The sequence below is a fragment of the Choloepus didactylus genome, chromosome 13 (assembly GCF_015220235.1).
Source record: "Choloepus didactylus isolate mChoDid1 chromosome 13, mChoDid1.pri, whole genome shotgun sequence".
Taxonomy (NCBI): Eukaryota; Metazoa; Chordata; class Mammalia; order Pilosa; family Megalonychidae; genus Choloepus; species Choloepus didactylus.
The window spans coordinates 2,817,707-3,971,139 of NC_051319.1; the positions used below are offsets into that span (position 1 = coordinate 2,817,707).

Consider the following 1,153,433-nt stretch of genomic DNA (forward strand, 5'->3'; position numbering starts at 1 on the left):
TGTGTGTGATACCATGATTATAAATGAGGCATTTCCTACGTAGAGATTGGACAGAAGTATGCAAAGCTCACTACACAGGGAAAGTTTTGGCATCTTCACATAACTGGATGTAAGCAGTTGAATCCAAGGTCAGGTTGATCAATCAAGGAAACTTTTGGGACTATTTCCAGCTACTTGAATGAGAACATTAATTCTGGAATATTGAGTAAGTGAACGCTGATTGATAAATTCAGCATCACCTAATGTTATTTTCTGTTCTTCTTAGACTAACACCTTTAGAATCCACTTACAAGCTGCTTTCCAGGTTCCTGCTCATATGAATTAGCAAGAGCTTACATTTACTTGGTGTATTAGATATCTCTTCCCCAAACAGACCTCGTTATTATCCCCCAAGAGCACAATGGGATCTGATTCCTTTTATGGGTCTAGAGGCAATGAGAACTTGTAGGATTGGGTTTTGAGGAGAACAGCATTCTATTGTGAGTAAACTGTGTAAGGCAAGATTATTACAGAGACTTTAAACAAGGGAAGGCTAGTTTCCTCAGAGAGGGGAAGATGGACTGCTCCTCCAGGGAAAAGGAGGCTCAGAGAGATTCACCGGTTCAAGGTTCCAAGCTTTGTCCAACTATCCAAATGTCCCCATTCCAAGGCTCAGGATCCCACTTCTTCTCAATGAATGCCCTAACTATAGTATGAAGCATGGCTAGGTTTGTGCTCAGCTTATGTTGTAATTCTGCAACATGAACTATTAGATTTGGGGCCTAGTAGATTTTGGCTACTAGAAATAAGAGATTCTTTTAATGACACCAAAGAATCGCAACCATTCTGTACCCATGCCTGAGCTTATCATTTCCCTTCTGTAAGCTCCCTAGCACCTTCAGATGTACCAGGGCACCTAACAGCTTATTCCAGTTGAATTCAGGAGTTACTTGATTTCCCAAAGCCTTGTCTTTAACTGGCACATTGCCACAAGCAAACTTCAGGTGATAATTTAAGTGATTACGTTGCCACTGCAGCCATATATTATTTCCATTTGCAAGGAGATCATCACTATGTTCATACTCAAATTGGTGAGCCAGTAAAATTTGAATTTCAGAATCTGTTTTTTAAAATCACTCCAAGAACTATATCCACCAGGAAAATAGAAACGTCTTCAGTATTTAAAACAGAGTGAATCTAGTACAGGGAATTGGTTTCATGAGACGGAAGAGCAGAGAAGCCATTAGGAATCCATGAGGCCATCCAGCAATCAGCAAGAGCAGGAAGCTGCTATCATCCCTCTGCTACAGGGACACAGGGAGGTGATGGTGTTACTGAAGCTTCAGAATCGGGGTCCTACTTTGGGAGCTAGAACCTGCTGGGCCTGAAGCTATGGAGGAGATGTCACAGGAAGCAAAGAGAGGCTTATTCCTCCCTTTTATCCTCCAGTCTTCTTCCAGGACCTCCCACTGGCAGAACCTACTAGGAGCCATAAGATATAGACGCAGAGCATGAGAAGGGCAAAGAGGCAGTTGGCTTGTATGTAAACCTCTTTGCAGGTATGAATAATGCACAGAGAAGTCTGGAAGCATATACTCCAACAACAACCTACTGATTTAAAAAAGTAAAAATAAAATAAATGCTTATACACTAACAAATAGGATATTATTAGACATTGAGAGAGAATGTTACAGTACCTGCTGCCTTCAAAGAACTTATCCTTTGGAGCGGGGAGTTGAGGAAGGGAACAGAGTTATATGTGTGATACCAATAAGCATTTGAGGTATATGCAAAGTATTAAAAGATTACAGTGAAGTGAACTGTGCTCTCTTTTTTTTTTTGTCTTACTTTAAAAAAATTTTTTTTTTATTGAGATTGTTCAGATACCATACAACTATACAAAGATCCAAAGTGTACAATCAATTGCCCATGGCACCACCATACAGCTGTGCATCCATCAACACAATTATTTTTTTTTCAATTTTTAGAACATTTTCACTACTCCAGAAAAGAAACAAAGAGAAAAAAAAAAGGAAACTCACATCCTCCCATACCCCTAACCACACCCTCCCCCCTCCATTATTGAGTCATAGTTTTGGTATAGTACATTTGTTACTGTCGATGAAAGAATGTTAAAATACTACTAACTGTAGTATATAGTTTGCAATAGGTATATATTTTTTCCCTATATGCCTCTCTATTATTAACCTCTAGTTATAGTGACATACATTTGTTCTAGTTCATGAGAGAGATTTCTAATATTTGTATAGTTGATCATGGACATTGTCCACCACAAGATTCACTGTTTTATACATTCCCATCTTTTAACCTCCAACTTTCCTTCTGGTGACATACATGACTCTGAGCTTACCCTTTCCACCACCTTCACACAACTTTTAGCACTGTTAGTTATTCTCATTACATGCTACCATCACCCCTGTCCATTTCCAAATATTTAAGTTCACTCTAGTTGAATATTCTGCTCATAATAAGCAACTGCTCCCCATTCTTTAATGTCATTCTATGTCCTGGTAACTTATATTTCATGTCTGTGAGTTTACATATTATAAGTAGTTCATATCAGTGAGACCCAGCAATATTTTTTTTGTGTGTGTCATATGACAAAATATGTTTATTGAAATTAAATAAAATACTCTACACCAGTAGTGTATTAGTATTTAGAATGAGTTCAGAGGGAATTGGAATCTAGACTGAAAGGCCTCATCTCTGTTCAAGTATTTAAATATGGCTTTGATCTCTATTAAAGGTTGTAATTCAGCCTTTTGTTTTTAATTTTCTTTTTTTTAATTTATTTTTCTTTTTTTATTAAATTCAGTTTTATTGAAATACATTCGCACACCATACAATCATCCATGGTATACAAGAGACCCTGCAATATTTGCCTTTATGTGTCTGTCTTATTTCACTCAATATAGTGCCCTCAAGATTTCTTCATCAACCCATTTCTTTTAAGATGGTTTTGTTCAGACACTATACATTCTGTCCTAAGTAAACAATCGTTGGTTCCCTGTATAGTCATGTATTTATGTATTGAGCACCATCACCACTCTCTATATAAGGACATTTCTTCCACAAAGATGGAGGAAGAGTCAAAGAAGGTAGAGAGGCAAAAGAAAAAGGCAAGAGAAAGAGAGAAAAACAAACAAACATGATAGCTAGAAGGTGACAAAAGGAAAGATAGCATTAACCTAAAGTAGAATGAAGAGTCAGACAACATCACCAATGCCTGGAGTCCCATACTCTTCCCCTATTCCCTACCCCCCTCATGTGCATTTAGCTTTGGTATATTACTTTTGTTACATCAAAGGAAGCATAATACAATGTTTCTGTTAATTCTAGCCTCTAGTTTGCATTGATTTTATTTTCCCCCCAATCCCACTCTATTTTTAACACCTTGCAATGTTTACATTCATTTGTTCTACCTCATGTAAAACATATTCGTACCTTTTATTACAATTGTTGAGCATCCTAGGTTTGCCTGAGTTACACAGTCCCAGTCTTTATCGTTTGTCTTTTGTTCTGGTGTCCCGCATGATCCCAGCCCTCCTCTTTCAACCATATTCACAGTCATCTTTGTTCAGTGTATTACATTGCTGTGCTACTATCTCCCCAAACTGTTTTCCAAACCTCTCACTCCTGTCTTTTCCTTTCTGTCTGCAGTGCTTCCTTTAGTGTTTACTGTAGAATAGGTTTCTTGTTCACAAACTCGGTCATTGTCTGTTTGTCAGAGAATATTTTAAGCTTTCCCTCATATCTGAAGGATAGTTTTGCCAGATATTTGATTCTTGGTTGGTGGTTTTTCTCTTTCAGTATCTTAAATATATCACACCACTTCCTTCTGGCCTCCATGGTTTCTACTGAGAAATCCACACATAGCCTTATCAAGCTTCCTTTGTATGGGATAGATCGTTTCTCTCTTGCTGCTTTCAGGATTCTCTCTATCTTTGATGTTTGATAATCTGATTATTAAATGTCCTGGCATAGGCCTATTCAGATCTTTTCTGTTTGGTTTACACTGCACTTCTTGGATACGTAATTTTATGTCTTTCCTAAGAGATGGGAAATTTTCATTGATTATTTCCTCTATTATTGCTTCTGCCCCTTTTCCCTTCTCTTCTTCTTCTGGGACACCAATGACACGTAAATTCTTGCTTTTCATTTTGTCTTTAAGTTCCCAGAGATGATGCTCATATTTTTCCATTCTTTTCTCTATCTGTTCTTTTGTGTGTAGGCTTTCAAGTGCCTTGTTCTCCAGTTCCCGAGTGTTTTCTTCTGCCTCTTGAGATCTGTTATTATATGTTTCCAGTGTGTCTTTCATCTCTTGTGTTGTGCCTTTCATTTCCATAGATTCCACCAGTTGGTTTTTTGAACTTTCAATTTCTACCTTACGTACGTCCTGTGTTTTCATTATACGGTTCATCTCTTTTGCCATATCTTCCCTAAACTTTTTGAATTCAGTTATTATAAGTTGTTTCAATTCCTGCATCAGAGTTGAAGTGCAAGTTTGTTCCCCTGACCAGGCCATAACCTCATTTTTCTTGGTGTAGGTTGTAGTTTACTGTTGTCTAGGCATGGTTTCCTTGATTACCCCAACCAGGCCTCCCCAGAACAGAATGGGCTAAGGTCCCAGAAGGAAGGAATATTCCTTCTGGCTAAGGAATCTGGTTTCCCTGAGGGTGTGTCTTAGAAAATTGGTACATCCTCAGATGCCTCCGGTCACTGTGCTTTTCTGCCCAGCAGGTGACGCCTGTTAGCCTGTAATTCTTGACTGGTGTAAGTTCTGAATGAAAGGCAGGTAGTAGAGCTGGGCTCCACCCCTTTCCTCTTAGAGAAGATAGACGCCCTAGGGGGAGGTCATTAGCATTTCAATGGTCTTTCTCTGATTGTGCTATACCCTTGTCTGGGTCACAGAACTGGGAACTGAAAATGGCTGAGGCTTTCTCCACTGAGTCGAAAAAGGAACAGAGCTAGTCCAAGGTGACCCTCCGGCTCTCCAAGGTCAGTCATCACCCAAAGCCTCTGTCTACTTTTGGGGATTCGTACCTGGTAGTGAGCAGTTCGCACTCGCTAATTAAAACCCCAGTTGGAGCTCAGCTGAGCTATATTCTCTTGCTGGGAGAAAGCGTCTCTCTGTCACCACAAGGCTTTGTAGCTCGGGCTGTGGGGGAGGGGTCTCCCAATTTGGATCCACAGTTTTACTTACAGATTTTATGCTGTGTTCTCGGGCATTCCTCCCAATTCAGGTTGGTGTATGATGAGTGGATGGTCACGTTTGTCCCCCTGCAGCTATTCCATGTTATTTACTAGATGTTTTTGGTGTTTTTTAGTTGTTCCAGGGGGACTACTTGGCTTCCACTCCTCTCTATGCCATCATTTTAGATCCTCCTCCGAACTGTGCTCTCTTTGAGGGTCAGGTGGGTCAATGAATATATCACAGAATAAGTGAATTCTGGTTGGGCCTTGAGGCATGAGAAAGAATTTTCCAGGCAGAAAAAGGGAGCAGAAATATTCAAGGTAACTATATCATTATATAAAGATTGACTTTAGTTATTATTGACTAATTATTCTAATATTAGGTTCTGTATATGATTAAATAAATGTTTATTAATGTTAGATTTCTCATTTTAGTTTAGAATTAATACTTTTTCTCAAGTCTCAGACATTTTCAGAGGTCCTTAAAAATCCCATATCCCTATGCCTATGGTGCCCCCTGGTTAAAATGGCCCTGACTTGCTTCAGAGGGAGAAGCTATGACTGTATCAAACAGCTGTTCATTTCTTCTGTGCTAGGACATTTGGCAGCTCAGTGTCTGAGAGGGAGTGGAAGAGGCCATGCTCCCTGCTGACCTCCCATGGACTCTTCTCTGGCACATCTCAGGCTCCTTTGAGGCTGCACATATGGAGCAGAGGCCTGTGGAACTCATGTTTCCCAGGCACCAAGCCCCTTGTTTTGGAAGAGAGAGAGTGGGATAGTCAATAAACAAAAATGACTGTGCTGACCAGTCAATTGGTCCCACACATGGCTCTCTTCACTTCTCCACCTACACAATGGAGAAATCCAGGCACCTGCTGGTGATAAATGGAGGTCAAGTGGAGAGAAAAAGAGGTAGCTCTTCCATTCAACAAGTCAACAGACACACACACACTCTCAAAGAATGTTTAATCCAATCTGTTCTTTAGGTTCAAGTGACGTGATCTGTTCTGGTTTGCTAATGCTGCCATTTGCAAAATACCAGAAATGGATTGGCTTTTATAAAGGGGGTTTATTTGGTTACAAAGTTACAGTCTTACGGCCTTTAAGTGTCCAAGGTAAGGCATGAACAATAGGGTAAATTCACTGGAGGATGGCCGTTGGCATATGAAAACCTCCGTTAGCTGGGAAAGTATGTGGCTGGCATCTGTTTGCTCCCAGGTTGCATTTCAAAATGTTGTTCTCCAAAATGTCAGTGTCAGCTTCCAACGGCTGTCTTCAAAAGTGTCTCACAGCTGCAGCTCTCAAAGCTCTTTCTGTCTGAGCTCTTATAGTGCTCAGGTAAACTAATCAAGACCGAGACTGAATGGATGGGGCCACACTTCCATGGAAACATTCAAACAAGAGGTCACACCCTAATCAAAGGTGTCACTCACAGTTGGGTGGGTCACATCTCCATGGAAACAACCTAATCCCAATATCCCACAAGATTGGATTAAAAGATCATGGCTTTTCCTTGGGGACATAATATCCAAACTGGCACATAATCCAAACTGCATAAAGTTCAAAGGGTATTAGGGAATTGCAAGTGAAGTCCATAAGTGGGGGTGACTCAAAAAACCATTTGCTAAGCCAAGAAAGAACGCTATTCCTGTATTCATCTCTTGGTATTCACTTTTTCCTCTCACTCTTTTTTTTCTCTTTTTTTCTCCAAACTCTCCCTGCCTATCTGTCCCAAAGTTCCTGCCAGCTCTTGTGTCACAGCCACTGGCATAGGGTGTCCATCACCTTCTGTTACCTGAGACAGGGAAGAAAAGGCTTTGGATCCTAATGTGCAGTGGTGATGGTGGAGGGAATTGCATTCTGATGGTGTAAATCTCAAATAAAATTTTTTAATAGCATCTGTTGAAGGATAATTGCCTAAAAACCTGTGCTTTACTTTGCTAGAAGACTGCCAATCTCTTCCCAACCTTGAGTTCCTTGTTATATTATGTTACATCACATTACATTACATTTCAAAGTATTCTCTTCTATTTCTAATACTGTGTGGACATGGTAGTGCTGTGCTCAGATCCTCCTTCAGAGAAGGACCTGTTGCTTAGCTTCTGGGAGTACCATAGGCAGATGCCTTCAGCTGTCAACCACTTCAGGGATTGCCTCAGCTGCAAAGAGCAGCCCCACCCAAGTCATGCCCCTTCCCAAAGTAGCCCACATCCAATGATTGATTTCAGTGGGAGTATAAAGGCGTGGCCACTTCAGCCCAGCGTGGAACAACTCTCACACACCATTTTCGTTCTAGTGCTTCCAGGGGCTTTGCCAAGCCTGCTGTTGGGTGTGTATTGCAGCTCGGCAGTATGCTAGTCTCCGTCCAGAATCTACTTCCTAGAGAACCCAACTTGTGACAATTACCTTAGCTTTGCAGGGCACCAGCCTCAATCCATGAATAAGGAAAGGGGTTGAGGGCTGTTCCCTGTCGCATAAAAGGGAAGATACATATTTTGTAGTGTTTTGTGTTTTAACAAGTGCCTTTTACAACATTGATCTGTGGAGCTGAAAACATGTTTCATCATCTGTTGCCTCTGGAAAACTCGCCTCTTTTCTATGACACCTCCTGATTTTCTGGACAGCCCTCATTTCTCCAGAGGTCTTCATTCTTTTAAAGATAAATGCCCTTTTGTGCCCCTGTTTCAAAAGGCAGAGGCTTTAGAGACTTTCTGTGGGTCTTAGTGAGACCAGACCTCTGACAATTCCCATGATCCTAATCCCCCAGAGCTCTGTTTCCCCAAGGTGAGGGACTAGAAGGGGACTGATATACATAACCCTGAATTCAGCTCTCATCTGCTTCCAATTTCCATCTTGCAGTCACAATGGCATAGTAAGTTCATGGTTTGACCCATCTAATCTATCCAAAGCACATGAAAATAGATAAAATAGAAAAAAGACAAAATAAAAAGGCTTGTGGAGACTTAAAGCCAAGTCAAACATTCCCATATCCAGAAATGGGCCAGCAATGAAAGCCACAAGCAAGGCTGAGACCAAGCTTGGCCCATGAACTCTGAGATCAGAGTCAGGCACAGGTGGCTGGGTGTTTTATTCTTGTGGAGCAAATGTGCCCCCTACACAATAGGACACCAGACAGAGTCATTATTTGAAGTCAGGCACTGGAATGGGACTCCCCTCTCAGAAAATGACACTTTCTGACTTGAGGTCTGGGTTAGCAGCATCACCCTGAGATGGAGGCTGCAAACCACATTAGGAGACATAATTTTGGACTTGAGGACCAAGAAGCTAGGAGGAGGCGATCACAAGATAGATGGAAAGGAGAGAGAAAAAGCAAAATAGAAAACAAACAAGTGAAAAGTAAATCTTAAAACTTGTAAAAGAATAGAAAACAGAAAGATAGCCAATAGAATCAATAGTTAGAAAAAAATTCTTCTTGAATACAATTAATTTTCTAAAACAAACAGACAAGATAGAATTCAACAAATTATTACAAATACTGAATCTTTATATAATTTTTTTTTTTTTTTTTTTTTTTTTTTTTTTAGTTTCTAGGGTATTAGAATAGCTAGAAGGAAATAACTGAAATGGTGGAACTGTAACCCATAACACTCTTTGAAATTTGCTCTATAGCTACTTGGTAAGTCATACTTTGAAAGTTATCACCTTTATGTATATATGTTATATTTCACAATAAGAAAATAACTGAAATTGTGGAACTGTAACCTGTAATATTCTTTGAAATTTTCTCTCTAACTATTTGTTAAATTGTACTTTGAACGTTATCACTTTTCTCTATATATGTTATATTTCACAATTAATAATATAAAAAATTGATTTTACAAAACAATCTTACAAAGACTTTATAATAAGAAGGCTTTGGATATTCAAAGAGCTAAATGAAAAAAAATTCATAAAACAAGGAATTTGGAATAGGTAGAAATGAAATAAAAAGAGGTGAATATGAAAAAAAAATCAAATTAAAATCTTAGAAGTAAGAAATATAATATTGAAAATTTGAAAACCCGATAGATGTGAAAAACTTTAGACTAGTTACAGTTAGAGAGAGAATTGGTGAATGAGAAGATAACATTGAGGAATTTGTTAGAATGCAGCATAGAAAGCAAAGAGATAACAAAAATATGAAAGCACATTTAAGAGACATAAAGAATAGGTCGAGAAACTCCAACAGATATCTAAATTGGGCTTCCAGAAGAAGAAAATGAAGTGAATAACAGAAGAGCAATATTTGAGGAAATAATAGCTTTCTTCTCCTGAGTTGAAGAAAGATATGACTCTTTTGGTTGAAAGTACTCCTGAGAAACAAGCAGGGTAAATAAAAATAGGTGGAGACACATTGCGGTGAAATGTCAAAGCATCAAGGATAAAAAACAAAAAACAAAAAACAAAACTTGAAAGCTACCCAAAAGAAAAGACTTTACATACAAAGAGAAAGCAGCCAGGTTGACAGCAGACTTCTCATCAGTAACGATAGGTGCTGGAGAAGAGTGAATTAATTTCTCCAAAGCACAGGGGGAAGTAACAGTCAACTTAGAATTTTATAGCCATGTAAACTATCATTCAAGAATGAGGGCGAAATAAAGATATTATTAGAGACCCAGAGTCTAAAAGAGATTACCATCTTCAGAAATAAATTGTTGAAAATTTCTTCTGCAAGGAGGAAGATTGGACTACAAGAAACAATTGTGAGCATACAAATCAATTTTTTAAAAGTTGGTAAACTTAATTAACAATTTGTTTAAAAAACAATTAAAATTTTTTTGTGTTAAAAAAGTAGTAAAACTAAAATTTCGGGTCAATAAAAGAATAAATAACAAGATGGGGGAAGAGGTAGACAATGTTCAGTTAAAGGGTGCTAAGTCCTTTCTATATTCAGAAAGAAGATAGAAATAATGAAAAATTTTAGACTTTGTTGGAAAGTTTATGGTTAAGTGTTTATGTCAAAAAAAAAAATAAAGATAAACAACAAAAGAAGAGAAATGCAATTTGTAGATTGCAAGCCAGCAGAGACAGGGAATAAAGAAATAGAGAAAAATGTTATCAGTCCTACAGATGTCAGTACAAGAGATAAAAGGAAGCAAAGATAAAGGATGGAAAGCAAAAAACACTAAAAATAGTGGCAAAAATCAGCCCAATTATATCAATAACCAGAATAAATGTAAAAAGATTAAATTCATTGATTAAAAGATATATTATCTGACTGGTGTTTAAAAATACAAAAAATCAGTCTGTGTGCTGCATACAAGAGTGGCACACAAAGGCTGAAAAAGCACATACTACTCAAAAGAAAGCTAGTGATTTCAGACTAAATTGAGTTTATGGCAAATGCAGATGATTCTCAAATCTCAGTTTTTACCTCTTGAACTCTCTTGAGGCTTCTAGGTTGTACCTCTCTGTATATCTCTATGCAATGTCCTGCAGACATGGCCAACTCAAACCTGGCAAAACTGAAATCATCAATTCCCTTTCTAAATTGTCTCCTCTCATCTCTAAATCAATTACTGGCCTCACTGCCTACACAGTTGCCCAGTTGTCTTTGATCCTATTCTCCCTCACTTTCCACAAAGAAATTGGTCTTAAGCCTGTCACTTTTTTCCATTGTGCTTGCTTTGAGTATCAGGGCGATCAAAACAGAGACTGCATCTCTCTGGAAGATCCAGAGGCTTCCCGACAGCCCCTCACCCTGCAGCAGTTGATGCCTTTGAGGAGAGCATCCCCTGGAGTGCAGATGGGAGGGGCAGGCTCCGTTCAGGTGGGTGGAGTCAGCAGAAAAGAAATGGTGAGCAGGGACTGCACTCTCTAGCCAAATTGGCCCATGACAACCAATCCAGGTCCACTGAAGGAGGAGCAGAGTAGAGTAGTAATGCTGGCATAGCCATAAGCAGAAAACAAAGCCCCGGCTCTGCAGAGTAGGAAGGAGGCAGGGAGAACCAGTGAGTGCTGTTGGGGGATGTGTGGGTGCTAGGGAAAGGAACTGCTGGACACAGACCCACCACCGCCTGTGTGTCCAATCCCAGCCAGTGGTGCAAAGGGAGACCTGGAGGCTGTGTGTGTGTGTGTGTGGCATGGAAGCCTTAGAGTATTTTGGCCCTCCTTGTATTGGACCATGTCAAGTTGCAAGAATTTCACTTCAGTCTGGCAGTTGTCAGTGCCCTTTGCTGCAACACAAATCAAATATTCAAAGGGTTGATGCAGAGCAGTCGTTAAGTGACCTGCCTTGGGGGATTACATGCATCATTGTCATCAAAGTGATGCTTTCCTGTCAAGCAGGCACAAGTCTGGCTGCAAAGACAGGGCTATTTCATGACCCAGACTCGACCACGGAAACTGTAACAGAGAAGCCTTAAACCCTGGTCTTTGTTCTGCATAGATCCGCACTCTCCTTAATTGATTTACGTATGTGTGTATATTTTTTGTAACAATGAGGCAGTTGCTTCAAAAAATACATATATTCTTGTGACTCTTTCTCCCTTGAATTTAAGGGGTCAACAGCAAAGTAACTTCAAATACTTTGCAATGCTGGGAGTGTCCAGAACAGGGCAAGTGTCTGAAGAGGAGGGAGGAAACACTTCATTTTGACAGGCTTGTGGGATCCCTCCAGGGGCTTAATTATGCTGGTCCAGTGTTGCTCGGTTGCTGGCAGGGACTGAGGCGCAGCAGACAGTTGCACATTCTAAAGGGGAAGCGGCTGGTCCCCGGGCCCTAGGAAGACCAAGTGAAGCATGGCCAGCCTCTCCCATGCTCACAAAAGCAGCCCACTGAGGCCTTCCCATCTGCGACACTGCCTCGGTTTTAATGAAAACTGTCCATGTGCTGCTACTCACTCCTAATTATCTGTGCTCTGGCCTGGCAGGCTGACATTTTTATTTTGCGGCTGCCAGACTGGTAGAGATGGTTCTTTCATAAGAAATCATACCCCTTTCAAGCTGAGTTTTCTTTTTGCCCATCATTTGTTTTTATAAACATTTCAGGATTAATTGAACACTCCTCCCCCTTCCAACCAAAACACATACTTGCCTTCCCTGCACAATATGGCAATCTTGGCATTTGATCATCTCTGCACGCTTTCATTCCTGAGTCCCCAAGTGCTGACAAAAGACTGGTCTCAAGTAACCTTAGGCTGCGGTGTTGGAGAAAATCGAGTTTCATTTCAGATTAGCCTCTTCAGTTTCTGCCTCTGAAAAGCTCATTTTCTATAAATCTGGGTTTGGATATCTTCAGGCTCACCTTGAGTATCTGACTGCATATCTTTTGCTTGTCTTTTTAATTATAACTATGGGTTTGGAAGCTTTGTACGATATGTCATGTTTTGAGTAAGGGGAGAAAAAGTCAAATCTGGCCAGACTTTAAAAAGTGTCAAATAAAAATTGTTCTCTAACATAATTTTTTTTAATTTTATTTTGAAATAAATTCAAAGTTATAGGAACAGTTGCAAAAACAATACAAACCCCATTCACAGAACTCCAGCATACCCTGACCCCCCTCCCCTGATACCCCAATCCACCAACTTTAACATGCTGTCACACCGCTGTTTCTTTCCCTCCCTCCCTCCCTCCCTATTTATCATCCATCATCTATTGCTCTGTCTTCTGAACATATGAGAGCTAGCTGCACACATCCTTGAACAAACACTATAATTCACATATACAATTTCCATGAACAAGAACATTCTTTTATGCAATCCCATTAAACACAGCTAAGATGTACAAGAGATTCAACATTGACACAAAGCCTACATTCTATATTTCCTTTTTTTTTTTTTTTTCCTTATGTCTCAATTGTGTCCCTTTGAGCCTCCTGTCCTCCATCCCCAGATCCCATCCAGGGTCATCCTTGGCATCCAATTGTCATCTATTTAGACTTTTTTTTTTTTTCCTCAATTGTGGAAACATATATACAGCCTAAATCTTCCCATTCTACCCCCTTCCTAGCATTCCATTAGTGGGATTAGTCACAATTAGAATGTTGTAATGCTACCTCTTTCCCACCATCCATTATTAGAAATTTCCCTTCACTTCAAACAGCAACCCTACACTCATTTATTAACTCCCCATTGCCCCTTCCCCCATTTCTCTTAACCCATACTCTACTTTTCATCTCTATGGTCATATTCTCTGATAATTTCTTTGTGTTTACTGTGGGGCTTAAAATTAACCTCTTAAATCCATAACAATCTTGTTTTTCTTTGATACCAACTTAACTTCAATAGGACACATAAACTATGTTTCTATACTCCATCATTCCCCCACCTTTATATAGTTCTTGTCAAAAATTATGTATTTTACATTTAGTTCAAAACCACTGATTTGTCATTAGAGTTTGTGTATTTTATATCATGTAGGAAGTAAATAGTGGAGTTACAAATCAAAAATTATTGACTTCCATTTGTATTCCATTGTGGTCAGAGAATGTGCTTTGAATATATTCATTTTTTTTTTTTTTTAATTTATTGAGGCTTGTTTTATGTCCCGGTATATGGTCCATTCTGGAGAAAGATCCGTGATCACTAGAGAAAAATGAGTGTCCTGGTGATTTGGGATGTAAGGTTCCATATATGTCTGTTAAAATTCTCTATGTCTCTTTCTCCTTTCTTTGTTTCTCTGTTGGTAGGGCTCTCTTTAGTATCTGAAGTAGGGCAGGTCTTTTATTGGCAAACTCTCTCAGCATTTGTTTGTCTGTGAAAAATTGAAGCTCTCCCTCAAATTTGAAGGAGAGTTTTGCTGGATAAAGTATTTTTGGTTGGAAATTTTTCTCTCTTGGAATTTTAAATATGTCATGCCACTGCCTTCTCGCCTCCATGGTGGCCACTGAGTAGTCACAACTTAGTCTTATGTTGTTTCCTTTGTATGTGGTGAATTACTTTTCTCTTGCTGCTTTCAGAACTTGCTCCTCCTCTTCAGTATTTGAGAGTCTGATCAGAATATGTCTTGGAGAGGGTTTATTTGGGTTTATTCTATTTGGATTTCGCTGGGCATTTATGCTTTGTGTATTTATATTGTGTAGAAGGTTTGGGAAGCTTTCCCCAACAATTTCTTTGAATACTCTTTCTAGACCTTTACCCTTCTCTTCCCCTTCTGGGACACCAATGAGTCTTAAGTTTGGATGTTTTATTTTATCTATCATATCCCTGAGATCTGTTTCGATTTTTTTTATTTTTTTCTCCATTCTTTCTTTTGTTCTTTCATTTTCTGTTCTCTGGACTTCTAGGACACTGAGTCGTTGTACAGCTTCCTCTAATCTTGTATTATGAGTATCCAGAGTCTTTTTAATTTGGCCAACAGTTTCTTTTATTTCCATAAGATCTTCTGTTTTTTTATTTACTCTTGCAATGTCTTCTTTATGCTCTTCTAGGGTCTTCTTTATGTCCCTTATATCCTGTGCCATGGTCTTTTTCATGTCCTTTATATCCGTGGCCATGTTTTCATTCCTCAGTTGTAGTTCTTTGATTAATTGTGCCAAATACTGTGTTTCTTCTGATATTTTGATTTGGGTGTTTGGGATTGGGTTCTCCGTATCATCTGGTTTTATCATACGCATTAAGATTTTCTGTTGTTTTTGGCTTCTGGGCATTTGCTTTGCTTGATAGGGTTCTTTCAAGTTGTAAAAAAATATACCAATCTAATTTTTCAGAAATACAAGTTGGTGGCATACACTTTCTCTAACTAACCAGCAGATGGTGTCTGCAAGTCACCTATACCCCTCAAGTCAGTTCTTCTCAACTTTGTCCTTGTGTTGTGTGGGGAAATGATTCTTGTGGAGTTCAGTTGGTGAACTTAGTTTGGGTGTGTTGTTGGAGCTGTCCACCCTGAATGTGGTGTGTGTGTCTGGGTGGTTAGGGAGGCAGGGCAGCTTTAATATTCAAACCCTCCAGGTGTTCCTGGAGACTCAAGGCCGCTGCAAGAGTCTAAGTCTTCATTTCAATTCTGCCCCAGACCCTCTCTGTCACTGACCCACAAACCACCGGCATCAACATAGTGTCCCTGGGTTTTCCGAGCAGGCCCCCCTTCTTAGTTGTGATCTTCCAGGACCTCTGCTGAGGGAAGGCTGTGCTACGTCACAAGTGCACACCATCTTTCAAGGGAAGCCCCAGGCCACCGGGCCATGCAGGGGTACTCTCAGCCTGATGCAAAGATGGCTGAACGGGTCGTCTCAACACCCCCCCCTCTTTCCTCGCACAGTTCCTCCTTCCCAGCTCCGGAACAACTGGTGCAGCTCTGGGCTGTGGGCACGGCCCCAGGCAGGAGTGTCTCCAGCCCACCGGGGAGCCAGCTGCAAGCAGCAGGGTTTCTTTCTCCTTCTGGCTCTCCCCTCTACTCCCCTGGCCCTGGGGGAATCTGCAGTGGGATATCCCCCATGCCAGACACAGAGAGGTTGGCTCAGCCCGCTCCTGCCGTGCTTCACTGCATGGTTCCCACCATCGCAACTGCGGCCACTCCTGGGTTTTTCCCTTTTTTTTCTTTTTAAAAGAACCAGTCTGTCTCCAAACACCAACCCCTGGCTTCCCCACACTGCAGCACAGCCATGGGACTTTCAGCCAGCTTATTCACTCATTTCAGAACGCAGACTCCTGGTTTCACCAAGTGTACGGCCCCTGTGGTTCTAGCAGACGTTGTCCAGCTGGTGCATCACTGAAACTGGTATTATGGGTCACCTTCTGGTTTTTATCTAGTATTTTTCATGGAGGTGTTTTTTTGCGCTGTCTCACCTAGCCACCATCTTAGGTTCTCCTCATTCTAACATGATTTTACTACTAAGACTCCATGGCAGAGAAAAAAAGCTAGGAAGTGACATGATTGTCTTCTTTCTTTCCACTATTGCATGCCACATTTTTAAAAACAAAACAGAACAAAACAAAAACTCTCCACCAATCCCATTATCACCTGCTCCATCCAATGTTGTTTATAAGAATCACCTTGCTCATAAGAATCACCTGGGAAGTTACAAAATTTACCCAGGTGTGTCGGCAGAATAATGACCTCCCGAAGGGGGCCACCTCTGAATCCCTGGAAACTGTGTAGGTGTTACCTGCCACGGCAAAAGCGATTTTGAATATTTGATTAGGTTAAGGACCTGGAGATGGGGAGATGATCCTGGATTATCTGGGTGGACCCCATGTAATCACAAGGGTCCTTAGAAGTGGGAAAAAGAGACAAGAAGAAGAGAGAGGGAAATGTGAGTACAGAAGAAAGGCACAGAGAGATGCAGTATTTCTGGCTTTGAGGATGGCAGAAGGGGCATGTTCCAGAAGCGGGAACAGGTAGGAAACTCAGCCCTGCTGGCACCTTGATTTTAGCCCATTGAGACCCATGTCAGAATTCTGACTTACAGAGCCATAAGATAATAAATCTGTCTGGTTTTAAGCCACTGAATTTGTAATAATTTGTTAGAGCCACATTAACTTACTCCAATCCAATTAAATTAGAATTTTGAGAGGTGGTGCCCAGGCATCAGTAATGTTGAAAAGTTCTGCAGGCCATTCTAATGGCAGAGAGGTGGAACACCAGTGCATCTGCTGAACACCTGTGGGTTCCCTGTCCTTCCCCCCTACTTGTTCCTCAGCTCACTGAAATCTGCTGCTTATCCCACTACTCCTCTGAAACTCTTACATACTCATCACATTCCTGTTGATAAAGCCAGTGGAAACTTCCCTCACCTTATCTTACTTAATAGTAACACCCTGGCCATTTCCTCATGCTCCAAACAGTCCTCTGCTCTGGCTTCCCTGACCCTGGCGTCCCTGACTCTGGCTTCCTTGTTTTCCCTCTTACCTCTCTGGTCATGTTTGTGATTCCCTTTGGCTGCTGCTCTTCCTTGGCTCGGCCCTTATCCATGCAGCACCTTAAGCCAGAAACCTGGGAATCCTCCCCCTTCATCATTCTCCTCTCCCCAGATCTAATTAATTACTTCTCTCCATTTGCTCAATATCATCATATGTATGTATATATTAGTGTATCTCTTTGTATAGCTTTTTTAGTGTTGCCCTAGGCAATGTGTGTGTGTATATACATATTATATTACATATATGTATAATATGTATACATACACATTTTGATACACAACCATCAAAATGACTAAAATAAAATCAATTTAAAAGAGTGATCACACTAAATATTGGCAAGGATGCAAGAAACTGGATCACTTATACATTGCTGGTGGGAATGTAAAATGGTACAGCCACTGTGGAATATAGTTTGGCAGTATTTTTAAAAAAATGAAACATGCAACTGTCAGATTACCCAGCAATTGCCCTTCTTGACATTATCCCAGAGAAATGAAAACATGTACACACATAAACTTGTGCATTAATATTTATAGCAACTTTACTTGTAATAGCTAAAAGCTGGAAACAGCTCAGATGTCCTTCAATGAGTGAATGGTTAAATAAACTGTAGTAGATCAATATCACAGAATATGACTCAGCAAGAAAAGGGCATGTGCTATTCATGCATGCAAAACCTGGATGACTCTCCAGAGAGTTATTGTAAGTGAAAAAAATTCAATCCCAAAAGGTTACATACTGTATGATTCCATTTATACAACATTTTTGAAATGATAAAATTATAGCAATGGAGATCAGATTAGTGGTTGCCAGAGTCTGAGGAGGGGTGGAGGTGGGAGGGAACTGGGTGTATAAGAGAGCAATATGAGGGATCCCTAGGTGATGGAAATGTTCTGAACCCTGGCTGTATCAATGTCAATATCCCGGCTGTGATATTCTACTATATCATATGTATTATACAGTTTTGTAAGATGATAGCATTGGAGGAAACTGGGTCAAAGGTACACAGGATCTCTGTATTAATCTTACCACTGCTTGTGAATCTACAATTGTCTCAAAATATAAAGTTTTATTTTCAAAAACCAAAACAACCAATTTACTCAGAATATGAATTCTGGTTCTGGTCAAATGGAGTAAGCCCACCATAGCTTTATATCTCCTGCTGAGTAAAGAGATTGAATCAGTCATCAAAAACTTCCCAACAAATAAAAGCCAAGGACCAGATGGCTTCACAGGTGAATTCCACCAAGCATTCTGAGAAGAAGTAACACCAATCCTGCACAAACTCTTCCTAAAAATTGAATATGAGGGAACACTACCTAACTCATTCTATGAAACCAACATCACCCTAATACCAAAGCCAGACAAGGATACTACAAGAAAAGAAAATTACAGACCAATTTCTCTAATGACTATAGATGCAAAAGTTCTCAACAAAATACTTACAAATTGAATCCAACAGTACATTAGAAGAATTATACACCATGATCAAGTGGCTTTTATCCCAGTTATTTAAGGATGGTTCGTGAGAAAATCAGTTAATGTAATACATCACATTAACAAAATGAAGGGGAAAACCACATGATAAACTCGATGCAGAAAAGGCATTTGACAAAATGAACATCCTTTCTTGATAAAAACTCTTCGAAAGATTGAAATAGAAGGAAACTTCCTCAACATGATAAACAGCATATATGAAAAACCCACAGCTAACGTTGTACTCAATGGTGAAAGACTGAGAGCTTTCCCTCTAAGATCTGGAACAAGGCAAAGATGCCCACTGTCACTACAGTTATTCCACATTGTGCTCGAGTTCTAGCTAGAGCAGTTAGGCAAAAAAAAAAAAAAAAAAAAAAAAAAAAAAAAAAAAAGAAAGAAAGGAAAGTCATCCAATTTGGAGAGGAAGAAGTAGAACTTTCACGATTTGCACACAACTGATCCTATATATAGAAAATCCTGAAAAATCTACAACAAAGCTACTAGAGCTAATAAATTCAGCAAAGTGGTGGGGTACCAGATCAACAAGCAAAAAATCAGTAGTGTTTCTATACACTAGTAATGAGCAGAGTGAGGAGGAAATCATGAAAAAAATTCCTTTTACAATGGCAACTAAAAGATGCATATATCTAAGAATAAATTTAACCAAGGGTTTTTATAGAAAACTATAAAACATTGCTAAAATAAATTAAAGGAGACCTGAAGGAATGTTAAGGATATGCTGTGTTCGTGACTGGAAGACTAAATATCATTGAGGTCAATTCTATACAAATTGATTTACAGATTCAATGCTATCCCAATCAAAATTCCAACAACCTACTTTGCAGAAATAGAAAAGTCAATTATCAAATTTATGTGGAAGGGTAAGGGCCCTGAATAGAAAAAAACAAAACAAAACAAAACAAACCTTGAAAAAAATAAACGAAGTTGGAGGACTTGGAGGACTCACACTTCCTTACTTTAAAGCATATGAAAAAGCTACAGTAGTCAAAACAGCATGCTACTGGTGGCATGAAAATAGATATATTGACCAATGGAATTAAACTGAGAGTTCCGAAATAGACACTCCCATCCATGGCCAATCAATGTTTGACAAGGCTGCCAAGTCCACTTAACTGCGAAGAATAGTCTCTTCAACAAATGGTGCCAGGATAACTGGATATACATACCTAAAACAATGAAACATAAATTAAATCAAAATGGATCAAAAATCTACATATAATTGCCAGGACCATAAAACTCCTAGAAAAAAATGTAGGGAAGCATCCTCAAGGTCTTGTGGTAGGCAATTTTTTCTTAGACTCTACACCGAAAGCACAAGCAATGAAAGAAAAAAATAGATAAATGGGACCTCCTCAAAATTAAAAGCTTATGTGCAGAAAAGGACTTTGTCAAAAAAGTGAAAAGGCAACCAACTCAATGGGAGAAAATATTTGGGAACCACATATCCTATAAATGTTTAATATCCAGAATATGTAAAGAAATCTTATAGCTCAACAATAAAATGACAACCCAATTGAAAAATGGGCAAAAGACTTGAATAAACATTTTCCAAAGAGGAAATACAAATGGCTAAAAAGCACATGAAAATATGCTCAGCTTCACTAGCTATTAGGGAAATGCAAATCAAAATCACAGTGAGATATTTCACACCTGCTAGAATCGCCACTGTTAAAAATACCAGAAAACTACAAGTATTGGAGAGGGTGTGGAGAAATAGAAACACTCATTCACTGCTGGTAGGAATGTAAAATGGTGCAGCCACTATGGAAGACAGTTTGGTGGTTCCTTAGGGTGTTAAATAGACTTGCCATATTATCTCGCAATCTCACTACTAGGTATGTACCCAGAACTGAAAGCAGGGACTCAAACACATTTGCACACTGATATTCATAGCAGCATTATTCACAATTGCCAAAAGATGGAAGCAACCAAAGTATCCATTAACTGACGAATGGATAAACAAAATGTGGAATATACATATAATGGAATATTATTTAGCTGTAAGAAGGAATGAAGTCCAGATGCATGTGGCAACATAGATTAATCTTGAGGGCATTATGCTGCATGGAATAAGCCAGACACAAAAGGACAAATACTTCATGATCTCACTAATATGAACTAATTATAATAAGCAAACTCATAGAGTTAGAATCTAGAATATGGGTTACCAGGGGATAGATGGGGCATAGAGAATGGGGAGCTGATGCCTAATTTGTACAGAATTTCAATTTAGAATGATTATAAATGTTAGAAATGGATAGTGGTTATGGTAGTAGATTATTTTGAGTCCAATTAACAGTACTGAATTATGTATGTGAATGTGATTGAAAGAGGAAGTTTTGGGTCGTGCATGTTACTAGAAGGAGAGTTAGATGATAAAACATGGGACTGAATAACACAGGGAACCCTGCTGTGGACATTGGGAGAGCATTAATAATACAAGTGTAAGAATGCTCTTTCAAGAATTATAACAAATGTGTGGCACCAATACAAAGTGTTAGTAATAGAGAGGTATATGGGAAAAAATACACCTAAGGCAAACTACAGGCTATAGTTAACAGTAATATTTAAATATTATTTCATCATTGTAACAAAGGCACCACATCAATGCAAAATGTCAACATTAGTTGGGTACATGGGAACATTGTGTTTTTTTAACATGAATTTTATATAAACCTACAACTTCTCTAATTAAAAAAAATTTTTTTTAAAAACTATGATGCTAAGGGAAATGAAGCAGATGCGAAGTACTACAATTGTATGATTTCATTTCTATAAAATGTAAATACAAATAATCTAGAGACAGAATTAGATTAGAGGTTGGTTATGTAGGGTTGGGAAAGGATAGAGGGACTGAGAGGTGACTGCTAAGGGGCATGGGGTTTGTCTTTTTGGAGTAATGAAAATGTCCTAAAATTAATTGTGGTGATAAATGCACAACTCTATGATTATACTAAAAGCCACTAATTCTACACTTTGGATGGACTGTATGGTATGTGAATATATCCTCATAAAACTTCTAAGAACAAGAAAGCTATATTAGTTATATTAATATCAAATAAAGTGGACTTGGGAATAAGGAGTATTACCAGGGGTAACGAGTGATACTGATACTAAATAATGATGAAAAGTATCAACTCACCAAGAAGACATATGATTCTAAATGTGTATTTGGGATTTTTTTGTAGCTTGACGAAATAGCTAGTTGGTTAATTGTTTTGTTTGTTTTTTTAATAGCTTACTTGGACATTCTAGGCAGAGCCTGATAGCATTGTTATATATACTTAGAAAAGTCCTTCTAGTTGTTTTCCAGTCAACACAGTATCCCCTGAACCAGTGAATTCTTCTGCCATCATGTAGAGTAGGAAGCTTGATCCCATATGGCAAATGGCTCCTAATAGGCTGGCTCCTGATTTCTGACTTTAACAGGTATGAGTGTTTAAAGATAAAACTCGGGCCTGCAGCATGTAATTATAAATAACTGCACATGCTAACGATAATTCTCTACTTCCTTCCCTCAGTCCCAATTTGCAGGACGCTTTCTGCCTTCCAACTCAATGAAAAAGGTACCTCTGGAGCACAGAGCCATGCCCTAGAGATCCTCTGGGCTCCAGCCTCCTGGCCCCTCTCTGTTGGCAGCAGGAGACCTCCCTGGTGGCTCTGAGCCTGACATGCCAGTAAAGGGCCTTTCCTGACTTTCCTTCTTTTTTGGGATGAGAGTCATTACTTGATGTGGCTTCCTTCCCCATTTCCTCCCAAGGTGAGGGAGAGGTTATAAGCCAGCCTATCTACCGCCTTTTGACCAAGCTACCAACTAATTGTTTCCTCAAGTAATATATTGGAATCAGTGGAGAGAAGTCAGGAATCAAGAAGATGTTGGCAAATTGCTGCATTCAAACAAATGAGGAATTCTCATCTAGTAGAGGGTTTATATTCAAAGATCCGTTTCATTGTAATCATAGTATCAGAGGCCACTGGGATGAATTCTGAAGAAATTGGAAGTCCAGGCACTATCTGAGAGTGAAATAGTCAAAACCAACATATAATAGATGAGGGCAACAAGCATGTACATACCCACACAAGCCTATAGACCCACCCCACTCACATCGATGCAACAACTTAAATTAAATATGTGCAAATAGGTAGCATATTATAAGAGTAACATTACATGACCAAAGGAATTTATTCCATAAATGCAAGGATGTTTCAATATCTGTAAATGTGTTAATATATTTCACCACATTAATGGATTCTAACAGCAAAATCATATGATCATTTCATGAGTGCTAAAAAGGCTTTTGAGAAAATTTAACACCTATTCTTGATTTTTAAAAAAGGGCTTAATGAAATAGGAATCAGTAGATGTTGTCCTATTTTGCAAAAACCAGAATTGTACCTAACAGGGAACAAAAAAGGACACACTAAAACTAGTATTATTTATGATGTTCTACAGGACAATTTGAGAAGAGAAATTACCGAATGGTTTGAAAGTTGGAACTGAGGACATAAAAATTTTATTTATCAGCAGATAATATGACTATTTGCCTCAAAATCATACGAGTAAATTGAAATAATGTTATAAATAGGGAATTCAGTAAGTGACCAAACATATGCCATCTGTGGAGATCAATAGTCTTCATAATATCCAAACTACAATCAATCAGAAGAAAAGCTCCCAAGAGCAAACACAAAATATGTGAAATACTGGTGAAAAAAATTAACAAGCATGTGCAAGATTTATAGGGAAAAAACTTTAAAATACTAAAGAAGATCACAAAAAGAGGCTTGAACAAGTGGAAATGTATACTGAATTATTATATAGGAAATTGTACCATTATAAAGATATAAATTCTCCTTAAAGTCAGTGCGGTGGTTAGACGCTGTCTTGTGCCCCAGAAAAACATGTTCTTAAACTTAATCCATCCTGTGAGTATGAACCCATTTTAAGTAAGACCTTTTGATGAGGTTACTTCAGTTAAGGTATGATCCAGGCCAATCAGGTTGGGTCTTTACCCAATTACTGGAATCCTTTATTAGTGGAATGAAATTCAGACAGAGAGAGAGAAAACCACAGAGGGAGCAGCCAGAAGCTGAACCTCGGTGGAACCCAGAAGAGAAGGGAGGGGCCAGAAGATGCTGTCATGTGCCTTGACAAGCTGAGGACCAAGGATCACCAGTAGCTAATTCCTTGCTTCAAATTACTCTCTGCTACTCTCTGCTTGAAATATCTAGAGTCCTTTCAGATTTCCTGACAGGATACTAACATATAAGGAGGAAATGACAATTATTCAATAAATGATACAGGTGCAACTAGACAGTCACCTTCTGGAGAGAAAAAAAAAAAGGTTTATTTCTCTGCCTCACTCTTTATACTGAAATACATTTTATATGAATCAAAGATTTGATTGTAATAATGAAATACAAAAGAAGTATACCAGAGAAATACAGAAGAAAATGTGGTTGAGTTAAAAATAATCTCCAAATATGGATGCCCCAAATAATAGAAACATTCGAAAAATTCAATTTCATTAAAAAAAAATTGGCATGACCAAAAAATGAAAAATCCCATCACAAAGGTAGTTAGCAGACAACCTGGAACAATATTTGGCATGCATTTCCACAAAGATCAAAGCCCCAGTAGAAAAATCAGCAAAGGTCATGGACAGAAAGTTTACACAAAGGAAATACAAATGGTTCTTTTTAAAAAAAGATACGCAGCCTCCCTTATAATAAGGACATGAACATTAAAATCACAAGATACAATTTTTTACCTCTAAGACTGGCAAAAATAAAAAAGTTTGATAACTTAGTGCAGTAGTTTAAAAATATGTCCACAAATTCTTTGAAATATCTCCCCTTCAAAAAGTGGAGCTTAATTTTCCTCCTCCTGGGTGTGGACTGGACTTAGTGACTTGCTTCTAATGAATAAAATAAAGCAGAGGTGATAGTTTGTGACTTCTGAGACTAGGTCATAAAAGACATTGCTGTTTCCTACTTCCTCTCTCTTTTGGATCACTTACCTGGAAAGCCAGTTATTTCATGAGGACCCTCAAGGAGTCCTGTGGAGAAGGCAGCATGATAAGGAACTAAGATGTGCTGCCAACAGCCAGCAAGGAACTCAAGCCTTCTGCCAATAGTCATGTGAGTGAGACATTTTGGAAGTGGATGCTCCAGCCACTGTCAAGCCTTCAGATGACTGCAGCACTGGCCAACCTCCTGAGAAGCGGTAAGGCCAAGCCACCCAGCTAAGCCCCTCTCAAAGTCCGGACTCACAGAAACTGTGAGATAATACGTGCTGTCTGAAGTTGGCAAGTGTTGTGGCAATACATTACACAACAATAGAGAGCTAATAAACTCACTCTGTGGTGAGTGTGTGGGAATAGGTGCCCTTATAAATTGCTAGTAGGAATAAAACTGGGTCAAATGCTAAGATGATACATTAAGCAATATCTACTACAGTAAAAAAAAAATGCAATTTCACATCTAGAAATATATCCAAAGATATACTTGCATAGGTGTGAAATGTCAGTTAATGCTATTTATTGCAGCATTGTTTTTAATGGCAAAAGTATGGAAATAATCTAAATGAGTATCATTACTGGGATTAGTTAAATAAATTATGGCACATCTATATGATGGAATTTTATGCAGCTATTAAAAAGAATAATGCAATTCTATAAACAAGGAACAAAACAATGTGCATAGTATATTTCTATTTTGTACGCAAAAGGAAAGGACATGTATAGATTAGCTTTGGAAGGATATATGAGAGACTGACAACAGTGGAAGGGATGGGCATCAGAGGTGGGAGGGAACTTTTCACTAGATACGTTTTTAAATACCATTTGAAAAAAAATTTCACCATGTGCATGTATTACTTATTCAAAAAATTAAGTAGTTGGAAAAATAAAATAGGTAAAAAGCCACCCAAGTAAAGAAAGAGTTTTTTGTTCCTGATGTAGAACCAGAAAACCTACTGCAACCACGGTAGCTAGGAGAATATCTTCAGGCCTGGAATGTAACTTTAAAAAGTTATCATTTAAACCATTGTATTTTCTTCTGTCTAGATTTTAAAAATAGATTTATAGGAGGTGGATGGTCTGCTTAAAGTCTAGATAAAGGGAAATTAGATAGTAAGGATTTGTTGATGTTTATCCAGGACTAAGGAAGAAAGGCATTATTTAGCAGACATGAATACTTTGGTGCTAGGGAGGTATACGTTATATGACTCAAAAACATTTAATTCTCTTTATTTAGATTCTGTGCTCAACCAGACACACTTTTAATTACTAATGAAGACTCCCCAAGTTCTTATAACCTCATCACTGTTAAAATATAGACTCCATTAGAAATTCTGAAAGGGCATTTTAGTTTATTTATCAGTCTTGAGGGAGTTATATCTGTGTGAATCAGGCCCAAGAGGCTGACAGAGATGAGTGCTCGAATATGATGGAATTTCTTGCTATACAAACTGAAGAGCAGAGTCCAAGAAGGTCCTGCCTCCAAGGCCGAGTGGAATAGCCAGTCGAACTCTCTGGACAGTTTCGCCTTTTCTTTTCTTTTTTTAAAATGCACTATACATAAATAAAGGAAAAGGGAGAACATGATGAACAACAGTTCATATGAAAATGCCCTGATGGTGTAACTCAACTAAGAGGGATGATGCAAGCTTGGTATCCACACTTATACAAGAACCAGATAATGGAAAATCATCATCCCACGAGATTCTTTGTTAGCCCATTTGGAAAATATTTCGCTTTGATACCTTGAGAGGAATATGACCCAAGACCTTTGCAAATTCCCAGAATTTCTGATACCACTACAGAATATCATTTGCACAATAAAATACATGCAGAATAAAAAGTCATGTTGAGATTTGGATGTTGAAGAGTCAGCTACTCACTCACTGGCTAACTGACTTGATTATCACAACAACCAGATGGCATCAATTCAGTTTTTGTTTTCACCATAACCAAATGACAAATTACTACAATGTGGGCCTTTAGAGTTGCTTACAGACAATTGATACTGATAATATTAACCTGGTAATTGTCAGAAGTCAACTGTGCTGAGTTTCAGTCTGGATACCTTACTTAAAGAGGATCATTGACTACCTAGAGAGGGTGGAAAGGCTAATATCTTTATCCATTCATCCATGTATCCATACATCCATTTTTCCATGCAGCTGCTTATTCATTTATTTAACTTCCATTTATTGAACATCACCTAATTACCATGAGCTATAATATGTTCTTGGGTAATCTATTCTGAGAAACAGTTGAGGGAACTTCAGATGTACTGCCAAAAAAGATTATTTTAAGGGGACGTGACAGTTGTTTTCAAGAGGGAGTAGGCGTATCTGTGTTTTTCCAGAGGGCAGAACTAGGGAAAGTGAGTTGACGATAAAGCAGGTCAGATTTGGGCATAAATTACGAAGGAACCTTTTGATTTCATGAGCTGGCCAGCAATGGAATGCACTGCCTTGCAAAACAGTGATCTTCCGGCTGGTCAAGGGAACTGCCAGTGCACAGATAAAGAAGATGGGGCCAAGAAAGGTGAAATGACCCGGGTAAGGGCCCACTGCTAGTTAGTGGAGGTCTGGCTTGGCACCTAGAGTGCGAGGCAGTCCCGGCCAGTCAACCCTGGGCATGCAATCATTTAACTTTTGCTCTTTAAACCCAGGGCTTCTTGATGTTCTGTAATTTGTGATTTTTATGAAGACATGCTACAAGGCTAACGTGTGTGAGCGTGTCCCTGAGCTAGCAAGTATATACCAACAATCCAAATGGACTTTAAAGTTCTGTATTTGTGTTATATACAGTAATTCTTGATGTGTCACGATTTTTTGTTTTGTTATGAAATGTAGTTCATGCTCACAGTAATGATAAAAAAGTAAAGATATCTAAGAGAATGAAGATGCTTATCCCAAATAGAAGTTGGGGATAAATTCGGGTGGCATGTTAAATTCAGGGGTGGCATGGGTGTGTGAAGTGAAATTGTTTCATTGAGTGTTACACAACTTCCACAGTCTGCCCACAGAGGTGTTTTCAGGAATGTTCAAGAAGAACAAGAGTATTCTGTAATTCAACCATATTACACAGTCAGTGTTTGGTCTTTTGGACAATCGCCAATAATTTGGACATCGGTTATGAGGAAGGAGGACCCCAGTCACATCTCCCCATTCAGGCAGGAAGTATGGAGGAGGGATTGCACAAAGGTGTCCCATGATGTGTGGTTTTCCTGCAGATCCATGCAGCCACTAGGAGACCCTGGCTCCAGCTGACTTGTCAGAGGTTCCAGGTTGGTGTGATTCTGAATATGGTTCCACAGTATGAGCATCAAACCTGTTTTTTTCTGCCTTTCCCTTCAAGGAATATACCTAATCCTATCAACTCTAGGCCTGAGGGCATTGTTTCATAATCAACCACTCTTTCCTTTTTCCCTGGAATACCAGAGGCTGTTTGGAGTTAAACATTGACACCATGGCAAGTCTTTCATGGAACCCTCCTGTCTCCCAAGTTTCTCTGATATAGTAGTTCTCAAAAGGCGATCCCTGGATCAGTGGCATCAGCACTGCTTGGGAATTTGCTAAATTTCAATCCCCACACCAAAGGCGCTGAATCATAAACTATGGTGGGGGGATATGGCTGGGAAGGCGAACTCAGCAATTTGTGTTTTAACAAGCTCTCCCAGGGATACTAGAGTTTGAGAACTAGTACTTGAAGACATTCAGGTGCAGGAAGAGTGACTTGGGTTTGGTTGGCTGATGTCCAGCCTTTACCACCCAGCCTCCCTCTCCTGCAAAGTGCTAATAGATAATTTCTCTCTATGTCGACAATCTACAGGGTTTGTCTAGGATTTCCTGGATCACAGAGCAGTAAGTAGAAAATGCTATTAGATACTTCTCTGTTTGGCTCCCTGTGGCCCTGCCATGGTTTAAGTGACACCCAGATTTTACATAAATGGAGAAGGAGATGTCAGCACACCCATGATGAACCACAAACAGTGATGCAGTTTGCAGAAATTATGCCAAGCCCCACAAACCAGCAGCTTTTTGCATATTTCTACCTACAAAGCTGTCAACACAGCACTTTTGCCAGGTCCAATTTTACTTGAGAAAGCCACAGCCCAACCATTTATATGATTCATATCTTATATTACTAGAACTTTATCAAATTAAATGTTCAATAACTGAAATAAAGTCTCTACCTTTGTGTGTTTGCACTGTTCATCTGGTAAATATTTCCATCTCAGTCATTTCCCCCTTCTTTCATCACTTGTTTCTTGTTTTTCTTCTTTATGAGAGGTTGTGTTTATGTGACAGCTGTTTTACATTGATATAAACATGTACCCCCACTCCAACTAAATAAATGTCAGGCGCACGGCAGGAAGCCTATTTCTTCCTGTTGTATCCTATCCCTGCTATAAATGTGTGCTCACTAATGACAAGCAACTTTTGCAGGGTCCACACCTGGAAGCCAAGAGGCTGCTCACAGTCCTTTGAGGAAGAGGAACAGCTGAGTTTTAAACCCAGAGTGGACCCTCCACAGCAGTGTTTGATACCACCCATGTGCTGTTTATATTTCCAGTATATTCACAGCAGACGGGGTAAATAAATATCAGCTGTTGAGAGGAAAGGAGCTGCTGAGAATGGTGTGGGAGAAGAGATGGACCTGAATTCGCATCAGGAGCCCTGTAGCAACACCTCCATAATTGTGAGTGGGTGTGATTTGGGGAGACATCACTAACACTTCTGGGTCTCACATTTTTAAAATCAGAGGATATCTCTTGGTTTGGAAGTGTCATATTTAGGTGGTGCTCTGGTGAGCAGATGGTTAACTGCTTCATAAAGGCTGTTTCTCTTTTCATTGATGGCAGCTGATTTCAGACCTTAACCCTAACATCTCTGTTCATTTTCCCTTGGTTTGAAGGAAAGAGAGAGGGAAGGAAAAAAAATAACCATATTTAGATATATCCAGAAATTCTAATCATGGGGTCACGGATACATATTCTCATTAGGAAATTGATTTTAAAGATTTAAGAAGTGTTTCCTCCAGTTGGAAAGGGGTCAGGGAGGCTAGCTCACGCACACCCGTTCCCCCCCATTTCTCCTGACTTGGGTGTTGGGGCCAAATGAGGAACTGGTGCTTGATCCATGACTTAATTGATGCCTATTGAGAACTTGTAAAAAGTAAATTCTGGGATTGTAGATGAAAGTGGGCCTTTTCCTATAAACCCCTCCCTGGTAGTTAAATAAAGGACAATCTTTTATGAATAGACCAGTCTGGGTTGGCCTTTATCTTGTTGGCAGAATTCATTCTGGTAGTGTGTGTGTTTTTACACAAAATCTCTGTGGGCTAAATAAAGGTCAATGGAACTGTAGGCAGCCTGTTTCATCCTATTATGTCACGGTCTCATCACAAACTAGCTTAGCCTGCAAACCTTCCTGACAATACAAGGCTTGGAGGGTGGCTCTGCCCCAGAGCTCTGGGTGGCAGGACCATCCCACTGTTCTATTTACAGTCCTTTTCCTGAGCAGCAGCAGGACTCTGGTGGCAGCTGGGGTCGGTGAGACTGTAGCGAAAACATGGGGCAGGAACTAACTCAAGCTCTGGAGGGTCTTGCATCCCTGCAGTCAGCCATGACATGGCAACTGCTCCCCACAAAGCAAAATTCTGGGTATATCGGGGTGGCAGTTCGGTTTAGGGGAAAGATCTGTAACAGTATGCAGGCTATGACAGGAAGGGCATCCTTAAGGAAACAGGGGCCCCAAAGCAGATTGGTGAGTTATCCCCCCCCAAATACCTTACTATGTGAAGTCACATTAGAATGAATTACAAGAAGGGACCTGAGGTAACATGTATTGAGCCATTGCTATATGCTAGACCTATTGTGTGAATTGTATCTGTTATTCCTTGATACAATGAATACAACAATTTCTTCATTTAATCCTCATAATAATGCTTTGATGCAGACATACTTATTGTCCCCAAGTTCACAGATGAGTGAATGGAGGTTAAGTGATTTATCTGAGGTCACACAGGCAGTTATGGAGGACCAGGGATTCTAATTCAGGTGCTATAAATCTAGCCTCTACACTTAACCCGTGCATGAATGAGTTGCAAACTTTAATGTACATGTCAGCCACCTGGAGCTCCTTATTAATAATAGAAATTGATTCCATAGGTCTGAGATGGGGTCTGGGATTCTGAATTTCTGACCAGCTCCCAGATGTTGCTGTGACTGCTGGTACGTGGCCTGAACTTTTGAGGAGCAAAACCTACCCTCTAAGGAAGATTAGGGGCTGTTCTAAGTTTCTGATCACCTCCAGGCAAATGGTGCATGGTTTACCTAACAGTCAAGGGCCTGGTCCCCTAGCTCCAAGCAGCCTGCTCCCCATTGCACCACCCAGACTTCTTAACAGTCTGACCAAAAGTAAATCTGCTGTGGTCAGCTTTCCCTCCCTGTTAACCCAGGAGAGAGACAGGGGAAGAGATTTCCAGGATTTCCACTGAGGTGCTCACTTCCAAAATGCAGCAAAGACTTTTGAAATTCCAGGCATCCATTCACAACCAATGCACCCCACCCCTTCCTGCCTTTATGACTCCAGGGCCAGGGTGTACAGCGGCAAGAACACAAAAGCCAGGCTGCTGGAGCTGTTGACATCACAGTCCCACCCGTCTTCCTCCTCATCTTTTAGACCACGTCATCTAGCCACTAGGAGGCATTTTTGTGCATCTCGCATTTGTACTAGCATGATAGAAAACAGTCTTGAAGTCAGGGCTTGTGTTCTACTTTACGTCTTCATTTGCTTGGTGACCAGAAGCTGGAAGCTTAACTTTTCTAGATCTTCATTTTCTTTGTCCCTAAATGGAGCCAATGAAGCTAATCCCTAATGTTCAGTATAAGGATGTTTCAAGAATTAAGGTACTTGCATTTATAAAACAATTTGTGCACCCTTGGAAATAAGCCCTTATTATGGAAAGACATAAATAATAATGTAATTATAGCCAAAATCTGTGAATGCCTTCTATGATATTCAGCAACTCGTTAGGCTTAATGATCAGCTTTCCTTCTCTTTGGTTTTAAAAACCTCTCCTCATGACAGCATTTCCCTGAAGTAGTCGAAGAAATGGCCTGCTTGAAATTCACACTCAATTTCACTATCAGTCAAACCAAAGTAAGTGCCAAGACACTGCCATTTGCATTTCCAGGGAGAGAATTCCCCATCACCAAGCCAGCCAGTAGCAGTGTTGGCTGGGCTTCTGTGCAGAAACAGTCCAAAACGGGACAACTCTACCAGCTGCACCTGAATGCAAACTGCTGCAATGGAATCCTAATGTTTCTTTGTTTTCCTAAGGACAGCAGTTCTTTAGGGATGTCCAGGCAGGTTCATATTCCCACCGTCAGTTTGAAGGGCTGGATTAGCTGGAATAGCAAGAAGGAATTCTCCAGCGGGTGTCCAGACCCCAGGAAAGACAGGAAAGAGGGCAGTCTGTGAGAATGCATCTGACAGATGTTTTCAATTCCTTATCCAAAGTGCCACTTCTCGCTTCCTCTGCAATGTGCCGGGAAATTGTTCTTGTCTTAGGGCAAGATTGCTTTATTCAGAAAAGCAGAAGTTCACCTGGCAGTATTGTCTGCCAGGGATCAGGCAATCATGTTGTTGAGACAATGATTTATCTTGTACCTGGGATGTCTTAATCTTTCAATCACTTCATTACAAGGTTATGTTTTTGCTTCTCCTGTCTCTTGACACACAGCGTGGGATTCTCCTGCCTTTTCCCATTTGATTTTCATTTGTTCCCTTGCTGTATGCATCACAAAGTTATGGTTTCACATTGCTTGTGACAAAGCTGTGGACTCAGAAATCCTTTATATGCAGCTGGGGCAGGCCTGCACAAATCCAAATGCACTAAGAGACCTAGAAGGGATTTTTTGTTTGTTTCCTGCCAAACAGATAATTTTTCATTTTCATGTAAAGAGATGAAATGGCAGACAGGGCTCATGATTCTCCAAATTGAATTAATTAATTATTGGAATTATTAGAAGTATTACTCACCCCTCTCACAGACTACCCCTCCTGAGGCTGGCGGGCCAGGTAGTTCTGGTCCACTTCTCTCATGTGTAGTGTTAGCTCTGAGCTCCTTCTCTAGGTCCCCTCCATTGTTACCTTACTTAAGAGTCTGATTTCTAAGTTGTTTCCCTCCAGTAAATCTAGCTAAATAAATCTAGATGTCACCTACTACATAATCTCAGTATGGCCGCCTCAATTTCCCTCACCCCTCCAGCTTCCAATTAAAGATCTTAAAAGTCAGAATTTTCTATTACTTATTTATCTTGATAGATTTTAATCCATCATAGTGCCCCAAATATGCAGATATGTCTACAGATGATTTGGAAACAAAACAAAATGCCTGTAGTATACACAAACATCACCTATACCCAGATTGTGTTCTGGTTTTGCCTAAATTGATTCCTGTCCCTTTTTGCCCTCTCCAGGGAGTAAGACACTTATGGCCCAAGGGGACTGACCTAGTCCAAAGTTCAGGATGGTCCACTCTTTATGCCAGGGCAGAATCTGCCTCTTTCTAGTGAGATCTTCTGAAGTTGCTGGCTGCCATTTAAGAGCATGGTCTTCACCACAGTTCAGATGCAACTTTACCTCTTAATGGCTGTAAACCTTGCACCCCAATATCCCCATATATAAAACAGAATTGATACTATCTACCATATAGTATTGTTGTGAGGCTAAACAAGAATCATTTATGTAAAATATTTAGCATAGACTCTGGCATGCATTTTTTAAGTGGTAATTCATTAATTCTTTCATTCATCACATGAATACAATGCATGGAAAGTTTCATTCATGACATAAAAATACCTTTGTGCACCCTCCTCCTTCCCCAAGGCCTTTCATCCCTCTATACTGAATGATTTGAACGGGTGTTTAAATTTGCTGGGGTTACCATGACAAATATCACAGACTTGTTGGCTTAAGCAACAGGAATCTATTGTCTCAAAGTTTAGAAGGCTAGAAGTTCAAAGTCCAGGTATTGGCGGGCCACCCCGTGTCTGAAGCCTGGAGCATTCTGGTGGTGGCTTGCTGACAATCAATCTCTGGCTCTGCACATGGCAGCCTGTGTCTTTCAGTCTCCTCCTGTAGTTCTACTTTGTTGTCCAAATTCCCTTTGCTTTATAAGGACTCCAGTCATATAGGATTAAGGCCCACCTTGATTCACTTTGGCTTCATCTTAATGGGATCTTGGAAGATCCTATTTATAAATGAATTTACACCCATAGGATCAGGGATTAGGACATGTCTTTATGGACATAATTCAATCCCCAACAGCAAGTCAATTCATAAATCAATTCTCTCTTCCCCATCCCCAACTGTCATTTTGGCTCTGTATGCTGATATTTTCTAGCATGTTGGATAGAGCTAGCATTGACTCTTTGTAACCCAAACTATGGATGAAAACTTCTTTTTTCTAAACAAAATTTTTTTTCTGCCAGTTAAGAGCCATAACAATCATCATTGTTATATTATAATCATCGTGCCTCTTGGGGAGGACTTTGTCTATGTGGCTTTGGAATGCTCTGTTTTTACATTTATAAGTTTTTACATTTACCTTTACAAGAGTTGGCATGAAGCAAATAAAATAGTTCACATCTTCTCTTCCTCACATTAAAAGACATACTCTCCTTTATCTAACTCAATGCATTTGACAAAATATAGTTTTGAGAAAATTTTTTCCAACAACAGAGCCAACTGCTAGATAGTTCATACTTCTTCCTAATAAAAACACTCGGGACATTCTCTGGTCCTTCAGCCTATATGTTCCGGTTGGTAATATATTTTGAAAGTACCATTTTATTTTCATTTTGAGAGTTTTGGGTTTTAGGGAATTGAGCTCTATTTTGATTTATTTTAGATGTGAGTGTTTGTGGGTATGGCTATGTTTTACTGCCTGCCGGCCAGTCTGCCCTCTTCCTTCCCTCCCTCCTGTCCTCCTTTCTCTCTGTCTTTTCTTACATCTTCTTCCTCAAATGACCAATATGTAGATGCTTCTCAAACACTTAGTAAGACTCAGCACCTATTAAACTCTAGAAGGTCCTCCTCACTAATTTAAAATAAGGGTGCCGGTAGCATGTTCTGGTGTCATGAGCTCTAAATCAATTGAGTCAATGGTCAATGTACTGACGACCTGCAGATCAATTGCTCCATAATCACCAAGCCCTTGATTTGATTTGCACTTGTCTAGTTTGACCATTTTGCCTCAATAACTCAATTATTCTGCAATTTAATATATTGTTTGTTTTCTATTATTCATTATGACTGTGGAAGCAACTGATTAGAGAAGAAAATTAATGAATAGATGTACCAGGAGGACACTTTTAAATCTCTCTGCCAAATTTAGAATTACAGTTGGAATCAGGCTACACTATTGAAATTCCTGAGTTGATCATTTTGATAGATTTGACTTGTTAATTTGGTCAAAATATCTATTAATTTGATCAGGTAACCACTTTGACTGATAATGTATATATGGCACTGAACTGACCCAAGAATTTATTCAAAATAGTCAATACAGCAACTGCATTCACTCATTCATTCATTCAACACATATTTATTGAGCATCTAACTATGTCCTAGGTGTTCTAGGAACTGGAGATACAAAGAACAAAAAACAGACCAAGCCCCTGCCCTCATGGAGTCTCATTTTAAAAGAGAAGAAATAGACAATAAGCAAGAAAGTAAATAATCCATATAATAATTTCTGGCAGAGACGTGCTCTCAAGAAAAGAAAGTAAAGTGGTAACAATGAAGAGGATCATTTCATAGTGGGTGATGAGGGAGGGCTTGTCTGTGAAGGTAATGTTTGAGCCACTCAACTTTAAATGTGATGAACCTGTTATGTTGGTCTCTTCCTCTTTGCAGTATTCTCTTGGCAGGGGTGGGGGGAGCATGGAAAATCTTTGTTTTAATCTCCCTATAATCTGCAAGAGCCCACCCCTAGGTTGAAACACTACTCCTTTTTCTCAGAGCTTTCACTTCCGTGAGTTTTTACAAACTGTAGGACCTGGTATAGATGAGATTTTTCAGAAAACATTTTATGATTTTTCTTTGTTCATTCAAACTCATCTTCTCTGATCTTTTGTTTCATTTGTGATTCAAGAGCTCCTTTTATTTTCCCACAAAATAATGGCTATTGTAAACAGAACTTAAGCAAGTGTTCAGGCAAAAGGTTATGCCAGGATGTAGAGATGAAACAATTGTACCACAAATAAAGTGTCTTCCTTCCAGATCCCACTTTTCAAATAACTCTGTAGTCACATCCCCAAACCTTCCTCCCCAAATGCAAATACCTTTGAAATTCTTGTAGTTCCAGGCATGAAATGTGTCTGCTGTGAGTTTTTGGTTTCATTTCAAAGGTTTTTTTTTTTTTTCCTACTTACTGAAACCATCTAAATAAAGTATCTGATGCAGTTGGGATTTTTCCACAGTTTGTTTAGTGGAACTGAAGATGCTAATTGAATTTAGTTTTTCCAAGAGAAGATCATGGTTGCATGAATGCATCATTGCCTGCCCATTCGAGGATTCAACATGTCTAAGGAAGTGTCTCAGTTCTCCGTGTACTTTAAGGCAGAATTTCCCAAGGCCTAAGTCATTCTTCAGAAATAATAATAACTTTATTATTTATTAGGGCTCTCCATGTGCCAGCCATTGTTCTAAAAACTTTTTATGTTTTGAAAATTATTTCTCACAACAACTCTGTAATTATCCTCATTCTACAGATAAGGAAATTGAGACACAGAGAAGTTTAGTGACTATCTTGATATGACACAGCTAGAATGTGGCAGAACCAATATTAAAAGCCAGCAGACTGGATCTAGAAGCACCCTCTTAGCTTCTACCTTATACCACCTCTCAGTGGTAATCAGTGAGGGGCTTAGGAGGTGCATAGTCAGCCGCTACACACAGGTGCCAGCATCCCTCCTGATTGATGGGTGGCTCATTCTGTTTGGTGGGTGCCTGTGCTATGTTAATTGTTAAATACTTAGATTCCATGGCAGCTTTAATTCATTTCCTTCATCTCCAGGCTCTGGTTCCATGTCCGGTATCTCATTTGCTACAGAGGCCAACAAGGTGGAGATTTTGCTGCTCAGTTGTGGCAGTCATAGAGTGCAGAAAGTTGAGAGTGTTCTTTGCATTGTTTAAAGATTAGCTTTTTCAATCTGCTAATTCAATAAATGAGGAAACAGAGGCTTATAAAAATGAAAGCGGTCCCCAGACTCACTCAGAACCCAAGTTTCCTGACAATTAGGTCTCATACTGCATACTCCTTTTTCCCTTGACTCCTTCCATGGACTGTGGCGTCAGGGAAGCACAGAAGCACAGATGGGGGAAACGTTTTTACTACATGATATCCCATCAAAGCATCTCAAGAAACTGTCAGAATGATTAATTTCTATGAAACTGCCCTCCCTGGTCCTACGGCTAGATCTCTGATCACCCCTTTCTAGTCTCCTGTGCAGCCTTATTCATTCTCTCTCTCTCTCTCTCTGTCTCCCTCCTCACTCTGCCTCTCCTCCCCAGGAGTCCAACCTCAGCCCACTTCTCTTTTTGAAGAATAGATTTTTCTGGCAATTAACAGACATTGCCTCATTTACCACCCACACATTGATGATCTCTATTTCCAACACTCTATTCTATCCCAAGATACAGAACCCTGTTTCTAGCTGTCTGTTGTCTCAAAAGTTCAAGTTCAACTTATCCAAAAAGAAAACCCATCTCCCCTCAAATCTACTCTCTTCCAATAGCCCTCCTCCATAAACGCTGTCATCCTTAATGCGAATATTATCAACTTGGCACCCCAAGCACCATGACTCCTATTTCCCTCACTTACTCAATTATTTGTCAAATCCTATTGATTGTACTTCTGAAAGCCTTCAAATCTGTCTTCTTCACTCTGTCCCTACATTAATGCAGATCTCCTTATCTCTCTCCTGGATTTTTAAAGAGGATTGAATTGAAGTATAATATACGTATAGCAAAATGCACAAATCGTAAATGTACAGCTGAACACAGCCATGTGACTAGCATCCAGATAAAGAAGCACAATATCACAGGAACCACATCAAAGCCTTGCCTCCAATGGCTGGTGCCTGAAATTCCATTGCTGATGTCTGATGACTTTAAGGCCCAGATCCTTATCAAAACTCTAATCGCCAAGGTGGAGTAGCACTTTAAGCCATAGCCACTTTTGTATAGCTAAATGTGTGCCAAGGATTTAAAAGCACAGTTTAACAAAAAAGGGGAGGAAGAGCATGAGCCAAAGGACAATTTAGAGGTGAAGATTTACCCAAGGGGTGGAGGGTTCTGAGCATGATTGGATGCCTGCCAAATCAATGTTGACATTTTGCAGAGGGCAGCTTCTTATGGCACTTAAATAGGATATAATATTGTCCCCAAATTTTCTGTTCCCTATTTGGATTCTGTTATTTGTTGTAAAACTTACAAGAGTCAAAAATTGGGGCGAAGCTCACGAAGTCTTCAAAGCCATGGTAAGTGAGACAAAAGAATTGAAAATCCATCTAGGTGAATTTATCTAATTCATGTTATATAAAATCTGTTATGTAAAATTCATTCTTAGCCTCGTGATATATCACACTAAAATTCTCTATGTTGAACTGCACTGGAGGAGAAATCCTGAACATCTCATTCCATATCTATAACTTGGTCCACCAGAAACAGCACATCATAGTAAGTGTTCTTTAAGTTCGTCATTCCTCTTCTGGAGAGCCTCTTTCTCTAAACTTATGATTGCAATTTATACCCTCGAAGTATTTTTATGGTTTTGACCACTTCTACTACACACCCACCTATTTAAAGAGCTATTGGTATGGAAAAACTCTCTCTTTCTTTACAGCCATTCAATGATCATTCAGATTTATTTCTGATGACTAGAAAATAGATTAACATTACTAGTCAAATTTTTTTAAAAGTTTCTCCACTAGGTTCACTTCTATGCAGCATGCAATTGTTACATGCCATAGAATTATGACCTAATAATATTTGAGCCCAGATGAATAATGAGAAGAAATTTTCAAATGCGATTGTGTTGCTCTGAACTCTATCAGATACTATTCAATTGCCCCTGAAGATATCGACAAGTAACTCAATACCATCCAATTTCTTCAGGAACTATTGAAGTGCTCCTGAGTGATTGAACTGACTCTCACCTTCTCAGACAGAGCTCAGTTGTATAAAAATGAACATACAGTTAAAGGAATACTCAGTGGATATATACTAAGAATCTGCCAGACACCATTCTGTACTGCAAAAAGTTTTATGTTTTTGGCATGGAAAGAAAACACTGAAGGTGGAGTAATAGACATATACCACACATTTATTCTTCCATTAAACAGTCTATACTATGCCAGGCACTGTGCTAGGTTCTGGGGGGTATAGAGACTGAGCTGGAAGACCATAGTTATCTACCTCGCCAGCTCTATTCCCCATTCCTGGTAATGGTCTCTGATTTAGGGGGTGGAGAATACCCTCCCCCACGCCCACCCCCAATGGTGACTCTGTCCAGTCTGGAAGGCCTTCACTACAATTTCATGAATGGAACATGTGATCATGTTTAAGCCAATTACTCTACCATATTCAACTGGCCATTAGTGATTGCTTCAAGGGAGGCCATGTGACCTAAGCCAGCCTGCTCAGAGTGAATTCAGACTTTTAAGAGATATTTCCAGGAATACTTTTGTTCTTTCATTGACCAGAGAGGTTTTAGCTGCTTCATGCATTTCACCACTACAAAGGGCGAGCTCAAGGCTTTCAGGGGTCACCCCATGCAATTTGAACATTACAGCAGTGTAGTAGAAGGCTCAGCCATGGGATAGTAAAAAGCAGTTACAGTGATGTTATTTGAGCCCTGAATATAATTGTATGTGAAGCCAGTCCTCGAAACTTCTAATCCCATAACCAACTTAATTAACAGATCAGGGTGAAATAATAAATATATATATACTTAGGAAAAGGACTGAGCTGAGTCTATCTTCAACCTGAGTCAACTCAGGGGCAAGAAATCTGAGGCTGGTGGAAAGAAAGTAAAATAAATAGAACAATAATTATGGGAGAAGGGAGTGGTTGGATTCTTTCCTTTCTGTATATGCTCCTCAGCTTCAGGATTATATTGACCTAACTGGGTGAAAAATGAAAAACACAGTCAAGGTTTCTAACTGCATGACCCCAAGTATCCAGTGCAGCTTCTGTTTTTTCAATGAATTGATTTTCTGTGTGAGTATCCTGGCCTGAAGTATAAGAAAGCAAAATGGTAGAAAGTAACCAACAACCCTGAAGGATTTTAATGTGAAGTTACAGAATGGAGTAAAGACTTCCTATTTCATCCAAAATGCTTGCTGTCCTTGACAAAGAAAGAGAGCAAAAACCCTGTGAAATACAATTGAAGCAGAAGAGTCGAGGCTTGGTTACTGAGAACAGCCTGGGGAGTCAGTGGGTGGGTGGCTGACTCTGGGTGTGATTTGAGGGCTGCAAAGAAAGTTACTTCTCTGACCTTGTGATTTTTCCAGTGATTTGGATCTGCTTAGTCTATAGTCTACCATTCAATAACAATCTAAGAGGAAGCATAAAATTTCTATAAATGCTAACCTGTATATTTGTCTTCTACCTTGTTATCACCACTATAACCATGATCATTGTGGTGGCAAACGTGGGGGTATGAGAGGTTGGCAGTTAGCTTCTCTTTTAATCTTCTGGTATGCCTCTCTATCCTTTGGAGGCTGAAAGGTATTTCCTAGACCACTTTTTGCTAAGGTTTTTGATAGGATTTAGTTTTCTTCAACAAGATGCACCCCAATGAGATCTGAAAAAGCAGAAATGATATATTGGATATCTTTCTGTTGCTTCTGCAAAGTTTTGCTGGCAAGCACAGTTGTAGAGGTACTGGATCTTTCTGCAGTAGCATTCCAGTGTTCACTTAACTGGCTTCATTGGGATCTAGAGGTGGGGTGTGAGACATCTTATTTTTTGCTGATACAGATCTAGCAGGCATGGGTGTGATCCTAGAGCTTCCAGTTGCAGCAGCAATGACTTCCTGATCCCTGGTTCACAGCTAGGGTGCTGTTTGGGAAGTCAGCATTTCCAATGGAAGCTTCATGAGTCACCACCTTTCTGGACAAACAGGTAGCAACTCCCCTGATGGCAAGTTTACAGGGCTGTTCTGGAAGCCCAGCCTACCTCTGTCCTTCAGCCCTTGCAATGAATTTGTGAGCACATATAGCCTTGTATTATATCTATTCCTTCTTTAGGGTTAGAATGGTTTCTGCTACTGAACCTTGATTAATACAATCACCATGATCGAAAAGCATTTATGAAGAAAGGCCCTAGGTTTTCTTTTTAATTTATGTACAACGAACAGTATATATATTTAGGTAACCAGTGATCTCAGATATGAAAATTAACAGTATAAAAAGTATACTAAATGTTTAAAGAAAAAAAATTAAAGGGAAAATTAAAAGCCCTTAGCAAGTAAAGAGAAATTACTGCGAGGTCAGATGAGGAGTGGCAGAGGTGGTACCAGAAGGCCAAGAAGGTGGTGGTGGGTGGGTGGGGGGCCCACAGAGGCAACCGTACACCTGTGGCTGAGGCAGATGAGCATGTGGCAGGGACGTGGCAGGGGAGGAAGGATTTCTGCAGAGGCTGCAGCAAGCCCAGCAGCCTTTAGCTGTGTTGTAGTGCAGGTCTGCTGTTGACAAATGTTATTTTTAACTTTTATATATTTGAAAAGATCTTTATCTCACCCTCATTTTTAAAAAAGCTTTCTGAATCTGTTTCTTATTCTACAAAATTAAAACAATAGCCTCCAACTCACAGTGTCATTTACATGATGAAATGAAGTAGCTCATGAGTAAGATACCTAGCCCCAAGCCTGGCCCCAAACAGACATTTGATAACTAAGTTGTTTTTGTCTTTTCTCTTTCCCAACAGGATGTGGCTGCTCCTTGGAAGTGATCTGTGAGATGGTCAAACATTCTTAACCAAGCAGGGAGCTCTGGTATGGGGCATGAGCTCAGCTGACATGGATGCCACCCAGGATGACGGATCTCAGGATCCTGCACACCCAGCCGGCAGGCAGCTTCTCAGGTGGATTTGTGGAATCTGGGAAGCACCCAGTCAACAGCAGCAACATTGTCTGAGTGAGGGGACGAGTCGGCTGGGGCACTGTCATCCAGGGGCAAGAGCCATCACAGGGTTGGTGGCTGAATCCTGAGAAAGCCAGGTGGCTATGAGGTAGCAGAGGATCCCAGCAGCTATTCTGAAATGTTGTCAAGAAACCAAAAATCACTTATCTGACTGCATCATTATTATTGTTACTAGTTGAGTCCATGAATCAGTCAAGTTCACTGAGGTCATTGAGAAGTCGGATGCTTTCTTCTTTCATTGTTGGGTGGTGTGGAGACCCAGGGCCTGAGCTCCTCCTCCATACTCAGAGTGAGTCACTGCAAATAGCCACCTACATGACTGGGACAGAAGTTAAAGGTAAACAGACATCTTCAGGGAGGAAAGAATGTACAGATGGTATCATAAACCCCTTATCTTGTAAAGCATTGAAACTCCCCTCCCCTGATCACTGCTGATAACAAACAGACCTCTGTGTCACAAGACCCTGCTAAAACTCTGTTCTCATACCCTGTGGAATATCTTTGTCCTAAACTCTTATAAGCTGCCCCTTGCACTCCTGCCTTTTTTGGAGTGCTGATTTCCTGAATAGCCTCCATCGGGAAAAATCTTCTCCTTTTTGTAAGTCTTAATAAAACTCTTGTCTAACTCTGTGCCTGGTGTGTTTATTTGGTCTTGGGACTGTGCCAACCTGAGCCTTTAAGAGCTGAGTTGGAACAGGTGGCTAATGTAGCAATCTTATATTGTTTCCTGGCATGGGATTCTGTGAATACTTTAAGAAAGAATAGGGACTTTCTCATATAACCCAAAATCTGTTGTTGTTTAAGAGAAGTTGTAGATTTACAGGAAAATCATATAAAACCCTAGTATTAACATCTTGTATTAGTGTGGTACATTTGTACAATTCATGAAAGAACATTTTTATAATTTCACTATTAACTATAGTCCATCATTTACAATAGGGTTCACTGTTTGTGTTGAACAGTCCTATGGTTGTTTTGTTTTTCCTTATTATGAGTAATATAAAAGAGAATCACAAAGCTCTTTTCCTTCCTTTGAGGAGCCTGCACTCTATACGACAAGGAACATACACGTGCATAAGCATCTAGGGTGAAGAACAAAATTGAAATATTATGTACAGGTCAAGGAGGAAAAAGAATATGGAAAGTGACCAAGTTTGGTGCCCAAACAGAGTGGGATGAGGAGAAGGAATTAAAACCAGAAAACAATGAAAGAGATGGGTTTTCATTAGGAAATAGTGAAAGAAGCAGATGCCTTGGTGGGCTGTGGAGACAGGAAGACTTAAAGAGGGAGAAAATAAAATAATGAGAGCAAGGTTCTTGGGCTATTTGTGGATTTCATTACTTGAGAGTCATCTTGTTTGTGTGGTTAACAGTATCTCTAAACTTACAAAAGAACAATGCATGTATAATGTCCATCATCCTGGGCTGCATCCCTTTTTTTTTTTAGTGATAAGAAATACATTTGCACAATGTTGCTGAGGCATGTTACACTCAAGGAAGAATTTCACGGGTCCCATCTGGACATTTAAATCTGAATTAATTCCACAGTAGGACACTTCATCTATCTTGCAACGTAAAATAATAATAATATTATCACTTGGAAATTGCATGGAGCTATTGTCCAGGTTGACTTGTAATGGTACACTATGGATTTTTATTGCTCTAAAACTTCTCTGTGATATTATGCTGAAAGTCAGATTCAATCACAAAAGATAATCTATTGGGAAGAAAGGCCAATGATGTTTTTTAAAGGAACTGTGAATTCGGGGATACTTTGATTTCAAAGTAATTAATTCCGAGGGGAAACTTTCTGAGATGAAAAAGTGATTTGGCCATGAGAGCTTTCATAGTCATGAAGGGAAAAGGAAACACAATTCTTTTTATTAAATTGACATTGTTCAAGAAAAAGAACTAAAAAATGATTGATTGCAAATACAATGGAGGGGATAGAAGCATCTGTTTCAGGAATTAAAACAAAAGCTCTTCAACATATGGCACTAATTTGCATTTATGCCTATGTAATCTCACCTTTTCAAATAGCTATGTCTTTCTCAAGATGGGCTCCTCTGGGTATCAAGGTGGAGAAGAGAGCACAAGAGAGAACGCCTGTCTTCTCTGGCCTGTTTCCTTAAGGAAAAGGTGCTCAGTATCGATTCAGGGACTGGGGCAGGTGTATGTCTCTGGCTCCAATTCATGCACAATCAGCTGCAAACCAAAGAGTGAATGGAGTTAACTCTGGTGGACTTAATTAGAAACCCCCCTCCAAGTGTCCAGGCAGAAGACTTCAAAGTTTTAATCGAGGCTTCCTTCTCCCCATTTTGAATGCAAAATTGAAAACCAACTTTGACAAAGCACAAAAGGATAGGATTTGTAGAGGCCTGAATCTTCATACCAAAGTTAGTCAGACTCCAGCTTTAACAAAACTGCAGAGGACTGAACAGCCTGGTTCGTAGCATCAAATAAATCTGCTTTACTTGAGTGACTCATAAGGAAGAGTTGCAGCAGCATTTCTTCTGCCCCTCCTTACACTGCCATGGTGTGCCTGCCTTGAAGCATTCTTAACCACCAGGCAGCCACGCAAAGGGGGTGCTGGGGTGGGGGTGGGGGGTATTGAGCCTCTGCACTCTGCTCCAAACAGTTCACAGAATAAGAAAGGAGGAGAAATCCATTCTCAGAGAAGCCTAGATGTCCAATACCTGGGATAATAGGGGATGATGTTTCCTATGGATTTAACTTTCGAGAAAAATGTCCCATTTCTCTTTCAGGAAACACCAATTTTAAATCTGCATTCCCTCAACTTCCTGAAGAATGGGTTCTAACCCACGGCACTGTCTGCAGAGCTTCACTCTCGGCCTGGCCCTGCCTCAAGGCCACTTAGTTACTCAGCTCACAACCAGCCGCAGCCGTGACCTTGAGCATAATTCCAGGTTACGTCCTCATTGTTCTTATAAACATCTATCCTGTCTTCTCTTGGGAGAAACTACTCAACTTTCCATGACCCTGTGTCATAAATCTAATTTTTAAATTAAAGTTTTCTTAAAACAAAATGAACCAAAAATTTGTTCTCTGAACTAACTGGTTTCCTCCTTCTCTAGCCAGCTGCCTACTCACTACCTGAGGCAGAAATCTGACAAGAAATCCCAAGTGTCCAGGGCTAAATGTGAAGCTTTATCAACTCTAAACTGTTTTATTGGGATTATTTCTAAATTTTAAAGTAAGTATTTGTCTTTTCATTTTTTTAGCTCTACTGCTGGCACATCTGAATTTTCCTGACAGTAAAACTGTAAGTCTTGTTCCTTTGCTGGAACAAGAACTTCTATTTCACGTTCTGCTCTGTGGAAATACAAGAAACAGATTTAAAAGAATTTTCCTCCCTTAGAAATGGCTTAAATGAGTGGGTATTTTGAGTCTGTATAGACATAGCATAGAGTTCCTCTACTTTTTTCCTACTTGAAAAACTTCATATCAGTGTCTAATAAATTTTATAATACTGATTTCAGTTCAGATTTTGAAATCATGAAGCTTAACCCATATTCTAAATTTGAAAATTTGATTAATATATTCACTCCATCAACCAAATAGTAGATGAAAATATAAATTTCAGCTAAAATACAAACAACACCATTATGTCCAATTTATTTTTAAAAATTAAAAATAAAATGATTGCTAAAACAATTTCATTTCTCCAGCAAACTGTCCTTCTCAAAGAACAGCATTCCAAAAGGATGGGATAATTTAGAGAATATAAGATTAATTAAGGAGTGTTGGAGTTAGCTCTACATAACTATTCCTATCCTGGAAACTGCAATGGTTTGCATTAGAGTTAACATTAAATACATCCTGATTTGGTGGAGGCAGTCCAGATTTACCTCTTGTCATGGCATCCTTGTTTACTTAGCATTTGTCCCAGATTTTTTGTTTTTGTTTGTAAACAAAAGTAAAGTATTATTACTAATCATGACACTAAAACAAGCCAAGATGGGTTTGGTATACCTTCACTTTGCACTTCCATCTTCTGCTTCATCTAGGAGTATGTGAGAAGTATGTGTCCTGAACAGAGAGTGCTCACTTTTAAGTCATAGTTGAATTCAGAGATGACCAGCAAACATGGCTCTCTTTTCCTGACATTTAAGAAGCAATGCTATCTAACACTACCCTTTCACGGACAACAAGCAGGACACTCACTGATAAACCTAAGTGCTTGGGAACACAGCTTGCTCCTCCCACTCGGGGGGTTGGGGATAGGGGTGGGTGGGAGAAGTGAGCAGTACTTTTATCCCAGCTGGTCACTTGGTGTACCAGATCATCGTGCCCCAGGGCCTGTGCTGCAGACTGCAAAATGAGTGGGTCCTCCATGACGCCTGGCCTGAGGGTCAGTGGGAAATCTGGGAAATTATAGATTGGCGCAGGGAGTATGTCTAGAAAGTAGAGGCTGAACAATCCTGCCGTAGGGCATAGAGAGAAGATTATCAGCATGCTTTTGCTGCAGCGGTTCTCTACTTTGTTTAGTGCAAACCAACATTAATTTATTTTATTTTTTTGGTAACTTTTTTTTGTCTGCCATTAGTAATAATTTTTATATTGTTATTGAGATAAAATTCACCATTTTAACCATTTCAAAGTGTAGAATTCAGTGGTTTTTAGCGTATCCACAATGTTTTGCAACCATCACCACTATCTAATTTCAAAATATTTCCATTACCCCCAAAAGAAATCCCATACCTTTTGGCAGTCACTACTAATTTCCCTCTCACCCCATCCCTGGGAACCACCCACCTATCTTCTATTTTTATGGATTTGCCTATTCTGTACATTTCAGATATAAAAGGTTTCAGCAGCTTGTATCAGTATTTCATTCCTTCTTACGGCTGAATAATAGTCTCCTGTATGGATATACCACATTTTGTTTATCCATTCATTTGGGTTGTTTCCACTTTTTGGCTTTTATGAATAATGCTGAACATTTACATACAGGATTTTGTGTGTACATATGTGTTCGGTTCTCTTGGGTAAATACCTAGGAATAGAATTGCTGGGTTATATGGTAACTGTATGTTTAACTTTTTGAAGAACTGCTGAACTGTTTCCACTGTGGTTGTACCATTTCACATTCACACCAGCAGTGTATGAAGGTTCCAATTCCTCCACATTTTCTTCAACTCTTGTTATTGTCTCTGTTTTTGATTTAGCCATCCTAGGGGAGGTATGCAGTGCTATCTCATTTTGGTTTTGATTTACATTTCCCTAATGACTAATGATGTTGAGCATCTTTTTCATGTGCTTTTTGAACATTTGCATATCTTCTTTGGAGAAATGTCTATTTGAATCTTTTGCACATTTTTAAAAAATTAGGCTACTTATCTTTTTATTGTTAAGTTATGAGTTCATTATATATTCTGGATAGTAGACTGTTATGAGATACATGATTGCAAATATTTTCTCCCATTTTGTGAGTTGTCTTCACTTCTTCCATACTGTCCTTTGACACACAAGTGTTTTTAATTTTGATGAAGTGTAATCTATTTTTCCTCCTGTGCTTTTGGTGTCATACTTAAGAAACCATTGTCTAATTCAAGGTCACGAAGATGTATACCCATATTTCCTTCTAGGTGTTTTATACTTTTAGCTCTTACATTTAGATCTTTTATCTGTTTTGAGTTAAGTTTTATATATATTGTGAAGTAGGAGTCCAAGTTCATTCTTTTGCATGTGGATATCCAGTTGACCCAGCACCATTTGTTGAAAGACTATTTTTCTCCCAATGAATAGTATAGGCACCATTGTCAAAAATCAATTGACCATAAATATAAAGGTTTATTTCTGGACCCTCAATTCTATTCCATTGATCAATATGTATTCTTATGCCAGAACTTCACTGTTTGATTACGTGTACTTTGTAGTATGTTTTGAAATCAGAACATATTCTTTTTCATGATTGTTATGGCTATTCCAGGTTCCTTGAATTTTTGAGTGAATTTCATGATTGCTTGTTCCTTTCTGCAAAAATGTGGTTGGAATTTTGATAGGGATTATATTGAGTCTGCAGATCAATTTGCAGAGTACTGTCATCTTATCAATATTAAGTCTTTCTTTCCGTGAACACAGGGAGCCTTCCATTTATTTAGGTTATTTTTAACTTCTTCCAACAATGTTCTACAGTTTTCAGGGTAAAAGTCTTGCACATCCTTGGTTAAATTTATTCCTAAGTATTTTATTCTTTTTGATGCTATTGTAAATGGAATTTTCTTAATTTCATTTTCAGATTGTTCATAGTGTACGGAAATAAAACTAACTTTAGTATATTGATCTTGTATCCTGCAAATTTGCTTAACTCATGTATTAGCTGTAATTTTTTTTTCGTGGATTCTTTAGGGTTTTTACATACAGTATGCATCTGCAAACAGAAGTAGTTCTATTTCTTCCTTTCCAATTTGTATGCCTTTTATTTCATTTGTGTGTGTGTAATTGCCCTGTCTGGAACTTCCAGCACAATGCTGAATAAAAGCAGTAAGAGTGGACAACTATGTCTTGCTCCTGATCTTAGGGAAGGCTTTCAGTCTTTCACCATTGAATATAATGTTAGCTGTGGATTTTTCATAGATACCTTCTATTAGGTTGAAGAAGCTCCCTTCTATTCCTAGTCTGTGGTGTACTTTATCATGAAAGAGCGTTGGATTTTTTTTTTCTGTCTATTGAGATGATTGTGTTTTGTACTATGTTCTATTAAGTTGAGTATCACATTGATTGATGGTGTATGTTGAACCAAACTTGCATTCCTGGAGTAAACCCCACTTGGTAATGGTATATATTCCTATCGATATGCTGCTGGATTTAGTGTTCTGGTATTTTTTGTTGAAGAATTTTTTATCTATATTCATAAGGGATATTGCTCAGTAGTTTTGTTTACTTATGATGTCTTTGTCTGGCTTTGGTATGAGGGTAATGCTGGCTTCAAAGACTGAGTTAGGAAATGTTCTCTTCTCTTCTTATTTTGGAGGAGTTTGAGAAGGTTTGGGGTTGATTTTTCTTTAAACATTTGATAGAATTCACCAGTTAAGTTGTCTCTTCCTGTACTTTTCTTTGTTGGAAGTTTTTTATTACCAATAAAAAACTGTATTGGTTATTGGTCTATTCAGATTTTCTATTTATCCTTAGGGCAGTGTGATCATTTGTGTGTGTCTAGGAATTTGTCCATTTCTTCTAATTTGTTGGCATGCAATTGTTCATAGTATTCTCTTATACTCCATTTTACTTCTGGAAGCTCTGTAGTAATGTCCTAGCTTTCATTCCTGATGTTAATAATTTGAATCTTTTATATTTTTTTCTTGATCAGTCTAGCAAAAGGTTTGTCAAGTTTATTTATCTTTTCAAAGAACCAGCTTTTTGTTTTGTTGATTTTCTCTATTGTTGTTCCATTCTCTATATTACTTATCTCTGTTATAATCTTTATTAAAGCCTTCCTTCTTCTTCTTTGGATTTAGTTTGCTCTCCTTTTTCTAGTTTCTAAGATGGAGGGTTAGGTTATTCATTTGAGATCTTTATTCTTTTTAAATATAGGCATTTACATCTATAAATTTCCCTATGAGCACTGCTTTCATTGCATCCCATAAGGTTTGGAATGTTGTGTTTTTGTTTAGTTTTCTTCAAGGTATTTTATAATTTCTGTTTGTGCCTGCTTCTCTGACCCATCAGCTATGGAGATATGTGTTATTTAATTTCCATCTATTTGTGAGTTTTCCAAATTTTCTTCTGTTAATGATTTCCAATTTCATTCCATTGTGTTGGAGGAGATGTGTTGTATGATTTCAATCTTTTAAAATTCACTGAGGCCTAACATATGGTCTATCCTGGAGAATGTTCTATGCACATGTGTATTCTGTTGTTGCTGAATGGAGTGTTCTGCAGATGTCTGCTATATCCAGTTGGTTTATGGTGTTGTTAAAGTCTTCTATTTCCTTGCTGATTTTGTCTGGTTGTTACATCCATTTTCGAAAGTAGGATATTGAATTTTCCAACTCTTATTGAAGAACTTTCTATTTATCTTGTCAATTCTGTTAAGTTTTCATGCTTTTATGGGCTTTGTTGCAAGAAGCATATAAATTTATAATTGCTTTATCTTCTTAATGGATTGACCCTTTTATCATTAATATAATATGCTTCTTTGTCTTTAGTAACAATTTTTGCCTTAAAATAACAATTTGTGCCTAAAAGTCAGTTTTATCTGATATTAATATTACTACTCGAGCTCATTTATGTTACTGTTTCCATGGGATATCTTTTCCATCCTTTTATTTTTAATCTATTTGTGTCTTTAAATCTAAAGTGAATCTTGTAGACAGCATAGAATTGGATCATTTTTAACCCATTCTGTGACTAGCTACCTTTTAATTAGGGAGCTTAATCCATTTACATTTAATGTAATCACTGATAAAGAAGGGCTTCTTTCTACCATTTTACTATTTATTTTCTAGATGTCATCTCTTTTTTGATTCCCAGTTCTCTATTACTGCCTTCTTTTTTTGCTAAATAGATATTTTCTGGCATACCAAATTTAATTCCTTAGTCATATATTTTTGAGTTATTTTCTTAGTGGATGTCCTGGGGATTAATATTAACACCTTAATTTAGAACAATCTAGTTCAGACTAATACCAAATTAATTTCAACAGTAAACTTTGCTCTTATATAGCTCCCCTTTCTTCTATTATTGTCACAAATTACATCATTATAAATTTTATGCCCATCAACATAGGTTTATAATTATTGTTTTACACAGTTTCCTTTTTAAGTCAGATAGAGAAAAAAGAGGAGTTACAAGTAAAAAAAATACATTAATGCTCTCTTTTATGTTTATGTATGAAGTTACCTTGACCAGTGTTCCTCATTTCTTCATGTGGATTCAAGTTTTTCTAGCGTCTTTATTTCAGCCTGAAGGACTCCCTTTAGCATTTCTTGTGGGACAGGTCTTCTACAGATGAACTCTCTCAGTTTTTGTTTATCTGAAATGTCTTAATTTCTCCTTCATTTTTTGAAGGATAGGTTTGCTGGATATAGAATTCTTGGTTGACAATTCTATTTCTTTCATCATTTTTAATGTCTTCGCACTGTGTTCTGGTCTCCCTGGTTTCTGAGGACAAATAAGCCATTAATCTTATTGAGGTTCCTTTGTATGTAATGAGTTACTTCTCACTTGTTGTTTTCCAGATTCTTTCTTTGTCATTGGTTTTCAGAAGTTTGATTATGATGTGTCTAGGTGTGGATATCTTTGAGTTTACCTGCCTGGAATTCATTGAGCTTCTTGGATGTGGAGATAAATGTTTTAACTCAAAATTGGGAAGATTTTGTCCATTGTGTCTTCTAATATTTTTTCTACCCCTTTTTCTCTCTCCTCTCCTTCTGAGACTCTGATTATGTATGTATTGGTATGCTTGATGGTGTCCCACAGGTCTCCGAGGCTCTCTTCATTTCATTTCATTCTTATTAATGTCTGTTCCTCAGACTGGCTAATCTCAATTTACTTAACTTCAAGTTTGCTGATTCTTTCTACCGTCTACTCATATCTGCTGCTGAGCCCCTCTAGTGAATTTTTAAAATTTCTGTTCTTGTACTTGTCATCTTTAGAATTTCTATTTGATTCCTTTTTATAATTTCCAGCTCTTTATTGGTATTATCTACTGGGAAAGACATTATTCTCATGCTTTTATTTAATTCTTTAGCCATGGTTTCCTTTAGTTCTTTGAACATATTTAAAATAACTGATTTAGTCTTTGTCTCATAGGCCCAGTGACTGGGCTTCCTGAGTGAGTTTCTATTGATTGTTTCTGTTCTGTGTACAGGCCATACTTTCTTGATTATTTGCATATCTAGTAAATTTTGTTGAAAATTAGACATTTTGAATATTGTAATGTGACAATTCAGGAAATCAGATCCTGTCCCCAACAGGGTTTGTGGTTGCTACTTTTGCTGTAGTAGATGTTGGTTTAGTGACTTTTCTGAGCTAATTTTGTGAAGTCTGTATTCTTTGTCATGTGTGGCCACTGAAGTCTCTGTTACTAGCTTATTGTTCAGCTAATGATTAGACAGCAATTTCTTCAATTTCTGGAACCAAAAAATCTCCCATTCTTCACAGAGGGGCTCTGTTTGTGTATTGGGATGCAACTTCAGTAATCAGCCAGGAAGTTTGCAATACTGCCCTAGCCTTCATTTCCTTCTGCAGAACCTCAAGCTCAGCCAAAGGTGAGAGTTTAGGGCCTTCTCCAGTATTCTCTAAGCATGCACCCAGCCTGGGCATGTGCATGATCTCTAGATTCCCAGGAATATGTCAGATCTTTCCAAAGCCCTTATTCCCAAAAGTACCTCACCCCTCAACTTTTCTTCCCAGACTTTTTGGGTCATCTATCATTTGTCTCAACTGTTTTCTATTGCCTCAGGCAGCAGGACCTAAAATATTTGCCTATGAATGTTTTCAACAGAGACACCCTTCTCTTGTATAACACAAGGGAGAAGTTTCAGTCAGGTGAGATAAAGACAAGTGTTTTGAGTGGTTCTTCCAGGGAGCCAACAGACAGATACAGTAAGGACAATTTGCACATTAAGTCCATTCTACTCCCTCCTCTACTGGTACTGGGAATGTAGGCTGTTATTTTCAAGGCCACCAAGAGCTGGGAAATGGGGCATGGGACCACAATAAGTTAAAATGCCACAAATCTCATGTTCTTAGTGAGATTCAGCCATATTTCTTGAATAAGTGTTCCCTAGGCTGCTGAAAGCTTTTGGTTAGTTTACAGAATTCCAAAAAAGTTTCTTCTGTTTTTTTCAGTTTTTCTTTGTTGCCTTTTTGGAGGGGTAGGCTTTGGATTTCTTTATTCCCCTTTTCTCTTTCAGCAATGGGCTTTTAAAAAGCACATACTTAATGAAAAATTAACAACTGTTTTTTCATTTTGGAAGAAAATTGATGGTGAATGTATAGTCTGAGCAAAACATTTTTCAAGTTTACCATTCACCATGGAGGCAGTGATGACATTTCTGACTTCTTGAAAACAGGAGATACAAATTTGCTAAAGTATCAACATATACTTTAAAAGTTACTAGTCATTTTTAAAAATATTTTTAATAAACATATAATGTCAGTTTGTAACCTTTTTTGGTGGAGGACAGAAGTATTTAATCACAAACTTTACAACTTTCACATACATAAGATTTTTGAACATGGTTTAAAAGATACATTCTTCAGCTCACACATAGGGTTCTTTGTGCATTGATTTTTTTGGTTATAAAATTTTATACAAAAAAAAAAAAAAAAACCACAAGTACAACTTGAAAAGAAAACTTAAATAAAACTAAACAAGTATATAAAACATTCCAAAGAAAATCAATTAATAAAGAAAACCTTATCAACTTGTTTAAAATTATTTGTCTTTTAGATAGATGAGGCTTTATTTCTTAGACTTAAAATAGCGATCTCCATTACACTTAATTAGGCTATGAAATATTAAATATTATTTTTAAAAGGCAGCATAGGCAAACAGATTCTCAAACTCAAGAATTATTAAATACTCGCAATGCAAACAACAAAATTTTTGCTTAACTTTTGTGCAAAATCTTTGTTCAAAATCACAAATCCATCTAAAATCCAACTGAAATCATCTAATCAAACACCCCAACCAAATACCTTAGCTTCTGATGTTATATAAAGAGAAAATTAAAATCCTATTTATGTACAAGGCTTTGTACACAAAAGGATTTTTATCAATTTATTTTTATATTAATTTTTTTTAGTGTTCCTTTGGTAATTTTTTATTTTGAAATAATTTCCAACTCACAGAAAAGTTGCAAAACTAACCTAAGGAACTACTTAACAACCTATACCCAGTGTGCCAGTTTGAATGTATTATGTCCCCCCAAATGCCATTATCTTTGATGTAATCTTGTGGGGGCAGACCCATCAGTGTTAATTAGATTGTAATTCTTTGAGTGTTTCCATACAGATGTGCCCCACCCAACTGTGGGTGATGACTCTGATTGGATAATTTCCATGGAGGTTTTGGCCCACCCATTCAGGGTGGGTCTGAATTAAATTACTGGAGCACTATATAAGCTCAGACAGAGGGAGCAAGCTTGCTACAGCCAGGAGGGACACTTTGAAGAATGCACAGGAGCTGAGAGTAGCTGCAGACAGTTTGAAGACGGCTGTTGAAAGCAGACTTTTGCTCTGGAGAAGCCAAGGGAGGAAAAATGCCCCAAGAGCAACTAAGAGTGACATTTTTGAGGACCAGCAGCCTAGAAAGGAACATCCTTGGAGAAAGCCATTTTGAAACCAGAACTCTGGAGCAGACACCAGCCATATGACTTCCCAGCTAACAGAGGTTTTCTGGATGCCATTGGCCATCCTCCAGTGAAGGTACCCGATTGCTGATGACCTTGGATGCTTTATGTCCTTAAGACTGTAACTGTGTAACCAAATAAACCCCCTTTTCTAAAAGCCAATCCATTTCTGGTGTTTTGCATTCCGGCAGCATTAGCGAACTAGAACACCCAGATTCACCTACTAATTACATTATGTCCCATATGCTTTATCATTCATATTCTCTCTCTTTTCAACCTTTTTTTATTAGAGAAATTGTGGGTTTACAGAACAATCATGCACAAAATAGAGGATTCCCATAACCACTCTACCACCAACACCTTGCACTGGTGTGGAACATTTGTTACAAATGTTGATACAACTTTTTTATGTGTACTATACATTTTTTTTTTAACCATAGTAGCCAGCATTTATTGAGAGATCCTATGTTCTAGGAACTGTGTGAAGCAATTTACAAGGATTACCTCATTAAAACACCTACTACATAGGCCTGGGAAATATGTCTTCTTCTTATTATTATTATTCTTATTTAATTAGTGAAGCTGTTGGTTTACAGAAAAGTCATGTAAAAAATACAGCATTCCCATATACTCTCCTATTGTTGACACTTTGTATTAGTGTGGTACCTTTGTTACAACTAATGAAAGAATAATAAAATATTACTATTAACTATAGTCCATAGTTTACATTAGGTGTATTTTTCCCATATGCTACCTTGTGATTAACACTTTGTACTAGTGTGGTAGATTTGTTATAATTCATTAAAGAGCATTCTTTCACTTTTACTATTAACCACATTCATCATCCACAACAGGGTTCACTGTATGCAGTCCCATATATTATCTTCTAACTTTCATTCTAGTAACATACATGACCCAAAATTCCCCTTTCAACCATTCACATGCATAATTCAGCACTGTTAATTGCACTTACAATAATGTGCTATCATCACTGCTAGCCATTTCCAAACATTTACAATCAACCTAAATAGAAATTCTGTACAAATTAGGCATCAGCTCCGCATTCTCTACACCCATTCTATGCCATGGTAACCTATATTCTAGAATCTAACTTTATGAATTTGCTTATTATAATTAGTTCATGTCAGTGAAATCATACAATATTTGTCTTTTTGTGTCTGGCTTATTTCACTCAGCATAATGTCCTCAAGGTATATCCATATTGTCACATATATCAGAACTTCATCCTTTACACAGCCGAATAATATTCCATTGTATGTATATACTGTTTTGTTTATCCATTCATTGGTTGATGGACATTCGGGTTGCTTCCATCTTTTGGCAATTGTGAATAATGCTTCTATGGGCATAGTTGTGCAAATCTCTGTTTGAGTGCCTGCTTTTGTTCTTCTGTGTATATACCGAGTTGCAGAACTGCAAGGTCATATGGTAATCCTAAATTTATTTTCCTGATGTACTGCCAACTGTCTTCCACAGAGGCTGCACCATTTTACATTCCCAGCAGCAATTAATGTTTCCATTTCTTCACATCCTCTCCAATACTTGTAATTTTCTATTTTTTAAATAGTAGCCATTCTAGTAGGTGTGAAATGGTCTCTCACTGTGGTTTTGATTTGCATTTCCCTAATCGCTAGTCATCTTGAGCATCTTTTCGTGTGCTTTCAGCCATTTGAATACCCTCTTTGGAGAAATGTCTATTCAAGCCTTTTACCCATTTTTAAATTGTATTGCTTGTCTTTTTATTGTTTAGTTGTAGGATTTATTTATATGTTCTGGATATTAAACACTTATTGTATATGTAGTTTCCAAATATTTTGTTCCATTGTGTAGGCTGTCTTTTCACTTTTGTGACAAAGTCCTTAGATACACAAAAGTTTTTAATTTTGAGTAGCTCCCATTTATCTATTTTTCTTTCATTGCTTGTACTTCAGATGTAAAGTTTAAGAAACCATTTGCCTATCACAAGATCTTGAAGATGCTTCCTTACATTTTCTTCTAGGAGTTGAATGGTCTTGGTTCTTATATTTAGGCCTTTGATCCATTTTAAGTTAGTTTTTGTATAAGGTATGAGATGGGGTCCTTTTGCATTCCTTTGCATATGGATATCTAGTCTCCCAATACCATTTGTTGAAGAGGCTATTCTTTCCAAATTGAGAGGACTTGGCAGCCTTGTCAAAAATCTATTGGCCATAGATGTGAGGGTCTATTTCTGAACTCTCAATTCAATTCCATTGATAAATATATCTATCTTTATGCCAGTACCATGCTATTTTGACCACTGTAGCTTTGTAATATGCTTTAAAGTGAGGAGGATGTATGAGTCCTCCAACTTTATTCTTCTTTTTCAAGATGTTTTTGGTTATTTGGGGCCCCTCACCCTTGCATATTAATTTGATGACTGGATTTTCCATTTCTGCAAAGTAGGCTGTTGGAATTTTGATTGCATTGAATCTGTACATCATTTTGGGTAGAATTGACTTCTTTTTGTTTGTTTGTTTGTTTGTTTGTTTGTTTCACTTTTATTGAGATTATTCAGATACCATACAATTATCCAAAGATCCAAACTGTACAATCACTTGCCCCTGGGTACCCTCATACAGCTGTGCATCCATCACACTTAATTTTTGTTCAATTTTTAGAAACTTTTCATTACTCCAGACAAGAAATAAAGTGAAAGATGAAAAAAAAAAAAAGAAAAGAAAAGGAAACTCTAATCCTCCCCTATCCCTAACCAACCCCCCTCAATTGTTGACTCATAGTATTGATATAGTACATTTGTTGCTGTTTATGAAAAAATGTTGAAATACTACTAACTGTAGTATATAGTTTGTAATAGGTATATAGTTCTTCCCTATATGCCCCTCTATTATTAACTTCTAATTGTATTGTCATACATTTGTTCTGGTTCATGGAAGTGATTTCTAGTATTTATACAGTTGATCATGGACATTGCCCACCATAGGATTCAGTTTTATACATTCCCATCTTTTGACCTCCAACTTCCCTTCTGGTAACATATATGACTCTGAGCTTCCCCTTTCCACCTCATTCACACACCATTCGGCGCTGTTAGTTATTCTCACATCTTGCTACCAACAGCCCTGTTCATTTCCAAACATTTAAGTTCATCCTAATTGAACATTCTGCTCATACTAAGCAACCACTCCCCATTCTTAAGCCTCGTCCTATATCTTGGTACCTTATATTTCATGTCTATGAGTTTACATATTATAATTAGTTCCTATCAGTGAGACCCTGCAATAATTGTCCTAATGTGTCTGGCTTATTTCACTCAGTATATTGCCCTCGAGGTTTTGTCATCAACCCATTTTTTTTTAATATGGTTTTGTTCACTCACAATACATTCCATCCCAAGTAAATAATTGACGGTTTTCTGCATGGTCATACATTTATGTGTTCACCACCTTCACCATTATCTATATAAGAGCATCTACATTTCTTCCACAAGGCAGGAGGGAGAGTCAAAGAAGGTAGAGAGGCAAAAGAAAGAGGAAAAAAAAAAGACAGCTAGGAAGCAGCAAAAGGAAAAATAACCTTAAATCAAAGTAGAATAAAGAATTAGACAATACCACCAATGTCAAGTGTCTAACATGCCTCCCCTATCCCCCCCCTCTTATCTGCATTCAGCTTGGTATATCACCTTTGTTACATTAAAGGAAGCATAATACAATGATTCTATTAGTTACAGTCTCTAGTTTATGCTGATTGCATCCCTCCCCCAGTGCCTCCCCATTTTTAACACCTTGCAAGGTTGACATTTGCTTGTTCTCCCTCGTAAAAGAACATATTTGTACATTTTATCACAATTGTTGAATACTCTAGATTTCACCAAGTTACACAGTCCCAGTCTTTATCTTTCCTCCTTTCTTGTGGTGTCTCACATGCTCCCCACTTTCCTCTCTCAACCGTATTCATAGTTACCTTTGTTCAGTGTACTTACATTGTTGTGCTACCATCTCCCCAAATTGTGTTCCAAACCATGCACTCCTGTCTTCTATCACCCTGTAGTGCTCCCTTTAGTATTTCCTGTAGGGCAGGTGTCTTGTTCACAAAGTCTCTCATTGTCTGTTTGTCAGAAAATATTTTGAGCTCTTCCTCATATTTGAAGGACAGCTTTGCTGGATACAGGATTCTTGGTTGGCAGTTTTTCTCTTTCAGTATCTTAAATATATCACACCACTTCCTTCTTGCATCCATGGTTTCTGCTGAGAGATCCGCACATAGTCTTATTAAGCTTCCTTTGTATGTAATGGATCGCTTTTCTCTTGCTGCTTTCAGGATTCTCTCTTTGTCTTTGACATTTGATAATCTGATTATTAAGTGTCTTGGCGTAGGTCTATTCATATCTCTTCTGTTTGGAGTACACTGTGCTTCTTGGATCTGTAATTTTATGTCTTTCATAAGAGATGGGAAATTTTCATTAATTATTTCCTCTATTATTGCTTCTGCCCCCTTTCCCTTCTCTTCTCCTTCTGGGACACCAATGATATGTACATTATTGTACTTTGTTTCATCCTTGAGTTTCTGGAGACGTTGCTCATATTTTTTCATTCTTTTCTCCATCTGCTCCTTTGCTTGTAGGCTTTCAGGTGTTTTGTTCTCCAGTTCCTGAGTGTTTTCTTCTGTCTCTTGAGATCTGCTGTTGTATGTTTCCATTGTGTCTTTCATCTCTTGTGTTGTGCCTTTCATTTCCATAGATTCTACTAGTTGTTTTTTTGAACTTTTGATTTCTGCCGTATACATGCCCAGTGCTTCCTTTATAGCCTCTATCTCTTTTGCTATATCTTCTCTAAACTTTTTGATTTGATTTAGCATTAGTTGTTTAAATTCCTGTATCTCAGTTGAAGTGTACGTTTGTTCCTTTGACTGGGCCATAACTTTGTATTTCTTAGTGTAGGTTGTAATTTTCTGTTGTCTAGGAATGGTTTCCTTGGTTATCCAACTCAGGTTTTCCCTGACCAGAACAGGCTCAGGTCCCAGAGGGAAGAAATATTCAGTATCTGGTTTCCCTGAGGGTGTGTCTTAGAAAATTGCTCCACCCTTTGATGCCTCAGGTCACTGTGCTTTTCTGCCCAGCAGGTGATGCCTGTTAGCCTATAATTCTTGACTGGTGTGGGGAGGTATGGCCGTGTTCCCCCAGGCTCTGGGGTCTGGTTCTGAATGGAAAGGGCCCCACCCCTTTCCTCCTAGAGAAGACAGAGCTCCCAGGTAGAGGTCATTAGCATTTCAATGGTCTCTCTCTCTGCTTGTGGTGTCTCCACCCTTCCCAGAGTCACAGCCCTGGAAACTGAAAATGACTGGGGCTTTCTCCAGTGAGCCAAAAAAGAAACAGATAGTCCCCTTCAGACCCAGTCCAAGGCGACCCTCTGGCTCTCCCAGGTCAGTCGTCACCCAAAGACTCTGTCTGTTTTTTGGGGATGCATACCTGTAGTGAGCAGTTCACACTCGCTACTTAAAACCCCAGTTGGAGCTCAGCTGAGCTATATTCGCTTGCTGGGAGAGAGCTTCTCTGTGGCACCACGAGGCTTTGCAGCTCGGGCTATGGGGGAGGGGGGGTCCCACGACTTGGTTCCGCAGGTTTTACTTACAGATTTTGTGCTGTGTTCTCGGGCATTCCTCCCAATTCAGGTCAGTGTATGATGAGTGGATGGTCTCGTTTGTCCCCCTGCAGTTATTCTGGATTATTTACTAGTTGTTTCTGGTTTTTTGCAGTTGTTCCAGGGGGACTACTTAGCTTCCACTCTTCTCTATGCCGCCATCTTGCCCCTCCTCCTAGAATTGACTTCTTAATGATATTTAGTCTTCCAATCATGAACACAGAATGTCCTTCCATTTCTTTAGGTCTTCTTTGATTTCTTTTAGCAATGTTTTGTAGTTTTCTGTGTACAAGTACTTTAGATCCTTTGTTAAATTTATTCTTTGATATTTGATTCTTTTAGTGGCTACTGTAAATGGAATCTTTTTCTAGATTTCCTCCTCAAGTGCTCATTACTGGTGTACAGAAACACTACTGATTTTTGTATATTGATCTTGTATCCCACCATTTTGCTGAACTTGTTAGCTCTAGTAGCTTTGTTGTAGATTTTTTGGGACTTTCTATATATAGGAACATGTCATCTGCAAATAATGCTTTGGCTAGAACTTCCAGTACATTGTGAACAACAGTGCTGACAGTGGCCATTCTTGTCTTGTAACACCCACCCCCCACCCCCTTTTCTTCCTGTGAGGCTTTTCTGCCTCCTGCTTCTTCCCTGTTAGTTTATCCCACACCAGGGAGCCAGATGGGGTCAATCAGAAAGGTGAGTCACTTCATAAAATATGTTTTGCATTTAGGTGGTCCAACAGAAACTGGATTGAGTGAGTACACAACAGTTCTTGCCAGCAGTTCTACCTTTTTCTCCCCCTGGATGCCCTTTTGTATGCAGCACTTGTCAGTGGCTTGTGTTCTGCCCTGAGTCTCTGTGGACTTGGTTTCCTGTGTCTGCATATTCATGGGGTTCTAACTCACTGCTGTCAGTGGCTCTATGGTCTCTGTCCAGTGTGGGAGGAACTGGGCCACTGCCTCTGAGGGACTCCCAACCTGCTCAGGACCACGTATGGGGAGGAGGATGGACCAGTGGTCTGGGATGGAAATTTCCTACTTGATACTTTTCTTTCTTCAATTCAGCATTTGTGGAGTCCTTCTCCAGTCTCTATTGTCCACCAGAGTTCTAAGCAGGTGGGATTTGTCCTTTTCTTCACTAAATCTCTAGGCAGGCCTTTTCAGGGAATGTCTTACATCACCAGGTTGATGATATCTCTCTGTAAAAGTTAATAGTTATTTTAAGAAGACTGTGTCTAAGTACAATTTAACATGTACAGCTGCAGAAAAGTATGTTTATATATCACTCTATGGAATATGACTTTTCTTTGGATTTTATGACTGTGTTTCTAAATTAATTTCTCTTATTTTTAATCTCAGATTCTCTTGTGCATGTACATAAAATGAAGTCACAACTGTCAATGTGTTGGCTCTATTAGGTAGAGGAAGAAATTTGCAAAAAGATAAATAATCTCTATTTTATATCCATGACATCAGACACTTCAGGCAGAAAATCAGTTGAGTTAATGCCAATAATGGTTCTTCTTCTTATTCTTTCTTATCAAACTCATTTACTCAAAGTAAAGCTTGTGGAAGTTCATTGCATTGAATTTGAAACACCTGACATTATTGTGAATTCTATTGTAAATACAGTTCAAAAGTTCAACACTGAAGATAAAATGACCTATTTTTGTTGTGATAATACAAATACAAATTTTGATGGGGCATGGCCTCATAGGAATAGCAATGTTTTCACTAAATTAGGAAACCATGGAGCACAAATGTATTTGGAATTGGTTGTGTGCACACATAATTCATAATTGTCTGCTCAAACAATGTGTGGTACCCTACCAGTCAAAATAGAAGTCGTAGTTGCTAAGATTTACAAATATTTTTATATATGCACAGAGTAAATGACTACAAAATTTTTGTAATCAAGCAGATGCTGAATACAGAAAGATATTTTATCCTGCCTATATGTGTTTTCTGTCTTCATTGCCCATCATCAACTGATATTTAGAACATTTTGAGCTTTTGGGACCTGCTTTGTAAATCCACCTAGGTGGATCATAACACCTACAGTGGTATTATCTTATTTTGTTAGCAAGTCCTTTAAATCTTTGTTGCATTTTGTTCAAACTACAGCATTAAAAATGAACAGAGATGGCATATTTGACAAATTTTGTCCTATAAAAATAATTGTCAAAGGAAAGTACTCTGAATAGAAGCAAAAACGCAGTATTTGTGAACATATTAGACTGAAATATTTATAAATTTCAATTTTAAAAAGTAGAATTGAGAATATCCCTCATGAAATCCATTCATATTCTCCATAAAAAATTAGGAATACTTATACTAAAAAAAGTATATTGTTCGGAAAAATAACAATGATGTGCTAATAGAAACAGATATGACTAAGAAACTGATTAAGTCACATGAATATGTTCCAGGAAACATTATTCTATTATGTTCTTTTTTAATATTCAGATAAGGAATTTAAAGAATTTATTAAAATTTTGCTTTAATATACATAGATATATAATTTTATTTATGAATACATTTAACAGTTTTATAAAGGCTTTATTTTCTAAAATAGTTAAAGTAGAACTTTTTTGCCAGTCCACTAATATGATACCGGTTTGTTAGGTAACAAAAAAATGTTTGCAAAAATAATAAAACCTTAACTATTTTTAGAGTCCCTTTCACTCTCAGTGGTCATCTGTTTTGGATGCTATATTTCATAACCCTAGTTACAGTTATTTCTCATGCACTAAAAATACTCAGACTTCTGGGTAGCTGTGGTGACCTAATACATTCATTTATCTCTTCTCTTGTGGAGTCCACCAAATTGACTATAAAGGAATAAAATGTTTTAAGCCCATTAAGAAAAAGATTAGAGGCATAGAGATAGCAATCAATACAAGAAGGCAACAAATTTCTGTAAAATGTAAGGCAGACAGATGGTAGTAACTGGTTAAGCCGAGTCAGGAGCCACAAATTAAGTTCCTACAGAGGGGCAAGCTCATTGACCTGCAAAACGCCAACAGCTTCAGGACTGTGTACTGTGGAAGGTGGGGTGAGGCTCGGGGCTGAAAACAAGAGAGACCGAGAGTCTGGGTGTTAAATTGTTACTGGTGTTTCTCAACCTGATTTCTGCAGGAGAACTAACTTCTGCAGAAAATGGGTTGAGTGACTTGTCTCTCAGTTCTCCCAAGGATGGCATAAAGTTATTGCCATTCATGATGCATAGGAGAGAAGTTTCTTCCCTGCCTAATCTGGATGCCTTAGAGCATTAGGGCTTAACCCCCTTTCTGTGCCACCCTGAGCAGCCAATATTGTAAACATTGACTTCTGAGCCCTTCAGTCCCTTTGCCCCAACCCATTTCCAGAAAGTCATCAATCAGGTTTATACCTCCAGAGGCAGAAGATTAGAAGATTCTTTCTTGGGGAGATTGAAGAGCCAACAAAAAACCCTACAGATATTGACAGTGAAACCCTCCAGTCCACAAGTCCTGCCCAGACCTAGAGTTTTCAATGAAAGTTGCAGTGTCCCACTCTTACATATGAATCATCAACTGAACACACCAAGGTTTGAGGGATGCCTGAAAGACAAAGGCCAATACAGACAAATGGAAGAAAGGAACCTCAAGGAAACTGAGACAGTGACAAAATGCAAACTCTAAAGTGACTCTCAGATAATGCCCTCAGAGACACAGAGAAAATATTGCATCCAAGAAACAAAAGGAGTCACAAATATGTTGGAAATTGAAATATAACAGCAGAAATAGAAGTTTCAGAAGAGCATTTGGAAGATAAAATTAAAGAAATCTCCTCAAAAGTAGTGAAAAAAAAAAAGAAATAGAAAAATAAAATTAGAGAATGAATTGAGGGGATGCATAGCCAAAGAGAATTTTAGGAAGATAAAACCAATTAAATGGAGAGGTAATTATTAAAGAAGGTGTATAAAAATTCCTAGGACTGAAGGACTTACATCTCCAGATGTAAAAGGTCCATCAAGTTAGTTGAATAAAAGATAATATTTTTTGAAATATTCACACATATTAAAGAGGGGACTAAAGCAAGTCACATTCAAGATCAGAAATCAAAATGACATTAGACCTCTCATTGGTACCACAGAAAGCTCCAAGGCAATGGAGCAAGGTCTTCAGAGACAGAGACAGAGACAGAGAGATATCGAGAGCCAGCTCAGAAAACTGGTCAGGGATGAGTGCCTGAGCCTAAGAGCTGACAGGTGGAGCCCCACTTACTGAGGGAGAGCCCTACTTACTGAGCTATCACACTACAACCAGTGTGAACTCAATTCTTTTTATTCATCTTATCGAAATTAACCACTTATTTATTTTAAGTAATATCTTCCCATTTAAACACTTAAATTACCATGAGTGAATGAAAATGTATTTCAGTTTGGTTTACATAATCAAGACTAAAATTCCTTTTAAAATAATGAAGTCTAATGTATGCATTTACTAATTAGCTATTTAAACATCAAGACATGCACAATTGCACATGTGTACACTCATGCTGATAATCTTACCTTACACCTCTTCTGAAAATTATCTAAATCCTTCCTTGATTTATTGACTGAACAATATGAACAAAGATCCCAAGGAACTTCCTGGCATTTCTCTAGAATGCAAGATCTTCCCTCAGCTTGTCAATAACAGGCCCTAACTGGCATTATACAACTTGAACATTTTTGACACAGAAGAAAAAATGCTCTGCTTAGTTTTTTCATAAACCTTTGAGTATAAATGAATAGATTATCTGAATCTTCTGGGGCTTCCTTTCTCTCAGAAGAAATATCAAGTTTCTTTGCTTTACATTTGCCCAAATGCCTTTTGTCTTCAGAAAAGTATTGACATTTACTCTAAATTATCATAGATCTATAAGTCCAGGACCTGAAAGAATACTTCGTTTGCAAAGTTAGAAGTAATAAATACTTAAATAATTCAAATTTTGACTCACAACATTATTCCCAGGGCTCATTGCCTCAGAGAAACCGTTACTAGTTCATAGGGGCTAAGGGAAGAATTAGTCAAAATCTGCAGGTTGATGAAAAAACACTGACTCAATGGTGCTTATTGACAGTGAATAAAAATAGCTGCAGCAATACTCTAAGCAATATACTATATTCTATTTAGGACTTTACATTGGGTTCTGAAACCTTCTTTCAACTCAACAACTCTTTATTTAAAGAGTTTAAGAGATTAGCAGGTTAGCAAATTTCACAGATTAGCAAAAAAAAAAGAAAGAAAGCACCATTCAAGAAAAGAAAAACAGACATTTTGGAGAAAATGTTCTTCAGAGAGGTTAAAAATTTTAGTATCTTTTCTTCCTCAGCTCTTTCAGTTCTTGTACTAGAGAATTACAGGGGTACAGGGACATTTATCGTCACGTATGTTTGTCAGTCAGTGACATTTATTGGGTCTGTACTCTGTGCAGAAATGTGAACTGACATGGTGGGAGAGATTCAAAAGAATTGCAAGACCCAGATCTTCGTCTCAAGAAACTACATATGAAAAGAAATGAAAAGCTTATATTCACAGAATCATATGGTGAGAGCATATGAGTAGAGTAAAATGTTTGGGTACATAATTATTGAAGAGAATTAGGTCAAGTTAATCAGGGAAAATTCTTCTGGAGTGATTTTTGAATCATGCTTGAAAGGTGAGAGAGTTTAATGGAATGGTGTGAGAGGCCATATCCCTCATTGCTTGCTCATCCCGGTTGAGGGTGGGTGCAATTTGGGTCTTGTAAATCCAATGTTATTTGTTATACTGGTTAGCGGCACGTCTGGAGTAAGCCCTCATTACATTGCAGATGCTGTGAAAGTGCCATGCTACAGGGGGAGGCAGGGGACCGGGTAGGGGCAGTTGATCCTTCTCTTTGAATGCCAAGTTCCAAGTCAACCATCCGGGCCAGCCAGTGAGCCTCCCTCACAGCAGATCAGATGAGGGTGCAGATACTTCTTAAGAAAAGAGTCACTTGAGGGCAGAAAAAGCCATCCATTCTGAAACAAAAGTTGCTTAAGAGCAGAGCTGCACTAAGAGGTCCTGAAGGAAGAAAGGAAGGAGAGCACTGTGGGGGAGAGTACTCCTTTGGGAGCTGGTGATGGAGTGAAAGGAATCCAGGTGTTCAGGACAAGGTGGGGCAGGCGTGTGTAGCTACACCTGCCAGGTGCCAGATACCTGCTTCTGCCCAGATCAGAGTGTCCCTGCTCTTAAGGAGTGGGGATGGGGTGGGCTGGTCGGTGGTGGAGAGTGCAACATGTTCAGGCACTTATGGCATAACAAGCGCTCTGATAGTGGTGAGAAAACAGTTGGGACACAGTGACATGTTCTTCTTGGAGGACATTGTAAAGACTCACAGAGTTGCTGAGTGACAGCTGACTTTTGAATTGGGTCTTGAAGACTGTGTAGCAGTTTGTAGGTAAAGAAAGTGGGAAGGACATTTTAAGCAGTAGGACAAGTCGGTAAGAAATTACAGCATCATGAAAGTGATGATCTGTCTAAGGAGGCTGAATCTGCACCTGGAAGGAAAGGCTCCTATCTCCTGGGCCCAGGAAAGAGAAGAAAGAAATTTTGGCCATTAGACTTGTTGAAAGTCAAGCAGTATAATGAATCCAGCTGCTAATCTGCAGGAAATCCTGAGGACAGGGGAACGTGTTGGCCTGTGTCTTGTGTGCCATCAGCAAAATCTGAGCTGTGACAAACTCTACCAAACATCCTGGGTCTTCAACAGATACATTGTAAGGAAAAGAAAAGGATTGAAGGGAAATCTGTAGGTTAAAAGAGACTTAAAACACATCATTTTTTTTAAATGAGCAAGACAAAACTTTAGTTTTTATTACTTGGTTGGAAAAAATAAGCACAAGAAAAAGACTTGGTAATTACTTTGGGTGTCGGGCATAGGAAGGGGTTTCTGGGATTGCTGGCAAAATTCTATTTCTTGACCTGAATGGTGGTTATAAGGGTGTTTGCCTTAGTCACTAAGGTATACATTTGTTTTGTGAGGTTTTTATATTCCATATAAAAGGTTGTAAAAATAAAATAATGAGTAAAGTTTTTCCAAGAGTGAACTGACTTTCAGGCAAGGGGGTATTAGATATGGACAGAGATTGTGCTGGAGGATAACCCAGTACCTTCTTAACAGAACCAGAGTGATGCTGACCCGAAAGACAGAACCCCCTGACTGTGTCAGAGATCAGCTCTGCCTCAGCCCGGCTGCTCAGAGCCTGCAGCTGAAGGTGCAGTGTGACCTGCCTAATGAACATCAGCCTCCACAACGTGCCCTTGCAAAAGCAGCAGCTTGTATGAAAAAACAAACAAACAAATTAGACCCATTATCCTAGGTTCTCCTTGCTAGAAGGCCTCAGGTCTTTGCATCTTACTTTGGTTGTATAACTTCCAATTTTAGGTAACTTGGCCTAATGTATATTCATTAATTCTTCAGTTTGCCTTTTAAGATGGAAATCAATGTGGGCCTCGAGCAGGGGTTGCAGAATAGCATGTGCATGAAAACCGCCATGCCGCTCCCTTTTACCAATAATCTATGCATCATGCAAGCCTGGGTATTGAGTTTCAGATCACATCTCCCAGTTCCTAAGACAGTCACACATGTTTGCTTTGCAGTAGGGAGTTAAGCATCTCAAATTGTGGGTTCCAGCAATGAGTGCACATTAAGTTCAGACCAACCTTAAGCAGGAATAATAATAAAGCAATAGGTAATATGGTTAAACAAATATGTTCCAAATTCCTCTTGTCCTCTTCACACAGCTAATACGGACATCTCTGTCCTTAAGCCAAGCACTTTGCTTCCCCGTCTGCTCTTTCCCTGGCAGTAGTGAAGCACTATGTCTTGAAGAATGCCTTCCCATGGAGAAGACTGTCAGCCTCTTTTAAATATAAACAAGCAAAAGTAACTAAGGACTGTTTTTGTGTGGGTGATGCTTCTAATACCGGTCCCTAGAGTTATTCTGACTTGCTTGTTTTAATGAGTAGGTTTTGGATCTTGCATTCCTTGTATGTATATTAACTCCTCACACAAAGGCAGGGAGTATATGGTGTGAATAACAAATCAAGGATCAGATGCTTCAGGTCAACAGGGCATCCACACATGCACACTGTTCAATGTCATAGCCAAGATCAATTGAAACTGTAACACCCCTTGGCAGAGGAGAAGAGACAGAAAAGAGCCTTGAAAGTTCAGAGGGGATTAGCCAGCAAGAGTTAGCCAGTATGCGTTAGCTGTTCTTATGAAAGAGAATAGCTCGCTTTGAATAGTTTTCATGCTGAACCCTTGCACAGAATTTGTGGGAGAGTAAAACCTCAGCTTTCTAAGTAACCTTGAGGAATGGGTCATTCCACATAGCCAAGCACGCGGAATAGCCAGAAATTCATCTAATTAAGCACAAGATGTTTTAAAAACCATACTGGGTGAAAAAATTCCCGGAAAATATTTTATGTTCTCTCCTGAGTGGCCAGTAGAGAGAATGAAGACTTTGAAGGCCAAGAGATCTGGAATAGCCACAGCCGCATTGGCTGATTGAGTGTCCTTGGGTATTTTAATTAGTTTCTTAATCTGTCAAATGGGCGTAATTGCACTATATAGTAAGTATTTGATACATATTGGTTAATTGTTCCACATTACAGTAAGTCCTCCCTTCTACAGGCTTCTCTTAGGCCACCACCCTGGCTCCAGTCTTCCAATCTTAGATAGACATGATCTGGGCACACACCAGAATTTCACCTGGAAAGGGGCACAGAGAGGGTGGAGGAATACTCTTGACCACATTGGAAGGATCCATGGTTTGAGGGGGACTAGAGGGAACTGGGCTAGGTTTAGTTAGGGCTGATTAGGGAGCATCAGTGTGATGTGACTGAGAAGGTTCCCTGCCTCCGCTCTTTCCCGTCTACCTACCATAATCAGGATGCCGTCTTTGGGGTCAGACATTGATTCTCTAGAAATTTGCTGTTATACAAGATCTTGGAGAGTGTGGCAGACATGGAAAGACACCACTCAGATTCCCCTTCGAGGAAGGACACGCTGCCCAGCTGTAAGGTGTGTGATTAGCTGGGAGCCTCCAGAAGGTCCTGCAGAGTCTGCCTCAGCTTTTGAGCCAGGGTCACACTCTTCTGGGAGCATCCTCTAACCAATGCCTGAGCAAGGTGAGGGTAGCTAAGGGAACACTCCTTTTCTGGGTGGCACCCAGCCAGAGACCAAGCAAGATAGTGGTGCAAGGGCCCAACAATTTCTGCCCAATGTTGCTTCATTGTTCCCTGTTAGGATGGGAGAGAGTTTGCCATGTCTGCATCATGATCTGAAAGTACCCTCTGACCAATCCTGTTTCTTCTTTTTTTCTGAATAAGTGCTACTCCCCTAATAAGTCGTTGGCTTTTGAAGGAGCAGGGGTGATGGGAGAGCGGGGAGGTGGGGGAGAGGAGGTGAGTATTAGCACAGCATAGACTAGCCTGTCACTGACTAAGAATGGGGCAGAGAACCCTGCAGAGTTTAAGGAGGAGGACAGCACACAGCAGGGAGATTTCCAGGCAGCCAGGGGAAAGCTCCAAGAGTTGGAGTTGCAGCTTGGAAGAGGGCAGGACAGATGAACACTGTCTCCTCCACCATAGGTGGAGGATCAGAGCTGGAGGGGATCCAGCTGGAGTCACAGTTATCAGGCAGGAACAGAGACAGATACAAGGGAGGCAAGGCAGTAGCCGAGTAGTGCTTAGCAGACATGATCTCCAACCTCACATCAACCCTGCCAGCTCCACACCAATGAGAAAAAGTGACATTCAAAGGGGTTAGATCACTTCCCCATGCTAGTTTTGGAGGTCTGTTGATTACAGATCTCTTGTGCTATGATGCCTTTGGAAATAATAAGGTGAATGTGTATTACTTTTTTTGCCTGTTCAGGATCTTTTGCCTTTGGGAAATGGGCTGTCAGTCATGTAGCCCTGTGTTTCCTGTCAAGATGGGTGGGGAAACAGTGGCAGAACTCCAGTTGGCCAACCAGAGTACTCAAAATCCCTGGATTTAATGATTTGTTTGGGGAGAGCATGTGACACAAGGGAGTCTCTTTCTTCTTTCAGAGATTGGACGCCAAAAGATGGAGTTAACTGGAGTTGCTGGTGATATCTTTCCCACCACATGGAAAGAACCTGTCTGAGGATGAACCAAGGTAATGACATAATCTCAAGGCATTTTAGATACTTGGAAAAAGGGAATTCGTTTTTTGTTTCCTTGAGCTATTTTGATTTGGTTACTTGCTATCCATGTGTATTTTGACAAGTAAGATACGAATTACCCAAATTTTTCCTGGTGCTAAAATTGATATTACCTCAAAAGTGTTCAGCTACTAATCAAAAACTAAAGTGATTTTTTTGAAAAATTATAAAATCCGTTTCTAATAGGGGTGGCCAAGTATGTTCACTCAAGTTTTCTTAACTAATTCCCAGTTATATATCATCTTGTATGTAAACAAAAACTAGCAACTTCCCTTAGATTTTTCAAGTTCCATATCTTATTCTGACATGGTAGAGTTAGGGTATTCTGTTAGGGAACTATCTAAATTTTGCAAAAAAAATTGAGTATTACAGGAAAATAGTTAAAATATGACAGTTGGCCCTTGGACAATAACAGAACTGGATTTCTCAAGGTCTGAGAAAAGAAAAAAATGAATGTGTTTTAGAACATAAACTTTCAACACTTTACAATAAAAAATGAGGCATTTCTTTCTGACAATGTAAAAAAAATAAAGTCACCCTTTGAAATGCACATTAAAAATAGGTGTGACTGCTAGGGCAGGAGTCTTCTCTGTATTCCTCATTACTCCATCCCAAGGATCTGGCACATAGTTGGAGTTCAATAAATATTTGTTGGGTGAATAAATGATGACTCTTGGATGTTGTTGTTATGGATTGAATCGTGCCCCGTCCCCAACAAAAACCATGTTCAAGTCCTAACACCCAGTCCTATGGATGTCACCCCATTTGTGAATAGGATCTTAGAAGATGTTATAGTTAAGGTGGGGCCAAATTGAATCAGGGTGGGCCTTTAATCCATGTGACTGGTGTCCTTATAAGGAGAGGAAATTTGTAATTTGGTAAGTAAGTTAGTGCGGTAGAGGCAGAGAAAGAGACGGCCAAATGATGTAGGCAGAGATTGAGTTATACCACAAGCCAAGGAAGGCCATGGATTGCCAGCAAGCCACTACCAGAACCCTATGGCTTCAGGGGAAGGATGGCCACGCTAACAGCTGTGGACCGCTAGAACTGTGAGACAGTGAATTTCTGTGTGTGTGTGTTTTTTAAATAGGTGCGAGTAGACACCTGGGGAAATGATCTCAGGAGTTACCAAACCTAGGAAATGATTTGTTAGTACAATATTGCTAAAACTAGGATGTTTTCTTATTCTCATAAAGGGGTTTTAGATGACCTTTAAAAGGAAGACATCAACTTAAGTGTAATTACTGTAATCTACAGATACTCTATAGTCTTGGAAGAGGGGAGGTATAAGGATGAGTCTTAGTGATTCAATACAGAATATTAAAAAAAAAAAAAAAAATATTGAGTATTAATCCAGACCTGTACCTGGAATAAAGAAACTGTCTAGGTCTGAAAACCCAGACTCACCCTTCCAGGCTTCATCTGGCTCCACTGAGCAGCTGCTACATGTTTTGTTGATTTTATAAAATGCTTGCATTATTCAAAGGACTTTGTCAAAAGGGTGAAAGACATCCAACTCAATGGGAGAAAATATTTAGAAATTACATATCTGATAAGGGTTTGAGACCAAGAATATGTAAAAAAAAATCCTACAACTCAAAAATAAAAGGACAAACAACCCAATTTTAAAAAAGGGCAAAAGACACAAATAGACGTTTTTCCAAAGAGGAAATACAAACATCTAAAAAGCCTAGGAAAAGTTGCTCAGCTTCACTAGCTATTCGGGAAATGCAATTCAAAACCACAATGAGATATCATTTCACACCTACTAGAATGGCTGCTATTAAACAAACAGGAAACTACAAGTGTTGGAGAGGATGTGGAGAAATAGGAACACTTAATTCACTGCTGCTGGGAAAGTAAAATGGTACAGCCACTGTGGAGGACAGTCTGGTAGTTCTCAGGATGCTAAGTATAGAGTTGCCTTATGACCTGGCAATCCTGCTGTTCAGGATATACCTAGGAGATCTGAAAGCAGGGATGCGAACAGACATTTGCACACCAATGTTCATTGTGGCATTTTTCACAGTTGCCAAAAAATGGAAACAACCAAAGTGTCTATCAACAGATGATTGGATAAACAAATGTGTTACATACATACAATGGAATATTATTCAGCTGTAAGAAGGAATAAAGTCCTGAAGCATGTGACATGGGTGAACCTTGAGGACATTAAGTGAAATAAGTCAGAAACAAAAGGACAAATATTGTATGATCTCACTAATATGAACTAATTATAACATGTAAACTCATAGACATAAAATCCACCATATAGGTTACCAGGATATAGAATGAGGCTAGAGAATGGGGAACAGCTGCTTAATATGTGCAGAATTTTTATCTAGGTCAAATTTAAACATTTGTAAATGGATAGAGGTGATGGTAGCACATTATTTTGAGTATAATTAATAGTGCTGAATTGTGAGTGAATGTGGTGGAAAGGGGAAATTTAGACTCATGTATGTTACCAGAAGGAAAGTTGGAGGTTAAAAATGGGAATGTTTAACACAGTGAATCTTTTGGTGGACAATGACTATGACTAACTGTACAAATACAAAAAAGTTCTTTCATGAACTAGAACAAATGTATGACACTATTACAAGGAGTTAATAATAGAGGGGTATATGGTGAAAATGTACCTATTACAAACTATGGACTATAGTTAACAGTAATATCTTAATATTCTTTCAACAACAGTAACAAATGTACCACACCAATACTGGGGGTCAATAATTGGAGGGATAAAGGATATGGGATGTTTTGGGTTTTCTTTTCTCTTCTTATTTTTTTTCTGCAGTAATGAAAATGTTCTAAAATTGATCATGGTGATAAATGTACAACTCTGTGATGATACTGTAAGCCATTGATTGTATACTTTGGATGGATTATATGGTGTGTGAATATATCTCAATAAAATTGCATTTTTAAAAAACCCTTGAATTTACTGATGGTAAAGTTCTGCTTCTTGCCCTCTGGTTTTAAGATGGTAGGTCTGAAAGGGTCTTTGAAATTACCTCCTAACATTTCTTGTTTCAAAGATCATGACTCTGTTGTACACTGCTACCCTGTCCCCCAACCTTGCCACCAAAGTTTGATTTGAAGCATGCATTGTCTTTAGCTCATGTGTACAGCAAAGGTGATTGGCGCCTCTTCGCCTCAATTAATGTTCAAGTCTCACCTCTCTCTGACTGCTGACTTGCTCACTTCCCCCAAGCACTCTGTTTTGCCTTTTCCCACCCTCCACCACTTTACAACATTCAACAGCTCACTGATATATTTAACAAATAATCACTATGCATTTACTTGTGCCTGACCCTGTTTTAGATGCTGACAATACAAGGGTATAGAAGACAGAAAAGTATCTGCCTTCTTAGAACTTATATTCTCTGGATAACTTGCAACAAAATGCAGGTTGACAGGTGGGAACTCCCTCAACTAACTGTGCCACTCCATTATACCAACCACCTTCTCTGTTTTCTATACTCAACCTTCTCCTTGTTTTAGTGGAGAAATCCTACTACCTTTTCAAAGCCCATTTTGTTACCCAAGCATTTACCATCCCCTCCTGACTCCTCCTGAAATTTGCTCCCTCAATCAGTTCCTCACTCATGAATTTCAACCTTCTCCACTGTTAACTGTAAATATGACCTAAATATAAGTGAAGGCCTCATACAGCCCAGTCTTCGGGTGGTGGTATATTATAAATAACCAAAACAAAACAAAACAAAAAGCAGCAATCTGATTCCAGAACCCTGAAAGAATAGCATAGGTCTTTACTAGATCATTCCTATCAGCATAACAAATTCAAGATGTTATGTTTCTATCATAAAAAACAAATAAACAAATCCTTTCTTGACTGGACCTGCTTCTCCAGCAACTGCCCCATTTCTCTACTCCCCTTTACAACAAAATGTCTCAAAGGAATGATCTACTCTCACTGACTGTAATTCCTCTCCTCCCAGTTTCTTCAACCCCTTTTAGTCAGGCTTTTGCCTCTGCCACTCCACCAAAACCATCCATGTCAAGGTCACCAATTTCTTCCATGTTGCCAATTCAGTAGTTAATTGTCAGATGTCAGCATATGTTATGTCAATGACATTTGATTGCCACTTTGATCTTGAAGAATATCTTCCTGGACACCACCTAGACATTCCTCGTTTTCCTCCTAACTCATTTGCCACTCTTTTTGAATATCCTTTATGACAACTTATCCTCCTCTGCTTAACCTCTAAGTGTTGAGCTCCCCTAAGGCTCTGTTCTGGAACCTCATTTCTTCTCCATTTACATTCACTTCCTGGATGGTAAAATCCATTCCCATGGCCTTAAAAACTCTGTAGACTCTGGTGATTCCAATATTTACATCTTCAGCCTAGACTTCTCTCTAGGTTTGTAGACTCATAAGAAAGCTGCTTTCTGATAGCTCTACTTTATTTCTAGTAGGCATCTCAAAATTAACATCTCCAAAACTAGACTCTTGGTTTTTATTTCTTTCCTTCATCCTTACAATTGCATTTCTCCCCAGTCTTTTCCATTTTAGTAAATGGTACCTATACCCACCCAGGGGCCCATAGCAAAAACCTAAAACCATCTGTTTCCCACACTCACATTCATCAGCAAGACTTATCAGTTTCCAAATATGACCATTTCTCACCACCCATAATGCCTCGCAGGGGCAGTGGAGTGGAGTGGTTAAGAACATGGACTATGGATCCCAGGGTTCAGATCTTGGCTCTGCCACTGAGTACCTGTGGGATCTTGGGCAAGTTACTTAACCTCTTTGCCTCAGTTTCATCAAGAGTAAGGTAAGAAGAGTAACTACTTCTTGATGTGGTGAGGACTCAAAGAGTTTGTGGCAGAGAGACTCATAAAATGCCTCAAATTATTCTTGCCTCCTGGTCTTCATACCTTGTGTAATTCCTTCTACTTCAGTGTGGCCAGGACCTATGTCTTGCTTCTTTTAACCAATAGAATATGGCAAAGGTGATGGAATATCACCTCATTAATTACATTACATAAGATGGTAACTTCCATCTTGCTGACAGACTCTCTTGCTGAGGAAAGCTGCTATGGAGAGGCCCACATGGCAAGGAACTGAGGGCCACCTCTGTCTGACAGTCAGCAAAGAACTGGGACCCTCAGTTGAGCAGCTTATGAGGAACTGGATCACAACCACATGAGCTTGAAGCAGATCCTTCCCCAGTCAAGCCTAGAGATGATACAGTCCTGTGTGACACCATATGAGAGACCCTGAAGCAGAGGACACAGCTAAGCCAGACCCAGACTCCTGACCCAATAAACTACGAGAGAATAAATATGTGTTGCTCTAAGCTGCTAACTTGTGGTAATTTGTTACACAGTAATAGATAACTAGGATAGAGTTAATATATGTAAAGTGCTTAAAACAGTGCCTGGCCCATAATAGGTGATCAATACATATTTTTTAAATTAAACTTGAGTTCCTTAAATTTCTCTGGTAAGGCAATTCAGGTAGGGATTGTGTGAAAAGCAAACACATCTGTACAAATCACAGAATATTAATGTATTTTATTCTTGTTTGTGCATTATTAATTAATCCATTTCCTTTAATCCAATTACCCTTTTTTGGACTGAAAAAAAACTAAGCTCTTGACAGTGAACCTACAAAGACACCACCAACTGGTAAAGATTTTCTGAAATAGTTAACTCTTCCCGTCTCCTGGTAATTCTGTCTAAATTTGCTTTGTATACCTTGAAGTTATGTTGTTAGATGCATGTAAGTTTAAAGTTACCAGAACATAATGGCCTGTTTATCCCTAACATTGTTACCACAAATTTTATTTTGTCTGATTTTAATACTGTCACAGATCTTTTTGATTAGTATTTTCTTCATATATCATTCCCATCCCTTTACTTTTAAATTTTCTGTGTTGTTACACTTTAGGTGTGACTCTAACAAATAGCATGAAAGTGAATTTAGTTGTTATATTTTTTAAAATATAACCTGAGACCCCATATCTTTTAAAAGGAGAATTTAATCCATCTATATTTGATTTGGTTTCTGATATATTTGAATATATTTCTACCTTTTATGTTGTGTTTTCCACATATAATTCCTGTACTTTTTAATTTTGTTTCTTTTTGTGAATTCTATTACATTTAACCTAATTTTTTTTTTTTTCAAAAAAAATACCTCTTCATCCTTTTACTCTTTGGGTAGTTATACATTTCATTTCTGTTCTTTTGGGTTTTTTTTCTTTAAATTTTTTAACATACACTCCTGACAACAAAATCACAATTTTTGTTGCCCAGTATTTTAGTTCCATGTTACTGTTAAACCATCAACATTAGTTACTATTATTAAAGCTTATTCACATTACCCACAGCAAATGGATGTCTTCTCAGCAATGCACCCAACCCTTTGCTTTTGGGTTTAATTTCCTTCTTTCTGAAATATACCTTATGCTAGTTCTTTCAGCAAGGCTGAATTGTAAACTCTTGCAATATTTGTCACAAAATGTCTTTCTTTTGGCCTCACTCTTGAATGGTAATTTTGCAGAGGACAAAATTGTAGGTTGCCTCTCATTTTCCCTCAGCCCTGTGAAGATTTGATTCTATCTTGTTTTTTGAATTCTATTTGTTGCTGATGAGAAATATGCTATCAGCTACTCCTCTGTAGATACTCTATTCTCTCTGTTTCTTGCATTCTGAAGTTTCTCTACAATGTGGCTCAGTGTGGATTTATTTATATTTACCTTTCTTGGGGCTCAGTATAAATCTTTAGCCTAAAGGTTAAGTACTTAAATTTTCAGAAAAATTCTGTGCCATTTTCTCAAATATTGTCTTTCCTCCATTATTTCTGGACCAGGGGTTGGTGAACTATGGCCCATGAGTCAAATTTGCAAATTATTTTGCAAATAAGCTTCATTGGAACTCAGCCATGAACCTACAAAGACACCACCAACTGGTAGAGATTTTCTGAAATAGTTAACTCTTCACAGACATTTGTTTGCATATTGTCTGTGACTATGACTGCAGAGTTGGTTATGACAGAGGTTATATATTCTGAAAAGCCCAAAATATTTACTATCTGGTTCTTTACAGAAAAAGTGTGCTGGCCTCTGCTCTAGACTTTCATTCTAGAACATCTAACAGACACAAGTGGACTTCTCATTCTCTATCTTGTCTATATCTGTTAATCTCTAGTTCTAATTTCCTGTATTTTGTCTCTCTGTGTTGCATTTTCAGTAATGTTCTCAGGAGTATTTTTTAGTTAATAAATTCTCTCTACAATTATATAATCTAATAGAACTATATTGCAATTATATAATTTAAATTATTGTTCAGTTATATAATTCATAGAAATTTTATTTCAATTATTTTTCTCATTTCTTGAAGGAATTTTTTTTTCAAGTCTGTTCTTTTTCATTATGGTTCCCATTCTTTACCTCATCTACATAATCTTTTTCAAATAGTTCCATCACCTCAAGTTCTTGTGATAATTGTCCTCCTATTTGTGTGTCTTCTGACACTTGTTATGGAGCATCATTGGCTTTTTGTGTGTGAGCTCAACCTCAGTGAAGACTGATTTTATTCCCTCTAGTATTTTAGTGTGTGCTGGTATCTGGACATGCTCCAAAAAAGAAGTTTTAAATTTGCTTTTTTCAGACTCCTCAGGGATCCACTGCTCTGGGACCAGTGAACTTACATTAACTTTTTGGCTTAATGATTCTTGCACATATTGAGTAATGAAAATTTGGACTACACATCATATGGGCTTGGAATTTCAGATTTTTAACCAAAGATCTTTATTTTCCTACCCAAAACCTTCCACAAAGACAAAATTTCTTTTACTTTCCTGGGCCTGTGGCAAACAATTTAGAGTTTTGGGGGTTACCTTTTCACCAAGGAGGCAACCCTTTCAGGATGCTGATTTGGGCTAGAATCCCATTTTCATCTTTCCAGGCTGGGGAGGCCAAGGACACATTCCCTCTTCTCTACTCTGATCCCTGGTTTGAGATGGGTCCAGTTCCCATCCAGTCTATCTACCACAGTGTCTGTTCACAGGCGAAAAAAAAAAAAAAAAACACTCTGGCTTCAGTTCCTCATCATTTCCTTTTTATAAAAAATTAATACATAGTAAAGTTATTACTTTTGGGGGATACAGATCTATGAATTTTAATGCATGTATAGATTTGTGTGACTAACACCACAGTCAGGATATGGAACATCTCTATCATTCCTAAGTTCCTCAGTGTATTGAAAGGTTCTTTGGGTCAATAGGTGTGGAAGGAGATGTACGAAGGAAAAGTTTAGTACTTACAGGTCATAGAACAGAGAGGGGTGGCATGCCTTCCAAGGTCACACAGGGAAACGTATCAGCAGTGTAGGGTCAACCAAGCAGGAGGAGAGCAAAATGAGTGCAGTGGACCTGGGGACTGTCCCTTATGGTGTCATAGGGGTGGGCTCTAGCAGTCAACCAAGCAAAAGTGAGGTTAGAGGGGTTTGTATCTGACCTTCACAGGAGAGGGGCACAGACATAGGTAGGATGTGGTGGGGAAATGGAGATGACATTTATCTTTATAACCAGGTGTCAGGGGTGGTCACTGAGAGACCTAAGGATAGGGTCTCAGAGGCTGAGGCAGCCTGACAATGCAGAGCTCCTTATATCATTACCGACCTTATAGATGCTGAGGCTATGTGATAGTGTGGAAATGCCCCGATGTTATTTTCTTTTTTATTGAGATTGTTCACAAACCATACAATTATCCAGAGGTCTAAAGGGTGCAATCAATTGCCCATGGTACCATCATAGAGCTGTGCATCCATCACGACAATTAATTTTTTTTTCAATTTTTAGAACATTTTCATTACTTCAGAAAAGAAAGAAAGACAAAAAAAAGGAAACTCGAATCCTCCCATACCCCTAACCACCACCACCCCCTCCATTATTGATCCATAGTTTTGGTATAGTACATTTGTTACTGTTGATGAAAGAATGTTAAAATACTACTAACTGTGGTATATAGTTTGCAATAGGTATATTTTTTCCCTATCTGCTGCTCTACTATTCACTTCTAGTTATAGTGTCATACATTTGTCCTGGTTCATGAGAGAGATTTCTAATATTTGTACAGTTAATCATGAACATTGTCCACCCAAGATTCATTGTTTTACACATTCCTGTCTTTTAACCTCCAACTTTCCTTCTGGTGACATACGTGACTCTGAGCTTGCCCTTTCCACCACATTCACGTGCCATTCAGCACTGTTAGTTATTCTCACAATGTGCTACCATCACCTCTGTCCATTTCCAAATGTTTAAGTTCACCCTAGTTGAACATTCTGCTCATAATAAGCAACTGCTCCCAATTCTTTAGTCTCGTTCTATATACTGGTAACTTATATTTCATGTCTATGAGTTTACATATTATAATTAGTTCATATCAGTAAGACCCTGCAATATTTGTCCTTATGTGTCTGTCTTATTCACTCAATATAGTGCTCTCAAAGTTTCTTCATCAACCCATTTTTTTGAGACGGTTTTGTTCACACACCACACATTCCACCCTAAGTAAACAATTGACGGTTCCCTGTATAGTCATGTGTTTATGTATTCAGCACCATCGCCACTATTTATATAAGGACATCTCCATTTCTTCCACAAAGAAAGAGGAAGAGTCAAAGAAGGTAGAGGAACAAAAGAAAAAGAAAGAGAGAGAGAAAAACAAACTTGATAGCTAGAAAGCAACAAAAGGAAACATAGCATTAAACTAAAGTAGAATAAAGAGTCAGGTTACATCACCAATGCCAGGAGTCCCCTACCCTTCTCCTGTGTCCACCCCCCTCCCCCATATGCATTGGGCTTTGGTATATTGCCTTTGATATACTAAAGGAAGCCTAATACAATGTGTCTGTTAACTATAGGCTCTAGTTTGCATTGATTGTATTTTCCCGCTAATCCCACCCTATTTTTAACACGTTGTAACGTTGACATTCATTTGTTCTACCTCATGTAAAAACATATTTGTACCTTTTATTACAATCGTTGAGCACCCTAGGTTTCACTGAGTTATTCAGTCCCAGTCTTTATCTTTCCTCTTTCCTTCTGGTGTCCCACATGCTCCTAACCTTCCTCTTTCAACCATGCTCACAGTCATCTTTGTTCAGTGTACTTACATTGCTGTGCTACTATCTCCCAAAACTGTTTTCCAAACCTCTCATTCCTGTCTTTTCCTTTCTGTCTGCAGTGTTTCCTTTAGTGCTTCCTGTAGAGCAAGTAACTTGTTCACAAACTCTGTCATTGTCTGTTTGTCAGAGAATATTTTAAGCTCTCCCTCATATTTGAGGATAGTTTTGCTGGATATAGGATTCTTGGTTGGTTTTTCTCTTCCAGTATCTTAAATATATCACCCCACTTCCTTCTTGCCTCCATGGTGTCTATTGTGAAATCGGCACATAGTCTTATCAAGCTTCCTTTGTATGTGATGGATCACTTTTCTCTTGCTGCTTTCAGGATTCTCTTTGTCATTGACATTTGATAATTTGATTATTAAGTGTCTTGGCATAGGCCTATTCAGATCTATTCTGTTTGGGGTATTCTGTGCTTCTTGGATCTGTAATTTTATGTCTTTCATAAGAGATGGGAAATTTTACTTATTTCCTCTATTATTGCTTCTTCCCCTTTTCCCTTCTCTTCTCCTTTTGGGACACCAATGACATGTACATTCCTGCATTTTGTTTTGTCCTTAAGTTCCTGGAGATGTTGCTCATACTTTTCCATTCTTTTCTCTATCTTTTCTTTTGTGTGTAGGCTTTCAGATGCTTTGTTCTCCAGTTCTTGAGTGTCTTCTTCTGCCTCTTGAGATCTGCTGTTGTATGTCTCCATTGCGTCTTTCATCTCTTGTGTTGTGCCTTTCATTTCCATAGATTCTGCCAGTTGTTTTTTCGAACTTTTGATTTGTACCTTATGTATGCCCAGTGTTTTCATTATATGCTTCATCTCTTTTGCCATCTCTTCCCTAAACTTTTTGAATTGATTTAGTATTAGTTGTTTAAATTCCTGTATCTCAGTTGAAGTGTAAGTTTGTTCCCTTGACTGGGTCATAACTTCAGTTTTCTTAGTGTAGGTTGTAGTATTCCGTTATCTAGGCATCTGGTTTCCTTGGTACCCCAATCAGGTTTTCCCAGACCAGAATGGGTTCAGGTCTTAGAAGAAGGCAATAGTATCACATCTCCCTGAGGATGTGTCTTAGATTGGTGCACCCTGTGAGGCCTCAAGTCACTGTGCTTTTCCACCCAGCAGGTGGTGCCTGTCAGCCTCTAGCTCCAGACTGGTATAAGGAGGTGTGGCCTGTGGCTGTTTTCCCCCAGGCTCTGGGGTCTGGTTCTGAATGGAGGGCAGGTAGTAGAGCTGGCTCCACCTCTTTCCTCTTAGGGAAAATACCCCCACTAGGGAGAAGTAATTAGCGTTTGAATACTCTCTCTCTTTGCCTGTGCTATCTCCACCCTTGTCTGGGTCAGAGCACTGGGAACAGAAAATGGCTGAGGCTTTCTCCACTGAGCCGAAACAGGGACAGAAAGCCCCTTTCAGGGTCAGTCCACGGCCACCCTCCAGTTCTCCATGGTCAGTCATCACAAAAAGCCTCTGTCTGCCTATTGGGGATTTGTAGCTTGTATTGAGCAGTCCATGCTTGTTAATTAAAACCCCAGTTGGAGCACAGCTGAGCTATATTCACTTGCTCAGAGAGTGCTGCTCTCTAGCACCGTGAGGCTTTGCAGTTGGGGCCATGCGGGGAGGGGGCTCCCAGCTTGGATCCGCAGTTTTTACTTACAGATTTTATGCTCCAATCTCGGGCATTCCTCCCAATTCAGGTTGTTGTATGATGCATGGACAGTCACGTTTGTCTCCCTGCAGTTATTCCAGATTATGTACTTGTTGTTCCTGACTGTTTATTAGTTGTTCCAGAGGGACTAACTAGCTACCACTCCTCTCTATGCTGCCATCTTCTTCCCCCCATGTTATTCTAACCCACTACATTCATCATTTCTGGCAGCTACAGATTTCTTTTTTTTTTTTAATGTTTAATTATGTATTAACTTTTTCTGTTATATTTTGTGTCACATTTCTATGTATATTGTCAGTGGTGGGGGCCAGTTTGTCAGTCTGCCATGTTGCCACAACCAGAAGTCTGCCAATCCCTTTTACTACACCATCCAAACCAAAACACCCATGGAAGCCATCAAAAGGGGACCCAATCATCTATTCTTTTCTCCTGAGTCAATTTCTAAACTGTATATAAAATCGTACATAAACACAGCTGACTGACTTGTTGCAGGTAACAGAAATAAATTTGAGCTATGAGAATCCCATGAAAGAATTAACAGTACTTAAAAAGCAGGACAAATGTAATAAACCTTTGTATAATACCACAGAACCCAGAAAACTATTGAAGTGTTCACATTCCAGAAATCAACCTGAGCTACAGCAATGATTCGTTTCCCCTTTTACTTAGCAGTCATCTTCTAGAAAGACCACCAGTGATCACATTTTAAATTAAAACACACACTGCTTTTAGTAAAAAGCACAGTCATTTAAACAGCTAATTAAAAAGGCATTTAATGGTGGTGTGACAGGATATTAAAGTTGGTGGATCGGGGTATCGGGGGAGGGGGGTTGGGGTATGCTGGAGTTCTGTGTATGGGCTTGTATTGTTTTTGCAACTGTTCCTGTAAGTTTGAATTTATTTCAAAATAAAATTTAAAAAAAAAAAGGCATTTAAGCCATTACGATGGGTAATGGGATCATAAAATCATTAGCAAAGTAGAAGTTTGTCAGTGAAGCTTCCATATGATCTTAAAGACTAGAAGTAGGCTGGTCAGGCTTCACAGACATCAGATGAGTGAAGGCACCAAACGCCATTGAGTTCTCAAATTTCAAATGTTTTCATTTTTAATTTTTTTTTTTCTTAGCAGCACTATAACCCCAAAAGAACGCAGTGGTAAGGGAGGTATACCATGGTAGAGGGTGTCTGAAATTTTAGGGATGACAACTTAGTGTTGGTGCTACACACATTAGCTATTTAGGTCAAGTACCTATTGAGTACTTACATATGCTAGTGCTTTGCTGGGTACTTTGGAGAAGGGGAAAGGGGGTATTAAATGCTATGAGATGCTTCATAGCATTGAAAAGAAAAGATTTAGACATATGACAATTAAAACCCAAAACAGTGTATATGACAGTGCTAAATTATGTAGCACCAACTATTAAAGAACAAAATATTCTCCATGACAGAGCACCAATTAGAGGTGAGAGGCAGTGACGACAGCAGATCTCAGGGAATGACGAGATGTAGACCATTAGGGTCACCCCAGTGTCAGCAGCTTTTAATATCAAGAAGGAACTCATATCTGGAAATAAATTATGTATTATTTGGTTCTAACTTGGAAAAAAACTTTAAATAACTTAAATCATTCAATCATTTGTGTTGCCTGGAGTCAGAACTTTCTACGAGACCTAGCACTTCTGTCCCTGCTTCAATCAGAAATTCCATGTCTTTGTGGGGCTCTTAAACATTCACTCGCTATAAGTGCCTACTTGTAAGGGACAAGTACTCAAGTAGATGGTATAAAGTGTGAACTGGCATGATGGCAAACAGCCCCTGCCCTGGAAGCAGCCGATACCTTGTTGCTCCTTCTTGCGGGCACCACTGTAATGCTGGACCTCCCCCTGCCTAGATCTTTTACTGCGCCTGATACTTTCTGCCTTTCGTATTCTCTGGATGTTACTTGCCTGACTACTGAGATCTGCCTCCAATTCCAATTCTGTCTTTTCTCTTGATGTCTTTCATGGCTTCTTGTTGGTAGGACCTGAGTCCCAGATAGCAACTCTGAATCCTGAATCCATGAATGAGGCATAGTAAGGTCATCCTTTAAGTGACTGCCTGCAGGGGTGCAGGGCTGGAATTTATGTGGTGAGGCAAGAGATCGTCACAAACAAGGGGTAGTCTAGAACAGGGTACCATGCCCTTAGAACTCTCAGAGCAGGGGGATGGGCACCAGTCCTCTTTTCAAGGTCATACCAATGACCTCCACAGAGTTAAATCCAGCAGGCAATACTTAGTTCTCCTGAGACTGACCTAACAGCAACATTTGACACAGTTAATTATTTCCTTCTTCTGGACACACTTTCTTCACCTGGCTTCTAGGACATCACTTCAGGATGTTTTACTTCCTACCTTAGGTTGTTCTTCTACAAGCTCCCTTGCTGGTCCTCCTCTTCTCCTTGACCTCTCAGAGTTGGAGTGTCCTAAGGCTCAATCCTTAGTCTTTTCTCCTCCATCTATTCTTACTCCCTAAAGGATTTCATCCAAACATATGGCTTTAAGTACCATTTTAATACCATGATGATCACACCCAGATTTCTGTCTCTAGCGTGGACCTCCGTTTATCCAACTGTCTTCTTGATGACTCAAGAACAACATGACAGAAGATGAACTACTGATCTTTTTCTTTGGACCTGCTCCACCCACAGCCTTACCCTTCTCCATTGATGATAATCCCACCTTCCAGTAGCTCAGGTCATGGCGTCTCCCTTGCCTCCTTTCTTTTCCTCATATCCCAAATCCTGTTAGCTGTACCTTCAAATTTTTTTCTTACCACTGATACTACTTACCTCCCTGGTCTGAGCCACTTTGATCTCTTGCCTGGATTACTGCACTAGTTCCCTAACTGGTCTCCCTGCTTCCACTCTTTTCCCTATAGTTTATTCACAAATACAGCTACCCAAATGACATATTTTAAACAAGAGTAAGATCATGTCACTTCTCTGGTCAAAACATTATAAAAACTTCTCATCTCATACAGAATATAGGCCAAAATCCTTTCTGTGGCCTCCAAGGCCATCTATTTCCTCTCTGCCCTCCTCTCCTCCTTCTCACTGCTGTTCCTCAAACATTCATTTTCCAAGGATCAACACTAGTACTGCAAATTTCAGTGCCCACTGTTTGGGACAGCAGAGCCCTCCCTGGACCAATGTTGTGGCTTAGCTTTGGTCTCTCTTTCTTCCAGCCCATTTTCAGAGCCTTGTTCTTCAGTTTTTCTAGTAAGTCTCTACTGTCTTTGCTTCTTTGTGTCATTCTTTCCTATTTCAGAGTCTCAGACAGGTGCATCTCATTGGACAAACCTAGATAGGTCATGTATACATAGCCTAGCTGCAAAGGGGCTGAGAAAGCAAAAATCTGTTCTTTGGAAATTTATAGTGAGAAGTGGGCTCTGTCTTTCATGAGGACTATACAGTGGGTATTTTCCCACCTATAGAAAGTAGGAGACATTGGGCAATAGAAATAAAGAAGAAAAACTGAAAAGGAAAGAAGGAAAAGGAAAGAAAAGGCAAAACAAATATCCACCAAGATACATTTTCCAATTGCCTACTATACAATTTCATTTAGATATCCTACAAAGACCTCAAATTTTATGTGTTTCAAAGTGAACTCTCCATCTTTTAACCCCACCCCCCCTTGCTTTTCCTCCCATCTTTCCTTTCTTGGTATCTGATTGGGATCCTCGTTCATCCAGTCACTCAAGCCCCAAAACCGGGAGTTATTCTTACTCCCTTATTAAAGCCACTAGTTATCAAATCCAATTGATTATACCTTATAAATGTTTCTCAAATACATCACCCCTTCTAAAAGCCCACTGCCATCACTGAAGATCAAAAATCCATCAATTTTTTTTTAGATCACCACAACCACCTCCCAGTCTCCAATGTTGCTTTATGGTACTTGTCACAGGTGCCATGACATTTGTTATGGGAGTGAGTGTCTGCCCCTCCCCATCCTTTGACCCTCCACATCCACTTTTTCCACTTTCTTCATCCCTCTTAATGCCATCTTTTCCTTGTATTTAAAAGTAGAGCCATGAGAGACCATCTCTGAGTAAATGGAATTAAGCTGTATCATCACAATCTCAGATTATCATTTTCTGCTTTTTCTTATGCCAAGATCAGTAATGCTATGGAGTCACAGTGGTTCCCTATAAAACTGAATCCTAGAAATGAGTGAACTGAAAAGAAATAGATGAATACTCAAGTACACCAAATTTCTTATCAGGTTATCCTAACTTCCCTAGATCATGAACATGGCATGGTGCCCAATCTCATTGTTGAGTTAGCAGTATAGCAGGTCATCTCCTAGATGGCCCTAAGTGGCTGTGCTTCCCAGTATATATCCTTTTAGGTTCCCACCACTTGGACTTTGGCTGTCCCAAAGGCTCACTTTAACCAATAGAAATGGCAGTATTACCCTTTGCTAGTCCTGGGATAAACCTTGAGAAGAGCTGGCCGCTTCTACTTTTGTGCTTTCGGGATCCTTGAGCTGCCATGTTAGAAGCTTGGCTACTCTGCTGGAGAAACCACATGGAGAGCCCTCATGGACAGAACATATGGAAAGGAAGAGGTGTGAGATGACATGGGGAGAGAGAGAAGCCCAACTGTCCCAGTGTCCCAGCTGTACCTAATATTCCAACTGTTTCCAGCAAGGCACCAGACATAGGAGTGAGCCAACTTGGACATACTAGTCCAATCAAGTCTTCAGATGACTGAAGCTCAGCTGACATCATGTAGAGCAGAAGAACTGCCCAAATGAGCTCAGTCAACCCACTGAATCTTGAGGATAATAAAATGGTCGTTGTTTAAGTTTTGGAGTGGTTTGTTATGCAGCAATAGATGACTTAAACAGGGATCACTGACTGCATCGGATGTGTGTGGTGGTGTTTAGTTATTCTTTAAACTGAACTCCATTTTCAGCATTTAGTATGTTTTTCTGTGGGTTAATATTAACTATTCAGTGCAGAACCCCTCTCCTTCACAATCAGCACAGGGCTTTGATTTTCTTAAAAGATAGACTTATTTCATGGCCCTTTTAAATATTTAAAGCCCAGGACAGTATGCACATAACAAAACCATGAGCTTCAGGGTATAAATTGAATTAGCTAGATCTCTCCTGTTCTTTTCTCATCAGTCTCAGCATGGTACAATTACCTTGGCCCATGAAGGTATTTGCTTGGGGCCCTGAAATACATTGATCTGAAATTCCCCTGGCAAGAAATAAGAACAATGATAGGTAGAAGAAGAGGAAAGAAGCTCTAATTTGGAATAATTTTATTAAATAATAAGGGAACTACAAAGAAGGCAAAAAAAATCGATTAATGGAAAATGGAATAATGTTGTCCATTACATTTAAAGATACTCTTATTTGACTTCCTGGAATAAACCCTGCATTATGCGGACATTCTATCTCCCCTTACATAGATTAGAGTTGTGATTAGAACACAGTGCTCAGTGAGGGACCACATTTCCCAGCCCCTTCTGCATCTAGTGTGGCTATATGACTTGTTCTTACCAATGCAATGCCAGGGGAACTGATGTGTGCTATTCTGAGCTAAGGCTTTGAAAAAGTACTTATGCTTTTTCCATGCTCTCTTTCCCCTAGTACTAGCTGGACATAGATGACTTAAAGGCCGTAGGGGATGCCAGAACTCCCACATGGAAGAAACCTGGATGTCTGAATCATGGTAGGGCTTGATTTACCAACTAGGTAAAATCCACCATTTACCAGCTAGGAACATCTACCTTGAAATGTTAAATTGGAGAAAGAAACTTCTGTTGTGTTTGAGCCTTTAAAAACTTGAGGTCTATTTGTTAAGCAGCTAGCATTCCCCTAAGAAATATAGTTGTTTATTCATTTGAAGATTCATTTTTTCATAGATGAGATTGTAACTAGTTTTGCAACTATGGGTACGTTAATTCATTTTCCTTAGCCTCTGTTTTCACATCTATAAAATGGGACAAATGCTATGCGTTCATTGGATTGTTGTCAATACTAAATGAAATATTACAGTATCTTATTTATTGAGTATTACCATGGGCCATTCCCTGCGCTGAGTACTTTACACAATTATTTCAAAGAATCATCCCAATAACCCTATGAAGTACGTTCGGTGAGTTCCTTGTTTCACAAATGAGAAAACCAAAGCTTAGAGAGATGAAGTACTTGTCTGATGCTTCACATCTAGTAATGACAGAGCCAGGATTTGACTCCAGAGGCCACATGCCTAACCCCTAGCTGCCCTAATTAGAACTAAATGGAACACACAGCACAGAGCATCCCCCATTATCGACACATAAAAAATGTAAATTTTATTTTCCTCCTGCTTTGTGGAAAGAAGCAATATTAAAATTAAGTATAAACTTATTTTTTGGGGGGCTAAGTATGCAAAACACACATATACACACCCAGATAAATTTACACAACTTACCTTCTTTCACACTCAGATTCATCTTGGTGTATTTGAACTAGAAGTGAGCTAAAATTTACTTGTGTTCATTTACCAGCACTTCTGCACAGCATACACAGGTCCTCTCAACTGAGAATGTTATTATTATGTGTTCATAGCCCAACTGCAGCTGCACGATCAAAAAGAGCAGCAAGAACACTGAAGAAATGAATCTCAAAATGATGAATGCATTTTAAAGTTGCTTGTGAAACATTCATGTTATTGACCTGCTGGAGGAAAATTGACAGAAAACCTAGCACAGGATGGGCATTACTACAAGAAGTGCAGGAAGGCTAGGTCCCTAAAGTCTTTCTCATTTCATTTAATATATCACATATTTCTTGAAGCAAACTAGTTTAAACCTCCAGTCTGAGGTATGTCTTAGAAATAGACTGACCTTTATAGTTTGGATCATGCAGCATTTTATATACCTGAAGTACTTTAAAAAAATCCAAAACCATAATGGGAAATGCTAGTGCTTTCTCTTAACTCATATCAGCTATTATTAGATCATCTACAGAACCAAGCTCAGAGTGCTTTTTCAAAGAAGGTACAGCAATTTTCCCCCATTCTAATTGCTATACCAAGAGTAATTTGTCTTCTGGGCTTTAGAGTTGCTGAACCACTTTCTCCTTTCACCTGAAGTTTCATCAAGGCAATATGCTTAATCAATGTTTGCTGATGTTTATGGTCTAATGTTTACTGACAGCAGGTGCAAAAAAAAAAAAGGTAAATCCCCATCTGCATAAAAATCTTCTTAAATTCACCAGCAGGCTGTTTTGCTGTAATTTTAGTAGACAGGTGATTTTTCATGGCATCTTCATGAGTTGCTTTCCCCTCTATAACTGTCTCTAGATTTTTACCTGCTGTTCCCAGAAAATGTGGTCTTAACTTGTACCACTGCATGGTAGCTCCTTTCAGGCTATCTACTTTGCTTGTTGATGAACTCTCTTCAGTGCTCGATTTTGATGTATGGTCCAAGAAACGGACTCCATCCCTGAGTAATTTAGGAGCTGCTGCTAACCCAATAGTTAAGCCAAACCAGAGGTGGGCTATGGGATTGTTCCTTTAGGGTAACAGCAGAGACCCTAAAATAGCTTCACTGACCCAAAGGATTTATTTCCAATACTATTGAATGGAAGAGAATTTAACCGTAGGAAGTTTATTAACCTTAATGATAGTCACTTGGCTAATTACCCATCAAGGCCCTAAACATTATTTGTTTACTGAGCCGAGGGAGGTGGCTAACCTTTCTGCTCCTCATTAGGGAAAGGTAGTTTGTAAACTTAAGACAGCAGATGATGCTCCAGACAGGGACTTTTTCACTTTGACTTCTTCATTTCAGTTGGCCTTGGATTCTTTTAGCCAAAGGGCACAGTTTATCATCCATTTCTGCTGGGGCTGGGGGTGGAGGGCAGAAGGCTTGGCCTTCTGGAAAGACTCCTATTGACTCATCCAGGATATCAGTGTTTCCATGTCTATTCCTGTCCTGTTACTATGCAGGGTTCTGCTGGGAATCATGTGAGCACCAATGTGGACCTTACATTTCAAAGTATTATACAGAATTAAGGTATTATTTTACTTTGTAGAATGCCCCTGTCTTAAATTTTGGGTAGAACCGTGCACCGAAAGCAGGCTTCTTTGAATCTCAGGCAGCTGCGATAGAGGCAGCAGAAGCAAACTGCAGCATTAAGTGACTATTTAATTTGCTCATTCTTAAGATGTGGAAAATACATGACTGCCTTAAGCAGAAGCATTCCAAAGACTCCCCGAGGTTCTGATACACATTTTAAAGCATAACTGAGTGTGAATACACAATGGTTTCTTTACCAATGCAGCTTTCCCCTCTACCACACATTCTTTCTAAAACAGTACATGAAGATCTTGGTATATTAGCTTTAAAAGATTAGGGAAAAAAAGTACAGAGGAGATGGGGCTGGAAATCAAGCCCCTTGGGGGGTTCAAAGGCCAGACATAAAACAACAAGCAAGAAGAATTAAACAAGGTCATGCGAGAGAAACCTCAAAACAAGATGCATCAGAACCAATAGAAATTCAAAATCAATTGTGTCAGCAGATCAAAGACAAGACCTGGCACAGGGAAGGGTGTTAACTGTCCAGGGAGATGCATCCTACTTGCTACAGTGAAGTAAAATCTTTACTTCTCTATGGTGATCAAACTTGCTTTTGAGTAAAGATCAACCAAACTGAGCAAAGCAGATACATTTACCCAAAAGACTGGGGTTAGAAACTAAGGAAAAAGGTAAATTAGCTTTTAAAAGGTGAGAGAGCTTAGGTGCTAGAAATATTAGAGGCTAAGTTCGGCTCTCCTGGTGGAAGAGCTATTATACCTACATCCCATTGGCAGGTATTTTGTAGAAAGATTTCCACTGACTATGCTTCAATGAGTGACCCTTGCTGTGTATCTGGCAGATCGGCAAAAACCCTGCTCTTCAATTTTAATTTAGCAGACTTAAATAAATGGGTTGTTGGCTGAGGATCAGGACCATGGAATGATGGTAACAGTTGTGGTAGAAAGACTTGGCAGGAGCAACTGAACAGATTTGTCCAGACTCTATTTAGAGAGCTGCATGAGATGGGGGGGTGACAGACTGTCAGCACTCTGTCTAGCTACCAGGAGTCTATATTCATCTCATTGCTGAAACACTTGAAACAATGCTCAAAATGAACTATATTGTTAATGCAGTACCAGTGATACACATACGTAGAAAAAGTAAAAGGTTACCAAGTATGACTGTAAATTTGAAGTCTTCTGAATGTTTATCTTTTTATTTAAGATATGAAAGGGTGCTCTCTTACCCAGATATGACAAAGGTCCATATTGCCGATGCCCATAGTTAATAGTACAATAACCCTTAGTCCCTGAGGAACAGAATGGTGTTGAGGCTAAGGAACAGAGGTAAAGCACTGTGAGCCACACGTGGGATCACGCAGATGATTCAAAATGCAACTGAACTGTCATATAGTGGTTGTCAACTAGTGGAATAGAGAGAATTGGAAAAATGGGTCAGTTTGGCTATTAATTGAATGTTTATGTAAGCTCTGTAGTGATCAATATTGGGAAACTAATTATTACCCCTATGGGGTACATGAGAAAACTGAGCTACAGAGAAGTAAGAATTCAGCCCTTCTGCTCTACAAAAGGGGCCGGTGTCCCATGGCTGATATGCTAGTTCTGATCTATTGGTTAGCTCATTGTAACATAGTGCCTTACCACTGCTGAGTCCATATTAGAAAACATTGTTTGTGGATAGAGATAGTCAGTCCCCTAAGTCCACAAATAGATGGATGTGGAAAATTATCTCCATGGACTCTAGACAGCTGATTCTCTCTTCCCATCCCTCCAAAAATCTCTTAGTTGGTAGAGTTAAGGCAAAGAATAGGTGAAAAACTGTAAGATTTGAGATTAAACTTGAGCCTCACCTTAATTTCTTTGGCTTACCAAAGAAATAATGGTGAATCATCACTTAAAAAATTTTCTTCAATAGAGAATGCATTCCACCCACAGCAAAGTATCTAGCACAGTTCTTATTGAACAAAGATACAAAATAGAGATTAAATGAATACATGAATTAACTTATTCTGGAAGTATTTTTAAATTTCCCATTCTGATGTGGACTCATCTACTGCTGCATGAAGTGTTTTTCAAATTTTGATTTATGTATTTTAAAACTATGTTATTATATGCATACAAATTAAAAATGGCTTTTTCTTTCTGGAGAATTGAACATTTTGTCTCCTCTCTAATAGGGCTTTTAGCCTTACATTTTATATGGTCTGATATTAAAATAATCATATTAATTTTCTTTTGGTTAGTGTTTGCATGGTATATTTTTTTTCATTGTTTTATTTTCTATCTTTCTGTATCCTTATATTTTAGGTGTGTTTTTGTAAGCATCATATAGTTGTGTTTGTTTGTTTTAAAATCCAGGCTGATCATCTTTGTCTGTTAACTGAAATATTTTGTCCATTTTAATGTAATTGCTTGTATATTGGATTTTAAACCTATCATATTACTACATTCTTTCAATCTTTCCCAACTTTCTTGCCATTTTTTGGATTGATTAATTTTTATTATTCCATTCTCCACTCTGCCCCCACCATTAGCTTAGTAGCTGTTCTGGTTATTTATTGTTGTATAATAAACCACCCCAAAACATAGTGACTTATAACCACTATTTTATTTTGCTCATAATTTTGGGAGTCAGGAACTCAGGAAGGACTTGGCCGGGTAGTTCATTTCTGATCCACATGGCATGCTGGAAGACTAACTTCAAAGATGGCTCCTTTACTCATATCTGGTGCCTTGCTTCTCCTTGGCCTCTTTCTCTCTCTCTATGGAGTCTCATTCTTAGAGCCTCTTCACTTAGCTATGCTTCTCATTGCTAGTGGTTCAGAGTAGATGTACTTCTTAGATGCAGGCTGCCTTCCAGGTAGCAGAAGTGGAAGCTGTTAGGCCAGTTCATGGCTTGCCTGGAATTGGCACATCACCCCACTTCTGACATATTCTATTAATGAAAGCAGTCACGGGACCCATCCAGATTCAAGGGAGGGGAGAGAAGAAATAGAATTCACCTCTTATGAGGAGTGGCAAGTTCACATTGCCAAAGAGCTTCTGGGAAGAGAGATATGGTTGTGGTCATCTTTATGAAACACAATCTGCTGTGGTAGTTATATATTCATTACTGGTTTTGGTTGTTTGCTTTAATGATTACCCAGAGATGAAAAAATGCATACTAAATTATTATGGCTTAGTAGAAATTAATAATTCATCTCTTCCTGGCCAATGCAAAAAAACTTAGAACACTTTAAATCCTTCCAGTTTCACATATATACAGTTGTGTGCATATGTGTGCCTGCCCTATACTCATATACATACTATTGTCATGTATTTTAATTCTATAGCAAGTTCATATCACACCAGACATTCTCATTACTGCTTTATATAGTCAGTATTTACTTATATTTTTCACAGATTTACCCCTTTGGTTGCTCTTCATTCTTCCCTGTGTCTTTGAGCTTCCAGCTGGGATCAATTTCATTGTTTGTCCTTTACTATTTATTTTAATGTGGGTCTGCCAGGAACAAATACAATTTTTTTGCATGTGAAACTCTGCATATTTCACTTTCTTTCTTGAAGGATTTTTTCTTTCTGAATATAGAATTATATTTTGGAAGCTATTTTCTTTGAAGATATTCTATTGTCTTTTTAATTCCATTGTTTCTGGAGAAAGTATGATGTAAAATAATTGTTTCCCTTTTTTTTAAATGCAATTTTATTGAGATATATTCACACACCATACACTCATCCAAAGTATACAATCAGTTGTTCACAGTATCATCATATAGTTGCACATTCATCACCACAATCAATGTTTTTAACATTTTCATTACTCCAAAAAATAAGAATAAAAATAAAAGTAAAAAAGAACACCCAAAACATCTCATACTACTTTTTCACCACTAATATTCATTTACTTTTTGTCCTCCTTTTTTCTACTCATTTGTCCATACACTGGATAAAGGGAGTGTGAGCCACAAGGGTTCGCAATCACACAGTTAACACCATATAAGTTACAGTTATATGATCAATAATCAAGGATACTGGATTGCAGATCAACAGTTTCAGGTATTTCCTTCTAGATATTCTAATACACTAAAAACTAAAAAGGGATATCCTTCTAGATATTCTAACACACTAAAAACTAAAAAGCGATATCTATCTAATATATAAAAATAACCTCCAGAATGACCTCAACTCCATTTGAGATAGCCACTGAAGCTTTATTTTATTTAATTTCTCTTCCCCTTTTGGTCAGGAAAGCTGTCTCAATCCCACAATGCTGGGTGTAGACTCATCCCCAGGAGTCATGTCCCACATTGCTTTACACCCCTGTGAGTCATGTCCCATGTCAGGGGGAGGGCAGTGAATTTACCTGTTGAGTGGGCTTAGAGAGAGAGGCCACATCTGAGCAACAAGAGCGGTTCTCTGGGGGTGACTCTTAGGCACAATTATAAGTAGGCTTAGCCTCTCCTTTGCTGTAACAAGCTTCATAAGGGCAATCCCCAAGACCAAGGACTTGGCCTACTACAATGGTAGTCCCCAATGCTTGCAAGAATATCAGGAATTCCCCAGGTGGGGAAGTTGAATGTTTCCATATTTTTCCCCAGGACATCAAGGGGGCTTTGCAAATACTTTTTTATTTTCTGCCCAAATTACTCTGGGATGTGTCAGGGTTTCATGCTAACCTGTATATCCAACTAGATCTCAGCCCCTATTTAAGTTTCCATGTAATTATGGTGTCTGAATAAACTGACCATTCAAGTTAACTTATATAGCATGCTACAAAAAATACAGATTTTGCTCCAAATAAACATCTCTTCCTTTGGTCTTACACAAAAGTTGAGGCTTTAAAATACAATGAATATCATCCTTCTCCTTTCAGTCTGGTTTACTTTAGTTCTAATCAAGTCAATTTGTTCATATCTCTAATTGAAGTCTGATCTCTTTTTCAGCTTCTTTAACATTTGCTCTATGGGGTAATGCTGACATTTGTAGCTACTAAACTCTGGCTCTGAGTCTCAGGTGTCACACAGATACCCAAAGTTCCAGGGACCAACCAGGTTATACACAAACAGCTCAGCATCTCAGAATTTAGAGAAAACTGTTACAACTCATGAATAGATGTGACTGCTCTAGGAGCTTACTGTCTAGGAACCTTTACCATAAGCCTTCCCCTGATAACCTGTGCTCTCAGATTCAATTCTGAGAGTTTGCACATTATAGTTAGTCTATTAGGGAGGCATTATAATGTTTGTCTTTTTGATTCTGGCATATTTCACTCAACATACTATCTTCAATGTTCATTCACCAAGTTGCATACCTCACAACTTCATTTCTTCTTGCCACCGCTCAGTATTCCATTGTATGTACACACCACAGTTCACCATTCCATTTGTCAGTCAATGTACCCTTAGGCCACCTCCATCCATTGTGAATCATGAATTCTACTGCCATAAGCAACAGTGTACAATGTCCACTCATGTCCCTGCTTGCAGGTCTTCTAATATATACCCAATGACAGGGTTGCAGAACCATATGGCAACCCCATAGTTAGCTTCCTGTGGAACCACTATACTGTCCTCCAGATGGGCTGTGCCATTTTACCTCCCTACCAACAGGGAAAGTTATATCCCTCTCTCCACATTTTCTCCAGCACTTGTATCCCTCTGTTCATTTTTTAAACAGTTTTATTCACACACCATAGAATCCACCCTAAGTAAACAAAGATTCCCAGTATAATCACATAATTGTGCATTCACCACCACAATCTATATGAGGAATTTCCATTTCTTCCCCAAAGAAAGAGGAAAAGGAGAAAAACAATGAAGAATAAAAATACAAAAGATAGAAGAAAAATAAAAATAAAATACAATGGAAAGGTCAGACAACACTATCATCACCAAGAATCCCATATCACTCCGTTGTATCACCCTTTTATAGACATTTGGCTTTGGTATATTGCCTTTGTTACAATTAATGGAAGCATCCTACAATGTTACCATTAACTATACTCTAGTTTGCATTGATTGTATTTTTCTCCCCTATATATTCAATTTTCAACACCTTGCAATGTTGACATTCATTTGTTCTCCTTCATTTAAAACATTCTTGTATTTGTACATTTAATCACCATCCTTGACCACTCTAGGTTTTACTAAATTATACAATCCCAGTCTTTATTTTCTGTATTTCCTTCTGGTGTCATACATGCCTTTAGCCTTCCTCTTTCAACCATACTCACACTCATCTTTGTTCAGAGTACTTACAATATTGTGTTACCATCACATACTATTATGCTATCTATTCCATTTCTGGATCTAAACAATCAATCCTGTTGAATCTTCTGTACTCCTTTAGCATCAAATGCCTAATCTCTACCCTCTTTCTATCTCTTGATAACCTGTGTTCTCAACTCTCAAATTTTGCTCACCAATGTTAGTCCATATTACTGAGACCATACAGTACCTTTACTGATAGTTTTCACTTCTACACTCTTCTCCAAACCTCTCTCTCCTGTCTTTTCCTGTCTGCTTATAGTGCTCCCTTTAGTATTTCTTGTAGAGCAGGCATCTTATTCACAAACTCTCTCAATGTCTGTTTGCCTGAAAATATTTTAAACTCTCTCTCATTTTTGAAGGACAGTTTTGCCAGATATAGAATTCTTTGTTGACAATTTTTCTCTTTCTATATCTTAAATATATCATACCACTGCCTTCTTGCCTCCATGGTTTCTAGTGAGAAATCCACACATAGTCTTATCAAGCTTCCTTTGTACGTGATGGATTGCTTTTCTCTTGCTGCTTTCAGGATTCTCTCTTTGTCTTTGACATTTGATAATCTGATTATTAAGTGTCTTGGAGTCAGTTTACTCAGATCTGTTATATTTGGCATAGATTGCACTTCTTGGATCAGAAATTTTATGTCTTTCATAAGAGATGGGAAATTTTCAGTGATTATTTCCTCCATTATTCTTTCTGCCCCTTTTCCTTCCTCTTCTCCTTCTGGGACACACATTTTTCCTAGTGTGATTCATGACTTTTTGTTGTCTAGGCATCTGGTTTCCTTGATTACCCCAATCAGATTTTCCCAGACCAGATGGGCCCAGGTCTCAGGAGTAGGCTGTATTCAGTATCAGCTTTCCCTGAGGGTGAGACTCAGGAGATTGTCAGACTTTCTCGTGAGGCCTCTAGCCTCTGTGCTTTTTCTATCCTACCCAGCATGTGGTGCTTTTCAGTCCCCAGCTCCCCACTGGCATAAAGAGGTGTGATGTATTTAATTCTCAGTAGACCCTGTCCTGGCCAGGGACTAAGGGTGTCAGAAGCCAAGCTTAAGCTATTTCTCTTCCCCCAACGCCCAGGCCCTGGGATCTGAGTTCTCTGAAGGAGGGTTGCCACTTGGGCTGGGCCCTGTCCACCATTCCCTTTTCTTAGGGAAGATAAGCCCTTTAGGGAATTATCTTTTACACTTGAGATTTTCCTTAGACTCTCTATCTTAACTGCCTGGTTCAGTGCTGACAACTGAAAATGCCTGAGCTTTTTTCTAATGAGTTACTTAGAAGGAGAGGAAAAAACAGAAAGAGGAAGTCTCCTTTTTCAGAGCCATTCCCTAGCCCTCCAGTTCACCAGGCAAGAACCAGAATTGGTAACCAGTTTTGTGTGCCCCTTTTCTTGGGACACAGCCCTTTTCCAGTATTCTGAACTCAGCAGTCTCCAAAAGCCTCTGGTTTAATTTATGTATTTTTTTCCATCAGCCTCAGCTCCTCTCAGCCAGGAGAAAGCTCCAGGTTCCTTTCCTGCTTGCTCCTGGTTTATCTGTGCTTGTAGTTTGTATTCAGTAGTCCAAATTTGTAAATTAAAACTGCAATTGGAACTTGGTTGAGCTACATTCCCTTGCTCCCAGCAGGAACTGCTTTTTCCCACAGCAAAGTTTTGCAACTCAGCCTACCATGCTGGTTTGGGGGCAGAGGGAGCTCTGCAGTTTGGAGAGCTTTACTTACAGTTCTATGTTGCGATCTCAGCCATTCTACCCAATCCAGACTGGTGTATGACGTGTGTTTGGTCACAGATTTTCCCCCATCAAGTTGTTCCAGATTGTTTTCTAGTTATTTCTGGCTATTTACTAGTTGCTCTAGGGATAATTGTTACCCTTTTAAAGATCTTTTCTCTGGTTGCTTTTAACATTACTCTTTTTTCTTTTTTGTTTTTTTTTTTTTTTCAGCAGTTTTACCATGATGTGCCTTGTTGTGGTTTTATATTTAAAGATTCTGCTTCTCATTTTTAGGATTTCTTGGAAAGGTATCTAGATGACTTCACCATTTTTTTTTTTTTTTGGAAAATTCTCAGCCATTATATCATTAAATATTGCTTGTGCCCATTTATCTCTGTTTCTTATTCTTTTACATGTATATTAGACCTTTTCACTGAACTTTGAGATTTCTAACACTTGTCTTGTATTTTCCACCACTTCATCTTCTGTGTTTCATTTTGATTATCTTCTTCTTCCAGTTAACTAATACTGTCTTCAACTGTGACTAATATACTATTAAATATATGGAATGATTTATCTTTTACTCTAGTCTATTCCTTTTATATTTTCATAAGACCCTTTTTTCAGAGATTAAATTCACATAACATAAAATTAATATTTTAAAGTGAAAAATTTAATAATATTTAGTATATATTTAGCACATTCACAATGTTGTGTAATATCACATCTATCTAGTTTCAAACAAAACAATTTCATTGTCCCAAAATAAAATTCCATACTCATTAGGCAGTTAGATCACATTTCCTCCTCCCCACTCCCAACCCTTAGAAACAGCTAATCTGCTTTCTGTATCTATGGAATTACCTATTTTGGATATTTCATATAAATGGAATTGTACAATAAGTGGTCTTTGGGGTCTGGATTCTTTCATTTAGCATGTTTTAAGGTTCATCCATGTTGTAGCATGTACTAGAACTTCATTCCTTTTATGGCCCAATACTGTTCCATCATATGGATATACTACACTGTATCTATCTAGTGACCTGTTGGTGGATATTTAGGTTTTTTCCCCACCTTTTTAGCTATTACAAATATTGCTGCTCTGAACATCCATGTACATTTTTTGAGTACCTGTTTTCAATTCTTTTGGGTATATACATATTCATAAAGGATACTTCTCTATAATTTTCATTTGCTGAAATGAAATCTTGGTATCAGAGTAATGTAGGCTCCCTAGAATTAGTTATGAAGTGTCCCCCCTCTTCTAATGTTAGAAAACAATTGAAAAACATTTGAAAAGGATTGGTGTTAACTCTTCTTTAAACGATTGGTGGAATTTACCAGTAAAGTAATCTAGTTCTGGATATTTCTTTGTTGTGAGGTTTTTTATTATTGCTTTAATCTCTTTACTTTTTATAGGTCTATTCAAATTTTCTGTTTATTCTTGGGTCAATTTTAGAAGTTTGAATGTTTCTAAGACTTTGTCCATTTCATCTAGTTTACCTAATTTGTCAACATCCAATTATTCATAGTATTCTCTTACAATCTTTTTTTATTTCTGTAAGGATAGTAGTAGTTCTCACTTTCATTTAGTAATTCTAGTCCTCTCTTTTTTCTTAGTCAATCCAGGTAAAAATTTGTTAATTTTGTTGATCTTTTCAAAGAATCAACTTTTGATTTGTTGATTTTCTCTATTGCTTTTTAAACTCTCTATTTCATTTATCTATGCCTTAATCTTTATAAAGTTCTCTCTGAGTACCACTTTTGCTGCATCCCATAAGTTTTGATATGCTGTGTTTTTGTTTTTATTTGTCTCAAAGTACTTTTTAATTTTCCTTGTAATTCTTCTTTGATACATTGGTTGTTAAAGAGTGTGCTGTTTAATTTCCACATTTTTTTTATTTTTCTAGTTTTTCTTCTATTGATTTCCAGTTTCATTCCATTGTACCTGGAGAAGATATATTGTATCATTTCAGTCTTTTAAAATTTATTGAGTTTTTAAATGACCTAACATGTGGTCTACTTGGAATATGTTCCATTTTCACTTGAGAAATATGTGTATTCTGCTGTTTTGAATGGAATTTCCATATATGTCCATATTCAGTCTAGTTAGTTTGTAGTATTTAGGTCTAGATGGTTTACAGTTGTCCTTGTCCTCTATTTCTTTATCAATCTTTGGTCTATGTGGTCTATACATTATTGAAACTGGGTGTGCCAGATTGAAAATATTGCGTCACCCAAAAGCCATTATCGTTGATGTAATCTTGTGTGGGCAGACATTATCAGTGTTGATTAGATTGTAATTCTTTGAGTGTTTCTGTGGAGATGTGCCCCACCCAGCTGTGGGTGATGACTCTGATTGGATAATTTCCATGGAGGTGTTGCTCCACCCATTTGGGGTGGGTCTAAGTTGAGTCACTGGAGCCATGTAAATGAGCTGAATGAAGGACAGGGGGAGCTCAGTGCAGCTGAGAGTGATCTTTTGAAGAGGAGCTACAGCCAAGAGGGACACCCTGAAGTATGCCCAGAAGCTGAGAGAGTTACTGCAGTTTGAAGATGGCCGTTGAAAGCAGACTCTTGCTCTGGAGAAGCTGAGAGAGGATAAATATCTCAAGTGCAACTAAGGGTGACATTTTTGAGGAACTGCAGCCTAGAGAGGAACATCCTGGGAGAAAGCCAATTTGAAACCAGAACTTGGGAGCAGATGCCAGCCACGTGACTTCCCAGCTAACAGAGGTTTTCCAGACACCATTGGCCATCCTCCAGTGAAGGTACCCAATTGCTGATGTGTTACCTTGGACACTTCATGACCTTAAGACTGTAACTGTGTAACCAAATAAACCCCGTTTTATAAAAGCCAATCCATCTCTGGTGTTTTGCAATCCAGCAGCATTAGCAAACTAGAACACTGGGGTATTGAAGACTTCAAATATTATTGTAGAATTGTTTATTTATTCTTCGTGTCTGTCAAAATTTACTTCATATTTTAAAGTCTTTGTTATCAAGAGCACATTGCCATGGTGACTACATTCTTTCATTTGTTCATGTTTGTTTTTGTTTCTTAGGGAGAAGTCCAGACTCAGAGGTTGTGGAAGGGAAGAGAGGAAGAGGGGTAGCATCTAGTTTATTTTGTCTCTCTATATATATTTATAATGCTCATATGGCAAAAAAATCATATTTTTATAACTGTTATATCTTCTTGATGATTTGATCCTTTATTAAGTCCTTCCTTGTCTCTTGTAACAGTTTTTTACTTAGAGTCTATTTTGCCTGATAATAGTAGAGCCACCACAGCTCTACTGGTTACTATTTGCATGGAATATCTTTTCCTGTCCTTTCACTTTCAACCTATTTATGTCTTTTGATCTAAAGTGAGTCTATTGAAATAGCCTTTGGTTGCGTCATGTGTTTTGTATCCATTCTGCTAATCTCTGTTTTTAAATTAGCTTTTAATTTTACTTTTAATTTTAATCCATTTACATTACTGATGAGAGAATTACTTCTGCTGTTTGCTATTTTTTTTCCATATGTCTCATATCTTTTTTTGTTCTTCAATCCCTTTATTACTGCCTTCTTTTGTGTTTAAGTGATTTTTTGTAGTGTAGCATTTTGGCATTATGATTTTTCTCATTTCCTTTTCTGTATATTTCTTTAGTTATTTTCTTAGTGGATACTCTGGGGATTACAGTTAACCCCTTATGCTTATAACAATTCATTTTATCTTCAATAGTATGCAAAAGCTCTGCTCCAGTACAGCTCCATCCCTCCCCCTTTATGTTGTTCTCACAAATTACATCTTTATACATCATGTGCCCATCAATATATATTTATAGTTATTTTCTTATGTATTTGTATTTTAAACTATATGGAATTAAAAAAATGTGCCACAGACCAAAAATACAAAAATACCGGGTTTTGTATTTACCTATTATTCCAGTTTGCTAATGCTGCTGTTTTGCAAAATACCAGAAATGGACTGGCTTTTATAAAGGGGGTTTATTTGGTTACAAAGTTACAATCTTAAGGCCATAAAGTGTCCAAGGTAAGGCATCATCAATAGGGTTCCTTCACTGGAGAAAGGACATTGGCATTTGGAAAACCTCTGTTAGCTAGGAAGGCATGTGGCTGGCATCTGCTTGCTCCCAGGTTGCGTTCAAAATGGCATTGTCCAAAATGTTGCTCTTGGGGCATTTTGTCCTCTCATAGCTTCTCTGGAGCAAACACTGGGCTAGCCTCCTTAAAGTGTCAGGAAGAGTCTGCTTTCAGTGGCTGTCTTCAAAATGTCTCTCTAAGCTTGTAGCTCCAAGCATGTCTAAGCATCAGCATCAGCCAGCAAATGTCTGGGCCTGTGTGGCTCTTTTTAAAGTACTCCAGTAAAACTAATCAAGACCCATGCTGAATAGGTGGGGCCACATCTCCATGGAAATAGTCTAATCAAAGTTATTGCCCACAGTTGGGTGGGTCACATTTCCATGAAAACAACCTAATCCAAAGATTCCAACCTAAGCAACACTAATACATCTGCCCCTACAAGACTGCATTAAAGAATATGACTTTTCCTGGGGGCATAATATATACAAACCAGCACACCTATATAGTTACCTGTACCATTGTTCTTTATCTCTTCATATGGATTCAAGTCACTGTCTAATGTCCTTTCATTTCTACCTGAAGAACTCTCTTGAGCATTTCTTGTAAAGCAACTCTGCCAGTGATGAACTCCCTCAGCTTTTATTTATCTGGGAATGATGTAATTTCTTCCATTTAAAAAAATAACTTTTTATTTTGAAATATTTTCAAGCTTATGAGAGAGTTACAAAAATAATACAAACACCATACAGAGAACTCCAACATATCCCTCCCCTCTCCCAGATACCAAGGTCCACCAATTTTAATATTTTGCCACATTTTCTGTATCATTTTACCTATTTGTCTATCAATCATCAATCTATAGCTATCTATCTATCTATCCATCTATCTGCCTATGCAATATCCTGTCTATCTGACCATTTAAGTGTTGGTTGTATGCATCAGGCTCCTTGAGCACTTAATGCTGCAGTACACTTCCTAAGAATATTTGTCCGGCGCTGCCCCGCTCGGTCCCCGGTTCCCGGCCGGCGAGGGGAAACAGGGAAGGAGAGAGAGAGAGATGCAGACTGCGCGAACTAACCTGGTCATGAATCACGACTCGAACCACACGGCAGTTGTGAAAGCAAGCCCTTTACTACAGCTAGATGAACATTCTGTGTTACTGGTTCCCACACGGGGCACGGCGCCTCGTGGGAGAGCAGCCTCGATGTGGCCGTCAGGCACGGCTCCTTGTGGGCTGTCTCACCCTACCCCGTCCGGGTAAGACCTTTTATACACAATTAACAACCAATAAGCTTCTAGGCTAGTATCGCGTATACAGGATTTCGATTGGTAGGAGCGGGTGGCGGATACATGCGTCACTATGCGGAAACAGGATGCAGGCGCCATCTTGGCTCACTCGATGGGCGGGGGTAACTCTAGAGCAGGCTGCAGCGCATACGCTAGGCCCGATTCGGGAGGCGGCTTTCCACATCTCCCCCTTTCTTATTTATTTTTGACCCAGTGTCTCCAGTGATGAGCGTGCTCCCATGAACCCAAATGGTTCACAACCTCTTTGGTGCTTTGGGGAGTCTGGACTAGGCCTCAGCCATCCAGCGGCGGAGCCTCTAGCACCAACCAGAATGCTCACGTCATATGGAGACCGGAGAGTCCGTAAGCTGGAAGCAACGTGACTCTCCCTGCAGTGCTTTGCCTGGCAACTGGGGAACAACGACGGGGGCAGGAACAGCAGTAACCAGAGTCGGGGGTGTCACTAGGTGTCTCTGTGCAATGGCTAGGGTCCAGTCTGGCCACAACTAGGACTCTGCCCTAGAGACCCACCTGAGACAAAATTATGACTACTGGTGTCGCCTTTTACACCCGAGAAACAGCCATGCGATTCGCTACAAATTTTGCTCCAAAGCGCCCCACCTGAGGCGACCAGGAAGGGGTATGGTTAATAAATCGGTCACTATCGGGGGTAACAGAGGTGGGAGTCATAGCCATCATAGTGGTAACACGCAATTGCTGCTGCGCTTGAAACAGGCGTTCTAGCAAACATTTAACAACGACTAATCCCACCAATAATCCCACTGCAATGAGGATCCAATTAGTTAAATTGGGCCAAGAGAACCAGGAAGAAACACTGTGCAATAGTTTCTGTAGAACCTCGCCTAACCCGGAGAGATCGACTTTAACGGGTTTTAACTTGATCCCCCCAATTGTGTCTAAACTAGATTCCACCTGTTGGGAGAGATTAACAAATTCAGGAAAATATGACCTTTTCAGCCAATCAGAGACTCTGGAAATGCTTCCGGTCACGTTGGCCCTGACAGGAGTGACACAGAGTTTAACCGTAAGCCACCGGTTGTCACATGTTTGCTGAAGCACTCTCCAGAGTCCATCTATTTCCAGTCCAAGTTCGTCTATCTCCGCTTGGAGTTTCTGAATGGCCTGGAAATTTAAGTTCAGCATCTGATTGTGGCGGCGTAGCACGTCTCGGGTAAGGTTGACCAAGCCATTTACCGTTTCCATCGTTATGGCGAGCTGCCGATCTGTCCATGCTTGTAGCACAGCCTGCCCGATCGTTGGGACAAACAAAGAGGAAGCTACACTGGCAGCATTCGATAGCCATTCTTTTATGCCTCTTGGACGCCTAGACTTAGAGAAGGGGATATTGTTAAGTGAAACAACTTGAGAAACAGGGCCAACCCAGTCGGTTGCCTTGACGGGGAGCCAGACATAACTTGGGCGATACACTAGGATAGCGGGGCGGCGAGGCATCCGGGTCTTTGGAACGGTTGCAGACTGTAGGAGCAAGCCCTGGAAGGAAAAGGCACCTTTGAGTCTCCTTTTTACTCAAGATCCCTTCACAAGACTGGCGGCTCTTCCCTGTAACGTTAAGAAATTCAAGCAAGACTCCCTTACTTAACTCGCCATTACCAGTTTCACAAGTAGCATTCGCCGCAACTGTGGTGTTGACAACCTTGACAGAGAGGTTAGCAAAAGAGAGGATCAGTGTGTCATTGGTGAGGGGGAAGGACTCGTTGAAGCTTGTGGAGGAAATATAGTTAAAAAGGCAGATTAGAAGGATTGCTATAGGAGAGCAAAGAACAGAGTTACCGATCCTCTTTTTGGGCAACCGCGGGGTGGTCAGTCCTACTATTATCGTCTTGTCGGTCGTCGCCATCATCAGCAGGGTCGGAGGCTTGGTCTAATGGTTCAGGTTGTATATTCGTTGGCGTTTCTGACAGCTGTTCCTTGGCTTCTTCAGGTGATGTCACGGTTCTCACCAGTCTTTCCGGAACCCACACTGGTTGACGTCCTGGTTCCTGGGGAAAAACACAAACAGAGCCTCTGGCCCAGCTGAGCACCGGGTCAGGGCCTTTCCACTGCCCCGACAGGACATCCTTCCAACGGACTAGACCTCTATGCGGAGGACTCGGGGTGGTGTGTTGCAGGGCAGGTGTCATTCCTTGTGAATTTTCGTTTAAAAAATTATATGTGAGCAAGGCTACAGACAGTCGAGCTTTTGGGGACAGGCCGTGGCCTATACCCTCTTTCTGTTTTTAAGCAAGTCTTTGAGAGATCTGTGCGCTCTTTCAATGATTCCTTGCCCCTGAGGGTTATAGGGGATGCCATGTTTTAATTGGACATCCATGTTGTCACAAAATTTTTGGAAGGATTTACTAGTGTAGGCAGGCCCGTTATCCGTCTTTAACGTCTTTGGCTTACCCCAAGCTGCCCATGCAGCAAGGCAGTGTGCAATGACGTGGGAGACTCTTTCTCCTGGTTCAGCAGAGGCAAATAAAACTTGGGAGCATGTGTCCACCGACACATGTAAGTACTTGATCTTACCATACTCTGAATGATGAGTGACATCCATCTGCCAAGTATCCCCTGGGGTGAGACCCCTAGGGTTGACCCCAACCGAGGGGACTGCTCTCTGCTCTGCACAATTGTTGCAGGCTCGGACAATATCTCGAGCAGCTGCACGTGGTATGCTGAACCGCTTAGCTAGGGTACCTGCGTTGATGTGACACTTGGCATGGAATTCTCGGGCTTGTTGATACGGTACCAGCGTCGGAAAGATGTGCAGCTGTCGAGTGGCTACATCTGCGCTATGGTTCCCCTGGGCCATAGGGCCAGGCAAACCTGTGTGGGCTCTAATATGGGTTATGTAAAAAGGGTGTTGCCTGGTCCATATAACCTCCTGTAGTTTGGCAAAGAACGTCCTTACTGTAGAGGAATGTTTAACAATGCCCACCGTTTCTAAAATTTGTACAGAGTTCACAACATAAGCAGAATCCGAGACGACATTTAAGGGCTCGGAAAGGCTTTCCAGGACTGCAATGATAACCTGCAGTTCTACCCATTGAGGCTTTTGTGGTTGGAAGAGCACTGTTTTAGGAGTGTCCCCCTCCACACAATACGCCCCTGTTCCAGAGCTGGAGCCGTCCGTGTATACGGTGGGGGCGCCTGCTAGTGGCCTAGGAGAGGTTACTTTGGGAAAAATCACTGGGTGCCGGGTGACAAACTGCAAGAGAGGAGCCTTAGGGAACTGATTGTTAATGGGACCAAGAAATGTACACCGGAGAATGGCCCATTGATCTATGCATCCGGTGAGTATCTCAAGCTGCTGGGAAGAATAAGGCACCCTGAGATTTTTGGGCTGCTGACCGAAATGCTGCACAGCCCTTTTAATGCATTCTAGGGCCAAGTCTGCAACCGCTGTAGGATAGTGCTCTAGGACTTTTTTGGGGGAAACTCCAGGGTGGACCCAGAGCAGCGGCCCCCGCTGCCACAGTACCACAGTGGGCTGTAATTCTGTCGGCAGCACGCAGGCTTCAAAAGGCTCATCAGGGTCTATTTTCTTCAATGCCGCGCCACTGAGCGCCTGTTCCACCTGGCATAGTGCTCGCCTTGCCTCTGGAGTGAAGCTTCGAGGTGAGTTTATATTAGAATCCCCCTTCAACAGGTCGAACAAAGGTGTTAGTTTGACATTGGGTATTTTTAGGTATGGACGGATCCAATTGATATCCCCCATGAGTTTTTGTAGATCATTGAGAGTGTGTATATTGTCTAGCCTGAGAGACACCTTTTGGGGGGAAACATGAGTGGGTGCGACTTTCGCCCCCAGGAAAGTGGTAATGTCAGTCATTTGGATTTTTTCAGGGGCAATCTCTAGGTTAGCTTCTCTAAGACTAAGGACTAAATGTGACAAAACTGTTTTAAGAAGATCTGTGTCTCTATGGGCTAAGAGAATGTCATCCATATAATGGATGATTTTCACTTGAGGGAACTGCTGCCGAGTGCTAGCTAGCTTCGCAGCGACATACAGCTGGCACATGGTAGGACTATTAGCCATGCCTTGGGGCAGGACTGTCCATTCAAAGCGTTGACAGGGCTCCTCTTGATTACTAGAGGGCACAGTAAAGGCAAACTTAGGGGTGTCTTCAGGGTGGAGCGGAATAGAAAAGAAGCAATCTTTCAGATCTATGATGAAAATCGACCAGTGCTCCGGTAATGCCGAGAGGAGGGGCAGTCCCATCTGAACGGGCCCTAAAGGCTCCATGCAATCGTTAATAGCTCTTAGATCATGTAGCAGTCTCCATTTACCAGATTTCTTTTTTATTACGAATATAGGGGTGTTCCACGGTGACGTGGAAGGGGCGATATGGCCCTTTTCTAGTTGTTCTGATACTAGGGCGTGCAACGCTGCAAGTTTTTCCTGTGGCAAGGGCCACTGAGGCACCCACACCGGAGCCTCGGTTTTCCATTTTAGTTTTATAGGTGTGGGTGGGAATCTCTCCTCAGTGGCCCCTATGAAAAACCCAAGCCTCGTCTGTCAGACTTGGCGGCAGCTTGTATAGGCTCCGCACGTCCGTGCAGTGAAGCTCCTAAACCCTTGCCGGGGGTATACCCCATTTCTTTTAGCAGTCGCTTAGAGGTTGGGGAGTAGCCGCTAATTAAAGTAACGTCCATTTGGGTCAGAATGTCTCTTCCCCACAAAGACACAGGCAGGGCTAATACATAAGGCTGGAAACTGCCTTGGTGTCCTTCTTCATCGGCCCAATGAAGGGCAGCTGCACTGAGCATGGGCGCTGAAATTTGGCCTATTCCTCTAATGGGCTCTTCCGCCCTGCTCGTTGGCCAGGTGGGGGGCCATTCTTGTTGTCTTATGATAGACCGATCGGCCCCTGTATCGAGCAGGCCCAAGAAAGATCTGCCTTGCACCTTAATGGTTAGCATAGGTCGAGACTCCAGGGACATATGGAGTCCCTCAAAAATCACTCCACTGGATCCGAACCCTTTTTCCCCTCTCTGTCTGATTCTGCTTGGAAAGACTGCATGTAAGCTGGGTAAGAGCAGGAGCTGCGCCAGCTTATCACCTTCTGCAATGACTAAGGTGCCCCGCTGAGATTGAACCATAACTTGGGCACGGCCTGTGAAATCTGAATCTACAAGTCCTGGTATAACTGTTAATCCTTTCAGGGCCGTGGATGCTCTTCCCAATATGAGCCCTACAGTACCAGCCGGTAAGGGCCCCTTGAAGGAGGTCCCTACTAACTGGACACCCATGGAGGGGGTTAGTACGAGTCTGGAGGTGGCACAGAGGTCCAGTCCTGCTGAGCCGGGGGACGCACGAATTTGATCGGATCCTGTGTTGTCGAATGGCATGCAAGGGGGTCCGTCGAAAGGGCGGACCCCCTCTTCCCGTTTTTTGGAATCTGCTCGGGGCGGCCAGAGAGGCGTCTACCCTGCGCATCGAAAACCGATTTACAGTCTTCTGCGCGGTGGGGGCCTTTGTGGCAACGGCCACACGGCCTGGTTGCTGCACCTGGTTCGCCAAACCGTTGAGTGGCAGGGGGTTGACGTCTATTGGGACAATCTCTCTTAAAGTGCCCTGATTGGCCACAGCCATAGCACCCGTTAGACTTTGCCCCTAAGGTTCTCGGGCTTTTTGTAGCCACCTGTAGGGAGCTGGCTAGCATGGCAGCTAGACCTGCATTAGTTAAAGGGCTGCCAGCATCTCTACAGAGCCTGACCCACTCTGTCAAATTTTTTGCTCTGTTTTGTGCCAGGATAACTTTGCACTCCTTGTTGCACTGCTCAAAAATCATTTGCTTAACCACAGTCTCTGCTACTCCTGGATCTGAGAAGATTCTCTCAGCTGCGGTTTGCATCCTGGCTACAAAATCCGCAAATGGTTCTGTGGGGCCTTGGTGTATATTGCTGAGTGAGGCCTGAGCCTCTCCCTCACCTGTTAGCTTTTTCCAGGCACCCACAAAACAGCGGAAGATCTGGGCATAGACCTCTTGTGGGAAACCCGTTTGGTTCTGGGCATGGGCGCCTCTCCCCAACAGCATGTCAGCACTCCACCCGCCACGTCTCCCCGCCGCATTCCTTGCGGCCTGCTCTTCAGCTAACTCCTCAAACCATGCTTTCCAATCTATGAATCGGCCTGACGGCAAGCAAGCACGGGCTAGCTGAAAAATATCTGCGGGTGTATGATTTAGAGCAGAGAGGTTCTCGATCATGTTCAAGGTATAAGGGGCATTGGGGCCATACTGATGGACGGCCTGCCTCAATTCCCTCAATAGTTTGTAATCATATGATTCGTGCCGATTGCCACCTTGGGGATTGATAATAACTGGGTACATTTCTGAGACTGGCTGCGGCTCAAGTGGCTGGTAGCCACCCAGCATGCCAAAAGGTCTAAATGTTGTGAAAGGGTTCCATCTCCAGAAATGTCTCCCACCACTACCTAATGGCAAAGGGTCCTGAGGGCCTGTATACTCGGGCGGGGGGTACGGCAAAGGTTGCCCCTCCCCTGACCGACCCATCGGGGTTTCCGGGTCTGGCAGCAAAGGATAATTACATTTACTGGGCATGGCCACTAGAGGGAGCTCTCGGCAAGGTCCTTTGGTGGGACCGCCCAAGGCGTCAGTTGGGAGCTGGGGTGTCCCTGGGGGTGCAGCGGTAGACATTGGCGGGGCGGAAGGCCGCACGGGTGTGGCGGGAGGCTCCTCCCACTCAATTAGCGGGGATGCTTCCGCCTTCTCGTCAGTATCGCTATCTGACTCTGAGTCAGAGTCACTGGACTCCGGCGGTTTGCCCTTACAGGAGCCGTCCGCTGACGAAACTGACTGGGTTTCTTGGAGCGCGCACCGTGCTTCTTGCAAGACAGAGGACGGGCTTAGGCCGGTAGCCGATTCTAGTTCAAGGACCGCACGGACGGTCTCCCATATGGGTACTAGAATCGGGTCCATACACACGCCCGTCTGGCGCGCTCGGTCTATGTCGCGACCGAGCTTCATCCAAGAGGGTAGGCTAAGGCTGCCGGTGCAGGCAAACCAAGGGGCAAAAGTATCAACATCATCAAGAAAACGCTGAAGGGAGCTTTTCCTGACCGAGATACCCCGTTGTTTCAAAAGGTTCTTTAAGGGAGCTAAGAGAGGTGAACTTCCGGACTGCCCCATGATTGCAGTCGGCACTATACTTCAGTCACTCGGAGAGCTCTTCCGAGTCCCCCGGGGTCACCTGAAAACCCACGGGCCCTAACTATCATGTAATAAGACGCACTCACCTTCTCGCGTTGATCAGGCGCGGGAAGTCCGCCGTAAGCTCGACGCGCAGCGCTGCTCTCCTCACAGAGGGACCGTCGAGAGCGAGGCAGGAGGAGGAGCTTCCCCGTACGGGCCACCACTTGTCCGGCGCTGCCCCGCTCGGTCCCCGGTTCCCGGCCGCCGAGGGGAAACAGGGAAGGAGAGAGAGAGAGATGCAGACTGCGCGAACTAACCTGGTCATGAATCACGACTCGAACCACACGGCAGTTGTGAAAGCAAGCCCTTTACTACAGCTAGATGAACATTCTGTGTTACTGGTTCCCACACGGGGCACGGCGCCTCGTGGGAGAGCAGCCTCGATGTGGCCGTCAGGCACGGCTCCTTGTGGGCTGTCTCACCCTACCCCGTCCGGGTAAGACCTTTTATACACAATTAACAACCAATAAGCTTCTAGGCTAGTATCGCGTATACAGGATTTCGATTGGTAGGAGCGGGTGGCGGATACATGCGTCACTATGCGGAAACAGGATGCAGGCGCCATCTTGGCTCACTCGATGGGCGGGGGTAACTCTAGAGCAGGCTGCAGCGCATACGCTAGGCCCGATTCGGGAGGCGGCTTTCCACAAATATTCACTTATGTAACCACTTTAAGTGTAGTTATCAAGTTAAAGACATTTAAAATGGTTATAAAGCTAGTAGTGTAAATTCAAATGTTTTCAGTTGTTCCAATAATGTCCTTTTGAGGCTTTTCTCCCCCCTTGTTAGATCCCATACAGGATGACATATGGCATTTAATTCATTTTCTCTTTAGTTGCTCTTCCTTCTTTTTAAAGTATTGTTGGAACATATAGACAACCTAAACCTTCCAATCTCAACCACTACCAAGCATACTATTCATGGGTATTAATCACATTTGCAATATTGTGGTGCCCTCATCACTTTCCATTACTAAAACTTTCCCATATCCCCAAACAGAATCCTAAACTCATTATACATTAACTCCCCATTCTCCCTGCTCCCCACCATACTGGCAACCTGTACTCTAATTTCTGTCCCTTTGAGCTTGCATATTCTCTGATATTTTCTTTGTCGCTGCCATGGGGCTTAAATTTAACATCCTAAATCTATAACAATCTCATTTGCTTTGATACTAACTTAACTTCAATAGTATACACAAAGTATGTTCCTATACCCCTCTTTCCGACTATATTTATGTAGTTCTTGTTGCAAATTATATGTTTATACATTGTCTAAACCTACTGATTTAGCATAACATTTTATGCATCCACCTTTTAGATCCAGTAGGAAGTAAAAATGAAAGTAACAAACCAAAAATACAATAGTATTGGTATTTATATATATCCATGTCATTACATGGAGATTTTATTTCTTCATGCTTCTTCAATCTATGGTCTATTTTCCTTTCCTTTTAACCTGCAGAACTCTCTTTAGCACTAGAGCCAGACTAGCGGTGAAAAATTCCTTAAGTTTTTGTTTATCTGAGAATGTCTTAATCTCTCCCTCGTTTATGAAACTAAGTTTTGTCAGATACAGAATTCTGGTTGGCAATTTTTTGCTTACAGCACTTTAAATGGGTCACACCATTGCCTCTTGTCTCCATGGTTTTTGATGAGACATTGGCACGTGAACTTCTTGAAGCTGCCTTGTATGTGATATGTTGTTTCTCTCTTGCAGCTTTCAGTATTCTCTATCTTTGGCATTCAACAGTTTGACTAAATATATCATGATATAGGTGTATTTGGGTTTACCTTGTTTGGAGTTCATTGAACTCCTTGGAAGTGTACATTCATGTCTTTAGTTAAATTTGGGGAGTTTTCAGCCATTATTTCTTTCAGTGTTCTCTCTGTCCCTTTCTCTCTCTCTTCTCCTGCTGGGACACCCACAATGTGTATATTGGCATGCTTTATTGTGTCCCACAGTTTCCTCAGGCTCTATTCACTTTTCTTCAATCTTTCATCTTTCTGCTCCTTAAAGTGATGATTTTAGTTGTCTTATCTTCATATTCACTGATTCTTCTGCCAGCTCCCATCTGCTGTTGAACCAATTTAGGGAATTTTTTATTTCTGTTACTGTGATCTTTAGCTCTGTTTGGTTCCTTTTCATAATTTCCATCTCTCTGTTGAGGTTCTCTTGGTTCAATCTATTGTTTTCCTGATTTCCTTTAGTTGTTTGTGCATGTTTTCCTCCATGTTTTTCTTTCAAAATATTTAGGACCGTTTTTTGAAAGTCTTTGTCTAGAATGTTCCAAGTCTGATCCTCTTCACTGATGCTTTCTAATGCTTTAGTCTTCTCCTATGCCTGGACCATTGCTTCCTGTTTCTCTGTATATTTTGTAACCTTTTATTGACCTGGAAATTTTGATATTTTAATGGGTTATCACTGGAATTTAGACTATGAGGAATCTTTTTCTTAAGCTTATGTCCAGCTAATGTTATGACAGAGATTTCCCTGGATGCTAGGAGATAATAAAAATAAAAGAAGGAAAGAAAAACCATCTTTCCCAGTCCTTGCAGGCTGACCTGTCTGAGTGCTGTCTTTCAGGGCTTATTCATACAGTGTTTGGAGAACAGCTCCCAGCCAAAGCAAAGGGGCCTCAGTGATCCTTTCCATGCATGTGTCTTATCTTGGGCACTTGCAAGTGATGCTAGGAATTCCTCCCTTTTTCTTAGGAAACAGTTTCTTCACAGTCCTGGTACTGCACAATATGTCATACAGCCAACAATCCTTTACTCCAGACAGTGTGACTTGACTGCTTGCCCACATTGTTCTATAGGAAAGCTCAGTGAGCTGCCTGCTATACATAAGGCAAGTTCTGGGACACTGAGTCTCTCAGCATAGACAGTCATGCTCTCAATAGGTGTCCATGGGTTACTCTGCTCCCTCCAGAACATGGAAGTGTGGGCCAGCTCCATGCAGAGCCAGTGGGGTGGGGGAGGGGCCAGCCAGGTGCCATGAGAAGACCCTGTTGCTCTTAAGTAGTCTTTTACTTGATTAAGCACTTGTCTTGTTAATGCAGTCCTTTGTTTACTGGAGCTCTGAGAAAGATGTTTCTGCCAGTCATTGCTAGCTGTTTATAGCTCTGTGAGGGGGATGAATCCATGAAGTGTCTCACTGTCTTCCTTTTTTGAAGGCTAATTTGCTGGAAATAAGATTCTTGATTGACAGGTTTTTCAATTTGTACTTTAAATATGTCACCACATTGCCTTCTGGCCACCACTATTTCAGAAGAAAAATCAGATGATAATCTTATTGAGGATACCTTGTATGTGATGAGTTACTTCTCTCTTGTAGATGTCAAGATTCTCTCTTTGCCTTTGTCTTTCTGCAGTTTGATTATAATGTATCTTAGTGTGGACCTTTTTGCATTTGTCCTTCTTGGCGTTCATTGAGCTTTTTGGATGTATAATTTTACACCTTTCATCAAATTTGGGAAATTTGGGGCCATTATTTCTTCAAATGCTGTTTCTGCCCTTTTCTCTCCTTCCTTTCCTTCTGGGTCTCCATTTATAACCCTGCATAAGCCTGCATCTCCTGCTTCATTGAGTGTAAAGATGATCCAGACGTAAAAGCTTAGGGTCTTTTCAGGTCTTTCCTGAACATGTGTCCTTCCCTGGATATACATGTGGCTTTCTAAATTCTCCTTTATGTGTGGGAGCTTTTCAATGCCCTAATTTTTCAAAGAATCTCTCTACCTGGCTTTTCCTCCCAAGCTTCCAGAGTGTCTATTGTTTGCCTCAGCTGTTCTTTTTGATCCTGGCTGAAGTGGGTTGTTCACTGGCCTTTCAGTGTTTTCAAGTTCTGCCCTCAGCATAGCCACTCTTCCTCCCTTGAGAAAGTTCTGAGTTAGACAAAACAAAGGCAAGTGCCTTATGTCAGTTCTTCAGGTAGTTCCCAGGGTGATAAAACAGACAAATACCACCTGATGAGAGTCAACATCACACTTGATGGAGGAAATTTAAATGCTCTTTTTAAGTGAGGGAAAAAAAAAACAAGGAAGAAACTGTTACCATGTCTATGTAACACAGGAAGACCTGAGCAATGAAATAGTCAAGAAAAATTTATAAGAGGTATGAGGATATGAAGGAAAGAGATAAAATTGTCACTATTTACATATAATATATGTATTTACTTAGAAAATCCAAGAAATTAAACTGGTAAGCTAATAAAATCAATAAGGCCTAAATAAAGATAGATACCATTTACATATGTGATGACTTAACAAAATAAAATATACTTTCCCCCCAAGTAATCTTTAACTTCAGTTTAATTCTGAGAAAAATTTGAGGAGAGCTTTTTAGGGAAATTAATATACTAATTCTAACCTGTATATTGAGGTTCACAATTAGCTAAGACAATTGTGAAAAAGAAGAGTACAGGATGGGGGATGGATGTTGGTCCCACCTGATATCAAGATATATATTCACAAAGCTGAAGTAGAACAAGACAAGACAAAAATGTGATACTTGTATGGAACAGGCAGATGACCCAATGAAATAAAAAGAAAGCCCACTAAAAGATTCATGAGTACCTAAAGATTTGGGAAAATGAGGTGACATCCCAAATCAATGTAGAAATAATGGGCTGGTCAATACATAATCCTGGGACAAATGGTTTTCCATTTGAAAAATGAATTGGTCCTCTACATCAAGTGGAATAAGACTCTAAATGTAAAAGTTAAAATTGTAAAGCAAATGGAAGAAAATGGAGAAAAATATCCTTGAGATCTTGAATAACAATTTCTTAAATTGCTGACAAAAGCTGAAACCATAGACTCTTTTCAGGTGACATCATCAAGGTGGCAGTGAAAGACATCCCTGGAAATGTTTCCCCTTAGAGATAGCTAAATAAAAGGGGAGATTCAACTTGCTTGGACCTCTGGAGGATGATAGAGACTGGAAAAAAAGATTCCACAAATGCTGACTCAAAGGGGAAAAAGAAACACACACACACACAAACACACAGGGGGTCGGGGAGAGCAGTTTAGACTTTCCAGTACAGATTTCTCCCCCATGCTTGGTCCCACATGCTTTAAGAGACACAGAGTGGCAGTGTTCTTGCCATGTTCAGTATCACAGAGGTATCCACAGTAGCACCTTAGAGTCCCATGCACATTCAAGCATGGAGACCTGAGGCCACATAGACACAAGATGGGACCCTATTGGTCAGCATGCACACACATAAAAAGAGGTTCCCCAAACATGACACCCAGGGGTGTAAATCCCCCTGGCAACATGGGAAATGGCTTCTGGAGATGAGCCTGGACCCAACACTGGGGAGGTGGGGGTGGGGGGATCTTCTTGACCAAAAGGGGGGAGAGAGATGAAACAAAATAAGGTTCCAGTGGCTGAGAGATTTCAAATGGAGTCAAGAGGTCACTCTGGAGGTTATTCTTATGCACTGTATAGATATCAGCTTTTAGTTTTTAGTGTGTGGGAATGGCTAGAGGGAAATACCTGAAGCTGTCACTGCAACCCAGTGACCTTGATTCTTGAAGACAACTATATAACTATGTAGAATGCATAGTGTGACTGTGTGACTGTGAAAACCTTGCAGCTCACACTCCCTTTATCCAGTGTATGAACAGATGAGTGGGAAAATGTGGACAAAAATTAGATGACGAGTAGGGTGTGATGGAGGGAATGGAAAGATTTAGGTGTTCTTTTTTGCTTTTGTTCTTATTTTGGAGTAAGGAAAGGTTCAAAAATTCATTCTGGTGATGAATGCACAACTGTATGATGGTGCTGTGAAAAACTGTACACTGTAGATGACTGTAGGGTGTTTGAATATATCTCAATTAAACTGTATTTAAAAAAAGTAAATGAACAATGGGGGAGGAGGGGAATGGGATGTTTTGGATGTTCTTTTTTATTTTAATTTTAATTTTATTTTTTTGAATAACGAAAATGTTCAAAGTTTGATTGTAGTGATGAAAGCACAACTATATGACAATACTGTGAACAACTGAGTGTACACTTTGAATGACTGTATGCTATGTGATTATATCTCAATAAAATTGCATTTAAAAAAGGTCCTCCAGAAACCAGAGTGACCAACAGCAGAACTATCGCAATCTGTGCACACTCTCAGGCTGGTATGTAATTTCTGGTGCACCTAAACAAACAAATAAAAAAAATTAGGTGTTTTTGAACAACAAGCCCATCTGACTCTGTGGGTCTGGATTCCCTAATGTGGAAGTTACCAGAGGCAGAAAAGCCACACAAGAAGCAGAAACAACTGCTGTAAGAAAGGGCAGACCCAGGGCTGAAAGCTGGAGTGAAAAAGCAGTGCAGAATGGGGGAGAGGAGTTGAGTTAATTATAGCTACTGAGGAGAAAAATATGTTTTAAAAAAATAAGGAGAACAGCCCAGGACTTCTGGAAGAGGAACAGAGGAAAGAAAATCCTCTTTTGGAGAGGAAACAGTCACACAAAAATAGTGCAGTCTTAAAAGTTATTGAGCATGCCCAGGGCAAGAGACAGGTGCAGAAAGCCTGAGAAAATCCAAAGGGTTCAACACAGACTGCTCCAAAAGTCCAATATAAAATGGACCAAGCATTGAAGAAAAACCTTAACACTCAGTCAATCTACACTAAAACCCTAGGCAAGAGGGAGAAACTATTTCCAGAGTTAGTATATCAGAACAACCAGATTCTCAGACATCAACAAAATATCACAAGCCATACAAATATGAAGGAAGTGATGGATCATTCAATGGAACAAATTAAAACTTCAGAGGAAATACAGACAGTGGAACAACTACTAATCAAATATGTCCAGTCAAATCTCCTAAATCAATTCAAGGAGTTAAAAGAAAATATGGATAGAAAGAAATTGATATAGCAAATGGATATAAAGCACAAAAGGATATAAAGAAGACTATGTGTGAATAAAAAGAAGAATTAAAAAGTGTAAAAAGGAACATAGAACTTATGGACTGAAAAACATGATTAAAAGTGTACTAGAGGTGTTCATCAGCAGATTTGAACAAGCAAAAGAAAGAATCAGTGAACTAGAAGACAGCACAATCAATATCATATAATTGGAAGAACAAATAGAGAAAAAAATGAAAAAAGTGATCAGAGCCTGAGGGACCTGTGGGACAGCATGAAGCGGACCAATATTCACAATATGCTCAATTCTTCTGAGAGTCCCAGGAGAGGAGGAGATGAAAAAGGGGGCAGAATGAATATATGAGAAAATAATGGCTGAAAATTTCCCAAATCTTATGAAAGACAAAAATATACATGTCCAAGAAGTACAACAAATTCCACACAGGATAGACCCTAACAGACCCACTCCAAGACACATGCTAATCAAAATGTCAAATGCCAAAGATATAAAGAGAATTCTGAAAATAGCAAGAGAAAAGCAATTCATCCCATACAAGGGATCCTCAATAATACTAAGTGCCAATTTCTTATCAGAAACTATGTAGTCAATAAATCAGTGATGTGACATATTTAAGGTACTGCAAGAGAAAATCTACCAACCACAAATTCTTTATCTGGAAAAACTGTCCTTCAAAAATGAGGAAGACTTTAAGACATCCACAGATAAACAAAAACTTTCAGAGTTCATTTGCAAAGGACCTGTCCTACTAGAGATATGACAGGGAGATCTTCAGGTTGAAAGAGAAGGAAAAGAGATAGTAGCTTGGAGCAGTGTGAAGAAGTGAAAATCTCCAGTAAGTGAAAATCCAATTGTCCAGTACCTTCAGCATGTAACTCTACTATAAGATTTAGAATCAAGTAATTAAGAAATTAATCATAATTCCATGTTACAGACACACAAAAGATAAAGAGATAATATGTGACAAAAATGTAAAGAGAGGGAACAGAGAGGTATAGGAGCAGAGACTGGGTATGTTATTGAAGTTAAGTTCGTATTTTTTTTGAACTAGGAGGTTATGGACTTAGGTTGTTTAATACAATCCTCAGGGTAACCACAAACAGAATAATTAAAATATATAGAAAAAGAGATGAGAAAGGGATCAATCAGTTACATCAAAAAAGATCAACTACATATGCACACAAGAAGGCTGCAATAAAGGAAAAGAGAACATAAAACATATGAGACATAGAAGAAACAAAGGACAAAATGTCTGAAGTAAGTTCTGCCTTCTCAATAATTAAACTGAGTGAGTGTGAATGGATTAAACTCCCCAGTCAAAAGGCACAGATTAGCAGAATGGATAAAAGAACATGATTCAACTATATGTTGTTTACAAGAGACTCACCTTAGACCCGAAGACACAAATAGATTGGGAGTAAAAATATTCCAAGCAAATGACCAAGGGAGAACTGGGGTAGTCATACTTATATTGGAAAATAGACTTAAAGTCAAAAACTGTTACAGAAGACAAAGAAGGAGACACTATATTAATAAAAGGGCCAATCCACCAAGAAAAAATAACAATCATAAACATTTATGCACCTAACCACAGGGCCCCAAAATACACAAAGCAAACACTGAAAAAACAGAAGGGAGATATATAAACCTCTAAAATAATAGTTGGAGTCTTCAATATACCACTTTCATCAATGGAGAGAACATCTACACAGAAGATCAATAAGGAAAATAACTTGAACAATACTATAAGTGAACTAGATCTAACCAATATATACAGAAAACTGCACCCCAAAACAGCAGAATACACATTCTTTTCAAGTACATATAGATAATTCTCCAGGATAGACCACATGTTAGGTCACAAAACAAGTCCTGATAAATTTTGAAGACTGAAATTATACAAAGCATCTTCTCTGACCACAATGGAAAGAAGCCAGAAATTAATAACAGAAGTTAGAACAGGAAATTCCACAAAAATACCAATGTTAAACAACAAACTATTAAATAATCAGTAGGTCAAAGAAGAAATCACAAGGGAAATCAGCAAATATTTTGAGATGAATGGAAATGAAAACAAAACATATCAAAACTTATGGGACACAGCAAAGGTTGTGCTTAAAGAGAAATTTATATCTCTAAATGCTTACATTAAAAAAGAAGAAAGATCTCAAATCAGTGACCTAACCTCATACCTGGGGCCCTACAAAAGAAGAGCAAACTAAACCACAAAGATGAGAGCGGGGATAAATGAAATAAAGAAAAAAAAAATAGAATTAATGAAACCAAAAGTTGTTTTTTTGAGAATATCAATAAAATTGAAAACCTTCAGTAAGACTGACAAAGAAAAAAGAGAAGATGCAAATAACTAAAATCAGAAATGAAAGGAGGAACATTACTATCAACTCCACAAAAATAGAAAGTATTATAAGAGGATCCTCTGAACAGCAGTGTTCCAGTTTGCTAAAGCTGCCGAAATGCAAAATACCAGAAATGGATTGGCTTTTATAAAGGGGGTTTATTGGGCTACAAATGTACAGTTCTAAGGCCATAAAAGTGTCCAAACTAAGACATCAACAAGAGGATACCTTCACTGAAGAAAGGCCAATGGCATCTGGGGTTCCTTTGTCACATGGAAAGGCACATGGTGATGTCTGCTGGTCCTTCTCTCCCAGGCTCTAGTTTCAAAGTGGCTTTATCTAAAATGTCTCCAGACTTCTGTCTTAGGTTCTCTGGGTCCTTCTGCTTGTTACTCCTAGGGCGTTTCTGGTCTTAGCATCTGGGTCTGTGTCAGCTGTCTTAAGGAAACCAGTGGAGTATTTAAGACCCACCTTGAATGGGCAGGGTCACATCTCCATGGAAATAATCTAATCAAAAGGTCCCACCCACCATAAATCTGCACCCATGAGATTGGATTAAAAGAACATGGCTTTTGGGGGGTACATAATAGATTCAAACCAGTGCAGATGGTATGCCAATAAATTAGATAACTTAGATGAAATGAAAAAATTCTTAGAAACTCAAGAAGAAACAGAAGATCTTGACAGACCATGTAAAGAGATTGAATCAGTAATCAAAAACCTCCCAACAAAGAAAACCCCAGGACCAAACAGCTTTACAGAGGAATTTTACCAAACATTCCAAGAAGAATAAACACCAGTCCTGCTCAAACTCTTCCAAAAAATTGAAGAGGAGGGAATACTTCCCCACTCATTCTACAAGCCCAGCATCACCTAATACCAACACTAGGTAAAGATATCACAAGAAAAGAAAACTACAGATCAATATCCCTCATGAATATAGATGTAAAAATCCTCAACAAAACAGAAAGAAATTGAATCTAAAAGCATATTTTAAAAATTATACAACCACGATCAAGTGGGATTTATCTGAGGTATACAAGTATTGTTCAATATGAGAAAATCAAATAATATAATGCACCACATTAATAGAATGAAGGAAAAAAACCATGTAATCATCTCAATTGATGCAGAAAAGACATTTGATAAAATTTAGCACTCTTTCCTGATAAAAAATACTCATAAAACTAGGAATAAAAGGAGACATCTTTAACATGATAAAGGGCATATTTGAAAAAACCACAGCTAACATCATACTCAATGGAGAAAGACTGAAAGCTTTCCTCCTAATAACAGGAACAAAAGACAGATACCCACTGTCACCACTGTTATTCAACATTGTACTGGAAGTTCTTGCCAGGGAATTAGGCAAGAAAAAGAAATAAATGGCATTCAAATTGGAAAGGAAGAAGTAAAACTCTCATTTGCAGATGACATAATCCTTTTTTACAGAAAATCCTGAATAATCCACAGCAAAGCTATTAGAGCAATTAAATGAATTCAGCAAAGTGGCAGGTCAACATGCAAAGACCAGTGGTGTTTCCACATGCCAGTAATGAACAACCTAAAGAGGAAATCAAGAAAAAAATCCATTTAAAATAGCAACTAAAAGAATCAAACATCTAGGAATAAATTTAACGAAGGATGTGAAGACCTTGTACAAAGAAAACTACAAAAGATTGCTGGAAGATATTATAGAAGACCCGAATAAATGGAACCACATTTCATGTTCATGGATGGAAGTCTAAATATTGTTAAGATATCAGTTATACCCAAAGCAATATACAGATTCAATGCAATTCCAGTAAAAACTCCAATAACCTGCTTTGCAGAAATGGAAAAGCCAACCAACAAATTTATATGGAAGGTTAAGCAGCCCCAAATATCCAAAAACATCTTAAAAAAGAACAAAGTTGGAGTACTCACACTTCCTGATTTTCAAACTTATTGCAAAGCTACAGTAATCAAAACAGCATGCTACTGGCCAAGGACAGATATAGATCAATGGAATAAAATTGAAAATTCAGAAATACACCCTTATGTCTTTGGCCAATTGATCTTTGATAAGGATGACAGGTCCACTCTGGGGAAAGAATAGTCTTTTCAACAAATGGTGTCAGGAGAACTGGATAGTGAAGGAATGAAGGTGGACCCCTACCTCACACCATATACAAAAATCAAATCCAAATGGATCAAAAACCCAAATGTAATAACTAAAACCATAAAACTCCTAGAAGGAAACATAGGAAAACATCTTCAGGACCTTGTGTTAGGCAGTGGTTTCTTAGACTTTACAAAAAAAAGATGAGCAACAGAAGAAAAAAATAGATAAATGGGACTTAATAAAAATTAAAAACTTTTGCACATTAAAGGACTTTATCAAGAAAGTAAGAAGACAACCCACAGAATAGGAGAAAATACTTGGAGAACATATATCTGATAAGTGTTTAATATCCAGAATATATAAATAACCTCCTACAACTCAACAACAAAAAGACAATCAGCCCAACTAAAAAATGGGCCAAACAGTTGTATGGGCATTTCTCCAAAAAATATATATATATCAGGAATGAGACAAGGATGCCCACTGTCACCACTATTATTCAACATTGTGTTAGAAGTGCTAGCCAGAGCAATCCTACAAAACAAAGAAATAAAAGGCATCCAAACTGGAAAGGAAGAAGTAAAACTGTCATTCTTTGCAGATGATATGATCTTATATTTGGAAAACCCTGAGAAATCAATGACACAGCTTGAGTTAATAAATAAATTTAGCAAAGTAGCAGGATACAAAATTAATGCACATAAGTCAGTAATGTTCCTATACACTAGAAATGACCTAAGTGAAGAGACACTCAAGAAAAAGATTCCATTCTCAATAGCAACTAAAGAGACACTCAAGAAAAAGATTCCATTCTCAATAGCAATTAAAAAAATCAAGTACCTAGGAATAATCTTAACCAAAGATTTAAAAGAACTATACATAGAAAATTACAAAATTTTACTAAAAGAAATAGAAGTGGACCTAAAAAGGTGGAAAAATATTCCATCTTCATGGATAGGAAGGCTAAATGCCATTAAGATGTCAATTCTACTCAGACTTCATCTACACATTCAATGTAATGCCAATCAAAATTCCAACAACCTACTTTGCAGACTTGGAAAAGCAAGTTATCAAATTTATTTGGAAGGGAAAGATGCCTCAAATTGCTAAAAAAACATTCTAAAAAAGAAAAATGAAATGGGAGAACTTATACTTCCTGACTTTGAAGCTTACCATAAAGCTACAGTAGTCAAAACAGCGTGGTACTGGCATAAAGGTAGACATATTGATCAATGGAATCAAACTGAGAATTTGGAGATAGACCCCAAGATCTACAGTCGATTGATCTTTGATAAGGCCCCAAAACCACTGATCTGGGACATAACGGTCTTCAAAAAATGGGGCTGGAAGAACTGGATATCCATATCCAAAAGAATGAAAGAGGACCCCTACTTCATACCTGTTCTAGTTTGCTAATGGTGCAGAATGCAAGACACCAGAGATGGATAGGCTTTTATAAAACGGGGGTTTATTTCGCTACACACTTACAGTCTTAAGGCCACAAAGCATCCAAGGTAACACCTCAGCAATCGGGTACCTTCACCGGAGGATGGCCAATGGCGTCTGGAAAACCTCTGCTAGCTAGGAAGGCAGCTGGCATCTGCTCCAAAGCTCTGGCCTCAAAATGGCTTTCTCCCAGGACGTTCCCCTCCAGCAAGCTTGCTCCTCTTCAAAACATCATTCACAGCTGCACTCAGTTCCCTCTCTTTGAGTCAGCTCATTTATATAGCTCCACTGATCAAGGCCCACCCTGAATGGGCGGGGCTGTGCCTCCATGGGAACATCTCATCAGAATCATCACCCACAGCTGGGTGGGGCACATTCCAAGCAAATCTAACCAGCACCAAAACGTCTGCCCCACAAGACCACAAAGATAATGGCATTTGGGTGACACAATACATTCAAACCAGCACATTCCACCCCCTGAACCCCAAAATGACATTATCTTTCCAAATACAAAATACATTCACTCCATCACAATATCACAAAAACTTAAATCATTTCAGTAACAAAAGTTAAGTACAAGATCCCATCAAAATCAATTATAGGCATGGCCAGTCCTAAGGAATAATTTTTTTTTAGCTGTGGATCTGTGAACTTAGAACAAGTTATGTGCTCCCAATATACAAAAGAGAGACATTCATAGGATAAACATTTCCATTGCCATAAGGAGAAACAGTAAGGAAAACAGGGTTAACAGGACCAAAACAGTTCCTAAAACCCGCAGGACAAACTCCATTAGATTTCAAAGTCTGAGAGTCATTTACAGAACAATGTTGCATCCTTGGGGCTTGAGAGAGCAGGAGCCTAACCCTTCCTAAGGGCCTTTGTGGCAGCCCTTTTCTCTCCAAATGCTTGGGTGAGTGCTCCAACATATCCACACATTGGGGAGACCACCTTCTCGGCCCCACCCTCCTCAAACATCGGGGCAGCTCCCGGATTCCCTTCCATCTCCAGGGCACACACTCAACCCCCTCAGAACAGTGTGGTGGCAGCCAGGCTCTCCCCAATTCCCTGGGAATGTGCTCCGCCCTCTTTGGGACCTCAGATGGCAAAACTCTTCCAGAGCATTGAGGCGGAAAGCCTGCCCTCGACCTCCAGGGCAAACCCACCCTTTCCATGCATGTGGGCTGCTCCGCTCTCCCAGCCCGAGACCTCTTGACTCCAGACCTCAACCTCCATGGCTCTGTCTTTGAAGAGATTTTTCCTTTAATTTTTCCCTTGTCTGTCTCCTCCAGTCCAAACTGGCAATGGCTCTGTCTATAAAGATCTCACAAAAATTCTGTTGGCTTTGCATGAAGCACACAGGGGTCAAAGCCATTAGACAATAGGACTTTCCACAAATCCTTTCTGGATAATTCCATCTCCAATCTTGGATTGTACTGAAATGGTGGCTGGGTTCCGTGTTTGGTTACATCCTCATATTGGGCTGTAGCTTCTGGGATTCCACCCCCTGGAAGCTCATAATTTTCCAAGCCAGCAGCTTCTGGTTTCTTTGAACCCAGAGTTCAGTTCTAAGTTTCTCTCTCCGCTCGCATTTTACTATAAGCTGCAAGAAGAAGCCAGGGTACCTCCTCCATATGTAGTCTGGAGATCTCCTCAGCTAAGTACTCCAGGTTGTCACTTTCAAATTCTTCCTTCCATCTGACACCAGGGCTCAATTTTGCCAAATTTCTGCCACTTTAAAACAATGATCACCTTTCTTCCAGTTTGCAACAACACATTCATCATTTATGCTCAAGTCCTCATCAGAAGTATCTTTAGACTCCATATTTCCATGAACAGTCTCTTTAAAGCAGTTTTGGCCTTTTCTATCACGCTCCTCACAATTCTTCCAGAATCTTCCCCTTATCCATTTGAAAAGCCGTTCCAACATGTTTGGTATTTGCAAACTCAGCAGCAAAAGCACCCCACTTCTCTTTGTTCCAAAATCTGTTCTAGTTTGCTAATGCTGCAGAATGCAAAACACCAGAGATGGATAGGCTTTTATAAAACGGGGGTTTATTTCGCTACACACTTACAGTCTTAAGGCCACAAAGCATCCAAGGTAACACCTCAGCAATCGGGTACCTTCACCGGAGGATGGCCAATAGCGTCTGGAAAACCTCTGCTAGCTAGGAAGGCAGCTGGTGTCTGCTCCAAAGCTCTGGCCTCAAAATGGCTTTCTCCCAGGATGTTTCCCTCCAGCAAGCTTGCTCCTCTTCAAAACATCACTCACAGCTGCACTCAGTTCCCTCTCTTTGAGTCAGCTCATTTATATAGCTCCACTGATCAAGGCCCACCCTGAATGGGCGGGGCTGTGCCTCCATGGGAACATCTCATCAGAATCATCACCCACAGCTGCGTGGGGCACATTCCAAGCAAATCTAACCAGCACCAAAACATCTGCCCCACAAGACCACAAAGATAATGGCATTTGGGGGACACAATACATTCAAACTGGCACAATACCCTATACAAAAATTAACTCAAAGTGGATTAAAGAACTCAATATAAGAGACAATGCCATAAAATTCCTAGAAGATAATGTAGGGAATCGTCTTCAAGACTTTGTATTTGGAGGTCACTTCTTAGACCTTACACCCAAAGCACAAGGAATGAAAGAAAAAAATAGAACTCCTCAAAATTAAAAGCTTTAGTACCTCAAAGGAGTTTGTCAAAAAAGTGAAGAGGCAGCCAACTCAATGGGAAAAAATGTTTGGAAACCATGTATCTAACAAAAGACTGATACCTTGCATATATAAAGAAATCCTACAACTCAACGACAATAGTACAGACAGCCCAATCATAAAATGGGCAAAAGATATGAAAAGACATTTTCACTGAAGAGGAAATACAAATAACTAAAAAACACATGAAAAAATGTTGATCTTCACTAGCTATTAGGGAGATGCAAATTAAGACCACAATGAGATATCATCTGACACCAATTAGAATGGCTGCCATTAAACAAACAGGAAACTACAAATGCTGGAGAGGATGTGGAGAAATTGGAACTCTTATTCATTGTTGGTGGGACTATATAATGGTACAACCACTCTAGAGAACAGTCTGGAGTTTCCTTAGAAAACTATATATTGAGTTACCCTTAGATTCAGCAATTTCACTTCTCCATATATACCCAGAAGATCTGAAAGCAGAGAAAAGAACAGACATTTGTACACCGATGTTCATAGTGACATCATTCACAATTGCCAAGAAATGGAAACAATCCAAATGCCCTTCAACAGATGAGTGGATAAACAAAATGTGGTATATACACATGATGGAATACTACGCGGCAGTAAGAAAGAATGAGGTCATGAAACATATGACAACCTGGATGAACCTTGGAGACATCATGCTGAATGAAATAAGCCAAACACAAAAAGAGAGATATTGTATGTTACCACTAATGTGAACTCTGTGAAGAATGAGTAGGGGACCTAGAGATAAACAGCAACTAGTGAAGGGGGAACAATAATCTAATAAGAACAGATAAGCTATTGAAGGTAATCTCAATGTTATGGGAATGCTCAGGAGTGATTATGGTTTGCAAACTTTCTTGTGTATAGTAGGATCATGTTGGAAGCAATGTAGTTATTATTTTAGGTTATTTGGTTTTCTTATTCCTTTGTTTTGTTAGGGTTTGTTAATTGTCTTGGGGGTATGGTAGGGACATGTTGGAAGCAATCCAGTTATTTTAGATTGTTTTTCTTAATTCTTTGTTTTGTTTTGTTTAAATTGTTTTTTTTAATTTTTTGATAAAGTAAAAAAAAACCTGTTGCATTAAAAAATTAGCTTCACTGTAAATTTTAGATAATTTCGTTATTCTTATACCTTTGTTTGATTACGGTTTGTTAATTTTCTTGGGGTATGGTAGGTGCATGTTGGAAGCAAAGTAGTCATTTTAGGTTATTTGTTTTTCTTAATCCTTTGCTTTATTTTATTGAAATTTGTATTTTTTATTGTTGTTTGTATGTTTTAATTTTTCAAGAAATAAAATTTAAAAAAAAGATATATAATAGCAAAAAGGTACAAGAAAAAGTATTCAACATCATTAGCCATCAGGGAAATGCAAAACCATGAGATACCATCTCACACCCACTAGAATGGGTACTATGAAAAAAATGGAAAATAACAAGTGTTGGAGAGGTTATGGAAAAATGAGAATACTCACACATTGGTGGGAATGCAAAATGTAGTAGTTACTGTAGAAAACAGTTTGGCAATTCCTTAGAAAATTAAGTGTAGAATTACCATGTGGCCCAGCAATCCCGCATCTAGGTGTATACCCCAAATAATTGAAAACATGGACCCAAATAGATATTTGCACACCAATTTTCATGGCATCATTATTCACAATAGCCGAAAGGCGAGAGCTACCCAAGGGTCCAGCATGGATAAACAAAATGTGGTATATACATACAATGGTATATTATTATTCAGCCATATAGAGGAATAAAGTTCCAATACTTTATTGGACACTGACAACATTCAATGTAACAACATTGAAAACATCAGGTTGAGAGAAATAAGCCAGACATGAAAGGACAAGTACTGTATGATCTCATTATATGTAATAAGCAGAACATGAAAATTCATAAAGTCAGAAAACTAGAATACACATTACCAGGGTGTGGGTTGGGGAGGAGAATGTTTAATTGGTATGGAATTTCTGTTTGGGAGGATGGAAAGTTTGGGCAATGGATGATGGTGTGATGCAGGCACAGCTTTGTGAATGTAGTTAGCACCACTGAACTGGATATTTGAAAAGGGATAAAAAAGGTTGTATACAAGTTACTGCACACACACACACAAACCATTGACCTGTACAACCCAAAAAGAGAACCCTAATGTAAATGGTGAGCTAAAGTTATTAGCATAATAATAATAATAATAATAATAATAATAATGTTTTATCAATAGTAACAAAAGTAACACACTAATTCAAAATGTTAATAATATGGAAAACTGTGTGTGAGATGGGGGATATAAGAACTCTGTAGTTTCTACAGGATTTTTCTGTAAACCAACAACTGTGCTAATTTTTTTTAAAAAAGTACAAACCATAATGAAAAAATAGATGAGTTGACTGTATCAATATCAAAGATTTCTGAATAACAAAGGGAACCATAGATAAAATTAACAGATGAGTCACTTGCTGGAAAAAGAATTTTATAGCATCTAAAATGAACAAAGGTGCAGCATATACATACACATATATGTCATTCCTCATTTAGATCTCTACTCAAATATTACCACCTCAGAGAGTCTTCCCTGAACGTCTATCTAAAATACCACTCCCTCCTTACTATCTGTCCTGTTATGTTTCTTTATTTTCCTTTGTGACACCTATCAAAACCTAGTATATTTTGTGATTATTTGTTCATAGCCCTTTCTGCTAATTAACTTATATGCCCTATGATGGCAGGGCTTTCTGTCTGTTTTCTTTTTTTTCCTCAATTTACTGTCTCTTTGCACCTAGAACAGCACCTGGCACATAGTGGATGCTCAATAAAAATTTGTTAAATGAATGAATGAACAAACATCTGAAAATGAACATAAAAAAGAGAGGAATCCCATAGATAAACAGGCAAAGGATTTGAGTAGGCAATTCCTCAGAAGGGGAAATCTTAATGGCTAATAAATAAATGAAGAGTTGATTAATCTCACATCAGAAATATGCAAATGAAAAGATGCATGAGTTATCATTCTACATCTATCAGATTGACAAAAATTCAAATCCCAGAAAATATGAAAGAAATGGAGGCAGTGAAGACCCACTAGCACTGCTGGTGGGAGTACAAAATGGGGCAGCCATTCTGGAGACACATCTGAAAGTAGTCAGTGAAATTAAATGTGCATATATCCTTCGACCTCAGTGATTCCATTCATGAATTTATATTCAGAATAATTCTCACACAGATCCAAGAAGGGACATGTATACAGATATCCATGGAAGTATTACTTAAGATAGCAAACAACAGGAAGCAGTATACATGTCCTTTACTACAGAAATGAGGCATTAGAGTATGTCATAAACATACTACGTGAAATTATACAGCAGCCAGAATGAACAAACTAAATGTATATACAGCAGCAGGGAAATAGCTTTCATCCTTTTCCCAATAAAAATAAAATATTATAATATTTTAAATATGACATATTATCTAAAAGCAAGTAAACAAAACCACACTGAAGAAGTGGTTCTCTGTTGACTGTTTCCTCTGAATCTGTGGCTCTTGTAGGAAAAAGATTCTTTAACATTAATAAAGATTTTCTACCTTTACAATTTTGGATCCTAAAATCCCCTGCCCTAATCAGTTGGCTTATAAACTTATTTTAATTTCAGGTGGTTCATTTTCATCTGCAACTTATGGTCATTTTTAGAGTTCTATTTAATATCCAAATTAGAGAATTATGGGCTTTCCAGAGTTGTCCCTGTCTTAATTTGCATCGTAGCTTTGGGATGGGTTGGAGTTACTAGATCAGGGGTTCTCCATCTGGGAATCTAGTTAAATGCAGATTCAGAAAGTCTAGGGGGGACCCAACATTCTGCATTTCTGACAAGTTCCTAGGTGCAGCCAAGATGCTGGTCCTCAGACCACACTTGGGATAACAAGGCTCAGACATAGCCACATAGGAATACGAGGCTCTCCACAAGAACACATTGTGGAAGCAATTATTCTTAGGGCATCTGAGAGCTCACCCTTGGCCCGGAGCAGTTCCTGGATTTATGCACATTTAGCAAAGAAAGGCTGAGGGGACAGGGAGGGGTACAGCACTATATGGCATAGCAAGAGCTTGCTTTCCCATTGTCAACCTAGAGAAAGCTGCACATGCTCCTCCAAAGAGCCCCAATGCAGCGGTGTGCTGGAGCTGGCTCACACTCAAGCAGACTGAAGGCATCTCTTCCCAACTTCCTGTTCTGTGACATCATGTTGGTAGCTTGAAATCAACCACAGTAGGATTTATTTATGCCATGGAAATAGGCAAATGCTTAATTCAGGGCTCCCCTCCCACCATACCCCGAGAGCCAGTTTACCAGCACCCCACATGATTGTAGTGTTCAGCAGGGAAACTACCGCAGACCACGTTGGTAGGGTCCTGAGCAGAGGTTTCCGGTTGGGATAGGAGTCTATTTTAGCGTAATCAATAACTAATGGAATCAATAACTAATCCAGCTAGACGGATGTGATAGAGAAAAAGAGGGTTACATGCAAAAATAGGAATTAGTGATTGAAATATAAAACTCATTTTTCCTACCTCCACGTTCTTTAATCATACATAGGGTAACATTAAAAGAACATTATGCCTGCAGTGAAGTGTCTGTAGCAGGAGCTGATGAACTCTTAAAAACAAATATATCATTTTAAGTACTCATAAAAATTAAAGCTTGGGAAGGAAAAAAAATAGAGAAAATGTATTATTTAGAACAGGAACACTTTCATTAAAAACTACCAAGTCTTTAGTGTTTGCTCAGAGCAGAGAGGAATCAGTGCAGTAACTGGGGAGTTGAGTTCCTATTTAAGATACCTCTACATCGTCTTACTTAATGACTCTGGACAAGTTCTATACATATTTTTTTGCCATATGTTGCTAATTTGTAAAACAAGAGTAAAAATATCCTTCACCCGCCTTGCCTTCTCACAAGTTCCATAGCATGTTGTGATAATAAATGAGGTTGAAATACAGGGTAATAAATATCTGCAAGTTACTTTGATTTAGAAAGAAATGCCTATGTGTAGGTTATCATTATCTGTTGTCTGATACCTATGTCTCCTTTGGGTAGATTCACTACTAATAAAATCCAATTAGAAAGTATAATTAGTATATATCAAAGAAGTACATACTATGAAAATCCTCACTAAATCAACACAAGTGGAATGTGCAAAGAGACTGAATGATTTTTCTCAGACCAACAATGTATTCTCTTCCTGAGTATAATTCTGTATTACTAGGAAAACACTTAGAGCCACTACCTGTGTTATGTCTGTTCTGTGGCCAAATCTAGGCTTTCATTGCTTCTCTTAAGCATTCATTAAATTAACATTTGAAAACACATTTTAGGAGGCAGAAACAGGGCTGCCTTTCCAAGGAACCAGTCACATCCCATATAATTTCTATTCTGATTCAAAATTATAGAAAAAAAGTCAGCTACAGAACATAGAAAATACAATTTTAAGTTTACTGAAAATGTGAACATATGTGTCTTCAAAAATATGGGAGGCTATTTACCAAATTATTTCTATGATTATCTCAGAACAGTGGGATTATGGATGGTCGTAATTTTCTTTTGTATATTTCTCTACATTTTCTAAAGTTTCAAAAATGAAGATTTATTATCAGAAAAGAATAACAGATATTCTTTTTTTCCTTTCATATCCATGCTTTCTCCTGCCATTTTCAACAATACCATAGACCTCAGATTCATGAGGCAGCACATTTAAGAAGGAGAGCTTAGGGGTGTATTTGTAGTGTATGGTATTGTCATAGAATTCCATATTTGAAATGCATTTTGAAAACATCTAGTAAATAAGACTCCCCACAGCTCTAGAAGAGGCTTTCACTTAGATGATGAATTGAAGCTTCAGGATAAGCTGATTCATTGAGTTTTTGATGAATGTGGAATTTTCCTGTCTCACTGTCCTGTACTTCATCTTCTGGCTCATACTGCTTCTTTTAGTCCTCAAAATTCTATAACTTGCACAGACACAGCTTGCCAGCTGGGACTAGAGTTAAAGCAAACTGAGAACTGACATCATCTGGCCAAACATAGAGCCAAGGAAATGAACATGCCTGATATATATGTGTCCTGATTTACTATGGAACACCATTCCACAGCTCAACAAGTAATCAGTCATACTTTTCCATACCACATCCCAAAACCACAAACCACTGGCCAGAATGTAGAGTGTTACAAATGGTAAGGACAGAGGAAAACCTGCCAACATCATATGTACTCTAAACTGATTAGGGAAAGATTATATATTCAGTGTTATGTTTAGAATATTTTATCTCCAGAATTTCCATTTTATATGTGTAACTTCACTGGGTTATAATTTGCATTTTACCAAGAGTCAGGGGAGCACTAACTTCTTTGGAGACATTACCTTGTCAAGCCTCCCCATGGTCCTTTCGAAGAGATGGGGTCCAGTGTCAAGGAAGAGAAAGCAGAAATCAGGCTTTTCTCTTAGGAATCCAACTCAGAGGTGAGGGCCCCAGTTCAGAAAGGAAAATGGGCTTGTGAGCCCACTCCCAGGTTCCCTGCACCTGGGGAACCACCAAGAGCATAGCTCTTTTATTTCAGAGCACCCCCTCTCTCTGATCGACACACTCCAAAGTACCTTCAAGAAGCAGCTTATTCTGACTGCCTCTTCTATCACTATTCCTTGAACTCCTCAGGGGGTGTCCAAATGCTTTAGAATTTAGATCTAACATATCAACTACCTTGTTTGGACCCCGAAATGTTGACCTGTCTCTTCATCCAAATTATAAACGTGTTAACACAGGGATGTCATATGATGGTTTTTGTCATTTACTTACAGCACTTGCCTAGCACAGCACAATGCACACCCACTTCCACCTACCTCATCCCTCTCTATCCCTTTACCTGGCCTTATTGTCCTGATTTGTACTCATTGCTTATTGTGTGTCCTCTCCACTGGAGTGTAACTTCCTTAAAGGCAAGAACTTTTTCTGTTTTATTCATTGCTGCATTCTCAGTGCCTAGAACAGAGCCTGCCCATCGGAGGCCCTCAATAAATAAATATTCACCGAAGGAAAGAACTAATGCTTATAGGAGGAGCTCTGCAAGTGTGTGGATATATATTTTTTGTTGTTATTGATTGTTGGGGGTGGGTTCTCTAGTTCCTTTGCTCTGATGCTTTTTTTTTCACTGCTCTCAGAGTGACCCAGCAAATGATCACAACTGATGACTTTCAGGCTTACGGAGATGGTGAGCCCATTTTAAATGGAGAATATATGAAAGGAGGCAGAGAAAAATCAGCTGAATTTTTTATTAGAGAAAATGTGTTTCCTGGCATTGAAGAGAGCTTTTTCACATCAAATGACTTAGAAAAATATACCTCACAATAGAGGTGCCAGGGAAAATTGCTGTAAAACGATATAGGGAATAAATTTCTCCACATTTCTTTAGATCCAAAGAATCCCAGCACAGGTAGGACCTGAGAGATACTATAGGTGAGGAAATGGGGGCTCAGGGAGATGAATAATTTACTCCAAGTCCCACAGCTAGATAATGGCTGAGCTGACTTCCAGTCAATGCATTATACTAAATAATCTTTAAAAAGTATTCATTTAAAAAAAATCTATTGGGACCCCACACCTTGTAAGCTTCCATGGTTTTTCAGAATCAAAAAAAGTATTTTAGTTATTTTTACAGTCATTGGTCATGTAGAATCAAGTGCAACATTTTGTACACCTTGTGGTTACATCTGCTCAAACTAGGTTATACCTTGATTTAGGTAAATGCGGAAAACCTTACTGGAAGACGAAAGTTCCCGATTTTACAGAGCACCTAAGTATAAATCAGTCTGTTCCAGTAGATACTTGGAATTGCTTACGGCCTGTGAGTACACTAATAATCCGTGGCAGGGATGCTGTTTAGGGTCCCGAGCTTTGTGGCTTCCTTTTGAAAAGCTGAGCAGGGAGAGAATCAGGTATCTGCTACCAGGTGGACAGCTTGCTTGCTGCTCATTGTTAAGGGGCAGAGCAGAAATGCTGTGCGTTTCACCTGTGTGGGCTTTGAACTAGGAGTGAGGTTCTCATTCCCTAGTCGGAGCTCAAGATAATCCCTGCCCTTCGGATGGTTTTCTCACCTCTTCTTTTCTTAGCTTGTGCACGTGGTAAGAAAATAATGCTGGATTGAATCCAAGTGGTTTAGAAACAAATTACAAATCCTTTCCAACAATTTGAACCATGTTAATACTCTCTGTGGTCAGGCAGTAGAGACATAACAACTCTGACATTAGAGGTCCACTCAGGAATAGACTACCTAGAAATATGTTTCTCAGTGAAACAGTGATTAGTGGCAAGGTACTGCTCATGGCCACCTGTATTTTATTCTTGGCCTCTCCATTCTCCACCTTCGCTCTTTTATCCTTCCTTTTCTCTTGATCCCCATGGCCTCTTTCTTCCCTCCCTCCCTCCTTTCTTTCTCCGTCCTTTCCATCCTTCCTTCCTTTCGTCCTTCCTTTCTGCCTGCCTTCTCCCTTCTCTGTTTTCCTTTCTCCTTTTCCTTTGCCTCGGTCTTAGGGATGCCAGGAACACCTATGGGCATTGATGGCTCAGTTCTTGCATTAGCAGGCTGGCTGAACATCATTCCTGGCCTCTCCACTGGCAGTTCTAGAGATGTTGTTCAGTAGAATAATTTCTCTTTATGCCAACAGAGAGAAGATTCAAAGCTGTTGTATTAGTTTCCCATTGCTGCTAGAACAAATGGCCACAAACAGTGTCTTAAAACAACACACACTTGTTTGTTATCTTACCATTCTGGAGGTCAGAAATCCTAAAATCAAATGTCAGCAGGGCTGAGTTCCATCTAGAGAATCTGTTTCTTTGCCTTTCCAGCTTCTGGCAGCTGCCTGCATTCCTTGGACCAAGGTCTCTTCCTCTGTCTTCAAAGCCCACAGCAGCGTATCTTCAAATCTCGCTTTCTCTCTGAACTCTGCTTCCACTGTCCCATTTCCTTCTCTGATTTTTACTCCCCTGCTTCCCTCTTACAAGAAGCCTCGTGATTACTTTGGGCCTACCCAGATAGCCCAGGATAATCTCCCCATCTCAAACTCCTTAACTTAATCACACCCACGAAGACCCTTTTGCCATTCAGGATGACATATCCACAGGTTTCAGAGATTAGGGGTTTAGAGGTTTATAGACATCTTGGGGGATCAAGCCACTGTTTTGCCCACAACAGCTGGGAAGCCAGTGATTCCAGAAACAAGTTAAGGAAGTGAACATCCTCATTCAAATAAAAAACAGCCTTAGGTCCTCTTGTGGAGATGAGTTCAGTTTCCAAAAGCAAAATTAATAAATGCATGGGCAGAGTCTTGCGCAGAGATAGGATTATATTAGTTTCTGGGAAGATTTCACTCTAACAGTGGTTTAGTTTGGGAGAAGCTGGAGCAGTGGCATGGTCAGGCAGAGCTTCAGAAGAAACCAGATGCAAGGTTTAACCTCCCCTCTCTGGCATTTGCTATGGGCTTTGGTACTTATTATAAGCAAACTTCTGTTTGGTTAACTATAAAATGGGAATAATAATTCTTCTCTCCTAGGATTCTAGGATTAAATAAATTTAGGTATGTAGTAAGCCTTGTATAGTGTCCAACATATAGATGTGTCATAAAAGTTATTTCTTTTACCTCCTTCCTTAGTGATTAGACTAAAGGTCAAGAATTGTAATTACAGTATGGCCAAAAGTAATCAGGGTGAGAATAATCAAATAGATGTTGAACAATGGAATTTTAAAATCAGTTTAGAGGATGAACCCTCACAATCTAATGGGAATGGACAAAATCTATTTCTTCTCAGCTGGCTTTACTCTAATTACAATTTATGCCTCTAAATTAAGTGAAAATGTGTAAGGGAAGACTTGACCTCTCTCATGCCTGAGGAATTACAGAAACCAAATGGAATTCCTCCCATTTCCCAAATTTGATAGACAAATAGGATCTTAGGATACAGTGGATCTTTAGGTGCCATCCAAATACCTCCTCAACAAATGTTAGCACTCTCTTTACTTGGTCTTTGCTTCAACAATTTCCATGACGAGAAATTCACTATCTTTTGAAATAGTTCAATAATTGTTGACCAATTCTTATTGGAAAGTTCCCCTTATTTTTAATCAAAAAACTGCTTTAAAATTTCTAACTTTTGATCTTAATTCTTCCCTCTAAACTTATAGACACCTAATAGCATTTTTATACAACAATCCTACAAATCCACCCACCCTACTCTTTTCTTTTCTATTAGAATTCCAGGGATTCCTCAACCTTTTGTTATTTAATATTCTTTTCAGATCTTTCCTAATCTTCTAATTGCTCTACACTCACTATAGTTTATCAATACCCCCCTCCCCAAATGAGTCATCTAATATTCCAGAATATTATGTGCTTGGGTTATTACACTATATTCTGGGACAGTTACCTCAGTTGGACCTAGACACTGTATTTCCATTGATGAAGTTTGACTGCATCAGTTTTTGCTTTTTTAAGTAGTCACACAACATTGTAATTTGACTTATTCTATATTTGCAGTCAAGCAGATCCCCAGATTCTTTGTAAACAAGATTTTGTTTCTCCTCCATCCTTACTCATCCAGTTGATTTATTATAATGTTTATTGTATAAACAATAATATAAAAAGATAGATAAAAATGAAATATATGACCCAGAATCTTACTGCCCCGACATCAGCAATTTCCAATTGTCCATGTTGTTTTCCAGTCCTAGCTTATATGCTGATATAAATTTTATATAGTTTTCATCATCACCCAGATAACTTTTCAAGTCCTGAATTTACAGGCTAACATATTAACATTTTCCCAAGCTAATACATTATTTTTTATAATTATACTTTAAAATAAGTACGTTAAATTCCATAGTAAGACTCAACCATTCCTTGTCTCAGACATTGAAATTGTTCTTTGTTCATAAAAGGTTTTCCTTGGTGGAGGGAGGGTTAATATGATTCTTGAAATCAAATGATGTTTTGAACCAAAATCAGGATTTTATATTTCTCTATTTTAAATCTCATCCTTTTTAGTTTTATTTCTGGTCCATACTTTTGTGGGACCAAATCTCCAATCCCCTTGTCCCTTTGCCTGTAAAGGTCATCTTTCAATTCAGAACAAATATAATGAAGAAAGGCATGAGACAAGACTCTGAGACTTAGGCTTTAATATCCATATTCACTCCTATAGAGAGTTTATGACTGTCTCACTCTGCCACAACCACCTCTATCAGCACCAACCTAAGAACTCCTCCTACTTAGGGGCAATTAGAAGGACCATTCTTACCCCAACCCCTCTTTCCCTACCTGCTAGCTGATGCTTGCAATTAATGGAGTCCAAATTTTATTAGTTCCTTGGGGGCAGGTTCTGTGTCACTTTCACTTGTATTCCCAATTGAGTACATAGAAGGCCAACAGGAAATATTTATTGGTAGAAGGAATGAAAGAATATAATTAAAAATAAGACAACAATTTAAATTAGCCTGGGGAGGGTACCATATCATTCACACTATTGAGTAAATTGCTGTTATTAGATTGTTCCCTGGGTACAGGGTTTACTCTGAGGAATAGTTGCTGGGAAACACTCCAGTCCTGTTTGATAGGTGATAGTGATGGGCTTAGGTCACAAAAATAAATACAGTGCATTAAAATTATGTCCAGGTACAGCCTTGGAATTTATACACTCAGACTATTAGTGATATAACTAACCATAGAGACTTGAAACTTGTAGGGCCCATAGAGTCTGCACTGAAATGTATGGGACACTTATGGCCTTTTATAATTTCTGACTTGCCTCTTTAACTTGGGCTAGTGCTACCAACAGAACTTGCCTTTGATGTTATGACAGAAATGTTATGGGGTGGGGGTTATGGGAAACAGCAAAAACTTGATAATGCATATATATATATATATATATATATATATATATATTGCACTCCTTCTTTGCTAAAGAGCCAGCAGAGTGCAGATGATAGAGCAATATCCTCTCCTGGTATCCCTCACTCAAGTCAGGGTCTGAACTAGGTGGGAAGGAAAATCGGGGTGACTAACTATCCCAGTTTGCCCATGACTGTCCTGGTTTTAGTATGGATAGTCCCATGTCCCAAGAAGACCTCAGTCCTGGGCAAACTGGGACAGTTGGTCAGCCTATCCTGGGAGATGCTTGCAGTCTTGCCTGGATTCTCTGAGAACTAAGCCCCTAATAAAGGCAAAATAGCCCCAGCTCCCTGCACCTCTCTTGTCCTTCTGGCCATGCCCCTTGGCAATGACCTGTGGAGGGTATAGGGAAGGTTTTCTTCTTACCTGCCCTATTCTGGCTGGCCCTCTGTAAAGACTGAATCAAAATCCTATATGGTGCGGCATAAGAAGTTGTGACAAAAGAACTCCCATAACCCAACTTCTCTACTGCCTGTCAGTGTAGCCAAGACACCTTTGAAGCCTAAATAATTATTTCTGGAAAACCACCTTTATATATAAGTGCTACCACAGACTAATTAAGTTAGGGGACAGCAAATGGGAATTTTTTGATACAGCTGGGTCAACCAGTAAATGTCTAGGAGAGGTGCCCTAGGTACCTAGGGTGTACCTCATGGCATATCCCGGTCCCTCATAATATACTCCAACATGGTGTGTATTGACTCTTCTTTGGGTTCTGGAATAGAGACATGCTACGAGTTGCCCCCCTTGACTTTGACCATTCATATAATTAGCTGGACGCGGTTGTCCTCTTGCCACTGCAAAGCTGCCCCAGCATTTGGGTCCCATTTATTAGAACATGGTCATGCTGTGTTGGATTGGAAATGTCTGCAGGTGGTGAGCTTCCAACTTTTTATCTTATTTTCTTTTTCTGTTCTGTGTTTACTACTCATGGATCAATTACTTCTCTATTCTATACTCATAAATAAGGGTTTTTTGAACTTCCTTTCCAACTTTTCCCTTTGTTCCAGTTTACTAAAGCTGCCAGAATGCAAAATACCAGAATTTTTGCTGGAATGCAAAATACCAGCAAAAGATTGGCTTTTACAATGGGGGTTTATTAGTTCACAGGTTTACAATTCTAAGGCCATGAACATGTCCCAATTAAGGACGATACCTTCTCTGAAGAAAGGCTGATGGCATCTGTGGTCCTCTGTCACATGGGAAGGCACATGGCTGGAGTCTGCTGGGCCTCTCCAGGGTTAGCTTCTGGTTTCTGTTGCTTTCTCCAAAATGTCTCTGGGCTTCTGTCTTAGCTTTTCTCTCTCAGCCCTGGTGAGTCCTTGCTTGTTTCTCTCAGGGAATTCCTCTCTAAGCATCTGGGGGTCCTCTCTTAACTTCTCTGGGGCAAACTCTGGATTTCATCTCTTAGCTTTTCTCCAAATGTCTTTTTGTCTGCATCTCCAGGTGTCTGGGTCTGTGTCAACTCTGAGCTCTCTCTCTCTCTCACCTTGAGCTCTCTTAAGGACTCCAGTAAATTAATTAAGACCCACGTTGAATGGGCAAGGTCACATCTCCATGAAATAATCTAATTGAAGGGACCCACTCACAATTGGGTGGGTCACACCTCCATGGAAACAACCTAATCAAAAGATCCCACCCACAATACGTCTGCCACCACAAGAGTGGATTAAAAGAACATAGTCTTTTATGGGGTGTACAACAGATTCAAACCAGCACACCCTTACTTCTAATTATTTCAGGAAATTCTTTCTTTTGCCATATTATCCTCTTTCCCTTCCTGTGTTCCTTTTATGAGTATATACATTCATGTACGTGTGTGTATTCTCACAGCCTACTTATATACACCCATTTCAAGGAAAAAAGAGGCAGAGATTTGAAGTTAAATTAAACATAATTAAGATTCAGGACCTACAATTTCTAGAGCTCTTGAAAGTGCTCAGAAGATTTCCTTCACTATCTTTACAAAAATCTCCAGCTGCCTCTTTAGCCTCCACTAATTTAACGAGCTTTTCCTTAAGCACTATTCAGCACAAATAGAAGGAAATAATTTTAGACTCATTTTTTCTTGTTTTCTTTTCTCCTTTTTTTGAAAAGATGGCTAGCATTGTAGCAGCACCCTTTTCTCTTTTTCCTTGTAAATTTAAGGCACATGCAGCAATATTATGTGTTAAATAAGGTTTTGTGTACTAGTTGGAAATATAAGCACTATTTTATTGAGAATGATTAGAAATAGAGGGAAAGCAGGTGGTGAAGGGGTTTGCAGAATGAGACTAGAGGTTTAGGGCAATAAATGACAGAGGCAAAGCACATCAGGCTTTGAGCTGCAGTCCTTTATTTCTTCTGGGAAGGGCCTCAGAAATATTGGAGACCTGAAACCCAGCATGTGCTTGAAAATGGAGCAGAGAGCCCTTGAATATTCCAGCAAGTTCTATTATATCCCAGTGGGTTCTGGCCTGAGACCATTACTGAGGGTGAGTCTAAGGAGATATAAACCATGCATGAGCAAGAAGTAATGAGAATTGTGCATCTGTGTAAAAGCATGACATCTCCCTGACCATAAGAAGGAGGGTGCATTTGTTCTACCAGCTGGATCTGCTTCTCTGGGGCCCTGACTGCTGTAATGGAGAGGGCAGCGCTAGGCCATATGAGTTGCAAACAACTGACTTAAATAGCATTTGTGTGGAAGAGCCTTCTTGCATTTTACAAAGGTCTCTTTATTAATTCACACAGCAGACCTGTAAAACAGATAGCTATTATCACTGTTCTATAGATGCTAAGTAATTTGCCCAAGTTAATAGTATATTTGACTTCTCTTTCTCCCTCAGCTCCAAAAAAATCAAAGTCCTGTTGATTTGTCCTTCAACATGCTGCTCACATTGGTTGTTCCCTCTCATTCCCACTGCTACCCACCCTGTTCCAGGTCCGTCTCACTTCATATCCACAGCTCTGCAATAGTCTCCTGGCCACCCTCCCATCTCTAGTCTGCCTCTGCTTCAGTATATCCAAATACCCAAATATTGCTGCTAGGGTTCAACGCTAGATTCATGTCATAAAACTGCTTTAGCCGTATCACTCCCCTATTCAAATCGTTCAGTGACACCCCTCTCTACAGGATACCGACCAAACTCAGCCTGACATTCTAGGTCTTCCATGATATTTCCTCAACCTCTTTTTTCAAACTTAGTTCTCCTTTTCCCGCCTGACAATTAAATTCTTACCTTCTTTGTGCCTTGAACACCACTTTTACTCCATATCCACACCTGCTTATCACCTGAAATTGCACTTCTCCTCTGCTGGATCCATCAAAATCTATGCAGCTCAGATCTCATCTTCCTAAAAAAAGCCATGCTTAGGGTCTACACCAGCCCCCTGGCTATTAATCATGTGTAGACCAGTGACAACGCTTTCATTCTGTTTAATATTGTTACTTCACTCTTTAAGGTTATTAACTTTTCATGAATTCCCCCATTTTTCATGTTTCCCTAGTTATATAGGCAGCTTGGAGGCAAGAACCATGTTTTATACTATTTTGATGTAGCGAGATAATATCTTGAAATATTAATCTTTGTGCTTTTGTTTTCCTCTCGTCCTTGTAAGTGACTTTCCCCCTCGACAGACAGAGGCATCCACATTGCCTCAGGGAGAAAAATGGGAGCAACCGTCAGTGTTCCAGGATTTTTTTTTATAACTTCCAAAACAGACTTTTGAGAATCAAAAGAGAACATCTGAGGGCTTTATAGCATACCCAGAGTTTGTACCATAGCGATGGACTTGGAAAGGGAATGTGGCCTTGCAGAGGCCTGCACATTCTCCCTGGCCCAGATTGGCCAAAGAATGCCTGAACCTGCTTCAAGATTTTTCTGAGACCTATTTAAAATGCCCCATATAGACACCCCCTGCTAACACCAAGGCCTAGGACACTTGTGGCAATACCAACTCCCAAAGAGGATTGAGGGCTTTGATCCTCTAGGGGAGAAGGAGGTGGGGGGAAAAAAAAAGAAACAACAGTGCTAATACTTAGCAAGACAGACAATGGGAAACTCCTCTCTCTTGCCTTGTATCCTTTTAACAGTGCTATCCAATATGGTAGCCTCTAGCCACGAGTGACTATCAAGCAATTGAAATGTAGCTATTATGACCAAGATGCTGAATTCAAATAGCCACATGTGACTAGTGGCTACTTACTGTATTGGACAGAGCAGCTCTAGAGTACCTGACCACAGTCCGTCTGATTCCGTTGACCTGCAGTGTCTAGCACCATTCATAGTGTGCATTCAAAAATATTTGTGGAATGAATGAATACCTTGCACATAATAAAAGCAATAAATATATGTTGATCACTTGTTCAAGATAGACCTTAAACCTCTCAGCTTCAGTCTTCTCTGTTCTACTGATCATAGAGAAGATAATGCAGTTTTCTCTATTTAAAAAACTCTACAGGAATTGATTTTTCTAAGGGCTCATTATTCCCAAATCATTGACATCAACAGATAGCTAACTATTGGGCCCGACAATCACAGTACTGCTTTGAATGTGAAAGCACTTGGACCAGCCTTGCCAAAACTTTAACTTATTCTCTCTCTAACACCCTGGAGGGAAGTTGGGTAACATGCTTTTTCACCTCTCCTGGTTTACTTTAGTGTTATTTTCTAACACTTGCAACTTGATTTACCAAGAACTTATCAACCCATGGCTAAAGAGATAAGGTCATATTGATATTCAAATCTCAACAGCTTCAGGACTTCAGCCCCTCTCTAAGTCTTCCCTATGGTTCTTACCATTATTTCTACTTCTGGTGCTTTGTATAAGAACAACCTCCAATAGGCTCAGCTGTCTACCCTGGGAGCTGCCCCAGGCCCTCTGAGTGCCTAGTCTTCAATGTGGCCTTCAGTGGGTGTGGGAACTAAAGCCCCCTCCTCTGTGCTGAGTTCCCCTTTATTACTTGGACCCTGAAGTAGCTGCTTATGCTGTGAGTCTCCTTACAATTTTTTCGTTTTGTATTGTTTTGCTTTAACGAACATAGACCTTTCAGCTCTGGCCTTCCCTCCTCCTTTGTGGAATCAGAACCAGCTCGTCAGGACCAGGCTAAATAAAAAAAATCAAGAAATACTTGTGGATTCTACTATGTGTGAAATTTCCTTTTTTTTTTCCAATCAATATACATATATATTGAATACATACCATAATATTTAATATCCAGACATCGTGCCACATTCCCATTCTCCACATCCCCTTCCTTCACCTAGAAAGTCTGAAACTCCTGTGCATCTCAGTTCATGCAAATAGAAACACAGCCTGTTCTCTCTAGGAATAATTACAAATTGTCTCTTTAATCCAGAGGTTGTCAAGTTTAGTGTGCCTTAGAATCACAGAATGCTGGACCCCACCCCCAAAGTTTCTGATTGAGGTCTTAGGTGGGACCTAAGAATTTGCATTGCCAACAGGTTCCCAGGCGATGTCACTGGTCTGGGAAACACACACAAAGAATCACTGCCTTAATCATTTGGTGACTAGCTTTGTGGGAAAACAGCTTGCAGATGCATTAGAGCTCTCCAACTTCACTTGCATTTTAATTTTCTCAGGCCCTAAAACATTAGTCGGCAAAGGTATTTCTTGCCTGAATCCAAAGAAGGCAACGTGATTTCTCATCTTTTCAAGACCCAAGCTTGAATTATGACGAGAATTCTCAACACCTTCATTCTCAGTTCTGAAAAATTATCAGTTTGTTGAGGGTTTCTATAAGCTCTTGGGCAGCTTGGCTTATAGATGGTAGAAAGCAGTGATTCACTGCTGAGTCACAGAATTGAGTAATTTAAGTAAATCTCACTGTAATCTCACTGTAAAGGCTTCAATTAGCTGGAGCTCTGTCTGGTGCATGAGCCCACAAGGAAAGGTCCACAGTTGTACAGAGGTTGTTATTCCAATTATGTAACATAAATTACTCCAAAACAAGGTAAGACAACATGACTCCTTTGCTTTTCATTATTTAGATGAAATTCCCCAAAAGCCACAGAGCATTTACACAGTTCAATTAATTCATTTAAAAAATCCAGTTATCACAAAGATGTTTATCCACGTGACTTTTAACAGTCAGCTGGATGAAAGTTTTACTCTCACCAGATGTTTTGCTGTCAGGAAAACACAGCTTCACTTGAAATGTTTTAGGAATCTTGATTTTTCTCTGTGCTTAATCACTCTTCTGATCAATAAGTTCTGCTTTTCAGTGTAACCAAACTTCACTGTTGCAACTTAAACTTGTTTCTTCATTTTCCTATCTTGTGTAGAGGGAATGAGCAATACTATTAATTATCTATTTGCAATTACTCTTAATTTACTAGAAGACAACTAGTCACTGGTTCTTTTCCATGCAAAATTACCTCCAACCTCTTTTAAAGTTTCCCTTATAGATCCTAATTTCAATCCCCTTAATTTGTTTGTAACTGTTCTCCAGATCTGATTTTTTCTAGGCCATTCTTTCCCAGACCAAAACTGTGCATCCCTGGCTCCTTGCTGATATGGAATCAGGGGCAGGAACCATCCAGCCTCATGAAGGAACTCCTGTGATTCCTGAGGACCCCAGCCTTACTCTGCATCCCAAGAAGTGGTGAAACATCACATTCACATCTCATCAGGTTTGCAGAATGTGTTGATGTTGCAGGGTTTTGCTTTTAATAATTAATTTTTTAGAAATAAATGGATTCAAAGAAGCCATTAAATTTATATAAATTGATTCAGTTCACAATTAGGTAAAATTAATATTGGGTTCAATTAGTGAATGTAAATCTGGTTCATTTTTATTTGGAATTCAATTTGATTTAAGACAAATTTTACACAAACAGAAGTTAAGACAGCGCTCACGGTTATATGATGAAAATTAAAAAAATTTTTTAATTGTGAGATACCTGTTACACTAGGCTTCTCCTAGGGAAAAATGAAGATACAGATAACAACTGCGGTGTCATTTCTCCTTGTTTGCTGAGGACTGGGTCAACTGCAGTGTCAATCCTACTTAGTTACTGAGGCCTGGGGCCCTACAGCCTCCTTTCTTCCAAGGGGTTCTATGTAGCTCAAATTCCTTAACAGTTTTTAGCCATTTTTTTCATCATTCTCCTAGTTAAAAAATGGACAAAGGACTTGAATAGACATTTCTGTAAAGAAGATATACAAATGAAAAAATGCTCAACACCATTAACCATTAGGGAAATGCAAATCAAAATCACCACAATGAGATATCACTTCATACCCATTAGTAAGTCTATAATCAAAAAGACAGATGCTAATGTGTTAACAAGGATGTGGAAAAAATGGAACTCTCATGCATTGCTGATGAGAATGCAAAATGGTGCAGCCACTATGGAAAACAGTTTGGCAGTTCTTCAAAAAGTTACACATAGAATTACCATATGACCTGGCATTCTATCTTAGGTATATACTGCAAAGAACTGAAAGCAGAGACTCAGATACTTGTACACAGCAGAATTATTCCCAGTTGTCAAAGGTGGAAGCAACACACAGTGTCTATTGATAGCTGAATGGATAAATAAAATATGGTATACACACACACACACACACCCACAATGGAATAGTACTCAGATATAACAAGGAATGAAGTTCTGATGAATGCTATAAAATGGATGAAACTTGAAAAAAATTATGCTAAGTGAAATAAGCCAGACACAAAAGGGTAAATATTGTATAACTCCACATCTATGAAATATATAGAATAAGCGAATTCATAGAGACAGAAAGTAGATTAGAAGTTACCAGGGACTGGGGGAAAGGGAAATGGGAACTTACTGCTTCATGGGTATAGAGTTTCTGTTTTCCGTGATGAAAAATGTTTAGTAATAGAAGGTGGTAATAGTAGCACAGCATCGTAAAAGTAGTGAAAGCCACTGAATTGCAGCTTAAAAATAATTAAAATGGCTAACTTTATGTGATATATATGTTACCAAATTAAAAAATTTCTGGCTGGTATTTGGAATTCAGTTCCCAGTGGGTTGTTCCTCAGGCCTCTCTCAGTTCTTTACCACATGGGCCTCTCCACGGAGCATCTTACAACATGGCCGCCTGTGTCATGAGTGAGCAAGAGAGAGGGCACGAGAGGGACAGATGGAAGTTACAGGCGTTTATATCGTAATCGCTGAATTGACATCCCATCACTTTTGCCAATTTCTATTTGTTACAAGGAAGTCACCAAGTCCAGCCCACGCTCAAGGAGCAGGAGTATATAAGAGTGTGAATACCCAGAAGCAGGGATCCCTGGGGGCCATCTTAGAAGTCTGCCCCCCACAGCTGCACACTGGGATCACCTGGGGGCTTTTAAAAACCCCAAAGCCCAGGCTCCACCCCAGGCCATTCAAATAATTTTAAAAGAGGCATGATGTTTCATAGGGATGCCGAAACAAATTACCACAAATTTGGTGGCTTGAAACAACAGACATTTATTGTCTCACAGTTCTGGAGACAAAATGTCCAAAATGAAAGTATTAGCAGGGCCATGGTCCCTCTGAAACCTCTAGGGGAGAATCCTTCCTTGCCTCTTCCTAGTTTCTGGTGGTTTGCTGGGAGTCCTTGGTGTGTTCCTCAATGTGCATCTACAGTACTTCAATCTCTGCCTCCATCACATGACCGCGTCCCACTGTGTGATAAAAGGATATAGTAGTTTAACACCACAATCATGATATAGATTATTTTCATCAACCCAGAAAGTTCCCTTGTGCCCTCTTACAGTCAATTTCCTCTCCCACTCTGGATTCTGGTAACCATGGATATACTTTGTTACTTAGTTTTGCCTTTTCTATGTAGGTAGTGTTTGTTTTTAACTTAACAGAATACATTGGAGATTCTTCTATGTGGTTGTGTGTAGCTGTAGTTTGTTCCTTTCTTATTGCTAAAAAATGTTTCATTGTATGGATGTACCACAATTTATTTATCCATAAATAAGCCAGTTGATGGACATTTGTATTGTTTCTGGTTTTTGCCTGTTATGAATAATGCTGCTATGAAAATCATGCAAGTCTTTGTGTGAACATATGTTTTCATTTCTTTTTTATAAATACCCAGAAGTAGGATTGATGGGTCCTATGGTAAGCATATATTTAACTTAGCATGAAACTACCAGACTGTTTCCAAAGTGGTTATACCATTTTGTATTCTGACTAGCAAGGTTTGCGACTTACAGTTGCTCCACATCTTTGCCAACAGGTGGCAGGTTTTTACATGTTAGTCATTCTAATGGGTGTGAAATGTCATCTCATTGTATTTTTAAGTTGCATTTCCCTGATGGCTAGTAATGATGAGTATCTTTCCATACTCTTCTTTTTATTTAACCATTTATACATATTCTTTGGTGGAGTGTGTATTCAAATCTTTTGTTCATTCTTAAAAATTGTTTTGTTTGTCATCTTCTTATTGTGTTGTAAGAGGTCTTTATATATTCTGGATACGAGCCCTTTAGCAGATCTATGTTTTGTAAACATGTTCTCCAAGTCTGGTGGCTTCCCTTTTCATTTGCTCAACAATGACTTTCAAAAAATAGTTTCTAATTTTAATGAAGTCTAATATACGTATTTTTTCCTCTATGGTTTTTGCTTTTTGTGTCCTATATAAAACATTTTTGACCAACCTAAAATCACAAATATTTTCTCCTAAGTTTTCTTCTAAAATTTTATAGCTTAATCTCTTATATTAAGATCTGTGATACATTTGAGTTAATTTTATGTATCACGTGAAGTCTCAAGGTTTCTTTGTTTATGAATATCATTTGTTCCAGCACAATTTGTTAAAAAGATTATTATTTCCCCACTGAATTACCTTGGTGTTTTTATTGAAAATCAATTGTCCGTATATGAGTGAGTTTATTTATGGACTCTGTTCTGTTCCATTGATTTAACTGTTTATTGTTATATAAATATTATACTTTCTTGATTATTATAGTTTTATAGTAAGTCTTGAAATCAGGTAGTATAAATTCTTCAACTTTATTCTTCTTTTACAAAATGTTTTGGCTATTACAAGTCATTTGCATTTCCTTATAATTTTTAGAAAGAGTTTGTAAATTTCTATGGAAAGACTACTGTGATTTTGATTGGGATTACATAAAATCTATAGAAAAAATTAAGGAGAATTGACATCTTAACAAAAGTGAGTGTTGAAATGCATGAACATGGTATATCTCTCCATTTTACATCTTCTTGAATTTCTCTATGGAATGTTTTATAGTTTTCAGTGTGCAGATATTGCACATATTTTGTTAAATGTAACCCCATGCCTCTCATGGTTTTTTAGTGCTACTGTAAATGGTATTTTTGAATTTTAATTTCCAATTGTTCCTCAATAGTATATAGAATTACAATTGATTTTGGCATCTTGGCCTTGTATTCTACAACCTTGTCAAACTCACTTATTAGTTTTAGTAGATTCTTTATATTTTTAGATTAGTTAGGATTTTCCACATAAACAATCATATTATCTGTTAACAAAGACAGCTTCTTTTGCAGTATATATGCCTTTCATTTCTTTCTATTGCCTTACTTCCTTTCCAATATATATGCCTTTTGTTTCTTTTTTTGCCTTTTGCATGACAAGGACATTCGTTAAAAGGTTGAAAAGGAGTGGTGAGAACACACATTCTTGCATTGTTCCTAATTTCAGAGGAAAAGAATTCAGTCCTTCACCATTACACATGATATTAGCTGTAGGTTTTTTGTATATGCCCTTTATGAGGTTTTGTTTATAGTCTGCAAATATGGTTAATTACATTAATTGATTTTCAAATATTAAATCAACCCTAAATTCCTAGAATGATCTCTATTTGGACACGATATATTATCCTTCATATATATATATATATATATATATATATATATATATATATATATATCTGGGTTCAGTTTGCTATACTCTTGTTAAGGATCTTTTCATCTGTGTTCTATATTGGTCTGCGGTTTTCTTTCCTTATGATTTTTTTCTGGTTTTAGAATCTGGGTAATGCTTATCTCTTAAAATGAATTGGAAAGTGTTCCCTCCTCCTTTGTTCTCTGGAAGTATTGAGTAGAATTGCTATTATTTCTTCCTTAAATGTTTGGTGAGTTCACCAGTGAAATCATCTGGGTTTGTCATTTTCCTTGTAGGAAGCTTTTTTTCCTTCTTTTTTTAAATGCAATTTTATTGAAACATATTCACATAGCATACACTCATCCAAAGCGTACAAGAATTGTTCTCAGTATCATCATATAATTGTGCATTCATCACCACAATTTTTGAACATTTTCATTACTCCAAAAAATAAAAATAAAAGTAGAAGTAAAAAAGAACACCCAAAACACCCCATACCCTGCCCCCACCCCCCGCCGTTATTCATTTACTTTTTGTCCCTATTTTTCTACTCACTTGTTCATACACTGGGTAAAGGGAGTGTGAGCCACAAGGTTTTCATAATCACAGGGTCATACCATATAAGCTACATAGTTATACAATCATCTTCAACAATGAAGGATAATGGATTGCAGTTCAACAGTTTCAGGTATTTCTTCTAGCTATTCTAATAAACTAAAAACTAAAAAGGGACTATATATATATATATATATATATATATATATATATATATATATATAATGCATAAGTTATCTCCAGAATGACCTCTCAACTCCATTTGAAATCTCTCAGCCACTGAAACTTTATTTTGTTTAATTTCTCTTCCCTCCTTTTGGTCCAAAAGGCTTTCTCAATCCTATGAAGCTGGGTCCAGGCTCATCCCCAGGAGTCACATCCCATGTTGCCAGGGAGATTTACACCCCTGGGAGTCATGTCCCAAGTAAGGGAGAGGGCAGTGAGTTCACTGCCAAGTGGGCTTAGAGAGAGAGGCCACATCTGAGCAACAAAGAGGCTCTCTGGAGGGTGACTCTCAGGTATAATTATAAGTAGGCTTAGCCTCTCCTTTTCAGTAATAAGCTTCATAATGGTAAGCCCCAAGATCAAGGTTCAGCCTACTAAACTGGTAGCCCCCAACACTTGCAAGAATATCAGGAAATCCCCAGCTGGGGAAGTTTAATATTTCCACGTCTTCCTCCAGGCCCTAAAGGGAGCTATGCAAATACTTTTATTCTCTGCCCAAATTAACTCTGAGATGTATCGGGGCTTCATGCTAACATGTACAACCCAACCAGATCTCACTCCCTATTCAAGATTCCATGTAATTAAGGTTTGAATAAACTGACCATACAAGTTAAATTATATAGTGTGCTACAGAAAATATAGATTTTGCAACAAATAAATATCTTTTCCTTTGATCCCACACATAAGCTGACATTTTAAAACACAGTTAATATCATCCTCTACCTTTTAGTCTGTTCTACCCCAGTCTCAACCAAGTCCATTTCATTCATATCTCCAATCAAAGTTTGATCTCATTTTCAGTCTCTTTAACAGTTGCTGCTTGGGGCAATGCCAACACTCACAGCTGCTGAACTCTGTCTCTGAGTCCCAGGTGCCACATAGACACCTGAAGCTCCAAGGACCAACCAGGTCACACACAAACATCTCAGCATCTCAGAATTTAGAAATAACTGTTACAACTCACGAATAGATGTGACTGCTCTAAGAGCTCATAATCTAGGAACCTTAACATAAGCCTTCCCCTGATAACCCATGCTCCCAGATTCAACTCTCATATAGTTTGCACATTATTGTTAGTCCATATTAGTGAGGCATTATAATGTTTGTCTTTTCATTTCTGGCTTATTTCACCCAACCTACTGTCTTCGAGTTCCATTCACCTAGTTGCATACCTCATAACTTCATTTCTTCTTGCCACCGCTGAATACTTCATTATATGTATACACCACAGTTCACCATTTGGTTTTTCAGTCAATGTATCCTTAGGCCACCTCCATCCATTGCCGATCGTGAATACTGCTGCCACAAACACCAGTGTGCAAATGTCCACTCGAGGACCTTCTCTCAGCTCCTCCAAGTATACAACCAATAACAGGGTTGCAGGACCATATGGCAACACCATAGTTAGCTTCCTGTGAAACCACTACTCTGCCCTCCAGATGGGGTGCACAATTCTACTACCCCACCAACAGTGAATAGGTGCTTCCCTCTCTCCACATTTTCTCCAGCACTTTGTATCCCTCTGTTTATTTTTTAAACAGTTTTATTCACACACTGTATAGTGCATCCTAAATAAACAATCAATGATTCCCAGTATAATCACATAGTTATGCATTTGCCACCACAGTCTATATGAGGACACTTCCATTTTTCCACAATGAAAGAGGAAGATGAGAAAAAAAGTGAAGAATATAAAAAGACAGAAGAAAAAAATATAAAATGAAATGAAAAGGTCATACAACACCACCACCACCAAGACTCCCATACCATTTCCCTCTTATAGACATTTAGCTTTGGTATATTGCCTTTTTTACAATTATTGGAAGCATATTACAATGTTACTGTTAACTATAGACTCTAATTTGCATTGATTGTATTTTTTCCCCTATACTATCCAGTTTTCAACACCTTCCAATATTGACATTCATTTGTTCTCCCTCATGTACAAACATTCTTATATTAGTACACTTGATCACCATCATTGACCACCTTAGGCTTCACTAAGTTACACAGTCCTAGTCTTTATCCTCTATCTTTCTTTCTGGTATCATATATACCTCTAGCCTTCCTCTTCCACCTGTACTTACACTCATCTTTATTCAGAGTACTTACAATATTGTGCTACCATCACACAGTATTGTGCTATTTCTGGATCTGTACAATCAATCCTTCAGCATCAGAAGCCTGATCTCTACCCTATTTCTATTGCCTGATAACCAGTGTTCTCAACTTTAACTTTCAAGCTTCACTCATTAATGTTAGTTCATATTAGTGAGACCATATAGTATTTGTCCTTTTGTTTCTGGCTAGTTTCACTCAATGTAATGTCTATGTCTACCATTTTGTCTTTTGAATTTTATATGTCATATCTTTTTTTATTTTATTTTCTCTCTCCCTCTCTTTTTATCCTTACTGGTAGTCTTCATTTCTATACTCTTCTCCAAGCCTCTCTCTCCTGTCTTTTCCTATCTGCCTGTAGTGCTCTCTTTTGTATTTCTTGTAGAGCGGGTATTTTGTTCATAAACTGTCTCAGTGTTTGCTTGTCTGAAAATATTTTAAACTCTCCCTCATTTTTGAAGGACAGTTTTGCCAGATATAGAATTCTTGGCTGGCAGTTTTTCTCTTTCAGTATCTTAAATATATCATACCACTGCCTTCTCACCTCCATGATTTCTACTGAGAAATCCGCACATAGTCTTATCGAGCTTCCCTTGTATGTGATAGATCATTTTTCTCTTTCTACTTTCAGAATTATGTCTTTGTCTTTGACATTTGATAGTCTTTTTATTAAGTGTCTTGGAGTAGGTCTATTTGGATCTATTCTGTTTGGGGTATGCCTTGCTTCTTGGATCTGAAATTTTATGTCTTTCATAAGAGGTGGGAAATTTTCTGTGATTATTTCCTCCATTATTGTTTCTGCCCCCTTTCCCTTCTCTTCTCCTTCTGGGTCACCCATGACATGTACATTCATGCACTTCATGTTGCCATTCAATTCCCTGAGACACTGCTCATATTTTTCCATTCTTTTCCCTATCTATTCTTTAGTGTGTAGGATTTCAAATGTCCTGTCCTCTAGTTCCTGAATCCTTTCTTCTGCCTCTTCAAATCTGCTGTTGTATGTCTCCATTGTGTTTTTCATCTCTTCTATTGTGCCTTTCATTCCCAAAAGTTCTGCCATTTGTTTTTTCAATCTTATGAATTCTTCTTTATGGTCATCAAGTGTCTTCTTTATTTCCTGCATCTTTTCTGCCACATTTTCCTTCAGCTCATTGATTTGATTTAGATGATCCTTAATTAGTTGTTTCAACTCTTGTATCTCACTTGAAGTGCAAGTTTATTTCTTTGACTGGGCCATATCTTTGTTTTTCCTAGTGTGATTCATAATTTTTTGTTGTCTAGGCATCTCATTTCCTTGATTAACCCAATCAGATTTTCCCAAACCAGACAGGCCTAAGTCTAGGAGGAGGGTGTAATCAGTATCAAGTTTTCCTGAAGCTGAGACCCAGGTTGTTAGACTTTCCAGTGAGTCTCTAGACTCTGTGCTTTTCTTGTCCTGCCCAGCAGGGGGCACTTGTCAGTCTGCAGCTCTCCCCCTCCCCCGAGCATAAAGATGTGCTGTGCCTTTAATTCTCAGCAGACCCTGTCCTGGACAGGAAGCAAGGGTGTCAGAAACCATGCTTAATCTGTTTCTGTCTGTTTTTTTACCCCCAGACTCTGGGGTCTGAATTCTCTGATGGAGGGTCACCACTTGAGCTGAGCCCCACCCCCGTTTTCTTAGGGAAGATATGCCCTTTAGGGAATTATCTACTTCACTTAACTTTTTCTGTTGTCTCTCTGACTCTCTTTAACTCCACCTTTGCCTATGTCATGGCTGACAGCTGAAAATGCCTGAGACTTTCTCTAGTTAGCTACTTAGAATAAGAGAAAAAAAAGAAAAAAGAAAAAAGAAAGAAATCCTCTTTTCAGAGCTAGTCCCCAACCCTCCAGTTTCACTGGTTGACCAGAATTGGAGCCCAGAATTGGTGCCCTTTTCATGGGAGACACCTGTTTTCCAGTATTCTGAGTTCAACTGTCTCCAAAAATCACTATTTTTATTTATTTGTTATTGTTTTCCTGTCAGTCCTGCCTCCTCTCTGCTGGGAGAAATCTCAGGATTCCTTTCCTGCTTACTCTTGGTTCATCTGTGCTTATAGTTTATAGTCCAAGTTGTTAATTAAAACTGCAATTGGAGCTTGGTGGAGTTACCTTTCCTTGCACCCAGTAGATTGCTTCTTTTTTCCACAGGGGAGTCTTACAACTCAGCCTGCCATACCAGTGGGGGAGGGGTGGCAGCTCCACAGTGTGGGGAGCTTTATCTACAGTTCTATGCTATAATCTCAGCTGGTCCACCATTCCAGACTGGTATACAATGTGTTTCAGGTCATGGATGTCCCCTGACAGTTGTTCCAGTCTATTTACTAGTTGTTCCTGGATATTTACTAGTTGCTCTACAGGACTAACTAAATTTCACACCTCCGTATGCCACCATCTTGCCCCGCCTCCTGTGGGAAGCTTTTCAACCACAAATTCAATTAAATATAGTGCTATTCAAGTTATCTGCTTCTTAGGTGAAATTTGGGTATTTATATCTTTTAAGCAATTTATCTAATTAATCTAAGTTGTTGAATTTACTGGTATAAAATTTATTTTATAATATTTTATTAATATAATATAATATTCACAATATAATATTTATAAATTTAAAAAATATAATATATTTATATTATATTTATATATTTTATAAGTATAATATTTATATTATATTTATTTATTTTATAAATGTAATATTTATATTATATACATTTATATTATTTTATATATATTTATAATATTTATAATATTTCCTTAATATCTTTTTAACATAATTCCTGATATTGGTAATTTGTATATGCCTTTTTTTCCCTGATGGTTCTGGTTTATAAATTTTATTGATATTTTTAAGAAACAAATTTTTAGTTTCATTGACTTTTGTCTATTATTTTTCTGCTTTCTATTTCATTGCTTTCTGCTCTTTAGCACTTCCTTCTACTTATTTTGGGTTTAATTTACCTTAATTCTTTTTATTTCCTAAGATGAGAAGATTAGATAATTGATTTAAGAACTTTCTTGTTTTATAGTAAGCATTTAATGCTATAAATTTCTCCCTAAGGGCTTTTTTAGCTGCATCCCACAAGTTTTGATATTTTGTGTTTTCCTTTTCATCCAGTTTTACGTATTTCTAATTTCTTTTTTAATTTCTTCTTTCGACGATTTGTAATTTAAAGTGGTGTTTTCTGGAGGGGGGTGTGTTGAGATGTATATAATTGGGTCTTGCTCTTGCTTTCTCGTACTATCTGAAAATATCCACCTTTTAATTAAAGTACTTAGACTCTTTGCATATAAAGTAATTATTTATTTGGTTGGGTTTAAATTTACCATCTTGTTATTGTTTTATATTTGTCTTACCTGTTATTTCTTTTTTTTTCCTTCCTTCTTTTGGATTAATGTTTAAAAATCATTCCATTTTATTTCCACTCTTGACTTATTAGTTATACTGTTTATTTTTTTAGTGGTTACTCAGGGTTTACAACTTATATTTTTATTTCTTCACTATCTTAGGTAATGTTATTCATTTTACTTCTTCATATGTTATATTTTGCATTTTCAGAATATATTCTCATTATTTTACTTTTTACAGAAAATTATCTTTTAAGAAGTCTTTTAGAAGAGGAAAAAGCATGTTTACCCACATATTTTTAATTTCTCCTCTATTCCTTTATGTATTTCCATCTGGTATCATTTTCCTTCTGCATGAACAACTTCCTTTAACATTGCCTATATTCCTGTCAGCTGGCAATGAAATGTCTTTAGTTCTACCTTCAAATTTGAAAGATATGTTTTTATGTGTAAAGAAGTCTAGATTGCCATTTTGTTCTTTCCATACTTAAAAAGGTCTGTCCATTTTCTTCTGATTTGCATCTGGTCTAATAAGAAGACTGCTATCATTTTTGTCATTGTTCTTTTTTGCAAACAGTATCTTTTTTCCCTGGCTGCTTTTACTGCTTTCTCTTTATTAGTGACTTTCATTGATTCAAGTATGATGTGTCTTGGTGTGGTTTTCTTTATTTGTATTCTGCTCCAATTCACTGAGCTTCTTGAATCTGTGAGTTTATAGATTTAATCAAATTTGGAAAATTGTGACCATTATTTCTTTAAATATTTTGTCTCCTGCCCCTTTTTTCAATTTGGTTTTATTGAGATATATTCACATACCCTACAATCATCCACAGAGTACAGTCAATTGTTCACAGTACCATCATACATTTGTGCATTCATCAGTGCAATCAATTGTTGAACATTTTCACTGCTCCAAAAAAAATAAAAATATGATTCCCGGGGAGGAATGTAGACCCGACATCGTGGGATGGAGAACATCTTCTTGACCAAAAGGGGGATGTGAAATGAAATGAAATAAGCTACAGTGGCAGAGAGATTCCAAAAGGAGCCAAGAGGTCACTCCGGTGGGCACTCTTATGCACAATATAGACAACTCTTTTTAGGTTCTAGTGAATTGGAGTAGCTAGCAATAAATACCTGAAACTATCAAACTACAACCCAGAACCCATGAATCTTGAAGATGATTGTATAAAAATGTAGCTTATGAGGGGTGACAATGTGATTGGGAAAGCCATATGGACCACACTCCCCTTTGTCTAGTTTATGGATGGATGTGTAGAAAAATGGGGAAAGGAAGAAAACAAACAAACAAAGGCACCCAGTGTTCTTTTTTACTGTAATTACTCTTTTCCACTTTAATTATTATTCTTGTTATTTTTGTGTGTGTGGTAATGAAGGTGTCAGGGATTGATTTTGGTGATGAATGCACAACTATGTAATGGTACTGTGAACAATCGAATGTACACTTGGTTTTGTATGACTGCATGGTATGTGAATATATCTCAATAAAATGAATTTTAAAAAAATACAGGTAAAAAAGAACACCCAAAACATCCCATCCCACCTGTTATTCATTTAGTTTTTGTTCCCATTTTTCTACTGATCTGTGCATACACTGGATAAAGGTCTTCCCCCTTTTTTAATGAGATTCTATTACCCATATATTAGCCTTCTTTATAGTGTCCCCACAAGTCACTGCTGCTCTCTTCATATTTTTTTTTTTAGTTGTTTTACTGTTTCATTTTGGATAGTTTCTATTATTATGTCTTCAAGTTCATTGATCTTTCCTCTTCAGTGTCTAACCTGTTAACCCCATACAGTGCATTTTTTCATTTCACATATTGTATTTTTTCCTTCACAAGTTCATTTATGTTTTTTTTAATATCTTTAATTTCTCTGCATATTGTGGCCGTATTTTCCTTTACCATCTTAAGCATATAGAACAAATTTATAATAGCTGCTTTAATGTTCTTGTCTGCTAGTAGTACTATCTCTGTCATTTCTGGTTCTGTTTCTATAGGATAAGTTTTTTCATGGTTTTAGATCTTATTTTTCTACTTCTCTGTATGCATGCTAATTTGTTATTGTAATCAGATATTTTGAATTTTACATTGCTGATTGTTGGATTTTGTGGTATTCCTTTAAATGGTGTTGGATTTTGTTCTGAATCCTTTAGAAACTTCATCTTAAATTTTGCTAGGGCAATTCCAGAGCAACCTTTGGTATAGGGCTAAAGAATATCTGAGGATTCTACTCTCTGCCTTGTATATTATGATCATTTTTAATTCTTGCCCTGTGTGAACTCCAGGTCTTGTTCTGCCTACTTCTTTCTGATGGCTATTCCCTGGTTTCAGGTAGTTTCTGCTCAGACATGTGCAGATAAGCACAAAGCCAAAGTCTCAAGGGGACTCCTCTGTAGATTTCCTGAGATTCCTTTACTCAGTCTCACTTGACTTCCATCTCTGCTCCTCTCACCTCATATAGACCATTGGACTACATTTGATTTCCCCTTTCCTGCACTGCAGCCTAGACCTGGCTCCAAGCAGTAAAATCGTTTATCTGACCTTGTTTGTTCCCCTTCTCTCAGGAACCACAGTCCTTGCTACCTGTTTTTCAATGTTTGTGTGGTAGGTAGCTTCTCACATGGCCCCAATGGTCCTACTCTCTGGTATTCACACCTGGTGTAGCTTCCTCCTCTTGACTGTAGGCTGGATTTAGTGACTAATCTAATGACTAGGTTATGGCAAATGTGATTGGATGTCACTTCCATGATTAGGTTACAGACTAATACATCCATCTTGCCAGCAGATCTTTTCTTTTGCTTGCTTTGATAAAACAGGCTGCTGCCATGTTGGAGAGACCCACATGGCAAGGAGCTGAGGACAGCATCTGGCTGATAGCCAGTGAGGAACTGAAGCCTTCAATCTAACAGACCAAGAGAAACTGAATCCACTCATGCAGTTGTTGGAAGGATTCATTAAGTGGTATCTGATTTGTTAATTTATTCACTCAACAAACATTTATTTTATATCTTGTGTATGCCAACCCCTTTGCTAGATGAACGAGACATAGTCCCCCAATCCCCAGTAACCTGAAGCCATTCTCAGTATAGTGGAGAAAGCAGACATGTGAGCAAGTACATTATAATGCAGGGTGATAAGTGCAAAAATAGAAGCACAACTTAATCATGAACTCTATTTTAGGGAGCAGCACCAGGAAGCCTTCCAGAAGAGGTGATGTTTGAGTTAAATTTGAAGATATGAATGGGAGAGCAGAATTCTGAGATTGTGAATTCCTGGAACATGTACTTCTTGCTTCCTCTCACTGCTGGAGCCTTGGTGTCTCAGGACTGGACTTTGAGGCCCCAGGCTCTGACTACTGTTTGTTCTCATGCAAATTGGATTCCTGCTGGTCTGCCCTGCAGTCTCAGCACCCTCAGGAGCACACAGATCAGTTCCTACTATACCCCTCGCTGCTTTCACCCTTTCTGTTTAAGCAAACAAATCTAAGAAATATCTTTTCAACTTCAGTCTCAAGTTAGTTTTATCATAGAAACGTTTCAACTGTCAAACATTGCCAGCTTTCATTTTTATCTCTACTCACTTCTCAGAGGAGGGGAGGCTAATAGACAATGGCATGTTTCACATTTGTTTTATCCATAGCAGAGTTCCTGATTTTTCCCTGTGTGAGAATTATATGTTGTGAGACTCCTATCAACAACCTCCCAAACTAATTCAGATTAACTAATGAAAGTAACAGATAAACTTAACCATAAAGAAAACAAAGCAGGAAAATTTAAGCTTTAACTGTTGGGATCAGAGGTAACAAGCAGTCAACTTCCTTCGTAGAGCAGCTGGTGCAATATAGGCTTACGAACTAACAAAAACCCTGAGTCTTTCCCCTTGCGATGGAAAAACCAGCCCCTCATTATCTCTCTACAATCTTCCAGCTAAGATTGGAGAGGGGAACAAAACTGGATCTTCCCCTTTAGTAGAACATGAGGTTCCTTTTATGTTACTACACATCTGAGCCTAAATCCAATACATCATCTTTGGAAAAAGTGTGATTGGAGAGATGAGAGAGCTGATAAGTAGTCCAGCAAAACCCTTGCCCCTACTCATAAATTATAAAGGCATCGGGATCTTAGAATCAAAGTGTAAGAGATTTGGCATCCAAGTTTGGAAGTTTATTTTCTTTGAACTGTAAGTACACACTAGTTTACCCTCCCAAAGTCTAAGGAAAGAATCCAAGTAATAACTGCTATTTTAATATTAATGATTCTGAGGGTGATACTGGGAAGAGTAAGTGGGTCACTGCATTAATTAACTCTTCCTGTGTAACAAACCACCCTAAAACTTGAAATAATAAACATTTACTATGTCTCTGTATTTTGTGGGTTTGATGACCATATCTTATCTAGGCCATTTACCTAAGGCTAGATGAGTTTGACTGGCATCACTCAAATGTCTACATGATTTAGCAACAACTGGGATGGGGCCTCTCTCCGTGAAGTTGCTTATCCTCCAGAAGGCTAGCCCAGGCTTGTTCACACAGTGGTGGAAAAGTTCCCAGAGAGCAGCCACACAATGCAAACTCCAATGTGCAAGCACTTTTCAAGCTTCCACTTGCATCAGATTTGCTAATGTCTCATTGGTCAAAGCTGGTGACATGGCCAAGAGATTCAAGTGATGGGATAATAGACTCCACCTCTTGCTGGGAAAAGCTGCAAAGTTATGTTGCAAAAGAACATGTATATAAGGAATTGCAATCTACCCTAAGCAGCCATATCTTGCTTTTCCCATTCTCAATACCCAGGATAAATCACCCCATGTATCAATTATTCTGCGTCAGACAAGTAAATACAGGCTGGCCACTAAAGGGTAGTTTTTGAAATTACCTGCTATCAGTTTCCAGCTACACACCCCTAGATGCCAGCTCCATCTAAGTTGCTCTTGTCATTTACCAAAAGTGCCCTATGTCTCAGGCCTCTATACATATAGTTAGTTTCTTCAGACTGCAAGACCCTTCTGCAGATTATTACCTAATGAACTCCTGCATATGCGCTAACCCCCAGCTCAAGCATCACTGTTGTGGAATCCCTTCATGACCTCCTCAAGTAGATCTGGATGAGCTCTCACCTATGTGCCCTGAGATCACAGCATTTATAATGCTAAGGTTGCACTGTAACATTGCATCGAAATTCTTTATCTATCTCTCCAGCTGGTCTATAAATCTCAAAGGGCAGGGAAGGCATTTTGTCTTATTCATCTTTGTATTCCTTCTGCCTTGCCCAGGGTCTGGCTCACAGTAGATGCCCTGTAATTGTTAACTGCATATATGACACATAGATGAATAAGGCATAAATAATGCTGTACTCAGGTAGCTTATGGTCTGGTTGGAACGACAATCCTTTGATTTGTGAAGCTTCCAGAGAACAATAGAAATTATTTGCTATAAGACTCAAGAGAAGGGAAAAATTTTTCCTGATTTGGCCAATAACATCTTATCCACCTTAAATTCTTCCCTGTCCATCGTTTCTCTTTGTCTCCTCCCACCTCCAACTCTAATCTGTCATCATTTTCCATGGCTGTGGAAACAGACCCTTTGAGTTCTAATCCTGGTCACTAGCTGACATCCTACAAATTATTTAACCTCTGAAAGACTCAGTTTCCTCATGTGTTTTCTGACGATCTGAGAGAATTAAATAATGTAAACTGCCTGAAAGCACTTGGCACAGCCCTTGATTCATGGGAGTGCTCAATAAATGTTAGTTTTTCTTGATGTTCATAGTGTTATTGTTACTACATTTCCAACTCTTCTCCCACTGCTTTTGTTCCAGCCTTGTCATTCCTTTCCTGGATGATTACAATCATCTCCTCCAGAATATTCCCTCTATTCCATCCTGCAACTTTCACCTGAATGCCAGTTCTAAAGAACAAACTTGACCACCTCTTTTATACGCCTTGAAACCTTCTTTGGCTTCCCATTGCTTTCAGAATCAAATTCAAACTTCTCAGCATTCCTCCAGCAATACCAGACAATGCACAGGTACCTGAATATGCCCTGCTATTTTAATCACCTTTGCTTGGAGCAGGGGCAGATTTATAATGCTGCTGTGATGCTTATGCTTCAGGGCCCTCATTTGCATGGTGTGTTCTCCAGAACTCAGGGAGAAAGTGACAGCCCCACGGAGAACCTGATCCAAGGAACACTATCCCAGTCCTACCTCCCCACCTGCCCAGACCTCATTGAACATCCAGACACTAGCTTTGACCCCTAGGAGAAGTTCTGAACTAGAGGCTGCTCTGTCCTGCCTGAGGGTCACTATGACTCAGGCTCTACGGCCATCTCACGCCTCCACCCCTCATCTAGGGCCACCACCAAGGTGTGGAGAGCCTCCCAGGGCTTTCATCTGGGCACAAACATTAACAGGGCAAGAACTGCAGAGGAAGTTTCAGATGAGGCATGACCAGTAACAAGGTCATGAAACCAAAAGAAACTTCTAAAATCAACAACAAAAAACAGGTTTCTCACACTCATACCAGAGGAATGACTGAATTGTCCTTTCAGTCTCTCTATAGAAAATGCTATTATAAAATCATTGTCATATGAAGAGGCAATCCAAGAGGAGAGGCCAAAGTGTAGGGGGAAAAAGTATCATCAAGGTGGTTTGGGCAGTTAATTCACTACCCAAAATAATGACAACAATAAAAGGGAGCTTTTCTGGAATGTGTGAGGCTTGTATTTATCAGCTTTTGAAAATCTGTCATTTTACCTAAGTTCATATTTGTAATATTGTACTCTTTTTTTTTCCCATCGTATAGTTGTACATTTATCACCAGAACATATTGAACATATTGATTACTAAGATTACTAAGAAAAAGTTTTTGTTTTTTTTTTTTGGTGAATAATAAAAAAGATAATAAAAAGAAAAATAAAATGTCATACCATACAATGTAATAGTGAGGACAGAAACCAAAACCACTACCAAGAATCCCATATCCCTCCCTTATATCCCCCTCTCATACACATTTAACTTTGGTATATTGCCTTTGTTACATTTATTTGCAATGTTGTACTCTTTTTAAACAAAGGACCTCAAAGGACCTCAAATTGCATTAACTTCAGGCCCCTTAAATTGTATCTGTCCCTGAATCACACATGCTGCTCCCTCTTTGTAGGACACTTCTTTTCTCTAAAGACATGGTTTAAACATTGTCTCCTCTGAAATTCCCCACCTGCCTGACAGAACTGACCAACCCTTTTCCAGGCTCTCACTGTACCTGTGCATGTAGCAAAGGAAAAACCACTTGTAGCCATCCTCTGTGGACTTCTTTAGGGCAGGGAGACTGTTTAGACCCATCTTTGTTTTTCCAGGAACTAACGATATGTCTGCCACATAAAAAGTGCTTAATAAATGTTTCTTAAATACATGAATATCTAAATGAATGGATGAATAGCTGGATAGACCCAATAGCAAACGGGCATAATCGGAGAAAATTTCACATGAGATCTTGAAAGAGAAATCTTGGAAGAGAGGAGAACATGGCCATTCTAGGTAGTGAGATCAGCATAAACAAAAGCTAGGTCAGGTTACCAGGTGGAGGGTGACTATAAAGATATAGCACTGTAAAGGGAGATTTTTGAGGTGATGGGACCGTTCTATATCTCAATTATGATGGTGGTCACAAAATCTTTACATGTGTTAACAGTTATAGAACTGTGCACCAAAAGAAAAAAAGTCAATTTTACTGCATGATAATTTAAAAAATAAAATTGAAATAAAAGCAACTAGGGTCTGAAAAGTCTGGTATTTGTGAAGACAATAGGAAATTAGTTTGATGAAAAATAAAAGATTAACCTCTTTTACTTGTAAAATTCAATTTTTAAAAATTAAATAAAACAATTTATATTGGAAAATGGTGGAAGAAGAAACTGAGCAGGCAAAATGGTTGAGCCTTAATTCAACAATTGATATTTGACTTTGATCCAATGTGTAACAGGGTATTTAACCTTAGAAATATGTGGGTTTAAGAGGTCAACCAGAGACAACCGATGGATTTAGTTCGCTGGGAAGGCAGTAGTGACACAGTGAAAGTCATAGAGCAAAGATGGATTGTAAAGGAATGGTTGATAAAAATTAGAGACTTATTGGATATAGGGAAAGGGGAAAGAGTCAAAGATAACTTCAAGATTTCAAATCAAAGATACACAAACATTGAGGGAAATTTGAAAGAGAAGCAAATTTGTGGGGAGGACAAAAGGAAGCTCTGGGAAGCGCAGTTTATTGTTGCTCCAGGGGGATGTCAAAGGCTCATGAAGATTGCGACGGATTTACCTGGAGCAAAAAGATACTGGTAGAAAGCACTTCAGCTGGCTAGCGTTCCTGGCTCCAGTAAAGGAATTGCCACGCACGAGAATTCATTTATGAAGTGCTTGCTGTCTGCCGGGCACCAATGCTAAGTGCTTTATCTACACTATACCTGCTTTAATCCTCTTAATAGCCCTATGTGTAAAAACCATTATTATTCTCATTTTATTAACAGGAAACTGAGGCTTAGAGAGCTTAAACAATTTGCCCAGAGTTATAGCTAGGAAGAAGAGATGCTGGGGTTTGAAATCCCTGAATTGAACCAGTACATCATATTACCTCTCTTCAATACCATAAACACACTCTTCAGCGCTATTAATTTTAGATGTTATTAAGGGGAAAAATACCTTTAAAAGTGTTGCTTAAAATGCTTAAAAACGTCACAGTTTCTAACAAAGTGACAGAGAGACTTCTTTCACTCTTGCTACTTTATTTGATGTCAGGATTTGTTAAATGTAATAAGCTGAATTTTATTGTTTCTTGTACATATATCAGACCACAGTTGCATCTTGGCATTTGGTGGAGGGTTTACCTAAGCGCCGAGTTGCTTACAATTGAAATCTCTGCAGCAACGTCTTTTTTCCTGTAGAAAGGACACTTTCCAGCAAGTTTTCTGTAGTTGCCCCTAGGAACGCCGAAAGTGCATGCGCTGAAGTGTGAGCATGCGCAGCTTCTCTGTGGCCCGATGGTGCTTTTAACGATGGGCACATGGCTTCTTTTCACCAAGTATATAGTCTCTGCCCTTGCCAAACCCAGGGGCGGGTGATGCAGTGACGCACATACATGCTCGTCACTGTTTTCTCGGCATTTTACAAGGGACCCGAGACACGTTTGCATTCTTTTAGCTGGTCCTTCTTACAAAGTGTAAGAAATGAGAGCAAAGGGGTGGGATCAGGTGAAGAGGGAAAAAGTCTGCTTTGCCACGTGAAGTGAATCATTTGGAAAATGATGAACAAAAGCTGCTGGCATGGAAAGGGATATGTCAGGTATGTGGTTTTTCCAATTCTAAAATATTTGCTTTCAATGCACTTAGCAGGATTATAATTATAGGTTGTTAAACTCTTGGAAGTGTCATGCCTACTCAGCTCTCTGTTGGATGATCTTTAAAAAAAAATTACAGCTTTACTGAAATATAATTCATCATAAAAGTCACCCTTTAAAAGTATACAATTCAGTGGTTTTTAGTATAGTCACAAGGTTGTACAACCATCACTACTAATTTCAGAACATTTTCATCACCCCAATAAGAAACTGTGGGCCCATTAGCTGCCATCCCTCATTCCCCTTTCTCCCAGTCCCTGGCAACACTAATCTACTTTTTGTGTCTATGTATTTGCCTATTCTGAACATTTCATATAAAATGTGGCCTTTTGTAACAGAGTTCTTTCCCTTAGTATGACATTTTCAAGGTTCATCCATGTCATAGCATGTATCTTCATTCTTTTTTATTACTGAATAATATTACATTGTATGAATATACCACACTTTGTTTATTCATTCATCAAGTGAGCACATTTTGGTTATTTCCACTTTGGGCCTTTATGAATAATGCTGCAATGAACATTCATTTACATGTATTTTGTGTAGATACATGTTTTCAATTTGCATGGTTATATACCTAGGAATGGAATTGTTGGGTCATATGGTAATTCAATGTTTAACTGTTTGAGGAACTGCCAGACTGCTTTCCAAAGTGGCTGCACAATTTTACATTCCCACCATCAATGTATGAAGGTTCTAGTTTCTCCACATCCTTGCTAACAGTTTTTATGTTTTTTTTCTTATTATAGCCATCCCAGAAGATGTGACGTGTTTTTCTGATGGCTAATGATGTTGAGCATCTTTTTATGTGCCTATTGGCCATTTGCAAACCTTTTTGGAGAAATGTCTATTCAAATCCTTGGCCCATTTTTAAATTGGGCTATTTGACTTTTTACTGTTGAGTTGTAACAGCTGTTTATATATCCTGGTTACAAGTCCCTTATCAGGTATATGGATTGCAAATATTTTTTCCCATTCTATGGGTTGTCTTTTCACTTTCTTGGTCGTCTCCTTTGAAGCACAAAAGTTCATAATTTTGATGAAGTCCTATTTATCTATTTTTACTTTTGTCATTTGTGCATTTCATATCATATGAAACCATTGCCTAAGTCAAGGTCACAAAAATTTACCTCTATCCTGTATGCTAAGAGTATCATAGTTTAGCTCTTACATTTAGGTAATTGATCCATTTTGAGTTAATCGTTTATATATGGTGTGAGGTAAGGATCCAACCCCATTCTTTTGCATGTATGGGATCAGGTGTCCTAGCACCATTTGTTGAAAAAACTATTATTTCCCCCGTTGAATTGCCTGGTAATATTACCAAAAATCAATTGACCATAGATGCATGTGTTTATATCTAGACTTTCAGTTCTAATCCTTTGATCTACATGTCTATTGTATGCCATATCACACTGTTTAGACTACTCTAGCTTTGTAATCATTCTGAAATTGGAAAGTATGAGTCCTCCAATTCTTTTTTTGTTTTTCAAGATTGATTTGGCCATTCTGGGTTCCTTGAATTTCCATGTGAATTTTATGATCAGCTTGCAATTTCTGCAATAAAAAAGGCAGCTGGAATTTTGCTAGGAACTGCCTTAAATTTGTGGATCAGCTTGGGTAGTATTGCCATCTTAACAATATTATGTTTTTAGATCCATGAAGATGGGATACATTTCCATTTAGTTAGATCTTCTTTAATTTCTTTCAGTGTTGTTTTGTAGTTTTCAGTGTATAAGTCTTGCACTTCTTTTGTCTTTTGTTAATTTTTTTCCTAAGTATTATTCTTTTTGATGCAATTGTAAATGTAACTGTCGTAATTTCATTTTCATATTGTTCATTGATAGTGTATAAAACTACAATGGATTTTTGAATATTGATCTTGTATCCTGCAATCTTGCTGAACCTGTTTATTAGTTCTAATGGTGTTTTTGGTGAATTCATCAGGATTTTCTATGTATAAGATCATGTCATCTGTGAATAGAGATAATTCTACTACTTTTCTTATCTGGATTCATTTTATTTCTTTTTCTTGCCTTATTATCCTTGCTTGATGAGCATTTTAAACCTAACTTAAGGAGAGTCTGGAGAATTTAGAATTTCTTTTGTTAGAAGAGGAAAAGATCAAGAAGGGTAAGGCCAAGAATATCTAGGAACCCACTATCTTGCAAATAAATCTATTTGCTGATGTTCTTATTTCTTCATTCCATGAGTAAGCCACCTCTCTTCTCTGATTACTCCATTTAGGAAGGAATGTGTAATTGAGGCAGAGCTCTTTTATTTATTTATTTTTAAAAAAGCAGTATTCTTGAAAATTGCTGAGTGTCCCAGGGACTAGCATTAATCCAGTTCCCTTTAACCTACAAACCCCTGTCTTTTCCTAAACCACTATACTGGATGCAAAGTACAAGTAAACTTACATTTTAAACAAAAGAAACCAATAAATTTAGGTTGCTTTCCAATATATGTATTTGCACTGGCTTCCCTGAACCTCCAGATTAGTGATTATCAATTTTTCTTTTTTGGCCTCCTCACCCTGGCTTGGAGTATCTTGATAAATTTTTTTATATCACCATATATGTCAATGTTAGGAAATGAATGCCCCAACATTGGAGGCTGTTTATCATCTGGCCTTTGTTGCATATGTGCTATTTAGCCTCCAATGTGGAGAATTTAAAGTGCCAATATAAATCTAATTTTAATTTTCTCCCAATAAGAACTGAGAAATATGTCTAATTATAAGGATGCTATTGACTACAATGGGAGAATATTCAATTCCTACTAATAACCCTGACGGGTCTGAAATCATGTGTTATTTTTGGAATTACTCTATTGCACTTTGAGCTGGCAGGGCTATTTTTCAGGGAAGCAATTGTGAAATAACGGAAAGAGCAGTGTGCCACACACGCAAGTCCTGAGTTCTGGTTCTTCTTCTACAGTTAGCTAGCTGCAAGATGGCCTTGGTGGCCTTGGCTAAGTCAAGTCACTTGAGGTCCCTGAGCCTGCAGAGAAGGGATTTGGCTAAGGAATCCCAGTGAGTTCTGATACCTTGTGATCCTGTGAATGAGAAGTGCTGTATGCAGGTAAAGTACCGTGACATTGCAAGAAATGTTTAATTTTCAGAAAGCACACATGGCAGGATTTGATTAAAATTCCATGGCCAGCTTGGATAGGTAGGTCTTTCCTTCCAAAGTCTGTGGACAGATGAGAGGTCATATGACAAGATATGGCACTGGAGCATGTGTTCTAGATGTGGATTGTTTTCTCCAGATAATTTGTAAGAACAAGTTATGTTGTAGAACACAAACACACAATCTCCTGTGGACTGTTAATGTACAACCTAAGGAGTTTCTTCTTTGTTTTCTCTCCATCCCCAGCCTATTGACCAGTCTGAAGTAGGGGCAGGTAGACCAGTTGAAAGCCCAGAAAAGGTATCATAGCTATTGGCTGAGAATCATTCTTATCAGTAGGTGAGGCAAGTCCCCATTTGCCTGGGACAGAGCTCATTTGCATCTGTTATACCTGAATAATTATTAATAGGAACCTTCTGCTCACTTAAATATCCTGACTTAGACACTAAATTATACAATCACCATAAGAGCTTACTTACTCCTGGGTCCATTTTTTGCTTTTTAAAGTATTAAAAGAATTTGAAGTGCTGTCCAATTAAATCCCCTCACTTTTTCATTTTCCCGCCTTAATAATAGTATTTACACCAGCTTCCATTTCTGCATCCTCTTGCAGCACACTCTGGGCAATGGTTTTCTATATGAAATTTTATTCACAGCACCTTGGCAAGGTGACATCACTAGGTCCCCTAAGAGATGAAGAACTGAGGCTCTGAGGGAAAAGTAGCTGGTCTAGAATTTGAAGCTAGATCTGTTGGTGTCAGAAACCTTTTGTCATTATGCCTCTCTGTGTTTAAAAAAATATATTTTTAACCTTCAGTAAAATGTAAATTGTCTCATTTGTATTTTTAGATTTTGACTGTCAATAATAAAATTAATGAAGCCCTTCAAATTCTGGCAAAAATGCCCACTTTGTATTCTTTCTGGGCCTCAATCTTCTTTTCAGGCAAGTGGGGCTAATAATAGTTCCTACCCCATAGGATTCTTTCTTTATTAAAAAGTTTTGGGTTTACAGATCAATTGTGCTTAAAATACAGGATTCCCATATACCACCCTGTTATTAATACTTTGCATTGGTGTATTACATTTTTTACAACTGAAGAAAGCATATTTTTATAATTGTGCTATGAACTATAGCCTGTGCTTTAACTTGGGATTCACTGTGTTGTGCAGTTCCATGGATTATTTTTAAAATATTTTAGTACCATATATACAACCTAATATTTCCCTTTTTAACCATATTCAGATATGTATTTCAGTGCTGTTAACTACATTCAGTGTTGTGCTACCATCACCACTATTCACTACAATACATTTCCATCGTTCCAATAGAAACCCTTTTTTGTTCTTGTGAGGATTAAGACCTAACATATGTGAAATGCTTAGAAGAGTGCCTGGCACACTGTAGGCACTCAATAAATGTTAGGAGCTGTCATCATCATCATCATCACCAAAACCATCACCAACACCCTCATCATCACCAACACCCTCATCATCACCATCATCACCATTGTCATCTATACCTGAATGCAATGCCACAGATGTACATGACACGCTGGATAAAGCTACAGCTCCACCTCTGACATCATCAGCTTTTTTCCCAACTGCGTGCCTCATCCTTCCCCGCAGTTTGCACTTCCCTTGCATCTGTCTCTAGTTATGTTAATTTCTCATTAAACTTCCTTTTGCTGTTATAATTCCAGTGAGTTCAAAATATGTAGGAATTTTATGTTTTTACTGTGAAAGCATGTTTTTCCTCTACCTACCAACTGATTTATCCAACTTTGAAACAACAAAGGATTTTGTAGTAACACTTGAAACATAATTTGAAAAGGAGTGGAAGCTATCTAACAGGTGCATGACTATTTCTCAATTTTGCAGTAACTCACAGTATCACTTCACAGCTCATCTTCTCTACCTTTAAAGTGGATAGAACAACAATTACTTGAAGAATTGGTCAAATTGACTTGACTTAGGTATCATAATGTTTGAAAAACTTGAAATGTTATTGACAATCATATAGGAAACACATTTTTTTTAAAGTTAAAAATAACTTTTTCCTTATTATCCAAAAAATAGCATGTTCATTGTTATATATATCCTTTGTGTATGTGTGTATATATTCACTGTGTGCATATATAAATATACACATACATATACAAACACGAATATGATTACACTGAAGTACTGCTTTGCACTCTGTTTTTTCCCACTTTATAAAGTATTGTAAAAATTTTTCCATTTCAATAATATTCAGCCCTTTTCTAACTATTTTTGGCAGCAGAGCTAATTTTCCAAAAGAAACCACCCTACATAAAACAGATAAAACTGAAGCATCTGAGGTTGAAGCAGGAACATGAGATCCAGCACCACACCAGCTTAGGTCCCCACTGGCCGGTCCTCCCTCCTTCCCTACCCTTTGCCCAGGGCCCCTGAGGCACCACCAACGAACCCTGGGTCTCAAGGGCCATTACAGATATGCCATAACATCTTTAACCAATCTCTCTTTGTTTGGGTTATTTCTAAAGTTTTCCTGTTATAAACAGCACTGCAGCGGACATTCTTCATCTAATCTTGGCACATATGCTTATTTATATATTTATTTATTTCCCTAGGTCATGTTTTTTAGAAGCAGAATTTCTAAGTCAAAGAGCGCCCATATTTCAACGTTTTTAAAAAAATCAATATTGCAAAAATCATCTTTAGAAAGTCTGTACAAATTAACCTGTTAACCCTGGGTATTTTCCTTAAAAATAAAATCTTGACCAAATGTATTGGTCAATGGCAAAACTAGAAAATTTAGAATATACACCAGATACCAATAAATAAATAGAGGAAGAGAGGCAAGACTCTCCCCAAGGCATTTTGTTCTTTAATGCTTACAGAGAACTTGAAAGCAAAGGCCCTGCCCTCAATGAACTTGTATTTTAAGATGAATGAAGATAATAAAATGTGGAGAAAATCTTGCTCAATCTTGTGAAATGGGTTTATGGCAAGGTCTGACATAGGAAACACTCAAAGTAGGAAGCCAGAAGAATCAAAGTGGCCCTAGCCGTGCCTGTACATCTGTAGACCAAGGGTGGTCAGTGCAGGAGCAACCTCACCATAACATGCAGTTTCATGCATGATGTGCATACATTTGGATGCCCAGGCAATGGGGCCATCAGTCTAGTGGTCTCACTTCTCTGTAAGGGAGAGTCCTTGAAAAAGCCATCCAGGGGACCCTCCATGAAATCACTTCCAGCTGCCTGAAGGTGCTGCAGGTCAGCTATGCTCCTGGTCATTTGCCACATCACCAGCCCTCGGAGATGCTATGGTACTCAGTAATGTCACACACTTGGGGGCAGCGAGCAGTCATGGGTGATGTAGCACTGTAATATCATCTCCTTCAATTTGCGGAGGATTTTTCTGCCTTTTTTCCCTCATAAAGAAGAAACAATTGGCTTAATTTTCCCAGGAGGTTCTTGTGTTCTCTGCACTGAATATCTTTTGAAGTCAGTGAGATCACTACCGAACTGACTACAGAGAGAAAGTAACTTGATAAAACCAGTGGTGGTAGGAACCTTGGGTACATAGCAATGCTCTCCTTTCTTATCTGATTTCCCCTGTTTTAGCAGGTCTCTGAAGATCACTAAGATGGCATTATGCCTGAATTTGAAAGGTCATTTAAACAGCACAAAGTAAAAATCTGACCATAAATAATTTTTTCAGACATAAATCGTCCTTCATCTTTATGTGAAAGGTCGCTGGAGACTCCCATCTCCAGACCCAGTGCTGCACTGTCTTTTTGAAAACCTAAAGCACACTTGGTCAACTTGGCTGAGCTTTCCCAAAGATTCTCAAACTGGTTGCACATTAGTGTCACTTGGAGAGCTTCAAAAACACGGGTGCTGGCTCCAGCCCCTAAAATTCTGATATCATTGGTCTGGGGTGGGACCTGCCTTGGAATTTTTAAAGCACTCCCCAGGTGCTCCCAATATGCAGCCAGGATGGAGACTCACTGGCTTAAAACAGGACTTCTCTGGGTTCATATTTTTGTCTAAGGATTGGGTTGAATGTAAAATAGCCACTTTAAGGAAGTTAGAAAGATATTGGAAGTTAGAGAGATATTGGAAGCAAAATAATTTCTCTATTTTAAGAATGTCTGTTTCATTCCCCTAGAATAAACCATACACATTGGGGCAAGGTCGGAGCTCTTTGTCATTAACTTAACCTGGAGAGAGGTCGAGGATTGGGGGAAGGACATGAGCAGTGTGGGAGAAGACAATATGAAATTAAAGCCACTTTAACTTAAGTAATGCCTTCTTACAGCTTCATGGCTAAATGGGCAGAGTGGTTAAGAGCTATCATTCCAAGCAAAGTTCTTCACACTTTAGAAGAAGTCACACTTTTTCCTCCAGATTAAGTGCTTAATTACTTAATTTGTCTGGGTTTTCATTGTGGAATTCATTACTAAATCCATCAGGACCCAGGGTGGCATCAGGATGATTTACTAGTCTTATACATTTTTCCATATTCTCTAGTAATTTTCATCGTACATTAAATGCTTTGGAATGACAGGAAGAGGTAACTTGTCAAAATGGGATGACTTTGAAAACATCTTTTTTCTTTCTTTCTTTTTAAAAAGAAGAAAAGAGCAGCTATGGAAGGAGTCTTTTAAATCCCCAAATTAATATTTCACTAATTTAGCTCTAAACCTATTCTCATTCAAGCCCTTGATTGCTTTGTTAGAAGTAATTGCTTATATGGGTTTAAAAAGATTGGCTAAAACAGGTTACTCACTTTCATGTCTCATTGATATACACTTTATATTAAGTATTTTAAATGCATTTTAACTCTTATGTGCAACTCTTTGCAAATTACAGGGGAACCTACAGAAAGTAGAGGTATGTTCTTTTAACATCAGGTTATTACTCCTATTACAAAGATCATTCCTGCTAATGTCAAATGGTCTTTTGGTACCTAATGATCTTGACAAGAACAAATACAACCTTGTGGATTTGGAATCAGGAGGGAATGGGGTCATTTATCTGTGCTGCTGAGGGAAAGACATTTTCTTTTTCAATTTCCTTCCTCCGTTTTCTTATTACAATTACTGTTTTGGGTTCATTATGACAACTCCCATCATTATGATTTTCCAGCTCACAAGCTGGAGAAAGATTAATGGTAGATGAAAATACAGTCTTTGGCATTACAGGTACATCTAGCTGTTAATATAACAGAGCAGAAGTACACGAAATCCATTTATAAGATTTATGCTTGTGGTGGAAAAAGTGGTACAAGGTATAAAATGTTAAGATATAGAACCTGAAATGGCAGGTGGTGTGTGAATTTTAATTATTCATTCACTCATTCCTTTGTACAGTCAACAAATCTTGAGCATCAATTAAGTGTACGTGCTGTACACTGAGATAGTGTACTTTCTAAAAGGGATCCCCATTCTAAAAGGGTGGGGAGGCTGCACAGGCAGGAGCCAGGGTGGTGGTGGTAGCAGGGGCTCCATTTACCTGGTTTTGCTTATGTTGAAGACAAATTTTGATTCTAATTATCTGATGGGAGGCCTTGGGTCTAGGTGTCTATAATGATTATACTTAGAGGTTCTTTTACACACAGCTTTGTTGAGAATAACTGAGTCTATAAATGAGAACTGTGTATTTAGTAATTCATTCTATAGAACACAAACAAAAAAGATTCCACAGTGATTCTGATATAAGCCTCTAATTTCTCCTCAACAAAGAAATCGGTAATCATTCTTTAGTTCTTGAAATGAAGAGAAAAATTCTGGTCCAGGCTGGGTTTATTTTCTTCCAGTGTAGTTGTGTATCCAGGTTGTTCTCTCCCCTGATGTGTTCAGAGATGCCCCTCCTGGCAGCAGTTTCCTTATTACTAACCCCAGAGAGTTATTAGATTTTTTCTTAACTTTGGGAAAGACTGCTCTAGGCCTTGTTTATGAGAGCTCTCCAAATGTTCTCTCTCTGGGATTTACTTTCTCAGCCCTATGGCTTTGGGTGGAGTGTTTTAAATAGCCTTTGAAGCAAGGAGTCATTTCCTGTTTGGAGGTCTAACTGTAAAGGGCTTTGTCATTGCTCAGAAATAGGGAGTCCATGAAAACTGTTGTGCAACACCATTCAACTTCCTTCCAGGTAGAGGCAGGTTAGGAGTAGATCAGGAGTGTTGCCATTCAAGCACTTCTTGCCCAGTATCATGTAGGTTACAGGCAGTGCTGTGCTGGGCACTGAAATGCAATGATTGGAGAGCAGTGTCCCCATCCCTAAGGAGCTCAGTCCAGTGATCAAGTCAGACTATCATAAAACCATGTGATTAGTGCTACACTAGAGGTATGCAGGTGATGGTAATAGGGAGCTGTGGGATCATTGTGAAAGGTTACTAACACAGGAAGGGTAAAAGCATTTAAAATTTTGCTAAATAGCACAATTTTTAGAAAGTTGATCACTACAAAATAAACTGGGAACTTTCTCCAAGATACTTGGTAGTTCTATATTAGAATATAAACTGATATATCTTGTACTCTGTTGAGGTAGCATCCTGTTATTGTTCTGTTTTATTAACCCTTAAAATGGCCTGTGGGATATAGTAGGGGGGAGTCAGGGACGATTTCCTATAAAGATCCTGCTTGAACTGGGGCCTAGAGAACAAATGACAGTGAGCAGGAGAAAGCCAGGAAGGGGAGGGGAGGTGTTCCATGCAGAGGAAACAGCACATACATGCAAAGGCTGGGAGAAAAGAGTTGAGGGGATGGGAAAGTTGGATCAGTGCTTTCAGTGGGGCTTTGAGGCGGGGCAGAGAGAGCTAGAATTGGGAAGGGTTGAAAAAATAAGCAGGAGTTTGATCATGGAGAAACAGATGTGCTAATTAAGGCAGTGGGGAAAGGGGACTAATAAAGGCCTTTGAACAGGGAGAGAACAAGATCAGATTTGCGCTTGAACAGAACACTCTGGCTACAACCCTAGAGGATGAATTGGAGGGACAACACTGGAGGCAGAAAGACCAAAGGGAGGCTGATGCAGTAAGCCAGAGGAAAGAAGGTGGCGGCCTGAACTTAAGCAAGGGTAGTGTAGGACAGAAAGAAGCAGATGGACTAGACAGAGAGTTACTTGGATTGGATTTGACAACTGGTCGATGAAGGGATGAGAGAGAAGGGAGAATCCTGTTTCACCTTAGCCATCAGCCTGTGAGAAATGAATCTGACTAGAAGAACAGTCAACTTTCACTTGCAGAAAAGAAATGATAACAGACCAAATAAACAGATGTGTGCTCTTCCTTTATTATGAATACCACGTTTACTCTCTCTTAAATAGTATTTGTTTTGAACAATAATTCAGATGGTTCAAAATTCAAAAACCTTAGCAAGGTATACATTGAGAAGTCTCCCTTCCTCCCAGGTTCCCATCTACCAGGCTTCTGCAATCCTCCCCCCACTTCCAGCAACCACTTTTACTTGTTTCTTGTGTGTCCTTCCAGGGTCTTTATAAAGTTACAAGTAAATACAAATACATGTTACTCCTTTCTTCCACAAAAGGTAACAGCATACTTTATACACTGTTCTTTACTTTGATTTTTTATTTTTCTTTGCCTTGTTTTGTTTTCTTTATATACCTGGATAACTTTCCATATTAATACACAGAGAACTGTTTCCTTATTTTTTTTTTATTTACAGCTGCATGGTAGTCCATGGTTGCAGGTGAAGCATAGTTAATTAAATGAGATTTCTTCTGGATTGTTTCCAGTCTTTTGCTCTTAAGAAAAATGCTACAATAAGTAGTCTTATACATTCATCATTTCATATGTGTGTATATGTGTCCATAGAAATGGGACTGACATATCAAAGGGAAAAAGTATTTATAAATTTGATCATAGCACAATTTTTAAAAGTCGACCACTAAAATAATCTGGATACTTTCTTCAAGACTCTTGGTAGTTGTATGTTAAAATATAAACTGATAAATTTTGCATTATGTTTGGCACGGTAGCATCGGTTATTGTTTAAATTTATTAACCCTTAAAACAGTGAATGTGGTATATTAAGTTGGTAGTTTTGATATATCACTGATGGTGACTTGGGAGATCCAGGGCATCACAAAACTAGGACTTGGAGTCTCTGAGCTTCCATTTTTCTTGTACCAATAAATAGGAAATTTAAGTAATCATTTTTTGATTTTTCCTTCTATTCCTTAAAATACCCAACTTTCTAATAGATAATAGGTCCATGGTGCTAGCAGGTCATGGGCAGCAGGAGGAGGTACATTCATTATATATTCAATATCTCAACACTGCCTATGCTAGTATTTTTTTTAAAGCAAATGACACTTTTATTGGGAAATTGAGAAAAAGATTGAAATAAAATAGATGCTGATAAATGGGAAAACTGAATTTAGAAAATTTCTCTAGCCCCAAATTAATTTGCTGATTCATTATAATTCTAATCAGAAACCTAACAGGATCTCATGATTAGTTATTATTTTTTTTAAATTCAGTTTTATTGAGATATATTCACATACCATACAATCATCCATGGTGTACAATCAACTGTTCACAGTACCATCATATAGGTGTGCAATCATCACCCCAATCTATTTTTGAACATTTTCCTTACACCAGAAAGAATCCGAGTAAGAATAAAAAATAAAAATAAAAAAGAACACCCAGATCACCCCCCACCTCCCCCCATTTTTCATTTAATTTTTGTCCCCATTTTTCTACTCTTCCATACATACATTGGATAAAGGGAGTGCAATCCACAAGGTTTTCACAATCACACTGTCACCCTGTGTAATCTACATTGTTATACAATTGTCTTCAAGAGTCAAGGCTACTGGGTTGGAGTTTGGTAGTTTCAGGTATTTACTTCTACCTATTCAAATACATTAAAACCTAAGAGGTGTTATCTATATAGTGCATAAGAATGTCCAACACAGTGACCTCTCGACTCCATTTGAAATCTCTCAGCCACTGAAGCTTTATTTTGTTTCATTTCACATCCCCCTTTTTGTCAAGAAGATGTTCTCAATCCCATGATGCTGGGTCCAGATTCATCCCCAGGAGTCATATCCAGCATTTCCAGGGAGATTTACACCCTGGGAGTCAGGTCCCATGTAGGGGGGAGGGCAGTGAGATCACCTGCCAAGGTGCGCCTTAGCTAGAGAGAGAGGGCCACAACTGAGCAACAAAGAGGCACTCGGGGAGACTCTTAGGCACAATTTTAAGCAGGTTTTAGCCTCTCCTTTGCAGTAACAAGCTTCATAGGGGCAAGCCTCAAGACAGAGGGCTCAGCATGTCAAGCCATCAGTCCCCAATGTTTGTGAGAACATCAGCAACAATCCAGGTGAGGAAGTCCAACATCTCTGCATTCTCCCCCATATGCTAGTATTTTTAAAATCATGTCTTGATCAAAACAAACCAAATGAATTAAAAAAAATTCCTCTGTTGAGACTTGGATATTTTACAAGTAGAAACAAGTTTTAGATAAATGTATCTGATTATACACATTTTAGATAAATTTGCTATAGAACCAAGATAGATTTCCCTTCAAATTCTGCTGTGTGAAATCAACTTCTAGCATACATGTCTTACAGTGCAAATCCCATGAGACTTACTACTCTAATGAAGTGTATCTGTTCTTTCTACCAGTCAGCATGGCTCTAGGACCCTGGTATCTTTTGAAACAAGTTATGGTTTCCCTGTTGCAGCTGGGGGCACACAATGTTTCGTTATTTGCTGGAGTCAGGGAGCTCTACCTATCCCAGATCTGCAGTTAGAGGCTGTTGAGCCTCTGGTAGCTCCATTTGTTTTTGATATTTGGTCATTAAGAAAACAGAGGGGATATTGAGCTTCAGTAACCCTTATTTCCGAGCACAGATATTTCTCGAATTATGAATATCCTTGAGCCTTCAACCTGAGAAGAAAGAAAATGCCCTAGCAAAAGGGTGGGAGTCTGATTCTCTTTTGGTCCCAGCCCATTGTTCACATAACCCCACACCATCCCTGCAGACCTGCCTGTCATCTGGTATTGATTGGCCTTCATTATGACCCAAGCTGCCTTCCCCACCCACTTCCCCAGAATTTCATATAGTTTGCCTCTCAACATTGAACTGTGTCTATTCCCTCCCTCCTTTGCTCTCCCCAGACCCCCCCCTCCCCATAATTCTGCTTTTGTATTCTATCCACAAGACAGGCACTCTACCTTATTCCAATAATTCTTAAATCTTCACTGGTAGTTCTTGTTAAATTCTGTGTTTCTGACTCAGGAGAGCTAGGTTAGGACCTAGGAATCTGCATTTTAGCAATCATCTTTTTGCTCCTCAGGTGATTCTGACTTGGAGCAACCCCACACTCTGATGTAGCAGAACAGGGCCTGTTGTGAGGTGAGGAGACCCGGGATTTTAGTTCCAGCTCTGCCTCTATCAGTTCTATGGCTTTGGGTAAGTCACTTTAAATCCCTGGGCTTCTAAAACCTGGGGAGCAGGGAGGAACATTGCACTACAGGTCTTAAACTCTCTTGCCCCATTGTCCTTCCTTCTCACCTGCCTGAAAAACTCCAAATCCGGATGACCCTGCTATCTGCCTTCTTTGCCCTATATCCAGGATATTGAATGTGACTGGAGGAAATCATAGAGCCAGGCAGACCAGTGCTGCTCAAACTGAGCTCTCAACACTGTGCAAAGTACCACTGTGCTCCTCTGGTCAGCTCTCCCTCTCATCCTCTGCAAAGACTGTTCCAAATGTTCATCTCTTTCCTAAAACTTCAGTCCCAGCCACCTCCTGCTTCACCTTAACATATGAACTTAATTTCCAATTCACAGAGAAAATAGAAGGCATGAGAGAGAGAGCCCTTAACTTCCTGCCGCCAAACTTCCAAATGCAACTGCTTCCACACCCATCCTTTCCTGCTTCCCTCCTGTAACACTGATCCTCCTCCTAGCCAAGCCATTCCCTTCTCAGATGCTCTGGATCTAATGCCCTCCTGTCTTGTTCTTTCAGTCATTACCCATATGTCCTGTATCTTCAATCTCTCCTTCTCTAACGTGATATTCCCTATACCCAGAGATAACCATTATTAATAGATTGGTATATTTCCTTTTAGTGTTTTTTTTTTTTGATACATTTATAAGCATATATTTTTATAAATCATTGGGATCTTTATCAGTTAGTGTTCAAACAGGGAGGCGGAATCACCATCGGTGTTATAGGATTTATTATAGGAACTGCACCTTACACAGTTGTAGGAGGAGAGAAGTGAAGGTCTCAAATGAGGAGGCTGGAGGAAGAAAAGAGTCATTGACCAGTCAACTGGGAAGTCATGCACATTACCTGGAATATCCAGGTGGGTCCAAAATAATCAAAAGTGCACTTATTCAAGGGAGGCCAAAGAAGATTTGATTATAATAGTAGGAGGTGTGATGACCATTGGAGTGATGTGAGGAAGGGGTTATGAGCCGAGGAATCCAGAAGCTAGAAAAGGCAAGGATTCCCCAAGAACCTACAAAACGAACCAGCCCTGCCAGACACCTTGGCTTTAGCACAGTTAAATTGACTTTGGACTTCTGGCCTCCCCAAGTATAAGAGAATAAATTTGTATTGTACACTAAGTTTCTGATAATTTCTTACAGCAGTAATAGGAAATGAGTACGCATGTCCAGTCACAAAGTGAGGCCACTTAGGGAGCACTCCTGAAGTCTATTGAAAGCTGTTACCTTTGAATAGCTACAGCCTCTGTGGATATACAGAGAAGCATTTAGTGCTGAGCTAGAAGCCCCTGTTGGTCAACAAAGTCCGAAGCAAAAAGTGCTGGATGCAGAGTGGAGAAGAGCTGGAACCTATCTGTCCTTCAATCGATCTGATCAGGAACACCTTCAAAAAGCAGTGGCTGCTGTGTCACTTAATGCCTTCCAAATCTCACACACATTCCTCATTTGTCCAACTCTAAACCACATAGGGAACAGAATTCCAGGACCCATAGTTCTCAATGTAACCAAGTTGAAACAGCATTTTCCAACATAGGATCATACAATTTTTATAGATTTTTTCTTTAATCTAGCTTTTGTTTTTCATGTAACATTATAAGAGCGTTTTCCCATGCCATCAAAGATTCTTCCAAACTATGATTTTATTGGCTCCTTAATAGTTCATCATCAGGATGAAACATTATTTAACAATCTCCCTATCAGTAATATAGGATGTTTTCTGTTTTTCTGTATCATAAATGGCACTGCAGTAAACATCAGATCTTTGTCAGTTTATCTGATATTTCCTGGAAATGGATTCCTAGAGAGAGGATTACTGAGTTAAAGGATGTGAATTTCTAAGGTTCTTGATGATTTCTGCCAAACTGCCTTCCAGAAATGATGTATCAGCTTTCATATCTATTAACACTGGGCCCTGGCCAGCATTGAGTATGTTTTAAATCCTTTCAGAGATATACTGCTTTACTGTTTCTCATTCTGGAGATCATTATTGCTCATTCTGGATGTGAGGTGAGCTGGCTGCAACATCCATCTCTGGCTGGCAGGCTGGGCTGTGATACCTTCTTCCCTTCTTCTCCATGGTGCCTGCATGACTAAGAAGCTCCAATATTGGTGAAAGGGGACAACCTGCTCTGATAGAGAAACCAGAATATTGTAATGAAAAGCCATGAGTATGACTTAAAAATTAAATAGGTCCTAAACACTTGCACACAAGGAAAACTGACATTATTGCTCTTTCACAGATAGAGAAACAGAAATGAAAAGAGAGCAAGTGACTTTCTTAGGCATAACTAGTAAGTCCCTGGTAGAGTTACAATTAATGTTTAGTTTCCTGCAGTTTTCAACCATGAGTTTTCAATTATGATTTAAAACATTTCAAAGCATATGTATCGTACCAAGAACTAGATTCTGCATCAAACATAGGAAAGGCATAATCATTGGTTTATTGCTAACACACTAAGACACATCACTTGGCTGATTCCCATTGCAAAATTTGAATTAATAAGGATAATTTTATGGCATACAATTTTAAATAATTTTTTCTACTTTCAGCTTTACTACAACAGAGATGAAAATAAAACATGACTGTGTAATGCTGAAATAACTCAAGAAGAAAACCTCTCACATTAGAGAATTTTGTGCAGGGAGTAATTAAACAGTCTGTGCTGCATATTTTGCCAAATTTGAATTTCAGCTGAAATGTAATGGTTAGATGGATAAGTGGTAATTGGTACATCAAGAAAAGAAATTAATACTGACTTACCTTCTCTCCAAACTGCAAAGTGCATTTTCATATACAATCTCAGAATGCTAATAAAATGATCTCGTTTCCATTTATCTAAATTAGAGCAAATGAATATCTGATGACTAGTTTGCTTTAGGGATGCTATTTTAGATTTATCAGACTATCTTTAGGGAACTTCTCCATCAAGTGAGCCAACCAACCAACAAACAATTCATTTAACACATACAAAATCACAGAGGCCTGAGCTAGAAGGGACATGGAAGAGATTATCAGTGTTTCTTAGAGTGGTCCCTAGACCAGCAGTCAGCATCACCTTGGAACTGGTCAGCATTACAATTTCTTGAGGCCTTCAAGGTTTGTTGGTTGGTTGGCTCACTTGCTGGAGAAGTTCCCTAAAGATAGTCTGATAAATCTAAAATAGCATCCCTAAAGCAAACTAGTAATCAGATATTCATTTGCTCTAATTTAGATTAACGGAAACGAGATCATTTTATTAGCATTCTGAGATTGTATATGAAAATGCACTTTGCAGTTTGGAGAGAAGGTAAGTCAGAGTCAGAAACTGGGGTTGGAGCTCAGCAATCTGTATTTTAACAGCTTGACTCTGATACAAGCTAACATTTAAGAACTACTGATCTAGAGGGATGCCTTCATTCTACAGATAAGGAAAATGAAGCCCAGAAAGGTTACATCTCGTGCCTTAAAGCACGGGAGAAGTTAATGGCATAGCAGGACCATTGCCTCTAGTCTCCAGACAAGTTCAGTAGTCTTTCAACAACAAGTCACTTCTCTGAGATATCTAGTAAAGGAGAAAATGTGTTTTGCCTCTTCTGCCAATACAGCCAAGCAAACTACGGAATAGCATATTTCAGAAAAGAAGGCTTGGTGCCTCTGGAAGCAACCTATGCAAAGCTCAGTGACTAAGAAAGTTCACCTGTGTGGGACAGCGGCTCTAGCGTCAATGAACTGGGTGAATGAGCTGTTGCTATATCTCTGGATTAGTTGATATATTTTTTTAAATTCAGTTTTATTGAGATATATTCACATACCCTACAATCACCACAGTGTACAATCTATTATTCACAGTTGTTCGTTCATCCCCCAAATCAATTTTTAAACGTTTTCATTACTCCAAAAATAAAATGAAATGAAAAAATTAAAAAAAAAAACAAGAATAAAAATACAAGTAAAGAAGAACACCCAAAACATCCCATAACCCCATCCTCCCTATTATTCATTTAATTTTTGTTCCCATTTTTCTACTCATCTGTCCATACACTGGATAAAAGGGGTGTGAGCCACAAGGTTTTCATAATTGCACAGTCACACCATCTAAGCTACATAGTTATACAATCGTCTTCAAAAATCAAGGCTACTGGGTTGCAGTTCAGCAGTTTCAGGCATTTCCTTCTAGCTATTCCAATACACTAAAAACTAAAAAGGGATGTCTATATAATACATAAGAATAACTTCAAGAATGACCTTTTGATTCTACTTGAAATCTCTCAGCCGCTGCAACTATTTTGTTTCATTTCTCTTCTCCCTTTTGGTCAAGAAGACTTTCTCAATCCCACGATGCCAGGTCCAAGCTCATCCTTGGAAGTCATGTCCCATGTTGCCAGGGAGATTTATACCCCTGGGAGTCATGTCCCACATAGTGGGGAGGGCAGTGAGTTTACCTGCTGAGTGGGCTGAGAGAGAGAGAGAGGGCCACATCTGAGTAACAAAGAAGTTCTCTGAGGGAGACTCGTAGGCACAATTATAAGTAGGTTTAGCCTCTCCTTTGCAGTAACAAGCTTCATAAGGCAAGCCCCAAGATCAAGGATTCGGCTTTCTAAATTGGTAGTCCCCGATGCATGTAAGAATATCAGTAATTCCCCAGGTGGGGAAGTTTAATATTTTTACATTTTCCACCAGTCCCTCAAAGGGGCTTTGCAAATACATTTTTATTCTCTGCCCAGATTACTTTGGGATATATGGGGGTTTCACACTAACCTGTACAAAACATGGATTAATTGATATTTTAATCAGGAGCAGTGGGGAATGTTCTATATTGAGATCACAAAAGCCCTTACAGGTTTCTGAATAAAACTCTTCTCGGCTGTCATATACCAATACATAAAACTGGGTAGTCCTACCCCTTTGACTAATGACTACAGTACTGGTCTGTGCAGATATAAACTCACCTGCCAACTGAACATACTTCTAAATGCTTCGCTTAGCCCACTTTCATGCCAATCCTCAATTTCAAATTGTCACTCCTAAATCTGATCTCTAAAAGCAACTCTTTCTTACTGCCTCTGACATTCCATTCTCCACCCTGTTCTCTTTTTTCTCTGCATTCTATCTTCAGATTTTAAGACTTTGAAAAACCACCCAAATCCTGGTAACTCTCAAATTTATATCTTCGTCCCAGACCTCTCTTCTGAATTCTAGATCCTCATATCCAACTAAATACTCAAAATTTCCTCTTGGATTTCTAATAGACACCACTATCTACCCAGTTGTTCAGCTAAATACCTTTCTTTCCCATACACTACACCCCCTTCATCCAATTCATCAGCCAACTCTGTTTACTCTACCTCCCTAACATATCCCTGTTTAAACTCCTCATCACCTCCACTGTTATAACCCTCGTTCAAGATACCATCATCTCTCCCTGGATTACTGCAACCATCTCCTACCCAGTCTCCTGCCTACAGTCCACTCTCCATTCACCAACCAGATTTGTCTTAAAAGCATTAATCATATTATATATCTCCCCTGCTGACAACTCTTTGATTGTTAATAAGCACATGAAAATATGGTCAACATGATTGTTATTAAGAAAAGTCAACTTAACTTGAGATACCATTTCGCACTCGCTGGAATGGTTATAAAGAAGACAGACAATAACAAATGTTGGTAAAGATATGAAGAAACAGGAACCCTCATACTTTCTGGTGGGAATGTAAAATTGTACTGTAACTTTGGAAAACAATATTGCAGTTTCTCAAAAAGTTAATCATAAAACTACTGGACAGCCCAGCAATTCCATTCTTAGGTGTCTATCCCAAGGAATGAAAATGTACGCCTGCACAAAGAGTTGTATGCAAATGTTCATAGCAGCACTATTCATAATGGCCCCAAACTGGAAACAATCTAAATTTCCATCAACAGGTGAATGGATAAACAAATTGTAATATATTCACACAATGGAACACTACTGAGTAACAAAAGGGGATGAGCTACTGACACATGTGACATCAGTGGATGAATCTCAAAACCATTATGTGAAATGATAGAAACCAGACACAAGACCACATATTGTATGATTTCATTTACATGAAATGTCCAGAAAGGCAACTTTCTAGAGACAGAAAGTAGATTAGTTGTTGCCTGGGGCTAGAGGTGGGAATGGGGAATAACTGTAAATGGGCTAAGGGAATTTACTTGGGGGAGTGGTGGTGGTGGAAATCATCTAAAACTGGTTTATGGTGATGCACACCTCAGTAAAATTATTAAAAATCATTAAATTGCACACTTGAAAAGGGTGAATTTTATTATATATTAAATACGCCTCAATTAATTTGTTTTAAAAAAAAAGCTCCTATTACTCTTAGAATAAAATCCAAACTCCTTATCCTGGCCCACAGAGCCCCACATGATTGGCCCCTACTTACCACTGGGAACTCATTTCCTGCCAGTCTCTTGTTTGTTCACTGTACTCTGGGTACATTATCTCTTTTTTTCTACCCCTCTGTGCTGGTTTGAAGCTATTATGTACTCCAGAAAATGCCATGTTCTTTTAATCCACTCCTGTGGGTGCAGACCCATTGTGGGTGGGACCTTTTGGTTAGGTTATTTCAATGGAGATGTGACCCAGCCCATTCAAGGTGGGTCTTAATCCCTTTACTGGAGTCCTTTATGAGAGGATAGAGAGATGAAACCAAGAGAAGCCACACAGAGAAAAAAAGCCTGGAGTTGCTGAGAGAGAGAGCGAGCCCCTAGAGCCAGAAGCTGAAGGCAACGAAACCCAGGAGAGAAGGCCCAGCAGATGCCAGCCATGTGCCTTCCCATGTGACAGAGGTGTCCCAGATGGCAGTAGCCTGTCTTCAGAGAAGGTATTCTCCTATTGATGCCTTAATCTGGACATTTTCACAGCCTTAGAATTGTAACTTGTAAGCTAATAAATCCCCATTGTTAAAAGCCAGTCCATTTCTGGCATACTGCATTTCAGCAGCTTTAGCAAACCGAAACACCCTCTAAGACTCCAAGTTCATTCTTATCTCACGGGTTTTGTTCCACCACGAGGGCTGCTTTTTTCTAGATCTTCGCTCACCAGCCTCCTCCTCATCATTCACGTTTCAATTCAGAGACCTTCCCCAACTCCACCCTCCCTAAAGCAGCATCCCCCAGCCCACTGCAGCCCAAGTCATCCTCTACAACTTGACTTATTTTTACCTTTATCATGGCAATTTCCAGGACCTGAAAGGATCTTATCTATATATGCTTTCATGCCTACCACCTGTCTCCCCCTGCTAGTCCATATGTTCCCTGCTGCACAGACTTACCTGCCTTTTCAACAATGCCCAGGCAGTAAGTGCTGACATAGGGGAGGCATGAGCTAAACCAGACTGGCTGACTAACTTGGTGAATATTCTTGGATGTTTCATTTAATGCTCTGAGCCTCAAATTATTCTTCTGTAAAATAGTAACTAATAATTATATCTGTCCTCCCCACCTGACAGGGCTGTTTTTGAGGCTTGAATCAGAATTATGGGAAAGCGCTTTGTACACAAAGCTAGCTGTTGTTATTTTTTATGAGATTACCTCATGATTCTTTTGTACCATCCTCCTGTTGATATATTTCAGGGTCAGGAAAATACTGTAGCTGAATGACTGAATTGTGCACTGCATATACACCAAGGTAATAGCATGCAAACGACCATTCTATGTGGTTATCTGAGGACAAACAATGTTGTTTCCTGCCCCCTGATTCCATAAGTGAAAGAGAACCTCATTTAGCCTCATAGGAAGCCCAGCTATTCTTCTGGTGACATTAAAGAATCTGTAGGGAAATAGATCTGTTTGTTTGCTCTTTGCCCTTGCCACGGAAAAGGGCAAAAGGATGGAGCACTACCTTTTTTGCTGAGAGTGTAAAACCCCAAATTCCACATATAGGAAACTGGACTGAAATACAGGCTCATTTCACATAAGTCACTAAATGGACACTAGAGGGTTATAAGTGTTAGCTGCCACTTCACTAAACTGCTGAAAAAGAACTTGTCCCCCAACTTTTCTTTTTCTTTCTTTTTTTTTAAAGTACACCTTTAGCAACTTTGCTGAATGACCTCTTGAGAATTGTTTCAAAAGCAGTAAAAATTCTTCTTTCTTTCAAGTTAAAATACTATTTCTCAACTGACTCAATATTTTAAATTCCCTTGTAATGTCTCTAATGCAACAAGATTTTTCCAGTACTTGTCATTTTCTTGTTTTCCTCTAACTCGAATGTTAGTTTGTCTAGGAACAAAATACTTTGTTCAAAATACGTTCCCCTCAAAATTTTGAAGAGGTTCCCTAGCATTGCTGATGCGAAGTCTGAAGCCAAATCGATTCTCATTCTATTATAAGTAATCTTTTTCCCCCCATCTCTGTATGGAAACATTCTCTTTCTCTTTGGTGTTGTGAAATTTCCTCAAGATGTGTGTATTCCAACCTGCTTAGCATTCTGTAAGCCCTTTCAATCTGAAAACATGTCATTGTTCAACTCTGACACATTTTTCTTGTATTATTTATTTATTTATTTATTTTAGCCCTGTCGTTTTTAATATTCTTCCATTCTGGAGTTCCTCTTAAACCATTCCCACTCCTTTAGTAATATTTTTGCCTACGTGAGTTGGGCTATGGTTTTCTCTGTCAATGTGATCACATCTGCTTTGCATTTTTCAGGATTTCTTTAAAATTTTTGATTTGCTGAAGACACTGTATTTCTTCTTTTCGTGTGTGTGTGTGTGTGTGTGTGTGTGTGTGTGTGTGTTTCTTGGGATTTGAGGCTGGAACGGAGTTAGAAATATGTAATTAATCTGCCATATTGAGTCAGGTTTCCAAGTGATCATTTCTATAAGGCTGGATCCTGCCATGAAAGTTCCATGTGTGGGATTTCACAATACCTTCCTCAGACAAATTTTGGAAGAAGTATGACTTCTCTAGATATAGAATATGAAAATTGCTCTTTTATTGCTCTGGTTCCATGTAAGTCAAACTGTTCCACTCTAGTTGCGTTTCTTTTGGGGTTTCCCATTCATAGTTCTATTCTCTGTTAGTATTTGTGGACTGCCTTTTATATTTCTAAATTTAGTATGGAATATAAATGCAGTTATTGTAAGGAGGATAGAGGATAGAGCTCAAATTTCCATTTTGTAATTTATGATGTTCTTGTAAAAAGATGGTCCTTTTATGTGGCTCAGGACTGGAGGTAAGGGCTTTTCAAAAAATGCTGTTTGGGCTCCTGTGAATTAAACTTATGTCAGCAACATCTTTATAAATTCTAAGCATTTTTAAGTGGTAGAGAGATCTTAAAGAAAGTGGTTATGCTCTTAAACTCCATGGTCCTGGGAACCAGTCAAAGGAATAATAATGTTCCAGCCAGAATAATCAGAGCAGATATGGCTAATAGGTTTCAACTTGAGTTGAAATAAATGATATATAGGGGGTTGCCTGGAGCACAGCTGTGTTGGAAAGGATTTTGAAGCCACATCTAGGTTCACAGGACAAATTGTGATTAATGGTGCCTGCCATGGTTGTGAGAGGAGCTAGTGGTGGTAGCCATGCCATGTAATTTTAATCTCTGAATAAGAATCTTCTAACGAATAGAACTATTCATCCATGAGGTTGCCAGATTGCTGTTGGAAGATTATGGACATATTCTGACCACATGGAGATAAGATGCTAAGGCTGTTTGGACTGCTTTTATTTAACTTCTAGTTAGAATGATTTCCTGATTTGCCAGAGTCAGTAGGTTAGAGAGTAAAATATGTCATATCTGTACTCCTACTAGTTGGTTCAAGCTTAAACAAGGGACTGTAGTGCATCCCAGTGCAGATGCAAATAGATGTTACACAGAAAAATAGGATATTAAGCAGTTTTAATTACCATTCTAATCAAAATATACCTCTGTCCTAGAAGGCAGGGGTGGATTCTTTCTTATTTGCTTGATTTTATGCCTTGTTCAGTCAACATAGGAAGGTATAAAGAAGAGAGTGACATTTATCTATTTCTCCGCCAGAGATAAATGTTATTAATATTTTGGTATGGAAGCTTCTAGACTGTTTTCTATGTATATGTTTAAATTTAATGGAATTATACCATGCATCCTGTTTTTAGCCTAATTTTTTCATTTTCATTTTTCATATTTATTTTCTAAGTTAATAAATAGGAATCTCCATTTAGTATCAGATGGATCAATAATATTCCATTGTGTATATATATCATCACATTTAATCAAGCTCCATGTTGTTGGACTCATAGGTTGTTTCTCATACTTTGCTATTATACGCAACGCTTTGGTGGACACCCTTGTACATAAATATTTGTACAGTAATTATTTCCTTAGAATAATCTAGAAGGTGTTTTCTGGGTCAAAGTTATAACCATTTTGTTTTTACTTTAAGGCTTTCAACACTGCCTTTTAATAAGGTATGACCAACATAGTTCATAAATCTTAAGGAGAGTGACATCGAAAGCATAAGAAAGTTGCTAAATCTCTAATCTGAGTGAAGAGCTTGACCTACTCCCTATCCACCCACTCACACAATCGCTTTCCCTACGTCATAATATTATGTATCTTGATTGTAGAGACTATTATAATTCAAAACTGCAGCAGCCAATTCAGGAGTAGCCATGTGCATTCCGGGCATTAGGGGTGGAGCCAGATATCATCACAGGGGGTTGCTTCATTCTAAAGACCGCTGAGCTCGCAGGAGGGACCGGGGAGTCTGCCTTGTACTCCCTAGGTCATGCTGGGCCCATGTTGACAGATTACATAGACTCCCCAGTTCCATCCCACTGATTTACCTGCAGGCCTGTGGAGTCGGGGAGGTTGGGGAATGGAGGGCTGCAGAAGTCTGGAGGAACCGCTCCTTGGGGCGGAGTGGGGGTGGGCAGGAGGCGGAGTGCTGACCCTCATAGTGAACGTGATAAGGAGGTTTGAGTTTGTGACCTCCTTCAGGGAGGAATCAAACTCGATGGGTCAGGACAGCGTTATTTTATCTATCTCTTTTTCATCCTCAGACACACCTCTTTATCCTGTTCCGTTGTTTTCCTTAAAGTACTTTTTAGCCCTTCTGTCATTTTTAGCACCTGAGCAAGTGTTCAGTTTTGTGTATAAATACCAAAATAAATGATTCACAAATCATACTTAATAGCAGCTATAAGAAGTAGGAAATAAAGCCTCAAATAATCGATACCCACACATTTGGGGGGAGAAGATTGTCCTTGTTTCATTTTCAGATAATAATAGCATGAACATGTAATGATTCCAGCTTCAAAGTTTTCATTCTCTCTGTAATCTGTTGTGTTGATGCCTTTTCAAAACTGGTAACCAGAGCAACTAAGGCAACCACCTCTGCACACTGGCATGAACAGTGACCTAGAATGCTCTGCAGACAACTGGTTGCTCATACACTTGGTGGGGCAAGCTTCCAAGCACACCCCTGCTGAATCATTGGGATGAACCATCACTATCAGGGACAGCTGGCTTTAGTTTCAGACCTAGAAAATCCTATTTAATAAACACACACACACACACACACACACACACACACACACCTTTCCCAGGAGAGACTGGAGAAACTTCAATTTCTCAAATTCTTTTTGTTTTCTGAAAACATGTTACTAGTGGAATGCCAAAGGTCTGTATCTTTTGAATATATCATCATTTATTATTTTTTAGCTGTTCTCCTGTTATTAAATAATCAAGTTGCTTCTATCATTTTGGTGTTACAAATATTGCCACCATGGGATCATTTGGGTGTTCTTTTTTATTTTTAGTTGTATTCTTATTCTGGTTCTTTCTGGTATAAGGAAAATGTTCAGAAGTAGATCGGGGTGATGAATGCACAACTATATGATGGTACTGTGATCAGTTGATTGTACACCAGGGATGATTGTATGGTATGTGAATATATCTCAATAAAACTGAATAAAAAATATTGCCACCATGAACATCCTTGTATATTTATTTTATTTAAATTAAGAAAACAGAATAGAATAATGAATCTTTATATACCGTCACTCAATTTCAACAATTGTCAACAAATGGCCAATCTTGTTTCATCTGTAACTCCCAAATCCCCACTCCCCAGGGGATTACTTTGAAGCGGATGACCCAGGACAGTTTTGGTTCATAAGGCACAATGGAAAAATGATCACTTGTGGCAGATAGCAACAATACAGGAACTTTTTTTTTTTTTTTTTTTTTGGCCATATCTGAAATTTTTAACTCAATTTATTAGGAAGGTATTAGATTCACTAGATATAAGGATGTGGTTTTCAATTTTATTTTTTATTACTAATTGATATTTCATATACCCTATATATTTTGTTACTAATTTTATTGTAGTAAACTTTAGGTTATTTCTGACTGAGTGTAGAGGAGTTATCATTTGGAAACTCTGGCCAAAGACTGAAATAGAGGAAGTAAGTGCCACCGCTTCTTAAATAAACAAATATTACCCTCTGAATTTCCAAAAATGATGGAAAGAGAAACCTTTAAAAAATAACTAGAAAACATATTTACTTTAAAATTTATACCAACTTTTTGTAACATCATTTTATGGTCTTTGCACTAAAAGCAGAAAGTAAAAAGGGAAGGTATGGTTCATCTTAGGAGAAAAATTGTTCAATATGATCCTCTGGAAAGGCAGTGACAGGCTTTCTAGAGTGTGTTGTGCCACATATCCACCCATTTTGAGCCATGGTGATGGAGACTAAAGCTGTAAACACATCGCTAAAATATTTTAAGTACGTCATTGATTAGGTATCAGTAACAGACAATTCCCTTTCTTATAATCCAGCCATATCATTTCTGCACAGAAAATTGGCAGCTCCTTCCTCATCCATGCACAGCAGCTTTCTCCCCAATCTCCTTTCCTAGGTTTTGTTTGTCGACAAATATCTGTTCCTTACTCACAGGGGACCCAGCAACATATTGGACATTGCTTTTAAATCCTTTCACTTACCCTAAATATTACAACAAAATTACTATGTTTTCTTACCACAGGACGATTATTTCCTTAGTTGTGTTTTTGAAGCCATCCATAAGCTGCTGCTTTTCTTCTGTCCTTGAGTTTAAGCACTTCAGTCTCTCTTTGAAGCAGTTTGTTTTTTTATAATCTCTTATTTTCTTTGGTGACTTTTTGTTTTCTTATTTATTTCTCCCACCATTCTTTTATCTTATTCTCAGCTTCTTCATTCTCCCTGCTTTGCTGTATTTTCAGGCTGCTGTGTTAAGATTTGATTGGCTCTTGGCTTCTTATCCACTTCTCTACCTTCTCTTCCTTGTAAAAATATACTGTCAAGGTCATGGATTTGCCCCTAAAACACTTGCCTTGCTTTTCTGCTAGTGGACACTTAACACAATTGTGGTGACATTATTTTAGGTCTCTTTAAAAAATCCTAAGCTCTAACTATTTTGAAGGTAACTTCCGATAAGCTTTGCTTTGTAACCCTATCCCCTTTCGAAGGCAGCTTTAAATGTGAAATCTTGAGTCAGAACTGATTGCTGGAAGATGGGCGAGTCAGGTTTCCTCAAAAGAGGAAGAGAGAGACACTGAGAGGTGGTAAAATGGAGAATTTTCTTCTAATACGGGAAAGAGAAGTTCCCAAGGCACGTGTACTGGCATTGTAGGGGCATTACATGTCTGTTTTTCTCTTCCTCTAATTGCACTAAGATTTCTGAAGAGAAAAAAAGAGAGAGAGAGGGAGCTCCACAATTTGTGGAGAATTGCTTTAGCAGTTGCTTAGAAAAATAGGCAGTTATAGGAATATTCTGTAATTGGAAGTAGCCAAAGGTGGGTCAGTTGGGGAAAGTGGTTGAGAAATTAGAGTTGATTTTTGGGAAGATAAAGGGGAAGTTAATTCTGTTTAAACCCTGGAATAAATCCAGGATTAAGGAAAGCAGCAATAAACAACAAAGATTATGAGAAAAGAGTAGGTAATTGTCTCAAGAATCTTACATTTCTTTAAATCATAGCTTAATTATATGTCCTATTTAAACAGAGAAATTAGTAATATTAATAAATATTTGTGCTTGACTATTTTAATAAAGAGTTTTACTTTCATGTGAAGAAGCATAATTACACGGGGAAACAATCTTTATTTCAAATTTAGTAATGCCTATGGAACATCATTTTGGGAGACAGCAAAGTTATAAACACCAGCACTATGACAGCTTACACTATTTATAGTTTAAAAGTTTATAGTTTAAGTTGTAGTAATGGAATAAAGAGCCCTTTAAGGATTGGCCTTGAAAACCAAAATTTATAAATTGATAGCAATGTCAGGTCAACTAAGACATATCTTTCTAATTTGCCTTTCTCCTAACAAATAATTATCTGCAAATAACATTTTAAGTTATATGAGTTGAGCACTTTGTGCACAACCAATATAATTGGATAATATTTTTGAAATATCATTTAATGTATTTTTTGGTCTCTGGAATATCCTAGTATTCCTGTTTTCTCCCCCCATTGTATCAATGGCATTTATTGTTTTGAAAATGGTGAATACAGTCTAGAAGAAAGTTTCACTTTCAAGAAAGTTTTTAAAAATCATCGCAGAGAATCTGAAAGCCAAAACATTTTCAATTTTCAAGAGTCAGGCTCAAAAGAGAATAGGTTTGGGGTCAGTTTCTGAAAATCTGGTTTCATGTATCATATTCTATTCCCTGAATTGATATAAATTTGTAGAATTTATGCCATAAACTAAAAAGAAGCCCTATATCTAATATGGCCCTTGGGTTGTAGATAGTAATGAGCACTGGGATGGTGCACAGACCCCACCTTCTCTGAGCATTGGGGTGGTTGGTGCTCTCCCGGAATATCAGGGTGCAAGTGCAGCGGGAAAGGATGGCTCCCCCTCCCCCCAAGTGCAGGGCAGACCCGCCCTTTCTACACATGTGGGCAGGCCCACTCTCTTGGCCTGAGGAGATTCTTTCTGTCTAGTCCTTGAAGTCACGCTGCCTTCAATTCATCCCTTCTCTGTCCCTTTCAGTCTAGGCTGGCAGTGATTACGCTTATACAAATTTTGCAAAAACCTCATCAGCTTTGAGTGCAGTTCAAGGGTGCTAAACCATCAGAGAAAAGAACTTTCCACAGATCCTTCATGGATAACTGCATTTCCAGTTATCCATGAAATGGCTGACTGGATCCATGTTCAGCCACATCCTCTTTGGCAAAGGGCTGCTCAGTTAAACCTCACATGGAGCCCTGTCCTCTGGGGACTCACTTCCAAAAAGCTCAGGAGGTCCCTGATGGAGCCATCTCTGGGGCAGGCCACCTGGATAGGCTAAGAATTTTCAAAATCATCAATTTCTGGCTCATTTGTGCTTATGAATTTAATTATCAGTTTATCCCTTTTCTCTCACACTTTACTATTAGGATACAAGGAGAAAGCTGATTGCACCATCTATACTTACCTTGAAAATCTCCTCAGCTAAATATCTAAGTTCATTGCTTTCAAGTTCTGCCCTCCTTCCAATATTAGGACAAAATTTGCCAAGTTCCCTCTACTTTCTATCAAGGACCTTCTTTCCTCCCATTTCTACTAACACATTTGTCACTTCCTTCTAAGCCCTCATTAGAAGTACCTTTAAGGTCCATATTTCTACCAACAGTCTTTTCAAATCAATACAGTCTTTTTCTATCAAGTACCTTACAATTCTTCCAGCCTCTACCCATTACCCCATTCCAAAGCTGTTTCCACATTTTTAGATATTTGTCATAGCAGCATCCCACTTTCCAGTACCAAAAGCTGTTTTAATTTCTGGGATGCTGAAACAAATACCATATAGTAGGTAGGCTTAAATGATGGGAAATTATTCGCTCATGGTTTTGAGGCTAGGAGAAGTCCAACCGGAGGCATCAGCAAGGTTGTGCTTTCTCCCAGAAGACTGTGGCATTCTGGGGATGGCTGCTGGTGATCCTTGGTCCTTGGCTTTTCTGTCACATGGCAATGCACACGGCAATGTCTTTTCCTTTCTCCTCTGAGTTCCATTGACCTCCAGTTCCTTCCCGTGGCATTCTCTGTCTGTGTCTGAATTTCATTCTGCCTGTAAAGGACTCTGGTAATCTGGATTAAAACTCAAGGTGATTCAGCTGGGCCACAGCTTAACGCAAGTAAAATCTTTAAGAGATCCTATTTAAATGGGTTCACACCCACCAGAAACTGGACCAAGACCAAGAACATGTCTCCCTGGGGTACAAAATCAGTCCACCACAGGACATGTTTTAAAAGTGTGAGTGTTCTATAGTTACTTGTTATATTGTAATTTGACAGCTATCACCTTTTTTGTATATATGTTATATTTCACAATAAGGAAATAGCTGAAACTATGGTACTGCAACTCATAACAACTTTGGAAATTTCCTATATAACTGCTTGTTAAATCATATTTTGAAAGATATTGCCTTTTTGTATATATGTTATATTTCACATTAAGGAAATAACTGAATATGTGGAACTGTAACCTGTAATATTCTTTGAAATTTGCTCTCTAACTGCTTGTTAAATTGCACTTGGAAAGTTATCACTTCTATGTATATATGTTATATTCTACAATAAAAAAATAATTTTAAAAATAGTGCAACTAGGCCACAAGGTATACTGAATTTTAGTTGAGTTTTGACATTTATGCACACACACACACATATTGGATTCAGTAATCAGATTTGAATGGGTAGAGAGAATGGGTAGTCTTTAGGTGTGCAGATACTTAAGGGAGAGAGGGCTGGAGTAGTGCCTGAATCACAAATAATGAATAACCTAGTTTGGCAGGAGTATAAGGTTTGCAGAAGGAGGCCTGGGAGGTGAACTTGGAAACATAGAGGGCCTTGAATACCAGTGTGAGAATTTTGGCCCTTATCCTGTTGGCAGTGGGTAGCCTTTTACTGCAGGAGAGTGGCATGTTCAAAGCAGTATTTCTGGAAGATTAATCTGTCAAGGGGGTACAAGATAAATTGGAAGGGCTGGACTGTAAGCGAAGAAATCAGTTAGTGGGCTATTGCCTAATCTTAGAAGTGATGGGGATCTGAGCCAGGGAAGTGGCATTTAACATGGAAAAGAAGGGATGGATGGGAGAATTATGTGAAGGAAAAATCAACAAGACTTGATGACTGATGAGCTGTGGAAGGAATCATGAGAGCTGGAGAATTATCTGCCTTTTACGGAGTAACATCCTATGAAGGCAAGAGAATGCAGCTCAGCTTCCCTGTGCTGGTGGCAATTTGAAGAATTCTTCAACTCCTCAGAAGGTAGCTCCTATTCCTACATTAGGCATCAAATTGAATAAATATGATTAAACTTCATCTAAGCAATATGATATGTGAAATTATAGTTTGAAATTAAGCGCTACCATAGTTGGAAGAACGCTCTAAGAGGAATCTGTTTTCAAAATTTCTCTTGCGTCTTTTGCTTGCCACCTGCTTAATAAATAACATAGCAAATGTTGAATCCTTGTATTAGATACTAACATAGTTGTGAATTTCTTCATATTTTTTCTTTATGAAAACCATTCAAGGAACAGACCCCACAATAATAACAGCAAGAACAACCACGATCAACAATTAAACATCATACTGCTTGGCATTTTACCCTGTTGGACAAGAGCTCTTGGCTTCCTCTGTTGACAATCCATATTTCTGTTGGTGTGAACTGGCTGAACTACGGAAATCACTCACTGCTGTTATTTATGGCTCATTCCACAGCTTTGAAATTAAGTTTACATCTAGGTGTAAGTAGCTATTCATTACCTTTCTAAAATGCCATTTTAACAACTGATTGCTTGGGGACTAGATGGAAAAGAAGGGAACATTTCATATTCAGAGGGTTGACCCTATGCATAAAATGCCCCAGTCAGAAATTCTCCTATATTTATGGCGCCTACTGCTATTTCTGCTAGTGGGCCAGGCTGACTCTCCTGGGTTTCTTTGCATCTTTCAGTTTTAAAACAATATACCTTATTTCTTGAGTAAAGCTTTTGTGTTCTGTAAAATATTATGCATGTTGACAGCAAGACATAAATAATGAACCATCTAAGGCAACACTCTAGTTAGCTAACACAATTTGAGAGGTCTATTTTTACTGAAATTGAAAAAAAAAATACTACAAATGAAAGAGGGGAAGAAGCAACCTACTAGAAACAGAAAACTAACAAATAAGTCATTTCATCACAAAGAGCATCCTACATATGGATGCCTGCAAGGCTCAGAAATCACCTAGTCCTAGAAGTTATAAGTAAAGTCTTCTCTAAGGTGCTTTTCTTTTCCCCAAAAAAGCCATAACAGGTATATATATATATATAATGCCTTTCTGTTGGAGAAATGAAAGTACTTTCAAAACAATCTTATAACATTACGATGGAGGAAATGATGGCAGGTTTTATATTACCCCATCACACAAATGATGCAGGTCCTGATAAATGGAGTCAGTGGCAAAGTCACAAACAGATGCCAGGCCTTCGGATGTACAGCTAGGACTTTAGTGGTTAAATGAAAAATATGTTACTGGTTTGCTCAGCCCTTTGTCATCTTGCAGAGAGAACCTTTCTCATTGGTTTTAACCCTGCTCATTTCTGTACAGACATATGTTCTTCCCCCAAGAGATAGGACTCTTGCCTCAGCACTAATTTCTTTTCTTGGGAATTATACCCTTGCATTGGAGTTATTGTGGGGATTAAATATGTAATGTATATAAAGCATTAGGCACAGTGTCTGGCACAGAGAATGTGCTCAGTACACGAAAGTTCTTTTCCCTTATGAGATATCTAGCTGAGAAATGACTCTCGTGTTTGGTATAGGCATTCCAAAGCTGATGCTGAGGCTCCCGTCTACCTGATGGCTGAAAATATTATGCCACGGGACAGATTGGTACAATTAATCAAGGGCTGAAGCCTTTGAAAGTGTGGCTCATCCTAGTTTATGCTGTTAGCCAAATATTTTGATATCCTCTGTACAGTGGTATAAACCCCACCTTCCCTAGACAGGATGCAAAGCATGCACCTACATTTCTTGGTTTCTTTTGCCTCCAGGGTGCAGTCATGTGACTTTGGTTATCCTGATCAGATGTCCACGTTAGAGATGGAGATCTGGAAGGGATCTATGAGAGAAAGCAGGAGGGGTGCAGGGCATCCCTGTTGCAGGCACAGGTGGTGTGAGAGGCAGTGTGGTTCTGGAATCATCAGGAGCACAGTTCCCTTCCTGGCCCGCTCTGCTTTGAGGTTCTGGGGATTGTTCTGGAAAGTTCTGTCCAAAGATTGTTTCTTCAGTTCTTCCCTTTGGAATACTCTATGAGCATTTTAATGTTTTAAAATAAATCACTGCCTACTTAAACCAGATAGAACAGATTCCATGTTTGGAAACAAAGAACACTGACTTTCACAATGCTGAAATGTCTCACCATTTCATTTCACCTTTCTCCTTGCCGCAACAAATTCCTTTGCTTCAATTTTGCAACATGACTAAGTGTAATAAATGATACTAATATTCTTATATAACAAAGAACAAGGGGTATTGACTCCTCCCACCCTAAGGGCTTGGATGGTGTCTTTGGGCTGCCTGCGAGGAAGTACTTGGAGCTTATAATAGCCTTCCTTGACTTGGTGAGAGGTTGGAACAGTGGTCTCAAGGGTTCCTTAAGGATTTCTTCCACCCAATTCACATCACATGCAGGCAGTTCTTACTAATTTGGCTATTTTAGAAAACAAAGGAATAGTTGGAAAGAAATTTCTGTGAGCATGACAGAATAATAGTGGATTAATGGAAGATTTTTATGCAATTTTAAATGAAGCCACCTTACTACATAAGCAGATTTTTTTTTGTTTCTCCTAAAATACTATGGGTTCTTTTGAACAGTTATACAGTCTTAGATTGAGCAAACTTCTTTTGGATAAACATAAAGCTGGTTTAAAGTCACATGATGATAGACAGCTACTAGCTAGAATGATATAACAAATGTGGCAACATGTTAGGTAAATCTGGGTATCTGGGTAGGTGCTATATTGGAGTTCTCTGCATTGGTTTTATATAATTTTTGTATTATTTTTGCAACGGTCCTTTAAGTTTGAAATCATTTCAAAATAGAAAGTTTTTTTTAAAGTCATCTGGTGTTAATAGTTACATCCATTCATTCAATAAATATTTGTTATGTACTACTGTATGCCGATGTTGTGCTAGGTGTTAGCACAAATAAGGTGTTAGATAAAGAACACATGGTACCCTCGTCTTAGTTTGCCAGGCCGCTATGATAAATACCACACAATGGGTTGGCTTAGCAACTAGAATTTATTGGCTTATGATTTGGAAGGCTAGAAGTCCCAAATTAAGATATTGGAAGGCCTGCTTTCTCTCTGAAGTATGTAGCATTTGGTGTTGGCTTGCCTCAATTCTTGGGGTTCTTTGGCTTGCATCTCTGCCACTGGTCACATGCTCTTTCTTTGTGCCAGCTCTTCTGGTTTCTGCTGACTTCTGGCTTCTCCATGCGGCCTTCTCCAACTTCTGGCTTCTGGTTTCCTCATTCAGTTGGACCAAACCTAAATAAAAAATAACACCTTTAAGAGGTCCTGTTTACAATGGGTTCACATCCACAGGAATGTGATTAAAAACATGTCTATGTTGAGGTGTATAATTCAATCCATTGCAACCCTTTTGCCTTTAAGACACAACAAAGTAGGAAGACAGATAAATAATTCCATTATAATATGGATCTGTCTCTGTCATAACTGGAAATACTATTTTTTCCACCAGTGTGTGTTCTTTTTCTTAAGCATTTTAACCTCTGGTAAGTGAGATCCCTTCTTACACCGAAACACTAATGGTTTCCTATAATTTGGTGGAAGCACTGCCTTCCATTGGGGTCAGGAATATATCTTTAAGTTTAGTATTAATAATAGCCTTTGAATGGCATTCAGATGTCTTACTCCCACCATGAATGGGTGGATTAGATCAGCACAACTGTATTACTCAGGGTTCTTTGGTAGCAAGCAACAATTGACTTTAGCTAATTCAGTCAGATAGAAATTTTATTGGCAGCTCAGCAAATCAAAGGGAAAACTGGAGAATAAGACTTGGAAAAGTGCTGGAATCACAGCAGGCTGGGTCTAGTTAATGGCAGCTAATTAAAAGTCTTGTCTGGATACTGCTATCCCTGAGTTGCTCTTTGCAAGATTCAGAGTCTAAGGATAGCCCACCTCTTGATTGACAAGGCCATCAAGACTGCTCAAGGGTGAGGTGATTCCTTAAAAGGAAATTGGGATGCTGTTACCAACAGAAAGCAGAATGGATATAGAGCAGCTAGATTCCAAAAACAATCTACAAATGTCATGCTCCAAATGTGTGGCTCCCACGACACTCACAATGGACACATTCCTGCATGGATGTTGGGTAGCTGCATTGATGCTGCTCCTTAGTGTTGGTTCACTTCCTCCCCCAACTGCTCCCAGCTAGCCCACTTGCTGAGGGGAAATTGGAAAAAAATTATATTTTTGGGGTAAAGAGAAGAGGAGGAATTGGACATTGAGGGCTATAGTAGTAATTCTCAACCTTGTCTACCAGTAGAAACACGTAGGAAACTTATGTATTTTAAATTTTTATTTTGAACTAATTTTAGACTTACAGAAAAGTTGCAAAAATTATACAAAGAATTTCCTTATATCCTTCTCCCTGCTTCCTTGAATGATAACTTCTTGCATAGCCATAGTATAACTATCAAGAAGGGACAATTAACATTGGTCCAATATTATTAACTATAATACAGACTTGATTCAGTTTTTCTGCTAATGTCCTTTTTGTGTTCCAGGACCCAATCCAGGATCCCACATTACATTTAGTTGTTATTTCTTAGTCTCTGTAACCATTCCTCAGTCTTTCCTTTCATGACCTTGATACTTTCAAAGTGCTAATCAGTAATTTTGTACAATGTCCCTCAATCCGGGTTTGATGTTTTCCCATGACTGGAATGAGTTTGAGCATTTTTGGCAAGAAAACCACAAAAATACTGTTGTGCATCATATTAAGGGTTGGGGGATGTTTAAAGATCTTGTTACTAGTGATGTTTATCTTGAGCACTTGGTTAAGTTGGTTTCTGCATTATAAAGTTACTATCTTTCATTTAGTATTGATAAATATCTTGGGAAAAGTACCGTAAGACTATGCAAATCCTTTTTCTGCTCCAACTTTTGCTTACTAATTTTAGCACACATTTTTGGGTCTGTCTGCAACAATTAGTCCTGTGTTGTTTGCCTAATGGCAGTTCTCAATTTCACTCTTTCTTTCTACATTTATCAATTGGAATTCTATTGCAAGGAATAGCTGTTTCTTCTCTCCCATTTACTTTGTAAATTTGTTTGATTGTACATTTATATCAGTATGGACTCATGGATGTTTATTTTATTCTATGGGTTAAAAATCCAACATTACTGTTTTTTTTTTTTTTTTTTTTTTGTCCAAATTGTTCCAGCTTTGGACATCGGGAGCGCCTGTAGGTCAGCTCCTGGGTTCTTCCAACAAGTCCTCATCATTTTTGAGCATTGCCTTAATTTGTGGCACCACAAGTTGGTCCTGGCTCATTTTATATTCCCCTGCCTTAGCCCTAAAATCAAACACTTGTCACCTTGGGAACTTTCAAAATCTCATGTCCAGGCCCCACCCAAAACTGATTAAATCAGAATGACTCAGGATGGGACCCAGGTGTCAGTAGTTTTTAAAGTCCCACAGGTGATTCCAATGTGCAGCCAAGTTTGGGAACCAGTGGGCCAGAGCAGCATTTTTCTAACTTAAATGTACCTGTAAACTCCCCTGGAAATCTTGTTTAGATTCTGCTTGAGTAGGTGTGAGGCTGGGACTGAGAGTCTGCATTTTTAACAAGCAACCAGGTCTGCTTATTGGCAGAATACACTTTGTGGGGAAGGGGGTTAGAAGATACTATTTCCTCAAGTGCAGAAAGCCCTTGGGTTACAAACTGGCTCAAGGCTGTGGAAAAAGTTGCTACTCACTAGGCTATTATTCAGCATTGTTTTATTTTTAATAAGTTTGGGGTCGGTGATGGAAGGAACTACTTGCCGTGCAGTGTAGACAGAGTCAAAGGAGGGTGCCCTAAGAACTGAAAATGGAAAACTGAATCATCTGACTCTGAAAGCAAACCTCTGTAAGGAATAAAAACTAGTAAATGTGTTTGCTTGTTTTTTATTTCCTAAATGGGCAAAGAGTACTGAATAAATCTTTTTGAAAAATGAAGAGTGATTTCATGCTGAAAGCATAACAACAACAACAACAACAAAAGCCCAGATGTGAATATCCATCCTGGAAAGACAAATGCAAAAGATTGGAGTTTTCTGTGGGAAATAGGTCACCATTTTGAATTTTATTTAAACAAAATCCTCCAGGGAACACTGCCATCAGTACTTTCTGTGTATCAGCTCAGATTTTCCAGCTGTTTTCATAAGCAGGCATATTCGTGGCCAGCTGCTAAACTGTCTTGGGCTTCCCAAGGTGGTTGGTCTCCAGGAGACTAAGAGCAAAGTAGTTCAAAGACACACGAACCACAGGCAGTCAAATTCATTCTAACTACCTTCACCAGAGCTGTGCACATTTGCTCCATAAAATGGCTCTTTGATCTCCAAATTATAATCATCAGTAATTCTCAAGCCTTAGGATATTTGATACTTGTTTGGGATGGTGTGTAAAATATGCAGATTCTAAGACCTTTGGGTGGGGTCAGGGAACCAGTGTCCCCTGCTCTCTGGTGATCTGATGCAAGTGATCCACACACCACTCTGAGAAATACTGACTTCAGGGGTCAGGTCAGCAGCGTCCTTCTCTTTGCCCATCTCAGGCTTGTTTTAATTTGTTAACATGGTTTAGTTTCCCAACCCTCTTGACTTCTAGGTTAGAGAATTCAACAGCTGCAGTTCACTTTTTTGCCCTGCCACCCTTGTCTTTTCAACCATCATTTAAAAATTTGTCTATTTATCTTCTGGAGCCTTGTACTCTAAGCCTTCCTTTCCCATGGCTTTCAAAAAAACAAAAGCTTGAGAGGCTGCGACGGCTCTTCCTTCTGGCAGGAGGGTCAGAAACTGCCTGGTCTGTATCAGAAACCCCAATCCAGGCTACTTCAACAGCCACCGTTTTTATTCATGCTCACTCTGCTTCCAAACTGCACTTCACTGGTCACAGGGATAGCAGGCAAATCCATCACTAATAATGATAATAATAACCTACCAAAGATAGACAATAATCATCCTCATGATCCAAAAATAATCTATTTAGAATTTTTTAGTTTATTAAATAGTCATGAACATATTTACTTGTAATTTTGCAAATAATGTTCATGCTTAGTTCGTGATGTCTTAATTTCATGTATGTAAGAAAGGACATGTGATTTCAGTTTTATTAAATCCTAAATCTAATCTTTGGGGAAAAGGCCATGAAACTGAGAATAGACTAAGGGTATGATGGCTGGTCCTAGAACCTCCTCCATTCTTCAGAGACAGAGCTCGACATTCACACCTGGCCCCACCCACACAGCAGAGACTGGAAGAAACAACAGAGATTCTCAGGGGCAAGGTGTTCCCATTGCTCAAGAGAAGAACACAGGAAACTGAGGCAAGTGTTCAATCGCAAAACACAATGAACATTTACTGAGTGCCCGTGGGTGCTTGTCCTTGAACGAGACACTTGGGAGTGTGTCTAACAGATTGTATTACCTGATTACTCTGGAGTAAGGCTGACCTTGTCCCTCCCATTCAGTAGGCTAACCTGGCTCTATTATGTGAAGCTACACTTTGTGGGGCACCCCGAGGTACCAGGATTTGGATTATGACTAAGTCCTTTTTATTTTCCTGTCTTCTGCTTACAGTGATACTGCAGGGAAAATGTCACACGTTCATCTCTGGTTCCAAGATCTCCAACATTAGGGACATTTATGAGAAGTTCTCTTAGAAGAGGCATTTTCCTGGCACCAAGGAAGATGTGTATAACTTAATTAGTAATATAAGAAAGATACTCTGGAGAGAGGGGGAGTGCTTGAGCACGGGCCTGGCAAGGCTCATCTTGGAAAACTTCGCGTCTGGAAAAACGATTCGGCGGTGAGGACGGCAACGGTGCCGATGACCATGGGATCTCTGTGGCTGTTCAGAACTCCTTTCCTATGTAGCCTGCTCTGGGCCTTTTGCACCCCAGGTGCCAGGGCTGAGGAGCCCGGGGCCAGCTTCTCACATCCTGGCAGCGCAGGCCTGGATAGGAACACCGTGCACGACCAAGAGCATATCCTGGAGCATCTAGAAGGTGTCATCAACAAACCAGAGGCGGAGATGTCTCCACAAGAACTGCAGCTCCATTATTTCAAAATGCACGATTATGATGGCAATAATTTACTTGACGGCTTAGAACTCTCCACAGCCATCACTCATGCCCATAAGGAAGGGAGTGACCAGACACTACCAATGAAAGAAGAAGATCTGATTAACTTAATAGATGGTGTTTTGAGAGATGATGATAAGAACAATGATGGATACATTGACTATGCTGAATTTGCAAAATCACTGCAGTAGATGCTGTTTGGTTTCCTCATAGTCATATGCAAACGTGACCTGATATAATGTGAACTTTTAGTAATGCGGAATAATTTATTGCTGCAGTATTTTGGTAAAAACCTGTAGCACATGTTACACTGGGGTGAGAAACAGAAATCAAGAGAAATAGAAGAGGAATGGGACACATGGTAATCCCTGCGTATTGCTAAACCTCTTACTGGACAAGGGTCTGATTAAAGAATCCTTTTAGGAATATTGGATAATTGGAGCTGAGTCCTCAGGAACTTGAATTTGACTGTAGAATATTGCTAGTCTCTCGGTATTAATTTATGCTACCTGAAAAGGAAGACCACAAGCTCTGCCAAGTGGACATACTTTTCACAAACAGAAGGAATGGAGTGAATGCCAAATGTCTCCTTGTTACTTCTCTTCAGGTAAATGTGGTCAGTATTCTGGAAGGTCGCTGGCCTTAAGGATTTCTTGCTCTGCACAAGTGGATATTTATAAGGCTGTTTCAAAGCTACAACATAAGAATGTCAAGTGTTGAGTTTAGTTGACCACTGAGTCCAAGATTTTGAATCCTCTGGCATTTTGAGAATGATATACCACTGGCCTAAGTAACATTTTTCAGTTTTTCAATGTTTTATGAAACTACTGCCACATGCTTATACTTTATCTCTTCAACTTGGGAGAGACCTTGAATTTAAAAGTGTTCTCTACTCTAATCAATAGCAAATGTTCTAGCTTTCTTAATATTTCTATTTAACTCTTTTTTTCTAGCATTTTATTTTTGCCATTTAGAATGTAAAGATTTTACTCTTTCTTCTTGATATGATGGGGGTAAAACTACCAGCTGGTCCAGCACAAGTGAGAAGTAAAAAAGATCTTTCACCAAACACAATGATTAACCTGATACAAGTTATATTTCAAAAGGAATGTTGTTTAAATGACCTCTCCTAGCCTGATTACATGAATTCTTCAGACCAGTAAAATTAGAAAAAGAGGCTTAACAACGTAAATCTCAATAGGAGTCAAACATTAGAAGCAGCAGATTGTAATTTGGTTTATTGGATATGATGGACATGCTGTAACAGAAACCTGAAATGATAGTTGACTGGGATTGCATAAAATTTGCTGTAAGATATATAAAGACTTATTTTCTTTATTAAATTATTCTTATAAGAAAACATGTATTTGTAAAAATGGTTTCCTGTGTCACATATTTGTGCAATCAGAGCTGAATTGTAAGCTATTCTTGTAATATCTAGTTATTTTGAAAGATTTGTATAATGAATTCAGATATATGGACCAATAAAACTGATGAAACAAAAAAAAAAAAAAAAAAAAAAAAAGAAAGATACTCTGTAGGTTTTAGGTGAATTAAAACTGATTTTGGTCCAATGGTTTGGCCATACCCCAGATTTTGTCCGTGGGAATAACTGGGATGCTTTTGGGGAACTATTCTGACTTTCTGATCGTGTTCTGTTTATTGAGTTATACTTTGAGTTTGTTCAGTATGGTCTGAAAATTCTTAGTTTGAACCACAGTCATATTCCCCTCATGGGGAGTGGGTAGGGATGATTGAGGGCACTAGTTTCAACTACAGGTTTCAAAGTGGATTGTAAAATCCATTTAGTGCCTCACAGCTAGCACTTTTATTTTCAATAAAATTAAAAATTTCAGACTGCATTGCTTATATGAAGGGTAAGTATTGTTTCATGAAACTTTATTTGCATTTATATGTATGCATATGTCATGAGTTGCAATGTAAAATATATTTATTTTGGGGGTTTATGATTTAAAAACAGTAAATGTTCATTGTGTTTTGCGATTGAACACTTGCCTCAGTTTCCTGTGTTCTTCTCTTGAGCAATGGGAACACCTTGCCCCTGAGAATCTCTGTTGTTTCTTCCAGTCTCTGCTGTGTGGGTGGGGCCAGGTGTGAATGTCAAGAAACACTGATCTACTACTTGTCTTTGATCTGTAGGGGTTAAGGATATGGATGCTGGGGCCGAACTGTCCAAGTTTGAATCCTGGCTTCATCACTTGCTAGCTGTGTAACCTTGGGCAAGTTACTTAATGTCTCTGAGCCACATTTTTGCATCATTTCACAGAAGTGATGAGACTAATAACAGTAGTAGCTTCCTCATGATATGAGGGTTAGGTGAATTAACAATTGTAAAGTGCTTAAAACAGTACTTGGCACATGGTAAGTCCCTTATAAGTGTTTGTAGGGGGGTGGGAAAGATCTTTTTTACCAAGTATATCCCTTTATATATTGATTCAAGACAACAAAGCCTCTACCTTATGGACATTTATAATCTAGTATATACATATGCATTTGAAAAAGTTGTTCTGAGTCGCATTATACTGGAATATTTAGGAAAGAGTGCCCTGGAACCAGACTGCCTGAGCTCAAACTGCTGCTCCACCACTCACTTGCTGTTGACCTTTGGCAAGTTATTTGCTCTTGCAGATCCTCAGTTTCTTAATCTATAAAGGGGGGCTGATAGAACTGATCTTAAAAGGTTGTTTCCAAGATTAAATGATACCATCTATACCATTTAATATATAGCTATAGAGATTCAAACTATGCCATGCTTCTTCTTTCCCAATGTACTAAAGCCAACTCCCCTTCCCCTCTTATGTGAATGGCTTGCTTAAGTCGTCATTTCACTTTAGCTGTGGCAAATCAACCACATAGGGGCTCAGATAAAGACCAGTACTCCTGACTAGAAAAGTAATTGTGAGGCCTAATGTGGGATTCAGTCAGCCCCACTGTGCTTTCTCTTCAGCCTCCCTCTTCACAGTTTAGCTAAATCACTAGCATTGCCCTTTTGCCTCAGCATGTCTTCACATTCCCAAGGATGATTCTGAAGTGTTACAATGTAAGCCTAATGGCAGAGCCCATTTTGCAGCATGGCTGTCTATGCCAATGAGGTCGCATCATATTTCCTTCCTCTTCATCTGGCGGGGGAGGAAACTGATCGGGACAAAGCATGCTGTCTAATATGATGAAGTGCTTTGTATGCTGTATCACTTGTAAATAGAGTGATAGCATGTTCATTAGCTGAAGGGGCTTTCAACTCGAGCTCTTCAGTTCTTAAGGACCTTTGGCAAAGCCGTTCTGACAAAGAAATCTAAAATTCTTGAGGACTCCTGAGCTTGAAGATCTGCCATGGTTATTCTGTAACTCTTCCCTCTTCTCCCACGGCACCTTGTTTCCTGTAGCACTTGGCACAGCTTTTAAAAATAATGGAGCAATATTATGCATATATATATATATATATATATATATATATATATATATATATCTTTCGTTTGACCACAAGCTCCTCAAAGGCAGGGGATCTGCCTTATTCATCTTTGTATCCCTCCTCAAGCTCCTGGCACACATCTCAATCAACGTCTGTGGAATTGAATCTGGTTGAATTTATATCCCAGGTTACGGTGCCAGAGCTCAGAATGGGACTGAGCTGAAGGCAAGTAGGGGAATCATTCATTTTCCACTGCTGAGCTCAGTGCTGGCTTCTGAGGAAATTCAAATCACCTCATCACCCCAAGGCTGCCTCTTCCAGCCCAAAGGGAGGTTAAGATGATTCTATTGATGCCTTTGGATGGAAATTTTCTCTAAGTTCTTAGAGGTAAGGAAAATGAAGCTCCTGCACCTTGCAAGTTTACAGTCCTGGGCTAAGGAGAAGGTAAACTGGAAAGGTGAACTCTTTTGATCTGCTACTTAGATGATATGGAGAGACAGATGATGGTTACAGCACAGTGACCTTTCTAATTCAGCTTTGTCTGCCTAGCATCTGGTGCAGAGCTCAGCACATTCTTAGTCCTAATTAAATGTGAGAGCACAATTTATTTTCCTATCAAAAGATACAACTCTTTGTTTTAATTTTTAACATTATAAACAGAAATAAAGGCAGAAAATAGGCTCTTGAAAATTTCCCATGTGTCCAAGCTAGGCGCTCTGATGATACTTTGTATAAATTATTTGCTCTAATGCTGCCAATCTGGCAAGATAGGTATTAAAGTCTCCGTTTACAGTGAGGCAACTGAGGTCCAGGGAGCTTAAGAATCAGGGGTTGGAACTCAGTTCTATTTGGCTCCAATATGCCACGAAGCTCCCCCTTCCTCCTCCAGCATACCGGTGGGTGCGTTTGTGTGCGTGACTGTTTTTTTTTTTTTTTTTCTTTTTTTTTTTCTTTCCATAAAGCCCCGCTACTCCTCTTTTGGTCAGTTTCTTCGATTTCACTTCTTCGAGATAATGTCCAGTTCTTCTCCAAGGTCTCACCACCCCCTCGGCCGTCTCCCCCTGGCGTCCCAAGGACAGCCAGCCGCTCCCCTGCTTAGTTTGGAGTTCTAGCCCTTGGCTTTGATTCCTGGCTCCTCTCTCACTCTCCAAGATACCCGCGTGGCGCCCGGGTCTCCCTGGTCACCGCGCTCCTGCGGGATCTGGTGGCCTGCGCCTTAGCCCCGCCTCTCTTACCTAAAGCCCGCGCGGCTCGGGGCGCCGCAGCCTCCGCCCACCGGCGCGCCTGCCCTTCGATTGGCTCCCCGGGCTGCCCGTCTCTGCCGCTGGCCCCGCACGGTCCTGGAGGCAGATTTTGCTGGAGAAGCCGCAGTCCCGGTGTTTCGGGCGCTGCTGGGGAGGACCGTGCAGCTCAGAGCGCAGACCTCAGCTGTCATGTGCCCGCGCGCAAGAACCCCCGTCGCTCAGCGGACCCGGGCAGCTGCTAACTTGGCGGCGAGCTCCTGCGGCCCCGCGGCGGCCATGTAGTCGCCGGCGGGGCTCTCCGCAGCCCAGGAGCGGCAGAGAGAGCAATCCGGAGCCGAGCCGCCCGCGGCTTCCCCGGAGGCGCTGAGTGCGCGCCGCGCCCGCGAGCACTTGGGCCCGAAAGGGAAATGGGGGAGAAAGTTTCGGAGGCGTCGGAGCCGGTGCCCCGCAGTCACGGCGGCTACGATGCCCGGACCCTTGCCCCTGCGGCGGCCACCGTGTCGTCGCCGGGCGCTTCTTCGGCCGAGTCCTCTTCGGGCTCAGAAACTCTATCGGAGGAAAGGGAGCCTGGTGGCTTCTCCCGCGAGCAGCTGCAGCTGCCGCCGCCGGGCGGCGCCCTGAGTATCCGACCCACCGCCGTATGGGTTCCCGCGCGCGGGGTGCCGGGGCGCCGAATCGCCGGGCCGCCGCCGCCGCCCCCCGGAGGAGCCGCGCCCCCCGCGCCCGGGGGCAGCAGCGCGTCCCAGGAGGAGCAGGACGAGGAGGTGGGCCCCACCTTCCCCACTTTGTCCCCTCCAGGTTCCGGCTGCCGGGCGACCCCGGCTCTCCACCCTGCGCGCGGGCGATGGGGAGGGGGCACTCCGGGACAGGAAGATGGGGAGGGTCCCTTCAGCGCGCTGTCCGGGGCGCGGGGTAATGACAGTTAGGATTCTTCTTGTGAGTCACTTACTTTCCCCGTGGCTGTTATCTCCGTGTGTGTACGCCTACTTGTGTTGCTTGATGGTGTGCTTTTAAAAGGTCAAAACAGCAAACTCCTAAGGTCTCTATTACCTATCAGTAAACTCCTGATCTGTCTATCAATCTGTGAATGGATGTGATCTGGACGCCTTGCTTATCCCCGCAACTAAGATCTTATTCTCCGAAGTGGGTGTTGCTTCCCAAAGAAGCCTTCGACCGAGGGGGCGCGTGGTTGGGAAGAAGTGGTGCGTTGGGCCGGGGGAGCGGTACTGGTAAAGTTGCGCAGCGGGGTTTCAGTGGCGCGGGCCCTCTGGGATTGCGGGCCGGTGGTTTTGGCGGGTTCGGGCATCGTGGGTCCTACTCCGGAACAGGACTCTCCGCGCTGCGTTGGAGGCGCGGGCGTACGCGCCTGCAGCTCCCATTCCCACTGGTTTCCAAAGTGTCTGGTTGCGCGCTGGTAGCCACAGTCTAATCCGGAACGCTACACCTTGTTCGGGAGACTATGCCTGTCCAGGTTTCCTGCAAGGATGTTCTTCCAAAACTTGTAGATCAAGTCCCGGTACACTGAACGTATGGCTTTATTGTTCTCCTGGCTGTTATCTCTGGCTTTTTTTCGGCCTTTGCAGGACGGTAGGAAACACAAGGTTCTTCATGTCTTTAAGATTGTTTGCTTTGGACGTTTCTATTGGGGAAGTCATCTTGATCAGGCTGGGCCAAAAATAAAACATCACCCTGACATAGCCTCCTTCCAGAGTTCCTTGGTGCCCGAGTGGTATTTTCTGCATTTCTGATGGGGTTAGCTTTCTTAAATAATTGGCTTTGTCCCTCAGAAGAAGCAAGCTGAGACCAGTGCCCTAACAGTAGCCCCTTGTGACACCACCCTGGAGGCAAAGACTGGATCTGGCACAAGGCAAGTCCCAGCCTGGCAGAGATGGAACAGACCTTAGCTGGTCGTTGGCCAAGCCTCTGGCAGTAACCAGGACCTATTCCTGAATGCTTGGGAGGATTGCAAGGACCCTAGACAGGTGCCTTGGAATCTTTTTCTGGAGTTGTCTCTGCTCCTGAGTTTTTGAGACCTTGGATGTGTCATTCACTCCTCTGAGGTTCAGTTTCTATAATCTGTAAAATGAGGGGTTTGAACCAATTAAACTTCACTCTAAAGATCCTTTCCACTGTAACACTGTTTCTGATTAGGAATTTAAGATGGACCTAACATTCCAGATTGACCTTGGAACTATTCCTTCAGTGGTGGGATGCTGGGGTTAGCCGAGTGCTATATCCACCAGAGAGCTAGGGCCAAGCAGAGAGATGACCAGATGCTGTACTTTACCAGTTGGTTACATCTCTGTTTGAAGATGCCAGGCAGGTGCCAGGTGTCACTCTGTGATATCTGCCTTGACTTCCAGAGATGAGCACACTCCACTGTGAAGCTGGGCGTATACTTTACTGAGATACCACTAGATCCTAATTTAATGTTGTCACTGGTGGAGAAGATCCTGAGTTAATGTTGTCATTGGTGGAGAAGATGAGAGAATAAATTACTCAGTTTTCTATTTAGCTAGGAGACTGCCCCATGGTAAATGGCTGGTCTTGCAGATGGTGGTGGTGGTGGAGTGTGGGGAATTTCTCACCTTTATCCCAGTTCCGTGACTGATTTATTACCTGGCCTTAGGGTGACAGTGTTTTACTTTCTCGGAAGTGTACCTAATGATAGCTCATTTCAAGGCAATATGGGGAGGATTGGTTGATTGAAACACATTTTGAAAAGAGGAATGACTAATGTTGGTCAGTATTTGTGAGACCTCAGAATTGGATGTAAATTGATACGATATTGCAATTTATTGTGTATCTTAACCTGTGGTAGGGAATGCTGGAATTTATCCAAGAGTGAAAATCCTGACTTGCTCTGAGAATTTTAAAGTGAACTAAAAATGTGGAATCCCCTCTTCCTGCGTCTTTCTCCCTACACACAGGAGAGAAAAGATAGTCTTGGTGAAAGAGGTTTAAGTCCAGTTTAAGCCCATTATCTGGTTCTTACACTGGTGATGCCTATGGTGCAGAGATTGTTAACGTTTTGGAAGGCTGTGGGCCTCTGAAAATCTAATGAAAGCTATGGGCCCTCTCCTTAGAAAATGCACACAATTATAAGTACCATTCCAGAGAGTTCAGGAATGTTGGATTATGAACACTCACTTTAGTGGAAAGATCTAGGTTTGATTCATAGCTCTACCACCTTAACAGGTGTGGGGTGTGTACTATTCAGCTTCTGTAAGCCCATTTTCTCACCTCTTAAATGGTAATAATAGTAATGGAGTTGTTAGGCATTTTACACACAGCATCCAATTTAATCTTAGTACAGTATCTGACATGTATAGCATTGAGTGCTAAGTAAATAGAGTATTAAATTGTTAAAGTTCATTTGTGATAAAATTTGTGAAACAGGAGTATAAGCTTGGTCTGGCTTGTTATTTTATTTATGTGTAATTTATATACTATCTACTTTCAGAGAATTTGAGGCTGTGTCTCGTCAGTTTATTCCAATTTTATTAGTATAAGCTGGGAAACAGTTTTTATATCTATCATGTTGGATTATGGCAAGGTACTTCTAAGTGTAGTGTTAGTTATATTATAGCAAGGCACTGTGTATAAAGCATTACAAGACTTAAGGACAGTCTATAGAATGGAAAGAGGTCTGTTTAGATTAAAAAGTTTTTAGGTCTAGCGTGGGAGACTAATTATTTTCCAAAGTTCTTTACAGTTTTCTTACTGCATCAATTTTTAAAGGCAGTAAAACTCAAGTTTCTAGTGTATTACTGTTGTGCTTTTTGGCAACCTTGTTAAAGCTATTTTGAGTATATCTAGTAATGTCAATAGTCTGTGACCAATTTCTTATTTTATCTTATTGTCAATATTTGTGTAAACTTATATAAACTTGCCAAGTCTCATACACTTAAATCAGCCCTTTAAGCTATTGGTGTTTTAAAACAATACTTTAGTTGAACTTGGCATTGACTCTAATCTTGATCTATGTAATATCAAACACATGGGAGTTAGAGATGGCGTATGACTTTTTCTTTAAATAAACTGCGTGTGAACCTCTACTGCTTGTTCCCTGCCTGTGCATTTTGGGGATCCGTGCAAGTCCAGGGGCAGTGGACTGCATTTTTGGTGGTTAAGACTATCTAGATTGAAGGCCTGTTCCCCAGAAAACATTTCAGAGAATTGCCCTTAGGGATGCTGCCCATCCCTTCCCAAAGCACCTGTGTTACAGCTAAAAAAGAACACCTGTGCTGTTTTGTAACTGTTGGGGAACGCCTCGAGAGCAGGAATTTTGTTTTTGTTTGCTTAGTACTGAGCCTCTCTTAGAGTAGGAATGGTTCAGTAAATATATGTTGAATGAATGAGAAAAAGTAACATTTTTGAAAATAGTTGTAAATTTGATTGAAGGGTGACTGTGTGTGTATTATTTATTTTGTCTGTTGTGAATTTTGAAGCTCAAATCTCCGTATCTCTCAACGGGAAAAACCTCATGGACTGTGGTGAAAAATCATATGAGCAGCTTTTCCAGGTAAAATATTAACAAAGTAAAATTACTGAGAATCCTCTCAAAACGTCTTTGAAATAACTTGTATATTAACTCTGCTTTTCACTGTGTGTATTAAAACTTGAAACTTTCAGGGGTTCTTAGAATGGCAGAAAAGGACTTAGAGTTAAAGGGATTTTCAACTCACTATGAAGCCGCCTGCTTATACTTTGCTACACTAAGGGACTTGTTTTCTTGGCAAAATTGGGAGTTTCTTTTATTACAAATAAGCATAATTATGGGATATCTTTAAACTCTTCTGTGAATTGGTAATGAGTGTTAAGACTGCTGTTAATATCATTTTGTGTGTGTATGGGGGGGCGGGGTGACCCACCTGATAGTAGAGTGGATGAATTTCTAGTGTTCACTAGTTAGAATAAATAGCAAAAAAGCAATCATGAATTTGGCAAAGCTTTTCACTGAGTTTATATTTTATGAATCATGGCTGCTACAAGATTTGACAAAAAGTAGCACATAAATCTTGGCATATCGATTATGTAGTCTGCTTTTCAACTCACTACTTCAATAAAGAGCCAGGAGATCAAGAAATTCATCCATCAGCCAGTATATATTGAGCTCTGACTCTGTGTGGGGCATTGTCCTGGATACTGAAGAAACGAAGGTGGACAAGACAAGAGAGAGTTTTGGCCTCATGAAGTGTAAAATCCAGTGGGGGAGAGAGCCATTATACTCAGGATTATTAATTAATTGGCTTCAAGTGTGGTAAATGCGGTGCAGGAGAGCAGGCTGTGAGGGAGTGTGTGGCTGAACTGTGTAACTCGGTCTGGGAATTAAGGACTGCCCCACTCAGGGAGTGATGTTTGAGCTGAGACCTACGGGATGCGCAGGAGTTAGTTGGGGGATGGGAAGGGTTTGAGTGGCCCAGGTAGGGGGAACTGCAGGTGTGGGGGCCCCGGAGCAGGAGAGAGCATGGCAGGTCTGGAGCACTGAGAGGCATCCTGGGTGTTTGGAGGGGAGAAGAGGCGAGCGTGGTGTCAGGTGGAACTGGAGAAAGCTGTAGCAGCTGGCTTGTACAGAACCTTTTGGACTTTATTCTAAGGATTTTAGGAGGCACTGAAGGAATTTAAGCAAGGAAGTGACATGAGCAGATTTATATTTTCAGAAGGCCGGGCAGCATGAAGTCTATCTGTTGGGAACTGCTGGTATAACCTGTTTAAATGTTCGAATGTTGGGACATAACCCAAGAGGATGGCATCTTAATAAATAGTGTGTAGGTGGGGGGACATTCCTGGAAGGTCAGGTATGCCAGGTAAATGCATATGAAATATAACAGGAAAAGAATTTAGAATTTATTCAAGAAAATATCTTAGTGTGACTATTTACTACCTTTCACTGTGACATTTTCTTAAGCCTAGTATTTTCTTGAAGGAAGAATTTTATTAGCATGACTAGAGACTGAGAAGAGGGCCTTGTGAATGTTTGTTTCTACAGTAAATTGCAGAGAAACGTTTTCTTCTGGTGAATGTGAGGGAAAATCATCCTGACATGTGCTTTCTCTGTTTCTAGGAAGTGTGGTGTTGGTGAGCTAGCACACATTAAGAAAGTGTAGCTCGTCTGCTTGGATTTTCCTAGGGAAGGAAAAAACTAAGGCTTTTCCCCACTCCACCTGTGGTCCTAGGTAAATCCAAGAAGGTCAAATATCTATATTTTGTCAGTGTTTTAGAGCAGGCTAATTGACACTCAATGGACATAGTGTATGAGTCCAGTTTCCTTTCAGTTTGTCCTTGTGAGGAAGAGTATGGAAGGGCTATGAATGTGGGTTGCAACAATGACAAACCGTACAAGGAATCCTTGTAAAACATTTCCAACAACAGAACGGTCTAGTAACTAGGTGGCCAGGCATTAGAGAAAGCTGAGTGGTGTGTGTTTGTGTATGTGTGTGTGTGTGTGTGTGTGTGCGCATCTTAGAGGAGATGATTGCACTTCTTGGGTGAAAGACACCCTATGTCATTTACAATCATGTTTTTACATTCTGTGGTGTTTCCTGGAAAGGGCTTGTGTTGCTTTCCTTTCATTTCTTCAGCGTGCAGCAGCCAGTGTTTCCTTGCTCTGGGGTCAGGGTCTTCCATGCTTAAGGGTACGGACTTTGGAGATTGGGTCAGCCAATGATGGGCTTTGTGATGTTGGACAGGATAGCAGTGCTGAGCCTGTTTCCTCATCTGCCAAGGGAGTAAGAAGGAAATCAAGTGATTATCTAGAAGCCAACTTTTGTTCCTATAAGCATTGGAGGGTGAGGGAGGTGGTCCAGGGGCCATTCCAACTAACTTTTAGAAATGTGATAGAACTTCTAAAAATGCGAGAACTCATGTATGTAAACTATCCAACAAGAATTCTATTTTGTCCCTTTGGGGTAGTGTTAGCATTTCAGTTTTAAATACAAAGATACAAATAATACAAATAATCTAGGAGCACTTTTGGGAGACTTTAGCTGCTGGTGTGGTGACTGCAGATCACTTCCCCTCCACCTAACTGATGCTCTGTCCTAGGAATGTGCTCAGGTTGACATTTACACCGCTTTGCATCATGTAGTTCAAAGATGCTTGTTCTCTCTTATGAGTCCAATATTTTGTCTGTGGTTTCTTATCTGGTAATGCTGTTTTATATTAATGCATAACATAAGATATGACTAAGCAGAAGTCTTTCTCCAAAAGCTTCTGTGTATTTGTTTCTCTTCCTTTCTTTGCCTTTCTCTCCCAGCACTCTCTCACCTGGTTCAGAATTCCTAGAAGGATTGGGCAGGAGTCACCTGTGCTTCCAGGTTAGCAGAGAAAACCATGCCCTAAGTGTGAAATGTTGTTTCAGGACCGTGGTCAGCGGTACACATACATTGAAGTCACATTTAAATGTATAGAATGGCTGTCAAATTTTTGGTGGATCCTCCAACTTCTCTTAATGAAAAATATTCACTGCTCATTTAATGATTTGAAGCCTTACCTAGCCACAAGTGTTTCTGTGAGAGAATTTATAATTTTGTACCCTAAGCCTGTACTCTTTTGGTAGCCCATTAATTCTTATCTTGGACACAGTCAGTACAATTTTGATGATGATACATACTTCCACTGGACCTTTCAGCCCAAATACTTTGTACTGATATTGGGAGGGGAGGGGAGAGGAGACACGTGAGAGGGAGAATGGAAATACTGACATTTTGGCCTTCTTTTCCTAACTAATTTCATAGGCTATCATGTGGAAAATGAAAATTTGATTTTAATGTTCTTGACTTTGTAATTTAGCTGTATTTTCAGTGGATGGCAAGTTCACAAGTGCACCCAGTTTGGTTTTTGTAGATGAGCATATATTAACAAAGCAACATCAGATGTGGTTCTTTTGACCTCTGTCTAAGAACTTTTGTCAACTGCTTCTTTAATAAGTTATGAAGTTAGTTGTGTAGCTCTCTTCTGGCTAGTGACTGTGACTTTCTATCTTTGTGTATGTTTGTTTAAAAAATAATAGTATCATATCAAGAACTTCTGGTCTTAACATTTGTCTTTTCAGCCATTTCTATATGCTGAAATAGAAGCATCTTTAGTAATAAAGGAAGAACCTCATCAGTGGTAGGAAAACAAAGTTAAATTGGGCTAGAAATGAAGGTTAAAATCTTACATTGCTGTACACTTATTGAGATTTATATTCACAAAAGTCACAAATTTAAAATTGCTTCTTAGAGCAACCAATAGCTAGCTAAGCTACCTTAAGACATTGAAATGGAATGCAGTTGTGATGAAATCCACATTGTGTATAAAGTTCAAATGATTTCAGAAATAGGTTCTTTATGAATAAATTGATGCCTTTGAGATATCTCTATGTCCTACACACACGAATCACAGACACACAATTAGCTTTGCCACTCTTAGTTTTACTGGGGTATTTAACTGAAATAATCTGAGCCCTTGCTCCCAGCTTCTTATTTTAAAAGGGCAGTTTTGAGGATACTCACATAGATGCAGCCAAAAAGAGGAGAATTTCTCCAGAGGAAAGGGCCGTCCTAGAGGCTTGATTGGTGAGGAAGAACCATTGAAAGGTTTTGCTTTAGGAAAAGGATCTCCAGCTCATCCCAAATGAGTGAAGTAGATGTCAGGAAAACCCAAGAAAATGCTGACCTTCCCGTTTTTGTGTATCTTATTAGAGTAGCAAGTAGAAGCACTGTGTGAAGTCAGTGTGACGTTTGGTTTAAAAACTGAGTATGTGTGAGCATGAGAGAGCAAAGGAAGATGACAATTAGAGGAAATACTGCCAAGAAAGAAAGACTGTCTTCTCTTGGCCCTATATTTTGGTGCTTTAAATTGCTTATCTATTCTTTGAAATATTACTTTGTATTTTATTTCCTTGGAATTTCTTGTTTATCTGTTCTTGAGGCATAATGAAGTTTCCTAATAAGGTATCCTGGTTCATGTCTGTTGGGAAAAGGTATAGTCCAAAAAGTGCCCATAAGACCTTTTAGGACTAGTTTTAACCCTCGATGATGGGTAGGTCTTAGCCAAGGAGCATATTCTGTAAGAGAACAAGAGATAAAATGGAAAATTGCAACTTAGAACTCTCTTGGTTTTCTTCATAGAAATGTCAATATCATTTTTGTTCTCAAGATTTCCACTTTGAAATTAAAACATTTCTGTCTGGAGAAAGCTTAGCTTACATGTGTGAGCTGCCTGAGTTTTTAAATTATGGAATAAAACCAGTTAGGAACAGTTTGTCACCCTTACCAATGGAGTAACAATACAACAGATCATATTGTCTTAAGTTCCTTTAAAATTATTTCTGAATCATCACTTCCTATGTAATAGGTTGTACTTTTTCTTTCTTTTTACCCCCCATCCCCTTTCCTCTCTATAGCTTGGTCATTTTGAAATTTTAAAAAGAATGTGACAGACTGCTTTGGCTGGAAAATTATAGTAAAACCTTTGTTAAACAGAATGTTTGGGGAAAAGGTCTTTTTTGGTTACCTGAATTTTATAATTCACTAAAGATTCATTTGAATGCTCTTTTTGTTTTCATCTTGTTGCTTACCTTTTCTCTGTAGTATCATGGTGCATTTTCCTGCCTTATTATTCTGTGCTGAACAAGCTAGATTTAAAAAAATTATTGGACATCTTGTAGTGCTTTAGGGCTCTCACCTTGGACATCAATCATCTTTGAAAACTATTGAAGACGTAAAAGTATATAAGAAGAGCTAAAAAGAGTATAAAATTGTGTGTGTGCTGTTAATGAAAGCAGGTGTCTTGTTTTTTTTTTAATTTTAAAAGTTGAAGATTGCAAAACAAGTTATATTTTCTCAGTGCTTTACTGCATTATTTTTGTTCCTGCACTATGCAAGTTCTCATACTGTTAATATTTGTAGAATACTTGAGCACATAGTGTTGGAACTGCTTTTGTAGTTAATAGTTTATATATTCTCTCTCCCTGTTCTACCGATTGTGAGTTGAAGGAATGTCTTATCAAGTTGACATCCTTGAAATGGGAGGAGCGCGTGGCATATAGTGGATAATAATAATAATAATAATAAATTGAACAAATTGATACCATTCTGAGGGCTTTACATGTATTTACTCATGTAAATTTTACAAAAGTCATTTTGAAATTAAAGTGATTATTAAATTGTTCCACACTAGCATGATGCCAACTAAGTGACCAGAGGGAGGAGAAGGTGGTGCCATTTGCTGAACTTTGGGGATTCTGAGAAGAGCAGGTTTGTGGAGCACATTTGAGGAATTCTGTGAATTGCTTAAGGTCCCAGCCTCTTGGTTATCTCTGCATCCTGGAGCCTTGTATGAGGTGACATTCCATAAATGGTTGTCGAATGAATGAATGGTTGTTGAATGAATGAAATGCTACTTAGCAGGTGGGTCCCCGTGCATTTGGCCTATGAGTTAAGACTGAGTGTTCTATCTGCAGAACTTTTGTTAAGGACAGTGCTGAGATTTAAAGCTGCAATCCTGGGTTTAAATCATCAGCAGTTAAGGAAATGATTGGGTTTCTGCAAATGAAAGGGTTTGACTGTTTTCCTGTTGGCTTCGGGAATTGTATTCTGCTAAGATAACTTGGTTATTCATTATAGTCACTTTTGTAGCAGTAAGTTATTTTTGATCATGTGTTTAAAGGAATTATTTTAATTTCTGATGAAATATTGACAACTTGACTTAAAATATTACCAGCAATACTGGGCTATCCTCATTAATTCTCAGGATCAAAATGCTTTCTGGAAGTGAAAATGGGATTCTGGACTTCTGGCAATTTCATCAGTAGCGGAAGAGTGTTGCTGTGAGAGTTGGGGGGTTTGAGATCTTGCATTGGCTCCTTGCTGGGCAAGTCACAGCTTACCTGATCTTCATCTGTGATGAAATAAGTCTTCCTGCCAGCTCTGGCTCCTGCTTTGTTTACTTCTCATGATAGAAATATTAACCTAAATTTTTAAAGTCTTCATCAGTGTATGAGTTGTAATGGAATTCATATTTTTTTCTTTTGGTAAACTTGACGATCAATTGTGTTGTGTTCTGATTTGTGAATGGGCACATGTTTTTGGAAGGAATTCTGACAAGGACGCTTAATCATGGATTCCTCCTTTCAAATTGTGCTGACCTATAATATGGCAAAAATATGGTTTACATATATGTTCCACCTTTACTCATCTTTTTAAATATGTGGTATGCTACTGTTGGTCACCACTAGTAAATATTGAGGGCACTGTATCTTACCTCTAAATTCCTGCAAAGGGGTTTATCTCTGGATAATAAGGTCACTTTTACGTTTCCCTTGGTGCAGTAGCATCCTGTTGTATTATTCACCCATTCGAGTCCCCAGGCTTCTGAGAGTTTTTGAAATACTTAGTTTCTTTAAATAGTCACTTGGAACATGAAGCTTCAGTTTTAGAATACGTCTTCTAATAAAAGGCTAGCAGGGAAAAAGGGTGTGGAATATGCCCCCTTTTCAGTACAGGGCAACTTTAGGGCCTTGACTGTATACACCAGGGATGTCCTTTAGAAAATGTGGTATTGCCATCTGTTGAGTAGTGTTTAGAAACAAAGTAATACTTTTGTAACACCAGAAATTATTGTTCTAGGTGGAATTATAAAGAATGCTTTTTTTTGGACTTGCTCCTGGAGATTCTGACTGCAGAACTGGATCTTTCTTCCTTAGATTCATCTATGAATCCTGAGATCAGTGGCTGAATATACTTTTCCACCATAGGCTGAAACCAGGACAGACTTGGGATCTTTCTGTTTCTTTTTTTTTTTTTTTTTTCACGCTGCCTAGAATTACTTTCCTTGGGCTAAATGACACAAGGCTGTCATTTGCAGGTCCTAGACCAACAACTTCTGATTTTTAAAAATCATTCTTTCATTTTAAAAATTTGTATGATCTCTTCTCCTGGAGGCAGGCAGGGGCCTTCTTTTCTGTTCTGTACCCTAGCTGCCCAGCCCTTGAAGTGGGCTAAATGCTGTTATCAAAGTTAAACCAGACTCTAGCAGTAGAGGTTACCTTTTTCCAGTGTGCACCAACCTAAGCTATCGGTGAGCTGTTTTGTCAGTTTGTTAGAAACTCATTTTTTTGGAACTTGGAATGTTTAGTCCCGCAGAGAAGTAATTTTAAGAGGTGATTCTGTTTTCAGATCAGCCCAGCAAAGCCTATTTAGCCCCCAGAATGGGATGATATAGTCCTAGGAATGGGATAATAGTGCTGCAAATGGTGAAGACAGTAGAATTTTGGCTCGAAAGGTCAAAGGCTGCTTTACAGCCTGTTTCACCCAGAGAGGTTAAGTGAACACTGGGGCCAGAGTGGGAACCGGAGACCAGCCTGCTTACTCTGCCAGGCACTCAGCGTCTAGCTTTCTGTTTCTACTGGGAGTTTCCTGTGGGCTGCTGGCGGGCACGTCTTTCTTCTCTATAGCATTGGGGGCCACACAGCAGCTCCTGGGGTGGGGTGGAGACTGTGGCTCAGGTAATCCTCTGCTGTTAGCTGTCAACATCTGCATACCTGAATGAGCGGGGCCCCACACTCCCAGGTGTTCTGCCTTAGGGGACAGGTGAGCTGGAGGCTGGGGCAATGGCAGGCTCAGCCCACTCAGCGTCCACTCCTTCATGTGGTGTGTCTGGGGATCTGCTTGGAGACATGGCAGTGACTTTTCTTTGTCTTTAGGCTACCTTCCTGGATGCCCAGGACTCCATCATATATGGGAGCAAACAATTTTAACCCAAAGCAAAATATCTCCTATCACTTTGCAGTTCAGTTCTGCTGGGGTAGGCCTATGAAAGCTCAGAATTTTTTTTTTTTTTTTTTTTTATTAAATGCAGTATTATTGAAGTACATTCACACACCAATCATCCATGATATACAATCCACTGTCCACAGTATGATAACATAGTTATGCGTTCATCACTACAATCTATCTCTGAACATTTTCCTTACATCAGAAAGAACCAGAACAAGAATAAAAAATAAAAGTGAAAAAAAACACCCAAATCATTCCCCCATCCCACCCGATTTGTCCTTTAGTTTTTATCCCCATTCCTCCACTCATCCATACACTAGATAAAGGGGGTGTGATCCACAAGGTCTTCACAATCACACTGTCACCCCTTGTAATCTACATTATTATATAATTGTCTTCAGGAGTCCAGACTGCTGGGTTGGAGTTTGATAGTTTCAGGTATTTACTTCTAGCTATTCCAATACATTAAAGCCTAAGAGGTGTTATCTATATAGTGCATAAGAATGTCCACCAGAGTGACCTCTCGACTCCATGAAGGCTCAGAATTTTAAGGTAAAAGATGGTCCCTTGAGAAAACCTGTCCAAATGCCTTTTAAAATAAACCAAGTGCTATTAGTAGTAATGATTAAAACTAAGGGCCATTTGTCCAGAACAGTTTTCTTGGATTATAACAATTTTCTTTGTAGAACAAATGATGTTCTAATTTGCATGGCATGTCTTCTCACCAGTGGACATTAAATTTTCCATGCTTTTTTTTAAAAAAAGAGTTTAACTCAGATAATAGCATCAACTCAGATAAAAAAGCATGTAGATGAGGCTTTAAATAATTGCCACATGTCCTCATTCTAGTGGGGACCTTACACTAAAATGTGTATTTCTAGGAACATCTTTCTTTTCTGAACTTGAGTCACAGAGTTTGAGGAAGGATGGCCATATCACTCCAACTAAAAGGTATTTTTATTCATTATGCCATAGCTGCATGTCTTTCTATTCTTCCTCTTTATTCCCCTCTTATGGGAGAATTAGAGCTGAATTGTGGAATTAGCGCAATTTGTGTTTTTAAAGAGATGACAGAGGCCCCATCAAAATAGTTTATTCCAAAGTTCTAGCAATGAGCTTGATTCCCTCAGAGCCTCTCAATTTTCCCCTAGAGATCTTCTGTGGTAATTAAAAGGACAGTGAAACACAGATTTTTAAAAATGATAAATACAGGTTTACTACGTGATTTCATAATGATAGGCATAAGCCCTGCTGGGAAACTTCAGGGGGTGCTCACTTTGTACTCCTGGAAAACCTGCAATCAGATGGGCATTGTCCTGAATTTTTAAGGGACCATTACCTTCAGTTTTTAGAAATTTGTTTTGATGCTTAAAGACATCAAGGATATAAATTTAATTACTGCTGCTTCTTTCTTTGTGGGCTTCGATGAAAAGCAGCAAATTATATAACACAATTGCCACTAAGATGCAGGTTTTTTTTTAAATGTTAAGTTTCGTGGGTGTTCAAAATTTTTTTTCTGAGTTTATAGTACAGATGAATGACTTTTAAAGACTTTGGTCTTGGGAAATCAGAGTAATCCGACATTTGAAGGGGGGTGGGGTAGCTTTTAGTTTGGTGCGGTTAAAACAGCTGCTTGCTTAGGGTAGCCTAGAAAACTAGGGCTTTATCAGCGTGGAACTGTGTATGTGCCTATTTTAACCTGAACTTGCAGGCAGGAGCGATACCCAGTGTTATTAAAGTTCAGGGACAGTGAGTAAGCTCAACCCAGTTGACTTCTTGAGTTTCTTTTTTTTTTTTTGTAATGCTCCTTTTTCTTCCCCTTCTTTATTGACTTGCTTTTTTGAAGAGCAGAAAGGGAGGAATGATTAGAGTACTGGATGGACGAAAATAAGGGCGTTACTGGCACACACTGTTCTTCATCAGTAGGCGCTCTGAAGACGTCCCCTTTTGAGGCAAGGTGGAGGACTTGGCTCTGCTCCCACCCTGGTCCCCAGGCTGCTAACCCTTCTTACTATGGGGGTGAAGCTGGTGTGAAAGCACACGTTGTTTTCCTTTTCAAGAAGTGTTAGTGAACCTTGCTGCTTGCAGAGAACTGTTGGAATTGGCAGGTGGGGAGGGAAGGGATGCAAAAGAAATAAAATATCGGGTCAATGGCTAAAGCAACATTCAGTCAGGTTAGGAGATGCAGTGCACAGAGGGACTTGACCTGAAGGTTCACAGTGCACTTTCAACAAGTGAACAATGTGATTGGCACTGAATGTGCGGAAGGGGAGAGGACCAAGTAAAGAACAGTCAACCTGATGGGATTTGTCTGGAAGTGGGTTTTCCATTATGCCTTGAAGATTTAAGAATCTGAAAAGAAAAGAGGAGATTTTACCAGATTACCAGATTAAATTATTCGGTATACCAGATACATTCTCTACATATGGTTATAATCTTAGGAAAGTCTTCTTTATTTCTCTTTAAAAGTAATAAGTTTTAGAAGGGATAGTAATTGACAGGTTGGTTTTTCTGTTTCACATGTTTATGATGAATTCTTTGTGCTTATGTAATTTAAAATTACTGGTGCATAATATACTGCCAGGATTATAGTATTTTCTCTGATACCAGTTTCTTTATGGCCTCATAGCTTTCTAATCAAATATTTTTAAAAAAAGATTTCTATTTCCTTAGGTAATTAAGCAGTGTTCATACCCACTTAAGTGGCTTAAGGAACTTTTTGTTTGTTTGTTCCTTAGTCCTTGGCTTAAGGAACTTTTTGTTTCTTGAGGGGTTTAGGGAGAAAGTGTATTTGGTAAGAATTTACCAGATAACCCATTTTTTCTTATATCTCTTTGGGAAAACACTTTTCTTGCTTTGGGATATCTTTTCATTACTTGAAAATTGCCAAGTTTAGAGCAACTATGTGCTTGGCCCAGCTGCAGTTTCAAACATCCCCTAAGTGTTTTCCCTCCTCCTTAAAGTGCCCTTGAAAAACTTCTTCAAGGAGAAACTCTCATGCCCTGGGTCTTTGGCAGGAATTGCCATCCCCATCCCAGTGGAGCCCCCTACACCGCTGAGGACTAGATGCTTCTGTGGCCACAGCATCCCCTGACCCTGAGAGCTTTCCGAGACCTCCGCACTGTGCGGACTTGCTTGATGTTCTCAGCCGCAGAGATCGAGTCGGTGATTTTATAAGGTAGTTTCTCCAGGCATCAAACCTCTCTGGGTAGCTAGCTCCTGGCATTTCCAGGTGGGGAAAGAAGTGCTCCCATTTTTTATCTTGCTAAGGATAAAACTTAATCTCTAAAAAATCTCTCTACATTTTATCTATCTCCTTCAATATTCTGAAAGCATGGGGAAAAATTCCTTTACCAAGGACTACTGTGGGAATATGTGTGACATGGGGGCTGCTTCCAAAATCCACATAAAATTATAAAGCAAGGCAGCAGGTGGGACTGGTGAGAATGATCTTCTAGCATGAGTGGGGAAAACTTAGAGGAAGTGTTGCTTATAAATGTCCATGTCAAGGTGTAGCAAGTTAGAGCCATTCTGTTTTTATAATTAACATTAAGCTTCCCAAATGAACTTAACTTTAGCACCACCTTCTCTTCCCTGGCTCTAAACAACATCTTATCCATCACCCATCCCTCTGGAAATTAAGAAAGCAGTCTGTGAGGCCAGCGTGTGAGTGTCTTGCCAGGGCCACTGCTTCTTCAAAGGTTCTCTGTCCAGTTATTTTTATTACAACCACAGTGTGTACTCTGGACTTTTGAAATTTGCTGTTACAGCTATGCTATTAATCTTAACTCTGAGAACTCAGTATACACCAGACAAGCTGGTTAATGCATGAAATGACAGAGTAGAAGCTGTTCCTGTAAGACTTCAGTCTTCCAGCATGGCAAGTCAGGGAATTTATTGGCCCTTACTGAAATGGTGTTCGGGAATCTCCAGAATTCCTTAACTCTTGATGAGGGCATTGAGATCCCAATCATAGATTAAGCTTTTGAAAAAAATCTTATTGGAGATTTTTCTTGTTGCAGAACAGAAGACCATTCAAGGGACCCCAATTTTCCCATTCTTTGGAGAGTAAGTTCCTTACTGTTCTTTGAAATGGCAGATTTCTTTTGTGCCAAAAGACATGGTATTTCCCACCCCTCCCAGCGTGCTAGGACAGCGGTTTGGGAGAGCAGGGGCCCCATGGAACATAAGCAGAGAAAGGTCCTGGGAGCCCCTCATGTTGGGAGTGGGGGGGTGCTTCTATTGGAGATGTGTTTATCTACAGCTAAAGACAAGGCAAGCTTTCTGAGTTTTGGTTTGGGAGGCACATGTGGCAGAATAATCTTTTTTAAGCTATTAAACCTGTGGCCTGCTGTTGTCTTTCTTTCTTCTTTGGTATTTCAAGCAGACAGGGACTATTGTAATTCCTTTCCTCGGGGATATTTGCCTGGCAGAAAACCAAAGCAGCTTGAAGTTGAGGCTTCTCTTAGTACCTGTAGAAAGTCTGTCTATAGAGGAGAGAATGCTGTATGTCCTGGTATAAGGGGAAGTTTCTCCATCAGAGCAGGGAGAGAGAGGAAGCAGATTCCCCCAGATTGGAAAGAGGATCAGGGTTAGCGGGTGCTGGGGTACAGGGGTTGGGACTCGGTCAACCTGTCAGTGGCAGCATGAGGCCAGGGAGGAGGAGATTGGCCACCTGGGGGACCTGGGGAGGCTAGGTTATGGTGCCTTGTGCGGGGCACGAAGCACAGACATGCTCAATTTCAGGGCCATGCTGGCTTGACCATGAAGCTTTTAGCAGTAAGCACTATAGACTGGAGGCCATTTCCTTTGTGTGCATCCTAGAATGACCAAGAAATCAGCCCCCCTCCCCATGGGCCTTGGAATCCAAATTAATTTGATCTAATGAAAAGAGTGTTAGTTTTTGCACACTTGAGTTTGTGAGTTGAGATTTTATGCCTGCCGTAGATGTTATCAAAACCTAGGTTCTTGAACATGCCTGGAGGAGATTTTATAGTCCCATAAATGTAAAGGCTTGGTCCTGCCCTTCTGTTTAATTTTGCTAAAAATTAAAGAAAGTATTGAGATCCAGACAAATGGGAATAAAGTACCAAGAGCTCAGTTTCTCTTAGCTCCAAGGTCATGTGCTTCCTTCCCTTTGTCCGACCCAGCAAGTTAGTGGCATCTTTCATTGGGCATCCCTGCACAGGCCTGTTAATGCACTTATGATGTTGTGATGCACTTGTGATGTGGTGATGATGCACGTTGTGACATCTTCTCCCCTTGCCAGGCTGCAAGCTACATAAGAGCAGAGACCTTGTCTTGTTCATCTTTGCATCCACAGCAGCTGCCTCCCAGTATGCAATAAATCTTTGTTGATTAGATAAATGCACAGAGGAAACTTTGCTCTGTGGCTTAGAGGAAGTGGAAGTTCTTAAATGAATGCTAGCCACTGAAAGACTGTGAAAGACTCATAGAAGAGGAACTCCAGCGCAGAGTTTAATTCACTTTACCTTGTGCATCATGAGCTGGTGCAGGTCGTGAAGTTTTCACATTCATTCCATGTCCCCCTGTCAGGTGAGCAATTCGGTTGGATTCAAAGGAAAGATGATTAAACTTTTCTTTTTAATTTTAAGTATTAGGCATTCAAGTTATATGTAGGAATTAGTTTCTAGAGGTCTGTTTGGCTAGTTGTCACTAATTAGTGGCACTAATTGCTCTCTGGCCAGTTGTCACAGTTGTCACTGCTGTCTGGCCAGTTGTCACCAATTAGGCAGAACTCCCTGGAATAAGACCAGTTCAGGCTGGCTGGGCATCTGTCAGATATCTTGGGGCTCCTGCTTCTCTTCTTCTAACCCTTCTCAGGGGCTTCCTGAGACTGCTGGTCCAGGAGAGGGGGAAGCAGACATGCTCCCTGGAAGGTGAAGCCTTCTGTTTTGAATTCACAGGTTCTGTGCGGTGACTGGGAAGCCAAGGCTTTACTTTATCAAGCTCCCAGGGCTAGCGGCCAGCAGGGGCCTCTGTGTAAAGGGACCCCTCAGGAGTGGGTGTGGATACTGTATACTTCATCCTCCAAGCACACATTTAAAAATGTTTGCAGAAGCAATTTCTGGATAAGAACACTAAGTCTTCCTTGTGTAAATAGGAATACTATTGTAAATAGGATACACATACCTTGTGTAAATAGGAATAGCATACTCATGTTGGTGAGTACTGCTCCTTTCTTCTCTTTTACTAATTAATTTCCCTGACAGCACTGCTGGCAGCTCTTCTCCACAATTGGCTGCTGAATTACAGTGCTCAATTATCTGTGTAATAACACGCTATAAAAACATAGAAAGCCAGGAAAAAATGGTTTTCTCCAAAATGGCTGAACCTTGAAAACAGACTCCTTGTACATTCAATCTGGATAGAAAGGAAAGTGTTAAATCTGTCATTAATGATTTAACCAACTGGATTTCTTCACTAAAATGGTGAAGGAAAATGTTAAATTTGAGTATGAAACATTCAAATTAACTTCAAATACAATGAAAAGCAGTATCCCATTAAAATATTTGGGTTTTCTCATGCTGTCAATTAGAAGTGATTCTCTGTGGTTATTTAGCTTTTGAAGCATTGATAATGCATTTCAACATGGTTCCTACCATTTACTGATGGCCTACTATGTGCTAGGCTCATCACTAGTGCTTTGCGTATGTTATTTCATTTAATTCTAGCTGTGATTTTGCAAGGCAGGGTGGGGATATCCCCATTTCACAGTTAAGAAAATTGAAACTCATGGAGAGGCTTGCAGAGGTGCTTGCTCAGGATTTGTCTGATTTCAAAACCAGTGCTTTTCCTACTATATTATATTGGCCACTGACAGCTTAATTTTCTTTTAAATTTGCTCATGAATGGATATATCAGTTTATTGTGATGGTTACTTTAAAAATAAAAAATAAAAAATTGCAGAGTAGAAGAATTGTTGAGCCCTACCTGAATTCATGGCTTGTAGAATTGTGAGATATAATGAAGTGGTAGTTGTTATAGTCTCTAAGTTTGGGGGTAGTTTGTTACACACGGTACATCCCTCGCCCCACAATCCCCACTCCTCCCAGTACTGCCTTGAGAGAGTGTATCATGTAAGCACAAACACAGAAATGCCAGTGACCATTAACAAAATAATATGCCAAAGCAAAATAATGAAGGGAGAAAGACCAATGCTCAGGAAAGCCAGGAACATAATAAGCAAAATGTTTAGCCTGCCTCCCTGGAAGCTGGGGTTGAATAGGGAAATAAATATGTGCTATGGCAGTACTTTTGGTCTCAGCTTTGACTACATTTAAATCACCTGTGGAGCTTTCATAATGTGCACACATCCCGGTTGGATTGGGCGGTTCTGATTCTGCATGTCTGTGTGTGTGAAAGGCCTGCCAGGTGATTCTGTGCATGGCCAGGGTTGTTGTAGAAGCATTGGCCTCACTCCCACTGGCTTACAAAGAGAGATATTTGCTGCCCAGTGCCATTTACCGAGTGCCTTTCCTGAGCAGGAGTTGCGCTGATGCTTTGCGTTGCATCATCCATGTCATCTTCACTGTTAAGTCTATGAGGTGGAGGGTAGTAGCCCCACCTGATAGGTGAGGAAACAAGGTTTTTAGTTCAAGGAGTTTGTACTGGGTCTTCCAGTTAGTAACGGGTAGGATTGGAACTCATCTGTTTGCTTTGCAAATGTGTGACTTCTTTGCACTCTGGTTTTTCCTGACCTTCAGGTTTGACCTGAAGACTTTATGTAAAGGGATTCTGGTGTCCTCAGAGTAATAAGGGATTTTGCACACTTGGCTCTACTTCTTTCATTGTTGGTGAATAGTTTGTAATTTGTAGAAGACTCCAAGGTTTTTGTTGTATGTGTGTATTTGAAAGCATATTTCTTTACAATTTTACGTCCTCACCACAATCTAGCTTTTGGATGAACATTATAAAACTGAATGCTTTTTTCAATATTGAGGTGCTATAGACACCCTGGTTTAAAAGGCCTCATATTAACTTGATGCAACTTGTGATGTTTACCCTGATCATTTTTGAATGTATCCTCAAATAGCAAGGCGGTCATTAAGAAGTGTCACTTTCATTAAGAGCATTGTGTTTTCCATTTCCTTTAGTGGTCTGAAGATGGCTAGTCCGCATTTTCCAAAAAGAGACGGATTTCTTTTTCTGGCTTACTTTTGCTGAACTAATGGACATTTGGGGATGTGAGAAGAGAGGAAATAGAAGGAAGCTTACCTCTCTCTCTTTCCTGGGCATCAGTGCCTTTCTGTGGTCTTTAAGTAAGTAAGAGGATGTTTTCCACTAAAGGTATCATATAAATATAATCTCTTCATGGCACGGCTTCTAAATGCCACCTTGTCTCTCCAAGGCAGAGATAAAATCTTTATGGAGGATGATAGTGAAAATAAGTGACAAGAAGTCAGCAGGTGAAGAGTAGAGTAACACTTGTCGAATACACTTTTGTTGTCATTTTAATTTATTGATCCTCAAACAGAAGTATGACCATTATGCCTGAATAACTTTTAGAGGAATAAATGTAGTAGATGGTTTTCCATTTAGGACTTGATGGGCTTCCTGTTCCGGAATCTTGGAGCCCTAAACACAGTGGGGGCTTGCTGGGTGATGAGTTATGATGGTGTCACCTGTGAAGCAGGAGCTCAGTAAGCGGGAGCCCCTGGGGGTACATGTACTTCATTTACTGGCAACTGTCACTATCAACTTTTCGTTAGGAATATTTTTTATCCTTGAAAACTCATAAAAATTCATGTTGTAATAGCAATGCCTGCAGGATCCTGTAGAATTTTGTTGAGCTGCTTATACCCTTTTCTCTTAATAGATGTATCATTCTCCTCATGTACTCAGGTACAAATGTGTACATGTGAATCTGTACAGGAGGCTCATGTATATGCCTGAATAGGTTTGCTGAGGGAAATGAAATAAACTTATCCCCCCCTCCTCCCGTTCAAATGACTAAGATATTTCTATCCATGTTCTCAGAAGACTCCATTCTGAGGAGTATTTTAAATTTCATTAACCTTGTATGTGTTTTTGCCGGATACCTTTTCAGCATACCTGTTTATTTTATTACCGTAAAAATGCTTTGATTCCTCATGTACATGAAAATAAATGAAATTAATTAATGGACTTAATAATAGCATATTTGCAGTAAACTATTTTTAGCAAGGTAATGTTCTGTGTTGTTAGAAACCACAGATTGGTAAATTCTTACCAACACTGTATATCCCTGCACCCTTTATTTTTTTTTTATTATTATTTTTTTTATCTTCATTTTATTGAGATATATTCACATACCATGCAGTCATACAAAACAAATCGTACATTCGATTGTTCACAGTACCATTACATAGTTGTACATTCATCACCTAAATCAATCCCTGACACCTTCATTAGCACACACACACAAATAATAAGAATAATAATTAAAGTGAAAAAGAGCAATTGAAGTGAAAAAGAACACTGGGTACCTTTGTCTGTTTGTTTGTTTGTTTCCTTCCCCTATTTTTCTACTCATCCATCCATAAACTAGACAAAGTGGAGTGTGGTCCTTACGGTTTTCCCAATCCCATTGTCACCCCTCATAAGCTACATTTTTATACAATTGTCTTCGAGATTCATGGGTTCTGGGTTGTAGTTTGATAGTTTCAGGTATCCACCACCAGCTACCCAATTCTTTAGAACCTAAAAAGGGTTGTCTAAATTGTGTGTAAGAGTGCCCACCAGAGTGACCTCTCGGCTCCTTTTGGAATCTCTCTGCTCCTGAAGCTTATTTCCTTTCCTTTCACATCCCCCTTTTGGTCAAGAAGATGTTCTCCATCCCATGATGCCAGGTCTACATTCCTCCCCGGGAGTCATATTCCACGTTGCCAGGGAGATTCACTCCCCTGGGTGTCTGATCCCACGTAGGGGGGAGGCCCTGCACCCTTTAAAAGAAAAGTATGATGTAAGCATTTTACATTATATCAGAAATGTAGTATTTTCAATATAGTTCTTAACTTGAGTGAAAGATTTAGGTTTCTTTTCTTTTTTTTTTTTCTTTTGATGGAGTGAGAAGGGCAGTGTTAAAAAATAACTTTTTCCCCAGTAAATATAATAGCCATTACCAAGATAATCTATAGGGCAAATCATGTCCCATTAAGCTTAACTATGTAAGATGAAACCTAGAATTAGGACAAGGTGGATGCTTGTCTTTTCCTCCAGTTTTTTTTCTTTTGTTTTGTTTTTTAATAATAAAGCTATTGTACTGTGTGTGTATAAGTTTGGGGATGGGGAAGCTATGTGGGACTATGCAGTACTACTTAAGCCTTTTTCCTCCGTATTGAAATCTTATGAAATTATGCCTGCACATTAATATATTGTATAAGTCAGTACAATTTTGAATTTTGAATAAAGTTATATAGCACTCACTTTTTATTATTACGAATAAAGAAATTATCATTGTGTGAAATTAGTATGAGCAGATCATCTGTGATACTTGAAGTTTTGGCAATCAAACCTAACCAATGGCCTTTAACATAAAACAATGCCCAGCTTTAGTAAAACAAAACAATACCTAGCATTTCTGGTAATAGAGAAGAACCTGTCCTGATTTTTTTTCTTATGTCTCTTCCCATTCAACCATATTGATAACTCATTTTGTTAGGATGGTGGTAATCTCAGAAGTGAAGGATTATGACTTCAGCTGGGGCTTAATCAGCCTGAGCAGGTGCATTCTGTGTAAGAAAGGTACTGTTTTAATGCAGATGTCCTCCCTGATTCAGAGGAAGGGAGACATGTATAGGAAACGACACAGCAGTTAAGTCAGAATTGCTTCTAAGTAGATTGTTTTCTCAGAATTCTCTGGGCACCAAGAGCAGTGTCTCGTTAATATACAGAAGAGAAGCATAAAGGAAGAGAAGTTGAGGGTGATGGACTTAATTTTTTGCTCTGAGGGATCAGTAATGCTTAAGAAAAATGAAGTCAGACCTACAAAAATTCATGGGAGCTTCAGTAGTATAGTGTATATTTTAGAGTGAAATTTGATTATGGGGACTTCATGTATCAAGTATCATCCCCCTTCAAGTAAGAAGGGATGGTTATTAAACTGCCCAAAGTCTTATTGTACAGCAATTTAACTTAAATGGCATGTGCCTTACAGGGTGGCTTTATAGTGAAGCCCCCAAATTTTTCCTTTTTCACTTTGTCTTGAAAGGTGCTAATTGTGTGATAAGGTGGCAGAAAACAATCGGGTAGTACATCTAAGCACCCAGACATGCAGAGAAAAACAAGGCATCTCTGTTATGTGAATAAAATCTTTGTGCCAGGTATAATTCTACTTTGTATTTTAGTTAGTTTTGAATTGTACAGAAACATGTTTTAACTGAAACAGCATTTGCCATGTCTATGTTTTGACTTGGTTGGTGGTTTCACGAGTATGTACTCTATGATTATTCATTACCTTGTACTTTTGTGTTTTAGGTATTTTTCTATATATTTCATAATAAAAATGGTTTAAACAAAAGAAAAGTCATTAGTATGACTTAGCTCTTCCGATTCAACCATAATGATTCATTATTCATTCTTTTATTCCTTTATCCACCACGCAACAAATATTCTTGAGCATCTGTTGTGCACCAGAAACTCAGTTATTTTTACTGGGAATATTGCAGTGAACAAAACAGGTAAATTCTCTATCTTATGGGACTTACATTCTATAGAAGGGAGACAAACAATGTATTAGAGCAGGAGTCAGCAAATATTTTCTGTTAAGGGCCAGAACATAAATAATTTAGACATCAGCTGGTCTCTGTCGCAATTATTCAACTCTGCTGTTGTAGTGTGAAAGCCTCTATAGATGAATAAGTGGTGGCTGTATTCAATAAAACATTATCTACAAAATCAGGGCTAGATTTTGCCCATGGGCCATACTTTGCAGACTTCTGTGTTAGATTGTAGTACATCCTAAGGACGAAAGAAGATGAAGGGGATATGGAGTGTCAGGGCTTGGAGTGAGGGGATGTTGCAGTTTCTGATATGTTGCTCAGGGAATGCCTTGTTGAGAAGGTGACTTGGGTAGAGATCTGAACAAGATGATGTGTTCAGCCATGTGTTTATCTGGGAGAAGAATGACCCACATAGAGGGAACAGTATGTGCTAAGGCCTTGTGATAGAACATACCTGGAGAATTCAAGGAATGGCAAGAAGGCCGGGATGTTTGGAGCAGAGTGAGTGATGGGGAGAGTGGTAGGAGATGAGATTGGAGGCAAAGGCTGGGAATGGGGGCAAGGCCAAACCCTGTCACCATGTAGGACCTTGTAAGAATAAAAAAAAAATATTTGTAAATATGTCAGATAGATAGTCATTGGAGAGTTTTCAGTAGAAGAATGACATGATCTAATTTTTAACAGGATCACTAGTTTCTCTGTGGATACTAGACTGTAGGAGGGCCGAGTTGGTAGTTGAGAGAAACAGTTAAGAGGCTATTGCAATAATCAGGTCAGAAATGGTGGCACTTGGACCAGGCTGGTAGTGGTGGAGGTGGTGAGAAGCAGCCAGGTTCTGGATGTATACTGACTATGGACTCGACAGGATTTGCTCCCAGAGTGAAAGTGGGATATGAGAACTTGGAGGAATCAAGGATGACTCCACAGTCTTTGGCCAGATCAGCCTGAAGGATGGACTGTTGAGTGGGGAAGATGGTGGGAGGAGCAGGTGTTGAAATGAAGATCAGCTGCCCTGTTTTGACACGTTAAGGTAGATATTCCTGGTCTTTAAAGTGTGATGTGCTTTAAAGCACCTCAAGGTACCTTGCTGGCAGAACAGTTAGGAATCTGCAATGCACAGAGCCCCTGCCCAACCTGGCCCGGGAAAGCATAGAGACTGACACACAAGGCTAAGCAAGGTTGTGTTGTCTGCTGGATTTGTGTGTGTTCTGGTGGCCACAAGTGCCCAGGTGCTAAGCCTGCAGTCTGAGATCCCTGAGGGAGTTACAGTAGATAGAAGAGAACCGAATCTGGGGACACTCCAGAGTTTACATGTCAGAGAGAGAAGAAGTAATTAACAAAGGAAACAAGACAAATGGCCAGAGAGAGGAGATTTAAGAGGAAAACCAGTGGTGCCCTGGGAGGCAAATAAACACGGTGTTTTGAGCTAGAGTCCTGCTGAAGTCAGTGCTGTGTGCTACTGTGGGTCTCCTGAGTGTCCTGAACTCTTACGGGGCTGGTGAAGATTTCACTTACACATTCTTGGAGTGGATCCTTTTTGATCCATTCCATAAAGTTATCAAGAGAAATCCTGATACCCAGTAGGTCATCAAGTGAGTCCTCAATGGAGGTCTTATAGGAATCCCGGGTTCCACACATGGCCGATGGTTCTCACTGTGCTGCTTGGAGAAAGCTCAGTGCTCTCCAACTCCACTGTTACTGTGCATGTGAGTAAAAGGTAAAATTCAGTGCCAGTAAACAGTTTTAGGTAATCGAGTCTACCTAAAGTGTTCAGTAGTTCAGTAAATTGTCTGCAGACTTTTTTTTCATGAATGTGTTGCCAAATTTATGGCAGTTAAAGCGCAATAATGATTTGAGGGCTGTAAGTGGTGTTCTGACAATGCAGATGTTTTGGTCTTTGTTTATCTTGTTGGGGAGCTCTATGCCAGTGTTTAAAATGCTGTGCTGTAGGAGGTATCAAGTCCTTTCAAGGGGTGGGGTTGATTCCTATTGGATATCCAAGGGGAGATGTAAAGAAGCTTGTATAAATAAGTCTGGAGATCAGGAAAGACATCTAAGCTAGAGATATACCTCTGAGGCGTCACTGTGGTCTGTGAAGCCTGGGGACTGCTGAGATCCCTGAGCGAGTTAGCATAGATAGAAGAGAACTGAACTTGGGGCTCTCCAGAGTTTACATGTCAGAGAGATGAGGAGCAACTCACAAAGGAGACCAGGACGAATGGCCAAAGATAGGAGATTTAAGAGGAAAACCAGTGGTGCCTTGGGAGCCAAATAAACATGGTGTTCTGAGGAGGAGGATGCGATTGATTGTGCCCAATGCTGCTGAAAGGCCAAGGAGGTTGAGGAGGAGAATTGAGTCTTTACCAAGATGGAAGTCTTTGATGACCTTGGTGAGAGCAGTGTGGACAGAGTGGTGGTTTTAAGATCAACGGCTGCAAATGATTAAACTCAGCAGGTTCAATTTGGGTGTTAGACCTGTGTTCATCACTGCCAGCTCTGTTCTAACCATCATTATTACTTTAATATTAAAACTTTAGTATTACTTTAGTATTATTATTACTTCAGTATTACTAGATAAAGAAAAAAACGAATTTCTATAATAAAGTTCAGAGCTTATCTACTTAAAAAGCTGAAATAGGAAGATATAAAGCTTCTTTTCCAAAGTTTTCATTGGTCTCTCCCAGTTAAGCCATGTGACTTGGGGGTCTTGTTTCTTGTCACCACCTTTTTAGTGAGTTTGTAACTGTGCTCTTCCAGATTTGCTGAAAGTTTGACAGCTTTATTAAATACCCTTCAATTCCTCTGGGCCCAATGACATCTTCATCTGTGCTTCCTTAATTTTTTTTTTTTTTATTTTTAAGTAGGGCACGGAGCTGTGAAAGGAAGAGGGCTCTTGTCAGTGAAACAAAACTGTAGGAGGAAATTGTTGCCCAACTATTTGGCCAAAATAAATCACATGTTAGGTACAGTTGTTTCACCTAACATGGTCGGGTTGAATTACTTCCTCTGGATTGTAGAGGGAATTTTTACTTGGGCTTAGAGGATAAGATTAGTAAATCAGGAAATTGGAGCAAAGGGAAAATTAAAAGTAGAGGGGAAAAAATAAAATAAAGTCATGGTGAGGTTAGTGTACAAGAATGTATGAGAGCAGGTCTTATATAGTTGTTGAAAGAGGGCCAAAACTTGATTTTGAATTGTATAGCAGCCTAGGCTAAGAAGGAAATATGATTGTTACGTGATTCAGTGTTCTGAAGGCACAAACAGACCAGTTACTCAGGAGAAGCAGAGCTTTTCTTGGTAATAAAGTTTGAGAAACTTTCCACAACATAGGAAATGTATGATGAGTGTATTCAGCAATGTTCCTAAAACAGATATTCCACAATTACCTAGAATTGTCTCTTAGATTGAGGGATAATGCTAAAGCATAGTTATATTAAGGTACTCAAACAATGCTATCATTTTCTGGAGAAAACTTGCACCATAAATATTTGTTGTTGTCAATTTAGGGTCATATCCATCCCTTATGACAGTTGAGTGAGTGGAGGACAGGCTGAGGACTCCTTTTGGAAATTAAGAAGCCTGGTGGGATTGTAGACCTGAATGGATTACAGTCAACACCAGGAGGGGAGCCAAGAGAGGGCCATGCTTCTTTCTTACTGGAATTCCTTTAGATGAAGAAAAACATACTTGGCCTATCAAAATATGCTGTCCCTGCCCCCAGATTCCTGAAGAGGCCCTGGTGTATATTCTGATTTTGACACTAAAGGCCATTACTGAAAACTAAAGAAAGTGAAGGTTTGAAGAAACATTTCCAGCAGGATCCTTTGTCTGCTACCTGCACGGTGAGCTCTGTGTTGAGCCTGGTGGAAGTTCTGTCTCCCACACCTTCCTGTGGATTGGCCTCTCCCTTTGGAAGCCTTTTCCTTTCCAATCCCAGCTGTCTTATTCTGTTCAAGATTCAGCAAATTACTTAGAGCATTTCATATTTAATATAATAAACCATTTCCACCTGGGCCCATACATATCTCCATTTATCTCAGTGGGAGAATTTCAAATAAAGCTTCAGTCTGTTTTACAGCTAGTACAGCAGCTGCTGTCTGCCTGTCTCCCATTCATTTCTTTTGGTATTACTCATTATTTAATGGAGCACTTTGAGATATCGTCAGACCACAAAGAATTGTCTGCTCATTTGCCCCTGGCTGCTCAAGGGTGGTGTGTGAGTGACTGAGAATGTGTGGACTAACACTAAAATAACTTATTAAAAAGCTAGTGCTTAAGAATTTCAATCAACTGTAAAGATTGGCTATGAGTCGTTAATATTCAAATTTGAATAGGGATGTATTTTTAGTTTGAAACCTTGAAATATTTTTGTTAACTATTTATTAACTTGCAAGTTTCAAGGATGGCGTGATGGGATTTTTTTTTTGGAATGGGGTAGAAGTTTTCATGCCCATTTTTAACTCCCTAGGTCTGATCTTTATTCATGAGAAAGGACCAGCCTAGGGCAGTTCTTCTCAACCCTTGTTGCACATTAGAATCATTTGAGAAACTTCAATAAAAACCCCCCTTACCCCACTCCAGACCAGTGAAATCTGACTCGCTGGGGTGGGGCCTGGATAGTGTTTAAATTCCCCGAGGTGATTCTAACGAGAAACCAGGGTTGACAGCCACCGTCTATGGTGCCGCAGCCTCCCTCCATCACGATGCAGTGAGTCTCTAAAACCTGATCACCTTTGTTCTGCAGCATTTTCATGTATGATCTGAGGAAAAGTGTAACTACTCTACAGATGCAGTGGGTGATATTAGTAATTTGGATTTTGAAATCTGGGAGTTGATTTGGGTAGTATCTAGACTGAAGTTTATCCCTGCTCCTCCTTGAAAAAGAGATTGTTATAGAATAAGTAGCATAAACAAGGCTTTAAGGGGATAAAACAAATTTACAAGCATGTTAGAGCATGTATTGAAATTACAACTTAGAAATTTAGAGCATGTATTGAAATACTATTCATGTATTAATTGCGTGTCATTTTTTTCTAAAGATTCCGAAAGAGTCTATCTGGCAAACCTCATCAATTAATTTTTAATCACGGTATGTATAGCTAAACTTGGACAATCTGGATCTCTTTGAGCGAGGTTTATTCCAGTTACTCAATTTTCTCAAATAGCTAACAGTTTGCCCCAAAAGAGAGCATCAGAACTTAAAAAAAAAAAGAAAAAGAAAAAGATGGTTTCATGGAGCAATCTCTCTGAATCTCTACTGCCTCAGAGATTCCTAAGGATAATTAAACTAGTTAATACTAGCTCAGGGCTAGCATTACAGACATAGTTACCATGCTGGTCCATTAAGGTGTTGCATTCAGGAGCAATTGGAAAAGTGAACAGGGCTGTTTGCCTTTTTACTGAGTGCCCTTGGGCTGTTGTGCTTAGAATTCTTATTTTGATAGTTTTTCTATAGAACCCCCAATTACGCCCCCCACTCCCCTTTTAATTTGTTGCTGCTAGTCTGCCATGGACCTGGAAACCAAGTGATTAAATGATTTAGAACTGTAGGTCAATAAGAATAAAAAGACTATCAGTAAGGGCCTAAGGGCCTCTTCAGGAATTGTAGTGAATGGACTTAACCGACTTGTTTTTTTGTGGAGGGGTTTACTTCTGCTCCTTTAGCTATGTTCTAGAAAGATGAGCTTGAAGGGTAATTTCTAGATGGGAGTAAGGAGTAGAGCACTATGAAACAGTGAAGTGGGGTCTTAAATGAGAAACATTCTGCAATTTGGAGTTTCCATGATTTATCTAAGCTTTTATCTCTAAATCTTAATCCCGTATTTCAACATGTGATCTTGCTGAGAAGGTAAGATACACATGCACACATGTATGCGAGAAGTCAGAATAAGACAATGTCACTGCAAGCAGTGGGAAACCAGAGTTAGAAGAGTGAAAGAACATTTATGTAATGCCTTTTAGGCAGTGTGGTAAATGCATTGTGTGTGCAATAAAGCCTCCTAATAATATTCCCGCAAATAATGAAACTTTGGATATGTAGCTATTGGTGATTTGAGGTCATTATGGAGTCAGGCTAATGGCAAGCTATCTATAGCTTCACAATAACAAGATTTTGTATTTTACATGATTTAATATTTTGGACACTACTTACAGTATTGTGGTGAGATTTTATTGTATTAATTCATTTAATCCTTGAAACAACCTGTGAGGTCAGTGTTATTCCTATCCCCATTGTACAGATGGGGAAACTGAAGCAGAGAGAATGTAAGTAACTAGCCGAGAGTTTCTCAGCTAATAAGTAGCAGAGCTGAGATTTGAACTGAACCTAGCAGTTTGGTGTGAGACCCCATGCTTTTACAAGCTGTGCTATACAGAGATGCTGTGTTCTATGCATTAGTCACTTGATTCTGATTTGTCATTACAAACAATGTACTGAACATTTCCATGAAAAAATTTACTTTTTTCTGGAAACAATTTTCCTGGGAAAAAATTCCCACAAGCTGTATCCTAGGTCAAAGAGTAACCCCCAACTCCCTGCTATTCAATATCTATTAGAAACCCTGTCTGAGAGACTGTAGCAGAGATGCCTGTCATTTCCTCCTGGCTGATGCCTCTTTCCTAGTTAACCTTCCCTTCCCATAGTGTGGAAGGGGTAGCTTTGTTTACTGTGTGATCTTGCTTCACAGCTTACTGGAGCAAGGCTGGACCCCTGGACCCAGAATATCTGTCATGTTGGCTCTTCATGACAAGAAGAGCCATGAGAACTCAGGGATTAAGACCCTCTATTTGGGGGGCAGCCTCAGAGGGTTCACTGAGAAGTGGGTGAATGAACAGAACAGCTGTATTCAGCAGTGGGAGAATGAAGCAGAAGCAGGACCAAGACAGAGAGTGTATGACAGCTGATGTCTTGATTTCTAATGGTGTACCAGTTTGTGGTTTGAAGTTTTCTCAATGGTCAGTCATCCTTATTGCTTTTGGATTTTGGGAGAAGCCCCTAGTTCCTTTTACTAAATACCTTGTAAGAAGGCTCAAGTGGGTTTAAATTCTTGTAAACAAATGAGCCCTGACTTAAACAGGGAAATAATGTATAGAAGGTTGCTTGATGAGCAGGTAGTATGTATGTTTCTCTGGGAACTCTAAAACCTATCTTGAATTTAGCCCAGCCTTTGGAGAGCTATGTATCTGACCCACATCGTATTGTTCATCATAGAGTTGTACTGATAGACTTGTCTGCCATGGTGATGCTCTCAGCGTTCCTATGGCTCTGATATGTATTGCTAAACTGATTTACTAAAAGGGATGTGTCAATCTAGCCTACAGTTTTTAAGCATAACTGTTTCACTGCAACCTGACCAGCAATGAGTATTAAAATTTTAAAACTTGCTGGTTAATTTTAAGTGTAAAATGAAATGTAGTTTTGTAAGTATATGTTTCTTTCAGTATAAGAAATTTAGATTTTTTTCCTATTTGCTAACCAATAATTGATATTAATCTTTGCAGTCTATTAACCATTTATCTTCTAATAGCTTGATGTTTATCTTACAGAAGCCTGGGTTTGACTTAAGAGATCCACAGAATCATTTCCCTGAAGGCAATGGTTATCATTTCTATCTGAAGGGTGCACTTAAATTTGGTTGTCTTCTGTGAGGAATTGCATGTTTTATAAACCTATGCTCTCTGCTAGAATAATCATAGCAGTTGGGGCTGAGCAGGCCAGTTGCATGCCACAATTAGTAAGGAGAGGTAGGAAGGAATTTACATTTGGTTAGGGGCTGTCCACCTCGTACCCTAGACTGACCTTGGAACAACATGATGGCTTCAAATTTCCCAATGGACGTGTTGTTTTTGACCAGTGGTGCACACCTGGAGAGCATTTTCAAAATAATTTATATTCCACAACTCTCTGCCCTCATCCCAGTCTTTGGAATTAGTCTCAGGGGGTGGATGTCATTTCCGTAGCATTTATATTCCTTCTGGAAAGTGTGCATGCTTTGTCTGCTTGAATATATGTGTTACAGTTTGGTTTTAAATTTTTAATCTGCACTCCTCCCACAGAGCCCACATAGATAAAGTTAGAAATGACAGCAGGTCCATTGGCTCCCTCTACCATGGGGATTTACTGCCCTATTCCCTCCCAATTAAAGTTCTGTTCTTTACCATGTGAAATGTGTGGCAATTTCCTTATTTGTAGGTTGTAAACTCAGGCTTCTTAGGCTCATGTCAAGGAGCAGGCAAGTTTGAGGCACAGCTCTGCTGCTGTTGATTGCTCTTCTGTCGATCACCTTCTGAAGAAGGCTTTGGAAGTAATAGAGTCATTTCTTTTGTAAAGTAGCTCCACTGGATGGTAGACTACTTGGGAGTATTTTTTAAACACCAGTCCTAATGATGCCATTAATATTATTAGTACAAATAATGGTAACATTATTAGGGGGCAACACAGTGGCTGAGCCAAGGGCTTTGGAGCAAACAGACCTGGGCTAAAAATCCCGAACTGTGAAAGGGGATGATAATGTCTGTGTTACATGATGTTCTGAGGGTTTAGTAAGTGGAGGTCATTAGCCATTACACACTTCTAAATTTATCTGGCTTATACCTAGCCTTGTGCATGTTGTCTATAACCTAGGAATCTCTTTTCCAAACAGTTTCTCCAGGTAGTTGATTAAAAAGTTCCATTGCTTCATCGAAGTTATTTGGTGAAGTGGTGTGCGTATATTATTAACAGCTGAGATATGTGGTTGGTAATAGTATAAAATATTTTCCACGCTGAAAATTGTTCTGCCCTTGATATATGGAAGTGTTTTCTTATATGATTCAGGTAATGTCAGCAATTGTAAATATAAAGCAAAGTGTGCTATTCCTCTCTTATATATTTATATATATTAGTATGTTTGAATTTTTTTGTTAACCAATAATTTATATTAATTTTCTTTGTAGTTTATTCAGGTATCCTGAATTGTAGTGGTGATGAATGCTAATCCCTGGAGGTTGGCAACATACATAGAAGCAGCAGAATTACCTTTGAACTCTTCTATTTTTAAGATCCATGCATATTTTACGTTCATGTATGTATATGTGTATATATACATGTGTATACATACACACAAACATATATACACATAAATTTTATATGTATTTTATTTTTTAAATGATTAACCACTGGAAAGGGATGCTTTAGGAAGATGAACCATGTTTATTCTGTGGTTTATATGTACATGGCATCTACTGGATACCCCTTGGGATACAAGTGCTTCAGTTTAAGAAACCTAATTCTGGGGCCCTGGTTGCCCATTTGTCCTTGTGTTGGCAAAGATCCCCAAATTATTCTTTGAGGAAAATCTGTCCAGGCCTAAGGCTTTTTTCCTCAATTGACTGATCTACGTAGGTAGAATGCCTTCTGTTCAGGAATAGGTTTCCAGCACTACTACCCCAGCTAGGTTGCCATTTGGATTTGTAGTTAACTGGCAATTGAAGTATCTGTTTTCCGCCTGGTCCTTTATGGGGAGCACAACTGGGAATTCATGGCCCCTCAATTATCTAATGCTAGATTGGGAGCATAATATTTATGGACAATTGCCTGGAGGATGTGCAGTCAATTCAATTTTTTTTAAAATTAAAAATGTTTTATCATCATGTCTTTATGTGCCCATCATTCCATCCAGACTATTATATACCCATTTGTATATTGTTCTCTGTTACATATTTCCGAAGATTCCTCCAGCATGCTGTTGGATTTCTGATGGTGAGAAAGTTAGAAAGTTCATCATTAAACAGTTTTAAATATAGTTTCATAGATAGACTAGAAGTAATTCCTACAGTGTTTTTGGGGCTAGGGTTTTGCTTTCAATGAGTTTGCCCGCTGTTGTTTATTAATTTATTTTTTTAGTACATGCCTGTCATCTGATTTTTTTTGGATATTGTAAAATGCATTGCTGGATCAAGTCCACCCACCAGATAGCTGAGTTCCTGAAACCCTTGTTTTAGACCCTTTAGAACTGGTTCTTCTCAACAGTGCTTTAGTTTGTGGCTATCGGCCTTTGCTAAACCACACTCCTAAGAAAAGCCTCCGTGAAACCCTTATTTACCTTAAGGATCATTTTACACAGTCACCTCTTTATGAGGACACAGGGGAGAAATTTCTCCCCAGTCTCAGTACTGAGAGGACTTATGCTTCTCTAGAGTAATTAGTTTTTTTTTTCTTAGAAAATTTGTTTTCACTTAACTGATCCTGTTTTCTTCTTCATGCTGCCTATTAAAATACTAAAAAGTCTAATATGTGGCCTTCCTGTAGCCAGTGCAGAGAACCTCAAATCATGTATTTTGTTCATTAACCTTACTCTTGGCTTCATATTTATAATTAAAAAGAAGTTTTATTTCCTTTTCCCCTTAACTCTGATTTCTTCCCTTATAGAAAAAAATTGCACATGTTTTTAATAAACTGCTTTAAATGTTTCTTTTTGGGGGGTGGGTGGGCCACAACAAGGTAAAAATAAAAATAATGGGCATTCAGTACACATGGAAGCAGATTAAACTTAGCCCTCTCAGCAATGATGGATGGCAATAGTTTGCCCCTTTGTTGCAGCCGCCTCCTCACCTTAGGGGTCAGGTGGGAGGACATTGGGGCTGGGCCCAGAGAATGGCCTGAGTGAAGGCACCTGGCCCTTCCCCAATCCTGCCCAACATGCTCACTGTTCTGAAACCCAAAGCAGGCCTTTCTGCTTCCCTCTCTTAGGGTAGCACTTTTTTTTTAAATGCAATTTTATTGAGATATATTCAGACACTATGCAATCCATCTGAAGTGTACAATCAGTGGCTCACAGTTTCATCTCATAGTTGTGTATTCATCACATGATGAATTTCAGAACATTTTCGTTATTCCAGAAAAAGAGATAAAAATAAAAAAATAAAACCCCAAACGTTCCATACACCTTATCCCCCTGTACCTTTTTTTTTTTTTAACAGTTTTATTCACATACCATACAATCCATCCTCAGTGTACAATCAGTGGCTCCCAGTGTAATCAAATATTTATGCATTCAGCACCACTGTCAATATGAGAACATTCTCATTTCATAAAAAAAAAAAATCCCATACCCCTTAAATGTAGGGTGGTGTTTTTTAATCAATCAGTAATTAATTAGTCTCCCCTCAGCCAAGTTATGCTGCAAATACAAACACCACCAAATCATCCTGTTTAAAACTGCGTCCTGCTACCTGTCCATCCCAGTCCACAGGGGTGTCATAGTCATTTGGGGACCAGGCTCCCTCAGCAGCCACCATCTCCAATCTTGCTGGTAAGTGTGCCAGAGGAAAACAGATCAGGTGGGTTTCTAGCCATAGTTAAACGCATTGGTCTGGGAAAGAGCAGAGACTGAGACACAAGGCTTAGCAAGGTTGTGTCATCTCCTGGATTTGTGTGTGTTCTGGTTGCCACAAGTGCCCAGGTGCTAAGGCTGCAATCTACGGCAAAGCTGTCCAAGCTAGAGTCTGTTGCCAAGGTCTGTGCTTCGGTTCTGAACTCATTAGCTGGGACTTGTCACCCTGCCCACAGCCAGGACATGTAATTCTGTTATGTGCCTAGAAAAGGAGAGAACCAGAAATGTTGGTTCAGCCACACTAATGACTATCAAACTAAATTTTAAAATTCATGTTATATCTTGTTTTATACAGGCTTATCTTGGAGATATTGTGGGTTTGGCTCCAGACCACTGCAGTAAATTGAATATTGCAGCAAAGAAAGTCACAGGGGTTTTTTGGTTTTCCAGTGCATATAAAAGTTATGTTTGTACTGTACTGTAGTCTATTAAGTGTGCAATAGCATTATATCTTAAAAACAATGCATACCAATAGGAACTGTGTATTTGTTGAATGTGGGCATTGAATTGGAAGCTAAACTTCCTGGGGGCCCATGTGAAAATGAAATTTGATCCATAAGATGGGGGTTCTTGGCCTGAGATCCATGTATGGGCCCCAGAAGGGAGAATGTCTGTGAACTCACGGAAATTTTATGCAAAGTGTGCATATAGAGAGGAGTCATAGATTTTATCAGACTCTCAGAGGCTTGTATGATTATATTCCCCAGCAAAAGTTAAAAATCTCTGCTCTAAGATAAATTTAAATCCTTTAGACAGACTTCTGGTGCTGAGCCCAAGCAGGACTTCCTCCCAGGGGTAATTTTGGAACATGGAAATGTAACAAGTGTTCCCTCACTTTCAATAGACACCGTGATGAATTTCATAATCATGGTTATTACAGCACTCCACAGTGGGGGCTGGTGGAGTCCATGAAAGTGAATTCAATAGAAGGAAGGCTGTAGGGGACTGGGAGAGATGGTGCTGAAACCCACTGGTAGTGATGGTTGGAGCAAAAAGACATGAGACTGAAACTGCTTCCAGAGGCAGAATTGAGAAGAAAAGGTGGATTCCATATCCTTCAGGCCATGATCCCTAAACTTTGTTTTCCCTCACCCAGCTTTGGATAAGTATTTGGTGGTGATGACATTGAGACTGAAGTTACTAATAGCACCTGGCATGTAGCTTTCCTGTGTTGTATCATATGGCCTGGATACATACCTGAGAGAAAGCCATTCTGACTCTACTTGGAGGGAGCTGAAGGTGTATCTAGGGGAAGTAATAAGATTGTCCTTAGAAATCACCTTGCTTTAGATATTGGTTAGCTTCCTTCTTTTTGTATGTCCTAGAACATTTTAAACATGGAAATTGTATATTTTTTCTTTATAGGGAAATACTTTTAAATATAAAAGTAATGTGATGTTAAAATTTCAGAAAATTTAAATATAAGTGTAAAAACCGTTTGTGTATACCCATAACCTAGCGTTAACACCACTGTAGCAATGGTGGTATCTTCCTTGATTTTGTGTTTATACACATACATTTTTAAAACCAAGATGTGGCTCATAAAAGACATACCATTTCATAATCTAGGTTTTTTTTTTTTTTTTTTTTTTACCACTAAATTCATCTTAAATATTTTTCTGTATCAGAAAAACTAGATATTTAAAAAAGGATTTCACATTGTATAGATGTACCATTATTTAACTTATTTCTTATTGGACATGTGGATAATTTTGATTCATTTTTTATTGCAGTTGTAACTCATGCCTTGATCACACTTTCACATAAATCTTTGTGTACTTGTTTGATCTTCCTCTTAGGATAAATTCCTAGAAGTTGAATTGTTGGGACAAAGAGCAGATACGTTTTTAAGACTTTTGATATATTTTGCCATATTGTCCTTTAGAAAAGTAATATGTATATTAGCATTTTTTCTCATATTTTTACTTGTATTAAGTGGTTTTATCCTTTCTTACATTGTTAATCTGCTAGAAGAAAATATTATCCCACTGTTAAAATTTTTAATACAGTTTTATTGAGATATATTCACATACCCTACATCATCCACAGTACACAGTCACTCACATTACCATCAGATAATTGTGCAGTCATCACCAGAATCAATTTTTGAACATTTTCCTTACTCCAAAAAAAAAGTAAAAAGAACACCAACAACATTCCATTCCCTTCATCCTACCTTATTTTCCATTTAATTTTTGTCCCTATTTTTCTACTCATCATCCATATACTGGATAAAGTGAGGTGAGCCACAAGATTTTCAGTCACACAGGCAAACCATGCAAGCTACATAGTTATGCGATCGTCTTCAAGAATCAAGGCTACTGGGTAGCAGTTCGGCAGTTTCAGGTGTTTCCTTCTACCTATTCAAATACACTAAAAACTAAAAAAGGATGTCTATATAGCACATAAAAATGCCCTCTAGAGTGACCTCTCAACTCCATTTGAAATCTTTCCGCCACTGAAACCTTATTTTGTTTCATCTCCCTTCCCCGTTTTGGTCAAGAAGATTTTCTCAGTGCTATGATGCCGGGTCTAGGTTCAACTCTGAGAGTCATGTTCCATGTTGCCAGGGGTATTTACACCCCTGGGAATCATATCCCACATGGGGGGTAGGGCAGCGAGTTTACCTGCCAAGTGAGCTTAGAGAGAGACAGGCCACATCTGAGCAAGAAAGACGTTCTCTGGGGGAGACACTTCGACAATTGTAAGTAGGCTTAGCCTCTCCCTTGCAGTAACAAGCCTCATAAGGAAAAGCCCCCAGATTGAGGGTTTGGACTACTAAACTGATAGTCTTCAATGTTTGTGAGAATATCAGTAATAACCCAGGTGGGGAAGTCCAACATTTCTGCATTTTTCCCCAGTCCCTCAGGGAGGCCTTGCAAATATTTATTTATTTATTTATTATTTTTTTAAATTGAGATCGTTCACATACCATATGACTATCCAAAGATCCAAAGTGTACAATCAATTGTCCATGGTACCATCATATAGCTGTGTATCCATCAACACAATTAATTTTTTTCAATTTTTAGAACATTTTCGTTACTCCAGAAAAGAAATAAAGACCAAAAAAAAAAAAAAAAAAAAAGGAAACTCCTATCCTCCATACCCCTAACTACCCCCCTCTATTATTGATTCATAGTATTGGTATAGTACATTTGTTACTGTTGATGAAAGAATGTTAAAATACTACTAACTGTAGTATATAGTTTGCAATAGGTATATATTTTTTTCCTATATGCCCCTCTATTATTAACTTCTAGTTACAGTGTCATACATTTGTTCTAGTTCATGAGAGAGATTTCTAATATTTAACCTCCAACTTTCCTTCTGGTGACATATGTGACTCTGAGCTTACCCTTTCCACCATCTCACACACCATTCAGCACTGTTAGTTATTCTCACAATGTGCTACCATCACCTCTGTCCATTTCCAAATGTTTAAATTCACCCTAGTTGAACATTCTGCTCATAATAAGCAAACACTCCCCCTTCTTTAGCCTCATTCTATATCCTGGTAACTTATATTTCATGTCTATGAGTTTACATATTATAATTAGTTCATATCAGTGAGACCCTGCAATATTTGTCCTTATGTGTCTGTCTTATTTCACTCAGTATAGTGCCCTCAGGGTTTCTTCATCAGCCCATTTTTTTTAAAACTGTTTTGTTCACACACCATACATTCCATCCTAAGTAAACAATCATTGTTTCCCTGTATAGTCACATATTTATATATTCAGCACCATCACCAGTATCTAAATAAGGACATCTCCATTTCTTCCACAAAGAAGGAGAAAGAGTGAAAGAAGGTAGGGGGACAAAATAAAAAGAAAAAGAAAGAGAGAGAGAGAGAAAAAAAACAACATGACAACTAGAAAGCAACCAAACGAAAGATAGCATTAAACTAAAGTAGAATAAAGAGTCAGACAACATCACCAATGCCAGGAGTCCCATACCCTTCCCCTATGCCTCCCCACACCCCACCATATGCATTTAGCTTTGGTATATTGCGTTTGTTATATTAAAGGAAGTATAATACAATGTTTCTGTTAATTATAGTCTCTAGTTTGCATTGATTATATTTTCCCCCAAATCCCACCCTATTTTTAACACCTTGCAATGTTGACATTGATTTGTTCTACCTCATGTAAAAACACATTTGTACCTTTTATTACAATCGTTGAGCACCCTATGTTTCACTGAGTTATACAGTCCCAGTCTTTATCTTTCCTCTTTCCTTCTGGTGTCGCACATGGTACTAACCTTCCTCTTTCAACCATGCTCACAGTCATCTTTGTTCAGTGTACTTACATTGCTGTGCTACTATCTCTCAAAATTGTTTTCCAAACCTCTCACTCCTGTCGTTTCCTTTCTGTCTGCAGTGCTTCCTTTAGTGTTTCCTGTAGAGCAGGTATCTTGTTCACAAGCTCTGTCATTGTCTGTCTATCAGAGAATATTTTGAACTCTCCCTCATATTTGAAGGACAGTTTTGCCAGATATAGGATTCTTGGTTGGTGGTTTTTCCCTTTCAGTACCTTAAATATATCACACCACTTCCTTCTTGCCTCCATGGTTTCTATTGAGAAATCCGCACACAATCTTATCAAGCTTCCTTTGTATGTGATGGATCACTTTTCTCTTGCTACTTTCAGGATTCTCTCTTTATCTTTGACATTTGATAATCTGATTATTAAGTGTCTTGGTGCAGGCCTATTCAGATCTATTCTGTTTGGGGTACACTGCATTTCTTGGTTCTGTAATTTCATGTCTTTCATAAGAGATGGGAAATTTTCATTGATAATTTCCTCTATTATTACTTCTGCCCCTTTCCCCTTCTCTTCTCCTTCTGGGACACCAATGACATGTACATTCCTGCATTTCATTTTGTCCTTAAGTTCCCAGAGATGTAGCTCATATTTTCCATTCTTTTCCTTATCTGTTCTTTTGTGTGTAGGATTTCAGGTGCCTTGTTGTCCAGTTCCTGAGTGCTTTCTTCTGCCTCTTGGGATCTGCTGTTGTATGTTTCCATTGTGTCTTTCATCTCTTGTGTTGTGCTTTTCATTTCCATAGATTCTGCCAGTTTTTTCAAACTTTCGATTTCTACCTTGTGTACGCCCAGTGTTTTCATTATACGCTTCGTCTCTTTTGCCCTCTCTTCCCTAAGCTTTTTGAATTGATTTAGTATTAGTTGTTTAAATTCCTGTATCTCAGTTGAAGTATAAGTTTATTCCTTTACTGGGCCATAACTTCATTTTTCTTAGTGTAGGTTGTAGTTTTCTGTTGTCTAGGCATGTGGTTTCCTTGGTTACCCCAATCAGGTTGTTCCAGACCAGAATGGGCTCAGGTCTTGGAAGGAGGAAATAGTATCCGGTTTCCCTGAGGTTGTCTTAGAAGATTGGTACACCCTTTGAGGCCTCAAGTCACTGTGCTTTTCTGCCCAGCAGTTGGCACCTGTCAGTCTGTCACTCCAGACTGGTGTAAGGAGGTGTGGCCTGTGGCTGTTTTCCCCCAGGCTCTGGGGTCTGGTTCTGAATGGAGGGCATGTAGTAGAGCTGGGCCCCACCTCTTTCTTCTCAGGGAAGATATGCCCCCTAGGGAGAGGTCATTAGCATTTGAATAGTCTCTCTGCCTGTGCTATCTTCACCCTTGTCTGGATCAGAGTGCTGGGAACTGAAAATGGCTGAGGCTTTCTCCACTGATCAGAAAAAGAGACAGAAAGCCCCCTTCAGGGCCAGTCTGCAGCCACCTTCTGGCTCTCCAAAGTCAGTTATCACCAAAAGCCTCTGTCTGCTTGTTGGGAATTCATAGCTTGTGTTCAGTGGTCCACATTTGTTAATTAAAACCCCAGCTGGAGCTTAGCTGAGCTATCTTTGCTTGCTGGGAGAGTGCTGCTCTCTAGCACCATGAAGCTTTGCCGTTCGGGCCATGGGGAGAGGTGTCTCCCGGCTTGGATCTGCAGTTTTTACTTACAGATTTTATGCTGCGATCTCAGGCATTCCTCCCAATTCAGGTTGATGTATGATAAGTGGACAGTCACATTTGTCCCCCCGCAGTTATTCCAGATTATTTAGTAGTTGTTCCTGGTTGTTTGTTAGTTGTTCCAGGGGGACAAACTAGCTTCCATTCCTCTCTATGCTGCCATCTTTTCCATTCTCTTGCAAATACATTTTTATTCTCTGTCCATATCACTTTGGTATATATTGGGATTTCACCCCAACCTGTACAAACCCACCAGTTCTCACTTCCCATTCAAAGCTCCATGTACTTATGGTGTTCAAACAAACTGATGGTACAAGTTAAATTATTTAGTGTGCTATAGAAAATATGAATCTTGCACCAAATAAGCATCTCTTCCCTTGGTCTCACAAAGAAGTTGAAGTTTTAAAACACAGTATCATCCTTTATCCTTTGGCCAGATTTGCCTTAGTCCTAACCAGATCCACTTCATTCATGTTTCTAATTGAAGTCTGAACCCTTTTTCAGCTCTTTTTGAACAGTTGCCGTAGAGGTAACACTGACATTCATAGCTGCTGAGCTTTAGCTCTGAGTTTAAGGTGTCACACAGATACCCAAAGTTCCAGAGACCAACCAGGTTATACACACAGAGCTCAGCACCTCAGAATTTAAGGACAACCATTACAACTAGGGAATAGATGTGACTGCTGTAACAGCGTACAATCTAGGGACATTTACATTAAGCCTTCCCCTGATAACTTGTGCTCTAAGATTCAGTTCTCAGAGTTTGCACATTATAGTTAGTCAATATTAGATGAGGCATTATGATGTCTGTCTTTCGTTTCTTGCACACTTCATGCAAAATGCTGTCCTCAGAATCCAATCACCTAGTTGCGACTCACAACTTCATTCCTTTTTGCAATTGCTCAATTTTCTATTGTATGCATACACCACAGTTCACCACTCTGTTTATCAGCTGATGTACTCTTAGGCTACCTCCATCCATAGCAAATCTGAATACTGCCACCATAAACACCAGTGTGCAAATGTCCATTTGGGTCCCTGCTCTCAGATCTTCCAAGTATATACCCAATAATGAGGTTGCGGGACCTTGTGGCACCCACATACTTAGCGTCTTGTGGAACCACCACTCTGTCCTCTAGAAAGGCTACACCATTCAACTTCCCCCCCAACAGTGAATACATACATCCCTCTCTCCACATTTTCTCCAACATTTGTATCCCTCTATTTTTTCCCTGCAATTTTATAGAGATATATTCACATACCATACAATCATCCACCCCCCTGTTTGAATTTGCAGTTCTTTGATTACTAGTGAAGTTAAAAATTGTCATATGTTTATGGGCAGTTTATTTTTTTCTGCAACTTGCGTGTTTGTGTTTTTTTGACATTTTTCTGTTAGGCAGTCTTTTTCGTATTTATTTTTAATAGTGATAAAAAAGTAAAGTGCTGCATATTTTTAGAATATTGATCCCTTCCCATCAATTTTAGTAATTGACATATGGGAAAATTATCTATTTTACTATAGCTCAAAAGTTTAGTTTTTCTCGTTTGAAAGCTTTCGCCCACATTTATCGGTGTGTCTTCCGTAGTTGTAATTTTTTCGTATGTTCTCTTGATTAAAATTTTTTTGAATTTTGTTTGGAGACTTTGAAATTAGCTGCCCAATCACTTTTGTGAATATTCAAGTGTTCCTTATTCTTACACTATGTGGATGCTACTGAACCTCTATGGCAGTCTGGGGAAATCTGTGGCAGTGCTGTTCCAAAGAAATAGGGTGGTAGGAGCCATTCATGCTGGGCAAAACAGAGTGCACAAGTACCCTGGAGAAAATTTTGAAACAATGAAGTTGATGAAAAGTCAGTGTCTCTTTTATTAATATCTTGTGCTGGCAGTTCTAAATGACTCAATGATAAAATGTTCCTTCCCACCAGGATAGGTAATTTCCACCCCCATCCTCTTGTTATGCCTCTAGTAGGTGAACCATTTCAGAATTTTAAGTGCATAAAATAAAACACAAGGACTACAAAGGAAACCAATTATATTGAAATACAGTTATCAAAATGTTAAAATTTTATGATACAGAAAAATACTTGATTATTTATTGAGGCACTGAATGGCAGTCTAGCAGCAGGTCTCATAGTCACAGTAATTTTAAAGTAGCAATGAGGAAAAATAATATTTTGAAATATCTAAATTATAGTATGAAATGTAAAGATCTGTGATTTCTATTGGTGACAGAATCACAGGTATTGCTAATACTGCTGCAGTCTTTTGCCTACATTCATAATGAGTGGAAATGCTACATCTGAGAGGTTAATGAAAAATAATGATGTAGTAGTTTTCTCTTCTGAGTTCATGGCCCCCTGAATTCTATCCTTGGATTGCATAGGAGTCCGGGAACCAAAGGACCCTTTTCTAAATGGTATAGCCACTGTAGCCTTCAGCATAAGGACTATTCATCTCCCACATACTCCAATGAAATAAAATTAAGAGTTGGGCTGGTTGTCCTCTAGTCCTTGGGTGGAGAAGAAGATATAGGACTCACAGTTGTCAGACAAGCCAGAAATAGAGAAGGAGTGCTTGGGGAACCTGGGTTTAAATTCTGCAATATCCATGCTAGCCAGTGGAGTGAGCAGGACACACACCATCTTTCCAAGAGAAGTTAGTCTGCTTGTATTGTGGGTCAAATTGTGTTCCCCCAATATTGAAGTCCTACTCCCTGGTACCTATGATTACGACCTTATTTGGAAATAGCATGTTTTTCAGATATAATTAATTGATATGTGGTCATACTGGATTAGGGTGGGTCCTTATCCAATGACTGATGTCCTTATCAGAAAACAGAGACAGAGATAGACAGACAGACAGATAGAGAGAACACCACGGGATGATGGAGGGAGAGACTGGAGTGATGCCTCTACAAACGAAGGAACGCCAAGGATTGTTGGCAGCTACCAGAAGCTGAATGAAGCAGATAAGGATTCTCCCACAGAGACTGGAGAGAACATGGCCTTGCCAGCCTCTTGATGTCAAACTTCCACTATCCTGAACCCTGAGAGCATAAATAACTTGTTTTAAGCTACCCAGTTTCTGGTAATTTGTTATGGCAACCCTAGGAAACTAAAGTAGTGGGCGATTCATAATTATATCTAAGAGGAATTGACAGAGTTAGAGCTAATTAGGTAGGGAATTAGACAGGGAAGCCTTCTCTGAGAAGGTGGCATTTATGCAGAGACTTGAAAGGATGAGAAGGAGCGAGCCACGTAAAGAATGGGAGAAGAGGGGGTGAAGAGTTTCCAGGTCAAGGGAACACGTATGCTGAGGTTGCCATGTAGTCATGAGCATATGGGTGATATTTAGTAGCAAAAGGATTGATAACTTGCTTAGGGATAGGGATAGAGAGAAGAGAAAGGGTCCTGGCTTGGACCCTGAGGAGTTCTAACAAGTAGAGGTTTGGGAGGAGACAATTAGGAGAGTGAGAAGGGAGATGAGGAAAAGCTGGTGGGTATGATGTCATGGAAACAAAGAGAGGAGAATATTTCAAGGAAAGGTGTGTTCATTGTGTTGATTGCTACAAAGACAATTTATGCTAAAAAAATGGAAGAAAAAACAAAAGAGAAAAAATTGCTATTAGAGTTTACACATTATTTTATAGATTTGGCTTTAGATTTAAAAAGATATTTTGCATAGTTATAAAGAAAAATTTTAGAAGTTTATATCCATACAAGTTAAAAGAAACAGGAAACAGTTGCACAAAACTGTATACTGAGGAAGTAATATAACTATATAAAATGATTTTAAGCAGTCATATTTTGATTGTACATCCCTAATTGGATATATCCTAAGGACAAAAAACTGCCCAAAAAAGTTTCAAATGCTTTTAGTAATCCTATTGTTGGTAATAGCATTAGTATTATTTTGAGGCTGTTTTGCGTGCATTGTAGGGTAAAGTGAATGAATGTTTTGGTGTCCTTCAGAACTGGAAATTTTGATGTAGTTGTGAGAGGAGATACAAATGTAAGATTGACTAAGGTTAGGTAAAAACCCTGTAGTCTTGAATTTAAATCAGAAATATTGGTATGAATTGTGGCATATATATGGAATGTATTTCCTTGTTCTCCCACTAAAAAGGCCTGGAAATAAGGACTCCTGTGGCAGTGAGTATTCCTAGTGCCCAGATCGAGGTCTCTAATCACCACGTTCCACCAGGAGGAATTAGAGGTCCTAGGAGAAATAGCTGAGTCTAGGTTTGGTATAAGAATTATGTAAGATGAATCTGAAATATCTTAACATACCAGAAAACAGGGAAGCTATCAACTAATAGGTGGGGTTTATCAAAAGAATTCAGGAACCATCTTGAAGAGTCTCCCATTGGCTACAGCTGTGGGATCGGTAAGAATAACTACTGTGGGTTAAAACATATCAAATATGTTTAAATCCATGAATTCCTAATGATACACAAATCAACCTTATTAGTGGCCTTTGAAGGATGTTAGAAAATTAACTCATTGCTTTTAAAAATGAGTAAGAGAAAAGATGACCATTTATTCTGTCTTTCCTTTTGGAATTGCACCCCAGGATAAGCAAATAATCTGAGAAGTTTCTCTTTATAGAAGTGTTTTAACAAATAGATGAAGAAGAAATAGAATTAGAATATTACCATTTTACAAACTCTGATAAAATAACTATTAAGGCCATGATCATTATTAATATTATTATTGAGCCTGAATCTGGAAAGCTTCTGGATTGAGCTGCCAGTTTATAGGAAATGCAGGGGCAAGAGGAACACATTAAATGACACCATAGGGATGCAATCAGCAAAATCTGAATCGTGGGAAAGTACATAGGTCAAACCACTTGCTTTCTTCAACAAATAAATTGCAAGGAATGAGAACATGGAAGGGAGCATTTCTTAAAGAGAACATTTCTTAAAAAAAGATTTAAGAAATGTATCAATCAATTGCAATGTATGAACCTTATTTATTTCTTAATAGAACAAACTAAAAAATGAGTATAGGGGAAATTGAATGCTGGCTGGATATTGATATTAAGGAATTACGATTCTAATTTTTTCCAGTAGGATAATGATGTAGTTATGTTTAAAAACAGTTATCTTTTAAAGATATATACTGAACCTTCTATGAATGTAATGAAATGATATCTGAGAAGGTGGAGAGTTGTCAGAGATAAATAAAACAAGAATGGCCACGAGTTGAAAATAGAAGCTGGATGATGGTTACATAGGGGTTCATTTTACTATTCTACTTGTGTCAGGGTTTGGAATTTTCTATTTCTTTTAGGAACTACTTTCTTATTCTTACTCCCAACAAGAATCACCAGATATACTTATGGTGTTATGACCCATAATTACACATGCTGAAACTGTTGCTTTTAAGAATATTCAAAAAAATTAATGGCTGAACACTTTATCAAACATAGCTCCTGAATGACATTGCACTGTCTTACAATGTCTAGTGTTTTTCTTCTGGGAGTTTAGGATGCATATGACATTAATAATACCTTGGAGTATCATTTGCTGCAGTTTATACATGGTTACTGTTCGTATAGCTAGAAAAATGGGAAGAATATAACAAACTGATCACAGAGCTTTTGATTATAAACCATCGTGCAAATCTGAGTTTCAGAACATGTGCCATTTAACTTCTTTTTCAATAGACTGAATGATTGTTTTAAAAAATACATAAGGCTGGCATCGGTTTGCTCAGATCTGTTTTCTAGGACAAATAGTGTTTGGTTGGGTCAGTTTATTTCGGTCATTATAGAATTAAATATGAAAAGTGCTTGCAGGATAGTCTCAGGAGAAATCCACTTAATGGTTTCTTTTGTTTTTGTTTTTTAAATCAGGAGAAGGGACTATTTGGACTTCGAGAGTGCTGACTTTAGGAAGTCTGTGCAGAATTTCACTTATTGAAGCAATGATCTGTTAAGCTATTGGTGTGTCCCTATATGAGAGCACGTATTGTATTAACAATACCCACATATCTTCTAATTTTAAAAAACATTTGTTTTCATTATTAATCACTGTCATAGTAGTTCAAGTAGCAAAAGGAATTCAAGGGGGTTAGAATCTAAAACCGAAACTAAACTAAATGGTTATCTGAGGGGTTTTGGAGAGTGTTATTCTTGAGTAATTTGTTTATTGTTGGGCAGAGGACAAGCACCCCATATTTCAAAACCCTCAAACTTGGCCTCAGACTTTATTTTGAAATTTCTTTCTGGCTTCAGCTGCTTTCTTTATGCCACGTTTTCCTTTTTGACATTCTTCTTGTTTTGCTAGTTAAAATGATTTTTTTTTTTTAAACAACTAATTCCTCTGGGCTCAATCTACCTCCAAAAAATTAAGCTGTATTCCTTCTGTTCAAGTTGTCATTAAGTACAAATGCAAATGGAAAATCCATTTTGCATTCCTAAATTGCTGTTGTGGTTTCTAATTCTGAGGGATTTATTGGGAAGAAAACAAGAGCACAGCTTGATTTTTATCGCATTGAAGTGACCCAAATAGCTTTCAGAAATAGAAAATGAATTTTGATCAAGAGTTGTAACAGTGATTGTTTGCTTATATGAGTTATTGTGCTTTGTATTCTAGAGTCCTTCGTATAAATAAAAAGGATTCCTTTATAAGTTTTTTAAAAAAACTATACCATTTAATTTTTAGTTAGATAAGTACTTGGTAGCTAATAAACTGGGGAAAAGTTCAGTTTCAGCTTTTCCTCTTTTTTTCAGATTTAAAAGGAAATATTAAGATTCCATTAAGGTCTATATATGAACGATACAAATAGCTTGTCAAATCTTAAGTTCTTGAAGTAGTAACAAATGGTTTTATGTCATAGGGATCTACTGATCAGACCTCTGTTTCTCTAGGGATTATATTTGAGAGATATTTGGGAGATTATTGGCTTTATTTCCAGTTTTCATTTAATCAAAAGAAAGGATGCAAAAACTTAACTGTTCCAATCAAATTTTACACTCTAACTAATCAGTGAATGCATTCCCATTATTTTACCATAATTGCGTTCTTTCTTGATTCAAGTTCTTGAATGAGAGATCTCATTGGCCTGGCTCAGTTTATGGTCTGGGTCTCCTTGAGAGAGATATCCATACCTTGTGGAGTTATTATTGCTTCAGAAAAGGGGTATTCCATCTGGTGGTGCTGGCTTCCAAGGGCTACAGATAGGGATGGTCAAGCTTAAAGATGCTGGGATCCAAACCAACACTGTACAGTCTCCCAAATAGGTGTCTGGAGGACATGGGCTCCAGGGCACAGCACTGAGTTACAATTTTTTTGTTTGTTTTTTTTTTGAGAGCTACATTTGAAGTGTGGAATTTTTTTGTTTTCTTTTTAAAACTGCAGTCGGGTAAGATGTCCATGTATGGGGCTTTTCTTATTTCTTTGAAAAGTCCTTGTCCGTTGTCAGAGCTAGGTTCTTACATCTTTTCAATGGGTGGATGACCTAATCTTTTAATCTTGGGTGATAATTTATCAAGGAGTAGCACCTTGATGACAGCGTCAGAGAATTAGAAGTAGCTGGGACCTTAGAAACTCTCCAGTATGGGATTAGAGGTGGGGTCCTTGGATGGGCTTCAAGGAGGGGGATGGTGGTCTGTCCCCCCACAGTTACATAGAAAGTATTGAGTGCATGTTTTGTTTTTTTTTTTTTTTTTGGAGGGGAAAGTGGGGGAGGAGAGGATCCTGGAGCTTTATCTGAATATCATGGGACTCCCATGACCAGAAAAGATTAGAACCTCTATAAACCCAGCTCTTTCATTTTACAGATTATGAAACTGAGGCCCAGAGAGATGAGCCATAACTTCAAGTTATTTTTCTGAGTCATCAGAAAAATCTGATGTTTGTTTCTCTTTGTATGTTGTTTTTATTGTACTGATTTTATATACCATTATTTAATTAACTAAAATGCTGCAACCTAAATTTAGTTCTTTTGTACTGTGAAGTGCAAGGGAAAAAAGTAATCCAGTTAATTTCTCAGAATTACAAGCAAAGACTATGTCTGGGCCAATGTTGTTTTAATATGATGAAAACTCAGCCTGAGACTTTGGGGAGGTGGTAGTGGTCTTGGACAACTTAGAGTTAGGGAATATTTATTGCAGTTTTAAGTTTTTCAAGTACATATATTTACTATTCCCAACCAGTGAGAGGTTAGAGAAGCTGTTTTTATGCTACAATTACCTTAAAAATGCCTATATATAAAGAGAGACATTAACACGATTTTCCTCCCAAATAATCGCCTTGAAAGACTCTTAGATTTAGCTGCTTTTTTATTATTAAATAATTATGAGTAAATTAGGTCTAAAGTTATATGTTTTTATAAAATAACGTATTTTGAATTGCTTGGAAATCTCTTGCCACAATTCAGTTTTAATTCAGTTTTACTTTGCATTTTCAGTTTTTAAATGGTGAAAATTTTTGTCATTCAAATTCTAGTCTAGTCCATCTTCCTTCCCCTAACTTCCTCCTTTTAGTAGGATGTTCTTGCCAGATTTGAAATTTTTTCCACCTTTAGTTTTGAAGAATTTTAGAGAAATACATTTTTTTAATTTGTGTATGGCTTTAAGTAGTTGCTTCCTTTGTTTCATATTGCTAATGTTCTGATTTTACTTTAACAGGTTAAAATTTGAGTGGCAAAATGTTCTAGAATTTAGATTGATAGCGTAGGAAATTATAGGATATTTGCTAACAATTGCAACAATGTGTCCTTTTTTTTGGGAGAGGGGTATATCTTATCCCTACCCATTGCCCCATTATTTCAGACTCATTCTCTCTATAACATGCACTGGGTTAAATGTTACAAACCTTCTTTTTGCCATTTATTCAGATATCTGAATGAGAGGACTTTTTGGCCATTAATCATTGGTAAAGGACATAGTTTTAAAAACGTTTTGTGATAAATCATTTGAGTGTGTTTTAGACCCCCAAAATTTTTAAGGATGCCACTCTAACTATAGGCAGACATCAAAAATTGAATTGTGACAGCAACATTTATTTTAAATCCCAATTATAGACTCTGAGTTTACTCCTTTACTTCTTGCTGAAACATTGAGCTTCTCTAAATGCAAGAAATTCTCTTCAATTGCTAGCTTTAAAAATGTGACATTCTATCACTGCTTAACTTGTCATTTTAGTTTATGTAGGAATAACAAAAACATGGTGACAAAGTACAAATGTGATATTATTTTTCCAGAAAGTCAGTATTATTACTTTAGGGAAGAGTAGTCCATTCATCATCTGTATTCATAGAAAGATTATTAATTTCTTTATTAATCTTTGTAACACCAAATATTAGAAACCCATTGTATTCTTTATCTTCCGTTGAACTCTAATTCATGTTTCACTTATTCCTCAGCTTCAGTGGATGGCGTCAGATGTGTCACAAGCACTTGATGAAACTATTTATCACTACTGTAAGAACAAACCAAATAACTCAAGAATGCAGTAGTTCTAAGCAGTTACCCTTGCTGACAGAAGCAAATGTCAGCCTCAAGATTGACATCATGTTTCTTTGTAATGCCTGGGCTGAAAGATAACTTTTGAAATCTTATTGTCACCAATGTGATGGAAAATTTAAATGACTTTTAAAATAATCTTTAAATAAGATGTCCCTTAGCTATTTGTCATAATCATTCCTGTTAATTTCAAACTTGGAGATTTGCCCTCTGTTCCAGAATGTAGTGTAACATCGATTGGTCTTTCTTGCTCACTAAACTGCCACGGTAGAACTAAGACTTGCAGTTAGGAATGTCAGGGCTTCATAAACAGATTTTGAAATGACCTTCATATACTAAATCCCTGGCCAACTAAACTGCCTGTTCATAACCTGTGTCCTCATTCTCTTCTGAAAAACTTTGGATGTTTTTCAAAAGTTTGGCTCAGGATGCCCAATGGGATGTCATTTAAATATTTTGTACCTCCACAATGAGAACCCAGTTTGATTACTTAAAATCTTTTAAAGAAATGCTAAGTTGGAAGAGCCCTCTCCAAAAGTAGCTGTTCAGACCTCTGAATCACCACTCCTCCCACTCCCCAGTGACAGCCCTGTGTCATCGAGCAGAGCATCGAAGCACTTTTTTAATTTGAAAATATCTTAGAAGTTGTTTTTACCAAATGAAGTTGGATATTGAATAAAAAAAATCAATAGGAGCAAAAGCTTCAGTTTGTTGTACCCTGGAGGTTGAGAGTTATCATCCAATATTTTACATTAAATAAAAAAAAGTTCTAATTTTTTTTTTTAACCTAGAAGTATCCGTATTATTTCAAATAAGGAAAAACAGGAAGTTATAATGTTGTAAATAATCTAACTGGGGCCTAAATGGTTTTAGCTTGATTGAAGACTTAGAGTCTTGTGTAACCAGACAGAATTCCTGTGGCCGGGGAGCCAGGCTCCCTGATTGTAGCACAGGAAGTAAAGACGCAGCCCATCCCCACACCTGGCTAACTCCCATCTTTTGCCACTGGCTGGCCATAATTGCTTCTCGAGAATTTAGTGGACCATTCAATTTTCATGCTTCTGCCTTTGCTGTTTTAAACATAAGGGGAAAGGCTGAGTTTTTTTAGCTAAACTTTAGGAATGTGGGGGTCAAGATAGGAATTAGACCTAACCTTAATCACCTACACTTTAATTACATCTGATAATTTATTTACATGTTAGTGTTCTACAACCAGTAGGAACTTCCTAAGTTTATCTGAGTGGTTAGGGTATTCCTCTGTGTGTGTGTTTCATTTAGCATTTCCATGCTATTTCAGGCCTTGTGGCAATGTGGTCACTTTTGCTACATATATAAAAAAAATTTTAATTCTGAAGCTGGTTTTTTGCTCTAGATCCCTGTCATTCAAGGAAGCTTTACTCAGTTATTTTTACCAGAGTTTGCTGCACTATGATTAGAATGAGAAGATTTGGGAAAGTTTAACTTGGCATGGCAGAGATGCAGCTGAGTGGAAAGAATATTTGGTGAAAGAAAAAGCAAATGTAGAGGATACCCAAAAGTAAAGTCCGGCAGGGGCAGGAAAATAAAACAGGGTGCTTGTGTTATGTCTCTTCCACAGTTTATATTTTGACTTTTATACCAGAAATACCTTAGGTGTCTATTTAAAGGTGGCAGAGAAAGACAGTGATGACTTGGTGCTTTAACTTTTTTTTCTCCCCTTGAATTACCTACTTCTGTCTTGTCTATGTTATACCCATTGAATTTTTTTTTTTTTTACCCAAGCCTCTGAAGAAAATGGTCTTATTAATTTTAGTATTTCAAAGCAGGCTAACAATCTCAGAAGAATAGATTGGTGCTCGATTGAACTGTATCCTGAGATATTTCTAAATGAAAGCCTTGTCAAATATTTTATTTTCCTTCTGTGTTTCAATATTTGAATTGTCATCTAGTGGATTGGTTTTAGTATGCTTGATTTACCATTGTGGCTAAAATGAAGTTGGTTTTTACATCATTTGCAGGGTAGTCATACTTGTAAAATTAATTCTTGAAGCAAAAATCCAACAGTAAGACTTGCTGTTTTGTGATTATGAACATCCAATAAAAGTTGGGGCTATTTAAATAAAAAAAGATTAATTTAAAAAAAACTCTAAATTTCATTTTCCTCCTTGAATTGCTTGTTTTAGCTGGGTAGTTTGGACATACCTTCATAAGTGTAACTAATAGGTTTATGTTTTAGATTTTAAAAAGTATATAAAGAATATGGTTTTCCCCAAATGTTGGCATTCTGTCCTTTGGCTATGAGTACAGGGTGTTCCAATTTTTGTGAGGCAGTGTTTCCTGGAAGCCATGGCCCAAATGCTGAGTTAATCTTTGTTCTCTTACCACTTACAGATAGCATTTGTACATAAAAGTTCTTATGAAATGCTGACTGAGTTTCAGCTATTGAGCTTTGTTTCTGGGACATGTTCAGGGTTGTCTGGTGGGTAGATAGAAAGAGTCAAATGAGAGGTGAGAACATTTGTGGTTATCAGTGTCTGAGCACTTACCTGGGGCCAGGCTCTTTGCTCGTCCCTGGGGCCCTGTAGATGAACAGGACTTCTTCTCATGGGTCGTCCCACCTATGTTAGAGGAGCAGAGATGGGCTGTGCTCTCACCCATTTAGTGGTCCAAGGCCATTATGATGCATGCACGGCGATTCAATCATTCTCAAATCGTTGTCCCTTTCCCCTGCAGAATGTCTGCTTTCTCTTCTCATTCTAGCAGACGTCTTCACCTCTTAACCTTTGGTTATCTCCAACTGAATTGTTCGAGTATTTTCAGCTGATAAATCCCTTCCATTGGCAACTTTTCCTAGAGTCTGTGAGCCGGGCCAGGTGCTTCTTCTGGGTGCTGCCCTAACAACCTGCCCTTGTCCTACTACCTGCCTCTTTTGCACCTTGGATTATAACCTCCTCTGTACTTATCTGCTTCTCCCACTAATCTGTAAGCACCTTGACTGCATCTCTTTCTCTGTTGATTCCACAGTGCCTAGTATTGTGTTTGGCACATTGTAGAGCCAAATAAATTCATGTTGAATTCCCTTTACTGGCAATCCTCTTCTAGTTTCTCAGTCCTTAATACCACTACATAAAGCACTATGCCAACTGCCTGTCAGCTTCTCTCTTTAAAGGCCTTCTCCAGTTTCACTTTTTTTCCCTTAAATGCCAGTCTCAGCCCTTCAGATAGAGTTGTTGATCAAACTCCAACTTACCATGTATTTCTGTCAACCACAGTTGCAATAATGTTGAATAACAAACTCTCCTCTAATTCAGTGCTTCTGTTAGTGTTCTGGTTTACTAATGCTGCCATTAAGCAAATACCGGAAATGCATTGGCTTTTATAAAGGGGGTTTATTTGGTTACACAGTTAGAGTCTTAAGGCCATAAAGTGTCCAAAGTAAGGCCTCAACAATCAGGTACCTTCATCGAAGGGAGGCCAGTGGCATCCAGGAAAACCTCTCTAAGCTGGGAAGGCACGTAGCTGGCATCTGCTGATCCCAGGTTGTATTCTAGCTCCTCTCTCATTTCCCGTGGGTTCTTTAAAGTGTTGCTCTTGGAGCGTTTGTCCTCTCTTAGCTCACTCAGAGCAAAAATCTGCTTTCAATGGCTGTTTTCAAAATGTCTCTCTCAGTTGCTCTGAGGTCTTTCTGTCTGTTAATTCCTTTATACCACTCCAGTGATCCACTTAACACCCACCCTGAATGGGCGGGGTAACATCTCCATGGAAATTATCCAATCAAATGTTTCACTCACAGTTGATTGAGTCACAACTCCATGGAAACAATCAAAAGATTCCAATCTAATCAACACTGTACATCTGCCCCCACAAGATTGCGTTGAAGAATGTGGCTTTTTCTGGGGGACATAATATATACAAACCAGCACACTCAGTAACCATTTATTCTTAGATTAATGGTTCTGCTTGCTGACTATGGATTGGCTGATCCAAGTGGGGCTTGGCTGCTAGCTCTGCTTCATGTTGTGGTTCACATGGTCTGGGTTCCTTGCTGTGGATTGGGACTCAGGTCAGTAACATTTGTGTCTGTTCTGAGGCCAAGGCTGAAGGGGAATTGTGGTAGTTTGAAGTTGAATGGATCCCAGAAGATCATGTTCTTAAAGCTAATCCATTCCTGTGAGTGTAGACGTATTGTGGGTGGGAACTTTTGGTTAGGTTATTTCAGTAGAGGCATGCCCTAGGTACGTCTTAATCCTCTCACTGGAGTCCTTCAAAAATGGGATGAATATGGAGAGGCACAGAAAGGCACAGAATCTGAGAGAGGAAGCCACTGAAGTCAGAGCTGGAAGCAAGAAAACCCAGAAGAGAAGCGAGAGACTGGCAGATACCACGATGTGCCTGGCCATGTGACAGAGGAGTCCAGGATCACCAGCAGCCTGTCTTCAGGAAGAGGGTATCATCTTGATGAGGCCTTGATTTGGACATTTTCACGGCCTCAGAACTGTAAGCTAATAAATCCCTGTTGGTAAAAGCCAGCCCATTTCTGGTATATTGCATTTTGGCTGCCTAGCAGACTAAAACAGGCAGAGACTACCAGGAAACTTTTCTGGTGGTGACAGCAGAAGTGTAACCTACCATCTGGAAGAAAAACAAAATCCCTGATTTGTAGCATTTGCCCATTTCTGTAGTGTTAATACTCCCACACAATGGCCAGTTTCAAGCCATCACTGGGAAGAGATACACAGTAGCACACAATTATGTATCATTTTTCACCATACAGATATTATAGACAACCTCAAAAGCATAGATTTTTGTAAAATGTAGTAATACAATTAGGAAGTTACAAGTTTTGGGTATTACCTTTTTAAAAACTGTAATTTATTTAGTTTTAAGTTTCTGTAATGTTATTTTTAATAATGGCTGTGTTTAACAACCAACTTATAAATTCATGAAAATTGAACAGTGACTCATGTGAGCTGGCACAGACTGTTCATAGCACACGCTGGGTAAGCCCAAATATATGATGTGTCCTATAGTCTATGCTCAGAACTGGCACTCCATCACTTCTGCTCACATCTCTGCCAGTGTTGTCTCATGGCTGAGCTCAAAGTAAAGGGGTGGAGGAGCACACTCTGCCTGTGAACTCACATGGCAAAGAGTGTGTCTACAAGAAGGTGAAGAATCAGGCCAATAATTCAGTATATAACCCATATGATGATGCACTTGCTGTGTTGTATTACTTTGCACAATCTTTGTATTATGTTAACTGTGCTTAACCCTATTTTGAAAGCTTTAAATCACACGCTTTATGGGAGTACACAGTGATATAAGTTATGTTAGCAGGTTTGCTTAAGATAATCCTCTAAAAAATATGTCTTATGAAGTGTAATAGCTACTCTAGAGGAAAGATTTAGGGGTAAAACAAAGGAAGTCTGAATTTTTGGTCTGTGTTTTGTAAGACTGTGTCAGGCACAGGATTATTTCCTAGTAGATTGCTCCTTTATCATTCTTTTTGTGACTTAAAATTTTTTTTTGCTTCAAAGACTTTTGTCTGATATTTATGTAGTGTTATAAGATTTCATTGGTTAGTATTTGCCCAACATCTTTTTCCATGCCTTTAAAAATTTTTTTCAGTCTTTATCTCCCAGTAGTTTTAAGACTGTCTGTCCTAAATAGCATTGATTTATGGTCCTAAAATTTGTCAAAATTTTTGTTTTGACAGTTGCCAATTAATCTCTAATTTTGGATAGTACTAACAGTGATGGGTATCATTGACCAATTAACTAAATAAATCTCCGAAGTGCTAGATGACACTGGCTGAAAACAGATAACTTCTATTTACGACAAGGAAGGCCTTAATGGAATCCCCCCCCCCCAATTTATTTCCCAGATATAATAAATAATTGTTTAAAACTCTTATATTGAATTATATTTTACAAATTACATATTCATTATTGCATTAATTATCTATTGCTGTATAACAAACTACCCCAAAGTTTAGCAGCTTAAAACAACATTTATTGTCTTTGTAGTTTCTGTTAGTCAGGAATCTGGGTGTGTCTTAGCTGGGTTCCTTGGCCTCAGAGTCTTTCATAAGTCTGCAGTCAAGGTTAAGCCAGGCCTGTAGCCTCATCTGAAGGCTCAGCTGGGGAAGGATCTGTTTTCTGCCTTACTCACGTGGTTAGTTGTTGGTAGGATTTGCTTCCACTGCCTGTTAAACCAAGGGCCTCAGTTGCTTGTTGCCTGTTGGCTGGAGGTCTCCTTCTGTTCTTTGCTATGTGGACGTCTCCAGTGTGAACAAAGCAAAAGTCCCAGTCTTTTTGTAACTTAATCTTGGAAGTGACATACAGACAAAACTTGATGTGTTGTGTTCATTAGATATGGTCACTAGGTCCAGCCCACATTTGAGGGGATTACACAGAGCCTGAATACCAGGAGGTGGAGATTTTTGGGCACTGTCTTGGAGGCTGCCTACCACAATTATTGTTAGATTATTATCAGATCATTTCCATTTTACGGATTAGGAAGTGAGGGATTGGAAAGGTTAAAGTATTTGTTTTGAGGCCAGGATACTAGTGTACAATGTGATTGCTCCCTCAACTTGGAATCTTCTCTTTCCCAGAGGACCATTTGAAGCACTCAGGTCAAAGTGAACATGGAGATACAAGCTCCATGAAGGAGGTCTTCATTGTAACCATATCAGTCTGCACTGTACCAGGAATATAATTGAAGTATTCCATAAATATCTGCATTGAAGGAATGATTAAATGACAGTGATAGCATGACTTTCTTAGCTGTTCCTATTCCTCTAGTTTTCTTGGGTTTATTTCCTTGGCTACAGACAAAGATATAGTACAGCATAACAAACACATTTAAATACTTTCCAAGCCTGAAGAAAAGAATTCATCAACTTGGATTATTTACATTGCTCCAATCTGTTTACAAATGTTGTCTGTTTTCCATTGCCTGATTCTGAAGGCTAAAGTAATGTAGCTAATCTGTCGACAAAGACCTTACAAAGAGGCTTTTGTCTTTATTTTACAATAAAGTATAAAGAACAGCATAATAAATATCTACAAATATCCATTTATATACCTAAATATCCATGTTGCCTAAGAAATATGATTCGATCTTTAATGCAGGCTGAGAGATAGTTTTCCTATTTTTTGACAGATAGTTCTTTGGTCATGGTAAGTGTTAAGAATCCAGTGTTTTTGTGTTTTTCTTTTAGAAATATACTTGACTTTGGGTATTGTTTTTGGAATTTGGGCATAAGTTAATTTTGTGTTTTATTTTCTTTGGGTTCCTTTTTTTTTATTTAAGGAAAAAAAGTTTGTTCTATTTCAGGCAAGTCTTCCTATTGCTTCTCTCCACTCAGAAGCAGCCTTGAACTTTTGAGTTGGTGTGATTTTGAGCTTTGCCTCATTAATATGGATTCTGACACCTTTGTGAGGCCATGTGGCTCTGTTCTTTTGCACATCTTTAGGGAACAGCTCATTTTGTAACCTACAATGTCACAGCTTGTTCAAAGGGGCAGAACTTGTTTTCTAGATGCATAGTTGATTTTTCACTTCATTTTTTGAACAACCTCATTTAGTCTTAAATGTTGATTCAGAATAATATACCAGTTGGCATAAGGACTTAAGTGCTTGTCATTAATATAGTATGTGGCTCTAGTCTCCCAGGGTATGATATGTACATTCATCTGAGGTGGTGAATGTTTGCTAATTCTTATTCCCACTGAAGTCATCATTTCTTTCTTTCTGCTTTTATTCTTCTCTTCTAATCTAGAGGTGGCAATTATGGGAACTTGCATGATGTCTTCAGTATTTGTCACTTCTCGGTTCCCACTGTCATTTCCTTAGGGACCACATCCTTGTTGGTCTCCTTTTCTTCCAGTCTTTCACCTGGTTGCTCCTGTAACTGCTGGGCTAATTCTCTCCCAGCGCTAGCATGGTACTCCCCACTGAACCTTTGGAGGTTTTCTTTTGACCATGGGATCAAATGTGAATGCTTGAGTCTTGCATTCAAGGCTTTTCCTAATCTGGCTCTTCATGACCTGCTTCCAGGCTGCCCAGTGGATTCTCTCTGTTTAGTTCTGTAAGTCCCATGTCTGTCACTTCCACGTGGACCAGGCTTACTCTCATCTCCTTCCATAGCGTATGCTCTGCCAGCTTCTTCACATTATGGAATGTCACCCAATTTCTCCTCCAGCCCTTATTTTTTAATTCCACCAAAGACCAGCGGAAGTCCCATTTCTTCTGTGTAGCCTTCTGATGGCTGAGGTTATTCATTCATCTCTCTACATTTTCCCCTTTCCTATTGAGTGCTCATTATCTGTATCATACCTATTGACACTTGTGCATTTTCCTCAAGTTAGTGTGTCGTTTCTCCAGTAAAATTGTAAGCATCCACATAAGTATCTTGCATTTCACTGATTTATTTAACAGATATTTACTGAACTCTTGCTTTGTTTTTTTTTTGTTATTGTTGCTGTTTTGGGGTTTTTTTTTGAGGCACTGTGCCAGACATTCAGCCTCTATTGATGAAGGAATCAAAGACCCTGCCTTCATGAGACTTACAGACTAATGAGGGAAGCAGACAAATAAATACATATTGATAAGTGCTATAAAGCAAACAGTGTACTATGTTAAAGGAGAAATAGGGGACTTTAGTTGAGAAGGTCAGAGAGGATATCTCTGGGAGGTGATGTTTAATAAAATACTCATGTTGAAACTTTGTGTCTGAAAAATAGAAGTACAGGATAATTTCCCATTAGCCATCCAGAAGGGGAGTGGTATTCATCAAACATCCCATGCCCTGAATCTTTTTTCTAAGGCAGTCAGAGGGGGTTTGGTCCTGAGATTGTGATTGCTGTAGACAGATCTCTTGGGAAGCTTCCTGAAGTGACTAGGGATCCAGAGTTGGTAATGGGGTGGTGGAAGGGAGATTGAAGAGGGGAACAGGGCTGCAGAAATTGCCACCTTTGAGTTCTTGATTCAGAGAATGGATGAGGAGATGAGGAAGTAGTTCAGGTGGACAGGGTAGATAGGAGAAAATTGAAAATTCAACTGTTGCTGAAGTCTTTCTTGAGTATAAATTAAATAGGAAAGGTAGAAACGAGGTTTAGAGGAAAAATTTAATCACTGCACCAAAAACTCATTTTAATAGAACAGATGAACAATTTTTCACTTTGTTGGTAGGTGATGTTACTCAGAATCATGTTCAGATTATTTTTAAACAGGAAACAAACAAGATTCAGCTAAAAAATGAGAGCATTACACAAAATTAAACATAGAGATTCTGGGTTGCCGGGATGTGCTTTCTATGATTATATGGTTGGTGAATGGCCAAAAAGTTAAAGTATCATCATTTATTTTGTTTAGGGAATTTCTGAATAGACTCAATTCTGTCAGCTTACTTTGAAGTTGTGGGTTTTGATGACAGTCTGTAGTTCCAATTATATTTGTTTCAATATTAATGAAAATAGTTAACATTTATTGAATGATTTACTTAATACCAGGCACTGAACCAAATGCTTTACATTCATTGCTTGATTTAATCCTCATCATAAATAGCAACACTGGAAGATGGGTGTTCTAGTTTGCTAATGCTGCCAGAATGCAAAACACCAGAGATGGATTGGCCTTTAAAAAAGTTACACAGTTACAGTCTTAAGGCCATAAAGTGTCCAAGGTTACGTGTCAGCATTTGGGAACCCTCACCGGAGGGTGGCCAATGGTGTCTGGAAAAACTCTGTTAGATGGAAAGGCACGCGGCTGGCGTCTGCTCCAAAGTTCTGGTTTCAAAATGGCTTTCTCCCAGGACGTTCCTCTCTAGGCCACAGCTCCTCTTCAAAATGTCACTCTCAGTTGCTCTTGGGGTATTTGTCCTCACTTAGCTTCTCTGGAGCAAGTCTGCTCTCAACGGCCGTTTTCAAATTTTCTCTCATCTGCAGCTCCTGTGCTTTCTTCAAAGTGTCCCCCTTGGCTGTAGCTCCTCTTCAAAATGTCACTCACAGCTGCAGCTGCACTGAGTTCCCTCTGCCCATCAGCTCATTTATATGGCTCCACTGATCAAGGCCCACCCTGAATGTGTGGGGCCATGCCTCCATAGAAGTATCTCATCATTTGTCACCTACAGTTGGGTGGGGTGCAGCTCCATGCAAATCTAATCAGCACCAAAATGTCTGCCCCACAAGTCTGCATCAAAGAATATGGCTTTTTCTGGGGGACATAATACATTCAAACCAGCACAGTAGGCTGTTTTTACTCCATTTAATCTGCCCAGACACACTTGCATTATGATTGGAGACTTAGAACTTTGGTGTCAAATACTTCATGACTATCTTTAGTGTTAGGAGATTGCGAAAAATTAAAAAAAAAATTTTTTTTAAATTTAGAATCACATAATTTTCATAGATGTTATTAGGCTTAAATATTTTGTAACTGAGAGAGCTAAAGGTCAGAGAAGTAAAAGTAATTTACTCAAATTTCATGCCTAGGTGGTAGCAGAGCTGGAACCAGAGCCCAGGTATTTGGTTTCCAGACAGCAATAAAAGAAGGCAAAGAGCCAATTTTAGAAACTGGGAGTTACTAAAAAAAAAAAAGCAGTAATATGGGTGTTAGCTTTAGGAGTGAATTTGCAAAAGACCAATGATCTTGATGCTGAGTGTATTCTTTTGTAGGAAATCAGTCTCAGGATGGGTCCAGCTTGCCCTCAGCAAATACTCAAAGCTAGGATGCTTGAGGAGAGAATACAATGGGAGCACTCCATGTTTCTCTCTCAGGGAATTTAGGCTCCAATTTGGGAAACAAGATGCATCCCTTTGTAATTACTCTCCACTTACTCATGCATCAAAATACAGTGTAAAGTGGAACATTGGCTCATTAATTAAGTGGCAGACCCAGCTGAAGTGTGGAAGGTAACACCTATTTTGAGCTCTAAGAATGCCATGATTCAGAACTTTTGATGTGTTAAAAAATGAAATCCACAAACTATTAGTAATGAACTTTGAAAATATTTGTTGAAAATTTAAGCCGTTTTAGAACTTTAATGGTTTTAAAAATTCATTAATGGTGTATAAAAGTTGGGAATGGCATCTTGAAGGATGAGCCAAGAACCTGGCAATGAAGAAGGCTGTGCACTTGACTTGCTAGGGAGGTAAGAAAGGGATTCTTGGTGGAGGCAGCAGCGTGTGGGCCAAAGGCGAGGAGCTGGGAACTCTGGGTAGAGGCATGTGAGGGTAAAGACTTTTTGGCTTTGTGTTTGTCATAATAGTGTATGACTGGCATATCAAATATTGCTCAAGGTTTTTTTTTTAAAACATAATTCTGAAATATGAATGATGCCCCTGTTATCTTTCCTTTCATGAGGTTTGTCTTCTCTAGCATATTTTCATCGGAAATTGCCGGTTTGCTTGCTGGTGAGGTTGGGAAATTTGTTAAGTCCCGTTCCATTAAATTCCACATTTAACCCTTTTCCATTTATTCAGTAATTGAAATAGCTTCCCTGGGTATGTTAACTTCATTTAACAGTGGAAAATAGGCTTGTGTGTGTGCCTATCAGTCACAGGGTTATCTGGTCTTTTGTAATTGGGGAAGAGGAAGCGCTGAGGAATATTGATGAGAAAACAATGTGGGTGGGACTCAAGATTCGATTGAAGACACTCTGATAACCTCACTTGAGTAGGTTCACTGGTTTTTCCATGTAACAGAGAGACAAGTCTGAGGTAGCTTGCTTTATTGGCTAAAAGAATGCTTTTTGCTATGCAAGTGTACCATCTTTCTTATGTGACTTGGCTTTATGAAATAAGAATACCTTCCAGTTTAGAAGTACTCTAAAGTATTAGGCCTATATATATTTTACAAATTACTAAATGAAATGTTTTCCTTCTCTATAGCCTTGGAAGGGAAAAATGCCTTTGTTATACAGGAGAAACATAATTCTTCGGTATGTAATGCATGTAAGTTCAAATATTGGATGTATTGGTTTCATTTTTCCCAAGCAAAATTGTGTTTTGAGAGCCTGTATGTCTTACTTTACCCAGTAGTGTCAAATCTCTCTCTTTTATTTATTTTTGCTGTTAGAGAGTAAATGTTATTCACCATAGTTTGGAGAGGATTCAGAAAAAGTAAGAAACTTAGAAGAAAAATGTTTACTCTACACGTTTTATAAATTATTTCTACTTTATCAACTGATTGCTGATCAGCTGTATAGAGCTGTCTTTGCCTTCTATTAATGACTGAATCTACTCACCATTCATTGTTTGGGTATTTGGATGTCCAGCCTAAATCAATAGTCTATTTAGTTTACAGGGTGACAAGTATAGATAAAAATTATCATTATTTCAACAGAGGACACTGTCTTATCACCAAGGAGAATATCTTCTGGTTTCCTAATAGCTGAGTAATCTATAAACTGATCATAATTGGACAATGCCCAGAGATCTTTTAACATTCTAATTGTGTCCTCATAAAATAAATATAATGCTACCCTATTATTGCTTGGAGAAGAAATTGCATAGTCTGTATTAATGTGCCAATATTCCATCCCTCCCCGACCCTGATTCAGTAGCAATATTTTTTCTCAGCATTTTACAACTAAAAGTAAAATCGGTATTTGTAGTATAATTCCCAATTTACATTTCCAGTTAATCGAATTTTGCTTTTGTAAATGTGTGGTCCTGAATGAAAGATGTATGTGTGAGTACTATCAGCAAGGGGAGTTTAATTTTCATTCAGCTTGAGTTCTGCTTATTTCTATATGCTCTTTCTTCCTGCTTTGCTGCCTGTCATTTTCCTTGCTAACCATGATGATGACTGGAAAATGTGTCTTGGTTACTGATGGATATTTAGGTATTATAGTTTTAGTCCAACATGATAGGATACAGAAACAATTAAAAAATGCAGCCCACCCACACAGGCAATGGCAAAACAGATAATAAAGGAGGAAAGTAAAAAGTTGAAACACGCTTTTTTAAAATCCACTACGGTGCTCTGATATGGGGGAATATGTTTATGTTAAACCATATAAAGAATGACAGTATACACATTTAGAGTGTGCATATAAACATTTATTTTATGGATACTGGTGAGCTTTGGATTATCAGTGTACATTTTACAGTACAAATTAACTGTTGGTGTTGTTGCTCCAAAACCAGCTGATCACCTCTGAAAAGAAGCATTAATTGGAAAATGTCCAGGATACAAAGAAAGCAGGGAGTCAGCAGAGATAAACCAGGCTACATTATTCCGCTTTTTTATTTGCATCATGAAAACACATAGATTTAGTAGTTTGCTTTTAGGCATAATTGCAGACATACCCTTTATTCTCCAACTAAACATTTTAGGTTGACCTGTAAAGAGGATGCAGTCCCATGCTGGAGGAAACAAACTCTTACAAAGACCGACCTATTTCCAATCAAGTTTCGTGTACACTTAACTGCGGTCGCAGTTGACTCATCTGGGGGGGGGGGAGGTGGCGGCCGGTTGCCAAATCCTAGGCTCTCAGGATTGCTTGGAGGGTACCGGCGGCGGGGGCTCTTTCCCGGAGGCGAGGGCGAGGCGGGGGACTGGGCCCGGTCCCCGGCGTAGGCGTGCAAAGTATGGAGGGCGGCGAGAAAGGAACAGGCGGGACACGGTTCTTTTAGGGTGAAGAAGCCAAGAGAGTTTATTAGGGGAGAGTACAAGCTTATATCGGGCGTTTAGAGGGCGGGGTAGCTGTAGAGGTTAAAGGCTTGGATTGGTTCTGAGAGGGCGCGGAGGTTGATTGAAAAGGGGCGAGAGTTGCTCCGGTAACGGTGTCTGGCAACAATGTATGCGCACTGGTGGTAATGGGAGTTGCACTGGCAATGGGGAGTGTCTGGGCAAGATAAGGGGGTGGGGAAAAGGCGGTTCCCTCCGGCAAGCCTCCCCTGACAGTGTTATTTTGGGTGAGGAAATGGGGCCTGCCTCCGGCCTCACTTTCCCAGGCCCGGGGGGCTGCGGAGGGCGCTGTCGCCCGTGCCCACCACCCTCCCCAGGGGCTGATCAGGTCCCCCAGCCCAGGCCCGCCAAGTTGAAGCACGTAATCAGTGTCCCGCACTTAACTGTTAATTGTAAAATGTGTTATGTTTTTTCCCCCTCTTTCCTGTTAAATCAATATCAAATTAAACGTAGGCAAGTAGAATTGTTAAGGCGACAACTGGCATTGTCTTTCAAGGAAAACACTGTACTGAAAAGAGAACAAGTAATAGATACTGTTGAACTGCACTTGTAGAAAATTGATATTTTGTAAGGTGAGTTTTATGAGCATGTGAGGTGTGGTTTGAAATGGCTTGGTGTTTGAGTCCAAACACTGTCTCTTTACTGGTTCATTTATTCAGGGATAGAGTGCCTGACACTGTGTTCTGGCTCAGGGGTGCAGAAACAAAGAATTCAATCCTCATAGAGCCTGCTAGGTAGGCGGAAAAGCAGTTACTGTTTGGTAGCTGGGAAGTAGCAGCTGGGACTTGAACTTGGGTCTTCCGATTCCTGGACAGTTACCTCAGATATACCACATTGCCATACACTATCCACCTCATCTAGATGCTGTGTCTAAATGAGGCAATGTATGTGAGAACAAATGCTAGTGTAATTTTCATATGCAAAGTGACTTTGATGTCCTGGATTAAATGATGTCTAGGCCAAATTGTGAGCAAAACAACCCTTAATTTTTCTTTAAAGAGTCTCTTTAAAGTCAACTTAGTTTTATGTATGCCCTGTAGACTGCGACTTAAATTCCGGTAAATTTTGCTGTTGTATTGTCAATAGTGAATGCCATTGTGTGTTCATTAAGGCATCCGTTTAGTCATTCAGCAAACATTGATATTTTTCCATGTCTCTCATAGACTGTAGGGATGCAAAAGTGAAGAAAGCATAGTTTTCATGGGCAGTTTATAGCTAAATAAGAGTAAGAGATACAGAAACAGATAATTATAATACTATGTAGAACATCCTCTAGTAAAGATGTGAATAAGAATAATACAAGTCCTGAGGGACTAACCTCTTTACAAAGAGGATGTGGCATTTATTCTGGGTCTTGTGGAATCCACAGGAGTTTGCTGGGTGGAAAGGGGGTGGGAAATCTTCCTGGGCATATGAACAGTGCTTGTGAAAGCACATAGAAGTGGTTCACCACTGTGCTTGGGAAATCAGTGAGAAATGTGATATGCAACATGAGAAATAGCCTCTCTATTCTGTAAGACGAGAAGGAATTGTAAAAGCCAAGCCTCATGTCATCCCCAACTTGATGTTGATCAGGGCTTGCTTAAGTAACATCTGTGAATATTTAGTAAAACTTCATTGTGTATTGTAGTAACTTGAAATTTGTGATATGTACAAAAAGATTGGTCCAACTTCCCTGGCCATAGCATAGGAAACATTGTCTTCATGTTTTAAGTCGAGGATTTTTGTGATCTTTGTGAAGCATCTTCATTTTTGAGATTAAACCAATTTTTGATAGTAGCAAACATTTTAGAAATATTATTTATATGCAAAGAATTATCTTTCTAGTTACCAGGATAAAGGTAATAGTTAAATTCTATAATTCAAACTTTTCATTAATGGTGCTTTGATTTTCTAATGCCTTTATGAATTTTTAAAATTAATCCTATTTAATAAAACAGAATGTGCCTGCTTAAAAGCTTAATCTCTCTTAGTTCCAGACAACCACAATCAGGCTCTCAATACTATTGCCTTGCTCAAATGTAAAATATCCTTTATCAACATGTAGTTTGTTTTGATTTTTATTAATATGCTGAGTTAATAAGTTTATGGAAAGCATTACCGAAAGCTATTAGTTCCTGATCCTCTAGTCATCACTAATATCTGTATCAGTGAGGATTGGATTCAGCTGCAAGGAACACAGTTGGGGTGGGGGACTGTGGCTTTAGTGTAGTTGAGGGTCTGTTTGTCTCACTGACTGAGAAGCCTGGAGGTAAGTCCATGACTGGTGTGGAGGCTCTGGTGTTCCTTGGGTTCCTCCTTAAGTTTGTCCGTCCTTGGTGAGTACCTGTCACCTCATGGTCTTAAGGTGGCTGCTCCCCTTCTAACGCATCAGCCTTCCAGGCAGGGTGCAGGGGAGACGCTCTGCCTGAATAGAACCCACGGGTCACAGCTGTTAGGTGGCCAATCCTAGTTGCAGTGGAGCGCAGGGAATGTAGGTTTTTCTTTCTCTTCTCTTCTTGAGGTGGGTACACCCTCACCTTTCAGATGCTCTGAAATAATTCTGAGATCTGCTAGCGAGAAAGGACAGAGGATATATGGTGGGCAACTGTCATGTCTGTCATGGTTCCCAATCTGAGAACCTTTAAATAGGCCTGTTCAGAGTCTGGATGTCTCATGAATTTTGTGCTTCGCCTTTGGAAATTGATTATTAGTAAGAAGATGACTGAAAAAAAAATTCAAATAAAGCCAAGGTAGACACCTCATTTGCCCTTAATAAACTGGCAAATAAAATAGGCTACAAAAGTAATTTCTTAATGCCTTTAACTGAAGACTGTATTCTCAAGTATGTAGGGAAGATTGAACTCTTTGTGCTTTGGTCAATTTTGTCCACCCAAGTTTTTCTCTTTAAAGAAAGAGCAGGATGTAATAATTTCTCCAGTATAAGCTTGCTTTTTTCCCTCCTTAAAATATACTTTTTGGATGCTAACCAAACCAAAAGGGAGCCATGCATTGTAGGTGATGTTTCCTCAGTGGTGGTGGTAATAATAACAGGTGGGCTTGACCTATCCTGTGCCCAGTATTCAGTGTACAATTTAGTCACTCAAATTTTCATTATGAGTCCCTATAGGTATCAGGCACTAGTCTAGGCTCTGGGGGTAGAAATCCCTGCCCTCATAGAATTTGCAATCTGGAGTGTTAAATGAATTCCTCATAAACTAATAACTGGGGTTAAAAACAACAACAACAACACTTTTTAGATTATTTTTATTGCCCTTCCACACTGCTTTTCTGTCTTTGAAAGTTTTGTTGGCTGTATGTGAGACATAATAGTTAATTAATTAAGCTACAGTATTCAATTTCAAAGAAGTAAAACAGTTTTACTCCTTTAAAGTTTGTCAAATCATTTCATTTTAAGTTCTTCATTTTACATTTCCATCATGCAAAGTACATTAATTACAGAATCCTTTTCTTTTCCTAATTAAACATTGTAATACAGTTGAGGATTTTAGTCCTTTAGGCACTTCTTAATGTGTTCAAGAACACTTAATATTCTGAGCTTTGGGCATGTAAAAAGTTTATTTTAAAGTTAAAGGAACAGCAGCATTTTAAAAGAGCTATAGTCTGGTAATTAGAATGCTGACCATGCTGGATGCCATTTATTGTTTCCATCTGTTTAAAGATAATGAAAAAAGAACTTGGAAAACAATCTTCTAGGTGACTGTAGATTGCTAGTTTCAGAATGTACCTTTTTAAACATTTGGATGATCCCTTAAAGATATTCATTCAGTTATAGATTCTTTGATAATTTTGATCTTTCTTTGCTGGACCCTCAATATTAAGTACTTGTGCTTGTGCTGTATGCCACTTTTGGGGAAAGTTGTGCATTTTTTAGTATCTTAAACATAAATCATAAATCGTAATAAAGTTATACATTTTTAGGAATGGTCTTCATCTATTCATGTAAGTCAGACAGGTAGAGATTAATCAGTTAAGTTGGTTTTTCATCATTTGTTTCTTCCCTCCTTCAACAGTTATTTGAGTTCTTACCATGTACCAGGTCCTGAATTTCAGCAATGAACAAAACACATACTATTCCTGCCCTTGTGGAGCTTGAAATCTAGAAGGGGGAGACAGTTAAACAAAATCTATAAACACATTGTTAATGCCAAATGGTGATAACTGCTATGAAGAAAAATAAAACATGGTAAGAATAATGACAATGTGCATAACAGTTAATCTGTGACACCAGGGTTTCAGAGGGAGAAAGAGTTTATTGTTACATGAAGGAGGGAGAACAGATGACCTATCGGCCGAAAATCTGAAAATCTGTTTCCCTGCATTTCAGTAACTCTGATAGTTTCATAGTTTCAAAAGACGGGCAGGTTTTAGGATAATGAGTATAGTGATACAAGATGAAGTTAGAGATGATCTAATTATTGAACATGTACAGATTGTTTATATGCCTGGTCACAGAAGGCATGTAAGAAAATGGTGACCTTAATATGATGATGGGCATGATTTTTAATTTTGTAATAAAATATAGGTCACTTATAGGTTAAGTTTGAAGCTACTGTGCATGTCAGGTGGGTCAATTTTGGTTAGCCCTCGCTTTGTCTAATAAGATAACTTAGGAATTAGGGAGGGTTAGTTCTGGGCTGCCTCAAGTTCCTATATCAGTAGATGTTAGGGGCTGTCTTTTGTGACCATAAGGCTCCAAAGTTGCAAAACAGGATAAGAGGTACAAGCAGGGCCAGTCAGGAGGTTTTTACAATCATAAAATGAAGGTTATATAGTTATATAATAATTATCAAAGATCAGGGCATCTGGTTTACGGTTCAGTGGGTTTCAAGAATTTGTTTTGGCTATTCTACAACATACTAGAAAGTAAGAAAAAGGCATTTATATAATGATTCAGTCATCCTAATTATTTGCTAGTTCTTACTTTCTCAGTTACAAGGGGGATAAGAAGTGATGGGATGAGTTGCTATATTTTTACTGGTTAGTTATGGGACGCTTCCTTGAGAAAGCGACATTGAATAAAGACCTTAAGGAGGTGAAGGAGTGAGTCACATGGCTGTCTGAGGAAATGGTTTTTGAGACAGAAGGAAAAGAAAATGCAAAACCCTAAAATGACAGCATGTCTGATTGTTCAAGGATCAGCAAGGAGGCCAGTCTGGCTGGAGTGGAGTAAGCAAACAACAAGGACATGAGACATACAGGTAGAGCCCTGTGGTTGAGAAGAAATGGTATTAGAGGGTTTTGAGAAAGGAATGATGATATTTCTTAGATTTTAACAGGATCACTCTGGCTATTGTATTGAAAATATATTGTGGGTACAGCAGTAGGAGATCAGCTGAGGTGTTATTGCAGTAATATAGGTTAGAAGGGATGGTGCTTGGGCCAGGGTGGTGGTGGCAGAGGTGGTGAGAAGTAGTTGCAGTCTGCACACATTTTGAAGATAGATCTAAGGTTTGTCGGTTGCCTGGATGTAGCATATATAATGAAGAGAGGAGACAGGGATGACTTAAGTTTCTGGCCTGAGGAATGAGAACAATAGAGTTTCCATTTACTGAGATGGGGAAGACTGTTAGAGGCAAAGGTGATGAAAATCAGGGGTTTGGTTTTAAATGTATTAAGTTTCATGACATGCTCACGAGACAGCCAAGTGTAGATATCCAATAAGACGTGGGATACAAAAATGTGAAGGTAGAGGGAGGTCAGGGCGGGAAATATTTGGGAGTCATCAGCATAGTGGAGGTATTGAGACTGGATGAGGTCACTGAGGGAGCAAGTGTGGATAGGGGAGGAAAGAACAAGAATTCAGTCCTCTGGTGCTTCCAAGCTTTGTGGTTGGAGAAATGATGAGGAAGGAGTGAAGGAGACAAAAAAGTGCTGGCCCATGAGGTAAGAGGAGAACTTAGAGGATAGTGTCCTGGAAACCGGAGTGGAAAGAATGTTTCAAGGAATTGGGAGCAGTCAGCTTTGTGAATTGGTGCTGATAGGTCAGTTGAGATGAAGACTGAGAACTGACTATTGTATTTAGCAATTCTGAGGTTGTCAGTGACCTTAGCAAGCAGTTCTCCTGGCCTGGGGGTGAAAACCTGATTAGGCTGTGGTCAGGAGAGAATGGAAGAGCTATTGAGAGAGTTTTTTCTTAGCCTCCATTTCACTGAAAACAACTAGAAAAGCTGTATAAAATATTTTTTAAAAACTCATTGAATACATCAGAAGTATATCAGTGCAGTGAGACATTATGGGGCTTGAGATCTTAGAGAAGAGGCAAGTCCAGAGAGGTAAGCCTGGCATTTGAGACCCCCTCTTCCCTCTTTTACCTATTCTTAAGTCATGACTGAGAAGCTGAGAAGAGGTTTTTATAGACTTGCTGGGCAAGGGCAATAAAATTTGGAGTTTAAGTCTTGCCAAAAAGGTCCTTGGTAAATCCTCAGGCCTCAGGATAGAACCCCAAAAAGCCCAACCCTAGGAGTAAAGGTGAGCTGGAGTGAGACCCACCCTCATAGACACTGAACACTGGCTTCCAGTCTGTCAATTCCTGACTGGATTAAGGTAGTCTGAGATGCTAGTAACCCTAATGTAGCTTCCTGTCAGAAACAAAAGTAAATCCTCTTTGGAGAATTAAAGTCTCCAGGGCCTCAAGTGATCTCTACAGTTTGTCTTAATCCAAAGCAATAGGACTTACTAGAAGGTAAGACTTGTCCAAAAACCAAGAAGAAAAAACAAACCCACAGAGAATAGAAAACACAGGGATTTCAGAAAATGAACAGAAGCTATACAATATATTCAAGGAATTAAAAGCTGAGATTGAGAATTTTGTCAGAAAACACATGGAAGCGTTATAACTGGAAAATGTAATAATCAAAATAAAGAACTTAATGGCTAGGTTTATTTGAAGAGAGAATTAGCTAACTGGAAGATAAGTCAGATGAAAATCTTCAGGCTGAAACACAGAAAAGAGCTGAAGAGAAATGTGGGGTATGGTAGAAAGGTTTAACATTCATGTAACTCAAATCCAAAAGAAGAGGAAGATAGAATAGAACAGAAGCAATATTTGAAGAGGTAGTGGCTTAGAATTTTCCATAACTGGTAAGAGAGATTGGGAGACAGGAATTGGATATAATATGTATAGAAGATTATTTTGAGGAGTTTTGTATAAAGGGGAGCAGAGAAATGAGGGCATGGGGTCAAGCAACATAAAAAAAAAGATATCAGATCATATTTGTATGGTGATAGGACTAATCCAGGCGAGATACTGATGGTAGGGGAGAGAGTGGGGACAATTGCTCAGGAGCAGTTGTCCTTTAGTAAGTAGATGACACCAGATGAGATCCAGTGGCAAGAATAATGCCAACATTTATGTAAAACTGCCCCCAAATCCCTATTTGACTTAGAAATATTATTAATGAGTTAAGTGGATCTCGTGTAAAAACAATTTTTTGAAAGGAGAGAAGTGTTTTAAATTGTATAATCATCAGTATCATTGATTTATTCTAGTATTAGTAGCATATTTAAACAACATCCCTTTCATGTCCTCTGGGGTTGGTTGAATTATGTACCCCAGGAAAAAACATGTTTATAATCTTAATCCATCCCTTTGGTTGTGTATCCATTATAAATAGGACCTTTTGAAGATTTTATTTTCAGTTAAGGTATGGCCAATTTAATCATGTTGGGCTTTAATCCAGATTACTGGAGGCCTCTGTGAGAGGAATGAAATTCAGACATAAGGAGAGAAACCCATGTGGAGGAGCAGAAGCTGGAAATCAACAGAACCTGTAAGAGAAAGGGGAAAGACATTGTGATGGTTGTTACATATGTGACAGAAAAGCCAAGGGTCAGGGATCACAGGCAGCCAGCCCCAGAATGCCACAGTCTTCTACGAGAAAGCATTGCTCTTTTTTGGACTTCTCCTAGCCTCAAAATCATGAGCCAGTAAATTCCTGTTGTTTAAGCTAATCTGTTGTATGGTATTTGTTTTAGCTGCTGGGAAACTAAGACACACTCATTCTGTTGGTCTACCCCATTGCCACCCCCAAACAACCTACTAGATATGGAGACATTTACTTAGAACCTCTGAGAATGTTCTTTAGTGGAAGTACTTGAGCTCTAGGGTCACGGTTAAGAAAACAGAGTTTGGAGCCAGACTGCTGAGGTGTGAATCACATTTCCTTTGCTTATTAGATGTGGACTTTGGGCAAATTTACTTGACTTCTTTGAGCCTCAGTTTCCTTGTTGGTAAAATGTGGAGGGACGGTATATGTGCTGGTTTGAAACTGTTACGTACCCCAGAAAAGGCCATGTTCTTTTAATCCATTCTTGTGGGTGCAGATGTGTTGTGGGTGGGACCTTTTGCTTAAGTTGTTTCAGTTGAGACATGATGACTCAATTCAAGGTGGATCATAAACCTTTACTGGAGTGCTTTATGAGGATAAAAGACAGAAAGAGCTCAGAGAAAAACACCCAGAGAAGTTTGGAGAGAGTGGAGAGAGAGAAACACCCAGTGAGAGCTTACAGAGAGAGAGAAAAGCCCTGGAGGAGCTGAGAGAAGACCCACAGAGGAAGCCACAGGAACCAGAGCTGAAGGACCTGGGAGTGAAGGAGCAGCAGACTCTGGCCATACGCCTTCCCATGTGACGGAGATATCCCGGATGCCAGCAGCCTGTCTTCAGAGCCCAGCTATCTTGTTGATGCTACATTGGGACATTTTCCTGGCCTTACAATTGTAAATTGTAAGTTAGTAAATCCCCATTGTACAAGCCAATCCATTTCTGGTATGTGGCGTTCTGGCAGCTTTAGCAAACTGAAATTAGTACCTACACCATGGAGTTATTGTGAGTATTGAATAAGTTAATACAGATACCTTCCTAGAATGGTGCCTAGCGTGTAGAAAATACCCAATAAATATTCCTTGCTACTATCACTGATTTTCGGGAAACCTACTGGAAGTAAAAGACTAGTTCTCAGGTTGGCTGAATGTTAGAGTGTCTTGGGGTCTTTTAATAGGGTACCGATGCCTGGGCCCTACCCTTTGAGGTCCTACTGTAATTGATCTACGGTCAGTCCAGGCATTAGTACTTTATTAAAAACAAAAACTCTTCAGTGATTCTAATTTGTAGCCAGTGTTACACTGGCCTGAAAGGTGATTAAATTCATTCAGTCAGTCATTCAACATATCCCTGCTCTAAGGAGCTTTGTACCAGTCTTAGGTTTGCAAATATCATGTTTACAAGTATGCTTTTGTTGAGCCTTTAAAATTTGGCTCATATTTTTTTATTTTGGATGACTGAAGTGCCTGTGATAGTAATGATGTTTATCTCACAGACCCCCAACCAGCTGGAAAAAGTGTGTATCATTCTTGTTTCCCATGTCATATTTGGTTATCTATCTTCTGCTGTATGATTTTCTCTTATGGAACTTTGTAGTCTGGGAGAAATTGCACAAATAACACCAAATGAATTGTGTGGCATGCCAAAAATAAAATGGAATATTCATTCCTACACTTTGCTTTTTATGTGACTTAAAATGTACAGCCTTTGGGACAGTTGTTATCACATTGACTCCATTATGGCAAGGAAAGCTAATTTAGTAGAGAAATTGGCTGGAGTGTCTTGTCTGATAGAAATAAACACAAAACCACTTTAGTGTCTCTTCATTTCAAGGACTGCTATTTTCCTAAAATTTACAAGCCAATAGATTGATACAGAAGCTACAATAACTCATGTGTCTGGGACTTGATAATTTTAAATATTATTTTCCCATAAAGTAGGAGTACTGAGAAATGTGAGCCCATTTTAAAATCACAGCATGCAAATTAAATTTAGGAATAAACTTTTGACATAACTAGTGAAGGGCACAGATGAGTAAGTATATGTTTATAATGTAGCGTAGCAAGTTCTGGGGTGAGGATAAATATTGGGTGATGTGAAAGCATGTAATGGGGACTTCACCCAGTCTTGCCAGGGTGGGGCAGGGAAGGAGGTGGTGTCTACACTGAGAGCTAGAGGTTGAGTGAGAGTAACCAGGTGCAAAGGTGGGGAGGAGGTGAAGGAAAGACGGGATCACCATGTTTGTTTGTTTGTTTCTTTCTTTCTTTCTTTTGAAATTGAATAGAGTTTTTATTTATTTGAAGTCACATATGATCTAAGAATGTACCATTAATGAACTGTTACTCTCCTGCTCCAGGTTTTTCTACAGTCATCAGAAATATGCTGCCCAAGCTTCAACTTCTAGAAATCATAGAAGTTTTTATTTCAGTGGGAGCACCATGTTTTAAAAGGAATAGCATATGCTGGAGCATGGATGAGTGTGGTCCATGGGAAGTTTGACCATGCCTGTGTATGCCTGGGGTCCTGAATAATTCTTTATAGCTTGCCTTTTTACTGGCAAAAGTGAGCTGGTTTGGACATTGTTATGTATATAGTCTCCCTTCCCATTGTTAAGACTTGTACAAAGGAATGGCACAAGAAAATGTGTTTGATTCATCAGTTGTTCTCCTTTCGGGTGGCTTGTCACTCCTACCTAGTGCATTAGTCCATTTAGAAATAGTGGGTTATACTAGATATATTATTATACTATTACTGCCAATGTCTTGTTCCTCTGGGCAAACATTCCTTTTTAAAATTTTGTTTTATTTTATTTTCCTTTCATTCTCTTCCATGAAACCCAATCCCTTTTTAGGATACATGATGATTTTTGCTTATCACATTTCTGTTGGCCCTGTTGGTCGTATTTCCTCTTCTTTCCTCTCATCTTCTCATGTAGCATCTTGGGCACACTACCTATTTGCTTGGCATTTCAGTTTGTGGAATGGAGCTGCTACTACTAACAGCTTCTCTACCAGATAATGACTGGATTTGGTATTCACACTGTCAAAATGCAATTCATATTCACCTTATACATTATAAATTAAAAATGTTAAGGGTCATTCCCTTATTTATCAACAGGGAGTCAAGCAGTTAAAAGACTTGCATTTTGGAGTTTGCTTTAACAGTTGATGACTTAATTTTTTCCTCATGCATTAGGCTTTAGATTGCCTTCATTTATTGAATCACTTCCTATTCAAGTGGAAGATGTTTCCTAACATCTTCCACTTGAATTCAAATGAGAAGGAAGTGATTCAACGGGATCTGTGAGTTGGCCGATGGCTCTGCACCAAACGCCAGACCACTTGGTGCAATCAAAGTTTTGCTAATTTGCAACAGTGTTATTTTATAAGATCACAATTTGAGATGCAAGGAAAGGATCAGAATTATAATTTCTGTTGCTTTGTATTCTGTAGTTAGATATCATGTTAGACAATCAGGCATAAAATGCAGGATTCCTGTATACTGCCCTACCCCAAAAACTTGCATTGGCATAGAATATTTGTTACAATTGATGATAGCACATTTTTATAATTGTACTACTAATTAAAGTCCATGGTTTAACTTAGAGTTCACTATGTAGTGGAGTTCCATGGATTTTTTTAAACTTTTATTCTGTTGCCATATATACAATCTAACAATTCCCCTGTTAATCATAATCAGATATATATTTCAGTGCTGTTAATTGCATTCACAGTGTTGTCCTATCACTCCCGTCCATTACTAAAACATTGCCATCATTCCAAATAGGAACCCTGTTCATTTGCAGCCTTAATTTCCCGTCCCATATCCCCACCCAGTCCCCTGTTGAGCTATATTCTAGATTCTGACTCTATGAGTTGGCTTATTCTAATTGTTTCAAATCAGTGAGATCATGCAATATTTGTCCTTTTGTGTCTGGCTTATTTCACTCTTTTTTGAGTTAGTATCTCCTCTGCTTAATTACTTGCTTTGACATTTCAGTTTTCTTGCTTGTAGCAAATATAGAACATCTTTGAAACCCAATCTCCAAGCTTTTCTCCCCCCATTTTAGAAAGGGTTTGAAAGACGGCTTTTCTGCACAGGTTTTTATGAAAGAACTGGAGTGAGTTGTGGGAAGATGCTGAGCCTGGGGTTGTTCTAGGGGAATTATGCAGCTTTCCCCACTTACTCTCATTAGGTCCCCAAGAGGAAGAGTTTCCTTCTCTGTTAAACGGTGAAGTGCTTAGAATAAGTGCCTGGCACATAATATGTGCTGAAATGTTAGCTGCTGAGTGGTTTGGTATAATTTCATTTAGTGTTAGCTGTTAAGTTTTTGGTATAATTTTGTTTGCGAATCCTCAGGACATTGTACCTACTGTCTCAAGAAAACTATCTATGTTTGTAAAATATAATTTGATTAGTATTTGGAGATAGTAGAGGAAAGAAGCAGGGGGTAGAAGGAAACCCAGCTTTGGCTGAATCTGATTGGCAGCTGCTGGTAGCCTCGAGACTAGGGTACAGTGGAATTGAGCAGAACTATTGTGGCAGAGAGTGAGGAGTCCAATGAGAGAAATCTAAAAACTACCCTAGCCTTGCTGAGGAAAAAGGAACTCAGGACATGTTCAGAGCTCTAAGAATAAGAAACTTAGTATTTTTCTAGTCCCTGCATCTCTAGCCCATGTTCATTTTCCTGAATCTCAGACCAGTGCCTGGTTGAGAATTCTCTTGTAGAACCAGCATGAGAGAATTTTCCCTTCATCTAGCATCTACCACATCTCAGGCTTAATTTTCAGAGAACCTAGTCTTGCAGGGATACAAGGATCTCATATAATCTCTAGTGTGGTGTGCCTGGGGGTTGGGTTACTGCCTGAATCTCACAATGGAGAAATGTGGGCACAGCTTCTACTGGTAGTGGATGGGGGTAGGTACCAGTTCTTCTTATTTATTTAAAATGAGAAGAAGGCGGTTGGTATAGTGAGAAGTATTTTCCTCTAGCTCTTTATTCTTTGTAAGACTGCATGGCTAAAGCAGGGCTGTTTGGCCTGAAATGAGAGTGGGGAGTGGTTGCTGTTGGAGGGAGCTGCTGAGGATCATATACAAAGACTATAGCATATTGCAGAGGTTTGGAAATTCTCTCAGGTGCTCTCAGCAGCAGTGTGGGTGGTGGGGAGCAAAGGCCAGGAAAGTGGAATAGAGCCAAGGCCGGCAACTCACTGTGTAGGGAAATCAGAGGGGTGAGAAGAGTATGGACTAGAAGCTGCTGGCTCAAGAGGGTGTTTGAGGTGGTTCTCCACAGTGCCCAGGCTGGAGAAAAAGAAATTTTTGAAGGATTTTTGAAGGCTTGGAGAGTGCTGCAAGGGCCAAGGGGAACTGTTTCTGTAATGAGAGAGCTAGGAGTACAGTGAGGAGACTGCAGAAGGAATTGTGCTTATGGCCTGGGTCACTGGATGTAGGCATTTGAAAGCAGGTGACATTTGAGTTGAGCCTTGAATGAGGAATAGAAGTTTGCCAGGAAAAAAGCGGCAAAGGCAGAGTCAGAGGACAAAGTTTATCTCCCAAGAGTGAAGTCAGGTGTCTGCTCAGTATTCAGAGAGTAGGGAAAAAGTGGCAAGAGATGAGCTTGAGAGGCCAGGTTAAAGCTGGAACGTGCAAGGCTTTGTAATGCCTTGCTAAGGATTTGGTAGTTTACACTGCAGAATTGGGGTGATTCCCAGTGAAGGTGTGGCAATTAACCTTATGCACTACGTGGTTATAATTTTGTAAGGCTATTACAGCAGTGACAGTCCTATGCGTCCTCATCTTATTCAAAAGTAAGTATAAGGACAAACGCTCCAAGGTCAAATATAAATGGCTTTTGTAGTCAGTGGTGTTTTGGATTAGTCATAGCTCTATCCACTCTTTTCCACTCATACAAATAACCACTGCTTGTTTGTGTGTGGGTTTCAGTTATAAGAAACATATAATTAGATATTTTAATTTTCAGTTCACCAACCCCTAATCTTTTATGCTTTTCTCTCAAGTAGATCAGCTTATTCAAGAATTTGTTATAAATTGGGATTCTGGAAGCCATTTAATTACACTATCTGGTGAACATGAATTGGATTATCATTTTTTGAATAAGATATACTAGTTTACAAGGAAGTTTTGGCTGGAGAAATTCTCAGCAAAACCACTTTTAATTGAAGGAATATAGAAAAATATTAAGCAAGAGATTTGCTTTGCAATGAAGATTCTAGGCAGCATATCTGACTAGAACAATTTGTACTGAATTCCTTAGAAAGACAAGGACAGCATTTGTTAGAAAGAAGATGAAAGGTTAGGATTAGGAGATCAGTTAGAAAAAGTAGGTGTGATTTTTCTTTGCTTTTTTGTAATTGAAAACAGGAGATAAAACATGTTATTTGAAAATTTTTGAACAATCTAAAAAACATTACTTGTATATTCCAGCTTGCCTGGGCAGTCCCCATTTATACTTGTCTCTGCACAATTATTAATAGTGCCCTCTTTTATTCTGAAGTATCCAGTTTGGAAAGAGAAAGACAAATTATTTTCTCGTGTTACCTGTAGGCCTACCTCTTGAACACAACTATTTTTCCTTTTATATTGCTATTTAATTTTTAATCAAATGCATTTGTTCTTTTTATATAGTTAGTTTAATAGTATACATGTCGTTTTATAGTCTTTCACTTAATATACATTTTTCTCTGTTGCTGCACAGTTTTTGTGTTTTTTAATTGCTGCTATACCGGTTAGAAATATGTTAAGCTAAATTCCAGCTAACAATGACTTAAACAATAAGGAGTTTATTTATTTCACTTAAAAAGAAGCCTAGAAGTAGGTCTTCCAGTGCTCAAGGGTGTTATCAAGAATCTTCCTATTCCACCATAGGGTTTTTATGCTCCTGCTGCACTTTCAGGCGCTGTACCTATAATCCAGTGGGGAAATGGAGGGGCTAAGCATAAAGGGGGCCCTGCCATCTAAGTCTGTCCTTTTGTGGAAAATTTCCCTTAAGATCCATCTAGCAATTTCTGCAAATGTCTCATTGGTTGGAATGGGACATGTTTACCCCTAGCTGCACGAGTACCTGGGAAAGTTTCTATGTTAGGGGATGACAAGGACGAAGGGGATGTGGTAGCCAGTCCACAGTGTCTGCCATAGCTGTAAAATATTCTTTTATTGATTGTGCTGGTTTGAATGTATTATGTCCCCCAGAAAAAGCCATATTCTTTGATGCAATCTTGTGGGGCAGACATCATATTAGTGGGGATTAAGTTGGAACGTCTGGATTAAGTTGTTTGCATGGAAATGCGCCCCACCCAACTGTAGGTGATAACTCTGATGAGATATTTCCAATGAAGGTGTGGCTCCACCCATTCAGGGTGGGCCTTGATCAGGGGAGCCATATAAATGAGCTGACAAACAGAAGGAACTCAGTGCAGCTGAGAGTGACATTTTGAAGAGGAGCTACAGCCAAGAGGGACACTTTGAAGAAAGCACAGGAGCTGCAGATGAGAGACAGTTTGAAGACGGCCATTGAAAGCAGACTCTTGCTCCAGAGAAGCCAAGAGAGAACAAATATCCCAAGTGCAACTAAGGGTGACATTTTTGAGGAACTGCAGCCTAGAGAGGAATGTCCTGGGAGAAAGCCATTTTGAAACCAGAACTTTGGAGCAGACGCCAGCCACGTGCCTTCCCAGCTAACAGAAGTTTTCTGGACACCATTGGCCATCCTCCAGTGAAGGTACCCGATTGCTGATGTGTTACCTTGGACACTTTATGGCCTTAAGACTGTAACTGTATAACCAAATAAACCCCCTTTTATAAAAGCCAATCCATGTCTGGTGTTTTGCATTTCGGCAGCATTGGCAAATTAGAACATTGATGTAGGAACTATGGTTTTGGAACAGTAATTTGTTTTTCAAGAGTTAACCACTGCTATTGCCGCTACAAAACCCTGTAATATACATCCAAGACTATGAGAGGTAATTTGAGCTCCTACAAGTGAGGTACACATCTTATGCGATGTCCAAGTTAATTTTTGACCATATTTGATTCTGTAAAATAAAGCTTATTGAGTCACCAAGTGTTTCAGGAATGTGTGTTTCATTAACATAGATTGCATTAAGGATGACCAACTCTACAAGGTATTTAATGTAATTAAAAATTTGGAAAAACATGCTATTTAATTTTGGAAAACATGTTGTAATGCCAAATATCTTAAGTTGGCAAACTGACTTTTACTTCTCCCATTTTTAGCTAGGCTGGAAACCACCTAAAATGCGCATGAATATTCTGGTTCTTCCAAACCTTGTAAGTGCCTTTATTTTGTTTAATTTAAGCACACAGCATATTTTATGTAGTATCTGATGCTGCTTTGAATCCAAACCGTGTTCAGTCATGCTGAATACTAGTAATGAAATACTGACTTATACCCTATACACTGGTTTTAGCCTGCTAAGTTTACCCAGATTATGTATGCAAACGTGCATAGCCCTCCCTAGTACTCTTTCCCATTCCCAAAGACAAACAGCTCTTTACCGTTAGTACCTGGGAAATACCTTCTTTTTGTAAAAGTTTTATTAGATGATTTGTCCTGCCTGTTTCCCTCCCTCCCCTTTTATCTGCATTCTCAAATTTTATTGTCTCCCATCCCCCATAGGCAGTTACTTTCATGTGCATCTTTTTTATTTGAATAAGCTATTGGAAAATAAGTATTGTTTTATTTGAATGTATTTCTATATTATGTTTCATATTATATTGTAATTATATTTTATATTGCTTATATTTATATGATTTGCATTTAAAAATATTACGTATCCCCAAGGATAGTGGAAGAAAGGAGAGAGAATAGATGTGTAATATTTTTAAATGTACATAATATAAATTTTTTCTACTCTTTTCCACTCCACACAATGTTTTTTTTAAGATCTGTCCTATGTTGCTATCTGTACATGCAGTCTGTGTCTCTAACTGCTGCTTCGTATGCATCCACCACGGTTTACTTATCCAGTCTCTCATTGAAGGACGCTTAGATTGCCTTGAACTTCTCACCACCACAAGCTCCAATGAGCATCCTGTTCACTTTGCCTTATGGACTTGTGTGAGACTTTCCATGGGATTTATACCAGGGACAGGGGTGTTAGCGATGGGATAATCATGTACTTCATTTTTCTAATAGTGCCTGATTTTTCCTCTCATGGCCAAATCTCCAAATCCCTGCTGGTACCTGGTACCTTACAGCTTCTGAATATTTTCCAGCCTGATTGGTATAAAGTGGTAACTCCTTGCTTTTAAAATCAGCTTTTCTCCATTTACCAATGTATTTGAACATGTCACTAAGTGCTTTGTGTGTGTGTGTCTGTGTGTGTGTGTGTGTGTGTGTGTGTGTGTGTGTGTGTAGGCAATATATTGGCAGTAAATTACTTGTTCACCTCTTTGTTCTTTTTTCTTTTGCAGCTGTTATCATTCTTTTGTTGACTTGTAGGGGGTTCTTGTATAGTCTAGAAATCAATCCTTTATCATTTTTATTCATTTTAAATATCTGCATACATTTTCTCACCTGTTTAGTAACTTCATCCTTGGTGTCCTTCTTTAGAGAACTATTCTAAAGAATATTTTGATGTTAATCATATCATTGTATTATTGATTTTTTTGTTTTTGCAGATTTTTGGGCCATTGATTTGCTCATTTCTTTTTTGGTGTGAGGTTTTCTAAAAGCATTCATTGTATCTTAATTTTGAAGAAACTTCATTTTTACTTAACATCTTATGAAATCACTTTTCCTTTCTGAAATAAATTGCTCCATTTCTATGTATTGAAACTACAATAGCCTAGATTTTTTAAAAAATCTGTAGGCAGAGTGGTTTAACTTAATAGAAATAGAAGTTGAAAGTTTAAACTTCCTTCATGGCTCTTGAACCTTCCTCTTTCATTAGCATAATAAAGTGGTTATCTACATGAAACTGTACCTTGCATTTTTTTGTTTCATTAAAAATTAAAAAAAAAAAAAAACATGTAGTAATAAGGCTCTCCAGATTACAAAGTCTGCAAAAGTCTGGAGACAGGAAAGATCTACCTATTCAACTTTGTTTCTCTAAAAACTATACATATATATATATAAATTGTTTATGTGTATATATATATATATAGTGGCTAATCACTGAGTCATAGAATCTGATGTTCCCTTAAAAATAAGAGTGAATATACTGCATGGGACTTTTGAGAGTCTAAACGTGGAAGAGTGATTTGGGAATTAAATGTTTTATTGACCTATGCTGGAACAAAGTGAAATGAGTAATTTTTTCACAGAAGGGGGAGGTGGTAGGTCTTGAAGAAAGTAACTGGCTTCCTTTTAAATATACTGGAGACTACCTGTCTGCTAAGCTTGTTGTGAGATAATTTCTGCATGCTTCTGGGCAAAGACCACATAGCTTTTGTTTTTTTCAAATTAAAAACAAGGAGATATAAGACTCCTTACTTCTTAGAGTGCCTGGATGGATTACAGAGAGGCAGAATTCCAAATTTCTGTTTTGCTTTTGCGTCCTCTTAAAAGAGAATGATAAGATGATTGGAAAGGGTGAGAACAAACCTTGATAAAGAGGATTAGAAACCCAAGACAGTGAAAAGATTGAATAAAAGCATCTTGTGGTCTAAATGAGTTCAGATTATCTGCTTTGGATGTGTCTCATCCCAGCGTCCTGAGAAAACATATAGATGGAATTGCTGAACCTCAGAATTCATGGCGAGTGAGAATGGTTCCAGAAGTGGAGATAGTTGTGTCTAGTTTCAGAAGGGGTAAGAGGCAGATTCTGCCATATTGATATGGACTGTAGGTACTATTCTAGGCTGATTAATGAACAGATTGTGAGGCTGTTATCAGTCAGCGCTTGGTTGCATACAACTGAAACCAACTCGGAATAACCTAAATACAGGTGGGTCTTATCAGAAGGATGTTAGGGGTCTTGACAGGAAGGCTAGAGAGCCAGTTTCAGAAAATGGCAGGCACCAGGGGTGGCTAGACAGCTAAGAACACAGCAAGCCATGCCGAGAGAAAGCAGTGATTAGAAAGCTGCCCCTGGGACCCCTGCGGTTGGATATTATTCACTGCTGCCTGCTGGACTTTTGACTGTGCAGTAGAAAACATTCCAAAGTGCCCTTGCTTTTCTGTGCCCTTCACTCCAAACTCAGAGTCCTGTTGGGTGCACCTGTTTGTTAGGCTTAGACCATTTGTCCATGCACTAGCTGCCTGAGTCCTGGAAGACTGTGTATATTTAGCTTCCTTTTAAGCTTCCTTAACAGAAGGTGAAGTCCCGATCAAGGCTCTCTCATTGGCAGAATCCTCAAACATTGGAAGGGTGTTCAGAAATTGGAAAGCTAAAAGGAATGGCAAATGTTTACTGCAGTAGCTTGAGTAAAGGAAAGAGATTACCACTGGGAACTGGCATGGTTTAACTATGGGCCATTCGTATCAGATTAAACTCATCATTTTTGATAGGATTCCTCAATTGGAATGATGTATAAACAGTTATTCTGAATTTTAGAAAGGCCTTTGCTAAACTCTTCTGCAAAAGCCTCGGGTACAAGCTGGAGTCATAACTGATTGAACCCAAAGAGTGTTGGGTAGTGCCTCAAGGCATCTCAGGGGGACAAAGTGTGCCTGGGCTCCTTAATTACTTGGCTGAAGACATCAGGGTGATGCTCATCAAATCTGCTTTTGAAGTTAAGCTGAAAGGATAGTGAGTACAGTGACAAACAGAATTAGGATCCAAAAAGATCCCTGTGAGCTGGAACAAAGAGCTGAATCTATCAGGATGAAATTTAATAGAGAATCCAGCTGCATATATGCAATAAATAAAGAAGTCACTACTTTACAGCATCACATATGAAAATGTCTTTGACATTTTATTTGGATGGGTATTCTACAAGAGTCAATAGTTTGATGGTTTTAAAAACAAAACAAAACTCTTAAGATGATCTTACATTTCTAGTGGAAATGCAGTACCCATCACAAAAGAGAGATTTTCCCTATTCTATTCTGTGTGGATCAGATCACCATGAAAAATCCATTGGTTCTGGACACAACTCAATAATGTTTTGTTTTGTTTTTTTTTTTTTTTTGGCAGAGAGTGACCAAAATGCAAGTGGATATAAAAGCATAGCATGTGAAGGGCAGTTAAAGGAACGAGTTGTTCCCTCAAGACCTAGGAGGCCTAATAGCTATCTACAAATACAGAGAAGTGTCTGGAAGCAGGGGAGGGTCCTCAGACCATAGACGGCAGAGCTGGAACCAGTGGATACATTTGCAAAGAGGGAGGTTTCTAATAAACAGAGCTGGGTACACCTTGAATGGAAGCTGTAAGTTGCGTGTCACTTGGGACCACTCACTGTGACCACTTCAGCTGTTGGGAAATTCAGCCATTTCATGAGCACATTTGGCCATATCACTCTCGCAGGCCTTCAATTCCCTGGTTGGTGAAGTTCTCCAAAGCTCTTTTCCTCACAAGGCTATTGAAAATTTAATATTTGCAGACAGTTAGTGAAAAGCTCAGAATAGCTTTCAGACCTGGGAATATTAATTGGTCATAAAGCTGGAAGAAAGTTCTTAATAAAGAACAACATGAGATGATAAACATTTGATTTGAAAAGATGGGATGCTAAACCAATCAGCAGCGCACTTGCTGAGAAGGAAGTTCTCTCTTAATTGGCATCAGGCTGCCCTTATGTGATTGGCTACTTTTCAGGAGGTTTGCAGTTTTCACATGAAAGGCATTTTATTTTAAATTTATTTCATCCTTAAGATGTCAGTATATCAGTACTGATCAAGTAAGTATTGAAGGTAATTCTTATGGGACTTTAACTTGCTAGAGACTTAGAGAAATCTCTTTCATACTTTAAAAAATATAAACAAGTAGCAAATAATGGTCTATCAAGAAAATTACGTATTGATTCATCCTTCAGTATTGGGAGTTGGGCTAAAGGGTTTGTTTGTAAAACATCTCCTTTTTGAAGGTCATTTAGTGGAGGAGCGGCTTTTAGGGTTTTGTATACTTTGTAGCCTCATTGATCTCCTTCCTCCTCAGAGGACATGTATTGAGTGCCTCCTGCAGCCGTGATTGCAGCTGAGCTGAGTTCTTGCAAAAACACCCAGAATGGAAATTAAAAGTTTCAAAAGTGGCGTTTTCAAGGCTTTGGGCCTTTACAGTGCAAAGAAGTGCATGTATCTTCTCCAGCAAGAGAATTTATTGAAGGAGATTAGCATAAAAGTAGTTAGCTTGCAGCATGATTGGAAAATTACAGCCTTGTAAAGGGATCCCCAAGTTATAAGGGTTGGAAACATGCAATCACCAGAGACTGTGTAGTAAAAGTCTGTGCTGGTCCCTGGACTAATTTCATTCCTCTGGCATTTCTCCTCCCTACTCTCTAACTAACCTCTCTTTTAGTTTATTGTTCTGTGATAATAAAAAACTCTCTCAGGATAAACACTGCCAGCTATCCATTTTGGATTTGACCGAAGTTTATACATTTGTTCATTTATTCATAATTTGACCAGCATCAATTTTTGTGTGCCTACTATGTGCCAGGGTAGAGGTGGTGATTTAAAAAAGAAAAAAAAAAATCTCTCTCTTGGAGCTCAGAGGCTAGTAGCAGAGCTAGAAAAGAAAAGTCAATCTATAATATCTGCTTTGCAAGGGGAGTGTGGACTACCAGAGGAAGGGTTTGTGTCTGGGGAGATGCCCTGAAGAACTGATGTTTGAGTCAAATCTGGAAAGGTGGGTAGAAATAAGCCAGGCACACTTCTGGAATGGTGACTCAAGTAGAAAGATGGGAAGAGCATCTTGCAGGGGTGTGGAGGAGGAGGATGGAGGGCCAGGAGGAACAACTGGGAAGGCTGGAGTGTGGACTTCAGTGTAGAGTTTCTTATGATGTGGTTCTGTCAGAATCACTTGAAGAACCTGTTGAAAAATGCAGATTCCTGGTCCCAACTAATCCCCTGCCTCCCTCAGAAAAGATTCTCTGGAGGTGGGACCAGGTATCTGTGACTGCGATGCCCGGCAGGGTTTGAGAAAACACTTCTATGGGAATTGAGAGCGTCGAAGCATTTCAGGCTGGTGAGCGGCATGATCACATTAGGTTTTAGAAAGATTGTTCTGGCAGTGAAGACAGATGTAAATGATGTGAGACTGGAGGCAGCAGGGTACTGTGGTATGTCAGGGGAGACATAAGGGAGAGGATTAAAGCTGTAGTGGGGGGGGGGTAGGCAAGGGAAAGGACAGATCTGAATCATTTTTAGTGATGGCGTTGACCAGACTTAGTGACCAACTGGATATGGCTGAGTGGGGTAACTCCTGGGTTTCTGCTTGAAATCAGGAACTTTTTGCGTTGAGGAAGATGCTTCAGTAGTGTTGTTGTGGAAGCTGCCTTGGTGTAGGCTCGCAGCAGCTTCTGTTTTGGTCTCGGTGTCATGGTAGTGTCCCTGGTTCCCTAACTGATTGTTTACACTGCCGAGAAGATGATTAGAAGCCTTGGGTGGTAGATCCCACTGGAGAGGCCGGGTGAGGCTTTCGTTTCCTAATTGCCGTCACTTCTTATACCTCTTCTTTCACCACTAAGTTTGACTACTTGGCAATCCTAAAAATGAACCTCTTGTCTGAAAAAGAGCCATAGTTACACCATTCTAGTGATTCTAAAAACGTGGAAGCTGCAGGCCTCTTGGTGGGATTGCAGGCTCTTCAGTGCTGGGGAAGCAATTAACTCTGCATATCTGCACTTATGTCCTCTGCAGCACGGTGCTTGGGATGCTGTGTGTTCTAAACTTGCCCAGTGCCATTGTGCTGTTGGTAGAACTCATCATCCTCTGAAGCCCATGTTCGGAACCACCAAGTTCAATGTAGACTTTTTCCTTTATGTTATGGCTGATATTATAAACTATTTTTCTGTTGCATGTAAATTTATTAACTTCCTGGGGTAAATTAGGTCCTAACTTCTCCATTGAGTAACTTCATATATACCTTGAAGAGAGAAGGTGAACCTTATATCCCTAACAGAGAACCCAGTTTTTATCATTTGGGTCAGGTGTCTGGTATAAATCTGAAACAGTGCATCTAAGTTGGAGGGCAAACTGGGGAAAGGCTGGGAATTTGTTCTAAACCTGGGTCACTGTCAACTGGCTCCTTTCATACTGGAAAACTACACTAAATCAAGGCCGAGTTCCATTTACTTTGTTTTTATAAGATTCACTGGCTTGTAATCTAATTTATTTAGTTTTCTTAGAAGAAAATAAGGGAAGAGCCGAGCAGCAGTTGCTGAACCTGTGTCTGTCATTCACTGGGTAGCTCTGACTCCCTTTGTCCTCCAGGATACTTCCTAACCTCATTAATAGTCCCCTCTGCGCCTGCTGCCAGCGCCCCCCTCTCTTAATAATTGAAGAGGGAATGAGAATGTCAATTCAACTTCTCACTGAGAGTTGGCGCTAACCACAGATCTTATTTTGGGACAAGGCCTTTCCCCTCTTGCTTCCTTAAATCCCTTATTAATTCAGATGCTCTATTTACTGAACAAACAAGCTGTGATTTCACAGAGAGCAGCAAACAAGTGATATTCTTCTGGGGGGAAAAATAAAACTTGTGTGCTGTTATGCTTATGCTGAAGCATGAGAGAGGTTTTCCTTTCATTCTTTTTGGTTACCCCTCCCCAAAGCACACCCAAAGTAGAAAAATGAAGACTGCAGCCATGTCTTGGTGGTTTTGATAAAAGCTCTTTTCACTGGAAAGATCTTTTAGGAGGCCACTCTAGAGAAGGACCCCCCTTGACCTGGAGCAAGTGCACATGATGATATGTGGCTCAGTCTGAGGAGCCCAGGGGCACGGGCCTCCCTGCCATCTACGTCAGTGTCAGCTCCCTTGGGTGCAGCAGCCTGCATCTCTGACTTCCCAATGACAGTGCATGCCTCTGGTTGTGAGGGGGACCAGGGTGGAGTATGTATTTGATTCCACTAGGTACCCCCAATGAGATATTACTCCCAAATCCAGCTTTACCTGATCGTTCATACTTGGGCCCATATTTAAGCTCACCAAAAGTGCTAACTTTGAGAGTTCATGAAGCAAAAATGTATTAGGCTATAAGGTTTACTACCAAAAGCACTTTTCACAACAGCAGTGTTTCAGAGCTGAGGGATTTTTAGAGATCATTTCCAGTCTCCTCATTTAACATAAAAAGACCTAGTGAGATTAAATGACTTGCCCCACGTCCTGTACCTTCTAAGCTGGAGTCAGACTTGAACCTGGGTCCCTGACACTTAGTCTAGAATTGCTTCTCCAGCTGCTGGGTTGGTTGGTTAGTCAGTATTTGGCCCAAGGTGGCCTGAGCTATCTACACCAGATCACCCAGGCCCCACTGAGAATGCAGATTCCTGGTTTCCACTCCCGAACTACTGGTCAGCATCCAGGAGGGGCAGGACACAGTGATCTACATTTGAAACAAGCTTCCAGGTGACTCTCACCTTGCAGACTTTTGAAAACTGCTGCGGGAAATTCTTAGAATTTAACGTTTGCTTTGCTCTTGTTCAACCGTGGACTTAATCCCAAATGTGCTTCTTAGGCCCTAATTGCTTTATATCTGTGCTTCTCATACTAAAGGACATGGTTTGGCTGACAAGAAGGAATTGCAGGGAGGATCTGGGCATCTCAGAACTGCTCTGTGGTGGTGACAGTGTGGTTAGTTAGCACTGACCCACCCGCACCTCTGGCATCTCTGTTCTTCTAAACATATCTTCATGAAACAGCAACTTCCACCGCCTTATTTGCAATTGTCACTGCTTTCCCACACATCTCTCCTCTCACTAGCATTCCACAGTCCTGCCCCCTCCCCAATAGCTTCACCATCACAAATGCCTCAGTTTGGAATCTTTCCGGGAATGGGTGATGATGGCTGGAGCATCAGTTAAGGTGACTGGTTACTCAGGATTAGGTGGGATGAGGCAGCCTGTATCATGTGTGTGTGCATGTGTGTGCATGCACAGACACACTTTTAACTATTTAGATGTGTAGACAGGTGTCCAGACTTTATTTCAGATCATAAACATCCTTGCTCCCTGACCTATATGGAGACATCCGGCTGGGACGGGCATGCTGCCACTCACGGTGATGAAACTAGCTCATGACATAAGTTCTAGGCCACTCCTGAGGTCAGGGCCCAAGAGCAGTTGTGGCTGGACCATGCCCCACAGATGGGTTAGAATGTGTTAGGACCTGGCCCTGAGAGCACGTTCCTGGATCACAGAGGCACTGAGGTTAATTTCACCAGCATTTTCATTCATCCCAGTTACAGTTTAAGTGCCTTCATAAGCTTGTGAGTTCCAGAAAGACAACGTGAGGAATCACCTAGACTTTAAATATTTTCACACGTGAAAGATGTTATGTTGGTACTGATAGCAGAGTTGCGTCAAGAGATAAGCTAAAAATAAAGGTGGGTTCAGTTTTCTTAGGGCTCTGGCATCAGACTTGGTTTTAATTCTAGACCTGTTGCTTGAGAAGTATGGTAACTGGGAAAAAAGAAGACGAGTAGGGCCTATCTTTTGGAGTTGCTAAATTAGATAATGCATGGGTGCATTTAGTACAGTGCCTGGCAGAGTAACCACAGAATAAATGTGTTATGTATTGTTACTGTTAACCCAGAATGAGTGCCATGGGTAACAGCCTCATTGTTTGAAGAGGTGAGGGGAGGGCAAATAATTGTACAAATAAGCTAAGAAAACCATCTGGTTTCCCCACCCACCTACACCCAAGGACAATCTGGGGTTGGTGGGTGAGTTTGCTGTAATTTGGATTGGTCTTTGGATGTTCACTTGGCTGGTGGAAATAGGCTGTCCTGGGTGTGATGGAAGATGGGGAAAGGGATGGTGATGCCATTGGAGGAAAGGAGGACCTGCCAGAGGGGCCCCAGTATCCAGGGCTCCCCTTTATTGGAAAACAATATTCTGGATTTTATCAATGGGTATTCTCTGACCTTTGATTGGTGATTGTTTTGCCTCACTGTCCCAAACATAATCTACCTTGATCCATGTTCTTGTTTCAACTTCCATTTTAAAAAAAGTTAAACTCCTTAATTTAACCCTGACTCTAGATATGGAAGTTAACTCTGGCATCATTTAGGTTAAAGCAAGAATACCATCATGAGAACTAACCTGTGGATGCCTCCTTAAGATATTTCTTTGACCATTATTCTGGTCCTTTTGACCATTAGATGCTTTCTGCTGGCTGATGACCACTTGCAATTAAAAGGTACATGTGGCAGTGTTTCCCAAATTAACTACGATGTAGTGACTGACCTCATGCAGTAAGTATCTGTCTATCTTTGAACATGTGCTGTCATGTGCTTTCTTAGTTGATCAACCTTCAAGCCTTTCAGCTAGGTTAGGGTTGATGGTTTACCGCAACTGATGACCGAAGAGTGTTCCAAAAAATAACTTAGTTGGCACACTGGCTTCTCTAGAGCAGACTTCCCTGGTCAGTGGTGCACATTTAAAATCTATGTCCAAGATATCTGTAGATGGCTTGCTTAGGGGTCATTAAAGGTTATTTGTCCCCAGAGGATAATCTGAGACTGGGACTGGTTTGCCTCAGGGTAAGCTGGACCCCTGAGATACAACCTCCAGGTCCCTTCCCTAGTTCTGAGATTGTGGGCTAAGGCTAAATGTCAGTGTTCCCCTTGGCTGTGGGAGGTGGGCTGACATACTTGTAGGAACTTGTATTCATATTGACCTGGCACTCAAGCCTGGCTGTTGTGATGAAAGAAAACTGGAGTGCAGGGCAGGGATTTGTGCTGGGAAGGAAATATTGTGCCGTGAGAGCCAAGTTTCAGAACACACGAGTCTTTATGTGTTTTTCATCCTAATCTCTTAGATTTTAGAGAAAAGGCTTTGCTGCTTTTCGTAACCAATGGAGCAGCCTGTTTCTAAGAGGTACAGAGGGTGAGTGGATGTTAAGGGCAGGTCATTGGGTTCTGTTCCACACTTCTGATGAAAGCCGAGGAAGGGCTTGCTCTATAGATCCTGTTTCAACATCTTTCTATCCAAATTGGGCCCAGATCTGAGTGGCTCTCTTTCTGCACAGTCATCCGGCCAAGCCTGCCAGCAGCACTTGAAGGCTGACAATGAAACTGGAGGAAAGGGAGGGAGCCGATCCATCAGGGAAAAGAGTAGTAGTTTCTTATCTTTCAGCTATACCAAGAGCTTTCTTCTCTTCTCTTTATGTTCTATTCTCAAAGAGCACTAGTTAATAATTCACATGCAGTTACCAATTAAGTAGAAATTTCATTTGCAGCTACAGTAGGTTCAATTAAATGTCTTTGGAAATCAGGTGCATGAATTGCTCTGGAAGGAATTTGAATATTTATATATATATATGCATTTGAATGTGGGTGTAGGTGCATGTGTATATTGTATACATACACATTTGGCTAAAAGTCAGGGCACAGAAATTGCCTAAAGGGCTTGTTGCCAGTCACAAGTCTAATTAGTCACACATATAAAATGTAACAATTGCTTTGTTGGTTATAAGCAGGAGGGATCTTTATTTTCATCTCAGTATTCCTGGAAAGAGTAAGGGCTAGAAATTTTTGAGGGCTTGGAGGAGATGAGTGGGAGGAGAAAGTTATGAAGAAGGATCCCTTGTTGATGGTTTAGCAATGCTGGGGAGAGCCAGCAGTTGACAGTATTTAGTCAGTAACCTGCTGCTCAAGGGCCATCCTCTGGGTGTGGGCCCTGGGGCATGTGTATTTAACAAAACCATAGCTATACAGGCAGCCCAATTTATTTTACAAAGATAATCAGGTAAGTTCCAAAGGATCGGAGGAGGTAAAGCAGAAGGGCATGGGTGTTAAGAAATACAAAGTTTCCATAGTTGTTTCAAAGGAGACAAACACAGCTGACCTACTTGGTGTTTCTTACTTTGGGATGCTGTCTCTTTATCCCTCTTCTTCTCTGTCTTTTCACAAGAAAAGTATCCGTCTTCCCACAGACTCTTATATTTGGTGAGTAGAGTGGTATCTTTCTTAATATTTTTAGAATGAGACAAACAGGAAAGCATGATTGCTATAATGGATGGGATTAATTTATGGAAAAAGGATTCTGCTTCTAAGCACAGTGGTTTCAGGCTAAGAATTTAGGATGATTGGACTTTGACCTAGGCTATGGGAGAGATGAGGGAAGGACCTTTCTTGGACCAAAACTAGCCACTAAGGCCAGTAATTCAGATCCATTGATGGTCTTCCCATGACAAGCCCCTACAAGGATGCAGCTAACTGAAAAGGAGCATTTTGTAAAATTTGGCTTGAAAGCTCTGAGTTTAAGTTTATGTTCCTAACCTCCCCTCATCAGAATAGAACCGCAAAAAGGTCCTCTTCTGGTCTTTTCAACTTTTTTTTCTGTTCTTGGGGAAAACATTTTAAAGGAGGATCTGAAGATCTTTTAGTAACAGTGTCTTAAGTCAGTAACTGCTCTGCTTAAACAGTTTCTCTTTTTGCAATTTCAGCTTTAGTGAAAATGAAAGCAGTTGGTTGCTTTGATCTTTATATCACTTTTTTCATGTTCATGAAGATCATTAATTGTGACTTAGTATTCTTTTCTTCAGGCTATCCGATCTCATGTTGCTCTATCATTTTATCTTAGGTCTTCTCTGAAACGTCTTGTGAATTCTCAGAAGATAGAGACCAGGGCAAGGTCCAATCTGTACTCTACCCTAATCAAGGTTTCTCCAATTCCAGGGGAGAGGGAGGATCACTCTCCAGCCAGTACCCCACTTTAACTGAGCCCCCATTGGTGATTCTATGCTTTTGTCTTCTGGCCACCCCTGTAGTCTGAGAGTTTCCCTTTCCAGATGCTCCTCTTTCTTTGACTTCTGCAAATTGCTTTCCTTCTAAACCTACTGCTGCCCTGTCATCCCTATTAAGCCTCATCCCAGCACCTTATTGTTGATTTGTCCTGCCTTGATCTTAAACATCCAATGGCTTCAAGGTCTTTGGAACTCTAAGCCTGCCTTTGTCCAGTGTATGCTGGTTACCTTCAAGTGTTTGCCTGTTCCTGAAGTTGATGAGTTACATCTCCAGTGACTGTGTAACCTTCATTCTGCATTCTGATTAAACAGGACTGTTGATCCTAACAGTCATTAAAATATACAGTGCCTGGTAATTTAAAGTACTATTCTTATGAAAAGTAGTATTACAAGAGGGTAATGGGGTCTCAAATTATATTTTCAAAATCCTACTGAGTAGTGATGTAGATCTTTCAGCGGTTTGTTTTTTTCCTCACATTATTTGGATATTCCCAGAATTGGCCTCCTCTGTTGGAAAGTTTCAAATGTATTATAGGCCTGTGGTGTGGAAACATTTTCAAGGAGCTAGAATCCTTGTAGTTGCATTAATCATCGTAAGTAATTAATCTATGTGGTGTGATGGAAAAGGCTGTGACTTAAGAAAGGTCTGTTCCCATTTCCCCGCTTACTAGACATGTGATCTTGGACAAGTCACTTAGCTTCTTATTTTTCAGTTTCTTCCTTTGTAAAATGGGAGTCATAATTCCTGCCTTGTTTACCTCAGAGGATCATTAGTTTGAGGAGTGAATAATGAATACAGAAGCATTTGGAGAACTCTGGAATATTTTTCTAGTGTTGCTGTTTAGTAAGTATTAATAGGAGTTTGACATGTGGAAGGAGCTTAGCTTTGATTTTTCTCTTACTTTTAAAACCACAGAAACTTTATTGAGGAATCACATAATTTGTGTTCATTCATTGCCCAGAATTGGAAAGTATTGGCTGCATTTTCTGCCAGTTACTGCTTCTCAGCTTTGAGCTAAAAGCTCAAATGGCATTAGCTGTCAGTTTTCAGAATTTTTTAACTCCCTTTTCTTACTTTCAAATAATAGACTATTCCAAATGACACCTCATAGCTCCCCTCCCTTGCCTTAATTATGACCATTTCATCAAAGCAGTTGATCTTATGGGCCTTCTTTGTGTACTGGCTTGAGTTCTGTAAAATTATTTGCTGAAGAAAACAGTTATGTAGAGAACTTCCTATCTAAAACTGTTGCAAGTTTGGGGAGGTACAGTAGAACTTTTGGTGAAAGTGTCATCTCTACCTTAATTATCTTATTATTACTGCAATTCCAGAAGTATGAATGTGCCCACAAAAGAAACTGTGTTTCTTTTGATGATATCTTTATATGGGTCAGCTACTCTTTCTCTGGCATTATGAGAAATAGTTGCTTCCAGTTTACACTGGTAAGTAAGAATTGGGCATTGTTATTTCATACTTACTGTGAGACAGAGTGCATCGTGCTAAGTGACTTAAATATCATTACCTCATTGACTTTATTTAATCATTCCAACAGCTCACTTGCAGTGAAAGTGACTTAGAAGTTAGGTTAGCAACTTGTGGAGAGTTATAAAACATGGTAAATGATGGATCTGAGATTGTTGTTATTAAGCATTTGCATTGGCTAGGTTACTTCTTACCACAAATTAGAAAGTATGAATAAGTAAGAGAAATTTTATTGGGAAAAAAATAGGGAATTTCAAATCTCTTTGCTGGAGATGATTTATTAGAAATTCAGTGCTGTTTTGTATTATTGGTTATGAAGCCTTAATTTTAAATTATTGCTTTTTCAAGTGCCTTGGCTCCCTTAGAGTTCTTGCTAATTCCAAAGAATTATCTCATAGGATATTAAGGTCATTTTTAATGTGCAAAGGTTAAATTGAGTAAAAAGGAAAAAAAAAAAAAAACCCTTTGGAGTAGAAAGGTTACAATAAATAAAAACAAAAGGCTACATAGAAAATGAACTTGGTGATGGCCATCTCTTGTTGTTTATGGTAATGATTGTGAATATCACAGACTGAGGGTTTATTAGTAATGTGCAATGAATGGTACCCAATTTTATTTTGATTCACATACAGGCAGGAATTTTGTACATATATATGAATTATAGGAACCCAAGTACATGTATAGTGTATCTCTACTAAAAGTCTTGTTTTATTTTTATGTAGCCTTGAAAGATGCTGAATGTTGTGATACACACTTAGATATACTATAAGAAAGATGATTCTCTCTTTCTCTCACTCACTTACTCGGTTAAGAACTCAATCCGATGGTAGGAGAAACTTTCTAAAGAGTTATAAGAAAATTTAACCTTAATTCTAATATTTTTAAATTCAATTTTATTGGGATTGTTCACATACCATACAATCATCCAAAGTGCACAGTCAATTGCCCACAGTACCATCAGACAGCTGTGCATTCACTATTCCAGAAAAGAAATAAAAACAAAAAAGAAAACTCAAATCCTCCCATACCCTTAACCACCCTCCCCCTCCATTATTGACTCGTAGTATTGATTTAGTACGTTTATTACTGTTGATAAAAGAATATTAAAATACTACTAACTGTAGTACATAGTCTGCAATAGGTATATATTTTTCCCTATATACCCCTCTATTATTAATTTCTAGTTATAGTGTCATACATTTGTTCTAGTTCATGAAAGATATTTTTAATATTTGTGCAGTTAATCATGGACATTGTCCATCACAAGATTCACTGTTTTATACATTCCCATCTTTTAATGGGATGGGACATACATGACTCTAAGCTTCTCCTTTCTACCACATTCACACATCATTCACCACTGTTAGTTATTCTCACAATAACATGCTACCGTCACCTCTGTCCATTTCCAAACAGTTAAGTTCAACCTAGTTAAACATTCTGTTCATAATAAGCAACTGCTCCCCATTCTTTAGCCTCATTCTATATCCTGGTAACGTATATTTCATGTCTATGAGTTTACATATTACAATTAGTTCGTATCAGTGAGACCACACAATATTTGTCCTTTTGTTTCTGATTTATTTCACTCAATATAGTGCCCTCAAGGTTTCTTCATCAACCCATTTTTTTGTGTTTTGTTTTTGTTTTTGTTTTTTAAGATGACTTTGTTCACTCACCATACAGTCCATCCGAAGTGAACAATCAATGGTTCCCTGTATAATCACATATTTATGCATTCATCACCATCACCACTATCTATATAAGGACATCTCCATTTCTTCAACAAAGAAGGAGAAGAGTCAAAGAAGGTAGAGAGACAAAAGAAAAAGAAAAAGAAAGAAAAAAATGACAGCTAAAAAGCAACAAAAGGAAAGATAGAATTAAACTGAAGTACAATAAAAGAGTCAGACAACATCACCAATGCCAAGAGTCCCATACCCCTCCCTTATATCTCCCTCTTACAGGCATTTAGCTTTGGTATATTGCCTTTGTTACATTAAAGGAAGCATAATACAATGTTTCTGTTAACTATAGTCTCTAGTTTGCGTTGATTGTATTTTTCCCCAATAGCACCCCATTTTTAACACCTTGCAAGGCTGACATTCATTTGTTCTCCCTCATATGAAAACATATTTTTACATTTATCACAGTTGTTGAGCACTCTAGGTTTCACTGAGTTATATAGTCCCAGCCTTTATCTTTCCTCTTCCCTTCTGATGTTTCACATGCTTGTAAGCTTCCTCTTTCAACCATACTCACAGTCATTTTTGTTCAGTGTACTTCCATTGCTGTGCTACCATCACCCAAAATTGTGTTCCAAACCTCTCACTCCTGTCTTTTCCTATCTGTCTGTAGTGTTCCCTTTAGTATTTCCTGTAAAGCAGGTATCTTGTTCACAAACTCTCTCATTGTCTGTCAGAGTATATTTTAAACTCTCCCTCATATTTGAAGGACAGCTTTGCTGGTGGTTTTCTCTTTCAGTATCTTAAATATGTCATACCACTTCCTTCTTGCCTCCATGGTTTCTGCTGAGAAATCTGTGCAGAAAGTTTTCTTTGTATGTGATGGATTGCTTTTCTCTTGCTGCTTTCAGGATTCTCTCTTTGTCTTTGACATTTGATAATCTGATTATTAAGTGTCTTGGTGTAGGTCTATTGAGATCTATTCTATTTGGGGTATGCTTCACTTCTTGGATCTGTAATTTTATGTCTTTCAAAAGAGATGGGAAATTTTCATTGATTATTTCCTTTATTATTGCTTCTTCCCCTTTTCCCTACTCTTCTTCTGGGACACCAATGACATACATTCATGTGCTTCATGTTGTCATTCAGTTCCCTGAGACCTTGCTCATATTTTTCCATTCTTTTTCCTGTCTGTTCATTTGTGTGTAGGATTTTAGGTGCCTTGTTCTCCAATTCCTGAGTGTTTTCTTCTGCCTCTTGAGATCTGCTGTTGTATGTTTCCATTGTGTCTTTCATTTCCATAGATTCTGCCAGTAGTTTTTTTCAAACTTTTGATTTCTACCATATGGTCACCCATTGTTTTCTTTATATCCTTCATCTCTTTTGCCGTATCTTCCCTGAACTCACTGGCTTGGTTTTTTATATTGTTCTAGTTTGCTAATGCTGCTGGAATGCAAAACACCAGTAATGGATTGGCTTTTCTAAGCAGGGTTTATTTGGTTACATAGTTACAGTCTTAAGGCCATAAAGTGTCCAAGGTAATGCACCAACAATTGGGTACTTTCACTGGAGGATGGCCAATGGCGTCTGGAAAACCTCTGTTAGCTGGGAAGGCACGTGACTGGTGTCTGCTCCAAAGTTCTGGTTTCAAAATGGCTTTCTCCCAGGATGTTCCTCTCTAGGCTGCAGTTCCTCAAAAATGTCACTCTTAGTTGCTCTTGGGGTGTTTGTTCTCTCTTTGCTTCTCTGGAGCAAGAGTCTGCTTTCCATGGCTGTCTTCAAACTGTCTCTCATCTGCGGCTATTCTGTCAGCTTCTGTGCATTCTTCAAAGTGTCCCTCTTGGCTGTACCAAGCTCGCTCATTCTGTCTGAGCATATATAGTGCTCCAGTAAACTAATTCAGGCCCATGCTGAATGGGTGGGGCCACACCTCCGTGGAAACTATCCAATCAGAGTCATCACCCACAGTTGGGTGGGGTACATTTCCATGGAAACAACGTAATCTAAACATTCCAATTTAATCCCCACTAGTATGTCTGCCCCCACAAGATTGCATCAAAGAACATGCCTTTTTCTGGGAGACATAATATATACAGACCAGTACAGATATGACTTAGCCTATTTCTTCGAAAATCTTTAATTGATTGTTTCATTAAAGTGAAACAATATCTCATCTCTATATTAATTGAGGTGTAAGTTTGTTCTTTTGACTGGGCCATATCTTTGTTTTTCGTAATGTAATTTGTGGTTTTCTGTTGTCTAGGCGTCTGGTTTCCTTGGTAACCCCAGTCAGATTTTCCCAGACCAGACTGGGTTTAGGTCTCAGAGTGGGGCTGTATCAGAGTCAGGTTTCCCTGAGGCTGTGTCTTAGAAGATTGACATACTTCCCTGTGAGGCCTCTAGCCACTGTGCTTTTCCTAACCTGCCCAGCAGGTAATGCCTGTCAGCCTGTCACCCCTCACTGGTGTAAGGATGTGCGGCCCCTTTAATTCTTAGCTTAGTTTGTTTCTGTTTTGACTGTTTTACCCCAGGCCCTGGGGTCTGAGTTCTGAAGGGTGGGCTGGCCCTAGAGCTGGGCCCCACATCCTTCCTCTTAGGGAAGATACACCCCCTAGGAAGTTATCTTCTGCATTTGAATGCCTCCTTTGTCTCTCTGACTCTGTTATCTCCACGCCTGTCTGGGTCAGAGCGCTGTGAACTGAAAATGACTGGGCCTCTCTCCACTGAGCCACTCAGGTTGAGAGAGAGAAAAAGGAAAAGAAAACCCCCTTTCAGAACCAGTCCATGGCCCTGCAGTTTTGCCCATGAAAGAGCACCTGGTCTTCTAGGCTCCCTTTCCCGGGATACAGGTGTTTTTTGGCCCTCTAAGGTCAGTGTCTAAAAGCCTCTGTATTTTTGCTTCTTTTTTCTTTTTAATTAATTTTTTTTCCCATCAGCCCCACCTCCTCTCCACTGGTGTTTGTCTATGTTTGTAGCTTGTATTCAGAAGTCCACATCTGTTAATTAAAACCTCAGTTTGAGCTGGGCTGAGCTATATTCACTTGCTTCAAGAATGCTGCTTTCTCCCACAAGGAGGTCCTGCAGCTCAGCCTGCCATGAGGAGAGGGGGCTCCCGGCACAGGTCCGCAGGTTTTACTTACAGATTTTATGCTGCGATCTTGGGCATTCCTCCCAATCCAGGTCGGTGTACGATGTGTGGACAGTCATGGTTGTCCCCTAGTAGTTGTTGCAGATTACTTAATAGTTGTTCCTGGTAGTTTATTAGTTGCTTCAGGGGACCAACTAAATTCTACACCTCTCTATGCTGTCATCTTGCCCCTCTCTTCCCCTTAATTCTAATTTAACTGTAATTGGACTTGAAACTTGGGGGCACACTTATTCTCCTCAGTGCTTTTCCATATCCTCTGTCTCCCTATATAAATTCTTTCATGCTTATATTCTACTCTTTGTTCAAGCCTGTCAGTCTTTTGGTGGGTGTTTTTTTTTTTTTTTTTTTTAAATCTTCAGGGCTGTCCTGAATTCCATAGGCTAGATCTGGTGTTCCAACCCAGATTAGCCGTAAGACCGAAGAACATGCCTGGCGTGGAGTTGCCCATGAATTTAATTAGGGACTCTCAAAACAGAAGACATCCTGATGGTGGCAGGTCAGGAGAGTGAAGTCAGTGTTCTGCCATTCTGCAGAGAGAGAGAGAGGGAGTGCTGGGAGATGAGGGGGGTGGGGGTGTTTATAAAGGTTTATGACAACGGAGTTTCTCATGAGATTTTGGTTACTAATATTGATTAGGGGAGGGAATTTTTAATGCTTCCCCCCTGAAGGGGAGGGGCCTGTTGCCTGGTCACGTAGGCAGCTGTGTGTCTCTTAGTAATGGGGGAGGGGGTGGGGCCCCGGGCCCTGGGTCCTCACCCCTAGCTTGCACAATAACACATGTTCACTTTCTATCCCTAATAAGTGTTCCCTTGTATATTTGAGACAATAGGTGTTCTACCATCTGAACATCAACTCCTGTAGGGATAGTGAACCCCTCTAAACCATTTTTGCTAAAGGTTCTGATGTATAATACAATCAACTTGTTTGCATTTCACCAAACACCTCTTTGATTCTTTTACCATTCTGCAGTAACTATCCTAGCGTGCTTTGAAATAGGTCAGCTATCGGCCAACGAAGAAGTAGAGTCAGGGTATAGTCAGACAGTTTTGTCTGTAAACTGAATAATAAAACTTTGTAGTCCCTTGAAAGCAAAAATGTATTTCTTGGATTCTGAAGTTTCAAGAAGCTCCCCAGGTGAATCGTAACAGTGGTAGCCACAATAGTGTAAAGGTTGTAAGATTTAACAAGATTTTTTTTAAGGACCAGTGGGTCTCTTGCTCAATTTAAGATGTTCTAAGGACTGAATGTTTTAAGGCCTCTATTGTGGATTCAACAGCTAACCCCTGGAACCTCCTTACTAATGTTTCTTGTTCTTTGCTTTACCTTTCTTTCTGCAAATTTTTAAAGATCCATGCCACAGTCATATCATCTCATAAAAGTTTTTCAAATGTTGATTGCGTATACTTTTACAATTTTAAAGCTTCTAAAAAGCAATATTGGATTAAAATATTTTTAAATGTGTGAAAATTTTATAGATAGAGAAGGCTGTAAAATAAAGCCTTCATGATTTATTTTCATACTCTTGGTAAGTTATGCTCCTTCATGAAAACCCTGATACGGAAATGAAATTGTTGAACTATCAAATATGTATTTTGTTTTATTTTTACTCCATCATAAGAACTTGAAAGAAATGCATTTGCCACAATCATTAACAATGTGAGCAAAATATAATTTTAGTAAGATTTATTTAAGGCCTGTTATTGTAAAACACAGTGCTAGATGCTATCAAATCTCTTAAGATGTGGTCCCTGCTCTCCAGCTTTCAATGTAGATGAGTGTGAGTGGCCTTGGGGCCATAAAACCATTTAGGATACTGTACATACATATGGGTATGTAACTGTTCCAAGAGTCACAAGCTAGCAAATACTTAAGAGAATAGGTTGTCATCCAAGGTTGTGAGGATAACAAAGAGCTTTAAATAAAGGAAGGGATTTGCTCCAACCTTGATGTTTGGGTAAGATTTAGGTAGGTTGGGATAGAATATTCTAGATAAGGGGAACAGTATGTGCCCATACTTGAGGGCAATGTTTAAGCTATGTTTAAGTTGGCTTGAAAAATTGGGAGGTGCCTCAGGCTTAGGAGTTTGGCATTTGTTTCACCAACCAGTTGTTTTCAACATGGAATCATCAGAATCATTAGGGACTGTATTGAAAGAATCAGATTTCTGGGACCCACCCAAGGCATAAATTTGAATTCCTTGGAATGGAGCCTCAAGCTTGGGTTTTTTTTTTTTTTTTTTTTTTGAAAATACCAAAGTAGAATTTTATTTAAAAAATATTTTCTCTGATTAATTGAAAACAAATCTGATAAAAATAGCTTTACAAAATAGTTTGCAAAAACACATTCCCATTAGTGGCTTGGTGTGAAGTGTCAGAATTCAGTGATGTTGCATTTAAATCCCCGTGGTCTCTGCGTGCTGTCCTCCATGTCTGCAGGTGGTAGTGGTTCTGTGCTGTTGGTTTGTTGGGAGCAGTCCCTCTCTCCCGTCTTCCACCTAGGGCCACACAGGCTCTTCCCTCTAGAATCTCTTTTCCTTGCTCTTACAGAAGTCATTGGTGGAAGTAGGAGAAAGGCATTGGGAAGGGGAAAGTCCTTGTCTCTCCATCTTTTCCATTAACTTTCTCTGAAACTAGGTCTTTCCTTAACTGGCTGAGCAAGTTTCGCCTCCACCACCATGGGGAAGGGAGCAAGCAGCCCCTTGGTTTTTTGTTTGGCTCCTTTTTTTTTTTTTTTTTTTTTTTTAATCTTCATTTTATTGAGATATATTCATATACCATGCGGTCATACAAAACAAATCGTACTTTCGATTGTTCACAGTACCATTACATAGTTGTACATTCATCACCCAAATCAATCCCTGACACCTTCATTAGCACACACACAAGAATAACAAGAATAATAATTAGAGTGAAAAAGAGCAATTGAAGTAAAAAAGAACACTGGGTACCTTTGTCTGTTTGTTTCCTTCCCCTATTTTTCTACTCATCCATCCATAAACTAGACGAAGTGGAGTGTGGTCCTTATGGCTTTCCCAATCCCATTGTCACCCCTCATAAGCTACATTTTATATACAACTGTCTTCAAGATTCATGGGTTCTGGGTTGTAGTTTGATAGTTTCAGGTATCCACCACCAGCTACCCCAATTCTTTAGAACCTAAAAAGGGTTGTCTAAAGTGTGCATAAGAGTGCCCACCAGAGTGACCTTTCGGCTCCTTTTGGATTCTCTCTGCCACTGAAGCTTATTTCATTTCCTTTTACATCCCCCTTTTGGTCAAGAAGATGTTCTCCGTCCCACGATGCCAGGTCTACATTCCTCCCCGGGAGTCATATTCCACGTTGCCAGGGAGATTCACTCCCCTGGGTGTCTGATCCCACGTAGGGGGGAGGGCAGTGATTTCACCTTTCAAGTTGGCTTAGCTAGAGAGACAGGGCCACATCTGAGCAACAAAGAGGCATTCGGGAGGAGGCTCTTAGGCACAACCATAGGGAGGCCTAGCCTCTCCTTTGCAGCAACCGTCTTCCCAAGGGTAAAACCTGTGGTAGAGGGCCCAACTCATCAAACCACCAGTCCCCTATGTCTGTGGTCATGTTAGCAACCATGGAGGTGGGGTAGGCGAATACCCCTGCATTCTCCACAGGCTCCTCAAGGGGGCACTACATCTTTTTTTTTCCTTGTTTTTTTTTTTTTTTTTTTAGCTTTCCCTTCTTTTTTAAATCAACTGTATGAAAAAAAAGTTAAAAAGAAAACAAACATACAATAAAAGAACATTTCAAAGAGACCATAACAAGGGAGTAAGAAAAAGACAACTAACCTAAGATAACTGCTTACCTTCCAACATGTTCCTACTTTACCCCAAGAAAGTTACCTAATATAGCAACATTTCTGTGAACTTGCTCCTACTATATCCATCAGAAATTAACAGACCATAGTCATTCCTGGGCATCCCCAGAACGTTAAATAGCTTATCTGTTCTTCTTGGATTATTGTTCCCCCTTCCTTAATTGCTCTCTATTGCTATTCCCCTACATTCTACATTATAAGCCATTTGTTTTACATTTTTCAAAGTTCACATTAGTGGTAGCATATAATATTTCTCTTTTTGTGCCTGGCTTATTTCTCTTAGCATTATGTCCTTAAGGTTCATCCATGTTGTCATATGTTTCACGAGATCGTTCCTTCTTACTGCCGCGTAGTATTCCATCGTGTGTATATACCACATTTTATTTATCCACTCATCTGTTGAAGGACATTTGGGTTGTTTCCATCTTTTGGCAATTGTGAATAATACTGCTATGAACATTGGCGTGCAGATATCTGTTCGTGTCACTGCTTTCCGATCTTCCGGGTATATACCGAGAAGTGCAATCGCTGGATCGAATGGTAACTCTATATCTAGTTTTCTAAGGAACTGCCAGACTGACTTCCAGAGTGGCTGAAACCATTATACAGTTCCCCACCAACAGTGAATAAGAGTTCCAATTTCTCCACATCCCCTCCAGCATTTGTAGTTTCCTGTTTGTTTAATGGCAGCCATTCTAACCGGTGTTAGATGGTATCTCATTGTGGTCTTAATTTGCATCTCTCTAATAGCTAGTGAAGCTGAACATTTTTTCATGTGTTTCTTGGCCATTTGTATTTCCTCTTCAGAGAACTGTCTTTTCATATCTTTTGCCCATTTTATAATTGGGCCGACTGTACTATTGTCATTGAGTTGTAGGATTTCTTTATCTATGCAAGATATCAGTCTTTTGTCAGATACATGGTTTCCAAAAAATTTTTCCCATTGAGTTGGCTGCCTCTTTACCTTTTTGAGAAATTCCTTTGAGGTGCAGAAACTTCTAAGCTTGAGGAGTTCCCATTTATCTATTTTCTCTTTTGTTGCTTGTGCTTTGGGTGTAAAGTCTAGGAAGTGGCCACCTAATACAAGGTCTTGAAGATGTTTTCCTACATTATCTTCTAGGAGTTTTATGGTACTTTCTTTTATATTGAGATCTTTGGTCCATTTTGAGTTAATTTTTGTGTAGGGGGTGAGGTAGGGGTCCTCTTTCATTCTTTTGGATATGGATATCCAACTCTCCCAGCCCCATTTGTTGAAAAGACCATTATGACTCAGTTCAGTGACTTTGGGGGCCTTATCAGAGATCAGTCGGCCATAGATCTGAGGGTCTGTCTCCGAATTCTCAATTCGATTCCATTGATCTATATGTCTATCTTTGTGCCAGTACCATGCTGTTTTGGCAACTGTGGCTTTATAATAAGCTTCAAAGTCAGGGAGTGTAAGTCCTCCCACTTCGTTTTTCTTTTTTAGAGTGTCTTTAGCAATTCGAGGCATCTTCCCTTTCCAAATAAATTTGATAACTAGCTTTTCCAAGTCTGCAAAGTAGGTTGTTGGAATTTTGATTGGGATTGCATTGAATCTGTAGATGAGTTTGGGTAGAATTGACATCTTAATGACATTTAGCCTTCCTATCCATGAACATGGAATATTTTTCCATCTTTTAAGGTCCCCTCCTATTTCTTTTAGTAGAGTTATGTAGTTTTCTTTGTATAGGTCTTTTACATCTTTGGTTAAGTTGATTCCTAGGTACTTGATTTTTTTAGTTGCTATTGAAAATGGTATCTTTTTCTTGAGTGTCTCTTCAGTTTGTTCATTTCTAGCATATAGAAACATTACTGACTTATGTGCATTAACCTTGTATCCCGCTACTTTGCTAAATTTGTTTATTAGCTCTAGTAGCTGTATCGTCGATTTCTCAGGGTTTCTAGATATAAGATCATATCATCTGCAAACAATGACAGTTTTACTTCTTCTTTTCCAATTTGGATGCCTTTTATTTCTTTGTCTTGCCGGATTGCCCTGGCTAGCACTTCCAGCACAATGTTGAATAACAGTGGTGATAGCGGGCATCCTTGTCTTGTTCCTGATCTTAGAGGGAAGGCTTTCAGTCTCTCATGCTGGCTGTGGGTTTTTCATATATGCTCTTTATCATGTTGAGGAAGTTTCCTTCAATTCCTACCTTTTGAAGTGTTTTTATCAAAAAGGGATGTTGGATTTTGTCAAATGCTTTTTCAGCATCTATTGAGATGATCAATTGATTTTTCCCTTTTGACTTGTTAATGTGTTGTAATACATTGATTGATTTTCTTATGTTGAACCATCCTTGCATGCCTGGAATAAATCCCACTTGGTCATGGTGTATGATTTTTTTAATGTGTCTTTGGATTCGATTTGCAAGTATTTTGTTGAGGATTTTTGCATCTATATTCATTAGGGAGATTGGCCGGTAGTTTTCCTTTTTTGTAGCATCTTTGCCTGGTTTTGGTATTAGATTGATGTTAGCTTCATAAAATGAGTTAGGTAGTGTTCCATTTTCTTCAATGTTTTGAAAGAGTTTGAGTAAGATTGGTGTCAGTTCTTTCTGGAAAGTTTGGTAGAATTCCCCTGTGAAGCCATCTGGCCCTGGGCATTTATTTGTGGGAAGATTTTTGATGACTGATTGGATCTCTTTGCTTGTGATGGGTTGGTTGAGGTCTTCAATTTCTTCTCTGGTCAGTCTAGGTTGTTCATATGTTTCCAGGAAATTGTCCATTTCCTCTACATTATCCAGTTTGTTGCCATACAGTTGTTCATAGTATCCTCTTATAATTTTTTAAATTTCTTCAGGATCTGCACTTATGTCACCTTTTTCATTCATTATTTTGTTTATATGGGTCTTCTCTCTTTTTGATTTTGTCAGTCTAGCTAGGGGCTTGTCAATCTTGTTGATCTTCTCAAAGAACCAACTTTTGGTGATATTTATCCTCTCTATTGTTTTTTTGTTCTCTATGTCATTTATTTCTGCTTTAATCCTTGTTATTTCTTTTCTTCTACTTGGTTTAGGATTGGTTTGCTGTTCATTTTCTAGCTTCTTCAGTTGATCCATTAGTTCTTTGATTTTGGCTCTTTCTTCCTTTTTAATATATGCGTTTAGTGCTATAAATTTCCCCCTTAGCACTGCTTTTGCTGCATCCCATAGGTTTGGTATGTTGTGTTCTCATTTTCATTCGTCTCTATATATTTAGCAATTTCTCTTGCTATTTCTTCTTTAACCCACTGATTGTTTAGGAGTGTGTTGTTTAACCTCCAGGTATTTGTGAATTTTCTAAGTCTCTGATGGTTATTGACTTCTAATTGTATTCCATTGTGGTCAGAGAATGTGCTTTGAATAATTTCAATCTTTTTAAATTTATTGAGGCTTGTTTTATGTCCCAGCATATGATCTATTCTGGAGAAAGTTCCATGAGCACTAGAAAAGTATGTGTATCCTGGTGATTTGGGATGTAATGTCCTGTATATGTATGTTAAATCTAATTCATATATCAGATTGTTTAGGTTTTCAATTTCCTTATTGGTCTTCTGTCTGGTTGATCTATCTATAGGAGAGAGTGATGTGTTGAAGTCTCCCACAATTATTGTGGAAACATCAATTGCTTCCTTTAGTTTTGCCAGTGTTTCTCTCATGTATTTTGTGGCACCTTGGTTGGGTGCATAGACATTTACGATTGTTATTTCTTCTTGCTGAATTGCCCCTTTTATTAGTACGTAGTGGCCTTCTTTGTCTCTCAAAACATCCCTGCATTTGACGTCTATTTTATCTGAGATTAATATTGCTACACCTGCTTTCTTTTGGCTGTAGCTTGCATGAAATATTTTTTTCCATCCTTTCACTTTCAGTTTCTTTGTGTCCCTGTGTCTAAGATGAGTCTCTTGTATGCAACATATTGATGGTTCATTTTTTTGATCCATTCTGCGAATCTATATCTTTAATTGGGGAGTTTAATCCATTTACATTCAACGTTATAACCGTGAAGGCATTTCTTGAATCAGCCATCTTATCCTTTGGTTTATGTTTGTCATATTTTTCCCCTCTGTCTATTAATATCCTTTATTGTACCCATACCGAATCTCTTTAGTACTGAACCTTCTCCAAGTCTCTCTGTCCTGTCTTTGTTTCTCTGTCTGTAGGGCTCCCTTGAGTATCTCCAGTAGGGCAGGTCTCTTGTTAGCAAATTCTCTCAGCATTTGTTTGTCTGTGAAAAATTTAAGCTCTCCCTCAAATTTGAAGGAGAGCTTTGCTGGATAAAGTATTCTTGGCTGGAAATTTTTCTCACTCAGAATTTTAAATATATCGTGCCACTGCCTTCTTGCCTCCATGGTGGCTGCTGAGTAGTCACTACTTAGTCTTATGCTGTTTCCTTTGTATGTGGTGAATTGCTTCTCTCTTGCTGCTTTCAGAACTTGCTCCTTCTCTTCTGTGTTTGATAGTGTGATCAGTATATGTCTCGGAGTGGGTTTATTTGGATTTATTCTATTTGGAGTTCGCTGAGCATTTATGATTTGTGTATTATGTTGTTTAGAAGATTTGGGAAGTTTTCCCCAACAATTTCTTTGAATACTCTTCCTAGACCTTTACCCTTTTCTTCCCCTTCTGGGACACCAATGAGTCTTATATTTGGACATTTCATATTATCTATCATATCCCTGAGGTCCATTTCGATTTTTTCAATTTTTTTCCCCATTCTTTCTTTTATGGTTTCATTTTCCATTCTGTCATCTTCCAGGTCACTGATTCGTTGTTCAACTTCCTCTAGTCTTGTACTATGAGTGTCCAGAATCTTTTTAATTTGGTCAACAGTTTCTTTAATTTCCATAAGATCATCCATTTTTTTATTTAGTCTTGCAATGTCTTCTTTATGCTCTTCTAGGGTCTTCTTGATATCCTTTGTATCCCGTACTATGGTCTCATTGTTCATCTTTAGTTCTTTGAGTAGCTGCTCTAGGTGCTGTGTCTCTTCTGGTCTTTTGATTTGGGTGCTTGGGCTTGGGTTATCCATATCGTCTGGTTTTTTCATATGCTTTATAATTTTCTGTTGTTTTTGGCCTCGTGGCATTTGCTGAACTTGATAGGGTTCTTTTAGGATTTGTAGACCAATTGAAGTCCTTATCTCTAATTTATCAGATCTGCAGCTTCATGGAGTACACTTTCTCTAACTAACCAGCAGGTGACGTCCACGAGCCACCTGTTCTCCACAAGCCAGTTCTCCCCTGCTTAGCCTTTTTGGTGAGTGGGGGAGTGAGTCTTGTGGGGTCCAATTGGTGTACCAAGCTTGCGTGTGTAGTTGGTGTTGCCTGCCCTGTATATGGGGCGTGTTTCTGGGCAGTCGGGGGGGGGGGGTGGCTCTAACAATCAAATCTCCCTGGTGATCCTAGAGTTTTAAAGCTGCTGCAATAGTCTAATCCTTCAGTTCAGTCCTGCCACAGTTTGTCTTTGCCACTGACCCACAAGTCCTTGGTATTGGCGTATGGCTCCTGAGACTTGCAAGTGGGCCCCTCTTCCAGGCCGTGCACCCCGGGTCCTCTGTTGAATGATGACTGTGCTATGTCACAGTTGAGTGCCGTCCCCCCAGGGCAGTTCTGGGCTGCTGGGCTGTGTAGGGAGGCTCCCAGTCTGCTGAAATGATGGCTGAATGGGGCTTTGTTAATTCACACTGCTCTACCTTCCCAACTCTGGGACAATCAGCTGAGGTTGCAGGGAAGGCTAATGTCCACGCCCAGTTTTGTGGTGTGTGCCTGTTATTTGAAGCACTTTCGTCACACTGGGTTGTCTGGGGCAGTTCTGGGCTATGGGGCTGGCGATGGGCAGGAGTGTTTCCTGTCCACCAGGATGATGGCTGTGAGCGGACACCCCCCTTTTCTTGGGAAGTTGTGGTGTTTAGTGAATTTTCTCAGCCACTGGATTATTGCGTTTTGTCTCAGAGCTCTCCTAGTTCTGCTCTTGACTTGACCTGCCCAAATAGCAAGTCTTTGAAGCTTTCTGTATTGGGCTTCTTAGAGTAATTGTTTTAGAAAAAAAAAAAAGGATTAAAAGGGAAAAAAAAAAAAAAAAAAAAAAAAAAAACGGGCCCTCCTCAGAGATCTAATGGGTTATTGAAATGCTAAGAGACAAAGCAACCAGGGCCATTAAGGAAAGGTCCACAGGGCAGAGAGATCAGCTTTTCTTCAGGATTTGCATATGCGCCTCAGGGCCCTTCCCCTTTCTATGTTCACCAGAACTCCAAAAATCCTCCGCTTTTATTTTGGAGTTTTTCGTGTTGTTTTTTTTTCTATGCCTGTCTCCTCTCTGCTGGGCTGGCTGCTCTCAGATTCTCTGGTGTCTGGTCTCAGTCTATCTATGGTTGGAGTTTGAATCAGTAGAATGAGTTTCCGATAAGGGCTGCCATTGCAGTTCTCCCTTCTCCTTCCCGGAGCTGACAGCCCCTCCTCCCCCGGGACTGAGCCTGGCAGGGAGGGGCACGGGTCCCCTGGCCACAGAAACTTACAGATTTCGCTGATCTCAGCAGTTCCACGTTTTCATGAGTGTTGTATGAAGTATGCCCAAAGTCAGATTGCTCTGCGGTGTCCAGTCCACGCAGTTCTTGGCTTTCTACCTACTTTCCTGGAGCTTGGGTTTTTTAAAAAGCTCCCCAGGTGATTCTGTTGCATGGGTCAGTAGAAGCATGCCACAGGCATGAAAAGCTAATAATGGGTGCTGAAGGGCCCCTCGATTGCTGCTGGCAGCCAGCAGTCCCTCTCCATTACCCCATATATGTCAGAGCTTGATAGTCCAGATGGTATTCTCCCTCAGCTCATCACCACTTTCAAGCTATTGTTACTTCTCTCTCCTTCAGAATTCTGCACTTCTTTAGCACCCTATGCAGACTTGAGCATTAACTTCCTAGTCACACACTGATGCATGAATGTCATTACTTCTGGATCTTTTCCCCTTTCCTTTAATTCTCCTATAATTCTCATTAAGTTCTGCATCCACATAATGGTCCAGCCAACATTCTGGCCTCAAAAGTCCTTGACCTCCTCAATTCAACTATCTTTTTTCCCCCCAGCTTCCGCCATGCCCAACATTCATGGCCATAGCCTAGGCAGTAGTTCTCAAGGTGTGGTCCATGGTCTCTGTGGGGTCCACTAGACCCTTTCCAGGATCTGCAAGGTCAAAAATTTTTTTAATGTTTTCAGTATGTTGACATTTGCACCGACTGTGCAAAAGCAATGGTGGGTTAAACTGATATCTTTGCACCAAACAGTATTAGGAGTCAAATTCTTCACTGCCATGTACTTGGAGTAAATAATGTTAGTTTCCCTTTAGAATGTTCTTGATGAAGCCATAAAAATTATTAATTTCATTACATCTCAACCCAAGAACACTACTTTTTAATATTCTGCATAATGAAATGGTACGTTTGCATAGTGGAATATGATGTTTTGTCTCAAGGAAAATGTGCGATTGAATTATGAGCTGAGCTAGCCATTTCTTCTTCATGGAACACTATTTTTACTTGAAAGAATGATTGGCAGATATGCAATGGTTATTCAGAATTGGGTGTTTGCCAGCTTTTTTTTTTTTTTTTTTTTTTTTTAAAGCAAGAGGTCAGCTTGTCACTTCAAGGAAAACAACAAATTGTATTTGTTGCCAGTGATAAATTTAAGGCTTCAAGTGAAAAATTAGAATTTTGAAAATTTATGTCTACTACCCTGATCTTGAAAGCTTCCCAAATCTTAAAGACTTTTTAAGTGTGTCAACTTTTGGAAGATCTGTATAACTTAGGGAACCAATATTTTCCTAATGCCCAATGTATGATGTTACAAAATCCTGTATGGATAAAAGATTCATTCAAAATGCAAGATAGATGAGTGGATTTAATGTGAGAATACAAAAAGTTTATTGATATAGTTTCAAATTTCTTAATGCCCCTAATCATTAATAAGCCAGCACTTGCTGAATTTTAGTGTAGTTTCAAAGAATAGCCACAATTTTCTGAAGGCTTTTAAAGTATTCTTCCTTTTTCCAAATACATATACCTGGGTGAGGCCAAATTTTCTTCATATATTGCACCCAAAACAACATATTGATTAGCTACTGCACATGTTGGATGGGCCAATTTTGGTTAGATCAAGCTTCATCTAGTAAGGGAGTTTAGGAATTGAAATAGGTTAGTTCTGGCTGCCTCAGATTCCTTCATTAATAAACATTAGGGGTTTGTCATTGTGATCATAAGATTCTAAAGCTGTAAAACAGGATAAGGGGGTACAAATGGGGCCAATCATGAAGTTTTTACAATCACAAGATAAAGGTTGTATATTTATAAAATCACTACCAAAGATCAAGGCATCTTGATTTCTTTTTCTATCATGTTTTTTTTATTGTAGAATATAACATATGTTCTAGTTTGCTAATGCTGCCAGAATGCAAAACACTAGAAATGGATTGGCTTTTGTAAAAGGGGGTATATTTGGTTACACAGTTACAGTCTTAAGGCCATAAAGTGTCCAAGGTAATGAATCAACAATCGGGTACCTTCCCTGGAGGATGGCCAATGGTGTCTGGAAAACTTCTGTTAGCTGGGAAGGCACGTGGCTGGCATCTGCTCCAGAGTTCTGGTTTCAAAATGGCTTTCTCCCAAGACATTCCTCTCTAGGCTTCAACTTCTCTCCAGAATGTCACTCTCAGCTGTTCTTGGGACATTTGTCCTCTTTCAGCTTCTCCAGAGCAAGAGTCTGCTTTCAACGACCATCTTCAAACTGTCTGTCATCTGCAGCTCCTCTCTCAGCTTCTGTGCATTCTTCAAAGTGTCCCTCTTGGCTGTAGCAAGTTTGCTCCTTCTGTCTGAGCTTATATAGTGCTCGAGTAAACTCAAGGCCCATGCTGAATGGGGTGGGCCACACCTCCACGGAAACTATCCAATCAGAGTCATCACCCACAGTTGGGTAGGGCATATTTCCATGGAAACAACCTAATCCAAATGTTCCAACTCAATCCCCACCACTGTGTCTGCCCCCACAAGATTGCATCAAAGAATATGCCTTTTTCTGGGGGACGTAATACATTCAAACCGGCACAACATATATACATAAAAGTGACAACTTTCCAAGTGCAATTTAACAAGTAGTTAGAGAGCCAGATATTTCTTTTTGGCTATTCTACAGTGTACTAGAAAGTAAGCAAAAGACATCTATATAATGATTCAGTCATCCTAATTATTTGTTAATTCTTAATTTCTCATTTCCTCGGTTGTAATTCCTCCTTTTTTGTTTCGTCCATTCCTCAATCTTGAGAGGTATCTGAGCAGTGACTATTCTGACAGTTTCCCTTTATCCTGAAAAGGGGTGTCAACCTTATGGGGTAGAGGAATGAAACTGGTTTTTGTTTCTGGGGAGACTGGTACCTTAGGGTTTTAGGGCTTAACTGGTACAGAAACAGTCTGGAGGCTTTACATCTCTGAAAAACAAACAAGTAAATTGAAAATTATAAGTTTAAATAAAAGGAGTAAAAGAATGATGATTAACTGAGTTATGACTATGTTACATTGGGGAAATAACCTTTTTATAGATTTTTTAGATGGAAACTGGGATGTTTTGAGGGTTTTCAGGAACAGCGTTGGCAATATCAGGCTGAGATCTGCGTAACAGTAACCTCCAAAATGACCTCCCGACTCTATTCGAAACTTTATTTTGTTTTATTTTTCCCTCCTTTTGATCAAGAAAGCATTGCTAATCCCGCGGTGCCAGGGAGGTTATCCCTGGGAGTCATGTCCCAGGTAAGGGGGGAAGGTAAGACGTTCATTTGCAGAGTTTGGCTTAGAGAGAGGCCACATTTGAGCAACTAAGAGGTTTCAAGGAGTGACTGACTCTTAGGCATTACATCATCATAGAAATAAGGTTTATAAGTGCAAGCCTCAAGATTGAGCACTTGGCTTATTAGCATATTTCCTTTTTATGGAAATAAGTTTTATAAGTGCAAGCCCCTAGATTGAGGTCTTGGCCTATTAGCATATTTCCTTTTTATGAGGCAGGGTTCATGCATTCTAGAGTTTATTTTCATAGGTCTCCCTGTTATAAGTTTAAATGGGGATTAATTTATGTTTTCTAAAAAGGAGTAGATTTTAGACTTAGACCTTGCAATGCTTCTTGATTACAGTTTCAGAAAATTGGGAGTCCCTTATTGCTTGAGAGAGTAGCAGGAATTCCCTTAGGTGGGGAGGTTTAATAGTTTCATGCTTTCTTTCTCCAGTCCTTCAGGGGACCTTGCAAATACTTTTTATGTCTAAAACACTCTGAAATGTATCAGTGTATACATTTAGTATACTATAGAATACTAAGATTTTATTCTGTATTCTAGGTTCTGTGTTAAAACTGAGTTAGGTTGTTTAAATGAGCTGACTAGACAGGTATATTAGGTAGTGTGCTATAGAAAATTAAGAAAAAAAATTTTTATAAAATAAATTTCTCTTTTTTCATCTCTCATAGAGATTAAAGTTTTAAAATGTAGATAATACTTTTTATCGTGCATTTTGATTTACTGTAGTCTTTAATTAGATTACCTCCATTCACCTTTTCAATTGAAGTTTGATTCTTTAGGTTCTTTTATAGCTGTTGTATGATGTCATCTTTTTAGAATTAATGCTGCTTCTTTAGCAGTTTTAGAGCTGGAGAACCTTAACTTTGAGTCTCAGGTGTCACACAGATACCCAACGTTACAGAGGGCTACTTGGTCACATACCCAGAGCAAAGCATCTCAGAATTTAGAAATAGTAATTGAAGCTTAGGAGCAAATGTGACTGCTGCAAGAGCTTACAGTCCAGGCCCTAATTCCCTTATGAGTATTTTTAAATGAAGCTATTTCTACAAATAAAAAAAATGTTGATAGTTAACTTTTTTTGAAGTCATTAATTACAGACTACAGCTGAAGTTTTGTTCTGTTTTCTCCTTACACTTTTATGAGGTTTATGTTAATTGACAGGTAGACATAATTCATTCTCTTGCCTTGCTTCACTTTTAAAATCCTTTATGTTGAAGATGAAGTTCTGACCTGTAGTTCACTGCATGCATTTTTAGAGAACCATTAGAGTAAAATAATGTAACTGATAAGGAAATTTGGTTGTTTTTGTGACACATAACATTTTTAAAAATAATTAAAACTATGATTAATATTACTATCACTATATTATTTTATATTATGTAGATCAGTCTTAGGACATATGGAGAGTGAGAACATTGTTAAGTCTTTAAGAATCTTGTACACTTTTTGCATATACGATTAACATTTTACCTATACAATTTAACAGGTTATAAAATCCCTTTTAATTTCACAATACTTCCTAAACATTTCTTATGCAACTCATAATATAGTAAATGAAACTATTTTTAGCACCTCACTTTTTACAAGGTGAAAGATAAATTCTTTGTAACAGTTTGAAATAAAAAGATATCCTTTAGGGGTTTGATTCAAAATGTTAACATAGAGTATTTTTTCATCTAGACAGAATACTTAGATGATTAAGAAAATTTTTTTTATAACTCTTCACTTAGAACAGACTAACAATTTAAGAAAATTTCATTATTTTAACAGAGTAGACTACATTTTAGTTTTGCATGAATACAATGTTTGATATAAAAGCTTTTTATTAAATCTTTGTCAAAATGGACTATAATAAATAAAATTCATTTCTATAAATATTTTTATAACCTTTTAAATTCATTTGGATTTTTGCCCTATACATTTCTTCTTTCTATTTTGCAAAAACCAGTTATTTCCTTTTAGGACCAAATCACAACCTTAAATAAGCTTATTAAATTTTAGTTAGCATTGCTATGACAAACAAAATCTAGTTTTTATAAAACTTTCACAACTTCTATATTCATTCCAGTCTTGCCTTATACATTTCTGCTTCTTATTTTGTAAAAACTAGTTATTTTATTTTAGGATAAAATTATACTTTTTCTTTAACAAAGCATATTTTGCATACTTTGTATACCTGCATACTTCAAGTTGCTAAAAAGATTTTTTGAATTATCTTTAACATTTTACAAAATGTAATTATTCTTAAAATAAAGTTCATCAAAATAATAATTTCATTAAACACAAACTTACATTTTTAATTATTTTAAAGATTTAATAGATATAATGCTAGTTTATTTTATCAGTAAACTTGTATAACTTTAGGGAGAACATAAGTAGAATTAAATTTTATGCTTAACAATGATAGTTAATGGGATGGAATCCAGAAATACTCTTTTTTTTCAATTTACTATTTTATTAGTATCTTGGTGAGATATATTATGTGTAATTTCTGAAATAGCTCTCTTGATAATAGTATAGTATCTAGTAATGCAAATTATTTTTTTCCTTCTCCTCTATTGGAGGTTAAACACATCTTTGTTTTTATATTATCCTAAAATTATGAACGACTCCAAAAGCATATTGATTATCAGGCTTTGGACAATATAATTGTTTAATTTCTCCCAAGCATAATTTAGGAAGTCTTTTCATAGCTTTGAAGGACATTTTACTTGACTTTCTGGAGCTTTTAAATTTGGCAATTTGGTTTTATTCAATTATCCTTATCCTAAGGCTATGAATATGTTTTAATAATGATTTGTCTTCTGCTGCTACTGTTGCAAAGGTATTGTTAGAAAAAACTAATTGTAAATTGGGAAATTATAGGACAAACTATGCAAAACATGGCCTATACCATAATAGTATTTCTGTCCTTAACACTCTTAATTTCCAGGCCCAGTAGAAAGAATTTTGAAGCTGAACCTACACCTCTGCCGTCGTTTCTGCACCCAGCCCTTCCCCCATAGCTGCCTGGACTGGTTTACTATTTTTTATTTCAGCTTGAATTTGGTCAAGGTTCAGGAGGCAGCTTTTGGGCAGGGATAGGTGACATAGAAAGAATGTGCTGTATTTCTTTCCTTAGTTTTTCATTTAAATAATTTTATTTAGATTTCTATGTGACCTTCATCAGCAATTCTTGCAGAGCTGGGCTTTGAATTTCAGAGCCCGGGCTCTTAAAAACTTCTACATAGTACTGCCTCTTCTACACAGTACTGCCTCCCAAATCTTCCTGGCTTAGAATGAAAAGCTCTGAGTATTCAGGCTTATAGGTCTGAAGGACAAGATTGAATTCTTTTTAAATCTACAGAGTCTTCAGTAGGATTTGGGAGTTAGGTTACGTCAGGACACGGGGAGATGACAGGAGTTTAAAGAGTACTAGAAACTCAGTTTTCTTAATTTTTGGGACTCCAGGAATACTAATTTATATATGCAGTTGTCTGTCTTTAACCAATTTGAATAGAGCTCTTTTAAGAATTTTTGTTTGTTAATTTGGTATTACCATCCAGAGGTAGGAAAATAAACATTGAACAGCACACCTCTGGTTTTACAGCTTTCAGGATTCCTTCTGGGGTAAGGATGACCTGATTACCCCCCTCCCCGCCCCCACCCACCGCCAACCCCAGGAAAAGCCATGCAGCTTGCAACGCACAAGCTTGTCCTGGAGGCACTTTTATTAACAATCTGGAGAAAAGGTTTCCTGGGTGTTCAACTTGGTTAACAAGTTGAACCAGCAAAGGAACTGGATATTCTGATACATACAAGAACTATGCTTTGAATTTCTGGCCCGAATTAGGCAGTCCAGCAACTGCAAAAACGGTTTATTCACACTTTTACTGGATACAGTTATAGTAGCTGATTGGTTGGACAGCACATTAGGTTTTTTATTTAATATTGAGTATGTAGCCCCTGTATCAACAAGAAAATCAATTAATTGTTTTCCTACCTGTACTGTCCCCTGGGGCACCTGGTAGGAGATTGAGAGAAGCCGCATTTCTTCTAATAGAGCATCTGGAAGTGCTGTTTACCTTTTGAAGTACTGGTCTTTTTTTTTTTTTAAACTTGATCGCTGTTGTAATACATTTTGAAGGTGATTTTAACCAACTTAGAGATAGGTAATCTTAGTTCTCCATCTATTTACTGTAGCCTTCTCCTTATATCAGGAAAGCTCTGAGTAATAAAGTTTACATTTAAAATTCTGAAGTTCTCTGGAATTTTGGGATCTGTATTAGTGTACTGATGGTAAGTAGTATACATTCTTTCAAGGAAAGCTGAGGGACTTTTCTTGGTTCTTGTATTGTTTCATTCATTTTTTTTTTTTAAGTTTTTAGGTTTAGGCACCCCTTTTTGCAGACTTGCAATAATATATTTTTTATAATGCTTTAATTTAGCCTGGTCATCTGTATTATTTGGAGTTCATTCAGGATCCCTAACTGCTACTGTTTTGCTCTAGCATACACAGAGTTGTCAGGATTTTCTCTTTGCTTTTTCCTGCTTTGATTTTTCTACTATTACTAGTCTCTGTTCTTCTCCTGTTATTAAGCTATTTAATAAAGCTTGAGTATTAGCTCAATTTGAGTTATAGGTTGCTAATATCGAGGCAGCTAAGCTTTCTGTTTTCTTTGGGTTTTCTCTAAAGAGTGGGGTATTATTTTCCCAGTTATATACATTTGATGTGGAGAACGGGTTATTCATCTATATAAATCTTCTTAAGTCCCCTTGTTTGTCTACTCCTGTAGGCACTTGCTGGAGAGGGTAGAAGTTTTCCCAGTGGCTCAGCTGCTGGTATCAGAGAGCAGTCCTGGCCGAATGAGTACCTGATGGGTATGGGAGAGGAGACGGTTTTTATCGCAGGCTCTTTTATCTCTGGTAAAGGGGAATGCAAAGGAAGAGCTAACGAAGACTCTACTGGAAACTCTGGACTTGAATTAAGGAGGCCAGTTTTCTTTTCTCTGCTAGTTTAACAGGTAAATTTTAAAATTTTCTCATTAGTATCGACTTCTGAGAGAGACAAATAAAGGATTGGAATACACATCATCTCATCCCATTTCTGCTCTCCTTTGCAGAATAACTCTAGCTGTAATATAGTGTTTTTTTTCTATAGACCCATTCTCAGACCGTTTCTCTCTTAATTCTAAATCATATTGAGGTCAGACCATGTTACAAGAATAAACTTATTGTTTTTCCTTTTCATTGGCTCATAACTAAAGTCTTTCTAATTTTTCAAAGTACAGCCCAAGGGGCTACATTTAGGAATGCTATTAAACTCAGAACTTCCCATTTTAAAGGATTTCAGTAATCGGTAACTAATTAGGAACACTTGAACAATATAAATGCAATAACACACCAAATAACAATTTAAACACACTTAACACTGAGTATATATCTAAGTAACACAGCAATTAACAATTAGACGTTAAATACTTTGTTTCATTAAATATTAATTGTTAGATCACTTATTTTATTACACACGTATTAGGAGTATTCTCAACAGACTCAGGTTGGTACTCAGAAAACAGAGAGGCATTGACACCAGAGCAAGGGGGATCGTGCTGTACGCTGGACCCAGGGCCTCGAGTTCTGATCAGGGGGCCTTGAACCCCCGTACTAACGTCCCGACTTCCCAACCCTGTTCTACCCTGATGACCTGCTCACCCCAGCAGAAGTCCAGACCTGGACTGTGGAACCGTTTCTCCCTTCGAAGCTTCAAGGTGCCAGGTAGCCTGGGGCGCCGGCTGGACAGGAAAAACAGTCACCAGGTCTCTGGCCCAACAGCGTCTGGGCAGCTGCAAAAGGCTGGACTGCCGTCCTTCCCTGTCCTGCCGGGGCTCCGGGACTTCCGGCTGTCTTACTCCTTATTCCTTACATCCTCCTGACTCACCAGAGTCACCAAATTGATAGCCATCAAATGTGGGGCTCTCTTCTTGATGAACATAACAGCCTGTCTAGGACACTGGGGTTTTAAAGGGAGGAAGAGTTTATTGCTTTGTGAAGCAAGGAGAAGAGATGACCTGTCACCCTAAAATTGTTTCCCTGAACTGCAGTAACTCCGATAGTTTCATAGTATCAAAAGATGGGCAGGTTTTAGGATGATTATAACGGCTCAAGATGACGAAATTAGCAATGATCTAATTATTGATCATGTGCAGATTGATCACACAGTCACAGAATGTATGTAAGAAAATGGGCATGATTTTTAGTTTCATGATGCGGTATAGGTCACTTATAGGTTAAAGTTTAAGCTGCTATGCATGTCACAAGGCCAATTTTCGTTAGATCTAGCTTCGTCTAGTAAGATAGTTTAGGAATTGGGGTGGGTTAGTTTGGGGCTGACTCAAGTTTTTTCATTAATAAACATTAGGTGGTTGCTTTATGATCATAAGACTCTAAAGTTGTCAGATAGGATAAGGGGGTACAAGTGGGGCCAGTCCCAAGGTTTTTACAATCACAGATAAAGGTTATGTAGTTATATAATTGTTATCAAAGATCAAGGCATCTGGGTTACAGTTCAGTGGGTTTCAGTAATTTCAGGAGTTTTCTTTTGGCTATTCTACAATATACTAGAAAGTTAGAAAAAGGCATTTATATAATGATTCAATCATCCTAATTATTTGTTAATTCTTAATTTCTCAGTTATAACCCCATATGCCCTCTGAGATATAACTGTATTTGTGGGTATTCACACATCTCCCTTTACTTGAACATAATTGGAGAGTGTAGGAACTTTGTTCTAGTCACTACTTGTACCACTTGTGCTTGGTAGTGCTCAGCACATTTTTTGCATGAATGTATCAGTTATCAACATGCAGCTGTGACTGTGAAACTGGAAAAATGATAGGTGCTACACTGTTGCTGCAGCAGCAATTTTTGATCATTACCTGTGGCCTGGTTTCTTTTTGGCCCTGTGGCCTTGAGCTCTTTCCCTCTCCTCCCTTTTTTGTGGCATGAGGCTGTTAGGGCTAAGATAGAAGCTAATGGTTATGTTTCCTCCATTGCGTGCAAAGAGAATAATTAATTGTAGTTTGAAAAGCAGATTTATATTACTATTGCATTTCTCAGAATTAAGATATTCTATAGAGATTTGTTACTATTTCATGACAGAACCTTCTGGTGGTTTTTTCTCTCTCCATCCTAGCCCCTTGCAAAGTTGTGTTCTCTGTCTCTCGCTTTCTTTTTAAATATTCAAATTGTCTTCTATCTTGGTGAAATCCCTTAAGCCTTGGATTTTGATATGATATGCATAAATGTTTGAGTTTTGTGTTACTCTTGTTAGAACTTATTAAAATTGGCAGTCTATCTGAATTTTTCTAGGCTAGATGATCAAACAGAAGCAGAAAAAATTGCTTGTTCGATGGCTTTATCAATAATTAAACTATTTGTTACTTTATTTTTCCTTTTAAACTTCTCAATGCAATGCTTATGTCAACCTTTGCCTTTCTAGTCACTTCTTCCCAGACTCAGGCTTCTCTGGCATGGAAGTATGTCTTCAAGTGAACTTTTGCTTCTGAATGTTCATCTCTTTTGGTGTGAAGCAAAACTGACTGTGAGCATGTAATTTCCTGTCTGAAAATGAGGTTATGAAAAAAATACAAATATATTAGTGTATTAGAATTTCAGGACAATATGTTCAAGTATTCTTTTATTGATAAAAAATGGATCACTTAATTATTTATGGTCCTTTATGTCTTTAAAAATTAATATTAATATACTGAGAAGTAGAACTTGGGAATGATTTATGACTGTGATTAACAAGTATGTTTTCAGTTTTTTGTGTTGCATTGTAAAATGCCATTTACACTGATATTGTCCTATTGAAGTCACTACTAGTGCAAATTTTGAACATATTTGTTTCAACAAATGGTGATTGACTTAAGTTTTGAATATCAGTAAGTGGCCAAACCTTGGCTGTTTCCCTACAAGTTGGATGTGTAGTTAGTGATTCTCATTATCGTTGACATAAATTATACAACTTGCTTTTCTATAAGTTATATCTTAAATACATTCTGAGGAACTGTGGCACTGCTGGTTGGTGTCTTGTGGTACTGTGGTTTTCTTCTGTGTTACTCTGCCTCTGTTCCCTTTTGCAATTCATAGGTGCATCCCAGGATCTCTCCTTATAGAGGGCTTTACCTCTTTATATCTAATTTAACTTTCACTTAATGATTTTTCCTGCTGGTCTGTATCTCATGGTAGATAAGCCTATGTATATTAGATTTCTCTGGTTTCTTGCAGTACCATAGGCTTTGGTTTTCTGATCAAGGGGCTCAAGGCCACTGCTATTTGAATTTAGATGTTTCTTTAGTTAGGCCCTCATTTCAAAAACTGCTTTTCTTCCTCCCTCCCTCCCTCCCTTTTCTTTCTTTCTTCTCTTTCTTTCTTTCTTTTCTTTCCTCCCTTTCTCCCTCCCTCCCTTCCTTCCTTCCTTCCTTCCTTCCTTCCTTTCTTTCTTTCACTTGATTTTTAATAAACACAATGTAAGTAATGGAACGAGCACTGGATTTGAAAAGGAAGGAATGAAGGTCAAGTTCTGATGCTGGGAATTCACAGCCTTGAGCAAGTCACTTAACCTTTCTTAGCCTCTGCCTGCTCTGGTACCAAGTAGAAATGATGATCGTACCTGCCTCTAGGTTGTTGTTTAAAAAAAAAAAAAAAAGTGAAAATGCCCTACAAATATTAATAATCACCTCTCAGAGGACCCTGCTTTACCTAAACCATGAGACTTTTCAAACTAAAATTTTTAAAATATTAAATTCATATACAGTTCAAAATGTTCCAAGATGTTTACATTCACTTTTATCTTAATTCTTACTTCTGTTTCTGGGAAAGTATTTTTTACCAAGGAAGTGGTTTTTTTTTTTTTTCTTGCAGTTTTATTGAAGTATAGTCACATATCATACAGTCATCCAAAGTGTACTATCATAGTTCACAGTATCATCATATAGTTGTGCGTTCATCACCCCATTCATTTTTTGAATATTCCCATTACTCAAAAATAAATAAATAAATAAATAAAAGTGAGAATAAATGTGAAAGTAAAAAAGAACAACCAAAACAACCCATATCCCCCTATTATTCATTTACTTTTTTGTCCCCATTTTTCTACTCATCTGTCCATACACTGGATATAGAGGGTGTGAGTCACAAAGTTTTCATAATCAGTCACACCATATAAGCTATATAGTTATACAGTCATCTTCAAGAATAAAGGTTGCTGGGTTGCAGTTAAACAGTTTCAGGTATTTCTTTCTAGCTATTCTAATACACTAAAAACTAAAAAGGGATTTCTATATAATGCATAAGAATAACCTCCAGAATGACCTCTCAACTACATTTGAAATCTCTTAGCCACTGAAACTTTATTTTGTCTCATTTTTCTTCCCCCTTTTGGTCAGGAAGTCTTTCTCAATCCCATGATGCCGGGTCCAGGCTCATCCCCAGGAGTCATATCCTGCGTTGCCGCGGAGATTTACACCCCTGGGAGTCAGGTCCCATGTAGGGGGGTGGGCAGTGAGTTCATCTGCAGTGTTGGCTTAGCGAGAGAGGCCACATGTGAGCAACAAAAGAGGTTCTCTGGAGGTGACTCTAAGGCACAATTATAAGTAGGCTTAGCCTCTCCTTCGCAGTAACAATCTCCATGGAAGTGTTTTGAAGGATGACTGCTTTCCCCCAGTTAGCTAAGTACCAGGACTTACTTCCATAAAAGTTTTCTAAAAGGTGTTATGTGCTTCCCTGAAATAAGTTTTAATAAAAATAATTCATAGTACATCAATTAAAATGAGCTCATAATTTTGATTATGATTTGTCAACATTGAGAAATGCTGTTTTTAGCTCCTGGGAAGATTGAAGGGTAGACAATTGTGGGTCCTGACAATGAATGAATCCTACTCCCAGGAGCAGTCTTTACATTTTCATGATCGAGAAAGTCCCTAATGCTGCTTTGCTCCTTGGCCCATTTTCCTCTTTCGCTCATAAGGAGGTGAGGAGGAATGTCACCCGGTAGCTGGACCTCCAGTAGCTGGACCTCCGGGATTGTATGTGGAACTGTCCTTCTGCAAAGTGAGGCAGTCCTTGTACCACAGGTCAGAGCATCTCACCCCAGGTGGTCCCACCTTTCTGACGCTGGGTTCCCTCTTGTTTTGTTCACTCGCCACCACCACCTATTTATTACACACCTCCTGTGTGCCAGGGTCCAACCCAGGTTTGGGGATAGTTGGGGTGTGGGGTATTAGAGATCCCAGATGTGCAGTACACAATTAATTATATGTCAGCGTTCAGGTAGTATGAGTGCTAAGATGTGAAATAAAGCAGAGTAGATGAGGTGGAGGGACACAGCATGTGAGTGCATGTGGGTGATATTTTATGTAAGTGGGTCAGGGAAAGCCTTTCAGGTAGGGTGACATGAGGGAGTCAGCTTTTGGGGTATCTAGGGCCAGAGCCCTCCAGGCAGAACAGTATCTGCAAAGGCCCTGAAATGGGGTAATGTTTGAAGAAACAAGTTAGTGTGGTGCAGTGGGGTGAGCCACGAGGGCCAGGGCAGTTGGGGAAAAGATGGGAGAGAGAGATCAGTGACCCAGTGAGGCAGAGCCTTGAGGTGATTATCAGGACTCAAGCTTTTGTGCGGAGTGGATGAGAAGCTACTGCAAGGTTTTGATCGAGGGGTGACATGATTTGACTTACTTGTAATAGGAAGAATCTGGCTGCTATGTTGAGAATTGACTGCAGGGAAAGATGATCAGTGAGGTGAGGAGGCTGCTGTAACAGTTCAGAAGAGAGATGGCCATGGCTTTGACCAGGAAGTCATGCTATGGGGCTAGAATTTGGTTGTATTTTGAGGATAGATCCTATGCTATGTGTGCCCATTTGGATATTTTATGTCCCCCACAGAGGGCCATGATCTTTAATCCAATCTTGTGGGATATTGGGATTAGGTTGTTTCCATGGAGATGTGACTCACCCAGCTGTAGGTGAAACTTTTGATTAGATTATTTCCATGGAGATGTGGTCCCACCCATTCAGCGTGGGTCTTGATCACTTTACTGGAGTCCTTTAAAAATGCTGGGACAGGCCAAGAGGTTTGCTGGCTTAGCTCAGAGATGCTTGGAGTTGCAGACCCCTGACATTGGCTGATGCTTAGACACTTTGGAGAATGCCATTTTGAAATGCAACCTGGGAGCAAGCAGATGCCAGCCACGTGCCTTCCCAGCTAACAGAGGTTTTCCAGATGCCAAAGTCTTTTCTCCAGTGAAGGTATACACATGTTTATGCCTTGGCTTGGACACTTTTATGGTCTTAGGATTATAACTTTGTAACCAAATGAACCCCCTTTATAAAAGCCAATCCATTTCTGGTATTTTGCATAGCGGCAGCATTAGCAAACTGGAACACTATGGGATGCACATCCTTGTGGCTGCTTCCTCCTGGATGGGGTGGGGGGGTGGGGATAGTGCTTGTCAGCTCCTTCCTCTCACCTTTCATTAGTGCACTTCCCATAGGAGGGCGTGGGGACAGTGAGGCAGTTAGGGAGACATGGGCAGGTTCTCAGTCTTTCAATAATTCCCTCGGTGCTTTGAGGAAGGCTTGATTCTCAGAAAAGGAACACAGCAAGATTTTTTAATTTTTAAACTTACTTTGCACAGAATTTATGGAATAAGCATCTTTAAAAATATGTTTAAAAAATCGTGTAATAAAAAGAGTCATGGTAATATTGAAGGTCTTACATGATATCTGAGAAAAGGATGATCATTCCCATTAAAATCCCTTTAGGTTTTGAGTAGTATCTAGATTTCATTGTTTGAATGGATTATAGGGACTAATGGTTTAGGGAAATTGGAGCAGCACAAGCATAGCTTTTTTTTTTTTTCCCTGCCAGAGTGAACTCTCTAGATATCTGCTAACAGAGTGTTGCTGATACTTTAAGTGTACAATTTAATGATATTTAATAAATATACAGAGTTGTACAACTATCACAACAGTCTAATTCTGAATCATTTCTATCACCCCAAAATCATCCCTTGTGCCCATTTATAGTCACTCCTATTCCATCCAATGGAGACTAATTATTCTCAGGAATGCCATTTATTTGGTGTACAAAAAATCAAATCAGGAAATAAAATGGAGTTTGTGCTTTAGTGTGAATTCTTCAAGCAATCAGAAACTGTGAGCTGTCTTAGAAATACAAAGATCATAATATTTTGAGTCACAAACTTTTAAAAGAACCTGAAGCGTTGACACATACAAATACCATCAGCTTATCCCTATTTTCTATAAATGTGCAAGAATGTTGCAGGTGGATGAGATTGGTCAGTGTGTTTTTTGTGATTTCCAGCACAGAAGAAGACGAAAAAGGTTTAAATAGATTAGTTTTCATCAAAATTGTAATTTTGTTCCTTGGTTAGTGTGTTCAAGAGTTTTGTGATGAAGACACAGACTTCTTGAGTACCTCATTTTCTCCCTGACCATTTATATCTAGTTTTCTTATACCGTATCTCTTAGAATGCCAAAGTCTTCCTTCTAAAAGTACATTCAGTTGAGTCGAATCATTTGCTTATCAGAAAAATAGTATTAGTTTATTAAGTACTTACTGCATGCTGAGTGTTCAACCTCTTTTTGGTCATGGGTGAGATGGGGATCCTAATACCTACTCACCTTAGGGTTGTTACAAAGACTATATTAGATAGTATATACAAAGCACTCAGTAACATAGCAGTAAAGAAATAACTGTTTAGTAACTGATAGCTGTTATTATTTAATTAACAATGCTACTTCTGCATATAGTTCTGTGTTCCAGGTTTAAGCTACATATAGGCTAGAATTTGCTGACCCTGGAGCTGCTGTTCCATCCTTTGTCTCTTTTGGAAGCTCCTTCTCCTTCATCCCATCAGGTGCTTGCTGTTCTACTCTCCCATTCTTAACAGCCTGCAGTTTATCACCCTCGTTCTGTTCATACTCCTTTCTTGTCTTTTTTGTCTTCGCTTCCCCTATGTAAGAATCCTGAGCTCACCCCCCCACCCAGGGGAACCATCAGAAAGAAGCTTCATATATTTTAGGAAGTGCCCCTGATGGGGGGCACTGGGTGCAGGGAGGTGGTCCCTGGAGGAGGGATTCACTCAACCCAGCAGGAGGGTGATAGAGCTTCCTGATCTGGGCTCAAGCAGTAAATGTTTGGTGCTCCCAAACCATGGAAATTGCCTCTCTGGAGTTATGGTTCCTATGGGGACCTACTTCTTGGATGGAGATCCATTCCAGAAATGTCCCTGAAGCTGTCTCTGCAGAGCAGAGATTCAAGGGACAGATCCTGTGCTTGTTATTTACATGCAGCAATTTGAAATTCTGCATGCACAAATTCATTTGAGACCATCTAAAGATTCAACTTATTGTTTGCTGTCTGCATGTCCCTATAGTTTCCTTTTTCTGATTTTAATAGGTATAGCATGAGCATGTTCAGAATGCTAACTTTAGAAACCTCACCATAATTAAATACATATGCTGCTTCAGTTCTACCAAAGTCCCTCGTGTGTTTCTAATCTCTGCTTTACTAGTAAATAGGGATTTTTTAAAAAAGATAAAAACAAAAGATATAAATGATAAAAATAAAATCTGAGCCAAATACATAATTATACAGATGAATGCTGTGGTGGTTACTTTGGACAGCAAAGTCAAATAATGTTTCACAGGAACAGTTTAAAGTTCCCCTGAGTCAGCTTTGACACCTCCATTTAAGATGCTATGAAATGAAAACCTAGTTGACTGCAGAACTGCATTTTCAGAATGTGTTCTTATAGCCATATGCCTAGCATTTACCATTACGTATTATTTAAAATCTGAGCATTCAAAGCTTTGTGATTTTTAATCGGAAGACATGTTTCCATGGTTCCCTAGAATATATTCATTGTGCTGTAATGAAGGAGTTAGTCAGTCACTCAACCAAAATTAACCAATAAATTCAAAGTCCTTTTGCATATAGTAATAATAACAGCTAACACTTTTTGAGTACTTGCTTTGGGCAATGAGTTGAAGGCTTTATGAAGATTATTTTGCATCATCTAATACCTCTTGGAAGCAGCTGTTATCATTATCCTTAATGTATAAGTAGGAAATCAAAACTTAGTGAGGTAAAGTTAACTTTCCTGTGGTCAGATTCCAAAGCCCCATGGCATTACCAGATACTCTATGCTGTGTTGGGTCTCAAAATGTACTCAGTGTAAGAATCAACTGAGGAGTTTGATTAAAATGCAGATTCCTGGGTGCTCTCCTGAGATTAATTTCCAAAGTCTAGGGATAGCCCAGGAATCTGCATTTTAACAAGCCCCCAGGGGATTCTAACTAAGTTGATCCAGGGACTTATCTTTGAGGAATATTGTTCTGCTTTTCCCAGAGTCTTTTTAATCCTCAATAGCACAAAGGACTTTAGGGAAAAAACAGTCCTTAGATGATCTAATCCATGCATGTGATGATGACTAATCCATGCTAGGGGCAGAGAGGGCTCAGTAACTCTCACAAAGTGAGTTGGGGGACAGCGCCAAGTGCAAAACCCATCCCTTATTCACAATACCACGTGAAATGGAAGAGTGAGTTATAATTTGATATTTAATTTAAATTCATGGGAAGAGGAAATAGCATTTGAGCTTAATAAGATACATTATACGGTATGTCCTTTTTTTTTTGTAAGTTGTTTATAATTAATCTTTTAGTGTCCAAGGTAAGTTGATTTAAAGCTATATATTTACTTTTATGGTTTGCGTCATTTGTGTTCTTCAAAATTTTTGTTTGCATTTATTGTTTAGTTTCCTGTATGTTCTTTTAAGGAACATTTGTTGGTTGTTATAAGGAATATTGTCTATAATTTCCTTTACCTGAATGATATTCTGCAAAAATGTAGAATTTCCCAGGAAAATGTTTCTAACTGAGTAATGATGAAAGAGAGAAATAATGATTTTTTGTTCCTTAAAATGATCTGATAAGATCCTCAAGCAAATGATTCATAAACACTCTTCTTCTTTAGTTAGTCCATTTCATTTTTCGGACATGACATTTTTTAATAATTTCCATTATGTTAAAAAGGGGCTTAGCTCTCTGTGATGATCCAGCAGGGTCTGACTTAGATTTATAAATAGCTATAGCTGAGTTACTCATAGTCTGACTATAAGTGTTTTGACCATAAGAACATTGTTCTTAGGACTCACTTGAATGTATAATAATAAACATAATAGCAATAATAATTAAAATTCTTCATACTCTGATGTAAATCAAGTAACTACAAATGCAGTGCTAGCCATTTATAGTTACTGTAGTTACTGTAATTGTTATTAATAATGATACCCACAGCAGCTCTGAAAGCTTCATGGTTCTCCTGGACATTCAGACGGTGAGGCCCTGTTCCTGTGCCTTGACTTGCTTCCCCACAGGGAGGCCCTCCAACTGAGGCCCCCCTGCCTGTCTTGTTTAGATACTACCACTAAGAGGGCAGGACTTCTGCTCCTGAATTCCAGTCCCTCCTCAAGACTCTCATGAAATAGTCACTAATGTTGAAAGTGCTAGAACATGTTGGTCTCTTTGTGGACCGGAAATACCTGAATGACACAATACACAACAGACTCCAGTTTGCCACTTATGAGTCAGCTTGGGCTCTTAGCCCAGCCAGCTTTCTGACCAACAGTGGAGCCACAGCTGTGTGTTTCTCATGCTTGAGTTGGGCTGCCAGTGGGGAGAAGATGCCACTTGGTGGAAGAATGTTAGATCCTGGAGTGCTGGAGACAAAGGACAAGGGTATATTCTCTGGGAGCAGAGTCATCATTGGGAGCCCAAGAAGAAGGCTTTTCAACATTTCCTGTAAGCAATGGGACTCTTGTCATAAGGATGATTATTTTATCATTATTATTTTTTTGTGTAGGATGTGCTCAGTAGAAACTTTAAGAAGGGGTCATTACAAGGACAGATTCTAGGTTACCATTGACAGGAACAGTGGTTTCCATCCGAGGACCCATATGTCCTAGACTATTCATACATATGGTCCTCGAGGGAAGATGACGGTGCTGAAAGATCCAGTTTACATGAGAAACCTGAAATCCAAAGAAATTGCATGTCTTTTTTGAGTTCACACAACTACCAAGTAAGATTCAAACCCAGCTCTGCAAATTTGACTCTGATGTGCAGCCACTACAGCATGCTTGCTTTTATTATTTGTGAAGGGTGCTGGTCTTGGAGTTGGCAGGTAAGGTTAACATCTTGGCTTAACCACCATAATTTGACCTCCTGGGGTCAAACTTAACTTTGAACCTCTGTTTCTTGATCAGTCCAGTGGTGTTGGTGATAATATCACTAACACTGCGTAGTACAAGAATTAAGTGGGGGACTGAATGGGTGTCTCAGAATCTTAGCATGCTCTCAGTCACTTTAATTTTTGTTTGGAAAGTGTGCGGTTTGGATATATCATGTCCCCTGGAAAAGCCATGTTCTTTAATGCAGTCTTGTGGGGCAGACTGCTCAGCCTGTTGATTAGTGTGGAATGTCTGATTAAATTATGTCCATGGAGGTGTGGACCCTGCCCATATAGGGTGGGTCTTGATTAGTTCACTGGAGTATTTAAGACAGAAGCTAAATGCTGACACAGACCCAGATGCTTGCTGATGCTTAGAGATACTTGGAGATGCGGACAGAAAGATGTTGGAGATGCTAAGCTAAGAGATGAAGCCCAGAGTTTGCCCTGGAGAAGCTAAGAGAGGACCCCCAGATGCTTAGAGAGAAACAACCTGGGAGAAAGAAGCAAGGATGCACAGGAGCTGAGAGAGAGGAACCAAGACAGATGCCCAGAGACATTTTGGAGAAAGCCATTTTGAAACATAACCTGGGAGCAAAGGACCAGCAGACACCAGTCACATGCCTTCCCAGCTAACAGAGGTGTTCCAGATGCCATCGGCCTTTCTTCAGTGAAGGTATCCTCTTGCTGATGCCTTAGTTTGGGTACTTTTATGGCCTTAGGACTATAAATTTGTGACCTAATAAATCCCCTTTATAAAAAGCCAATCAATTGCTGGTATTTTGCATAACGGCAGCATTAGCAAACTGGAACAGAAAGGTGGAATCACATAATTATGCAAAAAATCTGTTGTATAAGCCCATCACACCTAACTGACCTTGGATGAGCCGCAGACTCTGAGCTTTAGTTGCCCTTTCCATAAAAGGGAAATTGTGCCTGGCGTGTAGAAGCCAATGAGGACTGTTCCACCTCCTTATCAGGAATGTGCTTGCTATTGGTTTCACCCTTTGTCTGTACTTGGCCTTCTGTTTTGTGTACTGTGGGAAATATTCCTTTTCCCTTGGTGACAGTGAGCTGTACATTTGAGAATGGTTAAATTTTAGGTGGGCAGCCTGTCGTAAACCCATTATTAGCCATTCATCATTTAACACAGTAACAGTAACAACATCCAAAACCTTGAGTTGCAGTTTTCCATGCATTTCCTTTGACCCTAAGTGAATTGATTTCCTGGGGGTTCTGGCAGTCTGGTCAGGGGAAAAAAACCCCACAGCATTAAAAAATGCTGAAATACCAAAATAATGAGAAAATGGGATAAATACTAATAAGAATTTACATTGAGAGATAATTGTGGGCTATGCAGAACAGAAAACTTATTATTTTCTCTATTAGGACTTCAACTATTTTTCAAATTTAGGTTTCTTCTTTTATGTCTGTTACTTCTTTATTCCAAAGGCTTCCAAAATATTTTGGCAGGAGGCTGTTTTATAGAAATTCCTGTAACATTCTTTAATTTTTCCCTTTCCTGTTAAAATTATGAAATATTCCACATTTCCAGAGAAACACCAAAAATAGTATTACAGATACTACCCAGATTTACCTAGTGTTGACATTTTGCCATGTTTCCATTTTTTTTTTTTAATTTTCAGTTTTCTGAAACTTAATAATTGCTCCTTGCTTCACCTTATAGGTACCAGAGAATGTATGTTTTGGGCTTGACATTGAAGCATCAAAACGAAGTTTGAAGGCCAGATTGACATTTTGACTATCTCGCTACAGAATTCTCTTTATGATTATTATAAAATTAATTTTATATTCAAATATATGAATTCAGTTAAATTCCATTTATAGCCTTCATTTTATATCTGAATATTGTGTTTGAGTACAACTGTAAGCCCAGTCCCAAGTCCATGTATTAAGGCTGGTGCTGCTTCACCATATGTAGAACAGAGATTCACAGACTGTTTGCATCCTTCTGTATGACTTACTGGCTTTGTGATTCCTAGCCTCTCAGAGCCTCCTTTGGTATCTATGGATGTAGCAGTAAAGAGATTTTTAAGCTTTAGAAACTGAAGTGTTACACCAAAATTTGGTGCCCTACAGGCATGTACACTGTGAATGATTCAACCTTCAGACTTTCTTCTTTTAAAGTCTGCTTTTCTAGTTGCCCACTGTATGCTTGATTCCCTTGGCTTTAATAATAAAAGGGGGAAAAAGTGCTGATCTCTGCTGTCTCTTTTTTACTTTCCTAAAAGTCAGGACTTGCAATCGTTGGTGTTGGTGTGATCCACCTCTGCTTTGGTTCATCTAATAGTGCTTTGTGTTTAGTTTCTTCCCATCTCTTTTGTGGATTTATTAATTTTTAATTATAGAAATGTGATTTTGCATTCAAATTCATTCTGATCTGTCAGAGGAAGCAATGTTTGAATTTTTTTTTTAGGCAGAAAAATATTGTATGTTTGTTTTAAGTTCTACCTATGATATCTGGTGTTATGTTCAAAGTCAAACTTCAAAGTATTAATACTCTTATTCTTTTGATTGATAAAAGAGAAAAATAGAAGGATACGGTAGTATCATCTTGACTGTCTTAGAGGGGCAGTACTCACTAATCATTTTCTTTCCCCTTCATTTTTCTTTTTTCAGATGCATATATACAGACACACATCATTTTTCTGAGCCTGATGTATTCACTGGAACGTCTCTACTAAAGTTTTACTCTATTTTTGTTAGTATAAAATAATAGGTTAAAATTTTGGAGGAACATCTCTAGGTTATGGAATCTTTTTATTTGCAGAAACTTCTGTTAGAAGCATTGGTTTATTTTTGTTTGCCAGAGACCTAATTCTTCCTCTTTTCTTATCAACTGACTGTGGGTGTAGTCTGTGTCCTTCTTATCTTTGTTTCTTTTCCCCCACAGGGTGAGAACTGCCAAGCTCTGGGATTGCTCCCAGGCATTGCTCCCCTAAAAGGAATTTATTTTATGCATCTGTTGATTAGAAAGAAGCAACATAGTTCAAAGAAAAGGAAAAAAAATCCATTATAAAATATAATTTCTACTAACCAGGGACAGTGTTGTTGTGATTAATCAAAAGTGTTTGCCCCTGATGTCCTTTTTCTCCATTTAAGCCTTTCCATACACCTCCCAGCCCCAGCTTTTTCCTTCTCTAAACCAGCCTGGAACAGAGGGTGCATTCGGCTTTTCATTTCTTCTTTCTGTTGGTCTGCTTTTCTCAATCTTGTCTGGTTTGCATGCTGGATCTCCTTGTACAATCACAAAGGACAGGGCCCCTGCTTGGGGTCAAACAGCCCACTCCAAGGCTACCAGCTCTCCTAAATTGATAAACCTTTCCTGGTTTATTAATTAATCTCCTGCTCATGTTGATCTAGTGGAGAAGGAAGGGATATTGTCAGTGATGGGAATGATAGGACCGTGGAATATGAGTAGGAGTTGCACCCGTGGTGCCTAAAATTAAGTTTGGAAGGTAAAGTAACCAGTGTATGCCCCTGAGCATTCTCTTCATGATTACTTCATCCCCCTCTCCTTGGTACATGTTGGGTATCCAGCTAGATATGATATGGAATTAATTACTCAAACAATATTTTACACTATTAAATTTGGGGTTAATTGCTTTCCCCTTCCATTTCCTTTGCATTTCTTCTTTAATTTGTTCAAAATCTTCATTAAACCTTTTTTTTTTTTTTTTTTTTTAATATTTTAGTTTTTGCTTTACTTATTGTGGACTTTTCATGATCACGGAAGAAATGGCCCTTTTGGTGATGGATCTTGTTGTGATGCTTTTTTTAGGGATAATTGTCAGTATTTATCCCTTCCCAGTTAGTGATCTCAGTTTTAGGTTCATCGTCTTGGAGTTGGAGCCTGGGCTAGATGGCCTCTTAAGTCACTTCTTTCTTGCTATGGCCTAGTTCTTCTTGGTGATGATTCCCATTTGCTGCTGATATTCTTATGAGGGCTTTACCTAGATTAATTTATTTAATCCTCATGATAATCCCAGTAGAAAGTTACTTTTGTTATCCCCATTTTACAGGTAGGAAAACTGAGATCCAGTGCCTTATTTGAGATCACTTAGCTGGTAAGTGAGAAGACAGGTTCACACGTGAGCATTCTGGCCTCAGAGTCGGTGTTCTTAACCCCTGTGCTAGACCACTTCTCTCTGGCCATGCGGCTGACTCACTCAAGGTGTTCTTCACTGTGATCCCCAGTCCTTGTCAGTTAATTGGATGTGCAAATGTGAGAGCTGAGTGGTCCAAGGGTGCACAAATCAGGCCTTTGCTGGATCAGGCTGGTGTCCCTGATGGCCTGGGAGACCCCATGGTGCACAGTATCTGCCTGTTGGCCAGCAGCAAGTGGAACCGTCTGTCCGGTTTCTGGTGTTTTCTCCTTTAAAAACACAAGAAAAAAGAATTCTCAGTTTTTCACTGCTTTTGCCTTGGTCCTGTGTTTATCCTTGGCAAGTGGGGGCATTGCCTTTGGTTGGTAAAACATATATCTTCATTGAAAGTGGTTTCTTACTTTCCCTCTGCATTTTCTTAAATCAAGTTTTTAAATGTAATGCCCTACACTCTCTGTCATTGTTCCTTCTGCATGGCCACTACTTGCCTTTTTATCTTGGTTCGTAGATGGTGCACGCCGAGTCAGAGCCCCTGCTCAGGTTTGGTCAGTAGAGAGGCACTCTTATCTGTCTGCTGTACTTTGTGCATCCGGGCTGGGCTGGCTCTGCTGTCTGCTTGGCTAAAGGGTTGACTTCTCTATTCTGCATTCTCCCCTTCAGCTGGTATTTGAATCTGTTTCCTCCATGTCAGGCCAGGCCTCAGGCACACTGGACCTCGAAGTCTGCAAACGGGTATGTGTGTCACCGCGTGACTTTCCAAGGGTGTTGGGCTCTTGGCAAGTTATAAGGAAACCATTTCAGATCTTTAGCTTCCATATGCATTCTTTCCTAAAATGATCTGCCCTGGAATTCACCAGTTGCCTGGCTTTATCTCTCTTCTCACACTTTCCAAAATAAAGGAAAACCTGGGAAATCTTATCAAGGTGTATCATCCACAGCAGGTGACTCCTCTTCTGGCCCAGGTGGTGGCACACAAATAGGCAACGGAAATATGGGTGTAGTGTTGAGAAAGGGAAAGACTCTAATGACCTGAGAATTAATCCTTTTACACACCCAGGGGCTTCCAATTTTTTTTTTTTAAACAAAATTGAAGGTGACCCTGAACAGGTTGTCAGGTAAGAGTGATTATCACAGAAAATTACTTTTCATACCTGTAATTTTTGGAGGGAGCATAAATCTCAGGAGGAGCTCTAATAATTAAGTGTAACTGCTATAGCAAACCTTCTCCCATTCCTGTCAATTTATTTATATGAACAAAGTTTTTTACTTTATATTTCTAATATAAAAGCTGGAGTGTAATTGCTATTGAAATATTTCTTATTCTAGCAACAAAAAAAATTCATCCATGGATACATAAACCAATTAGAAAAATAAACCACCCCTATCTATCTCATTGAGAAATGCATTTTCAATAAAAATTTCCTTTTAGGCCTACTTTATTTAGTTTATTTTTAATTATTATTAAGTTATACATTTACTTTGTTAAGTTGCATTCTACTAAAAGTTGTGATGAGATATTTGAAACCTGACATAATTTGTAACAATTAGAACAATTTTATCCTAGGAAATAAAAATAAATATTAATTTTTATGGTTATTTTTGCTTTTGTGATGTGTGATAGTGTGATCAATAAAAAACTTAAAACATAAAAATATTATATTAGGTTAAAGTACTGTGGGGGAAATGGGATAGCAATACCAATTTAAGGAAAAAAGGAACCAAAAAGAGAGCAAAAGAAAAGGTTGTTTGTGTATTTTTTATATGGATCATGGGTATCAAATCACTATGGTATTTAGAGTACAATGGATAGATTTAAAAGCTTGAATGAAAGCATTTTTACTTTAAAATGTCAATATTTACAAAATGTCAGAAATTAACATTCCATGCCATTATTTAGATCTAGGCTGAACAATTTTAGATGTTGATTTTGAAACGTGTTAAGGGGTACATAATTTTTCAAAAATTATTTGAAGGAGTTTGGAAGCAGAAATGTTTGAGGAGCCCTTCTCCAAGAAACCTGACCTTGACAGGTAGGGTTCCTGACATCCCTTATTCTGTTTTTTTGATGCATCACCTTGATTGCATTTATCAGTGTAGGAGAGTCTCATGACCTGAACTGATATCTCCTTAATTTGTTTTAGCTTTCCCTTCTGTGTTGACTCAATTCCCAATAAGTCAACATCATTTAACAAACTGCTGCCTCCCAGTGTACTAAGCATGTTCCTCTCAGATAAGGAGGAGAGAGTTCTCCCTTCAAGGAGCTCAGTCTGTACGGAGAGACTGACCATTTCGATGCCAGGTGCGAGCACCAAGGTAGAGGAAGCAACGGGTTCAGTGGTGGCACTGGACCCTGAAGAGGAGAATTTCCTACAGGAGCTTGGACTTGGCCCTACGCTGAGACCCGGAGGATGAGGACTAGGGTGGGACCAGGGTGGTGCCAGGTGAGGCAGGAGGCTACTTTATTTCCTGATGTTTGGAGCATGGAGAGGAAGGATTCACTTCTGGTAAAAATGCTATTAAGATAGAAAGACTGCCAACATTTCCCCTCCCTAAAAATCAAACAAATCAGGTGCCTTTTTCTATGACCTTTAAAAATTTTCTTCTTTAAATTATTTTCTTATCTAGACAAAGGACAAAGTGGATTTTTAAAAAAACTTTTTATTTTGAAATACTTTGCAACTTACAGGAGTTACAAACATAATACAAACCCCATACAGAGATGCATGTCCCACAACTCAGCCCCCCCCCCCACTAGATAACCAGGTCCACTAATTTTTGACATTCTGAAAGTAGATATTTTTAATATTATAGGTTGCTGTTATGCACCTATCCATAAGAAAAGACTCCTTTGGCACTTTTATTTTTAACTCTTTTTCCAGCAAATTGTGGGTGAGTAGCATATCCAGTGTATTAATTTTGACATATGGTTACAAACTCAGGAAGCCTCAGCCAAGCAATCTCTTGGGATTACAAAGGCATAGAGTTAAATTTCCCAAGTTGGAAAAGAGGCTTTCAGAAATGAATTTCTGTCTCCACCCTGAGTGACTTTGCTACTAGTTGCCTGGGGAGGTTGCTAGGCATTTAATAGCTCTCCATGTTAGGAAAATTCTTCCTAGCATTCAGCGTAAAGGTGCTTTTCTCCCCCTTTCAGCCTCAGTTTTGTGTTGTAGAGGCTGCATCTAATCTCGTTTATGTTCAAATTTATAAAGATATCTAGATGATTATCTCTTCCCATTATTATTTGGATAGTCCTGGTGTATTATGTTTCGCTCATTCCCAGTTAGCTATCACCCTGCTAACTGGCTGAAGGAAGGAAGGAGACAACCTGATTGCTGGGTTTAGGTCTGGTTCCCAGCACCTCGGCACAGCTGTTCTGTTTCCTCTATCTCTGAGCTCTCACCGAGACACAAGGGACCTGGTTTCAGCTTGTGACAATGTTTTGTTGCTGTTGGCCACTGCACAGAGGCTCACATCCTGTGTGTTTTTAAAACTGTCCTTCTTTCAAAGACTCTTTTCAATATCTATGGGAGTTTATATGCTGTGAGACAGGCGCAGAGACAGAATATATATTTAAAGCCAGTGTATTGTTAGCTTGACTAAGGAAATAAAGCATCGGCAAAATGAAAGGAACTCTCTTAGTTTCCCAGGCTGCCATAGCAAATGACCACAAACTGGGTGGTTCAAAACAACAGAAATTTATTCTGCCACAGTTTAGGAGGTCAGAAGTCCAAAATCAGAGTGTTGGCGGGGTTGATCCCTTCTGGAGGCTCAAAGGGAGAATCTGTCCCCTGCATCTCTCTCAGCTTCTGGTGGCTGCCAGCAGTCCTTGATGCTCCTTGGCTTGTGGAAGCATAATACCGTCCTCTGCCTCCGTCTTTACATGGACATCTTCCCTGTGTATCTGTGTGTCTCTATGTCTGAATCTCTCCTTTCTCTTGCAGAGACCAGTCATTGAATTTAGGTCTCACTTTAATCTTGTATCTTAACTTGATTACTTGAAATTGAGATGTTATTTCCAAATGAGGTCACATGCAATGCCAGGAGTTAGAACGTGAGCATATCTTTTGGGCCCTGCTACAGGCCCATCATATTGGATAAAAAGCACCCTTTGGGGCTTTCCTTTAAATATAAGTTAAGTTACATTGATTTCTTGCTCATTAAATCAGGTACATAGCCTCTTCTATGTGCTGGTGTTTTCTTAGTTTAGTGGGGACTTTTCTTAGTGAAGACTGTCTTGGTATCAGCTGAACCCATGGGCCCCATTAGGGCCTGGGAGCAGTTCAGGTGCCCAGCAGAGCCTGGCAAGTGAGTGAGTGATTGGTTCAGTTTGTGGAGCAGTCAACCTCAGGGCCACTCCGCTCTGATGAAGTCATGTAGTGCAAACATTGCTTCCACGTCTACCAAATATGGAAGTTTTCAGAAAGGAGGCCAAGGGCTTGGTGCACAACCTCAACTATTTCTACTGCAAGGTTATTGTGTTTCTTTCAAAATAATATAACTTAATTGGCTTAAGAAATACCAACTTTTGTTATTTTTCACCAATTCATAATTTCCCCACATTTATCTGCATTGCGCCCTGTTACTGTAATGTTTTCTTACCCTCCTTTAATCTTTCTCCACACCTATTTCCTGCATTTTAGGTCCTGTTTCCTCCTAGTCACTATATATGCCATTTAACTTCTCTTCTATGCCTCTTCCTTGCCTTCCAGAAAGATTCTTCAATAAAGTTTTTCAAGTTGAAAGAATGGCCTTGTGTTGTTCTCCGTATTTCCTTTGCATATTCATGTGCTTCACTGTCTACACCCTGAACCCCTTCTTTTCTCTTGGTCTTTAACACCAAGTGTTCTAGTTTGCTGATGCTGCCGGAATGCAAAACACCAGAAATGGATTGGCTTTTAAAAAAGGGGGTTTATTTGGCTACACAATTACAGTCTTAAGGCCATAAAGTGTCCAAGGTAACACAACAATTGGGTACCTTCGCTGGCTGATGGCCAATGGTGTCTGGAAAACCTCTGTTAGCTGGGAAGGCACGTGGCTGGTGTCTCTCCAAGTTCTGGTTTCAAAATGGCTTTCTCCCAGGACGTTCCTCTCTAGGCTGCAGCTCCTCTTCACAATGTCATTCTCAGTTGCTCTTGGGATATTTGTCCTCTCTTAGCTTCTCTGGAGCAAGAGTCTGCTTTCAATGGCCGTCTTCAAACTGTCTCTCATCTGCATCTCTTCTCTCAGCTCCTGGGCATCCTTTGGAGTGTCCCTCTTGGCTGTAGCTCCTCTTCAAAATGTCACTCTCAGCTGCATTGAGTTCCTTCTGGTTTATTAGCTCATTCGTATGGCTCCAGTGATTTAATTTAGACCCACCCTGAATGGGTGGGGTAACACCTCCATGGAAATTTATCCAATCAGAATCATCATCCACAGTTGGGTGGGCCACATCTCCACAGCAACACTCAAAGAATTACAATCTAATCAACACTGATACATCTGCCCACACAAGATTACATCAAAGATAATGGCATTTTGGGGGACATAATACATTCAAACCAGCACACCAAGTCACGTTTTATCCTGGCATTTACGAAGAAACGTCTATTTCCTGAATTTCTGAGGAGAGAGAGCACGTCTTTGAGTTATATAAGTGAATTAGATGTATTTTTTTCCTTCAGGAACTTAGGACTCCAACTACAGTGGATGGCCCTGGGGTTGCCTTGCACAAGGGAAACCACGACCATGAAAGCACCATTCTGGATACTTCCTTTTGCTTGGAGGTTTTAAAAGCTTTCTCAGACCTAAAAGAGTTTCAAGTACAGATGTAACTAATTCTTTTTCGAGGAAATAAAAAACAACTAATGCGCCTCCTAATAAGCCCTTTTCCCAGTAGGAAATCATGGCAAAATAAAGCTGGGAACACGAACCAAGAGTGTTTAAAGTTTTCTTTTCCCCCTTAAGCTGAAGGATTTTCTGTGTTGTAAACTATCAGCTGAATAAACATTAAGACCAAATGTTTAATGGGTTATACATTATCCAAAATTGTTTACAAAATGAGATGAAATAAAATATTTTAGCCTCTCTGGTGGGTGCTTTACAGATTTGCTTTTCTTACCTCATTGAGACTTGTGCAAACAATAAGATCTGCATCATGAAAACAAAAACAAAATAAATTGACAGACCTTTTTCTTTTCCCGCTTGAAGTATTTGTATTTTGTGTTATGTTTCAGAAATGTTTGTGATCAACCTGCTGAATTTATGCTCAAGCTTTTTCAAGCATTGGCTGTAATCACTGAACCACTACTTCCCTTGAGGACAAGGAAGAGTTATCTTTATAGTGATGTTAAGTATCAGTGGTAGGAACAGGCATCATGTTTTAACGTAATAAAAGTAATAATAGTATGGCAGCTAGCATTTATTGAGCACTTATTATGTGTTTCTGAGGTTAACAGAAGGGCCTTTGTTAGTTCCTTGTGAAATAAGATCTCAGACATTGGTTAATGAGAGATACTGTTTAATATGAGTTTACTAAAATTATTATCAGGAATGACTTTCTGATTTTTTCAGATGCAGTTTTGGCATCTATTAATATGATCACATGATAGCTGTATGTGGTTTGATAATGTTTTAGAATTTTTCATGCATATTTATATAAAGATAGATTTATATTTCTTGTATTTTGAGATATTGACGTTGAGGTTATGCTGGCTTTTATAAAATGAAATGGAAAACTTTCCTTCACTTTCTATACCATGTAACACTTTAAATAGCATAAAAACTCTGTTTCTTAAAGTTATGATAGTGCTCCCCCGTAAAATGATTATCTGTTTCTGTGTTGGTTATTGAATTGTTGAGCATCTACTTCTTGAGTCAATTTTGAAAATTTATGTTTTTCTGGGAGTCATCTCTTTCATCCAGGATTTCATAAATTTCAGCATAAAATTGTATATATATATATATATATATATATATATATATATATATATATTCCTTTGTAATTTGTATTAATTCTCCTTTGTCTCTTTGGCTGTATTCGTTTTATTATTTACAATGTTGTATAATTGTATTTTCTCTCTTCTTGATGAGCTTTTCAAGAAGTTTGTATATTTTATTGATCTTTTCAAAGAACCAGCTGTTCTTCTGTTCATATTCTAATCTTTTAATTTCTGCTTTTATCTTTTTAATGATTTTTTCTTTGCTCCTCTTAGGTTTATTAGGGTGTGTGTATGTGTGTATGTTTTAGTTTCCTGAGTTGAATAATTTTCATATTTTGTTTTATTGTTTAATAATGAAAACACTTTTTCTCACCTTCTCCTCTCTCCTCATATGTTAGCTATCTCTTCCTGCATCTTCACTCTTAGCTGTTTAACTTGATTCCTGTCTTGCTGAGAAAATTGAAACTGTCTGAAGAGTTTCCAGACACACCCTTCCACCTCATTTCCCCCCTGCCAGCATCTCCACTCACCCCTTACTCTTCCTGCTTGCTGCCATAGATATTCGTGGTCCTGTGTGAGGCCAGGCTCTCCACTTGTACCTTGGCTCTTGTCTAGTCAAGAGAAATCATGTTGGCAGTTCTTCCCCTTCTTCTTCTTTTACATCATCAAAATTTCCCTCTCTGATGGATCATTCTTGCCCACACACAAACATGCTGTTTTAGCTCCATCTTCCATAAACCTTCTCTTGCCCTCAATTTCCCACTGAAAGCCCAATCTCTTGCTTTGCTGTGCAGTCAGTTTCATCTGAAGAGGTATTTCTACTTAAATTCTCAAATTCATCTCCTTCTAGCCTCTCTTAAACCCAGGCTATAGGGCTTTCATTCCTTCACTCCACAGTGACCACTCCGTCAAGGTCATTGATGACCCCCATTGGCCATTGAACTCCCATGGCCAATTCTCAGACTTCACCTTACATGACACAGTTGGTCCTCCCTCTTTCTTCATACGTGGTTCTGATTTGGCTTCAAGACACCCCAAACTCTTGGTTGTCTTCCTGTCTCACTGGTTGTTCCTTCTTGCTCCCCTTTGCTGATTCTTCTTCTCCCTGACTTCTTTGTGATCTCATCTAGTACCATGGCTTTAAATACCACCTATTTACTCATGGTCCCAAGTTTATTGCTCTAGCCCAGACCTCTCTCCCAAACTCCAGCCTAGGCTCTCCAACTACCTATTCAGTATCTCTACTTGGATGACTAATAGGCATCTCTAACTTAATGGAAAAAGCGGCACTTCTCATCTGACTCCTGGTCCTGTTCTACTAGTCTTCCCCATCTTGGTAAATGGCTGTGTATCTTCCCAGTTGCTCATGCCACTTTGGAATCATCTTTGACTTTGTATCCTTTCACACTCCATATCCAGGCCACTGGACAGTTCTCTTTGGTCTCCCTCCCAGCATACATGGTCACTTCTCACCTTCTTCATTGCTTCTGCACTGGTCTGAGTCACCACCGCCTCTCATCTCAAGGATAGCTATAGTCTCCCAAGTGGTCTGTCTGCCTTCAAATCTGTCCCATCCCCACGGTCTACACTCAACAGAGAAGCCAGAGTGATCCTTTCAAAACATCAGCCAGATCAACCCACTCTTCAGCTGAAAACTCTGCAGTTGTTCCACATTGCACTCTGAGTAAAAGCCAAAGTCTTTACACGTGATTTGACCGCTACTACTTCTCAGACCATATCAACTCCTACTTTTCCCCTCACTCATTCCATTCCAGTCATGTGGCTTCCTTTCTGTTCTTTGGATGTGCCAGACATGCTGTTATCTCAGGGCCTCTGCTAGAGCTGTTTTCTGTGTCTAGAATTTCTTCCCCTTATATCCAGGAGGCTAATTCCCTTAACTCCTTTAAGTCTTCACCAAATATCATCTCAATGTGGCTTATCCTGACCACCCTATTTAAAACTGCACCCCTCCTCTCAATTCCCAATCCCATTGACCTACTCTAATTGTTTTTTTTTTTTTATATCGCACTTTTGCCTACCAAATTATATAATTTATTGATAATTTATTGTGTTTGTTGTTTATTGTCTGCCTCCCCTATTGGAATGTGAATTCCAGGAGTGCAGGGCTCTTTGTCTCTGTTTCTCACTAATGTGTCCAACCAGCAGACCAGTGCCTGGCATGGAGAGGAAGTACAACAAATACCTGTCAAGTGAATGAGTGACTGGGGCTCTTATTTCTGCTGTGAGAAATACTGGCTGCAGCCCATACATTTTGATGTTTGGCATTCTTACTGTCCTTTGTTTCTAAGTAGTGTCCTGGGATGTGTGGCCTCTCTCTGGGTGGGGAGAGATGACCAGTTAGGGGGAGCATTCGTAGTTGCTGCCGCGAGAGAGAGGTGTCCTGGGAACGGTGCCCTCCTTGTTTCCCAGAACAGTGTCAAGACAGAGAATGGGGCAGATGTTTTCATTGAAAAGGATGTGCCTGACTCCAGGAAGGTGCTACAAGAATTATGAAACAAGTTCCCACCTTTTAAAATTAAATCTATTAATAAAGTGAAGTGAGGGTGTGCTTGAGGAGAAGCAGAGGTATATTACTGCCTTATAATTAAAGTTTTTTTTTTTCCCAAATTCTGATAGTAATTTATTTTTTTGGCATGTTCAGTTTTTGGTGCAATATTGAGTCTTCACTCCTTTTTACATCTTCAAGGTCATTTTAGTGGGAAGTTCGGAGAAACAGCACCAGGAACTTATAGACACACATCATTTTAAGTCACAAATCTGTTATTTTAAGATGTTAATTCTTGACTGCCTACATCCAGAATATTGGTCGATGATTTCCAAGTCCTCTAAGGTTCTTTTTTCTACTGGTTATTCTAATAATTCTTCTTAAACACAAGGGAATCTATTTTGGAATTCTTGACTCTAGCTTTTCTATTAAACCTGATCTGTGGCCTGAGGAACAGCCCAGAACCGAGTTTATTCCACTGCAATAGAAATGGCTGCACCATAGACTAGAGTTGCTAAGGGGAGGTTTAGATATTGCACTGGTTACTTTGCCCTGTCATAGAATTTCCTTCTAGAATTTTTTTAATGATGTCATAAACCCTTAATGATAAGAAAAATGTTAATAATTTTTCATTTTTGATATCACATAGTGACATAAAGAATTTGGTAAATGAAGGAAAAGTGTTTCTTCCCTTATGAAAACTTTGTGCTTTCTTTGTGGCTATGTGAACCCAGGAAAATGGGAATCTTTGGAGATAATACTTACATGCTTTTCAAGAATTACCGTGAATTAATTGTTTCCTTTTTACTTTTTAATAAAAGATTATTATATAATATTTGTCTCACTTAGCCAGGCCATTTAAGAGGAAAGACCAAACTACTTAAAGCTAAATCACATTTTTTATTAAAATACTATTTTATGCTTTATGAAGATGGCTTCTCTTGGTTTATCTCCTTTTTTTTTTTTTTTTTTTCTTTTTTTAAGAAATGCTTTAGAGAGAACATTTGGTGATGGTGGAATTTACAACAGGCAAATTTTTCCCTAAGCAATCACTGGAACACCTCCCTCTCTCCTCCTTTGCCAAATACGTGGCTAGGATATTTCTGAGGATAGTGGGCTGAAGGGAACCAAGGAAGATATTTTGAAATTTTGGCTCAAGGATATAAAATATAAAATTGTCTCTTTTAGTGGAATTGTTCTCATTTTATTTCCAAGCAAACGTGGTGATTCCACACTGGCTCATCTTACTAAGCAAAGTATTCATTTTCTTTCTGGCAGAGGAAGCAGCTCAGGCCTAGTTAACTCCTTTCCCTTTACTTTTTATAGCACTTATAGCACTATTTGATTCTTCATAGTTTGGTTATAATAGTTGATTTAAAAATTCACATAAAAGTGGTGGAGCACAGAGAAATACAGGGGAGGGTTTTGTGTTTTGAACCCAATACACATTACCAACATGTCAGTGTAGAGCAAGTTTTAAACTCAAAAACAAAAAACCAAATTATCCAGGTGGGATTCTGGTTGCTGGTGATGAGTTATGGATTTGGGTCATTCTTGCCCTAACTTGGTGTTCCTGTTTGCTAATGCTGCTATTCTGCAAAACACCAGAAATTGATTGGCTTTTATAAAGGGGGTTTATTTGGTTACAAAGTTGCAGTCTTAAGGCCATTAAGGTAAGGCATCAACAATAGGGTACCTTCAGTGAAGGATGGTCAATGTCATCCGAAAACCTCTGTTACCCAAGAAGGCACATGGCTGGCATCTGCTTGCTTCCAGGTTGCCTTTCAAAATGACATTCTCCAAAACGTCAGTGTTAGCTTCCAACGGCCATATTCAAGATGTGTCTCTCAGCTGCAGCAAATGTCTGGGCCTGTGTGACTCTTTTTAAAGTACCCCAGTGATTTAATTAAGACCCATGCTGAATGGGTGGGGCCACACCACCATGGAAACATTCAATCAGAGGTCACACCCTAACCAAAGGTGTCACTCACAGTTGAGTCGGTCACATCTCCATGGAAACAACCTAATCCCAATATTCCAAGAGACTAGATTAAAAGTTCATGACTTTTTCTTGGGGAACATAATATATCCAAACTGGCACACTTGGTAACTGGAGAGTCTATATAATATAAAACGTGCAGCTCTTTCAAATAGTTATATCTTAAATGGTCATTTACACTGGTGGGAAATGAATTTGGAAAATACTTGGGGCTAATTTATGGAGTGCCTTGTGTGTCATGCTAAGGGAGCTTTGATTATGTGGGAACTGAAGGGTTTTAAGTTTTGCTTAAAGTATTTAACTAGTTGATGTCTTCAAATATTAGGTTACCTCTGTAGGCCATAACCCTTCATTTGTTTTTCTTTAAAATGATCCATTTTTATTTTTAAACTTCTGCCAGCTTTGTTTTAGTTATATCTTAAGGACAAAGTGATACTCTTTCTTTTAGAACATCTATGTTAATCTTTTATTTGATCAAAAGGGAAAATTTTAAAATGGCTTTACATTTCTTTTCCAGTTTCCAGTATTGTTCACAAATTTGTATTTTAGCAGAAATTGCTAAAGTACATGTGTGAGATTTAATTTTAGGCTTCAAGAACATATGCATATTTTATTATTCTCCTTACATTCTTAATCTGATTTTAAAAATGATTATAAATATTGGATGTGCTCATGACTTACTACCGAGTAAAAGCCTCCTTCCCCCTCCAAAGAATAAGATGCCTGGTAGTGCATTTGCTTCAACAGCCTTCAGTGCTTTATGGTTCTATTATCAACAAATAAGAAAATATAAATACTAAAAGCTCTTCTAAGTTGAATCATGGACTATAGTTAATAGTCCAATTATAAAAAAGTGTTTTTATCAATTGTAACAAGTATTTCACATCAATGCAAGGTGTTAATAATAGGGTGGTATATGGGAATCCTGTATTTTATACATGATTTTTATGTAAATCCAAGGTTCTCTAATAAAGAAAAAAAAAGCTCTAAACCTTTATACCTTCAGGCCAAATAAGGGAATGTCTTTTATTCTAGTATTCATTTCCAGATGTCTAAAAATTTCTGAGGTAGCCTGGCCATACCCCAGGTGGAGTGATATGCTAAAATTTCTACTTTCTTTTTGGTCAGCTGACTGGTCTGCTTAGCTTATATTTCTTTCTGTCCTTTGTCCTTGTGTCTACTGAAAGGAAAATAGTATGGTCCACGTGAGTTTTTCATTTTTAAAGTGCAAATAATTGTGGACCAGCTATGCAGCAGGCACTATGATATTGGCTGGAGGCTCAAAGGTGAATTAGTTGCTGTCTTTGAATTTGATGGTATTCACTCATTTATTCATTAAGCAAGTGTTTATTGAGAACTTCCCATGTGCCAGGCACTGGGATACAATAGTAATAAAACAAGAAATTTTGAACTGGCATTTCTAAGTGGAGACAGACAATAAACAAGATATGTACATTAAAAATATATATACCTATACATATACTGTCTAACATTATATATGTGTGTGCCTGTGTGTGCATGCATGCACAAACATATATTACATAGTGGTAAGTGATAGGGAGAAAAATGAAACCAGGGAAGGGAGTTGGGAAGGGGTGAGGGTTGGTGATGCTAGGTTGAAATTTTAGATATGGTTAAGGTAGGGAGGTCTCTCTGAGAAGGTGACATTTGAGTGAAGACTTAGAGGAAGTAAGTAAAAACCTTCTGTATAGCATGGGGGACGGGCACTAGATAATCTAATGTTCATGGAGCAACGGATCAGATGGAAGAAGTAGATACAGGGTACCCTAGGAGCCCATAGCAGATTTACTTAATCACATTTGAAATTTCTGGGAGCAGGAGGAATAGCGTGAGCAGAGGCAGGGAGCCGAGATGCAGTTGTTTTTCAGGACACAGAAGCTGCTTGGGTGTAATATACCCAACTAGTGATTGAGGCTGGAGTTGTTGGAGATGAATTTGGAAGATACTTTGGGTTAATTTATGGAGTGCCTTGCGTGTCATGCTAAGGGAGCTTTGATTTGATTATATGGGCACTGAAGGGTTAAAGTTGGGGATTTCAGGGTGAGATCTGCAAGTTGAATAGCCTATTCCTGCAAAGGGGTGGAGGCTGCTTGAATGGGAATATGGCAGTATAATGGTGACTGATTTGGAGGTTGTTCTGATGGCTCCCATGAGAGATGTTGGCGTTAACTAGGAAAATGGTATGCATAGGGAGGGAGGTCAGAGTATATTTGGGATGTAGATTCAGCAGAACATGGTGGCTGCATCTGAGAGGTGAGGCTGAGAGGAATCAAGTAACTTTTTAAACCTATGGTAAGAAATACGTGTTATACTATGACCTAGTACACCTGACTGTCTGTACACATACAACCGATTATAAGAATATGTTTCTGAAACAAAGTTTCGTGAAACCGTATTTTACCCTACTGTGTGTAGCATACTTGAATATTTTCTATTGCATTCTATTTCAATTTCTTTGAAATGCTGGTCTTGTCACTCACTGAGCCCACCAACGAATCATGACCCACGGTTAGGGAAACTACCTGTGCAGGCTTTTTTTTTTTTTGGGTTTTCCTCTATTGGATAGGATGTTTCTCCCTCCCTGAGTTTTTTTGTGGCTTTTGACTATAGATATCTTCTACTCAGTGGAAGGCAGTGGAGTGGGAGGTATTGTTTTCAAGTTTACTGTCTACAGAGGCATTCATTTGAGTGAAGATACTGACTACAGGGTGAGCCAACCCATGGTCTCTTAGTAGTACGGCATCTAAAGAGCTGTAGACAATGATGTCATGAGCCGTTTGCCTAGATAAAGTATCTCTGCTCAAGGGTGTTTGGTTATGTTAGAAACGTTGACCTTGTGGGGTGTGTTTTTTTTTGGGGGGGGGGGGCAGTGCTGAGAGGGCATATCATCTTTCTTTTTCTACGCCCTCTGCTGCTAAAATGTGTGTCCTTATTAGAATGCAGAATTGCAGAGTTTTGAGAGCTGTGAGGGCCCTAAAGGTCAGGCTCCATACGTCTTTTATTCAAAACCAGTGACCTTGGTGTTGCCTGAGAGCATCATGGGCCGCTGTTAAATTCTTATTCCCCACTTGGATCGCTTTTTATAGAGTTGCCTGTGGGAAGCTCCAGGACAAACCATCCCCTAAAAAGTTGGGGTGTTTTTTGCCCATGGGACTCTGGGTGAAGCCCATGATTGGAATCATTGTTGGTTTTCTCTGACCAAATGTGTCAGGCTTTTCAGCTACAAAATGGGGATAATGCCACCTACCTGGTTTAGTTGTTTCATGAAGATTAAATGAAACACCATATGGAAAGTACAGTGTCTGAAGCACCGAAACATGTATAATAAATGGCTACTGTTATTTTCATCATGGAACCAAACTAGTAATGACTCAGTACTTTGCTCATCATAATTATCACTGGGAGAAATGTAGAATCTTTATGAATTTCATGTGTAGAATGAACTAAAATTGAAGTTCTGTTGGTATGTGCTATTTTTTTTTCAGAGTATAGAAATTCCTATGAAAAATAACAATGCATTTGAATTCATAAAGGATAAATGTGAAAATTCACCCAGGTTGTGGTGGCTTTATAGGTGGTTTCTGAAGGACCTTGGTTCTTTGGAATAGTATACCTGAATTTACTTGGGGCGAACAAAATTGTTGAACAGTGCTATCTTTATGTCCTCAAATGAAACACAAATAGATCTAATTTTAAATATTTTATCTTTGCTATCACCCATTTAATAGGTTTTCGGTATATTTCAGATGATTAAGCTTAAATTTTTGAATATGAGATGTTTTTGATGAATGAAAAGAAAGTCATGGTCATAAGAGATTGATATCTGTTGAAAGAATGAAAGTTACAATTTAGCTCAGAGAAATCATTGGTGGAAGTCTATGGAAAGAGGTAAGGAGCAGACGATACCTCCAAGGATTTCACTGGGATTAATTTTCACTTTACTGTTAAAGTAAAATGAAGGAACCTCATTTTCTTTGGAAAGGGGATGGAAAACACCCCTTAATAAAATGTGGTGAGGGCTTTCTTTACTTGCGTAGGTGCTAAATATAACCTCCTAAATTGGTAATACCTGGAGGTCAGTCCCTTGTATCTGGGTCTACGGCAGTAGATGGAGGGTTAAAATAAGAGAGGAAGTGGGAGGAGTTATTGTTCAGAGCCAGCTGACCTGGGTTTCCTTGGTACCATAGCTTTTTGGTAGTTTTTGCACTGTTTTCTAAGCACAATTCTATGTTTCTGGTGAAGTCAATTGAAGAAAAAACGCATAATATTCAGCTATCAAATTTGGTGTTTGGATAATGGAAGGGGGGTGGCACAGCACTTAATTGACCCATTTAAAAAAAGGTTAAGTGTATGCTTTTATTCCAGTGAATACAATGATCACACAATTAGGGATATTTAGTTATGGATTTTGTGTTGCAGTCTGAGTAAGAATGGTATGGTTTTTACTTATGCTGGGCTTTGAAGGAGGTGGTGGTAGCTGTGAAATGATTGAGTACACTTGAAACCAGGTGTTTTTAAATGTATGTGAGTGTTCTAACATGGACATTTACATTTCCAGTGAAATATTTGAAGGAGCTTTGTTTAAGTGAAATTAAAGAAGTGATGGTGTTGATTAGCTCTATTCCTTGGAATTCTATATGTTTCAACGGTTTGGTACATGCTTTGCTTCTGTTACACTGCAGGCACAAGTGTTTGCTCTGACTACAGCATTCTTTTTTCATAATGAAATGTATATTAACTATGCAGGCCCTTCATAGAGCAGTGTTTTAGTCATTCTCTATTGATTTATACATCACTTCAGTGCTGCATATTGAGGACCTCTCATTCTGAGTCTGCTTTACTCTGGAATTTTCATTCTCTACCTGACTTGCATAATGTTTTGGGACTCTCTTAAAAACAACCCCACCCCCACCCCCATGGGAAGCAGTTATGATTAGGAAGCCACCAAAGGTCGGATGTATTGTTACCTTCTCTCAGCTTTCTGTGGTTCATAGAACAAATAATGGACTCAGAGAAATATTTTCATTGTCCATAACTGATAATGGGTATCAGAACTTATTTGAAATTAATAAATGCTGAGTTTCAAGCTTTGGCATGATCCTGAATGATTTACTGCAAGCTGCTGATGCCAAGAGAATGTTTTGCATTTACCAAAGGGGTGGGGTAATAAAAGGAGGACACTGTCAATAGGAGCCTGAATTTCCTTCAAGGGGAACTTTCCAGGTAGGGCTGTGAGTAGCCTGGTGAACAGCTGCTGTTCTTTGGGTTGTTGCTACAAGTTGGCCAGGACAAATGGGAATACTGTATCATTTTTCCTTTGTTTTGATGTTAATTTGAGTGAGAGGAAGCATAGATCTACTCGATGTGGATGAAGGATACCCAAACTGACTTGAATAAATAAATGGAATCCCCTGACCTCTACCTGCAGCTTAGAATCTCATTTGGATTGAAAAGTAGTTAGATTTTACATACTAAGAAAACTCTGCTCACTTTATTATTATTCCATGGTCAAGTCCCCAGATCTCCTCCCCGAAGAGATGTATTCTTCCCAGCAAATTAAAACATCCCTCTTTTTTTAGAGGCCAAATGATGATGGTGTCAACTGTTGATGAAGATGAATAGGTAATTCTTTTCTCAATTTATGCTTCCTTACCCCCCACCCCCACCTACTTTTCAGGATGAGGTTTGCTCATTTAAACCAAGATCCAATATTTCATTTCCTCTCTACTCTGTAAGATGTAAGCATTGTGTAAATCTCTTGGTTAGATAATAGAGGAAAATGTTTGAAAATGTGATAGTTCATTATAAGAGCATTTGACATGAGCATATTTGCTGATGACGGATTGCCCATCAGTAGCCATTTAAAGGGGTTCTGAGCAGTAGTTAAACTAGAACATTTTGCTCACATTAATCAATTAGGATCAGGATCACCTAAATTACAAATAATTTTCAAAATCTCTAAGAAAAATGTAGATTTTGGAAGCTGGCCATCATGTGAATGGACATACGCCTAATACTTCTCTGCTGTGTTTTTTATTCTCTTGCTTAATTGACCTATCATGAAGGAAGACACTGGTTAACATGCCATTTTACTTTATGGACCCGCACACATATTGATTTATACATCACTTCAGTGTTGCATATGCACACCTCAAAAAAAAAAAAGAGAATAATGTATTTTTAAAACATATCTAAGAAAGCAAAAAAACTGGTAACAGAATTGGATGTTGGGCTTTCGAGGTTTTCTAGATATTGGTGATAGAACCAAATATCAAATCCTAATCTAAATAGGTACTTGAACTTTAATCGAGTGTGTCTCTAGTAGTTTGACCTGGGTATACTACTCAAAATAAGCATTTAGCTCACCTAAATTATTTGAGTGGTTATGTTTTCATTTATGGCGAAACCATCATGAATGTGCCTCAGGTGAATAATTGTTGTTTAGAAGCATTTTGGAGCTCCCAAAGAGATACACAATTGCATAATAACACTTCAATTTCCTCATGACACACTTTATGATAAAGAAGCACCGGGTGAAGCATAACACTATCCAAAGATCAGAGCAGCTGTTTTCTGCAGAGGCACCGGGGTATAAGTGTCAGGGTTTGCATAGAGAACAAGGTGTTTCAGTTAATGTGCTATGATAGTTTAATTACACCACCTTTCTTGGGATTTTGCTTGATTCCTGGTTCAAGAGCATCCAGCAAGACAGCAACCTATCAGTTTTTCTTTCTTAAAAGGCTTCACTTCTGTTTTTGCAGTTAGGTTATATCTGCTCATTTCTAAAACATTGAAAAAAAAGTGATCATTGTTCTACAACTTTTCCCTGTGGCATTTAACCTTGCTCTTTGAAACTATTCTGTCCTGTTTCTTTTCCAACTTTTCTTATTAAGAAAAGGCAGTCTTTTCCTCTGTCTTACAATCTTCTATCAACTCTCCCTCCTTAAATATTGGTGCCCCCTTCTTAGTCTATGTTCTCATTTCCCTAATTTTATTGCTGACTCTCAAAATGATTGCTTCTGCTTGATTTCTTTTCTGTTTTCTACATCTGGTTTTTTGACATACCCATTGGAGTGTACTGGAGACAACCTCAATTCAACTTAAGAACAGTTTTCTTATCTTTTCTCTCCAAGCCCAAATAGCTCCTGCTCTCCTTAAGTAAGAACCCCACAGTGATCTGTTACTTTCTGTGCTCCTTCACCTTCTGCCTAGTCAGACACAAAGACTTACGTTCCAAGTATCTGCCAATCTGCTCCTCTCCTTTCCTGCTGCCCCTGCCCTGACTCAGGCTCTTCTTTCTCAAAGCCCTCCTCATGTCCTCTTTCCTGGCATCTCTCCTTGGTCTACGTCACCTTCTAGACTACTGCTTCTGTTGTCTGTCCGAAGTATGTGCCTAATGTGTGTGCTGTTTCCTGCTTTGAGATGTCTGGTTTCCTCTGCTGTCTTTAATATACAGCTTCGCCTTGCAAACACTGCATGGGAGACCCCGCTCCTTTCCAGCAAAATGGCCCTCATCCCTCTTTCTCCTGCCCTCTCAGTCTCCCCCACCTCCCCATTTCCTGCCCCCACTACTCTGGTGGTTCCTTCTGCACACCATGTACTTCCAGGCCCCCCCCACCCCTTTGGAAACACTGTGGCTTTTCTTAGAAACCCTTTTCCTACTTGCTGCTTGCTCCTTGAAGCCTTTGCTGACCCAGGCACAATTCATCACCGCGTCTTCTGCTACCCTACAGTACTTTGTACACATCTCTCTTCCAGCACATATCGCTTTGCATTGTAGTTATTTATTTAGGAAGCTGTTTTTTGACTGTGGTTTCTTAAGGCCAGGCACTATGTTTTATGAACGTTTTGCCTCTGGTGCCTAGTACATGGTTAGGTGGTCAACATCTGATTCGTTGGATGAAAAATTGAATGGATGCATACTAGATCTGCAGATGCTCAGCGTCTGGATGTGTGGGCCATGGGGTCAGGAACTGTCCCTTTTCCATTTGGATGGTTAGCCATGGCCCATTCCAGCTTGGTCAGAAAAGAGGTGGCTCGCTTGGGACCAGTCTGGTTTGTGAACTGGCTGATAGCTTTCTTTGGTCTCCTCTACAGCTGCATCTTTTCTTTAGTTTTCTTTCTCTGCTATTTATGTCATTTGGTTTCCAAAGCTCCTCTTGCTTTTGAACTTTAAATTAATACTTTCCTGCTCTTTGAAGTGTTGACGTAGTTTTTCTTTTTTTATGTTTAGTGTTTCAGGAGATTCAAGAATCATTTTTTCTCTTCCCATTGGGAAGTCTTGCTGTTCCCCCAACTGTCCCTCCCCCACTATTTTTTCACCACCATAATTCAGGTTCTCATTTCGTTGTGTGTATGTTTTTTTATGTTTCATCAGCCATGGCTGGCCTTCCAGGTCTAGATTTGCAGTACCTCACATCCACTTTCTACAGTGCTTCCAGGCAAATCTGCCCCAACTTTTCTTTTCAACAAAAAATGAGTTCCCTCTTGTCTGGCAAATCTAGAAATTCCACATATAAGACTTCATTAAACGCCTCCTTCCCAACTGTTCCCACTTTCATCCCCCCCCACCACCACACACACACACATGATTTTCTGCTCCTATTTTTAAAAAGATGATTGGTTCCCTTTCTACAGCTAGACCCCTCTAGTTCTTGTGTACAGTGTATTTTACCAATTTCTACCACAGAAGTTCTTATTCCTTATAGCAATATGTTTCATCCAGTAGGTCGGAACCTGTGATTGGGTCATAACATTAGTTTAATGAGTTGCAGCTTTTATTTTTTATAAAATGGAAATATAATAGAGAATATCAGAAAATATATGCTGAAGTAAAAATTAAAGTAAAAATGATCAAAGTAGAAAATATACATTGTAGTAATATAATTGAAATAGAATTATTTATTGTTGCTTTGTGAAAGGTTTGCTTCAATTGTCTATTTCCCTACTGGATAACAATCTGAAATATCTTTCTTAGTTTGTGGTCAAATAATTTTGAAAGTAACTGACCTATAGTAATACAAAACAATCAGTTCCTTCAATATTCAGCTAAAAGCTTACTTCTGTATCAACCTGTTGGTGACAAAATAATAAGCTATGTCACCCCTTCATTCAAGCACTGTTACTGCCTTTCTTTTTTACCAAATCGTGTCTTTTTAAAAATGTTCCAAGCTTTGCTTTTCTCACTTCTGTGATACCATCTTTGCATTTTTATGAAAAGTTGTTACTGTTACCTTATATTTAGTCACATGTGTTTTAAATTCCCCCTGTGAATATTTTAAACTCCCCAACTAGATTACAAACTTTTTTGGGTTTTTTGAGTATTCTGAGCATGAAACTGAATCATAAACCTTAGAGAACTGGAAGGAGAAATAAACTTAGATGATTCATTCAATTCCTAAATTCATCAGATGAAGAAGGTTGAGGCTTTCCAGAACAGTCCTGTTTCCAAGTAGACCTAATTTCCAGTCACGAGCAAAAAGGAATTAGGAAGCATGTAATGGAAATGAATCTCTTCAAAATAATATTTGAGTGACAATTGAAATTATATCTTTTAGCAATGATGTTATGCCTTTCCCTAAGATGCTTATGATTAAATGCAGTATGACTTTGATATGTGGCTATAGAAAGTATTGGCCAAAAATATAAATAAATAAGTTATATATAGGTATGGATAGGGATATATAAGTCTCCCTCCCTTTTTTCCTTCCTCCTTCCTTTCCTAATCCTCTGAATCCTTAAAGGCTAAAACATTTCTTATTATTTGGGAAACTTCTTTCTCTGAAGGGTATTTGTAGATATTGAGAACTTGGTAACTGTTTTGCTTGGCTGGCAAGGAGGAATAATCCACCAGCCTTCCAATGACTTGGTAGCTCCTGAGCCACTTGAATCTCAGATGGAGTCTATGGTGTCTCGGGTTGTACTATGTAATATGGAGCCATCTCTCCGTCATACTCAAAATCCTTAGTTTTAACTGTTTTCCACCTCTTTTGTAGAAGAACTTAGCTGAAAATAGTGTATCTCTGAATCTATGTACTTTCTGTTTTCTAAGTAGATTCTCATTGTTTCCTGGGTTCTCCCTGTCTGGAATAGTGCTGTCTGAAAGAACTTTCCAAGAGGACGGAAATGTACTACATTACATGTACTGTTCAGTATGGTAGCCATTAGCCATATGTGGCTTTTGAGCCCTTGAAATGAGGCTAGTGCAACTGTGGAGCTGAATTTTTAAGTTAACTTCATTTAAATTTAAATTTGAATAGCCATGTGTGGTTAGTGGCCTGCCGTATTGGACAGTGCAGTCCTGGAAGCCTGAAAATATATATACTCTTGTTTCACATCTCTCCTGTTTTCTAGCTGTATTCTGACTCTCCTCATCCCTTGTGGTGTCATTCTTCTCCTATCTCTTTGTTCTAGTTATTCCTTAACCTTTCACCTGAAACAGCCTGATAGCATATCATGTCCCATCCCTAAGAATATCCTATGCACTGTATCCAAGAGCATATCTTATGGAAGACAGTGTAGCAACTGTGAGAGAGGATTTTTTTTTTTTTTTTTATCCCTGGTGCCTAATTCACTTGTCGTTCATATTTTCTTTTTGGCAGCATAAATACAGTTTATGTAGAGAAGCTGAGCTTTTTTAAAAAATGCAAAATTCAAGTGAATATTTTTTCTACCAATATTGTAGCCAAAGTTATCTAAACCATTGAAACTAATGCAAAGTGCTTGGCTTGCTATCTTAGAGCTGCAGAAATGTTTTATATTCAGAATTAATCATACAAAATAACTATACTTAGTGTAAAGGTGAGGTTAAAAATGCAGATCCTACAAATTTAGGTTTCATGTGAATTTCACTTAGGTTCAATTACTGTTACCTGTAAAAGGTGATAACAGAAATATTAGCAAATGTTACTTTTACACAAATGTGTATATGTGGTCCTTTCTGTGATATCTGGTATTTGATAAGATTGAAGATGGTATTTTCAGTGGCAAGGAAGAGAGGCTAGGCAAATATCTAATATTACATACTTTGCAATATCTTATTAAATAAAACTCTATATATTTTTTCCTCCTATGTGATCAGGTGTACTTATCCTGGCATCCATGGACCTTGAGAAGCTATACTTAGCCTGGAATTGCAAAATTTTGTATTTATCTCTGTATTTATTTATCTGGGAAAAAAAAATCTATAATTTTAATAGGATTCATGAAGGGATCTGAGGCTCTCAAAGTTTGCGTCACTTATCAGGTTGTGACATTCCTGATCACAAGGGCCATGTCTACCTATCACTCTCCCCCTAGTTCTAGCATAGTGTCTTAACACAGAGTAAGCGCTTGATAAATGCTTTTGGAATTGAATTGGAAAACATCATTTCTTTCATGGTGGTACAGCATCTTTCTTTTCATTGAGGCAAAAAGAATCTATGACGACCTTATTTTTTCAATGATTCTGATGTTAGGTTTCTGTTATTGCTACACGATATGGTGGTATGGAGCATTTAATCTTAGAAGAAATAGCTATGGGATTCGGGGGATCTGGAGAAGTTAATTTTTCCATTTCCACTGCTTGCTTTCAAAATCCTGTTTTCTGTTGAACCCGACTCCACTGCGAACCTTTGCACTGTCTTGTTTTTAGCTTTATCTGACCTTCATACCATTTTCCCTTCCTTTCCCGTCCTTGTCCAAAATGAGTTAGTAACTCCATAAACATTTTTACAGACGTTAAGCCTTGGGTTGTTTAATGATCATCCTCCTGCTACCACTTATATCCCCAACTAGAAAAGAGGTAGAAGATGCAAAATGATGAGGTTTTCTTTGGCAACCACATAGTATTTTTGTTCTTTTGTGTGTGTGCATTGCCTATGTGTGGTTCCTAGCTTGCTGGCATGCATGCAGTTGGAACTGTATTTTTACTCTTTTTATAAAGTGGAAAACTATTAGTCACTGAATTTCTGTTGAATAAAATATTCATTACCAGAAAATCAAATGCAAGTTCTGAGGAAAGATAGAAAGGCAACCACAGCTGAAGAGGGCAGTGTCCATAACAGTAATTCCAAATTTATTCTACTAGGTTCTTTAAATCATTTTTGGAACAAAGTAGAATATGAATAAATGAAAATAAAGTAGTCGTTCCACAGTCCTGCATTCAGATACTTTCAACATTGGATCCATTCCTTGCTTTGCAGTTTTGCATTTCTTCAGAATTTTATGACTCGTGTTAAGTGAAGGGCTTCTCATAGATGGTGTGATTTAAATAAATAAAATGGCTTTCACATGTGATACATGGAAGGCTGTACTCAAAAGATCAAGGTAGATTTTTGACAAGAGGACCAAGTATATGCCATGGAAAGAATAGTCTCTTTAACAAATAGTATTGGGCAAACTGAATATCCATGTGAAAAAGAATGAAGTTATAGCTCTAACTATCTCACGCTGTATACAAAAATCAACTCAAAATTGATCAATGTCCTAAATATGAGATAAAACTATAAAGCTCTTAGAAGATAACATAGTGGCAAATATTCATGACCCGGGATTTGGCAATGGATTCTTAGATATGACACCCCAAAATTCCAGCAACAAAAGAAACAGTAGATAAATTTGACTTCATTAAAATTAAAATCTTTTGTGCATAAAAGAGTATTATCAAGACAGTGAAAAGACAGTGAACTGAATGGGAGGAAATAGTTTAGTTGCAGGCTATATATTGGATAAGGGCTTAATATTCATAATATATAAAGAATTTTACAATGCAACAACAAAAAGACAAACAACCCAACTGTAAAATGGGCAAAAGACTTGAGTAGACATTTCTCCAAAGAAGATATACAAATGGCCAATAAGAACTTGGAAAGATATTTAATTAGGGAAATGCAAATCAAAACCACAATGAGATATCACTTTATACATGTACAAATGGCTATTATTTTTTAAATGGAAAATAATAAGTTTTGGAGAGGATGTGGAGAAACTGGAACTCTAGTACATTGCCAGTGGAAATGTGAAATGGTGGAGCCACTGTGGAAAGCAGTATGATGCTTCCTCAAAAAGTTAAGTATAGAATTACCATGACTCAGCAATTCCACTTCTAGGTATGTACCCAAGGAAAGTGAAAACAGGATCCTAAACAGATAATTCTACGCCAGTGTTTATGACAGCATTATTCACAGTAAACAAAAGGTGGAATCAACCCAAGTATCCATCAACAAATGAATAGATAAACAAAATGTGGTGCATGCATGCAATGGAACGTTATTTGGCCACAAGAAAGAGTGAAGTTCTGAGACATGCTGCAGCATGGAATAACTTTGAAAACATTATACTCAGTGAAATAAACAAGGCAAATAAGGACAAATATTATATGAAATAGCAAATTTGCAGAGATAGAGAGTGGATTAGAGGTTACTAGGGATGGGGGAGGGCGGAAAGGGGACTGTTTGGAAATAAAAAATAGTAGACATTCTCAACTGTGAGTCATTCCATGGAAGCCCAGTAGGCTAGCACAACTGGATTATGCACTGAGTTAAATAGTCACGCAAATATTTGCTCAGCATCATTGGTGCTCCAGGTTCAGTGCCAGCCATAGTGTGAGTAACAACAAAAAGACAAAGGTAGCATTGAAGGGAATTACTATGCTTCACTTAAATATGAAGAACAAAAAATCTAGGATTAGGGACAAGGGAATGTTGTACTTGGGAGAATACTTTTGTATCCCCTCAGCTATATCTGAGTCATGTGGGTCAGTCCACAAAGTCACTGATACACTCATCATTCACACAACATACATGCACATGCACACATCCAGGTCAGAAGCCTCTTGGTATATTAGTTATTTTTTGCTTGGTAATAAATTGCCCCTCCCCGACCCCAAACTTAAGCAACTTAAAAAAAAGTACAAACATTTATTACACCAGGGTTTTTTCAGTTAAGACATTCAGGGGCAGCTTAGCTAGGTGGTTCTCGTTTAGACTCTCTCATGAGGTTGCAGCCAGGGCTACAGTCATCTGAAGACTTTCCTGGGGCTGAGGGGTCCACTTCCAGGGTGATTCACTCATAGGGCTGACACGTTGGTGTTGGCTGTTGGCAGTTGGCAGGAGACCTCAGTTCTCACCAGGTGGACCTCTCCATAGGCTTGTTGAGTGACCTCAAGACTTAGTAGCTTGCTCTCCTCAGATAAGGTGTTCCAAGAGGGAGAAGAGAGAGTAAGGAGGAAGCCTCAATGCTTTTTATGGCCAAGCCTTAGAAGTCACATGCCTTCATTTCTGCTGGGTTCTATTCTTTAGAAGCAAGTCGCTAAGTACGACTCATGCTCAAGGGGAGGGGGAATTAAGTTCTTTCTCTTGAAGGGTGGAGCCTCAAATATTTGTGGACATATTAATGGGATTCTTGGGCCGCTGAGAATCCCTGCTTGACCTAGTATCCCTTAGATATCCTTCTACCTCTGGGTCCTTCCCAGGTCTCGGGTCCATCTTGGAGAAACTATTTCATCCTTGAGGTTCTGTGCTTTGCTGGGAGAGGGCTTTAAGCTCTTCAGAGACTTCTATAAGATGAACAAACCTTTCTCTTGCTAATATCGATCACTTCTTACAGCATAGCTTCTAAGTCACTCTTGATAAATCACAGAATTCTTTTTAGGAATGCTTGAGGCAGATGTGGAAAGACAGTGAAGCAGATAGAAAACCTTGTCCTGCCATACGCAATCCATTCTTTAAGAAGAGAGTTTTTAACTTAGTACCAGGAAGAACCTGTGAATTGTTCCAAATTAGAATGGACTGCATTATGAATAAATGGGCTCCCCTTAAAGCTTGGTAAGCGATACGAGCTTCATGAGGGGAGATGACTCATTCAGCAATAAACATTTGTTGAGTGGCCACTCAATCAGGAAGGGTAGTAACAACCAACTCCCTTGTCCCCCAACTCAAAGCTTTATTTCTTGCTTGGGCACTATATTCATTGTGAGTTGACTGGGGGCTCTACTTGGGTTTTGCTCACTCTGGGACAGGCTGATAGAACAACCCCCACCTGGAACAAGTGGTCAGTAATGAGGGGGGGGGGTCGCACACTGAGAATGAAGTGCTTTGGCTTAGAAATGAAACCCACCACTTTTGCCCACACTCACTGATCAGAACTTGCCATGTGGCCCTATCCAACCACAAGGGGCCAGGAAGTATAGTATTGTTTGCCTAGAAGGTGGGGATCCCAAAATGTTCAATGAATACACCAATGACAGCTGCCCCTGTTAGCGCCAGGCACCGTCCTAACCTCTGGTGGTTCACCAGGGAACAAAAGAGACCCAGAGCTCTGCTTCCTGGAGCTTATATTCTAATGTGGGAGGGGGACAATAAACAAAAAGGAAATATATGTATATGTTAGATGGTGAAAAGGGCTATGAGGGGAAATAAAGCTGGGAGGGGAGGTAAGGACTGTGTGTTGGGGTGTGGGGTGTCTATATAATCTAAGTATTTTGTGGCAGATCACAGTAAGTGGTCCCGACATTGCCCTCCAGTTTGAAGACGCTGTGACTCAAGTGTGTTTTATCTTTTGATCCTGCTACTGTTAAGTCAGTTGCACCGTGAGCCACATCTTACTCTTAGGCTGTTGATAGATTCTTTTCACCTAACTTGTTTGGTCTTTTATTTCTAATTTGATTATGCGTTATTGTTGATAATTAAACTTTGGTTATGAAATAATTATAACCATGTGAGATTCTGAGATGTAAGAATCCTTAAAAGGTTTTGGGCAGATGGCTTTCCTCTTTTACAGCAGTCACTGAAGTCTTGAATTATTGATATTTTCATGTAGAACTTTTTGTTTTGTTTAGTTAGCTACAGGGTGAAGAGAGCCTTATTAACAAATGAAAAAGGAAAAAAGGAATTACTTAATTACGTTTGCCTGATTTGTGTAATAGTCATCTCTAAGTTTTCAAAAATAATTCTCAGCGTTGACTTTTCCACCTTTTCTTATATTCTTATTTAATCCTGGATGGGAAAATGGCACACCATTCCTATTTTTAGTGAAATATAATTTCTGTAACATAAAATGTAAAATTATTTTATACATTCAGAAAATCCTCTCACCCTTGCCCCCCAGCAGATGACATCCAGCTGTTAAGCTACATCTTTACTTTTCTTTGACCTTCCTTGTGGCAGGAATTCTTGAGAGAAAAAGAGGAGATGGGTAAAATTGGCTAGCCTCAATTAATTGCCAAGGGGGTAGCCATAGATCATTTTTAGTGGTAGAGAATGACTGGGTCCCCTCTTAATGAAACACCAAGGAATTTTTTTAAACATAGATAATCCATCTCTCATTTTCTGTGTATAGAGGCATTTTAAACTTATTTTAGTCTTCTGTGCATTCCCATCTAATAATGCATCTCTAATTCTTTGGGGTGCTCATCCCCTAATAAAACCCCCCAATATATGCAGTCATTTATTCATGCAACAAATACACAAAGTGTGAACTCTGTCAGGCCATTTGCTAAGTGTTGAGGGACAGATGAATGAAGTTGTCTTGCCTTTGAAGAGATTAGGATTCAGAGGGGGCAGCAGACATATTAACTGAGAATGGGATTATGTTTTCTTGTGTAAATGCTAAAGCTTTGTAATTTTTTTCCCCACCAAGCAGGAAAATTATTTTCCATCACTCTCACCATCTTCCCATTCCAGTTTTTCTAGGTAACATTTATTGAGGTGCAGTCCTCGCTCCCTAGTACATGTTGCTGTGGAACTTGGTTGTGAATGTTACTTAGGTTTCTTAGTATTCTCATACACTGAGGGCTACCCTGGGGATTAACCCAAGTACCTGTCTTGGGAACACTGGGACATCGTGGTCAGCCACCATGAGTGTTAATCGCCTGAGGGCTCCTAGGCCTCTGGGAAGAACTAAGTGTATGGAGAGGGGTTGCTTTAGGACTAATCAGTGGTTCCCAGGACATGTTTTAACACTTACGAGCCAAGCATTAAAGGCTGATGTAAGCTATTAAGAGACAGACAGGGGGCAGGGTGGGAGGCATTCGAGGTAGGAAAGGGGAGAAAATTATTTTATATCTTGACTCAGGACATTGGATGATGATTGATCTTGAGGAACACAGTATAGTAGTAGGTTCTGTCTCTTAAATTTATGTTGTGTCTGCTGTAGACATCTCCTCAATCAGTTTCCACATTGTGGAATGCAGAATGGAATATGTCACATTTTTCTACTTTGATATTCTCAGTAAGCATCATCTCCCTGAAATAAAGTATGGAGAATGCTTATATCAGGGCCTGGCACAGATGGCATTCTTTAAATGCAATTCCCTTTCTCCTTCCATCCTTTTGCAAGCAGTTTCCTTGCTCAGAGAGTCTTTAACAGTATGGCTGTTGGTTTGTGGACGTAGGCTTAGGAGGTTTATCAAATATTAGGGGTGGAGGAAGTGGAGAAGTTCAGTGAGAACGTGGTCAACAAATGCAGAGTGGAAAGGAAGCAGGCTGTGAAGCTCTCTTCTACCTGCCCAGCTGGCCTGTGCCAACGTGGACCGGGCACAGCAGGAACTTTTTGCTGTTGGTCTATAGACGGATGACAGACAGTGCTTGTGCTCACTGCATGAGAATGGAATGGGAACAATACATTAATAGCGTGAGTCTGCAGTTGGCTGTGGATCTCGGTTTTTCCTGTCACTCCCTTGGGCAAGTTACTTAAGCTCCTTAAGCCTTAATTTCCTTATCTGTAAAATGGGGATGAACATAATACCACTTCAGAGAGTGGTTTTAAAGGTTAAATGAAAGAATGTCCTTAAAGCACCTAGTGTGATGCCTGGCACAAAGAGGTGCAGTGTGCCCAAGTAGGGGAGGGAATGGCAGATTGTGGCGATGGGAAAAGTTGGGTTCCCAACTGCCTTGCCTTACTCTTTCTCAAGCATGCTGAGCTCACTCCCACTTCAGGGCTCTGGTTCTTGACATTCCCGTTCCCTTGCTGGAAGTGCCTTGCCCCTGCGTGGCTCACTCCTTTGCTATCTTCTGGGCTCTGCTCAGATATCCCCCTTTCGGAGTTAACTTCTGTCTGACCACCCTGTGGTCATTCTCTGTACCACATCTGGCTTTTATGAACATCTGAACAAAGGAACTTGGCTTTACTTACTGCCTAAGCAGTGCTTCGCACATAATAGATGCTCAGTGAATCCATTGACTAAATCAGGCACCAGCCAGCTTGTTTTGTAAAGGGCCAGATAATAAATATTTTAGACATAATGGGACATAGAGTCTCTGTGACAACTGCTCAACTCTGCTGTTGTGGTGGAAATCCAGCCATAGGCAGTATTTAAATAATAATAAAATGGAATGCCAATGAATGATGAAGGTGAGGTATACATCTTTAGTGGCCATTGTGGACTGAACTTGGTAGGAAAGGGGCCTGACAGCAGTGAGGGGCTGAGGGTGCTGGCTGTAAGCTCTAATGGAATATGTAGAACTAGAGGACAAAGAAAAATGTATAGTCCTGCAGGGAGGTAATCTGGCTTCCAGTAGCCATGATGGTACAAGTGGAAGGGGGATTCTTTTACTTTGCCAGCCGGCCAGAGGAGTCAAATGGGCAAAAAGCCTCCTAAATCAGAGCTATGCTTTTTTAGGTTGTGAAATAGGTTTTGTTAATCTTTAGGTAAACCAGCAATTTGCAGGCAAGAATGGGAATATAAAGTCCTGGGGCATGGGATATGGAGCTGGGTCAGATGCTGACCATAAAGTTGCTTGTTCATCTGTCCAAGTGTATTTTCCTGCATCATGAGATGTCAGTGCATTCACACTTTTGGAGGTAGAGACAGTTTGGCTCCTTAGCTTGTCAGGTTGTTCCTTGGGGTTCTTATGTATTGTTTTCATGGGAAAAGGAAACAGTCTTGCTGATTCTTATTGGCTAAGACTAGGAGTAATTTTGATAGTAGTTTTAGAATTACTGTTTGCAGACGTGGTAATTAAAGAATATGATAAAGCTCTTAAACCTCTTCAGCTCGTTTCTGGTTGCTGCATTGGTCTTATTTATGGAAGTCAGTGCAATCCTTGGGGGCTGCTTTGAGAATCCAAGGCATTCTTGACAGTGACTTAGCTTCTGCATGTTTTTACTACCCTGTGGCTTCTAGTGCACACTTCTTCTAGCTGGGGTTATGAACCTATACCCCAAAGCAAAATCTTCTTACCTGATTTCACATGGTTGCTGGAAACATCTCGATTTGTCCTTTGTTGTACCGGGAGAAGAGCTTTCTTCATGGCAAGCAGATCTTTTCATGAAGAATGGCTAAAAATGTACAAGGAGCTAGGAATAACATTTGGTCAGCCAGTCATAATTTCAGAGGACAGTGTCATCAGTTTAATGAAGTTACTTGTGCTCATAACACATGTGAGTGGTCGAGTATGAAGAAAAGTGAAGATGGATTCATTTTTTGCAGAATCTTCTAAGCTCTTAATTGCTCTTCTTTCTCCTTTCCCTTTTTTCTCTCTCATTGCATTTTCTCCTCTTCTTCCATCTTATATGTCTTTCTGTCATTTTCTCCTTTCCATGTGTCTCTGGTTCTTGCTCTCCTGGAAGGGTTAGTGGGTTAGGCTTGGCCTGGACTCTTAGGGCCTGGGGTCTAGGCCGGCCTACTAAGGTAGTAGAGGCTGCTTGAGACTCAGCTCTGAGATTCAGTCCTTGGAAGGCAGGACCAGAACTGGACAAAGGATATCAGCACCATTACTTAAAGTTCTAAAGCGAGCCCTAAGTCCTGGGTGGGCCTCCTGGCAAAGGCGGGCAAACATTTGGCAGTGTATTGGGCAGGTGGGTAGCTCTGAGGCCCGATAGCCATGTAGAGTCTGGCCAGAGGCAGGGAACCAGTCAGCGTGAGACCCTGGGCACAAAGGAGGCCCCCGGACCTAGAGTTTTGGGAATACAAGGTAGAGAGAAGCAGGAACCTGGCTGTGGGCTATCAAGTTCAGATAGAAATCAGGAGTATGAGCCAGAGACCTACAGACTTCTTAAGGTCTTGGAATTTATTTCTTTATTATGGGAATTATTTATTAAGGTCTTAATGTCTTATTTATTTTTTATTTTTGCTAAAGGATGGTCTTAGATTCTATGGTGGGATGCACCTAGAGGTGATGGATAGGTGACATGACCCTGCTTTAGGTAACTCAGGATGGAGAGCCAAGTTGGGCATTGTATTTTCTGGACATTTCTTACTCTATCGCTTTCCCCTCTATCTCTCTTCCTCTCCCTCTCCTTATTTCTTCAATCCTTTCCTTCTTTTTCTTCTACATTCCCTTCCTATTCTGTGGTTATTTTTTCCCCTTTAAGAAGAAATAAAGCTAATAAAAATAGTTTGCCTGGCCCTGCATCCACTCCCCCCTTCCCATCTCCCGGAGCCTTTTACCCCTCCTTTCAGTTCTCTCACCACTTGCCAATTTCTCAATTCTTGTTTTTTCCGCCTCTTTCTAAATTATTTCCGTTTTAACCAGGTAAGGCCCCTAAGCTGCTGAGAACTCGTGACTTGTGGGTCTTAAGAATGTTTTTCTTAACAACATTTATTTTGCCTCTTGGGTCAGAGTTCAGTTTGCTACTGCTATCCACTGTGGACTTGCTCAAACAGTCCATTTTTCCTCTTAATGTAAGTTCATGGAATGAATATAACTTTTTGGTGTTTGTCCAGTTAAAGAGCTTACACACATTTTATAAGAAGAGTTCATGTTGAAGATTTTTCCCAGAAATTTGTATGAAGTTTATTTTGAGCTCCAGTGGATGTTATTAAACAGAAGTCCAGGCCTTGATTATTTTTTCTTTATGGATCTGATGAAATCAACTAGGGTAGAAAGAGGAAAAAGAATCCACATTTGAGTGCCTTCTGTGTACCAGGTAATAGGAGCTTTATATTGGTTGCTTAACTTTATCCACGAGATCCCTATGAGGAAGATTTTTCTTTTTTTTTTTTTTCTCATAGATGAAAATACAACTTTTCCACCTTTATGTGGCTGATAAGCCACCGAATACAGTCCCATGTGTAGTCCTGCCTCAAACCAGTGCTTCATGCAGCTTGTGCCACTCCTCTCCAGTTTTTTCATCCTTCTGGAAATAGAAGGTGCTTCCCTGACCAGATCCTTTAGCACCCGTCTCACTGTACAGCAGTTGGTTCCAAAGAAGGATAGTTTAGTATCTTAAAGTTCTCGGGCATGGTATGTGGTGGGGATGCTGCTCTGTCTCTCTCTCCATCTCAGGACACTGGGGAGCTGGGTGAGTTTGACAACCCCAGGCCAGAAGGAAAATCAGCAAGTGTTTAAATACTACTCTGTGCTCCTTCCTGACTGGCTTCTGGGCACCTGAGGAAAACATAATAAAGTGCAAGTAAGTGCAAGTCAACCCCTTCCTACTGTTATTAATGCTGGTTTTAAGTACTTCTGGCCTGGTAGATACTTGGATAAAAAGATATTTTAGCTGGCTCTGGGTTGACAGAGCATCTATGAATAAAAAATCATAGAAACTCATACAAGTAGTTGATCACAGAATGATGAATCCTGTGGGTTTCCGGAAGCATAGTGGCATGGTGTGAAAGACACTCCACTGCAAGTCAGGAAATTTGGGTCTGGTCTGATTCCTGCTTGGGCTACCTTTGTACACCTGGGTAGTCTTCTTGATTGGTCCGAAGATAACCAGGAAATTAGACTTCAGAGGATTTTTTAGGTCTCTTCTACCGAGAATCCAGTCTTCTCTGGGGAGTCTTCCTGGGCCAGGGATGTGAGAGAAAGTTAGGGTTAACTTTCTGGGGTTTTTATATATGTTGTCACCTTGAGCCCCTCCCTCTCCGGGAGAGGGTTTGGAGAAGTGCAAGGAACATGGACTTTGGAGTTAGGAATCTTGAACTTCATTCCTTGTGGTACCTCCTAGTTAGCTGATAACTTTGGAAGGATTAGTTTTTCTGAATCTGTTTCGTCACTGGTAAAATGGCAATAATAATACTACTGAATTGGGAGTGAATTTTCAAGTTTGGTGTATCTCGTGAGAATTTTCCCTACTTTAAGTGGAGGGAAGATGAGTGCCGAGGAGTATCTGCTCTTAGTGTTTGTTAACCACAGCCAGAATCATTAGCTGCGTGGCTGATGAGGACATGATGGTCCCTGGGGAATTTAATGACTTCGGATAAGTAAACAACTTCAGGCATAAATCAGATCCCTAAATAAAGGTCAGGGCAGCATCTAGAATATTAAAGTGACAAGAAAACAGATGATATATAGGCAAAGTTCAAATTATTATATTCCCTGTGATATTTTCCTCGGTGTCATTTTTCCTAAGCCAAACTTTGAGAAGTGATTCATGGATAACTATACACACAAATGCTATGTTTTTAAAAACTGTAATATATTAGCTTAAAAAATATTTTTTTACGTCTTTAGACTGTTGAGTTTATTGTTTAATGTGTACCACAGTCAGTTACATTTAAATGTTGTTGTGTGGTACTCTGCCCTTGGGGCTTTGCTCAAGTGGTCATTGTGTGTGTGTGTGTGTGTGTGTGTGTGGTGTGGAGATGTTCGTAAGCAAAGGAATTGACTTTTTTGAAGTTGGGTTGACAGACAAAAGTGAGATAGTGGTATCAAAGTGCTAATTTACATATTTCTCTTGGAAGGGAAGAAAGAAAATCAATTCTCTAAATAGATGAAACTGGTGGTACAGCTCTGTTTTGGTGAATGCCTCATAGTTTGATCTAATAATGCATTTTAGTATGTTTCTGAAACAGTTTTTATACTGCTAATTGCAGTTTGTGATTCAAAGAATTAATTATGAGACTGAAGATGGAAAATGATACATTAGTGTCTAGGACATCATCCAGTTTAAATATATTCTATTGATGTATTATTTTTCAGAACATGGATGTTCGTTGACAAAGTGAATTGTAATAAGCAGCTAAATAGTTTGAGTAAATTAATGCTGCCCAGGAAATTACTCACTTACCAAACCTTGTTGACGTGAGCAATTTTGCTAAGATCCTCTCTATGCTCTCCCTCTATCCTCTTCCTTGTTCTCAAAAGATTTTAAGGTGACCTACAGTAATACACATAGCTCAGCAAGACAAATAACTAAAAAACAGATGAAGATAGATAAAAGTATAGAGCAGGGTTTCTCAGCAGTGGCATTACTGACATTTTGGGCCAGATAATTCTTGGTTGTAGGGACTTTTCTATGCATTGTAGGATGTTTAGTTGCATCCCTGGCCTCTAACCAGTAGATAACAGCAATATACATGTTCTGCTACCCCCCCGTCACCCCCCTTCTCCTCCCATCCCCCCCACCCCCAGCAAGTTGTGACCAAAATGTCTCCTGACTGCCAGACGTCCCCTAAGGGGCGAAGTCCTCACCAGCTGAGACCAGTAGAGGGTAAGGTGATATCAGGAGGGAGGTTGGTGCAGCAAACCAGTCCATGAAGTCGTGATGGAGACAGGACGTGTCACACTTGCTGGGGATGGGCTGGCAGGTTTTGCCTTGTGATTTCTAGTGGCTTAAGCTGAGAAAGATGATTAGTTACATAGAGAGTTCATGGGGTTTCCAGGATAAAAAGTACCCATAACCCTGCAGAAGCACAACTATTTCTAGAGTAGAGAACTAAAAGGATTCCCTGTAGCGTTCCATCTTTTTCCTGCCAACTCACTCTTCCCAACTAGTTTGAAGCTCCAAGTGGGCAGGGGTTTTTAGGTTTGTTCACTGTTGTTATGTCCACTGCTGTGTCCTGAATGATACCTGGGACACAGTGGCTGCTTAATAAATATTTTAAAAAAAATGATGGGTCTTGATAAGGAGGGTACTGTATAATAGAGGCCCTTCATTATATGTTTTTTAGAACAGAGTGGTAAGATTTTATAGGCTGTTCCTTACAATATCATTAAATGGAAGCATGCGTTCTGGATGGCATAATCCAAAATGAATGTCAGGAAAATCAATTAAATGGATCTCAGTGCAATGTGTTTCAGGAGTATAGCTCGCTCAGTGGGCTGACTAAGTTTATAGCTAGATTTTAAGATGCTGGGGGAAAGGGATTATATTTTTCAAGCAGTTGCTCAGAACATTGAATATTTTCTCTTTTCTATATTTCTTGAGCAGTGGGGAGTTAAGAGATCCCGAGAGGTGTCCCTGGGAGGGGCTGGGTTAATAAAGAGCCAGCTGCTTTACCATTCAACAAGCTAAGGGAAGGGGGGACTTGGGACAGAGCCCAGGGCCACTGTGACCATTATTACCAACATTATGAGTTACTGGGTCTTATATGTGCCCAGCACTGTATCAAGCCCTTGTCATCCGTCATCTTCTGTGTCTTCACAACCACTGGGATGGTACTTCAAAGAAAGGTAAGTAGCTTGCCCAAGGGATGGAGTTGGAATTCTGTCCCTGATGATTCAAATCCAGAGCCAAGATTCCTCACCACTGTATTGCACTCTGTCTCACACATGCTGAAAATCCTCCAAACAATGGGAATCATGCCCCCAGAGTTCTTTGCTCCAGAGCCTGGCTATGAAAATTATAGCCCCAAATAATTTTAAAGCAGTTTCAACCAGATTCTCCCCATAGCCATAAACATAAAATGCCCGTAAAATTGTAATTAGTTTAATTTCCCTGTGAACCATTTTTTAAAATGTAATTTTACTGAGATATATTTACATACCATGCAGTCATCCAAAGTGTACAGACAGATGTTCATAGTATCACTGTATAGTTATGCATTCATCTCAACAATTTTTTGAACATTTTCATTACTCCAAAAAATAAGAATAAAAATTAAAATAAAAAAAAACACCCAAAATCTCATACTTCTTCCCTTCCCCTCCCATTATTCATTTACTGCCCCCTCTTTTTTTCTACTCATCTGTCCATACACTGGATAAAGGGAGTTGAGCCATAAGGTTTTCACAATCACACAGTCACACTGTATAAGCTATATAGTTATATAATCAACTTCAAAAATCAGGGCTACTGGGTTGCAGTTCAACAGTTTCAGGTATTTCTTTCTAGTCATTCCAATACATTAAAAACTAAAAAGGGATATCTATATAATGCATAAGAATAATCTCCAGAATGACCTCTCGACTCCATTTGAGATCTCTCAGCCACTGAAAATTTATTTTGTTTCATTTCTCTTCCCCCTTTTGGTCAAGGAGATTTTCTCAATCCCCAATGGCATGTCCAGGTTCATCTCTTGGAGTCATGTCCCACTTTGCCAGGGAGAGCTACACCCCTGGGTGTCATGTTCCATGTAGGGGGGAGGGCAGTGAGTTTACCTGCCACATGGGCTTAGGGAGAGGCCACATCTGAGCAACAAAAGAGGTTCTCTGGGGGTGACTCTTAGGCACCGTTATAAGTAGGCTTAGCCTCTCCTTTGCAGTAAAATAAGGGCAAGCCCCAAGATTGAGGACTTGGCCTACTACAGTGGTAGTCCCCAATGCTTGCGAGACTATCAGGAATTCCCCAGGTGGGGAAGTTTAATTTCCCTAGACCCTCAAGGGGGCTTTGCAAATACTTTTTATTTTCTTTCCAAATCACTCTGGGATGTATCACGGTTTCATGTTAACATGTATAAACCAACCAGATCTCACCCCCCATTCAAGCTTCCATGTAATTATGGTGTTTGAATAAACTGACTATACAAGTTAAATTATATATCATGCTACAGAAAGTACAGATTTTGTACCAAATAAACATCTCTTCCTTTGGTCTCACACAGAAGTTGAGATTTTAAAACACAGTCAGTATCACCCTTTTCCTTTTAGTCTGGATTATCTTGGTTCTAATCAAGTCCATTTTGTTCATATCTCTCATTGAAGTCTGATCTCTTTTTTCAGCTTTTTTAACATTTTCTGTATGTGGTAATGCTGACATTAATAGCTGCAGAACTCTGGCTCTGAGTCTCAGGTGTCATACAGATACCTGAAATTACAGGGACTGACTAGCTTAGCATCTCAGAATTTAGAGATAAACATTACAACTAATGAATAGATACGACTGCTGTAAGACTTACAGTCTAGGAACCTTTACCATAAGCCTTCCCCTGAAAACGTATGCTCTCAGATTCAGTTCTCAAAGTTCACACATTATAGTGAGTCCATATTAGTGAGGTGTTATAATGTTGTCTTTTTGATTCTGGCTTATTTCACTTAACATATTGTCCTCATGGTCCATTTATCTAGGTGCATACCTCACAACTTCATTTCTTTTTGCCTTTATTTGGTATTACATCGTGTGCATACACCACAGTTCACCATTCTGGTTATCAGTTGATTTACCCTTAAGCCACTTTCATCCATTGTGAATCCTGAATATGGCTGCCATAGACACCAGTGTGCAATGTACACTCATGTCCCTGCTTTTAGTTCTTCCAAATGTATACTCAGTAATGGGGTTGCAGGACCATATGGCAACCCCATAGTTAGCTTCCTGTGGAACCACCACCCTGCCCTCCAGCTGGGATGTGCCATTCTACTTCCTTGCCAACAGTGAACAGTCACATCCCTCTCTCCACATTTTTTCCAGCACTTGTATCCCTCTGTTTATTTTTTTAACAGTTTTATTCACACACCATACAATCCACCCTAAGTAAACGATCAGTGATTCCCAGTGTAATCACATAATTATGCATTCACCACCACAATATATATACAAGGATATTTCCATCTCATCCCCAAAGAAAGAGGAAAAGAAGAAAAGAAAAAGAAAAGTACAAAAGATAGAAGAAAATAAAAATAAAATACAATGAAAAGTCAGACAATATCACCACCACCAAGAATCCCATATCACTCCTTTATATCCCCCTCTTATAGACATTTAGCTTTGGTCTATTGCCTTTGTTACAATTAATGGAATCGTCTTACAATGTTACCACTAACTGTAGACTCTAATTTGTATTGATTGTATTTTTTCCCCTATACCGTCCAATTTTCAACACCCAGCAATGTTGACATTCATTTTTTCTCCCTCTTTTAAAAACATTCTTTTATTTATACATTTATTCACCATCTTTGACCACTCCAGGTTTTGCTAAGTTATACAATCCCAGTCTTTATCTTCTGTCTTTCCATCTGGTGTCATACCTGCCTTTAGCCTTCCTCTTTCAACCATACTCACACTCCTCTTTGTTCAGAGTACTTACAATATTGTGTTCCCGTCACACACTATTATGCTATCCATTCCATTTCTGGATCTATACAGTTAACCCTGTTGAACCTTCTATCCTCCTTCAGTATCAAATGCCCGATCTCCAACCTCTTTCTATCTCCTGATAACTTGTGTTCTCAACTCTCAAATTTTGCTCATCAGTGTTAGTCCATGTTAGTGAGATCATACAGTATCTGTCCTTTTGTTTCTGGCTAATTTCACTCATGTAATGTCTACTGTCTACCATTTTGTCTTTTGGATTTTATATGTCATATCTTATTTTTATTTTTCCTCTCTCTCTCTCTTTCTACCTTTACTGATAGTCCTCATTTCTACACTCTTCTCCAAATCTCAATCTCTATCTGCCTTTTGTGCTCCATTTAGTATTTCTTGTAGAGCATGTATCTTATTCACAAACTCTCTCAGTATCTGTTTGTCTGAAAATATTTTAAACTCTCCCTCATTTTTGAAGGACAGTTTTGTCAGCTATAGAATTCTTGGTTGGCAGTTTTTCTCTTTCAGTATCTTACATATATATCATGCCATTGCTTTCTTGCCTCCGTGGTTTCTACTGAGAAATCCACAAATAGTCTTTGTATGTGATGGATCGCTTTTCTCTTGCTGCCTTCCAAATTATCTTTGTCTTTGATATTTGATAATCTGATTATTAAATTTATTGGAGTTGGTCTACTCAGATCTATTCTGTTTGGGGTACGTTGCGCTTCTTGGATCTGTAATTTTATATCTCTTTTGTAATTTTTGTATCTTTAATAACAGATGGGAAATTTTCAGTGATTATTTCCTCATTATTCTTTCTACCCCCTTTCCCTTCTCTGCAGTCTCAGCCATTCCACCCATTCCTGACTGGTGTACGATGTTGTCCAGTCACGGATGTCTCCCCATCAGTTGTTCCAGACTATTTTCTTGTTGTTCCTGGCTATTTACTAGTTGCTGTAGGGGACTGTTCCTGTTTGCTAATGCTGCCGTTTTGCAAAACACCAGAAATGGATTGGCTTTTATAAAGGGAGTTCATTTGGTTAGAGTTACAGTCTTAAGGCCATAAAGTGCCCAAGATAAGGCATCAACAATAGGGTACCTTCACTGGAGAAAGGCCATTGGCATTCAGAAAACCTCCATTAGCTGGGAAGGCACATGGCTGCATTTCAAAATGACATTCTCAAAAAGGTCTGTATCATCTTTAAATGGCCGTCTTCAAAATATCTCTCAGCTGCAGCTGACATCAGGGGTCCACAACTCTAAGCATGTCTCTGCATCATCATCAGCAAACTCCTTCTGTCTGAGCTCTTATATAGTGCTCTAGTAAACTAACCAAGGCACATGCTGAATGGGTGGGGCCACACCTCCATGGAAATTATCCAATCAGAGTTATCACCTACAGTTGGGTGGGTCCCATCCCATGAAAGCAACCTAATCCAAACGTTCCAACTTAATCAACACGAATACCTCTGCCCCCACAAGATTGCATCAAAGAACATGGCTTTTTCTGGGGGACATAATATATACAAACTGGCACATTCTACCCCCTGGACCCCAGGAAAATATATTCTTTCCAAATGCAAAATACATTCATTCCATCACAGTATCACAAAAACTTAAATCATTTCAGTAACAATAGGTAATCTCATCAAAGTCAGTCACATGTGGTCTGTCCAAAAGCAAAAATTCCCCTCTGGCTCTGGACCTGTGAAACTTAGAATAAGTTATCTATTCTAATATACGAAGGAGGGAAAGTCATAGGATAAACATTCCCATTGCCACAAGGAGAAAACTGAAAGGAAAATAGGGTTTAAAGGACAAAAACGGTTCCTAAAACCCGCAGGGCAAACTCCATTAGATTTCAAAGTCTGAGAGTCATTTATAGAATGATGTTTCATCCTTGGGGCTTGAGAGAGCCGGAGTCCCACACTTTCCAAGGGCCTTTACTTACATGTTTGTGATGATGAAACTGCTAGCAAAGAACAGTTGTACATCACTCAGATGTAGCTATGTTAGACTACCATGTCTGACTTCTAAGTACATTAATACATTCAGCAAATGCAACCCTTCTTGGAACTAAAGGAGGTTGTGAAAACTAACAGAACGTTTTGAGTAAATACAGTTCAGCAAGAATCAATATTTGCTATGGGTGAATGGAATAAGGACATGTATCTGGAGAATGGGTTTTAATCCAGGATACTGTGTGAACAGGAGTGTGCAGGTAAGTATGTGACTACCGTATGGAGTCTTGCTCTCTAGGACTCCACTCTGTGGTTAGTGAGAGAATTTAGAGGTGTTTAAAGCAAGTGTGACAAGCCCAGGCTTAGTTGCCCTTGAACATCAGTAAGAGTTTAACGACAACCTCTGTCTTTAGTTGAACTCCTTGTTGTATGAAGGCTTTGGGAGTTTGAAAAAGCTGGAAAACATTAAATGGAAATCTTTTAAAGGGCAGGGTACAAAGTGGCATGTTTGATGTCTACCATAAGCTCTAGAGTATGTTGAAATGTTTTTTAAAGGGATCGTGAGTGTTTGAATCAGGACAAAAAATGAAAAGTAAATTTTAGGGCTGCAGTGGACCATTTTGAGAAGCTTTGACTAATTGTAGAGAGAGTAGTAGAGCCAGTGACAACATAGCAAATATGGAAAAATGAACAACTTACAGAGAACCCTGTTGGGAGTTTCATTTGATGTGAAGAAGGAAATAGGATCTTAGAACATTGCACTATGCTTATAGGCTTTTTTACTTATATTGTGTTGGAAACATTTGTAGCCCTCATAGTTCACTGCTTCTATTTTCTTGGAGTTAAAATAATATTCCCCTCATGGGGTTGTGATTCTGATTAAAAACCCTGGCTTGTGAACTAATAGCTTGTGACTAAATGTGTGTGGTGACAGATTTTCTCTTTTTTTCCTAGACCTTCTCCTTGGTTTCTTTCTCTTCCCATTTGTTTCATGTCTTTTATGGCCTTGTTGGAAAATATGTAAGGAAATCACATAATTACTGTTTAGGAGTTATCTTCTTTCCTTTGCTTATTTTTCTACCCTCTGTTAATTTGTGATATAACAGTCTTTCCTACAGTAATTGATTGTACTTCTGCATGCTAAAAAATTGGACTTCAGGTGAAAAATAAGTAGCAGAAGTTGATGAACCTTACACAGCAAATATTTTTATTTTATGCAGCTGCCACTAGTAATTAAGATAAAATAACAGTAAGTAGAGCGGACCCTAACTCACCTGATTGCTCCGAGGGGGGAGTCACCCATTCTGGGTGCATTTCTGTGAACTGGTAGCTACAGGGAAGTTTTTGTTGAATGTCTATGGCACACTGCCACCTAGTGGATGCAAGTGTTTCTTTTAACATAAAAGAACAAAATTTTAGTATTAACACTATATGACATAACAGTATTTTATATTTTTAAACATATTTATGCTTTACCTTGTTCACAGAGGATTTGAGGCACCTTATAAGGATGTGTAGGACACAAGACAGGAGATTTAAGAGAATGTTCTTGTTCTTAGAAGATGCATGCTAAAGTATTTAGGGGTAGATCCATAATGCCTGCAGCTAACTTGCTGTGTGCTCGTGTGTGTGTGTGTGTGTGTGTGTGTGTGTGTGTGTGTGTGTGTGTGTGTGTGTGTGTGTAGAGAGAGAGAGGTGGGGGGAAGGAGGAGGAGGAGATGAGAGTGGAAAGCAATGTGGTAAAAGGTTAATTCACCAGTTGGCAAAGGGAATGTGGTTGTTCATTGAACTATTCTTTAGTTGCGCTTTTCTGTAGTTGTGAATTTTCTTCTGAAATTTGAAAAAAGAAAAGATAGAAAAAAGAAAAAAATTGGGAGAAAGACATAAAATGTAGCCAAGAAGGAAGCAATTGTTTAATGATCTGACTCAGTTGGGTCACTGATTTGGTACTGCATTTTCTAGTAGCTGATGTGTAACAGTTCAGCTTTGCCTTGTGACAATTCATTGTACATATGATTTAAGTATAAACTGTCTAACACTAGACAGATTCCTTCTGGCAACTCTCCTAAATAGGACACTCATGTAACAGACAGCAATTCAACAAATAACTTACAGTAAGTACACCACCTTGTTTATTTGTTTTGTTTTTTGTTTTTTTTTTTAAGTGTCACTTGGAATCTCTTTTCTCTACTGATCTGGCTTGATTCTGGATTGGATGTACCATTGGTTCTTCAAGGACCTCTCAGTAAAATGTTGTCCTATAATAAATACTGACTGCCAGTGAGTTTGTGATGGTACTAAGCGCATGAAATCCTGTGTTACTAATGAGTACAGTTGAGCTTGAGGGAGGGTTGACATCCTGTGGAAGCTGAGCCAATGAGGTCTGTTCTAGCTCAACTAATTTGGGAGGAGTTGCTTACAGGCAAGGTCAAATTTCTCCTTGATCAGTAGTTTTGAATATGCTGTAGTACATAAGCAGTCAAATGGATGACCTAGTCCCTGAATTTCTCTTTCCTGTAAATATGGCCATGATGGCTTTAATCTGAAAAAGTTCACACAGGTATAAAGAGGTGACCACTTTTCTACCTATGAAAACAAAATAAAACAAAAGAAATCTCGAAGCATCCCTGAAAATGCCTGGCTTTGAGCAGTGTTACTCGAATCTTTTCTGTTCTTAAATTTCTACAAAGTTGGCCTTTTCCTGAGGCAGTTGGAATTTTTGTGAATGTCTGAACACATTTGTGTTTCTATCTTGTCCTTTATAACTGTCTGATACATGTACATGCACATGAATGTTTTTTGTCCTTCATAACTATTAGAAACAACTATATACATATGAACTCACTTGAAGATGAACATTTTAGAAAGTTTGGTCCTATTCAAGTGTGAAACGTTTTCTTATAAAAGCAGACATATCTTGAGATAAGTGTTGTGACACAAGGGATTCTTTTGTAATAAACTGTCTCTTGCAGTGACTTTGGTTTCTCTGATTCTTGTGACAGGTTCTCTTTTAAAATGCTATATAGGGATGAAGGGATGTATTGATTTCCATTAAAGACTATGGTGCTTAGAAATTTCCCTCCCCTACATGTCTTTATGAGCACTAAAAGCTTGTGAATTTTCTTTTGTGGACAACTAAAGAAGTGATCTGTTGCTCCTCTATAGAGCAATGTTTGTCAAATTTTTGGACCATGGCCCACAGAAAGATATATATTTTACATAGTGACCCAGGACACACGCCAAGTATAACTAAATAAAAAAATCTCATAAAACCATACTTTCCCTTCCTTCTGTGGACTCTCATAATTTTTATTTTATTCCATTAAAAAGAAAAACACAGTGGTCACAATCTACCAAATTGGATTTCATGACACACAAATGTGTCACGACCTGCATCTTAAAACACACTGCTCATGAGATTTTGCAACAAGCCAGACTCTCTCTCAGGGAGACATAACCAATGAGTTCCTGAATTGTCTAAACTAGCTAAATTAAAACAGGTGGGGAGAGAGGGATTTAGGGAAGGGAAGAAAGGAAGAAAGCATGACTGGTTGGTCTTTTGTTCTGGGTTATGTTGACAGTGTCCCCAGAAAGTGATACCTCTGTCCTTCTCTCTGCAGCTTGATCACATATTGTCCCCTCCACCCATGCCGTGTCGGAAATGCAGCAACCCAGATGTGGCTTCTGGCCCTGGAAAGTCACTGAAGTTTAAAACACAGCTGAGCGAGGATGGAAGACAGCTGCGGCGAGGGAGCCTGGGAGGAGCCCTGACTGGTAGGTCTTGAGTGACTGATCCTGAGAGAAGGGCTTGTGTTTCTCTTAGAGGGTCTGGGATGGCCAGGGAGGTTCACGTATAAAAAGTGGTCGGTTTAAGAATGTGTCTCCTCATCTGCAGACTGGTTGGTAAAATCTACTGCAATCCAGAAAGCATTATTACTGATGCATCATTTATGTTCAATGAAGTGTTACCCATTTTAAGTGTACGTTTTGATGGATTTTGGCCAATTGACACACCAGTTGAATTACCACCATGACCGCAGTGTAAAAAGTTCCCTGCACCCCTTCCTAGTCACTCACCCCCCTACCATTTTTGTCCCCGGGCCAACATAGATCTGCTTTCTGTCACTATAGGTTTGATCTGTCTTTTTGAGAGTTTGATATTAATGGAATCATACAGCACATACTCTTTTGTGTCTGGCTTCTCACACTCAGCATAACATTTGAGAATCATCCATGTTGTTGTGTGAATCAGTAGAATATGTTTAACTTTATAAGAAACTGCCAAACTATCTTCCAAAATTGTTGTACTATTTTACATTTCCAGTTGCTCTATATCCTTGCCAACATGTAGTATTGCCAGTCTTTTAAATTTTAAACATTTTAATGGATATACAGTGATATCACATTGTTGTTTTAATTTGTATTTTCCTGATGACTAAATGATGTTGAACATCTTTTCATGTGCTTATTGGTCATTTATATATGTATTCTTTTGTGAAGTTCATAGCAAAAGTTCATATTTTTCACCCATTTTAAAATTGCATTGTTGTAATTAAATTAGTTAACTTTTCAACACTTCAAATCCGGAAAGCCTACAAATCACGTTTTTGGTTTCTTTTTATTAGGGAAGTTGTAGGTTTCTGGGAAAATCATGCATAAAATATGGAGTTCCCATATATTCTCCTATTAGTAACACCTGGCATTACTGTGGTACATTTGTTAAAATTCATGAAAGAACATTTTTATAATTGTACTATTAACTATAGTCCAACATTTATAAGAGTGTTCACTATTTGTGTTGTACAGTCCTATGTTTGGTTTTTTTGAAAAAAAAAAGTTATTCTAGTAACATATATACAACCTAAAATTTCTCCTCTTAACCACATTCACATTTATAATCCAATGCTGTTAATTATATTCACAATGGTGTGCTACCAGAACTACCACTCATTACAAAAATTAAAATTAACCCAAGTAGAAACTTCAAGCATTAACTCTTCATTCCTTATTTCTACATTGGCTGCTGGTAACCTATATTCTAAATTCTGACTCTATGAGTTTGCTTTTTCTAATTATTTCCTATCAGCGAGAATATACAGTATTTGTCTTATTATGTCTGGTTTATTTCACCCAACAATATGTCTTCCAGGTTCATCCATGCTGTCACATGTATCAGAACTTCATTCTTTTTGTGGCTGAATAATATTCCATTGTGTGTATATATCACATTTTATTTATCCATTCATTAGTTGATGGACACTTGGGTTACTTCTACCTTTGGCAATTGTGAATAATGCCTCCATGAACATTGATGTGCAAATATCTATTTGAGTCCCTGCTTTCAAATCTTTTAGGTTTATACTTAAAAGTGGGAATGCTGGGTCATGTCGTAATTCTTATAACTAACTTTCTGAGGAACTACAAAACTGCCTTCCATGACAGTTGCACCACTTCTTTGTATATTTGGATGTTAAACCCTTATCAGGTATGTGGTTTCCAAATATTTTCTCCCATTGAATAGGTTGTCTTTTCACTTTCATGCTAAAATCCTTTGACATACAAATGTTCTTTATTTTGATGAGGTCCCATTTATCTATTTTTTCTTCAGTTGCTTGTACTATGGGTATAAAGTCTAAGAAACCATTGCCTAACACAAGATCCTGAAGATGCTACCCTACATTTTCTTCTAGGAGTTTTATAGTCCTGGTTCTTATATTTAGGTATTTGACCCATTTTTAATTAAATTTTGTGTATGGTATGAGATAGGGGTCCCCCTTCATGGTTTTTCAGTTCTCTCAGCACTGTTGGTTGAAGAGACTATTCATTCCCAAAAATCAGTTGGCCATAGATGTGAGGGTCTGTTTCTGAACTCTCAGTTCAAGTCCATTGGTCTGTGTATCTATCATTGTGACAGTGCCATGCTGTTTTTTTGTTTTTTTGTTTTTTTTTTTTCCATAATCACCTTGCTCAGATGTACTGAAACTAGCAAGGGAACAATGAAGTTTACTTTTTTTTTTTTTTTATTGATATACTGGAGTGCCTTTATTTTATTATTATTTTTTTTTAATTTTTATTGGGGTTGTTCAGATACCATACAATTATCCAAAGATCCAAAGTGTACAATCAGTTGCCCCTGGTACCCTCTTACAGCTGTGCATCCATCACCACACTTAATTTTTGTTCAATTTTTAGAACCTTTTCATTACTCCAGACAAGAAATAAAGTGAGATGAGAAAAAAAAAAAAGAAAAAAAAAAGAAAAGAAAAAGAAAAGGAAACTCGAATCCTCCCATATCCCTAACCAACCCCCCTCAATTGCTGACTCGTAGTGTTGGTATAGTACATTTGTTACTGTTTATCAAAGAATGTTGAAATACTACAAACTGTAGTATATAGTTTGCAATAGGTTTATATTTCTTCCCTATATGTCCCTCTATTATTAAATTCTAGTTGTATTGTCATACATTTGTTCTGGTTCATGGAAGAGTTTTCTAATATTTATACAGTTAATCATGGATATTGACCACCATAGGATTCAGTTTTATACATTCCCATCTTTTGACCTCCAGCTTTTCTTTTGGTGACATATATGAGTCTGAGCTTCCCGTTTCCACCTCATTCACATGCCATTCGGCACTGTTAGTTATTCTTACATCTTGCTACCAACACCTCTGTTCATTTTCAAACATTTAAGTTCATCCGAGTTGAACATTCTGCTCATACTAAGCAACCACTCCCCATTCTTAAGCCTCGTCCTATATCTTGGTACCTTATATTTCATGTCTATGAGTTTACATATTATAATTAGTTCTTATCAGTGAGACCCTGCAATATTTGTCCATATGTGTCTGGCTTATTTCACTCAGTATATTGCCCTTGAGGTTTTGACATCAACCCATTTTTTTTTTTTTTTTTAAGATGGTTTTGTTCACACCCCATACATTCCATGCTAAGTAAACAATCGATGGTTCTCTGTATGGTCACATATTTATGTGTTCACCACCTTCACCACTATCTATATAAGGGCATCTACATTTCTTCCACAAGGCAGGAGGGAGAGTCAAAGAAAGTAGAGAGGGAGAAGAAAGAGGAAAAAAATGACAGCTAGGAAGTAGTAAAAGGAAAAGTAATCTTAAATCAAAGTAGGGTAAATAGTCAGACAACACCACCAATGTCAAGTGTCTAACATGCCTCCCCTATCCCCCCTTCTTATCTTCATTTACCTTGGTGTATCACCTTTGTTACATTAAAGGAAGCATAATACAATGATTCTGTTAGTTACAGTCTCTAGTTTACATTGATTGCATCCCTCCCCCAATGCCTCCCCATTTTTAACACCTTGCAAGGTTGACATTTGCTTGTTCTCCCTTGTAAAAGAACATATTTGTACATTTTATCACAATTGTTGAACACCCTAGATTTCACCAAGTTACACAGTCCCATTCTTTATCTTTCCTCCTTTCTTCTGGTGTCTCACATGCTCCCAACCTTCCTCTCTCAACTGTATACATAGCTATCTTTGTTCGGTGTACTTACATTGCTGTGCTACCATCTCCCAGAATTGTGTTCCGAACCACGCACTCCCATCTTCTATCACTCTGCAGTGCTCCCTTTAGTATTTCCTATAGGGCAGGTGTCTTGTTCACAAAGACTCTCATTGTCTGTTTGTCAGAAAATATTTTGAGCTCTCCCTCATATTTGAAGGACAGCTTTGCTGGATATAGGATTCTTGGTTGGAGGTTTTTCTCTTTCAGTGTCTTAAATATATCACACCACTTACTTCTTACCTCCATGGTTTCTGCTGAGAGATCCACACATAGTCTTATTAAGCTTCCTTTGTATGTGATGGATTGCTTTTCTCTTGCTGCTTTCAGGATTCTCTTTTTGTCTTTGACATTTGATAATCTGATTATTAAGTGTCCTGACGTAGGCCTATTCAGATCTGTTCTGTTTGGAGTACGCTGCGCTTCTTGGATCTGTAATTTTATGTCTTTCATAAGAGATGGGAAATTTTCATTAATTATTTCCTCTATTATTGCTTCTGCCCCCTTTCCCTTCTCTTCTCCTTCTGGGACACCAATGATACGTACATTATTGTACTTTGTTTCATCCTTGAGTTTCCGGAGACGTTGCTCGTATTTTTTCATTCTTTTCTCCATCTGCTCCTTTGCATGTAGGCTTTCAGGTGTTTTGTTCTCCAGTTCTTGAGTGTTTTCTTCTGCCTCTTGATGTCTGCTGTTGTATGTTTCCACTGTGTCTTTCATCTCTTGTGTTGTGCCTTTCATTTCCATAGATTCTACTAGTTGTTTTTTTGAACTTTCAATTTCTGCCTTATATATGCCCAGTGTTTTCTTTACAGCCTCTATCTCTTTTGTGAAATCTTCTCTAAAGTTTTTAAATTGATTTAGCATTAGTTGTTTAAATTCCTGTATCTCAGTTGAAGTGTATGTTTGTTCCTTTGACTGGGTCATAGCTTCGTTTTTGTTGGTGTAGGTTGTAGTTTTCTGTTGTCTAGGCATCTGACCTCCTAGGCCACCCCAGTCAGGTTTTCCCAGACGAGAACAGGTTCAGGTCACAGAAGGAGGAAATATTCAGTATCTGGTTTCCCTGATGGTTTTTCTTAGAGGGTTAATACACCTGTGCTTTTCTGTTTGGCCGGTGCAGCCTGTCACCGCCTGCGTAAGGGGGTATGGCCTGTGGCTCTCCTCCCCTAGGCTTTGGGGTCTGGTTCTGGAAAGGCGGGCAGTAGAGCTGGGCCACTCCCTTTCCTCTTGGGAAGCTATGCCCCCTCCAAAGAGGTCACTCCCTATCAAGTTCTTTGTTTCACTGACTCTGCTGATCAAAGTGTTTTGATTTTAAAATGCCTGAGGCTGTCTTTACTGCAAAGTGCTGTGGGCTGAAAGCTGCTGCGGTTTTCTCCACAGAGAGAAAAGGACAGAAAAGCTCCCAGGTTCACCTGTCAGCCTCTGGGCTCCCCGTCCTGAGAAGATATGTCCCCTGACTCCCCAAGATCAGTTGTCCCCAAAAACCTCTGTCTGCTTGTTGAGGATTCACTGTACTGGGCAGTTAGCATTAAAACCCCAGTTGGAGCTGGGCTGCGGTACACTAGCTTGTTTGAAGAGTGCTGCTTTCTGGAACCGCGAGGCTTCCGTGAGGGAGGGGCTTTCGACAATCAGTGCAGGTCCGCAGTTTTACTTACAGATTTTATGCTGCGATCTCAGGCATTCCTCCCAATTCCGGTTGGTGGATGATGAGTGGACAGTCATGTTTGTCTCCCCACAGTTATTCCAGGTTATTTACTAGTTTTTTGGCCATTTATGAATTGTTCCCGGGGGAACTAACTGTCTTCCACTCCTCTCTATGCTGCCACCTTTTCTCGCTCTCTCGTGTGCCATGCTGTTTTGACCACTGAAGCTTTGTAATAAGTTTCAAAGTCAGGAAGTATGAGTCCTCCAACTTGGCTCTTTTTCAAGACGGTTTTGGCTATTTAGCATCCCTTACCCTTCCAGATAAATTTGATAATTTGATATTTCAATTCTGCAAAGTCGGCTGTTTAAATTTTGATTGGGATTGCATTGAATCCATAAATTGTTTTGGGTATAATTGACCCAAATTGCACCCAAAAAGATAGTGTTAATATCTTAACAATATTTAGTCTTTCAATCCTTGAGTGTGGAATGTCCTTCCATTTATTTAGATCTTCTTTGATTTCTGTTAGTAAAGTTTTGTTGTCTACCATTTATAAGTCCTTTACATCCTTGGTTAAATTTGTTCCCAGGTATTTGATTCTTTTAGTTGCTATTGTAAATGAATTTTTTTTTCTTGATTTTCTCCTCAGATTGCTTATTACTAGTGTATAGAAACACTACTGATTTTTGCATGATGATCTTGTACCCCACCACTTTGCTGAATTTGTTTATTAGCTCTTGTAGCTTTATTGTAGATTTTTTGGGACTTTCTATATGTAGGATATGTAGGATCGTATTGCTTCCTTCAAATAATGAAAGTTTACTTCTTCCTTTTTTTTTTTTTTGTTTTTAATTCTTCCTTTTTGGATGCTTTTTATTTCTTATTCTTGCCTAATTGTTCTGGCTAGAACTTCCAGGACAATGTTGAATAGCAGTGGTGACAGTGGGCATCCTTGTCTTGTTCCAGATCTTCGAAGGAAAGCTTCTAGTCTTTCACCATTGAGTATGATGTTAGCAATGGGTTTTCATATATGTCCTTAAATAGGTTGAGGAAGTTTCCTTTTATTCTTGTTTTTCTAAGTGTCTTTATTAAGAAAGGATGCTGGATTTTGTCAGATGCCTTTGCTGTATCAATAGAGATGACCATTAGTTTTTTTTTTCCCTTTTGTTCTGTTAATGTGGTGTATTATACTAATTGATTTTCTTATGTTGAATCACCCTTGCATACTGCGATAAATCCCACTCGATCATGGTATATAATTCCTTTAATGTGCTGTTGGATTCAATTTCCTAGTATTTTGTTGAGGATTTTTGTATCTAGATTTATAAGGAAAATTGGTATGTAATTTTCTTTTCCTGTGATATCTTTATCTGGCTTTGTTATTAGAGTGCTGTTGGCCTCATAGAATGAATCAGTTAATGTACCCTCCTCTTCAATTTTTGGAAGAGTTTGAACAGGATTGGTATTAATTGTTTTCGGAATGTGTGGAATTCACAGGAATTCACCTGTGAAACTGTCTGGTCCTGGACTTTTCTTTGTTGGGGGGTTTTTGATTATTAATTCAGTCTCTTCACTTGTAATGTCAGTATATGTTGCTTGTGTGTTTCTATGAATTTGTCCTTTTCATTTATGTTATCTAATTTGTTTACATGCAGTTGTTAATAGTGTCCTCTAATAGTCCTTTTTATTTCAGTGGGGTCATTAGTAGTGATGTCACCCTTTTCCTATTTGATTTTAGTTATTTATGTCCTGTCTCTTTTTTTCTTTGTCAGTCTAGCTAAGGGTTTGTTGATTTTATTGATCTTTTCCAAGAACCAACTTTTAGTTTTGTTGATTCTCTCTATTGTTTTTTATTCTCTATGTCATTTATCACCACTCTAATCTTTGTTACTTCCTTCCTTCTGCATGGTTTGGGTTTATTTTGTGCTTCTTTTCTAGATCCTACAGTTTTGAGGTCAGGGCTCTGATTTAAGCTCTTTCTTCTTTTTTGGTATAAGCATTTTGGACTATATTTTTTCCCACTGAGCACTACCTTCACTGCTCCCATAAGTTTTGATGTTGTGTTCTTGTTTTATTTGTCTCAAGATATATGCTGATTTCCCTTGCCATTTCTTCTTTGACCAATTGTCTAAAGTGTGTTATTTAACTTCCATATATTTGTGGATTTTCCAGTTCTCTGTCTGTTATTGATTTCCAGCTTCATTCCATTGTGGTCAGTGAAGATGCTTTGTATAATTTCAATCTTTTGAAATATATTGACACTTGTTTTGTGATCCAGCATTTGGTTTATCCTGGAGAATGATCCATGTACACTTGAGAAGAATATGTGTCCTGTTGTTTTGGGGTGCAGTGTCTATATATATCTGTTAGATCTAGTTCATTTATCATATTTGAATTCTCTGTTTCCTTATTGATCATCTGTCTAGATGAAAGTGATGTATTTAAGTCTCTGACTATTATTGTAGAGGTGTCTGTGTCTCCCTTCAGTTTTATCTCATATATTTTGGGGAACTGTGGTTAGGTGCATAAACATTTAAGATTGTTATTTCTTCTTGGTGTATTGCCCCTTTTATTAATACATAGTGTCTTTCTTTGTCTCTTATAACAGTTTTTGACTTAAAGTCTATTTTGTCTGATATTAGTGTCACTTTACCAGCTCTCTTTTGGTTACTATTTGCACCAATTTTCTTTTTCCTTCCTTTGACTTTCAACTTATTTGTGTTTTTGGGCCCAAGGTGAGTATCTTGTAAACAACATATAATTGTGTTTTTTTTTTTTTTAATCCATTCTGCCAATCTGTGTCTTTTGATTGGGGCATTTAATGCATTAACATTCAGTGTTATTATGTAAATGCAGTACTTCAGCCATTTTGTCCTTTGTTTTTCATATGTTCTATATCTTTTTGTCTCTCTCTGTTCTTTTCTTGCTGCCTCCTTTTCCATTTAGCTGATCTTTTGTGATGTATCTGATGGATCCCTTTCATTTCCATTTCTGTATATTTTTTAAATAATTTTTTGTGGTTACCCTGGGGTGTGTATTATACAAGTCTATAACCTATTAATTTGAAAAGATATGAACTTAGCCTCAGTAGCTACACATTCTCTGCTCCTTTATCCCTCTGCTTCCCCTCTTTATGTTGCTTTTGTCACACATTACCTCTTTATATTCTGCATGCCAATTATTAGGAAATATGACTATTTCTTATTCAATTATATTCTAATTCTTTTAGGAATTAAATGGCAGAGTTATATATTGAGGATACATTACTATTGGGTTTTGCATTTACCTTTTGACTTACCTTTACTTGATGACATTCATTTCCTCACACTTCTCTGAGCCACTCTCTCCTGTCTTCTCCTTTCAACCCAAAGAACTCCATTTAGCAGGTCTTGTAGGGCAGGCCTTTTGGTGATAAACTCTTTCAATTTCTGTTTAGCTGTGCATGTTTTTAATTCTCTCTCATATTTGAAGGAAAGTTTTGCCAGATAAAGAGTTTTGAACTGGCAGTTTCTCTGTCAGTATCTGAAATATATCAAACAACTGCCTTCTCACCTCCATGGTTTCTGCTGAGAAAGTGGCACTTAGTCTTATTGAGGATCCCTTATATGTGACAAATTGCTTTTCTCTTGCTGCTTTCAGGAATCTCCCTTTATTTTTGGCATTTGACATTCTGATGAGTATGTGTCTTGGAGTAGCTCTATTAGGATTTAACCTGTTTGAGTATTTTGTGCTTCTTGGATATGTATATTTATGTCTTTCTTAAGAGTTGAGACTTTTTGGCCATTATTTCCTCAAATAGTCTTTCTGCTTCCTTTCCCTTCTCCTCTCTTGCTGGGACTCCCATGATGGGTATGTTGTATATGCTTCTTACTGCTACTCAGGCCTCTTAGGCACCGCTCAATTTTTTTAATTCTTTTTTCTATCTGTTCTTCTGACTGTATAACTTCAATTGTCCTGTCTTCTAGTTTGCTGATTCTTTCATCTGCCTGTTCACATCTGCTGTGTGTCTCTAGTGTGTTTTTAATCCCATTATTGTGCCTTTCAGCCCCATAATTTCTGTTATGTTTCTTTTCAAACTTTCTACTTCCTTTTTTTGATCATACATTGTCTTCTCAATATTGTTTGGCCCTCTGTCTACTGTTTGTTTACTTCTGTCTATTTGTTCCTTCATCTCCTTCATTTGATTAAGGAGATATGTTGAACTTCTTTGATTCATTGTTCCGAAGTTCGTCTCTCCTCCGAAGTTTTAATTTGTTCCCTTGACTGAGCCAAAGTTTCCTGTTTCTTAGTATGGCTTGTAATTTTCTGTTGATGTTTGGGCATCTAATTATTTTGATGTGTTAACTCTGAAGGTCAGTTTCTCCCTCTTGCCTATGGTTTTATTATAGTTTGATGGTGTGTTAAGGCTTTTCTTTGATGCTTAATTCAACTAATACTGGGCCTTTAGAGTAGTCCGTGTTTAACTATTTAGATTTTCTCATGTCTTCAGTACCTGATTCTTGCCCTGGATATGTGGTACAACGTTGAAGATTGCCTTTTTATGTGCAATTATTTCACCTCCAGGAGAAACCTTCCTTTCCTCTATTCCTTCTCTGGGAATCCTGATCTGTTCTGTTTATGTGCAGAATTTTCTCCCAGCTCCTATGATTTGTTTAATCTCTGACCCTCCCTCAGTGCCCCTTTTTCATTATGCTTTTCAGTTCTGGGACATGTCCTGCCTTACAGTAGTTCTGTCCACCAACCCCTCCCCTTCTTCTTCCTGTGAGGCTTTTCTGCCTCTGGTTACTTCCTCATTAGGCTATTCCACCCTGAGAAGCAGATGGTGTCAGTGTTCAAAAAGGACCATTTTTGAGTTTAAGTGTTCCAACAATCAGAGATGGGTTGAATGTGTGCACCTCTTACGAAGAGTTCTGCCATGGTCTCTTTCATTTCCTGGGAGCCCTTTTTTATGCAAACACTTGCCAGCCTCTTGTGTTCTTCCCTGGGTCTCTGTGGACTTGAGTCTCTGTGCCTGGATATGCATGGGGTTCTAACTTGCTGCCACCAGTGGCTCTGTAGTCTGCATCCATGGCAGGAGGTTTCCGGACTGTGCTGCCACTGTGTGACTCTTAAGCTTCCTGGGACTGAGTGACGGGGAGGGATCTGGGCTGGTATGTCTAGGTTGTAGATCTAACCTTTTTTTATTTTATTTTTAACTTCTTATTTGATTCAGCATTTTTGCAGCCTTCTTCAGTCTCTATTGTCATCCAGAAATCCAAGTATGTGGAATATGTCCTTTTATTAGTTCTATAGTTGAAGAGGGAAGAATTTCCAGGTGATGTCTTATGTTACCATGTTGATCACAAATCACTTGAAAGTTTTGATCACAAATCACTTGGCTTGAAAAATAGTCAAATTAAGTTTAAGTTAAAGCATGGCTTTTCAAAAAATAACTTACTGTTTGTAAAATCTCATGTTATTAAACTTGTTTTTAGTCACTAAGGGTTAGCTTTTTATTATTTTATTTTGAGTGCTTTTTCTTCTAAATGTAAGTATTTTTAAGGAACTTTATTGTTTATTAAACCCTGAAGCAAAATTCTCTACATATCATAGTCTCGTCTAACAGTTCACTAAATGATCCAGAAAATAAGTTGAGCTATTCACATCTTTGGAGAATTATGGATTTTGACTTTTTGGAGATGAAATTTCTGGGAACAGAAATGCTTCTTCCACATCATCAGTAGTGTCTGGAATATCTGATCCAGTGTGGCACACTGCTCGATAAGAGGGTAAAACAGACCATGGACCAGGGAGAAGAAATTCATAAAAAAAACTGCTGCACTTCCCTGACTTTAAGGCAAGTGTTCACACTTTACTTTTACTGATGTCCTTCCATGCTTGTCAGGAGAGATTTATTTGCTTTCCTTTTATAGATGCAGACTATTTGCTTTTCTAAGTGGGCAATCCTAATGATTACTTAATCTAGTCCTTAATTTGTAGGTAGGCAATTGTTCTAGTTTGCAAATGCTGTCAGGATGCAAAACACCAGAAATGGATTGGCTTTTATAAAAGGGGGTTTATTTGGTTACACAGTTACAGCCTTAAGGTCATAAAGTGTCCAAGGTAACATATCAGTAATTGGGTACCTTAATTGGAGGATGGCCAATGGTGCCCAGAAAACCTATGTTAGCTGGGAAGGCACGTGGCTGGTGTCTGTTCCAAAGTTCTGGTTTCAAAATGGCTTTCTCCCAGGACGTTCCTCTCTAGGCTGCAGTTCCTCAAAAATTTCACTCTTAATTGCTCTTGGGGTGTTTGTCTTCTCTTAGCTTCTTCAGAGCCAGAGTCTACTTTCAACGGCTGTCTTCAAACTGTCTCATCTGCAACTACTCTCTCAGTTCTGTGCATTCTTCAAAGTGTCCCTCTTGGCTGTTGCAAGCTTGCTCCTTCTGTCTGAGCTTATATAGTGCTCCAGTAAACTAATGAAGGCCCATGCTGAATGGGCAGGGCCACACTTCCATGGAAATTATCCAATCAGAGTTATCACCCACAGTTGAGTGGGTCGCATCTCCATGGAAACACTCAAAGAATTACAATCTAATCAACACTAATATGTCTGCCCACACAAGACTACATCAAAGATAATGGTGTTTTGGGGGACATAATACATTCAAACCAGCACAGCAACTTAAATCTTAAAGGTTCAAGGCTTACCACATTTCAATTAGGAAATATACTTGCTTTGATTAAACTATTTTTGAACAATAAGGGGGGGGGGAGTTATGGTTTTTCTATATTTGCTGAAGCAATTAAAGCTTTAAAATAATACAATGACGTAGCTCTTGATATAGGTATAGAACCTGAAACATGTAATTTGGCCTTCACCTTTTAAAAAAATAGCTACATTTTTTTCCCATTTCATAATCTTAATAGCACCAGCAATTTTATCTTTATACAATTTGCTTGCTGAACAGTTATTTTAGGTACTTAAATCTTTGGTCAGATAATTTTTAAAAAATGTCTACTAGTTCTTAGAAGAATTTTAAAAATCTCTTGAATATCAGCCTGTTTTTAACAAGTTTTTTTTTAACTTTAACCTCTCTTTTTTATCTCTTAGCTCCATTTATGCAATAATTTGTATTTCTGAAAGAATTCGAGTTTACTGAATAAAAGACATTGTTTATGGTTTATAAAGCAATTAAAGCAAAGTAAGTTGCTGCAGGGGTAGCATTTAGTGAATTAAAGAATACATACTTTTCAATAGATATGCATTTATGCATAAAATGAACTGAAAAAAATTGTTTGTTTCAGGGCACTACAAAGATTTACATACAACAATCAATTAGTAGAAAACACAAGAAAGTTTCTATGTGATCCCATCAGAGGTGGGATCTTAATTTTTTAGAGGTTTAAGCTATCAAGTTTACAGAAGCACAACACCAAAACACTTTAAATAAAAGTGTTTCTTAAGGGAAAAAGGTATATTTTCTATTCTTGGCATAAATTTTAATTTTTGCAGTGGAACCAAAACTTCCTGAACCCCTTTCAGTGACATCCAAAACTTGAACTTTCTCTATTTCTTGATAAAACATCTGTTCACAAATCAGCTATGCAATTCAATCATCCTTTTTCACTTCAAACTCTTCTTTGCCAAAATTAAGTAGCACAACACCAACATTTCCTCTATAATCTCATCTATGACACCAGCTCCTACATCTAATGAAGTGTTTTGCAGCCAAGCCAGAACGTGGAGTTAATCTTCCATAACATCCAGCAGGAAGGGTTATCTGAATGTCTGTTTTCACAAGGCCTTTCTCCCTGGGTGATACTGTATAATAGTAGGCACTGTACAGGCCATAGCCCGCGGCCCGCGCAGACCCCTTTGTCGGGGCCTTGACGTGCTCTGAGAGCCTGGCAAAGCGGATACACCACCGCCCTCCTCCTCAGACTGGGTGCACTTGCTGGGGGAGCTGTTGAGGGTCTCTTTAGAGCAAGGGATGGCAGTGCAAAGAGCGGAAACTGGAGCCAAAGAGAGAGCAGAGAACCGAAACAGAGAAGCAAGGTGAGGCCCGCGGCAGGGAAGACCAAATTCTACAAGTTTTGTTTTTAACTGTTGAAATTGTTGAAACAGTTTTCAGCAAAGACTAATGAAAACAGTTGAAAGTTTTATTGGAAGATGAAGAAAACATTCCTAATTGGCTCTCTAAATAGCTCATGTGGGGATTAAATGAATAACCTATCCAAAGCACTAAATCCAGTGATGGGTGGCTTTTAGTATTAAGTGCATAAATAATTCAACTTGGGGAATCTGGAATAGGTAGAAAACATGGGCTTGTGAAAATGCATTTGGCACTGTGATCAACTGAATTTCTGAGTTCTACTCTGTCAGGCACTGTGTAAGTTGCAGGTGTTGGAACAGAGAGAAGATAGCCTCATCCCTGATACTTACGGGTTTCTGCTAGTTTTAGGTAACTGTAAATAATCACATGGGATCTTACCTTGGGGTATGCTCTGTCCCTCAACTTAAATTAGGTCAAATTGGTTTTGCCATTAGAAGTCTGTGACCAATAACAACCACTTCCTATTGCTTAACTTTGTTTTATTCCAAGGATCTTTTCTTTGGCAGTATTTTACTGTTTTCTTGAAACAAATAATTTGTTCAAGGCCTCGTTGATAGTTTGAAAATTTTGGTACCTACTTATCCTTGACAATTTTTACTAAACTCAGCTCCTTGAGAGGAGAATCCATGATCTATTCATTTATTTATTCCTAATGATAATAACAGCTAACATTAAGAATTTATTACGTAGCAGTCACTGGTTTTAGGGATTTATACGTATTGACTTATTTAATCTTGACAAAATCTCTGTTTGCCTATGAGAGAGGCACACTCATCCCCGTTTTACAGATGAGAACATTTGAGGCACAGACAGGGTAAAGTAACTTGCACAAGGTCATTGTATTAGTCCACGGCAGAGCCAGGATTTGAACCCAGGCATTGTAGCTCTGTAATCCATGCCTGTAACCCTTACACTGTTCTGAGCATTGTAGTACCCAGTGGATTTTGGAGAAACTCTAAATTCCAACAGGATTAAAGGGAGTGAATCCTAGCGGGGAGGAGGTACTTGCTCAGTTGAACTCTGGGGCTGACTCAATCTGTAGGGATTCTGGTCCCTTAAATTACAAAAGTAAATTAAAACTGGGCAATTAGTACATATTAAAAATGTTAAAATTTACACACCAGTTAACCCAGCAACTTTATTTCTCAGAATTCATCACAAGGAAATAATCATGAATATGTGCAGTGAATTAACTCTAGTTGTATTTATAGCAGCAGCATTTATAATAATTAAAATTGCATAGCATCTAAATATCTGGCAAAATAATATTGATTAAATACATTATGGTATACATATACAACAGAAAATAATGGTAAACATTAAAATTCCTGCTGAAAAAGAGTATGTTTTAACATGGAAAGAGACTCACAATATATTTTTAATGTGTGGTCCTATTGTTGAATGATCTCATGGTATCCCATACTTATTCATAGGACTGACTATAATTATAATTAAATAATTGTATGCTTAATTGGCAGGAGGAAATTCATTACTGTCTGCTAAGGAGTTTTGTCAAACTGGGATGATGGCTGACTGGGGGCCCTGAATAAATGGATATGTGCAGGATGTTATGGCCTTTTTAAACCCTGCAATTAAATCCATTTTTTTTGCCCCTGAATTTTTTCTGTGGCATTTGGTAGTAGATTAGTCAATGACAATAATTCTGTGTGTAATCACAAAATCTCAGTGGTAGACAGCAATAAACATTTCTTACTTGCACCTGTGGCTGGATGATCTGGCCTGGACTTGGTTGCAGGATAGTTTGGGTCCAGATCTGCTCCATGTGTGTCTTCTTCCTTGGACCAGCAGCTACCCAAGGCATCATCCTCTCCTGGTTAAAGGTGGGAGCATGGGAGTGCAAGTCCACTTGCACAGGCACATTTCAAGCCTCTGCTGGTGTCACGTCTGCTAACTTTCTGTTGGCCAAAGCAAGTCATGTGGTGAAACCCAGGGTCAAGGTGTGGGAGGTACACTTCATCTACCATGATGCTGTAGCAGGGATGAAGATGCCTAATGCTCACAGAGGAGAGTGAAGAATTGGGAGCAACAATTCATCTGTCATAGTTAGAATCTCCTTTTAAAAAACAAACAGCTTTTACACTAAAATATTTATGTTTACCTATATTTTCGCTATAGAATGCATGTACGTTCAACTTGGACAATTTTGAGATGCATTTTGTAAACCATAAAGGGGAAAAACTCAAAAGCCCGTAATTTCACTGTGCATAGACACCTACCTCTGTTCAACATTTTGATATTTCCTTTCCTAACTAAAGTTTGGAATCACTAAGGGTGTTAGATGAAAGCAAAACAACCAATGCCTTTTTTGCAGGGCTGGCATGTAAACACCAGATGGAGAGCTTGCTGTGCCCCTCACTGCTTGGATTTTTGGGGAGGCTGACGGTGTTTCTGTCTTCAGGCCACAGCTTGCTAAGTAGGCACCTAGACACATCCTATAAACACTGACTGAGCTCTGAAGTCCCCTGTTGGGGAAGATGAGTGTTATTTTAATCATTATACAGGCCCTTAAGTTGGCGCTTGGAGATGTGGTAGAGTGCTTGACAGTTCACAGTGAGAAAGCTGCAGAATGAGGGGCAGAACTTCAGAATCTTCAAGCCTGGCTTCTTGAAATGCTAATGTATGCCCTGAACCCTTGTCCTGCAAGCTTTCCACAGCTGTGATGTATGTTGCAGCTTTAACAGTAAGAATATGAAGGCTTCTTTTACTCCCAAGGTAAGCTGTGTTTTTCAAAAGGTATTTGTGTTATTTGGAGTGTAAAATAAAGAGGAATCTATATGTGTGTATAACATGCATGTAATAATGAGAAATCAAGTTTGTAGACAGTACAAACTAGAATTTTTAAAACTCAGAATTATGATATTCTGTTTTGGGTAAAAAAGAAAATTGAGAGAATTCTTTCTTGAACCATGGAACAAATTTGGAATAACATCCTAGTATTAAAAGTTAAAAAAGATGCATTTCTGAGTGCATTTTACCTCACAGGGAAAGGAAAAAATAAAACAATCCCAGAAAACATTCTTTTTTTCAAAATTAACATGTAGGTCAGTGTCTTTGAGGTCTGTGTAGAACCTGATGAGTTTATCATCTAAGGCCTCTTCAGCTTAGTGGGCAAGTCTGAAAGAATTCAGATTAAAGATGATTTACATAAAACCTAGCTATTTTATAATTAGCCTTGGCATTTAATAAATATTGCACCTGAGTGCAACTAAGATCTCTAGACTTCCTCATTTTTGTGATGCCATTAAAAGAATGTCTTTATAAACATGGAATGTGTTAGGATGATGCTAGATGCTATAAGAAACCAAAATATATCAGTGGTTTACACAATAGCTGTTTATCTCTTGCTCGTGTCACAGTCCAAAGTAGGTATTTTCATCAGTAGGCAGCATCTTCCTCACGGTGGTTCAGGGACTCCCACTCCCACCATCTCTGGTTGTGCTGTCCTGTATGTGGAAGGAGAGAGAGAAGCCCTCCTCACTTCTTAAAGTCCCAGCCTGGTAGAGACATACCTCATTTCCACTCACATTCTTTTGGCAAAATCCAGACACATGGTCTCTGCTGAAATCAAGGCTGGTGGTGGTTGAGGGTGGCACTTGGAAATATGGTCTCTGGGCCATTGCCTCTGAGTAACAGCTATACAAGATGGCAGGGGAAGCGTGGCACTGACTAATTCAAGGAAGACTGGAGAGAAATAGGTTTTAACAAAGAAATAAGATGTGATTAACCCAGTTTGAATGTGTTACGTTTGAAAAGCCTGTGAGACATGCTAAATAGGTACATCAAGTAGAATTATGTGGAATCACAGAAGTGGAGAGAACCATATTTTGAGAAGGAAAGAACAGCTGATTATTTTGGCTACATCTGTGACGGTAAGTAAGATGAGGCCAGGAAAGTGTCATTGGCATCAGCAATGTGGTCACTGGTTGGGGAAAGCAGTTAGGTGTGGATGGGAGTTAGAGTGGAGTGGGTCAAGAGCAAATGGTGATTAAGGAATTAGAAGCAGCACTTTTGAGGAGTAGTGCTGTGAAAAGGAGTAGAGAAAGAGGGTGCTAGCTGGAAGGGTGTTGGGGTCAGGGGAGAGCCACCCTAGCATGAAAGCCACAACAGCATGCTTGTGGGATATTGAGGATGGGAGCTTAGAAGAAAGAGGTGGTATAGCTGAAGAAGTGAAGCACTTTGGAGGAAGGGAGTGGGGTAGTCCAAGCACCTGTCAAGAGGTGGCCTTTTATAGGAGGAAGGGCACATCTTCCTTAGTGGAAGGAGGGAAGAGGAGAAAATGGGTGCACAAGCAGGTGGTTTAATGGATTCAGTGGCTTTATTTTCCTTTGTTCATCGTGAGGCACCTGGCTAGGGTCTGGGGAAGGTTACATGGGAATTGAGACGAGAAGGAAGTGTGACATAGTTTTGAAGAATAGGAAGGGGAGCTATACATGTAGTCGGATTTCTTGGAAGCCTTGACATCCCAGTTAAGGTCTGAGATCAGGAATTCAAAGTGGAGTCTGCTTACATGTTTGACGGGAAAGTTAAGGCACCAGGGAAATTTGTGTCCTGGGAACATTGGTTACACAGAACATGGCAAAGAGGTAGAGGGTCAGTCAAGAGGTGTGTGGGAGGGTGGAGCTCAGCTTTGTAGGGATGAGCGGCAGGTTTGGTATCCAGGGTGAGGTTTTTCATGGCCTTTGGAAGAGGCTGAGCCTGTGGTGGGCTTGGGGAGTGGGTCAAGTTTGACTTAGCCAGCCCCTGAATACTAACTGAAAGGCTAACATTTTGAAATCTGGCCGATTTTGAAACATTTAAAGGGCAAAGACATTTACAATTTTTTTTTTTTTTTTTTTTTTAATAAATGGTTCTGTCTTGTGATACTCCCCAATTTGGGTTCCTGGCTCAAACCAAACAATAGATCCACAGATAATTCACACTTAAGGTTTTATTGGCTTAAAACATCCCACTTCAATTTATTTTAGTATTTTTCAATACTTACAAAATCTCTACATTGAAGGCACATAACTGGAGGCCAGAATTCTTTTAAAGTTGGCTTCATGTTCTGTTTCAGAACTTGTAAAATTTTGTAGTTCATCAAAAATAGTTTATGGAGCTGGTGAATGGCTCTACCTATTTTTCTGAGTCACCAAGCAACAAAGAGGCAACTCAGTTAGTGTCTTCTTCTTAGTGAGAGAAGCGTGATTTTAAGAAGCCTTAAAACCATTTGCTGTATTCACTGCTCCTGTGTCAGTTTATGCCATGAATATTTTGTTTGCTATCTAGGTATTCTAATTAGCAGATGACTATTTTGACATATTTTTGTGTTTGCAGTTTTTCCTTGTAGGAGGATCTGATAAGACCTAGACTTAATGGCCAGTTCCTTTGGCAGATGCTGCCTCCTGGTGGCTTTCTGTCAGGGAGCCTTCTGCTGTACCTCATCTCCCGGGCGGATGGTCTAGCCAAGGAATCGTTGCTCTCTCAAACATGCTCATGGGTGATTCCCAAGCCCTGGGTCACCTGCTGCTTAGGAATTGCCAAGTGGCCACCTTGTTTAGAACCAGGCTGCAGAGTCCTCTTTGGAGCCCAAAGCTCTCCTTCAGGCATTTTGCACCAATGAAACCACCCCAAGAGGTGATGATGTTACGCATTATGGCAGAATTAATTAAACAAAGGGACTAAATGAGGGCTTGAAGAATCAAATGCATTTCTGTTATACTGAGAGTCAGATGAGAGATTGGCTGCTTGCTTTGATGTGTGTGTGAGCTCCAGGGAGCGCTGGGAGTTGAGCTAGATCAGCAAATCTGACTATTCGGAAATCTATATTACTATCTGCACCAGATAGCGCTTGAAGGACTTGAAACAGTCCCGTGTGTTAGTTAAGAATACATGTTTTTGATAGGCAGCTTGGCTTCTCTGAATTTTCTTGAAGCTCCTTCTATGGAGCAAAAGGTAACTTGGGCTTAAGTCACTGTTGACATAGAATTGCAAAATTGCTAGGCAGGGAAATCAGATACACCTAAGCCATTAACTATGCAAAATAAGTTGGCTTTCCTGACCTTCAGCTGGGTAAGTATGTTGGAAGTGGCAGACCAAATCGAAAAACTGAAATTATTCACAGTACACCATAGAAGAGGGTATGTTGCTGTCATTTAAGGTTTTTGCTGGCACTGTTTTAAAAGTTGCACTTAAATATATTTCTATGAGGAGGCTCTCTATATCAATTAGGCTAATGAAGAAATGTGACAGAAACAAACCAAAGATGTGTGGAGTATTAGGATCTACAAAGCGCTAGGTTTCTTTGTCTTGCTTTCTGATTTATTTCTTGTCTTCTAGTGTGATTCTATAAACTTTGGTCCTTCCTGAGAGAAAAATTAATTTCTTGAATCCATGTATCAAAAATTCAACTTGTTTGTTCTAAAATTCCCTTAGACTGATCTAAAGACAATTATGTGATCTTTTATTTCAGTTTTTTTTAATTATTTATTTATCTATCTATCTATCTATCTATTTATTTATTTATTAATTTTGGTGCCTTCCTGAAAATCTGTTTCTTTCTGATAGGTTGTGCTGAGGCTTGGGCACAGCTGGCCATGATTTCCTAAACTTCGTGGATTGGGTACTTTTAGGTTCTTAAAAGCATGCTGGTTCAGAGCTCATCTTCTCAGTTCATTCTTGTGTAGCTGAGAGAGATGAAGTGGTTTTAGCTCACTGTTCAACTTTAGTATATATGAGGAGGCCATAAAAGTTGAATCGATTATATTAAAATTAGAAGCATGAAATAAATTTGTATAATAAGAAAAGCATTAGTATTTCCTATTAAATCCCATATACAGTACTCCTTGAGTTATTGGGGAGGGGGAAATGAAATTGAGCAAGAGAAGGAACACAGTGGGTGGTGCCATTTCATGCCACATTGGAACCCATGGACACAATTGACATAATGTAACTCTGACTCTTCTGGTGGCATTTTCTTATGTACATTCCAACTGCAATGTGACCGTATATTAGTTCATGCGGGATGCTAATGACTTATATACTGCAGTTGATAAATTCAAATGTGCATGGAAGTCCTTTGGACAACAGAAGCACAATGAGTAGGGGAGATTAGGGGAGACATCGATAAGAAAGAGTTACATTGAATGAAGTTTATAGACAGAAAGCAAGTGACTGGGCTGAGTGGAGATAGGATCTTGGTATTTCTTCCACCATTATTTCAAAGTGGAATAGGAAGGACATGAAACGGAAGTCAGAGGCCCAGTTCTAGTCTCAGTCTCTCTCTACATAGCTATGCCTTTGTTTCTGGTTCTTGGTTTCTTCATCTGTAAAAGGAATAGGTTGCACCTGATACTCTCAAAGCCCCTTTGAGCCTGAATAATAAATCATTGTAGCTACCAAGGTGAGAGGGAGGAGAAGTCTTTGGAAGACTGGTTTCCTTCATTTTTTCTCACTTTCTAAACCTTGCCTCAAACTTCCCCCACTCCCCGACACACACTCTCTCCACTGTTGTTCAAGGAAGCCCACCTCCTCCCATAGAGATGGAGAGTGTCATGTCATGGTCCTCTGAAACTGAGCATGCCAGGCCATCCATCTCTTGCTTAACACTCATTTTCAGTGGCTGATCAAAGATCAGGGATGTAGAAGTTTTTGTTAACTTCCTGGATGGAGACTAAAAATGAAACTGATTTTATGTCAACTCCACAGGAAAAAAAGTATGCAAAGAAATGCAAATGCCACCAACTGGGAAGTTTAAAGATTTATAAAAATTAATGTTTCTGATATATTAATGACTCTGGTGGTGGTAGCCTGCATTTGTCATTGTCATGTTCCATTGTCATTCAAGTACTTAATCAACGCATATCGTCAGGGCTAAATTTATTTTCTTGTGTCTGCCTAGCCAGATAATTTCTCTGTTCTTTGACAGAGTTGTCTTAGGTTCCTGCCTCATACCAGGGCCTGAAGTGAGAGCTAAGGGTAGGTCTTGTCCTTTGCTTTTAACTCATTGCTGGCTTACTTACTGGGGGTAAAACTTTTGAAGAGAGAGAACAATTTCATGCAAATGTCTGTTTCCCTTTTTCTGCATAAGAAGACATGTAGAATCTTGATCACTGTAGATTATTAATGCAGGACTAAATTAGCCTTTAGAAGGATTTTGCTTATGGTAGCAAAGCCCCCAGCTTTCAGCCCTCTGTAAAGGAAAGCATATACACATGTTGAAGGACATACATGGACATTGCTTGTGTGTTTCGTGTGTGTGTGCACACACTGCACTGCACCCTGGGTTTTTAGTGTCTCATACTGTAGGATGTACCTGCATTTTCCCACTAAATTACTCTGAAGAACAGTAACAACTATGTTAGTCATTGCCCCTTTATTAAAACCTCTGAGACAAATTTCTCTGAGCTCAGAAGGGATAAACTTGGTCCAATAAATTGGAATTCTTTTGTTTTTAAAATAATGAGTGCTAGGTAACCCACTGTATTTCTCTCTTTGCCTTGGTTGCCAGGAATCTCAGTGCAAAAGCATTTTGTTTGTTTTAGTTTTGCTCCATTTCACTAGCTTTTGGCTATATATATATATAAATAACATTGAAAAAATAGGGAAAACATACACATCCAGGGTGGTGAGGCCCCAGCCTTAGGTGTCTAAAACAGGGAAATGAAGCTTGTCATCTCTAATGTCCTTTTTTTTTTTGCATTCAAATTCCATTTCAAACACCTTCATCATCCTATTTTTTTTTCTTAAATAATAGATCACTTCTTTCTGTTATTTTTGTACTTATCATCCCTTTTGCTTGTTTACAAATTCCTTGAGGATTTTTTCCTTGTGTCCTCAAAACAAAGCTCTGTGTATTGCATATACTAAATTCTCAATAAATAAGGTTGCCAGATGAAATACAGGATGGCCAGTTAAATTTGATTTTTAGATAAACAACAATTTTTTTTAGTACAAGTATATCCCGTCTGATGTTTGGGACATGCTTATATCGAGCAATATTAGTTGTTTATCTGAAATTCAAATTTACTTGAGGATCCTCCTATATTTTTATTTGCTAAATCTGGCAACCCTATCAGAAAATACTAGAATGGATTTGTACCCAGGGGTTATGTCAGACATGTTTTCTCATAAGTATGTGCTTGATATGGAAGACAAGGAGTTAGAGGCCTTTCACAGATTTACTACAATATCCTTTTCTTATGGTTTATTTTTCCCTTTACCTTCTTAGTCATATTGGAGACAGGACCAGCTTTGTGGACAACCCCATGCAGTTCTGGTTATACAATTTGACATGTGAAAATCTCTGTGCATAAGACCCCTGTTTGCCTTCAATAGTCACATTGCTCTCTGTGGATTAAAATAATGGAGATTAAATTCATTTAATGGAAAGACTAGAAGAAAACAATAAGACACTCAGTCTTGAGAGATGACCATTTGGAGGGTGATTGGATCCTCCAAATAGCTGTATCCCCCTTCCCCAGCACCACAATTCACTGATTTCTCCATGCTTGTGGTTGGAGAAAAAGGAATGTTGAACAACCAAGTGAGACTGTTATTTTAACCTGAACTTTCAGGAAACGTTAGTGGCTTAATAATATACCAGAATGGAAAGGCTGAATGTTGTTAATTTCTAAGCAGTGCTAAATGAATCATGATACTAAATTGGCTATGATATTTCTCTTCTTAAAAACACAGGCACTGGGGAAAAAATGTGGAACTATTAAACTTCCCCACCTGGGGAATTCCTGATATTCTCTCAGGCACTAGGGACTCACAATTTAATAATCCAAGCCCTCAAACTTGAGGCTTGCCCCTATGAAACTTATTTCTCCAATGGTGAAGCTAGGCCTGCATGTAATTATGCCTAAAAGTCACCCCTACAGAGCCTCTTGTTGCTCAGATGTGGCCTCTCTCTTTAAGCCAATTCTGCAAATATACTCACTATATACCCAATCCCCCCTACATGGGATGTGTCTAGCAGGGGTGTAAGTCTCCCTCACAACATGGGACATGACTCCCAGGGATGATCCTGGCCCTGGCATCATGGGATTGAGAATGCCTTCTTGACCAAAAGGGGGAAAAGAAATGGAACAAAATAAAATGTCAGTGGCTGAGAGATTTCAAATAGAATCAAGAGGTCATTCTGGAGGTTACTCTTATGCAAGCTTTAGCCAGATATTGCAAACTACCACAGTATGTCAAGCCCCAACCAACAGTATTCCTGAAAACCCTAGGGAGTGCTCTGGGCTCTATATAAGTCTCTATCAAAGTTTTTCCTAGTAAGTTTATTTTTTCAGAAATTTAAGGCCTCCAGATTGATCCTATGCCAGATAAGCCTTGAAACCCAGAGATACCAGTCTCTCCAAGAACATCAAGTTTCATGCCTCTTCCCAAGAGATCACAAAGAAGTTAAAATGGTCATTGCCTAGATATCCCTTAAGATTGAGCGAGTGTTCTAATGAGAGGGAGGAGTTGTAACTGAGAAATTGGGATTTAACAAATGACTGTGACTACTGACTCATTATATAGATATTTCTTTTTAATGTCTAGTGTTTTAGAATAGACAGAAGGAAATACCTGAAGTGGTTGAACTGTAATCCAGTAGCCCTGATCTTTTATAATGATTGTATAACTATATAGCAAAAAAACAAAAAAAAAAAAAAAAACAGTAGTCAGTTGCCTGTGTTTGTATGGATCTACTTCTGGATGTTTTGTTCTAGTCCACTGATCTATATATCTGTCTCTGACAATACTACACTGTCTTAGTTAACCTACCTCTATTGTAAGTCTTAAAATTGGGTAGAGTGCAATACTAGTGGTCAATTAGAGGAAGGAGTAAGGGGTATGGGGTGTTAGGGGTCTTCTCTATTCTTTTCATTTCTTTTTCTGGAGTAATGCAAATAGTCAAAAAATGATCATGGTGACAAATGCAAAAATAGATGATGATACTGTGAACCATTGATTGTATACTTTGGATGGATTGTATGCTGTGTGAATATGTCAATAAAATTTCATTAAAAGAAAAAAACAAAGGCAAGATCATATGATGGTTTTTAAAGCTTAGCAATTTGTTAGATTTAAGGGCAGAGGGTTGCAGTTTAGAAAATGATGCATACTACATCCTGTTGTTTTCAAACCAGGTAGAGTGGATATTGACTAACTTTCCTAATAAGGGAGGAGGTAGATGATATACAGTCCCCTACCTGCTTTAAGATCGCTCACCTAGAAATAGGGGCCTTTAGCAGCTTACCATTTGGAGGCTCTGGAAGAGATCTGCTATGTGGTATTTTTGAAAGAATATTTTCTGATTATGTTCTAGATTTATTGCTTATTCCTTAATCAATATTAATAAGCAAGTCTTATGACAAAAATACTGGATTCTCTAGGGAGTGTACATAGACATTGTTATTGAGGAGGAAGAATTTGAAATCTGTTTGGAGTACATCCAGCATGGAACTAGAAACTATTCCAAAGAAATATATGTGGAAATACACTATTATATGAATTAGACTGTGTATAGGAGTTTTCTTGTAAAAACAGAGAATTTGTTAGGAAATTTGGACTTGTCAGGAAATTTCTGCTCAGACTGTAACATGGGATTTATTTTATCTTCTCTGGCTGCTTTTCATTCTTTTTGTTTCTCTTATAAAACTCCTGATACCCAATTCCTCCTTGGCCTCTGTCATAACTGTTTGGATGTAAGGCAGTTGTCAGAAATGTTTAGCATGTCAGGACTGCCAGTGATATTCAGATGAATCGATCAAAGCATCTTTTTATATGAAACTATGTTATTGAGTAGGAGCCATAATTTTCTCTAAAAAGTAAAATACTGAGTACAAATTGTCCTCTGGTGTATTGAGGTTGATCAACTTACTTTAAAAATATACCTTATATTGTGGAGGTGAAGCACAGTTTTGGAGATGGTTTTTAGAAGAGAAAATTAAAGCCAGGGGATTAATCAGCATCAAGTTTAACACCTCAGAGTTCTGTCATTATTGTTATAAAACAAACAATAGAACCAAATTTGCATCTTTTTCTAGGCAATGTAGAACCAAATAATAGTGAAAACCTGTGATTCCTGAAAGAAATATAAATGGGAGATGCAACAAAGAGTTAATACGCAGAAATACAGGTATCTGATTCTATTAAAGTTCAGTGGATTCTGTGTGTGGCACATTGTGCTAGGTGCAATGTAGGGTTACAAAGGCAGATGAGATACAGTTCTAGTCAACACAGGGCTTACAATGTAGTGCAACATATTGCGTGGAGAAATAAATGGCACTCTGTATGCATGTACCCATATACAGAAGCAGATGCTGCCATGGGGAAGGTCAGGCTAGTAGCTCCTCTGATTGTGGACTAGATGCCAGTGATACTAAAATTGGTAAAGGATCCTGGAGAGGGACCAGAACTACCACTGAGCACAAACTGTGCTCAGCACTGTGCATGGGGCACTTTACATGTGATAACCACTGTCATTTCACTAGAGGTGGTAAAATGGAAGCTCAGAGAGGGAATGTAATGTATCCAGGGTTTCCCAGTGAATAAATGGTGAAATCAGGATTCAAACCCATGTCTGCCTGGTCTCCCACCTGATGCTCCTGAGTCTACCTGGGGAATGGAAAGAGAACCAGCTATTCCCAAAGTGCCCAGTGCTGGAGATAATTTGATCCAGTTTGAAGATGACACCAGGAGGAGTGTCCTTCCTGGCAAGGGAAGTAGTGGGGATAATAGGTTATTGTTTATTGAGGACCTTCTATTTGCTAGATGATATACTAGGGTCTTTATATACATTCTAAATTAGTCCTCACAATCACCCCATTTTGCAAAACATTTACAGAAAATGGGCTTAGAGAAGTTAAGAAGTCTGATCAAGGTCACACAGTTTGTACATGTTAGTAGTTAGGAATTGAACCCTGTGACAGGGTTGAAGAGTTTGGGTTTCATGAATTTAGTAATTGAGGGTATTTCAAGGATCCGGGGCAGGGGCAGCTAACAGGTTGGATGAAGTGGTATTTGGGATGGAATTGCACTAACTGGGTTGAGAAGATAAGAGTCTGACAGAGGAGGAGGAAGATAGGGCTCTTATTCATTTGATTATCATTTTGAAGAGGGCAGGTCACTGGTCCTTGGGATGTTTTAGAGAGCTGTAGAGAAGGCAGATGGGGAGAGGAAGGAGACAGGGGAAGGGAGAACAAGGAGCTGACACGTAGTTTAGCAGCTGCTCCACCCATCCACAAACCGGCTCTGAGAAAAAATGGTTCTATTTATTTGCCGTTTCCTTCCATCTATCTTGCTAGCAGCATTCATCAATATCTGTCATTTCCCAAGGGGTTTAGGCATGTCTAGCAATTCATTCTACTGAATTATATTTCAATACGTGGATGGAGGGAGGCCAGATTGCAGATGCTGACTATGACCTGCACCCCAGCCTCACTTAGGCAGAGCTACCACTCAGCTCCTTGCGTGCCCTCTTCAGATAGGCATTCCAAGCAACACTGCTTGGTGTCAGATTCTTGTTTCCAAGTTCTCATTAGAATAGGCTCTATTTCATACTTCCCTAAAAATCAATTTTAAGTTGTCACATGAGCCTTTGGTCTATGCAGCTGGGGTTAAGGCCAAACCATTATTTATTTTTTGATAATTTTAAGTTCAGATAACCAGCCCCTGCAGAAAGACCAGTTTGGTGGTTGGGGTGTTGGTGGCTGGGTGGGCCTTGTTGCAGAAGGGGAGCATTTGCTGACTATTGGTATACTGAAAGGCAATGGTGTGAATACTTAGAATAATAGGAGCTTGCAGCTTAGCAACCTCTAGCTCATGCATTAATTTGATCCTAACATCTGCCCTTATTACTCTTTGAGAATGATAATCTTGGTGGATGAGAAAAAGTGTTACTTCTCCAAGGACAAGTTAAGGGAAAGAAAATGGAAGGAAAGGCCAAATATATTCCTCTTGAAGTATGGCTTTGAATTTTCCATTTTTAAATATAGCATGTCTTGGCATTGCTGCCCTTTTATCACGGTAGTGGTTGTGATTGAGGGTGAAAAGACCACTATGTTTGAATCACCTTGCCCTATTACACACACCAAAAGTCATTTTTTATTTAAATCTGCAATGACTGTTGGCATTGTCAGTGACAGCTTGAGATTCTGCTCCATAGCCTTTACAGAAGGCTTTGATTTCTGTATTGTAATCATGTGTGTTCTCTTGATAGCCTTCAACAGTCCCCAGCTCTTTTACACTATGTAACTGAGCTTTATTGACTCCTTAAAACATTTGTCATGTGTCAGTGTTGCCCTAAAGAAACTGTTAACTTCTGATATCTACTCACCTTGCACCAAGCATCCCTTTTAAAGCATTCACCTAACTTTGTCACTAGGCCCTTGTGGTTAGTGATCTTGACTTGCCACTTTATGTTAAATATACAATATTGGTGCTAGTATTCTAGGAAGTGAAATTGGACAGCTCTGGTCGATTTGAATCTTGCAGTGAAACAGTGGGTTAGAAATTGCTGCATGGGGGCAGTTAATTTGATTAAGACCATGATATCCCATTGGCATCCCTGTGCTCTGACTCCCAGCCTCCCAGCAGACATGCATGCTTTCTTGATTCTGCTTTCACTCTCCTTGCCAATTAGCAATCACTGGCTAGTAGGCGGTTATGTCTTCAAGGACTTAGTGTCAAGGCTATGCTTTGAACTTGTCTGGTAAACACATAAAACTTTTTTTTTTTTTTTTTTTTTGTTAAGGCTGGAACAGCAGCTCAATATAGGAGTCTGTGAATGCCAGCATTTTCTGGTCACAGGTCTGTTGGTTTCCCAAATGGTAATTATTTATGCCATTAGGAAGAGTGATGTAGCAGCATTGTTGACACTGTCTAGGTACAGTCATTCTTTTGCGGTGGGGACAAGAAATTGGAAGTCAGTCAGCCATGTGAGAGAGAAGATGAAAAGAACCATGTCTCTATGTTGTAGTAGCACAGCTGAAGATGAGTAAAGGGAGGCTGTAATTGCTTGTGAGTATGAAAGTCACTATGACGAGGGAGCAAATGTTTAAGAGTGTGCAATGGGGCATAGAAGGATATCATGAGGATGATGGAGTACATTTTAGGGTAGTGGTCACTGACTCATGGATTCTGCCCAGATTCAGCCAGTGACTTATCATGGTCTTTAACCTTTCTCCATTTCAAAGTTTGGAGGATTCTTGATAAACTCAGTTCCTCTGACTTGTAAACAATTCTAAGGGCTTATGTTATTAAGACCAATTGGCAAAAGCAGATACTGATGTTGTTTAATGTGGATACTTCCTTATGGACAACAAAATGAATGCTTTAATTTTTCCTCCAGAAGGTGCAATGGTTTTGGCTAAGCAAGGAAAGTTTGATTGGGCAGTAGGGAGGGTGAAATGGTGGAATGTGCTGGGTGTGAGCTTTCTGGGAGCTACTGTGAGAGCTTTAGTAGATGCTCAGGTCAGCAGCAGGCTGGTAGCCAAACAGCACACATGTAGGATGAGAAAATGTGGTCTCCCAACAGATAATGTGGCCCTATCTGCCTGCTCATGGCACTGACAAAGTGCCAGCTTACCATTGTTTTCACCCCCAGCTCCTTTGCCTCAGTATTGCTACCCCCACTCTCCCATCCTCATGTGGCTCCCCCAATTCCCCAAAACCCTTGGGATCAACACATTTATCACCTCAGTTTCCCTTTGTCCTTCGTTGCTACATTAGAGGGATGAAATAACTTCAGAGTACTTGTATGTAATTGACCACTAGAAGCCATATCTAGAGTGCTTTGTTAGGTGGTTACTAAGTCTTATTTTCCCTCTCCTGTCCTGTTTGTAATCTAAAGGAAATAACCCAAAAGGTAAGGACTGTGGACTGACTGGTAAATCTATGCTACACTTCAGGTGATATGTAACACTTTTACTGGAAGCTTTTAAATCTAGTCAGTGACTATTATTCCTTGAGGATAAAATAGGTCTCTGAAGGTATATTTAATTCTTGATATAGCCATTCTGCTAAAATTATTGCTGACCTGGTATTTTCCTATTTCAGAGGGATACTTTAAGCTTTGGGGTGCTTTGAAAGCATGTACCTCATGTTTGAAAGCATGCATTTTATGGAGTTCCTGCTTCTTGTTACTTGGAATTCAGGATAGTAATGAAGGGCACAGGTACATGTTCCAGTTAAGAGGCCATTTGTAGCCTGAATGGAACCAATTCACCAATCTGGGTCTAGGTTCAGTAATGTATTGATTCTATTGTGTAACCTTATAACCTTCCCCCTTTCAGTATCTTAAGTAAGGCCTGGTGGCCAAACAGTAACAATAACCAGTAAAAGCAAACAAAATAACCAATGCCCTTATGGTTGCAACCTGATGAGTCTTTGTATCAATTTAGCCACCTGATTCCAGCTTTAACATGGCTCTCTATTTATTGCTTCTAAATTTCTAGTTATGTCTGTCGAAAATATTTAATACATGTTTTAATAAACATATCAGAATTTTAGAAATGTGTTTCTGAAGATCACAAAGCTCATCAAAGTTCCAGTTGTAACAAGCTTGATTCAGTATTAACATATAGCATCCAGATTGCAAGGCAAGCTCACCTCTCGGACTACAAATCGGGAATGGTGTTATCCATTAATTTCTACCCTGTGCAGCTGAATAATGCAGTTGACAGATGCTAATTTTCTTAAATTGTAGGCAGCAAATGATGCATGAATACAACAGCAACACACTTTTTCGAGGCTCCTGGTAGTCATCAGAAAGCAAATTTATGTAAAGTTTGATGTAATCACTACCAACTATGGTACAATATTAGTGCCTTCTAATGACTGCCTTAAATCCATCTGTTGTCCTCTTTCCCCTGTTAACACTAATGGGAGTCTAGGCAGGAATAAAATATCCCATGTGTTGCTAACAGACCCTACGATTTGTAACATTAATATGATTCCTAAGGATAGGATTCAATGCAAGAATAATGACATCAAAAGTCTAACCCATCACAGGATTTTAAACATTTCATTGTATATGTAATAACTGCTTACGAACTTGTTTATTTTTTTTCCAGTGGTTTAACAAAATTTTATTTCTTGTTCACTGTATAATCCAACATGTGTTGGGTGGCTCTTCATATTTTCTTACATTTTATGCTTATATTTTTTGAGTGTTCCCTCTATTTTCTTTTTATAATTTAACCTCAATCCGTAAGTTTACTCCTATTAATTTACAGCTGAGGAACCTGAGGCTTGGAGAATTTCATGATATAAATGATAGAATCAAATCTGGGGCTGAGAATTGTAACTCAACAGTCTGACTCTAGAGTCAACCATAGCTAGAGCAATTAATTTTTTGGCTACTGGCAAAGACCTTTAAGATCTGTTGGATTTGAAGCGGGTGTAAGATAAGTATGTGAATTGAGGCCTAATCAGTTATTGAACATTGAAATGCCTTCGTTTAGGTTAGGCTCTGTTGTGGCAATGAAAGAATTGAAGGCGCATCTTTGATCTTGTTACTAAGAAGGGATTTACACAAGAGATAGCAACAAATCAAGTATATGTGATAGCATTAAATTGAGTGATTTCAGAGGAGGACAGATGCATGTCTCCTTAACAGGTAACTATGGGATCTGCTCACCTTTGTGCCCTGTGAGATCTAACAAAGTTGACACGTTCAGAGTGTGGCTTGGAATGTATCAGGAGACAGGAAGTGGCTCTGGTTCCCTTCTCCTTGCTCCTTCAGTCCTGGTTCTGGATTTGGTTGAGTGTCTACCTTCCCATCTGAAACATGCCCAGCCTTGTTGAGCCAGGATCCTAGTGCATGGACTTCCCACACTGAGGATGTATCCAGGAACCATTTCTTTTTCTTTCTTTTTTTTTTTTTTTAATTAAATTCAGTTTTATTGAAATACATTCACACACCATACAATCATCCATGATATACAATCCACTGTCCACAGTATGATAACATAGTTATGCGTTCATCACCACAACCTATCTCTGAACATTTTCCTTACATCAGAAAGAACCAGAACAAGAATAAAAAATAAAAGTGAAAAAAAAACACCCAAATCATCCCCCCATCCCACCCCATTTGTCCTTTAGCTTTTATCCCCATTCCTCTACTCATCCATACACTAGATAAAGGGGGTGTGATCCACAAGGTCTTCACAATCACACTGTCACCCCTTGTAATCTACATTGTTATATAATTGTCTTCAGGAGTCCAGACTGCTGGGTTGGAGTTTGGTAGTTTCAGGTATTTACTTCTAGCTATTCCAATACATTAAAGCCTAAGAGGTGTTATCTATATAGTGCATAAGAATGTCCACCAGAGTGACCTCTTGACTCCATTTGGAATCTCTCAGCCACTGAAACTATTTCGTCTCATTTTGCATCCCCCTTTTGGTCAAGAAGATACTCTCAGTCCCACGATGCCGGGTCCACATTCATCCCCGGGAGTCATACTCTGCGTTGCCATGGAGATTTACACCCCTGGGAGTCAGGTCCCACGTAGGGGGGGAGGGCAGCAAGTTCACCTGTCCAGATGGCTCAGTTAGAGAGAGAGAGGGCCACATCTGAGCAACAAAGAGGTACTCAGGGGGAGACTCTTAGGCATCATTACATACAACTTTAGACTCTCCTTTGTGGTAATGAGCTTCATAAGTGCAAGTCCCATGCTCGAGGGCTCAGCACATCAAACCGCCAGTCCCAATGTTTGTGACAACATATGCTAGGGGATCAGCATCTCAAAGTTTAGAGATAGGCCTTACAATTCAGGGATAGAGTTAACTGCTGTAAGAGCTTACAATCTAGGGACTATTACAATTATTGTGTCCACGTTAGGCTATGTTCTAAGATTCAATTCTGAGTTTACACATTGTAGTTAGTCCATATTGGTGAGGCATCATCCCTCTCACCATGTTTTCTCCAACACTTTTACTCCTATATGTATATTTTCCTACAATTTTATAGAGTTATATTCACATACCATACATTTATCCACAGTGTACAATCAGTTGTTCATGGTATCATCATAAAGTTGTACATTTATCACCACAATCAGAATTTGAACATACTGATTATTACAAGAAAAATTGTTTGTTTGTTTTTTTTTAGCAATAAGAAAAAAATGATAAAAAGAAAAATAACATGTCTTACAATACAATATACTACTAAGGACAGCAAATAACACCACTACCAAGAATCCCATATTACTCCCCTATATCCCCTTCTCATATACATTTAGCATTGGCGTATTGCCTTTGTTACATTTAATGGAGGTATATTACAATGTCCAGGAACCATTTCTGCTTCTGTTCTGCCCTCCCACTGGTGGAGAAGGGGCCCTTTTTCAGCTGTGGCTTGTTGAGACCATAATGAGTTCCATCATGGTTCCTTTCTGCTCCCATTTCCCACTGAACCTCTCCCGGTCCCCTGTTTCCTCACCTGGAACCCTTGCAGTGCCCCTACCATACTGACTCCTCTCTGATCGAAGCCTTAGAAACTATTTTGAGAGGTAGGAAGAGTATGCTCTTGGCTGGTTTGCCATATTAGAATATGGAACACATTTTCTTTTTTATAGGAATCATTATAAGCAATTTTATAAAATATTGTATACAGAAGTTGATAGAGAACAAGTCAATGCAACCCCATATACCTACCAGCCAACTTTATCAATCTTTAATATTTGCCACATCCTTCACAAATTTTTTAAAAAAATTAATATTAAATTAAACTTTTAAGTTCAACAAACAGTTCTCATTGTTCTCTTCAGATACTTTAAAAAATAATAAAATATTACAGATCCAGGGTACCCACCGAGGACCCATTCTCTATTTTCCCTACCCAGAGAAAGCTACAATTCTGAATTTGTTGTTTATAATTTCCACAAAGAAATATTCTTTATTTCAACATTATTTGAAATTATTCTTTATTTCCTTCAAGATCTGGCCTAGAAACCCAGTTATCATCTTTTACCTTGTTGCTTTGTTGGTGGTGGTGTTGGGGATGCAGCTATAAAGTTTCCATGATAATGCAAATAGTAATTGACTACTTGCCTTGCCCCAGGTTGAGTGACTTAAGTGCATTATCTCATAAATCCCAACTGCCACCTTGTAAGATATTATTCCCATTTTAGAGATGGCAATACTGATGCTTAGAAGTTAAATAAGGTGTCCAACTACCACACATGGCTAGTAACGACCGGCTTTCAGACCCATACTTGTCTGATGACAAGTCTGTGGTTAGAATCATTCTGTTGCCATCTTTCCAGACTATTTTATCTCTCTATATGTAAAATATATATTATTTTCTTATAAATATACAATCATCTATCTTAACTTATAACTTGTTTTTTCACCAAAGCATATGTGATGAATATTTTCCTGTGGTAGAATCTGGGCTTCAGAGTCAGAATCCTGGTTTTGCCCACTTATTAACTGAATGACTTTTCCTAATTACATAAACTTTCTGGACTGTAGAGATAAAAATACCTCCCCTGTAGGGTTGTTAGGAAGTTGCAGTGCCTGGCATATAGTAAGGACTGAATATATATATGTTAGCTATTATGTTATACTCACAAATGAAATTTAAGAAAATAATCTACTCAGCTGTATTCTTCCTATTTAGACTTAATTAACTGTTGTTCAAATACATTTGATCCACTGCATTCTATTCCACAAATGTTTGCTGAACATTTACTAAGTGCCAGGCACTGTGCCAGGTCCTGGGGATTCTGGAGATACTGGGGATACAGAAATGAATAAACCTATGTCTTTACCTCTAGGGGATTATAGGTAGACAGTCTATAATTGTTTTCTAATAAAAAAAAAAAAAAAGAAGACTGATCTATAGAATTCTTCAGTGAACTTCAGTAAAATGGTTGACCTTTAAATTTTCCATTACTGCATTAAATTTTTCAAGTGTGTATATACCTATCCGTAGCTTTCTTTAAAACAACACACCTGAGGCAGAACAGTGGCGAGGCCAGAATAGATTCTCTCCATCATATAAAACCTGACATCATGTAGTTTCTGTGCCTCCTATCATGCCCTTCTCTGAAACATGAACAAAGAAAAATATAGAATGTAAAATGTAGGAAAGGATACAAGAGGTACAAAAAAAATCTATGGATTTATATTTCTTTTTTACAAGTGATGTCCTTCAGTGAGTGTGATTTCTATGTTAAAGAAATAATTTATTCATGTAATACTGATGCTAATATTCCTAAATGCACTCCACAGTTTCCCTGCCCTTCCTCATTAACATCCTACCTTTGGGCCTAAAAAGAGGGCAGATTTCCCAAAGCCTCTCATAGTCTAGTTTTTTTAGTTTGTGTTTCAGAATAAGTCAAGGGTGGAAAAATCTAGGCCTTAAAGGTAACATAACCTACACAACAAGTTTCCGAGATGGTGACCAGAACTACTGAGGGTAATTATATTTGAATTTTCAATGATAATGTTTATGCTTCAAATAAATATTTTCTGTATTTATTTGCTTTGAGAAGGTCATAATCTATTATGTGGAGGGGCATTGCAGTTGACTAAAATCAGCATGATCTCATCTTTATAAGAATCCATAAGTTGCAAAAGAAAAGTCTGGAGGGAAATCACTGAAATGTTGATAGTGATCATCTCTGGTTGTGATTATAGGAGGATTTTATTTTTTTTTTCTTTATATGTGTTTGCATTTTCTACTTGTGAGTGAAAAGAAACCAAACCTAAGCAAAAAATATGCTTTTCATTTTTACTACAGTTATGTTTAATAGCTAACATGCATTGATTGCTTTTTATGTTGCAGGAACTCTGAGTACTTTACTTATAAAATCCTTGAATCCCATAACCATTTTATATGATAGATTCTATCATCTCCATTTTAGAGATGGAAAAACCAAGCCCAAGAGAGGTTGAATAACTTTCTTTCCCAGGGTCATTCAGCTACAGGTTAAGATCTCAAAATCAGATTGATAGCCTGTGCTTTCACTGTATAGACTGAAAGAGCAATTTTAGCAAATAAGAACCCATTTTTCCTCTGCAATTAATATATAAATCTCCAAAAGCATTTGGATTAAAGCCTTAGACCACCTAACATGGAGAATTGATGGGAGATGCCTCAAGCTTCTGTGCTTTGATAGTCCTGGTGGTAGCATGTGCAGTAATGGTGTACTAGTTAACATCTCACAATAGTCATTAACCAGTGGATAGGCTTGTGAGGTGTGTTCTTGAGAGGACAGTGAGGCTCTTTCACAAGTACCAGATCTGCTCTGTGCTGCAGGAGCACCAGCCATGCATGCTGCAATCCCTCATGATTCTGAAGACTGAAGCTGGCGTCTGACAAATGTGATTCTCTGATGAGATTCTATGGGTTGCCTGACAGCTTTTTGTTGTTCCTTCATGTTTTAATTAATTGAGCAAATTTTTATTGCACACCTACTCTGGCCAGTCATGCTAATATTGGGGCAAAGCAGATAAAAATCAAACATGGGCCCTGCTTTTACTGAGCTTTGGTACTATGTGAAATTCATGTCCACCCTCACTTTACTGAGGTAAAAAAGCCTCACTTCCTGAGTGTTGATGCTATTGTAGTCCCTGTACTAAGGAAGTAATATAATGTGAATGGGTTTAGCTGTTTGATTTTTAAAAGCATACGTGTATGTTTTAGAGTTCAAGGTTGATGGCAATTGCTCAGTGAACCCTGACTGACATTGATGTCCTGATTTATGCAAATAGATACCATTGTGTGTCCCACCGACCCGATTGGATAGCCACCTGTGCTTCAGAGAAGGCAGCCGGGAGGAAAAGGAACCAGCCCCACTTCACCTTGAGAGAGTTCCACCTCCTCCTTTGGTTCTCACTATTTCCACTTTGTAGACTCGTTTCTATTCGATTCCCAGATCACCATAGATATGAGATTTTTTGAGAGTATATTTATAAGTGCATACATTTATTTCTGTCATGCTGAGAATGCTTTGTGTATTTATATATATCCTCAGCAGTCCCATTGAATATACAGAAGGAACAAGACACTTTATCCTCTGCTGGCCGAAAGCTGGAGATGAAGGAGATGAAGACGTTTACTTGTGTTCACGTGGGAAGACAGGTCAGAGCCTGCGACTGGATGACCTGACTTAATTAAAACAGTTTTTCTTTGGTTGTTACTAACAAAGTAGCTACAGAGTATGGCAAAGTAACATAGAATAAGGATGAATAAGAAGGGTTCTGCCATTGCCAAGGAACCACTGCTCTCCTGCCTGCCACTTACATTGTCTTCTCTTCCCCAACAGGGAGGTACCTTCTTCCAAACCCCATGGCCGGGCAAGCCTGGCCTGCTTCTGCGGAGACGTCCAACCTCTTGCGCATGCGCAGCCAGGCCCTGGGCCAGTCGGCGCCTTCGCTCACAGCCAGCCTGGTGAGTGTCATCGGGCTCGGCCCCGCCCCTTGTTTGGGTGTGGTCTGGGGTTTGCTCTTTCTTGCTACCACCCTGGGGACTGATTTAACTTTATTGAGTTTGACTAGGTTTAAACCTACCCTTAACCTTAGGTACAGATTTAGCAATGTGAAATTCCTTGCTTTCAATGTGCTGATTTTCCCGAGTCCGCCTCCAACACCCTCCCCTGCCCCCACCCCAGTATTTCTCTTAACTTGCTTCTGTGCGTTTGACTTCCCTGTGTTCTTTTCTTTCCTCACTATTACACTGGACTCCACCCTACCCCCAAAAGAAATGAAAATGTTTCTAGACCTTTTTCTTCTTTATAACTTTTTATTTGGAAATAATTTCAAACTTTAGAAAAGTGGCAAAAATGAAAGTATATACATATCTGATTTAACCTTTACCAAGATTCAACTGTTTACATTTTGCCCAATTTGTTTTATCGTTTGCTTTCTCCCTCTCTTTCTGCATATACGTATATGTTTATATATCTATGTATAAATATATGCACATATATATGTATACAGACATATAATTTTTGAACTGTTTGGGTATAAGTAGTATATATCATGGCCCTTGTTATAACAGTCACCAACTTCAGTAAATTTCTGGCTGATGCAATCTGTTTATCTACTCTGCCAACTTTATTTCAGTTTTATCAATTGACCTAATAATGTCCTTTATAACACTTTTCCCCTGCAGAATAGGACCCAGTCTGGGGACCTGTATTGCATTGAATTGTCACATCTCTTCAGTCTCCTTTAATCTGGAACACTTCCACAACTTTTTTTTGTCTTTTATAACATTGACCTTTTTGAAGAATATACCCCCACCCCCACCTTTTATTGGAATATTCCTCATGTTATATTTGTCTGATACTTCCTCATGGTTAGATTCATATTTTTGCATTCCAAGTCAGAATATGGTAATAGTGTTTTGTCTTTTTCAGGGCATCACATCTGCAGGCCAGCAGTGTCTGTCTACCCCTCATAGGTGATGTTTTGATTTCTCCATTTCAGAGTTATGACTTTTTCTCTTGCAATGAATAAGCAATCTGTGGGAGACATTTTAAGATCATGCAAACATCTTTCTCCTCATCAAAATTTCCCCCTAGATTGACCATGATGATTCTTGCCTGAAACATTCACTACTATGTTGATTAAATGGTTGGTGATTTTTTTTCCAACTCCAGCACTCTCTCCACATTTACCATGTGGCATGAAGCATAAATATTTATTTCTTTAGTTGTTAGAGGCATAGACTTGTGCATTCCTATATTTTTTTCAATATGGATCTTTATTTTTAATCACGATGCTTACTAGAATTTTGTTTCCTAGTGGCCCCATTGCTTCTCTGCCTTAACCTTTGGCACAGCCTCGGAGTCAGTAGAAGTTACTTTTTGCATTAGTGGTAGGGTTGTATGCATATATGGTATACATTGGTGGTAGGGGTGTTTGTTTCTGAACAGCTTTTACTGATGAAGATGCAGATAATGTGCAAATCAATGAATTTTGATGTCATAATTTTATGCAATGATAATAAATTATGTTGGATATTGGGAATCAATGTACAGAGAATTTATTTAAGTAAAGCCTCTAGTCCTGCTTTTGCCACTAACTAGCTCTATGAACTTGGGCAAGTTACCTAGTTTCTCAAATTGTATCACCTCATATTCACTGCAAGGTGAAGACAGGTATTCAAAGGTCTATGAAGTTCCTTTAAGTTCTGGAATTCCCCAATTTTACTTTCAGAATAATTAAGATTCTGAATCTACTGAATAAGTGTTCCTGAAAAAGTGTGATTCAAGGTATTTTATGACTTTGAAATCAACTCCTGCTTTAAGCCAAAATTAATCTTTTTCCTCATATGAAAAAATTGGGACTAATTTTTAAATGTGGAGTTTAAGCAAACATTTTCCTTCACCCCAGTCCCAAATCCAAAGTAACTTTTTCTTCTTGGGGAATTTTACTGAAATCTTATTTTACCATAAGTGCTTACTTTTTTAAGGAAAGAGGGTAATTCCTTCCAATTAGGGATTTTTTTTTTAAGCGAAGTACTCTTTCAACCACTTGAATAGAATTCTTAAGGCTTAAGTTGTAATTCGGTTTATTGCCAAGTAACTCATTCAGATTAAATCAATATTGTCACAAAGTAATGTATGTTATTTAATACTGGCAATCACATAAGCAGATACAGAAACTGATTTATTCTTCAATAAAATGTCTACTGGGTGACCTAAGATATTTGGGAATAGGATAAAAAATAAGGAAAAATTTTAATAGAAAACATGAGAACTCCCCAAATCTACATGATCACCTTCCTATCAAAGAATAACCTAGATTATTGTTACCTACCTGTGAATTATGTTTATAGTGTTTACTTGAGAACAAAATGAGAGAACTTCTGAAATATCATGAAGATGAAGAGAAAATTTAAAATAGTGCTTAGCACATAGCAAGTCTCAATAAATGTTAGTAATATTATCATTTCTGTTGTCATGGTTAATATATCTCGGGTAACCTTTGGATACGAGGAAGCCGTAATGTTATTTTCATCATTTACTGCTAGACAGTGAAGCTTTAAAATTTAACCCTTTCCTTTCAGAGGCTTCATTGATTCCTATGTTACAGTCTAAGGAAAAGTATTTGCAGACTATTTGACCAAGTCTTCTTTTCCCACCTTCTGCTGTGTTAAGAGCAGCAACAGCAGCAGGAAGTGAGCTGCCAGGTGGAGCATCACTTTGATTTCCATATTGTTCTACTCTGGTCTTTCCAGATTTCTGTGCCACATTGTCTATTTCAATAGATCTCTCAAGTGTATGTTAGTTAGTTTTCCTGCTCTTGGTACCCTTTGCAGAACTACTTGGCTAAAGGGGCATTAAAGTTAATCTGTTTCATGTTTCTCCCTTTGAATAGGACTACATTTAAATGATGTTGATTACAGCTAGGGAATTTAGTGTGATAGAGAAGGACACCAAAAGGATAGAGATCTACATTATCAGAACTCCCTCCCTCTCTCCCTCCCTTCCTTTTCTTTGTTTTTCAAACAAGCCAATGTTTCTGGAGTTGTTCACTCTGATCCTCTTCTTCTGGTAGCTACCCTGCCCTCATCATCTTTTGCCATAAAGCTAGAAGTCATGCTTCCTTCTGGCTTCCCCTAGATATACACAGTGCGCCTTTGTTTTAGTTCTTTGTGTAAATGCCTACTACCCCCGAATAGATTGCAAGCTCGTTGATGGCAAAATTCCCATCTGATTTGACTTTCTACTCCTCACTGCTTCTAACACAATGCCTTGTATATAGAGGCATTCAATAACTAATGTTGAAGGAAAGAATAAGTATTCATGGGAAACTGACAGATTGCTCTGGTTGCAGGGTGAAAATGATGGTGTGATTCTGTATGTTATAATGGATCTGCTAACAGGACTATCCATCTAAAACCTCGATGGTTTTGCTGTTCAGTATATCCTACAAATCGTGATTAGCCTTAAAGTGCATGCCATAATAGGCCAGGTTCTGTCTGCTTCCACAACGCTGCTCAAAAATATGGTGACAAAATCATGAAAAGTTTATCAGTGTCCACATTCAAGGAAATTTCATTAATCTGCTTTGAAGCAGTCATGTGTAGTCATACAGATTTAATGTGTGTGTGTGTGTGTGTGTATGGATTCACTGAATAAGGTGAAGTGATGTGTGTGTTCAAGTGTGGAAGGATTGGGAAAATAAGGAATCAAAGTGGTTTATGTGTAAATGACAATAATGCAATGGACATAATCGAATTTCATGCTCAATCACAACAACATACATTATGGAGAAGTATAGCCCCTCAACCTGAGAGGTAGTGATATATGCTAGTAAGATGTAAATGAAGGTCCCATGTTCGGTAGGTGTGAATTTTATAGTGATTTTAATGCCATAGGCAAGCTTGAAGGTAATGCTAACTACCTTCTCAAGGAGGAGATTAATTCCTAGCCTGAAGTATCTGGTTTTCCCTGGCAATGCTAAATGTATAGTTGTGCTCCCTCCTCCAGACACTTTGGGCATTTCAGATAAATGGCATGTTGCCAATTCATCCTAAGTAGCCTGGTGGCTGGCAGAATACATGCTCAGCCAATGTCCGCCTGCTGGGACACCAGCCGGGAGTGCTGATGAAGTGTCAGATGTATACTTCATATACATTAATCTGAAGAGGGGAAAACTCATTTTCCCATTTGCTTTCTCCATCTTGCTGTCCCTCCCCACACACATGGGTAGTTTATCAAAGAAGTCATAGTCGTCAAAAGCAGGGGGATTTATATAGATGGTGCTTTCTGGCAAGAAAAGATGGAATTTCAGGAGGCAAAAGCAAGACCAGTGGTAGCTTATTTCTCTATAGGAAAATAAGGTTGGAAGCTTTGATGACTAAAGCTAGAAATGGTATATGTGGCCGTGATAAGAAATATTCATGTATTTTGTATTTTTTAGTGATAGATGGGTGGCAGAAAAACAGTGAGCATTCGTTTCTGTTTTTTTCCTTCAATTTTCTCTTTGCTTTGAAGCATGGGCCTCATCCCTTTTATTTGTTTGAACTTAGCATTCCCATTCTTTCTCATTGTGGTCTTCTCTGACTATCCTATTTAAAACTGTTTCCCACACTTCATGACACATCCCTCTTCCTTGATTCATATGTCTCCATAGCTTTATCATCTCCCAATAGGCCATATAATTTACTTAATTTGTTTATTATGTATCACTTATTATCTAATGTAAATTCTGTGAGGGCAGGGATATTTTTTCGAAGCTATTTCCCCAGTGCCTAGAATAGAGACTAGCACCCAGTAGGTGCTCAATGAAGCCTTGTTTAATGAGTTTCCTTTTCAGTACTCTAAGACTGACTCATATTTGTTTGTTTATTTAGGTTTATATTGTTTAGCCCAATCAAGAAGCTATTCCTCAAACCAAAGAGAAGTTAACTGTGAAACTATATTCAGAAATTAAACTGTAATTGTTTAGTTGGAAAATGGGAATGAGGGGGGAAGTAGAATGGTTATGAACATGGGCTGCCTGAGATCAAATAGTTTCTGCCACTCACTAGCTATGAGACCCTCAGTTTCTTCATCTGTGAAATGGGGCTAATGGTTGTAGTAACCTCATAAGGTTATCATGAGGATTAAATGAGAGAATTCTTGCAGGCTCCTTTACACAGTGCCTGTCACTCAAGAACTGCTGGCATCAGTGTTACTGATGTTTCTTGGAGTTTGTCAGCTAGACTTAGCTGGTATTATCAAAAGGGAGAAAAACAAGCACTTTCCCTCAGATCATTTGATTTGAGGTTGTAGTTTAACCTTTTTGTCCTTGGAATACCCGATGGTGGAACAGCTTGTTGTTCCTTTCTTCCTCATCTTCACTCAAATTCAGCAACTGAACAACCTGAAGGTAACTTTCTAGAATGCTTAGCTTTTTTTGGACGGTGACTTCAAGTGTTGTTTTTCAGCTTTTAATATTGAATTAAATGGTATAATTTTATGTTTCTTCAGTGGCTCTCTTTTGACATTGTATCCATTTCTTTTAATGGAAAAATTATATTTCATGATATACTATAAATATTAAAAGCAAACTGTTTAAACTAATATATTCAAAGGACCTTGATGAATATTCATCTTTTCCATTTGCAAAAATGCATTATGAGGACTTGGGGAAAATTCACTAAGCGTATGCAAAAGTGCATTTTTCCTTTTTAATTCATTCAGACTATCCTAGCATAATGTCAGCATTTATTTAGGGCACAAACTTTATTTGAAGTCCTTTATCATTATATCAATACTTCATTAGCCTTATAGCTCAAAAACAGAAAATCTGATCTGAAGTCCAATTAGTTAACTCTGAGAGAGTATCTGTTAAATATTGATGTAGGAACAATTTGAATGCCCTTGGATACATTGCTTAACAAAGGGTGTAGAATACAACTATAAATTAATATTTCTCCTTAGCATTTATGACTCAGTTTAAAGGCTGCATAATATTCCAATGAATGGATTTATCATAATTTATTGAACTATTTCCTCTTTTAGTTTATTTCCGGGTTTTTCCTATTACAAATACATCTTTGATGAGTAGGCTTGTAATGTATCCTTGTTCACCTCTTATTATTTCTTCAGGGTAGATTCTTAGAGTGGGATTATTGGGGGGTCAAAGGATATGAGCCTCGTTGAAGTTCTCCATAGTTTTGACCAAATTGTTTCTAGGAATGCAGTACAAATTTATATATACATATATAGAAAAAGTATATTTCCCTATACTCTAGCCTGCAGTCAATGTTGTTATCTTAAAGAAAACGAACAAACAAAAACCAACCTCTGTTCTTTGCTGGTGTGTTAGGTGAAAAATAATTACTCTTTGAAATTTTAGTGAAATTGATACGGTTATTGGGCACATTGAAATCTTATTCTAAAGCCAGAGATAAAAACAAATACAAAATTAGTGTTATCCATGCTTCCTCCCATAACTTCTCCCTCCCATTCCCTAAATCAGCTCACCATTCCAACAGTTGGTAACCTGTATTGCTCTTGGGATACAAGAACTGCTGAGTGTGATTACAATGTATGTAGCTGAAGGCGTTATTCTGCAGTTCAAAATTTTTTTCATCTGGAAAGTAGTAACCTCAATTGTGAAATAGTGCCTTCAGCTGTGGACATTATAATCAGAGTCTCAGGAGTGCTTGTATTCCAGGAGTAATACATCTCATAGTTATTACCCTCTGAGCTAGGTTCTGTTTATAGTGAAGGGATGAATTTTCATAACTCAGTGCTGAAATAGCAACAGGGAGCCCTGAGGAGATTATTATAGGTCAGGTCTAATCCATGAAGATAAATCTCATTATAGGCTCACTTGGACCCATCCACAAGAGTAGCTGGTTTGATACGGGTCTGTAAATCAAGGATCAGCTTAAAAATGAATTATAGAATCCTTGCTATAATCTGACTGCTGCCTCTGTGAAGGGATACTCTGAATGTGCCTCCCTGCACTCCCCAGGCTGGGGGCCCTGAGGATAGTTAGCAGACAGCATGTGAATGGACTTGGGATTCAGTCCATAAATGATTGAAGAGCTACATATATTGGGGGGAAATTTTTTTCTAAAATGAAATTCGACCCAGAAGTCACTTAAAACTTCCCATGTCTTAGTTTTCTCTTCTTTGCATTTTGCAAAGATTTAAAAATATTCATGACCTTATGTATGCCTTGTCCTTCCTGGTAAAGGATATGGCACCTGCCGGAGTGGCTCCCTGCATGAGTGTGCCTGGACATATTGGTCAAACCTGGACTTCTTGTTCTCAAAAACATTTGAGAGTGAGATAAATGATGCCCATACATATCCCATGGGATTTAAAGGCTAGACGTACACATCCTCTCTTTTTTTTTAATTTTAAATTCAGTTTTATTGAGAAATATTCACGTACCACACAGTCATCTGTGTACAATCAGCTGTTCACAGTACCATCATATAGTTGTGCATTCATCACCCCCATCTATTTTTTTAACTTTTTCCTTCTACCGGAAAGAATAAACATAAGAATAAGAAACAAAAGTAAAAAAGAACACACAAATCATCCCTCCCATCCCACCCTATTTTTTATTTAGTTTTTGTCCCCATTTTTCTACTCATCCATCCATACACTGGATAAAGGGAGTGTGATCCACAAGGTTTTCACAATCACACTGTCACCCCTTGTAAGCTACATAGTTATACAGTCGTCTTCAGGAGTCAAGGCTACTGGGTTGGAGTTTGATAGTTTCAGGTATTTACTTCCAGCTATTCAAATACATTGAAACCTAAAAAGTGTTATCTATATAGTGCATAAGAACATCCAACAGAGTGACCTCTTCACTCCATTTGAACTCTCTCAGCCACTGAAGATTTATTTTGTTTCATTTTGCATCTCCCTTTTGGTCAAGAAGATGTTCTCAATCCCATGATGCCAGGTCCGGATTCATCCTCAGGAGTCATATCCCGAGTTGCCAGGGAGATTTACACCCCTGGAAATCAGGCCCCACATAGAGGGGAGGGCAGTGTGATCACCTGCTGAATAGTACACATCCTCTTTTAATTGCTTACTGTAACAAAGAGGAGCAAAACAAATTTATAACAGCAATAAAATACACACATGTTAAAGCTTAGATTTCATTTATTACCTGCTTACCCAACTGTAGACCTATGTAGGAGCTGATCAGCTTGTCCACCAAGCCTGAAGAGATGATCCCTAGGGTGGTGGGTGCTGGCACCACAGCTGCCTTATTTCTAGCTGTATCTTTAGTACCAAGGACAGTGTCTGGGACATATTTGGTACTTAGTAAATGCTTGTTGATTATTGAATGTTGAGGAGGTCTCGATTCTAAGTTTCAGTAGTTGTTGAGGCTTCTGTAACTAGGAACTAGGAAAATGATTGGGCTACTAAGGGTTTTATTTGGTTCTGTATATGAGGAGATGAAAGAGATAAAGGTGACAAAGCAACCTCAGGTACCCTCAGCAGGTGCCAGCTGTGCAATTGTTGGACAAGGGACATATTCTGGTGGACTCTTGGTGTGATATAGCTTGCACTTTCTGGTGTCCTTTTGCCTCTGTGGTAAAATGATAGCAACACATGCCTATTTGCCATCCTGTTGTAAAAGAATTCTGCAGCTTAGGAGAAACACAGAAACACATAGTAATTAGACACTGGTTTGTGAGAGAGAAGGTTTGGGGGATGTAGCACATCATGTCTTGGGAAATGGGAAAAATGAAAAATTATTTTACTTAATAGCCTTCTTAGGAAATTCCTGGTTATTTTGATTCTGGAAAAGCTAACATGCTTCAATATCTTTCCTACCTTATCTTTCTAGGTACAACTTGGTAGCTGGTATAAAAAGTAGCATTTATACTTGTACCTTGTTTTGGTACTTGAAGTATAAATGTAGTGTTGGATTCTGAATCAGTATATTCTCATGATCCTCATTTATCAATTAATCGACGATTAATGGAGTCCCTATTATACAACTTGTATTAAATCCTATAAAGGAATGATGTGACACATGGTTTGCCTTGTTTATAAGCTAGTTGAAGGAAAACTTATTTTGGAGAAATCAGAGAGCAAAGACATTAATAACATGCTGGATAGTTTGCAGCTTGGAGAATTCAGGACTCAAAAGAATGTCATGGGCTGCAGGTTTCTGGAAAGGCTTTGAGTATTAAAAGCTGAGAAGTTTGGATAGGCAATGTCTGAGGTATTATTGCAGAACCATGAACATAGTGGATGGAGGGTGGTGGTGGATAAAGGTGGACAGGGTGTGGACAGTGGTCTTTTGTTTTTTTTTTTAACATAATATTTCTAGGATAGTCAGGGAGGCAAAGAACCATTGGAAAATTATGAGGCTCATGAATGTCAGTGATAGAGTGATTTCTGACTTGACTTGAATCCTGTGAGACTACTACCAGCACCAATATCTCTTAGTAAGAAGGATGCCTGTAAGAACTGGATGGGCAGCCTGCCACCACCCAACGACATGGTTCTGTTTTACTCAGGACATCTCCAAGATGGAAATATTTACTAAAAATATCTCCAAGAATTTTAGCCAAAAGGAAATTCCTTATTTTTGTTCGATTCAATGACTAGTTATTAATAGTGGACTACTGGGTTGTGATATCCTTTCTTTGGATCTGACATATGATAATTTGTTTTTAAGTAAAAGATGGAGCCATGTGGCAACATCCAACTTAGCTATTATTGGTATTTAAATCCTTTTTTTTATTGTTCAGGGTGCATCAGCCTCCATTGTTTTTTTGTTTTGTTTTGTTTTTGTTTTTGTTTTTGTTTTTTAATTTTAAACTATGGGTGCTAAGTTGGAGGAGAAAACTTTTATAAATAACATGCAAAGGCATAGCATCCTTACTAAAGCTTTGATAATTCTGGCCACAAACTAGAACTGGTAGTTGTTGCAGGCCCTAGTACTTCTGCAAGTTTACTGTCCCAGAGCTCTATCTTTTGTTCCTTCTGTTTTGCTTTTACCTATTTTTCTTTGTCTTTGTACCTTTCTTTCTATTCAAGATGATCCACTGCTAAAACTTGAGTTGTTCTCTGGATAGTGTATATCCTAAACAATGTAAGAATCAATGCTACATTATTGTTTTCACTGTAGTATTCTGCATTTACTAAGAGATAACTGGACTCTAATACATCATATATTTATACATATCCCCAAGAAAACAGGAGTATACATTTAGCATTCTTTTTGCAATAATTAGTTCCTCTTCTAGAGCTCCTAACTATGAAATATCTCTTCATCACATGAAACCAACTTGTTTTTATTTCATTATAGATGCACCCTGCTTTACTTATAGGTGCTCAGTTAGGTATGTTTATTTCATTCCTTGTTTGTTTGTGTAAGTGTGAATCAGTCACTTTTTTGAGTCCAACCCATATGCAGCTATAAATTTTAGCCTGATAAATAATGTGAACCAGTAATATCGTTTTGTTCTCCCTTTGTTTACATAGCTCTGATTAAAAAGTCATTGATTTAAGAAACATACTGTATATATTACCCTGGGACCTTAAGTTGTCATCCTTTAAAAATAGAACCTCTTTAAAAGTCAAGTTGGATAACTGGGAACAGTTGGAGAAGTTCCCATCAAGAAAAAAATACAAATTAACTAAAGAATCATGGAACAATACATTATAAAGCCGGAGTACATGAAATACTGACACAAGAGGTTTACACTTCAATACGTTGAGAAATTAACCAGGATGACCTTGTGAATTTCACACACTGTAGTTACCATATGTGTGTTTGTCCCTGGTTCTCAGGTCTACAGTGCCAAAGTCTATTAAAGATAACATTAGGTTATTAGAATAAATAAACAATCCCAATATCCTCAGCAGTGAACTTAAAATAGAGTTCCTTTACCTTTTACAAATGTTGCAAAGAAAGTTAAGCAGAAAATTGAATTCAAACTGCTTTGAGATCAGACCAACAGTAGGAGAACTTACTCTCCATCATCTTCTTACCCAAACCACTGGGTACAGAAATAATTTAAAGATTTCAAGAGGAAAAGTTCCTCCTGTTTTACCAAATGCATTTAATGGTGGCAGTCTACTCAGATAAATTCATGTGAAACTGGCTGGAACATTGATTCCATTATGAAACAATCAGAAATATGGAAAAATGACCTGTCAAATGGCTTTGAAGAAGTTATGCCACTATCTCTTGTCATACTAAAGGGATTTAATCACCTAGTCTTGGATGTATTTCAATAATATGTAAATTAAAGTGGAGTCCTATCCATAAAAAAGTCATTAATTAGTCTTCAAGTACTTCTGTTTTTTCCCCATTTTCTGGAAAACATCCATCCCCTTAACAGATTGACCTCATGGAGTGTGGAAGGTTTGTTGTCTTGGAGTGATTCTAAAGTTGGGTAAAGTAACTGTGGCAGTAGTGAACCACATTCCATTCCCCAAAGGCATCAGGCTCCTCTTCCCTGTCCTTCCTTGTTCTGGAAAGAAAATGCCTCTCTAACCAACTTCCCTTCTGTTGCCTGGCCAGTACCTGTCTGTACTTTAAAATTTGTCTCATGTGCTGCCTCTTACAGGAAGCCTTCCCTGACCTCTCTCCCCAGCCCCACCCTGGCCTTAGTTACATGATCTTCCTCTGAGTTGTGCATATCTGAACCAGAGCATTTATCATGTATGACAGTAAGGTCCTCTCTGCTTGCCTTCCCTGCCTTCCCTCCTCACCCCCTAAGGGGTGATTACTTAAAGATCCCAGGAAAAATGGACGATAGCTGATGTAGATGTGAGTCTAGAATATGTCACTGGATGGGGTCTCAGAAATGATACTAAGATGAAATGTCATGGACTTAGGTTATGCCCATGGCACCTCTCTGCATTTTAATTAACGTTTGAGATCCTTGCTTTTGAAAATGAATCCTGGAATTGGAGAATTTTATGGATGGAAAAGACCTTGGGTCACCTACTTCTTCCCTATCCAGGGAGGTTGTGCTCTGCAGTGACCCTTATCTAAATTAAGTTCATTTTTATAAGCACTTGATTTAGAACTTAATTATTATAGAGTAATGTTTAAGCACATGGGCTCCAGAACCAGGTTGCCTGGGCTGGATCCTGACTTTATCACTTTCTAGATGCATGACTTTAACCAAGGAATGTAACCTTCCCTTTGCCTCTGTAAAATGGGAATATTAATCATACCTGTCTTACACGGTGGTTGGTGATTCCACATTGGTGGTATCAAGAAAGCTCATGCATGTGAGGCACTTGGAGAACATAGAAAGAGCACAGTAAATGTTAACTATCATTACCATCTTGTAAAAGAGGAGTCAACTTATGTATTCATTTATTAAACCAAGGGATTTAATTTTTACTAAATGCAGTTCTGAAGTTACAGTATAAAGAATTGATGAAGCTGACCTCGGAAAGATAAGTTTCTCATCTGTCTAGTTTCAGATGACTTAAGGTCCACTGTTTTTTCTGTAGGGTAACCATAAGTATGGAGAGATAAAAAGGCAGCCGGAAAAAAGAAACCCAACTTCCTCCTTTTCAATCCTGTTGTTGGGTTATACAAAAGACTTATTAGGATACTGGTCTTCATGAGCATTCTTTTTGTATAGAAAGTATGACTTGGTAGAAGTCTTGCTTTCTTTTAAGTTAACTTCATGTATACCATTTACCAGAGTGTCTATATATTTGGACCTTTAGAATATTAACATCTTTGTATTGAAAATATTAATGCTGCCATCTTTTTTTGTCTCACCAGATTTTGCTGTCATTTGTTCCAATGTAACAAAGTTAGAGGATGGCTTTTGGGCCTCAAATATTTTTGCTGGCTCACCTGTCAATAAAACACTTTTGAGTATGCATCCCCAATAGGTGAATTTATTTAAAAATGATTTTCCTTTATGTGGGGGTGGTATTAAAACTATTTATCAGGCCTTTGACTTTCCAGTAGGAAACCATGGGAAAGGATTCTGTCTGTGGCGGGTGTAGTGGGGCTGGGAGGCTGCCCACTTTGCAAGATTTTGACCATTTAGTTTGATATGGGGAGATCTGGGGAGTCCTGGGGGAGATGAGTTAAGGGGTGAGGCATGGTTGGAGGGCTTGGGGCAATGGCAGTTTACCAACCTGTAAGGAAATAATTCAATATTTTAACAATCAGTTTTGGTACATATCAGCTGGGTATCAGACCTGCCTGTGTGTTAACTTATCAAATGTACTAAAACCAACAAAAAAAGGGAGATGTACAAATGAAAACTAAGGTTCTAATATTTTCTTCCTAACCCCAGTTGATTATATTTTGCTCTCCCCTCTCCCCCCAATTTGTAGACCCTTAGAATAAACTACAAGGTCTGCCTTCTAAACTGGAGAGTAGAGCTTTATTGATTAAAAAGAGTTTTGCTTATTCATTGAGGCTGCCTTTCAGCTATTCTTCTCTGAAAGATTTTTTACTTTATTTTCTAAAAGAAAGTGGGGAGAATAGCAGATCTTTGCTACACATGTCATTAACTGCCACTAAATTGACACAAATGTTGACAGTTATTGTGAGAATTGTTTCAAAGCTAATTATGTTAATTAGAATGTAACATACCAGTAATTGCATGTATTCAAACATCACACCATCACTTTTTCTGTTTTCTTCTCCAGATGTGAGACTTTCATTTGTTGCTTGAAAAGCTGTAGAATTATAGCTAAGATAACAAATAATTGCCAACAAATAAAATTGGTTTTTTAGAAATATACTCTAATTGGTTAGCTATTGAAAAGACAGAAACAAATGTTAGCATGTTAAGCATATAAATTAGGAGCATTGCTTATGAAATCCTTAGTTTTTGGGCTTTTTATTTAAATAAGCCTTCTTATTGCAATTAATATTATCATTTGGTTTATGACCTTTAAAAATATATTCCCTTTCAGCATTACTTGGAGTTCTAATTTAGCTATCTTATACATGTTAGATGATTTGCAATTTAGATTTTAATTTGATTTCCATTCTTTAAAATGCCATTTTTCTTGTATTTCATTTTTATTTAAAGCATGATTCTCTCTGTATTCGTGGAAGCCAGGCATAAACAAACTACTAGCAAAATCAAGCTGTTAAGTGAGTTGAGAACATAAAACACTTTAATAGGAATTTTACATAACTAAACTAAGTATTTGAGAGCCCAACCAGAGAATTATGGCTCTTTGGAAACAAACTTTATGGGACATAGTGTTCTTAATTTACCCTCTGTTACAGTTCTTTAAAAGATTGCATTTCTATCACTGACTTTAAATTCTTACTTGCCGTGTCTTGCATAGGCAGAATGTTTAATATGTCTCCGTCTGATGAATTTGAGGGTATTTCTGTTTGAAGACAGAGTTAAGCCTCTAGCTTTTTAGAGTTGTGAAAATATATTCTTCTATTTAGTGTTTTGATGTGAGTGTCCTTCTTCTAATTTGAGGGCATTTCCCCACCCCCCCTTCTTCCATTTACGACCCATATAAATCAGCCCAACACTGAAAGTGCTGTGAACTTAATACTCTAGAACTTGCAATATACCTTCCTCAATTAAGTGGGCTCATGGCCTGGCTGGAGAGTGATGTGCTCAGAAGGGAAGAACATTTCTTCATAGGTCCTGTTACAGAGATTCCTGCTTAATTCTGCTGGCAGTTGCCATGCTCTGCCTATTGTTCTGCCGAGATTTTTATTCAGTATTTGAAGCTGTGGGCATACTTAACACACAGGCCCTTTTATTGTCCTTCCCTCCTTCCCCCCTTCCTGCCTTCCCTCCCTCCCTCCCTCCTTCTTTCCCCCCTTCCTTCCCCCTTCCCCTCTCCCCCATTCCCTCCCTCTCCCTCCTTCTCCTTTTTCTCTCTTTCCCTCTCCCCTTTCCCTCCCTCCTCTCTCTCTCCGTCTCCCACCCCCCCTCTCTCTTTAATGTAGCAGATGACAAAAAAAAAAAAGACCAGTTATGTTTGGAGTTGGAAAACTTAGGACTGAATTCTAGTTCTAACATTTCTTGGCTCTGTAATTGTGGGCTATTATCATTTAACCTCCACGAGCCCCAGTATCTTCTTTAGTAAACTGCTAAGTGTTAGGTGTTCTTTGTGTGTTTCTCTATATACGTGAGTCTGTTTCTGAGCTCTCTATATAGTAATTGACCAACTTCTCTATCGTTGCGCCAATAACACACTGTCTTAATTACTGTAACTTTTCAACAAATCTTACTATCTGGTCAAAAAAGTCCCCATGTGTCATTATTGTTCTTCAAGAGTATTGGCTATTTTTGGCTCATGGATCTCCCATATAAATTTGCTTTTGAAGTTCCACAAGCTGATTGAGATTTTAATGAGACTTTCTTAAATCTGTGGATCAATTTTGGGAAATTGACATTTTTATGATGTTTAATTTTATTATCTTAGAACACCGTGTATTATTCCATTTATTTAGGACTTTCTTAATGTTTTTCAATAAGGTTTTATTATGTTCTGTGGAAAGAATTTTTATGACTTTTGTTAGATTTATTCTTAGGAACTTTAGATAGCATCCTTTAAAAATGAGCTGATGTACAGAAATTCAATTGGCTTTCAAATATTAATCTTTTTAATTACTAAACCTTTCTCTTACTGATTGTTCCTTATCTGTATGGGAGGGGGTTCTTTGTAGATATTGTAGACATTGATGATCTGCAAATAACAGCTTTGTTTCTTCCTTCTCCAATCTTTATAACTCTTATTTCTTTTTTCTTATTTTACTTCACTAACTAGGACTTCCAGGATTATGTTGAATAGAAGCAGTGATATACAGATCCTTGTCTTGTTCTTAATCATAAAAGGAATACTTCCAACATTTCACTACTAAGTATGATGATTGCTATGGGTTTTGTTTTTTTGAAGCTCTCTATCAGGTGAAGGAATGTGTCTTCTCTTTCTTGATTGCTTAGATCCATTTTTTAAAATATCAAATGCTTAACTGATGGTCATTAATCTTACGTTTGAAAAACTACACCTTGTCGTGATAAAGAACTTTAAAAAAATATGTTTCTGCATTTAGTTTACTGGTTTTTGTTTAGGATTTTATCACCTATGTTTTTAAGTGATACTAGCTTACAATTTTGCTTTCTTGAACTGTTTTGTCTGGTTTTAATATCAAGGTTATGTTAGCTGAACAAAATGTGTTAGGAATGTATCAGTCAACTATTGTTGCAATAAAGCTGCATAATAAACCATACTTTCTCAGTGGAATACATCAATAAGCGTTTATTTCTTGCCATAGGTTTGTGGGTTGGCTGGAGTAAGTTTGCTTTTGCTGTGGATCTGTGGGTGTGCTCAGCTTACATCCAGACTGTAGGTCAGATTCGTGTCTGCTCCACATGTCTTACTCTAGAACCGCTTTGAAGCCATGACACTTACCTGCGGTATGCTCTTCTTATGTTGGAGGTTGGGAACTTCTAGAGGGGTGAGCAGAAACACTGATTACTTAAGGACTAGCTTTGGAATTGACACAGTATCACTTCTGCCCATGGCCAAAGCAAACCACATGGTTAAGTCTGACAGTGATGGGGTGGGAAAGTATATTCTTCCTGTGGAGGTGGAAAGTGTGAGGGAGTGAGTATTCGCTAAACAAAAATTTTATCTACCAACAGGGAACATTCCCTCTGTTTTTCTTTTTTAATCTCTGGAAGAGTTGGGTAAGAATGGATTGATCTCTTTCTTGAGTTTTCTGAATGTTGTCTATAAAGCCATCTGAACCTGATAATTTCTTTGTGGGGGGACTTTTTTTTAAATGTAATTGTATTGAGATGTATTCACACACCATACAATCCATCCAAAGTATACGGTTATCACATATTTGTGAATTCATCACTGTGTTTGTTTTTAGAACATTTGCATTACTCCAGAGAAAGAAATTAAAAAAAAAAGACCCCAAACATCCCATACTCCTCGCTCTTCCCCTCCCTCTTAATGATCACTAGTATTGCTCTCTACCCAATTTTAAGACTTACAATAGAGGAAGATTAACTAAGACAGTGTAGTATTGTCAGAGCAGTGGAATAGAACAAAACATCCAGAAGTAGATCCATACAAACACAGGCAACTGACTACTTTTTTTTTTTCTTTGCTGTATACTTATACAATCATTATCAAAGATCAAGGCTACTGGATTATAGTTCAACAACTTCAGATATTTTCTTTTGGCTATTCTAAAACACTAGACACTAAAAACAAATATGTGTATAATGAGTCAGTATTCGCAGTCATTTGTTAAATCCCAATTTCTCACTTATGCCTCCTCCCTCTCAATCTTCAGGGATATCTGGGCAATGTCCATTTAACTTCTTCTTGCTGGAAAGGGGTTGTTGATTTATGGAGTAGAGGCATGAAACTGGTTGATCTTCTTGGAGAGACTCATGGAGGGACTTTTGACTGGTCCAATTTTTTTAAATGGTTGTAGGACTATACAGTTTTTTAAAAAATATATTTCTTCTTGGGTCATTTTGGCATTTTGTAACTTTGTGTGTATTTGTTTATTTAATCTAAGTTTGAAAATTCTGTTTAAAGTTGCTCACAAAATTTTTTATTATCTGTTCATTAATGTGACATCTGCAGTTTTACCCATCCTCATTCCTATATTGTTTAATTGTATCTTCTCTCTTTTTTTTCTTGATTAATTTTGCCAGAGTTTTTCAACAATGGCTCCTGGGTTTAATGTTATGCTTAGAAAGTATTTTTCCTTTCTTAGAGTCTAATAATATTGGTTCTTATTTTCTTCTCATATCTTTATGGTTTAATTTTTTGTATCTTTAATCTATCTGGAATTTTTTTTTTTTTCTGTAAGGAGTAAAAGAGCAGTTTACTGCTCTTTTTGTCCCAAATGACTAGCCAGTTATTCCAGTACTACTACTGTATTGATTCATAATACCACTTTTAGCATATGCTACAGTCCCTGTTCCAACCCAGCTCAACCCCAAGACTGAGTAACACACCGGGCATGGAATTTGACAAGATTTTAATTGAACTTATGGACAGGAGAGATGGTTCCACAGCAGCAGCTGGCCAGAAGAGATGGAAGTTAGTGCTCCACAAAGAGTGGGGGTTTCCAGCGGGTGATTTGTAAGGGTTAGGACAAAGACATTCCACAGGGGGTGAGAACTGAGTTTTGGCAGGGTCTAGTTACACAGGGGTGTGCAATATTTGTTATCAACAGTGATCAGGGGAGAGGGATTTTAATGCTTTGTTTACAATACCATTTGTATATGCTTCCCCCACTGGGGAGGTCTCATGACCTTGAATGTCTGTCCAGGTCAAGTAGGCGGCTACATGAAATAACTTACTTTTGCTATTGAGGGGAGGGGGCCTGGACCCTGGGTCGCCACAGTCCCAAATATATTATAGATCTATTTCTTAACTCTATTCTGTTCTTTTGATCAGATTATCCTTTTTTAAAATTAATATCGCATAGTCTAATTAATGTAGTTTCTTGGTATGTTTATTATCTAGTAGGGATGGTAAGGGAGCCTCATAACTCTTGTAGTTAAATTTATTTTCACTTATATTTAAAAGTCCCTCATTTTAATAGTTTTCTGTCTCTGGCAATAACCTCCACATTTTCTTTGAAAACCAGTGAGAAGAAGTAATCCGTTGTGAAAATTTTATACATCAGCAATTTTCATAAAAATAATAGTTCTTTTGAGTTGTCAACGGGGAGAGAAACGTTCTCCTTTTTGTAAGGTTTGCCATGTTCAGCCTCTGGCCTGTGCACTGAACAGCTTTGGGGCACCATTCGCCTAGGCTAGAAGGGGAATGGTTCTCGTGGAGTTGTGCGATGCATCATCCATAACCCGGGACCTTGTTGCTCCTTGGAGCAGGACTCCTGATTACTTTAGCCCTCACCCTTCAAAATCTGGAACTTGGTAGTAGCAGATCTCCTAAGGCTGGGAATATTTTCGGAGACAAGAGTTGGGATTGTGAGGTCCATTGCCTCCTTTCCCAATCTCAGGGGCTCTACTTTGGTTTTATGAAGGAAGTGGCTAAGCTTCCTTGTAGCTATGTAGTTTTGAAATCATGAATGCCACCAGTTGCCATGCTTGCTCTGATGCTCCCAGCTATAAAAACTTTTTCTTGCCGTTTTGTTTCATCATGAAATTTAAAAGCTGGCAATGTTGCAAGAGCTGAGAAGAGGAGAAGTGAAAAGTTAATGACCCAAGCTGTCTTTATTCTGAGTTATTCAGAACATCCTTTGCCTCTTGTACTGATAAGAAGGATGTGTTCAAAGGGGGAGGGGAGCTGACAGCACGCAGGGAGTAATTCTCTCATCCATCAAGTCTGACAACCCTTGGATACCTCAGTCTGTCAGAGCAGGGGAAGGCTTGAGCAGGACTGAATGGTCCCCACTTGTCTGACATTTTAAACAAATCTGAATTAGATATGATATTAACTAAATGTAGCTGAAGTTGCTGGTGGCAACAGTTCTCACTAATATCATAACCTTATATCCTGTTCCACAAGGCTAAAGGCTGTCACAAACTTGTCTCTGAATTATAACCATGATCTGGGTCTGTCAGAGCTAAAAGCGCTGCATTAGGAAGAAAAGACTGAGAATCCAATATCAAGGCAAATGAAATCGTTCCTTTGACCAGGTAGAACTTCACTGCTCTCCTTATCTCAGGAATCTTAGATCCAGTTGATCAGTTGAGAAATTCAGGATTGGATAATTTCTGTGTCCAAATAACTTGAAAAAAAGTGTATTTTTTATTATAAAGATAAATTCTCATAAAAACTTTAGAAAATTTTCTTAAAAGGTAGAGATAAAAATCATGCATTATACACAACTATTTGTAACATCTTTTTTCTAAACAAACTTTTTTTTTTCTTTTTGTGCATCGTAATAACTTATAAGAGCAAATAAAAAATTTTCATTGCTCACATCTCTTATTTTCCCCCAAGAAGCTGGACTTGGGCTGAGTTTCATGTCTCCTCAATTTTCTTACCTAATTTCAATTTCACCCTTTGTCTTTCTCTCTCAACTCCACTTTCATGCTTCCAAGGGCTTTCATGTCTCCGCAGGTGCTCACCAAATGCCAACCCTGTGTCCCGGGGGCCGTGCCTGGCCTGCACTACCCGTATTTTTGCTGTTGTTGTTTTCATCTTTTATTCTTTTGCTCTCTTCCCCTTCATCCTTCCATTTCCTCATGCCCCACTTTCCCCTCACAGAGGCGTTTACATGCTTATGCTCACAGGAATTGTGGGGTTGAAGATGCTCTGTCGGCTGGGCGTTTCCTCTTTGCCTTTCCTCTCCTCAAATAAATCAGGAATCTGGTTCTTGAAATTCTGTGTCCCTCTGGCAGCTGCTTGCCTGAGAGCGTGCAGCCCTCCACTGCCTCTGCCACCAGTGCTTTTGTGTTGACTGCCTTATATCAAAGTGCATATCCCTAGATAGCTCTAGGTGGCAGCATCTACCTCTCCCTGCCTTGAGGCTAGAATAGAAAAGAACAGTTGACGGTAGCCCCAAGGATGATGTTCCATGTGTCTCCCTGTTCTTTACAACTGCACAGCTTCCCTTTCCCTTTCTTCTGTTTCCAAGGATGTTTTAGACTCTGCAGAGTCATGACTTGGGAATATTCAGTATATCCTTTACCTGGGTTTCCTGTCATGGTTTTCACTTTGCCAAGTTGGAGTCATAATCCCATTATTTAGTCATCTGTCCAGTGAAATTTTGTTGTGAAGAACATTATTTTAAAATGTGGCCTGAGGTTTTTTCAATAAGTTTTTTTTTTTTTAAGAGGAATGCTCACAAGGGCTGTGGGTCATGTGGTTGGAACAATTTGGAGCCTAAGTGCTAAATGGTAGGCTCTGTTCTTATAGTTACATACAATCCTGGGCAGGTCCTCTGGTTTGCTTTTGGAGTGACTCCATTTAACACTGATGTCAGATGACAGCCCAAAATCAAATAGGTTCTGTTGTTTCTGGTCCAGAACACTTTAAGGATGGAAAATGCAGAGTTGAAATCAAGTGCAGAAGAGTGTTAGCCTAAGTGTGTGTGTGTGTGTGTGTGTGTGTGTGTGTGTGTGTGTGTATGTATACATAAAATATATTAAATATTGGATGTTTGGCTAGTTGTAATTTTTTTAATGTCTGTTCCGCATGAACCTGTGGACTTCTGGATGCCCAGCAGGGGTGGTGTCTTTTTGTGTCCTCGTTCCTAGAACAGCAGCAGGGGCTCTGGAAACCTCACTTGCTTTAACAGCACCCTCTTTGCCCTACATTTAGTAGTGCCTGATACTGAAGCATAAACCATTTATCTCAGAATATTCAGATGCACATTCTCTCTGCCGTAACTTTGGTGTTCTGGTAGAATTGTGTCCAGTCAATTTAAACAAAATAGCAACGGCTCAGCCAGTGCCTGCGTTGTGCCAGCTCTGATCCCCATGCCTCAGGTCAGCATTTTTTCCATGGCTGTGGAAATCAAACCTGAGCAAAGAGAAGAACCAGACTCTGTTGTAAGATATGTTTTTGTGCTTTATTGGAAAACGTACAGGCTGAAGAAGTGTTTTTCTGATGGATATTTTTTAAATGAGACCCAGAATTTCTCCCGGATTAGGAAAGATCATTCCCAAGCACACACCCTCTAAAACTTGCTTGTGTCCCAGCAAGTGCTCCCCTTACCCTGCATTTTACTTTCGGGGTGCCTTTCTCCAGAGTCTGAAACTATAGCCCACCCCCCACCCCCCATGTGGTATTTAGACGAATAGCTTTGTACTCTGAGGGAAAAGTATATTAATTCTTCTGGGAAAGAACTTACATGGAGCTGGCTCTTAGGGCATTTCTACAGTGATCACTAGATGAGGCTGCTCTTGCCACGAGTTACTTTTCATGTGAACAAATAGGGGAGCCCTAAGCTTACCTTGTGGCCCCCTGTGGTACCAAGACCAATACTGAGCTGTGCAGCCATGGTTGGTAGTCCATCAGAAACAGCCTCACCCTGCCCTCATTTGGGGGGTTATCTGGCTGTGAGGAGGGTCCATAAGAAGCTGTCTTTCTACTTATGTGCTCCTTCATTCATTGCTGCTGCTGAGTTACATTTTTAAAAAATACAGAGATGTCTGAAAAAGGAAAAAAAAATGACCCACAATGTTGATACCCTTGTTGATACTTTCATAGAAAATAATACATACACTCTATTAGAAAATTCCAAGAATACAGAAAGGTATCAAATAAACAGTAAAACCATCAGTCCACCTCCTTGCCCCCTCCCCAAAGTTAATCATTGCTAATTGTTTCTTGTTGTTGCAGAAAAAAAAGTTTTTAACTCCATAAATATATATATAATTTTTTTTTTATACTGAGTGCTGCTTCTTAAGTTAATTTGAAGATCTTTCATACCAGTACATCCAACTCTACCGTGTTCTTTTTACGTGTGGCACAGTATTTCATTGCATGGATACACCATCATATTAAGTGCCTGGCAGTGCCCAGGGGGTGAAGTCTCAAACAGTGGCTTTAAAGCCCCACAGCTATGACCTCCATGATATCTGGTTTGAGAATGTTTGTTCACCATTATTTTTAGTTGTAGGATGATTTGTATTTGTTGATGCGGTGAATCTTCTCCCAGTGTTTTATCAGGATGACTTAGAATGTATACTGCTGTGTTACTTAAAGAAGTGTTGGCTGTCATCACAAATATATTCAGAATCCTTACCTGCTTAACACTATAGATGTTTATTTCACCCTCACATGCAGGCCATTTGGCAGAGGGGTGCTATGTTCCACGCAGCTACTCAGGGTCTCAGGCTGACAAAAGTTCTGCCATCATCATGTCACTTCCAAGGTCCGCCTAGGTGTTGACACCCAGATGGCATGTGGAGGAAGAGAGATGGGTTGCATGGGAGGTGTTGGTGGGCCAGATCTGAAAGAGTAGCACACATCGCTTCCAAAGCTCAGCCTTGTAACCACATCAACTGTAAAGGAGGCTGGGAAATACATTCTAGCTGGCTTCCCAGAAACAAAGAGAATTAGCCTTAATGAACAAGTATGTAGCTAGTCTCTGCCAAAAGCGTGAATGAGAGCATCATGGAAACATCAGTTTTCACAAGGAATGATGCAGCTGGTGCCTGTTTTCTCCATTGATGTTCTGGTACTAGGTCCACAGCCAATTAATTACAGGAAGGATGCTGTCCTCTCTGCTCCACCGTTCTTTGTGCCTTTTTTCATTCCAATCTCATAGTTCTTTAATGACAGTGATAGGATATTGGCCATATGCAAAGATCTTAATGCAGTTTTGTGACTGAACGTGAGAAGAGGAAGGAGGTGGTAAAGTGGGATGGCAAGGTTTTTGCGGAGTCCCCCAAAGGAGTTTCCTGGGAAAGCAGAAGTTATGAGATGCTTGCTGTCACTTCACAAAACAACCATGTGCTTCTTCCCTCTGTCCTTCTAAGTCTTGTAACTGGTTGCAGGAAAAACATCCCTGGGGGCTTTTCAGGGGGTGGCTTTCTGGAATACAGGAGGGCCAAGCCTAGAGGGGCTGGGCAGAGGCCCAGAGAATCTGCCAGGCAGAAGTGCGTGTGCTAGCCTCTTTATGCAGCCACCTGGGCTCCCGCACAGTTGGTGCCTGAACGCTGGAGAGAGATGTCAGTAATGCTCTGCTGCCCCTTGGCTCTGCCGCTGAGAAATCTGAGCCTGGCTGGAGCAAAGAATGAACAGTTTACAGCCACATGCAGCCTAATCAGTTGCAAATTAGTAAAACTAATATATTGCTCTATATCAACACCCCTTTTTTTAATGGCAGCACTTTAGGGCAAAAGTAAAGAATAAAAAGCACATATGCTTGTGTTATACGGATCTGTTTTCAATATGAGAAGCAAATACTTGAAAGACTCGTCTAAGCACATTAGGACTTTAACTGAGAAAATGATCCAGGACATGTTGGAAAATAGGTACTTTGTCCACCTACACACACACTTCTTTGCTTCTTTTCCAAAGTTTTTTTTTTTTTTCCAAATAAGTTGATGGATTTCAGAGCTTAGGAAAGCCTCACAGGATTTCTGATGTCTTGATTGAAGACATAGTACATTCTGGGTGGGTTAACATCTGTTATGCTTGAGCATTTCACTAGTCATTCATGTCAAGAGAACATAATCTGGTGGATATCTTGGTTTGCTCATCTGTAGGGTCCTAGTGCATAGTTTGTAAAGGAGGTAAATGGACACATTAAAAGGAATAAAAAGCCCTATTCTACTGTCAAATGATAAAGTCATTGCATGCTCTTTAAATAATGATTCCTGCCAGGTTTTTGGACACTTTTCTCAGAAAGGAGAGGCAATATTAAATAGATAGCTGTGAATGTAACAGGGACTGATAGTGAACCTGGCGACTTTAGGACTCAATACTGTAATTGTATACCTGTGCTATTATTTATCAAAGCATCTCAAAGTAGTTTACCAAGGAGTTCACGAGTGCCCTGATTTTACAAATGAAGCAATTGGTGATTGTCCATAAACTGCTTGTTATCCACATTCCATAGTTGTCTTTGGGTCAGGAGGCAGAGGACTGCAACAACAAAATAAAAGGCTGCAGTGAGCTAGTTGGATAATAGTATGACCTTATGCATTAGAAGATTGCTGATAATTATCATTACAAGAAAGCCAGTGGGTGAGGTGCTGACCACTGAGCCACACAGGAAGTATGCCAATGAAACAATCAATAGAAGATGTATTACTGAAAATTAATATTCTGTGGCTGAATTATTTTTATTGGTTCAGGGATTTTGGAAGTGCCCTTATGACCAAAGCATTTGTACTACTTGGACAGTAGAGCAACATAACAGAGGAAATCCCATTTCTAACATAAAAATTTGAAACATGGCTCAGGAAACACAGAACTTGCATTGTGTATCTTCAAGAGGTCCCCTGCTGACGTTTGCTTAGAGAGGTGGTTATTTTGGAAAGCTGAAGGTGGTAAAGCTTCATTTGCAGCAGTCAAATCTTTGCTCTGATAGAACCTGTGTTTAATTATTAGTCAGAAGAAACCTTACCAGCACAATCCACAAAAGGGAGAAATAGAAAAGCTTGCAGTCTATGAAGTGGGGTCAGACCTTTGAATTTGGAGAATGTAAAGCCAACGGTAGAAAGGAAATTCTGAGAGTTTAGGAGTAGAAGATTCCTATTTCTCTGAAGGGCAGCCCTCCTGCAGTGCCCTTGTTGCTTAGTGATGCTGTGCTGCTAACAGTGAATGTCAGTGGGTTTGGGGAGCTGCTGCCCTTGACCATGCTTGACTGCCTCCTAATACTCCCTTCAGTTCCCATCTTCCTTGTTCTTTACCTATCCTTCTGAAGTCCTCATCTCTCTTGTAGTGGAGAAGTGTATTATTTATGGCAGAAAAAAAAGTTAATGGTGATATGGTGCAGCCGCTGTGGAAAACAGTTTGGCGATTCTTCAAAAAGTTGAACATAGAATTACCATATGACCCGGCAATTCTACTCTTAGGCCTATACCCAAAGGACTTGAACAGATACTTGTATGTCAGTGTTCACAGCAGCATTATTCCCAATAGCCAAAAGGTGGAAGCAACCAAAGTATCTATCAATAGATGAGTAGATAGACAAAATGTGGCACATATACTCAATGGAATATTACTCAGCTGTAAAAAAGAACAGAGTTCTGATATATGCTACAACAGGGATGAACCTTGAAAAGTTAGATTGAGTGAAATAAGCTAGACACAGAAGGACAAAGAGTGTATGATTCTATTTGTATGACATATTTAGAGTAAGCCAACTCATAGAGACAGAAGGTAGATTAGAGCTTACAGGGATTAGGGGAAGGGAGAAATAGGGAGTTTTTGCTTAATGAGTACAGAGTTTCTGTTTGGGGTGATGAAGAAGTTTTGATAATGGATGGTGGTGGTGGTAGCACAGTACTGTAAATGCATCTAATGCCACTGAACTGCACACTTAAAAATGGTTAAAATGGGAAATTTTGTTTTATAGTCATTACCACAATAAAATTCTTTAAAAACTCAATATAAAAACAAGTTGTTGATGATCAAAGGTAGCATCACTGGGGTCTCAGTTTTCACATCTGGGAAATTAAGGGTTTGAAATGGATGCTTCCATCTCTGAAATGGAATGATTCTAGGGTTCAACCAGTACTGACAGTCCTTCTTAAAGCATTTCCTGGAAAATGTTCATAAGAGAACTTTTTTAGGTTCTAAGTGTTTTTAAAGAAGCAATTGTCTAATTCCTAATAAATATTCTCAGGAAATCTTGCTCAATATGTATTTATTGACCCTTTACCACCTTCTTGTGGGGAGCTTTTAATCTCAAGACTTGGGTTGTTTTCCTATTAAGTTAGGAAAAAACCAACATTTTTGTATGCAATGCATTTTCATAAATATTTATAGCAAGTAAACAAATGTGGAGACAGGCCTGCAGTTGGTGAATCCAGGTAAAGCACATAAGGATAATTATTCTATTCTTTCAACTTTCTGTAGGTTTGAAAATTTTCAGAACAAAATACTGGGGGGTAAAAAGGGGGAAATGTTTTCTTCTCCTTTAAGGAAATTAAGACAAATTAGAGGAAGTAGTTTATTAAATGACTTTCCCAAGGGCATATGAGAGTTAGTGGAAGAACCTGGTGGATTCCAGTTGCTCAGTTGCCATTCTTGTGCTTTTTAGGCCATATCACCTCCCTAAAGGAAAGACAGGTGTGAGAAGGAGTGTCTTGCAGATACTGCTAAGTCCCTGAGCCCTGCAAACTCGCTGTGAATTTTCACTTAAAGATTATCCAAGTGGGACAAACAGGAGCTTGATAGCTGTCAGTTACCTGCTAATTGAATGCCATTAGGCAGGTATCGGTGGTTCTGGTTCTGAACCTTGAATTTCATTCCTGAGTAGTTTTAAATAGACAAAAGGAGTCTATGGTAAGCAGTATTTTTTAGTGAAAGAGGAATTAGATAGAAATCTGATGGTGGGAAGGGGAGACAAAAATAAGAATTGAACAGAGCTTGCTCACCTTGCTCTCAGAATTGAGTCCTTCATTGGAAGGGCATCGCGAACCCTCGATAGAGTCTGAGACCACCTTTAATTATCCTGTGTATATCACCCCTGGGAAGTTAGGAGAGGGAAGCTGGACACTCTCTCTGTACTCCACCTAATCCAGGCCAATGTAGGTTAAGAGGGAATATTAGTCTCCAGGGGCAACTTTACATCAACAGCCAGTGGGATTTGCCTGGCCCCTTTCCCGACCTCATATTCCTTCTCAAGGAAGGAAGAGCCCAGGTATTTTTCCGAGCTGAATGATGTAACCTGGTCTAGTAACAAATTATGAAATCAAAATATCTGTGAATGATCCATGTGCACCTCTTTAAAAATATGACATTTGTAAAAATCTGGGGTTTGTTACGGTTCACAGTCTGTGCTGGGTGGGCTCCATCACTTCCATCCTGACCACAGGCAAGCAGTGTCCTAGTGTGGGTATTTCATGACCATTGGTTGCCTTCCTTGTGCCAAATCAAGCATGACGAGCAGCTACAGATATGCAAAACAGGCTGCAGTGATGAAAGGGAAGCACTCCCATAGGGCTCATTCGAAACATCACCTCCTAGAGTACCCTTGACGGGACAAACTCTGTTTTTCTTGTTAGAGTATCCTCCTCTGAAGAAGTATTTTCATGGTCTTTTTTCTCCGTTAGTTCAGATAACCAAGAGTTTTAAAAGCTGGAAATAAGAAATAAGATGGAAGCGCATTGATGCATGTGACATTTGACCACTAGGTGGCGTATCAGCAAATCTCTTTTGCAAGGGACAGAGGATTTTTGAAAAGATCCATCCATAATGCATGTGAGAGAAAGATATACCTTTTGTGCAAGGTGGTTCACTAAGTCAGCAGGGGAAAAAAAAAAACTGTAGACCATTCAAAACTCATTCTTTCAATGTAAGAAAAATATCAGGAAGAACTTTTTTAAAAGCTAACATACTGGTTGAAATTAAAATGTTTTATAACGGCACATGGAGAATTTTTAACAACTATTGGGCTACAGATCACTGCTGCGAGCAAAAGAATGTTGTTAATCTTGTTAGCATTTGGGGTTTTTAGAGAATAATATATAGAAAACATTTTGATGCCCTGGGTTTATCTATTTGAATTATGTTCAGAAAAAGATGAATACTTGAGCTGGAGAAATTACAAGTAGCATTTTAAAAACATCAGTGGAAAGTCTTAGGCATAGTCTTTTTTTTTGAGCATATAGATTTCATGTTGCTGGAATGCAGCATTAGTAACTCTTATTGTGTGTGCAGTTAAACACCACATCTAAAAGAGTAACTCCATGCTGAGAGTGTATTAGTTGTGGCTTTCATATTTGAAGATGGTAAAGCATGCAAAGAAAGCAACATCTTCACAGTTTAGTATGAGTATCTCTTCAGAAAACGGAGTAGTGAAATTGAGTTGGTAACACCTAAGATAACCTTTCAGAGGGTAAATAAGGATTTTAAATAAGAATAAAATTCTGCTTTACCCTAAAGTATTAGGATATAATTATGGTTTTTTCCCCCCATGAAGAAATCTGTTTTTCCTCATGGCTTGGATAGAATCTCCGTGTATTGTTTTACAATATGTAATCAGGTTTAACCTATTAATTTTGTATATAGGTTAAACAGGGTCCATACATGTTACTGAATCCAGTTTTCTTTAGTCGAAAGTTAAGGAATACAATTAACAGGCTCCTCACAGATGCCCTTTCCCACTGGTGACAGGCATTTAAGGTTGTCGGTGAGGTATGAAATCATCACCAGACTTCTTGTGGCATTGGAGAAACCTCAAGAAGGAAAAAATGAAGGATCCTGTTTGCTTATAATTGAGTCATGTAATGTGTTTGGTAAGGCCAAGACACAGAACTTATCCAGCTCACAGATCTTCAATTTTAGAGGAAGATTATACAAAAAGTGCCTTGGCTTTCCATGAAAATGCTGGCCTTTCTTTAAAAGATACTAAAGTCTCATTCTTTTGTGGGCACAGGAGACACTCCTTTCTTTCCCCTACCATTTCCCATAACCTCTTTTCCCCTCTCCCCTTTTCTCAAGTTTTATAATGACTTGTGGGAAGATTACAGACACTTAGCAATAAGAGGGTCTCTAAAATAAGCCTTGTAGGTATTCAAGCTGTTTTATTTAAAAGTGTAATAAGTAGAAGGAAAATACATTCTGTGAATTTGGGAAGAGTGAAAGCACAGAATTTGGGGCAGTATGGTTTTGTAGTCAACCTCTAAAATGATTTGTGGTTAGAGAAAGTGGATGCTTTTAGGAGCCAAACACATCAGGTCCTCGCTACACACTGTTGTCATTTCTGTAGACGTGCCATGCTTTGTCTGTGTACATGCTGTTCTCTTGTTGGCAAGCTTCTCTTGACTCCATCCACCCTCTTCCCCATTTAGAATTCCATCTTCCTTCAGACCAGTGGTTCCCAAATTTGTCTGCACATTGGAATCATCTGGGGAGTTTCAAAAACTGCTGATGCCTGTGTCTCACCCCTAGAGATTATGATTGAATCAGTCTGGGTGTGGCTTGGGCTTTAGACTTTTGACAAGATCTGGTGATTCTCACATGCAGACAAACTTGGGAACCCTTGTTTTGGACTTTCTTTGCCTCCTCTGTGAAACCCTCCCATATTCCCTCCTCCCCGCTCTGGCTTAATGTTCCCTTCCTCAGTCCTGCCACGCACCTTGTTTGTATGTCCTGGTGTCTTCACGGATCTCACTGTATTTGGTTTGATCATTTATGTGTCTTGGATGCTGGGACAGAGTTGTTTTCCTCTTTCTATTCTCAATGTCCCTCATGTTAGTGATTGGTTTTTGCTTCAAGGGGATAAAAAGGATGTAGTAATACAATGATTAAAACAAATTGATTCACAGACTTATGACTCAGGGCATTTTTATATAGCCCAGGGGAATAGTTCTCCTTTACTTGAAGAGCATAGATTACCTAATCTCCTGTCTTTTCTTAAAGCAGTGATAAGTATATAAAATTAAAGAGGAATATGTTCTATTGTATGGTATTAGCTTGAGTCACAAAAGCCAGCTTTAGATAAGGGGACGAAAGAGGGCTAAGCCTATATTCAATAAAGCTCAAGGAAGTGAGTGTCAAGTGTTGTCGATTTCTGACAGAATAATTCCCCATTGCCTTACTTAAAGAATATTAATTTATCTAATTGATGATAATCTGTTCAATTTATTACAGCATTAAAAATGCAAATCAGTTACCATACCAAAATATTCACTGACGTGCATGAGATTTTTTAAATTTTATTTTATTTTATTAGCTGATAATGGGAGGCATAATTGTTAATGTTGGATTCTGGCAAAATACAATTAGTTTCTGTGAAACACATTGTATATTAATGATGTCATTAAGATTAATGAATATAAATAGACTAGCTGGGGATTTCAAACAGAACTTAGTGACTTTATCTCAGTCTGTAAAATGTAAGATAATTTCCATGATTTTTAAGGATAATATGCTAGAGCCCCTGCTGAATTTTTATATCGACTAGAAAAAAAATAAACCTAGGGAATTAAATCAACTACCAGGAGGATCGAAAAAATTTAAGAAAAAATATTACCATCATTTTTGGTGGAAGACTGTTGGGTGTTGACTTCAGTTAAAGAAGAGCCATCTATTAGTTTTACTTGAAAGCTACTTTAAAGACAGCTTTTAGTATGAATTTCCAGGTGCTGTATGTGTAAAAGTGGATGTATATTTTGGTGTTTAAAAATATAAGGATAATAAGTCATTCTTCATTAAAATTAAATATGACTTTATGGTGTTCTTGTATATTCTAAATGTTCTACAATAGACTTCTATTTCATTTAAAATTTTAAAATATTATTAAGAAAACTAGACAAGTGTTTAGTTTTCTTGAGCTAAGAGATGGAGAAAGGAAAATACAGAGAGGCTGCTTATCAAGGTCTTAGGGAAGAGTCATGGACTAAATATATAGGACCCTGAGAATCTTTGAGCACTGATATATGCTTTTGTAGTAGAGAGAGGCTTTTCCACCAAAACCCATACAGAGCAGATTTTTTCATGGTCCATGCACCTGTAATTTAGGCACCATGTTTTGAACATCCTCTTGCTTAACTAGATCTGTGCAAACATTGTGTCATGAAGGTAGTGCTTCATATGACTTCTTCATAAGCATATAATCTTGGTCTGACCTTCATTTAATGCTTTCCCCCTCTATACACACACATATGTATAGATATGTATGTATACATATGTGTGTATACATATTTGTTTTTTTAACTTTTTGTGAAGTTATAGAAACTTGTGTCTGTTGGAAAGTTTTGTTGGAACGCCTTTGCCCATGAATTACTATTGGAGTTGTGGGGGATGGATAGTAAAAGTGTAAAAGGAAAGGGAAGTATTTTGGGATGTGGCTGCTGTCTCTGGCCTCCGGGACTGGGGCGGGAGAAGCCTGAATTCTCTTGTTAGCTCTGCCTTTTTACTGCTTTCTTGACCTTGGACTCTTCATTTAACCTTGTTGTCTCACTTTCTTCCCTGGTAAATTGGAACAGTCTCTTCCTTTTCTACTTCACAACAAGCTGATGAGGATTAACGAGGTAGTACCTGGAACACATTTTGTGTTTAAGGGAAGCTAGCAGGCAAAGTTCATACCGTTAGGGAAGTGAAATGCGCTTCGCCCTGTTACATGAAACAGAGTGCTTACCCTCCTTAACTGTAAACGAGTTGCAGGTGGCAGTCCTGTTTCTCGCCACTATTGAACTGATGGCATATTCACACGGGGTGGTGTGAAAGAAAGTCACACTCAACATGGGAAGTCATGGCACACAGGAGGCAGAGGAACATCTGGACTGCTGTGTTCTTGCTCAAAAGAAACCTAATTATTTGTCATTTTTATATGTACTGCTTAGACCTCTTTGGCTGTTTGGTATTTGTAGAAGCATGCCTAAAAGAGCTTGGCTACATGCACATAATGAAATCAAGATCAGAATGAGGTTCCTAGCCAGAACCTCAGAATTAATTTAACCTGATGCCTCTAGGTAGGCTAAGGCTCAAGACGGGATCTTCGAGTTTAAAACAGGCAACTTGCACAAGGCTGGTCACATTTATTTTGTAATGCATGTCAATATACAAATGTGAACGTAAGAAAAAATGCTTGATTAATTTATGGAAAGGAATCACATCCTAATTTTATTTAGTATGTTGTCTTTGGTCTTGCTATGATCAATTGGATTTTAAATTCCAAGGTGACTAACTTGGTTTTTCTCCTTAGAATATTTTCCAGATATTTTCTTCCTTTCTCAAGAAGTTTAGCTAGGTAACAGTGCATTTAGCTTAGAATTGCTCTTCTTGTCATTGTAGGATTAAGAAAAAAAGTTTCATATGTGTTTAGCCCAAAAGGACTTCTATCGTCTCTGATTCTGTAGCTGTACTTAGAATATGTAGGATAGAGTTAAACTTTTTTTTTAAAAAATAATTCTTTCTTTGACTTTTTATCTCTAGATATATCTTGTCACTTTAGAAATATCTCTCTGTTTCAGAGGCTCATAAAATACTGACTTGATACTAGTAGTATTATCACTAATTTACATATTTTAATGTGGCCGTTTCTAAAGCATGTGGAATTGATAGGCATCCTAGTGGCAATACTGCCCAAATCACTTCACTCATCTACTCTTATCTTAAGCTACATATTAATATAAAAAATGAAATTTTGCTAAATATTAGTTCATGGTTCCAGTGTTAGCTGTGTATCATTTAGAGATGAAGGGGCATAATTGAAAAAAAATATTGGAGCTATTTCCAATTGTCAGATCTTCATAAATGCTCTCGTATGAAAAAATGAAGTTGTATTACCCAGTTTTATTAGAAATGCTATATTTTGTTGGATCCATGTGTTAGCAAAGTAGAGAATATTTTCCTGCTGTGATTGATGTTAGGGCATTTATGAGGATAGTCTGCTATATTTCATATGTATATGAGGGTGTCATTGTTAAAATGTTCAAAAGAAAATTATGTATGTTATTTATATTTTATTATTTCCTCCTAGGATGTAATTTTTTCAATACCATGATTCCTGTCATATTGTCAGTAGTGATTTGATGGCTAATATGCCAGAAATAATTAGATAAAAAAGGTGATGCAAACGTCAAGACTATAGCTTTCTTATGAAAAGTTGAAATCATGCATGTTACATTGTAGAAAGCACCAATTGCATACATTAAAAAAGTCTTTAGGATTACAGGGCAGATGGAAAATGGAGCTAAATGCAGGAAGCGTGGGATGCAGCATATTACATAGGCATATGTTTGCTAGTGACCCCACCTGCAATTTTTACTAAATGGAACATGTGTTTTGGAAAATGCTACTCTTTGAATAAATACAGACTTTGGTGTATTGTCAGTGGGAAGGTGTTAGATCCTCTCTTTTCTGTTGAGGAGGAAAATTCTGTCTTCCCCTGGAAGGCAACCTCTCCTTTGTTTTAGTCTCCTACTTGACAGGTTTTAATTTTTTTTCTTTAGGGAGAAAAGGGCACAAAGAGTATGAATTGCTATTTCTTTGTCTTTGTCCACCTTAGAAATTAGATCTTTAGTTTAAAAATTCAAATGATTACCTAAAAATACAGGAAAAGGTAATTCATGGTTTTAATATAATATCTCCTGGCATTTAAAATAGAATGGACCCTATATCCAAGTGTCTTTCTACTTTTGAACATTTATGATACTGTCTCACCTGTAAGTTACATTAATAAATATTAAATATTTATAAATTCACTAGTCAACCTTAGCCAAGTATCTAACCTATCCTCCGGGTTACCATTGTGACTATAGTGTGTATTTAGACACATGCCTCAGCTCATCGCTGGCTGCAGAGCTCCGCCTTCCTAGTTGAGAGAGTGGGAATGAGGAGGGGCCGATGGGAAGCTCAGCTCACTTTTGGCCTCACACATGTTCCTGGGCAGAAAGAAGGAGACTTGAAGCCAGACATGGGTGTGTGAAGCAGATGCTTGGTGGGATGATAATGGCCTGGAGGAGGAAGGAGGAGATATGAGGGACCAAGTGTCCTGAGAGGAGCATCAGCTGCTCTTTCCTTGAGGGCAGTGGGACCAGTTTCCCACCAGGTCACCTTCCTCTTGTCCCCAGCTTCCTGATTATGATCCCATACTAATATCTTCACTTTTCTGGTGAGAAACTGAAGCTCAAGCAAGTGGAAGGACTTGTCCCAGACTACTAAGTCTCTCATTGGGAGAGCCTGAACAGACTCTCAAAGCAGAGTACTTTCTTGTAAATATGCTGGAGAGTCATGGCTTTCGGGAAAGGGAGAAATTAGGCTTGGGGTTTTCCCTTCGTTCTTCCCAGAATTGCCTAGAACCGGGTGAGCGACCAAACTGGTTCCAGTCCAGCTAGGGCAGGAATGGCAGCAGCCGTGCCCTGAGTCATTTCACCTGAAAACAAAGAGCGAGTGAAGGAGCTGCCTTCAATGGTAAATTCCAGGAAAGCTGAAGAGTATCGGACTAGAAGATGAAGAGTTACCGAAAGCTCCGCATATTATCATACCTGGCTTAGGCCTTAACTTCTGGGCACAAATGAAAGGGTGCCTTGATTTTGTGGAATTCACTGGATTGTAAATAAATGTTATATTTAGAACTGTATAATTTTGGAGCCAGAAGGGTGAAGAGATGTTCAAACCGAGAGTAGAGCCCCTGGAGGCCCCAAGACATGTAAGAAGAAAATAGAGGCCTCACTTTTATATGTCTCTGGCCAGCCCTCTCCCCCCACCCCTCCCCTCTCACGGGAGCCTCTTGGTCTCCCTCCTAAGGCAACTGAGAGCCTGCACCTTTTCTCTTTTAGAGGTGCCTGGTCCCATGAAATCTGGGATTCCAGATGCCCATTCTTGTGTGTCCTGACACTGACATCTTAGAATATGGTAATTTTTTCTTAGGAGTTAAAGAAGCTGTCACCTTTCAGGGTTGGTGCCCCAGCTCTGCCTTTCCTTGGCTCCATAATCTTGGGATGTTCCTTAACCTCTCTGGTTCTCAGTTTTCTCAGCAGGAAAATGGGGATTTTGATAGTACCTAAGTCACAGGATGGTTGTGAGGATTAAATGGGCTTGGGTTCCTAGAGCTGTGATTGAAACATAGTATGTGCTCAGTGAATGTTAGCTCTTGTCACTAATCTTTAGAAATCTTTAGAAGTGAAACGTGGGAGAAATAGTGTAAAAAATTAAGAAGAAATTGAAATGCAAACACCGAAATGTTTATTTGAACAAACCAGACAGCTGCATTGGTCATTTGTGTTCAAGTTCTTAAATTGACACAGAGGTATGATTCTCTTCATAATAATGGATACTTTTATACAGTTCCGTGAATGATACATTTCTCCTTTGTAAACTTTTAGGACCTTTACATTACTTTTATATATATCTGTATCTGTATATCTCACATACTTATACACATATATGCAAACACACACAGGTCACACTGATTGGCCAGTGGCATTTATCTAATGGGTGGGATGAATGGAGGGATATATCCACTTGGCCATATTGACTTATCTCATAAATGAATGTCTAAAAATAACCAAGAAGAGACTATAGTTAATGATTTTGTGGCTATCTACTGTTCATTAAGAAGTAGTGATATCTGCTAGATAAAGAGAAGAAAATATTAGAATTTTACGTTAAGGGGCAATTCTACCACAGACTGTGGTGACAGTACTCGAGAACACGCTCCTAGAACACAGAACTCTGACTGGAGGGATGGGGAACTGAGATGCTCTGCTCATTCCCCCTCTGGCTGATGAGGAGGGAGAAACCTTCTCCACCAGGAAACCATCCTCTTTACTCCGCTCAAACCCCAGGTCCCTTGGCTTCTGGCTAGGCAGTTCAGAAGCCAGAGGCTGGGAGCTGCTGGGCTGGGCCGACTTAGGCCAGCGGAGTAGTGAGAAAGGTTAGGTTTGCAAATGTCTCACATCTATTTTTTTTTTTTTTTTTTAAGTCCTCACAGTGTTCCTCAGGGAACATTCAGTTGCTGAAATCAGAAAATATGTTTCCTTTGGGTAACCAGCATGTAACTAGTGAAGTGAGGTAACTTGTTTGTAAATATGTGAAAAATATCTGACCATGTAAATCAGGTGGCAAAGCCGTATCCTTGTACCAAACAGTGGTACTGTGGACAGTGGTTATAAACACTGTCTACCCCTTTGCGAAAATATATGGAAACAAGCACTCCCCCCTCCCCCAAATTCCCTCTTCTCGGTTGAGATTTGGAAATGTTTTTGTTTCTGTGAGCCAGTTACTGTCATAATTATTAAAGTTTACATTTGACTCCTATTCTAGTGCCTGTGGATTTTGAGTATTCCATGAAGTGAATTATGCCTACAATAGAGGGACATGTGGTACATTTGTACAAATAAATAACCACCAAGAAGCCCCTGGCTTTGGATTACAATTAATTACAAAGCCTACCAGATTTTATTATTTGAGTACACATGCAAAAGCAATACACATTGAGATTGGTACATTGTGAATTAACTCCCAATATTGTGAACGTATTCCATGAAGGTATAAAATCACAGGAAAAATGAGTTTATTAATGGAAATTAGGCTAGACCCTAATTACTACCTGTGAATAGTGTCATCATCTGAAGTTTTTATTGCATTTTAACACATGGTTTATCTTGATGAGGAAATATATAGCAAAGGGTAAATGTAGCAATTTTCCTTTTACTATTCCCTCCGCTAAGCCATTATTGCTTGATGTTATTTTTCAGCAGCCTTTCATTTTTGTCCCAAATGTTTTTGCCTCTGGCTGGTTTTATTTCTTTAAAATGTATGTGTATCACTTCACAAAGTGATACATTTTGACAGGTAATCGATATTTTTCATACTAGATTTGATGCTATGATGGTCATAGTCATAATCTTAGACTTAGTAAATGGTTGGATAGTAACCTAGATATTTATCTCAAAATATTCCTTTGTTAGGAAACACACTTTTCATTTTCAGCCAAATTCCCTTTTCTTGCTCCTACCCACCAAACAACTCTGTAGCTGCAAAGCACCTAAGATGCACAGACTGTATTCATCTGGGATATACATCACCTGACTTTGTGACAGTGTCCTCGAAATGTCTTCGGATAGCACTTCCAACTAGCTTACTCTAATAGTCACAAAAAGATACTTCTGGGCTGTACTTTTTTTTTTTTTTTAATCTGATAGCCTATGATCCTATTTCAAGGGGAAAAGCCTTTTCCCTTTCCCTCTCTCTCTCTCTCTCTCTCTCTCCTCTCTCTCTCTCTCTCTTTCTCTCTCTCTCTCTCTCTCTCTTGTGAGATCTTGGTGCTCTTTATTAGACCCCACTTTTCCTAGGAGGACCAGCAGAAGTGTATATAAGGACACCATGCTTGGCTTTTGCTTTTAAGTCTGTCTTCTTGTGTCAAGGTTTTTTTTTTTAAAAAAATCAACACTTCCTAATACTTCTGTGGGTAGATAACAATAATATTGTAAGTTGGTAAATATATCCTGACCTACTTCGTCTAAGACAGCACTTCACATGCAAGGAACTTTTTATGCTTCTTTCTCAGGAGGGTGACTTGAGGGAGAAGGGGCAACAATTGTCATTGCTTTTGTTTTCATTGAACAGCCAGGCCCACCCTTGGCAAGAGAAGAACTAAAGCACAGGTGAAGGGTGGGGATCTATTTTCAGCCAGCTTTGCAGATTGCCACTGAGAGATAGCAAGCTGATCTCCCCTCCCTCCTTGGCTTCTTTTTTCTTTTGTCCTTCAATTTAAACAAAAATTCATAGTTGTAAAAAATTTGCTAAAAAGTTTCTCGTGCTACTGTTTGTTAATACATTTTGTTTTGAGCAATGGCCAATTTTTATTGCTTTGCTTTTAAAGAGGGCATTAATCCTCCACATATGAGCAAGAACTAAAAAAACTCCCTGGGGTTTTCTTCCTTAAGTGGTATCAAATGAACACGCCTAAGTGGAAAAACACCCTGACACACTTCTCTGCTGATGCTTCTGCTAGAGGTGGCATTTCTTGATAAGGTTTCTCTTTGTATGTCTGCAGATATATGCAGAGACTGTTGGGGAACATAAAATGCAATCAATTTTCCTCAGTGGTTAGATTCATAAATCCCTGAGCTATTTTTAATGACATAATCTAATCAATTGATAGCAAGCCTAATAGTGTGTTGACAGCCAGAAAGAGATGGGAGGCTAGTGTAACGGCAGATGGATGGGTAAGGAAAGGCTGGATACCTCCTTCCCTACCCCCACATTAAGAAATCACTAGAATATCTGGATTAGCTAAAGTCTAGGAATGATTCACAATTTTTTTTTTCTTCTAAATTTTATGTCTCTTTGCCTAACTACCTTTATTTCAAGAAAAAGAATTTGATGAGTAGAGCGAAGGAGGAGGTTGCCGGTAGTACTTCTATCTGTCTCTCAGGACAAACTATTCTCTCAATTTAAATATCTTTAGAATAGAAATGGGGGGGAATAATTTATTGTAAATTGGTGGCTTCATATATTGTTACCCTGGTGCCATGCCAGTAATGAAAACTTAATATTCATCTCTTGGTTGCTTTGAATTGAAATAAGATGAGGATGAACGAAGTAAACAAGCTGAAACAGACTGTGAAATTGCACATGATGGGAATCTTTTTTTTTTTTAAGCTACTTACAGCCTATAAATAGGTTAATATCCCAACTAATGACGACTCTCAGAATTTCTTCACCCTCTTTACATTTTGGTCAGCTATCAACAGATCTAAGTTAATATCATGAGGGAAATTAAAATCTAAAGTGTTTCTATGTTGTGCTAGAATTGACTGGTGAGGTATTTATGTAAATGAATTGGCTTTCACGCTGGGAGGTGTAAAGTGTTCTGCGGTGGCAGGAGAGCAAGAGGTTGTCCTGAGCTCTCTGTTTTCAGTCATAGGCAGCGTGTGTGTTCTGCTACATTTTGTTTTCTTTGATGCTATCAAAAAAGATGAGAGCCAGGCTTGGTGGTGCTGCTTGGCTGACCAGCTGTGCCCTAGTTTTTGACCGTCCCAATCAGCCCCTGCCTTTTACAGAGGTGTCTGTCACTGCTGATTTACTTAGACACTTTGACCTGATAGTTGCCTCAGAAGAGGCGTGACCCGAAGCCACTGCCTAAAGCCATTGACTGGTCACCAGGAATGCCAGAGCCAACATTTTGAAGCAGAAACAACGGGCATCCCACAATGTCCTGTCTAATAACAAGAGCCTCCGCCTGGATAAATGCATTAGGTATCAGGAGCCCACTTGCTGCTCTCTGCCACCGAACTGCAAGCATCCGTGATCTCCGAAGTTGCTGGAGTGAATAACTAAGCGGGACCAGCTGACTCCGGGCGCCAATCAGCGTGAGTGTGATGTAAGTGTTTAGCAGCTGCCGGGCTCTGAATTAACGTGCCGAAGTAAAAGGTACTACAGCATGGCTAGACTGTTGTGAGAGGCTCAAAGAAAGCAGAGGGTAAGATGGATGAGTCAAGCATTCTAAGAAGAAGAGGGCTCCAGGTAGGAGATCTTTCCATTCTTGAAATGTAGCATTGTCAGTGGCCAGTCATTGAGGATTTCAAAGTTCCCTTTTCATTCCTGTACTGGGCACAAATGTGTGCACAGGTTTTAGTATCTACTTGGCAGTGTGATAGCTGAGTCTCTAGTTACAGGTATGACACATTATGGGGTTCACCGAGGAGGGTTCTTTTGTCAGAAACAATAGATACCACTTTTAGTTTGATACTTTGTTGGTGTTTTATTTTTCTGTGGGTTGCTCAAAAATAGTTCAATCGTGGATGGCAGTGACAGCTGATGAGCCGAGTTGGCATTCTGCCAAGCGTCTGGGAAGTCTGTCGAGGGTAGCAACTCTGTTCAGTTCTAGGAACACAGGACTCAGTTTTGTGTCAGGATCCACCTCCACACGGCAGCATCTGTCCGATGGCGCTGCAGATGTGTACAGCTGCTGGGAGTTTTCCTCCTGTCAGTAAAATGAAAGTTTCTGCTGGCAGCTCAGTCAAAGCTCACTGTAATTTGTTTATGTTGCGATGAGGGAAGATATGTATCTTATGCCTTGCTTTTTTTGTGCCCAAGTTTCTCTGATTAAATTACTCTGATTTTAGTGTACAAATGTATTCCAAGTTAAAACTTGGCAAATGAGAAACTTAAAAAAACATCTGCTTGGCAGTTTGTAAGTTTAAAGAAGCCAAAACATAAGTATGTTCAAAATTAGTATGTTTAACTCCTTCATAACTCTTTTTCCTGTATAGAAGTGGTATTTTTCTTTGTGAGAGAATCTAATCATTAGCTACTGTTGAACTCTTATTCCTTATTTTTGAAATTAAAAAAGAAACTATGCTTTAAAGTGTAGAATATATGGCAGTATAGCACGTTTAAAAATGCTGCCAGATATTCCTTAAAGGTCTTTGAATCATAGATCTATAAAGCCATAAAACCAGTGTAGCTGCCTGATTTTTGCTCTAAATGTCAATTACTAATACTGATATTATTCACATTACCATAATATTATATTATAGGCAAACTGAAAGATTATTTGCAAGTAAACAAAGGAGAGATTTAAGAAGTTGAGGTTAAGTGTCATCTATTGTTCCAAACCTAAGTAAACAGATTACCTCCTTAATGACTTTCAGTGGGGTCATTGTTTTTGAATGTACAGTATGGTTAGTCACTGCTGTGGATTTCCTCTTCTTTGTTTCCATCACATCTATAAAGTTCTGGTAATGCACAGCTGTTTGTGTGTGTCTACGTCCTCTTTGGGGTCACTGGTTAAATATGGAAAGGCTCTTTGTTAAACAGATGATAACTCTATTAAACTAATAGCAATTCTGTTGAGAGTTTTTGCTTTCAGTTAATCCACTTTAGCTAATTTTAAAATTTATTTTTTTTTGAAAAGAAATCCTCTTTTGTGTATTTTTGTCCTTTTCTGTGATATATACCTGTCCCTATAAATACAAATATAAATATAAATATGGATATAAATAACTTCAGAGGAGATAGTTGAAACATGCAATACTTTTGAAGGGTATGGATTTCATGGATATTTTAATTTTAGATAAAGGAATAATTATGTGACCATTTCAAATAATCAAGCTATTTTCTATTTAGAAGATTTGCAGCATAACAAAGGAAACATGTTAATATAGTACATAGAGTGCTCAATATTTATTGTACTTAACATATTTCCACTATACCTGCAAGAATCTATATAATGGATAAAGAATGTGTACTCTCTGTTATGTATGAGATAAAAGTCTACATGCTGTGAGAAATAACAGTGTAAAAGTGCTTGAAAGTTCTGCCACCTCGTAGCTACAACTCTACCTTGGCTTTAAAAAGTCTGTTTTGCTTTTATTCCACTAATTATATCTAATATTTTAAAAAAGATTCACATGCACAGAATGTCTAGTTTAAGGAATTACCATATAAGAAAACTGTTTACAAAATACAAAGTTTAAGTATTTCTTTGTATTACAAAAGGTGTCACTGTGGAGTCCATAAGAGTAACGCCACCTAGTGAATCTAAGAATTAAGTTAATTTGCAAATAGATGTTATGTGGACATTTCAACATGCAAATTAAGTCCACCTGTAGTAGGAAAGCTAGTGTGAAACCTATGTGCTTTTGTAATCTTGGCTGTGACCCTGTGTTGCCAGGTGATACTGCTCTAGTCACATACCCTCGCTGTGTTTCTCTATTCTTTTGTAAAAAGCACCCTATAACATATGATTTTTGATTATATTAAGTAAGGAGATAGGTATAATTGAAATTTTAAAGTTAAAGGCCAAATAATACATTCACTAGCATATAGTAGGTACTCAGTAAATACTATGTTGTTGAAAAGCAAGGGATGGTTTATATTTTTTATAGCTCTCTATAATATTATTGATGAAATGAAATAGTGATACCTTCTCATCCCCTGGTATAATTGTTAATAAACCAGAAAATTTACATCTCTGTATTTTTGCCAGTGAAATAGTAATTTTCCATTTCATCCTGGAATTCATCTTTGATTTTCTCCATCTTCTTCCCTGTTACTGTCTGTCTCTGGCTCCCCTAGAAATCCCTTTTGGATTTATCTTTAAGTTAGATAACTATCGGTAAAGATAGTAAACATTTATTTACATGGTTCGTTATGAAAGGTTGATATATAAGATGTTATGTAATATTAAGAGAAAAATCTGATGGTCTGTCACACTGAATGGAAGCATAGTTTGTGGAACTGACAAGTTCTTTCAAATAAATTAAAAGCTTAGTGTCAAAAATCCAGAGCACATAATTATTCTAATTCTCTAAAATTTAATTTTACAACAACTTAGTATGCGTTCAGTATAAAATGAACCTGCCATTAAAATTTCAGCACCTCTAGTCTTAAAACACAGGCATACTAGTGGTGATTTTAAATTTTGGACTTGGCAAAATTATTTTTAGTTGGAACATATAATTTCTCAGAACCCAGCTGCCTCATAAAATGGCAGCACAACTTTATTCATCTTAATTGACTGTACTTTTTCTTCTTTCCTGTAGACTGTATTAATATTTCTAGTATTCTGGTACCTCTCATAGCACTTCAATCACTGCCTTTGAAATGAGAATGAGAAAGAAGCCTCGATGGCTTCCACTGTTGGAATCTGGGAAATTTTCAGACTGCATCTCAAAACATGGGAAATTCTGACGATGGATGGGCTTGGGCAGACCTTGGACTTGGGGCAATTTGAATTTCTAGACAGGTCTAATTCGTCAAAGGATAACTGGTTCCTTTCGGGCCCAATATCCCTCAAACACGGATGATGTTTTTTTTAACTGGCAGGGAAATTAAGTGTTTCAGTGATTTCTATGTTTCCTTTTTATTTGCCTTAATGAAAGTGTTCCCATCCCTAATGTGGTTGAGTCCAAGGATGGAGAAAAATGAACAGACATCAGTAAGGCTGGAAGGAGTTGTGGAAAGAGGTGGGGCATCCCGGAGGCCTCCCACAGTTCCTTTCCTGCTGTGCTTCTGTGCTTTGCTTTGCCTGGTGTCATCTTCTGTTGATACCCTCCCAATAGGTGTGCCGTTTCAGTCCACTTCCAGCTGTCACCTCTATGAAGAATGTGAAAAATATGTTTTCCTAAGTCTTCTCACTGATAGAATGTAGTTAAGTAAAAACAAAACGGAGTCTTAAAATTTAGACTTCTAGATTTGCGAGTATATGTAGGTTTTTTGTTTTGTTTGCTCCTTTTTCCACTATCCTTGACATCAAAACCTACCACCCCCAATGTTACCCCAACATTGTTTAAAACTACAGCAATAAAAATAACATTCTTGCCTTGGCTTAGATGCTAGTTTTCCACTGGCCTTGCTCTGGAATTCAATTTTAGAAAGCAGAGAAGCAGGTGGACTGTTATGTTCTGAGTATCAAACTGCCTCTGTTTCACAGTGTTTGAATGTAGGTCATTCAAGTCGCAACATCTCCATGTCTCTTCTGTGTCAACTTTAATCCGATTATGGATGTGTTTACTCTTTACCTGAAATTTAATAGCAGGATCGTTACATGGGAGTATTACTTTGTCCGTATTCATTTGAAGACTCTGGGTGATTATAAGGAAGAAGTCTATTTACAAGATTATAATAGAAACACTTATAATTAATGTTAATTCCTCTTTGGAATAAGGTACTTTTACTCTTCAGAAAGTCCAAAAAGGCATAAAGACTTTTGGGGACAAGAAGAATCAGGATGGTAAAAGGACTTTTGGTAGTTGTGGGTGCCTAATTAATTAGGCAAATCCAGACCATACCTGAGTGGTGTTTCTTATCCATTGAAGGAGTTCAGTTTTTGTGTCTGCGATGTAGATAATGATTCAATAGTTTCAGTTATCTGATGCACAGGGAATAAGGATGGTATGCCCACAAAATCTCATATTTAGTCAAATTTTGATTTTGTGCATCTCTTTTTTGTGCCTTCTCATTATATGATATACTTGTTAATAAACCAGAAAATCAACATCACTGTATTTCTACCAAGGAAATAATAGCTCTCTACATTATCCTGGCACCATTGGATTCCCCATCTCTTTCCCTCTGCCATCAAACCTTGTCAATTCCACCTAAAAATGTGTGGAGTCTAGGCTACCCTCTTTCCCATATGGATTACCAAAAGGTCTGGTATATCCCTTTGTGTCCAGGCCTTTCAATCTATCTGGTTGTCAGCCCAGGTTCCTCTTTGCTCTGCTGGTTGCACATACCTGCATGAGTTTCTGTTATGCCATGATAGCGTAAAAATTTTCTCTGTAATTTAGCCCCAGTCTGTATTTCTGGTCTCATCCCCAACTCTTTGCTTTCCAAAACCCTGTTGTGTCATCCCATGTCCCAGCATGCTTTGAGACTCCCAGACCTCCACTTTATCTGTAATGTCCTTTCCTTATTTTGTTCAAAATCTGCCTGCCTATCAAGGACTAAAGTAAATTCTAATTCTTTCATGAAGTTTTCCATAGACACTGCATTCTGTTCTGAACTTGTAATAGTCGTTGTCTGTTTTAAGTATCTGCAACCTAATCCTGTAGCACAATGCGTTGTCTTAAAATTATTACATTTATATGCATTTTACACTGAAACTATGAACACGTTGAAGATTAGTGATGATTTTAGAGTCAAAATGTGTTCAGTAACATTGAATGGCTCTGTAACTTTAGACAAGTTTCTTAAGCACTCTGAATCTCTGAGTCCACATCTGTAAAATGGAGATAAATTAAAGTGTTTTAAGGCTTGAGGGGGACCTGAAATTGATTAGCACAGTGATTAAGTCACATAGTACTTACTCACTTAACCTTAGTTCTTTTCCCTCTGTATTGCCACAGGCCTAATGCAGTATGAATTTAAATAATTAAAGATGAGTGTCAAACAGGATCCAAGCAGGAAAAAGATGGTGTGCATGAACTGGATAATTTTAGGAGAGTTTAATAAAAGAACTATTTTAAAGGTGTGGGCAGCGTATAGATAGGCAGTACAGTATCCCGGGGCTAGAAACAGCAGAGAGTTTATTACAGTCCCTAATCTGGAAGGGTGAGGGGAAGGAGTAAGTCCAGACCCTGGAGACAGAGCCATCGCCAGACAGGAGCTGTGACTTTAGGTGAAGGGCTACAGCCAACCAGCCCATGGTGACCCTGGAGGGAGGTGCCAGTGGAATATCCCAGCCTTACTCTTCTCCCTCCTCAACTCGTGCTGGTGCCCCCCATTGGCAAACCTAACCAGAAGCCTCTGTATAAGGATGGCATAGTGTCTCCAATCAGGCTTTCAAACCTCATGGGAAAATGTCCGTTGTCTCCTCCACTTTAGTATCTGAAGCACGTGGCTCTCCTCTGAAGCAGCAATACAGGATACCTGCATCTCACGTACTGCAGGCAGTCGCAACTTTGAATGGCTCTGCTGAACAGATCCTGTCACAGCCTGGCTGGGAGAAGTGAAGTGTGAGAGCAATCACCCAACAGATCTCTTACCATTCATCTCCGGGATTCCTTGAGGTCTGCCCAACAGCAGCTCCTTTCACAAGCGTGCCAGGCACCTAGATCGTCCATCTCGGGCTTCCCTAGAAATCCTTTTACAGAATTACAACTTCACATTATGGCCTTGGCTTTTATTGAGGGTTGCTAAAAGAAATGGCTGTCAGAGAACATCTTTGTACTTTCAGTTAAACTCCCGTCGAAGCCCCATCCATTATGTTGTGTGTTATCTCTTATAATAGGACTACGTGATAAATTAGCTTAGAATTCAGGACTTGGAAAGTACCCCCCCCATGGGTGAACTGACTTGCTTCCTTTAATCAGATAATGAGTGCTGCATGACCTATCCTGTGTCTTTCCATTTTTGCCTTTGCTGGTAAGAACTGCATTTCATGCTCAGTTGTAATAGCTTTCTAGGTGAAATTAGCCACTGCCTCGTTATTATACAATTCATGGTTTCTTGTTTTAAGAGTTGTGTGTTTATTTGTTATATCTTTTCAAACGCTTAACTTGCCTCAAAATTAACAGCATGAAAAAATATATATCTGAGTGTGGTTAAAAGAGGAAATATTAGGTTGTATATACAGTAACAGAAGAAAAAAAATTTTAAAATCCATGGAACTACACAGTGAACCCTAAGTTAAACCATGGACTTCAATTAATAATATAATTATAAAAATGTGCTATCATCAATTGTGGGGTGGTATATGGGAATCCTGTGTTTTATGAATGATTGTTCTGTAACCCACGACTTCTCTAATAAAAAGAAAAAGATTTCTCAAAGTATGTAAGACCTAAACGTTTAATAATGTCGAATTAAAAACAGCAAAATTATTGAAAAGAATGACAGGAGACAAAAAGAAACTAAAAGATGAGCTAATCGATAAACTAGAGAATCTATAAAAATTGAGATTTGTGTGAATTTACAAAGAGCAGTATGCATACAGCAATTAAACATTTTGTTGTGGGCACCAGAATCTAATGAAATTGAAGAGGTTGTTTGAATTTACTTGAAACTTAGGTTTCAAGCTTTGAAAATGTCTTAGAAATCGCATGTTTTTTTTGGAAGCAACCCAAAGCCCAGAGACTGGCAAATAACTTATGAGATGCACATTAGGTGACAACATTGCCATTAAAATCATGCTTTTGACAAATATTTAATGATACGGGAAAAGCTGACAACAATAATGTCAAGTGAATAAAGAACAGGTCACTAAACTGTATATATAATGTATTTGCAATTCTGTAAAAATGTATACATAGCTGTATACGTAATGTATCTGCACTTCTGTAAAAATGTGTACCATACACACACACACACACACACACACGTGTAAGGCAGGTCTGTGTGTGTGTGTGTGTGTGTGTGTGTGACTATAGGGTAGCCTAGTGGGATGAAAGGAAAGAGCATGCATGCGTTTTGGCCTGTTCTGTCACTTAGTAGCTGTGTTTTTGGCCAGGCTACTTAATTCCTTAACAATAAAATACTAACACTTATTTGCAACATTAAGAATGAATTAAAATTAGGTATAAAAAAGTATAAAAAAATCTGTTTCATCTAACATTTATTGAGAACCTATTATCTTTTTCTTCATCATCGTCTAAAATAACAGGGAGAAAATACACTAAAATGTTATATCTTGGTAGGGTTATAAGAATTTCTTGTCTTTGAACTGTTTTATAGTAAACATGTATTATCTTTATAATCAGTCAAAAAAAGTGGGTTTTAAGGGGCGGCTGTTTTTAATTTTTTATTTCATGTTTCAAAAAGAAGCTTTATAGTACTCCTTACCACTAATGTAAGATTCTTAAAGACTTTTCTATTTTGTGCATCTTTTTGGAATTGAGTAAAGTAAATCAGCTCTAATGCGATGCATATCTGTAAACTGGGGCTGCCCTTTTGAACCACCTGGAGAGCTGTTTAAAAGTGCTGAGGCCAAGGTGCAATCGAGATCAATTAAATTAGCATCTCTGTGAAGAGTGCCCAGGTGCTATTCTATTTTTTTTTTTTTTTTTTTTTTTTTTTTTTTAGCAATCTAGATTATTTTCATGTGCAACTGGGGTTAAGACTCACTGCTCCTGGGGGATTAAGTTTCAAGCAACCCCCAAGTGAGGAATTATACAATTTCTTTATCTCCAAATGTAAGGTTGGGCAGTCTTTGAAAGATGTGTCAGAGTTTTGGCCTCTCTTTGGCCAGTGAGACCTGGGATTTTTTTTTTTTTTATGAGGTGGATGGAGGGTGGATGTACTCATTGTATTTGTCTCTTGATTTCCCAAATAATGGCAATGAGTACTAATATGAGAGCTCAAACCATTAACCATCCCACCCTGGGGAGCAGTGAGACCCACAAACCTGCTGTGATAGTGGGGTAGCTGGAGGCAGCCCTAGACAGTTACCCTGGAGGGGACTAAGGCAGTGGTGTTATCAAGGTACAATTTTACTTTTTTGACATTGCTGGCACATGCCCTGTGATTTACAGCAGGAAACCATTGCAAGGACGTGGTAAGACAGTGCTTTAGCCCCTTGATGTATTCCCTTAATGCCTGAGATAATACATGCCTGATATTTGGAACCCTAATCACAGATAATCTTTAGTAATATACATGTTTGAGTTCTCAAAACATTTACTGTTATACTTAGATTGCAAATGTGTATGCTTTTGATTCAGGCCATCAAGGACAGAATCCCATTATTTGTTTTTCTTTCAACATATAAGTTTAATAATGATAATTACAATAATAATAGTAGTTAGTATATATCTCACAGATTTGAATCCAGAGGACTCGGCTTTGTGCCTTAAATATACATTATTGCACATTTTCCCCAAGTTCTAGCAGTATAAAAATGATTGTAATATGGTGTCAACCTGTGAGGAGTTTATAGTCTGTTGGGGAAGACAGATAGTAATTTCTGCAATGGGAAGTGCCATAGCTGATGGTGTCAGCTCTGCTGAAGAGGGCTGGGGAAAGTTTTTTGGAAGTGAGGGCATTTCTGCTGGATGGTGAAGGATGAACAGAAGCTGATAAGGAAAGAAGGGCATTCCAAATAGGACAAACTACCAGGTGTGCAGAGGTGTACTGGCCAGACAGGGTGCACCCTTTTCAAGGAGCTGCAAATAGGACGAGAGGCAACGAGGATGAGCAGGGTGCTAACGATGCCGTATTGAGGGATATTGTCTTTATAGACTAACAGTAGGAAGCCGCTGAAGGATTTAAAGCAGGTATAGGAATATTATTTTACCAACTGTCAACTATTCTTTCAACTATGAAGGGAGAATTCCTAGGAAGAGGTCAAGACAGAAGCAGGATCAACAGCTAGGTGGTAAGACATGAGGGGTGAAATGATGCTACTGGACTGAGGTGTTGACAGTGGGAGTAGAGAAGAGGCAGCCAAGGTAGGATTAACCGGGGTTGGTGACCTCTTGGTGGATGGGAAAAGAGAGTAGAAGATGCTGGTGACGACTTGCATGTTTCAGGCTTTAGCGACTAGAAACAAATAAGAGCAAGACATAAAAGTGGCTTGTGTTGAGAGAAGATAATTAATTGGTTCTGTGATTCTTAAATTTGGAGTGCCTGTGGAATCCATGTAGGTAGAGATGTCTGGTCAGCAGCTGGATAAATGGCTTTAGACTTCCAAAGAGAGGTCGGGTCTAGATGTAGATTCTGAAGTCATCAGCTTTAAATAATTAATTGAACAGCCTGTGAATAAAGAGAATACAGTTTCTCTCAGACCAATAGATTTCCGTTAGAATAGCTTTCAAGAATCACCGTAATGTGGATTTTAATATTTATTTTGCAGGACTGGTTAAAATTCATGCAGAACAAAGTATTTTTATGGTTTAGTGTCAAGACTTGAAAATAATGTCTCCAATTCTGAAGATGTATATTTTTTTTTTTCAAATTGCTTGCAACTTTGACAACGTGCCTACAGTCCCATTCCAGTACAATTTTGAAAAGGCTGAACAAAACATCTCAAACTAGAGGCTGTAATGGAAAAAGCAATTCATTCTCAAATGTAGATGATGAGGTTGGTACCATATTGCTGGAAACAGTGTGAGTAGATTTAAAACCTGTGCAAGATTACATCAAATTCAGCCAAGATTTTTGTTCCATTTGAATGGAGTATCTGTAATTGAAGATAGGGGATCCAACCAAGAAAGACACATATATACAATTTTATTACTTTTCTGACAGTTTCCAATTTCTTTGTGTGTGTGTCTACACAAAGCCATTAAGTTATATTCATAAAAAAACTGAACCCTTTTTTTTTTTTTTGGCAGCAATGAGAGTCCATGATTAACTTTACTAGCAGAAACACCTTCTATCTGAGTTCCTGTCTAGTAGTTTAGTATATTAAGGACATGCAGAACCCCAGGAAAATGGTGAGCATCTATTACAATGAGCTCCAAGTTGGATTGTAGAAAACATTTAAGTATTTTTTAATGGATTATTTTTTTAGCTTGGTGCTCAAAATCAGTGAGCTATCAATTAGATCTAGAGACATTTCATTTTATTTGAATTTTCATCATGATAATATTTTCATTGATGAGATATTTATAGTTTTATGTTTTCTAATTACCTGTGCTCTCAATTTTAGCATTGTGGTGAAGGTGAAGATGGAATAATATCACTGATTTGACTATTTAAGCTCTTCCATTAAAACTTTATCTCTGTATAAATTAAGCTCATGTATTTGTTCCCCATTATCTAAGATTTATCAATCCAATAAGGTATGGGTTTGAATGTGACTGATTCAATTATTTTCCTAATTTTTCACTCCCTCTTCCGTGAAGTTCATTCCCTTCCACTCTTCCCTTGACTTTGGGCTCAGCCACGTGACTTGCTTTGGCCAATGAACTGTTAGTGAACGTGTCATGAGCAGAGGTTTGAAATATGCTTGTGCAGTTGAAATTGCCATCTTGCACTTTGGTGATCTACTATGAGAAGAACATGCCTTGTGTAGCCACTGTTAAAGCTGGGGTCCCAGAACAAATGCCAGTGCAGTGGACCTATTGTAAATCTGGAGCCAAGCCTAACACAGCTGTTGTCTCTTCCTGCAGACCTGTAAATGTGAGAATAAGTGTTTACTGATGTAAGCCCCTGTTTTGTGGTGGGTTATTACCCAGCATTATTCTGACAATAGATGATTAATCAAAGGGCAAGACGATATTTTGGTTAAGAGTAGTGGCTTTGGAGTCTGTTAGACTTCTCTTTGAATTTCTGCCTACCACTTAACTGACTTTATTGTCTTGAGCACGATGTTTTCTTCTTAACTTTAGTTTTCCCATCAGTAAAATGGGAATGCTAGTTATAAGTCATAAGGACAGATAAGGTTTTAAAGAGAAGATATATGCATGTAAAATAGTTTGAACATTGTCAGGCAATCAGGCATATAGTAAGAACAAAATAAGCAATAGTTGTGGCTGTAGTCATTTTTATTTGTAAATGGCTGAGCCCTCCTCCTCTGCTTCTGTTGCACCATGTGGTTTTGCCACGTCTGAACTGTATGAGTCTGGAGCAAGTTCAGACTTTTCTGAGGCCCAGTTTCCTTTTCTATAACATGAGGATACTAATACTTACCTAGTCATTTCCTTTATGAGGACTACAGAAAAGGTAGGCAAATATCTAATCAAGCCTAGGTGAGTGGGTACTCAGTAAAAGTAGCTTTATTATTATGTTCGCTATCCATAGTCTCATTAATTCCTTCATTCCTTAATTTGTTCATTTGTATAAACTCAGTTTTCCATTCCTAGTTCTTGAGAACCTACTATGAGCCAAGCATAACATCTTATACTTCTAACTCACCTCTGGGTTTCTAACAATCCCTTTTTCCATAAAAGGAAAGAAGAAAGGCTGTGGAAGGCAGAAAATGAAAGAAATGATAGTAGCAGATTATGCTGATAGTTCTTCTTCTGAAATGGCTCCAAACTAAGCTATGAAATTTTTATCATATTCAGGGCTAAAGTGCTACAACTGAAGAGGCATGATACAATGATAACTTCATTTAACTATATAACATTTGAGTATTAACTATGCTTTGGTCAGGTGGGCATTAAAAAAGTAACTCCTTTGGAATAAGGGTATTCATAAAGGTCAAGGAGTAGCGAATGTGGATATAATAAGGATTGACAAGTTCTAATTCAGAAACATTCACCATTAGAGTGCATGGTGTTTGGGGAAGGGGAGCTAATATTTATAACATGTCCATATTGATCAATATAGCAGAACAAATATCTAAGAAAGCTTTATTTTAAATAGTCAAAAATTGCCAAACTCACCTGCTGTAAAAATATTTTGATGTGTTTGCTCTCAGCCTTTGATTTGATTTTTGTGTTCTTCCCTTTTGTACAAATATTATTGTGCCTGCCTTGTCTGTTTCATTTCCACATGTGTGTTCACTGACCACATCAACTATTAGCTCCTGGTCTTGTGGGCTTACTATCCCAAATTTGTTTCATAAAACCCTGTGTCCTCAACTCTTGCTTTGAAATTATATTGAACTGTATCAGCTGGAATAGGTTTTGAGCTGCTGGATATTGACTTCCGTATGCCATTTTCTCTGGAAGCTAATTGACTGATTTAAGGTGGAAGTAAGATGAGAACCTATGCATTTGACCAGTTTCACAGAGCTTATCTTGCAAGCTATTGAAATGCAAATACAGATGACACTTAGAGACTCCAAGAATTCATACATTCAGTTCTTTGTTTTCTTCTGAAAAATAAGCATTCAAAATTCATGCACATTCTATTATGCATGTGCTTTATATTTAGGTTATGCTTGCATGTCTGGATAAATCTTACCACCATTATTTAAAATTTCATGAATGAAATTTTGCATCTCTAATGCCATGCTAGCCTAGACAACTTTAACCAATCAAAATAATTTGAAATGCAACACTTAAATGAGTTCTCCTGTGTATCTGTGCATATGCATCTACATACACACCTAGGTCCTTGACTTGTCCACAGTCGCCTATATTAAAATCTGCTCTGCATAAAATGAGTGGGAATTCAAAACCTCCTCCCAGAAAAGCCTGAATCTCTTTGTATGTGGTACTAATAAGTCTTTCATGAGATAGAGTGTTGTTGCCAGAGCACTTTTTCTTAGTTCAATCGTTATCAATTTAGTGGTCCTGAAACAATTCTCTTTCCTGTGCTGTCGGTTCACCTGTATTTTCAAGGCAGTCATCCACCACTTTTCATCTGCCAAGTAACTTAACAGAATATTCTCTGTCAGCAGGTCAGTGCCTTTTGTCATTTGATCTGCTGTACACCTTAGCCTTCCTGGAACACTTAATACCTTCAGGAATCCCTTCTTTCGTAAGTTGTGGTCACCTCGCCCAAAAGGAGAGAATGATTTTCTTAGCCAGAACCACAGCCCTCCCCTGCTTAGCCTCCTGCCTAAAGCCCCTTGGTGCTGGCGCTAGCATTTCCTGATAAAGCTTTCAGTATGTGATGAAGCTGACTGTGGCATTATGTTTGGAAGAAGGAACATAGACTTAAGTGAAATCCTTTGTTAAGCTGTATGTCCCCAGAGTGGAATGTTGGTGATGGTGTGAATTAAGCTTTCTGTCACTTTCTGGAAGCCAAATGGAGAAGACTTCGTTAATCAGTTCTCTTTGCACTTCTGAATGCTCTGTAATTACTAGGTTGGATCAGTTGTTTCAAGAAAATAACAAATGTCCATGGGAATTTTGGTACTAGGGCCAGAGTACATCTGTGCCTGTGCTTAGAGCAGAAGGGAGTTGGACAAAGTATTGTGATTTGACACTCTTTCCTACATTTATGAGTTACCTCAGTTTTCAATTTTTATATTTTCAGGCCCCTTAGACTGGTTAAAATGGACACGCTGGGGTGGATGTTGTGGTGAACAGCGGCTGCATCATTTCCTGCCTCCTCACACTAGGAGAGTGTCTTTCACAATAGTAGTCCTTCCTGTCTTTGTCAGATACTTTCCTTAAGTTGTTCTAGATTGAAAGCTGGTGAGAAGTCTGGTGTTCATCTTTAACAACTGATCCCAGTCCTGTGGTGTGTGTGTGTGTATGGGGAGGGGGTGTTGGTTATGGGCTGTTGGTTTCTGCTTTCCACAGTATACCTACCCCCGCCCCCATGCCGCAACTGGGTTTTCTTAGTTATGGACTACTATGACCATTTAAACCTTCAGAAACATGCTTATATAGATTTTCTTCCATCTGTATTAAAAGTGATATAACTTGGATGTAGTATAAGACTGTTGCTTTGATTTGAGGAAGCATCTTTGGATGGTGTAACTCTTTGCTGAAAACAGTAATCAGCTACATTGTTCCCAGCACCTTTTTCTCTTCCTGGTATTAATGTACTCTTTACAGGAAGTATTTTAACTGTATGGGATCATCATTGGACCAGTCTCATGGGAACATTTATTTTCACCCAACAGATGTTAGCTGTGTGTTTTCACTTTGTGCCAGGCTGGTGATACAAGGTTGAACAAGACCCAATCCCTGTTGTCTTCTGGGAACTTATGACCCAGATACAGGGAAGGCAGACTAATAACTGGACTATTAAATGTAGAGTGGTAAGTTCTATAGTGGTTAGCCTGCCATGTAGTAGGTGCTCAATAAGTGGATGGATGAATGAATGGATGGAGGGATGAAAGGATGGAGGGGTAGATGGGGGGTATGTGGGATGCTGTGCGAGCATGGAAGGGGATGTATACTTGGCGATGGGTCTCTCAGAGACATGCCATTGATTTCTGTTCTGATCACTTTGAATTTCAGGTTCCTTTGGGAAATTCGAGGAGAGATGTTTAGTAGACAAGAAAGATAAACACACTTAGAGAAGAACAAAAATGGTCTGGCTGTAGCGATCTAGGTGGCATTATCATGTGGGTGGTAACTGAAGCCATGGAGTGGATGAAGAGAGTAAGAGGACCTAGGAAAGAACCTTGGTCTTTCAATGTCACTAAACTTTAGAAACCCTTTATTAAAGACCAAATTTATACATTTAAAAAAAAGAGAGATTTATTCATTCAGCAGTTATGTACTGAGTCTCTATTCTGTGCTGCAATTCGAGGGTGTGCTTAAGAATAGTGACGGTAATCATCATAAACATAACATTGATTGAGCTTCTGTGTGCCAGGTGCTGTTTTAAGACCTTTATATGTGTCACCTCATTTCATTTTTGCAACAACTCCTCGAAGATGGTGCTATTGCCTCAATTTTCAGAGAAGAAAACTGGAGAGTTACCTGAACTTTTTGAATCTCAGTGTTCGAACAGTTAGGAAGTGGCAGATCCTGGCTTCAAACCCAGGTGGTTTAACCACACTCTTAGCCTGTGCGTGTCTGTGTGTGTTTACTTCTCGGGTAGGTGAGAAAGACTGTCGAACTGATAATTCTCATCTACTCGTACAAGTTCACTAGTAGTTGTACACAAGATAACATGGAAGTTTAGGGATGGGTGTAGTAGGTAAGTGTGGTAAGATGGATAGAAAAATAATATTTTCCACTCATCCATACTTCTCCTCTGACCTTGAGGAGCTAAAGCTGTGTTTTTTCAACTGTAAGCTTAGAGAAGGATATTTTATCCATGAGAAGCAGGATGAAATACCATCCATTTTAAGAGGCAGACTCCTGCTCTGTATAAGTGCAACTAGTTTATTGCTAGAGATTAACGACTTGGATCCTAGAGAAAATAGAGACAATTCATAAACGTAAAGTATGAATTATGTAATTGTACCAGAAGAGGTATTATGGTATAAAATTCTTGGAACATTCTCTTGGAGAGATTTCATAAACTAATTGGTATATGAAGAACCATGCTGGTACCCAGAGGGAGAAGTAAATAAAGCAAAATTTAAGTTGCTATGGAAGATCATTTTTGATCTTGTAAAATAAAGTAAATGACATTCCAAGGGACTCATGGAGATAAGATGGTGTTCAGAGGCATTTAAATTAATTTTATTATGGACAATAATTTTCAGTTGGAGCTTATGATTTATCATCGCTTAAACAAATTGAGATCTTATTGAATGAGAGTTGTGGTCCCCTGAGTCTGAATGCCTTCCAGACATCCATTCCCTCCTTTCAGTCTGCGATTTCCATTTGGGGAATCCATGTGGTTTTGGAGAAGCTGACAGGTCCAGATCATGTATGCTGCCCCTGGACCAGTCATTGCAGAGATGGCAGGTACCTAACCGGAATCCAGCAGAGCAGACTTCTGTCCCTTTACTGGGAATGTTGAGGCAAAGATGCTCGCCCTTACTGGACACTGAGGAGGAAATATGTAGCCTCAAGAGCAGAATGTAAGTAATATTGGCTCTATGAAGAAAGCTGCCTTAGGAAGAGGCAATGCCATGAAATGTAAGGCCAAGAGATAGAAAGAAATCAGGTCCTCGGTGACAATGTAGGGCTACCGAATAAACCTTGCCTGAAGCAAAACCTCTTACTGGATTTTCAGTTACACCAGTGGGTAAATCATCTTTATTGCTTAAGCCACTTTTAATTGGGACTATTTGTTAATTGGAACAGAATTCACAATTTTGGGGTTTTAGTTATTTTCAGAAGACAGAGGTTTATCTTTTTGAAAAGTTAGAAATTTTAATTTTCTGAGAGAAGTTAGTGTGGATTCCCCCTGCCCACCAAAATGTCTTGCCCTTTTTCCCTTCTACAAAGATGCTTTACTTTTATTTGTTATTTTACAATGTAAATATATTTTACATATGGATAATTTGTTTATGAAGAGGTTAGAAGAGGTGCAAAAAAGGTGAAACTTAAGGAAGGCAAATTTATTTCAGTGATATTTGTCATAAAAATATTTTTCTTCTTTGAAGGATGAGCATGCTTGTGCTCTCACTTTGCTAACCTCTTAAAGGCAGGCAGAGTTCTTTTCTTGTTATTTAGTAGGTAAAGAATTACTAGGCTTGACTTCATCAATGATCATTTAGCCCAGGTTATAATGATTTTTATCCTAAAAGATTTGATAGTGATAAATAGTTGATGTAGCAAGTCAACGTAAAGCATTATTGCCTTTTACCACTTCTGCTCTAAAGGATTATTCACATCTGTCAGCTGTTAGATGTGTGAGGATTAGGATGTGTGGAACAGGAAATTCTGGCTAGTGATTTTTTTTTTTTATCTTCTATTTCTTTTCCTTCTTTTCTTCCCAGTTTTCTTCTCTCCTGTACATTTACTTTATGAAATTTTCTCAAATTTATGGTCTTTTGTGCTCATGACTTAGGATCCATTTCATAGATGCTGTTGCCAAACCACACACATGTAGCCACTCATTTATACACGTGGTGCCTGCAGCTTGGACGACTGGTATACTCGTATCAGAAAACACCACCACATTCAAGGAGGTGGTTTGCCTTAATGCTTCCTACCCCAGCTTCATTCTCTTTTCGCATCCTCAACAGAGTAATAGTTGAATTTTGTTGGGGGTCAGAGCCGATAGAAAATAGGAAACCTGTTTGGACTCTGTAAAGTACTTGGGAGTTTTGGGGGATGTCCTCCTCCTGGGTTCCCTTACTTCTTTTGGGCATCTTTAAAGTGTGATGACAACATCGCAAGCCAAATCTGGGTTTTATGGCCTAGAAATTGGCTCTGAAGGATTTTTTTTAATAGAGTTGATGGAAATTTTGAGGTTCCTTTAAGCTTTGCTCCATTCTGCTTCATAGCCCACAGGCTGAAGAAGAAGCAAAAACTTGTGTCTCTATGAAGTCATCCCCAAGAAAAGCCCTCTGCCCTCTGTCTGGAGTGGGCCTACGATCCCATTTGAGGGCTAGCTCCCCTTCCTACTCTCTCCTACGCCCTTTCTCTCCTTGCTTTCCCCCTCCTTTTTCTCTCCCCCTCTTCCCTCTCTACTTACCTCCTCTTTCTTTTCCTTTTCTCCTCATCTCTGTTCCCCTCCTCCATCTTCCCCCACCCCACTCCCCTTTCCTCCTCCTGTGAGAATTCACTTCAACATTTTCTACCCAGAGAAGCAATTTTCCTCTCTAAACCTCCAAGCCAGAGTAAGGTGTCCTTTTTTGCAGATCCCCAACACTTAGCTCAGCTCTTGTCAGACTCTATGGTAATTGCATGTTCTTTTGTCTCTCTCCCCCTCATTAGTATGTAAACTTCTTGGGATCAAGAAAGTTGTCTTGACCCAATACATGGTTAGACCTGGTAAATGATGAATAAATATTTATTTTCAAGGGCTAGGGTCACAGATGATTTTAATTCTCTGTGATTTTTGAGCCGTTCTATTGTGAATCTGTACCATTTATTACAGAACAGAAAGTTTTAAAAGAGATGTAATTGAATAAAAGCTATGTGTGAAACAAAGGAGAATTTCTCAATGTCTGTGCAGATGTTAATGGGCTCCTTGGCAAAAGCATATTACCTCACAGGCATGAGGCAATCATTTATAGTGGTTACATCAGCCAGAATAAAGGTGATAAATTCTGGATTCCTATGATTCACTGCAGGGATCCAGGTAAAGAAATTGTCTAATTTGCTTTTCATTTCCTCTGCTACTCTTTCAGGGCCTGGGTTTAGAACTTTTCCGTTAAAAAGAAAAAGTCTCCCTTTTTCTAAAACAGCTGAACTCTGAGGTACTTAGAAATAGAGAATCATAGAATTTTAAGTCCAGCAAAGAAACCTTAGACTTCACCTAGTTTAGTTCCTTCAATGTTCAGCTAAGAACATTGAGTTTCAGGGAAATAAAGTGAGTGGACTAAAGTTACCTGAATAGTAAATACCAGAATCAAGGCATTTTCATAGACGAACACTTGTTTCCTGTATCTGTGTCTTCCTACCCACAGCCAGATTCTTGAGGCTTTTTTGATTTTCTTTTTTGCTTGGCCACATCAAACCATTATTTTTTAAATATGAAACTAGTCCTTGTCTAACAGAAATGATCTCATTTTAGGAAGTTTGTTCATATCCTTGATTGAGTCTCCTGATTTAACTTGGTAAATTCCAAATGCCTGTCCAACCTGTCATTTTCTAGAATTTGAATGTATATGTATTTCTTTATTGTTTAATTTTATGATATAGGCAAACTAAAATGCCTTCAAGGGTTAGAGAGATAAGGTCCAAGTGCAAGGCCCACAGGGGGCAATAAGGGGTGTTGGGGCCTGTGACCAAACTGAAGAATATATGCCCTGCCTAAAGGCGTTCAAATTCCATTTTCAGTGGAAACATTAAGCCCAAACAAAACATATCTGGGGGCCAGAACTAACTTTTGAACCTAGAGTTTGTAATTCCTTTCAATTCTAGGCCCTCAGAAAAAAAAACATTAACAAAGAATCTGTTTTAAGTGCTTTTAAGGAAAAAAAAAATGGCAAAATTGCATCCAACTGGGAAGAATCTTCTCTTGGAATAGGCCAGAGATTTCTCCTGCCAGTAGAGGCCGCTTAGGCAGTATTTATATTCACTGCACGCCAAGAAAACAATTCCCCATAGATGGTGATCTCTTATAATTTAGGGTGGCTTAAAATCATTCTAAAAACAAATGGGATTTCAGTCCAACGTCTATCTTGACCCAGTTAGTGTCTCCTTGTGTGTGTGTAAGAAACACAATCTTATCTAGCTGTTTGTCCATCTGTCCTTCTGTTCGTCTGTCCGTCCGTCCATCCATCCATCCATCCATCCATCCATCCATCCATCCATCCTTCCATCCAAAGTCTTAGCAGAGAGACCTGGAGAAGAGAAAATCCTCTAAGCATCGCCTTGACCAGGGCTTAATAGGATTGTGGGCAAGGGCAGCAGTGGAATTGACTGGGCTGCTAGGCAAGTTGAGCCGACACCTTAGTTACAAATTTTTATTACACAAAATTTAACACCCATGGCAGGAACCATGAGGACGCGGCAAGTAGCCACAGATGCATTCTTTCTGTGCTGGCCATTGCTCTTACAGAACAGTTCAATTTGTGTGAGATACGGTCCTAGCTTGCTGTCTCTTTCATTCCTTGGGAAATGACTCTTCAGAGTCACGGTTTTCTTAATGTTTTAAAAACCTATGCTACATATCGAAAACCCTTTTTATTTTTATTAGCGCCACAAATCACTGGGTTATTATAGTGTGTGTGCTCATTCTCTACGGTGAGTCTTTGTATGTGCATTACCTTGGTTCATATTTCCTTCTGAAGGTGAGCAGTAACTAATTGAGAACAGTTTCCATTTATATTTTTCCTTCTGATTTGCTTTCAGACTTGCTAAGTGGTGCCTTCGCTTCATTGTATTTACAGCCCAGTGAGGTTATCTGACACTAGCCAAACCCCCATTATTTTTTTTTTCCTGGGTAAATTTTTTTTTTAATTAAATTCAGTTTTATTGAAATACATTCACACACCATACAATCATCCATGGTATACAGTCCACTGTCCACAGTATGATAACATAGTTATGCGTTCATCACCACAATCTATCTCTGAACATTTTCCTTACATCAGAAAGAACCAGAACAAGAATAAAAAATAAAAGTGAAAAAAGAACACCCAAATCATCCCCCCATCCCACCCCATTTGTCCTTTAGTTTTAAACCCCCATTATTTTTAATGAATAATTTCTATCAACAGTTCTAGTATTGGACTCAGCACAGTGAAATATTTTGAAAATACATTATAATAACTTACCATAGTTTTTAATGGATGTCTACTAAATGTTAGATGCTGTGCTAGACATTTTATGTATATTAGCTTTAATCTTCAAAGTAACTTAGTGAGGTATTGTTCACCCTATTTTATAGAAGAGGAAACTGAGCCTCAGAGGTGTTCAACAAATCGACATCATAGTGCTTGCCTCTGTGGCTTCAAATTTGTAACTCTTTGGCTTCACAACCTATACTTATCCACTCCCTACCCCTTCACCCCCGGCCATAGCTGAGTCTGGCCCTTTCTTACTTCAAAGTGATTTGGAGAGGAGGGTTGGTTGAAGACATTTTGCACAACTGAAATCCATTTAGATTGTAATTTGGGATACATTTTTTTTTAACCAAAATTAGAAGCATAGGTGAAAATTTTATATGGAAAATGTCATTGCAGTGCAAGTTCACAAAGCTCAATTGGGTGCAGTGGGTTTGCATAAAGTGCAGAGGTGCATGTCAGTAATCTTCAAATCTTATCCTAATGAAGTATAAACTATCTTCCCTCCCTAAATAGAATTCCTGTAATAATCTTTTTAGTGAGTAAGGAAAGGGGCTATGCAGAAAGAGTGCAGTATCATCCCATTGGGGAATTAGAAAAGAGAATTGAGTGGCATACTCTTCTTAATAGTCTTGGTTGAAGCCCAGAGTGACTCTAAGAGATGGGTGATTAAGAAATCTCAAAATGATTGTTTTCTCTGCACTGGTTTTGATATTCCTCGGTCCATGGTCTTATGCTGGTAGAGAGTCAAGATACTGCTTCTAGTGAAATTTGACATTTGCTTGAGCCATGGTGGGTCAAAGTGGATTGTATTAATGGGAAGATAATAGAGACATGTTCAAAAAGGCTGCAAAAACCAATATGCTACTTTAGTTACTGTTCTAAAATATCTACTTGGATAATTTAATTAGTCTAGTCATATGAATTTGATAGGGTTGTGTGTATGTGTATGTGTTTAGACTCTTCACTGAAAAATAATTTCCCCATATCTTTCTTTTTCTGTTTATTTCAAATGGTCATATTTCTTTAAGTGCTCCCAAGGCTTCTTATGATGCTATAGGAAATTTTTTTAAAATTACATTTAAAACATAAATACATAGGACCAAAGAAGAATTTAATGAATAAGTAAGAAAAACTCGCCTATTTTTTTAATCCATTGGTCCTTTCTGTTAGTATCCTTTGAAGAGGAAAAGTTCTATCACAAAAGATGGAAGTCTCAAATAAGCAACATTGTTGAGTAATATTTAAATCTTTATCCTGAGTTTGTACAGTGATTACTGAATTTCTTCAAGAAGAGAACATAGACTTCCAAGTGTTTGATTTGGAAAATATTACAGAATGTTTGGATATGAAGTTTTCCAACTCACTTCTTCACTGGTTTTCGGCCTGTGGGAATAGTGTTTTGAATGAATGGAAGGAAAAGGCCTAATTCCTGTAAGAATTTTTGTGGAGAAGAAAATCAGATTCTTTTCTAAATATGTAACTTATGTCTTGAACAGATGGAATAAGCCTTGAGGTATTTTGCATCGAACATAAAGTGCATTAATATAGCAAAGACATTTTAATTATATATTTAATAAATTACTTGTAGAGTCAGCAGAAATTGAACATTTATAAGTCATAGGTTAAGTTAGTGAAGTTGCATAAATATGTTCGCCATAAATTTTCTGAGCTTTGGCTTTTTCTAAGAAGGCAGAGACTGTGCTCTTTGAAAAGTAACTTTTGTGTCGACAGTGCCTGGCATATAATAAATGCTTAGTCAATATTGTTGAATAATGACAAGTAAAAGAACAAGAATTAGATATTACACATGCTTTGCCTAGGCTATACTCCGTATCAGTGGTGATTTTCATTCATGGTTAGTGTGTATATTGGTTATCTATGCCTTCATGGCAAATTATTTCAAAAGCAGTGGCTTAAAACAACAGACATTTATTATGTCACAGTTTTTGTGGATCAGGAATCTGGGTGGAGCTTAGCTGGGTTCTCAGACTGGAGATCTTTTGCTATGCTTAAATCATGGTGTGGCTGGGACTGTATTCCTCTCCAGGCTGGACTGGCGAAGTATTTGCTTCCAAGCTCATTCAAGTGGTGGTTGGCAGGATTCGATTCCTTGTAGGTGTTGGACTGAGGAGCTCAGTTCCTTGCTGGCAGTTTTCTGGAGACTGCCCTCAGTTCCTTATAAGGTGGGCCTCACAACATGGTAACTGGCTTCCATCAGAGTGAGCAACTGAGAGAACAAGAGAGGGCAGGCAAGATGGAAGTCAGTCTTTCAAAACCTAATCTTGGAAGTGACGTCTACTCACTTTTGTAGTATTGCTAGACCTTAGAAGCGAATCACTAAGTCCAGTCCTCACTCAAGGGTAGGGATTACACCAGGAGCCAAGGATCATTAGGAACTATTTTCAACAGTGCCTACCACAGTTAGAAGGGGAAAGATTGTGCTCTGGGAACATTTCCATTGGCAGAAGTAATCACTCCCTCCTTCAGGACATTGCTCTACCTTTTACATGCCTTGGCATTAGCTTGCATCACACTAGTACAAGTGTGTGTGTGAATTCTCCCTTAGTAGATTTGTGAGCTCCTTGATGACAGGGACCTTGTTTTGTTTATTTTTATGTCTGCAGTATGTATGCTCTTTGGCACTTTAAGTATTTGATAAATTGTGAAATCCGTGATTTAGAAAAGATGCATTTAGAGATGGACTAGATAGTGCTTGTTCTTTTAATTTGTGTTCCCCTGGAAGCAGAGTTGAAGTTGAGGATTTGAGGGCAAGAAGCTTGGAAAATGATATCAGGAAGCAGGAATGAGAGAGAAGGAGAAATAGGAAGAAAGAAAAGTCAATATAAGGTTGCACTCTGAAGGTTGCTGGGGTGGGCAATGGGAATCCAATTCCACCAGGAGCTCCTGAGATGCACCTTGAAAGAAAGCCTCCCACAGGTGTCCAGTTGAAGGTCTCCTAACGGAAGTTTGAGTCTTTTTATAAAACCAGTTCTTGTTGACGCTTGCCCCAGGAGAATGAACTCCTCCTCACTTTTGGACCTGGAAGGCTTCCATGCTCTTAGAGAAGACCTGGTGCAAAAGTAAAAAAATGCATGATGTTTGTGTTTGAAGTGTGAGCTTGCATGAATTCGCCTCTACAGCTGAGGCTGATATCAGAGGGGGCCTGAGGGGTGAGATTTGGGCCCAATGAGGTGTCTGCTATACTTGCAGAATGGGGCTGAAGCATGTTCTCAGGCAGGACCTTAGACCATGATGATCAGAATGGGGAAGTGAGGGAGATGAAAGACATGTGGGCTGTCATCTAGAACTTAAATAGATACATCCTTCTGCACAGTAGTTACTGAAGGTTTTATGCTATTTTATTTTAGTTTACGATTTCCACTTGAACAAAAGTAAAAGTGAGGTATTGATCTTAGTTTTCAAGAGTTATTCATTGCCCTCACATGTGCCATCAATGTCAATGTTATCTGGAGGAAAAGATCAGAAATTCCTGAGTGTTGTCGTTATCAGGAAAACACATACTGTCTGATTGCCTTCCTGATTTTAAATCTGATTTTATTTATATCTGATTTTGAACCAAATACTGTGCATTTGCCCAAAGACAGTCTTTATGCAGCTCTTCTTGTAGGACAATTTTTGTTGTACTTTTTATGAAATTGGAATGTCCTTGTTTTAAATGTTGATCTAGGCAAGCATTTATGATTACATGACCAGCTGTTAATTGTGGTCTTTTAAAAAAATGGAAAAGTCTATGAAATATAGAAAAGCATAGAGAATGATAAAACAAAGACTCTTTACCAGTCACCTAGAATTATGAAATGTTTACATTTTGTCATTTTTCTTCAGATCATATTTTTAATGAAAGCATTGAACATTACAAGAAGGAAAAAAAACCATAAAACATAAAAGAAACAGAACAGAATTGAAAACCCCTCCCAGCCCCTTGTTCCCTTCTCCACTCACCCTCTCCCAGAAGCAACCACCATCATAAATTTGTTGTATATATTTTCAGTTTGTGTTTTTATGCTCTCGTATATATTTTGCAACTTGTTTTTTTTTCCACTCAGAATTGTTTTTATATGTATCTGCACTGATTCACATGGTTCTAATTCATTCATTTTAAATGCTGGTTAGTATTTCATCTTATGCACATTCCGCATTATCTTTATCCTTTCCCCTAGTACTAAACATTTTTTTTTTTTTGTCTCTAGTTTTTTTACTATTATAAGCAGTGCTTCCATGGACATCCATGTATGGATTTCGTGCTGCCCCTATTTAAGGATTATTCTAGAATATATGCCAAGAAGCAGAATTGCTGGGTTGTATGATATACACATTTCCAACCTTAATAGACAGTGCCAAATGACTTGCCAAAGTGGTTGAAGCATGGTACACTTCCACCAAAGTTGCTGTTTTCTCTCATATGAGTATTTGAACACATCTGGTATTTGAGACTTTTTTGATTTCTGCTATTCTGATGGGTGTAAAGTAATTATTTTGCTATTTCACTTTGAATTATACTAAAAAAGTTATGTATCTTTTTATGGTTAGCAGACATTTGGGTTTCATCTTCACCAATTTGTTGGGTCATATTTTTTGCTCATTATTCTTATCGTGTTATCAAATTGAGTCCAGCAATAAAGAAAAGAGGTGACACGGTACGACCAAGTAGTGTTTATTTTAAGAATGGTTTGACATTCAAAATCATTAAATGTAATTACCATATTGACAGAATAAAGGAGAAAAACCATATGGTCATCTTAAAAGATGTGGGAAAATTTTTTGGCAAAATTCAGTAACTGTTCATGATAAAAATGCTCATCAAACTGGGAATAAAGGGGAAATTCCTCAGCCTGATAAATGGCATCTACAAAGGAACCTACAGTAAACATTATATATTATATATAATATATATATATATATATTATATATATATTGTGAAAGGCTTAACATTTTTTCCCTGGGCACAGAGGTCCCTTCCTTCTGTTTCTATCTGAACATTGTACTGGAGTATGTAGCTATTACATGGGCGAACTCCTGATATACACAACAATATGGATGAATCTCAAAGATAGTGTCCTGAGCAAAGGAAACTGGACAAAAAAGATTTATGCTGTATGTTCTAAAATAGGCAGAAAATGATCTAAGGTTAAAACAATCAAAACAGTGGTTATCTTGTGGGGATGTGTGTATGTGTGTGATTGGGAAGGAATCATGTGGGAACTTTCTGGCATTAGTGAAATGTATATTTTGATAGAGCTATGGATACAATTTAATGCATATTATTGCAATAATAATAAAGTTTTTGAGTTAGAGTGGGTAGTATAGAGGTATAGATGAAACAAGAATAGTTGATTTTTGAAGCTGGGTAATATATTCATGGAATTTCATTATATTCTTTTTTTTGAACATATTTGAAACTTCCACACAAAAATATTTTAAAAAAATTTTTGAAATGCTGATATTTTTAATATTTAAAATGTAATTGATAATTTATTATTTTAAAATTTCCTTTATTATAAACATTTTTAAATACCTGTTTTATAATTTTGCTCTAGTAGTAGATGTTGCTCCATGTCTCTACTTATTTTTCATATTTTCTGTCTCTTTATGCTTCATTTTGGTTGTTTCCCTTATATTCATCTTCCAGGTTACTAATTCTTTCCTTAGGTTTTTCTATTCTACTGTTAAACTTGTACTTGGAACTTTTTAATTTCAGTTACTATATTATGTATTTCCAGACTTTCTATGTGGCTATATTTAAAAATCTCTCTACTCTTCTCTCATTCTCTCATCATTTTACATTTCACTCCCTTTAGCTTTTTGAACATTTCAAACATACCAACTTTAAAATGTCTTTCAGATAGTTGTCATGGTAAATTCTCCAGTTACTTTCCCTTATGGCAGTTTGTTTCCTGTGAGATTTATAATCTTTGACTATGAACTCAGCTTTAGCAGGGTTACTTTCCATGCGAGTCTTAGTTGCTCTGGGTTCTGAGTGCTTGCAGTGTGGTTTGGCTCTTGCTGATGTAATAGAGATTTCTCTATTTCTGGACCAAGCTTTAGATTAATTTCTTGGTTTTGATGACTTCCTCAGAGTGGGAGCCATGAATTCAATTTGGACCTCCACGTCTTTGTGTGGGGTAGTCTTCTGTTCCAGTTTCTCATAGATGACAGTTTTTCAGTCCATGATCCTAGGGTGGCATTTTCTAGTTTCCATGCACTGGGTAGTAAAAGGCCTTCCTGATACTTGCTTTATGTGAGCGGCTGAGCTGTGGTTTACTGCACAGGACATGTGATGCAGGTTCCTTGCCCCATTAAGACATAAAGACTTGGGCTCTCTGCTATTAAAACCAATATCTCTTTCCTATATCCTGAGAGCCTGTAAACTTCAACTCTTATTCACTGCCCTGACTTGAAATTCTCTCTTCCTTTCTAGCACCTGGGAATTTTGTTATATTTCATGCAGTAGTTCTATTTTTATGCCTTTCTTTTTAGGAAAGGGAGAGTACGGAATGGGGATAGAATCTTCAGCTCAATCTGACATTTTGATTAGAATTCTTAAATCTACTTTTTTCCTGCATCGTCTCTGAGATGTCTTCAGTGAAAAGTCACAATGCTCTCTAGTATTTCTCTTCTCCATTTCCCATCTACAGCCCCAAGAGTATCCTCTTAACTCCATATCTAATATTTTAAGAGGACAGCTACATAGTGTGTCCATTTAGAACTTGGGTAAGGGGCTTTTTGACCTGTCTGTAGCCAGGCACTCCTTTTCTCACTGCTCTGCAATATTTAAATGGCCTCTCAGAGACAATAAATCAGTTCCCTTTGGTTCTGAAGTTAAGACAGAAACAAAAGGACCCTGTTTATCTTCTTGAAGACTATCATAAAGTCACCCCTGAGATACTTGGGCAGTGTGCTTAACTTTGAACCTCGTTTGTGACTTGACAACAATAGATGGTTTTCAAAGGTATATTGTGAAGACCGGATGAGGTGATGCATTTCAAGAAATTTCGCTGCTTCTGAAGTCATGTAAAAGTTAGATGCTGTTCTAGTTTGCTAATGCTGTGGAATGCAAAACACCAGAGATGGATTGGCTTTTATAAAAAGGGGGTTTATTTGGCTACACAGTTACAGTCTTAAGGCCATAAGTGTCCAAGGTAACACATCAGTAATTGGGTACCTTCACTGGAGGATGGCAAATAGCGTCCAGAAAACCTCTGTTAGCTGGGAAGGCATGTGGCTGGCATCTGCTCCAAAGTTCTGGTTTCAAAATGGCTTTCTCCCAGGACATTCCTCTCTAGCAACCTTGCTCCTCTTCAAAACGTCACTCACAGCTGCACTCCGTTCAGTCTCTTTGAGTCAGCATGTTTATATGGCTCCCCTGATCAAGGCCCACCCTGAATGGGCAGGGCCATGCCTCCATGGGAGTATCCCACCAGAGTCACCACCCACAGCTCAGTGGGGCACATTCCAAGCAAATCTAATCAGCACCAAAAGTCTGTCCCACAAGACTACATCAAAGATAATGGCGTTTGGGAGACAAAATGCATTCAAACTGGCACAGATGCTTTTGACTCATTATTTTTTTCAGTTATGCCATTCGGTATAGTGGAAGAATTGAGGAACTCTGAAATATATCCGGAATCTTTGGAGTCTTTGGGAATCTTCTGAATCCTTGGGGTCCCTCTGGGCCCCAATTTGCCCTGGGAGACAGGTTGCCACTTGTATCAGCTCTGGGGCTCAGTTGGCCCTTAGTGAAAAGGAACTTAGCCCTGTGCACCCGCTCCTGGTTCTAAGACTAATGACAGAATAGTTTTGGTGATGTAAACCCCAACTTGAACTTGAGAACTTGAAATATGGTCAGATAATGAGCCTGCTCAAAAAAAGGTAGAATTTTCATAGCCTGATATCTACATGTTTCTTCCATGTTTATTACTTCTTCCCTTGTCTTGGATTTTTATGCCTATTTTACCTTCCATGGTAGATTGTTAGTTCCTTGAAGATGTAAATTATTTAAGCCTACAGCATTATAGTAAGTTGGAGTTACAAAGGTGAGTAAACATGGATCTTGCTCTCAGAATCCTATGTAAGCAATTAACTGTAATAAAATATACTCCATGCTTCATTCTTAGTTTGAACAGAGGATGGAATTTTTCTTCCTGTGAGTAGAGAATTGGGAAGCCTCAAAAGGGAGTTGATATTTGAATTGGACCCTGAAAATGAGTAGGGATGCATCAGCCAGAGAGAGAGGAGGGCATTTTTTAAAAATTCAGTTTTATTGAGATATATTCACGTACCATACAATCATCCTTGGTGTACAATCAACTGTTCACAGTACTATCATATAATTATGCATTCATCACCCCAATCTATTTCTTTATACCAGAAAGAATCAGAATAAGAATAAAAAATGAAAATAAAAAAGAACACCCACATAACCCCCCCCCATCTCACCCTATTTTTCATTTAGTTTTTGTCTCCATTTATCTACTCATCCATCCATACACTGGATAAAGGGAGGGTGACCCACAAGGTTTTCATAATCACATTGTCACCCCTTGTAATCTACATTGTTATATAATCGTCTTCAAGAGTCAAGTCTACTGGGTTGGAGTTTGGTAGTTTCAGGTATTTACTTCTAGCTATTCAAATACATTAAAACCTAAAAATTGTTATCTGTATAGTGCATAAGAGTGCCCACCATAGTGACCTCTCGGCTCCATTTGAAATCTCTCAGCCACTGAAGCTTTATTTCATTTCATTTTGCATCCTCTTTTTGGTCAAGAAGATGTTCTCAATCCCATGACGCTGGGTCCAGATTCATCCCTGGGAGTCATATCCTGCGTTGCCAGGGAGATTTACACCCCTGGGAGTCAGGTCCCACATAGGGGGGGAGAGCAGTGAGATCACCTGCCAAGGTGGCTTAGCTAGAGAGAGGCCACATCTGAGCAACAAAGAGGCACTCAGGGGAAGACTCTTAGGCACAATTATAAGCAGGTTTTAGCCTTGAGGAGGGCATTTTAAGCAGAAGGCAAGTTAGAGAGCCATAAAGGAATGTGTTGGGGAAATGATATATGGTCAAGTATGGCTGTAGGGTGAGGTATGTTTGTATGTAGTAGAAAAGATGAAAAATGACAATAGATATAAAAATGAATGTGGCACTAATTTTGAATGAGTTTGAATATCATGTTAGGTAGTTTGGGCTTTTCTCTGAAGGTACTGGGTCCTCTGTATTTTAGGCCGTTGGCGAGGCAGCATTGTGGAGGATGGGTTAGAAGGCAGGAGAGATTGGGCAGGAAATCCTGTTAGCTCCTGTTAGGAAGTTGCTGCAGGAGTCCTGGTGAGAGATAAGGAGGCCTGAAACTTGGGCTTTAGTGTGGAAATTGGGAACAGATTGAGTCTAGAGAGGTTCTGAAGGAAGAACAGGTAAAGGTTTGATGGTTGGATACTGGGACCCAGGACCCTAACTGGTAATGGCATGGCGGCCAGAGGAGGCCCAGGGCAGAGGCAGCTTGGGGGAGAGAGGGGAGGTGGGAAGCCTGCTTTTGACAGATTGAGGAGAGAGGGTGAATATCCAGCAAGCATTTGAAAATATGGATTTGGAGCTCAGAAGAAATGCGAATCTGGGAGTCACTGGGGTATTTGGATTAAACATATTTAAGGCCTTGAGTATATCCTGAGAAAGGGACTATTTACCAGTGTGTTATACAGGTATCAGGGGCCAGGCCACTGAATTCAGAACTGACTGTTACTTTCTTCTTTTTCTTTTTCTTTTCTTTCTTTCTTTTTTTTTTTTTAATATTATTTGGTCTGGCTCTAGGACTGTTTCCTCCTGGGACCAACAAATGACAAGGCATGAGTTGGAAAATTTTCTTTAGGCTAACTCAACTTTACCTATTTAGAGACTATGTAACAGTTTTCCAAGGGACATCTTTATTTTACCATCTGTGTTTTTGTTTGTTTGTTTTTTAATCAAATTCAGTGGTAATCAGAAAGCAACAGTAACTGAGGAATGAATTAAAATGTGGCTACTGGTTCTGAGGAAGCTGCGTGAAGGCTGTCACTTATGCAATGTCACATGAAATGAGTGATTAAAGTACAAAGAGAAGAGTCACCTAATGAGGACAGCAGGGTCCACAAGCATCTCACACCCCTTAGGACTCTTCCTTCTGGAAGCCAGGGCATGACTGTGACTGAAGGTCACATCGTTTATGGCTTTCTTAGAATTGGACCTGGGTTAATAGAGCAATAAGGTTTTGGCTTTAGTAGATATTTGTATGTCCTTCACAAAACATCTTAGCATATGCTAAGTTACTGAAGTTAAAAGACCAAATGGATAAATCAGTGACCCCTGAAATAAGAGGTGTGATACATTTTATTATTGATCAGTTATGACCAATGAAAGGCCATCTGAAGTAGTGGTTACGATCAGAGACTCTGCAACCAATTTGCCTGGATTTAAATTCCAACTCCACTTCTTACCAGCTCTGTGACCTAGGGCAAATTCTTAACCTTTCTGTACGTCTATCTTCTCATCCATAAAATGGGGCTAATAACAGTGTCCACTTCATAGGATTGTTATGGGGTATGGGGATTCAATTAGGTAACACTTGCAGGACACGACAGAGCCTAGCACATAGTAAATGCTCTCTATATATATGCAATTAAAAAAGTCATGCATCCACTAGAATACTTGCCTTCTTTTATGGACCCTGCAGTTTGATAGAAGCAATAAGATATGCTATCCTGGCTTTTATTATTGTATAAGAAGAGAAGTTCGTATTGAGAGAAGTGTTGCTTATAGCTATCTAAGTCTTGGAATACATTCCTTATTCTTTTGGGAGTCATTATTTCAGGATTAAGTATTAAGGAGTTAAAGACAAAAGTCTTACAATATATCCTTAAACATCTGTTTCAGCTGCATAATTCATCTGATTAGTGCATTTTTCTTGGCAAAGAACACCTTTTCCTTTGTTTGCTGAGACATTTTTTCATCAGCAGCCTTTCTTGTTTTCCTAACCAAACACTTCCTCTGCTTCTATCTTTCTGTCGTCTGCTCTCCTTCTGTCCTCCCACCCCTACCCCAGGCTTCAGCACTTCCCTCCCACCACTTCCCATTCTCTAACTGTAAAAAAAACAACAACATTGCTCATTGATTGTTTAACATGTTTCCTTCCTATTTTGCATTCCGCTGGATGTCTGGGACAATCAGAGTGGAAGTGTACCAAAAGCATGGGAAAGTCACTGTGGATGGATGGCTTTTTCATAACACGATCAGGATACATGACTTGGGCTAACAAAAAGTAATGCTGGACTCTGATGCTCTGAAGGCAGGCTATGAAGCAATCTGTTTCTGGTCTGTGCAGTTATTCTCAAAGAGGCTAATCTAGGATTTCCCTTTAAATTGGGTATCTGGAAGTACCAACTGTATCCTTCTGCTGCATGGAATTTCTTTATATTAAGATGGGAGACCTGAGCCTTCGGTGATTCCCTCAAAGCCCTGAGCTCATTGGGAGCCTGAAGTTCCTGTCTAGGTACTGGTACTGTGCATTCAAAAATATGGAAACTGCCCCCAAACCTCACAAAATAAATTATGTGGCATTCACAGCTGGAAGTGAATTTTGGTTCAACGCAAGAAGCAATATAAATCAAGAGTTACTGAGAACCATCTACACTACTAATAGCCAACACTAATTATTAAGTCTTTATTTGTACCTGGCATGTGCTGAATATGGCATATATACTACCTTATTTTACCTCACAACCCTATGGAGGTTGCTGCTATTATTGCCATTTTACACATGGGGAAGCTGGGGCTCTGCTAGGTAGTAGAGCTGGAATGCAAACATCCCTGGGTCTTTCTGACAGTTTCCACTTTAATAGTGTGCCTCATGCAGCATGTGCCCCACAGAGCCACGCCCAGCAGCGGAACTACTGCAGAGAAGCCAAGATAATTTTTTTTCTCATATTTTCCAGTTCAAAGTAAGTTTTGGTTAAAGATTAGAAAATAAGTTTATAGCAATGTGATCTGAACATGATTATTTTATGTGTATCTGTTTAAAGTATGCAAAGTTCACATCTTCGAAGCATCAGGGCTTTATTAATAAGAAGGAGTGATGACAAGATGATCTTTCATCTATACATCCCACTCAGCAATGAATAGTGATTATGATCATGGTAGGAGACATGGCCACCATTGTATTATGGGCTAGTGGCGTTATATCAGGTGTGCAGTGTTGTGGCTGTGATTATGTAATTGTGACTGGGGCATGTGTATAGGACCCTTAATCTGTTTCACATATGCATCTGCGTGATAAGCAGCTGCAAGATGGTAAGAGGTTAAAAACATTCTATCGCAGTCTGCAATGCCAGGCTGTTTCCCCTTTCCCCAGACCCTGGCCATTTTTCCCAGGCCTTCCAGAGCAGATGGAAACTGCTCTGAGGAATCTATAGTATCCCCTGCTTAATTAAAACCCCCATCAAGTCTAATTATCAGAGCCGTATTACTCACTGGCAATAATTTGCTTTGGATACAAGTCAGAGCTATGTTGAAAATTTTATTTTGCTTTTAGAAAATTGTTTTACCTTAAAATTTTTTTCCAGATTTCCCTGTGGAAAATTGATTCTCTTATAATTTGGGTATCTTGTAATTTTTCTCATTAAAACGTGTGCCATGTGATAGCATTAGATTTTTTTTCTAATTTGAGGTGACTTAAGTGAGTTGACATATGTGTTGCAGTAAAATTGTACTGTGTTTCTGGATATCAAGTCAGTAATTACATCCATTAACTCATTGTCTATGGTAAAATGTGTTGACTGGTCTTTGACATAGAATCCATTAATGTGAATCAATATATAATGTTCTGAAATGCTCTAACAAAGGATCATTGACTAATGGGTATAATATAGTCTAAGACCCAAACATTTCCCTTCTATCATCAGCAAACTTAAACATTTTCTAAGTAGCAATTCAATACAATGATTCCCCAAACACACATATTAGGAGGCTGACAAGAAATCTGAACTATGACATGCTGAATAATTGAACTTGCTTATTTATAAGACAGGGTATACCACATTTTTGACCTTTATGAGTATTGAGATAATTTTCAGAGAGGGTCTTGGATTTTCAAATTTTCAAATACAGCAAGCCTACTTACAGAGGGCAATGCTGAGGTCCAGGAGGGTTGAGTGACTTCAGTTGTGGTAGGGAGGAGACTGGCCCCCAGGTTTCCTTTTCCCACTGTACCCCAGAGAATGCCAGGGCTCTTTTCTCCAGGGAATCTTAGCAGATTTCTGAGCAGAATGGCTTTTTTACTTTTCTAATGTTGAATAACTTTGAAAGGCAAATTGAAGTGTACCATGGTTGGGAAGTAAATTTGAATTCAAAGTAAGAATTTCATCAGAAATCCAATCCCAGGATTTTCTTTTGGCTTGGAACTGCAGACCTACAAAAATTACATTAATGTGAAACCTTGACAAAAGAGAAATCCCTGTGATTAGATATGTAGTGCTTCACAGATAATCTCTAGTTCACCCCTTCAGCAATTCTGGGAAGTGAGAGCCCTAGAATAAAAGTACTGTGTGGCTTCTCTGCTCAAATTGTCTCCCCCTCCCTCTGTAAAGCACAAAGGCACATCTACAGTGTATTTAAAATGGGTGAAAACAAGCAGCAAGAGTGATTTTGAAGGTAAAGCAGCCCTTGTTTAAGAAACTAGGACTGGGTGTGGAGGGAAAAGGGAGAGCCGTCCCCTCAGTGGCTGCTAACTTTTGCTCTGTGATGGTTTGGGCACCTTGTATCTTCTCTTTGACTGCCAGATCACTGCCCTGTTCGCCTCCCTCTCTCCTTCCTTTCCTCCCTTCCTCTCTCTTCCCCTCTCCCTCTGTTCTTTCTCTCATTTTCCCTCGCTTGCTCTTGCTCTTCACCTGCTCTTCTTTTCTCCTCCCCTCCTCTCCCTCTCCTCCTCTTCTATCTCTCTCATCTTCTCCTCTTCTTCCTTTTCCTTCTTCTCTCTCTTCCCCTCTCGTCTCCTTTTCTCTTCCTCTCCCCCTCTCTCCCTCCCCACTGACCTGCCTCAAAGGGCTCCTTGCTATCTGGTGGCTGGTTGAGTTGGGCCAATGGGGAGGGAACATGCAGGAGACTGGTGGGGAGGAGGAGAGTAGAGAATCTGGTTGGAGCCGTTGTCCCCAGGCGCCTTCCTTGTGGCATCAGCACAGGCTGGCTGCATAGCTCCATGAAAGGACACCGTCAGGTGACTCTCCTGACCCAGCTTCCTGTTTCCAGTTCTGGAAGCAGCTCCTTCCCTTTGCCTCTTCAGGTCTCAGGGTGGTAAAGTGACCCACTCCTTTGTAAGTAATTTCTTCATCAAGTCTCTCAAACCACCAATGTGAGTGTGCCATCGGGATCTTGCAGGGATCCTGACTCAAACATTGGGTTATGGATGAGCTGATGATGTGTAACTATACGTCATGTATATAAATTTGCTTCATTTATTTGTTTGGTAAATATTGAGACCTACTATGTGCCAGGTAGAGACCAAATAAGACAAAGTTCCTGGCCTTGTCGAACTTACAGAAGGACAGGCAAACAAATACAAATGCAAAATAATGTCAGGTAGTAATAAATGTTATGAAGTAAAGGAGGACAAGGGGAATGGGAGTATGGAGGAGGTCCACTTTTAGAGGAGTTGACTTCTGAGCACTCCTAAATGAAGTGGCGAGGGAGGCTATACAAAAATATCTAAAGGGAATGCTTTCCATCTAAGGTATTTACCATGGCCCTGAGGTGGGAATGTTCTTTAAGATTTCTAGAAACAGCACAAAGACCAATATGGCCTGAGTGAAGTGAGAAAGGGGGAAGCAATAGAAATTCAGACAAGTAGCCAGGAGAGCTGGACCACTCAAGGCCTGGTGGGCCACGGAAGGGCTTGGGGTGAATGGAAGGGAGAGACACTGGAAGGTTTGCAGAAAGTATCATGATTTGATTTATGTTTTATTACAATGGTTTGTCTGCTGTTGGGGAAATAGACTCGGGGGAGCAAAAGTAGAAGACAGAGATGAAGCTATTGCCGGGGTCCAGAGGAGAGGACTTGAAGGTCTTGGATGAGCTTGGTAACACTAGAGGTGGTAAGAAATGGTTGGATTTGAAATACGCTATGAAGTTAGAACCAGTATGACATGCTGATGGATTAGATGGGGGCAGCGAGTGGGATCGGCCCATGCTGGAGGGAGACAGAGATGAAGAATGAGACAGAAAAGTTGACTCTGAGGCCCTTGGCCTGAACAACAGGGTGAATAGTGGTGGTCTTTCCTAGCAATGGGGGACACTGGGGAAGGGTAGATTTGGGGGATGAGCCAAAGACCAAGTATTGGGTTATGTGAAATGTGCAGTCCCTATTTGACATCATAGAGTAGGCAGTTGAAGTTGAGGGAGAGATGTAGGTGGTGTCATCAATGCCAGCTTCTGGTGACCATCACACTCCCCTGGGAGGCTGTTCACTTCCACTGATTGCCACACTTTAGAAGGGGCTTTCCCAAGGTGGTGTGAGCACCACCGGTTGCACGCAGGATGATGTTCACAGTACAGAGTACACAGTCCACAGTATATAAATGTTTTTATTTTTAGTGTTTAATAAATATTTTAATGTGTATTAGAAAAAATATAGCACAACAAAGTCATGGTTTCAAGATGTTATTACTTAGGCTACTGTTAAAATTGAGGTATTGAAGTTAAAATAAAAGGTATAGTCTATTTAAAAAGAATTATTAGATAATAATACACACAGTACATGGACGTGGAGGGGAAGAAAAGAGTGACTGAAGTTTGGAACACAACCAAAAGCATTTTTGATGAGCTGTCTGGTGATTCCTATGTCATCACAATTTAAGAAGCGCTTAGAAGGGGTTTTAACTACAGATCACATCATCAGTTTGGTAGGTAAAGACTAGCATTTGTTTTAGACTGGCACAGGAAATAGAGCGCTTTGCTGGTAGTATTGGTAATGTTTGATGTTTCTTATGAGTGTCACAGTGAAAAAAGTTTGAAAGCCACAGTCTTAGGGTTTGCTTTAGAGTAGAGGGTATTCCTCCCTCCCCCATTTTGTTGACTGTGCCAGTTTGGATCTATTTTGTCCCCCCAAAGCCATATTCTTTAATGCAATCTTGTGGGGGCAGATGTATTAGTGTTGATTAGGTTGGAATCTTCTGATTCAGTGTTTCCTTGGAGATGTGACTCAATCAACTGTGGGTGAAATGTTTCATTAAATTACTTCCATGGAGATATGGACCCCACCCATTCAGGGTGGGTCTTGATTTAATCATTGGCATCCTATAAAAGAGCTCAAACAGAAGGAGCTCAAAGCAGCTGAGAGGGACATTTTGGAGAGAAGCTAAGAGCTGACACTGACACTTGGAGATGCTTGGAGACGTTTATAGATGCTAGCCCAGAGTTTGCTCTAGAGAAGCTAAGAGAGGACTCTGATGTTTAGCTGCACAGGAGCTGAAGAAGCTAAGAGAGACAAGCCCAGAGACATTTTGGAGAAAGCCATTTTGAAACACAACCTGGGAACAAAGGAACAGCAGACACCAGCCACATGCCTTCCCAGCTGATAGAGGTGTTCCAGACGCCATCTGCCATCCTTCAGTGAAGGATTTTGTTGATGCCTTAGTTTGGACACTTTTATGGCTTCATAACTATACATTTGGAACTTAATAAATCCCCTTTGTAAAAGCCAATCTATTTCTGGTATTTTGCATAAAGGCAGCATTAGCAAACTGGAACAGTAACTCTACCCTTTGTCCAAGTAGAAAAACTGGCTTTGTGAAAGGAGATGAGAAAAAATGGGATCTGCTTTCATCATTACAAGGTTATTAATTATGGAGGTTTTCATAAATTAATGTATGATTAGTTCCATGTGTTTTACAAGCTTATGATGTCATAATCAAAAATGTGTTCAATCTTCTAAATGGCACATTTCTTTGACGTTCATTTGGGTTGCTGATGTCTATTTTGATACGCTTGGTAATTGTTAAATCTCCCCAGCTTGTGAATTCTATCAATCAATTTATTTTCATGGAATTTTTTGACTGTGCATGGTCCTAGATTGCTTTATTGATGTTTAGGAGCCCCTTTAACAGTGCCTGTTTGCAATAGCTTTGTTGTACTTAAGTGAGTCTTTAGTAACAGCTGCCATTGGGGGTGAAAGGTTATTTGTCACAGATAAAGGATGTCTCAGAGTTGAGTGGAAAAGTTTATTCTTCTTATCTGAGAATGCCTGTGATTCTTTTCAGAACTCAAACTGTTTTGAATGGCCTTCTCCATTATGTAACTTTTGTTTGTTTATTAAAATCTCTAGGTCAGAAATGTGTAAGGATAGATTACAAAAAATAAGAATAAGACTAATACCAAAATTATAGATACATTTAGTTGCTCTAAATTTTCCTTGTGGCTCTCTTTTTGAGGGGGGAGTAATTTATACCCCAAATTTCAAAAATTAGGCTTTTAAATAACCTAGCATCAGCCACTAAATTCATTGGACACCCATTATTTCACGTCAGATATATTGTTTTCCATAGAGCATTCTTGTAAATATGTTTACGTGATGCAAATTAGGCTAAACCTATCAGACCTGTAATGTTTAGGGAACAATAATTTTACTTTTAAAAGTATGATCTGCAGTGTTAAGGGATGTTTATAATTTCTAATATGACTTAGCAGGAGAAGGCTTGGTGAAAGCATTTAGCATGGTGATGAAATATATCTCATTAAGTGTCTAGATTATGCACATGTCAACACTTCTTTTGTCATCCTTTAATAGTTTATTTACATAACTGAGGGCTGCTATGTTAATGAATGGTGGTTATCACAGCAAAATGATTTTGGTGGAGTCTACCTAAGCAATATAATGTGCTTCTGTTTCCACAAAACCATCTGCCCCCTCCCAGCCTCTCCCCCTGCTGTTCTGAGCCTCATATGAGTATGTTCATATGCAAATAAGCCATTCAGTTGAGAGCCCTGTGGGGTCCACCCTGGTCCAATCTGTTATTTTGCTGATGTTGATGGGCATTAGCCAGGAGGTGAATGGCACCAGGAGAGTGATGTCTGTCTGGAATGACAGATACCAGAGTCTGAAGGCTGTCATCTAGGAGGAGAAATGGATTCTTGGGACTTAGAATTTGGAGGAAAAAAATGTGAAGTCACACATTTTGCCTTTAACATTGGCATGAGTGATAAAATTTAATGTTCTTCTTGAACATGGAAAACTATGTGTACAAATTTGTTTTATGGGACCTTGGTTTCCTGCAATGCATTTTTGAGAGCGGTGTGTGTGTTTTAATTTAAAATAATATACAATTTAAATTACTGTAGCTATACTGATCAAGTTCAGAGATGCATGGTGTGTCTATTCCCTGATGGCTGAAAAAAGAGAAAGAAAACACTTTTTAAAGTAGGGTCTCCTTGAAATGGAGAAGGGGACATGTCCAGCTTCTAATGAATTAAATTCTCAAAGGTTCTAATCTAGGATTTAGCCATGTACACCTGTCCACAAAGTTGCAGTATCACCAAACTAACTAGACTATAAATGAGCAACTAACCCTGTAAACAAAAGAATACAATGTGACTATTTTATTGAAAATTAAGATTAGTTTAAGATATGAGTCGTAAGGAGAAAAACTTGCCATGAGCTGCTCACAATTCCTCCGTATGTAATTCATTAAAATGACATTAATCCTCCAGGCTGCTCCTTGGTTTCTATCAAGATGCATTACTGGAATCTCTGGGTAAATACATTGATTACTTCATAGACCTATTTGTTAATTGCAGGAAGATTATTGTTACAGGTTCATTTTACTTGATAATAAATTAGATAAAATGGAAACCAGGTTTCAAAACCTGCGCCCTCCCTTCCCAGCCCCTTGAAGGATAAACTCTTTACACCAGCATTCCACAGACTGGGAGTTTAAGATTCAGATTCTGCTTTTAACATTATCAACATCTGCCCCCTGCTGAGTTCATGGTGCAATTAGCTAATTAAAATAAAATAACATTTTCACCTTGGAGTTAGAAGAAGAGCAATAAACTGCAGGCCCAGAATTTAGTTAATTTGCACATTGACTGTAATTGTGTATTTAATGCTGAGATTAATTTTTTTCCTGTTGAGTGGGAGCCTGGCACTGTGCATTGGAACCTTTAGTCAATTGTAAGCATTCCATAGGGAGGTTAATAAGAGCAGATATTTCTCCAGATATATTAATGAGGATAATTATTTATTTACAGTTGATAAATTTTTTTAGGGAGGAAAAAAGCGCTAAAACCACCTTTTAATAATATGTTGATTTTAAGAGAATTTCCAAATCAAGCTAATTAAATGTGTGCAGAATTTTAAAAAGAAAGTATTTCTTACTTAAAAACAACATTGATTTTACTGAACTTGGAAGTCATGCTCCTTTTTTTGGCCCAAATATTCAGTGAGGTGATAAATATCATTTGTGCTATTAAAGCTTTGGTACATTTTCTAGGTCAGCTAAGAGTTTCAAGACTGTTTCTTTGCATCTTTCAGAAAAGGGCAGGGAAAGAATACATGTTGAAAGAGCACTTACTAGGAAAAAACATAATCCTGACTTGTAATCAGCTACTTATGACATTTCCTTTTTGAAAGGTAAGCATTATCAACTGTGAATGCTGAAGCAGTGATTATTGGCAATTCAAGCAGGTGTGATTGATACATGTCTTAAAAGTAATAGAGCTGTTATTTCTGGAAGAAAAAAAATAATTCATAAGTATTGTAGTACGGACGTTGCGTTTTTATCTATTGCATTTTAGAAGGTCTTTTCGCCCTCTTCTGTCAACAGAACTGAGCAAATGCTAAAACTCTTCTAAGGGTCTTTTTGCTACCTGTGTAATCTCTCATTGTACGAGTGGCAACAAATGCAGGGATTTTATGAGACCACCTCACTGCTGCTTTCCTTTCCCCATCCCTGGAGTTGATGCTCCCAATGGGATAAGGCTTACCTTTTACATTCTTGTTTACTATTGTCTGACTTTCAGAGATGGAGAAGTGAAACTCGGTTCCATTTATGCAGGCCCCTATGCCAAACTTCCCCTTTAAAATATGGTACCCTGAGTTTTGTGTATGTGCATTTGGCATGGAACGAGTAACGGTAGGTGTTAAGTCTATGTGCTCCATTTGTCATACAGACACATTTATGCATATACATACACATTAACAGGCTTGGTCTATGGAAAGATCATCCTTTTACTTAGGTGTATGTTATAAACTTAATGCTAAGCCACTATTTGAGCCAATAAAATGTAGTTGCATTTAGGAGCAGAATTTTTGGTGGCTGCCAGAGATCAGGAATTCTGCCAGGATGACCGAGAGAGGAGCTTCCAAGACAGGAGATTCGACATAGTTTTGAGAAGGCCCATGATTTCCATATTATTTTGATGATACCCAAATGGGTGGCAGGTGTAACGCTAAGGATGCCCTGAAATGCCTTCTATTTTTCTAGGAACACTGACTTTATTTTCTGGGAACTCACCTTCATGGTTTCCTTTGTATCCTTGAAATACCAGTACAGACAATGTTGGATAACAGAAAAGTGAAAAATTGATGGTGAATGTCTTAATATGGGACTGTCCCCTTGACTTTCTTACACATATGCATATACGAGGCTGTTTTTAATAAAATGGCTTGCATGTGGCATGTGCTTTTGTGGGGGAGAACGTATGGTATGTTTTTGTTATTGATTTTAGTTAAAACAAAGTACAGTGCGGTTAAATACTATCCCTCTCCCTTTTCTGACCATTTCCCATCATCCCATGCTCCACCTTCTCCCTCCCACCGCTTGCTCATTCCCCATCTCCCATTCACTGTCAGGAAGGGCAGCCTCCGAAGAGCAATTTCAACTCAGCCCGACATCGCCAGAGGCTAGTGGACCCAGCGGCTTCAAAAGTGAGTGTGTCCCGCCCCCCACCCCCACCCGCGGCGGGTGTGCATGGGGGCGGGGTCATGCCTGGTGACTGGGGTTGTGGGGTTTATATCCATGCTCATGTATGTGAAGGCCTCAGAATATACGGACACTGAGAGGAAACAAAGCCTTCCCTATTATTTCAGCACCTTGCACATCATTGGTATTCTGGTAAATGTTTTTTTTTTTTGTTTTTTTTTAATCATCATTTTATTGAGATATATTCACATACCACGCAGTCATACAAAACAAATCGCACTTTCGATTGTTCACAGTACCATTACACAGTTGTACATTCATCACCTAAATCAATCCCTGACACCTTCATTAGCACACACACAAAAATAACAAGAATAATAATTAGAGTGAAAAAGAGCAATTGAAGTAAAAAAGAACACTGGGTACCTTTGTCTGTTTGTTCCTTCCCCTACTTTTCTACACATCCATCCATAAACTAGACAAAGTGGAGTTTGGTCCTTATGGCATTCCCAATCCCATTGTCACCCCTCATAAGCTACATTTTTATACAACTGTCTTCGAGATTCATGGGTTCTGGGTTGTAGTTTGATAGTTTCAGGTATCCACCACCAGCTACCCCAATTCTTTAGAACCTAAAAAGGGTTGTCTAAAGTGTGCGTAAGAGTGCCCACCAGAGTGATCTCTCGGCTCGTTTTGGAATCTCTCTGCCACTGAAGCTTATTTCATTTCCTTTCACATCCCCCTTTTGGTCAAGAAGATGTTCTCCGTCCCACGATGCCGGGTCTACATTCCTCCCCAGGAGTCATATTCCACGTTGCCAGGGAGATTCACTCCCCTGGGTGTCTGATCCCACGTAGGGGGGAGGGCAGTGATTTCACCTTTCAAGTTGGCTTAGCCAGAGAGAGAGGGCCACATCTGAGCAACAAAGAGGCATTCAGGAGGAGTCTCTTAGGCACAAATATAGGGAGGCCTAGCCTCTCCTTTGCAGCAACCGTCTTCCCAAGGATAAAACTTATGGTAGAGGAGGAGGCGGGGCAAGATGGCAGACTGGTGAGCTGTATGTTTTAGTTACTCCTCCAGGAAAGTAGGTAAAAATCCAGGAACTGCGTGGACTGGACACCACAGAGCAATCTGTCTTTGGGCATACTTCATACAACACTCATGAAAACGTGGAACTGCTGAGATCAGCGAAATCTGTAAGTTTTTGCGGCCAGGGGACCCGCGCCCCTCCCTGCCAGGCTCAGTCCTGGGGGAGGAGGGGCTGTCAGCTCCGGGAAGGAGAAGGGAGAATTGCAGTGGCTGCTCTTATCGGAAACTCATTCTACTGATTCAAACTCCAACCATAGATAGACTCAGACCAGACACCAGAGACTCTGAGAGCAGCCAGCCCAGCAGAGAGGAGACAGGCATAGAAAAAAAACAACACGAAAAACTCCAAAATAAAAGCAGAGGATTTTTGGAGTTCTGGTGAACACAGAAAGGGGAAGGGCGGAGATCAGGCCTTGAGGCGCATATGCAAATCCCGAAGCAAAGCTGATCTCTCTGCCCTGTGCACCTTTCCTTAATGGCCCTGGTTGCTTTGTCTATTAGCATTTCAATAACCTATTAGATCTCTGAGGAGGGCCGTTTTTTTTTTTTTTTTTTTTTAAATCCTTTTTGCTTTTTCTAAAACAATTACTCTAAGAAGCTCAATACAGAAAGCTTCAAAGAATTGCAATTTGGGCACGTCAAGTCAAGAGCAGAACTAAGAGAGCTCTGAGACAAAAGGCAATAATCCAGTGGCTGAGAAAATTCACTAAACAACACAACTTCCCAAGAAAAGGGGGGTGTCCGCTCACAGCCACCATCCTGGTGGACAGGAAACACTGCTGCCCATCGCCAGCCCCATAGCCCAGAGCTGCCCCAGACAACCCAGTGTGACGGAAGTGCTTCAAATAACAGGCACACACCACAAAACTGGGCGTGGACATTAGCCTTCCCTGCAACCTCAGCTGAATGTCCCAGAGCTGGGAAGGGGGAGCAGTGTGAATTAACAAAGCCCCATTCAGCCATCATTTGAGCAGACTGGGAGCCTCCCAACACAGCCCAGCAGCCCAGAACTGCCCTGGGGGGACGGCACTCACCTGTGACATAGCACAGTCATCCCGCAACAGAGGACCCGGGGTGCACAGCCTGGAAGAGGGGCCCACTTGCAAGTCTCAGGAGACATACGCCAATACCAAAGACTTGTGGGTCAGTGGCAGAGACAAACTGTGGCAGGACTGAACTGAAGGATTAGACTATTGCAGCAGCTTTAAAACTCTAGGATCATCAGGGAGATTTGATTGTTAGGGCCACCCCCCCTCCCCGACTGCCCAGAAACACGCCCCACATACAGGGCAGGCAACACCAACTACACACGCAAGCTTGGTACACCAATTGGGCCCCACAAGACTCACTCCCCCACTCACCAAAAAGGCTAAGCAGGGGAGATCTGGCTTGTGGAGAACAGGTGGCTCGTGGACGCCACCTGCTGGTTAGTTAGAGAAAGTGTACTCCACGAAGCTGTAGATCTGATAAATTAGAGATAAGGACTTCAACTGGTCTACAAACCCTAAAAGAACCCTATCAAGTTCAGCAAATGCCACGAGGCCAAAAACAACAGAAAATTATAAAGCATATGAAAAAACCAGACGATATGGATAACCCAAGCCCAAGCACCCAAATCAAAAGACCAGAAGAGACACAGCACCTAGAGCAGCTACTCAAAGAACTAAAGATGAACAATGAGACCATAGTACGGGATATGAAGGAAATCAAGAAGACCCTAGAAGAGCATAAAGAAGACATTGCAAGACTAAATAAAAAAATGGATGATCTTATGGAAATTAAAGAAACTGTTGACCAAAATAAAAAGATTCTGGACACTCATAGTACAAGACTAGAGGAAGTTGAACAACGAATCAGTGACCTGGAAGATGACAGAATGGAAAATGAAAGCATAAAAGAAAGAATGGGGAAAAAAATTGAAAAACTCGAAATGGACCTCAGGGATATGATAGATAATATGAAACGTCCGAATATAAGACTCATTGGTGTCCCAGAAGGGGAAGAAAAGGGTAAAGGTCTAGGAAGAGTATTCAAAGAAATTGTTGGGGAAAACTTCCCAAATCTTCTAAACAACATAAATACACAAATCATAAATGCTCAGCGAACTCCAAATAGAATAAATCCAAAAAAACCCACTCCGAGACATATACTGATCACACTGTCAAACATAAAAGAGAAGGAGCAAGTTCTGAAAGCAGCAAGAGAAAAGCAATTCACCACATACAAAGGAAACAGCATAAGACTAAGTAGTGACTACTCAGCAGCCACCATGGAGGCAAGAAGGCAGTGGCACGATATATTTAAAATTCTGAGTGAGAGGAATTTCCAGCCAAGAATACTTTATCCAGCAAAGCTCTCCTTCAAATTTGAGGGAGAGCTTAAATTTTTCACAGACAAAGAAATGCTGAGAGAATTTGATAACAAGAGACCTGCCCTACTGGAGATACTAAAGAGAACCCTACAGACAGAGAAACAAAGACAGGACAGAGAGACCTGGAGAAAGGTTCAGTACTAAAGAGATTCGGTATGGGTACAATAAAGGATATTAATAGAGAGAGGGAAAAATATGGCAAACATAATCCAAAGGATAAGATGGCCGATTCAAGAAATGCCTTCACGGTTTTAACGTTGAATGTAAATGGATTAAACTCCCCAATTAAAAGATATAGATTCGCAGAATGGATCAAAAAAAATGAACCATCAATATGTTGCATACAAGAGACTCATCTTAGACACAGGGACACAAAGAAACTGAAAGTGAAAGGATGGAAAAAAATATTTCATGCAAGCTACAGCCAAAAGAAAGCAGGTGTAGCAATATTAATCTCAGATAAAATAGACTTCAAATGCAGGGATGTTTTGAGAGACAAAGAAGGCCACTACATACTAATAAAAGGGGCAATTCAGCAAGAAGAAATAACAATCGTAAATGTCTATGCACCCAATCAAGGTGCCACAAAATACATGAGAGAAACATTGGCAAAACTAAAGGAAGCAATTGATGTTTCCACAATAATTGTGGGAGACTTCAACACATCACTCTCTCCTATAGATAGATCAACCAGACAGAAGACCAAAAAGGAAATTGAAACCTAAACAATCTGATAAATGAATTAGATTTAACAGACATATACAGGACATTACATCCCAAATCACCAGGATACACATACTTTTCTAGTGCTTACGGAACTTTCTCCAGAATAGATCATATGCTGGGACATAAAACAAGCCTCAATAAATTTAAAAAGATTGAAATTATTCAAAGCACATTCTCTGACCACAATGGAATACAATTAGAAGTCAATAACCATCAGAGACTTAGAAAATTCACAAATACCTGGAGGTTAAACAACACACTCCTAAACAATCAGTGGGTTAAAGAAGAAATAGCAAGAGAAATTGCTAAATATATAGAGACGAATGAAAATGAGAACACAACATACCAAAACCTATCGGATGCAGCAAAAGCAGTGCTAAGGGGGAAATTTATAGCACTAAACGCATATATTAAAAAGGAAGAAAGAGCCAAAATCAAAGAACTAATGGATCAACTGAAGAAGCTAGAAAATGAACAGCAAACCAATCCTAAACCAAGTACAAGAAAAGAAATAACAAGGATTAAAGCAGAAATAAATGACATAGAGAACAAAAAAACAATAGAAAGGATAAATATCACCAAAAGTTGGTTCTTTGAGAAGATCAACAAGATTGACAAGCCCCTAGCTAGACTGACAAAATCAAAAAGAGAGAAGACCCATATAAACAAAATAATGAATGAAAAAGGTGACATAACTGCAGATCCTGAAGAAATTAAAAAAATTATAAGAGGATATTATGAACAACTGTATGGCAACAAACTGGATAATGTAGAAGAAATGGACAATTTCCTGGAAACATATGAACAACCTAGACTGACCAGAGAAGAAATAGAAGACCTCAACCAACCCATCACAAGCAAAGAGATCCAATCAGTCATCAAAAATCTTCCCACAAATAAATGCCCAGGGCCAGATGGCTTCACAGGGGAATTCTACCAAACTTTCCAGAAAGAACTGACACCAATCTTCCTCAAACTCTTTCAAAACATTGAAAAAAATGGAACACTACCTAACTCATTTTATGGAGCTAACATCAATCTAATACCAAAACCAGGCAAAGATGCTACAAAAAAGGAAAACTACAGGCCAATCTCCCTAATGAATATAGACGCAAAAATCCTCAACAAAATACTTGCAAATCGAATCCAAAGACACATTAAAAAAATCATACACCATGACCAAGTGGGGTTCATTCCAGGCATGCAAGGATGGTTCAACATAAGAAAAACAATCAATGTATTACAACACATTAAAAACTCGAAAGGGAAAAATCAATTGATCATCTCAATAGATGCTGAAAAAGCATGTGACAAAATCCAACATCCCTTTTTGATAAAAACACTTCAAAAGGTAGGAATTGAAGGAAACTTCCTCAACATGATAAAGAGCATATATGAAAAACCCACAGCCAGCATAGTACTCAATGGTGAGAGACTGAAAGCCTTCCCTCTAAGATCAGGAACAAGACAAGGATGCCCGCTGTCACCACTGTTATTCAACATTGTGCTGGAAGTGCTAGCCAGGGCAATCCGGCAAGACAAAGAAATAAAAGGCATCCAAATTGGAAAAGAAGAAGTAAAACTGTCATTGTTTGCAGATGATATGATCTTATATCTAGAAAACTGCGGTCGGGGTTACTGCTTCTAGGGGGAGTGGCGGCCGGTAGCCGAGCCCTCAGCTCTCGGGGCTGCTTAAAGGTTACCGGCGGCGGGGGCTCTTTCCCGGAGGCGAGGGCGAGGCGGAGGACGTTGGCCAGAGTCCTCGGCGAGAGGCGTGCAAGGAGGGCGGCGATAAGGACAAAAACACTCTTCATCCAGTAGGGGTATGCGCCAAAGAGATTTATTCAGGGGTGATTACAGGTTATATAGGCTGGTAAGAGGGGCAGGGCTGGAAAGGAGGTGAAGTAGCCTAAAATGGCAATATTGAAGGGAGAGGGGCTAGGATTGGTTCTGAGAGGATTCAGGAGCCGTTGCAGCGGGCGGGGGTTGTTTGGGCCACGGTGCATGCGCGCTGGCGGTGGCAGGAGTGGCCTTGGCACCAGGGAGCGAGTGGGTAAGATAAGGAAGTGGGGAAAGGGCAGTTGGGAGAAAGGCGGTTTCCTCCGGCAAGCCTCCCCTGCCAGTGGCATTTTGGGTGAGGAAAAGGGAGCTGCCTTGACCTCGCTCCTCAGGCTCGGGGGGGCTGCAGAGGGCACTCACGCCCGTACCTACTACCCTCCCCAGGGGGTGATCAGGTCCCCTGGCCCAGGCCTGGTAAGTCGAGGCACAAGCTCAGTCCCCGCAATTCCCCTTTCTTTTCTAATTAGAGGAAGAGGCTTTACCGGAGAGGTCCGCTAAGGGTGAGGGAAGGGGGAGGTCAGGGAAGGGAAAAAGGGGTTGACGGTGGCTCAGCGAGGCTGGAGCTCAGTGTTGGTGTGGTGCCCGGGCGCTTGACAATGGCTCCGCTGCAGCAGGCTGGGAGAAGGTGAGGGGTTTAAAGTTCAGGGGTTTAAAGTTCATGGGTTTAAAGTTCAGGGGTTTAAAGTTCATGGGTTTAAAGTTCAGGGGTTCAAAGTTCAGGGGTTCAGAGAAGCTGGAACTCGAGGCGAGAGCGATGTTCAGGTGATTGAGAAGGGCCTCGCGGTCGGCGGGTTGACCGGTGGCGTCGAGGTTGCGAAGGGTTGGTTGTCATCTTGGAGTGGGGGGCGTCAGAGGTGGCGAGTCGCTGATACTGGATTTGCACGAACGAGGAAAAAATGGCATCTGTTTGTTTTCTTACAAGCTGGACAATTTTGCGGATGAGGCAGGGTCCTAAGATGAGAGCTAGAATAATTATTAATAGGGGGCCAAGAAAAGGAAGGATGTATGGGAGGATGGGAGTGAAAAAACTGGACCAATAATTGGTGGCTTCACGATCTCTTTTACGCTTTTCCAGTCCCTCTCGGACCCTTTTTAGGCTGTCCTCGACGAGACCTGTGGAATTGGCATAAACACAGCACTCTTCTCCTAGGGCGGCGCAGAGGCCTCCTTCTTTGAGGAGGAGAAGGTCAAGACCTCGGCGGTTTTGGAGCACTACCTCAGAGAGGGAATTGACAGAATTTTTTAGATGGTAAATAGCGTTTCGTAGGTGGCGAATGTCCTCGTCAACAGCCGCCCTGAGGTGAGTTAGGGCGGAGCCTTGACTGGCTAACGCAGCGATTCCGGTGCCAGCGCCGGCAAGACCTAGGAGGGAGGCAATTGTAAGGACGGTGATGGGCTCTCGCTTTTGCAGAAGGGCAGGAGCTGCAGTTCTTTCCAGACGGAGGAAGAAGTCTTCTTCGCTGTGGTATAAGACCCTAGGGATAAGGACAATTAGGAGGCAAGTTTCTTTATATTCGCTGATGATATTTGTGCTGAGACAGGGGGTAAGTCCTGTAGAGGAGCAGAGCCATTGGGAGGAGTTATGAGGAATGAGAAATTTTGCAGAGCTACTGGGAGATGAGTAGCTGGCACAGGCAGTGAGGTCGGGAGAGTTACTGGAGCGAGGGCGGACGCACTTTCCCGTATAGGAGACTGAATGAAAGGTTAGGGGGACGGCAGAGGTATTCCAACTGCATTCCGAGGGGCTGTCTTCTGTGCTTTCTGAAAAGGAGAGGTTGGAGGCAACGGGCTCGTACAGTGAGGAAGAGGTGGAGAGGCAGAGCCAGCAGGAGGAGGTAAAATTGGGGTTGGAGGAGTTCACTGAGGCAAAGGCGGCTTGGATGAGGCTGAGGAGGGGAGAGGAATAACGAGAAGGGGGCAGAGGAAGCTGGGGTGGTGGAGTCTGAGATGTAGTTGAAGTACGTTTAGTTGGAACTAAGGTGCGGCTGGAGAGCTGTGGAAAAAGGGGGTTAATGACTTTATTGGGACCAATGTTAAAGGGCTTTTTTATAACAGTATCTTTCTTTGGTTGGTTTAAAGCCTCCTTTCTTATGATTATAAGGGTTCCCCGATCGAACCCCGATAGCCAAATTCGGAAGCCCCAAGTTTGACCTAGGAGCCAAGACGTATCGGCAGGGTTTTGTATGGTGAGCATTAATCTTTTAGGGCAAAGGTACCTGTTGAGATAGTGATAGCCTGAATTTTGGCAAGTATACGGGATTACTGCGAGGTTTAGAAATTTGTCAGGGACAGAAGGTTTCCAGCCAGTGGCTAAAGTTTCACACCCCCAGTACGGGCAGTAATAATCCTTTGGGGATTTACAATATGATTTTCCAGGATTTGAAGCTGGACACATATAATAATCCTGAACATAATAATCTTGAATTTTTAGGCTGCCTGGATAACCAGGAGGTTTTGGATTAGGAGGGATAAACAGATCAATGGCATAAAAGACGAAGGAGGGAGATCCCGCTGTGGTGTTGGAAAAAATTACTGTGGAGTCTTTCCAACGCGCAAGAGTCCACTTCCAAGGCTGGTGGGGATCGCCCTGGGTAGAAGAGGCAAGAGCTAACATGACCATTAGAAGGGAGGTTATGCTTGGGTGAGGGTTGAGAGGGTGTATGACATTGGTTTTTGCTTGTTTATAGAGGCGTATAATTTTTCTAATTTCTCGCCGCTGCTGCGCTCTGCTCGGACTGGGGTCCAGGCCCAGGTATACTGTTGTCATCTGGTGCACCATGCTGCGGAGACGACGGCGTTCCCGTCTCGTTGGACGCGTGGTTGCTGGTGGCGGGCCGGATTGCCCTTCCTGGGATCCATATTGGTTGTGCTGCATCATCTGGAAAAACACAAGCAAACCCGCGCCCCTGGGCGAGAAGTGGGGAGGGACCTTTCCAGGTATTATTCTCCGGGTCCTTCCAGTAAACCATCGGGGCCTGGGTGGGCCTATACGAGGGCCCCCAATGTTTATGTAGGGGCGAAAGCCCTTCCTTATTGAATGTGAGTAGATTAAGGTGAATAAGGGCTGCTATAACAAGGTCCCCTGGAGTCGCCTGGGGGAGCATTGCCCTTTCTTTTTCAATTTGTATTTTTAAGCGGCGATGGATTGCTTCTACAATGGCTTGTCCCTGTGGATTATAGGGGATGCCGAAATGATGGGTGATGTTATATAACTGAAGAAAAGCCGCAAAAGAGGCACTGCGATAGGCAGGCCCATTGTCTGTTTTTAGGTCCCAGGGGACTCCCATGAAGAGAATTCCTTGTCTCAGGGCCTTGATACAGTGTTTGGCCGTTTCCCCGGCGAGGGGGACTGCATAGCACATAGCTGAAAAGGTGTCAATCATTACATGCACATACTTGAGGCGCCCAAAGGACGGAACATGAGTTACATCCATTTGCCATCTAGAATTAGGTTTTAAGCCTCGTGGGTTGACTCCTTGAGGTTGTAAGGGGCCTAGTGGCGCAAAGGGCGCACAAGTTGCACAATTGCGGACAAGATGTTTACAGGTATCTAAGGGGAGGCCAAATAAATGATGTAACGACGTAGCCGAAAAGTGAAACCTGGAATGCAATAACTTGGCCTGGTTAACAGTATCCCCCGGAGGGGCTGCCGTGTGGGTTAGCATAGCTTGGGTATGTTGAGTTGAGACTGCTTGGTCTACTATACTATTGCCATTAGCCAGGGGCCCCGGAAGGCCTGAGTGACTACGAATGTGGCTAATGAACCAAGGATCCTGTCGATGTTCCAGGATGCTTCTGAGGTTAGAAAGTGCTTTATCAATGGCCGAGTTTCCGGGGAAAAAGGTGGAAAACGCGAGGACTCGGCAGACCTGATACGTGTAGAGGCTGTCTGTGAAAATGTTTACTGGGTGGTTACAGTGGGCGTTCAGTGCGTATGACACTGCCAGAATTTCCCCCACTTGGACTGAATGAAGGTTGACATAACTAAATAGGCGGGGTTCTGGATGGTCCTGTGAATAAGAGAGGAAGGCGAAACGGGTTTTGGAGGCGTCAGTAAAAACGGTGTTGGCACCCGGGATGGGTGCAGAGGAGGGGAAATGATGGAAGGGGCTGCGGAAGGGAAGCTTGGCGAGTCCCTGTAACAGCCGATGGCTGGGATAATGACAGCTGAATTCCCCCTGAAATCCTTCTAAAAGGATTTGCATGTCCGGGTTGTCACGTATAAGCAGGCGGGTTTGGCCTGTGTCTAGGGGCCAAACAATTTTTTCTGGCGGCTCTCCGAATACATGAACGGCCAAGGTAACTAGATCTGAAGCCAGGCTGATCCAGAGCCGCACTGTAGGGCAAATCTTCCTAAGTCGACTTTTAGCGGGATGCGCCCAAAGTAGAGGGCCTTCCTGCCACAGGCAGCCCATAGGTGTGCCGGGCGTAGGGAGGATGAGTGCTATAAGATTGCCTTCCTTGGTGTTGAATCTGTTGAGACAGCAGGCAGCGAGTGCCTTGTTAATTGCGGCAATGGCTTCCTTTGCCTCTTGGGTAAGCTTAATGCGCCGGGAGATTGCTAGCGGCGGGGTTTCAGGGACACTCAACAGCGTAAAGAGTGGTTGTAGCTGTGCTGTGGTGATCGGCAACGCAGAGCGGAGCCAATTGATCTGACCGCAGAGCTGTTGAAGCTCAGAGATAGTGACCCGGTCCGGTATGTCTAGCTGAGGAGCGGACGGAGCAATGGTTTTATCAATACTAAATCCTAAGAAGGCTAATGGTGGCACAATTTGAACTTTATCGGGTTGAATCGTAAGGCCGAGGTCAGCTAAATTAGTGGTGAGGTCTTTAAGGAGTAGAGGAAGTGCCTCGGCGTCCTCAGAGGCCACCAGGATGTCATCCATGTAATGGATGAGCATGGCCCGCTTTCGCAGGGGGGCCACTGCGTGATTAACATACATTTGGCAGATGGCCGGACTGTTACGCATCCCTTGAGGGAGGACTTTCCATTGATACCTGCTAGCCGCGCCCGCGTGATTGGGGACAGGAACTGTAAAGGCAAAGCGCGGGCGGTCTTGTTCATGTAGCGGAATGGAAAAGAAACAGTCTTTGATGTCAATAGTGGCTACATGATAATGGGCCGGGATAGCCACCGGATGGGGGAGGCCAGGCTGCGGGGAACCCATGGGAAGAATATGCTTATTGATTTCCCGCAGATCATTGAGGAGCCTAAATTTCCCTGTGGCCTTTTTATGAATAACAAACACTGGCGAATTATAAGGACTAGTAGAAGGCTCTATGTGGCCAGCGTCCAATTGTTCTTGTACGAGGGCTTGGAGTACTACCAATTTATGCGTGGGAAGGGGCCACTGCTCCACCCATATAGGTTCCTCAGTATCCCACTGCAGAGGAACGGGCGTTGGAGGTGTTAAACGAGCAGTGGCGCACATTATTGGGGGGGCTGCGCGGTAAGCACTGCCCCAAAAGCGGCAAGGATATCACGGCCCCATAAAATTTGGTCTATGGTGTGCAGAAATAACGGGCGGAAGGTGCCTGAGTGGCCCTCTTCATCTTCCCACTTAATGGGTCTCATGGCTTGAAGAGAAGTAGAGGTACCGGTGGCTCCCACTACCGAGGGACCATCAAGAACCATGCACATGGTGGCATACTGAGCGGGCATGCAAGAGATTTCTGCCCCTGAATCGAGCGTGCCTGTGTACCATTGCCCTTCTATTCTTAACTTACGAGTAGGTTTTTCTGGAGTGATGGGGACTGTCCAGAGAAGCATTTTATTGTCGGAGCATTGATTAGTTTTATTGGAACCGGCCGGCATGCTGCCTCTTAGGGGCGGGGCTGAGGCTTGCCCCGCTTGGAGTTTAAAGCTTGCCCAGTGCTTTGGTGTTGACTACCGCCAGGGCACCAGGGATAGCAGAATTTTTTTAAATCTTTCTCGTTAAGGTCTCTGTGGCTGTTTTTGCAATCGCGCGCCCAGTGATAACCACGTTGGCAACGCGGACATGGAGTGGAAGGGGGGCGCCCATTGCGCTGCATGTGAGGCGGGCGTTTGACCTCCGCATTGGGGCACTCTCGGGCAAAATGACCGCTCTGCCCGCACTTAAAGCAACCGGTGGTGGCGGCTAAGGCAGCAGTGACAGCACCAGAGACAGCTTGGGCTAGGGACGCAGCAGCTGGGTCAAAGGCGCTGCAGGCGAGAACCCAGTCATTAAGTGTTTTTTCCCGCAAGGGGAGAATGGCTTGCTTACAGGGGGGGTTAGCCCCTTCTAGAATGAGTTCACGGGTGAGAGCTAGCTGGGCTTGAGGGTTGGTTACTTTTCTAGCACAGGCTTCTTCAACCCTGGAAACAAAGGTGGCGAAAGGTTCGTTTGGCTCCTGGAGGAGCTTGGTAAAGTTGTCAGGTCGACGGGCAGAGCAGTTGGCAAACGCGCGTAAGGCGATGCCTCTGAGGACAGTCCAGAAGGCAGCAGGGGCATTAATATAAGCAGACGCATTTAGAAACGCTCCAGTGCCCAAATAGGCTTCGGGGGGATGATAGACTCCAATGGCTGCATCTTGCTCACTTTGCTTAGCTGCTTCTGCCTGGAAGTGAGCACGCCAGTCAACAAACTGACCGGGGTTAAAAATTGAACGGGCAAGCGAGGCCCAGTCTTGGGGGATACAATAGTTCATGGCGAGATCCTGTAGTATTTGGGAAGCATATGGGCTACCTAACCCGTCCTCCTTGACGGCCTTGCGAAGCTGCTTGATAGTATCTAAGTCAATGGGATACCAGTCATGCGGCCTCTGTGGGGTGGGGGCAAGGTTAAGAGGAAAACAGCGAAAAGCACGAGAGAAAGGAGGACACGCTTGCAGAGGACTTGGCGCGGGAGTGGGGGTAGGGGGAGCGTTGCCCCAAGGGTTGCCTTGAGGTGCAGAAGGCAGCCAGGGGTTGTTAGTCGGCAGGGTGGGAGGAGCGGCGGCAGCTGCCGGTAGCGGCTCCGAAGGGGAGCTCGCCGGAGGGAGAGGCGGGAGTGGGAGGCCCCAAGCGTCGCAAAATGGCGGCGCGGTAGGCGTGGCTAAGACACAAGATGGTGGATCAGCCCCGCCCTGTGAAAGGGTGGGGTTCAAGGCATAAGATGGTGGACTAGCTCCGCCCTGTGGAAGGGCGGGGTAAAGCGTATGCGGTTTCCGGCCCAGCTTAGGGCTGAAGTCATCACCGGAGCATTTCCTCCCCTCGATGGAAGAAGAAGGAGGAAGTTCGCCATCTTGGCGTGGCGCAGTGTTATTTTGCTTTTTGGGAGTCACCTCGAGCGCGTTGTTAATCTGCTCGACTAGGGACTCCGTGTCCGAGTCATGATTTGAATTAGTATCGCTATCTGAGTCTGTTGGCTGGGTTGATAGGGCCTCTTTGGATTTAACAGGGCCTCTATCAGGGGGGAGGGAGCCTTGAAGGCAGGAGCGGATGGTTATCAAGGTGGGGAGCAAGCCGGGAGGGAAGTGCTTGCTCTCATGTTCCATGGCATTAGTGACTCGATCAATAAGGCGATCATAAGTAACAGGGTCCCAAAGATGGCAAGTGGTGAGCCATGGGTTAAAGGGCAGCAGGAGATCCCAGTATATCTGCAGCTGCCGGACAGACACTTTACAGCGATGCGTGTCTAGGAGACCCGCTAGAGCACGAACTTGAGGTGCCTGACATGTAGATATACGATTACCCATAGCTGAGGGGAGAGGAGGGGGAGTTGCTCCCGAGCCGGGCCGGCCGGCTGGCAGGGAGGAGACGGAGGAGTAGTTTACTGAGCAGAGAGAATGAGATAAACTGTGGCTGCAAGGCCGAAGGAGACGGCGAGAGCAGAAAGCAATGCCCTTTGGCAACGAGAGCAGTCAGGGGGGGCAGTTGCAAAGAGGCACACGGCACCAAATGAGGAAATAAAGATACAAAGAACTACAGCAAAGTAATGAAGGGGAAGAGGGAGAGTGTTAGGAGGAACGGGGGTCATAGAAGTGCGCATACAAGAGGACGAAGAGAGCGTGGGGGAAGGGAGGAGTTCCTACTGGATGAAGAGAGCGTGGGGGAAGGGAGGAGCGGCTTCGGAGCAAAGAACCTCACACGGCTCCGGAAGCGGCGAGGGAGAGGCGGCCCTTACCTTGCAGGCGAGGAAATGGGAAGCTGGAGAGGCGTCCGGGCGAGCGGGTGACCTGCCAAACTGTCGTGTGGAGACGTTCCTCACACGGGGCACCAGTTGCGGTCGGGGTTACTGCTTCTAGGGGGAGTGGCGGCCGGTAGCCGAGCCCTCAGCTCTCGGGGCTGCTTAAAGGTTACCGGCGGCGGGGGCTCTTTCCCGGAGGCGAGGGCGAGGCGGAGGACGTTGGCCAGAGTCCTCGGCGAGAGGCGTGCAAGGAGGGCGGCGATAAGGACAAAAAACACTCTTCATCCAGTAGGGGTATGCGCCAAAGAGATTTATTCAGGGGTGATTACAGGTTATATAGGCTGGTAAGAGGGGCAGGGCTGGAAAGGAGGTGAAGTAGCCTAAAATGGCAATATTGAAGGGAGAGGGGCTAGGATTGGTTCTGAGAGGATTCAGGAGCCGTTGCAGCGGGCGGGGGTTGTTTGGGCCACGGTGCATGCGCGCTGGCGGTGGCAGGAGTGGCCTTGGCACCAGGGAGCGAGTGGGTAAGATAAGGAAGTGGGGAAAGGGCAGTTGGGAGAAAGGCGGTTTCCTCCGGCAAGCCTCCCCTGCCAGTGGCATTTTGGGTGAGGAAAAGGGAGCTGCCTTGACCTCGCTCCTCAGGCTCGGGGGGGCTGCAGAGGGCACTCACGCCCGTACCTACTACCCTCCCCAGGGGGTGATCAGGTCCCCTGGCCCAGGCCTGGTAAGTCGAGGCACAAGCTCAGTCCCCGCAGAAAACCCTGAGAAATCAACGATACAGCTACTAGAGCTAATAAACAAGTTTAGCAAAGTAGCGGGATACAAGATTAATGCACATAAGTCAGTAATGTTTCTATATGCTAGAAATGAACAAACTGAAGAGACACTCAAGAAAAAGATACCATTTTCAATAGCAACTAAAAAAATCAAGTACCTAGGAATCAACTTAACCAAAGATGTAAAAGACCTATACAAAGAAAACTACATAACTCTACTAAAAGAAATAGAAGGGGACCTTAAAAGATGGAAAAATATTCCATGTTCATGGATAGGAAGGCTAAATGTCATTAAGATGTCAATTCTACCCAAACTCATCTACAGATTCAATGCAATCCCAATCAAAATTCCAACAACCTACTTTGCAGACTTGGAAAAGCTAGTTATCAAATTTATTTGGAAAGGGAAGATGCCTCGAATTGCTAAAGACACTCTAAAAAAGAAAAACCAAGTGGGAGGACTTACACTCCCTGACTTTGAAGCTTATTATAAAGCCACAGTTGCCAAAACAGCATGGTACTGGCACAAAGATAGACATATAGATCAATGGAATCGAATTGAGAATTCAGAGATAGACCCTCAGATCTATGGCCGACTGATCTTTGATAAGGCCCCCAAAGTCACCGAACTGAGCCATAATGGTCTTTTCAACAAATGGGGCTGGGAGAGTTGGATATCCATATCCAAAAGAATGAAAGAGGACCCCTACCTCACCCCCTACACAAAAATTAACTCAAAATGGACCAAAGATCTCAATATAAAAGAAAGTACCATAAAACTCCTAGAAGATAATGTAGGAAAACATCTTCAAGACCTTATATTAGGAGGCCACTTCCTAGACTTTACACCCAAAGCACAAGCAACGAAAGAGAAAATAGATAAATGGGAACTCCTCAAGCTTAGAAGTTTCTGCACCTCAAAGGAATTTCTCAAAAAGGTAAAGAGGCAGCCAACTCAATGGGAAAAAATTTTTGGAAACCATGTATCTGACAAAAGACTGATATCTTGCATATACAAAGAAATCCTACAACTCAATGACAATAGTACAGACAGCCCAATTATAAAATGGGCAAAAGATATGAAAAGACAGTTCTCTGAAGAGGAAATACAAATGGCCAAGAAACACATGAAAAAATGTTCAGCTTCACTAGCTATTAGAGAGATGCAAATTAAGACCACAATGAGATACCATCTAACACCGGTTAGAATGGCTGCCATTAAACAAACAGGAAACTACAAATGCTGGAGGGGATGTGGAGAAATTGGAACTCTTATTCATTGTTGGTGGGACTGTATAATGGTTCAGCCACTCTGGAAGTCAGTCTGGCAGTTCCTTAGAAAACTAGATATAGAGCTACCATTCGATCCAGCGATTGCACTTCTCGGTATATACCCGGAAGATCGGAAAGCAGTGACACGAACAGATATCTGCACGCCAATGTTCATAGCAGCATTATTCACAATTGCCAAGAGATGGAAACAACCCAAATGTCCTTCAACAGATGAGTGGATAAATAAAATGTGGTATATACACACGATGGAATACTATGCGGCAGTAAGAAGGAACGATCTGGTGAAACATATGACAACATGGATGAACCTTGAAGACATAATGCTGAGCGAAATAAGCCAGGCACAAAAAGAGAAATATTATATGCTACCACTAATGTGAACTTTGAAAAATGTAAAACAAATGGTTTATAATGTAGAATGTAGGGGAACTAGCAGTAGAGAGCAATTAAAGAAGGGGGAACAATAATCCAAGAAGAACAGATAAGCTATTTAACGTTCTGGGGATGCCCAGAAATGACTATGGTCTGTTAATTTCTGATGGATGTAGTAGGAACAAGTTCACTGAAATGTTGCTATATTATTTAACTTTCTTGGGGTAAAGTAGGAACATGTTGGAAGTTAAGCAGTTATCTTAGGTTAGTTGTCTTTTTCTTACTCCCTTGTTATGGTCTCTTTGAAATGTTCTTTTATTGTATGTTTGTTTTCTTTTTAACTTTTTTTTTCATACAGTTGTTTTAAAAAAGAAGGGAAAGTTAAAAAAAAAAAAAAAAGAAAAAAGACAAACAAGGAAAAAAAAAAAAAAAAGATGTAGTGCCCCCTTGAGGAGCCTGTGGAGAATGCAGGGGTATTCGCCTACCCCACCTCCATGGTTGCTAACATGACCACAGACATAGGGGACTGGTGGTTTGATGGGTTGAGCCCTCTACCATAAGTTTTACCCTTGGGAAGACGGTTGCTGCAAAGGAGAGGCTAGGCCTCCCTGTATTTGTGCCTAAGAGTCTCCTCCTGAATGCCTCTTTGTTGCTCAGATGTGGCCCTCTCTCTCTGGCTAAGTCAACTTGAAAGGTGAAATCACTGCCCTCCCCCCTACGTGGGATCAGACACCCAGGGAAGTGAATCTCCCTGGCAACGTGGAATATGACTCCCGGGGAGGAATGTAGACCCGGCATCGTGGGATGGAGAACATCTTCTTGACCAAAAGGGGGATGTGAAAGGAAATGAAATAAGCTTCAGTGGCAGAGAGATTCCAAAACGAGCCGAGAGATCACTCTGGTGGGCACTCTTACGCACACTTTAGACAACCTTTTTTAGGTTCTAAAGAATTGGGGTAGCTGGTGGTGGATACCTGAAACTATTAAACTACAACCCAGAACCCATGAATCTCGAAGACAGTTGTATAAAAATGTAGCTTATGAGGGGTGACAATGGGATTGGGAATGCCATAAGGACCAAACTCCACTTTGTCTAGTTTATGGATGGATGTGTAGAAAAGTAGGGGAAGCAAACAAACAGACAAAGGTACCCAGTGTTCTTTTTTACTTCAATTGCTCTTTTTCACTCTAATTATTATTCTTGTTATTTTTGTGTGTGTGCTAATGAAGGTGTCAGGGATTGATTTAGGTGATGAATGTACAACTATGTAATGGTACTGTAAACAATCGAAAGTACAATTTGTTTTGTATGACTGCGTGGTATGTGAATATATCTCAATAAAATGATGATTAAAAAAAAAAGGTTACATATCAACTTAATGTCAATTTAAAATTAATTATATATTTGAAAACATGACAAAAAAATTTAGTGTTTAGTGGAAAGCATAATCTGAATCTCCTTTAAAACCATATCACAGTATATTGCTTCAGCATTTAAGGAACATTTAAATTAGTAGATATTTAAAAATAATCATTAGATATTTAAAAATAATCATTAAAATTACAAAGTAGCATGTTCATTGCCAAAAAGTTTACAAAATACAGCTAAACAAAATTAAATTCACTTATAAACACTTAGATTTATATCTTCCAGACCTTTACATATATTTAAATATTTATTTCTTTTTAAGAAAATAGGGGGTCACCCTATCCATACTACTTTATAACTTGGTTTCAGTCAGTATTATGATGCAATTTCTTTCCATGCTAATAAATATACTTCTACCAATATATGTGTATGTGCATATATATATATATATATATATATATATATGGCTGCATATAATTCCACCAAATGAAAGAATCCTAATTTATTCAATCCATAAGGTTATTTTCATTTTTCACAGATGTTTTTTTGTTTTTTTTTTTTTTTTTTTTTTAATCATCATTTTATTGAGATACATTCACATACCACGCAGTCATACAAAACAAATTGTACTTTCGATTGTTTACAGTACCATTACATAGTTGTACATTCATCACCTAAATCAATCCCTGACACCTTCATTAGCACACACACAAAAATAACAAGAATAATAATTAGAGTGAAAAAGAGCAATTGAAGTAAAAAAGAACACTAGGTACCTTTGTCTGTTTGTTTGCTTCCCCTACTTTTCTACACATCGATCCATAAACTAGACAAAGTGGAGTTTGGTCCTTATGGCATTCCCAATCCCACTGTCACCCCTCATAAGCTACGTTTTTAAACAACTGTCTTCGAGATTCATGGGTTCTGGGTTGTAGTTTAATAGTTTCAGGTATCCACCACCAGCTACCCCAATTCTTTAGAACCTAAAAAAGGTTGTCTAAAGTGTGCGTAAGAGTGCCCACCAGAGTGATCTCTCGGCTCGTTTTGGAATCTCTCTGCCACTGAAGCTTATTTCATTTCCTTTCACATCCCCCTTTTGGTCAAGAAGATGTTCTCCATCCCACGATGCCGGGTCTACATTCCTCCCCGGGAGTCATATTCCACGTTGCCAGGGAGATTCACTTCCCTGGGTGTCTGATCCCACGTAGGGGGGAGGGCAGTGATTTCACCTTTCAAGTTGGCTTAGCCAGAGAGAGAGGGCCACATCTGAGCAACAAAGAGGCATTCAGGAGGAGACTCTTAGGCACAAATACAGGGAGGCCTAGCCTCTCCTTTGCAGCAACCGTCTTCCCAAGGGTAAAACTTATGGTAGAGGGCTCAACCCATCAAACCACCAGTCCCCTATGTCTGTGGTCATGTTAGCAACCATGGAGGTGGGGTAGGCGAATACCCCTGTATTCTCCACAGGCTCCTCAAGGGGGCACTACATCTTTTTTTTTTTTTCCTTGTTTTTCTTTTTTCTTTTTTTTTTTTTTAACTTTCCCTTCTTTTTTAAATCAAGTGTATGAAAAAAAAAGTTAAAAAGAAAACAAACATACAATAAAAGAACATTTCAAAGAGACCATAACAAGGGAGTAAGAAAAAGACAACTAACCTAAGATAACTGCTTAACTTCCAACATGTTCCTACTTTACCCCAAGAAAGTTACATAATATAGCAACATTTCTGTGAACTTGTTCCTACTATATCCATCAGAAATTAACAGACCATAGTCATTTCTGGGCATCCCCAGAACGTTAAATAGCTTATCTGTTCTTCTTGGATTATTGTTCCCCCTTCCTTAATTGCTCTCTATTTCTAGTTCCCCTACATTCTACATTATAAACCATTTGTTTTACATTTTTCAAAGTTCACATTAGTGGTAGCATATAATATTTCTCTTTTTGTGCCTGGCTTATTTCGCTCAGCATTATGTCTTCAAGGTTCATCCATGTTGTCATATGTTTCACCAGATCGTTCCTTCTTACTGCCGCGTAGTATTCCATTGTGTGTATATACCACATTTTATTTATCCACTCATCTGTTGAAGGACATTTGGGTTGTTTCCATCTCTTGGCAATTGTGAATAATGCTGCTATGAACATTGGCGTGCAGATATCTGTTCGTGTCACTGCTTTCCGATCTTCTGGGTATATACCGAGAAGTGCAATCGCTGGATCGAATGGTAGCTCTATATCTAGTTTTCTAAGGAACTGCCAGACTGACTTCCAGAGTGGCTGAACCATTATACAGTCCCACCAACAATGAATAAGAGTTCCAATTTCTCCACATCCCCTCCAGCATTTGTAGTTTCCTGTTTGTTTAATGGCAGCCATTCTAACCGGTGTTAGATGGTATCTCATTGTGGTCTTAATTTGCATCTCTCTAATAGCTAGTGAAGCTGAACATTTTTTCATGTGTTTCTTGGCCATTTGTATTTCCTCTTCAGAGAACTGTCTTTTCATACTTTTGCCCATTTTATAATTGGGCTGTCTGTACTATTGTCATTGAGTTGTAGGATTTCTTTGTATATGCAAGATATCAGTCTTTTGTCAGATACATGGTTTCCAAAAATTTTTTCCCATTGAGTTGGCTGCCTCTTTACCTTTTTGAGAAATTCCTTTGAGGTGCAGAAACTTCTAAGCTTGAGGAGTTCCCATTTATCTATTTTCTCTTTTGTTGCTTGTGCTTTGGGTGTAAAGTCTAGGAAGTGGCCTCCTAATACAAGGTCTTGAAGATGTTTTCCTACATTATCTTCTAGGAGTTTTATGGTACTTTCTTTTATATTGAGATCTTTGGTCCATTTTGAGTTAATTTTTGTGTAGGGGGTGAGGTAGGGGTCCTCTTTCATTCTTTTGGATATGGATATCCAACTCTCCCAGCCCCATTTGTTGAAAAGACCATTATGGCTCAGTTCGGTGACTTTGGGGGCCTTATCAAAGATCAGTCGGCCATAGATCTGAGGGTCTATCTCTGAATTCTCAATTCGATTCCATTGATCTATATGTCTATCTTTGTGCCAGTACCATGCTGTTTTGGCAACTGTGGCTTTATAATAAGCTTCAAAGTCAGGGAGTGTAAGTCCTCCCACTTGGTTTTTCTTTTTTAGAGTGTCTTTAGCAATTCGAGGCATCTTCTCTTTCCAAATAAATTTGATAACTAGCTTTTCCAAGTCTGCAAAGTAGGTTGTTGGAATTTTGATTGGGATTGCATTGAATCTGTAGATGAGTTTGGGTAGAATTGACATCTTAATGACATTTAGCCTTCCTATCCATGAACATGGAATATTTTTCCATCTTTTAAGGTCCCCTTCTATTTCTTTTAGTAGAGTTATGTAGTTTTCTTTGTATAGGTCTTTTACATCTTTGGTTAAGTTGATTCCTAGGTACTTGATTTTTTTAGTTGCTATTGAAAATGGTATCTTTTTCTTGAGTGTCTCTTCAGTTTGTTCATTTCTAGCATATAGAAACATTACTGACTTATGTGCATTAATCTTGTATCCCGCTACTTTGCTAAATTTGTTTAATAGCTCTAGTAGGTGTATCGTTGATTTCTCAGGGTTTTCTAGATATAAGATCATATCATCTGCAAACAATGACAGTTTTACTTCTTCTTTTCCAATTTGGATGCCTTTTATTTCTTTGCCTTGCCGGATTGCCCTGGCTAGCACTTCCAGCACAATGTTGAATAACAGTGGTGACAGCGGGCATCCTTGTCTTGTTCCTGCTCTTAGAGGGAAGGCTTTCAGTCTCTCACCATTGAGTGCTATGCTGGCTGTGGGTTTTTCATATATGCTCTTTATCATATTGAGGAAGTTTCCTTCAATTCCTACCTTTTGAAGTGTTTTTATCAAAAAGGGATGTTGGATTTTGTCAAATGCTTTTTCAGCATCTATTGAGATGATCAATTGATTTTTCCCTTTCGAGTTTTTAATGTGTTGTAATACATTGATTGTTTTTCTTATGTTGAACCATCCTTGCATGCCTGGAATGAACCCCACTTGGTCATGGTGTATGATTTTTTTAATGTGTCTTTGGATTCGATTTGCAAGTATTTTGTTGAGGATTTTTGCGTCTATATTCATTAGGGAGATTGGCCTGTAGTTTTCCTTTTTTGTAGCATCTTTGCCTGGTTTTGGTATTAGATTGATGTTAGCTCCATAAAATGAGTTAGGTAGTGTTCCATTTTTTTCAATGTTTTGAAAGAGTTTGAGGAAGATTGGTGTCAGTTCTTTCTGGAAAGTTTGGTAGAATTCCCCTGTGAAGCCATCTGGCCCTGGGCATTTATTTGTGGGAAGATTTTTGATGACTGATTGGATCTCTTTGCTTGTGATGGGTTGGTTGAGGTCTTCTATTTCTTCTCTGGTCAGTCTAGGTTGTTCATATGTTTCCAGGAAATTGTCCATTTCTTCTACCTTATCCAGTTTGTTGCCATACAGTTGTTCATAATATCCTCTTATAATTTTTTTAATTTCTTCAGGATCTGCAGTTATGTCACCTTTTTCATTCATTATTTTGTTTATATGGGTCTTCTCTCTTTTTGATTTTGTCAGTCTAGCTAGGGGCTTGTCAATCTTGTTGATCTTCTCAAAGAACCAACTTTTGGTGATATTTATCCTCTCTATTGTTTGTTTGTTCTCTATGTCATTTATTTCTGCTTTAATCCTTGTTATTTCTTTTCTTGTACTTGGTTTAGGATTGGTTTGCTGTTCATTTTCTAGCTTCTTCAGTTGATCCATTAGTTCTTTGATTTTGGCTCTTTCTTCCCTTTTAATATATGCGTTTACTGCTATAAATTTCCCCCTTAGCACTGCTTTTGCTGCATCCGATAGGTTTTGGTATGTTGTGTTCTCATTTTCATTCGTCTCTATATATTTAGCAATTTCTCTTGCTATTTCTTCTTTAACCCACTGATTGTTTAGGAGTGTGTTGTTTAACCTCCAGGTATTTGTGAATTTTCTAAGTCTCTGATGGTTATTGACTTCTAATTGTATTCCATTGTGGTCAGAGAATGTGCTTTGAATAATTTCAATCTTTTTAAATTTATTGAGGCTTGTTTTATGTCCCAGCATGTGATCTATTCTGGAGAAAGTTCCGTGAGCACTAGAAAAGTATGTGTATCCTGGTGATTTGGGATGTAATGTCCTGTATATGTCTGTTAAATCTAATTCATTTATCAGATTGTTTAGGTTTTCAATTTCCTTATTGGTCTTCTGTCTGGTTGATCTATCTATAGGAGAGAGGGATGTGTTGAAGTCTCCCACAATTATTGTGGAAACATCAATTGCTTCCTTTAGTTTTTCCAGTGTTTTTCTCATGTATTTTGTGGCACCTGATTGGGTGCATAGACATTTACGATTGTTATTTCTTCTTGCTGAATTGCCCCTTTTATTAGTATGTAGTGGCCTTCTTTGTCTCTCAAAACATCCCTGCATTTGAAGTCTATTTTATCTGAGATTAATATTGCTACACCTGCTTTCTTTTGGCTGTAGCTTGCATGAAATATTTTTTTCCATCCTTTCACTTTCAGTTTCTTTGTGTCCCTGTGTCTAAGATGAGTCTCTTGTATGCAACATATTGATGGTTCATTTTTTTTGATCCATTCTGCGAATCTATATCTTTTAATTGGGGAGTTTAATCCATTTACATTCAACGTTAATACCATGAAGGCATTTCTTGAATCGGCCATCTTATCCTTTGGTTTATGTTTGCCATATTTTTCCCTTTCTCTATTAATATCTTTTATTGTACCCATACTGAATCTCTTTAGTACTGAACCTTTCTCCAAGTCTCTCTGTCCTGTCTTTGTTTCTCTGTCTGTAGGGCTCCCTTTAGTATCTCCAGTAGGGCAGGTCTCTTGTTAGCAAATTCTCTCAGCATTTCTTTGTCTGTGAAAAATTTAAGCTCTCCCTCAAATTTGAAGGAGAGCTTTGCTGGATAAAGTATTCTTGGCTGGAAATTCCTCTCACTCAGAATTTTAAATATATCATGCCACTGCCTTCTTGCCTCCATGGTGGCTGCTGAGTAGTCACTACTTAGTCTTATGCTGTTTCCTTTGTATGTGGTGAATTGCTTTTCTCTTGCTGCTTTCAGAACTTGCTCCTTCTCTTCTATGTTTGACAGTGTGATCAGTATATGTCTCGGAGTGGGTTTATTTGGATTTATTCTATTTGGAGTTCGCTGAGCATTTATGATTTGTGTATTTATGTTGTTTAGGAGATTTGGGAAGTTTTCCCCAACAATTTCTTTGAATACTCTTCCTAGACCTTTACCCTTTTCTTCCCCTTCTGGGACACCAATGAGTCTTATATTCGGACGTTTCATATTATTTATCATATCCCTGAGGTCCATTTCGAGTTTTTCAATTTTTTTCCCCATTCTTTCTTTTATGCTTTCATTTTCCATTCTGTCATCTTCCAGGTCACTGATTCGTTGTTCAACTTCCTCTAGTCTTGTACTATGAGTGTCCAGAATCTTTTTAATTTGGTCAACAGTTTCTTTAATTTCCATAAGATCATCCATTTTTTTATTTAGTCTTGCAATGTCTTCTTTATGCTCTTCTAGAGTCTTCTTGATTTCCTTCATATCCCGTACTATGGTCTCATTGTTCATCTTTAGTTCTTTGAGTAGCTGCTCTAGGTGCTGTGTCTCTTCTGGTCTTTTGATTTGGGTGCTTGGGCTTGGGTTATCCATATCGTCTGGTTTTTTCATATGCTTTATAATTTTCTGTTGTTTTTGGCCTCGTGGCATTTGCTGAACTTGATAGGGTTCTTTTAGGATTTGTAGACCTATTGAAGTCCTTATCTCTAATTTATCAGATCTACAGCTTCGTGGAGTACACTTTCTCTAACTAACCAGCAGGTGGCGTCCACGAGCCACCTGTTCTCCACAAGCCAGTTCTCCCCTGCTTAGCCTTTTTGGTGAGTGGGGGAGTGAGTCTTGTGGGGCCCAATTGGTGTACCAAGCTTGCGTGTGTAGTTGGTGTTGCCTGCCCTGTATGTGGGGCGTGTTTTTGGGCAGTCGGGGAGGGGGGGTGGCCCTAACAATCAAATCTCCCTGATGATCCTAGAGTTTTAAAGCTGCTGAAATAGTCTAATCCTTCAGTTCAGTCCTGCCACAGTTTGTCTCTGCCACTGACCCACAAGTCTTTGGTATTGGCGTATGGCTCCTGAGACTTGCAAGTGGGCCCCTCTTCCAGGCTGTGCACCCCGGGTCCTCTGTTGCGGGATGACTGTGCTATGTCACAGGTGAGTGCCGTCCCCCCAAGGCAGTTCTGGGCTGCTGGGCTGTGTAGGGAGGCTCCCAGTCTGCTCAAATGATGGCTGAATGGGGCTTTGTTAATTCACACTGCTCCACCTTCCCAGCTCTGGGACATTCAGCAGAGGTTGCAGGGAAGGCTAATGTCCACGCCCAGTTTTATGGTATGTGCCTGTTATTTGAAGCACTTCCGTCACACTGGGTTGTCTGGGGCAGCTCTGGGCTATGGGGCTGGCGATGGGCAGCAGTGTTTCCTGTCCACCAGGATAGTGGCTGTGAGCGGACACCCCCCTTTTCTTGGGAAGTTGTGTTGTTTAGTGAATTTTCTCAGCCACTGGATTATTGCCTTTTGTCTCAGAGCTGTCTTAGTTCTGCTCTTGACTTGACGTGCCCAAATTGCAATTCTTTGAAGCTTTCTGTATTGGGCTTCTTAGAGTAATTGTTTTAGAAAAAGAAAAAAGGATTAAAAAAAAAAAAAAAAAAAAAAGGGCCCTCCTCAGAGATCTAATGGGTTATTGAAATGCTAATAGACAAAGCAACCAGGGCCATTAAGGAAAGGTCCACAGGGCAGAGAGATCAGCTTTTCTTCGGGATTTGCATATGCGCCTCAAGGCCTGAGCTCCGCCCTTCCCCTTTCTGTGTTCACCAGAACTCCAAAAATCCTCTGCTTTTATTTTGGAGTTTTTCGTGTTGTTTTTTTTCTATGCCTGTCTCCTCTCTGCTGGGCTGGCTGCTCTCAGATTCTCTGGTTTCTGGTCTCAGTCTATCTATGGTTGGAGTTTGAATCAGTAGAATGAGTTTCCGATAAGGGCTACCACTGCAGTTCTCCCTTCTCCTTCCCGGAGCTGACAGCCCCTCCTCCCACGGGACTGAGCCTGGCCGGGAGGGGCGCGGGTCCCCTGGCCGCAAAAACTTACAGATTTCGCTGATCTCAGCAGTTCGACATTTTCATGAGTGTTGTATGAAGTATGCCCAAAGACAGATTGCTCTGTGGTGTCCAGTCCACGCAGTTCCTGGCTTTTTACCTACTTTCCTGGAGGAGTAACTAAAACTTACAGCTCACCAGTCTGCCATCTTGCCCCGCCCACCTCTGGTAAATGTTTGACAAGCAGATCTGAAAACCAAACCCAACCCTGATTTGTAGCATGGTGTTAATACTGCCACTGTGGCCACTTTCATGTACCAGTGTGACATCGCTGACCTCAGAGCTGGGAAGAGATGCTCACTAGCACACTGTTATATGGTTTTTCCACCCCTCGGATGCAATGATATAAACCCTAAGAACTCTTGAATGCAGCAAACTAATGAGGAAGTGAGTCAGTTTTGAGTATCTATTACCTATGTTTTTAATATAATTTAATTTTAAATTTATTTATTTTTAACTTTTTAATAATGGCTGTGGGTCAACTCCAGAGTGCCAGGGCTATGTGTTATGTATGTGTTGAGAATGGACGTAAGCAGTTTGGTCACGCTCAACTCGTACTTCTTTTTGACATATAGCACCAGTCTCAGAAAAGTTTTAGGGGGGTGAGGGTTTGATAATCCCATGCAGCTCAAGTAAGTCTTAGACCAATTCTGCTACATGTACAGACTTTTATTTAACAACCATTTATTAGCAAATAGGCACAAAACTTTCATACAACCTGTCCTATAAACTCAATGAATCCCTAATTCTTTTAGGTGCTCCAGCCACATCTTTTTGGAAAGTTCCACTCAAGGGAGATGTGAGAACTTTCCAGAGGCGTGATTCTCTCGCCTGTATAGTGGTCATTAAGCAACGGGGATACTCTGCCCTTTTCGTGGACACAAGGCCATTTAGCAATCAAACCTTGGTGTCATTCGCAGTGTTTCGAGTTACAGGCATGACTAGATTCTTATGTCTTGTTCATGTAAGCTGGGGAAATGTCTCTAAAATGTTTTTGCCAATTCACTTATTTTAAATACCACTAGTTTCAACAATGAAAGCCTGTATTTAACATCCATTATGCTGCCTAGCAAGCCACCGATTTTGATTTCATCAACGAAAACTGGTCTCGGTATACCAATTAGCAAGATCTCTGCTGTTCCCTGTGTTACGGATACCTCTGATATAGTGCTAGTTGACCACCTGGGGTGTGGATTCTGACTAGGGTCACTGACTGTGCATGGGATATAATTTTACCCCATACGTAATGTTACATTGTCTGCGTGAAAGTATTTGAAAGTGAACTACAGACATCATAACAGGCTGTCACACTCATCAAGTGCCAAGGGCACTCCTCTCCTTCCCCTCTCCCCCTCCCCTTCAGCACTAGACAACTTGCTTTGTCTCAGGAGCCAGGGAAGTTCCATTGGTGTGAGTGGAAAAAATAAAGGAGCTTTGAATGTCTGATAGTATCATCATGTAAGATGCAAATTTTGCTATATTCGAAATAACTCAGGAAAGCAGATCCTTCTGGGACCTCACCTAAGAGTTTTAACTAATGAGGCCCTACTATATCAGTTGAATTAAGCACATCTACTTTTACAAGCAGCATTTATCTCTTGGTCAGTGGTGTTTAAGGACCCAGCATTTTCTTTTGTTTCCCCTTCTTTCTTTTGCCCTGTAGTCATTTCATTATATCTTGGCATTTTCAGAAATAATGTCTGCCGCACCATGCAATGTGTTATGTATTACACTGTAAATTAGCTAATTGTCCTCTATCGGTGGTGGTGAGAGTGTTTTTGTTGTTCTGCTTTATTTTGAGAGAGAATCATGGCTGCTTTTAGAGCAACTTTAAGAGGAACTCATTAAACTACCATAAAGAAGATGCCAGTGGGCCTAATGTGGGTGTGAATTGGTTGAGCCTTGTTATCAAATAGATTTAAAAGGTCAGCTCTTTTCCTTCAAAAAATACTACAGGAGTGGAAATTTGAGAAGGGCCTAAAAATCTTTTCTAGCATTAAGAAGATGATAGGGAAAACCTCTCTTTACTTTGTGGGTATGTTACTTGGACAATAAATAGCAAGTGAAAATGTGCTTTCATGGAACCAGTGACCTTTCACTGTAAGCTCACTTGGCATAGATTCTATACTGTATCATTTTCAACTCAGTAACCTGAGTTGTAGCAAAGAACTCTTGCATATTACAGGAGCCCATGCTCTGGGGCTCAGTAATAATTTATAGTAAGCCAGTTGCCAAATATTTTGAGAACACTGATTTTGTTGTGAGTCTGTATTTTGTAATCTGAGACGTGTTGTCAGATAGAAAAGTTGAGTTTCCCAATAGCAATATGGTGTAGTAGAAACAATCTACCAGGTTGGGTTGTGCTCTGGGCTCTATCAGAAACCAGTTCTGTGGCCTGGAGTAATCACTTAAAACCACACCCTAGGTTTTATCTGTAAAATGAGGAGAGTCTATGAATTGTTCTCTTAATTGAATTATGAAATTGCTTTTCTTTTCTGTCAAGGCTATTAATGACCAGAGATATGTTAGCATTTAGCCTGAGATTTCGAATGGCATTTCTCAATCTTAAAATCCCTCTACAAATGGCATAATTTCTTGTTTCCTGCAAAGGATTATTATTTGGCAGTCTTTTATCTGTGTCTTCTGTGGAAGTTAATTTTTAAACCAGAAATTACTTAAAAGCAGGGGAGAAAACAAGGACTAGAAATAAAGGGCTCATTTTCTACTCAATGAGTTGCCTTGTTTTTTAACCTGAATTTTTTTCTCTTAGTCTTAGAAAGCCTTTTGAGCTTTGAGTATGGGAAAACAATCTTTTAAATCTGTTTTATTTGAATAAGAGTAAAGGGTTGGGGGGAAATCAAAGGTAAGTAATGTGCCTCTGATTTGGTTAAGCTTGTCCCCTGGGAATTTCTAAAGTATCTCTCACTTTGAGAATATGCTTACCTGTCTAGCCTCCAGTATGAAGGCTTTAACACAGCAAATGAACAAAGAGTGAAGCAAAACAGGCAATAGAAATAAGAGTTCAAAGACCACAGCGCAGTGATTTGTGGAGCTGGTAAAGGCCTGTGTTAAATAAAAATCAATTTGATGTGGGAGCATTGGGGACACAATCGGGGGAGACAGGAGGTGGACAGAAAAGAACATGTGAGTGTACAGAGGATTAATTTTCAAATCTCCTGACATTTCAGCACAAAAAGATGATGAAGATTCATTCTAGATGAGCTGTCATTTTACATTGGAAGCTTTGCTGATCCAGAATAAATAGGTTCATAAAGATTGCACTGAAATTTTGAGCATGTGAGAATAAATAGTGATAGGCATAGTATCTAATAAATTTCAGCACCAGAAAATGTTATAACATTCTATCCTCCTTTAAAAAAAAAATAGCCAACAGAACTCCCCAAATGCACAGACTATCCAACTACATAAAACCTGCATTTAATTCTAAGAAACATTGTTTCAATCTCCTTGAAAATCCTTTATACTAATTCATAGCAATTTCTTTACCTTTTCTAATGAGAACAAGGTTTATAAAACCTGGGCTCTCCTGCTTGGAAAATCAGCTCAGAGCTATCTCAGAGCAGATGGTCTTCTTTTCTCACCACTGTAAACCTTTTAGGATTGATCATTTTTTCATTTTTACCTATCTGAAGAGTAACTGTCTTTTGAGACCTTAGAAACCCACTGTTCAGAGGGGACATGAAGCTGCACTGACCAGAGTTCACAGCTGCATAGATGGTATAAAATAAAGGCAGTGGAAATCATGGAATTGTGTTTCTGTCTGTAAAATTGAAAGAAAACAGGTTGATTTTTAAGCAAATAAGAAGAGAGAGGCTTTACAATATCTACGTATTTAAATCTTATTATGCATTGAGTTTCTGGATGGTAATTAACACCTTCCTAGTTCTAGGAATTTCAAGTGTTTAAAGAATAATTTATTCTTTTTTTGGAGGATATAATAGTTGTTAGTATACTTAAGGAAGCAAGAAGATGGACAAAGGATTGGGAAGATTGGTTACCATAATTATACTGGGAATATTTTGGTCAATAAAATGCTGTACTGTGTCAATTTTTTTACAAATGTTTTTAAGAGTGATAAAATTTGTAATAAGAATTTTTGAGGCAGCTTTTAGTTTTTTTCTTGTTTGTTTGTTTTTACGTCAGATTGCAGATTACTTTTGGTCCCAACTAAAATGGGCATGAATCTCATTTTGGAAACCTATTAGCTGGAACTTTGGACTAATTACTTAATCACTCTGAGAAAGGTTCAGATTCCTCTCTGACAAATGGGAGACAAAGTAATATCCATCTCATCTGGTTATTTTGAATGTGAAAAGTTTTTACCACAAAGCCAGGTACTTAGTGAGTACCAGATAAAGGGCTGTGAGCCTTTTAATTATGATTACTGTTACCATGGTTATTGGGTAACTACTTAATTTTTCTGGGATATTTTCCCCATTTTGTAAAATTAAGGATTAGGACCAGAAGTTCTTCAAGGTATAAAAGCCTGTATCATTCTATTTATTCTTGAATGCCCACCACATGCTCAGCAGTGTATTAGACGTGGTAGAGTAAAACTTGTCAGATTTGATTCTTAACCTCAAGCAGAAGGTAATTTAATTGGGAAAGAAATATCGCTTATAAAGCAGACACAGTAATAGATGGTGTGGTGTGCGATATCAGTACTGTGTTGATTTTGAGTTGAAGGCATCTGTGAGCAACAGTCAGAGAAGGCTTCATGGAGGTGGTAGTTTTTCACCTGGGTCCTGAACGCAGGGTAGGACTTTTTAAACACCATGAGTATAGGCACGAACATTGCATGAATCCATGCAGTTCAGTTACCCAAGGGGATGGAGCACAAGATGGAGATGGAAGGTGAGCTATTGTCGCTGCCCTCCGTAGGGAAATGAGTGTGGGCTTAGATTCATGCAGATCTGTTCTCCAGTCCTATATACTACCTGTGTGACCGTGCAGTGAGAACAGCACCATCTATCTTATAAAGAATGATGTCATAATTAAATGGTGCACTGTAGCCATTCTGTAATCAGGCCATTTGGGGAGTCAGCTGGCAGTACTTAGTTAAATTAAAGATTGTCTACCCTATGACCCAGCAATCTCAACCCTAAAGAAGTCATCTGTACAAGAACATGCACACATACACTTCTTGCAGTGTGGTGTTTGTGCCAGATGGTTGGGGATATTGTGGGTGTAGAGACTTGAGAAAGTGGTTGGGAAAGTAGGGTGTGTACCGTGGAGTGCTATCCAGCAGTTAGAAGCAAGAGCCTGAAGATACACGCAACAGGGAGGAAATAGCCTAGAACATATTACTGAGTGAAAACCAGTTTTTAAAAAATTCATTTATATGGTACCATACTTTTAATGCCAATGAAATATACATACGCACTATACAATATACCTTGACAATAGCACATGCAAATCATTGACCATACATCGGACATATTAGAAAGGTTGCTTGGTGGTGGGGTGGGGGTCAGGGTGTATACAGGAGTGGAAAATAGGGATAAAAGTCAATAAACAGATGGGTGATGATAATATGCCATGAATTGAGAAGCATTAATAACCTCATCCTCTGCACTTAACTCTCTCTAAGCAAAAATAAGTAGATAGCTAGGCAAAGAAATAAGATGTCAGGGACACTAGGAGAAAGCCTGGCTCTTAAATGCTTCAGAAATGATAGAAGCCATACATGAGGGTCATGCTGCTACCTGAGTAAGAGAATAGCTTGCGCTCATGCATCGCACACTCGAGCCCAGTGTACTCTTTTTGTTGCTGTTTTGCAGGTGAGGAAACTGCAGCACAGTGAAGATAAATAACTTGCACAAGGTCATGCTAGTAAAAGTTGAAGCCAGGATTCAAACCCAATTAGTCTGGCCCTTCGAGTCCCTCTTCTTAACCCTCATGCCTTGCTGCGTCCCCAGGGACATAACGCCGCTGGAGCGGTGATGGGGAACCCCACACCTTTGTACCCATTGGCACACTCCTGGCAGTCACAATGAAGTCCTTTTTGTGGAGGCTTACAAGTTTGAGTTTGTTTTTTTTTTTTAATATGTGTGTATGAAACTTTTTCTGGCAATATAATACACATTCAGAAGTGCACAGCTTGAAGAATTTTCACAAACTGAATAATGCCTTGCTACCAAAACTTAGATCAAGAAGAAAAAAAAAAAAAAAACACTACAGGCAACCTGAAAAGCAAAGGAAAACAAAAACTGTCATTTTTACTGGGCACTAAATTATGATGCTAGAGAGTGACATCATGAAAAACACAAACCTTGAAAAGCAAAAATGGTAGAAATGTAAAACGTGCTGAAAACTGCTACAGGTATCAGGCATTTTCTAAGGTATGGAAAGAACCCTGTACCTTTTCATTGATTTTTACCACAGATAGTTGCTTCTGTTATGAATGGTTGAGGGGCCTAGGCAACTCATGAAGGAAAGCAGAAAAATCTCTCAGTGAATTTAAAGACAGCACACTGTTATCAAAGAATAAACCAAATTGAGCTGCAAGCATTAGTTAGATATAAATAAATAAGTAGATAAATAAATACCTACCATGGTTTGTGCCATAAGGCAACCCTTGCAATGGGCTGATAAATGATGTTTTCTTCTCTCCTCTTGTCATTCTTTAACTCTGTGGGACAACTGTCTTTAATGTTAAATTTCAACTCCTGTGGGCCACATTTGCCAGGACAAAGCTCTGACAAAGTGCATCCCACTTAAAAGAATGTTTTCCCATTTCCCAAATGATCAATTTCCTCTCTTCACATCCAGGAACAGTTTCATGTTACATTTTTTGGGCTACTCTCATAGCATCAATATCGACCTGGTGAGCCTGTACACGATAATTCACTGTCCGTGTGCAGCACAGTGCAGTGACATTGGTCACACAGCTAGTACAAGGTGGAGTCGGGACTCACGGACCCACCCTGTGCCTGAACTTAGCCACAGTGCCATATGCTTTGCTGCTGCCATCTGGGAGGGGCTAGGCGTCTTTCCCAGGGCACACACTCTATCAGGTGTTGTAGGGTTTCTCAGGATACAGAGAAAGGCAACTACTATACCCAAGGTGCTGCTCGTTTTGTCTCAAATGCTAGGGAAATCTTTTGACCTAGATCCAACTCTCCTGCCATCTGACTCCACACTGTGGACTTGGTAATCTTGCAAAGTTATCTGAAAAGTGTTTGTTCTCCTTATAGTTCCTACTTGTGTCTAACCCTGTTTACAGGGACTTTTGTCTCTGTTGGCTTTATCAAGAATTCCAGGACCCTAACAATCCAGTTGAAAAATGGGTGACATGAATAGACAGTTTAGAGAAAAGCGAATATAAATAGCTTTTAAGCATAGGAAACAATGTCCAACTGCTCTCATAAGGGAATCGCAAATTAAAAACTGTACTGAGATACTTTTTTATCTATCAGATTGGCAAACATCCAAAAGTTTGATGACACTTTGGGGAAATCGCTTTCTTACATTGCTGGTGGGAGTGTAAATTTGTATAACTTTTGCAGAGGGCAAATTGTCAATATCTTATCAAAAATACATTTACATGTACTTTTTGACCCAGCAATTCCTGTTTGGGGTGTATAACTGATAAATAACCGCACACATAAAAAATGAATCTTGAGAAAGATTGTTGATTACAGCATCATTATTTAATAGCAAAAGTTAGGAAACAACCCAAACATCTGTTAATAGTTAACTGGGTAAACCAGTTATACTTCGTTGCTGTTGTGGAAAACTCTGCAGCCATATAAAAGAGGAAGAAAGCTCTCTTTGTACTGATATGGAAAGATCTGATATTAAGTGGATAAATCAAAGGGCGGAAGAGTGGATGTCTTAGTTTGCAGGGTTGCTGGAACAAAGTACCACAGACAAGTTGGCTTAAACAACAAGAACTTATTGTCTCTCAGTTTCAGAGGCTAGAAATCCAAAATCAAGGTGTTGGCAGGATCGTGCATTCTCTGAAATTTGTAGTGCTCTAGTGGTGGCAGCTTGCCAGCAATCCATAACTCAGTCTCTGCCGCCTTCCTATGGCCATCTCTTTCACTCTCTCTGTCTCCTCCTGTCTCTTGTCCTGTGTCCAAATTTCCTCTCCTCATAAGGACTCCAGTCATACTGGATTTAGGCTCACCCTTACACAGTTTAGCCTCAGTTTAAGAATGTCTTCAAAGATCCTTTATACAGATGGGTTCATAGCCATGGGGCTGGTGTATAGGACTTGAAAACGTCTTTGTGGGGACCTGGTCTAATCCACAACAGTGGGCTTAATGTATTTCCTTTTCTTTAGAGGGAGGAGGGGAGTAAGAACCCATGCTCATAATTGCTTGTATATACATAAAAAATTCCGGAAAGTTCCATACAAAATTATGAACAGTGGTTTTCTTTGGGAAAGGGATATGGGGACAGGGATGGAAGGGACTTTTTTTTTTTTTTAAACCAAATGCCTCTTTAGACTTTATGGATTTTGAACCGCATTAATATAGCATCCATCAAAAATAAAATAAAAAGCATAAAGAAATTCAGAACTCTTCTGATTCAGAGTTTCTTCCTTTTCAGTGTGAGCCACCTCCCAAACCTCCCTGTCTACTTGGCCGTTTCTAGCTTCTACTGGATTCTGCCTATTGCCTGCTTCCCCTTAGCAACTGACTACGCACATGCACCATTCTTTAAAGTTTATTGCAACAAACAGACAGCATAGTCTAGGACAAGAAGTAAAAGGCTATAGATCTTACCACATTTTTTTTTTCAACCTAAAACATTCCACTGAGACACATACAAGAAATTCTAAGAAAAGTGGTTTCCACTTAGTTATTTTCCATGATGCTATCAGTAGGGCATGATATAAACACAATATTAAGGCAGTCAGAATTTCAAGGCTAAAAAATATCTTGGGAACTCAGCTCTACTAATACATATATAAATGCATCTACTTCGTGGCCGGGCACTGTGCTAAGTGCTGGGGATTTAGTGCTTAGACTTGAAGGTAAGTGTAGCCAGCTGCCTTTTGAAGAATCATGCCCTAATCTTTTTTTAAAAAAAATATTTTCACTGAAGAATAACACATATACAGAAAAGTGCAAATATCTTAGTTTGATAGTCTCACTGATCTTAGACATTCCGTTTTGTTTTCTAAGCGTGACACATTTCAGAAAAGTACAAATATCTATGAACTTCCACAAATTGACAGCACCCATGTAACCAGCACCAAGATCATTAGGCAGAGCATGGCCAGCAACCCAGAAGACTCCCTTGTGCTACCCTTGTAGCACTTTTCAGAATGTTTTAAATTTCTGTCATTTTTGCTGTCAAAGTCTTAGGTTTTCCAGCATCATAATTTAGTATCTAGTAGAATGACAGTTGTTTTTGCTTTCCTTCGTTTTTAAGTAAAGGATGGTATTGGGCTTTAAAATGCAAGTAAAACACAGAACATGTACAAAGACCACAATTAGCATAGCTTTTAATATTTCAAGTGCTGGAATTTCTATTTTAAGTCTGCTTGAACGCTGTGACCATAAACAGTGGGGAAGGAAAGCAAAAACGTTTGCTGTGGCTGGCTTGTTCTCTTTCCTAAGAACAGATTTTTTTGCAACAGTGCCCTGTCCTTTTTTTTTTCCAGCTGGCAAAGGTTGAGTGTACGTTGGTGTATTGCTACAGCCCACCTCTCTTGTTCTTAAGGAATTTTTTTTAGAACTTTAGAAAACACTCGTGGCAGGCTTTGTTGAGAATTCTAATCTGTCATGCCAGCCTGCTCCCAGCCATTAAAGATTGTGGTAAGTTTGGCTGGTTCCTCCTTACCCTGTCTATGCACATTCCTTCCTCTTCCTGTCACTCCACCAAAGTTGAGGGCTGCCATGGGTCTCTCTCTCCCTTTGTTTACTGCTTTCTGGAACTTACTATATTTAGGTTTATTATGTCCTTACCTTTTTGATTATTTTTTAAACCATGACTTGGTAAGTTATCCAGCATGTTTAGATAGCTAGAGAGAGAGCAGTGGTCTCTTGTGATTGTCTGTGTTCTGCGTACTAAATGGAAATGGAAGTCTGAGAAACAGGAACTTTGTCTGAGGAGATGAGAAAATTTGCAGATAGGGAAAAGGGAACCAACATAACCCTTGGCCACTGACAAATGGTGGTCTTGCCAGAGTTATATACAGATGAATGTGGCGTTTCTTGTTTACTGGGTTCTTCTTTTACATGAACTGTAGGCCTCTGGTATGGTTGTCATATGTTTTATGCCTTGTGCATTTTTCTTCAGAGTTGGTCACTGTAATGTACAAGAGATATTGTTTTCAGTCTCCCTGTGGATTTGCTGCTGCCATCTTGCAAGATGTACAAGGGGACACTTTTTTGAATTACTTCATAGGCCACCTGCCTCTTTTATCATTAGAGGAACCCAAGGCTGAAATGCAAAGTTACTAAATGCAATAATTGGTATATTGCCTGGCAATAATTTGGTCTCTGCCTTCCCTATGGTCATTATACTAATGTACTAAAGTTAGGGCTCAATTAGACTTACATTTCTCAAAACATATTCTATTCTGTGGAACAGAAGACTAATGCCCCCCCCCCCCCACCACTGAATTGTTCCACGGTCAAATTAGCTTGGAGAATATTGCAGACCATACCCCCGTGCTCTTGGAGAAAGGCTAATAATTGTAAGAATCTTGGGGAAATACTGCAGTAGGTAAAGTCTGGTGTTTTATTAACTAGGTGTTTCTCAAGCTTACTTGAATACAGAACCTTTTGCCAAGTAACTGTAAGTTTTTCTTTTCAAAGAACATCTGTTAACAAACCTTAAAACACACTCTGGGAAATGTTGAGTTAAATGAATCCTTATGCTCTTTATTTCAGAAAATATGAATAGTTCATACTGGGTTGTCATTCTGTACACCTGGAAAACATCTTCCCCACTGCTTCCTTGAAAGGACCCAGGAAACTTGCATTTTGGGAGGAAGGAAGTGCTCTAATCCAGAAGCTTGTCTGATTATAACATTATTGCTTATGGTCTCCTGTTTACAACAGTGTTCATGTTGTACTCTTAAGCCATTGTAGGAGTAGACTACAGTACTGCCTAACTGGTCCAAGGACTGTCCTAGTTTGCTAGTCCAAGAAAATAAACTAGATCAGCTGTCATATCCTCCCCAAATGAAAAAAGACAGCTAACTGCCTAGACTGCAATTGGAAGGAAAGGTCAATCAATATATTACCTTTCTTTCCATATGTTCCTTGGCTACCAGCTCAGTTGTACCTTCTTGTTAGCCGTAATCTCTTCTGCTAAATTTTATTTTAACCTTGCAAATAGGTTAAAGGAAGGGCACAGTTAATAACATCTTTTCCTATATACCTATGAGCATATTATTTGAGCTGAATTTTGTGCTCCTCTTCTTCCAGCTCCTTGCAGTTCAGTTTTGCTTAGATGGAGAGTTACACAAGTAGTTGGTTTTATTTATTGTGGGAATTGTTCCTAGAGCTCTGCCATGCTCTCGTACAGACAGAATGTGCAAACATTTTGTGATTTTTGACAGCATCTGGGATCTATGTGGAATAGGGGTTTTTCAAAACATTTTTTGTTAATATGTTTACTTCACCAGCCATGCAGCGTGATGCAGTGCATCACCAATACTTGAAATAGACTGCAAGAGGAGGTCAGAATGGAGCATGGATTTTCTAACACAGCATGTTAGTTGAAATGATTTTGTGTACTTTGAAGTGGAAAATTCAATCAGAATTTTCCACACTTTTAGTTAAAGCAACACTGTTATTTATTGATGAAAGGTTGACTGAGAAAAATACAGAATGCAAACAGAGAAGACAACAAATCTAGCATATAATTCCTGGTCATAGCAAGAAATGCTTTTTCTCTTGTGATTTAATGAAAACTATACTAGATAAAAAGGTCTGCTTAAAATATACAGCTAAGCATGCTTGAAATATATGCCAATATGTTTAGCATGTGTGTGGAAAAAAATGGAATCTGGCTTTTTAAGAAGTTTGTTTTTCATTAAGAAATGAACTTCATGCTCGATTAATAGCAATTACAACTGCCCAGGTAGTCCATATTGGCTTAGTTTTAAAGTAGCAGAATTCATTTTGAGAGCACCTGGGACTACCAATAGTAAATTCAAAGAAAAGATTTGCTAAACTTCTGGTGAAGTAGGCTTAGAGAATACTTAAATTTATTATGAGTTTTTATCTGTCTGTTGGTGCCCTGAAAATTCATCTGCGTAACTACCTGTTATATAGATGACTATTTCATACTTTTGAATTGCAAAACCTTAGAGTTGTGATATCAGATTTGTGCATGAACATTTCAGATATGATATTAACCCAGTGTTAGAGTGCTCAGTGTCTGCCAGTCACTTTTCTAGGTACTTTACAGGTATTGCATCATTTAATCCTCACAGCTACATGATGAGCTCTTATTATCTATGATTTTCAGTGAGGAATGAAAGCCACAGAGAGGGTAAGTGATTTGCCAAAGGCCAAGTAAGGCTGGTAGTCCAACCAAGGCACAAAGGTTCCTGAGCCAGACCTCATAGTCGATTTGCCTGGCCACCTCCCTGATGATCTGCCACCCAGCCTCTTCAAGATATGTGGGTTAGCAACTTAATTCAATTAAGATTTAGCATATAGGACTTTTATATTTAGATTCTTTAAAAGAAGCATATAATTTTTCAGCTATTTTATTAGCTGTGGCTTTGTTTCTGATTGATACGCAATGTAATTCAGCATAATTCACTTTACTTTTTCTTTTCCTTTTCTACCAGTATTTAAAGTGACAGACCATTTAAAAGCATTAGTGCAAATTCATCAGCTTGTCTAATCACTGTGGCTTTCAGTGATAATTTAGGCTGTCTAAAATTGTGTATTGTTCAAATTTCTCTTGTTCTAAAGTTGATTTCCCCTTTATTCAAATTATTTTACAGTATCATGTTTTTATCATTTTATTTTTTTAATTTTTATTCTGTAGAAAATGAGTCCAGAGGCAACTATTAATTTCAGTTTTCCAAGGAATTCTAGTTTAGCTTCTTTGTAAATCAGTAATTGTGTCAGTACAATATGGTCTAGGATGCCTTTTGTTTTTCAAAGCAAGAATCTGATTACTGTAATAAAAACCAAAGTGAAAACCACCTCAGCTCCACCAAAATTGCAGGTGGCAGCATTCACGTGTGATAAGAAGATCTTCCTACTTGGAAATCAGTGTTTTTTTGTTTGTTTGTTTTTTCTGTTAACAACAATAAGAGGGCAGCTTATGAAATTTTCTTAGGTCTAAAATTGAAACATTCATCCCTGTTGTAGCCCTTGTGACCCAAAAAAATCACAAGGGATATATTTTGACTTTGAGGGAAGGATCTTGTCTTTGCAATGAGAACAGAATCAGTCTTGGGGAAAAAAAAGCAATTAAAACCCCAAAGCCTTTTATTGTTTTTGATGCTTACAGAAGAAGAGGCAAAAACTTCACTGCTCTGAAATATTTTCTGCTAATTAACTGTCACCAGTGTGATGCCATTAAACTTGGAGTCCCTTTGGTTTACTTCAAAGTCATTAGTACCGACTGTGCAGCCCTCCCAAATATATTTGGGAAAAAAAAGAGGAAACAAATGGACAGATCTGCAATCAGTGTTTCCAGGGCTTCCTGCTTCTCATAGAATCTAATCCTAATTTAAGGAGCATTTGTCATTTTTCTTTGGGTAACGTGCACAGGCTCTCTTAATGCTCAGAACTGATGGTACCAGTGTTGTCTTTATGTCTGGCTTGCATTTCGATACACTGTTCCAAAGCTGACTTGGAAAGTACAGTGCCGTTTTTGGAGAGTACCAGTTAGGAATGTAGTTAGCTACAAATAATAGAAAACTCAACTGAAAGTGCCTTAAATAAGTAGGAATTTATTTTTCATACATAACGTTTGGAGGAAGAATGTTCCAGGCCAGTGCAGTACCGAAAGAATGTCATCAAGAACTGAGGCTTCTTTTGTCTTTGCTCTGCTGTCCTTCACATGGGGCATCTGACCTTGGGCAGACTACCATGTAACATTTCCAAGACTCAATTTCCCAATCTGACAAAAGGGCGATAACCCTTTCTGTAACTGTAGCATAGAGGTAAGGCATCAACTAAATACCTTATGAGAAAAAGTGTAGCACAATGCTTGGCACTCACTAGACACGGGCTAATTCCATAATTCCATTGCTGCCAGCAGCAGCTGCAGGAGCACTAGGCTTCATAATGGCCATGGAATGGAAGGTGTGAAGGGGAGATAGGGGATCCTATCTTAACCCATGATCTTCAGTCTTTTTGGCTCCCAATTTCAGCTGATACTACTTAGCACGTTAGAGAAAGATGCTTAAAAAAAAGAGACCATACCCTTTAACAAATAGGATCTATTACTTACCAAGTAAAATATATCCTCTGCAAGCCAATTATTTATTTTATCCTATGGTCTCTTTACAATAAATTTCAGTACCATTAGAGGCTTATACTCACATTATTGATTATTTGAATATGTCTGTCATTAATCTTCCACTGCCCTCATACATATTATATGTACATTTTAAGTGTCGTCTTTTGCATTTAGATGGAGAGGAATGGCCAGAAGAAAGTAGACTTGTGGATATTAGCTTAATATAGCCCTCCAAGAGCTCCCTTGAGCAGATTTGCGAGTAAATTTCTGCACTCAAATAGGGTTTCAGAATAGAGACTGCTTGATAAACTACAAGGTTTCCTTAGTAAATAAAAATGATTAATGCCAGCTGTTTAAGCTTGCTATCACTGGTCAGATTGTCTCATCCAATTCTGTTTCCTGGTTCTATAAAAAGCCTTTTTCTTTTTGTATTAAAGTTGTCTGTTATTTTCAATGGACCCTCTGAATTATTATCTGATTTTTAAAAATTAGTTCATAAAAGGATATTGATTCTTTAAACTTGGAGCAATTGAAGCCTGATTTATGGCCAAACTGGTCTCCTTTAAATGGATCCTGGAAACCACTGTCAAGAAAGCTTATCTTAATTCTGTGTTAAGGTAAACTTCTTTTTTAATGACCACAACTCTTAATGATTGACTGTGGATTGGACAGTGAAATTGGTGTGGAAATGGCAAGGAAACAGAAAGGTAAAAGTGAAAATCTGTTAAGTGGGGTTTTTCTAGTTCCTGAATTTTTATTCCCAGTTATTGATATTCACTTCTTTCCCAAGGCATTTTCCTGGGTAATGAGAAGATTCTAAAATCAAATAAAGCTTTCAAACATTGAAGATGTTTGCTGCTGTTCTCTTGAAGAATCCTATAGATTTATAGTGATTCTAAAAGGTGTCTCATATCCACTATATTAACTAGCTTTTTAGAAGCTTATGAACATTGTAGCTTTTATTGATTCCAGGGAATTGAACCCAACAATAAGCAATAAAAGTCAATGGTAACTTTCTTCCCATATAGGGGTGTGCAGATCAATATTTTGAATTTACTGTAATTTGCTGGTAATGGATGGAAGAACTGAAAAATTCCAGAGCCTTGTGGGGCACAGCTGTGCGATGTTGCCTTTTTATCTAAGCTCACTGTAGGTCACAGGCTTTCCTAAGTAACAAGAAGCATAGTTAAGTGGCAGAGTTGATACGGGTGTTTATCAAGAGCCTTCATAAGTCTGTTCTAAGGGAAAAATAAAATAAAAAAAACATGTCCACAATGACCTTAATATATAGTCCTGAAGGACCTCTAAACTTGCACTGTCTTAAAGGCAATTAAAATTCTAAATATCTAGCGTTTTGTTCTTCTGCAAAAGGAGTTTTCCTATTGATTAGTACCAGGGTGTGTGATTTCACTGAAGGTTAATTTGCTCTGAATCTTCAAATTAACAGAAATTGTGCCCAGCTTCAGTATTCAGAAGAGAAGATAGGGGTCTTCACACTTGCTCTTTCATTTACCCCTGTTCACTATCAGAGCTCTTCAGCTATGGCCTGGATGCCTCATCCAATTTGAGTACACTTGAATAGTAATAGTTGACATTTAGGATGCTTTCATGTTTAGGAACTGTGTTAAATGCAGGACGTGTGTTAGTATCAGTCCTCCCAACAACCTGTGAGGTCGATTGTATCATCCCCATTTTGTAGTTGAGGAATCTGAGTCTTAGAGAAATTAATTGACTTTTTCTAGGACACTTTCTAGCCAAGCTTGGATTAGAATGTGGGTATGTCTGACCCTGGATCTTGGTCATTTGATCGTTATAAAATGTGTAATTGACTTAAATAGGGGATTTTTTTTTTTTTTAGCTTAAAGTTAAACTGATCTAATCTGTATTTTATTGTTTAGCTTTTTTTTCGCTGTGAAGGACTGGCTTCTCTAATTTGATCAAAACGAGTTTCTTTAATTTCAAAAATGACATAGACACGTTTGCTTGAGAGACAGTTCTTTTGTTCTTTGAGTGCAAAATGAACCGCTAAAATAAAATATCACTGTGGGCTGGAAGCTATTAACCTTGAAGTAATAAATGCACTTCACTTAGTACATAGTAAACACTCAATAAACTGAAGGTATTATTAATATAAGTACCTGTTATTACTCAGGAAAATCCTGCAGAGAAGCAGTAAACTTTAACTTAGGAAACAGATTTCCTTTATATTATGCTGAATTGGAAGGCAGGATGTTTACAAATGTCTGATTCCCAAGCTTGCTTTTTTTTTTTTCAAGGGTATAGCATGTTAGGAAGCATCAGAAACCACAGTAATTGGCTGGAAAGGAAGCTTGTTTCATTTGCCCATTTACTTGGGGTTAGCTGATTATTTGACTTGTTACGCTTTTTCTACTTTAAAGGTCCGTGTTAAAAGTAGTGTATTTGCAAGGCTTTATTTCAAATAAAATCAGAGTCTGTAAAAATAATTTGTGTGAAATTTGCTTAGAAGGAGCTGCCAAGATCTGTGTTGTGTCTCTACTTCTGAAGAGGAATAGCCAGTGTGTTATGAACTATGAATGCAGCTTGATGATCCACAAGAGGACCAGCTTGCAAATACTGCCTCTCAGACCAGTCATTACTTGATGATGAAAAATAATAATTAAAATTCTGTGGAGTTAGACAGATGTGATTCATGGACAAGCTTAGACATTAACCAGACGTTGTAACCTTGTATGAATTACTTAACCTGTCTGGGCCTCAGTTTCCTCATCTATAAAATGGGAAAAATAGTGATACCCTGTTCATAATGTTAGTGAATGATTAAGGAGGATGTTAGTGAAGATTAAATAATATATGTCAGCAATCACTAAATTTTAGCTACTGTGATTAAGCTGGTGAAGGTAGAGGAGCTTAGTAAAGAAAAACAATTCCCAGCATCTATAAAAATTTGAAAGTAGAAAAGGGGTTTGTCATGATTGATATGTAACTTTCAGCTGCCATTGAAAGCAAGACCTGGGGTGCCAACCTTTGTTTTTATCTTACTTTGCAACTTTATCTCATGTCCCTCTGGTCTAACTTCAGTGGTCTTGCCATCCCCCATTCACTTTCTGACTTCCATTACTTGATTTCTGAAAGGCCCTCAGCACTTTGGGACAGCCCTTTTTCTTAATCTCTGGATGACACCCTGCCCTTAGCTCTACCAGTGCTATCTAAACCTTCTCAGAAGTTCAGTATTTCTTCTCTACTTCTGTAGACAATACACAGATTTTGCTCTTGAGTCTTTCCCTCCTTTTCCTCTCTACTGCCTCTTCCTTGGTCCTGGTAGTTAGCCATGCTTGCCTGGACACTTGAATAAACCTCCTGACTCCTCTCCCATCTTTAGTCTTGCCCTTGGTAAATCATGACAACCCAATGCTAGAATGATCTTTTTAAAACATGTTGATCTGACCATCTTATTTTCCTATTTAAAATGTTTCATGAGCTCCCCACTGCCTATAAGGTAAAGGCAGACTCGTCCAAAAACCTTCAGGGCGCTCCATGATTTGGCCCTCGCCTTGTTCCATACTTGAGTCCTGTTGATTTTTCTTTCTACTCTATGTTCCAGCCACACCCAGTTTCCTAGGAGTTATGTACTGTTTCATTCTGTCCTACCTTAGTACATCTGTTCCTTCTTCTGGAATGCCCCATTCCTCATCCACTCCTCAGGCTGCCTGGCCAACTCCCAGACATTGCTAAAGAAAGATCAGCCTCAAGTATTGTGTCACTTAGGAATTTTTGAATTGCAAGGAACGCAACAAAACAAAACGAAACACGAGTTAAACTGGTTCAGACGATAAAGGGACTTTATTAGCTCATGTAACCGAGAAGTCCAGATATAGGGCAGATTTTAGGCAAGGCTAGATCCGGCTCAAAGTTATCACCCTAGACACAGCTTCTGTTTTTCTTCTCTGCCATCTTTGGTTTCTATCCTTTTGGCTGCTATTAACTTTCGGGGCTCATATGCTTCTCCTTTCCTGGTAGCTCTCTTGGGTAAGGAGGGGAGTTCTTTCCCACCAGTCTCATCTGCCCAGATTGGGTCACAGGCCATCTTTGAACCAATCACTTTGTCCAAGTGATTTGTCATTAGCTCAGTTTAATCAGAACTTAACCTCGCATTTGAAAATAGTGTCAGTTCCACCAGAACTGACATTGCTGGGCGAGGAATAGTCCTGACCCTCCTCAAAGAAAGCTGTTCATACCCCCTCCATGACACCCACCCTTATATTACGGCACACTTTGAAAAAACTTCATTCTGGGGCTTCTCATACTATACTTGAGAGTGAGCTCTTATTCCCTGTGGCTGGCACAGTGCCTGCCGTATCAGCCTTTCCTAAAAAGTGTGTGATTGAATAAAAGAAACCAATTTTTGCTTGCTTCAGACTCCAAATGTGCCCCTTGCCCTCACCTTTAGTGGATAATTTTACCTTCTTTGCTGCTGGAATTACAGAACTCCATGTGAACTGCCTCAGTTTTACTTGCCCTTCTTCAAAGAGTACTTGTTTTCATTTATACCCTTCTTCCTATGTAGTGGAAAAGCTGCGCTCATGTTTTAGTATCACTGCCACCCCTTCCCTCTTGTGTATTCACTCAAACCCTTTCTCTTGGACCTTCACATCTCCACCCGGTCCCACTCTGGCATTTTCACAATGGGGCATAGGAAAAGAAATGGGACAGGATGACCTAGATTCAAATTTTGATTTCACCATCTCATGGTTTTGTAATCCTGGGCAATTGCTAATCTCTTCTGGGCTTTCCTTGAGAACAGCTGAATGTCCTTCCCAGGCAGCCAGTTGATTTGGTTATGAAGCTTATCGACTCCGTTAATGATAAAAAAAATTTTTTTTGAAATCAAAATTATTTATTTCTAATATCCTTTTATGAAACATCCAGCTTCTATGCTTGGCTATAATTATCTTCAGATTGTGGGCACTTGTTTTATGTATGTGGAATATATTGTCTGAATTTAAGGTATTGCATTTTAAGAATTGGGCAGTATAAATTTAGTTCACATATTTCTATTACATTTTAAATTTCAGTACCAAATACAGTCTCGTTTGCAGTACATGCAAGTGTTTGTTGTCCTACAGTGTGAAGATCACTGGTATACTCAACCAAATATCTTTTGAATTTGCAAAATTAAGTTTATATCCCTGTATTTTAATTTCCATATTATTTATTGTATGATAAAAGTTTTGCAAAGTGAAATAGACAGCCATTTTGTGACTCAGAAACTTTGTCTATGGAAAAGGCTTATGAAACCAATGGCCAAAGGCTTGAGGATGATAGCTGTTAAAATTTGGATTCACTGCAGGAAAAGCCAACTTGGAAAGAAAGGAAGAAGTTAGCTACTTTTTGTTTTTCAAAGAAAGCATAAATGAGGTTTTGATCAAGTAAAATTTGTACAAAAACCCAGCATGTATTTTGTGGTGTACTTTTTATGGTTTATTTTGTTTAACTTCACTTCCACAAATAAATGTATTTATTGCATTATGATTACAGATATTAAAATAGAATGAAATAAAACATGCAAAAAGGGGAGATCTTTAGAATTCTCCACCCATCTCACATTCCCTGCCAGGAATTTTACTGTTATTTTAGTGGCTGAATGGCTTGAATGCCCAGGCATCTCTGTAGTGATATACCTGCTGGTTTTCCAGCTTTTCTCTCCAGGCTTTTATAAAGAAAACCTTGTACTCTGTGAACAGTACTGGATTTTTCAAGGGTTGTTTGAGCATAAGCCATCTTTGCCTTCTGTGATTCGGAACCCAAGCCTTCATGTAAGCCCTGCCCCCATGATCTGAGCTTTTCTGTCCACTGTTTCTGCCCTAACAAGTGACTCTCAGAAATGGAGACCAAAGAAATGGGACCATAAATATTTCCTTAGGAGAACCAATCCAGGGATGAGCCTATTCCCCTAACTTATTTTATACTCTCTCAAATAGGGAGAGTTCCATTTTGAGACCTTTCCTTGCCCTACAAAACTTCCCACGTGCAAAGGAAATAACTAATAAACTAAAACTTCACAACCGTAACAACAGCTTAGAAAATTCATATTCCATAATATAAAAATCAAAGGCCAACAGGTTATGCAAACTAAGATTCCTTAAGGGAATTGAAGAGTACTAATCCCTAATAAAAACTTATGTAAACATCTCTCTCTGTAGTTCTCCAGGGGTGGGGCTCAGGAATTGGTATTTTTAAAAGCTCCCTGGTTGATGCTGATGTGGAGCCAGGGTTCAAACTGAGTTATCTCATCCCTTTTTATTCTCTACTCCCCGTTAGCATTTACATGTTCGAGTTATGCTGCATAATCTTGACCTGGAGATATCTCTTGCTTTACACATGTACTGTTATGTGTGTGTATGTTTCCCCAACTAGATTTTAAATGTTTTATTTTGTTTCTTCCTCATGTGTACCTGACAGTGCATGACACACCGCCTTGCACACACAAGCTCTCCATAAGTGCTCTCTGAACTCGCTTCCTAAGTTAATGGTTTATCTTGTCAGCTCTGAGCAGTTGCAATAACCCTCATCGATAGGATGAGGCCCCCAATGACTAATTAAGAAATGATGATAATGGGAAAGCACATAAACTTTATTTAAAGCTAATGGTTTCTGGAAAGTGGCAAGGAAATGATATGTGCTGGACATTGGCGTTCTTTTGTTTGTAGTATTTTTTTTGTACGGGGGGGGTTGGGGAGGTGGGAAGAGGGCAGGTGGCCTGACTTCCAAATCCCCTTCTTTTTTGGAGGAACTCCAAAATGTGAAGGAACTCCACGATGTGAATCTTGATAGACTTGGCCTCACCTCCCACTGAGCTACTGAAAGGGGGGCCAGTATTCTTTCTTCCTGCCCCCTTGGCAGCTGGGGCAAAGATCTGGGCGAGATCCCTCAGAGAAGAAGAACAAGCCAGGGGAGATGATGTGAAGGTGTGGGGATAGTCGGAGAGCCTTCCTAGAGGCTGAGCTGGAGTTGAGAGTTCAGCTGCAGAGGACTCTAATTGGTCTGTTCCTCAGGTGTGACTCGTACTGTATTCTCTGGGGATTAAATTCCTGATTCCTGCCCATTTTCTGACCTTGACTGCCCAACCATTCCATGCCCTGTACAAGTCCGGATAGATAAGTTTTCTATTTGTTGGCCTCATTCCATTTCTATTGTTTGTAAGAGCCCCCAGCTACTGCATAGTGTAACACATCATTTAAAATGGGTAACATAATCCCCCCACTTTTAGATCACAAATGTTGAAGTGCCCATGGCTTTGTATTCATTCCTTTGGCTATATGTAACCATCTATGTGCTGGTGACTACAAAAACTCTCCTGAACCCAGGTTCATATGTCCAGCTACCTATTTCTACTTAGAATTCTTATTGGCCTCTTGAACATAACATGTCTATCCAGAACTCTTACCCCAACCCTTCCCCTTCTCCTATAATGAAAACTCCATTTACTCAGGCTAGAAACTTTTAGGCCCTCCTTGGCTTTTTGCTCACTCTCTTTACTCTTTTGTCAATCTATAAAACCATCTCTCCAATCTGACCCCTTCTTACCATCTCCACTGCTAGTCCTAGCCACAATCTTCTCCTCACCTAGACTATTCCAATAGCCTTATTAAAAATGGGATTAAATATTGTCTTATAATAAGCTAGGAGTATTAAAATATTTAGATATTTATTGTTGATCCCTTCCAGTCTCCACCCTCTCCCCCCACAGTCCTCCTTTCTCTCTCTCTCTCGTAATACACTTTTAATTTTTATATAATTTTAGATTTATAGAAAATTTGTAACATAGGTCAGAGCATTTTGGTGTATCTTTCACCTATTTTCCCCCTCATTACCATCTTAAATTACCTTAGAGCATTTGTGAAAACTATTAAGCTAGCACTGGTACATTACTGTTAACGGAACTACAGGCTTTATTGGATGTCGCCAGTTTTGCCCCTAGTGTCCTTCCCTGTTCCAGGAACCAGTCCAAGAGCCCACGCTGCATTTAGTTGTGATGCCTCCTTAGTCCCGGGGAATTCTGCTCTGTGACAGTTATTCAATTTTTCCCTGTTTTTCACAGCCATGACTGTTTTGAAAAGTACCGGTCAGCTGTTTTGTAGAATGTGCCTCAGTTTGGGTTTATCTGATGTTTTTTCATGGTTAAACTGGAGTTATGGATTTTTTTAGGAAGGCTATCACAGAGGAGAAATGGTTTTTTCATCATATCCTATCAGAGGGTACTTGATATCAGCATGCTGTGTCACTGGTGATGCTAGCCTTGATCACTAGGTTAAGGTGGTGTTTCTCCTCTGTAGAGTTGCTATCTTGCCTTTTCTCCACTCTATTCTTTGGAAATGAATCACTAAGTCCAGCCCACATTCAAGGTGAGGGGAATTACTCTCCATCTCCTAGAGGAGGGGAGTATTTACATATACTGTTTGGAATTCTTTTGTTAATATCCTTTCTCTCTTAAATCATAACCTTACCCATCATTTAAAAAGAACAGTTCAAAGATTCTCTAAACACATATGAGAAGTACAGCCATATGGTTCATTTATTTTTATTAGAGCAGTTGTAGGTTTACAGAAAAATCATGCAGAAAGTAAGAGTTCCCATATAATCCCCCATTGTGCATCTATTGCTGTCAAATGCTTCTTAAATACTATGACTAGTTTAAAATTATCATTATGGAAATTGCTTATACACATGAAACATTGCAGTGTTTCCCTAGTGTCTTATGTATAAAAGAAGTTATTTTCTCCTTTTGAGGCCAAGCTTGGCCAGGGGGAAGGGGGAAGAGTATTCATTATGTTTCTTTTGGTCCCCTGGACTCACCATGAATTCTCTTCCTGGATTTGAGGAACATTTGAGTGTCCTCAAGCGATCTCAAGTAAATAACGGCATTCTCAAATATGATTAATTTTACTCCACCTGGGTTTTCAACATAAATTGTTGCAAGTTAGCACTTTTACAGAGGGGGCAAAGGATAAAATATCAAGCAAATAATGATAAAAAGCAACTCCAAAAAATATTAAAAGTTACTGAGTAATTGATAACAATGAAAATATTTTTAAAAATTTAATCTTCTTAAATATCTTCTTATAAACGTCTTTAATCCTGCAATGATTAATAATTATTATATTGTTCAGTTCAGATGGATGATGGATGCTTCTTGCCCTTTTTTTTTCTTTCTGTTTCCCCCTCTTCTTCCCTCCTCCAATTCTTACCTGATGCTCGATTTTAAACACACGTTCCACGTACACTAAGCATAAACCTTGGTTTATGACTTGGACCAATACCCATGTCTAATCTAACTATCTAAGTATGTGTTGGTGACCTTATCCTGACATTAAGAAAATAAAATAAGAGCACATACACAAAATTCTGCAGGGGATTTGGCTGTAAAATGTCTTGATGCTGTTCATTTAGGGCTGACTGGTGCAGATTTATCAGCCTGCGGTCCTCTTTCATTAGGACAGTATGCCCTCCTTGCTCAGCCTGCAATTGCTAAGCCCTCCTGGTATTTGCAGCCTTTTGCAGCTACTGTTCACAAGGTCTTGGCTGTAGCACATTCATTCCTCTCACTTTATTACCATCACATCTGATTCCAATTTGCTACCAAATTGAGTTTCCAGTCCTGAGCCTGACATTCAAGCCGTCAGGTGGATTAGCTCCTTCGGCTTGGTTAGCGCAGTAGCTTCAGGTCAGTTGACAGTGGCCTATTAAATGTCCTCTGCTCCCCATCTTGGAATTTCAGTTGCCGTCCCTTTGAGCTGCAGTGCAGGGTTACCCACTATAACTTTTCTCTTGTTTAGAACTCATAATTCTAGCCTTACTGGATAGACTTCTGATTAAAAACAGAGTTGGTTTTTATCCCTTATCTTGCTGTTTCAGCAGTTTTTTCTCAGCACAAAGCAGCTAGCTTATGGTCAGGTCATTGGTGGAGTATGATGAATTGAACTATTTGGGCTTATTCATATGGCCCTTTTCCTCTGTATCTTCTGACTGATCTGTTTGCATAGAGAGTTGAAATATCTTGTGGGTTTAAAAAAAAATTAATTATACACCTCAGGCACCCCTCCTTTTCTTTTTATGCTGCCCATGGATCAATTTACTGGGCAGAACAGTATTTACCCATTTGAGTCCTATACTTTTTGCTATACAGTGGGCTTCAGCAGTTCCTTTCTAAGAGAAACAGTCTGGTGAGCTATTACTTCTAGATTACTTCTAGGGAATTTTTTTCTTTTTTTTTTTAAACCTGAATATGAAACTAATTTCTTGGTGCTTGTCATAACCTATGATACACATACAGAAAATTATTCATCTATTTTCTATATACATTTCAGTTCCCAAGAAAAACTGTTTTGGACAGAGACTATCCCCTTGTCATTAGGGACTTTAGTAAATAAAGGGTGTGGTTCAGAATCAGGGAGCCAAATCCAGCAAATACTATAATTTCTTGGGGTCTAATCAAGGATTAAAGGAAAAACACAGAACAAAACAAAAAATAAAGCCATTAACCACTGAACCCTGCAGCCCTTGAAAAGAAAATGTTAGCTATTGGGAGAAGGAAGAAGACACTCAATTCCTAAAAGTGTTATTCTTCTTGCTATTAAAATAGAGATATGATTAGTATACCTCATATCAAAATATATTTGCCAGTTACTAAGTAAGAAATCCTGTATTTAAAGCACCATGTCATAGAGCTTTGCTTCCTTCTAGTTTGATGCTCTCAAGGCCATTTTCTGTAAGCTGTGCAGGAGTAAATTGCCCTGTTTAGAAATGGGATCTGAGGCTGCCATACATGACAAACATTTAAAGATCCAACAAAAGTAGGAGACAGGGAAGGTGAGTTTCAATCTGAGGGGGAAACACTTTTCAAAAGATAATGCTCAAGCTCCTCTTGGAAGGCAAATATAAATGAGAATTATGGAATGAATAACCAAATTTAGTCTAATTTTTAAAATTTAAAGTGTGCTTGTTTTGAATCTAAATAGGCTAGATGTCTCATTGCTTCCTATTCGTTAATTAGTGTCATCAAGTAATCATTCTTGAGTACTCAGGCTATTGAAAAATTCATTAGTGCATGAAGGTATTTCTGAATCCAGTTTTGTTTGTTTTGTTGACTTGTTTGCTTGGTTGGTTCATTGGTTTTTTGGTTTCCCGCAGCCTCTCTTCAGTTGGGTAGATAATTATGTTAATTTAAGATAAATGTGAGAACACCCTTTTAATTTTATTATGTACTCTACTAATTGTTATTGCTGTCTGGTTACCATTTTAGAGGTTCATTAACCTACTTTTAAATATCCTAAGTAATAAATCACATTTGTTTTAAAGAAGTAATACAAGAATGAAACATTTTGCATTATCTGTTTAAAAAATACTAGTAAAGTATAATCTTTAGTATGCACAATGTTTTGCATGAATTTTTATGTTATTGAGGGCAGTTGATTGAATTACCCTTTTCATTTTACCTCACAATTAATTATAATACTAAAAAATTCCTCTTCTTATATTGGTTTCTTTTTTGGATAAATCCTTTGGTTCCTCAAATTTTCCTTATATTCTGTTATAGGGCTATTTTATTGTATTTTACTGTAGATGCTCTGGGAGAATTGGTGGCCTTTCTGCCCGGGAATTCAGATAAACTGTTAGCACCCTAAGCACAACTTATAAAGAGAACAGTGTAGGAAAGGACCCAGCATACAATTATTGTATTAAAGTCTTTTCAGTATAGGAAATGCCAAATCAAGCATAATGAAGGATGATTACATTTTATGTTATCCATTTCATGTCCTAATAGTCTAAGGTTAATATAGCGTTTCATATATATATATATATATTTTCTTTTTTTTTCTTTTTTCTTCTTTTGCAGAAGGAGCTGAGTCTCCCCAGAAGAGGAAGTCTGTAAGTAGTATTATTTTGTTTCTGTGTTTTCTTTGTATATGTTTGTAATGTGACTATTCTCTGACTTCTTAGGTTTTTAATGGCAAATGGAAGGTTAATGATAATCAACTGAGTTAAGAAAATTAAAAGCATTGAATTTATTTATAAAATTAAATTTTAATAATTTGAAGATAATTTCCAGGATTTTGTCTTTATGGGTTTTCTAAACCAAAATGAATGTTTACTTCATTGTTTATGCCACTGAAGAGGAAATCTATGGCAAAGAGAACCTTGTTTTTTTAAATTCTGTTATATAACCAAGCAAAAGTATTATTTGGTCTGCAGATAGTATAGAATGAACCAAGTCAAGAATTATTGCTTTTCTGTATGTTTTGGAGATCCATGATTGTTGAATTTTATACTATGAATTTTATGCAGAGTGAATGATATACTTTTGCATTTAAATTGATGAAGACTTTGAGTCAGCTAAGCTTTCTACTATTAGATCCAGGCCTTAATAAACTGATTCATGTAATGCTCTTTTTTTTTTTTTAATATTCATTTTATTGAGATATATTCACATACCACACAGTCATATAAAACAAATCATACATTCAATTGTTCACAGTACCATTACATAGTTGTACATTCATCACCAAAATCAATCCCTGACACCTTCATTACCACACAGAAAAATAAGAATAATAATAATTAAAGTGAAAAAGAGCAATTAAAGTAAAAAAGAACACTGGGTGCCTTTGTCTGTTTGTTTGTTTGTTTCCCTCCCCCATTTTTCTACTCATCCATCCATAAACTAGACAAAGGGGAGTGTGGTCCTTATGGCTTTCCCAATCCCATTGTCACCCCTCATAAGCTACATTTTTATACAATCATCTTCAAGATTCATGGGTTCTGGGTTGTAGTTTGATAATTTCAGGTATCTACCGCCAGCTACCCCAATTCATTAGAACCTAAAAAGGGTTGTCTGTATTGTGCATAAGAGTGCCCACCAGAGTGACCTCTTGGCTCCTTTTGGAATCTCTCTGCCACTGAAGCTTATTTCATTTCCTTTCATTTCCCCCTTTTGGTCAAGAAGATGTTCTCCGTTCCATGATGCCAGGTCTACATTCCTCCTCAGGAGTCATATTCCACATTGCCAGGGAGATTCACTCCCCTGGGTGTCTGATCCCACATGGGGAGGTGGGCAGTGATTTCACCTTTCCAGTTGGCTTAGCTAGACAGAGGGCCACATCTGAGCAACAAAAAGGCATTTGGGAAGAGGCTCTTAGGCACAATTATAGGGAGGCCTAGCCTCTCCTTTGCAGCAACAGTTTTCCCAAGGGCAAGTCCTGTGGTAGAGGGTTCAAGCCATCAAACCACCAGTCCCCTTGTATGATTAAAATAGCCGATATATGAAGCTTGACTTGATTTCTTTATAGTATGCTTCCATCTTTTATTTTTTAGACCAATAATATATTTTCATACATTATATTAGTAAGTTGCAGAATGAAATTAGCTACCCCTAATATTCCATTGAAATTACGATAGATTTGTTATCTACTAGTTCAATGTAAGGGCTGGCCTAGAAATACATAGATTTGGTCTGATTTATGTTGAAGAAGTTAGTGGATGGATGTCTTCTTTTTTACTAAAAAGTGTAATAGTTAAGATAAGCTTATGCTAGTCTCAACTTGGAGTATAAGAAATGTATATGGAGGCTATTGAAAGATCAGATTCATTCTTTTGGCTAAATTTTGGAAAATTTTAACTTTTGTATCTGTAAACAAAAATTCCATTAACTGTGAACTTTTCATTACTGTCCATTTTCCTTCCTGCTTTTTGTATGTTAGGCTGCCAGGAGGATACTGCATCATTATTCTTTGAAAATGTGCCTAGATAAATTGTCACCAACTCCAAGCTTATATCTCTGTGAGCTAGAGGCTAATGGCCTAATAATTTGCCATAGGAAATGTCCTTAGAATAAAAAATTTCCCCCTTTTTTTGCTTCATGTTGGTACTTACCTAGACTTGGTCAAATGCAAAATTTTTGATGTCTTCCAAAATAATGACAAATAAGAAGCAAAAAAACAGAAGTAAAACTACACAAAATATAGAAAAGAACTCATTTCCTTCATAGTTTAAGTCTTTAAGATTTTCCTTTTATATTTTATTTGAAAACTTTAGAATTTGTCAGATTGTCCTTTTTAACTAACTTTTTGTTTTGTTTTGTTTTTTGTTTTTTGCCTGTTCTGAGTTATCACATTGGTCCGTTTCCTATAAACAGGTAATGCTAGTTAGCAAAATAAAATCTCTTAATCCACTTAAGGGCTATTTCTCCTTTTGAACCTGAAAAGTAGTTCCCGATTCTGTTAATGTTATCTGACAGCCATGAGTTGAAGAGGAAATCTGTGGCAAAAAGAAACTATTTAAATTTCTCTACTTGAAAGAGTAGAATTTTTAATGAGAAAAGGATGATGACATAAGTTTGTTTGGAGCCCATGCTTTGAATACATACTAAGAGAAAGACAGAATGACATCTGAGCCATTTAAAGTCCCCTCCCCAATAAAAATCAATTGGTCTATCAATCAGATGATGGGGATACAGCACACTATATATATCAACATAAATATACTGTTTGTGAATTATGGGAAAATTAATATTTCCCAATGAAGCAAACTAAAAATAAACCTGACATTTGTATTTTCTATTAAATACAAATATTCCCAAAAGAATTAATGGTGCCTGATACAAATGTTTTGTAACTCAACACGGCTTAGCATTTTCAGTCAACCACCACAAAGAATGCTAATAATTGCTCTCCTCAGGCAAGGCTGTTTTGTGACTTTCAGAAAAAGAAATACTTTTTTTTTAAAATGCTAGAATAATTTTAATACAAATCTAATGAACAAAGGCAAAGTGTGTCTTTTTTAGATATTGGCTTAAGGTAACGTGATACCTGATTATTAAACCTCTCAACACTTCAGTTTATTTACTATGTAAATACCTTCTGTGTTGCTTTCAAGTCTTCTTATATCTTCTTCCGAGAAAGATGGAGGATTTGATTCTGCTGCTCTGTTGAGTCTTTTTTCCATGTTGACAATGAGCCACCTCACAGAGTATGATTTATTCTCTGTTGTCTTTGGTCATGTGATTGAACTTATCAGGGAGCATGTCCTTTCAGAAAGGCTGTGCTTTGGGAGAAGGCACCTTATTTTGTTGTATCTACTGCTTCTAATTTGTATGTCTTGAAGGATAATATTAGAAAATGCATTTACATCATTCTGAATCTTACCTGTTTACCAGATTTTTTGAAAAATTTCAGTGTTGTTTTACATAAACTTAAAGGTCAAGTTTATGTTCAGAATCATACTTAAAAATATATGAAAGGTAAGGCTTTAAAGAATAAAACATAGCAAATATTCTTTTTATTATTAATTAAAAGCAAGCTGTATTCTGCTAGAAAAAAAATAATTCAGACCTTCACTAATTTGTAATTTATAATCATTTAGACAAGAACTAACTTGAAGATTGCTTTTTCATATGTTTTAAAAGGTTGCAAAGCCAATGATTATATCACGGTAACTTTTTTTTTTTTTTTTTTTTTTTAATGGTGTAAAGGGCAACAGACAAAAGAAGTCTGATTTCTAGATAAAATATTACTAAATAACCAAGTGATACCAGATCAATTTTCAGAGACTTTTCTAGTTCTTTGCTATATTCTCCAAGGCCCCAGATCCCATCTTTATATATTCCTTTTGTAGCTGATTTCAGCTACTTTTCTTCTTCCCAACAATTCTCCTTTAAGGCTCTTGATCCCAAATTCTTCCAGCACTTTCCATCTCTTTTGCCTTGGAACTAAAGTTGTTAAACTCTCTGTTCCCCATTCTCTCAACCACCTATCAAAATCTCCATCTCTCTGAATAAATCATGATATAGTTATACAATGAAATACTATACAGCAGGTAAAAGAAATGAACTAGAGCTGTATTTATCAACAGGTATAATTATAAAATATATAATGTTGAGCAAATGATAAAACTAAATTCTAGGTACAAGATACCATTTACACTAAACATCTTTAAATGTGCAAAACAATAAATTTTATTGTTTTGGATACAGACTTTTACAGTAAAGTACAAAATCATAAATGAGAAGCAAATTTCAGGTAAAGGTTACTAATCGATGGAGGGTGTGAGAGAAATACAATGAGAGAATGCTCCACTCGAAGTTCATTTATGTCATTATTGTGGGTGGTGTGTACATGAGTGTTTACAATATTCCCTCTACATTTTGGTTTTCCTAACTGTTTTATTTAAAATACTCAGTAATCGTATAAAATTTCAAACTGTTTTAACCAAATATGTGTACTTAAATGTATAAGTGTTAATCTGTTTTGAACAAGAATATACAATACCTGAATTTATTTATTTATTTATTTTTTGGACCCATGATGAAGATTGGCCCAAAGGAGTAAGGTTTTACAGTAATCAGGTTACCTTCTATGTCAGGCACCTAACTGGTTAATGCAGAAACATCATAGAATATAAACTTCGATATTCCTGAAATGCTCAGGGCTGGGGGTGGGGATGGGTGGGGAAGGGAAGCAAATGAGATGACACAATGGTGCATTATAACATTTAACTTAAGAGCTAGATTTTTTGTATTGGCTTTTTAGCCCTTTTAAGAAAAATGCCTCTAACTGTTCTTTGAATTCTTTACAGTGTCCAGTTCAGTAACTTGCACAGTGTAGTTGTTTGTAGAATGTATTCAAGTCTGTCTCCCCTGCTAAACTGTGAGGCTCCAGCAGAGTGAACATGCCCTGCTTGTCATCTCTAGTTCCTATTCCAGTGTCTGCTGCATGATGACAAACAGTTATTGGATGACTGGGCGGCTGATGTTAAAATCCTTCATGGTTTGAATTCAATGTAAAATACATAGATTAATATCTGTTGATGTTATTTTGATTTTTCTAGTAACAATGTATCCAGCCTGTCTATATTTATAAAAGTGCCATTAGCTTTCTGGGGTCCTTACCTAGCATTTCATACTTAGGACTCAAGTTCTGAAATGATATTTCTAAGTGTAAAATCTCTCTGGGACCGAGCAATGTAAAATCAATGTCTTATAAAGTAAGAATATTGGGGACCTATTGACAGACAATAGCTAGTGAGGGGAAATGATAATCTAATATGTTCGATATGTTAATGATGGTGAATTCAAAGGTATGGTAATGGATAGGGGTGACAATTGTTTGTTAATGGGCTTATAAGTATTGGAGCTGTATTGAAGGCAGATAAGAATGAAAGGGGTTGTTTAAAGACATGTTTCCCACAGATCAGCACCACAAATATGGATAGATGCTTGCATGGTATACTTCTAAGGTATGGCAGTGGCACAGAGAGTTGATAACAGAAAGGTACATGGGAAAAATCTACACATTGCATACTAGGGACTATAATTGATAGGAATCCCATACTCTAAAGTTTTACTCGCTGAGTTTATTCATTAGAAACTTAAATCTTTCAGAGTACCCGTATGCCAGCTAAGTCCTGAAACCCATGGGCAATAGCCTCTTCAAGAACATCAACTAGATGTGTCCTCTTCGCTCGTAAAGTCGACACCCCTTTTCAACATGAACAGGTTAGGGTGGTCACTGCCTAGACATCCCTGAAGAGCGGGAAAGAGATTAAACTAGAGGAAGGGGTAGCAACAGACAAGATGGAATTTAACAAAGGATTATGGATACTGAATCTTTATATAATTTCTTTTCCTTAGTTGCTAGGGTATTAGAATAGCTAGAAGGAAAAAATCCGAAATGATGGAACTGTAACCCATAGCATCGTTTGAAATTTGTTATGTAGCTACTTGTTAAATTGTAATTTGAAAGTTATACCTTTTTGTATATATGTTAGATTTCACAATAAGGAAATGACTGAAATTATGTTACTATAACTCATAATAACTTTGGAAGTTTCCTGTATATCTACTAGCTCAATCATACTTTGAAACATACTACTTTTTTGTATATATGTTATATTTCATAATAAGGAAATAACTGAAACTTTGGAACTGTAACCTGTAATATTCTTTGAAATTTGCTCTCTAACTACTTGTTAAATTGCACTTGGAAGGTTTTCACTTTTGTATGTATATATTATATTCTACAATAAAAAATATGGTAACTAAAAAAAACAGCCAAAAAAAAAATATATATATCTCTGGGAGGTGTTAGTTTTCAGGTAAGGAAAGTGGAAAAAAGGGTAAAAGCTTGAGAGATGGGTCTTTGGAGTTCTGAACTAATGGACTAGATTAAGAACAAAACTGAGGACCCCTTTGTGTTTTGTTAATTGCACAAATAAACAGCTCTCCAGTACAGAGAGCTGCTTTTTTCATGGAATTCCCTATGGTGCTTTGGTCCTGTTTAGACCCTGGAGAGAGGAGTAGGAAACTAGCTGGAATTCACTCACTTGTATCCTCCAATCTTGCTTTTATGAGTCTTTCAGATTTCTCCACACAGAGAAAGAGGAAACTGTATTATCTATTCTTAGCAAATAAATACTTCCTGCTACTTAAAATGGCCTTTCCTTTAACTCTTTTAATTAGTGCATTGTTTCATGGAGTTCTATAGATCTGGGATCCATAGAGTCATCTGCAATTATCAGTTTATTTTAATAGAAACAGTGATTGACACTTGGGCAGTTTCTTAACTTTATGTTCTTTGACCACTCAAACCTTATATATGCTTTTTAAGGGGTATCTAGCAGCAGGAACCCAATGGAGGATTAGGTCCTGTGAACAAAGAAGTCCTAGAAAAGAGCATGGAAATTATCTGAGCCAAGAAGGAGAGGCATTTTAGGGATCATCTTGGCTTATTTTGATTTTTTGATCTAGCAATAATTGCTAGTATCTGGTAGCAATACTCCTCTCTATTGATTTTTCATTATTATTCATTAGCCTATTAGTAGAGCTGGCCATAGAATAAGCATGCCTACTGAATATTTTCATACCTCCTAGGAAGCCCACCTCCCCATCCACAAACAAGGCATTCATCTCAAACACATCTACCACAGTGCCAGAAATCCAGTATTAGACATTCATTTAGTTGGATCTTTAACATTTTCTTTTCAGTGCCTCATTGAAATGAACACTCAGCTGTTCTAGCACATCAGTTGAGGATTCATTCATTAACAGGATGCCTCTGGTGGGTTGCTAAGAGACAAAGTTACAAGGATAGGGGAACAGGTGTCAAGAACCATTTTGCCGGATAATTAAATGAATAAATGCACAAACAGGGTGGTGAGGGCCCTGATCAAGGTGGCAGAGTGAGACACTTCAAAAACTTTTAACAACCAGAAAGAACTGGCAGAAACATCTTTCTCAAAGCTCCAGAAAACAGTTAAAGGATTGCAGTAATGGGGCAAATGCTGAATCAAGTGCCACTTAAAAGTGGTAGGATTTCGTGGTCCTGGCTGGCCCCTACCCCACCACTCATGGATGCAGATCAGTGGTCCCGATTCTGGATGAAGCAGAGTAACCCTTGTGCACATACTGGGAGCTTGTATGTCTGGCCCAATCTGTCTAGTGATGGCCTGAGGGACTTGCCATCCTAGAACTTCCTCTGCATGTATAAGGCAGCTCACAGAAGTCTCCTCCAGAACACTGGGAGAGCAGACAAGTAGCTGACTGGGAATTGCTGGCTGTAGGACATCTGGTACAGTACCTGGGACTGCGTATCCATGTAAATGGAGGAATTTTCAGGGCCACAGGTGCATGCCCAAGACAAGACATGCACTGTGCAGAAAGGATCAGGGCAGTGCCCATGCTTTGGCCTTGAGCTTTTCTCTAAAATCTTTGTATAGGTAAGTTCTCAAGGACAGCACTTATACAGATCAGTCTGCAAAGTCTAGAAAAGGTGTTTTCTTCTTCTTCACTGCCTCTTTCTTCTTCTCCTTTTGCTCTTCTTTTTCCTCCTCCTTCTTTTTCATTAGCTCTTGGCATTCAAGCTTAAGGAACAGGTCCCTCAGAGTCCAGATTCCAGCAATAATATGTTAAAATTAAAATTAATCAAACTGTTGAATGCCAAAAAAAAAAAAAAAAAAAAAATCCAGGTTTCAACAAAAGATTACAAAACATACAAAGAAACAGGAAGTGATAGCCCAGGCAAAAGACTAGATTAAAACATTAGATACCATCAGTGAGGACAGCCAGACCTGGGACATATCACAGACTTAAAAAAAAAAAAAAAAAAAAAAAAAAAGGTCCTAAATATGTTCAAAGAGCTAAAGAAAAATATGGACAAAGAACTATAGGAAATTAGAAAATGATAGATGTACCTAAAAAGAATATCAAGAGAGAGATAGAAATTATGAGAAGAAACTAAACAGAGCTGAGGACCACAGTACCAGAAATTTAAAATTCCTTAAAGGGGTTCAACAGTTGATTGGAGCTGGCAGAAGAAAGAATTGGTGAACTTGAAGATAAGACTATTGAAATCATTCAGTCTGAGGAGCCTAAAGAGAAAGAATGAAGAAAAGTGACCTTGTGGGATACTGTGCTGGTTTGAATGTATTATGTCCCCCGAAAAAGCCATATTCTTTGGTGCAATCTTGTGGGGCAGACAGAATAGTGGGGATTAAGTTGGAATGTTTGGATTAGGTTGTTTGCATGGAGATGTGCCCCACCCAGCTGTGGGAGGTGACTCTGGTGGGATACTCCCATGGAGGTGTGGCCCCACCCATTCGGGGTGGGCCTTGATCAGTGGAGCCATATAAATGAGCTGGCTCAAGGAGAGGAAATGGAGTGCAGCTGTGAGTGACGTTTTGAAGAGGAGCAAGCTTGCTAGAGAGGAACGTCCTGGGAGAAAGCCATTTTGAAACCAGAACTTTGGAGCAGATGCCAGCCACGTGCCTTCCCAGCTAACAGAGGTTTTCCGGACGCCATTTGCCATCCTCCAGTGAAGGTACCTGATTACTGATGTGTTACCTTGGACACTTTATGGCCTTAAGACTGTAACTGTATAGCCAAATAAACCCCCTTTTTATAAAAGCCAATCCATCTCTGGTGTTTTGCATTCTGCAGCATTAGCAAACTAGAACAGATACCATCAGTTGTACTGATATATACATTGTGGAAATCACAGAAGGAGAAGAAAGAAAGGGGCAGAGACAATATTCAAAGAAATAATACCTGAAAACTTCCCAAATTTAACAAAAAACAGGAATATGCACATCCAACAGGTTCAACAAACTTCAAACAGGTTGCATCCAAACAGACTCAAGGGCACCATGTTATAATCAAATTGTCAAATGCCAAAAAATAGAATTCTGAAAGCCACAAGAGAGAAGCAACATGTCACATACAAGGGACCCTTGATAAGATGAAGTGCTGATTTCTCACCAAAGCCATGGAGGCAGGAAAGCATGGAGTGACATATTTAAAGTGCTAAAAACAAAAAATTAGCACCCAAGAATTCTATATCCAGCAAAACTGTCTTTTAAAAATGATGAGAGACTGAGACATTCCCAGATAAACAAAAGCTGAGGGAGTTTGTCATCACAGACAGGCCCTATAAGAAATGCTAAAAGGAGTTCTGCATGTTGAAAGGAAAGGAAGCTGCATGAAAAAATAAAGATCTCCAATGAGGGTAATGACATGGGTAAATATAAAAGCTAGTACTGTTGTATTCTTGGTTTGTAACACCACTTTTTACACCCTACAGGATCTAAAAGTCAAATGCCTAAAATGTAATGACAACTCAGTGGTTTGGGACTCAATGTATAAACATGTAATATGTGACAAGAACTACATAAAGGTGGGGGGTGGGTAGAGGGGTTTAGGAACATAGTTTGTATATACTGTTGAAGTTAAGTTTGTACCAAAGCAAACTAGATTGTTATAACCGTGGTTATAGATTTAGGATGTTATATTTAAGCCCCATGGTAACTACAAAGAAAATATCAGAAAATATGCAAAATTCATAGAGACAGAAATTAGATTACAGGTTGCTAGGGGTGGGAGGCAGAGGAATGGGTAGTTAATGCATAATGGTGTAGGGTTTCTCTTTTAGGAGACAGGAAACTTTTACCACAATATTGTGAGTATGATATATACCGGTGAATGGTATTGGTAGCAGTTGAGATTGGGAGGTTTATGTTGTTTATATGTCCCCACAATTGAAAAAAGGAAAATAGCAGGCAATTAAAGAGATAATGACGGTTAAATGCAGTACATGATCCTGGATGGGATCTGACAAGGGAGGAGAAAAACCTCAAAGGGATATTATTGGGACATAAGTAAAAAAATTGAACTACAGACTGTAAATTTTATATCAGTGTTACATATTTTGAACTTGATAACTGCACTTAAGGTAGTTACATAAGTGAATATCCTTGTTTTTAGGAAATTTATATAGTAGTATTAAGTGTTCAAGAAGCATGATGTATAAAACCTACACTCAAGTGTCAGAAAATGGATTGATAAATAGGCAAATAGCTAGCTAGCTAGGAGTATGGATAGATAGATGGATAGATAGAATGATATGGTAGATGTTGCAAAATGTAAAAATTGGTGGATCCAGGTATTGAGGGGGGTAGGGGTATGTTGGAGTTCTCTATATGAGGTTTGTATAATTTTTGTAACTATCCTATAAGTTTGAAAGTATTTCAAAATAAAAAAGTTTTTTGTTTTTTTTTTTTTTTAATTAAAAGGATGCTAAAAATGTCATAAATTTATTTCACCTCTTTCTAGTTTTGCCTTTCTTGGGTAGGGAAGGGTGCCCAGGGGTGGGATGGAAGATAAGACTGAGCAGCAGAGGAAGAGAATATTGTTAAAGAGTTGTTAAGACTAAAGGTAGAGGGAACCTAATGGTTACTGGAAGCTTACGGGTGGAGCTGGATCTGCTAGAAATACGATCGAGTTTGTCTTAATATAGATATATTGCACTGAACACATTGGGATTAGGGTATTTTGTAAGCTCAGAATTCCTCCTTTTGAAGCAAGATAGGAAATGACCTTCTGTGTAATTGAATAGGCTAGATGTCATTGGTTTGTATGAGTTAGTTTATTTTATTTTATTTTGAAGACTGACATTCAGGCCTGTTGTGTTTCAGCCAAAACTTACTACCTTGACTGGCTATTTAGAAAAGTAGTTTGAATAAAATGAGGCTATTTCTAGAATGCAAGGAGAGAGAATCACCTTGTTTTGCAACTGATTTGAATTAGATTTCTGAGATTTTCAGCAAGGTCAAGACAATAGTTCTGAAAGGGCGGGAAGAAACTTAATTCCAGCGAAATAGAAGACATGTAAATCTTATTTGGATAAGTTTTAAAATAAATTTAGTTTTCTTCTTAGTGCTTTCATACCCGTTCACCCTCACAAATATTGAAGCAAGAATTCAAAGTATCTATTGTCAAACCTAAAAGGGAAGTCCAGTGTCATTTTGACTGTTAGAAACCCAAAAACAAAAAGAAGAAAAAATTGACTGTTGTATCTGAATTAGCATTTAAAGTGGCATGTTTATATAAAAAGAGAATGGTGTAATATATCCTGAGAGTAAAGAGAAGATTTCAGACTGTGAAAGAATGTCAATTGCATTTATATATTCATTGAATAGCTGGTTTGGTATTTGGTATGTATTTGCAGCATTCCTTATCTTGCAAGCATTTGTCTTTGTGAAATGGGTGGGGGGAGAGATCTGGGAGATAGAAACAATGTAGGATTTATCTTCTTACCTTTGGAAATTATAGGAAGACCTTTATTTTCCTCTAGGGGAGAGAGTGAGGTCATTGGAGAAGCTTATGAAAATGTGTACCTTTCCAAACATCCTCAGAGTGCAAATTAGAATCCCTGTGCCTGTTTGTTGGGGGTGGGGTGAGAAGAGGACTGAGGCTTGCATACTTTTAAGCAATTCTCAAGGTGAATCAAAAATTCCACCCACAGTTGAGCACTGCTGTTCTTTGGAGAGCATAGGATGTGAGTGTAGTGTCGGCTTTTGGATACCCAAAGGCATGAGGGAAAACTATGAATTTCATATTTACTAGAATAGCAGATATTAATCAAACATATTTACTAGAAACATATTTTCATATTTACTAGAATTAGCAGATATAAATCAAACAAGATTTAGGGGAGGAGTTTCAGTGAGCAGTCCCTTTCATCAGGGCTTGTCTGGAGAAGCCCACTGAGGCAGGCAGAGGCCTGTATTTTGTCACTAAAAGCCACCTTCTCAGATCTGTTATCCAACAGGTAATCACAGCATCGTATTTCAGAGTATGGGCCCAGGAGACACACTGCCGGGGCTTGAATCCTGTCTGCCATTTAATTAGCTGTTTGACCTTCAGAAAGTTACTTAACCTCTTTGTGGCTTAAATTCCTGAGCTGTAAAATGGCAATACTGTTGTATCCTGGGGTTGTTTTGAGAATTAAATTAGTTAATATTTATAAAGTATTTATAACAATGTCTGAAGTGCAGTAAATATTATGTGTTTTAGTAAATAAATAAAACATATTGGGAATTATGCCTCTTCCGCTCTTCCTGCCATATCACTTCTTTTGGCTTTCTTTTGTCAGACAAAGACCACAAGATAGGTTGGGGAAGTTCCCTTGCTGCTGATCATTTGGGTAGCATTTTCTGAGAGGCTGTTTTGGTTGCCAACTCTTCCATTAATGGAAAAGTAAAGGGGACAGTTGACACCATATCCTCTGCTGATCTTTCACTTGTACCCTACGACGGCCAACCCTGGCGACAGGTTTCTGGGTGTGTGTGAAAGTAGACCACAGGATGGATATGTCTTGGCACTGTCATATCTGTGCTCATGGCTCCTCTTCCAGAATAATCCATTACTTTAGACTTGTCCATCCTTCTCATCATGGTATGCAGGTCACTCCTTGAAATTGTGTTTTGGGGCATACAGGTATTTAGGGAAATGATAGCTCTTCATGTGGAAGATTTTAATCTGGGGATTTCAGAGCTGGAAGAAACCATAGCAGAAATCTGATTTAATACCTTTGATTGGTAAATGAGGACCTTACTTCTCAGAGAAGGTGAAACTTGTTTGTGTGTGTGTAGTACCTTAACTGATACCCATGATCAGAGTTTAGAGACTGGAAAACAACCATTCCTTCTTGAGGTCAATATGCTTCCATTGGAAATGCAGATATCAGGAAGGGCTTGGGTACATTTTGTTCTGTAGGGACATGAATTTTAGCATTGACACCCACAGTGTGAACTAAATGCAGGGTAAACTTCATGGAGTACCTGTGCTTGTCATGGTTTCTTTGATTGGTTTGGAAAGCAAGTAATGTTTCAGAGCAGGGACTGTGCTTTAAAAGCAACTCTTTTTAAAAGCAACCAAAGGGAAAACCTCAGTTTTCCCAGTTCTACCAGGAGGCTAAATTTACCTCAAACTAATAAACTAGTATTAGCTACACTTGAGGGTGTGTAACCATCCCAGCTGCAGTAACTGGCAATCCCCAGCAGCTGAATTCTGTATGGTTCTGTCTTTACCCCTATCTTGTGGTGGTGAGTTAGGACCTCAGTGGCCTTGATGGGGAACCACCAAGAGCTGAGCGGCAGCTGGAGGATTGTGCTTGTTTCTTGCTGTATTTCTTTAGGATCTCTGCTGTCTCCTCTGCCATCCTGACTCCTGAGAATTTAACTCCCTTCTCTTTTACTCTCTGTGGCAGCTATCAAACCTCAGCAGCTGGAGGAAAAAAAAAAAATAGATTTTAGGATTTCTTTCTCCTGTTTTCTGCAATAAGGGCCTTGCCCTCTGAGAATTTTGATGGGTCATTTCTTTCATCTGAGTACACATGTGTTGTCTTTATTTTAAAAGACATTTTATATAACATTTTAGTTATATAAAGCCACCTCTCCCGGTAGGAGGTTGAGGAGAGCTCTATTACCTTGGAGACCTCATGGCTTTACCTACTTGCATGCTGATAAGAAAATTATATATATTTATATATATATGTGTGGAAGTTTTATGTAGATGTTTCTGTAAACACAATTGCATGAGAGGAAAAAGTTTTATTGAGTACACTCTGTGAATTTGATTTGCATGTGTCAATGGGTGGCATGAGTTTGACCTAGCATGGAAGGATAAATTTTGATCCTTTTTTTGAAAGAATGAACATTCTAATAATCATAATAATTTCATATATATAGTTGTATTGAGGGAAAAATTTTTAAATGTATTCTAGAAATATAAGCTAATCTTTCAAGAAATATTTGCAAATCTTATAGATACGTGAAGGTATCCTAACTCTGTTAGAAAATACTAATTTGGCATATGCTTTGTGCTCTCCTTTGTGCAGGAAAAATGATTTCTAACTTTTGGTATGTCATCAAGATCAGTGGAATTACCCTTGTGACATTAGCACTTAGTGCCTAACTATTCCTAAACCCTGATTTTCCAAGGCAGTCTTTTATTGTTGTTGTTGGTATATCCTTTTACTTGGAAAGGTCAACTTTGAGGCAGATATAATTTGGATTTTCTTTTTGAAAACTGAGGGGGCCATTTGCTCTGAGAAGTTGGCACTGCAAAAGATAAGCTGAGGCGATTTAAAATTTATAATTGTTGTTAAAGTTTATTTGGAAAACAAATGATTAGCCAGTTGGGCAGCACCAAACCAGAAGTGGTAAGAACTCCACTGAGGGAGTGGAAAGAAAATGTTTATATTGGGTAAGTGAGGAAGGAACTGCGCTGAATTCTCCAATTGGATGGCTAAGCGGCATGGCCTTAATTGGGCTGCTTCCGGTGGAAGGACCCTTCCTAAGGTGTCTATTTCTGATTGGTTGGCATTAAAGCTCCACCTCAGGTACAGCAGGCGTTTACAGAAAGGCTGCGTCTCCCAAGTTCTGGTCTTGTTGCTTGGGTTTCCCAGGCAGGGATTGACCAAGGTTAGTTAGGCCAGTCTAATGAGCTCCTCTGTTTTAATTTAACGGTATTATGTGACGTCTTCCATGTCGCTGCCATGTAGCAATTAATACTGTTTACTCCAGAGATGGTGAAGGCATTCCCCATGGGCTGGTAGCAGGACAAAAGAAGGGAGAATTTTAGTCCTTTTCTGAGTTCCCTTGGCCTATCTGTGGAGACAGTAAACGTTAGTATTTGCTCTGCATGGTGCATATGAGTGAGTTCACCAGGGGTTTTGTATCTTAAATCAAGAATCAATTATTGGAGAGGATAAGCAGAAAGCTTTTTATGACTGGGATAAATTAGTTTAAATGCTAAAACCACTCCTTGTGGATTAAAGAAGCACTTGGAAGCGATGGAACATATTTCAAAAATGCACTTGATGTCATATACTGAAATGAAATTAATAGATCAGTACACAAGGTTTCAGGTCTTAGGGGAACAGTGGTGGCTTTTTTAGGTGGAATTCTATGGTATTATCAATTTGTATGTAAATGCAATTATTTTCATAGAATCACAGGGAGAAACATCCTCATCAAACATCTGGTTAAAAGTATGTTACTTCATTATTTTCTTTGAGAATCCAGGCCACTTAGCTCTATTCTAATTTCATGTTGTTGAAAAATGTTGGTCTGACGTATCTTTAAGATCACATTAGGGATAGTGATGTCAGTTGTTGTCTCAAGAGGTGTTTAAAAGGAGTATTAAAGCAAAGAGTTCAAAATGGTACTTAATGAGACTTTAGTCTTTCCCCCACCCTAACATGTACCTTTTTCTACTATTTAACTTTGTCTAGGTTGTATTATGTTAAAGTACCAAGGAATTGTGAATTATGTTTTTATTAACCCACAGCAGAATTTAAAATAATGAAACAAAAGCCCAAAACTGTTTTGTCTCATGGAATCCCATGTTGCATAAACCAATTTTACTTGTCTCAAAAGCAGTATATATAACCCTACATGGTCTAGCAGATAAGGTTTTCCCAACCAGCTAACAATACATTTTTTATCCTTTTTTTTAAAACAGTTTTATTGAGGTATAATTGAAATACAACAGACTGCACATAATTTAAAGTGCACAGTTTCACAAATTTTGACATATGTATATACTTGTGAAACCATCACCCCAATTAAGTTAATGAAATACTCATCTCCCCCAAAAGTTCTTTGGGTCTCTTTGTAATCCCTCTCTTCATCTCACCCCCTTAATCAGGCAACCACTGATACTTTCCGTCACTATTAGTTTATATTTTCTAAAATTTTTATAAATGGAATCATGCGGTAATACGCTTTGTATTGTCTGATTTCTATCACTCAGCATGATTATTTTTAGATTCATCCATGTTGTAGCATATGTTAGTAGCTCATTGTTTTCTGTTGCTAAGTAATATTCCATTGAACCAATGCACCACAGTTTATATATCCATTCACTTGGTGGACATTTGAGTTCTTTATATTTTTGGCTATTACAAATAAAGCTGCTATAAATATCTTTGTGTAGACACATGCTTTTGTTTCTCTTGGGTAACTACATAGGAGTTGACTGGCTGAATCATATGAAGTGTATATGTTTAACTTGATAAGGATCTACCAAACTGTGTTCCAAAGTGTTGTGCTGTTTTACATTCCAACTAACAATGTATGGGGTTTCAGTTCCTCTGCATCCTCATCAACCCTTGATATAGTCAGGTTTTTTGTTTTTTAAATTTTAGCCATTATAATAGATGTATAATAGTATCTCATTTTGGTTCTAATTTGTCTTTCCTTAATGATTAGTGACGTTGAGCATATTTTCATGTACTTATTTGCCATCTGAATATGTTCTTTGATGAACCCATTTTAAAATGTTGAATTATTTTCTTATTATTGAGTTTTGAGGGTTTTTAAATATAATCTGGATATAAGACCTTTATTAGATACATGATGCACAAATATTTTCTCCAAGAAAATTTTCTCTCTTTTGGAGAGCAGAAGTTTTTAATTTTGAGGAAGTCGTATTTACCAATTTGATTTTTAAATGATCATGCTTTTGATGGTGTTTTGCTTATTCCAGGGTCACAAAGATTTTCTCCTATGTTTTCTTTTGGAAGTCTTGTAGTTTTAGATTTTACACTTAACTCTTTCGTATATTTTGAGTTAATTTGTGTGTATGGGGTGACATATGAATCGAGGTCAGTTTTACAGCTAGTTATCTAATTGTTCCACTGTCATTTGTTGAACAGAGTATCCCTTCTCCATTAAAGTACCTTTGCACCTTTGTTGACATCAGTTGTCCATGTGTGGGTCTATTTCCGGACTTTTGTTCTGTTTATTGATCTATTTGTCTTTTCACCACTACTATACTGTCTTGGTTATTGTATCTTTATAGTAAGTCTTGAGCTGAGATAATTTTTTCTCCAGCTTGGTTCTTATTTTTTCAAAGTTGTTTTGGCTTTTCAGGTCCTTTGCTCTTATATATTTATCTTAGAATTGGTTTGTCACTTTCTACAAAAAAAAACCTGTTGAGATTTTTATTGGAATTGTGTTGAATCTGTAGATCAGTTTAGGGAGCTGTTAAGAGCTGCCTAGTGATTTTAATGAAAACTCCAGACTTAGGGGTGGATTATAGAGGATGGTGTGTGAGTTGACGTGGTATCGAGAGACTGGGTTGAATTGACACAACCTGGGAAGACTGAGCTAAGCAATGAGTGACCATAAACGAGCAAATGTTTTGTCAGAAAATCTCCTCAGAGAAGCCCAAGGGAAGTGGTTGGCTGGGTTCCTTCAGGAGCAGCCCCAGGAATGATTTCAAGTGAAGTCAGAGGACCTAGCCCTGTTTCTTCTGGAAGAACTACAAGGAGGAAGAGCATGGCCAGATGTGGGTCAGGGGCCAGAGGAGAGGGCTGTGATGCAGGGAGCAACTGGAGGGTGGCACCATTCTTTAAAGAATCCTGGACTGAAGAGTCTTATAGAACAATGAAGCTCAGTTGTGCATTTGAACCGATTGTTGGTCTACAGCAGTGGAAATTTTGCCCGACAAGTGGACATTTGACAATGTCTTGAGACATTTTTGGTTGTCACAATTAGGGAAGGAATGTTTCTAACATCCAGTGGATAGACCTGGGATGCTGCTAAACATCTTATAATGCACAGGGCAGCCTCAACAACAAAGAATTATCTTACCCAGGATGTCGTTAGTACCAAGATTGAGAAACTGTTGTCTAGAAAAGGGTGACCAAAAAGAGGGTGGAATAGAAGTAGAAGCTTGATGGACTGCTCTGAGATCTCTTGCATGCGTGTCTTAAGGAAAAGTACTAAGTACTATCTTGTGTGCTGATTTTTGGAAAGTTATCCTGGGTGATCAGGAATTAGTCTATGGAAATCTTTGGGGATGTTTCCAGAAGATGCTTAAAAACGTTATCAAATAGTACTAGTTTAATAAAAGAATACCTTTACTACAAATAAATGGAAAAATTTTGGATGTTTGAGTTAATTCACTTAAGAAAAAGATGATTTTGTTTGGATATGGATTGTCAACTTAAAGCAGTTGAAAAAATAAGAAAAATTTTCCCAGCTGACATGACAAAAAGTCCAGACTTCACGCAGGGGTTGATCCAGAGGTTCAGTGTTATCACATAGGGCCCCGTTTTTCCTTCAGCCTACTTTGGGCTCCCTTCCTAGCTCCTAGATGACTGCCAGCACCTCCCAAGCTTACTTTCTTTATTCTTCTTCACCCTGATCGGGAGAGAATCTCTTCCTACCCTTATGGAGTTTTCTTTGATTGGGTTATCTTAAATTGTTTGTCCACCCATGAAAATGGTAATGTTTATTAGTTTAGACCTGTGCTTTCCAAAATAGTAGCCACTCGCCACATATGTCTATTAAGTTTGAAACGTGGATAGTCTGAATTGAGATACCAAAGAGGAACGTGAAATATCTCAGTAATTTTCATATTGATCATGTTGATATATTTTGGATGTATCGGATTAGATAAGAAATTAATTATTAAAGTTAATTTCACCTATTTCTGCTTTACTTTTTTAAAAGTGCCTACAAGAAAATTTAAAATTATGTAAAGGACTCGCATTGTATTTCTGTTGGGCAGCACTGGCTTAGACCACACAGGAATCCTTGGAAATGGGGTGGCGTCAATCCCACCCAAACCACGTGGCTGATACACCCATGGGGGAGAGATGGGATAGGTATTGGGGAGGCAACCACAAATAAACCCTGTGGTGAGACTGGCATAAGCAGAGAAGGAATGTTTGTTCGTTGTTACTATTTTACCAAAGATGAAAACACTTCAGCTCTACTGCTACTACTACAAGCTAAATGATTTTTTCTTAAGTATATTTTTGAAAATTGTAAAATTAATATGGTGCTCACAGTAACTAGTAAAATAGCACAAAAATACGCAAAAAGTAAATGACCTTCATCCCTTCCAGTTCCTGTCTCCATTCACAGCCCTAGGTAGCCATTGTCAGACTGGTCTGCCTTCTTCTACTCCTTACTGTGTGCTCATACAAGTACATTCACATGCACTGTGTTGTTGCAGTTGTGTCTGCTGCTTGTCTTAATAAGAATGGGATCCTAGCACTCACTCTGCAGTTTGCTTTCCTTATTCTGGGTCAATAAACACAGACTTACCCCATTCTTTTTAATAATTATATTCCTTCCATAATACAGATATACCACATATCATTTAGTCATTTCCCTATTGATGGTCATTCATGTTATTTCCCATTCCCCTTCCCTCCCCCCAAAATAATGCTGCAATAAAAATCTTTGTGCCTATATCCTTACATACTGGTCCTTTTTTTTCCTATAGGATAGATTCCCAGAAGTGGAATTGCTTGGTCAAACGGTATGTCTATTTTTAAATTTAATAGATATTGCTAGATAACTTTCCCCAAAGGAATAGCAAATCACCTTCACACCTGCAGTGTATGAGTGCCCATTTTGTACATTCTCACCACCATTGGATGCTACTGCTCTTTTAGTGTTTGCCATCATCTCTAATCGTTACTCTAATTTGAATTTCCTTTACTACTATTGATATTGAACATATTTTCACAAGAATATTGTCCATTTTCTTTATTTCACGTTCATTTCCACTGTCCTTTTCTATTTGGTAGTGTTTTTCTTTCTCAATTTTTAGGAGTTCTTGCATATTACCAGTACGCATCCTTTGTTTTATGTATGCAAATGTATCTTTACAATTTTTGTCTGTAAAATTGTATGTTAAAGTTGTGTCTCTTTATGATGCCTTTTGCTAAAAGAAAATTGTTAATTACTATGCAATCAAATACATTTGTCTTTTTTTTTTTATTGCTTCTGAATTACCTGTTTTGCTCAGGGTGGTGTCTCCCATTCCAAGGCCATGCAAATTTTCTCTTAAATTTTCTCTGCAATTTTTTTAACACTGAAATTGTGTTCCATTTTTTTAAGTTTTGTGCATGATATGAGGTAGGATTCTATCTTTCTTTTTTTTCCTAGATGGATAACCGGTTACTTAAGTCCTAGTTATTACAAGAACATTTATTTTCCATGGGATTGAAATGTTACCCTTGTCACATATAAAGATGCCATATATATTTGGATCTATTTCTGGACTCTCTGTTCTGATCCCTATCTGTCTATTTCTGTGCCAACACCATTCTGTTTTGAATGCAGTGGCTTTCTAGTGAGTTGTAATATCTGGTAAGTTCTCCTTCACTAGCCTTTTTTTCATACATTTCATGACTGTTTTATACATTATTTTTCCATATTGTTCTCATTAAATTACATTTAAAAATTGGGAGTGTTTTATCTTAAATATTTTTAATAAATGGTAATATAATATTACAGTCAATAGAAACTAAAAGTTAACATTTTTCAATACAAGATCTCTTTACCTGACATCACCAATTGGAAAAATATTTAATGACACACTGAGGGTTATTTCTACTGTGGACTTTAATTTTTAAATGTGATTCTATTTTATCTGTGTGATAATTTTACAATTACCACAAGATCCAAAAATGGGGACAGAGGCATTGACATATTTATCTATCCAAAAATTAGATTATTCCAGTAACGCTAAAGTGGTTAAAGCTTTTAATGACTATAACTTTATAAATAACCTGCATTTATCTTTCTATACAAAGCTATAAAGTATATCCATTCCTGGATTGGTTGAGGAATGTATAAATGTAATGATGTGAACAAAAACTGCAACTGAAATGCCTAATAAACTATGTATGTTGAGATCTTTTATGATTTGATTCTTTCTTAACTTAAGCAATGTTGAGTATTATATGGACTTCCAGAAATTGTCCCACTTGTAATTTGGGGTGAAGTTATCTAATATTTAATATACTTTCTGGAAATTCTTAACTTGTAATGTAATAGTAGTGTAATATTAATTTAATTGTATTCCTTGACATCTTAATTGCTTTTTGGAAACTTTACCTGGTTCATTAGTGAAGTAATAAATATTTGCATTTTTCTAAGGGCCTTTGAAAAATTGGAGCACAACACAAACTGCCTGGGATTAAAAATAAGAGCAGTATTGGTTTACAAATAAACACATATACAGACAAACCTGAGGTCTATATTTTGATTATGGAAGTAGAGGGACATCCCCATATAAGTTCTACCTATGTTTACTTGGTTAATTGGGGAAAAAAAAATCATTAGTTTCTTCTAAGCTAAAGCCAAAAATGAAATAATGAAATAATTAATGTATTATGATTATTATTGAATGATGTACTTGGATGAAATGCAATTATGCTTTAAAATGAGGAGATTCCTAGGACTTTCAGTAGTAGTATAGTTCAAACAAATGGGTTGGATGGCAATTTTTGCATGATGTATAAATGTTAAAGATGATAGTTTAGAAAAGAGGGAAATTAAATTATTCTTGTAAAGATTGAAATAAGGACATGCTAAAGTTAAATTAAAATCTTCATTATTAACTCATGATCTTTATTAAATCAAAACCAAATATAGTTTTCCTGCTCTCTCCTAAAGAAGGTGATGACCAGTTGTTATCTTCTAGTTTTCATCCAGTACTCATATAAAATCGGGTGTTTCAAATTTGCTCTCTAATATCACTCTCCACTAAAAGGAATCAGGATTTTTTATTTGGAATATAGCTGAATGCCATGATTGGCATAGGGAAAATGTTGTTGGTTTGGAATTAATTTTTTTTGCTAAAGAGCACAGATGCTTTCAACAAAGTGGGGAGGTTGTGCTGTAAAGGACAGAGGAACTAAATTGAAGGGACTTCTGCTGGACAACAATGACTGCTTAAGCGAGAAAAGGAAATGGTAACTAGAAGTCATTAGAACAAGTTGAGCCAAATAAAAGCCAAGAGTAAATCATGATATATACAAAGGTGACAATATAAACAGCACTTAAAAAAAAAGGCATACCATGTTTCCAGTGTTTCTAAATAAGCTATATTCCAATTAACTCAAATTGTGTGTTCTGCACTCAAGTTTTAATCATCTTCAGAATTGACACAGCTAATAAATATAAATGTAAGAAGATATAATTAGCATGTATTCTAAATGTTTGTGAATATAAATTCTACATTGTTAATCTTGAACTAAAATTATTTTAAATTAGATGTTGGTTATCCCAGAAACGTACAACCACAGTAAAAAACAATAAAAATATGAGCTATATAATGTGGGGGAAAAACAAAACAACTACAGGCATCATAAGATCAGCAACAATGAAGGAATATTTCTTATATAAAACTCAGATAATTAAGCCTTTAAACTGCTCCAGAACTGTCTAATCCCTAAAGACTTGGAAGATAGAATTGTGTAGATTAGGACAGAGAACCTGTTTTTGTAAAACAAGCAAAAATAACCATCTGTGACCAGAGTTGGGATTGACTATAGGAATCCACAGGCAAAGCTGTGGCTGTGGGTTTATTATTCCTGAGGTCAGAAAAATCCTAGTTGCTGCAGTGGACCAAGATATCCAAAAAGCCACTTATGGCCAGAGGACTTGACATGATAAATTGCGAACAGATAAGCACTCAGGTAATTAAAATCATGTTCACAGGATTTGAGGAATGGGCTGGGGTTGGGGTTGGGGGCAAAAACAGCAGCGTTGGGCAAAAAGTATCATGTGTGTTGATTTAAATGAATCAACTAATGTTATGTTACAGGCCCTCCAAGGCTGCCGTGTGAGCAAGTGATGGCATTATTGTGCTATCCAAAAAATGATGATACCTCCAAAAACATTCCCAGGTATTTTGTTCAAAGCAATACTCCTTTAGGCCAGGGATGTCATTCCTGGACCTAATGAGATGAGGTAAAATCAGTTTCTAGATAATATTTTTAATTGAGATCAAACTGAAATGAAATAACTTTATATGATATTATACTTTTAAAACATGAAAAAAAAACCTTCAACTAAAAATTATACCAAATCAAGACAAATATTTTGCATACATTAATTATGAGTTTAAGATTTATACAGTGTCACTTACAAATGGCCAAAGAATTTAACATTGTTCTAAGTAAATGCTATTATCTCATTCTTGTTAAAATGTTTCCCTTATAAAATATTACCTTCATCCACACCATCTTTAACTGTCTCAATACAGAATACCATTATCATCGCCTCCCATCTTTTTATTATATTAATCTACCAATAGAATATGTTAAGCCTCCTACATGTAGGAGGTAGAGCAAAATATTGACACAACAAATCCAGTACAAGCATGAAACTCCCATATTGCTTAAATTTTACATATCTCTGTTGGTGGTAAAGTATACTATCACGAGAGAAAGTGTAGTTCTTTTGGAGTGAGGATCCATCCTTTCCCTGGACTGTTTTAGAAATTCTAAATCAGTTGCAATTGTGACTTGAGAGCTTCTCTTTTCCGCTCTCAGGTCTTCAGGCCCTTAAGAAAAGAGTAAGACTGGCTCCATGTATTCAAATGAAGTCACTGGGTCAGTAGTCAATGACCCTTACTCTCTGTGCTCTAAGGAGAAAAAGCTGCCACCTCCTTTGGGCAGTCTGCTGTGAGCTGGTGACATATTCTGCCGGCTACAGTTGACTTACAGATTGTGTCAAATGACTATTCTATTACTCAGGGTTCTTCAAAGAAACAGAACTGACAGGATATGTATATATATACATATATATATATGAAATAAGATTTATTATAGGAATTGGCTGACATGACCATGGCAATGGTCAAGTCTGAATTCTTTGGGCAGGCCACAAGTTGGGAACGCCGATGAATGTTTCGATGCATTCCCCTGGAGAAGCTGGCTGACTGAAGTAGAGAGAGAAATTCTCTCTGACTGTTGAAATCATCAGTTCTTCCTTTAAGGCCTTCCAAATCACTGGACGAGACTTATCTCATTGCTGCAAGTAGTCTTCTTTGTGGATCGTGGATGTAATCAGCCAGAGATGTAATCAACTGATTGATGATTAATCCATGAAATACCTTCAGAGTAACAACCAGCCCAGTGCCTGCTTGACTGAACAACTGAGCACCATAACCTAGCCAGGTTAACCACCACAATCCATTCCTAGTCAACTGAGAACCCATACATGTCTCCTTAAACTATATTTAATCTCTAGATATTAAAAATTGTAAAAGTCATACTTCTACCTGACATAATTCAACTTTCCTGCATACAACCGGAAACTCACTAACCCATTCCCCAGAAGAGGATGCAAGTCTTTGGGTAATATCAGCTTTTATAAGATATAACTTAAATTCTATGACATGAAATTAATACAACTTATGTTATATGATAATGCAATAATATAGGGAAGAAAAGAGATACTTGCTTTATGTATATATGCAAACATATTCATTGCAAACAAGAAAGAAATACTCATAAACGTTATAGTCCTCATTTCTGCAACTGGTTACATGGATGTAGCTCACATTTATTACTACTGTCTTCCACTACCCATTCCTTATTCCTTTTACACACAGAAAGCACCTCAGGTGGTTGTAGATCTTTGTCTGGTGGCGTGACTCAAACCTTCATTCCTGAGGTTTCTGAGCTTTTAGTAGTCCTGCGTGGATTGGGTTGTTGCAGTTTTCCATTGACTTTAATCACAGGGCATGGTATACTAAGAGATGCCCTAGGGGATCTCCTGTGTTCCAGGAAAACTCTTCTTTACCTCCATTGTGTAGTTGCAGTCCTGTTTCCCCTTGATAGTCAGGATCAATCACCCCAGCCAGTACAATAATCCCCTTCCTTGCCTGTTGATTCAGAGGCATGAGGAAAACCAAAGTGACCAGGTGGCAGTCTTTTGTCCAGTTCAGTGGAATCATTGTTGCGTTTCCTGGTGGACACACTTCTTTTGGAACTAAGACCTGTAGACCAGCAAAGCTTAAGGACATGGGAACAGGAAACAATAATTTTTCTAGTGGATCACTAGGGATAATAGTGAGTGGCACCACTCCCATTTCTATCCCTTGATTCCTGGGCCCATGAATCCTGGCTGTGGGAGAAGCAGCACAACAGAGTGGATACTGATTTAGAGAATATACAGCCTCCTGGAAAATATTGTCCCAGTCCTGCAAGTTGTTGCCAACAAGTTGACACCGTAACTGTGTCTTCAAAAGGCCATTCTACTATTCTGTCAATCCAGCTGCTTGAAGATGGTGTGGAACACGGTAAGACCAGTGAATTCTGTATGCCCATTCCTGAACTTCATTTACTGTCAAGTGGACTCCTGACCAGAAGGAAAGCTGTGTGGAATACCAGGGCGGTGGATAAGGCACTCTGAAAGCTCAGTAGTTTTGTTAGAAGCATTGCATTCATGGAAGGAAAATCTGTATCTAGAATAAGTGTACCTATTCCATTGAGAACAAAATGCTGCCCCTTCCATGATGGAGGTGCTCAAATGTAATCAACCTGCCACCAGGTAGCAGGCGGATCACTTGGAGAAAGGTGCGCTATTGGAGCCTGAGTGTTGGTCTCTGCTGCTGGCAGATTGGGCACTCAGCAGTGGCCGTAGCCAGGTCGACCTGGGTGAGTGGAAGTCCATGTTGCTGAGCCCATGCATAATCTCCATTCCTACCTCCATGGCCACTTTGTTCATGAGCCCATTGGACAATGATGGGAATGGCTGGGGAAAGAGACTGACTGGTATCCGTAGAACAAGTCATCCTATCTTCTTGTTTATTAAAATCCTCTTCTGCTGATGTCACACTCTGATGACCATTCACATGGCACTTAAGTGTCTTCACTTTTTTCACCCATTCAGAAAGGTCTTTCTACATTTCTCTTCCCCCATACCTCTTTGTCACCAATTCTCTAATTATGTTTCTTCCCAGACCCTGCCAGCCAGCCAAACCATTTGTCACGGAGCATGGGTCAGTGTACAAATGCACTCCAAGCCATTTCTCCTTACAAGAAAAATTAACAACCATGTGCTTGCTCAAAGTTTTGCCTGCTGTGAGGATCTCCCTTCACCCCTTTCCACGTTCAGGTGGTACCTGTATATCATGCAGAACCATCTGTAAACCCAGCTCTAGAAACCGGGCTCAAGTTTTTGCTTAGTCACCTGACCATAGGGAATTCCCCAAGAAGCCATTGCTGCTGGCTGGGAAATTTTGGCTACTTCCTGTAATTTACTTGTGCCTTCAGGGCCTGATCAAGCCTGGCCTTGTATATACCACTTCTGTTTGATGATGGAGTGCCTTAGTGCATGCCCAACTTTATGGCTTCTTGAGTCGGACAACATCCAATTCAGGTCTCATGGTAATTTTACAGCCCATGGTTAACTGTTCCGTCACTGAGGCTCAGTAGCAGGCCAAGAACTGTTTATCCAAAGGAGAGTCGCTATCTGCAGAGGATGGCAGGGCATTGCCCCCATATCCTAAGGGTCTGTGCTATAATTTTCCTATAGGGGCCTGTCAAAGTTTCCAAACAGCACCTCTTATTTGCCACTGAAACTTCCAGCACCATTGAATCTGCTGAATCATATGGCCCAAGTGGCAGAGCAGCTTGTCGGCAGTCTGGAACTGTTGCAGACCCTCCTTGTTCTAGTCCCCACTCAAAATTAGCAACACTTTGGGTCACTTAGTAAATTCTTTTGGAGTTTTACGTACCTCCTTAAGGGTCACACTTTGTACTTCATCTTCTGGAGCCTGTTGGAATTTTAGTCTAGTTATAGGTCTGGTAGTAAAGAAGGGTGGTAGGGTTGGTCATGAGAGGAATCAGCAGTGTTTTGCAAGCTAACTACTTCAAGGCATTCCATTGTATTTTCATCTGGAGAAACAGGGTTAATCTCTTCTGACAGAAGTGTGAGGGCTGTTTCCTCAGGTGAAGCAATTATTAGGCACAGAGGGTTAATCTCTTCAGGTAGAGATGGAGTGGCTGTTTCCTCAGGGCAGACCATTGCAGGTTTATCTGACAGAGAAGACTCAGCAGAATCTAGAGTTTCAGTGTCCCCACACCATCATCATCAGCCCATAGGTCCATATTCCAATTTTCAGGATCCCATTCCTTCTTAATCAGTGCTCTCTCTTTTAAAACAGATACCTTGCAAGGTTGAAAATTCAATTATGTTGTAATTCAGTCACTTGCACAGTGATTCTGGGTCTGGTTCAGAAATCTCAAGTCTGCAGCTACAAGAAATAAAGTTGTCTTTCAGGGCACACATGGAAACTTTCATGTCCTTCATGCAGTGCTTAAGTTGGGAATTTGAAGCCTTGAGCTCACCTGTTTCTTTAACAGCTATATCCATATAATTAGGAACAACTAGCCAACATCATCAGACAAAACTACACAAAACTGCTTGTAAGCTATCAAATAAACTCTCACCTCTACATAGCTTTGCCTCATAATCATTTGAGTATCAGCACCCAACGGTGATAATTTGCATATCTCTATTGCCTTCTGACCCCACGGACTGCCACTGCCATCTGGCTCACTGGATAGAGTCATTAGTGATTACTAATCTAATGAGATTCGAGAACCAATTTCAAAAACCCCAGAACCATCTCAAAAATCTCACCCTTAAGATTCTGTTTCTCAAGAACCACTCTTCGTACCAAATCTGTATTAATCAGTGTTCTTCCTAGAAACAGAACCAACAGGATATTAGGAGACTTGTAGGAATTTGCTCACGTGACCTTAGGGACCTGAATTTCATAGGGCAGGCTGCAAGTTGGGAACTCCGATCGTTTTGATTAATTCTCCTAGAGAAGCTGGCTGGCTGAAGTAGAGAAGTAAATTCTTCTTTCTGATTGCTGAAATCATCAGTTCTCCCTTTAATACCAACAACTGATTGGATGAGACTTCTCTCACTGCTGAAGGCAATCTTCTTTGTTGATTGTGGATGTAATCAGTCATAGATGCAATCACTGACTAAGTCCCAAAATATCCTCATAGTAACAATGAGGCCAGTGCTGACTTGACCAAGCTACTGGGCACATAATCTAGCCAAGTTGACACATGAAATTATTCCAATTACCTTTTAAAATGACACATTAAATTTGGTCCCCAGTTATTAATCCCCACAATAATTTACACATCTTGATGTTTAAAAGTCAATCCTTGTTCTGCTGTCATTTCTGCTAACATTCAAATTATAATGAATGAAATAACTGCCTGCAGAATAAAGAGAAAGATACCATAGGTACCTAATCCTAGTATTGTATTTTCTTATGTAAAGACCCCACCCTTGTATCTCTCGGAAAGGGTAGGACTATTGAAATGTATGAATAGAAAACTTCAAAAGTGAACCTGTCAAAGCGATTGAAAGTAAAGATATTTTTAAAATAATTGCAGTTGTATTCAAAAGTGAAAAGAAAAAAAAAAAGTCAAAGCATTTCTACTTAATGCCATCCTGAGTTGTGGAACATTTTGTAAGAATGAATAGAATATTCACAGGAAGCAGGGCACCTCAGCATTCTCCAATTTAGGCGACACGTGTCCCCCAACCTCCAATTTATTTGACCAGATCTCCACCAGATCTGTTAAGGCCCCTTCGTTTTCTTCTTCTTAGGTGTCCAGCTGTGGAGCATAAGATCACATTTGTAGGGACATTGTGATTGAACAAACATTTTCTCTTATATGGTGTTTCAGAAGACTCTTTTTATCTTCTGGATGTCCAGGCTCCTTGGATACCTGAATAATGAAGAATCTGAGCTGGCTGAGCCATTTCTGCACCAGAATCCTGGGAGCTTAACAAACTTTGAAGTGGATTGCTCCCTCCTGTGAAGCTACCACAATAAAAAGTGGGGTCTTTCATAGTCCTTGCATTGATGTCTGCAAAGCCAGATGGCTTTGTAAAGTGAGCCCCAAAGCAGAAGCAGTATAATTGATTAAAAGAAATGCCAGGTAGTTGAAGGCTCTCGTACCTAGTGTGAGCCTGGCAGAAAGAATTGTTCTCTTGGGGTATGTTAATATTGGGGAATCTCACTATCCCATCTTCAGGGGTCAGCCAAAGACAATTGAGACAGGTGTTGGAAGCAGGCTGCTTTAAAATGAAGGCTGAAAAAATATCTCTAGGCAGCCATTGCAAGAACTGCCTCAAAAACAAATGAAGCTGGCCAGAGAAGGAAGTGCTTTGAGGGTTTTATAGATACTTTCTGAAGCTGTGGCTTACAGGCTTCAAATTGTCCTCTCCTTCTTGGCTTCTTTTATTGAGGTCCTAGATCTGCCTTGTCCTTAAACCCCAAAGTTTCCATTTCCTTATACCTAAGGGCAATTGTAACTCACACCTAGTCTCTGTATACTATAAATGAATCTATTGTGGATGCTGGGGGCTCTTGTCTTTTGTGGCTGGTATAGAAATCATTCTGTGTTTGTAACCCTAAACCTGAGAGCACAGTCATATATTTCAAGTTGCTTAGAGGGAGGGACTGATGAAACTTGGCCTTCTAAGTAAAGGGATTCATGGATGTGACAAATTGTCCTCTGGCTTCATAACCTACCATTAGATTATTGGGAAATGAGATTGGAAGCAAAAGGGGAAAAAGCTCATCTTAAGATGAGCTTTAAGAATCTGCCATAAAAGAGTTAGCTGGCCCTGTGTTCATTTGTTTTTCCATAACAGGAAAACCTTTAATCCTGCTATGTATGGCATATGATGGGGGTTTAAAAAGCAAGCTACCTCACTGTTCCAGTTTCTCCACATTGCCATCTCCTCTCCCTGACTCAACAGATTTGGGCTGATTTGCTTGCAGAGTAAAGGTGGCAGAGGACCTGCGTATTTTGTTGAAATAGCTTATTGAAGAAGAATTAGTACATTTTGACCTCTGTGAACTTCTATGGATCCTTTCAAAGAGGGAAATAAATCAAATCTGGAGGCATTTCCAAGAATGTTTTAGAGAATAAACTGATGTGTGTATCCTTAATATCATGGTCTACCTTTAGAGTAATAATGTAGAATTTATAGTATTTGTATAAGTTAGGGTTAATTGGTCTTTGTAGAAAATAATAAAGTAATATTTCTAGCTTAGTCACATAATTATCATAATAATGTGATAATTGTGGGAAAACTAGAAAAAAGTAGGAAAACATATATATTCACATTTACCCCCATATCTTACCATTTATTGAAAAAGTAGCTTAAAAAGCAGAGAATTTAGCTTTCATTTCTTTTTGTGCATTAAATAATTTTTTGTTTTGGCATTGTCAGTGTTACAGTTTTTCATCATTTAAGAGATGGGATGACATTTTATTTTTCTGTGAAAATTCTTAAATCATTAATATTTAAAAAAAAATTCCATTGTAGAAAAATAAAATGCAAAAATAAATAAAATCAATGAAGGTGTAAAAAATAAAATAGTAGTCACTATAATTTCATCATGTACGGTTAGCCCCCACTAGTATTTTAATATATTTCTTTCCAGGCTTTTTTCTAAATCCTTGCTAGTTGATGATTGATTTTTGGCATGCATTCCTTTTCCATCTGGGAAGTACTGCTTGGAGGTGACCAGTTATATATGAGCTGAGTGCCTTGTTTACCCACAAAGTTTGCTGTATCTTCAAACAGAAACAGCCAGGAGAGCACAGTGCCAGACTGTTTCCAATAGCCATGTACAGTTGTTTAGAGTACTGAAGCATTTCGTTATTTTCAGTAATTTGTTTTCTGAAATTCCAAATGTTAACATTTTCCCTACAGCTTGTGGCATTATTTGTTGAGGTTCAGGGAAGCTTTTACTTTTTATGTGTAGGAAATCACTCTGAACAACACATTTTAATAGGTTCCAGGAGTCAACAAAGAGATGCTATATTCACTTAGGGAATAGAACAGATTTTCTTTGTTTTGCTTTAACAATTGGGGCTTTATAAGGTTTCCCCAGAAACCAGCACTGTAGCAATTCTCAGCCAAGTTTGGATTTGTAGAGTGATTTATTGATCATGGAGGATTTGCCGAGTTTCTCAGGATCTGTCATTAGTGTGACTTGGTATATACAGTCCTCCTGGAGTGGAGGCTCCCTAGGGACAGGGGTTTTGTTCCCTGCTCTGTCTTCAGTGCCTTGAACCATGCCTGGCGTGTAATAGGTGTTACATACATATTTGTAGAATATTGTTTTGTATGACATAAAATTACAATTTCCCTTACTGCTCAGCACTCTCATGAACTAACCCATTAATTAATTGGTTAAACAATAAATTATTAATTATTGAATTCTTATATTATGTTAGTTAAACTTTGAATAAGAACTTGCTATGCTTCAAATATAATATTGGATGTTGGGTCCTCCCTATAATGAGTTTTAGTCTAGTGAAATTTTTATTATATTTTCATTTATGTTTTATGAGAACAGATAAGAGTGATGGATTCAATACAGATTAATATTTTTCCAATCCTCTGTCTTCTATATAAAGGAGTGCAATTTAATTTTAATACTGTCATAAATTTTAATCTTTCTATTTTGTTTTTTGTTTCACAAAGTTTTAAAAGTGTTCATCAAAGGTAATGTGAGCTCCCATTTGCTAATCTGAATTGAGGAGTGCTGGAAATAGATATTTATGCCAAGTGTCCTTCCCGTTGGTCTGGCTTGAATCCCCTATATTATCTCTTTACTGGGTGATAATACAGATGAAAAAAATAGATATTAGTTGATAGGAATAAAATTAAGCTATTTTTAGTTATTTCTCCCATGGCTTAAATATGTTGATCCAGTCAACTATTTATTCTTTTGCTAGATGTGGGAAAAAAGGAAACAGAGAAGAAAAAAGTAATATAAACAATGAGATGGTGACCAAGGAGCATCATCATTTTGGGTGGGTAGTCTTTATAGTAAAATATATAAAGGCATGTGTAAGAATAATCAGCACCAAATTCTTGTTTGTGGTTGCCTCCCTGGGGAAGGAGGGGAAATGAGAACTGAGTGGGGGCTGGGGGAAACCGGAGGGCTTCAACAGTGTCTGTGTTTGATTTATCAATCTGGGTAGTTGGTATACAGGTAGATGTTTGGTATGTTATCTCCTTCCTAGATTTGTTTAATTAAAAAAAAAAAAAACAATAAGAAACAGAGAGTGGATCTGCATGGAAGTGAGCCACCCTTTTCACATTTCTCATTTGATTTCTTTTCCTAGCTGCTAAAACATATAATACCATACAGTGGGAAGGCTTAAACAGTGGTAATTTAGTCACTCACAGTTGAAGTTAGGAGAAGTCCAGAATTGAGGTATCAGTAAGGTGATGCTTTCTCCCAGAAGACTGTGGCATTCTGGGGCTAGCTGCTAGAGATCCTTGGTCCTTGGCTTTTCTGTCACATGGCAATGCACATGGTGGTGCCCTCTCCTTTCTCTTCTGGATTCCATTGGCTTCCAGCTTTTGGCTGTGCCCCATGCTTCTCTCTCTGACTTCCATTCTGCTTATAAAGGAATCCAGTAATCCAAATTAGAGCCCAACCCGATTCAGTTGGACCACACTTCAACTGAAATAACATCATGAAGAGATCTTATTCACAGTGGGTCCACACCCACCAGAATGCTGACCAAGAACATGTCCAAATTGGGGAACACAATTCAATCCACCACAACATTATAGGATTTGGATTGCTTCACCAGCCTCTGCCATTATCAGGGTCTTCCAAACAAACCTGGTGGCAAATTGGCAAGGAAGAGGAAAGAAAGGTATTATGGAAGCAGAGAATCACAGTTAAGAGACCCTGGTAAATCGAATATACTTAGGTGTTTGAACCTGAATCACCAAAAGAAGCAATGATAATACCTCCTAATATGTAATAATTTTCTCTTACTCTTCACTCAGATTATTTCTGTTTATACAAAAGCCTTTGACAGCTACACATCTTGTAGCTGTCATGCACACAGACTTTGAAATGGAGGTACCCACTTTAGCAGCGCCTGGCTTCTAATTATGCTGGTCACAGTGGAGGATCCTTGTTGGGTTGGAGGACCCTGTGGCATCCCCTCACGCTCACCCAGACCATCAGCTCACGTTCGTGGAATCATGGCTGGAACCTGCGTGGCTGGAACCTGCGTGGCTGGAGCCGTGAGTGGGTAAAGGATGGCAACTGAAGGTAATGGGCTTTATGAAGTAACTTGAGCAGGGACAGTGAGTAAAGGAAGAAGCACACACGAGATGCGGATACTCGAGAAAACGAAGCATGTGCCTGACCTGGGAATGGAGGTGGACATGCTGCTTTCGTGCCTCCGTTCTCATTCCCCAAGCTCAGGTCAAGGGGGCAGATTTCACCATGTCCAGCTCGAGCTTACTTGGGTCTGGTGAATGCCCCCTCCTTTTCTCACTAAATTCCTTGAATGGGCTTCATAGCCCACCAAGAGAGAGTGGAAGGGTTATAGAAAATAATAACAGGGCTAAGACATGTTACTTGTCAAGGAAAGAGGGCAGTTGAATCTTCTAAAGTGGATGGGTTGTTAGAGAACAAAGCCAGGATGAAATTTGAGTTGTTTCTTGTTATTGCTTCTTTTACCTTCTCTCCAAGTATTTCTCCTTATTATAGCAGACTAATCTATAGAAATACAGTCAGTTCCACTCTAGATGATAGCAAATGAGTACTACTCTTCTACATTCCCTGTTAAGGAGGTCTTTGTGGATAAACCCAGTAACCTCCCCCACTATGTATAACCTTGGTTTTCTGAGAATGTGGTCTGGTGTCTTCAACTTATAGATATACCTAAGAGCACAGCCATTGTTGAGATGGGGAAATGGAGTTGGCCAGGGTTGGGGGTCACAGCAACCTGAATTCTTCTCCCAGGCCAGGTGCTTTGGGAAAGATGCAGAGGGATGCTCTCAGCTAGTGTGCTCTCCCCTACTAGAAGACTGATGTCCCACTCTGCAGTGATGTCTCTTGGTTAACTAGGCTGGACATTTGGGTATCTCACAGACTCTCCTTGAGTGGAGGAGACTGGGATTATGCCCAGAATTAAAACCTGATAGGAGACTGGCAAAGATGTCCAGTTGTATCCAGTGCCCATGCTCCCCTTCTGTCTTACTAATAAAATGATTATTTTTCAAAGGGTAGTAATGTGCCCAAATAAAATATTATACCTACCAGCCTATCTCTCTCCCTCGCTACTAGATGTAGTTGTGGTATTATATTCCGGCCAGGTGAATGTCAGCAGAAGTTACTCAAGTAATAGACAACTGATAGGCATTCTCTTTCTCCTACCTTCTCTTTCCTCACTGGAATGCATTTGTGAGGGCTACAGCTCTAGCAGCTACATTGGTCCATGAGGTAACCATAATGGTAGAGTATACCTGCTAAGCTTAGTGGAGCTGAAAGATAGAAGTAGTTTGATTCTCTGATGATTTGATAGACACAATACCAGCCCTGGACTTCCTGCTTCTGAACCTCTTTTACATGAGAGACTAAAAAGGTTCTATTTTACTTAAGCCATGTAAGTTTGGATTATCTATTCTATGCAACAAAACCTAATTCTAACTGATACAGAGACCCTCTCCACAGGAGTCTTTTTTTTTTTAATGCAATTTTATTGAGATATATTCACACACCATATAATCCATCCAAAGTATGCAATCAGTGGCTCACAGTATCTCCACAGGAATCTTAATCACTGTTCTTTAGAGTTAACAGTATATTGGAAAGGGAAGGTTGGTCCAAGGAGAGTGAAAATATAATTTCTTCCTAAGACCTAGGAAGGTCTGCTGCCCATGGCATCATTTCTCCAAGGCATCTTATATGTGAGGAAGAAGAGTAGATTCTGAAACTGTGTCCCCTTCAACTGTTCCTTCATTTCATCAAAGCTCCACTTCCTAATTTCATACATAGTTTTAGCCATTACCATTTCCTGCCAGCTAATATTTAGTTTCAGCAGCATTGCCATCATAGCAGTAAAATCCAGTTTTAAGTACTTCATTGTTTTTTATCCTTGTTTCAGAAAGATGAGTAGAAAACAGAAAAATAACATGTTGATATTAGTGATAAGATGTGTAGTTCTCGTAAACTTAATGTAGTTGACACCAGAGGGAAATTATTTGACGATCCCAAAAGGACTAATCTTTTGCTTCAATCAGGCATTCATTATAATTAAGTCAGTGGTGTGTGTATTTGTGAATGAAAAGAACAATTAAAGGATGTGGACAAATTGGAAGCGTATTAATGAGGAGTGTATCAGGAATAGTTAGGAATTTTGAATTGTTTTCCTTTCTCAAGGAATAAGAAATCCCCTGATATTATATATTAGACTGTTGTGCATGTTTTCAGGAATGTATGAAGCAGGAAATTAGAGAGCCACCTTAAAATGTGGAGTCACTGCTTATCTTTTTAGCTGTAGGATGATTTTTCTGATCTAATGTATTGAATTGGGAGGAAACATCAGGACGAGTGGGCCTGCTTCAGGATTGCACAGTGGTGACATCTGTGAGGAAGAGGAAGCCTATTTATGAAATTGTGGCGGAACTTTGGTTATGCAATTGGTCTTATAGAGGAGACCCACTCTGCCCAGCTTGGTAAATAAAGGTTACCCAAAGCTTTCTTTATCTACCTTGAATTATTTGTGTTTCTCTGCATCTCTGAATTCACAGCAAGCCGCAAGAGGTGAACATTTTCATGGAGGTCCAGATTTAGTGGAAACATAGCTTCTTAGAATTTCTTTTATCTGTGACAAGACAAAGTCAGTTTCTAAGTGTCTCATTTGAAATCAAAATGATGGGAACCCTAAGAAGTATCTACTACTTGAGGAACATATGAGGCAATTAATGGTGTTTATTTATAATTATTACCACTATATAATATTTCATATTTTCTCATTGAAGATGTTTTCCCTTATTTTATTTTTATGGGGTCATGGATACTTATAAGGACTTTTAAAGGTTCAGTAATCTCAGTTCCTATTACCCTGTTTTTCCTCCCATGCTCTTGATTTTTTTAAACATTATTTATTGTGAAATATAACATGCAGAAAAGTGATAACTTTCAAAGTACAATTTAGCAAGTAGTTATAGAGTGAATTTAAAAGTGTGGTATGGGTTACAGTTCCACAATTTCAGTTATTTCCTTCTAGCTATTCTAATGTACTAGAAAACTAAAAAGAAATATATAATGAGATATTAGTCATAATCATTTGTTAAATCCTATTTTCTCCATTCCCCTCCTCCCTCACATTTGATCATTCTTTCAATTTTCAAGGATATTTGGGCAATGACTTCTTCATGTTGAAAATGAGTGTTGATGTTATGGGTGGGGAATGCAACTGGTTGATGTTCTTGGAGAGACTGGTACCTCCAGGTTTCAAGATTTATCTGGCATAGACACAAACTGGAGGTTTTAAGTTTCTGAAAACTAAACTTAGTGCCAAGCTCTTGATTTTATCAATTGTGAGTTCAGCTTACTTGGTGCTTATTAGGAATCTAATTCTTTGTGGTTCGGCAGGAATTTCTGCTCTGGTTTGGATTTATGTGTTCCTTTTTTGTATCTTTGCTTGTGTTTGTGGTGGGAAGTAAAAGGAGCCCAGCCTTCTTTGATCCAAATGATTTTCTTAACACATTCCTGATGAAGTTATTATAGTTGTCATTTGTAGGTAAAACAAGATTAGGCAGGATATTGCACTGGATTTCATTTACTAATTACTATTCTGCAAAAATCGATAAAACTTGAAAATAATTTGTTGTTTTATTTATCCCTACTGCCCCTGCCCTCCATCACCAAACATATTCAGATTATATCAAAGGCAGTATGGTTACCAGGAAAGCATATATATATTCAGGACTGTAAAAAAGGCACAACATCCAGTTACTCAAACTCAGTACCATAATACTTTCCCACTAAATTCCAACCAGTAAGGGAATACTGACATATGGTGATCCTGTTGAGATGATATCACCAAAGTTTTAAAGGTACTTGGTAGGATCCTGAAACCTTATTGTGTTTAGGGGATCATGGAAATACTTAAAAAAGAGGTTAATATCCAGCAAGTTTTGGGGGTGGGGTGGGGACAGGAGTGGGGAGGATTTTGTCAAATAATAGCCTAACTGGTAAGAAATATAACATATTGACTTCCTTCAATTAGCCACCCCTTCTGAATTGCTGTACATAATATCTTAACCAATCAAGGCTTGTTATAGAAAAGTCTGTCAAACTGCAATTTAAACAATTTGAGGCCCTGAAGAGGAGTAGGTGACAAGTCTTCATCAAGAAGGGCTGTGGTCTCCTTAATGGGAGAAGATGCCAATGTCTTACCAGGTTAGGTGAGGTTGACCTCTTCATAGGGTTTTCCTGGGGCTTCAATCTTAGAAATGAATGTTGCGTTTTAACCTCAAGTTTGCTTACTCAGATAGTAATTTCATAAGATGCCTTCTCCATGGAAGATTTCATTGTCATTATATTATTATAGTTGGATTGTATGATTTCAAAAGTGGAGGTAACTGAGAGCTCTAGGCCACCCCACACGTTTTGTATTTCAACAAATAACAGTTTGTTTTCTTGTGAAAATAAAAAGGGAAAAGTGGAGAAAAAAGGAGATGAAATAAACTTGGGTTGAAATTGCGCTTGCACTTTGAATTAAACTCCCTACATGGCTGGTTCTTATTTAAGATGAGAGTGATGAAATCTTGATGTGAAAGCTGCAATATAAACTGAAGAGATGAGTGAAGTTTTCTCCATATTGGTGTTGGTAATTATCTGTGTGTGGGTCAGGGGTTGATGATTAGTTCTGTTCCTTTGAGCATGTCTGCAATCTTTGATAACTACTTAAGCTATATAAATAATTTACACAGTTTTTATTTTGATTTTTCTATTAATCTTTGGTAGAGTGAAATTTGATTTTTTTTCTGTGTTACAAGCCATGAAATGTAGCCGTTAAATCCTTTCGTTTATTCGAAGTCTGCACTTGGTTAAAATAAATTTCAACGCAACATTGTGTTGGGGTTTTCCAAATGTTACGTAGTGGCTCTTTGGCAACCAATAAACATAGCTCTTTGTAATTATTTTTAATCTCCTGATAGTTATATCCTTTAATTCTCACCAAACAGGAATCCTATTTTGAAACACTGGAGAGCCAGAGATTTCTTTGACCCTTTACAGCCTAATATAATTGACCTTTTGCATATCAAGTTTATTATCACTTATTACTACATTTAACCATCCATAGATTGTTTCCATTTCTCTTTAATTGGAGTAAACTAAGTTCTTCTGTTTGATAACTCCCTATGCTTACAATGTACTTATATGACTCTCTTATGTAGAAAAATTTCTGACAATAAAATATTTCCGTGATGAGATATTTTTGTAATTTTTCTATTTAAGTGAGATCATGAGATTTGGAATTGTGTATACATGTGCATCTATTTAGGTTGGTGTATACAATGTATTTAGGTTTGTTCAGCCAAGCCAATTAATAGTAGTTCAAATTTCTTTTATTGATCTGGCATGTTATTTTTTAATTTCTTCTCTGGCTGCATGTCATCTTTGCATTTACACTTATTAATTAAATGGGGTGATTCACCTTGTATAAACCACTCTTATTCTCTTATATTTTAGATATTCTTGTCCTGGGATCCATGGACAGATTTCTGAAGTCTGAACTCCTTGAAATTATATATAAACTTCTGTGTGTGTGTGTGTGTGTGTGTGTGTGTGTGTGTGTGTATTTTCTATAGCTTTCCTTCCAATCTCAAAAGTCAAGAAGGTTTATTTTGTTTCCCTCACATGTACCTTTTCTCTCTACTGAAGTTGTGAGCTTCTTATGTTAAGGAATTTTGCCTTACTTCTTTTTTTACATGTAGTATATAACATAGCTGAGTGGCAGCACATGGAGGTCGCTGGCTGGTTTCAGGGCCTCACAACCCAATGTGGTTTGAGACTTTACAGTTACACATGTTTTCAAATTTGAATAATATGCAAACTTCTTTAAAAGAATAAACTTTTTTTGCATACTCATAATGTTGCCAAATAATTTTGTTTTAATGCTACTTATTTACACTGAAAAAAGTCAGGTAATACTTCTTGTGTTTAACAATTTTACTGCTTAAACTAAAAATTAAAACAAATATGAACAAAATTGCAAAAGGAGTAGCATTTTAATTAACAATACCAATTTAACATCACATTATTGATGATTCTTTGTTAAAGTAAATCACCTTTACAATATGAATATACTACTGACCCAGGATGGCACAGGCTTCCTACATTTGTTTGTTTTTTTGAATTGGCATATTTATCATGTGAAGTTCAATTCTCCTATGACCTTTCTGGTAAAAAGTCTTTGGTGATAGTTCCACAGTGCTCCATTTTATCATTTGGCTTTCTCTTCATTTTGCTTATAAGTCCTCTTATTGTTTCTCATTACCTCAGGGTGATTGATGGAGCAGTTCTTGGCCTACTTGATCTTTAGCATAAATGAAAATTTGGCACTGAAATCATGGGACGGTCTGAAATTAAAGGTAGTTGTCACACAGTTCATATTTTTTAAGACTATCAATGAAATGACCACACATATTTTTAAAACTTGATATGTGTTCATATATCCAAAAGAATCCCTTGTTACACTCCAGTTTAAGGAAAACTGGCATAAAATTATACTAAGGGCCAGAGTTGGTATAAATTACTTTTTGTGTATTAACTAGATGTAACTGATTTATAAATAGGGTGCTTTCATATGTATGCTTAAAATAGGTGAGCCTTGGCTTCATGCTCTCTATGGAAGTGATTATTTGTATCTAAGCTTCGTGTTTTTTGGTATTTGTTTTTGATTGTCTTTTATTCTAAAGCCAGCCTTACTTATAGCTGCCTCACCTACTGCAGGTACAGCAGTAAAGGAGTGATCCAAAGGACGGGGTGGGGGAGAGTGTTGGCAAACTACAAGTTGATGAGTAAAGAGGGCATTGCACCCTCACAGTAAGAGAAACCCTGGTGCTCCTTGTTTGGTGATTTCATGCTTTACCTAAAGATGTTTTCCAAAAACATCCATATGTGAAAGCAAGAACCACTATGTTTCATGTGCTTTTTCCAGAGGTAAGGCTGTCTTCCAATCCAGTTTTACCACTTAGTGGCTGTGTAACTTTGTCTCTGGTAAAACAGAAATGAGGGAGACTGGACCATTTTGAGGATTCAGTGAGACAGTGCATCAAAAGTGCTTAACAGTGCTCGGCATATACTAAGCATCCAAAATGTTTGCAGACTACTAATGGTACTGCTAGTCCTATAAGGAAACTAATCATAGTAACTACTACTGAATTCATTTTATACACGGAGATGACAGGTAAAGGTCTAAGATGAGGCATCCCCATTTTTGAACTTATTATTAATCACTAGGTTTTGATACTATGCGGTATGATGTTTTTTAGCATAAAAATTCACATGTCCTTGTTATTAGCTCTTTTATGAGAGGAGCTATCATCTTCTAAGATGCCTTTGGAGGCCTTTTTGCTGTCCATTTGCCCTTTTCCAAACTACTTATCCCTCAAGTCTTAAATTCTCTGAGCCATCTTTCCAGTTCTGTCCTTGCTTCCCTCTCTGTCCATTGGGACCCCGAGGCCAGCTTTGCCAGATCTGTACCCAGTGTGGTGCTTAATGCGGCTGCAGCTCTAACCTCCTTTGTTGCCACTGTTTGAGCTTTGTGCTCCTCAGTTGCCAGGTGCTTCTCCCTATACATTTCTCTTCCAGTCCTTAATTTTGAGGTTAGGTTGTATCATCTCCATTTAAATGATCTGAAAACCGAGGCTCAGAAGGGTCACTTAGCTTGCCCAGGGTCTTGCAGCACATAATTGACAGAACGAAGTTTCAAACTCGGGTCTTTACCACTGCTTTCTCCACTCCCTTTATTCCTTGTCCTTTGTATTCTCTTAAAATAACATCTTAAAAAGGTGTATCTTAAAATATATTTTTAAAGGGTAAAGTGTTAATTTGGGGCTCCTGTGTTTGTAATGAATTGTATCAATGGGAACACACCTATAACAGCCTGATTTAATTCTGGCTTTGCCACTTATTAGCTATGTGATCTTGGACAAGCTACTTATCATCTCTACTCCTCAGTTTCCTCACCTGTAAAATGACACCTGGAATCATGGGGTGCTTATGAAAATCAAATGAATTCATATTTGTAAAAGCACTTTGAATAGTTCCTGGCCCATGTTAAGCATTTCTTAAGTGTTTGTTAAACAAATACAAAAAAAAAAATAAGGCTTCACAGGTAAGTCCCATGAAAAAGTCTTTTATTAAAATTTCTTTTCCTAGAAATTTCTTCTTCAGCTCTGAGCTCCTGTGCTGCCAAATCCTGCTTTTAGAAAGTCCTAAAGCTGAGGTGTTTGTGTCCTTGGTTTTATGCTCTCAATCTTAGCAATATCCTTTTCGCTACTTTCACCTATTTCTGATTTACTCAGTTCCTTTGCTGGGATCCTCTCTCTCCTCCTCAGTAGAGCACTTGGTCTAAAGTATAGGAAAAATATGTATTAGGATTTTTTTTTCTTCCCTTAATGAAATCTCCCATTGCTTTCTTTCATTTTGCAGATGACAAATTATAGTAGTCATTCATTGGAGCTGTAGGGCAAGAATTCATGCTTTTCTGTGTGGAAAAAAACACATGGAAGAGCAGCCATGTTATTTTAAAACACTTTTGTTAACAAATATTTTAGCACCTACTGTGTGTCAGCACTGTGGAGGTATGGTGAATGGGACAGCCATGGCTCGTTCTCTCTGTTTGATAAGCACTCATTCAAATTAGGATAGCAAAAATTTCCAACTAGAAGGGATTTAGGGGTGCTTCAGTGTACTTTCACATGTGCTACCTCATTTACTATACTACTAGATTGTCTTTTCACCTTTGAATCTCCAATACCTAATACACTGTCTGATACCTGGTACATGCCAAATAAAGGTTTGTTTACTAAATGGCTTTGTAATTTATTTTGGTACAAAATAAAAAATAATTTCCTTCCCATTTTGCTACTGGTTGCTCCCTTCCCCCATTACTGAATAATTCTCCTCTCCCCACTAATTTGTTGTCTCATTATATTCCATTTATGTCCCTTTCTTTATCCAGTACTACACTGTTTTTAACAATTGTAGACATGTTTTCATATTTGCTTTTCTTTCTCTAGTTTTTAGTGACAGATTCAGGCTCATCTATTCATTTTTTTCATCTATTAAATTTTTTTTCTAGAAAAATATTAATATTGTATTTCTGGTTCACCCTCCAATCTTAAATGGAATACCATTAAAAGTATGCATTTCATTTAGGAGGAAGTGTAATCCTATGGTATCTTACTTTTCCTTCTAAGAATATTTATTTTCTGCAGTTTAATGACACTGACATTAGTTTCTCTTTGCAATGTGGTATTTTTTTTTTTCTTATGGATCACACACGTTTCTCATTAACATTATACACACTTGTAATGTTTTTATCTTTTTATGTGAATAAAATCTTTTTTTAAAAACACACTTTCTTTTTATCACTGGTAGCGAAATGATTAAATTTTGCATATCTATATGAGATTTGTTTAGGCTACTTAACTCTTATTAAATCCAATAGTTTTTAATTGATTGATTTTCCATATATAAAATTATATCATGTATAAATAATGATAATTTTTCTTCATTTTTCCCAATATTTTTACCACCTTTGTAATTGTCAGACTTTATTGAACCCCATTCCCAAATCAGAATTATATATTGATATTGGTGGGTGGCTTGCTCCTGGAATGCTTCTAGTACTTTATTAAGATGAATGTAGACTGCTAGTGTGAAATATACTCTCTACTGTAAGAAATACTATAATTTTGGACCATATAACTGAACTTTTTAAAAAAGTTACATAGTCATTTTGCACACAATGCCTTGTTCATGCTTAATTGAGAGTTGCTTACTATCCAGAAAGAGAAAGTGGCTTCAAGATATGAATAAATTACCTACATTTAATAGACCCATCCCTTTTGATAAGAACACTGTCTTGATTATTTCTACAATGAAAATGCTAATTACTAGGTTCTAGTTATGGGTTTAGAGAAGGGTTGGGCAAAGACCCACCAGGCTGTCAGTTGAGAGCCTAGAGGATTTATAGTCTAAGAACAGGGGCAAATCAAATGTATGCTAAATTGTACCAAAATTTTAACCCAGTCTTAACTCTACTTAGGCTGTGATTGGATTAAGGTGATTAATTCTCAACTCTGTCTGCCTGGAAAAGGAAGAGTAACCCTTTCTGGTAGAAAATAGCATCGTTTAAAACATGCCTTGTCAATAGGAGGCAACATGGTTCCCAATGGGGTGAAGATTGATTCTTATGGGATGAAAAAGTATTAGATATTGCAGTGGTTTGTAGCCCTTCAAAAGCCCATAGTAAATAGACAAATATACAGTATATCTGTGTTATTAATTTCATTGGTGGGAAGGAGCTATTAGGAAAAAATCTTTTAAAGTTTCTTCTGGGGACAATAATGAGGAAAAAAAAAAGCTGAGAAACACTGAGTTAGAGGCTCTTCAGTTTTTTTACACACAATACCTCATAATCAATTAAAATTTATAGGTACACTAAGAGACTCCTAGACCCACTCTTGACCAAAAAAAAACTAGAGAGAAAACTTATAATATGACAGTCCCATATTTGCTCCAGAGATTAGAGTTAGCAAACAGGGACTTAAAAATCACCACTGATTCACCCACTAGATTGGCTAATATTAAAACAAAAACAAAAACAAAAAAAACAGTGTTGACCAGGATGCAGAGAAATAGGAACCCTTGTACGTTGTTAGGAGGAATGTAAAATGGTGCAACTGCTGTGGAAAGCAGTTTGGCGATTCCTCAAAAAGTTAAATTCAGAATAAGCATATGACTTGGCAATCCTGCTTCTAGGTTTATCCCAGAAGAAATGAACGCAGGAACTAGAACAGATATTTGCATGCTAATGTTCATAGTGGCATTATTCACAATAGTCTAAAGGCAGAAGCAACCCAAGTGTCCATCAAAATATACATGGATAAACAAAATGTGGAGTAGCCATTCAATACGATGTTATTCTTCCCTAAAAAGGAACAAATGAAGTTTTGATACATGCCATCTCATGGATTAACTTTGAAGATATCATGTTGAGCAAAGGAAGCCAGATAGAAAAAGACAAATATTGTATTTCACTATATGAAATAACTACAATATGCAAATTCACAAAGACAGAAAGTAGACTGCCTGTTACTAGGGGGACGAGGAATGGTGATTCAGTGCTTACTGGGTGCAGAGTTTCTGTTTGGGCTAATGGAAAAGTTTCGGAAATTGATGGTAGTTATGGTAGCACAATATTGTGAATGTAATTAATACAAAGCCAAGTAACTGGTAAATAAATGTGGCATATCTGTACAATGGGATACTATTCAGCTATAAAAAAAAGTGAAGTTCTGATACATGCCGCAACATGGATGGACCTCGAAAACATTATGCTGAGTGAAAGAAGCCAGACCCCAAAGGATAAATATTGTATGATTCCATTTACTGCTTAATGGATAAAGAGTTTTTCTTTGGGATAATGGCAAAGTTTTGGTAGTGGAAAGTGGTAATGGTAGCACAATATTGTAAAAATAATTATTGTCACTTAAAAATGGTTAAAATGGCAACTTTTATATTATATGTACGTTATCACCATAAAAATAAAGAAAAGTAAGCATTGATTAATATGTTAAATAAGCATTGCTTTATATGTTAAATAAGCATTGTTTAATATGTTGCCAGTAATGGGTGTTTGAAGGCTATATTTTGCAGTTGTGTGAAGTGATTTCTCATTGTTACTTTAATTTGCATTTCCTTCACTAACAAAACATTTTATCATGTTTTCATATATATTTTTTGCTAATTTATATTTTCCTTCTGTGAAGTATCTGTTCATATATTTGCCATTATGTCTCTGGAGTTATTTACATTTTTCTTCTCAATTGGTATGTGTATGAGATAACCTTTTGTTGTTTGCATTACAAATATATTTGCCAGATCTATAATATATTTATTGAATGTCTGCTAAGTACTGAGGATATAGATAAGTTTGTAGGTGGGAGGGTAGGGTGTTGGGCCTCCGTCTTTGTCGTGGATGGTAGGAGTCTTTAGTAAGCCATATAGTCTCATTACTGGGTCTTGTGGCAAGAACTGCTCAGAAGTTCATATATTAAGGTCCAAATGTCTATTCATTTTAAATTCGTTCATATTCAAGTCTGTACATCACTGTCTGGCATAAGTATTTTTTGTTAATGTTATTTAATTTAACAAACCCCTGCCTACATTTAAATCCTCAGTGCCTGCCAAGAAATGAAAGTGTGAGATATATATATATAAAAAACATTTGTGATTAATATACTGTTTTATTTTTGCAGCAAAGAAATTTGGGTCTATCTGTGTCCTGAGATTTATACTGGAAATCTACATAAGATGATAAAAGATTAGTGTTCACAACATGACTCTAAACTACATTTGTAAGAATATAGTCATTATTTTCTGTATTCTACACTGTCATAAGCACATTTGTGTGTGCATGTGTTTTATATTTACCCATGGTAATTTAGCTTGCATGACAAAAGCTGTTGGAGATAGTTTTATGTCCTTAGTTAAGTTTCTTTGTGACCTCCCTTTTGGTTTTTTGATTCATAATGTCAGGTTACTTATGTTTTTTTATTGTTTTGCTTAGAAATTAAACCATTGCCCGATTTGCAAATTGAACACACTGCTTAGGTATAATTAAGTAGCTAGTATGAGAGTGTGTCTGTGTGAAGGAAAGGGAGCAAGTATGTAGGTTCCCTTGCAGATCTAAAATTATTTGATTATCTGATATATATGTGAATGAAAAAATTCCATTCATTTCACCTTATCACAGTAATGTATGAAGATGTCATGCCTCTAATATTTCATTAAGGTAGGTATATCATGAAAGACTGTTTCACCTAAGGATTACTTGCTTGTTTTGGCTTTGGCTTTGGAGGCTGACCATCCCAACTCTACTACTTACCAGCCACTTAACCTTAGACAAGTACCGTTTCCAGGTCTCAGTCTCATTATCAAGGAAATGAGGTGGGTGATGGTATCTGCCTCATAGGCTTAGATGTAAATATGCATGCCCAGGCCAGCCCAGAGCAAACCCATCCATAAATGGAAGCCCTAGTTTGTAGTCTAGTAAAATATACCTGCTCACACTGTGATTAGAGAACAGAATGTTGAACAAATCACTAGGAAATATAAAAATCTAGAGGTTAGACTCTGAGATTCAGGAGTGTATAAATATTCTTCCCTGTTTCTGTAAAAGTTGTTACTGCTTTTAAAAAGTAAACAGTGACTGGAGGGAAGTTTGAGGTAGCTTAATGGCTGCCCTTGTCACTCTCTTGAGTAATCTGTAGCACAATTAAAATATATTTATGTAAAATTAAGATAGCAAGTTCCAAGAGACTCATTTGTTTTATGAGATTGCATGGTGAATTTACTCCCTCAAGTTTTGTCTTTAAGCAAAAATTATTACTGATAGTATTTAAAAGTATTTATTTATTTAAGTATTTATTGGAATGTTTCCGTTCTATCTCCTGGAACAATGGGCCATCAGTTATAGCAGCTGACATGTGTGTGTGTGTGTGTGTGTGTGTGTGTGTGTGTGTATGTGTGTCTATATACAGAAAAAAGTGCTATCTTTTCCCCATGATAGCATTCTGAAATGTTTTAAAGCTATGTTTAATGCACAGATTTTTTTTGTTTTTTCAAGAATCAAAATTAAGTCATGATGAGTGGTAGAAATTTTAAAATAATTCTGAAGTAGTAAAGGTATGCTTTGTATTCACCCATCTTTTCCATTAATTCAATTTTTGTTTTCAAAGGCTCTCAAGGTTTCTTGTAATGTTAACATTATATCTTACAGAGGGGTCGAGACTTTTTAAAAACCAGTGATCCCCTCCATCTTTTTTTTAGAATTTGTAGGAGGTGCTATGTACTATTTCTCTTTTTAAAAATTATTGGAGGTATTTTCTGATTTGTGGTATTTTTTAACATAGTTCACAATTCATATTTTCTTCTGAAATTCTTTGGTGCAGCTAATTACTTTCTGTAGATACAGATTATGTTGCTTTTGTTTCTAAAACCATGTGTTTATTTCCCTGTCATTAGAGAAAATTTGTTCTGAATGGCCTAATGAAACAAATGACCTTACATAGTTGTTACAAAGGTCACAATTACCTACCCTTTGGTTTTTGTTCTGAGTGTTTTTGAAATAAAAATCTTCAAATCCATCTTTGGATGATACCCTTTTGCCAGTTAAAAAATTTCTATCACAGTGATGAAATTAAAGCTTTTAAGCTGGTGGTAATTTGGCTTTAAATTGAAACTCTATATGTTAGAGTAATAGGAGACACTAGAACTTTTTTTAAGTGTCTCTTTTTCTTATAGGAAAAAACATTTGTAAAGCATCTTCCAGAGTGTCTGGCACAATAAATCTCAAGTCTCTCCCTTCTCTCTTCCTTTCTCTTTCTAATATGTATATTATATGTTATTTCTGATGCCTCTTTTCCCGTAGTTATGGAAAGACATAAATGTGTAGCTGTGTTCTGCATCAGTTTTCTATTACCATGCAACCTAATGGTTTAAAACAATACCCACTTACTTTCTTATAATTATGTAGAGCCAAAGTCTGGACAGAGCTCAGTTGGGGTCTTTTCCAAGCTCATGTAGTTGTTGGCTGAATTCGGTTCCTTGCCACTGTAGAATGGATTCGTTTTCTTCTAGGTTGAAGCATCTGCCGCTGAGCAGCTGCTGCGGCTGCCTGGAGTGGGACAGCTCCGTGGGGATAAAAATCCCCGAGGGGCTGCTCCCTCCTCTTCCAGGGTAGCAGCTGGCGCCAGTGGGGGCAGCAGCAACATAGCTTCAGTTCCAGTAAGCGCCTCCAGCACTGAGCATGGGATCATAGGTAGTTTATCAATTAGGTAGTTATTTTATACTCTATATGGAGAATTTTACTAGCAGAACTATCTCTTATATAGAATCAGTTAGTTACCTAGATATATCAGGTTTTTACCTGGTACCTGTCTTTGTTTGCCAGGGCTGCTACAACAAATACCACCAGCTAGTTGACTTAAATAACAGGAATTTATTGTCTTACAGTTTTGGATGCTAGAAATCCAAAATCCAGGTATTGGCAGGTGATGCTTTTTCTGATGTCTGTTGCATTCTACTAGTGACTTGCCAGCAACCATAACTCAATCTCTGCCTTGGTCACATGGTAGTGCCTCCTACTTGCTACCGTGTCTGACCTTCCTTGGCTTCTAAGGACTCCAGTCATATTGACGTAAGACCCACCCTGATTCAGGTTGGCCTCATCTTAATAAGATCTTCAAAGGTCTTATTGACCAATAGCTTCACATCCACAGGGCCAGGATTAGGACTTGAACATGTCCTTGAGGGGGCATGATTCAATCTACAGCGGTGACTGTTAAACTTGCAGAGTAGGTTGTGTGTTAAACTATTCAGCAAGCATTTGTTTTCTTCAGCTACTTTTCTTTAACCAAGTTCTTTTAAGTCTTGGCTTATAAGGCCTATAGCAAACAAATATCTACATGTTAGGTGGTACAGTTTCAAATAATGCAGCGTTCCATCACATTCTTTCTGCCTTTAAAAAGTGCTTGAGAAAAGAGGGGGAAACATGAGCAATTCCCAGGGAATCCCCACAGGAGGAAAGAACCACTCTTGGGCTGAAATTATTGAAGAGAATTATAGTCATGCACATGACCAGAATGGAGGAAAAACTGTGTCTGTGGAAGGTCAGCTAGAAGGTGACTAAGAAAGGAAGAAGTGAGCAGAATATCTGGTTTCATTTTTCTTTAACTTGTTTTGTGCTTTGGCCCCAATTTTAGACCTCAGTGTAATGCTTTGGTACTTGGGTAGAAATTATTGAACTTCTTTATGGATCTTAGGAAGAAGACATTGGTGTTTGTCTAAATTAGACTTTTTTAAATTCTAAATTTAACTTACTTTTCATTCAGTGCCTTGGGTAAAATAAATAAATAAATGAGTTCTCTTCTCTTTTGATCCTTGTTTCGGGTTATTCGAAATGTGTGGCTGGCAGCCTTCAAAGGAACGATGCAGGCATTGGATGTTTTATTCAGTATATTACTGCTCTGCCCTTTTGTGCAGCTATTCAAATCGCTATGGAAGTGCCTGAAAGGTTGTCATGGATTTTTCCAACAGTAAATGACAAGTGGTAGTATATATGGTGAATGTTCTAGGTGTATTGGAAAGTACTACTGCAGTGTCTATTTCACGGAAGGTTGTTCCTTGTGTAATGCTGAGAGTTTAGTCTGAGTTCTTTAGATAGATGCAGGTTCTTACCTCACATGTAATGCGTGAAGTAAAAACCATTTAGAATGCAATTACAAGTGGGGAACACATAAAAAGCACATACTAACTTTTGAAACAGATTGTTTTTAATAATTCTGGGCCTTTGGGACAAACGACGTGCTCTTTTTATGCCCTCCCCTTTAGGACGTCCACTTCCTTTTTCATTGGCTGCAGTGAAATCTTTGGAAGATCATTACCTTAGTGTCCCCTAATGAAATGTAAATAAAATGAATGATTACAGCTTGATTATGGGTCCGGTATTTATGAGGCTCCTGGTAACTTGCAGCATAAATTTAACTATGAGAGTAAATTCTCTTACGGACAGTCCATGTGAGCATATTTTATTTTTCTTTCCTATTTTTTATGATGTACTAATTCTTTTTCTGAATTCTTTATTGTTGTTTCTTTCCGTGAAGAAGTAGGACCTTAGAAAAGGGATGTATTTTTTCTGGGTGACTTTTATGGTCCCTGTAGGGTATGGAGCAGGCCTGAGTTGCTGCCTGGTCCTGACCTGTCAGGGGACCATTGAAATAAAGGAAAACAGCTTTTCTTTTTCCTTCCTAAACCATATCCATCTCCCCACAAAGAAAAAGTATGAACATTTCTCTCTTCTGCCTTTTCTTATAAAGCAAGTCAAATTTCAAGTCTATGCTTTTATGGAAATCATGGAGTACTGGGTTAATACTACTCTCTGATTACTTAAGAGAATTTAAGTATTTTGACTTTCTACTTTGCTGGTTTTCTAGATGTTTGAAGCCAGCCTCCCACTCACTTTACTACTCAACACTACTTTTCTCTGCAACCTCTTCTTTCTAGAAGAATTATTATAATGAAATTTCCATAAGACAGTCTCTTCCCTGACCTAACCCTTGCCCAACCTGCAAAGCATTTTCTACGACAAGAGACAGAATAACCCTTAAAGCTTATACATGTTAGCAAAGCCTGGTTGGGCAACCAGAACAGAAAGTTGAATTTTAATTTATGTTTGAGATTATGGTTACATTTCAATTCTTAATGTTGGATCTCAAGGATTCCCTGCTCTTAGAGTCAGTAGCCTGTGAGGAAGAGACAGCATGGGACTGAAGTTAATAAAGGATTATTAACCCTTATTTAATGATCTTATGTAGCCTGGGCACTTTTTTTTTAATCTATTTTTTTTTTCCACTGCAAGATACGAAAGAAAGTAGAAAATCTAGATGACAGGCGATCATATGAAATGACTGTCCCTCTTACGCATAGGCCAAGGGTTGCGAGTCCCTTTCTATCTTGAGTACTTTATTTATAAAGAAGGGGGCTGGTTGAGGAAGGAGCCTGATGACTTGTAAGATTTAAGCATGAGAACTGAGTTGTAAGGTTGGCTGAGGAGATAGAAAAGGAAAGGCAAAGACAAGAGCCCACATCATATTCTGAGTTGTATCATTTATTATGGAACCTGTTAGGGTTGAATCATGTCCCACAAAAGACATGTTCAAATCTTAATCCACATTCCTGTGGGTATGAATCCATTTGTAAATAGGCCCTGTGAATTAGTACTACAAATATAAGTCAGTTCTTTCATGAACTAGAATAAATGGGTATCATTAATATAAAGTTTTAAGAATAGGGTGGTATATGGAAAAAAAACAGGTAATGCAAACTACAGACCACAGTTAACAGTGATGTTCTGATACTCTTTTATCAGTTGTAGCAAAGGTACCACAGCAATGCTAGAGGTCAGTAAAAGGGGAACATTTTTTAAAGGGTATGGGATTTTTCTTTTTGGAGCAATGAAAATGTTTTCAAATTAATTGTGATGGTGAATCCACAACGCGTGATTGTACCGAGAACCAATAATTATACAACTTGGATAGATTGTATGGTATGTGAATAAAACTTTTTGTAAAAACTAGGACCTTTGAAGTTGTGATTGTTAGGATGGAAACTCATTTGTGAATAGGATTTTCAAAGATTCTATTTCAATGAGGCAAAACTGAATCTGGGTGGGCCTTAATCCATATACGTGGTCCTTATAAGCAAAGGAATTCCGGATACAGTCAGTCAGTAGAAGCCAGAATCAGCCAGAAGACAGTGGAAATCAGAGGAGCAGACGAGGAGAGAGAAATCGCCACGTGATGGGAGATTACTGGAACTCTAGACTCTAGCAGAAAACGAGCCCTGCCAATAATTGATATTGGACTTCTAACCTCCAAAAACATGAGACAATAAATTCCTGTTGTTTTTTTTTTCAAGCCAACCAGCATGTGATATTTGTCTTAGCAGCACTGACAAATTGACAGAACCAAAGGCTGAATTCTACTGAAGTGTTGGGATGATAATATATATGCTCAATCTGGCTCCAGTGTTTAGATTAACTGGGGAAAATTAAGGCTTTATTGGTTTTTACATAGAAATTCTGTGTAATGTGTCCAGAGATTCCTCTTGAGTAGTTCTCTGCTGCATGGTAATCAGAAGCAGCTACTACTTAAACCCAGGGTATTACTACAGAATTATCACAATTTGTGGGTTTACACTTTTACTTTTCCACCTCCTGACCCAAAACCTTTTGTTACCCCTCCTGGGAGTTCAAATCACTTCAGCCTCCATCTCTCAAGATAACTCTCAGCTTTCTTCCTAAGCTGCATGGTGTCACTGGTAGTCAGCAACAATGACCTTGGGCTTTAAAATGCCATCTGCATCACTGACTGAGGTGGAGCTGAGTAAAACACGGCAAGTTAGACTTCTCAAGAGATCCTGGAGTAATTTTGATTTCTATAGTCAAGAATGTAGCTAAACCTTCTAGAAGTAATCTGGTTGAATTTGACATTTCCCTCCCTGTCACTCTTCTTTTAGTAATAATTACTAATAATTTTAATAGTTAATTAATTCTTTGCTTCATCAAGTATTTATTTAGTGCCTACTGTTTATGAGAACTTTACTAAGCACTTATAAAATCATGACTGGAAAAAGCATGGCCCCTTCCCTTATGGGGCTTATATAAATATATATATATATATGTACATATATATATATATATTTATGTATATTTAAAATTAATGCTAAATTTGAGAGATGCTTTGGAAGAAATGAAAAGAATCTTATGGTAAGGATCATAGTGGGTTTGATTTTGATCAGGGAGTCAGAGTGATATTTAAGCAAAATATTTAATTTGGCAAAGTAGAAGAGATTCTTTTATAAGATAAAATTTGAGTAGTTCTTTTTTGTCATAGGTTCTTTAAGCAGTTGAAAAGATTATATATATATATATATATATTTATATATATATAAATCTTACAGTCTTGAACAAGCAATAATGTTTAGATGCCACCAATAAAATAAATGAAATAAGATAAAATATATAAAATGTTTATAAACAGTAACCATATCAAAGGGAAGAATATAGGGGAAAAGCAATAAATATTATAGTAAAATGGTCGAGTGTGGAAATGGTGGGGGTTAGGTCAACAAGCATTGAGTGAGTATTATGTGCCAGAGAGTGTGCTAGGAGATGAATGAAACATGGTTTCAGCCTTTCACAAGGGTACAGTTTAGTTCAGAAACAGAAGTATTGTCCTCCAACAATCCTAAAAACCAAAGCCATTCAGTATCCTATTCTAAGATGTACTTGTTGTGTTGGCTGGGAGGCAGATATTAATACAATTTTATCAATATTAGGTCAAGTTAATACAAATAAAGCTAATGCAGATTTGAATGGCTCTATACACCGTGTTATATAAGTGGAGATGTCTCTTCCTATTCTACCTTCCAATACTTCAGGAACATCATCAAATTTATCCTTTACTAGGCTACAGAAAGCAATCCTCAAAAAATTATCCAAACAATATTTTTAAAGATTCTGTTCCCTTCCTAGACGGGCTAGTTAAGTAAGTTAATTACCACCGCTATGCCTCCCTTTCCTCATTTGTAAAATGGGCGTCGTGATAATAGGTGGGACTCTACCAAACTGACAAATAGGTGCTACATGTTAGATGTTATTTATAACACAATACTAGACATTTATAGTGTTAAAAATATTTTTAAGTTTTGGAAACATTCTCCTAGGTAAATTTTGGCTTAAAGAAAGAAAAGCAAAATTTCAATTTCTCTTAAAGATAATAATAATGATAGTCCCAAATATTACAGAAAAAAATTCTTAGTCTTAAATGTGTTTTTTAGTGTGTTTTTTATAGAATGCATTTTGTGTTTGTAGATGAGCCATCTCCACATCCACCTTAGTGATCACTTGATACTCTTACCATCACTTGCTAACAGCTTAGAAAGTTCATTGGTCTCTAGATTTTATAAGGTGCTTATTTCAGCAATTCCTAGAGTTCCTGGAAAGGTGCTAGTTTGTACTGAATGTTTATAATTTTATTTAGCTATTTCTTGAAAAGATAGGAATTGGACAAAACTTTTTAGGTTACCAAAAAACAGTATGTGTGTTATGGACTGCATTCTCTTTTCGGCTTTTCTTTATGGATAGTTGATGCCAAATGAGCCCAACTTCTCTGTACTTATGGGGCAGGTGGTGGGGGGAAGTTCTTGCAACCTGCAAAGAAACAGTTTACTGTGAGGGAGGTGAGGCAGGACATATGCTTAAAAAACTTCAGATGTGGTGACCACAAAGCCAATTTTAGTTTTCTGTTCTTCTGTTTCACCTTCTTTACTGTTTCGTATTATTTATTCAGTTAATTTTTGTATGACATCAGGATGAAAGTCAATATAAAGATTGTTATTATGACAATAACAATAACCTCAGAAATTTTGTCTGATTTTTCTCCTTTCTCTCTTTGAAGGGGGAAAAAGGACAGCCCTCATCCCTAATCCACTTCATAGATGTCTCTTAAGTGAAGGGTTTAAAATAAACCCTCTGAAATAAGTTTGGGCCAAGTTACCTCTCTTTCCCTCCTTCCTATACTACTTCCCTCCCTCTCTCCAACCTTCCCACTCCTCCACCCCCTGCTTTCCTTCCCCTAGAATGTAACCATAAAATCTTTTCCATAAAATTCTATTAAAAAAAAAAAAAAAAGCCAAGAAAGCATTTTACTATAAATTTTGGAAATACTACTCTTCTTTCATGTTTCCAGTATTTGACACTTAATAGATGCTCAATAAATGTTTGTCAAAGGACTGGTAGTTACCAAGCATGCAATAAAGAAATGACACTTGAGTTTCCATTGCTGTGGGGGTCTGCACAGTGTGGCTTGCACCCAGTCATGTAAATCTGGTAGTTTTGTTACCATGACTTTGAACACTCGTATATGATTCATTTATTACGGGTTTTTAGGGCGTTATAGAATTACATAATAACTAAGAGGTTATGTTTGATTTGGAATTATGCAAGATTTGTTGGGGGAGAAATTTCAGAAAGATGAGCATTTTAAAAAGAACATAGCCCTTCCCTGGTGATACAAACATTTTTGACCTCTCTTTACGCATAGTTATCCCCAGGTTTCAAAACCTGCCGTCTATAAATATTAATAAAGCATTTTCCTAAAAGTCCTTAACTGTTGCATATGGCCTTTTATGTTTAAAATTCACTGATGAACATCTGAATTTTTCCTTCCTTCTTTCCACTGTTTTAAATTTACCATTTTCCTCCACCTGTTTAAAAGAAAAGGGTTTTCTAAAAATTATTTTTAAATCTTCACCTTACTTCTTACAGGTTTCTATAATTCTAACTCACCTGGCCTCTCTTGGTCTTCAATTCTTTTAAAAAATCCTCTTCTGTGAATTATTTCTTAAAATCCTATACTTTGGATCAATGAAGAAATCTTTTCTCTCCCTGACCTCAGAAATTTTGTCTGATTTTTCTCCTTTCTCTCTTTAAAGGGGGAAAAAGGACAGCCCTCATCCCTAATCCACTTCATAGATGTCTCTTAAGTGAAAGGTTTAGAATAAACCCTCTGAAAGAACAATGTGCTGACGCCTTCGGCCTCTGCTCTGATCTTTCTTCCAGTCTCTTGGGAAGGCAGCCACGTGCTTGCACATGGAGAATGAAGGTGAACGAGCCCCACCTTGCCTTCCACAGTTGCCATAGCCTTGGAGGTGGAGAGATTTTTCAGCTTTAGTGAAAGTCACACAGAGCTTCAACTGTGAAAAATCCCTGAGTTGTGTAATTCATAACTTGACAATTTAAAAAGTTGTTAAAAATCAGACAGCCTTGGGGCAGCCTGTTAAAGAGGGCCTTTCTCTATTGCCGGACTCTGCTAATGTGGGTTGAGCTCTTCCGAGAAGAAGGTGTGGCTTAGAAAAGATCAGGGCCTCATGTAACTGAGCATTCAACAAAAATGGAAAATAGTAAGGACATTGCTATACTTCATTCCCATGATAATCTGTCTGAGCGGGAGATAATCATGATGTTACTGAGTATGGAAATAGAAGAACTCTTATTTTATTAGTTATATACCCTGTAGAGAGTGTTTTGTAGTTTGTGAACTTTTCTCCCAAGTCCTAGGTTGTTTATTTTTTTGTCTATTGGTCATTTGTGGCATTCAGAGTTCTTCAACAAGTACCTCCACCTTAACTTTGGATCATATATCCAAAATTTATCTGAATTTATGCAATATGTGTTCCTAAATGCTATTTAAAATCTTTTTTTTTGTTTGTTTTGGTGTGAATTAAATATATTGAGAAGTTGAGTATACAACCTAGAAAAATTTTACTTGGAAACAATTTGCCAACAATTAATTGTCTATACTTTATAATATGGAAAATGTAGTATAGCATATTAGACAGAAGAAAGCAGTTGGAGTCAGAATACCTGATAACAAGTCCTGCTGTAACCACTTACTAGCTGTTGTATGTTGGACATTTAATTAATTATTTTGGTCACAGATTACACAGTAAAATTTCTTTCTTTCCTTAGGACTCTCTATTTTCTGTATATCTGGGTTCTATATTTTCCCATGGATTTGTCATTTTATTCCATTTTATATTTCCCCTGGTTCCAACTTCATTTACTTTTACTTTTCTACTATACTGCATTTGTTAATTTAACAGATAGTTATTGAGTAGTTTATATGTGAATTCTTTTGTACTGCCTCAAATACTGCATGGTATGATGTAGAGTATAAATAACTTTTTAAAAGGGGGGAGTTTTTTTGAGAAACGTCTGATAAGCTGTAAACCCTCTGAAATAGACTCTTGACTTTTGTGAGAAATGCATCTTGAGAATTTGAGGAATCCTCAAACTCACAAGCTCAAGGAATTTTCACAAACAGGGCTCATCCATGTAACCAGCACTTGGGATCAAGAAACAGAATATTTTGAAAGCCCCACCCCAGGAAACCACCACCCTGGTTTCTAATAGCAGAGATTTGTTCTTCCTCATTTTGAACTTCATGGAAGTAGAATCAGGTTATGTGCACTTTCTTTCACTCAACATTATGTTTGTGAGATCCATCCACATTATTGCTTGTAGCTGTAGGTCATTCATTCTCATTGCAGGGTAGCGCTACATTATGTGAAGGTGCCACAATGTATTATTCATTCTTGATGGACATTTGGGTAATTTCCAATTTGGGGCTATTACAAGTAGTGCTGGTATCGCAATGCATTTTAAAATTAGGTCCTAAGGTTCTGTTGCTTTGTTTATTCTCTTACATTATGGAAAGGCAAGTGGTTAAATTGAAGAAATTATTTGTACAACTGACATAGCTTTCTGGTTTGTATCATTTGATAATTTTTAGTTACACAAGTGGCAGAAAATCTAAACCAAGTTTGCCTAAGGAAAAGGGACTTGTTGGATCACATAACCGGAAACTTGAGGTTTCCAGCTTCAGGCATGGCTTGATCCATGGCTCAAACAATTTTTTTAGCACCCAACTCTTCTCTTGTTCATGTGGATTCCATTAAGGACCTTTTAGCTGTCCTTCTGGACTACGATGGCTGATGATGTGTAAGATCACATCAAATATAACAGGAAAAGAATCTGTTTCTTTGGTTATCTTGTCTCAGGCCTGACTTATGTCACACACACATTGCTGAACCAATCACTATGACCAGGGAATGGATTATGTGGCTGGGGTTAGCCTGAAAGTTGTGAGTGGAGTCAGTTTCACCCAAAACCAGTGGGATGCTAGAGACAGAGTGGTATCTCCAAAGCAAAATGGGGTATAATTGCTGCAAGAATGTAGAGTAATAACCATGCTTTTGAGTCTAGGGGATACCTCAAGGGAGCTTGGGTCAACATAATACAGAGTTGTTAATGTTCTTGGCCTTCAACTAGTGGGAAAAAAAAAAGAAATTTATTGCAGGCCTGATGAGCAGCACGAAATTGAAAATTGAAACCATGTAGCAGTCTTAATACTGATTTGGAATGTGGGGTAGAAAGGCAACCACAGTGTTCACCTTGGAGAAGTGTCAGAATCCATTGACTATGGCATAGTGTCCTGGAGACTGTATTAAATGAAGAAGAGTATGGACAAGTTTAATCCTCCCTGCATTTTCAAGTGCTACTCTGCACATTCGTTTATATTCTTTTGGTCTGTTGTCCATTTTCTTTCTGTTTACAAAGTTTCTGATTCACATAGATTATGAGGGAGATACTGTTATTAAATGAATGATATCAGTTATTGAGCCAGTGAAAACGTGAAGAAAAACAGTAACTCTTAAAAGAGGGAGACTGTTCCCTTCTTCCCATTTTTTAAATGCTAGTGCATCTGATGAATACAGTAGATAATAAGTACATGAAAATTAGATGACGTTTCAATAAAAGTAAATACAATAAAATTTCAGAGATATAACAAGAATTACTGCGATCTCTGGCAGCTAATTTTTTCTTTCTTTTAAAATTAATTTCTATTCTTATAAATCAATGTATGTATGTAGTTTTAAAAAGCTAGATAGTACCACCAGGCTTGTGAAAACTGAAGAATCCTGCATCACTTACTCCCCATCCTTGTCCTGCTTCCCTGAGAGAATTGTTTTCTTTTAATAATAGTCTCCATCTTTCATAATAATGCATTCATGTGGTTCTTTTTTATTTACTAATTTTGTACATTATATCAACATCCTATTATTTTACATGGAGACTTAACTCTTATAGTACTGCCTCTTCTGTCTCATTTTTCCATTCATCAACTTCTCAAAATAGTTATAGTACAATTTTTAGTTAAATCAATATTCACTGTTTATATTATTCTGATTAGGTATGTGCTAGTTTCCTATTGCTTCTATAACAAATTACTACAAATTTAATGGCTTAAAACAACACAAATTTATTATCTTACAGTTCTGGAGGTCAGAAGTCTGAAATGGATCTTAGGGGCTAAAATCAAAGGCTGCATTCCTTCTGGAGGCTCTAGGGGAAAATCTGTTCCTTGCCTTTTGCAGTTTCTTAAGGCTGCCCATATTCCCTGGCTCACGTCCACATCACTCATCTCTGCTTCTGTCACATCTCCTTCTTTGACTCTGACTCTCTTGCCTCCTCCTTTTTTCTTATAAAGAAAAACTCTTGTGGTTATATTGAGTCCACCCAGATTATCCTCTTATCTCAAGATTCTTAACTTAATCACATCTGCAAAATCTCTTTTGCTCTGTAAAGTAATATGTTCAAAAATACTGAGCATTAGGACATCTATTGGGGGGATCATTCTGACTGCCGCTATATATGTGCGTGTCTGTGTGTGTGATATATATATAAATTAGCTGCTGGAGATAGCAGTAATTCTTTGCCATGCACACACACACACACACACACACTTTTTTCACTGATGAACCAGTGATTATATTCCCTCTCCTTTATAACTTTGTTTTTCCTGGAATTAATAATTGCTTTGGTCTTCCTCTTCCTAGATTTCCTATAGCTGTCCTGAACTATGTCCATACTCTCTGACATAATTACAAAACCCATGGTAGTATGTTCCGTATTATCAAACATATTGTCCCTCCAATCTTTTTTTTTTCCTTGTAGCCTGTTCCTGAGCCCTCCATCTTTCTGTCCCAAATTGGACTGTGGGCTCTTTAGGTCTGCTGCATGACTGTTTTCTTGGCATTTCTCTTTACCATCATTATCATCATCCTGGTGATTCCCTTCTGCCCTTTCTTTGATCTCATGTATGTCTTTTAAATGGTTTACTTCATTGTCATGAGGGAGCACATCCTTCAGTAGTTCCTTGAGAAAAGATGCTCAAATGGTAACTTTAAGACCGTACATATCTTAAAATATCTTTAGCAAACTATGTAGATGCCTATGATAAACACTCTTTGACTGGAGGAGGAAGGGCCTGGAGAGGAAGAATAGCAGAGTAAAGGAATAAGGGCAAAAAAGGGAAGGCAGCTGCTTCCTTGTCACAGCCCGCTAGGGCAGGATCCTGTCTTAGTCATCTACTTTCTCTAAGGCTCTGTACACAACAGGTATTTGATATATGTCCTTTGATGACTGTACACGTAAGACAGCCTCGTTCACATGTTACCTGCTCTATGAAGTGATGGAGAGTCCTTAGAAGCCATTAACCAATTTCTAAAGGCATGCTTGAAAAAGTTAACTCCAGTTATTAAAAGATACCACTCAAATCAAACTCTTTTTTTTTTTTTTTAAATCTCCTTGGTACGTAAATCATAAATCTAATTCCCTTCTTAACTTTCATTCCATCCCCCTCTGCTTAGCCAAATGGTATAATCCTTAAAATCTAAACTTATGCTTGATTCATCTTTGTATCCCTCATAAGGCCATGCATTATGTAAACGCTCAGGTAATATTTATTGAATTATTACACATCAGACCCATGGTCTTCTTTATGTTCATTAAATGAGCCAGCCTTGTCCCAACTTCAGAGACTTTCCAATTGCTGTTCTCTCTGCCTGTAGCACTCTTTTCCCAGCTCTTTATGAGCTGGCTTCTTTTCATCCTTCCAATGAAGCTTGCATATCACCTGGTCTTCCTGGATTTAAAGGCAATGTCTTCTCACTGAGCCACTGACCATTGTACCATCTGTGATGGTACTTCTACATGCTGCCTATTGCTATCAGAAATGATTTATTTGTTTCCTTATTTATTTTCCCTGATTTAAATGAGCTCCATAAATGGGCCTTTCTGCCTTATCTACTGCTAAAGTTCTCATACCTAGAAAAGGGACTGCTGAAAAATAACTAAATGAATGATATCACTTATTGAGCCAGTGAAAACGTGAATGACTTTGTCTAAACTTTACTGGATTCTGTAGGTGATGAAAGAAGAGAACACACACGTATCCAACTTTTTTGAAAGTTTTCCTCAACTGTGTACGCCTTTTAAGATTGTATAAATAATTGAACACTCAGGGAGAGTGATGCTAATTTTCACTCTTGCCTTCAGGTTTTGTATATTCCTTGTGGAAGTCTTGAAACTAGAGAGAGAGAAAGAAAGAGAAAATATTGTATTGGGGAGATCTGTCCCTTGAATTCCATCTGAGAAGCCAGAACTCCTATGTTTAAATCCCATTTGCCCGTGTGCCTCAGATCTACATACCTGGCCTTACTTTTGCAACAAAGCCCTTAACTATGGCCCCAGAGAAGCTGTGCAGCTTATTTTCTATGTTGTTTGAGTCATCTTGCTTTGCAGAATTCCGTATCTAGATTGCTACTCTTGTGCAGCAAGGAGACCCTGGTAATTGGGTTTCTGTGACTTAGAGACACTTCCTACTATAAAAAGGCATTCCCCCTGAAAATAGGACAGACACATTTAGATTTAGGTTAGTAATGTTGCTGAGAGAGGAAACAGAATGAGAGCTGAAACAATAAGATTTTGCTTTTTTGTTGTTGTTTAAGCTGGGTGCAATGAAATCAGAACCAAAATGCTTAAACCTGGTTAACAATGCTGAGAGTCCTGGAGAAACTGACACTTGTCTCCAGAGCAGTTTCTCAGCTTCAGCACTATTGATTTGGGGCTGCATAATTCTTGGTTGTGGGTGGCTTGTCTTGTGCATTGTAGGATGTTTAGTAGCATCCATGGCGTCTACCCCCTAGAGACCAGTGGTACCTTACGCCCAGGTGAGTCAACCAAAAATGTCTCCAGATATTGCAAATGCCCCTTGAGGAAGTACATGTGTCCCTGGCTGAGAACCCTGCTCCAGAGAATTCATGGATTGACCCCGTCTTAAGACATACCCCTGGGCTGTTCAAAACACATATTTTTACCATTAATGGGGCAGTGGTGCCCCTTTCTTATAAGAACAGAAGGCTTCTTTAGTCTTGTACGTGTGTCTTCTCAGTCATACCAAATAGTCTAAACAAATGTTCTCCCTCCCACACCTCCCCTGCCAAAACATAGCACTCCGATCTGTGTGTGACCCTAAGGCTGCTCCTCTGCATGCATGTGTTTGCAAAGCATCCATGCTGGGGTCCTTTCTGGGTCTTCACATGGTATTTGAACATGTCTTGATTCCTTGGTGTTCCTTGGAGTCCGTTCTCTGAGTCCATTGTTTTGACACTGCAGAGGACTATAAGTAGTTTGATTTTATTAGTACAGACTGCACATTCCAGTTTCCCTGTGTGGTTGTGGCTTTCATTATCCCCATTTTATTGATGAAGAAACTGAGGTATAGGGAGAGGTCAGATAACTTGCCCAAGGTAAGTGAAACTCCAAGGGAGGAAACGTTTACCGCGTTTATAGAAACATGGTAAATGGTGAGCCAGTCTCCTCTCAGGGTGTTCCATGGGCCTTGCCTCAAGCCCAGGACACAGGGATGGGCCCCAAGGCACCCTACTGCTCTTGAGTCACACTGCCTGGCACAAGCATTGCCTTCTTTTCTATCTGGTGCCTGTCATTGTCCCCCTTTTTTCAGGCTTTTCACTGTAACCCTAACCTGTGTTTTAAATTTACAAATGCATTGTTTCCTTTGTCACCTACGACATAAGTGTGGGGCAAATGAAAGGAACACAGGCACCATGTCTCATCATTCTGGAACAAATCCCCCGATATCTTGCAGAAAGTAAGAAGGAAACAGAGCCCAGTGGGGAGAGGAATTTGTTTTGGACAAGAGAAGCAAACTTGAGGGAGCTCTTAGTCACCTGCCTTTATTTTCTGCATGGAGTAAGAGGTGAGGTTTTGCACGCGGATTGAGGAGAGGTGGTGGGTTAGAGGAATGGCAGAAAGGAAATTCATAATAGGAGCCTGGCAAGAGGATATAGCCCTGCTAGCTTTCTTCCTTTTTCCACATTTGATTCACATATACCTCTTGTCAGTTGCTTAGCCTTTATGCGTGAGAAAGTCATGAGACTGTCCTCTCATGGCAGTTGCTTTTGTTGTTTTCTCATTTGGAGTTTCACTTCCCTGAACTTGATAATTGACATCACAAATCCCAGGAATCAGGGATGTTACCCACCATTGGAAATGTATGAGCTGTAAGGAGTCTGCTTTTATTTTTCTTTTGGAATTCAAGATGGCAACTTTCTACTCAAATCTACCCAGATATACCTACTCTTTTACACTGCCAAGTGTTTTTCATTTTTAAAAAATCTCTTAAAACCAGCAAATTTAAGCAAATCTCAAATTATTCCTTTGAAGTAGGTTTTGAAATTGCAGTCATAGTGTTAGCATACCATGTGCATCTTTCTTAGCTGACTCACCATAGCACTTCCACTCGACTTACGTTTGTCTTCTGAAGCTTAAGTAAACAAATGACCTCCAGACAAAACTGGACTGACAGCTGAGGTAGTTTTGAGATCGAAGACCTAGGTAGCTAATGTCTCAACTTCCAATTTACTTACATCTTTTTATACATTATTTGTCTGTCTATTTAACATAATTACGAGACAAGACTTGCCACAGTAGCTTACTTCTACAACTAACAATGCCCTACCTTTCTTGTTTTTTGACCTATTTTTATACAAAGGAAGAGCCCCATTATTGAGCCTTTATATAAAAGCACCTTCTGTCATGGTCTGTTCCAAAGGTTAGTTTCCTCAGTGCCCAATCCTTCCCTCCAGATAGGGACAAGAACACTATAGGCTGAGCACTGTGCCAGTGCTGGGGGTGCAAAGCAGCAGCACCCATTTGCTGTTCTCACTGAACTCAGTAGATACCAAAGTCTGCATCAGTCATGGTTCTCCAGAGAAGCAATTCCAGTAGGATGTATGCATCTTTGTATTCAGAAGATTTATTTTAAGGAATTGGCTCACACAGTTTTGGAGGCTGGCAAGCCTAAAATCTGTAGGTCAAGCTGGAAACTCATGCAAGAGTTGGTATTGTAGTCTTGATGCAGAATTTCTTCTTCTCCAGGAAACTTCAGTTTTTTGCTCTTAAGGCCTTCATCTGATTGGATTATTACCATATTATTTTTGGTAATCTCTCTTATAGTCAACTGATTGTAGTTGCTAATCACATCTCCAAAATAACCTTTACAGCAACATCTAGACTACTGTTTGATCAAACAACTGTACACCAGAGCCTAGTATGTAATATAGTGTGTGCCAGTGAGCACAGATGCTCTAGACATATAGAATAGTCTTTCAAGGGGAAGAACGGATCACAGAAGGCTTCAGGAGGACGTGGCTCCTAAGGTAAGCCCTAAAGGACAAATAGAGTTCCTTTATTTTGTCTCTTTTGTGATTTTCTGTCACCAGGACTTAGTGAAAGCAACATAAATCATGACCCACCACGAGGTGTAAGGTTGCAGCCCTGAGGGTCCCCAGTGTGGAGGAGTCGTCAGCTCATCACACTGGGGACCCTCAGGTCAGGTAACTGAGAAGTTGCAGTGTTCATCGGCTGTCACATGCAGCTGAATTCAGAGACCATATGACATCTGGATCTGCTCTCTTTCCATCTCACCAGGGTGTTCTGCTCATTTCCCTGTGCAGATGTCATTGCCAGCCTCTGTGTAGGTAAACCCTCTTCCTGGTTCCCATAGGAGGAACAAGTATAAGTCCCAGTAGCACTTGCTAAAATCTTATGTTCAATTTTCTTCTGGGTTTGAGCCAGGACAAGGTAAGTTCAGACAGGCAAACTGTTGAGGGTTGCCATAACCATATAAATTGTGCATGCTTCATTCCTCTTTATACTCCTTATCTACAGCAGATAATATGGCCCATGACAACTCCCAAACATTTTATGTGCAAAAAAAGGCTATTTTGTCTTTTTCAGGGCTAGCTCAAAAGTTTCTGGAAAAGAGTCTGTCCCGTTTTGGACCTTTGGCTAAGGAGCAGCATTATTTTGAATTAACATAATAATTCTCTGATAGCCATGTGGCTGAGAACTCTGTTTCTAGAAAAAAGGAGGTGAACAGACAATTCCCCAGGTTGCCACAACCTATTTATTATAATAATCAATCATTTATTAGCTGATAAGTTTTGACTGCCTTACATACTAGTTAAAAGTTATTTGAACTCTAGAATCAGATTGCCTGAGTTCAAATCCTGGATTTCCCACTTAATAGTTTAACTTCTCATGTATCAGCTTCTTTGTTCAAGTGGGTAAAATAATAGTACCTACCACATAAGGTTCTTGCATGAAATAAGAGAGTTAATACATGTCAAGCACTTGGCACATAAGTATCAGTAAATGTTAGCTAATATTACCACCACCACCACCATCACCACCACCATCACCATCACCATCATCAGTTTATGGTGATAATGATGTTAGGCACTTATGAGGATACAGAAATAGATGAATGAGTGGTCGCTGCCTCAAGCACTTAAAGTGGTTACAAAGGACCATGGACCAAAAGGCTATTTGCAACATTATTTTTATTAACAAAAAAGAGGTCATCTCAGTGTCCATGAAATGGACAAAGGTTAAATAAACCATAGCACATCCACTGTATGGAATATTCTGCAGTGGTTACAAAGAATGAGGTTTTAACTTATTTTTACTGAAATGTAAGAATCCCAAGACATACTTCTATGTGAGGAAAAGCAAGTTGTAGAACAGTACATACAGCATGACATCTTTTTAGGGAAACACACATACACGCATTCCTAATGGTTGAAAATAGAGGCAACTTCATGAAAAAATTGTGGCTCAATGTAAGCCTTAGAGGCTGGATAGGAACATGTTTAAGTGATAAAGAAAAGGGAGGATGAATTTATTGTTTAATTGGTGGTTTCAGTAATACGGGGGCATGTCATTTACTCATTTTCAGCAAGTATTTATTGAGTGCCTATGTGAGCTATTCTTGGCTCTGGAGATATAAAGCTGCAAAGCTGTAAACAACACACAAAGCACTTGCCTTCATGGAGCTTACATTATTAGAGGAAGATAATTAAAAAATTAATAGAGACTATATAAATTGTTACATGCTAAGGAGAAAAATAGATCAGGATGAGAAGGAAAACACTAGATATGTGGAGATGCTTGCAGTTTCTAATGAGGTGCTCAGGAAAGATGAGCTTTAGAAAGTTCAGAAGCAAAACCCTTGGACATTTCTGGGGAAATTGATTCCAGGCAGAGGGAACAATGAAATGCAAAGGCTGTGAGGTAGAAGTGTAGTTGGTGTATGTGAAGAATAGCCAGGAGAATGTATGCTTGAAGGGAGGAGTGAGGGCACAAATTTGTAGGATAGTTCTGTTTTAGCGTTTTGAAACAAATACTTGACAATATCATTGCATCAGTGAATGTGTTTGTAGGTATTTCTAAAAGATAGGGTGTTAAAAATAATCATAATCCCAACATTATACTATAAAATAATTGATAAGTATTGTCAGATATCCAGTCTCTCTCTATGTATGTATATTACTGTTTTCTAAGTGCATGATCATTTGTTTGTTTGTTTGCTTTACTGTTTGATATCAGGGCCCATAAAAAGTCTTTATGCTGCAATTAGTTATGCCTCTTAAATTTTTTCTTTGAATCTTTTGATTCCCCCTCTAGTCCATCACCACCCCATCCCACCTTGACAAATTGTTTTTTTGAGAAATCAGGTTTTTTGTTTTGGCTTTCACAGTCTAGCTTTTGCCAATTGCGTATCTATGATATTGTTTGACATGATTCTGTTCCTATATTTCTTGTGATTTGGTATTTTGATGTAGAGGCTTGCTTGGATTCAGGGTTTTGCGGCTTTTCTTTTTCCTAAGACGACTAAACAGGTGATGCATCAAGAGGCACATAATGACTCTCTCTGTGTGTGATGTCAGCAGCCATTGATGATCATTGCCTCTATCCATTGGTTCTCTAGGGTTTGAAAAATTCTAATTCTGTCATTCCTTCTTCATTTATCAGTTGGAATAATTGTATAAAGAGATTCATTCCCTTGTGTATAAGGCATAGTTCATAAGGAAAGCAGGATAGATGCTTGATTCTTTCCCTTTATTTATCAATTTTCAAAATTAATGGGGTGGTTCCCTAGCTCCTCCAAAGGTGACCTTGGATGACTTCTTTCCTTTTGTATCTTCTTGAACTCATGAATTTAAACACTTGATATGTTCTTTAATATGTTGCCAGCATCACACTATTGATGTTCAGTCACCCCATTGATGTTCAGTCACCCCATCTTTGGCCAAATTGGTTAGGGCTTTGGCTTTTATTCTGAGTGAGAGGGAAGCCATTGGAGGGTTTTGAACAGATGAATGGCATATTCTGAAAACGATCACATCAGAGGTTGTATGGCTAACAAGGTGTAGGGGTCGCCAGGGAGGAAGTAGAGAGATCATTTGGGAGGACTTGCAATAATCTCACCAAGAGTTGATGTCCCGTGGATAAGGGTGGTTTATGTGGAAAGGGTGATGAAATTCTGGATATTTGAATATTGAAAGGAGGCTTATTTTGGGAGATGGGGCAGTGAGTTTGGTTTTGGACATGTTAAATTAGGGATATTAAAAGGAAATCCAAGTGAACGTATCTAGTAGTCTGTTTCAGTAGGCAATAAGGAACTGAAAGGCATTTAAGATCTGTATATAGAAGACTATTGAATAAAATCTAATGTATTTTCTTAAGATGGGGACTACCTTAAAACTTTAAAGAATTAGAGAATTTGGCTTTATTTTTATGGCAAAAGATGGCAATTGATATTTTCTTTCTTTTTTTAATCATAACCTGACTTATGCCACCCATGCTTTTAAGCCTTCCCGGAATTTCCCAGGCAAAGCTTGATCTCTCCTTTGGGTTCCATTCTTTCTTTCTCATTTCCTTTTGTTAGGCTTTTTTATGCTAACTTACACATATTTGTTTACATTTCTGTCTGCCTCCCTGTGGTTACCATCAAATGGATATATTCCAGTGTGGGTTTATTGCCTCCAAAAGGTAGGAGGGCTGGTTAGTTCTGTGAACCCACACTAAAGAAGAAGTTGGTAGCCAGTTGACATTAACACGTGACCCATAGGAAGAATATTTAGAGAAGGGTTTGGGGAACATCATCTGAACCTCAGCTAGATGACATGATGGTCTTGTAGAATTGGAAACAGGTGGCCCTCAGGTAGCCCTCTAGACAGAAACAGAGCTGAGGGTGCCTTTGTGAAAATCAGGGTGCCGGCTTTGAAAAGTGGAAAGCAGGCTAGATTTAAGCCCCCACTTCCCTCCTTGCTTAGCGCCCTTGTGCAGGACAGAGCTTGAGCAACTGCACATGTCATCCTGCATGTGAAAGCTCCTGGGATAGGTATAAACACTAGGATCTAATCCTGGCACTGCCGCTGACTGGGTGAGACCTCAGTTTCTTCATCTGCCAAAGGATGGAGTTTGACTACATAGCCTTTATATTTTTAATTGTGATAATACATATAACAAAATGTGCCATTCTTACCATTTTGAAGTGTATAATTCAGTGGCATTAATTGCATTTACAATGTGTTACTACCATCACCACTGTCCATTACCAAATTTTTTTCATCAGCCCAAACAGATTCTGTTCCCATTAAGCAATAACTCCCCATTTCTCCTCCCCTCTGGTAATCTCTAATCTACTTTCTGTCTCTATGCATTTGCTTATTCCAGATATTTCCTATAAGTGGAGTCATATAATATTCATTCTTTTGTTTCTGGCATTATCCCTTAGCATGATGTCTTCAGGGTTCATCCAGTTTGTAGCAGGTATAAGAATTTCTTTCTTTTTTATGGCTGAATAATATTCCATTATACATTCAATAGCCTTTTAAGTGTAATCAATTGAATACAGTTACCAGGTTGCCACAGTTGGGGGTGGGGGTGGGGATGGCAAGGCTGAGGGTTGTAGTGCTTGAAAATTATGATTCTTGTTAAAATAATATTTTAATTTGTTCTAGGGTTTCTTCTCAAACCAGTGGTTGCCAAATTTTAAAACATTTTGAAATTCATTAGAGGAAGTGAGTCAGATACGTTCTTCATACACTGCAATGGAAGTACACTTAGTCCCAAGTTATGAATACTGTGAAAAAATGTGTTCGTTGAATAAATACAAGATGAAATTTTCAGGCTTTCAAAATAAATGTTCTCCTTTTCCTTCTTTATTCATGTTAGATTGTTTGGTAAAGAATGTAGCACTGAGATGTTCTTAAAAATAAGTTTTTCAAAAAATAAAAATGTGTGCTTCTACCTCTTGTGCTTCCATGTGGTATTTTCCCATCAAAGATACTGGCTATCCACATGAGTCTTTGCCTCAAACTGAGTTTAACTTCTCCCAAATTATTAGTTAGTTTATTCCTCTTTTTAATGATTGCCATATATAGAAAAGAATCTTTTTTTTTCTTTCAACACCATTCCCCATCTTTTTCTTGTGGAATATGAGTGATTGTTAACTCTACCAAGGAAAGAGTAACCATAACTTACTCAGGGTGGCTGAATTCTATTTGAGCGCATCGCAAGGAGGTGGGGATAATTGCCGTTTCCGGAGATGAACTCTTTTACAAGTATGGTGCTCTTGCTTTATTTTATTTTATTTTTTTCCAGTCTGCATGGTGAAAAGGACTTTTCATTTCGCTGAGGTGAAAAGTGGGTCTGTGAGTGGAGCGACTTTCTTAAAAAAAAAAAAATCAGAAACCAATTACTTGATATGCAGAGCTGAAAGCCTCATTCCCTTAAGGAAATCAGTGCAGTGTGCACTGCCGTTAACCTGAAGAAAGCAGCTGACATCTCTTGATTACGGCTAGAGGTGGAAGGACCCAAACTTGCAGGATCCCCCTCCCCCTCGAGAGATTGTTAGTCCAGTCCTTTATAGAGGTTCGTTTTGGCTCTCTGTCATCACCGGGATGCTGGCAGTGAATGTGTGTCATGGTTACAATAGAGTGTGGTAACATATAACAACCATGAAAGCCCAGCGGGAAAGGCTACAGATTCCGGGGCTGACCTTGGAGTAAGTATTGTCTGTCTTTAATATTTTAATGCTTTCTGCATGGCACTCGCTTTCTTGCGACCAATAGCTATTTAGCATTTGTTTGTACTGACAGCTTCAGAGCACTGCAGTGTGAGGTGAAAGAACATGTCTTAAATGCATGGCATTTGGTTTCAGCTTAATGTGGAAACCCAGACCCAGCATTTTGCAATGCAGTTAGAGGAAAAGCATTGCTGCATATTTAAAGTTACTGAGCCTCAGTTCTGGAAACATCTTAACAGCTCATTGTGAAAGAATGTATCAGTAGGCCATGGTTTATCTGTCTTTCTCCTTCTCTCTCACTGTTTGTTTGTCCCCATACTGCCTTTTTCTGAAGAAAGGCCTCTCTCTGCATTGAATAATAGAAGACATTACATTGGATTAGAGGGCAAGAGAAGGGTTATTTATGACATTTGTTAGCTATGATCCATGTTTTATCTGGGCAACAGAATATTAATGAACTGTAGTGCATTTTGAATCCTCTCTGCAGAGTCTACAGCCACTGCATGCAATGTGTTTACCTAGTTCAGCTGTGGTTTTTTTTTTTTAATTTTTTTAAATTTTTAATTTTTAACTCATTTTAACTCATCTGACTGCCTTTTGATTTGATGTAGTGACATGAAAATGCCCACATCTAATTTGTGGCGCAGAAGTTAAACATCTGCCGTGCAGAAAGTGTCAGCAAATTTTTATTTTAAATCTATTAGTCAAAGATGCAGAATCTGTGAGTTAGTCTGTGCTGGCACACTTAAAATAATAAACATTAAAATATAAATCTAGTAGGAAAACGTAAATATCCCTTTTTAACTTGCAATACAGATATAAAATTACATTTTAGTGAAATCTGTACAATCCCAATTTTCTTGTACTAGACCACCTCTGGGAAGAGAGTGCAAAAAGAACCTGTGCCCAATTCTAAGTATTAATTATTCCCCTTGAATTCTGTAGCTGCGTCATTCGAAAGAAATTATTTCCCTAATTAATTAATTAAAATAACATTTTTGAAGTGATCTGAATATTTTTCTAATCAGTCCTTACTCTAAAATTGAACACTAATTTTATATACTAATGAGTACCTCACTTATAAAAAGTTAGAGGGCTCTTAAAACCTTCACGCTAGATGTAGCATTTTTCATAATAGAGATGCAGACAATATTTATCCATTGCCCTAAAATATTGTCCCCATCTCCACTCCCCCTCCCCCAGTAGTCCACCCTCACCATCTATGTGGAAATATTTTAATGGCATGCACTCACTTCTTCTATTTAACCCTTCTCTATCTAATTTCCAGAAAAACACAGTTAATTCACCCGTAACTCTATGACCAAAACCCAGGAGCATTAACACCCAGCTTTGCTTTACTGCTACTTTTGCTTGTACCACTTTCTTGTTTACTTTGCACTTAGTATGTTTCATTTCACATCAAGCTTTTTTCTTTTGTTCATTTTTAGCATCTTGTCTACATTAAAAGGAGACGTTTCAAAGTAACTTTTTAAAATACACAGTAGTATCAATTATTTCATTTTATAATCTGAAAGACTTGAGGTATGCCACTAGTTTTATGAGTTTGCCAATGATGGCAAGATGTAGGGTTCAGCTGAACACAAGGGGTTCCCTGGATTTTTGTTTTGGTGTCAGGCCATACTCCTTCACTGTGCATTCAAAATAAACATGCCTGTGGAGCTTGAGACAGTAGATTGGAGGGTCACATATAAATATTATTGTGGTATTAGTATGTAATTTATTTAAACATTTTGTTTACATTCAAATGTGAAATTACTCTTAGGTAAACATAGCTAATTTTGTATTCATTCATGGAAAAAGCAAATTCTGTAGTCCTTGAGTAAATCCTGCTTATAACCACTGCAGAGAAGTGTTAAAATGAAAAGTTCTTTATTACTGATTTTATTAAAAGTAGATTTAATGTATATATAATTTTAACTATTTGAGTAGCCCATAACAGGGTCCTATCTCACAGACATAATGTATAGAAAAAAGTTTCGGAATGTTCTCTCATGAGACATTAATAGCTTATCTTTTAGGAGAGTTTATCCCATTGACACTGCAGACACTCAAGCATATTTTATACTCTGTAGAAGCAATCCAGAATTTTCCTTCTGAGTTACCAATAACATTGAGCAGTTTCTAATTCCTGTATCAGAAATTGGGATCCTGGATATAAGACACCAAAGTACATGTCTATGGTTCAGAAATTAATGAATCATTAATTTATTCAGAATTTTATGACTGGATTTCCAATTTTTGAGAAAGAAGATAGGATGTTTTCATTTTGTTTGTTTTTTACAAGTACAGAATTAGGTACATAGTCCCTTCTTAGCACGCATCATATGTGTCTTCACTTGGAGACGGAGTGGCGTCATGCATGCCTATTTTAGGAGGAAGGAATAGATAAGACTGTACTTAGATAAAATGATGGATGTATCAGTGGACATTCCTGAGAGCTTTCCAATGAGCTGCTAAGTTAGGCACAGTATGTTTCAGAGCAGCAGCTTTTGAATGTGTTCTGAATGTATGTCTGATAAGGAAACCAGTTCTTCAGTTTACCAAGTACTGACACCAAACCAGAGGGTGGTTTTGGAAGATACAATAAAACTTCACTCTTTTATTAAATAGATGGGAGCATTTCGAGCAAATAGTTTTATATTTGAATTTAAGACAAATACAGCCAAGTCTCAATTATCCATTTAATGGGATTCAAGATTGGCAAACCATTGTAAGTCCAAATCTGATTCCAGCTGCTGTTGTCAACTCTCTACACCAATGAAGGGCACAAACAGCTTGAATCAGTTATATGCACATATGCAGCTCCATTCCAAGATCCCATTCTCTCGGGTAGGGAAACATGTTATGGTGTAGAGCCCTCGTCCAGTGGCGGTGCAGAAGAATGACCTTTAAGAAACTCATTACACTATGGCAGGAGTTTGTTGCTCACTTCAGCCTTAAGAGTTGGTACCAGACTATCTAGCTAATTCTTAATGTGATTTTGCCATGTAAAAATAATTGGGAACTGTGTAGTGGATCTGTTTACAAAATTCCTATATCTGACTAGTATGTTTCATTTCCTTCCTTAAAGAAAAGGAACATGAAGCCCAAAGGAAAAAAAGATAAACAGATTGTAGGCTAACCACCCTGTAATGGATATTTGAGAGTTGGTTGGTGAATAACTTTGGTGGGTTGGTGGGGGTGGGAGCAGGAAACGTAATGGTCCATTCACAGTTGAATTTGAGAAAACCTCTCTAGAAAGTAGTATCATTTGTAGCTATATTTAAGAACTTTAAAAATTACTTGCCTTGAATGTATTAAGAAAATCTTTTATCATTGCCCCCAAGGATTAGAGAAAATGTGTTTTTGTTGTAAGGAACACCTACTTTTCACTGCAAAGTGCTTAAAAATATATCTTCCTACATAGAAATGTTTGTTGCTTTGCTTTTTAAAAACTACAGTATTTAACCTGAATTTTCATTTGCATTGTCTGATAACAACTTGTCAGTTGTGCTACAGATTTATCACTGATTCTTAATCAGGAATAGAATGTAATTAATATAAAAGGTCACTGGATTTTCTTTGATGCAAAAATCAGATTTTGAAGATATCTGCCAAGTTGCTTTGTGACAAAAGGCGCAAATAAAAATGGCAGCTGTAGTTTTTAAAATGTAAATTTTGACAGGAAGCATTTTACTGACTCTGTCTCTTAGAACTGAAAGAGGACAAGCGATTAGATGATTTCCTAGTGGTATTGATAAGCACGCTATAGTGATTCTGGCCTAAAGGGAACACAGTCCCTTAAATGAGCTATGCTGTTTTTACTGCAATCATTTCCCCCCACTTGGAATGATGTTATTTTAACTTTCAGTCTCACCCCAAGAAGCCTGAGTCCAACCCCATCCAGCCCTGGCAGTCCTTGTAGTCCTCTCTTCGCTTTTCACTTTTGGAGGTAAGCACTCTCCACTGCCTGCCCAGGGCTGCTTCATTTTCTGTTCCCCCAATTCCCACCATGAGTGTTTGAACAGGACTCTGCAATATGCAATAAACTTTTTTTTCTTAATTGTTAACCTAGGGTTAAAATATAGGATGAGAAAATTAGTTGAATTGTTTAATTGACAACTGACCTGTTAATTGTATTGTGCTTATTCCATTTACCATGTCTTAGTATTTACCGTATGTTACTAATATTTCACCTTGTTGCAGGATTAGTTGACTCCTGTGTATATATTACAGTTTGTCATATTGTTTTCTGAGGAGATGATCTGCACTAAGTTCCATAAATTTTTTAAATCTTTTATAGAGATACAATTTATTACAACGTAAAACATTTCCCAATCTGTGTTACAGTATCGTAATATCTGTTGCCACAAATTATTTTACATACTATTATTTACATAGGAGAAAGCATTTAAAACACCAAAAAGGATTAGTATTTTTCAATCTTTTTAGAATTCCCAGTTACATACTCCCACCCTACGCCCTTACTCATAGGCTGATTTAAATTCGATCTACCCTGTTCTTTCAAGAAAAATCCCTAAGGAACTTTTTTTGTATTTTATCCTAGTTTATTCCAAGAAAAACAATAGAAAATACTGCTAGTTTTAAAGGTACAGTACATATGTTCTGGTGGACTTTTAATGAATTCAGTTTCTGTGGATGTAGTGCATGTCTCCTTTTCCAATCAGAAGATGTACCTCGAGTACCCAGCATACCTTTTTTATTCCAAGAAAGCTAGTAGAATCAGACTCTCATTTGAGCTTAAATTACTTTCTATTCATAAATAATGTTTATTTTATATATTCAAATGACCAAAAAAATTTACCAATCATGGCCCGTCCCTTAAAAATACTAATACATATATATAAACTTAATGCTTAGATGATATCAATGAGACAAATTTAGCAAATTTGTTTCTCTCATACTTCTAAAGTAAGGTGCAACTGAAATCTGTGAGGAAGAATTGACTGGGGAAATGAATTAATGGCTTTGGAGTCTATTCTTCTGGTAGGATTATATTTATTACTATAAAACCGACCTTCAATGTGCAAGTTACATATAATTGCTTTTGTAAAGTATCCTCTGAGTATAATAGATCCTAAAGTGTGGGGATAGTTTTCTGTCCATCTGGTAAATCCCACTGCTCTTGTAATTTGTGTTTTTGGTGATGCAACCATAAGAAATTGAACTGTCTTCTGAACTTTATTTACTTTAGTGTAATATTTCTTCATTAAATCTTCCCAGTTCGTTTTCTTTTTCCTAAAGACAATAAGCTATTCAAAGGTGTAGGAGCCATAACTCTTAGAGAAAAAAGATCATCAGACTAACTGATATGGTAGTGCAGAAGAGGGTGATATTCTGAAGAATGTTTTGGAGAAAGGCTTTATGGAACTGAGGGTATTCGAGCCAGATCTTGAAAAACTTGTGAAGTTTCAATGGATAAGTCTAGAGGTAGAAGACAAAACCAGATAGAGAATAAACAAAAGCAAGGAGGTGAGAACGTGTGGTATATTATAGAAATGACATAGAGTAGATGAAGTAGAAGGGAAGCATCGAGTTGTATAGAGATTGATATGGACTTAAAGATTACAGAGCTAAAAGTTTGGATTTCATTTTATGTGTATTCAGGAGTCATGGAATTTTTTTTGAGTAAGAAGTAACCAATCTGAGCTCTGTCATGGAAGCTTTTTTGAGTAAGGAAGTGACCCTTACAGGTGTTAAGCAAAGATTCAATTTTGGACTTAAACTCCATTGAAGATGTTGGTACAATATTTCATGAGCAACAGGTCTTGGATTAGGACAACTGCAATGAGTTAAATTAACATTTGAAAAGTACTTTGTAGTCGACCAAATGCTTTCATATACCTTATCACATTCAATTTAATCCTGCTGCCACTACTCTGAGCCAGAAAGGAATATTGCTAACATACATAGAGATTAAATAACTTAACTCAAGCTAGCCTAGGACTCAAAATGAAGTCTTAGATCTTTCCATTGTGATTAACTTAAGACATACACATTGTTTATGATATCATTTATATTGAATTTTAGTTATCCAGTTTAGGTAGACCTTGTGACCTCCTTGAGTCATTTTATTTACCTGGTGCCTCTCTCAGTGCCTGGAACTTAGTAAATGTTTGAGAAATGTTTACTAAAGAATGAATGAATGAATAAATTGGAAACAAAAGGTGTATTGGTTACAGTGCTATTAACAAATCAATCCCCAAATATACAAAGGCTCAAATATAATAAAACTATTATATCATAGTAAAGCCTTGGAGACAGGCTATACTGAGACGTGAGTGAGATCTCCATCTCCAGCAGACCAGAGGGGTAAAGAAAGATATGCTTCTCCACCCAGTCATTCAGGAATCCAGGGGGATCTTCAACATATGGCCTTTCAGGTTGCCCTGGGCATCAACATCCACCTGATAGAAAAGGAAAGAGCATGGAGGATGGTTCACTGCCAGATCTGAGGGTGGCACATGTCATTTCTGCTCACAACCCACTGCCTAGGGTTAGGGTTCTGACCACATCTAACTTAAAGGGAGGTTGGAGAAAATAGCTTACTTGCATCTAGGGAAAGGAGGAAATTGGTTGGGTAAATAGCAATCTTTGTCTCAGAAGTCAATAAAAGTAAGGTGCCCCTACAAGTTGCTCAGTAGGTATACATGAATGAAGGACTAACACAGATTTCTAGCATTAATGGCTTGTACGGAATTCAAGAAGAGCAAAGTTGGGGAGGGAAAAAATATAGTAATAATGAGTCTGGTCTTGAACATGTTAAGACATCTCTTGGTTGAGATATCCAGTTGGCAGCTTGGAATTGGATATCTCTAATAGAGTGCCCAAAAATGATGGTCTAATATAAATTTTAGAGATTCCAAATATGTCCATGCTGTTACCACAAAAAAGCAGTTATTGCTCCCTGCACAGAAATTATTGTGTCTCTTCCATTGACTGTGATGTATCAGATTTCTTCTTTGTTCCTTTTTATAAGTGGGGTTTGACGGTCTAGGGGTGAGTGATGATGGTGATCATTAATGGTGGCTGTGCCATTTAAGGTGCTGACACACAGAATTTCTAAATATGGCATGGAAGATTCTATTCCTTTCATAGTAAGACCTTGGAGGCAGGCTATGCTGAGACATGAGTGAGCTCTCCATCTCCAGCAGCACTCCATGGGCCTCTCCAGCTTGGGCTTCCTGAAGGCTACCCAGAAAGAGGAGATCTGCAGCTTCCAGGGAGGCTCAGTTGTTAATTGAAATTTAAGTTTAGTTTCCTATGTCTGGGGAATGAAATCTTGAACTTCTCCATGGAAGTTGGAGCAAGTCAGATTTTGGTTCGGTATGAGGGGAAGAATTTCCTAAGAAAGTGTTCTGAGCATGGAATGGACTGTGCCACCAGGCTGTGAGTTTCATGCCACTGGAAATGTCCCAGAGTGGTAAGGTACCGCTTAGCTAGAATACATTATTCCCAAAGGCCTTTCCATCCTGAAATTCTGATGTATTTTTATCTCCAACAGGGCCAGAGAGAGAGACAAAATACACAATTTTCTACAAACTGAAAAACAATATGGCCCAAATATCAGATGCTCAGCTACTGTGTGACAGAAAGCATCTTTAAGACCTTAAGTGGCATTTATGTATGCCTTCCCTTTTCCCCTTCCAAGGCCCTCAGAATTTCTCATAGTACCCAGAACTTAAAAAATTGACTACGGTTTAAGAGCCATCTGTATAATGATGACATCAGTGCCTTGTGGGTAATTTAGATATAACCTGTGCCATCTTGTAATCTGGACTGTGGTTAGATTGCAGGCTTCCAAAGGAAGTTGCTCGGTTTACATTCATTGTATGTTACTTGGCACTGAGCATGCATTGCCATCAGTAGGGACCCAGTGAGTAGCTTGTACTCAGTGACCACATGCTTATCATGATGTGGTGATGTTCTTTTCTATTTCAGTTTCATTCTCTGACTTTTCAGTGGGTGGCAACCATTAGAGCGCCTTCTGCACTTCCTGAACTCCTTCTCATTCACTGTGTCCATCCTTTCTTTGCTCTCCTTTAGGTTCCTCAGATCTCAAGGTAGCAGATGAACAGTCAGATATGACAGAGTTGAAAGTGAAGTTATCCCGTTTCTTCTTACCTGTCCCAGCCCTCCCTCTTCCTGTTTGAGCTATTATGAAAAACATGCATGCCACGTTGTTGGTAGGATACCGTACTAGTTTCAGAGAATATTACTTAGGCTATGAAGTCCATGAGGACAATAATTTTTGGCTGTTCTTCTTAACAGATGTACCCACAAAACCTAAAATAATGCCTGTTACACAGAGTAGGGGCTCCATAAATGTGTACTGATTGAATGGATGACTGCTATTCCCTGGGACTGAAGCCTGTTCTGTTTTTATCTGAGCTCAAAACATAACAAAGATAGAGTCATACAATAGGTATTCTTTGAGAGTGGTGCTGACACCTTGAGAAATAGGGCACACATTTTGAATTCTTCCTTAAATATTAAATTACAGCAATCAAAATGTAAAAAACTGACCATGTATCAATTATGAATAGGGTAATAGTCAAGGACAAAGTAGAAAGGCATTGTTAAAGAAAGGCATTGTTTTTAGGATGAACAGGGCCAGTTGTCTTTTTGTTAAAGAAAAGTAAATCCCAGAGTACATAAAAGAATAAAGCTGGCTATGGGGAAAAACAGGAGAAAATGATCTAGAAGTCTTGGCAGATCACACACTGCAGAGGATAAGTTACTTTAAGAAAAGGGGCAAGACTGTATGCTCCACAGGGGCCAAGGCCTGCCTATCCAGCTTATTGCTATTTCCCTAGAACCTACATCAGCACTTGGTATATAGTAGATATATAATAAATTAATTCATTGTCATTAAATGAGTTTTGCAGCAATAAGAGAGTTGTTCTGAATTGGGGAATCTCACATAAAAATCAAGGATGGGGCTACTTTTTAAAAACCATAGCTTCTCAATGAGTCTGCAGTCCTGGTGATATTCTATCTACAGCTGGGTCACTGCTCCCCTTTTTCTGTGGGGTTCTGTTCTTCAGTTCACTGCAGACCCCACCTAGCTCCCTTCATTGGTTCGCTTCACCTGACTGTCCCTGTGACCCCCATAGACTAAGAGGCACAGTGCCTGAGTCTTGGTCACTGCCCCCACCACATTCAAGCTTGATGATCTTGGGCAAGTCATTCACTTCCTGGACTCTCATTGCCTTCATCTGTGAATCCCTTACCTCACCAACAACACAAGAGTAATAGCTTATAGGTATTTTGTGCCTAACTTTGTATTAGCAAAAGTATGACATATGGTAGCCCTCAGGTCATGGGCGGAAAAGGACAACACTTAACAGGTGTCGAGGACAGGTGTCACCTAATTCAGTTTCGCCATGTGGCTTGTCGCTTTGTCCTGTTGTAGCTGGAAAGGTGAGCAGGTGTCCACGGCTGCCTTAATCCCCCTTACTTCATTTATTGCCATGGTGAAGGACAGATGTAACAAGCATTTACCAAACACATTCCTATATGTTGTTATTGTGTGTCTCCTGTTCACAGGGAACTGGGAAGTGTCCAAAAGTCACTTGACTACTAAACCCTTTCAGTTTCATTTCCTTTTTAGGGTGAACAGGGCCAGTTGTCTTTTTTATTCTCTCTTTTCTCCCTTTCACTTTGTAGAGAACATTGAGAAAACCTGGAGAAATGGGTACCAGGTGGAGATCTTTTCTGTACTGTACCAACACCAGTCCCTATGCTTTGGCAATGTGATGGTTTAATGAATTGCCTTTTGCATCCTGAATTTTCTTTCTGAATTGTTAGGTAGGACTGAATCAGTTTTCTGCAGACACACTCCAAGGAATGGCTATGCTAAGCAGAGATGAGCTTGATTATGAAGACTTTGCTGGTCTGTGGGTGTGGGGCTAGGCAGAGATGGGGAGGGTGGACTGTCTCCAGTATCACTGGGGTGGTAATGATGGGGAGGGTGTGGACCATCCTATTAGCACTTCTCTTTGGCTCCATCCTTTCCTTGGTTTCTGCTGGTGCCGCCACTGGATGGTTCTGCTGCCGCCACTGGATGGTTCTGCTGCTTGTGAGAATCTAAAGAAGGGAGAATGCGATGATGTGTTTGTGGGTGGTCCAGAGAGTGTAAGGGTGGGGTAGGAGAAGACTTCATGTCGTTAGCAGTAGCGGTGAAGGGTGTATAAAATAAACTTACTGCAGAAGATCCGTGATGCGTATGTAGTTTCCTTAGAGTTTTCTGGATTGCATTACTTCTTAAACTGGTATCATAAGCTTACCTGTTAAAAGCTTGGCAGAGGCCAGGGGTGGAGCCTTGTGAAATCAGATGGTAAGCACAGTTTTCAAGGCTGTTCAAGTCCCTGGAACATGGCAGTCCTTTCAGAGTTCTTCCAGAGCATTCTCTGGGGCATACAGAGGTGCTTACAACTGCCAGATCCTGAGAGCCATCCTTACTGCTCCTAAAGATGATTCTCATTTTTTCTGTTAGAACTTTTCCATTCAGTCTGCTGATTTGGTTTAAAGGCCAGAATTTTTAAACTAGATATTTGCAGGTATAGTGACTTAGTTCCCAACATTTATAGAGAGCATGGTACTTGCCCAGCGCTATTCCTAGGGCTTCACATATATTAACTGGCTTAGTTCTCACATCTCATCTCTGAGGAAGGTACTGCCATTGTCTTCATTTTACAGATGTGAAATATGAGGTACAGAGAGACAGACTTACCTAGGGTGACCATCTATCTAAGTTTGCCCAGGATCAGTTTGATTTATTAATAGTGCTCCCCTTTCACTCTCAAGCCCTCCTAGTTCCGACAACAAATTATATCCACTTTCCAATGTCTAGAAAGTGGCTACGTCTAGTTCAAAGACAAGCATTTGGCTGGAGAGCCCACGCTCTTACTCCGTGGCATAAAGCTGCTACTGTCTACATGTTCCTTCAACAGACTTCAACAACTTGCAGTCACTTTAAATTTGCAATCAGAACATAATGTTAACATTTACAGGAGAGCTGATTTTGTTGCTGCTTCTGGAATGCCTCTTCTTGGTTCACTATAAACTTAAAGTTTTCAGTACTCTGTTGAGAGCATGCTTATGGAGATGGGGAACATGTTGTGGTATCCGATATTTCTGATTTTTTTTTTTTTATTTTTGGACAGTTCGTAGATGAGGCAGTGAGGGTGAAATTTGTTTCATTTTGGAATCTGGGCCATGGGCCCCATCGGCTCTGTTATCCACAGCTGCTCAAGCCTAAACGCCTGTGCCTTGTTTACTCAAAACCCTGGGGGCGACTCATTGTTGTGATGTTGTGAGGACCCTTTGAGCCCTATCAGAAGACAGTGGCCTTCTCACCCATTTGCCAGGAGACAGAAAACTTCCTTTGACCCACCCAAAAGGTAATTATCCCTTTGGCCCTGTAGCTCAGGAGTGCCCATGGCTGTGTAGTCTTTCTAGGCATTTCTGGCTACTACTTAACCAACTTTTCTTATTTTGTTGTTTTTTTAAAAAGGTATTGAGGTGAAAATCTTGTAACATAAAATGAAACCATTTTAAAATGAACAATCCAGGGACATTTAGGACATTCACAATAAGCTTTACATCGCTCCCAAACAAAACTGTCCCTGTTAAACATTTTCTCCCCTCTCCCCATCTTCCCCTCTCCCCGCCCCCTGGCCACCACCAGTCTGCTTCCTGTCTCTATGGATTTACCTTTTCTGGATATTTCACATAAATAGAATCACAATAAATAGAATAAATAGACACAACCTTTTGTGTCCGGCTCCTTTCACTTAGCAGATTTTTTTAAAGTTTCATCTGTGTTGTAGCATGTATCAGAACATCATTCCTTTTCATGACTGAATGATATTCTGTTGTATGCATATTCCGCATATCCATATGGGATAACAGTGGGAGCTGTTTCCACCTTTTGGCTCTTGCAAACAGTGCTGCTGTGAACATGTGTGTATGTGTATCTGTTTGGGTTCTTGTTTTCAGTTCTATGGGGTATATACCTAGGAGTTGGATTGCTTGATCAAATGGTAATTCTCTTTTGAGGAACTGCCAAACTGTTTTCCTAATTAACCAATGTTTTGAATTTTGATTTTAGAACCAAACCTTAACAGTTGTCTCTTATTTTTTACTAGGTCTTTGGGAGGTGGGAGGGTTGGGGGTGGGTGGAAAGTTTTGCATACCATTCCATTTTGTTACTGCATTACTTTGCAACTAGAGAAAAAGACATTTCACTTCATTTTTAAACACCTGTTTCCTTCATTTAAAATGAGGATATAGCCATTAACACCCACCCTGTTGATAAAAGAAATAAGTTGTGATGTTCTTTGAAAGCATAAGATGGTGATGATAATGTGAAACAGAGGTGTCTCAGTAAGAGGAGTGATACAAATGCAAAATTAAAAAAAGAACTCTCAAGTTTCTCCAGCAGTAACGTGGGGATAATAATACCTCTTAGAGGTGTTGTAAGAATTAATTAGGTAGGGTTTGTGAAATGTTTCAAAATGAGTGTTCTGTTTTATTATTATTGCCTTCATATTGTTCTTGGAAACCAGCTTTCAAAATGAACTACAAAACCCGACCTTTGTATCGAGGATATCGCATATTCTAATTGAATGCGACAATGAATGATGAGATTTTATGAAACTGGGATAGCTGTGCTAATGGTCCTGCGTGAAAAGGAGATGAGTTAAATTTCATGGATTCTTATGCTTTTCTACTTTTTTTTCCCATGACAATTTGCTCAGCTGAATTATTACTGGCTCCAGTTAATAAAACATTATGGAGATACACCAAGTGAGAGGAATATTTATTTTCCTGCAGTGTTATTGAAATTGTTTTCTTTTTTATATAAAATAGGAATTTGGCTCAATCTTAATCAAGTTCTGAATCCAAAGTCATCTTTAATTATCCCTCTTTTTTTGCTGTTCGTGCATGTGTATTTGTATGTGTGTGTCATCCATCAGGAAATTCAGTTGATTCTACCTTTGCAATCAATACACTTTTCTCACCACTGCTAATATACTTCTTTGAATCACTGTCACTTCTCCCTTGTATTTTTGTAGTAGCCTCCAAACTTACCCTCCTGTTTCAGTCTTTGCCCTTCTATAGTCTGTTCCCAGCTCTGAGTGGAGAGGAGTTTAAGTCACACGTCACTCAGACCTCCCAGAGGCTGCCCACGCATCTTCCACCCTGGTTTCCGGCTGCCTCTCCCCGTCTCCCCATACACATCCTTAATTTTTTCTTGGAGGGTGTGGGTGGGGGTGGGTAGGACCATTTGAGAATAAGTTTCAGACCTGCAAAAATTCACCCCTAAACACTTCAACATGTGTCTCCCAAGAACAAGAACATAAACACAATGTTCTGATTGCACCCTCAAAATTAAACATTATTGCAAAAATATTATCTGATATTCAGTTCATATCAAGTGTCCCCAATTTTACCCTAAAAGTTCTTTATAGTTTTTTTTTTAATCCAGGATCCAATTAAAGATCACATATTTCATATAGTTGCCATATCTTTTCAGTCTCCTTTAATTTAGAATAGTTCCACCATCTTTTTGTGTCTTTTCATGAAATTGATATTTTTGAAGCATGTAGGACAACTGTTTTGTTGACTATACCATAATTTTAATTTGTCTGATGGATTTTTCATTCAGGTTAAACCTATTTGGCAAGAACAGGTGAGGCTGTCCTCCCCATAGCATCACATCAGGAAGCCCCGAATCTTGTGTCGGCCCAATTTTTCCATCATAGTGATGCCCCTTTTGCTTTATTAAGTAATTTCTGGGGTGATATTTTGAGACTGTGAATATTCTTTTCCCAAAAAACTTTCACCCAATGACTTTAGCATCCACTGATGATCCTAGAGGAAAACTCTTCCTCCTAATACCCTGGTGGTTCTCTCCTCCACTTCCTTAATGTCTGTATTCAGATAGTACTGCAACAGAGAGGGCACTTAGCTTCATAATATTTCCTGTGGAGCATATTCTCACCTGATAGATGACATTTATTTGTTTGCTGCTTATCTTACACAAATAAAATGAAACCTCTAGATCAGTAGAGATTTTGCTTACGTGTCCACCACTGGATCCCTAGTACGTGCTTAATAAATATTTGTTGAAGAAATGAATGGATGAATTTATTCCCCTCTTCAGCCCATGTCCAGCTTTCCAGATTAGCTGCTAACTCTTCTGTTTCTTGTCACTGAGATGATTCACACTTCAGGATGTCATTTGCCTGGAGTTCATTGTCATTTTGCGTCTCATAGTTTTTCTACCTTTGGATTCTGGTGGCATTTGGAATTATTACTACTAACAATGCATTTCAAATGACACTCACTCCAAGGCACCTGGCAATGGTAGTGTACGCATTTTTGATGCAGTTCTTCTTTTCCAGCTTCTTTAAACAGAAGGTCTGGCTATTTTAGAAATAAAAAATGAAGCACTTGACATGCCAGAATTTTTTTTTGCATGGAATCTAATGCTAGGAACTAAAAAATGAGTTGAATATGGGTTTTATTTCCTAACTGAACAAATAATTATTTGTTCTGTACCTAATACCTTAAAATCCTTCAAAGGCTTTGCAAAGTATAAGAGTTGGTTCTTGTCCTTGAAAAATTTACATTCCAAGATGATGAGAACTAAGAAAAAAATATGAGGCAGGAATTATACATTAATACCATGCGGTTGATGAGTATAGTGGGCTGAATAGTGATCCCAAATATGTCAGTTCCTAATCCTTGGAACCTGTAAATATTACCTTAATTGAAAAATAGGGTCTTTGCAGATGTGATTATGTTAAGGATTTTGGGATGGGGAGATTATCCTGGATTATCTGGGTGAGTCCTAAATCCAATCACAAGTGGCCTTTATAAAATCAGGGAGATTTGATACACACACAGAAGCTGGAAGAAGCAAGGAAGCATTTTCCTCTAGAGCCTTCAAATACTGATTTCAGACTTCAGCCTCCAGAACTGTGAGAGAATAAACTTCTATTGTTTCAAAGTCACCAAGTAATTTGTTACAGTAGCCATAGGAAACTACCACAGTGGCAAACTGTACATTTTCTCATCTTTCTTTTGACCATCAAATGACCCTGTAAGGTAGATGTGGTGAGTATTTTTAACCCCATTTAGCAGAATAAGAGTCATGTATGAGCCAGTTTTTCTGATTCCTAATCCAGGGCTCACTGTGGCACACTGCCTCCTTCTAATAATGGAGCCAACTGAAGGGCATGGACCACGCATACTTCATAAAAGAGAAATGACTGTGGGAGAGAGACCCAGACAAACATGTGAGAAGTGGGAGTGTATCCTTAAAGGACGAAGATAATCTAATGAATCAGAAGTTGCCCAGCCCTGTTTCCCATTGTCCAGGGGACTTATTCTTATTTCACATGCTATTTTAACTTCCAGGTTTTAGATGCCTTTGAGCATATGTGTGTACACAGATGTGCATGGAGGGGAGAATGCCTTGCGAGCTAGTTGACGGTAAATTTTAGCCTCATTGCTTGGTATCATTGCCTCTTTAGTTTCTACGTGCATGGCAGCTGCCTAACATGCTATAAACAATGGGGTATGGGTAACCCTAAGAAAAGGGTCTAGATAAAAACCGTGCAATGAACAGCAGTTCTCGCCCTCCAAGGCCTTATTTCATCCCAGAAGGCTCTCAGTTGGGGCCAGTGTTTCTCCCTGACAGCCATCAAACTTCTCCTATTGCAGGCCCTGCTGCAGATACCAGTTCTTGGCCTCATGACCTGCACTGCTGTTGCCCAATGATGGCAGCTTCACGTCTCCTAATTTATTCAACAGTCATTCTACTTCTGTGAGCCAGGCACAGTGCCAGGGAGATGAAGATAAATAGGAGTCTGTGTCTACTCTCAGGGAGCTCTCAGATTTGTATGGGGAACTAACAGAAAAACAGCTTGACTGAAGCATGATAGCAAAAGTATAGAGAGATTGATCTCAGGCTGTCTCCTCTGCCCAGACTTGAGGAGAAAAATTAAAGATGTGTTTAATAAACGGGGCTTTTCAGGGTCATACAGGAACCAGGATGTGGAAGAAAATCCCTAGACTGTGGCATCTAGCAGGAGGAGCTGGACAGTAGCACCCCCACAGAGTGCATGTAGATATTTTAGGTGTGATTACAATCGCTTTGGGTCTGTCCATCCTTTATCCCTTAACTTTGTGGGAATCAGAGCTCTGTCTGGGAGCCTTGATTGCATGGGCTGCCTGTTTACCTGGCATGAGCTGATAAATGCACATACCTTTTATTACTTTTAAAGGTAGCCACATCCTCAGTTCCTTCACATCTGTTGTCGTTTATAAATGATGATTTGAGGCATCAAAGAAGCTCATTTTTATAGACATTGCACAGAAATCGGAAGCCTCAAACCTTAAGCAAAGCACCAGAACCATGTGGCACTGGGCGATTGTTGTGGGGTTAACATAAGGGTTCCAATATCGGCAGTCTCGCCTTTATGAATGTAGAGATTCTTTTTATGTCCAGACATTTTTTAGAAATCATGAAATGAAAACCAATGCACTTATTGTTTGAGAAAATACAGAAAGAAGAAAATGTGAACATTGAAAAATTTATAGTTTATTGGTTACAACAGCAGCTATAGACATTTGAAAAAAAATACACCTTTATAGGTGCAACTTTATTTATTCAGTTTATTGGCAATTTTTGGAGTCAGAGATCCCTCATAATAGCTTCACAGGGTGAGTCACTGTTCTTCACCTTTATGTCCCCATCAGGTTGTATTTGGAGTTTACGTTGGCCATTGTTTCTTTTCCAAAAGGAAAAAAAAAGATTGTAAATTATCATGGTGATAGATAGAAATGAAGTTACAATGCCATATGCTTTGGTACAAACAGAACTGCAAGAGTTTAAGTGAAAACATATTTTATTGTTTTGTCAGTTTCCTGCATAATTTTACTTTCCAATGGTGTCTTGATAAAATGGTAATGCTACAGAGGATCTGAACTCAGAATTAGGAGCCCTATCACTATCTTGTTTTCTAAGGCATTTTCATGTTTATTCTGGGCCTCTTTGGAGCTTCAAGGTGGATTTTGTTTTTCAGTGAGGAATCAGTTGCCTAAAGTAGTGTTGCTGAAAACTAACATGCATAAATTTTTTATATTGTTTACTTATTTTGAGTCACTGTTGTATTACATACAAAAGTTTATAAGTTTAACTACAAATGAACATGAGAGGATATACTGTGAAATTATTGTGATCATTTTAACATGGTAATAAAATCAGAAATAATCTTTCCTGTAAAGTAAAATGAACTCTTCTTTTCCAAAAGGAAAAAAGATTGAAAATTGCCACATTATACAAATAAATAAAATCATATTTGTTAATTGAAATTACATTTCTTCCCTCACCTCTAGAAATTATAGTTTCTTGGTAGCTTCCAAGGTTAGGTGATCCTTGGGTGAGTTAAAATAATAAGAGTAGGGTTTACTAAAGGAATCAAAACCGAAAATGCCCCCTTTCTGGTTTATCTGTATTTTAAAATCAGTCCCAAGGAAGTCGTCTTAAAACTATTTGTAGATTGCAGCACATCAGTCAGTCAGCAAATATAATTGACTCTGGTTAAGCTGCTCACTAATTCTGTACCAAGAAGATAAGGTATGTTTATTTTCTAGAAACTTATTTGGGTTTCAAGTAATAATTTAGCTAAGCCTATACAACTGAAAAAATAAAATATTTCAAAGGTTTATGTTATGAATGTCATATGAGTGGTACAGCTAGATGTAGGAATTTGTTTAAGAGCAGGATTTGAACTAGATGTGAAAGCTGATTAGGGACTAAATAAATGGAAGGAAGAGAAAAGGTCATCAGAGATGAGCAGAGGGGTACGAATTAAAAGAATGTTTATGTGACATGTTCAGGGGTGAGGAATAAGCCAGCTTGTCTGAGAGCTTGGGTAAAGCTAGAGCAGGTAGAGAGGGGATTTTCATGGGAAAGGAAGGTAAGGACAGACTAGAGAGTGTCTCAAATGCCAGTTTAGAAGTCTTGGCTTTTATTCTTTTGGTAGAGGACATGTCTGAAGATTTATAACCAGGAAAATGGAAAGATGAACATGGTAAGATAAGTAAGATTTCTATACTGGAAGGAAGGTGCAGGAAAGGAGTGATAACTGAACTGGAAAAGCAGCACTGGAGTTTTAGGACTTCAGGTATAATGTTGATGAAGGCATGGCAGTTACCAACAGAGTCGCTGAGGCATCTTTCAAGTTGTGAGTGGGGAAGTAGATGTTCTGCAAACTCCGTCTTGCTCTTTGTTCCTGTGATTTGGGTCTGGACTCAGGAAAGCCATTGGAGTTCTGGGGAACAGGGATTAGCCCTGGGTCCCTGTCATCAGGAGAATCAGGGGAGCCGTGTTCAGCTGCAGCATGCAACTGAGATTTGTTGAAGCCAGTTCACTGGGGAGTAAATCTAGTGTTCCGATTTGGAGAAATACCTGGATGAGCTAAAGCTCCAATTTGGGTCCACATGCTCTAGGGCATCCTCTAGGGCTGTGGAGGCAGGGACATTTTTATCTGCTTTTCCTACCAGTAGGGCTAGACTGGTGGCCAGGCTGGACCACATAGAATTGAGGGTTGTTAACACGTCAAGCTGATTGTCACGAGTCCAAATGAGCTTGCCTTTTAGATCATTGGCATACCTGAGGTACTGAACTTCTTGGCCGTAATCTGGTCACTTTTCAGGTGCTCTACAGATAATTTTAGTGAAAGTCATTGGACTTTTTGAGAAACAATAGTTACCCAAGCTCTGCCAGCCTTGTAGCTTTCAAAGTCATTAAGTGTGTGTGAAGGTGCTTGTATATATAATATATTCAACACAGAATTGTTTGCAGAGCATGAGTGAAGTCAGTCATTATGCATCTAGATGAATTGTGCAGAGTAATTCTGAATGCTGTCATACTTAATTTGTCAAAGGAAAATCACTGATGTTAAGATTTTTGTGTGTAGAAGTCATGTGAGGAGAATCTCCTGCCTTTTTAACTTCAAGCTGCTTGCTGGACACAAAATTCCATTTGTACATAATGAAATGTCTCCTCAGTTCTGAAAATCTGGGTGACCGTATTTAAATGACTATCCCTAACAGCTCCTCAGTTGTACATTTCTGATAGAGCTAAGTGCCCCAGGTGTCAAATATGGCCTGGTAAGTGTAGCAAGCTGCAGGCAGGACTCTAGATATGTATCACCTCACAGTTGTCTGTTCATTTATAACTTGTCATCCACCTCCATTGAAAGATAATAGAGGTCATTTACTATGAAAATATACATACTCAAAGTAGTTAAAATACAGATAAGCAAGAACTTTATCTGAGATAATTTGATGTAGCAAAGTATCTAAATTTAACTGAGAGTTTCCTGGTAATCACGGCAAAAAGGGCAACACAGTTGATCCCGTGGTCTAACAAAAGAAAATTTCAGTTTTTTGGAGCTATGTGCCTTTTCCTGATATAGAACTTAAGAAGAAATCTTCAAGTTAATGACTAGTGACCTTAACAATTCATCAAAAAGAGTCAAATTATCTTTTTTTTTCTGATTTTTTTCCCATGCATTCCTTTATTTTATTGCTCATCTACTCATGCACTGGATAAAGGGAGTGTCAGTCACAAGGTTTTTACAATCACATGGTCAAACAATAAAAGCTATATAGTTATACAATCATTACCAAAGATCAAGGCTACTGGATTACAGTTCAACAATTTCTGGTATTTCCTTTTGGCTATTCTAATACACTAGAAACTAAAAAGAAATAACTATATGATGAGTCAGTAGTCATAATCATTTGTTAAAAATCCTAATTTCTCATTTTACCTCCTCCTTCTCATTTGATCATTCTCTCAATCTTCAGGGATATCTAGCAATGACCATTTTAACTTCTTTGTGCTGGAAAGTGGTATCAACCTTATGGGGTAGTGGAATGAAACTGGTTTATGTTCTTGGAGAGACTGGTACCTCTGGGTTTCAGGGTTTATCTGGCATAGGAACAATCTGGAGGTCTTAAGTTTCTGAATAAAATAAACTTAACTAAGTAAAACTTTTATAGTCTTAGAAAGAGCCCAGGGTGTTCTTTAGGGTTTTCAGGAATACTGTTGGTTGGGGCTTGGCATATTGTGGCAATTTGCAATATTCTGCTAAAGCTTGCATAAGAGTAACCTCCAGAATGTCCTCTTGACTCTATCTGAACTCTCTTAGCCACTGAAACTTTATTTTGTTTCATTTATTTTTTCCCCTTTTGGTTCAGAAGGCATTCTCAATCCCACAATGACAGGGCCAGGCTCATCACTGGGAGTCATGTCCCACATTCCAGGGAGACTTACACCCCTGGGAGTCATAGTGGGGAGGGTAGTGAGTTTATTTGCAGAGTTGGCTTAGAGAGAGGTCATGTCTGAGCAACAAAAGAGGGTTTATGGGAGTGACCCTTAGGCATAATTATAAATAGGCTTAGCTTCTCCTTTGCAGGAATAAATTTCATGAGGGCAAGCTCCAAGATCAAGGGCTTGGCTTATTGAATTGGGAGTACCTAATGCTTGTGCGAATATCAGGAATTCCCCAGGTGGAGAAGTTTAATAGAGCCAAGATATTACATTAACCTGTACAGAATAACAAGACCTCATTCCCTATTCTAGATTCCATGTAATTATGTTGTTTAATAAACTGACCAGACAGGTTAAATTAGTGTGCTACAGAACATTTCAAATTTGGGCAAACTTCTCTTGCTTTGGTCTCACACTGAAGTTGAAGTTTTAAAATACAGACTGTATCATCCTTTACCCTGTATCCTGATGTGCCTTTGTCCTAACCAAATCTGCTTCATTCATATCTCTAATTGAAGTCTGATCTCCTTTTCAGCTTCTTTAACAGTTGCTGTATGAAGTAATGCTGACTTTTAGAGCTGCAGATCTCTAACTCTGAGTCTCAGTTGTCACAAAGATACCTAAATTTCTAGGGAACTACCAGGTTATACGCAAAGAGCACAGAATCTCAGAATTTAGAAATAACATTTAAAACTCAAGAATAAATGTGATTGCTGTATGCTTACAATCTAGGAATTTTTACCATCAGCCTTATTGAACATTCTGTACTCCTTAATCATTTGTTGCCCAATCTCTGCCCAAAAGTATCTTTTAAATGAATGTTTTTTATTGTGGTTCAGCAAGAGTGTAAGTTCTACATTAATTGCAAGAACATTGCTTTCTAGCAGTGATTTCATTAATCTAGTGCTAGAATTTAGAGAAATGTATATGTAGCATTTTTCTTAATCTTTCAATTATCATTCTTCACAGCATACTGGGTCCATCAAAAAAAGATCCTTCTGCTTTTCATTCTAGTAAGGATCCTGAGGAATTCGAGCATCAACAAAAGTCTGTCCCTCTTACACATGCAAGTGGACTTCAGGGATGTCTGCTGGCTAGGCCAGTAAGAAAGAAGAATGCCAGGTTGAGGCCAAAGTTCTGTGCAGTGAAATAAATTTTAAAGGTAAAATTTAGTAACCTGCCTTTCCCATGGAATAAACATCATAAATACAGTAGATTTTGTGTCTTTGGATAATACTGGTTATTTTTAACCCTCCTAGTGTGTGAGTTACTTGCAGATGTTACCTAGAATTGCAAAATGTGTTGATTTAATGAATGAAATTGTTTGGTATTGATGTTTTTATTTATTGGAAATTATCTGCCCAAAGTACAAAAACGGTTGTCAGAAAGAAGAACCTATTATTAGCCCTCCTAGAATAGAGCAATTTCCTTGTGGTAAAATTGCTTTCCAAAACCAAAATTTCCAAGGTCCAGTCAGAACTCTGTGTTAAGAAGGATTCTGAGGCTCTATCTGGGACTTAGTGGCTAAAAAGTATGTAATCACTTAGCAGTATTTACTGTGGCGATGGTAGGAATGGTGGTGTCAGCACATGTACCATAGACTTACCAGTGGAAATTGTTTCAATTTTGGCATAGTTGGAATTGAATTCATTTTGAAAGAATTTGGTCAGAAGCTTCAGATGCTTCTTCCTAGTATTTTGTGCTTGGAGAGCATGTATGCCATCACCTTATAAATTGATTTGGGTTGTTGAGAGATGAGGAAAGCTAGGGCCAGGCTTTTTTTTGTTGCATCTTAATTTGGGATTTCATTTTTCAAGAGAATCTTCCAGCCTTGATTCTGGTGGCCATGCTGTGGTACTGCTTCTGGAGCATTAAAAACTGAGTGTCTTGGACAACATCAATTTGGTTTAGTAATTGTAATATTTAGGGAGCCCTCTCATATACACATTCTAATGTGATGCTCATAAAAATCCCAATGAGGACATTCTTACTATTTATTTATTTGAACCTTAGCCCATCATTTATCTCTTAATAGTAGTTAAGGCAGCCCAAAATGATTTGAGCCTCCACTTTTTGAGAGTGTGTGCTAGTTTGAAACTGTTATGGACCCCAGAAGAGCCTTGATTTTTTTAATTCAATCTTATCAGGTGGGACTTTATGATTGAATGTTTCCGTGGAGATGTGACACACCCAACTGTGGGTGAGACCTTTTGATTAAATTATTTCCATGGAGGTGTGAACCTGCCGATTCAGGATGGGTCTTGATTAGTTTACTGGAGTTCTTTAAGAGAACCCATGGAAAGAAGGAGCTCAGAGAAGCTGAGAGAGACGTTTTGGAAAGAAGCTGTGTAATCCAGAGTTTACCCCCAGTTGAAACTAAGAGCTGCCACTGACCCAGATGCTTGGAAACACCGGGAAATGCAGACAGAAGAATGGAGATGTTAAGCTGAGAGATGAAGCCCAGAGTTTGCCCCAGAGAAGCTAAGGAAAGACTCCCAGATGCTTAGAGAGCTCTATGCCCCAGGAGAACCAAACAGAGTGCTGAGAGAAGCTAAGACAAATAGAAGCCCAAAGACATTTTGGAGAATGCCATTTTGAAATGCAGTTCTGGAGCAAAGGATGAGCAGTTGTCAACCACATACCATCACAGCTGACAAAGGTTGTGCCAGTTTGGATATATTATGTACCCCAAAAGCCATATTCTTTAATGCAACCTTGTGGGGACAGATGTATTAGTGTTAATTAGGTTGGGATCTTTTCATTGAGTGTTTCCAGGGAGATGTGACTCCATCAACTGTGGGTGAAATGTTTGACTCAGTTATTTCCATGGAGATATGGACTCCATCCATTCAGGGTGGGTCTTGATTTAATCACAGGAGTCCTATAAAAGAACTCACAAACAAGAGTTGCTGAGAGCAGCTGAGAGGGACATTTTGGAGAGAAGCTAAGAACTGGCACTGTCGCTGACACTTGGAGATGCTTGGAGATCTTTCTAGATGCTAGTCCAGATTTTGCTCCAGAGAAGCTAAGAGAGAACCATGACACCTAGCTGCACAGAAGCTGAAGAAGCTAAGAGAGACCCAGAGATATTTTGGAGAAAGCCATTTTGAAACACAACCTGGGAGCAAAGGAACAGCAGATGCCAGCCACGTGCCTTCCCAGCTGACAGTGGTGTTCTGTTCACCATCGTCCTTTCTTCAGTGAAGGTATCATCTTGTTGATGCCTTAGTTTGGATACTTTTATGGTCTCAGAACTGTAAATTTATAACTTAATAAATCCCCTTTATAACAGAAGATCCATTTCTTGTATTTTGCATAACACAGCATTAGCAAACCAGAACAGAGGTGTTATATGGATGCCATTGGCCTTTCTTCAGTGACGGTATCCTCTCATTGATGCCTTAGTTTGGACACTTTCATGGCCTCAGAACTGTAAATTTGTCAATTAATAAATCCCCATTGTAAAAGCCAATCCATTTCTGGTATATTGCATAATGGCAGCTTTAGCAAACCAAAACAGAGTAAGTATGACAAGCGGGGTTATTCATTGGTGTTATTCCCATTTTATAAGTGAGTAAATTGGGATTTGCAGAGATCGAGTAACTTGTCTGTAATATCCCAAGCTAGAAAGTGGCAGCAGGGCCGGGACTTGGTCCCTCCTTGTATAATGGCCTTGCCCATCTCAGCTTTCTACAGGTAAATGCTCTTTTTCCTTTAACATCAGAGGTCTTTTCCTTGTCTGAACCATAGGCATCACTTTGTGTGTGTGAGTGTGTGCTCACATTTAACTTCTCCATGCTTTCCTCTTCTTAGGGAGACTGAAGTTGATGCCAAAAAGGATTTGGCAAAGTGCCTCACTGAAGTGGAGGGTCACTCAGAGATGTAGCAGTTATAGGAACTTGTCTGGACACAGTTTCTGAAGAAAGGGAAAATTATATCATGAAAGAATAAGGATAACAGGAAATTTTTATTATTTATCAAAGTTTATATAATTGAAAACATCATGACAATATACTGGAATCTCTTATTGGTAGTCAGGAGGAACCACTGAGTCCTAAAAAACGACATCAATAAAAATCACTTAAAGAGCTGACATTAGAAACGTGAGAAACAAAACTCATGTTCCCCCTGAGAATGTCATATTGCAGCTTAAGCCCAAACCCTGGGCTGTCTTGGCTTATAACAGAATCTTGCTCTGACAGCCTTTGTTCTCCCTAGCTGATATTTTGGCAGTGCAAATCAGTATATCAGTTAATGTGCTTTCCCTCTTGTAGGAACTGATTTGACTACAGTTATGTTAGCTCATATTTTCTCCCTCATTAAAGTGCCTCTCTGCAGTTTGTTCAAAGGAGGTTGCCAGCCTACAACCAGTGTTGGAGTGTTGTGCCCTTTTGCTGGTGATTAATTTGTCCAACTACTCAGGGTTCATTGTCTAGTTAAATTCAATATTTGAATCAGTTGAAAGTAACACTAAAATGTATATCTAGGAATGCTATCTTATATGCCTGGGAGCTATTTAGCATATAGTATTTACATAGCATTATTTTTTAGACTGCTCAGTGGTGTTGTCTTGACTGTGTAGCTGACTTCATTTTGTAGGAATAACATACATTTTAAATTTCCATGCCCTCTGCTGCAAGTGTGCTGTTTCCATGCTCTCAGTGCCCATGTGCAGCTTCTTTATTAGGAGACTATGAAATGTCACCAGTGTTCAATTTCTGCTCCTTGGCAGCATTTGTGGGTGAGACCCAAGGTAGAGCCAATGTGTAGGTTTCATTTTGGAAGCATAAGTCGATGTCACTTATCTATATGGTGCTTCTCTATGATCACAGATGGTGGTGAGTTAGCTTTGTTCCAGAAATCTGAATGTGTGACTCTGGATCTGATCATTCTTGGGATTTTGACAGAAGCCGGGGTTTGGGACACTGGTTTTAAGGTGAACAGCAGTTATTCAGTTCAGTATATCTGGGCCTCCCTCTGAGGCTTTTTAACTTGCCATTTGCAAGGCACAGATGGCTTTGTCACTTGTTTTAAGGGACTTTGGAATAGTTATATAGTTTCTCTGATTCCTGGTTTTCTCATCTGTGTAATGGGAAATATCTTCCCATGTTTCAGGGTGATTAAATATCAGGTACAGAGAAGTTGATTGGTAAATGGTAGTTATGAAGCTGATGAGGAGGAGGAGGACTTGGGATTGTTTCTTTACGTGATGTTGTGATTCATTGACAGAGGGTTTACTCCAGTTGTATGCCTTCTACAAAACTTTTTAGAAGTGGAAATCCTGGAGAAGTACAAAGATGCAATCTAGGACATTAGATAATGGGGCTTAGAGTGTGGAATACCATTAAATATAAACGGGGTGGGATAGAAAGAGAAATCCTGGGCCCTGCACCTGAAAGTCTTTGGACTGAAAGTGTTTAGCAGTGACTGAGGGCAATGAGGCAGCATTGTGCTCCACCTGCATTCATACAGCATTCACCTCATCAAAGGTTTTTGTTGGGTTTTTGTCTTTTTTTTTAATTTTTTTAATTGTGAACTTTAACATATGTACATAGCAGTGATTAACTTCCAGAGTACGATTTCATAAGTAGTTAGCAAATTTCAAAGAATGTCATGGGTCACCATTCCACAACTTCAGCTATTTCCATTAATGTAAAATATAACATACATACAGAAAGGTGTTACCTTTCTATGTACAGCTCAACAAGCAGTTATGTAGGTAATTTCAGACACTGTTACGGGCTACAGTTCCACAGTTTCAGTTTTTTCCTTATGCAATATAGGGTATATACAGAAAGGTGAAGACTTTTAAAGCACAATTCAGTGAGTAGCTATAGAGTAAATTTCAAAGGATGTTATAGGTTACAATTCCACTGTGTCATTTTCCTCTTTCCAGCTATTCCAACACCCCAGCATCCAAAATATATATATATAATATACACATGTATGTGTATATATGTTTATTTACTTATTTATATAAAGTTTCAGTATTCATAGACCTTTGTTGAAGCTTGTCTTGTTTGTTGCTACCCGTTCCTCTCACTTAATCTCTTTCTCCATCTTCAGGGGTGTTTGGTTAGTGAGCACCCTAACTTGTTCATATTGAAAGGGGGTGTCGACAATATGGGGATGGGGGATACATCTGATAGTTGTTCTTAAAGAGGCTATCACCTCTGGGTTTTAGGACTTGTCTGGCATAGGAACACTCTGGTGGATTTTAGTTTCTGAGAGACAAAACTTAGTGAGTGAATCTTGTGTAGAATCTCAGGTAGGGACCTGGGTATTTGGGAACTGCTTTTGGTAAGGACAAAAGCATACTGTGGCCATTTGGGATGTCTAGCTGGAGCTTGCATAAGAGAAACCTCCAGGATAGCCTCTCGACTCTATTTGGGATCTCTCAGCCACTGTGACTTCTGCTTGTTACCTTCCTTTTTTTCCCCATTTTGGTCAAGTAGGCATTTTCAGTCTCTTGATGTCAGGGCCAGGCTCATTCCTGGGAGTCATTTTCCATGTCACCAGGGAGATTCATTCCCCTTGGAGTCATGTACCTCATTGGGGGGAGGTTAATGAATTTATTTGCTGAGTTGGGCTTAGGGAGAGAAAGGCCACATCTGAAAAACAAAAGAGGTTCCCTGGAGGTGCCTCTTAGGCATAATTATAGAAGGGCTCAGCCTTCTATTTACAACCCTAAATTTCACAAGAGCAAGCCTAAAGTTGAGGGCTTGATTTATTAAGCAGTGGGTTCCTAATTTCAGTTAATATATATTCTATTCCAAGATAAACAGTCAGTTTCTTACATTATCTTCACTTAGTTATACAATCATCATTACTCTCAACTTTAAACGGTTATCATAACACAATACATCGCAGAGCCCTTATCAGCTGCTAATTATTTATCCCTAGTATTAGAGTAGTGTTGGTAAGAGAGTTAACAGAGTGGTATATGGAAAAACTACCCATTACATATTGAAGACAATATTTGATAGTATCATCAAAGGTTTTTGAGCATCTGCTACTGGCCAGGCTGTATTCTAAGTTCTGGGGATACATCAATAAACAGGAAGGAGGTCTCTGCTTTTGCAGAGCTTGTGTACTATAGGAGCGTGGGGATTGGGGGTGGGAAGAGGACCTACGATAAACCAGAGAGACCCTGGAGAGTGACAGGTGATCTACAGAGAAAAAAAAAAAAAAATAGTGTTGTCAGGTGGCCTCTTTCTCTCTGAGGGTGGGACACATAAGCTGGAACTGAAGGACCAGAAGACCACAGCCCTGAGAATCCCCAGAGCAGAAGCATTCCGAGCGGAGACACCAGCCGTGGCAGCAGCGACCTAAGGACGACGAGTGTGGCTGCAGGGTGGTGTGGGTGAGTGGGGGAGAGAGCCGGATCTAAAGGACTTCCTTGGTTGGAGTAAGGAGATTGGTTTTCCTCTAAGCATAATGGGAAGCACTTAAGGTTTTTAATTAGGGGAACAACATGATATGATTTGCCGTTTTTAAGTTTCCTCTGACCCCTGCATGGAGAGCATATAATTGAGCTTCATTTAGAGGCATAAGAAGGTGTCTGGGTGAATGATAATGGGGGCTTAGAGTAAGGTGGCAAAGAGCAATGATAGAAGGGCATGAATTGGTCTGTGTTCTGAAGAGAGGATGTATCGGCTCACTAGCGGATGAGTAGGGGGCTGGGAGTGGTTTGAGGAAAAGAGAGAAATCAAGGATGGTTCTTAAGATAGTTGGCTTAACTAGCAGGTTTACCAGGCAGGGAAGACTTAGAGAGAAGCATGCTTGTGGAAGAAAATCAAAATTTTACTTTATTCATGTTAAATTTGAGACACTTATGTGACGTCCGTGTGGCGTCTGGAGTTCAAAGGAGAGGTTCATTCTAGAGAAATAAATCAGGGACTTTGAGACAAACAGGTGGTAGATAAGGTCATGGGACTGGATGAAGTCAACTAATGAGAAGCATTCCCAGGCTGATACATTGCAGATTTAGAGGCAAGGGCGAGGAGCTGGAGGAGACATGGGTGGAGGAGGAAAATAGGAGGAAAACCAGGAGAGTGGTTTCCCCGAAGCAAAACGAAGGAGTTTCAAGCAGCAGAGTGGTCCCCTGTGTAGAATGGTCAGCGCTGACCTGTGCATAGGGCATGGAATTAAGGGGTCTGTTAGGGGGTGGGAGGTAGAATACAAGTACAAGAAGAAACCCTTCAACAAAGGTTCTTACACTAGCAAGTTGAGAGGTCCTGGATTTTCCTTCTGGGGAAACTGGGCCCTCGGTCCTTGCAAGATGCCTGGAAATTAACCTTTTTGATGCCTTTCCTTTCCCTCACCAAATCAGGTTTATCTTTATTGCCTGCCTTATATGAGCAGTAGGCCTGGAGTAATTTTACAATTTACCAGTTTCTTTAACTTGCCTCCCATGCCTGTGTAGTTAAAAAAGGCCACTTGGAGTGGTTAAAATAGCAGGCTGGGCTTGGAGGATGGATAAGCTTTGGGTAGGTGGAATAAGAATGTGTGGGTTGGGGAGAGATATAAAGAAAGCGGCAAAAATTGGTTTCCAAATGTGGGGCCTCTCTATATATCATTGAACTAAAAAAAAAAAAAAAAAAAAATCAGCATATTTAACTTAGTCTTGAAAACTCCAAGTGGTAGCATAGGACAATGGGAACCTCAGCTTCATTTATTACTTGCATTCCACCTACCTCTAAAAAGGATTTGAAGTAGCTAACTCATAGACATGCATTGTAGAACCACTCATTCATGCTACAAATGTGCATTGATTGCTGATAATAGAGGCAGAGGCTACTGAGATGAATGACCCATGACCCTCCCTCAGGGAAGAGAGACCTGAAAACAGTTAACTGCAATATAATAACGGACAAGTGGAGACAGAATTAATTATGTCTGATTCAGTTTCAACAGGGAGCTCCCACAGGAAATGCTATTTGGCTGTAGAAGAATGAAAAGCTGTCGATCAGGAAGTAAAGGGCAGTTCCAAAGGGACGCCCATCCCAGGTGGAGGGCACAGCAGGAGCAGAGTTTGGGGGATGTGTGAGCAGCCACCTTCCGGATTTGGCCTAGTAGACAAGCTGCAGCCTGCCCTTGAGTTCCCCCCGCCCATCGAGTGGTGCCAAGATGGCGCCCACATCCTGCTTCCGGCTTCTGATGTATGTAACCACCCGCTGTATTCACCAATCATGCTTGTGTGCGTGGCGTTAGCCCATTGGATACACGCAAGGTTTATAAGAAAGTTCCCGGGCAAAGCTCGGGGAGACAGCCCACAAGGAGCCGTACCTGACGGCCGCATCGAGGTTGTTCTCCCCCGAGGTGTCTCGCCCCGGGTGGAACCTGTAAAGATGATGATTGCCTAGTCCCATTAAAAGTTTATCTGCTTTACCACCGCGAGTCCTGAGTGATCACAAGTGCTCCGGGTAAGACGTTGTCCGCACCCTCTCTCCCCTTATCTCTCTGGTCCCCATCGCCGGCCGACCGAGGACTCGAGGCGGGGCGGAGAAGCGCCGGACAGGGATGGGGGTTTTGAGCATGTGTTGTGGTTACAGCATAGTCAGCCCTGGTTCCTGGTGAGCACAACTGGAGGAAGGTTGGAAAAGTGAAGAGCCGAGACTGAGAAGGACAACTGAGACCTACCTGGGCTTTATTTTATAGGCAGTAGGAATGCAAGGGTTTTTAAGCAGAGAGATAATCTGTATTACAAAGAGCATTTGTAAATGTATATCACATCATTCTGTCCTTCCCCCAGATTATGTTTAGCCTCATGCCTCCTAATGCTGAGCACGTCATCCCTTAGATGAATTGACAGCACATCAAATGAAACCTGTGTTAACACTCATTTCCTCCCCTCCTCAACATCATCTATATTTTGTTTCACACAAACATGGGTACATGTCTGTATACTCTTACATACCACTTATATCTTAAGTGAGCATGAAATTACATAGTTTCATTACGTTTTTAATGATATTTGTGATGGTTAAGTTCATGTATCGACCTGGCTTATGGTGCCTAGTTGTTTGGCCTGATTGTTACTGGGGGGTATTTCATGGATATAAATCATTAGTTAGTTGATTGCATCTAAAACCAATAAAGGAGAGTGCCTTCAGCAATGAAAGAAGTCTCATCCAATCAGGTGACGGCCTTAAAGAGAGAACTGATGATTTCACTTGTCACAGAGAATTTCTATTTCAGCCAGTCAACTTCTCCTTGCTTACTCAGTGTTCCCAACTTGTTGCCTGCCCTGTGGAACCTGGATTTGCCAATCTCTACAGTCACAGGAGCCAATTCGTATAATAAATCTTATAATATTTACATACTCATATATATGTTTGTGTTTGCACATATATAATCTGTCAGTTATGTTTCTCTGAAAAAATCCTGCCTAATACAGATTTTGGTGCCTAGAGTGGTCCTTGAGAAGACAATCTTAAGGATGAGATGTCTAAGTTGGTACTGGGTTTTTGGAATTGATTCTTCAATCTGATTAGATTAAAAGCCACTAATGACTCTATTTCCAATGGCCATTATGGCACTGATCCATAGTGTGAATTGGCAGTATGGATATGCAAAATATCAGGATTTGCTACTGCTACTCAAATGCTTATAAAAGGGAAAGCTGTGGGTGACAGTGTGTTTGATAACCTTACCAGAGTTTTGTGGAGTTAAAGGTAAAATGATGTTGGCTGGTTGTTTCTAATCAGGCTGAATATAGTTATTAAAGAAAAGGATGAGCTGAATTTCAAATTCTCTGTTCAAATGCCACATGAAGGACTTGAAAGTTTCTATGTGTGCCCTGAAAAAAAAACTCTTTATTTCTTGAAATCACAGACTGGAGATTTCAGAAAATTTGAGTCAAGTGCAAGAGGCTGAGTTACATCATAAAATTGAATTCCCAGTCTGCTGTTAAAGTGAGGGCACTGATTGGGAAGGAATGTTTCAGTTTGCTAAAGCTGCCAGAATGCAATATACCAGAAATGGATTGGCTTTTACAATGGGGGCTTATTAGTTCACAAATTTATAGTTCTAAGGCCATGAAAATGCCCCAGTGAATGCAACGAGAAGTAGATAACTTTCTCTGAGGAAAGGCCAGTGTCATCCAGGGTTCCTCTGTCATATGGGAAGGCACTTGGTGATGTCTGCTGGTCCTTCTTCTCCTAGGTTCTGGTTTCAAAACAGCTTTCTCCAAAATGTCTCTCAGCTTCTATCTTTCTTAGCTTCTCTGAGCACTCTCCAAAATATCTCTGCCTTTTAGCCTCTCATAGAGGACTCCAGCAAGGGTATTAAGACCCACCTTAAATTGGCAGGATCATATCTCCATGGAAACAACCTAATCAAAAGGCCCCAACCACAATAGGTCTGTTCCCACAAGATTGTGTTAAAAGAACATAGGCTTTTCTAGGGTATATAATAGATTCAAACCAGCACAGAATGGGATGCTGAAATTTGGAATGGGGGTATATGGGCTGATAATGATGACAGTGGGGGCATTAGAGCCTAGATTCTTCTGAGTCTTATTTGCCAGATAAACCTATAATGGTCTGCCCTGAAGAATCAGCCATCCCATATCTACCTTAAGATATTAACCCTGCTGTGCCTGATAAACCTTGTCCTGGGGAAACAGACCTGATATCACCTTCTGAAGAGATTTACTCTGTTTCACCAGATGAAACGGTAATGGAATGCCTTGAGACAGTTGGCTTGTAAGACACTGCTAATTCTATGACCCACCCCTACCACCTTTCTTTTCTTCCAGACTTATAACTAGACTGAAGTCCAACAGGCCCTGAAAGGTGAGGTACAAAGTGTGACCCATGAGGAGGTATACTCCACTCCAAATGAACTGCATGATTTTTCCAATTTATATAGATAGAAAGCAAGAGAATATTTGTGGGAATGCATATTAAGGATGTGAAATATAGTGGAAGGAACATAAAATTAGATCAGGCTCAATTATTGATGTGGGCCCACTAAGCAGAGATTCTGGATTCAATGTCATAGCTCAAGGATTAGAAAGGGTTCTAACAGTTTGTTTGGGTGGTTGGACCAAAACATGGCCTATATTAACTGACGTTGAAATGGTCAAACTGCCCTGGTATAATGTAAATGAGGGAATCCAAAGGCTTAGAGAGATTGGGATGTTAGAATGGATGTATCATGTAGGACCTGTTCACCCACCCCAGGGATGTCCAGAGGACACGCCTTTCACCAGGACTGTGAGGAATAAATTTGTGAGAACAGCTGTATCATTCCTCAAGAGCTCTGCGTTCACTCTTCTCTGTAGGTCAGATATTATTTTGGGAACTGCTGCCACTGAACTTGGATCCCAGGTTGACAGAAGGAAGGTGGCAGCACTTAATTGCCAAAGACACAATGGGCATGGCTATAGTAATGGGCAGCAGAGTCAAAGCAATAATCAGATAGTGTGACTCACAGAGACCTATGGCTAGAAGTGAAATAGATGTTCAGTCCATAAAGTCATACTTTATTTGTATAAGCAGAAGAGTTCTAGATCAAGAGAATAAAGTCTCACTTGAGTGACAAAAATGGGGAGTCACAATCCCTTAATCAATTCCCAGACTTGAAACAGTTTACAGATCTAGAACCCCTAGAATGAAGGTCTAGGGGACCTTGGGGAAAGACCTGGCTATACTGCCAAAAATGTATACTGTTAATCTGCCTCCCAGCCTTCCTCAAAGGGACCTATGACTTTTTGCCAGGGTGACTGCATTGGGGAAAAGAAAATGATTAGACCTATTGGGAGTAATTAGATATTGGCTCAAAACTGATATTTATTCCAAGAAACCCAAAATATCACTGTGGTCTACCAGTCAGAGTAGGGACTTACAGAGGTCAGGTGATCAATAGAGTTTTAGATCAGTTCCTTCTTGCTATGGTTCACGTGAGTCCCCACAACCATTCTGCAACTATTTCCCCAGTTTCAGAATTCATCATTGGAACAGACATGCTTAGCAACTGGCAGAATCCCTACATTGGTTCCCTGACTTGTGGAGCAAAGGCTACTATGGCAGGAAAGGCCAAGGGAAAGCCACTAGAACTGCCTCTACCTAACAAAATAGTAATAGTAAATGAAAAGCAATTCTGCATTCCTGGAGGGATTGCAGAAATTAATGCCGCCGTCAAGGACTTGAAGGAAACATGAATGGTGATTCTCAGCACATTCCCATTCAACAATCCTATTTGGCCTGTGAAGAAAAAGGTGGATCTTGGGAGGGTAACGGTGGATTATCATAAAGTTAACCAGGTGGTGACTCTAATTGAAGCTGCTGTTCTAGATATGGTATCATGGTTTGAGAAAATCAGCATATCCCCTGGTACCTGATATGCAGCTATTGATCTGGCAAATACTTTTTTCTTGATATCTGTTATAAAAGACCACCAGAAATAGTTTTCATTCAGCTGGCAAAGCCAGCAATACATCTTCACCGTCCTAACTCAGGAGCATATCAACTTTTCAGCCCTGTGTCATGAACTAGTCCACAGGGACCTTGATTGACTGCCCTTCCATGAGATAACACGATGATCCATTATACTAATGACTGTGCTGATTGGACCTAAAGAGTAAGAAGTAGGAACTACTGTAGATTTATTTACATGTCAGAGGGTGGGAGATAAATCCAACAAAAATCCAGGAGCCTTTCCCCTCCTTCACATTTCTAGGCACCCAGTGGTATGGGGCATGTCAAGATATCCCTTCTAAGGTGAGAGATAAGATGTTGCATCTGGTCTCTTCTACAACCAGAAAAAAGACACAATGTCTGGTTGGTCTCTTTTGATTTTGGAAGCAGCATATTCCTCATTTGGGTGTGCTATTCTGGCACATTTACTGCATAACCCAAAGATTTTCTAGTTTTGAGTGAGGACTACAAAAATCATAGACTGCAATAATTACAGGCTGCCGTGTAGTGTGCTCTGCCACTTGGGCCATATCATCCAGCAGATCTGGTGGTGCTAGAAGTGTCAGTGGCAAATAGAGATGCTCTTTGGAGCCTTTGGCAGTCTCAAATAGGAAAAATCACAGTACAGACCCTTAGGACTCTGGAGCAAAGCCCTGCCATCTTCTGCAGATAACTACTCTTATTTTGAGAAACAGCTTTTGGCCTGCTACTGGGCCTAATAGAGACCAAATGTTTAACCCTGGGCCACCAAGTTACCATGAGACCTGAGTTGCCTATCATGAACTGGGTGTTGTTTTACCTATCAAGCCATAAAATTGGACATGCACAGCAGCACACCATCATCAAATGGAAGTGGTCAGGCTCTAGCAGGGCCTGAAGGCACGAGAAAGTGGCCCAAACGCCTATGACCCCCGCTCTGCCACCTTCTGTTTCCCAGCCCACAGTCATGGCCTCTTGGGGAGTTCCATACAATCAGTTCTTTGAGGCAGAGAAGACTTGGGCCTGGTTTATAATGGTTCTGCACAGGTACCACCTGAAAGTGGAAGTCATAGCACTACAACCTCTTTCTGGGAAATCCACGAAGAAAGGGAAATCCTCCCAGTGGGCAGTACTCCAATCAAGCACCTGGTTGTTCATTTTGTTTGGAAGGAGAAATGGCCAGAGGTATGTTTATATACTGTGCTAGTTTCCCAGGCTGTGCGAAGAAAATGCCCTTAAATGGTTTGGCTTAAACAAAGGGAATTTATTAGCTTACAGTTTTGCAGCCGGGAAAATGTCCAAATCAAGGCTTCATCAAGGTGATGCTGAAGACCAAATGCTGGCGATCCTTGGCTCCCTTACCACATGGCAAGGCATCTGCTGGCCTCTCCCTTCTCTTGTGGGTTTCACTGCTTTTGGCTTCTTGCTTCTGTGCCTTTCTCCTCCCTCTCTCTGGATTCATTCTGTTTATTAAGCACTCCAGTTATAAGAATAAGATTCATCCTTAATGAGGTACGTCACAACTTAACTGAAATAGCCTCATCAAAATGTCCTACTTACATCAAAAGGTCTAATTGTAGGAATGGATTACATTTAAGAACATGGGTTTTTCTGGGATATATACAGCTGCAAACCACCATATATACTGATTCATGGGCTGTGGCCAGTGACTAGACTGGGTGGTCAGAGACTTCGTAGGAATATGGTTGGATATCTGGGGGAGAGATATGTGAATAGACCTTTCTGAGTGGGTGAAAAATATGAACGTATTTGTTTCTCATTTGAATGCTCTCCAGAGCATGATTTCAGCAGAGGACTTTAAATATCAAGGGGATAGGATGACTTGTTCTGTGGATACCAGTCAGCCTCTTTCCCCAGCCACACCTGTCATTGCCCATTGGGTTCCTCCATGGTGGTAGGAATGGAGGTTATACATGGATTCAGCAACTTGGACTTCTACTTACCAAGGCTGTCCTGGCTTCAGCCACTTCTGAGAGTCTAGTCTTACAGCAGTAGAGGCCAACACTCAATCCTTGATATGGCACCATTCTCTGAGTGATTAGCTTACTACTTGGAGACAGGTTGATTGCATTGGATCACTTCCATCATGGAAGGGGCAGCGATTTGTTCTTATTGCATGCAATGCTTCTGTCAAAACTACCATCTGTGGGCTTACAGAGTGCTTTATCCACCATCATGGGTTTCCACACAGCTTTGCTTCTGGTCAAGGAATGCACATCACAACAAATGTAGTGCAGGAATGGACACATGGAACTGATCTTGCCATGTGCCCCACCATCCTGAAGCAACTGGATGACAGAATGGTAGAGTGACCTTTTAAAGACTCAGTTATGCTGCCAACTAGTTGGCAATACCTTTGAGAGCTGGGGCAGTGTTTTCCAGGAGACTTTATATTCACTAAATCAGCATCCACTCTATGGTGCTGTTTCTCCTATAGCCAGAATTCACAAGTCCAGGAATCAAGGGGTGGAAATGGGAGTGGTACTATTCATTATTATCCCTAGTGAGCCACTACAAAAAAATAAAAAATGTTTTTCCTGTTCCCATGACCTTAAGCTCTGCTGTTCTATCTTAGTTCCAAAAGGAGGAGTGCTTCCACCAGGAGACACAACAATTATTCCATTGAACTGGAAGTTAAGACAGCCACCTGGCTACTTTGACCCCCTCATACTTCTGAATCAATAGGCAGGGAATAGAATTCCTGTACTGGCTGGGGTGGTTGATCCTGATTATCAAGGAGAAAATAGGACTGCAGCTACACAATGGAGGTAAAGAAGAGTTTGCCTGGAATACAGGAGATTCCTTAGGGTGTCTCTTAGTAATACCCTGCCCTGTGATTAAAGTCAATGGAAAACGGCAACAACCCAATCCAGGCAGAAACTTCAGGAATGAAGATTTGGGTTACCCCACCAGATAAAGAACCACAAGCAGCTGAGGTACTTGCTAAGGGTAAAGGGAATATGGAATGGGTAGTGGAAGAAGGTAGCTATGAATACAAGATACATCCATATGACCAGCTGCAGAAATGAAGACGATAATGGTTATGAGTATTTCTTCCTTATTTTGTTATGAATATGTTTGTGTGTGTGTGTGTGTGTGTGTATAAAGCAAATATCTGTTTTCTTCCCTATTATCACATTATCATATAACTTGTATTAACTTCATGTCATGGTATTTAAGTTACAAGATATCATATTTAAGAGTGAATATTACCCAAAGGCTTGCATCCTTTTCTGGGGAAAGGGTTGGTGAGCTTCTGGTTGTATGCAGGAAAATTGAATTACATCAGATGAAAGTATGACTAGTACTGTTTTTATTTAGAGATTAAATATGGCTTAAGGAGATATGAATGGGTCCCAGGTTGACCGTGAAGGTTAACTTCGTGTGTTAACTTGACCAGGTAATGTTGTCCAGTTGTGTGGTCAAGGAAGCACTAGCCTGATTGTTACTTTGAGGATATTTTGTGAATTTAAATCATAAGTCAGTTGATTGCATCGATGGCTAATAATGTCTGCAATCAACAAGGAAGATTGTCTTCAGCAACAAGAGAGAAGTCTCACCCCATCATTTGATGGTCTTAAAGAGAAAATTTATAATTTCAGCAGTTGAAAACAATTTTCTACTTCAGCCAGCCAGCTTCTCCTGGGAATTTTATCAGCACCTTCATTGGAGTTCCCAACCTGTGGCCTGCCCTATGGAATCAGACTTGTCAATTCCTAAGGTTATGTGAGCCAATTCCTATAATTGATGTCATTTCTGTTTCTAAATATGTCATTTTTGACTAAAACAGTATGGTATGGGCTAAAGCAAATAATTCTTGATTCTTGTATATTTAATAGTATGAAAAGAATAAATTGTAATACCTTTAAAGGGCGTATTTTCAGTCAGACATATTTTAATGTATATACATGTTTGCGTAAATTTTCTGTGAAAGATGCAAGAAGACCTTCTGTGTTTTATTGGTGAGATTTTTAGCCTTAAGTGAATTTAAAAATGAAAAATGAGTTACACTTTTACAGCTTGTTTGGCGTAAACTTCCTTCTTGAATACACAGCACAGAGTATGTGCTGATGAATCATGTGCAATATGTTTTTAAAATCAGGATCTTGCAGAAGTTCTGGGTGCCTGAGTAGCTGAAATGGCTTAGGACATGAAGTGCTAAAAAAATAATTTCCACACTCTAAAAGAAAATCCGGTCCCCTCTGTACCACAGAATTTATGTAATATAACTGTAATGAAAGGTGTGGTACTTTTCTTTTTTTCTTTCTTCCCCTAACCCAGGGAAGTTAATGGCTTAAGGAAAACATTTCAAGCCCAATGGATCTTGTCCAATATTTGGTTTGGTAGGATTAATATTTTACTGCAGTGACAGTGGGAGCACCATCCTAGTTTGAGGGATGATTATGTAAACTAATGAGCCCTATCCATTAAAAAACTTAGGGAAAGAAAAAGCTATTTATCATGTGGATTACACTGACTATAGTTAGAGGATACTAAGGTAGGTATTAAATACTTACAGTGGGGTTACATTTAATTAAAGTTGCTCTTTTTGTGATGCTTGAGTTAATAATTATGACACTGTGCAAATATTTCCTGTGTAAAAAACAACTCAGTGGTTTGTTAGTGTGGGCTTGTTCCCCTCTGGCTTAAAGTTGACTTTTCACTTTAGTTTACCATCTTCAGAATTATTTCCATTACAACAGGTCTAATGAATTACAGTTGGCCAGGGGAGTTGTAATTACATATCTCGGCCACTAGAGGGAAGTGACTCTAGTATTTATTCTGGGGAAAGAGAAAGTGCTTCATCCAGTTGAACCTGGGCCCCCTTGTTGTCCCTTAGCTTGATGGGGGTTATCCTTAGTATTGGGATCACCCCTGATCCTCTTCTGGAGACAAATCCTCCAGAAGGAAAATTAAGAATTAAGGAAAATTAAGAATTAAGACCTGGTATGTGGGTATAGCTGCCTGAAGTTTGGGGTCCCTCCAGTTCCTTCAAGTCCACTCCACTGGGTGAGAAGCTTTGCTGGGAAGACTGCAAGGGCTAGTAAAATAACAGCAATGTGACTACACTTCGAGAATACCAGGCACTGTTCTAATCACTTTAAAAATACTAACATCCTAGCCACCATCTTGTGAGCTGATATTCTTACTTTTATTTTACAGACCAGAAAACCAAAGCAAAGCACATAGAGGTTAAATATTACCTAAGATCACAGAACTAGTAAATACTGACACTTTATTGCAAACACGGGCAGTGACTCCAGAATCTGTGTTCTCAACTACTAGGCAATACTCTCTCTCCATACACGCCTAGTTTGCCGAGCATGATGCACCTGTCATGGAATTATGAAAATGTTTGTGTGTGCAAAGGGAATAGATGTTTTGACTCTAAAACACAAAAAGAATACTGAAAAATCAAAATTTATGCCGTGTTTTATCTATTAAGACATGTTTTTTCAGGTTTTAACGTCTCTGAAATCAGACTGTGCTTTACAGCCTTGTTAGGGGAAGTGAGATATTTATAAACATAATGTATCAATTTCAATAATTGCTAAATTTAACAAGAAGTCATTTGAAAACAACTTCCTTTTTAGATCTTTGCCCTTTATGAGAATTCCCAGGTATGCAAGATAACTGCTGAGAATGAAGCAAAAATATAAAATACTCACAAAGTGGTTTAGAGGATGAAAAATGTGGAATGTGGGTGTATTTTAATATGTTTGACAATCTGCCAGATGGGACATCCAAAAGAGTTGCTAGGTCCTTGAAGCTTTTAAATTAGCCCTGAATCCGCACCACCTCTTGGACTCTCAGAAGCACCTTTGTTTATGGTGTCTGCGTTTCCTTGTTTCTCCTTGTTCATAACCTGGTTTAGGCTCCTTATTTTCCCTTTAGGAATCCAGGTAGCCTCACCAAGATTTCAAACATAATGACAGTGTTTCTCATCTGGGGAGAGCTTCTTGTCTTCAGAGTGGTTTCACCCAGTAATTGATCTCTTGATGTTCTTAATATTTCAATGAAGTATGTGACAGCCCAGAATTATCCAAGCAAATTGGACAGAATCTGTGGTATTTGGGAATGGAGGCAGGATAGTTATGCAGGTATGTGGGTTTGATCGCAAGTTATATGGGCAAACAAGTGCAGCACTGTAAAGATACTAATATGTAGCAAAAGATTATTTGTTTTTTTTCCCACTGATATTTTGAAAACTGCTCCCCTAAGGAAAGAAATATAATTTCAGTAAACTTTTTAAGAGTAGTCTCAACAATCTGCAGTTAAAAGCATAATCACACTAGGCAAATTTTTTTTTAACCAAGGAAATAGGAATTTTTTTTTTCTAGAATAAGCAAAATAAAATAGAAAATGTTGAGGTTAACTTAAAATATTAAAGAATTTTTAGGCCATCTATCTTTTTTTTTTTACATTTTTTAAATTGTGAAATATAATACAGAAAAGTGATAACTTTCAAAGTACAATTTAGCAAGTAGTTAGAAAGCAAATTTCAAAAAATGTTATGGATTTCAGTTCCACAATTTCAGTTATTTCCTTCTAGCTATTCTAATACCTTAGCATCTAAAAAAAATGTATATTTATATAAAGATTCAATATTTGTAATCCTTTGTTAAATCCTGTCTTGTCTGTTGCTCTCCTTTCTTCTCATTTAATCATTTTCTGCATCTTCAGGAGTGTCTAGGCAGTGAACACCCTAACTTGTTCATATTGAAAGGGGTGTTGACAGTATGGAGAAGGGAGCTGCATCTGATTGTTGTTCTTAAAGAGGCTGTTGCCTCTGGGTTTGGGGACTTATCTGGCATAGGAACACTCTGGTGGATTTAAGTTTTTGAAAAATAAACTTGGTGAGTGAAACTTTACAGAGTCTCAGGGTTTCAGGACTACTGTTGATTAGGGCTTGACATACTGTAGGCCATCTGTCTTAACTCTCTCTGTTTTTAATGACATTTTTAGTCCATATCTCATTTTCATTACACTTATTTTTTCAGTCTATAGTCCATGGCAGAATGGGAGCCATATAACTATAATCATTCTGTATTACTTCATCTCTAAGTTGATGATAAAATTTTTTGTTCATGTTTTACTACGAGATATTTTTAAGTTACTTAATTGGACTTAAAAGTTTTAGGTATGAATCTTCTCTAGAGTTTCCTGGAATCTGACAGGTAGATTAGATATGATTTCGTTTGGGAAGCATGTAATTATTCGTTTATTTACTGGACGATTTCTAGGAGAATAGCATGTTATGATTTGAGTTATTCCCTCCTGAAATGCTGATTCTTTGGATGGGAAAAAAAGGCAAGATCCAAAATCATTTTGATGAAAGCCCCTTGAGACATAATGGCTCTGAAATATAGGACCTTAAATTGCTACTTCACTAAAAGAAGCAATTATGCCATAATCGACTCTGAGGTAGGGAGTGGGATTTGAGAAGGGATGTTACTGAGACTCCAGGCATGCAACATTCTTCTGATACTTTGTATCAGAAAACTGGCTGGCTGGGTTGCATATTCTGGTCTGTTGATTTGTTCATTGTTTCCCACTTATTTTTCATTTGCATCCATCGGTGAGTGGAGCTTTAAAAAGTTCACTTATGGCATGGTCCACATTTATGAAATGCCACAAAGACTTCTTTTCCCCTTCACCTCCAAAATTCTCCTTGTTTGGATACTTATGAGTTAACCAATGGGTTCAGCTCATTTGCCACATGTTGACCAATGGGCGTTAGGCCCACCCAAAACTTCCATTTCCTGCCTGGTATTTTTTAAAGCACCTACTGAAATACCCTTTGTGGTTTAAGGAACTGGGCCATAGCTCTCCTGTTAGTAAAGTTACAGGCAGGCTTGGCTCCCAGATAAACCCAAAAGTAACAATACCCCAGGCCTTAGGTACTCTCTGGAGGCCTGTCAGCTCACTGAAGTGTATTCTATCCTAATTCTGAGACTGAGTCCCTGAATGAACCTTTCTGAGCCATGAATTCTACAGTAATGTGTTTAAAGCTGTGGCACTAGATACCAAGGGTAAATAGAAAAAATGATTATTTTGAAGGGGAGAGAAAGAACTTGAACAGTATCACATGCCACTTAAAGATGTTAAATGAGATTATGTTCATATACAGGGCAGGCAACACCAACTACACACGCAAGCTTGGTATACCAATTGGACCCCACAAGACTCACTCCCCCACTCACCAAAAAGGCTAAGCAGGGGAGAACTGGCTTGTGGAGAACAGGTGGCTCGTGGACGCCACCTGCTGGTTAGTTAGAGAAAGTGTACTCCACGAAGCTGTAGATCTGATAAATTAGAGATAAGGACTTCAATTGGTCTACAAATCCTAAAAGAACCCTATCAAGTTGAGCAAATGCCACAAGGCCAAAAACAACAGAAAATTATAAAGCATATGAAAAAACCAGACGATATGGATAACCCAAGCCCAAGCACCCAAATCAAAATACCAGAAGAGACACAGCACCTAGAGCAGCTACTCAAAGAACTAAAGATGAACAATAAGACCATAGTATGGGATACAAAGGAAATCAAGAACACCCTAGAAGAGCATAAAGAAGACATTGCAAGACTAAATAAAAAAATGGATGATCTTATGGAAATTAAAGAAACTGTTGACCAAATTAAAAAGATTCTGGACACTCATAGTACAAGACTAGAGGAAGTTGAACAACGAATTAGTGACCTGGAAGATGACAGAATGGAAAATGAAAGCATAAAAGAAAGAATGGGGAAAAAAATTGAAAAAATCAAAATGGACCTCAGGGATATGATAGATAATATGAAACGTCCGAATATAAGACTCATTGGTGTTCCAGAAGGGGAAGAAAAGGGTAAAGGTCTAGGAAGAGTATTCAAAGAAATTGTTGGGGAAAACTTCCCAAATCTTCTAAACAACAGAAATACACAAATCATAAATGCTCAGCAAACTCCAAATAGAATAAATCCAAATAAACCCACTCCGAGACATATACTGATCACACTGTCAAACATGGAAGAGAAGGAGCAAGTTCTGAAAGCAGCAACAGAAAAGCAATTCACCACATACAAAGGAAACAGCATAAGACTAAGTAGTGACTACTCAGCAGCCACCATGGAGGCGAGAAGGCAGTGGCACGATATATTTAAAATTCTGAGTGAGAAAAATTTCCAGCCAAGAATACTTTATCCAGCAAAGCTCTCCTTCAAATTTGAGGGAGAGCTTAAATTTTTCACAGACAAACAAATGCTGAGAGAATTTGCTAACAAGAGACCTGCCCTACTGGAGATACTCAGGGGAGCCCTACAGACAGAGAAACAAAGAAAGGACAGAGAGACTTGTGTCCGGCGCTGCCCCGCTCGGTCCCCGGTTCCCGGCCGGCGAGGGGAAACAGGGGAAAGAGAGAGAGACGCAGACAAACTGACACTTGAGGCACAGCGGCAGCGAAATGCAAGCCTTTTACTGGAGCCAGTAAGAAAACCTTCTCTGTTACAAGTTCCACACGAGGCCTTACACCCCGTGGGAGAGCAGCCTCGATGCGGCCGTCAGGCACGGCTCCCTGTGGGCTGTCTCCCCGAGGCTAGCGCGGGCAATCTCTTATATACGACAGCTACAACCAATGTGCAAGCACCACGCAAGCGTGTACAACAGGCCAGCGGCAGCCGCCGCCCCACGCGTCACTATGCGGAAGCAGGATGCAGGCGCCATCCCGGCTCACTCGATGGGCGGGGGCAACTCCAGAGCAGGTCGCGGCGTGTCCACCAGGCCCTAACCCGGAAAGCGGCTTCCCACATCTCCCCCTTTTTTATTTACTTCACCCAGTGTCTCCATTGATGAGTGTACTCCCGTGGGCTTGAGTGACCCACTACCTGTTTGGTGCTTTGGGGAGTCTGGACTAGGCCCCTGCCATCTCACGGCGGAACCTCTGGCACCGACCAGAATGCTTACCTCATATAGAGACCGGAGAGCCCGTGAGCTGGAAACGACGTGACTCTCCCTACAGTGCTTCGCCTCGTAACCGGGGAACGATAGTTGGGACAGGAGAGTGGCATCCAGCGTCAAAGGCGTCACTAGGCGTCTCTGTGCAATGGCCAGAGCCCTGTGCGGCCGCAACCAGGACCTCGCCTAGGAGACTCGCCTGAGACAAAATTTGAGACTGCTGGAACTATCTGCTAAATTCGGGATATGGCCATGGACCCTGCCGCGAACCCGGCCCCAGAGTGCCCCACCCCGAGTGGCCGGGACGGGGATCGATCAGTCTAGAGCCTGCTGTCCATGAGAGGGAGGAGTAAAAGGAATCAACGATAGTTCAGCAAGGTGGGGGCTCAACGTTGGCAAGGCGTTCAGGCGATTGTCAATGGCTTCGCTGTTGCGGGCTAGGCGAAGGAGAAAGGTTCAAAGTCCAACAGTTCAGAGAAGCCGGAGCGCGATGTCGGTGCGCTGCTTTTTCGACCGAGAAAAGCCTCGTGGTCGTCGAGTCGACCGATGGCGACGGGGTCGTGGAGGTTTGGCTGTCATCTCGGAGGAGAGGTCATCAGAGGTGGCGAGTCGTTGGTAAAAGATGGCATCTGTCTGTTTTCTTACAAGTTGGACGATTCTGCGAATGATGCATGGTCCGAAAGCGAGAGCTAGAATAATTATTATTAGGGGGCCGAGAAAAGGAAGGATATATGGGAGGATGGGAGCGAAGAAACTGGACCAATAACTGGTAGCCTCACGATCTCTTTTGCGCTTTTCCAGCCCCTCCCGGACCTTCTTTAGGCTATTCTCTGCAAGACCTGTGGTATTGGCATACACACAACACTCTTCCCCTAGGGCGGCACAGAGGCCTCCCTCTTTGAGAAGAAGAAGGTCGAGACCTCGGCGGTTTTGGAGCACCACCTCAGAGAGGGAATTGACAGAATTTTTAAGATGGGAAATAGCGTCTTGTAGGTGACGGATGTCTTCGTCGACAGCCGCCCGGAGATGAGTTAGGGCGGAACTTTGACTGGCTAATGCAGCAATCCCGGTACCAGCGCCTGCAAGACCTAGGAGGGAGGCAATCGTGAGGGCGGTGATGGGTTCTCGCTTTTGCAGAGTGGCAGGAACTGCAGTTGTTTCCAGGCGGAGGAAGAAGTCTTCCTCACTGTGGTATAGGACCCTAGGGATAAGGACAATCAGGAGGCAAGTTTCATTAGTTGTATTGAGGGTTTGCACGTTAAGGCAGGGGGTAAGTCCTGTTGCCGAGCTGCTGGGAGATGAGTAGTTGGCACAGGCTGTGAGGTTGGGAGAGTTATTTGCGCGAGGGCGGATGCACTTTCCTGTAAAGGAGACTGATTGAAAAGTTAGGGGAACAGTAGAGGTATTCCAATTGCATTCCGAAGGGTTGTCTTCTGCACTGTCCGAAAAAGAGAAGTTGGAGGCGATGGGCTTGACAAGAAAGGAAGGTCGCCCTGCCGTAACTTGGGTTTGTATAACTGTGGAATCTTCCCACCGCGCCAAGGTCCATTTCCAAGGTTGGTGGGGATTGGGATCATAGATAGCGATACTTGGCTCACTAAGCATACTTTGCAGGAGAAAATGTAAGGAGGCAACTTTAAGTGGCAGTAGGCATAACAAAGCCATACTAATTCTTCCCTGTTAAGGGAGACAAGCTAGCCAAGTAAAAAACCCTACAATGCACAAATATGCTATAGCAAGCAGGGATCTTTCTAACAGATTCCAATCTTTTGGGGCAACAGTTGCTAATCCGGCTGCAAACAGCAAAGCCAGGAGACCAATTAAGAAAAGCCAATAGTAATTTAAGTGGTAATCCATATGATTAGTGATGGAATAAACCTGTCTCCGGATGGTGTGTCCGCGTGGGTTATAGCACGAGATATTGATGCGCTGGAAGAGAAAAGAAAGACATTTTTCTCAGGGAGAGGCTTCTACCCTGGAAAGGTTATTATTAAGAGGAGGGGATTGCCCACACCTGGAGTGCACAGTTGTAGTTAAATGCCATCAGTCCTTCAAAAACAGGAAGTGTATATTTGCAAGATGGCGGCGCGGTAGGTGTGGCTAAGACACAAGATGGCGGACTAGCTCCGCCCTGCGAAAGGGTGGGGCCTAAGGCATAAGATGGCGGACTAACCCCGCCCTGCGGAAGGGCGGGGTAAAGCGCATGCGGCTTTTGACCCAGCTTAAGGTTGACGTCATTGCCGGAGCATTTCCTCCCCTTGATCCAGAGAAGAAGGAGGAAGTTCGCCATCTTGGCATGGCGCAGCGCCATCCCGTCTCCCGGGAGGCTCGCAGCCGACCCCCAGTTCACGGACCGCGCGAACGGTCTCCCATATAGGGACTAAAATTGGATCCAGACAAACGCCCGTCTGACGCGCCCGATCTATATCGTGACCAAGCTTTAGCCAAGAGGGCAGACTGAGGCTGCCGGTGGAGGGAAACCAGGGGACAAAAATTTCAACATTACCAAGAAACTTCTGTAGGGAGCTCTTCTTAACTGAAACACCCCTCTGCTTCAGGAGGGTTTTTAAACTTACAGACTGCCCCATGCTTGCAGTCGGCACTGTACTTTAACCACTCGGCGGGCCCTTCCGAGTCCCCGGGACCGCCTGAAAGCCCACGGGCCCTGACTCTCACGTAAAAGGAAGCACTCACCTTCTCACGCTGATCAGGCGCGGGAAGTCCGCTGTCCACCACCAGCTCAGTTGGTTAGAGCTTGTTTCGATTCCCCGTACGGGCCACCACTTGTCCGGCGCTGCCCCGCTCGGTCCCCGGTTCCCGGCCGGCGAGGGGAAACAGGGGAAAGAGAGAGAGACGCAGACAAACTGACACTTGAGGCACAGCGGCAGCGAAATGCAAGCCTTTTACTGGAGCCAGTAAGAAAACCTTCTCTGTTACAAGTTCCACACGAGGCCTTACACCCCGTGGGAGAGCAGCCTCGATGCGGCCGTCAGGCACGGCTCCCTGTGGGCTGTCTCCCCGAGGCTAGTGCGGGCAATCTCTTATATACGACAGCTACAACCAATGTGCAAGCACCACGCAAGCGTGTACAACAGGCCAGCGGCAGCCGCCGCCCCACGCGTCACTATGCGGAAGCAGGATGCAGGCGCCATCCCGGCTCACTCGATGGGCGGGGGCAACTCCAGAGCAGGTCGCGGCGTGTCCACCAGGCCCTAACCCGGAAAGCGGCTTCCCACAGACTTGGAGAAAGGTTCAGTACTAAAGAGATTCGGTATGGGTACAATAAAGGATATTAACAGAGAGAGGGGAAAAATATGACAAACATAAACCAAAGGATAAGATGGCTGATTCAAGAAATGCCTTCACGGTTATAACGTTGAATGTAAATGGATTAAACTCCCCAATTAAAAGATATAGATTCACAGAATGGATCAAAAAAAATGAACCATCAATATGTTGCATACAAGAGACTCATCTTAGACACAGGGACACAAAGAAACTGAAAGTGAAAGGATGGAAAAAAATATTTCATGCAAGCTACAGCCAAAAGAAAGCAGGTGTAGCAATATTAATCTCAGATAAAATAGACTTTAAATGCAGGGATGTTTTGAGAGACAAAGAAGGCCTCTACATACTAATAAAAGGGGCAATTCAACAAGAAGAAATAACAATCGTAAATGTCTATGCACCCAACCAAGGTGCCACAAAATACATGAGAGAAACACTGGCAAAACTAAAGGAAGCAATTGATGTTTCTACAATAATTGTGGGAGACTTCAACACATCACTCTCTCCTATAGATAGATCAACCAGACAGAAGACCAATAAGGAAATTGAAAACCTAAACAATGTGATAAATGAATTAGATTTAACAGACATATACAGGACATTACATCCCAAATCACCAGGATACACATACTTTTCTAGTGCTCATGGAACTTTCTCCAGAATAGATCATATGCTGGGACATAAAACAAGCCTCAATAAATTTAAAAAGATTGAAATTATTCAAAGCACATTCTCTGACCACAATGGAATACAATTAGAAGTCAATAACCATCAGAGACTTAGAAAATTCACAAATACCTGGAGGTTAAACAACACACTCCTAAACAATCAGTGGGTTCAAGAAGAAATAGCAAGAGAAATTGCTAAATATATAGAGACGAATGAAAATGAGAACACAACATACCAAAACCTATGGGATGCAGCAAAAGCAGTGCTAAGGGGGAAATTTATAGCACTAAATGCATATATTAAAAGGGAAGAAAGAGCCAAAATCAAAGAACTAATGGATCAACTGAAGAAGCTAGAAAATGAACAGCAAACCAATCCTAAACCAAGTACAAGAAAAGAAATAACAAGGATTAAAGCAGAAATAAATGACATAGAGAACAAAAAAACAATAGAGAGGATAAATATCACCAAAAGTTGGTTCTTTGAGAAGATCAACAAGATTGACAAGCCCCTAGCTACAATGACAAAATCAAAAAGAGAGAAGACCCATGTAAACAAAATAATTAATGAAAAAGGTGACATAACTGCAGATCCTGAAGAAAGTAAAAAAAATTATAAGAGGATATTATGAACAACTGTATGGCAACAAACTGAATAATGTAGAAGAAATGGACAATTTCCTGGAAACATATGAACAACCTAGACTGACCAGAGAAGAAATAGAAGACCTCAACCAACCCATCACAAGCAAAGAGATCCAATGAGTCATCAAAAATCTTCCCACAAATAAATGCCCAGGGCCAGATGGCTTCACAGGGGAATTCTACCAAACTTTCCAGAAAGAACTGACACCAATCTTACTCAAACTCTTTCAAAACATTGAAAAAAATGGAACACTACCTAACTCATTTTATGAAGCTAACATCAATCTAATACCAAAACCAGGCAAAGATGCTACAAAAAAGGAAAACTACCGGCCAATCTCCCTAATGAATATAGATGCAAAAATCCTCAACAAAATACTTGCAAATCGAATCCAAAGACACATTAAAAAAAATCATATACCATGACCAAGTGGGGTTCATTCCAGGCATGCAAGGATGGTTCAACATAAGAAAATAAATCAATGCATTACAACACATTAACAAGTCAAAAGGGAAAAATCAATTGATCATTTCAGTAGATGCTGAAAAAGCATTTGACAAAATCCAACATCCGTTTTTGATAAAAACACTTCAAAAGGTAGGAATTGAAGGAAACTTCCTCAATATGGTAAAGAGCATATATGAAAAACCCACAGCCAGCATAGTACTCAATGGTGAGAGACTGAAAGCCTTCCCTCTAAGATCAGGAACAAGACAAGGATGCCCGCTGTCACCACTGTTATTCAACATTGTGCTGGAAGTGCTAGCCAGGGCAATCCGGCAAGACAAAGAAATAAAAGGCATCCAAATTGGAAAAAAAGAAGTAAAACTGTCATTGTTTGCAGATGATATGATCTTATATCTAGAAAACCCTGAGAAATCGACGATACAGCTACTAGAGCTAATAAACAAATTTAGCAAAGTAGCGGGATACAAGTTTAATGCACATAAGTCAGTAATGTTTCTATATGCTAGAAATGAACAAACTGAAGAGACACTCAAAAAAAGATACCGTTTTCAATAGCGACTAAAAAAATCAAGTACCTAGGAATAAACTTAACCAAAGATGTAAAAAACCTATACAAAGGAAACTACGTAACTCTACTAAAAGAAATAGAAGGGGACCTTAAAAGATGGAAAAATATTCCATGTTCATGGATAGGAAGGTTAAATGTCATTAAGATGTCAATTCTACCCAAACTCATCTACAGATTCAATGCAATCCCAATCAAAATTCCAACAACCTACTTTGCAGACTTGGAAAAGCTAGTTATCAAATTTATTTGGAAAGGGAGGATGCCTCGAATTGCTAAAGACACTCTAAAAAAGAAAAACGAAGTGGGAGGACTTACACTCCCTGACTTTGAAGCTTATTATAAAGCCACAGTTGCCAAAACAGCATGGTACTGGCACAAAGATAGACATATAGATCAATGGAATCAAATTGAGAATTCAGAGATAGACCCTCAGATCTATGGCCGACTGATCTTTGATAAGGCCCCCAAAGTCACTGAACTGAGTCATAATGGTCTTTTCAACAAATGGGGCTGGGAGAGTTGGATATCCATATCCAAAAGAATGAAAGAGGACCCCTACCTCACACCCTACACAAAAATTAACTCAAAATGGACGAAAGATCTCAATATAAAAGAAAGTACCATAAAACTCCTAGAAGATAATGTAGGAAAACATCTTCAAGACCTTGTATTAGGCGGCCACTTCCTAGACTTTACACCCAAAGCACAAGCAACAAAAGAGAAAATAGATAAATGGGAACTCCTCAAGCTTAGAAGTTTCTGCACCTCAAAGGAATTTCTCAAAAAGGTAAAGAGGCAGCCAACTCAATGGGAAAAAATTTTTGGAAACCATGTATCTGACAAAAGACTGATATCTTACATATATAAAGAAATCCTACAACTCAATGACAAAAGTACAGACAGCCCAATTATAAAATGGGCAAAAGATATGAAAAGACAGTTCTCTGAAGAGGAAATACAAATGGCCAAGAAACACATGAAAAAATGTTCAGCTTCACTAGCTATTAGAGAGATGCAAATTAAGACCACAATGAGATACCATCTAACACCGGTTAGAATGGCTGCCATTAAACAAACAGGAAACTACAAATGCTGGAGGGGATGTGGAGAAATTGGAACTCTTATTCATTGTTGGTGGGACTGTATAATGGTTCAGCCACTCTGGAAGTCAGTCTGGCAGTTCCTTAGAAAACTAGATATAGAGTTACCATTCGATCCAGCGATTGCACTTCTCGGTATATACCCTGAAGGTCGGAAAGCAGTGACACGAACAGATATCTGCACGCCAATGTTCATAGCAGCATTATTCACAATTGCCAAGAGAGGGAAACAACCCAAATGTCCTTCAACAGATGAGTGGATAAATAAAATGTGGTATATACACACGATGGAATACTACGCGGCAGTAAGAAGGAACAATCTCGTGAAACATATGACAACATGGATGAACCTTGAAGACATAATGCTGAGCGAAATAAGCCAGGCACAAAAAGAGAAATATTATATGCTACTACTAATGTGAACTTTGAAAAATGTAAAACAAATGGTTTATAATGTAGAATGTAGGGGAACTAGCAATAGAGAGCAATTAAGGAAGGGGGAACAATAATCCAAGAAGAACAGATGAGCCATTTAACATTCTGGGGATGCCCAGGAATGACTATGGTCTGTTAATTTCTGATGGATATAGTAGGAACAAGTTCACAGAAATGTTGCTATATTAGGTAACTTTCTTGGGGTAAGGTAGGAACATGTTGGAAGTTAAGCAGTTATCTTAGGTTAGTTGTCTTTTTCTTACTCCGTTGTTATGGTCTCTTTGAAATGTTCTTTTATTGTATGTTTGTTTTCTTTTTAACTTTTTTTTCATACAGTTGATTTAAAAAAGAAGGGAAAGTTAAAAAAAAAAAAACAAAAACAAGGGAAAAAGATGTAGTGCCCCCTTGAGGAGCTGGTGGAGAATGCAGGGGTATTCACCTACCCCACCTTGAGGGTTGCTAACATGACCACAGACATAGAGGACTGGTGGTTTGATGGGTTGAGCCCTCTACCATAGGTTTTACCCTTGGGAAGACGGTTGCTGCAAAGGAGAGGCTAGGCCTCCCTATAATTGTGCCTAAGAGCCTCCTCCCGAATGCCTCTTTGTTGCTCAGATGTGGCCCTCTCTCTCTGGCTAAGCCAACTTGAAAGGTGAAATCACTGCCCTCCCCCCTACGTGGGATCAGACACCCAGGGGAGTGAATCTCCCTGGCAACGTGGAATATGACTCCTGGGGAGGAATGTAGACCTGGCATCGTGGGACGGAGAACATCTTCTTGACCAAAAGGGGGATGTGAAAGGAAATGAAATAAGCTTCAGTAGCAGAGAGATTCCAAAACGAGCCGAGAGGTCACTCTGGTGGGCACTCTTACGTACACTTTAAACAACCCTTTTTAGGTTCTAAAGAATTGGGGTAGCTGGTGGTGGATACCTGAAACTATCAAACTACAACCCAGAACCCATGAATCTCTAAGACAGTTGTATAAAAATGTAGCTTATGAGGGGTGACAATGAGATTGGGAAAGCCATAAGGACCACACTCCACTTTGTCTAGTTTATGGATGTATGAGTAGAAAAATAGGGGAAGGAAACAAACAGACAAAGGTACCCAGTGTTCTTTTTTACTTCAGTTGCTCTTTTTCACTCTAATTATTATTCTTTTTATTTTTGTGTGTGTGCTAATGAAGGTGTCAGGGATTGATTTAGGTGATGAATGTACAACTATGTAATGGTACTGTGAACAATCGAAAGTACGATTTGTTTTGTATGACTGCGTGGTATGTGAATATAGCTCAATAAAATGAAGATAAGAAAAAATAAATGAGATTATGTTTACCTTTTACCCCTTGGAGATTTCTAGTTTAGCATTTCTGAGTAATGGTTCTCCATCCCTGAGTCCCTACTAGAGAGACACCCTGGGCACTTCTATTTTTGTATCAACCTTTTTGCATCATTTGAAGGTAAATGAGTGGCCTCAGGGATGATGAGTTGGGAGGAAGCAAATTTATATACTCTTGGAGCAAGTTATTAAATATTAGGAATAACTCTTAAAATATATAATATAAAATGTATGTTTTAAGATACAATATATCAAAACAACAGAAGCAGAAAGAAAAGAATGAAATTGCTCAGGATGCACTGTTTTCAGTCTTGTTGTTGCCTGATCCTTTCTTATGTGCATACATGATTTTATATGATTGTGATCATTCCATAGTTTGCCTTTTATGTTCTGTTTTTGTTTTTTTTTTTTTTTCATGTAACATGTCACCATTGTGTTAGATAATCTTCATGTTGGTCATATTTGGTGGCTGCATCATTAGTGAAGAAGTCATTTATCCTTAAAACCTATGTGGGAAATAAGAGACAGTAGTATCTAACTCAGGGATGAATAGTCTTTTCAATGCATCTTCACTTCTGTTTTTCTCACATGAAAATGGTGGGCGATGACATGAAGGCCACCCCTCTTTGGGAAGCCTCTGGGCAGATGCTGATTGGGAGCATCATCCCCAGAGCCTCAGGATCCTTCAGTCTGGGGTGGACTTCCTCAGCAACACCTGTTTCTTCTTCAAACTTTCAACCCCCTTTAAAATGCAAATGCAGCTTGATGGTCACATCTGCAACATTATCAACTGAAATGTTAATTCTCATTTAAAACTTTAGGAGGACTGTGGAATAAGAGCAAGAACAAGATGTAGGAATGGGCATTTGCCAAAGAGAAAGAAAGAGGTGCTGGAGAGGAGACAGACAGAGGCAGCTGATTGTCAAATGTCACTCAGAGCGGGTATTACCATCGAAAACATCTTCTAATCATTTATAGACAAAGCTTGCCATGGGTTTCTCTCTGCTGCTGTAGCCAATGACGATTCCTAAGTCTTTTCAGCCTTGCTTCTAGGATATTTTAGTAAAAATGTTATTTTTATTCTTGCTGCAGAGATATGGGTAACTGCAAACTTGGCAAATGGTGGAGAAATGTTAACACAGTATTGGTAAAAACATTCCTTCTTCCCAAAGCAGCCCTTTGAACAGGTTATTTATTCCAACTATATCCTTAGAAATAGCAGAATAAATATTCTATGCAACTATGTTTGTATATGCATGGAATATCTATGAAAGCATTAGTAAGAATTTGTCATCAGAGTTTGTTTCTGAGGAAGTTGTGTTGAGGGTCCCCAATATCACCATCGGGTTCAGTGGTACTCGCAGCTAAGATTTATTGCAGTGAAAGGGTATAAAGCAAAATCAACAAAGGGAAAAGGCGATGAGGCCCAGTCCAGAGGAAACCTGGCACAGGCTTCCCAGACTCCTCTCCCGGTGCATTCTCACAGAATGCACTTAATTCCTCCAGCATCAAATTGTGGCAAGATGTAGGAAGTGTTGTGTACCAGGAAAGTTCATTGGAGATTCAGTGACCAAGATTTTTACTGGGGCCTTGTCATGTAGGTAGCCTCTGCCTAGCGCTATCCAAATTCCAGACCCTGAGAAGGAAAGCAGGTGTTCAGCATAAAGCACATTGATTGTACATTTTAGGCACAGTAAACCACCTTTATTAGTCTGGGCCTCGTGGGAACACTCCCGAAATCCCAGCTTCCAGATGCCAGCCATGTTCTAAGCTTGCAAGCAGGTTTTGAAGGCCTGCTGTGTCAACTCTTTTCTGCAAGGAGGGCAGCTGTGAGGCTGAGAACTAGGACTGTAAGGGAGACTTGAGTTAGCTTCCACCACTCTTGGTACTAGGCTTCATTATATGCTACTTAGTCACCCAAGCATGTTCTGTTGTACTTCCCAGGATCGTGTGCATCTCTGCTCTAAATGTGACACCTGTGGAATTCTCCCTGCACGTTGGCAGTTGATGACTGACTATGTTTGTTCATCTTCCTGACTACTCCTAAATGGGTTGGAAGCCTTTGCTGTTGAAAGTTGGCATATCTGAGCCAAGAGCCCCAGTCCATGAGTTGATAGCCAAGGATTGCAAACCTTGAGCACTACTGATTTGCACTCTTCTTCCCATTTCTTCACTGGTGTGGGAGTGTGTGTTGATCCTGTCCCAGCAGAATTGAGTTTCTGACCTTGGGAGAAGGTCACCCACCTGAGTTCCTGAGTTCACGGGGGAGACAAAGTAACATTTTGCTTAAGCCATACTTTTGAAGAAAAGAAAGAAACTAATAATGTTTTTTTTGGTTTATTTCTTAATTGACATTAATAAATGCCTAAATATCATAGGATTTTTATTTTTAGCTTCATGATGTTTATGGCAATCATGAAGATAATCAATAATGACAGTGCTTTTAAGGAAAAACCATCCAATTAATTGACAAAAGCAACTTGTTTTTGTAAGCTTATGTGTAGACATTGTAGAAATGGAGGAAATGGAAAAAGAACAGTTTTTTTAAAAAAGTTAATCTTAGAAAATGTTTGCACCCGTTCATTCTGCTGAGCATCTACTGTGTACTTTGAGGTATACGCAGATAAATAGAAACTGTCCTTGCTTCTATTGGAGAAACTTGGAAAGCTTAAAACCTTGTAGAAAATTAGATCTGTAAACACATAATCTTGCTACAATAGAAGGATTGCTGAAATAGGGCATGTATAAATAAAATTCCTTAGGGATCCAGGAGAAAAAAAAAAAAACACGTCTGCAAGAGAACACCAGACAAACTTGGCTGGAGAGGTGACCTTATGGCTCACAAGTGAAAGATGAGCAGAAGTTTTCCAGGCAGAGGAGGTAGAAATTCTAGGTACGGAGAACAGGATGTGCAAAGGCAATGAGGTGTGACAGAACTTAGTGTGTCTGGGGATCTTAAAGTAATTCAATATTTCTGACAAGTACATATTTTACTATTACTGGAGCATAAACTCTGAGGGGACAAGTGTCAGGGGATGAGGTGGGAGAGTTAACAAGGGACTGCATCATAAAGTATTCCATTTAAAGAGGTTTTGAGCTTCCTGTGCTATGCTTCTCAAATGTTCATGTGCATGAGAACCACATGTGCACTTTGGTAAAATGCAGATTCCCAGGCATCACACAGAGAAGTCTTGAATCAGTAGATTGGGGAGAAGACCCCAAAGTCTGCATGTCTAACAAGCACGCCAGGTGATTTGATGATGAGATGACAAAAACCACACTTGGTAAAACTATTGCTGTAGAACAACGGGAAGTCATCGAATGATGTTTCTTGGGGTAGCAACATAATTGTTAGAGCTGGGCAGCTTTCAAACAAGGGTTTGGAATGGGGGACACCAAGAGGCAGAAAGTGGATGGCACTAACCTACACAAGAGATATTGGAGGCCACAGGCAAGGGGTAGGGAGAAAACTTCTACCCAATCTATTTTTCTCCCATTTTCCAATTTTCCAACCTATATGTTTTTATGCCACTTTTGAATAGAATTTTCTCTATTCTCATCAATTTTATATTTCTTCTGGGTCATCTGGCTAGGTTTTTCTTTTATCCTTAGTGTATCAGCATTCTTTATAATTCTGTGTGTACTTCATTTGCTAGAGCCACTACTAGAGATAGTGCTTATTTCACACTGATAAATATCATCCATCTGTCACTATATTGAGTGACGTAACTGGCTATTGTTATAACTCTCATAAACAGGAATAGCATCTTTTTGATAGTATTTTGATTACCATTTACTTTAATATGATTGTTTTCTACAACATATATGATATATATTGGTCAAAGGACATTTCTTTGTTAAGAACCAGAAATTGGGTCTTTACCTTTAAGGTCCTCACAGTCTAGCTAAATAAAGACAGTAAAATCTGAATTATTTAGACTCATGAAAAATGACAAGTTTGGAGGGGGGGGGGAGTAATCCCAAATTATAGCTAATATAATTATTTGAAATTAAGAATATTTTTTGTTGCATACATATCTGCCTAATATTAAAATGAGTTTGCTTTCCAAGAGTACATGATTTTTCTGAGCAGTGAAGGAATAAAGCACAATGGAGGGAAGCAGTTCTGGAATTCAAAACTGCTTGCATAAAATGCACAGCCTGACCATCTGCAAATAATAATGCATATTTTCAACCCAAACCAAAATACTGTCTGGATTTATTACCCAGTCAGCTTTGAAAATACCCATTGCTCAATTGACATAGAAATGTAAGGATTTATGTTTAGAAATCAGATATTTTTCATTTTTATATTATAAAATTCCTGGGAGTAGAAAAGACTTCTTTTTAAAATCAATTTTAGTATTTATTTCCAAGGGTTGTGGAACTGTCACATATTTATTTTATTTTGTATGTCAAAAAATATCAATCAAATTTTGTGAATGTATCAGAGCAAAAATATGTATTCTTCTTAAGCTTGTAAACTCTTTAAAGCATTCTAAAATTCTCATGAAATTGTATTTAAGGTCATGCTGACAAGACTTTCTATCAAATGTGTGGCTTGTGGAAATTAAAAAATTCTAATAAATATAGAATTGTAAAAAACATGAAAAGTATAAAGAAGAATAAAATCAACCATAATCCACTAAAGATAGATGTCCACTAAAAATACTCTGTGTTTATTTCCTTCTTTTTTATTCAAATACATTCATGCATATTATGTTTCAAACAAAATTTATATCATACGTCTATCTGGTCCTTTTTTTTTTTTATTCTTTTTCTACATAATTTCTGGAGTACTTCTCACTTACTACATATTCTTTGAAATCATCATTGTGTTAGTTTCCTATGGCTGCTGTAACAAATTACTACAATCTTGGTTGCTAAAATCAACATGCATTTATTTTCTTGATCCTTTGGAGGCCAGAAGTCCAAAATCAGCTTCACTGAAATGATTCCAATGTGTCAGCAGGACTGAGCTCTCTTCGGAGAAGCTAGTGGGGAGAATCCACTTCCCTGCCATTTCCAGCTTCTGAAGCTGCATTCCTTGCATTCCTTGGCTCATGGCAGCTTCCTCCATCTTCAAAGACAGCAGCATAGCATAGCTTCTTGCTTCAGTGTCAAATCTCCCTCTGCTCCCTATTAAAGACACTTGTAATTACATTTGGGGCCCACTAGGATGATCCAGAATAATCTCTTCCATGGTCCTTTCCTTACTCCGTCCCCACTCCTGATCTCAAGATCTTTAATTTAATCACATCTGCAAAGTTCCTTTTCCCATTTAAGGCAATATATTGACATGTACCAATGATTAGGACCTGGATATATTTGGCAACTCTTATTCAGCCTACTGCAATGGTCTTTAATTGCTTTATGATACTTTGTTGTATGACTGTTTTAGAATTTATTAACCATTGCTTTTGTTTTGTATCTTTGTGTTTTTTTCCCTAATATTATGCTATTATAAGGAATTTTGAGATTAGTTTCCATATGCATAAATCTTTATGTACATATTTAATATTCTTTGTATACATTCCAGGATGTGGAATTATCATTCTTATGTGTATGTGTATTTATAGGTAAATATACGCATATACACATATATAATATGCATGTGTATATGTACACACACGTGCAGACATAGACATGTGTGTGTGTGTGTGTGTGCTTTCTTTTCATTCTCTAAACTACTTTCCAGAAAGTTGGTAGAGTGTCTCTCCACACTCTCAGTAATGTTGAATATTATTTCTTTTTAATCTTTGCCAGTTTAGCAGGCAAAAATTATATCTGATTAATATTTTAATTGCAAGTCTATGAAAACTAGTCAGAGTGAATACTTTTCATACCTGGCATTATATTCATTCTCCTATGAATTAATATTTCTTTTAAAAAATGTTGGTATAAAAATGATATAACTTTAATTGATAGAAGGACTGAAGTTTGCTTGAGGATTCCTTAGCTAAAATATTTTATGTCCTCACTAATGTATTACCTTCTGATTAGTGGAACAATTTGTATCAACTTTAATGATACAATAAAATTCTGATTGTTAACAGAAGCCCATGGTTTCCACTTACATCTGTATATGCTTCCTATGTGATACTTTGATGGAAACTCTTACTTCTCCTGTTAATGGGATAATTTTCCTTAGCCTTAGATGTCTGACCTGGAAAAAATATTCAAGAAAAGAAGAACTGATAAATTAACCTTAATCTTATATTACAGAAAGGTCTTAGTGTCAGCTACTAAATGGCTAAATATAACCACACTGACCCACTTAAACCAAATTGACACTTCTTATAATTGCACTGTAATTCATGCTCAGGAGTTGTATGAGAAATGATGTACCTTAGACCCCAGCTTCTGGATAAAGAAATACCATGTCCTTGAAGTTAGCTCCAGGTTGAGAGTCTAGTGTAATTATTTGTAACTTGGGTTCACTGGTACCAACAAAAAGCATGGAGTATTTCACGCATAACTAGTTCTACACATATACATATACATATACGAACACACACAATGAACTACTTATGCACAGTCTCTGTTTGATGGGATTTTGAAACCTGAAACAATAGTGATATTTCCTAATAAGTACTGAAAATATAGATAACAGAATGGACTCGTGAAACTCAAATAGGAATAAACAGAAAAGGCTTTTTAAAAACGTACACAGGGTCAGTCCTCAAAACATCAGGATCTTCTAGACAACTGTTTTAGGATCGAGGGACACACTCATCTCTGAATCTCTCCCAGTAGTCTCAATCCTACAGGATGACCCCACCAGCCCTGTAAAGATGCCACATCCTTTCTGGCAGCCTATCTAGCTCCCCTCCTACGTGATGAGCTCTGTCACACTAAGTTGTGGGGCTGCTACTAGGACTTTCCCCAAGTTAAAAGTCAGAGGATGGAGTGCTAGGCTAGTATGCTAACAAGTAGTGATTCTGAAACCATCCCCAGCCCTGTGGGCTGGACTGCAGTTGTCATGTTCTACTCTTCTTATGTATCATACCAATCAAGTAGTCACTAATTTGGGGGAAAAACACTTCATTTCCCATATGTACTTTGATGGTTTTGAGGTTTTATGGACCCCAGAAAAGTATGTTCTTAAAGTTAATCCACTCCTGTGTGGGTATGGACCCATTGTAAGTAGGATCTTTTAGTGAGTAGGATCTTACGTTAAGACGTGACCCACCTCATTCAGGGTAGGTCTTAATCCTCTTACTGGAGACATTTGTAAGTGAATGAAATTCAGACACAGAGATAAAGCCAGGGAAGCAAGAAGCTGGAAGCAAAGAAACCTGGAAGAGAATGGAGAGACCAGCAGATGCTACCATGTGCCTCACTATGGGACAGAAGAGTCCAGAATCACCCAGCAGCCTGTCTTCAGGAAGGAGGCATCATCTTGGTGGCGATGCCTTGATTTAGACATTGTCACCATTTTACATTTGGACATTGGCCTCAGAATTGTAAGCTTGTAAACTAATAAATGCCCATTGTTAAATGCCAGCCCATGTCTGGAATATTGCATTTTGGCAGCCTGGAAGACTAAAACATCTACCTGTTTTCTCCTCTTAGAAAGATTTTGTAAAGATATTAGTTATTTGCTACCTTTTCTAATCCTATGGTTCTCCTGGGATCCAGGGGCTACCCGAGGAAAACATTGCATACTTCTCCCATTCTGGCAAGGCTTTAAGCCTGTGTTTTCCCTCTCAGGCCTTAATCCTTCTCCCCACCCTTTCAGATCACATAGTTCCAGCTCAACCTATCAGGAAAGAGAAACCAATTTTCTCTTGTATTTTTTGCTTTATTAATCTGAATCTCTTTAACCTTGTGACATTATTTGACAGTGTTTTTGTTTGTTTGTTTAATATTCCTGGGATACTGTAACCCTACTTACTGTTTGACTCATGGTTTTCAGCATTCAAATCTATCTATAATATTTAGCCTACTAGTTAATTTTCATTTACCTTTTTGTATTTCTCTTTATTTTAGTAATCTGAGCACAACTTTGTTTAATAACACTAGAAGAACTTTTTTTCAGCCTTTTCCCCTGTTGATAAAACTGTCTTTACATTTCTAGCCCAGTTTCTAAGCTTTGTGTCCTGGGATGTGCAAAGTGATTATAGAGATTGTTCATTTATGACAGGCAGTTTGTTGTTCACACTCTAGCCCCATATTCTCAAGACAGCATTTAAAAGTGTAACCAAAGTGGAGCTGCAGATGTAGTCAGCCCTGGGAAAGCAAATCACTTCTAGGTGCCCTGAAGATGGAGGTGGGGCGGAAAAGTAAAAGTTAGTCTGCAGCAGAATCCCAGGCTAGGGTCAGGTGGAATACTTATGGGAATTCAATATCAACCCAACTTTCCTGAGTGTCTTCTCACTGGACATGTGCAGGGAGCTGAGAGTTTTCCAGGCCTCACACCCCACCCCGTAGCTTAGTCTCTGACAGTCTCTGGAATTTAAGACAAGGCTCGAGGGATATTATCTGTAACACTGTTCTCTGTGGGACAGGGAAAACCCAACTGAATGGGCATGGGTCAGAGGTGGTAGGTGGGAGAATTCGGGTTACTAAAAAGGACCAGGCTTTTTTTGTGTGTTGGAAAGAGGTAAATACCCTTTCTTAAATACTCATTTCTTCTTTTTTTTAAATTAATTAATTAATTTTTATTGTGAAATATAACATGTATACAGAAAATGATAAATTTCAGAGTACAATTTAATGAATAGTTATAGAGCAGTTTTCAAAGTATGGTATGGATTACAGTTCCACAATTTCAGGTATTTCCTTCTAGCTGTTTTAATACTCTAGAGACTAACAAGAAATACCGATATAATGATTCAGTAGTCACAATCATTTATTAACTCCTATCTTCTCTGTCATACCTCCTCCCTTTCATTTAATCATTCCCCCAGTCTTCAGGGATATTTGGGCAATTACCACTCTAACTTCTTCATATTGAAAAGCAGTGCCAGTGGGTTATGGGGATGCAACTAGTTGATGCTCTTGGAGAGACTGGTGCCTCTGGGTTTCAGGGCTTATCTGGCATAGGAACAATCTGGAGGTTTTAAGTTTCTGAAAAATAAATTTAGTGAGTGAAATTTTATAGAGCGTCAGATCAAGCCCCAGATATTCTTTAGGCTTTTCAGGAATACTTTTGTTTGGGGCTTGGCATACCATGGTAATTGGTGATATCTAGCTGAAGCTAGCATAAGAATAACCTCCAGAATAGCCTCTCGAATCTATTTGAAATCTCTTGGCCACTGGTACCTCATTTTGTAACATTTCTCTTCCCTGTTTTGGTCAGGAAGGCATTGTCGATCCCATGATGCCAGGGCCAGGCTCATCCCTGGAAGTCATGTCCCACATAGTGGGGAAGGCTAACCTCATTTCTTCTTAAGCTAGCATTTTAGTAGCATGACACTAGCACATTTCAGAATCTTGTTTACCTTTCTCATAAAAACAATGGCTGATAGTGTCATCCTGATTAAATGAATGAGCATTCTGAATCAGAAAGCTTGTCCATTGTTGTGTAGGCTCAGTTGTTGTGTAATAAGTGGAAAATCTTGCTGAATATCTGTACATTAACCTAGATGAGGATTTCCAATAATTTCAATTCCCTCTAAGTTCTGCAGCAGGGGTTTTACCACAATTTGCAACTAACCTATATTCTAGTTTCTGCCCATATATTTATTTCTTCTGTAAGAAAATGTCAGTAGTTCTGACTATTTTAATTCTGTGTTTACTGTCTGCGTTACCTTCTGAATCACAGGTTCCCAAATCAAGTCAAACAGGTTGGAAGGCAAGTTACAGAAGTGTCACACCTACTCTTATCTTAAATGACTTTCACTGTATTAACATTTCTGGCTCCCCGTGTACTTTACCATTTAAAATTTTTTCAGTTTGGATACAACTCAAATTCTTCTAAGCCTTTAAAATATAAAGGCTCGTGTCTTCTCTCATTCTTTTTAGAATTTACATGGTATGTTTCTCAAAATGCACTGAGCTGAGATAGTAATGGCACCTGCTGCCCACAGTCCAAGATTCAGTCAAGCGAAGAATTTAATCTTTCATGTCATTGCTGTGTCCATTTTAGTTGCTATCATCTTAATGGGTGATGCCCAAATCCATGGGCTTTTCTAGAAGGACCATAAGGAATATTAGATTTGGGAGGTACAGAAGTCATCAGAACTTGATCCCATCCAGAGCTCTAGCCAACTGTCTCTTCTTCACATGCCCATGTACCCTCTGCTCAAACCAACCCATTTGTTTCAGCCTTTTTCACTTTTAGATCCAAACCCTTTTCCACATAATAGTTCTGATATGCAAGGACAGCTATCCCTTGTTGTCTACTATGTAATTATCCTTTCTAAACTCAGATACCTAAAAGTGAGCACAAAAAGATATTCCCTGGGCTTACCTCTGGGGGCTGGGGAAGTGTAGTCAAAGGGAATTTCCCTCAAATTTGGTTGCGACATTCCTTAGAGCCACGTTAAGACTTGAGGAATATTAGCACTAGTATCTTTCCAGTTACAGTAAATAGATAAAAATGAGTCCATAAGAGAAAGTCTTTAGAATTAAAAAAAAAAAAAAAAAAAAAATCCTCATGGGCTTTTAAACAATTCAGGATTCTTCGGAAAAAATCAATTGACCTGTTAATACTGAAAATTTCAGGGCACTGCAAAAGAAATAATGGATGCCTAGGCATCTAAAGTGCTTCCATTCAAAAAGCATTTCTTGTATGCCCATATCACCACAAGCTGTCATGATCTAGAAATACACATATTAATAAAACATGGCTTTACCCTTGGGTAACTCACAGACCAATGGGGAGACAGCAGTGAACAGAGTCAATTATAATACAGTGTGATCAGCGTCTTTCTAGATGCATGTTCAAGGCACCATCTGAGTCAAGGCATGGGGCGAGGTGAGGTGCTGCCTGTGGGGTGCCCTCTGCTCCAGCCTTTCATCTCGGGATGGGGTTCTTTCAGCTTCTGTACTTTGTCAACATTTGCGTTAAGTGCATACTCGACGCCCCATAAAGGGAATATGTTCATCTTCTCATTTAATCCTCTTAGAGATTGGTCCTATTGTTGACCCATTTTGCAACTGGGGAAAATAAGCAGAAATTCTGTGACTTGCTTAATTAAGGTCACAATAAGTGTTGGATGCATCCAGAATTCAAACCCAAGATTTTTGCTTTTAACAAGTGCTCTAAATCTTCTTTCTTAGGAGACTTCATCTAGCGCAATGGTTCCCAAGTGGGAGTGATTTTGCCCCCTGATGACATTTGTCAATGTCTGGAGGCAATTTTGATCATCTCAACTGGCATCTAGTGGGTAGAGGCTTGGGATGCTGTGAAACATCCTCCAAGTGCACAAAAATGCTCCCCACCCCCCACACCCACCCAGTAACAAAGAATTATCCAGCCTCAAATGTCATTAGTGCCGAGGTCAAGAAACTCTGTTCTAGAGTGTGAGGACTATCTTAGTGTCAGCCCTTAAAACAGCAAACAAACAAAAACCCACAACTTTTTTAATAGTTATTTTTATAGAAAGGAGAGATGACTTAGAATGGGGGGGGGGGGGGAAAAACCTGGACCAGGCTCATAAAAGCAATCGAAGTGTGTTTGTCACTTAATTTCTCTAAGCCTCAGTTTCTGAAATGTGAAATTGAGAAATCGTTACCTTCTTTGTCTACCTCTCTGGGTTTCAAGGATCTGAGGAGGCTCTGTGGGAATGTAAAGAGAAAACAAATAAAAAAGCCCTGCCCAAGAATTGTCAACATAAACACTTTGACTGCTTGGTGAGAAAATATTTGTGGTTCACAAAAATTAGGTTAAAGAGGATCCCACTGCAGACTCCTGTTTGCTGTTTACCCCTCTTGCCTTCTCTTCACCCTCATATTCCTGTAAGCCAGTTTTTTCCCAGTATTTATTGGATGGACTAAATCATGTTTTAGAAGTTATTTTTGCTGTAATTTTTTTTAAATTTGGTATCTCTTGCCATATTCCACCAGATTTAAGGCAGCTAATTTAATTTCTACTGTTTGTCTTTATACAGTTTTACACAGGTATTTGTGGGTTTGGGGAAGTTATTTGGATACTATGCCTTTCTTCAAAATAAATGACAATAACATTAATTTGCCTCACCTTCCTTCCATCCTCTCAAGCTCTAACATACTTGGAAGGAAAAGATTTCTAGCATTTGTTCAATAAGTGCCAAATAATATCTAGCATTTGTTCAATAAGTGCCAAATAATAATAGGGGGTTGACTATTACCAAGACAGGTAGTTGCAGTTCACGAAGCCAAATGGGTGTGTAGTGTACTAATTTATCCAATGGATGTAAACTCATAAATTTAGTGTTCTGAGGTTTTAGGTAGGTGTGGCATCCCATTTGTGTGGTTTTGCTATACAACAAACTGCGTCTGGGTAGAGAGTCATTACTGATTTCCCTCAGCGTGCTTTAACTGTGATCCATTCTGAAATGAATCACGGATCAGCTTTCAGGTGTGTGCAGCACCCACTTAAACTTGTTCCTGAGCAGCAGCTCAACTTTATTTATTTATTTTGGGGGGAAAGATCCATTTAGGGCTCTGGAATGGGGGAGTAGAGGAGGCGGAAGACGCTTGTGTGTTGCTGGTCCCTTCTCCCCGCGCGCACGCAGGTTGCTGCCTGCTCGGTTTCCCATGAGTCCGCGCTCCGCAGGCGGGGCAGGGGCTGGGCGCCGCGCTCAGGGGAGCGTGCGCCTGGGCTCTGCTCCGGAGGGTCCCTGCTGCTCCATCTGGGTACTGGGAGGTTAGACGGAGGTGTCAGGTTCAAGGCCTGCAATAGGCCAGTTTTCTAAAAGTGCTTTTAAGTTTTTCTGTTTTTCAGGAGGGGAGGGGAAGAGGAGATTGTTTTTTCCATTTAAATTCTTGTCTTTGTATATAGATATCAAAAGGAAAGTCAGCGCTGGGCTTGTTCGGATGCGAATGGTTTTGCTGATAAGCAACAGCCTCCCGGAACCAAAGCCTTAAAATAGTAGTTTCCCCCCACCCCCTCGCAGGAGCGGCAAATGGTATCTGCCAAACAGATGACAAAGTACCTTGAACTGAATCACAGACAGCATTTTGAGCAGAAGGCACGGCTAAACTCTCGTAATTACTGTTTATAGCTGGCTCAGGCTGACTAGCAGAGGGCAAACCCAAGAGGAAATAAGTTTCCTGAACCATAGAGAAATGGATGTCTATTAATTAAAGGCTAGGACGGGACGGGTGCTTCTCAGACAGGCTCCAAGTTGTTCTTGAGATCATAGTTCGCATCTCCTTTTCTCCAGAGGGAGTGAGTAGATAATTGGGATTTTTTTTTTTTTTTTTTTTTTTTTTTGGTCTTTTTGTTTTCTCTTCCTCCTGCCACCCGTTTTAGTCTCATGGCCTTGAACCTACAGTGAATTGAAGAGAGAGAGAAATGGATATGTCTGACCCCAATTTTTGGACTGTGCTCTCAAACTTTACTTTGCCTCATTTGAGGAGTGGGAACAGGCTTCGGCGAACACAAAGGTAAAAACACGGGCGATCCTTTGCCTGGAGAGGGAATGCTTTTGCTTCCGAGGCGCCCATCCCGCAGGCTGCCCGGGCCCCTTAGCAGCTGGGGTTTTGTTTGTTGGGCGACAGTTTTAAAAGTTTATACCCTGCCGGGGAGCGGGGAGGGCGGCGGCACTGTCCCAGGTATTTCATCGTCCCTGCGGGCTTCCTGGATAAATCCTGATCTTTGTGCTTCTGAGTGTTCTTTTGAAATGTGGGTAAGGAGAGTTTCAGTTGTGAGTGGTGGAGCGAGAAGAGGGGAAGAGGGGAGGAGACGCTTTGTCTAAGTCTGTCCTTTTGATCTGACCATGTCAATCCATTTCATTCCCCAGGCATGGGGACTTTTGGTTCTCTTCGTAGAAACTTTCAAATGTTTCTCTGGTCCCCTTTATAAGATTTTGGCCTTTATAGGATGCAGATGTATGCTAGAAAGACAGCCCAAGTTAGCCTATTCGTATTGTCGGCATTAAGAGACAGATCTGCCTAACTTTGCCATTTTGGTTTGTGTTGGTTTGCTGACATTTATTGCTAATACAGGGCTGGCCTTTTCATTTTGTAACAGATATTTGACAGTATAGGTGGGTGGAAACAGAACTTTAAAGTCAAGAAGAAACTCATGCGACAAGTTCGGAGTTAATTGCTGACGCTTGGGTTGAGAGAATATGATTTTAAAGGAGGTGTTTTTCTCTCTCCACATTCGAGCCTCACAGAGAAAGGTGGTATTATCATGGTTTTAAGGGGTCACACCTTCTCAGTTGTGTAAATACAGCTTTTTTGTTTGTTTTCCAAACTTGCCTTGCAAATACACATGAACATGCATGAGAGCAATGATGCAGGCAAGAAAACAGGATGCAAGCTATCAGATTTGGAACTTCATAATCTGTATGCCCCTGTGTTCAAAGATCATTTGACAGTGGTTCTTTCTGTTTTATTATACCTGTATCTCTTTGTGGCATATGGATATGTAATATGTAATATTTTGGATAATTTATTAGTTTTTCCTTTTGAAATTCCCTATGATGTTTCTTATACTTCAAAGAACATCCTGGAATACTTTCACATACACATAGACACTATCTATCTGTCCATAGTGTGTGTGAGTTTGTGGTATATGTGTATATGTACGACAAGCCATGCTTACCTTTTAATGCAACTTCAGTAGTGTTGGTACCACTAAACCATGCCACATTCTAATGCTACGCCTTTCAAATATGCTTTCAGTATACGTCTCTCATGCTGCCATATAATAGGTACAGACACTGTTAGTGTTGGTCATTTTTATTAGAGATGTGTCATCCATGTGCAAGCCCCCAAAACACTTAATAAAGTTGAACAGATCATATTCTGTGTATGAAGAGGACCTCTAGTCCTCATGGTGGTGAATCCTATAACTTCATACTTTTCAGTTGAGCAGGACCCCTAAAATATTTGAGTGGTGTGGTCCTGGCTGTGGTACAGCCAGTTCTTGGAGAGATGAGTCTGCTCTGGCACCACACCTGTGTTTGTCTGAACCTAAAAACAACTGGAGCCTTTCTTTTGTCTACCTACCTGTTGATAATATTACTGAGAGAGTAAACTGCATGAAGAATTCTCAGGCTGCTCTAACCCTGGCTTTTGGTCAGTATCTGTCCAGCCCGGAACACACCAGTTCAACAGTTCACACTGGCAGAGACCCTACATTATTAGGCAAAGTGGGTTCTTCCCAGCAAAATGGGAGAGTGTGGGAGGGCCATTTCCCACTCCCAAAGTCATGGATCCATATCTTTTGGTCTGGCGAAACAAAGGAAGAGGTGGATTTTCTTCCCTCCCCTTTGAACACTGAGTTTGTCCCAGCCTGTTTGCTACTGGGGAGTTCCAGGATTTACGGAGTTTAGAAATGTGTTTCCCAAAGATCATTTCTACATCTGTCTAGTCATTTGTCTCAAAGGGCTGGTGCTGCTTTATATTTATTGTTATTTACATTCAGAAAGAGGAAGGGCAGGTGTCCTCTCCAGGGCAGACTGTGTGGCTGTTGCGTTCTATTATACAGTGATCAATTCTGGTTCTGTGTCCTTCCCTGAGGACATGCAACATATGCTTAGATTGTGACTCTTCCCCTTCTGTAACCTTTCTTAACTGTTCTACATCCCATCTCTTCCAAGTCCCACACAACCCCATTCCTTACCTAGCTGATCAGGTACCATAGATCTCCATTTTTAAAAGGACCTCTCCATTCCCAAGTTGTCCTCTCCTTTTTGCCAGCCTTGATGAGACTGCTTCCAGACTCCAGGTGAGGATGCCATGCCCTCACCCTCAGTCAGACCTCCCTTAGCTCTTTGACTGTCTATACTGCTGAGGTCCAGCTTCTTTTCTGCACATTCACTGGCTTTGACAGATCATCTAGTTTGCATATTTTATCCCCACTGCTTGTTCTGATTAACTTTGTAATCCAAAAGGCTTCATCTTAACCTTTTCTTTAATACTGGTTTCTTAACTCTATCACATAGTGAAATCCGGCTTTGAGCCTGTGAATGAGCATCTTAGAGCTCATAAGGATAGGGGTTTGTACCACTTAAAAAAAAAAAAGAAAGAGAGGTTGAATGGTTTCAGACTCCTAAACTAAAACCTTTATTAAGATAGAAATTGTCATCATGGAAACCTTTCAATGTGCTCCATCACATCTGCCTTGCCACTTTAGCCTGGCACCTGGTTTGTTGGTTTGCTCACTCATAAGAAAGCTTTTAAGGTTTTCTCTTCCAAGTCAGAGCCCTACCTGGGCCTATAACTCCTGAGTTCTTGGAAAATGAGACTACAGGCTTACTCTCAGGCCTAGACTCGAAGATGATGCAGAACTAATTAACTGAAAGGTTGTGTTCCCTGTCTCTCACCCAAAGACGATAATTTGTGCCCTTCCTTCTTTTTCAGGCTTGACTGGGGTCTAGATTGTCTAGATGCATGGTTACTTTTGTCTGCTGTTTTGCTGTAAAGCTCACATGTTCCATTGGAAATTATTCTCTCTTTATTTTATGACGGGTTACTTTTCTCTCCTCCCTCATTTCCTCAAGGTAGTCTTAGTACCGCTATTTACCTGTTACTTTGAGGGACAGAAATGTAGACAAAATGGACAGATTGTTTTCATCAGTAGGTTTTGTTGTTGCTATTTTAAGTTGAAGTCATAATTACATGCTTTAACAACTTTAAATTTTGTAGTTTTGTGAATATTCCATTCACTTGAGCACCCCTACAACTTAGAATGGAAATTATTTTGCCTGCATTTATATGTTTCCATCTGTGTTTCTGACATCTTTTCCCATTAGATTAAAAACGTGTGTGGGGGGGGAGAATCAGTCTTCTCTTTTGCTTTTGTCTTCTCTCTGTCACAGTGTAAGTAAAGGGCAGCAGTTGATTTCTAAATGTTGCTGCTAAATTTTGAGGTGGGCATTTAGTTTTAATGACGTACAATCTAGAGACTCGAGATGATGTTTGACGTTTTTCCGTAATGTTCAGCAATAACCCAAGTTTTCATTTGACTTCAGTGATAATCTTCAAATCTCAGTGACACCTAAGTCAATAATATTTATCCATGCAGATGGGCAGTTTGTGACTTTATCACTTTGAGCAAGTCCCTAAATGTATTTTTCTGAGGACCCATGGGAAAAAAGTTGTGGTTTTTTTTTGTGGGGGGGGGGGGGTTGTTTTTTATGAATTCACATTACTCCACAGTTGTTGTGAACAGCAGGTACATTCAGGGATGTTAAATTAACTGCTGTAGTTGTCAAAGTGTATTGAAGTTTTATGCCCACTGCATTCTTCCCTTCAGAAACGTGTAGTGTTTGGTGAGTTTCTTTTTTCTCTTGTTCTGCTCATGAATATATATCCTAAAAGAGTATGGAAAACAGACTTTTCTCCTGTCCTGCCATTCCTGGTATTATTGAACTTGTATTTGTTCTCACCTCTCTTACACCATGAAGCTCAGTTAAAGTCACATCCATTGAGCACCCATTTTGTGCTGGGAACTGTGACCCAAAGACAAACTACATAGGCATTACTTCAGTGAGTTCACAATCTTGGAGGAGGTAAAACATGTAGATAAATAGTCGCAAACCAACACAGTGAAAGGTGGGCATAGAAGTGGTCACTGGAAGGGGAGGCTTTGGATAGGAGCCAGGAGAGCACTCCAGAGAGGAGAAAACACCTGGGAGAGGTTTTGAAGGATAGGTTGGCATTTATCAGACAGAAGGACAGGTCTTCCCAACTGGCAAAGGAAATGATGTTCACAGAGGTTTGGAGGCCTTGGCAACACAGAGATCAAGGAACTAGTCATAGCTCGGTATTACTGGAGCATAAAGAACCAGAAGCATAAAGTTTGACGAGGCAATATAGCATCATGGCTAAGAGAGTTTGTCTGAAGCCACTTCACCTCATCTGAAGTATAGAATCTTGACTCTTTGATACTGGGTAAGTTAATTTCATTGGACTTCAGTTGTCCCATCTGTTAAATGGGTGTGATTAAATTACTTAGCTTACAGGGTTGTTGTGAAAATTAAAATGTGTTCATATGTGTAAAATGTTAATTCAGTGACTGGCACGTAAAAACTCTCAATAAATCTTAGCTTTTGCTATTGCTACTATCATTACAATAAGAGGATGACTAACAGGCGATGAAGCCTGGGAGGAGAGCCAATGCGCCATTTCGTTTTAGAAGGAGGTGGGCCTTTATGAGTGAGAGGCATTGTATGTCTAGTGACGTTGTAGAGTTTAGGTGTTCGAGGGGTGGAGGACTGGGCAACGATTGAGACCAAGAAACTGATTAATAAGTACTTGCAGTAGCCTGTCTGAAAGTTTATGGAAGCCTGAATAGAGAATGTGGTGAGATTATGCCTAAGGATCTGAAACTGATAGAAGCTGATGAGTTATTGGCTTTGAGGAATAAAGAAAGATTGCATGATGGCCCTGGGGTTTTGACTTGGGGGACCAGGGAGATGGAGGAAGACAAACTATCAGCTTGTCTTCACCCCTTCTGTGGCCCCTAAGCTCAGTTAAATCCATGTTTACTGAACACCTATTGTGTGCTGGGCTGTTCATGCCTTCATTCAGCCAATATCCACATCATGTACCTTGTGCTGGGCTAGAGGTTGAGTGGTGAACAAGGCACACAGAGCTTGAGCCTCACAAATAAACCACCCTCTAAACAAGCTGATTGCCAGACTGTCGTCAGTGTTCTGAAAGCTATAAGCAAGAGCTGAGAAGACAGAGTTATAATGCTGGGGAAGATCTTTCCAGGAGATACTATTTAAGGGGAGACCTAAAGGTTGAGAAAGAGCCATCTCTGAGAAGAGTTTGGGGACAGGCATAGGGCACAGCAAAGGCTCTGAGGCAGGAAAGAATGAGACCCCGAGGCTGGCAGTTGGATATATAGTCCAGAGCCTTCAGGAAAGGCTGAACCAAAACGAATAGTCCTGGGAGTCCTCATTAATACCACCGGAGAAATACGTTAGACCAATCTGCGAGAGAGGTAAAGGTGCCACCATTTAAGAATTGGACCGAGATCCAGATAAGCACAAGGAAGAAGGCTAGGGAGGAGAGTCCCAGAAGAAGGAAGGAACCCACAAGAGCATTGTCTGCAAGATCCCAGGAGGGGAGCAGTCAACCCTGCCATGCCACAGAGGTGAAACCAATCTGGATCTGGCAACTGGGAAGTCCTCAATGACTTCAGCATGAGCAGTCTCACTGGAGAGATGGGGGAGGCGGGTGGGGGTGACCAGCCAGGAAACAGCAGCAAAGTGAAGAATTGGAGACCACAGGTGGTAACAGCTCTCTGTAGGGAGCTAAATACAGCAGCCACACTTCATTGCACCCTAGCCCATGCACAATCATAGCTGGCCTGTGAGCCCTCTTCCCTGAATCATATCCCCTTACTCACTCTTGCTCATTTTATTGTCTGTTTACTTCATCGCCCAAATTGGCACTGACAGTTTCCTTTTCACCTTCTCTCTGCCAGCTCAAGCTCTTTCCACAACCTTACAAGGATCTCCTTTCTAACATTTTTGCAGTCAGAGTTTCTCCCTCTTGAACTCTTGCTCTGAGCGACTCTAGCTCCCATCCACTGCCACTTTCTTTCCTCTTGAGAGCCCCTGTCATGCACCCTTTTCCTTCTAGCCTAGTGCAGAGGTCACTGAAACCCAGCTGTGCTTGTCAATCCTCCTCTCATCCCCTCCACACTTGACCTGCAGGCTCTGCCCCTCCCTGAGTCTCTCTGCCCATTTCCTCCCATTCCTTGCTTTGCCCAGACCTGTTTCATAACCACTTCCTTCCATCCATCTCCTTCCTTCATGCTCTAACCTGTATTTTCTGCAACAGGAACGGGCCTGTGTACCATTCAGGGCTTGTCCTTCAGTCCTTCTCTCATCTCCAGTTATCTCCTAACATTGGTCATATTCCACAAAGCCATCCAGCCACCGCTCCCCCCCCGCCTTCATTCATGAGTCTCCCTCCTCCCAACCTAGCAAGGGGTATCCTAGAGGAGAAAAGAAGGCTGAGACCCCAAGCCAGGAGCTTTTCGCAGGCCTTGGGCACTTGGTGGCTATTTCTCTGAGTGATTTCTGTTGAGAGCTTGGCGGCCTCACACCATACCAGCGTGTTCCCATGGACTCTGTGTGCACCGTGTACCCTATTGAAGTGTACCTGATGCAAAGGAGGGGAGCAGGAGTAGGCACATTTCAAAAGTATTGCTTTTAGCCTCTAGTGTGAAGCTTAACAATAGGGAGAGTACGGATTGTATGTTTTGCTCCTTGAATAGGTAGGCCCGAGAGGGGTGGGGGGCGAGAGGGAGAGAGGAGAGAGAGAGATGTGTGAGTGAATGCAAAGAGTAGGTTTGAAAAAGAAGTTCATTAAAAATAAACCATTAAAATCTGGAGCACATGCTCCATGGGGAGGCATGGACTATTCACTGCTGTAATTGGACACCACGAGAGGGGTTTGTGTGTGTATGTGTGTGTCTTAACAACCAAGGCACAGAGAGAGAGGGTGGGTGGTATATTGGTAAGTTCACGGTGAACGGGTAGAACATTATGTGCTTTTGTGGCTTTGCCTACTTCTCTTTACACATATATCCAGTTATCAGAAGCCCAAGTAAATGTCTTTAAAAATAGGGAAACCCTATATAAGCCTCAAAGTACAGAGCATCTTGCCTCTGAGCTAATAACTGACAGGTGTTGGGGTTGCACAATCATTTGAGTCCCTGTGTGGGGCTTGCCCATAGAGAAGACGTGGCTTGTTCTGAGTAATTGGAGCGATGCCTCTTTTTGTTGGTTGAAATGGAAATAGGCTGGTCTCTTGGGAAGATTACAACTAGAGACGCTGAACCCCCATCCACCTACCTGTACACACCCATCTCTAGTGTGAGTGAGCATGTACAAAGCTATTTTAATCTGAGCTGTCTTCACTGCTTGTAACCTAGTCATTTGGGAGTGACATCATGGTAACTGAGTAATCCCTTTGAAAGTTAAGTAGTAGAGCCGGGATATTAAAATGGTCCTGGGGCTACCTGGATGAAAGTAGGCACAGGGTATGCATAAAACCATTTATTAAAAGCATGCATAGTTCATCTCTATCAGTAGAAGTCTTGGCTCTACAGTACCAGTTTGGTTTTTGTGACACCTGGCACGTTTTGTAATTAGAGAGATCTCTAAATAAATGTTCATATGGCTATTAATACTAGTAGAGGTGGTAGTTTGTTTTCTTTTCCTCTATCTGCCTGGTAATTAGGAAAGTTCCCTCGTGAACTTGGCTGTAAATTCTGAATATGTTGACCTTAAACCTTGTTAATAGAATGAGAGGACCTGAGGGAGTTTTAGCTACACTGATGGCTGTTGGACATGCTTATTAGAGAAGGTAATTGTAACAATATCAAACTGAAAAGTCATGTTGTTTTGTTTTAAAGAAAAAAGATCCAAGCAGAGAATATACGCTTTCACCACCACTTGAAGGTAAAATATATTGGAAAGAAGCATAGGCAGTCATTAATGTTTATCTCTTATCTTAAGCACCCCACTGAGAATCTAGGTTTTTCTACATTCTGCTGACTTGGTGGTCTTACATTTATCAGTGACTCTGATTTTGTTAGAGTTTTGGATCTCTTAGGAAACTGTGACTGCAGGCAATAAATACAGGCGTAGTCTTGATATGTGATAGGCCAAACACCATTTTTATTCTTGAATAAGCTTTTAGCTCTATAAAAGTAAGAACCAGCTTCATGTCCCTGGAAACTTTCTAATCTGACATCGACGTTAAAATTGCAGGTATCTTGTCTGGTAATGCGTTAGATTCTGAATCACCTAGGTGGAGATAATGAGGAAGTGGCAGATCACATGAAGATTAATGAAACTTGCTGAGTTCTCCTAGGGTCATAGAATTAGAGATGGAAGAAAACTGAGGGAGTCACCAGGCTCATTTTACACATATGAGTATTTGTTGAAACTGTCTCAGCTATGATTTATTCTGTCTAATTTTAAATATTCCAATGCATGTTGATGTCTCAGGCCCCTGATTTTGACCTTACTGCATTTTCTTCCTCCACGATCACTATTTGAATACTATGTAGTCACTGTTGGATTTCTTGGCTACTAAATCTGAAGATCATTGAACCCATAGCCTGCATAACAATCACCTGTGCCCTTGAACATTCATGTCTTTTAAAATGCTGTATGATGTGTATCTTTAAACTGGAAATTATAATTATTAAATGTTTTGCTTTTACAAATGCACGGAAGGGTTAAGAAAAAAATACTATCGTGGGAAAAACTGCAGCTGAATAAGGCACTCTAGGAAATACGGTAAAAGAAACCTTTGTAATTGTAAAACAATAGCATTAAGTAGCTATTATGTAATGTTATTTCTTAAGTCTGATTTGGTGGCTTGTTGATTTTGGAACTTGAACTGTAATTCCTTTAAAAATATTACTTTCACTTGACTAATCTCAAGATGTTTGATACAGAATCAAAGACTTTCCCAAGCAGGTTACCTAGGTCAGGCATTGAGCATGGAGTTAGTAAAGAAATACAATTAGTAAAGAAAACAATTATCACTATTTTTACTGTGTGCCTGCAAAATTTGTATTTTTTTTACAATATAAGAAAGCATTCTTTCTCAGTTGATGTCTTCTCTTCTTTCAAGTTCAGGTAAGTTAACTTTTGAAATCAAGGATTTTTAAGCTGAAAAATAGGTCATGGTTTTTATAAGCCTTCTTAGCTCCAGATCAGCACAGTTCATGGTTCTTACTGGTTTTGATGTCATATTACCAGTATAGCCTCTGCAAAGATTCCCTTCTGGCAAGTAGACTTCAGTTTTCTACAGAATTGTGATTGATTATTTATCATTTTATGGCTTCTTGAAGGAAACTCTTTAAATAAGAGCCATTGTGTTCTTTTCTTACTTTTTGAGGTTTAACCTTTGAAATTAGACTACCCTCTCACACCACTCTTAGGGTAATCTGGGGGCCAAAATGTACAGATCTTGAACTTGTTAAATATTAATACAATGCAACTTTTCGATGGCATTCCTTGGAAATTTAAACGTTCAGTCAAATGGGTTCCGGGTTTAAAATCGATGAGAAAAAGAGTTCTGACTCTTGGCACTGATAGATATATTCAGAAATGTTGTACTCATGCCAGAGTAAATATATATGCCCTTTACACTTCTTTCAGTTAGCAAAGTCCCCCCTAAATACTTATTTTGGCATTAAGGAAGCTCGTCATGACCTATTGTTTCAGAAAGATTATAGTCCTCGTTTTAAGCCAGTTCTCTAGTTCCCATGTAAGTTACGTGCCCAGCCTGGTCCCGAGGAAACAGCCTTCACTTTTCAAACCTTCCATTCTTATAGGTGTGTCCAGCAGGCAGTGGCTTGTAGCTGTTCCTTCAGCCACTTAACAGGTTTGATTTCAAATCTATTTAATAGGGAAACTAACATGTTTGGAGGGGATTCATGGCCCAACATTTATGGATTTTGTTGGGAAGTTCCAGGTGTGTATATATCTTAAACTCTATCTTAAGGCCTATTAGACTAATGTAGTTCTTTTGGCTTTGTTTTTGTTTTTTTTTGTTTTGTTTTTGCCTGTTAGTCATAGACTGAATTTGTTAAAATGTCTTAGGGATTGGCTACAAAGCAGGTAGCCCTCAATCCGGAAGGCTAGGCATCTCCTCTTTCAATTTCTTTTCCTTGGAGACACTAAAGAGGAGTGAAATAATTATAAGCTGGACTAAAAGATGGAGAAACAAGAAGCCAAGAGTTGGAGGATTAACCACTGAAACATGGGAAGTAGATTATATTTGAAAATACTTGGAAGGGATTATTTATGAATTATACATTTCTGTGTGAACATTTTACTGTGTTGGGAGTTTGTGCATGATCTGGAATCACTTCTGGAAACTTGATAGCCTAATAACCTAGATTGACTAAGTTTGAATTCTGTGAAGAGAGCTTGAGGATTTATTGCATCACCTGATTTATTCATTTATGTACTAAACTCTATCTAGTAACTACTATGGGACAGGGGGTATGTTTATCACCCAGGAAACAAAGATGCCTGTGGCATGATCCTTTTCTTCAAGTAGCTCATCTAGTGGGATTAGAAAGTAAGGTACCAAATAATTATGATAACATGGAAAAACTGATAGACCTATCAATGTCAGCCAAGGAAGAGGGTAACAGGGTGAATACCTGTTGAAGCAGTTAGATATGTTGTTTCATTTAACCCTCTCAATAACTCTGTGAAGGGTATATCATTATATTTATTATACTGATGAAAAAGCAGGAGATATTAAAATAACTGGCCCCAAATCTCACCAGTAGTAAGTGGTGAATGTGGATTAAAACCTAACTAATGCTATGTTGTCCCCAAAGGAAATATAGCTCCAACCATATTCTAATTAATGCAAATAACATTTGTAAAGTAACATTTTAGTACCTTAATTTTTATTGAACAGTAGCGTCCTGACAATTCAAAAGATATCTGTGGCCTATAGTACTCTGATCATTTCTATCTCTGCTATAGAAATGCCACCTGCAGTCTGAGGGAAAAAAAAATAAAAAAATAGAAGTAAGTTTTACTTTGTTTTAAAATTGCCACATGCTGAATCTCTTTCCTATTAATGGAAACTGTATATGTTTTCCCCTGTAATTTCTTCATCTTAAAGTAACGTAGTTTATGATGGTATTTGAGTGGGCTTGGGCTTTTAAAATTGAGGCTTTACTTATGGTGTGGCTCTGAACAGCTGCTATCTTCCAGGCCTTTTGAAAAAATAGCACCTCACTGCCCCCATGCTTATTTTTCTGAGAATTCTCTCTTTGTATTATAAAAATTATTTCACATAAGTAGGCTTCTTTATTTTTTTATATATACTAATTCCTCTCAAATATGCTAATACAAATTGTGATTTTTTTTAAGGACATGAGTTGATGATACTCCCTTAAATGCATTTTTTCCTTTGGGGAAAATCATTGTATTTTAGAGAACTAAGACATAACTCCTTTGTTATACATAACATAGATGTATAAGAACAAACTATTAACTACTTTGCAACATGCAAAAGGCACGAAATATTCTCCAGAATTCTCTAAATCACAAAATTTTTTCTGTGGCCATCCATTAGCTCCCAGCCAGTGGTACAATATGTGAGCTGCTTTTGAGAAATGACTGTCCCTTCCTAAAGGTGGGGTGAAAGAAAGAAGTCTTCCCTTCCGGTACTTTTTAAATGTTAGAAGGTTTTTTTCATGGACATTAATCCAGGCCTAAGACTTACTCAGATTCATACTGGTTTAGGAATAGATTTTATCACTAGTATTTATTCACTCTAAAAAAAGAAAGTCCATACAACTAGGTTTGTGGTTGTGGTGGTTGTTGTTAAACATTTTTTTTTAAGATCAGGTTTATTGACGTATAATTTACAAGCAGTAAAATCATCTCTTTTAGGTGTGCAATTCTGTGAGTTTTGACAAAACATACTGTGGTATAACCACGGCCACCACAATTAAGATATAGAATATTTCCATCACCTCAGTAAGTTTTAAATGTTTTTTAATAGTTGACAATGTTAATAGAGAATTAGAATAAGATGTTTTGCGCACCAAAATCCCCCTCTTTAGCCCCCACCTTTTAAAATTAAGCTCCAAACTTTATGTGGATTTCACTAGTTTATCCATAATGTCCTTATTCTGGTTCAGGATCCCATCTAAGAAACCATGTTACCTTTTGTCTCCTTTTTTTAAAAATCATTTTTATGGAAAGATGTTTAACACATGGTTTGAGTACAAGGTTGGTGATTGAAGTGAGGTACCAAGAAAATGCATCAGAATGAGAGGATTGAAGGAAAAGCATAAACTAAATTTTGAGGCCCATTGTAAGTGTGTGATAGCCCTTTTGATGCTACATAGATGAAGAAGTTTTAAGAAACCATATAAACATATTTGACTAACAGGAAATGGTAAAAATAACTTGGAGTTGTTTATTGGGAAAGAAAGAGGACCGTGAGGTGGAAACATTTGAAAGGTATGTAATTTAAGACATAGATTATGGTTGTTGGACAATAAGTATAGAGATCAAGAAGGAATCTTTGGATTTTTTCTGTGCAAGTGAAGACCGGACAAAATATACATTTTACAAAAGATCAATTCTAGGTGTCTTAATTGCCTTGTAAAAGAACTTATCAAGTCCTTCCACTATTTTTATTATATTTGGATTTTATTGAAACTTCTACAGCTTTTAAAATATATTACAAACTTAATACATACTCATGACAGAGAATTAGGAAAAGTTAAACAACCACATAGAAAAAAAAAGTATCCCTAATTCTAGTACTCAGCAATAGCTACTATTAACATTTTAGAGTTATTGTTCCTGGTTTTGTTTTGTTTTTATCCTGTATCATTTACTTGTACGTATATGTACACATACCACAAAACTCATGTCTTATTGTAACTCCTGTTTGTAATCTCCCTTTTTCTCTTAATGAGATTCTTTTAAATGGCCAGCTTTACAACTGTGGTTTCCAGAAATCTTGAAAAATATCTCCAGTATAAAAGAAGTCATGGGAGGCATAAGCATAAAGTCATGGCACAGCATTCAAAACCACATCTGAAAGCTGCTGTTTCAGGTGCAGCCCCACCTGGTGCAGAGTGAGGATGGGGCATTGACAAGAGTGATGTCAACTAGGATGGTCTCACAATTTAGGACCTGCTTTTCTCCAAGTGTATTCATATCTCTCTTGAAATGCTTCCTTAAAAGTACTAGTGCTAACTCAGAAAAATTCCAATTATCATCTCCCCACAGGCTTAAATGTAAAACCTCGGGATCTAAACTTTATTCCTTCTGGATGTGCACAGGCTTGCCAGATGGCAGGCCAATTAATATATTTTTGCAAGGTGTAAAATGTTTTTTCTCCATAGGGGAACAATGAATCCATCTGTTCCACATCTTCCTTTCCCCTCTGTCCTTTGGGGAAATTCATTATTTAATTTCCAGAAGTAAGTTGTGCAACTCTCTAAATGATAACTTTATGCTTTCTTTGGGAGGTAGTTTTAATAATTGATACTTTTTATTTTACTCTTAAAGACTTAAAGAACTCTGCTTTACAGATTAAACTATATGGACATCTAAGGTTCATCTAGGATATATTTTTTTGAAAATTAGGCGTATATATTCATATGTTAAAAAAAACTTAACCTGGAAGAGACTTCCCGAGGCATCTAGCGTAACTTCCTCACTGTAAAATGAGGAAATTAAAATTGAGGTACAAAAATTTCAAGCTGGTATTTAACAGAGATGGACTTGTAACTTGGTCTTCTTGTTCCAAATTAGACCTACCATAGACAAAATAGAAACTTTGATCTCTCAAGGGGGAAAAAAGGAGTAGATAACTAGATTAAGGTTCAACTACAAGAAGTAGTATACTTACGTTTATTGTCTATTGTCCTTTGAGTTTCAATCACTGAACTGAATATATCACCTCTAAAGTTTCTTTTCTTACTCAAGTGACAGTTCAGATCAGTGTATTATTAACTGTTTACTCTAGGCCTTGCCTCCCAACTCAGTCAAGAGTTCCTGAAGGACAAGTGTCTTTTTCAGCAGTAAGCATAGAACTGGTAGCCAAATAGCATAGTTTACTGTCTAGGCATGAAATGAATGAATTACTGAATATATGAATGTTAATGAGTTTTTAAGATAAAATTCCCTCAGAGAGTGCTGGAATTCTAGAAGGGTGACTGCATTATGGCTTTGCCACCATCTGGCACATTATAATACAGAATTTGGGTCCTCTTCCCTTATGATGCAAAGGAGTTCAGTACTGGCTGTTCCAGAAGCTTCTCTTGGGATGAATGTTTCATGTGTCACCCTGACTACCAGCATTTTTGATGTCCTCCATATTTTGTGTTATAGGTAGACTTAGATCAGTTAATGTTCACTGAGAAGAAAGGATTTAGACTCGCCATTTCTTTCTTTCATTCAAGTTGACTTCTCTTCATCTGAAACCTGAGAGGCCCTTGCCACACAGTGGAAAAAAACTCAGACTATGGATTCAGACACAGCTTGGTTAGAATTCTGACTCTGCAACACCCTAGACGTATGACCTTGTCATATGACCTTGATCTATGACATTGTCGCCTCACCTCTGGTACTTGGTTTCCTCATCTTTAAGTAGGAAAAATAACTGGCAAAACATTTCTGTGCCTTAGTTAGCATTTAGGGCAGAGGTGGGCAAACTGCACCCTGCGGCCCAGTCTGGCCCATTACCTTTTTTTGTACATAAAGTTTTACCTGAACACAGCCACTCCAGTCATCTCAGTGTTGTCCACGACTGCTTGTGCTACAAGGGCAGAATTGAGCAGTTGCAACAGAGACTGTATGGCCCACCAAGCTGAAAATATTTACTATCTGACCATTTACCAAAAAAGTTTGACAGCCCCTGACCTAGGGCAATGCCTTGTACATATAGGTACCCAGTAAATGTTTTTCTTACTTCCCATTGGTTATTTCAAGTACAGTCTCTCTTTGGGGACTTTTTCAAGAACGATAGTTCAGGCGTGGCCTTCTAGTAACCTTTCTAAAGTTCTGCCTCATTTCCGGACTATGGCCAAACCCTGGAGCTGTGGAGCAGGACGGAGCATGTTGAGAGACGCATTGCCATGGCTCCCACGCCCTGTTAGGTTTCATGTCCTGACTTGAATTGGTGTTGTATGTGCTACAGCAATAGTATTTTTTCTAACCCAAGTTTAAATATGGACGTGTTATTTAGGTTGCAATATATTCCATTTTAGTTTAGATTATTTCTCACTGTGTTACTATGTGTGTCCTGGTATATTTACTTGTTCAGTAGCTTCCCTACACACTGCAACCCCTCAAGCTGTGGAATTTTCTGATTTTTAAATATACTAAAAAATCATTACAAATTTTAAACGCCATATTTAGTAAAGGACACTTAGAAATCTTAAAGCAAGAGTTTCTGAAACAACTTTGGGCCTTTTGAAGAATTGTCAAAGGAGGGATACATTTTTTTTCATTTGTGTATTTTATTTGTTTTTTTAAGCAGAGTGAGCTAAGAATTCCTTAGCAGTTTTGGTTAGGGACACGCTGGTGTCTAGAAGAAAACTAAAGGCAGGAAAAGACTATAGTAGAATATACCAGCTCAGGACTTTGTGTTTGCCACACTCAGATTCTCACGTGCAGTGGAGAGAGAAGTGGGGGTTCCTAAGTGCTACCAAGGGCGATTATGCTTGCTTGTTATTTTAAAAAGTGCAATGTATTGAGGAATGTTTTTTTCCTTCAGAAAATTAAAGAGATATTTTTCAATACTTTAACATTACCTTGTGCCATATGTATATGTGTGTTTGTGTATATATACACACACATATATATATAAAATGAAGAAAGTATGAGTAATACCTAAAATTTTGTTAAGTTCTCCTTGACTCACTCTCTCCTCACTCAATTTAGTGTTGCTGTTGCTTCTGTTCAGGCCTCTGTCAGCATTTATCTCACCATATTGCAATTCTGTGTATAATTGTCTATATTCCCAGCTGATTGTGAATGCCTGGAGGGAGAGGCTTTATGCCAGCATAGTGCCTAGCACATAATAGACACTTAATAACAGTTTTTTGAGTGAAAGCACTCCACAGTGAGCATATTCATGCATATAGCTTTTTCTGTTTTTTAGATTATTTCCTTAGGATAAGTTCCCAGAATAGAGATTTCTAGGCCAAAGTGACGTGAACATATTGATGAATCTTAGAACATAGTGCCAAGTAGCATTTATGTCTACTTTAGGTTCCTTCCAAGTATGTGACTCTCATTTTACATGGTACATTATTGTTAGATTGTCAGTCTGGTGTTCCATATTTTCCCTAGCAAAAAAAAAAAAAAAAAAAAAAATGACAGTCTAGGGTTCATCATTGCCAAATTCAAGTCTGGAATGAACGTTGCATATACTTTAGAATGAAGGCATCTGAAAGAATAAAAATCTCTCACGTGGAATTTGGGAAACAGGTAAGGAAGTGAGCAGCAGAGGGCAAGGTGTAGAATGAAAGGTACTGTTAAGGGCAGATAACTCTTGGAGTTTTATTACTATGATCTGAACTTTTACTGTATTGTCATAAATATTCCAAGAAAGCAATCGGATTTCTTGTATTTGCTTATTCCCCTCAAAGCATTTAATGTTCAAATCTGAAATGTTATTAAATGTAAATTGCTGTTAATGCACATTCCAAGGTCTGCTTTTATCAGGGTTTGAAACTGGCTAATGTATAATGCATTTCCATCTTGAATTGATCTGATTTGTGTGTGAAATAAGATTCAGCCTCCATGCTGTGACCTTGGGTAACAAAGTAGTTTTTTGTCGAGTTTGATATTTTCCCCTCCCCAATCTCCTAGTTATTTGACAGGCTCTTAAATTACCAGTGATAAATAACCATACCTACCTTTTGGTATAAATATGCCATTGATGAACATGGAGTTACCTAAATAGCACCGTATATGGTGTCTTAGAAAGTTTATGGGGTCCAAACTGAAAGGAGCAAAGACAAAGTTCTGTTAGAAAAATCCTATGAAGATTGAAGATTCCAGTAAATAAGAGGTTTTAACATAAATTCTAAAGCATTTATGATTGTTCTGTACCTGTTTTCTCTTCCAGCCTAGCATCAGTCCAGACTCAAAGCCATGACATCAGTCTCTGGAAAGAAGCGAGATAAAAAAGTTAGAAAAACTTCCTACTTGTTACATCTGGCTTTCAGAGAATAACCCCAATCTTGCCAGCAAACTAGAGTCAGTGGGCCTTGACTTAGACATTTTTTAGGAGAAACTTTGAGAAGCTGCTGCCAACAATTATGTGGTAGCACATGGCCACAACTTTGGTTATTGCAAACCACTGCAGCTGACAAGGACTCTGTGATGAAAGGGGGTCTGTGTTTTCAGATTGCTATCACTTTAAGGCCATATAGAGAGGTATCCTGTAGAGAATAATAGTTGAGAAAGTCTTTCCTGAATCCTGGGTCCTGTTATTTAGACACAGCTGAAAATGTAACTCCTTTACATGAATTATAACAAAGATCCTGGAGAACTACCAACAGGTATTTTTAACCCAGATAGCTTTATTTTAATTCATTTGGTACAAGAGAATTTTTACTCTGTGTTATTCACAAACTTATTAGGGGGGCAGCATGATGGGCTGATTATGACTAGTGATATTTTGAGTGTTTGAAAGACTTTTTTAGCAAATGTAGGATAATTATGCCTTCTTAACTTCATTATATTCTGCACTTTTTGTTTTTGTTTTTTGCCCGATCATTGGTTTATCTCTTCATAATTCCATTCAAGGATTTTCTTTTCACTCACATGTTCTTTCTTACCTCTTAGTGACCAGTGGGAAAGACTTTTGAATGTATTTTCTAGAAAGGATGTTGTCTTCATCCAAAGTAATGCTTAAATACTACTTGGGGTGGTTAAATATGGCAAATAGGTAAACTGGTTTTCTGTTTCTTAGATGTTTCAATTCTGTTGTACATTTATTAATATCTAAAGTAGCTGTTTTATACCTTAAAAGAGGAAAAGAAACTCCTTGTTCCACAAACACTGATGATAATGAATGAGTGTAAAAAGGGAAGAGGTGATGGAATGGAGAACCCAAAGCCTCACGCTGTGCCTGGAATGTGCTTTTGTTGTATGCTGTGTCTTTCAGGAATCACCTGCTTTTTTAGGTAGGGTCAGCTGAAGCAAGACAATATAATGAAAGAAGCCTTGAAGTACAACTCAGAGGACCTTGTTTCCAATTGCATTTCTGCCATTAACTAGTTGTATGACATTGGCAAGACTTCCCAACCCTCCACTGCTTATCCTGTTTTGCTGGGTTTTTTTTTTTTTTTTCTCCTAAATCATGTATTCGTTTGGCAATATGGTAAAGCCTATAGACCCCTGTATTAGTTAGGGTTCTCCAGAGAAATAAGATCAACTGTATATGTATATAAATATTAAGAGATTTATTACAGGAATTGGTTCACACAATCATGGGGATTGGCAAGTCCAGATTCCATAGGACCAAACTCCAGCTGGACATTTGATGAAGGTGACATTGAATTCCCCAGGAGAAGTTGCAAGTTGGGAACTCTGAAGAAGGTAATTATCAACTCCCAGGAGAAGCTGGCTATCTGGAGTAGAGAGAGAAATTCTTCATTCTGACTATTGAAATCATCACTTCTCCATTGAAGGCCTTCTTCCAATAATTGGAAGAGGGACTATCTCTCTTTGCTGAAGGCATTCTCCTTTGTTAATTGGAGATGTTATCAGCCATTGATGCAGCCAGCTGGCTAATGATTTAAATCCCCCAAATACCCTCGGTAACAATCAGGCCAGTGCTTTCTTGATCAAACTGGACAAGCTGACACATGAAATTAACCATCATAACTCCTTTTCAGAATGTTTTAAAAGGCATAAATAAAATACACAGAATGATAAAGGAAATCAATTATATTGAAATAGTTACCAAAATAATGTGTGATATATGTGGATCTTTATTAATACATCAGATATCAAGATCTAGAGGTGAATCTAATAAATACCATAATTTTGAAGTGATAATGAGTGTAAATAATTTTTCAAGATATCTGCAACAACTTGAATGCTATATGAAAATAGATGTGGTTTCTATTGGTGAAAATCACAAGTACTGCTAGTACTACTCTTAATGGACATGCTTAAATGAAGGAAACTATATATATATATATATATATATATATATTTCTTAATATCCAAGGTCCCAGGCCCACTGAGTTCTGTTCACAGACCTGTTGCAAGTCTGGTAGCTCAGACACTGTAGTTGTGTAGAGAAAGGCTAAACCAGATGCCATCTGGAGTTTATCATGACACTGATTCTGGGGCCTGGAATGACTAAGGTGATGTTATGTGGGAAAAGTGATCTTTGCTTCACCAGGTTGGGAAGTTAGCAGTTAGGAAGATGCTAGGTTTCCATCAGTTACTTTTACCTAGCATCTAGCAAGGAAAGCCTGGTAGTATATTTAAACAAACAAAACAACAATAAAATGAAATTGGTAGAGACAATTATCACCCTGATTAGACAGTTTAATTTGCCTGTGGGGGAACCAAAGGCCAGGGGAGCTGACCCTCCAATTGATAAAGTTGGTGTGTCTTCTGCTCTCTCTGTAGCTAAGTCATGTCCTTTACTTACATTAAAGAGCCCATGTCTCTTAACTTCCGGCCATCATTAGCATCACCATCCCTTTCTCACAACCACATGCTTTTCCTAATTAAACACAGCCACGAAGGTACAAAGGTTGTCTTTCCACTGTACCTACCTGCTTACCAGGCTTGAATTGTATTGTCCAGCTGGAAAGTGAAATCCCTGAAATACGAAAAAAATTCAGGAATAATAATGATAAAATACTTCCCATCCGATAGTCTTAATGGAGCTTTCTTTCCTGGAGTTTCTAAGTCTTAATGATTGAGGTCTGTGTATGTTGTGAAAAAGAGGAGTGGGAAGCAAAATTTATCATAACCCTTTCGGAAAACGGATGCCATTTCTTCTTATTACCTATCTACCACCTTCAACTGTGCACTTTAGAGAGAATATTAATTGTTTTTGAAAGAGAAAGAGGGACAAACAATTTCAAATGTTATGCTGCTTACCTATTACAGCATTATCTCCCGATGTTAGTTTCTAACATTCTTTCTCACTTTGCGATTGCTATATTAATGCCTCTAACCATGTTAACCTGGGTACAGCCTCTTAGCCTAAAAGAGTGGAGAGTGGAGCCAAGCATAGAGATTTGATTTGTCTGTCAACTTCTAAAAGGTAATTCATCCAACCGTAAGAAAAATGCTTTATAAACATGGAATTATTTTCAGGTTTAAAGATCCTCTACAAATTAGATAGGAAGCTTGATGTGTAGGCTATATGCAGTGTTTCCTCCCTGGGTTGCTGCTGTGGATCAATAGCTTTTATCAACTCTTTTAGGGTATGCATACAATTTTCTATCATGGTAGTTTGTGCTAATCAGCATGAAAAAGAATAATTGTAAATCATAACCCTTAGGCACATTTTTCCTTCCTGTAGTACTTGAGACCACAGAATTCTGTTCAAAAGAAATGGGGAAAACAGTCCATCACCTTTTAGTGACTCATGGAACTGACACAGACGTGCATGGCAAGGACTCTTTCCCTCCTTATCTTTATGCTTCACCTTCTATTTAATTCTGAGTGCAATGAAAATGAAGCTCTCTCTGAAAAGAAATCAGGTTTAAATGAGCCTGTCACCTTTATTTGTGAAAGTCAAAATATATCATGTTAAATATAGAAGTTAGAATACTTGTAATAGATCCTGTTTTTATGTTTTTACAGAGGTTATTAAGTTATCTTCATCAGGAAGGAATGTTTATATAATTATTGTAAATTAGCAGTTATTGCTAGAAGATGTATGGGTGTATTCTGATAATTAGCATGGAAGACAGCAGTTTTTTACTTTGCTATTGTGCTGAGATGGATAGTTTTACCACTGATCACATTAATTTATAGTACAAAACTCATTGAAATATACAGTTATTACAAAGTAAAACTAAAAATAAAAACGAAGTAAAAATAAAAACGAAGTAAAAGATATTATCTTGACCAGTAGCTCATACAGATGTCCCAACTGTGCTGTGGAGGTGAAGTTGACTCTAGCTGTGTAACATCCCTACATACGCCAACAGATGACTGTTGAGGCAAGTTGTACGCATAGGGGTCTAGAGAGACTGATGGTACCTGGAGGTCCAACTACAGAAAGAGATCCATTTGGTAGAGGGGTTTTAGACATGGTACCTGGATGCATACTTGCCTTTGACCATGGGACTGCATGAAAGATGGGATAACTTCTTTTTAGTCTTCTTTTGATTATTCCAAATATTAAGTTTTACAGGCCAGAAGGAAAAGTCAAAACTTGGTGTTTTCTGAGGATAATTAGCCTTTTCCCCATACAGGTTTTCACACTTAAAAAATGGTTTATGGGTTGTTAATCGATTGAGAGTAGCACGACGAAGGAATTGTTTTGATCCTAGTCTGTTTCAGGCAACTAAGATATAAAACTTCTGTATTTCCCAGAAGTTACTTTTTAGAGTAGGATCTATTGTTATGGCCACCATGAGTTCAACACCACTTGCTGAGAAAAGTACCTTTCCTGATGGTACATTAATGTCAGAAACCTCTATGAAAATAAAATTACCACTGTAAGAGTTAGGATACTCAGTTTCATTAGCCATTTGCATCTTATCTGAGGTTCTCAAAGTAAATTTTATTTCAGCAGAGACCAAGTATATATGCCTAAAGCAGGGGAGATTTCATTTGGGGGATGAGGATTGGAGTATGGAACTGAGTGCAGTCTGCCCTCCACCTTCTGCACTTATTTGTTCATTAATTCAATAAATATTAGTTGAGCACCTTCTGTGTCAGGCATCATTGGGGAGGCAAGGGTGAGTGACACAGGTGGCTCCTACCCTCTTGAAATCTTGCCATTTCATGGAGGATGTAGCAGGGGTGGACACAGGGGGAGAAGGACACAGAGGATGAACAAGAAATTGCAACCCTGTGTGTGATTATATCTGTGCTCATCCTCTCTTAAACATGCTTTGGTGGGGGGAGTTTAGAGGATTTTGTGAGCATCCAAGGGACATAGAACCAAAAAGAGGTCTCTCAAGGAAATAAACTAGAGAGCGGTTAGTGAATAGTGGAAGAGAATATTCCAGGCAAAGAGAACAAATAGCTATACAAAGAGATCTTGGAGTGCTGAGAGTTGAGAAATTCAATTAGTGGTAAATGAGGGCCTGGAATTTACTCTGAGGTTTGGAATAAATTCTTGAGGGCAGGAAGGGCCAGTGAAGGGTTTTACACAGGGCAGTAAAGATCAAGACAGCATTTGCCCATTGGAAAGGTTCCTGGCACCAGAGGATGAATTGGAGTAAGGTAAGGAGGAGGCTGGTGTTTCCAGGTAGAGCAAGCTTTCCGGGCATCCAGGCTGGAGATGGTGATGATGCCACAACGTTGGTGACCATGAGAGTGTACAGGAGGTGGGATCCACAGAAGTGGATGGCTAATTGCATGACTAAAGTGAAAAAAGGCAAAGAGTGGAAGTTTGTGTTCTAGTTTCTGCTTTAGGTTGTTGAATAATAGTGCATATCACTAAAATTGGGGGCAGGTTGGGGTGAAGATGATAACTTCAGTTTGAGACTCACTGAATTAGAGGTTTCTGCAGACATCCTGTGGAGATGTGCTGCTGACAGTTCGATATGTGGTTCTGGAGCGCGGGCAAGAGTTCCAGGTTAGGGTTTAACAGTCATCCATATAAAGATTAATGAAGAGTGCCAAAGTTCAACAGTGTTGAATATTTCTCTTCCAAGAGCCTCAAGGACTAAGAGCTGCTTAAAGCCAGAGACTGAATGAAAATTTCTGATCTATCTGGCACTCTGTATTCTCAAGAGAAACTGAGGTGGGGGTGAGGAGATCATTTGCACATGGTTATAAATAGTTTTCTATTTCTATTTCTATATATATATATATTTCTATTATACTTCTTTTCATAGGCATGTGCATTTTCTTTGGCTTTGCAGTAGTATTTGGGATTGTAGCATCTTTGGTAATAGAAACATCAGATAGCTGCTGAAGTTTTACTGTACTTCTAGAAATTTCCTTAATTAAAAGTATATTGGGGAATCTCACCAACATGTATTTTCTGTCTCTAAGGAAAAGGAAATAAGGATGCAGAAAGGATGATGGGAATTGACTAGGCAACTGGAGTTGCAAAATCCCATGGCAAGGTGATAGTGTCTTTTGATTATTGGGTTTTGTTTGTTTGTTTTCACTCTTTTTCTTGACAAGAACAAAAACATGTTTTTAATTTAGCAAAACCTCTGTTGACAGCGTGATTCTTGTGTCCATGAAGAAGATAGATGAGGTGGATAGAATTGTAGGAGTTTTAGGAGGAAAGTAAATTTCCTCATATGGGTAAAGGGTAGGAAAAAGGAAAAAAATATATAAGCTCACTCCTATTGAGTTTATAATCTATTAACCACATAATTCAAATGGCTATGTTTGTGGGCTGGAAAAAGTTTATGCTATGTACCAGACTGTACAATGTTGATCCTAAACTTATGCATTATTTTAGATACTTTGAACTTCTCTAAATTACATACTGCCAAATTTCATTTAATGAAATTTTTTCATTTAAATGAAAAAATGTAGACATCTTTGAAGTTGAAATTTACCAAGATTTTACATGATACAATGTTAAATGTTATTTGGGGAATATCTAGGGAATTGTAAATCCAAATTCTAAATTAAATCTATATTTCTATTATCTAAATATTTTGGATATATGTGGATAAATGTCATTCAACTTCCTTAGAGATCTTCATTTAATAAATTAAAAAGTGGTATAATTAATTTAGTACGACCATCGTATGATACTTCCATTCCATATATTTTTTGTCTTCCAATCTTAGAGGCAGTATTTGATGACTTAGCATTGTTTTTCTTTTAAACAGTGGCTTGAACCAGATTTGCACTGAGAGCTCTGAGATGACCATCTGATGGTTATAGGATAGCTCTGTAAAATGGCATATTCATCAGTTTAGTTCGTGAAGAAGTAACCATAGCACTGGTGTCAGAAATAGATCATCTGGGTGACATTTTAGCTCAGAAAACAAATACCTTTTCATTTCTGTAAGTTGTTCCAGAGCAGGCCTGAGACAAATCAGTCAGCGTCTCAGGGGTGAGATTTGGAATACTCCTGTTTTGTATATAGTAATGAGATTGTGGATTTAAACCCCTCCATTCTATTTTGTAGTTTCAAGAGTCCTTAGTTTGAAACATTAAAGCTGTATGAGCATTATGTACTTGGAGTACCTAATGTCTTCTCAATGTTCTGTATCTCAGCACTCTCCTATCTTGGGTATTTATTTCATTCTTACAATGTCCCATTTTATAGAGCACAGGATATCTCAATAGCTGTATTTTGTTATGTTATTTTTGTTTAGTATTTTAGTCCAGCAGAATATTGTGCAAAAGAGGCCAAAGTCCTGGTGTTGATCCCATGCCAGCCAGTTTGTACAGTGATTTTTTTTTTTCCGTATAGTTTCAACTGGTGCTTCAGAGCTGGCTGATATTATTTTACTGCTTTGGTTCAAAGCATGGATGATGCTGCCTAATGCATTAACTTTATTGCGAAAAAAAACTGATGTTCATTGGGTGAAATCCTTCCAAATGTGGACAGATTTTCTTTTCCCCCTGTGTGAAGGAAAGCATTTACCTTCATCTGTGGACCATCTCCCAGTGATATAAATTTTATGCATTTATTCAGCAGACTTATTTTAATGTAAATTCCTGATAGGTGGAGACCAACAGTCTCCAAGGTCCTATCTCATCCTATTGTCCTCTGCAGCAGCAGAGAAACTGCCAACACACTGGCTGCTCCAGCAGAAAGCACTGGACATTTCCCCAAGTAGAGAGCAGAGCAGGGTCATCTCTTGACACCTCTTTAACCTGATTTATTGCCCTTGAATTTTTTAATAAGGACATATTTTAAGTTCTGTCTGGGGGTTGAGGGCCCAGATCATCCATGCAGTGAACTTTGGATAAGTTGTTAAGACTGGCTGGGCCTTATTATAATGGATGGTGACTGTTGGACATTTACAGTGGTATGCTCCATTTGAACTAAAATGAATGAATTTGTATTAAAAATCATTGTTCAAAAAAAAAATCACTTCTTTTTGTATCAAATCTAAAATAGAGGTAATTCTCATTCAAAGTGAAACACTAAAAACTGCATGCAAACCTAGTGATTTGTCAAATATATATTAATTGGTGCTTCCACTTTAAACCTTATTACATTGGTCTGTTAGCTGAAGAAAGGGCAGAAACCACTCCCTCAAACTACTCTATGTTGTTAGAGTTTCTAAATATATGAGGATTTTTATAAAGGTATGTTTTTTGGTCAGGCTTGTTGGCATGACTGCCTGCTGACCTGTTTATAGATGAGGAGGGTGGTTCTCCCTGCTGAGTCAGTTTTAATTCCAGCTTCTTTCGTTAGAGAACTAATTTGTACAGCTCTTCCAGGTAGAGAACTAGATCACTGATATCCTTTGCTGCCCATGATACATGTGGAAATGAGTCAGTGGAAAATTCACTTACTCATCGTGACCTACTTCTGTCACTTGCGTTGAAGGTGTGCTTATTTGTCTAAAGCAATCTGATCTGCCCCCCTTCCAAAAATTCTTGTCCCATTTGCTTTAACCCTTAGCCTATAGTCTCTTTTGGAATATTTACAGTTTCCTAAATCTTTCTTAGCGTATCCCATTGCCCATGTAATCAGTTTTAGATTGAGACCCTGGAGGGCAGGGATAGACTCTTGACTGTCTAATGTCAGCTCTCCCACAATCATTGTTTTCAAATGAAGATTCTAGGATTCTAGAGAGAAACTGTAAAATGGTAAGTTTCACTAATTTAAGAAAGGTTTCGTTGGGGCAAGGTTATTTTTGACCAACTCTCTCTCATTTTCAGCAAAACTTTCCTTTGGTCATTTTTATTAGCTTATTCTTACATATAACTCATTTGTTCAACAAGATTTTATTGAGTACCCCTTTTTGACCAGGTCACAAAAAGAGTAAGGTATTTGCTTGCCTGAAAAGGGCTTTTACAAGCTCTAGTAGAAGAGCTAGAAGGAGTCATTTTAGAGTGAGACCAGTTTTCAAACACCGTTTTTTATATGGGAAAGTGCAGAGTATTCCACTTCAGGACCAAAATAAGGGGTACCTCTTACCTAACTTTGTCTACTCCCGGCATCAAAAACTTACCTATCTTTATTTCAAATGGAGTCGAGAGGTCACTCTGGTGGACATCCTTACACACTATATAGATAACACTTTTTAGGTTTTAATATATTGGAATAGCTAGAAGTAAATACCTGAAACTACCAAACTCAAACCCAGTAGCCTTGACTCTTGAAGACGATTGTATAACAATGTAGCTTACAAGGGGTGACAGTGTGATTGTGAAAGCCTTGTGGATCGCACTCCCTTTATCCAGTGTATGGATGGATGAGTAGAAAAATGGGGACAAATCCTAAATGAAAAATAGGGTGGGATGCTGGGGGAGTGATTTGGGTGTTCTTTTTTTATTTTTATTTTTTATTATTTGGATTCTGGTGTAAGGAAAATGTTCAAAAATAGATTGGGGTGATGAATGCACAACTATAGTATGGTACTGTGAACAGTTGATTGTATACCACGGATGATTATATGGCATTTGAATATATCTCAATAAAATTGAATTAAAAAAAATCTCTCTCTTGATCAAAGGATTTGTCTGTTCCATACGGTCATATATGTCAGTATGTTGAATGATTACTTAACTTATGTAAATAGCAAAAAGATTATTGAGAATAACATAATTCTAAACACTAGAAAAACATTATACTGTGTGTTTTATTAAGTATAAATAACCAAACACACATATGTATAGCAACTTCAAATAACATCTAGTATGTCAGATTTATTGCTGTTTGTTTCATACAGCTGTTTGTAAAGACAGCAAAGTATGAGGAGGGATATTCCATATTTATACATACACAAGATGAATTTCAATCTACCATTATTTCAGATAATTACATTATATCTTAGAAAAAAATCATAAACATAATTATTTATCTGTTTATCTTTTGCCCTGGTCTAACCATATAAAGACTCAGATTTGGAATGAAAAGTCTTATTTAAAGTAAGTGTATGGAGGAATTAAATGGAAAAAAAGTATTTGCTGAATAGAATAGAGTTTTCTTGATGGTTAATTAGTTCTTACTGCGAACAACTCACCCTTAAAAAAAAACATCTTGCTGACTTGATAGCACTTTTTAAAAAGAGGCAGCTATTAATGTTAAAATAACAGTGGAATTTTGTTCTCTGCTAACTGATAGTTGTGAGTGTTACTTTATTTGGGTCTTAATTTCTTTATACTTTTTTTCAGATTGTTAACAGATACCTCTCCTTTTAGGGAAGCTGAATAGAGAAAAATTTTCAGGGCTGAATTGAGCTAGTTTGCCTTTGTATATTGCAACATAGGCAAGGTTTATATTCCAGAAAATGTCCTATGCTTTTAGACCAAGAATCAAGCTCCTGGTCAAAGTTATGAGAAGCAGTTACAATTATAAAGTAACTGAGAATAAGTTTGCAGTAGTTAAGCAGCATTACAACGCTGAAGCAATGCTGTATGGTGCCCTATGAATTTTGTCATGTTAGAACGATCTAGATTTTGCAATATGATAAAATGATTAACTTTTCCTTTATTGTGGGATGACAGTCTGCCTGTGTTCATTTTCTCTTTATACTTGTCACCTTTATCTTTGTTTTTGTAACTGCTTTCTGTGATAAACTAAATAAGTTTGTTTCAAAGGAAAGTATCAGTTTATTAAATAGTAAAGCATTATGAATCTGAATCTACATATTCTATCTGTACATGCATATAAATAATGAAATCTGAGAACAGTTCTTTAAACTTATTTGATTTCACTATACATATAAAAGTTTATCAATAAACTTTTGATCAATAAACTCAATAAAAGAGGCCCAGTCATATAGTGTACTTTTCACAACCAGACCACATTTCTAACAAGAGAACAGAGCATAAGCTGGTTGGCTAGTGACTTTAGTACGAATTGTCTTATCTGGATTTGGCATCTCGTTGTTTAAAGCAACTTTCCTATAAGGGTTATATCTTTTGTTGTGTTGTTATCACAAGCCATACCTAGAGAATTTAGAATCACTCCTTAGAGGCTGTTCACAGATGTTTTCTGCTAAGCTGCCTTTATCTGAGGTGTTGATGTGATGTGATATGTTGAAAAACATCCTTTCTGGGCTCTGAACTCCTGATATCTGAATGAAATGCTCTCAGTCACCACAAAAGCATGGCATTACTGCAACCTTTGGAAAAGGTGTAGGAGGGAAATGGTTGGGGGTCCATGCCAAGCAATAACACTTGTAGATATGTTGGCTGGTGACGGGGGGAAGGTGGGGTGGGTACACAACAATGATTCCCCAGCCACAAGGTCCATCCATTTCTCTTGGTGCTGGATGACATGGCTTTTCCTGTAAGTTCTATAGCTGCAAGTTCTGTTAGTTGGAACCAGTTGACCGTCCTAAAATCTCAGGCACTGTTATAACAGGTGATCCATTCCATATCACTAAGCCTGATACTGGGAGCTTTATGCTTTCTTTATATGTGACAGTGTGATTCTAGTTAGACTCAGCATTGCAGATTCAACTTCATGAGTTTTCTGCAAATTGAATGTGGAACACATTATATTCCAATGCAATATGGTAATCACCATTCTAATATAAATTCAGCAATTAAAGTGCCAAAAGGAGTGAATATATTTGACAATGAATGCTGGGAAAAGATGGCATCTGTAGAGTTCTTTATTATTTTAGAGTAGCTGGTCATGTCTAGCACTATATAAATTGTGTCTCTGTGGCTATTCTAAAAAGATAGAGTCTTCATTTATTAGTGCATTCGTGTAACCCCAAGCATTGTTTTAAAGACCAAAAAAGGTTCACGTCTGTGACTGCTGATTTAGAGCAAATTCTTGATATTACCTGAGTTCACTTTCAAGACTCTGAAACTGCAGAGTTGTAGATGGGGCTTTTATTGGCATTTTAAGTCAAGGAGACCTTTTTACTTTTGGCCATGTTATTTGTTGAGTTTATCAAACCTGCCAAAATCTGGCTATGTTGCCCGACATCATTAATAACTATTAGCATTGGGCCTGACCCGCCTTTGATTAACAATACTGTTGCTACACATCCAGCAGCCATTGGATTGTAATTAAAGGGGAGCAAACGATTCCTTCCATTAGTATACTGTGTGGTCAGCATTCTGTGCTTCATTTCTGTTTTCATGTTTAAAGTTGGGACCTGAGAAAGAATGACGTTTACTGATGATTGCCTGAAAGACAATTCTGGTCCTTGCTGGTGTTCTGAATTGCTGTTAAGCGAGTTAGGGCTGTCTGTACTTCTCCAGTAAGGAGGATCTGGTGGGTCATCCTTTCTACTATAACTGCTTGCTGTAGCCTCTATAATGGGACCAAGTGATGTGGGACCCAGGAATGGCTTCCTTGTCATCTGAGATGCTTATAACCCAAGCCCACGTGGAATGAAGTGGTCTGTTCTAAGGTTGTATGGCTCTTGGATGCCTAAGCTGCACAGAGACATATTTAACCGGTGCTTCCAAAGCAGGTGTGGTTCCTGCTCTTAACTGAATCCTGTTCCCCTCTGTCACCCGTCACTTGGTATCTCTTGGTATCCTTTGTGAGAGCGGAGTGGGCACAGGTATGGTCACTCACAGTCAAATCCACAACCAGACACCCCTCACACCCTACCCCAGTTTTAAGAAAGGTAGCCCGCACTGTACCCATCCCATCCCCAGTAGGGGCATCTCTCAGCAGACTATCTCTAAAGGGTTTGGGGATGGGAGAGCTTGCCCTTCTGGCAGCCTCCCAGCTTCTGCTTTCATTCCTGGAACCCAAACCCATTAATGATTCCCTAAAGTCGAGGAGCCCAGACTCTGAACACAAAGACTTCTTGGAATGGAGGAAGGAAAAAATACTTTCCATTCTTCCCCAGTATACCACAAATTAATATCTCAGTACATTATCCTGTCACAGGATATATTCATTGTTTCTCTGTACCTCCCTCTTTTCCTCTTAGGAATCATAGCTAGCAATATTAAAAGAAAGACATTGGCTTTTCTCTATAAAACACACACACGTTTTTTCTAGATTAATAGATTACAATATTCAGGATTAATTTTTTTTAAATGAAAGTACACATACACCTATATATTCCCACCTTTGAGAAGTAATCACTATTACTATTTATGTACATTTCCTTCCAATTAGTTTTCTTTGCATTCTATACTTTTTAACATATCATGCAGACATGTTGGTATCAGACTTTGGATTTTACATTTCCATCTATGCATTTGTATGCATTTTCTTTTTTTTTTATTTTTTGGAACAATATCCCATTTTATAGTTGTAGCATAGCTTATTTAACTACTTTGTTCATGATTTTTAGGAGAAGGAGGCTTATTTGTTCTACATCATCCTTTGTTCTCTACCTTCTCAGTAAAACGTCTCCAAATGAGTATGTGTATGGAAGGGGGTATGTGTTAAATTTTCTTGATCAGAAATAAATCGCTTCCACATAGAGGAGACCTTTTATTTTAGAGTGGTTAAGTGATCTCAAGGAAAGAGATAAATGAGTGGTCAGGCAGAGAGTGTTATCTGAAGCATTGCACACCTTTTCCATTCTCAGAGGGTCCTCGTAAGTCTCAGGCCTCACACCTCTTTGTACCACTCTTTCTTCCCTCAATTCTGGACGTTTTCCTCATTTGATTTCAGGCTAGTGTGATCCAGACAGAACTAGGTCTTTATTGTGGAGTAGATGTTTTATAATGTGTATTTCATTTAGTTCATAAAAGCATTTGGTTTCATATTGAGGACAGAATAACTAAAAGATGTGCTATTCTATGGAAAGTTGCCATCCCTGCTTCTACTTTTAAGGAAACATTTAAAATATGAGGGAAGCAGTTTTCTTCATTTCTATACAAATTGATTAGCTATTTCTCTTGGATGAGTTAGAGGTTAATCTTTTTTGAGGTAAAAGCATATCTTAGAGGAGGAGGTAGAAAACTAATCAAAGTCCTTTCTGTAAGAAGAAGTTTTAACAGTTGAGAGGTGACTAATCTTTGAAGCAAGACTGTGGCACTGCGGGCCAGGAGAATTGGGGGGATACAGTTGTCATTTATAATTAATAGACCATTAATTCTTCCTAACAATGGTGCCAGGCTCATTGCCAGTATTTTTTTAAAAAAACAGAACACAAACATTGATTATTCATACTCCCCATGTTTGATGTAATACAACAATTTTTAAAAATTATCTTATAAGTGAAATTATATATATTTATTTTAATAATATATATTGACATGTTAATCTTCTTAGGACCTTCCCTGTCTCCCCACTTCCTTATTTGGTATTCCTAAATGAAAGAATTACTCCCTTGTGAAGTATCTTTCTTTTCACATTACCTGCTTCAGAAAATACCTTAACCTGACTGAGATGGAAACAATTTGCCTACCCAGAAGTTGAAAGCTTTCTCTAACAGCTGCATTTCTAGTTTAGAGGTTTATATATGTTGATTTTGATTTTTTTTTTTTTTTTTTTTTTTTTTGTCTTTGGTTTTGATTTTTAACATGGCTGCCTTGTTTCTGTCAAACCTTGGGTAGGCAGACTTTTATTTTGTTCTCCCAATTACACAATGTCTCCTAACTGAACAATAGAGCTATTTAAAAACTCAGGGAAATATCTCCCTCCCCAGATTTCCTGATTGCAAACTCATAAGCCGTCTTTTGGGTCCTTGTACCAGTCCTCCCTCTGCCTGGGGCAGAGATACTCTTAAAAAATGTTGGGGGATTTTTGCAGAGTAATTAAGTAACACGTTAGAAAAACAAGTTCAGAGTTAAAACAAGAAAACCAAATTGATGGTTGTATTGATGGAGAAGGGTGGGAGTTAACTTTGTCCTATGAATTTACTTAGAACAGTATGCTAGTTTCTAATTTCTAGAAATGCAGCATGACCCATTGCTTATAGCTCATCTTCTACTAAATTTTTATAAAATGTTGAATCTTTCAGATGCAAAAATAAATAGCCAAGGTTGTGTGAGTGTGCATGTAAGTAAAATGAGAAACTATTTTTTGCTAGTTGAAGAGCATAGCCTACAATTTTTGGTGTACTGTCCATGAGGCAAACTAGCTGATGGCACAATATGTTTTGGTTCCTTAGTATATAATTTTGTTAGTTAAGAAACATGGGTCCCATGTCATAAACAGTTAGTATAGCTATCATCTGAAGACCCAGGCCTCTGAAGAGACAATGGTTAACTTAAGGATGTAGGAAACACTCTTTTTGTTATATAAGTGAGTCCTATAATTTTATAATTATACTGTGGATGAAAATATGACATAACCACAAATCCAAAGGAATGACTCACTTGGAAACTACTGACAGTTTTTATTTTCAAGATGGGTTGGCTCCATGGTTGTTTTCATATACATATGCATATATATATGCATACATATACATACATATATACATAGTCTGAATGATTGGTTTTTAATATAAGTCAAGGTATCCCAATTCTGGTCTTGATATTGCAATTTAATTTCATGTGAATTAGTTACTCAGGGTCCTTTTCAGTATGAAAAGTTTACACAGTTGTGTGTCATCATTCTTTACCTTTGAGCTTTTGCTTAGAATTGTTTCCATGTGAAGGTCAGGGATCCCATAGCTTAATAAACAGGAATCTAGGGGCACAATGAACAGGAACTCTCTGAGTCACTGCAGTGAATTCAGAGCAAGTCTAGGCTGAGTGTCTGGTGACTGCAGTGAGGAGGTGGGGTTGGTATGTGATTCTGGACCTCAGGGAACTTACTAATAAGGGCCAAGTCCCTGGCTAAGGATGAATGAGGTCACCTCTTTAAGCACAAGGCGAGACTGTGAGAAACAGGTAGCCATGCCCATCATAGGCAGCACAGAGATTTCAGGGTGAGTGAAGCCAGAGTTAAACTTTTCTTTAGTATCTGAAGCCTCCATGACCCTCTAACTTGTCTGAACTCCTGCCATAGTATTAATCTAATTCATACAATTAGTGAGACCTCTTTCTACACACAGATACATCCTTCCACATGCTCTTTAGAGTCTGGTGGTCTTTGGGGAGCCAGAATATGAAAGATGCCAGGCTAAAGGGATGACATTTTCTTTTCTTTTTTTTTCTTTTTTCTTTTGTTGTAGAATATATCATATATACATAAAAATGACAACTTACCAAGTGCAATTTAACAAGTAGTTAGAGAGCAAATTTCAAAGAATATTATAGGTTACAATTCCAGTTATTTCCTTATTATGAAATATAACATATATACAAACAGGTAGTATCTTTCAAAGTATGATTTAACAAGTAGATATATAGGAAATTTCCAAAGTTATTATGAGTTGTGGTACCATAGTTTCAGTTATTTCCTTATGGTGAAATACAACATATATACAAAAAAGGTATGGCTTTCAAATTACCATTTAACAAACAGCTATAGAACAGATTTCAAAGGATGCTGTGGGTTGCAGTTCCACCATTTCAGTTCTTTCCTTCTAACTATTCTAATACCCTAGCAACTAAGAAAGAGGAAATTATATAAATATTCAGTATTCATAGTCCTTTGTAAAATTCCATCTTGTCTGTTGCTACCCCTTCCTCTAGTTCACTTTCCCAATCTTCAGGGATGTCTAGGCAGTGACCACCCTAACCTGTTCATGTTGAAAAGGGGTGTCAACTTTATGAGCAAAGGGGACACATCTAGTTGATGTTCTTGAAGAGGCTATTGCCTCTGGGTTTGGGGACTTAGCTGGCATAGGAGCTCTCTGAAGGATCTAAGTTTCTGATGAATAAACTTAGTGAGTGAAACCTTTATAGAGTCTCAGATAGGGATCCGGGTATTGTGGTCATTTGGCATATCTAGGTGAGGCTTGCATGGGAGTAACCTCCAGGACAACCTCCCGATTCTATTTGAGTTCTCTAAGCCACTAAACCTTACTTTGTTGCCTTTCTTTTCCCCCTCTTGGTCAAAAAGTACTCTCAATAGCTCAGTGCCAGGGTCAGGCTCACTCCTGGAATCTGTGTCCCACGTCGCCAGGAAGGCTCATTCAGGGATGACATTTTGAAGGAACAAGTGTAACGAAAGAATCCAAGATTTCAGGTAACAAGGTTACAGGAGTTGTAAATATATTTATTTTATAGTGTTGAGTTTCTTTTATTTTGAGGAACATCATTTTTAAATATTTAAATTTAAAAAGTTTGTCTCAGTAATGCCACCAATATAGCATATTATATGATAGCTTTAGATCTGTTGTTGATTAAATTAGCTTCCTAATGCATGTTACAATGTATCAGTTAGTCCTGTCCTTCCCAGCCAGCGCATACAAAGGTACTTCCTATCAAAGATACAATTTCTGTTCTCTTCAATATTTAAAGGGTCGATTATCTAGAAATAGAGAAGCAAAGAACCATATTAAAGAGGGAGGTTCCAGAAATTTGAACTTGATTTTGAAATCCACTTAGTAACAGTGAAACAAAAAATCTGTTGCACACATGCTTAAACACAATTCTCTCCCCCATTGTGTGTGACTAGACCAGCCAGTTTGGGCAGGGATCAGAGGAAGGGCCTGCTTGCCATGGATAATCCAGGTGTTGGTTCATCTCCCTATGGATCCCTTGAGAATACTCTATGGAGGAGGGACCTTCCAAGTCATGACATCTGCCTGTCCACCACAGCATGAAAAATGTGTAGACGAGTATATCCTGGGATAAAAAGCTGGCACCACTTGGTGATGTTGGGGTGTCCATCCAGCTGGGTCAGGCTTGATGGCTCCAAAAATCTCACAATGTAGTAGAATCTTGATAATTTGACCCACATCCTTCAAGCGACCCTCCGGCTGCAGGCTCAAAAATCTGGTTTGGTTGGCACCCTAAGAACAATTCCAACAGGCATGGATTCATAGTAACCAAACTCACAAGACTTATGCATACAAGTAATTTACAAGTGAAAATATAAACTTCATAGGGTTTAGGCCTCTCAAAATTCTTATTCTTTGTTTTGTAGACAGTCTAGGAAAACGGTTAAAAGCACAAGTTCTGAAGACAGACTGCCTGGGTTTGAATTTTGATTCTGCCACTTACTAGCTGTGTGATCTTCATGGACACATTACTTAACTTGTCAATTCCTCGGTTTTCACATCTATAAAATGTGGATAAAAAGAAATATGGATCACACTTCATTGGATTGTCATGTGAAGATGAAACCATTGTCTGGCATGTGTTAAACACTTAGTCAATATTAGCAGTTATCATTATTGTTCTAGTTATTCACATTTGGGCAGATGTCCCTGGGTAGCTGGTCAGAAGTTGGTTTGGGGGGTATGGTAGAGGCAAGGTACGTTAGATGGCTTAAAGAATTAAGGGTATTGGGCTAAAGTGGGCTGATACACGTGGTCTCGACAATTGGTTTGAAGCACTGCAGCCTATTGGGCTCAGTCCCTTGCATGTCCCTTCTTGATTTTGACATGTTGAAGCCCTTGGTCAGTGTTCAGATGGACACTTTAAACTTGTGGTTCTGAAACTTTTGTTTTTCTCTGTTTCTAAAGCCAACGACCGGTCACCCATATGTTGTATTGGTATACTCTTTCTATATCTATATCTATATTAATATTTACATTTAGGGTTCTCTCATGCCTTGCTGCTCTAGAACCAGCCTCTTTAGATTCTGCTTATTTAATTGTATTGCTGTTAGAAGTTAATTTTATGGGTAGTCTTACGCTTCTTGTTCCAAGATCCTTGAGGGAAAGTATCAGTATAACATTCCAAGCATGGAAAACTTACATGCATGAGAATGGGTGTGAAAGAGAAAGACCAAATGTTTTATTTTGACAGCTAATGCTTATAAAGCACCTACTTTGGGCCCAGCAATATGATGATTTCTTTACATGCTTTATCTCATTTAATCTTCAAGACTGTCCTCCGAGTTAATTGATATTCTTAACCTCCATTCTACAGATAAGTAAATTGAAGCTTAGAGAGGTTCCATAGCTAGTAAATGGAAAAGCTGGACTTTGAAATCAGGTCTACCAATGACAAAGCCCTTATGTTTTGTTACTACCCTCTCCTGAGAAACAGCCAGTCCCTGAAATCTGAAACAGAATTACCTCCTCCTTTGTGGGATAGAATTATTATGCATTCACAAAAGAAGTAGTAAAATGTAACTGTATGTGTAATGCAGATTTCTAACTTGAAATGGGCCTTGGCTGTGGGAGTCCATGACCTCCTTTCTTGTGCCCTGCTTGGTCACTAATTAGTGATGATACCTTGGCAAGTCACTGCCTCATCTTGCAGACTCAAAATTATGCTACTTGGCTCACAAATGACAACAGCAAGGAGCTTCGTTACCCAGACTGAGTACTGAGCAACTTAAAGACCGTCTTCTTCTGGTATCTCCCCAGTCCTTCTGTCCTTAGCAACAGAATTGGTTCCTTGTGGCCAAATCCATCTTTGCAAAATGTAAGACTGATGAAGACAGCATCAATGGATGCAAATGAGAAAAAGAAAAGACATCTGTCAAGTTAATTAAGAGAAAAATGTTCCTTTGAGCCCTTGTTTTTTTCTGTTTTCACCAAAGTGGGCTTTTCTCCTTAGAGGGCTACTTTCCTTTCATGATGGAAATAAATAGGAGGGGAAGAAGTACTGAAATATGGGAACACATGACTAATTTTGTTATCCATTTGGCACTTTTCCTGTTGTTTCTCCATTTAGAAAACATTTTCTGCTACTTCTGCCCATTATCACAGCTTTGACATTCATGTCACTAACAAAATGTCATTTTGCAAGATACTGAATTAGGAGCAGCTAGTAACAAAAAACTGAACAGAAACACACTGGCTGTTTGCCACATCACTTCCTCACAGAAAAGAACAAAGCAGGGCTCGGATGTCAGCTTTACATGTTTTCATGTTTGTGTTCTGATTGTAGAGGCACATGGAATCAGGGACAGTTCACTTGTGGGCAAAGTGTTATGCCAAACTGTTAAATAAAAGCAAAATGCTTTAGAACTGGAGGGGTGCTAAATAGTCATGCTGTTCATTCTGGGTTTGAAATGAATTTCTGTTGAGTATTATAAAAGGAGATTCAGTGGTCACGGAAGTAGACTCCCTTTCCTTTTGTGGATCAGAAAGGAGCAGTCCCAGAATCCTCTGAACCAGAAAGAAAGAATATTTTTTATTTTTATGGGTAGTCTTTAGCTATGTTGCTAAATTGTACAAGTGGACTAAATTTTATTCACCAAATTATTTCTAGGTTTAACAAGTTAAACTAAAATTTAATTTCTGTATGGAGAGGGATGAAATGGGTAAAACAATATATTACCATTTCAGCAAAAATTTGGATTTAAGAAAATCTGATTCAGCATTGTAAAGCCTATGAACACTTCTTAAAAACAATAAAGGGTGAGATGAGGGACAGGGGAGAGAAGTTAGTAAAATTGCAGTATGGGATTTCCTAAAAGGAAGATTGGAACACTAGATTTAAGCCATTGTGTTTACTCTGGTTTTGTGCTACCACCACTTTCTAAGGTCCTTTTTAAGATTTATTTTCGTATTACTGGTCAACTGAGGATAATCCAATGCCATTAAATAAAATTGATTATAAGAATAAATTTCATAGTTTTATAGACTTTAAACTGGGTTTTTGGCTACTTAGGAAAAAATGATCAGTTTGTGACTTTTATCCATACTGACTAGGAAACATGGGAGTTAAAAAAAAAAAAAAAACTTGCTTATGTCACTCATATCCCACACTACTCCCCTCACATACTTATTAAGTGGAGATTTAGAAAAACAGTAGTTTATGTTTTATTTTCTCTTAACTCCCCAGAATGCCTGCACACTTATCTTTGGTCTCTCTCCACAAAGCCTTTAGCGTAGCCAAAGTCTCAGAGGTATCTGACCCTGATTCTTTACCTAGTTACACAACTGAGTGGCCATCTCTACCCCTACCCCAGCTCTTTCTCACCACCACTTTGATAACCCAGCTATAGCTAGACCAGCCAGGTAATGGGAACTCTTTAGCCTTGCAAAAGGACAAACAGATTAGACCATAGGAGTTTTGAATGACTTCATCCGATGTTTTGGCCGTCATCAGCCCTTGGAGCAGTTTCCTAAGGTGTAGTGCATGCAATTCAATTCTTAGATCAGAATTACTTACATTGCCTTCCCAGCACCTTCTTACCCTCATCCCAAGTAGAAAGTCTTTGAGTTATTGTGTGCTATCTGTTTAATCATAAGTCCAGAAGTCATCTTCATTATTGACCTTCCCAGTGATAATGGTCATCTTGCAAAGAGATGAACTGCCCCAAATCCCTAGGATTCCTGAAGTGGGTATGCATTGCAGATAAAATTGCACTAAAAAATTAACTAAAAAATTGAAGAATAGGCCCTTCTCACTTCAATTAGTTTTTTAAAAAAATAATTTTATTGAGGTAACATATAAAATACAAAAGTTCCCGTATTGACCTCTTTTAAGTCAACAATTCAGTGGCATTGATTACATCTAAAGTATTGCAACCATCACCACCATCCATGACCAGAAAGTTTTCATTATCCCAAACAGAAACTCCGTACCGATTAAGCAATAATACCCCATTCTCCACTCTCTCCCGCCCCTGCTAACCTCTAATCTACTTTTTGTTCTATGATTTGTCTATTTTAGATATTTCATATAAATGGAATCATACAATATTTGTTTGTTTTTGTTTTTGTTTTTGTTTTTTTTGGCCTGGCTTCTTTCACTTTCCGTAATTGTTTTCAGTGTTCATCTATGTTGTAGCACGTATCAGAATTTCATTCCTATTTATGACTAAATAATATCTCATTGTGTATATGTGCCATATTTTGTTTATCCATTCATCTGTCAATGGACATGAGTTATTTCCACCTTTGACTATTATGAATAATGCTGCTATGAACGTTGGCATAGACATATCTGTTTGAGTCCTTGGAGTGGAGTTTCTGGGTCATATGGTAATTCTGTTTAACTTTTTGAGGAACTTTAATTCCTTTTTACTTCTAACATTTTTAGCAGTTGAACTTATCCTGCTACTATAAATCCCATCATATCATTCCCAGCCCCTTCCTGACTTTGACCATTGTGCTATGCCCCCTCCCTTGGTTAGAGTGATTATCGCATTGTAATTTTAGTCAGAGTGCTATGTGTGTAGGTTTTCCCAGTAAAATGTTTCATACTACATATCCAGCACCACCGGCCTCATCAGGTCTTCATATGCTTTCCTGGTTATGCTTGGCCTTGATCAGTTCAGTACTGTTAGACTATATTATAATACCATCTTGGGTCAGTTTAGTCTTATAAATTAAACTATAAGTATGTTTGCCCTCTGAGTGAAATTATAAACTTCGTAAAGGCAAGAACCATATTTAGTCAATCATTCAAAAATATTTATTAAATCTCTAGTCAAATCATTTTTCTTTTCTGTAGTTTTGAAGGTATCCAAAGGGATTCAATATTATATAACGTATAATCCTTGGCTTCCTGGATTGTAAACTCCATGTATAATCCCAGGTTATGTTTGTTGAAGGAATGAATGACCACACAGTGATACCCTATTTGCTAGGATTACTGTATATTACAGTATGGTGAATTTCATCTACCAATTGGGCCTGTGCTAATATATGATGACATCAGAGCTCACCATGCAGCCATAAAGGAATAGCTGTATTGGTGTAGACACTTTGAAACAGCCACAGAATGGAGAATGACAGAAAAAAAACAGGTTTTAAAAAAATGTGTTTGTGACAGGCAGATCATTAAGCTTAAGGGATTATTTAGAGAAGGCCTATGAAATTGATGGATAATTTGCAATTCATAGTATATATTATAAAATTCTAGTGTTTATTATTTATGAAAACGTGTTTAAAAACTGATTTGGAATTTATCCCACACTTTACATAGCAACAAATTTCTGTTTGTACCTCTCTTCCAGATTCTGCCTTAGAATATAGCTATCTGTGAATCAGTCTTTTACCTTCTTTTATTCTTTAAGCAGTTTGAGAATGTCTTCTTCATTTTCTTTTCTCCCACAGTAGTTTGTTTATAGGTATAGACAATCAGTATTTCTTACAATGAATTGTGGAATGGCATTTTTTCCTGGCTGTGGTAGTATTTGTATGTGCCAGACATTTCTTCTTCCCCTACGAAAACAGAAAATTGGGCCAAACTACACTACAGGTATTTCTTAATGGATTAGATGTATTTCCAAAAAAGTCTGTATAAAGACATATATATCAGAACATATTTTCCTGTTGACTTCTCAGAATTTTTGAACTCTTAGAACAGTCTTCCTCTCGGTATATAATTGGCCTAATTGGAAGAGTTCCTCTACTAATAGGAAAGGTAAGTTCAAGTATCAAGCTGATAGTATCAGTAGTAAGTATTCATAATTACTTACCCCAGAAAACTATGAACTGAGTCATTTCATGAATACAAATACCAAGTGGCCTAAAGCACTCAGGGGCTTACCAGTCCCCACAGCATCACCACTTGCCAGTTCTGCACTGTTGGAGACTTTACAAAAGAGCATGGGCTAATATAAAGCTTGCACTGGATTTGAGGGCCAGTTTTGACTTAATTTGTTAAGTAAACTATATTTGAAAGCAGAATTACAGGATATGAGAGTGCATTTAGGGATACACATCAATTTTACCTCCTAACTGGTTTTTCTTCTTCTTTCGGTCTTTGCAACTTAGTAACCAGAAGGATCCTCTTACAACGTAAATCAGATTATGTTTTCCCTCTTCAAAACCTTCCAACAGTTTCCCTTTTGACTTAGACTAGAAACAAACCCCATATTATGTCCTGCAGTTTGCCACAGATCTGCGCCTGTCATCTCTCTGTTATCTTCTGCCACTTTCCCCCAGCTCACTCCACTCCTGCCACACTGGCCTGCTGCCTCTTCCTTAAACACTTCTGCCTCAGGTCCTTTGCCCTTGCTCACTGCTCTCCCCTCAGATAGCTACATGCCTCACTCCCTCACCTTCCAGTCTTATTTCCAGATCACCTCCCAAGTGACACCTTTCCTGAGCACCTGTTTGAAACTGTGACTTCCACACCTGCATTCCTTGTCCCACTTTCTGCAGTGTTGTTTTCCATAGCCATCTCTTATACTATAAATGTCATCACCATCTCACATACTACACATTTTACTAACTTATTTTCTTTATTGTCTGCTTCCCCTTCTAGAATGTCATCCCTTTGAAGGCAGGGGTTTCATTTGTTTAGAATAATGCCCAGCATACCTTAAGCATGCAAAAAATACTTTGTTGAATGATTTAATGAAAGCATGGAGGGATCCTGGATTTCATAGACCATAGAGAAGACCTGGCAGTGCTTTAATTTCACGAAGCATATGCAACAAGAAAAGAAATATTAAAGCTTAAGTTTAAGTTTTCACGGGACTTTGTTCCCCTTCTGTCTCCTAAGGAGGAAAGGGCTTATCTAGTTACTATGTCTGGCCTTGCCATGCTGTCCAAGACAAGGGGCAGAGCTGCAGACTGGAAGAAACCCAGATAAAGGGTAGATTGATTTACATGTGAAAGGCAGGACTTTATTTCTGGAAGAAGACAATAGTATGAAGAGGGAGCTGGAGATAACGGAAAGGCAGCATCTGAAGGAACGAGTGGGGTTCAGCAGAGAGGAATCCAGAGAAGATTTTAAGGAAGATTTGCTCTTTGTTGTGAGACATAATTTTTCTTTCAAATACGTCCTCTTCATTAAAGACAGTTCCATGGCTTTTGCAATGAGAAAGTACACAGATGCCTATATTTTTAATGTTGCAAAATGGAAAAAGAAATGCCCATGATATATAATTTTAGTGCATTTAAGAACCTAAGTTTGTTTTAAATGAAAAATCTAAAAAAAGAGATGAATTAGACCCTTATTTATGTTGCCATGGTTAAATCTCAAAAATATACTGTTAAGTGAAGAAAGTAAGTTATGGAATGTCTATAATGGGTGTCTGAAAATAAATTTTTCCAAAAGTCAAAAATATGAATGCCATACAAATAAAATGAACACATATCAAAGATTTTATTTAACTTATTATTTTATGAGGGTTCCAGTAACATCTTAAAACAGGTTCAAAGGAGATTTTGAAAAACAGACATATGTTTGTGTATGTGTAATGTGTGTGTGTGTGCATGCACGCATTCACACACACATGAAATCAGGAATGCTGAAATGAATTTGCTGGTAGATAGTTAATATCTTGTAGGACAAGGATCTTAAATAGTTGAGATCATCTTTTCAATGGAGTGGATATCATTTTTCTCTCTAACAGACAAAAATAATTTGCATTATATCAGTTTTCTACAACTTTAATACCCCTACAAAGTTTTGAAATAGTGTAGTCAATAGAAAGACAGAGAAAAGTAGACATCCTTATACAGAATCAGAGAATCCCCAAGGGGACCCACTATACAAAACCCAGCAAATTACAGAAAGAAAACCATTAATCTCTTTTGCATAATTCCAAGTCTCTGTCAGTTTTTCCTGATACGTGATACCATTAATAAAAATGTAAAAATACACACGAATATTGTTCATAGGTATACACGTGTGTATGCTAAAGTACCAAAAATGGGCTGGAAAATTACAAGCCACAATTCTCTTAGCGGCTGCTGAGTTGGAAAGTGGAAAATGGAAGTGGCTTGATCTTCAGAAGGTACATTTATCTCTATCTCTATTGTCTATATATATATATTTAAAGGTTGGAAACAAATATAACAAAATGATACAGTTTTTAATTATAGCTGCTGGGGATTTTCTTGGATTAGTTTTCAATATTTTCTATCTTTTCAGTATTTCCATGGCTAAAAAAATTAAGTGTATGAGTATTTCTCTCATCCCTTCATTAAGATATGCAAACAGAAGCCTGCGTAGTTTATAGCCTTTATTCATCAATACCACTGTTGGTCATGCCCAGTTTCCTCCACTTCAGTCTTCGTTTGTTTAAGGAATATTCAAATGTTCAGATTCCTTCAAAGTATTAGGAAATAGTTAGCAGATGTTCATGTACATTAAAGATTTGGTCTATAATTGATCTCCTGTGCAAATTTATGAAATTTTTCATTAAGACGAGTTAATAAATTGTAGCCTAGCTTTCCACAATTACTGAAGCTCTTCTAATTCAATTCACTGTCTTATTACTGCCTTTCAGTGGTGGTTCGTCATATGTCAGACTGAGTATCGACATTTCAAATCAGCTGTAAATGTAAAAATGACTGCCTTTTTGAGGTTTTCCCTCCTCAGGTTGTCTTGACATGATCAGACACAATTGTTGGTCTTAGCGTCTCAAAACGAATGTAATTTAAAATGAAGCTGGGTTTCAGCTACTCAGAGCAATTGCAAAAGGCCTCACAGCCTTTACAGATCTGGAAAGGGGTGATTAGCAGGTGCTTATGCCAGGAGCTGCTCGCAGCTGATCCAGATGTGAAATGTTCATAAGCCCCAGCACACCTTTCCAACAGAACCCTGAGCAAAGGACAACTTAGACAGAAATGGATTATGGGTGACTTGCACCAAAAATACATACACCACCACTGTCCCTTCAGCTTAGGAGCCCATATTTCTCTTTGTCCCTCACACCAAGTCAAGCCTGATTTAAAGGATGAAATGCTGGATCCATCTGTTTTTCTTCCTTGCAAATGGAAGGCCATGTTGGCAGTTGACAGTTTAAGACATTCCTTGTGAAATTACTTTGAATGGCAACAGTAAACTCAAGGAGCAGTGGTGGTGCTTTGTTTAGTCCTCATGAACTGCCTGAGACCAATAAAACACTTCCTTGTGGTGGCCTCATCTCACTTTAAAGCATTCCCAGCCGTGCCTTTCCAGCTGTGACGTTCCTACAGAGGGTTCTGTCCCTGCTTGTCTCACCTCCCAGCCCCCAGGGACCAGCCAGTCTTACTTAGTCAAAAGTAATGTCACCATCTTTCCACCTCCCCATTCATCTCAGATCCCAGGTCCACAGTCAGCAGTATTTGTTGCACCATGTGCATGTGTGTGTATAAGAGCTATCTTTCTGTGCCTCTTAGTTGTCTGTGGGTGTACCTTTCAAGGGAGGCGCCAAATGAATGAGGTCAAAAGAAAGGTTTACTTGGGATCATCAGCCCTGCCCTAATCCCTTGTTTATCTTTGCCCTTGTCTCAGCTGTATATGGCTGCCTTCTGAGACTACATTTATACTTGATAAGCAAAGAATCTGATTGTGCCATTGCATTAATAGAATGATGGTAGTCACCTTCCAAATTCAGAGAACAAACTGAGCATGTTATCTACAGGAAAAGTAAATTTTTCCATGTATTGCCTCACTGGAGAACTGAAGAAGAGGAGATACTTTGTGGTAAGTAGATATTCCTGTGTTTGTTTTCAAATCTGAGCACTTGCAGGATGAACTGCTTCTATTTCTTCTTGAAGAGTGAAGCAACAAGAATGCATTTTGAGATGAAATAGCTGAAACTTGGGCTTGTAACTTCTTCAGTTTCATTTTTGCAATAAAGTCTGAAAACTGGAAGATGAGTCTTTGTAAGCTCAAATTCTTGGATGAGGGTAAATTATAAAGGCTCAGAGTCTCCTGCCCTAGTGGAAGTTATGTTCCTATTTTCCTTGGTAGGACATCACTTATTTTTCTCTGGGTGACTGTGCTTAGGAAAAAGCAAGTCAGACTCTACTTAGTTATGCTGGTGAAAGGAAAGGGACCTTTGTTTTGCCTGAGAGGAGATGTTTCCATTTTATCGGTTTGTGGGTTAGATGAATATGGAGTGGTCACCAACACCTGGGGCACCTTCCTCGCATTGGATGCTGTGAGCTTCTCCCTTAATGGCAGAAAAGTATGCGATACCTGGATGAATAAATACTGACAACAGATGTCAGCATTTTGCACCAACGTCATTATTAACGTGGGCAGTTCCAGGTTCTGTGGCAATCTAGTAGCAAATGTTCACAGGTTCTGCCCACTAGCAATTGTCTTACTGCAAGGTTAAGTGTAGGGTTCAATTCATTTATTGGGAGTCAGCAACCCAGAACAATACAATTAGGTAACTGAGGGTTACCAGAAGCAGGTATTGTTGAGATTTGGGTGACCATTCCTGCCCCCACCCCACCTTGGAAACATATCTGTGGAATATCTCAGTAATGGCCCAGGGTTTTAAAAATATTGATGTATACCCAAGTCTCAGTTTTGGGGGGTTCAATGCAGTATAAAATGCATTTAGCATTAAAAACATGGACAAAAAAATCATTTGCAAGGCCAAAACCCAGCTTCATGAGGATAGAGATTTATTTTGTGTACACATGAAATCACTTTCATCTCTGTCTTACCCTGTAGTTATAAAGACTGGTTTTGCCATCTCAAGCGGCATTTCGTGATCAAAAGCTTCTGGTTTGATTTTTTAGAGATTCAAGAAAATTCCAAGCCTTTTGCAATTTTTATACCACCTCTAGCTTCATGTTGAAGGTCGACAGAGAGGTTAGAGAAGGCAATTTCATCTATGTGGTGTGTTTTGATTATACATAGAATTTGTCAATAAGACATGCCTCCGGTCATTTAAGGTTTTGTTTCATATTCTACTAGTACCTTATATATTGTAAATTGTGATTGAATTCTGAGGCAATTTGATTATAATTTCTCTTCTTTTAACTTGCTGCTGTATTCATAGATGAAGTAGCCTGTATGTTTTCATTCACTCTAAATTGCATTCATAATGAATCATCTGTTTGTAAAGATTACACATCTTTGAAGAGAAGTAGGCAAACACAAGAGGGCTGTAATGTATTATGTGGACAATACAAGTTTATTCCATTTTCAGCTTTTATTTAGACGTGTGTGTGTGTGTGTGTGTGTGTGTGTTTTAATCAGATTTTTGAAATTAGTGCTTTTCCATTCTTTTTCTGGAGACTTTGAATAACTGATTCTTTTGTGGAGTTTTGGTTTATTTGTTTTACATCTAATTTTTGGCTATTGAGTTGTCTTGTTGAGGTCGTATATTAGTTATCCTATGTGTTTCTTAGGAAAAGCCAAATTTTACACATTTTCTTTAAGAAATATAATTTTCCAATTTTCATTTCAAGCATCAGCATTTTTCATTGATATTGCAATATAAGATATTTATTAGATTACTATTTTTATTGATTCACATTTCTTAATTCTATTTACCTTTATAAACAATAATTAAATATATCAAATGAAAATCTTTATAAATGATCAAATACTAAAAGTAAAACTATAATACAAGTAGCCATTTTAATAATCATTGGCCTATATTTCAATTAATTTGCTCAAATTATCAAATAATTTGCTGAGATTTCCAGGATATAAATATGTCATTTATAATTTATTTTATTAACATTTGCAAATAAATATATTTAATATTCCTGTAATGAAATGGAAAGAGACATTAATTTGAATTAACACTAAATACATTATATAGTATTTTTTTAACAGACTGTCTGATTTAATGATTATAAGTTTAATAGATTGAATACAGTTCTTGATAGATGAGTTGATAACATCTCAAGCCACCTTCATAATTAAGTATCAAGGGTCTATTCTTATTCTTTAAGGCTGAGTAAACGCAATCTTAATTAAACTCACAGATAATGGCAGGGGCTGTTGACAGCTCCAGTGAGGAAAATAAAATGATGCAGCCTGACCTTAAGAAATTATAAATATGGGAATGTTGACAAATGGTAATAAGCAGCGAACATCTAAGAAAAAGATTCGAACATCTAAGAAAAGGATTCGCTCCAGAGTCAATATTGTTGAACGAAGTTGGGTTTGTTTTTGAAATGTGTTATTTGAACATTTAGAAATGTTCCTTTCAAATATTTTATACAAATCCCAAAATATATCCACTCACTATTACCTAATTTAGAATTGTGAAGTCAGGTGAAAATTCCTGTTCTGAATTAAGAAAACATTGCAGTAAACCCTTACTAATGGTTGAGGGCAACATATGTGTACAAGAATGGAGTCACTTTGCCCTGAACCTTATAGGTGAAGAATGCAATGAAGTACCTTGCTGATTTTATCACCCTTTTCTACCTAAGGTTCCAGTCTGCATTGAAAAGAAGCAAATGAATTTAAGATAACATTCTCTACACCATCAACTAGTTTTGTACTTGTTTTACCCTTTAAAACTTGTGGAAGTCACTTTGAAATCAAATTAGCAATTTTAGAACATTCTAATAGCAAAAGCAGAAAGGAATAATTGCTCTGTACTCATCTGTAGCAATTTATTTCTGCTCACTGGGTACCAGGGTAAAACCAATAGGTAGCTTGCCTGTAAAAAAAGGCCATCACTTTTATTTTAATACAAACTGGAATCTGTTTTCTAATTCCAAAACAGTGACTTTAATAAGGAATTTGGATGCAGTATGCAAGATGAAAAATGAATGAGCAGTGAAATACATTTATCTTCAGCATTGGTCTTTCTGTCGATAAAAGGGACAAACATGAAATTTATCTAAATAATTAGATTTTTAATTAGTGCATTATTGTAAGATTAATGTCATTGTGCTTCATTGCATGTAATTTTGCATTAGAAAATTCATGTCAACAAAGATGCTACCTGTGGTTTTCTGATCTGAATCCTTAATTTATCACTTGGGTGTATGATATGTCACATATTTGCAGTCAAGAGCTGAAAGAAGGCATTTGATTATAGTTTCGCTGATGGTGAGGAATACTGATGGTGTTATGCTACATGAATACATTATATTTTCTAATATTCAAGATGTAGGCACCTCAGATATTAGTGAGAATGCATTAACTTGCAATTCTTTTATCAATAGCATGAAGGATAGGTTGTTCAACCTGGTCTATGTCTACTTTGGGCATACTTGAATATTACTGATACTGTATTCTCTTTTTAAAACTTTATTTTTCCTTTCCTTTTGACAGTTGCCGAACAAGTAACCGGAAAAGCTTGATAGGCAATGGGCAGTCACCAGCATTGCCTCGACCGCACTCACCTCTCTCTGCTCATGCAGGTAATGAATTACCTTTTCTTTTTGTTTTACTTTTTTTTTGCTAGTCTTTACAATAATCCAGGCATTTTGAAGTTCAGGTGTATCTTTGCATCTTAGTTTTTTGGTCTTCTTGTTCTTTTATCACTGAGTTATTCTTTTAGATAGGTTAACCCAAATCTTATACTTTGTTCAAGAGGCTGGAATCTGGAATATAGAATTTATTTTCCTATGCGTGCATTCCTTTTTCAATGAATTCTTTCTCCATTTCTGAATTTTTGGATGATGCAAGGCAATTCACATTAGGATTATCTTTGAGAAATGCAAATATTGTAGCTCACATGAAGATTAGTGTTAAGAACCATTCTGCATTTTTCTCCCTAAAATTGAACTTGTCTATTATATTGTGATGGCATTCTAGGGACAGTGAAGGTTCAAGAGATGAAGATCTTAGCTTTAAGTACTTTGTGGATCCATATTACAAAAATTATGTGATGAAGACTGCTTTAATATTCCTTTTTCTAAAAAAGTTTTATCCAAGGTGGTGCAAAGAAGAGAATTATTATTTCTAGGGAGGTCTGGGAGTTTGAAGGAACCACTTGCCCAGGATGGTGAAAGATGTGCAAGACTTTGGCAGGTAGAAATGGGATGAGAGAAAGGGAATTCCCAGCTAGAGTGTGGGGTGTATATGTGTGTGTGTGGAGGGGTGCTTGTACAGGAGGATGATATAAAGACCAAAAGGCAGATGGAGGTCAGAGAGTGCAAAGAATTTTTACTTTGAGTGCCTTTTAGGTATTTGGAGTAGGATCTGCATTTTAGCAAGGTATCTTCAGCAGTGTGGAAGAAGATGAGTTGAAAGGGTGAGAGGTTAAACCCAATCTCCAGGGTATTTTTGAGAAAACTCTTAATTTGAGCCTTATGGACTCTCAGATGGTGCTGACTTTATATATATATATATATATTTATTTATATTATGTTATTTTATTTTTAAAATTCATTTTTATTGAGATATATTCACATACCATGCAGTCATACAAAACAAAGCATACATTCAGTTGTTTACAGTACCATTATATAGTTGTGCATTCATCACCAAAATTAATTTTTGACGTTTTCATTACCACACACACAAAATCAATAAGAATAAAAACCAAAATGAAAAAGAATAACCAAAGTAAAAAAGAACACTGGAAGCCTTCCTTTTTTTTTTTTTTTTTGTTTCTTTTTCCCCCACCCCATTTTTCTACTCCTTTATCCATAAACTGGACAAAGGGGAATGTGGTCCTCATGGCTTTCCCAATCACATTGTCACCCCTCATATACTACATTTTTATACAATTGTCTACAAGATTCATGGGTTCTGGGTTATAGTTTGATAGTTTCAGGTATTTACTGCTAGCTATTCCAATTCATTAGAACTTAAAAAGGTATTGTGCATAAGAGTACCCACTAGAGTGACCCCTCGGCTCCTTTTGGAATCTCTCTGCCACTGAAGCTTATTTCATTTCTTTTCACATCCCCCCTTTGGTCAAGAAGATGTTCTCCATCCCACAATGCCAGGTCTAGATTCCTCCCTGGGAGTCATATTCCATGTTGCCAGGGAGATTCACTCCCCTGGGAGTCAGATCCCACATAGCGGGGAGGGCAGTGATTTCACCTGCCAAGTTGGCTTAGCTAGAGAGACAGGGCCACATCTGAGCAACAAAGAGGCATTCGGGAGGAGGCTCTTAGGCACAAATATAGGGAGGCCTAGCCTCTCCTTTGCAGCAACCATCTTCCCAAGGGTAAAACCTATGGTAGAGGGCTCAACCCATCAAACCTCCAGTCCCCTATGTCTGTGAGCACATCAGCAACCATCGAGGTGGGGAAGCCCAACACCCCTGCATTCTCCACCAGCTCCTCAAGGTGGGCTCTGCATATTTTTTCATTTTTTTTTAATTAACTATATGAAAAAAAAATTTTTTTAAAGATATACAGTAGAAAAACATTTCAAACAAACCGTAACAAGGGAGTAAGAAAAAGACAACTAACCTAAAATAACTACTTTACTTCCAACATGTTCCTACTCTACCCCAAGAAAATAACCTAATATAGCAACATTTCTGTGAACTTGTTCCTACCATACTCATCAGAAATTAACAAACCATAGTCATTCCTGGGCATTCCCAGAATGTTAAATTTACCCACGATAGCTTATCTGTTCTTATTGGATTATCTTTCCCCCTTCATTAATTGCTCTCTATTGCTAGTTCCCCTACATTCTACATTATAAACCATTTATTTTAGGAGTGTGTTGTTTAACCTCCAGGTGTTTGTGAATTTTCTGAGTCTCTGATGGTTATTGACTTCTAATTGTATTCCATTGTGGTCAGAGAATGTGCTTTGAATAATTTTATTTTTAAAAAAAAATTTATTGAGGCTTGTTTTATGTCCCAGTATATGGTCTATTCTGGAGAAAGTTCCGTGATCACTAGAGAAGAATGTGTATCCTGGTGATTTGGGATGTAATGTTCTATAAATGTCTGTTAAATCAAGTTCATTTATCAGATTGTTTAGGTTTTCAGTTTCCTTATTGGTCTTCTGTCTGGTTGATCTGTCTATCGGAGAGAGTGATGTGTTGAAGTCTCCCACAGTTATTGTGGAAACATCCATTGCTTCCTTTAATTTTGCCAGTGTTTGTCTCATGTATTTTGTGGCACCATGATTGGGTGCATAAACATTTATGATTGTTATTTCTTCTTGTTGAATTGCCCCTTTTATTAGTATGTAGTGGCCTTCTTTGTCTCCCAAAACATCCCTGCATTTAAAGTCTATTTTATCTGAGATTAATATTGCTACTCCTGCTTTCTTTTGGCTGTAACTTGCGTGAAATACTTTTTCCATCCTTTTACTTTCAGTTTCTTTGTGTCCCTGTGTCTAAGATGAGTCTCTTGCATGCAATGTATTGATGGTTCATATTTTTTGATCCATTCTGCCAATCTATATCTTTTAATTGGGGAGTTTAAACCATTTACATTCAACATTATTACTGTGAAGACATTTCTTGAATCAGCCACCCTATCCTTTGGTTTATGTTTGTCATATGTATTTTTTCCCTCTCTCTCTTATTGTCCTTTAATGAACCAATACTGAATATCTTTAGTACTGAGCCTTTCTCTGTATCTCTCTCTCCTTTCTTTGTTTCTCTGTCGGTAGGGCTCCCTTTGGTATCTGAATTAGGGCAGGACTTTTATTAGCAAAATCTCTCAGCATTTGTTTGTGAAAAATTTAAGCTCTCCCTCAAATTTGAAGGAGAGCTTTGCTGGATAAAGTGTGCTTGGTTGGAAATTTTTCTCTCTCAGCATTTTAAATATGTCATGCCACTGCCTTCTTGCCTCCATGGTGGCTGCTGAATAGTCACTATTTAGTCTTATGTTGTTTCCTTGTATGTGATGAATTGCTTTTCTCTTGCTGCTTTCAGAACTTGTTCCTTCTCTTCAGTATTTGACAGTCTGATCAGAATATGTTTTGGAGTGGGTTTATTTGGATTTATTCTATTTGGAGTTCGCTGGGCATTTGTGCTTTGTGTATTTGTATTGTGTAGAAGGTTTGGGAAGTTTTCCCCAACAATTTCTTTAAATACTCTTTCTAGACCTTTACCCTTCTCTTCCCCTTCTGGGACACCAATGAGTCTTATATTTGGATGTTTTATTTTATCTCTCATATCACTGAGGTCCGTTTCTAGTTTTTCGATTTTTTATCCCCATTCTTTCTTTTGTTCTTTCATTTTCCATTCTGTGGTCCTCAAGGTCACTGATTCGTTGTTCAGCTTCCTGTAGTCTTGTACTATGAGTATCCAGAATCTTTTTAATTTGGTCAACAGTTTCTTTTATTTCCATAAGATCATCTATTTTTTATTTACTCTTGCAATGTCTTCTTTATGCTCTTCTAGGGTCTTCTTCATGTCCTTTATATAGTGTGCTATGCTCTCATTGCTTGTCTTTAGTTCCTTGATTATTGCTCCAAGTACTGTGTCTGTTCTGATCTTTTGATTTGGGTGTTTGGGTTTGGGTTATCCATATCATCTGGTTTTTTCATATGCTTTAAAATTTTCTGTTGTTTTTGGTCCCTTGACATGTGCTTTACTTGATAGGGTTCTTTTAGGATATGTAGGATTATTCAAAGACTAATCTCTGATTTGTCAGATCTACAGCTTGGTGGCATACGCTTTCTCTAACCAGCAGATGGCATCCATGAGTCACCTGTTCCCCTCAAGTCAGTTCTCCCCAACTTTGTCTTTGTGGTGTGTGGGGGTCTGATTCTTGTGGGGTCCAATTGGTGCACCAAGTTTGGCTGTGTTGTTGGTGCTGTCTGCCATGAATATGGGCCGTGTGTCAGAGCAGTTAGGGAGGGAGGGTAGCTTTAATAATCAAACCTCCCAGGTGTTGCTGGAGATATAAGACTGTTGCAAGAGTCTAAACTTTCATTTCAGTCTCGCCACAGATTGTCTCTGCCGCTGACCTACAAGTCCTTGGTATTGGCGTATAGTCCCTGGGATTTCCAAATGGATCTCTCTTCCAAGCCTTGCCTTTCTAGGGCCTCTGCTGATGGAAGGTTTTGCTACATCACAAGTGCGCACCATACCTCAAGGGAAGTTCTGGGCCACCGGGCCGTGTAGGTGTGTTCCCAGCCTGCTATAAGGATGGCTGTATGGGGCTGTTAATTTCCCTCTTTTCACACAGCTCTGCCTTCCCAGCTCCAGGACAGTTAGCTGTGGGTGCACTAAAGGCTATTGTCCATGCCTGATATTGTGGCGTGTGTGCATGTTGCTGGAAACAGTTCCCGTCACACTGGGTTTTTTGGCGCGTCTCTAGGCTGTGGTGCCAGCACCAGGCAGGAGTGTTCCCAACCCGCTGGGAAGATGGCTGCAAGGGGCGTGATTATTTTCCCCTTTTGACTCACCTCTGCCCTCCTCGCTCTGAGACGGTTGGCAGCGGGTGTGTGAAAGGCTGTCTACCCCACCAGATATTGAGGCGTTTGCACAGCCCGTTCCTGCCGCGCTTCACTGTGCGGTTCTCGCTGCCGTATCTGCAGCCACTTTTGGGTTTTTTAAAAAAGAACTAGTCCACCTCCAAATGCCAACCCACGGTTTCCCCACACTGCGGTGTGGGTGCCAGATATCCAGCAGGCTCACTCACTCCTTTCAGAGTGCCAACTCTCAGTTTCACCAAGTGCACGGTCCCTGTGGATTTAGCAGACCTTGTCCAGCTGGTGCATTGCTGGAACTGGTGTTCTGGGTCACTTTCTGGCTTTTATCTAGTATTTTCACAGAGGTGTTTTTTTGCCCTGTCTCTCCTAGCCACCATCTTAGGTCCTCCTGACTTTATATTTAAATGTTCATCTGTCACTCTTCCCCGAAAGGCAGTCCTTGAGCTCCAGTGGGCTCTTGAGTTGAGAGTGGACGTTATCTGTGATATATTTGAAGAGAAGAAGGAACAAAGAGGTAGTTGCCTCTTTTGAATGAAGTTTTATTTTCCCTGTAGTAAAAAAAATTTTTTTTAAAGTTCAGGTAAAAAGGTAAATTGATAGAATTATGATGCCATTTAAAAAGTCCACTGAAGTCCAGAAATGACCCTCTCACATAAAACCATAGAGAAAGTCTTGCACATAGGAAGAAATGTACTAGACCCTCATAGCGGCATTGTTTATAGTATCTAAAAATATTGAAATAACAAAATGAACTGGAAAATATACTAAAAATATGACATAATCATATGCAGAGCCCTATACAGCATAGAAGACAAATAAACTAGAGCAGCATGTATCTACATCGGTGAAACTCAAATATATAATGTTGGCCAACAAAAGCAAGTTGTAGAAGAGTATTATTTAAACCATTCATATAAAGTTAACAACATGCTACATATGGTATTTTTTTTTAGGATTCACACACACACACACACACACACACACATAGATGCTTGCAGTAAGAGTCTAGAGGAAAGGGTGGTAATTTTAAAGACCATTTTCATGATAGTAGTTACGTCTGAAGAGTGAGGGTGATATAATTGGAGAGAGAATTAGGAAGTTGGTAATATTTGTTTTAAAGCTGTGTGATGAGCACACAGGTATTTATATTATTATCCTTTATACTTTAAACATTTATATTGCATGTTTACCATAATAGTAAAAGCCTACAAGGGTCAGTCAAGAACAAATGTCTTACTTGGGGGCAGGAATTGTATCTTCTTATCTTTGTGTCCCTCCAGCACCCAGCGCAGTGCCTGGCAGTATGTCCTAGGCACTAAGTGAATGTTGAATTATATTTCCTATATATAATTCAATAGTGATTTTTAAATTATATCTTACTCCTTTTGGTTGTGCTCTGTAGTAGTTGTGTTATACTTTATTGCTGTGGTTTTCTTCATTTCTAATATTGAAAAGTTATAAAATATAGTTAAAACTTTGATTCTTTTAATTTTTTTTCTTTTCTCTGTATGGATTTAGCTTAAATTCCTTTCCCTTTAACTTTAATTTTAGAGCTTAATCAGGGGAGTGGGCAGAGCAAAGCCTTTCAGGTTCTGAAAGTATTTTTCCTTATGTTACGTAGCCTTCAGGTTGTTACTTGCTAGGAAGTCTGTCAGACTTTTTGTGAGAAGTGGCATTTATCATAGTTTGTTGCATTCCTATTTCTGTATAAAAAGAAGAAATATGCAAGTGAAATAAAGGACCAGTCCTCATGTCTTGATAATATTAAATGCCTCTTCACTTGTGATGCCTTTTACCTCTTACGTTGGGCTACTACATTCTCTTCTGGGTGTGATACTTAGAATGCTAGGTGTGAGGGTCCCTGATGTTTCCAAGAGAAACAAGAAAAAGAAAAATGCCATCTCTTGGTGTTTATTTATCCCCAAAGTTGAAGTTACATTTTCAGTTTTTCATTGGGGGGATTATGTGAGTTAAGCCACTCAGCACTGCATTGTGAAACTGTACCTACCAAATGAGTCAATAGAGATGGGGGCATGAATTTATTTCTGTAGATATGTCAGTAGTGCTCTGAGGAAAAAGAGATACTGGCACAGTGTTCTGGAGCATATATTCACAATAAAATATTGTTATGGGGAATTAGGGATTCCTAAAATTGCAATGACCAGGACGGTCCTTTTTTAAAAAGAAAAAAGGTAGGAAATCACAGACTTCTAGTTCCAGGAAGATTTTTCTAAGCATGTAATGTAATTCAGAAGTGCTAAGGGAAAAAACTTTTATCTCCCCTAAAATGAGGATTTCTGCATATTAAACAAACTCAAAAGAAAACCAAGTATTCTAGTTTGCTAATGCTGCCAGATTGCAAAACACCAGAAATGGATTGGCTTTTATAAAGGGGGTTTATTTGGTTACAAAGTTACAGTCTTAAGGCCATAAAGTGTCCAAGGTAACACATCAGGAATTGAGTACCTTCACTGGAGGACGGCCAGTGGTGTCCAGAAAACCTCTGTTAGCTGGGAAGGCACGTGGCTGGCGTCTGCTCCAAAGTTCTGGTTTCAAAATGGCTTTCTACCAGGATGTTCCTCTCTAGGCTGCAGTTCCTCAAAAATGTCACTCTTAGTTGCACTTGGGATATTTGTTCTCTCTCAGCTTCCCTGGAGCAAGAGTCTGCTTTCAACGGCCATCTTCAAACTCTCTCTCATCTGTAGCTCCTGTGCTTTCTTCAAAGTGTCCCTCTTGGCTGTAGCTCGTCTTCAAAATGTCACAGCTGCTCTGAGTTCCGTCTGCCCATCAGCTCATTTATATCGCTCCACTGATCAAGGCCCACCCTGAATGTGTGGGGCCATGCCTCCATGGAAATATCTCGTCAGAGTTACCACCTACAGTTGGGTGGAGCACATTTCCATGCAAATCTAATCAGCACCAAAATGTCTGCCTCACAAGACTGCATCAAAGAATATGGCTTTTTCTGGGGGACATAATACATTCAAACCAGCACACCAATTTAGAAAAATATTTTTGTAGCCTATAACTGGCAAACATCTGATTTCCTTAATATACAAAGAGCTCTTGTAAATCAACATGAAAATCAGGAAAGCACCAATGGAAAAATAGAGGATGCAAATGGTATGCCACAGAAAAATAAATTGAAAAGACCAAAACAATTATGAAATCATGCTCCATTACAATCATAAGAGAAATGTGTCAGAATAATAGGATAGTATCATTTACTTAGCATATTGTAAAAAACTTTAAAAAAAATAAGATTGATAATTGCCAATGTTAGCAAGGATGTGAGGAAATAGTCCCTCTAACATGATGTAATTGGTGATGTGAATTGATACAACCATTTTGATTAGCAGTTTGCAGCACTGATTAAAATTTCAAATTCGTTTACCTTTGGGTCCAGTGAATCCTTCTCTAGGAATTTATCTTACTGATATTTTTACAGAATACCATAAAATCATAAGTACAGCATTGCTTGTAACTAGCAAATAGAAAGTTAACAGTGTTTTATTTAACATGTACATCCATCAGGGACTGATCAAGTATATCTATATATACATATATATATACATATATATATATATATATATATATATATGTATATATACATATATATATATATATATAATCTAGCACCATATGATTATTACAAGAATGAGGTAGGCTTTTATATGCTGATATGGAAAGATACTCAAGGTAGATTAAGTGAAAAAACTGATGATGTAATTTCATGTGTTTGTGATTTAAAGTGTATATGCACATAAATTCTTGTATATTTGTGTATATTCGTAGGACATTTTAGGAAAAAAAGAAACTTAACAGCATTTATGTTTGGGAAACGGATATAGAGTAAGAAAATTAGCATACAGTGTTTTTAAAATAAAAATAGGACTCTAACAATGAAATCAATAAGAGAAAACAGAGTATCTGCATTAGTTTTCTTAGCTGTGTAACAAATTAGCATATATCTAGTGGCTTAAAACAGCACCCATTTATTAATCTTACAGTTCTTTAGGTCCAAAGTCCAGGCAGGTTCCACTGGGTTCTCTCCTCAGGAATCAAGGTGCAGGCCGAGCTGGGCTATTATCTAGAAGCTCTGGAAAAGAATCTACATCCAAGTATATTCAACTTTTTGGCAGAATTCAGTTCCTTATAGGTGTAGGATCAATATCTCAGTTTTCTTGCTGGCTGTCAGACATGGGCCACTTCCAGCTTCGAGAAGCTGCCCGCTTCCATTTTCAAGTCAGCCAACTGCATATCAAATCCTTCTCATGCTTCAAATCTCTAACTTTTCCGGATGCCAGAGAAAACTCTTAAGGACTCATCTGACTGGGTCAAGCCCACCCAGATAATCTCTGTGTTTTAAGGTCAACTGACTTGGAACTTTAATTACATCTGCAAAATCCCTTCACAGCTGTACCTAGATTAGTGTTTGAATAACTAGAGGACAGGAATCTTGGAGAAGACCATCTTTAGAATTCTGCCTACCACAGTATCACTCCATATTGCATTTTGTTTCCAATGGATGAAAGTATAAGTTTTAAGAGTGATATGAGTCACAGACTAGATGTAGATAAATATCTGAGTCCTAACGCGCCAGGCTTTTAAAGTCCTAAGGTAGCAAAAGTGGCCTTTTTGGGCAAAATACCTAACCTTTTGTGGTTTTAACAATTGTTTTACCAGGAATTTGCAGGAGACTACTTTGATTCATTTATAAGAGGGTTCCTAGAAGGAAAGATTGGTCAGTTCTAGAAATTATTAAAGGCAGGAAATATCCCTAAACTTCTAAGTCTGTATAAACTATAAGGTCAATGCCTAATTGGACAAACTTCTGTAAATTATTTTATATATATATATAATTTGGTTTATAAAGGGACCTCATTTCTAAAGGATTAGTTATCACTATATTTGATGCAGCTCTGTTCATCAAGTCTCTCTTCAAAGATAAAACTGAGCTCAAGGGGGCCCAGAGAGGCAAAAATAAGCTTAGAAATGGAGATATTGTATTAAAACAATACAGCTCCCAAGCAGAAATTTGGAAAACCCAGAAAAGCATAAGGCTAGGCACCTGGGGGTTGGGCAAATCATCCTAAATCCCACTATTCAAAATGAATCACTGAACATTTTGATACACGTCACTTCATTATCTCTAAGTCCTTTACAGGGGATTGGCTTAACAAACACAACCCAGTTCATAAATTAATTCTGAATAGTAACTTAGAGACATCATGCACATTTTCCCAGCAGTTTTTTTTTTTATATCAGAAATTTGTGAAGACCTTCCTCTTTTGGAATTGTTTTGGAGTCTCTTTACTAGCCACATGTGAAATTGGTCTCTCCAGTTTACAAATTCCTCACTTTGCATTTGAGCTATATCAGTTCTACTCACTTCGATCATGCAACTCATTCATCAGATGCCACACTAAATTGGATGGGGGTAAAGGCAGTGGTTTTGCAGACAGGCATGCTGATGCAAAGAATTGAAAGTTAATAGTCTGACAATGAGGGAGAGATAGGAAAAAGATGAGTAAGAGTGGACTGATGAATTCAAAGTACCCAGTGTGGGACAGAGCAGAATGAGTAAATGTTCCAGTGTGCTAGAGAAATCCCTGAAAGCTTCAGTATATTATAACACAGCACTATCCGTGATGTCAGTGAGGAATCGGTGAGGAACTTTATAACAAACCACTGCCCTGAGAATGTGGTCCATAAGCTTGGAAGATGTGTAATTGGACAGTAAGGGATTTAGTAAGACTTGAAATTTTGGCCCATGATGGCAACCAAGTACTTAATTTCTTTACCAATATCCATATGACTTGGTATCATTTTAAGGATATAGTGAAATTTCACAAGCAATTTTGCAGACTGTGTTCCCATGTCTCTAATCTTCAAGGCTGGTTTGGTTATTGTTGTTGTTCCTCCTTTTAATTTTTAAATTTTCAAATTATTTTCCATTTTTTTGCTCTTCTTCTTTCTTTATGGAAGAAATGGAAATGTTCTTATATAGATTGTGGTGGTGAATGCATAACTGTGATTTTGCAATCCATCCTAAATGAACAATCAATAGCTCAATCAATCAGGAACTATTGATTGTTCACTTAGCATGGATTGTATGGTGTGTGGATAAAACTGTTTAAAAAATAAACAGAAAGATTCCAGTGCTGGAGAAGATATGGAAAGAGAGAGAAAACTGTTCACTGTTGGTCGGGAAGTGGAATAGTGCAGCCCCTCTGGAGGGCAGTGTGATGGTTCCACAGGAGGCTAAGTATAGGGTGGCCATATGGTCCTGCAACCCCGTTGTTAGGTATATACTTGGAAGAACTGAAAGCAGGGGCATGAATACACATTTGTACACTGGTGTTTTTGGCTTCAGTATTCACAATTTGCAACGGATGGAGGTGGCTAATGGTACATCGATGGGTAAATGGAAGGGCAAACTATGGTGTATACTTACAACAGAATATTGAGCAGCTGCAAGAAGGAATGAAGTTGTGAGACATGCAGCTAGGTGAATGAACCTTGAGGACACTGTGTTGAGTGAAATAATCCAGAAACAAAAGGACAAATATTGTAAGACCTCACTAATATAAACTAACTATAATGAGCAAATGCTGAGAATTGAATTTGAGAGCATATAGAACATGGGCAGAGACTGAGCAATTGATGATGCAGATGTACAGGATATTCAATAAGGCTTATTGTACAGGTTCCTAGAGTGTAAGCTCTTACAGCAGTCACAACTATTCCTGAGTTTAACTGTTTTTTTAAGAGATGTTTATTTGGTACAAAATTTATATATTCTATAGCACACTATCTCATTTAACCTGTATGGTCAGTTTACTCAAACACCATAATTACATGGAACCTTGAATAGGGAGTGAGATCCAGTTGGTTTGTACAGGTTAGCGTGAAGCTACAATACATTCCAGAGTAATTTGGGCAGAGAATAAAAAGTATTTGCAAAGCCCCCTTGTGGCCTAGGAAAAAATGTGGAAATATTAAACTTCCCCAGCTGGGGAATTCCTGATATTCTCACAAGCATTGGGGACCACCATTGTAGTATGCCAGGCTCTCGATCTTGGGGCTTGCCCTTATGAAGCTTGTTACTGCAAAGGAGAGGCTAAGCCAACTTATAATTGTGCCTGAGAGTCACCGCCAGAGAATCTCTTCTATTGCTCAGATGTGGCTTCTCTCTCTCAGCCAACTCTGCAAATAAATTCACTACCTTCCCCCTTACATGGGACATGACTCCCAGGGTTGTAAGTCTCCCTGGCAATGTGGGATGTGTCTCCCAGGGATGAGCCTGGTCCTGGCATCATGGGATTGAGAATGCCTTCTTACAAAAAGGGGGAGAGGACATGAAATAAAGTTTTATATTTGAAATAGAGATTTGAAATAAAGTCGAGAAGTCATTCTGAAGGTTATTCTTATGCATTATATAAATATTCCTTTTTAGTTTCTAGTATATTAGAATAGCTAGAGGAAAATACCTGAAGCTGTTGAACTGTAATCCATAGACTCGATTCTTGACGATGATAGTGTAACTATATAGTTTTCATTGTGTGACCATGTGATTATGAAAACCCTCCCTTCATTCAGTGTATGGGCAGATGAGCAATCAAATAAAGACAAAAATAAATACATAAATAATGGGGGGCGGTAAGAGGTATGGGATGTTTTGGGTATTCTTTTCTATTTTTATTTTTTTCTTTCTTTTGGAGTAATGAAAATGTTCTAAAATTGATTGTGTCAATGAATGCACCTATTATGATGATACTGTGAGCCATTAATAGTATACATTGGATGGATTACATGGTGTATGAATATATCTCAATAAAATTGCATTAAAATGTGATTTTCTGATTGTAACAGTAAAGCTGATAGTTTACAGAAAATATGAATAATTGTACAGAAAATATAAATCCCATTGTTGACATTTTATTGGATATCTGAAGTCTTTTTTTCTCCTATATGTATGTATGTTCCTATGTACGTACGTACACATGTCTGTCCATCTATACATGTGACTGGAATGCATGAGCTGAAACTTTTTTTATTTTTCTCTGTCCTTACCAACATTGAATGTTATAGTTTTTAAGTTTCCATCAATATATGCCAAACATAGTATCTTAGTGTTTTCAATGTATGTTATTAATGTAGAATTTAAAAATTTCCCATATTCATTAACCATTTGTATCTCTCTTCTTTTTGTCATTTGTATTTTCATCCATTATTCCTTTCTTTTGTTTGATTTTTTTCATTGTTTATAAGAACTGAGATATAGATATTTATATTAAGCTTTTGTAATCACTCCAGTATTCTTTACTAATTTGCCATTTGCCTTTTCACTGTTTTCATGGTGTTTTGTTTTTTTGTTTTTGACCAAAGAAGTTTTCTTTATCTTAAATTTTATTTGTGGTCCAGTTTTGGCAGTCTTTCTTTCCAACTTCTTCCTTTTTTTTGTTGTTGTCAAGTTTCATCTTTTAACAAGGCAGGTTTTGCTCTAAGAACTGCCTGCTCTGATTTCACTGCAACTCTTGCCCTCTCAATGCTAGACAAGTTTATTGTCAGTGATGCATTTCTTTACCATCTCATATTCTGAGTTCTGTCAGCATAGGGTGATGGTTCCCCAATTACTGGGCAAGTTTTTGAGCAACAGTTTTTCTGAATGCTTCTAAACCTTATAGACTATCCTACAAAGGGGAAAGCTTGTAAGCAGCAAAGGCACCAAAACAGCTTCTCTCACCTCCCAGACTTCCGGAGGAGATTATACACTTATACACGTCTGCTCAAATGTTTGCGGTGCCATCAGGCATGCAAAGGCGAAGCTCTTACTCATGAATTTTTGTTTGCTGGTAGGAGCAACTTAGTCAATAGAGATTGATGATCTTTAGGTACCAGTGAAAACATTTCTCCTCAGAAGATGAAGCTAGGGACAGCCTTTGTTTCATTTATTTTGTGACTTTAATTCAGAAGCCTTTAGCTGGTTTTCCATGCTTGAAATATTATTTACCAAACTGTTTGAACCTGCTTTGTAGATCTTTAATTACGTGTACATTCAGCAAGGCAGTGACCCACCAATAGACATCCCTGTAAAGATAGAAGAAGACAAATAGTTTCCTTGCTTCTTTATGTTTGGCTCATAGGACAATAGGACAAAAGAAGATTACGTGTCCACAGAGTTATAGAAAATCCATTGTTAGCCTTAATAGAAATTAGGTTTCTTAATTTCTCGTATACCACTCTTTCTTTAAAATGATAGAAACTTTCTTTTTTTTTGCTCCAGAGGAATCTCTGACTTGCTCACCTATTGTCATTCTTTTCTAATTATAAGCAAATCTCAACAAAATTTATGTAAACTTGTAAAACATTGTGTTAGTTCAGAGCAACTTGATGTCATTCTCTTAGGGTTTCACTTTATGCTGGTTAAAATAGTCAAATCATATGGCTGAATTTTATCCGGTTGGTTTCCTTAGTCAACTTTGGGTGGAGATCACCTTGGAATCATCTGATTTCATTAAAACCTTGAACAGGCCAGATTTGTTAGTTTAGGATGTGTGCCCAAGCTGTACAATTTCAATTTCACAATGTGTCTGTTCTTTGATTTCAAATTTCTCTGAATTACGGAGACTACCTTCTTTCTTATTCCATGGTACACTCCTAGTTTTATTTTTTTATCCTTGGCTTTTGTGTAATTGCCAATTGTTGTCTTGAATATGACATATCTTACCCTTCCTGCTTAAGGAAAAGAATGATAAAATCAGATGAACTGACGTCCGGCAGTGTGTTTTCCTAATTTTGGTATTGCTTTGTGATGAATTATTAATCAGGGGTATAGTCTCAGTAAATTAGTATTAGTTTGTTCCTTCATGTGAATCCACATGCCTTGTGACTTGCATTCATCATTTTGGTCCTCTGAGAAAACTGCAATGTTTACATGTGAGCTCTCCCTAATAATAACTTAATGACATCTTTCACATTCCCCTAATCTATAAATGTAGAAGAATTTAATTCTTCTTTAATTTAGCCTTTTATTCTTTCATTATAAATTGAAGCTCTAGGAATCTGACTCCTAATTTAATTTTAAAGCTCTTCAGTGTTATCAAAAGTGTGACAGCTTTTTCCCCCATATTTTTTTTTAAACATGGGCTCCCTTGGCATCCAGTCAGTAAGATTTTATACCACCATCCATTAGAAAAGGTTCTTCATTCTTATTTTTTTAAAATAACAAATTTGCAGCTGATCAAAGGTGGCTCCAGATTTCTTGTAGAGAATATGGGTGGCTGGAAGGGCTATTTGCCAAAAGGGAGAAGGCAAGAAGAACAGATTTGATCTAATACTTAAGAGTTCCCTTTGCAGCAAATTGAGTTTAGCTGTCCATGAGACATCAAAGTGACATAAATAGTCAGTTTAGATAAAGGGATCTAAAACTCAGAGGTTGGGTCTGTGCTGGCGATATACGTTTGGAAGCCATTTAGTGCATAGTTGGTATTTATAACCTTGGGAAAGAATGAAACCGTTGAGGGAGGGCATCTTGTCTGGGCCTAGCAGTGCCAACACCTGGAGGTCTCGAGAGGACAATTAGCCAGCGGGACATGGAGAAGCAGCAACCTGAGAGTCAGGAGGAAGATAAGAAAGTGGGTGTCATGAAAGCCAAGAGAAGAGAAGATTCCCACAAAGAGAGAGTGGTAACATGTTATTATCAAGTTAGTAAGCCCTATCAGGCACTTAATAATTATTAGTTGAACGAATAAAAAATTGTTTATGAAGAAATGCACATAACTTCATTTTAGTTTTATAACCAAAGATGCAGTATATACCAAATGTAAGGCAAGATTTACTTTTGCCATTGACTTCGCCATTTTTCCAGTTTTATGGTGGGAATGGCTCCCTCTTTACCAGCTTACCCCACAGTTATCTCAGAATTTGAATTAGAAATCCTCAGCTGTATGTAAACACAGACTGTCTTCCTTAGGCCATTAGCTGGCAACAGTGTGTGGACTTGTATCACAAATTCTAACTTTTCTCTGGAGAGAAAAGAACTTGAAGCAGGGGCTCATCAGCATGGGGATCAGCCAGCTGTCTTCTTGAAGCACCCAGTGCCCTTGATAGAAGGCTAGATGCTCAACCCAACCAAGTGGCCTGTACCCATTCGGCCACCCATAAGGGAGGTTTAAAAGTTTATATTTTAAATTCAAGTGCATATGGTACAGAGTGTCCTCCTCCTCTGGCAAGTGTGAATATCATGTGCAGCAATGTCATCTCTGTCATTGAACTTATTCTGGCGTAATTACAGTATCATCTTTTGTGATGCTTTAATGCAGATTTTTGTATTTACAGCAGCAATGTGTAAGTACTTCTGTACAAAAGCCATGCAAATTGCAGGCTTTGCAAGTGCTAAGCTTTTATGTGGGAGTAACACTGAGTAATTACAGAGCTTATGATGAAGTGTTAGGGTATACATACACTGTGGAAACTAACCATCAGGAGCTTAGAGGGTTCGACTATGGGAAACAGGAACCCATTATCACTCTTGCTTTGGAGTTGATAGCAGATTTTGGTTATCCTAGACTAGGGAAGAGAAGGGTGGAGAAAAATTTAGAATAGTACACATTCAAGAAAAGTTATGTAGTTTTAGGAGGAAGAGATGACCTTTGCCTGAAAGAAAATTGAAATGCATTAGGTGTTTTTTAAATGTTTTTAAAAATCTATTTGTTTACAAAAGCTGTACATAATCATTGTCGATAATTTGGAAAATACAAGAAAGTACAAAGAAGAGAATAAAACCATCTGTATTCTTAGCTACCATGCAGAATTAAATACTTCATTAAGTATCAATTGATTTATGTACAGATTAAGTATTTGTATGTGTTTAAGTATGTATATTTTATATATCTAGGTATAATATTTATGTACACATAAATTTAATATAAATTTATATATTCACATAAATTTGTATATGCATGGATAAGTATGGTATCAAAGAAATAGTTTTGTGTCAAGATCACTTTCTTTTTGGTATTATATTTTGAGTATATTTCTATGTCATTAATTATTTTTCAAATATTTGGTTATTAATGGATACAAAATATTCCATTTCATGAATGAACCCTAATTATCTCCCCCTTATGAACATTTTGGCTGTTCCAGGTTTTTGTTCTTATAAATAATATAATGATGAATAGTATACATGAATTTTTGTGACCAACTCTGGTTAGTTTCTTAGCTTAATGTGGGAGGGTTTTTAGATTTTAGTGTTCTGTTTTGTTTTGTTTTAAGCGCTGGCCTTTTATTGCTTTGTTTGTGTTGTTGGGCTCCATTGTTGTCTGGCTTGGATTTTTGAGTCCCTAGGAATCAAAGATTGTGTCCACAGGAAATGCTCTTTAATGCCTGCTGCAAATGACATTTAATAAGCATCAAGAATGCGTTGTGTTGGCACCAAAAAAATTTTGCACATATCTCAGTACATCTCAAATGTGTTCTCTCGACATGAAACAATAGTTAGTTCTTTTAAATTTCCAGGAAATTTGTACCTGGTGACATCATGGAGTCCTGGTGATGTTAGTGAGGTGAATGAGGCATTGAGGGCTGGTTCTTGTGAAGAAACCTCAAACTGCCATGTACTTGAGTAATCCTGCCACATGAGCCCCTTTAAGTTTGAGATCTCTAATAAATGATAAAGTGCTAAATAGTACTGTATTAAACACAAGATCATGGGGTAAAAGATGTGGATTTTTGCCCCAGCTCAACCATGTATCATCATTGCTACTTTGGGCAAGTTGTTCTTTGGGTTCCAACCCTCCCCATATATAAAATGATTTGGAAAATTACAGCATTTTGGAAAACTAAACTCCAGGGGATCTGAGCTACAGCAGCCCCAGAAGTACTACCTCAGTGATAGGGAGTGGAAGGGGTGATCTGGGAATGGGGTTTGCAGACCCCCCACTTCTGCCTTTGTTTTATTTTGGGCTAAGGAGCAATCTTTTGCCTGGGCTAAAAATTTGGTAGTTAAATATATATCCACATATGCACATGTACCTATGTAAGTTTGAAAACCACCCTAGGAAACTGAGACCCAGCACAGCTAAGTGTTCGGGATCCCTGGCTTGTTGGTTTCAGAGCCAGGTTTGGAATCCTGCTGCCTGGTCATTGCCTCTGTCCAGTGAGGCCATGGGAACCAGCCTGAAGATGACTTCTGGAGGGATCAGGGAAAATTGGGGACATCTCTAGAGTGAGTTTTGATTCACTTGCCTCTCTGGGGCCTGAATACAGTATATGGGTCATGAGTTTCTTCATTATGTTTTTTCTGTCCTACTCTGTCAAATAACTTGGATCTCCTACCTTCAGTAGGGGAAAAAAAAAACTTTTCTAAAAAAAAACCATGTGTTGACAGGCATTTGGTTGTTTTAGTTATCATTTACAGTGTGTTATAAAGATATGGAAAAATTCCAGTATTATTTTGGGAATGAGCTCCGTTGTTGTGACACACCAATGGAGCAGCTGTTAGTCAAGAGATAAGTAGAGAATAGTGTGCTACCAGGTCCCACATGGTCATTCTGGTCAAGGATGGTCAGCAGGAAGTGGCACTTACCTGCTAAACATGTGGGTTGAGAGGAAAAATTCTTAGCCATTCTTGAAAATTCTACATCCCCTGAATATACCACTGCCAAATCTCATACCAACACCCCCTCATTGGTGGAGAATTGCCAATACAAGCACACCTGAGGGTTTCCTCAATGCATGAACATTCAGAAGTTTCCCATCTTTTAAGGTATCAGATGTTAGTGAACAAAAAGACTAGCATTTAATTGCATAGGCTATATTCAATTATTTCCTTAGATATAAGAAATTGGATTTCAGGTTTATGGTGGTTTACTAACAATCAAATACGACTTCAAACAATACTCTTATCTTCATTTGACCTGAATTCCCTTTTCTGTTAAAGGAATAAATTGGCTTGTACACACTTCTAAAAATATTCTTTTTAAGGCTGTAATTCCATCTTTCTAGTGCTCTTGTTTTAAAAGAGATTTTTTCACTTTGTGTTTTCAGGAATAATGTTTACTGGCCTTGTTTTCTTCATTGGAGACATGTTTTTAATATTCTAGGGTCTAATGACAGAGGGACTCAGCATCTAAAATATTAAGGAAAAGAGTTTGGGTGAGACAGCAGGTTGAACTCGACAGACTAAGATGGGAGAATATGCCCGAGTGACCCACTAGCATGATCTGAATATGATCACTTTATTTATTTTATTGGCATTTGAGGATGGGTGTTCCGTTTGATGGGAGAGCCAGCTGTCCTGTTCCCTGGGCCTCTCATTCTTGTTTATCTGGAGTAGCGAAACATCTGAATTGCAGATGCGAAACATCTGAATATCTATAAGCTCAAATACCTAATTGGTCTAAAGGCTACTTTTTGCACATATGGGGAAGTTCCGGAACGCTACAGTTGGTACCAGGGTGACCAACCAGTCATTGAAGGAATGAATTTGGTTTTGAATGTTTTGTGTATGTATGTGAGAGAGAGAGATCTCAGGCAAATAACATGCCCACTTCAGTGTTCAGAGATGCAAATAGTCTTAAATAGGACAAATGCAGGAAACGAAACAAGTTCTTTAATTGGTGAAATACCCATTTCTTTGTGGGATCAGTAATTTGGCTTGGGGAATACACACATTCTAGCATTCATGAAATTTAAAGAAAAAATATGTGAACTAGTTCATATTTGCTATTTTTGTGCCATTATGTCTGTAGGAAATGTGGGTTTTAAGCTTATTACTAAAAATTTCATTCGACAGTGTTGATTTTCAGGAGCGAAGGGCTAAATCCATATTCTCTCCAGAGACCCTGACAGACGTCTTTTTAGCATCAAAAGATGCGCAGACCTTTCCTGACAACAAATTTCACTTAAGCATTAGTAGTCTGCTTTGTCATTGGTTCTATGAAGCTTTTTTATTTCATCCCTTCTGTTCTTTTTGTTTACATAAATGATAGACGTTCCTATCTTCTGGTGATGTAGGGCCTTAACCATTTCTGTAATGAAGATTGCCTGTATACCTGAGTCTTCCTTACCATTTTGTTCCCTAAAATTCTCTTTTCTAGCAGAGCAGAAGTTAAAGTATAATTTAAAGCAGTGGTATTAACATATTTCAAATGTATATTTGAAAACTAAATGTGCTTTTCATTGAAATACCCATAACACCCCACTGCCTCCAAAGTGTAAAATTGCAATAATATGAGAAATTAAGAATATATCAATGATTGGCCGTATCTTTAGGAAGAATTGTCCTGTACGCATAATATAAAATCCCGTGATTGAAAAACAATCAGCAGTCAGCTCACGGCTAGACCTCAGAAGCAGTATTATAGTCAGAATTGAAGGTGACAGAGGTGGGTTTCACTCTCCTATACTGCACACCCAAATATCAGAGACTTTGTAGCTATGCCAATGACCAAAATACCTGGCAGTCACCTCCTGCCAAAAGAAAGCTGCTTTTTGATCTGGCCAGAGACATCCTTTGCCTTCCCAACAGTCTTATCTTATGCTGCTGGATTTGAGAAACTATACTTTCCAGTATTAAACATCCCACATCAGATAAATGGGGATTTATTCATTAACCAAGAGCAATAACCAACAGTTTTTTAAAACTTTCCCAAGTTGGAAAACATTTGGAATAAAAAGGGCACAAATAATGAAACACAAACAAAGAAATTCTGTCCTAGGTATCTGTATGTTATATGTATGTTAAAGCAATAAAGAGAAAACTCCTATAAATATGTGATGCATCTAAAGAGAAAACCAAAAGTACAAAAACTGATTGCTTACAAAGGAATAAAATTCATGCTGGCCTCAGATTTCCCTTCCACAAATGATTTTATGGACAAACACTATTTGCTTAAGTAATATATATGCGTTATCATATTGTCGAGGACATGGAAAGTATGTGTTCTACGTGTCTTTCCTGACAAACTCACTTAAACATATACACAAGGTAACTGAGAGTTGAATTGAAAGAATTCAAGAATTGGGAAGATGGGATATAAAAATACTATGGTGAGCATTGAAATAAAATTGAATGTTTGAAAAGATTCTTTAAAATGTTATAATATAAATAATGATTCACTTATAATAAAAATAATAGTGTAGATCTAGGACGCATATGGTTATATTGATTAAAATTAGAGAAGGCAATGTGGCAGTGTACACATAGGCTAAATTCCTTGACTTATTTGGGGGATTAAGGGAGGAATTAGAATTATACTGTATTCCTTCTGAATTCTGAATTCATTAACTAAGTAAAATATGCATTCAGATATGGTTTTTAAACATTTTAAAATAATAAGTTACAAGAAAAACAGTGATTTCCATGTATGTCATGGAAGAAAACAGCCATATGGCACAGAGTAGAGAACTATCAACCCACTTTACTCTGAAAAATAAATGTTAAAATTTAGTAGAACATTATAAAAGTTATTTAATATAAACTACTGGGTTTTATTCTAAGAATGCTGATTGATTTTAATATTATGAACACTATTATGTCATAGCAATAAGTCAAATGTTCATCTCAGTAGATATTGATAAAGTGTTTGATGAAATTAAACATCCATTCCTCCTAAAAATTCTTTAGAAAATGAGAATGAATGGAGAATTCCAAACTGTGATAAGGTATATCTAATTTAGACTAATGTCCAGTATCTTACTTAACTAGTGTACTACCAGAGGCATTCCATTAAAATCTATTGTCATTAATATTTAACTTTATTCCAGAGATTCTTTCAAGTCAGTTGACACTTATAACTGAAACAAAATCTGTCATTTCAAAGGAGGTAAAATTTGTTATATTCAAATGATATAAATAACCTAAAACCCAGAGAATTAAGTAAGTCTTAAAACTAATAACTGTATTCATTAAGTTGATTGGATACAGGATGAATATATAGAAATTAATATTGGTATATATTACCAACTATAACCAGGTGAGAAATGATAATAGAAGAAAGGAATCCATTCAGGACAACATTCCATACCCTTCCCCCATATTTTCTCCTCCTCAACTCCCCCCAACCCACCTAAAATAGGCAGAAAATACCATACTTAAAAGTAACCCAATAGAGACCTGAAAGGATTCACTACGAAGAAACCACAAAACTTTATTTAGAAACTATTTTGAATAATAGAAAGACACACCATGTTCACTGGAGAAAAAGCTAAATATTGTCATTTTCCCTAAATTAAATTATAGCTCTAACACAATTCCAATGAGAATCCTAACGATTTGTAGGGTATTTTTTTTTAATTATAACTTTGTTCCTTTCATTGTAAACACAGAGTTCACTACATATAGTTTAAGTAGAAGAGGAATTTATTAAAGTGTATTAGGTAGCTCACAGAACGTTAAGGACGGAGGGAGAGAGCACAAGCATTGGAGGCCATGTGGCCTGGGAAAACACCTAAACACACCGTGGCACTCTACAGGGCAAGTTCCAGCTACTGTGCTGCTGGCAGAGAGCACTGCCATTTACACTGCTGCCACTGATCCCTGGATTTCAGAAACTCTGGCTCCCCCCCACTCCAGGATGCATGGCTTGGCCAACAGTTATGCTGCCCAGAATCAATTCCTTTGGCACCTACTTCCTCATGTTGCCTTCTTTCAAGCCAATGTTGAGTTTAGACTTAATTGGCAAAGTCCACCATATGCCCTAATTTCAGGGAAAGCTAGAAAATTGACTGGTGCCATCAACCTTGAGGAGGCAGGACTCATGATAGGGGAAATTCCTCTTATATAGGGAAGATGCTCTTAAGATTTGGGGTACCATAAAGATGACAAATGTTCACTATGATAACTTGACTTAATAACTCTAGAGTACAGCTGGAAGACTGAGTAGATGTGATTAGCCAAGTCAATTCAGTGAGATAATCAGAAAAGAACTCAGAAATATATATTTCAGGATGTTACTTGCAGCATTATTACCAGATACTAAAACATATCATTAAAACATATCATAAAGTGACAATTCAAACATTCATATATGAAATAAAACTTGATAGGGATTGTTGTCAGTATGAGGGAAACATCATGAACCACTGAGAAAGGAGTAGTTTAATCAACAAATGGTATTTGGAAAATTGGTTATCTATATGAAATATACTCCATTCTATCTACTGAAATCCTTTTTGTATGGATTTTAAGTTACCTGTAAAAATTAAACCCTAAAATATAAGATTAATATACAGTTAGACACTTAATATGGTTAGGATGGGAAAATTATTTCTGAGCTTGAAAAAGTAGAGGAAACCACTAAGGAAAAGAATGATAATTTGACTGTATTAAAAGTTTAAAATTCTGTAAGTTAAACTCCAGAAACTAAATTTAAAAACCAATAATAACTGGGAACATATCTGTAATAAATATAATAGGCAGAGGGTTACTGTTGTTAAGACATAAGGTGCTCTTTTAAATTAATATATGAAAAAAAAGAGTGCCCCACTAAATAAATAGGCAAATAACATGAGCAGACACCTCACAAATGAAGAAATAGAAATGGCAAGTAAACAAATGAAAAGTTTTATTTCTCACTAATCAAATAAATACAAATCAAAACAATGAAATAACAGTTTTCACCTGATTTGCAAATATTAAAAATAAATTATGGTAATATTCATTTCTGGTAATGGTATAGTAAAATCACTACATAAATAAAAATTGCCAGTCTTTTTAGAGAGTGGATTGAAACTTTATGTCAAGAGCCTTGAAAATAGTTCATATCACTTAAGCTATTATTTGCACTTCAAGAACTATATATAAGGAGATAATCAGAAAAGAACTCAGAAATATATATTCCAGGATGTTAATTGCAGCATTAGTTATAATAGCATAGAATTGGAAACAATATAATCAGTAAATAGTAAGAAGAATGATGGTTAAATGGTAGTCTATCTATAATGTGGAATAATTTATAGCCATTAAAGTTGTCACATTTTTTTGAAAACTAATAGCATAGGAAAATTATAATTAAAATCAAAATATAAAGAGCAGGACACAAAACTGAATATGATTGATCCCATTTAAAAGTATGTTTGTGTATACATGCACACATTCTCAAAAAGTAGGTTAGAGAGTGATAGCCACAATAGTACATTGGTATTTACCAATTTCTTTTTTATAATTTAATATATTTTCTATGTCCTCTGCCGTAAGCATGTTACCTTTAGGATCTGGACTAAAAAAAATTATTTCAAAATTGATCAACACTTTTCTATGAGTTTTAAATGTTTCATCAGAAAAATTCAGTGTACATATTGCTTCCACCCTTACCATCTGCCTCTAGTTTAAATGGTTTCATGCTTAGCATTTTCCAATATTAGTAGCAGCACTAAAGTTATCCCTTCAGTCTGATTCATCGTTAGTCAGCCCCATGGTGGTGCTGGACATATGCTACTACTTTCTACCTAACATTCACCTAAAAAAAGGTGCATCTGCCAGAGGGTAGCATAGAATCTGGATGAAGATTAGAGAATGACTACTTTATGACGTATATTGCTGAATGAAAATGTTCTCGCTCTGTTTTTTTTTTTTTTGTTTTTTTTTTTTTTATCTAAGTTAATTGCTGTTGGAAAACACTTCAAAATTATTTGGCAGGACTTTTTCCTTTTTTATTTTTTAGTTAAAAAGATGTTAATTTAAAATGTCCTGAGTGTGTTCTGAGTTAAGATTTCAGAATCTTAAATCCCTTAAGCCTATAAGGGAAAGATTGAACTTTTATTTGCTATAGCTTCGTATCATAACATGCAGAAGTTAACTCCTCACTTAGGCATTGTCTCATCCACTTTCCAACTGCTAGCACATTTTTAATATTAGATTTTAAATCATACTCTGAAACCATTAGCTATTAGAACATATTTGGAATTTCTTTTAAAATTGTAATTTGATTAAATTAATAACCAAATATAGATGTTGTTACTCATGAGCTTTATTACATACCCTGGTAAAACCGAACCAGCTGTTCCTACTCTAATACCCTTGAGAAACTGGCTCATGTCTAATCTTGGTCAAGATTAATTGATGATATACTCAGGCTTGAAGCCATTCCAGTCCCACTGCTCCACTAAAACCATGATCTCCAAGGGCCAAATCTCATGACCTCTTTGTGAAAAATATTATTCATCCTGAGCACACTACAGGATTTGATCCCAGCAATCATTTCCTTCTTCTTGAATATTCCTCTTCCCTTGCTTCCTATGATACTTTCTTCTGTATCTCCTTCCTTTGTATTGGCCCCTCATTGCTCCCTTAGCCATTTTAACTGTCAGGATCCCTCCGGTTATATTCTCTATTATCCTTTTACTTGTGGCACACTCTCCCTGACCAAGATCTTCTGCTCTCCACTCATGTGCTGATTTTTCTTACAGCTCTCTTAGGCCTACACATTTCTCCTGAACATAGATGCGTATTTCTATGTATGGAAGTTCTCTCCATTTGAATATATCCCACCACCACCTCAAATCCAACTGTTATCAAATTCCAAACCTATTATCACCAATTCTGTTTATTCTCTCTCCTTTATTAGCAACATCATCCACCTAGTCATCCAAACTAGAAACCTCAGCATCACCTTCTGTCACACCCTCCCTACCAAGTCTTACTCCTGTGTTTTAAATCCATCCCTTCTCCCTAGTACTACCAGCCACTGGTTCAGGGCTTTTGCCACAGATTAAGGACTAGGAATCCGTCTTTCTGCAAGCTTTCACTTCCTGTGCCGCACCTGTATCTAACCTCTCCTGTGTAGAAGCTAATTTTTTTAAAAATAGAAATGTATTTAATTATGACTTCTAGCTAAACATTTTGTGGTTTATCATGGCACACAGGAGATCAGTGGTTCCCAAAGTGTGATCCTCCAACCAGCAGCATCTACATCACTAGGCAACTAGTTGGAAATACATATTCTCAGGCTCCACCACACACCTATAAATAGATAACACTGGGGACGATGCCCAGTAATCTGTGGGTCAACAGATCATCTAGGTGATTCTGATGTACTCTACAGTTTCAGAATTACTGCACTGTAGTTTTAAAGCCTGCTGCACATTAGAACCACCTGAGGAGCTTACGAAAATACCCAAGCTCCAGACCAATTAAATCAGAAACTTTAGGTGTCTGGCCTGACATCAGTGTATATCTTTTTAAAAGCTCCCCAAGGTATTTTAATACATAATAAGTTACAGAACAACTTAAACCATAGAATTCATTTTCTTTAGCAGGATCGAAAGCAGTGGGTCTCAAACTTGATTGCACATTAGAATCACCTGAGAAGTTTTAAAAATTACTTATGCCTGCCTCCCCTTTCCTGATTTCTGATTTAATTGGTCTGCATTGTGGCTTGGGTATTGGAGTTTTTGAAATTCCCTAGGCTATTCTAATTAAAAAAAAAAAAAAAAAAGGAATCACTACTCTAAAGGTAGGATTCTGAAACTCTAGGGTGCCAAGAGTCATCTGGAGTATTTGATAAAAATTTTGACATCAGGGCCCCCAGACGAATCACTGTCCTGAAGGATATTTACAACGGGCCCCCAGACTTTTCAGGTTTGATCTCCATCATCGTCTAGTCTTCCACCATTTACTGCCCTGCCTTGATTTCCTATAACTTCTCCATCATATTAGTTAGTATTCCTTGAAGATGCCTTGTTAAGTCACTGGTGAAAATGTAAATTATTCAGTCAACAAATGGTCTTGAGTTAATTGATTAGCCAATTGAAAAAGAGGCTAATTGGACAGCTATCTCATTCCTTACACCAATTAAATCCCATATAATTTTTTTTTAAAATTAAATTAAAAAAGAAACCATAAAAGTACAAGAAAAAAATGTGGTTACATTTAATAATTTGGGATTAAGGAAGGCCTTTCTAAACAAGATATAAAACCTAAAAGCCTTAAAAGAAAATGATTGATAAATATGGGTTATCAATAAGAAAAATTACCATGAAAACATTAAAATGGGAGAGCCATCTTTAGTATGTTGACAGAAAGGACTAATTGCCTTGACATGCCAAAAAAAAAAAAGATACAAATCAATAGAGAAAGAAGACTGACAACTCAATAGAATAAATAATGAACAAGGTAGTTTGTACCAAAAGAGATACAAATGGCCATAAACACATTAAAAGATGCTAAAGTTCACTCAGTGTAAATAAATGCATATCAAAACATGTAATACTGTCTGTCAAATTGCCAAAATCTGAAAAAAGTCACTATTGGTGAGGTTGATGGGAGATGATACCCCAAATGGCACCAAGTAAGAGGGTAAATTAGTGCAGTATTTTTGCAGAGCAATTGCGCTAGATTTACCAAAGTGAAAAATGCCCCCGTTCTTGGACCCAGGAGTTTTTTTGTTTTTTTTTTAATTCAGTTTTATTGAGATATATTCACATACCCTACAGTTATCCACAGTGTACATTCAGTTGTTCATGGTGCCGTCATATAGTTGTGTACTCATAACCAAAATCGATTTTTGAACATTTTCAATTTTTGAACATGTTCATCATTTATTCTATTGAGTTGTCAGTCTTCTTTCCTTATTGATTTGTATCTTTTTTTGGCATGTCGAGGCAATTAGTAATGAAAAAATAAATATAAGAATAAAAATGCAAGTAAAGAAGAACATCCAAAACATCCCATCCTTCCCATCCCCCCTATTATTCATTTAATTTTTGTTCCCATTTTTCTACCCATCTGTCCATATACTGGATAAAGGGAGTGTGAGCCACAAGGTTTTCACAATCACACAGTCATACCATATAAGCTACATAGTTATGCAGTCATCTTCAAAAATCAAGGCTTCTCTGTTGCAGTTTGGCAGTTTCAGGTATTTCCTTCTAGCTATTCTAATACACTAAAGACTAAAAAGGGATATCTATATAATGCATAAGAGTTACCTCCAGAATGACCTCTCTACTCCATTTGAAATCTCTCAGCCACTGACACTTTATTTTGTTTCATTTCTCTTCCCCTTTTGGTCAAGGAGGCTTTCTCTGTCCCTCGATTTTGGGTCCAGGCTCATCTCTGGGAGTCATGTCCCATGTAATGGGGAGAGCAGTAAGTTTTTACCTGCTAAGTGGACCCAGGAGTTTTGCTTCTAGGAATTTAGCTCTTAGATATAATCACATAAACATTCAGAAGGTATTTCCTGAATCATCAAAACACTGAAATCATCTAAATGTCCATCAGTTGAAAATCAGTTAAGTAAATTTTGGTATATGATATGCTGGAATATTAATTTTTAGTGCTCAAAAATGATGGAGATTCAGATGGATTCATATAAAGTATTAGGTAGATTATTAAGAAAAAACAGCAAATAGAGATGATATATGCCATGGTATTATTTTGGGGAGAATTTTTTATAGAAATACTAACGTGTGTGTGTGTGTGTGTGTGTGTGCATGTATGTATATATTTCTGGATAAATACCCTCTCAAGAGTGGTTACTTCTGAAAAGTGGAACTGGGCCTGGCACATAATAAGTTCATAATATTTGAATGAGTCAGTGGGAGTCAGAAGTTGAGAGAGATTTTTAGTCTTTATTGTGTACTTCCTTGAGCTATTTTTTTACCATGTACATGTAATTACCTTAATAAAACTTAAAACAAGCAAAAATGTACTATCCATTTTGGGCTTCTGTGCTTTTCTCATTCAGTTTCCTCTGCCCCAGAAGTTTCATTCCCTTCCATTTTTTCCTCTACCACTTCCCTTCAAGGCTCACATCAAAGAATGATTTCCTGAAGCCTTCCATTACTCTCCATTTTGAATCATCACTTCCTCACTTTATACATACCACCATGATCACAATGTCCCATTATGTTTTGTTGGATCTTTTTTCTCTGCCTGCTGGAAGAGAGCTCGGCAGTAAAGGATAGTTTGTCCCATCCTTCTTTCTCCAAAGACTACAATGGGTCGGCCGCATTGTAGCCAAAAAGGAGGAAAACGTGACAATATGTCCCTATCTAACTGCTCTGTTTAGCTCTGGTCTGTCTTACAGTCACGTCTGACCTGACACCCAAAATGACTGGCCATTTCTGACCCATTGGGCACTCTCAGAACACGAAACTCTGGATCAAGCACAGTCTCTGGAATTGTCAATATTCCATGATTCATTCGCTGTCATCACCAACATCACTTGAAGGAAGCCCCTCATACTCACCTTTGAATCTCTGTGCCTAGCAAAGGGCCTAGCATATATTGGCTCTTGAAAAGTGTTTGACCAATGTTTATTGTCCCAAATTATGTACATCTTATGTACCTAATTTTTTAGGTCATTATTCAATGCCCTTTTGCGATCTTTAAGAGAATAATCATAATGATCTCTTTCTGCCCCAACATATCTGAAAGGTTCAACACATTCCAAGCAATAACTGTGACTTCTTAAGGTAGTGATTCTCTAAAGGTTGATATTTGTGCATACAAAATCTCACAGTTGTTTGTGGTTTGAAACAAGTTCCCTTTACCCAACTCACCAACTGCTTCAAGATTTTTTACTAAAATATCATGGGTACTGTTCTGGTTTGCTAATGCTGTCAGTATGCAAAATATCAGAAATGGATTGGCTTTTATAAAGGGGGGTTATTTGGTTACAAGTTTACAGTCTAAGGCCATAAAAGTGTCCAAACTAAAGCATCAACAAGAGGATACCATCATCGAGGAAAGATTGATGGCATCCAGGAAACTTCTGTTAGCTAGGAAAGCACATGGCTGGCATCTACTGATCTTTTGCTCTTGGGTTCTGGTTTCACAATGGCTTTCTCCAAAATGTCTCTGGGCTTGTATCTCTTAGCTTCTCTGGAGTAAACTCTGGGCTAGCATCTCTGAACGTCTCCAAGCATCTCCAAGTGTCAGCGTCAATGTCAGCTCTTAGGTTCTCTCCAAAATGTCCCTCTCAGCTGCTTTCTCCTCCTTCTGTCTTTGATCTCTCTTATAGGACTCCAGTGATTTAATTAAGACCCAACCTGAATGGGCAGGGCCACACCTCCATGGAAATAACCCAATCAAAGGTGTCACCCATTTGAGACACTCACCCATTTGTGAGTCACATTTCCATGGAAACACTCACTGAAAAGGTTCCAACCTAATCAACATAATAGGTCTGCCCTCACAAGACTGCATTAAAGAACATGACTTTTTCTGGGGGATATAATATATCCAAACTGGCACAGACACATATACAGAACATATACAGAATGAGGACCTGAATAGGCATGTTTCCTATCAGGGATAAGGGCAAATGATGTTTTCAGCAGTAAAGAATGATTATGGTAATCATCTGTGTCTTAATATCTCATATGCCCTGAATGCCCTAATATTACATGGACCATATAGACATTCTGCCTCTGATATGTGGAGTATGAAACATGAAGATTTGAAGAAAGCCAAATATCTCATTCATGTATTGTAAGGTCCTGATTAAAATGAAGACTGATGTTTTTACTTTGAACAAAACAATGGTGAAAGTTGACAGTAAAAGTGTAAACAAGATTATGGTTAATGAAAGTTTTCTTCCTTAGGTTTTCCTGCTACAGAGATTTGCAGTCTTAACTCAGGGGCATAGGAAAGATATTCTGCTTGGGTTGTTCCTATTTTAGAGGAAGGGAGAAGTTGTAAATTTACTTTCATAGGTTTAGAGGAGAATATCAGTAGGATTTGGGTGGGAAAAGTGTAATAACTTACCTGATTAACCTAGGAGGACATGAACAGGATTTCAGAAGTGTTGATATGGTAGGATGCTCTATTTGTTTGGGTCCATAGGGAAGGGATTTCAGATTTTGGTTTTGAGATCATGTGGAGGTCAGAGTGAGGTGGATGTACAAAAGGAACATTGAACTAATACAGTTGAAAGGAGGGAGGAAGAAAACAGGAAGTGAAAAAATCCAAGATTTCCTGGTTAAGAGCTCTAAGGGGCAAGTGGAAATTTGGGATTTGATTTAGAATGCACAAGGAAATTCTAAGGCTGTGATTTTCAACCCTGTTTGCATGTTAGAATCACCTCATTTCTGGGCTCTTAGAAAACACTCAACCCAGACCAACTGAATCAGAATCTCTGGGGCAGGGTAGGTCCTGGATATTAGCATCTTTTAAAGCTTCCCAAGTGATCATAATATGCAGCCCAGGGTGAGAAGTATTTACTGATCCAAGAAAATGAAAGGTGATAGTGAGAGAAAAATATTAGAGCAATAGGATTCTCAGGGCCGGGGGGTTTCCAAGATTTTCTTTATGGTTTGTGAGAAATGAAAGTTAAAATTCTGATTTGTTAGATATTTGGCACATTACTACTGATTTTATTATGAAACAATGGAATTATGTGTCTTTGCTTCTCAAGTCTGAACAGATTTCTGGAGTTAGAAGCTAAAAAATTATTGGGTAGCCATTTAAAAGAAAAAAACAACTTACACAAATTTTGCTCCTTTCAGATAGAATTCCTGTGTACCAGAGGCCATGGCATTTGTTAAATGAGACCGTATTAAATTTATCTGTTTTTTTTTTAATTAGAAGGAGCTGAAAGGAAAAGGTTTATAATAGAGAATACATTTAGATTACATTTAGGAAGTTATAGGATGTGCAGCATTTCATTTAAATACTTCCTCTTTGACTAGAAATTACTCAGCAATTGAAGCATTCTGAGAAAAACTAATTTCCTGATAGAATCCACCCTTCTTCTAGGTAAAAAGGGACGTTTTTTTATCTAATTATGTTAAGGAATTGAAATTCCTTCATGTAAAATAGAAAAAAATAATATGCACACTTTAGGTTGCATTTTTAAACTCAGAATCTTTAACCAGATTCAGAAACTAATTAATTATCTAAGATTAATAAAATGCATCAAGTTTCATAAAATTTTATGAAATTTGGGAATATCTGTTATAGTGGCTGTTTCCTTATCTCTCTATCATTGACCTTATAAATGCTACTCACTAACTTTAAACAAAGGGTAAAAGTAATCTCTTCTCTATTGCTGGGAAGATGAATTACAGTCGGTGGGAGGAAAATATACAACGAAAAATCAACTTTGTTCATCACTCTTGACATTCACCAGTCTTTACTCAGGATCACCTTGAGATGTGACATCAATTCAAAGTAATAAGGAAGGGTCAATGAAAAGCTAAAACATTCTCAAGAACCCATTATAACACATCTCTGAGGGATTCATGTCAATGCCACAGCAATTCAAATATAGTACACAAATTCCAGAGTATCAGCTTCATAAAATGGAGACAATAGGCATCAGTGGGAGTCTTATGACAGAGAAATTGACCTGTTATTGGGTTTTTCTTCTACTCCCTACATGTTTTCCACCCTATAACCTTGTCAGTCATTCCTTAGAAAGCATTAGATGTACATTTGTCAAGAGTCTATTGTGTAACTGTGCGTTCTCTATATTCCATGGTCATTGGAAGTTTATTTTTTGTGGGTTTTTTAGTAAGTAATTTCGATAATGTTTAAGAAATTTCTTGTTCACATGGATAAGGAATCCAGAATTAGTTCTATAAGATGATTCTAGAGTTTGCGATGTACAGATCTGCTTCCACCAATAGATTTTTAGCTCTTTGGGTCTTGTTCATTTATTTAATCTGTCCTACCAGGTAGCTCAGAACACTGTGAATAAAAGGAGGTTAATACATAATTATTTAATTAGGAAAACAAAATCAATACATTTCTATTTTACCATATAACAGGGGCTAGATTAGGTACTGAGAACTCAATATACACTTTTTGCGTATCTGCTGTGTTTCTACACATATCACCAAAGTTTATCCCTCACCAACATTTAGAATTATAAATTAGTGAGAGTAAGAGAGGCACAGAATATAGTACAGATATTGTTATATTCATTTTCACCTATGATGACAAAAGATTGGACGAATGAAATAATTACCCAAACTTCAATATTTAACCTATGGAATTTTCTTTCTCTTCAAACCCTTTACTGGTGCTGTCAACTTATTTGAGTGTCTGAAACAGATCAGGGCTAGTAAATCCATGAGGCAGTAAATATGTGAGCTAGAAAACAAACATGTTATTTGCTCTACAGTACAATATAGAAACTATAACAAAATTTAAAATGTTTACTTAAAATGTGACGTATGAGGACTGCAACTACATGGAACATCATTATATACAATTGCATATATGTAGAATTTAATTTAATATATTTGAGATGGAGCCTCCAGGAGTAAAAGTGCCTAAAGCCTCCCCAAGTTTTCAAGTTTTGCTCTTAATTCTCTCTCACACTTCCAAACCATATCCTCCCTCAGTCTTCCCATTTCAGGTGATGCCACCACCTTCCCAGTTGTTCAATCCTATAATCCAGAAGTCATCCCTGTTTCTTCCTCTCTTTCTCCCACCATTACACCTAATCGAGTGTTTCAACAAATCCTGTTGGCTCGACTGCCAAAGCATACTTCAGATCTGCAACCACAGTCATCTCTTATCCATGTTGGAAGACTCCTAACCAATCTTCCTGCTTTTGTTCTTACCTGATGTCTTAATCTGCCAGGGCTGCTATGACAAATATACACACTGGTTGGCTTCAACAATAGGAACTGTTGTCTCACAGTTTGGGGGGCTAGAAGCCCAATATCAAGGTATCACCAGACCATGCAACAGACCGTGCTTTCTCCAGGAGTCTACACGGCAGGCAGTCCATCTCCTTGTGCCTCCTCTTCTGATTTCCACTGGCTATGTCTGAATTTTCTCTGCTTATAAGAACTCCAGTCATATGGATCAAGGCCTACCTGATTCAAATGGACATCATCCATGTAGGATCTTCACAGATCCTATTTCCAAATGAGTCCACACCCTCAGGACTGGGGTGTGGGATTTGAACATGTCTTTGTGGGGGACATGTTTCAATCTACCTCATCCACCTATAGTCTATTGGCTACAGAGCAGCTCAAAGAATCTTCTAAAATGCAAACCAAATCATTTCACCCCACCTCTATGTGGTAGAAGTTTATAAATATTTGCTGAATGAATGAACGGATCAATCAGAGATGACAGTGAGTAGGAGTAGTGTTGCTACGGAAGGATCAATAAGGCAGGGAAGGGGAAATCCAGTGAAGACTCAGGGAACCCAGGTGATAACAAAACCTTGATTCCTCATGTAAAATACTCTCTTTACACCCAGGGAAGTGAATCTCCCTGGCAACGTGGAATATGACTCCCGGGGAGGAATGTAGACCGGGCATCGTGGGATGGAGAACATCTTCTTGACCAAAAGGGGGATGTGAAAGGAAATGAAATAAGCTTCAGTGGCAGAGAGATTCCAAAACGAGCCGAGAGATCACTCTGGTGGGCACTCTTACGCACACTTTAGACAACCTTTTTTAGGTTCTAAAGAATTGGGGTAGCTGGTGGTGGATACCTGAAACTATTAAACTACAACCCAGAACCCATGAATCTCGAAGACAGTTGTATAAAAATGTAGCTTATGAGGGGTGACAATGGGATTGGGAAAGCCATAAGGACCAAACTCCACTTTGTCTAGTTTATGGATGGATGTGTAGAAAAGTAGGGGAAGGAAACAAACAGACAAAGGTACCCAGTGTTCTTTTTTACTTCAATTGCTCTTTTTCACTCTAATTATTATTCTTGTTATTTTTGTGTGTGTGCTAATGAAGGTGTCAGGGATTGATTTAGGTGAAGAATGTACAACTATATAATGGTACTGTAAACAATCGAAAGTGTGATTTGTTTTGTATGACTGTGTGGTATGTGAATATATCTCAATAAAATGATGATTAAAAAAAATAAATTAATTAAAAAAAAAAATACTCTCTTTATCTTGAAAACTCAAACATGTAAGTCTACTTCTATTCAGTGGACTCTTGTGGGTGCTTCACTGTTTATTCAGAGACAATTCCACTGAAGGCCAACCAAGGTTTTTCCTTGGCCACTAAGTCTAAACAGCTGCCCAGGTTTAATTAATATTCTGTAATTAAACCTGGAGAGGAGCCAGTTTCCAAGACAGATGTCTGAATGAGGGGAAGATTTCTAACCCTCTTCCTGCATCTCCTGCCTGGCTCCGGTGGGATAACCTCAAACTTCTGTGTGACTTAAACTATTATCTTACAAAATTCACTCAGCTTGTGATTTCTGCAAAACTGCCCCAGTGCCCAGTTTATCTGCTAACATTCCTCTTGCAAGGAGACTCTGGCTTTGAGTCTGCAGAATTTGGTCCTAAGGTTTTTAAGCAGTGCCTCTGTGTTGCCGAGAATCTCCCAGGCAGTAAGAAACACAGCATCGATTGTTACGGTGGAAATGTCACAACTCGTTTAAGGGGATCATCAAATAATGACAGCAAGGATTCAAATGCGGGCTTACTCTTTGATCCACCAGGAGTTTCAAATGGCAATTATCATTAATTCTTAGATTCCCTCAGTCCTGCTGGAAAATCAGGGCACCAGAAACTAACGTTTTGTGAACAGCTATTAAAAGCACATTAATAATCTATAGTGGGTATAGCATATGCCTTTTAAAAAGATTTGCAGCTTGCTTCTCTGTGATGAAGACACAGGACTTCTCCAACCTAATTACAAAGCAATCAAACAATTTAATTAATCTGGAAATCACTTTCTTAACAATAACTGCCTCTAAAATGAGGCACCCTGTGCAGCTCTGTTAGGTAAAGTATCATTTTGATGTGCTGCTTACAGGTTAGCCAAGCTAGTTCCCCCTGGAGATTGTGGAGTTAATTACCTGCCTAATGCCTGACCACCACTAAGGTTTGCTTTACCAGGTCAGAAACATCAGAAGCGATACCAGCGGTCTACCAAGTGTTCCAGCACTCAAGCATCCAAGAGCCGACAAATCCCTGGGATCAGCAGGATTTGAGTTATAAGCAAGTGCTGCACATATGGGCAGAGAATTAACTGGCACCCGTTTTCATTTGAGTGTCTCTCAGGTATTGTTTTGCAGATGGGTGGATGAATTCAGAGAGCAGTGCTGTGTGGAGTGAAGGTCATGTGTAGGACTCTGGTTTCAATCCATCTTGCTTTCTCAGCCTGGGGAAGCACCGTGCACGTGCTCAGCAGCCCAAGTTGCCCCAAATCCTCATCTCTGAGTTAAGAATATATAAAGTGCACTTTATACTTTTGTCACTTCCAAATTAACAGTTTTTCAATTACTGTATAACAAAACAGTGTTGCTAAGTCTTCAGAGACTGAGTAGATAACATAGAAATCAATTGTTAGTTCAAATAAGAAGAAAGACTTAAAATATTGACTTGTACCTATCTAATCTGCCAATCTTGTAATTTCTCCCTAAGGAAAATTGAGGAATTCTCTGTAATACATGACACAAAAATCTACAAATTAGTCACCTACCCTTTTCCTCTACCACCACCACTGCCCCATTTCTCTTTCAAAGTTCCCACGTCAGTTGGGCAGTCATTCTCCCAGTCCACCCACACTGGAAACTTCAGTCACTCTTAGTCTGTCCTTTTCTTTATCACTTATTTCTAATCTCACCATTTATGCTTAGTTTGTCCAGCCAAATATCTTTTCTATTGGCCTTCCATGTTCTAATCAAACTCCTCCTCATCCTCCACTCCCTGTTCACTCACTACACCTATGCCAGGTTAAATCCTCCAGCACTCCTCCCCCTTGCGTCCGTATATCTCAGTAGTTAGTACCAACCAACAATTCAAAACTCCTAGGCTCTGCGGGTCCGAATTCACCGCTGCCAAAGAGCTTTGTCTCCACTGTCTTGCCTTTGGGTATTTGCGTTATTTCTGACCTCTCTTCCTGAAGTCCCCTTCCCTTTTTCCCAGATGTAAAGCCTATTGAATGGCTCTCAAATTAAGCTAAAGCCTCTTGTCCTTAAAGAATTAGCAGGTACACTAGCCCATGTAGCCCTTTTCTGTCATCTCTCTTGGCAATTAGAGACTTCATGATAATTCATTTTAGTGCGTCACCATATTCTGTGTTTGCATTTCAATTTATCCCTTCAATGTGACATGAAACAAGAAGAAAGATCTGTGATAAGTAAAAGATGTGAGTTTGGTTTTGCAGCAGTGGAAAATTAGTTGAGAAGAAAATGAGGAACATTTTCAGTTGATGGACCTGGCAAGGCAGTGCAGGATGGAAAGACTAAATCCAAAGAATAGAAATGGTTAATGGCAGCCTTGAATTTTTAAGAACAATTAAATTAGCCTACCTATGTAACTATCTCTGCCCATCCATCCACAAAGTGATGGGTTGCCATGTATTGTAATACGTTACATAGCTTCCTGGGTACCACTCATTAAAAATCTCTAAAATGAAGAGGGTTTGTGGTTAATTCCTTGTCTCTCTCTTCTTCTGATTTCTAAAAGTATTTAATAAACTCTCTCTAATTGTTCCAGTTGTTCTCATTGTGATTCTCCAAGCACAGTCTTAGCTTTACAAAGAACACAGGGCTTAGAATTTGATGCCAGGTTTTATTGGCCGTACTATTTCATTCTAAGAGAATAGGGTAGCACGGATTGTTCTCAAAAATTCCTTGGCTTCAAGCAGTTAATTGTTTTTGTTTTTTATTTTGTTTTTGTTTTGCTCCTAATAATTTACTGGCAGACTACTCTATATGGGCTTGAGCAAAATGAGCATTTTCCCAAAATCAAAATCAAGATTTCTGGCATTAGATTATCCCCTTTAGGAAAGAAAATTTTTAGCCATTTTGAAATTATCCAACTCTCTTAAAGATGAAAAGTAATGTACAAGCTAAGGTAGGAGATGGAGGCTGTTGAAAGGAATTGAAAGAACTTAGTTTAGCTGTGTAGAAAAGGGGACAAAACGAGTCAAGGATTACTGGATGGCAAAAGCAGAACCCATTTCTCCAGGGGCTCAAGGAACAACAGATGCAAAGGCATGATAAATTTCATTGCAACAGGGGGAAAAATGCTTCTTGATTCTTTATCCATAAAGAAATGGGCTTCTCAGCGCTTCTGAGTTAAATGGCTTTGATTGTGTTGTCTGTCATCAAGTTAATGGCATCTGTTGAAAACATCACTATAAAATTTGCAACCTTAAGTTAATTGGGAAATTTCTGTAGTGCCATAGCCAGTCTGCAAGTCCTCAAGGTAACACTAAACTTATCCTCCTTAATGTTTAGTCTCTTCTTTTTGCACACTGGTAATAAATTGCTTATCTTTACAGCAGGTACTGATTTAAACTGAAGTCTTGCATTCCTTACAACTAATTACAACCGTCCCTTTCATTAAGAGACTGTAATGTGGCAACTGGCTTGCTGTTATGGAATCTTCCTGATTTATTTTCCATTTTTCAAGAACATACAGAATTCATTGGCAGCCTTTCCTTTCCTTATTTAAACCAGTTACACTCCCATCTTGTCCTCAGACAATTCAGCCAATGTAATTTAAAAATCAGAGGGATGCAGGGTGGTCTGGAGTGTCCTGAACTTCCACTCACCAGCTGCCTGCCATGCTTTCTCCATCAGCAGCAGGTTGAGTCTCATGGAGAAGGTGGCAAGCCCTCAGTGGAGCTGCTCTCTGTGCACTGGGCAGTCCCTGCCCCCCACCACCTCTGATGGAGGCTGCTGCCTTAGCCTTTGTCTGATGGCAGTGTGGGGAAAGCGTGATCTGCTGCCTTTGTGTGGCTGTGGCTTTTAAAGGCTGCCGGGCCAGTCCCGGTCCAGCTGCTTAAGAGCAGAGGGATTATTGAAGAAAATATGGACAGGGACAAATCCTGTTGGGCTACTCTGGAGATGCTGAGATGGAGCTGTGTTATTTTAGAAATAGGACTGAACTACTGGGCTCTTCCCAGTATTCTACAAATCTGACACATCCGCCTTTAAAATATGTGTTTTGGAATATGAGGATTTATTTTCAAGAGCTCAGACTTTTATTCATGCTCCCTTAAACAAAAAAATATTAAGGCTGCCTCCCCTAAAATTCATTCCCCATCTCCCCCCAATTAAAGGCATATGTTTACCCAGCTATCCTATTCTTTGAAGTATTAGCATCTGGATGCTAACATACAAGACATGGATTATTAAACATGTGGAGTACTGCTGATTGGTGATATGGTGAATGTGTTTATTCATGAATCTTGTACACATAGAATTTCTAGCTGTGCTAGAATTCAAGCATCCTCCCCTAACACCTGCTCCAGGTAAAACTGAGACATCATTTGGGGGAAGAAGGAACAATTTGCAGAAGTGTAAAGAGACTTAGTACTTGGGAGAAGAAGAGTCTGGAAGTGAATAGTGATACAAAACCGAAATCATGTAAAATTTTCTTCTCTTTCTCTCTACAGGAAACAGCCCTCAAGATAGTCCAAGAAATTTCTCCCCCAGTGCCTCAGCCCATTTTTCATTTTCACGGAGGTAAGAGCTTCTTATGAGTGAGATATAAAGTGTTACAGTACGCCTTATGAAGTCCTGCTCATCACATAAGGTCTTTTCTGACTCTCCTCTAGCCAGAGATAACTTAATCCTTCTTTATACCACCCCAGAGCTTTGTTGTGACACACATTTCTTAACAGTTCTAATAATGATTTCTGCCTTCTGTTATAGTTATACTTCTCTGTAGGACCTGTCGTGGTTCTCCAGTAGATGGTGAGCTCCTAATGAAGGCAGGGAATGACCATTTCCATCTTTTCTCCCATCCCTAGTCCAGTGGTTTGTACATGCTTGGTGTTCAAAGATTTTTACTGGATTGTTTGAGTTTATATTGTAAGGACTTGATTCATCTATGTGTACCAATGCGATGGGTTTTTTTTGTTTTTGTGTTTCAATTTTTTTTAATAAAAATGACCTCTCATGGGATCACGGGTATGCATTCCAGGATACCTGCTACTTGAGAGCATTAAGCCAGCAATTTAGTGATCCCCTGAGAAAAAGCCATGCGTGAACTGTAGTACAAGCCTTCTGTTCCTCTTCTTATTTGGTTAGAATTAGGCACCATGGAGCAAAGATGTATGTTTCATATCCATGTCATTTAGGCAAGAGGAGGCTTTGTAGCTCAGGGGATACTAGGCATGTCATTTAATATCACATCTTTTCAATCACAGATATCATGCTTTGATTTAGCCAAATCAGAGGACTCTACAAGGCATCTCCTATGTGTTCCGCATATCGAATTAGCATACTTAAGCCTGTCAAGTTCACACACTTTCACCTTCCTGGACCTCTTTGCTCCTCTCACATACATACCCTGTCCTCTTCCAACCAGGAAAACACAAGCAGAAAACAAAATGCCCCTTCACAGACAGGCTGAATATTCAGAATAAATTCAGTTTGTGGTCCAAATAGCCTGGATATTTGCTAAATTTTCTTCAGACATGTAACCATACCCTGAAGTAGATTCAAGTAGCACTAAATAAAGACACATAACTGGGTTGGAAAGTATATATTTGTTCTAATACATTTCACTGACCAGCAAAACTTGTAGCGTCCTCCCTACTGTTTGTCAGCATGTAATACATGTTTTATTACTAAAGCCAGACAAAAGGATATGTTTGCAGCATCTTCATAATTCTCTGTAATTCCAATTCCCTTTTAAACCGCTCACACACAAAAAAGTGTTTGTTGTTTCATTAGTCATTTCCCGTCATATGTAAATGCCTATATGTATATAGTGCTGTGCTTCCAACATGGAGAGGATACAAGAATAACTAAGATGTGACCTTCAAGGACTTATTGAGGCCCACCCCATCTTTATTCTTTGAGCACTGTAAAGAAGATGTGAGAATTAACTGGCCCCACAAAACCTCTGTTCACCTAACGAATATAATTCATGATGGTTGTTCTAGTTTGCTAATGCTGCAGAATGCAAAACACCAGAGATGGATTGGCTTTTATAAAAAGGGGGTTTATTTGGCCAGACAGTTACAGTCTTAAGGCCATGAAGTGTCCAAGGTAACACATCAGTAATCGGGTACCTTCACTGGAGGATGGCCAATGGCGTCCGGAAAACCTCTGTTAGCTGGGAAGGCATGTGGCTGGCATCTGCTCCAAAGTTCTGGTTTCAAAATGGCTTTCTCCCAGGATGTTCCTCTTTAGCAAGCTTGCTCCTCTTCAAAACGTCTCTCACAGCTGCACTGAATTCCTTCTCTTTGAGTCAGCTCATTTATATGGCTCCACTAATCAAGGCCCACCCTGAATGGGTGGGGCCATGCCTCCATGGGAATATCCCATCAGAGTCATCACCCACAGCTGGGTGGCGCACATTCCAAGCAAATCTAATCAGCACCAAAACGTCTGCCCCACAAGACTACATCAAAGATAATGGTGTTTGGGGGACACAATACATTCAAACTGGCACAATGGTACTACTATTCCAAATGAAATAAAAATCTTTATAAAAATTGCTAGACCAGAGCCCACCATCATCTTTAAAACACATTCTAAAAATTGGGGGGGTGGGGGGGTGGAATAATGCATTTAATTGCTTTAAGTAATAAGATAAATGCAAATCTCATTACAGTGTGCATTTAAACATGACAGTAATCAAGCCTCTTAATCTTACCAGATTTATAAAAAGGAAGAGAATCCAATAATTAAGTGGGTGATTGGAGGACAGGTGAATCTGGTTACTATGCTATTAAAAAAGTACACAAACCCCCAGGCATGTTAATTTTTGACAAATTAACCTTAAACCATGACAGAAGATAGTCACAGGAGACCTCTAGTTCATTTCCCCTGAACTTCCAGATGGAACTCCCTCCACACTCTTCACAAAGTATTAATTTAGATTAGTACAGGAGTGATCATCTTTTAAAACTTTTATTCCAGTAAATAGAAACCCACGGTAGTTATAAAAACTCAAATTGATATATATTTTTTTTAACATATGGGGTCTTCCCCTTCTGATTCAGAGTTAATTTCATTCAGGAAACATGAGGATTCCACTGATGGGTCTCTCTTGCATTCCACCTGGAGTGCGTTTCTGAGCGTTAAGAATAAATGCCATTTTGATACCCCAATTCCATTATTTTATTAATTTAGTTCAATAGAGCATTGGTATAAAAAATATTGCTCTGTTTTTTTGAAATTATTCTTGGGTGAGGGAATAAAGTTTGGGGCTTATTAATCTTTTCTGCTCTTACTTGAACCATGTGATACTGCTCTCCCAATAGACATCCCCTCTGATGTAATGGTCTGTTGACAGCTTGGAAAGCATGATGGCACATGCTTGCTTTCCATATTTTCTAATGTATTTTTTTCAGGGTAAAATAATCCAGGTAATTTGTTAATACTGAGTTAAAATAAAAGGATGAAAATGAGCATCAGAGTAAAGTAGATTTTGTCTGGAGCAAGGAAACATTGTTTCTCAATACTAATTGTAGTCTGATTTATAATTCATCTGATTGTGGCATTATTTAACATTTTGCCTTAGTTGTGAGATAGAGGTTAATAACCTTGTCTTGCCTTTCACAGAACTTGTGGAGGTTTTACGTACCGTAGATTGCTTTCACTTCCATTGGAAATATGGAGTCCTGTGTGATTAGCATGGATCTCTCCTGGTTGCCTGAGTTGTTATTCCCTAGGTTAAATCTCACAATATATTTTCTTAAGCAAATTACTGAAAGGGCTCAGTTTGGCTTGCTGAGTTCAGGTCATCAGACTCTTGTTGAGCACCCCAGGTTAGAGCAACCTCCTGGTGACTCCCATAGAAGTGCCCTTGTAAATGCATAAGTTCATTTTAATTTGTTACATTATATTGCCAACATCAACCAGAATACCAGTGTACCACCCAGGTAACTATAACTATTAAACAAATAAAGAAATCTGCCTCTTCATGCTATTACAATAGCCATGTTGATATTGGGACTTTTCATTCTTTCCTTTTTGTTGACCATATTAATCTGTATTTTTATGAGTGGTGTTGATATGATTGTTTGTTTTTGCCAATCTTTTTGTGCCCTATGTTCCCATCAGACGTTTTTCCCTTCTGACTTTTCATTTAAAAGTAACATTGAGATTTCCAAAGCAAGAAGACTCTTTTCAAAAAAGTCTTTTTGCTTTGGCAAGTATATAGTTTTTTCTTCAGATTACGTATTATTGATAGCTACTGCGAAGAAAAGACAATGTTGTTTGTAGAATCCACATTGCACTTGGGTAATGTCTTTCTTGAAAAAAAGGGCATGCTCTCTCTTAAGTACTGTATATAGCATATATAGTAATTTATGGTGTGCAGTTGTCATGGTGATGAAAACACAATGGTCCTATGTGCTCCATTTGAGTAAACAGACACAGAAAACATGGGTAACTTTATGAGACATAAATTATTTCTGGTCCACGGCTGCATGGAGTACTGAACACACTCTTGTTTAAACATCTTTCTAGTTGTGTGTTTTCCAGAGTAAGCAAATGTAATTTATGCTTGAGAAATAATAAGAACATGTCTCCTCTTGGAATTGTTCTTTCATCTGAAATGTGTTCATTGATACCTGAGGGAAAGGAGAGTTAATGAATCACAAAACAAAATCATGGTGGGGGACATTTTGTACCTCGCTCTTTCCAGAGACTAGTTTCTGATAATTGCTGTTAAATGAACTGAATAATTCTTTTAAAATCTTATCCTTCTCTTACTTTTTAAAATTGCTGGTGTTTTATATACAAAGTACAGGCATGAATTTTTAAGTCTTTAATGAGTAGCCAAATAAAATAGAAGTGACCTATGTCCATTTAATTCATAGTCAGGTATCTTTATAAGCATGTTAAATTATTTTTTCTTAAGTCTCTAATCTTTTCAATTGTTTTAAAATATTTTTAAGCAACACACAACTTAATTCTCACAATACCTTTTATCTGATATATTCACATACATCTTATTTTGCTTCTTTTTTTTAAACATACTTGACTCAATTGTACTCCAATCATGGGCACAGAAATGACAGGTAAAGTTTACTAAAATTTTAACATCGTAGTAGTTTTGTGTGTCCACTTGAATTTCTCCATTTTGTCTTTGTGGACCATTTGCATTTATTAGAGGCAGCAACCATGGTAGCCTATGATTTTGTGTTCCCTTGAATGTAAATTTAGGCTAAAATGTGAGCTTTTTACATGAACACTTAATAGTGACATTTCTCAAATTCGAGTCTAATGCCCTTCAATTCATTGACTTCAACTTAATGTGAATGCCCCAGAATGGCAAAGATTTCAGGAAATTTGCTTTCTGGTGTCCCCTTTTCTTAGCAGCAGTATTGTCTCCACTGCTGCATTAACTCATCTGAGACTCTTGTAATGACCCTAATTTATAACCAGGGTCTCATTCAGCAGCTACCCATCCTACAAAGCCAGGTCATGTCAAAAGGCAATAACTCTTAAGAGATTCTGAGCAAAAGGTCAGTCACTTTCTTAGAGCTAAAGCTATTTGCCACTTAAGGCTTCAGCCAGCCGTGAGCCCACTAATCCCTTCCTCACTAGGTGTGTTGAGTACCACTGTTTCCATGAAAATAATAAGCAGGAAGTCTTTAGGCTGCAGTGAAAGTCCCTACAGGCTCTTATTCCATGCTGTAATTTAGGCCCTTCCAAGGAACATCTGCACAGGTTATCAGTTTCCAGATAACGGTGTTTTCCCTCCTCCCTCTCTGTTTTTATGCCTTTGAATCTGCTGAGTCTGACAGTTGTAATTACTTCTGGTATTCATTTTGTCAAAGTGTATTAGTGAGAGGTCAATAATATGTATCAACTCATTCACTTCCTACTTGTTTGGGTGTATCGATTCTGTTCAAATAAAAGTCAACCTGCTGTAAAATATTTGTTTACCCTGACCCTTGCCAAGCATTTCCACATCCTCACAGACTATGCTTGTGTCGTTTGTTTGACTAAAAATACTCGGTTTCCCTGGAATTCCCATGAACAGTACTCTAGTGTTGACCTAAGCCAAACTTCCTTTCTCAGTAGGACTGATGGACGCCGCTGGTCATTGGCTTCTCTCCCCTCCTCCGGCTATGGGACAAACACGCCCAGCTCCACGGTTTCTGTAAGTGCCTGACTTTTTTCCCATTCCCTCACAATCACAGAGGTATTACACAGGCAGTGTTTTCTCGGGGTGTTTCCTGGTAGGAAGGAGAAGATAAATTCTGCATGTCTGCCACTCGGAATAGGTTACGCATCAAATGATTGCTGACAAACATAAAAAAGACATACTCTTGCTGCAAGCTTTTAAACTGTGGTGCATAAATTGAGTAAGTCACAGGACTGCAAGTTTGTAGGAGATTGGGAGCTTTTGTTTTAATACCGTTTGGTGTAGTTTTGGGAAAAAATGCAATCTGGTTTTATTGCTTTGGTTCCATGCCAGTGATATTAGCACTGAAAAATGCCATTAAAACTTTGATGGCCTGCGTCTTTTTTCTCACATGGCTTTTAGATAGAGGTTTGTGTTTTGTTTTGTTTTTTCCTCCTTCAAAGAAAAAAAAGATGGCAAGGCTTAAACTGGTCTATACCTTCCAGGTAAGAACTTTCTTTTAGGGAGAGATTAAAAATAACTCCTCTTAGGAGAAAGTTAAAATAAAGAAACAGTAGGAAACCATGAAAATGGGATATTAAAAGAAGGATACTCTAACTTCAAACTGTAACATTGCAAACAAGAGGGCTGGCAATCACTGGAAATGATTCAGTAATGTAGAGAAATGATTTCTCAGTTTAAATTAGCAATATTGCAGGATAACTGTCTCTGCAGAGCTTTAGGAAGCAGATGGTCATTTGGGAGGGCCAAGAATGTGTAGGTGTTCAATAAATCCCTAATGAAGTGGTTTGGACACTTTTGTACCATGCCTTCTCCATTTTGTCAAAATCTGGGTTACTTTTTAGGGCTGTCCATCTATTGTATTTTTTACAAAAGCCCACATTGTGCCAAGCACATATTAAGCCACTTAATAACACTTGAATGGATAAGAAACTATAGTTAAACAGATAAGGTCTAACTGATATCACCACTGCCTTATATTTTGTTTCCAGAATTCCAGGTATAATATAATTCTGGAGCACCTTTAAAATCTGCTTTTTAAAATCTGTTGTTGATTTTTACCATCTCCTTATTGTATTCATAGTATTTTATTGAGGAGAAGTCATTTATTTTCCTATCCATTATTCCATTTTGTCATGGCATATGAGTTTACTGTCCATTTATATCAGTTTTGAGAAACATCTTCACAACCTTGAGTAGTTACAGTGGCACGTTGGCCTCATATCAGGATGCTTAAACATCCTAAATGGCATCAGTGGAAAAAATTGTCACTAAGTGATAGTGGAGTCATCCTTGGTTTTTGTGGCAGTAAACTTCATTGGTTATTGACCCACATTTTAGATGTTGTAAATATGGAAAACCTAGTGTAAAAGCAAATGTTGAAATTATTTGACAAAAAAAGGGAGTAATTTTCTAAGTTTTAGAAACTCTTGGATGTCTCTAAGGAGAACCAAGACATGAATAAATAGTTTTTGGGTCTTGATTCTGTGGCTTTCCAATACATATTCTCATTTAACCCTCCCCATGCCAAAAATTTGAATTTGTGTATCCTGATTCCAAATCCTTTTTTCTTTCAATTATTATCACCTTGCATTACTCTTTAGTCAACTTTTACTGCAGTATTGATTCAGCAATCTCTCTAGTGCAAGATCTTCCTTCTTCCCATCTCTAACTAGTAAATCATATGCAACTTTTTAAAAATGAATCTATAAAGAAAGCGTGAGCTACATAGAACCAGCCTCATTTGGTACAAATACCTTTAAAAATAATGATTTTTTACAAACATTTATGTCCTAGACTGTAATCTAAGTATTTTTAAATGCATTGACTCATTTAATCCTAGCAACATACCCTGCAAGGTAGTTGCTGTTATTTTTCTCATTTTATGGATCAGAAATCTGAGGCAGAGAGTTAACTGAGAGGCTGTTTTTCAATCCCCATTTTGTATCAGTAGGAGTACAGTGAGTGGCCTAACCCCAGACTCGACTCTTTTTAAGAAATTTACATCTATTTCTTAAAACAACCCTTGTAATTAATAAACTTGACCCGGCTGCCTGGCATAATATAATCACCGCTGTCCCTGACGTCCATATGTGTCTATAAAAGGGGACTCCTGGGACAGGTGTGAGTCAAACACACATATACTGTTTCTAGCAGCTTCTGTCCAGGAGCAAGACAGGCTTTCTTTTAAGTGTTTATTTTATTAAAGAAGGTGGTATCGTATAACTGTTGACTTCAGATTGCTATTTTTTCTTCAAAACGAAGTTTTAGACTTCAATATTACTTTTTATGTCTAAAGATGTAGGGACGTGTTTAATCTTGGAAGATGCTATTGCACGAAAGCCCCACTTTCTTTTCTTCTTATTGGTTGTTGGTAAAATTGATGAATGAAAACAGGAAAAGTGACTTCTTATTTTCTTCAGTTTTTTCTTTTCTTAGTAGCTGTATTTTCTTCTTTTCTAAATCGGCTCTGAATCTCTCTTAAAGTCTCATTTCCCTAGGTTAATAGTTAGTCATTTAGTCAATCAGAAATGCATTTTAGTTATTTTTTAAACAAAGATATAGGATATATACAAATAAAATTACATATACTTTGGAAATATAGTTTACATTTTATAGATAATTATGCTTTTAACTGAACTCCAGAACTGCTTGTGCTGAAATGCAAACATTATTTTGTCTTTATCCTTTGTATATTATGGAAACTGAAAAACTGGCAGGTATTAAACTGCTATATTTTGAAACTGGAAATATTTGGTCATATGAAGTTAATTAGTCCTCCTAGAGAACATTTAGTATTGCAACTTCTTTTTACTTCAAACTTTGCTGCAAAAGTTAATTTGTGGAACTATTTCAAGGAAATATTCAAATCATAATTTTTAATTTTAAAATAAGTTCATATGACTTGCAAGAGTAGAAAGATATTCCCAAATATATTTCTTAAGAGAAAAATTGTTTTCTGCTGAGGGAAAGAATGGAAATAAGAATATATATGAGTTATGGCTATAAAATGATACTGTTTTTAATAAATAATAAGTAGAGACTTAGGTATGCATATGAATATTGTCCTTTGCAAAATGGTTATCTTGAGACACTAACTGCTTATTCGAATGATATTGTTACTCAGAACATTTTTTGGAATGCTCCTAATTGCTTTGGAAACTGGCAGGATAGTATTTTGTGTAAATCTTCATTCTTTGAAAGTGTTATTTGGTTTACGGTACAGTCAAAAGTCCAAAGAAAACTAGTCGGGTTGATGAGACTTACTGGCACCACACTTTGAGACCATGCTATAAATATAATGAGACTCAGTTTATTGTGAAACTCCCAAACTAATTCTTGAAGCTCTTCTAGAAGTAGTATTCCAGGATGTTTTCACCAATGTAAGTATCTTTTCAGTAAGCAAATAAGATCTTGGGGACAACACACACATCTCTCTGTTGTCCTAGCAGTCCTCTTCACTGGCTTTTGAAGTCTCCATGTTCCTCCATTGTTCAATGTTGACATCACTCTTTTGGGTCCCTTTTGGTACCTTTTGAATCAACCCCAAGCCATTTTGCTTGCCTATAGTTGTTCCCAGTGATATAGGCTCATACCAGTGTAACTCGGGGTTTGGTGTTGCCTTAATCCCTTGTTTGCCTTACTTGTTCCAACTGAGATGAAAGGAGGCTCCCTTCCCAGAGAAACTCCTTCCTTCCTACTTTCTGTAACACTGTTAAGGTTATAACACTTACTTATACCCCTGCATCATTCAGTTTATTTTATTCACCATCAGGACACATTAGGCACATTCCTTATGAAGTCAAGTTATAAGCTTAAAATAAGTAATCACAAAATTTTCCTCTTAAATTTAACAGATAACATTTTGCCAAAATTAGTTCAACTGTTTTTTTAAAATAAATTTTAATTTTGTTAAGTAAATAAAATGTTAAAGATACAGCTGAAATCCCTCCCTACCCAACCTCCTTCCCCTCCCTTACTTTGCAAAGAAAATGACTCCTGACAGCTTTTGGTATCACTTCTATACAATTGCAAGTCCATAATCCCTTATCTTAAACCATTGAGTCCCACTGTGTTTTAGAATTTATTTTCAGATTTTAGAAAGTTAACTTGATCCCTATACTTTTGTAACAGCCCAGCAGCTCATAATCAAATATATAAATATTTTTATAGCAACCTGAGTGAATATTCACACTTAGTGGATTAAATAAATATTTTAAATAGCTTCCCATCAGTTTAGTTGCTGTTTTGCCACTAAAAGAGTATTGCAAAGTTATGAACAAGTTTTTAAGTTTTGTAGCTTTTGGATTTTGAAATCTTGGATACAGAATTGTGGACATCTATTTACCTTTGAGACTTATATACAGATTCTTAATTCTCTTTCGCTCTTTGCTCATTTCCATTTGTCTCTAGTCCTATTACCACCACCTATTTCCTGCTTGCATTGATTTTATTATTTCTTGAGTTGACTCTTTAGTTCACATATTTTATTTTTCTTTTCATAGTGAAAGTATTTAAAGTTGTGCCTGTACTTTCTGAATAGAGCTTTGGTTATATCACATAAATCTTTCAAGGAGTGTTCTATGAAATAATCTCATTGCATTCTAAAAATCCTGCCTGTGTCTCAGTGTATATTTAGTAGAGTGTTTTATAATTTCAAGGTATTGGTATATTTTTAAGCTTTAGTCATTAATTTATAATGTTGCTGCATTGCAGTGCTTTGGTATTTATGAAGTGTCCTCTTAATTAATACAATTATGATTTTTTTTAATAAGACAAGCCTACTAGAACTTACATTTTCAAATGAGTGGTATGTTTCAAATATGCTTATTTTAACCATGTTTCCATAACTCAAAAAATTTCTTAGTGTCTTAATGTTTTTTATTAGAATTATTTACCTGCCACACAAAAAAATTTCTTTGCTTTATAGTTACATATGTCAGATTGGTTAAAAGCAGAGTTATTTAGCCTTTCCTCCTTTCTACCTTACCTTGCTCCAGGTGTTGAGCAACTGTTTTCAAAAAGCAAAACTACACAGAAGGGATAAAAAACTCACTACCACTGACGCTGTTTTTTTTTTTTTTTTTCAAGTGGTAGTCACAGCCAAAAAAGGAAAGGGAAAACATACCAATTTTTTAAAACAATGGCATTATTGAAAAAGTATCTTCTTAATCTCATCCTCTTTATAGTCACAGCACAGATTGATGGTGATCATATCAAAGGAACAGCATGTATTATAAAGAGTTCTCATTACCTTTGTTATATTCATACATCCTATGATTTTTTTATGTGACCTAAAAGTCATAATGTTTGATTATGAGCAGCAGTAAAACCTAAGGAGCCATACTCAGTTGAGAACTAATCTGTGATTTAATGCACCCAAGTCTCACTGCAGTGGTCACTTTTTTGCTTTGGTTTTTGTGGTCCCTATCCATTTTCTGAGCCTTGCTTTCTCCAGAGAAATAACTGTCTTTTAGAAAACTGTCCTTATAGACAAATGAGCTAAAATTTGAAAGGAATCTTGACCTCCCAGAGAGAGCAATCAGGATATACATTGAGGCAGTAGTTACAGCAATCATAATATGGAAAAGAAACAGTATAAAATGGTAGTATCACCCAAGTTTACTGCTTTGATCTCCACTCATTTGAAGAATGTGGAGACAGTCACATATTTTCACTTTGGTTTGTTGCAGTCATCCTGTTCCTCTCAGGAGAAGTTGCATCAGTTACCATACCAACCAACGCCAGATGAGTTGCACTTCTTATCAAAACATTTTTGTACCACCGAAAGCATCGCCACTGAGAACAGATGCAGGAACACGCCAATGCGTCCCCGTTCCCGAAGTCTGAGGTGCGTAGACATGAACACAAACTTACTTAGTTGGATTATCTGTTTCCAATGTTTTTTTGCCCTCTGATTTATAAATGTTTTGTTAATAGATTTGTGAACTACCATAAATATAGTGTGATTTTTCCATCTATGTATATTATTAATTACCATCGAAAGGCGTTTCATTTATTTTTCTTTTATATCCTTACAATTTGCTAATAACTTTCATGGCACTCGTCATTTTGGCCTTCAGAGAGCTCCTGTGAAAACTTGTAGCTATTAAGCTATTAGAAATTTCAAGGCAGTCAAATTATGGTACAAGAACAGTTAATATTCTTATGCTACGAGGGAGAAGCTTGGCTGAAAAGGAAGGACATCAAGAATAGACAAATTTTTTTTTTTTCAGATTCCACATTATAAAAGTCCACCCAGCTCTTTTGTTCTTTCTTCCCATCATAAGTTTTACTTTATCAAGGATTATGAACACATTTTTAGGAATTTCTGTCCCCTGAATTTTGTCAATGCCAAATGTAGCATGGGGCCAATTTTATTTTGACTTGTTTCAAATAATGTATATCACATTTTGGTTCTTTAGTAAGCAGTCTCTAAAACAGATATCAGTGTTCAGGGTGCTTATTGAGGAGTGCCTTTGGGATCAACACTTGTGGAAGGGAGGGCAGAAAGCAGGAGTGGGGAGATGGAGATGTGGAGCTGCAATTGAGGTCCACAACCGCAACCAACCTAGCAGCCTAGATCTCAGAAGCTCGGACCCATCAGAGTTGACCTTTTGGGACAAAATGTCCGGGCCTTTATATCCCAGCCTCCGTCATTGGGTGTGTCGCTAGATGTGGGTCTCTGAAAAGGGCATGACCTTGGGCAGGCAGCTCTCTGCACCTGAGGCAGTCTCGGAAGGGGCTGAAAGCTGACGGTGTCTGAGTGCTGAAGGCATCTGCCCACAGCACTTCCGGCAACCAAGCAAGAGATCCTTCTGTGAAGGGGGATCACAGCAATGCATCCCTTTGTCCAACACAGTATGAGATCTTGATGCTGCAGAATTGAGGCATTTTGATATAGTAAGGTTTTATTACAAAAAATACCTTGGTTGTTAGGTGTTCTGTTGAATATCAAAATTTACTGAGAAGGGTTTTCCCTTTGTTCCTTTCTTCTTTATTTAGTATCATAAATTGATACTAAATATAGCCACATTGAGTAATTGTGGGATGTGTTAGATTATTTAGAAATATGGAATAGAAGACCGATTTTACTACTTCCTCTAGAAGCACAGTATTCTACTATTTTACATGGGTGCTGTTTTTGGTTTTATGAAAACAGTTCCTAGGATATCTACTACAAGCTGCATCTTCCAGGAATGTATATTATTCACACTCAAGTTGCACAACTATATACCACTGGAAAGGAACATGAACCTGCCATTGAAGTAAATAAAGAAAAATCTGCAATGGTTGTGTGCCTGTGTCTCATATTGTACATAATACCTACCTCAGCATCCCAAATAAATATAGGCCAGAAAATGGATTTCAATTATGATACCTGTGTCATGGGAAACTGTCAGACTACTTCAGTGGTAGGTGGCAGAGCGCAGGTGTGCGATGAAAGTGTGAAATTATACTGTTAAATGTGTCTAAGATGTTGCTGTTTGCTTAAATGTCTGTAGCTACTGATTTTGTTTTTTTTTTTTTTTTGACTCCCAAGTTATCTGTTTATTTATCTATGTTCTGTTCATTAATGCTCTGTACATACTTGTTAACAGTATATAAGAATTATGACACATCATCTTTGGTTGTACATTTGTCAGTTAACATTTAAAGATATTTTCTGATTTAACCTAGTCATCATAATTATGTTTAGAGTTGTATGAAAAAATAGAACTTGAAAACTAGAAATTTCAGCCAGTTTCTACCTCATAAATATGTGTATGTGCTAATCTGTTGAAAAGAACTCTGATTTCCCTGCCTACAACTCATTACAAAAGTCTGCTTTCAGCAGTTCCAGATCACGTCACAATCCTATATTTTATTTTTCATTAATATGTCAAAAGGAAAAACTCTGAATTCGTGTCTGAATTTTGTTGTAAAGCATTCTTGATAGTTACTTTTCCCAATCTGATATACCTGGTGTGAACTCCAGCTGAACACTTTTTCACCTTGATTTTAGTGTGGACATTTCCTCAGTATGAGAAATTTAACATTGATGGGTAAATCGAGAACACGAAAGACTTTTCTTCATTCTATATATACATAGAATGTATTATACAATGTGAAACTTTATGTGTTCTACACATTGCTTTCTAAGTAAAAAATTCTCACATTTTTTCACTAAGTAGCCACTCCATCAAATAGTATATCTTGTTCTCCCAGAATATTCTCCTCCTAGCAAGGATATTTTTGTCCATTTTTATGGTTTAGGAGTTATTCCTACTTTGAGCTTTTCTTGTATACCAAAGGATGGAGCTAAGTTGAAATTTATTATAGGTAACTACAGACTTTGAGTTCATCCTAAAGGAGTAAAATCATGTTATTTAAAGATAGATTGTAAATAAAAGCATTTACCCATTTATTACATTGAGAGATATTTATTACACTCCTGTGTGAATTCTTTAATTTTAAATATTAGAGCTGTGGCTGAACACTCCTCCATAAGCAAAACATATTTACTGACTTCTCTAATGTCCAATAGCCAAATAATGTCTAAAGGTTTTCCTGTGTAAGATGGGAGAAATGTTTTCTCCCCAGTGTTAATTACCTTGTGTCACCTGAGACTATCAGTGAAGCATTTCCCACATACATGGCAAGTGTATAGTTTCTTCTCACTGTGAGTTCTTTCATGTAACCTAAGTTTACCACATAAATGGAAGGATTTCCCACATACATGGCAGACTTATAGTTTCTCCCCAGTGTGAGTTCTCTCATGTTGCCTAAGTTTTCCACGTAGATGGAAGGATTTCCCACATGGTTGGCCAACTTATGGTTTCCCCCCAGTGTGAGTTTTCTCATGTTGCCTAAGGGTACCACAATGACTGAAGGATTTTCCACATATATTGCAGACATTGGGTTTCTCTCTAGTGTGAATTCTTTCATGTTGCCTAAGGTTACTAAAATGACTGAAGGATTTCCCACATATATAGCAGATATTGGGTTTCTCTCCAGTGTGAATTCTTTCATGTTGCCTAAGGTTACCAGATTGAATGAAGGATTTCCCACATACATTGCAGACATTGGGTTTCTCTCCAGTGTGAATTCGTTCATGTTGCCTAAGGGTACCAGAAAGACTGAAGGATTTACCACATATACTGCAGATATTGGGTTTCTCTCCAGTGTGAGTTCTTTCATGTTGCCTAAGGTTACCACAATGACTGAAGGATTTCCCACATATATTGCAGACATATGGTTTCTCTCCAGTGTGAATTCTTTCATGTTTCCTAAGGTTACCAGAATGACTGAAGGATTTCCCACACATACTGCAGACATATGGTTTCTCCCCAGCGTGAATTCTTTCATGTTGTCTAAGGGTACCACAATGACTGAAGGATTTCCCACATATTCTGCAGATACTGGGTTTCTCCCCAGTGTGAATTCTTTCATGTTGCCTAAGGATAACAGATTGAATGAAGGATTTCCTACACATATTGCCAACATATGGTTTTTCCCCAGTGTTAGTTCTCTCATGTTCTCTGTGTGTGGAACTATCAGTGAAGTCTTTCCCACATACATGGCAGACATATGCTTTTACTTCAGTATGAGTTCTCTCATGTTGTCCGAGGCTGGTACTATCTGTGAAATCTTTCCCACATCCATGGCAGGCATATAGTTTCTCCACATTGTGAATTCTTTCATGTTGCCTAAGGTTAAAACTTTGACTGAAGGAATTCCCACATAGATGGCAGACATATGGATCCTCTACAGTGTGAATTCTTTCATGTTGTGTGAGGGTAGAACTACCAGTGAAATCTTTCTCAGATAGATGGTAGCCATATGGCTTTTCTCTAGTGTGTATTTTCTCAGGTTGTCTAAGGCCAGAACTACTTCTGAAGACTTTTCCACATAGATGACAGTTATATGACTTACATCCATTTTCAATTTTCTTATTTTGATGAAGGAATGAATGATAATTGAGAACTCTTTGAAATTGTTTGTTTACATTGGGTATCTTTCCCATGTCAGTCATTGTGGAGTGAGTGAAATATTCTCCCAAATCATTACTTTCCAGGGGACCCTCTTCAGTGTGAGAAATCTTTGTCTGGTTGGTAGATATGTCCTTAGAGATATGTTGCATGGTTATCACTTCTTTTTTATGGTCATTTTCCCCGCCTGGACTCCATACTTGAAGAAACCTTAATACTCTCCACAGTTCTCCTTGTTCTGACTGTGAAAGCACTTCTGATATGCAGACCTGATATCCCATGAACACCAGATGATTGATATTCTCCAGCATAACATCTCTGAACATCTTTCTCTGGTTTGTGTCCAGCATGGCCCACTCTTCCTTGGTAAAGCTGATAGCTACATCACTGAAGGTCACCGATTCCCGGGTCTCCAGGGCTTGGCTACTCCCCACCGCCACTTCTGCAGCCTAAGGGCCTTTACCTGCGCCGTCGGTGGAGGCCTGGGCGCCAAAGTGGAGCCATCAGCGGGGTCACGGGGTCGCAGGCGTTACAATGTCCTGATTTTGTTTTATATTGCAATTCATTAATTTGCTTACTGAGCTATACAATCTCATACTAAATGCAGAGAAAAAAATCTCAATTGCAGAACATTTTCTGTACAAGTGTGTGTTGTATCTATAATTATTTTGCAGCATTCCTCTTCTTGAGCTTTCTTTTTGAATACTATCCTGGGTATCTCTGTGTTTGTGAGTATGTATGTGTTCATGTGTACTAATGACTGATTTTTTAGTTTATTACCCAACATACTTTTCTTACAAAGTTTGCACAGGGCTTTTCATGCAACTGATTGTTTGTAAATAAAAAGCTTATTTTCATTCCATGCTGTGACAAGTTTAAAAGGGTAATTTGCTTTACTTGCAGCCCTGGACGTTCTCCTGCCTGCTGTGACCATGAAATAATTATGATGAACCATGTCTACAAAGAAAGGTTCCCAAAGGTAATGAATTGCATTTAAGATGCCTAGCCTCTCAACAAACAGGCAGCAATGGTTTGGAGTCTGTGAGGTGGTTTTGTTATGGGAAGTAATGGTCCAATCCAGTAATGAGTTACATAAAACAGCGTTAAAGCTTTATCCAAAAGATGAAATCACTACAATTTTTAAACTAAAAAACTTCCAGGGACTAGCCATTCTCCCTGTGTACTGAGCTGGCTCGAAAGCGGATCCCCTGTTGATTGCCACACACTGGGCAGGTTCCAGGAACGATCTGCTTTGAAAGACCTCCTTGTACCACATTCAGAGCCTGCTACTGTGTTCTCAAGCAGAGACCCTTCTTCTCATGCAGAAGCCTATAGTTTGGTGTGTCACAAAAGTTTTTTTTTTTTACACCCCCCTCCCCCCTTTTTCTTTTGAATTGAGCCAGAGAGGAGTTTGTGAAGGGGTGTGGCCCTGTTCATTCCCATCCCCATCCACTTCTACATCTTTCCCACCAGTGTTTTTGCACAGTTGGAAGAAGGCAATCTCTCCCTGCCATTTCTGTTCCTCCTCCACCACCTGTGTTGTGCTAGGCAACAGAACAAAAGGAAATCCTTGGTTTCATAACTCAGAAGTAGGGTACTTATTATTTTCAATGAACCAGTATCGATGTCATTGATTCAAGTGGTTTTAGCTATTTATCACATGTACTTGTTTAGCAGGGAAAGAGATACTAACTATAGTTAATGTTGGTTAAGATTTAGTGGGAAGCAGGAAGGAGGAGGAAGAGGGACTCTCCTTATGTAGACAATTAAAGGAAGGAATAATGATTAGGCAATAGGTGATTACAAAGAATGAAAAAAAGTAGGAAAGGAAATTTTAAATTTTGATTTTACACGTGGGATAGCTTTTTGAGGTGATATAAGATGCTTGCTCACAGTACATTAAGACCTAGCCAAGAAAACAAACTCTTCACTTACCCTGTGGAATTCTTGCAACTGTCCTGATTTTTGAGAAGGTAAAAACGTAAAGAACAATTGGATATTTTTGACAATCCATCTGAAAGAACCCAGGATATGAAATGAGAATCATACCAATTCACAGATATTGTTTGAGTTATTTGAACAAGGTTACATGAGCCATTTCACATTTGATCGGACATAGGAAAAAGAAAAGTGATTATCATCTTGGGATATTCAATTTCCCTTATATACCTCAAATATTTCTTCTTTTAGCTTTAATTTCTAGAATTCTATTAAATCACTTGTGGAAGTCTCTGAAAATGCTAGATAAATGTGATGATTAAATTGTCCACATACTTGTTTCCTGGTATTAAATCTTCATGTGTGTGTGTGTGTGTGTGTGTGTGTGTGTGTCTTCTCTAAATAGGCTACAGCTCAGATGGAAGAACGTCTAAAGGAAATTATCACCAGCTACTCTCCTGACAACGTTCTTCCCCTAGCAGATGGCGTGCTTAGTTTCACTCACCATCAGATTATTGAACTGGCTCGAGATTGCTTGGATAAATCTCGCCAGGGTCTCATCACCTCACGATACTTCCTTGAATTACAGCACAAACTAGATAAGTTGCTACAGGAGGTACGAAATATCCAACATGTAAAGTTTTCTGGTTTGTTTTGTTTTTTCCTTTAAAAAAAAATATTAGAACATTTGCTTAAGTTGTTACCATGAGACAGAGTTCATATTCCAGGGAAGCAAATGAAAAACAAGCCCCCCCCCTTCCCCCCAAATATGATTGCTGCATGCTATAAATTGATTCTGGTCATTATTTATAATAATAGAAAGTTAATGTAATAACCTTTACAGAAACCTTGGGGCCCAATAATCTATGACTCTAGGATAAGTGGATTGTAAAGGATTTTTAATCCCCCCATCCCACCCCTTACCCATAAAGTTATAAATTGCCTGGGTGTATGTGCATTATTTGATGATGCTATCTAGTTCTAACATCAGGGAAAGCTAAATGGAAAATTGCTGGTTTCTTCCAGGCTGTGTGTCCTATTAATTAACCTGCATGGTGTTGGGTAGTAAATGGCAACTTATATTTTCATTAGTGTCAATTTTTCTTCTAACAAAATATCCAGTTTCCAAAATAACAGATAAACACAGGCCCTGTCTAGGCCTAACACTTGCATGCATAACTCCTGATAGCACTCAGGACAGAAAGTCAGTATGTGTGGTGGAATAGAATTAGTGCATAATATTGCTCTTCTGACTGAAATTGATCAGCCACAGCCTCCAAGTAAAACCTATTTAGCCTGTGCATTTGGATATATTGTATTTCTGTGTCTCATAGGGCATAAATTATGCACATGTAAACATAATTTCAAGGGTTTTATCTCAGCATGAATATATAAATAATTGTGTAGAACTGAAGGAAAATATAAGCATCCTAGTTTTCTAGAAATCCATCTGTCCTTGCCCCTACTGAATTTACTTCTGGCAGGATGAGAAGATTCCTCTCTGGCGAGCAGCCAATACTTTTCTTCCCTTTCTCATCCAAACTTCCCAACAGAGTTTTCTATACTTTGTCCCCTTTTCTCACATTTCAACCCACTGCAGTCCTCTGAAACACTGACCCAAGAAGAGTCAAACACAACGTGGTTTTGTTTTTGTTTTTTGTTTTTTGCTTGTTGCTTTGTTGTTTATTTCCTATCTGTCATGGGCCAATTCTCTTATAAATTAAACTAAAATGAAAATGAATTTCTAGAAAAATGGACATACACTTGAATGTATGTGAATTGTACTTAATCACAAACTGCTAACAGTTCATGGGCTGGCAGCAGTCTTTGGACCACAACTTGAGTAGACTGCACCAGAATATAAACTTCACACGGGCAGGGATATTGTCTGTTTTGTTTACTTAGAATAATGAATGCACATAGAAGTATTCAATGAGTATTTGTTGATTGAATGGCTTCTGACTCCCTCTCACTAAAGTCACTGATGACTTTCTCACTGCCATATCCATCCACTGCACATTTTACTGGAACAGGCCTGTTTTACAGGAACATTATTGCATTCAGCAGTGTTAAAACCATCTTTCCCTCCACCCTCTCCCTAAGACACTTTTAGTCGTGGTACCTCTCTGACCATTTCTTCTCTGTCTCTTTCAACTCATGTTTTCTAAAAGTTCATTTTCCCTCTATTTCATCTTTGGTCCACTGCTCCTTCCACTCTCTCCTGTATTCTCATTATCTATCTTGGATCAAAGTTCTGTGGACTCCAGTGGCTTCCAGTCTGAATCTCAGATCAGCAGTTCTCTCTCCAATTCCAGATTCACGTGTCTGCCTGCCTATTAAATATCTTTCCAATTGGACAATCCATAATGCAGCAGAGTTAGCCTTCCAAACTGGACTCTGTTTTCTCAAGCAGACCTGTTTCTTCTGCATCTTTGCCTCTATCATTGGCACCACCATCTCTTAGTCACCTGCTGGAACCCTGTGTCATGCTAGACTACCTCTTTCCCCACCAGCAAGCATCCATGAGACTCTCTTGGTTTATTTCCTAAATATTTCTCCAACTCTACCCTCCTCTTCTGTTCTACCATCACTACCTAGCTCAGGCCCTCATTCTCACTGGTCTGCCTCCCTCCAGGCCTAACGCCTCAAATCTATTCTTCTGTGCAGCTTCCAGATGTCTATTTAATACTCTTCAGTGGCTCCATTCTGCCTGCAGGTATAACCATAACGTGGCATACGGGGCCCACAGCTGTATCCTCCCTCCCAGTGCATTTAGCCACAATGCATTGTAATGATCCATTGGTGGATCTGACTTCACCAACAGATAGTGGGCTTTTTGAGTGACAGGGATCACATCTTATCATGTCTAACTCCCAGTGCCTGGTATTTATTGGTTTCTCAATAACTATGAAAGAAAGGAAAGAAGGGATGGGGAGGAGGGAGGAAAGAAGGAAGCATAGAATAAAATATCTATATGCATGCATACAAAAATATTTGATCTATTAAGATTTATCATCAAGTAATCTAAGTCTGCTGTTCCCTTTGATCAGTCAGCTTCCAGAAAATGCTGAAAACACTATGCTTATTACTTTTTATGAGAATACTTTGTGAATTATAGTTTGTTAAATGAAGTGTGTTTGAACAGAAGAGACAGATCAGAGAACTCTGTAGTCAGCCCCTGTAGGGGTAACACCATAATTACCAGCTTCATTCTGTGTTTCTCATTCCTTCATAAGCATTCCCTGAAAGGGGTAGAATTGATAGCCAAAGCTAATACATTGAAATCCCTCACTTAATCTTTGTTCTGTGTGGCAGACTTGGCAGATTGTTTCATGGCATTGAAAGAAAAATCTTAAGGTTTCAAATAGCATCTGAATTGTCTATATAATAGTTGATAACTCATTGATTTTTAGAAAAAGTTCTCTTTTGGGCAGAAAAGCATGTATACTTATAGCATAAAGGTCTTTGGATGTTAATAAGAATGCTTTCTTGTATATCTTCACAGATAAACGTTTATTTTCCTTTAGTCCTTTTGTGAAAATTAAACTATCTTCAGAATCACATTTACAGTGTCCTTCCAGAGCTTGAAGCTTAAACTGTGGCAGGGGAATTTGCCCTTTCTAGGTAGAACCGAACTGTGGGGACTTGTGTTGGTTTTCCTACGATGCAATTGTTGTCAGTTCCCAGCTGTGACATTCAGTACCTGCAAGCCAATCTCCCAGGCACTTTACCCATTGTCAATGTTTTGCTTAACCCAAGGAAGGTCCCCCTGAGGTTTGAGCTTGATTTAACTGATGCCTTTTTAACGTCCTGAGGTCTAAGTCAATTCCAGATGAATGCTTTTATTTCTCAATCCATTTTTCACTTAGGTGCATTTGACCAAAGAATAGAATACATAGGAAGCTATAACCTACTCTCAAATCTGGGTCACAGTATTTTTTTATAGTGGCCAACACTTAAAATACAACACATACAGGACATCTATCAGAGCTTGCTGCCAACAACCAGGAAATAATTTCTCTTCTCATGCTAATTGCGTGATATTTTGTTTCATGTTGTTCTAACAAAGCTACCCCTAGCTCTACTCCCCAATAACTTTAGTAGATAAGATATTGAGTTAATTCATTGTGTTTTGGCCTTTGTTGTGGCTCATCATTCTTAGAAATAAGAAGTGGGATGAACTGAATAATTTTTAAGTTTTTAAAAAGAAATTTTTATGATCTAAACTGACATACATTTTTTTAGGATATAAAGTTCTCATTTCCTTTTGAAGAGACCACCCAAAGTTGTTCAGGCTTTTTCAGGCTTTCTATATATTCATTAGTTTACCAAACAGTAATTATTATAGTAAGAGTAAACTTCAGTGTCCAGCTTATTGTCAACCAAGAAGTTAGGTGTTTTTATGCTTCATCTTTAAGTTTTTCTGTTTAGTTTTGGCTGCTGATAAACTATAAAGAAGCCACATAACTATATTTCTTGGCATTCATTGCATCTTCCGAAATCTATTTTTATTACAAGACAAAAATCGAAAAGAAAATTTAAAGGCAGTTTAAATATTTGATCTTTATTTATGTATATGTATTTTATATATTTATTTTTATGTATGTATCCTAGCATTCTTTCTGGTTACTAGTGTCTTTAGTTATAGTTACTAGTTGGTTTTCTTTGAACGTATTCTATTCTACTATTAGTCACCAGTGGTCATTTTCTCTACGTTTCTTTTAAATATTAGCAGTTTTGTTTTTGCCTATATGGTTTCTGTACCTGTATTTTGGAAATTTGCCTTTGATTTAATGGCTTAAAATCAGTAGACTTATTACTGCTAAGTATAATCTTTTTTCACAGATTGGTCTGCAGTTCCTTTCATAGTGGGGTGGCGGAGGGGGCTGATCTTGTCATTATAAAACACCTTCAGGAATGGTTGTAAATGTTTATTACTGTGTCTGTGAAATTATATTATATTGCACCAGCATCACTTTAATATATGTTTTTAAAATCCTTAGATGAAAGTAAATCATAAAAATTTACAAATTATGAAAGCCTAGAACGGAGCATGCTGGAGGTTTACATTAAAACTTTGGTTTTTATGCCTGCCTTGATACAGATTTACCTTGTTTTTTCAATAAAATGTCATTGGCAATAAAAATGACTATTAACAAACCAAACTTTGCTCTTTGAATATTTATTGTGCTTAGTAGATTTCACATGTAGGCAGTATGTAAAATAAAATTAAAAATTTAAGCCAGTTCAGTTTTGCTGAGTTGAACGCCCAGGTGTTGGGCAATGTGTGAAATTCAATGCATATATATATATCCAAGTATAAACATCATCCAGTTAACATTTGAAATAAGCATTGCACACTTCTTACATGTTATAAAATGACTAATTTATAGATTAATCATACTGTATATTTGAAATATATTTCATGAATGTGTTAAATGCCCAGGATAACAAAAGGAGTCCTTCACTGTGTTGGCCATTTCATATATTTAAGATGCTCATCTGGAAAATCAAGGTCTCTGAATAGCTGCCCTCTCTGTACTATGTATTTACTGTGCCATAAACTTATGTCTCCTTTCATGCTTCATTTTCAGAGCCCTAACATTTGAGTTTTAAAACAGATTTTTTAGAAGTTTTGCAATTAAAGTTTAGCTAATAGACTCACTTTTTAGAGATTGAAGTTTAATAGTGTCCATTCATGTGGAAATAATGTCTGTTTATCAATCTTGCCGATCTTTTAAAAGTATTTTCTAAATCACTTAATTTTTTAATAATTGCAATTATCTAATTAGTATGCCTTGCTGATTTTCTTTTCCATTTAATGGAACAACTCTATACCATCATTCTTTTCATTGCTTTTTCATAGGCTCATGATCGTTCAGAAAGTGGAGAGTTGGCATTTATTAAACAACTAGTCCGAAAGATCCTAATTGTTATTGCCCGCCCTGCTCGGTTATTAGAGTGCCTGGTAAGTTGCTCTAGGAGATCACTATGTTATTTATTGTTAACCGTGGGAAAGCAGTAACCATAGGAAACTCCAGTTTCATTCATCTTCAAACCCAGAGCTAAATGGAAAGAGTCGAGAGGAACTGCAACTTGTGAATATTTACGATGACATCCATTTGTGATTTTTTTTCTCTGATTATAAGAACTCTAAGACTTGTGCAGTGTTAAGTGATAGTCCAAGCACCTTCTGGTCAAACTTGAAAGATGATCATGAAATAATGTGCTTGAGCTTATCTCATAATTACTTGATGTCACAGCTAATTTAAAATGCTTGCTATGCCTTACTTTTATGGAGTTACTATGACGCAGGCGAAGAAACATCAGAGATATGATGTTTTTAAAGTGACCCTTGGTTACAATTATTATTTGTCTTTGAAATGCATCACATTAGAAATAAGTGATAGCCTGCAACCCCTTGGGGAAAATGTACTAAAGCCTCAACCAGTCCTGAAGGGATGACACTTTTAGATATTAGTTCATTTTATCAATTATATTTTCTTTGACTAGTGATCAATCTCTAATTTTTTAAAATTTTGTGTCACTTTGATTGAGATTTCAGTCAAAACTGTGAATAAATATAAAGCTTTGAAATATGAATTGTTTTAAGGGCTTAATATAGCATCATAAATGTGCTTTTAAGGTTCTACTGACCAGTAATTATATTACTATATACAACACAGCTTTTCAGAATTATGCACACATACATACTTACATATATACTTAAAAGTTGTATTGCTTTGGTATTTTTGCCCTTATTTTAATATTCATAATTTTTCCTAATAGTGAAATGTTCATAGCCCCATAAATATATATCAATACATTGTGAGATATGCCAGAGGGAAAATCTTGAGTAGAAAGATACAGGAGTGCTGGGGTAAGGTTTTCCATCAATGGTCAGGATGCTGGCCTGAATCATAGAATTAAAAAGTACCATTTGGTATTCAATATCTCTGGAAGGATAAGGAATAAAATACTGTGCATGCCTGTGGGGAGAATTGTGTAACTCCCCAGTGGATGGGGATAAAAGGGAGACTTACTGTTTACTGCTTCTCCTATTATACCTTTTGAAATTTGTACCATATGCTTGTACTTCCTACCATTGTTTAATTTGGGGGAAAATGTCATTTAGCATGAAAAACCTGTTTCTCCGAGCAGCCTCAGTTATACTAAGAGCAGTTCTTGCCTTAAAAGAGGAAGTGAACTTTTTTTACAGTAATAACTCATAATCATAAGGGAAAAATTAAAAATAGAGCATCTCAAAGATAGAAGGAAGTGAACTTACAAGTAGCTTTGAAGATTTGGCTGCTTTCAGTATTGTTCGAAGCTCAGATGAAGCTGGAGTTTGAGTGATGGAGGGTGTTTCCCCCAGCCAGTCATTTTATGCCTACAGTTCCCAAACTTGCCCTGTCTACCACTGTATATTTATATGAAGCGCACTGAGTATATACACCGATTTGGCTTTACTTCATTTGCAGCAAGTATTTTTTTTTAATTCAGTTTTATTGAGATATTTTCACATACCATACAGTCATCCATGGTGTACAATCAACTGTTCGCAGTACCATCATCTAGTTGTGCATTCATAACTGCAGTCAATTTTTGAACGTTTTCCTTACACCAAAAAAAATAAAAATATGACTAAAAAATAAAAGTAAAAAAGAGCACCCAAATTGTTCCATCTCTCCCATCGCACCCTATTTTTCATTTAGTTTTTGTCCCAATTTTTGTACTCATCCATCCATATACTGGATAAAGGGAGTGTGAGCCACAAGGTTTTCACAATCACACCATCACACAATGTAAGCTACATAGTTGCACAATCATCTTCAAGAATCAAGGCTGCTGGGTTGCTGTTCGACAGTTTCAGGTATTTCCTTCTAGCTAATCCAATACACTAAAACCTAAAAAAGAATATCTATATAGTGCATAAGAATGCCCTCCATAGTGACCTCTCGACTCCATTTGAAATCTCTCAGCCACTGAAACTTTATTTTGTTTCATTTCAGTTCCCCCTTTTGGTCAAGAAGATTTTCTCAATCCCATGATGCCAGGTCAGGCTCATCCCCAGGAGTCATGTCCCACATAGCCAGGGAGATTTACAGCCCTGGGAGGCAGGTCCCACTTAGGGGGAAGGGCAGCAACTTCACCTGAGTTGGCTTAGCTAAAGAGAGAGAGGGCCACATCTGAGCAACAACGAGATTCTCTGGGGGAGAGTCTTAGGCACAATTATAAGTAGGCTTAGCCTCTCCTTTGCAGTAACAAGCCTCATAAGGGCAGGCCCCAAGATTGAGGACCCAGCATACCAGATTGTCAGTGCTCAGTGTTTGTGAGAACATCAGCAATAACCCAGGTGGGGACGTCCAACATTTCCGCATTTTTCCCCAGCTTCTCAGGGGGGCCCTGCAAATACATTTTTATTCTCTGACCAAATTACTTTGGGATGTATCACTGTTTCACACTGACCTGTACAAACCTACCAGACTTCACTTCCTATTCAAAGTTCCATGTAATTGTGGTGTTTGAATAAACTGACCTTACAAGTTAAATTATTTAGTGTGCTGTAGAAGATATATATCCTGCACCAAATAAACATCTCTTCCCTTGGTGTCAAATAGAAGTTGAAGTTTTAAAACACAGTCAAAATTGTCCTTTACCCTTTGGCCTGATTTGCCTTAGTCCTAACCAGATCTGCTTCAATCATATCTCTAACTGAAGTCTGGACTCTTTTTTAATAGTCTGCAGCAAGTATTTTTATATGCCCTTTAGAAACCCTTGTGTAATTCTTAGGAGAAAGACTGATATTCCAAAGTTACCTATTTTGGGCATTAATCAAAATCAGAAAACAATCCTGGAAAAAAAAAAAAACCTAGAAAATAATGACTGTGATTTAAATCTGTAAACATAATTATTTACAACACATAAACATATGTCATCCCATCCAGAGTAATGTTTTCCTGAGAATTTATTTATATACTAGAAGCAACAGTCATTCCCCCAAAAATAAAATAATGTAGGAAAAATGTAGTATCAGAGTTTTAAAGAAATAATTGGAAACAACTTCATGTTTTTCTTTTTTTGCATCTTCATATTATGTGAACATTAATAACTGAAGTTTAGCATTCACTGTCAAAAAGGAGTCATTTTGAGATTTTTCTTTCTACTTTTTGGGGCACCTTTGTAGTAAGGGAGTTTCCAGCAAAACCTTTGAGAAAATATGTATTCTGATGTTACTACTTTAGTGGTTAGTTGGGCTGGGAGAGAAGCTAAGTCTTTTGGTTGAGGATCCCAGATTTTAAAACTTTGCTGAAAAGGCACAATTAAAAATTCAGACCTGCGCATTTTCAGTGAGATTAATGTACATGGAGCATCATGCCTTCAAAGTTGCATTAAAAGGAAATAGGAAATGTTTGTTATCTTGGGGTGACCAAGTGCATGAATGAGTTGATTTTTCCCTGAGGCTTAGAAAATGAAGTGAGAATTATAAACTCTTAAAAACCATTTGCTTCCTACTCTGCGTAAATAACCCACAACCACGTATATCCAGCAATTTGATTGTGAATGGGATTTGTGTAATAAAATCTCAGAAAATTTTGGCTCAAAGAAATATCCATCTGTGTTTGTCTTCTGCTAGGAATTTGATCCCGAAGAATTTTACTACCTATTGGAAGCAGCAGAAGGCCATGCAAAAGAAGGACAGGGTATTAAAACTGACATCCCCAGGTACATCATTAGCCAGCTGGGGCTCAATAAGGATCCCTTGGAAGGTGAGTGTCTCTGCTGGGCTGACATTTTACTTGCTGATTCACTGTGGCCTTATATGGAACTTAGTGAAAAGTCTTCGTCTTTTCCCTTGTGTTTTGGTGCTATTGATAATTCCATATTTGGGGGCCAATTGTGAGTTCAACGAATTAGCCTTAAGCCGAGTCCAGAGGAGCAGGTGAATGTGACCCATTTTGTGTTTACCTGTAGAGTACAGAGACAGACCTTGAAATACTAGAGGCCTGTCTGCCTGAGAGTGCCAGAGTGTCCCAGAAGGGTTTACGTTTCAATCTTCTCAGGGTACTTTTTCCTCTTGCAAAGCTCAGTTGGATTCTTCTCAAGGGCACTTTTAGTTTTGAAAATGTTGCTAAAGAAATTAATTATCATTAATTTTAAATGACATTTAAATTTAAAGTAATTTGAGAGAAACATTGCTGACTATATAGATTACTTTAAATTGGAGGTGATATTGGTAGATATATTTTTACTTATTTGTCCCAAAAAAGTATGAAAAATAGTAATATACAAGAGAGCCAATGAAAGAAGTGTTTTTAAAGCTTATAAATGCATTTGTAGTTGATTCAAATGAAAAAGAGACGTATTTATATTAAATACAGAGAATAGAAATCACCCAGTTAGTGAGTTTTTAAGAATCTAATATGGGTAAGCTACCTCTCCCTCTCCTTTTTTCTATTCATTATTGGTTGAGGTTGTCATTTAAAACACTTAAGTTATATACTGCCTAAAAAGACTCAAAAAACAATCATAGAACCCTCCATTCAAAACTGTCTTTCTGACTCATTAAACCATATTTTCAAGCAGTGTTTATCTTGCTAAATTGTTTATAATGGTGGTAAATGTTGGCGCAGAGCATTTTCCCTTCTAAAGCCAAGGAGCCTGCTGTTTGATGCCCTGCTCTCCTGTTTTCCCCTGCTTTGTTCGCTCTTATGGCCATCGTATCTTTGCTTCCAGTGAGATGATGCATTCATTACTGGGAGATAATGCCAGATAAATTTATACTGTACTGAAAGCAATACCACAACAGATTCATCACCTATCAGAGACTGGTGGCTGCTTTGCTGAAAAGTTCCCTGAAGAGAGATTTTTCCCCATGGCTTTTAAATTACCATCTTTACCTTTCTGAATCATGAGTCTTCAGAAATGGTTTAAATCAATGAAATAAAAAGGGCAGATGCTTAATGGTATTTAGATGAGTGTTAAAAATCTCTTCAGGCATTACAAAGCGATGCCTTAGCTTCCTGCTTCAAAAGCTCACTTTGGTTCCATTCAATTACTACCCACTGCTTACAAATAATATGTATTTGCCAGATAATAGTTATTTAGCAGAAATTCTATTTAAAACAGAACGAACTTTTAATTTGCTTTTTTATGAAAGTAATTGGAGTGGGGGAGGCTGTCAAAGTCTATTACAGTGACTCTTCATGCTGATATAGTAAGGGTGGTGGTCTCAGCACTTGAATTGTAGACTGAGTGAGCTCTTTACAGTTTTCTTACCTGGCAGTAAATACTACTGCAGCCTGAATTCTGGTAAGTGAAGAATCTGAGACCCATATCTGTATCTTATAGAGTCTTAAAAGAAAAAAGTAATAGTGACTGACAAGTTTCAACTTTAGTAATTGTATTCATTTCTTAGGTTTGTCATAACAAATTACCATAAACTGGGTAGTTTAAAACAACAAAAATTTACTGTTTCACTGTTCAGCAGTCCAGAAGTCCAAAATCAAAGTATCAGCATGGTTGGCTCCTTCGGAAGTCTCTGAAGGAAAAACCATCCCCGGCCTCTCTCCCAGCCTCTGGTAGTTGCTGACAATCCCTGGCATTTGGGGGCCTGTGGATGCCTCACTCCAATCTCTGCCTCCTCCCTGTGCTTCTGTGTGGGACACCAGTCATTGGATTTAAGGATAACTAATCCAGGATAACTTTATCTCAAGATTCCTAACTAATTACATCTGCAAAGAAAGTCACATTCTGAGGGTCTAGGTGGACATGATTTTCGGGAGATACTCTTCTACCCACTATACTAATATAAATTATCACTAGAAATTAATCTCTTGACCCAATTTTCTTCATTTAGATCTGAGGATATTTTTATATCTATTTGCCATCACTTAAAATGTTGGTTCAGAATCTCAGAAATTGATTTTTTTATCCAAAGACAACACATCATTGTTGTTTTGTTTCTTATCTCTTGTGCATAATCTCCCTCTTAAAAAAATGCTTATATTTATAAGAACATGAATGCATGAAATAAGAGCCTAATAAATAATTTTAGAGGCAAACAAAAATATGTAACTAAAATCTGTAACTTGTTATTAGACATGTTCAGTTTTGAAAAATTGGAAAATGCAGGTAACGGAAGAAAGTACAAATTACCTATGATTCTACCACACAGAGATAACTAACCCCTGTCAAAACTGTGCAACAAACTCTTTCATGCTCTTTCTTTTTTTATAAAACATGCTGTTGAAAAAAGTATAAAGATGAAAATGAATGGTAAAATGAATTTGGTTTTCTCATTTATTTTTGTAAACTCAAGAATGCATTCCAAGGGCTGAGCAATTAGATATCTTTGTCTCTCCAGCCTAGACCACCAGGGTAGTACTTGAGAAAGTGTCAGGCATGAGGCATCCAGCCCAAGATGGACTACTTTACAGATATGATTAAGAATAATACAATAGGCAACATTTAATGAGCACTTAATTTTCATTAGGCAATATGCTAAGGGCATTGCATGCATGATCAAAAATAATACTCATAAAAAGCTCTAAGTTATAAGCATTATTTTTCCATTTTACAGTACAGGTCAGGAGCCTAAGCCTCAGACAAGATAAAAGGTCACTCAGCTAATAAGTGCTGATAGTGGTGTAACACAAGTTTTTCTTTTTCATTTCCAAACCTCTCTTTTTATTGTTTTTTTTTTTTTAAATTAGAGAAGTTGTAGGTTTGCAGAAAGTTGTGTAAAAAATACAGTGTTCCCATAAACCCCCCTGTTGTTGACATTTTGCATTAATGTGGTACCTTTGTTACAATTAATGAAAGAATATTAAAATATTACTAACTATAGTCCATAGTTTACATTAGGTATATTTTTTCCCATATACCACCTTGTTATTAACACCTTGTAATAGGGTTGTACCTTTGTTATAATTCATAAAAGAACATTCTCTACTTGTACCATTAACCACAGTCTGTTGTCCAAAATAGGGTTCCCTGTGTTATACAGTCCCATGTTTTGTCTTCTAAGTTTCAGCCACATTCACAAACGTAATTCGGTGCTATTGATTATACTCACAATAATGTGCTACCATCACCACCATCCATTTCCAAATATTTACAATCAACCTAAATAGAAATTCTGCACAAATTAAGCATTAGATCCCCATTCTCTATCCCAGTTCTAGCCCGATAACTTATATTCTAGATTTTAACTCTATGAGTTTGCTTATTATCATTAGTTCATATCAGTGAGAATTTACAATATTTGTCCCTTTGTGTCTTAGTTCACTCAATATAATGTCTTCAAGGTTCATCCATGTTGTTGCATGCATCAGAATTTCATTCCTTCTTGCAGATGAATAATAATATTCCATCGTATGTATATACCACATTTTGTGTATTCATTCATTGGATGATGGTCATTTGGGTTGCTTCCATCTGTTATCAATTGTGAATAATGCCTCTGTGAGCATCAGTGTGAAAATGTTTGAGTGCTTGCTTTCAGTTCTTCCGAGTATATACCTAGTAGCAGGATTGCCAGGTCATATGGCAATTCTGTACTTAGCTTCCTGAGGAACCGCCAAACTATCTTCCACAGCAGCTGCACCATTTTACATTCCCACCAGGAATGAATGAGTGTTCCTATTTCTCCACATCCTCTCCAACACTTGTAGTTTTCTGTTGTTTTCATTGTGGCCATTCCAATATGTGTGAAATGATATCTCATTGTGGTTTTGATTCATATTTCCCTAATAGCTAGTGATGTTAAGCATATTTTCATGTACTTTTTAGCCATTTGTATTTCCTTTTTGGAAAATTGTCAATTCAAGTCTTTTGCCCATTTTTCAGTTGGGTTGTTTGTCTTTCTGTATTTGAGTTGTAGGATTTCTTTATATATTCTGGATATTAAATCCTTATTGGATATGTGGTTTCCAAATATTTTCTACGATTGAGTGGGGTACCTGTTCTCTTTCTTGACAAACTCCTTTGACACCCAAAAGATTTTAATTTTGGGGACCTCCCATTTATCTTTTTTTTTCTTTCATTGTTTGTGCTTTGAGTGTAAAATCTAAGAAATGATTGCCTACCATGAGATCTTGGAGATGCTTCCCTACATTTTCATCTAGGAGTTTTATGGTCCTGGTTCTTATATTTAGGTCTTTGATCCATTTTGAGTTAATTTTTGTATAAGGTGTGAGATAGGGGTCCTCTTTCATTCCTTTGCATATGGATATGCAGTTCTCCCAGCACCATTTGCTAAAGAGACTATTCTGTCCCAGTTGAGTGGGTTTAGCAGCCTTGTCAAGTATCCATTGGTCATAGATGTGAGAGTCTGTTTCTGAACTCCCAATTCAATCCCATTAGTCAGTAGATCTATCTTTATGCCAGTATCATGCTGTTTTGACCACTATGGCTTTGTAATGTGCTTTAAAGCCAGGAAGTATGAGTCTTTCAACTTTGTTCTTCTTTTTCAAGATGTTTTTGGCTATTTGTGGCCCCTTACCCTTCTAAATACATTTGATAATTGACTTTTCCTCTTCTGCAAAGTAGGGTATTAGAAATTTGATTGAGATTGCATTGAATCTGTAAATCAATTTGGATAGAATTTATATCTTAATAATATTTAGTCTCCAATCCATGAACACAGGATGTCCTTCCGTTTATTTAGGTCTTCTTTGATTTCTTTTAGCAATGTTTTGTAGTTTTTTGTGTACGAGTCTTTATATCCATGGTTAAATTTATTCCTAGATATTTGATTCTTTCAGTTGCTATTGTAAATGAAATTTTTTCTTGATTTCCTCCTCACATTGCTCATTACTGGTGTATAGAACCACTACTGGTTTTTTTTTTTTTTTTTTTTTTTTTTTTTTTTTTTTTTTTTAATCATTTTATTGAGATATATTCACATACCACGCAGTCATACAAAACAAATTGTACTTTCGATTGTTTACAGTACCATTACATAGTTGTACATTCATCACCTAAATCAATCCCTGACACCTTCATTAGCACACACACAAAAATAACAAGAATAATAATTAGAGTGAAAAAGAGCAATTGAAGTAAAAAAGAACACTGGGTACCTTTGTCTGTTTGTTTCCTTCCCCTACTTTTCTACACATCCATCCATAAACTAGACAAAGTGGTGTTTGGTCCTTATGGCTTTCCCAATCCCATTGTCACCCCTCATAAGCTACATTTTTATACAACTGTCTTCGAGATTCATGGGTTCTGGGTTGTAGTTTGATAGTTTCAGGTATCCACCACCAGCTACCCCAATTCTTTAGAACCTAAAAAGGGTTGTCTAAAGTGTGCATAAGAGTGCCCACCAGAGTGACCTCTCGGCTCCTTTTGGAATCTCTCTGCCACTGAAGCTTATTTCATTTCCTTTCACATCCCCCTTTTGGTCAAGAAGATGTTCTCCGTCCCACGGTGCCAGGTCTACATTCCTCCCTGGGAGTCATATTCCACGTTGCCAGGGAGATTCACTTCCCTGGGTGTCTGATCCCACGTAGGGGGGAGGGCAGTGATTTCACCTTTCAAGTTGGCTTAGCCAGAGAGAGAGGGCCACATCTGAGCAACAAAGAGGCATTCAGGAGGAGACTCTTAGGCACAAATACAGGGAGGCCTAGCCTCTCCTTTGCAGCAACCGTCTTCCCAAGGGTAAAACTTATGGTAGAGGGCTCAACCCATCAAACCACCAGTCCCCTATGTCTGTGGTCATGTTAGCAACCATGGAGGTGGGGTAGGCGAATACCCCTGCATTCTCCACAGGCTCCTCAAGGGGGCACTACATCTTTTTTTTTTTTTTTTTTTTCCCTTGTTTGTCTTTTTTCTTTTTTTTTTTTTCTTTTTTTTTTTTTTTTAACTTTCCCTTCTTTTTTCAAATCACCTGTATGAAAAAAAAAGTTAAAAAGAAAACAAACATACAATAAAAGAGCATTTCAAAGAGACCATAGCAAGGGAGTAAGAAAAAGACAACTAACCTAAGATAACTGCTTAACTTCCAACATGTTCCTACTTTACCCCAAGAAAGTTACATAATATAGCAACATTTCAGTGAACTTGTTCCTACTACAACCATCAGAAATTAACAGACCATAGTCATTTCTGGGCATCCCCAGAACGTTAAATAGCTTATCTGTTCTTCCTGGATTATTGTTCCCCCTTCCTTAATTGCTCTCTACTGCTAGTTCCCCTACATTCTACATTATAAACCATTTGTTTTACATTTTTCAAAGTTCACATTAGTGGTAGCATATAATATTTCTCTTTTTGTGCCTGGCTTATTTCGCTCAGCATTATGTCTTCAAGGTTCATCCATGTTGTCATATGTTTCACCAGATCGTTCCTTCTTACTGCCGCGTAGTATTCCATCGTGTGTATATACCACATTTTATTTATCCACTCATCTGTTGAAGGACATTTGGGTTGTTTCCATCTCTTGGCAATTGTGAATAATGCTGCTATGAACATTGGCGTGCAGATATCTGTTCGTGTCACTGCTTTCCGATCTTCCGGGTATATACCGAGGAGTGCAATCGCTGGATCGAATGGTAGCTCTATATCTAGTTTTCTAAGGAACTGCCAGACTGACTTCCAGAGTGGCTGAACCATTATACAGTCCCACCAACAATGAATAAGAGTTCCAATTTCTCCACATCCCCTCCAGCATTTGTAGTTTCCTGTTTGTTTAATGGCAGCCATTCTAACCGGTGTTAGATGGTATCTCATTGTGGTCTTAATTTGCATCTCTCTAATAGCTAGTGAAGCTGAACATTTTTTCATGTGTTTCTTGGTCATTTGTATTTCCTCTTCAGAGAACTGTCTTTTCATATCTTTTGCCCATTTTATAATTGGGCTGTCTGTACTATTGTCATTGAGTTGTAGGATTTCTTTGTATATGCAAGATATCAGTCTTTTGTCAGATACATGGTTTCCAAAAATTTTTTCCCATTGAGTTGGCTGCCTCTTTACCTTTTTGAGAAATTCCTTTGAGGTGCAGAAACTTCTAAGCTTGAGGAGTTCCCATTTATCTATTTTCTCTTTTGTTGCTTGTGCTTTGGGTGTAAAGTCTAGGAAGTGGCCTCCTAATACAAGGTCTTGAAGATGTTTTCCTACATTATCTTCTAGGAGTTTTATGGTACTTTCTTTTATATTGAGATCTTTGGTCCATTTTGAGTTAATTTTTGTGTAGGGGGTGAGGTAGGGGTCCTCTTTCATTCTTTTGGATATGGATATCCAACTCTCCCAGCCCCATTTGTTGAAAAGACCATTATGGCTCAGTTCGGTGACTTTGGGGGCCTTATCAAAGATCAGTCGGCCATAGATCTGAGGGTCTATCTCTGAATTCTCAATTCGATTCCATTGATCTGTATGTCTATCTTTGTGCCAGTACCATGCTGTTTTGGCAACTGTGGCTTTATAATAAGCTTCAAAGTCAGGGAGTGTAAGTCCTCCCACTTCGTTTTTCTTTTTTAGAGTGTCTTTAGCAATTCGAGGCATCTTCCCTTTCCAAATAAATTTGATAACTAGCTTTTCCAAGTCTGCAAAGTAGGTTGTTGGAATTTTGATTGGGATTGCATTGAATCTGTAGATGAGTTTGGGTAGCGGGATACAAGATTAATGCACATAAGTCAGTAATGTTTCTATATGCTAGAAATGAACAAACTGAAGAGACACTCAAGAAAAAGATACCATTTTCAATAGCAACTAAAAAAATCAAGTACCTAGGAATCAACTTAACCAAAGATGTAAAAGACCTATACAAAGAAAACTACATAACTCTACTAAAAGAAATAGAAGGGGACCTTAAAAGATGGAAAAATATTCCATGTTCATGGATAGGAAGGCTAAATGTCATTAAGATGTCAATTCTACCCAAACTCATCTACAGATTCAATGCAATCCCAATCAAAATTCCAACAACCTACTTTGCAGACTTGGAAAAGCTAGTTATCAAATTTATTTGGAAAGGGAAGATGCCTCGAATTGCTAAAGACACTCTAAAAAAGAAAAACGAAGTGGGAGGACTTACACTCCCTGACTTTGAAGCTTATTATAAAGCCACAGTTGCCAAGACAGCATGGTACTGGCACAAAGATAGACATATAGATCAATGGAATCGAATTGAGAATTCAGAGATAGACCCTCAGATCTATGGCCGACTGATCTTTGATAAGGCCCCCAAAGTCACCGAACTGAGCCATAATGGTCTTTACTACTGGTTTTTGCATGTTGATTTTGTATCCTGCCACTTTGCTGAACTTGTTTATTAGCTCTAGTAACTTTTAGAATTTGGGGGACTTTCTCAATAAAGGGACATGTCATCTTCAAGTAGTGAAAGTTTTACTTCTCCTTTCTAATTTGGATGCCTTTTATTTCTTTTTCTTGCCTAACTGCATTAGCTAGAACTTCTAGCACAGTGTTGAATAACAGTGGTGACAGTGGGCATCCTTGTCTTGTTCCCAGTCTTAGAGGGAAAGCTTTCAGCCTTTCACCAGTGAGCACAATGTTAGGTGTGGGTTTTTCATATATGTCTTTTATCATGTTAAGGACATTTCCTTCTGTTCTTATCTTTTGAAGTGTTTTTATCAAGAAAGGATGCTGAATTTTGTCAAATATCTTTTCTGTGTCAATCGAGATGATCATGTGGTTTTTCCCCACAATTTGTTAATGTGGTGTATTACATTAATTGATTTTCTTTTGTTGAACCATCTTGCATACCTTGGATAAAACCCACTTGATCTTGGTGTATAATTAATTCTTTTCATGTGATGTTGGATTCAATTTGCAAGTATTTCATTGAGGATTTTTGCATCTGTATTCATAAGAGAAATCAGTCTGTAATTTTCTTTTCCTGTAGTATCTTTATCTGGCTTTGGTATTAGAGTGATGTTGGCATCATAGAATGAGTTAGGTAGTGTTCCCTCCTCTTCAATTTGGAAGAGTTTAAATAGGATAGGTATTAATTCTTGGAATATTTGGTAGAATTCACCTGTGAAGCTATCTGGTCCTTGTATTTTCTCTGTTGAGAGGTTTTTGATGACAGATTCACAATCTATTTTTGTATTCAGTCTCTTGAGATCTTCTGTTTGTTCCACAGTCAGTATAGGTTACTTGTGTTTTTAGGAATTTGTCCCATTTCATCTAAGCTGTCTATTTTGTTGGCTTACCATCATTCATAGTATCCTCTTTTGAACCTTTTTATTTCTTTGGAGTCTGTTCCAATTTGCTAAGGCTCCCAAAATGCAAAATACCAGAAATGGATTGCCTTTTATAATGGGAGTTTATTAGTTCACAAATTTAGTTCTAAGGTCATGAAAATGTCCAAATTAAGGCATCAAAAGGAGTATACCTTCTCTGAGGAAATGGCCTATGGCATCTGGAACACGTTCGTCAGCTGGAAAGGCACGTGGCTAGCGTATGCTGGTCCTTTGCTCCAGGGTTTCATTGCTTTCTGCTTCTGATTCCGGTGGCTTTCTCCTTAAGTGTCTGTGGGTTCTCATGTAGCTTCTCCGGGGCAAACTCTGGGCTTCATCTCTTAGCTTAGCATCTCCAAACATCTGGGTCTGTGTCAGCTCTGAGTGCTCTTCAAAATGTCTCTGCCTTTTATCCTCTCATAGAAGATGCCAGTAGACTAATTAAGACCCACCTTGAATGGGCGGGGTCACATCTCCATGGAAATAATATTATCAAAAATTCCCACCCATAATAGGTCTGCCCCCCAAAAGAGTGGATTAAAAGAACATAGTCTTTTTATGGGGCACATAACATATTCAAAACAGCACAGGGTCAGTAGTAATGCCCCCCCCCCATTTATGATTCTATTTATTTTCATTTTGTCTCCTTTTGTCTTTGGCTGTCTAGATAAGGTTTTGTCAAATTTATTGATCTTTTCAAGAAACCTATTTTTGACTTTGTTATTATATTGTTTTTTTAATTCTCAATTTCATTTTTTTTCTTCTCTAATCTTTGTTATTTCTTTCCTTCTGCTTGCTTTGGAATTAGTTTGTTGTTCTTTTTCTAGTTCCTCCAGGTATGCAGTCAGGTCTTTGATTTTAGTTCTTTCTTCTTTTTTAAAAGTAAGTATTTAGGGCTATAAATTTCCCTCTCAGCACTGCCTTCACTGTATTACCTAAGTTTTAATATGTTGTGTTCTCATTTTCATTCATCTCAAGATATTTACTGATTTCTCTTGCAATTTCTTCTTTGACCTACTGATTGTTTAGGAGTGTGTTTTTTTAATCTTCCATATATTTGAGAATTTTCTGGTTCTCCACCTGTTGCTGATTTCCAGTTTCATTCCATTATGGTCAGAGAAATTATACAAGCCACTTTGCTGAACTTGTTTATTAGCCCTAGTAACTTTGTTTTAGAATTTTTGGAAGTTTCTAAATATAGGGACATGACATCTTCAAGTAGTGAAAGTTTTACTTCTTCCTTTCTAATTTGGATGCCTTGTATAATTTCAGTCTTTTTAAATTTATTGACACTTCAGTATTGCCAATGTTTGCCTCATGTATTTTGGGGCACCTTTGTTTGGTACAATAATATTTATGGTTGTTATTTCTTCTTGGTGCATTGACCCTTTTATTAGTGTATAGTGTCTTTCTTTGTCTCTTGTATAACAGTTTGGCATTCTAAATCTGTTTTGTCCAATATTAGTGTAGCTATCCAGTTCTCTTTTGGTTAATAGTATGTGTGTAATATCTTTTTCTAACCTTTCCCTTTCAACCTTTGGGTCTAAGATGAGTCTCTTTGGTCTCTGGGTCTAAGACGAGTCTCTTCTGGACAGCATATTTTTTTAAATCCATTCTGCCAATCTCTGTCTTTTGACTGGGGAGTTTTCCCCATCAACATTCCTTTCAGCCTGCAGAAATCCCTTTAATAGTTCTTGTAGGGTAGGTCTCTTGTTGACAAACTCTCTCAATTTCTGTTTAACTGTGAATATTTTAAACTCTCCCTTATTTTTGAAGGACAGTTTTGCCAGATAAAGAATTCTTGGCTGGCAGTTTTTCTCTTTCAGTTCCTTTAATATATTATACCACTGCCTTTTTTGCCTCCATGGTTACTGATGAGAAATTAGCACTTAGTCTCATTGCGGTTCCCATATATGTGACAATTTGCTTTTTCTCTTGCTGCTTTCAGGAGTCTCTCTTTATCTTTGGCATCTGACATCCTGGTTAGTATTTATCTTCTAGCAGGTCCATTAGGATTTATGGTCTATTATGACATGTGTGTGTTTGTGCGCTTCATGCTGTCATTCAAATCCCTATGAATCTGCTCAATTTTTTTTCCATTCTGTTCTCCATCAGTTTTTCAGTCTGTAAGATTTCAATTGCGCTGTCTTCTAGTTCGTTGACTCTTTCTTCTGTCTGTTCAAATCTGCTGTTGTATGCCTCTAGTGTATTTTAATCTCTTCTACTATGGCTTTCATTCCCGTAATTCCTGTTATATTTCTTTTTATACTTTCAGGTTCTTCTTTATGCTCACCTTGTGTCTTCTTAATATACTTTATCCCTTTAGCCATATTTTCCTTCATCTCTTTGTATTAATTGAAGAGATTTGTTTGAATATCTTTGATTAGTTGTTCCCAATTCTGTGTCTCTTCCCAAGTTTTATTTTGTTCCTTTGACTGGGCCATATCTTCCTGTTTCTTAATATGGCTTGTAATTTTTTCCAATGCCTAGGCATCTGATTATCTTGATGAGTTTACTCTGAAAGTCAATATCTCTCTCTTTCCTGGGGTTTTATTGTTGATTATCTTTGTGTTAAAGCTTTTCTTTGACACGTGTTTCAACTTATTCTAGAATTTGGAGTTACCCTTGTTTAACTGATCAGATTTTTTTTTTTTTTTTTGCTCTTCTTCATCTGATTCTTGCCCTATATATACAGTAGTTTTTAAGATTACCCTATTTATGCAGTTGTTTCACCCCCAGGAGAAAGCTTCCTTTCCTCTGTTCCTTCTCTAGGAATCTTGATCTGTTCTGTTTTTGTGTTTCCTCTAAAGTTTTTGTTTTTTGGTTTGTTTTTTTTTTAACACTCCTTTCATTGCTTCTATCTGCTTTTGCCTGGAAGGCAAATTCTGCAAAGAGGGTTACCCCAGAGAGGACTTTCCCAAGTCAGCCCAGCCCTAATAGGGCCATTGACCCTCAAAGGGGGTGCAGACCAGCTCCAAAGAGATTTGGGGAGACTGTTAGGGAAGCCACTTAAAACTTGTTGTTGACTCCCCGAAGCTGCACTTTCCTGACTTGTCCAGAAGATGGTGCCCTTCAGCAAACTGTTCCCTGAAGCCCTAAGGAGATACTGTGTCTTTAAACCTCCTCCACCTCTGCTCCTGTCAATGGCAGGTTGGAACAATAGCAACAGCTTGTCCAGGGCAGTTTGAAATAGTAACTCAGAGTCAAGACTCAGCAATCTGAATTTACTAGCCAAAATCCGTTATCAGTGCTTGGCCATGCCCTCTCCCATCCTCCACCCCTGATTCCCTTTCTTGGGGAAGAGGATTTGTTTATATCCCTTTCTGTCTGCAGCAGCTAGCAAAGGGCCAGACCCCAAAGAGGCCCACTTTGAGAGTGCGAGATGGGCGCCAGCAGCTGCCACTAAGTGAGCTTCTCACAGTCCTTTACTGTAGTTTCTCAGCCTCTGCCTCTCACTCTTTCCTGGATGCTGCACAGTGTTCTAGTGGCCTCTGGAGCCCCAGAAGAGTTGTTTCAGTCAGTTCCTGTCTGTTTACTTGCTGTTTTCGAGGAGGAGTGAGTCCTGGAGCTCCCTACTCCACCATCTTCCCTAGAAGTTCCCTCTCAAAATCTCTCTTAACCACTACTATTACTTCCTCTCTGTCAAATTATAAATTCTTGGTTTACTTGGGAGTTTATCTCTCAGCAGCTATAGAGGAATTGAATGAGGGCTTACTGTCCACAACTTAAGAATCATCTCCAAGCTGTCATCATTATATCCTAGTTGGCTGCCAGGATGTGCGAAGACTTGCCTCTCGGATATCTGACAATCAGCAGACTCGTTGACCCCTCAAACCCTTCTCAAACTGTGATGTTTGCGGTAGCCACTGAACCCAGCTAGCTGAAGCAGAGACCCTATGTCTGGGTGTTCATAAAGAATGGGATTCCAGGGAAATACATGTAATGAACAATTTCAACATGTTAGTTGCTGATTCTTGCCATTTTCGTTTAAGATTTTCCCAAGGGTACATTGAAATATAGGACAAAGCTATTTTGTTTTGTTTTTAATATTGGAAAAATTTTCTTTTGTTTCTACATAGAACTTCTGCCTAATTGCAATTGTCCTATTTTACTTTCCTTTTTTTTTTTTTTTTTGTAAACTTAGAAATGGCACAGTTGGGAAACTATGATAGTGGGACAGCAGAAACACCAGAAACAGATGAATCAGTGAGTGTAAGTATCATTCTTGATGAAATACGATATTGGTTTTTCTTTTTGTTAGCATCTGGAAATTTGGGCTGTTAATTGCTTTAGTCAACAAATATTTATTTTACTTCTACCATGTTCAAGGCACTGTGTCAGGCACTATGCGTATAATTTTTAGTCCCTCCCCCCAAGAAAAACAAAAATCAATAAAAAGAAATTCTGCAAAATATATAAAAGTGATAAATGTGAATAAGGTCTGTTGAGGAAAAGGGCTAAGTGCTACGAAAGGATAACATAAAGAGATTTACCTGAGTCAGGTAGGTCCAAAATGATTTCCCAAGCAAATGATGGTTGAGCTAGGATGTGAGAAGTTCCTAGGAAGAGAAGACTGGAAGGGGCAGAGGGGACACTGCAGGCCAAGGGAACATCATGGGCAAAGGCTCTAGGACACAAGGAAGCAGGGTCCACCTGAGAGCCGAGAGCAAGGGAGACTGTAAGGGATGAGGACTGGACACATAATCCTTGTGGCTCATGTATGTCCATTTTCTTCTTTTTCTTAAAAGCAATAGGACACTACCAAGCTTTGGGGAAAATGTATATGTTGGGGGGGGGGTATAAACAATAGAGTTATGGCTTGAGAAAATCATAGCAATGTGGAAAGCAGATAGAGTGGGGGTGGAGGGGACCAGGCAGGAGTGATCGTGGGAAAGCCAGTTAAGAAGCTGCTCCAGTAGCACAGGTGAGAGGTAGCGAATACTGGTGCCTTCTCTCTAATTGTGAACAGGAAAGAGGAACCAGGATGGGGCAGCCATGTAGCCTGGTGGCTAAGAATCCAGACTCTGGAGTTAGATAGCCTGTTTGAAACCTGGCTCCACCTCTTACTGGTTGTGGGATCTCCCTGAGCCTCAGTTTCTTCATCTTTCAAATAGATTATTAAAGAATCAACGAGCTAGGCCTTGTGAAATGATTAGAACAGCAACACATATTAAGTGTTAAATACATGATCGCTATTGTGTTATTTTTATTATCATAATTGTCATAATTTTGAATGTGATCAGACAGAAGTTCCTTTAAAACATCCAAAAAGAGCCATCAAAATAGATATCTGTATATAAGGTCTGGTATCCTTTGGCACATGGAGGAAGAATTTTTGGTGGAGGCTAAATGATTTAGGAGTCATCCGTGGACATAATTTAGATCGTGGATAGGGAAGAGAGAATGAGACAAGAGAGCCAGGCGGAGAGCCTTGCAGCCCAAAGCAGTGGGAGAGCAGAGTGCAAGTGGTGAGCAAGAAAGTGGTTCCAGTCTTGAATTATGTTTTTTGAGGTGGGACATTTGCAGGTGATGACTAGACCCAGGTCCTGTGGCCATTGGCCAGTGAGAGTAGAGGAGAAAGGTGATCATTTGAGTTGAGGAAGTCAAGAAACCCAGGCGCCAGCCATGTTGGATGAGATATCTGTGTAGACACTGAAGTCATCCAGGATGGTGAGAAAACTTGGGCAGAGGGAAAGGTGGGAAGCTAAGTGCCCGAGTCTTACAAAATGAGTGGGAAGACAGGGTCAGCTAATGATAGCACTGAGTTGTAGCAGATGGCACATACCTCAGAGTCACGGGGTTTCTTACAAAAGGAAGGGAAGGGAATTCTGGATTCTGCCGAGGGAAGCCAAGAGGCCATGAACAATTGACACTACGATACTTGGGGTGAGACAGAATTAAAAACAACAACAAAAAAAGCACTTTGTTAGTCCTGTCCTTTGAGCTATATATTTTTAAAAAGCTGATTTTTTGAAACTTCTTATCTTAACCACGGTAAAAGTTAATGGTATGAAAGTAAAGAAAGGCAGGAGTTCTAACCTTGGGTGTCCCATTCATTGACTGCTCCCTTTTTCAAACACAAGAGGTTGCCACGGAAAAGACACTGACGTGCTTTGGTCAGGGACAGAGAGACCACCTCATCCACCAGGCCACGGGTGGCCCCTCTAGTGCATTCTTTTGGACTGACTGAAATCAGAAGGAAGGTTTGATGTTTTTGACTTAAATTTCAAAACTTTGAAAGACTAGGATGCAGCTAAGCTTGGATAGTTTACAGAGGGAAATTAAAATCTGATGTCCTCATCTGCTGGAAATTTGGGTTTGCTTAAATGAAACAGAGATGGTGTCACGAGGAGCAGTTTCTTGGCACTGGCTATGGAAGACTGAGCTTTAACACTGTCTCACAGCCTCCTTTAGCTAGAATACTGCACTTCCATATATTAAACAGCAGAGCATATCATTCATGAGTTATTTGATTTGCTCTTAAAATCATTTTCTTAAATTCCAAACTGGTTTTTAACTTCCATATTTTGTTTCCAAGAGCTCTAATGCTTCCCTGAAACTTCGAAGGAAACCTCGGGAAAGTGATTTTGAAACGATCAAATTGATTAGCAATGGAGCCTATGGGTGAGTAATTAAAGAAAAGCTCTCTGTTCTACATTAACACACCTGAGTAATGTATCTTTACTTGTATCTTAGACCAAATACTATGTTATGTAGGGAACTTACTTTTCGGATCACATTGCTTTCTTACTGGGTGTGGTATATAGCCAAAATGATGTCTTTTTGGATATCCATCAGAAAACATATCCAATGACCTAGAAGAAACTTTAGAGGGTTGGAGAGGATGAAAGTGAATTAAAAATTTCTGAAGTAAAGGAAATATTTTATATACTGTTTCTATATCCTTCACTCTGTCCTTTGGGTTCAAAAGTACCTGACTCTTGGTATGTGTCTGTGTGTGTGCATGTGTGTGTGTTTAATACATATATTATATACAATATATGATATTGTATAATTAATATAATGTAATAACATATTTAGCATATATTAAATAATACAGGTATTTAATGTATAGCATTATTATTTGCGAATTAGCCAGTACTCCAGTACTTTCCGTCTGCCCCAGAAGTCAGCCTTGTGAGAGAAGTATTTAAATAAGAAGGCTGGTTGAAAATTGAGAATAATACATTTCTTTTATTCTTTATATTAGATCAGGATTTTAAAAAATTGAACCCTAGACTATAATATGATCACAACAGAGGTGCCCCTTCATTGATCCATTTTTATAGTGACACAATTTCTTTCTCATGGTATAGGGTAAAGAGTGACAGGATCATTCTGAGTCGTTAATAAATAGTTTGGAAGGGTAATTAATGCCCAAACTATTTTCTGATCCATTTTAGATGGCCCAAGAACTCTAGTTTAATTAAATATTAATCACAATTCCGTCTGCATGTGGATAGCAATAAACAATCCCATAGACATTTATTGCCATTTATCACACATATGAGCAAATGAGATAAAAGCTATTTTTGTTGTGCCACAAGGGATGTTTTCCCCTCCCTTTTTTTTCACCTCTAATATTTTCCACATCATTAGCTTTCTGAAAAACGTATATATTTGTGAGTGCTTTCAGTGACTCACTGATTTGTTTTTCAGGTTTATGTCAAAAAGCATGTTTCCTGATATGGCTTATAAATGCTTCCCAATGCAATATTTTATTTCCTTCAAGGACCTCACCGAAACTTTTCTACCTAGGAAAATTTTTCTAGCACATAGTTGTTTGTGGCTGTTTATTTAGTTCTATTTTAGTTTGTTTTTTAGTTCTATTTAGTTTTAGAGATAATCTGAAGATTTCTTCCTTCTTTGGGGAGAAGAATGAACTTTTATTTAATGGATATATGGGTTCGAGCACTCCTAGATTTTTTTGGCAGTGCAATTCTGGGATTACGGTTATCTGTGAGGACCCACTTTTATGAAACTTGGACATATATCTTAGCAGTATTTCGAGTTTTAACTGGTTGAGTAAACTAATTTGTAGTACAATTAAACAACTGTATAGTAGATGAGGTGTATCACACTTTGGGGAATGAGTGGGAATATACAAGAAGTTAAACAAGCTGTGAATCAGTCAACACCCAGGACACAGGCCAAGTCATTAATGGGCTTACAGGCTGCCTGTGTGAGACTCTGCTATTCAGCCAAACCTTCTTTTTTCCTCTTTTGCTCTTCTCAGATTCAATCTCTTATTATATTTCCAACAGATTTCCTCTGTGTTTTAATTGTTTTTAATTTAAACTTTGAAGGGAGCTACACCCATTGGTCCACCCATTCAAAAGGCTGTTTGGAGGCTTATGTAACTGGTTAAACAAATGGATCCCTGTATGGGTGGATAAACTTGAGCAATTATAGACTTTCTTAGGCATCTTTGTCACAGAGACTAATGCTCATGTCAGTCACTTCTCAAAAATTGGTCATACTGGAAACTAACTCACTTGTTGGAAGAGCTTCTACCTGTTATGCTAGAACATATGCCATGGTTTTCTCAACATTGTACTTAGTGACAATTCATGTTATAAAGCTGATTTACTAATTTGGTAAATGTAGATTTCCTTCTCTAACACGTTTCAGATCACCAACTTATAGTTAAACATCCCTCTTCCTGTTTGCCAAAGCTTCACTGCATCTGGAACATCTCTGTTAGCTGGGAAGGCATGTGGTACCTGCTGGGCTCCAGGTTGCATTGCTTTCAGCTTCTAATTCCAGTGGTCTTTTCTTTAAGTGTCTGTGGGTTCTCACTTAGCTTCTCAAGGGCAAACTCTGGGCTTCATCTCTTAGCATCTCCAAACATCTGGTTTCCAAGGCTGACTCCAAAATGGTTCTGGGTGTTTTCTCTCTAAGTGTCTCTGTCTCTTCAAAATGGCTCTGCCTTTTATCTTCTCATAGAGGATGCCAGTAAACTAATTAAGACCCAACTTGAGTGGGTGGGGTCACACCTCCATGGAAATAATCTAATCAGAAGGCCCCATTCACAATAAGTCTACACCCACAAGAGTTGATCAAAAGAACGTAGTCTTTCCTGGGGTGCATAACAGTCTCAAACCGCACAATCCCTTTATGCCAACTTAGCACTTTCTAGAAAGCTAGCACTTATCATGTGCCAGGCACCATGTTAGTTTCTTTATTATATTCTCTTTTCACAAGAACCTGCGTGGTAGTTGATGTTATTCCCACTTTATATGTGGGAAGTAGAGGCCCAGAAGCATGGTTACAGATACTCTGATTCCAAACACAGGCCTCTCCTACCCTCCTTCCTTCAGTTATACATTTTTGCCATCTTAATTAAGGTATAGATGTTGTACTTCTTCCATTGAGCACTTCCATCTGGATTTTAAATTACAACTTCAAATATTTTCAAAGTAAAAGAATAAAATTGACAAAATTTTTAAAGGTGAAAGAACTAAATTTGAAAATCACAAGGTCTCTCCCTCATTTTGCTTTTCTCTCTGGCCTCAGTGCATGCTGGGGTATTTACCTGAGGAACCCACTTGTGCAAGGTGATGTACATTCCCTCTCTACCACACTCTCCCTGGAGACTTATCCCCTCATCTTTCCTCTGACACATGCAATCTCATTCCCACATGTGGATTCACTAGCACAGATTCATGGCCTCTAAGATTCATGCATAATTTTATATGCATTAAGATGTTCCTGCTCCCAGTAGGGTTGATTCATTCGCTCTAGATCCTGTTACCATCGGATTCCATGTCTTCCTGCCCTCCTGCACCTCAATTCTGCATGGGTAGAGTGAAGCTTGGCTCAGAGAGAACAAGGATCCCTGGCTTCCCCTCCCTCCGCATCACTTCCCAGCCTTGGCTTTTCCCATTTCATAGGGAGGTCACTGTAGGAAGCAAATCAGAAGCAGCCTGCTCAGAGAAAGGGAACAAAAAGGGAAATATGGGGCCATGTCAGTTCAGTCCAGTTTTATAACCTTGGGAGGTTTACAGCTCTGTTTAATGTTGTTAGATGTCTGTCTGTCTGCCACTAGCTGTCTGTCTCTCCTTGGTTTCTTTTTCTCTCTCTCCCTCTCTCTTGTCCTCTTTTCCTACCTCTCATTTTCTCTTTGTCTGTGTCTCTGCTGACTTAAGTACATTCAGAACATCTGTTTACTTACAGAAAAGGGAAAAAGGTATATGAGAGACAATAATTATTACTAAATAAACAAATTGCAACATTAAGCATAATATTCCCAAAGCAAAACAGAAATGCAAAAAACCAAGAACATAAAACAAACAATACAAATGAACAAACCAAAAAAACCTAGCTACAACAAATGCTAACACATTCCTTCTGCAAGTTGATCAAGATATGTGTGTCCTGAGGCAATAATGCCTCAAGCTACCAATAAGATTAACTTCAGTTGATTTAGGTAAGTTTTCCTGAAGATTAACTGATTAAGTCTCTTATGGCAAGGGAAAGCAGAAAGTCAAATCAAATTGTATGAACTGCAAACCTGAGAATAAAGACTGAAGCTGTTTTTTTACATGGTGCCACAGAAAGACCTAGTCAAAATGATAGTCAAATTGGGTCTGAGACATCTTTCTCCTTTATTCTTTCATAAAACCATGTACAACTCTGTTCTTCCTCCACTTTGTGATTCTCAAATATATCACTGAGCTGTTATTTATGCAAGCAAAACAGTCATACCTGGTTGAAAATCAAAACGATAACCTTCTGATAATCTAACATTAAAATCACATCATCATTGATAGCACAGCCATCCTTCAGCAGAGGCCCTGAGAAGGGCATGGCTGGGAAGAGGGACCCACTTGGAAATCCCAGGGACCATACGCCAATACCAAGGACTTGTGGGTCAGTGGCAGAGACAGTCTGTGGTGAGACCAAACTGAAGGTTTAGACTCTTGGAACAGCCTTAAATCTCCAGGAACACCCAGGAGGTTTGATTATTAAAGCTGCCCTTCCTCCCTAACTGCTCAGACACATTACATTCAGGGCGGACACCACCCACAACACACCCAAACTTGGTGCACCAGTTGAACCCCACAAGAATCAGACCCCCACACACCACAAAGACAAAGTTGGGGAGAACTGACTTGAGGGGAATAGGTGACTCGCAGACACCATCTGCTGGTTAGTTAGAGAAAGTGTACACTACCAAGCTGTAGATCTGACAAATTAGAGACTGGTGTCTGAATAATCCTTCATGTCCTAAAAGAACCCTATCAAGTAAAGCAAATGCCAAGAGGCCAAAAACAACAGAAAATTTTAAAGCATGTGATAAAACCAGACGGTATGGATAACCCAAACCCAAACACCCAAATCAGAAGATCAGAGGAGACACAGTAGTTGGAGCAATTAAACAAAGAACGAAAGACAAACAACAAGAGCATGGCCCAGGATATAAAGGACATGAAGAAGACCCTAGAAGAGCATAAAGAAGAAATTGCAAGAGTAAATAAAAAAATAGATGGTCTTATGGAAATAAAAGAAACTGTTGACCAAATTAAAGAGAGTCTGGATACTCATAGTATAAGACTAGAGGAAGCTGAACAATGACTCAGCAACCTCGAGAAACACAGAATGGAAAATGAAAGAATGAAAGAAAGAATGGGCAAAAAAATCAAAGAAATCAAAATGGATCACAGGGATACGATAGATAAAATAAAACGTCCAAATTTAAGACTCATTGGTGTCCCAGAAGGGGAAGAGAAGGGTAAAGGTCTAGAAAGGGTATTCAAAGAAATTGTTGGGGAAAACTTCCCAAACCTTCTACACAATATAAATACACAAAGCATAAATGCCCAGCAAACTCGAAATAGAAAATAAAAAAAAAAACCCACTCCAAGACATTCTGATCAGACTGTCTAATACTGAAGAGAAGGAGCAAGTTCTGAAAGCTGCAAGAGAAAACCAATTCACCACATACAAAGGAAACAATATAAGACTAAGTAGCGACTACTCAGCGGCCACCACGGAGACGAGAAGGCAGTGGCATGACATATTTACAATTCTGAGAGAGAAAAATTTCCAACCAAGAATACTTTATCCAGCAAAACTCTCCTCCACATTTGAGGGAGAGCTTAAATTTTTCACAAGACATACAAATGCTGAGAGATTTTGCTAATAAAAGACCTGCCCTACTTTAGAAGCTAAAGGGAGCCCTACCGAGGGAGAAACAAAGAAAAAAGAGAGAGATATATAGAGAAATTTAGCAGACATATATAGAACATTACATCCCAAATCACCAGGATACACATTCTTCTCTAGCGATCATGGAATTTTCTCCAGAATAGACCATATGCTGGAACATAACACAAGCCTCAATAATTTTTAAAAAATTGAATTTATTCAAAGCACATTCACTGACCACAATGGAATACAAATAGAAGTCAATAACCATCAGAGACTTAGAAAAGTCACAAACACCTGGAGGGTAAAAATGAGGGGGAGATGAAAACATTCCCGGATAAGCAAAAGCTGAGGGACTTCATCACCAGTTATCAGTCTTATAAGAAATGCTAAAGGAATTGTGTAGGCTGAAAGGAAGGGGCACTAAACAACTGACTGAAACCACATGAAGAAATAAGGATTTCCAGTAAAGATCACAAGGTAAACATAAATACCAATACTACTGTGTTTTTTATTTGTAACTCCACTATTTACTTCCTACAGGATCTAGAAGACAAAAAGTGTAATGATGAATCAGTGGTTTTGGACTCAATATAAAATATGTAATTTTTGACAAGAACTACATAATGATAGGGGGTTGGAAGAGTATAGGAACATAGTTTATGTGTCCTATTGAAGTTAAGTTGGTATCAAAGAAAACAAGATTGTTACAGATTTAAGATGTTAAATTTAAGCCCCACAGTAAACACAGAGAAGGTATCAGAGAGTATGATCATAGAGATGAAAAGTAGACTATGGGTTATGAGAAGTGGGGGAAGGGGCATTGGGAAGTTAATAAGAAATGAGTGTAGGGTTTCTGTTTGGGCTGAGGGTAAGTTTCTAGTAGTGGATGGTGGGAAGGAGATGGCATTGCAGCATTGTGAATGTGATTAATCGCACTGGTGGAATGCTTAGGAGGGGTTGGAATGGGAAGATTTATGCTGTACATATGTTTCCACAATTGGAAAAAAAAAAAAGAGTCTAAGTAGATAATGACAGTTAAATGCCAAGGATGATACTGGATGGGATCTGAGGATGGAAGACAGGAGGCTCAAAGGGACACAGTTGGGACATAAGAAAAAAATGAAATATAGAATGTAAGCTTTGTATCAATGTTGAATTTCTTGAACTTCTTAGCTGCACATAACATGATTGCCTAAATGCATGTTCTTGTTCATGGGCAATGTATATATGAATTATATTGTTTGTTCAAGGATGTGTGCAGCTTGTTCTCATGTTCAGAAGACAGAGCAATAGACGATGGATGATAGGGAGGGAGGGAAGAAGGGAAAGAAAGAAATGGTAGAGTGACAGGATGTTAAAGTTGGTGGATCTGGGGTATCGGTGGAGGGGGGTTGGGGTATGCTGGAGTTCTGTGTATGGGGTTTGTATTGTTTTTGCAACTGTTCCTGTAAGTTTGAGTTTATTTCAAAATAAAATTCAACAACAACAAAAAAATCACATTATCATAAGTTGAAGAGTTCTCAGCCCTAAACTAACTCAACATGAAATATTGAAGGAAGATAAAGACAATAAGCTGTATTCCAGTTGACTATCAAGATAGGCAAGTAATTTTGTGAACATACTGTTTTTTTCCTTTCAATATTTTGAATTCTAAATTCCATTTTTATACATGGATTTTCTATTTTAAAGATCTCTTTATGACAGTGTTCGTTTACCAATGTTTGTCTTTAAGAAGAGGCTATATTATTTTCTGTTCTCCTTTGTCTCTGCTATAGTGTTACTATCATCTGATCAGGGACAACTCAGTTGTCTTTGGATTCTTACCTTTATCCAATCAGTAACAGGAAAAAGGAAAATAGAGTAAAAGCTTTTAATCTGATGCAAAGAGAGCAAGTAGTTTATTGGTTACTTTAAAAGTTGGACAAAGTATAAAATCATAAAAAATATGTACTTTAAACACTATAATAACCTAAATATATATAAATTTACTGCTCTTTTGATATAAGGCCAGCCCTCTTTCTGACAGCCAATAAAAACCATTCTTACAATACATTTTCTTTTTTGTTTTACAATTTTAGTTTCTTTAAAGGTAAAGCTAGAAATGAAAGCAAGAACTTGAAGCCATCTAAATGTAGAATTCTTGATTTTTATGATATTCTCCAGTCAAGACCTTCCAAATCATTCAGTTTAGTTTTCCTATAAACAAAGCCTTTTCTTTCATCAGTTTAAATATTTGTTTAAATTAGTCAGTTGTGATATCAAGTCCAGCCAACATCAACAGGTGGAATAAACTCAGCTGGTGGGTACCCAGTGTTCAGGAATCCTGGAGAGGAACACTAGCCACATAGGGAAAGCGTTGGGTGTGTGCCGTGCCAGCTCCTATGTGGGTTTCATTTACAGGGAATAATAGCACCGGGTTATTCAGTGAATTGGTGATGTGGAATTTGGTTAAAAGTGCTTTTGCTGTATAGTGAAGGCAGAACTAGAAAACCAAAGAAATAAGGAGAGTGGAAAAGAGGAATAAAGCAACAGACACAAAGTAATCTTTATACAGAGACGAAGAAAAGACATGTATGATTTTGTGGGTGAAGGAAAGGGATAGATGCAGTGAAAAGACAAAATAAAGGTATACATACTTGAAAGAAAAATGAACCTTCCTCCCCCTTTTGATAAGCCACTGATTCATTTTTAAGGGACAATGAAATAGCTTAGTGAAAAATACCTATCAAGTCAGATAACCCCTTAATTTTTAGGGAGTAGATCACTTGATATACTTTACCATGACTGAGAGCTTTTTAGGTAAACTGTTGCTTATTTGATCATTGTCTAACCTGAGAGTTCAAACCTGTTCTCCCGTTGTGGTGACAAATGAGGACTGGCTTGTGAGAAAGGGAGCCACTCCAAGACATTTTTCTTACTGCTCTTCATTTTCAGTGGGGTTTAAAAACTCCTTAGACTCCTCCCCTAATCCTAGTCCTTTTCTTTTCTTTTTCTCTCCTTTCCCCTCCCCTCTCCTCCCCTCCCCTCTTCTCTTTTGTCCTCTTTTCTTTTCTTTATTTCATGCCTCAGGGAATCTGGTTCTGTAGAGTATTTGGGAGGGGCTTTAGGGAGAGATTTGGTGCAACCTAGTTATTTTACAACAAAGTTAAGCACACCTTGGCCCAGGGGTCAGAGCGAGCAGAAATACAACTGAATTCTTGGGCCCCTTTTAGGCCCTCCTTATTGGGAAATGCATTTCCTGTTGAAACAGGAATAGGTATATCAGATGCTGAGGTCCCTAATGAGGAAACATGCTACTCTTTTTTGCAGTTCAGCCTCATATAGCTTATTATACACTTCTCTATCTAGAAATTTCATGGGAAATACATTACTCTCAAGTGGGAAGCCAGCTACCTTAAGAAGCTGTGGTCCTGTTTTACAGATCCTAAGGATAGCATTTAGAAAATTAGTGCTTTAGTTGAGGAAACATACCTAGCATATATCTAACAGTAGATAGACTCTAGCTCCTGATACATATGTAATTTTGTTAATTTTTTTTCTCTTCTGACTTATATATTGGATTTTGTTTGTTTTATTTTATGAAAAACTGAAATCGTCAGCTAGCTATTGAAAAACAGCTCACTCTGGGGGACTGTCTATTTCCTTCTTTCAGCAATGAGGGCAAATCTGATACCTTTTTATATGACCTGTGATTTTTATTGAAAGAATGCCAAAATAAATCAATCCTGGCTAAAGGACCTTGGCCTGGATTGGGATGTTTATAGCTGCTAGCCCAGCTTGTGTGAGCTGAATTCCAGCTACATTGTGAGCTTAAAAACACTTGATGACCACATGGTTTACTCTATCCCCAGAGCATCCTTATTTCCTGTCTCCTGTGTTCGTCTTCCAACACTTGTGTTCCTTTTCAGGGCAGTCTACTTCGTTCGGCATAAGGAGTCACGGCAGAGGTTTGCCATGAAGAAGATTAATAAACAGAACCTCATCCTCCGAAACCAGATCCAGCAGGCCTTTGTGGAACGGGATATCCTGACTTTTGCAGAAAACCCCTTTGTTGTCAGCATGTATTGCTCCTTTGAAACAAGACGCCATTTGTGCATGGTCATGGAATACGTGGAAGGTAAGTCAGTCTCTGATGTTGGGAACCCTACACCTGTACCCAGAGATCCTTCACTCTTTGTGTTGTTGAAGCTTTCTATATTTGTGCCACGTAATGGCTATATCTGCCTAGGAACTGAAGCCAGGCAATGAGATGGCTGTATTCCCAGTCATTATCTTCTGATAATTGCTTGTAAATTGCCTACTCTACGGTAACAATGGGAAAATCGATAACAATGGGAAAATCGGTGCTATCTAGGAAAAGGTTGTTTTTCTTTTTTTAATAGCTTTTAATTCTAACTACCGCCTTGCAATTGGTCATTAAAGTTAGAATATAGGTGATGAGATTTTCCTACTAATTTTATCACATATCATAAAAAGCATTCACTACAATTGGTCTTCTTAAAGAATGAATCAAAAAATATATCCTTTTGGCCTTTGGCATTATGATATGGAATCAAAAATGGGTTTGGGGAAAGGAAATAGATTCAAGAAGATCCAGCCAGTCTTCCTGATTTTCATCTTTTTTGTGGGGGAAGGGGTCTTTTGAATAAGGTTTGTGGATTACCTTTTAAATGTTCCAATAATCTTATATTCATCTATTATACATTAAATTTCTGAGTGTTTGAGTGTCCATGGCCTATTGACATATTTGAGGTTAATAAAATGAGCAGATCAGCAGAGCCAAAGCAGTTTTGAAAGCATCTAACTTAAGCTCTTGTCATTGTTCAAACAATTCCAAAACTAGGGAAGTCGAAGAAACATGAACTGTCCTTCACTTCCATCTTTTTATCTTACAGACAAATGAACTGAAGCCCAAGAAGCAGAAACTTACTAGATACTTAGTGGTAGAAACAAGACAAAAGCATAGCTTGCCTGATTTCCACCCATTGTTCTTTCCATGGCACCAGTACTTTGCTTTATTAACCTTTTGTTGTGGTCATTTTAGCACCAACAACAATAATAACTAATATTTATCACGTTAGCTTGTCTCTTTTAATCTTCATAAAAATTCTAAAAGAATATTGTTAATCTCCTGACATTCCAGATGAAGGAACCAAGACCCAGAGAGAGTAAATAGTTTGCCTAAGATCTCTCAGCCTTTAAATCACAGAGCTAAGATTTGAACTCAGGCAGCCCGATTCCAGAACGCAGTTTTTATGCTGGAATATTTTAAGTTGTCACCATGTTCCTAAAATTGTGCATTTCTTCAAAGTACAGTTCCACTTCGGAACCAAACCTGCTCTCTTATGAGTACTACCCTTAAATAAAAATCTCTGTTTTGTCCACATATCTTAATGAAAAATATGGTTTCTTAAAACATAATCCATTTATGAATATGATATGCTGTATCTGTGTATAAGGATGATCCTGCTTTGAAATCTTGCAACCTAAACTGATGGTCTTCTTTATTCCTAGCTGATACTATATCTGCTAAATCTTTTTCTTGTGTTTTATAGGGGGAGATTGTGCTACCTTAATGAAAAACATGGGTCCTCTCCCTGTTGATATGGCCAGGATGTACTTTGCTGAGACAGTCCTGGCCTTGGAATATCTACATAATTATGGAATTGTACACAGGGACTTGAAACCAGACAAGTATGTACATTGGTGAAGCATACAAAATTCTTTTTTATGCAATAAAAAAGCTTTCTTCTTCAGTTCTATAAAAATGTGTTCTTTTAATGTTGCTTTGTACATTAAAAATTCTCCCAAAGGTCCCCAAATGGGTTATTTTAACAGTATATATGGTAATTTTTATATAATACTTTTTAAATATCATGATGCTTATAATAATAACATCCAAGAAACAAAAGAAAAAGGTGACTAGAAAGCAGGGTTAATTTTAAAATTGCTTTTTACTATCTAAACTTTTTAATATTGCTACATGGAATGCTGCTAATTGTTTTATTTGTAGTTTTTGCATCTGGCATCATACTTAGATAATCCTTAGTAATCCATGATGTTAAACATAATACCATATTCTATTTTGTTCACAGTTTAATTTTTTTTTTTTTTTTTTGATTTTTAATCTATGTGGAGTTCATCTGATTTGAGACGCAGATAAACTCTTTTTCACCAATGACTAGCCATTTCATTTGGCACCATGTATTAAATATTTCATGCTTTCTTTACTAATTTGAGATGCCTCTAGAACCATTACACATTAATACGTAAAGATTTTAAGTGTGCTAACATTTTTATGATAAAATTGACTAATTCTCATTACAAAGAACTTGGAAAGTGCAGAAAAACATAAAAAAGAAAAAAATTAATTCATAATATTACCACACAAAGACAACCACTATTAGAATTTTGGCATATTTCTCTCCAGTTGTTTTCCCCCCTTCTTTTCCTTTAGTTTTTTTATGAGATTAATAAAATACTGTATATACTATTTAAAATGAGATATTTGCACTTGAAATGAAAATTTGTAAATATATAAATTCATAAAGCTATCAAATGGGAATATTTGTGTACACAAGAAAAGTAGCTTTTTTTTTTTTGCTTAATTAGTAGAAATTTAAATTAGAGCAGGAAGATGAAATTTAAAGCAATACTACATTTTTCAGTCAGATGAATTAGTGCCTGATGCATAGGTATCACTAGTAGCCTTTTCTTCTGTGCTTCCTTATTCTGAAAATTGAAAGGAGTCAGAGTTCCATACTTTAATTTTTCCAGAGTTTCAGTGTGTTGCAAATGATGCCATATGTGGCTGTTCCAACAGAAATTAGCTGAACCTGGCCACTGGCCCTCCCTTGTGAATTATACTCAGCTGCTAGATGCAAGTATTTGATATTTTGTATGACTTCATCTCCTTCCCCAGATTAGTTTTGGTAATGAAGGTGATACCAGTGTATTAGTCTTACAAATTAACTATGAGTAAAGGAAGGGAACCTAAATAAAAGAAGCAGCCCTCAAAGTGATTGTTGTATGTCCTTCTGATTCTTAGCTTGTTGGTCACCTCCATGGGGCACATAAAGCTGACTGATTTTGGATTATCCAAGGTGGGACTAATGAGCATGACTACCAATCTTTATGAAGGCCATATTGAGAAGGATGCACGAGAGTTCCTGGATAAACAGGTAGGCTCGGATGCTGTTCTATAGATACATGCAAATTACGGTACAGGGAAATTATGAATCAACTTGTGTAGGCCATCTTCTCTCTGGCTTAGATTTCTATATAAGTCTTACCTATAATAAAGTGTGAATTGCTCCAATTTTTCTCCCTGGGCCCCTTTAAACTGCCCACTCCCTCCACATCCCTCCCCCAACATTATGGTCTATTAGCAAGATGAACAATCTAATTGCACACAAGTGAGAGTGTGAGAGAGACAAATGGAGAACAGTTTTTGTAAGTAATTCGAGAGTCTCGGTAGAATACTTGCAAAACTCGTGATGCATTGTACGATCCTGAGTGCTAAAATCAGAGCCATGGCCCATTTCCCTTTAAGCATGCCTCATTACCATGTGCCCACAATCTGTTCATTGTGAAGTTACTTAAGGTAAGCCCATCTCACTGTCAGGCTTTTACAAAATATCAGGATATGAATATATTTTGGTTATGCAAATACCCAAAGTATCTTTGATAGTGACTTATTAAAATTTATTATTATTCTAAATTTAAGGATTAGAAATGCTTTTAAAATTGTAAAATAGGTAAAACTACCAAACAGGGTCATATTTTTAATTTGAAATTAAACATTACACATCATTTAAAATTAGAGCAGACTTTTAAACTTCCCTTCTTTGGTGTTTAAGTAATCCATTGCCTTGGTATTATAGATACCTACTTATAATTGCTGTTTTTAAGTTCTTTGTCCATGTGGTTCCATGTGGTTGAGCAGGTGCACTGTGGGCAAAATAATTAGTATTTAGCCCTCCTGCTCATTTTAATTCATGTATAATATTCCAATTATTCTAATATTGCAATCATCTTCTAGGTCTGTGGCACACCTGAATACATTGCTCCAGAAGTGATTCTGAGGCAGGGCTATGGGAAGCCAGTGGACTGGTGGGCCATGGGGATTATCCTCTATGAATTTCTGGTTGGATGCGTGCCATTCTTTGGGGACACTCCAGAAGAGCTATTTGGACAAGTCATCAGTGGTAAATATCATCAGGGATTATCTTTAAGCCATTGTTGGGAAGCAGCTATTCAGTGTAAATCTGTGGAGTGTCGCAGTTTTGCTACTAAAATGCTAACCTTTATCAAACAGTTGCGCCAACAAATTAAAAGCACTCACTCGTCAAAGCACGTAACTGGCTTTCACAACCTCCAGAGGGCAATTTGTGTTGAAAATTGATCTGAGGAAGTTTTGTTAACATGGAATTTGGAAATGCACTAGCAATGTAACCAACTTTTATGGTGTGCTTTTTCCACGAAAGAAATTGGTGTGGGATTTACAAATGATTTAATTGCCATCCAGTCCTTCTTTCCATTATAGGGAAGTTGCACGAGGGAAGAAAAGGTTAATGTGGGTTACATTTACATAAATAGGAAAAACGGCTAATGGCACAATGACGAAATTAACAAAAACGTAATAAACCCTAAAACAAATGTCTCCCAAATAATAAATAATGAGAATGAGAAGGAAGCAAATGTAATTCACAGATTGTTAATGATTTCATTGGTAGTTGTTTTAGTGTAATGTTATTTCTGTAACAGCTGTTCATCTTTCATTTAAAATTCAATAACCTTTAGATCTTAACCTGCAAGCTGACCCTAAACTGTTGTTATGCAGCTTGTGGCAAAACTAAATGATAATTAATAGGATCTATTCACTGCCCTACCTGCTGTTTTTATAAACTTCCCAGAAGCATAAATCTGAAAGGCCCTTCCATTCTTGAAAGTTTGTCAGTCCTCACTGACATCACCATCAACCACCTCCATCAACCACAGTCTATTCTCCACTGTGCTTGCAAGATCCAGCAGTAAAAGTAGGAAAACATACATTTTGCATATGAGAAGGCTCTTGATCACAGCATTATTCTCTATCATTGATGTCACAAGCCAGGCATATTTGTAAACTTTATTAAAGTAGATTTTGTGAGTTGCCTGCAGTGTATAACCCCTTTATACAATAGCTGAGCTGTTTATGGATTTATAACTAGGCTGTTTTCTGATATACCCAGGCCTGGATGGCAGGGGGAATCAACTGTTTAATTAACACGAGCAGCAAATGCTGGCTTTGTTCTCCGTGCCTTACGGCTCAGATGCATATTCATGTTTTACTTTCCAAATCAGATTTAAACTGCAGCAGAGGAAGCTAGAGGCAAGCACACATGGAAATAACTCATGTTTTTATTGCATTTCCATATACACACAAGCACACACATCTATCTTGAGGCAAACTCCTTTAGAATGTAGAACATGTTCTAATATTTAGGACAGGTTTTAAATACTTCCATTACTAGGCTTACTTTGAATGTTTTCTTTCCTTCTTCAGTCTTATCATTTTGACCTTTCCTTTGTCCCTGGAAATATTTATTTTTACAAACTTTTTTTTTTTTTTTTTTTTTTGCACTTCTCGGAGCTGAAGAACTCTATGGCTTATGGCCAAATTCTCAGGTGAGGATAGGAGAAAAAGTCTTGAACTTAGATGATCCCTGGGTGAGGGACCACCTGAAACACAGGAGTTGCGAGTTTTCATATTAAATCCTTTTAATCATTGGAAGAGGCAACTTGTTGGGAACCAAATTCCCAAAGAAAATGAATCAAAAAGCAAATGAAATCAGATACTGCTTATTAAAATATTCTCTCCTATCTTTATGAAAGCTGTGCTAGTCATATCTTATAAAACAGTACTTCTCAAACTTGACCGTGCATAGGAATCAACTAAAGGTCTTGTTAGAGTGTGGATTCTAACTCATGTAGGTCTGCAATGGTGCCTGAAAATTTTGCATTTTTAGCAAACTCCCGGCGATGCTGATGCTGTTTAGGACTTGGACTACCTTTTCAGCAGTAAAGTTGAAAACTATGTTTCTTCCTTCTAGATGAGATAAACTGGCCTGAAAAGGATGAGGCGCCACCACCCGATGCCCAGGATCTGATTACCTTGCTTCTCAGGCAGAATCCCCTGGAGAGGCTGGGAACAGGTTAGAGCACAGTGTTTTCATTTTGCTAATATGCGAGAAATAATGTCTATGTCGAACATCCTGAGGCTTTTGTTTGTTTTTTGCTTTTGCATGGGTAACATCTGTTAGTTGATGTAAAACAAGATTACAACACATTATAGCAATAATATTTTGTTTTTTTTCTGATTAAGAATAGAATGGTCACTAAGAAGGTTTTTGTTGTTTTTGTTTTTACAAGCAGAAATTATTCTTAATTTGTTTTTATAAATAAAACTTCTCTGGAAGAAAACCTCAAGGGCACATAGAACTCTTCTTTCCTGGGAAGCATACACCTTAAATAATTTGAAACGGGGATAGAGATCTGGATGTCTTTTTTTTTTTTTTTTTTTTTTAAATAATAGGTTGTGGACTCAGCAAATTATTATCCACAGGCTTTGAAAAGAGTTATCAGCACTTGAGGTAATTACTAGCATGAGTGCCTGGGGTTGAATCCTGCTGTCCTATCAAGGTGATCAGCACCACAGCCCAAGAAAGAGAATTAAAAACCAGTGCCTTTCAATATTAAGGAGATAGACTTGTTTCTTGCTGATTATTTTTTTCTGACTGTTCTGTTACCAGTCAGGCTGGTGCCAGTCTCCTTTTGTTCTTCCCCTTTTCCTTTTTTTCCTTATGTACTTAATGGACATATTTAGAGATGCCAGTACAGAGTCCCAGGTTACCCAAATATGTTCATTTATCTAGATGAGCCCTAAATATTGAGCATAAAAACCCACACACTCATAAACTCTAGCCAGCAGCCATAATTTTCATCAGTGTTTTTGACTCCCTGATGGCTTTTTTACTGTGAACTTTTTAAATAGAAATATCAGAAAATATTGATGAAATAATTCTCTCCCGCAATTTTTTTCCCAAGAAAACAATTTGCAACAGTTCCACATATTTTTTTTATTAATTTCAGTTTTATTGAAATACATTGACACACCATACAATCATCCATGATATACAATCCACTGTCCACAGTATGATAACGTAGTTATGCGTTCATCACCACAATCTATCTCTGAACATTTTCCTTACATCAGAAAGAACCAGAACAAGATAAAAATAAAAGTGAAAAAAAAACACCCAAATCATCCCCCCCATCCCACCCCATTTGTCCTTAGTTTTTATCCCCATTCCTCCACTTATCCATACACTACATAAAGGGGGTGTGATCCACAAGGGTCTTCACAATCACACTGTCACCCCTTGTAATCTACATTATTATATAATGTCTTCAGGAGTCCAGACTGCTGGGTTGGAGTTTGGTAGTTTCAGGTATTTACTTCTAGCTATTCCAATACATTAAAGCCTAAGAGGTGTTTATTTATATAGTGCATAAGGAATGTCCACCAGAGTGACCCTCTCGACTCCATTTGGAATCTCTCAGCCACTGAAACTATTTCGTCTCATTTTGCATCCCCCTTTTGGTCAAGAAGATACTCTCAGTCCCACGATGCCAGGTCCACATTCATCCCCGAGAGTCATACTCTGTGTTGCCTGGGAGATTTACACCCCTGGGAGTCGGGTCCCACGTAGAGGGGAGGGCAGCGAGTTCACCTGTCAAGATGGATCAGTTAGAGAGAGAGAGGGCCACATCTGAGCAACAAAGAGGTACTCAGGGGGAGACTCTTAGGCACCATTACATACAAGTTTAGACTCTCCTTTGTGATAATGAGCTTCATAAGGGCAAGTCCCATGCTCGAGGGCTCAGCACATCAAACCGCCAGTCCCAATGTTTGTGACAACATCAACACCAGTCCAGGCGAGGATGTCCAACACTTCCGCACCTTCCCCCAGATCCTCGGGGTTGGGGAGGGGGAGGCTGTAAATATATTTTTTATTATCTGCCCAAATTACTCTAGGATGTGTCACTATTTCACTCCAGCCTATACTAACCTACCGTATCTCACTTCCTATTCAAAGTTCCATGCAATTGTGGTGTTTGAACAAATCGACTGTAGAGTTGTACTGTTTAGAAAATTTAGATTCTGTACCAAATAGATATCTATTCCCTTGGTCTCATATGAAAGTTGAAGTTTTAAAACACAGTTTCAACCTTTACCCTTTGGCCTGGCTTGCCCTGGTCTTAACCAGACCTGCTTCATTCATATCACTAATTGAAGTCTGGGCTCTTTTTCAGCTTTTTTTTTTTTTTTTGACAGTGGCTGTATGCACTAATACTGACATTCATATCTGCCGAGCTCTAGCTCTGAGTTTCAGGTGTCTCAGAGATATGAATTGTTCCAGAGACCAATCAGGTTATACGCTAGGGGATCAGCATCTCAAAGTTTAGAGATAGGCCTTACAATTCAGGGATAGAGTTAACTGCTGTAAGAGCTTACAATCTAGGGACTATTACAATTATTGTGTCCACGTTAGGCTATGTTCTAAGATTCAATTCTGAGTTTACACATTGCAGTTAGTCCATATTGGTGAGGCATCATCCCTCTCACCATGTTTTCTCCAACACTTTTACTCCTATATATATTTTTTCCTACAATTTTATAGTTATATTCACATACCATACATTTATCCACAGTGTACAATCAGTTGTTCATGGTATCATCATAAAGTTGTACATTTATCACCACAATCAGCACTTGAACATACTGATTACTACAAGAAAAATTGTTTTGTTTTTTTTTTTTAGCAATAAGAAACAATGATAAAAAGAAAAATAACATGTCATACAATACAATATACTACTAAGGACAGCAAATAACACCACTACCAAGAATCCCATATTACTCCCCTATATCCCCCTCTCATATACATTTAGCATTGGCATATTGCCTTTGTTACATTTATTGGAGGTATATTACAATGTTACTGTTGACCATAGACTCCAGTTTGCTTTGATTATGTTTTTTCCTGAATACCATCCCTTTTTCAAATTTCTACATGGTTGACATTCATTTGCTTTCCCACATGCAAAAACATTTTTATATTTGTATATTTACTAACAGTCATTGGCCACTCCAGTTTTTGCCAGGTTATACAGTCTCAGTATTTATCATCTATCTTTACCTCTGGTGTCATACATTCTCCTATCCCACCTCTTTCAGCTTTACTCACAGACATCTTTGTTCAGTGTACTTACAGTACCGTGCTACCATCACACAGTATTATGCTATCTATTGCTGGATCTATGCAATCAATCCTAAATATTCTGTAGTCCTTCAGCATCAAATGGCTGATCTCTGCCCTCTTTCTATCTCCTGGTCGCCTGTGTCGTCAGCTTTTAACTCCCAAAGTTTGTTCATTAATGTCTGTTCATATTAGTGAGACCATACAGAATCTGTCCTTTTGTTTCTGGCTAACTTCACTCAACATAATGTCCTCAAGGTTCATCCACATTATTACATGATGCATGTCTTTGTTCTGTCTTATAGCTGCATAATATTCCATCATGTGTATATACCACAGTTTGTTTATCCACTCGTCCTTTGATGGACGTTTGGGCTGTTTCCATCTCTTGGCAATTGTGAATAATGCTGCAATAAACATTGGTTTACAAATGTCTGTCTGTGTCTTAAGTTTCAGTTCCTCTGAGTATATACCCAGCAATGGAATAGCTGGGTCATATGGCAAATCTATATTTAGCTTCCTGAGGAACCTCCATACTGTCTTCCAGAGTGGTTGCACCATTCTACATTCCCACCAACAATGAATGAGTGTGCCTCTTTCTCCACATCCTCTCCAGCACTTGTCATTTTCTGTTTTTTGGATAATGGCCATTCTGGTAGGTGTGAGATGATATCTCATTGTGGTTTTGATTTGCATTTCCTTAATAGCCAGTGAAGTTGAGCATTTTTTCATATGCTTTTGAGCCATTTGTATTTCCTCTTCAGAAAATGTCTGTTCATGTCTTTTGCCCATTTTTTAATTGGATTATTTGTCTTTCTGTTATTGAGATGCAGGATTCCTTTATATATTCGGGATATTAAACCCTTATCTGATATGTGGTTTCCAAATATCATCTCCCATTGTGTAGGTTGCCTTTTTACTTTCTGACAAAGTCCTTTGATGTACAAAAGTGTTTAATTTTGAGGAGATCCCATTTGTCTATTTGTTCTTTGGTTGCTCGTGCCTTGGGTGTGAGGTCTAAGAAACCACCTCCTTTCACAAGATCTTTAAGATATTGCCCTACATTTTCTTCTAAGAGTTTTATGGTCTTGGTGCTAATGTTTAGGTCTTGATCCACTTTGAGTTAATTTTGGTATAAGGTGTGAGATGGATATCCTCTTTCATTCTTTTGGAAATGGATATCCAGTTCTCCAAACACCATTTATTGAACAGGCTGCTCTTTCCCAGTTGCTTCGGCTTCACTGCCTTATCAAAGATCAGTTGTCCATAGATGTAAGGGTCTACTTCTGAACACTCAATTTGATTCCGTTGATCAGTATATCTGTCCTTATGCCAGTACCATGCTGTTTTGAGCACTGTAGCTTTGTAATATGCTTCAAAGTCAGGTAGTGTGAGACCTCCCACTTCATTCCTCTTTCTCAAAACATTGTTGGCTATTCGGGGCACCTTACCCTTCCAAATAAATTTAGTTACTGGTTTTTCTATTTCTGTAAAGTAAGTTGTTGGGATTTGAATTGGTATTGCATTGAATCTGTAAATCAATTTAGGTAAAATTGCCATCTTAACTATATTTAGTCTTCCAATCCATGAACATGGTATGTTCTTCCATTTTTTCAGGTCTTGTTCAATTTCTTTTAGCAGTTTCTTGTAGTTTTCTATGTAAAGGTCTTTTGTGTCCTTGGTTAAGTTTATTCCTAAATACTTGATTCTTTTGGTTGCTATTGTAAGGGATTTTTTTCTTGATTTCCTCCTCTTGTTGCACATTACTTGTGTATAGGAACACTACAGATTTTTGCGTGTTGATCTTGTAGCCTGCTACTTTGCTGTATTCATTGACTGGTTCTAGTAGCTTTGCTGTAGATTTTTCTGGATTTCCCACATATAGAATCATGTCATCTGCAAATAGTGAAAGTTTTACTTCTTCCTCTCCAATTTGGATGCCTTTTGTTTCTTTTTCTTGCCTAATTGCTCTAGCTAGAACTTCCAGCACAATGTTGAATAGCAATGGTGATAGTGGGCATCCTTGTCTTGTTCCTGATCTTAGAGGAAAAGCTTTCAGTCTCTCCCCATTGAGTGTGATGTTAGATGTGGGTTTTTCGTATATTGCCTTTATCATATTGAAAAAGTTCCCTTCTATTCCTATCCTTTGAAGTGTTTTCATCAGGAAAGGATGTTGAATTTTGTCAAATGCCTTTTCTGCATCAATCGAGATGATCATGTGGTTCTTCTGCTTTGATTTATTGATGTGGTGTATTACATTAATTGATTTTCTTGTGTTGAACCAGCCTTGCATACCTGGAATAAATCCCACCTGGTCGTGGTGTATAATTCTTTTAATGTGCTGCTGGATTCGATTTGCAAGTATTTTGTTGAGGATTTTTGCGTCTATATTCATTAAAGAAATTGGTCTATAATATTCTTTTTTTGTAGTATCTTTGCCTGGTTTTGGTATTAGGGTGATGATGGCTTCATAGAAAGAGTTAGGTAGCTTTCCCTCTTCTTCAATTTTTTTGAAGAGATTGAGCAGGATTGGTACTAATTCGTTCTTGAATGCTTGGTAGAATTCACATGTGAAACCATCTGGTCCTGGGCTTTTCCTTTTTGGGAGCTTTTTGATGACTGACTCAATCTCTTTACTTGTGATTGGTTTGTTGAGGTCATCTATTTCTTCTTGAGTTAATGTTGGTTGTTTATGCTTTTCTAGGAAGTTGTCCATTTCATCTAAGTTGTCTAGTTTATTAGCATATAGTTGCTCATAGTATCTTCTCATTATCTCCTTAATTTCTGCAGGGTCGGTAGTTATATTTCCTTTCCCATTTCTGATTGCATTTATTTGCATCTGTTCTCTCTTTTTTTTTTGTTAGCCTAGCCAGTGGTCCATCGATTTTATTGATTTTCTCAAAGAGCCAACTTCTGGTTTTGTTGATTCTCTCTATTGTTTTCCTGTTCTCAATTGCGTTTATTTCTGCTCTAATCTTTGTTATTTCTTCCCTTCTGCTTGCTTTGGGGTTAGTTTCCTGTTCTTTCTCTAATTCCTCCAGGTGAGCAGTTAACTCTTCAATTTTTGCTCTCTCTTCTCTTTTAATATAGGCATTTAGGGCAATAAATTTCCCTCATCACTGCCTTTGCTGCATCCCATAAGTTTTGATAAGCTGTGTTTTCATTGTCATTTGCCTCAAGGTATTTACTAATTTCTCTTGTAATTTCTTCCTTTACCCACTGGTTTTCTAAGAGGGTGTTGTTTAGCCTCCATATGTTTGTGAATTTTATGACCTTCTGCCTTTTATTTATTTCCAACTTCATTCCATTGTGGTCTGAGAAAGTGTTTTGTATAATATCAATATTTTTAAATTTGTTGAGACTTGCTTTGTGACCCAACATATGGTCTATCCTAGAGAATGTTCCATGAGCATTTGAGAAAAAAGTGTATCCTGCTGTTGTTAGATGTAGTGTTCTATAAATGTCTGTCAAGTCTAGTTCATTTATCATACAATTCAACATCTCTGTTTCTTTAGTGATCCTCTGTCTAGATGTTCTATCCATTGATGAGAGTGGTGTATTGAAGTCTCCAACTATTATTGTAGAGGTATCTATTTCTCCTTTTAGTGATCGCAGTGTTTGCCTCATGAATTTTGGGGCATTCTGGTTTGGTGCATAAATATTTATGACTGATGTTTTCTTGATGAATTGACTCTTTTATTAATATATAGTGTCCTTCTTTGTCTCTTTTAATTGTTTCGCTTTTGAAGTCTAACTTGTCTGATATTAATATAGCTACTCCCACTTTTTTCTGGTTGTTGTTTGCATGAAATATCTTTTTCCAACCTTCCACTTTCAGTCTATGTTTGTCCTTGTGTCTAAAGTGAGTTTCTTGTAGACAGCATATAGATGGGTCCTGTTTTTTAATCCATTCTGCCAGTCTGTGTCTTTTTATTGGGGAGTTTAATCCATTTACATTTAGTGTTATTGCTGTAAGGGTAGTACTTTCTACTACCATTTTGTTTTTTGGAATTTGTATGTCATATCTTATTTTTTCCTCTCCTTTTACCTTTCCTGATAATCTTCATTTCTGCACTCTTCTCCAACTCTCTCTCTCCTGTCTTTTCCTATCAGCCTGTAGCACTCCCTTTAGCATTTCTTGTAGTGCTGGTCTCTTATTCACAAACTCTTTCAGTGTCTGTTTGTCTGAAAATGTTTTAATCTCTCCCTCAGTTTTGAAGGAAAGTTTTGCCGGATATAGAATTCTTGGTTGGCAGTTTTTCTCTTTCAGTATCTTAAATATATCATGCCACTGTCTTCTTGCCTCCATGGTTTCTGCAGAGAAATCTGAACATAGTCTTATTGACCTTCCCTTGTATGTGATGGATTGCTTTTCTCTTGCTGCTTTCAGAATCCTCTCTTTGTCTTTGACATTGGACAATCTGACCAGTAAGTGTCTTGGAGTAGGTCTATTGGGATCTATTCTATTTGGGGTACGTTGTACTTCTTGAATCTCTAATTTTCTGTCTTTTATAAGAGTTGGGAAATTTTCAGTGAATATGTCTTCTATTACTCTTTCTGCCCCCTTTCCCCTCTCTTCTCCTTCTGGGATACCCATAACACGTATATTTGTGCGTTTCATGTTGTCACTCAGCTCCCTAAGACCCTGCTCATATTTTTCCATTTTTTTCACCATCTCTTCTTTTATATGTATGAATTCGAATGACCTGTCTTCCAGTTCACTGATCCTTTCTTCTGCCTGTTCAAATCTACTGTTGTGTCCCTCCATTGTGTTTTTCATCTCCTCCATTGTGGCCTTCATTCCCATGAGTTCTGCCATTTGTTTTTTTAAGTTTATGAATTCTTCTTTATGGTCAGCCAGTGTCTTCTTTATATCCTTCAGCTCTTTTGCTTTATCTTCCTTCATTTCATCAAATTTATTTAGCATTAGTTGCCTCCACTCCTGTGTCTCAGCTGAGCTATTAGTTTGTTCCTTTGGCTGGTCCATGTTTTCGTGTTTCCTGGTATGGCTTCTTATCTTACGTTGTCTAGGCATCTGATTTTCTTGATTAGTTTCTTTTGGAGCTTGTTTTCTGTCTTTTACCTAGTGGTTTTCTTGTTGGTTGGCTTTGTTTTCTGGCCTCTGTTATTCAGTTCAACTTATTCTAGACCTCTAACTTAGGTTCTATTTAGTTGATCAGAATTTTTCCCCTCTTGTTTTTTCTGTTTCTTGCTCTGCCTCTATGTAACCTTTTTGTGAGTGGGTCTCCTCAGATATGGTCGACCCTAGTCAGATTTTCCCAGTCTGGTGAGGCCCAGGTCTCATTGGGAGGGTATGGAGTTTTCCTGAGAATGAGACCCTCCTTTGAGGCCTTTAGAATTGGTGCTTTTCCTCTCCTGTCCAGCAGGTGGCGCTGGCCAGCCCGCAGCTCCCCCACCAGTGTAAGGAGGTGTGGAGACTTTAGTTCTCCTGGTGACTCTGATCCTGTCAGGGGCGTGGCTGACTGAAGCCAGAATCTGAATTCCAGCCCCTGGGGTCTGAATTCCCAGAAGGAGGACTGCCAGTTGAGCTGGACCTCCCTCCACTCTCCCAATCCTCAGAACTCCAGTTGTCTCTCAGGGGCACTATTCCCTTCTCCTCTCTCCTCTTTAGGGCCTCTCCAGGTAGATTCCTTGGTCAGCCTGAGTTGCCAATTAAAGACGGGGGTGGAGGCCTTCAGTAGTGAATACGGAACTCAATGACACTGTGGGTACTCTGTCTCCCCCAAGCCCAGCCTAGTCCCTCAACCTGGGCTTTCCGATAAAAAATAACCACATATATTACTTTTAGATTTAAAAAAAAAAAAAAAAATGTAGGAAAGAAATCAAGAAAAAGAAAAAAAGGGGAAAAAAAAAAAAAAAGAGTCTCTTTTAAAAGTGTTTCCCCAGCCTGAAAGTTTTGTCAGTGTCAGAATACAGCACTTAAAGATCTGCTTTGGGCTATTGTCTGATAATTACTCTCCAACTGCCTCAGTTCCACCCCTGCCTGAGGCTACCAAAATGCAAAAAGATAAGGGATCAGTGAGAAGCAAGAAGGGACAAAATGTAGGGGAAAAAAAATGGCTTTTTTGGAGTCTGGGAATGGGTGCCTGCCCCTATGTGCCCCTACCTCTCAGAACCCAGCCCTTCTCCAGCACCCCAGCTCCCAAAGTTAGTTAATTAATTTGTTAAGTAATTCTACAGTTGAGGCTGGGTTGAGCCTCCCTTCTTGCCCTCAGCAGATTGCTGTTTTTTTGGGTTTTTTTTTTCCCCCCTTTCAGGGAGCTGGCAGCAAGACAGTCTGTGAGGTATGGGTGGGGAGGGGCGCCAGATCCCTGGTCCGGGGAACTTACAATGTTTGCTGCGATCTCAGCTTTTCCTCCAATTCCAAACTTGTGTCCAATGTGTGACTGGTTACTGGAGACCCCGAAAACACTGTTTCATGTAGTTCTTGGGTAATTGCCAGCTGCTCTAGGGGAGAGACGAAATTCTGCTCCTCACCACTCCGCCATCTTGCCCCCAGTTCCACATATTTACCTTACATTGTTCTCTACATTAGCCTACAGATTCCCCTTTTAGAGGTTCCTGCTTTTGCTTTAACTATGGAAGGCTGTGTAACTAGAGTTAATGATGATGCATTAGAGCAGAGATCAGTAAACTACTGTCCATGGGCCAAATATGGCCTACCACCTGTTTTTGCAAATAAAGTTTTATTGAAACAAAGCAGTGCCCATTCATTTACATTTTGTCTATGGCTGCTTTATGCTACATTACCAGAGCTCAGGTTTCACAACAGATCATATGTTCAAAAAAGCCTGAAATATTTACTGTCTGACCCTTTACAGAAAAATTTTGCCAACCCTGCATTAGGGAATCCAAGAAGATTTCAGATGAAGGCTGTATTAGTCAGGATTATTCAGAAAAGCAGAACCAATAGGATATACATACATGCATATATGTATATATACACGCACATACACATGCATATGTAAAAAGTATTAAGAGATTTATTATAGGAATTGTCTCATGTGACCATGGGAATTGGCAAGTCTGAATTCTGTAAGGCAGTCTGCAAGTTGGGAACTCAGTGGTGAGATTGAGTTCCCCAGGAGAAGCCACAAGTTGGGAAGGCCAATGAAGGTGACAATAAATTCCCCAGGAGAAGCTGACTGGCTGGTGAGATAGAAATTTTTCTTTCTCACTGCAGAAATCATCAGTTCTCCCTTTAAGGCTTCAGCTGCTTAGATGAGGAGACTTCTCTCATTGCTGAAAGCAATCTCCTTTGTTGATTGTAGAGGTAATCAGCCATAGGTGCAGTCAACTGGCTAATGATTTAAGCTGTCCCCCCAGGAAAAGACCAGTGCTTGCTTGACCAAACAACTGGACACCATAACCTAGCCAAGTTGCCACATGAAATTAGCCATCACAAGGGCTCAAGTGGGTAAAGTTATTTGTTGAGCCTTTTACTGGAGTAGCATGTACTTTTATGCCTTTTTCAGTGGATGATTGGATATTTAACTCCAAAAGGCTATAATATAACACTGAGGTTAAAAGTGTAAACCCAGGAGTCAGACTGACTGAATTTAAATCTCAACTGTGTGACTATGGGCAACTTACTTCTCTATCTGTGCCACATTTCTTTCCTCATCTGTAAAATGGAGCCAACAGTGGTACCATCTCTTAGGATTCTTGTGAGGATAAAATAAGATAATTCATGTGAGGCACTTAAGGATGACACTGCTGCTGCTAGTATTATCATTTTTAATTTGCTGCATGTGTAATCCATGCTTTCCCTTTGGGACATATAAAGTGCAGAAATGTTGGTAATGCCCCTACCTTTGAGCTAATTGAACTCTTTGAACAGAATTATATTTCTTACCACTTTATGTGGTTTTCAACTTGTCTGAAGTGACTAGCAAACTTGTTATTTTATACCCTCTGTGCCCTGCAGTCAGATTTGCTTTAGGGTTCAAGAAGTATGTGTAGCTGTTAAAAATTTGTGTCAAGGCTGTGAATGGGGCAGATTTTTGAGGAGTGATTTTTACTCACTTGAGCCAAGTATGAGAAGCAGTGGCATTTTAAGATTGTCCTGCAATAATACAAATATCCATCCTGCTGGACTGTCCCAGGAAATCGTTGTCCTATATTATGACAAAAAATGTATTAGAATGGGTACACTCCTTCAAAAAGAGACTCAAAGGTCACTTCAGTGTGCAAGTGTCAGTTTAGAGTTTTCTCAGTTAGTATTCTGCCCGTTTTCCTCCTCCAGATGCTTGGATTCTTGATTGGGCATAATTTAATGAGACAGGGCTATGGCAATGGTCAGCACATCCATGTATATATAGAAGATGCTGCAAGTTATTTCTCTGCCCATTTTTCTCTTAACTGCTACTTTTGGTCATTTCAGGGTTTAACAACTTGAGGAATGAATCCCCTAACAAGTCCAAAAGAGACTTATAAAAGACCCTGCACAAGCTCTTAGCATTGTCAAGAAGTGCTTGCCAAACACGCAGGTCCAATGTGACAGGTCCCAGAAGGGCCTGGAGAATGAGGCTGAGAATCCCACAGGCCTGCCACATTGCTTCCAATGACAGCAATTTGTATTTAATGCATATTTAGCGAGCAAAATAATGCACCGTGAAAATGTGCAAATGCACATTTGCCCGAGAGACTAGAAAGGCTGAGAAAAGGGGTGTGAAGAACATAATGGATGTTAGAGAAACTTCCCTGAAAGGAGAGAAGAACTCAAGGGAGAGCGTTAATGCTAAAACATAACTTGCAGTTTGGGAATTTGTCCTACTTGAATTATACTTTTGAACTCTTAGAGTATTGAGTGGCAGCCTGGCTCATTGGACTTTAGAGCTACTCAATGTGGCTACCAGCCCTGTACCAGCTATGAAATCTTCAATAGTTACTTCACTACCCTGAGTCTCAGTTTCCTACACTGTGAAAATAGGCATATTATGTCACAGAGCTGTTGTGGGGAGTACATGCAAAAATGTTCATGAAGGCAGCTAGTGTATTGGCTTAGTGCATAATAGGAGCTCAAGAAATATCAGTTCCCCTTCCCTTCATTGTTCTTTCTTTTTTTTAAATTCATTGTGTATTTTACAATGAGAGCTGTTACTCATATGAGTTCCTGTCTCTAGTGATTTGTATTTGGCTCATGATGCCATCATTCATATTTTACAAATAGTTAGCCCAGAGATAATTTTTCTTTAATTCTTTCCTTCCCTGTCTTTCCAAATGTGCATGAGAAACAGGATCCAGTGATAACCAGCTTCTTCTTAGTGGAGTACAAAGGGCAAAGGATAAGAAATGTGAGCTGAATCAGCCATGGACTGGGACTCCTTGGGAAGGATCCATTTGTCATTGTCTATAGAAATGAAGGAAAGGCTCTCACCAATTTGTGACCCAAAGGGTAGCATTCAGGGGAGTGGAAAGCCTGACACACTGATCTGGAAGTGCCCTTGACCCTGTAGAGAAACTGTGGTTTTCTGGGTGGAGGAAAGCAACCTCGAGGTTTCAGAGCTATGTCTTTTGGCGTGCGCCCATGAGCAGCAGCTGAAGTGTTGGTCATTGTAGAACCTTTCCTGGTCTAGGAGTCTATGTGTTGTGGGCTACTAAGTAGGGATTAAGTCTCCGGAGCTCATTGGTTCTAAGCACAGTGAGGGAGTTGGATAGATAAACATTGAAGACCTTTTTGCTTCTGCAAGGAAAAGGGCTCTAGAAGAAAATGATACAAATAGCTGTGTTTGGAGACATTGATTGGAGCTAGATGCGAGCCAGCATGCAGGGCATGCTGGAATCAGGCTCTGCAGAGGTAGTGTGAGAGCAGCAACGTGAATTGGGTGTTACGTTCAGTGCTCCAGTATTGCCAGTTGTGAATCCATTTTCAGTATGATGCAAGAGGGATGGCAGAGTAGGGTCCACACTAAAATATGCCTCCTCTTCATATGGTATGTGGTTTTGTGGCACTGAGGATGGCTGTGGGTGTTTGTAGACAGACCTAGTTTCGGACTCTCTAATCTTTACTCTCTGGGTGAACTTGGTCCAGTTTCTTTTATTGTTTACCCCTAGTTTCTCCATCCCAGCTTGGAGTTGGGATTATGCTTACTCCAAGGGGTGATTTATTTTCAAAGATTTTATTAAAAGAAGCAAGATTCCTATAACATCTAGTGCAATACTTCCCACAAAGTCAGTTAACCCTCAATCATAGCTTCTGATGTACTTGTGGTTGGTTGTGACTAACATCAGACTTCAGCATGGTGCTATAAATGTGGAAAACACCTGGAAAGAATCCTGGATAAGCATTCTAGTCAGATGCTTTGTAAAAAAAAGAATCATTCTCCTTTTCTTTGGAGATTTCCTGCTTTTCTCTCCATTCCCATTGTTTTGAGAACACCAGATTCCTCTGGCTGGGTTTGGAGCTAGAGCCAGACTGAGCCTTGTGCAGGAGGGGCCCACAGGGGACCGAGCCCTCCCTTCATCTCTTTGAATCTCGCAGAGACACAGAGTCCCCTCCCCCAGGAGCCACAGCCCATTTTCGGATCGGCTTGCATTTCTCATCCCATTCCCTGTGTACCCCACAGAGGACAAGATGAGAGATGTGGGTGGCAAGTGCAATAAAGAGGCATTTACGTTACACCTAGAGGAGCATCTCCTGGCGGTGGGGCTGATTAGACTGTGCAGTGGTCTTGTGAGAAATCCCTCTTCCTAGTGTTTTTTCAGGATTGACTCCTTATTAGTTCTTTCATCAACAGTGTGTGTGCTGGTGGCAGGGAGGGGGCCTGATTCTCATGCTATGTCTTCGTAACATGTGTACCCTCTTCTCTTTACATGGGATGATGTTTTACTACTTTTGATGGGGCATGCCCTTCAAAATCATGCCTTAAAATCATAAACAGAATTAAAAACATTATTTCACTGAATTGTGCTATCCACCTGACTTGGCATAAAGGAGCCTAAAACTTAAAAATTGTGATTGATTTTCATCAGGTGCGTTATAAATCTATCAAACAGGTTTGTGTGTTTCTTACTTAAGAATCTGTGATTCACAGAATCTAATTCCTACTTATGTTAATGACCAATCCAATACAAGTGAATGGTAACTGTTATATAGTATGTAGGACAAATTCATCATTATTAACCTTACCTCCAGAGGAAATATTGAAGTGAACACGTTTTGCACCTTGTTAGAATTTCTTTGGCTTTGTAATGAGTGAGTCTGCTTTGTAATGAGTGAGTCTGCTTTGGACCAACATGTGTCTATATCCCCAGGTTCAGTATAATGTGATTTTAAGTGGCCATATCAGTAACCTTTGAAAAATGGAAGGAATCATGAAAAAGTTGACAAAGAAATACTGTGCCATAGCAACAGTTGTTAGCAAAAGCAAATCCCCTACTGATAAATTAGGGGGAAAAATTGGAGTTTTGGTTGTAGAATGAAAAAGTAAGATTTCCACGACTCCTTTATTTGTCTGCTAATAAGTTCTATGCTTAAAAAACCTGATATCTAGCTTTGCTTGGATGATGGTTTAATATTTTCTCCCTTATGCTCTCCCAGGTGGTGCATATGAAGTCAAACAGCATCGATTCTTCCGTTCCTTAGACTGGAACAGTTTACTGAGACAGAAGGCAGAATTTATTCCACAACTGGAATCAGAAGATGACACAAGTTATTTTGATAGTATGTATATTATCTGACATAAAACACTGCTTGGTGTTTTCTTTGTAGAAAGTTATCTTCACTTCTGGAACCTTCCAATCTAGAATCTATGAGTTCTTAAACACTATGTTGATTTGGTGTAAAAACATATTAAACTAAAAGCTAAAATTCTGAGTAATTGGAACTTTTCCCAAACATTTCTCTGTAGCTCGGTCAGAAAAATATCACCATATGGAAACTGAAGAAGAAGATGATACAAATGATGAAGACTTTAATGTGGAAATAAGGCAGTTTTCTTCATGTTCACATAGATTTTCAAAAGTAAGTGAAATTTGGCATGAATATACAGAGTCTGTTCTGGGGAGAATCTCCTACTGGCCGGTTAATTGATAACCCTAAATAGCTGGACAGAATTGTAAAAACCACCCACAGTTTTTTTTAGGGATTGTTTTCTGTGCTTAAAATTCCTTTTTGTTTTGGGAAAGGTGACTCCATAGTCTTAATTATCCAGTCAGAGTCCCTACACCACTGTGAGTGTATGTTTCTCTGTTTCACTGTCTACAAATTAAGACCCTTTTTTCTTGGATGCATAAGACTCGATGTCATGGTCAGATCTTTGGAATGTGTGACAGACCTTCATATGATGACCTCGCTTTGCATGCCCCTTGGTGCCAGGCTGGGGAGCTTTCCCTCCATTTCCTTCATCTTTTAATCAAGAACATTGAGCCTCAATGTGTGTAGAGGTCTCTGCTAGATATTGCTCAGAATACAACACAAAGGGGAGAAGGCTTGGTCCTTCACATAAATGAAAGCACGTGGGGATGGCTGACTGTGGAATGAGAAAGTTTTGTAACCAGTAATAGAAATTGTAATTTATATTAAGTAGACAGTAAGAAGCCAAGCTAGAATCGTAAAAATGGTAGAAGATAAGAAAAACTGAACCTTAAGAAAGATGCCTTCTTTTTTTTTTTTTAACCTAAGAGCAGTAAGATTTAAAAAAAAAAGAAGCAAATTTTTAAAAACCTTATAGTCCTGAGACAGAACAGAGCTCTAGAAAACTGGGAATAACCTAGAGGTTTATAACCTGCCTCCCTTTTGCTATTTTCAGTAGCTACATATTTTCTGTTGCCATGGCATTTTGCATGGTTATTGTTCAGCCCTTCTATAGCAGTTGGTTACATTAAAGTGTTCTGTAGCTTTTTCTAAGTGATTACCTAGAGTGTACCAGCAAAACGGCCATCACTACCATCCCTGTTTGTTAGAACATCATAGAGAAGTTTCCCTGAAGAGGGTGGTGGCTAGTCAGTCCTGGGGTGAGGACAGAAGATTGGATGACACTGAGTGGGGGTTTTCCACCAGCATCTGGTCTCTGGTCCATCCAAGCTGCCTCCCTAAACACTGCGTCCTCCTTTGCCTGTGGATGGTATTTCATTTCCCCTCTGTCTCCTGTTCTTTAGCCACTTTCCTCCCAATGCAGGTTCCCAATCTAGGTCTCAGTCCAGGTAGATTATAGGAGGCCTGAGGGCCATTCTCATGAGACCAGCAAACAGCCAAGTAGGGCAGTAGAGAGTGCTTCCCACACTGGATTCACAGCGCCCTGTTTTATCTTCCGTCTTCTCTATAGAACAGCAAGATTCAGAGGTAAACTGAAGTGTTAGGTTTACTTAAGCTCTGATCCCATTCAGGCATCCCAGTACCAACATATGATGCTATCTGTCTGTATATATGATCTATATACCAAGCAAATACCTCTGGCTTTTTAATGACCAAATACATACCTCTAAGTTTTGAAACCAGTAATTTATTCTTCTCTTTGCAGTCAATTTCAACTCATTTTTCTCCTTGCCACCCCTGACTGGTGTCCATTAAATCTTTCCTGGTGATTTTCTTTTTCTGATTGACTTTATTATTTAAAAAGTAATATAAGATGTGCATTGATTCCCAGGCCTAGAAGCTCCAGTGCATCTATGGATTTTCTTTGCAGCTGCAAAGTCCATACTGGGTGAGAGAAGGAGATGAACTCATAGCTTTCTACTCAAAAAAAAAAAAAAAATACACACACACACACACACACCCACATCGTTGGCCTTTCATCCCAGAACTCAAGTAAATAGCATGAGAAAGCACTTTCAGAATACATAGTCCTAATTCAAAAGTTAGTTGTACTTCAGGTTTTTCTCCAAAGATTTGGTTTTATGCTTGACAAACTCTTTTAGGAAGATATTAATAAGCACTTAAAATTTGTCTTCTAGGTTTTCAGCAGTATAGATCGAATAACTCAGGATTCCAGAGAAGAGAAAGAAGACTCTGGAGACAAAATCAAAAGCACAACTTTGCCATCCACAGAAACGTTAAGCTGGAGTTCGGAATATTCTGAAATGTATGTGAAATGCCTGTTAAGTAATATCATAAGCAGTAGCTACGAGAGCAGTAGTCTCAAATTTTAATAAGCCCTCAGAATCACCTGGAGGCTTATTGAAATTTCTAGGCCCCACCTTCCAGGTTTCTGATCCAGTAGATCTGGGGTGGGTCCTGAGAATTGATGTTTCTGACAGCTTTCCAGATGTTACTGATGCTGCTTCTCCAAGGACCTCACTGAGAACCACTGCACTGGACACATCTTTGGTTAGACTTATCCAAGTTCCGTGTCTACCTGGTTTCTTCCAAGACCCACCTTTAACACAGTTTCCCAGTGTGTATGTATGACTTTGTTTTTGTTTTTAATTAAGGCACCAGTTATCCACATCCAACTCTTCAGATACTGAAAGCAACAGACATAAACTCAGTTCTGGCCTGCTTCCCAAACTGGCTATTTCAAGAGAGGGAGAACAAGATGAAGCTGCCCCCTGCCCTGGAGACCCCCAGGAAGAGCCAGAAAAGCCAGCCCTTCCTGCTGAAGAGTGTGCTCAGGAGGAGCCTGAGGTCACCACCCCAGCCAGCACCATCAGCAGCTCCACCCTGTCAGGTAAGGCACTGGGCATGGTGCCCACCGTGTTGAGAAGTGACTCCCTGTTCTGAGTCCCAGGACCCAGGCCAGGTGGTCAGTGGTGGGTATTTTATACCACAAGACTCCAGGCATGGCCCCACTTCTTGGACTTAAGGAACGATCTCCTAAGAACTGAAATCTGATATATCAGATCCCTCCTTAGTGCTTGAGCTTTTGGCCAAACATTTTTGCTTCCACTTGACCTTACAGCCATCCTTAGTTTCCACAGCTGGGTTTCAGTGGGATCTTTGGATGACAGAACATTCTAAGGGAGTTCTGTTGCTGTTGATGCAAAGGCAAGTCTTCTGGAGTTGCATTTAACTCGGAATTAGAAGGGGAAATGGCAAATAGTCAAATTGTCAGAATTGTCTTTGAATCTCCTTTATGGTTCCACCTGAAACCCATTTTCCCTCTAGCATTAGAATGAATGGTTGTTCTTTGAGGTGGTTGACTTTGCCTAGGAGGCCATGTTGTATCAAATAACTTTTCACACTAGACCCACTCACCCTGAGTGCAGCAAGGTGCTTACGTGGTGAAAATCACAGACGCCTTCTCGTGCATCTAGGACACGGATGTTCCCACAGGATTGGGTAAGGGGAGTCACAGATAATGCAATTTAAATTGGTATTTTGTGTGCATATGACACAACGGCACTGCAAACAAAAGTTGCTCTTCTAGTCTGTGAACAAATGGAGTGTGAAAGTCCTGAGACATCACTGTTGGGAGGCAGCCTTGGTAAGGGTCTTGGGCAATTTCTTTGAAAGCATTTTACATTGATTCTTTTGCATAAAATAACCATCCTCACTACAGGTACAGTATCTTCACAGTTGTATTTTTTTTTTTTAATGGTAGCAAAATATACGTAACATAAATTTTATCAGTTTAACCATTTTTAAGTATACAATTCCAGAGGCATTAATTACAATCACAATTTTGTGCAGCCATTGCCACTGTCTATTTTCAAAATTTTTCATCACTCCACATCAAAACTCTGTACCCATTAAACAATAACCCTCTACCATCCCACCCCCCAGGCCCTGTAATCTCTAATCTACTTTCTGTCTCTATGAATTTGACTATTCTAGATATTTCATATAAGTGGAATTACACAATATTTGTCCTTTTGTGTCTGGCTTATTTCACTTAGCATAAGGTTTTCAAATTCCATCCACATTATAGCATGTTTTAGCATTTCATTCCTTTTTATGGCCAAATAGTATTCCATCGTGTGTATGTACCACCTTTTGTTCATTTGTTCATCTGTTGATGGACGCTTGAGGTGTTTCCACCTTCTGGCTAGTGCTGCTATGTACATTAGCATAAAAGATATGTTTGAGTTCCTGTTTTCAATTTGAGGGGCAGTACTCAGGTTTTTAAAGTGTTTAATATATCACAGATACTTGCTAGCCGTTAATAATGAGGGTGTCCTCACTAGAGAGCCAGTCTTACACTTCCCTCAGAGCAAGTTCTTTAAATGCATTTAAAATATTATTTGGTTTATAAGTATTTTATGCACAGCATATCCTTTTATAGAACAATATGCATTTGTGCTTTTTTTTTAAAAAAAAAAATGAGTACAGCTTTGGGTTGCTTCAATACGTGTTCTCAGTAAGCCACGTTCAATATGCTATAGTGATAACCATGCATTCCAAGATTTTTCATGAACCCTTTTTTATTGACTGAATATTCATAGATTTTTTTGTTTTTTAAAAATCATTTCAAGAAAAAAATTTTCAGGCTGGATTTTTTACTAAAAACTTTGGTTCTGTGGAGTTTCTCATGTGCTTATAGTTTATCATGAGAAAAATAATGTTGAATTTTCAATTCCCTTCCTTTACCTCAGTACTCCTTCCATGTTGGATACTTCCATTTCTCCTGAGTCTGTCTGTATAACGCCAAGAGAGTAGCAACTTAGAAGTGGTGAAGAGATAACCAATTAGTTGAACATTGCCAACCGTTTTTAGTTCATCTTGGTCTTCAAATCAAATGTAGATATTTCATCATTTTGTATTCCTGGTTAAAAAAGTCTCTACCTGTTTCTTAGTTTATTATTTTATTCTGCATAGACTATATTTACCTCCACTTGAAATGTATTCTTAGTATGGTAAATTGTTTACTCTCTTAAGCCTACTCATTATCAGAAAGGTAGGGGATAAAGGGAGGGCAACAGTGTCGAAGCATTGGATTGATAACTTGCATAATTTTTTAAAACTCTGTCTAGGTCCTGCCATGCATTTTGATTAATAGATTCAAACCACCTTTCTCTCTCTCCCCCATACACACACTAAAAATAATCAAAGACCTTGGGGACTGTAGAGACTAGAGGATGATCTGATTTGCTCATAGCCAAGGGTAATTAGGGAATCTGAAAACCATGACTGTAGTAAAATTTAATTTGTTGATATTTATAATGCTCCACCTTCAAAAAGGAAGAACTCCTGACATTTTGAGAACATTAAGGTGACATTATCCACCACTGGCAGAAAAGAGGCATACTCTTCTACAGAGTGCTGTGAACTGACGTGGCTTAGGCAAGAGGAAGGAGGTGATAAGAGAAAGCTGTCTACTCACATTCTGGCACTCAGTTTTACACCTGTTTTAAACCAGTTTCTCTTTTATTGTGACTACATTGTATTTGAGTCAGTGAAAAGTCAAAGTCCTGCATCTTAGGTGTAGTGCTTGAATGCATCCAACAATTACTCATTGCAAAGAGATTCAGCTTTTCATTTTATATTTGTCAGTGAGCCCATCCAGACACAAGTGGGCAGAGGAAAAGTAAAGTGTAACCCACCCAAAGGTCGGCTTCAGTTTATTGAGATGAAATTTGCGACTTGTGAAGCAGTTCTTATCAAGAATGGACAATCCTTTATTTAGAGTGAATGGAATAGGTATACTCTTAAGAGAGATTGAGTTGGCATGCAGCAGTTAAAAGATTGTTTGTATTTACCTTAACATTGGCCTCTTTCATCGGACAGTTGGGCGTCACATGGAAGTCCATTACTGTTTACATGTACAGTCAACACAGTGGATGCCGGGAAGTAGGCTGTGTCCACACCTGTTCTCCCCAGTCCCAGGATTCCCTGTGCTGAGATCAGACCTTTAGTGCCTATTCCACCTCATGTGAATCAGACCCAAACTGTGCAGTCAAGTGGTGTCTGTAAACCAGCGTAACACAAATGCTAGTTTGCCTACCTCTTTCCTAGGCAGAGAATGTCATATGTCAGCTCTTTAATGTGCTGGCTGTTCGTTCAAAAGGTCATTTCTAATAGTATTATATTCTCTGCATGGATTGTGTATTTTAAGGTGATAATAGAGTCGATGACTTTAAAACACAGGGGCTGATTATGTAGTATATAAAAGTGAAAATCAGGTGAGCACTGTATTTTTCTAGATGGACAAAGATGTGTTATCAGTGAGTTAAAAAAAAAAAAGAGAGAGAGAGACAAGAAAGAAAACAGAAAACCGAGAGCCTGCGAGTAAAAGAATAGGAAGGACCAAAAGGTGTGTCTGCTCAGCTTTTCTGTGGGGTGCTCACTGTGCCACTCCTACTTGAGAACTTTCTTTACTCTTGGCCTCTGCATCACCAGACTGACATCAGTGATTTTCATTTCTTCATCCTCCTAAATGATTATAATCTCCTGTGCTGCACTTGTGAGGGAAGTCCTAAATTTTTCATTCAAAAGTAACTCAGTTTATATTAGGGGTTAAAATTAAAAATAAGGCATGAGTTAGAGAGGAAGGGGCTTTCTCACAGTCCAATAACTTCAGAGAAGTTCAGCATGTGACACTATGTCTAGATTAAATGCCAGGAAGATGAAGTGAGCTTCTGAGTAGCATGTGGAGTAAAATCTTTGTCTTTTCCTATTAATTTTACAGGGGCTTAGAGTGAAAAGTAAAAGAAGACACTTAGGTGATGTATCTAAGCCTGGTATGACATGTGCCTAGGAGATGTCATAGTTATACCTGTGAACTGTTGTTATTATTATTAACAACACTGATAATGGTGATAATCACAGTGTAAAGTGGGAAGTCATGGCGTTCATACGGTAATATTTGGTTCATAGCATGGCGTTTCACGGGGCTGGGGGTTGGAAAGAGTTCTCTCTGCAAGAGTTTAAAATATAGATTCTGGAAAGTAATTATTCATGGTTCTTGCCCATGAAAGGGCTCCTGGTCCTCTAGTTAAATGGAGTTGTTGATTGAGAATTGACAGACTTGCATACAATTAAAACAAAACCTGAATGGACACCTCTTCTGTTTCTTCTTCCTTCACATCACCTTTCTCAAAGCAGTCATGTGTATTGAATTTCACCTGATACTGAATGGACTCATTAGCCATGTGAGAGTGTTTCCCAGCTTTTGTCCTTCCTTTTCTCTCTCTTCCCCGCTTCTCCTATCATAGATTTTCCTGAACATGTTTATCCCTTCTTCTTTGTACAGTTGGCAGTTTTTCAGAGCACTTGGATCAGATAAATGGACGAAGCGAGTGTGTGGACAGTACAGATAATTCCTCAAAGCCATCCAGTGAACCCGCTTCTCACATGGCTCGGCAGCGATTAGAAAGCACAGAGAAAAAGAAAATCTCGGGGAAGGTCACAAAGTCCCTTTCTGCCAGTGCTCTGTCCCTCATGATCCCAGGAGGTAGAGAGACATCTACTCGCATGAAACTGTGTGATTTGTGCATGCTGTCCCTCTCCTGCCCCCAGTTTGGATGCTGATTGGTGCAAAGTTGCTTGAAGCAATAGTGGGTGGTATCCCCAGCACAGCTATGAAGGCAGAGCTTGGAGGTCTCCCTGCAGAATCCCAAGCTCCCAAAGAGCATGTGTGGCTTCTTTCATCTCACATCTGTGTCAGAGGATGAGAAAGGCCTTCTTTCCAAAAAGACTTAGTTTTGTTGCTGTTTTCTTTCTACCCCCAAGTTAAGTGATAAATTTCCCTCCTCTGAATAATTTTTCTTCCCCAGACTATGCAGCAATTATATGCTTTACAAAGCTGCTTACAGCATCTGTGTTAGAAAGCTAAGTATAGTTTTTCTCATCTAATTAATGAGGAAATAGTCCCAGAGAACATAAGCTTTTCATTCCTGGAGATGCAGAGTCACAGACAGCACAGGTATCTATGTCTGTTGAGCTGTGCTTCCTCCTACTGGTAGTCAAATCATTTTCTGCCCTGTATTGGAAAACTGGGTTTAATTATGGTTTTGTTAAATTGCAGTAGTTTTTCACAGCCTGGTTTTGCCTTACTGATTGCTGAATCTATAGTAATTCTACTGGCAGAGATGAAATATACTCCCTGGTAGTTATGACTTATCACTCAAATGACAGCAAGAGAATGCAAGGAGGAATTGATTTATGTTGCAGATGGCTTGCATGTGGAAGAATACAGCCCCTGTACAAAAGAGCTTGTTTACGTTTTTAAATTTTCATATTTGTGCAGAAGGAAATTTGATATAAACAAATGCTCACTTGCAGATAGTGCTTGCTTTAGTGGATCCTGTTTTCTGGGCATGTCACCATAAAACAGACTCCTGTTTCCCTAGTTTGAATAACCATTTCTATCCCAAAGATGATGACCCCAGTGCAACTTCACAGTAGGGAAGGTAAGTTTGATGTGGTCCCGTCCACTTTTGAAAGCTGGTGAAAACTTCCACACTTTGTTAAAGTAGAGAAATTGAAGAAAGAGTGGGGGCCTGGATTTTCAGCAGTTTGAAACTGTGTGTGTCTACTCTGTCTTCTTCCCACTTGCATGTTTTAAAGTTCTCTGCTGACCAGTGTGCTTCTCTTTACCTGGCACTTTGATCAGACAGAAGGTGGCCAGCAGAAGAGAACCAAGATGTCACATGAAGTCAGAGAGCAAAGGAGTGCGAGTAGTGATTCATCTAGCTTTGTTCCATTTTGAACAAATAAAAGCATTGGAACAAAAGGTAGTATGGATACCTTTGGCTTACTGTGGCCACAGTGGAACTCACCATACCTGGTGAATCTTCAGTGCCACTGGACATTTTGTAGCCTGAGCTCACGTTTAAACCTCAGCATCTTTTGTAGATTATTCTGCCTTTTTCTCAAAAATGCATGTACACACACACACACACAGAGAGACAATATTACATGGCTTATTGAGATCTGTTTATATTCGTGTAGACAGAACAGTGTTAGGAACTAGAAATTCAAAGTGTGTTTGCTTATAAGACAAGGAAAGCAAAGACTAGAATTGGAGTTATGGAATATGAACTGACTTTCTCTTGAAAGTTCTTTATTTCTTTCACCTACATTAGCGTCTCAGAAACCTTATTATTAGAATTGCAGGTAATTTGTGAAGAGAACTAGGTGTTACCATAGTAATAATGAGGCACTCTTGCCATTTCAGTGCTTTCTTTACTTAAGTTTTCTAATCAATACTAGTTCAATAATGTTGTAAAAAGCAGCTGGTAAATTGATAAATTACTTTCCTGGCCATGTATGTTTGAAAAGAACCATGTTAAAGATAAGCACAAGATTTGGAGTCCTAGTATCTTTTACGATAGTCCATTCAGTACTCTCTGGGTGAGAATGTACTTGAAATAACATAATATGTCTATGATTTATTTCTTTAATTAAAATAAAATATATTAACTAGAAATATCATAGGCAGAGAGCAGCTAATCTATGTGCGTGGTTTAATTAATGTAAGAAACTGAAAAGTTTTACCTATAGAGTATTAATTTTAAAATTACTAAAGTAGAAACAATTTCGAAGTTTCCTTGGCTGCCTTCTGTTTTAAAGTCCATGCTGGTTACCAAAGTAAACATTTTGGTATTATTTCTTCTTTATTTTGCTATTGGAAATGAAAGCCAGCAAAGGCTGGCTGCATGATGTTTGTGTAACCAGGACCAGCTTTGATGACAGACTTCCTTGTTGCAGATATGTTTGCTGTTTCTCCACTGGGAAGTCCAATGTCTCCCCATTCCCTGTCATCAGACCCTTCTTCTTCACGTGACTCCTCTCCCAGCCGAGATTCTTCAGCAGCTTCTGCCAGTCCACATCAACCCATTGTGATTCACAGTTCAGGGAAGAATTATGGCTTCACCATTCGAGCCATAAGGGTGTACGTGGGAGACAGTGATATCTACACAGTGCACCACATCGTCTGGGTAAGGCCAACTGTCTCTCTTACTTGTTAGTGTTCATTTCCAGCCATATTGGACCATGGACATGTTGGCTAAGATGTAGTTCATATCAAATGCACTTTCTCTTAGGCTGGCATTTGGGATCTGTTTAATTTTCCCTTTGGTGTTCTTTCTCTTTTACCTATATGATAGAATAGAATTTAGCAAAAACTAATGCATTCTCATGATTCTGTCCATTTTCATATTTGATTGTCCACCCTTGTGTACAATACTGGTGAAACAAAGACAGTCCTCTTTCCAACCTTCTTTTATTCTTTCTTTCTTAGTTCTTTTCCTGGACTTTTTAAAAACTACCTTCTCAACTGACCTGATTTTTTTAAAGGAACCATAGGGATTATCCTACTTTGGAATGATAAGAGAACTGGAATGGTAACCATGCCTTTTTGACTTCCCATTAGGAGTTTAGGATCATTTGCTAATTAATTCAGAATATTGTGCCAGAAGAAATAGTAGCCGTTAGGGTTGTCATTTGTTTCCATACAAATCTGTACTCTCCTCTTGGACTTTAGAATGTAGAAGAAGGAAGTCCAGCCTGCCAGGCGGGACTGAAAGCTGGGGATCTGATCACGCACATCAACGGAGAACCAGTGCATGGACTTGTCCACACAGAAGTCATAGAGCTCCTACTCAAGGTAATGTCTACTTATGTCATGGCCATACAGATGAGGCAGGTTGCCAGAAAGAAATAGTATCAGGAGATGGATCTCTCTATGACACATGCACACACACTCAGTCTCGTTGGTGTGAAGATATTTAGTAGTCCAGGGTGTGACATAAAGACAAAGATACTAAGAATTTTCTGGTTTTATAACATGAAAAAATGTCATTCTCTCCCCACTCACTCCCTAATTTAGTTTTGCTTCTCATTCTAAATTGTAAATAATAAGAGTTTTCCTTTTTTTTTATGTTCCTCACACAGTGAAATCTGTTTGGAAATTAGCTATCCTAAAGGTGATTTTCTTTAGGAACATCCAATAGATTTTACTCTAGTATAATAGAAGACAAAGTGGTATTAAACTGGGAGGTTGGATCTGAGGGATGAGCCTGAGAATTACATTTCCTTTGAAAGATAACTGTAAATACACAGGGACTGTAAATTATGAAAATATGTAGTAGTAGAAAAAGGGATTCCAGCAATTATTAGGACTGTTCCCCTGCCTCATTCAAATGAATTTGAATCAAGACCAATTGCTACTTAAAATGTAAGCTAAATAAAGCCTAAGGAGTAAGAGGATCACAGGAAGCCTGAATATGAGTAAAGGACAGAGAGTATATGTACTGAACCTCGCAGGCAATTCTGTTGAATTATTTGCTTTGACATCTACTGACTCTAGAATATAATGTCATAGCTTCAAAGATGGATCTGATTTAAAACAAAGAAGACTTTGAGTTTGATTTAAAATTATTTTTTTTCAGTGAAAGACTATCTGTGATCATAAATGCAGTCTCTACTGAGTTATTTTACAAATGAAAAAAAATGTGGATAACCTCTTACTTCTCAAGCACTCTGCTTGAGATTCTAAGGGGGCAGCCAGGTGTAGAGACATGAGTCATAACTTCAAGGAACCTATGGCCTATTTAGGGAGACAAAGTATAAATACACATACATCGTATAAATAGCGTTCATTCACACCGTTTCTGGAGCACTCATTCTGAGGCAGGTACTACAGTAGATGTTGGTAACAGAGGAATTAAGATATGGTTCTTGCCCTCAGGAAATATGGAAGATGTAGTAAGGAGATAAAATACAGCTTAATTAGTCTGGACCATAGCATGAAGAGGAATGAAATAGTTTTAGAGAGAACTTTCTAGGAGTGGGGAAAGGCATCACAGAGAAGTGATTTTGAGCTGGAACTTGAAAGAAAATTAGGAATTTGAAAGGCACTACGGGCAAGTGGGCATGCAAAAGCTTTCAATAGCAAGTGCAGTTAAATGACTTCTCCTTCCTGATCTCTGCCATTCCCCTAGCAACGTAAGTGTATTCCTCAGAAGATCTGGGTCCATCCCGGTTTCCAGGAGCAGGAAATAGAGTGTATATCCAAAGGTCCAGAGTCAAGTAGTAGATCAGATTATTGTCACTGATTAATTTACAACATTAGTTAGGTTTTGGTCATGGACTCAGGCCCCATGGGAGTTGGGGGCTGACTTTGCTCTCTTCCATGCCCACGGATTGTTCCTCTACCTTTAGCCCACTATCTCACAAATGCATGCTATTGATCACCAGAGGGATGGGATTCAATCTTGAGACATTATGAAGTAATAGGCAGTGTTGCACATCAGTCTATGGTCATGCCAAATACATAGCAAATCTGACAGCGAGCAAAACCTAACCTTGCAAGTTAGATGTGCAATTACTATTCAAGCTTCCTATATAATTGCTGCCAATTAGCACAGTCCATGGTATATAGGTGGGTACTCAATAAACGTGTGTGGAATTGGGGTGAACAATGGGTTCTCCTTTGCTTGCTGCCATGGAAGGAGCCAAGTAATACATGACCCCTTTGGTTGTGTCCTGGCTTGTGCCTTGATGTACGTGCCATTCCATTTGGAAGCGGAAGCCTCATATGGCTGGAATTGGTCTACATTTTTTCTATATGGCTACTGACTAGAAACAGATATCACTTCTGACATCTAGATGGGTAAGACCTGAGTCTTTTGTTTCGCTCACCGTATGTCTCTGATAGTATTCTTTATCTAACTTGGGTGAAACAAATGGGAGGCAGAACAAGATTGCTGACTTTGAGATTCCTAGACTATGAGAGTCACCTGAAATAACCTCAGGCCCCTAAGATAAAATTCAAGAAAAGATACAAAGATACCAGCTTCATCTCTTACCACACCTGATCTGGTGGTCCAGGGTTGCCCCATTGCTAGTACGCAGATTCATTCTCAGTGAAGGAGAGTCTAGAGACACTTTCTTTTCCTTTGTCCCCTATATCCAGTATATATCCCTTTCCAGGTGGTTATGGATCCCAAAAATAGGCAGTCAGAGGTGCCTACTATCTCTAAAATACTCCTTGAGCTTTCCTAGGAGCTCACCTGGACCCTTTTTGTTAGAGAGTAAGTGTGCTATTGGTGACCTCTTAGTTGTCACTTATCTTACCAGAACCTTCTTCCAAATCTTGCAGCAGTGACTAAAAGAAGGTCAGTGGGGTTTTTAAAGTAGTACACGTTTTTCTTTCTACATTCTTCATAACAGTATTGTGTTGTAAGCTGAATAGCTCTTGCCACAGCAGACTTTCTATCATAAATCAGAATAAGATATAAAATCAGAATAAGAAATAATAAACTGAAATATATATTTGGAAAATAGACATTTGTTTATTCTGCTGAGACATAATTAACCATTTTCATAGTTATTATTAATGAATACTTGATTTTCTGAAGTATTTTAACAAGAGTCTGCATTTTAAAACCTTTCTCCCTGCCTCTGTGAAATTTGAGTGTTCATTTCCCATAAAGCTGCCAAGGTCTTTTAGCAGAATTCAGTGTTCCTGTTTATAACACCTTGCCCTCATCTGGTTGAGGAGCACTTTCCACAACCTGAACCCTGTATTCCTGGGTCTAGGCAGTGCGTGCCGCTGAAATTGCTTGAACGCCAATATTTAAGTGTGAGCTGTTGGCCCCCTTCTAAGCCAAGCCGTGCTCTGTCAGAAATCCAAGCAGAGGATCCCGCCTCGGGTTCATAAAGGAAACACTCAAGAGGGGTAATGAAACAAAGAGGGTACAAGGGATTTAATTATCTTCTCAGTGAGCTGTGTAATCAGGCAGATTTCTTCCAAATTTAACCAACGATTCTTGGACAAAGTGAGTCAAGTGACTGGTATCAACACCAGGCTCTTGTGTGCTATCACTGGCTTAACCTCAGGGTAGTAGCTGTATTTTAGAATCCTCAGATGCTGTTTACATGTTTTATACTTGCAAACGTCTTTATAAAATGTCAAGCCACCCTTAGAAAAAGGTGAAAGACCTATCACATAGGGCTGTGTGTGTGTGTGTGTGTGTGTGTGTATGTTTAGAAATACATTCTGTTGGAATATAAGAACATAGCAAGCATTTTCCATCTTTCACAGCTTCATATTTGGTCTCATTTACCCTCACATTTTCAAAGTGAACCAGGTATGGAAGGGCCAACTAACATGTACAGAGAGACCCATCCTAAGTCACTCAGCCTCCTATGTCCATGCGATTATAGAATCTCAGGGTTATCCAGTTCAGCTCCCACTGGATATGTGAATCCCTTAAAATGTGCTCCTTCAGCTTTGCTTCAAATCTATCCTGCCACAAGGAGTTAACCATCTCTGTTCAGCTTTTCAGTAGCATCAGTCTTTATAAAAGAACTTCTTTTAATGGACCAAATTCTTTCTCTACCCGCTACAGTGGTGAGTAGAGGCCATGATGACCCAGTCATCTCTCCTGTTCATATGATAGCCTGCCTGGCTTAACCTCTCTAATCCAGGATACTTTACATCCAGTCATCTTGCTTTCTTAGCATAGCATTAGTTTAAATTCCCAATCCATAAGAGAAGCCCTAAAACTTTGCCAGCCCCTGCTTCAGAAGTTCCTTTCCATGAACTCTGCGCAGCCTCTAGATAGAAAAATGGAGACTGTCAGATGACAGTGTTTTTACCATCTTCACATATTTGCTGAGCCCCTGATTTGTGCATTGCATTGGGCTAACTATTGCAAGGTTGCACAGCAAATGACACATAAGAATAATAGCTTATAGAGAGGGAGTACTTGCCACCTGCCAGTCTCTGTTCTAAGCATTTTACATGAATAAACTCATGTAATCCTCAAAATTACTCTGAGATGTAGGTACTATAAATATAATTGTCCCCATTTTACAGATGAAGATGCTAAAGCAGGGAGATGTTAACAAAGCAGCTCATGGTTACCTGCTAAGAAGGAAAAGAGGATTTGAATAACACAGGCAGTGTGGCTGCAGAGCCTGTGCTTTCAACTCCGACACCACACTGCCCCATGCGTGAGGACTCTGATGTCCAAAGCTGGTGATACGATGTTTACAGAGGAACATCTGGTTTACAATGGTAATACCAGCCTGCAATCAAAGTGTTAAACATAGGGAGCTGACTGGTAATACTGCAGAAGTTCTGAAGAAGAAGAGATTGCTTTCCACCAGGATGGGCAAACAATTGAGGGTTGTCCAGGCAGGGCATTGAAGGATGGGTAGAGATTCAGTATATGGAAAGGGGGTACAGGGCAGTCTAAGCAAAATGAAAAGGATATGTAAAAATGCAAGGACAGAAGATACATGAGTGGACCAGTGAGGTTGGAGCCTAGGTTCACTTATAGAATAAAGTGTTCAAGATGGCTGGAACTGCATTGTAAGGGGTGTGAATTAGGGCTGGGGTGCAGGTACGCAGTGAAACTAATATCTAGCTCAGTGAGGTACCTGAGGCCAGCCGATAAGCTGTCATATAGCAAGACTGAGAGAATAAATAGAATATCCTCACTTTTGCTATCGTATTCAGTTCAGCAGTTTAAAATAATTTCCCTCGTACCATGTAGTAATCACACCAGAAGTTTATAGTAAAAGAGAACTTACTGAACATTTAACAGTCTAGAGGCACCAAGTTTTTGTTATTTTTTTAAACAAGTGCCACAGAATCTCTCTAAGATATCACTCATTCTTTAAAAGAAGTTGGAGGCAAATGACCCCAGTAAGCCACACTGAGCCGAGTTTAGGTCACTGTTGCTGTAGCTGAAAGGGTCCACCAGGTGGCAGGCTTCACAGTTCTTGCCTATTCTTTGTAAAGTTATTCTTCCAATCATTTAGCATTGTCTTAATCATTAATATTTCCAAACAAGTATTTGCATTTTGTATCCTTTGTGTCTGTGGTGCTCTCTAAGGATGTCATCTTTTCCTTTATTTCCATAAGTCAAAAGAACTGTCCTCTGGAATGGTCATATGCAAAAACAAGAAAGAGAAAACTGGAATTGGTTTTTATAGGAGAAAGGGACAATTGTACAAAGCATAGTGATTTGCTCTGATTTAGCAAGCCCAAACTTTACTGTTTTCTGATGAGAAATGTTCAGTATTTCTATTTGTCTTATACAGTGTTTCTGATACTTTTGTATCACTTTTATTTCTTCTTGATGGACTGATACTTTGATCATTTGTCCTGTCTTTCAAGTACCTGATTCATTAAGTACCTTTGAGCTGTGCACTTTGCTGGACACAAGATGGGTGGAGAGGGTAAGGGTATTCCCTGCCTATAATGAGTGTAGTTTGGTAGGAAGGGCATTGGGGTGGGGGGTTTAGGGGGGAGTCGGTCTAGGCTTCCATTGAGCCATGAACTTGGAGACAGATCTCAGTGTTCCTGAATTTGTTTTTCTTGTCTATGAAGCAGGGATAATGATCACTTCTCACCTTTCAGATCCTTTCAAAACAACCCTCATTGAGGTGGTTGTGAAAATAAAGTAAGAGAGTATATTTGAAAAGTTCTTTAAAAATGAAATGTGTTGGCCTCTTAGTAAAGATACAAAAGTCAGTGCTGATTGTATTAGAAAAGGATATAATAGGATTCAGGCTCAAGTGGCTCATGCAACGGAAAAAATTCCAATGATCATTATCGCTCTGAATGTCCACTCTGTATATGACTGTGGAAAAGGATTGAGAGGACTTTAATAACAGATGAACTTTGAATCAAGTTTGTTGTCCCTTTCATTTACCTAAGGCATATCAGAAAACCAAAATTGTCAGCATGGCCTCACTCAGCTTGTGAGAGACGACCCCATGCTAAAGAACCTTCATTGGTAGATCTTACATACTTACAAGCTGGATTTTCCGTTTAAAGAATAAATAGGATGTCAGTTTCTATTATTAGATAAAGGTTTATTTTAAAGTTTTTGTATTTGCATATGGAATATATAATTTATTTTAAAGAGAAAAAGATATTTTTCTCTTGTTCAAGTTCAAATCCCATTTCCCTAAAAAATTTCCTACAAATATGACATTAGGTAGGAGATTATATATTCTTAATATCTAAAAAACTCTTTAAAATCAATAATAATATGCTAAGACTTTCCAATATTAAAATGGATTAAAACATGAACAAATAATTCTCTAAAGAAGTACATATAAACAAAGTAAATGAGACAACATCTAGTCTTGTTAGTAGTCAAAAAATGAAGATAAAAACAAGATATAATTTTACCTATAAAATTGGTTTAGATTTGGTTCTAAGCTTGTGATAAAATAGTTATTCTAGTGCTGCTAGCAAGACTATAAATTGACACAACCCTTCTGTAAAACATTGTTTCAAAATGTATCCAAAGTCTTCAAAAAAAATTTAGGTAGACCTTTGATTCAGTTTATTGGATCTAATTTCATACCTAAGGAAAATGTCAGAGTTTAGGACAATGGTTTATAGATAAAGATATTTATTTCAACTCTTAAAAGAATTGAAAAATGGAAAATAATAGCAATAGAGAAAAAGTTTAATATATTTTGATTTATTCATCTATTGGAATATATTATGCAACCAATAGAAAGCATGTTTTTAAAGAATACTTAATGGAGACAAATTTTAACCAAATTATGTAGGGTGAGATGAAAGAAACAGAACATAAAACTGTAATAGTAAGATTAAAATTGTGTTTATGAAGTGTATCTATATATGTGCATATTTGTGCACTTATATAAATACATGTACACACACAAAAAAATCCCCAGCAGGAAATATACTGAAATATTATCACTGGTAGCTGAGTAGTAGGTTTTTCAATAATTTTTATATTTTCATTTACACATTACTGGTTTCTTCTTACAATGGGCATGTATTACTTCCCAAATCAGGGGGCAGAAAAACGGAGGCATTAGCCTTAAAACAGTCATTCCCTATTCTTTTGGTCCCGGTTCTAAAAATAATTAACACCCATAACTTAGAACCACTTAGAGCTGAGTTGCTAGGTGTCTGCCAGGCACAATCCTTTAAAAAGGTCCTTCTCCTTATACTTCTAGTATTTTCAAGGTAATCAAGGCTGTCTCTGACTTTGAAAGGACATATTTCTCCCCTGGTTATTAAGAAATTCAAGAAGAGGTTGTTGATGCTGGGGTGACAGAGTTCAGTCCTGCCTGCCTGCTCTGGGTACCCCTCAGCCTGGCTTCTGACTCCACTCACAAATCCCTCCCCAGGGCCTGCTGAGTAAGCCCCTGTCCCAGGATTGAGTGAAAGGGCCCAGAAACCCACCGGGACTTATCTCACCATGTGTGACCTGGTTAAAGAGAGGCTGTTCCATAATTCTACTGGCATAAACTTTTCCTGGCTCTGCAAGCTGACAGATTTTATGGCAATAGAACAAGAACCTTTTAAAATAATTAAAAATAAAAGTTCCATTCGGTTTTGATGGTCTATGATTTCTAGACCACAGGAAAACAGAAAGAAAAAAAAAAAGAGAGAGAGAAAAGAAAAAAATATCAACCAAGAGCAGACAGTTCTCTGGGCACATTCATACTTAATACATATGGATGAAGACAACTGTTATTTATAGAGCCCTTTCCACGTGTCATACATAGTTGGTGCTAAAGGCTCTACAAACTTTCTCTCATTTAATCCTCAGATGAGCCCTATGAGATGGGTGTGATTATATTGTTAGGTAGTACAGGAAAGGGAGGGAGGTCTAAGGATGGTGAGCAACCTGCTGAGGTCCCAGAGCTTGGATTTGAACTCAGATCTGTGGACTTCAGAGCTGACCCTCTTAAATCAGCTTCACTTTTTGCCTTCCACCAGGTTTGTATACTGTCAGTACGTCACTGAAGGCTTATTTAGGAAAGGAAGGCCATATATATTCCTATTTATTTTACTTTGAAGCCCTTATCTCTGCCCTGATATTGTTTCACCATGGCATTTCTCTTTAATACCACCTCACTCTTTCTTACAGAGTGGAAATAAGGTGTCAATCACTACTACCCCGTTTGAAAACACATCAATCAAAACAGGACCAGCCAGGAGAAACAGCTATAAGAGCCGGATGGTGAGGCGGAGTAAGAAATCTAAGAAGAAAGAAAGTCTAGAAAGGTTAGTTATGTCAATATTCTTTGAGAATTTGGTGTTAGCCCATGTTGGAGATAAGTTATTTTCTACTTAGTTTAAATGTTTACCTGTTAGAAAGATGTATTTCTCTGAGATTTTATGGTATGGTTCACATGTATTTATATATTAAAGTTCATATTCACAACAGCATTCTTTTTCATAGTAAGGATTTACATATTTACATTGTCAAAGAATTTAGGTTGCCTTTACCATATGTGGATGCAGTGAAAAGCCCTTTGCTGCTTCTTAAGCCTGAAGACCTCATTTCAATGGAATTGGATATGAGGAAATGGATCTTCATGCGGTTTTTAACGTTGAATCTACATTTAATATTGTCCTTTGCATTATCTAAAACCAGACAGTTGTTATTTTTTAAATGCTGGATGTTCTAAAATAACTATGTCTTTAAAGCTTCCAAATAAGCATAGAAATAAAAGGATTTTATTTTACTGCCTGAAAATCGAATGCATTGTTTGCAACTGAATTGCAAACAGGAAGCAATGATGAGTATCTTTGTACTCTATACCAACACTGGCAAGATGGCTGTGTGTATTCCTGGTAGGAATATTTCTTGCAAGGCAGTTCTCTGGATGTACAAAGCAAAGTATTCCTTCTTTTAACCACTTGGGTGTGATGCATCAGATCATATTAAGAGGATTTTTTTTTTTGCTGATAGAAATGTAGAAAAATGGCAAATGAAAAAGTAAGTGATTCATTAACTCCAAGAAAAACGAAGTTATACAAGAAAGGAAATCTAATTGTATTTCACATGGTCCAGTGTGGACAATATTTATAATGTAAAATAAAGACAAGACCAAACCTTTTTCTAACCAGAAGTTTTGATCTAACTATATCAGGAGAAATAGAAAAGGGAAAGTATATTTTGTTGAAAGGTAGGAGAGGGTTGTATCAGAGAACTTAATCATATGTAGTAGGGTATCAACAGATAATTTCTAAAACTGAAAAACTAGAGAATAGTAATGTGAGCACTTTATTGAGCAATATTCAGACACATAGGAAAATAGCTGAAAGAGTAGAAAGTGGTTTCTCTGGGGATTGGGGAAAAAGCAGAGCAGGGGAGTTTCTGTTTTTCATTATAAGGTTATAGAACTATTTGACTTTTTAACCTAACCATGTTCATTACTTTGCTTAAAATAATACACATACACACACACAAGTTCTGGGATCCTTCTCTTTTATGTTGTGTTTTATATTTTGATAGTGCTTTAACTCATGTAGAATAAATTGTTTCAAGGGGTAACAGTATTTAAACTTTCTGTTTAAGCTCACCAGGGGTAAGTTACGCTTATCTGATGGTGAAAGAACTTAGTGCAGAGGGACATGCAGTTATAAGCCACTTAGAGCTGTGCTTTCTGCTGCAAGATGTGCTAACTGAGCACTAAAGGTGCATGTGCTTCCATACCTGCTGTCCTGCTGATATGAAAAGCTTCAGCTTTACCTTTCTGGGTGTTTCTATTTAAATGTGCAGCCCACATTGTCATTAAGAACATTCACGAGTCCACAATCGAACAAGCACAGCACACAGGCTCAATAGATAAAGCCCCTGCCCAGTATATCACCCTTAAAGAATTCTAGTCCAAGACAATGGTCTTCCTTCCAGAGATTTACTCTGCATTATCTCTTAATTAAATAGTTTCAATGTATTTATGGGCATAATTCAGAAGCTTTCAGGCAAAAACCATCCTCCTCATAAACCTAGCAAATTAGCAAAAAATCCGTTTTTAGTATTACATTTTTCTATCTTCCCAGCTCTTCTTAAAGGGTTTGGAATTGAGAGAGCCTCCATTGTACTGCTATCAAAGAATATTTCTTTATAAACCATAAAAGCAGTTTTTTAATATAAAAGTGGTCTCCTGGTCATTAAAATGAATGTCTCTGACACAGAGTTAGCTGTTGAACTGAATACATTGATATTATGGGAGCCAGGAGTAGTTAGTTCTGAAAGCACATTGGGGATGAGTTGGTCTGGTTTGTCTTCCGATCCCTTTTCTCCTGTTTCCCTCTAGGAGGAGATCCCTTTTCAAAAAACTAGCCAAGCAGCCTTCTCCCTTACTCCATACCAGCCGGAGCTTCTCCTGCCTGAACCGATCCCTGTCCTCGGGAGAGAGCCTGCCGGGCTCCCCCACTCACAGCTTGTCTCCCCGGTCTCCGACACCGAGCTATCGCTCCACTCCTGACTTCCCGTCCGGTGAGTGAGTCTCCGGCCAGGACAGAGAGTCAGAGGGATGCAAAAGACACCATCTCAGGTCCTGAAATCATGAAGCTTATTCCAGCTTCAGGAAAGCAGGTAGAGGCTGTAAGTGATCCAGAGCAGAATTTATAGGGAGGTCATAAGATATTCTGGCCATTGAAATAAGACAAGAAGTCCTGGGTTACACCTTAGCATGGGAGGTGGATTTTCTGACCAGCATTATTTCATTTGAGTGAGATGAGGACACAGTTTACTGACCTCTACCTGACCTTACCTAAAATGGTCTAGGGGTATGGAAAGAAAAAGGTAAAACAGTGTTTGCTTTTTACCCACAGGTACTAATTCCTCCCAGAGCAGCTCTCCAAGTTCAAGTGCCCCCAATTCTCCAGCGGGGTCGGGGCACATCCGACCCAGCACGCTCCACGGTCTGGCACCCAAACTCGGTGGACAGAGGTACCGGTCTGGAAGGCGGAAGTCGGCCGGCAGCATCCCGCTCTCCCCGCTGGCCCGGACACCCTCTCCAACGCCCCAGCCCACCTCCCCTCAGCGGTCACCATCACCTCTGCTGGGACACTCGCTCGGCAATTCCAAGATCACCCAAGCTTTTCCCAGCAAAATGCACTCCCCCCCTACCATCGTCAGACACGTCGTGAGGCCCAAGAGCGCCGAGCCCCCGCGGTCTCCCCTGCTCAAGCGCGTGCAATCAGAGGAGAAGCTCTCTCCCTCCTACAGCAGCGACAAGAAGCACCTGTGTTCCCGCAAGCACAGTCTGGAGGTGACCCAGGAGGAGGTGCCGCGGGAGCAGTCGCAGCGGGAGGTGACCTTGCAGAGTCTGGAAGAGAACGTATGTGACGCACCGTCCCTGAGCCGGGCCCGGCCTGTGGAGCAGGGCTGCCTGAAACGCCCCGTCTCCCGGAAGCTGGGAAGGCAGGAGTCCGTGGACGACATGGACCGAGAGAAGCTGAAGGCCAAGGTGGTGGTGAAGAAGCCAGACGGCTTCCCAGAGAAGCAAGAATCCCACCAGAAAGCCCACGGATTCAGCAGTGATTTGGAAAACCTCACTGCCTTGAGGCTAGACGAGAGAGAGAAGAAAATACATCCCAAGGCTTTAGAAAGATCAAGTCATTTTGAGAACAAAGTGACCATGCAGGAGGCCCAGTCCTCCGGCAACCTGTTGAAAGAGGCTCTGCACAAAAAGGCCAGCGTGCGGGCCGGCGAAAGTGGGACATCAGACGTGGCCGTAGCCAGCTGCCAGGGCACCTGTGACTGCAAACGGGTCTCCTCCCCCGGCACCCTCCACGATGTCCTCTCTCACCCTGCCAACCGAGTGAAGGTTTCAAGCGCTGGGAAGGTTTCAAGCACTGGGAAGGTTGAAAACCCCGAGAAGGCTGCACAGGCCAAGGAGTTTCTTCAATGTGAGAAGTTAGACAGCAAGCTCGCCAATATTGATTACCTTCGAAAGAAAATGTCAGTTGAAGACAAAGATGACAGCCTCGGCCCCGTGCTAAAGCCCAAGTTGGCACCCAGCTCCCATGAATGCCCACTGGGGAGCACAGCCAGGCCCAAGGGTGGGCAGCAAGAGACCCTGCCAGCCCCCGAGGCCCGAGTATTTATCACCAGTGCCCATGCAGCTCAGATCAGTGTTGTCTCTTTTGTTCCACTCAAGGCCTTAGCTGGCCGGGTGGAAAACGGAGCAGAAAAGCCAGGCTTGGTTGCTCCTGAGTCCCCGGTCAGGAAAAGCCCGTCAGAGTATAAGCTGGAAGGTAGGTCTGTTTCATGCCTGAAGCCGATTGAGGGCACTTTGGACATTGCTCTTCTGTCTGGACCTCAGGCCTCCAAGACTGAGCCGCCATCGCCCGAGCCTGCACAGAGCCACGGCCTGGGCAGTGACACGGGAACATCTGGGCCACCAGTCCTCCCTGGCGGTGCCAGCAAGGGCTATTCTGCCTGTCAGAGGGAGCCTTGCCCTGCCAGCTTAAAGAAGAACAAATCCTACCTGCTTGAGCCTCGGTTCCAGCCGCCCAGCTGGGCTTTCCAGAATCCTCCAGCAGCTCCTCAGCCTGACCCAGAACTAAAGCGAGACAGGAAAGTTTCCCATCCTGCTGCCAGAAACCTGGTGACAGTCATGGAAAGCCATCCTCAAAGGAGAGAGGGTGGTCCCTCCAAACCCCAAGACCACACCCCTGACACCAAGCCTCTTCCTTTCCCAGGCCAGAACCTCCAGAGTGCAGCAGGCCCTGACCCGGCCCCGCCACGCCACCCTCTCCAACCCGAAGGTAGCCCCTTGAGGGAGAAGCCGGTCCCAAGAGAGGCATCTGAAAGGGATTCTTCTGCAGCCAGAAGTGAGCGGTCTGCCACAAGGGCCGATGTTCGCAGAGACCCCTCCACGGAGCTGAGTCCTCCAGAAACTGCTAAAACCAGCGAAAACTCCAAAAATCTCCCTTCTGTGGGAAAGGCCCGCCCAGATTTCTACACTCAGACCCAGGCCACGGAGAAAGCTGGGGGGCCCTGTGGAAAAACAAACCCCAAAGAAGGTCGAGATGAGATGAGGCCCCTGGCCAGAGAGGACTCCTCTCTGCGCTCAACTGGGCCTCCTTGTGAGAGGTTGCCGAGCAAGGCACGAGGGGCCGTGGAACCCAAGCCGGAAGCTCCTCCCACCAGGCGGGGTCCACAGCCACCGGGCATGGAGAGTGGTAAGAGTGAAAAGCCCTCCAGTTTCCCTTCTTTGCAGAAAGACAGTCCCAAGGAATCTGAAAGGAAAGAACAACCTCTACAAAGACCTCTCAACAGTAGCCCTCAACTCCCAGTGACCGCCAAAGAACTCCCCAGCCTGGCCACTCGGCAGCATTGCAGTTCGCCAAGCCGTTCTTCAGGCGGAGAGCCCAGGATTGAGCCCAGGGTGAAGCCTTCTGCTGCAGAAGCCAGCCCGGGCCTCCAGGACCCTCCAAAGCCTGCTGCTGTGAACAGTGAAAGCAGCAGCCACAAGCCCAGGCCTGGCCCTGACTCTTGCCCTCCAAAGTCTAAGCACCCAGACAGGCCCCTCTCCTCACAGAAACCGAGCCCTGGAGCAGCCAAGGGCAAAGAGCCTGTCCCTCAGCCCCTGGGCAGTTCCAGCAGAGAGGGGAAGAGCAGCTGTAAGGGGGCCTTGGATGTCTTCCCTGCCGTCTCGGGCTCCCAGAACAAAGCTAGTGATGTGATCGGCCAGGGAGAAAGTGGTCCCTCCCTCCCACTACAGACCCCAGGTGGTCCTCTAGACACCAAGCTGAAACCCACCAGTGGTGGGCATGCCCCAGAGATGCTGGAGAAACCCATGCATTTGCCAAGGCAAGGACACCCAGGTTTTAGTGAGTCGGTAGACCAGAAATTTCCCACTGTCAGTGAAAAACAAAGCCTATCTCCAAAGCACCCGAAACCATCCACTGTGAAGGATTGCCCCCCTCTGTGTAAACAGACAGACAAGAGCCCAAGTCAGCAGGCCACCACCGCAGACAGGAAGTCTGAAGGGAAAAAATGCACCGAAGCACTTTATGTTTCAGCAGAGAGTGGGAAGCTCGAGGCCAGCCTTTCCATTGCACACAGTGAGGCTTGGCCAAAAGGCTCAGAGAAGCCCGCAGTGGCAATGGGGAAGGGTTTCCCGGAGGCCAAGGGGAAAGGGCTCAGTCCCCAGAAGCCACCGACCGAGTCAGGCAAGTCTGGTGGCATGAAACGGTCACCCTCGGCCACTGGACAGAGTTCTTCCCGGTCCGCCACCCTCCCAGAGAAGTCTCTGAGCTCCTCCTCCAGCTTTCCTGAGGCCAGGCCAGGAGTTCGAGAGCCCTCCACAACCGGCAGTGACACCGCTTCTGCAAAGGCCAATGGGGGCGTGGCTGAGCCACCCATCCTCAGCACCAGGGACCATAGGAAGTCCCTGCCAGGGGGGGATGGCAAAACCCAAATGACGAAGAGCGACTCTTTGCCATCCTTTCGGAGCTCCACCATCACTCTCGAGTCTTACCATCCCGCCCCGAACCTGGCGGACGGAGCTGGCCACTGGGACAGGGCCCTCTCAGTAACTGCCACCCTAGGAGAAACCAAGGGGAAAGAGCCTGCCCCAGCCCAGCCTCCCACGGCCAGGAAACAGAATGTGGTCAGAGAAATGACCAAGCCAGCCCCAGCTCCAAATGCTGACCGCCCCATCACCCTCTCCTCGGAGAAGGACTTTGTGGTGCGGCAGAGGCGGGGGAAAGACAGTTTGCGTAGCAGCCCTCACAAAAAGGCCTCGTAATGGGGCCGAATGCCAGGGCACAACGGTGGAGATCCAGCCTGAATGTGTAACTGTGTCTTGACTACCTTTCGAAACCAGCACTGTGTGGGAATGTCCTCCAGGCAGAGCTCAGAGCCTCACTAAGGAAGGGGACAGGGGAGAGAGAAGGCCAGAAAGAGGGGACCTTCTTCCAAATGCCTTCCCAGTTGTAACCAGTAAAACTGTTACCATATAGTGTTTGTGTAAGAAATACCTTTACAGCTGAGGGATGTTGACGAAAGAAGATTGTCTCTGTAGATATCGAACAATGTGTTTGGTTTTGAATGTAGAGTCTATACCTTGCTGCTGATTATGTTGATTACCACGGCTTTTTTTTTTTAACAAGATTTTTGCTTTACCACTTACTTATCATAATATATAATGAAGCAAGATGGTTAAAACTGTGTGTATGTATAAAACATATATATACACCCATATTTGTGTATATCCACATCCACACATATGTTTTTGGTTTGTGTTTAAGAGGATATTTGAAGGCTACATTTTTATACATTAAAACATTCTAAGCAGACTTAAAGATGAAAGAAATTCCTAACTACATTAGTTTGTGAGCTTTTTTGAGTATTTTTAACCAGAGATTTTGATAGTACTGTATCTGGCTACCTGTATTTCCAGATCTAAAGCAAGAAAGAACTACTCTAATCGCTGCATTTGGAATCCTCCTCCGTTAGGAATGACCAAGGCAAATGGAGCTAGCCATTTTCATTGAACGGTCATCCTAATGGATATTTTGATCCTGGGTCCAACTGTCTGAAAGGCTAGTTGTCCGTGTCTATGGGTAGGTATGTTGGGTCTTCACCCTAGGTGGAGCGGGAACTACAAACACACATCGGCTTTATTTCTATTCTTTCTTTCCCTTCCTTTAGCGCTCTTAAACTCAGGCCTTTATGCTGTGAGTCACAAGTCCAAGAAGCACACATTTCTTGGTAGTCCTGCACCAGCCCTGCTCTTGAATAAAAAGGAACATTACTGACCGCACACAAACCCGCTAGTACTTAGGTTGAGTAATAAGCATCAGCCATTGGAAGGGGGTTTAAATTTGCTTTCTTAAGGAAAAGAAGGGGGGTGGATTTTGGCATCATAGCATAAATATTAAGGAATAATCAGGACATCAGATACATTTTAATACATAGCTGGGGCCTTACGTTGTAGATGAAGCTTGCTGTTTTTAGCAAGTTCCTGGGTTTCACATTCATTTCTGGCGCATTGAGTAGCTCTATACATTTCATAACATGATCTCTTTATTTGTATGCAAAAAATACTGTATTAATAAAGAGCAGCATTTTTGTAACAAAGAGACTTGTTGGAGCTATTTGGTGCTTGAATGTGACTGTCCTTTTTACTTTTGCTAAGCCTTATTTAAATTTTGTATACCGTGGGATACGTAGAATTTGTCAAATCATCTTAGTGCTGAGGTATTCCTTTTTGTTTGTTTTTTGTTGTTGTTGTCATTGCAATTTTTCTGGTGGCTTGTTTTGTATTGTAAGAGGCACTTGCTGACATTAAGTATGAAGGCACTAAGAGAAAATACACACAGATACGTATTTATAAGTTGCTTGGGATCTATAGCAGGCTCTTTTGTTTTGTTTTGTTTTGTTTTGCCGAAGAGAAAAAAAATTCACCAATAAACAACTAATCCAGCACCCAAACTCCCTTGGGGATATCTTAGTATCTTCAGGCTATAAAATGGTTCATCAAAGCACAGCGTCATCTGATGGCCCTGTGGGTTGTAAATCATCTAGCAAGGCTGTAAACTCCACTCCTAAAACAAAGGCATAATTTAATCAACTCTTTTGGTTGTGCTTCCTTGTAAAATAAGTTGGCAATGGCAACAAAAAGAAAAAAGTCTCCTCCTTGCCCCTAAATTTTTTTTTCAGTGTGCCTCCAGCCAGTTCCCATCACTACGTTGTAAAACTGTGGTAGAAGCAAATACTTTACAAGAACATAAATGGATTTCAAAAGCGGTCTCAACATTTATAATACTTATCTGTGTTTGGAGGTTGTCACAACCCAGTCTCTCTGCACTCAGGCATCGAGACAGGTCTATCGGGAAGGTAGTTCATGGTTTACAGCCTTTGCTTTTAACTGTCCAGTTTCCTTTAAAGCACAACTAGCTGCTTGTTTACAAATGATATTTTTATGTATATTTTGTATAGTGTATTATCATTTTTGCCAAATGTTTGTTTGTTTGTTTGTTTGTTTTGCATTTTGAATGAGTAAAGAGTACTTAAGGTTGCATTCATGTAATACCTGTTTGTTGTTGTAAACCTCTCCAATCAGCTGGTAGAAAATCCTCCTGTGTTCTAGTTGGTCGGTCTCCATGTGATTGTAAGATGTGTTCCTTGGTAGTTCTCCCAGCTGTATATTTACCAGCTTAAAAGTTAGGATCTGTGCAATAAAGTGTTTGCAGTCTTATTTTCTTTTAAGAAATTCCCTATGGATGTCATAATTGTTGTATATTGGACAAATATTTATACTTATGCAGTTGCATAACATTGAAATAAAAATTTAGCATGAAAGATAATGACTAAGTTTTTTCCCACATGCACATATACATACCACCTCCAAAAATGGTATTGAATATAACTATATTATGGAAAGCGTGGATTTTTGCAGATTGCTTTTTGCTGGGTGGACTGGTTTGCTAAGTTTTTTTTAATTTACACATATTCAGACCATTCTTCAAGATGAATGCTTCTACCTCTGTCCTATTTTTTTCTACCAAACTTCTTCCTTGCCCTCAGAACTTACCAATTTCCGCAGCACTTGCCATCTTCCGTACAGTCTCAGTCCGTGTGACACCACCCCCTCTGCTTCCCCTGAGACCTTCCACCATCCATTACCATTGTCTGCCCTCGCCTCTCTATTTTCCTCCCTTCCTGTTTCTGTCCTCTCGGAAAACCCTTTCCTTGACCTTGCCTTTCCCCTCCTTCCCTTCTTAGCTGACTCCAAAAAGAATAGTCTACATGTGCTATTTTCCACAGTTCACAGCACTCCTCACTCCACTGCATTCTGGCTTCTGCACACCATGCCGTTGATATTGCTCTGGCGAAGGGCACCAGTGACCCCAGAAGCCCACCTTTCCAGACATCACTTCCAGACCACCTCCTGCTTGAACGTCAGTCTTCCTTGACACTCCTGTCTCCCAGTTAGCAAGCTGCTGCTTTAACCTATTCCTTTTTGTCTCTTTTGAGGAGTCCCCCTCCTCTACCTCTGGATACCTGTCCCTTAAATGTTGGTGTTTCCCTGAGCTCATTCTTGTCTGTGGCATTTCTCTCCAGCCGCTCTCCTTGGACTTCCCATTCCCTCATGTCCATTTCCATCTTGGCTCCTCCTCAGGCACCATGAACTCAGAATGGCCAAAAATGACCTCATAATCCTCTTCCACTCAAGCCAGATCCAAGCCTTCTACCTAAACCCTTCTTTCTCCTTTCACATCTAAATAATCACCAAGTCCCACTGATTTCACAAATACTCCTCTCTGCAATCCATCCCCCTTCACCAGTCTGCTACCAACAGCCTTGGTTTAGTTTCTAATATCCTCCCACCCAGATGACTTCAGCAGCCTCCCAGCTGTTTTCATTGCCTCTGCTCTTGCCCCCTCCGGTTTGTTTTGCACAGTGTCCCAAAAGAGACATTTCTCAAATGCAAAGCGCCCCATTTTACTACGCTGCTTTAGACTTTCAAGTATTTCCCATTTTCTTGGGGATAAAGCCCAGCTCTTTGAACTTGCTCTTCTCATCTTAGCCTGCCTGACCCCAGCTCAGCCTTTATGCCGGGTTCGGGCATCTGAAGAAGCCATGGCCAGCCTGTGGGCCCATCCTTTTTGCCTTCCTGTACCTCTACCCTATGGGACTCTGCATTGCTTTGGAATTATCTCTTTAAGTGTGTATATCTTCTTTACTAAACTCCCAAGTTCCATGAGTCCATGTCTAATTTGTTTTTATTTCTAGTACCAGGCATATAGGGAATGTCAGTAAATGTTTGCTGAACTTGAAGGAGAAAGGAAATGTTAGTAGTGGATGCCAATCGTGACGTGTTTACCATGCACCAAACGTTGTCTCATGTAATCTCCATGCCCATTGAGCTATGTGTTCTTGCCTCATTTTATAGACGGGGAGACCAAGAGTCAGAGGTAAAGTGACTTCCCCTAGTGATTGGCAGCGCTGGGACTGGGACTCAAGGGATCTGACTCCAAAGCCCTGCACATCTAATTTCTACATTAGACTAGACTTGCCTCTGCTGCACTATAAGTTACAAGATGAAAGAGGACACAATCATGACATAATGATTTTCATTGTTTGCATGATGTAGTATCCTGCTTAGGAATAGGATAGGAATCCACTCTGCTAAGATACATCTTTTTTAAAATGTAATTATGGAAATATCATTTTCATGGTACTTTATACAATGCTTTGCATAAAAGCTAGTTTTCACTGTAAAAGAAAAAGCCAACAAAAGATATTAAGCACACATATCACAGAGACAATCACAGCCACTTGCCACAGCAATAGCTGTTAAATAAGCAACCTATTCAGAAAGAATGCAAAAGATAAAGTTTTTAATGAAAACAAGTGAAAAGTTTGGAGTTTTAAAAGTACTTAACCTGGTCCAGACTAGGGAAAATGAATGAGGTCATTAAAGGGCCTGATGACCCTGGACAAACCATCCTCCTGTGGATCTGAGGCATAATTTCTTGTACAATAGTCTAAGCATCTGACCAGTGTTATTTTATATTATCTGGGATAGATTTTAATGCAAGGGTAGTTAAATATGTGTATGTGGGGATGGTATTTTCCTAACAAACTGTGAGGGAGGTAAATTTTCTTTTAAGTCCAAGGCATCATTCTTAATAAACTTTTATGACTACAATGTAGGTGCAGTGCTGTGCAGCCTGCAGAAATGACAAAGTATCTCTTTTGGAATAGGATTGAGGGGATGTGGGGGCATAACTACCCAGAGGACCGGATAATTCATAACTGTAAGTTCAGAATTAAGGTAAGGAGAAAAATCACTTCTTTAAAACAAAACAAAACAACAACTGGTCTAACACATGCACATGGGGCAATCAAATTTGGCATCAACAGTATAGCACTCATAAGAGAAAAAAGATGTTTGCCTTCAGAGCAGTGTACTTCAAACTCTAAGGTATACATGATTCACTGGGGTCTTGCACATTCTGCTTCAGAAGGTCTGGGGTGTGGCCAAAAATTCTGAGAGTCTAACAAGCTCTTAGGTGACTCAGATGCTTGGCCTTTTCTAACGTCCTGCCCACTCCACCAGGCATCAATAATAAAAGCAAACAAACAAAATAACCTCCTTAGGTGTTTCCAATGTGTAGCCAAGCAAGGTTGAAGAAATTCCCTACCCAGAGGTTGATACGTTATTCTGCTTAACTCACTCACCTTCCTCAAAGTGAAACCATCGCTAACGGATCTTGAAGAAATCTCCTATGTGACTGTGGGCCCAGTATTTTGAGGACACTTGCCAACTCAGAATGTGGTTCTCAGAGCAGCAGCCTCAGCATCCCCTGGGAGCTAGTTAGGCGTTCACAACCTCAGCCCCACCCCAGACCTGCTGAATGAGAACCTGCCTTGTAACAGGATCCCCAAGTGACTTGTTTGCACACTCAAGTTTGAAAACCTCTGGTTTATCACTATTTCCCAAACTTACTGGAAGATAAGAATCAATTGGGTTATTTGTTAAAAACACAAAATCCCAGGACCCATCCCAGATTCACTGTTTCAAAAATCTCTAGGGAGGGTCCTGAGAAACAGTTTCTAGTAAGTGGATGGGAGAGGCAGGTAATTCTCACTGGGGAGGCATGTTATCAGATAATATCATTATCTGCACCCAAATTTGTCTACAGCTAAAGTCTATGATGATTAGCGTTTCTTCAGCTGGAAGTCCTTGGCCATACTTAAAAGCTCATACTTAAAACCCATGGAAACTATCAGGAAGGAAGGAAGCAATCTAAACTTTTATAGAGAACCTTGTATAAATAAGCTTAACACTGGACAAGATGCTTTTCAGCCGCCATCTCATGTGTGCCCCGACACTCTCCTCAAACCAGGGTGGGGGGTGGTGGTGGTGGTATCACCCCCAATTTGCAGATGAGGAGACCAAGGCCTAGACAGACTATGTGACTTGCTTGATGTGCAGCCTATAAAGAGAGGTTTAATTAGAATCCAGATTTGTCTGGTTCTAAAAACCTCTTGACCTTTCTAGATATTTCCAGGAGTCATGAAACTGAATTTGGATTCAAGCCCCTCTGTGAATGATCTAAACCATCTCATTTCTTCTTCCTTGATGTGCAAAAAAAAGTTTTTTGGCATTAAATTACAAATCTGGTGATTGGTGGGAAACCATGAGCCAAGGAAACTAATAGTTCTCCCTAATAGGATTCCTTTATTAATTCTAATTAATCAGAAGGCAATTTCCCATCTAGTATTTTCAGTTCACAACACAAATGTAACATGAAAAAGTGCAGCTCTATTAACTACAGAGATTTGCTTCCTTCAATGTAGGCCTGATATTAAGGAACTCAAAGGGAGGGTGTTTCTCTAAATATTTCCTTTCTACCAGTATGTTTTAAAATCATTCCTCAGAGCAATCATTTTTGTGATATTCCTTTCTTTCAATACCTACTACTCTGGTTAATATCATACACTTCTCATAGGTCTAGAAAAGCTAGAAATGACCAACGCTTTGTTGAACTTTGATTTCATTATGTTTTGCAAATTGATAGCCAATCAGTCTGGCCCAGGTTCAAATCCTATTATGGTTCAGTTGCCTCATAGCACCAGTTCTCCTAAGAGGCAGCAGCGTCTCCCTGATTTCTGGGACCATTATTCCAAAAGACTAGGTCACCCTGTCTTATAATATCACATGCTGACAGTGGGTCTGTCAATCCCAAGTGCAGACAAGCACGTCAAAAAGGGAATCTGTCCATATACTTTGTAACATGTTACCCAAGTCTGTTCAGATGTGGAAAAAGAAAGATCTGTTGCATATGGTTACTAGTTATCATCCCACACAGTTTTACAAAGAGTCTATTAATATTTTAAAGCTGAAAGTCTCTAACAAATATTCATCCACTGTTTCATTAAGCACTGCTGCGAAATGGCTGTCAGCAGCTGGGGGGTGAAGAATGAAGATGTGTGCCCAGCCTGAAGCAAGCGTGTTGCAGCTACAACGTCTTCATATGTCAGGCTGGCATTGCCATATCCTGAAGCCCTAACCTATCTAAATACAAATTTTTGCCTAAAAATGCTGTCCCTTTGAAATATATATGCTGCATTAAACAATAATATGCTGAAGTAATTTTCACAGGCTGGAGTGATATTGACTCAGCTTGGGGCCAGAGGCAGTTTCTGTGGAAGCCCACCAGCCATGGCCAGGGCAGCTCCCCCTGTAATGGAGTCCCAGCCCCTCTGCCCGTTCAAGTGGGGGACCTTAGAGCAAGTAGGACCCCCTTAGTCTTCTCAAGGAAAAGGCAACCCATAAGCGTGGGTTAGGGGATTTGCATTTGAAGACACAAAGCCTCAGTAACAGACTACCCGTGCTCTTTGAGTACCGTAAATTTTGACAACTAATAACCTCTGTTTTCTTCTTTTACCTTTGTAAAACAAAAAAGAAGTCTTCCAAAAAAAAAAAAAAACAAACAAACTCATTTTCTCTTTGTTGCTGAATATGTGGTCTATAGATAAGCAAAAAGAAGAATGTTTGAATCACTGCAATCCCCCTCTGTCATTCTATAATTTTTGTATATATTTTTATTTTTCCAGATACTTAAATAATAATGGGCATGCTATTTGGTAACCTGTTCTTTTGCTTAAGATTAAATCACAAATATTCCGATTTCATCATATGGACAAGCCATATTTTTTCATGTGTGTATGTGTGTAGCAGCTCAGGTGCATAGGAGTGAAGTCATCCAAATCTTCAATTCTTGGCACATCAACCTTGACCCATGCCAAGGTTCGTTTCATTTATCCCTGCACTTCCTTCTGCTCCCCTCCCCCATCCCACAGGCAACTCTGTCAATGGTATATCTTTTTGTGCATGTTATTGCAAAATACAGGTATCATTGTTTTATATGCATGCATTTCTAATTTATATGAATGATCATGTTAATATATCATTTTTTTCATTAAGCCTTATATAAGATTCAACTACATTGTTCACAGTAGCATCTATTCCCTTGCTTCGAACTGCTGTGTGATACTCCATGATAGGATTCTTCCACTATTACCTCCCCTCTCTCCTAGTGATGAACACCCAAGTTGCTTTGCACCTCCCCTCCATATATAACAATTCAGCGAATATCCTTGTAGTCATGTGAAACTTTCTTGGGATTTATACCCAGAGCAGAATGTGTGGGTCATATATATAATTTCACTAATTATTGCCAGATGGTCCTAGAACGGCTGCACCACGCCAGCATGCATATATAACCCCACATCCCACCCACACAGAATATTATCCAGCTTTCTCTTTTTGACATTCTAATGGATATAAAATTATATCTCATTTTTATGTGTATTTCTCTATCTGCTAATAGAATTGACATGTTTACAACATTAAGTTATCCCACTCTAGAACATGGAATGTCTCCCCATTTATTAAGATCAACCTGATTTTTTGTAATCGTTTATTATTGAATGTTTAGGTTTCTCAGGAAGGAAGAAACAGGAAGAAAGGAAACCCGAGCCATTCAGTGATGAACCAGCATGAAGGGAAGTGGAGGAAGAGGCCGTGTGCTCTGGTGGCTGCCTCTCCTCTGTTTCCCTTTGCAGAATCGAGCACCATCTCCTAAGCAGTCGACTGCTTAGGGGACATTCACTGAAGGATGGGCAGTAAGTTCACTGCTGAATCTTTCAGGAGCAATAATGGCTTTAAATGTTAGCTGAGAATTAGTTGTTTCTTTGGTTCAAGTACCAAAACATTTGGCAAATGATACCAAATGGTAAAGAGCCAGCATGGGGGAGGAATGGGTGGGCTAGGTGGGAAGGCAGGGAAGTTTTAGGAGCAGAATCGTGTTGACAGGCAGTGATGGCCCAAGAGACTAACAAGCTGCCTGCCCAGAAATTTTCACCCTTGGATTTGGGGTTCCTTGGCCCTTTTTAGCCAGTTCATTAGGAAAATTCCTCTCAAGGGATGTGGAGCAGTTCTCCAGCTCATTCAACTCATGTAGCCTAACACAAGCTTCTGCTGTTGGTTGATAAAATTAAGATTAGGGAAGGATTTTACATGAAAGTGTTTGACTGAGAGTCCAGGATTCACCCCGGTCTAACAGAATCCCAATATCTAGGGTGAGGCTCAAGAATCCATTTTATCAATTCCCCAGATGATTGTGGTGATAAACCTAAGCCCAGGTTAGGTTTCTGGGTGCCACATGGGTCTGGCCAACTCCTCAGTAGCCTTCAGCCAACTCCCATCATGTTAGACATGCAAACTCTTACAATAACAAGACAATGTTCCAACCCAACCCAGAGCTAACCACAACCTGTAACCACTAGCTAATTTTATCTTCAGCATTCAAGGAGGATGGAAACCAATGCCATCCACCTTTCTTGCATCCTATACTAAAACATTGGATCAAGAACATTAAAAAGTCATTTATTTCATACTTTTGTAAACTTGAAAACTACAAACAACACTTATTGGAGAATAGGACAAGTAGGAATGATACGACAGTTTCCTTTCTTGAAATTTTGCAGATAATGCCTGTGTTGGTTCTCTGCTGTGTTCAGTTATCGGTGATGGCTGTTGACACTGGGAAAGGTATAATTTGCTCCCTGATTGTAGAAGTTGCAGCTCACGCAGGGAGTCCACTGTGATGGAGGCCAGTCAGCTTTTATGGACTCCAATGCCATTTGCCTCAGTACACTTTGAGATGCAGGGTCAGCTCACTGAGCTACAACATGCAATAATAACACATTTTTATAGGACTAGCTTGTCAGAGCAGCAACAACATGCAATACATAAAACCAATAAACACACCATGTCTACAGATTCTATCCTAGTATCCACGATAAAGCAATAAAATTGACAGCAGCCATCAAAAAGCTCCCTTTCTGACTTTGTGCAGTGAATTTACTATTGCTTAAAACAGAGGAGCTGTCGCAAAGCCTTAGATCAGTGAGAAGTTATGGAGTAGCAAGTCGTATTGCAAGGAAGGAGGAGCATGACTGATAAATGAAAGCAAGATGGGCAATTCAGTTTTGCTAAGGCTTGGGATCCTGTAGACTTTAGTGTCATGCAATTCGCATCAGAAATTTTCTACAGAATGTTTTTGCTTTTTCAAATTACACATCTAATATTATGGAAGGCTGTGTGACCATGGGTGATAGATCAGCAATTACTATTTCCCAAATCGCCTTAAACCCTTAAGGCAGGAAAGAGCTTAAATTTGACAGAGCACAGAGAGAACTCAGTGGGTTGGTGCTGAGACTGGATTCTTAGAGCATGGACCTTCCACACTCTGAGATGGGGAGAAGCTGGAGGAATAAAAATTATCATTACACATAGGGAAAGATTTTACATAGAATCATTTGTCTGAGAATCCTGGGCCAAACCCAGTTCAACAGAATCCTAATATCTAGGGGTGGGGCCTAGGAATCCATTTTGCAAAGATTTTCCTTGGCAATTTCTGGTGATAAGCAAGTGCTTGCGATGCCCAGGAGGCTGAGGGGAGGTAGGGATGGGCATGGGGCAGAATTGGGAGCTGGTAAGGGCTCAGGAATTAGACTGCAGGCAAAACGTCAGCAATTATTAAACAAAAATATATTGAGCCCTTACTATGTACCAGACAAGCTCTGGGATATTGTTGAGTAAACAACACAAACAGGGACCCAGCTCCTATGCAGAGCACATTTGAGGGAGATGGAAAGAGATAGACAATATGTGAAAACAAGTGAACAAGCTCATTCCAAATATAGGTACGCATGTGAAGACAGTACAACAGGATGCTACGAGAGGGAATTGAACATGGCAAGGTGGTTGGTTTAGACTGGATATTCAGGGAAGGGTTCCCCTCTGAGGAGAAAATATTAGTGCTGAGGTTTCAGGGATATCAAGGAATATATGGGAGTTGGCAGCATCTTCCAGGCAAAGTAAACAGCAAGTGCTAAGGCCTAGAGATTTCTGAGACTTGAAAGAGCTTCATTTTGCTGCTATTCTCCTACCTGCTCTTTTTTTTTCCTGGGGTAAAGAGATAAAGTACAGTTGCCCCCAACTTTCAACTCTATTATTAAGTCCCACAATTATGCCTTCAACCTAAAAATTAATGAATTCTGAATGAATATTGAAGTTAATCAACTTTGATATACAATCAGAATTTTATAACTGTAAATTACCATCTGTAACCTCAAATTGGGTATAGGACATAACCAAGGTCTTATAAATGCAACACCTGAGTACAACAGCTCTCCCCTCCCTTGCCCTGCAATCCAGACTTTAATAGATCGAGCCTGCATGCATGAGTGTGACCCTTTGGGCCTTGGGAAGACCTAAGTCATAGCATTGACAGCTTCTCTGTCCTCTTTTTCCATCTGCATTCGATGGTCCTGTCCCCTGTCTGTCACTGATAACAATCTTTGCTGGCGCCCCCACCCTCAACAGAAACCACTTCTCACTAAGACAGCCTTATTGTGCTCCTGACAGCTAATGTGCAGTGATCTTTTCTTCTACGAGTTTTCATTGTAGATGTGCGATCTCAAATGGTCTCTGAGATAAATAGGATTTTGAGGGTCAGTCTGGGAACCAAACCACCGTTTATCTCACAATTCCTGTGGGAAAGAGGCTTCGAATGAGTAAAAGAGGCTTCGAATGAGTAAAAGACGACAGCCTAGGGAAGATCTGGAACCTAACAGCAAGATCAGCTTGGCAGAGGGGAGCCTCCCTAGCTCTAAAGTAAATGCAACAAATGTGGCAGAAATCCTAAACCTCTGGGAGGAAGAGGGGACCTTTTTTTTTTTTTTTTTGGTAGATATTTGCACCTCAGAGACATTATAGAGAACTAAGGATTAAAGGGATCAATGGAATCTATCTGATGGCAGGATTCATTCTTCAGTCTTTTCTTTTAAATTCATTGTTTTGCCTTTTTCACTTTAAATAAGCGTTGAGAGTTTGTCCTCAACTAAGTTTCCCAATGGCTACATTATGCAGAACTCAGACCAAAGTACGATGTCCACGCTGCGGGTGAGAGTGAACGGGAAAACTTCGGTATGGCCAAGTTCTGGGGGTACGCATCCTTTCAGGGATGGGGTGAGGGTGCTGGGAGGGAAGCTGGTGAATGGAGGGAGAGGGGACTCCTGGTTTTCCCTGTCACAGGTCCCCCCCCCCACTCCATCCCCCTTCTATGTGAGGAAATGCATCTGCAGCTCTCACAGCCACGTCTGACCCCCAGTTGCGTGCTGGGGACACTCATTAGCTCTGGGACTCACAGGGGTAAGATGCTCAAAAAAGTACAGTGAACCCTTGCCCAGCCCCAAGAGAAGTCTGGCCAGCCACAAACAGCAATTTCTTCACTTAGGGCAGCTTTGTTAAACACATTTATTCGCCTTCTCTGGAAATCTTCAGTACTAAATGTGTTGGTATTTCCACCTAAGAAGGAATTTACCTGCCCAAAAGAGCAAAAGGGCAAGCAAGAGGAAAAAGACAATGAAAAAGAAAATGCCCACGGCTGTTATCCTACAGGACAGCTTGACAGCAGACAGCTTAACTCCCCTTAAACGTGGGGGGTTTGCACACACGGTCTCCTCCAAGCTCTCGAATTTTTGCAAGTTTTCTTTGTACCATGTTAAGAAACGACTATTAGAACACGTGCATTCTAGGGGATTGTGACTTAAATTAATGGTGCTCTGCTGGGACAAGATGGCGAGGAGTTGGGGTGGAATGATGCTAATGCAGTTGGAGGCCAGATTGAGATAGAGTCCCTTTAGATGGCTAAGAGCACCAAGGCTACTGCCTGTCAGATTGTTGTGGCTTAAGTCTACATGAGTCATTTTTCCAAGGCCATGGAATGCTTGCTGGTCTATGGAGAGGAGGTTGCAAGAGGATAAAATCAGAGTCTCCAAGCTGCCCACTGTCTGAAGTAGGTTGGTCTTTGGGATGTTCCCTTGTTGAAAGTGATTCCCCTGTAAGTTCAGATGCCGGAGGTCCTGCAAGCCTGCTAGAAGATGTTGATTGCTCATATCAAGGAAGCAGTAAGAGAGATTGAGAACCTGCAGGAGACCGAGGCTTTGGAAAGGACTTTGCACATTAACGTGCAAGTGAGTAAATGCCAAATCCAGGAGTTGTAACTGAGGACATTCTTTGAACGCCTGACTCTGGAAACCCAGGGGCTCATTGTAGCTCAGGTTGAGATACTGCAAGTGATGTAGGCTTTTGAGCTGCAGATTGCAGCAGCTGGAAACCTCTATGTCACTGTGGCTTAAATCAAGTTCCTGAAGGTTTTCTAGTTTTTCCAAACAGCCAGCACCAAGGTCAAGCTTCTTCAGGTTGCCTTTGATGTAGAGGTGTGTAAGGGAGGGGAAATTGGCAGCATTGATTTGACACAACTCGTCAAACTTATTTGCATTGAGAACTAATTTCTTGAGTGAGTTCATGCCCTTAATCTCAGAGGGTAACTCTTCCAAGTGAGCAGCTGTCAGATCCAATTCTTGGAGTTGCGTGAAACATCGAAAAGTGGAGGAGGAGAAGTCAGAGAAATGGTGCTTCTGCAGGTTGATGCTCTCAACAGACATTTCACAAAGTCCCTGAAGCATGTCTGGACTAAGGTCTTGGTCATCAAGGTCCTCAAATGTGCCAAGCCAGAGAGACTGAATAGTAGAGTTTTGCAGACCTCTTAATATAATAGGCAAGTCAAAAGTCCCTCCAAAGTTCAAACTTTGGAAGACTTTTGAATGGAAAGCCCCAGGCTCAATAGCTTTAATGTTGTTGCCATTGAAGCTGAGGCTTAGGTTGGTGGCCTGCTTCAGAGAGTCCATGTCCTGTCCAGTGAGATGTTGTATCGCATTATTCTGAAAATCCACGACTTTCAGATTGTATGTTGGGAAGTCTTTGGGGAAGTTAATGGAGGAAATATGGTTGCTTCCAAGATGCAAGCTTTCTAAATGTTTCAGATTGTGCACTGGGATAAACTCGAGATTGGATATTCCTGTTTGGATTAAGAAGAGATGCTTCAGAGACTTGGGCCCGTTAAGTGATGTCTCTGCCATGAATATCAGTGGATTTCCTGTCAACACGATTGTGCTCAAATGATGATGGCTCTGAAAAGTGTCTTCATGTACCCAGTTAATCTGGCACCTTAAAAAGACAATAGTACTTAACGATAATGAATTTAGAAAAAGAAAAACAAATTCATCGCAATGATATATGCTACAAAACCACCTTTGGGTATAGTAAAAACTACACATTATTGCTCAAAATCAAACACAAACAACTTTCCTCAGTACTCACAGATGGCCTGTTGAATCATTAATGAATAGCCTCAGTTCTGAACACCTTGATATGGAATTATTTCCAGGTATCATTTACCCTCAGACTGAACTGTTACAGGTTTACGTTTGTAATCTAGGGAACAATTAATGGCTTGTTTGACAGTAAAACCAAACTATTATTTCCTACTTTAAGTAATACATAATATACCTTATATAATATCATATGTATCATATTGAATCTGTGCCATTATGAGAAAGTCACAACTTTTCTCAACCTCTGTTGTTTTATCTATGAAGTTTAGAAATAACAGCTACCTTGCAGGACTATTGTGAGTCAAACGATAAAATATACGTGAGAATGAGCTATAGCAATATGGAACACGAGGTTCAGTGAAACGCACTGGGTATGTCACACCTAAAAATATTGGAATATATAGGAATATATATATATACACATACACATTTAGCTCCCCTGGAGGCCAATAAGGGAATTCCTTAGAAATGCTTAGTGAAAAGGAAGCTCAAATCCGTGAGAGAAAGTGAAGCCTGGAACTAGCCTTTGTCCTGGGAGGATTGCCAATCCTTACTTGCCCAAGGCCTGTTTTTTTTAATTAGAGAAGTTGTAGGTTCACAGAAAAGTCATGCAGAAAAAAATAGAGCATTCCCCATATACCCTTCCTATTATTAACACCTTGGATTAATATGGTACATTTGTTACAAGTGAAGAAATAATATTATTACAATTGTACTATTAACCACACTCTGTAGTTTACATTAGGGTTTCCTGTTTGTGTTGTTCAGTCCTACACTGTTGTTGTCTGTTTAAATTTTTATTCTAGTAACACATATACAGCCTAAAATTTCCCCTTTTAACAGCATTCAAATATATAATTCAGCGCTGTTAATTGTGTTCACAATGTTGTACTCCCATCACCACAGATAGAAACTCTGCACTATTTAAACATCGACTCCTCATTATATTTTATGATCTCACTGATATGAAGTAATTAGAATAAGCAAATCCATAGAGTCAGAAACTAGAACATAGGTTACCAGGGACTGAGGAAGGGAGAAAGCCTGGGTTTTAATGAACCACAAGTACCAAGGGCAGGAGGCAAAGCCTGGGGCCTGGCTGAGCAGCATAAGGAGGTCCTATCAAACACCTGTACAGTGCTGAGACTTAATACTGTTTCCTTCAGTGGGTGAGCTTAAAGAAAACTCACAGAGAGAGCCCTCAAGGACTTGTGATTGTCATGACTTTGGCTCGGTGGAGCAATAACAACAACAAAATCTCCTCTGAGAACACCTACCTATACGCTTCCATTCATGCAGATGGCAGCCTGAATTTGTACTACCCCTGTGGACCTCCCAAAAGAAACCCAAGCTGAAAATTTAGTTTAAAGTGGACCTAGATAGTAGTGACTTCTGGCATCTGGCAGAAGCAAATATAAACCTATTCTGGAGTTATGTACTTTCTTGATTTTTTATGAGGTAAACTTTCAAATATACATAAAAATAGAGAGAACGGTCAATGAACATTCATATATCTATCACCCAAACAACAATTATCAAGATTTTGCTATATTTGTTTCCGTGCTTCATCCATCTCACCCCTCTCTTCTGAATTATTTTAAATCAAATCACAGACGTCATATTATTTCACTTCATACATATTTCAGTGTGTATAAAGGACTTGTTTTTCACAACTATAATGCCATTATTACACATAAAAATAATAGCAATTCAATGGTATTATCTAATTCCAGAAAAGCATTTTAAACAAAGAATTCCACAGATAAATTTCCAAAAAAAATGAGCTCTAAGTAAAAATTCACTGAACATATAAGGGAAACACATTAGCCAAAGTCAGTAGAAAAAAGAATTCTACAGAATCAGACTCACAGAGACAGCAGAAACCAGAATTATCTGATAGATCTGACATATATTATCAGAATATATGATAAGTGTGTTTATTATTCTTAAGTAAATAGGAGGAATCAAAAGCATGATGAAGTGTGATGAAAAATATCAAAACTGATCAGTCATATTTGTAAAACAAAATTACTAAAATATATTGAAATAAAGAAATTAATACTTGAAATTAGAAAGCCAACAGTTTCTAAAGTAGAATAGACACATCGGAAGAGCATATTGATGGGGTAGTAGAAGATACAAGGAAGTATCTAGAATATAGTCCAGCAAACCAGAAATGGAAAAGATGAAAGAAATATTAAGATATATAAAGGATAGATGAGAAGACCCAATGTTAATCTAACCAGAGATCCAGAACTTGATAAAAGAGTGAATGGGGAAATTTCAAGCAGACAATGGCTGGAATATCTTTGAATTTATGAAAAACAGAAACCTCCAATTCAAGAAGCTCAACAATTCACACATAGCTGCATCACTGTGAACTTGCAGAATGCCAAAGACAAAGAAGAGCCATTAAAAACACCCAGAGAGACCCCTACCTCACAACATAGACACAAAAAATTAACTCCAAATGGATGGATATAAGTGCTAAAACCATTCATCTCTTAGAAGAAAACTCAGGGGAGAAGCTTCAGGACTTTGAATTTAGTAATGATTACTTAGGTATGATACCCAAAGCATGAGCAACAAAATATAAAATAAACTAGACTTTAATCAAAATTAAAAACTTTTGCACATAGAAGTATTATCAAGAAAGTGAAAAGATAGCCTACAGAATGGGAGAAAGTAGTTCTCCCCGTTATTGCTGAATGGGTACATGGATTCTGTTTTTGGGTAATTAAGAAGGTTGGGTAATGGGTGTTGGTGATGGTGATGGTAGCACAATATTGTAAATGTAATTAATGGCACTGAATTTTACACTGAAAAATAGTTAAAATGGCAATATATATTGTTATGAAAATAAAAAATAAATTTTAAAAAATTGAGAGAGAAAGGACCCATGAAACTGATTGGACAGATAGATGACTGCTCAACATCCACAATGGAAGCCTACGGATGACAGCATCAAAGGACTGAGAAAAAACTGTCAATTTAGAATTCTATATCATACGATAGTATATTTCAAGAAGCAGAGTGAAATAAAGACATTTTCAGAAAAACAAAACTGAGAGAGTTTTCTGGTAACAGAATCTCTCTAAAGGAGTTTCTAAAAGATATACTTCAGGATGAATAATAATCATTTCAGAGAGGAAGGTCTGAAAAGCAAGATGGAAGAATGAGCAAAGAGAAATAGTGGATGTTGGTAAAGCTAAAAAAATAGTGACTGTTCAAAGAAACTTTTATAAAAAGTCTAATTGTGGTCAAATAAAAGACAGTGAGAGGAGTAAAGGAGGAGTAAAATAAAAATATGAATTCATATTTTTATCACTTTTGGAAATAACAGAAGAGGAAACTCTGAAATCCTTAAGCTAGAAAACCTATCCTGGTCCAACACACACTCCTTAAAAATACAGCGAATGGCATTTTAACCTAAAAATGAGAAACATAAAAGGAAAGGGAAGTAAACTTCCTTGGGGAATAATGGGTAGGTTACAGACTGAGCTTGGTCTCTACCTGAAAGAGTAAGGCTCTCTCAGTCAGTGTTTATAACCACCCATATTTGGATCTGGGCTGAGGAGGTGACCTAGAGTTGTTAGGTGGACTCTGGACTGGGAGACAGGAGAGCAGAATCCTAGTTTCCTCGCTCTGGGACCTTAAGCAAGTTCACAGAACCTCCTTGAACCTCCATTTCCTCGTCTGTGGACGATAATCCTCACTGTGACTACCTCACGGTGGTGGTTCTAAAGATGACACAGTCCTTTGGATGTGAACTTTCTCCCATTCTTCAGAAGCTTCAGTTGAAGGACCAGAGTGGAGGAAAGAGAACTGCTGCAAGGCGTGCAGCGCCCTTTCCCCCCTTCCACACCCACATGCATAAACTGCAATTCCCTTTTGTTTTCTTCCCATGTGTCCTGGTAATAGTTCTGCCTAGTGGTTTTCACACATTGAGCATTTAGAATGCTGAGGTCTGTAGGGTTCCCAAATTATAGGTTAAAAAGTTAGTGAAGAATGTGTGTTTGTATTTCTCTGTTAACTTTTTCTTAAAATGTTATCACTGATAATGTTCAACTATGCTCAAATGTAGTGAAATAGAGCATCTAATTTAGTATAAGATTTAGTTATTTTTATTTCTGTTTTCCATATTCCTGAGAACTTCTTAAACAGCCCTGTTGCTGCACCTAGTTGGAGAAGCATCCAGTTTCCTCTTCATTGATTGGTGCTCATTCAAATGATGTTTCACCTGCATGAAAACATTTTTGTGGAAAAGGATGAGCTCACAGAGTAAGTAGTTTGTCACCGTACCTCAGAAGAAGGTCCTGGAAACAATTTGGATGAAAGTTTTGTTATTACTTCAGTAAAAGACTCAGCATAAGGAACTCAGATACAAACCTGGTTAAATCCAAAAAGATAAGATTTATGAGTCTGCTGAAGGTTGTGTTTTGAATTGTAGGCAAGAAATTAAAACTGAATTCCAGAACTTCGGTTGTGTCTGGTAGAGTGTCGGGAATTTTGCTTAGACCTAAATTTTCACAGTTATATGTTTTGTTGGCTTCTTTCTGATGAGAGAAACAATATAAATTAGATTGAACATAATAATTTGATTGACTATCTGGCAAAATTACATATATGTTTTACCATTTGAGCAGCAATACCCCTTCTAGGAATCTTTATCAAATACATACTTATAAAAATGCAGAATGACCTATACACAAGGTTATTCATTATGATATATTTTATAATAGCAAAAGATTGGCAATAATCAGAATATCCATCAATATAGGACGAGTTGAACAGAATATGGAATGCTTTGCAGCTGAAAAAGGAATGAGGAGGATCTCTATATGCTAATATGGAGTGATAGCCAGTATATAATGTTAGGTAAAAAAGCAAGGTGCACAACTATATTTATTGTGTATATATTATATGTACATATAATATATGGTATATAGCATGCTACCTTTTGCCTAAGAATGTTATGCACGTATTTTCTTACAGTTTCAAAAAGGAAACCATAGAAGAAAAAGCAAAAATTAATAAAAATAGGTTGCCTTTAAGGGAAAAGAAGGAACTAAATCAAGGGCAGGTTCGGAAGCAAGACTTCTTTGAATGTACCTCGTTTTTATTTTGGACACATGTAAATGTTCTACCTAATAGAAAAGCAAAATTAAATAAAGCAATTCCTAAATTTCAAAAGCAAACTCAAATAAATGATTCTAACTATATATCAAGTTTGTGATATAAGCACAAATAAAATTTTTATTCCAACTGACCTTAGAACATAATATTTTGACTCTAGAACCTTAGTGTGATGTACTCTAGGAAAAATATTGCAAAAGCATTCTATTTCATTTAATGTTATTTTGAAACTATTATATGTATATTACAGACTGTGGTAGGTTGAATTATGTACCCTAACAAATTCATGTTCTTAATCTTATTCTATTACCCTTTGAAGGATAAATAAGACCTTTTGAACATGTTATTTTTAGTTAAGATGTGGTTAAGACCAGGGTAGATTCTTGGAGGCCTTATAAAGAGAAAACCATGGAGAAGAAGCAGAAGCCAGAAGTCAGTAGAAACTGGAAGAGCAGGAAGAAAGGAGAGGACATCACCGCTGACAGGAGGCAGAAATACAAGCCAAGGGACCGCAAGGATTGCCAGCAGCCAGCACCAGAACGCAACTGACCCTGGGAGAAAGCAAGGTAAGCCAATGCCTTCACTTGGACTTCTGGCCTCTGAAACCGTAACCAATAAATGCTTGTTGTTTAACCCAAACAAGTTTTTGGTATTTGTGATAATGGCTCAAGCAAACTAAGACACAGGCTAAACCAAACAAGTAACTATGTTAATGTTGATAGGAATCGAGATTTTCCGCATCAGAGAATAGAGATACAAGCGAGTAAAATCAGATATGTTAAAAAAAAATTCTATAATTTTGAGTTTGATTTGGAAATAATATAACCCCTGATTTTCAACTTATTTTTAAAAATACATACAGAAATTTCTTATATAATTCTATATATGTTTCTGAAAATCCTCTGATTCTATAAAACAATTCGCTAAAAATTACCCATCTTATGGAGAAGATAGTGGCAGACAACTCAAAATCAGTGGAACGTAGTAACCAGAGGACTAACAAGACCACAAATAATCCTAATAAAAACAGGAGCACAGTTAATCTTCAACAGGCATTTCACCTGTGTGATGATAAACAGATGATCTTTCAAGGCCTTAAACCTTGGGGCCTCAACATATAGATCCTGGGGGGCTTTCCTTTTGAATACATATCAATTTTATCAAAATTAAAACTTGGATCCATAACATAGACTTCATTAACTCTTTCCTTCCTTCCTTCCTTCCTTCCACACTGGGAAAATGACTTTACATCTTTTTCATTTGCACTTTCATTATCCCAGATAGTTTAGCATAGTGAAAAGTATAGCCATTATTGAAGTCATTAAAGCAATCACTGAAGGTAGGCATTTCTGTAGATTTTTACCTTTTATTTAAGATCTTCATATATTGTTAAGGTATTCTCTTCAATTTTCACAAATCTCACAACTGATCTCATTAACATGTTAGTAAATCACATATGAACCTATATGACTTCTGTATTATATTGACATTGTTTACCTATTGCATATGATCCATGCATTTTTAAAAAAAAATGCATTGTAGCCGAAGTACAGACTGTACTCTTAGCTCTGTTTCTTAAAACAGCCTAGAAGCAAAAACAGCCTAATAGTCATGAACAGCTCAAGGGACCAGGTTGTGGTCTCCAAACACCACTCTTCCCTAAAAGGAATTAGAGTTCCTTGAATGTCAAATTGCAAACCCGGAGGTGGAAATACACAAGATGTGCCAAGAAACCTGTGAAACGACAATGGCATAATATCAAAAGGACATAGGAACCAGTTTAAAGCTGCTCCCACAGGCCATAAACAAGATGATTTAAGCATCATAAACAACCAGTGAGTGGCTGTTTAAAATACATTGAATATATAAAAGGTCATGGTTCAACATGATACACACAGAGAGAGACATTCACACATAAAGGAAAGAGAGGGAGACAAAACAAAACTCATTGTTCATCACTAGAGGTGGCTAGGTCTTCAATCATTATTCATAAAAACTGATTATTGAGAATAATTTAAGCATTTTTTTCCCTTTCTGTTAGGAACTTTGTTCCAGGGTAACCACATAGCTGTAGTAAACGAATAAAAGTTCTTCTATACTGAAGATTTCTAGTTAATAAATATAGATGGCAAATTGGGAATTGGAAATCATCAAGAAATATCTGAGTCAGACAATAGTCATCAAGGGTTTGCAAACCATATGGTAAAAAGTTGGTGGGAATTTTATAGTGGGAGTATCAATTTGTCCTGTTGATCAGCCCTAGTATCACTGAAATGAGACAGTCAGACATTGCATACTTTCTGTTGTGATACAATATAAAGTACGTAGCACTAGCTATGGAGTATTCTTGACAAAACCTGATCCAGTCAAGTCTTTGGGTCTCACTTTCAGTCCACAAGTGACGGGGATTTAAGCTAAACAACAGCACAAGGTAGCAATCAGCCAAATCCAGAATGTGTGACATTCTATAGGACAACTGGCTTGTTTTTATCCATCTGTGAATGATATAGATAGAGTGATAGAGAGAGAAATAGACAGATGATAGATAAGAGGAGACTCCTCTTATTAAAAGAGACAAGGAGATATAAAACTACTACTAAAAGAGGTATAACCAACAAATACTGAGAGTTGTCCTTGTTTAGATTCTAATTCAAAGAAAGCAGTCTTAAGACATTTTATAGATTGTGAGGGAACTTTGAATAAGGACAGGATATTAGATGATATTAAGGAATTATGAATTTTGCTAAGAATGATAATGGCCTTGCAGTTATGTAAGGGAAATATAATTATTTTTTTGAGAAGGATATTGAAACATTTGGAGAAAAAAATGACATCATGTTTGGGATTTGCTTTAAAACACTCTGGCAAAAGAGGAGGGGGTGGATAGAATGAAACTAGTATGTCAAAGTGTTGATAGTTGTTGAATGTTGAGTGATAGTTACATGAAGGTTCTTTGTATTAACTACTTTTGAATATGTTTAGGAATTTTATTAATCAATGTTTTTAAAAACTATCAGTGTTACACAGACCTTACACCATGAGTTATTATAACCTTGAAGCATGAATTAAGTTTGGATTTCTGGATCTACAGATGCTGATACCCAACCCTAGGCATTTAGGCCCAACCCTGCACACATGTGTAGTGGACTTCTCCATCTTGTCTCCCAGGATAGCCAAGTATTCATAAGTCTGCCAATCACTGCTTATTAGATACACAGGTATTCAAATTATAAATCTTGGGCTAATCAGGTAAAAACAGAAAGGGATTGGTTGGAAACCTACAGAAATGTGGGATCACAATTTATCTAGATGGTGCTTTGGGATGAAGGGTAGTGGTGCATGTATGAAGGTCTGATGAGGTATGTTTTGCACAGGAGGCTCCTAGCAGAGAAAGAAATGATCCCCAGGAAATGTGCACCTGGAAAACAAGAAAATGGATGTTCTAGGACCATGGGCCATATCTCAAAGAGAAGGAACAATTCTGAGTACAGCAGTGTCTGTCACTCTTTGTCTTCTAATTTAGAGTACATGGTGGATTCATGCAGAGTGTAGTGGAAAAAGGAAGACTGCAATTGATGAATGGGTAAAATCTAAAATTCTTATGCTGAACTCTCCATGGGATGCTAGGAGTGTGAGGTGGCATCAGTGGATTCATGGCATATGAATAGGTGACTTTGGAAATGATGGTGGATTATGGTAGCATAAGATTTAATTGGGGCTTCATAGATGTAATGACACCCTGCCTCTGGACACTGGTGCTTGTCAGCAAACATCCCCACTGGAGCCAGATCAATAGAAGGGAGTGCTGGGCAAGACTGAATTACCAGGTCTTGGGAAATGTACAGCTGTCAGAAGAGCCTAGGATCTTTTTACTTGGCTTACTTCTGTGAGTCAGGTAGAATTTTTCTAACAGCAAGTGACTATTCCACTGTCAGTCATCCTGGGAAGAAATGTTGTTGAATAACCATAACCACAGTCAACTGTCTCAGGTGCTTTTGAACCTGCATCACGGGCAGGCTGATTTGAATGGTGATCCCCAAACAGGGAGTATGCTGGTTTGAATGTATTATGTCCCCCAAAATGCCATGTTCTTTGATGCAATCTTCTGGGGGCAGACATGTTAGTGTTGATTAGATTGAAATCCTTTGATGAGTGTTTCCACGGAGATGTGACTCAATCAACTGTGAGTGATTGATTGCTTGTGAGTGCTTGTGAGTGATTCCTTGATTGCTTGGACCATGGAAGTGTTACCCTGCACATTCAGGGTGGGTGTTAATTGGATCACTGGCATCGTATAAAGGAGTTCACAGACAGAAGGACCTGAGAGCAACTGCGAGTGACATTTTGAAGAGGAGCTGCAGCTAAGAGAGGACAAAATGCCCCAAGAGCAACATTTTGGAGAACGCCATTTTGAAATGCAACCTGGGAGCAAGTGGATGCCAGCCACGTGCCTTCCGAGCTAACAGAGGTTTTCCAGACACCAATGGCCATCCTTCAGTGGAGGTACCCTAGTGTTGATGCCTTACCTTGGATACCTATAGCCTTAAGACTGTAATTGTGTAACCAAATAAACCCCCTTTATAAAAGCCAATCCATTTCTGGTGTTTTGCAAAAGGGCAGTATTAGCAAACCAGAACAGGGAGTAAGGCCCACTTACCTCGTAAATGCTCTGTTTTCCCATATGTCCTTGAAATATCAGTATGCATGTATTTTCTAAGCAATCACTAATGGTTTCGATGTGGAGCAAGAAGCTATTGATGGAAGGGTAATATTTAGAACACTGCTGCCCATCTTGAATAATGGTTTATTGTAGGGTATGTTGTATGGGATAAATTTGACTTTTTTAGAAGCGGACTTAACATCATTTGATGACAAGTCTGCTTTTTTAAAATATTGCTTTTTTGGAGCTATTATCACATGTGCTGCTGGGAGTTTTAAGCATTTTATGGCACTTTTTTTTTGGTTTAATTTAAAGTTTTTGATGTACATAATGAGAATTTAGAAAATCTCTCTATTTTGTTCTTATCCCTCTTTTTCAATTTCCCTTCGTTTCTCCTTCCTTCTCTGACCTCCTGCTTTTTGCTTCTCTGCTCTTCTTCCCTTTCAGTAATTTGTGTTTCCTTTTCTGCTAGTGAAGTTTCTCTTGTTGGCTCCATGAGGTTTTACCCAAGCCTTCTAGCCCCCTTTTCCCTGACCACACAGTGGTCTGCCCAGGTCTGGGAAGGACATGCCCCACCACACTCCAGATTAGCAGCTTTCCTCATGCTGAGTTGCAAACAGACCTACTCAACTGGAAACAGAAGACTGCGCACATCCTCCTTCACTCTGAAGTATGATGTTTTAGACATGTCACCATTTTAATTGCTTTTTGCTTTACTCATTCCAATTTCTGCTTAGTGGTGCACTTTTTTCTTTTTCTTTCTTTCTTTTTTTGGTAGCAACAGTGAGCATGCTCATCTACAGGAAACCATCAGATTTCTTCTAGATTGTGGCAATAATAAAACTGCCACTGATGAAAATGCCTTATTTATATTTCCCTGTAATTAATTCTCCATTTTATAGACCCAGAATCCTCCAGGCCCTGCAGCAAATCTGCACAATGCCCTTGAAATGCACGCTTTGCATTTAAAACTTAGATTTAGCTGACTGATGGGGAAAAAACACATGTTGCCAAACACTTCCTTGGCACCCATGAATATGGAGGACCCGTGGAGAATATGGATGTGCAGCTGCTGCCCCCCATGGTTGCTAAGGATCGTATTAAGTTCGAGGAGACAATTTTCTTTTCTGGTTCCCATTGGTGTAACTGGTGTCACACTCACTTGGAGAAAAGGTGCTTTCTCAATTTGGCTCTATTCTAATCTGAGAGCAATAGGCTGTCCACTGGCAATTCCCTCCCCTCCTGAATATGTAAGTGTCTGTAACACCTCAATTATTCCATGCCTCAGCCTCTTGTGTGCTTTATTAAGCACCTTACTGCAGTAATGTGATTCAGAAAGCTGAGAATTGAGGAGGCGCTCTACTGAGCCTCCTAGGAAATGGAAAGGCGGGTCAATGAAATCCCTGAAAAAATGAGAACCAGTTGATAACACCACCAAGTAGTATCAAGAAGCCCACCTCGAGCTTGTGTCATAACATTAAATGATCTCCAGTTAGGTAGAAACTGAAATGAACTCTCTGCTCTTGACTCTTAAGAGAAACAGGCAAATGACAAGAAACATGGCTGGTAAGAAAATTTAAAAACCAAACACAGTTCAGAGAATGTCCTGGGCTCAACACACGTGTGACCCCCTTCCCTTCCACAATCACAACCCTGTACAACCAAAATTGTCATGGAGGATGATGATACCACATGATCTACAGTTATCTAGGAAGCATTAAATTGCCTTCAGTCTGTTGTATTATGTTAGGCAGGAAGGATATATACATACATATATAATAATATATATGCACACATATCTATACACACACATTTTCCTTCTCTTTTATTTGAGAGTAATTTGCAGATATTGTGACCCTTCACCCCTACATGTTTGCCTTATAACTCCTAAGAGCAAGGACTTAAGATTCTTAAGGATTCTCTTATGCAGTCATAGTGCCACTATCAAATTCAGAATATTTAGCATTGATATTAGGTTATTATCCAAAATACATTCTATATTCAATTTTTATGAATTGTCCCAATATTTTCCTTCATAGTGATTATTGTTTTTCCAGTCCAGGATCACACATTACGTTTAGCTGTCACGTCTCTTTAGTCTCCTTTAATCTGAGACAATGCCTCGGTTTTTCATTATCTTTCGTTACAGGGATTTCTTTGTTTTTTTTTTTTTTTTGAAGTGTTATGGACTCATATTTTGCCGAATGTCCCTCATATTGGGTTTGTGTGTTTCCTCATGATTTGATTCAGGCTACACATTTCTGTGTGGTGTGTCTTTCTCATTAAGAATTCATATCCAAACTTTTCGAGAGCAAGTTTTGGTAGCAGAGCACAGGGCTGGGGGAAAGCAGAGTGACCACAGAGAATGGAAGCACAGATTGCAGAAGAGGAATACTGGGACCCGAGGGCAAGGCCACTGCCATTTTGCCCAGGGCTGGGCCTGCTGCCAGGTCTATGAGTTTCGGTTGCTTTTCCAGACAGACACTCACCCCCCTATTGAAATCTTGTGTTTTCTCTGAGCTCTGCCTGGCCACTTCCTATAAACCCATCCTTCTGTCTTCAGAACTCAGTGCGTGGTCAATTTCCAAAGTCTCCTTCTCACTCCTCCTGGGTTTTGGCTGCTCCATAGCAACCGGGACCCTTCTTGATGTGAACTCTTCAAGACCGTATGATATTCACGACAACTGCCCTAAGGCCACCTCCATTCAAGTCAAGGGGCATTTACTCAGGCCCTGTGCACTGGAACCCGCGCCAACCAATTTGCCTCCATCTCCATCTCCAAGCTGCCGCTTTTTACAAGAGCAGGGAAGCCAGGGCTCCGGAGTGCTACATCTGGATTCACAATCCCTTTTCCCTCCAGGTATTCATTTGCATTTTTTCAATCAGGATCTTATTTTGCTTCTTTCAGTTGTATCTCTAACTCCTTGCCATCCCACTGTATTTTCTCTCCTTGCAAATGGTGAAATTATTTTCTAATTTAGAACATTTTGAATTTCACTAAAGTGCTGATTCCTACCTTTTTGGATGCCTCATCTGCACTTGGCACCCGCAGCAGCCTGCCCTCCCCCTTGCCTGGGGCACTGAACCCCAACCCTCCCTCATTAATCATTCTTTTATCTCCGAGATAGCAATCTGACAGAACCAAATCCCTGAGGAATAATTACTTTCCGAAAACAAAACAAAACACTCCCAAGAGGGCACATCCTGAAACTTTGTTGCCAATCTGACATCCTCTGGACAAAGGGCATTCTGATTGTATGCAATTCATTTCCTGTTTGTCTTAGAGTAATTCTTAGGTTCAAATCCCAGCTCTCAACCACCTTACAATTTGTGAGCTTTCCCGTATGTATGTTTTATTTCAATAAAAAGTTTATTTAACTCAAAGGAAAGCAAAGCAAAACAAAAACCTAGGTTTTATGACAGGGTCTGATAAACTGAAGATGGTCACATGGGCTTGTGGTTAATTATGCTTAAACTGGAGGGGAAGAAGAAAAGAGGAAAGGAAAGCAAAAGAAAGTGGTGGGCAAAGCTGGGGTAATTTGCACTAAAAAGGGGGCCAAACACTTAAACCAAAAATACATGGCTCTCCTTCCTACTGCTCCCACTTTCATCCCATTTGCATGCAGCCGAGACATTCCTTAATCAGGGACAAGGCCTCCTTCATCTTTGTATCTCCTGGCTCCCTTTCTAATATTTGCTGCACAGTAATTGCTCAATAAACAACCTTAGAATCCTGTTGCCAAGAACTCATCATATATGAGTTGTTGCCTTGAAGGGCTGGTTCACTTTCACCAGGCTCATCCAAAAAGGAAATCTCTCCCAGCAGCACAGGGCCCAGCCCTGAGAACCTGGGACCCTCAGCACCACTCCTGACACCTGAATAGCCCTGAAGTCCCCCAGAACAGGCAACAAAAGGACTAGTTTCTTCTCCCTGCCTCTTGCCCTTCCCTCTGCCAAAGCAGGAGCCATTTGCATAAATGAAATGGCAACTCTGGGACCTACTAGCCTCAGGGGGGAGCTGGACTGGTTGATTATTTCCACGGACTTCTCAAAATCTCCCAGCCAAGCTGGCCCTTCCTGAAGACTCCCCTGTGAGCTGCAGGAGGGCTGCACATGCTTTGTACTGGTGTAGGGATTTGAGAATTGAACTGGTAGGCTTAAGAGAAAGGCATTTAAAATAGCCTGCTTCTCAGAGAGCTGGAAATCGTCACTTGTGAGGGTAAGGCCATGAGGTAGGTGACATAGCTACTGCGTGAAATCGCCATTCCAACCTGAATAATGGGGAGATAGCCTTCCCTGGCTGATAAAAAACAAACAAACAACAACAACAATGACAAAAAACAACAAAAAACCCCCAAACTTCTCACTGTTCTTCTTCCCAGCCTTAATTTTCCCTGGACATTGGGCCTTCTCATGGCCTGAGTTCATCCTGATTTTATCCTAGTACAAGACTAACAAGGCTAGGCTCCTCTGTGCTTCTAGGCCTAATTGCAGACCTGGCCTCGAGTCTCACTCTTGTCTGGTCAATCCTTGACCTGTCTTTGAATTCTCCTGACCAAGGCTCCTGGGCCCTGCCTCAGTGTCATTCTCCATCGTGCTGCCTTCTCAGAAGGGGCTACTTGAGGTTGAGAAACTATAGAATACAGCAAGAAACTGAGGCCCTTCTCCATTCTCACCACCCCCTCCAAGAACATCTCATAGGTTGACAAATATTGTTATGGTCCAAAGCAGAAGATGCAGTTTAGCTCTTTTCTCAGATTTTATTCCCGTGGATTAGTAAAACAGATGGAGGGTTGTCCAACTCGAGGAGAAAGTCAACTCATTCAGAGTAATCTTTTAAACACACTAAACCTGGTACAAGTATTGCTTTACTAAACGCCACCCTGAGAACCAGGAAACCAAAGAACTATTCATTCGTGGTAGAGGCCATGTGTGAAAATGTGCAAACAGCTCCACCTCAGGCAGGTTTGTGGGGTCTGCCCTTTTCATGGGCACCCTGTTGGTATCTTATATCCCAAATGGGATTGTTTGGGGGGCAGTTGTTTGCAGAAGAGGAAGACTCTTACTTCTTCCTACTGAGATTCTATCAGACCAGCCCCTGGCTGAACACTTTGGCTCACTTCTCATAAAAAGAAAGACTTCTACACCCATTCTTCTTTGAAACACAGTGAGTGTTAGGATGCCAAGGCTCAGATGGGGCTGCACGTTTAATCGAAATTGCCAGACAGTTTAATCGGATAAAGACAGAGGCTGGACTCACCTCAGTGCACATCTGATCTGAGGAGGTGACGGCATTGCAGCCCGCAGAAAACAGCACAGCCAAAAGGAAGCAGCTGACGTTGGGAGCCATCATGGGACCAGTACAACCCCAGCTTGGTCAAATCATGATGTGATGGCTCCAGCAACTCGGCAGCCAGAGAGGCGCTCAGAAGGGTGATTTCAGAATAGAAATGCTATTGGCTGTTCAGCATTCAGAGGCTCCACGCTGCAGAAAAAGGGAAGTCCCTTTTGCATACACTCATTCTGGCCAAAAATAACTAAGGACCCAGACTCAGAATAGCCCAATTAATTTCCTGGCAAACATGAATCTGTTGTAAGAGGACTGCTCACATGGCCTGTCAGTGTGATGGTTCCTATGGATTTAAGACCCCCTTCAAGTGTTTGACTGGCTCTAACAGCTTCCAGTTCCTTTCAATGAGAGAGACTGTTGAAGCAGGGTGCCACCTTGTCAGCTGTCCTAGGTGAGTGACTAAGAGTCAGTGGGGACAGCTGGAAGAAGTGGACCCAGTGGTGGCACCTGCTGGAGCCATGACCTACAAGAGGGAACAAGGTCATCTTTAGGAAGGGAGTGTGCTTGCTCCTTGTGCCTCAGCTGCTTTCTTGGCTCTCTCTGTCCACCCCAGCTCTGGTTTTAGCAGAGGAGAGCAAACCTCTCTCTCATCATGGTGATTCGGGCCGGCTGAATCAGCTGGGGTGGAACCTCCCCTTATTTCCTCCCAACCTAGCACAGGGAAGTAGGGGATGTTGCTATCAACAGAGAAGCCTGGTGAAGTGGGAGCAAAGAAAATTGTGTCAGCCTTGGCTCTATTTCTTCTTAGAAATAGCTGTGAGGCAGGATTGCAATTACCCTTATGCAAGATGTGGCAGTGATTAAAACAAGTCAAGGTCAGAACTCAAGCATTTCTTAATGCTCTAACCTTCTGCAATACAGGAGATATTAGTGCTACTGTCATCCCAGGTCCATTTTCAAGAGCCCAATTCCTTGTATCGGAGTTCACAAGGACTTGTTATACTACTACTACTGTTACTACCACCACCACCACCATCACTATATTGCTATCAGTAATAAAATAATTATAGTAGTTACCATTTATGGAGCACTTACTATATGTCAAGCACTGGGCCAGGTTTTTGTTTGTTTGTTTGCTCCAACATTTCCCTATCCCCATATTCGATGAAACAGGTGCTATTATTTCCCCCATTTTATAGATTTGGAAACTGATGCTTAGAGAAATTACATAAATTCCTCAAGGTCACACAACTAGAGACCCCAACAATCTCACAATCTCACTGCAGCGCCTTATGGTTTAAGAAAGAATTTTGCTTCTAGAAGGAGCTGAAGGGTGGATGAGGTGAAGAATGGTCTTCATCTGGAGATTTTGGAGCAGATACTAAAAGTAAAGGGAGTGGAGAAACTATGTACATAGCACTGTGCTAGATTTACCACAAATATTTAGGCTTCTCTGGTCACCCTTAAAATGCCATCCTTATCAACAAAAGCACTCTGAAGATACTTTTGGCAAAACAAGGTCTAAGCCATCCCAGACTGATGACAGCCAACCTGGCTTTAAGGAAACCCTCCATCATGGGTTTGGGAAAGGGTTCTAGACTGGAAGGAGGTCTGGTTCTAGCCTCGGCTCCTTCAATTATCAACCAGACCACCCTGGGCAAGTCATTTTATTACTCCATTTCCTCATCTGGTGAATAGGAATTATAATTTCTGTTCTACCTACATCACAGGGTAATCATGAAGATTAAATGGGATCAAATATGTGAAAATGCTTTCTTAACCTTAAAGCCCTACAGAAATATGAAGAATGTGAGGCAAAGACTCCTCTGAGTAACCAATTCCAATGTCATGTAAATATCACACTTGGAAAACTGTCTCCTGCCCCAGGGACAATGAAAAGGCATGTTATTTTCTTTCTTAGAGAAAGGTTTGATGGCTCAGTTAAGGCCATAAGATTTTGTCATTTTCTGAGGCTACACAGTTTGCATATGATTTGCATGTGTTTGCATAATAGATTCAAAAGATTCACTGCAAGTGTATAAGAGTAAAAGAAAATAAATGAATGTGAGTGACCTTGTGCCACAGCATTCAAATAAAATATTCAGGGCATAATACCCTGAAATATGAAATAGATTAAAATTTAAACTATTGCAAACAGATAGGAAGATAAGTTTTCGAGTTCAGAGGCAAGAATGAAACACTTATTTGGTCATAGGTGGTAAAGAATCACAAACTCCAAAAAGGTTACACCATCCAAATGACTATCACGCCTGAATTCTCTCCACCATACCTAACCCCACCTCTCTCTGTAGAAAATGCATACACACTAAATGAACTTCCCGCCTATTCTGAAATTTCTCAGGTGACAGAAAACTTATTTTCCTCTCCCCTCCAAATTATTTTAGCCAATTTTGACTGTTAAAAAGTTTCTTTCTTATATCAAACTACAAATGCCTTTCCTCCAACTTCTGTGCACTGGTCTTTCCTCGAGCCAATACAAGAAGTTCAAGCCCTTTCCTGCTTCCAGTCATTCAGGTATTTGAAGATGGGTTTTGCGTTCCCCGAACTTCCCCTTTCTAGGTTAAAAATCTCTAGTTCCTCCAACTGTGTCACAAGTTCATGTATTACAAGACCTATTGATCTGAACATTTTCCAAATCTACCAAGAAAAGCACTGACTTGAATTCCAGTCCTAGCTTTGCTGTTAACCAGTGGTGTGTAATTGAGACATAGCCTGGGTCTCAGTTTCCTCAGGTGTAAATGATGGAGTTGAACTAGCCTATCTATAAGGTACCATCTTCATCTAAAATTCCATTACTTTTTGTCAAACAATGATTTCCAATTTACTTATGTAACAAAGTCATTGACTCGAGTCAAGAAAATGCAGTGAAACTTGCTTTTTGTTGACAGTCTGCTCTTTCTTTCCTACTCAAATTGGTCTTATCCCTTCTTGGCAAACACAAAATAGAGAGAGAGGCTTGGCTGGAGCAAATGGGCATTATGATTGCTGTAAGCCCAGTTCACTCCCGGTGCCACTTAGGGATGGAACTACCATCTCCCATTCCAAGGACCAGTTCTTGCAGAGACAGGGAGAGGGAGAGGAGAAGATAAGGCAATGCAACGGAAACTCATTTACTTCCACTGGCCAGCAAACATGTCAGTGGGGAAAACAACAGGTCTGTCAATCCCTGAAGTCCTCCTGAAGTGTAGGCATCCTTATATTTACATACAGCTCCCAAAGCATTCATCTTTTGGTTTGTCTTTTGACTCCACCAGGTTTCCATGCAGTTTATCTCTTGGGATAAGCTGTCACCCCATGGGTTGTCCCACTGAACTGCCCAATTTCATGTCCGGGGAGGTCTGTACATTCACTTCCCTGTGTTTCCATGTGATTATAGTCTGGGGAACGTCTTGGAGTCCTAGGATACCTTGCTTGGTTCTTTAAGCCCTTTCATGGTGATAACCCAAAGGCTAATTTACTTTCTTCCAAGAGTGTACAAACCACAATATGCTTCTGTGATCCAAATTTAGCAAAGAAATAGATGTTTAATTTCCACTTTATCTTATGGACACCAGTTGGTGTTGAACTGACTTATATTTTCTTTTTTCCTCCTGTACTTCTAGTTTCTGTTCTGCTTTTAGTTCAAGTCTGCTCCCCAACCCCCACCCCAGATGGTTAAATCTACTTGTAGCTAAAATGCTTCTTAAACTTGAATATTTTACTATATTTCATGGGCTATTTTGCACTTTATCATTGTATTTCCCAATACTTGTTTATTTATTTATTCTTTACCAAATTATTATGACACAAGGCTCAGAGTCAAGAAGGCCAGAATTAAAGCCCTCTTCCAGGTTGTCCCCACCTATCCTGGTGCACTGACTCATGGGCTCATTGGAACAGAGCCCACCGTTCCTCTGATCCTGCCATGATGCTATGCTGCTGCTTTTGTCATTGATGACACTTACAAAGTCACCGGTCTAGACAGAGCAAGCAAAGCTGACGTTATTCTCCCACTGCGAGAGGGGACATGGCGCTCCTCGTGTCCTGCTTGATCCCTAAATCAGTGTGTCCTCTTTGGCTTTACCTTGCCACCCCTGATCCTGCTGCTGCAGATCCTGGCCACCCTGTGTTGATGGCACTGCTGCCACCACCAACCACCAAGAGAAACTGTTTGTATCTTCCCACAGCATAACCAGTTCACCTCCATCATAAAAAACTGTTCTAGGCCTTTTCACACCTTGGAACCCAAGGCTACCCTTGGCTTGCTGTTCACAGAGGAGGGACAAAGTTCTCCCCTTGCCTGATCCAGGAGCAGTTCGCATTTCCTGTCCCAGGATTCACCTCTTTCCGAGATGACTGATAATGGAAATATCCATTCCCTGGGGCCCCCCTTATAACAATTTCAAAATTGCCTAGTGTTGGAACATGTCCCCATATATGGGTTTTACTCTAATCTGTGGTCTTCCAGTTATATATATGATCCTGGAAATACATGTAAAATATTAGAATATTTGTCAAGCTTTAACTTCAATTTAACTATAAAGTCAGTTCCATTCACTAACTTCTCTTTCATTTGCTGTGTTTTATAAAGGCAGAAATGCTTCAAGGCATCCTTAGGGTTTAAGTGAATATAATATTAATAGGCAGTGGGATACAGAGACTAGAGCATAGGACTGGGAATTGATATTCTGAGATAAACTCTCAACTCTGTTATAAAGTGGTCCTAATAGTGGTGCATTAAAATCAGAAATTTTAAAGCTAAAAGTAAGCTTTAAAATAATCTAATCCAACCCTGTCCCCTCCCTTAAGAATGTAAAAGAACGACATATGAATCTAAAGGTCCTGAGAGTTGAGATTATACACATTATTATTAAGTCATTTACTTTAAGCCCTTCTGGAACATTTTTCACATTCTGCCTGCTGTCAGGCTTTTTACTTGAGCATCATATTAGATTAAATCCCCATATCCCTTTACAGTGAAGCATAGAAGGAAAGAATTTCCTGAACTTGCAAAGAGATAGGTGATAATTTCTGTAAAATGGCAATATGGCCCCCTTTTCTCCTTCTAGCTGACCTCAGAAACAGCACATTGGTATGTTTGGGGCATTTGTTGAGGGCAATGGTGGTGGTGTAAGGGCTCTCTGTTTTTTTAACTTTTTATTTTGAAATACTTTCAAACTTACTGGACACTTACAAGAACAATACAAACCTGATCCAGAGAACTCCAACATACCCCTAAGTAAGGTGATCTTTTGTTCATTCCTTTGTTCTATTTCCAGCACTCACTTCCTTTCATGGATAGGATTAGCAACAGACGGGAGTTCAAAAACCTTTATGAGTTTCCATCTTCAGACAGGACTGTCTATGAGACCTTGGATAAGTCATTAGCTTTAGAGTCTCAACTTCTTCTGTACCTCCCCCGCTTGTGAAAAGAAGCTTGACCAGTTAAAGGCTGTGAAGAATTATATGCTATTTCTACTGTAAAACATGTGTGAGTGACAAAGGGGTCTATGCACTCATTCAGGTTTGTTTTTGAAGAGCAGCTCCTCAGAGGGGAAAGTAAAGCTAGGGGGAAAAATAACCAACCCTACTAATAAAATATATGTGGGGAACCCCAACTATGTCCCAAGGACTCTTGAAAGCACTTGATGTACATTATCTCACATAAGCTTCAGAACAACCTGTCGAGATAGATACTATTGTTATCCCTAGTTGATAGACAAGTAAACTGGTTCAGCGATTTGCACAAGGTCATAGGTCAGAAAGTGGAGGAATCGGGACTCCTAATCACCTCCGTCTGATCCTAGTCACGCTCTTGCTCCTGCCATCTTGCCTCTCAAGAAATCCCCTCGCTTTCAGACAGATTCCCCGAAACTCAGCCACGTGGCAGAAAGTATGCATAGTGTGGGTATCCCAGGCACTCAGGTTCTCGTTCAGGTTACATCCCACCCCCCAGTTCCCAGTCCTCTACAGGGAATCCCTCTGGCACGTATTTGACAGCCACATTTCCATAGGCTGGAGAGGGTATTTGGAAGAGATTTCAGCCTTAGAAATTTAATCAGCTGGGTCGAAAGCAATCAAGATGCCATCTGGACAGACTCTGACTCCCTGCCCAGAAGATAAAGACATCTGGACTTAGTAAATGCCAAGGACATGCCAACTTGGTCCCCAGGCCTGTGGGCCGCTCCTCCCTTCATGCAGACACATTTTCTTAATTGCACAGATTCTGGGCTCGGAGTAGCTCTGAGCCACTGCTGAGGCCGCTGAGTGCCTGATGTGGTTGAGAACCGAAGGCTTCCCTGCTCACAGCCAGTAAAACACTGTGAGCTGTGGTGACTTTCCAGTGCTAAGGAGACGGATCGACTGCAAAGGTCAGTCTAATAGGACTCTTTAATGATGGAGCAGGAAGTGGCTGCCCCAGGCCCAATTTATAGTTGATACAGAGTCTCCGAAATGGGGCACATCGTGACTGCTGATCGTTCAGCAGGGCTGAGAGGAAATGTTTGTACATAAGAAGAAGCTAATTAAGTGGCTTGCCAGGTTTGCATACTGAATCCATGAGTATTGCTGCTTCTCCCCACTGTGAGGGGAGCTCTCTCCAATCACATAAGATCTTGAGCTGTCAGCCTGGGTGGAGGGGCCTTGGGTAAAGGAAGGATAAAGGAGGGTGGGGAAGAGCTTAGGAACTAGAAATTAAAAGGTTAAGATTCTGCACAGAGGGTGTTCGTTGTTGCAACATCTGAACATTTAGACCTGTTCTCTAAACACATTTCTAGAGATGGCTTGAATTTCACATGCCACATTCTGTCCATTTTAAAGCAGATTTTGGGTCCCTTCAATAAATGCTTAAAGCCACCAATATTGGCAGGGCTGGAAACAAACCTCTGTCCTACATGATCTCCTAGAGAGAAGCACTATTTGCTCCAAGTAGTCCCGTAAAATTCCATTTCCTGTAAATAGCACTAATAAAACTTGTTTGGCGGGGAGGGAGAATTGCTACTTTGGGACAATTTACACTCGAGATTTTTTTTAACTTAAAAATAATGAAAAGTATTGCATATGTAAGTGTTTATCAAGTTTTCAATTCTAGCCCAAGATCTTGAACTAACTATTGTTTCTGATTTAAAAACAAAACAAAACAAGACAGCCCTATGTAATAGGAATTTATCAGTGTAGTTGGAGATGGATGCAGAGCTGGCCAAGCACTTGTAGTCTCTTTGTGCTCTGTGCTCAGGAACAGGCATCTTCATTCTTTTTCTTCACCTCTTTTATAGGTTGCTTTTATTCCTTTGCTTGTCACCCATTTCGCATGTATTGCATTTCTTTTCTGCCTGAAAGGTTTGTCTGTTTTGTTAGCATTTGAGTCTTGTTGCAATTGTTCTGATCTCTCTAACTTCTCTTCCTCTCAGAATTTTATGTTCCTTTTTTTTAAACCCCATCTTTAGCTATGGTTTTTCATAGTTCTACTACCCCAAATGTTTCTCACTCTTCAGAATTTTGTTTCTGTGGAATCCTCATATTTCCTGGTCTCCGGAAGGCTCAGAACTCTGTTTTGCAGGAGCCTGTTGGGGACTGAATCATGTCCTCTACAAAAAGCAGTCAGGGCCCAATCCCTGGCCCTTTGGATGTGGAACAGCTTTTAAATAGGACCTTTGGAAATGTTATTAGCTGAGGTGTGCCCACACTGAGTACAGGTGGGCCTTACTCCAACAGGGCCGAAGTCCACATAAGCAAAGGAATTTGGACACGAAAGGAGAAGCCAGGAGGAGCAGCCAGAAGCTGGAAGTTAACTGAACCCAGAAGAGAAAGGGGAAGACAGTGCCATGTACATTGCCATGTGAACCCCAGAGAAGTCAAGGAACCTCAAAGATTGCTGGCCAACCAGAAGGTACTGACCCCGGGAGGAAGTAAACTTTCTAGCCTCTGAAATTATGAGCCAATAAATTCCTGTTAAGCTAATACATTGTACGGTATTTGTTCTAGCAGCCAGGAAACTAAACACAGCCTCTTCTAAGTCTTTATGGGTTGCCTGAAAGCCTGATATAGTCAGAAGCACTGTTAGCGAGGAAACCTGCCTCAGATCCCGGCTCTGAGTTTCTTGCAGTTCAGGGCCTGGCACCTAGTGGCCCACTGAGTCAGGCAGCGGGGGCCATGAACACCTGGGCAAGGCTGCCCCAAAGTCTGACGTTGGCCAGGACAGTAGGCAACTCACTTCCAAGATGCTGCACATCTACTTTTTATCTTTTTTTTTTGTTTGTTTTTTCAAATGAGATGCAAGTATATAGAGCCTGTTAGGAAGGAAATAGAAAGCTAAGAACTGGTGCATCTTGAGATTTTCAACAAGGGAGAATAAGTCCATTTATATTGTTAAATAAACATATATTAAAAGAACACCTGTAAATGAACATCAAGGTAGAGAAAGAGTCTTTACACAGTGATACAGTTGGCAGTGGCAAGTAAGGGAAAATTGTAAAATTGTGGCTTTGGATTCTAGCATGGTCTTCCTCTTTGGAATGCAACTAGTTCCTGTTGCAGTCTATTATTAACAAACCAAAAAAAAAAAAAAAAAAAAAGAAAGAGGAAATTCTTACACTCCCTTTTCATTTTCTAAATATAGGTTTAATTCACTTTAAAAAATCTATCATAGAAATTTAAGTTTGCAGAACTGATAAAATAAAGTGGTTTATTTTATCCAAGAACTCAGATTATGATTCCACTGCACCATGGAGTTCTAAATGATAACCAAATCTAGTGAATTTTTCAACTCAATTTTTCAAAATTTAACTGCTGTGTAAAAGTAGGGCTGACTTGCAGCTTTGAAGCATGTGCATATTAAATATATAAGAGCCAATAAGAGACCAAACAAATTAAAAATGTTTGCTTGATATGAGTCAGTCATGTCAGAACTAGTCTTAGAACAGACTTTGAGATCTCCCAGGCCATGGTTTTCTATGTAATGTCTTGAGAGGTCAGCTGTGATTCCAAATGGTGTGCTGAGTTGGGGAATGGCTGAGCTGCCCCCCGAATCCAGACCCTAGCAATGCAGGCTGTCACCCCACAGGCTGGCACCAGCCTACAGGCTCTGCGTCTCTGCTGGAGACGGAGTCCAGAATTCTGCCAGAAAAACAGATTAGCTGTAGTTCACAGTTCCATAATAGATGAGCCTTTTGTTGGTTCGTTGCTTTTTCCTTTATATTTTCACCTGCAAAATTGGATATGGAAAGTTATTTTTCTTTCAGTTATGACTTAGAATGCCTATCATTCTTCATGGTAGAAAGTTTACTGTCTTTGTAAGGAAGGAAGGGGAAAAAGATGATTTTTTTTTCCTGAGAAAATAATTTTATATAACACACGGTGCTTACTATTGTCAGGTACTGTTCTAAGTATTTTACAAATAGTAATTCAATTCATCCGTGTGACTACCTTGTGAATAGTCATTTCTGGGTAAAGAAACACCAGGAGGCTAAGTAAATTGCTCAAGGTCATTTGGCCATGTGGCTGAATCGGGCCTTGAACCTAGGTAGTATGGCACCAGAGATAAAACAAGAGAAGGAAGGTGACGGGGAAATCTGAAGAAGGGGAAGGTCATTGGAACAACCGTCTGGGCAAATGCCTTGAAGAAACCTTTGAACCCTGTTCTCCTCTTCCCCTGCCAGCTCCCTCTGAAATTACCCTCAGGAAAGGATCTGTACTGAGGCCAGTGTCCCTGGAAGCAGAGAGGGCTCCAGCTTTAGAAGTGAGGGATTGTGTATGGGGGAGACTCTGGCTAAAATCTGAGAGACCCTGTCTTCCCCAGGACTTGAGTCCACTTTCCCTTTGGGTTAGAGATGAAAAATGCCCTCTTGGGTAGGTTTTCATCATCAGGAGCTCAGCAAGGTGGGCGAATGCCAGCCCACAGCTCTGTCACCTCACCTTAGCCCAACCCCATAGCCTTTTTCTAGTGCTACTGTCAGCCAGTCCTGTTGTCTCTTTAAGCACGAGTCCCACTGTCTAGGCTAACACTCCACATCCTTCTAGGCGACCTAAATTAGAAATCTTAGATTAAACAGAGACCTAAAAGCACCGATGATTTATTACTCCTTCCCCCTGCTGGTGAAGTTGGCATAGAAAACTCAGTAGGCAGGCTGGGAAGTTTGGGTCTTCGTCCCCCAGTGTTACGAGGTTAGCTGCTGCATAGAAGCAAGCTATCAGTAGTTCCTTTGCAAATGTTAACCCTGCCATCTAGTGCTTACTTTCTGAATGTCATGTGGAGAGTGCCACATAGAAAAGCCCGTGTTGACCTCAGCATTGCCTCCTTTCCGGACAGCTCTGAGCCTGCCCCTTACTCAAAGACGTCACACAACTCTCTGCTGCTGATACGTCATTACAGTTTTAGGGCTTTTTTAGTCTGCACCTGGAAAATAAGAGCTGAGTCATCATTTTCCCTCCTATTTCTCCACAATAGTAGATGTTTGGAGTATAGTGAACATGTCTTGGGAACATCCTACATAACATCCTATGTGTGACGGGCGGTAATGATTTCCACTGGGTCCTCATTATCCCTTGTTCTTGACTCTATTACACCCCCTGAATCTTCTGTTTGTTTCCATGCCTCCTTCCTCCATTAAACTGCAAGTTATGAGGTCAGGGACAATGTCCTCCTCATGTTTTATCCCCATGGATAAGTTTGATCTCTGTCTGACATGTGGTAAGCCCTTAATAAATGTCAGTTGAGAGAATGGATAGATGGTGTAACGTTAAATTCACATCCCTGTCCAGCTTTTACCCAAGTAGGGCATCTTCCCTTTTCCACACTCAGTATGAACTATGTCACCTTTTCTTCCCTTTCTTCAGATGCCAGTCTCCCCCTTATTCCACTGCATGCTCAGCATACATGCTTACCCTGAATTTCGGAAAAACAAAGGTGAAGTTGGGAGCTCCCTCACTCACACTCACCAAACCCTCAAATCTACCTGCATCTGCACTTGGTCCTTCTTGGGCTCAATGTCGCACCTTCTGGTGTGCTCCGAATTTCCTAGATCACTCATTGGGATCAGCTGGGGAGCATGAACAATAACTGTGCCTGGTTCTGCCCCAGAGGATTTTATATCACTGGTCTCAGGGGCAGGTTGGGCATTGGGATTAAATAATCTCCCTAGGAGGTCCTAAACTATAGCCAAGATTGAGAACGTGCGCTCTGCATCCTCCTCTCAGCAGTCTCAGGCTCCAGCAGTTAACCCCACCCTCACCTACACCTCCAATCATTCCCACTCTATTGTGCCAATTTCCAAATCATACACACTGCCCTAAATTCTCTCACCTGAAACTAAGAATGAATAAGCTTCCCTGGATCCATCCACTCTTTTTATGCCCTTTCCTAGCCAAGCTTCAAGAATAAGTTGCGCACACAGGCTGCCCCTGCTTCCTTATCAACCATCCACTCTTAAGTCTACTCTAGCCTGAAGCCTGCCCCCGGGTTGGTCACACTGTCATTCAAAAACACTCACTCCCTTGGCCTCTGTGACCCCATATTCTCTAGGTTTCTTTCTCGAACTACCCACTTGCCTGATTTCTAAATGTTGAGATTTTCTCAGATATAGTTCTAGTCCGTCTTTTTCCTTCCATTTCTCATGGCTTTACAGTTTGCAGGACCCCCAGTTTGTAATGCTGGTTCAGACCATTCTGCTGAGTCATTCTTGACTATGCAGATCCCTCCTTGGTCTGCTGCTTCATTAGGTGTGTCACAGGTATCTCAGATTTCATGTTGCAAATTGAACTCTTACTTCCCCACCCTTAGAAGCACTCTTACAGTATTTCCACTTGTGTTAGTTTCCTGTGCCTGCTGTAACAAATTACCACAAACTGCATTGCTTAAAACAACACACATTTATACTTTCACAATTCTGGAGACCAGAAGTCTGAAATCTTATTTCACTGGACTGAAATTAAGGTGTTAGCAGGGTGGTGCTCCCTGTGGAGGCTCTAGGGGAGAATCTGTTTCTTGCCTCTTCCAGTTTATAGTGGCTTGTGGCCACATCACTCCACACTTCAAGACCAGCACTTTTACATTTCTCTTTACTCTGTCTCCGTATTGCCTTCTCTTCTGTGTCTTGTATTCTCCCTCTTTCTCTCTCATAGTGATGCATGTAATTATATTAGCGCCCACCTGTATAATCCAAGGCAATCTCCCCATCTCAAGATCCTTAACCTAATCACATCTGCAAAGACCCTTTTCCAAATGAGGTAACATTTATAAGTTCTGGGGTTAGGTTGTAGATATCTTTTGGGGACCCATTATTCAGCCTACTATACCAATTCATGCAGATGGCACTTTTATCTGCTCAGTCTCTTAAGCCAGAAATTTGAGACTCACCTGTATCATAAGATTCTTCCCAACGTCCATCTATCCCATTGACAACTCCTGTATTTTCTATCTTCAAATAAAACTTCAATCTGCTCAACTCTTTCCTTCTCCTCTGCCATCAACCTAGCCCAAACTATAATGCTTTTACTGGATTATTTTGATATTTCTCACTTGTTCTTTTGTGTCCACCCCTGCCACTATCTCCACCCCTTAATCTGTGATTCTCACAGCAGCCCAGCTTAATTCCTTAAAAAAAAAACAAAACAGCCTGACAGTGTTCTCCACTGCTGCATGAGCCCCTGTTCTTTTCTGCTCTTCTTGCCCCTCTCTCCCTCTATGCCTGATGTTCACATCTCATTTACTTTCTCTCGCCTTTTTTTTTTTTTTACAAATAGGCCAAACTCTCTTCCACCCCTGGACCCTCACATACCCTATTTCCCCTGCCTGAAATTGTCATCTCTACTCCTGATGTCCCCACGTCCAACCCTCTACCTGACAAACTCTTACATTGCAGGCTCCCATTAACCATCAGTTCCTTAGAGAAGCCTTCTTGACATTAAGACTCAACCAAGTGCTCCCTTTATGTGTTCCCTCAGCATCCTGCATTTTTGCTCAATTGCAATTTTCTCCTTATTAGTGTGGCTATTTAAATATCTGTCCCCAGTCATGAGACTATAGCCTCCCTGAAGGCAGGGGTCATATGCTTCCTTGAAAGCAGTTCACTGTTGTATCTCAGGCCTTAGCAAAGTGATTGATATAGTGTAGGTGCTCAATAAAAAGTTAACAACTGTATGAACGGGTGGTACATGAATGAACAGATAGTTCATGCATTTCTTGCCATGGAGGAGGTCTCAATCCAGTGAAGGGAGACACAATGGCTTTTGAACCTAAGGTCATTACTTTGTTCATTTAAAATATATATACATAGAACCATATATATGCCAAGCATTCTACTGGGCTCAGAGTATCCATCAATTAACAAAACATACAGAATGCCTTCTTCTCATGGAGCTTTACAGTTTAGTGTGGGGGGAGAGAGAAAGCATAATAAATATATAATAAATGCATAATATATATGTATATGTGTCCTTGGGAGCAGAGTGACAATAGGGGCCAGATTGTGTGACCCAAGGCAGTGGCTTGGGTAAGGGAGATAGCAGTGCAAGTGGTGAGAAATGGTCAGATTTCTGACATATTTTGAAAGTGGGACCAATAGCATTTCCTGACAGATTGGATGTGGGGTGAGAGAGAAAGAGGTGTCAAGACTGACTCCAAGACTTTTTGGCCTGAGCAACTGGAAGCTAGACTAAATTCAGAGCTTTGTCTGGAACTCCTACCCTAAACATCTTAATTCCTTAAAGTCACTGGAATGGCTCAACAGTGCTGAACTTTCCAGACAGCTGCAGGGAGTTGTCATCCATCCTTCCCCAGAGAGTGTCTGATCCCTTCCCTACACTTACACCCCACTCCTTTCCCACATCTGTGCATGGGGGCCTTTGCCCAATCCTGCATTCAGTACATGCTAGGCCAACAGCCCACATTCCATCCATGTTAATCAGCAGCAAAGCATCCTTGACCTTCATGTTGAGGTTGGTCTGAACCTTGGCACACACTTTGGGGTGCTTTTCTGGCCCTTGGCTTTCTGTTCACACCCAGGGCCCTAGAAGTTTGGTCTGATTATTATTTTGCTCACAAAAGTGTCTCTTTGTTCTGGTCCTGAATGGTTGAGATCAATCACTAGTCCCTAGATCTCTGTTGGCTCAGGTGGCCTGGCCATGAGCCACTTTAGGTAACTTTGCCGTGTTTACTCAATTTCTTCCCGTATTTCTCATATTCTCCTTGTCAGGCGCTTTGGGATAGCTTATATGACAGTCTCAGTGAAATAGCCATTCCATTAAAAAGCTGCAGCTGTTCTTAAATAAGGCTCATTTTCAAATGTGTATGTGCAATTATGTGGGTACATGCATTGGGGCCTATAGGACTTTGGGAAATGTTTTGGAGAATCAGTGGCAGGAACAGTTGTCTGTGACAGTTAGGCCCCGCTTTGACCCAGTCCCTCACCCCACATTAGCCTCTCAGAGAGTACCATGAGAGGGTCAAGCATCTCATATTCCTTCCCCTGATGAGAGTCAGGAGTGCCAATGTGAGGACATCGAGTATTCAGTTGCTGGGTGAACCCCATGTGTGTCACCCATGAATCCACAGACATGCATATTTAGAAAGAAAAGTCTCTGAGGGGGATGAATTTAAATTGACTCTCAGCTCTTTGTTCAGGAGCTACAAATGTTTATTTAAGTCACCAGCTTACCTCCTAAATGTACTCACAAGCTTGCTCGACTTCCACAAACACCCAAATAGCTAACTATTCGAAGAGCACTTCCTCTCCCTCCCCAACCCGTTGGACTTGGTTGAAAGTCTGACAAGGTGCCCTCTGCGTAAGGCGATCAGGGAAAGTGAAGGGCCTCATCAGGTATGCACACGAAACGACAGGAGCTGCTGGAGGTTAGGGAACTGCAAATGACTAACGCAGAGGATGTGTTCTTCAGAGCTTTCAGACAAAGTCATCGGAACTGAAAACTGCTAATGAGGGAAACAGAGACTGCTGTCTTCCCAGTGCCTCTTGAAGTGTAGCCTTGCCCTCCCACTGATTAACTTCTTAATTTACTTCTCTTATGAGTTCTACTCTAGTTAGAGGACTGGGGTTGGAGAGGTTTGGGACAGAAGCCAAATGCGAGGAACTCTCCACATTACCTTTTAGAAACACCCTGTGACCTAATGCAGAGCTGAGCCAGCTTTGGCAGAACCGTTTGGGATGCTGACTCAACATAGCTCATTATAAGTAGGTGAATTTGTCCTGCACTACCATGTAATCAAATTAAACTGCAAGATGGCATTTTTCTGTTTTCCAAAAGTGGTTGCAGAAAGCCCTGTTATGAAGAATTTACTCTTCCAGGAATTGTTTATACTGGGCTGAATCAGAGGGACCGGGTGTGTGACTTCATTAAGGGCAGGCATGAGCTTTAAGAGCAGTATTTTTCCTAATGTCACACAAGGTGGAGAGGTGACAGTCAAGCCTGCAGGGAGCATTATCTCTGTCAATGTGAGTGAAAAGAAGTGCCTCTGGGCTCTTGTGCATCAGAATCACTTGATTTTCCTGGGTGCCCCTAGGATCTACTTGGTATAAACTCAAGAATGCTAGGTGTCCTCTGATGTACCCCATGTCAAGGGGTGGTTATTTAGCCTTTACAATGTGCCAGACATTGTTATAAGAGCTTTGCATGGATTATGTTAGATTTACGAGTACTGAATATTGTTATTCAATATTCAAGGAGCCCAAGAGTGTGAATTGTGTTCTTTTGTTCTTATAAAAGAGTAATAATTATATTATACATTATATATATTTACAAGTAATGGAAGACTTCTGGGAGGGTACCCAGAAAAATGGCACAGTGGTTGTCTCTAGGGAGAAGAAACGAGGGACTCTGGTATAGGAGAGAGACTTGTCATTTATTACACATTTGTCCTGTTTGAATTATTTATTTCTTTACTATAAAAAAAATTAAAGCTATTGTACCTTTACCAAAAAATCACACAGAAACTACAGAGTTCCCATATACTTCCTCCACACACTGTTTTCCCTTGTTTGAATTATTTTTGACCTGCATGGAATGTATTCCTGTTTCAATAAAACTACTGCATTTATTTTTAAAGAGAACGAAGTAAAAACTTTATAGGCCAAGGCAACATTGAGGATCAGCTCCAGAAGTCTTAACCCAGCAGAAGATTAAGTCATGTCCAAGGTGATACTGTGGAGGGAACACAGAGGGCCAGGAAGGAGGGGAAGTTTGAGCACTATTGTTTTCTCAGACAGAGGTAGAAACGGAAAAGGTTGCTATCCTGGTGATTAAGCAATCACGCCAATCTCGGCTTGGAGCTTAAAAATGATCTTCTAGGAGGAGAACTAGAAACAGCAGTAAAAGTTCACTTGATGTGAATTAGTGTCAAGCTAAAATACGAAATGTGAGGCTGTACCTGTAACTTGTCCATTATGTGTGTATCAGTCTAATCCCAAAATGTCCTCACCCTACAGTAAAAGACAAGCAGACCTCACTTTCCTATTCTACTAGACTCAACCCTACTGATGAAAACTATACCTTTATTATTATTACATGCCATCGGGATACTGCCCCAGGCATCTAGTCTTCAGATATGTATATGGAAGTCACTGTGCTGGGGCTGCGTGGGAACGAAGACAAATAAGACCCAAAGCCTGGCACTCCAAGGAACACACACTCTTACAGAAGAAAAACATTCACCAGAAACTCTACCGGAGGATCGACTGTGATAAATGCCCCCAGAAGAACAGACACGGGTGATAGGATTTCAGAGGAGAACGACTGCATTAGTCAGGAGGCAATTGGAACATTTAATGACTTTGCTTGCTGTGGTAGAAAGAATCATGACCCCCCCAAAAGACATGTTTGAGCCCTAAACCCTGGTCCTGTAAGTGTGGACTCAATTGTAAATAAGACCTTCCAAGATCCTATTTGGGTGAGGCCAAATTGAATCGTGGTAGACCTTACTCTCGTAAGGGTAAACTCCTTATAAGCAGAGGAAATTCAGACACAGCCAGTTAGGGGAAGCCAGAAGAAACAGCCAGAGGAGAGAGAAATCACCATGTGGCAGAGGCAGAGATGCACCTAAAGCTAAGGAATGCCAGGGATTGCTGGCAAGCCATCGCCAGAACAGTATAGACTCTGGGAGAAAGCACAGTTCAGTGCTATCTTGATGTTGGACTTCTAGTCTTCCAAACTGTGAGACAATAAATTCCTGTTTTTAAGCCAACCAATTTGTGGCATTTGTCGCAGCAGCCCCGGCAACTAAGACACACATCATTTTGGATTTTGGTAGAAGGAAGGGAGGATATTTCAGGTAAAGAGAGTGACTAAAACAAATTGAAAGATGTGTGTTTAGGGAGCAGATAATTAAGTCTGGTTGGAATGCAGGGTGCTTGAAAGGGAGTGGAGGTAGAATAAACTGGAAAGATCAGGAAGAGTCAACTTGCAGGGGATCTTGAGTTTCATTCTGTATGAAAAATAGGCAGTCATTTACTTTTTCTGAGAAGAGCCACAGGTCTTGAGCTGCCCTTAAGGAATTGAATCTGGAGGCAGAGTGGCAGTGAAATGACAAAGAACTAGGGCCTGGGAGATGGACTCGGAGGTTTAGGAATTAATAGTCCAGCTGAGTACTAATAAGGCAGAAGGATGGAGAGGATGAGAGAGTCATGGTAGATTTTTAAAAGGGCACAAAAGAGAAGTGGCAACTGATTGTGTATCCTGAGAGAGGGAGCAATTAGCAACGTTTTGAGCATGTTGACTAAAAATAAAGAGATGGAATAAGCAGGTTTGGTGGCAGTGGTGGTGAGGAACAACAGCACAGGGTATTTTGGGGACTCTTGCACACAATACACAGAAGTTTGAGACTGGAGCTAGGGAGAGAAGCTAGAGATTTTTTTTGGAGAGAGTTCTGTAGTGGAATAGTTGAAGGCCTGTATCTTGGTTGGCCAGGCTACTATGACAAATACCACAAAATGGGTTGGCTTAAACAACATGGATTTATTGGCTCATGGTTTTAGAGGCTAGAAATCCAAAATCAAGGCATCAGGAAGGCCACACTTTGTCCCAGCAGTCTGTAACATCTGGTGCTGGCTTGCCACAATCCTTGGCATTCCTTGGCTTACATCTCTGCCTCCAGTCTCACGCCATTGCTCCCTCTCCTTGTGTCTGCTCTTCCAGTCTCTGCTGAGTTCTGGCTGCTTCTTGTGCTTTCTCTACTTCTGGCTTCTACTTGTCTGGTTTCTTCCGGTTCCTGGTTTCTACTCACTGACTCTGTTTCAATTTCCTCTTTACAAGGCCTCCAGTGATATGGGTTAAGACCCACACTGATTCATCTTCAAAAGTCCTGTTTATGATGGGTTCACATCCAAGGAAACTTGAACTAAGATAAGATTAAGAACATGTCTTTGGTTGGGGTACATGATTCAGTCTACCACACCTTGAGACTAGCTGATTTTAGCAATTAGAGGTTTTTGAGAGAGGAAAAAGAAAATAATCAAGGAAGAGAAAATAGTGAAATATGCTCTAGAGGGAGGAGACAAGACAGAAAAATGAGGAGAGGTTGGAGTGACAGGATCTTAGTTATGGCAGTTTAATACAGGAGTTTGTGATACAATGTCAGGCATAGAAGTTGAGAACTGGAAGAGAAAGCCATTGCTCGTGGCACTGGTGGCTTTAAGAGAACTGTTATTGGAAATTGTCCAGATAAAGGAAGCCAAAGGTTTAAAGCAGAGATGCAAATTTCAGGTCTATAGGCTGAATCCAAGCAGAAGGAGTATTTTATTTGATCCCCAATATTTTAAAAATTAAATTAATTGCTAATATTTAAAAATTGGTAAATTTCTCATAAAAATCTATAGTTCCAAACCCAAGAGATCTGGCTACTCAGAGACCTCGTTCCTCTCCAGGTAGGTGCTGGCTGGAGCCCCTCTAGATGGTGGAGGCCCTTCCAGCTTGCCACAGCTCCAACCAGCCCACCTCTGTTATTCCTGCTGCCTGACTGTTTGCACCTTTGCTTAAGACACATGGAGGTAGGGAGGAAATACAGGTTATTTTTACAGACTACTCCTTTGACAGTCTGGAGATGAGGGGCAGAAGGGACAGAGGATAGTAATTCCAGCTACTCCAGAGGGGAGGAGGAGAGAGTTGTGTTAGGGTAATGGCGACAGGAACTCCACCTTGTGTTGCCCGCGGAGAAGGATTTAGTAAACAATTGGAGACTGGAGAGACAAGGGGGTTGGGAAGCCGGGGTGGGGGTGGGGGGGAATGACTGATGAAGTCAAGTTTATATGGGAGCCCAGAGAGAAGTGAACCTTGGAAAGGAGAGGGAACATCTTTGTCTTTGGAATAAGAGTGAGAAGCAACAGACAGAAATGGCAAGGCCAGGGAGCAACTTGGTGATGGAGAGGAGGGAACTCATGAGAAGCTCTTGATCCTTTCAGCCAGTCTGGGATTCTGCTGAGTTAGTTATGCCAATGAAATGGGGCTGAGTCAGGGTGGGCCCAGCCCATGTGGGTGCGGCCCGAGGCAGGCCAATAAGTTGGCAGCCCTCGAGTGGATAGTTGCCCAAAAGTCATTTTGTGATGGCAAGGAGAAACTGATTTTCTCTTTAAAAATTTCATACCTATGTTTATATTTAAAAATTAGGCTTTATTATGTACATTGAATATAGCATAACATTTAGACAGTTGAAATTGTCTTTCACCTCACATATTTTCTGTAATTAGGCACTTACATTTACTAAGTATGGAGAAGACCACATGGATAGTAGTAAAGTCTTGTACAAAGTTATTCTAAAGATTTTTTATTCTGACTTCTATGATAGCAAAACATTTCCCATTTTTCTGTAGTTCTCTCTCCCTCTTTTTTGAGAGTTATTTTCTGAATCAAATAACTTCATAGGAGACTTATTAGAGTGCTTCAAATTGAAATAATAAAGTGAATCACTTGTTACTGGTAAATAATACTATCCCCTGTGTCATTCGATTTCTGCATTTTGCTGGCCCCTTGGTGCTGAACTGGGTTATACTGTCAGCTAATCTCAAGATCTATGAACCATTCAGCTCACTGCAACACCCCACAGAGAAAAGCTGGTACCACAGGGATGTTTTTAAACTTACACTTTGGCAGGAGCCAGGAGTGGGATTATATTTGGCAAGTCATATAGAATATCATGTGGAAAGCTGAGTTAACTGGCAACATTTTTCAGATTTATTCCTGCCCTGGTTGAGTGCTTCTTCCTGACAAATTGGCTCCTGTAGAAGATGCTTGGCTGACCCACCCCTTCTTCTGCATTGGGTTAGGGTTTGGGTTCTAATATGGAATCAGTTTGCTGTCTGCTTGAGGGAGGCTGGGTTAGGAGTCTCTTTAAGGTAAACAGAAGGACCACTAAGCCTCAGAGGAGTTTGCTGATCCACGGCAAAGAGACAGAAACCAGAATGACTTTTTCAAGAGGCTTAGCATAGTGCGCCGTGTTGAAAGATGGATCCTGCGTGCTAATGCCAGGCAAATGGGCCAGAATTGGAGTGTGGACTGATGCTGGCTGGGAGGATGAGCACAGTTTTTACAGATACTGTGGAGGAAGGGAAATGAATGAAATGAAAGAGTGGGAGTATAGGAACCTATAATCAGGAGGTTTCAGAATTTTAGGTTGCTATGCCTGTGTGAGTGAAATATTTTTAAAGTTTCTGTTTAAAATACTGTTCTATAAATGATAATTTTTAAAACTCTTCTCTATGATATGTGACTTGCTCTGAGGACTGTCACTAAAAGCATCGTGTAATTAAGAATACTTCTTGTTTCTAAAGTGTCTTTGGTCTGAAATGAACATCCACATCTTATGCAAGAGTAGATAGCTCATGTGCCTGAACATGACATATCACTTTAACTTTCCTTTCAGTTTTTCATCAATCATGACTGGGTGGCATTGGCCCCTCACACATACTGAGGACTGGGGTGACTTGTGAATAGAATTAAGTCTTGTTAAAATTAGTTCAGTCAGTCTTCCCAGAGGGATAAACACTAGCATCATTATAATTATGGCCATGTTAGCCTCCCCAAGACCTAGTTCCCTTATTTTAAACTGTGGGGGGTGGGTTGGATGGTCTCTAAAGTACCTTCCGCTTTTAAATGTCTGACACAGGCTAGGATGGTATTTAGGGCTGAGCTTGAAATCCATGAGGATAAGAAGGCCACAGCACAGACTTCTTAGGTTGGGGTTTGTATTTGTTGGTTTTTTGTTAGGAAACCTAGGCCATTCATATCATTATCTTCTAATTACTGTCAATTAATGTTTAAAGGTCCTTCTAGTTAGAACATACATTTTTAAGCTAAATACAGGAGAGTGGTTTAGAGAACATGAGGAGGCCTTGTATAAATTGTGTGCAACGTATGTACTTTTCAGGATTTAGGACATGGCACTACCACTTTAAATGGTTCCTGAGGCTTATGATTTTGCCTCCTTGTTTTCTGATGTTTGGTAGTTTGATCCCTCTGTCCAGGATCTGGAATGCAGGGTCCATGAGGGGGAAATGTCTTCTCTGAAATTATCCCACTCTAGGGCCCCTGCAGGAATGGAAACTTTCCTAGGGAAATTCCTAAGGTCCTAAAGTTGTAGTTTTACCAATTTTCCCTGTCTTTTTGGAGCAGTCAGCTTCTAAGTGCCACACTTTCACTCCTTATCACTGTTTTATTGTAGGCCATCATGGGAGGACCCTCGTCATGGGAAATCCCTATCCACTGGATACCCCTTTCCAATGGCCAGAAGCCCACACTTTCCAGATCAGCGTATTTATTTTACCCACCAAAGGGTATCATCAGTAGCTGTTCTGTCAGGTATGTAGTGCATTACATGATCAAGGCATCTGTATTTTGGTTTGGTAGCCCAACTTTTTACTGTCTACTTCTGTGGGGGCAGCTCTGCCATTGGCACGTGTCCCTCACTTGTACTTACTGAAGATGACAAGGAACAGCCAGTGAACTCTGCTGCTCTAATATTTAGCTACCAGGTCTCCTAAAACCTCTTTCTTGGTGGGCACATCATCTGAATTCCATAGCACAACATGCTGCCATTTACTCACCACTTCGTTACCACATATGGACGGCTGGCTTCTCGTGCTGGAATGAGAAAAACTCTTACTAACCTTAAATTTGGAAACGGGGACTAGAAATCTGACTGGATTCTCTCTCTTCGACTCTGTGGGACTGAAGTCCAATACACTGAGAAGTTCCTGGTACCTAGTGATGTAGAAGCTTAGGTTTTGAAGCTAATGTGGGCTATGAGCTATAAACAATAGGCCAAATGTGTGTGTGTGTCTCTCTGTGTGTGTGTGAAAGAAAGAGAGCAAGAGACTATGGAAAGATTTTCTTTTGCTCCTTTTATTGTGTTTTAGAAGGCATGGTTTTGACACAATTGTACAACAGTTTTGCTGAATGCTTTATTAATCATACTGGTGTCTATTGCAGTGGCTCATGATCCTGCATTTGCTTTTCTGCCCAGGGCCTATCTGTTTATCTGACAAGCATATGGTGCACTATATAACTCTTTCACTATAATCAGAAAGGCAAGATTATCCTTGTCCCCCAATCATAGCATAATTACGGCCATCTTGCTGCTGGATTTCCACAGCATGTACTTTGAATACTTTATTAAAATATATCAAGAAATGGCATATCCTTTTTACTTTCTAATTAATTGTGAGGTTCCCAATCATTCCATTCAGACCTCTCAATCTAAATGTAAGTGACTTCTTAGAATCCAGGCAGGGAGACCCAGGAAATGGAACGCACACTTGACACGGTGCCAGGAAAACCTGGGTTTGAGTTCTGACTCCCTTACTCACTGAATGAATGCCCTTGAGCAAAGTACTTTGCCTCTCTGATTTTTGATTAAATGTCTACACAACATACAACCTCTTTTTAAAATCGCACAATAAGAGAATTTCAAATAGGTGTATCTTGGGAGTTGCTTTTACATAAAGGGGATTACAAATAGAATGTGTTTTTATTATTATGGTGTCCTTCTCCATTCCACCCCTGCCCCAGCCTCATTTGCTATCTCATTTCAGAAGTTGCAGCCAGTTTTAGTGACATTGGACAGACTGACAAGGCAAGGCATTAAATTGTGCTTGAGTGCAATGATTTCTAAACTTAGCCTGCTCTAGGTACTGGCAAGGGCAATATCGCCTAGAAACTGTAGCAAATATCCTTGCCTTTTTCCTGATCATAGGAGGAATGTGTTCAATATTTCAACATTCAGTCTGATGTTGGTTGTAGGCTTTTCCAAGAAAACTCTATTAGAATGAGGAGGTTCCTTTATATTCCCGGTTCATTGTAGTTTTTATAATGAATAGATGTTGAATTTTGTCAAAAGTTTGGCTGCATCGTGGAGATGATTATATGGTTTTTCTCCCTTTTATCTGTTAATGCAGTAAATTACATTGAGCTATTTTTAAATTTTGAGTTAACTTTGAATTCCTAGGATAATAGTTTGTGGGTCATGAGGAATTCTTTCTTTTATGTATTGCTGATATTCAAAGGCTTTTCCAACTATGTTCATAAATGATATTATTCTGCACTTTTCTTTTCTTGTATCAGATTTTTGTATCAGGATTAGACTGGTGTCTGGTTTTCTGAGTTTGGGTAAGACTGATATCATTTCTTCCTTAAATATTTGAAGGTATTGATTAGTAAAGTTTTCTGGACCTGCAGTTTTCTTTGTGGTAAGATTTTTAATTGAAAATCTGTCTGTAGTTGATAAAATAGATATCGACGAATTTAATAAATTCAACAAAATAAATTTAATAAACAGTTAAATTTAGATATTCTGTTAAATCTTGTGCTTTGGTAAGTTGCATTTTCAGAAATTTGTCCATTTCATTTAAGTTCCTAAATGTATTGTCATAGTAACTTTCCCTAATATTCCCTTATTATTCTTTTAATAATGGAAGTGGTAACCACAGTGATAGCCCACCTTTCATTCTGCTGTTGGTATTTGTATTTTCTATTTTTTTCTTGACTGATCTTGCTAGGGTTTTTGTGCTTTATTAGTAATTTAAAACATGTTGTTTGTTGTCTGATGTTTGGTTTCTAGCTCATCAGTATCTGCTCTTATTTTGGATGGTTAGTTTGGTGGTTTTGTTTTGTTGGGGTGAACACTGGTGTTAGGGAATTCTAATAGCTAGTAATAACTAATGGAAGTATTTGTTAAACTTCTCTCTGCACTGAGTACTGAGTCTTGCACTTTACACAAATCAACTCTTATCTTCCCTGCTAAGAAGGTATTATTTTGCCAATTTTACCATGATGAAAGGTTGCATGTCTGGCCTGGATTTACACAACTGCCAGTGGCTGATCAGGAACTTGGAACCAGCTAATTGACAAGCCTGTAATCTTTTTACTGTACCAGGTTGTCTCTCCTTAGGGATTCAACCATTTATAATTGAGTTCATGGATTTGTTTTCTCTCGTCTCCAGCTTTCTTCTTATCCTTCCAATCTCACTCACTTCTTAGTTATCCCCATGTGCTTCTCATACAGAATGTCCTTCCTATTCCTTTCTGTCAGAACATAGCCCTCCTAATTTATACCTCTGTTAAAATCTCAACTCCCTCTCAAAACTGTTACTAACTAAATTTTACCTGACTATAATTAATTTGCCCAGTTGCCGGTGGTCTCGTTATTGCAGTTCTGCTGATGGGACCTGAGAGTATGATTTTGTGCTTCAAGAAAACACAGTTAATTAATAAACACTTCTTAACTTTTAAAAAACAAAGAGTTATCATGATTTTTGATGATTTATACCGGTCTAATTTCAAAAAGTCTACCAGGCAGCTTAAAATAGCATATCATGCTAAGGACTTTATGTATATTAATCCTTTTACTCATAAAAATCCATGAGATAAGGGTTATTATTCTTTCCCAAGTCCACATGATGAAAAAGGACCATGTTCAAATTCATGCCTCTTTTCTCCAAGGCCCAAGTTCTTTCCACCATTCCCAGCTTCCTCTTTATCACACAGCAAAGCAAGTAATTAAAAATATAAATTATATAAAAAAGTAATTTCTAAAATAAATTACCAGGTATCTATGTCACGTTAATATTGAGAGATCAGAGTTAAAATTTTCTCTGAGCTTCCTGGCAGAAAGGAAAACAAAAAGAGAGAAAGGGGAAGATAGAGAGGGGTGGGAGGAGAGAGAGAGAGAAACATATGTTAACAAAATGTACATACTCTGACATATTTACACACACATTTGAAATGGTAAACTTGATGGGGAATTTTCACTAAATTAAAAAAAGACTGCAATTAAATGAAAAATATTTGAGGTCATTCTTATTTGATTCACAATGTTTTTAAATGTTTTAAAAGTAGATTATGTAAGGTGCTGAACCAAATCTCAGCCCATCCCTGCCCCCTTAAGGGACAGGTCCTAAATGCCAATCTGAGGGTGATCTCACCCATTTGCAGAAAAACCTATTGATCGAAAGGGCCCTACTATGTGTGTGTGTACATAAAATAATCACATATCTCTATCATTTTTAACATTGTTATTGGTTTATTTCCACTCTCCTTGAAAATAGAGACCCCTCTTCTGGTTCTCTCACATCTTTCTGGTGAACTTATCAGATCAGGCCCATTAAATGCTTATTAAATATTGGTACACAGACAAAAGGGCTTTGAGGGCATGAGAGGAGACATCCATAAGTACATAGGGAAAAAAAATGAAGATGACACAGGTGCCTGGCAGGAGAGACTGATTGTGCAAGAGCGAAACAGGCTTTGCAGCCTCCCCGACTGCCTGAGAGATGACTTATTCAGGCTTTGGTGACCTCAGATGTGGAGGTTAGGAGCACTTAATGCTGTTACCCCTCCCTTCTGCCATGGAACGGGACAATTGGTGGGGTCATAAGGCATCTCTGAGCTGCCATGACTCCAGGTCAGGGTGGATATTCAGGCAGATATTTGTTTTTTTGAGCAACCAGACAGACTGTCTCCTGAGATCTGACCAAAACTGGAACTTGGAGGAGATTCAACTGGCTTTGTTTCAAACCAGACAAACTAAAACAATGCTAATAGCCTGGGGAAGGAACCTCCAGACCCAAGAAATGCTTACTCACCTTCAACCTAAAAGTAGCTTTAGTCTATATACTCAGCATAAGTATGTTAATAGTCTGAGAGCCCTTCTGGACTCCCTTACTATGCAGAACAATGAGTACAGTTTCTTTTATGGGGAAGAATAATGGTTGAAGATTTATAAATAATAATAGGTGATAGTGTTGCCATGTGGACATGTCATGGACCACAAGTACAAGCATATTCAAAATGCAGAAGATTCTTAGGCTTTGGACAATTAGACTAAACTGCTTAGAGAAATCCCAATGGTGCTGTTTATTGAGTGTTGGCGATGTTCACAATGTCAGGCACCTTTAATTGCCTGGACTCAAATGGGTGACAAATGTCACCTAAGATGGGAATAAAATGTAGGGGAGAACTGGCAAAGACTGTTCATGCTTGATACTACTCTGGTATCAGGTGGCCTGCCAAGGCTGGTGGCAGCCCACCATTGCCCCGTGGACATAATGTCTAATTCCTCGTGCATTACACAGTTCTTTGTTTGGGATGGGGCAATAAGACTTAACCTGAAGCACAGCAGCCAGGCCAGTTCTATGGCTTCTTTGTCTCTCTCTCTCTGTCCTTCCCTGATTCTCTGCCACCATCTCTGTTTCTGGCTCTGTCTCTTTGTCTCCCATGCATGTGTGTGCAAGCACACACACGTGCATGCACACACACGCACACTTGTATAGGGAAGACAGGTTGGAACAAGAAAGTTGTTTAACTTTTGGAGCCTCAAATGACAGCCTCTTTGTTAGTGAAAAGCAAACAAAACAAACTGAACACGAGGTCAGCATGCTCTGGAATGCAGGATTGTTTGTCGCCAGTCAAACAGCCGCCTGACCTTGGGTTTACATAATGTTTCAGCAAGCTGAAACCATGTGGATGTTTACTCCAGGCCTGAGCCGTAAAATCGAATGCAGAAGATCGGGGTCACTAACTCTGATCCTCCAGACCCTCAACAAACAGCTCTGCCAGGGCAAATTAGTTACTCAGACCAAGTCTTCCAGATTTATTAAACATCTACTATTTTGCCAAAGTCTCTGTGGATGCAAAGATGAAAAGACCAAGCCTCTTCACAGGACGTGCCTTCAAGAACCAGACTGAGTGTCTAAGTGAGACAGAGAAGCAAATAATGGTGAAGTGATCATTGTTAACAGGATTTTTATTGTAAACAAAATGCCCTGTAGAGGGCAGAGGGGAGGAACTGAGTTCACCTAACTAGTCAGAAAAAGTTCCCAAAGGAGGTGAAACTTGAAGGAAGAGAAGTTTACCAACTTGCAAAATGGGGGTGAGGAGGTAGGAGTGGAGGGGCATTCTGGACTGAAGGAAAAGCAAGTGCAAGGCGTGAGGAACATGGACTTCTACAAACTACTAAAAATAATTCAGTATTGTCAAGCTTGAGGTGGGGAGTGGCTGGAGAATGGGGGTGAGGAGAGGGTAGCAAGATCAAGAAGTGTCATGTGCATATGTCAGGCTACGGTGCTTTCATTTCATCTTGTGGAGAAGGGATGCCAGTGAAGTAGCTTGAGCAGAGGGAATGATTTGGCCATGTTTGCTTATTAGAAAGATCAGTGTGATGGCTTTGAGGAGGAGAGGTTGGGGGCAGGGGGTGACTGGAGGGTGTTGAATTAGTCCCATGAAGGAGGTAGAGGGCCAGATTGCAGCAGACACCTGACTGGGAGACCCTGAGGCCTTGTTAGGCTCAGGTGAACAGTGAGAGACAGCTGTGGGGATTGTGAGGGCGACAACAGGGCTGCAGGGTAAGATGGCGGCAGGGCTCCACCACTTAGTGCCGGGCTGTGGCTTCACCACTGGCTTGGGGCTGTGGGGGTTGAATAGCTAGATTGTGTCAGGTTCTGAGGGGACCTCTGGTGTCCTGCTTCTCCGTAAAGTGACAGCAGAGCTGGGTCGGGCAGGGAACACCATCCTAGGGCTTGATACTTAAAGATCAATGAAAGACTAGCTCAGACCCTATTTTGAACTCCAAGCCAGATGAAGTCCTGAATATTTGGGTTGCAATCTGCACCTACAGGCCCTGAGTGCTCTGGCCCAGTTTTCCTTTGTAATCCTTATTCAGGGCCTTTCCCTCCCTTGGGCTTTACATCTAGCCACAGGACACTTTTCTCAGATTTCTCAATTTGGCCAGGTTCTTTACCATCCATCAGATTGGCATATACTTCTCTTAACTCTTCATGGGCAGGGGAACAGTTCAGAGTGGCTTCCAGGAGGACATAATGCTGCAACGAAGAGCTACAGTTAGCTAAGTGATGCTTCCAACACACCCTGCAGCTCTCCTGCATAAAACTCAATGGGTTTGTAATTTACCCATTCAGACCTCTCTTTCCTGCTGGATTTGTAATACTGGGTTCCCAGTGCCTAGAGCACAGTAGATGTTTGTTGATTGAATTGAGTTAGGTACTGGTATAGGAGCTGGGGATACAAGAGTGAACAAAACTCACAAAAATCCCTATCCTCAGGGAGCATGTATTTTCAGGTGAGACAAACAATAAGTAAAGGAAGCAACATATATAGAAAGTTGTATGGTGAAACATGCTATAAAGAAAAAATAAAGTGGGGTGGGTAGTTTGTGACTTTAAACAGGGTGGCTTAAAAGTGAAAACACATGCAGGAGAGGAGGGGCAAGCATTTTGATAGGTGGGAGAAATGCTTTCCAAAAAGAGGGAAGAGTCAGGGCCAAGATCTCAAGCTGGGCAAGTGCTTAGCATGTTGGGGAGCAGCAAGGAGGCTGGCATGGCTGGAGTGGAGGCCATGAGGCCAGAGAACTGGGAGGGTTGTGGAGTGGGGGAAGCAGATTCTGCAGAGGTAAGAGTAGGCTTTGTCCTCCACTCTGAGTCAGATGGAAAGTTAAATTTCTTCTCCCTAATACCCTGTGCTGTGCACTTTTCCCTTTTTCTGCCCCTTCCAATCAAAACTCACTAGTGTTCAATGTAGGACATAAGAGAACTGGCCTGGATGCTTGTTAAAGTCAAGGTCATTGAAAGTGCTGCTATATCTTAAAAGGGCCTAAAGAGACAGAACAATGAAGCACAATGCTTGAATCTTGATTGGGTTGGTTCAAAGAAAAACATTCTTAGGATAATGAGGAAAGTTACAATGTGGACAAAAATTAGATTAAATTATGGAAATATTTTTAATTTTCTTAGTGGCGACAATGGAATTAAAGTTACTTAAGAGAATATCCTTATTCTGAGAAGATGCATGCAAACATATTTAGGGGGAAGTGTCATGATGTCCGCAACTTACTTTCAAATGGTTTGGCAAATTCTCTCTCTCTCTGCCTCTCGTGTAGTCAAATGGACAAGTAGATAGATAAAGCAAATGTCCCAAAATATGAGCAGCTGTTGAAGAAGGCATTGTTATTCCTTGGTAGTGGGTACACAGATGTTTGTTGTACTAGTCTTTTCAACTTTCATTTTAGAAAATTTTCAAATTAAAAAGGTGGGAAAAACACTATGCTATGTTCCATTTCTTTTGGCCCTGCTTTGCCTGCTCTTGTTCATCTCTTGAGATTCTGCCCAGTCCCCTAGGCACTCTATTTACTCCAGATCAGAAAATGTTTGCCTCTGGAGCCTTAAAGAAGACACCAAATATAGAGACTTGGTGAGGGTGTCAGTGTGGGTGGCATTCCAAACCCTTTCTGACTGGTGGGCCCAAACAGGACAGAGCCATGAGTGAGTCAAAGGATAATGGATGCCTCACAACTTCAAAAGACACTTTCAGAGCAAGGGAAGGCAAAGAAGATATGCAGCTTGGAAAGACTGATGCCTCTCTTGAGTGCGTGCTTTTCCCTGATCTTGAGGTTCTAAATTATTCCACTGTTTACCTGCTGCGTGACTTGGCAAAAGGGTAATGTGATTTAGAAACTCAGCGGCCATCCAGAAAGTCTATTTCCAGCCAAGCAGTTACCAGGCAATGTCAGGGGATTGAGGTCTGGTGTACTAAATACTAAATTTAATCCAAAGGCCAATATGTCTGTGAATATCAGAAAAGTTCATCTGCCCTTTTTGTGGATCAGATCATTTCTGAACAGTATTTTCCATGTGGAAGCAAGAAATAGCACCTCCAGAAAGCTAGGCCTAGCATCTCTGGATCTCCTGGTGACATTTTAGCATGTGGTTAGTATGTGAGCATTTATTCAAACACACACACACACACACACACCCTCTGCCAGTCAGACAAAACAGAAAAAAATATGTAACCCTGAAAAAATAACTTGGCTCTCAGAGAAAAGAAGAATGTAGGTGGAAATATATAAAGGATTTCCCGAAGACTTAAAATTGTTCACGGCCTTTTATTGGATTAAAAATTCTTTTGCTTTGCTGTAGAAACAACAGTAAAAGATAAAAATAATTTGAAACTAAGGGAGGAAGTAGAAAAATGATCTTTCTTTGTAGGTTTGTCTACTCTTGGCACAGTAATAGTAACAACAGCAACCACATCAACAGCAGTTAACATTTTTATTATAGTGTGCTTACTTTGAGGTAGATACTATTATTATCCTCACTTTTAGGGAGCTGAGGCCCAGAGAGGATAAATCCCTCGTAAGGTCACATGGTCAATAATTAACAGAGATGTTATGCAAACTTTTTCTTGAGGTCAGCTAAATAAAAACTATCTTGTTTTTCTAGGGTCATATTTTTATTCTCTCCTCTCTGCATGTTAAGGTTTAGCCTGGTACCCTCTGCAGGATTAGAGTATATTGAAAAATGCTGGTCCCACACATTTCTAGGAAGCTGGGTCACTAAGTAGCCTCTTTAGAGGAGTGGTACCCCAATCTGTGACTCTTGATCTTGGGGCACCAGTGATTTACTGTGGTCACTAACAATAATTGGCTATGTGCCATGTCTTCTGCTACATGCTTCACATGTTTCATTTTAGTTAAAAATTTTTTTTTTGTGACTCATAGTAAAAAAATTTATGTTGCAAAGCAGGACTTAAGATATACTTATTCATAAAATATTTGGAAAAAAATTTCACATAACAACACTTACCCTTACTATGTGTGATGTACTTTAATTATTTTCCATTTTATTCTATTTCATTAAAAAAAAGTGCTGGTTGAGACATACTAAATTGATTTTGTGTCCTGCTAAATGGTTCATAACCCAAAGTTTGGGAAACACTTTTTTAACTCATTCAGTTTTCAAGTCATTTTATGAAGTCAGTGTAATTTTAATACCCATTTTACAGATGAGAACTCCGAGTTAAATAATTTGTCCAAGGTCCCGTAGATAAACTAAAGTTCATTGCTTATAATTTGCATTATATTCCTTTTCCAAACAGGCTTCCTTTAGGTAGAAATCCAGATTTCCAAAATTTTATATGCTTACTGCATTGTCTGTGGACTGACTAAATAAAAGATCTTGCTTATATGGGTAAATGGGCACTGCTGTAAGTCTAATGCAGCTAGTGTGATTTATGAAATTCAAATATTGCTAAGTGGCTCTAAATTCATTGTAGCATCTAGTTATACATGTTTTCAATCAAAGGATTTAAAAAGTATGACTTTTATCACATGGGGATCTGAGGAATTCTTTGAAATTGGAATTGCTTTTTCCAGGAAATGAATGAACCATGGAGGGCATTGTTGGAAGAATGTCTAACAGGCTTAACCTGGGATTTGGAAATGATGTTTTTAGTTTCGCCAGCTTCTAACTGAAATTAGCATATGCACCAATTATTAGTAGGCAACAAACCACAACAGTATTAGTAACACATGTGAGTTTGTTGCTAATAGCAATTACTGCCATTTTCATATCACATCACAGATAATGTCAATATTTCATACCATGACATCAAAATTATGCTAGTTATATTTACCATTAGATTTTGATATTTAATGCATCAATAAAGAAGCACATATATTAGTATACCACAAATATTTTTTGTAGTATTTTGGTAATTGTGTTTCAATATAATCTTGTTTTATGCATTTAAATACATTATTCAGAAAAGTCTTACCACACTGACAAGCAGGAGACATGGCACCACAATGGAAGAAGGCCTGGGCTGGGGCGGGGGAGGGGCTCGAACAGGAGCTGGTGGTCGACAGATTGCCTCTTTAAAAATGGGTAAATTTTCCTGTCATCCAGCATCAGCATCATTTATTGTGGACAGTCTGGCAGAGGGAGAAATGGGGGCACTTGCCTTTTCTAGATGATGTGGGCACTGAGAACATAGAGTCCTTTGGTCCTTTAAGTTTTTCTCTTGGCTCTGTGTCTGCTCTCTCTTGTGCCACAATTTCACATCTTTGCCTTCATCTTCCTCCTTTGATATGCCTTTGCCTCTTGCTTTTGACACACAAATTCATATAAGGAGCCTTAGGAGGCCTTGGTTTTGCCCAATTTAAGCCGAGAAAGTAAACTTAATTTGTCGGGTGCCCGTTGCTCATTGACTCATCAAGAAACCTAAGTTACTAACATTCTCTTCACACTGGGTGAGAAACACTTCTGTTTCTGGACTGGGCCTGGAATCCGTCTTACTATCATATTGCTTTGCAGAAGTAAAGGGCTGGAGAAGTGACCAGAGGTTTAAATTATTTATAGGCCTTCAATTTAAAGTGCTTATGTACACTAAATGGTAAATAACAGACCTATACCCTCACAGAAATCTATGTTTGATGATGCCTTGTTATGGTTTTCATTTAGTGTTGTGTTAAATTTAGCCTAATGTTCTGTATATTCACAGAAAAACAGGTTATTGTATGTTATATGAATTGAAATGTTTGACAGAGCTGACTTATTTTAATCTTGGGATCATCAAATGTCACAAACTTTAATTTACCTCTGAAATTCCTTTGACATGATATAAACTCCTTTCCATCACATTATCAGGGTTATTTTCCTTCAGAGCAAATTGAATCCCTCCGTCCCTTCTTTATGATCTTTCCATGCTTCTCTGTTGTCAATAGGATGGAGTCTGCGTGCTTAGGATGATACATCATCCTAAACCAGAGTTTCGTGGTTGAGGCCTGCATACCTCTTCAGCCTCATGGATCTCTACTCCATGGATCTACCCACATGGATCTCTACTTCAACTATCCTAAATTTCTTGTGATTTCCTGCACACATTCTGATTTCTCCAACTTCCATGACTCTGCACAGGCAAATCCACTCCTCCTTCCTGCTTTACAGTCTATAAAGTCCCCATTGGTCCTTTCAAACACCTCTCAGGCAATGCCTTCTTTCTAAAGACTTCACTTTTTTGACTTCCCTTTACCACCACCCGTCCAGTGGGGTAGGAGAATCTGTGTATGTTCACGTATTTACTGATAGTGTTGATCTGAATGCATTGAAGTGGTATATTTACAGTGGTATATCCCCTTTTAAAGTAATGGTATATTTACAGGGCTGTATCCCCCCTTTAAAATAATGGAATTCTCTTTGAGTACAGGGATGGTGTCTTCAACTCTCTATTCCAGGTGCCTGCCATATAGCAGGCACTCACTTGATGTTGGATGAAAGAATATTATAGTCACCTTAACCTAACTGATGGGGTATTGGGAGGGTGCAGTAGTAAAATGTAAGCATTGCATGCTGTATGAGACACTTCTTGTGCCCTTCCTCACATCCTCTTAGTCCACTCTTTGACTCCAGCCATTGCTGTGACAACTTTGTGCTGTCAGAACCGGTCAGCTGCTTGTCTCAGCTGCACCATATAACTCTTGCTTTCTGACCTGAGGCTTCCTTGTGGCCACCATTAACCTTGCAGAGGCCAGGTCGGTCATTCTGTTGCATGCACAAAGTGGAAGTGGAAGTGAATTCAAACCCTCTGGGACAATGACAGGAGTTGGTGGATAAGTACTTTCCTCTTGCATTGCTCAGGAAGACACATTGGAGGCTTGTTCTACAAGGCAATTCAGAGGCTCCCGTGGGGGTGGCGCCTCAATTGTCCTTAACAGTACTCAGCCCAAAAAAAGGCCCTGGGATTGGCTTCCCCTCCTGCCCCAGCCTGCCTAGTCTTCCACTCCTAGTCTTTGGAATCACTTCCCAAAAATAAACTATCTTATCTCAGGCTCTGCTCTTTGGGGGCAATCAGAGTTTAAGAGAGAAGACCTAATTTAAAATCAACTCCGTTAAGTTAAATTTTCCTTTGCTTGAGAGATGTTTGGGAACTATTTGGAAGTCTCTTAAAGTTGACACTAAATAAAGATGGTATAGAATAAAAATAAGTAGGATAGCATGCACTATACTATATACGAATGTACAGTATGAAATGGTTTAGTGAATTAGGCATTCTCCTTTCTTCTGTAAGGAGACAGATGCAGACAATTGCTTAGTTTTATAAAAACTATTCTCCATAATTCTACAGCTGTGTCTTAGACTGTAACCGAATAGTAATGTTTTTACCATGGCTTTACAGATGGTGAGGCCCTAGACACAAGCAGCTTTCTCTGAGCAAGTGGTGAGGCCCTGGAAGACAAACATCTTTCCATTCGAAGGTCAGTGCAAGGAGATTGGGTGTGAAGCCTTATGCTGATGCCAATGGGCCCTGTATGGCTTGCTCTGGTGTTTGTGTGAATGTGAGTGTGTGCATGCATCTGTGTGTGCCTTTGTGTGTGTGTATGTGTGTGTCTGTTTCTTTCCCTATAAGCACACAGTATGAATTCCAATCTGATTTATTTTATATATAATACTCCTTGGATTACAAATAGGAAAATGACAGTTTTTTGAAAATGGAAAATACTGGGTAGTAAAATCACCATCTAAAACACTATACATTACTAAATGCTTAAATCACAGAATTTTTGAATCTTTTGGACTGAGGAGAGACTTTCAAGGTTGCTCAGAACTGGAGGCTGAGATGGTTTCTGACAGAGCCAGGACTAGAACCCAGGCCTTTGGAGTCTCCTTCTCATGATCCTTCTGCTAGACCACGTGGTCTTTCCTTGATGATCCTTCATTAAAACCAGGGATTGGCAACCTTTTTCTGTAATGGGCCAGAGAGTAAAATATTTAGGCTTTGAAGGCCAGATAGTGTGTGTTGTAAGTAGTCAGCTCTGCCATTGTTGTGTAAAAGGAGCCACAGACAATACTTAAATGAGTGAGTGTGTCTGTGAGTCAATGGAGTTTTATTTATAAAAAGGTGGTAAGGCTGATTTGGCCTGTGGGCTGTAGTTTGCTAACCCCTGTTTTAAACCATTGATGTCATGGTGATTTCTGCCTGGTAGTATCCAAAAGATGACTGGGTCTTAGAGAGTTAAAGCTTTCACCCAGCCTGGTGGTGAGACAGGTTCTTGCATCATGGCTCACATATGATTGGGCTTTCTTCCAGGCCTGTGTGTGCTCAGACTCTGAGCCAGAAGCCAGGAGAGTGAGCCTGGCACCCACGGTGCTCCGGTTTCCAGCAGGAATCCCAAATTCTCTTCCTGTGTAGATAAAGGAACAATTGTATCATGGGAGAACTTACTGGAAAGTAATGCAGGGTCACCAGGAAGGAGCAGGAATTCACTCCTCAGTTACACTCTTCACAGTCTGGTCGGGAATTCAGCAGACCTCAAAAGGTCAGCTAGAATGCATATCTGACATTGGCAGGCTTCCATAGCCCCATACTCATGGGATACTATATTGGGTTTTGAAGACTTTTATGGCCCAATTGGTGCTTCCTTTAGCTACTCCAGCCAGTCCCTTGTCCTCACAGTAAGGTATATGATTCCCACCGCTATTTTTATCCTCAGTTGTCATCTTCCAATGTAAATCTATTGTTGCTGACCAAAAGAACAGATAGACAAAGACTGTTTTCTCTCAATTTCACGTTCCACAAAACTTCACAACTTGACTTTTGAGTCTCTTACCCCATGCCCCATTTCTGGGACCTGGTCCCAGGTCTGAGGCCCTAGAGGACAAACTTTTTCCCGTAGAAGATGAGTACAAGGATTTGGGTGTGAAATCCTATGCTTATGCCAATGAGCTGGATGGCTTGCTTGTATGTGTGGGTGCATGCATGCTGGCCTTGACCTTTAAATCAGGAGATCACCTTTCCTTTGGGCCTCTCTCTTCTGGGAAGGCCTTTCAGCAGTCCAGGTGCTCTTGGATTTTCTCTGGCTATCGTGCTTAAGTCTCTCCACTCCTTCTCTCTCATTTTCTACCATGTAGATCCACATCATGGCCCATTTAAAAGTTGAAAGAGACAAGGACTGTCAAAGGCTAGATACAGTTTTCAATGGATTTAAAAATGTAATCTACCAACAGGTAGGTGCATTACCTGTTTTGATGATTAACTGGCCAGACATGTTGCTGGGCATATGCTCCTAATGAATATTTAAGTCCTTGGAGTTGAAGTGGTGTAGGGGGGAAAATCATTATTATTTTCTCCAAGTAGCACTCTGGCCCCTTGGGAGAGATATGCTAGTGGTTGTGTGAGAGGCAGCAGAAACGAAGAGGAAGGAAGGAATATTTGATTATTTCTTCATAAGCAATCAATCCCTTTAGCACCTGGCTGGGGTTTCTGCTGCTGTGAGAAGCATATCATTGGCTTTAATATTCCATTGTTTGTGGCTGGGAAGCATTTGCTTGCCGTTCTAAGCTGCCTGGCTCCCACGCTGGCAACAAGGCAGAAAATGTGGAGAGTATGAGGCAGAAACCCCAGCAAGAACGCTGTAAATCAGGTTGGCTTTCTCTTTAAAGCCCACTTTGGAATTCCTATCTTTCCCTCTTTAGCTTCTTCTTAACAAACCTCTAGTTGATTTTTAGTTACACTTTTTTTCTCCTCAAGTGTGGCATATCCCTACAGGTTCTACTGTTCTGCTCACATTCATGCATTTTCTGTTAAATTTTAATGACCTATTTTGTTTTGACGAAATCCTCATCACCCTCAGTAGTATTAATGCTGAGAAATAATTAAAGAATACAAAACAAACAAAAAAAACAACAAAAAAAACCCCGGCTCAAACCAGAAGTGAGAACGGGGGGCCAGGGGGAGGAAGAGAAGTTCTGCCTGGTGGATGAATTTGAAATGGCTCATTGCCACAAGGTGGCGGTGTTAAAACGCCTCATTTTAATGTCCTAAAATGGCTACAAATAAGGAGAACACAAAATTAAAGAGCATTTCACATAGAAAATACTTTGTATAAAAAGAGTGGAGTGTGCGTGGTGTGTGTTGTAGTAATCATTTTAGGAACAACTGAATGTTATGGGAGGATATTTATTTTTGAGAAAGGAGTTTCACAATCGATACTCTTGTAATTCCAATATTAAAAATTTAAATCATAATATTAAATCTATTTAATCCAAATCAGATTTTTCTGGACTCTTCCAGTGTGACATTCTAGAAATCAGAATGATGGGTTAAGTCTGCCATTCCTCAACCCACTTTCATTCTACACAGAGAGCTTGCACACTAGGGGCATTTATTTGAAAACAATTAGCATCACATTAGGGGAAGCATGAAGCCAGCAGGGTCTCAGATGTTCTTGGCTGCTTTGGGAACTAGGCTTGTGGAAAGTTGGTAAATTAATACTTTGCAGAAAATAATTCTTTACTTTAAAACATGTTGTCTATTGTGTGACTCCTCTGATGCGGGTACAATTTTTATTAAAAGCAAACATTTCCATGTTTGTGCATTCTGTATGTGCATAGGGTATCCATTTACTGACAGACAGAGAGATGAAAAGCTAATATTTCACACATTTTTACACTGATGGTGGGGTGTTGATATAATGGTCCAGATAATCTTACTCTTGAAGGAAGGCCAGGAGTGGAAAGTGATAAAACACTAAGGATTAGGAGCACCCAGAATTTTACACTGATGCTCCCTCATTTCATCCCCAGAGCAAACTCTCAGGGTGAGGCTCCAAGAAGTTAAGCAACCCCTCAACTGCCATGTGGCAGAATCAAGAATCAAGAGTTGAGTCCAGAAATTATTCTAGGGAGAAAAATGCAGGAAATTGAAAGAACAAAGATCTAGGTTGGGTTGCAATTTGTATTTCAATAAAACTTGGTTAAATAAACTATGTGGATGGCCTTGAAAGAGAAAACAGAGCTGCACTGTTCCAATGCCTCCCCCCAACCAGTTGAAGGCTATACATATATCCTGTCATATATAGATATATGTATTTTTTCTACTTCTCATATAATTTTTGTCAGCTTCTGTCTTGGCATAATGATAACATTTTTCATCATCCATAAAGCCAGAGACCTAAGGAAATTGCTGGATTTGCCATATTGGGGAAAGCAATACAAGTTGCTCATGAAAATTGTAACTGTGATATCTCCCAGATCATTCATATTACAGAGGCATTCACCCAACTGGCAATGCAACTCATGATAAAGAAATTGACTATTCCCACTTAAGGAAAATTGTGTTAATGAGAACATATTTGAAACTCCAAGGACAGTACCTGGTATATACTAGACACTCAAAAGGCTCACAAAATTTGTGTCTACAGCAATAAAAACAATACTTTTTTTTCTTTTGAGGTGACTGAAAGAACGAGGTATTTATTATTTGACTTTCTAGTTAAATCATATATAGTGTAACTGTTTTTAACCTATATTTTGCAGAGACATTTCTGGGTCTGCCTGGGAAGTTATGTGGAGGGAGATTTTGTGTGTGGAGGGGTTTGGTGGTGTGTGTGTAAGGAATGCAATGGGGGAGGTGGGCTTCTGGTTTTCCCCCCTCCCCTCCCAGCTTATACTAGAGCAGTGAGGCTATTTCTGATTCATTCTGGGCCTTTGCACGGGCTAAGTCCCATAGTACACAAGGGATGCAAGTCATTTATTTAGAACAACTCATCATACAGTTATACTTTAGATATTCAGACACTTCGATGATTTTTTTAAAAAGTGAGAAAAGATCTGCTGCATTCTATGGCAATCAGAATCAAAGGTGTCACATAATTGAGAAAAAAAATCATTATAAATGTCTAGAGAGATGCATCAGAAAGGAATTAAATGTCTAATTTGGTAAGAAATGTAAAGAATCTGATTTTACAATGGCAAATCTTGAATCAGCTGGAAGCTGATTAATACAGAAGTAAGAGCAACTCAGAAGAATTTGACAGAAGCAGGGCTGAGGTTTACACTGAGGTTTCCAATTGTGTCCTCTAGTGGTACTGAAACAACACTATATTTATTGTTTGTTTGCTCATTCATTCATTCATTTATATGACAAAGGACTCTTATCTGCCTGCTATAGGGAAGTGAATCTGAAGACTTGGATCAACTGCCAGATGCGAGACTTCTTTGCTTATGGGAAAGGTGTGTTGTGTATATTCTAGCCTATTAGTTGCGTTTTCAAGACAATGTCTTTGGTGTCAAAAAAATGCCACCTGCTTGTTGGTCCAATTGCACTGTTACCATTTGCTTTTTTTTGCTAATGATTTGCTGCAGTCAGTACATGGTGTGACTTGGTGCAGTTCCCAGCTTCTCAAGACCACAGGAACCACAGACAGGTACCTGCTTGATTCCCTGGGCTGCAGACATTCCTTGGAGCACGCCGTGCAGTACACACTGTACTTGCCATGCCTTGCCCATGTTCAGCTGCCAGGCCCTTACCACAGAAGGCTTGGGGGGATACTAGGGAGACTTTTGTTGATTTGGGCTCAAGGTCAAGCAATCTGTTTTAGAAACCTTAGGAGATTTTAGTTTAAGAAACATTAAAAGGTCTCATAAAAGATGTTTAGAGAATTGGCTAGCGTTGGTTTGTTCATGAGATTGAAATGTCACCTTATCTTGGTATTCAATCAGCTAATAAATTACTTTGATACGGTATTTCCTTTTCTCTTAAAAAAATACAGCTTTTTTTTCCCCTCATAGTAAAAGTTTGCCAAGAATATAGCAGAATCTTTGGCGATTTCTGGTAGAATACGCCTTTTGCATTTATTTTTACAACCCCTCCCCTCCTACCCCAGTATAGAGAAGTAGTGGAGGAGAAGGAAAATTTAGGGAACGTCACCAAATGCAGGGTTAATATTCAAAATGAGATTTTTGGGTTCCAAGTCCAGTATACCATTTTGGCACTATAAATAGTGGAAGAAATTCCAACAACACCTGACTGATGTCAAATTTTCATGGCATGGCATATTTAATAGATAATAAATGAGAACTTAAGATTGTGGCTCTGTTTTTGAGATACACTTCCATCGAAAACCAACTATTAGGGAGCAACCCCCAAAGTATAAATTTACTACTAATGAATTTATACAAATGTCTTTCTATAAAGGATTGGAAATGGTCTACAACAATGACATGTACAATAGTGTAATGGTAAGACAAAAGATTGAGGATCTAGAAGATATAGATCAGGATCAAAGGCTGATAAGAACTTAACAAAAGGAGTTCAAGTATGTTATATACCATCTAGCCTCATACCTGACAATGAATCCAAGTATTTTGGACCTCAAGACAAAAAGTAGGGAACACAGAAGCTTTCCCTGAGCAAAAAAAAAAAAAAAAAAAATCGTCTGTGTGTGCTTAGAATTTTCATCACTCCATTCATCACTCATTTTACTGAACACTAGCTAGTGAAAAAGTTTAATAGGGTTAATTTATCTATATGTCAAATCACTATTTATTGTTAGGAAATGGGGCATGAAGCAGGTATGTTTTTTTGGCAGAAGAAGGTCAGGTCAGGCCTTGGGGTCTGGGCCCTGCAGCTGAGGCCCAGGTGGGCAACCCCGGGGCCCTGGCACCTGCGAGTGAGGCAGCCCTGTAGAGCAGAGGAACTTTACAATCCACTTGATTCATACCACTCTTTTCTTTCCTAGACTTGATCCGAGTGTAGTAGATTACCAGATCAGTAAAGGGAGCAAAGATTTGTAATTGCTTTGTAGCAAAATCTGTATGTTTAAGTCTAAGTAAAGAAAGAAACAGGCAAGGGATGAACTTGATATTAGTTTCCTAGAGTTGCCATAACAAATCACCACAAACTTGTTGGCTTAAAACAACAGAAATTTAATCTCTCACAGTTCTGGAGATGAGAATTGGAAATCAAGGTGTCAGCAGGACTGCACTCCCACTGATGGCCCTGGGGTAGAATCATTTCCTGCCTCTTCCAGCTTCTGGTGGTGTCCGGGGATCCTCGGCGTTGCACGGTTTGTAGCTGCATTGCATCAGTCTCTGCATCTGTCAGCACAGGGCCTTCTCCCCTGTGCATCTTGGTCTCTGCTCTTATAAGGAAACCAGGAATACTGAACTTAAGGACCCACCTTACTCCAGTATGACCTTTTCTTAACTAATTACATCTGCAATGTCCCTATTTCCAAATAAGGTCACATTCTTGGGAACTGGGGTTTATGACTTCAACGTATCTTTTTTTTGGAGGGGATTGGAGACACAATTCAACCCATAAACCCTTTTCAAAGAAGATACTGAATACTTTTATTTGATGTTGGCAATAAGAGAATTATTCTATCTAATAAAGCCAAGTTAAGATACAGGAAATCAAAGGATTCAGGTTAGCATGATTTTGGTTCACAGATTAGGAAATGTCTGTGTCACATTGTGATACAAGGCACAGCTGTTTGCAGATGACCTTGGATGCCCGCTCTGGGTTGCCTTGACAATGATAAAGCCAGGATTGGGGGCTTCTCCTCTCCCAGCAGGAGATGCTGTACCCAAGCTTAGCTTCTCATGGAAACCATGGCTTTTCTCCCCAGCAGAGAGGCCTTGCAACCCCTCATGGACCTCAGGAACTGTGGATGCTGGGAAGCTGGCTTTCCCAGACAATTCCAGTCAACAGCTGGCATCTAAACCCAGACCACCTGGCTCTCAGGTGTCTGTACCTCCCTGACAAGGCCACTTTCTTGTGCATGCCTCTAGAAGTGGTATCGAGACAAGGGGCTTGGGTTCCTCCACCGGTATGTAAACCATGTAAACCCCACTGCTTGCCCAGCAGAGTCCTCTGCCCCGGCAGACCTCTCCATGGGGCAGTAGGTGACCTGGGCCTCCTCTCTGCTTGCTGACCCTAGCTGTGCAAGCCTCCATTTTCCCTATAAATCCCTTTCCTGAGCCCTACTCTGTGACATTGTGGAGTTCCCTGGGAGATGTGCACCTGAAAGATGGCAATCCACAAGAGACCCACCTTTAGAACAATTGTTCTGAAGACGACAGGAGTTAATTCCTTTATAGCCTAAGTTTAAATTGTGAGCTAGAGGTCCCTCAAATAACATATAGCAAAATGGCATTTTCTTCATTATTAAAAATCCTCTTGTATTCAGGGTTAGCTCTCCACCTGGAGCTAATTGACTCTTCTTAGGCATCATTACAGCTTCACAGGGTAGAACATTCCCTCTACTTACATTCTAACCTCATTACTGCTAATGGGTTATGGTGTTTATGGTCAAATTTCAGACTCCTGAGTAAATGATGCAGAACACTGTGGAAGGACTCATCAACGCAATCAATGTCACTAAGGATTATTTATCCAACTTGGATGAGGGACCCCCTCTGCTGGCTGCCTGATGAGTGAAGCCTAGCATTGGTAACAAACCTGGGTTCTAATGTCATGAAAACAGTAAAGCCTTGTGCAAGGCTTATTATTCTTTTTCATTGTTGCTGTTGTTATTGGAACATTGGTTAATTCAATTCTGTCCTCTGAATTGAAATTTAACCAGAATTAGTTTTTTATGACACCTAAGGACATTGCTCACAAATAAGGGAAAATAAGGACTGACTTGGTTTTCACTGTCTTTCTTCTAAGCTTTGTATCTGACTGTAGTAGAGCCTCATTTAAAAAAATATAGATTATTGTGGAGATTCAAATAGGTCATGGGTCTATAATGTTCCCTAAACCAGAACATCTGCTTTTACTCAAAATCTCATATCACACGTTTAGGTCACTTATGGATATTGAGCTCTGTATATCTCCCACTTTCAATATTAAAGGAGAATTTCATTACATTTTAGACAAAAATCTAAATCACTGACTAGAAAACTGAGTGCTATTTAAGTTGAAGTGCTATAAATATTTAGAATATTATAAAGAAATAAATGTAAATAGACCTTTTTATAATAGGTTGAGGATTATACATTATTAGAAGATTTGGTTTCTTTGTTTTTAACCCAAAGGTGCACAAAATTTTATTGATCGTTGATCATAATCTTTGGTTTGAGATATGTAAGTTTCAATATTTTTAATAATATAATAAGCAGCCACTGTCCAACCCCAGAAGAAGGATATCACCAAATGTAAAATTTGCTGTCACTGTAACTTTTATGGAAATCAACTTTATTTCCATACTGATTGATATTATCATTATCATCGTAATTATAATTTCCTTGTGACTAAGCAGCACTTTCAGATAGATTTTTAAAATATAATGGCTATTAAATTTTACCCCTTATAGGCTTTGCAAACTGTGTGCCATAGAGGATTAAGTTACTATGACCAATACTTGATACTTTTGGTCTAGCAAAAAAGACCATGCTCCCTTGGGACTCCTCTAATTGTAATAGCAGCATAAACTGTTTATTTTAATGAGAAAATTGTACTCCTAGCAGGTATTAACATCCCATGCTCCTGGGGCTAACTGACCATTTAGTTGCAATTCTTGTGTTGGAGATTGAATCCTCTCGCTCATAAAGACATATTCAAGTGTTAATCCATGTCCCTGATGGTGTGAACCGTTTGTATATTGGACCTTCTGAAGATGTTATTATTAGGTATGATGTGGCCAAATTGAATCGGGGTGATTAATCCGTATGACTGAAGGCTTTATAAAGAGAGGCAATTTGGACTCAGTAAAGCAGAGAAAGCCACAGGAAGAAACCAGAAGTCAGTACAAGTCAAAAGTCAGAAGAAGCCAAGGAGGAGAGAGAGAATGCCATGTGACAGAGGATTGCCTTCACAGGACACTACTGACTGGGAGAAACTGTGAGTCAACAAATTATTGTTTAAGCCAACAAGAATAGCATAGCAGCTCTGGTATACTAAGACACCTTGGTTGATTAAGTCTTTCATTCATTCATTTATTCAGAGAACATTTCCTGGGCACTGACTAGTTTGCTAGGCACTAAGCTTGACACTAGGGTTTCAAATGCAAAATGGGGGAGGCAGAGTCTTAGAGAGATCACTGAAATTCTAGGTTATGGATGTGAGAGAAGCTCTGTGCAAAGGGGGTTGTTTGAGCAGAGGTAGGTTAGGGCCCTTCCTTCTGTTCTGGAAGAGTTAGAGGTCACCAGAGGATGTATTTGACCATTTGGAATACATGGAGATTTTTCTGATGAAGAAGACATGGAGGTTTAATGCAACATTAAATAAAGTTACTTTAAAGGCAAACATGGAAGGACAGCTGAGACTACTTTTTGCTGCCTCTTTCTCCTTTGAAATCCTGCTTGGCTTTGTCAAGTAGTTTACATCTGTTGCTAACTAGAGAATGAAAGGGTGGGAAACTCTGCTGAATTAATTCTGTACAACCCTAGGCTGGAGTTTATTCTGTACAGATACTGCTGGAGCTAAGTTTTATAAATAAATGGGCTATCAAACAAAAGATACACTTGTACTATTTCAGAATGTACAATGTATAGATACAGTGAGCAAAACCTAATTGTGAGACACCATTGCATTTCAAACATTTACTAACTTACAAGATAAAAAGAAGCACTATAGTATTAACATCACTACAATGCTATCCAGAAGCAGTAGTCCTCTGTCTGCTACACAAAGCACTCAATTCTATGTCTTTTTCTTCAATGGAAATGAAAAATGCACTTGGAAAAAAAAAAAAACAGAATTAAATAATATACAGTGTGTACTGAGATTTCTCCATCGTCTGTTTGCTGTAGATTATGTGGTAAAAGACTAGTAAACAAAGATTAGAAAAGCATCCTTTGGGTATACAGTCTATATAATGATGCTATAAGTAACAATTCCTTGTTTCTTACAGTAATTTAAAGCTTATAATAACATGACTTTGCAGCCAGAGCAGACAGCAGATTTCTATGGAACCCAAGTCTCTCAATTAGGTTTCTGTGGCTTAGCCACATGAAGCCATCAGAAAGGTTAAAGTCTTAAGTTTTCTCAGTGGTGAGTCCAGACAAGAAATGATCAGTATGCAGCTTTCCTAACTGCTTCTCCATGTTGTAACATTTTATTTTCCCTGCTCCCTCCTGCCATGGTCATTATGGCTATTCATTATCATAGTTGTGATGAATAGGGTGATGTTGTCTTTGTTCTCACTTTCTGGAATTATCTCTCTTTGGGTGTTGGGAAAAACACACCTCCTCTGGAATGGCCTGAAATCCACGAATTGACTTCTTTTGTGGGTGCTGTGGGTTCACAATCTACACTACCTCTCCCTATCACAAACCTCCGTTTTAAAGTTACCCCCATCACATAGTAAAGAAGGCCATTCAGAAAGTTCATTTAAATTTCCTCTCAGCGGATAAGCTGATCTTCTGGACTTCATTGAAATTTATTTTCATGTTTCAGAGACCATAGAATACTCAGCGGGTAAAAGTAAGACCTTATAAGACAGCTAGTAGGTAAGGTGCAGGGCACAATCGAATCTACCTCTGAGGATGTTTAATTCTTTTTCCTGCCAAGACTTTATATTCTCAGGAGCAGAATGGTGTTGTATCCTTTTGACTCTGTAGTAGCCCAACGAAGGTGGAGAGTTTTATAATTCTGTGCTTTGCTGAGCAATAGACTGTGCCCTGAGAATAGTGACACTTGTAGAGAAAGTGGGGAGGCCTGGAAACCAGAGAGCCACTATTCAATTTCTGCATAACTCTTTGAGTTTTAAGTCAAGTTGGACTGGATTTTTTCTTTCACTCATTTCACTTGCATTCATTTTACCTATATAAAAGGTAAACCTGACTCAGGTTTACCTCTTCTATCTTGTAGGACAAAGTAAAGAGATTCCTGTCCATCACCTCCCTTAAGAGCGAGGGGTGGGGTACTTTTCTCTACCCTTCCCACTTAGGACACAAGTTCATAGGTAGAACAAAAACATTAAAAAATGTTCCTTGACTTATAATTTAGTTATATGAAGGCTTTCCTAAATTTTTCTGAGTTCTTTACAAATCCTAACTCATTTGACCCTCTTTACAACCAAATGAGGTAGGTACCATTATTTTCATTCCCATTTAATGGACAAGGAAACTGAGGCACGGAAGGTGAAGTAAGTTGCCCAAGGTCACACAGCTAGTGAAACGTGGATCAGGGATTCCAACCAAGCTTTCTGCTCTGCCTCTGTTCTCAATTCCACTTTTGGCTGGCATTCCTGCCTGGTGCTTGCTGGTTCTTTTCTGATCCTTCTTGGGAAAACATATGTTGCATATTTGTTTAAAACAAAACAAACTCATGCATCCTCTCCATAATAGTGGATGCCCTGCAGTTTGTGCCTGTTATTTTCCAGGTACTATTTCAAGTAGAGTGAGCAGTGATCCTAAATAGGACTGCTCACAATTCACAGGGTGTCACTAGGTAAGATTGTTGGCCTCTTTGATGATCAGGTTCCCCTTTCTAAGATTTAGGAAAATTGTATCCATGGGCTTAAACCCCAAAAATATAAATATAAAAGAAACAAAATGAACGGGCTTCTCAACTGTAAGCTCTAAAGTGTAGTCTAATCAATGGTGGTGTTTTGGTAGTCAAGGTCAAAGAATTCATTTCCTTTTCAGAATGAGCCACTTTTACTGTGTCAGACTTTATAGACTTATATAATTTATGTACTCCCCTGATGGTGGAGGCTCATGGAAATTCAGTGAAATGGCTCTAGGAAACCATAATCATCGATTTATTTGAATTTTGGATCCTCCCCTGGGGATTATGTTTAATGCCCTCTTCTATAATGCCAATGTGCTATGTGACATCTGAGCAATGAGTATTTTCCTGTAATGTGACATTAAGATTAGAGAGGCCAAATTGTGTTGATTTGTAGCAAAGTGTCAGTTATGTGTTGACTTGTTCAACTGTCCTTGACTTGGACTGTATGTTCCAATTTAGGGTAGGGAATAATTTGCTGAAATGTCTATTCCCTCTGAATTTGAAAAAAACAAAGTGCTGCAAAGACCCATCCCAGGGGGTAGCATTTCCTGTTTTGTACCTAATTTAAAAGTCTCATTTAATCTAAGATCAGGGCACTCTGCGTACTAAATTCCACAGTTTACCAGTCATAAAAGGCAAGATAGGTAAAGTGCTAGTAGGTTAGTGAAAATAGCTTGGGAATGGGAGAATGCTAACTTATTTTCTTGAGTACGTACTGTTTGGCAGGAATAATAGTGCTTTACACATATTTTCTCATTTAATTTTTGAACCAAACCTATCAGGCAGTTACTAATCACTCCATTTTATGACTCAAGAAAGCAAAATTCTAAGAAGTTGAGTAGTTTTCCAAAGACTTAAGCACGGGTTTGTCTGGCTGTAAAATGCATGCTGTTTTCACCAAACTGTGCTCACCAAGAATCAAAAGACCCGAGTTCATTCATTCATTCATTTGTTCGTTCCTCAGATTTTTGTTGATCACCTACTATGTGCCAGGTACTCATGTAGTTACTGCCAATTCATTGGTATACAAGACAGATATTGTGACTGCTCCTGGCTCTTGACTTCAAGATGGGGGCAGGGGTAGATGGGCTGAAGGGAGATAATACACAGATGAATAAATACGAAAATTTCAGGATAAATATTTTTTATGAAACTAAAACAGGGCTGTGGTAAGACAGTGATGGAGGTCTACTTTAGAGTGGGTGGTCGGGGGGGGCGCTTGCTTGACTTGTAAACTGAATTCTTAATGATTAGAAGGAACAGTCATTTGAGAGAAGACCTTCTAGGCAGAGGGCTGGGCCCATAAAAATAGCTGTAAGGAAAAAATGATTCTGCAAGGAACTGAAAGAAGGTAAGGATGGTGGAAGGGCAGGTGGGAGATGTGGTTGGAGACATTGTAGAGGACAGCTCATGTAGAGCCTTGAAAGTCAGAGTAAGACAATTAGAGTGTATTTTAAGTGTTATGGGAAGCCACCACAGGGTTTTAAAATTTTATTCTTGATATTTAATCGTTTGTTAATTAGAGTGGTTGTAGGTTTACAAAAAAAATTACGCAGAAAGTACAGAGTTTCCATATACCCCCTTTCATATATGCAATTTTCCCCTATTATTGACATTTTGCATTTGTGTGGTACTTTTGTTACAATTGATGAAAAATATTATTATAATGATGCTATTAACTTTAGCCCAGTGTTTAATTATGTGAAAATATATATTTTCACTGCAGGGTTTTTTTTTTGAGGGGGGTAACTTATATACAACCTAAATTTCCACTTTTTATCTTTTTTTCAAATACGCAGTTCAGTAGTGTTAATTACACTCTCAAAGCTGTGCTTCCATTGCCATCATCCATTGCCAAAACTTTTCCATCATCCCAAACGGAAACTGTATACCAATTAATCATTAACTTCCCATCCTCCTCCTCACCTGGCCCCTGGTAATCTGTGTTCTATTTTCTGACTTTATGAATTTTCATATTCTGCTTATTTCATTTAAGAGAGATTATACCGTATTTGTCCTTTTGTGTCTGGCTTATTTCATTCAACATGATGTCTTCAGGGTTCAGCTGTGTTGTTGCATGATTCAGAACTTCATTCCTCTTTTATGGCTGAATAATATTCCATTGTATGTATGCACCACATTTTGTTCATCCATTCATCAGTTGTTAGACACTTGGGTTACTTCTACCTTTGGCAATAGTGGATAATACTGCTATGAACATCAGTGTGCGAATATCTGTTTGAGTCCCTGCTTTCAGTTTTTGGGGGGAGATAAAAGATAAAATTAAAGAGGTGTATCAGCTATTAGGATATGTATCATAGCATTCTAAGTACCATAATGATCAAAATATAGGATTGATGATATAGATTGTCATATATCTTCACAAAAGAAAAACAAAATTCCTCCTAGATGTGGGATTGCCAGACCTTTGGTAAATCTATACTTAACTTTTTGAGGAATTGCCAAACATTTCTACAGAGGCTGCATCATTTTACATTCCCACAAACAATGTAGAAGTGTTCCTACTTATCCATATCTTTTCCAACACTTGTATTTTCTAGGTTTTGTTTTTAATGGTAGCCATTCTAATGGGTATGAAATGGTATCTCATTGTAGTTTTGATTTGCATTTCACTGATGACTAATGACATGGAGCATCTTTTCATGTATTTATTGGCCATTTGTATATCTTCTTTGGAGAAATGTCTTTTCAAGTCTTGCCATTTTTTAAAATTGGGTTGTTTGTCCTTTTGTTGTTGAGTTCTAGGAATTCTTTATATATTCTGGATATTAAACCCTGAAGGGATATGAGGCTTCCAAATATTTTCTCCCATTCTGTAGGGTGTCTTTTACTTACTTGAAAAAGTCCTTTGATGTGCAAAAGTTTTAAGTAAGTCCCATTTATCAACTATTTTCTTTTGTTGCTTGTGCTTTTGGTGTAAAGTCTAAGAAACCACTGCTTAACAAGGCTCTGAAGACATTTCCCTATATTTTCTTGTAGGATTTTTATAGTTTTTGTTCTTATATTTAAGTCTTTGATCTGTTTTGAGTTAATTTTTGTGTATGGTATGAAGTAGGGGTCCACCTTAATTCTTTTTCATATGGCTATCCAGTTTTCCATGCACTATTTGTTGAAGATACTATTTTCCCCCACTGAGTGGATTTGGTACACTTGTCAAAGATCATTTGGCCAAAGGTGTGAGAGTTTATTTCACTGCAGGGTTTTAAGCAGGTGGGTGATATGATTTGTTCAATTTTGAAATCCAAAGAATGGACTTTAAGGGGTAAGTATGGAATTGGGAAGACCAGTCAGGAAGTTGTAATAGTAGTTCAGGCAAAAGTTTTTGGTGCCTTGATCAGGGTGGAGGTGGTGGAGGTGGGGATAAGCGGCCTATTTAGGGATGTGTGTGGAAATGTGGTCATCAGGACTGCTGATGCCTTGGGTTCTATATGAAGTTGTGTCTTAAATGCAAATGGGTGACTTTTGAATGGCAATATCTCTAGATGTCAACTTTTCCCTGTAAAAGTGGGGACAACATGAATTCCAGTTGTATAATTCTAAATTTAACAATAACCAGTTCTAAAATATGACCGGGAAAAGAAGATTCTGTTGGTACAATAACACGGATTATAATATATATAAAGAAATAAACACCCTATTGAGAGAAATCAAAGAAAATCTGAATAAATAGACATGTCTTGCTTGTTCCTAGAAGGAACAATTTGCTCAAATTATAAGGCTATCAATTCTTTTGAAGTTATTCTAATGACATAAAACAGTTGTAATCATAATACCATATTTTGGGGGAGGGAATTGACAGAATAGCCCTAAATGCATTTCAGTGAATAAACAGTTGGTAATAAAGAAGGGAAAATTGCCCTCTGAGACATTACCATGGCTTATAAAGCCATAATAACTAAAATAGATAATAGTGGCTCAAGAATCAAGAGAGAAATCTAAGGAATAGAGGAATAATTCTAGAAATGAACATAAGTATATATAAAGTTTTGATATAAAACTAAAAAAATACATAAATTATTTATATATTTTATATAAATTGAGACATGAAAGAAAAATGAACTATGGATACCAGTAGAGAATTTACAAAAAGCTTATATAAATACAAAAAAAAATAAGGAAAATGTCCAACCCACTAAAAATCAAAGAAGAGCAAATTAAAATATCAATAAGATCTTCTTATTTTCCCTCCCAAATTGGCAAAAATGCTAATACCTAGTGCTGGTAATGGTGTGGGGAAAAGCCCGCTTTAATACACTGCTGATAGGAATGAAAATTCATACACCCTTCTCAAAAGGCAATTTGGAAATATGTGAAAAATGTGTATCCTGTTTCTAGGAATTTCCCCTAAAGATAATATTAAAGATATAAGTGAGAATTCAGCTATTCTAAAAACCATAATGACCAAAATATAGAATTGATGATATAGATTATGGTATATCCTCACAATGGAAAAACAAAATTGTCATTAAATATGATGTGAAGTGTATTTACTAATGTAAAAAGACCCACACAGATGGTAGCACAATATTGTAAGTACACTGAACACAGATATCCGTGAGTAAATCTGAAAGAGGTGGGATAGGGGAATGTATGACACCAGAGGTAAAGATAGATGATAAAGACTGGGACTGTGTAACTTGGCAAAAACTGGAGTGGTCAATAACTGTTACTAAATGTACAAATATAAAAATGTTCTCACATGTGGGAGAACAAATGAATGCCAACCATGCAGAGTGTTGAAAAAGGAATGGTATTTGGGAAAAAACATAGTCAAAGCAAACTGGAATGTATGGTCAACAGTAACGTTGTAATAAGCTTCCATTAAATGTAACAAAGGAAATATTCCAAAGTTAATTGTGTATTGGAGGGGGATATAAGGGAGAGATATGGGATTCTTGTTAGTGGTGTTGTTCTCTGTCCTTACTAATATATTGTATTATATGACACTTTATTTTTCTTTCTACTATCTTTTTTATTATTCACCAAAAAAAAAACCTTTTTCATAGTAATCAATATGTTCAAGTGCTGACTGTGGTGATAACTGTGCAACTATATAATGAAACCATGAACAACTGATTGTACACTGTGGATAATTGTATGTTATGTGAATATATCTCTATAAAATTGTAGGAAAAAATATAAATGGGGGAAAAAAAAGACCTACACAATGTATTTTAAATGAAAGTTATGTATTATGTTGTGGCTGTACTAGGAATGTCTGCATGTAGAAGTGTTTTGGTAAACTTGTTTCTAAACAACTGTGTCTATAGTTGCTTTTGCTCACCTTTTAACTTATCTAATTTTTAAAAAATTCAATCATGAACATGTTTTGTAGCATGATAGTTTAGCATTTGGCCTCTGGACCCAGATGGATCTGTGCATATGCTTACCCAAATTCCGCATGACATTGTGCAAGTTAGCTACTAAACCTCAATTTTTCACTGAAAAATGTACATAATGATAATAATACCTACCTGACAGATGGTTGTGTAAAAAGTACATAGCATATGTTTGTTACAGCTATTACTGTTAATATTTTATCAATATTCTTTTAAAATAGAATGAATCAAATGTATGAGTCAATGGAAGTTTGCAAAAATTACCATCAGTTCCTTTTCTTGGGAGGAAAACTATAGATGCTATTTCTAATTTGTTGCCTGGGTCAGACGTTGTCTCTGGATTACACAATGCCAGTTGCTACCAGCCGGGGCAAGGCCGGTTACCACTCATTGCTAGGTATTATAAAACCACCCCATTAATATTTATAGGTGTGATCCCCAAGGGTCTCACATGCCCTACCTTGTAAGCTTGTCAGCTATAAAGCTACTTGATCCTGAACAAGAAAAATGAGGCTAAGAATAGCACCTGAAAACACCCCGATGTTGTCCTAATGTTTTTTCTTCTAAATGGTGAATAAGCAAAATGTAGTATATTAAAGTAACAGTGAGAGCCTTTGAAAGTTTGGTTTTGTTCAAAGGGTTTGTGGTATAAACACAGAGCACATGATTCCCTCTGAAATGTCCCAAAAGGGGTGGGGGACCAGTCTGTGGGTTATTTGTCACCAAAGTCATCTTTGTTAAGACCTATGGTCATGCTCTGCATGTTTCAAGAAATAACATTTTCCAAAATTGTACATCTTAAGCTTTTGTCCAGTTGCACAAATGATTAGCTGAGGCGTAAGGTAAGGAGGGACGATTAATTATGCCTTAGGTGAGTACCTGATTATTGTGGCTAAAACTCTGATTCCCCACTCTTCTTTTCTTCTCTTGCTTAATTTTTCTTCTTCCTTCTTATCTGTGAAACAAATCCAGCAGAAGTTATAGATTTTTCATCCAGGAATGGGTAGATTTAACAGATGTAAAAGAATACTTTACCCACACTTGTGTCATATTTTTGATGTATTTAAATACATTCTTCCACCTGAAGGCTTCAGGGAGTAGAATAGGAATGTGTTATAGCACCTCTTTGCCAAGTTAAGGAATACCACCAGAATTTTTAAAGGGAGCTTCCCATCTAGTCCTTTATGCTTTAAGTTAGGAAAAATGGATCGGTTCTTGGGACTGGCATACGGAATTATTTCCCCTTAGTCATTCATCTGAGACACAATAGAAGAGCTAGATCCAGTAAGATATATGCAGGCTGACGAGTGGCTTATTTAAGTTATTATGGAAAAATATAAAATAATGGGAGCTAGGTCAAAAAATGGCAAAAAGAGTAGGGGATTAAATGGAGAAAGGCTTCTAAACAATGAAGGGAAGAGGATCTGGCAGTAATAGTATCTATAAATCCCAACCCATCAATTTCATGTCTGGCAGTAATTAGGAGGCCAAAGGAATATTGTGATGAATCAACCAGGGACCAGAACGGAAAAAAGAAAGGGTTGGTAGGCTCTGTGGAGCAGGATGCTCTTACAGAGGAAGGGAAAGGCTTGAGGACATGGTTTCTCAACTTAGAAGGAGAAAGAAGGGAAGCTTTCTCTCTAGCTTTTTTATGGATGGCCAGGTGATTGGCACACAGAAGAAACAGAAGTCAAGAGTTGGAGATGGAGAGAATGGTGAGGAGATTGGCAGGTGGCCACCCATCATAATGACCTGTTGGGAGTTCAGGTGCCATAACCCATGACTTCTTCAGATAGTTTAGTTTGCTCTCTTTGTGGCCACCTGTCACTGCCAATTTATATTCACATGTTGCAACTAGACTTGGATAAAGAGTCAGCAATTTAGTAGTACCCTTCTTAGCTAGGACCAGTACGTCTTCCTTAACATCCTGTTACTGCATTTCCCTACCCCTACCCCCAGCCTTTTGCCTCCCAGGGAGGCCAAGCACACTCATACATGACAGCCTTTTGGACTTCAGCTCTGGGTTCTCCAGGACTTGCCAGTCTGTTCCATTATTTAACCAGGACTTATACCAGCTGGGTTTAAGAGTGCAGCTGGATGCCTTTCAAGACTCATCTGAACTTCAGCTGTGATGTGCTTTTTTGTGTTTGTCTACTTTAGGGATGCCTGTTCATGCTGAGAGGCTGAGCAGGAATCTTTTCTTTTCCATGTGCTTTGCAGAACACCATGTGCAAGAAGGTGCCGGTTAGGATTTCTACAGAATCATGGGAATGTATTGTACAAAAAAGAACCATAGGCTCCAATAGACATGCTGAGCTCTGGATCTGAGTTCAAATGTGGCTCTTCTCTGGCATTTGAAGGAAACACCACATCCGAGGAAGATGGGAAAAGCATAGTAGACAAAGTGCCTTTGTCAAGTCTATCTTCAACAAGATTAGAGTGAGGCTCTGAAGGCCTCTTGAGGTAGGAGAGGAAATCTCAAACTGCTGAGCTTAGCAAGGCCAGTACCAAGAGAGGGAAATGAGCTCTCATGGGCCATTGAGATGGAAGGACTTGGGCAATGGCTTGCAAATTGCTTATTGTAAAGACAGGCAGAGAAACAACCTCAATCAAGTTTTTCAGACAAATGTCTCATAACAGGCCTGACTGGCAATTTGATACCCAGTTATTGGACAATGGATGTTTTGATTCTGAGATTTTTTTTTTTTCACATTTGTGTTTTGGGAAACTTCCTCACTACCAAGCTATATCTATGCAAGCTCAGCCATCTCTCTGAAAACTAAAGTGAATTCATTGAATCAAAAATAATCACTGTTTGGGGCATGGAGAGAGAGAGCCATGAACAAAACAGACATCACTTCTGGCCCTCAAGGGCATGTAAGGGGAAGAGAGCCCCTGCAAACCATTGTGGTCAGTTATGTAGGGACGCTGGACAATTGCTATCATACCTCAACTCTAGCCTGAGCCTAAACCTGATCTATAGCTCTTCTGTACATTTCTCCCAGGTTGTCCTACTTTCATATTAAATCAACTTGTCTAAATGAAGCTCATCTTCCTCCCCCAGCCCTGCCTTCTCTTGAGTCTTAGGTCTTTAAGGATTCCTTAGTTCTTTCCACCCCCCACCCCCACCCCCACATCTAGAAATCTGTCCATTCTTCCTGCCCTTTCTTCAACTCCTGCTGGACCAGGTCAGGACTTTTAAACTCATGTCTGAGCAATCTCAATTTCAATGTTCTCCTCCTTCTTTTATGTCTCCCTTCCACTGTGGGCACAAACTTTGTGCTCTAAACAGATCAATCTGAAAATGCTTTGCATGTTTCCATGCTCTGTGCACTTTGTTTATTGCCCCACCCACCCAGTCTCCAGTTTGGAGACTCAGCCCTCCTTATTCCTGCCTTTTCTAAATCTGACTCATCCTTCAAGTTCTTGTTCACATGCAACCTCTACAAAGATAGCATTGCCAGATAAGACACAGGACACCTAGTGAAATTTGAATTTCAGATAAAGTATCAATAATTTTTTAGTATAAGCATATCCCAAATATTGCACAAGACATACTTATACTAAAAAATTATTCATTGTTTATCTGAGATTCATATTTCTCTGGGCATCCTGTATTTTTATTTGCTATATTTGGCAACCTTACTTCAAGAAGTCTTCCCTGAATACTCTGTACCTTCTCGTGTTTGGTCTCCATGGAAGGCCTATAGCACTTATCCACACCACTGCACCTATTCACAGCCTTGGAGCTTTTTACGAGAGGGTGGAGTATAACCGTGCATTGAAAATTAGCACTGTTTGCTTTCTCTAATCCAGCTGTGGATACAAAGATCAAAGACAGCCCCTGCTCTCAAGGAGCACCTAGAGCAGCAAGGGTGCACTAGCACACAGGTACAAGGTATCATTTTGGTAGCCACAGGCATTCACTATGCTTGCTACGGGGAGGCTTTGTGGAGGAGCTGGTTCTTGAAGGATGACTAGATGTGGGTGAGGGGGCAGGTGGGAACAAGGTCTTTCTAGGCAGAGCGAAAAGATGTGCAGAGGCCCAGATGAAGGAGAGATTAGGGTGTGATCAGAAAGTCAAAAGAAGTTCATTGCTGTTCGAGGAGTTGTGTGAGTCGCATGATATAATGCAATGGTGTGTCCCAGCATCTGGTTATTAAACATTTACCAGCACACCACTGAAGAGATGAGCTTAGGAAAGTAGACTCAAACCAGATCACAAAGACTTTGTGTGTCTTTCTCGGGAGGCTGAACTCTATTCTGGAAGCTGTGAAGGACTATTGAACCATTAGGAGAAGTGACACACTCCAATTTATATTTCAGAAAGAGATCTCAGAGAATGGATTCTGGGGGATGGGATTGGCAGCAGGGAGACCAGTCTGGAGGCAGCTGCTGTGATTCAGGCTGGAGATGCTGACAGTGGTGGGATTGGAGCCGGGGCACATTCAAGGGACGTGACAGGGATAAAAATCAACAAGACCTGGTGTCCAAATTGTTTATACAGGGTGATGAAGCAGAAGAAATCAACATTTCTGGCTTGGACAACTGCATGGATGGCAGAGACATTCATCAAGTTGGAGGATGTAAGCAGATAAGCAGGTTTCAGGGGTGGGGATTAAAAGGTGATCTGTCTGAACATATTTTATCTCCTTTTTGGCACTCATTACATTTTGCTGTGTTTTGTTAATCATCTTTTTGCGTGTGCTATGTTCTCTCCAGGTGGACTCTGATCCTTCTGAGGTCCTGGCTCATATATATGCACAGATCTGGGTATGCCCAGTGCCTTCAACTCATTACCTTTTCTTGTAAGTTCAACTCCCTAAACATGGGGACATGAATTCCACAAGCTAAGCCTGTGAGCAGCTGCATCCAACATTGTCTGCCCTGTTGAACGGTGAAGGAACTTTGAGCCGGGACACATTTTCAACCTGAAGATGTGTTTCTCCTCTAAGGGAAGCTAAATACCGGGGGTGACCTTGCCCCCTTCCGGGAGAGAGGACCACACCTCACATTTGGCAGCAGGAGGCTGCGGGTCAGTAGGGTGATGACCAGATCCTCGGAGACCCCGTTCTCTCTTTCTCTCTGCAGAACCCCATAAATCTCTCAAAAGAGAGTCAGTAATTCCCTCAGGTTCAAGAGAGCCCTCTGCATTCTTGAAATAAGTGAATGCAAAATGTACAGAGATTTCTGAGAAAAGTAAATGTGGTGCGAGCATGATCCCTGGGTGTTACTATGCGGTAGCAGAGAAGGCTTTTTTTCCTCTCTTTTCTTTTCTTTTTTTTTTTTTCCCCTGCCCTGAATGGTGTTCTTTGCTCTCAAGTTAACTCATGCACTGGATTTAGTCCAAGTACATTTTGTTTCTTGACTTCCAGCCAAGCTTCTCTCAGTTGTGCTGCATTTTCTGCTTCGCTCTTCTCCTACCCCCCATCCCCTCTTCTCTTTTCATACTCATTTCAACTTTTCCGTGTGACTGAACCGATTCAGAGGAAAGCCAGCCGGCTTAGGTAGGGTGGCCCCAGGAGCGAGGCCAGAGAGAGAGAGAGAGACACCTCTGTGAACCGCCAGCCCCTCACTCAGCAACGGCCTGCTCGACCAGGCATGTCTAAAACCAACTGAAGCAGAAAGCGTTTGAACTCTGCACACTGCCAAATGATTTCCAGATGTGTCAACTCTAGCCTCCCTCTGTTCTCTGACTGTAGCCAACATACATCTGCAGATTTCTGGTGCACAGGAAACATGAAAAAGTATCTTTTACAACATCTGCTGTCTTTTCCCAGCTTTCCCTCTCAGCCTGCTCGGACTTTGCCCTATATTTCATCTTCTCCCTTAAACAAATTCATTAAAGAATTGCTGCACAGCTCTTTCCTGGCCTGCAGATGCCAGCCTGTCTCTCTCACATCAGAGGCTGCCCTTGGCTCTGTGGACAGTTCACCAAAGCACCACTGGAATCATTAAAGAAGCTTATTGGACTTGCTGAAGGAGAAGAGAACTGGGTTTTCTCCACTGGGCTGGTGCCAGTCCCTAAGCTGCAAAGGACCATTTTGGCCATGAGGCAACCAGAGCGGGATCCTACAGAAGAAAACACAGGGCTTCATTAAGCATTTGCCCACTGCGCTTTCTTGGGAGAAGATGAGATCTTCCTTTCCCCATAAACTTTCAGTTTCTTGGAACAAGCAAGGCTGGCTTCCATAAAATTGGAAATGTCTATGTGGTAGTATGCATTCCTTGTTACCCCCCCCCCCCCACTCCCTTCTGGGGCATGGCACCCATCAAGCTAAGAGGTTGGAAGAAAATCTTTTCTTAATGAAGCTCAAAGGGGGAGAAGAGAGCTAGAGATCCTTTTAGCATAATGAAGTAGACGATTTTTACTGAGGTGCTCTCTCTCAGCTCTGGGAACACTTTGTCCTGTGAGCACTTGACCCTGAGGTCAGACCCACATTCTGCCCTTCAACCACGTGGACCCTAAACCTTCTCCAGCTCAGGACGCTTGGAATGGAGCCACAGGACAAAGCCTGGGAGAGGAAAAGAGGGGGCACCATGGAAGAGAGCAGAGAGTCAAAGGGGCCCATAGGCTCAGGGGCCTGAGAGAACAGTTCTAGATGAGTGGTTCCTGCTGGCCTGGAGAGGAGCTGCTGTGTTGGAGGCATGCAGGCCCACCTGGGGACAGTGGAGCTGGCTGGGTTAAGAACTGCTCCTGACTGCGAGAGAAGGCCTGGTATGCTTGATAGGTGACTTTCTGAAACCTGGGTAAGACGATCTCACCCTGTTCCATGAAGGGTGTAATAGAGAAGGGACGACATTTACATTCTGCTTTAATAGTCCCAAGCACTTCAGCTGCTAGCTCTCAGATTTGGCTAGGTAATTGCCACATTAGTCTCCCTATTAAAAATATATTAAGCCAGCCCCATCCTTCCAGCAGGGCTTGCTCCAGAAAAACAGAGCCAGGAGATAAAGCTGGTTTTAGAATTCCTCTCCTTCCATCTACATCTTGCTGGGTTCCCTTTTGTCCTTGTAGCTCTTCCAAAGACACTGCAGCACTCGTGAAGCTATGTTGGCCCCTTTCTAAAGAAGAGAAGAATCTGCAGACTCTTCATGTAAGAGTGGGTGGATAAAGGGTTAATGATCCTTTTCCTTCTGCAGGAGAATTTGACCTGTGCTAAACTTCGTAGCTCTGTTGCTCTGGCAACCTCATAAAGGTTGAATGCCAACTATATCTCTAGGCAACATTGCTGATGATAGATGTGATCACTGGTTGATTAAAAAAAATCTATTAAGTGAACCATAAATGCCTGCTGGGGATGCCATGCTCTAGGCTTCTGTGAGTGTGGTGACTTTTGTAAAGGGGTGTCCCTTGGGGTCAGTGAAAGCTATGCCTAGGGAGTTGTTGCAGGAAATATTGGCTCCTTTGGGGAATGCGGGTTTTAAGCTAGGTTAGCTCCCACACCTGCCTGATGTGGATCTCATCCCCCTGTACCTCAGCTGCCCCTGGGGAGACAGGTGATTGTGCTGGATGGCTGTGTGTGGGCTCCTGCAGGGACTTCCACTGAGTTCAACCTCACTGTGGCTCCTGTCCCACATCCTTCTGAGTAGACTGGTACTAGTTGTGACCTATGATTGTCTTGTGAGTCTGAACGTGCAGTTAACTGTAATACCCCTTGATGGGTGTTATAAAGGGTATAACCTTTATACCCTTGTTGGGTGTTATAAAAGGGTATGAAGAGACATATTTAGGGTGCCAGAAATTTGCCCAATATTCCTTACCCATAGGACTCTCAGAGCCACCCTGGATGATGCCTAGGAAGAAAACAGGTGATATCTGATTCTATTTTGCATGCACACATCACCCCAAGCTGTTAAAGTTGTGAAACTCAGCCATGGCCTTCCACTTGACACTTCTTCCCCTATTGGCTCTAACTTCATAGTACAGGGAATGAAAATGAGGGTTTTTCCATGTTGTAAGTACATCTATTGCAATTATAAGCTCAGTCATTGGAAAAATGGCCCACTGTGAGATGGATGTGGGCCAGAATTTCACTTATCACCTGTCCTCCATAAGTTTCTGCTCTAATTATAGAAGATTAAATGGAATTTCTGGTTTCCTGGTATCAATGTAAATTTAGACCCCACCTATAATATTTGCTGAAACATCTATGTGTTTCTCCTTTCCCCAATAAATGGCCAGTCTTGAAAATGGCTAGAGGTCTCTTTGGGGGAAGGATAAGGGGAATGCTTATTGTACATACTTGTAATGGATTTGCTGGCCCTTCCTCAAGGGACCCAGCCTTCACTTAAGTTGGTGGGCTCTGGATCTATGAACTGACTTACATCTGGAATGTAAGTGAAAAACCCTGATTTTTCCATTGTAGCATCTGACTTCAGCTTTCTGCTGTTTAGATTTTTCTTGCTCTCTACTCTCTCAAGTGTCTTTTTTTTTTAAATGGATGCAGTTGCTATCTGTCTTGCCCCTTGGGACACTATAACTATACTAGACATCACTGTAGCACTGTAGGCTTGAAGCAAAGCATTATCAGGTTGCATCTGTGTAGAGCTGACCAAAGCCTGGGACATTTTGCTGCAGCAGTAGCTGGAGTAAGAGGTGAGAGTTGAGAGATTTGAACTGAAACTCGAGGTGTATCTGATGTACCTACACCAGGGATCAGATGGCCCCCAGTAATCCCCTCACCTGCTGGTCGCCATGGTCTTGTGTAATCCTCTCCCCTTGAGTAACTTGTTTCTAAGTAATAGAATTTGGCAACACTGAGGGGATGTCACTTTCCTGATTAGGGTACAAAAAATAATGATGTGTGTTTTGCCAGCAAATTCTTGATGGCTTTGATGGAGCAAGCTGTCATATTGGAGAGGCCCACAGCCAGCATGGAACCAGCAAGGAATGGAGGCCTTCAGTCCCATAACCCTCAAAGACCAGAATTCTGCCAACAACCACATAAGTGAAGTTGGAAGCAGATCCTCCTCCAGTTGAGCCTTCACATGAGACCCCAGCTCTGATACCTTGATTGCAGCATTGTGAGAGACTGAAGCAGAGTACTAGCTGAGCTGTGCCCAAATGCCTGACAATTGTGAGACAAAAAAAAAAAGGTACATTGTTTTAAGTCACTAAATCTTAGGGGTAATTTGTTACTAAGATGGCAAACAGTCCCAGTTTGCCTGGGATTGTCCCAATTTTAGCATTGAAAGTCCAGAGTTCCAGTAAATCCTGGATAAACTGGGAGGGTTGGTCCTCCTATTTGTTTTGCAGCAATAGAGAACTAATACACTTATGCATGCTGTATCTTCACAGTAGAATTTTTTGGGTCATAAATTCATAAATTTATCATAAATTCATCTGAAATTGGATTAGATAGAGCCAGATTCCCCTTCATAGGGGCTGTAACATCTTGTACTGCCATCTGCAAAATATGAGAGTGCCTGTTCCATGGTCTTGTAACAGTTTGTTTTCATTAACTATTTATTTGATAATTTAAATTAACTTAAATGTTTTATTGTATGCGTAAGTGGAAGCTGGCAAATTTGCTTGGAATAAAGGAAAAAATTTAAACATTAACCCTTGTGGAATCAAACTGCATGATTTATTCTTTGTTTACACAAATTTATTTCACTGGCTTCACTGAGGGAACCAAATGAATCTCACTGAATCTCATCAAGCTACCATGGGTTGCATGTTTGTGTGTGTGTGCATGTGCAGGGGTGTGTCTACTCCACCCCCACCCCAATAACTTGGTCTCATGTAACTGATTGACTGAATTCACATTTAATCTATTGCTGTGACATGAGTAGAATTAGCCCAAATGGCATGTTTAACTTTGGTGTCAGAATAGAATACCAAAGGAACGTGTAATGGGTGGAGGAATGATGGTTTGAGTGAACTCCTTTGCGAATTCTAGCAGATTTGGCAAATTCAAATGCCTACAGACTGTCAGGCAGAAAACTCAAGTGAGTGCACCTGGTTGGGTTAGGAAGAAGATGAGCTGAATATCACATGCCCTGTCTAAACAATCAACCCCAGCAGTCATGTGGCCATGGAGGAATGCAGGTCCAGTGTTGACATTACAGTTTTTCAACGTAAGCTGAAATTAAAGTTTTAGGAAATCTTTAATTTTAGCTTCTTAAAACAACAGCAACAACACTATGCATGCTGAACAAAAACATGTGTATAGGTCAGCTTTGGCCTTCAGCTGCCAGGTTGGGGGCTTATAGGAATGTGGTGTAGAAGGGGAAAATGGATCAGTATGCACTGAGTGCGTATGGGTCATTGTTTTTCACCTCATCCTCAGATACAAGCAGTATCAAACTAATTTTCTTGATGAGGAAACTGAAACTCAGGGAGGTTGAGTAACTGGTCTGAGATCACAGAGCAAAAGAGTATAGATGCAGCAACTTTTTCAGATGCCTAAATCCCTATTCTTTCCACCCAACCAAGCCAAGGCCACCGCTCTCTATGGTCATCTTTCTATTTTCCTCATAGAGAATATTCCAGAGCTGAAATTAAAGTGCAATGTCCTCATTCCTCTCAACCCTGTTACCCAGTGGTATAAACCGAATAGACACATTTATGCTTACGGTTGTTTGAGACAAGTCTTGGATGGTTCCCTGTGCAATGTCCCATGGATCCTCATCCCCCAGTGTCTGTACAGTGGCTTTCTTTCCATTGGAAGTGCATGGACCAAAACCTTTGAGTATGGATTTCCCCTGTCCTCTTTGGAACAACCTCTTTTAGGAAACATTAAGAGGATGAAGGAAACTCAAATGAGGGTAAAATTAGATTACAAACCCAGAGTAGATGAACTGTTCTGTCTTATGTCCTGTGCTTGGCAGTACTTGTAATCTTGTTTATTATGCCTCCTGTTTATAGTGACTGCATGCCCCAAATTGCTCCCCCAGGACAGTCTGCAAGGTATCGGTAATGGCTGATTGGTAAAGTGGTGTGAATGGGACTCTTATAACAGAAATGAGGCTGAGAAGGTGCAGACCCATCGGCAGTGGGACATACTGGCTGCCGATCCTCTTACAGTTTAAACCTGAAGAAGCTCTTTTATTTTATTTTATTTTTTCTAGCTATTCTTTTATAAAACTGCTTTTGATCACTCCAGTTAGTAATTCTCTTTAGTCTTTCCACTCATCTGGGGATTCACTGATTTTTTTGCTTTTAAGATTTTGGAACTTACACCTCTATACCTGTTTTGTAGATTTAATTATGTTTGCAGTGATCAGGGAAAATGGATTCTTTAGAGTCCAAATAAGTTAGACTGTACAAAACGGAAAAAAAAAATTACGTGCTTTAGTAAGTATTGTAATGTTCTTTGAGAACATTGAGTATCCATCAAGAGGATGGAAGATGTTAGTAATTTGGTTGCTATGGTAACTGTTTCCTGATTTGGAGCAAGTAACCGAGCTGGGTACTCTTTTCATGCAGTTCTAGGGACATAGAATGGAATGACATAACTTGTACATTTCCATTCATTTTCAGTTTAACTGACAAAATAAAAACAGAGCAAAGATCAGAGGATTAAAGTAATAGAAATATTTTATGAGATCAACAAATTTGTTCTTTGAAATCTAAACCAGGGGAGAAATCACACTATCAGTAATTTTCCTCATTTTTATCTTTCCTTCTCTCATTTTCAGTATCAATTTCTAAAGGTAGATCCCTGAATCAGTTAGGAATTGCTTTTAACTGCTACCAATAGAAAATTCAAAATAACAGTGGCTTTAACAAAATAAAGACTTTTTTCCACCTTTCATTTAAGGCAGAGCTAAGTACTCCAGGACTAGTATAGACATTCTATGGTCATCAGGGATCCAGGCTTTATCCTTAGCTCATACCTTCTATGTTCAAGGTCACCTCACCATCACGAGTTGGCTACTGGAGCTCCATTCATCACTTCTGCCTTGCAGACATTAGGGAGAAGGAAGGGAGACTGACAAAGGGCATTTGCATCTCAGTTAAATCAACTTCCTTCCAAGAGTTTCCCAGAACCATCACTTAATAACCTTGGCTTAAATCTAATTCGCTACCTGTATCTGTAAGGGAGGTTTAGAAATGTGATTTTATAGAGGAGCACGTGGCATGTCTGACAATTTTGGTGTCTGTTTCTAAGGAAGATGGTAGACTGGCTATAGGGTGGGCAAGGAACAGCTTCTGCTACAGTCCCCGTGGTGGAGTCACAGTTTTACTTCCTGTTCTAGGCAGGCCCAACCCTCTGGAGGGCGATGGTAAGGGCATGAAAAACAACATAAGCAACAGGCTGCATGGGTCACTGCAATACCAGAATAATTCATAATGGGCCTTCTGGGCCCAAATTAGGTATGCTTATCCATATCCTTGTATTACCGTAACATAATATGGGGGATTGCTTAAATCCTAAGTTACCTTGCCTATCATCTGTATACATTTTTCCTTGATGACAACCCTAAGGCTAGATGTTTTTTCCCAAATATATGAAAACATATTATATAACTATGATCAAAATTATACAATCAGATATTTATCTTCTCTTATATGTTATGGACATCAGCTAGTGTTAAACTGACCTGTAACCTATTAAGATTTTGTATTTTTTGTTCAGTTTCTTTTTTTTTTTTTCTTTTTGGTACAAGTCTATTTTTCCCCTTACATTATTGTTTTTTTAAGTCAGGTTTACTAAGACATATTTTACATGCTATAAAATTCACCTAATTCTATGAGTTCTGACAATTACCTACAGTTATATAACCCCACCAAAACCAAAATATCTTTAAATTGGTCGCTAGGACCATCTTTACTAATTTGAACTTCAGTATATGCCTTTTACTCTAATATGAATATTAAACCTGTACCACAAATAACCATGATGAAAACATAACCTATCACTTTTCCTCTTGTCTATAAATCCTAATTTCTCTGAGAGTGTAAGCAGCAAATGGTGAGAATGGTGTAGTGGGAAGAGTGATATCTGTGTGTCAAGAGTTCTGGGTTTCAGCCCTTGTCTGTTTCTACTTTTCTATTAACCACCACTTAATGGGTGAATTCTGTGTTCCAGAAATTGGGTTTGAATACACTTTATATACTTTGCCTCATATTCTTCCTTACACTATCCATATAAAGAATCTGTATCTTGCCCATTTAATAGCTGAGGAAACCAAGGTTCAGAGGTGTTAACTAGCTTGTTCAAAGATACTTTCAGCAGGTATTTGAAGCAAACTTTGCTCTATCCATTACGCCAAACTTCCTTCAGGTCAGGTTCAGCATTCTAAGACTTTGGGAGCAAGTTTCACCTATCTCCATTGTCTTCTGCCTGACTGGAGTCTCTTCATGTTTATATGTGGTAGGTATGAGTAAGTCTGCCCTACATTTCCCCACATTGTCTTCTTGCTGGTATGCAGTGACATGTACAAAGTTCCTGGAATGAAGGAAGTTGTAAAGTGGATATCAGAACCATTTCCTTTTAATACCAGTCTCCTCTTTTAGAAACAGGAGTGCTGCTCTCTTCCAGTGGAAGGGAAATACTTGTGGACTCGTAAAGCTTATGAGTAAGACATCTGTGAAGTGCTTAGCAGAGGATACCCTCCGAAACACACACTTTAGGTGAATATCAGAGACAGAGAACCAGGGATAGGAAATGGGAAGAGGGAAGAATGAAGTAGCTAAAATACGTGTGGCAGTGCAGTTGATAGAAGAGGGATATTCCAGTTTGCAAAACACCAGAAATGGTTTGGCTTTATAAAGGGGGTTTATTTGGTACAAAGTTACAGTCTGAAGGCCATAAAGTGTCCAAGGTAAGGCATCAGCAATTGGGTACCTTCACAGAAGAAAGGCCATTGGTGTCAGGAAAACCTCTGTTAGTTCAGAAGGCATGTGGCTGGCGTCTGCTTGCTCCCAGGTGGCGTTTCATAATGGCATTCTTCAAAATGTTGCTCTTGGGGTGTTTTGCCCTCTCTTAGCTGCAGCTCCTCTTCAAAATGTCACTCTCAGTTGCTCTGAGCTCCTTCTGCTATGAACGCTTTGTATGGCTCCAGTGATTTAATTCAGATCCACCCTACATGGGTGGGGTAACACCTCCATGGAAATCATCCAATCAAAGTTCTTGCACACAGTTGATTGAGTCTCCAGGGAACCACTCAATCAATGGGTTCCAACCTAATCAACACTAATATGTCTGCCCCCATAAAAGTACTTTAAAGAATATGGCTTTTTCTGGGGGACATGGTATGTACAAACCAGCACAAGGGATTGGTGAGAGGGTATACTGAAAAAACAAAAGCACACAGTGTGTCTCCTTTCCCCAGGTTTCTTTAATGCAGAATGTGTAGCCCAGAGACCTGGGAGTTGAGGAGAGTCTTTCTAGGCACGATGAGATGGGCCCACTGTGCTTCTCATTACGGTGCCCTGAGGGGTGGAAGGGTAGAAGGCTCCTCTTGAGAAAAGGCCAGGGTTTAGGAAACAGGGACTGGGGGGTGGGGCATTTGCTGGGATTTGAAAAGCTGAGAAGGTGGAATTGCTAAGGGAGTCTCCCCTCCCATTTCCCCAAATGCTGTTCCTACACTTCTTTTTGGAAAGCTGACTTGATCTGTCCATGGGGCCTGTTCAGTACAGGGTTGGGAAAGGCTGGAGAGAATTTTCTTTCACTTCCTAAGGCCCATCCCCTTTAGCTGTCTCCAACTCCATTTCTGTAGACCCTCATTCTATCAGCTTGGACCCCACCAAGGACCTGACTCCTTTTAGCTAATACTCTCCCTTACTCCAGCAGTGCCTCGTGCTTCTCTTTCCTGGAATACCCACTGCTCTGGAGCTCCCGAACCTGAAGTCCCAGAATTCCCTCTCACCCTAAGTTTATCTCTGCCATCCCATGGTGCCCTAATTGCCAAGATTTTAGCTGCTGAAAATTGTTGACACTCAAGTTCCTAGAGTGGCCAGAGCCAGCCACTCTCCTTATTTCTTAAGGGGTAAAAGGACCATTTTCTGACCACACAAAAATGTGAAAATGAAAAGAGCATAAATGCAGATAAAAGCCACCCGTAACATTCTACCTAGAGAGAACTACCATTAGTAATTTGTTGTATTTCTTTGTTTCTTATCTTACTCTAAGAAATCATTCTACAATCAAGGTTTGTATCCTGTTTTTGTAACTTAATATTTTATCAAGTATATTTTCCTGTGTCTTTAAATAGCATTTGACAATAAATTATCAGTGGTTACAGAGTAGTCTCTTGTATATAGACAACAAAATTTATTTGGTCAGGCCCTCCTTTTTGGGCATTAGGATTGCTTATAAGATAAGATTCCTAGAACTGAGATTATTGGGGAAATTGGGATATTTCAAAGACTTCTGATGTGTACTGCCAAATTTCTTTACGGAGAGGTTGTCCCAACATATACTCCGCAGTGACACTGGGAAATACATCACTCAACACAGCAATGTACTCAATTCTATTTTTATCATTGCCAATTACATAGGTAATTCCAAGCAATTCCTTGTATTAATTAATTAATCAATAAATAGATGTCTATGCATCTCAGCTCTATCAATTACTATTTGTATGACTTTTGGCATTGAGCCTCTTTCTGTACAACAGTAAAATGGGGAATTTAATAGTACTTCCAAAATAGGTACACAGTCATAATAGCTTCTTTGCTTTCATTTCAAGGTGCTTTTGATGATTAAATGGAGTAAAAAATGTAAAAATATTTTTTAAACAGTACAGCATTATCCAAGCATATTGGGCCCTGCTGTATGACCAGTAATCCTCTAGGATGTCAGGGAGAGGAGATGTAAGGGATACATGGAACAGATTCTTATAATTGAAGAACCTCCAAATATGGTGATATTTCACATGTGGCATAATCACAGCAACCATGTGTCCAGGATTTCCTGGAACTAATGCACCCTCCCCCCACAAATTTCACATGTCAGACATTGCAACTCAATTTTTGGTTCAGAAATACATTAATCACAGATGTAATGTGTTTTACAGGAAAGTTCATAAACTTCATTAAGGTTAATAAGCTTAGGGATTATTTCTGTAACACTGTAAAATTTTTTTTTTTTCTAGGTTTGAGAGATGGAAAAGTTTCAACTGTGTGAATGTCATAGACCCTTTGCTTTCAGTGAGCCTGACATATAGGATGTGTGTGTGTGTGTGTGTGTATAAATATATGTATACATATATATTTTTAATTGTAAAAATGCTTTCTTTTCTTCTGGGAATGGTATTCACATGATCCTTTCCATTTTTCCATCAATTTGATTTGGAATCAACTAAGCACAAAGAAGTGTCTTGTCTCAAATGGTTTCCTTTTTTTTTTTTTTTTTTAAACTTTCCAGAAACTTGAAACTTGATACAGCCAAGTGGGAATTTTCAATCTCAGCCAAAAGTTTGCTCTCAAACTGACACTACCCTACAGTCTCATCCTGAAAGAAATACTTTTGCTGAAGATAAAGGTTCTATAAAGGAAAGTGTTTTCATAATGAAAATACATCCTATTTTACTTGTTTCTGTGATATTGCAGAGTTGGGCGGCAAGGTTAGCTCATTGCTATCCACACAAATAACGATACTAAAGAGGAATAAACTTTATTCTCAGTGACTCCATCAGTCACGTTCGTGTAAGTTCTCTGATGCAGAACAACAATTCAAATTGACGTGAATTGGGAATATGTGCACCATATCTTCTCACAGTAATATTTTAAATGAGGGCATCATTAAAAACATACTTGTGTGTCAACTTTTTCTGAAGTGAACAACAAGCAGAAACCTCCTAAGTTGTGTTATTGAGAGCCTGTTGATTTGTCTGTATCCAATACAAACATACACAAAGTCAAATATAGGAGTTTGTACCCTCCGGGACATTCACCAGGATTCTGAGGCCTCCCTGGTTGGGGATTCTGGAAATTCGATGAGAAGGCTGAAAGGAATCGGGTTCTTCCCCATCACCACCCGCCCTTTTCCCGTCTTTTATCCACACTCCTTTTCCACCACTCTCGGGCTCTCTGTATCCTTCCCTAGGGAACCTGAGGTCCCCAGGATGTCCTGTATTGATGACCAGAAGCTTACTACCCCACCATGCAGAGCCGATGACCAGAATCTTACTACCCCACCATGCAGAGCCGTCTCCTCCTCTGCCTGTGCCTCGAGGCCAGGTGGGAGTGTCGGAACCCAGACTATCTAAATACGGAAAAAAAAGTAATCAATAGGTGTTTTATGGGTAGATAACCTAAGGAGAATACAAACAGGCAAACAATGCCCACATCCAGGTGCTGGGAAGTGGGAAGAACAAAGAAAAGCTTGTGTTGAATCCAGATCTGGTGGTCTGTGACTCAATTATCATTGCCAGGTCCTGGCATTTTTTTACCTGGAAACCCTGTTGGTTCAACACAATGTCATGGAAAGAAACAAGACCAAAGGGCTTCTTCCAGCCCCTCCGAGGCCCTTCATTGCAGGGATTCTTCAAGTTCCCTCTAACTTATAGCTGTTATAAAAGTGGTCATTATAAACGTCATTGGCTCTATGCAACACAAGATTCCAACTCTACATATAACACAGGCTAGACTTATCTCTGCCAGGATCATGAGATGTGGGAGGAGGACAGCAGAGCCTCTGGGAGGTTTTGTGAGCCATATACTACAGAGTTCCTGAGGCAGCCCGTTAATAATTCCCTTGTAGAAAATTGTGAAACGAGTGAGCCAGGTTTTAAATAGAAAAGTGTCACATCCCTTAGCTGGGTTGGGGATGGAAAAAAGTTGAGAACAACAACTTTGTGGCTGGACTTTATGAAGCCCTGGGCCTGTGAATTTGTGCTTATTTGCATGGTTAGAGTAGCTTGTCCTCTGTGAATCAGGGTTCAACCAGAGAAGCAGAGCCAGTAGGATTAGCTAGCTAGCTAGCTAGGTAGGTAGGTAGATAGATAGAAAGATAGGTAGATTGACTGATTGATAGAAATGTGTTTCAATGAATTGTCTTAAGTAATTGTGGGAACTGACTAAGCAAGACTGAAATCCATGGGGCAGTGGCTCAGAAAGGGAAGATCAGGAGCAGACTGGAACCCCATGTGCATGGGCTGAAGGTGTTGCTCCCAGACCATCAAGAAGGGAGCATCCAGCGAAGAGGGAACAATTGTGGATCCCTAGTTGCTGTTTGGAGTCTTGCTTAGGGAATGTCCAAACCATCCTTTATAGGGCTTCCTCTGATTAAGTCAGGTCTACCAGGCTAATCTTCCTTATTTAACGTCAATTGATTAAGGACTTTAATCACATCTGCAAAATCCCTTCACAGCAGCACCTAGATTAGTGTGTGATTGAATAACTGTTGGAAGGCGTGCATGTGCTACAAAATGACTGCCTTCCTTCTTGCTGTCCTTATAGTTTAGCCCAGCCAATCAGACAAATCAGTAAACTATTTCTACCCCTTCAACATCCCCTTCATCCCTTGCTCCCTCCCTTCCTACCTTCTCTCTGTCCTTCCTTCCTTAAGACATCTGAAAATTATTTTTTTGAGGCTTGGAATTTAATTATTTTAAAGGTGCATTTTGGCTTTTTAGAACAGTTGTTTCGGAAAAGCTCATGCCGTACACTAGAACTATGCCAGCCTATATATCCTCTGTGTCTGTGTGCACTTGTGGCCTTTTCCGTCCATCTTAAGATCCCTGTTCATTCTCAGACTCAACGTATTATCTGCATTATGTGCTACCCCCACCCCCAAATCATTCTGGCCTGGGCTGCTCAGTCCAGGAGCAGCACAGGCAGCTTAATGTAAGTGGAAAACCAACCGGCAAGCACTCAGAAGCCTGACTTAAGATGGAAACCTCTCCCCTCACCAAGTCTGTGCACATGCAACCACCACAACAAACGTGGCTGTAAATAATGTCAATTGTGCTGACTTCGCAGCACATACAGATGCAGCAGTTTTTCAGATCCATTTTAACAAAGAGAAGAAACGAATTTGTTGTTGGTAAACAATATGACATTGTCTTCCCTCGCTTCCCCACATGGCTAACATTCTCTGTGCTCCAGGAAGCACTGAAGGCTTGTGTGCAAAGTCACTGTGGGACAGTCAGCAGATAAACGCCAACTGCCCCACGATCCAGGATCCAGACTGACTTCCACACGTGACCCGAACATTACATAAGCAGGGCAGCGTTAAAACCTTTAATCCAAGCCATTTTCATCTTGGAAAGATCCTTTATCAACAAGGCAAGTCCAGAGGTCTGCCCTTTGTGGGGGTTGGGGGAGGGGAGTATGTGGAATATCTGACAGATAACTCAGCTCAGTGACACAAAAGTGGGGACCATTTGCCTCTTTTTCCCTCCTCGGTGTTTAGCGGATGTAATTACATGTTTTGTGATTACAGTTTGTTATTTACCGTGAGATTATGGGGTGGCCCCGGTAGCTTGAGTGAGGGAGCTGAAAATGCACAGATCATTTGCTTTAATGTCTGCACAACCTTAGAGATTATCAGAGGTCAGAACTTCATGAAGAGTAGCTTATTTCAGGCCTCAGCATCGAGCAACATGGCCTCCAGGTTCTCTGCCTTGCAGGAGAAATCTTTGGTGGAGAAAACAATCTTCTTCCCTCCTGATTTCTGGAAGAGGCACTCAGAATGCTCTCTGTTCTTAACTCTTTCCCTCCTATGATCTCAGAAAGGAGTGGGCAACCTTCCTGCAAAGCCAGATAATAAATCTCTTAGGCTTTGTGGCCATACGATTCTCTGTTGCAACTATGCAATTCCTGTTGTTGTAGTACAAAAGCAGCCCTAGACAACATGTAAATGAATGAACATGGCTAGTGTTCCAATAAAACTTTATTTATGATACTGAAATATTTGAATTAGATGTAATTTTTTGCATGTGAAGAAAATATTCTTTTGATTGTTTTTTCAGTCATTTAAACATGTAAAAAGCATTCTTAGCTTGCAGGCCACACTATAACAGGCAGCAGGTTGGATTTGGCTCATGGACTGTAGTTTGCTTTATCTTAGAGTCTCTCTCCAGGGCCACCCTTATTTCCTTAGCAGCCTGAGGCAGAAATGAACTAACGATTGTAAAGCCTTCAAAGAACCAAGAATTTAAGTTCAAACACCTTTTTAAAAATTTTGATTTCCACTTTTCTCACATTCATTGTGGTTTTGGAATTTTTTATTCTTCCTTAGCCAGCTGTTTTTCAGAAAGTCTTGCTGGCTTTGACGATTGTGGTGGTTTCAATGAGATAAGCTGGTCACTTAGATTTTTTAAGCCAACAGAGAGTGTGAAGAGTCATTGAATGTCAATACGGTGATGGGGCCATTTGAGGCTCTGCCAGTGCTATTTCAGCCAGGATGAGTGCCTAATGGAGCCTGCTTAAAAGTTTTATCTTGTACATTTCCCTGCTCCTGTCTCTGGGCAGAAAAAACCCTTTCCTCAGATATCCTTGAGTTTTCACTATTGCTTTCGTGAAGTTGTCAGTGAAAGAAATACTTTTGAACCTCTACTATGTGTCAGGCATCATTGTATACTGGAAAGTATAATAGCCTCTTCGGATGAATCTTTGTTAGAATTTAACAACAACTTGTGATTTTTTTTTCTTTAGGACTGAACAACTTTTAACATGCTTTCAATTTTGCTACAACTGTCCGAAAGATTTCAAGAGCCATGATCTCATATAAAAGACCAATACATAGGGATAAGAAAAGTGAGAGTGGATCACAAAAGGCCCCCCTTTACCTTTGTCTGTGCGGATTCTGTCCTTACAAAGGAATTGAGAGAGATAAGCTTGCAACACTTTGTCATCCCTTTCAAAGAGAATAGGAATGCACCGATACTGGTCCCCTCCTTGATTTTCTTTTGCAAAGGAAGACAGAAGGCAACAGTTGTCCTTTTTTTAATGCATTGAGGTTTGGAGAGGATTTTGGACTACAGTTCATAGTGCAGTTAGATTATAAATCATAGTGTCAATGTCGTTGTTCACTTACATGACACAGTCTCTGAAAACACTTATAGCCTTATAAGCCACATGCAAAATATCAGCAAGCGAGTAAGCAAGCCCCTAACCCTCAGCCTACCCTGCTCAGATACACAGCTGAGCACAGCCCTCAGCCACAGAGCAATCAGTGGCCCCAAAGAGAATCCAGCCCCGAGCTAGCCTAGCTGGTAATGGTTGTCACAGTTCTCAGCAAGAGACGCAGCTTTGCTGTACTCTACTGACTCACAGGTGGGTGGAGACAGCCTTGAGTGCAGCACAGTTGTTCCCAGCCTAAAGGGAAGGAGTATGGATAGGGCTTGAGATTTCATAACAGTGACTAAGGATTTTCTCTTCTTCAATTCCATTTTCACCTGCAAATGTGCCATGATGCCTTCTGCCAATCTGCCTACCACAGTGTGACTTGACAGCCCAGGAACTGCAGCCTTGGAGACACACTCTGTTCTTTCTGACCACCTGTTGTCCCTACCTGCCAAAGATAGTTATTATGTTTTTGCTTCTGTCCCTCATCACCCAGAAACACAGACACAGTCACAGGTGTGCACACACACACAGTCATGTGCATTCACACAGCTTCCCATGGAAGACTGAAGTACAACTACACCTAGAGGTGCAGGTGACAGGAAAGACAACCTTCAAGACTAAACAGAGCAAACACACCTTCAAAGTCTTTAGCTTTGGGTACCTGTTCCTCTCATTTGCTGGCCAAAGTCATAGAATAAGCATGGTTTGCATTTCTATTCCCTATCCTACATCCCATTAAGAAATAGAATGATTGGTTCAATGTAATATTTGAAAAGCATTCATTAACTATATCAAATATTGATTGAGTGATTACTAGATGCCAGGCCCTGAGGTAAGGATGAGGGATAGAATGATGAGAACAAAATGCACAAAACCTGTTCTAAATAGCTGTGTGACCATGGGCAAGTCACTTAACTTCTCTGGGTCTAGACTGCCTCACCGGTAATAGAAGGGGTTGGAGAGACTCCCTATTACTACTTCTTGCCCTGAGTGTCTAATAATTCAAAAACAATGAGGAAAGAGGAAGGAAGGGTCACACTGGTGCCAGTTAGGGAAAGGATATCAGAGAAGTTGTTCTGTTCAGTGACATTACTCCCCAGAGGGAAGAATAAGAAAACAGGAAGTAAAATAACACCCACCTGGATACAAGGAGAGAGCAGCCCACTGTCAAAGTAGGTAACTAGATGTGGAGATCCCACTCTCAAAAGGATCATTTGCTTCTTTCAGAATAAGAAGCTCTTTTGCCTGTGTGGGCTGTCTACAAGACAAGGATGAGGGGTACTTCTCCTGCTTTGGCTTGTCTTTGCCTTAATCTTCTGCCCCTTCCTTGAATACACCAAGGGACCTAAGTAACCTTCAGCAGATGAGTGCTCCTTGAGTTTTGAGGATTTAGAATGAAGTGGAGTATAGGAGAAAAAGTGAAGGCCTAGAAGCCACAAAGGGGAGTGGCTGCAGTAGCTCCCTGGGCCACCCTGGGCAAGCTGTTCAATCTTGGTGTGTTTCTCTTTCTTCATTTTTACGAAGGGGGCTAATGGGGATTCTTCATGTTTGGGTAATGATTTATAATTTTCAAAGCAGTTTCTTAATCATCTTTACTTAGTCATCACAGTAACTCAATGAGGGTGGTAGATGGAAAGCAAGGCAGGTACGGATTTTTACAAATCCTTTGATAATGGCCTGTCCTCTGAACAACCCATCTTTGAGAAGCTTTTGGAGGAGTGCCCTAGTCTGTCAAGGGTGACTGTTGAATTGATCCTTTAGGAGCCCTTCAACTTTGAGGTCCCTAAACCTCATCACAATTATAAAGGTGGTCATTATGAATAGCATTGGTCATGTTCAGCACAAGATTTCAGCCTGACACATGATGTGAGCTGGACTTATTTCTGAAGAGTGTGCTAGTCCATTTTTTGTAACTGGCACCGTGAGTTCTTTGAAGCATTAAACTTTACTGAAATGGGCATGGGGGATTCTAGATGCAGTGAGTAAGCATGTTCTGGAAGGTTGGTTTTGCAGATAAAGTACCTAGCACAGCATAGGCAGATGGCTCTTCCATTTAGTTGTCCCTAGCCCTTCAGGGTGAACTTAAGAATGAAACAGCAATTTCTTAATTCCCCATCCCAATAGAATTATAGAAGGATTCTTGCTGTATTGTGCATTGAAAGCCTTCATTAGCAATGCAAGCGCTTCAGAAGGCAGTGAGTGACTCATCCAGGGCCAGAAATAGTACTGAGGAAAATTGCTTTTATGTAATTTTTTCTCAGAATGTCACGCTGTGAATACTTATCATCTCAGCAGAGACATGTGGGAAAGAGCACGTTCTCCTGGGCCCATAGGGATGCTGTCTCCCAGAGCCATGTCACTGCCTCACAGGCCTCCTGGAGCCACCAGAAACTTGAAGACAGCTGCTGAGGCACAGCAGGGAGCGTACAAGTGAAGGGAACACTGGAGAAGGGACTTCTATTTTCAATTTCAACAGTATAGCCTTCAGTACAAAGTCCCAGTCAGTTGAGGCTTAGGTTTAATTTTTGTTAGTTTTGGTTTTGCTTCCAAATTAGATTTAAATGTGAAAAGGGAAGGGTCTGAAGAGAGTAGGTCATACAAGTCATACTACATCAACAAGTTGGAATGAGAAGGGGCAAGGCCAGATGATCCAATACCTGAACCTGGTGAGATTGATGGAGGCTGTGGCCCAGGAAAGGCAGGGATGGAGAGAGGAGTGGACTTGGTCTTAAAGGTGGACAAGTTATTGGGGAGTCAAGGATTAGACCATGAAACACTCCTTGGAAAGGTTGTAGTCAGCATGGAGGGAGCCCCTGAAAGCTGCTCCAGGCCCAGCACCTCTAGGAGACATTTGGATGCACACCCCCCAGGCATCTGTGCTGAGGAACCACACCCGCTCTTTTTTCCTCTGCTCCTGAGGTGAGGGTTTGCTCAGCACCTTGCCCAGCGATCAGCCACAGCAGGATGCCTGTCAGTTCCCCCATGACTGTTCAATCCCATGTGAGAAAGTGCTTTGATCTGAGTGTTCCGGGCTTAAAGCTGCTCTGGGGTGCTAAGGATGGGACACCTCCTGTGCAGCTTATGGGATTTAATCAGCACTAGGAAGCCAAATCAGACTCTGGAGTTTAACACATGGCTCCTTAGGGGTCCCCAAAGGATGATTCTGCTGTGCGTAACCCTCTCTGCTGTGAAAAGTCTTTAGGCCAAAGGGCCAGTGAAATGAGCACAAATAACATCAAAGGCTTAGGGTGGTCATCCTTGGTGGCCTGGCTTGGTCTGAGCTGGCACAGGGTCAGTGTCCTAAGGGCCTGCATTCTTCTAACATGCTGCCTCTTCCATTAGGCAATGACTATAGCCTGAGAGATGATGACCAGTCTTGGGAAGATTAACATTCTTCATACTTGGTTTTAAAAAAGTTATGTAACTGGTGTTCTACTTTTTCCTAGAATCTTTGCCTCTCTGAGGACTAGTTCTTGCTCTTGCAATGTTAAGGAAGAAAGGGATCCAAAAAATACTGGTGCACAGTAACTTTTAATTAGCACCACTAGCCAAGTGATAAAGATAAAGTGCATGTTCAGAAATTCTATGAAAGCCCACCCAGATCCCTGCCTCATTGCCTAGGCTGCAGGCTGAGGCCTTTCACAATAAAATAGCTCACACTTGAGGCCCGGATTCCAAGAGGATTCATTAGTCAGTGGTGTGAGGTGGTGAGCATGGGGGGTTGGCCCCATTACAGCTTGGAAAGTTTGCCGTGATTTGGAAAGGACAGCAGCCCATGTTCTGAAAAGAGAGAGGGAAAGAGGGACAAAGTTCTCAGCTGAACATTAAGGAGAGATGAAAAAGATGAAACTGCTTCAGCAGAATGTTCAGCCAGCAGTTGAGGCGTGCATTCACGTATGGGGCGGATGGTGACAGCCGGTCCCCATCAGGAGCGACCTGACAGGGGTACATAAGCTCACTCTAAGACCATCCAGGCAGCACTCTCCAGAATGTTCTTTTCTCAGAATTAAAATAAAAAGACCCATCCGCATATAAAAACAAAGATGTTATTTAAGTGTCTGGGTCTCTTACATTTTGACCTGTTGGCATTGCTAGAGTTGGGTGGCAACAGAAAAGACCAATTTGTATGTATGTTATCTTGGGTGTGAGGTCCAAACCAAAGGGACAGATATTTCTTTTAATGCTTCATAAAGCAGTGGAAAGAATTCTGCTTTAAGAGTCGGGGGAAATGGAACTCGATTTGGCTAGTATATTTAAAGTCGATGTATTATTTTACCCATGAGGCAATCTGCTTCCTCAATTTGTAATGGGGTGGGAGGAGGCCGAGTTGGGGGAGTCCTTTACCCATGATTGATAGGGCCTCAGAGATCTTGTGAGCCCTCCGAAATAGCTTGTAATACATTGCTTCTTGGTGCATATGGGCATTTTTCTGGAGAGAAGGTCCATTACCTTTATCATATTCCCTGAAGTAGTACCTGCACCACCAAATGTTAAGATCTCCTGGACTTGAACTCCCTCAACATCTCCTCCCCCTCCAACAGTCTCTGACTCTATGCTTTTGCACATCAGGGATTCTATGGTTATTCTGATTTATTCCTGGAGGTGGCTGATGTTTTCCCCAAATATGTTATGTTTTCATTGAAATGGCAGAACAGTTGCAATTCTATGAACATCTCTGGTTCACTCTTGTTTCTTGGTCTCAGCTGGGCTCTCTGGGGACATATAATTAAGAAGTAAGAAACATGAGTCGTTAATCCCTTTAACATTCCCAGATCTTGATTGTTCCTGTTCATCCCACTCCTACAGGGGTCTCAGCCCCCCTGTGATGCCCAGGCAGGCTTCTTCTCAATTATTTCCTTTGTCATCCTTTTCTAATCTCCACCATCCCTACCCCAGCCCTCCACCCAACTATGCTCATTCTATATCCCCTTCTTCAAATAATTGCCTGTAATTGAAAAGCTAACTGGGGCATGATCTTTAGGCAGGCAGAACTCTCAGTACCTCCAGGGTCCCGCCTGCCGCTGGTACGGGAGCATCTATTGCCCAATCATTAACCTCTGCACGTGCAGAAGGAGGTGGAGATAGAGAGATGGGTTCTTTTGCAAGGGAAAAGTTCCTTGGGTGAAGTTGCTCAGAACACCCACCTTCATTAGAACATTCTGCCCACCAGCATTTAAAAAAAACAAAATGAAATCAAACGACCCTCTTTTCAAGATACACAAAATTCGCTGTTTCAAGAACACTTTCAGTGTGATTTCTGTTCCTTTAGATTTCTTGTTCCAAAGACTTTGCCCTGCTCAGGAGTGGAAATACTGAATATGCTGAGAATTGCATCTTCTGCCCTGAATGTGACCTCAGCGAGATGCCATGCCCTGGAAATGGTCACAGATGGAGCATGGGCCTTCTTAAAAGGAGAACGGAGATGGGGATGGGGGGTGCAGCTGGGGAGTGGGGATGGGGTTAGTTCTGCTTATATTGCTTTCTATATTCATTGGATAGCATTGATGGCTTTGATTTACTTCTTGAATTGAGGGAAAATTGTTTTCCTGAAATGACACTGGGGTCTGCTCATTTCTAAGGCGCAGGGTGATGTGAGCTGACAAAAGTTGATAGGGTACATTGTCAAAGGTTGGCATGTATGCATTTTGGAAAAGTTGCTAAATCATGAGTCGGGTGGTGCTAGAGTGAGAACTTCCTATTTTCTCTTAAAAGCAATTTGATTTTGCTTTCAGAGGAAAAAAATTCAAGCTAAACCATTTGGAGTTCTGTAGACTGACATTTCTGGTTTTTGTTTTGTGTGTATGTGTCTGTGTGTGTTTGTGTGTTTAAACCAAAATTCTGCTTCACTTAAGATATGGTAAACACATGATTATTTTTGAGCAATTTTTTGTAGATACAAACTTATGTATCTCATTTTATACTTATTATCCTTAATGTTTCATGTACATGTCAATACAAACGTATGTGACCCCACTATTTATTTCACTGTTTATAAAGGGTGCACTTTAAAGACTTGAGAAAGCTGGGACATGGGACAGTTAACCTTTTCCCTCCTACTTTTTTTACTAGCTTTAGTTATTTTCTCTAAAATATCTTAAGAAAGAAAATTTACAGGAACATTTCTATTCATATCACATGTTATCAAAACCCTCTTGTGGGATAAGGTTTAATTCTTTAACAGTGGCCCTTTGATAACTAAAAATTTGATGTTCAGCAATTATTGCTTTGAGAACTCCAAGTACACCCAGCATTGCAGCATTTTGAACAATCGGCTCTATTTTCTGGTCCTTTTCTCATCTCACTTGGCTTCCCATGGAGCACTGAGCCACACCCTCTGTTTCTGTTTAAGTAGAACAACTGACATTTATAGCCCAGCTGGAAGTAGACAGGGGGATTGACTGACTGACTCAGGGTTTTTTTTTTTTTTTTTTTCCTATCTTTTTTTTTTTCCAGCTGAAAATGTGATATGGGTTGGTTATATGTTTGTTTAATCTTAGTTCAGCCTCCCCTGTAAAAATCCTGGTGGGAGAAAGCAAGCAAAGCTTCAACATATGTGTTGAACTTGCAATAAGAAACTTTAATCCTTGGAAAAACGGTATTGTGTAAATTCCAGATTGCAACTAATCAGAACATAATCAGACAGTGGCAGGAACATTTTACGTTCTGTTTTAATACTCATTTCACACAATCATGCATAAAAGCAACCTTTTGAGTGGATATTCCCCCTGAATTTTCTTTAGGCCTTATATTTATTTTATTTGACTGAAACCCTAGTGGCTTACATGAAGTTAAACCAGATGTTTTCCATTTACAAACGGTGCACCTGACAGTCAGAGTCTGAGCAGGTTTGCTGGCAGCCAGCTGTTTGCTCACCCCCCAGCATCATTATATATTTTAATGGCAGAGAACAAATAAAAGGCTCTACTAGTTGAGCACTTGTTTGCCAGGCCCTGTGCTATGTACTTTAGATTCATTAGCAGATTTTTTTATGCTAAGTAAATTAAAATGACCGCCTACATTGGGCATTGCCAGGAGGGACCCCTTTCTGAGAAAGGATTTTCTAGAAGACAAAAATGATTGACTGCAGGGACATTCCAAGAAAATGGAACAACAGAATGCACCCTAGAGACCTGCATATAAGTAACACCTGGTGATAAACTATTTTGGTCCAGTTGAGATAGCTTATGAGAACGGACAAGCATACCATTTTGATCAGTGTATATCTGCTCCCCACTGTGTAGGACCTCCCTATGTGTGACGGAAACAATGCCTGCCAATCAGAACATTTCCTCACTTGCTTCTGAGTTTCCCCTTTCTGCTCCCTCTGTGGAGCTCCTTTCCTCATGCAGTTTTGATGCTGCCTGAATCATGCTCAAATAAACTCCCATACATTTTAATTTGTCTAATATTTTATTTTAACAATGACTGACATGATCCTATGAGGTAGGTCTTCTTACTAGCCACACACTTTATTGATGAGAAATCCAAGGATCAGAGAAGAGAAATACCTTTTCCAAGGTCAGAGAGATGGAAGTGAGAAAGCAAACTTGGGGTGTCCGACTACAGATCATTGCTCTTATATCACTTTTACCTGAGCATCAATTTGGCCCCTCCAGTCACTTCAGATATGGATAACCAAGATTGCCTTGAATCCCATCCCGATATTGAAAAACTTGAGGAAAATCTATTCGCTTTTTGTATGTTCCTAGGATATACCCTATCTTCAGGAGAGGTGGTATAGCATAGTCACCCTGCAGAATGTCATTTAACATTGAGGGCATCAGAGGGGAATTTAATCTTCACAACTCAGCAAAGCACGTGATTTCAGTTGAAAACTAGATGCACTTTTTCATTAAAGTCCATGTTGTTCAGGTCATATGTATTGTTTGTTGCCCTGTCCCCTGCTAGGCCCTGTCCTCACAGTCACATATTCTACCTTATCATAATGTTTTCCTAAAGAAACAATTTGCCGATGAGAACACTGAAGCTGGCTGTTAAGGTAATTAATTTCTCTTTTAACTCTGACACTGACTTGAGGAAGGGAAGCTTTTTTTTTTATTGTTGTTTGGGGTTGGTCTTGATCCTGCCTCCTTCCCATCTTCCCTCCCTTCCTTTCTTCCTTCCTAACCATAAGAAAAGTGCTAAAATGTAACTGGAGAGGGCGGTGTTTTCTAATATCAAAAAACCATATGTCTTGAAATGTTGTTTTGCCCCTTTCCAGTGCTGTTGAATTTTGAGAGAATCCTTGCTTTCTCCCCAGATTACCTCTTGGAATAATTCATTTATCACACTCATCTAGTAGCTCTACGACAGACCAAGGGCAAGCCACTGTGGAGCCATCATCTGCAAGGAGATTTTTCCCCTGGCAGGACACGCTCAGGGCTCTGAGGCCCCACAGTACCTTCTCCCATCCTGCCGGTTCCAGGACCCCTACAACAAGACCACAGCTAGGGTCAGAAAGCCATCTCTCAACTGCTCTGTCCCCTCAAGATAGGATGTCACCCCTAAGGGAAAGAGAAGCAGGCAACAAGCAAAAGTGGAGGAGGAGCAAGACAGAGGCAGAAAGTGGTTTCAAGAAGGAAAAGGAGAGCCTGGGGAGAGAAGAGAGGAAAAGGCTAAAGCTGCATTGGCCTTGCAGAAGGAGCACAGTTAATATAATGTGTGTGTGTGTGTGTATGTGTGACTGTGGTACACACACACATATAATTATTTGTATAGTTATTCCTTTGATTAAGGAATATAAAACAATTTTGGTTAGAAAACTTGAAATAAAAAACCCAGAAAAACCAAAGGAAAGTAAATAAAAATATCCATAATTTCATCCAGGAGAGAAATCTTTGCTAAAATATTCCTATATTTCTTCCCAGTGCCTTTCTATGACTATACACACACACGCCTGTAAAACATATATTTTAGACCAGAAATGACTATGCAGCTGCCCATTATTGATAGCTCTATTTAGGCCAAAGCAGAATAAATGTGATTTTTGTCTGAGACAGGGAACTTATTGGCTGCCCTTCTCTGCTCTTTACCATGTTCTCAGAGCCTATTCTCCTTTCCGGTGAGCTCACCATTTGTCAATTTGCTGGGCAGTGGGCACATGTGTCTCAATATTTGCATTCCTGCTCACTCTCTTTTGAGATGTTTCCTTGACCCTTTTGTTAATTCTAAATAGCCCCAGTTCTCTGTACCTCAGCAGGCCCCATCTGGAGACTTACAGCTAGACCTGCCTATTTGCAAAAGGTTTTACACATGAATGAGCTGGAAGAGACAACTTGTGTTCTTTATCAGGTGCCACTAAAAATGATCATTTCAACATTTAAAAGCAAAGCAGAATAAAAAAGCTAAGCAGCATAATAGTGGGCTTGGAAAGACAGAGCTTAGAGGCAGGCATACCTAGATTCAAGTCTATTTCTACCTCTGGGTAGAGCACTTAACTCCCTTTAGCCTCAGTTTTATCATCTGCAAAATGGGATATTAAAAGTGAGTACTTTACTTAGGATTATCATAAGGAGTAATGAGACAGTCCAGAAAATGTGCTCAGCGCTGTGCACAGCTTGTAGAGATTGCTCAATTAATATCGAATGTAATGGTTCACCAGCCATAATGCTGTAGGACAAAGTAATGTGCAGTATTCAACTGATATTTTCCCAAAGTGAACCATACAAGATGGAACATATAAGAATAACCAATGCCTAGGGTGTGTTAAAGTGGTAGTAATAGTACAATACAATAGTAGTGATAGCTACTTTAGTAATTCCTTTGTTGCAAGCACTTCCCAGGGTTTCAGTTAATTTTCATTGTGATGCTATGAAGTGGATACCACTACTTTGTCAGTTTAAATAGTATGAAAATTTTTTCTCTTTCATAACAGGAAGTTCAGAATTGGAGCAATTTGCTGACTTGGTTGATCCAGTGACCCAAAATGTCAAGTGCAGACCTAATTCTTTCTGTTCTGCCATGCCCAATGTTGGTTTCATCCTCAAGCAAGATGCAAGATGGCATCAGCAGTTCTCGACATCACAGCCAAATACAGCAAAGTCTTGAGTGAGACCATCTTTTCATATGGCTCTCTCTTGCAAGTGAGAAAAATTTCCCCAGTGTTTACAACCAATTTTCCTGTATATTTTTCTTGTTCATACTTTGCCCATTCCTGAATCAATACTTAGAAAAGCAAATAAAATCACTCTTAGGAGTTGAGGGTGGGATTAGCTGCCCTGAGGCTTATGGCTGGTTATGGCTGCAAGAGAGCCATAGCTGCCATAGCTGACAAAACTGGGTTTTCATTAAGAAGGAAGAATGAATGCAGGGTTGGCACCTAACAAAAGGATCATAACTATTTTTCACATGAAGAAACTGGTGATCAAGAAACTTAAATAAATTGTCTGGTGTCCTGTAGCTAGCAAAGGGCAGAGATAAAATTCTAATCCATGGTTCATTTATTCCACCAATTACGCATCTCTAAAACAGGTAAATATGTAATAGGTCTGTGTTCTCTGCAAGTACTCAGACAAAGCAAGACTCCTTTAAGAGATTGTAAAAGCTATGAAGGAAATGAATGTGGAATGCTGGGAAAATGGATGCAGCCAAAGTGACTTGGCACAAGGCCAGAGATGGGGTTGCCTCTGGAGATGCTGAGAGGTGAAAAGGCTGATCCTTCAACAGTGACAGGTTGTACAAAGAACATGTTTAGCTTTGAGCCAGAGTCCATGCTGTTGAAAGGATAGAAAGACAGGAAGTAGTGCCCCTGTCATACAACAATGATGTGTCCCATTCCATCTTTCAGGCTCTATTTACTTCACAAATGTTTACTTAGCTATTTATCATGAGATCAAATAGAGGTATGTACTCTTCTCATCAGTTTGTATGATGAAATGGAGAATCTTGGAGGTCAAAGTTTAGAATTAACATTCTCTGACCACCAGTGCTCTACCACATTCCTTTCTCTCTGACAGCTCCATTGGCTGTCCTTCCTTTGTGTGCCCTTAGAGTCCAACCTTGACCTTCCACTCACTCTACATGCTGTCCCTGACTATACCTTCAAATATAGCCAAATGTCAATGTTGTTTAGGTCTATGTTTCAGTCTCCTGCCTTTAGCTAAACTCCAGGACTTGTACCCAACTACCTGTGGACACTTTGATCACCTACATGGGCTTCTCTAACTCATTTATATCTTCTCTCACCCTCATACATTGAAAACAAAACAGGAACAAGATAGTACCTATTCCATAGTCTTTTTCAAGAGTTGGGGGCACCATTGTCCAAGACAAATTCTTATATTCCAAGATGGAAATATTGAGATCATTTTGACCTCTAACTCACGACTGACATCTAATTAGTCACCATGTCCTGATATTTCTACTTCTCCTATCCAGTCATCTTCATCTCTTCATCTCTATTGATCTTGTCCTAGTGCAGCTTTCATTCTTTCATGCTTGGGCTATTTCAGTAATCTTTGCCCTGTCCTCTTTGTCTCCATCTCTCCGTAATCAAACCTGCCCTCGACACTGCCACCAAAGGCATCTTTCTGAAATATAGATAAGGTCATGTTACTTCACTGAGTAAACCTTTGAAGAGTTCCCAATGCCTACAGGATAAAGGCTTACCCTCTTCAGTATATCATCTAAGACCCTTCTCAGTCTTATCTCAATTTGCCCATCACTTTCTTATCCTCTAGGGAACTAATTCATGTCCTTTGGTACCCACCACATGTATCTCTCCTTTGTGAGGCCCTCCCTGACTCCCCAGGTACAATTAATAGTTTCCTCTTCCATGCTCCTCTAGCACTTTGTACGTTCCTGACACAGTGCTTGTTAAGCATGACATGAGAATTCATCTTTTTCTAGGTTTTGCCTTCTCTAAACTGTGAGGACCATGTTTTGCTTTATATTTGTATCTCCCATTTAGCTAGTAGTGTCTGGAGATAGAGGACTCTCACTATGTGATGTTGAAAATGAAATCACTTCTTTCACCAGCATATCCATGTATAGCTAAATACCAAACTAACCAATATCTATGTTTCTCGTTGTCCTTAATTTTTTTTTTTTTTTTAACCTTCGTAACTTCACAGTCTCTTATTTTGTGTAGGGTGGATGGTGGTACTCTTTTAATCTCCATCCTCCTTCCCTGTTCCTTGAAAATCACTGCTCTATACTGTTATAGATATGTTAGAGATCACAATAGATAGCATTTTCCAGTGCTTAACAGGTGCCAGATCCTGTTCTTCTTTGCTATACAGGTATTAACTCAATTTAATTATTTCAACAACTCAGTGATCTGGGCACTGTAGTTTCCCCAATTTACAACTGAGGAAACTGATGCACAGAGAAGTTAAATAACTTGCCCAAGATCACAACACCTGATAAGTGATAGAACAGGGATTTGAACCCAGGCTGTCCTGTTCCAGAGCTAATGATGTTGACCACCAATGGGCCCTGGGACCACTAATGATGTCCTCATTTTCATCTTATAGTCACAGTTAATCATTTGTTTTTACAAAAGATGTTACACCTCAATTAAAATCATTTGTGGTCAGGAGCAAAGATGAATATGCTTGGATTTCCTGCTTCTGACATCTTCTAGCTGGCACTCAGTCCTCATCAACACATTCTTTTACTAATACTTGTAATCGAAACATTTCATCTCACACTTACTTAAGTTAGCAAATGATTACTTCTCGTGAAGAGGGGTGACAAAAGATCTGAGTCACGAATTTGCTAAAATGTTTTCCCCATTGTGTCCGTTAAATCTGTTTCTCTTTTACTCTGATAATACACACACATCTTTATCCTATTTACCCCTTAAGTAATTGAGAAACTTCCAACACTGGGAATTCACCGACTTGGACCCTGAGGAGGAAAATAAGCTGAAAGCATCCCAATCAACAATCATTACAAGAGGGGGACTCTAATTATTCTGCTGGAATTTGAACCCATGGTTCCAAGGAGTCTGAGTATTCCAAACCCTCAGGCTTAAAAATCACTAACCTTTCTGCTGTAAGTGTGCCTACATGTACATGTGTGTGTGTTGGGGTGTAGGGAGGGAGCATGCAGAAGGAATAGAATAAAACCAAATTCACCTCCAGCATCAGGGTTAACCATCAGTTTGCTCACACTGTGGAGAGAAGAAAAGAATCTTGTTACTTCAAATATAACATATGATGCCCTATAGATCTTTCTTATTCTTCCATGGTTTCTCCTTCTCTCTTTCTGTCTCTTCCTCCCTCTTTCCCACCCCATTCCCTTGGTTTCTGTATAATTAGCCCACAGTTCTTCCTTATCAGTCTGCTGTTTCTTTGCATTTGTTCTGGGATTGTTTTGTGTGTTTGCATGCTGTCTCCCCCTCAGCTCAGCATATGTTTTCTTTCTACGCTGCCCACAGAGTGTACAATGTTCTGTATGACGTATGCAATGTTCCATATGACATGTGCTTAACCGTGGCTTGGAGACAGGGCCCCTCTGTGGCTGGGTGACGCCCTGCTCTCCTGGGCCAAGGTGGTTGGAGAGTGTCCCACCATTGCTTGTTCTGTCTGTGCATGGGTGTCCACGCTCTTCCTTCTGTTGGCCTTGTGTTTTGTGGGTATACATTTTTGCCTCCAATTGAGTGTCCCTTCTTGAACTTAGCAACACCATGGGAGGACTCCTCCTGAGAATTAGGAGAAGACACTGGAATGGAAGAAGTCACTCATTCACAGGCTGGGTCAACCCTAGGCTTGATTTGTTCTGATAAATGAGAGAAGCTCTGTGGAGTTCTAAGAAGATGGTTTGGCATATTAGGCAGTAACCAATGTTCTTTCCCCTCTTTTCACTGCTCCATAACTCTTTTTCCTCTCCAAACTTAAGTCCTGCTCAGGCTTCCAAGGTAGGGAAGGAGATGATTACAGAATCCACTTGCTGGTGATATAATATTGATTGCTAGTTTCTGTGCTGCCAAGTTCTCATTTTTTCTATGAATCTGATTGATCTGGGATATTTAAGTCTCATTCTCTCTGACTGTGGGGTGTGGGGAGGCACAAGGAGCAAACAAAATACATGAAAAATTCTTTGAGCTTGACGGGAAAGAGGATGCCATGTTTTCCAATTCCCAGCCCGGCCGACACTGGTCACTCATGTGTTGAGTTGTATCAGCCTTCACTATACGGTCAAGGCCTGTTGTGAAATGCTGTGTTGGGAAGCCTTTCCAGTGCCTGCCTTAGGAGAGAGAGAAATCCTCCTGCAGGATAACTCCCTAAGATTGGAAAATGCAACTTCACTAGCCAACTGAAGCAGGGAATGATTCATTTCCTGTCATTAACAGAGGGAAAAAGATGTCGTTCACAACAGTTCTTTAAGCTTGAAAAGCACATTATGCTAAACACTCAATTTCCTGACTGATGGCATCAGCTCTCCTAATTACCTTTCAGCAGCAGCTCTGCTCTTGGATATTTCCACATTCCGGAGGCTGCTGGAGCACATGTGGAGTGGTCCAGGTGCTCTCTGTGACTAAGGGGAGAGAGGACATTACGTTAACTCAGTCCCGGGTTAAAATAGAGACCTCTGTTTTTTCCCGAAAGATGTATTGACATTTAATCTTCAAGTTGCTAGAGAACTTTTCCAAATATTTAGGGATTTGAATTGGATATCAGGTTATAACGTTCATGTCCAGGTTCACTTGAGTATAATTCAGCTAAAAAAATAGAGCATGTCCCATTTAAATTGTAAGGGGTATTATTTGTTGAGAATCCTTCCTTGAGAGACAAATCTTTCCCTTAGAAAAGCAAATTTGCATCAAATAGTCTATTTAGTTACTTTTTGATATTGTAGGATTATACAATCATAGCTTTGAATTTATAGATTAGTCTTTTTCAAGGAGCTCAAAGGATTTAATCTTCATTCCTTTTTTTTTGCAGAATGCCCTCCGGAGAAAGAAGATGACAACTAAATTTCCCTTCTAAAAGCTGGCAGAGGACCTAGAATCACAGAGAGATTAAGTGATTTGCCCAGGGTATCTGGGTGTAAAAACACATCTGCTCTCTCCCAGTCTAATGCTGCCAGCACTTGACAACGATACCACAGCTCGAGTGAGTGATAATTGTCGTGCTTGGGGTAACTGAAAAATCTCCATAGATCCCAGACGAGGGTTCAGCCTCTTCTATGCCCAGTGCCTCCACAAGATTCATCTCACTTCGTCACCACAAGAACCTTATGAGGTGGGCACTGCTATCCCCATTTTACAAATGAGAAAGACAAGGCTCAAGGTCACTGCTGGCTGGAGGTAGTAATAGGGTTTGAACTGAACTCTGTCTGACTCCACTCTGTCAGCTACCTCTGCAACACAAAAAAGCAGAAATATCTGGACATGAAACAGATACAGCAGGCAGTGGGGTTGGTTGACATCTGGGGAGTCAGCATTCTAAGAGAAGCTGAAGAGTAAACATTTCAGATAAAATTTCGTTTGCTAGTTCCTGGTTACAATAAAATTGTTAGCATGTATTTCCTTGTGGCCAGAGTTAATTTCTAAAAGAAAGCAAGGGTTGTTGCAAGTGGAGTTTTGCTCTAAGTGGGGAAAGGAAAGGAGCACAAAAAGGCAAGAAGGGTCTTTGAAGACAACATCCTCACAGTTGATCTTGGCCAGTGTGTCTCTGGAGAGGCTTTGTGCAAGGACCCTGGACAGAGAGAGAGATCAGGGACAATTAGCACCGCTATTAGCAAGATGGATTTACCCCTTATAGTGCTCCAGTGTCCTCCTAACCTCACTCAGAAATATAGCAATACCATTTAAATGCCAAAACACTAGAGAGGAAAAAAAAAATTAAAATCCAAGACACCAGAGAAGGGCTCTGGAGATGCCAAGCAGGGGAAGGGATGAAAGCTTTTTTTTTTTTTTTTTCCTTCTTGTGGCTCAGCCTATCTTTTAATCATCTAAGAAGACTCTGGCTTGGGAATTGTACTGGTTTGTATATATATCATGCCCCCCAGAAAAAGCCACATTCTTTGATGCAATCTTGTGGGGCAGACGTGTTGATTGAGATGCAACCATTGGATTAGGTTGTTTCCATGGAGGTGTGGCCCTGCCAATTCAGCATGGACCTTGATTAGTTCGCTGGAGTCTTATAAAGGGGCTCACAAACAGAAGCACCTCAGAGCTGCAACTTACAGAGACATTTTGAAGATGGCCATTGAAAGCAGAGTTTTCCTGATGCTTTGATGTACTGGCCCAGAGTTTGCCCCAAGAAGCTGATACAGAGATATTTTGGAGAATGCCACTGTGAAACACAACCTGGGAGCAAGCAGACACCATCCATGTGCCTTTCCAGCTAACAGAGGTTTTCCAGATGCCAATGGCTTTTCTCCAGTGAAGTTGCCCTATTGTTGATGCCTTACCTTGGACACTTCATGGCCTTAAGACTTTGACTTTGTAACCAAATAAACCCCCTTTATAAAAACCCATCCATTTCTGATATTTTGCATAACAGCACCATTAGCAAACTGCAACAGGAATCAAAGTGGGGTGAGGTATTAGTGCCCCCTCAGCTCTTTTCTCTATGGTGTTGGTTTTTAAAGTGTGGTTCCCAATATCAGCATCACTTGGAATGTCTTAAAAATCAAATTCTCAGGCTTCATCTCAAACCTACTAAATCAGAATGCTGAGTGGGACCCAGGAAGCTCTCCAGGTTTTGGATGCATCTAATCTTTTAAGAACTACTGCTGTAGGATATCCAGAGCCATCCAGAAGACCTCTTGGCAAGAAGGTAAGAGGGAATATTGTCACAGGTACAATTTTACATTTATTAATGTGATTGTTTGTTTAATACCTATGTGCCATACTAGACTGTAGCTTCAGAGGGTGTGCCAGAGACTGGCTAGATGCTTACCAAACTGGTTTACTAGTCTAGGCCACAAGAAGACTACATCTCCCAGCCTCCCTTGCAGATAGATTGAGGCCATGTGATTGGCATCTGGCCAATGGGATGTCACGGAAGTGAGGTAATCCATGTCAAAGCCTGGGCCCTGGTAGCGATATTGCCAGCCAGTACAAGACTATTAGAAATAAACTTTTATGAGATTTCGGTTTCCCACAGCAGCTATTGTCAATTACTCTGATTAATACAGATGATACGTAGAAAGAGGGCAAAGACCAGGTCAGTTGTTGCTCATGGTTATATCCAGGGTTGATAAGCAAAATGTTTACCAATGCCATGACACTGAAAGGCTCAATCACACGGGCATTGCTGAGTAGAGTCCTAGAGACCCTCTGCTTTGCCAGGCATTAACTCTTCAGTTAAAGGATTTGGGAAAACTCCAGGGATTCCAGAGTGAGGGGACACTTGGCTGGGACAGTATGGAAGAACTTCAATATTTTAACAACACACACAGCTGTACTGGTGCATGCCAGTTGAATTGGGTCCCAATTATATCATTCATCTTTAGTACAGTCCTGGCACAAGTAGGTATGCAATAAGCATTTTTTTTCAGTGGAAACTGGATAATTTGAACCTGAGGTAGTTAGAGTCCTGACTGAACATTGAGGATACACATTGCAGACATCTGTTTGGAGTCTCCCCTGGTAAAAATAATCCCTGGAATCTAGAGACATCCATAGGGGCTCCATTCGATCCACTTAGCTGTCCTAAAAGATGGATGGGGACCTCCTATCAGAATGATGAGTCCCTGACCTGTGCTGAGTTTCTGAATCCTTTTGGTGTTTAATGAATTTTATGAGTCTTCTGTATCAGCTTCCTTGGGCTGCCACGTCAAACTCCCACAAAGTAGGTGGCTTAAAACAATAGAAATTTATTCTCCCACAGTTTGGGAGGCTAAAAGTCTGAAATCAAGGTATCCACAGGGCTACAGTCCCTTCAAGTCCCTAGAGAAGAATCCTTCCTTGCTTTTTCCAGCTTCTTGGTTGTTGCTGGCAATCTTTGGCATTTCTTGGCTTGTGGCAGCATAATTCCAATCTCTGCCACCATCTTCACTTGGCCTTCTTCCCTTTGTGTCTGTGTCTCTGTGTCCAAATATCCTTTTTCTTATAAGGACACCAACCATTGTATTTAAAGCTTACCTGAATCCAGTGATGTCATCTTTACTTGAGTAAATCTGCAAAGACTCTATTTCTAAATCAGTTCACATCAACAGGTTCTGGTGGATATGAATTTTGAGGGTCACTATTCAATCCATTATACCTTTCCAAACAATTGCACATATACACATAAATACAACAATGTGGGTACTGTTTTTGAAGGTTCATATGTCCTCTGAGCTTCACCTCTAGGAATGAAGAGTAAAACAAGGAGAAGAGCACATCCTGGAAGTGGCTATGTGTGAGCCAGGACCTACTTGCCTTTGAGCAAAGAGAATATGTGTAACTGATGAAAACAGGACTTCAGAGGTTTCAACAGAGTCTGTGACTTTCATGATGTTTTATTTTGGCAGCCCCTGTTTCCTTGCCTAGAGCAGATATTTGCCGGAACGCTTAAAGGGACAGGAAAAGGGTTTGAGGCTTTGTGAAGAAATGCGTATTAATATTCATGCTGTTGTTTGGAAATTGAGTTTGACTTACACACCAGGGCAATATACAAGAACACTGCATGTTATGGCTATGTACTTCCTTCTCTGTCTCAGTTTTTTCTTAGAGAAACAAGGGGTCCTTCACACTGCCAGAACCTGTTTATTTTAACACCCACCACAGGGTTACCCATCTTCCTGTTCCCCCACGGGTATAAAAATGTTGGATGGTGAATCCTGCAGATCTAAAGCGAGGAATTTCTGCCCAGTGGGAGGTTGAGTGACTCACTTCCAGACATTAGTGCTGTGAGAAAATTCTAATTCGTAAATCTTCTCTCACTCATAGCAACTTTAGCGTTAGCAGGTTCTCATTACTGGATCATTCCATACCCTCATGAGTCTTTTGCAAGTCTGGAGGGATGTGAGGATGTGAGGGCACTTGTTATTGTCCAGTGTCCTGTCCATGAAGTAGGGGACACTCCAGGGATGAGAGATACAGAGTCATCCTGAGACAGAGGTCAAGGTGAGGTTAGACAAAATGAAATGGCAGCTCTTTATAAAGGAGATGAGAGCTAAAAAATAAACTCCCACCAAGGTATAAAAATGTTTGGCTGCCTAGCCTTATTGCTGTCAAATGAGTATTCATTTTCTCTAGTCTGGACATGCTCTTCAATTTGCAGATGGACTTGCAGTCCAGGGAGATGAAGGGACTTGCTCAAGGTCAGTGGTTGTAAAGGGGAAAACACTTGTACTTGGCTGGAGCAGGGTTTCTGAGAATAGGTTTAATGAGAAGACAAAAGCTGACCAAAGGAAAGGGTACGGGTGGGTTTGGAATGCCTCAACAAAAATTCTGTGAGCTGTAAAATATTACTCATGACCTCTGAGCATGAGTTTGTGAACTAGGTTTGTCCTAGGCACATTGTGGTGGGTGTGCTGAAACAAACCCTCACTTTGTGATTTTGTCTTGGGCCTACCATGAGTTTGGTGCTCAAATCTATGGCAATCTTTACCATCATTTCTTGGAGGCACCCTATATATGTGGTGGGGCCAGTGAGACTGAGCCAAAGGCAAGGGTTGGTGCCAGGAATAAGAGGGGTGAAGCAGAGGTCAGAAGTGAGGAAATAAACTAAGAGTGGAACTAGGGAGAATGTCAAAGTAAAGTTCACAGACTCATGAGCAGTCAGGAGCTGAGGAGCATGTGGATTTGGAGATTCTCACAGTGTAGCTCATTAAGGCCAGAAAAGGAGAGCAGCTCACAAATCACCTGAGAAAGAACCCAAAAGTGTTGAACCTGTAGACCAGGCACTGTGTCTTAGGCTCATCGACTCAGTCAAGCTTCTAACAACCCTACCTCCATGTAACTGAATCTTAGAAGTTGAGTAATTTACATGAAGTTATACTTGCTGATTCTGCACATGTTGGAGCTAGAGTTTGTTTCCAGATCTATTTGGATGCCTCTTCGGAAGTGGGGTAGAGCTGGCCTCAGAGAGAGAACTTTGATTTTCAATATTCTATAATAGGAAATGGTGGCTGGTATTTCCTTCAGGGTGCAGGCTGACATAGATGCTAAATGTTGTGGATCTCCACAGATCCTGGAGGAACCCAAGACTGTGAGAGCTGGGAGTTGTGTCTGCCTTGTTTTCATACAGCAAGAAAGACAGAAATCTGATAACCAGACTTCATGGAAGTGGGAGGCCTGAGTAGGCTTGAGGGTGGGCTGTCTTCTCCTTCATCAAAGTCCTTACCCTTTGTGCTGGTTTGAATCTATTATGTCCCCACAAAAGCCATGTTCTTTAATGCAATCTTGTGGAGGCAGACTTATTAGTCTTTTGATTAGGGTGGAAACTTTGGATTAGGTTGTTTCCATGGAGATGTGACCCACCCAACTGTAAGTGAGACCTTTTGATTAGATCATTTCCATGGAGGTGTGACCCTGCCCATTCCAGGTGGGTCTTAATTAGATCACTGGAGTCCTTTAAGAGAAGCTGAAAGAAACATTTTGAAGAGAAGCTGAGATACTAATCCAGAGTTTGCCCTGGGAGAACAAGCAAAGATGCACAGGAGCTAAGAGATGAAGCCCAGAGTTTGCCCTGGAAAAGCTAAGAGAGGACTCCCAGATGCTTAGACAAAAATGCCCCAGGAGAACCAAGTAGAGAGCTGAGAGAAGCTAAGAGAGACAGAAGTACAGAGACATTTTGGAGAAAGCCGTTTTAAAATGCAACCCAGGAGCAAAGGACCAGCAGATGCCAGCCACGTGCCTTGCCAGCTGACAGAGGTGTTCTGGACACCATCAGCCTTTCTTCAGTGAAGGTATCCTCTTTTTGATGCCTTAGTTTGGACAATTTTTTGGACATTTGTGAACTAATAAATCCCCTTTGTAAAAACCAATCCATTTCTGGTATTTTGCATAACGGCAGCTTTAGCAAACTGGAACAACCTTCTGGAGGGTGGATGAGCTCCTTTGTTCCACAGGAGGAAAAAAGGAAAGAGCAGAAAAGCAGAAAATGGGTAGATCAAAGGTCAAGAGAGCATCCTTAACTGGGGTAACACCTTTGGGTTTTTTAAGGAACTCTTAGAAAGACTCTTGTTAAAAAAAATGTGCTCTGAAATCAGAATGTCTGAATTTGTATCCTGGCTCCATCACTAACTGGCTGCATGACCTTGGGTGAGTTGTTTAATCTCCATGAGCCTCAGTGTCCTCAACTCTAAAAAGGGGATAATATCTGCCACCACATGAATGAGATTTTAGGATTGAATGAATTAATATAGGAAGAGGCATAAATTAGCCCTTGACCTAGAGTAAGCCCTCACAATTGTTAAAGGCAACTGCAATGGTGGTAATGTTTTAGCCCATACCAAGAATTCACTACTACCCATTTTCACATTAGCAAAGAAGTCATTTCTCATATCAACCTGGGAAGGTGTCACTGAAATAAAATAGGGATATTTTGAAGGAGCTGAGCTTATAAAGAGAATTTTGGCAGACTGCCTGGAGGAGTGAGGGTGTACCACTCCTGAGAAATTACTTATTAGCTGATGATATGAATGCTCTTGGATTACTTCAGTGGAGGAAGTGAGCTGCCCAGTAGAGAATGGATGAAAATTTCCTGCTGGGTTGTGGACTGGTGAAACTCTAGCTCAAATCTTAATGGTAAAGGTGGTGAGGGGTGAGATGGAGAGAGAAGGAAGGAGATGGATAACCACCAACTAGAAACAGTGCCAGAACAACTTGAACAGGAGACTTCTCATGAATCAGCTTTAAAAGTACCTTGTAAAGGCCATATGCAAGGCCCCTGGAAGAAGTTTATCCCCTAGATTTGACATTACAAGATTGGAACAAGCCTTGACAAAGTTGATCCAGATGGATGTTGAGTGGGGATAGGGGTCTGTGAACCTCTGCAGCTTCATTGTTAGATGAAGAAAATGTATGTGAGTGCTCTAAAAAGCCTCAGCAGACCAGTAATTGCAGATTTTGTGGAGTCCTAACGAGAAAGCATTTAAGTTTGGCAAACGCATCAATGCTGTATGTCCCCAAAGCCCAGTAGTATTTGCCAGCTTAGCTTCTGAATTCTGAGAAGTGGCACAGGAATCTCCAGGAATCACAGGAGATTTCAGATCGCCAATAGGTTTACACCAGAAATATCTTAGCGTTTGGCTTCAGAAAACCTCAAGCTGTAATTATGTGCTGAAAAAAGGTCATTGGGTGGAATTTCCTTAAAGAGGATTCCAGTGTCTCACACAGGGAGGACTGCAAGCTGAAGCCATTTTGACATCCAGCTGTAAATAAAGGCAACGTTTTTTTCTTTCTTTCTTTCCACATTTCTATGGAAAAAAAATGGTGAGGAATTTTGTAGGCATGCAGTCTGTATCATTTTGGAAGACTTCTTTTTAGCAGAGAGATTTTAGTATTCAGGATTATAAGGGAGTGATGTATGTGGAAAAAGTGGGCAGATTTGAAAATTGCCAACACATTCTTGGGATTCATGTGACTAGAACTGTCTTGTGCCATTTCTTTGGAGTGTTGTGTCCTTGGAATGAGTTGTTAAATTCAGTTCACCAATGGCCTTTGGAAACAAAGCACTAAACCTCCATCGTGGCATGTATATGCTGGGGTGAAAGAGAACGGAAGACAATTTTATTCCTCATATTCACATTATTTTTTGATTAGAGAGGATGGGCTCTCATTTAAGAGGGTGTGTGGTGTGTGTTACTTTTCTGTCTCTTGCAGGATGCAGCAATTGTGCAACAATCACCAGGTTGCCCAAGATCTCCAAGGCCAGGAGAGGCAGTAGTTGAAAACTTCAAGCAAGCTTCAGGTGCAGTGCCTGAGGCAGGCTGGTTTATGTGCCTATTTTTAAGGCAAGGACCAGTTGGCATGTAAATGTGGGTGAGTGGGTGAGTCTTATTTCAGTATTTATTGTCCTAGGGGAAGTGTCAGACTGAGTTTACCTGTTTCGACAGATAAGAGGCCTTACCTGGCAGGGAAACTGCTTTAGAAGGTTTGTCAGAGCCAAGACAGTTGCTGGAGTCAGTCCAACATTGAAGCTTTCTCCTGAAGGAATACTAAGACTTGCCACTTACTGTGTATTCAGATACACTTCAGGGTTCCTATTCGCCATAGAATGGGACTTTTTAGAGCCAAGTTCCAACCCGCTGAGAGCCCTGCGACCCACCTGTCAGCTTTTAGCTTGGCAGTTGCACTCAGCCAACCACTTTCTTCCCTCCCTCTGGTTAACAGTGACCAGTGGGTATTTCTCTCCTCAGCATATTCTCCATTGCTTCACTCCTGGTAGGGCCTTAGCTTTTCTAGCTGCAAAATGAAAGACTTGTTTCTTGGTTCTGTATGAGATTTTTCTATTTGTTGGGGCAGCCTATATGCTATAGAACACAGTGTATCATCATGAGGGCTATTTGTTAAATACTTGCAGTTCTTCTCTTTCCTGGGTACATATATGGGCTCCATTTCCCAGCCCCTTTGTGGTTGGAGAGGCCGTTTAAGTAGATCTGGCCAATGAGCTCTTTAGCAAAAAGGCATGTGGCACTCTGAATTGGAATATTTTATTGCTAATGTGAGGCCCTCCAGAGCTTTCCCTTCCCTCTGCTTTGACTATGATAAACAGAGCCTTTCTGCTAACCCATGATGAGCAACCTGCATTGGTTTTAGCCACCAAGATTTTGGAGATTTTGTTACTGCAGCATAAGCATAACTTGGCTTGTAGTGACCAATATAGGCGGTTACCTTTCATGAGGAGTCAGTCTTCTTTTTCTCTTGTGGAGTAGCCCACTATGATTATAGGGGTTCTGACTCGGAATATCATCATCTGCTCACAGCTTCCACTCTTCCCCCCAGCTTGTCACACCTACCTGAGAGGCTTAAGTTAAATCTCTTTATCTGTCTGAGCCTTTGCTCTCTGCTATTCAAGTGAGCTGGTAGAACGAGGTGACCTCTAGGCCACAGTGGTATCTCACATTATGTGTTTCAATAGAAAGTTGTCTCCTAGCTGCCCACTCTAGGAAGGCTGAGAGATGGGCTTTCCAGAGCTTATGGGTCTTTCTCTAAGTTTACAAGTGCTTCTGCGCTCTGCCCATTCTAACCACCTTCAAGGCCTTTGAATGTCTTATTCTCCTGCCTGCATCACTCAGCCTCAGGGAGCACAACTGTCCTCTCTTCAGACACACCTCCTTTGATATCCAGTGTAGCATAAGTAGCTCACTTTCATATCACCCAGTTTGTTTTTCACCAAGGTCCTTACCAGTGCTTTCCATGGTCACATTCATTTATTACTTTTGTGTTAATCATCTGTCTCCCCCAACTAGGACATAAACTCTGCTGGAGCAACGACTTCGTCTTTGTTGTTCACTGCTAAATCCCCAGCACTTAGACCAGAGCCTGCAGACACAGGCACTCAGTTAATCACATTTGAATTAAGGCCTCCTGTGCCAGGGCATGTGGGAGCAAATGGGAACAGCAGACCCAGCCGTGCATGAGCAGCCCTGGGTGTCACTGTAAACAAGCTGCCATTCCCGTGCCTACCTTTCTGGGCAGAGGAAGCATACAAGAGCTGGTTTCTTGAGAGCCTAATAGTAAATGGAAGCATTCTCCCCCAGTGATTCCTACAGCCAGGGAATAAAACCCATGGAATGTGTTCTATCAAGGTAGAGTTTGGGATTTTTCCAGTAAAGAATGCAAAGTCTGAGTCTGCCTATGAGGAGCAGGGCAGCAAATGCGAGCCTGGAGGATCTGGCTTAGGACCACAGGGGCACTGGAACCCTTTGTGGTTCTCTGTGGCCAGCTGCAGATGAGGATGGGAGGGACTGCTGGTTTATTTCTTTGCTTAGAATGATTGCAACATTTTGAAGAAACGACTTTTCAAGAAATATCTTTATTCCCAAGACTCCCACTGTATACGCTCTGTAATTAATTTCTAAGGAGGGAGTGAATCCTGGTTTCATAAAATCTTGGTCTTCCTTTTGTTATCTATCATCTCTTGTTTGTCCCCCCATATGCTTAGTCAGTAATAGGAACCCAAGCCAGAAAGTGAAATAAAATGCTGACAACAGAATTCTCTTGGTTTTATATGGGAGAACACAACTGACTCTTTAAGTAGCACCCAAATTACCCCTTAATGAATTGTTAAGAGTCAGTTTGGAAGCAAGTCTTCTCTTACCTCCAGCTGATGCAAAACATGGAAAACAGAAAATTGAAGAGCTGGGTTTTAAAGTTCCTGAAGTTTTAAGAAAATGTCTATTTATTGCCAAATGTCTGGTCTGTTGAGCACCAAAAATTTGGTCTTACAAGCAGTCTGGATGTTAGGCAAAAAGCTGGCTGAGCAACTTGGGGATCAACTTAACTCACCTGGTGTTTCTATATCACCTGCATGCCACAGGAGAGCCACTGAATCCAAATGTCTGATTCAGAAAGTAGGATTAATTTATATCAAAACCATAGCTTTTAGACTTTATGCGTTTTTTCATTTTCTGTTTCCAAGTTATGGAGGGCATGGCCAAGCCACCGGCTCCATATTTCATATCCAAGCCATCTCTAGAAACACAAGAAAATTTCCCACCACCCAGGGAAATTCAGTTTGCATATAATACAGCTTGTGAGCATTGTTGAAGCTGCCCTTGGCCTTGTGTAGAAGATTGGGTCCAGCATACTCTCAGCACAAAGGCCAGTTTCTTAAGGTCCCAGTGCTGACAAAGCAGCAAATTGCTCTTTTGTGGGAGTTGGGGAAGTCACAATTGGTTGTCTATTCCTTGATGGAGACAATAAAGAGGCAGAGTGCCCTCTTTTCCCTGAGGACAAGAATTCAGGACCTTTACATCTTGCCTCCAGGTCTCCCACTAATGGGCTTTGGCTCTTAAAGTAAGTCAGCCAAACCCTCTGTGACTCAGCTCCTTTCCTTGCAAATTGGGGTCAGATTTATTCAGGAGCTGTGAGGCATGTTTGAAAAGGCCTTTGAAAATGCCAGATCGTGTAGAATGACTGGCTATATTCTATGGTTTGGGAACTGGTGCAAAGGCTGGGGAATTTCCCTTTCTTGGGTGGAGGTCTGTGGTTTTCTGTGCAGAAGGTAGGGCTGGCCCTGGGTAGAAACCCACCCAATCTCTTCCACTTCCTCTTGGGATCTTGGCCCCATACTTGGCTGTCAGACCCCATCAGCCCTGCATTGTTCTAGGCTCCTTCTTACTTCCTCCTTCTCACAAAAACTCAATTCTAACTGTCAAAGGATTTGAATAGATGGTTTATATAGAAGCACATAAAGTAAATAAAATGTCACGTGGAAGAAATACATAGTCTTGAAGATAATTGAGGAAACGAAAATGAAAACAACTTGAGTTAGCAGAAACAAATATAACTGCTCAAACCTAACAGGCTAAGGGGACACCCATATTGTTTGCTTCTTGATAGATCTCTATTGTTCTAGTCTCCTAGGCAGTGATCTGGCTTTGCCTAATGAAAGTTACCAATTTTGAGGAATATACTCCAAAGGGAAAAAAACAACCACAGTGATTTATTAAACAATGTTCACAACAGCAAGGTGTACTAATTAATACATAAAAAGGAACAGTCATACAAATGACAATCAGCAGGGTAATGTTTAAGTAAACACTGAATCCTCATCATTATGGGATGTTATGTATTGGTGATTCCCAGAGTGGAGGTGGGAGTGAGGGGTTACTCAAACAACCCACTGTCCTTGATAGGAAGTTGTCACCTACATAAGGTGTATTGGAGCAGAAAGAAGGATAAAGATTACCTTTATGTGCAATTATTGAAAAGATTAACATTTAGTTTCATTCAAGGACATGAGAAGGGTTATATAATATTTATGGGAAAATATTTAATATACACTGATTATAACTGTGTAAAAATGCATCTATGTGTCTTTATGACTCCCCAAAATGCACTCAGAGTGATGTACAATGATATAAATTTGTTTCAATAGTTTATGTATAATAAAACATAATGTTTTATGGTAAAGTTGGTAATAACGAAGCAAACAAACAAGCCCTAACAATTTTCTAGTGTGAATCTCTCCAGGTGGGTATTTTTGCTTCTCTTTTCCCCTAGCACCTGGCACAGTGCCTGGCACATAGCAAATGCTCAGTGTATTTCAGGTGAAAGTTGAGGATCAGGCAGGCTTTCTGCCAACGAATCTATGCAAGTATACTGGCTACCTAAAATACAACCATTCCACTTTCCTGCCTTCCTCACTTAATGGTTTTACCCAGTTTATATTCACATGTATCCAGAAGATTCTTCAGAAATGAATTCAATACTAGGAATTTAAAACAACATAACAGGAAAGAGCCAGAAGTGAGAAAGGGACTGGATGGTCTTGGTGAGAAAGTCCTTTATTTGCTGTTGTAAGTTATGGTGATAATGGTAGAATAGAGGTTCTTCAGTAGGGCTCACCCTGGCAAAACAGTAATGAGGGGAGAATGGTATGTCTTTGTCATGGTCCCCTTGTGATGCCCTATGGGGACCCACAGGGAAATAGAGAGCTGTGCAAGGAGTTTAATTGAAACAGAGTTCTGCATGGTTGTTATTTTCTCACACATATCTCACAAATAATAAGCTGAGATTTCCCTGAAAGAAATATCCATCACTTTTAAGGAAATAAGGTGGCATTCGAGACCAGAAGAGGGAGATACATTCTCTATGCGACTCCAATGCTATGGTTTGGAGGGGAGATTTCTGGACACAGTGGCGTTGAGGACTGAGACTCCTTGTGTCCTAGCTACTTGGGCACTGGAGTGGGGTGTGGTATTTTCTTGGGGAAAATGTGAATATGTGTGTATGTTTGCGCGTGAGTGTGTGTGCTGAAAGTACCATGTGGCTAACTACAGTAGACTTGGGAGGGGTGGTTACAGTGATGTAGAGTAAATAAAGCTGGGCGTAACATATGGGGAAGAGATTTCCTGTTTACTGGAAATCTGAGACTCTTCAGTTTAATAGCAAAGGGGGAGTGATAACCCAGATTTACTAGCAAACAGCTTGAAGCTAAAGCTTACATGCTTCTCTACTTTATGGAGAGGACACCATTCCAGGAAAGCAAGAAGGAGGATTAAAAAAAAAAAGGAAAAAAGATCTGAGGCAGGGAAGGAGGGAGAAGAAATAGGGAATGTGTTACTGAGTGGACTACAGCTTCACACCAAGTGCAGGTGACTGCTCAGTCTCATGGAATGTCATCACAGAGGCCTTAGAAGAGGCATCTCAGAACCATCCACCCCCTGTGCTTGTGGGTTATGTAACTGCTCACTCTGGGAAGTAGCAGGAGAAGCCAGATTCTCTGGAGGTCCAGCCAGCCAGCACACAGGGTGGTGGACTTTCCTTGTCAGTTGTGGCATGGGGGCTTTTTATCTGTGGTGGTGACAGTGATGGCAGTGGCACCAGAAGCATCAGAGCCTCACCTCACCAATTATGAGAACATCTTGAGCCACTGCTAGGGCTTCTTTGGTTAAGAAACAAGGCACATGGCTAAGGCTTAAGGGGGAGTAGATGGGCCAGAGTAGAGCTGGCCAGTGCGTAAACAGTCCAGTGCAGGTGGGCACATGCTTAGGTAGCCATAGCTCCCCTAGCCCTTTATTCAGCAAATAAGGACTGCATCACGTTGTTGGGATGTTCAATCTCAGTGGGGTGGAGGGGCATGCTTAGTTTACTGCACTGTTCTTAGCAATCGACAAGGATTATGCTGAGCTGCTAGATCACTTATTTTTAACCTCACCACCAAGTAGTGGTTTCAGCAAAGACAGCAGCAGCAAAAAGGCCTGAGCACCCATCTGAGAATCTGGATGCTCAAATTTTGTGTTTTTCTTTCCATGAGATCATGAGATGATAACCAGCACTGATTCCCTGCTGAGTCAGTGCTCTTGAGGTCTTGAACTCATCACAGGGAGCAGAATAAAGATAGTCACTTGTTCCTGATAAGGGAGCTTGGAATCCTTTAATTAAAGTATTTAAAAAATGGAACCTACTGATATTTAATCATCCATGCAACTTGATCAAATTTTGAATGAATCCCTTTGTCAAGTTAAGAAGAAGGAACCAGAAAGTGGGAGAATAAAGGAAACAGGGACTTATTATTTAAATGTTCCTTGGTGGTGATTTTGTTTTAGTCAATAAAAATGTGATAGCACAATTTATGTTGTAATTAAAACTTGGAGGGCTCAGCACATGTATTGAGACTTATGCATTTCAATTATTCAACTTTTAGCAGCAAATGGTATGTACCTAAGTCAAGGGCACTGAGATCCATACCTTTCTCCAACCATAATGTGTTAGTTCATAGGTGCCATGCAATTTTGGGGAATAAATAATAATTGACTCTGGAAAATCCAAATAATAAAGTATATGATGTGAATTGCAAGTCTATTCTTTTAGTCAATCACCAATAAATATTTACTGAGTACTAAATTGAGTTTTAAATGGTCTTTGACTTAGCCCAGACTGGGGTTTTTATCTTGATCTTAAGTATTTTTAAACTTTGAGGTTAGATCCAATCAATGCACTTTCCATTTAGAGTGTTTGGCATTTCTCCCATGAGCACCATCAATTAAATATAAGATAGCAAGAATAAATTTTAATAACATTAACCACATTCCATCTTGAGGGCTTGGTTTGCCTTCTGGGTTTGTGATGCCACCAGAACATCTCATTGTAATCTGTTTAACCAGCCTAGTCATCTTGGGGAATTTATAGCTATGGCTACTTGAGAAGGTAATAGCTTTTGGCCACTAGATGAATAATGGATTTGAAATGTATATCGATTAGGATCTTCAATCAATGAAGAATAAGAAAAATAAATATTTTTGTATGTGTAGAGGTAATTTCATATTATGTAGAGGTGGAATAATAGATATCAAGATGGTCACTGGGCTTTGGTTGATTTCCTATTTTTTTCTCCCCCCAGACACAGTAGGCACTTATTTTCTGTAGTGTCCTGTGGCATCTATCACATCTTGCTTCATATTAAGGCTATTTGTTTTACATCACTCAATTTCCCTTAGATTTTAAGGTCCTTGAGGTCAGTGATTTTTTCTTAATCTCTGTTGTAGCCTCCATGGGGTCTTGAATTTAACAATCCGTTCTTCTCGATCACATATGAACTAAAATTTCTAGTAAATTATCTAGGGTTAGCTAAGCGTATGTTTCAATTGCCTCAGAACTTTGCAGCTTGTTAAAGCCATTCTAGCCGCTTTCCTTGAAGCACCTTTCAATAAAGATTCCTACAAATCAGTTCCAAGCAAGTGAACTTTTAAAAATGTCATGTGTGAAGAACCATCTTGGAGTATAACTGACTTATGACTACTCACTGATGCTGTAGATGTGCTCCAAGGGTGCCTGATTACAAAGTCCATTGATTACGTCTGCAAATGTCCTAGAGCTATAAAGAAACCATAATCACTTGCATATTTGTTTCCTCTGAGCCATCTCCTTTACTTGGCAAATACTAGTTCATCTGTTACCTTTAAAACCAAGCTGAGCCCAAGGAACTGACAGGAAAGAATCAGAAGTACTTCTGGTGAAAAAGAAAAAATAAATAAACCAAAGAACAGGTATCCACATTTCCATGGAGCCAAGTTTTAGACTGTACCATTGTTGATTTGGTCCTGCACATGTAAGACTAGTGACCTTTCAAAATCATACTAAGAGATGAGGCTTAGCAGACAGACAGAGCTCCAGAATTCAGACTTAAGTATCTTTGAGCAGAGTTTGCATATTCTGAGGAGCCATCTTTGTTTGGTTCTATTTTTCCAGGTTGCTTTCAGCTGTGAGCCCCTGAACTTCCAGCTGAACCTTGGAAGGGGTGGTGTTTGGGTCAAGGTCAGACTGGACACTAGCGGTTGTCCTTCAGACCAGTAGAATCTTGAATGTAAACCAGGTGGGGGGCACTATTATTATTGAGATACCCAACCTTTCATTCTTTTTATACCTGGGAGATTATAGTCTTTGTTCTCATTTCAAAATTATTCAAATGGAGTGTATCTGTTTTCATGCTTCCTGGGGTGGTGGTATAGAGGCATGTGTGATCACTCGGTATTGTTTTTCTTCTTTGAATTTTGAGCCCCCTAAACCTTTTCTGAGGGCATCCCAATATGTCTAGACTGCCTAACATGACTTTCCTGGATCAGGGTTTTGAGCCAAGTGGCTTTTGGTCATATGTCTGAATGGAGGAGAGAAAACACACTCACCAGCCATTTCTGCTGATGAGTGCTCTTAGGCAGCGGCCTTTATATCAGTCTTGTTTAGTCTCCCCTTTAGGGAACTTGTCCATGCAGGTGCAGGTGGGTTCCTAATGTGTACAGGCTCCTCTCTACCCTGTCACAGGCTAGAGATGAATATGCATGAATGTGGCTATAATTAGGTCACAGAACAGATGCCATTAATCACACCATTATCAGGGGAATTGATATATGGTACCACATAATCATGGGCATAATGATTTACCTGCATTTAGAGCATCTTGCTTTCATTTACCAAGAGAATTTAAAGGACGGCATGGGATAAGGCTGACATACCTGCCTCCTGTTGAAGACAGGGCTCTCCAGGGACAGATGCTATTTGCCAAGGGAGGACTTGCTTTCTTGTGCCAGTGATGATTAAACAACAGCAACTAGAAAATAGCCTTGGTACACAGTACCCGTTGTCATTTCTCATTATTGTCAGAATGTCTTAAATTGCCCGGGGGTGTTTTTTTGCCTTGTTGTTATTGGTTTAATTACGGCAATGCTATCCTATGGGAGAGAACTAATTAACCTTCTGTCAAGAAATCAACTCTGCTATATTGCATGTGACATTAATGGCTCTGTGTGTTTCAGGGCAAGTTTTTAAAGGTGTTTTTCTGTTTTGTTATTATATTTGACACCTTGAGAGGAAACAGTTTTTTTTATTAGCAAATACAGTTATATTCAACTGTTTGATGTTGATACCAGTATTATATTGCTGTTAATAGTTATTATAAATAAATGATGAACACATGGTAATTTTGTGAACTACAAAAGAGCTTCTTACAGCAGTGTTTACTACCTGAAATAAGTAGAAAGGAGATATTGAAGCGAGGAGGTGGGGAAGAGAAGGGCAGGGAGCTAATATTCACGGAATGCTAACCACATATGAGGCACTTCATAGCTCCACAACCTGGCAAAGTGGGAATTATTCTCTCCATTGTATAAATGAGAAAATGTGAGGTTCTGAGAGGTTGTAAAAGTAAAATGCAGCAAAGTGGTCACATAGAGACTGGCACGATTTCAAAGCCAGAGTTTTATTTTTCCACAAAAACAAGTAAAAATTGTGTAAAGCTTGATACTTTAACAGGTACTCTTCTGCCCATCATATTATTTACTGTTTACAACTGTCCAATTTGTGGCTTACCTTAGCAAATGTTTAGGCCTTTATGGGATGAACTATTTTCACTTTGTTTCCCATCTTGTTTATTCAGTCTTTTCCAGTTCCATTTCATGCTTCATTTTTGTGTCATTATATATTCATGTGAGTTATCTTAACTCTTTTCTGAAAGAGCATAAGATATATATAAATAAAAATTTTTATAGTGACCCTTTTTACATATGAGAAGTCACTTGCCTAAATCACATATCTACTAAGGAGAAGAATTGGGCCTTGAACCTAATTCTTTTGATACTATAGTTGTTTCATTGCAACAACCGATTGTTGTTTTATGGCTCATTAAAAAATACTAAAAATGGAGGAAAAAGCGTGAGAATCAAGGGCATATTAAATAAATTGCTTGTGCTGGGGCAGAAGAGTAATGTACTCTATGAGGAAAGAGAAAGCAAGCAAGAAGAAACCTTCCCATGTACACGGTAAGTCAAAAACTAAGCTATACATATCTACCTGGACATAGAATATTATGGGGTTTTTCTGTAGACTCAGCTACATCAATTTTTGTAATGTATATTTGGTGTTTGAGTCTGTTAATTCACACAAGCACAGGAAAAGTTTACATAGCTAGTTTGGTGATCAAGATCTTAATTTATTTACTGGACCCTTGAAAAGTTTCATCCTCATTAACCCCATTAGAAAATATTCACCTAGGGCTTTCTGAATATAAGGTACCATATATTATTATTATTTTTAATGCAATTTTATTGATATGTGTTCACATACCAGATAATTATCCAAAGTGTAGGCAATCAACGGTTCACGGTATCATCATATAATTGTGCATTCATCACCACAATCAATTTTTGAACATTTTCATTGCTCCAAAAAATTAAACATAAGCATAGAAATAAAAAAAGAACACCCAAAACACCCCATACACCTTACCCCCCCATTATTTATTTATTTTTTGTCTTCATTTTCTTACTCATCTGTCCATACACTGGATAAAGGGAGTGTAAGCCACAAGGTTTTCACAATTACACAGTCACACCATGGAAACTATATAGTTATAATATCATCTTCAAGAATCAAGGCCACTGGGTTGCAGTGCAACAGTTTCAGGTATTTCCTTCTAGCTTTTCCAATGCACTAAAAACCAAAAAGGGATATCAATATAACACATAAGAATAACCTCCAGAATGATCTTTTGACTCCATTTGAGGTTTGTCAGCCACCGAAAGTTTATTTTGTTTCATTTCTTTTCCCCCTTTTGGTCAAGAAGATGTTCTCAATCCCATGATGCCAGGACCAGGCTCATCCCCGGGAGTCATTCCCACATTGCCAGAGAGATTTACACCTCTGGGAGTCATGTCCCACGTTGGGGGAGGGCAGTGAGTTTACACTATATATTGTTTTAAGGGACAGTATCTTCCCTGTTGATCTTAAGATATAATAAATTATTCATATCTGTTATAAAGCAAGATAGTGTCAACATAAGTGTCAGTTCTTATCAAACAACACTAGAATCCATATTTATATATAAATACTCCTCCATTTCATTATTTGAGACATCTGAGAAAACTTTAAGTTTCAGCCGATGTCAACCTCTCTCAATGTGTAGATGAGAAAACTGAGGCAGAGGGAAGGAAAGTGGTTTTCTTAGACTTACGCAGGAGGTGATAGCCTCTAGGCTCTCAGCAACTTAGATGTTGTAGGTTTAATTATGTAATCCAAAAAACATATGTTCTTGGTCTCTGTGTTCCTGTGAGTATGATGAACCCATTGTAAATGGGATCTCTTGAAGGTGTTGTAGTTCGAGTGTTGCTCAATTGTAGTTAAAATGTTGCTCAACTGAATGAAGAGTGGGCCTTAATCTGATTACTGGAGTCCTTTACAAGCAGAAGAAATTCAGAAGTAAGGGAGAAAGCTACTGAGAAGAGCTGGAAGCCAGAAGTCAACAGAACCTGGAACTGGGAAGATAAAGGAGAGATCATCACCATGTGCTGGGAAGAAACCAGTGTGCTAGCCCTTGAAACTCAGAGCCAATAAATTCCCATTGTTTAAGCCAACCCATCGTGTGGTGTTTGTCATAGCAGCCTGGAAAACTAAGACAGGTATGAAGACCAGACTTGTAGACACTCTTTGGCAAATTTCTGTACTACAAATCCAGATGGAGTTTGTTAGAGTTACTTCTCCGTGGAAAATCAAGTAAAGTTGACCTGCTCTAAAGGTCACATTTTCCATGAATGGGGATACAAAGCAATGTCCCAGATAGTCCTAATATGCATCATGTTTCCTAGCAATATCATAAGATACCATAAATTTCACTCATCTCACCCAAGAGTCTAGAAAGTTCCTTCGAGGAAGGAATAGTTTCCCAGCCTTGGAGGTAGTGCTTGATAATAATGTATTTTCTTCTCCAATAAGAAGTGCCTTCATTTCCTAGGGCTGCCATAACAAAGTACCACAAACTAGGTAGTTCAAAACAACGGAAACTTATTGCTTCCTAGTTCTGGACCCCGGAAGCCTGAAATCAAGCTGTCAGCAGGACCGAACTCTCTCAGAAACCTGTAGGGGAGAATCCTTCCTTTCACCTTCTAGCATCTGGTGTTTGCTGACAATCTTTGGTACTTCTTGGCTGAAAGATGCATCACCCCAGTCTGCCTCCTCCATCTTTATTGGTCTTTTCCCTGGTGTCTGTCTTCTTCTTATAAAGGCACCAGTTGTATTGGATTAGGGACCATCCTAATTCAGTATGACCTCATCTTAATTTGATTACATCTTCAAAGACCCTGTTTCCAATAAAGTCACATTCACAGGGGTGAAGATCGGGACTTGAACATATCTATTTTCCGAACATGATGGAGCCACATTTTTCCGGTGGGAGAAGTCATGTACATGGGCATGGCTCTCTCTGCTGCTTCCTCCATCTAAACAATGATGGGGACAAGAAGAAAATGGTTGCCTTGGACCTGTTTGGTCTCCCCCTCCTATTACCATGTTGCCAACTGGGTATAGGAACAGCTTTGGACCTATCTCCTCTTCTCACTGAAACATTTAAGCATTGGGTTAGTTCTCATCAAGTTTAACTCGGGGGCTGGAAGGGAAAGAACATCTTGAGGTCTCGAGTGTCAAGGCCTCTTTTGGAATTTACCAGAGAACTTTGTTTTGCAGATAATGTGCACTTGGCAAATGGTAAAATGGAGGCTTATTTCCTATTGGCCAATGCACACATGTATCACAGGAAACCACAGAGCTGGAGGTAGGGAATGGAGGGTGGGGATGGGAGGGCAAGCTTCCTGGGCCAAGGCAGAATTTGGACCTTTCTGGATTATTCTGGCTATATTGCTATCCCATATAAATTTCTAACATGGTTCTCTTCTACAGAGAGGTAAAAAACTTTAACAAAATTTGCAGAGCTTAACAGAGGTTCTGAAAGTGTGGTCTAGGGTAAGGATATTAAATTCCTGGAGAAAGACCCTTCCCACTTCTGTATCCATAACGGACAGTGAAAACTGACCATGTCCCTATATTCTGATTTCAGAGTCCCCCTCAATATCCTTTTTCTGGCAACCATTACCGATTGATGAGAGATGACACATTGGAAACATAGTTACCATTTTGGATGAATTAGCCAAGACTATTTCCTGAGAAAATGCTGAACAAATTCTGGCCCTGAAGTATAAAAGGTTGGGAGCAAGTGCCAAAGACCTGCAGATTATTTTGCTAATCTGCGCTCTATTCCCACAATACTCCATCTCTCTCACTTTCTCTTTCCTTCTCTCTCTCTGTTCTAGTTTGCTAATGCTGCTGGAATGCAAAACACCAGAAAAGGATTGGCTGTTATAAAAGGGGGTTTATTTGGTTACACAGTTACAGTCCCAAGTCCATAAAGTGTCCAAGGTAATGCATCAACAATTGGGTACCTTCACTGGAGGATGGCCGATGGCGTCCAGAAAACCTCTGTTATCTGGGAAGGCACATGGCTGGCTTCTGCTCCAAGTTCTGATTTCAAAATGGCTTTCTCCTAGGATGTTCTTCCCTAGGCTTCAGCTTCTCTTTAAAATATCACTCTTAGTTGCTCTTGGGGTGTTTGTTCTCTCTTAGCTTCTCTGGAGCGAAAGTCTGCTTTCAAAGGCCATCTCCAACATGTCTCTGTAAGCTGAAGCTCCTGTCTCTGCTCCTGTGTGTTCTTCAAAGTGTCCCTCTTGGCTGTAGCAAGCTTGCTCCTTCTGTCTGAACTTATATAGTGCTCCAGTAATTTAATTCAGACCCACCCTGAATGGGTGGGGCAACACCTCCATGGAAATTATCCAACCAAAGGTCTTTTCCACATCTGAATGAATCACATCTCCATGGAAACACCCAAAGGATTCCAAAATCTAATCAACACTAATATGCCTGCCCACACAAGATTGCATCAAAGATAATGGCGTTTTGGGGGACGTTATACATCGAACTGGCACACTCTCTTTACCCTGCTTTATTGTTCTTCATTATTACTTACATGAACCTGAAATTAAAGGGCATATTGTTCACTTAATTGTTAAGTCTGTCCTGTAGAGAAGCACCTCTATTCCACTGGATAGTAACTAGAAAAAATGTAGCCCTGATTCCTGACTGTGGAAAGGCCACTCTGTAAATGTGGACAGCACTGGAAAATTGGAAAAAAGAACTTAGAGAGACAAAATCAGTCTCCAGTCCCATTGTTTGAGTCCAGGATAAAGCCTGGCTCAAAACCTACACTACTTCTGGATTTTCTAATAATCGATGTCACAAATTTCCTTTACTAGCTAAGCCACTTTGAGCTGGGATTTCTGTCAATTGCAATGGAATTGATTGTAAAGTGCAGGGCTGAGATCCAAGACAGGGCAGTTCGGAAGCCAGGAGGAGAGGAGGATGACAAGGCAAGGGCTGGGAGCGAGGGCAGATAAAAAGAAACTTCATTTGCTTCAACATTTTGTCCACAGCAGGTCTTAGTCTCAACTCCCATTTTCTCTTTAACTACTCTTATCTATCAAAGTATTTTCTGTGACAGCAGCATGGGCTCATGGCAATAACTTTCTCTTTGATAGGAAACTATGCTGAGTTCAAAAATCCTTATCTAGCACTCCCAGGAGTGTGACCTAATCTGGGACTTAAACTCTCACTGACTTAGTTTCCTTGTGTGTAAAAGGAGGATAATGCCTACCTTTTAGGGATTGGGGAGGAATGAATAAAATGAGATGCACAATTCACAGCCCATTGACCGTGCTTCATAAAGGTCTACACGCTGTCTTTCTCTTGCTGTGATAATCTGGCAAAGGAAGAGTTAATGATTAAGCCCTAGATGGATGTTGAAAAATTTACTGAAAAGTAGTTAATCTGATGTAAATGGTGTTTCTAAATCCCTGCCAATGTTTGTAAGGCCTAGCATTTCATAATTACTTAATCATTTTCAAAACAACTTCTACACAATAAGAGGCCCAATTAGAGAGCAAAAAATGGGCTTTTGAAAGAGGTACTGGTAAATTTCCTAATGTTTACTTTTCATTTGGAACAGCCATGCTATGGTTCCTTTTACAGGATTTTCTCCCCTGAAATACAGCAGGTCGCTGATTGAAGGATACGTAAATTAATTAGGAAATACATCATTATTTTTGCTTGGAGCAAATTTATAATTACAGAAATACTTAAAATCACGTGTTTTATCCACTATCATGCCCTACAAGTTTATGTGTACGAGGCCCAACATGTTTTTTGCTGGACTTTTGTGTGGACTGAACCCAGTACATGCAAAATCCGGGCCTTGTGTTACTTTCCCATGAAAACACAAATGTTTTTCTTAAAAATAATTGATCCAGTTTAAGGCAAAGTCCCGATGTCCCCTCTTTCACAGCAGATGCAGGTGAAGAAGTTCTTACAATTCCTTTCATTTTGACTCGGTTTTGTGGAGTGTCTGCTGTGTGCTTGCTCAAGGGAGGTCTAGCACCGGCTTTTCTGTTCCAGAGCATCACTGTCTCTGTGGTCTGTTTTAGAATTCCTCCTCAAGTTTACTACTGGAGTTTTCTATATGTCATCTGTTTTCTGTTTTATGGTGTTCCAAACTAAACATGCCACAAGCAATTTCTCTTTCTCCTCTTCTTTGAAACCCTTTATATTTTCTTTGGCATTCCTCATAGACATGGCTTGATGTTCCAAGGAGCTGTCACCCGGACCCCTCTGAGATCGGACGGTTTTGACTGTGAGAATTGGCAGCTTGAAACCATGGGAAAGAAGCTCCAAATCAGCATCCATACCTGGGAAATGCCACCCCATTGTTCCGATGACTGAATATGGGCCACAATGAGAAAAATGGTGAATATACAATAATTCTTTGAGGCTGTGGGTGTGCAGTTATTAAAATAAATTTTTACTTTGGAGTGGAGTTAGATTTACACAAAGTTACATGGAGAATACAGTGAGTTCCCATAGACTGTATTCTATGTTAACTTCTTCCATTACTATGGTGTATTTGCCAAAACTAAGGAACCAACATTGGTCTTAAGTAAACTTTAAATTTTATTTGCTTTTCACAGGTCTTCACAATCGTGTCTTTTTTATGCTGCAAGAGCCAGTCCAGTGTACCGGGTTGCATTGAGTTTTCAAGTCTCCTTAAGCTCTGGTCTCCAACTCTTTCACAGTCTCCTCTTGTTTTGTAAAACCTTGATAGTTTGGGGGAGTACTGGGGCTATGGGTTTTGGAAAAGAATACCACAGGGGAGAGGTTCACTCCTCATCACACCATGTTGGGGGTATATGGTATCAATATGACATCACTGACGAGGTTAACCTTGATCACTCAGTTAAGAGAGTATTTGCGGAGGAGGCGGGGCAAGATGGCAGACTGGTGAGCTGTATGTTTTAGTTACTCCTCCAGGAAAGTAGGTAAAAAGCCAGGAACTGCGTGGACTGGACACCACAGAGCAATCTGTCTTTGGGCATACTTCATACAACACTCATGAAAACGTGGAACTGCTGAGATCAGCGAAATCTGTAAGTTTTTGCGGCCAGGGAACCCGCGCCCCTCCCTGCCAGGCTCAGTCCCGGGGGAGGAGGGGCTGTCAGCTCCAGGAAGGAGAAGGGAGAATTGCAGTGGCTGCTCTCATCGGAAACTCATTCTACTGATTCAAACTCCAACCATAGATAGACTGAGGCCAGACACCAGAGACTCTGAGAGCAGCCAGCCCAGCAGAGAGGAGACGGGCATAGAAGGAAAACAACACGAGAAGCTCCAAAGTAAAAGCAGAGGATTTTTGGAGTTCTGGTGAACACAGAAAGGGGAAGGGCGGAGATCAGGCCTTGAGGCGCATATGCAAATCCCGAAGCAAGGCTGATCTCTCTGCCCAGGGCACCTTTCCTTAATGGCCCTGGTTGCTTTGTCTATTAGCATTTCAATAACCCATTAGATCTCTGAGGAGGGCCGTTTTTTTTCTTTTTTTTTAAATCCTTTTTGCTTTTTCTAAAACAATTACTCTAAGAAGCTCAATACAGAAAGCTTCAAAGAATTGAAATTTGGGCACGTCAAGTCAAGAGCAGAACTAAGAGAGCTCTGAGACAAAAGGCAATAATCCAGTGGCTGAGAAAATTCACTAAACAACACAACTTCCCAAAAAAAGGGGGGTGTCCGCTCACAGCCACCATCCTGGTGGACAGGAAACACTCCTGCCCATCGCCAGCCCCATAGCCCAGAGCTGCCCCAGACAACCCAGTGTGACGGAAGTGCTTCAAATAACAGGCACACACCACAAAACTGGGCGTGGACATTAGCCTTCCCTGCAATCTCAGCTGAATGTCCCAGAGCTGGGAAGGGGGAGCAGTGTGAATTAACAGAGCCCCATTCAGCCATCATTTGAGCAGACTGGGAGCCTCCCAACACAGCCCAGCAGCCCAGAACTGCCCTGGGGGGACGGCACTCACCTGTGACATAGCACAGTCATCCCTCAACAGAGGACCCGGGGTGCACAGCCTGGAAGAGGGGCCCACTTGCAAGTCTCAGGAGCCATACGCCAATACCAAAGACTTGTGGGTCAGTGGCAGAGACAAACTGTGGCAGGACTGAACTGAAGGATTAGACTATTGCAGTAGCTTTAAAACTCTAGGATCATCAGGGAGATTTGATTGTTAGGGCCACCCCCCCTCCCCGACTGCCCAGAAACACGCCCCACATACAGGGCAGGCAACACCAACTACACACGCAAGCTTGGGACACCAATTGGGCCCCACAAGACTCACTCCCCCACTCACCAAAAAGGCTAAGCAGGGGAGATCTGGCTTGTGGAGAACAGGTGGCTCGTGGACGCCACCTGCTGGTTAGTTAGAGAAAGTGTACTCCACGAAGCTGTAGATCTGATAAATTAGAGATAAGGACTTCAACTGGTCTACAAACCCTAAAAGAACCCTATCAAGGACAGCAAATGCCACGAGGCCAAAAACAACAGAAAATTATAAAGCATATGAAAAAACCAGACGATATGGATAACCCAAGCCCAAGCACCCAAATCAAAAGACCAGAAGAGACACACCTAGAGCAGCTACTCAAAGAACTAAAGATGAACAATGAGACCCTAGTACGGGATATGAAGGAAATCAAGAAGACCCTAGAAGAGCATAAAGAAGACATTGCAAGACTAAATAAAAAAATGGATGATCTTATGGAAATTAAAGAAACTGTTGACCAAATTAAAAAGATTCTGGACACTCATAGTACAAGACTAGAGGAAGTTGAACAACGAATCAGTGACCTGGAAGATGACAGAATGGAAAATGAAAGCATAAAAGAAAGAATGGGGAAAAAAATTGAAAAACTCGAAATGGACCTCAGGGATATGGTAGATAATATGAAACGTCCGAATATAAGACTCATTGGTGTCCCAGAAGGGGAAGAAAAGGGTAAAGGTCTAGGAAGAGTATTCAAAGAAATTTTTGGGGAAAACTTCCCAAATCTTCTAAACAACATAAATACACAAATCATAAATGCCCAGCGAACTCCAAATAGAATAAATCCAAAAAAACCCACTCCGAGACATATACTGATCACACTGTCAAACATAGAAGAGAAGGAGCAAGTTCTGAAAGCAGCAAGAGAAAAGCAATTCACCACATACAAAGGAAACAGCATAAGACTAAGTAGTGACTACTCAGCAGCCACCATGGAGGCGAGAAGGCAATGGCACGATATATTTAAAATTCTGAGAGAGAGGAATTTCCAGCCAAGAATACTTTATCCAGCAAAGCTCTCCTTCAAATTTGAGGGAGAGCTTAAATTTTTCACAGACAAAGAAATGCTGAGAGAATTTGCTAACAAGAGACCTGCCCTACTGGAGATACTAAAGGGAGCCCTACAGACAGAGAAACAAAGACAGGACAGAGAGACTTGGAGAAAGGTTCAGTACTAAAGAGATTCGGTATGGGTACAATAAAGGATATTAATAGAGAGAGGGAAAAATATGGCAAACATAATCCAAAGGATAAGATGGCCGATTCAAGAAATGCCTTCACGGTTTTAACGTTGAATGTAAATGGATTAAACTCCCCAATTAAAAGATATAGATTCGCAGAATGGATCAAAAAAAATGAACCATCAATATGTTGCATACAAGAGACTCATCTTAGACACAGGGACACAAAGAAATTGAAAGTGAAAGGATGGAAAAAAATATTTCATGCAAGCTACAGCCAAAAGAAAGCAGGTGTAGCAATATTAATCTCAGATAAAATAGACTTCAAATGCAGGGATGTTTTGAGAGACAAAGAAGGCCACTACATACTAATAAAAGGGGCAATTCAGCAAGAAGAAATAACAATCGTAAATGTCTATGCACCCAATCAAGGTGCCACAAAATACATGAGAGAAACATTGGCAAAACTAAAGGAAGCAATTGATGTTTCCACAATAATTGTGGGAGACTTCAACACATCACTCTCTCCTATAGATAGATCAACCAGACAGAAGACCAATAAGGAAATTGAAAACCTAAACAATCTGATAAATGAATTAGATTTAACAGACATCTACAGGACATTACATCCCAAATCACCAGGATACACATACTTTTCTAGTGCTCACGGAACTTTCTCCAGAATAGATCATATGCTGGGACATAAAACAAGCCTCAATAAATTTAAAAAGATTGAAATTATTCAAAGCACATTCTCTGACCACAATGGAATACATTTAGAAGTCAATAACCATCAGAGACTTAGAAAATTCACAAATACCTGGAGGTTAAACAACACACTCCTAAACAATCAGTGGGTTAAAGAAGAAATAGCAAGAGAAATTGCTAAATATATAGAGACGAATGAAAATGAGAACACAACATACCAAAACCTATGGGATGCAGCAAAAGCAGTGCTAAGGGGGAAATTTATAGCACTAAACGCATATATTAAAAAGGAAGAAAGAGCCAAAATCAAAGAACTAATGGATCAACTGAAGAAGCTAGAAAATGAACAGCAAACCAATCCTAAACCAAGTAGAAGAAAAGAAATAACAAGGATTAAAGCAGAAATAAATGACATAGAGAACAAAAAAACAATAGAAAGGATAAATATCACGAAAAGTTGGTTCTTTGAGAAGATCAACAAGATTGACAAGCCCCTAGCTAGACTGACAAAATCAAAAAGACAGAAGACCCATATAAACAAAATAATGAATGAAAAAGGTGACATAACTGCAGATCCTGAAGAAATTAAAAAAATTATAAGAGGATATTATGAACAACTGTATGGCAACAAACTGGATAATGTAGAAGAAATGGACAATTTCCTGGAAACATATGAACAACCTAGACTGACCAGAGAAGAAATAGAAGACCTCAACCAACCCATCACAAGCAAAGAGATCCAATCAGTCATCAAAAATCTTCCCACAAATAAATGCCCAGGGCCAGATGGCTTCACAGGGGAATTCTACCAAACTTTCCAGAAAGAACTGACACCAATCTTACTCAAACTCTTTCAAAACATTGAAAAAAATGGAACACTACCTAACTCATTTTATGAAGCTAACATCAATCTAATACCAAAACCAGGCAAAGATGCTACAAAAAAGGAAAACTACCGGCCAATCTCCCTAATGAATATAGATGCAAAAATCCTCAACAAAATACTTGCAAATCGAATCCAAAGACACATTAAAAAAATCATACACCATGACCAAGTGGGGTTCATTCCAGGCATGCAAGGATGGTTCAACATCAGAAAAACAATCAATGTATTACAACACATTAAAAACTCGAAAGGGAAAAATCAATTGATCATCTCAATAGATGCTGAAAAAGCATTTGACAAAATCCAACATCCCTTTTTGATAAAACACTTCAAAAGGTAGGAATTGAAGGAAACTTCCTCAACATGATAAAGAGCATATATGAAAAACCCACAGCCAGCATAGTACTCAATGGTGAGAGACTGAAAGCCTTCCCTTTAAGATCAGGAACAAGACAAGGATGCCCGCTGTCACCACTGTTATTCAACATTGTGCTGGAAGTGCTAGCCAGGGCAATCCGGCAAGACAAAGAAATAAAAGGCATCCAAATTGGAAAAGAAGAAGTAAAACTGTCATTGTTCGCAGATGATATGATCTTATATCTAGAAAACCCTGAGAAATCAACGATACACCTACTAGAGCTAATAAACAAATTTAGCAAAGTAGCGGGATACAAGATTAATGCACATAAGTCAGTAATGTTTCTATATGCTAGAAATGAACAAACTGAAGAGACACTCAAGAAAAAGATACCATTTTCAATAGCAACTAAAAAAATCAAGTACCTAGGAATCAACTTAACCAAAGATGTAAAAGACCTATACAAAGAAAACTACATAACTCTACTAAAAGAAATAGAAGGGGACCTTAAAAGATGGAAAAATATTCCATGTTCATGGATAGGAAGGCTAAATGTCATTAAGATGTCAATTCTACCCAAACTCATCTACAGATTCAATGCAATCCCAATCAAAATTCCAACAACCTACTTTGCAGACTTGGAAAAGCTAGTTATCAAATTTATTTGGAAAGGGAAGATGCCTCGAATTGCTAAAGACACTCTAAAAAAGAAAAACGAAGTGGGAGGACTTACACTCCCTGACTTTGAAGCTTATTATAAAGCCACAGTTGCCAAGACAGCATGGTACTGGCACAAAGATAGACATATAGATCAATGGAATCGAATTGAGAATTCAGAGATAGACCCTCAGATCTATGGCCGACTGATCTTTGATAAGGCCCCCAAAGTCACCGAACTGAGCCATAATGGTCTTTTCAACAAATGGGGCTGGGAGAGTTGGATATCCATATCCAAAAGAATGAAAGAGGACCCCTACCTCACCCCCTACACAAAAATTAACTCAAAATGGACCAAAGATCTTAATATAAAAGAAAGTACCATAAAACTCCTAGAAGATAATGTAGGAAAACATCTTCAAGACCTTGTATTAGGAGGCCACTTCCTAGACTTTACACCCAAAGCACAAGCAACAAAAGAGAAAATAGATAAATGGGAACTCCTCAAGCTTAGAAGTTTCTGCACCTCAAAGGAATTTCTCAAAAAGGTAAAGAGGCAGCCAACTCAATGGGAAAAAATTTTTGGAAACCATGTATCTGACAAAAGACTGATATCGTGCATATACAAAGAAATCCTACAACTCAATGACAATAGTACAGACAGCCCAATTATAAAATGGGCAAAAGATATGAAAAGACAGTTCTCTGAAGAGGAAATACAAATGACCAAGAAACACATGAAAAAATGTTCAGCTTCACTAGCTATTAGAGAGATGCAAATTAAGACCACAATGAGATACCATCTAACACCGGTTAGAATGGCTGCCATTAAACAAACAGGAAACTACAAATGCTGGAGGGGATGTGGAGAAATTGGAACTCTTATTCATTGTTGGTGGGACTGTATAATGGTTCAGCCACTCTGGAAGTCAGTCTGGCAGTTCCTTAGAAAACTAGATATAGAGCTACCATTCGATCCAGCGATTGCACTCCTCGGTATATACCCGGAAGATCGGAAAGCAGTGACACGAACAGATATCTGCACGCCAATGTTCATAGCAGCATTATTCACAATTGCCAAGAGATGGAAACAACCCAAATGTCCTTCAACAGATGAGTGGATAAATAAAATGTGGTATATACACACGATGGAATACTACGCGGCAGTAAGAAGGAACGATCTGGTGAAACATATGACAACATGGATGAACCTTGAAGACATAATGCTGAGCGAAATAAGCCAGGCACAAAAAGAGAAATATTATATGCTACCACTAATGTGAACTTTGAAAAATGTAAAACAAATGGTTTATAATGTAGAATGTAGGGGAACTAGCAGTAGAGAGCAATTAAGGAAGGGGGAACAATAATCCAGGAAGAACAGATAAGCTATTTAACGTTCTGGGGATGCCCAGAAATGACTATGGTCTGTTAATTTCTGATGGTTGTAGTAGGAACAAGTTCACTGAAATGTTGCTATATTATGTAACTTTCTTGGGGTAAAGTAGGAACATGTTGGAAGTTAAGCAGTTATCTTAGGTTAGTTGTCTTTTTCTTACTCCCTTGATATGGTCTCTTTGAAATGCTCTTTTATTGTATGTTTGTTTTCTTTTTAACTTTTTTTTTCATACAGGTGATTTGAAAAAAGAAGGGAAAGTTAAAAAAAAAAAAAAAAAAAAAAAAAAGAAAAAAGACAAACAAGGGAAAAAAAAAAAAAAAAAAAAAAAAGATGTAGTGCCCCCTTGAGGAGCCTGTGGAGAATGCAGGGGTATTCGCCTACCCCACCTCCATGGTTGCTAACATGACCACAGACATAGGGGACTGATGGTTTGATGGGTTGAGCCCTCTACCATAAGTTTTACCCTTGGGAAGACGGTTGCTGCAAAGGAGAGGCTAGGCCTCCCTGTATTTGTGCCTAAGAGTCTCCTCCTGAATGCCTCTTTGTTGCTCAGATGTGGCCCTCTCTCTCTGGCGAAGCCAACTTGAAAGGTGAAATCACTGCCCTCCCCCCTACGTGGGATCAGACACCCAGGGAAGTGAATCTCCCTGGCAACATGGAATATGACTCCCAGGGAGGAATGTAGACTTGGCACCGTGGGACGGAGAACATCTTCTTGACCAAAAGGGGGATGTGAAAGGAAATGAAATAAGCTTCAGTGGCAGAGAGATTCCAAAAGGAGCCGAGAGGTCACTCTGGTGGGCACTCTTATACACACTTTAGACAACCCTTTTTAGGTTCTAAAGAATTGGGGTAGCTGGTGGTGGATACCTGAAACTATCAAACTACAACCCAGAACCCATGAATCTCGAAGACAGTTGTATAAAAATGTAGCTTATGAGGGGTGACAATGGGATTGGGAAAGCCATAAGGACCAAACACCACTTTGTCTAGTTTATGGATGGATGTGTAGAAAAGTAGGGGAAGGAAACAAACAGACAAAGGTACCCAGTGTTCTTTTTTACTTCAATTGCTCTTTTTTACTCTAATTATTATTCTTGTTATTTTTGTGTGTGTGCTAATGAAGGTGTCAGGGATTGATTTAGGTGATGAATGTACAACTATGTAATGATACTGTAAACAATCGAAAGTACAATTTGTTTTGTATGACTGCGTGGTATGTGAATATATCTCAATAAAATGACGATTAAAAAAAAAAAAAAATAAATAAATAAATGAACCAGATCCACAAGTATCAACATTCTTAAATTTCCATCAATTATGTGCACCTTTTGACCCAGCAATTTTATTTTTCATTCAATGAAGCAATGTCTGAAACAGCAAAAGACTGTAAACAGCTTAAATATCCATGAGAAAAAAAAAAAAAAAAAAAAAAAAAAAAAGAGAGTATTTGCCAGGTTTTGCACTGTCAAGTTCTATTTTTCCCTTTCTATACTGTATTTTTTTGGATACAAGTCACTAAGTCCAGCCCACAATTAAGCGGAGGAGGATTAAGCTCCACCTCCTGGAAGGAAGAGTATCTACTTAGAGTAGTTGGAATTCTGTAGGAAAAAGTTGTCTGCTCTCCTCTGAATGATTTTTTGAGATGTTGATGTAATGGAAATCTTCTGAATCAGCAAGAGGTCTAATGTTTATTTGGAGAAGGATAAATTTTGATTCTTCTACCTGTTCCCTTGGGAGCATCAGGAGAAATGAGGAAATTTCCTGCCAGTCATTTCAGTATCACCCAGGCAAAAGGGGCTCCTACCTTTAGATAGTCCTCTCTGACCTTGCATCAGGGCAAAATTTTCCCCATGGGATGTCCCTGGGGCCAAGTGAACATGCCTCCTAGGGCTGTGTGCCAACACTTCAAGATCAAGCATGGCCCTCAGTCCAATTTCCAGGATATCTATGATTCTCTTCTCCAGGTCTGTTCTCCAGAAGGCAGACTGGGCCACTGGTGCCATGCTCCTAGGCCTGAGGGGTAGTCAGCGGCTGCTGGAGACAGAGCCTAGCTGGGGTGTCCACATGTGTGTGGACAGGGGTGCAGAAAGAAAGGGGATAGTCCATTGGTCAGAGGCTTGGGTTGGTTCTCCCCTAGATGTCATGTTGTGGTGTAAATTCTGAAAATTCTAAATTTAAATTGGACCTTCCAGTTTGTCAAAAAGGTGTATTTGTTAAGATAAGAGAATAGAACATATTTTATTTAATAGTTTGCTAGCTTGAGTTATAACTTAGACATAGGGCATGTGGGCCTCCAATTGAACTTTTGCTGTAGGCTCTAAAAATATTTGATACAGGTCTATTATGGGAAAAATTAAATGGAGAAAATGTCAGGGCCATTGGCTATAAATCTGACCCCCAACTCCAGCACCCTGGAATACCATGACCTCAAGATATCAGCTATCACGGTGCCTCTGGGAACTTCCCTTGGAGCACATAGTTTCCTTCAGATTCCTTGATATGTATGAGCAGAGTGGTTTCTCTGGTCTCTCAGTGATGGACTTGTCTTCCCTTTTGTCTACCTCGAATTCTCTTTATCCACCTATCCAAACTTCAATCTCTGAAGTTCTACTTCTTCTACAATGTTTTCTTTGGTTCTACAGATCTCTTCTCCTGAAATGTGATAGTGTTACTCATTTGTAGCTGAGGGTTTCCACAGGCTGTCCCAGTTTCCTCTAGGTACTTCGGATACAGTGCTGAATGCAGCCACAACCAGGTCAGTAGATTAGGGGTCCATGTGGCTGGAACAGCTGGATTCTTCCAAGGCACATTAACTCAGAACTTAGCATAGATCTCCACCCAAATGGCCAAGTGTAAATATTCTATTTAAAAAATCTATTTAAAGAAGATATACAATTAAAACACAGCTGAGAAAAATGCTCAAGGATAGGCACAACTGGGCACAAATAGATGGTCATTCATTAATCATTACTGATTTATTAATCAAATCATAAATTTTCCTAGGTTTGTTTTATGTAGTTCATTTGCAATCATTTATCTGATTCAAAAGCTCTTTTTTGTTTTAATTTAAAAATTTTTATTTTGAAATACTTTCAAACTTAGAGAACAGTTACAAAAATAATACCAACCCCATACAGAGAACTCCAACATATTCTTACCCACCCCAGATACACGGATTCACTAATTTTAACATTTTGTCACATTTGCTGTATCATTCTAGCTATATATTCATCAGTCTTTCAATCCATCCATCTACCTATCCATCCTTCTATCTGTCTCTACGTATTTATCAATCATTTTCTGAACACTTGCGTGCAGGTGGTATACATCATGTTCTGTAAATACTTAAAACAGTCATGTACATTTTCTAAGAACAAGGATATTTACTTATGTATCCACCTTGTGTGTAATATTATAAGTGGATACATAAGAAAGTTAATATTGATATAAAACTTACAGTCCTTATTCCAATTTTTTCAGGTCCTAATAATATCTTTTTGAGCCTTCTCCCTTGTTAGATCCCACCTGGGATCATGTGTTGCATTTAATTGTCATTGTCTTTTTAGTTGCTCTTTCTTTTCCTTTTTTTTTTTTTTTTTTGTTAATTGTAGGAAAATATATACAAATAAACTTTCCCATCTCAACCACCTCCAAGCATACTATTTCGGTTTGCTAAAGCTGCCAGAATGCAATATACCAGAAATGGGTTGGCTTTTACAATGGGGATTTATGAACTTACAATTTACAGTTCTTAGGTTGTCAGAATGTCCAACTTAAGGCCTCAACAGATGATACCTGGACTCTGAAGACAGGCTGCTGGCATCTGGGACACTCTGTCACATGGGAAGGCACATGGTCAGTGTCTGCTGGTCCTTCTCTTCTGGGTTTTGTTGCCTTCAGCTTCCGATTCCAGGGGCCTCCTCTCTGAGCTTCTGTGGTCCTCTCTTAGCTCCTCCAGGGCTTTTCTCTATGAGCTTCTCTTCATTTCACCTCTTTTAAGGGACTCCAGTAAAAGGATTAAGACCTTGAATGAGGTACGTCACATCTCAGCTGAAACAACCTAGTCAAAAGGCCCCACTTAGAATAGGTCTGCACCCACAGGAATGGATCAAAAGAACATGACCTTTTCTGGAGTACATCCAGCCGCCAAACCACCACATATACCATTCACAGGATTAATCACACTCACTAGGTTGCAGTACCCTCACCACCTTCCATTACTAAAACTGGCCCATCTCCCCAAACAGAAACCCTACACCCATTCTGCATTAATTTCTCATTCCCCCTGTGCTCTACTTTCGTCTCTATGAGATTGCATTTTCTTTAGTATTTTCTTTGTAGTTTCCATGGGGCTTAAATTTAGCAGACTGAATCTGTAGCAACCTCATTTGCTTTGATACCAAATCAACTTCAATAGTATATACAAACTATGCTCCTATACGCCTCCATCCCCCCACCTGTAGGTAGTTCTTGTCACAAATTACTTTTATACATTTTAAGTCAAAACCCACTAATTTCTGAATACATTTCATGCATTTTTCTTTTAGATCCTGTAGGAAGTAAAAAGTGGAGTTACAAACCAAAAATACAATAGTACTCAGCATTTATATTTACCATAATTGTTATCCTTAAAGAGATCTTTATTTCTTCATGTGGCTTTGATCTATTGTCTGTTGTCTTTTCCTTCCAGCTTGCTGAATTTTCTTTAGCCTCTCTTGTAGAATCCATCTAGAGGTGATAAATACCCTCAGGTTTTGTTTATCAGGGAATGTCCTATTCTCTCCCTTAATTTTGAAAGACAGTTTTGCCATATATAGAATTTGTGGTTGGCAGTTTTTGCTATCAGCACTTTAAATATATCACCCCACTGCCTTCTTGCTTCCATGGTTCCTTCCTCCCCTTTCCTCCCTCCCTCCCTCCTCCCTCCCTCCTTCCTTCCCTCCCTCCCTCCATTCCTTCCTTCCTTCCTTCCTTCCTTCCTTCCTTCCTTCCTTCCTTCCTTCCTTTTTATGAACTTTAAATAAACTCACCAGCCCTATATATGTTATTTTTTTCATAAAACAAAGTTAAAAATAATTTCTATTGTTTTTTTGCTTCTCTCCCCTTGATTTCTCCTGTTTTTAGAAAAGTTGTAGGTTTACAGAACAGTGCATAAGACAGAGGATTCCCATATGTCATCCTTTTATTAACACCTTGCATTGGTGTGGTACATTTGTTACAATTGATGAAAGTACATTTTAATAATTATTCTGTTAATGATAGTCTATGGTTTAACTCAAGGTTCACTATTTGTGTTGTGCAGTTCCATGGATTTTTTAAAAAAATTTATTCTAGCACTATATATACAACTTAAAATTTTGCCTTTTAACCACATTCAAGCATATATATCAGTGCTGTTAATTATGTTCACTATGTTGTGCCACCATCCTTGCCATCCATTGTGAAAACTTTCCATCACTCCAGATAGACATTTTAAGCCTTAACTCCCTATTCCCTAACCCCACTCTGTCCTCTGGTAACCTATATTCTAGTTCCTGACTCTACAAGTTTGCTTATTATTATTAGTTCATATCCATGAGATCATACAATATTGTCCTTTTCTGTCTAGCTTACTGTATTAAACATGATGTCTTCAAAGTTCATCCATGTTGTCACATGTATCAGAACTTCATTCCTTTTTATAGCTGAATAATATTCCAAATATTCCATTGTGTGTATATACCACATGTTATTTTTCCATTCATCAGTTGATGGATACTTGAGTTGCTTCCATCTTTTGCAATTGTGAATAATACTGCAAGGAACATCAGTGTGAAAATATCTGCTCAAGCTCCCGTGTTCAATCCTTTAGGATTTCCGGGTCAGGTGATACTTCTAGACTTAACTTTCTGAGGACCTGCCAAACTGTCTTGCACAGCAGCTACACCATTTTACCTTCTCACCATCAATGATTGAGTGTTCCTATTTTTCCACATCCTCCCCAACACTTGTGATTTTCTGTTTTCTTTTAATACTAGACATTCTAGTGGCTGTGTAATGGTATCTTATTGTGGTTTTGATTTTCATTTCCCTAATGGCTAATGATATTTATCACCTTTTCATGTGCTATTGGTCATTTATATATCTTCTTTGGAGAAATGTCAATTCAAGTCTTTTGCCCATTTTTGAATTGCGTTGTTTTTTTTGTTGCTGAATTGAAGGATTTATTTAAATATTTTGGATATTAAACTCTTATTGGATATGTGGTTTCCAAATATTTTCTCCCATTTTGTAGGCTTTTGTTTTACATTCATGATAAAGTCCTTTGAGATTTAAAAGTTTATAATTTTGATGAGACCCCATTTATCTTTTTTTCTTTTGTTGCTTGTACTTTGAGTGTAAAGTCTAAGAAACTACTGAAGATTCTTCCCTACATTTTCTTCTAGGAGTTTCATAGTTCTGTCTCTTATATTTAGGTCTTGGATTCATTTTTGAGTTGATTTTTGTATATGCCTCCATGGTTTCTGATGATAAATCAGCACTTAATCTTATTGAGGCTTCCTTGCATGTGATACGTTGAATCTCTCTTGTGGCTTTCAGAATTATCTTTTTATTTTTGTCATTTGCAGTTTCATTATAATATGCTGTGGTCTGGGTCTATTTGGTTTTGCTGTTTGGAGTTTGATGGGCATCTTGGATGTGTATGTCTTTTATTAAGTTTGGAAAATTTGGGGCTTTTATTTCTTTTAATATTCTCTCTGCTCCTTTCTCTTTTTCTTCTCCTTCTAGGAATCCTACATGTGTATATTGATGTCCTTGATAATGTACCACAGGTTCCTTAGGCTCTGTTCACTTTTCTTCATTCTTTCTTCCTTCTGTTCCTCAGACTGGATGATTTAAATGGTCTTGTCTTCAAGCTCCCTGATGTTTTCTTCTGCCAGCTCCAATATGGTTTTGAAACCCTCCAGGAAATTTTTAATATCTGTCACTGCAGTCTTCAGCTCTGTTTCATTCTTTTTTCATAATTTCCAGCTCTCCATTGACATTCTCTTTGTGTTCATCTATCATTTTCCTGATTTCTTTTGGTTTTTTAGTCCATGTTTTCCTTTAGTTCTTTGAGCATATTTAGGACAATTTTTAAAAATTTTGTCTGAAATGTCCAGGTTTGGCCCTCCTCATTGATGGTTTCTGATACTTTAATTTTCTCCCTTACCTGGGTCATCCCTTTCTGTTTCTTTGCATGTTTTTAAATTTTTTATTGAATCCTGGATATTTGGATATTTTAAATATGTTATCACTAGAATTTAGACTCTGAGGGGTTGTTCCTTAAGCTTGTACCCCACTAGTGTTATGACCAAGCTTTTCTTGAATGTGAGAAACTACAATGATGATGATGAAGAAGAATAAGAATAAGAATAAGAATAAGAATAAGAAGAAGAAGAAGAAGAAGAAGAAGAGGAAGAAGTAGAAGGAGATGGAAAAGAAAACACCTTTCCTAGTCTTTACAGATTGACCTGTGCTACTGCTCTCCTTCAGGGCTTACTCATACAAAGTTGTTAAATAATAGCTGAAGGTCAAAGCATAGGGGCTTCCATGATCCTTACTGCACAACATGTGTCTTGTCTTGGGCATGCACAGGTGGCCCTGGGAGTTCCCCCTGCTTTCATGGATACAAATGCCCCCTTTTTCCTAGGAAACTGTATCCTTATGGACCCTGTCACTGCACTGGCTGTCCTGTATCCTGTAATCCCTTGCCCCAGGCAGTCACTTGAGTGCTTTCCCACAGTGTTCTGTAGGAACATTTGGTGAACTGGCTTCTACCTGCAGGGCAAGTTCTTGGACAGTGAGTCCCTCAGGCCACTCCCAGACAGATTGGGCCAGACATATATAATCTCTGTGTGTGCACAAGGGTTACATTGCTCCTTCCAGAACTGGGACCAGGGACCAGTGCACTGGGAGTGCAGATGGGCTCCATGTTGGTAAAAGATCCTACCATTTTTAAGTGGCCTTATTCTTGATTCAGCCCTTGTCCTGTTATTGTAGTTCCTTAACTGTTTTCTGGAGCTTTGAGAGAGTTATTTTTTAAAGTGCTTCCTGGTTGTTCAAAGCTTCTGTGGGTCTCATGCCCAGAAGCTACTCACTGTGCCATCTTGATTGGGGCGGGCTCCAACGCTCGTTTGAAGGGAGGTAGGGAGCTCTAGGATTTCAAAGAACCCCAGGAGGTGTCAAAACCCTATATTCATAGCCTAATAAAAGAGACTTATTGGCTCTTAATGGCCACATTTTTTTCCTTAGTCACAGGTGAGTTTTCAGCTCTCCTCTTTCTAATAGTTTCAGGAGCTATCTGAAAACTGCTTTTTCATTTTGAGAAACAGTTAAAATCCACAGAAGACTGAAGTTAACCAGAGAATGATGTGCAGGTTGGAAGGAATTCTTCCCCCTTTCTTGTTCAACCCAACATTGTCCTTTTTTCAGTCACAAGAGTGTTTCTTCCATATAATACTTAGGGTTACTCATTGGGTAATAAAGGTTTTTTTTACTTATGTTTGTTTATTTTTTACAGCTTTGCCTTTCTAAAGACAATACATCCCTCTTCTCTACTCACTAATCATTTGTTTAAAAAATAGGGTCACTGTGGTTATAAAAGAACATACCTAAAAAATAGTAAAATGTAACAATGTTTTCAAACAGAGATATGACATGGTTTCATTGTAAAACTTCCCTAATGTGTGCTTTCCATTTCATAAGTTTAACATTTAATTATATTTTATCTTGCACTGGCCTTTCATTTAGTCATCCATTCAACACATATATGTTAAGCATCTACTATGTCCGTCTGTATTCTGGGTGCTGAGAATACAGCAGTCAACAAATAGACAAAAATTATTGCCCTTACAAAGTTTCCATTTAAGGGCACCCAGACAATAAAAATACAAAAGTAAAACACAAATTCTGTTAGATATTGATAAGTGTTAAAGAGAAAAATAAGACAGGGACACAGGGCTGGGAAGTGTTGGAGTTGGGGATGGGGGAGTTGCTGTTTAAATAGGGGAGTTAGGGAAGGCCTTACAGCAAAGGTAATATTTTATTAAATGAAGGATAAGTCGATTAGATGTGGAAGACAGGGCATAGGAAATGTCAAATTCAAAGTCCCCGAAGGATCAGAACTTGTGTGTTTGAGAAGCAGGGAGTAAGCCAGTGGCTAGAGCAGAGTGAGTGCAGTGAAGTCACAGAAGATGACACCAGGATAGTTAGTGGGAGCCAGTTTGGGTGGGGCCTTCTGTGCCATTTTGGCACCAACTGCAGTGAGATGGGAGCCGTTGGAAGGTTTTTGAGAAGAGGAATGATATGATCTGACTTACGTTTTCAAGGTGTCATTCTGGCTACCTTTGGAGATGAGTCTAAGGAGTGCAGGAACAGAAGCCAGGAGGGAAGGGGTAGTGTTTCTGGCCCGTGTAGTCATGGTGCAGGTGTTGAAATGAGGTCTGATTCTGGAAATATGTTTTTTTTTTTTTTTTGGTGATGACTTTACTGTGACACAATTCATGTACATACATTTCAATGGCTTGTAGTATGATTACGAGTTGTGCAACCATCACCACAATAAAGTTTAGAACATTTTCATCACCCCAGAGAGAAATTCTGTGACACTTAGTCATCATCTCAAATCATGACCCCCCCCCCCCCAGCCCTAGGCAACCAGTAAGTTATGTTCTTCTCTATAGGTTTGCCTGTTCTGGACATTATGTATAAATGCAGTCATACAGTATGTGGTCCTATGTAAACGGTTTCTTTCACTTAGCAGAAAGTTTTCATTCTGAATATATTTTGAAGGCAGCACTAAGAGAATTTTCTGACTGATTGAATGTTTAGTGTGAAGAAAAGAGAATCAAGGATGATTCCAAGGTTTTTGCTTTAGCAACTGTTCTAGTCTGCTAATGCTACAGAATGCAAAACACCAGAGATGGATAGGCTTTTATAAAACAGGGGTTTATTTCGCTACACAGTTACAGTCTTAAGGCCACAAAATGTCCAAAGTAACACATCAGCAATCGGGTACCTTCACTGGAGGATGGCCAATGGCGTCCGGAAAACCTCTGCTAGCTAGGAAGGCAGCCAGCGTCCGCTCCAAAGCTCCGGCCTCAAAACGACTTTCTCCCAGGACGTTCCTCTCTAGCAAGCTTGCTCCTCTTCAAAACATCACTCCCAGCTGCACTCACTGAGTTCCCTCTCTCTGATTCAGCTCATTCATATGGCTCCACTGATCAAGGCCCACCCTGAATGGGTGGGGCCATGCTTCCATGGGAACATCTCATCAAAATCATCACCCACAGCTGGGTGGGGCACATTCCAAGCAAATCTATCCAGCACCCAAACGTCTGCCCCACAAGACCACAAAGATAATGGCATTTGGGGGACACAGTACATTCAAACTGGCACAGCAACTGAGATGGGAAAACTGTAAACTATAAAGGTTTGGGGGATTAGCAAGAATTTATTTTAGACATGCTAATTTTGAGATGTCTATTAGATATTCAAGTAGAGAAGGCAAATTGGCATTTGATAACATGATTCTGGAGTTCAGAGGAGTAGGTCTGGCTAAAGATATTAATTTGGGATCCATTAGCATAGATATGCAAATTTTATTTTAATGAGATTGGAGGTCAGAGACCATCTTGTGTATCAGCAGCCTGCAAGTTACACTGTTCTTCCTTGGAGACATCTCATGTTTCTTAAATGCATTGATACATAGTAGTTGGAAGGTTTTTGAGAAGAGGAATGATATGATCTGACTTACGTTTTCAGGTCTTGAAAATCAACCAAGATTTCAAGCTCCACATGAAGGGAATTTTTGACCAGCCCAATGAACTCTTTTTAGCTAACACACTATCCCCCAATCCCAGAAATACTATTCTGGCATCCACACCCATCCCTTCTCCACCATTGCCTGGAAACAGAGCCTGGATGTTTCTTTTCTTCTTTTCTTTCTTTTTTTTTTTAAATTCAGTTTTATTGAGATATATTCACATACCATACAAACATCCATGGTGTACAATCAACTGTTCACAGCAGCACCATCATATAGTTGTGCATTCATCACCCCAATCTATTTTTAAACATTTTCCTTATGCCAGAAAGAATAAGAATAAAAAATAAAAATAAAAAAGAACACCCAACTCATCCTCCCATCCCACCTATTTTTCATTTAGTTTTTGTCCCCAATTTTTCTACTCATACACTGGATGTTTCTTGATGGTCCGTGATCCATTCTGTGCACCTTGTTTTTCCCTAACCATGATGTTCCCAACATCACAATTGGCTCTGTTTATGTTTTTGTCTCATTGTTAGCATTTGATGTACAATATCTTTTTCTCAACAACATTACACCTTGGATTGCCAGGGCAACTATTCCAGATCTCTACCTTATCTTTTTGTAGATGGCTTGAGGAATGCCTGTCACTATTTAATCCCATGATCACCTAATCTTGTGGCCTTTTACCTCTAAGGTAGAGTTTCTTAACTTTGGCATTACTGACAGTTTAGGCCACATGATTCTCTGCTGTTGTGAGGGTGCATTGTAGGATGTTTAGCAACAACCCTGGCTTCTACCTACAGGTGCTGGCAGCACTCCCCAAGTTGGGACAATCAAAAATGTCTTCAGACATTACAAACTGCCCCAGCACTGTGAGTGGGGCAAAGTTGTCCCAATTTGAGAAACTCTACGGTGAGGAAACTCTGGTAACTGTGACTGTGGTCCCTTCCAGGCCTGATTTTAATTATTTTGTATCACCTTTAAGCAATCCTTCACTCATATGTATAGCCACCTTTTAATTTCTTCTACTACACTTGACTTGTGGTCATGTGCATTTTTCCTTCCTCCATCTTTTCTTCTCTCAATTTCTCCTTTCTTTTTTTGCCATGGAATGTGATGCTCATGGACAATAACTGCAGGAAGAGAGTTTAATACTGGGCACAAAGTATGCCAATATAGAAAAAGATGAGACAAAGTGTATACCACTAAGAACATGCAGGAAGGGAGGACTAAAAAGCAGAATGCACAAAACAAGAAAAGAAGGGGAAAGTCAGGAGACAAAGTGAATTTATAAGTAACTTTATCATGAGTCAAGAATGCCCTCATGCAAAAAAGAACAAACATTGTATGATCTCACTGATATAAAATAATTAGAAGAAGTAACTTTGTAGAGTCAGAAAGTAGAATACAGGTATCCAGAGGCTGCAGTGGAGATAGGGAATGGGGAGGTCATGTTTAAATGGTGCAGAATTTTTGTTTGGGGTGACAGAAATGTTTTAGTAACAGATGGTGGTGATTGTAGCACAACATTGTGAATGCAATTAATGCCACTGAATTAGATATTTGAATTTAGTTAAAAGAGAAATTTTAGGTTGTATGTATGTTACTAGAATAATTTTTTTTTAAAAAAAACCATAGGACTGTAGTTAATTGTACAATTATAATAATATTCTTTCATCAATTGTGATGAAGGTACCACACTAATGTAAAATGTTAATAATGGGGGGAGGTATATGGGAACTCTGTATTTTCTGCATGATTCTTCTGTAAACCTACAACTTCTTTAACAAAATTTCAGAAAATTGAGGCATAGTCACCAGTTTTGCAAGAAAAAGGTATATCGAAAGTGTTCATAAGAAATAGAGACCATGAAGAATTAAGGCTTTTCATCTTTAAAACTCTTACAAATGTACAAAAGTCAGGATCTGTGATATCTGTTCCTACCTGCTAATAATATTCTGATTTGAACTCTTCCTTAAGTTGAATAAAAACTCATTTGGATTCAATTTAATATTATGCTTTTTATGATTGGCTTATAGCATAGAGTTGGTGCACGGAGACAATCAGTGAGTGCTACTGAATTGAGATGCCCCAGTGTGGCTTTCAAACAATTTTGTTTCTAGCTCATGAGATGGAGAATTGAGATGAACAGTGTTAAGAATGGTTCCAGGCACCACCCAGCAGCATCCACCACATTCTTTAGTGAGTGCTACTCTGCTGGTTATTGTGGGGGATTAAAAAGCAATCATGGTCTTTAAGTAGTCTTCTGTCTGTAGAGCTGGACAAGAAACATAGAAAAATATATAGATAATGCAAATATGTAGAACTACATATATGTTTCCATTACCCAGAGAACAAAATCACTACAGCTGCTGGGAACACAATGTATGATGGGAGGCAAGTGGGGCCAGTCAAATCACCCCGAATAAATTACTAAACAGAAGCGGAGCTAACACAGGGAATAACAAGGTTATTTGATCTGAAGAAAGAACCTGCTTTCCTTTCATCTTGGTAATTATATCAATACAGAGAAAGAGACAACTTGGCTTTCACTGGAGTTTCAGCCAGATGATGTTGTAAATCAATTACTTGTTCTCAGGCACCCTCTCCTTACATCTGCCTGGCTGGGGTCTAAGTAGCAACTGATTGCAGTCTGCATTTCTCTACTGGTAGAGCAAAGGCAGTTTGTTGCATGCCTGTGTAACTTGCATGGGTCTGGGCAGGAAAGCTTGGGCCCCAGTCCATGCAGAGCAGGGCTTTCAGACTTAACTTTGCATGCTGATTACCTGATGATATTGCTAAAATAGATTCTGATTCCGTAGGCCTGAGTGTCTGGTTTTCGAATAAGTTCTCAGTGATGCTGATGCTGCTGACACATGCACCACACTTTTTATAGAAGGTAGGCAGCTGCGGGGGAGAAGGAGAATCTATTAAGGGGAGTGAGAAGTGGAATTTGAAAGAAGTAAGGATAGAAGTAAGAGATGTGTGGATTTAATTTTTCTCTCCAATCCCCCCCATTCCATGTTTTTTAAAATTTTTCTCTTCCTCCTCTTTAGGGTTGACCTTAGCACCAGATATGTAGCATCAATTTCATGCCCCATGAGGCCATTTTGGGGCAGGGTAAAGGATTGAGGTGTACATTCCCAATGTGCAGAAATAAAGGCACAGACCACTCCAAGCACTATGATGTGTTTCAGGGTGGGGGTGGGGGGTTTCTCTTTGGGTCCTGGAGGTCCTGAACCATGTGAACAATGAATGGCAGCACTGAGGGGCTAGGAGGGAATGTTTAAACTAAGCAGTAAAAGTTATTTAGGCTTTCCAAAACTCTCACAGAAATACATTTTGCAATATTTAATAAATATAGAAATAATTTACATAATGGAAACTTTTTTTTTAATACTTCAGTCTCTTTGAAACCAATTAGCAGGTTCCATGCAATCTGTTGTTTTAGGCTGAGTTATTTGGGACAGTGTAGACTAATGCTTGAAAGCAAGTCCGATAAAATAGAGCTGTGCAGCATGAGACAAAAGTGCTTGCTTCAGGAAGTGAATCTTTTTCCTCTCTACAAGTCAGGCCATTTGTTCTATATTTCCTCCTCCTGCTCCCCTTTCCTACCTTCTCTTTCATCAGTGTGTATCCTTTTCTCACCTAGCGGCACATGAGCCCAGGCTGGGGCTGGTGTTGGGTGCAGGTGCACTGAGGGCAGCTCCTTGCACAGCTGACGTCATGGGCTGCCTTATGTCCTGACGTGTGACACCGTGAACTTGGGCCATTACAGGTGAGCCAGGAAAAGCAAAGGACACCATTGTTAGCAAAACCTCAGACTACTTATAATACTGTTCTCAACTATGGCCACACTTAGAAATACCTGGGCAGTGTGTAAAAAAATATTGATATCTGCCTCTTCCCATCCCTGCCACCCTCCTCTCCACCCTACCAGGCCAAGAGATTCTGATTCAATTGCTCTGGATTGGAACTTAAGCATTGGTATTTTTAAAAGCTTCCAGATGATTATGGCATGCAAACAGACTTGAAATACACTGAATTATCATCTTTTAAAAAAGTACCTATATTTGTCTTTGAGACTATCTAATTCAGCACATAAAATTGTTATATGCAATTACATTATTATTTTCAGTTTATTTTGTAAAACAGTTGTAGGTTTACAGAAAAATCATGTATACAATAGAATTCCCGTATACTCCCCCACTCCTCACACACATACTTTTCCCTATCATTAACATTTGGCTTTAATGTGGTACCTTTATTACAATGGATGAACCAATATTATTATACTTATATTATTAACTGAAGTCCATAGTTTACAACAGGGTTCACTCTTTGTTTTATACAGTGCTATGGACTTTTACAAATTTTTAATTGTGGTAACATATATGTAATCTAAAATTTCCCATTTAAACCATTTTCAAGTATACAATTCAGTGGTTTTAATTACATTCATAATGTTGTGCTATTATCAACACCATCATTATCAAAACTTTTCCATCACCCCAAACAAAAACTCTGTCAATTAAGCATTAACACTCTTCCCCTCCTCCAATTTTGACTATTAATTTGCACATTCTAATTATTATAAGTGATTATAATTTATCATAACATAAGTGAGATCATACAATATTTGCCCTTTTGTGTCTGGCTTACTTTACTCAACATGATGTCTTCAGTGTTCATCCATGTTGTAGCGTGTACTGGGACTTCATTCCCTTTTGGGGCTGAATAATATTCCATTGTATGCATATACCACATTTTGTTTATCCATTCATCTGTTGATGGACACTTGGGCTGCTTCTACCTTTCAGCTATTGTCAATAATGCTGCTAAGAACATTGGTGTACAAACATCTGTTCAAGTCCCTGCTTTCAATTCTTTTGGGTATATACCTAGAAGTGGGATTGCTGGGTCGTATGGTAATGTCATACTTAACATTCTAGGTAACTGCCAAACTGTTTTCCACAGAGGCTGCACCATTTACCTTCCCAAAAGCAATGTACGGGGGGTTCCTATTTCTCCACATCCTCATCAAAACTTGTTATTTTCTATTTTTAAAATAATAGCCATTCTATTGGGTGTGAAGTGGTATCTCATTGGGGTTTTGATTTGCATTTCCCTAATGGTTACATTCTTAATATATGTTTTTTTGATAATGATAAACTACATGTAATATGTAATAAAGTTTTATCATTGCCCAAATTTGGATATTGTGCAAGAAGCAGAATGATAAAGTGTAGGATTGCTTGTTCCCTGGACTTGTAGACACTGGAAACAGCCTCCACACTGGACTCCCTCCCCAGGGACCCTCCTCACACCTGCAGGCTCTCTCGGTCCTAGCAGCCTGTGGCACCCATGTCTCTGGAAGCTGGGCCCCCACTCTGGACCTAATGAAGCAGAATCCGCATTTTAATAAATCCCAACCATAGATCTTTCCATGCCCGTCTCTGAGTACATCCTTTGTCGGGCTCCTCATGGTGGGTGTCGTGAGGCCCTCAGCTCGGGGCTCAAGTGTCCCTGCTGAGGAGCTGGGAGGTGCTGTTTTCCTCTCACTCCGCTCTTCTTCTCTGTGCCCATTCTGCAGTTTTCAGTCTTTCAGATGGTGGCGTAACATCTTTCATCTTGTGAAACCATGTGCTGTTGGATGGAAATTTTTGTCTTAGGAAGTTCTGGCTGAATTAATTTGCTTTGTGGTCTGCACTCATTCCTGAATGCCAAGATAAGTGGTGGTGGTGGTGGGGGTGGGTAGCACTGAAATTCACCCCTAGGCTGGTTCCACACATCTGGCTGATTTGGGCTCCTGTGGGGCATCTTGCATTCTAGTCTTAAGCCTTCTGCACAGAGATGGCCTCATAATTACAGCTCTTGGACCATTACGGGCCTCTGTCGTTCCTCCCCAGAATATCATCTTGATAGATCAGATTTCATAAATGTCCCTACTGATGAATGGAACTATCTGTACTCAAAAATGAACATGCCAAAGGCAGCTCAGACTATTTCTCTCCCCACAGCTCACTGTCATTTGTGGTGTTCTCTTCATAAACCACAGCGCTCTGCAGTAACTAGCGGCAGTTTACGGAGCTCTGGCTGTAATTAAGTCAAAATGGATCTGCTCTCTTTGTATGGTGAGGAAATATACTGACATCCATTATGTATGAGCTGGATGGGGGAAAAAGTCATTCTTGCCAGTTTAGATACATTTGATACAGTTTAAACTAGGGACTGTGTAAAGGAAGAAAAACTCCTATGGGTTGAAACAGAGAGACATGCCAGAGCAGACACGCCCATGGAGCTCCATGGCCTTGAGGTTAGGAAGAGACGAGAAAAGAGGCCAGATCTCTGTGGTTCCACACAAGTGTAAGGGCACACACTCCCTGGAGAGAATTGGCTGGATTTGAGACAGTTTTCGCAGGAGGTATCAACCGTCTCCGTGTGAATGGTTCCAGAAATACCAGTTCCTAATAGGTCATTTCATCCACCCTACCCTGCTCAGTCTCTATCACAAAACTCTGTTGTAGCTTTATCCCCTCTTCTTCATAGAAGTGATCATTTTATGAAGTAATCATATTTATTTGGTTACCTGTTAACTGTTTTTCTTCTCCACTAGAACTTAAGCTACAGGAGAACAGGGATCTCACTTGTCTTTTTCGTTAATGTGTAGCGCTGTGAGTAGTAAAGATTGTTTGCTTAACAAACATTGTTGAATAAATGAGCCCTTTGAAGTTCACAGTTTCCTTTGATCTTCAGGTTTAAGTCCTAGAGGGAATAGAGGACCAAAGGAAGGGCAGCCTTTGGTTCCATGTATCCCAGGAGGCAGCTCAACCTTGCTTGCTGAGTAAGAAAACCCCATGGTTCTCAGAAGTACTCCAGCGGGAAGACATTGGGGATAGGAAACTTGGTGGATTTCAAAGCAGAGGCAGCTATAATTTCAATAAGGCTCTGGGATTAAGCTACCCATGAGCAACTGGGGGCTCTGACACTGGGCCAAGTGCTGGACTTCTCAGTAAACTAAGAGTGGGCTTAGGGCACCAGCAAAGAAGGATGCCAAAGAAAATGAGAGCATTTCGAGAATGTATTTGAATTAAAAAAAAAAAAATTAAAGAAGTAAAATTATCATCATCATGAGAAATATGAGAATTTAGCCAGAATTCTTTATACTTATGTTATGGTTTAGGGTTGTTTTTATTTTGATCTACCTTCAGGCTTGGGGCAGCATCTTGTTCTTGGTGCTGTCTGATAGTTTTAATCCAGTCCTTATTGAACTGCAGTATTTATGAAACTTTGATTAGAATAAAGTTGGGGTCAGAGGAAGAACTGCCCTTTCTAAAATTCTGACAGTTTTCTGTTTAGCTAGAGTTTTAGGTAGATTACTCAAGCCAGTAAGTTTGTTTATGGAAGATAAAGCCAAAATCAGGTTCAGAACAACGAGGAACCAGATGCTCAGCGTGAAGATACGGGAATTGCCTTCCCTTAAGGTCAGAGTGGCGCCTCTGAGGGATAGTAATTGGAAGGGCCAACCAGAGACCAGGACAAAGAGGAAGCCGTGGTCTAAGGGGAGGTGCTTGGGGTTCCTAGACACTCCCTGAAGTCCAAATAGAGAGCAGTGAACTCTCCCTCCCTCCTCCCCACAGCATTTTGGCAGGCCTGACATTCCACCTGAGGAGTGGCCTGGTCTGTGATCTGTGGATGGGAGCCTCCAATGGCCTGTTTTAAGGTTTCCTTCCTTTGCCTTGAGTATCCACTAGCCTATCTTTGGTTAGACATTGTACACTGGTCCCAGCCATTCTCTAGGGCATTAATGCTCAGAGAGTAGTTCATGGGAAAAGACAGCAAGCTGGACAATGTGTTGTGAGCTGGCGTCCCACCGGAGGGGAAGGTGGCTGATTGAGGTGGCAGGTGGCAGCAAGGACAGATTTGTATGAAGTATAAGTATCTCTAGAAATATTCAGAAATAGTTGAGGGAGAAAAATTCCTAAAAGACTGCGGTTCTTGAAATTCTTCAGAATGGGTTCTCAGACCACCAGTATTAAAGGCCAAGATGACTCATGACAACTAAAGAAACAGGGAATCTGGATTGCACATGCTAATTCAAATTCTTCCGGAGTGGCTGGCTTTTAACTTCTCATATATCCTGATTCAAATTCTTTCTGTTGTTAATTTTTTTTTCTCACTTATCATTATTCCCCAGCCATGTCTCATTCATTTCTCCAGTTGATCTGAGTGTTGCTTATAAAGTGTCACATCAAGACCACTCTACCAGCAGAGTACCGCTCAGCTGCCGAGGTCTGATGACCAGCTTAAACCATGCTGTGTGTGGGACCCATGTGTGATTGAGGTTTTGCCAAGTCCTGAAAGTCAGTCTTGATGTTCACTTACAGAAGTGCAGACCCTGGTAATGAACTGCATGGAAGCATGATGAGCATGTGATTCAAAAATGGTTTTTAGTTCAGAGTCGTCTTTTTTTAAGTAAATAACTGACAATGCTCTGCTCAATGGATTCTGGAAATGAAATGCCTCAAAGCATGCGTCGTCTTAGAAAATAACTGGAAATTTGCACACATTTGCTTTGTATGACTGGAAACATGGTCAATTGTAGCTATTGACCTATATACCCTGCTGTTCACATGAGGCCATTTGCTCAGTGCCAGTTCGAGGGTTTGCCGGATTGACTGAGGTCCTTTCACGTGCAAAGACCTTTAGATGCCTGGTTAATCCAAGGAACCCCCTCTGCTTCTGAGCCAATGACATCTTTTGCTCCCCTGCAGAGGGTTAAGTTTGAGCTTTTTATGGGCTCTGATAACAGCTGGGGATTCCTTTCTCTTCTGTTTTCCTGCCACCCACAGCCTCCCAAGAGGGAAGATAAAAGAGAATGTCATCGGTTTTCCCTTCTTCTCTGGCTTTGATTTCCTCTGTTTCCTTTGTGTTTCTCAAAATTTTAAAACAAACAAACAAATTAAAATGTAACTCAAACCCATCTCAGGCTTGCTCTCCTTTCAGATATCCGCCCCCCCTCCTTTATTGTCCTACACAATTTTCCTGCTGACTGACTTTCTTCTGAGTTCCGTCTTTCCCTTCTCTCTCTCTCCCCCCACCACCAGCCCCTCCCCTCCTATTAAAGTTTTAGGGTTGGCTGCTTTAAAAGAGAACAAACAATAATGGCTGAAACTGGATAAAAGTTTTTTTAGCTGTTACATAAAAATGTGAGCTGATAGGTAATCAGAAGGACCAGGTAAGACTGCCCTATGTAGGAATCTAGAGTCCCAGGCTTGTTCTATCTTGTCCAGCAACCCCTTAGTGGTGTCACCATCATACTCCTGGTCAATGTTCACATTCCATGATCCACCACATCTGAATTCTCTCCCAAAGAAAGGAAGAGGAAGATGTGGAGGAAAAACACCATTTGGTAGGTCCTGGCAATTTCCCTCTGCACTTTCACTTCCATTCTTTAGGCAAGAATTTACTCACAGGACCACATCTAGCTGCAAAAGAGGTTGAGAGAGAAAGTCTCTAGATGGTGGCCATGTGCTCAATTAAAACTGAAGGGGTTCTGTTATCAAAGGGAGGAGAATGGTGTGAGGGGACAAAAATCAATTTCAGCTATACCATCCATACTATTAAATTATGGACTGACAATGACTGGGGATTGGGATAAAGTAGGTTAGCCTGTATATTGCTGCAATGCATTCTGACTAACTTCCCAGAGTTAGTTGAGACTTCACAGTTTAAGGACTCATCCCTTAGAAGACAGCCCTACTTCTTCAGACACCAGCTGCAAGTTCAGAGTAGTTTCCAGGGCCATCCTCCTTCTGACCAACTGGCAAATTTAGGGGCTCCCCTACTCCCTCAGGTTTGATAATTCGCTCAAATGTCTCACAAAAAGTGCTATACTTATGATTACAGTTTTATTATAACAAAAAGAATGCAAATAAGAAGAAGCCAAAAGAAGAGACATGTGGGTGAGGTCTGGGAGGGTCCAAATAGGAAGTTTTCAATGTCCTCTGCCTGCGGAGTCAGGATGTATCGCCCACCTGGCACATCAACCTGGGGGGCTTATTTCAGCTTTGGTGTTTGGAACATTTATTGGAGTTTCATTATGTAGACATGATGGATTGAATCAATGCCTACTGGTTGAACTTAATCTCCAGCCCTGCTCCCTTCCCCAGGGGTCAACTCGAAGCTGTTCCTCCTGGTATGACCTGCTCCCCTTGATTCATCATCTTAGCATAAACCGTCAGGTGTGGTGGTGGTGGTTGTGGAGATAGTGGGGACACCATGAATAACCAAGTAACTCCTTTCACTCAAGAATTTCCAAGGATTTGGAGGGTATCTCCTAGGAACTGAGAACAAATGTTGGGCAAATTCTCTATTACACAACAGTTGCAATTAGGAAAGAAGGAAAAAATAATACATTTTTCTAATATGTCCAAATATGTCAGTTGTTTGATACATGCCCTATAAATATGCAGACCCTATAAATATGCAGACCCCAAAACTCCCACTCTGCAGGTTTTAAGGGGAGCATAAGGATTAAAACTTTATTGGGCATTGATGTCAAAGCAACATTTGTTCCAACCCAGCTCCACCTCTCTTTTGTTGTTTGACTTTGACACATGATTTAACTTAACTTAATTTTCCACATCTGTGAAGTTCAGATAATAATTTATTGTGACAGAAATAGTCCATGATTAATTGACTCATATGACCTTTGGTACAAGGTTAGCCCTCAAGAAATGTTGACTGGTATTACTTCCCACAGTGTAGAGGTTATGTTGGAAATATATATTATGTCCCAAAGTTAGAAATCCAAAATGAAATGGCAATTTCTCTAATGCCCATGATGATTCCAAGATGGGGTCGGGTGGTGGAGATGCTAACTCCCTGGAACTTTTCCCTTCTCCTCCTTCCAGTTTAGTTGGCCGGGGAAAGCACTCAGGCAAAGAGCCATGGGCACTTGTAGTTGGAAGCCACTGGGCTGGTTAGTTCTGGGGCATGTGGGTGAAGCACAAATAGGGTCTGCTGTACTGGGTGGTCTCACTAAAGGCAGAGACCCTCCATCTGTGGCACAGGTGGTACCTGGAAGGTAGCGGAGGATGCCCACTCTCTTGCATTTTATAGCTGTGCCATGACCTTGTCTCATTGAGAGTAATCCAATCATTTGTAATGTTTAAAGAAACCAGACTCTCCTGGTATCTGCTATGAATCAACACTCAAGGCCTCTTATTTTTCTGGAAATGGAGATCGATGTTGTGGGTAGTCTTGTACCACAGGGATCAAGAGAATTTTGCAGTTCATCCTGCAGTCTAAAGGTAAGGTTTTAACATTTCTTAATCATAGGTATGATCATAATTGAAGGAACACTTTTGCAACATCAGGTCCTGTGCTAAGGACTATGGGATCTCATTTAATACTTCTGAATTCTCTATGATGTATACCTTATTCCTATTTTGCAGATGAGAAATTTGAGAATCTAAAGTTTGGGCAAAATATCAGATGGTTGCTGCTCCACTTTCATGAGTTGATAAATTCTTATGCCGTGAATATACATGGGAATTTACGTGAGTTCATATATCATTTTGCCTTAAACTCCTCAGAAGAAAGATGTCACACATGCATGAAGACTACCATCTTACCATCTTGGTTTGCCTCTCATTTAATTTTGTGTCATTGCTTTATTCTTTGCTTCTCAAATCTCTTAAGCCTGGCAGAAGAAAGAAAATTGCCAGAGTACTAGCTTTCTCTGAGCACTAATGACAAGCTGGAAGTGGGAATAAGAGCAGAAGGAAACAGTATTTCTGATGGGATACCTCAACAAAACTGCACCAATCTTTGTGTGTGTTGTCATGAGACAATCTCTATATTTTATATGGGTAGTGCTCTGTGAAAAAGACCAGCTTTTCAATTTCCTTTTAAAAATAAATTTAATACTCCTGAAAGGTCTTCTTCCTATTGAGTAAAAGCAGAGAGTACAGATCAATAACAGTTTTTCAGTCAATCTGTTTTACCCCTATCAGAGCTGGGACCACCTAGGGATGCAACCAAGTAGATGTGATGTGTTTTTAATTCTTGGTCCTTTTTCTAGGCTGCGGTTATGAGAGCCAGTGGGGAGAGCAAATTGTGTTATGTGGACATGCTTCCAATCTGTTAGCTCAAAATTTAACTCCTTTTATACAGACTGGTAAATAGCCTTCAGATGGTATTGAAGTGTAATTATAGCCAAGGAGGAGAAAAAAATGGAGCCAGTTATTTAAACATACAAAGCTCCACATCCCTTCAATCCCTTGGAGCAATCTGGTCCTTCAGTAACAAAGTCTGCCATCCAGGATGCATAATTTCTAAATGAAAGTTCTGATTGAATTTGCACTGGGCAGCTCTGGTGAGTGAATGTATTGGTAAAAATCCTTTGATGTTCTGGATGATGCTTTTTTAGCAACCAGTTACTCCCTGTAGTTTCTCTCCTATAATTGTGCACAGCAGGCTGACAGGAAGAGTGTAACCTTTATTTGAGGTGTGAAAATGCATTAACTTGTGCTTTTATTTTGCAGTCATAGCTACCACTGGGTTGGGCAATACGCGATAAATACACACAAATGGATCTTCACTATTAAGGGCTTTTGTAACCTTTTCTTTCTTTCCATTCCCCAAAGAACCCTTGCAATGGCCTTTATTTTAGGCTTTCCAGAATAAAATTTGTGCTGCAATTTACATATGTATATATATACATTTTTAAATCTTTGATGTCAATGTATTTCAGAATAAAGCATCAACTTTTTTTTCAGGATTACATTAATTTACTCATTAAACACTTAATGAACACTGGCTCTGCCCTGATCCTTGGGAGAAGTCCAAGTATATAAGGACAACTCAGTCTTAAAACTCAACCTCTAGAAACTCACTGCAATATAAGTAAGATAAATTAATTTTAATGTATTGAATGACTTCTTGGGTATAAATATGGAAGAAACTATTTATAACTCAAGCAATGATATAAATGATAATCCCTTCAAAAGCACTAATTGCACATAAGATCATAAAATCTTTTCCTATAATGTGTACTTTGCTTTGCATGATGAAAATGTTAAAGAGATAATATGTTTTTATCATAAGCATCAATATACAAACTCTAAATTACTCTGCCACAGACTTGCAAAAAGAATTCAGTACCATGCAGTGATGTCTCAACTTCATGTGAACTGACAATCCTTTCCTGATTTTCCTTCTGTTGCCTGGGTTGGGGACATACCTGTGCTGTATTCTTACTTTCTCCTAATCCCTGCTTTCACCCAAATTTCTTTATCATTTTATTTCTTCAGGGGAGTCAAATAGAGACTGGACTTCTATGTCCCTGATAGAATTAGGAAATGCCTAATAACCTTCCCAGCTTTCACCCTTGTTTGTATGCACATCTCTTCTGTGATGGTGTCCTTCCAGGGTTTTGAGGGCCCATGGCCATGTTTGCCCTTGGCATTGGAAACCTTCACATATGAAACTTATCATGGTCCTGAGGCCCCAGCATTATTCTGCCTCTTGGTGGGCCCCTTCATCACAGCTAAAAGATAATTATTGCATTGGCCTAGCAAAGACCCGACTCCTAGAATTTTCAGGAGTTCAGAACATGCCAAAAGAGAATATAGGAGGTTGAGAAGAATGTAAAATTTCAGGGAAAATTAAAAATGCCCAGCACTTTACTACTGGGGCAAAAACTAATTATTGGCAGAAGAAAATATGTGTGGCCAGAGGGTGATGTGTCTCTTGAGCTGTCCTTGAAGGATGCCACCATGGATGGGGTTCTATGTATCCTGAATTTAACCACTAGGGCTAGCCTGAGGCCACATCAGGGCAGCTTTTTAGAATTCCTTGTTGCTTTGACTTAAGGATGGAGAGGTGTGAGGGGTCCAAGAAATATTTGGAATGCAAAGCTTATAGGACTTCTGATTGGATGTAGGGAATGATGGGGAAGAGGTAGGAGTAGGTTTCTAGCTTAGATGACTTGACAGATAGTAGCTCTACAAAGAATGCGGGGAACATAATGAAAAGTAGGTTTGAAGCTGGTAAGCGATTAAGGTGGTTTTAGACTGTTTGAGTTCCCTGTGAATGCTCAAGTGGAGGTGCTCCATTAGGATATAAAGATGTGAAACTCACAAGAAATATTGAGCTGGAGGTATAGATTTGGGGGTTCTTCATCATATAAATGGTAACTGAAATCAGGGCAACAACAACAAAAAAAGGCTCCTAATTTTTGCTACAGCTGGTAGTACAGGCAAGGGTCCCCCATTAAACTCTTCTTCCCCTTTGCTCCAAATTTCCAAACCAGGTATTCCCCCCTCCTGGATCCATCACAGTATCCTGAATCCCAGTACAGACCAGAAACCTAGGTGCATCCTTGTGCCTGGGAGGGGAAACCAGAGAGTGAGCATGTATAGGATAAGGAAAGCATAATAACCCTCATGTTTCAGAGGTAGGTGGAGAAAAAGGAACCCATTGAGAAACAGAGAAGGACCTGTCAGAAAACCAGGAGGGACTCCCAGTTAAACACATGTCAGAGAAGCTAAAGGGGGGAGCTTCAAGAGGAAAGATGGTCAAGAAATAGCTTCTTTGGATTTCCTTCAGAGCCAGTAAAATCTGGGTTGCCTCAGATGCATTCTCCCAGAATACAGACTGTAATTGACCTATTGCTTGTTGTTTGCTATGATATCTCTTCGTCTTTCATGAAGTTTCTAGAAGGAGCTAGAGTGAAGTAAAATGAAAGGTTTCCCTTGGTGATGATTAATATATGGGAAAATCGACAAATGATAGCAGCTTTACATTTAAAGTGATTCGCATACCAAGTCCTCTCTGTGGATGGGAGGCTCAACCTGCTCTTTCTCCATTGGCTTTCTGTATTGGGCAAGGCTGCTTCCCCAAGCATGGCTTGGTCTTTGATGGGGACTCATTTGTTAAAGCTTGCCTTGATTAACACTGAGCCTCCCTATCGACCACAAAAATGGGTACATGCTACTTCGAGGTGACATTCAACCAATATGTTTCTTTTCTTTTTTTTTAAATTCATTTTTATTGAGATATATTCACATACCATGCAGTCATACAAAGCATACATTCAATTGTTCATGGTACCATTATATAGTTGTACATTCATCACTGAAATTAATTTTTGAACATTTTCATTACCACACACACAAAAATAATAAGAATAAAAATTAAAGTGAAAAAGAACAATTAAAGTAAAAAAGAATACTGGGTGCCCCCCCCCCTTTTTGCCCCCATTTTTCTACTCATCCATCCATACACTGCACAAAGTGGAGTGTGGTCCATATGGCTTTCCCAGTCAACCAATATATTTCTATGCTACAAATACAAAATCTAAATTTTCAGCTTAGAAAACCCTCAAGTAATACAGGAAATAGCCATCGTCAACCCATCTCTTGCGGAAGAGGTTGAGGGTTGAGGTGAAGGTCATGGATGGAGTAGAAGGTCAGTGATGTCTGCTTTTCACATCACCTCATAAATTTTTTTAAAGTCATTTTACATTTTGTTCATGGCTGTTTTGATGAAGCTATGCCTTAAAAGTCTCTACAACCAAACAACCGAGTCAAAATGTCCTTCTTTGGTAAAATAATCCCAAGTACATATTGCCTTGCAAATTGGGGAGGTGCTGTGTGGTAGGGATGGGGAAGGCAGAAAACAGCAGCTGTCCTTCATGCAGAACAGTCCTTAAAGCTGCTTGTGAATATGTTTGTTTTAAGGTCAATAGAATGGATTTAGTGTGTATCAGGCCTTGTGTTGAGTGCTTCACATAACTTATTATTGTGTAGATATTGTTATGGCCACTTTACCCAGGAGGGAACTGACATGCAGAGAGATGAATTTGTCCAAGGCCACACAGTGTAGTTTGCAAAAATTCACGACTCATGAAGTCCTGAATGCAGGAAGATTTCTTAGGTAAAGGTTGATGTGTATGCTTGATTTGGGGAACACAATGGCTTTATCATAGTGTTATTTTTGTTTCAGTGCCAACAACCACAATATTTTTCCAGCGAGATACTGTTTTCCCCCACTTGCTCAAATGAGTCAGAGACTTTCAGAAGCTTAAAAAGGTAATTGAATAAACTGTCCTTGTAAAAGTACTCTGGGCTTAAGGAGATTTGACTGTTCCAGCTTATGTTAAAGAAGGGGAATTATATTTTTAAGATAATTACATGTTCTTTTTGACAAAGCAAAAACATTCACAAGCTAAGTGTTGTTTCAGACTGGTCTGTTGAGTGCTGACAGCTACGGTAATGACTCTTCTACTCCCTAGGGAGAAGTGGGTCGTCGTGAGGATCTGAGCATATGAAGGAAGAGCAGACTGACTCAGTGGGCCATGCTTTACATGTAATTCAACACTGTCTTCAGAATCTAGTGCCTTAACTTGGAAGGCATGAGTGAATTCTACACAGATACACAGAGATGCTTAAGAAACAGCACAGAGAAGGCTCTGGGAACATCAGTTAAAGTTGTATAGCTACTTGCAATGTATTATTTTAACTCTCTGAGTGTTTCCATAATATGCATTGATCTAATATTCAATATTCAGAGAAGGTTGTTTCTTCTCTGTGTCCTTGGCTGGTTCTTCTACATCTTCCAGAATTCTATGCTTTGCAGGGCCCAGGACTTACTTCAGTCTATCTGCATTCACAAACTGAGCTATCATATCCTGAATTAGTGACATTTGGAAGCTGGTGACTCCCAAAGTTATACCTTCAACCTAACCTTTCCCTCAAACTCTAACCTCATATCTAATGGCCTTGACATTGCCTTTTGATATCTAATAGACTTCTTAAACTCAATTGTCCAAAATGGACAGATCTCCTAATCACCAACCTTCCATTAACCCCCTTTTTCTGTAACTTAATAAAGTCTGTCTTTCTGTTTGCTCAGGCTAAAGAACTTTCGAGTAATCCTTGACTCCTCTCTTTCTCTCATTCTCCACAACCAAATCATCATCAAATCCTGTTGGTTCTATCTCCAAAATATAGCTGGAAGTCAGCTACTTCTTACCACGTATCCCTCAGTCATCCTGGTCCAAGCCACTGCCTTCTCCTACCACCCTTGGCCCTACAGTCTATTCTCAACACAGCAATCAGAGTAATCCTTTTAAATGAGATTTAAAAAGATTATGTCCTTTTGTTCCTTACAACCCCCCAGTGGCTTCCCTATCAATTGGAACATGTCGGGATTGAATCACGTACTCCACAAAAGAACTGTTCAAGTCTGACTCTGTGTTCCTGTGGGTGTGAAACCCATTTGTTAATCGTATCTTTGAATATGTTACGGTGAGTATGGTGAATGTTCACTCATTTGTGAATAGGAACTTTGAAGACCCTATTTAGGTGAGGCCAAACTGAATCAGGGTAGGCCTTAAACCCCATGACTGGAGGCCTTATAAGGAGAGGACATATGGGCAGTCAGAGAAATCCACAAGAGAAGACAAAGGGCAGAGATTGCCATGTGTCCAAGGACAGCCAAAAGCATGACCTTGCTGACATCTTGATTTTGGACTTCCAGCCTTCAAACCATGAGACAATAAAGTCCCATTGCCTAAACCAACTGGTATGTGGTATTTGTTGTAGCAGTCCCGGCAAATCAAATAGAACGTAAGTAAAAATCCTTACAGTGGTTGGCAGCATTCTCCATGATCTACTTCCCACCCCCACCCCATTTCCTTTTGCTCATATCTCTTGCCAGATTCCCTCTGGCTCCCTCCATCCCAACACACTGTTCTCCTTGCTCATCACTGAAAAGGACAGGCACACTCTCAATGTCTTCCTGATCTCCCACTTAAAATTATACCTTGTCCACCCCAGCACTTCCTGGTTTCTTACTATGATTGATTTTTCCCTATAGCTCTTATTACCATTTGTCAAAGTAAATAACTAGGTAAAACTATGCACGATTGGCTGCCCCAATTGAAAGCAAGCTTCATGAGGGAATTTTGTTCACTATTGTGTCTACTCTCTAGGATGGTCCTCAGCACATGGTAGATGCCCAAATACTTGTGGAATAAGTACATTTTATGTCAGGTTTCACAGAAAGTAATTTATATGCATGATCTCAATTCATACACTTTTATCAGATAGCGCAGCTTTGAAACCCTGGGAGAGCCACTTTACCACTCTGAGACTGTGTTCTCATTTGTAAAGAAGGCCTCAGAAAGATAAAGCGACTCTCCCAGGGATCCAAAGCCACGTTGTCTGTATCCAGAGCTCTTGTTATTTGTTATCGGTCCTACCTTGTAGAACTTCCCATGGAGAGGCCCCCAGGAAGCATGGGCAGTACCATGTGCAAAGGGATTAGGACATGCAAGGATGCATCTAAGAGGATAGCTGAATTCCCTAGAGAATCTAGGGCTGGACAAGTATCCATCTTCAGAATTGCAGGTTTTAGACTTTTCCAGACAAGATTGTAGAAGGTAACCAAGGAAATAATTTAATGGTTTTAAACTTCCAAAAGGGGAAAGGAGAGTTTTTATAGTGTATCTACAACAAAACTACAGTAAATAACTTCCCTTGTTCCAGGGCCTAAGCTGCAGAAAGACGGCCCTTGGAGTAGCCAAAAAAGCAAATCTGGCACCATCTCTGGTGAGCTTCATGACAGTGTTCTTTAACAGTAAGAGTAAATCCATACTGATAGTCACAATGGATAAACTGTGTTTTCTTCTCCTAGGTAGTTTTGCTGCCCAAATCAGGAGACAGCAGCAACAATTTCCAGTTTGGTCAGGTATGAAGGGCATCTTACCTACCCAGGTCTTGGATTACAGAATTAGAAAGGTGGGGATGTGCTGTGAACCACACCTACTTTGGAGTCTTTTGTTAGAACACATGCTCCGTGAAGCGAATATTCTGGTCTATTTACTCATTGCTAAATCCCAGGCCTAGAACAGTGCTGGCGGGTGGTGGTGCTCAAACATTTGGATAAATGAATATAGGCAGACAGACTTGGGGTTGGGTCTGAGCTCTTCCCTTTGCAAGGGGTGTGGCCTATGGCAGAGTTAGCTGCAGTCCTTTGTAGACATTCTGTAGCTTGTTTAGTGGGGGCTGGGGTCAAGGCTGAAATAATGTGAAATACGGTAATCTTACTTGGACTTACTTACAAGGAAATTTTCTAACTACTGCAATGTGGATTGCTCAGAAGACTCAGGGACAGCAATCAGTATAGATTTGAATGAGGATGCAAGTCCAGCTCATGTCTGTTCTGCTAAATTTAAAAAAAAAATGCAGATTATGAAGCTAGGGAGCACAGGAATGGCTGCAGCTGGGGGAGACATGTTGAGAACCCCTTCACTTGAGTGAATTCAGAGGCAAACTCTCAGGTATGCATGGGAGTGCTCAGATTTACAACTATGGCAGTGCTTTTTATTATGAGCTGTCCTGACTTCCAGCACTGTTCCTGTAGAGCTGCCAGTGGAATGGGTAAATCCATTCCTCTTGTGGAATCAAACATGGAGCTCCAACTGACTGCCTTTTTTTCACTGGATTGCTCCCTGCCCATTGCATTTACATTTGGCTTTAATTTACTGAACATAATGCTTTTCTAAAGTCAATGTACATTTGAATCACCTGAGGATCTTGTAAAAAATCAGATTCCTATCCAGTAGGTATGGGGTGAAGCTTAAGATTCTGCATATCTAACAAGCTCTCAAGTGATGACGAAGCTGCTAGTCCATGGACCACACTTTGAGTAGCACAGACCTAATATTATTATAATATTATTAAGAAACAGAATTGGGGGGCCAAATGGGGATACAAGTACAGAGATAGAATACAATATAAATGATATTAGCATTAGTAAAGACATTGCTTAGTTTCTACATGCTAATCAGATCTGAGCTTTAGCCCAGACTCAGCAAGCTGATATTTTCTGGCTTGCTTAGAAATGAGAATGGAGGGCAATTCTAGAATCTTGGATTCACATGGAAAAAATTGCCTTGGCATCCGCTTTCACAGAAGTACGAGAGGTGGGGTGTGATGCTTCCTTTGTGAAAGAGATGACAATATTGAGAGTCTGTAGTGGGTTGAATAGTGATCCCCAAAAGGTATCTACCTGAAACCTCATGATGTGACCTTATTTGGAATATGGGTCTTTGCAGATATAATTAAGATAAGGATCTTCAGATGAGATCATTCTGGCTTAGGATGGGCACTGAATCCAATGACACCTAACCTTATAAGTGTAAGGCAGGTGTAGTGGTAATGAACTTCCTCAGTTTTTATTTGTCCAAAAATGACTTAGTTTCTCTCTCATTTTTGAAGGACAGCTTTGCCAGATATATTATTCTTAGGTAAAGGGTTTTCATTTTTATTTTAGCACTTTAAATATGTCCTTCTGCTGCATTCCGGCCTCCATAGTTTCTATTGATAAATTGCTTGTTAATCTTATTAAGGATCCCTCTTATATGACCTATCACTTCTCTCTTGCTGTTTTCAAGATTCTGTTTTTGTCCTTAGCATTGGACAGTTGATCCCATGTCTAGATGTAGATGTTTTGGCATTTGTTGAGCATCTTGGATTTGTAAATTCATATTTTTCATCAGATGTGGGAAGTTTTCTACCATTATTTTTTTCAAATATTTTTTATGGCCCTTTATCTCTCTTTTCTTTCTGGGACTCCTATGACATGTATATTGCTATGCTTGATGAGGTCCAACTGCTTTCTCAGGCTCTGTTCATTCATTTTTCCATTCTTATTTCTTTATGCTCCTTAACCTGGACATTTTCAATTGTTTTGTCTTTGAGTTTGCTGATCCTTTCTTCTGCATCATCCAATCTGCTCTTGAGCCCCTCTCTTGAATTTTTCACTTCAGTTATTGTATTTCAAGTTCCAGAACTTCCATTAGTTCTTTCTACTTTCTATCTCATTATTGAAATTCTCTTTTTGTTCATATATTGTTTCCTGATTTCCTTCAGTTATTTGTCTGTGTTTTCTTTTTGTTCATTGATCCTATTTATGAGAATTGTTATAATCTTTGATTAGCAATTCCAGACACTGCACTCCCTCAAGAATATTTTCCATAAAATTATTTTCTTCCTGTGACTGGGCCATACTTTCCTGTCTTCTTGTATGTTTTGTAATTTTTTGTTGAAAACTGGACATTCTGAGTATTGTGTTGTGGTCACTCTGGAAATCTAGTTCTCCCACTCTTCAGTCCACCAAACCAAGAACAAGAAAAATTGGAGAAAAGAAAGAGAAAGAGAGAGAGAGAAAGGGGGAAAATACTCACAAGTTGAAAAAAATATCCACAAAAAAGAGAAAAAAAAGCAAGGAAAAATTAATGAATTGCACTGCCTCTCCAAGTCTCTTGTTATGTGCTATTAGGAAGCCAGAAGCTGCTGCTTTTGAGGCCACCTAGCATAGCACCCCTGCTCATCCCTCAGAGATCCCCCAGACCCAAAAATATAAAACAGAAAAATAAAAAAAAGGAAGAAAATGAGAAAGAGGTGCACTGGCTTTTTATGTCCATGTAGATGCTGGTATAAAGCCAGAAGATGCTACTTCTGAGAGAAACTGAGGCTAGTGTCTCTGCTGAATCTTTAGCAATGTGCCCAACTAAGTAAGAAAAAGGAAGAAGAAAGCAAACCAATAAAAAAGTGCACTGGGTCTTTAAGTCCTGGTGGCTGCTGGCATGAGGCCAGAAGCTGCTACTGCAGAGGGGGCTGAAACCAAAGCCAGTGTCTATTCTCTACCTTGAGGAGTCCACCAGACCAGGAGAGGCCCACACACAGAATGAAACAAAAACAAAAACACTTGCTTTTTAATTCCAAATGGATGCTGGCTGGAGACTGGAAGTGCTGCTGCCCAGAGGGCCAAACCTGAGTTCAGCTTCCTGCTGGTCCCTCCAGGATTGCCCAGACCAATTTTGACCCTTAACCCCAACTTTTAAAGGAGGAAGTTTCCTTTGCCAGACCTGGTCCCAGCTGTTCACTCCCAGAATCTGGGCTGCTTTGCCACAGCTGCAGCAGTTTCTACAGCTGCTGCCATGGGGCAGATCAACAGAGGCTGGTCATTGGCTCATGCTCTCTCATAAAAGCTGAACTCTCAGCAGCCTCTCGCTTCTTCTGACACTCTTGCAGTTGTTCTAAATGTCCATTTTGGTTCCAGGGTTAACACCTAGTTAAATCCAATGTCTTTTTCCGGCTCTTACATTTTTTTCTAGTGTGAGGGAGTGATTTGTGAAACTTCCTACTTTATCATTTTGTGCCTTTATTCCCACCCCCCCACCCCCCCCCCCACCACAGGTAATTTTTTCCACATCAACTCTCGCTCACACATCTGAGTTTCTGGAAAGAAACCCCAAATTGCCCACCTAAGTCTGTAGAAGAGTGAATAGCCCCGTGTGACTATGGTTCCCAGGGGCTTGTTCAAGCTCTTATCCCAGGGACGAGGGAGAGAAAGCAAGGCATCCTTGGAATGGAGGAGCAGGGAAAGTGGCCAGGTGCTATCTCTTCTCTATTTTTTCCATATCATCCTTCTCTTTCCTTTACTCAGGTATCACATCCTGGAATAACACTTCCTTTCTCTCACCTTAGTTGAGCCCTGCCTCAGACATGTGCTTGCTGTGTTGCAGTCTTTGACAGAGGATCTTGAAGGTGAGTGTGCATCAGAATCACTAAAAGAGTTTGCTAAAACACAGACTGCTGGGCTGCCAGGCACCACACCCAGAGTTTCTGATTCAGTAGGTCTGGGGTGGGGCTAGATAATTTGCGTTTCCAACAGGTCCCTTGGTATTTTAGTCTGTTAGGCTGCCAGATTGCAGATAGCATGAAATGGATTGGCTTTTACAATGGGGATTTATTATCTTATAAGCTTACAGTTTGAGGCTGACAAAAATGTTCAAATCAAGGCATCATCAGGTGATGCTTTCTCCCCAAAGACTGGCTGCTGGTGACCCTGGACTCCTTTGTCATATGGCAAAGGCACAGGGTGGCATCTGCTGACTTCTCCCTCCTCTTCCAGGTTTCCTGCCTTTCAGCTTCTTGCTTCTTTGTCTTTCCCTTTCTGTCCTTCTCTCCAAATTCATCCTGTTTTTAAAGGACTCCAGTAAGAGGATTAAGACCCACTCTGGGCCACACCTTAATTGAAGTAACCTAATCAAAAGGCCCCACCCATAATAGGTTCATACCCACAGGAATGGACCAGCTGTAAGAACATGATTTTCTGGGGTGCATAAAGTCTCAGACCACCACACCAGGTTGTGTTGCTGCTGGTGTTCTGGGGGCCACCCAGTGGTATGCTGGGTGGGTGGTTGGTTTTGGGGAGGAAGCCCTGATTTATAGTGTTTGCTGATTTCTTTGAGGTGAATAGTCTTACCATGGCCTGTTTCAAGGTACCATCATGATATCTACTGGCTCACCAACTCACAAAATTCTTGAAAATTTAACAATTGGTTCTCACGGGCACACCACTGGAACAACTGGTCTAGAGCCAGCTCTCCAGGTCCTGCTTGGAAGAGAGAGTTGAGGAAGGGAGCAGTCACTTATTCTACGCATACTATAAGCCTGTCCCTATTCTGGTCCATGACTTAAATGTTTCATTTTGTTCTTATAACAAATCTATTAAATATATCTTGCTCTTTCCATTATTTCAAATGAGAAAATTGAGAAGTGAGATAACTTCTGAGTCACACAACCAAGATTTGAATTCAGGACTGCCTGAACAAACATCCCCCATATCCTCCAAAAAGATAGTACCTTGGGGCTTTTTGGATGTTGCCATATGCTGGGGCCATCATTGCAGGGTTAGGAGATGGAAGATATAAAAAGCAGAAGACAACCCATGGCCTAGAGATAGTCTAACCTTAGAGGTTACTAAGTTTTGTTTCTAAAAAAGTCCCTTTGGATTTTTAGAAGCAATCCCTGATAAGTAAACCTATACTTGAAATAGGCTAACCCTGTGGAGGCTAGAGCCCTCAGAACTAGTCACAAATCAAGGGCCAAATTCTGGGAGGGAACATGTTCCTTTCCTTGGTTACTGCCTGATAATCCAGGAACTATTAACTATAGATCAAAGGAGACTGAAAAGCTCATATTTTGAGAATTCTTGTGCCAAGTGCTGAAATAACCTTCCTTTCAGGGCAAGTAAGTTCTCTCAATTGATGGAACAGAAGTTGCTCCAGGCAAAGACCCCACTTGTTTCCCTGGCTTAATTGCTTCACTACCCTCATTCTGGATTGAGCTTCAATCACTTTACTTTCTAAGCTTGGAACCTCTGGGACAGGTTTCCACTGGCAAGCTTTGCAAGCAATGGGGGCGATTATCCAGGCATCAAAATTGCTTTTCTCGGGTCTTTTCTGGCCAAACTCAGTTTCTGTTCCTACGAATCACCTGGAACACTGCCCTCTGCCTCACCATCCTGTGCCAGTGGAGACCGGTCTCAGGCTGGGCCTGCCGAGCTACCTGGCCCAAACTGAAAGACTCCAAGCCCTAATATTACCTTGTGCTGACCCTGAAGTCCAAGGCAATGCAAGTTAAAGTCCAGTGCGATGGAAACTCAGTTAAACTGCTTTATTCTTCACACTTTTTATTAGGCTCTTGGGCTTCTGTTGCCCTGAGATATTTCAATGGAGTGTAAAGTAGCAAGAAAAAGTCACCCTGAAAATGAACAGGGAAGGCTTCATCCTTCTTTTATAGAGGTGCATGCATCATTATACATGAACATTCATTTGTTTGTTCATTCAAATGCCCTTATAAAGCAAGTACAGTGGAAAATTAGAAGACAGAGATATCACTCTTGCTGTGGAGGACAGGCAACACTTCTTGGAAAACTTCAGGAAGGATTTTTGGGAATGTAGGTATGAGGACATTCTAGGTGGAAGGAAGGGGGTAATGCAAGGCAGTTATCTTCACAGAACATCCAAACGTTAGAAAAATGTTTTACTCACCCTAAAAGACAAGAATCAAATTAAACCCATCCAAGAAGTGGGGTTCTTTTAACTTGTTCTGCCCCAGCTCAAGCCCTTCCTGCAGTGCTCAAGATGGATTGAAAAATGTTCTTCCTTTCCCCTTTCTCCTGATGAGGCCTCCTAGATGGCAAGGCCACAGAACAGAAAGTGATACAATGCTTTTTGTCTAAAAAATATGCTTAGAGACAGTGAAAGCTAATTTTTTGGGAGCTCACATAACTACTTCTCACCTGTAGAGGATCTTTGAAAGAACCCAATATCAGATAGAGAAATGTCACCTCTACTACTAATAAAGCCTTAACTGGAGAGCCGTTGTATGTCTATAGGCAAGATGTCCTACTGATGCAGAACCCAGGCTAAGCAGTCACCCTTCCAAGCACGGGCATGGAGGATCAGTGGTGGCTTGACCCCTAGAGGAGGAAAGCAAGATGGTGGGAGAAGCAGGCTCATTTTGTTCTTCCATTACCACTTCATATCTCTAGAGTGGAGTGAGAAAGGTGGGGAGAAAAGAACAGATTGCTACCCCAGGGGAGACCCCTCCACCTAGGACATTAAGAGTGAGGAAGAAACATTCTCTTATTACTCACTGGTAAGGGAAAGAAAGGTGGCCACGGGATTGTGGTCGTGGAGAATGTCCTCAAATGAGGCAACTGGAAGTTCTTCCAAAAAGCAGAGACACCATGAAACATTTCCAGTGTGGTGTTTCTTTTTGTCCCTTCCAGGAGGATGGAAAAATCTTACTTCATAGTAACTTGAGTCCTGGACGAGCCATCTGAGTGGATTCCATTGACAATAGTTTCTGGCAGTCATGATTAAGAAAAGGTAAAAGTAAAAACCTGGCCCAGAAAAAGACAGGCCTTTGCAGTCTCTCTGAAGCTTGGGAGTGAAGTGGATTTAAACTGACTCCATCTCTCCAGGATCTTATTGAAAGAAGAAAGGATAATGGGGATTTTGAAGGGCAAGAGTAAAAGGCTGAGTTTCTGCTGTCTTAAGCATTCAAAAGAGAAAGGAGGAAAAAAGGACCAAATATGGAATTAGATTTCATTTCCAAGAGTGAACCTTCATCACTTTCATCAGTAGCCATCTGGCATGCGGCATTTGTGGCATTTCTCTAAAATGACTGGCAACCTCCAACAGTTTCCTTGGCACTGCCACTGAGAAGCCTCCACTCTTAGCAATGTGCTAGAAATAGGCAAAGCTCAACACAGGCAGGTAATGATACTTATATAATCAGCACCTTATTCAATCTCAAAATAATGAAGCCCTCATCTCTGAGTGATATTTTCAGATGCATATTCAGAACTTTTGTTTTGTCTCCTTTTCATGAGTTTTCTTGAAAGAAATTCCAGTAAAGGGGAAAACCAAAAACTTACACATGAAAAAATCCTTCTCCCCTCCTCTGGGTTCCCACATCACTGTATTTACGTATCCTTATAGCACTTATTATATGGTACTATAATTATCTGCTTATGTGTCTGTCTCTTTCAGTAGATTTTAGCACTTAGAGGAGGGAAATGCATCCAATTCATCTATGTATCCTAATCACTGAGCACAGATGCTCAAAGAGTTGGATGGACAAATGCTTCCAAGTTCATGCTTTCTACTCTTAGTACAATTGGTTCATAACAAGTAAACCAATCATCTATTTTCAGAATATGCATGAAACTCTTAAATTTTTCAAACTAGGGGGTTTAGGTTGTATATATGTTACTAGATTAAAAATAAAAATAAAAAAATTCTTAGGACTGTACAACACAAACAGTGGACCCTAAGGAAAACTATGGACTATAGTTAATAGCACAATTATAAAAATTATAAAAATGTTTTTTTTATCAATTTTAACAAATGTTACACACTAATGCAAGGTGTTAATAATAGGGTGGTTTATGGGAATCCTGTATTTTATGCATTATTTTTCTGTAAACCTACAATTTTTCTAATTAAAAAAAATAAACTAGATGGTTCTGAAGGGAATTTTTTTCTAAGAAGTATGGATCCTTTTCAAGGTGCTATGTGAGAAACCAAGCCAACCCTCAAAGCAGGGCTGACCAATAACCCCAGGACACTTTCCACAAGTACAAAAGTGTTTGTTCTGGTGTTCTAGCCAAAATTTTAAACTGGCAACTTCAGTTGGCTGCCTTCAGCCAAGAATTTATTCCGGCTTTCAAGAGACAAAAATGATTCACTTAGCGTTTTGGAAAGAGCAAAAAATGTACATATCAACAAAATCACACACACACAAAGGTTTGAGAGGCCCATAAAAGTTTATGATGATGTGTCATGAGAAGTTTACTCTATGTTAGAAAGAAGAGGAAACACACAGGATGAAGTTTTGAACAGAAATAAGTTCTTTGAGGAATAAAGTAGACAGAGTGGAAACCTCTGTAACATTTTATGACGAAAAAGTTCTGATTGGGCAAATGGCTTCCATTGAGTCAATGCATATTCCTAAATACTCTAAATATTTGTTCTATGTTACACCTGATTTCTATACCTGCTCTTTCATATCTGTGTAGATGTGTGGGTGTTCATGCATGTCATTTTACTCACTAATGCCCAAAGATAACAAGTGCCATCATACACATAATGAATGCATCTCTAAATCCTGGGTAACAGCTAAATTATGTGGAACAATGTTACATCAAAATTCCTGGTTACAAGCTAAGAACTTGAGCTGTATCTTAAAGATTGTCATCATGATTTTTGAATTTCAATTGACTTTCCTTTTGAGAGTTTTGGATTTTAATGATCTGATGTGGAGGAGCTTTTCTAGTAAGCAATGCTTCCTGAAATTTTGTAGGCCTTGATAATGCTTGCTCATCTTAGCATTTGAATATCCTCCTCCAGGATCTACCTTATGGAAATTTTACTGTTAAAATGTACTTGTGAATGCAAAGATTATTTACAATATCTGTACAGGGCATGAGTTTGTAGCTTTATTTCCCTCAAAATATCAAGGAGGTTTTGTTTGTTAAACTAGCTAGATACCACTTTTGGAAAGCAGTTTTTCTCAAGCTTGGAAACTGCCTGGGATCTTTTTAAAAGCAGAAGCAAATTCTCTGAGATTCCCCTGGGAGCCCTTGAAATCCAGTTGAATTGTCATTGACTTAAAAATTAGTTTTCATTTATGAAATTATCTTTTTTTTCTTTTTAATTTTTATTGGGATTGTTCAGATACCATACAATTATTCAAAGATTCAAAGTGCACAATCAGTTGCCCCTGGTACCCTCATACAGCTGTGCATCCATCACCACACTTAATTTTTGTTCAATTTTTAGAATGTTTTCATTACTCCAGACAAGAAATAAAGTGAAAGATGGAAAAAGTAAAAGAAAAAAAAAAGAAAAGGAAACTCGAATCCTCCCATATCCTTAACCAACCCCCCTCAATTGTTGACTCTTACTGTTGATATAGCACATTTGTTACTGTTTATCAAAGAATGTTGAAATGCTACTAACTGTAGTATATAGTTTGCAATAGGTATATATTTCTTCCCTATATGCCCCTCTATTATCAACTTCTAGTTGTATTGTCATACATTTGTTCTGGTTCATGGGAGAGTTTTCTAATATTTGTACAGTGAATCATGGACATCACCCGCCATAGGATTCAGTTTTATACATTCCCATCTTTTGACCTCCAACTTTCCTTCTAGTGACATATATGACTCTGAGCTTCCCCTTTCCACCTCATTCACACACCATTCGGCACTGTTATTCTCACATCTTGCTACTGTCACTTCTGTTCGTTTCCAAACATTTAAGTTCATCCTAGTTGAACATTCTGCTCACACTAAGCAACCACTCCCCATTCTTAAGCCTTGTTCTATATTTTGGTACCTTATATTTCATGTCTATGAGTTAACATATTATAATTAGTTCTTATCAGTGAGACCCTGCAATATTTGTCCTTATGTGTCTGGCTTATTTCACTCAGTATATTGCCCTTGAAGTTCTGTCATCAACCCATTTTTTTTTTTTTTAAGATGGTTTTGTGCACACCCCATACGTTCTATCCTAAGTAAACAATCGATGGTTCTCTGTATGGTCACATATTTATGTGTTCACCACCTTCACCACTATCTATATAAGGGTATCTACATTTCTTCCACAAGGCAGGAGGGAGAGTCAAAGAAGGTAGAGAGGCAAAAGAAAGAGGGAAAAAAATGACAGCTAGGAAGCAGAAAAAGGAAAAATAACCTTAAATCAAAGTAAAGAGTCAGACAACACCACCATGTCAAGTGTCTAACATGCTTCCCCTATCCCTCCTCTTATGTGCATTTACCTTAGTATATCGCCTTTGTTATATTAAAGGAAGCATAATGCAATGATTCTGTTAGTTACAGTCTCTAGTTTACGTTGATTGCATCCCTCCCCCAATGCCTCCCCATTTTTAACACGTGCAAGGTTGACATTTGCTTGTTCTCCCTCGTAAAAGAACGTATTTGTACATTTTATCACAATTGTTGAACACTCTAGATTTCACCAAGTTACAAAGTCCCATTCTGTATCTTTCCTCCTTTCTTCTGGTGTCTCACATGCTCCCAACCTTCCTCTCTAAACCATATTCATAGTTATCTTTGTTCAGTGTACTTACATTGCTGTGCTACTGTCTCCCAAAATTGTGTTCCAAACCACGCACTCCTGTCTTCTCCTATCACTCTGTAGTGCTCCCTTTAGTATTTCCTGTAGGGCAGGTGTCTTGTTCTCAAAGTCTCTCATTGTCTGTTTGTCAGAAAATATTTTGAGCTCTCCCTCATATTTGAAGGACAGCTTTGCTGGATATAGGATTCTTGGTTGGTGGTTTTTCTCTTTCAGTATCTTAAATATATCACACCACTTCCTTCTTGCCTCCATGGTTTCTGCTGAGAGATCCACACATAGTCTTATTAAGCTTCCTTTGTATGTGATGGATTGCTTTTCTCTTGCTGCTTTCAGGATTCTATCTTTGTCTTTGTCATTTGATAATCTGATTAAGTGTCTTGGCATAGGCCTATTCAGATCTCTTCTGTTTGGAGTACGCTGCACTTCTTGGATCTGTAATTTTATGTCTTTCATAAAAGATGGGAAATTTTCATTGATTATTTCCTCTATTATTGCCTCTGCCCCTTTTCCCTTCTCTTCTCCTTCTGGGACACCAATGATACATACATTCTTGTACTTTGTTTCTTCCTTAATTTCCTGGAGACGTTGCTCATATTTTTTCATTCTTTTCTCCATCTGCTCCTTTGTGTGTAGGCTTTCAGGTGTTTTGTTCTCCAGTTCTTGAGTGTTTTCTTCTGCCTCTTGAGATCTGCTGTTGTATGTTTCCATTGTGTCTTTCATCTCTTGTATTGTGCCTTTCATTTCCATAGATTCTACTAGTTGCTTTTTTGAACTTTTTATTTCTGCCTTATGTATGCCCAGTGTTTTCTTTACAGCCTCTATCTCTTTTGCGAAAGATTCTCTAAAGTTTTTGAATTGATTTAGCATTAGTTGTTTAAATTCCTGTATCTCAGTTGAAGTGTATGTTTGTTCCTTTGACTAGGCCATAGGTTTGTTTTTCTTAGTGTAGGTTGTCGTTTTCTATTGTCTAGGCATCTGATCTCCTAGGCCACCCCAATCAAGTTTTCCCAGACAAGAACAGGCTCAGGTCACAGAAGGAGGAAATATTGAGTATCTGGTTTCCCTGATGGTTTTTCTTAGAGGGTTGATACACCTGTGCTTTTCTGCCCAGCAGGTGCACCTGTCAGCCTGTCACTGGCTGGTGTAAGAGGGTGTGGCCCTTGGCTCTCCTACCCCAGGCTTTGGGGTCTGGTTCTGGAAAGGCAGGCAGTAGAACTGGGCCCCTCCCTTACCTCTTGGGGAGCTTTGCCCCTCCAGAGAGTCCATCTGCATATCAGTAAGTTCTTTGTTTCTCTGACTCTGCTGATCAAAGTATTTTGATTTTAAAATGGCTGAGGCTGTCTTTACTGCAAATCCTGAGGGCTGAAAATGGCTGAGGTTTTCTCCATAGAGAGAGAAAGGGACAGAAAAGCTCCCAGGTTCACCCATCAGCCAGAGATAGCACCGATCCTCTGGGCTCCCCGTCCTGAGACAGATATGTCCCCCGACTCTCCCAAGGTAAGTTGTCACCAAAAGCCTCTGTCTGCTTGTTGAGGATTAGCTGTCTGTATTGAGCAGTTAACATTAAAACCCCAGTTGGAGCTAGGCTGAGAGAGTGCTGCTCTCTAGCACCGAGAGGTTTCCGTGAGGGAGGGGCTCTCGGCTCTCAGCTCTCAGCGCGGGTCCGCAGTTTTACTTACAGGTTTTATGCTGCAATCTTGGGCATTCCTCCCGATTCAGGTTGGTGGATGATGAGTAGACAGTCATATTTGTCTCCCTGTAGTTATTCCAGGTTATTTACTAGTTTTTTGGTCATTTATGAATTGTTCCGGGGGGGATTAACAGTCTTCCACTCCTCTCTATGTCATCATCTTAGCTCCTCCTCCAAAATTATCTTTTAAAGGGGAATATCAAATACTAATACTTTTTCTGATAATTATATAAGGAAGCATAGCAATCAGTTGATCAGGATTTTTATAATCATAGTTATGAAAGAAGCTGAGAACAAAAGATTTACCTACAAATGAGCTTTGTAGAACTCTACCCTCTAAAAGTCTGGGGATTTTCAATCCCAATTAAGTAAATGATGGATAAGAATTAGTGGCTACTCACCTTGAAGATCTAAAGATAAAGGAGAAGTATACAAGTTTTTTAATTGAATACACATAGTTATTTTAAATCTTGCTTTAGAAATATTTTACAATGCATTGTACAGACATTTCTCTTATAGCTTGAGTTTTCATAATGCAAGTTAGTAAACTATAAAATAAATATAATGTCACATTAATTAAAGAACACAAATTGAATGGTGTGGACCAATTGTTTAGAATATGTTTGGAATCTGTAAACAGCACCAAAAAAGTTAATCAAAGTTCTGCAGACGAAGTTTAAGTGCTTTGTTTGGGTAGTGGGCCTTTATTTTTTCATTTCTCATTGTTGGTAATTATGCCGGTTTGAATGTATTATGTCCTCCACAACACCATTATCTTTGATGTAATCTTGTGTGGGCAGACTTAGTGTTGACTAGATTGTAATTCTTTGAGTGTTTCCGTGGAGATGCACCCCACCCACCTGTGGGTGATGACTCTGAGTGGATGATTTCCATGGAGGTGTTACCCTACCCATTCAGGGTGGGTCTAAATTAAATCACTGGAGCCATATAAATGAGCTGACAAACAGAAGGAACTCAGTGCAGCTGTGAGTGACATTTTGAAGTGCACCTGAGAGTGACATTTTGAAGAGGAGCTATAGCCAAGAGGGTCACTTTGAAGACTGTAGAGAAGCTGAGAGAGTAGCTGCAGATGAGAGACAGTTTAAAGATGGCTGTTGAAAGCAGACTTTTGCTCTGGAGAAGCTAAGAGAGGACAAATGCCCCAAGAGCAACTGAGCGTGACATTTTTGAGGAACTGCAGCCCAGAGAGGAAGTTTTGAAAGCAGAACTTTGGAGCAGACACCAGCTATGTGCCTTCCCAGCTAACAGAGGTTTTCCGGACACCATTGGCCATCCTCCGGTGAAGGTACCCGATTGCTGATGTGTTACTTTGGACAGTTTATGGCCTTAAGACTGCAACTGTGTAACCAAATAACCCCCCTTTTATAAAAGCCTATCCATCTCTGTTGTTTTGCATTCCAGCAGAATTAGCAAACTAGAATAGTAATTATGGAGTTTTGAGCAACACTGTTGAGAGCCAAGATGACAGAGAAAATGAGGAGTCACCTGAGGGTGTGGACTGAAGGGCTAACAAGAAGCATTTGCCTTTGTTCAGTTTTGTTTAAACAACCCTTTTTAGCTTGCAGTAATATAATGCACTTACACAATTAAATATTCATTTACTATTGAAGACCCTAACGGCACAATAATTTTATTAGGTAAATATGAAGTTCTCTATCTTCTAAGTGATTTCTTCCATTGAAACAATAATTATTTTGAACAATTTTATGATAATCTGATATTTTTTAAGTTGCAACTATCATGGTATTTAAGGAATACATTTGTTTTAATATTGTCATATTTTTTAAATTAAGGGTCTCCCCCACCACTTGTAAATGTTGATTGAATGGAAAGGGTTAATAACTCAACTAACTATACATACAGTTGATTCCTGGCTGTTCAGGTAATGTCATTATGACAGGTTGGCTATCTGCCTGGTGATGGCAAACTCTTAATTCAAAGCACCCCATACCTGTAGAGAAACATCAGTATTTAAGACTTTACACATCCTGAGCATCATCTCCAAATTTTTCTTCTTTATGTACCTACATTCTACTACAATAGTCTGCCCATAGTTGTGTAAAAATAGGCATTTCCACTTTACCACAGTGTGCTGGTTTGAATGCATTATGCCCCCCAGAAAAAGCCATATTCCTTGATGCAATCTTGTGGGGCAGACCTATTAGTGGGGATTAAGTTGGAACATTTGGATTAGGTTGTTTCCACGGAAATGCACCCCACCCAACTGTGGGTGACAATTCTGGATAATTTCCATGGAGGTGTGGCCCCACCCATTCAATGTGGGCCTTGATTAGTTTACTGGAGCACTGTATAAGCTCAGACAGAAGGAGCAAGCTTGCTACAGCCAAGAGAGACACTTTGAAGAATGCACAGGAGCTGAGAGAGGAACTGCAGTTTACAGAGACATTTTGAAGACGGCCTTTGAAAACAAACTTTTGCTCTGGAGAAGCTAAGAGAGGACAAACACCCCAAAAGCAACTGAGAGTGACATTTTGGGGAGAAGCTGAAGCCTAGAGAGGAACATCCTGGGAGAAAACCAGAACTCTGGAGCAGACACCAGCCATGTGCCTTCTCAGCCAGCAGAGGTTTTCCAGACACCATTGGCCATCTTCCAGTGAAGGTACTTGATTGTTGATGTGTTACCTTGGACACTTTATGGCCTTAAGACTGTGACTTTGTAACCATATAAACGCCCTTTCTAAAAGCCAATCCATCTCTGTGGTTGTGCATTCCGGCAGCATTAACAAACTAGAACACACACCATTTTTTTTTATGCTGTTACATCCATTTAGAATACCTATTCTTACTTTATCAGCTTGGCAAGATTTTGCTCATTTGGGGCCAGTTTAAATGTAATCTTCTTCATGGCATTTTATCCAGACAAATTAATCATTCTCATGTTTCTTTCTTCATACCACTTTCACCATGATACTATTGTTGGCCTTCTGTTTTTCAGTAGTTCTATAGTACAGTGAAAATGGTGATTTTGAAGTCAGAAACACGTAGGATTGGATTTATAGCTCAGTCTCTTAGAAACTGGCTGTGAGATCTTAGGCAAGTTACTTAACTACTCCTAGTCTTTCTTTCTCAAAGTAAAATAGGATTAACTACCTTATGAGAAGTTTATGAGGCTTAAAATATAAAAATATATATATAGTACAGTTCCTATCATCTAATACACATTTTTTTTAATCATCATTTTATTGAGATATATTCACATACCACGCAGTCATACAAAACAAATCGTACTTTCGATTGTTTACCATTACATAGTGGTACATTCATCACCCAAATCAATCCCTGACACCTTCATTAGCACACACACAAAAATAACAAGAATAATAATTAGAGTAAAAAGAGCAATTGAAGCAAAAAAGAACACTGGGTACCTTTGTCTGTTTGTTTCCTTCCCCTATTTTTCTACTCATCCATCCCTAAACTAGACAAAGTGGAGTGTGGTCCTTATGGCTTTCCCAATCCCATTGTCACCCCTCATAAGCTACATTTTTATACAACTGTCTTGGAGATTCATGGGTTCTGGGTTGTAGTTTGATAGTTTCAGGTATCCACCACCAGCTACCCCAATTCTTTAGAACCTAAAAAGGGTTGTCTAAAGTGTGCATAAGAATGCCCACCAGAGTGACCTCTCGGCTCCTTTTGGAATCTCTCTGCCACTGAAGCTTATTTCATTTCCTTTCACATCCCCCTTTTGGTCAAGAAGATGTTCTCTGTCCCACGATGCCAGGTCTACATTCCTCCCCGGGAGTCATATTCCACGTTGCCAGGGAGATTCACTCCCCTGGGTGTCTGATCCCACGTAGCGGGGAGGGCAGTGATTTCACCTTTCAAGTTGGCTTAGCCAGAGAGAGAGGGCCACATCTGAGCAACAAAGAGGCATTCAGGAGGAGGCTCTTAGGCACAACCATAGGGAGGCCTAGCCTCTCCTTTGCAGCAACCATCGTCCCAAGGGTAAAACCTGTGGTAGAGGGCTCAACCCATCAAACCACCAGTCCCCTATGTCTGTGGTCATGTTAGCAACCATGGAGGTGGGGTAGGCGAATACCCCTGCATTCTCCACAGGCTCCTCAAGGGGGCACTACATCTTTTTTTTTTCCTTGTTTTTCTTTCTTTTTTTTTTTTTAACTTTCCCTTCTTTTTTTTTTTTTTTTTTTTTTTTTTTTTTTTTTTTTTTTTTTTTATGAACAGTACATTTATTTCATATTGGAACTTAGTCCCTCACATAATTGTCCCAATGCCCCACTTATCTTTGTGGTCATGGGCACAGCCTTGAAATTTAGAACAATGCGAGTCATTTAGAAATTTAAAACATGATTTCTGGTAATGCTTCAGGAAGTATTTTTTTTTTTTTTTTTTTTTTTTTTTTTAAATCATCATTTTATTGAGATATATTCACATACCACGCAGTCATACAAAACAAATTGTACTTTCGATTGTTTACAGTACCATTACATAGTTGTACATTCATCACCTAAATCAATCCCTGACACCTTCATTAGCACACACACAAAAATAACAAGAATAATAATTAGAGTGAAAAAGAGCAATTGAAGTAAAAAAGAACACTGGGTACCTTTGTCTGTCTGTTTCCCTCCCCTACTTTTCTATACATCCATCCATAAACTAGACAAAGTGGTGTTTGGTCCTTATGGCTTTCCCAATCCCATTGTCACCCCTCATAAGCTACATTTTTATACAACTGTCTTCGAGATTCATGGGTTCTGGGTTGTAGTTTGATAGTTTCAGGTATCCACCACCAGCTACCCCAATTCTTTAGAACCTAAAAAGGGTTGTCTAAAGTCTGCATAAGAGTGCCCACCAGAGTGACCTCTCGGCTCCTTTTGGAATCTCTCTGCCACTGAAGCTTATTTCATTTCCTTTCACATCCCCCTTTTGGTCAAGAAGATGTTCTCCGTCCCACGGTGCCAGGTCTACATTCCTCCCTGGGAGTCATATTCCACGTTGCCAGGGAGATTCACTTCCCTGGGTGTCTGATCCCACGTAGGGGGGAGGGCAGTGATTTCACCTTTCAAGTTGGCTTAGCCAGAGAGAGAGGGCCACATCTGAGCAACAAAGAGGCATTCAGGAGGAGACTCTTAGGCACAAATACAGGGAGGCCTAGCCTCTCCTTTGCAGCAACCGTCTTCCCAAGGGTAAAACTTATGGTAGAGGGCTCAACCCATCAAACCACCAGTCCCCTATGTCTGTGGTCATGTTAGCAACCATGGAGGTGGGGTAGGCGAATACCCCTGCATTCTCCACAGGCTCCTCAAGGGGGCACTACATCTTTTTTTTTTCCTTGTTTTTCTTTCTTTTTTTTTTTTTAACTTTCCCTTCTTTTTTAAATCAACTGTATGAAAAAAAAAGTTAAAAAGAAAACAAACATACAATAAAAGAACATTTCAAAGAGACCATAACAAGGGAGTAAGAAAAAGACAACTAACCTAAGATAACTGCTTAACTTCCAACATGTTCCTACTTTACCCCAAGAAAGTTACATAATATAGCAACATTTCTGTGAACTTGTTCCTACTATATCCGTCAGAATTTAACAGACCATAGTCATTTCTGGGCATCCCCAGAAAGTTAAATAGCTTATCTGTTCTTCTTGGATTATTGTTCCCCCTTCCTTAAATGCTCTCTATTGCTAGTTCCCCTACATTCTACATTATAAACCATTTGTTTTACATTTTTCAAAGTTCACATTAGTGGTAGCATATAATATTTCTCTTTTTGTGCCTGGCTTATTTCGCTCAGCATTATGTCTTCAAGGTTCATCCATGTTGTCATATGTTTCACCGGATCGTTCCTTCTTACTGCCGCGTAGTATTCCATCGTGTGTATATACCACATTTTATTTATCCACTCATCTATTGAAGGACATTTGGGTTGTTTCCATCTCTTGGCAATTGTGAATAATGCTGCTATGAACATTGGCGTGCAGATATCTGTTTGTGTCACTGCTTTCCGATCTTCGGGGTATATACCGAGAAGTGCAATCGCTGGATCGAATGGTAGCTCTATATCTAGTTTTCTAAGGAACTGCCAGACTGACTTCCAGAGTGGCTGAACCATTATACAGTCCCACCAACAGTGAATAAGAGTTCCAATTTCTCCACATCCCCTCCAGCATTTGTAGTTTCCTGTTTGTTTAATGGCAGCCATTCTAACCGGTGTTAGATGGTATCTCATTGTGGTCTTAATTTGCATCTCTCTAATAGCTAGTGAAGCTGAACATTTTTTCATGTGTTTCTTGGCCATTTGTATTTCCTCTTCAGAGAACTGTCTTTTCATATCTTTTGCCCATTTTATAATTGGGCTGTCTGTACTATTGTCATTGAGTTGTAGGATTTCTTTGTATATGCAAGATATCAGTCTTTTGTCAGATACATGGTTTCCAAAAATTGTTTCCCATTGAGTTGGCTGCCTCTTTACCTTTTTGAGAAATTCCTTTGAGGTGCAGAAACTTCTAAGCTTGAGGAGTTCCCATTTATCTATTTTCTCTTTTGTTGCTTGTGCTTTGGGTGTAAAGTCTAGGAAGTGGCCGCCTAATACAAGGTCTTGAAGATGTTTTCCTACATTATCTTCTAGGAGTTTTATGGTACTTTCTTTGATATTGAGATCTTTGGTCCATTTTGAGTTAATTTTTGTGTAGGGGGTGAGGTAGTTGTCCTCTTTCATTCTTTTGGATATGGATAGCCAACTCTCCCAGCCCCTTTTGTTGAAAAGACCATTATGGCTCAGTTCAGTGACTTTGGGGGCCTTATCAAAGATCAGTTGGCCATAGATCTGAGGGTCTATCTCCGAATTCTCAATTCGATTCCATTGATCTATATGTCTATCTTTGTGCCAGTACCATGCTGTTTTGGCAAGTGTGGCTTTATAATAAGCTTCAAAGTCAGGGAGTGTAAGTCTTCCCACTTCGTTTTTCTTTTTTAGAGTGTCTTTAGCAATTCGAGGCATCTTCCCTTTCCAAATAAATTTGATAACTAGCTTGTCCAAGTCTGCAAAGTAGGTTGTTGGAATTTTGATTGGGATTGCATTGAATCTATAGATGAGTTTGGGTAGAATTGACATCTTAATGACATTTAGCCTTCCTATCCATGAACATGGAATATTTTTCCATCTTTTAAGGTCCCCTTCTATTTCTTTTAGTAGAGTTATGTAGTTTTCTTTGTATAGGTCTTTTACATCTTTGGTTAAGTTGATTCCTAGGTACTTGATTTTTTTAGTTGCTATTGAAAATGGTATCTTTTTCTTGAGTGTCTCTTCAGTTTGTTCATTTCTAGCATATAGAAACATTACTGACTTATGTGCATTAACCTTGTATCCCGCTACTTTGCTAAATTTGTTTATTAGCTCTAGTAGCTGTATCATCGATTTCTCAGGGTTTTCTAGATATAAGATCATATCATCTGCAAACAATGACAGTTTTACTTCTTCTTTTCCAATTTGGATGCCTTTTATTTCTTTGTCTTGCCGGATTGCCCTGGCTAGCACTTCCAGCACAATGTTGAATAACAGTGGTGACAGCGGGCATCCTTGTCTTGTTCCTGATCTTAGAGGGAAGGCTTTCAGTCTCTCACCATTGAGTACTATGCTGGCTGTGGGTTTTTCATATATGCTCTTTATCATGTTGAGGAAGTTTCCTTCAATTCCTACCTTTTGAAGTGTTTTTATCAAAAAGGGATGTTGGATTTTGTCAAATGCTTTTTCAGCATCTATTGAGATGATCAATTGATTTTTCCCTTTCGAGTTTTTAATGTGTTGTAATACATTGATTGTTTTTCTTATGTTGAACCATCCTTGCATGCCTGGAATGAACCCCACTTGGTCATGGTGTATGATTTTTTTAATGTGTCTTTGGATTCGATTTGCAAGTATTTTGTTGAGGATTTTTGCATCTATATTCATTAGGGAGATTGGCCGGTAGTTTTCCTTTTTTGTAGCATCTTTGCCTGGTTTTGGTATTAGATTGATGTTAGCTTCATAAAATGAGTTAGGTAGTGTTCCATTTTCTTCAATGTTTTGAAAGAGTTTGAGTAAGATTGGTGTCAGTTCTTTCTGGAAAGTTTGGTAGAATTCCCCTGTGAAGTCATCTGGCCCTGGGCATTTATTTGTGGGAAGATTTTTGATGACTGATTGGATCTCTTTGCTTGTGATGGGTTGGTTGAGGTCTTCAATTTCTTCTCTGGTCAGTCTAGGTTGTTCATATGTTTCCAGGAAATTGTCCATTTCTTCTACATTGTCCAGTTTGTTGCCATACAGTTGTTCATAATATCCTCTTATAATTTTTTTAATTTCTTCAGGATCTGCAGTTATGTCACCTTTTTCATTCATTATTTTGTTTATATGGGTCTTCTCTCTTTTTGATTTTGTCAGTCTAGCTAGGGGCTTGTCAATCTTGTTGATCTTCTCAAAGAACCAACTTTTGATGATATTTATCCTCTCTCTTGTTTTTTTGTTCTCTATGTCATTTATTTCTGCTTTAATCCTTGTTATTTCTTTTCTTCTACTTGGTTTAGGATTGGTTTGCTGTTCATTTTCTAGCTTCTTCAGTTGATCCATTAGTTCTTTGATTTTGGCTCTTTCTTCCTTTTTAATATATGCGTTTAGTGCTATAAATTTCCCCCTTAGCACTGCTTTTGCTGCATCCCATAGATTTTGGTATGTTGTGTTCTCATTTTCATTCGTCTCTATATATTTAGTAATTTCTTTTGCTATTTCTTCTTTAACCCACTGATTGTTTAGGAGTGTGTTGTTTAACCTCCAGGTATTTGTGAATTTTCTAAGTCTCTGATGGTTATTGACTTCTAATTGTATTCCATTGTGGTCAGAGAATGTGCTTTGAATAATTTCAATCTTTTTAAATTTACTGAGGCTTGTTTTATGTCCCAGCATATGATCTATTCTGGAGAAAGTTCCGTGAGCACTAGAAACGTATGTGTATCCTGGTGATTTGGGATGTACTGTTCTGTATATGTCTGTTAAATCTAATTCATTTATCAGATTGTTTAGGTTTTCAATTTCCTTATTGGTCCTCTGTCTGGTTGATCTATCTATAGGAGAGAGTGATGTGTTGAAGTCTCCCACAATTATTGTGAAACATCAATTGCTTCCTTTAGTTTTGCCAGTGTTTCTCTCATGTATTTTGTGGCACCTTGATCGGGTGCATAGACATTTACGATTGTTATTTCTTCTTGTTGAATTGCCCCTTTTATTAGTATGTAGTGGCCTTCTTTGTCTCTCAAAACATCCCTGCATTTGAAGTCTATTTTATCTGAGATTAATATTGCTACACCTGCTTTCTTTTGGCTGTAGCTTGCATGAAATATTTTTTTCCATCCTTTCACTTTCAGTTTCTTTGTGTCCCTGTGTCTAAGATGAGTCTCTTGTATGCAACATATTGATGGTTCATTTTTTTGGATCCATTCTGCGAATCTATATCTTTTAATTGGGGAGTTTAATCCATTTACATTCAATGTTATAACCGTGAAGGCATTTCTTGAATCGGCCATCTTATCCTTTGGTTTATGTTTGCCATATTTTTCCCTCTCTCTATTAATATCCTTTATTGTACCCATATCGAATCTCTTTAGTACTGAACCTTTCTCCAAGTCTCTCTGTCCTTTCTTTGTTTCTCTGTCTGTAGGGCTCCCTTTAGTATCTCCAGTAGGGCAGGTCTCTTGTTAGCAAATTCTCTCAGCATTTGTTTGTCTGTGAAAAATTTAAGCTCTCCCTCCAATTTGAAGGAGAGCTTTGCTGGATAAAGTATTCTTGGCTGGAAATTTTTCTCACTCAGAATTTTAAATATATCGTGCCACTGCCTTCTCGCCTCCATGGTGGCTGCTGAGTAGTCACTACTTAGTCTTATGCTGTTTCCTTTGTATGTGGTAAATTGCTTTTCTCTTGCTGCTTTCAGAACTTGCTCCTTCTCTTCTGTGTTTGACAGTGTGATCAGTATATGTCTCGGAGTGGGTTTATTTGGATTTATTCTATTTGGAGTTCGCTGAGCATTTATGATTTGTGTATTTATGTTGTTTAGAAGATTTGGGAAGTTTTCCCCAACAATTTCTTTGAATACTCTTCCTAGACCTTTACCCTTTTCTTCCCCTTCTGGGACACCAATGAGTCTTATATTCGGATGTTTCATATTATCTATCATATCCCTGAGGTCCATTTCGATTTTTTCAATTTTTTTCCCCATTCTTTCTTTTATGCTTTCATTTTCCATTCTGTCATCTTCCAGGTCACTGATTCGTTGTTCAACTTCCTCTAGTCTTGTACTATGAGTGTCCAGAGTCTTTTTAATTTGGTCGACAGTTTCTTTAATTTCCATAAGATCATCCATTTTTTTATTTAGTCTTGCAATGTCTTCTTTATGCTCTTCTAGAGTCTTTTTGATTTCCTTCATATCCCGTACTATGGTCTCATTGTTCATCTTTAGTTCTTTGAGTAGCTGCTCTAGGTGCTGTGTCTCTTCTGGTCTTTTGATTTGGGTGCTTGGGCTTGGGTTATCCATATCGTCTGGTTTTTTCATATGCTTTATAATTTTCTGTTGTTTTTGGCCTCGTGGCATTTGCTGAACTTGATAGGGTTCTTTTAGGGTTTGTAGACCTATTGAAGTCCTTATCTCTAATTTATCAGATCTATAGCTTCGTGGAGTACACTTTCTCTAACTAACCGGCAGGTGGCGTCCACGAGCCACCTGTTCTCCACAAGCCAGTTCTCCCCTGCTTAGCCTTTTTGGTGAGTGGGGGAGTGAGTCTTGTGGGGCCCAATTGGTGTACCAAGCTTGCGTGTGTAGTTGGTGTTGCCTGCCCTGTATGTGGGGTGTGTTTCTGGGCAGTCGGGGAGGGGGGTGGCCCTAACAATCAAATCTCCCTGGTGATCCTAGAGTTTTAAAGCTGCTGCAATAGTCTAATCCTTCAGTTCAGTCCTGCCACAGTTTGTCTCTGCCACTGACCCACAAGTCCTTGGTATTGGCGTATGGCTCCTGAGACTTGCAAGTGGGCCCCTCTTCCAGGCTGTGCACCCCGGGTCCTCTGTTGAGGGATGACTGTGCTATGTCACAGGTGAGTGCCGTCCCCCCAGGGCAGTTCTGGGCTGCTGGGCTGTGTAGGGAGGCTCCCAGTCTGCTCACATGATGGCTGAATGGGGCTTTGTTAATTCACACTGCTCCACCTTCCCAACTCTGGGACAATCAGCTGAGGTTGCAGGGAAGGCTAATGTCCATGCCCAGTTTTGTGGTGTGTGCCTGTTATTTGAAGCACTTCCGTCACACTGGGTTGTGTGGGGCAGCTCTGGGCTATGGGGCTGGCGATGGGCAGGAGTGTTTCCTGTCCACCAGGATGGTGGCTGTGAGCGGACACCCCCCTTTTCTTGGGGAGTTGTGGTGTTTAGTGAATTTTCTCAGCCACTGGATTATTGCCTTTTGTCTCAGAGCTCTCTTAGTTCTGGTCTTGACTTGAAGCTTTCTGTATTCGGCTTCTTAGAGTAATTGTTTTAGAAAAAGAAAAAAGGATTTTAAAAAAAAAAAAAAGGGCCTTCCTCACAGATCTAATGGGTTATTGAAATGCTAATAGACAAAGCAACCAGGGCCATTAAGGAAAGGTCCATAGGGCAGAGAGATCAGCTTTTCTTCGGGATTTGCATATGCGCCTCAAGGCCTGAGCTCCGCCCTTCCCCTTTCTGTGTTCACCAGAACTCCAAAAATCCTCTGCTTTTATTTTGGCGTTTTTCGTGTTGTTTTTTTTTTTTCTATGCTTGTCTCCTCTCTGCTGGGGTGGCTGCTCTCAGATTCTCTGGTGTCTGGTCTCAGTCTATCTATGGTTGGAGTTTGGATCAGTAGAATGAGTTTCCGATAAGGGCTGCCACTGCAGTTCTCCCTTCTCCTTCCCGGAGCTGGCAGCCCCTCCTCCCACGGGACTGAGCCTGGCAGGGAGGGGCGTGGGTCCCCTGGCCGCAAAAACTTACAGATTTCGCTTATCTCAGCAGTTCGACATTTTCATGAGTGTTGCATGAAGTATGCCCAAAGACAGATTGCTCTGTGGTGTCCAGTCCACGCAGTTCCTGGCTTTCTACCTACTTTCCTGGAGGAGTAACTAAAACATACAGCTCACCAGTCTGCCATCTTGCCCCGCCTCCCTAATAGACATTTAGTAAATGGTTATGATAATTTTTACTGTGCAATATGTTTGTTTTTCATTATATTTTCACCTACTTGAGTTCAGAGACTGTTTTATCCATGTTCATATGCCCAGCAGTTCAAAATTTAGGACAGGGTAGTGGCTCAACAAGGGTTAAGTGATTGAATGACTGAAGGACAAAGCATTAGAAATAAAGTAAAACTGCCTCCTGAATCCTCCACTTACAACCTATACTTTAACAGTGATGAGAAAGTCTCATACCCATTTCCAAAACCTGTTGCAATCTTTTTCTTTAGGTTACAGCATGAAGGTAAAGAAGTTGAGATCTTTGATTCCCAACTAAAGAAGGTAACTTTTCTCAAAGTCACGGGGGGTATCCTTAACTGCAGGGAATTGTTTAGAAATGCTTGCCATCACTTTTCTGGCAATTTGAATGTTAGGTATGATAAGCCCCCAAACCCTTAAAATACTCAGTGGTCATCAGTATGTATCAAAGGTAGGAATTTTACTTTAGAAGTTATACCCTAGAGATGGCACTAAAGCTGGAAAACTGTTGCATCAGATAATCAGAGGGTAATAGGAATATAACCCATGACTCCTGAATTTCACCCAATTGTACTGGGTACATTGACCTTTAAGACCTATAATTTTATAAATTGATGATCATTATGTCACTTTTGTTGCAGCATCATTAATCAAATTCATCCCAACTTTTATCCAATGGTTTAAAGGGTGTTTACCAAATGGTTCTTACCTATTGGTCTATGTACCTGTCCAATGGGCTGCCTGCATCAAAGTCACCTGAGAAGCTTGCTAACATTCATATAGCCAGACTTTACCTCAGACATGCTGGCTAACAATCTCTGTGGGTGGGGTTTTGTGATCTATATCTTTGACAAGTTCTTCTGCTGATTCTTGTGCACGTGAAGGTTTGAGAACCACTGCTTTCTATAGTACATGCCTCTGATTTTGCCTGGCAAGTGAAATTACTGGGGAAGAGACTATTATGATTAAGACTCAAACTAGTAACTGAAGAAGGATTCAGAAGTGAGAATAACAGCTACTTAGATGATAAATTCTATATGGGTTATATAATCCTTCTAAATATGGATTATGTGTTGGTTGTACATTTCTTTATAATTGTGGGATCTAGTTACTGTTATTGAATGGGATTATATGACAGACTCAAGTTAGGGGGAGGGGCTTTCAAAAAATCACAGAAATAGCCCAAAGTGTAATTCTTTTATGTAGGAAGAAATCTGGAAAATACTAAGGAAATGTATGAAGATGAAAAAGAGAGTGGAAGGTGACACTGAGGTCTATGGTGAATTAAAAGCAGGCAAAGAATGACCACAACCTGGGCCCTGTTTTAGAAATGCTCTCGTACGATTCTGAATTGATGGGGCACACTAGAAATGCAGCTTCTGGCTGTAGCTAATCCTTAATTCTCTGAAGGAAGATGGGAGAAAGGAGGAGAAGGATGGACCTTTTATTCTTTGCCTCTGTTGTGTAGGTGCCAGTTGTGCAATGCATAGCATATGGGATATGTTTTTCATCAACACTATGCCAAAAAGATTTTGACCCACCTGGTTATAGAAATGAGTGGATTTGCAAAATGATTAGCATATGGAATAGATTACAAGTAAGGTCATTTTAGCAGCTGGCTTAGGAAAACTCCTCATTTCCTATAACCCTAGGACATAAGAAGAACAATTCCCATAACAAACTAAGGCCAATAATACATGAAGAACAGCTTATTTTCACCCAGAGCAACCTTTGTGTTTATTAACATGGTATTGATTTCCTATTTGTTTTTCCTGAGCTGACATGGGAAATGATCTTTAACCCCTAAAAAAATTATGAAAATGAGTCAGACAAATGAATGTTGATGAAAGAAGCTTGTTTTTTTTATGTTCATTTTGATTTCTCTGTGAGCTGTTCATATGACTTGATGAATTTTTCACAGAAAGACACAAAGTGCTGACAAGTAATTACATTTAGCTTAGAAAAGCTCAGAAGCCTCATTTTCTTACAATTTTCTATCCAGAAAATTTTGTTAGTAAGGACTCCATACAAAATCCTTGAAATTTTAGATTACATGAGATATTTTTAAATCAAAGGGATTAGACTGAAATGTTGTACTCTTTATAGAAATATAGTAAATTATGTAGCTATTTTAGGCAGAAGGGCCTGTTAGTTTTGGGACCTATGAATTCTAAATTAATTTTTAAAACCTTTGGAAAGAGAACTGACTATGAAAAAAAAGACTGAAATCTTGTGGTTGCTATTAAACAAATAAATAATCCATACCCCAAACAAAAAAACAAACAAACAAAAAAACTTGTTGTAAAAGCTGAAGGCATTTTTAATTCTTTGAGATTCATGGGATAGGTTGAAAAATACAATGTAAATAATACATCAGCAAAATTCCAGTCCAAGGTTCGGCAAGCTATGTCCTGTAGACCAAATCCAGCCCAACCCTGTTTTTATACAACTAGTGAGCTTAATAACCAGTGATATTTATATTTTTAAAGGATTCCAGAAATGTGTAATAAAGACAAATATTTGACAAAAACCATATGTGGCTTACAAAGCCTAAAATATTTACTATCTTTCTCTTTTTAGAAGAAGTTTGCCAGCTCCAATTTAATCTAAAGAACAAAAGATTTGGAATAAGTGGATACTCCTTCATCTCTGTAATCTCTGGCAAATTAGATGTCTGCTCGAGCTTGTTCCCTTACCTGTGACTTCGGGGTGATTAAACCTGAAGGACATCACAAATGAAAGAATAATGGGGGGAAAGTTTGGAAACTGTCACCTTCAGAAGAATGTTAGTAGGTTGTATCATTCAAAACTCGTAGCCTCTTTCTGTTGAAAAGAGCACAAATGGAACCGCTTTGGGGGAAGGGAGAAGATGGACTTTTATTTGGCCTCAACTTTATTTTAGGGACAATACTATTTTAGAGAGTAGTAATTTGTTTTGTGCACATGGTGAACATTGTCCCCGTGCTGGTTTGAAGCTGTTGTGTACCCCGGAAAAGGCCATGTTCTTTCAATCCATTTCTGTGGGTGCAGACCTATTGTGAGTGGGACCTTTTGATTAGATTAGTTCAGTTGAAATGTGACCCACCCCATTCAAGGTGGGTCTTAATCCTGCACTGGAGACCTTTATGAGGATAAAAGACAGAAAAAAAAGCCTGGAGAGCTCAGAGAGAGAAACACCCAGAGAACTTGGAGAGAAAAGCCCCAGAGATGAGAAGACCCACAGAAGTGGAGAGAGGATGCCATTGGAACCAGAAGCTGAAAGCAATGAGACCTGGGGGTGAAGGACCAGCAGATATCGCCATGTGCCTTCCCATGTCACAGAGGAACCCTGGATGCCAGCAGCCTGTCTTCAGAGTCCATGTACCTTTCGATGTCTTAATTGGGACATTTTTATGGCATTAGAACTGTAAATTTATAAATTAATAAATCCCCATTGTAAAAGCCAACCCATTTCTGGTATTGCATTCTGGCAGCTTTAGCAAACCAAAACAGTCCCCAAACCTGACTCTGGAACTTTAGACCAAGTCTGAGCTGTGGCTTATATTTTCTGGGCAAGAATATCTTCCTTCATGAATTGCATCAATTATCATGAAAGGAATAATGTGTGTCTGAGTGTGGGGAGGAGAGAAGAGTGTTGAAAATATATGGAGCCAAATTCCTTTCAAGCATCCTCACTTTGGAAGTATGGAGGTAACAGAGTCCTAGGTCTGAGGCTGAGACACATGTGAAATGCCAGTGTCTGGAACAGGTGAACAGTGAAATTAAGATTAACTTCCTCTTGAGAACTAGAAAAATGAGAGGAGATCCTAAGCCACAGACTATCTGAGATATCTATTGGCATTGGGGGAGCAGAGTGGGGAAATTAAATTAATTACAAATCAAAATAAGGAAAATTATCATGTATTCAATACTTCCCACACTTAAGAATCTGGGCTAACCACTTTATATGCATTACCTCATTTTCACTTTTTTTTCTTTTCTTATTAGCGAAGTCGAGAGTTTACGGAACAATCATGCATAAATAGAAGATTCCTATATACCACCCCACCCCTTTGCGTTGGCATGGAACACTTGTTACAACTGATGATAGCATGTTTTAATAATTGTACTCTTTTTTTAACAGTAGTAGCCAGCATTTATTGAGAGATTCTAGGTTCTAGGCCCTGTGTGAAGCAATTTACATGGATTACCTCATTTAACATCACCCAGTATACAGACCTGTGAAATGTGTCCTATTATTATTATTATTATTTGTAATTGGAAAAGTTGTAAGTTTACAGAAAAATCATGTAAAAATACAGCATTCCCATATACCCCCTTATGGTTGACACTTTGTAGTAATATGGTACCTTTGTTAAAATTGATGAAAGAATATTAAAATAGCACTATTAACTACAGTCCATAGTTGACATTAGGTGTATTTTTCCCCATATACTACCCCATTATCAATAACTTGTATTAGTGTCATACATTTGTTATAATTCATGAAAAAGATTCTTATATCTGTACTATTAACACCAGTCTGTCATCTGAAACAGGGTTCACTGTGTTATACAGTCTCATGTTCCATCTTCCAACTTTCATTCTAGTAACAAACATGACCCCAGACTTGCTCTTTCAACCACATTCACATACATAATTTAGTGCTGTTAACTACACACACAATAATGTGCTACCATCATCACCATCCATTTTCAATCAATCTAAATAGGAATTCTGTACAAATTAAGCATCAGTTCCTGTGCCAGTTTGAATGTATTATGTCCCCCCAAATGTCATTATCTTTGATGCAATCTTGTGTGGGCATACCTATCAGTGTTAATTAGATTGTAATTCTTTGAGCGTTTCCATGGAGATGTGCCCCACCCAACTGTGGGTGATGACTCTGATTGGATAATTTCCATGGAGATGTTAGCCTACCCATTCAAGGTGGGTCTGAATTAAATTACTGGAGCACTATATAAGATCAGACAGAAGGAGCGAGCTTGCTACAGCCAAGAGGGACACTTTGAAGAACGCACAGGAGCTGAGAGAGGAGCTTCAGCTTACAGAGACATTTTGGAGACGGCCGTTGAAAGCAGCCTCTTACTTCAGAGAAGCTAAGAGAGGACAAACACTCCAAGCGCAACTAAGAGTGACATTTTTGAGCTACTGCAGCCCAGAGAGGAACATCCTGGAAGAAAGCCATTTTGAAACGCAACCTAGGAGCAAGCAGACACCAGCCACACACCTTCCCGGCTAACAGAGGTTTATCGGACACCATTGACCTTTCTCCAGTGAAGGTACCCAATTGTTGAAGCACATTTTATGGCCTTAAGACTGTAACTGTGTAACCAAATAAACCCCCTTTTATAAAAGCCAATCCATCTCTGGTGTTTTGCGTTCTGGCAGCATTAGCAAACTAGAACAGCTCCCCATTCTCTAACCCCAGTCTATCCCCTGGTAACCTATATTCTAGATTATAACTCTGTGAATATGCTTTGTGAAACTTATATTTTATGTTGAATATTCCTCAGTAAATCTAGAAAAGATGCAAAAATAATTATGTTCAAGAATGGGATTCAAAGACAGAGATTCATCTAGGAGATAATGATAATAGACTACTGAAGAAATGGTGAAGATCAGAGCTACAGAAGTGACATTGGACTGAAGAGAACACATGGATGGGAGGTATCCTTCTGAGGGTGAATGGACAATTGGGCAACTGAGTGTGTGTGTGACTATGATCAGCCGTAAGGAACACAGGAGGAGGATCCGACTGAAGGGAAAGATAGAGATTTGAGGTCTGAACATGTCCTGTGGGATATCTAATTCCAGATTCAAATAGTTGATGGATAGTGCTTGATTTCAGGAGACAGATTTGAACCATAAACCTATAGAAATTTGATAGAAATTTGAGACTATGGGAATGGATGAGAATGACAAGGGAGAGTCCTTAGATTAAGAAGAGAAAGTGGAGCCTTGGAGAGTACCAACAATTAGGAATGAACAATAGACTGTTCTCTGAGAGTCTTGGTCTCCTTTCCATCACCTTATATTCTAATCTGAATTTTCCAGCAGGTTCGATGAAAGTAAGATGGCATCTTCAGTGACTGGAGATTCATTTCTCTCCAGCAGTTGACAAGATGTATGCTTACTTGGATCAGAACAAGAGCTATTTCATAAGGTTCTCAAGTTCCATGCAAATGCAAACCTGGCTCCTTACAGTATACACATTGTACTGACATTTTCACAAGTGTGGTGAGAGAGACTGAGAGAACTGAGGAGTGAGAAAGACTGAGAGAACTGAGGAGAGCAGGAGTGGAAGAGAGACAGCAGTGAGCCTTAGAAGGCTAGCTTCATTACTGTGGCATGTAATTCTCTACCCATCGTAGTATATTTACGTGAGATTCAAATGACTGTGAACAACTTCAAATATACTTAATTCTCCTAAAGATGGTAGGAAAACAGTTCTCTAAGCCAAATTTCTCAGTGCATACAAAGAAATAAAAATGGAGCGGTGGGGGGCGGTAGGGGGGTGTGTTGAATTGAAAGCTGTTTTTTATTGACCTGGTTAGTGAAGATTACCTCCTTTCCAGTCTGGGAGATAATACAGCTCCTAGGCTGCTACCACTTCCTTCCCTATACTACCTCAGCCAAGCTGCCAGATGTGCTCAGGGAAAACCAATCTGTTCATATAACCACTGTCTCTAATGCCAGAAGTTTTTATTTTATTTCTAAGAAAAAATTCCAAAAAGCCAAAGCCTCTTTTTTTCTTAGAGAAGTTGCTGGTTCACAGAAAAATCACACAGAAAACATGGAGATCCCATATACCACCCTATTATGAATACTTGCAATATTGTGGTACATTTGTTGCAATTGATAAAAGAACATTTTAATAATTGTATTATTAAATATAGTCCATGGTTTACATTATGGATCAATGTTTGTGTTGGGCAGGCCCATGGATTTTAAAAAATTTTTATACTAGTAACATATATGCAACCTAAAATTACTCCTTCTAACCACTTTCAAATGTATAATTCAGTCATGCAAATTATGTTCACAATTTTCTATTACCCTCACCACCATCCATTATCAAAAGTTTTCCATCAACCCAAATAGAAACTGTACAATTTAAGCATGAATCCCCGTTCCCTTCCCCCACCCAGGCCCCTGATAACCTATATTTTAATTTCTGACTCCATGAGATTGCTTGTTCTAATTATTTCATATCAATGAATTAATACACTATTTGTCCTTTTGTGTTTGGCTTCCTTCATTCCACATGTTGTCTTCAAGGTTCATCCATGTTGTCACATTTATCAGAGCTTCCTTCCTTTTATGGCAGAGAAATATTCCATTCTATGTTTGTGCCACATACTACTCCTCATTCTGAAAAATTTCAGTTGTATTTTCTGGTAACTTGTTGTGCTGGTTTGGATATATTATGTTCCCCAGAAAAGCCGTGTTCTTTAATGCAATCTTGTGGGGACAGACTGGTTAGTCTATTGATTAGGGTAGAACTGCTGATTGAATTATTTCTATGGAGGTGTAGACCCCACCCATTAAGGGTGGGTCTTCTTTTTTATGCAATTTATTGAGATATATTCACATACCGTACAATCATCCAAAGTGTACAGTGTTCACAGTATCATCACATAGATGTGCATTCATCACCACAATCAATTTTTTGAACATTTCATTACTCCAAAAAATAAGAATAAGAATAAAAATAAAAGTAAAAAAGAACACCCAAAACATCTCTTACTCCTTTTTTCCCCTATTATTCATTTACGTTTTGTCCCCCTTTTTTCTACTCATTTGTCCATACACTGGATAAAGGGAATGTGAGCCACAAGGTTTTCACAATCACACAGTCACATCATATAAGCTATATAGTTATACGATCATCTTCAAGAATCAAGGATACTGGTTGCACTTCAACAGTTTCAGGTTTTCCTCTAGCTATTCTAGTACACGAAAAACTAAAAAGGGATATCTATATAATGCATAAGAATAACCTCCAGAATGACCTCTCAACACCACTTGAGATCTCTCAGCCACTAAAACTTTATTTTGTTTAATTTCTCTTCCCCCTTTTGGTCAGAAAGGCTTTCTCAATCCCATGATGCCAGGTCCAGGCTCATCCCCGGGAGTTATGTCCCATATTGCCAGGGATATTTATACCCCTGGGAGTCGTGTCCCACATGGGGGGAGAGCAGTGAGTTTACCTGCCAAGTGGGCATAGAGATAGGTCACATCTGAGCAATAAAAGAGATTCTCTAGGTGTGACTCTTAGGCGTCATTATAAATAGGCTTGGCCTCTCCTTTGCAGTAACAAGTTTCATAAGGGCAAGTCCCAGAATAGAGAACTTGGCTTACCACAGTGGTATTCTCCAATGCTTCTGAGAATATCAGGAATTCCCCAGCTGGGGAAGTTTAATGTTTCCACATTTTTCCCCAGGCCCTCAAGGGGGCTGTTCTAGTTTGCTAATGCTGCCAGAATGCAAAACACCAGATATGGGTTGGCTTTTATAAAAGGGGGTTTATTTGGTTACACAGTTACAGTCTTAAGGCCATAAAGTGTCCAAGGTAACACATCAGCAATCGGGTACCTTCACTGGAGGATGCCCAATGGTGTCCGGAAGACCTCTGTTAGCTGGGAAGGCACATGGCTGGCATCTGCTCTGAAGTTCTGGTTTCAATATGGCTTTCTCCCAGGACATTCTACTTTAGACTGCAGTTCCTCAAAAATGTCACTCTTAGTTGCTCTTGGGGTGTTTGTCCTCTTTTAGCTTCTCTGGAGTAAGAGTCTGCTTTCAACAGCCATCTTCAAACTGTCTCCTCATCTGCAGCTCCTGTGCTTTCTTCAAAGTGTCCCTCTTGGCTGTAGCTCCTCTTCAAAACGTCACTCACAGCTGCAGCTGCACTGAGTTCCCTCTGTCCGTCAGCTCATTTATATGGCTCCACTGATCAAGGCCCACCCTGAATGGGTGGGGCCATGCCTCCACGGAAATATTTCATCAGTTATCACCTACAGTTGGGTGGGGCCCATTTCCATGCAAATCTAATCAGCACCAAAACGTCTGCCCCACAAGACTGCATCAAAGAATATGGCTTTTTCTGGGGGACATAATACATTCAAACCAGCACAGGGGCTTTACAAATACTTTTTATTCTCTGCTCAAATTACTCTGAATATATTGGGGTTTCACACTACCCTGTACAAACCAACCGGATCTCACCACCTATTCAAGGTTACATGTAATTGCAGTGTTTGAATAAACTGACCATACAAGTTAAATTATATAGCATACTACAGAAAGTATAGATTTTGCAACAAATAAACATCTCTTCCTTTGGTCTCACACAAAAGTTGAAGTTTTAAAACACAGTCAATACCATTCTTTTCCCTTTAGTCTGGTTTACCTTAGTTCTAATCAAGTCCTTTTGGTTTATATCTCTAACTGAAGTCTGATCTCTTTTTCAGCTTTTTTAACATTTGCTGTATGGGATAATGCTGATGACATTCATAGCTGCTGAACTCTAGCTCTGAGTCTCAGATGGCACACAGATTCCTGAAGGTACAGGGACCAACCAAGTTATATACAAACAGCTCAGCATCTCAGAATTTAGAGATAACCATTACAACTCATGAATAGATGTGACTGCTGTAAGAGCTTACAATCTAGGAACCTTTACCATAAGCCTTTCCCTGATAATCTGTGCTCTCAGATTCAATTCTCAGGGTTTGAATATTATAGTTAGTCCATATTAGCGAGGCATTATAATGTTTGTCTTTTTGATTCTGGCTTATTTCACTCAACATGCTGTCCTCAAGGTCCATTCACCTTGCACAACTTCATTTCTTCTTGCTGCCACTTGGTTTTCCATTGTATGTATACACCACAGTTCACCATTCTGTTTATTAGTCGATGCACCCTTAGGTCACCTCCATCCATTGTGAATCATGAATATGGCTGCCATAAACACCAGGGCGCAATGTCCACTCATGTCCCTGCTCTCAGTTCTTCAAAGTATATATCCAATAATGCGGTTGCAGGACATATGGCAACCCCATAGTTAGTTTCCTGTGGAACTACCACACTGCCCTCCAGCTGGGCTTTACCATTCTACTTCCCTACCAACAGTGAATAGGTACATCCATGTCTCCATATTTTCTCCAGCACTTGTATCCCTCTGTTTATTTTTTAACAGTTTTATTCACACACCATAGAATCCACACTAAGTAAATAATCAATGATTCCCAGTATAATCACATAATTATGCATTCACCACTGTCAGACCCCAGAAAAAATAGTCTAACATATAGAAGGAATGTTTGATCCAGGGGCCCTGCTGCTTATCTCACAGAAAACAGGTGCCCCATAAACTAAAGAATGAAGGCTGTTCAAGGCTGTTCCAGCCATAGTGGCACCTCAAAGGCGGGTAAGGCAAGGTCAGATATGTCCATAAGATGAATGACCACAAACAAGCCCAAAGGCCTGCTTCCTCCACATAGATGATACAGTGCACAGCAAAGAAGAGTAGTGTGTTAAAACACTAGTAACCAGTCAGCTCAGAAGTTGATAAACCCTCACCCACTCAAAGCACAGGATACCCTTCCCTCCCCATGTGGTTTTTTTCCTTTAAAAAATGCTGCTCTCAGATAGGGAGTCAGAGCCATTTTTCTTCCTTTTCTTTCTGCTGGCTCCCACCTGCTTTCTTCTGCTTTCTTCCTCTAATAAACCTTAAACTCTCTACTTTAACCATGACTCACTGTGTTGTGTGGATTCCTGAATGACTCCGACCTAACAACCACCACAATCTATATGAGGACATTTCCATCTCTTCCATAAAGAAAGAAGAAAAGGAGAAAAAAAATGAATAAAAATAAAAAAGATAGAAGAAAAATAAAAATAAAATACAATGAAAAGGTCAGATAACATTACCACCACCAAGAATCTCAGATTCTTATCTCTCCCTCATATAGATATTTAGCTTTGGTATATTGTCTTTGTTACATTCAATGGAAGCATTTTTCAATGTTACGATTAACTATAGATTCTAGATTGCATTGATTGTATTTTTCCCCTGTACGATCCAGTTTTCAACAACTTGCAATGTTGGCATTCATTTGCTCTCCCTCATGTAAAAATATTCTTATATTTTTATATTTAATCACCATTATTGACCACTCAAGGTTTTGCTAAGTTATGCAACCCAGTCTTTATCTTCTATCTTTCCTTCTGGTGTCATACATGCCCCTAGCCTTTCTCTTTCAACTGTACTCATGCTCATCTTTGTGTGGAGTACTTACAATATTGTGCTACCATCACACAGTATTGTGCTATCCATTTCTGGATCTATGCAATCAATTCTGTTGGACTTTCTGTTCTCCTTCAGCATCAAATGCCCAATCTCTAACATCTTTCTGTCTCCTGATAACCTGTGTTCTCATCTCTCAAATTTTGCTCATCATTGTTAGTCTATATTAGTGAGACCATGTAGTATCCATCTTTTAGTTTCTGGTTAATTTCACTCAACATAATGTCTACTGTCTACCATTTTGTCTTTTGGATTTTATATGTCATATCTTTATTTTAATTTTTTCTCTCTCTCTTTTTACCGTTACTGATAGTATTCATTTCTACACTCTTCCCCAAACCTCTCTCCTGTATTTTCTTGTAGAGCAGGTCTTTTGTTCACAAACTCAGCAGCTGTTTTTATGAAAATATTTTAAACTTTCCATCATTTTTGAAGGACACTTTGCTGGATATAGAATTCTTGGCTGGGAGTTTTCCTCTTTCACTATATTAAATATATCATAAAATTGCCTCTTGCCTCCATGGTTTCTAGTGAGAAATCTTCACATACTCTTATCGAGCTTCCTTTGTATGTGATGGATCACTGTCTTGCTGCTTTCAGAATTCTCTTTTTCTTTGACATTTGATAATATGATTACTAAGTATTTTGAGTCATTCTACTCAGATTTCTTCTATTTGGGGTACCCTGCATTTCTTGGATCTGTAATTTTATGTCTTTTATAACAGATGGGGAATTTTCAGTGATTATTTCCTCCATTATTCTTTCTGCTCCTTTTCCTTCTCTTCCTCTTGGACACCCATGAGGTGTATATTCATGCACTTCATGTTGTTATTCAGTTCCCTGAGACCCTGCTCGTATATTTCCATTCTTTTCCCTATCTGTTCTTCTATGTGTAGGATTTCAGATGTACTGTCCTCCAGTTCATGAATCCTTTCTTCTACCTCTTCAAGTCTGCTGTTCTATGACTTCACTGTATTTTTTATCTCTTCTGTTGTGCCTTTCATTGCCATAAGTTCTGACAATTGTTTTTTCAAACTTTTGAGTTCTTCCTTATGTTTTCTCAATGACTTCTTTACATCCTTCATCTCTTTTGTCATATCTTTCCTCAACTCACTGATTTGATTTTTGAATTGATTAGGAGATTTGTTTGATTAATAATTAGTTGTTTCAATTCCTGTATCTCAGTTGCAGTGTAAATTTGTTCCTTTGACTGGGCCATATCTTCATTTTCCTACTGTGATGTGTAATTTTTTGTTGTTTAGGCATCTGGTTTCCTTGATTTCCCCAATCATATTTTTCCAGACAAGATGGACCCTGGTCTCAGGAGGAGTCTGTATTCAATATCAGGTTTCCCTGAAGGTGAGACCCAGAAAATTGTCAGAATTTCCTGTGAGGCCTCTAGACTCTGCTTTTCCTATCCTGCCCAGAAGGTGGTGCTTGTCAGCCCATAGTGCCCCACTTGCATAAAAAGGTGTAGTGTATTAAATTCTCAGTGTGTCCTGTCCCAGCCAGGGACTGAGGGTGTCAGAAGCCAAGCTTAAGCTATTTCTGTTTTATTTTCCCCAGGCCCTGGGGTCTGAATTCTCTGAGGGAGGGCCACCACATGAGCTGGGCCTCACCCCCTTCCTTTCTTAAGGAAGATAAACCACTTATGGTATTGTCTACTACACTTGAGTTTTTCCTTTGATTCTGTAACTATCTTAACTCCACCCTTCCCTGGAGGCAATTGAAAATGCCTGAGGTTTTCTCTACCGAACTACTTAGAATAAGAGAAAAAAATGGAAAAAAGCAAGAAGTCCTCTTTTCAGAGCCAGTCCCTAGTCCTCCAGTTCACCAGGCAAGAACCAGAATTGGTACCTGATTCTTTGTGCACCTTTTCTTGGGGCACAGCCCTTTTCTAGTATTCTGATATCAGTGGACTCCAAAAGCCTCTGTTTTTATTTATTTATGTATTTTTTTTCCCATCAGCCCTACCTCCTTTCTGCAAGGATAAACCTCCGGTTCCTTTCCTGCTTGCTCCGGGTTTATCTGTGCTCATAGCCCGTATTCAATAGTTCAAATTTGTTAATTGAAACTGCAATTGGAGCTTGGTTGAGCTACATTCTCTTGGTTCCAGCAGGGACTGCTTATTTTCCCACAGCAAAGTTTTGCAATTCAGCCTGCCATGCCAGTGGAAGATGGGTGCCAGCTCCACAGTTTGGGGAGATTTAGTTATAGTTCTATGCTGTGATCTTAGCCATTCCACACATTCCTGACAGGTGTACAATGCCTGGTCATGGATGTCCCTCCATCAGTTTTTCCAGATTATTTTCTAGTTGTTCCCGGCTATTTACTACTTGCTCTAGGAGACTAACTAAATTCCACACCTACCTATGCCAACATCTTGTCCCACCTCAGAGTGGGTCTTGATTAGTTCACTGGAGTATTTAAGAGAGAAGCTAGAAGCCAACACAGACGCAAACATTTGCTAATGATAAGAGATGATTGGAGAGGCAGACAGATGGATGTTTGGGGATGGTAAGCTAAGAGATGAAGCCCAGAATTGGCCCTGGAGAAGCTAATAGAGGAATACCAGTCACTTAGAGAGAAAGCCACTGGAATCAGAAGCTGAAAGCAAAGCAACCTGGGAGCAAAGGACCAGCAGATGCCAGCCATGTGCCTTCCCAGCTAACAGAGGTGTTCAGGATGCCATCGTCCATTCTTCAGTGAAGGTATCCTCTTGTTGATGCCTTAGTTTGGACACTTTTTTGGACATAGGAGTGTAAATTTATAACCAAATAAACCCACAGCCAATCTATTTCTGGTATTTTGCCTAATGGCAGCATTAGCAAACCGGAACACTTATATTTTAGATTCTAACTCTATGAGTTTGCTTATTATAATTAGTTCATATCAGTGAGATCATACAACATTTGTCCCTTTGTGTCTGGCTTATTTAATTCAGTATCATGCCTTCAGGTTTCATCATTGTTGTTACATGCATCAGGACTTCATTCCTTTTTTATAACTGGATAATATTCCATTGAATGTATATCCCATATTTAATTTATCCATTCATTGGTTGATGGACACTTGGTTTGCTTCCATATTTTGTGAATTGTGAATAATGCCACTATGAACATCAGTGTGCAAAATATCTGTTTGAGGCCCTGCTTTCAATTCTTCCGGGTATGTACTTAGTAGCAGGATTGCCAAGTGTATTAGTTAGGATTCTCTAGGGAAACAGAATCAACAAGAGATATCTATAAATATAAGATTTTATAAAAGTGTCTCATGTAACTGTGGGTATGCACAAGTCCAAAGTCCATAGGGCAGGCAGCAAACTGGCAATTCCAATGAAGGTGTTCGATGAACTCCTCAGGCAGTGAACTGGCAACTCCAATGAAGGTGTTGGATGAACTCCTCAGGAAATGCTGTGCTGGCTAGCTGAAGAAGTCAAGGTCCTCTAACTTTCTTGCTTAAAAGTCTTCAACTGACTGGATTAAATCAAGCTGACTGAATTCTCTCATTGCAGAAGACATGCCCTTTGTTGATGTAATCAGTCACAGCTGCAGTCAATTAACTGATGATTTAGTAAACCAGCCTTCTGGTTTATTAACCAGCTACAAATGTTCTTGCAGTAACAGTTAGGCCATTGTTTGCTTGACCAGAGAACTGGGCACCATCACCTGGCCAAGTTGACATATGAACCTAGCCATCATACCTGGTCATTTGGTAATTCTATATTTATCTTTCTGAGGAACTGCTAAACAGTTTTCCACAGTGGCTGCCCCATTTTACATTACCATTAGCAATGAATGAGTGTTCCTATTTCTCCACATCCTCTCCAACACTTGTAATTTCCTTTTTTTTAAAAAAATAAGGACCATTGTAGTGGGTGTGAAATGATGTCTTATTGTGGTTTTGATTTCCATTTCCTTAACAGCTAGTGATATTGAGAATCTTTTCATTTGCTTTTTTGCCATTTGTGTACTCTCTTTGGAGAGATGTTTATTCAAGTCTTTTGCCCATTTTTAAATTGGGTTGTTTGTCTTTTCATTTTTAGGTTGTAGAATTTCTTCATATATTCTGGGTATTACACCCTTACTGGGTATGTGTTTTCAAAACATATTCTCCCATTGAGTAGGGTGTCTTTTCACCCTCATAATAAAGTCCTCTGAGGCAAGAAAGTTTTTAATTTTGATGAGGACCCCTCTATTTATGTTTCCTTTTGTTGCTTGTGCTTTGGGTGTAAAGTCTAAGAAACCTTTCACTAATACATGATCCTGAAGATGCTTCTCTACATTTTCTTCTAGAAGTTTTATAGTCCTGGTTCTTATATTAAGGTCTTTGATCCATTTTGAGTTAATTTTTGTGTAAGGTGTGAGATAGGGGTCCACTTTCAGTTTTCCAATCACCATATGTTGAAGAGACAATTCTTTCCCAATTGATTAGACTTAGCAGCCTTGTCAAAAATCAATTGGCCATAGATGTGAGAGTCTATTTCTGAACTCTCAATTTGATTCCATTAGTCAATAGATCCAGCCTTGTGCCAGTAACGTACTGTTTTGACCACTATAGCTTTGTAATATGCTTTAAAGTCATAAGTTCTCCAACTTCATTCTTTTTCAAGATGTTTTTGGCTATTCAGGGCCACTTATTCTTCCAAATAAATTTGATAATTAGTTTTTCCATTTCTTCAAAGTAGGCTTTTGAATTTTAGTTGGGATTGCATTGAATCTGTAGATGATTTGGGGTACAATTGATATCTTAATGATATTTAGTCTTCCAATCCATGAATACAGAATGTCCTTCCATTTATTTAGTTCTTCTTTGATTTCTTTTAGCAACATTTTGTAGTTTTCTATGTACAAGTCCTTTACATCCTTGGTTAAATTTATTCCTAGATAATTGTTTCTTTTAGTTACTAATATAAATGGATTTTTTTTCTTGATTTAGTCCTCAGATTTCTCATTACCAGTGTGTAGAAACACTACTGATTTTTACATGTTGATCTTGTACTCCACCACTTTGCTGAATTCATTTATTAGTTCTGGTAGCTTTGTTGTAGATTTTTTTGGGACTTTCTATATATAATATCATGTCTTCTGTAAATAGAGAAAATTTTATGTATTCCTTTCCAATTTGGATGCCTTTTATTTGTTTTTCTTTCCTAGCTTCTCTGGAAAGAACTTCCAGTACAATGTTGAATAACAGTGGTGACAGTAGGCATCCTTTTCTTGTTCCAGAACTTAGAGGGAAAGCTTTCAGTATTTCACCTGTAAGTATTATGTCAGCAGTGGGTTTTGCTATGTGTCCATTATCATGTTGAGGAAGTTTCCTTCTATTCATATTTTTCTAAGTGTTTTTTTTTAAATCAAAAAATAATGCCGATTTTTGTCAAATGCATTTTCTGCACCAGTTGAGATGACCATGTGTTTTCCCCTGTTCCAGTTTGCTAATGCTGCCATTATGGCAAAATACCAGAAATGGATTTATGATGGGGATTTATTAAGTTACAAATTTACAGTCCTAAGGAATCAACAAGAGGATACCTTCACTGAAGAATGGTTGATGGCTTCTGGAATACTCTTTCAGCTGGGAAGGTATGTGGCTTGCATCCGCTGGTCCCAGATTGTGTTTCAAAATGGCTTTCTTCAAAATTTCTTTGGGCTCCTCTCTCTCAGCTCCTGTGCATCCTTGCTTCTTTCTCCCAGGATGTTTCTCTCTAAGCATCTGGGGATCCTCTATTAGCTTCTCTGGGGCAGACTCTGGGCTTTATTTCTTAGCTTAGCTTCTCCAGACATCCTTCTGTCTGCATCTCCAAGCATCTCTAAATGTCAGTGAGTGTCTGGGTCTGTGTTGGCTCTTAGCTTCTCTCTTAAATACTACAGTGAACTAATAAAGACACACCCTGAATGGGCATGGCCACACCTCCATGGAAATAATTCAGAGTTATTATCCACAGTTGGCTGAGTCACATCTCCATGGAAACACTCAATCAAAGATTTCACCCTAATCAACAGGCTAATAAAACTGTCCCCATAAGATTGCATTGAACAATATGGCTTTTGTGGGGGGCATAAGAGATTCAAACCAACTCATCCCCTTCTTTTTGTTAATGTGGTGTATTACATGAATTGATTTTCTCATGTTGAACCACTCTTGCATTCCTGGGGTAAAACCCACTTGATCATGGTACATAATTCTTTAAATGTGCTATTGGATTCAATTTGCCACTAGTTTTTGGGAATTTTTGCATGCAGTCATAAAAGAAATTGTTTTGCAGTTTTCTTTTCTTGTAGTATCTTTATCTGGCTTTTGTATTAGGGTGATGTTGGACTCATAGAATGAGTTAAGGAGTATTCCCTTCTCTTCAACTTTTTGGAAGAGTTTGAGGAGGACTGGTATTAATTCTTCTTGGAATGATTGACAGAATTCCCCTGTGAAGTCATCTGTCCTGGTTTTGCTTTGTTGAGAGACTTTTGATGATTGATTCAATCTCTTTATTGTAATTGGTCTGTTGAGGTCTTCTGTTTCGTCTAGAGTCAGTGTAGGCTGCTTGTGTGTTTCTTAGATTTTGTCCATTTCATCCAGGTTGTCTAATTTTTGGCATACAGTTGTTTACACAGTATTCTCTTATGTTCTTATTTATTTATGTGGGGTCAGTAGTAATGCTCTCCCTCTCATTTCTGATTTTATTTATTTGTATCCTCTCTCTCTTTTTTATTTGTCATTATAGCTAATGGTTTGCCAATTTTAATGATCTATTCATAAAACAAATTTTGGTTTTGATTGTCTCTATTTTTTTTAATTCTCAATTTCATTTATTTCTAGTCTAATCTTTGTTATTTCATTTCTACTGCTTGCTTTGGGGTTCATTTGCTGTTTTATTTTTCACTTTCCTCCAGGTATGCAGTTAGGTATATGATTTTAAATCTTTCTTCTTGTTTAATGTAACCATTTAGGGCTATAAATTTTCCTCAGCACTGCCTACAAAGCATTCCACACATTTTGATATGTTATGTTCTTGTTTTCATTATTGTCAAGATATTTACTGATTTCCCTTGTAATTTCTTCTTTGACTTACTGATTTTTAAGAAGTATTTAACTTCCATTTATTTGTGGATATTCCAGTTTTTTTTTCTTCCTATTATTGATTTACAGTTTTGTTTCATTATGGTCAGAGAATTACTTTGAATAATTTCAGTCTTTCTAAATTTATTGAGACTTGTTTTGTGATCCAACATCTGGTCTATCTTGGAGAATGACCCTTGTGCACTTGAGAAGAATGTGTATCTTGCTGCTTTGGGGTGCAATGTGCTGTTTATGTCTGTTGGGTCCAGTTAATTTATCTTATTATTAAAGTTTTCCATACATTTTCTGTTTCTGGGACCCATTCTGTCTTACAGGTCTTTAGGTTAACCCTCCCAACCCCCTTTTTTGTTTTATCTGTGAGGCTTTTCTGCCTCCAATTTCTTCTCATAACAGTGTCTTGTCCTATCTTGCTCTGGGGAGCTTGATGAAGTCAATCAAGAAAGGTGGGTCACTCCAGAAAAGACTTTTGTGTTTAGGTGGTTCAGCCAACATTAACTGGATTGAGTAAATGCATAACAGTTCCTGCCAACACTTCTGCTGTGTTTTCTGCCCATTCCCTGGGGCCCCTTTTGTGTGCAGCACTCCTTAGCAGCTTGTGTTACCCACTGGGTTATCTGTGGACGTGGGTCCCTGTTTCTGGATTTGTGTGAGATTCTAACTCTCTGGTGTGAGGGGCTCTATAATGTGTATCCACAGGGTGGGTGTGGGGGTGGTAGAGGTCTGGGCCACTGCCTCTGAATGACTCTCAAGCTGCAGGGACCAAGTGGTAGGGAGGGGAATGGCTCGGTGGGTCTGGGATGAAAATTTCCTATTTTTCTTTTTGTTTGATTCAGCATTTATGGAGTTCTTCTCCAGTCTCTACTGTCCTCCGGAGTTTCAAGCAAGTGAGAATTGTCCTTTCATTCGCTGAATCTTCGGGGAGGCTTTTTCAGGGGTTGCCTTTTTGATTCAGCATTTATGGAGTTCTTCTCCAGTCTCTACTGTCCTCCGGAGTTTCAAGCAAGTGAGAATTGTCCTTTCATTCGCTGAATCTTCGGGGAGGCTTTTTCAGGGGTTGCCTTACATTGCCATGTTGATGTCATCATTCCCAGGTTGATGACATCACTCCTCGCTTACTCTTCACAACGATGTTAGGAGGTAGGCATAATTATCTCCATTTTATAGATGAGGAAACTGAGAAAAGTTACAGAGAGGTGAAGAAACTTGTACAAGTTTAAGCTAGGCAAGAGTAGCCAGGAATTTGCCAGAAAGAGAAGCAGAGACAGAGTGGGCAAGAAAACAGATAACTGTCTTTATCCCTGAAACCTCAATCATGATGGTGAGACATCTGAGTTTACAGCACTGGTTATCTCTGTCACCTTGACGATACCCTATTGTAAGTGATTTAAGCTAAGAGCTCTGCTGGTGATGATTACAAACCTCATTAATGAGTAGTGAATTTGAGGCAAGGGGAGTTTTTTTTAAGCATTCCAGTCATGTACAAATTATTTTTGAAAAAAAAAACACTTTCTCTCTTGACTAAAGAACATTCTTTACTAGCCTGGTTTGAGTAATAAAATTTCTCTTCAAATATTTTACAGTTAAGATTGTTGTGAACTTCTGCCAATACAATTTTCCATAGAACATGGTAATCCAAGTAATTAAAGTGAGGGAATGCTCAGGAATTAGAGTAATACCCCCAAACACTGCAATAGCAATATCTTAGGTCTTTGTATCATAGTATTCCATTGTGTTGGACCTAGAAGAAATTTCAGGGTAATTCCAGTCGAACCTCCATTATTATTCATAAAAGTAAAGCAAACTGTGGAGGGGCCACATGAATTGCTCAAGGTCACACTGTTTATTGGTAGTGAAGATGGAGTTGTTGTGGCTGCTGTGAACTGTGCACCACTCAGATGTAGCTCCTTCTGCCTCTGAATGTCCTCCTTGTCTGCAAGAAAGTCAAAACTGAGCCACCCAATAGAGCATATTCCCTGAGGAGTCCAAGTGGCCAGGTGTCTACATTGTGCCTGTCCTGTCCTGGAAGGGCAGTTTTCTGTTCTGGGTATGTTTGCCTTTTCTGTATGCAGTCTCAGCCAGTTCCACCATCCCGGGACTCACAGAATGCCTGATTCACAGACATTGCTCTGACCAGAGATCTTACTTCACAGCAAAGGAGGTGTGGGAGTGGGATCAAGACCATAGGTCCCACTGATTGTATCACATACAGAACCTCCAAATGTCTAGAAGGAGCTGTCCTCAAAAAATCCTGGAATGATCATCTGAAGGCAAGGTTGAAACATTAGCTTAGAGGCAACACTCGGAAAGCTCTGAAAGGATGGGGTGCCTCCCTTCAAGGTATAGTATGTACATTAAATCAGAGACCTCTGTATAGCACTGTGTTCCCATTAGGAAGAATATATGGGTCTGAGAAGTGAGAGGTGGAAGCAGGAGCAACTCCACTTACCATAGCACCCAATGACCCACTGGAGAGTTTGTGTCTTATTACCGCAACTCTGGGATCTCAGGGTTAGAGGTCCTGGACCTCAAAGAGGATAGCCTTACACCAGAGTACACAGTCAGGTAGAATGGGGTCCTATTGCAGTCTAAGCTATCCCTGCTGCCAGGTCACTTGGTCAACTTATGTCCAGGGACCAGCAGACAAGAAGAAAAGTCACCATCCTGACCGCGATAAAATCATCATGACCAGCAGGGGGAGTCAGGCTGCATTTACACAATGGTTGCAGGGAGAATGTATGTGGAACCATTCTGATCCACTTTGGCATCGCCTGGCACTTGCTTACCCCATTGGAGCTGTGAATGGACATGGGCTGCAACTCCAGGCTGAGAGGGATGTGATTGCCAAGGGTTCAGATCCTTCAGGAATGAAGGTTTGGATCAAAACAACAGATAATCCACCAAAACCTGCTGAGACAATAGATGTGGGTGAAGGAATATATGATGGATAGTAGAGAAGGACATGGATGCAGACCAGTTGTTCTCCAAGACCAACTGCAGTGATGGGGGCTGTAGGTCATCTAACTAACCTCCCTCAGTAAGATAGGTCATCAGAAACCATGGGGGCGCTGATCCTCAAACCCGTGTGCAGAACTTCAGTGCAGTACAAGCAGTGAACTATGGTGGCCATGAAAATAAACCCTCAGATCTGCTGCAGAAGCATAATTGACTGATGGAACCAGTTGCCATCCTTCTGTATCCACCACCATGTTTCGGCTGAGCACCACAGGGTACTATTGCAGGGCCTTTCCTATAAAATATAGGTCACTCTTCTGATGGCCCACTTTGGCTCAAGGACTTCCCATCAGTCTGGCGTAGTCTTTCTTGGAACCACACTGCAGTCTGGGACTCTTCCTGCCAACCCCCCTTTCTTTCCCCTTTCCTTCAAAAGGCTCAGACCTGTATCAAAGTTCTAAGGTTCTCCATCTTCTCTGACTTCTTCCCTGTTTTCCTTAGTGGGTGTTTTCCCCAGTAAATCTCCTACGTATCTACTCCTGTCTTCATTTCTGCTTCTTCAAGGACCTGAACTAACACAGCAATGCTCTTTACACTTCTTAGTGAGTCTGCTGTCGCTGATACTGGGTGCGAGATACCGCCTCCATTTGATTCTCCCTCTTCCACCATCTAACAGCATTTCTCAATTTTCCTAATTCAAAGTTTCTTCCCCATGGAGTGGACAACCTCCTGAAAGGCCTTTTGTTCTTCCTTATTTTCCTTATTTTCTACCACTACCTGCTCAGCTTTTTGTGTCCAAAACCTCGAGTTAAGGTCCACAAACAACTCTCAGTAGACTCCATGCTACCCTCAGGCCTCTTTTCCTGAAAAGCTTACACTAGAAGCCTACTTCACTTTGAGAATCATGATGAGGAATATTCATTCACAAAGTGTAGTGGACAGTCATGTGCAAATCAAGACTTTCCATGTCTTTTAGTGCCCTACATTAGGTCAGAACTCTTTCCAGGTACTCAGTTAATCCTCATAGCAATTCCGTTTTACAGAAGATGAGTATTTAAATCACTTGCTCATGAACCTACTGCTAGGAATTAGCAGAAGCAGAATTTGAACCAGGACAATATGAGAGAGAGAGAGGAAGAGAGGGGGGTGGTCAAGGGAAGGTTGTGTGCATGTTTTATAAAATGTAAATAGAAGACACTTGAGTCCTCTCCCATTCCCACCCCCACTCTCAAATTCTGGATCTCTATTTTTTTTTTTCCAACAAAATGCATAAGTTGAACAAGATGATTTGCATTTATTTATTTACTTGTTTACTCAGTTATTTGTTTAATGAAAGCAAAAGACCCACTGAGCTGTAGAATTTTCTGTAACTCTGTCCTTCTGCCTTGGTTCCTTTCAGGCCCTTTCTGGGTTAGCACTTAGAGCACCACGGTGCCTTGACGTTCTCAATTTGCTGAGGTACCAGCCCCAACCTACAATCCCTTATACTGCAAAAATCTGGTTGCTTGGTTTCTTTCTTACTCTTTATTTTTAAACAAAAATTGAAAGCATATCTAAACTCTTATAAGACCCTACACAATGCAAAGCTAATCACAGGGGTGATTTTCTCATCTGAATTTCTGGACTCCACGTGTACCCTCTGGTGGTGCCACATGTGTTCAGGGCAGGAATGGAGATGGGGCATTCTCAGTAAAATCCCTTCATGTCACCAGGCTGCAGCCCTCCTGACACCCAGCACGTTGGAGCAGAGTTAGATGGAGCCTTGAGGATTTGTGCAGGTGGAGTGGAACAAAAGGACAGAAACAGCTGATCAGCTTTTAATGTCTAGGCGGCTAATCAGGATTAACCTTTCTGGTGTTTGTGCTGATGAGATTTGGGGAGCCCTGCACGTCGCCCAGCTTAGAGGCAGACTTTTGCTAAGTAAGATTTGTAATGTTTCATCAACATTAACCTAGTTGAAAGTAATAATGCTCCTGAATTGAAATTTATATGTTAATGTCAAATTCTGTCTGAATTATTGAATTGATATTATGAGGATAAAAATCTTCTTAAATTTATGTTTCAAACTGTATGTTACTGGAGAAAGTAGAACACCACCTGTTTTCTGACCTTGTTTATAAATGTACCTATGGATGATGTCATCTTTCTTCCAACAAGATAATTAAACACAGGAAAGAAATGCCTTTGTCTGTTGTCCACCAAGCAGCAAGTGCCTAATAAAATATGTAAAGGATGAATCTTTGCTTTACAATTCTTCTAAATTGCTAATGATGAAGATCACTTTAGGGGAAATATTAATAAATTTTACTACAAAATAGGCACTTTTTCTTTGTAAACATTTAATTCTGAAAACATCTTGTATTAAAAGGAGGAATCTGAGATTCAAAGATGTTAAGTAACTTACCTATAGTAAATGGCAGAGCCAGCATTTAAACCCACACCTTGTGAACCCAAATCCTGTGCTTTATTTCCCTCTTTGTATGAATGTAATTTACTCCCGATGCTCAAAAAAAAAAAAAAAAAAAAAAAAAAAGTGTAAAAGTATAGGCTCTGAAGGTGGAAAAAACCATGACCAAAGGGTCTCTCTGATGCTACTGTAGTTGGTTTGACCCTTTTAATCATTTAATCTCTCTAAGCCTTTATTTCCTTGCTTGTAACAGGTAGATAATTTTTAACACTACTGAGTTGTTTTAAAATTATGTGAGATAGTGTCAGCATTTAACGTGTTGTCTGGCCGTCAGGTAGCTCTCATTAAATGGTTCTCGATTCCTAGCTCTTTTTTTTTCTCTCCCTATTCATTTTAAGCCAGGCTGTTGGATATCTTGGCATAATAATGTATTTAGTAATTTGTAAGGAATACTTTTAAAAAATAACTTCTTTTTAAATATTCGTTTCAACCCTCCCAGGTGTTATATTTTACTACATCTCCTTTTGTAACTGAGTTCTGTTATAAACAAATGAGATTTCATGAGACAGGAGAAATAAAATTGATTCTAGGCTGGTTGGACTTTGATAACAATCTAACTGTAGGACACCAGGATTTGGTTCATAGCCTTGGGTTGTATCACCATCTGAGAGTACCTGGCCATTGTTTGTTTAGGTCAGCATTCTTTTTGCTTCAGACTTTCTGCAGAACAGAACAGAAGGCTCGGGTCAAAGTTGAAACCCTGTAGTATTAGAATTTGGATATCTGGAGAACTGAGGTATGGGATGAGAACTCAACTATAACTTGTCATATCTGATGACAGATTTTGTGCAATGTACTGGGGGTTTTGTGCCATCAGAGAACAGCTCTGTGAGGAAGGGCTTTGGGACATTTGCTAACCTACCCTTTGGAAGGGCTCTATATGGACTTATCAGATTGCTATCTGTAGAAAAAAAGGTAGAGCTAGTTTTCAGGCCATTTACAATACTGCATGAGCTAATTTGAGTATCTAATGTAACAACTGTGCATATTTTAGTGGCTTCAAAATTAGGTTTGTCTCACACCAAGGATGCCATCTATTAGAATAATGAGTAGCTTCATAATTTGAGGGCTAACTTTCCTTTTATTGCGGTTAACATTATTCTTTATTTTTCTTCAGCTTTATCTTATTTTGATGATTCCAGCCCTGTTATTCTAAGACAGGCTAAAACTTATTTCCTGCAAAATGGTTATTCTTTTTCACTTGTATCTTCTCCCCAGTAGATGCCTACACAATTAGTGTTGTGTTGCCTGTATATAGAAAACTTGTGAATGTATAACAGAACCATTTTCTTTCCTACCATTTGACCTGAGAGGCAAATCATGGCTATAGCGTCCTTTGTCTTCTGAATCAAGGCATATAATTTCCATCACTGTCAGTGCTGCCTCACTGCAAATGGAGAAAGAAAATACCACAATGTGCTGATTTGATTGCATAAACATTTGGTTCTACCTACATCACGTGCATATACCATCATGGGAAATATATTATATACAAAGGCTTAGGCTTTCCTAACCAGAGGATTTATACTGTCTGTCCATTTTATTCATCTTTGCCTTACTGCTTGGAGGTTGGCATTGGTACACAGATTGCTGTGAAAATGCCCATTAGCACCTAAGGAATATGAGCAATGACTTGGACAGATGTAGGCAGTTGATGCTGTGGGCATTTGGGCTAACAGCCTTTTTGTGTTGATGTGTACATTCTGGAGCTAATTAAAAAATATGATTATTCTGTCACTCAGAACTTATGAGCTAGGTGTATATATATTTTTGTCTATGTTTATATGAGCCTAGGAAAAGATGTAGAAGGATACACAGTCAACTTTTAAAATTGGTTATCATAGGGTTGTAGGATGGGGCAATCATCAACTGTTTACATATACAAGTTTTGCATTGTTTGACCTGTCACATCAGACACATGGTACTTTTTTTAGAAACCCAATAAAATGAAACAAAAGATAAGTATAATGCTACAAAAGAAAAAAAAAACTGTAACTACATCACTACTTCTCAAAATTTAATGTGCCTACAAATCACGTATGTTTCTTGTTAAGCTGCATCTATGCTTCAGTAGGTCTGAGATGGGGCCTCTGTTGCAGTGTTTCTAATAAGTTCCCAGGTGATGCCAATTCTGAGGACCAATCCATGGAATGTACCTTCAATACCAAGGAATTAAATGATAGAAACGGCAGGACTTGGTCCTCATTGTGAAAAAACAGGAGGGAGCTAGCGTTTGTGTACGTGTGTGTTTAGTTCCACATCAGCTTCTCATAAACAAAACAAACTATTCTAATAATTTCTCAAGTCTAGATTAAATTTAAAAAACTTCTTCAAACTAGGCTAGAGAAATGTCTTAACAGGCAGCTGTTTTCTGCAGCACAGCAATAGCATAGAGTAAGTATCCCTTATAAGCAGTTCCATTTTAATCAATCAAGTGTGTATTTGTAACAGAAGCCTTTGTTATAGGTGCAATCTGAGTCCTCAAAGAATTTATGCTCTTGTTGCAGAAATAAGATTTAAAAATCATTTGTGTCTGGTAGAACGTAGTATTGTTTGGAATACAGGACGGTGTGAAGTCAAGTGTAAGTTAAGTACAAAGGGCATGTAGAGAGCGCTGCGCCGGAGGGGAACTTGGCCCAACCTTACAAGCATAGTAGTGTTGGGTAGTTGCCTCTTTAGATGAAGTCATCGTTTCTAGAAGGTGACCCTCAGATGCCTGAGAGAAGCTTAGAATTTTTCCCAGCTTTAGGCTTCATGCAGACCTAGTGGGATTAGCTACTGATTAGCTAGGAGTTGCTGACTAGGATCAGTGCTGTTCAGCAAAATCTCATTTTCCCAATCACATCCTCATATTCAATTACTCTGACTAAAATAAGTATTTGGGTTTTGTCTGCCAGATGGTCAGCTTTCTTTTCTCTAGAAGAGCTGTTCATTAAAGTGGATTAGGGAGAAAACTACTTGGTAGGAAATGTATAAATCAATGAATTACTTATTACATCTTTGTGCTATTATTTGAAGATTCCATAACAGAAATAGAAAACAACAGAAATACCAGTCAGCTCAGATTCCTGCTGCTCTCAAAGCAGATTAGACAGACAGTATGCCAAACTGTCTGATTCTTCTGATACCTCATAGCATATGGTGTGTAAAGTTTGTGACTTATTTGGAGTGAATTTATTATAAATATTTTGTCCATTGTCATTATTCAAGCATGTAGCTTTTTATATTATCATTCTCATGTGATTTTTAAATGTATATTTTGTTTGCACATAACTTCATTTAGGGACCCATTTTTTTTTCTAGTGGAAGGGAAAATGTAATTTGTACAAAATCCAATGAGAAGAATAAACTTCTATGACAGAAATTGGATTTAAAGCAGTTTTGCAGAATTTTATTCATGGTATTAGGTTGGGGCTACCCACAATACCATATGCAGTTAGGTTATAGCTGGTTGTCCAATGTAAAAACAGATGAACTTTTCAATTTCTGGCTAGCTGAGATGAACTGGTGGCAATTTCATTCAATGACCCTGTCGGGTATGTGACCAGTGACAGTGGGAATGAACAGAGAACTCTATAAGCATTTGTAAATTAATGTTCATCTTATAAAATCAGTCAAGAGTTACCTGTAACTTGAATTTTCTTTAAGTAAAGAATTTTAATTAACCATATTTGCTGATTCTATTATTCAGACTTATCCTTTAAGTTTATATTCAGGATGCAAGGTTTTGTCATATCAAGAATGATATTAGCGATGGAGGAACTGACTCCAATAGAAGCAGAATTTCCTAGATGCTAAGGACTCAGCTCTGGTGACACAAAGATGAGTTTAGAACCAAGTTTTAGCACTTACCAGCTCTGTAATCTTGGGTGAGCTACTTAACTAATTTCCTTTTCTCTCAAATGATGCTCCAACAATTGAGGAACATTTACTAGGCATGAGATATCCAGATTACCTCATTTAATTACCAATAGGACCAACTTCATAGACTTGCTGGGAGGAGTAAATGAGAGAGTGCATATAAAGTGCCCCCTAAGTGTTAGTGGCTGCCTATTATTGTTATTTTTGTTCTTATCATCATCATCATCACTACCATTATCTAAAATGAGGTCTACATTTGGAGATGGGTGATCTTTGCTCCTCACTGAATAGAGTCCCTCATTGATTTTGTCCATCAAAACTAGCAATTTGTTTAGTGCTGATTGGGATTATGTCTGTATTGGATATATTTGAAAGATGTAAATTATGCTTTTTATTTTTTTACTGATAACCTAGAATCAAATGCCTCCTGAAACTATTTAAACAATTAATGTGTCCTATCCTCTCCCCAAATATTCACATTTTGTTATACATGCTGTATAATGCTGACATAATCGTGTAAGGGTTTAACAATGAGTTACAGCAAGAAAAAGAGTATCTTGAAAGTAATAAGTAGTCGTTGGCAAGATAATGTAAGGTTATGGCTGCCTTCAGCTTATAGAGCATCATTTTATGACTAAATATACACATCTAATTATCTACAATGAAGAAATTGTGCTGATGACATTAAATAAAAATTAACATAATCCATATATTTATTAACAAATATCTACTAGTGCCTCTATATGTTAGGCACAGTTGTAGGTTTTGGAGATAAAGCAGTGAACAATCCAGAAAAAAAAATACTTGCTATCCATGGAGCTCACATTCTAGTAGAAGAGACAGATAGACAATATATATACGTATATATATATACACACACACACATATACATACATGTGTGAGTAAATATATGTGTGTGTTTTATATGTGTGTGTATGTATACATATATACATATACTTAAACACATACAAATATATATAGAGAAACACATAGAAAGAAAGAGAGAGAGAGAAGAGAGAACAGAGAAGAGAGGGAGAGAAGAGAAGGCGAGAGCAAATGCCAGAGTAGAGACTAGAGGAGTGACGGTTGAAGATTTAAATGGGATTCCAGGGAAAACCGCTTGAGGGGTTGATAAACTCAGTAAGTGGATTGGCTAAGATACAGCCTTTATTCTCTGTCGAGATAAACAACATCCATAGTACATTTTTGGTACCCTGAAAAACTCATCATTAGCTCTGTTTCCTAATATATTAATTCATGTGAATGCAAGTTAGCCTGGATGAATGACTAACAAGAGGCAGATAACAGAGTCCATTGAGTGGCTGCATATTGTAAGACAGTCGCAGTGGCAGGCAGCCAGAGCTGGACACTAGACCATGCTGGAGAATGAGGGTGAGTGTGCCACGGCTCAGCCAGCAAATGCTAAAAAATTCAACCACCTAGGAGGAATGCTTGTTCATTTTTGTATCGGCCCTTCCTCGTTCCAAACAGGGAGGTGTTTGTCTTTCCCATTTTGTCACACTCCTTAGACGTGCTTGCTCCAGAAGGCCCAGTTTATCTGCCAGATGGGGTACCTGAACTTTTTTGCATTTTAAAAAGTAATGGGGAGAGTAACAGCCTGTAAATACCGTCTGGCATTGTGAGACTATATCCTACCTCTTTTGAAGAAGCAATTCAAGGCTGCCAGCTGTATTTACATTATACACTCATTCTAATTTTTAATTCCCCAATTTAGTAAGCATTTTACCTTTGTTTCAGGTTTTTGAAATCAGGGGAAGAAATGTTGTTAACAGCTTGTGGGGTTTCTGTCTTCACTTTGTAAAAAGAAAAAGGGCTCATCGCTCCTGTAAGATACATTCAATTTTGGTTCTGTTAATTGAAGGTAAAGAAAGTCCTGAGAATAAAGTAAACCTAATTTAGGACAGGTAGAGAGGGGGGAGGAAGGGCTTGTGGCTTCCATCATTACTGCTTTTCCCACTGTGAGGTAGATGGGAAATAACCCTATAAAGAATATCAGTCATTCCTCTTGCTCACCTAATAGACTTAGGGGGCTCAGAGAATGAAAGCACTTTATGCACACACACACACACACACACACAAGCATGCATGCACTCACATGCCCATAAGTGCACACGAGCACACATGCACACACACAGGCATGCATGTGCACACACATGGAGCACACCAAAACACACCACTTAGTAAGCCTTTTTAAAATATGGAATTCATGATAGAAACTTAAATATTTTCTTAAATGGGAAAACTATTGTTTCTAGAAAGGGAAAATGATCAGCATAGAGAGTCTTGTATTCAGGTTCAACTAATTGTATTCTGAATAATAGAAAACAAATAAAAGGCAAAATAAAAAACAAATAAAAGAAAAAGGGTGAGGACCCTTAAAACAATCTGTTTTCCCCACTCATTTCAAAATTTCTTAGTTTTTAAAAAAATTACAAATCCTTGGTATTACTTTCAAATTTCATTTTGTATTTAGTTTCTCATGTCTCCTTTATTTTCACATTGTCTCTTTCATTTTTAGCTAAAATGATATGAGCAGAGTCTGTTTGCAAGTTACATCAATTTACCCAGTTTTTAATATAGAATTGTGAAATTTAATATGGAGTTGTGTGATTTTTTGTATTGAAAAAAATAATCAATATTGTTCTTTGTTTCCATCTGACTTCCATTTGCTTCTCATTAAAGTAATGGGTTTCTTTAGGTGTGTCAGGAGGAATCTTGGCTCATTTTTCTGGTTTCCTGTCTTTATACAGCTCATCCATTTCTGATGTGACAATCACCTTTAAGTGGATGACTTACAAATCTGTTTCTCTGGTCCTGCCTTCTCTCTGGGGTTTCAATTTTACTTCTCTCTTTCTGAAAACTTGGTGGTCCTACCCTCACTTCAATTCAGTACAGCTAAAACTGAGCTTTGGGCTTCCATATTTCTTTCAATGTGTCCTCGCTCTTGCTGCAATTCAAAATTTCAAAGTCTGACTTTATGTCTTCCTTTCTCTCCCATTCCTAACCCCTGCAAAATCACTCAGGATCCTTTCTTATCGACTCTTCATTCCTTGCCCTTCCTCTCTTCTCTTTCCTTATTTCCCATCATCATCACCCCACGCCTTGACCCTATGCTTGGGTCATAGCAAAGATTGCTTGACCATCTCCCATCTGCCCTCACTCACCTCTTTTCTCATCTTCCCATCTGGTTAAAAGGTACATTAAGGATGGGACTAGGCCTTAAAACTCTTGAATCCTCTGAAGAGAGACTTTCACAATGTAGCATCCAATTCGTATTTGTTCCAAAATGACAAAAGGTCATTTCTGATATTCTCCATATGTCTCCAATTAGAAATTTGAAACTAAACATTATGCAGACTTCATGTAAAAATGTTATGCAGACCAGTTAATTTTCTGTTATTATTAGTAGACCCTGAGGATCTCTATGATGCTTCTCAATTCTAAATTTCCCTGATAATGGTAATAAAATATGCTCTATCTGTGTAGCACCTTGTGGCAAAGCATATGAGAATAATTTAGGCTGCTAATACACATTTTTATTTGAAAAATATTTACTTAGATTGAGGCACTAGTACCTTTTTTGTCTTTTTTTTCTAATTACTTAAACTTTTTTACTTTATGGTTATAGATTTAACTGTAAAGGGAGAAAAATAGACTTGTATATTTTAAGCAAATATGTAAACTAAAGTAGAAAAGATTCAGCTTGCCAAATGATCTTTTAAAAAAACCAGAGCAGGAACTCGTGTAGTTGACCTTTGGTGGTTCTTAGTCATAGTAAGATGCAAATAATGTACTCTGAGAAAACGATCATAATTTAACTTTCTTCAATGAGAAGAACTTTGGAAATATAGCATCTATCTTTTTGCATGTTTGTCTTGAAATATGACACCTATGCTTTGGATGGAAAATACTACATTTTTGCTATGCCATAGTTATAGGTGGATTTAGTTTAGAAAGACCATTTTATTTAATTGCTGAAACAACAGCAGTAAGAAAACAACGAAACCCACCATCACCACCCCAAAAGAAACAAATAAGAAACTGTGCCTTTCTTACACTTGTTTGGATCTAATTTTTCTTGTCCTGCTAGAACTGGTAACGGGAAGTCAATGCCATCACTTATAGCCTACGTCCTTCTTCCACCTGAATGTTGTCTGCACATAACAGCTATTGGGAAAGGAGCCTTATGAAGAGAGTGGATGTCTTTCTTTGGAGATCATTCATTCCTGAATTTTGCACTCCAGGGAAATTTTAATTCCTCTTAACTGCAGGATGTGTGAAACTCATGGGAATGCAAATTACTCCAAGAATTCCTAGGTCTTTATAGACAATATCACACACGACCCTTACTATCACTGAATTGATCAAATCTTCAAGAAATCTAGGTCATTTTAGTGGCCTGAATTTACATTCAAATGCAGAGAAATCATGTAGTAGAATCATTCTCTATCCAAGCAACTGATGCCTGGATTCTATCACAATAACTTCTCAAAAATAATTTTCACTAAGGTTACCAATAACTTCCCATTGCTGAATCCAATAAGTCATTTTATGGGACCCTTCAGTGGTTAACTATTCTGTAGAGGTGTGGCCCCACCCATTCAGTGTGGACCTTGATTAGTTTACTAGAGCACTGTATATGCTCAGACAGAAGGACTGAGCTTGCTACAGCCAAGAGGGATACTCTGAAGAATGCCCAGGAGCTGAGAGAGGAGCTGCAGATGAGAGACATATGAAGATGGCCATTGAAAGCCGACTCTTGCTTCGAAGAAGCTAGGGGAGGACAAAAATCCCAAGAGCAACTAAGAGTGACATTTCTTAGGAACTGCAGCCTAGAGAGGAATGTCCTGGGAGAAAGCCATTTTGAAACCAGAACTTGGAGCAGATGCCAGCCATGTGCCTTCCCAGCTAACAGAGGTTTTCCGGACACCACTGGCCATCCTCCAGTGAAGGTACCCGATTGTTGATGCATTACCTTGGATGCTTTATGGCCTAAAGACTGGAACTGTGTAACCAAATAAACCCTCTTTTATAAAAGCCTCTCCATATCTGGTGTTTTGCATTCTGGCAGCATTAGCAACCTAGAACAGGGAGTGTGGGTCACAAGGTTTTCATAATCACATGGTCACACCATGTAAGCTATATAGTTATATGATCATCTTCATGAATCAAGGGTACTGGGTTGAAGTTCAGCAGTTTCGGGTATTTCCTTCTAGCTATTCCATTACACTAAAAACTACAAAGAGATATCTCTATAATGCATGAGAATAGCCTTCAGAATGACCTCTCAACTCCATTTAAAATCTCTCAGCTACTAAAATTTTATTTTGTTTCATTTTTCTTCCCCCTTTTGGTCAAGAAGGCTTTCTCAATCTCACTATGCTGGGACCAGGTTGATGCCCGGGAGTCACATCCTATGTTGCCAGGGAGATTTACACCCCTGGGAGTCATGTCCCATGTAGGGGAGAAGGCAGTGAGTTTACCTGCAGAGTTGGCTTAGAGAGAGAGGCCACATCTGAGCAACAAAGAGATTCTCTGGGGGTGACTCTTAGGCACAATTATAAGTAGGCTTATCCCCTCCTTTGCAGTAACAAGCTTCATGAGGGCAAGCCCCAAGATTGAGGGCTCAGCCTTCTAAATTGGTAGTCCCCGATGTTTGTGAGAATATCAGTAATTCCCCAGGTAGGGAAGTTTAATATTTGCACAGTCCCTCAGTGGGGCTTTGCAAATTCATTTTTATTCTCTGCCCAAATTACTCTGGGATGTATAGGGCTTCACACTAACCTGTATGAACCAATCAGATCTGCACGAAAGGTTCTTAATTCGTAGTTACTGAAACATGCTTTTCCCCCATCATGTGGGCCTTGGATTCTAGTGCCTGGAAGAGCTTCCTCCATCTTTGCCTGGCTGATTCTTACACATTTTTTAGTAATCAATCCAAAAATACCTCTTAAGAAAATGTCCTTTAACCAGTCAGTGTAAACCAGATCTAGCTGTTATAATTTCTCATTAATCTCTCTATTTTTCACTCATAGGACTTATCTCAACTTGTATTTATTTGAGAGGTTCTCTATCTCTTGTCTGCCTCCCAAAGTAACTCAAGCCGTAAAGGCAGGATCTGCAGCTGTGAACACTCTCTCACTCCCTCTAGCTCTTTTTCCTTTCTTAATGCCCACATACATACGATGGTGCTTTGATTTTTCACATCTCTTCCCAGCTCCCAGGTCAGTAAAGTCATGTCGGTTGTTTGAAATCAGTTATGTTCAGAGTATTTATACCATGGAAATTAGCAAAGCCTACAAATCATGATTCCCTCTCCCCAGCCATTCTTAAACATTTACCACCAAACTACTGCACACATATATGCATATATTGCATATATTTTATGGAACAATTGTGTTAGGCACCTCGCTAAGTAGTTCACATATATTTTATCATTTAATATGTCCAATAATCTGTTGTAGATACTGTTATATTCTTATATTAAAGGTAAGGAAATAGCTTTGGCATTGCCAGATCCTCATCACCTCACAAAGCACATAGCTGGAATTCAATAAATATTCTTATACAATAGAGTGAATAATGTGGTTAAGATAAGCCTGCAAAACAAACATTGTTTATCCTTCTTCCATTGTCTTAATTTAATAAATGAGATACTGCCTTCACTTGGCTAGCAAGACTCTGTTGCTTGTATCCTGCAACATTCTGAGATGCTAATATTCTGTTTCAAATGTTTTTAAATTGTAGGAAATGTTCAGGTTTTCTTATTATCCTAACCCCTAGTACCTTCTCCACAGCAACATGCTGTGCTCGTTTGAATCTATTATGTCCCCCACAATAACCATGTTCTTTTAATCCAATCTTGTGGGTGCAGACTTATTATGGGTGGGATCTTTTGACTGAGTTGTTTCCATGGAGATGTGACCCACCCAACTGTGGGTGAGACCTCTTGATTAGATTATGTCCATGGAGATGTGACCCCATCCATCCAAGCTGGGTCTTGAATAGTTTACTGGAGTCGTTAAGAGCTTAGGGGCTGACACAGACCCAGATGCTTGGAGATGCAGACAGAAAGACATCTGGAGATGCTAAGCTAAGAGATAAAGGCCAGAGTTTGCTCCAGAGAAGCTAAGAGAGGACTCCCAGACACTTAGAAATGCCCTGGGAGAACAAGCCAGGATGCACAGGAGCTGAGAGAGAGAAGCTAAGAGAGATAGAAGCCCAAAGATATTTTGGAGAAAGCCATTTTGAAACCAGAACCCAGGAATAGAGGACCAGCAGACACCAGCCACATGCCTTCCCAGCTGACAGAGGTGCTCGAGACACATTGGCCTTTCTAGTGAAGGTATCCTCTTGTTGATGCCTTAGTTTAGACACTTAAGGCAGTAGAACTGTAAATTTGTAACCAAATAAATCCCTTTTATAAAAGTCAATCCATTTCTGGTATTTTGAATAATGGCAGCTTTAGCAAGCCAGAACAATTGTCTAGAAAATTTGAGGGACATAAATACAAGCTAAAATTTGTGTAAAAGGCCAAGTAGTATTTCAAATATAAAGGCAGCCCACTGACATCCTTAAGTATGACATAATTCAGGAAAATAGAAATACTATGGGTTCTTTTTGAATAATCCATATTATGAAATCCAGACAATCAAGAGGTGTATCAAAATAAAGAAAGAACAAATGGAAAAATGGTAAAATAGAGGGTATTAAGCTTTCAGTTTAAAACTTGAAACAGCTATCAGAATTTTTATTGCAAGGCTAAATCTGTTATAAGCTTTGAGTATACAAAAATAACATAACTAATACAAGAAAAGATGTGAAGAAAAGTTAAGTAGGAAGAAATATAAGATTAATACTCTCTTTAGCACTTCTCTCTTTATCACTTTATCAATGGGTATTACATAAAGTTGAAGCAAAAAAATTGTTCTAACTTAAGGTTTTATATATATTTTAACATTGGAAGAATCTGTGTAAAATTTGACTATTTCTTCAGCTTCACTCCAGTTTCTTCTGTTAAATTCAAGTAAAATTAAATTCAAGGTTTATATTCAAAAGTGGAGTATTTAGTATGGATCCATTTAAATAAAATTATCTCATTTTAATAAAATTATCATAAATATATTGCCTATTTTTTATTTGTAAATATTAATAGATACATGTCTTAAAAGTTGTTTACTGTTTGGAGATAAAGGTAATTTTTAAAATCCGTTGTTATTACTTGATTTCTTTGTGAACAGGCATCACTTGTACTAAAAGAGTATGCTCTTTATTTTTCAAGTAATCACAAAATATGTTGTTTATTGCTTTAACGAATGGTGACGACGAAGAATTTGAGCTTAGGCAAAATATCACCTAGACAATAATTTTGTTTTGTGTGTGTTAATCAAACATATTGGTGAATAAGGAATCAGTCCTGAGCTAGTTTTTAAAGTGTAAGTAATTTGGATATTGGAAATTACATCTCTACTTTGAGCCCAATTGAGAAGCAAGGTTTATAAAATCTCACTCTCTCCATTAGTGAAAAACCTGATGAGGCATTCCAGGTCATGTTCATGGAAAGCAGATGATATGATTTCCCCATTTAGTCACCTTTGGCTAATTACGCTAATTATAAAACAAGCTGCAGGGAGCCAGCGATAACTCTTCAGCATGTTGACTTGAATTTTATTTTAAGAATTAATTTTGAGTGGCTAAACAAAGGCAAAGGGTGGAATATTGTAGCCACTTATGTATTTCTAATAGATACGTATGCAAGGAGAAAAGAAAAATTAGTTGGGTGGTGTTTCAATTTGCTAAAGCTGCCAGAATGCAATATACAAGAAATGGGTTGGTTTTTTCAATGGTATTTATTAGGTTACAAACTTACAGTTCTAAGGCCATGAAAATGTCCAAATTAAGGCATCAAGAGGAAGAAGCCTTCTTTGAGGAAAGGTTGCTGGCATCCAGGTTCCTCTCTTACATGGCAAGGCACATGGCTATGTCTGCTGGTCCTTATTTTCTGGGCTCTGGTTTCAGTGGCTTTCTTTCTCTGCTCCCTGGGGGGGGCCTTTTCCTCTCTTAACTTTTCCAAGGCAAACTCTGGATTTCATCTCTTAGCTTCTCTCCTGGTTCTTGTTTCAATGGCTGTCTCCAACATGTCTCTCCAAAATGTCTTTCTTTGCTGAGTTTCATCTACATTTCATCCTATCATAAGAGACTCCAGTAAGGGGATTAAGACCCACCTTGAATGGGCTGGGTCAGATCTCCATGGAAACAACCTAATCCAAAGATCCCACCCACAATAGGTCTGCCTCCACAAGAGTGGATTTAAAAGAACATGGCTTTTCTGGGGTAGGTAATAGCTCCAAACCAGCACAGGTGGTCATGGGACTCCATCCTAAGTTGAAGAGAGGAGACTCCTAACAAGGATTTTGGGATAGGATCTAAAACCAGTGTAAACTAAAATATTTATATTTTATATATTTTAAATACAGAGTATGAGTACTTTGAGAAACATTTGGTTCTCAATAATTGTTAAATTATACAGTGTTCTTTATCTGGCTGCTCCTCCACCCTGAAATTAGCTTGTGAAATTTTTCTTGATAAATGAATCTAACAAAATAAAAACATTAATTTATTTGAACTGGTATCACTGTTTTTTAGATGAAAACTGCTGGTGTGCTGGTGTGATTTTTTTCAGCAAATGCTCACATACGAAAAATTAGATAAAGATATTTTTGAAGTCAGCAATTGTGAGATAGGGCAGCATTTTAGCTAGGACACATCCTTTGGTTACGTGACTTTTAATTGTGGAGGCTTTACTTGCCATGACAACCACTTACTGCCTTTACTCTTCAAGGACTCTCTTTACGTTTTGAAATCACAGACTTCTCAAGTGATCACTTTAGCCTGCATTAATATGGTTTCCTGCTTTTCATTGCAAGGTAAACTATATTTGCTGAATTGTTTGTTAAAGAGACTTTGGTGTTCCATTCTAGAGACTTAACTACAATCTCTAACATTTTTAAAGGGAAAATTGGCTTAACTTTCAAGTTCAAGTTTACAAATACGATTTCGGAACACAAATTTTAAAACTATAGGTAACTGAAAAGGATAGAGCCTCTGTATTCAGTTTATATTGAGCAGCTATAATGGGCAAGGTATATCAGGAGGCAACAAATACCTACCCTAGAGGCACACACAGTCTGTCAAGGAACTTGTAAATCAGTGAAACCATTAATAAGATATAACAGTGTATGTTTGGATGCTTAATGGGTGGTATCAAATTACATTTTAGGCCAGAACCCATAAAATTATTCAATTGAAAGAATATAGTTCATTCTGTGCAGGCTTTCCTTTACTTAAACCACTTGCCATTTGGGCTCATCTATCAGAGAGGAGCTATACTTCATTGAATGAGAAATGTTTAGAAACTATCTCCCATGCCAAAATTAGTAAAAGCCTTCTTGTAAAAGACTTCCTGAGCTACAAATCTTACTTGCTTATGCTGTTATAATTTTCTGTTTTAACATATTGTATGTAACAAGTGTCTATTGATTAGTGGTTGGAAAGGATATCTTATGAATTCTTTTCTAACAGTATCTTTAGAAGTCATTTGTATATGCATTGTCGACCTGTTAAATCTAAGTGTCACACTGTTATTAAGTGCAAATGGTGAGAAGTACTCAGCAGAGTTTTTCCAGGAGAACTGCATTCTGGGCTTTTTTCTTTCTTTTTTTTTCCTCTCTTCAAGGGAGTGTCTAACTTTCATTTTTCTAGTAGAGCCATGTGACAATAAGGCGTTCATTATTTTGGATACTGCAGGGCTAGTTGTAGAAAACTTCAAAAGGGGTGATGTGTGTTCCTTCTGCACTTCTCTGGAGTGCTCTTTATGACTTTCATTATTTTCCTTGTTAGTACTTTCCCTTGTGGGCAAATAGGGGAAGAACCCATGTATCCAGGTCAAGCTCAATTCCTCTACCTTTCCTATAATTCATCCTTTCAGTAGTAGCCAACATTCATTCTCCTTGCCTTCCTCTGTCCTAAATGGGTCCTGATTTGGCTTAGGCATCCACTCTCTTCCCTCTGGCCATGTACTTCAGGAGAGACTAATCCATTTCCCTTCCGAGAGAGGGAATTCTGATGGGTTTAAGCAGGTCATGATGATTCTGGTTTGTTTGCCAGTGATTGCTTCAGTCATTGGCTTGTGATGTGTTTTGGACACATGCTACATAAATAAAAGCATTTTGTGGGCTTCTGGGAAAAGTTTCCTTGTATTCGCAAAAAGACACAGAAAAATATGGCTTGTTTTCTGCCTAGAAACACTGTCATGCTTGGATATGATAACTGGAATGGTTACCTTATGACCTTGGTGGGAACCTAAACTGGTCATAAAGCCTAGAAAGTTGAAGACAGAGTTAAATCAGAGGTCAGTAGCCTATTTTTCTATGAAGGTCCAGGTAATAAATATTTTAAACTTTGCATGCCATATGATCCTTGTCACAACCACTTATATCTGTTGTAGCATGAAAGGAGCTGTAGAGAATATGTAAATGATTGCCCTAACTATGGGTAGTAGATTGAATTCTGTACCCCAAGAAAAGACAAGTTTTTAATCTTAATCCACGTTCCTATAAGCATGAACCCATTTGTAAATAGAACTTCTGAAGATGTACTATTAGTTAAGGTGTGGACTCCTTGTGAATGGGGCCTTCTAAATGGGACTTGCTAAGCTCCTATTTAGATGTGGCCAAACTGAATCGGTGTGTGCCCTAATCTATATTACTGGAGGCCTTATAAAGAGAAGCCAGAAGTCACAGAAAGACACAGGAGGAAGCCAGGGACATTGCCATGTGACTGGAGGCAGGGATGCAAGCCAAGAGGATTGTAGCAATCCAGCACCAGTATGCCACAGATTTTGGGGATAAAGCAAAGCCTTGCTGATGCCTTGACTTTGGACTTCAAGGCTTCCAAACCATGAGCCAATAAATTCCTGTTCTTAAGCTAATCCAGTGTGTGGTTTTTGTCACAGCAGCCCTGGGAAACTGAGACAATGTTCTAATAAAACTTTATTTACAAAAAGACACAGTGAGGTGGATTTGGCCTGTGGGCCTGAGTTTTCTGGGCCGTGGACTAGAACCCTGCTTGGAATGTGTTGGAGTGCCCCTGTATTTGTACTTCTTTATGTGTGAGATCATAAATTTTCTAATGGATGAAGGCAGTTGTATCTGTATTTTCTGTTACTTATAGCCAAAATCATCCTCAGATTCATAATCTTGGATAATAGGTAAAGACACATCTCTGCTACTTCTAGATAATGCCTATGTTTCAAACAAAGCCTTCTGAAAACAATAACATTGTCTTTGTTGTTTAGTCTACCTTTGTAGCTAAAGAGTCAAATCTTAGACTTGGTCTAGGGTAAGCAGAGCTCTAAATTAGTAGGATGCTTGTTGCCATAAGGCAAATGAGGACTTGTGGGGAATCCCAAAAGCCACTGTTTTAAATGGCGACCCCACTTCCTTACACCACCAGTGCTTTCTGCAGATGTATGCTCTGGTTAGTGTTCTGATGACTGCTGACCATTTTACTGGTGGACGCTCCTATTTCCTTTCCTCATAGCAGATCTGAATATGACAGCTTCACAATCCCTCATCAGTGTCCTTCATGAACTTTATAGGGCATTTGAAAAAGGTAATGTGAATGCTATTCAGAAACGGCAAAAAATGTTTCTTGATAGAGGAGGCTAGTGGTTCTCTGGGAGAGATGTGATTAAGATGACCTATTGATCATGTCCTCCCTGGCTTGGTCACGTCTTGCTTTTAGCCTTGGTGTAAGTCTTCATAATGTGACTCTGATGTTTGTAATTAAATTCTTCTCACCACTTTGGAGTATACGAGGAATGTTTTAATTACATTTTAAGTGTTACTGTTATATATTTCCTCAGGGGGCTATGTCTTTTGAGTAATTCCTTTCTTTTTGAATACATGCTTTTATTATTTTTTTTTTTTTTTTTTGAATTTTTTTTTTTAATTCAGTTTTATTGAAATACATTCACACATCATACAATCATCCATGATATGCAATCCACTATCCACAGTATAACATAGTTATGCGTTCATCACCACAATCTATCTCTGAACATTTTCCTTACATCAGAAAGAACCAGAACAAGAATAAAAAATAAAAGTGAAAAAAAAAACTCCCAAATCATCCCCCCATCCCACCCCATTTGTCCTTTAGTTTTTATCCCCATTCCTCCACTCATCCATACACTAGCTAAAGGGGGTGTGATCCACAAGGTCTTCACAATCACACTGTCACCCCTTGTAATCTACATTATTATATAATTGTCTTCAGGAGTCCAGGCTGCTGGGTTGGAGTTTGGTAGTGTCAGGTATTTACTTCTAGCTATTCCAATACATTAAATGCTTTTATTCTTAAAATAGCAGTTATTTTAAGTTATTTTAACTGGACTTACATTTTTCTCACTCTTATATTGTATTAACTGAACTGAGCACAAAAAGCCTCTGAAGATCATTGTGCAGGAGGTCCAAGTACCATTAATGCTTTTGAAATAGATAAATGCTAGAAGTAAAGCACAGGGACACATTACAAAGAAAACTTAAAGCCAGAGACAAAGAAAGAAAGCTACTTAAACTTTCAAAACTCAACAAAGTCTGCTTGAATAGGAAGATCTGAGGAACATATCGAATTAAGGCTTTCACTAATGAATCTTCAAGAGACTTGAGGTGAACTTTGGGTTGGACGCTGCACTGTTATTGCCCTTACTCTGCTCTTCACACCTAACTTTGTTACTCAGATATTCAGTTAAATTGTTTTTCTTGGATACAGTGTGTGTCTTGGATAATTAAAACTTAAATAAATAGGCAGTAACATCACCAAGATGGAGTGAGATGCTCCAGGATTCTGTCCTCCCACAGCAGTTTTAAACAAGCAAAAACAGGCACAACCATTTTTATCAGAGTTCCAGAAAACAGTTAAAGGGTTTTAGTACTGAAAGAATGCTGAATCAAGAAAAAAGAAAGTTAAAAATTGTAGGAAAACTTCGTGGTGGCACTATTGCTGGCCCTTCTCCTATCTGCTCTCTGACTCCATATGGAACCAGACTGTATTCCCAGTGAGGGGCCTATTCCTGGATCTGGAGGGAAAAGATTAATCATTTTGCATATACCAGGGTCTGTGTGTACCAATCTCTCCAGGGGCAACCAGAAGTACTGAACCAGGATACTGGTTGAGGATTGCTGTCCTAGAACTTGCCTGGCATGTAGATGGCCCACAGGACAGCTAATATGCTATAAAAAATCAAATTGAAGCTGCCTGGGGAAAAAGATTACCAGCTTTAAGATACACAAAATAGCACTCAGAACCAGGAGGAAAGACTATTTCTTAGGACAAAAGGAGGCATTTGGGTTTATGTAAATGTGCACCTCCTCAAGGTCACATGCTCATGCCAGGACAAGATGTATGTTCCGAAAAGGCCAGGAGTACTCTAGCCATTCACCCAGGTCTGTTCTTTAGAGCCATTGTTATGATGGCTTAGCTTTTTCAGGAGAGCACTCACACAGGCTGTGGTGGTATAAAGCTATGTACCCCAGAAAAAAACATGCTCTCAAACTTAATCCATTCCTGTGGGTATAAACTGTTGTAAATAGGACCTTTTGATGGGGTTACTTCAGTTAAGGTGTGTCCCAGCTGAATCGGGATGGGTATTAATCCTATTATTGAAGGCATTATAGGGAAGGTCACAGAGAGAGAAAGCCACACAGGGAGCAGACATCAGCTGGAAGTCAATGGAACTGAGAAGCCAGGAGAGGCCACCATGTGCATTGCAATATGACAGAAAAGCCAGGGACCAGGGATACCTGGCAGCCAGCTCCAGAATGCCACAGTTCTCTGGTAAAAAGCATTGCTTTGATGGCACCTTGATTTTTGACTTCTTCTAGTCTCAAAACCATGAGTCAATAAATTCCAATTGATTAAGCCAACCATTGCATGGTATTTGCTTTGGCAGCCAGGAAACTAAAAACACAAATTAGAATATAGGTCACTACGGGCCTGGGTTGGGGAAAGGAATGGGAATTAATGCTTAAACTGTACAGTTTCTATTTGGGTTGCTGAAAAAATTTTGATAATGAACAGCTGTGAAGGCAATACAATATTGTCAACATATTTACACGACTGCATTATACATTTGAAAGTGGTTAAAAGGAATAATTTTAGCTTGTATATATGTTACTAGAATAAAAATATTTTAAAAATCCATGGACCTGCCCAACCCAAACATTGATCCTAATGCAAACCATGGACTATAGTTAATAGTACAATTGTAAAAATGTTCTTTTATCAATTGCAACAAATGTATCACAGAAATGTAAGGTATTAATAATAGGGTGATATACAGTATCTCCATGTTTTCTGTGATTCTTCTGTAAACTTACAGCTTCTCTAATTAATAAAAGAGGCTTTGGCTTTCTGGAATTTTTTTCTTGGAAATAAACATTTCTGCCATAGAGAGAGTGGTTATCTGAACAGATGTTTTCCCTGAGCACATCTGGCAGTTTGGCTGAGGTGGGATGGGGAAGGAAGTGGTAGCAGCCTAGGAGCTGTATTATCTCCCAGGCTGGAAAGGAGATAATCTCTACTTACCAGGTCAATAAAGAGCAGCTTTCAATTCAATGACCATCCTCCCCCATTTTTGTTTCTTTATGTGCACTGAGGGCTTTGGTTTAGAGAACTGTTTCCCTGTCACGTTTAGGAGAATTTAGTATATTCAAATTTGCTCATTATCTTTTTCTAAAGTTTAATAAAGAATTGCTTTATTGATACAAAAAATATACACAAACTACAAGGGACTAAGAATTTAATTATCTATGTCATAGCAAACAGGTGGCAATTCAACATCCAGGGTCGAAAGACTGCTTGAAGGGGACTGCGACAGAGTAGACTCCACATGAGAGAGGGCATCTTCACAGGGGAGGGGGAAGCTCTAACAGCTTTTCAAGTTCCCTCTTCTCACTGAGGATCATGAGAGGCACTTCATTCAAGGGGAGGTGTGCCATTTGGTGCTCTTCCTGTGGGTCAAAACTCTCAAATTCTAGAGGATTGAAGGGAAAGAATTTTTCTGTTTCTGGAAAGATGTCATCTGAGGCAGAACAGAGCTTTTTGCTTTAACAGTCTTTTCAGTCATCTTTTTGGCAGATGAGGTTGGTTATTTTTGTTTGAGGGGCCCATTAGTCTTTACTGACTTTTCTGTAGCTCTGTTGACACTTCCCAAAGGCTTTCTGGCAGCTCTAGGTAAGGCTGGTGGAGCTTCAAATATTTTTCCAACACAGTGTTGAAACCTGAGATCTCTCATCGAAGGCTTTCATGGAAGTCCCAGGCCCCAGCTTTGGCGCATCCTTAGGAGCCACATGGGTCTCTGGTTCTCCATTTTCCTTATCAACAAAGATCAGAGAAGCCATTCTGGATTACTCCAAGGTTCCACCATCTCATAATCATTTAAATCTCACTTAAATATTCTGAGATGGGTAGAGAACTACGTGCCACAATAATGAAGCTGGCCTTTGAAGGCTCACTGCTGTTTTCTTCCACTTCTGCATGTCCCATTTCTCTCAGTCTCTCACCACGCTTGTGAAAATGTAGGTACAATGTGTATCCTGTAAGGAGCCAGATTTGTGTTTGCATGGAACTTGAGAACCTTATGAAATAGTTCTTGTTCTGATCCAAGTAAGCCCACATCTTGTCAGTTGCTGGAGAGAAATAAAACTCCGGTTGCTGAAGATGCCATCTTATTTTCATCTGACCTGACTGAAGAATTCAGATTAGAAGATAAGTTGATAAAAAGGAGACCAAAACCCTCAGAGAATAGTCTATTGTTCATCCCTAAATGTTGGTGCTCCCCAAGGCTCCACTTTCTCTTCTTAATCTAAGGACTTCCCCTGGTCATTCTCATCCACTCCCATAGCCTCAAATTTCTCCTATAGGCTTATGGTTCAAACATCCGTATCTCCAACTCAGATCTCTCTCCTGAAATTAAGCACTATCCATACAACTATTTCTTGAATATGGAATTAGATACCCCACAGGAAATGCTCAGTCCTCGAATATTTATCTTTCCCTTCAATCAGCTCCTCCTCCTGCGTTCCTTAGGGCTGCTCATAGTCACATCCACACTCAGTTGCCCAATTGTCCATTCACCCTCAGAAGGTTACCTCCCATCTGTGTGTTCTCTTCAGTCCAATGTCACTTCCGTAGCTCTGGTCTTAACCATTTCTTCACTAGTCTATTGTCATCATCTCCTAGATGAATCCTTGTCTCTGCATCTCATTCCTAAACATAATTATTTTTGCAATTTTTTCCCAGATTTACTGAGGAATATTTGACATAAAATATAAATTGCACAAAGCATACTCATAGAGTTAGAATCTGGAATATAGATTACCAGGGGATAGATTAGGGGTAGTGAATGAGGAGCTGATGCTTAATTTGTACTGTGTCTATTTAGTTTTATTGTAAAAGTTTAGAAAAGCGATGGTAGCACATTATTGTGAGTATGTTTAACAGTACTTAATTATATAGTTAAATGTGGTTAAAAGGAGAAACTTTAGGTAGCATATGTAACTAGAATAAAAATTAAATGATAAACATGGGACTGTATAACACAGTGAAACCTATTATAGACAATGAACTATAGTTAATAATGCAAACATAAGACTGTTCTTTCACGAATTATAACAATGTACAAAACTAACACAAGGTATTAATAATAGGGTGGTATATGAGAACAATACACCTAATGTAAATTATGTATGATAGTTAATAGTAATATTTTAATAATCTTTCATCAATTGTAACACAAGTAACTACTGTTAAAAAATAGTACAATTATATGAAAGTGCTATCATCAATTTTAACAAATGTTCCATACCAATTCAAGGCATTGGAGTGGGGTGGTATATGAGAATCCTGTATTTTATGCATGATTTGTAAACCCACAACTTCATATATATATATTAAAGTGACTATTGGGAGACAATTCTCCACAGGTCTCTCACATTTCTGCACATTTTGGGAGCAGGCACACTGACTGCCTTTGTTTCAAACTATTTTTTCAAGGATATTTATATAGCAAATAGCCTTGGAAAACAGTGTCTCCTTGAGAGCAAATGTCAGGCAGACTTACTGCCCAATATGAAAGACAACAAGTCCATAACCTCAGGGTTCCTCTCCTGTAATGGACCCAGTGCACGTGCAGGTCTCATCTGGTTGTTTGTGTTACCCTGTGGTTACTGAGGCTTGGGGAAGCTGCACACATGCTTACACTCTTGTTACTGCTATTGCCATTTGTAATAAAGTCATTTGTCTCTGAACAAAAATAAATTGCACAAATTTAAAGTGTATAATTTAAGAAGTTTTGGAACTCTCACCACAATCAAGATAATGAACATATCCACCATCCTCAAAAGTTTCCGTGTAATCTCTCCCTTACTCGAGTCCACACTTGCCTCCATCCCCTGACAATCTGTAATTTGCTTTCTGTTATCTTCTTTTTACATTTTATGCATTTCCTAGAATTTGAAAAACATGGGATGTTCTTTTTTTTTATTTGAATTTTTTTAACTTGGAATAATTTTTGGAGAGTCATCCATATTCTTCTGTATATCAATAGTTCATTCCTTTATATTGCAGAGTAGTATTTCATTATAAAGAGATACATTTTATTTATTTATTCACCTGTTGATGGATATTTGAGTTACTTTTAGTTTGTGAAAAATATGCTGATGAATGTTCATGTCCAAGTTTTGGTATGGATATATGTTTCCATTTCCCTTGGGTAACTATCTAGGTGTGGACTGGCTAGGTCATATGTATGTTTAACTGCCCACTTGTTTTCTAAAGTGATTTTACAATTTTACATTCTCACTAGCAGTTTTCGAGAGTTTCAGTTCCCCCACATCTTGGTCAACATCTGGTGTAACGTCTTTTTAATTTAGCCATTTTAATGGAAACGTAATGGTATCTCCCTGTGGTTCTAATTTGCATTTCCCTAGTGACTAATAATGTTGAACATCTGTCCATGTGCTTAATTTTCATCCATTTATCTTCTCTGATGAATTGACTGTTCAAGTACTTTGTTCATTTTAATTAGATTCTTTGTTTTCTTATTATTGATTTGTAATAGTTTTTTATATAATAGATAAAAGTGCTTTGTTGGATATGTTGGATATATTTTTTTGACATATCCTTATCCAATTGTTACAGCAACATTTGTTAAAATGATTGTCTTTTTCCCATTGAGTGGCATTTGTGATTTTGTCAGAAAGCAATCAAAAATACATGTGTGGATCTATTTCTGAACTTTCTGTTCTGTTCTATTCTTGTCATTCTTCATGCCAATGCTACACTGTCCTGAATATTCTATCTTTAGAATAAATTTTGAAATCATGTTGTGAAATTTCTTCAAAATGTTCTTTTACAAAGTTGTGGTTAGTGGTTATTTTAGTTTTTTTGTTTTTTTTTTTTTTTTGTATATCCAGAAAAACATTATAATCAGTTTCTTCATTTCCACAAAAAAAGGCCTCCTGGGATTTTTAAAATGCCATTTTATTGCGATATGTTCACACACCATATAATCTATCCAAAGTACACAATAAGTGGCTCACAATATCATCATATAGTTGTGCATTCATCACCATAATCAATTTTAGAATTGATTATTAATTAAAAATTAAAAAAATAAATAAAAAGAACACTCAAAATATTCCATATCCCTAATTCCCCTATTATTTATGTATTTTTCATGTTTATTTTATTACTCATCTGCCCATACACGGGACCCAGGGAGTGTCAGTAACAAGGTTTTCACAATCACATAGTCACATGATAAAATCTATACAGTAATACAATCATCATCGAGAATCAAGGCTACTGCATTATGGTTCAGAAGTTTCAGGTGTTTCCTTCTAGCTATTCTAATACACTAGAAAATTAAAGAAATACCTATATAAATAAGGATAACCTCAGAATGTCCTCTTGACTCTTTGAAATTGCTTAGCCACTGAAACTTTATTTTGCTTCATTTGTTTTCCCTTTTTTGGTCAAGAAGACATTCTCAATCCCACGATGCCAGGGCCAGGCTCATCCATGGGAGTCATGTCCCATGTTGACAGGGAGATTTATACCCTTGGGAGTGATGTCCCACATAGGGGAAGGGTAGTGAGTTAATTTGCAGAGTTGGGTTAGAGATACAGGCCACACCTGAGCAACCAAAAAAGGTTCTCTGGGGGTGACTTTTAGGCATAGTAATAAGTAGACTTAGCTTCACCATTGGAGAGATAAGTTTCATAAGGGCAAGCCTCTAGATCAAGGGCTTGGCTTATTAAATTGGGAGCCTCTATTGCTTAAAAGAATACCAGGAAGATGGGGAAGTTTAATAATTCCAAATTTTCCCCAGTCCCTCAAGGAGACTTTGCAAATACTTTATTATTTTCTGCCTGAAATATTCTGGGCTGTATTGGGGTATTACATTAATCTGTACAGATTAACAAGATTTCATTCCCTATTTTAGTTTCCATGTAATTACATTGTTTAAATAAACTGACCAGACACATTAAATTAGATACTGTGCTACAGAAAATAAACATTTTTTACCAAATAAGCCTTTCTTACTTTGGTCTCACACAGAAGTTGGAGTATTAAAATACAGTCAATATCTTCCTTTACCCTGTATTCTAGTTTACTTTAGTCCTAAACAAGTCTATTTCATTCATATTTCTAATTGTAGTCTGATCTATTTTTCAGTTTCTTAAACAGATGCTGTATGGAGCAATGCTGACTTTCAGAGCTGGAGAATGCTTACTGTTCGTCTCAGGTGTCACTAGATGCCCTAATTTCCAGGGAAATACTAGGTTATGCACAAAGGGCTCAGCATCTCCGAATTTAGAAATAACAGTTAAAACTCAAGAATAGATGTGGTTGCTGTAAAAGTTTACAATCTAGGAACCTTTACAAAAAGACTTATTGAAAATTCTGTACTTCTTAATCATCTATTGTCCAATCTCTGTCCCCTTTTTATCCCCAGATAAATTATACCGTGAATTCATTTCTGTGTTTGCTCACATAGATAGTTTATATTAGTGAGGCTTACAATATTTGTTCTTTGTTTTTGGCTTATTTCACTCAACATAATGTCCTCAGATTCACATAGTTGCATGCCTTATGACAGTAGGCCTTCTTGCAGCCACTCAATATTCCATTGTATGTATACACCACAGTTTGCCCTTCTATTCATCCATTGATGTACCCTTAGGCCACCTCCAACTGTTATAAATTGTGAATAACATCACCATAAACATCAGTGTGCAAATGTCTATGTGCATCCCTGATTTCAGTTCTTCCAATTATATACCACATAATGGGTTTGCAGGATCATATGGCAGCCCTATACATGGTCGCCTCTGGAACCACCACACTGCCCTCCAGAAGGCCTGCACCATTCTACTTCCCTACCAACACTGAATAGGTATATCTCTCTCCACATCTTCCCCAGCACTTGTATCTTTTTGTTTATTTTTTTAAACAGTTTTATTCACATGCCATATAATCCATCCTAAGTGAACTGTCAATGGCTTCTGATATAATCACATGCTTACGCATTTACCACCAAAAGCTGTATGAGAACATTTCCATTTCTTCCACAAAGAAAGAATAGAAAAAAAAATAAAGAATAATAAAAATTAAAAAGGAGAGACAACCACCACCACAAGATTCCCATACCCTTCTCTTACACCCCTGCTTATTGACATTTATCTTTGGTTACAATTAATGCCTTTGTTACAATTAATGGAAGAATGTTATACTGTTACTGTTAATTATAGACCCTAGTTTGCATTGATTGAATTTTTTCCATATATCATTCCATTTTCAATACCTTGCAATGGAAACATTCATTTATTCTCTCTCAGGCAAAAATTTTCTTATATTTGTACATTTAATCACCATCATTGTCCGTTCTAGGTTTCACTAAGTTGTAAATCCCAGTTTTTATCTTCTATTTATCCTTCTGGTGTCTTACTTGCCCCTATCCTTCCTCTTTCAACTCTACTGACACTCAGCTTTGTTCACTATATTTACAGAATTGCACTGTCTTTAGATAGTACTGTGCTATCCATTTCTGGATCTTTACAGTCAATCCTGTTGAACATTCTGTATGCCTTCAGCATCAAATGCTCAATCTCCATCCTCTGTCTCTCCCCTGATAACCTATGTTTCTTAACTTTTAAAGGCATTACTTTCTTCTACCATTTTGCCTGTTGGATTTTATATGTCACATCTTATTTTTTTCCTCACTTTTTACCCTTGCAGATAATCTCCATTTCTACACTCTTCTCCAAACCTCTCTCTCCTGTCTTTTCCTATCTGCTGATAGCATCCCTTTTCATATTTCTTATAAAGTCAGTCTCTAGTTCACAAACTCTCTCATTGTCTGTTTGAAAACCATTTTAAACTCTCCCTCATTTTTGAAGGACAGTTTTGCTTGATATATATTTCTTTGTTGGCAGTTTTTCTCTTTCAGTATCTTAAATATATCATACCACTGACTTCTTGCCTTCATGGTCTCTACTGAGAAATCCACACATGGTCTTATTGAGCTTCTGTTGTATGTGATGGATTGCTTTTCTCTTGCTGCTTTTAGAATTCTCTCTTTGTCTTTGACATTTGACAATCTGACTAGTAAGTGTCTTACAGTTAGGTCTATTTGGATCTACTCTGTTTGGGGTGCACTGTGCTTCTTAGTCTTGCAATTTTATGTCTTTCAAAAGAGTCGGGAAATTTTCAGTTATTATTTCCTCCATTATTCTTTTTGTCCCTTTTCCCTTCTCTTCTCCTTCTGAGACACCCATGACACACACACACACACACACACACACACACACACACACATATTTACTTTTTTTAAAATTTCAGTTTTATTGAGATATATTCACATACCACACAATCATCCATGGTGTACAATCAACTGTTCACAGTACCATAATATAGCTGTGTATTCATCACCCAATCTATTTTTGAACATTTTCCTTATACCAGAAAGAATCAGAATAAGAATAAAAATAAAAATAAAAAAAGAACACCCAAATCTCCCCCTCATCCCACCATATTTTTCATTTAGGTTTTGTCCCCATTTTTCTACTCATCCATCCATACACTGGATAAAGGGAGTGCAATCCACAAGGTTTTCACAATCATACTGCCACCCCTTGTCAGCTACATTGTTTTACAAGTGCCATGACATATATATTTATGAACTTCATATTATCATTCAGTTCCCTGAGACCCTGCTTATATTTTTCCATTCTTTTCCCTATCTGTTCTTTTGTGTGTATGATTTCCTATCTTCTAGATCACTAATCTTTTCCTCTGCCTCTTCAAGTCTGCTGTTCTATGACTTCACTGTATTTTTCATCTCTTCTATTGTGTCTTTCATTCCTATAAGTTCTGCCATTAATTTTTTCAATCTTTTGAGTTCTTCTGTATGGACACCCCATGCCTTCTTTATATCCTTCATCTCTTTGGCCATATTATCCTTCAACCCATTGAATTGACTTATAAGAGTTGTTTGAACATTTTGATTAGTTGTTTGAACTCCTATATCTCAATTGAGGTGCTAGCTTATTCCTTTAACTGGGCTGTATCTTTGTGCTTCCTAGTATGAGTTGTGATTTTTTGATGGTGCTTAGGCATCTGATTTCCTTAGTTTATTCTGGTGGTCATTTTCTCTCTCCTACCTTGGGTTTTCTTCTTGGTTGGCTTTGTTCTCTATGTGTTCTTTTACATTCAGTTTAACTTATTCTAGAGTGCTAGCATAGCTTCTGTTTGACTTATCAGAATTTCTCAGCTCTTGTTTTTCTGGTTCTTACCCTGCTTATATGGAAGTACTTTTTTGAGGAGCATCTCCCCAGATAGGATCTACTTCATTGCAGTCATATTTTCCCAGACAAGACAGACCCTGGGCTCAGGAAGATGGTGTAATCAGTTTCAAGTTTCCCTGAGGAGGAGACCCTTCAGGGTGCTAGTCTTTCCTGTGAACCTCTTGGTTCTGTGCTTTTCCTATCCTGCGCAGCAGGTGGCACTTGTCAGCCTGCAGTTCCCCACTGGCATAAAGTGGTATGGTGCCTTTAATTCTCAGCAGATCCTGTCTCTGCCAAGGGCATTGTTGAGTCCAAGGCTGAGGTAGAGGGCAGGCTTAAAATGTTTCTGTTTTCCAGCCCCTGGGGTCTGAATTCTCTGAATGAGAGTTGCCACTTGTGCTGGGCCATGTCCCAATCCCTTTCTTAAAGAAGATAAGCCCTTCAGGGAAATATCTCCTTCACCTGACTAGTTACTTTGTCTCTTAGACATATCTTAGTTCTGTCTTTGCCCGGGGCAGTGCTGACAACTGAAAAAGCCTGCAGAGCTCTTTATGCTAAAAAAAAAAAAAAAAAAAAAAAAAAATTCTTTTCCAGACCTGTCCCCAGCCCCCTGAGTTCACCACTCAAGAGCCAGAGTTGGTACCTGGTTCTATGTGCCTGTTTTCTTGGGGCACAGCCTTTTTCCAGTATCCTGATCTCATCCGGCTCTATAAACCTCTGTTTTCTTTTTTTTCCAATCAGCCTCACCTCCTCTCTATGGAGGAGCCACCTCTGGATTCCTTTTGTTCTTGCTCTGAGGTTATCTGTATCTTAAGCTTGTATTCAGCAGTCCAAATTTGTTAATTAAATCTACAGTTGGATCTTGCTTGAGTACTTCTACCCTTACTCCTAGTAGAGACTTCTTTTTCCCCGAGGGAAGTGACTCCAAAACATCCTGCCATGCAAGTAGGGAAGGGCACCAGCCTCCAAGCTTGGGAGACTTACTTAAAGTTCTGCTCTGTGATCTCAGCCCTTCCACCCATTCCAGACTGGTTAATGTAGTGTGTATGGTCATGGAAGCCCCCCAAACATTTGTTCCAGATAGTTCTTGGCTATCGTCTAGCTGCCCTAGAGGGTGATCTAAATTCCACACCTACACTGCCATTTTGTCCCTGAGAATCATCCATGCTGGGATTTTGATTGGGGTTGTTTCAAATCTGTAGATCAGTTTGGGGCTAAGTGCCGTCATCACAATACTGAATCTTCTTATCCATGAGCATGATATCATGTTCTTCATATCTTTAATTCTTTTTTAATTTCTCTCAGTAATGTTTTGTAGTTTTCATGACACAAATGCTTTTGTAAACTATTTCTTGTCTTCTCTTATGAACCAGAACAAATGTATAACACTATTACAAAGAGTTAATGAGAGAGAAGTATTTGGGAGATAATGTACCTATTGCAAACTATGGACTATTGTGCCAGCTTGACTGTATTATGTTCCTCAAAATGCCATTATCTTTGATGCAATCTTGCGTGGGCAGATGTGTTGGTGTGGATTAGATTGTAATTCTTTGAGTGATTCCATGGAGATGTGACCCACCCAACTGTAGGTGATAACTCTGAATAGTTTCCATGGAGGTGTGGCCCCGCCCATTCAGCATGGGCCTTGATTGGTTTACTGGAGCACTATATAAGCTCAGACAGAAGGAGCAGGTTTGCTACAGCCAAGAGGAACACTTTGAGGAATGCACAGGAACTGAGAGAGGAGCTGCAGCTTACAGACACATTTTGGAGATGGCCTTTGAAAGCAGACTTTTGCTCCAGAGAAGCTAAGAGAGAACAAACACCCCAAAAGCAACTGAGAGTGACATTTTGGAGAGAAGCTGAAGCCTAGAGAGGAATGTCCTGGGAGGAGGCCATTTTGAAATCAGAACTCTGGAGCAGACACCAGCCACATGCCTTCCCAGCTAACAGAGGTTTTCCGGATGCCATTGGCCATTCTCAAGTGAAGGTACCCGAAATTGTTAATGACTTACCTTGGACACTTGATGTCCTTAAAACTGTAACTTTGTTACCAATTAAACCCCCTTTATAAAAGCCGATCCATATCTGGTATTTTGCATCCCGGCAGTATTAGCAAACTGGAACCACTATAATTAACAGTAATATCTTAATACTCTCTCATCAACAGTAACAAATGTACCACATCAATACTAGGGGTCAATAATAGGGATAAGGGGTATGGGATATTTTGGGTTTCCTTTTGTATTTTTATTTTATCTTATTGTTATTATCATTTTTGGAGTAATGAAAATGTTCTAAAATTGATTGTAGTGATGATTGCACAACTATGTGATCCTACTGAGAGCTGTTGATGGTATACTTTTGGATGGATTGTATGGTGTGTGAATATATCACAATACAATTGCATTAAAAATTTTTCATGTATTTTGATGTTATTTTAAATGGTATTGTTTTTAAATTTTAAATTCTATTTGTTTATTGGTAGTATGTAGAAACACTACAGATTTTTGCATATTGATCTTCATCTGTAACATCAGTAAACTCACTTATTAGTTCTTGCACTTTTTGGTATATTTTGTAGGATTTTCAACATAGACGGTCATGTTGCCTGTGAAAAATTACAGTTTTTACTTCTTCCTTTTTGATCTGGTTCCTTTTTATTTTAATATTGTTTTATTGCATTGGCTTAAACCTCCAATACACTGCTGAATAAAAGTTATCAGAGAGAAGATCCTTGCCTTGTTCTTGATGTCAGTCTTTCAACATTATGTATAATTTCAGCTGTGGGTTTATTTATCCAGTCACCTATCAAGGCACATCTTGATTGCTTCTAGATTTTGATAATTATGAATAAAGCTGCTATAAACATGCATGTTTAAGTTCTTGTGAGGACATAAGTTTTCATCTCATTTGAGTAAATATCTAGGAGTGTGACTGCTAGTTTGTATGGTAAAACCATGTTGGGCTTTGGAAGGAACTGCCAAGCTATCTTCCAAAGTGACTGTACCATTTTACATTCCTATCACCAATTATATTTTAGATAAATTAAAAAAAAATTTTCCATTCCCAGTGCCATTCATTCCTTTGGTAGATCCAGATTTCCATATGGTATCAATTTCCTTTTGCCTGAAAGACATTTTTAATATTTCTTGAAATGCAGATCTGTCAGTTATGAATTATTTCAGCTTTTGTATGCTATAAAAAATCTTTATTTCATCTTGGTTTTGGAAATACATTTTCCCTGGGTATAAAATTCTCAGTGAAAATTTTTTCTCTTATTTCTTTTTTTTTAAAAAGACATTTCTCCAGTGTCTTCTGCATTATATTACTTCCAAGAAGTCGGTTGTCATTTTTTCTTTAGTTCTTTGTATGTAATGTCCTTTTCCATAGCTGCTTTTAAGATTTTCTATTTAACACTGGTTTTAAGCAATTGGATTATAAGGTGACTTGGTGTTATTTTATTCATGCTTGTTGTGCTTGGGATTCATTTATCTGCTTGGATTTGTGGGGTTATAATTACACACAGCTTGGAAATATTTTTCCATTATTTCTTCAACTATTTTTTCTCTATATTCTCCCTTTTCTTTCCTTCAAGTACTCCAATACATGCATATTAACTTGAAATTGTGTCCTAGCTCAGTAATATTCATTTCAATTTGAGGGTTCTTTTTCTGTCCATGTTTCATTTTGGATCATTTTTAATGCTAAGTTTTCAGTTTAATTGATATTTATTCTTTAGTGTCTAATCTTCTGTTAATCCCATCCAGTTTTTTTTTATTCCAGACATATTTTTTAACCTCTAGAAGTTCAACTTTTTAAAAGAATATTTTTGTCTCTATGTAATATGCTCAACCATTCTCCTACTTCTTGAACATGTGGAATATAGTTATAACTGTTAGTGCACTTGTCTAAGAATTCTGTAATCTCTGTCATTTCTGGGTCTGTTTCTGTTGATTAATATTTTTCTCATTATGAGTTACATTTTCCTCCTCCCTCTGCAGCAGCCTAACACTTGTCTCCACACAGGAATCTGAGCAATTACAGGGCTTGGTCCATGTGTTTCCCATCTCTCAGGGATCTCTGTCTGGCAAGGCCTGATGCCAATGTCTGAAACCTTGTTTCATGCATTTTGTCTAGTTTTTCAGCTGTTTCAGTCAGAAGGGTAAATTTGGTTCCTGGTATTCCATCTTGGCCCCAAACGAAAGTCCATTCATAATTTGTGTATTTTTATTGTTTGAATATTTGTTCTGAATCTCTGGTCTGATTTTTCACTCTTCTGCTTAAAAACCTTGGTGATAATTGTTTACCTTCAAATCAAAGTTCTAATCTTTAGTACAGCATTTAGGTTCCTTCACATTAAGACTCTTCCACCTTCATTCTTGGCTATTAATCCCTGTCTCCCCCAGTCTGCCTCCTACACACACAGACATTCTATAATCAAGCCACACTCTTACAGACTCTTTGACCTAAAGATTGGGTTGATTTCAAGGATAAGTAACCACATCTATTCACTTTCACATTTATCATATACCTTGGAGAATATTACAAAATTGGGTTTCTATGAGAATAAGCATGACTTTTTAGAAACATGCAAAGTTCTGGGTAGATTACCATCACTCTTCATTTTTCTTAAAGATGTAGAGATGTAGAGAACTCCTATTCCCCTTTGAATATGATAGCACTCTTAAAACAAAATACTTTATCTAACTTAGTTTGCATCAAAGAGTATCTAGTTTTGAGTTGAGGAAACATTATTTGAGGTCAAACTTAAAGGTTTTGTTTATTTTTTAAAATTTTTGACTAAAAAGGAAAGATAATTGTCTTTGTGTTCTTAAAAAATATTACCTTATGGCCAAAAATTTGACAGACTCAAGTAATGTGAGCAGATACTAAAAATTTTGATGGCATCTTTTGGAAATCCCAAAAAAGAATAGACCCCTTACCATAATGGGATTGGAACTCCTGTAATCAATCAAATCATCATCATTAACTAGAACACTCTCAAAGCAGCTGCCATTTACAATTAAGAGATAATGATCTTTATGGGAAAAATTACAGTGGCATAAAAAGCACCTGCTGTCAAAATTAGCCTTTCAAAAAGCAGAAGCTGTTTTACTGCTATAACTTTAAGCAATAATTATTATTAAGCCAATTTAAAGCAAATTAGCAGGTGGTTTGGAATTAAATATATAATATATTTACATTGAGAGAAGTATTGCAAAGGCAGTTAATTTTCTCTACTGGGAAATAAGTGTGTTTTCTCCAATGGCAGCTATGCTTCTCCCTGTGCTGAATTCTGCCAGCCGGAACACAGATGTGAGAGAGCTCCAGGGGAATAGAGGCACTTAATTGGAGAGGTGATCTGTGGCCAAAGCAGGTCTTTGGAATTGTATAATTGGCATTTATTTCAGTTTCTAAATATGAATACCTTTGACTTTTAATCACTGACTTTTCTTCTTCCTTCCAGCATTTCATGAGACAGATGTCACTGTATCCCTAGGCATTCTTATCGAACAGCAAAACAAAACAAAACAAAAAGAAAACAACATGGTATCATGCATAATACATGGACTACAGATAGGTCATTACTGGTTGGCCACCACCTATTTTGTAAATATCAGGGTTACCTCCTTGAGTGAGGGGAAATTAGAGTTGTAAATATAGTTCTACTATTCTTCAGTATGTCCTTCTCCAAGGATACATTTTTCCTAATCACTGGTTCAGCTTAAGTTGGTTTTTGTGGCCGAAAGCTGAGAGGTCTAGAGCTGAGTCACCCTAACTGGTTAGAGGAAACTTGGGAGGGGAGAGCAGTGGAAGTCCACATCCTTGGCTTACCTGGCATAAAGCCACACACCTCCCCATGACAAAATTAGTCAAACAATGGGGATGCAAACTATTCTTTTATTATTAAATTAAAAAAATTAACTTCTTACATATTTCACCTGGGTGAATGACAGCATGTGCAGTGGTAGCTGGGATGAAGTTTATAGCATGCTTTACCCAGTACATGATGACATGAACCTACTCTTTGATCACTTAGTAATGCATTTCTAAAGAGTCGAGCAAAGCCTATAGGTAAGCAGGGAATATTTGTTTTCTATTTTATTTATTTCATATGAAAGCAGTGGTTCTCTGAAAAGGATCAGAATCTGGGTGGTGCTTTGCACTTTTCTGCACCTTTAGGATGAACCATGTTCATGTTCATTGCCTTTAGTCAATGTTGAGTTAGAATCCAGTGGAAATCACATGAATTCTTTGGGGGTTGTTCCGGTTTGCTAATGCTGCCAGTTATGCAAAACACCAGAAATGGATTGGCTTTTATAAAGGGGTTTATTTGGTTACACAACTACAGTCTTAAGGCCATAAAGTGTCCAAAGTAATGCATAAAAAATCAGGTACCTTCACTGGAGGATGGCCAATGGCATCTGGAAAACCTCTGTTAGCTGGGAAGGCATGTGGTTGGTGTCTGCTCCAAGTTGTGGTTTCAAAATGGCTTTCTCCAAGGATTTTCCCCTCTAGGCTGCAGCTCCTCTTCAAAATGTCACTCTCAGTTGCTCTTGGGGAGTTTGTCCTCTCTTAGCTTCTCTGGAGCAAGAGTCTGCTTTCAATGGCCATCTTTAAATTGTCTCTCATCTGCAGCCACTCTTTCACCTTCTCTGCATTCTTCAAAGTGTCCCTCTTGGCTGTAGCAAGCTCACTCTTTCTGTCTGAGCTTATATAGTGCTCCAGAAAACTAATCAAGGCCCACACTGAATGGGTGGGGCCACACCTCCATGGAAATTATCCAATGAGAGATCTTGCCCACAGTTGAGTGATCACACCTCCATGAACTATCCAATCAGAAGTCTCCAAACCAACCAACACCAATACGTTTCCTGCCAACACAAGACTGCATCAAAGATAATGGCTTTGGGGGACATAATACATCCAAACCAGCACAGCATCAATAGAGTACCTTCCCTGAAGGATGGCCAATGGCATCCAGAAAACCTCTGTTAGCTGGGAAGGCATGTGGCTGGCATCTGCTCCAAGTTCTGGTTTCAAAATGGCTTTCTTCCAGGACATTCTTTTCTAAGTTGCAGCTCCTCTTGAAAATGTCACTCTCAGTTGCTCTTGGGGTGTTTTTCCTTTTAGTTTCTCCAGAGCAAGAGACTGCTTTCAACTGCTGTCTTCAACTGTCTCTCATCTGCAGCTCCTCTCTCAGCTCATATGCGTTATTCAAAGTATCCCTCTTGGCTGTAGCAAGCTTGCTCCTTCTGTCTGAGCTTATATAGTGCCCTAGTAAACTAAGTAAGGTGCAGGCTGAATGGGTGGGGCCACACCTCCATGGAGATCATCCAAAGTCATCACCCACAGTTGCGTGGGTCATATCTCCATGGAAACATCTAATCAAAAGGTCACACCTAAATCAAAAAGTTTAACCAATCTGCCCCATAAGATTGCATCAAAGATAATGGCATTTTGGGGGCCATAATACATCTAAACTGGCACAGCGGTCATTGTGAAATTTAAAACTCACTGGAAAGAGTTTTCCTAGATGGCTTTACATATTACTCTCCCCTTCTCAGTTCAACAGACAGCTTCCTTTGTTGCCTCTTGGAACCACTTTTTCCTTGGTTTCCATAATATGTACTCTCCAGACTCATGCTCTTCCTCTGTGGCCATTCATTTTTGTTTTAACCCCTTCTCTGCACCTCTTCTTCTCCTTTTCAGTTTAAATGCTCCACAGGGGTCTGTCCTCGGGCTTCCTCTTACCATATTCTGTGCTTGAGGAATGTCACGGCATCAAGGTCCCCCTTCACAAGTCCTTTACACTGTCCCAATCTCTCCCTCAGTTTCTTGGCCTTAGTTGGTTTGATATCACTATTTACCTACAGGCATGGCTGACATTTCATTGTAATGGTCCCTAAATGCATCTTCCTTCTCCACAACGTGCCCCACCTCCTGGATTCTCTATTTGTTGATAATGGCATCACCATCCTCCTGGCAGCCACTCTTCTCTTGGAATCTCAGCATTGGCTTTGATTCCTTCTTCTTCCTGCCTTCTGTCATATTCCAGAAATAAGATTGACATAATATGACCATTCAAGAACACCGAGAAGCAGTGTACTTGAATGGTTGAGTAAGAGCATTCCGGAACCAGAAGCCAATTCCCTAATTGGGGAAACAGGAAATTTTTAACCTTTCTGTGCCTCATTTTCTGCATCTGTAAAACTGAAAGTAATAACAGAATTTACCTCATAGAATTGTTGTGAGGATTAAATGAGTTATTCACTTATTCTCAGAACAGCACAGGGTGAATAGTAAAGAGCCATTAGATGTTAGCTATATTACGATTAATATTAACTTTCGTATGTTCCCCCTTTCTCCATTCTCCCTGTGATTATGCTAGTTAGGACACCTGTCAGTTCTTGGTTGGACTTTGAAATAGTTTCTAATTGACCTCCTCATTCCCAGGATCTCCTCATTCAAATTCACCTTACATTTTGCTACCACATTATTCTGCCATATGGCTAAGAGTTTTGCTCTCTTGCCCAAAAAAGGTTACATTTATAAAATAAGGTGTTTAACTCTTTTGTTTTGGCACCAAAGACTATGTACTATTTTCCATTGTCATTTACCACAACTCTCTCTAGGGACCTTGCAGCCAAGCCATATAGAACTTTCCACTCTCCCCATTTATGTGCTGCATGGTGGTCCATCTGCCTGGATCACCTTCCTCTTCACACTCTTCCTGATATGGCCAATGCTTAGTTATGTTTTGAAGCCCTGCACATAAAGCTCTATCCACAGGGAATTCTTTTACTACTTCTATGTTCCCATCGGAGGGACTCTTCCACTTATCTCCCATGGCAATTTATCTGTGTAACATTTATGATTCTTTTTATTTCCTTCTGTATGTTTCAGTTACTTAAGTCCCCTTATTCTTCATAAATTTAGAGCAAATATGTACTAAACATGTCTTGCCTGGTTTGAGTAAAAACAGCAACAACAATTTCTTCTTAGTTTCCAGCCAATAAGAGTATTCATGGTAAAGCCTCTCTTACTCTCTAGTAGGTGCTGCATTTTGAACTCAGAAATCACAACATTTAGTCATAAACATAGACCTTAGAAAAGCCAGCTCGACCCCCTTATTGGTTTAACTAATGCTCAGAGGGACAGAGTGAGAAACCCAAGATGCAGATCAAGTTATCGGTAGAGATGAGACTGCTAATGACTGTAAACTTGGACTAGCATGTTTTCCTCTTGATTGCTCTAAAATAATCTCTTTGCATTCCTTGAGAGAGTCATCAGAGGGTCTGAATAAAGTCTCTTTCAAACTTTAAATTAATTTCCAAAGTGAAAAATTACTCACCATTTACAAAGAAGTTTTAATTAGCACAATGACACCTCTTAAAGAATGAGGCAAATTAGACTGCAGAATATTTGTGATACCTAAATATAAGAAATGTTGGAAACTCTGGACATAGTCGGATAAGAAGACATTAATGTACATAGTTTTTTTTCTGAATAACAATAACAGATCCAACTTTTCGTATGTATGAATGATTATTTGGACACTGCCTTCCCTTTCCTTCATCACAAAGTCATTCTTTCTTTGCTTCTTTCTTCAAACAGCAGCCAGTTACCATCTCAGAGAATGAATTTTCTCTTTTGTAAAATGTGGATTGTATTTCTTACCTCACTGGTTTGGTGAGAATTTAATAAGAGAATGTATATGAAGCACCTGATGCAAAGCAAGTGGTTGGAGCCTATTATTCTCTATAACTTGTGTTTTCCCCAGATAAGAGATAGTAAATACATAGCATATATGTAGCTGTTCTTTATTTTATGCCCAAATGAAATATATTAAAATCTTCATATCACTTTTTGCCTGAGCCTAAAGACAGCTTTACAATCCTTCTCAATACAAAACTCCAGGCAGCTACTATCAATCAGGTAGAGTTTACACATGAAATAAAATATTTGTCATGTTGTTCTAGATTATAAACTCTTTGAAGGGATAAATGAGAGATGATTTTTTTTTCCAATTCTAAATATAGTTCAGCTACATCTCTCTGCCTTAGCTCCCACCCCATCCCAGTCTAGCACTTTCCCATCTGATTTTGTTTCAGTTCCCACTCCAGCCTTACTCTTTATTTCATTTTCTTTTCTCTTACTCTAAAATGGTTCCCAGAAACCAAAGATGTGGTTTACTAAGACTAGGATATATAAAGTATACTATGCTGAATTGACTGTAGCCACTTCGTTACCTTGGTTATTCTTCAAGTTTCTCAAAAGGAAACACATTTCCCCTTTCTTTTATTTATTTATTTATTTATTTATTTATTTTTTATTAAATTCAGTTTTATTGAAATACATTCACACACCATACAATCATCCATGATATACAATCCACTGTCCACAGTATGATAACATAGTTATGCGTTCATCACCACAATCTATCTCTGAAAATTTTCCTTACATCAGAAAGAACCAGAACAAGAGTAAAAAATAAAAGTGAAAAAAGAACACCCAAATCATCCCCCCATCCCACCCCATTTGTCCTTTAGTTTTTATCCCCATTCCTCTACTCATCCATACACTAGATAAAGGGGGTGTGATCCACAAGGTCTTCACAATCACACTGTCACCCCTTGTAATCTACATTATTATATAATTGTCTTCAGGAGTCCAGTCTGCTGGGTTGGAGTTTGGTAGTTTCAGGTATTTACTTCTAGCTATTCCAATACATTAAAGCCTAAGAGGTGTTATCTATATAGTGCATAAGAATGTCCACCAGAGTGACCTCTCGACTCCATTTGGAATCTCTCAGCCACTGAAACTATTTCGTCTCATTTTGCATCCCCCTTTTGGTCAAGAAGATACTCTCAGTCCCATGATGCCAGGTCCACATTCATCCCCGGGAGTCATACTCTGCGTTGCCAGGGAGATTTACACCCCTGGGAGTCAGGTCCCACGTAGGGGGGAGGGCAGCGAGTTCACCTGTCGAGATGGCTCAGTTAGAGAGAGAGAGGGCCACATCTGAGCAACAAAGAGGTACTCAGGGGGAGACTCTTAGGCACCATTACATACAACTTTAGACTCTCCTTTGTGGTAATGAGCTTCATAAGTGCAAGTCCCATGCTCGAGGGCTCAGCACATCAAACCGCCAGTCCCAATGTTTGTGACAACATCAACACCAGTCCAGGTGAGGATGTCCAACACATCTGCACCTTCCCCCAGATCCTCAGGGCTGGGGAGGGGGAGGCTGTAAATATATTTTTTTATTATCTGCTCAAATTACTCTAGGATGTGTCACTATTTCACTCCAGCGTATACTAACCTACCGTATCTCACTTCCTATTCAAAGTTCCATGCAATTGTGGTGTTTGAACAAATCGACTGTAGAGTTGTACCGTTTAGAAAATTTAGATCCTGTACCAAATAGATATCTATTCCCTTGGTCTCATACGAAAGTTGAAGTTTTAAAACACAATCAGTTTCAACCTTTACCCTTTGGCCTGGCTTGCCCTGGTCTTAACCAGACCTGCTTCATTCATATCACTAATTGAAGTCTGGGCTCTTTTTCAGCTTTTATTAATTTATTTATTTTTTGACAGTGGCTGTATGCACTAATACTGACATTCATATCTGCCGAGCTCTAGCTCTGAGTTTCAGGTGTCTCAGAGATATGCATATGTCTTTCTTCACAGATTTGAAAATTTATCTTTATATACGCTAGAAGTTTATGTATGTGTAGTTTTTTCTAGACCTCTGTTCTGGCTTCATGGGTCTGTCTGTCCTCACATCTGTGCTGTTTGGCTGTGATTCTTTCTAGTTCAGCAGCACTCGCTGGTATTCAGTAGAGCAACTTTGCCATTTGTCTCTTTTTTTTAATATCTTGGCTATTTTCTCACAAATAAAAACAAAAATTTTTAAATAATTTTGTCAAGTTCACAAAAATAATGCAAAAAGAAGAAGATGAATAATCCTTGTTGTAGATCTAAATGTAAAAGAATGAAGCCATACAAATGGTAGAAGAATACAGAAATGAATTCCTTTATAACCCAGGGGAACAGAAAACTTCCCCAACCATGTCTTGAAATCCAGAAGCAGTAAGGAAAAAGACAGAATATTTGGCTGTATAAAAGTTTTAAAATTTGTATAACAAAAATGTATGACTTAAGTAAAGTAAAAGACTAAAAAAAGGAAAATTGTTTTCCACTTATATCACTTACAAAACGATAATATTTTTTAGTATATGAGTTTCTAAAAATTGAGAAGAAAAATGGAGCAAGAGATATAGATATTTAACAGAGAAAGAAATGCATATGGCCCCTGTGCTGGTTTGAATGTATTATGTCCCCCAGAAAAGGCCATATTCTTTGATGCAAACTTGTGTGGGCAGAGGTATCAGTGTTGATTAGATTGTAATTCTTTGAGTATTTCTGTGGAGATGCACCCCACCCAATTGTGCCTGATGACTCTGATTGGATAATTTCCATGGAGTTGTTACCCCACCCATTCAGGGTGGGTCTAAATTAAATCACTGGAGCCATATAAATGAGCTGACAAATAGAAGGAACTCAGTGCAGCTGAGAGTGACATTTTGAAGAGGAGCTACCACCAAGAGGGACACACTGAAGACACACAGAAGCTGAGAGAGAGTAGCTGCAGCTGAGGGACAGTTTGAAGATGGCTGTTCAAAGCAGACTCTTGCTCCAGAGAAGCTAAGAGAGGATGCCCCAAGAGCAACCGAGAGTGACATTTTGAAGAGGAGCTATATTCAAGAGGAACACTTTGAAGAATGCACAGAAGCAGAGAGAGTTGCTGCAGATGAGAGACAGTTTGAAGATGGCTGTTGAAAGTAGACTTTTGCTCTGGAGAAGCTAAAAGAGGACAAACCCCCCAAGAAAAACTGAGAGTGACATTTGTGAGGAACTGCAGCCTAGAGAGGAACGTCCTGGGAGAAAGCCATTTTGAACCCAGAACTTTGGAGCAGACGCCAGCCACGTGCCTTCCCAGCTAACAGAGGTTTTCCGGACACCATTGGCCATCCTCCAGTGAAGGTACCTGATTGTTGATGTGTTACCTTGGACACTTTATGGCCTTAAGACTCTAACTGTGTAACCAAATAAATGGCCTTTATAAAAGCCAAAAAAAAAAAGATTTTAGTTCAAAATACATTTTTTTTTTTTTTTTTTGCAAATGTGAAGACCTAACTGGAAAATAAAATATTAGAAACTAAGTGTGAAATTATATGGACACTTTCTTTTAAATATTCTCTTTTTGGATTTTGGAAATTCCTTATGAGTAGTTTCTAGTCTTTAGTTTTAATTCTAAAAATATTATTTAGTATTGATTAAAATGAGAAGGAGGTGACATCTATTGGCAAAGCTACAATTTGAACCATATTTTAACTGGAACCTAAGTCCCCTGTTCTTAATCACCATGCAGTATTGCTTCCTCAAACTAAGCTGCCACTTACTATGAGTCCCTGAATAAGTGTTTAATTCTTCAATCTTCAGTTTTCTCATCTGTAGAACTAGAATAAACCTCTCTGCATGTCATGAAGAGTGCTTACTGATGCAAGGGACTGTCACTGAAAATATTCCAACAACCACAGAAATGATTATGTATTTCAATGTAAAAAATAAAAGGAAAATAATTCTCTAAATCTCCTGGGAAAATAACATCTTATTTCCTTCTTCTGGAAGAATGCATGGCCTTTGATAAAAATCTCAAACTTAAGCAAAAAATTGCTTAATGTGTTAGTGTGCTAGACTTAGTAAGAGATGTAATGAAAAAACTTTTAAATTTGAATTCTTCTTTCTTCTTTATAAAAATAATTATCTTCAAATTTTCTATAGAAAGGCAGGAATTTTTTTTAAAGTAATCCTAACCCAATTATGGTAGAATGGAATCAATTATAAAATTTTTAATTCAGTTAGCATTAGGGCAATACTTCAAATTTAAATGTGCTTCAGTTGAAGGATATATACTAACCTGTTAATAATATAATGTATTTTGATGATGTTTGGGATAGAATTAGAAGGGTGGAGATGAAGAGTAATCTTTTTGTCTTTAAGTATTTGTTTTATTTGAATCATTACAACAAGCATGCATTACTATTTCTAATAATAAATTTTTAAAGGCCACTGAAATATTTAATATGAATCATTTTTGGTTTGGCCTTTGGTAAATTTATGATGTTGCTGAAATTTGTAGTCTGTTCCTTCTGCTTCCTTATTCTGTAACCTTTAATTTCATTTCCCTCTCTCCTTTTTGCAGCATCCATGTTATTTTTCTATCGAAATTTACTGCCAAAATGGATATGAGAAATTCATGCACTTTTAAATATACGTCATTTCTAACAATGCACAGTTTTGCCCCTCTAAAAGATATTTATTATTGAACAAGATCACAGTCATAAGTCAGAAATGGAAGAAACCTCTTGGTTGAATTTCTGTTATTCATCAGAAGGGGGAGGGCAGGACATTCCATAATTGAGGAAGACTTTCTGGCCTGTAAAGTCATATCACCCCGAGGTTGAATATGGTCTGTTCTGCCTTGTGTATAAATGTGGACCTGGTTACTGGACTGCATAGTAGGATTATTGACCAACTGAGCTCTTGGGAAACTTGGGAAGATGGTATCTGCATCTGTCTTTGCTTACCCAGAATAAGGTGGAGACCTGGTGATTTGCTGTTGGATTTGTTCATTGTTCTAGTCAAGTAAATATGAGAGACTTAATTGTTCTGATATAAATGAAAAGTATTAAAATGTTAGAAAACATCTTTTCATTCAGAACTGTGGAATATGTAGCTCCCCCAATAATATAAAACCTGGTTAGAATCATGGTGTAATTAGTGCTGATTATTTATTCTGCACACTCTTGAAGTAGGTTTATGATTCCCAGATCAAGTACAATCCTCAACAGCTCCCCAAAGTATTCCTTTATGTAGGATTTCATAAGGCCAATGAAGGAATTGAAAACCACCTGTACATAATATGCTGTTTACTAAAAGTTTATCATAACTATAAATATATATGAATAGACCCAAGCACACTATTGTTTATTCATTATTCACTCATTCATTTATGCATCAAATATGTGAGTGCCTGCTGTGTGCCAGCTACTGTTTTCGTGCTTGGGATACAACAGTGTTCCAGTTTACTAAAGCTGCCATTATGTAAAATACCAAAAAAATGGATTGGCTTTTTATAGAGGATTAATTGGGTTACAAATTTACAGTTGTAAGGTCATAAAAGTGTCCAAACTAAGGCAACAACAAAAGGATACCTTCACTGAAGAAAGGCTGATGATGTCTGGAACAATTCTGTCAGCTGGGAAGGCATGTGGCTGGTGTCTGCTGGTCCTTTGCTCCTGGGGTGTGTTTCAAAATGGCTTTCTCCAAAATGTCTCTGGGCTTCTGTCTGTCTTAGCTTCTCTCTCTCCACTCCTGTGCATCCTTGCTTGTTCTCCCAGGGCGTTCTCTCTAAGTGTCTGGGAGTCCTCTCAGTTTCTCCAGGGCAAACTCTGGGCTTAATTCCTTAGCTTAGCATCTCCAAACGTCTTTTGTTCTATATCTCCAAGCATCTGGGTCTGTGTCAGCCCCTGAGCTCTCTTAAGAACTCCAGTAAATTAATCAAGACCTACCTTGAATGGGTGGGTTCACACCTCCATGGATATAATCTAATCGAAAGTTCTCATGTACACTTGGGTTGGTCACATTTCTATGGAAACATCCTAATTAAAAGATCCCACCAATAACAAGTTTACCCCCACAAGATTTCTTTAAGGAACATAGTCTTTTTTGGGGTACATAATGGTTTCAAACTGGCACAATCAGTAAACCAGAAAAAAAAGTCCCTGTACTTATGGGGATTTTATTCTAGTTGGAGGAACAATGAATAAATAAAAACTTAATAGATAAATGAAGTATATTGAATGTAAAAGTGCCATGAAGAAAAATGGACCAGGGTAAGGGGATTTGGAATTTCCAAGGGAGAGGGCAGGTTACAATTTGAAATAGATTGGTCAGAGTTCTCTTTGTGAAGAAGTTAATATTTGAACAAAGACTTCAAGGGGTTGAGAGAGTTAGCAAAACATTTCTGGAAGAAGAGGATTTCAGGCATTGTGAATGGCTAGTGTGGAGGACTCTGAGGTGAAAATATGCCTGGCTTCTTGGAGAAGCAGCAAAACATGGCTGGATCAGAGGGAATAGGAGGAGAGTTGTAGAAAGCAAATTTGGAGATTAAAAGGAAGAGGTGGAGTACACGAGGCTCTGATGTTGAAGACTGGTAGTTTCAAACTCTAAGGTGCATCAGAATCATCTAGAGTGGTCTTTATACACATACTGGTACACTCCACCTACAGAGTTCAGAGTTTTTGATTCAGCAGGTCTGTAGTAGGGGCCAAGAACTTGAATTTCTTATAAATGCCCAGTGATGCTTGATGCTGTTGGTTCTGCCCCAGTAAAGGTGGATCAGACCATATGCACCATTAGGAAGACTTGAGTTTTTGTTTTTTGTAAATAAGGAGACATTTCAGGGTTTGAGCAGATGAACAACATGATCTGCCTTAGTTTTAAAATTATTACTCTTACTACCACATTAAGACTAAGCTGTAGGGAACTAAAGATGGAAACAGAAAGATCAATTAGGAAGGTACTGCAGTAATAAAAGAGAGATGATGGCATCTTGGGTAGGATGAAAGCAGTGGTGGTAATGAACATAGGCTAGATTCTGGATATATTTGAAGGTAAAACCAACAGGATTTCTTACTGGGTTGGATATGAGATGAAAGAGTCAAGGATGGCTCCACCGTTTTGGGCCAAGGCAATGGAAAGGATGAAGTTGCTATCACTTGTGACAGAACTGACAATTCATGCCAATTCTTCTCACTAAGGTACTGGTGAAAAATCTATTGGAAGGGCAAAGGGTAGCATTGGTTCTAGTCATGATTGTCTCCCCTCTTTGATTACCTGGTTCTAAGCAGTTCTCCAAACTTCTTCTAATTATTATTTATTTTGGTCAAACAAGCAACTTTATTCTATTAGGATGAATAGACAAACTGAAGAGATGTTTTTACACTCCTCAAGGAGTGTAAAAGTTGCTCAAAGATTTAAAATATGGAATCTTCATAACCTCTCTTAAAGCTCTAGTGATTTATGTTCTGATTAGTATGTGTGCATCCATATAGTGCTAAAATTCAAGGAGATGCAGCTTGCTAATATCTGCACTGGAAATAAATGTCTGGTGCAGAAATCTGGAAATTTTAGGAGTGCCCACTAAGTATCTCTTGTCCAGTTATGTGTGGATGACATCAGACCCATAAAGCCACGTGAGAAATTTGCCAATTAGACATTATTTACTTATATCACCCATACCGAGAACAGTACTTGTTTCTTATCCATTTATTTAAGAAAAAAGTATAGAGTTTGTTCATTTCTCCTTTAAAAAAGTTTCCTATCTGGTCATGACTATAGGACAAATAATACTTTTATTTTTGCTAGAACATTTTTATACTTTCTCCTTGATATCCCAATGGTGAGAGAACATTTTGTGATCATATTTTCTGAGCACAAAGAAATCAATGGAAACTGAGCTAAATCGCTATAAAATGTTCTGGAATGATTGTTAAGTAGAATCAAGGGACAAAGAGAAAAGAGCTGGGGATGTTTTATATGATGCAAACCTTTTAAAACCAGGATATGGATAAAATATTTTTCAAGGACTAGGACAAAGTTGTTCTCTTTAACAAATCATTCCTTTTAGGCCTTGAGTGATCTTTCCTTCCTTTTCTTCTTCTGCTGATTAGTATTCCCACTAATCACAACAAAGTAAACAATCTTTAATAAAGAAAGATTTTTACTTTGATGCATCACATAAGAGCTCTTAATGAATACAATACAGCAAATGATGCAATCGGTCTGAATAGGATCTGAATGCCATTTCTCCAGCTTTCTAGGGAAAAGATGAAAGCAGCTTAATTTGCCCATCAGAAAAACTCTTTCTCTCTCCTACCTCTCTTTCCTTCTCCTTAACCACTCACACATAAGCAAATCATACACGATTCCTGAATTTAGAGTGAAGTGGTCTTTCAAAACATGATAGAATATAAAACAAAGGAAAAGAAAGTGAGAACTAGCCACTTGAAACTAGTGAGTTTATAAACCTTCTTAGAACTGTCTCTTCAAAGAAAAAAGTGAATAACAGACTCTCTCTTACCATACTGAGCATCAATAGTTTAAGGAAGTATTAGAACTTCCTTCCTTCCTTATCTCCTATACTTTAGGCAGGAGATCATTTTATATATCCAGACTCTCAACAATGTGGCATTCCTGATGTCCAACAGGTAACAAAACATTATGACGCAAGCAAAAGGGCAGGAAAATGTGAACCAAATCAGGAGAACAAAAAAAAATTCATATAAATAGGACCAGAGATGATGCAGGTATTTGAATTATTAGACAAAGTCTTAGAAAAATTATTATAAATATGTTAGGTGACTTAAAATAAGAGAAGTGTTTCATGAGCCAACAGATAGGAAACCTCAGCAGAGAAATGAAATGAAATTAAAGCATTAGTTCTATGAAATACATTATCTCAAAGAATAATTCATTGGGTGAGTTTAATAGCAGATTGGAGACTGTAGAAAAAAAAATCACTGAATTTTATGACAGGACACTAGAAACTAAAATGAAACACAAAGAAGAAAAAAAACTTTAGAAAATGGACTTAGTGGAGTGACATCATCAACATGGTGACATAAGACATCCTGTGGAAAGTTTCACCTCAAAATCAGTAAATAAAAGGACAAATCCCACTTGATTAGAACTCTGGAGGAAATAGAGACTGGAGAAGGACTCCACAAATGCTGAATTGAAGAGAAAGAAAAACAATCTCCAAGATCAGTGTTCTAGTTTGCTAATGCTGCTGGAATGCAAAACACCAGAGATGGATTGGCCTTTATAAAAGAGGGTTTATTTGATTACACAGTTACAGTCTTAAGGCCATAAAGTGTCCAAGGTAACACATCAGCAATCGGGTACCTTCACTGGAGGATGACCAATGGTGTTTGGAAAACCTCTGTTAGCTGGGAAGGCATGTGGCTGGCGTCTGCTCCAAAGTTCTGATTTCAAAATGGCTTTCTCACAGGATGTTTCTCTCTAGGCTGCAGTTCCTCAAAAATGTCACTGTTAATTGCACTTGGGGTGTTTGTCCTCTCTTAGCTTATTGGAGCAGGAGTCTGCTTTCAACAGCTGTCTTCAAACTGTCTCTCATCTGCAGCTCCTGTGCTTTCTTCAAAGTGTCCCTCTTGGCTGTAGTAGCTCACTCCTTCTGTCTGATCCCATATAGTCCTCCAGTAATTTAATTCAGACCCACCCTGAGTGGGCAGGCCAACACCTTCATGGAAATTATCCAATCAGAGTCATCATCCACAGTTGGGTGGGGCACATCTCCATGGAGACACTCAAAGAATTACAATCTAATTAACACTGATATGTCTGCCGACATAAGATTACATCAAAAATAATGGTGTTTGGGGGGACATAATACATTCAAACTGGCACAATCAGGCAGGAGATTTTCTTCCTAAGCCCTCCAGTCTGGACCCCTCCCCCTCACTCAGTCCCAGTGCAGCTTGGGCAGTGCACAAAGGCAGTGTGGCCTGGGTCCCTCCTGCCATGTATGCAGACTTTAGAGCCATTCACAGCAGTGAGTTAGAA

The 1,153,433-nt window shown here is 39.1% G+C and overlaps 3 protein-coding genes, 1 long non-coding RNA gene and 3 pseudogenes across 17 annotated transcripts; 4 read left to right on the plus strand and 3 right to left on the minus strand.

Moving 5' to 3' along the window:
* The first annotated feature begins 203,070 nt into the window (after positions 1–203,070).
* On the plus strand, positions 203,071–204,901 carry LOC119508041 (multiple coagulation factor deficiency protein 2 homolog). The gene has a single exon (XM_037801470.1). The coding sequence runs from the start codon at positions 203,155–203,157 to the stop codon at positions 203,596–203,598; it is 444 nt and encodes a 147-aa protein (XP_037657398.1). The 5' UTR covers positions 203,071–203,154; the 3' UTR covers positions 203,599–204,901.
* Positions 204,902–208,161: 3,260 nt separating this feature from the next.
* Positions 208,162–882,192, plus strand: MAST4 (microtubule associated serine/threonine kinase family member 4). 13 transcript variants are annotated; one of them, XM_037801729.1, is made up of 30 exons: positions 208,162–208,845; positions 386,274–386,427; positions 423,216–423,340; positions 504,375–504,449; positions 556,922–556,953; positions 576,656–576,691; positions 740,721–740,809; positions 780,053–780,122; positions 785,646–785,727; positions 791,406–791,563; positions 796,587–796,662; positions 798,028–798,237; positions 803,488–803,589; positions 807,259–807,391; positions 820,971–821,038; positions 823,365–823,450; positions 832,888–833,096; positions 834,535–834,673; positions 836,028–836,160; positions 837,021–837,186; positions 839,074–839,175; positions 853,847–853,969; positions 854,157–854,269; positions 856,201–856,328; positions 856,678–856,913; positions 863,834–864,063; positions 864,609–864,731; positions 873,007–873,143; positions 875,186–875,367; positions 875,706–882,192. In XM_037801729.1, exons 1-30 carry the CDS (start codon positions 208,489–208,491, stop codon positions 879,632–879,634), a joined length of 7,803 nt encoding a protein of 2,600 aa, XP_037657657.1. In that variant the 5' UTR covers positions 208,162–208,488; the 3' UTR covers positions 879,635–882,192. The 13 variants fall into 13 exon arrangements, with proteins under 13 accessions (XP_037657657.1, XP_037657658.1, XP_037657659.1 ...); XM_037801730.1 differs by having other exon boundaries at positions 785,649–785,727; XM_037801734.1 differs by lacking the exon at positions 208,162–208,845 and adding an exon at positions 337,353–337,581.
* On the minus strand, positions 399,284–403,575 carry LOC119508342 (annotated as a pseudogene).
* LOC119508343 lies at positions 428,707–434,536 on the plus strand (annotated as a pseudogene).
* Positions 882,193–889,278: 7,086 nt separating the features above from the next.
* Positions 889,279–909,364, minus strand: CD180 (CD180 molecule). Its single transcript, XM_037801513.1, has 3 exons — positions 909,210–909,364; positions 898,543–898,709; positions 889,279–893,986 (listed from the first exon to the last, which is right to left on the minus strand). Exons 1-3 carry the CDS (start codon positions 909,300–909,302, stop codon positions 892,261–892,263), a joined length of 1,986 nt encoding a protein of 661 aa, XP_037657441.1. The 5' UTR covers positions 909,303–909,364; the 3' UTR covers positions 889,279–892,260.
* An 89,125-nt stretch (positions 909,365–998,489) lies between these two features.
* LOC119508136 lies at positions 998,490–1,056,164 on the plus strand. Of its 2 annotated transcripts, XR_005211400.1 has the most exons (6): positions 998,490–998,818; positions 1,020,582–1,020,756; positions 1,049,821–1,049,956; positions 1,050,101–1,050,205; positions 1,054,656–1,054,741; positions 1,054,945–1,056,164. It is a non-coding gene; the product is annotated as an uncharacterized LOC119508136 (long non-coding RNA). The 2 variants fall into 2 exon arrangements; XR_005211401.1 differs by lacking the exon at positions 1,020,582–1,020,756.
* A 69,495-nt stretch (positions 1,056,165–1,125,659) lies between these two features.
* On the minus strand, positions 1,125,660–1,126,260 carry LOC119508397 (annotated as a pseudogene).
* Positions 1,126,261–1,153,433: the final 27,173 nt, after the last annotated feature.

What these genes read in the sequence shown, in the direction of transcription:
- CD180 (XM_037801513.1), bottom strand. Translation starts at nt 909,302, where the DNA reads ATGATGGCTCCCAACGTCAGCTGCTTCCTTTTGGCTGTGCTGTTTTCT. An exon ending in CAGATCAGATGTGCACTGAG is followed by an intron (nt 898,710 to 909,209) that starts GTGAGTCCAGCC and finishes TTCTCTCATCAG; the next exon opens with AAAGAAGCCAACAAAACATA. An exon ending in ATCTTTTTGGATTTAACCAG is followed by an intron (nt 893,987 to 898,542) that starts GTTTGTATCTGA and finishes TGTCTTTTTAAG; the next exon opens with GTGCCAGATTAACTGGGTAC.
- LOC119508041 (XM_037801470.1), top strand. Translation starts at nt 203,155, where the DNA reads ATGACCATGGGATCTCTGTGGCTGTTCAGAACTCCTTTCCTATGTAGC.
- MAST4 (XM_037801740.1), top strand. Translation starts at nt 208,489, where the DNA reads ATGGGGGAGAAAGTTTCGGAGGCGTCGGAGCCGGTGCCCCGCAGTCAC. An exon ending in CCCCGTTCCCGAAGTCTGAG is followed by an intron (nt 791,564 to 796,586) that starts GTGCGTAGACAT and finishes CTTTACTTGCAG; the next exon opens with CCCTGGACGTTCTCCTGCCT. An exon ending in CAGCAGCTCCACCCTGTCAG is followed by an intron (nt 856,914 to 861,374) that starts GTAAGGCACTGG and finishes TTCTTTGTACAG; the next exon opens with TTGGCAGTTTTTCAGAGCAC.